At 39.7% G+C, this 1,153,433-nt stretch overlaps 10 protein-coding genes, 1 long non-coding RNA gene, 3 other non-coding genes and 2 pseudogenes across 40 annotated transcripts in view; 9 read left to right on the top strand and 7 right to left on the bottom strand.

Annotated features, from left to right (window-relative positions):
- Nucleotides 1–177,586, top strand: part of ZRANB3 (zinc finger RANBP2-type containing 3) — a 183,897-nt gene extending 6,311 nt beyond the window's left edge. For 5 of the 9 annotated variants that reach the window (XM_054699685.1, XM_054699684.1, XM_054699683.1 and 2 more), the window contains 21 exons: nt 2,678–2,845; nt 39,274–39,292; nt 75,796–75,974; nt 77,727–77,958; nt 81,199–81,284; nt 93,910–94,081; nt 95,219–95,335; nt 110,876–110,995; nt 113,290–113,409; nt 115,911–116,090; nt 116,879–117,031; nt 133,718–134,120; nt 136,617–136,814; nt 140,643–140,734; nt 143,269–143,370; nt 144,561–144,703; nt 151,475–151,585; nt 152,840–153,242; nt 156,095–156,226; nt 158,060–158,146; nt 177,295–177,586. In XM_054699685.1, the coding sequence (XP_054555660.1) occupies nt 2,685–2,845; nt 39,274–39,292; nt 75,796–75,974; nt 77,727–77,958; nt 81,199–81,284; nt 93,910–94,081; nt 95,219–95,335; nt 110,876–110,995; nt 113,290–113,409; nt 115,911–116,090; nt 116,879–117,031; nt 133,718–134,120; nt 136,617–136,814; nt 140,643–140,734; nt 143,269–143,370; nt 144,561–144,703; nt 151,475–151,585; nt 152,840–153,242; nt 156,095–156,226; nt 158,060–158,146; nt 177,295–177,360 (3,276 nt within the window). In that variant the 5' untranslated portion in view covers nt 2,678–2,684 and the 3' untranslated portion in view covers nt 177,361–177,586. Of the gene's footprint in view, nt 1–2,677; nt 2,846–5,960; nt 6,135–39,273; nt 39,293–75,795; nt 75,975–77,726; nt 77,959–81,198; nt 81,285–93,909; nt 94,082–95,218; nt 95,336–110,875; nt 110,996–113,289; nt 113,410–115,910; nt 116,091–116,878; nt 117,032–133,717; nt 134,121–136,616; nt 136,815–140,642; nt 140,735–143,268; nt 143,371–144,560; nt 144,704–151,474; nt 151,586–152,839; nt 153,243–156,094; nt 156,227–158,059; nt 158,800–175,472; nt 175,561–177,294 lie in introns of those variants that run through there. The other 4 variants (XM_054699687.1, XM_037523281.2, XM_037523283.2 and 1 more) reach the window with 4 other exon arrangements.
- Nucleotides 104,169–104,904, top strand: LOC119254138 (peroxiredoxin-1-like; annotated as a pseudogene).
- LOC119256435 (small nucleolar RNA SNORA70) lies at nt 109,577–109,711 on the top strand. Its single transcript, XR_005127768.1, has one exon. It is a non-coding gene; the product is annotated as a small nucleolar RNA SNORA70 (small nucleolar RNA).
- A 902-nt stretch (nt 177,587–178,488) lies between the features above and the next one.
- RAB3GAP1 (RAB3 GTPase activating protein catalytic subunit 1) lies at nt 178,489–256,155 on the bottom strand. Its single transcript, XM_037523274.2, has 24 exons — nt 256,114–256,155; nt 255,960–256,015; nt 251,613–251,688; nt 234,685–234,817; nt 232,694–232,772; nt 228,603–228,722; nt 227,831–227,996; nt 224,335–224,434; nt 223,205–223,286; nt 220,509–220,577; nt 218,949–219,022; nt 216,060–216,152; nt 215,428–215,597; nt 212,690–212,776; nt 205,268–205,440; nt 204,449–204,503; nt 203,912–204,283; nt 198,213–198,350; nt 194,251–194,478; nt 187,412–187,508; nt 187,209–187,312; nt 186,960–187,075; nt 185,095–185,197; nt 178,489–181,875 (listed from the first exon to the last, which is right to left on the bottom strand). Exons 1-24 carry the CDS (start codon nt 256,129–256,131, stop codon nt 181,639–181,641), a joined length of 2,946 nt encoding a protein of 981 aa, XP_037379171.1. The 5' UTR covers nt 256,132–256,155; the 3' UTR covers nt 178,489–181,638.
- Nucleotides 255,651–328,962, top strand: MAP3K19 (mitogen-activated protein kinase kinase kinase 19). 5 transcript variants are annotated; one of them, XM_054699679.1, is made up of 15 exons: nt 255,651–255,851; nt 279,631–279,826; nt 288,670–288,858; nt 290,941–291,095; nt 293,616–293,731; nt 295,780–295,895; nt 296,729–296,770; nt 305,633–305,726; nt 310,436–310,514; nt 311,384–311,640; nt 315,173–315,216; nt 316,800–319,247; nt 322,269–322,418; nt 323,766–324,463; nt 328,551–328,962. In XM_054699679.1, exons 2-15 carry the CDS (start codon nt 279,653–279,655, stop codon nt 328,615–328,617), a joined length of 4,629 nt encoding a protein of 1,542 aa, XP_054555654.1. In that variant the 5' UTR covers nt 255,651–255,851; nt 279,631–279,652; the 3' UTR covers nt 328,618–328,962. The 5 variants fall into 5 exon arrangements, with proteins under 5 accessions (XP_054555654.1, XP_054555652.1, XP_054555653.1 ...); XM_054699677.1 differs by lacking the exon at nt 255,651–255,851 and adding an exon at nt 256,249–256,520; XM_054699680.1 differs by lacking the exon at nt 255,651–255,851 and adding an exon at nt 256,267–256,289.
- A 5,631-nt stretch (nt 328,963–334,593) lies between these two features.
- On the bottom strand, nt 334,594–372,519 carry CCNT2 (cyclin T2). 5 transcript variants are annotated; one of them, XM_037523264.2, is made up of 10 exons: nt 372,329–372,519; nt 371,416–371,497; nt 352,949–353,077; nt 351,877–351,937; nt 349,326–349,388; nt 346,222–346,267; nt 344,361–344,524; nt 338,908–338,978; nt 337,236–338,394; nt 334,594–337,134 (listed from the first exon to the last, which is right to left on the bottom strand). In XM_037523264.2, exons 1-10 carry the CDS (start codon nt 372,484–372,486, stop codon nt 337,067–337,069), a joined length of 2,001 nt encoding a protein of 666 aa, XP_037379161.1. In that variant the 5' UTR covers nt 372,487–372,519; the 3' UTR covers nt 334,594–337,066. The 5 variants fall into 5 exon arrangements, with proteins under 5 accessions (XP_037379161.1, XP_037379160.1, XP_054555666.1 ...); XM_037523263.2 differs by having other exon boundaries at nt 334,594–338,394; XM_054699691.1 differs by lacking the exons at nt 371,416–371,497; nt 372,329–372,519 and adding an exon at nt 355,348–355,383 and having other exon boundaries at nt 334,594–338,394.
- On the bottom strand, nt 342,834–342,968 carry LOC119256444 (small nucleolar RNA SNORA5). Its single transcript, XR_005127776.1, has one exon. It is a non-coding gene; the product is annotated as a small nucleolar RNA SNORA5 (small nucleolar RNA).
- Nucleotides 372,520–381,284: 8,765 nt separating the features above from the next.
- On the bottom strand, nt 381,285–452,634 carry ACMSD (aminocarboxymuconate semialdehyde decarboxylase). The gene is made up of 10 exons (XM_037523267.2): nt 452,461–452,634; nt 444,805–444,849; nt 435,122–435,218; nt 427,987–428,036; nt 426,403–426,639; nt 419,421–419,514; nt 417,154–417,249; nt 415,620–415,792; nt 384,819–384,917; nt 381,285–381,580 (listed from the first exon to the last, which is right to left on the bottom strand). The coding sequence occupies exons 1-10, from the start codon at nt 452,515–452,517 to the stop codon at nt 381,518–381,520; spliced, it is 1,011 nt and encodes a 336-aa protein (XP_037379164.1). The 5' UTR covers nt 452,518–452,634; the 3' UTR covers nt 381,285–381,517.
- A 63,320-nt stretch (nt 452,635–515,954) lies between these two features.
- Nucleotides 515,955–740,738, top strand: TMEM163 (transmembrane protein 163). Its single transcript, XM_054699692.1, has 8 exons — nt 515,955–516,221; nt 521,886–522,005; nt 655,754–655,797; nt 657,126–657,217; nt 698,315–698,411; nt 730,525–730,636; nt 738,647–738,788; nt 739,743–740,738. The coding sequence occupies exons 1-8, from the start codon at nt 516,017–516,019 to the stop codon at nt 739,801–739,803; spliced, it is 873 nt and encodes a 290-aa protein (XP_054555667.1). The 5' UTR covers nt 515,955–516,016; the 3' UTR covers nt 739,804–740,738.
- Nucleotides 737,659–746,251, bottom strand: LOC129146622 (uncharacterized). Of its 2 annotated transcripts, XR_008553537.1 has the most exons (4): nt 741,519–746,251; nt 740,921–741,007; nt 738,528–738,776; nt 737,659–738,136 (listed from the first exon to the last, which is right to left on the bottom strand). It is a non-coding gene; the product is annotated as an uncharacterized LOC129146622 (long non-coding RNA). The 2 variants fall into 2 exon arrangements; XR_008553536.1 differs by lacking the exon at nt 741,519–746,251 and having other exon boundaries at nt 740,921–741,242.
- Nucleotides 746,252–746,284: 33 nt separating this feature from the next.
- Nucleotides 746,285–1,066,416, bottom strand: MGAT5 (alpha-1,6-mannosylglycoprotein 6-beta-N-acetylglucosaminyltransferase). Of its 10 annotated transcripts, none has more exons than XM_054699673.1 (19): nt 1,066,333–1,066,416; nt 1,021,429–1,021,475; nt 1,009,003–1,009,085; nt 946,897–947,274; nt 927,558–927,722; nt 881,597–881,673; nt 880,523–880,612; nt 865,745–865,816; nt 864,010–864,171; nt 860,611–860,780; nt 857,301–857,435; nt 850,679–850,812; nt 834,795–834,928; nt 787,928–788,077; nt 779,469–779,615; nt 771,006–771,122; nt 764,862–764,936; nt 752,356–752,513; nt 746,285–747,494 (listed from the first exon to the last, which is right to left on the bottom strand). In XM_054699673.1, the coding sequence occupies exons 4-19, from the start codon at nt 947,135–947,137 to the stop codon at nt 747,296–747,298; spliced, it is 2,226 nt and encodes a 741-aa protein (XP_054555648.1). In that variant the 5' UTR covers nt 947,138–947,274; nt 1,009,003–1,009,085; nt 1,021,429–1,021,475; nt 1,066,333–1,066,416; the 3' UTR covers nt 746,285–747,295. The 10 variants fall into 10 exon arrangements, with proteins under 10 accessions (XP_054555648.1, XP_054555650.1, XP_054555646.1 ...); XM_054699675.1 differs by having other exon boundaries at nt 946,897–947,271; XM_054699671.1 differs by lacking the exon at nt 1,009,003–1,009,085 and adding an exon at nt 976,405–976,638.
- Nucleotides 1,066,417–1,072,795: 6,379 nt separating this feature from the next.
- On the bottom strand, nt 1,072,796–1,073,444 carry LOC119255104 (60S ribosomal protein L13-like; annotated as a pseudogene).
- A 9,693-nt stretch (nt 1,073,445–1,083,137) lies between these two features.
- LOC119254736 (zinc finger CCHC-type and RNA-binding motif-containing protein 1-like) lies at nt 1,083,138–1,083,893 on the top strand. Its single transcript, XM_037521823.2, has one exon. The coding sequence runs from the start codon at nt 1,083,208–1,083,210 to the stop codon at nt 1,083,859–1,083,861; it is 654 nt and encodes a 217-aa protein (XP_037377720.1). The 5' UTR covers nt 1,083,138–1,083,207; the 3' UTR covers nt 1,083,862–1,083,893.
- A 27,453-nt stretch (nt 1,083,894–1,111,346) lies between these two features.
- On the top strand, nt 1,111,347–1,111,477 carry LOC119256433 (small nucleolar RNA SNORA70). Its single transcript, XR_005127766.1, has one exon. It is a non-coding gene; the product is annotated as a small nucleolar RNA SNORA70 (small nucleolar RNA).
- A 15,610-nt stretch (nt 1,111,478–1,127,087) lies between these two features.
- Nucleotides 1,127,088–1,129,154, top strand: LOC119254734 (uncharacterized). The gene is made up of 4 exons (XM_037521822.2): nt 1,127,088–1,127,264; nt 1,127,526–1,127,718; nt 1,127,957–1,128,205; nt 1,128,445–1,129,154. The coding sequence occupies exons 1-4, from the start codon at nt 1,127,130–1,127,132 to the stop codon at nt 1,128,699–1,128,701; spliced, it is 834 nt and encodes a 277-aa protein (XP_037377719.1). The 5' UTR covers nt 1,127,088–1,127,129; the 3' UTR covers nt 1,128,702–1,129,154.
- Nucleotides 1,129,155–1,131,647: 2,493 nt separating this feature from the next.
- Nucleotides 1,131,648–1,133,690, top strand: LOC129146552 (uncharacterized). Its single transcript, XM_054699184.1, has 4 exons — nt 1,131,648–1,131,824; nt 1,132,086–1,132,278; nt 1,132,517–1,132,765; nt 1,133,005–1,133,690. Exons 1-4 carry the CDS (start codon nt 1,131,690–1,131,692, stop codon nt 1,133,259–1,133,261), a joined length of 834 nt encoding a protein of 277 aa, XP_054555159.1. The 5' UTR covers nt 1,131,648–1,131,689; the 3' UTR covers nt 1,133,262–1,133,690.
- The last annotated feature ends 19,743 nt before the right edge of the window (nt 1,133,691–1,153,433 follow it).

Raw genomic sequence — 1,153,433 nt, 5'->3', positions numbered from 1 at the left:
CTTTATCTTTTTAGACTCATAGTCACAGACTGTTTTTTGTCTAAGCGTATGGTTTCTGGAAATGATATACTTGAAAGCAGAGGTGTGTATTAGACTATAATCACCAATAAATTGCAGGCACTGGCAATTTATTCTAGTCAAATTTGTATGCCCAATAACAAAGTTAGAATTATTAGTGTTATTACATGGTTACTTCTGTACTAACTTAACTGGGCAGAGGTATTTAATGAGATTACTCTGATACTTTTCCTAAATCCAGTTCCAGTGCCAAAGATCACTCTTGTCTATTTCAGCCTAACAATAGGTTTCTATCTTTGGTACTGTCCGCTGGTTTTACTGAACTCTATTCTTTACTCAAGAGTTTTATAACTGTTAAGAGGATAGTAGGGATGCCCACTTATTGGTGTTTATGGAGAATATTTTCAGACACCTCTGAGTCATATATCATTTCTAAATCCAGTTTCCTAGTGAAGCCCTGGGACTTTGTCTTTTACAAACAGTTATCTCCTGTCTTTTGTTGATGGTATTGTCCTTTACTGGTAGTTTGAAATGTAAGTTACATCATTGCCCTTTCCTGCTTAAAACCCTCTAGTAAGTGTTGTCCAATAGAACTTTCCGTGAAGATGGAAATATGCTATGCCTGCACTGTTCAGTATGATAGCACTGACTATCTGTGGTCATTGAGTACTGGTAATATGGTTGATGCAAATGAGGAACTGAATTTTTCATTATAATTGAGTTTGAATCATCACATCATGCTAATCATGTATAGACAGCATAACTCCTTTGGCTTGCCTTCATCCTTAATATAACAATAGAATCCAAAGCCCTTATCAAGTTTAATGATTAGAACTTTTAATGATTAGATTAGATTAGATTAGAACTTGCTTATCTCAGTAACTTCATCTCCTAACATTCTGTTTCTAGAAAATACCAAGTCTTCTCTCAACTCAGGTTGAGAGATAGTCCCTGCTTAGACTGCTCTTCTTTCAACTTTGAATCTGGCCAGATTTTTTTATATCTTTCAGATTGTAGGTCATGCAACATTTAAGAAACACCTTTGGTGGTCAGTCTGCCTCAAGTTGTCATTACTCTCTAAAGTTTCTTCATAGTACTTATTCTATATGGTAATAAATCATCTTGTTTATTTTGCGTCTTCCCATCAAGAATATAAATTCTGAGAGGATATTGTCCTTGTCTCTAGATTGTGGAGTGTAATACATTTGTTATTAATTTAAAATTGTTTAATTTTTGAGATGCTTAGATATTAGACACAAGTTATATACTTCTTTGAGAAGTAAATGAAAGTTTTATAAGTCTGCAAGCAATTCAGAGAAAAGTAAATTTGTTTTAAAAATGGAATAAGATCAGGCCTCCCTTGGTGGCACAGCAGTTGAGCGCTGGGCTGTGAAGCTGCCCGTAGCCTCTGCAACGCCGGTTCGATCCATGGCCGCCAGCGAGGGTCCCCTTGGCGCGCAGACCTCTCCTGCTGCCCCCTGCTCCCCTCAGCAGTGTATTTCGTCGCTCTGCCTGTTCTGTTCCCCGCTCTGGCTCTGGTGAATCCTCTCACCCTCCCATGCTTCTGACTATACTCAGTGCTTGTATAAATAAATAAATAAATCTTTAAAAAAAAAAAGGAATAAGATCACATATAATTGAAAAGGTATAATTCATATACAAAGTAGTATTATAGAGAAGCCTTATAATTTAGTGACTTAATAGACCTTTGCTTGCAGAGTTCTAATAATTTCCAAATATTTGAAATTTTTATGTGGTAGAAAATTAAAATTACATCTGTGGAAACCTAGTGGTTAGAAAGGTATTAATCAGGCAGAGTTTATATTGTGGATCAACTGATTACAAAGAATCATTTTAATATTTAAAAATCAATCTAGTAACTGAGAATTAATATTTTTAAAGATTTATTTATTTATGCATACAAGAACTGGGGTATAGGCCAGAGGTACAGAGAGGTGAGAGGATTCACCAAAGACAGAGTGGGGAGCAGAACAGGTGGATCTACTGAAATACACTGCTGAAGTGAGAAGCAGGCAAGACAGGAGAGATCTGCTGTGCCAAGTGGGTCACCTCCCTGGCCGGGGATCCAACTCATGCTGCAGTAGCTGCCCGTAGCTTCATTGTGCTGAGTCTTAACCCCTTGTGCCACCAGGAGGCCCCAACTTAGAGTTAATTTAATCATTATAAACTTGGTACTAATGTGTTTGTATTTAATAATTTTTAAAATGCAATTTTACCCCACTTTTAGAAATCTGGCATGATATGAAAAGGTGTACTTATGAAAGTATTCCTCTTTCTATATTAAATTCATCATTAATTAGTTTATTTGATTTGTAAAAATCTAGTTGATTTGCAACTTTTCAGTAATACATTTATTGCTTGAAACAAGAAATGGCTACACAATTGCCCAGTTAGAATTAGAAATGAAAGAGAGAATACTGAATTACTAGGTAGTGCATTAAATACATATTTTGCCTAAGTTCTTTGAATTTTCTTGATAATTTACTCTGGAAACATGATTTAACAAGTTCATATCTACATAGATAGTATATAAAGGTAACTGATCGGTACTTAATGTTGTTATTTATGTTTAATTCTCTCTTATACTTAGTAATAATTGTTGAACCCCCCCCCCAACCTGTTGTGATTTATTTTTCAGGATCATCATGCCTATAGTTCGTAACATAAAAAAGTCTGTTATACCTCAGTCTTCTTGTGAGAGAAGTGAATCTTGTAAACCGCTGGATTTTTTGCCTGAAAAACTAAGGGCAAAGCTGCTTCCTTTCCAGAAAGATGGCATCAGTTTTGCCCTCAGAAGAGATGGCAGGTAAAGTACATTTTCAAGATGTGCTGAAAATGTTAAGTTCCTGACAAGTTTATAAAAAACAAATCTCTGTGCAAAGAATTCTTTTTGTGTACACATTGTCTTTCTGTCAGTTATTTTTTACTGACGCATAAAATAATAATTTTTATCTTGCTTTTGTTCTTACATGATATTTCAGTTGGCAATACATTTCTACTTTAATAACTACTTTTTTGTCTTTGTACTTTTGTCTTTGTACTAAGTACCTTCCTCTGTCTTCCAGAGGTGCAATTAAAAAATGTACTCTAGAGCCAGAAAATATCACCTAGCAGGTGATTTATTAATTACAAAGAAAAAATTTAAAAATGATACAATTGGAATTGCCAGTGTGAGAATTCTAGATGCATATTGTGGTTCATCTAAATGGTATTTTCCTAGACATACTTGATCTGTAATCATGAGGAAAACAGTCAAATCTATCCAGAATGTGGGATATTTTTTCAGAATAACTGAATTGCACTCTTCAAATGGTTTAATGTCATGAAAAACTAAAGGAAATGATGTGAAAATTTTCTAAATTGAGAGAGATTTAAGAGCTAGAAGTGAATTTAAAATTAATACATAGATCTTGATAAAATTCTGGATAAGTAAAAAGAAAAGCCTTAGAGGATGTTTTTAGGATAACTGGGAAAATTTTATCCAGACTCTATTAGGGTAATGTTAGTGAATTAATTTTATCTTAGATGAGGTGATGGTATTGTAGTCAAATAAAGAATGTTCTTGTTCCTTGGAAATGCATGATAAAGAATTTTGGAATAAAGGATCCTGTTATTAGCAGCCACTTTATACATTTTCTGAAAAGGGAACATGTGTATCTTTAGAAAAACTTTGAGTGATCAGCCAAAGTGCTAACAGTTTGACTCTGGTGGGTAGTGTAATAGGTTTTTTTATCTTACTGTTTTTGATTTCTCTGTGAGTTTGCAAATTTTGATAAAAAAGGAGTCAATCTAATTTTCATTCCTTTGTAGGTCATTCATCTTTTATCTGTATTTGGTTTTAAGTTTTCTCTTGGTCTTTATGATTTTGCAGTTTCACAATAATTTATTAGGAATGGTTTCCTTTTTATTTATCCTACTTTGTGTTATTGTGCATTTTAAATTTGGCTGTTGTATCATGACAATTCTGGAAAATTCTCAGTTGTTACCTCTTTAAATGTTCATTCTTCCCTATTCTCTTTATTACTTTGTAATTCCAATTAGACTTATACTTGATCTTTACACTCTGTCTTGTGCTTTCATTAATATCTTTTTTTTCTGTGACTTCCTGCCTGATTTATAGCTATGTATTTTAAGATTTATTTTCATTTATTTATGTATACAAGAACTGGGGTGTAGGCCAGAGGTGTAGGTGATGAGAGGATTCACCAGAGACAGAGTGGGGAGCAGAACAGGCAGATCTACTGAAACTGCTGAGTTTTACTAAATACAGGGTGAGACAGGAGAGGTCTGCTGAGCCATGTGGGTTAGATCCCTGGCCAGCGATTGAACTCATGCTGAAGTGGCTGGTGATAGCTTGATAGCGCTGAAACTTTAACTACTGTGCCAGCAGGAGACCCCACTTTATGGATATTTTTAAAGCTCTCTTTCATTATTCATGATTCAGCTAGTTTAATTTGCTGTTTAACCCACTATTCAGTTTTTTTAGGAACTTTTAAAAAAATTATGTGTAATATACATGGAAAAAAATGTACATAAGTATTAAGTATACACTTTCAAGGGTATTCAAAGTATAGCCATCCCTAAAACCAAGAAAGATAACACTGCCAGCATACCATAAACCTTCCTCTTGCCCTCATCCAATCACTGTTGTATCTGTTCTCTCAGAAGGTAACTACTTTCCTGACTTCTAACACCATAGATTACTTGACATATTCAACTATATCATTAATCATTCATGTATACTCATTTGTGTCTTATTTTTGTTACTTAACTTTAATGCGAAATCCATTTATGTTGTTGCATGCATTTGTAAGTGGTTCATTCTCATTGCCATAAAATTCCATTGTATAGTGGAATACTACTTGGTGATCAAAAAGATAAACTCATGCCGTTTACAGTAACATGGATGGAGCTGGAAGGGATTATACTAAACAGAATAAGTTAGAAGGAAAAACATAAATATCAGATGGTTTCACTTATATGTGGAATATAGAGAAACTGAACAAAAAGGTCAATAAAAAGACAGAAATTGCAAGCTGACCATAGATCTGAGGCATATAGGCAGGGGGTAGGGAAGAGCACAAGGGACTATGGTGATAGTTCACAGGTGCTATGGTGGTGGGAGAACAACAGGGACTACACCTTAGGGGAAAATCCAAATTCTATTGAAAAATGAAAAACAGTGTAAAAAAAAAAAGTCTATTGTGTGAATATACCATAATTTATTTATTCATTTTATTGTTAATAATTGTGGGTGGTTTCTAGTTTGGGACTTTTATGAGTTAACACTACTATGAATATTTTTATATGAATCTTTATGGTAAATATATATATATCCACATTTCTGGTGTGTTTATGCTAAGAAGAGAAATTGTTGGATCATTAGGTATATATACACCTACTACTTTTTAATAGATACTGCCTTTATTAATTTGCCAGGACTGTCATAACAAAGTACCACAACTGGATAGCTTAAATAACAGAATTTATTGTCTCATAGTTTTGGAGGCTGTAAGTCCAAAACCAAGGTGTTGACAGGTCTGGTTCCTTCTCAGGGAGTGAGGAAGGATCTTCTCCAGGCTTGTCTCCTTGACTTATCCATGTCTGTCTTATTCCAGTATCTTTTCATATCATCTTCCCTGTGTTCGTGTCAAAATTTTCCCTTTTTATAAGGACACTATTCATATTAGATTAAAAGCCCACCCTTAATTATCTCATTTTAACTAATTACAGCTTCAATGACTTTCAAAATCAGGTCACATTATAAGGTACTATGGGGAAGGAGATACAGTTCAACCCATTAAAATGACCAAATAATTTTCAAAGTTGTACCTATTTATACTTATGTCAACAATGGATAAAAATTACAGATGCTTATGTCTCTATCATCACCTTCAATGTAAATTACTTGAATTCACTAGGTAAAAGGTGAAGAGTAGCTGAGTGGATTTCAAAGCAGTGTGCAACTTTCTGCTATTTACAAGACACCTATCTTATTAACAAAGATAAACAGGGACTTTGAATTAAAGGCAGGAAGATAATCCTACACAAATGATGATCATGGATGTCAGGAACAATTACAGCAGTTGCAGGAGGTAAGAAAATTCACCAGAGACAGTGGGGAACAGAAGAGGCAGGTTGACTGAAATACACTGCTGAGGGGAACAGTGGGCAAGACCGGAGAAATCTGCTGAAGCATGTCACTTAGCTCCCTGGCCAGGGATGGAGCTCAGGCTGCAGTGGCCGGCAATAGCTTGATAGTACTGAGATTTAACCCCTGCGCCAACAGGAGGCTACCTTTTAATTTTTATTATGTATTCTTTGATGAACAGAAATTTTAAATTTTTTTAAAGTTATTTATTTATGCATACAATAGCCGGGGTATAGGCCAGAGGTGTGAGGTGGCGGGCTGAGAGGATTCACCAGAGGCAGAGTGGGGAGCAGAAAAGGCAGATCCACTGAAATATGCTGCTGAGGGGAGCAGTGGGCTACACAGGAGAGGTCTGCTGCACCATGTGGGTTGTTCCCTGGCTGGCCGGGATTGAACTCGTGGTTGTGCTACAGTGGCTGGTGATAGCTTGACAGTGCTGTCTTTAACCCATGCACCACTAGAGAGTCCCTATTTTTTCTTAAATGGTTAGTGGTTTTTATGTTCCTGCTAAGTCTCTTCCTACCCCAAGATGACAAACAGTTTCATATGTTTTTTTTTCCCCTGGATTGTCACCATTTTTGCTTCTGTGTTTTAATCTATCATTCATCTCAAATTAGTTTTTACGAGTGGGATGATGTAAAGCTTCAGTTTTCCTTCATATTAATATCTAGCTATTCAGCACCATTTGTAGAAAAATCTGTTCTTTCCCATAAATTACCTTGGTGTCCTTATGAAAAAGCAATTCGCTATGTATGTATAAATCTATTTCCCCTTGGTTTCCTTTTGTTATGTATCTGTTTTTCTGTTGTCACTCCACTTCCATTTTAACTTTTTTATGTTCAAGTTTGTTTAAGAGTCTCATGTTCACAGTCCCTTTGTATAGATCTAGTGATGGTGTCTGCATACACCTTTTTTGTAACCTGTGGTTTCATTACTTACCTGTCATTCTGGTTTTGACTTTCTCTTTTGTTTCTGGCCATTTTAAATTTTTCTTTCTTTTCATCAGGCCAGTTTTGTATTTTATAGCTCTTCTAGATGTTTGTAGAGGGAAACTCTTACCCCTCACACCTCTGGCCTACACCCCAGCTCTTCTGTGAGAGGATTCACCAGAGACAGAGCGGGTAGCAGAACAGGCAGATCTATTGAAATACACTGTTGAGGGGAGCAGCGAGCGATGACATAAGAGTTCTCTTGTACCCCAAGTTGGTTAGCTCCTGGGATAGGGATTAACTTAGGCCATAGGGGTGACGCTGATAGTGTTGAGCCTTAACCCCTACAACACCAGCGAGGCCTGATGTGTTTCATTTTAATCTCTAATTTACATTTTCTTTCATGTCTGGAAACTTCTCTTAAATTATACTGAGAATAATTTTTCAGGGGCCTCTCTGGCGGCACGGTGGGTTGAGCGCAATGCTGTGAAGTTGTCCGCAGCCTCTGTAGCGCGGGTTCGATTCCCAGCCGGCCAGGAAGAAACCCAAATGGCACAGCAGACCTCTCCTGCCTTGCCAGCTGCTCCCCTCAGAAGTGTCTTCGGTCCATCTGCCTGTTCTGCTACCCTCTCTGTCTCTGGTGAATCCTCTCACCCTCTTGCACCTCTGACCTGTACTCCAGTTCTTGTATAAATAAGTAAAAAACCTTTAAATAAAAACAATAATTTTTCAGTTCTTTTATTTTGGTTTTCTTTGAAGAAATACTAATTATATATATGCTTGTTGATTCATCTTGTATATTATTTATATCATTTGATTTTTTCTGTTTCTCTTTTTTTTTTTTTTTTTTTTAACTAGAACTCCTTCAGTCTTTATTCATTTGAAAATTTGTTTGTGTTTTTAACAGTGCCTGTTCTTTCTTTGGCTGCTTCCATTTGGACTTTATTTCGGTGGTATTTCTTTTCCTTTTACTTCTCTGACCTGTCAGTTCACGTTGAATTTCTTACCATTTCTTGCCATAATTTTTCTGAGTTCCCACATCTGTGTATTATGTTTCCTTTGTTATGGAGATGTTTTTCAAGTTTAAATTTGTCATAAAATGTTTGAGTACCATTTTCATCTTCATGGCTACTTTTTTCTTTCATTTGATTTCCCTTTTTCTTTTCTCCTTGATATTTGAAACCTGTTTTTTTTCCTTTACACTACTACTCATTAGTCAAGCTCGAACATCTTTTTTTTTCCTGAGCATGCTGTTTTACAGAAGATCTTAGCAGGAAGGGGTAGGGTAATGATCCTATTCTCTTTGTGACACATTTTTGTATGTAATTTATTTCTTTTAATTATATTTCTGGAATCAAAAGTAATTGACACCAATGGTACAGAGTTTCTGACTCCTGCCCTAACCTCACTCTGCTTCCTCCATCTAAGGTTTGTCATTGAGTCTTGTCTCTTTGCTTTTTCTTACAGCTGGGAACAGGCATCCACTCTATGCTCTAAGGTGGGATTTTTGGCTTTGTAGCACAAGACCCCCTCAGTTTGAGACTGTGTCTTGCTGTTTTATTATTTTTGTTTCCCTAGAGGGTTAGCTTGAAGTGTTGTTTTTTTTTTTAATGTACATTTTTAAAAAATATTTAGCCTTTTTAGGGCCTCCCCTGGTGGTGCAGGTGGTTGAGGGCAGAGCTGTGAAGTTGTCCACTTTACAGCAGCCTCTGCAGCACAGGTTTGATCCCAGCTGGCCAGTGAGATACCCACATGGCGTGGCAGACTTCTCTTGTCTCACCCGCTGCTCCCCTGAGCAGTGTATTTCAGTTAGTCTGCCTGTTCTGTTCCCCCGCTCTGTCTCTGGTGACTCCTCTCACCCTCCCGTGCCACTGGCCTGTACCCCAGCTCTTGCATAAATAAAATCCATCTTTAAAAATAAAATAAAATATTTAAAAAATATTTAAATTTTTTGGAAACCCAACCTTTTGTTTTGCTAATTTTCAAAGATGATAATAATGCATTAAAATTTTAAATCTGTGTTAGATATATCTATGTCCTAATATAAAGTTGAGCAAGAAGGTTTGCTATTTTTCATGTCTACTTATTCATGTCTAATGAGCTGTAAGAAGCCTATCATTGAGTGAATTATTAGACTTAAAATTATACACAGTGATTGTTACCTTCATCATTAATATTTTTCTATAGATGATGTTCAATAATAAAGTACGTTTCATTTTGCAGAACAATTTGTTTTAATTACCTGCCTGCATGTGGGAAGACTGTCATATTTAAGGCTTTCTCCAAAAGTATGAGATGATTTTATAGTAATTTGTATTCTTTAAAGATAGCACTTAATGACAATCTAATTTCTGTCATTGTTTTCTTTTCTCCCCCCAAGTTGAAGAGTTTATCTTTATTATTTACTATGTTATGTTATTTGCTTAGGTTTATTGCTTTTATAGTGTTATAATCCTTATTTGTTTGGCTGAATGTAGATTGGATTTTTGCTTCAGTGAACAAAAATATTGAAACACCTGGTAGTTTTGCTACAAGAGATTTTTTGGTTTAAATTATTTCAGAATCAGAATGTAAATCACCATGCTTATTACTTAATATCACTCAATGAGATAATTAGGTAAAGATTATTAGGAAAAAGTATGACTGAAACGAAGTAAGGCTATTAAGCGAGAAGAAATAAAATGCAAAAATTTATTTATATGGAACCAGAGTCCTCTAATTCAGGAGAAACCAATCCTAGCACTCTAAATAGTATTTTTTTTTAACATTTGCTAATTTATTTTTTATTTTTTTAAAACAATCACATGTCTAATCCCTAAACAATTTTTTCTTTTTATGGCTTTTTTTAAAATTTATTTTTATATTCCCCATACAATTGCACCCCCCTTATTTTGACCCCAGTTCCCCCATTCCCTGCCCCCCCCATAGTGTATCTCTGGCTTATAGTTTGTTGATTTTGAATTTTTCTTTCTTATAGTTATTCTTTTTCCTGGTCCCTTATTTAGGTTTTTGAGATTCCTGCTATGAGTGAGACCATCCGGTATTTTTCTTTTTCTTTCTGGCTTATTTCACGGAGCATGATCCCCTCCAGCCCCATCCATGTTGCTGCAAATTGCATGAGATTATCTTTTTTGAATGCTGAGTAATATTCCATGGTATATATGCACCACATCTTCTTGATCCAGTCATCTATTTTTGGGCATTTGGGTTGTTTCCAAACTTAGCTATTGTAAATAGTGCTAGAAGTTTGGCACTGGCTTATGTTCCAGAACTATAAAACGTGAATATTTGGGCTAAGGAATAACATCTCTTGATAATTAAATACTGTGGGGTGAAAAAAAAAAAAGAGAATGTATGTGTGGAGGGTGGAAATGGAACACAAGAGAGTTATTCAACTTTAAAAAAGAAAAAAAGTACGATTTGCAAAAATATGGATGAATATTGAGGATATTAAATGAACTATATCACATAAAGACAAATACCTTATGATCTCACTTATATGGAATATAAAAATGTTTAACAATTAGAAACAATAGATTAGTGGTTGTCAGGAGGCTGTGGTAGGAGGAAGGGAGTGATGTTGATCAAAGAGTAAAAACTTCCAGTGATAAGGTAAATAAGTTCTGGGGAATCTAATGTATAACATGGTAACTGTAGTTAACAATATTGCATTGTGTGCTTGAAAGTTACTAGGAGAGTAGACCTTACATCTTCTGCCACATGCACACAGAATGTTATCTATGTATGGTAATAGACTTATTAACTAATCTTACTGTGTTAATCACACACACACAAACACACACACCCCACACACACATACTTCACAGCAAGTAAAATAAAAACTAACACTAAGGTTTAAATCACCACTAATTAATATCACTAATGTTTTATAAACAAATAGAATGATAAGAACTTCAAAACAGTAAAAGATTTACATCATTAGAAATGTGGAAAGCTAAATATTTGTTAGATTTTCAGGTTATCTCTCGACTGAGTTCTGCAATACAGCTACCAAAAGCTTTATACCACAAAGAAAGCTTACAAAATTTAGGACTCTCCTTTATTTTATACACATACTTTATTATAGAAATGTTAAATGCATACAAAAAACAGATAAATAAAAAAACTTCCATGTAGTTTCCACTCAGGTTTTTAATCTCTAACAGATAAAGGCTTTTAAAGATAATGACAATATCATTATCATAACTAATAAAGTAGAGGTAACTAATTTCTTACTTATATTTGTCCTGTATTAAGATTTCCTTACTTGATCTCACTGTGTCTTTGTGTTGTTGGTTTCTTTGATTTAATCCAAACATACTGCATTTAGTTGGTTCTAGCAAATTTATAAGAATATATTTCTGCTTGTAAATTTGTCTACTAATCTTTATTTCCCTTCACTGAGCTATGATTTATTTTTAATATAAGGTAGCAGTTTATGGTGAATTTAAATATCCATTATTGCTGTTTTTACTTTTTTTTTTTCATGAAATCCTCAAAATAACCTAATGGGTAAAGTGATACTTTACAGCCTGGCATTATGTATCTGTGAGTAGTGCCTACCAGTGTACTGTACTCTTTAAGAGTTCTTGGGTGGGGCCTCCCCGGTGGCGCAGCGGTTGAGCACTGGGTTGCGAAGCTGCCCGCAGCCTCTGTGGCGCCGGTTCGATCCCCGGCTGCTCCCCGGCCACTGGAGGAGGGTCCCACATGGCTCGCAGACCTCTCCTGCCGCCCGCTGCTCCCCTCAGCAGTGTACTTCGGTCCTTCTGCCTGCTCTGCTCCCCGCTCTGGCTCTGGTGAATTCTCTCACCCTCCCGCGCTTCTGACTGTACCCAGTGCATGTATAAACAAAACAAACAAACAAATAAATAAATAAATAAATAAAGCATGCCTCTATAAAAAAAAAAAAAAGAGTTCTTGGGTGTAGCAAAAAGAACATGAACTTTGGCCATAACTGGCCACATGGTGGATCTACCCCACCCATTTTACCATTATGATCATGATTCAGGGCAGGGAGAGGGGAACCCCAGAACCCCCAAACCTGACCACTCTAAATTGGTTCTTGCCATCTACCACATCAAGACAAAATGTATAAGACCTTTAATGGAAAAGAACTCTAATACAGTTAGTGTGAAACAAAGAAAAGGCAAAGAATATAGCTTTCAAATTCAGCACCTGATGGTACCCCCACCTTCGTGGGTAAATGTCCAGCCAAACAGGGTTGGCCTAAATTGGGGCCGCTGAGGCCCAAAAACTTGTTGCAAGTCTAAAGAGCATTCTTTAGAAAAGAGTCAGAAACAACCCGACAAGTCTGGGAGGAAAAGAGCAAAATAAAACTAAAAATCAAAGCTGCTGTTGTTAGCCTCCCCACAGGTCTCTTACCCACTTCTGCTTAAGCCAGTCCAGGATCAAAAAGTAAGTGCAGTTTCTTCACACATCTTTGTCCTTCATGTGCCTCTTCCAGGTCTCCTTCTGGCTCTGCATCATTCTTCCTTCCTCCTACAGATTCCTCTTTAGCTTCTTCTTCCCTTCTCAGTTCCACCCTTCCTTGGGTGGGTCAGGGAATCTCCTCTTTTCCTGGGGACCACCCTGTTACAGTCATGGGCATGTTCTTAAAAATTAGGGATAACATGATGCCTAATTCAAAAGAGATAGTTCAAGAAGTATTAGATTTAATGACTATGCATTAGTTGTTTTAATTAGTTATTTAAATACTATGAGTGAATGAATTATCTTTGTAAACCTTAGGCTTTCAGAATGCCTGCAAATAGAAGTTGATGAATGGTAGCAAGAGGACACGCCCTAGCAGCAAATACAAAGTAACAGACCCAAAGCTAAATCAACACTTCCTAAGACCTGATTGTACTGTTGTATGTGAGAGTAGATTTTTGTGAGTAGTAGGTATTCTTTTTTTATTGAGAGACTAGACTTTTGGGGATAATGGCAAAATGAGAAGACTATTACATTGATCAGTGGTTACTGTTTCCACCAGCAGCTACAGCTCATCATTGGGAGAGTGAATTGTTGATATCATCATTAGAAAGGGAGAAAGCCAATAAAGGAAGTGTAAGGTGAAACAGCACTTTAGACTTGCAGAAGAAGAATACTACTGTTCCCATTTGCTTATGATGGCAGGGGTATATGACCTATATCCTGCTGTCAATCCTAGTGTTTGAATGGAGTGTGTGGATGGTGTGTGTTAAGACCAGGGGCACACTGTTTTGAGTTACATCTCAGTTCTGGGTCTGTAATACCTCATGATATATATGTATATCTTCTAAAAGATAGGTTTTTTTTTCAAGATTTATTTATGTATACAAGAACTGGGGTATAGGCCAGAGGTGTGTGTGGGGGTGTGTGAGAGAGGATTAACCAGAGACAGAATGGGGAACAGAACAGGCAGATTGACTGAAATACACTGTTGAGGGGAATAGCAGGCAAATCAGGAGAGGTCTGCTGCACCATGTGGGTAGTTCCCTGGCCGGGGATCGAACTGGTGCTGCAGAGGCTGCGGGTACCTTCATAGTGCTGCATCTTAACCCCTTGCACCACTAAGGAGGCCCTAAAGATAGATACTTTAGAGCAAATAATTTCTTACATTTAAATATTTAACCTTCTATACAATTGTGTTGTATATAAACCAAACCATAGGTGTTGTTGAAAATATTTCAGTATCCATACTTTTGCTGAGGGCATTTCAAAACTAGAGTTGCGTTGGGTCAGACATGTGCAGAATCCTATGCATTCATATTCTTTACTCAAATTGAAATGAAATGAACTTTTAAAAAAATTTCATGTATAGCTTAGTTTTTGTAATTGTTTATTAGGCAAATAGTGTTTTTAATAAAAAAAAAAAAAAAAGCTGTTTTTGTATTGTGTAGGCCAGGAGCTCTGGAGCTGAGCTATTCTGGGCCACACTGCCACCTGGGGGCTAACAGGAAAGATTGCCATGCATTGTTTTAGCTAGTGCCAAAATTGTTGAAACTGACTTTAGTACTATCAAGACAAATAGCAAGATACCATTATCTAGTTATAGACATCAGAATAATGTTGTTGGCTTAACTAGTGGTATGACATATTATAAAAAATTTTTTTAAATAAGAGTATTATATGGGTAATGGTGATAGCTTACCATTTATGTTATAATATTGATATTATAAGACTGATTAGTAAATGAGTATCCTGGGCCACCCTGGTGGTGCAGGGGTTAAAGTCTCTGCACCATCAAGCTATCACCAGCCACTGCAACATGAATTCAGATCTCCAGCCAGGGAGATAACCCACATGACACAGCAGACCTCTCCTGTCTCACCCAGTGAGACAGCAGTGTATTTCAGTGTATCTACCTATTCTGCTCCTTACTATATCTCTCTGGTGAATCCTCTCTCCCCCGCAACTCTGACCTTGTATGAATGCATAAATAAATAAAAACGAATCTTTAAAAAAAGTAAATGGGTGTCCTTTTCATAGCCCAAATATTTTGCATATGTATAAACATGTTTGTATTATTGATGTGTGCATTTATTTTAGTTCTTTTTTTTTTGTCTGTGGAAGGAGATTTTCTGTTACTAAGTACAATTCTGTTGTATTATTTAAAACTTTAAAATGTATAACTGAAGAAAAAAATGGTCTGATTCCATTTATATTAGGTACTTGTATAGTCATATTCATGGAAACAGAAAGTACAGTACTAATTGCTAGGGGCTGGTGATAGGGAGGTAATGGAGAGTTATTGTTTAATGGGACAGAATTTCTGTCTGGGATGTTTAAAAACTTCAGGAGATGGATAGTGGTGATAATTACACAACAATATGAAAGTACTTAATGTTAGTTAATTGTATACTTAAATGCTTAAATGGTAGATTTTTATGATATGTATGTATAGGTGTGTGTTTATGTGTATAAACATATATATAACCTTGGTAACAAATGTTTTAATATACTATTGCTATTGAATGGTGTACTTTCTTAGGACATAGGAATGACTAAGTAAGTGAATTTAATTTAAAAAACATTATGTGCTGAAAGTTTTACATGTATAAGGCTGCAACCCTCTGAGGTATATATTTATTAATAGCCTTTACCCATTAAGGAAATCTCAAAGAGGTTCATTTATACAAACTTTACTGTCAGCCCATTTTTGGCCCAGCTCTCAATATAATTTGTCTGAAGTAAGAGACTTATAAGCTAATAAAAGATCTAATTGAGTTTGGACCTGTTTCTACTTGACTCTAAGGCAGGTGCTTTTTCTGTTCAACCACCCTGCCTTCTATTAGAATTGCAGCTTCATGTTATAATGTAGTACTGTATATTATACCATTGTGACACATCATTGTCACGACTTGGAGAAAAAAGTCATATAGCAGCAATATGAGCACCCTGAAATAACCTCAAGCTGTGTGTAACATCTGTGGGCTTTTTTAACAGGTCCTGTTTAATTTGAGTAGATTGTATGAGGTGGAAATGACTCATCCACCATGAGCTCATCTACTACATTATTTTTTAGTTTAAGTTAGTTTCTCATCAGATATAAAGTTGGTAATTCTCTTAATAAAGCCTTGAGCCTCTAAGGGTATATTTCATTATTGTATCTATATGTAAAATGCATCCTCATTCCTGTCTGCTTTTTCCTTCTTTTGCGAGACACGAGTAGAATTTTATCGTATCATGATAGTTACTAGAAAATTTCTCAGTATAATAATGATTTTCAAATTCTACTCATAGAACCATTGTTTTTGTTTTCTTACAATAAACAAAAATGTGGACAATCCCTTTATAATAGTGGCAACCTCATTTTACACATATGCCCTTGTGAATTGTCTTTTAGAAATGGAATATTTGATGTACTGTGGAAAAAACTAAATTATTTCTACTTTTATTGCATTTAGTACTTAATTATATTTAGTAGCCATGAACATATTTTCCCAGTAGGTGTGTTATTGCTAAATCCCCTACTAATTGTAATTTTTTCTATGTATAAAAATAACTTGTATTTGGTAAAATACCTAGATTTTAAATACGGTTGTGATATTTGATTACATTGAAACAATTTACATATTTTCTTAGTAAGTCCATCCAAACTCTTACAATACAGAAATACACTGGAATGCTTCTTTGAAAGCCATGGATCTTATTGCTGACATAGTAATAATTTGGTTGTTTGCACATTTTATAAAATATTAAAATGTTCTGAGTTACCATATTCCTGAAATAACTCATGGTGAGATGTTATCTCTAAAGTGTTGGTTTGTGAGTAGGAAGGAAATTATATGTTACAGTGTTATATAAAACTGACTCATATGAGTGGGTGAAAAATCCCAAGAATACCAGGACACCCACACTTGAAAAAGCCAGTATGTGCTGTTTCTCTTTACACCATGTTCTAGCAGGCTGCTTAATGGAGCTGTATTCATTAAAGAAATCTCTGTAACTTCTTTCATTGTCTTGATGAATACCTTCCTGTTTAAAAAAGTGAAATAACATTTCTTAACCACTTAAAAATTCATTCTTGTTCATAGGACAAAAGTTTGGTTCAGTATTTGAAATAATTCATTTTTCTGTGCTTCAGGAGGCTGAAACACAGCTACTATTGGAGCATTTTTGAATATTTGTTAAATCTCGTGTAAATACAATTAAATCACCTTTTAGCAAATAGTATTCTATTCTGGGTCTTGATAAATAGCTCATGCTGTTTTATTGACAAAAATATTGTATTATAGGGGAGTGCTATTATCTCATATTCATTCCAGTTGAGAGTTAAAACTTAAGATTCTTTTGCATGGTCACATTAACTGTTTTTTTATATTATCCAAAACTTTATTTTGGTTGGATTTCTCAAATAAGATTTTGTGTATATCAAGATTTTTTTTTTTGTTTGAATTTAAAAAAGGCTTTCTTTTTTTTTTTTTTTTTTGGTGTGTAAGACCTTTATTTTTTTTTTCTTATTTTTTTATTTTTTTAATTAAATTTACCAATGTAACCATTTTTATGTATACAGTTTTTTGTTTTAAAAAAGGCTTTCTTGGTTCTTTCACCACATGCTAATTAAGCTTTATTGGTTTATTAGAATTCTCATTCCTTGTTCAAATTAACAATCTCAACTAATACTTTTTTTTTTTTGAAGATTTATTTATTTATTTATGCAAGCACTGGGTAGAGTCAGAAGCGCCGGAGGGTGAGAGAATTCACCAGAGCCAGAGCAGGGAGCAGAGCAGGCAGAAGGACCGAAGTACACTGCTGAGGGGAGCAGCAGGCAGCAGGAGAGGTCTGCGCGCCATGTGGGACCCTCCTCCGGTGGCCGGGGAGCAGCTGGGGATCGAACCGGCGCCAGCGAGGCTACGGGCAGCTTCGCAACCCAGCGCTCAACCGCTGCGCCACCGGGGAGAACCATCAACTAATACTTTAATAAAAAGTTTCTATTTTTTTTAGAAGATGTACACTTCATTTAAAAATGAGCTTGCTGGGCCTCCCCGGTGGTGCAGTGGTTGAGCGCTGGGTTGCGAAGTTGCCCGCAGCCTCTGCAGTGCAGGTTCGATCCCCGGCTGCTCCCTGGCCACCCCAGGAGGGTCCCACATGGCACGCAGACCTCTCCTGCCGCCCGATGCTCCCCTCAACAGTGTACTTCGGTCCTTCTGCCTGCTCTGCTTCCCGCTCTGGCTCAGTGAATTCTCTCACCCTCCCGCGCTTCTGACTCTACCCAGTGCATGTATAAACAAAAAACAAACAAACAAACAAATAAATAAATAAAACATGCCTCTATTAAAAAAATATATAAAAAATATAAAAATAAATAAAAAATAAAAAAATAAAAACAAGCTTGCTGTGAAACAGGTTCACTACAAGATGCTTTCAGTTGTGTTATTTATTACAAGATCTCTGAGATGGTGGTAGTGTTACCCTAACTTTCTGAGAGAAAGCTGTTGCTGGAAGAGGTAAAATAACTTGCCTACCTAATGGTAAAAGTTGGGATTTTGATTAAGTTCTGTCTGACAAAACCTCTGTTTTTCAATTTTTATTGTAATATAACCATAATATATCTGCATTTGTATATACATTTTCAGTGGATGTTTCATTGCCCCTTATAGCTCTCACATGTATGTGCTTTCTGTTGTGTTGTCTGTCGGTCTTGCGGAGTCTAACAGGCAACTTATCTGTTTCATGTTCTCAAAATGAGATACTACTCAAACTGATTTCTAATATTAATTATTATGGTAAAATTTTATAAAAAGGAACTTAAAATTATTAATTATGGTCTTAATTAGGTAATTATTAAAATAACTCATGACCAGAAATTTTTCTTAGAATTTCATACTTTATCATGTAACTACAGCTGTGATCAAATAACCAATATTATATTCATGAACTACTCATTTAGTAAAGAGGACGTATGAAAGCATTTTAAGTAAGTCCTAATATTTTGTGATATTTGTGTATATTTGTATATATCACATATGCATATCTGTGTTTGTGAAGTGTAGCAGTTAAAATTCTAATTAGGCTATATTGCAAAGATGGGAAAATGCTGATTTGTAATTCCCCATGAGCCTTTTCTTTTCAATAAAAAGTTAGTTTGATAACAAGGACTCAGTGATTTAGTTTGTAGTTGTAATTAATCATATTTTTATCTTATGGTGATCGTTGTTTGAATTCATGAGGCATCTTTATTTTTCATCATTTTCTCTTTAATTTTATTACGTTACATGTTCCTTCTACTATGTGTGGATAAATAAATTGAGGTAGATAATGCTTGATTTTGTTAATGCTTCATAGTATCAGAGACAGAAGTAGAATTCAAGATTGGTGTTGGGATGTTAGAGATGGTCAATATGTACCAGGTGTCAGACTACTGGGCTGCTTCTCTGGTGCAAGTTGTGTTTAACTGATCACTGATAAATACCTGAAAGAACTATGTATGGTTAGAAAGCCTTAACCAAGAAAGCATGGTTCAAGGGAAAATACTGAGGTAATATACTGCTCAGTTGTTTAAATGAAAGCAGAAAATGAAAGTCACTTGGCATAAACTCAAGTCTGGGTCTAAGACTATATGGAATATACGCAGCAAGAAATACAAACTAAGCCATAAGAAGAGGGATTGACTATGAGAGACATAACTCTTACAACTCATCTACCTCATACAAAATGGAAACTTGCTATCTACAATAGTAGTCATAGCATTACGCTTAGCAAATCTAAACTTTTCCTGAGTATTTTTACATCAATAACTTTTCGTATCACAGAACCATGGACTTCTAAAGCTGAAGGATCCTTCAATTAATGGATGTGAAATGGATACCCATGTAAGTCAAACAGTTCAGTCAAGATCTTGAACAACTTTTAGTTGCAAGATCTGAATTTGAACTTTGGGATAACCTACATTTTCCACCACACCATGCTGCCTCCCATAATAGCAACTGAACACTGTTTCTGCAAGGTCCTTATATATAGTTGAGAATTACTATTTTAGTGGAACTAAAATCTGCCATGTCAAAACATGTCTTTGAGAAGAAGTTTATTTCATAGAGGGCCTCTGAAGACTGGGTGAAAGTTACTTTTGATACTCATATATAAATTTCTTTTCATAAGGGACTCTCCCAAGAAGTTCTGATCTCCTTATCTCTCTTTTTTTTAACCTAATGTAAGCATGTTTAATTTGTTAAGGAGGCTCAAATTTTTTTGATGTTATGATTTTTTTTATTTTATTTTTTATTTTTTATTTATTTATTTTATACATTTTTTACATCATTTTTCATCTTTGTACAATATATGCATTTTCATCTTGGTTATAGTCCCCGCAAAATTCCCACCACCCTTTTTTTGATCCTACTTTTTAATAGGGAAGGCAGAATTTAAATCTCCAGACCTTCCTTTTATCCATAATACCCTAACTGAACTTCCATTTCCCTCCCCCAACCTTCCTTATTTTATCTAAGCTATTTAAGATGGTGTCTCAACCACATGGACCAGTTACTCAGTCATGTTGGGTCTCTCCCATGTTTACAAGAGATATACATGTTATTAATAAACATTTATATAGTCTTTTATCAGTGTGCCTGATGCTTGCTTGATTGTTTGCCAGCATATAAGCATCCAGAAAGGTACTGTTGCAGATGGACCTCTGTGAAGGGGAGACTTTACTTTCTCTGCCCCACTTAAATATGTAGCTGCATTGGCTTATGTCTAGTATGCCATGAATTGGACTTCCTGCGGGAGCTATTGGAAACTAGGGGCAGTACTCAGCATCCCTATTCTCTTTTGCTCCTGTACCCTGCTAATGCTGGGAAGGAGTCTTGGAAGAAACATGTGGAGAGACATAAAGAAATACTTGGAGACACATGGGGAAGCTGCTCCTGGTTATTGACAGAGACAATGGCAACTGCTATCTTGGTTTCATGTTGGGTTATGTGGTGTATTTTGAGCTTTGAGTGTCTTCTTCTGTCCCAGTCTTCTGAGACTTGCCTAACCTCTTTCTTGTGATTCTTTGCCTGAAAGTACCTTAGCCTGGTGGCAAGTTTTTGGGCCAACACTGTTGCGTTGTGCATTTGTCCTTGAAGGGATCAGTAATTTTAAGTTTTATTAGAAATATCCTTTCTTGGGCCTCCCTGGTGGTGCAGTGGGTGGACAGTGCTGTGAAGCTGTCCGCAGCCTCTGCAGCATGGGTTCTATTCCCAGCCAGCCAGGGAGATTCCCACATGGTGCGGCAGACCTCTCCTGTCACAACCGCTGCTCCCCTCAGCAATGCTTTCGGTCTGTCTGCCTGTTCTACTCCCCACTCTGTCTCTGGTGAATCCTCTCACCCTCCCGCACCTCTGGCCTATACCCCAGCTATTGTATAAAGGAAAAAAAAGAAATCTTAAAAAAAAAAAAAGAAATGTCCTTTCTTCTCTTACTGTGTGCATTACTTCTGCTAAAAATCTTTCACAGTAAGTCTGCTTCCTTTGCCTTTGTATGTGTGAATGCCTTTCAAAGTTTACACCCCTTAATTGTTTGGGGTCCTTGAGTGCCCCTACGTCTCATACTGACAGTACAGGATAATATCTATTGTGCCTACTACCATCATGTCTGATTGTCCTAAAATTATTCACCCATTTGTTATAGGAATTTGAGGGGGAGTTCTGGCCACTTGTTGCTCATAAAGCAAATCTCTACAGATATGAGCTGGTGAAATGAAAATTATATTTAATCAGATACCAACAAACCTGAGGATATGGTGGACTATTATCTCAAAGGCCTTCCCCCCAAACTGGGGGAGAAAAAGGGACTTATATGACTGAATACCAAGCAAAGGGAGATACTATTTTCTCACTTTGGTGTTGATCTGTCAGGTACTGGTAGGCATGCTTTTTTTTTTTAAGATTTATTTTTATTTATTTTTGCATAGAGGAACTGGGCTGTAGGCCAGAGGTGTGGGGGGGTGAGAGGATTCACAGAGACAGAGTGGGAGCAGAACAGACAGATCTACTAAAATACACTGCTGAGGGAAGCAGCAGGTAAGACAGGAGAGGTGTGCTGTGCCATGTGGGTTAGCTCCTTGGCCAGGGAGCGAACTCATGCTGCCATGACTGGCAATAGCTTGATAGTGCTGAGACTTAACCCCTTGTGCCACCAGGGAGGCCCTAGTAGGCTTTTTATACTATGATATGAGATTATGACTTAATCCTTGACTTCTACCTCCATCTTGTTTCAACTGACTTTGTTTGGTTTTCTGATCTTTTCAGGTTTCCGACAATATGACAATATTGTCAGTATGACTGGTTTTCACAGAGTTGTAATCCCAATTGTTTCTGCCCATGAGTTATAATTATTTAGAAGTTTTAATGTCTTCAGCCTTTTGGAGATGAAGGAACCTAATTCAGGAGACGAGTCAAAGATTGAAAGAAGCATATTATGGTAATAGTGACCATGGCTCTGAGAAGGGGTCCCTTACCTCCAAACCAATTAGAAAAGACTTATTTCTAAGAGGAATCCAGGGCCAATATTCATTTTTTTCTAGGTGCCCTGCCTCTGGGTTGACCCTTTGTGTTTTTAATTTCCAGGCTGCCTTGGTGCTCAGTTCAAGGTTGTTGTTATTTTTGCTATCTGCAAATTCAGCCTCAGGGAGAAAGTTAGATAAGTTTTTTTTCTTTTGTGCTCTTTAGCCTCAGTTACAATTTCTTTATACCTGTGGTTCTCAGATTATTCATCATGTTAGTGACTCTCTTCTTAGCCTTCATCATTTAAGGGGATATTTCTCTTCAGGTATCTAATTTAGATCATCAGCTACTTTATTTGCAAAATATGTTACATGAAACCATCAACTTTATTTTTCTACTCAATAAATATGATGTGGTAGGATAAATTGCGTTTCATGGTGAATATGCTATTTACTTATTAATGTGTATTTTAATTACCTTATTTAAAATTATATCAGGGCATCATTTCAAAATTTCAATTTCAACCTTAATTTTTTTCTTCATTTTGAAATGTTTTCATGAAAACTTTTTAAAGTGTAAATTCAAGTCAAGTGACAGTTGATGGTGCTCAGCATGTAATCACACTGGCTGTTGTAGAGGGAATTTGGTGAAAATACACAGCAATGGCATTTCTATTTTTTAAAAATTCCTCTTTTTTTATTAGTGGGTTGAGTCAGTTTGTAGAACATGAAACTGAATATGTATGTGAAGTTGAAAATAAATGTTTAATAACTCAGACTTATACTTCTGGACATAGATTTCATTACGTTCTTATGAGAACAGTTAATTACCATTTAATGGGAAAATGTTTATATGAACTTTAAGTTTCAACAAGAACTAAGGATTTTCTAACCTACAATATTTTATGTGGATCTCCTTTGGTAAGTCTATTTATAAATTATTCATATAACCTACTATACACCAATAACTGGGGGAATACCATTCCACTTTTTTTAATAATTAATTTCTTTTCTTATATCATTGTTCATTTTTGTACAATATTTTATTTCTCCTCCCAGGTGTATTCCCATAGTTCTCCCACTATCGTAGCAACTGTGAACCATTTCCATAGTCCCTTGTGCTCATCCCTTCCCTGTTTTGACCCCTTCCCCTTGTGCTCCCCTTCTGTATGCCTCTGATCTATGGTCACCTTAGAAGTTTGTCATTTTCGTGATCCTTTGCTTGGTGTGTCTGTATTTCATATATAAGTGAAACCATCCAATATTTATCTTATTCCTTCTTACTCATTTCACTTAGCATAATTCCTTACAGCTCCATCCATGTTGCTGCAAATGGCCTGAGATTATTGATTGTGGAGTAGTATTTCATTGTGTATATACCACATCTTCTTTTTAATTTTTTTTTTTTTTTTGCTTGTAGAAGACCTGGGGTGTGGGCCAGAGGTGCAGGGGGTGAGAGTATTCACCAGAGATGGAGGGGAGCAGAACAGGTGGATTTACTGAAATACACTGCTAAGGGATGCAGCGGGTGAGAAAGAAGGTTTCAGCTGTGCCATATGTGTGTTACCTCCCTGGGTGGGGATCAAACTCAGGCTGTAGCAGTGATAGCACTGAGACTTCACCCCTAGGCCACCAAGGAGGCCCTATATACCACATCTTCTTAATCCATACATCAGTTTGGGTATTTAGGTTATTTCCACATCTTAGCTGTTGTAAACAGTGCTGAAATAAACAAGGAGTTCAGGTTTCCTTTCAAATTGGGTAGATTCCTAGGAGTGAAATTGCCTGATAATATGGTAGATCCATTTTTGGTGTTTTGAGGAATCTCCACACAGTTTTCCATAGTGACTGGACCAATTTGCATTCACACCAACAGTTAAGTGTGTTCCTTTTCCATATCCTTGCCAACATTTGTTATTTCTAGCTTTTTTAATATTGGCCATTCTCATGTGTGAGGTGGTATCTCATTGTGATTTTGATTTGCATTTCCCTGCTAATAAGTGATGTTGAACATTTTTTCATAGGCCTGTTGGCCATTTGCATCTCCTTTGGAGAAGTGTCTTTTGAGCTCTTCTGCCCATTTTTCAAAAAAGATTTATTTATTGGGCCTCCCCGGTGGTGCAGCGGTTGAGCGCTGGGTTGCGAAGATGCCCACAGCTTCTGCAGCACCAGTTCGATCCCCGGCTGCCAGGCAAGGGTCCGACATGGCGCGCAGACTCTCTTGCCACCGCTATTCCCCTCAGCAGTGCAGTGTACATCGTCAGTCTGCCTGTTCTGCTCTCCGCTCTGTCTCTGGTGAATTCTTTCACCCTCCCGTGCTTCTGACTATACCCAGTGCTTGTATAAATAAATAAATAAATAAATAAATAAATAAATTAAATAAATAAATCTTAAAAAAAGATTTATTTATGCATACAAGAACTGGAGTACAGGTCACAAGTGTGGGGAGATGAGAGGATTCACTAGAGACAGAGTGAGGAACAGAACAGGCAGCGGGCAAGTCAGGAGAGGTCTGCTGTGCCATGTGGGTCAGCTACGTGGCCAGGGTTCAAACTCGTGCTGCAGTGGCTGCAGATAGTTTCATAGGTTGCATCTTAACCCCTTGCCCCACCGGGAGGCCCCCTAGTTAACTTTCTTACCGTAGGTTCTTTTCAGAATACCAACTTTCTTGAAACCAACTTTTAGTGTCTAGGCAGATAACCCATCACCATTGTGGCAAGTAGATTGCAAAATATGACATACCTCAAATCTCAAGAGGAAAAAAGGAGTTTCCAGCCAATTATTGCAATGCACAATATGTAATGCCAGAGGACCCATCCATTATTGGCAGATTTCTCAGCTTTTCCAACATTTTTTGATAAAATTGTCTGGATTTTAAAGTTCACAATTAATGTGAATTTCCAAAAAACATTCTGAGGCCAAAACAGATACTCTTATAAACCAGATTGCCAATTTATAACTTGTACTCCAGGTTGTAAGAATGATGTAAGATTCTTGGGTCTCCACATGTTCCGCCTGTTACCACTGCCATTTTTACCCTGACTCTGAAGACATTTGAAAGCTCTGGGTCTATTAAAGAGGAAGATGAAGAACACAAAGGGTGGGAACTTACTTGGCTAAGCTGTATTATATCCACTCTTAAAATTTTTTAAGGGAAAAAGCTCAAACAAAAAACCTTGTCCTGTAGAATCACTGGTAAGTTTATCTAAAATTTTTCTAGTAAGTTTATGTAAAAATGATAGCAGCTCAATTTGGTTTCAAGAATTGATTTTAACCTGTCTTTTAAAATTTAATATATCACATCTTTGAAATTTTACAGTTCAGCCTTTTTTTATGTCATTTTTGCATTCTTAAATTATGAGAATTGTGGATATTTGTATCTTCCACAGATGCAGCAAACTGTAACAAGGGTCTGGTTTTATATATGAATAGATTTGGAACTTTTTCCTCCATGGTCAAAGTGTTTGATTTTTCCTGAATTAAACTTAGTTCCCAAACATATAATTCTAAGGTCAATTTCTGTGGCCAATGCTAGTTTATACTTATGTCAATCAAGGGAAATGTTCCGTTAATTTTTTTTAAAAAACAGAAGGAAAAACAAGGATAATTGACAATTGTAACCAAGACCTCTATAATTTTCAGAAATGACAAGAATATTGCAAGTTACCTATTAGGTAACTTAGAATTTGTAATTACTTATATTATCCTCCCTTAACATTGTTTTAAATGTTTAATGTACATCTTTTCAAATACATAGCAAAAGCAGAATGATGTAATGAACTTCATATAACCATCAGCTTCAATAGTTACCAACCCAATGGCTTTTAGTTTTTTTTCTATTTTTAGCAGATTGCTAAGTTTTCTAATAAAACTATCAGACAAAAACTTAAAAAGAAAAAAAAATAGTTACCAACCCAAATAGATCCTCCCAAGCATTATCCCTCCAGGGAATTTCTTTTAAGCAAATCGTAGAATTTAAATACTAGGTGTATTTGATAGTATGTACTTAGTTAGTTATATGGAATCATAACTGTAGATTATTTCTATAATTGGTTGCAGCCCTTTGGAACAAATTGTTCAGGTAATCTTTGTCATCATTTACAGGAAAGTAGGAGCTTGCGATCAACCAAACTAAGGAAGATTCTTGTACTTGTAGATTTGCTAGAGAAAGTATCTGTTAGGGTCATTAGTGTTTTACTCAGTCCTTTAAATGTTTTTTAGTGGCACAGCAATTTGCTCATATGTATGTACAAGTATATCTATCTGAAGATTGAATACCTTAAAATAATTAATGTTTTTATTTTAAATTATTGCCTTTTAATTTGAACTTATACAATTCAGTCTTTTCCAGGCTGGAATGTTTATTGAATTTTTACTTTGCCTAGAGACTCTGCTTACTGATTTACATGTTTTAAATTATTTAATCCTTCTTAAAACTTTGAAACATACACTAGCTAAATTTTGCTAATGAATAAACTGGGCTCAATGAATTTAATGTTTCTTAGCCAGAAAATGGCAGAACTCCTATTTGAATAAGTTGTTTGACTTTAGAACTAATGTCTTTTTCATCATACCCTGATGCCAAAGAACAAATTCAGAGCAGTCTGGCTAGTCCAAGTACAGTATTTCAAGTTAATAAGTTCACAATTTTAGACCCATACTTGGGTCTGATCTATGGTACTGATCTATAATACCATAATCTATTATTATATTAATATTGATTACTGACAGCAAAAAATCTACTATATGTCCTTGTTACCAAACCTAGTTTATAGGTATTTTGTTTAGTGTTTATTTAGTTATGAAGGTCAAACCTGTCATTCTTATTCATAATATAATTTATAAATAATGTATGCATGAAATATCCAGGAGTGATGAACATCATCATATAAATTTCTTGTGCTCATCTTTAATGGGAATGTAGACCTCATCAATCATTTTTCAAGCCTGTTCTCTATCACCAGCTAATAGAATTTTCTGTGATGAAGGAAATGTTCTTTATCTTTCACTGTCTAATACAGTACCTGCTAGCTACTACTATGGCTGTTTAGAACTTCAAATGTGCCTAGTGTGACTGAAGGACTGAATTTTTAAATTTAATTTAATTTAAATCTAATTTGCCTAGTGGTTAGTATAATGGACATCACAGCTCTGTGGAATAATAATTAGTATTTGATATGATTTATATGTGATAAAAATACATCTTTTTAAAGGCAAAAATAGAATACCTAATTGAATTTGATCCTGAGAATCTTATTGGGGCAAGGAGTATAATTTATTAAATTCGTACCTACTACCTTTGAAGAAAATGAGAAATAGGGCCTCCCTGGTGGCGCAGGATTTAAAGACAGCGCTATCAAGCTATCACCAGCCACTGTAGCACTCACGAGTTTGATCCCCAATCTTTGATCCCCAGCAGGCCAGGGAGCAACCCACATGGTGCAGCAGACCTTTTCTGTCTCCCCCGCTGCCCCCCTCAGCTGTTCTACTCCGCTGTTCTACTCCCGCTGCCTGTTCTACTCCCCTCTCTCTCTGGTGAATCCTCTCACCCCCGCTCCTCGCACCTCTGGTTTACACCCCAGTTCTTGTATGCATAAATGAATAAAATAAATCTTCAAACTGTCTCAAAAATTTTACAAGCATCTCAAGAACTCATAACCAGTTTTAATGTTTGGGACATCTGAGTTTTTGCATGGGTAACCCTCACCCAAAATTACCTTTACTTGCCAAATTCATTTAGTATTTTTTATTTGATTGTGAGAATTTGAAAATTCCACCATAGGATAAGCCTATGTGTCCCATCTTTAACCAACTGCTTATTTAACTCAGATTTATGTCAAGTTCTTATGTTCCAGTGATTTCATTCCTCCTTATCTACAGAGGCTACTTTGTGATCTGCCTCAGTTTAACTAGACTTTCCATAGTTCCAGCCCAAGATGCATAGGTTGGAATTTGGATTTTGATATACTCTTCCCAGCTGTAAACTAATCAAAGTCTACTATTTTACCCAAAGATATCTTCATGGAGCTGGGGAGAAATAAGTACATCTTGGTAACTTCTTCATTCTAACATCTTCCTACAACTTTCTAAATTTTAAGGCAAGAAGATTATTTCATCTTAAAAATTACTTGAGTACACAGAACATGTTGACTTTTTAAATTTTATAATTAATCTCAATAATTTGAATTGTAAGTATGTCGTGCTGACATGCTTATCTCTAATAATGGTTCATTGTTAAAATACTTTTTAAAAGATTTATTGAAATATAATTTACATGTAGCTAAAATATCTTTTTAAAGTATGTAGTTTAGTGTGTCTGGACAAATTTATGCAATCTGATATAATCATCATCATCTACTTCTAGATGGAAGTAGAGACCTATCACCCTAGGAAGTTTCTTTGTGTCTCTTTGTAATCAGTTCTCTCCATCATTTTCTAGCACTTGGTAAAACTGATCTGATTTCTGTCTCTGTAATTTTTTTTTCTAAACTGCATATAACTAAATCATATAGAATGAGTATTTTCTCTCTGGATTCTTTCACAATTCCTTCTAAGTACGTCTTCATTTGTTGAATGTATCATTCCTTTTTATTGATGAATAATATTCCATTCTATGGATATTTACAAGTTGTTTATCAACATATTAATGGACATTTGGAATTGTTTACAGTTTTTCATGATTGTAGATAAAACTGTAAACATTTACATGCAGGTCTTTGTGTCAACATTTTTATTTCTCTTGGGTAAATACTTAGGAATAGGATTGCTAGGACATATGGTAAATGTATGTTTAATTTTATATAGATTGCTGTTGTGTCATTTTAAAGTAGGAATTTTTTTTCTTTCCTATCATAAATATATGAGGTTTCTAGTTACTCCAAATCCTTGGCTACATTTTTGTCATATATCTTTTAGTTCAACCATTCTAGCAGATGTGTTATGGTATCTCATGGTGGCTTTAATTTGCAGTTTTCAGATGACTAATGATATTGAGCACATTTTGTGTGCATACTGATTGTGTGTGCATTTTTATTGGTAATATGTCTATTCAAATATTTTGCCCATCTTAATAATTGTATTCTTTTTATTATTGAATTTTAAGTTATTTGTATATCTGGACCAAGTCTTTTTTTTTAAAGATTTATTTATTTATGCATACAAGAGCTGGGGTGCAGGCCAGAGGTGCGGGGGGGTGAGAGGATTCACCGAGACAGAGTGGGGAGCAGAACAGGCAGGCTGACTGAAATACACTGCTGAGCAGGTGAGACAGGAAGGTGGGCCAAGTCTTTTAAAAGCTATTACTTATTCTCCCAGCCTGTAATTTGTCTTAGCAGTACAGATGTTAATTTTGTTGAAGCCAATTTATCAACAGTTTGTCATAACTAAGGAAAAAACCTAACCCAAAATCACAAAGATTTTTCTACAATTCATTTTTACCTACAATTTTAATATTTTTAATTCTTACTATCCTGTTATCCATTTCAACTTAGTATTTTTTATTATGTGAGTTATGAGTTGAGAGTTTTGTTTTTGTTTTTATACATAGATGTCCAATTATTCATTATTCTAGCTTTATTCATGTAAAAAAAAAAAAAAACACAAACTCCTTTGTACACTTTAATTACCTTGGTACATTTGTCAAAAACCCATTATATGTGGCCTTATATCTCTACTTTCAGATCCATTTATCAATCCTTATGCAAATGCCATGTTCATTTTGATGATTGTATGTCTACATTAAGTTTTGAAATTGATTTATTTTTATTATGGGAAAGCTAGTATTAAGTTGAAATTTTTCTATCTCTGACTTCTTCCCCTTGGTACAATGATTAAGACCCACTAGCCCGAGGGAATAAGATTAATTCCTATTTTATGTGACTACTGTTCATCAATGTGAATAAATATTCACACATTTTAATTTGGACTAAGCATACATATCTTTAGAACTTTTCATCTTGGGACTTTTTGTCTTTTTATCTTTAGAGCATATTACACATTAGGAACTCAGTAAATGTTTGTTGACCTGTATAGATTCAATTCTGTGGAATAATTGTTTATGGAGGTTTCTTGCACTGAACATAGTGAAAAAGTATATTGCTTGTCATATTCTTGCCATTAAGAAACCATAGTTTTCATAATAAAAAATGAATCTTTCTTTTTATAACTGGTTTGTTTTAACCCACGAAAAGGTCTTGGTTTTATTTTTACTTTTACTTTTTTTCCCAAAGTTTTTAATTTTTATTTTTATTTATATACTTTTTACATCGTTGTTCATTTTTAAAGAATGTTTGCTTCTCGAACCTTCCCCAGGTATAATCCCCAGAGAATTTCCTTCACCAATGCACCCATGCACCATCACTTCAGTCCCCTGTGCTCCTCCCTTCCTCCTCTGATCCCGCTCCCTCCTCCTCCATGCAGGATGTCTCTAGTTTATAATTGTCTATTTGTTTTGTTTTGCTTTATGTGTATATAATTTAAATGTTTAACAGCTCTATAAGGCACTTTATGGAAAATAACTATCTCTTGGTATCCTCCAACCTTGCACTTTAAAATTTCTAATTCTTCAGAGCTAATATTTTCAATTCTTTAAGTCTTTTTTAAAAAAGATTTATTTTTATTTATTTATGCATATAAGAACTAGGATATAGGCCAGAGGTATGGATGTGAGAGGATTCACCAGAGACAGAGTGGGAATCAGGACAGGTGGATTGACTGAAATACACTGCTGAGGGGAGCAGTGGGTGAGACAGGGGAGATCTGCTGCACCATGTGGGTTAGCTCCCTGGCCAGGAATCCAACTCATGCTGGTGATAGCTTGATAGTGTTGAGATTTTAGTCCCTGCGCCACCAAGGGAGGCCCTCAATTCTTTAAATCTCTGAAGAATGTTTCACTCTTTTACCTTATTTATTTACTCCCTCCTCCCCCTTTTCTTTTCATAGCCACTAATTTTGTCTTATACTCTAAAAGATTACTTTTGTTTTATTCCATTTGTTTTGTCTCTTGTAGCACATTAGTGAAATCGTGCCTGACTTATTTCACTTAAAAAAATATCTCCTAGGTCCGTCCACGTTGTTGCAAATGATAGTATTTCATCTTTATATATATATATATATTTTGTGTGTATCTGTGTATATTTCATTGTGTAATTGTGTATACATCTAAGATCTTCCTATCCCATCTTCTTTTAATGAGACCTTAGGTGTTTTCCAACTCTTGGTTTAAGTAAATAATGCTGTAGTAAACGTGGGGGAGCATATATTTCTTCTAATTAGTGTGGTTGTTTTTGTTTTTTTTTTTTTTTTCATTCTTCAGGTGGGCAGAAATACCCAGAAATGGAATAACTGGATTGTATAGAGCTTAATTTTTTTTTTTACTTTTTTTTAAGATTTATTTATTTATGAATACAGGAACTGGGGTACAGGCCAGAGGTGTGTGTGTGGGGGGGGTGGTGGTGGTGAGAGGATTCACCAGAAACAGAATGGGGAACAGAACAGGCAGATCGACTGAAACACACCACTGAGGGGAGCAGCAGGCGAATCAGGAGAGGTCTGCTGCGCCATGTGGGTAGCTCCCTGGCCAGGCATAGAACTCATGCTGTAGTGGCTGTGGACAGCTTCATAGGTTGCGTCTTAACCCCTTGCGCCACCAGGGAAGCCCTGTATGGAACTTATTTTTCAATATCTTGAGGAATCTACATACTGGTCTTCATAATGGCTGCACCAATTTACATTCCCATCAGTAGTAGACAAGGGCTCCCTTCTCTCCACATTCTCCCCAACACTTACTGTTTCTTGTCTTTTAGTAATAGCCGTTCTCACAAGTGTGATCTGATAGTTCATTGTTATTTTGATTTTCATGACTCTAATAATGGGAGATGATATATACCTTTTCATGTGCCTGTTGATATATTTTCTTTGGAAAAATGCCTGTTCAGATTAGAGGCTTTTATTTTGAATCCAGGTAATATTTTAATGTTTTTGCATGTCTTATTGCATATTTGGAAAATAGTGACTAGTTCCCTTTTCTGCCTTACAGCCTTTATCCTAAAGGACTTCAATATTACATTAGTAAGATTTAGTATCCTTGTATTTACATGTTTGTCTCTTGCTCAGAGTAAGGACTTAACACTGTGTTTGCTGCTCAAAGGTTTATATGGTGAATGACAAAATAAATAATGTGTACTTGGTGGTTATGGAAATTAAAAAACATATATATGCTTGGCTCCCACATCTTTACAAGTAGACATTTTATTAGAAATGTTCATGTTTTATTGATATAACTCAATATATTTAAAAACCTGACAAAAGGAATTCATAAACAAAAGGGTAGTGTCCTATTATGTTCTGAGAAATGCTCCAGATTTGTAACAAAACTATTTAACTTACTTCTCAAGCTATCAATATTTAAATATCAGTGATGCACACGTGTTTATAAACAAAACAATTTAACACTGTAAATCATTTTTACTACTTAACAAAACCACTTTAGATTATACAGACCTGCCTTACTTCTTAGTTGCTTTTTGTATGAATTATATTTTTGTTTTTAATTCCAAAATATTCTAATGAATATTACTGTCTAATTAAGCCCTAAAAATTCTGCACTAATTGCTATAGGAATAATTAACTTTTTTGACTAACAGTTTTATAAACAAGAATAAGCAGTAGTGTGAAAGCTAATATGTGAAATAATAGCTCAGTGGGAATTATTATACATCCTGAAAACAATAATAATTCTCTCAAAACAGCTGAGATACACCTTTTTAAAGAACCCTCTAGGAGGATAGAGAAACTATTTCCTGTTTTACTCTTTATCAGTAAAAGTTATAGGGCAATTTTGTGCTAATGAAGTCAAACTAATGAAGCATAATATTTTTGAGATATTATAAGACTTTTGGGACTAGTGTAATTTTTTATTTAGTGCATTAACAGAAAAGGCAATTCTTTATGAAAATTCAAAGGATCTATTCATGTTATCCGTATCTCACATACCTTGGAATGACTACAGATTTGTAAATTTTTCCTGTGTGAGTGGTGATGCATAATAGACAAAAAGAACTAAAACAAAACAAAATAGTAAATGTTATTTTAACTTGTTTTTCAAAGTCATGCATAGCAGCAGAAGCAGGACTGCTTCACACCTACTAAGGATGATAATAGAGTAGAATGATAACATGAATAGGCTCTTAATGAACTAGTCTAAAGCCATTCCACTCCTGGACATCTTGTTAATGTTTTATGTAATGTATTAATTCCCTTTAATGATTAAGTCATTTGAGTTGATTCTTGAACATCATCTTTTTTTTTTTTTTTTTAAAGATTTATTTATTTATTTATACAAGCACTGGGTACAGTCAGAAGCGCGGGAGGGTGAGAGAATTCACCAGAGCCAGAGCGGGGAACAGAACAGGCAGACTGACGAAATACACTGCTGAGGGAGCAGCGGGCGCAGCAGGAGAGGTCTATGTGCCAGGTGGGACCCTCGCCTGGTGGCTGGGGATCGAACCGGTGCTGTAGAGGCTGCGGGCAGCTTTGCAGCCCAGCGCTCAACCGCTGCGCCACTGCGCCACCAGGGGAGGCCCTTGAACATCATCGTAATGGAAACTGTTTATAAAACCAATTTTTAGGGCCTCACTGGTGGCGCAAGGGATTAAGCACAGCTCTGTGAAGCTATCTGCAGCCTCTGTAGCACTAGTTGGATCCATGGTTGGCCAGGGAGCTAAATCACATGGCACAGTGGACCTTTCCTGTCTTTCCCGCTGCTCCTGCTGCTCCCCTCAACAGTGTATTTCAGTAGATCTGCCTGTTCTGCTCCCCACTGTGTCTGTGGTGAATCCTCTCACCCCCTGCATATCTGGCCTGTACCCCAGTTCTTTATACATAAATGAATAAATCTTTTTAAAAAAGAGAAAACCCCAAAAGCAGTTTTTAGCCATATTTCCTTCCATTTATAGTGGCTAAATTTGAATTGCTGTCCTCTCTAGCTCACTCTCATCCATTGCCAATGTCTACTTACTGATAGTTAACATAGTTACTTAGTTTTTTAATTAAACAGAACTTGTCGTTGCCATCATACTAATACAGTTTTTATAATATCTTTCTCTTTGCAAAGTTCTACCTTACTTCATTTGATTACATCTCAGTTTACTTCAGAGCATTATTTCATGAAATAAAGGAGACTAAGAGGCTAGTTATAGAGGTGTAGCTCTATTTCATCATATCCTCGCAAATAAGAGCAGTGCTTTTAAGTTTTTACAGAAATGAGGCCTACTGACTTGATATGCTACCAGAATAAATACTGTTGTTTTGTAGTTCTATTTTATAAAATTTTCTAATCCAGGGGTTAAGAATTACAGGCTCAAATCAATTGTTTAAATACTTTAGATATTTTTGTTATTGTTATCTAGGGCATAGTTAACTTTGGTTGCAAATATCAGTACAGGGTTATAATAACACCAGGATAGCGAAGGAAAAAATCTCCTAAAGAGATTTTTAGTTGTAGTTCTGAAACATATGCTAAAAGTCTTAAATGCTTATATATAGTGGTACTTAAAGCTGTGAGAATGCGGCCCCCCTGGTGGTGCAGGCAGTTGAACACCACACTGTGAAGCTGTCCCAGCCTCTGCAGCACGGTTCAAAACCTTAAAGCAGTAAGGATTTGAGAGAGGTTTTCAACTTTGTACTGCCTAAATCATTTATATGTGATTATATGCCCAATGAAAAAAAATAGATAATATTAAAGATTTGTTTTAAAAGCTTTTATCATGTTGAACTTTTATCATACTGAGCTTTTACAGTTTTAGAACATTATTTTAAGACATTGCTGTGATGGGAAAAATATGCTAAGATTTGATCTTCTAAACCTAGGGCCCCTGCTGCATGGTCTGTAGGGAAGAATAAGTGATATTTATTAAAGTAACATTAAGTTAATGTTGGCCAAATATACCATAGGAAAATATAGGTTGTGGTTCATTGGTGCTTGTGGACAGGTTATATATGAACATCCGTAAGGACAGTTGTTACCTTCCCTGATGTAATAGTTCACTTCTGAGCCAAAGCATGCATGATTGACTATGAAGATCCTGTGGTCAGGTATCAAGACCCGAATCCATTACTTTAGATTCAGACTCGAGCTTATTGCTTATCTTATATATGTTCATCTCACTGGATTCTCAGTATATTCAAAATATTCTCTTGGAGAGATTTGCTGTTTTCTTTTTGCAGACATGATTATTCAAAAAAGATATGGGTGTTAATTATAGAGAGGTAGTTTTTTTAATACAAAGAAATTGGAGGAAAACTTCAAGTTAAATAAAAATTGTTCAGTTCTGTGAGTCTTGGATTAGAAATTTAATTGGTGTATAAAATGTTTCTCAGAAAAGTATAATGCTGTTTAGTTTTTCACTTTCTATCTGTATGAGAATATGTGTTATAAATAGCAAGTCTCATGTGCATGCAAAGATATGGTTGGTGCAAGCACTAAAGTATATATGTCTTGATATATCATAAATGGATGATTAATACAGGCAACATCAAGGTTTTGGAAACAACTCAGTGAAATTAAAAGTTTTAGTAAACCTACAGCCAAGCTGAATGAATTATTATTCAAGCAATTAACAATGAATTTGGAACAAGGAATATTATTTATTTTTTGTAACAGTGGAAATCTGAACTGCTTGTAAAATTCAGATAGAATTACACAGCTATTGGCACACTAAACCAGGTCTGGCGATTACAATCAATATTTTAATACAGGAAGTTTTCTTTGTAGCTATAGATTAAAGTCTCTATAACTCAGATCATATTTGCTATTTCCCAATGAGAGAAAAAGCTATTTTTTATTTCTACAGATAACTATGACTTAGGCAATCTTTTGTTTACAAAGTAGAATTTAGTTTCATTCAAATGTGGTATAAAATTTCTATGAAGTGACAAATTCAATTGACTATATTTTCTCCTTTAAAATTTTAGTTGCACATTGAGTTTTCTATCAATAATCCTTGTTTTTTTATTTTCTCTCACTATTGATCTATTGTTATTGCCCTAATTTTTAATCTTTTATTTATTTACTTTTTGCTACCAAAATTCTTTTATGATTACTCTATCAGTTATCACAATTTTTTACCACCTTCAACCTTAACTACTTTTGCATGATTCTTACAAGTTACCTCCTGTTAACTTACTTTGATAGGTCTTCAGTGCTCATCTTTTGAAACATATTTGTGCTATTTGAGGTGAAATCATTTACTGTTGTGAATGGTTCTTAAACCCTGATCCTTCTTTTCCTCCTTGAATACTTCTGCTTTCTTTCTTTTGCTTTTTAAAATGACAATGTTTCCCAAGGTTTTAGCCATGAAGAATTTCCCCCTTCTTCCTACAATTTACACATGAGAATGCCATTTGCTTTTACTTCTTTTATTATCACATTGCACAGCTGCTTTCTCCTTTTTATTGTCTTGTCCTGATTCTCAGGTTCCTGATCCACGTTGATATCTGTCTACCAGATATCACACTCATAGGGTCAGTAAGGTGTTTAAGGGCCATTTACACTATCTTGTCTTTTAAAATATCTTCACTCGACCCAATATTCCTGCCATTTACTACGTTCTCTTGTTTAGCTCTGCAAGGGTTATCCTTGAGACAGCAATCTATACCTATTGTGTCCTTTCCCTCTTTCCAGTTCTCCTTTGAACTTAACTCAAGTAAAGTGTTTGTCCCCTACCATTCTTTAATACTTGTTCTTTTCAGCTGGAAACAACCTAAGTGCTCCTCAAGATATGATTGGCTTAAAAAGTTGTGGTATGTATATACAATGGAATATTAGTCAGTTACAAGAAAAAAAAGATAAAATCCTGTCATTTACAACATGGATGGACTCAGAGCCTATTATATTTAGTGAAATAAGTTAGACAGATAAAGACAAACACCATTTGACATCAGTCATATGTACATGAAGAAACAAATGAACTAAATAAAGTAAAAATGAACTTTTAGACCAAGTTACTGGTTACCAGAAAAGAAAGGAGAATGATAAATTGGGTAAAAACAACCAGTTGGATGGTGGAGGTAAATGAAATAGATCTAAAAGACCATACATACCAAAGGTCAGTGAAACTAAGGATTTATTCTTTGAGCAGGTAAACAAAAATGATAAATTTCTAAGCAAATAAAGAAGAGATAAAACACTGATAAACTGAATTAGAAATGCAAGGGGAAAAATTACTACAGATAGCATAGAACTATAAAAGAACATGAATTACTGTGAACAGTAAATAAATTCAATGACCTTGAAGAAAAGGGAAAAATTCTGAACAAACTAGTTTACCAAGACTAAACTAGAAAGAAACAGATGTTGATTAAACTGACTACAATCATGGAAATTGAAACAGTAATCAAAAACAGTAACCCCAAAACAAAAACCCAGGGCCAGGTAAATTTTATCAAACCTTTAAAGAAAAAAATACTCCCATCTTACTCTAATTACTTCTAAAAGTTTAAGAAGGGAGGATGTTCTCTATATGTTTCATGTTGCCAGCATTTTCATAATTGTATGTCAAGGTATAAAACAATGAGGAAATAAAGAGAAAAAACAGAAATAGGAACTTATTGCTGTCTATTTTTTATAATATTCCAGTATTTTTTAAAATTGTTTAGAAATCCCCTCTGTTAAGGGATTGCTTTTTCTCTTTGTGATTGACTCGCTGTAATGCACTTTCTCCTTATGATGCACTGTTCTGTACACACCCCTCATGATCCTGACTTGCTAATATCTCTTGGATCTTTGCTTTTTCTTCTAAGGGCATCAGTTTATGCCCCTGTCCTCAGTTTGCCATGGATGGAATTTACTCCTGTTGGTTTCTAAGAAAGAACAGGGCAGAGAAAATTGAACAAAATAGTAGTAGAAACCAAAATTCAATTTGAAAATAGGCTTTCCATATATAATAAAACACATAATTATATGTATAACGTGCGTGCTAAGATGTAGCTGACATTTGCTTTCTTGCACTTTAATATAACATTTTTCTTACTTCTAAGGGAGACCAATTTTAAGGTTTAAGGTTAAGGAGGGAAGTCATTGATACAAGAAACTTGCCATTTAGCTGCAGTTTTGAAGGGTCATAGTAGCTATCTTCTTGGGTGGGCAGTGGGAAATGGTACTTCTGAAGCTACAACACTCCCACATAACCATATGCCGTCGGCAGCTGGAGTGTCTTCTAAAATCAGCGCTGGCCTGTGTGCTCGTGCACACATAAACACCTCTCTCTTGTTTAGTACTTTAACATTGGTAAGCTATTTTGTGACAAGGTACTTAATTAGAACTTTAAAATAGTCAACTTTATTTTTTTGTTGTTGTTATTTTCTTACATTATTGTTTAATATTTTTAAAGATTTATTTTATTTATGCATACAAGAGCTGGGGTGTAGGCCAAAGGTGCAGTGGGTGAGAGGATTCACCAGAGACAGAGTGGGATGCAGAACAGGCAAATCTACTGAAATACACTGCTGAGGGAAGCAGCAGGCAAGACAGCTCCCTGGCTGGAGATCAAACTCATGCTGCAGTGGCTACCAATAGCTTCATAGTGCTGAGATTTAAAACCCCTTGCACAACCAGGAGACCCACATTATTACACAACCAGGAGACCCATGATTTTTGGGTAACATTTTATTTCTTTCCTCAGGTGTGATCCCTGTAGTTCTCCCACCACATCACCCATAAACTGTCACATTAGTCCCTGTGCTCTTCCTGCCCCTGTTTTGACCCCTCTCTCTCCTCCATTTTTGATATGTGCCTTAGATATGTGGTCAGGATGCAAGGTTTGTCTTTTTCCTCACCCTTTCTTCAGTTTCTCTGTTCCGCATGTAAGAGAAACCATTTGATATTTATCTTTTTCCTTCTGATTGACTTTGCTTAATATAATCCCTTCCAGCTCCATCCATATTGCTGCAATTATCATGAGGTTATCTTTTTTAATTGTTCAGTAATAATCCACTGTGTATATATACCACATCTTCTTGATCCTTCATCTCTTTTGGGCATTTATGTTGTTTCCATGTCTTAATTATAATAAAATAATAAACAGTGCTGCAGTAAACATAGGAGTGCAAATTTCCTTTCAAATTAGTGTTTTTGTGTCTTTTGGGTAGATTCCTAGAAGTGGAATCGTTGGATCATATGGTAGATCCATTTTTAGTGTACAACTTTAATAATTAAGAAATTAATTTGATTCTATTTTTATTTTTTTCAGGTGTATGGTGGCTGATGAAGTAAGTATTTTCATGATTTTTATGCCTTTTATAAAACTTCACAACCAATTTTTAGTGACTTCTGTTTTACCATGTTCTTTTTGTCTTGCCATATATGTCTATATATGTCTGTATATGGTGAGAGGACAAAGAAGACAGGGAGGAAGTACCAAAAGACTAAAAACAAGAATGTTTGTGTGTGCATGTTCTAGCTTGTGTATGCACGGCATTGTATGCACACACTCACACACATGCTGTGTGCACCTGAAACATGTTAGTATTAACATTAGTTACCCAAAATTCTATATTATTGTCCAAGGAAACATGACTGTGCTCTGAATTGTGGCCTTTGATGAAACGGAACACTTTTTTCACTTGTCATAATACTGCTTGCATAAAAGCCAAACTTTACAGATTTTGCTGTAAAGGTTGTTGTTAGTTGCTTCATGTAAGTATGAAACATAATGCTAGAATGCTATTTTATTATCACTAAACAGTTTGACACAGATAAGTGACATATACTTGCATTTATCTATGTTAATGCTTTCTCACTGAAATTAAGGTTTTTGCTTATAAACTTTGATACTATTTACATATACTCTCAGAATAATGTAAATCAATAAAGTTCTGATTTTAATATCAGTTTAAGAAGTTGGTGTTGTTTTTGTAATGTCTTTAAGAATAACAGAAAGCATACACTTTAAAATATATTAGATATGAGGAAAATAAATACCAAAATTTTAAAAAATGTTAAGTGGAACTATAAAAAATCCTCCCAATTAACTCTCAGTTTTAGTTACATATAAATTATCCAATGACTTATTGCGCATTGTATTCTTGAGGAAAAAAATGAATATTGACTATAACATGAATGGAAAAGTTATGGCAAAGATTGATAAAGGGTTTCTTGTTCAATGCTGATTTATAACCAGATAATTTTTTAGTTTCAACTTTTCATTCTGTGGATACTTGTTTAGACTAGATGTTATAATTAAAAACGTGATCATTACCTGGGAAGAACTTTAACAATTAGATGTAGACATAGGACATAGACATTTGGGAAACAACAGCAATTTCTGCTTTGGAACAGGGTGAATTTCAAAAGACTTCATAAATTGAGGTCAAAGTAATGGAAAGAGGTTTACATTTTTATGCACTGAATGTGTTTTCACCAAATGTAAACTCTTCCTTCAAAATCTTAAAATTAGTTATAACCATTTTATAGAATATATATAAAATAAAATATGTGTGATATTTGTAGGTGTATGTGTGTATTGGTAATTTTTTTTAAATAGACCAGTTTTATATTCAAAGGAAATATTTGCAAAGGATAATACCATCTTAATAGCCTCCACAAGAAATTCATGGGGTTGTGTGAGTTCTTTGTATATCTTTGTGATTGGTCCCTTATCAATTGTATGGAGTGCAAAGATTTTTTTTTCCCAATCAGTAGGGTGTCTCTTTGTTTTGGTTAATGTCTCTTTTGCTATACAGAAGCTTTTCAGTTTGATGTAATCCCAGGTGTTTATCTTTTCCTGTCTTGTAGTGTTTTACGTATATTTTCTTCTATATATTTTATGGTTTCAGGTCTTAATGTCCAGATCTTTTATGCATTTTGAGTTGATTTTTGTGCATGGTGAGAGGTAGTGGTCTAGTTACACAATGGATTACTATTCAGCAATCAAAAAAGGTAAACTAATGCCATTCGCAGCAACATGGGTGGAGCTAGAAGGAATTATGCTAGGTAAAGTAAGTCTGAAGAAAATGAAAATTCATGGGGAAGATCTTTTTTTTTTTTTAAGATTTATTTATTTATGCATACAAGAGCTGGGGTACAGACCAGAGAAGCAGGGGGTGAGAGGATTCACCAGACAGAGTGGGGAGCAGAACAGGCAGACTGACTGAAGTGCACTGCTGAGGGGAGCAGAGGGTGAGACAGGAAGGTCTGCCTCGCTATGTGGGTTGCTCCCTGGCCGGCTGGGGATCGAACTTGTGCTGCACAGGCTGTGGATTGCTTCATAGGTTGAGTCTTAACCCCTTCCACCACCAGGGAAGCCCCATGGGGAGGATGGTCTTAACAGCTATGGAATACCATTGCTACTTTGCTCCTTGAAATAAATATCTGATCAGCACCTTAATCCTTCTTAACTTTTTTATTCTCCAGCAAATCCTTCTCTTCTCCTCAGTTACCATGAGACTAAGAATTATACAGAGCTCTTAGGCTTCAAGAGTGTTTCTTTATACCAATTGCTTTTCCTTATCTGTAATTATTTACAGTTGCTTTGCAACTTGTCACATGTTTAATGATTTGTTATCTTCTTTCAAAACCATTCTTCTTTTTAAATTTAAAGGAACCATTTGCTATTTCCTCAGTACTTACATAACAAAACTCTACTTTTGTGTCCATTTACTTCTCTTTTTTCACCAGCATTTTAAATCCTCTGATTCTTTTACATCTTTTTGACTTTACAGGGTTTATTATGTTAAATCTTATGAATAATTATATCTTAGAGGAAAAAACTCCTCAACTTTAGTATTAAAAACAGGCTATAGGAATAAACAATATGATGTACAATTCTAAGATCATAGCTCACAATCACTAACCTCTGTTGAAATGGTAAAGTTGAAACACCGTTCTTAGTAATTTCTGAGCTAATGTAAATGAAAGTTAGTAAATTAAAAGTGTTGAAGTAGAAAGAACTTGTATATATGTAAATGATAAAAACTGGTTTGACCTTCATTTTATTTCCTAATTGTGCCCTTCTTCTTTTGTTCTTATCACAAAATGGCAGTGAAGTCAGAGGAAGAGATGCAGTTTATAATTTGGAGGTCATCCACCTTTTTGATTTTAAATTAAAAGATACTTTGATGTGACAAATATTTGATTCCTCAAATAGCTAAAAGCCTTAAAGCAATTTTATATCTCTCTTATTGGACCTACTTACTTTTTTTTATTAGATGCTTGAATACCCACTTGGAGTATTGTGTAATTTAGCTGTCTGCTATGATTTTTCTTCCCTAGCTTTAGAAACAAATGTCTTCCTTCCCTGGCATTACTCCCCCTTCTTCTAGTACTTTTCCACTATTATCTTTTTTTCTGATTTGCTCAGACTTTGTGGAATTATATAATCTATCTACTGTATATCTGATAACTGTTAACTTAAACATTAATTTTAAATCATTAACATTGTTAGGATGATTTAAGTTCTGTTTAATTATTTCTAATTGAGTAATCATTTTGTATTTCAATTATAAAACTATATTTCAGATAACCAACAAAGCTGCAACTTTTAGTAAAATTAACTTTGTAAACCTAGCTTAAATTGTTTTAATTACTCCTCCATCCATCCTCTTGGTTTAATACAATTAAATGTTTAAAGAACTATGTACTAAAAATATAGAAATTCTTTATGAATTCATATTTCTGAATTAATGGGATCCAAACCACAATTTGTTGTCAAGCTTTTGCACTATTACCTTAGATGCCTTTTAATAATAATTATTCAATTACTGTGTCCTTGTTCTATTGTCCTTTAGCTGAAAATTTTAAGTTTTTTTAAAAGATTTTACCTGTGAAAAATAGTTTAACATTAATATAAACCAGGTAATTGAATTGAATATACATTAGGGGGAAAATGGTAAGCCTATATACTTCTAATTTGTTAAGTATTTAAAGGCTAGTATTCTTTGCAGAAACTTAGTTTTTAGAAAAGCTTTGTAATGTTAGTTTTTACTTAAGAGGTTGGGATTAACATTCTGCATTTATTTAAAGATTTATTTAAAGATTTATTTATATAAGAGCTGGGGTATAGGCCAGAGGCATGGGGGAGTGAGAGGATTCACGGGAGACAGGGCGGGGAGCAGAACAGGCAGATGGACCAAAAGCACTGCTGAGGGAAGCAATGGGCAAGACAGGAGAGGTCTGCCATGCCCTGTGGGTATCTCCCTGGCCAGCTGGGAATCCAACCCGAGCTGCAGAGGCTGCGGACAGCTTTACAGTGCCTCACTCAACCTGCTGTGACACCAGGGAGGCCCAACAGTATGCATTTGCATGAATAGTCATAGATAAAATTTTGTTCATACATGTATTCTGTCTTCTCCAATTGTTGGGGGGAAAGGATGTCCTGAACTCCACAAATAGGTTTTATGGATCCCACTCCCACCCCAGACCAAAAAGATCCAAGACACCAAGGACTACAAATCCCATGTATCACCACTGAAGGGAGGATTGCTGGGAACTGAGGGTGGAGTTAAGCAGCCAGGTTTGGCATATAACCAGACATGTGGGCCTTGGGGAATGGGGGGGGGGGCTGCTTGGTTTTTCACTGGCTTTCAGCATGCTATTGGGATTCCAGCTTAGCGGAACTGGTAGGATGTATTCACCAATTTATATCTCTCTTTCTCCCTGAGTTATTCATTTCTTCATTTCCCCTTTTTGGTAAATAAACCCTTTATTATCCTTTTTGTGTGTACCTGCAGCTGAGTCTTACTCTAAGTCCCCTTTAAGCGCAGGTGAGGACCCACAGTTTGGCCACTCCATTTCACATTGGAGTTGCCCTGTGATACTATCTAGTATCTATTTACGAAATCAGAAAATCTCGACTTTCCTCTTAAGTAACATTTTTGTTAGTGCTCTACTTTATCCCCCCCGCCACACACAAACCCCACACTATATTCTTCAGTTTCCTTCCTATTACTTGAAGAAACTTGGGGTGTGGGGGGTGGTACTAAAGAAAGTTCTTCCTTTTTTTAAAGAAATCATTTGTCAAGACTGAGATGTTTGACTTGGCTTACTCTGTGGCTGTTTTGAGACATTCATGGATAAATATTTGGAACAGAGATCCTATAGTTATTATTATGAACACACTTTTGGTCAAGGTGTTTCTCTGGAAGAAGGATTTTGAGGGGAGAGACTGTGTACTTGTTAATGCTCTTAGTATTACTGTAGGCCGCCGAAGTGGAGTTTGAAAACTTGTCAGTTTCTATGCAGTCAGAAATGTGTATCTGGAAACACTAAAGAAACCCTTTAGAATATTATTTCTGCTCAGAGGACCTTGAAATTGTGATCTAGAGTCTGCCAATGTTAACTTTATAGGTTTGAAAACTAAGACATTAAACTAGACACAAAGAACTTTAGTTTTCCTGTTGTATAAAGCCTTCCACTTCCACAAAGTGATCTGAAGGGGTAGTTTTTATTCTATTGATATTTACTTCTAGTCCATTTTTGTTAAATGAATGAACAGATTAAATGGTTAATACAGCATGTGTTAGGTTCTGTTCTGTTGCTTTACCTGTGTGAATTTATATCATTCTTACAGCAATCTTATGGGATGATGATGGTGATGATGATGATGATGATGATGATGTGTCTCGTCTTACAGATGAGAAAACTAAGACAGAAATAAATTGATTGCCCCATGAACATGGAACTGATCAGACTTGATATTTGACCTGAAGTAATCTAACTCCCATGTCTTCATCAATTACTATTCTATACAAAGTTTCCATGTTATATTTCTCCATTAATGAACCGATATGCACCATATGAACCATGTTATTGGTTCTACTTACATTTCCTCAGTTTTCCCCTAATATCCTTACTCTGTTACAGGATCATCCTATCCAGGATACACATTGCATTTGGTATTCAAGTCTAGTTAGGCTTCTCTTGTGACAGTTTCTTATACTTAACTTGTTGTGCATACCTTTAGAGTTATGAGAATTATAGTTCAGTATTTTGTAGAATGCCCCTTAATTGGGATTTTTCTGATGTTTTTCTCATGCTCAAACTGGGGTAACGTGTTTTGTGATAGAAAATCAGAGGTAAAGTGTCATAGTCATCATGTCATATAGAAGGTACATACTATCAGTATAACACCACTGTTGCTGTTAACCTTGATCATCTGGTGTGACTTAGTGTTTGTCAGTTTTCTCCACTGTAAGGTTTCTGTTTTTTCTTCCTTTCTGTACTATACTTTTTGAAAGTAACTATTATAGCCTGCAGTGAAAGAATGGGCAGTTATGTTTCACTTGCTTAAAACCAGAGTAAATATATAAATTATTTGAGATTCATTTATTCATTCATTTACATAATCATGTATTTATATCAGTGTGAACTCACAGATATTCATTTGATATGTGGGGTTATTATCCAATACATCTTTCTGTATTTTTTGCTTAAATTCTTCAGGATTTGCCCATTGAGAATGTGTTCAGTTCTCTGCTGTGTCCCTTTGACATACCCCCTTCATTGTGAACTATTTTGTATGGGGTTTAAGATTTTTGTCGGGGGTGTGTGTGTGTGTGTGTATGGTTGTGTATGTGTATTTTCTGGCACTAGAAGTTACTTCAGACTTATCTTGTTTATTTCCTACCCCAGCCCAAGAATCAGCCTTTCTCTAAAAACCCCCGGTTCCTTTATTAAAATATAATATTAGAATGATTGAGTTACTAAGTATACTCATTTCTATTGGGGTGTCATCTCTTCTAGATCTTCTTAGTTGACACAGCAAAGAGATAAATGTGTGTATGCGTGTAAATGTGTGTATAAATGTGTGTAACATATGCAGGGGGTGTATATACATATTTACAAATATTTATGTATATATTCATCTGTGTCTGTAAGTAAGCTAAGTATGAGTTTATACTGATGTCCCAAAATTTTTACATAGAGCATTGTCATCTCTCCCCCTTGCCCTTACATAACCTACCACTCCAACAGGGAGAATCCTAGTTCCCACCACCAATTAATCCATTTACTTAATTGTTAGTTCCAGTAAACATGTATGATGGTTTCAGTATTATTTTAACCTGTAACCCCACAGTAAGGAAAATCACTAACTAGAGCACAGTACTTGTGTTTGGTTCCTTTTGCCTTTATTCTGTTTCCACTCAGTGATTCCACTAATGACAAAATTACTTAGATCAGAACCTTATTCCTGTACTCCCTTCAGTGAGGTTGTTTCATGCATGTATATGCATTTCAATTTTTTAATCACATTTTATATTCCATCATGGGATCCTTCACTTCCTAAATTATTTTTCAAGTATTTGTATACATTAAAATTTATTCTTTGTGAGATGAGGTTCTATGGATTTTCACACATGCTTACTGCCTTGTATTTCACACTACCTTATCACACAGAATGATTTTATGCCCTGAACAAACCTCTGTGTTTCATTTATTTAATTTCCTATTAGTCAAAACCCTTGACAACCATTAATATGTTTAATGACTGTCATTTTGCTATTTCCACAATGTCATATAATTGGAAGCATACAATTTATAGCTTTTTCAGATGTTTTTTCCTTAGTTATATGTAACTTAAGATTCATCTGAAGTTTTTTGTGACTTCATGATTCTTTTTTATTTTTTCATGATTCTTTCTTTTTATCACTGAATCTGAATAATATTCCACTATATGGATGTGCCATAATTTGTTTTTCTGTTCATCAAGATGGAGGAACTTATGTGTTTCCTGTTTTGAGAATTATGAATAAAGCTGTCATAAACATTCACATGTAGATTTATTGTGTGTGTTTTTAATCAGTTAGGTAGTTACCTAGGAGAATGATTGCTAGATTACGTGGTATGTTAGTTTCTGCGGCTACAGTAAGATACTACCACAAGCTCATTGACTTAAAAAAACAAAAAGTTGTCTCACAGTTCTGGAGGCGATCTGAAATCAAGGGGTCAGGAAGTTTGTTTCCTTCTTAGGGCAGTGAGGGAGAATCTGTTTTCATGTCACTCTCCTTCAGGCGATGACCAGCATTCTTTGGCATTCCTAGATTCTTTGATGCACCATTTCTATCCCTGTCTCCATCTTCACATGGATTGCTTTGAATTTGTACATTTTAGATGAAGTTGGGAAGGAGCCTTAACAATATTGCATCTTTGTTCAGTGAATGCAAAGTCTCTTCATTTATTCAGAATGTCTGTGACTTTTTTCATTAGTAATTTTCCACATATTCATTCTTATTATTAGATTAATACTTAAGTATTTAATTTTGGGGGGTGTTGTTGCAAATTTGTAAAAAAAATTCTTTTTGTTCCAATCGCTGGTGTATTGAGTTCTACATATTAACCTTTATCTTTTGACCTTGCTAGGTTTCCTTACTGATTCAAATGTTTTTTTGTTAATTCTTTGGGAATATCTGCATAGACAATCATATCTTGCAAATAGAGTAGTTTTATTCTTTCCTTTACAGACTGTATGCCTTTTATTTCCTTTCCTTGTCTTATTGTGTTAGCAAATTCTTTTAGTACAGTGCCGAATAGTAATAATGAGACAGGACATCCTTGCCTTATTTACTATTTAAAGGGAATAATACCCAGTTTCTCACCATTTGGTATGATGTTAGCTGTAAGTTTTTTTGTAGATGCTGTTTATATAGATATTTAAATTCTGGGCCAATCTTACATATGTGGCCAAATTCCACTTGGACTTGATTTATAATTCTTACACATTGTTGCATTTGGTTATTAGCCCCTCCTCCCCTGCCCACCCTCGGGTCCTGTGGCCTGCTCCCCACCCTCCCAGCAGCCACTGAGCCTATGGTTTGTTAATATTTTGTGGAGGATTTTTGATTTATGTTCATGAGAGGTATTAATGTGTACTTTTCTTATAATATCTTTTTTTTTTGAAGATTTATTTATTTATACAAGCACTGGGTACAGTCAGAAGCATGGGAGTGTGAGAGAATTCACCAGAGCCAGAGTGGAGACAGAACAGGCAGACTGACGAAGTACACTGCTGAGGGGAGCAGCTGGTGGCAGGAGAGGTCTGTCGCACCATGTGGGACCCTCACCCGGAGGCCAGGGATCGAACTGGCGGTGCAGAGGCTGCAGGCAGCTTTGCAGCCCAGTGCTCAACCGCTGCGCCACCGGGGAGGCCCTTATAATATCTTTGTTTTTTTAAAGATTTATTTATTTATGCATATAAGAGCTAAGGTACAGGGCCTCCCCGGTGGCGCAGCGGTTGAGTGCTGGGTTGCGAAGCTGCCCGCAGCCTCTGCGGCGCGGGTTCTATCCCCGGCTGCTCCCTGGCCACCGGAGGAGGGTCCCACCTGGCGCGCGGACCTCTCCTGCCGCCCGCTGCTCCCCTCAGCAGTGTACTTCAGTCCTTCTGCCTGCTCTGCTCCCCGCTCTGGCTCTGGTGAATTCTCTCACCCTCCCGCGCTTCTGACTATACCCAGTGCTTGTATAAATAAATAAAAATAAATCTTTTAAAAAAGAGCTAAGGTACAGGCCAGAGATGTAGGTGGTGAGAGGATTCACCAGAGACAGAGTGGGGAATGGAACAGGCAGGGTGACTGAAATACACTGCTGAGGGGAGCATCTGGCGAGTCAAGAGAGGTCTGCTGCACCATGTGGGCAGCTCCCTTGCCAGCCGGGTATCGAACTTGTGCTGTAGAGGCTGGGGATAGCTTCATAGTGCTGAGGCTTATCCCCTTGCACCACCAGGAAGGCCCTGTTGTACTTTTTCCAATAAAATCTGTATATATGTTGTTCTTTTTCTCATGAATTCGTTACCTTTTGTATCCATCCTATCCCCAAGTCCATCTAACAAAATAATCATTCAAAACCTTTACGTATTACTTTCTCAACATCACCATCCTTGGCTGCCTCTCGGTTCCCCTGTGCTTTCACATTGAGTTATTTTCTAGTGTACTTCTAGTTCTATTCCATCTATTGGAATTTCTAAAACTGAAGTCATGTCTACCTGTCAGTGACTGGAGGAATAGTAGATGTCCAGTTAATGCTTTTGGAATGAATGAATGAATGAATGAATGAATGCGTGAATGAGTGAGTGAGTGAGTGAGTGAGTGAATGAGAAAACATCTTTCATCTTCTTTTTTGTTGTGACATTTGAGCTAGTTGAGAATCTCTTCATCTGTACAAGAAGAGCATCTTGTCCATCAGTCACCGTTCTTTCAATGACGTCCACAGCTCCCTACCCACCTCCAGTTATTCTATCCATAGAAGTAATGGAACAAAGATTCTTTTAAGAGGTTTGGTAGTTTGAGTATCTTTTTAAAAACTTCATTAATATGTCTAGCATATAGTTGTCTTTCTTTCCTTCAAGTCATCCTTCAGACTGAAATGATCTTGAATACTAGCAAAGTACAAATGCAATTGATTGCATTTTCAGTTTTTTTTTAAATTTTTTTAAATTTTTTTTTTTAATAGAGGCATGTTTTATTTATTTATTTATTTATTCATTTGTTTGTTTTGTTTATACATGCAATGGGTACAGTCAGAAGCGCGGGAGGGTGAGAGAATTCACCAGAGCCAGAGCGGGGAGCAGCGGGCTGCAGGAGAGGTCTGCGCGCCATGTGGGACCCTCCTTCGGTGGCTGGGGAGCAGCCGGGGATCGAACCGGCGCTGCAGAGGCTGCTGGCAGCTTCGCAACCCAGCGCTCAACCGCTGCGCCACCGGGGAGGCCCTGCATTTTCAGTTTTAAAGACGTTTACCCTGATTTCTTTGGAGGCAGAAATAATTTTGTTCAGAGCTCTTGCTGTTTTACACAGTTGGGTTATTTACAATGTTCTCTCAATAGTCCTGGACAAAATTCAAAATGAAAAACAGAGGTGAAGCCTGTGGTGAATAAAACCTACCCAGTTAGAGCTAGATACAAAACATCCTCTTGGAATAGAATGTTTATAATTTATATAAACATTTGAAAGGTACAAAGCACTAATGCCATTAACTCATGATAAGGCACTGTTATTATACATTAACACGTCCAAGTACATTGTAATTGTGAGGAGGATGCTGCAAACATCCTGCCTCATCAGTTTTTGTTAAATAGAATGTGTTAATGAGTAGAAATTATTTAAAATAAGGAGGGGTGATTAAAATTAAATATCACCCTATGATCCACCGTTACTATTTTAGTAATGAATTTTGACTTCCACAGAACTTGAAAGCCCAAAGGAGCTACAACTGTGTTGGGAATTCTGAAATTAAATAAAAGCTTTTCATAGAGAACAGCTAGTGATTGTTATCAATCCAGGTCTTATTTCTTTAAGATAGATATTTTAAAGTCATTTTTCTTTAGCTATCAATTAGCCTACCTTTTATAACTAAATTCATCAAATAAATATCATTTTGTTAAGTTTTTGGAAATATAGACTAAAAAATATACCCACCCTCTAAAAAGCTTTTGGTCAAGAAAGGAAGAGGGTGGTATATCTGTCCCTGTGATGTATGTGTAAAATATAAGATACTGGAAATGTTGGGAATGAAGATTATAATATGTATTCTATGATACTTTAATGGAAGGAACCATCAATTCCATCTTTAAGTTAGAAGGCTTTGTGGAGAAGAAAGTTTTGAGGTGGACGTTGTAGAAGAAGTAGAAACCAGCACTGGGATCAAAATTGAGGAGTTTGTTGCATAAGTAACCTTCCATGATTTGCGAGCTGTATTTTACAGAACTGAGGTGGAGACTGAGCATCTGGGATATCCCCACTTTAGTCCTAGTTGTATCACTTTTTCTGCTTTATGAATGTTGAGTTTCTGTGTAATGTCATTTGAAAAAGGCTGAAATTTGTTTTCAAAAGCTTAAGAACTGCTTTTCTAGATTCTTAATATCCTCTTTTTTATATATTACAGTGATGAGAATTAGGTGTCTTAACATTTATCTAATTTTGCTCATAAGTAAAAATTTTCAGCAGAATGAATCAGTCTTTGACATTTTCAAATATATATATGTATAAATATATAATATATATAAATATATATTTATAAATATATAAATACACACACATATATATATTTTTGATAATGTTTCCTGTTGTTTTGAAATTTTATGTATTAAAGCCTATAGGAAATGAGCTATTTCTAGAGAGTCAACATATTTTGGACAGCATCCAACTTTTTTTTTGTAACATCCTACATTTTTTTTTATAGCAACTTTGAGAGGAATGTTTTTTCAAATGTTTTCAATACTTGCTTCTTTTAACATTTTACACTAAGAATAATCTAAACTTTTTTCAGTTAAATTGGTTAACAAATGGTTAACTATTGACAAATTAGGCCCTTTACCTAAATCTCATAGAATGTTTTATGTGTCTGCTTCTCACCCCCTCCTTTTTTATTTCTCATTGGTTTACTATTCATTTACAATACTACATTTAATAAGTTTCAGGAGTATATCCTCATACCTCAATATATGTATGTACCACACTGCACCCACCATGAAATTTCTAGTACCATTCAGCACTATCAAATTGTGTAGCAGCTTCTTATTCTGCATTTTTGCTTCCAAAATCTTTTCTTCCCTATCCTAAGGAAATTTCCACACAAGATGAAATTATACTTATTGTTTTTAATGTCAGAGTTGAGGCTACTAAATGTTAATTAATGTTAGAAAAAATATGAACATATACTATTGACTGAATATTTTTGTCACTATCAAAGTTTTTATTTTAAATTCATATTTTGAGTTATTCCCAAATTATCATTAATTAGCAATTATTTTGGTTATCTTACCTTTTTATTCCAACATTGTCATATTTTTTGGTGTATTCTTTACCCTACTATTAACAACAGACTGCTAACTATGAATTTCGTGAACCATTTTCTCCACTCTTAATATCACTAATATTTCAGAAAAATAAAATCAAACCCAGGTTGGCAGTTAACAGATGCATTTTCCTCATCTAAATTAACTTTTGTATTTTTTGCTTATTATAGTCATTAATATTTTACAAGTAACATTTAAGTCCAGTATGAATTTCTCACTTTTTTTTTGTTCATGTGTATTTTCTTTTAATTTTAATTTTTTTATTTTCTTGCTTCATTGGTTGTCTTTGTATAGTTATTGTTTCCCTTCAGTGTGGCCCTCCCACCAATAATCCAGCCACCTACCACCACCCTGCTCCCCATGTTACCCCCATCCCCAACTACAATCTCTCAGACTCCTCCTTTTCTGCAAGCCATAGATTGATGGTCAGCCCACAGGCCTCGTCTTTTTATTGGAACCTTGTCCTTTTTTTGGATGAGGACCTGTGCTCTTGAACCACAGCAGACAAGGCTGCTCAGATACCCAGGAGCAACTTTGAGGCGGAAGCAAGGCAGAGCACTTCAGGAACCTCTTGTAGGGCAGGTGTGTGGAGTAGTTCTCTGGATTCCTTGATTTTGGAATTTCCTGTGGTATAGGAGACTGTCCTGTTTTCTCTCGAGCAGTGTGGCCTCCTCATTCACGTTGATTTCTCCCATCCATTCTGAGGACTGTCACATGATGTTGCTGCTGAGTTTTATAATTCTGGCATTGGGAACCTAACTCCCAGCCAGTGTTGGTAGAGAAGTTCTCCAGTAGGAACAGTCCAGCAAGCTGGTAAGTCCAGCTCTTCTTGTCTCCTTTCATGGTTTCCAGTCCTCATCTGGGTCCCCAGTCACATCTCTGATGTTTCTCTCCCTCAGTTGGAATAGGAGGAAGGAAGCCTCACTCACGATGATGCATCTTTGGAGCTGGAGTTTGGTTCCCCAGCCCCCAGAGATATTTTAAGTGGAGCTCATGTGGTAGTTTGCCACACCATCTCTCCCATGGTCTTATCTCTCATGGCTCTGACCATGCTGTTGGGTTCACCCCAGGCAATGACTGTGTCCAGGGCTTTGATTTGTCCTTTTTAATCGCCTGAAGGTCTACAGTAGGAGTCCCTGATTTAAGGATACCTTGGACCAATCTGATTAAAGTGGAAGTTAGACTGAAGAGGGACCCCTCCCTCTTGCCCTCCCTCATGCCCACATGGAGGCAAAGGCTCCCTGCCCCCCAGCCCAAGACCCCTAGACCCTGTGACCTCAGTGAATTTATTTCGAAAGAAGATTTTCTTTTCTTTTTTTTTTTTTAAAAGATTTATTTATTTATGCATACAAGAGCTGAGGTACAGGCCAAAGATATGGGAGATGAGAGGATTCACCAGAGACAGAGTGGGGAACAGAACAGGCAGACTGACTGAAATACACTGCTGAGAGGAGCAGCGGACGAGACAGAAGAGGTCTGCCTTGCCATGTGGGTTGCACTCTGGCCAGCCAGGATCGAACTCTTGTTGCAGAGGCTGTAGATTGCTTCATAGTGCAGTGCTTAATCCCTTGAGCCACCAGGGAGGCCCTTAAAGAAGATTTTCTTATAAAACATTTCGTTAAATTTCTGAAGTTCAGAAATATTACATTTTTTTCTAGTCAAGTTGCACAAAGCCAATTTTTTTATTTTAACATAGATAATATTTAATAAATGAGAACTATGACTAACATATGATGCTATTATCATAATTTTGACATATTTCATTTCTTTTATGGATTAAAATTGAATTCCTTAAGTAATAATTAATGGGCTTTGCACCTCTGAATCTATTCTTGGATTCATTTAGAAATTTGGAGCTATTATTACTTCTAGTAGAAGATAAAGGAAGAAAAAGAACAAAGAAGTTATCCAATGATATCTTTAGTTAATGAGAAAACAAGGAGCATCCCTATCCAGTTAGAATGTCAGAAACCAAATATATTTTACCTTAAATAATATTTCTCTGTGGCTCATGTGACATTACGTTGTAGGAGAAATGATGTATAGCTATGTTTTAGAAGCAACCTATGGAAACACTTCTCTAGAGAAGAAAACTATATATTTAGTTTGGACCCTGGGAAAATCTATCTGGATATGGGTTGCTTGCTTTTTAGACCAAAAAAAAAAATCATCTCTTAAATATACTCTAAACATATAAAAATTAAATTTTAAGTAATAAATACTTTTAAAAAATACTCTCTTGTTCCTTAATAGTTCTAGTGTTTTTCTTATTGCCTCACCCAATTTAACAGCAACTTTTATTTTTGGTTACATTCCAAATTGATTTTGCAGTCTTATTTGATTCATATTCTTATTTCCAGTTCAGCTAATTATACTCCAGCCTTATCTCAGTCTTTGGTGACCATTCTTTACTTTTTAACCTTCAACCAACTTTGAGACTCCATTTTTAGTCAATAGTGTTAGTTGTGCAGCTGGTGGAAAATGTGCTTAGCATTTATTTTCTTCTTGCTTATTTGCTTTTTATTCTATATAACCATTTAAGTTAGTTCTTATATTTCTTTTTTCAAAACTTGCTTCATGAAGTCTTCCTTTTTATTGCCTTTGTTTTACACACACACACACACACACACACACACACACACACAGTCTTAAAGGGTCTCAGTTTTGAATCTGAGTTGTAAATCTCTGGCATTGCTTAACTAACATTTTAAAAACTTACCAGTTTGGGACACCAAGTTCTTTCTCATGGTTCTAGAATAATTGCTGTATGTCAACGTATGAATTGACAGATTCATACAAGTACTTATTCAACTGAAAGCATTCTAATAACTTGCAAAAATTTTGTCTTTAATGCTATTGATTGATTTGCTTTTCTATAATTTTTCACTTGATTTCGTTATTTCGAAAGCAGAAGTAATTTTCTTCTTGTCACAAATAAGTCATGGTCTTATTTATTTCACTTCCAGCACAAGTTTTATATGTCATTATGTAACTGAAAAAATTTTTATTTTAATATACTGATTGGAATTTCAAAAGGATATTCTTTATTCTTAATTCTGCTATTGTGTTCAAATTAATTATAATGTTGCCACATAAAAAGGGATATAATACCACACAGTAATTATTTACAGTGTGACACAAGGGATTTATTCACTTTATCTTTTATAAAATTTTGAGCTGAGTTAATTTATAATCATTAATGGTATTAATCACTCTAGTAAGTGCAAGTGTTCACTCTATGCTCTTTGTTTTTAGTTCTTGTTTTCATTTACTTTTGTTTATACTTGTAATTAGTATATTCAGTCTTATTATAGCACATGAATAGTGTTATAATTTTCATACATATTTCTTTCCTTTAAGGATGAATTACATATATTTTTCTGTGTTCATTACAGGTAGACATTTTAGTGAGATAAGTTCTGTATTCTTGCTGTTGTTAAACAGCTTAGTTTTGCTCATAACCACTGAAGTTAGTACTTTAATTACCTGAAATAACAGACAAAGCAATTGGTAAATTAGATTCACTTTCAGAGCCTTTATTAAACTTCCAAAATCAATATTTTTCTTTTAAATTGGTAGTTCATGCAAATAGATTATGAAGTTAGAGCCAATTTCTGTTAGAAGTTAACTTTTGTTAGAAGCCAATAACAAAGTTATCCTTTAAAAAAATTTTATTTCTATATATTATATAGCAAAATAGAAATCACTATGTTTATACTGTCTTGAAATTATAATTAAAGATCAGTTAGGCGCTGTTTCACAGAAATTAATAAGTCCCAGAATAAAATCCTTGAAGAATTAATTCTGGATTCATTTTTTTCCCCCTCTCCCAAGGATAAAACAGTCAAAAATTTATAAAACACTTAGGAGTTTTCTCCCAAAGCTTAATTTGTAGAGAAGTTATTCTCAAAATGCATCTTGGTAGCTGTCCACAATGAGTCATCTTAGGGGTCCTTATTTATAAGTCCAATTTTTTTATTTTATAGAGGTATGTTTTATTTATTTATTTGTTTGTTTTTGTTTTGTTTATACATGCACTGGTTACAGTCAGAAGCGCGGGAGGGTGAGAGAATTCACCAGAGCCAGAGCGGGGAGCAGAGCAGGCAGAAGGACCAAAGTATACTGCTAAGGGGAGCAGCGGGTGGCAGGAGAGGTCTGCGCGCCATGTGGGACCCTCCACCTGTGGCCGGGGAGCAGCTGGGGATCGAACCGGTGCTGCAGAGGCCGTGGGCAGCTGGGCAGCTTTGCAACCCAGCGCTCAACCACTGTGCCACCTGGGAGGCCCAAGTCCAATTATTTTTGAATCAGAATTTTCAGAGTTGGGGGCCTGAAGTCTGAATTTTTAGCCAAAAGATTCATATAGTAGATTTTAAGAACCTAGCGCATAACCAAAGAATTGCACCAATTTTTTTTTTCCCTTCATTTTCTTTCTCATCATCTGTAATTGTGTTCTTTGTGTTGTGTTGTGCTAACTTTTAAAGAACTTGCTAAGGCACTAATCCCATAATACATAGGGAAAATGAATAGAATCTTAATATATTTTGTTCACTAGATTTTAATTTTACAAAACAGATATTATAAGAAAATCTACTTCTGTGCTGTTATTATTAATCTTATTATTTTGCCATGGTTATTTATTTACATTTTACCTTATTAGTGTTGCTATTTGAATGATAATACATATTCATATGAGCATTTAAAATTATAGTTAAATATCAGTTAAAAAGTAAAATTCAATTGGATACATTTTAAAGCTCTTATTGGCTTTATTTTTTTTTAAAGTTTTTTTTTTTTAAATAGAGGCATGCTTTTTATTTATTTAGTTAGTTTATTAGTTTGTTTGTTTTTTTGTTTATACAAGCACTGGGTACAGTCAGAAGCGTGGGAGGGTGAGAGAATTCACCAGAGCCAGAGCAGGGAGCAGAGCAGGCAGAAGGACCGAAGTACACTGCTGAGGGGAGCAGCGGGTGGCAGGAGAGGTCTGCGCGCCATGTGGGACCCTCCTCCGAAGGCCGGGGAGCAGCCGGGAATCGAACTGGCACCGGAGAGGCTGCGGGCAGCTTCGCAACCCAGCACTCAACCGCTGCTCCACCGGGGAGGCCCTTACTGGCTTTATTTAATGATTCATGAATCAGTCAACATCTAAGCTAGCAGATGGGTCAGAGTTCGAAGAAGACTTTCATAGGCAGAAGGGAGCAGGAATAAGGGAATGATACAAGCAAAAAGTGGATTGGTTATGGCAAAGTCACTTTTCTTTTAGGAGACGGTAGGGCTCTATCAGGCAGATTACTTCATTAGTGCTGACCGGGTGATTCCTGCATGATTGGTTTAAAATATAATTTTGAGGGAGAGACCAAAACTATAACTATGCTAGTGAGTTTGGCAACTTGGGGCTTTGTGTAACTGACTCCATTTTGGACCTGTTACCTTATTTCTAATTTGTCTCATTTCACCTCCTGTGACTCTTGAAGATTAAATATGAATAAAAGGAAAACTAAATTTCCCTTTACCCTTTTGAGTTCTTGCCTGAGACTTCCAATAATAAAAGACAGATTAGCAAGAGCAAAACAAAGAAATGTATTATCATGTATTCATCCTAGGGAAAATGAGTAAACTTCCTGAGATGACCCAAGCTACCACCTTAAACACCAATTTCAACCAAATACAAAAGAACAATGTGAGTTTAGAGAGGGGTGAGATCATTTAGGGGGTTACCAGGAAAAGCATGGTAAACAAGGGTGAGATTTGTTTGGTAGATTCATCAGTGCCTTCTCCATTGATAACAATTTCAGATTATTTAGAGTCACCTTTCCATTCAGGGACAGATAGGGAGATACCCTTACATAGTAACTTCTAGTCCATCTTAAGAGCTTCTCTGTGTCTACTGTTTATCAATATCAGCCTGATATTCTAAAGAGCAATATTTTGTGTGGCACATTTTGCTACCCTTCAATGAATATCACTAAAGATATTGAATATGGTAGGAAAAGATTGCTTCCCACATGAGATATAATTTAAGATTCTTCTAAAATATTTTAATCTATGTTCATTATTCTTTTTGCTGTGTTTTGAAATTAAAAATATTGGGATTGTTCTTTCTTTTATTGAGTGAAATTGTTTTTCCCCCAGGAAACACATAAATTATTCCTTATACATCTTCCCACTTACTCCTTGAAATGAGTAATATAATACATAGTTTCCATATTGTTACAGACTGAAAATCCAAGCATATTAAAGAAAAGTGATTTACTCTGTGTTTTGATGTAATAACCACCAGAAGTAAAATTTTTAAAATCTTGTAATCTTAGGCTTCTTCATTTTTGCTTCTTTATTTTTTCTTGAGTTTGAGTTTGACCAATATTTTTGTTTTTAGAATATAGACTTCTTTTAGAATATAGACTCTTTTAGAGTATAGACTTCTTTGCTTAAATATGTATGTTTAATTTATGTCTCTTCCTATTGTCTTCCCTTTCCTCTTACCTGCTCTCCCTCCTTCTTCCAACATCCCTCTTGTGGTATATCAGTAGAATGTGACTTTATAATAAGTTAACAACTGATGCTCAGTTTTTGACATTAAACACCAGTCTAATTCTTAGAAATTTGCTATTTGTCAGTCTCTTGGAGTTTTTGTTTAATTCTTGCCGTACAATTTTACATCATTGCTTGTTTTCTCACAATATAGGATTTTCCCCCTCAAGTATGCTCACCTAAGTTTTTCCACCACCAAGTACCCACAGTCCTCCAACCATAGTCCAGTGAAGACTGGCCAGTGGTTTCTCCTCTCTGCCTCTCCCCTACTCTCTTCCCCTCCTGAATGCCTTAGATCTACAGTCAGCTTTCAAGGATCTGTCTCAAAGTTTGTCACTGTCTGGTCCTTTGTTTGGCTTCTCTATATTCATCATATAAGTAAAACTATCCACTGATTATCCTTCTCCTTCTGGCTGGAACTTCAACCCACCCAGAGTGGCAGCTCCTAGCCTGTTTGCAGTGGTGGGGAGTGCTGGAGGGTTCTGGGTAGGGGATCTTGGATTTTTTATTTTTTAAGTTTTTTTTTTAAGATTTTTTTTTAAGTTTTAAGTCTTTTAAGTTTATTATATACACAAAGTAATATTATATACACAACATGGACTATAATATAAGCTTGAATATGGTTTATTTTGCCACCTTCCCACTGCAGACACATCCTCCAGTGATAACACTGATAAAATCTCCTTCCTTTTCTTCTCCCACCCTCTTTCTCTCAGTCCCTTTCTTCCTTCCCTCCTTTATTCTTTTCTCTCTTTCTCCCTCTTTTTTTATCTCTTTCAGCACTCAATAGATCATATTGAATATATAGTTTTTCCTTTTAATATACTTACCAGGGGCCTTCTTGGTGGCACAAGGGTTATGTCTCAGCACTATGACCCTATCCACAGCCACTGGAGTTCAATCCCTGTCCAGGGAGGTGACCTACATGGCGCAGCAGACCTCTCCTTCCTCGCCTGCTGCTCCCCTCAGTGGTGTATTTCAGTCAATCTGCCTGTTCTGTTCCTCACTGTCTCTGGTGAATCCTCTCACCTCCACACCCACACCTCTGATCTTTACCCCAGTTCTTGTATGCATAAATAAATAAATCTTTTTAAAAAATACCAGCAAATGACTTACTTACCAATTTTTTTTAATATTAGAATTGACATCTACCTCTTTTTAAAAGATGATTATCTAATGTCTTATTTTAAGGCTATATCATAATTTCTCTAACTAGTCTCTTTCCTGTGTTTCCTATGGATTTAGTATACTATGCATATATCCTTGAATAATATCCTTATACATATCCCTGAATAAATTTAAAGTAGGGCCTCCCCGGTGGCGCAGCGGTTGAGCACTGGGTTGCGAAGCTGCCCGCGGCCTCTGCAGTGCCGGCTCTATCCCCAGCTGTTCCCCGGTCACCGGAGGAGGGTCCCACATGGTGCACAGACCTCTCCTGCCACCCGCTGCTCCCCTCAGCAGTGTACTTCGTCACTCTGCCTGTTCTACTCTCCGCTCTGGCTCTGGTGAATTCTCTCACCTTCCTGCGCTTCTGACTGTATCCAGTGCTTGTATAAATAAATAAATAAATAAATAAATAAATAAATAAATAAATAAATAAATAAATAAATCTTTAAAAAAACTATCTGTGAAATAAAATTATTAAAAAAATCAGTTGAGCGCTGGGTTGCAAAGCTGCCCACAGCCTCTGCAGCGCCAGTTCGATCCCCGGCTGCTCCCCGGCTACCGGAGGAGGGTCCCACATGGCGCATAGACCGCTCCTGCCGCCCGCTGCTCCCCTCAGCAGTGTACTTCGCTCCTTCTGCCTGCTCTGCTCCCCGCTCTGGCTCTGGTGAATTCTCTCACCCTCCCGCGCTTCTGACTGTACCAGTGCTTGTATAAATAAATCTTTAAAAATAAATAAATAAATAAATAAATAAATAAATCTTTAAAAAAACTATCTGTGAAATAAAATTATTTAAAAAAATAAATAAATAAATTTAAAATATTGGAACTGCTGTATGGTCAAATCAATATTTAAACCCATAATAGCATGCAAATTGCTATTTCCCCAAACCTTCTGCAGTTATGTTAATGAGATCTGTAGTTTTTGTTAATCATAGTCTGTATGTGAAAAATGATTTCTCATATATTTGATTTGTTCATTTATAATTTGCTCACTTATGAAACTGAGCATCTGTTGATATTTGTTGAACATACTTATTCCTTTGTAAGTTGACTATTCATTATTTTCTCATGGAATTTTTTTCCTCTTTTGGTGGGAATATTTCATAAATTGAAGAAATTGCTTTTGGGTTTTTGTTACAAATTTATTGAGTGCCATTTGTTTTACTCTCAGTATATAAGTTTCAATTTTTCATTTAGTTCTATTTTTATCTTTATGCTTTCTAGATTTAATACAATGAGATAAAATATCTATTTTGTATATGGCTTTTTTTCTATCACTTTTTTTCTGTTCCTTTTTAACATGTAAATATTTGCTCTGTCTGGAAATTGTCTTATAATGAGGGGTCAGGCAAAGACCCAGTTTTGGTGTTTTCCCAAGTGGCTAGTGTAGGTGAGGAAAATGTTTTCCTGACCCTGTTAGGGTCTCTGCCTGGATCTGAAAATTTCACTGACAGAGACAGATTAGCAGAAGAGCATACAAATTTTACTGAATTGTTACTTGTACACTGGTGCATTCACAAGAGCGTAAAGACCTAAAGAACTAACCAGAGCAGGAAGCCTTTATAAATTTTACATTACAAAATAATAAATTGGCCAAGAATTGACATGACAAGGCTTTTTGTTGTTTTTTTTTTTTTAATTTATTTATACAAGAACCAGAGTACAGGCCAGATGTGCGGGAGGGTGAGAGGATTCACCAGAGACAGAGCGGGGAGCACAACAGGGAAACTGACAAAATACATTGCTGAGGGGAGCAGCGGGTGAGACAGGGGAGGTCTGCCACGCCATTTGGGTATCTTCCCTGGCTGGCCGGGATCAAACCCGCGCTGCAGAGGCTGCAGATAGCTTCACAGTATGGCCCTCAACCACCTGAGCCACCAGGGAGGCCCCAATATGACAAAGTTTTGAGTTAGGGTGATAAATTGTTGAAGAAGTTACAAGGCATATAAAGATTAGTGTAAGGTTTGTTTGCAGATTTTCCTGTGCTTCCTGGGCTGGTAAGAGTCATTTTTTGAAAGGAAAGTTTATTTCCTACCTTTAGGCAAAAAAGAGGGAGCCTTTTCTGTGTTTACAGTTTCTTAATTACCTTCCACTCAAAATATTTATGTCAAAGATACATCATTTAAGGTGACATTCTGATTTCCTTCATTAGCCTATTTTCATAACAGTGTTAATTGATAAGCCAATTTTCCCTTGCCTTAAAATGCAACATTCCTCATTACTCAATTTCTCTATGCATTTGACCTGTTCCTATATTATCTTGTGTTTCATTGCTGTTTTGATTATTCCTGCCAAAATACCAAACTTTTTTTAATCATAATTTGGAAGTAGCTACTTACTTAATTCTTTATATTAAATATTACTACCAACAGTAGTAATTATTTTCCTCCTGATTTTTTCCCTAAATATTTGGTTATATTATTTACAGCTAATACACTTTTTTTGTTGCCTGTCCGTTCTAATATTTATAGTTCTCATTTGTACCATTTCTGATACTATTGGGATTTTTTTCTCTATTAAGCATGATACAGCCTTGTTGAGAAGCATACTTTTTCTCATGTGAAGAGATAATCTATTTAACAATAGTTAATAATAAGGCACTTTTATCAATAATGGAAGTTGAATATTTTTAGTTGCCTTTTCAGTATCTAAAGATTATCATTTGACATTTTCCCTTTGAACTGTTAACATTGTGAATTACAATAACAGAGTTTCTTATGTTGAATAGTCTTTTTATTTCTGGATTGAACTTCTCTTGGTCATGTGATATTCCTTTAATGATCTACTGATTTTTTAATTCTAATAGTCTCCTTAAAATATTCACATGTGATATTAATCTTTGACTATCTTTTGTGCTGTGCTTTTATAATTTAGTGTCAGTGTTATGTTAACTTTAAAAAGTCATTTTGACGAATTCAGAAATTTTTCTTCTTTCAGCATTGTCTAGAGCAGTTCCATATCAGTTCCTTTTAGCCACTCCTTTTGAAATGCAGGATGACTCTCTTTTCTTTCCACCCTATTACAACTGGTACTAGGTTGTAGAGCTGTAACTTTTTCCCAGTTTTATGTTGTTCCTTAAAGAAGAGTTACAATATGTTAATAATACAGAAAGCATCCATATACCCTTTACTCAGATTTATTTGTTGATAACATTTTATCTCATTTGTAAAACTGCCTTAGCGACTTGAGGAGAATAAAACCACAGTATTAAAAATGTAACATTGGATTACTAATACTAATAACTGGCTATTCTTAAAGTACATTTGCTCAGATCTGGCCTCTCTGTCCATTGCAAAGCTTTCTTGCTGCTTTACTTTTTGTTATTCTACATGTGGTTATCAGTAAGCCATACCACCATCTTCAATTCAATCAGTTTTCTTAGAGAGGGAAGTTTTTCATCCCACCCTGCTGCTTTGAAAGCCCATCTGCTTTGTAGCCTCACCTGATCTGGGTATTTTCCCTTCAGGAGAAAGCCCCCTCCCACTTTGAGGAATAGCCAAACAATCAGGGAAATGAGACAGCATATTTCCCAAAACAAGGCCTCCTCAGCCGAGTAAAAGAAGACCAGACCTTTATGTCCATAGTCCTATAGTTTGTTTCCTGATATGAGAAAAGAACACATGAATGAACTCTACATACACACACACACACACACACACACACACACACACACACACATACTCACATGCAAGTCTACAAACCAACAATTTTCAGACATATCATATAAATATTCCTATAGAAAGAAAAAAAATAGTTAACAATCTATAAGAACAGGGAAATAGTTTTGCTGAGACATACACCTTAATTATAATAAATTATAGAACATAGGATTTCAGTTTCATGTTTCCCTATGTGCTTTCTTAGTTCCTCCTTAAGAATTAAAATCTGCAAAGCCAAAAAGGTCTTTTAAAGGTGTTTTTTTTTTTTTAGAATAAACAAGCCACTTATTTTAAAGCAAACCCACATCTCTACTCTAAAATAAATGCAAGCTATATATAACTAAAGCTGGAAAATATTTTCAGTTTCAAAAATGCTTCATTAGCTGGCATCTTTTGTATGTAATTGTTGCATAAAAGCAATCACAATATAAAAATTGAAACTGAAATTCTGTGTGTTTTTAATTGTTCTTAATAACTTTATGGAATAAAATATCAAGAAAACCCAAAATGATCCTCATAAACAGTGATTTATTATTTTGACAGCATTAATAAAATAGCCTTTGAACTTAATGTATTTTATTTAACTCTTTTTATGTAGTACCTAGACAGTTGTACTATTATTGAATTAAGGCTTTGATTCTTAATAGGTGATTTAGCCTTAATTGTGATAAAGCATTGGACAGTTCCACTTTATCAAGTTCTGTTGTACTGACAGTCAAGGGCTTTGAACCACCCATAGAGAATAATTATTGCTGCAAACCTAAAATTACTTTTTCTTATTGAATTGCCCAGATTTGGGATAGAAGGGTAAGGGGGGCTGATAGTAATTGAAAGCTGTCCTTCTTCAAATTAAGAATAAAGTCTGGCTCTTATCCCTTCTTTTTGGCTTCTATTATTTATTCTTGCATTCAACATAATATCTCCTTAGCTAAATTAATCCTTCCATTAGTTATGCTTATGAGGTTTTGACTTATGAACTTTTCTTCTTGAGATAATTTCTTATTTTTTAATTGATACTTAGTATTTTAAGATTAGTAGTCTAGTTCTTAAAAAAGTAGTCTAGTTCTCCCAACTCATACTGAAAGAATAAATAAAAGTTATAGCAGGAATTAATAAAATAGAGATTAAAAAGACATTCCAAGAGATCAGCAAAACCAAGAGCTGAAGCAACTATTCAAAAATAAGCAAACAATGAGGAAAATAAATAAAATAAAATAAAATAATAAAAAAGAAAGAGGGCTATTATTAGGAAATGTGAAGAGGGAGTATAAGGAAAAAAAGAAAAAAAGAAAAAATCCTGTCACACTTATTTATACATGTGTTTGCAGCTAATGAACTATATTAAAAATGCTTTGCTTAGTGGAAACAATTAAAAGCCTTATACTTATTATTTTTTAATGTTGAAAGAATACAGATACTAAATATAGACCATCATTTCCAGTGGTACAGAATTTTCCCAAATCTTGGAAACTTTGTGTTCATTTTAATGTGAATAGAAAAGTTTCAGAAGCTAAAAATAAGTAAAATAAATATTTATTTTTATTAAAAATAAAATTTTTAATCATAATATGAAAAAGACAAATTTTGAAAATTTATTTGGGAAATTAGACATAAATTGACCTATTGTTTGTAAGAAATTTCATTTAATATAGTATAATGAAATTTATAGTACAAATTCCAGGTAACAAATCCATGCTATTCCAAAAGAATGTATTCATAAGTTAAAATAATATTTTGATTAAAAGACATTTTATGTGATCATCTTCAAAAATATATTTGCAAATGTATATAATGTATATGTGTATATAAATATAATGTATTCTACCCCAAAAAAGAGCTGACTCTGAAAAGATTATTAAAATAGACAAAAGATTATAAAAGAGAAAAATCCTTCTCTGGACTCACATATAAGAAGAGAAGTAATACACAAATAAAATCAGAAACAAAAGATGAGAAATCACAACAGATACTACAGAAATGGAAAGGATCTTAAGAGAGTATTATGAATAGTAACAAATTAGACAACCTAGAAGAAACAGCATAAAGCTTAGAAACATACAACATCCCAAGGAGTTAATAAATAGAAATAGAAAACATGAGCAACACCCAACACAAGTAGTGGAGTCCCAATAATAATCAAAAACTTCCTTTTGTTTTTGACTCAGAAGAAGCCAAAGTGCAGCTTTATTCAGTCATTTTGAATCTGGGTTTATCTGACACCTGCTGCCTGCACCATGTTGCCCAAGTTCAACCCCAGTGAAGTCAAAGTTGTGTGCTTAAGGTGCACCAGTAGGAAAGTCGGTACTACGTCTGCCCTGGCCCCCATGATTGGACCTATGGGTTTGTCTCCCCAAAAAGTTGGTGATGACATTGCTAAGGCAACTGATGTTTGCGAGGGACTGAGGAATACAGTGAAACTGACCATTCAGAACAGAGAGGCCCATATTGAGGTGGTACATTCAGCCTCTGTCCTCATCATCAAAGCCCTCAAGGAGCTGCCAAGAGACTGAGAGAAGCAGAAAACATTAAACACAGTGGAAATATCACTTTTTAAAAAAGGATTTATTTATTTATGCATATAAGAGCTGGGCACAGGCCAGAGATGTGGGGATGAGAGGATTCACCAGAGACAGAGTGGGGAACAGAACAGGAAGACTAATTGAAATACACTGCTGAGTGGAGCAGTGGGCGAGACAGGAGAGGTCTGCTTCGCCATGTGGGTTGCACCCTGATGCGCCAGGGATTGAACTCGTGCTGCAAGGGCTTCAGATTGCTTCATAGTGTGGTGTTTAACCCCTTGCGGCAGCAGGGAGTCCTTGAAATATCACTTTTGATCAGATTGTCAGTGTAAATTGACAGATGTCATTCTTACCACTGTTCAATATAGTATGGGAAATCCAGCAAGAACATTTAGGCAAAGAAAAGGAAATAAAAGATATTCAATTGAAAAGATAGTAAAACTATCCCTGTTTGCAGATGATGTGATAAGATACATAGGAAACCCTAAAAGACTCTTATAAAAAGTTATTAGAAATAATAAAATTAATACCCTAAAGTGGCAGGCTACTAAATTAGTGTGCAAAAATCTGTTGTATTTCTCTATGAAAATAAATAGCAGAAGACACAAAAAGTTGAAAAGTATTATGCATTTTATGGATTAGAAGAATTAACATTGTTAGCCTTCCTATACATAATCAATCTGAAGAAGAAATCAAGAAAACCATCCCTTTTATAATTGAAACAAAAAAAAAATCAAATACTTGGGAATAAACCTAACAAAAGAGGTGAAAGACCTATACAAAGAAAATTATAAAACACTGTTAAAAGAAATAGAAGAAGACACAAAGAAATGGAAAGACATCCCCTGCTCATGGATTGGAAGAATTAACATTATTAAAATGTCTATCCTGCCAAAAGCAATATACAGATTCAATGCTATTCTAATAAAAATCTCAATGACATTCTTCAAAGAAATAGAACAAATACTGATGAAATTCATATGGAACCACAAAAAACCATTAATAGCCAAAGGCCTGCTGATGAAAACAAAGGAGAAAGGAGGTATCACATTTCCAAACTTCAAGCTATACTACAAAGCCATAATAATTTAAAAAGTTTGGTATTGGAACAAAAACAGACACACAGACCAATGGAACCAAGTAGAGAGCCCAAAAATAAAACCACACTTATATGACCAACTGATCATGACCAACAAAGGAGCAAAGAATATGCGATGGAGGGCCTCCCCGGTGGCGCAGCGGTTGAGCGCTGGGTTGCAAAGCTGCCCGCGGCCTCTGTGGCACCGGTTTGATCCCCGGCTGCTCCCTGGCCACGGGAGGAGGGTCCCACATGGCGCGCAGACCTCTCCTGCCGCCCGCTGCTCCCCTCAGCAGTGTACTTCGGTCCTTCTGCCTGCTCTGCTCCCTGCTCTGGCTCTGGTGAATTCTCTCACCCTCCCGCGCTTCTGACTGTACCCAGTGCATGTATAAACAAAAAACAAACAAATAAAGAAAGAAAGAAAGAAAAACATGCCTCTATATAAAAAAAAAAAAATTTTAAAAGAATATGCGATGGAACATGGATAGTTTGTTCAATAAGTGGTGCTGGGCCACAACATGCAAAAAAATGAAACTAGACCACTACCTTTCACCATGCACAAAAATCAACTCAAAATGGATAAATGAACTGGAAATAAGACCTCTAACCATAAAATATATAGAAGAAAATATAGGTAAAACACTACAAGACATACATCACAGTAACATCTTTAAAGACTCATCACCCAAAGCAAAGAAAGTCAAGGCAAAGATAAACACCTGGGATTACATCAAACTGAAAAGCTTCTGTACAGCAAAAGAAACATTAACCAAAACAAAGAGACACCCCACTGACTGGGAAAAAATTTTTGCACTCCATACAACTGATAAGGGACTGATCACAAAAATAGACAAAGTACTCACATGGCTCAACAAAAGCAAAATAAACAAGCTAATTTAACAAAAGCAAAATAAACAAGAAATGGGCAGAAGAACTTAAAAGACATTTCTCCAAAGGGAAAATGCAAATGGCCAACAGGCATATGAAACAATGTTCAACATCCCTTATAATCAGGGAAATGCAAATTGAAACCACACTGAGATACCACATAACACCAGTAAGAATGGCACATATCAAAAAAACAAGGAACAACAAATGTTGGTGAGGATGTGGTGAAAAAGGAACTCTCCTACATTGCTGGTGGGAGTGCAAGCTGGTCCATCCACTATGGAAAGCTGTCTGGAGGTTCCTCAGACTACTAAAAATGGAGCTACCATACGACCCAGCAATTCCACTCCTAGGGATCTACCCAAAGGACACAAAAACATTGATTCAAAAGAACACTTGTATCCCTATGTTTATTGCAGCACTATTTACAATAGGTAAAACCTGGGAACAACCCAAATGCCCAAAAATAGATGACTGGATCAAGAAAATGTGGCCTATATACACAATGGAATGTTATTCAGCAATCAAAAAAGGTAAAGTCATGCCATTTGCTACAATGTGGATGGAACTAGACGGCATTATGCTCAGTGAAATAAGCCAAAAGGAAAAAGAAAATATCGGATGGTTTCAATTATAGCAGGAATATAGGGGAACCAAATAAGACATCAGTGTAAAAAAATAATAACAGTACAAAACACAACAAAGCAAAAACGGACAATTATAAATCAGAGATATCTTGCAGGGAAGGAGGAGGGAGAGGGATTAGAGGGAGGGAGGGAGTCAGGAGCACAGAGGACTGAGGTGATGGAGCATGGGTGCATTGATAAAGGAAACTCTATGGGGACTATACCAGAGTGGGTGGGGGAAGCAAATATTGTTTAAAAATGAATAATGATGTTAAATAAAAAATAAAATTTTCTAAGAGGAAAAAAATAATATTAATCAAGCTAATTCTCCATGTAAACAAAACAAAGCTAGAAACCATGTCATCATATATATATATAGATTATATATATCGTCATATATATTAAATACCAAGGAATCATTTGAAAATATTTAACATCATTTATGTTGAAAATTCCCCCAAAACTGAGGATAAATGGGAAAAAAAGAATTAACATTGTTAAAATGACTGTATTACCTAAAGCTTATGTACAAATTCAGTGCAATACCTGTCAAAATCCCAATGGCATTCTTTACAGAAACAGAACGAAAAAATAATCTTAAAGTTTATTTGGAACTGAGTAATAAAACACTCCTGAAAAAAAGAACAAAAAGGAGGTACCATGCTCCTTGACATCAAGCTACACTACAAAGTGATAGTAATTAAGAAAGGATGCTATTGGAATAAAAACAGATTCACAGGTTATTTGAATGGAATTGAGAGTCCAGAAATGAAAGCACACTACTTTACAAAAAAAGGAGCTAAGAGCTTAAATATAGCAAGGATTGTCTCTTTAATAAACAATGTTGGGAAAACTGGAAAGCCACATGCAATAGATGAAACTAAACTACTATCTAACGCCATACGTCAAAATTAATTCAAAATGGATTAAAGATTTAGATATAAGACCTGAAACCAAAAAATACATAGAAGGGAACAGGGGATAACTTCTTGACCTCAGACTTAAAAATGTATTTGGAAATTCCACTCCAATGTCAAGAGAAACAAGAAAAGTAAATAAAGCCTGCATCAAACTAAGAAGATTCTCCATACCAGAAAAAAACAAACAAACTTCAAAACAAAAAAATCCTACTGAGTAGAAAAAGATATTTGCTTATCATATGTGTCTTACAAGGTGTTAATCTCCAAAAGATAAAAAGGACTCATAGAACTCAACAATAAAGAAGTAAACCACCTGATTAAAAACTGGACAAAAGATATGAATATAGGGCCTCCCCGGTGGCATAGCGGTTGAGCGCTGGGTTGTGAAGCTGCCCGCAGCCTCTGCAGCACTGGTTCGATCCCTGGCTGCTCCCCGGCCACCAGAGGAGGGTCCCACATGGCATGCAGACCTCTCCTGCCGCCCGCTGCTCCCCTCAGCAGTGTACTTCGGTCCTTCTGCCTGCTCTGCTGCCCGCTCTGGCTCTGGTGAATTCTCTCACCCTCCCATGCTTCTGACTGTACCCAGTGCTTGTATAAATAAATAAATAAATAAATCTTTAAAAAATATTAAAAAATATATGAATATATCCTTCTCCACAGTAGACATATGGATACCAATAGGCACATGAAAAGATTTTCTTCCCCTCTTATTATTAGAGATATGCAAATCAAACAGTGAGATAACTCTTCATACCTTTAAGAATGGCTGTTATCCAGAAGACAAGAAATGGCAATTGTTGGAGAGGATGTGGAGAGAAGGTATAGGCTGTATACTGTTGGTCAGAATGTAAATTGGCCCAGTCATTATGGAAAGCAGTATAAAGAATTTCTAAGAAAATTAAAAATAAAAATTCCATATGATCCACTTTTCCCACTTCTGGGTATTAACACAAAAATTATGAAACCATTAATTTGAAGAGCTATATGCCCCCCTCTCCCATGTTTATTGCAGCATTACAGTTCCAGGAACTTAAACAATCTAAATATCCATTGATTGATGAATGAATAAAGAATGTGGTACATATAGACAATGAAGTACTATTCAGCTATAAAAAAAAATGAAATCCTGCCATTTGCAAAACATGGGAGGACCTAGAGGGTTATTAGGCTTAGTGAAATATACCAGATGGAGAAAGACAAAACACCATATGATTTTACTCATACAGAGTATATAGAGAAAACAAGCAAACAGATGAGCTGAATGAAACAAAAATAAACTTTTGGACTTTAAGACCAATTATTGGTTACCAGACAAGGAAGTGGAAGAGGGTGGGCAAATCTAGACAACAGTGACAAATGTATGGTGAAGAATAGAATTGAACTTTTAGAGGTGAAATTAATGTAATATATACATATGTTCATTTTCAAGGCTGCTCATCTGGAACTTCTATAATGTTATAATGCATATTAGTTGAACTTGGAGCACTGATTGCCAGATGCTAAAAGAACCTAAAAATAAGAGAAGGTCATATCTATTTTTAAAATATTAGGAAAGCATGTAGATTTGATGACTGGGAACAGTAGGTTGTGAGTTCTTCACTTAAAGCAATAGGCCTTATAGTTGAAACAAGTGGCTTTTACTTGTTTCTATCAGAGACTGCTTTATCAAGCATCCAAACTACTGATTATACCATTGGGTCATGAAGAGAGAAATACAAGAGATGAGAAAACTTTAGGTAATGACCCCCCAAACTTCCTACATATTACCCTGAATTCATTCATTGCATATGCTAATACCACCAGAAACCCATCAGAAATTTGTAGCTAGGTTGGGAGGAAATGCAGAGTTTTCTGTACTATATATGGTGCAGAGACAGAGATAAGAGTTGAGGTGGAAAATTCTTGGTAAATTCCCTGCCTGGTGATTGCAATGACCCATAGCAGTAAAAAGTATACCCTGGGAATAAGGTTAAAAGTGAAATAAATCTGCTCTAAATAAGCTTAAAACAAGTGAGTTATCTGATAGTACTAAATCTGCCTGCCAGAAGAAAATTTACTTCCAACTTGGAGTAAAATAAATCATCCAAATCTTCTATATTTTTTCATCTATGAAGAAATATAGAAAATAGAAGGAATGCTGAAAAGACAGGACCAAGAAATTGAATACCAAAAGAAAAAGTATGTAATATAAAGAGCCCAAAGGTGATCAGGTATTGGTATTATCAGCAAGACTTTAAAATAGCTATAATCATTTTATTCAAGAGAGTCAAAGAAAGGTGGGTAAAAGAGGTGAGAAGATTATAAATTTCATCAGAGAATGTAATGTTGAAAAGCATCAAAAAAATTTTATTTATTTATTTTTAAAGATCTATTTTATTTATGCAACAACCGGGGTACAGGCCAGATGTGTGGGGGGGTGAGAGGATTCACCAGAGACAGAGTGGGGAACAGAACAGGCAGACTGACGAAATACACTGCTGAGGGCGAGACAGGAGAGGTCTGCTCACCATGTGGGTTGCTCCGAGGCTGGCGGGGAGCGAACCTGCACTGCAGAGGCTGCAGACAGCTTCATAGCACTGTGCTCAACTGCCTGCGCCACAAGGGAGGCCCCTCATCAAAAATTTTTTATAGCAGTTATAAAACTGTTGAAACTGAAAAAAATACATATTCGAGATTAAAAACCCGCTAAGTAGGTTTAATATAACAGCAAACTAGAAAAAGAAGGCAGGATTAGGGAAGATAAAAATATCCATACTTCTAATCAGATTTGCCTCCCAGCAACCAGAATTATTTTTATTTCTTACCTATATTTATGCTATTTTTCTCTTATTTCACCTGTCCTAAAACCAAAGCTTCTCTTTTTCTGTCCTTTTTCTACTTACTGTTTCAAGTTCACGTTTCATATGTCTCTATTGAAGACCTATATCCCTGATCTCCGTAGCAGATGATATTAGGAAATTTTATAAATGTTTCATCAACAGGTGCCTGGCAGGCCATCATAGAATACTGTCATACTATATGAAGTTTATGAAAGTCTAGGTAAACAGGTAGATTGGCACTAGTAAGTTTAGCAATAAGCAGAAGATAAGGGCCCAGTGATAGAATCAGAGTACCAGATAAACAACCCTACTTCCTGGAAATTTAGGGGAGTGAAATATATTTCCAGAGAAATTGAAATTGAGAAAATGGTCTATGACACCATGCCAGGAAACAACCAGGAACCCAAAACTATGGCAGAGTTAGTATGGTTCATACCCACAAAAATAAGGTCATGGCTTATTTTCTTGCGCTCTTGTCCTTTCAGAGTAATTGGGGAAAGCAGTACAACCCCAAGTCAAGTAAAGATCTGTAATTGTGGGCCTCCCCAGTGGCGCAGCGGTTGAGCGCTGGGTTGCGAGGCTCCCCGCGGCCTCTGCGGCGCCGGTTCGATCCCCAGCTGCTCCCCGGCCACCGGAAGAGGGTCCCGCATGGTGCGCAGACCTCTCCTGCCGCCCGCTGCTCCCCTCAGCAGTGTACTTCGGTCCTTCTGCCTCCTCTGCTCCCCGCTCTGGCTCTGGTGAATTCTCTCACCCTCCCACACTTCTGACTGTATCCAGTGCTTGTATGCATAAATAAATAAATAAATAAATAAATAAATAAATAAATCTTAAAAAAAAAAAAAAGATCTGTAATTGTTCAATTTCTGCTGCTTTGGAACCAAGTTGGTCCTAGTGAAGCGAAAATATATTAGTGAGCAAATTAATATAATAAAAATTCCAGCAGAACTTCCAGCCCAGGTGCAATGAACATTCCAATGCAGGCATAATCAACAGGTTTGCTTACTTACAGCTCCTTCCCTTTCAAGATTCATGGCCAGGGCCTCAGCATTCTTATCTACAAGGTCAGGCAGCGGGCCAAGCTGGTTTCTCTCTCCAAGGCCATCCCCGAATGGCTGCATCTTTCCCCCCTTGCCTTGCCCCCCCTTTTTAGGGACTTTGCCACAAATGGTTGTGCCTGCTGAAAAATGATGTTATCAGTGTAACAGATATGGAGACAGTTGTTTATAAAAGGAACCCTTGGTCTTTAAACCGGTGCTCAAACTTTAAGGGGCTATGCAAGTCTGGGACCTCATGCATGAATAATAAAGCTTCTCCTGACTTCACCATTCCTGAAGTACCGCTTGGGTACTGCCTGGGTAAAAGGCTAGAATTTATTTCTACAACAGTGTGCTGTTCCTTGGAGAGAATAATAGAACATAAAATGTTAAATGTTAGAATTTAATAATAAAATATACATATTCTGTGTTCATTCCTAAGTTACCCTCACCTGTTACCAAGCACTGCCTAACTTAACCTCAGTTTTATCCTTAAAATAATAGAGGGCCTCCCGGTGGCGCAGCGGGTTGAGCACAGTTCTGGGAAGCTGTCCGCAGCCTCTGCAGTGTCAGTTTGATTCCTGGCCAGCCAGGGAGGTTCCCACATGGCGCAGCAGACCTCTCCTGTCTCGCCCACTGCTCCCCTCAGCAGTGTACTTCGGTCCTTCTGCCTGTTCTGCTCCCTGCTCTGTCTCTGGTGAATTCTCTCACCCTCCAGCGCCTCTGGCCTGTACCCCAGTGCTTGTATAAATAAATAAATAAATCTTTAAAAAAAAAAAAAAAAACTTGGTAGCTTTGCTAGAATACAAAATTCTGAGTTAATAAATTCAAGTTAATTTAAAAAATAATAGAAAACAAATTTTTTTAAAGATTTATTTATTTATTCATGCAAGAACTGGGGTATAGGCCAGAGGTACGGGGGGAGGATTCACCAGAGACAGAATGGGGAGCAGAATGGGCAGAAGTACACTGCTGAGGGGAGCAGCAAGTGAGACAGAAGAGGTCTGCTGAGCCATGTGGGTGTCTCCCTGGCTGGGGATCAAACTTGTGCTGCAGTGGCTGCGGATGGCTTCATAGGTTGCGTCTTAACCCCTTGCACCACCAGGGATGCCCAGAAAACAAATTTTATCTTCAGCTGGATCTTGTTTCAATAGGAAAACCTTTTAGACTCTGACTCTGTACTTGAATGTTTATGTGGTACAAAGCTTTATATGGCAACTAGTATTACTGCTGCTCTGGGACTGTAGCTTTTCCGTCACCTTTCTCACATCCTTTTAAAAGCTACAGATACCTTTTCTGTGCCTGAGTCTTGCCCAGGGAATTTGAAGTCTTTGATGTTTATTTAATCATTCATTCACTCATACAGTTATATAATATCTGACTTGTTTCCCATGTCAGAAACAAAATCCCTTCCTACATTCCGCTTATCATGTTTCCCCTTGGTAGTCTTTATTCCAGTCAAAAGAACATTTTCCAAAGAAATTCACATTCATTTTTTTCTTTTTCTCTTTCAGGTTGATTGGTATAAGTGTAACTTTTTTTTGGATTATTCTAAAATTATTTTGTTGTAGTTAACAGTAGTAGTTAAAAGAAAAGTACAAAACAAGGTTTTCTTCATGGAAACTTGCTAAAAATCTGGAACTTCCTTTTTGCCTTTTCATTTTTTTAAAAGATTTTTTAAAAATTTTATTCATGCATGTAAGAACTGGGGTGTAGGCCGAAGGTGCGGGGGTTGGGGTGAGAGGATTCACCAGAGATAGAGTGGGGACCAGAACAGGCAGACGGACCAAAACACTGCTGAGGTGAGCAGTGGGCAAGACAGGAGAGGTCTGCCACACCATGTGGGTATCTCCCTGGCCAGGGATCAAACTTGTGCTGTAGTGGCTGTGGAGAGCTTCATAGGTTGCTTCTTAACCCCTTCCACCACCAGGGATGCCCCTATTTTACAATTTTAAAGATGAATTGTTTGTGTTATTGTGTACAGCTTCTTCTTTTTTTATTGCTGAATGGTATTCCATTCTATGGCTATACCAAGGTTTTAGCTGTGTACCAGCTGGTGCGCATATGGGTAATCTCCAGTTTCTGGGTATTATGATCAAAACCACTGTAGACATTCATTTGGGATACCTCTAGTTTCTTGGTATTATGATCAAAATCACTATATACATTCATTTAATAACTAATCTTTAATTGGATACAACTTAGACATGGGACTTTGTGATGTGTGAAAATAGTGAGAAGACATCAGAGACCAGGACCCCACACTAATTTTGTACCCAGTCAATTAATTGTATACAAATTATTATTGAATAAACAGTTAACCTCTGTGCTTCTTTTATAAAATATGCATTTTGATATAGGGCTATTTTAGCTTTTACAATAGCATAATTTTGTGCTGCATAGTATATAGCATTTACTCTTGAGTGATCTAAGGAGAAATTATAAATGGTCACACATCCATCTTTATAAACTTTATAAAATTAAGTTATATGAAATCAGCATAATTAATATTTAAAAGTAGGGGTCATTTTGTTTCTAAGTCCAATCATAAATGGTTTGATAATAAAATAATTTGCTTAATGTATTTTAAAGGTCATCATGATATTTAGCTTTTTATTAACTATGTAATCCAGTTGCTTACATTAGAACCTATTTTGATAATTCTAGATAAAACATTTGATAAATATTTTCTTTCAAAATATTTTAGCCTTTACATCTGTCTATCTATCTATCTATCTATTTGTTCTTTATTTTAGATGGGCCTAGGAAAAACAATCCAGGCAATTGCCATTGCTTACTTCTATAAAGAGGAATGGCCTCTTTTAATAGTGGTCCCTTCATCACTAAGGTACCCTTGGACAGAGGAAATAGAGAAATGGATACCAGAATTAGGTCCAGAAGAAATCAGTGTCATTCAGAATAAGACTGATGTTGGGTAAGAACAACTTTTTAATCTTTAAATTTAAAAAAAGATTTCCTGTATATCATTACTGTATATGAACGCTTGGAATGAATTACCACCTACTTATCATAATTTCAAATTAAGAGAGTAGTATGAAGAATTTTATTCTGCATTTTTTTAAAAGATTATTTATTTATACAAGAATCGGGGTACAGTCCAGATGTGCGGGAGGGTGAGAGGATTCACCAGAGACAGTGTGGGCAACAGAACAGGCAGACTGATGAAATACACTGCTGAGGGGAGCAGCAGGTGCGACAGGAGAGGTCTGCTGTGCCATGTGGGACCCTTGCCGGCCGGCCGGGATTGAACCAGCGCTGCAGAGGCTGCAGACAGCTTCACAGCACGGTGCTCAACCACCTGTGCCACCAGGAGAGGCCCTATTCTACATTTTAAAATATGAGTTGTTTATCTAAATCCCAATGGAATGGTTAATGTTTTAAGTTTTTAAATATAGCGTATTTTAAACATAATGTAAACTATACTTTTGAATATAATGTAATGTACCTACTTTTTACATACCTTAAATATACTTACAACTATTATAGGGTTAAAAAATAAATTTTGCAGTTTTTTAATGATCTAATTGAAGTTTGTGAAATTTTATCAGCAAATATGATAAAATTTTGTTTCTTTTTGTTACCATGCAAGTTTCATACATAATTATATTAGTCAGTTTTACTTTCATTATTAATTTATAATTTTAATATTTTCTATGTTGATAATACTTGTTTTTATTTGATATACTTACTCTAAAAATCATTTCTTGTGTAGTCACTGTTTTTTCTCCTTTTATTTTCTAACCATTGGAATAAGTCAGTCAATTTGAATATTGAAAACTTATCACATTGAGTTTCTAGGTGAATCATACAAAATATATTTCCAGAGTTTCGGAATTTCTGAGCTCCCAATAATAAGCAATGCATCTACTTGAAATGTGCCTTTTAATACAACAATTTATGAACCTTAAATAAAAAGCAGTACATCTGCTTGAAATAAATCTCTGTTAATACGTAATCTTTTTTTAATTGTGTTATTGTACTCTCTAAGATTGCCAGACTTAAGAGATTATTAGAGTCTGTTATTATAATATGATAAGGAATGTTAGAGATATATGAATTATATTAATAGTTCAAAAGGTCAGGGATCACTTTATCCCAGCGTTTCTCTGTATGAGGTGCTGCCCCCTCTCCCTTTGCTAGCCTCAGCATTCCAGGGCCAAGGGCATTTTTGTTGTAACAGTAACATGGACTCTATTGTCCATTGATGGGGAGCTCCGAAATGTGAGATGCGCTGCAGTGCACTGTGCAGTCCTGCAGTATTAGTATTATCTTGCTCAAAATCTCAGCAGCACCTAGGTTGTGATATGTTATTCTGTTTATGGGAAGACTTGACCAAATACTCAACAGATATTTAGTATGTGCATTTTACACAATCTTAGGTGCTTAGCAGCAAATATTCTCAGAAAATAATGTTCTTATCCTATTAAAATACAGCATACTGTATATCTTCCAACAACCATTTAAACAAAAAATCGATTAATTTTAATTGGTTTTTCATTTTGGAGGACTATAAAATCTTAAGAGAAGTGGGGTTTCATTGGTGCTCCTATCTCCTTACTGTCCCCCTTTCTTCTTTCTTCTCTGAACTTGTCCCCAAAGAGTTGTATTGTTTATGATAAATTGATTACTGAAAATATTTTTAAACTACATGAATTTTCTTTTTTAGGGGAATATCGACCAGCAAAGTGATAGTTCTGGGTTATGGTCTTTTAACCACAGATGCGGAGACTTTGATAGATGCACTGAATAATCAGAACTTCAAAGTGGTTATAGTGGATGAATCACACTACATGAAGTCCAGAAATGCAGCCCGCAGCAAGATTTTATTGCCAATTGTGCAGAAAGCCGAACGAGCCATTCTACTTACAGGAACTCCAGCTTTGGGAAGACCTGAAGAGGTACTAAAATTTTTAATGTGGTCTTTAGACTAATGTAAAAAAAAAAATCACCTGTTTTACAATTTTTAATTTTTAAGTTGATGTCTGCCTCAGATGTCAAAAAAATATATTGGGAAATTTCTAAACAGCTTTAGATGATTACCTATGTCTTTTGTTATGATTTTTTTTATATTAACATATGAATCTTTGCCATGCCTGAACATGTATATAGGAAATAGTTTTTTGTTTTTGTTGTTAATAGAAAAAGTCATAGAGGAGTTTAATAATAACATGTATGCCTCCTGTATACATATTATATATTGGAATTGGATCTACTTTATAGCCTTTATACTATATTACATAATGTTTTTACATTTCTCTATCACTTCAAGATCCACATTTGCTAAGGTGGAGAGAAACTAGAACTTATGTACAGAACAGATAGAATGTTTACTTGGAAAAAACAAACAAACAAAAAGAATGTTTACTTGGGAGGAAGGAAGAAGGCATTTGTTTAATATCCCATTTAGATTTTACTACTCCAAGAGGCAGGTAGAATATGGAATTATTAGAGGGTTGAGAAGAAGAAATGAATGAAACTCTTATGAGTTTATAAGGTTCAGCATAACCTAGGGAAATGTTGTCTGGTAAGGAACACTGAGTCTGAAAAAATACAGACTTGTCCTATAGACTTGCTGTGAAGATTAAAGGAAATACCACTTTAAAAATACTTTGTCCAGTGCCCTGACACAGAGCTACCACTCGACATAGGGTTGTAGCCATTGCTACTATTCATTTTTATCCAAACCTGGGAGACAGCTATATCTCATATCTCTGCTAGCAGTTACTAAGGCTTTGCATTTGAATTCCACCCTGAAAATCTTCTGAGATACAATAACAGTGCATAGATAATGATGGCAAAATGCTCAGTTTTTCCTCTTACATTATTTGTTGTTACTGCCCATTGGAAGTAGGAGAATGGATCCCAGGCAATTATAGAGGTTGATAATACCTTTATAAAAAAAATTGTGAAATGTGTCATTTTTTCAAAGAGAGCATGTAAAAGATGCATATATTTTAAATGATCCTAGTAAAGTAAACATTTACCTAGTGTTTATCTACAATAAGATAGATAAACTGAAAATTACAATAATGGCTCTTACCTCCCACTGTGATTTCATGCCAGTATTTTTACTCCTCACTCACAATAGCTACTATTCAAAGCAAGAGTAAATCTGGTTTTGTGAAAACCCGATGGTATTCAACTTGGAGGTGTGGGACTCTTTAAGAAAAAGTAAATAAAACTACAAATTCTAAGTTAGGAACTTTGAAGCCAGGAAGTGTGAATCCATGAACTTTATTTTTCTTCTTCAAGATTAATTTGGATATTCTAGGTCTCTTAATCTATATGAATTATTTGTACAGTTTGGCAGTTTGACCAAGAATCAAGTTTGGGTTTCCTATATAATATATTGATTCTGTACATAACTTTGTAGTTATTGGCATCTTAATAATATTAAGTCTGCAAATCCATCAATTTGGGACATCTTTCCATTTATTTATGTCTTCAACTATTTTCCAACAGTGTTTCTTAGTTATCATAGTATATGTCTAAATACTTCTTTTACCAAATATTTTCCTTTTTTTTTTTAAGATTTATTTTCTTACGCATATAAGAACTGGGGTACAGGCCAGAGGTGTGGGGGGGTGAGAGGATTCACCAGAGACAGGGTGGGGAACAGAACAGGCATATCTACTGAAATACACTGCTGAGGGGAGCAGTGGGTGAGTCAGGAGAGGTCTGCTGCACCATGTGGGTATCTCTGTGGTCGGCCGGGGATCGAACTCATGCTGCAGAGGCTGTGGATAGCTTCATAGGTTGCGTCTCAATCCCTTGTGCCACCAGGGAGGCCCAAATATTTTCTTCTTTTTGATGCTATTTTCAATGAAATTGTTTTCTTAATTTCACTTATATATTGTTCATTGCAAGTATATGGAAATACAATTGATTTTGTATCCTGCAATTATGCTAAATTTATTAGTTCTAATAGTTTCTTATAAATTCTTTAGAATTTTTCATATACAAAATCATTTTATGTGTGAATATGCATTTTTACATCTTCCTTTCTAATCTAGGTGCCTTTTATTTCATTTTATTGCTCAATTTTTCTGGTTAGGACAGGACACTTTTGCATGGAGTGGGCACCCTTGTTTTGTTCTACTTCTTTGAGGTGAAGGATTTAGTCTTTAAGTATGTTACCTGTTTTTATTTTTTGTAGATTTCCTTTATTAGGTTGAGTAGATTTCTTTCTATTCCTTATCAAGTGTTTAATCATAAAAGGCTATTGAATTTTCCTGAGGAGCTTTTTTTTAATCTGTGGAAATAATCATATGATTTTTATCCTTTATTATATTGACATGGCATGTTAATTGATTTCTAGATATTAAACTAATTTTGGATTTTAGGATAAATCTAACTTGGTCATGGCAGATACTATTTTATACATGCAACCTAACATTTGTCAAACTTTAAAATGCATATACCTTAAACCTGTCCATTTAATTTCTAAAAATATACCCTGAAAAATTCATCTTATAGAAATGTAGGTGGATGGATGGATGGATATTAGAAAATTATATGTTTCAGGGATCATTAAAAGTCAATATTTGTATATTACATTATATTCACTGAAAGTGGGACCAAATTCTAATTTTGTATGGAAAGTATGATTCTCTTCATGTAACTAAAAGAGAATATATACATATGCTTATGTAGACATACAAAATATATAAAAGTATACTGAAGAAAAAGAAAACAGTTATCCAGGAAGAATAGGAAGGGCCAGGGCCTCCCTGGTAACGCAAGGAGTTAAGCACAGCAGTATGAAGCAATCTACAGCCTCTACAGACAAGTTTGATCCCCGGCCAGGGAGCTACCCACATGGCGCAGCAGACGTCTTCTGCCTCGCCTGCTGCTTCCCTCAGCAGTGTATTTCCATCAATCTGCCTGTTCTGTTCCCCACTCTGTCTCTGGTGAATCCTCTCACCCCTGCATCTCTGGCCTGTTCTCCATATCTAGTATGTATAAATAAATAAATCTTAAAAATAAAAAAAGAATAGGAAGGGAGGGTTAGGTAAGTTGAAGGGAAGAGGTAGATTTTCTCTTTCTACCTTTCACTATTTTTTCAAACTGGTCTATGATAGTAATAATAATTTACTTGAAAATACTGCAACATGTTGAGAATACTTGTATTGTCACAGCTTTTCATGCAGCTTGAAGCTCTTTTTCCACAAAAATTTGGAACATGGGCTGACTATGCCAAAAGATATTGCAATGCACGTATCAGGTATGACAAACTATTTCCTATAAGCTCTAATCCTCACCTATTTACCATCTCTCATTTTTTTCCCCCAATGTATTTGTGTTTTCTGTTTTACTTTCTATAATTCCCTCAAGGAATTCCATGTGAGTGTGGTGTTCTGGAGCTCTTTAAAGGACTTTAGAGGACAGAGATAGAAAGAATCCTTCCAAAATGTTTATATGATGACAGTTTACTATTTATATCAAAACTAGACAAGATAGTACCCCCAAATAAAAGGAAATTAAGGATATTTTCTATTTGAAAGATAAGTACAGAAAAGCTCAATGCTAGTATGAAAAAAACTCATTAAAAATCCTACTATAGTAACAATATACAAATGGAATTCATATCAGGAATATAAGCATAGTTTAATATTAGAAAATGTATTAATGTAATTAACCAGGTTAATTAAACAGAAGGACTTCATTTTACTGTCTCCAAGTATACTGCGAAATGTTAAAACTCAACATCCATCTTCCATTACGATTTTCAATTCTTTTAATCTTTATTATTTATTTAATTTTTAAAGCGCCCTTGTTTATTTTTTCACAATACAGAATTTCTCCCCTCAGGTATAGTCACCAAAGTATTCCTACCACCAAAGCACCCATAGTCCACCATACTCCCTGTGCGCTCACCTTCTCCATTCCTTGTCTCCCTCCCTTTCCCCTCCTGATTGTCTCAGATATACGATGATTATAGTTTTTGAATAAACTTGAGGTTTACATGGTCTGTGTATTTATATGCATATATACACATACAATGTATATGTGAGTCTTAAGCCCAAAGCCATCATCACATGAAATAGCAAAAGTAAGAAAAGGTTGTTCACTTTCACTTGTTTAGTTTTATTCACAGGTATTAGACAGTTTGATTTTGAAAGAAAAATAATAGATAAAATTGGAAAGAAAAAGATAACATAATCATTATTTGCAGGCGATATTATTTATTTGATCCCAGATAATCAGCTGAAAAAATGTTCAGAACAAAAGAGAACTTTCTATTGTGTCCTGGCACAAAATTACTATTAAAAATAATTTCTCTTTCTTTATGGAAATAATAGTTTTAAGATAGAATGTTAGATAGGCATCATGTCAGACATGTTGGGAAGTCAATAATTGCAATTATTTCAAACTATAAATGCCAAAAGCTTGCCTACAGAAAGTAAACATATTAACTGGATTCTTGTATAGGGGACTAGAAAAACCTAAGTGGTCAGAAAACATTTCTTTTTTTTATTTTTGTATTTGGAAACACGTGAAAACAGGAGTGAATACCTGTCCTTTTCTTGCTTACTAATACAAATGCTGTTTCAAAGAAAAATTTATCTTCATGGAGAACCTTATGATTGGAGCAGTTGTATTGTTTCCTGTTTTTCTAGGCAAAGCCATTTCAAGATTATTATTCTGTTTCTCAGAAGACATTCTCTTCCAGATTGCATTTTGAAAGTTTGAGGTTATTCCTTTACTTCTTTACCTTGAAAGCACTGTGGTTCCTTAAAATCTGATTCAGAAAAAGGCATCTCCTGACATTTTCACTTAGTCTGGGGAATGTTACATTTTTTTTTTTCCATAATGTTTTGATTTTGTGAAGATGTCATTTTCACACTATAATTTTGCAGAAAGCAAATTATGGTTAGTTATTCAGTTACTTGAAATGTCATGACTGTATTCAAAATAAAGTTAAATGAAACTTGAGCAAAAATATAACTGCCTTTATAAAGTTTATTAAATATATGTGATGACAAACAAATTTAATGAAGTGAAAGTGGTTTGGAAATGAGAGGTCTAGTTATAGGTAACCACCTACGTGATTTGATTTGAGAGGCAAAGAGAGAAAGTATTACTCAACCAAAACATCCCATATCCAAAATCCTTTACATCATTCACTCTACTGGGTTATATATAGAGGAAGCTATAAATACAAATATGTTTTGGAAAAGGCAGCATGGTCAGTTGTCAACCAGTACCACATTAGATTACTGTCATTTGAGAGGCACCTCGTGAGATTAAATCACTTGCCCTTTGATTTCCTCTTACTTTTTTTTTCTCACTTTTTCTGTCAGTAAGAAGACTTAGAAAGTGGCAACTTTAATAAATGTTCTTTTGGGGTGAAAAGGCCAGAATAATTGACTAAGGTGGAGGACTCTGGGTGCTGCAGTGGTGGGTGAGCTGTGGACAGTGACTACACCTGAGAGGAGAAATCCTATACTATCAAAAAATTAACAAGGATGTAAAATAATGGTACCTAATTAAAAACAATAATAGTTATGCCAACATTACATTCTACAGTGATACTAATTCTTAATATAACCAAATATCCAGGGATCCTTCAGTAGTCCTTGTTTCAATCTCCCTGATTATGTTGTTGTTGTTATTTTCTCATGATTTTTTTGAAAATAGACTGCAATAAGAGCCACCACTGAGTTCCTTAAAAATTAATTAGTTAATTTTTTAAAGTATACTGCAAAAAAGTTCTTTTATATAGGAAAAGAGGATACATAGATAGTCCAGTTAAATATACTGTTTTTAGCTTTCAAACAGTATCTTATAGGAAGACATATTTGTCCTCTCTAATGTCATGCTCAAAGGTTAAAAATATCCTTGAACATCTTCATAGTAATTTGTCAGTCTTTCATCACTGCTGATATTTTGTGCCAGTTCTACCTCTTTGGAGAAAAGTTGTGTAAATCTTTACAAGAGAAAAAAATGCTGGTAATACATATTAAAGTTAGTTATAGTCATTCTCCAAAAGTGTTAATTAATAGGTCATTGTTAGTTTTAAGAAATGTCTCTTATGGAATTGCACTGTATTTTGTCCTCAGCAGTGTTGTATTTAATGTTCTCACCCATGGTCAGTTTTATTCCATTTGCAAATGGTTCAAATCTGAGAAAAACTGTAATAAACTAGATGGCAGAGATAAGTTTGAAAAATAAATAGATATAGATTAATAGGGTAAATTCTGTACTAACATAAAAAGTCTGCTTTGTGTGGAAGGATTTGAGAAATGCTCACCTATTGTCATTAGTTCATTTCAAAAAAATTTCTAGTTTTGAGTAACCTGAGGCTGAATTGAAGTCATTTGTCATAACTCATAAAAATATAGTCACATTAGGACACATTAATCAAAGTAATATCCAGAGAAAGAATTGAGTCTGTTCCATTCATTGATTAAAGTACATCCGAAGTATAGTTTAATTTGGAATTAATCCATTCATTCAAAAAATATTTATAGGGTACCCGTATGGCATTTTATATGCTAAGCATCAAGTATGCATAAGGAAATAAGAGCAACACGGTTCCAGCCTTCACTGAGTTTTCAAGTAAGACACTAAACAGATAAATGAGTCTCATAAAAGGAAGTATAGGATGTTATAGTAAATGAACTAATCAAGTCAGAGCAGAAGAAATATCCTATGAGTGGTATTTATTTTCATTCTAGGAAGAGAAATGTTATCTGCTAAGGCCTAGAGTAAGAGAGACTGGTATGACTTTAAAGAACTAAACAAAGTTCAGTTTAGTTGACTGTTCTTAAGCTGATCGAATTAGACAGGCTCATATGATATAGTCTTGTACTTCATTGTAATGGCAGTATGAAGCTTTGGAGAGTGGTTTTTGTTTTTTAGTTATCAGCATTGTGGTGATGTGGGGGGTTATTGTGGTAAAATATGCATAAGAAAATTTGCCATCTTAACTGTTTTTATGTGTTCAGTTCAGTGATATTAAGTACATTCACCATGTTGTGTAACCACCAACAGTATCCATCTCCAAGACTTTTTCATTATCTTAAAATGATCTCTACTTATTGAAGGATAACTCCCATCCCCCTTTCTCTGGTCCCTACACCGAGGTTTTAGAGAAGGAAAAGGACATGTGTGATTAGACTTAAAAACTTTGTATTTTGTTAGACATTTTCACACTCATATGGTCCAAAATTCTAAACCTATACAAAACTATAGGGAGCAGCGGGCGAGACAGGAGAGGTCTGCTGCACCATGTGGGTTGCTCCCTGGCCAACTGGCCGGGGATAGAACTCATGCTGCAGAGGCTTCAGATTGCTTCACAGTGCAGTGCTTAACCCCTGTGCCACCAGGGAGGCCCCAGAACTATGTGCTTTAAAAAAAAACCTTTCTTTACATCTATTTCCCTTTCTTTAGGCAACTATATATAGTTTTAAATATTTTGCTATAGAAATTGCATGTGTATTTTTTGGTTTCATATATAATATTCTCTTTTTTTTAACCTACTTGGTTTTATTGAGAATATACCATAGTTTTTGGGTGGCAGGAGTTGAGGGGTTTGTATACAATGACTTATTATTTTTGAAATGGGAAGGACATTCATGTTTAGAGAGATGAAAAAGTCTAGGGTTGAAAGATTGATGAACACTGGCAGAGTGTCAAATTTTGCCAAATTGGGGGACAGAATAACAAATTAGTGTGGTAAAACTGTTAGCAGCAATGAATAACTACTTGAGAACATCAATTCTAGATTTTATTGGAATTGGTCTTCTCGAAGGTATAATTTCCTCAGTAACACCAAGTAATGTGGGTATTGACTTGAAAAAAGCTTATAGTTTGCTCCATCCAAGAATGGTTGTTTTATTTTTACCAGTTTGTGATGTGGGGATGTGAGGCATGGCATAGTATGCTCTTTTGATAAGAACAAAGTTCATGTATGGACATGGAAATCTAAACAAGGTGAGAAAGGAGGCAAAGAAAGAAAGGATATCATGGAGATAGTGAAAATGGAGAAATCATTTGACTGAAAGGTCCTGATGAGAGAGTAAAGATATGCTGTGTGTAAATGAACAAGTAGTCTAGAAGACTGGGAACAGTAGAGAGTAGAATGCCAACATTTACCAAGTAGAGCTGTTTTTCAGGACCCGTTTTAGCCATGGAAGTAGGTGCTCAGTAGATTTTAGAAGGTCATTGGAGACAAGCACGATGAGGAACTGAGAAAAAAGCCAAATGTATTATTTTAAGAGGTATGTTAACAAATGAAAACATATCTGGGAAAGGGTGGCCAGAATAATGAAGGGATTTCAAATTCAGCTCTAGAAATGCCTAATATTATCGATAGCCTATTGTATTTACGACATTATTTTAGAGCTGCTGGCAATACAAAGATGAGTAAGACATAGTGCTTGTGAAGCTTATAGGATTTTGAAAGAGAAGACCTAAAGGGAAAAAAGTTATTAAATATTTAAAGCTCTGTCATGTTATAAAGAAATTGAGCTTTTGTCTTTGTGGCCTCAGAGGGCGAAACTGGTGTCAACGAGTAAAATACAAAAGGCAGGTAGCTTTTAGCTTAATATCAGTAAGTACTTTTTAAATGTACATACTTATATATGTATATGTAATAATAAACCAATAAAATAACGCTGAAGAATAAAAATGGAAGGGAAAAACTACCATATCATAATGCAACTATAACAAGTGATTGTTGTCATTTTTTCTCTGTTTCTACCCTTGTCCATATAGCTGATAATTTTTACATGGCTTTAGCACTGTCTACATGTAGTACCACCCTCTGCTAATTTCATTTAGCATCACCTTGTCTTGTTTCAACATTGTTTTTTAAATTTGTTTTGATATCTTTATTTTTATCAATTTAAGGATAGTTTATTACTTTTGGAAAAATGATTCACACTTATAGCAAATCATACAAAGGGGAAAAAAATCTCAGAGATAACCATTGCTAATTTGTTTTGATAACTTTCCCTCTAGAAAGCTCCTCTCTATAGTTATGTTAGAATTGATAGCGGGCCTCCCTGGTGGAAAAGAGGTTAAGTCAAATGCTATCAAGCTATCACCAGCCACTGCAGCATGAGTTCGATCCCCAGCCAGGGAGCTACCTGCATGGTACAGCAGACCTCTCCTGTCTTGCCCATTGCTCTCCTCAGCAGTGTATTTCAGTCAGTTCACCTGTTTTGCTCCCCACTCTTTTTCTGGTGAATCCTCTCACCTTCCCCCCTCCCCATACCTCTGGCCTAGACCCCTGTACTTGTATCCATAAATAAATTAACAATAAATATTTTTAAAAAAAAGACTTGACAGGTGGGTGAGTAGATAAATGATCAGTTTTATATTATTAGGGCCATTTTATAATATACTTCTGTAATATGCTTATTTCATTTGAAACTATAGAATATTTTTTCATACCAATAACTAAAATACATTTTTATTAACTACCTAATATGTGAGGCCATGTATTTTAAATGTATTATTTTTAATTCTTTCAACAATCCTATAAGGTTGAGAATATTGTATCCAGTTTACAGATGAGCAAACTGATATTTGAAAAGGTTCAGATATTTGTCCAAATCACAAAACTAAAAAGTTAAAGGCAATAATTTAAACACTCTTTGTCCTCCACTTCTATTCTCTCTCCAATGTTTGAATTATTTGGTAATTCAGTGTTTGTGTTTATATGATTGCCTAAATAAATAGAAGAAATAGATTAAATTAATACTGCTCTTTAGTAAATCAAATAGTTGACTGATCTTTCTTGGTCCTTTGGTATAAAGCTATCACTAATTTTTTTATTCAAAGACTCCAACAGATCTGTTAACTTCCAAAAGGTCTTGTAAGCACATAAAATAACCTTTCTTTTTTTTTTCCCCTTGAGACCTCCCTCCCACAGCCTTCTGTTGTGCTGCAATCTGGACTGTTTTTCCTTTAGACATGGTGCAGAATTTTTTCTTGCCAGTCTGCTCTACTGGATCCCAAAATTCCTGGATTCCATAAATTTTGATTTCTGAGTTTTTTGTTAAATGGTCTTCTTTTTGATATTTTATTATTGAAAAAATTCAATATATACAAAAATAGACAATAATATAATGTACTCCATGTACTCTTCATCAGCTTCTACATTTATCAACCTATGGCCAATCTTGTTTTATTTTATTTTATTTTTTTAAAGAGTTGGGGTTCAGGGCCTCCCCTGGTGGCGCAGCGGTTGAGCACTGGGCTGCGAGGCTGCCCGCAGCCTCTGCAGCGCCAGTTGGTTCCCCAGCCACCGGCGAGTGTCCCACAAAAAAAAAGAGTTGGGGTACAGGCCAGAGGTGCGAGAGGGTGAGAGAATTCACCAGAGACAGAGCAGGGAGCAGAACAGGCAGACGGACCGAAAGCACTGCTGAGGGGATCAGTTGGTGATACAGGAGAGGTGTGCTGTGCCATATGGGTATCTCCCTGGCCAGCCAGGAATCAAACCTGTGCTGCAGAGGCTGTGGACAGCTTAACAGCACTACGCTCAACCCGCTGCACCACCGCCAATCTTATTTTAATTCTTTTCCTATCTACCCCTCAACCCCATATTATTTTGAAACAAAACTCAGACATCATATTATATCCATAAAATATTTCCATATGTATCTCTAGAGGGTAAGAATTCTATTTTTTAAATAGTTAATTATAATACTATCATCATGCCTAAAAAGTTAAAATTAACAGTACCTCCTTAGTTTCCTTAAAAACTTTAATAAATGTTCAATTTTCTAGTTATTGTGTATCATAATTTTACAGATTTTATTACAATATTTTTCCTGTGCTTTTTTGAATCAGTACCCAAATGAGACTTATACATTACAAACAATAGATGTTTTGGGAAACTTCCCCTCTGTTATTTGTACACTCAGTGATTTGTTTGGAAAAAACCAGGATAAATGTTTATTTTATACTTTTTATTCATAAGTTTTCCATAACTTGTTTTGTAAGTACTCTGTGATGGTGTCCAGTGAGGGTTTTTATTTTTGAAGTTGGCAAATGTAATTCCTGCAACTTTGTTCTCTTTCAAGATTGTTTTGGCTATTCTATCTCCCCTTACCTTTTCATGTAAATTTTAGAATCTGCTTGTCAATTTCCGTGCTATCAGTTGGAATTTTGCTAGAGATTACATTGAATCTGTAGATCAGTTTGGATGTTTCTGCCATTTTCATTATATTAACTCTTCCAATCTGTACAGCCATATCTTTGTATTTATTTAATTTCTTTATATAATGATGTGTATTTTTCAGTGTATTTAACTTCTTTATATAGTGATATATATTTTTCAGTGTAGTTTGTTTTTCAGTGAGTGTTTTATTTTACATTGAGTAATTTTTTTCATGCATATTTTTTCAGTACACTTCATTTATTATCTTTATTAATGGTCAAATTGTATCACCTTTGACAAATTGGAACAAACTTAGATATGGAGTTTTTGATACAATCCCTGTAGTCTTTGGCTATGTCGTTGCTATTTGATATGATAAGATGTTCCAGCATTATTTTATGCATTTTTTTCCTTGGTTCTTTTTAGCATATTTCCTGGCTTTCTGGACACATGTCTACCCCTCAGTAGTGTCTTAAGAAATTAAGGGCATAAAAAATAAATAGTTAAAATTCTTTTTTTTTATATCATATATTTTATTTTATTTTTTTAAGATTTATTTAATTTTTAAAATTTTTTGTTACCCATACAATTACAATTCCCTTATTTTGACCCCAATCCCTCCTTTCCCTGCCTCCTACCTCCCATAGAGTGTCTCTGGTTCATAGTTGTTTGTAGATTTTGATATTTTCATTCTTATAGTTATTCTTTTTCCTGGTCCCTTATTTAAGTTTTCTAGATTCCTGCTATGAGTGAGACCATCCGGTATTTTTCTTTTTTTTTCTGGCTTATTTCGCTGAGCATGATCCCTTCCAGCCCCATCCATGTTGCTGCAAATTGCATGTGTTTATCTTTCTTGAATGCTGAGTAATATTCCATGGTGTATATGTGCCATATCTTCTTGATCCAGTCATCTATTTTGGACATTTGGGTTGTTTCTATAGCTTAGCTATTGTAAATAGTGCCTCTATAAACATAGGGGTGCAGGTGCTCTTTGGAATTGATGTTTCTGTGTCCTTTGGGTAAATACCTAGGAGTGGAATTGCTGGATCATATGGAAGCTCTATGTTTAGTAGGTCCAGAAATCTCCACACAGCTCTCCATAGTGGTTGGACCAGTTTGCACTCCCACCAACAGTGCAGGAGAGTTCCTTTTTCTCCACAACCTCACCAACATTTGTTGTTGCTAGTTTTTTTAATATGTGCCATTCTCACTGATGTGAGATGGTATGTCATGGTAGTTTTGATTTGCATTTCCCTGATTACAAGTGATGTTGAACATTTTTTCATATGCCTGTTGGCCATTTGCATTTCCTCTTCAGAGAAGTTTCTTTTTAGCTCTTCTGCCCATTTTTTGACTGGATTATTTTCTTTGTTTGTGTTGAGTCTCATCAGCTCTTTGCAGATTTTTGTGATCAGTCATTTATCATTAGTGTTGTGTGCAAAAATGTTTTCCCAGTTGGTGGTGTTTCTCTTTGTTTTTGTTATTGTCTCTTTTGCTGTGCAGAAGCTCTATAATTTGATGTAGTCCCAGCTGTTTACCTTTGCCTTCACTATCACTGCTTTGGATGATGTGTCTGTGAAGATGTCTTTGATGTGCATATCATGTAGTGTTTCTCCTATATTTCCTTCTATGTATTTTATGGTTTCAGGTCTTATGTCTAGTTCTTTAATCCATTTTGAGTTGATTTTTGTGTATGGTGTGAGGTAGTGGTCAAGCTTCATTCTTTTGTATGTAGCGACCCAGTTTTCCCAGCACCATTTATTGAATAAACTTTCTTTGCTCCAATGCATAGTCTTTGCTCCTTTGTCAAAGATTAGTTGACCATAAATCTTTGGGTTTATTTCTGGATTTTCTATTCGATTCCATTGATCTGTGTGTCTGTTCTTGTTCCAATACCATGCAGTTTTGATGATTATGGCTTTGTAGTATAGTTTGAAGTCTGGGAGGGTGATGCCTCCATTCCCTTCTTTTTTTTTTCAGGAGAGCTTTGGCTATTTGGGGTTTTTGGTGATTCCATATGAATTTCATCAATAATTGTTCTATTTCTTTGAAGAATGACATTGAAATTTTGCTTGGAATAGCATTGAATCTGTATATTGCTTTTGGTAGGGTGGCCATTTTAATAATGTTTATTCTTCCAATCCATGAGCAGGGGATGTCTTTCCATTTCTTTGTGTCTTCTTCTATTTCTTTTAACAGTGTTTTATAGTTTTCTTTGTATAGAAAAATACGTAATTAAAATTCTTATTTGTCTGCTCATAGATGAGTTCTCAATTGGTATATTAGCTGGAGAGAGATGTTTGTGTTAGAATTAGTTTTTCCTCAGGATTTGAAGTGTTTTCTCTATTTTCTCCAGTAACCAGTTTCTTTTAAGAATCACAATGTCATTCTGATTTTTGATCCTTCACTTATTTCATTTACATTTGTCTTTCCCCCTCTTCTGGAAGCTTGTAAGATTGCCCTGTACCCTTATTAATCTTTAATTTTACAAAAATGTGCCCAGTTTGGAGCCCATTTGGCGGGCACTAGCCATTCTCTTTTACTCTTTAAACTTGAAGCCTTATGTCTGAGAATTATTCATTTTTACCTTTTTTCTCTTCTTTTGTTCAGTCATTTTTTTCTGAAACTCTTATTTATGTATTGGATCTTTAACATTTTATTTTGACATTTTATTTTACTTTTAGACAATGATTTTGGCACAAGGATAAATATCTAGAATAATGGAATAAAATTATAATTCATAAACTGATATCTACAGTTGATTGATTTTTTGCAAGCAACATAAACCTATTGAATGAGAGAAAGAATCATCTTTTCAATAAATGGAACTGAGACAAATGGATAGCCATGTGAAAATAGTGATGTTGGACCCTTAACTCATTCCATATGCAAAATTAACTCAAAATGTATCGAAGACCTAAATGTAATATCAAAAAACTGAAGAGATCTTAGAAGAAAACATAGGAGTAAATTCATTACTTGTTTTTGGCGGGAGATCTTAGATATGACATCAAAAGCAACAGCAACAAAAGAACGAGGCAAATTATGCTTCCTCAGGATTATTAATTTTTGCGCTTCAAAGGACAGCATTAAGAAAATGAAAAGAACCCAGAGAACTGGAGAAGACATTTGTACAGCATATATTTGACAAGGAACTTTTCTAGATTATATAAAGAATTCATCCAATTCAATAATAATAATAATAAGGAAACCAACTTTGAAAACAAGCAAAGGAGGGCCTCCCCAAAGGCGCAGTGGTTGAGCCCTGGGTTGCAAAGCTGCCCGCAGCCTCTGCGGCACCGGTTCGGTCCCCGGCTGCTCCCAGCCACCAGAGGAGGGTCCCACATGGCGCACAGACCTCTCCTGCCGCCCACTGCTCCCTTCAGCAGTGTACCTTGGTCCTTCTGCCTGCTCTGCTCCCCGCTCTGGCTCTGGTGAATTCTCTCACCCTCCCATGCTTCTGACTATACCCAGTGCTTGTATAAATAAATAAATAAATCTTTAAAAAAAAAAAAAACAAACAAGCAAAGGAGTTGAATAGACATTTCTCCAACAGAAGTATACAAATGTTCAACAAGCACATGAAAAAATGTGTGACATCATTGTTCTTTAGGAAAATGTCAATCAAAACTTCAATGAGATGCCACTTGATACCCACTAGGATAACTTGACTCAACACTACAAGTGTTGGTGAGGATGTGGAGGAATTAGAATCCTTGTACACTGTTAGCCCTGCTGATTTGAAAAACAGTCTGCACTTCCTCAAATGATTAAGCAGAATTGCCATAGGATTATAATGTAATGTTGGCAAGTTCCATGTTTCTCAAACTGATACATATTTACGTTAAAATACCACCAGGATCCTGTTAAATGGTTAGTTGTTTAATTTTTAATATTAGTAATCATAATACAACCTAGCAGGATTTGTTACTTATTCCCTAACAGTGTTCAGGTTGTCATAACAATTGGGGCATGTTATTAGGCCAGTAGTTCTAATACCTAAATTCATTGTATCTGTGAAATTTCTTGACTAAACTCCTGCCTGTAGTGCTTGGTGTTTCCAGCTCCTAATCTCTTTGAAATCTAGAGGATGTTCCCTTTTACAAGCATTTTAAATTGTAGATTCTTTTCTTTGCCAAGTCATTCACCACTTGTCTGTCTGCATTGTGTCTTGTAAACGTTTGTTGAAATCACTTATCCTTTAATTTTTCATCTCCAACACTCTTCTTGATGGGTTTGTCTTTTCAAAAAAAAAATTGTTATTTCTTTTGTTGTCAATTCATGGTCTCAAAGGCAGAAAAGATCACCAAGTGATCAATTTGCTATGTTTAACAACTCAATGGAGATAATAATCCCTCTTTGATGGTGTGGAAAATATTTTAGGTGTTTTGTTTGTTATATAGACCCACTAATATACTGGCAGTTAGTGCCTAGTTAGAGCTATATCTCCTAAACACATTGCCATGTGTGAGCCTACTCAAAATGCCCTTAGTATTCAGTTATCATTTCATCCCAGTCTTCCATTAACTCAGTGTAAACAGTATGTTTAGACACTAGCATTTTCTATGGCTGAGTAATGTACAATCTCATTCATTACTGCTCCGAAAGCTGAGCTTTTTGAAACTAATTTGCATTCATAAATAACATTAAAGATAGGCTCCTTATCATAAAAGGGAAGAACAAACTGAAGAAATAGCATTCAGCTTTGCTTCTTGTTGTTTCTTCCTATTCACAGATATTTTGGTAAAAGGCGTCAGTGGGATTGTAGAGGGGCATCAAATCTTAATGAACTTCATCAGCTATTAAGTGACATAATGATTAGAAGATTAAAGACTGACGTTTTAACCCAGCTGCCCCCCAAAATCAGACAGCGTATTCCATTTGATCTTCCATCAGCAGCAGCCAAGGTGAGAACCTTTGTTGGATTGAAAGTCTTATTTTAAGTCATTTTAGATTATACAATGAAAGTTGTACATTTTTCATATTTCATAGGAGAAAAAGTCCACTTTTTAAAAATAGGTTTAATTAACAGAGCACATGAATTGGCTTTATATCATTTTAAGAATAGAGCAGGAAGAATTTTACTTTAGTTATTAAATAATGTGAACAGATTCAGTATCCCAGTGATTAAAAAATATTACTGCTGACTAAAGAAAAAGAATATTTCCATTGCGAAAAAGAGTAGTAAGAATTCTAAGTATTTGTAGGGTGTGAAATACAATAATTAACAAAGGAATTTATGTCTCTTGCTCTAGGATTTTTTAAAGTGTGAATAGCTATCTTCTAGAATAACTTGGACACAGACTTGTTCTTGAAATCTTGAAACTCTGTCATCATATTTTAATATATATAAGGTTCAACATATTAAAAAGCCAAATTGTATTTTACCTAATTTTTATCAACATTTATTTTGGGGAACTACAATGTTTATGTATTCTCTGAAATTTCTTCAAATCTGGGCATGACTTTGTTGATAAAGACTATTTATTGCTCTGTTTTATCTTGAAAGCCTAGGTTTGGCATTTATAAACATTGAACAATATGTTATCGATAAAATAAGAATGATCTCTTTTTTTTTAAAGTAGCATTGTGTCTGGCTTCTTTTAGCATGAGAAAGAAAAATGAATCAATATACATTACATTTTATTTCATTAATATTCCCTATGACTTTCTGTTTATCTAAATAAAATCTTTTAATAAAAATACTTTGCTACCATATACATTTTCACTACCCTGAATTTTTATTGAAATTTTTATTTTTACTTTACAAAATGTGTCTTCTTAAGAGGAAACTGCAATTGTGTGATTAGTGGTGTTAGCAAAGGGCTTGATTTTTACCCATAGCTTGTCACTGGTTTCTGTCAGTAGCCTGAACACATGACTGATCTGCCTCCATCTTCGTATTTTTAAATGAAGACAATGGCATGTTTGGAACTTTCTGTTTATATCTTTCTATAGTAAAAAAAATAGGCCATGATTCATTATTACATTAATTATTCTGTTTTTTTTTTATTCTGTATTTCTAAACATTTTCTTCCACATAGGAATTGAATACCAGCTTTGAAGAGTGGGAAAAATTAATGAGAGCTCCAAGTTCAGGTGCCACTGAGAATGTCATGGGGTTGATTACTCGAATGTTTAAACAAACTGCTATTGCCAAGGTAATAATTGCTGGGCCATCATTTGTTTGTCTTCATCCACATTATTTAATGTTTTTTAAATGTTTTTACATAAGCAACTTCTTTGTATACTGTCATACATGTCTTTGTCATTTAATTTTTTAACCGTTATAGAAATTTTTAGACATAATTCAGATTTATGGTGTTCAAATAATGAACACTATTACACCTGGCCATATATTGGCCCCTTCCAATATATGGGTATGCTTTGATGAAGGAGTATAATATGCTTTTCGTGTTCTAATTAAAGAACATGTATATATTATCATCTTTACTATCAGCTATTTCCATGATTTCACTACATAATTGCTACAAATAATCTTTTTTTACTTAAGTCAATCATTTTTAATTGGTATTATGTTTTCAGTTCCCTGCAGAGATAGATGTACTCACGTTCTGATTTGTCTAAAAGTGCAAATTAGAGGGTGTTAGAATTTTTAAATCACAGTGGGACTATCAAGTAGACTCATCACACATTCTTGTTGCTCTTTGTTTTTAACCAGGGTGGTAGAATATATACATTCTAATGAGTGCCACTCTTTTCCAATTCTGAGGATTTTTAAAAAATAATTTTTAGAAGTAAGATTTGTGGAAGTATTAGCTTACATATAGTGGAGTTTGTTATTTAAAATTTTGCCATTTGAGGGCCTCCCTGGTGGTGCAAGGGGTTAAGATACAACCTATGAAGCTATCCACAGCCACTGCAGCATGAGTTCCATCCCCTGCCAGGGAGCTTCCCACATGGCGCAGCAGACCTCTCCTGCCTTGCCTGCTGCTTCCCTCAGCAGTGTATTTCCATTGATCTGCCTGTTCTGTTCCCCACTCTGTCTCTGGTGAATCTTCTCACCCCCCACACCTCTGGCCTGTACCCCAGTTCTTGTATGCATAAATAAATAAATAAATGAATGAATGAATAGATGAATAAATAAATAAATAAATCTTTAAAAAAATAAAATAAAATTGTGCCATTTGATAAGTCTTGACAAATATATATAGTTAGGCAATCATTACTACAATCAAGATAGAGAACATCTCCTTTACTCCAAAAAGTTCCCTCATGCATCTTTCCAGCCAATTCCTTCACACCTACCCCCTGACCTAGGCAGTCACAGATTCATTCTTTTTTTTTTTTTTAAGAGGCATGTTTTATTTATTTATTTGTTTGTTTGTTTTTTGTGTGTTTATACATGCACTGGGTACAGTCAGAAGCGCGGGAAGGTGAGAGAATTCACCAGAGTCAGAGCGGGGAGCAGAGCAGGCAGAAGGACCGAAGTACACTGCTGAGGGGAGCAGCGGGCGGCAGGAGAGTTCTGAGCGCCATGTGGGACCCTCCTCCGGTGGCTGGGGAGCAGCCGGGGATCGAACCCACGCCGCCGAGGCCGCGGGCAGCTTCGCAACCCAGCGCTCAACCGCTGCGCCACCGGGGAGGCCCTACACAGATTCATTCTTTATCATTGTATTTATATTTTCCAGAATGTCACAATGGACACATATAATAAGTAGCATTGTATCTGGCTTCTTTCATTTAGCATAAGGCTTTTGTTATTGCCCCAAGATTTTATATATGTTAATAGTTTTTAAAAAATTTTGTTGCTAAATATTTCAGTCTATGCATAGGTAACAATTTTTTTTTTTTAATTTCATCACCAGCCAATGGTTGTTTGGGGTATTCTTAGTTTAGGCCGTTATGAATACAACTGTTACAGTCATTCATGTGCAAGTCTTTGTGTGGACATATTTTTATTTCTTTTGAGTAAATAATGGGGAATGAGACTTCTGGGTCATATGGAAAGTTTAGATTTAACATTATAAAAAATTTCCGTTATACCATTTTGCATTGCTACTGGCAATGTATAAGAGTTCTAGTTGTTCTACATGTTGGTTAGCATGTGGTATTGTCAATCTTTTTAATTGTTGCTATTCTTGTGGGTATGTGGTGGCATCTCATTATTTTAATTCATCTTTTCTTAATGTGTAATGATATTGAGCATATTTTCATATGCTTTTTAAAAAAGCCTTTCATTTTCTTTTGTAAAGTGTCTATTCATATCAAACTTTTATTTATATTGGGTTATGAGCTCTTTATATATTTTGGAAATAAGTCATATGAAATATGTTTTTTGAATATTTCTTCCAAGTCTGTATTCACAGTTTTTATTTTATTGACATTATCTTTCAAAGAACAAATTTTTACTTTTGAAACAATCCAGTTTATCATTTTGTGCTTTTTGAATCCTACATAGTTTTTATTTAATCCAAAATCCCAAAGATTTTTCTCCTATGTTTTTGTCTAAAAGTGCTATATCTTCATGTTATTTGTGTAGGTCTATAGTTATTTTAAGTTAAATTTTGATATGATACAAAGTAAGTTAAGAGGTCTTTTTTTGGTTTAGTTTGGTTTGTTGTATGTTGTTAGTTTGACATAGGGATTTTCAATTACTCTAGTGCTCTTATTGGAAAGATTATTTTCTCTCACTGAATTACCTCAGCACCTTCTGAACTCTCTGTTATTGGCCTATATATCTAACTTTACAAAATACTACACTGGCTTGATTATTGCATCTGTATAATAAGTCTTAAAGTTTTATAGCATTTACCCCTACTTTGTTCATTTTTCAAAATTGTTTTGTCTATTGTAGCTCCCTTGATTTTCCATATGAATTTTGATAGGAATTATTTTGAATCTGCAATTTTATTTGGAAGAATTGAATTTTTTTTTTTAAAGATTTATTTTTTATTTTTATACAAGAACCGGGGTATAGGCCAGATGTGTGGGAGGGTGAGAGGATTCACCCAAGACAGAGCGGGGAACAGAACAGGCAGACCGACCAAAATACACTGCGGAGGGGAGCAGTGGGCGAGACAGGAGAGGTCTGCCCCACCAAGAATTGAATTCTTAATATAAATCTTCTGATCCATAAAAGAGTATGTCTTTCCTTTAATTTAGGTCCTCTTTACTTTCAGGGTGTTTTCTAGAATACATTTTTTTTCTTATTTCTAGGTATTTTATCTCTTCATACTCATATAAATAGTATTTTTTATTTAAATTTTTCACTTTTCTCTGTTAAATATAGAACTTTTTTTTTATACATGGACTTTGTATCATGTAAACTTTCACTGAACTTATTAGTTCTCATAATTTTTTTTTGTAAATACTTTGGTGTGTTATATATAAAAAATCATTTGTTTTCATATAAAGATACTTTTATGTCTCCCTGAAATCAATATGCCTCCTATATATGCCTCTTGCCTATCAAATTGAAAGACACAAGTATAATTTTAATTAAAATTGAGATAGTTGAACAGCCTTGCCTTGTCAATTTTAGGTAGAAAGCATTTTATCTTTCACCATTATTATTTTATCTTTCACCATTGATTATTATTATCTCCTTATGTTTTTCATAGATGCCTTTTTTTTTAATTGAGAAAATTTTCTTCTAGTTTGTTGAGAGTAGAGATGAGATGTTAAAATTTTTTTACCATTGCCTATCTACCTCTCGGAGTTGGGCAAGAAACCTTGTTGAGATCAGGACCTCCAAAGGCATAAGACAGAGATCTGTAACTGCTGGAGGAAGGGCAATAACCTGTCTCCTGCCCAAGACTACCCACAGTTGCAATATAATTTGGTTATCACAGGGGAGAGGGCAGAAATGCCATGAAAGTCCCAAGGATCAACTGGAACAAAGGACCTGCCTTATATTGAGTTGGTACCAGGAGATCCAAGATGTCCTCACACTGTGTACTTAACACCAAGAAACCATCAAGATCAATCTACCACTGGGGCAGAGAAACATCCCACTGTATAGAATAGGCATGGTGGGGGGGTGCTCTTGAAAACTGAAAGTGCAGCTGTAACACTTAGAAAGATCCTTGTTACACATTACTACATGGTAGAAGCATCCCACTGCTGGGAAATTCAGTTTGTGGTACACTGAAGATACATGTGCACAAAAGAACCTAAATACAAATGTACACAAGAGAACCTAAATACAACTTAATACTGACTAGATTACCTCAGTTTCTCCTGGAGTATTACCCTGACAGAAAAAGACACAATGCCCATGATTGTCTATATAGATAACCCAAGAAAACTTCCAGCTACTAGAACTGAGTAAATTTATAAAGGTCATTGGATTGATGTTCAGTTTACAAAAATCATTTGTATTTCTATGTACTAGCACTGAAAAATTATAAATTTAAATTAAAAACATTTTTATAATAGGATCAATAATCTCAAGCTACTTTTGGAATAAACTCAACAAATGTATGACTGAAAGCTACCAAACATTGTTTAGATGAAGTAAAGTAAACTTAAATAAATTACAAGATAAATCATATTCACTAATCAGAAGATTCAGTATTGTTAAGATGCCAGCTGTTGCCTAAAATAATTTATATATTCAATGCAGTGCTAATCAAAATCCCTATAGTCTTTTTTGTAGAAATTGACTAGTTGAATTTGAATGTATGTGGCAACACAAAGGACTTAAACTACAAGCAAAACAATTTTGAATTAAAATGGGAGACACTTACAGCAAGATATAAATACTGTATAAATTTAGAGTAATAAGACTTTGTGTATTAGCATAAGGATAGACATTTAAATTATTGAACCAGAAAAGAAAGTTCAGAAATACACTCTTATATATTGTAGATTGTCAGTTGATCTTAGGAAAAGGAATGAGATAATTCATTGGGGAAATAATAGTCTTTTCAACAAATGGTACTACAAAAATTGGAAAGAAAATGAGCCTTGACTGTTCTTTCATAACATATATAAAAATTAACTTGAAGTAGGTCAAAGACTAAATATAAAACTAAAATTAAAAAAAACTTTTAGTGACATACATATATAAAATGCATTTCCAACTTTTCGGGAGGGAATTTTTTTTAGATAAGATACAAAAAAACCCCACAAACTTTAAGGGAAAAATGGGACTCAAAACTTTAAAACTTTATGGCATTAAAAAAGGTATCATATACAAAAACACTGTAATGAAAATGCAAGATAAAAATTGAAAGAAAATATTTGCAGTACTTGTCCCTACTCCATTTCCCAGATCATAATTTTGGGTTTTATCATAATTTTCAGTTTGGTCAATGTTCATTTTTTATAGTGTAATGACTCTGTTAAACATTTCACGGTTAAGCTATAATTACATTTCTTCTCTTTGAGTACTGTTGTTTTTCCTACAGTTAATTGCTTTTTTGTTGCTGTTATTTGCTTGCTTACTTACGAGCTTTCTTTGTATTTAATTCTGAGTACAAAATTCTTGCTTAAGGGAAAAGAATGTTTATGAGAACCTTTTAGATAATTTCCTATCTGTAGTAAAAAAAGTTTGAATTCACAAGTGTCTGCAATCATTAGGAAATTGGCCCTACTTTTTAAGGTCCTTGAAAAAAAAGGTGATGAAAACTCAGTTATCTCCAGATTGGAACGTATTCCCAAAGATCAGTGGAAGCAGAAGACCAAACCCTGCCATGCCAGTTCCCTAAAGTTTCAGACAATTTTTTATTTCCCCCTTGTTAGAATCTTTGTCTTCAGCCACTTATGTAAATTGGAACTGTGCATTTTTATTGTTGGGCTGCAACTAGAAATAGTTTATAGCATTACAGAATTGGAATTATTAATATATTTCCCTCAGAAATATTATTGAAATTCAGTAATTGGAGTCTGTAATAACAACTGTAAATTTTACAGTTTATCTACATGATAGGTGCATTACATTTTGAGGGAGGTAGTTGACGACATTAAATAGTGTTCCTGTGAGAAAACATGTTTCAGAGTTCTTCCAAACTGGTTTGCAAATCAGTGTTTGACATAGCAGAGATTTTAAATTGGTTGCTCTATTATATGCACACTAGAGTTGCAGCTTCCTTTCTTTGGCTGTGTTTTCCTGACTAAGTCAACAGACATATTTATTGAGTCTCTATTATATCAGGGATCATGGTTGGTACTGAGAGGAATGGTGGACAAGACGCAGTGTCTCTCTCACTAGGAACTTCAAGACTATTGAGAATGATAGCGAGATCAGTGCTCAATCATAGCAGAGTATATTTAGTGCTTTTAAATTAGGTTATTGTGGGAACACAAGGGGTAATATGTGTCACCCACTTTGGGGAGGTCAGGAGAGAGGAATTTAGATTTCTTTTGTGGTCAACGAGTGGACGTTGTTATTTCTTAGACTGGGAAAAACAAAAGGCACATTTTCTACATTGACATCCCTTCCCCCCACCATTAAGTATTATTTGTCCCATACTCAGTAAGTCACAAGGGCTTAGATATTAGATTTCTTTGTACTTTGTGGTATCATATTGGAAATGCTTTTCTTTTTGTTGAATCATTTGAATGATTCCTTTGAGCAATTAAATATAATTTAAACTAATCATACTCTAAATTTTGAAAATCTTGATAAGAATAAGATAAAAATGAAAGAAAACAATGAGTTTTCAAGTAAAGCATTTGTATGAGTATGTAGTTATTTATAGAATATCCTATTTGGGTGCATATACTTAATTATTACCTAAAGTAAAATGCGCTCATCATTGTTAGTGGTATTTAATTTTTAAAGGCTATAACTCCATAATAAATTAATGTGTAGAATGAGAAACTTTTTTTTTTCCAAGTATCTTGAGGAAGCTAATACTTCCCATGTGATTATTTGAACATTGTTCATTAATTATAGTTAGAGAGTAATGAACTAGAAAGGACCTTTGGGGGTCATCTGGCCTCCTTCTTTGCCCAAGGCACAGTTATGCCTAAACCTTTTAGATAAATGGGCCTCTATCTATTGTAGTTTTATAGATCTCCAGGATAAATTGCTTTCTCTGCGCTAATCTTTTCTCCTCTTTTTCTCATATCCTACAGTGTTTCCTAGGCAAATGGGAATAAAGTACTAGTGCTTCAAATTAGGTCATGTCAGCACATTGGGTCATATTGATGTAATAATTTTTAATACATACTGTGCTATGCTATATCGTTATGGTATTGCCATATGTCATCCTTGTGCTGTATAAAAAATTTTTGTTCATCTCTCTTTTGAGATTAAGTTCTTCACTTCCTGGGAGGATAGTGTTTGTATGAATTTTAAATATGTATGTGACTATCTGTTTAGTTTTGTTTATTTTATTATTGAGACCCCTTTCAGATATTTCTTAATGATGAGAAAATTAATAATGATAATATTAAATAAGGGTAAATAATGGTAATTACTGGTAAATAAAGAAAAATAACAAAATAAAATTACTAGTAGCATGCCAGTCAGTGACATATCTAAGATAATTAGAATTACCTCTTCTGTATCATTATTTTTTGTTTTGTAATATTTATTGAAAATACAATGATGAAAGTAAGCAGATTCTTTACATTTAGGATCAGCATAATACTCTCCTAGAAATATAATTTATATAAGTGATACGTATGAGTTAACCATCTCACTTATTTTCAGCTGTGTTACAATGTCTTATTTTAGAGAAAACAATATTAAGAGAAATGCTAGTTATTTTTGTATGAAAATTATTAAGCCAACCCATAATTAAAAATTTCTTGTCACATTGGGAACGACAGCATTCCTTAGTGCCTTAAAACATTTCCTTTATGCACAAAGTGTGTTTACTCTTTGCTATGTTGTCTCAGCAGTTTTAACACTGGTAGAAGCCTATTTATAATATGCATTGAGATATAATGAGGCCACTGCAATAGTCACAATAGTACTGGATGTTGTAAGACCAAAGAATACCTCTTTCTGTGCTGTTTCACTTGTTTAAGAAGGGAACTCTGGCTCCTAACTGGGCCCAGTTTGCCTCCTGTTCATTAGTAAGGAGTAATAATAAGTTACAAATAAAATAAGTTACAAATTATAATAATTTGTAATAATAAGTTACAAATAAAACAATAATGCTATCATTTCAGAGGTGGAGAGAGAATGTTAGCTGTATGGTTGTGTGGAATGGAAAAAGACTTTGTTAAAAGTGGAAAAATAACCATGTGAGAAGGAGGAGTGGTGTAAGGTTTTTGAGGTGGCAGAACTGGTTAAGTTTGGAATCAGAGGTAGAGAGATTTGCCTCCCATACTTTCTTTTGTGGTAGTGTGTGGTTCAAGGCAAATCCTCCTTATAAAAGGAAAGGAAGGGAGGATGAATAAAAATAAGGAAAGATGCACTAATTCACATAATTCTTGCCACTACTGTATGGGGAATAGCTACTTTTATCCCTTTTTGTAAATGGGGAAACTAAAGAACAGAGTTTAAGTGACTTGTTCAAGAATTCTCAGAGTTTAAGTCTGTATGTTTTATGTGTTAAAATTTTTAACAACCAAATATGATTTTTTTTTACTTTTTTAATTTCTGCATAGAAGAACTGTTGTGTAGGCTAGATGGGTGGGGGTGGGTGTTAGTGAGAGGATTCACCAAGACAGACCAGGTTGCAGAACAGGCAGATCTACTGAAATACACTGCTAAGGGGACCAGCAGGTGAGATTGGAGAGGTCTCCTACACCATATGTGGGTTAGCTCCCTGGCTGGGGATCAAACTCAGCCCATAGTGATGATAGTGCTGAGACTTAACCCCTAGGCCACCAGGGAAGCCCCAAATAAGCATTGTTCATGCTTATACTTCAGTAGTACAGAGTTCATTACTTTATTGACATGACCATGGTGTTTAGAAAGCGAGAAAGCGAGTTAGATTTGAAAGTTAGATTAGCTATTTAATCAGTGACTTTTATGATCAAACTTCCATGAAATCAGCTTTCTTGAAAATAATTTTTAACCTTTCAACTTTTCTAAGTTTCTACTTCATCTAAATTTGGGTAAACCCAATGGAATTTGTCATTCATGGAAATTTTCTCTCTCATCATCATTGCCAGACAGCCAGCCAGGTCAATAAAACAAGACAAGGTAGAATGATTAGGGCTGCTTCAAGACTCATCCCTGTGGGTTCTGTGTCTGAGCTACTAATAGCAAGATGTCTTGAGGAAATGCCAAAATTGTGCACTCAGCCACAGCTATTATGCCTCAGCTTGTGTGATTACAAAGGAAAATATGTTATTTTTTTCTTTTACCATCTTGACTTCACCTTTGTGTGCCAGACAGAGATCATTGCTTTCAGTGATAGAGCAGAAGAATTTAAGAAACTCAACTGCCCAGTGATTGGTGCTTCTGTGGACGCTTCTGTCCTTGACATGAATCAACACACCTTAGAAACAAGGAGGGCTGGGAACCATGAGCATTTCCCAAATGCACCATTGCTCAGTTATCAGGTCTTAAATGCTGATGATGGCTTTTCATTTGGGTGCCTCTTTAACACTGATGATCAGGATATTCTTCAGCAAATCACTGTAAAACCTCCTTGTTGGCCACTCTGTGGATGAGACTCTGACACTAAGTCAGGCCTTATAGTGCTCTGACAAACATGGTGAAGTGTGCCCATCTGGCTGGAAATCTGGTAGTGACACCACCACTATCAGAAGAGCAAAGAAAATTTCTCTAAGTAAAAATGCACCCTGAGCCATTTTAGGGCTCAGCTGCAGTGAGCAGTCATAAGAACTAAACAAATGCTGGGGTTTTGTCTGTTTTTTCTAAAAGAACCTAGTTTCTTCTGTCTTTCTACTGCAGCTACCCTTTGTTCACCTCAGCAGCTCCCATAGTTCCCCAAGGTGACTATGCAATTCCTGATATTAAATGCAAACCATAAAGCAAGTTAAAGCTTTTTTTTTAAAGTTCTTTTGTTAGTCACTATTTCTCTTGAAGCCCCCAGCAAACTTATAGGTCAGAATAATTTGCAGGGAAATGGAAGTGCTAGGCTTGCTTAAACAACTCACAATAAAGTTGATTAAAAGGGCTTGAAAAACTTTCCTTAAAGCATGTGGCCAACAGATTTCAGAACAAAACTGTTATTTGGTCTGGGTCTGAGGACTTCAGAACTTAACACTTCTTTTGTGCTCATCCTCTTAGCTAGAAGTTATAGCTGTTCGAGAAGAAATTATGCTGACATTTGTTAAAATAAGGAAGACTATATTCAAGGTAATTGTAATAGCAGTCAATGACATTGCAATTGATGAGAAAGATCTCTCAATTCTAAGTGCAATAAGGACAGGAGATTTATATCCAATGAGCTGTAATGAGGGTGAGAGAGCTTGTGGGAGGAAAATAAGTGGAGACATCAAGGGTAAGGGGATTTTCGCTAAACTGACCTGACAGGATTTTTGCTAAAGGAAGGCTAACAACTTAGACATCAAAGGTGGGAAATGAGTATCTTGATCAGATATTTAGGGCTGATCAGGTATCAAAGGTAGGAATACTCTTGACTTGTTAAGGATTCTTGCTAAGACTGAGTGAGCTACGTGGGCTTGGCAAGAACAGAATGTACTCTTAGGTGAAAGTCTAGGCCTAGTCAAGAAGGCTTAGAAAAACCTAAATAAAATTTGGTCAAGGTGAGTTTCCTTGTCACAGCTCAGGTTTGATTTTTTTAAAATTCTTTTTCCTTCTTACCATTGATTAAACTGACAATTAAAATCAAGTAACTTTCATCAGCTCTTAAATGCAAAGTGGGCTTTTTTTTTACCACTTTTTCTTCAGAAAGTACTATGTGTATTGACTCACTGACAAAAAAAATTTTTTTTTGCTAATCTTTCTTTTTTTTGTTTTATATAATTCTTCCATCATTTTTCATTTTTGCACAATGTATGCATTTTCATTTTGGTTATATTCCCCATACAATTGCACCCCCCTTATTTTGACCCTAGTCCTTCCTCGCCCCGCCCCCTCTCTCCCCCCATAGTGTGTCTCTGGTTTATAGTTGCTCGTTGATTTTGATTTTTACTTTGTATTAATTAGTCTTTTTCCTTCACTGACAAAATTTTAAGAAAAAATTCTTGTAGTGTATTCTCATCATTTTTGCATTTCTTTAAATGAAGTGTAGTGTGTGTCTTCATTATATAATTCTAATTATTTAAATTAAACCTTTGATTAACAGTTACATTTCAGTAAAATAAACAATAAATGTGAAAATATGCATTTTTCTATAACTTCCACAAAACCTGAACCAGCATAACCAAAATGTTGATCATTTATAGAACCTGCCATTTCGTATAATATGTACTTAAGGTGATTTGAAGGCAAATTCCTGCTCAGATAACTTAAAATATGACCATGTAGTGCCAGTTCTAATTAGAATACAATCAGAATAGTTAAAATACATTTTAAAATCAAGCATATACAATCTCCAACCTAAGAAATGAAGAGCATCCTAAAGTTCATTTATTACGTAGATTTTTTCTTTTAACTAATTTATTTTCTTAATTTTTGGATAGTATTTGATTTCTTTCCTCTGGTGTAGTCCCTGTAGTTCTCCCATCACCACAGCCCCCATGATCCATCACCATAGTCTGTTACGTTCTTCCCTCCCCTGTTTTGGCCTATCTCCCTCCTGCTCCCCTGCTATATGCCTCAGATCTATTACATATATATCTATTGATTCCCCAAATATATTTCCTCCTAGAAAGCAGTGTCACAATGACGGTTCAGTTCCTAAGTTAGTCCCAAGAGACTGTTTAGCCTGTTAGACAATTGAACTTTATGATATTACTAGTGGTCATAACCCATTCTGAGCCAGTGGTTGGAGGGATTTGGGAGCAGCCGGCTTGTGCTTTGAAATCAACAGTGTGTGGGTGCAATGAAGAGGGGATGATATCAGTGACAGAGACTGGAAGAAATAGCTTGCTTGTGAAGAGACAGGGAATGCATCTGAGACTGGAATACAGTGATTGTATACTTTGTAAGTCTGCAATGGATGGTAAATGAATGTGCCTTAAAATGCTTGAACTTGACATGTACTTTTTGAAAGGTTTATCACAGTAAATATAGCTCTTTAGGCAAACATGCAGTTTATTAAAGTGGTTCCGTTACCATGGAAACATATCTGGAATTTATAGCTCCTTATTTTGAGAGGGCTTCATTTCTACTTTCTGAAACACTGAAATCCAAGGCTAAAGTTCTTAACAACCTCCAGTCTCATTGTTAGATGAGCTTCTATTGTTTGGGAAATTTAGACAAAATATAGCTTGCAGAATCAATCTTGTGACTTTATAGCCCTATGCATAAATTTTAAATAGGTATTTTTCTATTTTAAAATGCCCGTTTTAAATTTTTTATTATTACCAGAGCTATCTATGATCATAGTTTAATGAGAACTGCCATTTCCAAATATAATAGTTCCTTACACATGTTCCCCAGAGGCAACCACTTTCTATTCTTTTAGCCCTTTACTTCAGTTTCCTCAGCCACATGTTTATATTGGCTCTTGGTTTGTTTTACTGCTTACTTTGTAATTTTAACAGTCATTGGTTATTTGAGTGTCTACACGTAAGTCTTTATTCTACACTTTTACCTAATTTTTAATTTCACTACGTACAAATTCTTAGAAATAATTTTCTCTCAGAATTTCTAATGTTGATGTTGAGAAAATCAGTGTGCTTCATAGTTTTTTTTTTTTAAGATCTCTATCTTTTTATTTATTTATGTATACAAGAACTGGGGTGCAAGGCCAGAGGTACAGGGGGACCAGTGAGAGGATTCACCAGAGACAGAGTGGGGAGCAGAACAGGCAGATTGACTTAAATACACTGCTGAGGGGAGCAGCAGGCCAGATAGGAGAGGTCTGCTGTGCCATGTGGGTTAGCTCTCTGGCTGGGACTCGAACTCATGCTGCAGTAGCTGGCAATAGCTTGATAGTGCCGAGACTTTAACCCCTGCACCAACAGGGAGGCCCCCATAGTTTTGTTTTTTTTTTCAGTTCTTTGAAATCTTTCCCTCTCTTCTCTGAAAGCTTATATAATCCTGCCTTTGCCCCCAGTATTCTAAAATTTCATAATGAAGGGCTTTGTTCTGCCTCCATTTTCATATATTGTGGAGCATTCTCAGTGGACTTTTTCCATTTTTCCTTTTTGAAACTCATGTCCTTAAGTTCCATTGAACTTTATTCCTTTAATTTTTCCATTCTTCTGTTATTTTCTAGACATTTTATTATTTAAATACGCCCTGTGACTTGGTCCTCTGATTTTCTTATATTTTTATACTTACTCTATTTATATTTACTCTTATTTTCCATCTACTTTCTACAACAAGTGGTAAATTTTGAATTTCTACTATTATGTTTTTAATTTCCAAGAGTACTTCCCCATATTCTTTTTTTTGCAGCATCCTGTTCTTGTTTTATAAATGTAATTTCTTCCCATTTTCTTCCCTCTGTATCATTGATCTGTTCACATGGAGTGCTTTCTACAAATGTCTGGTGAATCTTGCTTGTATTTATGAGTAAGATACTAAATATTGACTGAAACTCTGTACATAGTTATAACTTATAGACTGTGATCTTCATGAAAGGGTTATCTGTCTGAGATATTATGGTGTAGAATCCAAAATACCAATTTTTTTAGATTAATCCCCAAAAGAATCATTTTAGATTCACCCCACAAGGATCAGTTTATATGATCCTAATGCTCTACATAAATAGGGTGGGGAGGATAAGGATTAGTATAGCACATCACCAACTACAAATATTCTTTCAGCCAATCCTCCTGGCTTATCCATACCTCCTCACTGCTAGAGGCATCTTTTTCTGAACTTTTGTAGATCACTACATTATAAATCAGGTGTGCCTCAGCTTTTCATACAGCCACCTGTCAGATGAGCTATTCACTTACCAAGCACCTAGCTTCTAAAAGTTTGTTGCTATCATCTCTCATCAATTGTCTTTCTCCCTAGACATTTTGCTATCATTTAAATACAACATTAGAGGGCATGAAGGATAAATGTGGTCAGCCTGCTATCTTTTCCCAAAATTTCTAAGTAACTAGGTCTTCACAGTTAAGAGACTCTAGTCATGTTTGAGATTTAATTAATTCTATCTCCTTTAAATTTAGTTTTTAGTTGTCACATATTGATTCTCACTTTTAGTAGGTAACGTGACCTGATTAACCAAGACAAGTTTATTTAATTTGAAATTTCTAGATTGTCTCCTTTCTAACTCACAATTTCATTGTATCTCCCCCTGTTCTTTCAGATCTTCTGGGCTCTCACTTTCATCAATCAGGCCTCTTTTGCACCTTTCTCCATGTGGGCAGACAAACTAAATCTTCCCATTTTCCATTCTATTAGCCTGTCTAGTCCCTAAAAGGCCTATTTGTAAATCAACTTAAGTTTCTCAGTTTAAATAAAAAATGAGTATCTGCAGCCAATTAAGCTAACGATGTTCTTTTTTTCCATGGGGCCTTGTGTGTATTGCCTGCAAACGGCAGTCCCCTTGGTCATGTTTGCATCCTGTAGCTTGTATTGGTTGCCCTCAGGAGAGCTGGAAACAACCCTTTCTTGTGCACATGCATGTCTGATCTCATGCCCTTCCCAGTCATAAGCTCCAGTCAGAGTTTTAGAAAGCTCCAGGTGCACTAACCAGGGTCCACATTAGCCAAGTCATCATGCCCATGCACACCAAGCTTCAGAACAAGAAGCATGTGATTAAAGCTCTATGGAGAGCCAAGTTCAAGTTCCTTGGCTGCCAGGAAATCCACATCTCCAAGAAGTAACACTTTACCAAGTTTAATGTAGATGAATTTGAAGATTTGGTGGCCAAAAATCATACCAGATGGATATGGGGTCAAATACTTCTATTTGTGGGCCCTGAATTTGTGACAGCCTCGGAGTCACCTGCTCTTTAGTCATACCCACCAATAAATGCTGCTTCCTATTCCCCTTTCCCCCCAAAATGAGTAAAACAACTTTCTTTAATAATTAAGCTTCACTCCCAAGTTTGTATTCATTTTTTTTAAAGATTTATTTTAATTTATGCATACAAGAGCTGGGGTACAGGCCAGAGGAGCGGAGGGTGAGAGAATTCACCAGAGACAGAGTAGGGAACAGAACAGGCAGATTGACTGAAGTACTGTGCTGAGGGAAGCAGGAGTGAGTCAGGAGAGGTCTGCTGTGCCATGAGGGTTGCTGCCTGCTGGGGGTCGAACTCATGCTGCAGTGGCTGCGGACAGCTTCATGGGTTGTGTCTTAACCCCCTGCGCCACCAGGGAGGCCCCCAAGTTTTTTATTCTTTTAATAGTCCCTTAAAATTTTTTTTCACATCATTTTTTATCTTCTATTTTTTTTTCCATAACTCTGTTTCACTTCTGTCTTCTCTATGAGCTTTTTTGAAAATTAAATTTGAAACAAAAGTGCCAGTACCCTTCTCAAGTAAGTAGCCTATTTAACTACCTACTTTCCAGTGAAACTCTTTTCTTGTCTGTTGTTTTTCCTTTTAATTCTTGACTTGTTCTTACTTTACTTCTCTGTTTGTTTGGTTTTTTTCTCTTGTCTCTCTCCCACATGCCCCATAAATGTGAGCTTTTATTTCTGTAGGCTATTTAGAGAACAAAGCAGTTAAAAGTTCATAGAAACATTGATTTTTGAGAAGTTCTTCTTGTCTTTCTAAATGAAATAAACATTTTTATGTCATTAATGAGATTTAACTTTTAACATTTAGGCAGGTGCTGTAAAAGATTATATTAAGATGATGCTTCAGAATGATTCACTTAAATTTCTGGTTTTTGCTCACCATTTAAACATGCTCCAAGCTTGCACAGAAGCAGTTATAGAAAATAAGGTATGTTACTATTTTCATATAAAATACATTTTTTGGCATGCAGATTTCAATATTTTAAAACATTTGTAGTCTTACAATTTAGCTTTATTGCCTTCTTTAGGTGATAGTTTATAATATGTCATCAGATTTTTTTTCTTTCAAATGATATTACTATTATGCCGATGATAAATTTTCTCTTTAATACCTGTCTTATAATTTTTGACTGATAATATTACCTGGATTGATTAAAATATGTCATTTTTGTTATTGCATATACCATTTAGATTGAATCAGGCAGTTAAAATTCTTGTTTACCTCCAAGATGACCTTTGAACATCGTGGTATCCAAAGGAAAGGAAGAATGAATTCAGCCAACTTTAGTGTGCAGCTGTAAACATACTTTTTAATTTTCCAGGAAGCCTACTCTAGAGTATGATATAGTGTTAAGATTTAATGTAGGTAAATTTGAAACATATGGCCCAGGTAATCAACAAATCTACTGGCTTTACTGCGTTGTCTTAGATTCACCTTGTTTCCTAACAGTCCTATCAGAGATAACATCTCATTTTCTTTCTTTCAAAATTTAAACCTGTCATCTCTCTCTATGTGCTGAGGGCTTCTTCAGAGCCTCAGAAGCAGCCAGAAGACATTTCCTGACAAATTATATGAACTCAATATACATGTAGCAACAGAACCACTTGTCTTTGTAGGTAATTAAGACTTTTACGTAGAAAAATAAATCCGTGTCTTTTTCAATACTTTGTATAAAGTTTTCAAGAATTACCTAATGTGTTCATTAATATTACCAAAGAAGGAATTAAAAAGACTTATAAGATAATAAAGCCTAAAGTGCTATATATTAAATGGTACTTCCTCCTTGATTATCATATAGTATGTGTAAAATTTTTTTCCAGTAAGATATAATAATTTTTAAAAGATTGGGCAATAAAATTTTATTTGTAATATTTTTTATTCTGATTCCATTATACCTTACAAGCACTGGAATCTATTCTAAAAATTATTTTCTCTCTTTTTTCCCAAGTCTACTTTACTGATGTCTTTAAAATCCCATTTAGCATCACTATGAGTTAAAAATGTAGGTAGTTTTGTTTCTCAGTATTCCCCGTGGAAGTGACACTATCTGGTATTTGTCTTTCTTTTCCTTTAGCATAATTTCATTTAGCATAATCCCTTCCACTTCCATCCATGTTGTACAATTTTGTTAGCTGATGTTACCACAACATTCATACCCCCAATGTATATAGTAGCAGAGTTGGAGATAAATTTCTCCCTAACACTCTCTAGCCTGACAATGAGTTTTCTTTAGCAAGACCCTCAGATTTTGTATTATTCGTTACTGGATATTAAATGGATCACTGGTCAATTTGTATCTGTTTTGTAAAGGCATAGAAAGTTAATAAAGTACATTAATTTAATAATAGCTTATAAAAGGGAATATCCACTTTTCTCAGGCATTTTTGAGGCATTTTTTTTCCATGAAAGTAAAGGCATTAATGAGACTATTTAGAATTCAGGACTTATTCTTGTTTTTACAGAGTTGATTAAAGAGTTCTAATTTTTAGCTAGAATAGCTATTTTTTAGATAGAATAGCTAATTTTTAGCTATTCTAACAGACAGTGATTACTCCCTTTTCTCTTCTCAAATTGTTCTTAAAAGACAGCACTGTTCAGGTTAGCACTTAATGTTTTCCTATCTAAAGATTCATTTTCTAAAATGTTGGTTCCTCACTCCATGGAGATGACTCTGTCACATGTTTGCTTTAAATTTGGTGCTGTGACTAAACAGAACTCAGATGGGACTATAAAAAAAGAAAATCTGTTAGTATTTGGGATAGTTCAGAAATAAATGGACTACTCTTAATGAATCCCTAATAGGGTCAATGGCTAGAATCCTCTTTTTACTTTGTACTCACATGTCTGACTTTATTTTCACTTTGGAATTAGTGATCCTTTGACTTCAAAGTTAGTCTGATCCAGACTAATTTAAAGTTTGCGTATCTATTTTTAGAGAATTTTACAGAAGACAGCATTAGCTTACTTCATTACTGATTTATTAAGCTCTTGTTCTATCAATGCTTGGCATTGATGGTAGGTCGCTTAAAAGTTTAAAAAATATGAAATTGTTTTAAGTTTTAAAAAAGTTGCTTAAGAGTCTTCTGTAGTGTTTACCAACCTGTCACCTTAACCGATTTCTATTTTGTTATGTGAACATAAAAATAAGCTGTAAAATAGATTAAATAAAATGGATGCCAAGGGACTTATCCTAACTTTGTGATTTCTCTTGTTGATGCTAGACTCGTTACATTAGGATAGATGGAAGTGTTCCATCTTCAGAACGAATAAATCTCGTTAATCAGTTTCAAAAGGATCCTGATACTCGTGTGGCTATCCTAAGCATTAAGGCTGCTGGTCAGGTAAGAAATTTCAGGACTAAATTTGATAAAGAAACATTGTTGAGGTAGTAAAAAGGTCATTAACCATAACTATAGCTTATATATAATTATATATCTATACATATATAATTACAACTTTATATCCACCATCTGGTATAACTATTCATTCTACTTTATACACAATTACAAAGTAATATAAAGTATACACAGAATAATAGAAAAGATGCTTCAACAACTTGGATTCACATCTTCCTAAATTTTCAAGGAAAGATTTTTCTAGAAAAGTACAGTTAAATTGCTTGTGATACATTTTTGTCACCTATTTTCCTTCCTTTGCATTTGTATAGAATTTTCTAATCCCTTTCTTACAGCACTTAACTTCCATAAGAGACTATGACGCAAAGTGGCCTGAGAGAAATGAACTCGACTATCTGAATTTTTCTTAGAGTATGCCTGGTTTGTCTCTTAGGATTAGGTTTGTCTACAAGTAAATGAAAACCCAAATTAAGAACAACTTATATATACAAAAATTTATTTTGTCCTATAGACAGTCCAAAGCTAGCATGGTGCTTCTACAAAGGCTTGGCTCCTTTTGACTTTCTGCTTGACCACTTGTTCCACTGGAGATCTATATCTGCAATTTAGACAGCTAAAAGAGAAAGACATGCTGTATCTCACTGTCCTCAAGTTAGTCCCATGGCCACAAATAATTTCAAGTGAAGCTGGGAAAAGTAGCCTTTATTTCAGATAGTCACACCTCAAACCATGCAAAAGAATAAGAGAAAAATCGATACTAGGGAAGGCACTGACACACTGTGTTAGAGGGGTCCTTCTGGAATTTTTTTGTAGTAACATTCAAAAGTATTTTCATGTTAATATCTAAGACAAAATACTTAATATGGTGAGAAGGAATTGAGCATGTTGCTGTGTGTCTTACATAGTAGACAACATTTCTGGCTTCTTTGTGGTCTCTGGAATCAGGAGAGAGCCATTGAGCTGCTTTGCATATAAAAAGAAACTTTACAAGAATGAAAAAGTTCTAGAGCTCACTAGGAGTTCAGCCCAAAGGAGGCTTGTCACACCACTTACTTCATTTTGGATTAAACCTGCAGTAATCTGAGTTATATAACTATTAGAGAATATCAAGAGCTTAAAATTAGAAATAGAGTACGCATCCACAGAAGAAAAGCAGAAGCAGCCAGGGAGGAGAGTTTGTGAGTGACCTAATGCAAGACTTAGTAAAATTAAGAATGTATAGACCTTCATATGTTATTCAAGGATGTATTTCTCAGTACATTAGATAATTCAGAACTCATCTACTTAAAAAGTAGTATCTTCTTAGGAACAAGGGAAATAAAAGAACTTGGTTCTAGGAAGTATAGTAGTTTAGTAGCGGCTTAGAGTGACAATGATGTTGCCAGCATATTTTCCCTTTATTCTTGTATGACCACTTGATGCTTTCTTTAAATACTACTTATTTTTTCAGGCTTCTCTCTAATATTTTCAGGCATTTCCTCTCCTAAATAGCAACAAAATTTAGCCCTCTCCATGTTTTGGTTACTTCCATTTTCCATTCCAAAGCAATTGGTCTTCAGTCACTTTCTAACTTGAGAACTAGTGCCATCATTTAATGGGTGCTTGCATGATGCTGTTATGTGATATAAAATAACATATCAAAATTACAGCACAGCAGTCACAAAAAGTCACTCACAGTGGTTCCAGTGCATACAAACAATAGTCTGCATTAGATGATACTCCTGAAGGATGGATGGTAGATTTTTCTGTTCACCACCTAACACAATTTACTACTATGTGGCAATAGCATCTTTTACTCAGCCGACCAACTTCTAAATCATGCATTTTTCAGTTTGAGGAGATTTGGATTGTTTCATTTATTGGTTATAAAGCAAGACTTAGTTGATACTTGAAATTGTTGCACTATTTCAAACTGATGTAAATACAACTGCACAAAAAATGTAATTTTGCTGTAAATTGAGATGTAAACCAGTAAACTTCAGTATCTTAGGTATGTAACTTGAGTAGTTTCATAGCAAGTATATGACTAGAGACATGATTTTCTTGCTTTATAGAACAGCAGATGAATTAAATGAATAGTGAATGTCATTGCTCTCTAGTTGCTATGGATACTGTGTGTTAAAAATTATATTCTCATTTATAATGTATTTTATTAGATTTCCAATGGTAATGTGAATTCAGTCTTCATCAGAGCATAAAGTGATTTTGTTTATGTCTATATATCCATCTAACTGACTTGAAGAATTGAAACACATTTTAAATGTGTTATTTGTAGTTTACCTGGCTGTCTTGCAGTGAGCAATCTTCATTTGCCTTTCATAAATCAAATTTTCTTAATTTGGCTTAAAATGGAAGACTGATTTGTCTCTAAATCCTTCAGCATTCTGTAATCCATTTAACATGTTCAGAGATACTTTGTTATATCTGGCTATGTGTTATAATCTCACTTTATTTGCATCTCTGTTTCTTCACTTTATGTTGCTTAGGGTTTGACATTTACTGCTGCAACTCATGTAGTATTTGCTGAGTTGTATTGGGACCCTGGACATCTAAAACAAGCAGAAGACCGTGCTCACCGAATTGGACAGTGCAGTTCTGTGAATATTCACTACCTTATTGCAAATGGGACTCTAGACACTCTCATGTGGGGAATATTGAATCGCAAGGTAAAGCTTGAATTTAAAACATGTTACCAGCTTACTCACTATGATCATATCCTATATGAGTTAAAGGTTGAGTTTTAGGCCAAGGATATTGATGCTAATATAAGCAAGTTCATTTGGTAGTACCTTATCTGCAGACCTCTATAATAAGAGAGAGGTATGAATTTACATGTATTCCTATTACTTTCCAAGCCCTTCTACTATGTTAGAGTCTAGCGAGGGGGAGTGTTAGGTAGCAAGGAACCATAATATGTTCAAATCCCAAGTCCTTTTTAAAGTAAGCAAAGAATAATCCCTTGTTAGAAGGATTCTTGAATTCCCAGCTAATTTTGGACAGAAAACAGCCTGTATCCAGATTCTAGAAAAGATAGAAGGAACATTACTTTTCTGTCCCTTCAGCTATCTCTTCTCACTAACCTTGAGGGATGTGTATAGAAAGGACTAGGTAAGCATTGGATGTTTTTTAAGCACTGAGTGTAGATATTCAAAAAAGTCAACCATGTATAGGTTCAGTTTCAAAGTTTATAAATATTAGAATACAAGTTTTTGTGAGAAAAGAAAATAGTATAACTTCTCTGGTTAAACCTTTTCCTCACTTAAAATAGGAATCATTGATTTGGTAATTTGGCTATAATTTTAAGTGATTACATTACTAAAGCCCATGATATGTTGAAACAATAAGATTTTTTGTAGTTGTTGCTAGAGATTTAAATGCAAAATCAAGTTACTGCTTAGTAGAAGTCAGCAGTGAGGTAAACCATTGTAAAATCATATGCTTTTCCATCTTACAGACTCAGGTTACAGGGAGCACATTGAATGGTAGGAAGGAACAACTTCAGGCTGAGGAAGGCGATAAGGAAAAATGGGATTTCCTGCAGTTTGCAGAAGCCTGGACTCCAGCTGAAAGTTCTGAAGAGCTCAGGAATGAAATTTTGTTCACTCATGTAAGATTACAATAACTTTCTTTTCTATTTTTTAAAAACCAATGTTATTGTATATTGTCTTAAAATAGCAACTTTCAATTATTCATGCTATACAGAAGAGCCTTCACAGAAAGCTGGAAAACCAAAAGGTAAAATTGATAAAAGGAGACTGCAACCATGTCTTGTGTCTCCTAACAGTTATATATCAGGACTCACTGTTCTGCTTCTCACAAAAACCAGCTCAATAGAATCCAACCTTCAGAAGAAAACAAGAAACTCTCTAGTATAGGAGGCTAGGGAAAGATGGACTAAGTTTATCATAAAATGAAACATAGACATAAATGCAAAAATTGATATTTGCATTTGAATATAAAGTTTTGTTTCATTCAAACAATATTTTTATGTGGAATCGTATATTTGTGGCTATAAAAATCAATAGATTTCTAGTTATTTAAAAACTATATATATCTAAAATAATGACTTGTGGTTCTTCTTTATCCCCTACTGAACTGAATTCATTTCTAAAATAATTGAAGAATTTGAAACACATTTTCCCATGTTTATTATTTTTATGTCTACCTGAAAAAAAAAATATGTGTGGAAAAGCCAAAAAAAAAAAAAAAAAATCAGTCTGTCACCCTCACAAATCTTTCTTCCCGGATTTACATGTTTATCTTTCATAGTTTAGTGTTATTTCACCCAGATTTTTCAATTAGTGTAGTAATACACACCAGGTTTTATCCAAACTGGAATCTTACAATGTAGCCACTGTTTTTTAAATTTGTTTTGCTTTGCTTGTATGTTTTTTTGTTTATTGGCCAGCATATGACGCATGTTTTAGATGTGCATGCTGCCCACCACTTTGTCTTTATACTTTCCAGCTTTATGCATTTTAAGAAATGTTCTTTTTTTTTAAGGTCCTAAGGAAGTCTAGTACCTATTTTTCTTTTGAAAGTTGCCTAAATTTCAGCATTTCCAATGGGAATTTTTCTATTAATACTGATTTCTTTTTGATTCTTTTCAAGATTCTTTATAAAAAGATCCTACATTTAGCATTTTTAGGCTATTTCCAATTTTGTCTATTAAACTTTGCCAAATTATTCAAATTTGCCAATTGTCTAAAAAATCTTGTTTAATGAAAAGTTTATAACAGCTCAAATTGGATGGTTTAACAAGCTGTGAATATTTTGATAGCACCAGCATTTTAAGGAATGTTCATTTTATCTCTGTGCCACCCTCCTACTGCTGCAGCTGGAATATAGAACTGGGGCAAGGAAGAGGGACCTTCCACTGCAGTCAGGATGATGGAGAGAGAGAGAGGGAGAGAGAGAAAGTTGGTCAGCACATGACAGCCCAGCCATTCCAGTATTATAGAAGGAAAGGCTTTGAAGCTCAAAGAGGAGGGCCCTTAGCAGCAGAGAATGAACCTGAGGGCAAAAGGAAGATAAACTGAGAGCAGGAAGAGAATCAGGAGGCCAAGTGCCAGGACTCTTTACTCCCCCTAGTCGCACTAACCTGCCAATCCATTATGCTAAAAATGCAGTGAATTCTATTGCTGACTTTTAGAAAACCAGTAAGTCTTGTAAATTTGGCAAATTGGTCTAACATGAACTGGGCTTCAGGTGAATTGGCTGTTAGTATATCAGCCTTTGGCAAATTGCTTTTTTATACACTGACCTATAGCCTAATATTAGTATCATTGTGAGTTAGGAAGCAAGGAAACTTGTGGTGAGGAAGAGAAGGATGAGAAGAAATTTTCCTGAACAGAAATTTTTGTTAGTTTTGGAATTTCCTGCCTTCTTTCCCCACCTGGTGTTCGTAGCTCTTCAGAATAGCATTATCTTCAATCTCCCTTCTCGCTTAATCAGAATTGTTTGTCACATAATTCAGTTAATTATTGAGATTTAAAAAAAAATCCACGAAACAGGGATGGAAACAGGGTGGAAACTCTTCCAGTATAAGCGTACTCGTTGTTTTAAAATAGTAAACATTTTGGTATAATCTCTTCTTGTACTCCCTCATCCCACCACTAGAACCTTCTGCAACTCCCCACAATCTCATATAACATGGGACCACTGAGACTTTCTTTCAACCTAAATCTGGTGATAGCTATTGTTAAATACTTGAATAAGACTCTGCATGTAATTAATCTACACAAATGTGTGAGTCATCATTCTTTAGCAACTCTAAACTCTAATTTTTATTTTTACTGCCATCCTTTAAGGGGCATCTTTTCACTTAACTGTATCTGTGGGAAGCTTGAACCTGTCCCTTAATCTCTTAAGGGCCCTTTCCCGTTCCCTTTTGACCCTTTATGGATAATTGGCATCACCTCTTAGCTAGCCATGTATGCCCCTAGATGACTAGAAGGGTTTCTAATTCTCTTTTATTCATTGTATATAAATTATAAAATATCCAAAGAGAAATTTGGTGCATAAATGATGCATAGGCGAGCAAAAGAAAATCCTGAGTCTAGTTCCTACTTAGGACAAGTCTGTCTTCTTGGTTTCTTTTCTACAGATCTCGGTAAGTCACAGTTGTTTCCATTTTGTTAATTCATCCATCAATTCTCTTTCCATTTTGTTTTATGTTTGAGATTTCTGTGTAATCTCTTAGTTCAGCCACATTGAGTCTCTGCTTTCCCTTACACGTTGTTTTCATTTTGTGTTCTCTTAGTTCACTATCTTCCAGTTCATATCTGTCCTCATTAGCCTCTCCCTGGTTGGCTAACCTTCCTTACCATGTTCCTCAGTACTGGTGTCTTCCACCTGGCTCACACAGCACCCTTTTCTCTATTCTAACCTTCCTCAATTCCCCTTATCTCCTGTCCTTAAGACCTTCTAGAGCATCCTTCAGTCAAAGCAAATTTACATTTCAAACACCCACATTTACATTAAAAATAGATTGGCTGGTTTCTGGTCTGCTGCAAAAAAAATTATATATAGTAGGGAAGGAAAACTCTTCAAACTATGCAATTTTAAAATATGTCCTCAAAATTCAAGAACAAACTTTTCCATTTTTATTAAATATGAACGTTGTATGAAATGTTTGTTTTGTTGTGGGCCAAGAAGTGGAAATAAAAAAACGTCTCATATATATATATATAAATTAACTTTGTTTCCCACATATTTTTTGGTTGAAAAAAATGGTACCAGCATAAAGAAAGTTGATCACAGGAATTGTAGCAATCATGAAGTCTAAATATCTCTTTCAAAATCTCTTGTTTCTAAATATGCTAAGCATTGGTTTCTTAGACCTAACACACCTTAAGCTAGAATATTTGCTTAATATATATTTTACAATTCAAACCATTTTTTTAAATAAATTTTATTTTTATATTCCCCATACAATTGCAACCCCCTTATTTTGACCCCAATCCCTCCCCTCCCCGCCCTCCACCCCCCATAGAGTGTCTCTGTTTCATAGTTTTTTGTTGATTTTGATTTTCACTTTCTTATAGTTATTCATTTTCCTAGTCCCTTATTTAAGTTTTCTAGATTCCTGCTATGAGTGAGACCATCCGGTATTTTCCTTTTTCTTTCTGGCTTATTTCGCTGAGCATGATCCCTTCCAGCGCCATCCATGTTGCTGCAAATTGCATGTGTTTATCTTTTTTGCATGCTGAGTAATATTCCACGGTGTATAAGTACCACATCTTCTTGATCCAGTCATCTATTTTTGGGCATTTGGGTTGTTTCCAAAGCTTAGCTATTGTAAACAGTGCTGCTATAAACATAGGGGTGCCGGTGCTCTTTGGAATTGATGTTTCTGTGTCCTCTGGGTAAATACCTAGGAGTGGAATTGCTGGATCATATGGAAGCTCTATGTTTAGTAGGTCCAGAAATCTCCACACAGCTCTCCATAGTGGTTGGACCAGTTTGCACTCCCACCAACAGTGCACAAGAGTTCCTTTTTCTCCACAACCTCATCAACATTTGTTGTTGCTAGTTTTTTTAATATGTGCCATTCTCACTGATGTGAGATGGTATGTCATGGTAGTTTTGATTTGCATTTCCCTGATTACAAGTGATGTTGAACATTTTTTCATATGCCTGTTGGCCATTTGCATTTCCTCTTCAGAGAAGTTTCTTTTTAGCTCTTCTGCCCATTTTTTGACTGGATTATTTTCTTTGTTTGTGTTGAGTCTCATCAGCTCTTAGTAGATTTCTGTCATCAGTCCTTTATCATTAGTGTATGTGCAAAAATGTTCTCCCAGTTGGTGGTGTTTCTCTTTGTTTTTGTTATTGTCTCTTTTGCTGTGCAGAAGCTCTTTAATCTGATGTAGTCCCAACTGTTTATCTTTGCCTTCACTATCACTGCTTGGGGTGTTGTCTGTAAAGATGTCTTTGATGTGCATGTCACGTAGTGTTTTGCCTATATTTCCTTCTATGTATTTTATGGTTTCAGGTTTTATGTCTAGTTCTTTAATCCATTTTGAGTTGGTTTTTGTGTATGGTGTGAGGTAGTAGTCAAGCGTCATTCTTTTGCATGTAGCGACCCAGTTTTCCCAGCACCATTTATTGAACAAACTTTCTTTGCTCCAGTGCATAGTCTTTGCTCCTTTGTCAAAGGTTAGTTGACCATAAATCTGTGGGTTTATTTCTGGATTTTCTATTCGATTCCATTGGTCTGTGTGTCTGTTCTTGTTCCAGTACCATGCAGTTTTGATGATTATGGCCTTGTAGTATAGTTTGAAGTCTGGGAGTGTGATGCCTCCATTCCCTTTTTTTTTTTTCAGGAGAGCTTTGGCTATTCGGGGTTTTTGGTGATTCCATATGAATTTCATCAATAATTGTTCTATTTCTTTGAAGAATGACATTGAAATTTTGCTTGGAATAGCATTGAATCTGTATATTGCTTTTGGTAGGGTGGCCATTTTAATAATGTTTATTCTTCCAATCCATGAGCAGGGGATGTCTTTCCATTTCTTTGTGTCTTCTTCTATTTCTTTTAACAGTGTTTTATAATTTTCTTTGTATAGGTCCTTTACCTTTTTTGTTAGATTTATTCCAAGTATTTGATTTTTTTTGTTTTGATAATAAAAGGGATGGTTTTTTTGATTTCTTCTTCTTCAGATTTATTGTTTGTATATAGGAAGGCTACTGACTTTTGAGTGTTGATTTTGTATCCTGCCACTTTACTGAACTGATTGATGAGTTTAATGAGTTTTTCTGTGGAGTTTTTGGGGTTCTCTATGTATATTATCATATCATCTGCAAATAGTGATAGTTAATTCAAACCATTTTTTAATAAACATTCTGTGATTAGTCTGCATAATAACCTAGAAGTAAGGGCAAGCAGATAGCATCCCTGTTATGGATAGAGACAAAAAAAAAAAAACTCTGTTAAAGCTTACATCACATTGTACTCTTATTAGATGTTTGTCTTGTTTGCTCTTATGACTTCACTCACACTATATGAGCCAGCAATTCCACTTCCATAATACATTATTATGTATTAAGTAGTTATTCCATTTAACAATCATGATCTTGTTTTACCTTCAAATCCACACCATGAAGCAGATATCATTAACGTACCCCAATAAAGCTCAGAAAGATTATGCTGTTACTATGCCTTAGTTTATACAGCCAGTAAGTGACAGAGCTGGGATTTGAACCTGTGCCTTTCTATTCCATAGTCTGCCTTCATAACTTTGCAAACTGTATTAGATGCATTAAGATTCACACATTGTGGGCCTTCAGTTATTTGTGGAATGAATAGAACATAGAAACATTTTAATTTGGGTTAGCCAGTGTTTATGGGATATGTACTACATATAGGGCATTCAAAGATCATTCATTTGATAAACATTTATTAATATTATATGAAATGCAAATCAAAACCACGAGATACCACTTTACACCCACTTGAATGACTAAAATAAAAAGACAGACCACAAGTACTGGCAAAGATATAGAAAAAATTGTAATACTCCTGCAGTGCTGGTAGGAATGTAAAATGGTACGGCTGTTTTGAAAAACAGTCTGGCAGTTCCTTAAAATGTTAAACATGGAGTTACTATATGAACCAGCAATTCCACTTCCAAGGGATTGAAAATATCTGTCCACACAAAAACATGAACATTATTCATAATAGCCAAGAAAGTTAGAACAATCTAAATGTATATTAATTGATGAACAGATAAACAAATGGAATATTATTCAGTGATAAAAAGAAATAAAATTCTGATACATGCCCACACAGATGAATCCTGAAAACACTGTCTTCAGTGAAAGAAGACAAACACAAAGGCCATGTTGTCTGTTCCTCTTACTTAAATTGGCCAGAATAGCCAAATCCATAGAAACATAAAGTAGATTCATCGTCGCCACACTTGGGAGTTGGGGATGTGGGGGATGACTGCTTAATTGATACGAGGGTTCTTTTTGAGGTTGATGAAAATGTTTTACAATTAAACAGTATTGACGGCTGCATATTTCTGAAAAGGCTAAAAATTACTGAATTGGACACTTTCAAAGAGTGAGTTTTATGTTATAAAAAAGATTACATCTCCATGAAGCTGTTATTTGAAAAAAAAATACTATATTGTTAGTTGCAAAGATAAAGGAAGACACATGTAGTTTTCCTTTGGAGCTTACTCTTTAATTGGGAGAGATAGTCATAAACAAATCATGTTAATGCAATATGATAAATGTGAAAATAGAGATAAACTGAACTCTGGAAACCCAAAACAGATTAAATAACTACCTGCAGCCATTGGAAAATTTCCCATAGGAAACATCTGAGTTGGATTTGGACAGATAAATTCAAAGGGAGTGAGTTCTAGTGCAAGCAGAGGAAACACCCAGCTTGACCTAAAGTACAGTGATATGAACAGATACCAGTTGTTCTCAGAATGGGATTTCCATGCAAATCTATTCACGCAGGGCACATGAAAAGTGAGTCAAAGGAAGCCAGATACTGACTGTGATCTGATGGAGAAGAGTCTCGTATGCCCTGCACAGAAGTTGGATTTAATCCGGGGTGTAATATAATATCATCAGGGGCTTATCAGCACATGAGTGATGTGATTGGATTATCTGTTTTCAAAAGATAATCCTAGTGGCAGTGTGGAAAATGTATGGGAGGGAGAAGAGACACCAGTTCTTGTTGGCAGTGTTATTTGGGGGACAGATGAGATCTCTATCTCCCTCTCATCCAGTTTCAGCCTATGGTGAAGAAATTTGCTCTCTCCACTTACCAGGATTTTCTACCCCTGTCCCTGGAGGAGAAGAAATAATCTGATTTTTCAGCACCTGAGAACAGTTCAAGGCCAGTTGAGGCATCTCTCTCCTTCACTGTAAGCAGAGTACAGACACCTGCCCTGTAGTCTGTTTCCTTGTTTATTTGGGGCAAATAGTTCCATTTTGACTTTGGGTTTTAGCTGTTTTTTGGTTTTTTTTTTTTTTTAAATATACCTTTCACTAAAATTTTACTTTGCTGCTACCAGGCACTTACAGGTCTGTTAGTAAAGCCAGTTCCTTTTTCGCCATAAGGCTATTTATTACTATATAGATTTCCAGATGGTATTTGGGGCACTGAACTCCTAACAGTGATAGTGATGATATAGAGGAAAAGAAAAATTCCAGATTTTTTTAGAAGTAAAATCAATAAAGGGAGATCTGGGTAGAGTGCTGTTTAATAGCAACACGTGCAGGAAGAGTACAGGGGTTTGAAGCAGACATTTGAGGAGAATGCCACAACTCAAGGCAGGCAAGTACATAAGAAGGAACAAACTGAAGCCATAGAAATAATGTAGTTTAGTCTCTCACTGCAAGTTTCATGTCAGAGGACTTCATGGCTAATGTAGTAAGCAGTGAAGAATAGAGAGCTTGTGGTGGCAGGAAGGAGTTGATTTAATGGCAGAAGCGAACATTTTATTTCAGACCTCTTGAGGTTGAGGAGTGTCTGATCCTCTTAGCTGTTGTCCAGGAGACATTTGGAAGTCAAGCCTGACAGTTAAGAGCACAAAGGTGCTGATTAACTTAACCCTCCATGTCCTATTCTAACAACCTGTGCATTACATTATATAATATGTTGCTGTAAACCCTAATTGTCCTTGTTGATGGAGAGAACTCGTTCCAAAGACATTTGCCTGCATTGCTTTTGATGTCATCTTTAAAAATAAGTAATAACATTTTTCTTTTTGAACACTTTGTTTTTTTAACCAGAGTGTTAAAGCAATCAGAATTGTTTTAATTTGTTTTGCCCAAGAGACTAAGTGGTGCCTTAAGAGTTGTTCACATTAAAATTTTATTTAACTACACAAGAATGGACATTTTGCAAAGTCTGAAAAATTCAATCATTTCTTTATAGACAAATTTATTTTATTTTTTTAATATTTTATTTTATATAATTCTTACATCATCTTTCATTTCTGCACAATGTATGCATTGTCATTTTGGTTATATTCCCCATACAATTGCACCCCCCCTTATTTTGACCCTAGTCCTTCCTCGCCCCCCCCCCGTAGTGTGTCTCTAGTTTATAGTTGCTTGTTGATTTTCATTTTTACTTTGTATTAATCAGTCTTTTTCCTGGTCCCTTATTTAGGCTTTCTAAATTCCTGCTAGGAGTGAGACCATCTGGTATTTTCCTTTTTCTTTCTGGCTTATTTCGCTGAGCATGATCCCGTCTAGCTCCATCCATGTTGCTGCAAACTGCATGTGTTTATCTTTTTTGATTGCTGAGTAATATTCCATTGTGTATATATACCATATCTTCTTGATCCAGTCATCTATTTTCAGGCATTTGGGTTGTTTCCATAGCTTAGCTATTATAAATAGTGCTGCTATAAACATAGGGGTGCAGGTGCCCTTTGGAATTAATGTTTCGGTGTCCTTTGGGTAAATACCTAGGAGTGGAATTGCTGGATCATATGGAAGCTCTATCTTTAGTAGTTTGAGGAATCTCCACACAGTTCTCCATAGTGGCTGGACCATTTTGCACTCCCACCAGCAGTACAGGAGAGTTCCTTTTTCTCCACAACCTCGCCAACATTTGTTGTTGCTAGTTTTTTTAATATGTGCCATTCTCACTGGTGTGAGATGGTATCTCATGGCAGTTTTGATTTACATTTCCCTGATTACAAGTGATGTTGAACATTTTTTCATATGCCTGTTGGCCATTTGCATTTCCTCTTCAGAGAAGTTTCTTTTTAGCTCTTCTGCCCATTGTTTGACGGGATTATTTTCTTTGTTTTTGTTGAGTCTCATCAGCTCTTAGTAGATTTTTGTGATCAGTCCTTTAGCATTAGTGTTGTGTGCAAAAATGTTTTCCCAGTTGGTGGGGTTTCTCTTTGTTTTTGTTATTGTCTCTTTTGCTGTGCAGAAGCTGTTTAATTTGATGTAGTCCCAGCTGTTTATCTTTGCCTTCACTATCACTCCTTTGGGTGATGTGTCTGTAAAGATGTCTTTGAGGTGCATATCATGAAGTGTTTTGTCTTTTATAGACAAATTTAAATTAAATTTTCTAATTAATTAAAACTCTCCTTCTATCACTCTATAGCATCTTGCTTATTTACAAATGTTAATGAAGTCTTTTTAGTTCAGTTCTAATCAATGGGCTTTTATTCAGGAGACCAGCAAAATGTCCCAATAATCCATTTGTAACACAGCAATTTTGTAAATTCTATTATGAACAGGAGACCAATGACATGAGGAAATGATGTTTCCTACCAGAAATGCCCTTGAATCAAAGTCTATTAAACCCAACAGTAGTGCTTTTGTTGGTGGTTTGTGCTGTCCTGGAACATCATGGGATTGTGAATTTGCTTTATTGATTTTTATGAGTTTTACTGGATTTCCTTTTCCTCTCCTTCAGTTCTAATAGCTGACTTTTAACCCTGTCATCATGGTCAGGGGGTTTGGTTCTAAATAACAGTAATTTACATATGGTATAAAGTAGAACAGATATATTAAGTCCCTGAACCTTTCAAATAAAAACATGCATTTTTCCACCTTAAACATTTTACAGTTTTTATTCCTAGTACTTCTCACAAAAAGCGGTAAGTTATTTTTTTTGTTGTTTTTCAAAAACAATATTGAACAAAAGACAGGAACATAATAACTGAGTGTCAGCTGAATAGGAGTATGTTCTGTCTTCTACATTTCTATGACATAAGCATACTGATTTAACTGTATTTTTCCGATAAACCTTGAAAAAAATATATTGTTTAAATCACTCCTCTTATTTAGAAACACCTACATTTAAGTTCCTTATCATACATTAAAAGGGTCACTGAACATTCTTTTTTTTTTTTTAAGATTTATTTATTTGGGCCTCCCTGGTGGCACAAGGGGTTAAGCACAGCACTAGGAAGCTATCCGTAGCATGAGTTCGATCCCCAGCTGGCCAGGGAGCTACCCACATGGCACAGCAGACCTCTCCTGTCTCGCCTGCTGCTCCCCTCAGCAGTGTATTTCAGTCAGTCCGCCTGTTCTGCTCCCCTCTCTGTCTCTGCTGAATCCTCTCACCGCCCCCCCCACACCTCGGGCCTGTACTCCAGTTCTTGTATGCACAAATAAATCTGGTGTACAGGCCAGAGGTGTTGCGGGGTGAGAGGATTCATCACAGACAGAGAGGGGAACAGAACAGGCAGATTGATTGAAACACACTGCTGAGGGGAACAGCAGGTGAGACAGGAGAGGTCTGCTGTGCCATGTGAGTAGCTCCCCTGACCAGGGATCGAACTCATGCTGCAGTGGCTGCAGATAGCTTCATAGGTTGCGTCTTCACCCATGTGCCACCAGGGAGGCAGTTATTTCTTTACAAGGACAAATGATCATGATTAGTTAGGACATTTGTCACTGATTCGTTTCTATAATGGCTCTTCTAAAAGTAGTCACAAAAGACAAAACAATCTTTAGCTTAATCTTGCTATCAAGTAACAAAACTTTACTGCACCATAAAAATATTTTGTCTTTTTGTGTTCCTAATTATCTTTGCCACTGAGAAATGCTGATAACATTAATAAAATCAGTAATTTTTCAAATGTAGACCTGTCAAAACAATATGGGCTCTGAGTAATTATCTATCAGTATGGCTGTTGTAATGTGAGAATCCTAGTCTCTTTGGGTAAGACCCGTAAATCTTGCTCCTACAGGGAGTCATGTTCTTGATAAATCTAATATTTTAGAAAACTTCCTTATTGGAGAACATATGGATTACAATTATTTCTCTCCATGTTTTTCTCAGATGCTTTAATCAATGCAAACACTTCTACTTTAAAAAAAAAAAATAAGGAAGGGCAAAAGAAAAATAATTTAGAAGCATCTTATATAAGAATTTTGCATTTATGTTTAGTATATGTTTCTATTATGTCTCTTCTGAATGCAAGAATGTAGCTACAAAAGAGAAAAAACATTTTAGGCTGGTATTTGCAAAGCTTATGAAAGGGTACTTGCTCTTTTATTAACCACACAGACCAAATACCTCCTAGAATCATCATGAGCAGCTGATAGTGATAGGTCCTTGAAGGGTAAGTAAAGAATCAGGCTTTTCTGCCCTCCCACCATTAGGATGGATGATGGATCCCTGCGATCCTGAATGCATGCCTGATGGCGGGCATCTGGAGTAGGGTGTGGGCATGCGTAGGTGAGTATACCTGGGCTGAGAGCTGGGCTTATAAGGGTGGCGTCACGGGGCTTCAGGAGACCAGATCACCAGAAGAGAGAGAACAAGGCAACGAGAGAACTCCAGAGAGCCCAGAAAGAGTGAAGACTTGCTGCGGGCTAGGAGGCCTGCCAGCCTCCTGGCCCCCTGGAACCCCTGCCTGCCATGAACCTTGTAAAATCCCAAATAGAGCCTGAAAAAGCCACTTAGGGCTCCAGGACCCTCCTTTACCCTGTCTGCTCCAATCATAGAGATGCTGCTCTATGCTCATCCTGCCACTACAGTCCTTGTCTCAAAACGTCAGAGGTAGTATATTTTGTTTTAATTTGACCTGTCAGCAAATGCTCTCTCTTTTGATTGCCTCACCATTATAATGCATGTGCTTTCCTCAACTTATCACTAGTTTCTCTCTTTCTGACTCTGTGAGCACTCCATGTCCTTTGCTCTCCTGTGAGAAGCTATTCAGAGTCCAGTTACAGCAACAGCAAATGACTGTCTGTTATGCCTGCACAGATGTTTCATTCCATGCCTGTACAGATTTTCCTCTGTTTGGCATTTATTCATTTTTTTAAAAGTTATTATTTGAGAGACGCCAGAGGAATTCTCATTAAATTTTAAGGGAATTTATGTATTTGTTTCCCCTTCAAAAGTTAGGTTCATCACCCATGTTACATTTACATGTGAACCTTCAATTTCTCTTTATTTTTAGAAAGTTAAGGGAAAAGATGGATCAACTCAGCTCACAGATGCATCTTCAGATATTCTAATCCAGTGACCCTTACTTAACCATTGTTGGGTCTCAAATCCCTTTGAGATTATGGAGAAAGAAACTCTCCAAAAATGCACATAACAATACAGGCATTATTTTATTGACACTATCAAGGGTTCTGCAGGCTCACTGAAGCCAAGGCCACCCTAGGTATGGTGAGAGACCCATGGATCCCAAGTAAAAAACTTACATTTGGTAAATCTGTAACGGTTCTTTGTTCCCATCCAACACATGTAATTAATTATTTTAGAATGTGTCAGAGATTTTCTCACCTGTTTATCAGTCATCGCAACTAAGTGTCAAATAAACTTCATCAACCAACTTCCTGCCTGATTGTTCAAAGGCTGCAATCAGAAAGCATAACTGATTATATGATTCAAATTTCTAATTGATTACCTCAAAGGAAGTCTTTATTCTAGTTAGGCATCTGGCAGCCTTATCATCAGGGAAATAAGTTGTAAGGTTCACTACCTGTAAATACATTCATCATTGTCCAAGTTAGTCATCATTACATTAGCTAAAGTTATTGCTGCTGATTAACTTGCTCTCCTCTTTTTTCTAAAATTATATTTAAGTGAATCCTTTGGTTCCTGAAATTATATACCTTTCTACCACCCACTCCTTTCTGGATTTTATGTGTTAAGGTCTCAATTATTACCTAAGCAGCATGTGGCTTGAAAATAGCACCTGTGCTGATTACCCCCATACACTGTAAGTAAACCCTCCTAGTGGCAGAGCCACACGTCAAATTCTGATTTCTGTCAGTCACTGCTAACCTTTACTCTCAACCTGCCTTTAACAGATAATGAGAATTTCCCAAATGCTAATTTCTAAGTCATTGCTTAAATAGTAAAAGATTTCTTTTTAAAATTACTTAATTAAATAGCTTAATTAAAGAGATCAGATGCAAAAGTTAATATTTTAACACACTGAGAATTCCCTTTTGAAAGATGTATTTAGGTTTTGTTTTGTATTGTTGGGAGGGTTAGTCTTCTAAAAATCTTAAATAGTTGTTTATTTTGGCGGGAAGATGAAGACATTAGAGTGTTTTTCAAAGAAATTCTAAAATATAGGACAGAAAATGCTGATTAATTAGTGTATGTTACAGTGGCCTGTTACTGTATTTTATTTAGGGTGTTTCATGGTTCCATATGAAATTCGATAATGTTTGTTCTATATCTTTGAAGAATGCCATTGAAACTTTGATAGGAATTATATTGCTATCTGTATGTTGCTTTGGGAATTATATCTGTATGTTGCTTTGGGTAAGATGGCTATTTTGACAATGTTTATTCTTCTAATCATGAACAGGGACTATCTATCCTTGTGCCTTCTATTTCTTTTCACAATGTCCTATAGTTTACGTTGTTTGGGTCCTTCACCTCCTTCGTTAAGTTTACTCCTAGGTAAACTTTAATTCCTTTTGATGCAATTATAAAGGGGGTTGTTTTCTTGATTTTTTTTCCCCCTCCTCTAACTCATTGTTGTCTATAGGAATACAACTGAGATTTGTATATTGATTTTATAATCTGCCATTTTGTTGAACTGATAAATTATTTCAGTTAGCTTTTTAGTGGAATTTTCAGGGTCCTCTGTATAGTATCATGTCATCTGCAAATAATGATGGCTTTAATTTATCTTTTCCAATTTGGATTCTTTTTATATCTTTCTCTTGACTAACTGTGCTAGTTAATGAGAGTGGTCATCCTTGTATTTATCAGATCTTAGTGGAAAAGCTTTCAGTTTATTGCCATTGAGAGTGATGTTGGCTGAACATTTGTCATCTACGGCCTTTATTATATTGAGATATGCCCATATCCCCATTTTTTGGGATCTTTGCAATAAACGGAAGCTGAATCTTATCAAATACATTCTCCGCATCTCTTAATATGATCATATGATTTTTCTCTTTCCTTTTGTTGATGTGGTTAATTACACTGATTGATTTTCAGATGGTGAACTATCATCCTTGTGTCCCTGGAATAAATCCAGTTGGTCATGGTTAATGATCTTCTTGATGCATTGTTAAATTTGGTTTATTAAGATTTAGTTGAGAACATGCATCTATGTTCATCAGGGAAATTAGTCCGTAGTTCTTTTTTTTGTTGTTGTTTGTTTGTTTTGTTTTGAAGGGGTAGGGTTCCCTAGTGGCGCAGGGGTTAAAGTCTCAGCACTATCAAGCTGACGCCAGTCACTGTGACATGAGTTTGATCCCCGGCCAGGGAGCTACGCAAATGGCACAGCAGACCTCTCCTGTATAGCCCGCTGCTCCCCTCAGCAGTGTATTTCGTCAGTCTGCCTGTTCTGCTCCCTACTTTGTCTCTGGTGAATCCTCTCACCCTCCCATGCATCTGGCCTGTACCCCAGTTTTTGTATAAAATAAATAAATAAATCTTTAAAAAAATAAAAAAAAACCATGATATCATATATATCATAACATTTGTCATTTAAACCATTTTAAGTGAAAATTCAGTGGTATTAATTGAATTCACAGTGTTGTACTATCATCATCACTATTTCCAAAACCTTTTCCTTAACCCAATCAGTGATTCCTTAACCATTTAGCAATATCCCTTTATTTCCTTTTCCTCCAGCCCTCAATAACCACTAATATTTCTGTCTCCATGAATTTGCTAAACCTTTTCTTTCATGCAGCATTACTAGTACAAATAAAGTTTACTATGTAAACTATCTTTTTTAAAAAAAAGATTTTATTTATTCATGCATACAAGAAATGGGGTACAGGCCAGATGTGCGGGGAGTGAGAGGATTCATCAGAGACAGAGGGGGGAACAGAACAGGCAGACGGACTGAAATACACTGCTGAGGGGAGCAGCGGGCGAGACAGGAGAGGTCTGCTGCAACAGGTGGGTATCTCCCCAGCCGGCCGGGATTGAACCTGCACTGCAGAGGCTGCGGACAGCTTCAGAGCACTGCGTTCAACCCGCTGCGCCACCAGGGAGGCCCTATGTAAAATACCTTTTAATAGTATACAGTATTTTGCTATTATCTACAGTATCTATCTTTGTTATCTATTGCTGCATAACACATTACCTCAAAACTTAGAGTTTTTAAATAACTTCAGTCATGTGTTATTTCTGTTTCTGTGTGTAAGGATTCAAGAAGGGTTTAATGGAGATGATGTGTCTCTGCTCTATGATGACTGGAACCTTTGCTAAAGATCCCAAGTTTGGGAGCTGGAAACATCTTAGGGCTTGTTCACTCACAAGTCTGGCAGTTGATGCTGGGGCTTCTCTGGGCTGTCACCTTGAACACCCACACCTGCTTTCTCCTTGTAGCATGGTCTTCACAACATGTCACAAGAGAGAAGAGAGAGACAAAGTATCAGAGGCTAGGTAGAAATCAGAGTCTTTAATGACTTAGCTTCAGAAGTCACACAACATCCCTTTCAGTGTATTCTGTTAGTTGAGGCAGCTACAGGGGTCCAACTAGGTTCAAGAGAGAGGAACACAGGCCTACCTCTAAATGGAAGTAGGGGAATGTCACATTGTGAGAAGAGCATGTGAAATTGAGAAGTGATGTGGCAATCTTTAGATATGCCCATGCCTGTCATGGTGTATCCACCATGATCCCCAATTCAGGCCCTACTCGGACTTCTTGAAAATTAACTCCTTTAGTTGCCTTAACTACTAGCTAATCAGTTAAGGGCATATGTAACCTACTTTCTCTAATTAGGAGGTTGAGATTTACACATTGAAAAGAAGATGAAAAGTATGATATACGATATGGCTATTCTTTTATTTCTTGAAAAGCAGATTATTAAAATGTGTCTGTTAAAGAACCTATTCTAATTAATAGCGTTTGTGCTCTTTAGAAAATGTTCCTTGGTCAAGAAAACATTTTAATATGAAAAACATACTGTTTATAATTTGGTTGAAAACATTTTTCTTGGTTCTTGACTAATTGAAATATTTTGAACACAGTTTCCTTCTTTTCCTGACACTCATCTAGAGCAGATAGTTTATAAAGTATATATATATTTATAACATGTCTCTAGCCAAGTTACCTAACCTCTCTGAAACTTCAGGGTCCATATCTGAAATATGAGAAGCATATTAAATGACTTCGTATATGTAAAGTGCTCAACATATTTTCAGTGCTAAAAATGAAGTTAAATACAGGAAGTATATGAATATGTTAATGGTATTCTGCATATATGTATATATGATGAATTATAGCACAATACCAAAAAGGTATTAAAGACTTAAAGGAATATGGTTAATGAAAGTATTTTCTTAAGCTGTTATATTTAGGAGGAACATAGTAGATTGCCTCTTAATTTGGTAACTATTTGTTTTTCCTAGTTTGAAAAAGAAAAACAGCATGACATTCGATCATTCTTTTTACCAAAATCTAAGAAAAGAGAATTGGTGACCTCCTGTGATGAATCAAGGATATTCCAGAAGAAAAATACCGTAACATCTGGAAAAGTACCTACAACAGATTTCACTGATTGTGAAAGCAATTTAGAACCTGAAGCTAAAAGATCAAAATTGGTCACCACCAATGACCCTTGCAGTCTCCCTGAGAAGCCTTCCTGGCGCAAGCAAACTGACGCCTCCTTCATGCTTGGGGTCCATGAGGCCAAGGCCCAGGCAACCATCCCACCCCTTCCTGGAGAGGGCTGGCAGTGTGGTTTCTGCACCTATATCAATAACTCAGTGCTGCCTTATTGTGAAATGTGTGAGATGCCTCAAGGCAGTGCTGGTGAGTCTTTGAGGGGGAGCAGGGATGGGAGCTGGCCGTGGTGTCTTTAAATAACCTGTGCTTTTAGAGAAAACTGCTGTTATCAGAGGTTAATGTGACTTGGCACTGGCTTTAGTTTTTAAGCTAGAGAAAGAACTTCACATAGTGAAGACTGAGTTTATCCTCCTGTGGAATGTGAAAAACTCCCAGTTCCATCAAAAATGTATATCCCCAAGTGTCTGTGACATGGCATTAATTTGGCACAAATGGACATTTCTGATTAATGCCAGCAGGATGCGAATTCAGTGGGCAGGAGTAGAAACTCTGTTGCTATGGCAGCAAATATGCCTTATAGTCATAGACATGCTGTTTTCTCTCCTCTGTAGATAATACTTGGTTTTAAAGAAATTATAGATTATTTTTGTTTAAATAGCAAAATAATCCAGTGAAGCTTCTTTGTCTAGTAAAATGCACACTGTGCCATGTTTCTTGCATGACAAATCATAGTAATTCCTCTCAAGGTCTTCTTTAAAGAACTAATTTGATAGGTTTTATAAATTTATAAAGCCTATGATTATTTTAAGAAAGGGATCACTAGTATTCCTTTTGTTTCCAATTTTAGAAACCAATTTTACAGTAACCAAAAATGCAAACTTGACATTTTGGGAAGTTGGGAGAGATCATTTTATTTTATCATTGTAATAATTGTACACATATACTTTTCCATTTTATGTGAATTCAGAGTACTGACATCAGCTAAGACTCAGCTAAGATATAAGCTCTGATACTGCAGTTCTTTCTTGTCTGTCTTGCTTTTCTCTTACTTCTGAGCTGAAAGAAAATGTAATCAGTAATTGAGTCTTTCTTCTTTCATTTCTGGTTGCTCCTCCCAAAATTGACAAGTCCACCATCTGGATGGTTATATTTGTAATGTGGACACCTGTTTATGAACTAAATTGGAACCACAAGTTTATTCCATATAATATCTCTCACAATTTGCATTATCTCATTTGATTTCCAACTGCTATAGGTAACAAAAATAAAGTATCTCGTGACTACAAAATAACGTCAGCTCACATTAAGAATATAACTTGAGCAATTTAACAACAAAAATCATAGTTTAATAGTTCTGATTTTTCTTTGTGATCCCAGGAACAGCAATAAAGTTTCTAGACTCATGATTTAATAAGCACTGTCAAGCAATCTAAAAAACAAAACATCTTATGTGAATATGAAACACTCTAAGAAAAATACATATTCTAAGTAATAGTGATATTACAATATAAAAAGTTGTAATTATTAGATTAGCATTACTACAGTTTGGCATAATGATTTTTAACCTTGATTTGGATACACACTAAAAGTATTGAAAAGAAAAATTCTAGTTTATCTACATTTTTAAATCCGTGCCTTCCTTGAAACATTATGAAAGGGTGGAATCCAAAAGTCTAAAGAAACAGTATTAAGATAATACTGTCCTTTAAAGGTTGCTCATGGAACTAGTGTATTAGATAAAATTTAGTATAATATACCTTGCACATTAATATTTGTCATTAGGTAATATTTCTTTTGTGCTGTTTTTAATATCCATAGTTTATTCTTGATAGCACATAGCTTTTACACCCAGGTTTCTATATCTCACTGGAATTCCAGCTTGGACATACCAAGTGACATATGTAATGTGTCCACCTGGATGTCTAATGAATACTTTACCCTTCACATGTCCAAAATGGAGCTCTCAGTTCTACATTACCACATCTTCTCTCTCCCTATCTTCCCTACATCATCCCGATTCCTCTTTCCTCCCACATCAGCTTCTGTTACATCATATACATCAGCTTCTGTTAGTATAATCTCCAAATTATATCTTGCTTTCTTTTTATTGCTACTATCCTATCAGAAGTCACCAACATCTCTATCTAGACTTCCGTAGCTTCCCCATTAATCTCTACCCTGTGGTCCTTCTCTGCAGTCTCCAGAGTGATCCTTTAAAAACTTAAGTCATTTTTATTTCACTGCTTAAAACTCCATAATGGCTTCCAATTGCATTTGGGATCCAATCTGGAATTCAGGCCCCAGCATCAGGCTTCCTAGATTTTGCAACAGCTTTCAGCCCTAAAGGACTCAGCTGAGGTGTTGACCTGCTTGCTATTGCAACCCTCCCCTTCCCTTTACTCTCAAAAATCTGTTTTATCCTCTTTATTTGAAATGGCCCTATATTTTGGTTGTTATTATTTGTTTGTCTGCTGATTTTCTATCTCTGAAACTTAGAATTGAATTGCTAGGAAGCATGGACTGAGCTGGCTCATTCCTTGCTGCCTCTCCAGCACCTAGAATAGTCCTTTGGCATTTACTCACTTCCAATAAATGTTTCGAAAAAGTGGGGAAAAAAAGTGTTAATTTGGTTGTTGTTTTTGTAAGACCAAGTTGTGACTTTTTAAAACTGGGCTTGGAACAAATAATGACTTTATCTAAATTTAAGTATAAATTGTTTGATTTTAATAATTCTGCAAATAGATAACCTCAGCCATACCTGGAATAAAAACAAAAACGAGAAAGAGGATCTCCAGGAAGACTCTTCCAAGGATGTTCAAACTAGTTCTGACTGTGAGAAACATGTCCTCGCACAGTCAGAACCTCAACTGCTAGTTGAGAACAAGGGAGAAATGCCAGAAAGAGAGAGGGAAGATGAACTTAAGCCCCAGGCCAGTGATGGTAAGTCTTGCTTTCATTTTCAGTGTCCAAATAGTATCTACAACTTAAACATAATTCTATTAGTATATTTGCAAATTACTACCTGTCCCAGCTTCTTTGTATTTGCTTTTATATTAAAAATACAATAATTTGAAACCTCATACATAAACACCAGATGGCTATAAGAGCAATGTTACTGGCATTCACACATTACACCGAGAACAAAACCATACAAAGCTACCTGGGCCACCCCTAGGCCTGTGGCCCATTCACACAGTGAGAGGAATGTTTGATATTTGAGGAATTCTTTTAGACAAATAGGAAGGGGCCTCCCTGGTGGCACAGGGGTTAAGCACAGCACTATGAAGCTGTCCACAGCCTCTGCAGCATGAGTTCTATCCCCGGCCAGGGAGCAACCCACATGGCACAGCAGATCTCTCCTGCCTCACCCACTGCTCCCCTCAGCAGTGTTTTCAGTCAGTCTGTCTGTTTTGCTGCCCGCTCTGTCTCTGGTGAATCCTCTCACCCTCCTGCACCTCTGGCCTGTACCCCAGTTCTTGTATGCATAAATAAATAAATCTTTTAAAAAAATTGACAAATAGGAAGATTGACAGATTATTAACAGCCACTTAACAGATCATTAATCCATTATACATGATTTTTTAATTGGCTACAATTGATACATTTTAAATTTAGGGTTATGTTTTCTTTTTAAAGAAAGTATTTTTATGGAGCATAATTCCAAGACTATATGAATCAGACTGCACATGCAAGCAATCATGTAATATTTTGGAATTATTTACTTTTTGTTGATTCCACTCACTATTTCAAACTGTGATGCTTGTTAAATACCACAGTGTATGTCGTATGTACATCACTGTCTCGACAGAATAGCTGGCCAAGACTTTTCTGGTCAGCACTTTTCAGGTCATTTTCCTTTTTACTCACTCAGTGACTGTAGTAACCCCCAGATTGTTCTCATTTTAACAACCCCAAAATTGGTGGATAAGACTGTTGGAAGTTTTTCTCTTCAATTAGATGCTATTAAACATGGTCAAAATCATAGCTTTAAAATGAAATGAACTTAATATAACAAGTTCTGAGCTCAAGGCATTCTCCCTACTTCTTATCTGAGCTTTTCCTTCCCTCTTAATTCCTCAAGGTCTTATCAAAGAACATCTGGAAACATGTTGTTTAGATCTGTTAATTTTAACAGCCTTGGGCCTCCCTGGTGGTGCAGTGGATTAAGCGCAGAGCTGTGAAGCTGTCTGCAGCCTCTGCAGCATGAATTCAATTCCTGGCCAGCCAGGGAGATTCCCCACATGGCACTGCAGACCTCTCCTGTCTTGCCCACTGCTCCTCTCAGCAGTGTTTTCAGTCAGTCTGCCTGTTCTGCTCCCCGCTCTGTCTCTGGTGAATCCTCTCACCCCCCTGCACATCTGGCCTGTACCACAGTTCTTGTATAAAAATAAATATTAAAAAAAAAAACTTAGCGGCCTTTAAGTAGATAATATAGACTCAAGTAGTCTCTAGTTTCCTTCCCCAAGACCTGAATTTCTGATGAAGCTGTTATAGGACAGCATATAACTCAGAGGACTAACCTGAGTTAGTCAATAGCTGGGGATCAATAGCTTGCAATTATCACTAGTTGGGCCATGAATTGCTTCCTCTGTGACAGGGAAATACTGGCTTATAAATGTAATTTGGCCCCTGATGAAGACATATGTTAGCTTTATTTGAAAGTACTTTGGAAATCTCAGTAGACTCTCAAAAATTCCTTTTCACCGGGAATTTCCAGATAAATGTCAGTTTTTCCCACTGTAACTACCCCCTCTTCCTTGTTTTAACTTCTCATATCAGTGGGCCAAGAACTCCACACAGATGGTATGCTTCCAGTCTCCCTACTAACATGGGCTCCCATGAAAAATAGCAGAAAGCTAGAGGAAGCTTAGCAAATGCTAATCTACCCACATTTGCTCTTTTAGAACCACAGTGGTATGTCCTTCGCTGGAACCTTAGTTTTGTTCTAACTGGGATTCTAGGGGGTCCAGGAAGGATGGCTGTGTATTCAGAAGATACATCATGTTCAGTTTCAAACCATTAAATTATATTTTCTGGAAACAATACAAAGAGAAATATATTCTCCACTCTAGCTCCTAGAATACCAAGAATATCAACTGATTTGGAATTGTTCTTATATTACTCTTTATCAAAGAATGACTTCTGATCTTTAAACATTCATACATAAACCTCAGTTCTTCAAATCAAAAGATGTAGAGATTTTCAGATGTACATATTTCACATATATTAAGAAGATAAAAGCTCTGCCAATTAAAAGGTGACACAATACCCTAACATAACCCAGATTAGGACATACCACCCTCTGTTGCTTTGACATTTCTTTCATTTGTTCTAAGAGAGTTGGCAGTTTCTACTGTCTTTACTTGCTTTGGTTGGCATGTAATAGGCCACCCTTTTGCACATCACAGTATCCAAATATAAGACAGTTACTTCTATTTTCAGGGATCTCCTTTTCTTAGGCCCCATCAAGTACTCAGTTATTTCTTTGCAAGAATATAAAAAATGTTGGTTATTTCTCCAGTGACACATACTCACTTCTTTAAAATCAAATTTATGCTCTTGCTTTGTATCCAAGTTCTAAGTTTTTTGGTATATATGACAACCTTTCATTTCAGTTATCAAATCAAAAGTGAAACATTTTGAAGACATTTTCAAGTTATTAAACCCAATATACATAATAACAGCACTGCATATACCTCAAGTATAGTGTCAAGTGACAACTAAGCTCACGTGTATTCACGCAATGACAGCTTCTTCACAAATGTCACCTGGCCAACAGTGACTATAGAATGCCACAATTCCTGAATGTAAGGCATGCCAGTTTCAGAAATGTTAATGTGTGGGGGGGAATGTACATTTTTGAATTTATGAAACATGGGAATATTCCACAAACCAAGTTTTCAAAGTGACCAATGCTTTGATTAGAAAAAGGAATCTGCAATACCATTGTCAGGTGGAATGGCAAACCAATTATAGAGTTCCAGATCTTGGAAAATACTTAAAAAGGTCACTCGGGAACTGTGGCAGAAATTAAGAGTACAGATTCTGGAATCATATTCCTAGGTTTGTATCTTCTCACTAGTGGTGTGACCTGGGCTAGTAAGTACTCTTCAGTTTCCTCCTCTGTAAAATGCACTACTTATTTCTGAGAGGTGTTAATAAATGAACTCAGAACAGTACCTGGCACACTGTAAGTGCTTGATAAATATTAACTGTAGTTATTTACATCTTTCCTGCAAAAGATACTGGGATGGTTGACGAATAAGTAAGAAGAGGTTATCAGAAAAGAAGCTGCCCACTCCTCTGTATGTGTGGATGTGAGGCACCAGCCCGTCTGGATTCAGGCATTTGAGTGGCCCCTCACTGAGCTGTATTGCTGTTGATAATCAAAACTGTGCTCATTCATTCTCAACTTAAATCCACTCAAGCAAAAGTCTAGATTCTGTATTCATTTAAGGCTGATAACAGCTCTTCGTGGCAGGCATTTCTCCCTTGCCTAATTCATATCTTTTCAGTTAATTCTGAGGTTCCTTTTTTTTTTTTTTTGGGCCATTAGAAAAGTGCAGAGCAACTGTTGACCTTATAAGCACATGTACCTGAAAGGGGACTACCAACCTTGTTTCATTGCAAGCTCAGACACATGTTCTCTGTCAAATATTTTGATATATTTGATATATTTCGTCATTTCATCATTCTAACCCCAAAAGATTAAACTATATTGCTTAGAAGATATTTAAACCTTAGGTTCTCTTTTATCTTCTTTATTAGAACAGTTGAAAAGTTCAGAGCCTTTGCCAGTGTATGATACCTTAATGTTTTGCGCAAGCAAGAATACTGACCGGATTCACCTCTATACCAAGGTAAGCATCTCGTGGATTCTGTAACTGGAATCCACCCTCTTTTTTAAAGAAGCCTCCTTCTTTTCATGTGTCAGTGTCAGTGAAGATATTTAGTTTTATTAATAATGAGGTGGCATCTAAAACTAATTCTCAAGTTCCTGGTTTAAATCTAAAGACAAAAAACAGTGTATTAGGTAAGCGCATAGGCTTCAGGGTCAGACTGCCTCAGATCCTATCTGTTATTAATGGTGGAATCTCGGACCCATCACTTAACCACTCTGTGCCTCAGTTTTCTCAGCTGCAAAATGGAGAGGAGTTGGTGCAAGAATAAAATGAAGTTATTCTTGTAAAGCACTTAGCACAGTGCCAGGCCATAATAAAGTTTCAATAAGTGTTCACTTCTGACCTGCAGCCACAGCGACAATAGCATCTCCCTGCTATGTCAAGTGAACTTTAGGAAGATTTGATATGATTGCTCAAATTCCTGCCTTACCCTAGATTAGTGGCTCTCAAACTTTTTAGTCTTAGAACCTCTCTGTACTTTTAAAATGTGTTAGGATTTTAGAACCTCAATGAGCTTTTGTTCATGTGAGCTACATCTCAGTACTTACTGTGTTTGAAATTAAAATCGAAACACTTAAAAACATTCATTGATCAAAGAATAGCAATAACAAACCCATTACCTATTTATACAAATAGTATATTTTTATGAAAAGTGATATTTTTAAAATAATAATATTTAATAGAAGGATGGCATTGTTTTACATTTTTTACAATTTCTCAAAAAGACAGTAGGATTCTCTTATCTGCCTGTGCATGGAAAACTTCATTACACATTTATTCAAGAATGAGAGTGAAAAGGGCAAATAATGCCTTGCTATTGTTACACTAACACTCTTGACACTTTGGATCCCCTGAAAATTTCTCAGGGATTATGTGTGAATCTTTGGCTGAGGTAAACGATTGTATTTGAGAAAAGTTCGCTGAGATTATGAATACTTTTTTTGAATCTACACTTTAAATTTCTAATCTAAGTGAAATAAAATAAGATTTGTAACTTCCTAAACTCATGGGCCATTCTATTGAAACAATGACTTTTTAAAGATAGATTGGAGCTGCTCAGACCCAGATACAGATTTTCTGCTAAATCACATTAGATACATCTATATGGTGTACCATGTGATGATCTTCCTAACTGAGGATTAGAAGAGATTGCCAGAAGATTGGAATGTCTAGGATGGTGAACACCAGACTCCCTGGGCAGCCTCCGTCCTGGGACCACAGACAAGAGAGAGACTCTAAGAGTGAAAGCAGGCGGTCAGAACCAACACTCCTCTTACAGGCCTGAATCTCAGTCCACCCTGTGGAACCTCCAGACAGGGTTGGGGGAGCTGCAAGGATCTGTTCCCTCTGCTCGGCAAGAGGCAGATCTAAAGCCACAGCCTCTTCCTGCATTTGAGGGGCTCTCCAGGTTGAGCTTCTCACTCAGGCCATGACATGTCAGGAAGAAAGAACCTGACCGCAGAAGTACTTGACGGTCAAAAAGCCAAAAGGTGGAAGCCAGGCAGAGGTACCGCCAGGATTCAGAAGCCCTTAAACTGTAAACTTTTTGCTCTGCACAGAAAAGTTCTGTGGCCCAGTTCATCTGCTCAGTACTTTTCCCCTTTGGTGGACACAGGAGAGAAACTGCAGACTCCGGGTGGAGGGTGTGCTTGATGCCATGCTGAACACAGGGACAGCCTTGCTGACCCATCTTCTGGCCCCGCCACCACTCCTGTGTAGCATGGGCCACCTCACCTTGACTTAGCTTTTAATAGTATCAAGTACATTTTTATGACTGTTCTCAATTATTCCATGTTCTTTTATATATGAGGTTATTTAGTTAATTTCCTAACCATGACACTCTAAGAGGATGAAATATGAACAGGTCTTTTCACAGCTGCAGTGGAGTTGAGATAGAGCTTTCCCTTTGTCTTAGAAGAGCTGAAGTAAAAATTTTAATAAAAAACCCTAGTTCACTGCACAAGCACTTCTAAAGCACAAGCAGGTTACACACAGTATACCTCTAAAGAACCATTCATTTCAGCCAGAATCCCATGTCTAATTCAGAGTTCAGAATAACAATTACATACATAAACTTCAAATCAGTAGGAAAGTACTTTTTGCATGTTTTTTTTTTTCCAAAGTGACTGTGGGAACTGTAATACTGCTTTTTGACTGAGAGAATTAGAATATAAGTTTGACCGTAGATTTTCTTAAGCAGGTACTTCATGTTCAAACCTCGTTTTTAACAGACTGCCACCCCCTACATGCTATTTTTTACCCCAGAGTGAATGCAGTAGAGCCTTTCAGAGGCCCGGGAGAGCCTGGCCTGCTCTTGCACTCGCTGTCCCTCCAGGGGAGCTGTGTGGGCAATCTTATCTGGAATGTGTCACTTCAGTTTATCTTTTAGGACACTAGACACAGCGTGCCATAATATAATTCTTTGACTTTAAAATAATTACTAGTGCCTACAGACAAAATGGATTAATAATGCCTTCTTAATCTATAATCAGGATGGAAACCACATGAACTGTAATTTCATTCCTTTGGATATAAAATTAGACCTTTGGGAAGATTTACCGGCAAGCTTCCAGCTGAAACAGAATCGCTCCTTGGTAAGAATAGTACTGTGCATTTGTTGTAAATTAAAATTTGTTGAGTAATTTTAATGACCATTTTGAGTTTAATAAAAGCAGAATATTTTGTGGCCTGTTGCAAAGTCAAATCACTGGTTGCATTTTAATCAGTCCAAGCAGTGCCTATGAATTACCCCAGCGCTAAGAATAAATGTGAAATCTGTTTCCTGGGCGAATGATCACACCTAGGGTTGCTGTTTCTGTGGATAGAATCATCCTCACATCATTTAATTTCTCATTCACAGGATTAGCGGCTGTGATATTTGTATCTGACAGAATCACATTTTATCCTTGAAGGTTATGTTCACAATGACAGATTCTGAGAGTAGGGATAAGACCTTGTTGGGTGAGTCTCGATTCATTGTCAGGAGCATCAGCAGGGAGTTGCAGACCACGCTTCTGTGGGGAAGACTTCATTCAGATTGTGGCCAACTTACCTTCACTGCTAGGACAGATCAACATGTTGAGGTTAGGGGGGCAGCAGGCAGTGTACCACTTTTTATAAGGAAAATGCTGATTATATTTCTGCTCTTTGAGTAGAAATCAAATATTTCCCATGAGTCGACTACATGTGTCTGAAAGACAAAGGTAGCAGTGGGTTATTTTCTTTGGTATCATCTAACCCTGTTTCTTAAATGCTTAGAAAACAGTCAAATACATATAATTGACTAACAAGTTACCATAATGATAACCCTAATAAAAAAATTCCCAGGTTTATTGATGCCTTTTTCCCCCCCTGTAATAATGAGGTAGTCAGGCACAAAGTGATTCTCAGATGTTGTCTGCCATTTTGTCACCACTGCAAGACCTACTGTCCTCAAGACCAGTAATGCCATGGCCACTGCCGAGATGTGTGTTTCCAACAGCCAGACTGCGATCTCATTGAGCTGGTTATTGTTACTGGTCCCCATGTGCATTAAGGATGATGCTGGGTGCCCATAAACATGCCTTCAGAGGATCTTTGGATTGAAAGTGACCTCTGCAGAACTGGTCACAGAGCACAATAAAAATATGGAAACTGCATCAAATTGAAGTTTCAAATTGTGAAACTCAAGCCTATTGGGCAGATATAATAAAACATCAGTTTCAGTTTTCTGATATTCTAAGTAGCCTCACTTTCAGAGGAAGATTGCTTCTTGGATATAAACTCTTCCCTTGTTTTTGGCTAGATTTTGAGGTTTGTTCGCGAATGGAGTAGTCTGACTGCCATGAAGCAAAGAATAATCAGGAAAAGCAGGCAGCTGTTCTGCAGCCCAATTCTTGCTTTGGAAGAGATTACAAAACAACAAGCTAAGCAACATTGTACCAAAAGGTATGAGTTGGCTTTCTGTTCTGTATGCTGTTGCTTGCTGTGGCTATTTCTCGAGGGGCTCTCAAACATTTTATGTAATTACAAATAATATCTTGATGCTTTAGGAAAAAATCGTACCATAAAATGACAGCTTATCTTATAGCAGCATAATTGTATATTTCACAAATTTAATCAAATTTGCCAGAAAAGATCAGGTTGTCCAGATCTTGCTCACCATGAGTCCTACTTGTCAGGAAAGAGGCCAGAGTCATGGGTTGGTGTGACCTATGGCCACCAGGCCTAGGACACTATTTAACAAGAGGAAGGCATTTCCCTGTTAGAACAGTTGGAACTCTCCTCAGGCCCCTCTGCCATGTGCTCAAGGGGTATAAATCTCGGATGCTGTGCAGTAGGGGAGCTGGTTCTGTTGGGCACACCTCTGGTAAGGAAGCTCATGCCCATGGTTGGAAATGAAGTAACAGGAAAAGTCTGCTGTCTTGCTGTTGATGACTGTTTTGCCTTTGTCATCACTAGTCCCTTTCTAATCTCTGTACACTTTCCTTTCTTGGCCTCATAATAATCTTGGCCTTAGTTAGTTTTCCCTGATGTGATCTCAAATCTCCATTCGCTAGACTCTCTCCTCAGCATGAAGCAAGGATTCTCAGGAAAAGCAGTCAGCATTTTAGAAGAGATTGCAAAGCAACAAAGCAAACAGCAGCACCAATGGAAAAAAAAAATCCCTTCCTTTAGCTCTTGCTCTCTCTTCTAAGAACCAGTAAACTCTCTTTATCCTCACATCCCATCGTTTTGCAACCTTCAGCCTTTTCCTTGCACATGCATGAAAAAATTTCATCCATGGTATGTGAGACTGTGCAGCTGATTCAATTATGTCCCCTACAGTGAGACTCTCTTCAACTGTTTCAAAATGTGGCATATGACATATTCATATGTGAGAACAAGGAATGATACTTGTGACTGTTACAGGTGGAAATAAGTATTAACGAAAATATATGTCATAGCTATGTTTGACGCAGAACATGTCTGGAAGGATACCTTCGAAACACTTAACTGGAGGGTTCTCTAAGACAATGGGCCCAGATAGTTTACTTTTGCCACACCCGGGGGCATTTTTATTTTTCACAATTAAAGGAATCAACAGAGTTTCATCTGATGGTAGAGGACTGGGCACTGCTGCAGATCCTACAGTGAACAGGACTGCACCCAAACAAGAATCATCTGTTTCAAAATGTCCATAGTGTCACTGTGGAGAAGTCTTTCTCTAGACCATGAGATTAAGGAATTTGTGGAGATGGTAGGAACTTAATACTTTATTTCAGAATCACAAACTCATATGACTAAAAACAAAGCAGGAACCATAAATGAAGTCAGGTGCTACACTGGATAGGCATGCAAAAGGGGGGTAGGACCATGGTAAATCAGAAATATATAACCAATTTAACGTCATTCAGACTTTAAAATAAAATACTGAATGAATCAAAAGTCCTTTGACTAATTGAATTTATCCACAAGGTGTTAGTTTTGGACTCTTGCCTAAAATCTTCTGTACAGGTTAAATTTTTCTCATGGGCCTGTATTATTTTATATTAAAAATGCCTTTAAAATATATATTTATACATATGCATACACATACCTACACAAAAGATTGATGCCTATTTTATTTTTCTTAGTACTTCTTCCAGTCCTCTCCATTTCATATTTCTAACCAGTCTAGTTGATGTGTTAATCTTTTTTTTTAATTTATTTATTTATGCATACAAGAACTGGGGTACAGGCCAGAGGTGCGGGGGAGTGAGGGGATTCACCAGAGACAGAGTGGGGAACAGAACAGGCAGACTGACTGAAATACACTGCTGAGGGGAGCAGCAGTCGAGACAGGAGAGGTCTGCTGCACCATGTGGGTAGCTCCCTGGCTGGGGATCGAACTCGTGCTACATTGGCTGCGGATAGCTTCATAGGTTGCGTCTTAACTCCTTGGGCCACCAGGGAGGCCCAAAATATTGATCTTTTTGCATGATCTTAACTTCCTTCTTAACTGAATGTGCTTCTAATGCAGCAATTCCTAGACCTGTCCCATTGTTTCTTCCCATCAGACATGGATGGCCACCACCTGTGAAAGATGACTGGTCAGGTGTAAAAGCAAAAGTCATAAAATCGATATAAACCAAAGTCAGACACATGGTATTATTTATAAAATTATATGTAGATGATATATTAAAGATAAAGCCCATCTTAACAAGCAGCAGAGTAATCGAATTTTTATTTTTAGGACCACTCTGGCAGCAGTTGGAAAATCAGATTGAAGGGACAGGACTCGAATTGGAGAGACAAGCTGTATTAGTTTTCTTTTTCTGTCATAACTAATTACACAAACTCTATAGCTTAAAACAATAGAAATGTATTACCTCACATAAGTCAGAAGTCTGAAACTAGCTTTACTAGTTTCTCTGCTGTGGATTTTATGAGGCTGAAATTAAGATGTCACCCAGTCAAGATGGGTTTGTAGTGACAGTCCCTGGGAAGAACCTGTTTCCTTACTTATTCAGAGTATTGACAGTTCAGTTCTTTGCGGTGGTAGGACTTAGGTTTCCTTGCTGGCTGTCAGTGTGGGCCTTTCTTAGCTTCCAGAGGCATCTTTCTGTTTCTCGCGTATGTGGTTGTATATCTCAGGGCAGCAATGATGCATCAAATCCTTCTCATGCTTGGAATCTCTCTCTGATTTTAAGGCTGGCTGATTAGTAATCTTAATTATATCTGCAAAGTCCCTTACAGCATTCCCTAGCCATATGACTGGTGGAATAACCAAGGGACAGGGTACCCTATGGGGATATCTTTAAAATTCTTCCTTTCCTTACTTTCATGTAAGTTAAAGGTCTATTCTAGTAGGCCTGGAAAAAATGATGAGGACTTATAATAAAGCATTAGCAGTGAAAATGGAGGAAAGTGAATAAAGAAAGGTGTTAAGGAAGTAAATCTAGGGACCTTAGTCACTGATTAGAGAGATGAAGAGTGGGAAATTGGCTTAGCAGAGCTATGAAAATGAAACCTATATACCCAGGGGAAGGGGAGAGAGTCACTGTGGTGCTATCAGTAAAGATGCTGATTCTTGCTATAGAACCCCATAAATTTCAACAAATTGAAGTAACTGTGTATCTGTGAAAGAGTCGATATGAGGAGTAAACACCAAATGTCTTTCCCTCCCACTGTGCTACCAGTTGACTCGCTAGAGAAACTGAACAGAGAAGCACCTGTCTTGGAATAAAGGGAGAGGCATTATATCAGAAACTGACACTCCATAGGTCATACACCTTTTTTCACTCACCTTCCAGAATAACACAGCTACATTTTACTTCCTAGGAAGGTGATTATGCGTCATCTTTGAAAAAAATGGAATGGACTCAAAGAAAAGACACAGTAGGTCCTGACATTTAGGAATTTCCCCAAAAGCAATGATTTGGTCTCCAACCATATCATACTTCTGTGAGGTCCAGCAGCATGAAGGCCCCATCCAAACTCAGAGCTAGCAGTTAGTTTTTTAGTAGCTTACTCTAAAATATGAATGGAAGCCAAGATCACCAGCCATTGCTTTGGCTCCTAAGTGAGCTCCCTTTTGTCAGAGGCAGGCCTGATTCAGTTGGAGCCCAGTTGGGCTTAGAAGGCCAACTATTTATCCTTTAGCAGTAGCCCATCTCCATAGCAGCTCAGCAATCCAGGGCCCACTGCTGTTTTCCTTGCTGAGGGTCACCTTCCAAGACACACTCCTTTTTTCTTGTAAAACTTGCCATCCTCCTGTCCCCATCCAGGAATTACTTTTATAGACAACATTCTTCTCTCCTCTATTTGTAAAAATTGGGATTATATTTACATGAACTTCTTAGTAAACCTCAGTGGAAATTTAAGTATTGACAACTGAAAACTACTGTTGTCAACCCCGTTTTGAGGCTGATTGATTTGTTGATTATGGTTCCCAAAAATTTGGGCTTAAACTGCTTGTAGGAAAGGGAGAAGTTGTTTACAGTTCTTAATCTCTGAATAGATTTCTCAGCACCTTTTAAAGTTGCTGAATTGGGTTTCTAAGCTTTGAAACACTGAACAATACTTGAGGCAATACTTAATATTCCATTGCCCCTCAAAACTGGGAAGCTTTTGAGTTAACTTGGAATCCACTGAAATACCTTAGCAAAGTGTTTTTGTCAGGGGAATAAAATGGTTGAAGAAAGGGGGAGGAGTTTAGGAGCTAAAGAAGGGCAAGTTTAAAAATTGTAGAAGAATTCACTGTGATTCTTTTTTGCTTTCAGAAACACAAGTAGAAACACAAACATGAAAAGATAGTCACCCCAACTCTTAATAGGAAAAATGTAAATTTAAAACTATAATGGGATAGCTCTCACCATTAACAGAGATACTTTTCACCAACATACCTTGTGCTAGTGAAAGTATAAGGAAGCAGGTAGCCTCACCCAATGCCTGTAAATTGGTACAAACACAAAGGAAAGCAATGTGTCAAAACTTAAATTTAAAACCCAAATTTAAAATCCTTTAACCCAGCAATTCTGCTTCTAAGAATTTATCCTATATATATTTCATGTATAGAAAACATGATGTTTAGGGATATTAATTACAACATTATTTGTAATAGCAGAGAATAGAAATAACCTAAATGCCCGCTAATCAGAGATTGGTTAAATATGTTACATGATTTGTCCAAATAATGGAGTAACATTCAACTGTTAAAAAGAATAGGGCAGGGCCTCCCTGGTGGCACAAGGGGTTAAGATGCAAACTATAAAGCTATCCGCAGCCACCGTAGCATGAGTTCAATCCCTAGCCAGGGAGCTACCCACATGGTATAGTAGACCTCTCCTGACTCACCCGCTGCTCCCCTCAGCAGTGTATTTTAGTCAATCCACCTGTAATCCCCACTCTGTCTCTGGTGAATCCTCTTACTCCCTGCACCTCTGGCTTACACCCAGCTCTTGTATGCATAAATAAATAAATCTTTAAAAAAAAGATTATAATCTTTTAAATTAAATCTTTAAAAATTAAATCTTTAAAGATTAAATCTTTAAAAAAAAGATTTATTTATGCATACAAGAGCTGGGGTACAGACCAGAGGTGTGGGGGGTGAGAGGATTCACCAGCGACAGAGTGGGGAGCAGAACAGGCAGATTGACTGAAATACACTGCTGAGGGGAGCAGCTGGCGAGTCAGGAGAGGTCTACTGCGCCATGTGGGTAGCTCCCTGGATGGGGATGGAACTCGTGCTTCAGTGGCTACGGATAGTTTCATAGGTTGCATCTTAACCCCTTGCACCACCAGAGAGGCCCTGTATAAATAAATCTTAAAAAAAAAAAAAGAATAGGACAATTGTATGCTTACTAATATGGAAAGATCTCTGACATGTATGTTTAGTTTAAAAAAAGGTGAAGTTAGTGTGTATACTGTATTACCATTTGTTTTTAAAAGTAAAAAGCACAATGGGGAATGACTGCTAATGAGTCTCTTTGGGATGATGAAAATGTTCTGGAATTAGATAGTGATGACAGTTGTACATCCTTATGAATAAACTGAAATGTACTGAACGGTAAACCTTGAAAGGTTAAATTGTATAATATCTGAAACGCCTCTGCACAGAAATAGCAAACCATTTCTAAAAGTATATATTAAGAACTGGCAACAGAGATAGCTTTTGAAGAGGGGGAGAGAAGAATGAGAATTGAAGGCAAATGTACTCTTCACAACATTCACTATTGTATGCCTTTTGAATTTTGAAATATATTCAGGTATCACCTAATCAAAAAATGATCAAATATTTTGTAAATAGAAGGGTATCTGTTTATCAAATCTACTTCAGCAACATAGCAGCTAATTTCTAAAATTTTATCTGCAGTTGCACAATGCCATTATGATTGAGCTTTCATTTGTCAAACTACCAAATGAAGAAGTACTTGAAAGTAATATGAAGAAATTTATGTTTAAACTAATTTAAAAAAAAAACTACAGAAGGTGTAAACTACCAGGGAAACTGGGCCATGCTAATTAGGAGGAATTAATTGGATAATTGCATTTCACCTACTTAAATTCCCCCGTCACCTTTAATTGGAATAACTTTCCTCTTTACTTCCAGTCCCTAACCATTGTGTGATATTGATAGTGTTGTGTAATAAGGTTCTGAATCCCACATCAAGAGTGACTTTATTTCAGTGGAAGATTCCACAAACACTGTGTAGGCTGATAATAATAGAAATAACCTTGCGATAATGGAAGAGGTGACTGAAGCTGGTTAACTAAAAAGAGAATCACTTTACTCAAATACGTTGATATACTATTACATCTGATTAAGGTGATTTGAGGAGCCACGAGGAGGAGGCCGAGAGAGGTAGAAATGCAGTTAGAGATTTTCTGCACAGCTTGGCAAGCAATTTGCTAAAAGCTGTTAGTTGTGCATGTATTTGATCATTTCTTATTCCTACACCCACTCCTTTTCTCCCCTCAATGAGAATTGGTTCAGAGGATATTGAATGACTCTTGAATTTCTTAGAAAAATAAAGAAATCTTGAGAAAACCCATTTGAAACAAAGGGATGTGTTTCCCACAGATGGAGACCAATGTAAAGAAGGAAAAAGCTCCATTCCCTAACTTTGTAATTGCAAAATGAATAGACTCTTATCTTGCTTTTTCTCCTGTTGCTTTTGTAAGGAATGCTGTGAACATAAAATAGAGAACACTCTTAAAGGAGAAAGAGGAAGCTATGTAACATTTTCATTGTTTTAGATATATAACCAAAGAAGATGTTGCTGTGGCCTCGATGGACAAGGTGAAGAATGATGGGGGCCATGTCCGTCTGATCACAAAGGAATCCTGGTCACAGCACCCTTCTACAAAGTAAGGTTTTACATACTAGTAGGACACTGTAGATCTCAGACTACTTCTTTATTTTTTTTTTTTAAGATTTATTTATTTATTCAAGCACTGGGTATAGTTAGAAGCGCGGGAATGTGAGAGAGTTCACCAGAGCCAGAGCGGGTAACAGAATAGGCAGACTGACGAAGTACACTGCTGAGGGGAGCAGTGGGTGTGGCAGGAGAGGTCTGCGCACCATGTGGGACCCTCGCCGGCGGCTGGAGATCGAACTAGCGCTGCAGAGGCTGCGGGTAGCTTCGCAGCCCAGCTCTCAACCACTGTGCCACCAGGGGAGGCCCTCAGACTACTTCTTTAAATTTATGTATTTGTTTTTGTAGTAATACTTTAACTGTGTGTGGGGACTTTACAGGTTACAAAGAATTTTCACAATATGGTAGTTCTGCAGTTTTCCTAACAACCCTGTGAGGCACACGATGTCTTCACTTAGAAATGACTTGCCCCCAGGCCACCAGATTCTAGGAGACCTATGGTCAGATACGGATTCTGCTCTCCAATCTTGAGCTCTTTCTAGCATAAGAATTTTTTCTTATAACACTTATTACAAAGGAGCGTGGAAAACAGGCAAAGCAGTTGTAATTTCCATGTAGGACTTTTCATCAGAATTGACCCTTGTACCTTTTCCTTTTTATGTATTCTGACAGAGTGCGTTTCTTGTCATGTTTCATTTCTGATTTTAATTCATTCAACTCCGAGTTTATCTGTAGGAAGTACACATTTGGCAAGTCTTCTGCTCTGGTTCCCATCAGCACTGTGAGCTGTTTCCTACGGGCCAGTAGAGGCTGGAAAACCTTAGGTATGGAGACCTTAGTTGATGGCTCTCTGTCCTAATGGTGTGACCCAGGGCATTTAGGGAACTCAGTAGCTGCTGACTTCAGTTGGGTTTTACATTATCCTGTCCTTTCCCAGCCAGAAGAAGCATTTTCTAACTTATTCTCCAATTTCATTAGATGTTTTAAAGTCTAATTATTTAACTTGAAGACTTCTGAATTCCCAGAGAGGTAACACATTTGATTTCCAAATATTTTTTGACACACAATTCTTTCCTTTAGTTTGAATGGAATATCAAGTGCAGACTATAGGTATTTTGTTTCCACCATGATTGACAGAATCTATGAGCCCTATGCTTACTGTCTGGCAGGATATTATGTATGTAATGGCCGTTTAGACTAGAATTAGTGCTCATTAGTTACCTATTCATTGTTTTGTTTAATCCAGAAAATTTCTTGAAGATGGAGCCTCTGTCCCATGTTTAAATCCCAGCACAGCCCAAGCTGATCTTACTGAGAAGCCTTCTACATCCAAAGGCTATTTGCAAGCTGTGGATAATGAAGGAAATCCACTTTGCCTCCGTTGTCAGCAACCCACTTGCCAAACTAAGCAAGAGTGTAAAGTGAGTGCTTGGGATTCACGGTTTTGCTCTCTGCAGTGTCAGGAGGAATTTTGGATTCGATCTAATAACAGTTACCTGCGAGCCAAAGTATTTGAAATTGAACATGGTGTGTGTCAGCTGTGTCATCTAAATGCACAAGAACTCTTCTTACGTCTGAGAGATGCCCCTAAAAGTCAAAGGAAGAATCTTCTGGATATTACCTGGACCTCAAAGCTCTCATTAGAACAGGTAAATTATAATCATGTGACATATAGAGGCAGCATTAGAGTGAGTGATATTCATATTCACCGATTTACTTTCTATTTTAATTTTGTAATATGGGAATTTGCAGATACATGTATGTGTATATACGTGTGTGTGTGTGTATACATAGAGAGAAAATAATCAACAATACATATACCTATCACCCAGCCATAAGAGTTATCAGTTTTTTCCCTTCATTTTCATCTATCTTTCATCTCAATTCTTTTTTTTCTCCTGGAGCTTTTTTCTGAGTACCCAGTATTATGCAGTGCAGTATTAAGGTATTCATGAAAATTTTTTTAATTGAAATAACATTGTATTATAACTATTTAACTTTCCAGTACTTATGGAAAATCAGTATGTGCATATACTACATGACTGGAATTACTTTAAAGTAAATTGCAGTCTTTCATTTTATTTTCAAATATTTTCATTATGTATCTCACACATGAAACCGCCTCGCTTCTTCCTTTCTCTTTCCTCCCTTCCATTCTTCCTCCCATCCTTATATATTCCATACCCCAATACCCATTATCATACCAAATGAAATTATTACTCCTTAATTATAAAGTGAGTCCATATTTGGTTTCCCAGATTATCTCAGAATGTCTTTATATAGTTGTTTTGTTCATATTAGAATCAAAATATCACCCGCACATTGCTTGTAATCATTATACCTCTTGTGTTCCATTTAACATTTATTAGCATCCCATCCCTCTTTTACACCGCTAAATGTAGAAGAGACTAGAGCATTTGCCTCCAGAATTTCCCACTTTCTGGATTTGTCTGCCTGTATCCATGTTTGACATGTTTCTTTATCCACGAACTTCCTGAATAATGCTTATAAACTCTAGATGCTTATGTAGATATCAATTAAATTATTTGCAGAAGAGATCTTAACAGATGATACATTGCATCAAGAGGCAACCATAATCAGGTTGTTCCCCTTTTTGTGATGTTAATATTGAAGGACAAGGGGCAGGCAGATGACGCCCAAAACGTAGTTTATTACAGTGAGATGGAAACTTACATTTGTTCATCCCACTTTAAAATGCAATTTTAGTAAAGCAACTTATGATAAAACTGTATTTAGCTCAGTATCATTAATATTCACTGTGATTTCCCAAAATCAGATAAATTTGTTGTGATCTAAACAGTTCTACATTTCAGATTAGAGCAAAATGTGTAGTTTGTGGTGTGCTTAATTTTTGAAGATCACTCCTGCGCCACTCTTCCCACTAATTATGTTGGATAAATTTCTGCCAGTTAGTCAAGTAATATGTTTTTATTTACTATCAAATAATATATTTATTTACTACTCTTGCTGAATTATGACAGAATTAACAAGCATTTCTGCAAAGATGAATTAGTGTGATTTTGAGAGTGAGGGAAAAGCACTGTTTCAATGATACCTGGAGTTTCTGAAAGATCCTTTAATCTAACTGGTGAGGGACATGTTGCTCCCAACCCAGGGGTGTCAGCCAGACTCCATTTACTGTTTGCCATGTCAGTATGGAGACTTTCAGAACACACAAATGAAAGACTCAAGGATATCTTGAAATCATCTGTGAGGAATATAAAACTAGACTCTAAAGCAGAAGAGCTGAGAGGATAAGGCACCAGTTCTCAGATATGGAGCACTAGAGAGGAAGTAATTCTTTAAAGCTATGAATTCAGGATGTTGAAGATTGGCCCTGTGGGAGCAAAGAATTACTGGGAAGAATAAAGAAACACCATCAGGGTCATAGATCCTGTCAGAGTGGAGACTGCCCAGAGCAAGAGTCGGTTACAAAATGCAGAACCATAATGGATTTCCCCCCTAAGAGTGTGACATTTTCTTGATGTAAGCTGGCCATTTGTAATTGCTTCTAACAGTGCCAACCTCAAAAACAAAAAGCAGTATATATTTTCTAACAGAATTTGGAAAGTACAGTCCAGAAGAGAATGGTAAGTCAGTCAGTCTGGAGCAATTTTTGGCTCGACCAAGTTTATCACTGCTCCTCGCTGCCCCCTGGGGCTCCTCTCTGGCAGGAACTGTAGGGCCCTGACACTGACTTACATAGCTGGCGGTCATCAGATTGATTACAGTATTTGTTCATGTCCAAGTCTAAGGAAACAAAAACAACGCTTTGAACTCATCTTTGTGATATTTAAACAACTGCTTTGAGATGGTGTATGCTGGTTTACAATGATGGGTAAAATGTTAAAATACACCCCAGTTTAATGTAGGTCATCAGTGGTTAAATATAAAGTGTATATATATGAACTGACCTACATAGTGTCTGCTTTAAATGGACATCTTTGATTCCAAATATACAAGTTACCAAGGTTTGTTCTAGAAATTTCATTCTAGTCTACGTAACTTTGGAGGTTCCCAGGTGAATAGTATAAAATTCCTGGTGACAGGTATTCATATTAAACTGTCATTGGTGTAATGATGAGTATAGCTAGGTCAACAATTAAAGAGTGAGTCAGTGATAGAAGTTTTCAATTTCAAATCTATTCCTATTTTCTTAGTGTCATTTTAGTGACTATATAAACTATCTCAAAGGTACAGAATCAACTGATTTTTTCCCCCCAATCTATCAGGAGTCTTGATATTTTATATCTGCTTGTAATTTTTTCAAAATGTTAGATAAAGGGGGAAAAAAAGCTTTCAGAGACATATCTTACTGCTTTCAAATTGCTAACCTAGAGGGTTTTTCCTACTCACAATGAAATCTATAAAAAGACATCCCAATGTATTTCTCCCTGTGATTTTGCTGTATAAACACAACTGCACAATGCAAAACCAACAGTGTATGCTGGAAATTGCTGATCTTGTGTTCCTATTGCAGCTTAATGAAATGATAAGAAACCCAGGGGAAGGGCACTTCTGGCAGGTGGACCACATCAAGCCAGTGTCTGGGGGAGGAGGACAGTGCTCCCTGGACAACCTGCAGACGCTGTGCACCATCTGTCACAAAGAGGTCAGTGAAGCTCGCAGACACACTTGACTCCATGCTGGGACATCAAATTGAAAATTGTGCATTCACTCGTGGAAGGTTATGGGGATGAATCTGTATCCCTGGTCCCAGATGTATTTTATTCCTTTCATTACATAGCACTTGAGTTTCCTCTTGAGGCCTGTATAAGTTCTGCCACAGAAGAGAAGCTCCTTCCTCTTTTAGTCATTCCAGGATCAGGAAATTTTCACCACCACCTAGAAGAAAATAATTACAACTTACATCTTTCCCAGTCTTAAAGATAACCAGAGGCTCAAACTAGCAGGTCCATGAATTGGGCAGTGACAGGTTTTTATTTGCAGCTAAGGTTGTCCCAAAATATCTGAGATTAATAAATTACCTCTAGTACCCACTCAGTTCAACATGCAAACATTGCACTGTTGGCCAAAGTATGAAACCTGTTAACCTTGGCACATCTTTGAGTCACTACCTGTTATTTAAAACAAGAGCAAAAGAATTACATAGCATGTTTACCAACACGGATGAATTTTTAACAGGCAGGCCCGCAAAAAGGCAGTAGGATCTAACTGTTGAGATAATCTTAGAAAGAAGCATATATTCAGTATCCAACTTTGTGTCCCAACTTTTTTTTTCACTGATGGCAAGATTTAAGCATTTTTTCATGTTCCCATGATAAGCACTCATAATGTTTATCATCTGAAATGACTGCATCTTATTTTGTTGAGTAATCTACTGTGGTTTAGCTATTCTCACGCTGATGAACATTTAAGTTGTTTACATTGTTTTTGTTCTTACACTTAATACTATCAAGCACATTTTAAGATGTTTATGTAAGATGTATATAAGATGTTTTATACATTTTGAAATCATTCCTCATTCTCAGGTACAAATCACCAAGTTACAATGCTTGGATATTTTTTTAGACTGGATTTCTTTTCCGAACTGTTTCCCAAAGAATTGTACTTAGTGTTTTTCCTCCAACAGCCAATGCGTGCCCATTTGACTGCACCAATTAGTGCTGATGTGGTGGAAGAATGGCCTGCCATTAGCATTTTTAAAAAGTATCTTTAATGAAAAAAAAAATTATATTTATACTTTTTAGAACTATTCAGAACCTTTGCCAATGTTCACAATGAATGAGCAGTTTCTTAGTCTCTTAATATTTTAGATTGTTTTGTTTTAGTTTTAAACTTCCTTTCTTCCCACCTCTATGGAATTCAATTGGGAAAAGAAGTCCTGTGATTTCTCAACTATGCAAATTATTAACAAATTCAAGACCTATACGAGAATAGAGATAAAGCCAAAGGAAATTCAGTATCTTCTGTAATTACTTATGCTGATTCTCATGAAAAAATTTATTTGTACTCACAGCAAAGGAATCTACTTCTGGTTCATCTCATTTTCCTTCATTGGATTGACTGTTAGGTTGAGAATGGCTTCTGAGCCTAGAAAATAGGAAGCAGGAGGACTTTGCATACTCTGTGCTCTAGGAAATCCCAAGATTCCTTGCAAGCTCCCACTTGGATGAGGAGAACCATGTCCTCTGTTGTTCCCAAATGTAGAATTCACAGCCTCACTGAGTAGCAAAACATCCCCAGAAGTGTGTGCATTCTTCACAGCATCTGGTCCTAAGTGAACCTAGACTCTTGGGGCACTTATCGGAGCTATGAGATCCTCTGCTTTGCAGTTTGGTAACTGCCCCGACTAGCAAAGCACTAGGTGTGGTGGCAATTGATTTTGCTAGACTAACAAGGTTTACACGTTTTTACTTCTATAGTCAGTACATTTTTCCTAACATGTATCAGTGCTTTTTTTTTTTTTTTTTTTAATTTTTAGAGAACTACCAGACAAGCCAAGGAAAGAAGCCAGGCCAGAAGACATTCTCTAGCATCAAAGCATGGATCAGACATCACACGATTTTTGGTAAAGAAATGAAGTATAAAAAATCTTGAATGGATGACAAATGGTTTACATATGGGGGAATTTAACACGAATTTTTTCCCATGTTTGATATTTTAAGAGTGAAAATTTTCAGAACAAAAATTAAGAATTCATTTTCCCTTTTCATATTATGCTTTTAATGTTCGGTACCTTTTAAAAGTACTTCATGGAAACTGAGATATAACAACACTCTCAATTAGGTTTTAGTAAGGTTTTTGTTAAGGTATACCGGAAGGAATGAAAGCTTAATCATGACATTATGCATAGATTACATTTGAATATTATATTTTCAATTACCTGAAAAGTCTGCTGGATTAGTAATGGTCCTGGAGTGCTATGGGTATAAATGGAACACTGCAAAACCATCAGGGAAATTTCAGAGGCAAATCATCATTATTCAGGGATTCTGGACTAAGTGTGGACAGCCTGCTTAGTATTCAGGAGAGACTCTTCTCAGTAAATGCCTCCAAAATGGGCTTGAGGTACACATTCTCAGTGTTGCCTTTTCTGTTTTATTTCTTAGATGGTTGTTTATTGGAAAGATGTATTTGAAAATAAGCTCACTATACCTTTGTGTTTATGGGCAATTTGAGGATATGGGTAAAATAATTGTTAAACTATTGAATAATATTAAAAACCTGAAAATATGTAAAGTGTCGTTTAAACCTCTTTTTTTTTTTTTTTTTTAAAATATTAAATTTTATTTTTATATTCCCCCATACAATTGCAAACGCCCCATTCTGACCCCAATCCTTCCCCTCCCGCCCCCCACCCCCCAAATGTCTCTGGTTCATAGTTTTTTGTTGATTTTGATTTTCACTTTCTATATTCATTTTCCTGGTCCCTTATTTAAGTTTTCTAGATTCCTGCTATGAGTGAGACCATCCGGTATTTTCTTTTTCTTTTGGCTTATTCGCTGAGCATGATCCCTTCCAGTGCCATCCATGTTGCTGCAAATTGCATGTGTTTATCTTTTTTGAATGCTGAGTAATATTCCATGGTATATATGTACCACATCTTCTTGATCCAGTCATCTATTTTTGGGCATTTGGGCTGTTTCCAAAGCTTAGCTATTGTAAACAGTGCTGCTATAAACATAGGGGTGCAGTGCTCTTTGGAATTGATGTTTCTGTGTCCTTTGGGTAAATACCAAGGAGTGGAATTGCTGGATCATATGGAAGCTCTATGTTTAGTAGGTCCAGAAATCTCCACACAGCTCTCCATAGTGGTTGGACCAGTTTGCACTCCACCAACAGTGCACAAGAGTTCCTTTTTCTCCACATCCTCGCCAACATTTGTTGTTGCTAGTTTTTTAATATGTGCCATTCTCACTGGTGTGAGATGGTATCTCATGGTAGTTTTGATTTGCATTTCCCTGATTACAAGTGATGTTGAACATTTTTTCATATGTCTGTTGGCCATTTGCATTTCCTCTTCAGAGAAGTTTCTTTTTAGCTCTTCTGCCCATTTTTTGACTGGATTATTTTCTTTGTTGTTGCTGAGTCTCATCAGCTCTTTGCAGATTTTTGTGATCAGTCCTTTATCATTAGTGTTGGGTGCAAAAATGTTCTCCCAGTTGGTGGGTTTCTCTTGTTTTTGTTATTGTCTCTTTTGCTGTGCAGAAGCTCTTTAATTTGATGTAGTCCAGCTGTTTATCTTGTCTTCACTATCACTGCTTGGGTGATGTGTCTGTAAAGATGTCTTTGATGTGCAAATCCCGTAGTGTTTCGCCTATATTTTCCTTCTATGTATTTTATGGTTCAGGTCTTATGTCTAGTTCTTAATCCATTTTGAGTTGATTTTTTTGTATGGTGTGAGGTAGTGGTCAAGCTTCATTCTTTGCATGTAGCGACCCAGTTTTCCCAGCACCATTTATTGAACAAACTTTCTTTGCTCCAATGCATAGTCTTTGCTCCTTTGTCAAAGATTAGTTGACCATAAATCTGTGGGTTTATTTCTGGATTTTCTATTCGATTCCATTGGTCTGTATGTCTGTTCTTTTCCAATACCATGCAGTTTTGATGATTATGGCTTTGTAGTATAGTTTGAAGTCTGGGAGTGTGATGCCTCCATTCCTTCTTTTTTTTTTCAGTAGAGCTTTGGCTATTCGGGGTTTTGGTGATTCCATATGAATTTCATCAATAATTGTTCTATTTCTTTGAAGAATGCCATTGAGATTTTGATTGGAATAGCATTGAATCTGTATATTGCTTTTGGTAGGATGGCCATTTTAATAATGTTATTTTCCAATCCATGAGCAGGGATGTCTTTCCATTTCTTGTGTCTTCTTCTTTTTCTTTTAACAGTGTTTATAGTTTTCTTTGTATAGGTCCTTTACTCTTTTGTTTAGATTTATTCCCAAATATTTGATTTTTTTGTTTCGATAATAAAAGGGGTGGTTTTTTTTGATTTCTTCTTCTTCAGATTTATTGTTTGTGTATAGGAAGGCTACTGACTTTGCGTGTTTGATTTTGTATCCTGCCACTTTACTGAATTGATTGATGAGTTGAATTAGTTTTTCTGTGAGATTTTGGGGTTCTCTATGTATATTATCATATCATCTGCAAATAGTGATAGTTTGACTTCTTCTTTTTTCTATTTGGATTCCTTGGATGTCTTTCTCTTGTCTTATTGCTCTGGCTAGGACTTCCAGTATTATATTGAAAAGCAGTGGTGAGAGTGGACATCCTTGTCTTGTTCCAGATCTTATGGAATTGCTTTCAGCTTTTCACCATTGAGAATGATACTGGCTGTTGGCTGTCATAGATGGCCTTATATGATGTTGAGGTATGTTCCTTGTATCCCAAGAATTTCAAGGGCTTTTATCATGAATGGGTGTTGCACTTTGTCGAAAGCTTTCCTCAGCATCTATTGATATTATCATATGGTTTTTATATTTCTTTTTTGTTGATGTGTTGGATAACGTTGATTGATTTTCGGATGTTAAACCATCCTTGTGCCCCTGGAATGAATCCGTGGTAACTTGGTACGTGGATGATAGCTTCTTATGGATACATTGTTGGATTCTGATAGCTAAAATTTTATTGAGGATTTTTGCATCAGTGTTCATTAGGGAGATTGGCCTATAGTTTTCCTTTTTTGTGTTGTCCTTATTCGGTTTTGGTATTAGTGTAAATATTGGCTTCATAGAACGTGTTTGGTATTGTCCTTCCTTCTCAATTTTTTGGAAGAGTTGTGAAGGATAGGCACTAATTCGTCTCTGAATGTTTGGTAGAATTCATTTGTAAATCCATCAGGTCCTGGCTTTTGTTTTTGGGGAGGTTTTAATTACCATTTCAATTTCGCTGCTTGTAATTGGTCTGTTTAGGTGTTCTATTTCTTCTTTATCTAGCTTTGGGTGATTGTAGAGTTGTAGGAATTTGTCCATCCCTCTAGATTGTTGAACTTGTTTCCATATAACTGTTCATAGTAGTTACTGATTATTCTTTTGATTTCTGCTGTGTCCGTTGTGATTTCTCCTCTTTCATTTATGATTCTGTGTATTTGTGCTTTCTCCCTTTTTTCCTTTGTGAGCCTGGCTAGGGTTTGTCTATTTTATTATTTTCAAAGAACCAGCTCTTGTTTCATTGATCTTTTGGATTGTTTTTTAGTTTCAATTTCATTTATTTCTGCTTTGGTTTTTATTATTTCTTTTCTTCTACTGGTTCTGGGTTTTTTTTGTTGTTCTTTTTCTAGATCTTTGAGCTTCGAGATTAGGTTGTTTCTTTGAGTTCTTTCTTGTTTTTTGATGTGAGCTTCTATTGCTATATATTTTCCTCTTATTACTGCTTTTGCTGCATCCCATACATTTAGGATATTGGTGTCCTCCTTGTCATTCAATTCAAAGAATTTTTTAATTTCTTCTTTGATCTCCTCGTTAGTCCGGTGGTCTTCCAGTAATGTGGCTTTTAATCTCCATGAGGTAGGATAGTTCCTTGCCTTCTTTTTATGATTTATTTCTAGTTTGATGCCTTCGTGGTCAGAAAAGATGGTTGGTATGATTTCAATCTTGGTGTATCTGTTGATGTTTGTCTTGTGCCCCAGTATGTGATCGATCCTGGAGAATGATCCGTGTGCGCTTGAGAAAAATGTGTACTCCGTTTTTTTTGGGTTTAGTGTTCTATAGATGTCTGTTAAGCCCAAATGCTCTAGGTCCTTATTTAGAGCTTTAGTTTCTTTACTTATTTTTTGTCTTGTTGATCTATCCATTGTTGATAGTGGTGTGTTGAAGTCTCCCACTACATATGTGTTTTCTCTGATGTCTGTTTTCAGAGAGGACAACAGTTGTCTGATATATTTTGGTGCTCTTTCGTTTGGTGAGTATATGTTAATGAGTGTTATTTCTTCTTGAAGTATTGTCCCCTTAATCATAATGTAGTGACCATTGGGGTCTCTTTTTATTTTTTTGAGTTTGAAGTCTGTTTTATCTGATATAAGTATAGCTGTTCCTGCTTTCTTTTTTGGCCCATTTGCTTGTAGGATTGTTTTCCATCCTTTGACTTTGAGCCTATTTTTATCTTTTGTAGCTAAATGTGTTTCCTGGAGACAGCAAAAGGTTGGGTTTTGTTTCTTAATCCAGGCTGCAACTCTGTGTCTTTTTATTGAAGAGTTTAGTCCATTTACATTTAGAGTTAATATTGATATGTTAGCATCTGTATTTGCCATTATGTTTGTCTTTCCTTTGATTTTATTATTTATTCTTTTAATAACTTTTTTTTTTTTGGTCTTTCGTTGTTATTCGTCCCTCTGAGGTTCTGGCTTTAGGATTCCTTGTAGTATTTTTTGGAGTGGGGGTTTAGTCGCAATGAAATTCCGGAGTTTCTCTTTGTCTGGGAAGGTCCATATTCTTTCTTCATGGAGGAAAGAGAGCTTTGCGGGATAGAGTGTTCTTGGTTGGCATCTGTTTTCTTGGAGTCTGTTGACTATGTCCCTCCACTCTCTCCTTGCCCGTAATGTTTCTTCAGAGAAGTCTGATGTCAGCCTGATTGGTTTTCCTTTGAATGTTATCTGTTTCTTCCCTCTTGTCAGCTTCATTATTTTTTCCTTGTCCTGGATTCTTGGGAGCTTTACTATTATGTGTCTTGCTGTGTTTTTCCTTTCGTCGTGGAAGTTTGGTGTTCTTCTTGCTTCTTGTATATCAATTTTCAGCTCCTTCTTCTCATTTGGGAAGTTCTCTTCAATTATATCCATGAATATTTTCTCTGTTCCTACATCTCTCTCCTCTCCTTCTGGAATTCCTATAACTCTTATATTTCCTTTCCTCATGGAGTCAGATAGTTCCCGAAGTCTTTCTTCATTCTTTTCCTTCGTACTTCTCTTTCCTTTTCTGTTTTGGTTCTTTTTATTTCTGTGTCTTCAAGATTACTTATTCGTTCTTCCATTTCATCTATTCTGCTTTCATTGCTTTTCCCAGAGTTCTTTAGTTCCTCCATTAATTCTTTGATCTCCTGCATTTCTCTTACTTCCCTCTTTAGGGACTCAATTTCCTTCTTCTGATCTATCACTTTTTTAATCATGGCAATTTTAAATTCTCTTTCTGGAAGGCTCAGAAGTTCTTCCAAGTTGCTGTCGTTGCAATCTGGGGAGTGGTTTTCTTTTTGTGGTGTGCTTCTTTCCTGAGGAGTTTTAGGTTGCGTGTGGTTCTTCTACTCCCTACTGTCTGTTTTGTAATTTGTCGTATGCGTTGGGACACTGTGTTGCTCGGACTGACTGACATCTTGGGTGAACTTCTCCGCTCCCCTCTGGCTCTTCCAGGAGCCATCTCTGTCTTCTGGGGGAGCTTTCTGCTGGTTTTAGGCAGTTTTTACTGAAGAAATGTCCCTGTTCTCAAATGGCGAAGCGGGATGCAGTCCCTGCGCCTCCGGTTTCAGGCACACTCTTCTGCGCACCCGGTCTGCCCCGGACGTGGGTGCCTGCTCCCTCTGTGGGCTCAGACTGCTGGTCGGAAGGGGCCTGGCGTGGAATAACTTCCCGGCTGGCCACTGGGTCCTCCAGAAACCTTCTGCCCTTTTCAAGCAGTCTTAAGAAATGTCCTGTTTTATAGGGTGTTAGTGACTTTTTTTTTCCTGGTCGCTAGGTGGCGCCAGAGATCTCTCCTATTGTCCTTGGGGGGCTGTTTTTCGCCTCCCCCCACCCCGTGGGACAGAGAACAGAGCGGGAATGGTAGGGTACACCTCAACAGCTTTGGGGTGCTGTGTCTGCCTTGTGCCCCACCGTCGTGGAGAAACCACGCCCCGAATTTTCGTGCCCCGGGTCTCAGTTCAAAGCCCTCAGTTCCAGGATGCGGGCTGTAGCCCAGTTCAGTGGCGCGGGAATGGCGCCTTTTGCACCCCGCTCCCGTGCCTGGGCGCCTGGTTCCTGCTTACTCAGGGAGGGACCTTCACCTCAGTGAGGACCTCCGCGCGTCTCCCTGCAAGCCTAGGTCGCAGGCGCGGGGACCTGGGCAGCCGCGATCCAGGTCTGCACTTGCTTTTCAAGCTCCCCGAGCGCGCCGCGTTTCCGCGCCAGCTTACCGGCAGCCCGGGCTGTGTGCGCGTCTCCCGGGGTCTTTGTTCTTCTCTAATGGCGCCCGGAGCCGTTCGCTCACCGCCACGGCGGATCCTGCAGGGTTCGCCTCAGCTCCCGTTCACGGGGTGTGGTGGCTGCAATAGTTCCTTTCCACTCACGGTCCCGCTTGCTACGTCGTTTGTTCTTGTGGGCCGTTTTGGTTTGTTGTTTCCTCCTCTCTGCGGGTCGGAGAGTGCCGCCTCTGTGGGCGGGGGAGGGGAGCAGGGTTCTGCGCTTCCCTCCCTTCTAGTCCTCTTTTATGGCCAGTTTCTTCTTCGGGCAGTTCGCTGAAGTCACCCGTTTATCTTCCGTGTCCCAGTTCTCACTGGGACCTGCCGCTTTTCCTCCCTATTCACTTTTTTTTAATGGGAGATCTTACTCGCAGCGTCTCCTCGCCGCCATGTTGCTCCGCCCCCTAAACCTCTTTTTAATTAGTTCTAATGTGTAAAAATAGACTTACTATCTAAGTGTCCATTGTTTCCTGGTTTTGTTTTATTAAAAGTATATTTCTGGTACCTCATTTAAAAGGAATGATAATGATAAAACACTTTACATGTCTCAGATGAGACATGTATTAAAAAAACACGATGGTGGGCCTCCCCGGTGGCGCAGCGGTTGAGCGCTGGGTTGCGAAGCTGCCCGCTGCCTCTGCGGCGCCGGTTTGATCCCCGGCTGCTCCCCGGCCACAGGCGGAGGATCCCACATGGCGCGCAGACCTCTCCTGCCGCCCGCTGCTCCCCTCAGCAGTGTACTTCGGTCCTTCTGCCTGCTCTGCTCCCCGCTCTGGCTCTGGTGAATTCTCTCACCCTCCCGCGCTTCTGACTGTACCCAGTGCATGTATAAACAAAACAAACAAACAAACAAAATAAATAAATAAAACATGCCTCTATTTAAAAAAAAAAAAAACACGATGGTGATGTTAAAATGTAATTGATACTCAAAAAAAAGTGATAATAAAGCAAAACCAGGACATAATCCTGTTAGTATCATGAGAGTCGAGTCAGCTACACAAAAATACAGCAAAAAATTTCATTCAGAAGAGGCACCTTTGTAAATTCTATTTGGATGTAAACTAATCGGTATGAGCACATTCTATTTTAACGAGTAGCTGGTGTTTTACATCAAGGACTTGTTTATAGACTACACAATCATAAATTGTCCTTCTAGAGTTATAACATTTGTTACTATTTCATTGTATGAAATCAAATAATGTTGTTTACTTTGTAAGTTAGATTGGGTTTTCTTTGGCCTCCTTTCTGCTTTACTGGTCAGGCTCTTCACAGTTTTCTGCCTCATTGCCAAGGTAACCTAGGACTTCTTGTGGTTGAGAGCCAAGAAGCCTACACACTGCTTTTCTTCTAGCATGGGGTGTTTGCAAGTGAGTCTTTAGTCTAAGTAGGTCAGATTTGAGTGGATCTTGCTCTTTAGATCAAACTGAGGTGGCAATTCTAGGGAGAAAATGCTTACATGAAAGAACGATATGAATGTGTGAGGTGAAATGACCCATGACAATGGTTTCTCTGTGCCAGATTGCAAAATTGCAGCCAATTAAAAATGCTATAACAGGGCCTCCCTGGTGGCGCAGCGGTTGAGCTCTGGGTTGCGAAGCTGCCTGCAGCTTCTGCGGCACCGGTTCGATCCCTGGCTGCTCCCCGGCCACCTGAGGAGGGTCCCACATGGCGCGCAGACCTCTCCTGCCGCCCGCTGCTCCCCTCAGCAGTGTACCTCGGTCCTTCTGCCTGTTCTTCTCCCCACTCTGGCTCTGGTGAATTCTCTCACCCTCCCGTGCTTCTGACTGTACCCAGTGCTTGTATAAATAAAGAAATAAATCTTTTAAAAATTAAAAAAAAAAAAAAATGCTATAACAGCATCAAAAAGAATTATAGTACTTAGGAATAAGTTTAATCCAGGGGTGAAAGATCTATACACTGAAAACTATAATCTGTTAATGAAAGAAATGTGAGGGGGGCCTCTCTGGTGGCACAAGGGGTTGTGCACAGCACTATGAAGCTGTCTGCAGCCTCTGCAGCATGAGTTCAATCCCTGGCTGGCCAAGAAGCAACCCACATGGCTCAGCAGACCTCTCCTGTCTCGCCCACTGCGCCCCTCAGCAGTGTATTTCAGTCAGTCTGCCTGTTCTGTTCCCTACTCTGGTGAATCCTCTCACCCTCCACACCTCTGACCTATATACCCTAGTTCTTGTCTACATAAATAAATCTTTCAAAATGGAGGAGATGCAAATAAATGGAAAAATATTGTGTAAATGGACTGGAAGAATTAATAAATTGTCCATATAGCCCAAAGCAATCTACAGATTCAGTGCATCCCTATCCAGATTCTATTATTTTTCACAGAAATAGAGCAAATAATACTAAAATTTGTATGGAATCAAAGACAACCACAAATAGCCAAAGCAATCTTGAGACACATAATTTCAATATCAGTGTGATACTGAAATTGAAAGTCACATAGATTAATGGAACAGAATAGAGAACTCAAAAACCTATGCACATATATCCAACAAAATTTTCCACAATGGAGCCATGACTATGCAGTGGGGAAAGGATAATTTCTTCAAAATAAGTGGTTCTGATAAAACTGGACCCCTACTTTATACAATACATACAAATTAACTCAAAATGGATTGAAACCATGAAAGACCTGAAATCATAAAACTTATAGAAGAAAACAGGATAAATTCCTTGACATCAGTCTTTAGATTTGAGACCAAAACCAAAGGCAACAAAAGCAAAAATAAACAGCTGGGACTAATTTAGGTGAAAATGCTTTTGGAGGAAACTATGAGAATGAAAAGACAACCTACAGAAGGGTGAAGATATTGAAAATCACATAACCAATAAGGGGCTGATATCCAAAATATATCAGGAACTAATAAAACTCTAAAACAAAACAACCAAACATATAACCCAACTAAAATTAGGAAACAGACCTGAATAAACATTTTTCCAAAGACATACAAATGACCAACAGGTATGTGAAAAAATGTTCAACATCACGAATCATTAGGGAAATGCAAATCAAACCCACAATGGCATATTACCTCATACCTATAGGATGGCTATTACCAAAAAAGAAAATATATTGGTGAGAATGTGGGGGGTGTGTGTATGTGTGTCATGAGGTGATAGTCTAATTGTGGAATGTTACATAGTGTAATGACACAACTGACATGGCACAGCCTACTACTTGCCTAGGTGAGGTAACAGCCTGTTGGGGCCCTGTCATGTGTGTGGTCCCTCATTAGCTGAAACATTTTTCAGTGACTCACAACTCTGTGTGTTCTAACACACACACAGTGCAATATTATTCAGCACAATGCAGTATTATTCAACTCAACAAAAAAGACATCCTACCATTTTTCACAACATGAACCAGAGGGTATTATAAGTGGAATAAGACAAATACTGCATGGTATCACTTTTATGTGGAATCTCAAAGAAATGCTGAACTCAAAAAAACAGTAGAAAAATGGTTACCACAGACTAGGAGATAAGGAGAGGCTGGCAGATGCCTCAGTAAGGTCTGAGGCTCTCATGTATAACATGGTAATGATATCTGATATCACTGTAAAGTAAAACAAATTTTACTTTTGAGGGCAGAATTTATGTTCTTAGCAGGAAAAAAAATAAATGTGAGGTGATGAATACATTAATTAACTAGATGGTGGGAATCCTTTCATAATATATATATGTATATCAAGTCATCACATTGTACCCTTTAAATATCTTACAGTTTTGCCAATTATACCTCAGTAAAGATGGAAAAGAAAAATTGTATAAGGAACAATGAGCACTTGCCATACAAATGTTGACTGGCCTATCCCTTCCTACCATATCTGAGCTTAATGTCCTCCATCCACTGATTTGATCTTCTTTACTTGTGGGTTACATTGACACGAAGAGACTGGGGCTGAAAATAAAGACAGATAGATCTCATAGCAAAGACCTTAGAAGCCAAATACTGCAAGGGCCTCCCTGGTGGCCGAGGGGTTAAGAGTTAGCACTACCAACCCGAAGGCCCACCGCAATGGCCTGAGTTCCATCCCCGGTCAGGGAGCTAACCCACATATGGCACAGCAGACCTCTCCTGTTTTGCCTGCTGCTCCCCTTAGCAGTGTATTTCACTCAGTCTGCCTGTTCTGCTCCCCACTCTGTCTCTGGTGAATCCTTTCATCCCCCACACCACAGGCCTGCATCCCAGTTCATCTATGCAAAGATAAATAAAATTTTAAAAAGTAAATGGTACAGGGGTATTTTAGGCAGGCTGTTCTTTCATTCTCAGTCTGAAAAAGAAGCTGCCCTTTATGGATTACAAATGGAAGGTTCCAGCAGAGAGACATGAAAAGTGACAGGACAAACTGGGGACCTTGTATGCAGAAAAAACTCAGAGTGTCCCCCAAAGAAGAATATAGCTGTACCACACAGGATTGAGTGAAAAACAAAAGGGCCAGGACAGGTAGGAAGAAAGAGGGTCCAGATCTGAAAATACAGACAGGTTACTTGATGCGCATTAGTCTTAGAAAAGGCTCTGGATGCAGGGAACAAAAGTGAGAATTGAAACCTGGGGAGTGAACCAGTTCACAGTATGGGAACTGCGAGAAATGCCTGCACTGAGAAATACGGTTGTGCAGGTTAGTGAGGCTGTGCTCTCAATCCTGCATTGGGAATACAGCTGTTTGCTAGGGTGAGGAATGACAATGCTGGTTGCCAGGGTGAGGAATGACACTGAATGACATCGCTCCCTAGACATTTTCTGATGACAAAGTTGCTTTTAGTAGCCCCAGAGGTATGGTGGAGATCTCATGAGGAATTGGTAAAGGAATAGACACTCTCATAATTAATCACAGTTTGATGTACATTTCTTAGGGAGATTGTCCTATGACAAATGAATAATCATTTTATATTTTCCTAACCATTAATGGAGAAAGGATTTTCTGCCCACGTCTTTACTAATAAATCTTCAGATCCCTGAGTAAAAGATTTCAAATATAGTTTCTTTGAAAATAAAAGTATGAAGCACTTTTTAAATTATATGTCAAAGAAGTTGACATTCTTGAATTCTTCAGAATAAAGTGGAAAAAACTGTTTACTTAAATGATACTGGATGATGACTATCGAACATAAAAAATAGCTTGTGGAAGTATCTCATTTTCTGTTGAATATTATTAACCTCTTATTCTACCTTTTATTTTTTCACACAAGGGAACTGTAGGTTCCTAGTCCCTACACAAGTCTATTTAGATACCCAACCACCAGCAAAATGCTCCTTCTCTTGTCAGTTGCTCTATATTTTTAAAGGTGTTTTTCTACCCTGGTTATGTTCATATTTACTGCCACCTACCCCTCTGATTCAGCAGCCACTCTCTTAGCTCTCTGAAATCGAGGCGCTCTGTCTCACTGGTAGATACTAGCTTTTCACCCCCCATCAACTGGCATATGGAACACCTTAAAAATATTCTGCATTTACGGATGACTTGGTGAAGGAAACTCTATGGGGACTACACGTGAGGGGGTGGGGGGAAGTAAATATTGTTTAAAAAATGAACAATGATGTAAAAAATTAAAGGAATTAATAAAAAAATAAATAAAACCTTAAAAAAATATTTTGCATTTCCTGGAATATTGATTTCGTAGTCTCTTTGCTTTTATATCTCTGTCTTCCCTGCAATCAGAGTTCATCATACATTAAAGAAAGCTCAAAAGTCTGGGTCTATGTGACAAGAAAGGTCTGTTTAAGAAATATCCTAACACACTATGATGTAAACTACAAAATAAGCTGAAAAACAAACAACAAAATTTAGTCACCTGGGCAAAATATAGGCGAAACACTACATGACATGCACCTCAAAGACATCTTTACAGACACATCACCCAAAGCAGTGATAGTGAGGCAAAGATCAACAGCTGGGACTACATCAAATTAAAGAGCTTCTGTACAGCAAAAGAGACAATAACAAAAACAAAGAGAAACCCCACCAACTGGGAGAACATTTTTGCTCCCAACACTAATGATAAAGGACTGATCACAAAAATCTGCAAAGAGCTGATGAGACTCAACAAAACCAAAGAAAATAATCCAGTCAAAAAAAAATGGGCAGAACTAAAAAGAAACTTCTCCGAAGAGGAAATGCAAATGGCCAACAGGCATATGAAAAACTGTTCAACATCACTTGTAATCAGGGAAATGCAAATCAAAACTACCATGAGATACCATCTTACACCAGTGAGAATGGCACATATTAAAAAAACTAGCAACAACAAATGTTGGCGAGGATGTAGAGAAAAAGGAACTCTCCTGCATTGCTTGGGGGAGTGCAAACTGGTCCAGCCACTATGGAAAGCTGTGTGGCGATCCCTCAACCTACTAAAGATAAAGCTTCCAAATGATCCAGCAATTCCACTCCTAGGTATTTACCCAAAGGACACAGAAACATTAATTCCAAAGGGCACCTGCACCCCTTTGTTTATAGCAGCACTATTTACAATAGGTAAGCTATGGAAACAACCCAAATGCCCAAAAATGTAGACGACTGGGTCAAGAAGATATGGTATATATACATAATGGAATGTTACTCAGCAATCAAAAAAGATAAACTCATGCAATTTGCAGCAACATGGATGGGGCTGGAAGGGATCATGCTCAGCGAAATAAGCCAGAAAGAAAAAGAAAAATACCGGATGGTCTCACTCATAGCCGGAATTTAGAAAACCTAAATAAGAGACCAGGAAAAAGACTAATTGCAATAAAGTAAAACTCAAAATCAATAAGCAACTGTAGACCAGAGACACACTACAGTGTGGGGTGGGGGGAAGAGAAGAGGGATTAGGGTCAGAAAAAGGGGGTGGGAATTGTATGGGGAATATAACCAAAATGAATATGCATACATTATGCAAAAATGAAAAATGATGTAAGAATTATATAAAATAAAATAATTTATTAAAAAAAATAAAGTCACCTGAGCAATCATGCAAAATGTTTTACCTGCTTTCCACTGGCTATTTCCTTTATTGTCTCAACTCATGTTTCATCATTCAACAAATGCATATCTTACAAGGCATACTGAAACATTGCTGTTGTTCTATTGTTGTTTTGAAATCTGCTTCATGTAAGGAGGTTTGAGGAGGATAATGTCTCTCTCCCCACATCAAACTGGGAGTCAATAGAGAAATGAGATGCGGGAATCGGACAGCTGTAGTTCAGAATATCAGTTTTGTGGTTAACAAAGTAGAATCAGAGATCACAGCACATAACTGCTCCACAGTATTACTGTAGAATCAGTACTAACGACCCACCTTTTGTTTCTGATTTTAGTGATTTTAGTCTCCCTTTGTTTTTAGTCCTTAGAGCTAGAAGTTTATTAGCTCTGTTGATCTTTCAAAGAAACAACTCTTGGTTTTATAAATTTTCTCATACTAGTTTTCTATTTATCTTTTCTAATCTTTATTATTTCCATTTTTCTACTAGCTCTGACTTTATTCTTTTTCTTTCTATATTACGTTATTGATTTCAGAAATTTCCCTCTTTTTTAATGTAACATTTACAGCTCTAAGTTTCCCTGCTAGCACTGTTTTTGCTGCATCCCATAAGTTTTACAGTATGTTTTTATTTTCATTCTTGTCTGTGTTTTCTGATTTCCCTTGTGTTTTCTTCTTTAACCTTTGTCTAAGGTGGTTATCTGATTTTCGTAGTTTTGTGAATCTTCTCATTTTTCTTCTATTAATAATTTCTAAGTTTATCCTGTTGTGTTCAGGAGATATTTTGTAGGATATATATGTATATCCTATTAAATATCTATATATATGCAATAAAATATAGACATTTTAAATCTATTAAGACTTAATTTGTAACCTATATATAGTCTGTCCTAGAAATATCCCATGTGACCTTGAGAAGAATGAGTATTCTGTTGTGTATATTTCTGTTAGATCTAGTGGTTTATTGTATCATTCAAGCCCTCTGTTTCCTTACTTCTGTCTAGTTGTGGAGATATTTAAGTATCCAACTATTGTCTTTTAATTGTCTGTTTCTCCTTTCAGTTCTGAAAGTTTTTGCTTAATATATTTTGATATTCTGCTCTTAGGCACATAAAGGTAAATGTTCATATCTTCTTACAGTATTGAAACTTTTATTAATATATACCACCCTTCTTTGCCTCATTACTTAAAAAAAAAAAGTCTATTTTGTCTAATATCAGTGTAGCCATCCCTGCTTCATTTGGGTATTATTTATGTGGAATATCCCTTTCATCCTTTTACTTTCAATCTATTTATGTCTTTATATCTAAAGTGTAGCCTCTTGTACACTGAAATCTATTGGATATTTCTTAAATCTATTCTGCTAATCTCTTTTGATTAAGTTTGAAGGGCCTCCCTTGGTGGCGCAGCGATTGAGCGCTGGGCTGTGAGGCTGCCTGCAGCCTCTGCTGCACCAGTTCGTTCCCCAGCTACCGGCAAGGGTCCCACAAAAAAAAAGACTTTAATACACTTACATTTAAAGTAATTATTGATAGGGAAGGACTTTCTGCTATTATTTTCTATGTACTTTATAGCTTTTTTCTCCCTTATTGCTTGTATTATTGACTTCTTTGAATTTAGTTGATTTCTTGTAGTGAGACATTTAAATTTCCTTCTCTTCTCATTTTGGGTATATTCCATAGCTATTTTCTTTGTGGTTACTGTGGGGGTTGCTTTTAATATTCTAGAGTTATAACATTCTAATATAAACTACACCAGCTTAACTTCAAAAATATACAAAAACTGTTTCTTTACAGCTCCATCCCCAACTTACTTTAGTTACTGATAATCACAAAATTACAACTTTGTGCATGTGTGCGCACCAAAACAGACTAATACCTTTTTTATTCATTAGTCTTAAATCATGTCTAAAATGAAAAGGACCATTACAAACTAGAGTTATAATGAAAGCTTTTATAAATTGCCCACAATTTATATTGACTGCAGATATTTGAGTTAATTCATGTGATTTGAGTTACTGTCTAGTGTCCTTTCATTTCAACCTAACGGACTCCCATTAGTATTTCTAAAGAACAATTTTGGCAGGTATAATTTTTGGTTCTCAGTTTTTATACTTGCAGCATTTTTAGTCTATCAATTCTGCCTTCTGGTCTCCAAAGATTCTGATAAGTCACTTTTCTCTTGATACTTTCAAGATTCTCCAACTTTGACTTTAAATGGTTTGATCAGAATGTGTCTCAGTATGGTTCTATACTAGGTATCATTGAGCTTCATGGATATATTTATTCAAGTCTTCAAACTTGGGGAGTATTCAGCAATTCTTCAAATAATCTCTTTCCTCCCCACCCCTGGTGGAAACTCCCACAATATGCATGATCAAGAAGATCTGTGTGTGTGTATGGGTGTGTGGGTGTGTGTGTGGGTGTGTGTGGGGGTGTAGCATATATACTCCATTATTTTATTTATATACATATATATTATATATGCAATGGAGTACTACTCAGTAATCAAAAAAGATTAAATAATGCCATTTGCAGCAACATGGATGGAGCTGGAAGGTATTATGCTAAATGAAATAAGCCAAAAGGAAAAAGATAAATATTAGACAGTTTCACTTATATGAAACTGAATTAGAGAAACTGAACAAAAGGTCAGGAAAAAGGTAAAACTTGCAAACTGACCATAGATCTGAGGCATACACCAGGGGAGGGAAAAAAAACAAGGGATGATGGTGATGGAAATGAGTGCTATGGTGGTGGGAAAACAGGGACTATACCAGAGGGGAAAAATCAAATATTGTTCAAAAATTAAGAACGATGTAAGAAAATAAAAAACTAACAATTAAAAAAACCTATTTCTGTGTTCCTGAATCGGCTATTAAAAATGTAAAACCTGGCATAGAGAGGAGCCTTCTGCTGTTTGGTCAGGGCAGGACAGCAAGAGACCCAGACCAGCTTCTGAAGATCAGAGTTTGGCCTCAGTCAAGCCAACTTTTGTTCTCATCCATGACATTATGTCTTCACCCAGGATAGTTGAGAACGTTTGGGAAATTCACACTCTAAAAATATTTCCTTTTTTTTCATGTAGGCAAGATAATACAGGAGTGACAGTGGGTTACTAAGAATGCAGTTCCCTCATTATGTAACACGGACAAAAATAAAGAGTGTTCTGGGCCAAAAATAGAGCTGAGAAAGAAGAATGTGAATAAATAGCACTGAAAAGTCATTATTTACTCAAACTGTCAAATGGGTGAAGAACTTACAGAAGTTTTGATGTCTGTCCCATCACCTAGTTAGGTCTGACTGGCCCCTGGAGGGAGCTGATGTCACTTTCCTGACAAATCTTTAACATAAGCAAATATGTATTTAGAGGAGGCCACTTTAAGGTAAGTGGCAGCAGTGATCTCGCTCCTTCCTGGTCATTATCAAAGTGGTAAGACTGGAGCTGTTAAGTCATGGGCATTTTCTTATGTAGTATCATCCTACTGCATGTCATGTAAGGGGAAGGATGCAGGTCATATTAGAGTGCAGACAGAGCAGCAATTTTTCTTGGGGGCTGCTGTGTTGGCAGGTGGCTGTGATGGGGCTGATTACATGCCACAAATTCCATGCTTGTGCTTCCTTCTCACAACAGAGCAGCTGTCCCCTCAGGATTCAGAACTGGGCATCCAAGACTCCTCCTTGTTCTCACTGCCCACTTCCCATTATTGACCAAGTCCTCCGATGACTTGATGACTTAGCTGGGTCTTTTTGTCTCATTGCCACCAGGATGAAGTGCTGTAATTGGGAGCTAAACACCAAGGATTGCCAGCAACCAGAAGCTTGCAAAAGGCAAGGCAGAAACCAACCCTACAGGTTTCAGAGGGAGCATTATCCTGCCAATTCCTCGACTGAGGACTTGTAGACTCCAAAATTGAGAGACAATACATTCCTGTCCTTTTTAAACACTTACTTTGTGATAGCAGCTTAGGAAACTTTGTTAAGGCAGCTTAGGAAACTAATACAGTGGATACATTTTTTTTTTCCTCTTAGGAAATACTTTTTATCATAGGCCTAAGCACCACCATCAATCAACTCACCAGTTCTGAGCTGCTCCTCCAGCAGGAGCCGGCGTGTACAAGTCTATCACTAGAGCTTTTTGCCACCTTATTTTGAGACAAAAATGAAGACAAACCTGCAAACTTAAACAAATATTCTATCATTGCTCTGCACACACATACACAAAAGGCAACATTTTTTTTCAGCCTAATAGGCAAGAAATGTTAACTTTCTTAGAGAGGGTCATTTAACTGGAAAGCAACAGGAAGGAGTATTATCTCTGCTCTAGGCCCCACATGCCCAGGCTGGTTTCATCTAGTGGACCACAACCCCAAACCCTGTCAAAGACTGGGCCCATTCCTGTCATCTCTGAGTAAGGCTTAAGTAGGGACCTTTAGTTCAGTTGCGTTCCTTGATGATAGCCATACCTCTGGAATGTTCCCAGCAGTAAGTGGGACTGTTCACTTGAGGGGGTTTATCCACGGCCACCAGTCAGACATCCCAAACTGCCAAGGGAAAAAGTGCTGGCTTAGAAGCTGTGCTGACATGAACTAGCTTTGTCTTTTTTTATTTCAAGTAGCCAAGTCCACTTTTACAAGAGGGTGCCAAGCTCTACTTCTCAGAGTTAGAAAAACACTAGCAGTTCTTTCAGAAGCTAGTATTCTTTCTGAAATGTTCTGGTTTCATGATCCCCAGTGGTCAAAATTAAAGACCAGAAGATTTCTTTGCCATAGAGAAGCATGCATGAATGCACACATTCATTCATTAGCTCATTATTCAGTATCAAGCCATATCTATTATCCTGCAAGCCCTGAAGAAGCTGGTAGCAAGAATGGGGCAGTATATAGGATTACAGTTGACTTGAAACAGACTACACCATGGCTCCATGCTCTTGCTTTCTTCATATCCTACCCTAACACTACCCTCCAGTTCCTGGCAAGGAACAGTGCACTGCAACCAAGACTGCCCTTACTCGGAGCAGAAGTGTTCAGTGTACCCATCAGTGCAAGGGGATGATTATCTTCCCTCCAGGAAGTCACTTCTCTTCCTTTCTTAGAAATCTTTTTACCTCTCTCTGAACACATTTGTTACTCTGCAGACATGTATGCAATAGGCAGTTGTTCTCACCTTACTTGATGTCTCAATAGTATTTGACACTATTATATGATCAACTCCCACCTTCTTGAACCATTTTTTTTTTTTTGTTTTGTTTTTTTGGCTTCTAGAACATCACACTTCATGTTTTCCTTCCACCTCAATAGCTACTTCTTCGTCTCTCCTAAAAGACTAAGACCGAGACCTCTTCTCTTTGCTATGCAGTCACTCTTTAGGGGTGTCCTATGTCCGGTGGCTTATATACTGGCCATATCTAGTTTCCCAATTTACGGAACATGTTTGAGCCCCTTTCTTAAACTCCAAACTTATTTTAAGCTGGTATTGTATTAGCTGAGTATTGTTATTTTGGATATTCTATTATTCGATAGTTATCTTTTGCCATGTAACAAACTGCCCCCAAATATAGCAATTTAAAATAACAAAAATTATCTCACAGTTTCCAAGGGTCAGCAATCCAGGAGTGACTTTGCTGAGAAATTGTCTTCAAATTGCAATCATCTGAAGGCTGTGGAGAATCCACTTCTAAGTTTACTCACGTGGTTGTTGCCAAAAGCTTTCAATTCCTCACCATGTGGGCCTGTCCACATGGTTACTTGTGTCATGGCAGCTGACGTCCTCCAGAGTGAGTGATGGGGGACGGGGTTGGTGGGGGAGAAGCCAAAACTGAAGTTGCAATGTCTTATACAACCTGATCTTTATAAAGTAATAAACCAAAACCACTTCCGCGTTCTGCTGGCCAGATTCTGTGAGTATGTGTGCAGGGGATACCTGGTAAAGAGTGTGGGGGGTTGGGGTACTGCACAGGGTATGAATACCAGGAGGTAGGGATCATTGGGGCCATCTCTGAGATTGGCTACCACAGGTGATATCTCAAAATGAACATATTCTAACTCAAAATCTTATATCATCCCCTAAAACTTGCTCTTCCCTCAACCTTCCTTACCTCAGTAAATGATGGTGTTACTTACTCAATTACTTAGGCCTTAAACTCTCAAGGAATGCCTGACTCCCTTAACATCATTGAGTCCATCAGCAAACTTTGTATATTCTTTCAAAATACAATCCAAATCTAATCACCTTTTTATCCTCTCCATTGCTACCTCAGTCCAAACCACCACCCACCATCCCCACTCTTCTACTTCCATCCCTACCTCTGCAGTGTATTCACACAGTAGACAGACTGAAGATTTTTTTCAACTGCCAGATCATCATACTCCGCTGTTAAAAATTCTCCACTGGTTTTCTTTCAAGGAAAAATAAATCCCAAACTCACAGTTTTGCATAATCTGGTCTTTGCACATCTGTCTCACTTTGCTACTTCTCCTCCTTTCACTTACCCTTTTCTAACCACACTGACCTGTTTTCTGTGTCTCCAAAGGACAAAAGTTTACTTCCATCTCAGAGATTTATATTAGCTAATCACTAGCTGGAATGATCGCCTAGACACTCGGCAGGCCTGCTCCCTCACTTTTAATGTCACCGACTTTCAGGTCTTCGCTTACCACATTTTTTTTTTTTTAAGAGTTTCTCTGATATTTTTATTAAGATCCATTTCTATTCTTTTTTCCAAATAATTTTTTATTAATTTTATTATTATTATTTTTTAAATTTTATATATTTTTTACATCATTTTTCATTTTTGCACAATGTATGCATTTTCATCTTGGTTATAGTCCTCATGCAATTTGCAGCAACATGGATGGAGCTGGAAGGGATCATGCTCAGCAAAATAAGCCAAAAAGAGAAAGAGAAATACCAGATGGTCTCACTCATAGCAGGGATTTAGAAAACCTAAATAAGGGACCAGGAAAAAGACTAATTATAATAAAGTAAAAATCAAAATCAACAAGCAACTATTAACCAGAGACACACTTCCGGAGGGTAGCGGGGAGGAGGGAGTAGGATCAAAATGGGGGGGTGGGAATTGTATTGGGACTATAACCACATTTCTAAAAGCACTCTCCCTCACCTCCATCAACGTCTACTTGGTGTGCCTCAATATAATCTCCATGAGGACAAGGGTCTTTTATCTGTCCTGGTCCCTACTGTATCTCCTATGTCCGGAACAGTACCTGGCACATAACTGACACCAAAAGACACTTGCTGGACTAATGAATGAAATATAATATAAATGCTTAGAGTCTTAAAAATCCTAGCCTCAAGAAAAAATCTTAATTGTTAATAGTGATGTAAGCATGTACAGGTGTGGGAGGGCCCCACAGTGAGGATATTTCTTATTTTCACAAGCATTTGTCAAGCTCTTTGCAGCACATTACAAAGAACAAAGGAGGATTTTAAAAATTTGACAATGTAATTGCTACTTTCCAAAGGATCTTAAAATTTAGCATAAAATCTAGGACATGCAATACAGTTTTTTAGCCTCTCCAGTCCATTTGCCATGCTATAATGTGGTGTAAAAACCACCATTTCACTCCCCTGCTTAAAACTTCAGCAACTCACTACTGCCCTGAAGATAAAGCCCTAGCTTCTTGCAATCATCCCACTTTGCCTCACTATTTTCATTTTTTGTCCTTCTCCACTCCATACCATACTGCAGCCAAATTGAAATTCTGGCTGTTCACTAAAGATACATTTTCTTGTTTCTGAGTTTTTGCCCCTCCTGTTTTCTCTAGCTGTACTATAACATTTTTCCTATCCCCTTCTTTATCAATTAACTTTTGCTGCAAAATAAACTGCCTTTCTCTTTTCTCTTCCTTCAGCAGACTTCTATGCAAGTCTTAGGGTTCCCAACAGGAAGAGAAAAAGGCAAGCCCCAATATGCATGTGCTTTTTAAGTCTGTATTGTACTTTTTAAGTCTGTATTGTGCTTGCCAGTATCTTTCTTGATCCCTAAAGCCTAAGTGAAAAACATAACCCTATACTCACTATGATTCCTGTACCACTGTTGTCAATAAATGAATGAATGCATCTAAATAATAAACAGACCTCCAGTTCATACAACTGACTATACTCCATTTGATGGCAACCTTTTCTACTTGATGGGAAAGTCAATGAAAGGAGGGAATGTGTTTCAGTTTCTGTTTCTTCAATGCCTAGTACAGTATTTGATACAAAGCAGGTACTTAAAAATATCTGTGACATAAACACATAAAACTAAAACAACAGTAAAATGGGACAATTGCCATTTGAAAAAAGGAACAAAAAAGTGTTTATGAGACTCTTGTCACACTCAGCAGGCTGCAAATATTCATGAAGATCTGAGATAGCATAAAACTAATATAGTAACAAAATGCCCACCGGAGGGGGAGAAAATTAACCAGAGAAAGCAGCACTTTCCTTTTTATTAAATTCACAACCTTTTGAAAGTCCAACCTCTTTTTGTAAAATGTTTTGTTACTAACTTCCTCATTAGAAAGCAAACTCTGTCCGTGAATGACACACCTTCTTACTTTGCACAACACTCAGTCCTCAGGTCTGTGTCTGTATGGTTTCCCAGCAACAACTAAATCCAACATCTGAGATGAAGACCAGAAATCATCATCCCTAGTTCAAATATACATATGTATATATACACACATACATGTGTACACACACAGTTTTTTTGGGTTTTTTGTTTTTTACAAAAAATAATATATAACACAAAGTTTACATGGCTCTATTCATTCTTTAAAGTTACATAGGTCTATGCTTCAGTATAAGCATTTTTTACTTTGGATTAAAGTGGGAATGTCAGGCCTAAAAATATATTTAACATTACTGAACAGAGGTGAGACAGCAACACAGACTTAGTAAATCTTGATGAACACCTAAGTACAAAAATGTTGTTATGCTGGATGCTACACATCCCCACCAATTATTTTCATTTCACCTAAAATACAAAAGCAAAATAGTGCATTGAAATAATGTTCTATTCATTACACTAGCACATATCTAATTATACTGACTGCATGATAATCTCTATGTATCAAGAGTATATTTTTAGAGTGTGCTCAACACTACTTCATGAAATACAGTATCCAGCCAGCAACCACAAAAAAGGAATGCATGCTGTACAGCAGGAAGAAAACAATAATTTGCAGGTTGACATCTTACATGGCAATCAAGAACAAGAGAAACAAAACTTACAAGATAAATATAAAACTAATTTGCAGTGATATTTAATATATATTGTTATCAGAAGGAATACATTTATCTGTCACAGTTACATGGAAAAACACATAAACTATGTGAGATTCTAATTTGCTCCTAGAATATTCAAAATACTCATCAAAAGTTAATTGTTACAGTGAAGATGATCAAGAGGTGATTGAATAAACAGAATGTCATTTAGTATTTTAAAAATACAGATTCCGGGAATAGAGGCTACCACCAAAATATCCAGAAAACTGTGTTAACAGATACTGCATTCTGCATACTTGATACTAATAAATATAACAAGTGTTTACACAGACTATGAATGCAGGGCTAGTCGTGGAAAGAATGAAATGAACACCAGTTCCACCAGGATGAATACAGAGAGCTCCTGTTGTTTGTTTTGTTTTGTTTTGTTTCTCGTGTCTCACTTCCCCCCAAAACTTGAGTCATCTCTTTGGGGCAAAAAAATCTTTCAATAGCTCAAGCCCATCCCCTCTGCTGCCTGCAAGATAAAACAGAATCCAAGCTTGGTTCTGGAAAGTCTTCCAGATGCTGGTATGATTCTCCATCATTCAACCGGACAAGCCCTCTTCATGGCCTCTTCGGGTTCTAACTGGCACAATCTCCCCCTACAGAAGGGGCCAGCAAGGCCTCTGAAACAACAGATGAGGTAACCCTGGTAGAATTAGAAGAAGGAGGTATCTGATGAAAAGGCACCTGCAAGTCTGAAATCCTCTTTGGTGAGAACACTGTACATGCGCTGAGGCAGAGCTCGCGAGTATGGAGCAGGGCGGGGCACAGTAGTGCGCAGAATGAGTTCCCGGCCAGCAGGGGGTGGGAAGTCTGACGTGGAGTTCTGCCTTCTTTCTTCTGGGGAGCCCACTCTCCTCAGTTCTTCCTCTGGTGGAGATGCAGCTGCAGCCTTGAATAGAATCAAATTGCTAAATTCAACAGCGAGTCAAGTGCTACACTTAGATCATTTTAAAGGACAGATGAAAAAATACGACAAAAACATTAAAATGTCCTACATTACTCAGTAATGCAGTTAATGCATGTTATGAGCACTCGAAAAAAAACCACAACACACAGAAAAAATGTAAGAAACAGTGGCATGCACAGCCAGAGAATACAAATACATTGGTGACAGTGTCAGAAGGGATAATGACTGCCAAGCAATCTGCTTGAAAAGTGAGGGCTAAAGGTCATATTAGACATCTGATGAAAAGGGAAAGTGGACCTACACTGGTTTATATACATTTCTTCTAGCAATGACCCAACTCGAAGTGTGATGTCCTCAGTCTAGTAATGAGCTGCTTCTCTCCAGAGCCAGGAAAAGATGGTTTTTATACTGATTATTTAAACTGATTCTATTTAAGGTTCCCTTGCCAATTTAATACTGGGGATGATGACTTTGTTTGCTGGGTAGCTAATAAGATATAGAAGTGGCAGAGGTCCATGTAACAATGGTCACAAAAGAGAAGTTCTCAATATTTAAGGTATCTATTTTTTCATTAAAATTTTATAAAATACATATTCAATTAGAGCTTTCATTTTTAACTCTGATCACTATACTTCTTTCATTTCTCTGACCACCACACTTGACAATATTGATTGGGAAAAATAATTGTTTTGACAATAAAAACATGAAATCATGTTACACTAAACATCAGCAAGAAGGGAATGCCAAATCCAGACTGTTAAAGAGGTGGTTAGTCTTAATGACCTTATGAAGTTACAGGGATGGGAAGGAACAAGGAACTATGAGGGACAAAGGCTATTTTGTTACCTCATCAGAAGATTCAGTCAGCTTGAGAAAAGGGTGAGAAAAGAAACAGTGATGAAAGGGAAACAAGCAAGATGGATTAAAAAGAGCTAGACAAGAGATTTTAAGATTATTTCAGAGACAGCATGCACTACATCAAGAAATATGATCCTATCAAAAGAAATCAAGACAAACACACACAATACAACACACCTTGCTTGTCAAACTAAGCACACATCCCATCACTCAACTCATGGATCTGATGGTTCAACAGGTGACAGAGTGTAATTTAAATGGGGGAATGATTCAACAAAAATCTAGCTCTTTTATTGAAGAATTCAGATGCAAAAAAAAGTGCAATGGCTTCAAAATGGGTTTGAATTTAATAGGTGTCTCAAAGTTACTCAATTTAGCAAGACTGAAGCAAAATCCAATCAGTGGTCTGATTGCTAAACTTCATTTAGATACATTTATGCCATTGACACATGTAATCATGAAGTATATTAAAATGCAAAATTTTAAGGAAAAATTCAAAAATATATAAAATTAATGTATACTATAATGTATAAATAAAATTAATGTATACTTTAATATATACTATAAAAATTCTCAATGTTTTTCATTGTAACTTATTAAAAATATTAACACCCATTTTTAATAAAATGGATGTATCAGTTAATTATGAAAAGAGAAGTTACACGAATGGACTTTAATAATTTACTTTAGCCATACACCTAAGGATTGAATTTAAAAATGAATAAACCAGCTACTTGTTATGTGAATGACAGTCTGTCAATTCCCTAAAAACATTCATTGCATGATTTAAAAGTTTGAAATGTTTTAAAATTGCCTAATATGGGATAAATTTATAATTTCAGTATCTGTTAAAGGGGATCAACTACAAAATGAGGTCATTACGAAGATGACACACTCCTATATTTACTGATATAGAAAGGTTAAGTGGAGAACAAAAACAAAGTAAATTATATAATCCACTTTTTACAAAATATACAGTGTATACACTAGATGTTAAATGCTGAGAGTAAACAGTAGGTAGTAAGATATGACTAATATTTAATATAATTTCCTGTACTGTCCAAATTTTCACAATGAACCTTTACTTACAATCAGAGGGGGAAAATGCAATTTCCACTTTGGGGGAAATAATTTTATGTAATCATTACAAATAACACACTCAGTTTTATAAAAATATAAAACTTCAGATTTCAAATTGTCCTAAGACAAGTTTTAATAAATGAGGAAAAAGGAGACGGTTTTTGCAATATGAGGAAAATTCATATTGTTGCTAACAAGGAAATGTGTTACAAACTTCTGGATCTAAGCTGATAAAGTTATTATAGTATGTGAAAACAAATTCAGTTCTTGGTTCCCTGCCAGAGGCAAAAACCAAAATAAATGAAAGTACATATCTATTGTTTTCTAAAACTCTAATTTATAAAGAAATACAGCACTTGGTTTTTAACCTGAAATTTGTAAATTTAAGAAGTTATCCCTTAAATAATCTCAGGTTTTAGTTCTTCCTAAAAATTCAGATGAGTAGATCTGGCTATGATTTTGAACATATTAACTAGATATACTCCAGACCAACTCAAAGAGATTATGAAATTATTACTTCATGTGTAGACTTAATGAAAATTCTTTATCTTATTTGATTCTTAGAATTACATCCTTAAAAGCTGGGTCATTACAGTGTCATCACAATGCAAGGTAAGGGAGTCAGCCTGTATTTAGTACACTTCATACTACTTTTACCAGAATCTTTAATACTAATGAGCCCTGACATGAGAATCATCTGTGGGATGCCAGCAATTCTTAACCAATAAATAAGATCAGTACAGAGAGTGTGAGCACAGAGTATTACTAATATCACTTTCCTAAAAATCAAATTTTAATTTTTTAAAACTTCAAATATATAACAGTGAAGATAATTTTCAAATCAAGCTTTCTCTCTGTGCTGAAGCCTAAATTTTCATAGTCCTAAAAATCTGAAACCTGCTTTTCCTTTCTAGGAAATTTCTAAAGTTAGATCTATGGATTCATTTGCAGTACAAGGAATTTAAAATTGGTAAGACTGGCCTCTATTCTAATTTGAAAGGCATAAACATTTTTTCTGCAGCCTAGCATTAGCCATTGTTAACCAAGCCAAGGGATTTCAGACCTTTCTAATTTCTGAAATTTATATCCTAAAATAAACTTACCATTTTACTCAAATGTGTAAGAAAGCAAAAGAATTTCAAAGACTCAGAAGTTACTATTACTTTAATGTTTGAACCTAACCATGTGTGAAATCAAAACAGCCATCTTACTGAGTAGCGATCTAGAGAGATCATGATATAATCAATGATAAATCTCACATACCCTCTGAGCATTCATGAACAGCTTGTGAATGATCCTGCCAGCATGCCCTCTTCCTGCACCAATGACTAACACCTCAGGCTGCTCCAAAAGGCAACTTACAAACCTAGAAGAGAGAAGTAATGAAAAGATAAAAAGGAGCTGCATAGTTCACATTGTGTCAGTCCTCCTAGATTAATTCTGTGGGTAAATTCTCAAATTGATACTGGCTAAATCTATCAAGCAAATGTGGAAATTTTGTAACAACATAGACAGACATTAGGAATTAAACTCAGATGACAATATGACTGCCTAACTGTCACAGGATCTATCTCTGTCAAAGCATAGAAATACTCAGTATATTTCTTTCAGACTAGAAGCTTAGAAAACACTACAGTAAACATAAGATAAAAAAAAAATTCTGGACAACAAAAACCAAGTGTTACTCATACAGCAAAATAGTGATCCAGATTTTTGGTTTTATTCCTTTAGAGTATAGATGCACACTTGCTTAAAATATGTTTTTCTGGGCAAAGTGTCAATTGCAAACTGTGCCATTGTTTGTTCGAAACACTGTACTTCTAAGTATATTACAGGTAATGTATAGTGGAGCTAACAGAGTCAAAGTCACAGAGCCACCCAAGCCAGTATGTACCACATGCTCACTGGTACATAATTAATTCATACTGCTATTTTAGAAATTTTAGAAATTATTCTCTAATTGATTTTTATTCTGTTCATTTAAAAGGAAGGAAATTCTTGAGAGCAAAGTAGACTGGGAGAAAATTTTACTCAAAAGATACAAAATTCAAACAAGAACTTGGTAAAAGCTCTACTAATGCCTTGTTAGGCTAATATTAAATATTTAGCATCAATAATTCTATTTTTTATGGAAAGATTATGAACAACTTAAAGTTATGATAAATTCAATCAACTGAACTAGCTAATTTGGAAATACTTTATCACATACTAAAACAATGTCCTTTCAAGCACTACAGGCAAAAATGAACAAGGATTCAACATTAACAGGATCCACTGCTAACAGTGTCAAATCTCAGAAGGAGGAAAAGACTGCCCCAATCATTTTCCTCATCTGGGAGAAGCCACAAAGTTACTCTGTCAAAACGTATTCATAAGGTACACAGGATGTTCACTTTTGCTACCACAAACCTTGCTTAAATTTACATTAATAACCAGAAATAAAGAACAGAAATACAGTTTCAGAATACCTCAACTGTGGCTAAGATCAGTAAGAACGGAAAGAAAAGCTCTGGAGTACTTTGAGTAACAAGGAGTGAATAATTTCTCAACATGAAACTGTAGGCCCTACATCTATCTCCAAGAGCAAACAAGAAAATTCCTAGAAACAGAGAACTGGTAGGAGAAAGGGAAACACCTCGCAAATACTCAGAAATATAGTAGAAGTCAAACCCTACAATAATTAAACAGTTCTTTGTCTATAGTAAGTGCTTGTTACAAGTAGTATAAATATACCATAAAAGAATCTCAATATCCTATTAAAATTTTTCTAAACAGGGGCCTCCCCGGTGGCACAGCGGATGAGCGCTGGGTTGCGAAGCTGCCCGCAGCCTCTGCAGCACCGGTTCGATCCCTGGCTGCTCCCCAGCCACCGGAGGAGGGTCCCACATGGCGCACAGACCTCTCCTGCCGCCCGCTGCTCCCCTCAGCAGTGTACTTCAGTCCTTCTGCCTGCTCTGCTCCCCGCTCTGGCTCTGGTGAATTCTCTCACCCTCCCGCGCTTCCGACTATACCCAGTGCTTGTATAAATAATAAATAAATAAATAAATCTTCAAAAAAAATTTTTTTTCTAAACAGATTGATGGCTTTTCCTACTGCAGACAAAACTGAGTTAGTCAAACAGCAATTACCTTTCAAGATCTTCCTTTTCCTCCTCTTGTTCACATTTTTCAGTTCCAAACTTGGCTTTTAGTGAACGGGCTCTTGCAATTATAGCTTCCACATTAGTAATTTGATGGATGATTTCCTAACAGCAGGAAAGGGAGAGACATACATTGGAAGCCAACAAAAAAGCAAAGCCTTTAAACATTGCATTTTTTAAAATAATTATTGCCAACAGGGGAGAACACTTAGCAAGATCCTGATATGATATCACTTACTTCCAACTTCTTATCTTCTGGATTGGGGAAATGCAAAACTTTACTGGAATGGGATATTATTTGCTTTATAATCTTCTTAACTGAAGAAATGTTTTCCAGATTTTCTATTTTTAAAAAAGATCAAAGCCATCATTAAATAAGGTAGGCAAAATATACTTTCATTTTGGTAATGAACTAAATTACTAATCAAATAAGACATTTACCTTCTTCCTTTACCTTGAGTACTGCTGCATGAATTACACAAGGTAACAGATGCCGAGCAAGGTCTGCAGGTTTCTGAACTACCAGATAATGCAGCACCTGAAGGAGGCCCAAGTTTATGTTTAAAAAAAAAAAAATCAGTGAAGTTAAATAAAGCAGCTGTTTACAAAAGTAAAAAATCCTCTGGCCTACTGAACTCACATATGTGACAAGAGTGGAGAAAAGCTCTCTTCACGTAGTACCTATCCTCCTCATTCAAATTAAGTAGCTACTACTTCTAAAGATAAGAATAAAGTTACTGAAAACACCTAAGAACTTCAGTCTCTAATAATGGTGAATATTCTCATGTTTTTTTTCCTGTTTCCTTATGTAATACATGCAAATTAGGAAAATATAAAGCAAACAAAAACCATCTGCAAATTATACCACATAGAGATAACAATTAACAATGCAGCATTTTTGTTCCAGAGTTTTAAAAGACATCAAATACACGTAAAATAATAATTACACTTACAAAGCATCAAAAAAGCCTTTACAGTAATTGGTTACTTGCTCCCACTGACTTCTGCTTACGTATCTATTGTCTAAGCTCTCAAGGCCTCTTTGAGGCGGCCACTCTACGATTTCCTTCTAATTTCTAGTAAAAGTAGAATTAGCTTTCCTAGTATAGAATTCATACTTTCCTTCAAGTCCTACCATCTCCTCCAAAAATTATATAATTTATTTTGTATTTCCCCTACCCCCTACCCCTACTTGTCTAACACAAGGTTTTCAAATTTCCAGGTAGAAGGCCTGGAGTATTTGTTAAAACTAGACATAAAAATTGAAAATCTCTAATTTTCTAGTTTTACTGCAGATATTGATTATGTTTCTATTATGAAACCTACTTCTATTTTCCTTGTGCTCTAATATCAAGTTTTTGAATGTTTCACGTGTACTTGAAAACACAGTATTGTTCAGGTGCAGTGTTTGAGCTATATATAAAGGATCAACCTTACTACTGAATTTAGGTCCACTTGACTGACTTGTACTAGAATAATGTGTTAAAAGTCCTCATTATTAGTATATGTTGATCTGTTTCTCTGTGCATCTCCTATGCTTTCTATTGTGTATAGTGGCTAAAATGATAGCTGTATCATAAACAACCACAACAATTAAATCCTTATTGTTATCACTTAGTATATAAAGTATTCATGTTTATCTCAATTAATGCTTTTCTGCTTTAGTTCTCCTTTGATATCAGGATCACAATGCCTGCTTGTTTTCATTCGCCTGGCAAATATGGGTCCATTGTTTATTTTGTAGCCTTTCTGAGTCAGTGAATTCCTTCATTAGCAGAGAATTGATTTCATATGACTATCTTCCACAGAAAGTTCACTTAACATTGTTGATGGGGTCTTGAACTGCAACTTTACATGAAACAACATAGGACTACGGTAGGTCTTTGAAAAATACTTTCATTTGACATTCAAGATGGCTTTTTTCCTCATCAATGTTATAATGAATTGATATTGAAAGAAATGACAATGGTAACAAACTTGCATATTATAATTCTGTGTATGATGTGATTTTATCATGTATGTTTCACTACTGTGTTCTTTTAAAAAATTTTTCTTAGTACTTAGGAAAGTTTGTATTAGATATCCTTGTTTTAATATCTTTCATGCTACCCTTAACTTCCTTATATAGCAGATGTTTTTACATCTGATCTGACAAATTTTTTAACTTTTTTTTATTGAACTACTGTTATTTTACATCTTTGTTCCTGTTTTCCACGATAAAGGATAAAGAATTTCTCCCTTCATGTGTGGTCACGACAGGTCTCCCACCAAGTCATCCATAAATGTCCACCATAATACGTTGTGTTCACCCCTTTTTTCTCCCCTACTTCTCTTGTTCTCCATCCCTTCCTGTATGCTGACCATTTTAAATAGTATCCTCTGATTACCACCTACTATTTATGGATCAGTCAATGAACAGTCTCCTCTCTTTCTTTGGCCTCACCTGTTTCGTCACATTCTTTCTAATTTATCCCTTCATATAATTTTCACTAATTATTCTTCTATTCATGTCTCCACGTAGTTTTATTCTCAGTTTTAAAATAAATGAAATGTTTATAATTGGCCCTTTGCCAGTTTCCTCATTAATCTCAGGCTGAATGAAAGTCAACCTCTTTTACTTTGTTGTTCAGTAAGGCAGTAACCAGTCACAAGCAGCCATTCAAAAATACAATTTCTATGTTTGCTAGCCACATTTCAATGCTTATTAAAATCACATATGGCCTTGGTTACTATTTTTTTTTAACTTTTTAAATTTTTTTAAGATATATTTATTTATGCACACAAGAACTGGGCTACAGGCCAGAGGTACAGGAAGTAAGAGAATTCACCAGACAGAATGGGGAGCCGAACAGGCAGAGTAACTGAAATAAACTGCTGAGGGGAGCAGCGGGAGAGACAGGAGAGGTCTGCTGCACCACGTGGGTTGCTCCCTGGCTGGCAGGGGATCGAACTGGCACTGCAGAGGCTGGGATAGCTTCACAGTTCTTTGCTTAACCCCTTGTGCCACCACGGAGGCCCTGGTTACTATTTTGAATAGCGTACAGCTATAGAACATTTTTAACACTGCAAAAAGTTCTATTGGACTGGACAGTTTCAGTGGATTCCATAAGAATCTTCAGAGAATACTTTTTTATAATCTTGATACTGAGATATTTTGGCAGGACACAGTATCTGGTTTATATATTTTCCTTACATTTCTTTGAAAATGCTGTTCTACTTTGCCTTGCTTTGTACATTGCTTTTGAATAACCTATCTCTTTTTCCTTTTTAAGATATTTTCATATTTTTGCTGGAAGATCCTGAATTTATATATATATATATATTTAAAGCCTAGTAATTTTACAGTGATATATTTCAAAGTTCATTACTCTTGGTCAATTTCCCTCTTCATCATGTGAGATCTCTTGCAATATATAAATTCACGTTTACTTTATTTCTAGAATGTTTCATTAGACTGCAATTTTATTTAAATAAGGCTTTATATACATCACATAACATTAAAACAGGATTGCAGTTTTAAATATTAGTTCCGTTCTAGAGTTTTGATTTTTTTTCTTCACATATAATAAAATGAACACTATTCCTACTTTATCTTTCATTTCTACTACTTTCTTTTCAACCCCTCTTATTCCCTTATCTCAATTTCATTTTCTTGTCTGTTTTTCCTTGTTGACTTGTATTAAATTTAAATATGAATCTATTCTCCCTTTGGTCTCTTAGAGTTTAGTCTTTATTTTTGATATGGTTGCTTTTTTCTTCTAATTCTATCCTAGGTTAACCAGCTGTAGTTTCATTTCTTTGTGGGTTTTTGTGCTTCTTTCTGTTCTTGGTTTTAGTATTTCCGATTAAACATTATTTTTATATACCCCTCCATGCTTGTTTGACGATATCTGATTGAATTTGGAGTGTTATGTTATAATTTTCTTTTGCTTGTGGGTCAATATTCTGGGAAATATTTCATTAACTGAAAGGATTCAATTTGTATTTCCTGGTTTTCATACTCATATAGAAGTGGTCTGTTCTTTGTCGAGATATCATTTAATATGGTTAAAACTTAGTATCTGCCATTTGCTCAGCTGAACAATGCTGGGAGACACAAAATACATTTAGAAAGGAAAACTGATAGAATTGCCATGGGAACCTGGCCATGGGTCCACATGACCAATAGGGGGCTATCAAGAATTCCCAGAAATGTGGAAACAGGGCAAACAGAACCAGGTAGGACACTTTCTGTGCGAAGGTCCATCGAAACCTGATGTCTCAGCGGATAACAACCAGCAGAGATTACTTTAGTCATAAAAAGCAGATGAAAACAGGTTATAAATCTTCCTCCAATGATATCTCCTCTCTTGTCCCCTGCTCTCTTATACGGTATTTCAATAAATCTGCTTTTTCTGTTCTCAACTCTGGTGAATTATTTTACCCCTGCACTTCTGGCCTCACGTCAATATTAGCTGGTCACATTTTTTACTATTTGTAATAATGTCAGTTTGAAAGTAATCCTCTTTTGCAGCTCCTTTAAAAATTTTTATTTAATCATACAAGAACTGGGGTATAGGTCAGAGGTACGGGGATGAGAGGATTCACCAGAGTGGGAAGCAGAACAGGCGGATCTACTGAAATACACTGCTGAGGGGAGAAGCGGAGGAGACAGGATTGGTCTGCTACACCATGTGGGTTAGCTCCTTGGTCAGGGGATTGAACTCAGGTTGCAGTGGCTGGAGATAACTTGACAGTGCTGAGATGTTAGCCCATGTGCCATCAGGGAGGTCCCTTTTTTCTTTAATGAATTGCAAGGAGTGGGAAAGTTGATACGTCTTACTTCGCTTTCATTTCTGAAGGATCCTTAATTTTCCCTATTTCCTTCTTTCCCATCATTGTTTTATCTATAAGGGTATCATTCTTTCTGCATATATCTGATTTTTGTCAAGGCAGCCTCTCTCTTTTCTTCCACTTCCGATCCTAATTACCTTCAAGTCCCTTTCCTGTAGCAAATGCTATGAACTAACAAGTTCTACCGTTATTGAGTACTGAGTACTCTGGCACCTGGCATTAGGCTCTCTCTTTCTCAGTACCTTTGGGCTCCAAGTCCTCTGTATCCTCAGCTCTTCTTAAGATCCCCTGTCTCTACTCTCTCACACCCACAGTAGGACTCAACTGGAATTTGGCTTTTTTACTTATTGTTGATTTAAAAGTCAATCTCTACCGTCTAGTGATGTCTAAAACATGGATTTATTTACTCATTAATTTCATATGGCTTGGAGAAGGTAGGTAGGCAGGTAGGTGGGAGGATGTGGGGGCAATTTGATATTAGGTAGTTGCCACCATTTTCCAGAACTCCAAATGTTTTTTAATAGTTGCAAAATAATCCACTAAATATTTATGACATATTCTATTATACCAAGCCCTATTTCTGGAAACTAAAATTGTGATTATATTTTCACTGAAGAACTTTATTGAACATCATTCTTCTATCTTTATCTTTATGTATTTCCCTAATAAATTTTTTGGCATAGAATTGTTAGATCAAAGAGTATGACCACTTTTAAGGCTTTTGACATATACTGTGAGATTGAGATAGTCCAACGGTAAGCATTCTATATAAAATATGCATGTCCTTACATCTCAGTAACATCTTTAAAGACTCACTCCCCAAAGCAAAGAAAGTGAAGGAAAAGACAAACAACGGGGATTACATCAAACTAAAACGCTTCTATACAGCAAAAGAGACATTAACCAAAACAAAGAGATACCCTATTGACTGGGAGAAAAATCTTTGCACACCATACAACTGATAAGGGACTGATCACAAAGATCTACAAAGAGCTGAGGAGACTCAACAAAAACAAAGCAAACAATACAGTCAAAAAATGAGCAGAAGAACTAAAAAGACACAACTCCAAGGAGGAAATGCAAATGGCCAACAGACATATAAAAAAATGTTCAACATCTCTTGTAATCAGGGAAATGCAAATCAAAACCACAACGAGATACCACCTTATGCCAGTGAGAATGGCTCATATTAAATAAACCAGCAACAACAAATGTTGGCAAGGATGTGGTGAAAAAGGAACTCTCCTACACTGCTGGTGGGAATGCAAACTGGTCCAACCACTATGGAAAGCTGTGTGAAGGTTCCTCAAACTACTAAAAGTGGAGCTTCCACTTTTAGTGGAATTCCCAGCAATTCCACTCCTAGGAATCTACCCAAAGGACACAAAAACATTAATTCAAAAGGACACCTGCATCCCTATATTTATTACAGCACTTTTTACAATAGATAAGCTATGTTAACAACCTAAATGCCCCAAAATAATGACTGGATCAAGAAGATGTGGTATCTATACACAATGGAATATTACTCAGCAATCAAAAAAGATAAACTCATGCCATTCACAGCAACATGGATGGGGCTGGAAGGGATTATGCTCAGTAAAATAAGTCAGAAAGAAAAAGAAAAATATTGGATGGTTTCACTTATAGGAGAAATGTAGAGGAAACATGAAAGGGGCCAGGGGGGAGAAAATAATAATAAATTAAAAATCAAAATCAACAGGCAATTATAAATCAGAGACATTCTGTAGGGGAGGAGGATGGTGAAGGATCAAAACAGGGGTAAGAAGCGCACAAGGGAATATGCTGATGGTGCACTAGTGAATTGGTGGTGGGAATTTTATGGGGATTACACCTGAGAGAAGAAAGGATATATTGTACAAAAATAAACACTGATGTAAAATATATATGAAATAAATTTAAAAAAATTATACTCTATCACACCACTACCATTTGTGATGGATGATAACATAAAATGAAAAGTATTTGTCTCCATATGATTCATTTTAGCAAACATTTGTTCAGTGCCAGGTATGTTGTGAGTAGTCAGCAGTGTATGAGAATAAATATGAAAAAACCCATATTGTTTGGACCAAGGTTAGCAAATTACAGCCCACAAGCCAAGCCTGTTTGTATGGATCATGAGCTAAGAATAGAACGCTTTTACATTTGCAATTATTGAGGATAAAAATCAAAAGAAAAATATTTTGTGACATGTGAAACACGAAATTCAAATTCCTGTGTCCATAAATATTGTTTAGGAATAAAAAAATAAATAAAATAAAATATGCATGTCTTATTCTTTGGTGTATTTGCAGCTAGTTTTAAACCTTAATAGTAGATATAGAAACAGCTCATTAATGCCTTGCTTCTCAAGTGTGTTCAAGGTCTTCAAAAAGCTAGAAGAATAATTAGCATTTTAGTATTAGATACCCACACTAAGTTACCTTTTCTGCTTCCCGTGTATCATCAAAGAGTCTCCTCTGCCTTCTAGCAGGAATTGGCTTAGCTGTTTCCCAGGCTTCTACCCACATATTGCTTGGAATCTTCATTCGGGCACTCAGTTCTCCTCTCAAAACTGTGTTGCCCTTTTCGTCAGTCACTTCCTCTTCAATATAATCCCGGGGTGAGTACCACCTCACAAAATCTTCCAGAAGACAACCTGGATTCGCTGCCTAAAATATGACAAAAGTTTACAGAATAAAATAAAATCAATGGGTACTGATAAACCTACTGCAAAAGCATACATTTCCTTTCACAAAAAGTCTACCTAATCTTTACAAAATCTAATATATGACATTAGTTTGTGTGTTACTATTGAAACAATCCAGATGGTATAATACCAAAACCATCTTATTTTTGATGTCTCTATTTTATGGAAAAAGAAAATATTTTCATTTGATGAATCTGGAAATAAAAACTTAATCTAAAGTTAAAGTAATTCTCTTAAGCAGATTCTAAGTTTTTTTAAGTTAGTTTAAAATTATAGTATAATGACTACTCAATACTGAGAAAAGTATCAAAGAAACTCAAGTTGAGTAAATCAAATAATATATGACATGATCCAAACAACAACACAATGATGGAAAAGTTATGCTCTGTTTCCCACAATAAATCAATACTGGTACTGCGATAATATCAGCTAATCTCAAAATGTTCTTCTATTCAGCATCAAATTTTTGTGCTTTACATAACAAAAGCATAAACTGCTTTTGTTAAGTGGAATTTAACCTACTGTTTTTCAAGTTTTGAAAACAAACTATTTAAAATTTTATTTAGTGGACAATTCTATATAATTAATGATGAAGCATACCAAAATCCTTTTAGTAATTTTACATTCAAGCCTGAAAAAAAAAGTAGAGGTTTCACAGTGTTAATGGTAAAGCATGGAGATCTTTTACCACAACATATTCTTCCAGCTTTAAGTATCATATTTAATTGCCTGAAAGAGTAAGTGAGGTAAGCAATAAAAAAAAGTGCTAATAAGATGGTCATTTTCTTTTTTTAAATTACATTAGCCTCCGAACAAAATAAAAACATAAATTGAATGCTCTGTCTTAAATGTGAAAGGCAAAACTGCTCATTTTTCCTGGTTGAGCTCAGAAGCTACCAGTTTAATCATCATAACCAATTTAAGAAATCCCCCTGAGGGGATGAGGAATAAAGGAGGGTCATTAACTGACAATGAACAATATAAACTTCTAAGGGCTATGGCATCATGGCAACAAAGAACTGCTGTGAACTACAATGGATCAAGATTACAGAATGACTCCAGGATTCCTGTACAAAGATACGGATATTAATCAGACAACACCACACACACACACACGAAAACATCTTAGGAAACTAGAGAGAGAGGCCTGGAGGGAAGAGAGTAAACTGAAGAAAAAAAAAGAAAATATTTGACTCCTACACTACAGAATGTGTTAAATATTTCACACCAGAATTATTTCTTCTTGGTTTTGCTATATAAGACTGAACATATAGCTACCAGAAGGTCAAGGCTTACTTCAGCTATGGTTTATCTTCATTCTGTTGTTACAGGCATGTACTACAAAGCTATGCTTAAGTAAAGACTCTGCCCTTCTGGAATGGAAGATGTAGGTACCTCAAGTATATGTCAGCATTCATTCAAAGCTCTGGGGACTCTCCCATGTACCCCTAAAACCATATCATCTCTATATGAAAGAGGAAAGGCAACCATATTTATTTTAGAGTGACTACATGTTTCCTTAAATATATAATTTGATACCCACATGGGGCAGATGTATAAGCTGGCTACTTGAAATACAATCTATTTTCTGATTAAAAGAATTCCTAGGGCCTCCCCTGGTGGCGCAGGGGTTGAGCGCTGGGCTGCGAAGCTGCCTGCAGCCTCTGCAGCAACAGTTCAATCCCCCACCACGGGTGAGGGTCCCACATGGCGCTCAGACCTCTCCTGCCGCCCACTGCTCCCCTCAGCAGTGTATTTCATCCATCTGCCTGTTCTGTTCCCCACTCTGGCTCTGGTGAATTCTCTCACCCTCCACATCTGACTGTACCCAGTGCTTGTATAAATAAATAAATAAATCTTTAAAAAATAAAAAAAATAAAGAGCGTTTAAAAAAAATTAAAAAATAAAAGAATTTCTAATAAAAACAAACAAAAGAAAATTGTAGGTGCCAAGGTTAGTCCAAGTGTCTAAGAAACCACAATTTTGATGGAACAGTGTTAAAGAAATTTTATAGACCCTTAAGATGACGTGCCAATATGTTTCTGTGGGGAAATTTTCAACAGTTCCAATTTGGAATTTCCTCCTGTACATGCTTCTGCAGGCACAGTATAGCAGGAAAGGCAGAGACAAATATGAAAGCAGGTGGAGGTCAGGAGAAAAATAGCTGCTGTGGAGGCTAGTATTTCCTGCTGTGCATACACACTCTAAACCAATACCCTTCTCTACCTTTTTGATTTAAAATACACCGTAAGAGCCAGCTGGCTTTTATTCACTGTACCAACTTTTAAAAAAACAAACAAAAAAAACAACATCTCTCTCTTTTCTCAGAGAATAGACACATTTTTTTGTACATTTTTAGTCTCTAATGAAAACATGCAGCTTGAGAGGTTTACTGAAGATTTTTTAGATGGGAAAAATAAGCAGGGAATAAAAAAGCTCCCTTTTATTGTCACTTAAATCTGCTAACAGGGAAGATAAAAGTGGCATAGGTTTTCATGGGGTATTCAAGTAGAAAAAGCAAATTCAGCATGGCCTACATAGCAAAAAGAAGGACTGAATGGGGACTATGAAATGGGGACATGGAGGCCATCACAGCAGCAGCAAGTTAAGGAGAAAAGCCTGTGCCTTGAGATAATTCAGCAGCAATTGGAAAGGGAAGCCCTGTGGCCCACTAGGCTACCCACTTGGGTTTTTGTTGTTTGATAAACAGACTTATCTCTGTTTTCAAGAATAAATAACTTAAAAAGCAAAAGTCAGTTCTTAATTCCTGTGTTTTTAAGCTAATAAGCCAAACATGACCATTCTCTCAATTTTCTATGTTGTAGATACATGTGTGTATCTAAGCCCAAAATTCTTCTCTAGGAAGCAAATTTGCCTACTCAACCTAAATGGTGAATTCTAAGAAACCTTCCATGACCTGCTCAGTAGTCAGTTACCTTCTGACCTTGCCTTCATAAGTGAAGGTCTCACAAATACTCCTTTACATATCTTTCTTTACATACCTTCTCCCACAACCTCAGTATACTCTGAGGATAAACACTGTATTTTTTACTTACTTAATCATAATGCAAGTCACAGTATTTATAGGTTTATTGAGCTATATTAAATCCTAAGGGTTTCCTAAAGGCCTTGCATTAGATTGGCTGAACACACACAAAGGAAGAAACCATTCTGATACACATACAGAAATGATTCAATTTTAACTTTTAACCATTATTCAAATTTGTTAAACTTAAGAAGTTGTACTACAACCTTTAGGGAGTGAAAGTAGGGTGCTGTAACTATTGGTGAAATAAAAACAGTTAATAAAAAAGTCATTCAGGTGCTCATACCACTTTATAGAGTGACATCCACAGCTTCATCCCATAATAGTTCAAAATAGATCCTGGAGGGGGCCTCCCTGGTGGCGCAAGGGGTTAAGACACAACCTATGCAGCCACTGCAGCATATGTTCCATTCCCAGTCAGATGGGGAGCTGGGGAACGGCCCACATGGCGCAGCAGACCTCATCTGACTCGCCCCGCCTGCTGCTCCCCTCAGCAGTGTACTTCAGTCAGTCCACTCCTTCTGTTCCCCACTCTGTCGCTGGTGGATCCTCTCACCCCCCACACCTCTGTCCTGTGCCCCAGTTCTTATATGCATAAATAAATAAATCTTCAAAAAAAAAAATCCTGTAGTTCTCATAGTGTGACCGACCTTAAAAGATTCCATATCTGAGAGCAGGCAGGCACTCTGCATGCGTGCTCGGAGGTGAGCCCCTTCTGCTGATGTGCCTAATTTAGCTAGAACCTCCGACTGCTCTTCTAGCAGATCTTCTGTCATAGGTGCTGGTTCCTGTGAAGCACAAAATGATAAAGCTCAAGAATAGTCCTTTTTAGACAAAACAGAACTATAAAAATAGAGTAAGACAACAGTTAATTTCAATTCCAGCAGTCGCAAAATATTTAAAAGAATTCTTAGAAATTTACAAGGTTCTCAGAATCTACATAAAAAGGCAATAAATTAGGAAGAATAAACATGACTTTCAGCACCTCCCCTTGAATCCCTCCCATAGGTAAGATTATTATGTTTCCCTTGACAAGATTGCTAGTCAAAAGAGGAATTTGGGCACTAAACATTTTTCTGTCTATTAATGACAAAGAAATAAGTCCTAATGGTATTTTTATGTATGTCATCATGAGTGGCACTGTAGTTTCTTACTGTATTAAGAAAAGTGATATACATGAAAATAAGAATAAAGGTAATAAATTGAACCCTGTTTAAAAGCTCCCAAGCAGGGCCTCCCCTGGTGGCACAGCGGTTGAGCGCTGGGCTGTGACGCTGCCCGAAGCCTCTGCAGCGCTGGTTCGATCGCTGGCTGCCAGCGAACGTCCCACACAGACCTCTTCTGCTGCTCCCACTGCTCCCCTCAGCAGTGTACTTCGTCATTCTGCCTGTACTGCTCCCTGCTCTGGCTCTGGTGAATTCTCTCACCCTCCAGCGCCTCTGGCCTGTACCTAGTGCTTGTATAAATAAATAAATCTTTAAAAATAAATAAATAAATAAAATAAAAGCTCCCAAGCAAACAGGTCTTATGATGGAGGGGCTGTTTTGAGTTTAGGTTCCAAAGACATTCTAAATACTAATTCTCACAAGAGGTTGCTACTTTTCTGTTTCAGGGATCAAAGATAGTATATGCTTAAGCAGTAACCCCAAATTAAAAAGCAGCTAAGTCAAATCTAAAGGAAGATACAACTGTTGAATCATTAAGAGAGTGACAGAATACATTTCTAAACTGTTCAAAGGGGCTTAGGAAAGCTCTCCAAGAATTGATTCCATTAGATTTTATGTCTGAAATATGAAGAACTTAATAAACCAAAGATAAACCAAACAAAACTTGCCTGTTTTGTTGTTAAAGCCAAAAAAACATGAAATTTCCTATTCTTAAATAATAGGGTAAGAATTAGCAGAAGGGTTTAAAGCATCTTGTCAATAAACAGATTTCTTCTAGATTTTAGGAACTCACTATACAGCAGTATTTCTTAGCCTCAATACTACTGACATTTTAGACAGGATAATTCTTTGTTGTGGGGAGTGTCCTGTGGATTATAGGAGATCTAACAGCATTTCTGGTCTCTCTCTAGCTAGTAGATGCTTGTACCACCATTATACCTAGTGACAAAAAGATTCTCAGACATTGCCAGGTGTACCTAGGGAGCAAAGCCATCCCCCAGTTGAGAATTCTGCAATAGAGACAAATTATTTTCACAGATATCTTTCAGAAATAAAGCAGAAGCATAGTAAAGCCACAGCATTCAAAACACAGAACAACCAAGAAAATAAAAGAATTTTTCTCTTATCCTCATTTTTGAAACAAAACTAAATGGGGCAATTTTAAACTCTGTTGGAAGGAAAGCCTTCCCAGACAATAATCTAGAAATCAGTACATGGTTAAGCATTTATGATTATGCTCTTTGACCCAATAATTCACTTCTACAAATATAACTACAGCACTGTTTATAATACTATGAAAACTGGAAAGAATCTGAAAGATCAGTAACAGGAAAATGGCTCAATATAGGAAAAAAATGGGAGAAAACTGCCCTAACAATGATTATCTCTGGATTATGGAATTATGGGTTTTTGCTTTCTCAACAGTGAACACACTTCACTTTTAAGGTGTCTCACATTGATACTGAGGGTTGATTAATAATTGATAAGACAGTATGACATAGTGGTTCTTCCATAACTTGGACTATGGAAGCACCATGTTGGTAATCGAATCCCAGCTCTGTGATCTTGAGCTATCACTAAGCTATTGTGAAGAAAAAAATCCTAGCACATGCTCATTAAATGCTAGCAATTAAAGACAAAATATATAGGTTGTATTATAAGCTCCATACTCTGCTTTATCTATGTTATCAAAATACTTGAGTCAAGTTAAAAATTTATATGACTCTAATGAACTAGTACAGAATAGAGACCATCAGTAGGGCCTTTAGTCTGTTAAGCAGCAGCTACTCTTCGTTGTGTATAGCCCTGAAATCACAGGATATGAGGAAAAAGAGATATTGAAAGGATACTGACTATCACTCTCACCTGGAAATCTCAGGCAATGGTAAGGGAAGAACACAATAGAAGATAATAGGAGCAAGTAGCCTAGACCTAAATCACCAATAGCAAATATACATTTCTCATATACCACTTCAAAACATGCCCAAAGTTTTCTTGTGCTACGTGATATCATGTTATCACTGATGTGTTGGCACTTTACAAATGATGAAGCTGAAGTGTAGAGATAAAGTAACTTGCTCAAGATCATCAAATGGGAAAACTACCAAGTAGCAAATTCAAGAAGAGAATCTAGGATACCTGTCTGCCGCTGACTCTGAGAAATACCAGTTATGTTCTAATACACTAGCTAAGGAAAGACTCCTGCTCAACAGATTCTCCATAAATATCACTTCCAGCCCTGCCTCTCAAATTGTGGTTAAAATCCTTGAGTTTTTCTTAGTTTTAAATGTTAGGTTGACCCAAATCTACATACAGGAATTCTTATGAAGCAAGGACTACATAAAGTCATCATCTTATTTTGGGTCAAATAGACAAACTGATTAATTGCACATTTTAAGCTAACTTCTAAATTTGAAGTTATATTGGTTTCAACTGGGATCATTTTGAATTCCAACCATTATACACACACATATCTGTAATGGATATACTTCAAGTAAGATTGATATTAAAGTAAGAAAATAGAATGGACTAAAAACTTGTCCTCATTTACCTAAAGGTAAAATATAAAAATTAATTTCTAAATACATAGGCTGCATACTGAAAGAAAAATTAAGTTTAAATAATTCCCAGTTCATATTATAATATAAACATTACATTATTGACATAAGGATAGACACAGTCCAGAAATAGACTAAGATACATAAACTCATATTATTTACAACAAAGATGTCTCTGCCATTCTGGGAAAAGGCATGTTTTTAAATATGATGTTGAAACAACTGTCTAGCCTCAAAGAATGAAGAGAATCTTAACTCCTTTTCATATCAAGCATAACCCATTCATAATGGATCACAAATATAACTGTGATAGGTGAAACAATAAAGATTCCAGAGGAAAACATAGGAGAAATTTGGGATTCTCCTGGGATAGGTAAAGATCTTTTAGATGAGAGACAAAAGCATTATCCACATAGGAAAAACACTGATAGACCAAACTTTATTAAAATTAAGAATAACATCATTAAGTGAACAGGCAAGCACAGACTAGGAGAAATTATTATCTGTTGTATAAATATTAAAAAATACTTGTACATATATTTTATGTACTTGTACAAAAAATCACAACATATACTTGTATATAAAATATGTACTTGGACATATATTTTACATATATACATATATAAAACTAAGGATTCATATGTAAAATATATGAAGAATCCCTACAAAGCCAAAAGAAAAGAAACAAACTTGTTAAAAACAGCCAAAGGCCTTAAATAAGCACCTCACCAAGAAGATACCCAAATAGGCATTAAACATATAAAAATATTTTAGTATCATTATTCATCAGGGAAATGAAAAAACATAATATACTATTACATATTCTGAAAGGCAAAAGTTGAAATGACTGAAAACATCAAGTATGTGGAGAAGAGGTGACCCATAGTATACTGCTATTCTCAGAAAGGCCTGTTTGCAAAGTTGGCCCTTGGCTGGCAGCTGGTAATGTGGATTTTGACAGGATCACCACCATAATCAGAACTGATTGGGGGAAAAAAAAAAAAAAGCTGTGTGCCTAACTCTTTGTCAAATATAGTATATGATAAACACCTGCTTTCCTTCTGACATTCTGGAATTTTGGTATATGCTAGGTAAAGCTTATGTAAAGACCCAGTAAAGCCCAGTAAAAAGCCTGAGCACTGACTCTAATAGGTTTACAACATTTCATGTGCATATTCATAATTAATACTGAAGGAATTAAGTGCATCCTGTATTACAACACTGGGAGGAAACTCATGGAAGTTTGTGCTTGATAGCCTCTAAACTTTGGCCCTCTAACCTTACTTTCTTTTGCTGATTTTGCTTCCTATCCTTTATCTGTAATTAAATTATAGCCATGAACACAGTTGAGTCCTAGAACTTCTAGAAAATCCTCAAACTTGGGAGTGGTGTTTCCCTCCAAACTATGGAGGGAATAACAAACAATTATACCACTTAGGAAAACTGTTTAGCAATAAGTACTAAAGTTAAAACATATTTCATTCTTAAGAATATATCTGTAAGAAAATGAATGCCAGACCTCCCTAGTGACCTAGGGTTTAAGTCTCAATGGTAACCATGACTACGCCCTAAGTTCGATTCCCGGCTAGGAAGCTGACCCACAGCAGACCTCTCCTGTCTCGCCCGCTGCTCCCCTTAGTGTATTTCAGTAGATCTGCCTGTTCTGCTCCCTGCTCTCTCTAGTGAATCTTCTTACCACCTTCCCTCACACACGCCTCTGGCCTATACCCTAGCTTCTCTAAGCAAAAATAAAAGTGTCTGAGTGCCTTATTCAGTGCCTTATTTTTTTATTCCTGTATTCACCAATGATGCAAGTCTAAATATACGTAGTTTTTTTTTTTCAATTTGTGTAGCTTTTGAAGAAGCATTTCATAACTTGCATGTTCATTTATTTAGCAATGCCATTCTCATCTTCTGCCTTAGAGTTGCACTCATATCTGAACACACAAAATAAAGTAGATCTACATGTAATCTTCAAGTCAAATTATATAAAAAAAAAAGGTTGCACACCATGCACACGTTAAAAAAAAAAACCTATGACATGCATACACACACACACACACACACACACACACACAAAATCAATGAACAGAAAAAGGTATAAGAAAATCATGATCCAAACCAATAATACGTGGTTCTTCTAAAGCTGATTTCTAGATTTGAATTTTTCACAATAAAGTGTATATTCCCATATTACTTGTGCATAACCAACCCAATTGGAACTAATCTTTTCCCCAAGTGTTGAGTTATTGTTCTACTTCCTATATGGTGTTAAATGGCTGTAAACTACAGATTTGAACAGATGAAAACTAGTCACCACATTAACAGATTTTTACTTTTGTCCTTTCCCTCCATATTCTTGGATTTTTAAAAAATGTCTGAGTACTCACCACTCAGCTTAAGAAATAATAGATCACCTTTTATTTAAACTATGAAACATATCTCAAGTTCAGAAATGGTAGGTCAAAATCCCTAATAGTTTATTTAGCTTTCAAATCATTGATTTTTGAACAAAGATTGTTTAAAGAATTAACCCTACCCAAAGAAATCACCTCTTACTAGGATGAAATTAAACACACAATGAATTTTTAAAATAAAAATTTAAAGAGCTGGTCCATGTCCTACCTGGGTTACAGGGATGTAGAGAGGCTCTCCATTATGTAGCAGTGTAAGTTTCCCATGTTGAGTGAGACGTCCTTCTGGCTTTAAGTTTGCCAGCTCCTTAGGCCCTCCTTTCCTGCCACTTTCTTGTCCATTTCCCTTAAGTTCTTCAGTGTCACTTAGGCATTCAAAAAATTCTTCCTCACTGTCACTCCAAGAATCCCAAGACTTTCCCACCTCTCCTTTTTCCTTTTCTGTATCTTTTAAATTGTCTGGCCCCAGATGGTCTGCAGCTTTTCCAGCATCCCCTGGATATGTATTAATCACATTATCTGAAGTACTTGTCTTTCTCCCCTCATCACGTGCCTTCTTTCTTTCAATACAACAATTCAACATCTTAAAAATAAAAAAGTAACATTTGAATTAGTAACACTAAAATAAAAATCTATCCACTAGCTAATTTTCATTCTAAACTAGCCTACAATCCTCTATTATATTTAGTAGCACAAGAATCTCCAACAGAAACAAGACATTTATACAGCATCATTAGGAAATCTTTACCTGTAGTTTCTGATGTAGTAAACAACATCTTAGATCTGGGGGTCCGCTTGCTAATCTATCAAATAAAGTAGTAGGAAAAGAAAGCAGTTTTAGTAAAATTGCTTTTGATGTGCATATTTTATACCACCCTAAATTTTAGCAGTATTGATAAGTAAAAACTAAATTTCTATATATAAAGTAGCTGAGACAGAACAAATAACACTAAATCATCAAAATTTATTTGTCCATAAATTGCACATAGCAAATGCAACAGAAATTTCAAAGCATAACAGCAAACTAGTTATAGCTCTCAAGCCAACAATAGCTTGAAAAAGTCTCTAAATCCACCCCATGAAGTAGCTCGCATACAGTAGTTCATACCATACAAAATGGATTTTGCATTCAATTCTCAAGGATAATAGTGTATTCTCAACATGAAAACTAAGTTCTCCATCCCTCTTTTGCCAAAGCTGGACTGCATCTAGCTCTAAATCACTAGGGTTCCCAATAACCAGGCAGAGAAACTCCCTCCCATTTAATATGCTCCTGAATCTGTACTGAGTTATAGAGAAAACTGGTTAGAATCAAGAGAGAGAGAAGACAGCAAAGCAGACATTGGAAATGACTTATAAAGAATAAACATTTTTTTGGTAAGAATAAATTATTTTTAGTTTGTCATCTGTAACATTTTTTTTTACAGTAAATATATAAATAGTACAGTATATGCGTCTTTATTTATATATATCATAATCCTAATAAAATAGCTCTTTATAAATTTTTTTTCCTAAAATGAAGATTTTGATTCAGTAAGTTTCTAATACAAGAGGAAACTGAAATTACCCTGGAATCAGAAAGTTGTTTTCCCATCTGAAACGCATTTCAAGAACAAATTCCTGCCAGAGGTGTGCCACTCCTTTCAATCCCCCATGGTAGAAATTGATCATACAAAGACACAAAGCCAATTTGTATGTTAAACTGTCAGAAGGCGCAGATTTGAACTGATTGTAGAGATTCTAAATTTAGCAAAATAGAAACAAAGCAAAACTGGTTAACAACATAGTTACATGTATAATCAAAAACTGTGAGGAAAGATTTTAATACTAAAGTCAACTTTAGTTGATATAAGCTTTTATCAACTTTAGTTGATAAAAGCTAAAATTAGCTTTTATCAAATATCTAATAACACATTATGTCTTAATTGTTCTTAGAAAATTTTATGTCTTCAAGATTTCTACAAGGATAAAAAAGTGAGGCTATAGTTCAGTAAGGTGAAGTTACAACTTTTACATTATTCTATGGAATCTTTATGATGTAATCCAAACTTTATATGCTGTTTTAAAGTCTTTTAATTATAAATGAGTACACATTTTGTCAAAACGAAAACATAAAACCAGAACTATAAACTGAATGAAATGTATTTCCCAACAATAATTATGATAAAGTTTGATAAGCTCAATAAATATAATATTTAAATTCTCATTTCTCAATTTATCAAAGGTTTATTTGGAGAAGAAAAAAGGCTGGGATAAGGATAAACTTTTTACACATTTTATTTCATTAAACACTTCTCCATTCATTGTTTAGTTTTGAAATGCAGAGAAGAATTTGTTAAAAAACATAAATTTGGGAGGGGGCGGAGCAACATGGCGGCAAGGAGACGCTGCGAGTAAGATCTCCCATTAAAAAAAGTTAATAGGGAGGAAAAGCAGCAGGTCCCAGTGAGAACCGGGACACGGAAGATAAACGGGTGACGCCAGCGAACTGCCCGAAGAAGAAAGTGGCCATAAAAGAGGACTAGAGGGGAGGGAAGCGCAGAACCCTGCTCCCCTCCCCCGCCCACAGAGGCAGCACTCTCCGACCGGCAGAGAGGAGGAAAACAACAAACCAAAACGGCCAACAAGAACAAACGACGCAGCAAGCGGGACTGTGAGTGGAAAGGAACTATTGCAGCCACCACACCCCGTGAACGGGAGCTGAGGCGAACCCTGCAGGATCCGCCGCGGCGGTGAGCGAACGGCTCCGGGCGCCATTAGAGAAGAACAAAGACCCCGGGAGACGCGCACACAGCCCGGGCTGCCGGTAAGCCTGCGCGGGAAAACGGCACACTCGGCGCGCTTGAAAAGCAAGTGCAGACCAGGATTGCGGCTGCCCAGGTCCCCGTGCCTGCGACCTAGGCTTGTGGGGAGACGCGCGGAGGTCCTCACTGAGGTGAAGGTCCCTCCCTGAGTAAGCAGGAACCAGGCGCCCAGGCACGGGAGCGGCGCCATTCCCGCGCCACTGAACTGGGCTACAGCCCGCGTCCTGGAACTGAGGGCTTTGAACTGAGACCCGGGGCACGAAAATTCGGGCATGGGTTCTCCACGACAGTGGGGCACAAGGCAGACACAGCACCCCAAAGCTGTTGAGGTGTACCCTACCATTCCCGCTCTGTTCCCTGTCCCACGGGGTGGGGGGAGGCGAAAAACAGCCCCCCAAGGACAATAGGAGAGATCTCTGGCGCCACCTAGCGACCAGGAAAAAAAAAGTCACTAACACCCCATAGAACAGGAAATTTCTTAAGACTGCTTGAAAAGGGCAGAAGGCTCTGGAGGACCCAGTGGCCAACCGGGAAGTTATTCCACGCCAGGCCCCTTCCGACCAGCAGTCTGAGCCCACAGAGGGAGCAGGCACCCACGTCCGGGCAGACCGGGTGCGCAGAAGAGTGTGCCTGAAACCGGAGGTGCAGGGACTGCATCCCGCTTCGCCATTTGAGAACAGGGACATTTCTTCAGTAAAAACTGCCTAAAACCAGCAGAAAGCTCCCCCAGAAGACAGAGATGGCTCCTGGAAGAGCCAGAGGGGAGCGGAGAAGTTCACCCAAGATGTCAGTCAGTCCGAGCAACACAGTGTCCCAACGCATACGACAAATTACAAAACAGACAGTAGGGAGTAGAAGAACCACACGCAACCTAACAACTCCTCAGGAAAGAAGCACACCACAAAAAGAAAACCACTCCCCAGATTGCAACGACAGCAACTTGGAAGAACTTCTGAGCCTTCCAGAAAGAGAATTTAAAATTACCATGATTAAAAAAGTGATAGATCAGAAGAAGGAAATTGAGTCCCTAAAGAGGGAAAACAATGGTCAGAAGAATGAAATTGAGTCCCTAAAGAGGGAAGTAAAAGAAATGCAGGAGATCAAAGAATTAATGGAGGAACTAAAGAACTCCGGGAAAGCAAGGAAAGCAGAATTGATGAAATGGAAGAACGAATAAGTTCTCTTGAAGACACAGAAATAAAAAGAACCAAAACAGAAAAGGAAAGAGAAGTACGAAGGAAAAAGAATGAAGAAAGACTTCGGGAACTATCTGACTCCATGAGGAAAGGAAATATAAGAGTTATAGGAATTCCAGAAGGAGAGGAGAGAGATGTAGGAACAGAGAAAATATTCCAGGAGATAATTGAAGAGAACTTCCCAAATGCGAAGAAGGAGCTGAAAATTGATATACAAGAAGCAAGAAGAACACCAAACTTCCACGACGAAAGGAAAAACACAGCAAGACACATAATAGTAAAGCTCCCAAGAATCCAGGACAAGGAAAAAATAATGAAGCTGACAAGAGGGAAGAAACAGATAACATTCAAAGGAAAACCAATCAGGCTGACATCAGACTTCTCTGAAGAAACACTACGGGCAAGGAGAGAGTGGAGGGACATAGTCAACAGACTCCAAGAAAACAGATGCCAACCAAGAATACTCTATCCCGCAAAGATCTCTTTCCTCCATGAAGAAAGAATATGGACCTTCCCAGACAAAGAGAAACTCCGGAATTTCATTAGGAATAAACCCCCACTCCAAAAAATACTACAAGGAATCCTAAAGCCAGAACCTCAGAGGGACGAATAACAACAAAAGAAGACCAAAAAAAAAAAAAAAAAAAAAAAAGTTATTAAAAGAATAAATAAAATCAAAGGAAAGACAAACATAATGGCAAATACAGATGCTAACATATCAATATTAACTCTAAATGTAAATGGACTAAACTCTTCAATAAAAAGACACAGAGTTGCAGCCTGGATTAAGAAACAAAACCCAACCTTTTGCTGTCTCCAGGAAACACATTTAGCTACAAAAGATAAAAATAGGCTCAAAGTCAAAGGATGGAAAACAATCCTACAAGCAAATGGGCCAAAAAAGAAAGCAGGAACAGCTATACTTATATCAGATAAAACAGACTTCAAACTCAAAAAAATAAAAAGAGACCCCAATGGTCACTACATTATGATTAAGGGGACAATACTTCAAGAAGAAATAACACTCATTAACATATACTCACCAAACGAAAGAGCACCAAAATATATCAGACAACTGTTGTCCTCTCTAAAAACAGAAATCAGAGAAAACACATACGTAGTGGGAGACTTCAACACACCACTATCAACAATGGATAGATCAACAAGACAAAAAATAAGTAAAGAAACTAAAGCTCTAAATAAGGACCTAGAGCATTTGGGCTTAACAGACATCTATAGAACACTAAACCCAAAAAAAACGGAGTACACATTTTTCTCAAGCGCACACGGATCATTCTCCAGAATCGATCACATACTGGGGCACAAGACAAACATCAACAGATACACCAAGATTGAAATCATACCAACCATCTTTTCTGACCACGAAAGCATCAAACTAGAAATAAATCATAAAAAGAAGGCAAGGAACTATCCTACCTCATGGAGATTAAAAGCCACACTACTGGAAGACCACTGGACTAACGAGGAGATCAAAGAAGAAATTAAAAAATTCTTTGAATTGAATGACAAGGAGGACACCAATATCCTAAATGTATGGGATGCAGCAAAAGCAGTAATAAGAGGAAAATATATAGCAATAGAAGCTCACATCAAAAAACAAGAAAGAACTCAAAGAAACAACCTAATCTCGAAGCTCAAAGATCTAGAAAAAGAACAACAAAAAAACCCCAAAACCAGTAGAAGAAAAGAAATAATAAAAACCAAAGCAGAAATAAATGAAATTGAAACTAAAAAAACAATCCAAAAGATCAATGAAACCAAGAGCTGGTTCTTTGAAAAAATAAATAAAATAGACAAACCCCTAGCCAGGCTCACAAAGGAAAAAAGGGAGAAAGCACAAATAAACAGGATCACAAATGAAAGAGGAGAAATCACAACGGACACAACAGAAATCAAAAGAATAATCAGTAACTACTATGAACAGTTATATGGAAACAAGTTCAACAATCTAGAGGAGATGGACAAATTCCTACAACTCTACAATCACCCAAAGCTAGATAAAGAAGAAATAGAACACCTAAACAGACCAATTACAACTAGCGAAATTGAAATGGTAATCAAAAACCTCCCCAAAAACAAAAGCCCAGGACCTGATGGATTTACAAATGAATTCTACCAAACATTCAGAGACGAATTAGTGCCTATCCTTCACAAACTCTTCCAAAAAATTGAGAAGGAAGGGACAATACCAAACACGTTCTATGAAGCCAACATTACACTAATACCAAAACCGAACAAGGACAACACAAAAAAGGAAAACTACAGGCCAATCTCCCTAATGAACACTGATGCAAAAATCCTCAATAAAATTTTAGCTATCAGAATCCAACAATGTATCCATAAGATAATTCACCACGACCAAGTTGGATTCATTCCAGGGGCACAAGGATGGTTTAACATCCGAAAATCAATCAACGTTATCCAACACATCAACAAAAAGAAATATAAAAACCATATGATAATATCAATAGATGCTGAGAAAGCTTTCGACAAAGTGCAACACCCATTCATGATAAAAGCCCTTGAAATTCTTGGGATACAAGGAACATACCTCAACATCATAAAGGCCATCTATGACAAGCCAACAGCCAGTATCATTCTCAATGGTGAAAAGCTGAAAGCAATTCCATTAAGATCTGGAACAAGACAAGGATGTCCACTCTCACCACTGCTTTTCAATATAATACTGGAAGTCCTAGCCAGAGCAATAAGACAAGAGAAAGACATCCAAGGAATCCAAATAGGAAAAGAAGAAGTCAAACTATCACTATTTGCAGATGATATGATAATATACATAGAGAACCCCAAAATCTCCACAGAAAAACTAATTCAACTCATCAATCAATTCAGTAAAGTGGCAGGATACAAAATCAACACGCAAAAGTCAGTAGCCTTCCTATACACAAACAATAAATCTGAAGAAGAAGAAATCAAAAAACCACCCCTTTTATTATCGAAACAAAAAAAATCAAATATTTGGGAATAAATCTAACAAAAGAGGTAAAGGACCTATACAAAGAAAACTATAAAACACTGTTAAAAGAAATAGAAGAAGACACAAAGAAATGGAAAGACATCCCCTGCTCATGGATTGGAAGAATAAACATTATTAAAATGGCCATCCTACCAAAAGCAATATACAGATTCAATGCTATTCCAATCAAAATCTCAATGGCATTCTTCAAAGAAATAGAACAATTATTGATGAAATTCATATGGAATCACCAAAAACCCCGAATAGCCAAAGCTCTACTGAAAAAAAAAGAAGGAAATGGAGGCATCACACTCCCAGACTTCAAACTATACTACAAAGCCATAATCATCAAAACTGCATGGTATTGGAACAAGAACAGACATACAGACCAATGGAATCGAATAGAAAATCCAGAAATAAACCCACAGATTTATGGTCAACTAATCTTTGACAAAGGAGCAAAGACTATGCATTGGAGCAAAGAAAGTTTGTTCAATAAATGGTGCTGGGAAAACTGGGTCGCTACATGCAAAAGAATGAAGCTTGACCACTACCTCACACCATACACAAAAATCAACTCAAAATGGATTAAAGAACTAGACATAAGACCTGAAACCATAAAATACATAGAAGGAAATATAGGCGAAACACTACGGGATTTGCACATCAAAGACATCTTTACAGACACATCACCCAAAGCAGTGATAGTGAAGACAAAGATAAACAGCTGGGACTACATCAAATTAAAGAGCTTCTGCACAGCAAAAGAGACAATAACAAAAACAAAGAGAAACCCCACCAACTGGGAGAACATTTTTGCACCCAACACTAATGATAAAGGACTGATCACAAAAATCTGCAAAGAGCTGATGAGACTCAGCAACAACAAAGAAAATAATCCAGTCAAAAAATGGGCAGAAGAGCTAAAAAGAAACTTCTCTGAAGAGGAAATGCAAATGGCCAACAGACATATGAAAAAATGTTCAACATCACTTGTCATCAGGGAAATGCAAATCAAAACTACCATGAGATACCATCTCACACCAGTGAGAATGGCACATATTAAAAAAACTAGCAACAACAAATGTTGGCGAGGGTGTGGAGAAAAAGGAACTCTTCTGCACTGTTGGTGGGAGTGCAAACTGGTCCAACCACTATGGAGAGCTGTGTGGAGATTTCTGGACCTACTAAACATAGAGCTTCCATATGATCCAGCAATTCCACTCCTAGGTATTTACCCAAAGGACACAGAAACATCAATTCCAAAGAGCACCTGCACCCCTATGTTTATAGCAGCACTGTTTACAATAGCTAAGCTTTGGAAACAACCCAAATGCCCAAAAATAGATGACTGGATCAAGAAGATGTGGTACATATATACCATGGAATATTACTCAGCATTCAAAAAAGATAAACACATGCAATTTGCAGCAACATGGATGGCACTGGAAGGGATCATGCTCAGCGAAATAAGCCAAAAAGAAAAAGAAAAATACCGGATGGTCTCACTCATAGCAGGAATCTAGAAAACTTAAATAAGGGACGAGGAAAATGAAAATAAGAAAGTGAAAATCAAAATCAACAAAAAAACTATGAACCAGAGACACTTTTTGGGGGTTGGGGGGCGGGAGGGGAAGGATTGGGGTCAGAATGGGGCGTTTGCAATTGTATGGGGGAATATAAAAATAAAATTTAATAAAAAAAAAAAAGCATAAATTTGGTGATTTTACAAAAAGTCTACAATGAGGGAAATCCTATAACCAAAAACAGTGTATTTATGCAGTTTTTTCATTGTTTCCAGAAAAGAGCTTGCTACCTAAAATAATGTTTGACAGCAGGTCATTATCTGAGTAGTGGCCATGATCTCCACTCAAGCTTTCGTACAGTGATTTTTTAAATGAGAAGATACCTATGACACTTAACTAGAAATATAACAAACCCAAGAAATTCTGTGTATTTTAAAAATTTTGAAATTGAACGCCAAATAAACTTACATAGTCTTCATTGTCTGATGGAGGATTGTTGTTTGTTACAGATGTTCCATCTAAAGGTTTTTCAGAAGCAGCATCAGGGAATAAGAACTAAGGTGAAAGAAAGAAAACAATCATATTTTAGATCAAATTTCACATTTTGTTCATTTTTATAAGTCAGATATTAGACTTTTTAATGCTTTTATTGTGAAACAATAGTAATACTCTTATTGTACCAGTCAGTTGGTTCTATACTATCTCAAATGTTTTCTATTTTTCTCCGAAAATATACAACACAGATTCAGCAATTAGACAAATTTAAATATCAAAGAGATTTTTCTTAAATGCAATCATCTGGTTCTGTGAGCTAAACAGCGCTCAACATTCTTCACTATGATCTCTGGTTCATCCAAGGTCATTAACTTTTTTTAAAAAAGTGTTAATATTAAAAAGATAAAACTATATACAAAAATTTAAAATATCCTTATATTTGAGGCTCTGAAAGTTATATTATACAGTTTCATATATAAAATGCTAAAAATATGGCACTTAAGACCAATAGCTTTTATGTTTCTAAGATAACAACAGTGGAATGCAGTCCACATGACCAATATACCTTCTCCACTGTTTCTGTTTGCACAGGAGTGTGTATGTGTGTAGGGGTGGAGCTCATATGGCAATCAAGCTATATAATAATAATAAAATCTCTTAGGACATATTCTTAAGGGGGCTTATCTATAGAAATTAATTTCACTCATGTGGAATACAGAAAAACAAAACAAGTGAATGGACAGAACTATCTGAAAATAAACCCTAGATATATGACTGCAAGGTTGGAAACAAAGTGGGGAGGGGATTCAGTGATCTATGGTAAAGGACTATGGATGATTTGTTGATAGATGTGGTGTCATGTGATGACATACATCTGGGAGGTGTGACTCTATCCCCCTAGATAATATAGGGTCTTGTAAACCAATGTTACCTCAATTTAAAAAGTTAAATTAAAAAAATAAGAACTAGAAAAGGGAAAAAATAATTTTCAGGCCTTTTATTACTGTTAGCCCACAAATGTTTTGTGTTACTGCTGATCTGTAACTCCTTTTTTTTATTTTAAATCTTTTTTTTATTTTTATATTCCCCTGATCTGTAACTCCTTTAACTATGCATACTTTGTTATATATTAAAGAATATGCTCAATAGATTTTTTAAAATCAGATCAACAACTTTGTGCCAACCTCCACTACTATGCACATTTACAAACATTATTCTTACACACTGTATGATTAAATATTAATGCTCACATCTTATAGTCATACGAGCTAAAAATCTGGTTAAGAGTATTGTTCAAATAAATGGCAGGGACAAGTTTAATACAAAGTTCCAAGTCCAGTATTCTTTTCAGTGCACAACTCTTGAAGGTTGTTCCCAAGATTATCTTAATGCAGTGATAAGTACAATTATTATTATAATTACAATAATAGTAAGAATAGCTATCGTTTATCAAAGTCCTAGTATATGCCATGCAGTATAATAGAAGTCCTCACAACAATCTCACAAGGCTTAATTAGCCTCATTGATAGATGAGGAAAGTTTAATGTCTTGTTCAAAGTTATACAGTTGGAAGGAAAAAGATAAATACCAGATGGTCTCATTTATATGTGGAATATAGAAAAACCAAACAAAAGGTCAAGAAAAGGTCAAAAGAAAAGTGGGGAGGGGATTCAATGGCCTATGTTAAAGGACTATGGATGATTTGTTGATAAATGTGGTGTCATGTGATGACATACATCTGAGGAGGTGTGACTCTATCCCATTAGATAATACAGGGTGTTGTAAACCAATGTTACCTCATTAAAAAAGTTAAATTAAAAAAATAAAAACTAGAAAAGGGAAAAAAATAATTTTCAGGCCTTTTATCACTGTTAACCCCCAAATGTTTTGTGGTATAGAGAAACCAAACAAAAGGTCAAGAAAAAGTCAAAAGAAAAAGTCACCAGGAAGCTGACCACAGAATTGAAGCAAAGGAAGGGGAGGGAGTAGGGGGGTTTGGAGGGGGGCAAAAAAAGGGGAGGGGTGAACACAAGGGAATACGGTGATGGTTCACAGGTGATACCGTGGTGGAAGAACTATGGGGACTACAATGATGTAAAAAAAATAAAATAAAAATAAAAATAAAAATAAAATAAAATGTGAAAAAATAGCAAAGTCAAATAGTAAATTAGAATTAAATCCTGGTCATACAACAGTATACCTAGGAGTCACCCTACTTCCAACCTACTACTCACTATAAAGCTTTCTCTGAACTGTGGTGAAAGTAAGTTTTCAAGTACAATTCTTTTACTTAAAATGGTATTAAACTGCAAGATAAAATACAGTGCTTCAGCATGGCAAGTCATCTTCTTTATTTCTAGTCTCTTCTTTGACCACTCCTTGGGAAGCAATCTACACTATATCAAACTGTTCAACATGCTCTCTTAGGCTTCTGCATTCACCTGCTTCTGAAACTGTATGATGCAACTCAAGCACCCCTCTGTATAAGTCTTTCCTGATTCTCACTGCCCAGAGAGAGACAGATGCATCCTCTGTTGTGTTCTCACATGCAACATGATATTGTTTACTTTCCTTTTTCACATTATACTAGTTAGAAATTTCTGAATGCTGAAGCATTATTTTACTCATTTTATATACCCAATTGTGTGTGCCTCCTAAAAGGGAATATCTAATGAATAAATGAGTGTACATATAGACAAAGATTTAGTTACCAAGAGAATAGTATTGAGGACTTCATTATTCAGCGGTGACTCTTCTACACCTCTGTGTTTTCGTATTTTTTTCTTTGCCGTGTGTACCATATTTGAAACTGATAATTTATGAATTGGAACTGATGCTGGTTCTGTCAACTTTGACAAAGCATGAGTTATATCAGCAATTTCTATAAAAAGAGTGAAAATAAATACATATTGAATCAATAACCTTAAGAGGCTAAAATGATGAATAAAATGGTAATTATATAGAATATTTTAATCACTCTTTTCATATATTACATATGTATTACATACTCCCAGAATCATAAAAATTTAAAACATCTATTTGGCTTCATACACATTCTTGATTGACAAAGATGTAACACAAATTATTTCTCCTCAGAGGACTTCAAAAATAAACCTCAAAAACCCTGCTTTTCAAAATATATTACATTTTTGGTAGAAAAAAACTTATTAAATGCACCTATTAAGCTCAGAGGATAGCCTGGAGAGAGATGGTAACTAGCTAGTCCATCAAAACTTGTTTCTCTAACTTAATTTAAATGAGAAAAAAAAAAAAAAAGGAAATTATCGGAAAATGTGCCAAAGAGAAAGGATTAGACATTTTATAATAACCAAAAAAAAGTTACCTTTTCCCTCTTCCTCAAAAGTGGATCGTCCAAGAATCTCATCAGTTGATTCCTTTCGACGGCAAATTTTAAAAAATTCAGTGACAAAATCACCTATTATAGAAGAGATGTTACTCATTTTGACATATAACTAAAAGAAATCAATCCTATAAAGAACATATCTTTTTTCAAAAAGCCATTCAGTTTTTCTACCAAAAACCAAGATTAATGCTATTTCAAAAGTATACTTGCTCTTCCTTTTCTCTATGTTCCAGAATATTAAAAAGTTTTTCCTTAAAATTCCCACTAGAATGAAAGGAAAAATAAATAATATTAAGTACTTATTATATGTCCGAATAAGACAAATAGTGTCTTTTTTTTTACTTTTGTGTAGAAGAACTGGGGTATATGTCAGAGCCACAGGGAGTGAGAGAAGTCACCAGACAGAGTGGGGAGCAGAACAGGTGGATTTACTGAAACACACTGCTGAGGGGAGTAGTGGGCAAGACAGGAGTGGTCTGCTGTGCCACATGTGGGTTAGCTCCCTGGCCATGGATTGAACTCAGGCCATAGAGGTAATATTGCTGAGATTTAACACCTAGGCCACCAAAGAGGCCCCAAATAGTATCTTTTTAAGTTAATAAAGTTATATAATAAGAACATTACTATATGGGGCCTCCCCAGTGGCGCAGTGGTTGAGCGCTGGGCTGCGAAGCTGCCTGCAGCCTCTGCAGCGCCAGTTCGATCCCCAGCCACCGGTGAGGGTCCCATATGGCGTGCAGATCTCTCCTGCCGTGCCTGCAGCTCCCCTCAGCAGTGTACTTCGTCAGTCTGCCTGTTCTGTTGCCCGCTCTGACTCTGGTGAATTCTCTCACCCTCCTGCACTTCTGACTATACCCAGTGCTTGTATAAATAAATAAATAAATCTTAAAAAATAAATAAAGAACATTACTATATGTATACTCTCTCCAGTGCCACACCCTACTATAATTCTGAATCAATGAAAAAATTAAGCTTCAACTGATACTAATAGTATATTATGTATCATCACAGGGGTAAGAAGGTTTAATATCTTCTAAAAAGGGGTAATGAGATAAGTTTATACAAATTAAAACTTAAGAGCCATCAGCAATAAAAACTGCTGGACAAGAGAGTATACTGAGTACTTCTAGGCCTTAGAAACCATCAACTAGTTCTGAATAACCCAGAATATTTTCTGGGCTTCTTCAGCAAAGCAGCAAAATTCTACTAACTAGTTATATAGTTTGTTATATAGTGACTATGTAAGACGACTACATAACCCTATAATCTAGCCATAAAAAGTCAGAGGTAGGATGAGGTTACTAAACAGTAATTTAAAATGAAATTACTTGTAATTTTAAATGTACTCTGCAATTACAGAAATCAGAGAATGAGGAATAATAAGGAACTAGGAAGGAATACAGTAAGTAAATTTAATGGTTAAACAACAGAAACTATTGAACATCTTCTAAAAGACAGACACAGTGTTAAATGTAATACACATACACAACCTTTATTTGATACTCTCAATAACCCTACAAAGTGTATTATTATTGTTACCTCTATTTCAGTGAGATTTGCTCAAACTGATGACCTAGGATCTGAAACAAGTTCCGCCCATCTCCAGCACTCTTAATATCGACCCACTTTTCCCAACACCCTAGAAAAATACACCAATAGCAGGATTTTTACTGTATATATCTTGTATTCACTGCTATATATTCAACACAAATGCTAAGTGATGATTAGAATTTGATGAACAGCTGATGAAGAACAGCTGATGAAAAGAGCCCAAGAAAATAACACTTTAAAGAAATGCATCACTATCATCAAAAAGTATTTAGAAAATTCATCAAGTGAAAGGTAATATGTCAGGTACTACGGAGCTAAGAAACAGAGAAAAGTTTTCATGTATACAAATATAAAAGAGAAAAACATGGAAAAGCACATGGAGGAGATGGGTAAAAAAGACTTCTTAATGATGATAATCTATAAAAATGGAAAGGAAAAGATAACTTCAGTCATGGGATAAACTATCTGAATAGAAATTGATATTTTTTAAAGTATTTCTATTTATGCTATTTCATCTGATTTTTCAAATAACTCTGAGAGGCATGTGATTACATCTTTTTTCCCTATCAGAAAATAGGCTTGCAGGGCCTCTCTGGTGGCGCAAGGGGTTAAGCACCGTACTATGAAGCACTTTGCAGCCTCTACAGCACAAGTTTGATCCCCGGTGGGCCAGGGAGCAACCCACATAGCAAAGCAGACCTCTCCTGCCTCGCCCACTGCTCCCGTCAGCAATGTGTTTCAATCAGTCTGTCTGGTCTGTTCCCCACTTTGTCTCTGGTGAAATCCTCTCACCCCCCCATCTCTGGCCTGTACCCCAGCTCTTGTATGCAAAAATAAATAAATCTTTAACAAAAAAAAAGAAAATAGGTTTGCAATGTCATACAACTCTACCTTCTAATACAGACTGTCAAAATATGTGTTCTTCCCATCATGTACCACAGTCCAGAGGGAAGGTAAAAGGCAAAAAGTTCTCTACTAACTAAAATAGAAGATGCAGACTACGCTACAAAAGGGGTTTGGGGGAGGGGGGAAGTGGCATAAAGCATTAGAATAAAACTCAGATCCAGGGATTTTGATGTGGAGACTGGTTAAAACTAAAAGACAAGAAAGAAATCCAGACACTGCTGTTCAAGAATTACTGCTGTTGGCAAAAATTTTGTTTTTTAATGGTGTTAACCTTAGGAGCAACAATTGTAAAATGAAACTAAAAATTACTTTTTTGGATAAATGAAATAAAGTATGGAGAATGCATTCAGTGTTCTTATTTGGAAAGCAGACAGACTGGTGGTATTTCAGGAAAGGAACATAATATCTTACCTAGCAAACACTGAGGATTATCAGCTTTTCGAACTCTAACAGACCAGTGGGGAGCCTGAATTGGATCCAAATCACTGAAATGCAAAAATGATAAACATGAGATCCTAATTATGACAATCGATAAGACTCACATATTTATCAAAATGCATCTTAATCAAAACATTACAGATAGAAGAAGCAATCCATTTTGCCTCCTTTAAACTGTTAACTCTGATGCATAAGGCTTTTGGCAAAGTTATAAAAAAATAAAATCTTAAGAAATCAAAGTTCTCAGACCAATAAGCTAAACAGGAAAAAACAAAATAAAAACAAAATGAAAATAACACATTTAAAAAGTGACTTTGAACAGGCAATATTAACTGATAATCTAATGAGAAAAATTACATTTTACAATAAAAAAGAAATGAGAAATATAAAGTAATCACCTTGTTTTTTATAGCACTAATAATAAAAAAAGAAACTACAAAAATTTGCACAAGATCAAAAGCATCCTATTTCTTTAATTAGATAGATTATGGTTCATCCAGTTTTTTTTTTTTATTTTTTTTTTAGATTTATTTATGTTATTCAAGAACCGGGGTACAGGCCAGATGCATGGGAGGGTGAGAGGATTCACCAGAGATAGAGCGGGGAACAGAACAGGCAGACTGACAAAATACACTGCTGAGGGGAGCTAGTGGGCGCGACAAGAGAGGTCTGCTGCGACATGTGGGACCCTCACTAGCCGACAAGGATTGAACTGGCGCTGCAGAGGCTGTGGACAGCTTCACAGCACGGCGCTCAGCAGCCTACGCCACCAGGAGAGGCCCAGTTCATCCAGTTTTGTAGAATAATATGCAACAATTTATAATGACAATATAGATCTTTATTTATTAGCATTAAAATGTTAAATATTAAGCAAATTAATGCAGATTTAAACTTCAGAAAGATACACCCAAAATGCTATTTTCAAGTAATGGGCGGCAGGTAGTTGTTACTTTATTCTTCACACGTCTGTAAATTATCTAAATTAAGAAAAAGTGTGCAATACCTTTACCATCACCAAATACATTTTAATTATAAAAGAAGTGTCCTAGTTCTCACTGTTCTGCATAAAACATGAAAATGTACTAAAATTACATTCCTTTTTCTCCACATTCTTTCTAAGTTTGCTATACTATTTGAGTAATTTTAACTGTACAGGAGTTATGATATCGATGTTCTGTTACCTATTACATTTATCATCAAATATTCACATTCTGATGACCATTATTTCTTCAAAGCATTTCATGAAATGCTTCTTACCAACTTAGAAAAGTTCAAGAGAATTATACACTGAATCTCCAACTGCATAACTAAAACCAAAGATTCATTCAGATTGCTCATTATCTTTGAACTAAGAATCTCATCTCCAAAGTTAAAAGACATCTCGAATACATATTAAACAGTCTTAAAAAGTGATTTTTAACAGTAAAAAATGAACCAACCTTATCAGAAACTGACAAAGGAAAATTGCTAACAACTTGACAGTTAATTTATTCTATTGAATTTTTGAATTTCAATTAGTCTTAACATACTTACGAATAAACATCATTATCCACAATGATACCTTCAGTCAGGTTAGGCCATGTAGTTGCTAAATGGAGTTCACTAAAATAAAACACAAAATACACCCCAAAACTTTAACACTGTGTATATGTCCTCTGATTCAGCAATTCAACTTCTAAAAATAAATTGTAAGCAAAAAACCAGAGATGTACATACAAATAAGTTAAAAGTATTACTTATAATAAAACTAAAGGTAATTGGTAAACAAATAATAGCAAATTCATATGAAATTAATGTCTAGCAGATATTAAAAAAACATGCTACATAAATATATAATAGCCACAAAGTATAAATAACCCAAATGACTGTAAGCTGATGAATAAACAAACTTTGGTACTACCCATACAATCATACACCCATAAAAGTGGTGAAACTGATTTTATGCTACAATGTGGATGAACCTCAGGCTGTTTTGCTAAATGAGAGAAGTCAGACACAAAGGGTGACGTGTTGTATGACTCAACTTACATAAAATGTCCAGAATAGATAAATCCATAGAGAGAGGAAAATTAGTATTTGCCCAGATGGGCTTGGTAAGTTGGGGTTTGTATCTAATAGGTGAGGGATTTCTCTTCAGAGTGCTGCTGCTCCCCTCAGCAGTGTACTTCGGTCCTTCTGCCTGCTCTGCTCCCCGCTCTGGCTCTGGTGAATTCTCTCACCCTCCCGCGCTTCTGACTGTACCCAGTGCTTGTATAAATAAATAAATAAATAAACAAATCTTTAAAAAAAAAAAAAAAAAAGGAATAAAAAAAAGATTTATTTATTTATTTGTGCATACAAGAGCTGGGGTGTAGGCCAGAGGTGCGGGGGGTGGGGGGGGTCAATAAGAGGATTCACAAGAAATAGAGTGGGGAGCAGAACAGATATGTTGACTGAAATAAACTGCTGAGGGGAGCAGCAGATGAGACAGGAGAGGTCTGCTGCTGAGCCATGTGGTGTAGCTCCCTGGCCTGGGATCGAAATCGTGTTGCAGTAGCTGCGGATAGCTTCATAGTGCTGAAATGTAACCCCTTGAGCCATCAGGGAGGCCTTATATCTACATTTTTTTAAAGCATGTTAGATAAGTGTTGGCAAATATTTTAGGCTTGAGGGCCTTGGAGTTTCTGCTATTTCTGCTTATTCTTTCTCTTAAAATCCTTAAAAATTTGAAGACTTGTCCTAGCCCACTTGGCATACAACAGTAGACTACTGATCAAATTTGCTTCATGCACCATAGTTTGCTGACTTCTTATGACTACTACAATTAAAAAAAGTTTATGTAAAGTTTAAAGTAAACCATGTCACTAAAATGTAGAATATGCCATACATTTATGAAATACACAAACATGCTATGCAAAAAAGAGTTAAAAGAGCAGGCCTGATACTTAGGGAAGGTCTACTCACAAGGTTGGTCCTTGGTTTGGCATTTGAGAACTTTAATTTCAGGTAGGTTCCCACAATTCCTTTGTAAGAGTGGCTCATTATGCCTAAACTAATTATATAAATAATACAGACTACTCTGACACCTGCATTCATTCTGGAATTCTTAGGCAGAGGGTGCTTTTATGACCAGCCTCTGATAAAAATACCAAGTGCTGAAGCTCTAGTGAGTCTCCCCAGGAGATAGCCTTTCATTCATGTTGTCACAACTCATGGCTAGAACAACAAGCATGTCCTGTCTAACTACAATGAAGAGGAAGCATATATCTGGCTTGCTCAGGACCTCATCCCATGTCCCCTCCCCCCTTGCTAATTTTTGCTTTACGTCCTTTCACTGTAATTGCCATGAGAACAACTATATGCTAAATCTTATGAAGCTGAAGGTGGACTTAGAGACCACTACTGCAAATAAATCATCATACATACATATATACACCAAATTCATGCATAGGAAAATGTATATATACATGCGTGTGTATAAATATACTTTAATTAACCAAACAGCTTATTCAAATAAGCAAATGAAATAATTTCTAAACTGGCACTATTTATATTTTCCAAATATTTTGCTATAAGTGATTATGTTTTGCAAGCTTTATATTTTCTTGTGAAACTGCTTTCCATTAAAGTTCAGCAGCTCTTCTCCCACAGCAACTGTGTAACCTAAGAGGTCACCACTGTGTCTATGTCTTAATATGCATATTTTGAAAAAGTGGTCAGGATCACAGATCTGAGGCATACAAGTAGAAGGGGAGGGAGAGGGATCAAAATACGAAAGGGAAGAAAATAAGGGACTGTGGTAATGGCTCACCGGTGCTATGGTGGTGGGAGAACTACAAGGACTATAGCTGAGAGGAGAAATCAAATACAGTACAAAAATTAACAGATGTGAAAAAAAAAAATAAAAAAATAAGAAGTCAGGAAAAATGTGAGTAATTATCACTTATGGGTGATAGATACATGAAAGATCGTTACATGTAATATTTTTTGAGCTTTCCACTATTTAAAATATTTCCCAAATCACCTCTATAAAGAATTATTAATGAAAGGTATTGTATACATTTTATGTATTATTTTAAATTGTTTTTAAGTTACAGGGGGGAAAAAGATGGAAAGATTGTTAGGTGTGGTCTCTATTTCTGGCACTATTAATTCAGAAGGCTGCACTATTATATAGCATGGTAAAATCATTATCAGTATAATTTAAAAAGTAGAGTCCCATAATTCAAATGAGAGATTAAAATTCTTACCTAATAGGATCTTCACAGGCACCAAATGGTAACTTGCCAAATTCTAAACCTCCAACTTCTCCTCCAATAAGGGCATCTATATCTAAACAAAAGAAATATTCTTCCATTATCTAGCAAAAATAGAGGCGTAAGAATTTATTCTAGTAAATTTAGTCTATTGGGAGATAATGAATTGAAATTTCCTACATTAAAAGCACATATAGCAAGTTACAGAGTAAATAGTCTGGTATTACAGACTTCTCCTAAGAATATCGGAGTAAAAGGACATGCTAAATTTCTATTTATCCAGTGGTTCATTTCAAGTCATGCATTCTAAATTTTACCCTTTTGAATACACCTTAAATATTCCTCAAAAGATGGTGACTGCTATGTATGTTCTGCATTTTCTAAGAATATGGTTATATCGTCATCTAAGACAAAGATTACCCAAGTATTAAAAATTTAATCACCAACTTATATTCATTACTTTTGCTGTCAATAATTTCTGAATAGCATATGAGTCATCATTAATAAAATTATGTTTCAGTTGATGGCACATGGAAATATTTAAAGTTCATGAAAGAATTTCCTTTCCATTATGAATGGTATCTGAGATTAGAGGAAAATTTAGAAGGTAAATCACCCCCCTTAGTTCCATCCCTTTTGAGGAAGTAATAAACACTTATAAAAGACATCAAAAGGATTTATTTATCTTTCAGATAATACAAAGGATTGTTTTCAATTATCCACACTATACTAGAATTCCTAAAATTAAAGTCTATAGTTGAGTTATGAACACTCCCCAGATTTGATAAAATCATGTGTGACAATTATCTATATACTAAATTATTAAAATTAGTTATTAAAAATGGCTCAATTAATTGAGTCAGTAAATATTCAAAGTCAATTCATTCCATTCTCCAACTAAAGAATGCTTACAACAAATATCAGAATGACAAGCTCTAATACATGATATGAATTGTTAAGAGATTAAAAATTCATAAGGGCACTTCATAAATTAGTAGGTTAAAAATTGCTAGACTATAACCATATAAACAGTTTTCACTGAATTATAATGCTAAGATTCTGGTTCTTGAATTCTTATCAGTAAGTTTCTATTCACTAATATATATAGTTTTAAATTATCTCACCTGGAGGTTGCTGAGGCCAAAAATATTGCTGCCAATCCTGAAGTACATAGGTAAATCGAATAGCAATACTAACTGGAGGCAACGGAGTTAAAGGACATCCCTAGGAAATAAATGCAAAATCAATACCATGTAAATGCTAACACCCTTGTTCTCTATAAATTCAACAACAAAATTTCAAACTATTAGGATGAAACATTAGTACATTTACAATATAAGATTTTAAGATAATAGAGGTAGGGTAATAGTATCTAAATACAGTCATTAAAAAGGAAAACTAAGTTAATGAAATTATTAGAGACAAAAGTACAAATTAGGGAAATCATTTTCATGAGAGACATTCTGACAGCCTAAAAGCTTGAGATGAATCAGGGGTAATCAAGAAGGAAGATTCTATAAAAAGGAGTAATACTGGCATACCTTAGATCTGCTTTTGAAATATGGAAAAAATAAAATGTAAGGAATCAGTGTATTTGTGTGCACATTTGTGTGTACAAGGGATTTCCATCCACAATTTTTGCAAACTGGTTTCACAAAAGTTTTCATTTTCTAAAAGAGATGTGTAGCTTTATAAAAATTCATTTAAAAAATGCCAGAGAGCAAATTAAATCAAAATAAAGCTGTGTAAACTACTATCTGGAAATGGGTTATTAAATTCTATTAAGCAAAGTGCTCTTTCAAAATATATACAATTTTAATAATACAAATATAATTTACTATTGTCAGGCACACTGAATATGAAAAAAATGTGATTCACTTTTTTAAAGTAAGGTTACTATTATAAAGGGTACAACTAGTTTGGGGAGATGATGTCTTTTCTTTTTTTAAAATAAATTTAATTTTTATATTCCCCATACAATTGCAACCCCCTTATTTTGACCCCAATCCCCCCCTCCCCACCCCCCATCCCCGATGTCTTTTCTTTTAAATGAAAATAAACTCAGATAGATAAAACCAGTCTTGAACATTTAACCAGAATTTCAGACTAAAGCAAATAGTCACTCATACAACACAAATTATATTAATACAGTTAACAGCAGAAAACTTAGATTTAACTTAACATTCATTAAAGTCATAAAAATTAATACTATCATCCAAACATCCTTATGAGCTCACCCTCCTTTGGTTAATACACATTAATGTAGAAAAGGAGTTAAATATGACTAGAAAGCACCTAGGCAGCTAAAAATATACATTAAATAACATTCTGCACATCTAACCAGTTTTCAGATATTTCTGATACTGCTGGTCAGAAATAAGAGATATAAAGGGCCTCCCTGGTGGCGCAAGGGGTTAAGATGCAACCTATAAAGCTATCTGCAGCCACTGCAGCACAAGTTCAATCCCCGGCCAGGGAGCTACCCACATGGCGCAGCAGACCTCTCCTGTCTTGTTTGCTGTTCCCCTTGGCAGTGTATTTCAGTTGATCTGCCTGTTCTGTTCCCCACTGTGGCTCTGGTGAATCCTCTCACCCCCCACACCTCTGGCCTGTACCCCAATTCTTTTTTTTTTTTTTTTTTTTTTTGGGAGATATTTTCTCTCTCTTTTTTTTTTTTTTAATAGAGGCATGTTTTTATTTATTTATTTATTTATTTATTTATTTGTTTGTTTGGTTTATACATGCACTGGGTACAGTCAGAAGCGCGGGAGGGTGAGAGAATTCACCAGAGCCAGAGCGGGGAGCAGAGCAGGCAGAAGGACCGAAGTACACTGCTGAGGGGAGCAGCAGGCGGCAGGAGAGGTCTGCGCGCCATGTGGGACCCTCCTCCGGTGGAAGGGGAGCAGCCGGGGATCGAACCGGCGCCACAGAGGCCGCAGGCAGCTTTGCAACCCAGCGCTCAACCGCTGCGCCACCGGGGAGGCCCAAGTACCCCAATTCTTATATGCATAAATAAGTCAATCTTAAAAACAAATGAGGTATATGGCTTAGTAATAGCAACTACACAATAACAATGTCACTTTGATATATAATCACTGCTTCAGTCACATAATAAGATAGATAAATATAGAAAGAGATAACCAAAAAGAAATAGCTAAGATCAAACATGATGTAAGTATCTTTGTGAGCCCTAGAAAAGGATTGATAGGTGGGGGGTTGCTGTAATAGATAGGCGGGGGGTTGCTGCCTAACCCCAGGTGCAAAAGAAAGCAGTGACAGACTAAATCAAATGGAACCAAAAGTATTCTGCCCAGAGTAAGGACACTAAAAACTCTCAGCTTAGGGTAGCCTGCAGTTCACAATGGGGCTGAACACTCCTACTTGTACAAGTAGTTTTGTTCGAAGCTATGGGGTAGGAGAGTTACTGTGTAAGGGGAATAAATCCCACACTCCTGACCTGAGCTCGCAATGCAATGATTCTAAGACTAGTTATGCAATATCCCAATATCACCACTGAGCAAGACACCTCAAAGACCATTTTAAGACCTAGTTCTGAAATATTCTCCAAGTAGGGAGCAACCCCAAAATAACAAATCATAGATACAGAAGACGGAAGAGAAATTTGAAAAATTTAAAGACAATCCTCATTCAAAATAAGCTGTAAACAAACTGTCCCCCAAATGCGAAAAAAAAAGAGACAAGTATACAAACTACAAAAAGAGTTATGGCCCTTTTACTCTCTTTTAAACTAGTCTTTGTGTTGCCTTTATCATAGTGACATTTTAGAAGAGTCTAGAGCAGTTAATTTACAATTTAAAGTTTATTTTGGAAATATGTGATTATTTCCTTAGGTTTTGACTTATGTTAAACAATTTTAGCAAGTGGTGATGTTCAATATTAGGAGAGACCTGACATCATTTTTGAGTTTGTCACTTCAGAGGGATGGGTGTCACCTTAAATACTTAAGGGTAATAATTTCTCTCAGTGGAGGATCTTTCTACCACTTGCTTATATCTTTGTTCTCTTTTCTAGAGGTACTTCCAAATAGTTCAACTTATACTCCTTTCACCCTACCTCCAGAGTGGCTTAGGCAAGTCCTTCCTAACTCTGTGAGAGTGTTTTCATAGCACACCAAGAATATATTGAGTATATCCCACTTAACCACGGTGCACTCAGTCATAGAATACATACTGATTAATCTTAAAAATCAAACTGATGAACACTGGAAAGGGGGAGGCAATTCAGAAAAAAAAGAATCCAAACCACAAAGAACTTGTACTGAAAGTCGCAAACATTCACTATCTGAAGTTCACTTAACGGGGAAGTCTGGCAGTATTACTACTACAGGAAAAGTAGAGAGAGGTAACAGTACACAAATGGTGATAAACTGAACAAAAATCAGTTTAATTAGTTGTTTCCTAGCGTTAGTACACTAAAAGTCTAATTGGATATTCTCTTTAAACATACATAGTAATTTACTTAGTCAATTTTATCTTTCTTCTAAGCAGTTACATTATCAGTATTCCAGAAAAATGTTTTGACATGCTCAATAAAATTACCAAATTGGTACTTTTTAATCTGAATCCTGAATAAGACAGACACATATCAATATGAACTTACAATCTTTGATTTGAAGATATCCAGAAGACCTGATAAATGAGTATACTGATTTGGCACCTTTCGAAGATGAACCATTTCAAAATCAGTACGAACACCAGGACCCTGACATTCTCCCACATATGTTCTTCGCCATTTGTGATGAATTTGCACAAATAGTGGCACCTGACTGTAAGATATAATTAAGCAGGAAAATACTATGAATTCACTAACCATTAAGAATCTCCTACATGTAAAAATTTCTCATGCGTCCATTATTTTAATCTCAAGTACTTAAATCATTAAACAAGGAATACTCCAAAAACTTATAAAATTGCATCATATTAGTCTTTCCAATGTCATAATTAAACTTGATTCACAGGTATTAAACAATGCAAATTAGACCAACATTAGTGATAAAGTATTTTTTACTTTTATTATTTGAACATTTATAGTCAAGCCTCATTGTCCACAGATTTGTAGACATGTGCAGAGCAGCAATAAACTTGATTCACCTGAGTTTTAAAATTAGATTTTGTAACAAAATTGAAATAAACAGATGGAAGCAAAGCACACAGTAATACAATCTACTCCTTGTTTTAAATATTCATTGATGATTTCAGTAAGCCCACTCTAATGAGTTTGTCCTTTTATACCAAATTCCAAAGTAATAATGCACAAGTACTAGATTCCTAAATTAAATTTTTAAAATGCTAACATTTACTAATAATTTTCATTCACAAATTGTAATTTAAAAGTTTTTCATTTGACCCAGTGTTTCAAAATGTGCTCCTACCAGCCAGTATTTCCCAAAGCAATAGACACAGAACTCAGAAGTAGATTGCACTTAGATTCACTGAGTACAGCATCATTGTTTGCAGCAGGAGCAATCACCACAAATTCTCGTAGTCCATACCTTGAAAAAAGAACCAATGCCATTAATTAGGAATATTGTAGAACACAAAAATCCATTATTTGAAAAATTTCCCTGAGGGAAATTTAACAAGTGTTTAACATGTTAAACGTTACAGGTGTTTCTTTTTCTTCTTTTTTTAATGACAACTCAACTTACAACCTGAATTTTCTCCCTTTAGTGAAATACTTCTATCATTCACCTACGATTACCTCCCTACTCTTTAAAAATTAGAAGAAATTTGCTGGAAACATGAAGGAAAGAGTATTACATAAAAATTTTGCCTTAAAATTTAAGTTTCCAAACTAAAAGGTGAAAGCCAGCATTGAAATCTTGCTTTAATTAAATCCAATTCATTCATGTGGAAAAATAAAATTTGACAGAATCCCTAAATGTCAGGAAAATAATTATCAGTCATGATATACTTGTGTTGTCTCAAAGCGAAAGCCTGGTTTACTGTAAGTATCCTAATCAAAGAATTATGTTCATTCACTCAACACATGTTAGACAAATTATCAGAAATGTCTTTCTGTTGCTGTAAAATCTTAGAAGAATGAAAAGTTGCTGTCATGTCCTTCAAAAACCACAAATTTGAAGCTAACTTCACAAAAATTGTAAGATCAAGTTGGTAATCTTGCCTACTGAAAATTCTTATACTATTCACTCCTCAATATATTTTTATTTAATAATTTTTTAAATAAGGAAAATAATTTAAGATGCTAGTCAATATCCGAAATTAGTTTTTGGATGTGTAAAGTGTTATGAATGCTTATTTTTATGAACATTCTCAAGAAATCACCAAGCAGCAATAAAGAAAGATTAGAACATTTGAAAGTCTAATCCATAAGCTGTTTGTTGTTTAGATGACAAGTATTTATTTCATCTCCTCACAATGCCTCTACCCTCTTACAATGAAATCAAAATAGAGGCAACATCAAATACTTAGAATTTTAAGTTCTAAAGGTCTTTACAATTATAAACGTTTGTTTTTTTCTTTTTTTAATGTCTGTGGAAGAAAGAAAACAAGTGAACCTTTCCACTCAGCTCATTCCCCATATAAGGATGACACCACTATCAACAGTTGCTTCACTATTCTCTCAGAATTAATAACATTTGTCCCCCATGTATCCACCCTGTCCTCAAAAAAGATTATATATACTTTCTGTACCTTCTAATCCTCTATCATCATTACTTTGCTTCCATTTTTAAACTGTTATAACAATACTGCATATGTCTATTTCTATAAGGATACCTATTAGATAAAATCCTAGAAGTTGAGTTGCTGGATAAAAGAATACACACCATCTCTGCCTCCTCCATACACAGAGAAACTATGCCAGTTAAACAATAAGCCAAATTGAAAGGTTTTCTACTTATCTGCAATAAAATTCTATGCTCTATGTCTTTGTTTCCTCTTCCTGAACTGCTTCCCTTCACTTTATTGTGATTACTGATAATCCAAATCCTGATGGATCATTTTTGAAGATTTACCTCAAATAATTTACCATCCATTATCCCAGCCAAATAGGCTATCTTCTCTAAATTCTAATGTACTTTTCCTATTATCATACTCTTTTTTTTTAAAGACTTTTTTTTTTTTAAGATTTATTTTTATTTATTTATACAAGCACTGGGTACAGTCAGAAGTGCGGGAGGGTGAGAGAATTCGCCAGAGCCAGAGTGGGGAGCAGAGCAGGCAGAAGGACCGAAGTACACTGCTGAGGGGAGCAGCGGGTGGCAGGAGAGGTCTGCGTGCCATGTGGGACCCTCCTCCGGCATGTGGGACCCTCCTCCGGTGGCCGGGGATCAGCCGGGGATTGAACCAGCGCTGCAGAGGCTGCGGGCAGCTTCACAACCCAGCGCTCAACCACTGCGCCACTGTGGAGGCCCTATTATCATACTCTTAAAGATCAGTATAAATCACAGATTTACTTTCCCTATGAGAACTACTTGAGGCATGAGACAATACCTTCAGTAAGTAAACAAACATTATTAAGTGGAGGCTTAAAATAACAAACAATAATCAACAATAACAAAAGCAATCAACCAGATTAATGAACAAAGGACTTGAATAAAAGTCCTTTAAAAGAAGATATACAAATGGAAAATAAGCACATGAAAAAATGTTGACAACATCATTAGTAGGAAAATGTATATAAAAATCATAACAAGGTATCACTTCCCATCTATTAGAATGGCTGTTATAAATCAACAAAACAAAGCAAAAGAAAGGGTTAACAAGGATATGGAGAAATTAGAATCCTTCAGCAATACTGATGGGAATGTAAAACAGTAGAGCTGCTATGGAAAACAGTCAGTGGTTCTTCAAAAATGTAAACACAGAATGACCAACAATTCTACTTTTGGGTATGTACCCAAGGACTTAAAAGCAGAGACTCAACAGATACTAAAACAGCTATTTCACAGAAGTATGAACCATAATATCCCAAAACTGGAAACAGCCCAAATATCTTCCAGTAGATGAAATGAAAAACAACATGTGGCATATACATGTGACGGAATATCATTCAGCCTTAAAAAAGAAGACATTCTGCTAACTGAAATAAGAAAGTCACAAAAGGATAAATATTGCATGATTCCATTCATATAAGGGGCTAGCATAGTCAAACCTACAGCGATAGAAAGAATGGTAGTTACCAGGAGATGGAGGAGGAGAGAAAAGAGAACTACTGCTTAAATAGGTAGTTTCAACATGGGACAATGAGAAAATTCTGGAGATGGATCGTGGTAAAGGCTGCACCAAAATGTGAAAGGACTTAAAACCACTGAACTGTACACCTAAAAACGTTTATAATGGTATATTTTATGCATGCTTTACCATAATTAAAAAATTAAACATAATGAGCAAAACGAATATGTAGTTAAAGAATAAGAAATATGAATGCATTAATTAGAAAATGCTTACCCTTCTAGTGAGTAGCAAAACAAAAATTTAAAACAAGGTATCATTGTTTTCCTATTAAATTGACAAAAAAAAAAAAATACTGATAAGATCCAGTATTTGGCAAGAGCTTGGATAGTCACAGGTGGTAATATAAACTTTTAAACAATTTGGAAAGACAAAAGGACAGAATTTATCAATATTTAAAATTCACATTGAACTAAGTATAGCTATACCATCATACAAGTGCCCAAAGATATGTGTACAATGATGTTCATTATCAGTTTAAATGTGAAAAACTAGCAACAACCTAAATATCCCTTAGCACTTGAATGGGTGAATAATTACAGTACCCCCAACCCCAACCATACTGCAGAACAGTCATTACAAAAATAAGGTATATCTGAATTTACTGACATAAATGTTATCATGAAATGCTGAAAAATACTAATATATATCAGAACAGTATGTATTAAAACCCATTTACAAAAAAATACCCCACATTAAAACATAAAAATACATGTGTATATATAACTCAAAATCAGACAAATATCTAAGTAATGTACTTCATATTTCCTATGACTTCGTACTTGGTTGTCCCATAGTTGTCCTGACTAAAATTATTTACTGTGCCTGAACTGTACAAGGTGGTTTGTGCTGAACATCTGCTTTTCTGCTGAGTTTGAAATTTTGGTACTAGTCAGAAAGTGCCTGCATGACCAAACCCCAATTAAAACCTCTAGGAACTGAACCGCTAACAAGTTTACCTAGGAGACAACATTGCACATGTATTGTCATATTTTGTTGCTAAGTTAATTATGTGCTGTGACTCCATTAGGAAAGTACTCAAACATTTGTACATCCTCAAACATTTGCACATCCATTTGTACATGCCATTGGCACAATTGTCCATTCTTGGTTTTGCATTGCATGCTGTCTTCATAATAAATCCTACATAATAAATCCTAAGTACAATTATATGCTGAGCCCTGTGTGTCTGCCTCACAAATCATCATCATTGGGCCCTCCCAATGCACATACTAAGAGTAATCTGAATAAAATGTATACCTACCATCTTACTAGGCAATGTGCTCTTGGAGGAAAGTCATTGTTCATACACAGCAAATCTTGCATAGATTGTGGAATAGCATCTACAAAAACATTTGATAATGAAAAAGTTACTCTGTTCTTTCATTCCGAGGCAGAATTTTATATGATTTAGAGAAATCATATATCATATTTTGCTAGTCTATGTACTTTTCAATTGCTTAGAGATTTACATTTAGGGTTAGCTCTAAGATTTTGGTAGAGAGTGATGGCTATTCTGTCTTTTAAAAAAAAAAAAGCCAGTATATTAAAATATATACATACATACAGCTTATTCCTACATTTAATAATATTTTCCTATCTTCTAAGTCATGACTCAAACAATTCCTCATTCTTACTAGAAAGTCTTGTTTAATGTCTGTTCTTCCTGGCCTGAACTTACCCCTACTTTTCTTCAAAATTCTACGTAAGGGTCTGTGCCTCCATATCACCTTGGAGGCGAATATGGCTACCCTTCACTGGAACTCTAACCATCTCATATGTTCTTATAAAACCAATAATCCATATATACAAGCAGCTGCATTCTTATTCATAGTAAGATACTAATAGCAATGACTGTTATTTTTACACAAACATGCATAACAAATTTAAAGCACAAAAGATAATACTTGTTAAAATATTTCCCTTTACTGTATAGTTGTAATGGCTTATTAAATTTGTATTTAATATATTTTAATCACAACCAAACTGAAACTGCATAGTACATACACATATGACCTTTCCTCAAATTAATAGCATTTAAAAGTTTTATACCTTGAATAGTTTCCTTCATTGACCATAATGTTAAACCTAGAAATCTCTGGGTTGTTTCACACTTCTAACCCATTGTACACATTTCCCTTCTCCACTTATTCTTTAAGTACACATATTCACATTCAGGTTCAATTATTTTATTTTGCTGCATAATTGTGCCCCATATTTGTATACATGGTTTATCTTACCTGCCCTAATTTATTAATCTAAATGAGAATCTGTTTTGTTTATAAGACTATATATGCTAGAAAAGGTAACATAATTCCACTCAAGGCCTACACTTACAAATGATAATTTGTTTTGACCAGAAAAGCTTTAATACACATTACAAATATTTATATTCTGAATAAATGAAGAGGAGTACCTGACCCACAACTCCAAAATTCATAATTTTTCAGTAACTTGCTCACATACTGTTATATAATAGTGTATCTCAGGACAAAGATTTTGCATGATTTGACCTATTAATTAATGTAAACACCACTTACTGAGGTACTAAATAGGCCAGGTACTAAATAGGCCAGGTACTAAATCACTCAAGTACAGTATCTCATTAAATCTTCTCAATAACACTCCAGGTAGCATTATTTCATTTTTACAAATGAGATAATTCAAACTCGAAAGGTCAAGTAACTAGCAAGGAGAAATTCGATGTGACTAGAAAATCTGGTATATATTCAAAATAATATACTGATCGCTCAATAAACATATATATATATTATTTTTAATTCTTTTAAGTCCAACATGTTTCTTAATTATCCAAAACCTTTTCTCTGATCTCTCCATATTAAAAATAATTTTTTCTCCTCTAATTTCAGTAGAACTTTATGTTTTGGGGGATGGTATTTATTTCTACCTTCTAGTATCATTACTGCTTTTCAACCTATTGTCCTACTGGAATGTAAATGTCTTAAATTACAAGTGGGCTTGTGGGTCAAGTGGACTTGTGGGTTAAGTGGGCTTAACAGAACAAAAGTTAATTTTAAATAAATACTTAATAAATATTAGCTGATTTATCTAATTTTAAAACAAATGATGCTGTGCTACTTCCTCTGAAAATATCATACTCTACTTTCAGATGTGGCAAGACTCTACATAAGCAAAACATCTCCAGATGATATAATTTAAGAGAACTAAATTTGAAGTTCAAGATTTATAATCCTTCTTAAAAGTCAAGTTTAAAAATATGTAGGAAAAACTTACCTTCTAGTAATTCATCCTTTCCTTCTTTATCAGTGGATTCTTGTACAAGATAATGATGAGTGACTGAGAACTTGAAGTCAGCAAAGAAAATTTCATCTGATTTCTCTTCCCATGTGCCAGAAGTAAATATACCCTGTATTTAACAAAAAAGTGAAAAAGTCCATCTTAAAATACTCAATGGTTATTTCTATGTTTACTACTACAAAGATTTTTCCTTTTCTGCTCATTAATCTAAAAGTTTCACCCTATACTCCAAATATGGGGAAAAGGGGCCTCCTTGGTAGCCTAGGGGTTAAGTCTCGGTGCTTTCACCAAATAATAAAAAGAGAAAGGAAAAATAGACAAGTGAATCCCCAAGAGGAAGTTGTTTTATAAATCATTTAAAAAGAAAAAACCAGGGAACAGAATAAATAATTTGATAATTTAATTCTTCAAGCCCAGAACTTAAGAATGCTTACATGCTTAACAAGTATCCTAGGAATTACCGTTTTTTTCAGTATTTAAATAGCCCTGATCTATCCCAAAGGTGCTAGGAAATACCAGTATATCATTCAAATACTTAACATTTATATGGGCAATATATACAATGTGAGCTAGACTAACAATTTGAAATAGCATGCAACATAACACAAATAGTAGTACTCTTTCTAACTTGAACTGGTGGCGCAAGGGGTTAAGCACCATACTATGAAGCAATCCGCAGCCTCTGCAGCACGAGTTCGATGCCCGGCCAGGCAGGGTGCAACCCACATTGCGCAGCGGACCTCTCCTGTCTTGCCCGCTGCTCCCCTCAGCAGTGTATTTTGGTCAGTTTGCCTGTTCTGTTCCCCATTCTGTCTCTGGTGAATCCTCTCACCATCACCCCCCCCACCCAATCTCTGGCCTGTACTGCAGCTCTTGTATGCATAAATAAATAAATTTAAAATAAAATAAAATAAAATAATACCTTTCCATAACCTGTACAATGACTTCTAGAGCTTTGTATTCAAATATTCTATCAGTAAAAAATTTTGAGTATACTTATTTTTCACTTACAAATCATGTATTATTTTATAAATTATGTTACTCTAACAATATGTTATGCATGCAGTACATAAAATAAAAATTGACCTTAAAAAAGTATATGAAGATATAATTTGAGGTTACACTAAGTGGCTCATTACAAGCACCTCTAAGAAGGCCATGTTTATACACTGGTAGAAATATAAAATACACAGCTCTGACCCCACCAATTATCAGTTTTATCACCCACAGATACCTCCATCTAGCCTATTATTCATCTACTTTACAATTAATATTACAGTACCAACTTATCTTGCCCCAGAAGTGTGTTTTTCTTTCATACCTGCTCATAGGCAATTCATCGTGCTCTCCTCCAGTTTATTTTTCTTAGCATACTTTTATTTATTCATTTTTCAAAACTTAACCTAAATGTTATTTTCTGTAGCAAATCTGCCTGTCTCAGCAACCTGCTAAGTCTTTCTCAGGATCTTTTTCAAATCAAAAGAACGGCACTTTATTCTAATCATTTTTTTATATACCTATTGATATTTCCCCATTAACTATGAAGAACAGAGACTATATTTTATTCTTTAAGCCCAGAACTTAAGAATGCTTACATGTTTAATAAGTATCCTAGGAATTACCGTTTTTTTCAGTATTTATAATAGCCCTGATCTATCCCAAAGGTGCTAGGAAATACCAGCATATCATTCAAATACTTTACATTTATTTGGGCAATATATACAATGTGAACTTGAAATAGCATGCAACATAACACAAATAGTAGTACTCTTTCTAACTTGAACCGACATATGCAACAGAATCCTCGTTTTGAGTTGTTATCTAAATCCTAAGAAGATAACTAAATAAGGAACAGAAAAAAAAAAAAATCTTTCCTTAGAAGACTACATACTGAAAAATAGAAATGCAGGGCCTCCCCTGGTGGCACAGAGGTTGAACACTGGGCTGAGAAGCTGCTCGCAGGCTCTGTAGCTCCGGTTCCATCCCCAGCCCCTGGCCCCCGGCCCCCGGAGAAGGTCCCACATGGCGCAACAGACCTCTCCTGCTGCGCCCATTGCTCCCCTCACCAGTGTATTTCATCAGTCTGCCTGTTCTGTTCCCCGCTCTGGCTCTGGTGAATTCTCTCACCCTTCCACGCTTCTGACTATACCCAGTGCTTGTATATATAAAGAAAGAAATCTTTAAAAAACAAAAAAAAATAGAAATGCATAAACTTAAAATCATAGGGTTGAGACCCTTTGTACATGAAATCTACAAGTCACAAAGGAATATAAACTCTTCTTACTTTGTGCTGCATAAAAATGTAATTCAAAATTACCCAAAAATAAACATAAGAACTAAAACCAGAAATCTCTTTGAGGAAAACATACTGTAAAAGCTTAATGATACTGTAATTGGCAACAATTTCTGGAACATAATACCAAAACCACAAGCAACAAAAGAAAAAATAAACTGGACTTCATTAAAATAAAAAACCTTGCACATCAAAGCATACTATCTACAGAGTGAAAAAGCAAACCACAGGAATGTATTTGCAAAAAACTGAATAAGGGATCTGTACACAGAATATATAAAAGTACTCTTACAACCTAAGAATAAACAAATTAAAAAATAAGCAAAACACTTGAATAGACATTTCTCCAAAGTAGATGTACAAATGGGCAATAAATGCAATAAAACATATTCAACATCAGTATTTAGTAGGGAAATGCAAATCAAAACCACAATGAAAGACTATTTCACATCCACTAGAATGGCTACTAACAAAAATACAAGCAACAGCAAAAACTGCAATTTTGAATGTGGAGAAATTGAAGTTTTCAGCACTGCTGGTAGGAATATAAAATGATGCAGCCATAAGGTAACAGAATTACTTTATGATCTAGCAAATTTGCTTCTAGAAAGCAGGGACCTGCACAGTAGTATTATTTGCAATAGCCAAAAGGTAGAAGCAACCCAAGTGTCTATTGACATATTAGAATAAACAATATAGTATAGATGCAATGGAATATTATTCAGCCTTGAAGAATGAAATTCTGACAGATTCTGCAACACAGGTGAAGCCTGAAGACATTATGCTCAGGTAAACAAACCAGACACAAAAGATCAAATATTGTAGGATTCGTTCTATATGAAGTTGTTACTGTTTAGAACAATATAGAACTTTAGTTTGGGATAATTAAAAAGTTATGTATATGGATGGTGCACAACAATGTGAATATGCTTAATGCCACTGAACTGTGCATTTAAATATAGATAAAATCTTACAGTTTTATTTATAATTTTATTGCTACATTTTTTAAAAGATTTGTTTTATTTATGCATACAAGAACTATACAGGCCAGAGGTGTGGGGGGTTAGAGGATTCATCAGAGAGAGTGGGGAGCAGAACAGGCAGATCTATTGAAATACACTGCTGAGGGGAGCAGCGGGGAGACAGGGGAGGTCTGCTGCGCCATGCGGGTTGCTCCCTGGCTGGCCGGGGATCAAACTCATGCTGCAGTGGCTGCCAATTGCTTGATAGTGCTGTCTTTAACCCCTGCGCCACCAGGAAGGCCCTATTGCTACATATTTTATTTTTTATGAAGACTTATTTATTTATGCATACAAGAATTAGGGTATAGGTCAGAGGTGCAGGGGGGAGGGGTGAGAGAATTCACCAGAGACAGTGGGGAACAGAACAGGCAGACTGACTGAAATACACTGCTGAGGGGAGCAGCGGGAGAGTCAGGAGAGGTCTGCTATGCCATGTGGGTTGCTCCCTGGCCGGCCGGGATCGAATTCGTGCTATGATGGCTGCGGACTGCTTCATAGGTTGCGTCTTAATCCCTTGTGGCACCAGGGAAGCCCCTTATTGCTACATATTTTAACAAAAAAAAAAAAATCTAAATTTTTGTAATTAAAAGTGACAACATGGAGAAAATATTTGCAGCAGAGTTACCAGTGACAATACCATATGTAGTTGAGAGCAGAAGTATATTCAGTCATTTCTGTGGAAAACTAGGTTATATTTATAAAATATAAAAATCACTTCCCTTTTGACCTAGTAAATTTATCTTTAGAAATATTACAGAAGGGGGCCTCCCCAGTGGCGCAGCGGTTGAGCGCTGGGTTGCGAAGCTGCCAGCCGCCGCAGCCTCCACAACGCAGGTTCGATTGCCGGCCGCTGGGCGAGGGTACCACATGGCGTGCACACCTCTCCTGCCGCCCGCTGCTCCCCTCAGCAGTGTATTTCGTCGGTCTGCCTGTTCTGTTCCCCGCTCTGGCTCTGATGAATTCTCTCACCCTCCTGTGCTTCTGACTGTACCCAGTGCTTGTATAAATAAATAAATCTTTAAAAAAAAAAATATTACAGAAGGCCTCCCTGGTGGCACAAGGGGTTAAGACGCAACCAATGAAGCTATCCGCAGCCACTGCACCACGTGTTCGATCCCGGCCAGGAGCTACCCACACTGCCCAGCAGACTTCTCCTGACTTTCCCGCTGCTCCCCTCAACAGTGTATTTCAGTCTGCCTATTCTGCTCCCCACTCTGTCTCTGGTGAGTCCTCTCACCCCCCACACCTCTGGCCTGTACCCCAGTTCTTGTATGCATAAATAAATCTCTAAAAAAAAAGAAAATCTTCACTGTGATTCATGTCTTTTTTTTTTTAAGGCACATTGTGCACATATGTATTGGAGCCGCGCTACTCATGTCGTCTGACAAAAGTCCGGGCATGGGGCAGATTTCTGAAAAATCAGGAATCTCGTTAGCTGACTCCTGCTAGATTCTCCTCATTTGTTTATGGCTAGCTTCTACCATTGCTAAAATACGCATTTAAAAGTAAAACTGCAAATATTGATCAATTACTAAATAACCAATTTGATGACAAATGGCACTGCATGATACAAATATTACATTTTTTATAAAATTAGTAGTTCTCTGCCAAAAGGCAGCAATTCAACATTTGGTCTTACATTAACAAGTAAAAAAACTTCTGGGAACAAAAGGCTGTAAACATCTCTCGGCCAAAGTCCCTAAGAAATTTCCTGTTAAGCCAGGAGACCCATAGCCAGCTCCTGCTAAATTTTTCCTGTTTGTTTAGGGCTAATTGCTCTGGATGTAACAATTGATATGGTAGCTATTAGAGTATGCATTGAAGAATAAGTCTACAGCAATTTTGTGACTGGTTGAGCTAGTAATCACAGCAGCACAAATAATGCACTGGGAAATGGTCAATGTTACAACTACTGATATGTCACATATTGACCACTTTTGAGAATCAAAGGCTATAACCATCTCCGCTCCTGCCCCTGATAAAATATTTGTAGTTCCTTAGAACAACAACCAGCAACCTTATGGAAGAGGAAATTGCCCCTTGATCTTAAAGTTAAATACGGAAATTAGACTGATTAGATAAAGTAGAGGAGTAATAGGTAGAAAACTCTTTGTTTAGATTAGGAGAATTTCTCCCTTAATTGAGAGCTGGGGGCCAGGGAAGAGTCAGTGCGGCTTGCCTGGCATTAACGCCCTCCAGGCCCTTGGTTCCTTAATATAGAATCAATATTAAAACAATATACTATAGATGATGATTTCTTTATAATAGCCTTCTGGTTTTTGCTTTAATCATTTGGTTATATGCCAGTCTAAACTTTATAGGTTAGTTAGAAAATATCCCTTTGTCTCCCTTCCCCCAGGTAACCTCCTGCCCTTTGTTTTCCTCTAGCCCATAGTTAATCGTACACCATGACAAACTTAGAAATGTTAGTTACAGACACATAGGCTTTTTGCTAGTAATATAATAACTGTTGGGTTGTTTAAAGTAAGTAACTGGGCTTTGCCTGGTGGTGCAGCGGTTGAGCGCTGGGTTGCGAAGCTGCCCACAGCCTCTGCAGCTCCGGTTCAATTCTCGGCTGCTCCCCGGCCACCGGAGGAGGGTCCCATATGGCGCGCAGACCTCTCCTGCCGCCCGCTGCTACCCTCAGCAGTGTACTTCGGTCCTTCTGCCTGCTCTGCTCCCCGCTCTGGCTCTGGTGAATTCTCTCACCCTCCTGCCCTTCTGAATGTACCCAGTGCTTGTATAAATAAATAAAAATAAATAAATAAATAACTATTTTGAAAACATTTGTTTAGCAACTGTGTCTTCTTTAAGACAAAGAATAATAAATGTCATAACCTTTGAAGGATGGCAAACAGACCTTTGTCTGCTTTTGAAAAACATGTGATGATTGTTATCTTCCTACCTTAATGCATCTGCTTGTGTACTCACGATTTGCTTAGTATAAATAAAGGACTGCTGAGACCCTCAGCAGGATGATGTCAGCAACCTGATCAAGTGTTTGCATCTCCTCATTTCCCCTCCCTTATCATTTCTCTACAATTGCGCCGACGCCTTCCCATCCTTCAGGAACCCCTGACACCCAGACTGCTGCGGCTGGCTCGCCAAACATATGGAATAGAATATCAAGTTGGTGGTATTGTTGATATTAACAAGACATTAATTATGGAAAGTAGATGGGGGTGGAAGGGACGTGATAAGGAAAGAGCTACCACATTTTCAATATATACATCATTAGATTTGGCTACATTTTTTTTAAATGAAAGGCTTTTCAAATTTTTTAACAAGAGGATTTCAGGTACACAGTAGAAAATGTAGAACAAATTAAAGGAACTGATACCACAGGACAAAATTTCAAGTTATATGACAGATATTTTGCCCCAAAATATTTCTCTATATAATCTAAAATTGTTTACTTATCTTACATTTTTCTGAAATTCCTCAAGGCTTCTTTTAAAAATATTAAAAACTTGAAAACTAAATAGTGAGAAGGAATTCAGGCTAGGAGCCCAGAAGCAGCATCTGTGAATAACTTTTAGTCATTCTAAGGATAAGGAACTTTGTGCTTGGGTGAGTAGCAATAATTAGGTAATTTTGGAAGAGTCAACATTTAAAGTACAAACTGGTTTTACTCTAATTCTAATAACATGATACCTAACTTCTATGACAATTTTCTTAAAATAACTGGGTTCAGAGCTCTAATTTGGGATTAACCACCTGAGTAGCTCCAAGTCCTTGGTTGTACATTTTGTGGAAGGAGAAACAGAATATTGATAGTTGATAATTAAAATGATTGAAGAACAAGGCAAAGGAATTAACAATCTGGAGGCGAGGGAGGGTAGAGAAAGTTGTTTTCATAAACAGGAAGTACGGGAACAATTCCTAGTCCACACTAGGAACTCTATAAATGAATGACAAAATAAATGAACAAAAAGGAGTAGTTAAAGGGACTTTCATTATGTGGCTTTAAAAACAGGGAGAAAATTGCAATCCTGCATGGTATCCTGAAAACATATTTTAAATATTTCTCTCTATAGAAATATGAAACTGAAATTTTCACCAGCCATTTGTGTAAGCAAATTTTAGATAATGCTCATCCATAAGTCTTGCCAATTGCTCTCTATATAAAATTCACTTGGTGGGAAAACATTCAGATTACTAGATCAAAAGAGAAGTTACTAAGCCAAGAAAGAAAAACAAAAAATAAAAAATAAAGTATAAATAAAAGATTACTTATAGAGAAATTAAACTAATTTATGCAAAGGAAACATGACAAGTTCTGGAGGTTAAACAGGTATGGGGAGATCAGGTATTCTGGGAGTCAATCAGCAAACATTTACTGAGTACATACCAAGCAGTATACAATGTGCATATAATAAATAAAATTGCAAATTAACTACTATTACTATTGGCACTGGGTCACACCCTTTGCCAGCATGCTAAAATAAAAAAAGATTGTGTCATAGCAACAGATACAATTGTCAAAATCTTCTATAAGTGATTTTTTTTCTAAAAATGTTTCTGTCACATTTAATATACAAAACATGACCTATGTGAAGTCAAGTGGTAAAATTTAAATTAAAAGCATTACATTTAATGCAACTGAATAATTTATGAACAGCTCAGAATTATGACAATTTTAGAATTATGTTATGGAATGATTTTATTACAGTAGTATCTAAGTGAATGCATTATTTTAGCTAATCCTTTTATTTACCTACAAAGATTTTTATATATTTCTATTTGTTTTAGTGGCATATGTCCTATACTGAATTAATTTCAAAGTGAAATTCATGATGCATATCGAAAATTTTACCTATCACACTGTTATGACTATATGGCAAGAAAAGAATCTTTAAAAATATGCAAATAAAAGTAAGTAGGAAATCATAAAACAAAAACTAAAGAGACCTTTCATGTGTCTTGAATTAAACCTAAGGGTTTTTTTTTTCCAAATACATTATATAAAACTTTATTTTTCCTCATATAGGTGCTAAAAGTTTTTTAATTCTAGGAGCTCTAAGGAAACAATTAATCATTTTTATAGCACAAAAAAATAGTGAGTACTTCTATTTCTTTATATTCTACTCAAGTAAGCCTCTGGTGACTACTTTGAGAGAGGCAATAATAATAACAACAATAGCAGCTAACACTAATTGAGATGGCCTAATGCCAAAAAAAGAACAAATAATAGAAATGGAAGCCCAACAAAAGCAGTTTAAGTTTAGGGCCTATACTCTTCATCACTATTCTATGCAGTCTCTTAAAGATATTTCCTGCCACTTTACAATGAAAACTTTAACACAAAAAATAAAAATTCCCATTCGAACGACTAAGAAAAAATATGACAAACATGGTAAAATAAAAAAGCTATAGTGTAGGTACTATTTAAAGGAAAAATAAAAAGAGAAAAAACAGACTGTTAACCTTATTTTAAATAATCCTATTACACAGAAAGCTGTGGGCAGCTCAATGTTGCTTTCATTTGGATAGTGCACTTCAAAAACACTACATTATCATCACTGACTAATCCCCAACTGTCTAGTCTCCAAATACTTTTGCATTACAAAATCTTCACTCCCACACTACAATAATCCATAAAACACCTAAATATTCTGAAAGAAAGCAAACAAAGGAATTAAATTGCTTATAATGTTTATATTAGTTCCAAGTCTGACCTACTGGTTTAAGTTAATTTGGTTAAGTATCTAACACAAGAGAAAACCTATCATTCAAATGTATTTTAAATCTGCCATATAGTTAAAATTCTGAAGTAAATGTGATTTTTTTTTAAAGATTTATTTATTCATTCATTTTTTTATTCATTTATTTAATTATACAATTATTATTTAATTTAATTTATTAAATTAAATAATTTAATAAATTATTTAATTTCTGGGTACAGTCAGAAAGTGCAGGAGGGTGAGAGAATTCTCCAGAGCCAGAGCGGGTAGCAGAGCAGGCAGAAGGACCGAAGTACACTGCTGAAGGGAGCAGCGGGCTGCAGGAGAGGTCTGCGCACCATGTGGGACCCTCCTCCGGTGGCCAGGGAGCAGCTGGGGATCGAACCGGCGCTGCAGAGGCTGCGGGCAACTTCGCAACCCAGCGCTCAACCGCTGCGCCACCGGGGAGGCCCGGTAAATGTCATTTCAATCTACTTGGAGTCAGCTGAAAAATAGGGACTCATTTCCACACAATTATAGTCACTATTTTTCTATTAGTATCCTAAAGTTAATGATTCTTCTCCCATAAATTTCAGTGGGATAAGAATCACTGACTAACCAGTTCTAGTGTCAGATAGATCATGCCATTCCTAAACTTGACATGTCATTAAAAAGTACTTAAATTTTTTGCTAGCTACATAGAACCACAAAATCAGAAGACTAAGAAGAATTTTAAAAATTATTTAATTCCTCTGCCTTCATGCCGGAACATACACAACCAAGATTGTGTTAAGTCCAACACTAATATTCCCCCTATGTAATTTTACAATTACTTCAATAGGAAACCAAAAATAGTGGAGTAATATAGAAAGTTTTGAAGGCAAGCATGACCTATCTGTGTGTAATCCTGCTTATACTAACTACTGGCAGAATGACCTTGAGCAAATTACTATAAGCACCCAAGGTCTTCTTTGTTGTCCATAATATGAATACTTCAATCACTGAACTTTATCTAAGGATTAAGTAAATTAACAGGCACATTGTAATTATATTGCATTGTACCACTGCCGATTTTGAATAAATGCCATTTCTTTCTCTTAAAATAATTTCCCAGCATTTCAGAATGTGGTACCGTAAAAGTAATTGGTCAGATCAATCATCCTTCAAATAAAAATTATGAAATCTTAACCAAAACAACACAATTTTTCAAGGTTCTGGAAAGTGATCAAATGGAGATAGACACTGGAGAGATTATCATTAAAAATAAGGAAGACTATCAGATGATATTTGCATGTTTGTATCTTTTTGGCTAAGCAGAGATCTCAGACATTTTGCCTTAGACTCCTTAAAAATTACTGAGGACGTTACAAAAGGGAAAAAAACTACAAAGATGTAAATTCATTTAAAATAATGAACTCGGGCCTCCCTGGTGGCGTAAGGGGTTAAGACGCAACTATGAAGCAGTCAGCAGCCACTACAGCATGAGTTGGATCCCCAGCCAGGGAGGTGACCAACATGACGCAGCAGACCTCTCCTGGCTTCCCTGCTGCTCCCCTCAGCAGTGTATTTCAGTCAGTCTGCCTGTTCTGCTCCCTACTCTGTCTCTGGTGAATCCTCTCCCACCTCCCCCCCCCACCTCTGGCCTATACCCCAGCTCTTGTATGCATAACTAAATAAATCTTAAAAAAATAATAAAACAATGAAATCACTATGCATTAAAATAGTTATAATATCTTCCCAAATGAAAATATTAAACAGAAGGGTAGGACTGCTTTACATTTTGCAAATCTTAATAGTTTTTAAAAGGGTATTCAAATTCTCTTTATCTGTGTATTCATTCAATCTTTGCATCAATTGTTCTGACTGAAGTGTATGAAGAAAATTGGCTTCACAGACATAACTGGAAAAGGACACTGAAAAACTCTGAAGGACCAAAAGGGTTCCTCAGACCACACCATAATTGCTGATCTAAGGACACTCTAATCTGTGTACAACTCAGGTCTGCAGGATGGAGGGCTTATTGGATTTAGGCAACAGAGGACAAAGTTAAAAAATGGCAGGGAAATTTTAAAACTGAGTCATCAACTCTGAAAGAAGCCAGGAGGGTAAACACCCAAATCTGGAGGGTAAACTCCCAAATTTGCCTATAAACTCTGCTCCAAATTTTGACTAGCTGCTAAATCACTGATGTACGGTGGAGACTCCAACGGCCAATGACATAGGAGCTTGAAAGAAAAGATTTCAACTGCTGTTACAATTAGAAAAAGAATGGAATTTTAATCCAATAAAGTTAACAACTTGCTAGGATTGAAAAAAAAAAAAAAAAAAACCTCCTCAGTGGAACACTACAGAAAGCGCTCTCCACTTTCTATTCAAAATACAAAACAGGGTTTCCCTGGTGGCACAGGGGTTAAAGTCTCAGCACTATCAAGCTATCACCAGTCACTGCAGCATGAGTTCCATCCCTGGCCAGGGAGGTAACCCGCAGCAGACCTCTCCTGCCTCACCTGCTGCTCCTCTCAGCAGTGTATTTCAGTAAATCCACCTGTTCTGCTCCTCACTCTGTCTCTGGTGAATCCTCTCACCCCCTGTACCTCTGACCTACACTCCAGTTCCTGTGAGCATAAATAAAAAAATAAATCTTGAAATAAAAATACAAAAGCAAAAAAAAAACCCACAAAATTACTGGACACACACACATCTCAAAAAACGAATAAAAACCAAGAAAGCATGACCTCTACTCATGTGAATATAATCAACAGAAACCAAGCCAAAGAAGACCTGTCACAATCGACTTTACCTATAATAAATACATACAAGGAAAATGTTTGCAAAACAAATTTAGAGGTGAGGAACTGGAATTTAAAACAAGAATCGGAAATTATTTTTGAAAATGAAATAGAAATTCTGGAATTTCTATTTGGAAATTCCAGAAACAGAAATTTTTAAAAGTATAACTAAATTGGAAAATACTTCAAGTGTGTTGAATGTTAAACTGTAGACAGCAGGAAAAAAGTAAACAATTTCAAAGATAAATCAGGAGAAATTAAGTAAACAAAGACTGAGAACACAAACTAACAACCTATGAACAGCATTTAGACGTCATATATAATTTAAGTCGCAGAAAACTAGAGATGGGAGGCAAAAAATACTTGAAGAAATAATCACCAAAACTTTCCCAGTCTGAGAGTACAGCTCAGTGGTAGAACATTTGACTGTAACACTTTCCCAATTTGGTGAAAAACAAAAAATTTTTATATCCAGTATTAGCCTAGATAAGTAGGACAAATACAAAAACACACTTATGCGCGTAATACTTAGATAGCTTAAATAGAAAGATCAAAATCTTGAAAATGGCCTGAAAGAAAAATAAAATAAAACAAAAATAGGAAATTAACTTCTGATGAGAAACTAGAAAAAACAGAAGACAATCAATCTCCATCTTTAAAGAACTGGGATGGGGAGACTAACCAGCAGTCAGAATTCTTCAATAAAACTATTTTGCAAAAAAAAATTAAATGAAGATATTTTAATAAAAAAGAAAATGTGTAGCCAGTCAACAGTATAGCAATTAAAAAAAATTAAATAGAATTATTATTTAATCCAGCAATTCCACTCCTGGTTATATATCCAAAAGAATTGAAAGTTAAGGATTCCAAGAGATATTTGTACCCATATTCACAATAGCATTATTTACAATAGTAAAATGTGGGAACAATCCAGTGTCCATAAGTAGATGACTGGATGAACAGTGTGGTATGGAATAAAAAGAGATATTTGTTCTTTAAAAAAAGAATGAAATTCTGACATATTCTACAACACAGATAGACAATGAAGACATAATGCTAAGTGAAACAAGTCAGATACAAAAGGAGAAATACTGTATAATGCCACTTATAAGAGGTAAAATTCATAGGAACAGAAGTACAACAGTGGCTACCAGGGGCAAGGAGCCTAACAAGGGGAGCTACCAGGGGCAAGGAGCCTAACAATTGAGGAATTTCAATTTAAATTGATGAAAACACTCACTTATGATAAAACAACAAACTAAGAATTTCCTCAGCCTTTAAATGATACCTACAAAGCACTGAATATTTCCCCTAACACTGGGAAGAAGGCAAGAATGTCTACTCTCAACGGTTTTATTCAATCTTACTAAAGATCCTGGTTAGTGTAACATGAACAAATAAAAGGTACAAATTGAAAAGGAAATAAAATGGTCCCTATTGGCAGGCAACATGATTATGAATGTAGAAAATGCAAAAGAATTAACAAAAAGATTAGGAATCTTAATGTTTAACCAGGTCTCATGATAAAAAGTCAAGATACAAAATGTTATAGTATTTATTTAAGCATCTTTAAATGAAATCAAAAAACAATCATTCATAACTGCATCATATAGCATAAAATACTTAGTAATAAAATTAACAAAACATACACCAGACCTCCAACAAAAACTGTAAAACATTCTGTTAAAATTAAAGATGAGTGAAATAAAAGCTATGCCATGTTTATGATTGAAAGCTTCAAGTCACTTCTCTGAAAAGCAATTTATAAATTAAATACAATCCCAGTCATGGTCCCACCATAATCATAATTTGGAACTGAAAAGTTTATTCTAAAATTCATAATGGAAATATAAAACAATATGGGGAAACAATGAAAGTGAGACTGTATTCATTAACTAATTTCAAGACATGTAAACTATTCAGTGGTTTTTAACTGGGACCATTTTACCCCTTAGGGGACATTTAGTAATGTCTACATAGATATAGATTTTTAGTTACAATCACTGGCATCAAGGAGGAAGAGATCAGATACTACTAAATAGTCCATAATGCATGAGACAGCCCCATAACAATCTGGTCCAATATTTCCATAGTGCCAAACTACAGAAAAGACAATGTGGTATTTATATCAGAATAGTCAGAGAGATTAATGGGACAGAATAGAGATTCCAGGTTACCCCTTAGGCAACAATTCAATGGAGAAAATGTTTTCAACAGAAACTTCTAGAACATATCCATATGCAAAAAATTGAATTTTTACCACTTTATACCATATACAAATTTAGTTCAAGATGGATCACAGACCTAAATAAAAGCTAAAAGAAAGCATAAAAAGAGTATCTTTACAACCCAGGAAAACTAAGAAAAAACTTAAAAGCAGAATACATAAAGACGCCTACAACCAAATAAAAATTTAACACAACATAAAATTGGTCAAAAAACGAACACACATTTCCAAAGGAAGACATATGAGTAGCTAATAAGCACATGAAAAAGTGGCCAAAAACAATGTATTTCTGAATTTATAACAGAAAATTAAATACAATTTAATCCCACAAACTACATACCCATTATGATAACTAAAATTGACAAGTCTAATACCACCAATGTTGGTAAAAATGTGGAGTTACCCAAACTCTCATACATTGCTGATGAATGGGTAAATAACACAAAAAGCTTTAGCAATTTCTTGAAAAGTGAAGTAAACACCTATCATTTGATCCAGTAATTTCATTACTAGGTATTTACCCAAGAGAAATAAAAACATGTCTACAAAAGATATGATACAAGAAGGTTCTACTTTATTCATAATAGCCAATATGTGTTATCAATAACTGCAACAAATTGTAATTATATTCATACAATAGACTACTTAGCATATATAGAAAGATACATGCAACAACCTAAAATATCAAAAATATCATGTAAAAGAATTCAGACACAAAGATATTTAACAAAATAAAGCAGGTAAGTTTTGTGCATTACAATGTATGCAAATTTTCTTCTAAAAAATCTAATGGAATGGAAAGTAAATAGAAGTACTTCTGAAACAAAAAATAGCAGAGTATCAATTGTTGAGACTAAATGATGGGCACATGGAGGTTTATACAGTTTTGTGTCACTTAACAACTATTCAGTCAACTACAAACCACATACACCACATTCCAGGCAGACTATACCATATAGTCTAGATGTGTATTAGGATGTATCATCTAGGTTTGGGTAATTACACTCTAAGAAATTTCACAATGATGAAATCTCTACTTATTCACTTCTCAAAACATATCTACATTGTTATGCTATGCTGTACTATATACATTTAAAATTTTCAAAAATTAAGTTTCTAAAAATAATTTCTCTTAATTCCCTCAGTGAAGGAAGAGAATTGGTTATCACTGTATTTCATATAAATTAAAATCTATTAAAGCATTTAAAAAACTTTCTATTCTGAATAAGCCGTCCTTTACATTTTCTTTACTGTTATTCAACAAGTACAGTTCAGCCTTGAAATATTAATGTTTTCCTTATTTCTTATTTATAACTATTTGTAGAAAGAAAAGGATTGGAGAGAGCTCCTTTAACTCTTACTATGTAACTAGCAGTATGCTACCTATTTCGAATATATTATCCAACTTAAAATTCCAAAACTGGATTTATCATCTAAACTTTTAATCTCATGAGAGTTCATGTTCAATGGCAACAGGGATCTTATTTTCACTATCTCTTCAGGTGTCACACACACAGCACCCACACTTTAATATGTGTACACATCAGAGAACTAAGGAGTGTCAGAATTCATAAATACCTAGTTTAGTTCTATCTTTGGTAGTGAAAATTATTTCCCACTTGTTATATCAGCTTGTTTTGCTTTAATCTTACTGGCATCTATACCAATTTTTGTTGTTTCAAGTGAAAAGAAAAATCTGTGTTTGAGAATTTTATTTTCTGTATTTGATATTATAAAAATATTTTAATATAGTAAATCAATTTACTGTGTATGTCATTGTATCTTTAAATGGTGTATGATGTCTAATATGCAGCATTGCTTCTTCTGCTTGTGGATAAAAAGAAAATTTCAATTTCAATTCTGTTAATACCACCATAAAGCTAAAAACTAACAAATATTGAGAATTTAGAGTTTCTTAGAGAGGAATAAATTGCAAGTAATAATTTATAATAAGGGGCCTCCCTGGAGGTGCAAGGGGTTAAGCACAGCACTATGAAGCTATCAGCAGCCACTACAGCAAGAGTTCAATTCTTGGCCAGGGAGCTACCCACATGGCACAGCAGACCTCTCCTGCCTCACCCACTGCTCCCTTCAGCAGTGTATTTCAGTCAGTCTGCCTGTTCTGGTCCCCACTCTGTCTCTGGTGAAGCCTCTCACCCCCTGCACCTCTAGCCTGTACCCCAGTTCTTGTATGCATAAATAAATCTTTAAATTTATATATATAATTTATAATAAAAAGAATCAATTTTAGTTCAAAAGAATTTATCTAATAAAGGAAGCATCTACATAAGCCTAAAATCAAATTGGTATTTCTTTTTTAGTGCAGAAAATCTCAGAGAAAACTCTTCAGTAACTGCTTGGGGTGTGGTATACGAATATTATCAATAATAGGTTAGAATTAGATTTCTACCTCAATTTGAGTAATTTTCTCACTCATAAATATTCTCAACATATCAGTAAGGTTAAAAAAGGTGGGGAGAGAGAGAACAAATATGAGCTATATCACAAAACACAAAATCAAGTAAAACAGCTGCTAACAATAGTAAGATAGCTGTAAGACCAAAATTTTTTCTCATCAGTTAAGAAAAATATCCAAGAAATTGGTAACTACAATTTGTCTAACATTCTAAGGGAGAAGGCAAGAGAGAAGAAAACATCAGGAGAAAGAAATAAAATCACTCACAAAGAATGACATTATACATATGAAATTTTATTATTTAGAACAGTTCACAATTTTCTTACATATCTTTTGCCACAGATTTAAATCAAGTTCTTCCAGATGTCATTTTGTGTTCATAGATTATACATTAACTTTAAAAAACATTTAATTCAAATGTAGTAAGCACTGGGCTTCAAAATAGAAGTTTCAAAGTAAATACTCATTTAGAGACACCAGCAAATAGATCTGACCTTTTCAAGTGGCTTTTCCAAAGAGTTTCCAATCAGTTTCCAGTCATTCAAGACCTCTTCAACCTTGGAAATAAACCTAGGGAGGAGGCAAAATAAATTCTAAATATGTAACAGTACATTTTTCCTTTTGTTATACAATTTTGTTAAGAGGTATTTTTCACATTTTACCATTTTTATCAGACACTACTCAGTTGTTTGATACTTTTAGTATAACCTTATGAGTGTGGAATAAAAATAGAAGTAATCTTCTTTAGCCCAAGAATTCTTAGATTTTGATTTTTTTAAATCTATTGCAATCCAAAGGCATCCTACCCTCTATAAAATATAAATTAGGGGTTACTAAATCTATATATTCAAATGAAACAGTACATTTGGGGCAGAAGTAAAAATGAACAACTTACAATGATACTATTAAAGATAATTATGAAACCAATAATTTCTTCCCTACACTCAAAATAACTGTGCTATCTAAATGAACTTTTCCTTTAATGACACTTAGGAATTTTTGATTTTACCTTCCCATTACTCCCCCCTAAAAAAAATATCATTTGGGAACTTTCTTAGCAAAATAAGACAAATTTTAAGAATTAGCTCACAAGAAACTGAAGTATTCAATAGATTAGGCAGAAACTATTATCTAATCTTTAAATTTAAAGATCAAGGTGGCCTATCAAAAAGAGAATGAATTTTGACCAGCAACATGATTAAGTAGCAGCAGGTGATAAATGTCAATCTCAGTACTGTTAAACACGTATTAAAAGGCACTTTTAGAAGATTTGTTACTAATCTATGATGCTGTTTCCTATCAGTATGATGCAATCTATCATCAACATTGCTCTCCTAAAATACATACATCGCATTGCAAAAGTACAGTTAATTCTAGTCAAAATATATTCAAAGGCATCAGGTTTTTTTCCTTTCAGTGAGAATATAAATTAGTAGTTACATTTCTGTTGTAATGACAATAATGATAAAACAGAGTTTTTGATTCAACTGAACACTAACTCATCTGGAAAATTAAAGGCCATATTAATTAACAGAGTAAATTCACTTAAAAGGCAATTATCAGTTTTGAAAATGAATGCTCTAGAACTAAATTAACATGTTTACAAAAAAATAAAATTTAAAATGTATATATGAACAAAGTTTGCATGTGAAACATATACCGTATTTAAAAAGAAAAAACTGGCAACTACCCTTAATGTCCAACTGCAGCAAACAGTTGTAAATTAATAGTATATACACCCATTCAATATATGACCATAAAAATCATGTTTTGAAGACTATCTGAGGAAATATGAAAATGATTCTATGTTAAATTAAATGATTCTATATAAATAATAATATGGTTTGATACAAAAAGTTGACAACGCACAGATTACAAGAAATTTTCTCAGCATATTAATAGTAGCTATCTCCTAATGTATTAGGATTACAGGTAATTTTTCTCTTTTTTAACTCTACTATAAGGCATTATTATTATAATAAAAATAATTTAGTTTTCACAGTAAAAAAAGGAAAGCCTGTTTTATGAATTCTATCACTACTAGGTAAAAGAGAATAACTGAACTTTATCCTGCCAAGTACTGAGATTTGTTAAGAAAAACTTAAAAACTTTGTACCTTGTTGTTTTTGATTTTTACTTTATTATAATTAGTCTTTTTCCTGGTCCCTTATTTAAGTTTTCTAAATTCCTGCTATGAGTGAGACCATCTGGTATTTTTCTTTTTCTTTCTGGCTTATTTCGCTGAGCATGATCCCTTCCAGCTCCATCCATGTTGCTGCAAATTGCATGAGTTTATCTTTTTTGATTGCTGAGTAAAAATCCACTGTGCATATAAACCAGAGACACACTGGGGGGGAGGGGAGGACAGAGTAGGATCAAAATAAGGGGGGTGGGAATTGTATGGGGACTATAATCAAGATGAAAATGCATACACTGTGCAAAATGGAAAATGATGTAAAAATTATATAAATTAAAAATAATTTTAAAATTTTAAAAAACAACAAAAAACTTCACACCTGAAAGTTCTCGAGATCTTAGAGTCATTTCCTGACTCCTCATTCTATATTAGGTTTCTTTATGATATACTCAACACATCAGATTTCTTTCCCTTTTTAGCTCTTATTTCTACTGTAGTTACAGACTAATTTGTATTAATACGTGATTAATGTCTATTACTTCCATTAGGTTATACATTCACTAAAAGTGGAAATGGTCAGTTTTAATTGACTACCACTTCCCTAATGCAACACACTGTGTTTAACCAATGGGTAACCAATAAATATTTCTTCAATGGACAAAGACAGTTAAGAATTTCTACTTAGACCTCTAGATAAACTGTCTTTATGACTCATTACTAAATGACCAGAACTTTCATTCAAGACTTCAGTCTTTTTGAATTCCCAAAACACCAGATATGCTCTAGAAACTAAACATACTTTGTGGTAGTTCTCATAACTGTGTTAATAATTCTAAAGGATTTAACATTCTACTTCAAGACATTTTAAATATTTAACTAGGGAAAGTGATCCGTTTCCATTCAGTACTCTGACATTTCCTCACTCCCACACTCCAAAAGTTACATTATTCTGCCTTCCAAAATCAAGTTATTATTTCAAATTCAACAGGTCTAAAACTGTACTCTTTCTTTGCCACTGTCTTACTTTTATTCTTTCAGGCAAAAAACTGCAGTTTCATGTTTGATTCTTTCAAGTTTCTATTTCATCAAATGTACCTATCTAAAACCTGTTTGAAATTTTCTACAATCTAGCCTCCTATTTTGTTGTTTTCTTCAGTCTCCAAACTACCAGTCTAACTACAAGTCACAATAAGTGCCTCACCTTCATTTTATTTCACCTCCTGAAACAACTCTCACCACTTTGCCACTCTAAAATCCTGGTCTCTCACTGATAGTCTTTAATGGTTCTTTTCTGAGTGTATTCTCCAGGTCAGCAGCATCACTTGGAAACTTATTACAAATACAAATTTTGGGGTCCACCTCCAACATAAAGAATCAGAAACTATGATTCTGATGCGCACTTCAGTTTGAGAATCGCTGGTTTCAAAGTCCCAAATCCAAAGATTCCTTTAAGAATCTTTGGAAGCTGTCCATAACTAGGACCTATCTTCCTTATTAACCTTACTTCCTTTCAACAGATAGTTGTTATCCAGTGAAAAAATTCCCAAAGCTTCATTTTCATTTGTCTCAGCTCATGTCGGTACCTTCTCATGTCTAATCAACCACTGTCAAGGTCCAGCTCATTTCCAGTTTTCTATGAAATTATTTCCAATTATAATCCACAACAGCATCATTCTTAAACTGCCTTTTTAAATAGTATCAGCTGACTTACATTTAAGTATTTGCTATTTTGTTTTGCTTGTTTTTTAACTTTAAAAAAAATTGTTTTTCATTCCTTTGCATTAGTATAGTTTTGGACACATAATACCTACTCTATAAAGCCTTGCCAGCGTGGTTATGTTTACTAACTTTGGTTTTTTGGAAGGGTATGCATGTCAAATTATTGGGGCAGGGATGTTTTATATTCTCCTATACCATCTAGACATGATGTCCACAATTTCTTTTCCCAACCTGGAATATCATAAAATGCTGTAACAAGTTAACTACTGCCCTCCTCACCAGGAAAACTACAGGGTCTCTGCAACAACAAGCAGAAAACTTCTCAATCTAAACTCTCTTCCACAAACTTGACTTTCAACTAATTTCGGTAATATAACCGGTTCTCTCACGCAGCTGTTCGATGGAGTTTGACAGGCACGGAAGCCTGGGCACTTTAACCACTGAAATGTAACAACTTGATGTAGATTATCTTTTTAAAAAAGGTTCTTCTTTTAGGTAAGAATGGAGTGAGGCAGACATAGAAAACCACCAGTACTTATGGCCAGAAGAAAAGCCTCCTCTGAAAAGTGTGTGCCGGGGAGGAGGAAAAAAAGCAGCTGCCAAGTTTACTACTGCTTAGGATATCAAAATGATTTAAACGGAAACGAAAACTGGAACGGAAGTGGCAGCTTGGGAATTATCGCTACGTGGGGACAACAACCAGGAAATCAAAGATCTGAAGAAAGTGGTCTAAGAGTAGAGAAAACAAAACTTTTCCTGAAAGCTAGACTCTCGGGCGTCGGGCTCATGGGGGAGGACGAGGACTTGTCAGACGGGAGACCGGGGGAGAGGTCAGCAGCTGACCAGAGAAGGGGAGCGCAGAACCCCAGGCGCTCAGGTAAGGGCTTGCTCCGCAGAAGCGGCGTCACCTGTGAGCTATTTATGTCGGGAACGCGACTTGCCAATACCCGGGCCCAAGGTGCTGGTAACCAAAGAGGCAACTCACCTTTCCCATTCCGAGGCAGTAGTGAAATCGGTGAGCTCAAATACCTCGGACTCGGGCTGCGGGAAGGGAAAGGAAAGAAAGATATTGAGCCCGGGGTCGCTGACGCGGAGGAGCGAACTTGGAGATACGAATACGTAGGGAGCAAACACCTCACCTCGCTGTCGGCCGCCATCTTGAGAAGCGCCGGGGGCGGGCGCTAAGGCTGCCGGGAAGATAAGCGGGGACGCGGGGAGGGAGCGGAGGGCGGAGCGCAAAGAGGGCGGAGCCTCGGCGCAGTCCCGCCCCAGGAGGCCCGGCCCCGTTGGTGACCCCGCCTGGAAGTCTCCTCAGGTGGAAATACTAGATTAAAAAATAATAATAATATTGCTTTGAGGGCCTCCCTGGTGGCGCAAGGGGTTAAGACGCAAACTATGAAGGTGTCCACAGCCACTGCAGCACGAGTTCGATCCCCGACCAGGGAGCTTCCCACATGGCGCAGCAGGTCTCTCCTGACTCCACAGCTGCTCCTCTCAGCAGTGCATTTCAGTCAGTCTGCCTGTTCTGCTCCCCATTCTGTCTCTGGTGAGTCCTGTCGTTCCCCGCCCCATGCCTCTGGCCTGTACCCCTGCTTTTGTGTGCAAAATAAATCTTTTTTTAAAAAAGTCTTTGAAAAATGAAAAAAGTTAAAGTTGGTGATAGATAAGGCAGAAGAAGAATATAAGGTTAAATTAGAAAAATTAGTTAGAACGTTAAAACAATTTTGACAATGACAGTTGTTGCTGGTGCTATGCCCTGAACCACTCCTTCTCTTTTGAAACTTCCTTCTGGTTTCTGTCCATTACAGTGTCGGGAGGCTGAGGCTTACTACTGCAGTATCTTTTTAAGAGATGATCTGCTTATACCTTCATTCATATGAAAGCATTTGTTAAATACCTATTAAAAGCCAAACACTATGCTAGGCACATATAGGGATATGAAGATATACTATAAGTAGTCTTTAAGAAACTTGAGGTCTAGTAGGGAAACTGGAAGTTGCTGCACAAACCAAAAAAAAAAAACAAAATAAACAAACAAAAAAACCAATAATGGTGCCAAAAACATTTGGCAGCATCATGGAGATCAGTGGTAACATTGGCAAGAAGAAACTTGGAGGAGAACTGAAGGACAAGATGGAAGCAGCCAGGCTCTTAATCAGATAGAATAGCATATCCTGAGGCTGGGAAGTAGGGAAGTCTGACCTGTCTAATGAACTAAAAGAGGACACCTAGAGCACAGTGTTTGGGTGAAATTGGAGAAGTAGGCACAGGCCAGATCATTTACAGCCTTCCAGGCCAGGGTTGGACATTATTTAAAGCACAATGGACTCAAAAGTTTTAAGCAAGAGAATAATGGGGTCCAGTTTGCATCTTGCAAAAATCTGGATGAATAGATTGGTGGGGGTGGAGGGGTGGCAGGGAAAAGAAATAGAAACAGCTAGAGACATTTTAAGCATCCAGTGAGAGATGGTGTGCAGTCTTTTACTGGAACAGTCAGCAGATGAAGTGAACTGATTTGATATGGACTTCATGATGAATTAAATGCAAAGATCAGAGAAAAGTAGGAGCCAAAGCTAATATTCAGGATTCTGGCCTAAGCAACTGTGTAAGAATAATGCCATTTCTGAGATGAACATTGGAAGCAAACTAGTGTTTAGTTTGGCAAATGTTAAGTTTGACAGGCTTAAGAAAATTTTCAGAGGGAGTTGCAAGGAGAAAATCGGGACTAGAAATAGGATTTAGAAGCAAGGCCTGGAGTGAAGATATAAATTTGGAAGTTTAGACGGAATTTAAAATCCAAAGAATAGATGAGCTGATTTAAGAAGAGAATACGGAAAGAAAGAGGAGGCTCAAATCAAAGCCTGAAGAAATTTTATAATGGACAAGGGAAGAGTATCCAGTGAAAGAGAAAGAAGGAGCATCTAGCGCAAAGGGAAGAAAGCAAGAAAGAGTGGTAGCACAGAACCCAAGAAAGGAGAAAGTTTCAAGATAGTAAAGATTGACTGCTTGAAAAAAGCAAGTAAGAGAGGTTTTTATTTGACTTTATGGCAGAGGATAGTAGATATGTTTGTTTCTCTCCAGATAATCTAAGAGAGAGAGATTGGTGATAAAGGGGCATTGAAAGAGTTGAAGTTCTTGATAAGGTGAGAAGGGAGAAAATCTATGGAACGGGTGGTCACACAATTCCAGGAGGAAACATTCATACTACATTCTGAAATCTGGCTGCAGGAGGTGTCACCCACAGAGAACACCTTGTGAATAGCAGCCCCTTCCTGTCCCCTCCCACCCCCTCCCCACCCCCAGCTCTCACTGGATGCTTTGTGTAGCTAGGCAGTACCAGGAATTCAGAGCATCTATAGTAAGACGAAATGAAAGAGATGTGATGAGGTTGATCTTTTTTGAGAAGGACATAACGGGGATGGGGGGCGGGAGGAGATGAATGCTAACATAGGAAAATTAGTCCTTATAAAAGGGAGTTACTTGTTCCCTTAATATTTTAAGATTCCCAATAACTGAAATAAGTCTCTGGGTTTTAAAGTCAGACAAATCCATGTTCCATATTCAGCCATTCATTATCTATATGACTTTGGACAAATTACTTAACTCCTCTAAACCTCAGTTTTTCTTTAGCAAATATAGGACTGTAATACCTCTTACTACAGAGGATTGTGGCAATATCCTTTTGTATGTAAAGCAGTTAGCACAATGTTCTGACATGCAGTAAGAGATCAATTATGGCAGTAGCATTTATAATGAGTATACTATAAAAACCATAAAATGCTACTCACATGTAAGGCATTCTTTTTTTTTTCCCTCCTTGCTTAACCGTGAAGTATCAGTACATACCAAAATCACACACAAAAAAATCACAAAGACTTCACTGCATGAAGTTAAGTTTTATAAATTGTATGAAACAGCCTTATCAGGTTGCTAGGCAAAGTTTTAATCCAAGATATTTTTGGCTCCTTGTCTTCTCCCTGGAGAAACTTTTAAAATAAGTTATTTGTTAAAGTGAAGTGTGAAACCAGGATGCTAATGATGTAAAGTACCCAGGGGAAACACACTTTTATTAGATTTTCACTGGTTCACAAAGCAGAAAAGCTTTTGTTTCTCCAGTATTAAGAGCAATTTTGCTACACATCCAAAGGTAAAGGCTTTTCCATGCAAGCACGTTTCCTCTCTGGCATAATTTTCAGTTATTTCAAGGTGTTACCAATAATGGCCACAGGGAAAATTTTGACGCTTAGGCAATTTAAGAGATTAGAAGCCTGGAAAAAAATCACCCTTGGTTTAGTCCTCAGAGGAAACGTGGGGGCATAACAGTTTAATTAGGTCTCAGTGAGAGAGCAAACATTGTTTGTGAAAGGAGCAACAGCAGTGGGACTATACCGTCTTTATCTACCATGCTGGCTTTTGAGCAGAGAGAATCAGGAATTTTCTATGATGTTGTCTTGAGAACAACTACAATAGAAGATACATCAGGAAGAAGAAGACATGCTATAAGAATGAGAAATTCTTCAGGCAAAAAGGCTTTAAGTTAGAATTATTGGATAACATTCATTCACTCACCCAGTAATATTTACCAAGTATTTACTATCATGTCACCTTAGCCAGTCCTAATGAAGGACTCAAAGGAAAATAATTCCTGCCCTCAGGTACTCACAGTGTCTGAAATAAAGCATAAAGAATTATGATATCATTTAGAAAGAGATGCATAATGTTTATCCAACTTCATCACTCAAGTGACCTTTCAGAAAACAAGTACAGTAACTTATACTCTAAAAAAGTAGTCCACTATTTCTTGAACTAAAAAGAGGTATAGTTACCAAGATGACAGAGTTTCAAAAGAAGTGATGTGGCCTTCTCTCATTTACCATTTAGTCAGTCATTTCTTCATTCAATAAACATTTATTTAAAGCAGCTGCTATATGCCTGAAACTCTTCTAAAAGCTGGAAAACAAAAGTGAAAACAAGGTTCCTGCCCTCAGGATGTTTCAGACATAAAATAATTGAAGTCCTGGTTGCCAGATAAGATAAGAACAACCGATTCCAATTCTTGAGTTTGTAATCACACTGTACCATCTAGTTTTTACAGAGGACCTTCTTTAGTACCTTTTTTTGCTAACTGAAAGAACTCCCTGAAGAGGATTTGGCTTTTACGAGACATAAAAATTGTGTTCCCCTTCCTTTTGCTGCAACTGATCTAGAAGCAGAACCCATACAACCTTAACAGCAAGAGCTACATCACCGCTTCCTTCCATGGGAACTACTTTATACTGGCTGTGTATGTACCTTACCATTCCTGCTTTTACTATGTATTAATGTGATTTCAGGCTTTCTGTGTTATTTAGTATGTTATTTTGGGGTTTTGGGGCTACTAAAAATATTTCCACATAAATTAATTCTTTTAAAACTTTTTTTTATAGGTTTTATTTTTTATAGAGGCATGTTTTATTTATTTGTTTGTTTGTTTTGTTTATACAAGCACTGGGTACAGTCAGAAGCGCGGGAGGGTGAGAGAATTCACCAGAGCCAGAGCAGGGAGCAGAGCAGGCAGAAGGACTGAAGTACACTGCTGAGGGGAGCAGCGGGCGGCAGGAGAGGTCTGCGCGCCATGTGGGACCCTCCTTCGGTGGCCGGGGAGCAGCTGGGGATCGAACCGGCACCACAGAGGCTGCGGGCAGCTTCGCAACCCAGCGCTCAACCGCTGCGCCACCGGGAAGGCCCAATTCTTATTGCTTCTTTGCTTTACACTATTTTGGCTTACTAAAGATATCATAGAAACACTGCTTTCAGACAAACCTGTAGATGAATTTACCTTCTTATAATTGATTTGCTGTACAAATAAGAATGTCTAGTGCTTAATATTTGCCAAACAGTCTTCTAACTGCTTTACTCATATCCATTTAATTCTCATAATTAGCCTATAAAGTAGATGCTATTATTATCATGTCTTTACAAATGAGGAAACTGAGGCAGAAGGAGCATAGCTAATTTGCCCAAGTCACACACTTAGTAAATGGTAAGGCTGGCTCCTAAGCGTGTGCTGTGTACCTCCTTTTCATACTAGGATCACACTACATACATAATTTGGTAATTGAATTTGTTTATTTGTTTTTACTACACCATATGACTTGAAGTCCATTTATGTAAAGGTCTCTCCCCATTTATCATACTGCTGCACAGCATCCAAAATTCAACATATGGATGTACTTATTTTTATTTGTTCCTGTGACTTCACATGTAGGCTACTAAATAACATTCTTAGGTGACAAATATATGGGGCTTCATTATATTATACTATTTACTTTGCATGTTTGAAATTTCCCATGATAAAAGTTGTCTAAAACAAATATTAGGGTAAGAAATCATTATACCTGCATGTAATGATTTGGTGATCTTGTGTAAGAATTACTCTAAGTGAAAGTTGAGAAATGGAAATGCTGGGTGCAAAAGTGTGTGTTTCTTAAATGTAAGAGATAATACTGGATTGCAATGTCCAAAATGAACCCTAGTGATTTACATACCCACTAGCAGTATAGAAAGGTATCCATTCCCCCCCATTTTTAATAATATCAGTCTTTTAAATTTTTGCCAGTATGCTGAACAAAAAATTGTTTGATTTGCATTACCCAGATCCCTGGTCCATTGTAAGATTAGATAATTTTATATGTGTTTGTTAGTCTTTCAAAGGAAGTCCTTTCCTTTAAAGAGTCATTTCAAGCCTTGCACTTGTTTTTCTTTGGGATTGCAAGATGTGTTTCTCTAAAATCTCTCCAGATGAAGCTGACCTTCAATTATATTTGGTTGCCAAGGCTTTAAAAGATGTCATTTTTGGCTCCATTTCACAAAGTTGGCAACATTCCTGCTCATATTCTTCTTGTAAATTGCAAGACTCTTTAGTTAATGCAACCAGTCAACTCGCTCCTTCCATTCAGAGTCATGGAAAATCCTGGTCTCTTTCAAAGTTCTTCAAGCCACTATATCTCTTGACCCTCATTGATGTCCTTTTTCTTTTTTTCTCTTCTCATTTCACTGCGGGCCAATTTGTCTTCCTTTCCTCTATCTTCCCTTCCTCTATCTTCCCTCTCCCGCTATTGCCTTCTAAATGAACAAGAAGAGATTCTGGACAGAGTGCTCCTAGGAAGATTGTATTCCTTAAAATCAACAGGCCTCTTTGTGATCTTTCTAAAAACACTTCCATCTTTTTCCATAACTACAGCAAGGGACAAAAAGGCCATGCTTAATATGCGGGAGATGTAGCTCTCTGCTGCTTCAGCAAAAAAAAAAACCTCTTTTTAGAACTTTAAAATCCTTTGATCTTTACCTACTCCATATATTGGATTGTCTAGGCATTCTGAAATCATTCAGTGTTTGCTTACAGCTAATATTGGATTTAAAGTTTTCGCTGTTATTCTTTATGTGCCCCTCCTGTCAGCTTCTCATTTGCTGCTATTGTTTCCTGAAATTATTTTTCTTTTCTCTATCTCAACAGTATGTGAGAAACAAACAAACAACAACAACAACAAAAAAAACCCCACAAACATAGCTCTACAGAGAACTCAGACTTTTCCTATAGTGAGAAAAATGCCAGTGCATGAAATTCTCTTGTTTTTGAGCTATCTTGGGCATGTATTCAATTCCAGAAACTCACTGAGAACCTTCTATGTGTAAATCCACATGAACACAACAAGGGAAACAAAGATAAGGGAAAACACATCTTTGTCTTACAAAAACTTGAATCTGATGGAGGGATAAAATAATTCTAAAACAAGTCTGACTGCTAAGTGTCATAACAAAGAAATGAAATGACATGGAACTGAAGTAGATTGAATCAGAGAGGCTGGTGAAATTTGTGAGGTATTGAAGTTCTTGGATTGAATGAGGGCAAGCACATTGTGACCACCAGAGACAATATTGTGACCACCAGAGAGAGGACTTAGTTTTCCTTCTGTAAAGAAATTGTTTTTTGACTTACTATTTAGGAATTCCAGGATTTAAGAACCAGAGGTAGATTTCTAAATTCATGTTACTCGGCCCTTTCACTATATAAATGGCAAAACCAAGCCCAGGTCACATAGCTAAATGACATTGAGGATGAGAGCTCAGTAATCCTAACTGCTGCTCTTGGGCTCTTCGCTCCAAAAATCAATGTCTTCATTTATTGTTTTAACGTCTCTACTCCTGAAATATTAGTGTCACCTATAGGAGGGGACTCAAAAGCATGTTTAAAATATAACTGCATTCTGTAGGTTGGGGTGTGTTTGTAACAAAATGGATCATATTGTCAAATTAGACTCACAAATCTGAGACCTTATCCAGTGTCAAGCTTTACAAATAATTTCAGGAATATAATCAATCAACAGGAGCAATCAAGGAGAGGTCTGAGACACTGAGGGAGTCTCCCAGGTCCTTCCTTCTTAATTTAGCTATATGTTCTCTGTATGGAACATTCCCATTCTATATTATAGAGCTGAATATGTGATTTTTTAAATGTAATTTTTTTTTAAGATTATTTATACAAGAACTGGGGTATAGGCCAGATGCGCGGGAGGGTGAGAGGATTCACCAGAGACAGAGCGGGGAACAGAACAGGCAGACTGACTGAAATACACTGCTGAGGGGAGCAGCAGGCGAGACAGGAGAGATCTGCTGTGCCATGTGGGTATCTCGCAGGCCAGCCGGGATCGAACCCACACTTCAGAGGCTTCGGACAGCTTCACAGTGCAACACTCAACTGCCTACACCACCAGGGAGGCCCTCATGTGATATTTTTAAGGGGTCATGCTCTTTAAACCCTCAAATCACCAGAAGCTATCATAAAGTGGAGATATCCTGCAAAGAGCATTTCATAAAGAAAAACTCTTGCAAAGTATATTTTCCTGGAGGTCCAGTTAGCGACACGTTTACAATACTGAATCACCTACCTGCTTTCTTTGTCCATGCGCATTTCGATCTCCCCAAACCCAGCAATAGAGAAATAGATCATAAACCAATTTCTTTTTACCCAAAATATGTTTAGTCAGTAAAATTTAAATATGAATAAATTTTCCATAACACTACCAAGTACTCTATAATGGGAAAGAAAAAATAAAAAACAAGCCTGTGGTTTTCCTATTAAACTACAATCAAAGTTAGGAGGAGACAGAAGTGTTTGAATTTTGGTTCTAGAGCTCCCTTTATCATAACATATAAAAATGCTATTCCAAATCAGTTTCTTTGGGCCAACACATAATAGAGACTCTCGATCTGGCAGTCATCTCCCATGTTTTGTGTTGTTTTTAACTTTATCTTGGTTTCCACAAAAATGGGCTCTTAAGAACGTTCTTTAACAAAGAGCATACTTACTGTCTTTTGTTTTTTGCCTTGAAATCTTCATTGGTAGGTACTTTTGGCAAACTAAAATTGCTTTTGCACTCACCTCTGACTTCTACAGCCTTTTCACTATAGAACTACTGACTGATAGGATCTTTTATTTATCATTTATTTATTTATTTATTTATTTGTAAAGATTTATTCATGTATACAAGAACTGGGTACAGGCCAGAGGTGTGGGAGGTGAGAGGATTCACCAGAGACAGAGTGATGAACAGAACAGGTGGATTGAATGAAATACACTGCTGAGGGAAGCAGCAGGCGAGACAGGAGAGGTCTGTTGCACCACATGGGTCACCTCCCTGCCCGGGGGTTGAACTCATGTTGCAGTGGCTGCTGATAGCTTCATAGTGCTGTGCCTTAACCTTGCACCACCAGGGAGGCCCAAGATAGGATCTTTTAAAATACAATCAGACCCTGTTCCTCCCTTCAGTAAAATGCTCTGATGGAATAAAAACAAATTCTATGCCTTTAGGTTCCTTTAGGATCTGTCCCTTGCATGACTCTTCCACTCAATTCTAACACTTTTCCCATCCTCCTTCTTTCTGTAGTTTGAACATGTTGTCTTAGGACCTTTGCACCAGCTGTTCCCATTGCCTAGACTTCTCTGCCCCAAACTCTTCAAAGTGCTTGCTGCTTCTTTTCATGTAAGTAACAAATCAAAAGTCACCTGCAGGGCCTCCCTGTTGGCACAGGTGGTTGAGCGCAGCGATGTGAAGCTGTCGGAAGCCTCTGCAGCGTGGGTTCAATCCCGGCCGGCCAGCAAGATACGCACATGGCACGGCAGACCTCTCCTGTCTCGCCCACCGCTCCCCTCAGCAGTGTATTTCAGTCAATCTGCCTGTTTTGTTCCTCACTCTGTCTGTGGTGAATCCTCTCACCCCCTGCACCTCTGGCCTGTACCCTGGTTCTTGTATAAATAAATAAATCTTTAAAAAAAAAAAAAGTCACCTGCAAGGGAGAGCTACCATGCACATGCAATCTGATAAAGTCCCCCTTGTGTCGTAACTGTCAGTCGCTATCACGTTAATTTTCTTCATAATTTTTATAACCAGTTAATACTATCTTGGTCATTTGTTTACCTTATCTAACTTGTTTATCTGATACTTCTCCAGTGCTTAGAATAATGCCCAGAAAGTACACTCAGGATACGGTGTTGAACGAATGCATGAGTGGGCTCCCTTCTTTCATTCAGGTACACCTTCAGATAATTCTGTTTCCAAATACATTTCAAATTGTCCACTTTAGAACTGAAACAGAAACTGCCACTTGGAAAGCAAATTGTCCCTGACTCACAAAACAGAAATTGTACCAAATCATCATGAGCAAAACAAATTGTCTAAGCTTAATTCAGAGTCCTATGTTCCAAAACAGATGTAGCAACTTTACTCAGATTTATTCATATGTTCTAAAGATAAGGCCACTGACTGTTCTAGTAAACCACCTGGTTTACAGATTCCTTGCCCACACCGCACTATGACTAACTCCAGCACCCAAAAGTAAATATCCTTTCCAATAAGTCTAGTTGGTTTTTTTGTTGTTGTTGTTTTATAATCAGTAGTTTTAGCTGGTGGTCTTTATATGGGGACATCAACAATTTTTTTCTCTCTGTTCATTGCTATCACCCTATTTGACCTCCAGTTTTTATAATCTGGGCTACCACCAGAGCCTTCCAGACACTCTCCCAGCTTCTCATAGTGCCTTCTCCAATTCATTCCCATACTTGTTTATCTTGGTAAAGTTGGAATTTGGGGGGGGATTTTTTTGCTTTGCTTTCATTGGTTTATGTTCTTACTATATTATTAGTCCCTTGCCTCTACCTAATTGTTTTTACTTCATTCTTATTTTTATAGGTTCTTAGAACCTTTGAAAGTCAATGGTTTTAACCTTTTGTTCTTTTCTAATATAAATATTAAGGCTATAATTTCCCTTGAGGCATTGCTTTTATGGTATCCAACAAACTTTGATATGTTGTGCTTTTATTGTCATTCCCTGAAAATATTTGTTATTTCTCTGATGATTTTTTCCTTTGATCCCCATGTTTCTGATATTTTATCAGAATATCCAAATATCAATAGTTGGAAGTAAATTTCAAATATTGAAGATTTTACTAAATATCTTACTTTTACATATTAATTATTGTTATCTAAATTACATTGTAAAATTTCAATATTTTGAAATTTATTGAAACATGCTATGTATGCATGTATTTGAGTCTAGAATTTTATCCATGTCAATTAGGCTAAAGTGATTGATAGTGTTTGGATCTTCTGTATTGTTTCATTATATGTTTTTTGTTTATTTGTTTTATTGATTCCTGGGAGAGGTGTTAAAATCTGCTACTATGATTGGAGACTTTTGCTTTTGTTTCTTTATCTTGGTCATTTTTTGCTTCACATTTATAATTATTATGACTCCTTAATAAATTGACTCCTTTATCATCATGAAATGTTTCTCTTTATCTCTGGTAATATTCTTTGTCTTGAAGTTTATTTTATGTGATATTAATATAGCCACTCCAATCTTTTCTTTTATTGGTTTCCTTGTTGCATACCTTTTTGTCATGTGTTAACTTTCAACTTCTCTCTGTCTTTTTATTTAAAAAATGTTTCAAATACAGCATATAGTTTAGTTTTTCCTCTTTTTATTCCTGAATAATACTTCATTGTCTGTGGAAACCACAGTTTATCCATTCACCTATTGAAGGACATTTTGGTTGTTCCAACTATTGACAACTATGAATAAAACTGCTTTAAATACATGAATTTTCAGCTATTTTGGGTAAATACCAAGGCACTCAATTGCGGAATCTTACTTTAAGAGGATGGTTAGTTTTATAAGAAACTGTCAAATTGTCTCCAAAGTAGCTGTACAATTTTGCATTTCTATCAACAATAAATGAAGGTTTCTGTTGTTTCACATCCTTGTCAGCATTTACGTTGTCTGTGTGTTGGATTTTAGCAACTTTAATTGGTATGTATAGTGTTATCTCATTGTTGGTTCAATTTGCAATTTCCTAACGACATGTGATGTAGATATCTTTTTTTTTAAACAGTTGTCTTTATTTATTTATTTTTTAATAGAGGCATGTTTTATTTATTTGTTTGTTTGTTTGTTTGTTTTGTTTATACATGCACTGGGTACAGTCAGAAGCGCGGGAGGGTGAGAGAATTCACCAGAGCCAGAGCGGGGAGCAGAGCAGGCAGAAGGACCGAAGTACACTGCTGAGGGGAGCAGCGGGCGGCAGGAGAGGTCTGCGCGCCATGTGGGACCCTCCTCCTGTGGCCGGGGAGCAGCCAGGGATCGAACCGGCGGTTTAGAGGCCACAGGCAGCTTCGCAACCCAGCGCTCAACTGCTGCGCCACCGGGGAGACCCTCTTGTTAACGTTGATGAGATATATGTTGAGTGCTTTTACCCATTTTTAAATTGGGCTTTTCATCTCCCATGTTGGGGTTTAGGTAGTGCTTTTTATGTTTTGGATGCCAGTCCTTTCATTAGATAGGATTTTTTGCAATAATTTTCTCCCAATCTGTGACTTATTATTACTATACTGGATCAAGAAGATGTGGTACATCAGAAACACCAATTCCAAAGAGCACCTGCACCCCTATGTTTATAGCAGCACTGTTTACAATAGCTAAGCTTTGGAAACAACCCAAATGCCCAAAAATAGATGACTGGATCAAGAAGATGTGGTACATATACACCATGGAATATTACTCAGCATTCAAAAAAGATAAACACATGCAATTTGCAGCAACATGGATGGCACTGGAAGGGATCATGCTCAGCGAAATAAGCCAGAAAGAAAAAGAAAAATACCGGATGGTCTCACTCATAGCAGGAATCTAGAAAACTTAAATAAGGGATCAGGAAAATGAATAACTATAAGAAAGTAAAAATTAAAATCAACAAACAACTATGAACCAGAGACACTCTATGGGTGGTGGGGGGCGGGGAGGGGAGGGATTGGGGTCAAAATAAAGGGATTGCAATTGTATGGGGAATATAAAAATAAAATTTATTTAAAAAAAAGAAGATGTGGTACATACACAGCATGGAATATTACTCAACATTCAAAAAAGATAAACACATGCAACTTGCAGCAACATGGATGGCGCTGGAAGGGATCATGCTCAGCAAAATAAGCCAGAAAGAAAAAGAAAAATACCAGATGGTCTCACTCATAGCAGGAATCTGGAAAACTTAAAAAAGGGACCAGGAAAAAGAATAGCTATAAGAAAGAAAATATCAAAATCAACAAGCAACTATGACCCAGAGACACTCTATGGCGGGTGGGGGGCGGGGAAATGAGGGACTGGGGTCGAAATAAGGGGGTTGTAATTGTATGGGGAATATAAAAATAAAATTTAAATTAAAAAAAGAATATCTTTTGCAGAACAGAAATTTTTATTTTATTTTATTTTAAAGATTTATTCACTCATGCATACAAGAGCTGGGGTACAGGCCAGAGATATGTGGGGTGGGAGGAAGGTGGGGAGATAAGAGGAGGAGGGTGAGAGGATTCACCAGAGACAGAGCGGGGAGCAGAACAGGCAGACTGACTGAAACACACTGCTGAGGGGAGCAGCGGACGAATCAGGAGAGGTCTGCTGCACCATGTGGGCCATTCCTTGGTGGGCGGGGATCGAACTCTTGCTGCAGAGGCTGCGGAATGCTTCACAGTGTGGTGCTTAACCCCTTGTGCCACCAAGGAGGCCCCAGAAATTTTTATTTTAAAGAAGTCCAACTTGGGCCTCCCCGGTGGCGCAGCAGTTCAGTGCTGGGCTGTGAAGCTGCCCGCAGCCTCTGCAGCGCCGGTTCTATCCCCAGCCACCAACGAGGGTCCCACATTGCACACAGACCTCTCCTGCCATGCCCACTGCTCTCCTCAGCAGTGTATTTCGTCAGTCTGCCTGTTCTGTTCCCTGCTCTGGCTCTGGTGAATTCTCTCACCCTCCCGCACTTCTGACTGTACCCAGTGCTTGTATAAATAAATAAATAAATTTTTAAAAAATAAATAAATAAAATAAAGAAGTCCAACTTAACATTTTTTTCCTTCATGGGTTGTGTTTTGGTGGTGTATCTAAAAAGTGAATGCTGAACCTAAGATTTTCTCCTATATTATCTTCTAGGATTTTTATAGTTTTGTGTTTTATATTTATATCTATATTATACATTAGGCCTAAATCACTTTGAATTAGTTTGTAAAGGATGCAAAGTTTATATCTAAAGTCCTTTTTTAAAAACATGAATATCTAGTGGTTCCAGCACCATTTATTGAAATTGAATCCATTAACAATTGAATTGCCTTTCAGCTTTGTCAAAAATCAGTTAGCTATATTTTGTAAATCTTTTCCTGAGCTCTCTATTTTGTTCCATTAACCTAGTTGTATATTCTTTCACCATACTACCCTGTCTTGATTACTCTAACCTAATAGTAAGTCTGGAAGTTCAAAATTTACAGAATCCTCTGACTTTATTTTTAAATAAAATAAATATTATTTATTAAATAAAATAATATTGTATTAACTTTTCTGGGTCTTATGTCTCTCAGTGAAAACTTTAGAATCAGATCTGTTTGTCAGCATCCATAGATTAACTTGCCGGAATTTTGATCAGAGTACAGTGAATCCGTATGTCAAGTTGGGAAAAAAATGACTTCTTAATGATATCGATTTTTTATCCTATCAATATTTCCTGATATTTACCTGGAATATCTCTGCATTTATTTAAATATTCTTTGTTGTTTTTTTTAATCAGAGTTTCGTAGTTTTTCTCAGATAAATCTTGAATGCATTTTGTAAGGCTTATTCCTAAGTATATTACTTTTTTGGTGCTCATGCAAATGGCATTGTGTTTTATTTGCAAATTCCTGTTGTCCATTGCTGACAAAACTTAAAGTTCTTCCTCTTCCCCCACCTTTGTTTTGGGGACGGTCTTTCTGTGGAATGTCTTCCCCAGATGCTTGAATGGCCTGCCCCTTCTTAACTTCTTACCATTCTCACCAGACCTCAGCTTCTGTACGTCTTATATTTTAGTAAGAAAACTAATGAAAGGGTGGAGTTTTGTTTTGTTATTTCATAAATCAAATACAAACCAGAAATAGAACATTGCCAGCATTCATGAGCTTCCTATCAATCACTGTCCCTCCTCATCATAGAGTGTAATACTATTTTGACTTTTGTGATTTTTTTCCTTGCTAATCTTGATAGTTTTAAAACCTATAATAAAATTCCATCCAGAGCCTCCCTGATGGTGCAAGCAGTTAAGACACAGCCACTGCAGCACAGGTTCCATCCCTGGCCGGCCAGGGAGCAACCCACATGGAGCAGCAGACCTCTCCTGACTCCCCCGCTGCTCCCCTCAGTAGTATATTTCAGTCAGTCTGCCTGTTCTGTTTTCCACTCTGTCTCTGGTGAATCCACTCACACCCCCCTCACACACACACACCTTTGGCCTATACCCCAGTTCTTGTATGCATAAGTAAATAAGTCTTTAAAAAAAATTCCATCCATAAACTAGATAGTGCAATGTTGCTTGCATTAAAAAATATTGTATTTTTTGCCTATATCTTCTTTTAGTCAACATTTTGCTTGTAAAATTTATCTTTCCTGCTATGTACAGTTGTATTTCATTTATTTTGTCTTAAAGTGTTTTACTTTTATCTTGCATATTTAGGTCTTAAAGTCATGGAATTAATTTCTGCTTATAGTGTAAGGAGTAAATCATTTTTCCTCCATATGGATACTCCATTGGCCTCACATTATTAAGAAGGCCATCTTTTCTCACTGATTTGCAATGCTATCCCTGTTACATGCCAAGTGCCCATGTAATGTTTGGGTATGTTTATGGGCTCTCTCTGCTTTTGCTTTCTAATGGTAGGAGAAGACAACTCATTGTGTTCTTCATCAATTGTTTCTTCATTATTTTCATATAAATACTAAAATCATCTTGTTAATCCCCCCAAACATTTCAATGATTTTGATTGTGACAGTTTCGAAGAATTTACATTTTTATAATATTAAGCCTTCTAACTCATTAATAGGGCATATGTCTTCCTCAAGTATGAATAAGATTTTTAATTTTGCACATAAAAGACATATTTAGACATATTTCATTAGATTTATTCCCATATATTTTATGTTTATGGACAATTTTGTAATAGATACCTGTTCAGACATCTTATTTTTTAACTTTTTTTGGCTTCTGTTTCACAGTAAATAGAAATATAGTTTATCTTGATCTATTGATTTTGTATCCAATTACATCACTAAATTATTTCATTACTAATTAAAATTTATCTTAATAAATTTTATTTTTTTTGTGTGTTTCCATATACACATTCATGTCAACCATCTATAATGACAATTTTGGTTTTGCTTCTTTTTTTTTTCCCCTAATGTGATGACTAAAATTCCCAGTGCAATGTTGAAAAAAGTAATGATAACCATCATCCTTAGACTCTCTGGGTCTTATTTTTCACATATATACTTATACTTTTGCTGATTAATTTTTACTGTTTTGTTACTTTTTTTGCTTTTAAGAAATTTTTAAAATACTTTATCCAGGAATTTTACTTGCTGCCCATAGAAAGATTGGTCTAAAGAGCATAGCCTGCCACATTTCTGGAGAACCTAAAAATATGTTTTGTTTTGCTTAAATCTCTAGATTCAGCTCCTCCTGTTTATCTTTGGAGACATTGATTTAGGTCAGGTCGCCATTATATTTTCACCACCCCATTATAATAATCTTCTTATAGTTCTACGTGCACCTTTCTTTGAAGTAATCTTTAATCCTGCTGTCAAGAGGATCCTTTTAAAATATAGGTTTGATCAGGTCTCTTCCTGAATAAAATCATTTAATGTCTCTCTTAATTCACTTAAAAATAGCCTTCCTTTGCCTTCCTTCTCCATGTAGTCTGTGTTTCAGCTAACCATATGCACATTCCAAACACATTATTTTCAACACTTCATATTTCTCTCTTTCCTTTGGACATGCTGCTGCTCCATCTACCTGCCCTTCTGTCTATAATTTACCTGGTAAACTACCCTTAAAGTTTCAGCTTAGATATTACCTCTTCTCTGAATATTCTGTATGTCATTTTTGCTGTGGGGTGAATTATGTTCCCCATAAATTAATATGTTGAAGCCCAATTCCCAATATCTTAAAATATGACTCTGTGGAGATAAGGCCGTCAAAAGGAGATTAAGTTAAAATGAGATCATCAGGAGTGCATAGCAGCTATCTGCAGGCCACAGAGAGAGACCTCTGGAGAAACCTAATCTGCCAACACCTTGATCTTGGATTTCTAGCGTTTTGAACTGTGACAAAATTAATTTTTGTTGTTGAAGCCACCCAGTCTGTGGCAAACTAATATACTCCACCCCTTCTGAGCCATAAAATTAGGCATTTCCCTTTCACACATCCTTTACCCAGCTCCACGGTGGCCTTATTACCAAGTATTATCCTTTGTTGCATGCCTCTCTCACCAATGTTTATGAAAAACTGAATTTCTTTGGAAAAAGAAAAACATGATTTGAATGACTTTTTCAAAATGAGACATAGGAAAAGAATTACCCTTTGAAAGTCAATGAAAGATTCATGGAGTGCAGACTAATCTGAACACAAGGATAATCCTGCAGAAATCCTAAGTCAAAAACTGCAGTAGTTATAATTTCCTCTTGACATAAAAGCTAAGAGAGAGTTCCATTCCTGTTGGGGGTAACAACAAGGCACTGCACAGGAAGTAAATCAGAGTAACAGCTTGTATGTACTTAGATTGGTATCAAGCAGCTTCAGGCTGAATTGGGTGATAAGAGTATACACAACCCCAGCAATTTTTGAGTGGTTTTCACCTTGATTTGTTTATGTGAGTATGTGAGTCAGTGTGTTTGTATGTATGTGTGTACATGTGTTATGTGTGTGCATGCATGCATGTGTGTGCATGTGTGTATGTGTGCTGTGTTGTGTTAATATAGTATTAATAAAAGTGAATATTTCAACATTGTAGTCAGGCTGCTGAGGGTCAGTCTACCAATTACTAGCTTAAAGTTTCTAAACCTCACTCTCCTCATCTATAATGTAGGTATAATGGTGATTATAATATCTACTCTGTAGTTGTTCTGAGGGTTAAATGGCACTCATGTAAATGACTAACCTGGCAAGCACTTAGTAAATGTTACCTGTCATGAGAAAATATGGGTACCCTAGTTAGTCAAGTATATGTAATGCTCAGTACTTCTTTAGAAGAGATATTTTACAAGGCCCTGCATCTGCTTCCTTATGATTATGTTTTTGTAGTCCACAATATAAAGTCTCCTTCAGCTGGGTTTATTACTATTTATGACTCAGACAAAAATGAAGCCCATTTACTGAAGCTTTGCTTTAGAACTTCACAAGTCTGGACAAGAAATGTGTTCTAATGTAAGAATTTCCATTCACTGGTACTTTATCAAAAATAACTCTAAGAATACAACCTGTTTGGGGGTAAATCTATTGGATTCTCAGTCTGTAACCTATATTCTGATTTAGAAAGAGACCCTTCTGCCACATTATAGTGATTATAAAATTATGAGTTTCCTGAAGAAAATCTCAGTGGGTCAGGTGATAATGACATTGTGCCAACCATGAAAGTGCACAGGGGTCCAACTCTTTCAAGCACTTAAACAACAACTTTGAAGAATGTGCACTTGTTTTCCTTCCTGGGTAAGATTGTCTTTTTAATTCTCCAAGCTAAATGCACAGTGCATGGTTACCTGGGTGACAGCCAGTAAACGAAGCAGTCTCTTTGCAACTAACTGAAGAGTTGTGCACGCAGATTCGGCTTTAATTTTTTTTTTAAAGTACTTTAAGCTGAACAATATTGGAAAATAATCAAAGACAATGATCTATGCTGCTTTTAAGGGGATCTTTTATTGATGTGTGGGTTGACAGCTATCCTAGAAATGAGTGCCACAGTGAATTAGGATAATGTTGACTGCTGTTTGGCTTGGTGTTTCTTCAACTGTGTACCAACTCCCTCGGCAAAATACACTATAGGTAAGCCAAATCTCCACTTTTCATCATGTTTTATATAATACCATCTGTTGCAACCTTTTTTCTCCCCAAAGGATATCCCAGAGGAAGACTATCAGGTAATAACTAATAAACTCTGTCCAAATCGCCAATAATTATATTCTCAGAGCTGTTGTAAATAAACTCTTTTCAACTTTTCAAATATTGTGGCAAACCCTTTTGATACTTTATACAAATGGACTATAACACTACAAGCTAAACTGGTAATGATAAGGAAAGTATATAAAAATACTTGCTTCCACTGAATTATACCCAGGGACAATATTTTAATTTAGTTTAATCACTAAATATGTTTTAATTTTATATGGTATCAGCCTTATAACTCCTCAGTATTACACACATTATTCTTGGCCATATTTATCAACATGAAAGGGGATTCCTGTTGCTTTAAATCTTAATTACATAACATTTCAAATCTAGTGTACAGTATAATTAAAAGATTTTGTTTCACAAGTAGATAAACCATGCATGCAACTAAAAATAAAGGAGAGTGGGCTGCAGTAGGTGCTTAACCTGAAATCCCTGTGCAATGAAACACTGTTGTTTAAAAAACATTGATCAAAAGAAACAAACAAAGAGAAAATTGAGAAAAATTTTCTAATGAAGAAACTGAAAATGAAATGTGCAGATTGACTAACAGATGAGGAAATTGAGCTCACTCAGAAAAGCGTTGTGGATCTGTGCATGTTCATTGAAAGAGCCACCTGTGTATGGGGATGCTGCAGTGTGTTCAGTCTTTGTTGGTTTCCTCCAGTCACTATTGAGAATGTAAGACAATGGATGACCAAATAGTGACCACATCTCCTAATGCTGTAGTGATTTGGCTCAATAAGTTTCAGATTGCAGTTAGGTTTAAGTTTAAATTTTAATTTTTTATTTAATTTAATTTTATTTAATTTTTAATTTTTTATTTATTTAGCTTCCATTAAGGAATTAAACCACAACTGCATAAAATACACAGGTCACTTTGTTGCTAGGAGAAGTAACATTGGAAAAATATTTTGGAAGTTTTATTTCCACGGTATGAATAAGCTGGTGACATATTTCTTGACCAGCTGTCATTTTAAATATCTTTCAGCTTATTGAAGGACAACTTTAACTGGCTTTTGTATCTGAAAGTGTTTCTTTTAGCTGAAATAATACTGCCAGTACTCTTTCAGTTTTCAAAAATAAGTATATCAATTCAAGCTGCAAAGCAGTTTGCTGGGGCAGATATGTCTACTGGTTTTAATTTTTTCTGTGACCTGATTTCAAGTAGATATATCATTTGCTCTTTAATTCCTTGGGCACTTTCCTACTGCACTTCTTATTCAATGCTAGTGATTAGGATAATGATGATTAAGTAACAGCAGTCAACCAAATGTCCACTTCTCTTAGAAGAGCTTAAGGACAGTGGGGCGCTACTGAGGGAATACAAATTAGTACAGCCATTTTGAAAAACAATCTGGCAGTATTTAGTGAAATTAAATATCCTGGACTCATTCACCACAGAAACTCTTGCATGACCCATAACAAGGCCTGTACAAGAATGCTTATCATGGTGGTGTTTGTGGAGTGTGAAGTTGCAGGCAATTTAGATGTGCATCACCAAGGGAAGGGATAATGAAATTTGGTGGATGTATACTTTGCCACCATCAGAAGCAAATAGCCAAAGATTCACGTACATAAGGCTAATGCTAAAAAAAAAAAAAAAAAAAAAAATTAAATGAAAAATATTTACACGCGCTGCGGGACAATATCATTTGGGTATAGTGAAAACATACATATATTTAACAGCACTGTGTGCCCTATAAAGATATACATGTATCTCTGGGTATTTCTCAGACATATTAGACTGGGGTGTTTTTGTTTGTTTGGTTGGTTATTTTTAGACTGGGTTTTTATGAGGCAGAGAGGAGTGGGAGAGGGTATCAAAACGGAAAAATAAAAATAAAATGAGGAAACCTGTACAAGGCCCCATTCTACTACTGAGGAGTATGATTAAACCAACAAATTAGAAAATGAAATAGGCCCATTTTAAAAATTCTCCTTTACTTTTTTTTTTTTAAAGTGTTTCACTCCTGAAACAATTCTTTTTTTTTTTTTTTTTAAGATTTATTTATTTATTTATACAAGCACTGGGTACAGTCAGAAGTGCGGGAGGGTGAGAGAATTCACCAGAGCCAGAGCGGGGAGCAGAGCAGGCAGAAGGACCGAAGTACACTGCTGAGGGGAGCAGCGGGCGGCAGGAGAGGCCTCCTCTGGTGGCCGGGGAGCAGCCGGGGATCGAACTGGTGCTGCAGAGGCTGCGGGCAGCTTCGCAACCCAGCGCTCAACCGCTGCACCACCAGGGAGGCCCTCTCCTTTACTTTTTGTATAAAGTATTTTTGGACATTAGCACCTACATCTTTTACCATGTGAGATACCATTTTGCCAATCTCTGTCTCTTGTTTTCCTTATCTGTAAAATTGGATTAACAGTACGCTGGTTCTGGTTAGGGTGTTTAGCTATTGGTATAAAATAGATAATATATATGTACTTCACTTACAATATTGTGTGCTATATAGAAATCATTTAATAAATGTTGTTTTTATATTATTGTTTTTATATTATTGTTACTATTATGTAACATCGCTTTGAGCAAAGACAGGGAAAGAGTTGAGGAATTCATCCCCTATTTCAATCTATTTTATATTAGAAATTTTGGGGGGGACTAATTTAAATTTATAGGAATGATAAGCAGTAATGATAAAAAATTTTAATGCATATACTATTATTATTATTATTGCATAGAAGAACTGGGATGTAGGCCAGAGGTGTGGGGGGGCGGTGGTGAGAAGACTTGCCAGAGACAGTGTGGGGAGTGAACAGGCAGACTGACTGAAATTCACTGCTGAGGAGAGCAGCAGGCGAGAAAGGAGAGATCTGCTGCGCCCTATCTGGGTTAGCTCCCTGGCTGGGCATCAAACTTAGGCTGTAGCGGTGATAGCACTGAGACTTAACCCCTAGGCCACCAGGGAGGCCCATAGCAGTAAAGATAAATGTCAGTTAGAAAATAAAGTGGATTGTATTTGTGCACTGGATTCTAATCATTACGTCAATTTTTCCAGAAGTTGTCTATATAGGAATCACCTGAATGCTAGAGCATAAAAAAGATGTAAGCTGGAGTCAGTCAAAAGGTCAGTGGTGGCCAGGGTTTGGTGAAGAGGGTGAATTGAATAGAGTAATCATAGAGGATTTTCAGGGCAATGAAACTACTCTGTAGGATACTATAATGGTGCATACATGCACTATACGTTTGTCTGAAACCTTAGGATGTGCAACACCAAGAATGAACCTTAATGTACATTCTGGACTTTGTGTGATCCTTATGTGTCAATGTAGGTTCATCAGTTGTAACAAATGTACCATTCTGATGCTGCATCTTGATAGTGGAGGGGCCTATGTTGGTGGGAGGTGGGGGAACAAGGAATATATAGGAACTCTGTACTTTCTGCTCAGTTTTGTTGTATACCGAAGACGACTCTGACCGAAGACGACTCTGAAAAATAATGTCTGTTTAAAAAAAAAAGACTATTTGAACAACAAAAAAGGATGGAGGTTGTCTAGCTTTATTTGAGTTCTACTAAGTCAAAAGGAACCTGGGAATCAAATAACAAGGGACAGCATAATCCTTATGCTCAGTTTAGGAAATTACATTAAACTAAGGCCATAGGGACAACATGCATTGCTCACATGCACATGCTGGCTGTGTGGTTGACCTCATCTGTTATTCTGTGAAAGCACCTGCCCATTTCTTTCAGCACCAGATCTTCCTCAGTTTTGCAGAGCTGTCATCTTGGACAGATCTTTCATTTTCTATGGGCAAACTAGTACCAAATCCTGTTAAGCTTTACTTTCATTTTTTTTTTGTTTCTGCTTTTCTATTCTTGAATATAATAATCTTCCTAAAGTATGTATGTTCCTACAAGGCACTACTCAAATTTCTCTGAGATATTTAAGATTTATTATCTGTTGTTTGCTTTGACATTTGATCATGTATTTTCTCCTTGTATTTCATCTTAACTATTTTGTATTATGTTCTATTGTGACAAGTCAATGAAAGCTCCTAAAGGACTTACTCTATACTCTTGAGGGGATGAATTTCTTAAATGCTACTATTTCTGGGGTATAGTATATGTTCTCTTTGAGAAAGAAGGCTCTCTGTCATCTGACCCATTCTGAAAGCATTTGTTTGTTTGCTTAGAGAATTGATGATCAATTGTAGACTTTTTCTTGTTTATTTTTCTTTGCTTTTCACCACAAAGTTGTGCTATGAAGTGCACCTTTTGTTCTTTTGCTTTCAAGCAAATGCTTCACTGCAGGTAAACTGCCTGTTATATAAAATATCAAGTGCTTACATATAGCTACCATGGTGTCAGATGCAGAAGTTGGAATAGAGTCTGACAAAGGGTTTTGTGCTGTTTCCAACAGCATGAGTCTCCATGGGGAAGGTGGTACGATGATTCCAAAACTGTAATTTAAGAGATATTTCAGTGATCTGGAAAGCTGAGATGGGATATACAATTTAGGACTTTTTGGAAAATCTAGGATGGTGGCTACCATGCTCTTCAGTGGAGGTTATAAAAATATAAGGCATGGATTGTCCCTGCTATTGAGAGTTTGCAGAACTATCAGTTAAAATTTTTTTTCCATTAAGAAAATAATTATAGGAGTTTTTATTAAACAACACTAAACAAAATAAAATCCCACCAGAATTTTTACCAGTAAAATATGGTAATACTCAGATCCTCACCAACTTTTGAAGAGCGGATTTAGCTTTTCCATTTTAGAAATGAGGAATGAAGCTCAGACATTGAGTCATATGCCCAAGGGCACACAGTTGATAATTTGTGTTGGAGAGATTTGAACACAGGTTCTGTCAGGTCCCATAGCCTGGGTTCTCTGCATGGGAAGCTGATCCATCCTTTCTTTTCCTGTACTACAGCAGAGCTTACAAAGCAGCAAGAACATTATTGTTATTCCAAATTTAGAACGTGTGTAAAGAATCAAGGCTGGTGGGATTGTCGAGTTCTGCTCTTTCTCAAAATTGTCTTTAAAACTGTAACAATATATATATATTTTAATATAGAAGAAGGAAATAGATGATGGTAAAACCAGAATAGGTTATATTTGAACTGACCATTGCTTTTCGTTTAATAAAATTTTTTCTTTTCTCTTGAAGGCAGTTATATGGCACTAGCAAGATGAATAAAAATAAACTGATTCATGATTTCCTGGAAATTGTTTCAAGAGGTGATGTGGAACTGATCTGTGATCAAATTACCAAAGTCCACTCCATCCTCGGAAACCTTGATTTTCAACACCCAAAGACTGGAAATACACCCCTCATTACTGCAGCAGAAGGAAACCTAACAGAGGTAATATATGGTGTCTTGGGTCACATGGATGGCCTTCAAGATTAGGATCCCAAAATGAGATGTTTGGGAATAACGTAATCACCCATCTTCATGAAAGAATGTCTGAAGGCACAAAGTGTGTGTGTGTGTGTGTGTGGTGTGTGTGTGTGTGTGTGAAGGCTAGAGAGAGAACTGAGAGACCCTAAATAATCTTGATGGGTACCATCTTTATTCTTCACCTGAGTAGATATTCCTGCCATACCCAAGCAATATACTAGACTTCAAGGTGATTACAAAGGTAAGTCAAATACATGCCTCCTATATTTATCTACTCTCACTCTCCACCTCTAGCCCCATCAGTACCTGGAAATTTATTCCCTGATTTAATAAATACACATAATCCTGAAAGTAGGAAATTAGCAGTAAATAAATAATAAGACCTAGAAGGGCAGGAGATTGTCCTTTTTGTTCTAGTTATATATCCAACTACAAGCAGAGAGTCTGACAAAACTAGATTCCTAAATAATACATTGTTTACTCTTTCATATTTTTAAGGCTTTTCTTTAAGGCTTTTAAGACAAATTGCAAAATGCATCACATATGCTAAAAAAGAGACATGCGTATGTATACATAGATACATATACATACATATCTGTAGATATACATACACAGGTACACACACATACACACACATATATATACACACATACACACAACATAAAGAAAAGTAGAGAAATGAGGACTCATGTATTCACCATCCAACCCCAAAATTAGAGTATTTCCATGCCTCAAAAGCCTTTTCTTTATTCCTCCTGAATTGTGTCCCTACCTTGCATAAACATTGTCTTGAATTTGAGCTTAATAATTTCCTTAGTTTTTCATCTATGCATATTCCTAAATAATACATTGCTTACTCTTTCATGTTTTTAAGCTTTATTAAAATAACTCATATAGCACGTGTTCCTCTGTAAATTACTTCTTTTACTCATTATTATGGTTTTGAGATTCATCAATTTTGAGACATCTAGCAATAGTTTCTCATTTTTACTGCCATCTAGTTAGTATTCCGTTTATTCCACAACTTTTCTGTCCTACCTTGATAGACATCTGTGTGTTGCATATTTTTGATACTACAAGCAATGAAGCTACTTTCCAACAGCATTTAATTATACTCATATATTCCTTCTATTGTCACACAAATTAAAACTTACACTGTTCAAACTAAATTGTGAATCCTAAAGTCTACCAGCCACATGAAGTTCTGTCAATCTCTGCCCCACACTGTTGTAGATTTGACTTGATGGCTATAGGAATGAGGTGGGGAGAAATTATAGGTGTTGGCAAGTGTTTTTCATGGAAGGTGCAAGGCCTGGGCCTGTTGCCTCTTCTTTGAAATAGATTTCTTGATTAGGCTAAGGGACTAGGGAATCAAATCATGATTAGGGCTTACTGGCAGAGCAAGGCAGACACAGTAGTCCGTTCAATTTAGGTGCTTGTAGGGTTTGAGAGAGTCACACCAGGATAATTTCCTGCATGAAGAAAACTTCCAGGATGGTTCTAAAAGTCTAAGGCTATTAATGTCCCTCTCACCCCTGAATTCATGGTTGTGAGAGGTTCTCTACCTAGTATATCAGGTTTGTTGCTCTCACCCCCACCACCACAAAAATCTGTGTTCCATTTCAGTAGCTGCAACTTCACTCCTGTATCAAAAACAGAGTCCCCTACTTTATGCCCAGTTTATATTGGTGGTTGTGTTTACATGTCTGATACAATAATGGATGCAAGCAGTAGTGGTTGCAATCTGGGTTGTATAGGATCAATCAACAATTTCATGCCTATCAATCTCATCAGAGAATGGACCCTTGCCATAAGCTTCTATATGAGTTGACCCAGAGAATTTGTTTCTATATATTATGGCTGTAAAGAGGAGTTTTTAATCTGCTGGTCTATAATTTTCAATCAAAGTGACTGAAAGTAACCCAAGAAAATCAGTAAAGATATGCAAAGTTCAATAAAGATATGTAAAGTTCTAGTACTGGCTAGAGCTATGGGACAGTCTTGAGTTCTATCCACTGAATGGAACAACAGTGTCCACTGAGGGCTACCAACTGCAATAGCCCAGTGTACAACATCAGGTTTCAACTTGACTGAACCATCAGTGACCCAGCTCCAGGTAGCCTGAGAATTGCCTATGAAATGAAGTCCCCCTAGCCAATAAATTTGCTTCACATGGTGGAATGGAGGTTAAAATTTCCCACTTTTTAAATGTAAAGTGAAGATGCCAAAGGGGCCAAGCCTACTGCAGTCTTAAATATACCATTCCCATTTGACAGGCAAGGCATGTTGAGCCTTTCCCAACTTATTAGTGCTTGAATCCTTATTGGCTCACCCCAAAATGGGAATATTGGGCCTGAGGGTTAAGAGATCTCCCTCAATCAGGTGTTTAGTTTTGACAGGAACTCACTTGCAAGCTAATATTCACTTTTCTTTTCTTTTTTTTTTTTTTTTATAGAGGCATGTTTCATTTATTTATTTATTTGCTTGTTTGTTTTTTTTTTTGTTTGTACATGCACTGGGTACAGTCAGAAGCGCGGGAGGGTGAGAGAATCCACCAGAGCCAGAGTGGGGAGCAGAGCAGGCAGAAGGACTGAAGTACACTGCTGAGGGGAGCAGCGGGCGGCAGGAGAGGTCTGCGCGCCATGTGGGACCCTCCTCCGGTGGGCGGGGAGCAGCCGGGGATCGAACCGGCGCCGCAGAGGCCGCGGGCAGCTTCGCAACCCAGCGCTCAACCGCTGCGCCACCGGGGAGGCCCTAATATTCACTTTTCAAAAGGGATATACTTAGTATATTTGCAGAGAGGCAAAGTCCAAATCCCCAAGAGATGCCTTTGGATAGAATCTGCCGCCCTTTGCCAGAGGATCCCTGTTGGCAAAATTATCTGTGGTGAAGACTGAAAAGGGTGAGGGACCCCAAATACTAATGCTTCTCTATTTACTGACCCATGATCAGAAGAATCCTCCCTGACACTTCATAGAATTGGAAAATACATGCTTACAATACATTCTTTCCTATTATGCAATCAGATGTAGAAGCCGTTGAATTGAATGACCCAATTCATTGAAATGACTTACAGGGTCTCACTCACCAGATCATATTAGTTCTCTTTTCTCACTTTAAACTTTCCTAAGCATCCTTAGCTTGGGACTGGGTAGGAATGTGACCTGGGAATCTGAATACAAGAAACCCATAAAAATTTGTGTATCTCCCCTCCTCAAAGTCCACCAGCATACTTACATAGGTGGCTGTGAGCTCCAACCCACTCTGAAATCAGTGTTCCTTGGCAACTCTTCTAATGATCATTTTCCTTGAAACAGTGGAGGTTGAAGTACAAGGGGAGGGTGGACTAGGAACATGGGGAAAACTAGGAATGTGAAGTCTTTTGGTTATTCAACCAAATGAATTTCCAGTCCTTGCAAAGCTCTATATCAGGTTAGAAGGTCATTATTACTGGCACCATCTGTTTTCATTTCAAGGACCACTTCACTCAATGACCAGAGCCATGTTGCTTTTGGAGCTGTGACATTTTCCCTTACTTGAAATTTAACAAGTTACCTACCACAGTTTGAGAGTCTAGCAGACCCTTGAGTCAGAGACAAATGACATGATATTCACAAAAGTGATAGCCAGAGCATGAGCATTTGCTTGAGTTCCCTGAGTCCTAACTTCTACAGGAAAATATGAAGAGAACCTGGTGATACCCTCACATTACATTATAAGAGAGGAACCTTGAGCTTATGAGCTCGAGTCTTTTGTAATGAATAGTAAACATATCTTCCTGTCACTCCAGAGGGAGACACTATATTCCAGAGGTGTTCACTAAATAAATATCTTGAAAACAGTTTAGAATGAAGTATATGTTGAGTACGTCTTCTCCTAAGAGTAACAGAAAAATAAGTTTGTGGAGTTGCTAGCAGTTCTTTCAGTAGTTTTTCTAAATAATTTCCTACTGGTCAATTCTCAATGTTTTCACTTCCTTACCTCATCAAATTGCAGTCTGACATCTTTCTCTAACGTTTCACTGAAATTGCTTTTACCACCATCACCTACAATGCTCTTGTCTCTTTCAATTCTTAGCACTATTGGCCTCATTCTGTCCCTTCTTCTCCCCACTGATGGCAACATCTCCCTCTCTCATTTATAGATTCTTTTCATACGGTAGGTGTTGGTGTTTTTCAGTAATGTGTGGATGACTCTTAATTCAAGCATACATTTTTCACATGAGGCTTCCAACTGTTGAAATTCCAGCTGTTTATCTCCACTTAAATATCAAAGAATTTCAAACACGGCATGTCCAAATTGTCATCATATGCCCCACAAACCCAATCCTCCTGAGAGTTTCTTATTTCAATAAATAGCATCATCATATATTTATCTTAAATCATTTATTCACCCACTCAACCACTCATTCATAAAGTATTTATCATATAAGACCTTTTACCCATGTGGGTTTACATTATTTCGAAGATGACACACAACAAAAAAGAAAACAAAGGCACTTAAATAAATTATGAATTGTTATTGATGCTTTGAAGTAACAAATAGAGTGAATCCTCTAATGATAAGGTGGCCAGAAAGTTCTCACTGATGTGGTCACATTTATGCCAAGATTAAAATAATAACAAAGACATTTGAAAAGTAGTTGGGGGCCTCCCCGGTGGCACAGCAGTTGAACGCTGGATTGCGAAGCTGCCCGCAGCCTCTGCAGCGCTGGTTCGATCCCCAGCTGCTCCCCGGCCACTGGAGGAGGGTCCCACATGGCGCGCAGACCTCTCCTGCCGCCCGCTGCTCCCCTCAGCAGTGTACTTCGGTCCTTCTGCCTGCTCTGTTCCCTGCTCTGGCTCTGGTGAATTCTCTCACCCTCCCGCGCTTCTGACTGTACCCAGTGCATGTATAAAACAAACAAACAAATAAATAAATAAACATGCCTCAAAAAAAAAAAAGAAAAGTAGTTGGGACAAAGGTAAAGTCAAAGATTCTTGGTTAGGAAAAAAAAGTTTGCATGTATGAGGTATTCAGTTTTATTGAAATTTAATTCACATACCATAAAATTCACTCATTTGAAATGTACAATTCAATAGATTTTAGTATATTCCCAAAGATGTGCAATCATGATCACAGTCAATTTATTTATTTATTTATTTATACAAGCACTGGGTACAGTCAGAAGCGTGGGAGGGTGAGAGAATTCACCAGAGCCAGAGCAGGGAGCAGAGCAGGCAGAAGGACCCAAGTACACTGCTGAGGGGAGCAGCGGGCGGCAGGAGAGGTCTGCGCGCCATGTGGGACCCTCCTCTGGTGGCCAGGGAGCAGCCAGGGATCGAACCGGCGCTGCAGAGGCTGCGGGCAGCTTCACAACCCAGTGCTCAACCGCTGCGCCACCGGGGAGGCCCCACAGTCAATTTTAAAACATTTTATCACCTCAAAAAGAACTCCCCAACCCCTCAAAAAAAAAAAGACAGAAAAATGGAAACCCCATTGCCTTTAGCTATCACTCCCTGTCCTCTTCCCCACCCCAATCTTAAGCAACCACTAATGTAATTTCTATGTCTATCAATTTTCTTTTTTAGCTATTTTCTTACATCATTGTAGTCCCCATAGTTCTCCCACCACCATAGCACCCATGAACCATCACCACATTCTCTTGTGTTCATCCTGCCCCTGTTTTGGCCCTCCTCTCTTCCCCGACCTTACTGTGTGCCTCAGATCTATGGTCGGCTTGCTAGTTTTGTCTTTTCCTTGATCTTTTTTAAAAATTTTTATTTATTTATTTATGCATATAAGAACTGGGGTACAGGCCAGAGGTGTGGGGCGTGAGAGGATTCACCAGAGACAGAGTGGGGAACAGAACAGGCAGATTGACTGAAATACACTGCTAAGGGGAGCAGTGGGCAAGACAAGAGAGGTCTGGCACGCCATGTGGGCCAGCAACCTGGCTGGGGATTGAACTCCTGTTGTGGTGGCTGAGGATAGCTTCATAGTGCTGCAACTTAACCCCTTGCACCACCTGGGAGGCCCCTTTTTCTTGATATTTTGTTTTGTGTCTGTGTATTCCACATACAAGTGAGATCATCTGATAGGATATTTATCTTTTTCCTTCTGTATGTCTATCAATTTTCCTATTCTAGGCTTTCCTATGAATGGATTTATATAGTATGTAATTTTTTGTAATTGACTTCTTTCACTTAGCTGTTTTCACAGTTTATCCATGTCATTGGATGTAGCAGTACTTATTCCTCTTTATAGCAGAATAATATCCCATTATAAGACTACATCACATTGTATTTATCCATTTATTCATTTATGGAAATTTGTGTTGTTTTTAATCATTTAACTACAATGAAAGTTGTATTTATGTATACATTCTGTTACGGTCATATATTTTCCTTTATTTTTCATTTGGCCTCCTAATATTCCTAGGAGTGGAATTGCTGAGTCATATAACACTGTGTTTAAACACTTAAGGTGCCAAACAAATTTTTCAAAGGATCTATATCATATACATTTCCACCAACAGTGTATTAAGTTTCTGATTTCTCCACATCCTTGCCAACACTAGCTGTTGTTATCTGACTTTTTAATTTTAGTCAATATAATGGATTTCCTGTAAAAGCATTTGGAAATAAAAAGACCTGTTAGCAGGCTGTTGCATTGGTTCAGGCAAGAGATCATGGTAGCCTGGACTGCAGTGGCAGTAGGGAAAATGGACAAAAGTCACCTGAAATCTAGGCATTATCTTTGATTTCTGGCTTAATGTCTGCTCTCACAATTAATCATTTCTACCTCCTAAGTGTTTCTGGTCTTGCCCTCAAACACTTCATTTCTACTGCCACTTCCTTTATTCAATCACCAATATCTCTCTATGAAGCTACTACAGTAATCTCCTCATAAGTCTCCCTTCCATTTTCCCCATATCAATCTATTTAAGCAGTTAGAATGATTTTTTAAAACTGTTTTATTCAACATGAAATTTCCCTGCTTAAAATCTTAAAATCTTTACTGATTCTTCATTGCCATAAGAACACAACCCTAAGTTGGTAAGACCTTTCAGTATTTAGCTACTGATGACTTCTCTATCACATTTCTTTCTCCCCTTCTGAATTTAATCCATACTTAACTTTATCCATCTCTCTAATATTAGTTGTCCTCTGTCCACTGAATTGATCATCTTAGGCTTTCATAACAAATATGCCATAAGCTGGGTGGTTTAACCTATAGAATTTTATTTTCTCATCATTCTAGAGACTGGGCCATGCAAGATCCAGGTTCTGGCTGGTTTGGTTTCTGGTGAAAGCTCTCTTCCTGACTTAAAGATGGCTTGCCTTTTCTTTGTGTCTTCATTTGACAAAAAAGAACACACAAACTCTGATGTCTTCTTATAAGGACTAATCCTGTCAGATTGGGTGGGGGTCCCATCCTTATGACCTTACTTAACCTCATATCCTTAGAGATCCTCTCTCCAAATACAGTCACATTGGAGATTTGGGCTTCAAAGTATGAATTTTGAGGGGACATAGTTCAGATCATGGCATCCATGGCACTTTCCTTGAAATGATCTTTTTCCTAATCTTTGCCTGGTTATGTGAATCTGATCCTTTAGTTCTCTACTGAAAAATCACTTTCTTTCAAGTGCCCCTTCAGTCTTCCGTATTTATTTCATAATTACATTTATCTCACTGTGTGGAAATTGCCTTTTTATCTATCTCTGTTCCTCACTAAATTATAAATTCCTTAAAAGATTGTCACATCTTGTCCATTTGGAGTCTCAGCACCAAGGATAGTTCTTTATACACATTAGTCAGTCAGTCCATATTTGTTGAATCAATTATGCCTCACCATTTTGAATAGAGTGTATTGTTCTCCCTAGAAATACTTGTGTAAATACTGGCAACATTCAAGAATCTATAAGCCTGAATTGGGGGGGGGTTACATTCAAAATTGTAGGTGATGCTAATAGAACTTCAATGGATTTAACATGAAATACTCACAGATCTCTGGTTCTTAAAAAAATAGCATTCCCATAATGCTAAATGAAATAAGTCAGAAGGAAAAAGATAATATCGAATGGTTTCACTTGTATGTGGAACTATATAGAGAACAACCAAAGGGTCAGGAAAAAGACAAAACCTGCAAGGTGACCATACATATGAGGTAAACAGCAGAAGAGAGAGAGGTCAAAACAGGGAAGGAAGGAGCACATGGATGCTATGGTGGTGGGAGAACTGTGGGGACTACACCTGATGGGAGGAATCAAATACTGTACAAACATGAACAACAATGTAAGAAAATAAATTTAATATGATACAAAAAATAACATCCCCAAACCATCCATATCTTGGAAATTTTTTTAAAGATTTATTTATTTATTTATACAAGCACTGGGTACAGTCAGAAGCGTGGGAGGGTGAGAGAATTCACCAGAGCCAGAGCAGGGAGCAGAACAGACAGACTGACGAAACACACTGCTGAGGGGAGCAGCGGGCGGCAGGAGAGGTCTATGTGCCATGTGGGACACTCACCCGGTGACTGGGGATCGAACCGGTGTTGCAGAGGCTGCAGGCAGCTTTGCAACCCAGCGCTCAACCGCTGTGCCACCAGGGGAGGCCCCATATCTTGGAAATTTTTATTTTGCAAAATTGTGGGAAAAGGTAGTAACCTACATCAAAATCAACCATTCATTTTTATTCCCCTCTGATTCTCCTTTCCTATATTATAGACCAGAACTACATCTATCTAAGTTTTCTGTCCAGCCCTGAAGACACTGTTGATACTAAAAAATACTAAATATGAATGTTGTGGTCTTGCAGGTTGTTGAATTTCTTCTGGAAAAGGGAGCAGATATTACCCTTTGCAATTACAGCAATCAAACTGCAGTCCATGTCGCTAATTGTGATGTGCAAAGACAACTCTTGTCGATCAATGGAATCCACGCTCCCCAAAGGCAGCTTCTACAAAGTTCATGGCAAGGTGATCTTGAACAACTTCAACACTTGCTGGTTAGTTACACTGATGTTTGCTTCTGCCTTTGGGTGGGTAAGTGGGAGGTAAGAAGGGTTCAGACTACAAATGACTCCTATTAAAGAAAATAAGTTCTTTTCAAATATAGTCTCAGAGAGTTTCAGGCAGGAAATGTGAGAAAGAAATAGGATCAAACAGGACACTGGGGTGGAAAACAAGATAATAAAAGAACACAGCAGCAGCCTATTTCTACCTTCCTCTAGCTGGATGCTAGAAGAAGTCATGCAAGCACCCCAGGGAAATGATATGCACCTCGAATTCTCTGGAGAGCTACTGTCATCTTGCTCAGAAGAGTTCCCTTGACATCATTGCCATTTGTACAATTGCTGTTTAGATCCCTTTAGACCAGTTATCTTTATCCTGAAAATGGAATCAGAAAGCCTATGCTTTGCATTAGTTGTGATTAAAGAAATGAAAAGGATACATTTTTTTAAAAGCTGTCTTCTTGGGTATTGATCTACTTGTTTACATTTTTCTACCCTAGGTACTCTGTCCTAAAATAATGTGCAAAACCATATGCATAACCAAGGACATTAATTATGAGTGACTGGCAACTGCCTACTCTTGGCATTTACTTTCAGAGATACTGTCAGATCACATGACCTTCCAACTGAGAGAAAATCAATTGCTGCTAGGAAACAGTTTCTTCCATTCCCTTATAGTAGAGACACAAACAGATAAAGAAAAAGGGAAAGATAATCTGGTTACCTAGGGTTCAAGGAGATATACAACAAAATCTAAATCCTTTCGTTGTATTAAAGAACAATCTAAAATTTTCATGTCATAAACTAGAGCTTAGCAATCTTAATAAATACAGTGTTTCATTTGCATCAATTATTGTCATCCTATGTATTTTTTCATAACACATATTTTAGCCTTAAAAATTAGCAGTTGAGTTTAAACAATGGATGCTGAATTAATGTGCTATTGCAAGACTATTCTCAGCTCAAAGTTTTGATCTTGGTTCTAATAACTAATAATAAACATTGATGTAAAAGATGGTTTCTTTTCAGAGCCTGAAAAAAATATTAACTAATTAATTCCCACAACACCCCTCTGAGGTAATATCATTATCTCTAGTGTGTCTCTAGAGAAACTGAGGTGGAGACACTGACTATATTGACATGGCATAAAGTGAAAGAGAGATGGAGATTAATGAGTTACTTTGATGTATAAAATTAACAATTTGTGTAATTGGCCTTCCAGTAACTTTCTAGCTCTGAATTTTCCAAATTAAATTTAATTTTCATTAAACAACAAATAAGTCTATATAGCCACCTCCATTGGTCTATATAGTTAAATGAGTTGCCTTATTATTGTAAATCATTCATTCATTCCACAGTTGCTTTTTTGAGCATGTGTCAAATAATCTGCTTGGTGTATTTCATATTCTATCTCTAATCATCAAAACAATACTGCAAATATTATTCCTACTTTACTGCCAAGGACTCTGAAGGTCAGTAAAGAGGGTTGCAAATAGAAATACAGGACATTCAGTTAAATTTGCATTTCAGATAAATGACAAATAATTTTTCAGTACAATTATGTCTTATGTTAAAATTGTTCATTGTTTAACTGTTGCCCCCCCCTTTTTTATCAGAGTGATTTCATCACCTTTAACAAAGTGTCATTGGGGCCTCCCCCGGCGCAGCAGTTGAGCGCTGGTCTGCCTGTGCTGCTCTCTGCTCTGGCTCTAGTGAATTCTCTCACTCTCCCCCGCTTCTGGCTATACCCCAGGGCTTGTATAAATAAATAAAATAAAATCTCTGAAAAAAAAAACAGCAAAAAAAAACATAATCTTAAAAAGAAAAAGTGTCCTTGATAAAACCTTATCAGAGATTTATAAAAACATATTAAGGAAGCTGAAATTCAAACCCAGATTTGTCTGTCTCTCAGCCGTGTGTTTTCACCTCATCAGCTTTCTCCTAGATTAAATAAATATTGAGAAAGAATATATTGATGTTAAAATGAGAGTTTGGCCAAGCAATGAAAATGAAAATATCAGTATAAATAGCCTTGTAGTAAAAACATAACAAAAATAAATCTTCATGTTTTTAAAGGCATCTGAAGAGTTCCTGGATATAAATTTCCCAAACCAACATGGCTTAACCCCTCTGATGCTGGCTGTGAGGGATGTGGACCTCTTTGAGCATATTGATATGTTAACAGTTTACAGACCAGTGGAAGTTCTGTCTGAGCTCCTCAGGCATCATGCGTGAGTATGAGTCATCAGCTAGCACCAGTGGAAGAGCATCTAAACTATTATTATTTACAGAAGGCATTTGTAATATATGTGTTAAATGTGTATATATATTATATTTTATATATTTTACATATTTTATATATTTATTATATTTATATATTTTAATTTGTATATACATGTTTTAAAGTTCTTTAAGTTATGTATTAAATTTATATGCATATTTGTAGAAGGGACTTCAAGAAGTGATTTACATCATAAAGTGAATACAGATGCCAGATATAGCTATCTATTATTTTTATTCTATTGGCCCTTTGTTTTATTTTTCTTAAATACTCGTTTTGATAGTTACTGTGAATGTCAAATAATTCTCAAGTATGCAACTCCCTATACCCAAGATGTGACTAATTATCTCAAAAAGCATTCTCAGTCTTTCAAAAGCAACTTATAAAAGTGATTACCAGTTATTTTAAAATTACTGTATGCCAACATTTTTTTAATAAGGGGGAAATAAATAATAAAAAAAACTCTTAGAATTAATAAGCAATCTCCCATGTTAGAATTATTGTTTTCTAAAAAAAAAAAATTGTTGTTTTCTAATGCTGTTTGTTACTTAGATAACTTGTCATCAGATCAGAGCAAATAGCCCAAGCTCTTGCTCAGTATTTCTCAATATATGTATGAACTTTGTTTTAGAAAAGAAAAAAGGAAGAGTGAGATTTAAGAACAAAAGAATAGTCAGGAACATGAGTTATTATAAAAGAATCAGTTTGTGAAATAGGATGAAATTGGAAGTTTGAAGTTACCTAAGACTTCATTATTAAGAAAAGATGAGAAGATTGTTAGAAATGTAAATAGATTACTGGACACCACCACAGAGATGGTATTCAAGGAGCCTGGAGTAGAGTCCGAAATGTAAGAGATAAAAGGATTCTACGTGGAGAAACGCAAATTAAGGCAGATGAGCAAACTGAGGTACCAGTGAGTAAGTGACTTTCTGAAAGTTACATATGAAAGTATAATCAGTCCCCCAATTCTTGTTTCTGTGCTGTTTCTCTTGAATCATGACCTTTGATAAAGAAAAGTTCATATGAGAATATTGTTATGTATCATAAGACATTACCCTGTTCTTTTACAATAAAGAGAATCAAATTCAAAGGATTTAGGTTGGAGGTCAAGACTAACTTGCTCATTGTTCCAGAATGTGTTTAGTAAAACAAGTTTAATCATTTTTTCCCTCTCACCTAATCTTCAATAATGTTCTCATCATTTAGCCTCTGGATCTCTCTTAGCTGATGCCTAATCCTAGGATTCAGTAGAGCAGAAAGAGGATAGGAAGATATTTGCGTTGCTACAAAGAACCTTAAGGTCAACATTTGGATTTAGTAAACCCAGTGCCAGACAAAGAGGCCTGAAAAGATCACACAGAGGGAATTTTATGTCATGGTGATCCCACTTCACCTAGAACCTATGAAAGAAACATGTCAGCTTAATTTTAAAAAGAGAGTTCATACCATTCTACCATTGTGGATGATAAAAGAACCAGTTATTATCATTAGAAAAAAGAAATAGTGGGGCCTCCCTGGTGGCGCAGAGGTTAAAGACACAGTGCTATCAAGCTATCACCAGCCACTGAAGCACAAGTTCGATACTCCCTGTACCCCACTGGCCAGGGAGTAACCCACATGGCACAGCAGACCTCTCCAATCCCTCCTGATGCTCCCCTCAGCAGTGTATTTTAGTAGATCTACCTGTTCTGTTCTCCACTCTGTCTCTGGTGAATCCCCTCACCACCCGCACCTCTGGTCTACCCCCAATTCTTGTATGCATAAATAAATAAATATTTAAAAAAAGAAAAAAGAAATTGCAAGAAAGTAAGTAGTTAGGAAAATCATTGGGAGAAAAAAAACAATCAAGACAGCTATTTTGGGACTATACACAGTTATCAACATGTTTTTATTTTTACTTGATTTATGCATCCTTCAAGTACTATATAAAACTTTTATTTAAAGTTGGAAAGTTTCTGCAAATATTGAAATGGGAATGAGATACATTGATTTTTTTTAAATTTTTATTTATTTATTTATTTATTTATTTATTTATTAACGATTTATTTATACAAGCACTGGGTACAGTCAGAAGTGTGGGAGGGTGAGAGAATTCACCAGAGCTAGAGCGGAGAGTAGAACAGGCAGAGTGACGAAGTACACTAATGAGGGGAGCAGCGGGTGGCAGGAAAGGTCTGTGCCCTGTGGGACCCTCGGCCTATCTAACCGGTGCTGCAGAGGCTGCGGGCAGCTTCGCAACCCAGCGCTCAACTGCTGTGCTACCGGGGAGGCCCGATTTTTTTTTTTTTTTATTTTAAAGTCTTGAGAAATTGTCACTTTGTATCTCATACATTTCAAATTCACTATTGTCATCCTGCAACTACAGAAAATTATTTATTTATTTTATATCAGTGTTTCCTCTATTGGTTTCCTCATTCAACAGATTCAACTATTATTTAGTCTCTAATGTTGATTTTGTTCTTCCTAGAGACCCTAAACTTTGTGATTTTAGTGGAAAATCAGCAATACATTATGTGTCACAAATAGAGAGTTTTAAGAAACAGGAGTTATTGGACATTCTAATGAATTCTATGCCAAAACCAGGTAAATATTTCTATACCTTTGCAACATTCCCCAAATATAAAAACCTTATTAGAAATCTTATTTTTTTCTACATGTATGTGATAGGCCCATTTAAAGAAATCAAACCACCAACTAGATACTCTGGGAGATAGTCCAAACTTTTGAAAGTGTTCATTATGATCAGGGACAAATCACTTAAGTGAGAAAAGAAAGCACTTGTTTTGAATTTGAAAAAGGAATAGGAACTTTGGTGGTTCTTTAAGTCTGGGTAAGATATGGATAGGAAAAAAAAAACAAAACACTCAGGTTTGACATAGGTGGGGAGGAAAAGACTGAGAAAAGATATAAAAATGTCCAGAGAAAAGTATAATGAAAAAGTAACACTGAGCAACATTTAGCTTTGTGAAATTTGCTTGACTTGATTAATTGGTGTTTTGTGTGAAGCTTCTGGACAAGAAGTAAGGATATACCTAAAAAGGTTTCATGGAGGAGGTGAGACTCAATATGGTCATTGAAAAGGGTGAGATTCAATTTTGTAGAGCAGAGGTACCATGGTATAAATGAGAATGGCTTATCCCTGGGACAATGCGGAGACAGAAACTGAAAGTTCATGTCAGGGAAAAGAAATGCATACAACTAGATATATGACTAACCGTCTATTGAGGGTGAGCCTTAATTGTCAGGCAGAAAGACATTTTTTTTTATTATTAAAATAGAGTCTTTAAGGAATTTTCAGCCAGAAAATGGATGAAAGTCATGCTTTATAAAAATTAATCTGTTCTCATTGTACAAATGAATTCAAGGGGAAAAACTCATGATAGAGAACTTTATGAAGAAACCACAGAAGTGTCCATTTGTGTGATGGTAGGAACTAGCAAGAGTCTTTGGACATGGTGTATTGGTGGGAGTGAGAGGACCTGGGTTTGGTGAATCTAAGAGATAGTATGAAAGATATCACAGAACTTAGTAATGTAAGATAAATAAAGCATATGAAGACAAAGGTGAAGAGAGCTGAATCAAAGGTGATTCCAAAATTTCAACCCCACAAAGAGAGGAGCTGGAGATATAGCCAACCAGAGTACGAGACACTCTGGTGAGGATATTGATTCCATTCCATTCAATTTAGTGGAACCTTAGAACTTTCAAGTAGCAATTTTTTATAGCACAGTGCTTGTGAGAAAGAATGGGTTGATATGTTAGTTTGGGAGTTCTCTCTAAAAAGTGATTGTCAGGACGTGAGAGTGGTTAAAATCATTGAAAGATAATGATGGTGAGAAAATTTCAGGAGGCAGAACTGAGGAGGTGCACCTACAGTTAGATAGGGGTATGCCAGCCCTGGAGAGTGGGAGAGAGGAAGAGAATCTGAAGGGGGTTGTGAGAAGGAAGGAGTAAAAACAATGCCAGATTGGAAAAGGGACACAGAATAGATGTGGTAAGGAAGTTTCAGTGGTTAAACTGAAGGTTAAAGAGAGAAGATAAATTACCAAGACTCAAGAAGAAAAATGTGGAGAAGAAATGGAGGGTTTGAGTATGGACCACTTACTCAGTTTTGTTTCAGTTACAAGATATATGGAAGAACCACAGGAAGAGGAAGAAATTATTATGGAAGAGTCCATGCTTGTTTGAAGATGTCAGGATAGTGAGAGAATGCATATAAGAGCAATCTCCTTCAAGAACTAGCTGAAGTTTCACTATTTGGTGTTCAGAACTTTGTCAGTTTAATGTGGCTTCAAGTGCTAGACAGGAAGTATTCCCAGAGCAACTAAATGCTTTTGTCTTTGGCAACTATAGAGCAAGTGTCATGTCCAGCCTTACTAGGGGTTTCGCTTAGCAATGTAGCCTTTTTTTCTTTAAAACTGACAAATAAAAGCCTATCCACTCTATGAACTCTTGTCCTCCCATCTCTTCCTGTGGAAGGTATTACCTAACACTTCATTCAGATCTCAGAGCACTATTTCAGGAAAATCTTTGACAAAATGGAGTCAATTTTAGAACCTAGAGCTACATCTTCCTTTGAAATTGCTGGAGAGGAGTCTTATTAAAATACATTATTATGTTTCTTTTTGCAGAAAGACATGCTGAATCATTGCTTGACATTTGTCATGATACAAATTCTTCTTCTACTGATATGATGATAGTTACTAAAAACCAAAATATAATCTTGCAAAGCATCAGCAGCAGTGAGGTAAGATGCTCTCTTTAAAGTGAGAAACTAACAATAAAATGGATAACCTACTCCATCTGCTACTTCATTTGTGCTGATTAAATCTCTTATAATAATCATATATTAGAATTATATTTTAAAATGTAATCTTAAAGAATTTTAAAGCACAAATAATGAGACAATGTGCTGAGTTTTATCCCAGAGTAATAATTAGCTCGTCAACTCTCAATCTCATGCAGTACATGTGTGTATTGAATAGCAATGAATATTATTGCAGTTGAATCCATACTAAATAATAAAATGTAGCTTGTCTTTATGTATGTTAATATGGAAAAGGAAATCATTAATCTGATCATGTCAAATCCATCACAGGGTACCACAAAGGAGGTGCCACCTCTTGACCCTGTCCATCACACCCTGCCCATGAAGATGACACTACAAAAAGTTCCTCATAGTATAATAACAATTCTAGTAGCAAACACTCTGCTCCATAGAAAACTGTGGAATGATACCCAAGACTTTAAACAAGCTGTTAGCAGTGGTTGACTGCAGTGACAGAATTAGAGATGAACTTTGCACTGTATACTCATTTGCACCTTTTGAATTTTTATAAAACACAACAGTTGATATGTAGTTGAAAATAGCTGCATCTTAGATACTTTATATATTTATATGTTTTATATACTTTATTTATATTTCTTAGTATTCTATGGTGTGAATGTCCCACAGTTTATTTAGCCATTTATCTGTTGGAGGATATTTGGGTTTTTTCCAGTTTGGAGCTATTACAAAGAAAGCTACCATGAACATTCATGTATAGATTTTTTTGTGAATGTATGTTTTCATTTTTCTAGGGTGCATGCCCAAGAGTTCAGTTGCTGGATCATATGGTAAATGTATGTTTAACCTTTTTCAAGTTGCCACACAGTTTTCTAAAGTGGAGTTACCATTTTAGATTCCCACCAACAAAGAATGAGAGGTCCAGTTTCCCTGCACCCTCACCAGCATTTGGTACTGTCAGTATTTTTTTTAAAGATTTATTTTATTTGTGTATGTATAAAAGAACTGGGGTATAGACCAGAGGTTCAGGGGGGAGGGGTGAAAGGATTCACCAGAGACAGAGTGGGGAGAAGAACAGGTGGATTGACTGAAATACAATGCTGAGGGGAGTAGGGGGCGAGACAGGAGAGATCTGCTGCACCATGTGGGTGAGCTCCCTGGCCAGGGATTGAACCACTGCTGCAGATAGCTTGATAGTGCTAGACTTAGCCCTTGCACCACTAGGGAGACCCCAGTATTTTTTATTTTAACTATTTAAATAGGTGTATGGTGGCATCTCGTTGTGGTTTTAATTTGCATTTCCCTATTGACAGATGTTAAACATTTTTCATGCGTTTATTCTTCATCAGCATAAATTTTATGTTCAGATCTTTCATCCATTTTCTAATTCAACCATTTGTTTCCTTACTATTAGGTTTAGAGAATTCTACATATATTCTGGATATGTGATTTATAAATATTCCTACTAGTCAATGTGAATAACTTGGCTTGTTTTTTAGCCTTTTTAATATGGATGAAAACCACTCAATTCATTTTTTCTTTTATAGATCTTGATTTGTATGTTATGTCTCAGAATTCTTTTATTTGATCTGGATCCTGGTTACTTGAGTGTGTTCAGTTTATGAAAGTTCATGAATCTATACACTTACATGCATTTTTCTTTTTTTTTTAAATGATATGTGCATTTTTCTGAATGGATGCTACATTTAGATTAAAAGTAATAGAATAGGGCCTCCCTGGTGGCGCAAGGGGTTGAGCACAGCACTATGAAGCTATCCATAGCCTCTGCAGCATGAATTCAATCCCTGACCAGCCAGGGAGCTACCCACATGGTGCAGCAGACATCTCCTGTCTCACCCACTGCTCCCCTCAGCAGTGTATTTCAGTCAGTCTGCCTGTTCTGTTCCCCACTCTGTCTCTGGTAAATCCTCTTACTCCCCGCCCCCCGCATCTCTGGCCTGTACCCCAGCTCTTGTATGCATAAATAAATAAATCTTTAAAAAAATAAAGAAATAGAAAACAAGTAAAACAAACACATAAAAAGGGTTTGTGGTTTTATGCAGGAAAAGAAGTTATACAAGGAAAAAATATATTACACAATATTGTACTACTATCTACCCATGTACTCATAACTTGAACTTTGATCATTGATATAAGAAAAAAGAGGGTGAATTTATTGGGAAGATGGGGTGAGTTATAAGAATATTGCCCGCTACAGTAAAAAGCTAATTGGGCCTCCCTGGGGTGCAAGGGGTTAAGACACAGCACTGTGGGCCTCCCCAGTGGCGCAGCGGTTGAGCGCTGGGTTGCGAAGCTGCCTGCAGCCTCTGCAGCCGGTTCAATCCCCGGCTGCTCCCCGGCCACAGGAGGAGGGTCCCACATGGCGAGCAGACCTCTCCTGCCGCCCGCTGCTCCCCTCAGCAGTGTACTTCGGTCCTTCTGCCTGCTCTGCTCCCCGCTCTGGCTCTGGTGAATTCTCTCACCCTCCCGCGCTTCTGACTGTACCCAGTGCATGTATAAACCAAACAAACAAACAAATAATAAATAAATAAGACATGCCTCTAGAAAATTTAAAAAAAAAAAAAAAAAGACACAGCACTGTGAAGCTATCTGCAGCCACTGCAGCGCAAGTTGGATCCCTCACACTGCTGCTCCTCCCTCAGCAGTGTATTTCATTCAATCTGCCTGTTCTGTTCCCCACTCTGTCTCTGGGGAATCCTCTCACCCCCCCCCATCTCTGGCTTCTAGAACCCAGTTCTTGCATGCATAAATAAATAAATCTTTAAAAAAAGAAGCTAATAGATAATATCTTATGTTGATGACCCAAGGGCCAGCAGGATAAATATATAGATTTGTGGAAGGAAATACCAAAAGAAATAGTTAGAAGGTTAAAAGTTGTTGCCTCTGAGGCATAGTGGACAGGGAAACTGAAAACCGTTTTACTGTGTATTTTACTATTGCTGGATTTTTTTAAATGTATTAGTTCGATTAAAAAGTAAAATTAAAAATTAAAATACAAAGATAATTCACCACGACCAAGTAGGATTCATTCCAGGGACACAAGGATGGTTCAACATCCTAAAATCAATCAACATTATCCAAAACATCAACAAAAAGAAATATAAAAACCATATGATATTATCAATAGGTGCCGAGAAAGCTTTCAACAAAGTATAACACCCATTCATGATAAAAGCCCTTGAAATTCTTGGGATACAAGGAACATACCTCAACATCATAAAGGCCATATATGACAAGCCAACAGCCAGTATCATTCTCAATGGTGAAAAGCTGAAAGCAATTCCATTAAGATCTGGTACAAGACAAGGATGTGCACTCTCACCACTGCTTTTCAATATAATACTGGAAGTCCTAGCCAGAGCAATAAGACAAGAGAAAGACATCCAAGGAATCCAAATAGGAAAAGAAGAAGTCAAACTATCACTATTTGCAGATGATATGATAATATACATAGAGAACCCCAAAAACTCCACAGAAAAACTAATTCAACTCATCAATCAGTTCAGTAAAGTGGCAGGATACAAAATCAACACGCAAAAGTCAGTAGCCTTCCTATACACAAAGAATAAATCTGAAGAAGAAGAAATAAAAAAAAAACCATCCCTTTTATTATTGAAACAAAAAAAAAAATCAAATATTTGGGAATAAATCTAACAAAAGAGGTAAAGGACCTATACAAAGAAAACTATAAAACACTGTTAAAAGAAATAGAAGAAGACACAAAGAAATGGAAAGACATCCCCTGCTCATGGATTGGAAGAATAAACATTATTAAAATGGCCATCCTACCAAAAGCAATATACCGATTCAGTGCTATCCCAATCAAAATTTCAATGTCATTTTTCAAAGAAATAGAACAATTATTGATGAAATTCATATGGAATCACCAAAAACCCCAAATAGCTAAAGCTCTCCTGAAAAAAAAAGAAAGGAATGGAGGCATCACACTCCCAGACTTCAAACTCTACTACAAAGCCATAATCATCAAAACTGCATGGTATTGGAACAAGAACAGACATACAGACCAATGGAATCGAATAGAAAATCCAGAAATAAACCCACAGATTTGTGGTCAACTAATCTTTGACAAAGGAGCAAAGACTATGCATTGGAGCAAAGAAAGTTTGTTCAATAAATGGTGCTGGGAAAACTGGGTCGCTACATGCAAAAGAATGAAGCTTGACCACTACCTCACACCATACACAAAAATCAACTCAAAATGGATTAAAGAACTAGACATAAGACCTGAAACCATAAAATACATAGAAGGAAATATAGGCGAAACACTACGTGATATTCACATCAAAGACATCTTTACAGACACATCACCCAAAGCAGTGATAGTGAAGGCAAAGATAAACAGCTGGGACTACATCAAATTAAAGAGCTTCTGCACAGCAAAAGAGACAATAACAAAAACAAAGAGAAACCCCACCAACTGGGAGAACATTTTTGCACCCAACACTAATGATAAAGGACTGATCACAAAAATCTACTAAGAGCTGATGAGACTCAACAACAACAAAGAAAATAATCCAGTCAAAAAAATGGGCAGAAGAGCTAAAAAGAAACTTCTCTGAAGAGGAAATGCAAATGACCAACAGGCATATGAAAAAATGTTCAACATCAATTGTAATCAGGGAAATGCAAATCAAAACTACCATGAGATACCATCTCACACCAGTGAGAATGGCACATATTAAAAAAACTAGCAACAACAAATGTTGGCGAGGGTGTGGAGAAAAAGGAACTCTTCAGCACTGTTGGGGGGAGTGCAAACTGGTCCAACCACTATGGAGAGCTGTGTGGAGATTTCTGGACCAACTAAACATAGAGCTTCCATATGATCCAGCAATTCCACTCCTAGGTATTTACCCAAAGGACACAGAAACATCAATTCCAAAGAGCACCTGCACCCCTATGTTTATAGCAGCACTATTTACAATAGTAAGGTTTGGAAACAACCCAAGTGCCCAAAAATAGATGACTGGATCAAGAAGGTGTGGTACATATATACCATGGAATATTACTCAGCATTCAAAAAAGGTAAACACATGCCATTTGCAGCAACATGGATGGCGCTGGAAGGGATCATGCTCAGTGAAATAAGCCAGAAAGAAAAAGAAAAATACCGGATGGTCTCACTCATAGCAGGAATCTAGAAAACTTAAAAAAGGGACCAGGAAAATGAATAACTATAAGAAAGTGAAAATCAAAATCAACAAAAAACTATGAACCAGAGACACCTTTTGGGGGGTGTGGTCGGGAGGGGAGGGATTGGGGTCAGAATGGGGGGGTTGCAATTGTATGGGGAATATAAAAATAAAATTTATTATTAAAAATTTAAAATACAGAAATGGTTAAATCATTTCTGGGGCATGGGATGGGATGATGTACAATGGTAACTATTGTCTAAATACATTTTTCTAAATATAGATGTATTTTCTAAATACATTTGAGTATTTTACTTTTGTGCATTATAATATTTCTAAACAGTCAGCTTACCAACGTTGCTGTAGCAAAGTGTTTCTCAACAGGGGATGATTTTGTCCCTCAGGGGCATTTGCAATGTTTGGAAACATGTTTGATGTCACAACTGGGCAAAGATGTTACTGCATCTAGTGAGCTGAGGCCAGGGGTGCCGCTCCACTTCATACAATGTGCAGGACAGCCCCAAACACCCCCAGTTTGGGGAATTGTCTTGTCCCAGATGTCAGTAGTGTTGAGAGTGAGAAACCCTGCTATGTAGTAGCTTTTGTCACCACATGAAAGGTTGTATTGTTTGGGGTTACTAATATTACATAAATACCTAGAGACCAATGTTTAAAATGAGTGTCATATATTAAAAATGGATAAATAGGAGGGAGGGGAAGGAAGGGTCCAAGGAGCTATGGTGATGGATCATGAGGGTGATGGTGTTGGGAGAACTATTATAGGGTCTACATCTGAGGGGAGGGAGATAGCAAATATTGAACAGAAATGAAGAATGATGTAAGAAAAAAATAATAAAAATCTATAAATAAAAATGTTTAATTTTTAAGGTATACTTAAACAATTTTCTTTTTTAAAAGCACTAAAAATTCCTTCATATTAATGCATTTCTTTCACACAACTTGAAAACTTTTTTTTTAGCCTTTACCCTATTTTTTAATATTATGATTGAAATAACCTTGAACTTATTTCTGAGGAAGAAATGGGCTTTTTTCACTCCCGAACTTGCCTTTTCTTCTCTGATGTTTTCTCTAAGGCTTAAATTGCAAAACTCAAGGTCTTCCTTCACTTTTATTCTTTGAATGAAAGCTCATTTTCTTTTTGGTTGTCTGAACAGGTTTTTATGGTTTACAAATATAAGCAGCTGCCTTGCTTGTGAGATTGCTCCTGAGAGTCTCTTTATAGAACCTCCCCATCTAAGGAGGTTACTTACAATTTCTATGCCTTTTTTCTCTTCTGTATGTTTGGCATCCTGTGGTCTGCAGATGAGAAAGCGGTGTTATATGTCTAATCTATTGTTATCTAGTGTTACCTCTGGCGCTATTGTCAGGTTTATGAAATCCATCTATGTTTGGGATATGCTGTTCTAATATTTTCCTCCTGTACTCGCAACTGAGTGTCTTTATTTCTCTTCTCCTTGTGCCACCCAGGTACATCTTAGTCTTTCATTTTAACATTCTAAAATAAATTTAAAAATCCTGTGTTGTTTCTATCATAGCCTCTGTATTTCTTTATTTCTTCAAACTAGTTATTATTCCCCACATACCTTTTGTTTGTGATGCTGATGACTCTTCACTTTATTCTCTGGGAAAAATTTTTGTCAGGTACTTGTAGCTATCTCACATCTTTAACTTCTTCCTCTGTGGAACTCATAAATTACATTTGTGCAACCTTTCTCTTAATTTTGCTCATTGTTACTGATTCTTTTCTTTTTGGCTCTTATTGAGATTCTGTTTTGAACTTTTCATAGTAGCAAGAAAACAGTGGTTAAGAGCTTTGGAACCAGACTTCAGAGTCTGGATGTGAGTCCTGGCTCTATAACAGGCTAGTTTGTGGACTTTGTAAGTTACTTACGTGCTCTGGGCCTCATGTGTAAAAAGAAGACAGTAGTGTCTGTCTTCTTTAGAGTTTGTGTGAGGATTAAATTAGTTAATATATGTAAGGAGCATGGAACAGTGGCTGACAATATATGTGTAAATGGTTATGGATCTTATAGGTGGCTGTTCCCACACTCTGCATCTTCCAATTTTTCCTAAAGGAACAACTAATAGTGAGACTGACCATAGTCCATGAACCAACATAAAATCCTGACATGACAACCAGTTACACATTTATGCCACCCAAATGAGGACTGCTGTTTTCCAAAGTTTAACATAAACATTTCATTGAATCACTGTAATTATATGAAATGCTAGAAATATATTTTGCGGTCTCATGGAGATGAATCTGAACAAAAACTATATATGCTAAAAAGAAAAATTCACCCATCAATAAGCAACTGAAACAATCTCCAACTTTTCTACTAATGATAGTATGCACATTCAAACAACAATAAAATGACTAATGCCATATATTGTATTACTAAAAATAAAAAAGTGATGATAATTGATAAGGGAGAAGCTATAGGGAAATGCATGCACTGCTGGTGGAGTGTATTAAATATAAACTCTACTTTTAAAGCAATTTGTGTAAAAGCACTTCAAAATTTCATGCACTTTGGATCAATTCCCTATCTAAAAATCCATCCTAAAGAAATAATGCAAAATTGGGTTATTAATTGCAAAGATGTTCCCAGCACTATGTGTAATAATGAGTAATTAAAAGTGACCTAGTAAGCAATGTAGTACTTACAAGACTCACAGGGTTTACTAAACGCCTGTGATCCTCTGATATGCATGCAGGGAAATTTTTTAAAATTCCATTGAAATGATGTTTACTTCGTAAAATGCTATGTAATTTATACTTAAGTGAAAAAGTCAGATACAAAATTATATGATGCTTTTGTGACTTATTTTCTTACAGACCATCTATGCTTTGTTCCCCTTTACTCTTTCCCTGCCTATTTTTAGGCCAAATATTTTTTATAATTCCATTTTTCCCCAATCTTGACTCATTAGCATATAACTATATTTTATTTTCATTTATTGATTACTTTAAGAGTGTATATATTTACCTATCACTGGCTACCACTAAGTGTGACTGTATCATTTCACATGTAACAATTTTATTATTTTTATTTTGAATAGTCAATATCTGTTAAAATTATTTGAAAATAATTAATAAAAAATACATGATGAAATTATATTTTTAAATACTTAGGGAAAAAGCCAAGGAAATATGGCTTTTATTTTAACAGTGTTTGCTTTTTATTTGTGAAATTATATGTAATTTTTCCTCCTACTTTTTTAGAAGTCCTTTTATGTATTTGCATGCATTCTAAAAAGAGTAATCCTCCCCCTTAGTAATTGGGTTGGTGCAGGGGGGCACCAAATTGGGTTTTCTGCAGGGGAGCAGAAAAGAAATTTGCCAGATAGTGGTAGAATTTTTGAAATACAGAAAAAGATAAGAGTAAAATTTCTAATAATTTGACATCAGAGTGAACCAATCCAGCTTTCCCATTTGCATTGGCAACTAGGATGGTCTGCTTCCTTTGCCAGGAAGTAGAAAATGTTTTAAAAATCATTAAGTGCTACATAAAGGTAAGGTGTGACAACTAAGTTATTATAATTGAATACCTAAAATATTTTTTGATGGCAGTATAAATGTAAAATTTTATTTTTATTATTTTCTGTGACTAATAAAAAGGGCAAAGTGTGGAGGAAAAAGATTGCCAAACTCTTTTGGGAATTAATGAATGAAATATCAGAGATTTATAATAAAGATTACCCTTGTCTGACAGGCATGTGCTTTTAGGACAAAATCTTTTTATCCAGCAGTCTCCTTAAAGAGGTGGTTCACTAGATAGTAGAAGTCAGAGAACTAATTGCAACACCCAGGTTGTGGTGGGATATTTTAGTTAATATTTGCATCTCTCATTTTTTCAGAAATTAAAAAGGTCAAAATCACCAGCAACAGTTTCTAATGAATTTACCTATCAATGAAAAAAATCCTGATAAGAGAACATTTCTTCTTTAGGAAGTTAGGAGGACAAGTTAGTGGTCTTTTAGCTATGTCTTTCAGCATAATGATTGCTTTCTAGAGGGTAAAAATCAAGTTTGAGAGGGTGTGTGCTGTAATTAGAGCAGAAAGCTGTCACAGTAAAAACTCTGATGGGTCAGGGATTTCTACCTTCACCATTTTTAAATGATGCCCCAGTGAAACGTTATGAAAAAGATCATGTTTCTTTGGGGTTGTTCACTTGTGACTGTGGTCAAAGGATTCTTTCCAGTTATCCATCCAGACAGAAATTATAGCAGCTTAGCAGCCTGGACTTTCAAAATATTGAATTTCTGTGTGTCTGTGATTTCAGCGTTGAGCTTCATTTATTATTATACAGTTAATCACATCCACATCTGCTTGAGCCTGTTGCTCCAGAGACATATTCTTTCCCATTAGTTTAGTCTTCAATACTGGATCCAACTGAAATGGAATCCACAATATAAAACTTTAGCCCAGAAAATCCAACATTCACCCTAATCACAAAGCATTATATTGAATAAGTGAATTTTTATTTTGTGATATTTCAGGATTTCGACCAAGATGATGAATATAGTCATTCCATATTGATTAGTGAAGGAGATTCAAGTGGAGATGGACAAGATTGGCCACCCAGTACAGAAGGTACTTGTCCTTGATGTATTTGCAATGATAACGTTGATTGTTTGGATTTCCCACCTAATTACAGAGGTATTTAGTGCAGAAGACACAAAAAAGCACAATGAAAAAGAAAAATTAGCCATAATCCTCCCCTGTTATCTCATAACTGAATCAGTGGGTCTTAGCAACTTTCACTTACCAAATTAAGCATCCCTGTTCTGGCTCTTTTCTTTATTTCTCCCCACTCCAGTTCAACCAACCATTCTCTGTCCCTTTTCTTTCTGTTTGATATTCCCTCCTCCCTCCAATTCTCTTTCCTATCAGAGTCTTCCATCAGCATCAGGAATATGTTCTCTTCAGGAACCAAACATTTCTCCATCAGCTGTTACCTCAGAGTGAATCCCTTTAGGAGAAGGAGGGACCTGAACTGGCATTAAAACCCCAACTCTCAGTTTTTTATTCTGTGAGGCCATAAATCTGGAATTTTCCAGAACAACATCTATGCCAAATATGTTATCCTGTCATACTTATCAGTGCCCTTGCTTTTAACAGACTGCAAGGTATTTGCAGTTTCACTGTTTAGAAAATAGTCACCACAGCAATCACACTTGTCTATCATCCATCCTATAAACTTCTTAAATTAAATGTTTATTGAACTGCTCCAATTTCTCTCTGGCAATTTTCTGACTTCATTTCTAACACCCCAGGGAAGCTGTCCTCTTGGATGTCTTTTATTTCTCATTCCTATGAACCATCCTGGGGTCCTTGTGGCTATGGGCTTGGCCTCTTGTGTGATGCTGCCCTCTCCTGGGGAGCTTCCTGCTTTCCAAACTCACTAGGAATCTCCTTGCCCTAGGCTGAGGGCAGACAAAAATTTAGGAACTTATAAAATTATTAACACTACAAATGCTGAAAGACCTAATTAAAATAAAAAAATCCTGGTCCCCATCCAAACAGTCCTTGTGGTCTCTTTGCCTTTCAAAGACTTCAAATCTGAGTTCTCAGAAGTTTGTTTCCCAGGTACCTTCCAAGAGGTTAAATAATGCATTGATTCTGCTGAATTTGGAGATGGCTTGTCACTTAACATGCTAGTAATTCCTCAAAATCAATTTGTATTATTTCAAGCTTTCATATAGGAACCACAATTATTTAGCACCTCCACTAAGCACTTGCAGCTTTAAGCTTTAATAGCTTGGGTTACAAATTTGAAAGAAACAATTACAGTTTTAAATTTTCTTCTCAGACTTTATAAAGTCTTCAGTTGAACTAGTTACTTTTTGGTCATAAAATCTGGTCATAAAATCTGAAATAAAAATGTTTTGGGCATTATTGTGCATTATATTCATCTTAAATATTAATACATTTCTTTAAACTCCATTTATATATCATTTCTGACATACTTCAAGTATGCACTCTTTATGAACAGCTTATACATATGTGACTATTCTGTTGTGGATACGCACATTTAATTTAATACAAATTTAGTTTATATCTACTATATTATTTTAAATTAAAATATATTTTATTTTAAAAAGGGAGCATCACTAACTAAAAAAACAAAACATTCGAACTCCCTAATGTCTGTGTGTATTCTGGTAGTATGCCTTTGCTTAATAGTGAGCTTTTAAGGATAGCAATATGTAAAATACAATTTATGTACCCTTCCACACTCCCAAAAACCACTCATCCTTTTTCTTAGTATAAAAATCTTCTTGTATTCTTCATTCAGCTATTTTCCCAGAACATAACAAACAGAAACCTTACAGATGTGAAATTGCGCATGTAAAATTACTCTTTTCGTGAGTGAATAAGAACCAATTTCCTGAAATTACTGCGTTTAAAATTTTTCTTTAAATACATTGTCTATCCATCAGAATTCTCAGTTGCAGATAACAGAGTCTACCCTAAATGGGTTAAAAAGGAAGGATGTTTTAAAAGATATTAGAAAGTTCATAGACCAGTGAAAAACCGTAAAACAGACTCTAGGTTGAAACATTGGGAAGAATTCTCATAATTACACCTCAAACCTCAGCACTCCTTACCCCCAAATTATGCTGCCTCTACTACAGCTGGGGGCTGCTCTCACATCAACCTTAGAGCCTTCTTCCTCCGTTCACACTCATATCAACAAAAAGGATGCCTGCATCTTATCTTTCTTCACCTACCTCATGTGAATTCATCTCTTAAGTTAGCTTTCTGAACTTTAGCTGTAAAAGAGGCTGAAAAACATCGTTTTTAAAATTCCGTGTTGAGATTTATGATTTAGGAGTCATGAAAATGTGGAGAGGGTATCAAAATATTTTGGACCTTGATGCCCATCATTGTAAATAGAACAAACAAAAAACACAGGAAAGGAAGACTTTTCTAAAGAAAAACAGCTTTTATTCATTGAATGAATTGGTATGTTCCAATCTGAAGTTTTCATTTTAATAATTACTTTAACATTACAAATTGATGATCAGTTTTTTACTTTCCTGAATGTCATTTTCACCTCTTTTGTGAAGAATTTATGTTTCTGGTAATGTTAAATGCTGCCTTTTTGTTCCTCTCTGCTGTAACATTTTCTGGTGTGTTAGATTAGTAGTTATGCATCTTTTTGTGTGGAAAGATGTATTCAGACAGGAGTGTTTTATTTTCACATGTGAGAATGCATTATCTTTCCTGGCCCTTTGGGTAGGTCCAGTGGCACCCACAATCATTTACATTTCAAGAGACAAGACAGAGAACATTTGTATATGCCCAGCTGATTTCACAGTCAGCACATTCTACAATCTTCCTCTTCTCCACTCCAAATTAGGAACAACAGTTAGGATGGGGCTACAAGCTTTTAACACTTTCTAAGAAGACAATTTCTTTTATTTGCTTTCTATATCTTTGTTCTTTGGTTTGAAAAAGATATCAACCAATTAACAGACTTTGAACATATTAAATTTGCTTGAAAATATGCTGCATTTATTAGTCTTTAGTAATTGTAAATAACAGTTTTCTTGAGAACATATTCACCCTGCAGTTTTCTAATCTCCACAGAAAGGTAGGAACTGCATCTAGCCTTTGTACGAGACCATCCTTTTCACTGACAGTTTAGTGATTAGGAGTGGATGCTGTATTTTTTTTTTTTTTAACTCTAACATGTCAATTGGGCTTTGTGCTGAAAGTGATTACAAAAATGTTATGAGAGGCATTCATCTTCCTTTCAAGTATGAGAGTGGCCCAGAACATGTGATGCAACCTCGTAGCTCTCATTTCTTCCTTTCCAAAATGAAGAGCTTGGATCTGATGACCTCTAAGTTCCTTTGAGATGCATAATTCCAAGACTTTAATGTTATGCTGCCTAGATAACATGGTGATAGAATCTTTGAAAAGTTAAAAAAAATTCAAGGAAACTTCAATGTAGTCCTTGCTGTCATATAACATTATAAAGAAAGCATGTTCTTAAACATGCACTCTTATTTGAAAACATCGAGAAATGAAAGTTCGATACATTTTTCTTGCTACTACAAAATATAATATTGGATGTAAAGATAGTAGATAATTATTGTTTGCCTGATTATAGACAAAACTTTTCCTTTTGGAAATACTTTACTTTTTTTTCTTTTAATGCACTGGTCTCATAAATAACACAGACATAAAAATTGAACATTAAAAATACTTTCACCGTGGTTCCTATATATATAGTGGGCAAAATATCCTGAGTCCTTTAAAAAAAATAATAACCTACTAATCAAGAAAATGCTGATGTTGATCAGTATTAACTTTCTCAAGGTCATCCAAGGAGTGGCAGAGGAGGGATGTAGTCCCAGATCTGTCTGATTCACAACCTACCTTATCTTCTTTGCAAACTTCTTCCCTGGCATTCAATCTGTGGAGCTGATGAAAATCACAGCTACTCCAGACTTATGCAGATTTACATGGCTCTGACAACCACATGCATAGGACTAAATATTGCACCAAGTACTGGAACTCTACTTCCTACTGGAAGTCTACTCCTCTATGTCTCTACAACACTGATTGCACACTTCTATTATATGCTTATCTCACTATACTTTTTGCTATATTATTTATTGTCTCTACTATAGTCACAGCACCTTGATTCTATCTCATCAGCACAAAGCATTGGGATGGCATATACTTAATAAAAGTGTATTTAAAGGGGAAAAAGGAATAGATGAACAAGGAAAGTACAGGCAATTTTGATGTGATTCACATTGGTTTTTTGATGTGAATTTTGATGTGTTTACAAGTTTTACTGTAAATTTGTTTAATGTTTTGTAAGCAAGCATTGATTTTATAAGTTGGAACTTTCTGTCTTAGGAATTATATTGGGAATCATTCTATGAAAGCAGATAGTAGATTACCAAAATTACAAATAAAAGCTAGTTCCCATGATGTTACATAGATTATCTCAATTTATTCTCACAAATAGTCCTGTAAAGTAGGTGTCATCACTGATATTTTACAGGAGACTTTGTTTCCTTCACCCAGGGAACAACATTGCTCACATTATATCAAGAAGGTTTTGTTATAATTTTTTGCTCTTTAAGCAAGCATTTATTTTGGACCTATCATGTGTTGGAAAGAAAGATAGAGATGGCTAAACCTCAGTCTCTGATTAATGTCCATTCTGTAATCATTAAGAAAAGTCTATATATACCCCAAAATAAAATGCTTCTTCCTATTAACACTGGAATTCATTGCTTTTTTCTTCCTTCTACTATTGTCATGAATTTCTGTAGGTGTTGAGATTATTGTTACTTTTCCAAGAGATGTCACTGACCCCCAAGAAATGAGTCAAGAAGATTTAACGGAAAACAAGTAAGGAATAGTCTTTGAAGTGATAGATTGTAATATAGGATGACATGACACTTCTGTGGCAATCTATGTTTTTGGTAAATCAGCCCTGCTCTAAAGCAGGAGTCTAATAAATATTATTGTGGTGGGAGCAGATAAAAAATATTTTAGACTTTGTGGGCCATATGGTCTCTGCAGTTATTCAACTCTGCAATTATAGCTTGGACTACAGAAGCCGCAGACAAAATGTAAGTAATGGGTGTGCCTGTGACCAAATGAAACTACAAAAACAGCTGGAGGGCCATGGTTTGCTAACCCTGCAGCAGCACCAGTCAAAACGTGGTTCTGTGTTACTGCAACTAGTCCATGATGAAGGCAGAATATAACTTGAAAATGTAAACATATAAAACATTGAATAGCAAGTTGACAAAGTAATTTTATGTTCATTGGTTTGATAGAAAATCATTATCAAATATAAATATCTTATTTTTACATTTTAAAACTTTTGTTTCATTCTTACAGTAATTTTCTTTTATTCTATTTTACAAAAGTATCAATCCACAATGGACTAGAAAATTTAAATAACTGGTGCTTCACCAAAAATACTTGGAGAAGAACTGGGTTGGTAAATGCATTTAGAGAAATAAAAGGGTACACCCTGTGTTTGCCCTTTGCTCCTCTGACTTCTCAGCTCAAGGAAATGGGACCTGGGAAAACTAAAGTGGGGAGTGTAGAAGGCAGTGAGGGGGAGAGAGAGGTGGAGTGTGGAGAGGTCTTAACCTTTCAGGAATACACCCATTCCACCGAGCAGCACATCTGTCAGGCTGAACTGGGAGGTGAAGGTGCAGAAGACATGGGGAGTGAGTTTTAAATCAAAACATTTCCTTTTTTAGTCAGATAACATCAGTACATCAAGAATGGACACAAGCACATTCTGTTCCTGTTCCAAATGAAATTGAGATGGTGGACTTCAGGACAAAGGTGCTGACCACAGACCCTTTACTTCTGAAGAAAGAGGAAAGATCCCGGGAACTGTGTGATATGAACTTGGGCTTTTTGCTGCCAAGACCTTGCTTAGAACCAAACATCTCCAAATCTGCTGCCAGAGAAGATGTTCCTCTTCTGAAAGGGCAGCAAAGAAAATCTGAAGGTCAGTCAAACACATATTTAAACAGATTCCTTTATTCTTTCAATCAACAAATGTTTATTTTTTGTGCCAGGTGCTAGTTAGAGAAGGGAACAAGACAAGCAATAATCCCTCTGTTGTGGAATTTACATCTCATGCTATTGAGGGCAGGGAAAGGAAAGACAATAAACTAACAAACAAGTAAAATACACAGTGCATCAGATAGTGATATATACTATGGAGAAAAATAAATGGTAAAAAATAGCAATGCAGCTGTTTAGTATTTTAAAATAGGGTTAATGACAGCAATATTGAGAAGGTAAGTTGAGAAAATATCAGAAGAGGGAGTGAGCCATGTGTATATGGAGAAGAATGTTCCAGGGGACAGAAGGCAAGTGCAGTTGGAGCAAGGAAAGTTGGGGCAAAGGAGATTTAAACTGTAATGGGGGTGAGCACTGATTATATAGGGTCATGTGAGACATTGGAAAGATTGTAAGTGACATGGAGAGACTTCGGAGGGTAATCTCACATGCAAGTTTAAACATCCAAACTCATATGTATATAAGAATATGTATGTATATGTATATAGAGAAACTAACCAAAGGGTCAAACAGAGACAAACATATCAAATGTTTGTCTAAAATAAAAATCAACCATGAAAGTTGGCCAAAGATCTGAGGCAACAAGCAGGAAAAGGGGGAATAATATGTGGACTATGGTGGACAACTGTGGGTGCTTTGCTGGTTGGAGAGCTACGGTGACTACACTAGAGTAGAGAAATCCTATGTTGTCAAAATAGTAACAAATATGTAAATCAATGGTATTTAATTAAATTGATAAAATAAATACTCAGGTAAGGATAAAATTGGTTAGGTTAGTATTTTGTAATAGGAACTTCATGGGTGTTCAAACATTGTCTGAAAATGTCAATAGGGATTCCCCAGGCAAGTTCCCTTCTTTTTGTTTAAATGCAATTTAAAAAATTTAGCAATCAATATATGTTGATCAGAAACATTTAGAAAAGATACATGAACAAAATGAAAAGATAACAGATACAAACTAATTCAACATAATTTTTTTCTAGATTGCACCTCCATATTTCTAAAAGTTGATAATGGTATTACTTGACTGTTCAATTTAGTCCTTGTCTACTAACACTTTTACATTACTCTCCTCACACAGAGGCAATTCCCAACCTTCCCAATCTTTGTTTAAAAAAATGTCCAATGCTTCCATTATTGTGACTTGGTAAAATATTAACAGCTGACCCGCAAAGTATGCTGTGATTACATTTCCTTTCTTTGGAGATGATGTGGTATTTGCCCTGGTGTTAATAACTGCCTCTTAATCATTTGCTTATTTTCTGTATATGTCACTAATTTATTCCCACCTTGTAAAACACACCTCAGTACACGCAGCTGCACATTAGGTAATGCATTGGTTCATTTTGGGTTGTTGTTTTTTTTTTTTAAGATTTATTTTTATTTATTTTTATTTTTTATTTATTTATACAAGCACTGGGTACAGTCAGAAGCACGGGAGAGTGAGAGAATTCACCAGAGCCAGAGCAGGGAGCAGAGCAGGCAGAAGGACCAAAGTACACTGCTGAGGGGAGCAGCGGGCGGCAGGAGAGGTCTGCGCGCCATGTGGGACCCTCCTCTGGTGGCCGGGGAGCAGCCGGAGATCGAACCGGCGCTGCAGAGGCTGTGGGCAGCAGCTTCGCAACCCAGCGCTCAACCGCTGCGCCACCGGGGAGGCCCTCATTTTGGTTTTTAAGAGAGTGCTCCTGAAGCCTCTGGCCACCCGTTTCATTGTGTGTTGCTTGCTCTTTGGACCCACTGATCAGCCATCTTCTGGGATTCTCTCACTATCATCCAGGAAGCTCCCTTGACCTGTCTGCTGTGCTGGACCCCTGTGTACTGGATGCATTGTTTCTTCTTTCTTGGTTTGCTTATTTTAGTGGGGTGCTTTTTCCAGTAGCTTTCTGGGTGGAGTGTATTAATGGTAGGTAGTTTTTTTTTTACTGTATATATTTCCTCTGAGCTCTTTCAGCTTGTTTTGGTCTCTGTATTTTCATGTTAGAGACTTTCTCACTTATCACTTGAACATTGGTTTTCTATTTGTATTTAAGAGGGGGCACTAGGAAGTGTTGGGTGCTCCAAAGTGGTTTGTTGAACGTCAGAGACCTGGACAGTTGAGTGAGGGTATGTGCAGTGTCAATGTGCTGAGATAGGCTTTTCTTTCAACTGGTTTTCCCTAAGGAGGGATAAGTCAAGGTTATAAGACTGAAGCTTCACATGTCAGTGTGCCAGATTTCATAATTTCCTTAGCATCTTTGTTTCAAGAGAATGAACTTCCAGTCATCCACCAGAGAATGAACTTCTAGTCATTTACCACGAAAGAAGAGTAACTCCTGATTAGTGGGCAAGGCAGGGAGTCTGGAACTACCTCCTTACACAAATTAATAAACAAACCCTAGTTTCAGCCTTGCCTGCAACCCTTCCTTCAAAGGTACCACACATCTTCAATTCCTGCTTCTTTTGGGGTTTTTTATTTCTATTCAGTTACCTCTGCTGGCATGGAGCCGAACAGAGAAAAGTGTAAACAAAGTCATTTATTATTCTTTCATAGAGTTTTAATTGTAAAATGTTTTGTTAATGTTGTTTATATGTTGTGTTATCCCTTGGTTTTTTTGTTCTTGTCATTGTTTTTAATTATATCTTTTAAAACATCTTTTAAATTTTAGATTTAGTGAGGTTTGTGAAGAGAGTAGGAAAAATATATACATTCAATCTTATAGGTAATTCTATACACATTTAAGAAGGCTGTCAATATATATTGCCAGATTGCCTACCAGAAAGCTCTTACCTCTGCATTTCTACCACAAATGTTTTAAGAGTGCCTTACTACAATTGGATTATTCCTTGCATGCTGGAATATATCTGTTCAAACATTTCTGAGCCAGAAGTCTCCATGTTCAGACAGAATATAAATATAAACATAAACATAGACATAAATAAAAATTATTAACAATGTTGATATAGAATGATATATACAAATGTTTTATTATACAGCAGTGATATATACACAAATATTATACACACACACACACAGTCACATGCTACTTAATGATGGGGATATGTTCTGAGAAACACATCATTAGGCTGTTTCCTCATTGTGCAAATTTCAGAGTGTGCTTACATAAACTAGATGGTACACCCTCCACAAACCTGGGCTACACATAGGGACCACTGTCATGTGCGTGGTCTGTCTTTACCAAAATGTCACTATATGGCATATGACTATATATCATAGATGTATGTTAAAAACAAAATTATATGTGAAACAATCTGCCTTACTGGTAGTAGCCTAAAATTTTGTACAATCATTCCATAACCTCCTCCATGTACGTTACATTTAGAAAAACTCTTACTTTTGACAACTTTTCTTCAAACCTTAGCACCAAGATCTCTCCCTCCCCACACTCTGGCTTAAGACTCATTGTGTTCACTTTACTAGAACACTGCCTAATTATTATTATTTTTCTTTATTATAGAGTTTTCTACCAATGATTTGAAGAATAGTAGCCGAAGAATTGAGGTAAGATTAGTTTTAGCTTTTTTAATTTGAGAATTACAACCAAAGTAATGTGTTGTTAGAGACAAACTCTATCAAAGGATTCAGAATCAAAACCCTCAACAACTGGAAACAACTTACTATGGTTTATAGAATAAGAATTTCTTTATGTATCTAAAAATTAGTTGATTCTTTTTGGCAGTGGTAAACAATTTTTTGACTCATCTAATTTATAAGTAAAGCATTTGGAAAGACCATTGCAAGTCTTTCAACTATAGGAATCTTCTGTATCCTATGAGTCTTTGAGAAACAACATAGGTACCACTTAGTACAGTAAAAAGGAGTTTATGGGCCTTTCTGGTGGCACAGGGGTTAAAGAGTGCTACCAAGCTATCGCCAGCCACTGCAGCACCAGTTCCATCCCTGGCAGCCAGGGAGGAACCCACATGGCTTAGCAGACCTCTCCTGCCTCCCCAGCTGCTCCCTTCAGCAGTGTATTTCAGCAGATCTGTCTGTTCTGCTCCCCATTCTGTCTCTGTTGAATCCTTTCACACACACACCCCCGCCCCACACCTCTGGCTTACACCCCAATTCTTGTATGCATAAATAAATAAATCTTTAAAAAAAATAAAAAGGAGTTTATTGGGCTCAGAAAAATAATGACTGTTACTTGGAAGATATTTATTTATTTATTTATTTATTTACTTGGAAGATATTTAAACACTGGAGGAATCTGTATTTACTTAAGTTGTTTTTGAGAGCTGAACGAAAATCCTCTATGCAGTAACACTGGCCGGGGGAGTGCCTTTCACATGTTACTAACACTTAAGTTTTCAGTTTCAACTTCCTTTTCTTTTCCTTGCTTACACACAAGGGAAAGTATAATAAAAACTAATTCTTAACTGTAAAATACAAATATTCTGATATAATTAGATATCTAATCTGTATACTTGAGAAAAGGCTACAATGATGAGAAGCATAGTTTATAATTTAATGATAAAGCTGAATATTATGTATTGGGTTATACTGACCTCTAGAGGTTGATAATAAAAATTGGCTAAGTTCAAAAATGGAGGGCAAAGGAAAATTAAAAACCATTCATCGTTGCTAACTTTCAAGTGTAAAGTGTTAGACTTTCATAAGTCACTCTTAACAAAATAATTCAGCAAAACAATGGAGAATAGTTGTGCTTCAGATAGGTTTAGTCTGAAACCTAATGGAGTTTGTTAAATAGGAACAGCAATTTTAAACTTTTTAAAGTGGGAATTTGAAAGCTCTTAATCATATGTAAAGTAAAAAGAATACAGAGGAGAAATAAAATTTTAAATTGTTAATATTTATATTATAGTACCTTTATTTTAATATATATAAAAAATGAATTTTTATGTCTGTGATAATCTTGTGTTCTACTATTATTTTATATTGGTTCAAAAATAAAACACTGGGAATGAGATTTTATTTTTAGAAATTGTGATCTCCAGGATATATTTTTACTTTAAAGACCTTCCTAAAATAATCCTAGAATCTCTTGAGATTACTATAAACCAGTTAATATTATATGTATTTATGTTTCTGCATTCATTAGCATTTTCTGTCTTTCCTTTTAGTTTCCTCTGCCACGGTTGTCACTCTTGCCCATTAGATCTGGTCTGCTTACTATCCCTCAGAGTCACAAGGATCAAAAAGAGAGAGAAAGAACTATTCCAAGATTCATATCCTTCATACCTAGGCTCTCAGAGCCTGTGAGTCGATCTGATGAATTCAAAACATCCAACAAGCAGCAAGAAGGCCACTTTAAGGTGTTCATGGGTCAGACCCTCAGGTCCTCTGACAGCTTCATTTGGTCCAGAAACATGTGCTCTTTTTGGAAGGCTAACCATCACAAACAACACCTGCGCATGGAGGAGAATCAGAAATCCACAGAAACGGAAAGATATGAGAAAACTGAAATTTCTCACTTTGAAAAAGAGCAGTCTCTGGTGTCCTTTGAGAATTTTCAGGAAGATGGTTTTCCTACAGACAGGGAAGTGGGTATTGACTGTCATGGTAGTGAAATGAGAATTGCAGAGGAGGACTCTCCTTATCACTCACTGGGGAAAAAAGAGGGTTTAGCCAACAACCATGAACAAGATTCAGAAGTTTTATGTACTGTGCCAATCAAATTCCAAGAAGTTTGGCATTCAGAAGTAACTCCAAGCCAGGAGGAAGAGACTGGAAATGATAACACTGATTCAAAAGGCACTTCAGCAAATAAAGGTGAAGCAGTTGAGCCAAATCATATTTTGGAAGAACATACTGAACTTAAAAGTTTGTCCAATATAGTCCCTGATGGTCCCATTGAAAAGCTCCCAGGAGGTCATAGTGGCATGGAGACAAACATGAAAATATCAGTAGCAGAGGCAACCAAACCAGGAAAGAATGGGGTGGTGCCTCTTACCCACATCACTTTCCCTGTGCATGGAACTCCCAAGGAACCAGCTATAGCCAAACCAAGCCTCCACAAAAGAAAGGGTGCCCTTCATAACAACAATAGCTGCAACATACTTGCATCCCAAGAAAATGATAGGCATAAGATGAAACCCCCTAGAAATAAGCTGGATTCAAAGAACAAGACCAGTAATCGGACACCTCAGAATTTCATGATTTCTACTGAAGGTCCCGTTAAGCCTACCATACATAAAACCAGCATAAAAACTCAAGTTTTTCCTGCTTTAGGACTTGTTGACACCAGGCCTCGGCAGTCACCCAAGTTTCAAAGGAGAACACCACAGATAGAAAAGAAGCAGTCAACTTACCAGGCTCTGAAACCTAAAAAGCAATCATTTCCTTGCATCTGTAAAAATCCGGGAATAAAAAAATCTTCTGTTCCTCTTTCTGATCAACCAACAGAACCAAAACTAAATTACCGAGATCTTAAATACAGTGACATGTTCAAAGAAATTAATTCAACTGCCAATGGACCTGGAATCTATGAAATGTTTGGAACTCCTGTCTATTGTCACATGCGAGAGGCTGAACGACATGAAAACAGGTTTTACCGAGAGATATGCTCGGCTCCGTCTGGCAGATGTAGCACCAATAAATGTCGATCTTCACACAGTGAAAGGAACAGCAACAGCAGAACAAGACTATCTCAGAAAAGACCACATATTAAACCCCCAAAGACTTCCCTTGGCATTAAAAAAAAACACAAAAGTTTAATTCCTGAAGAAAAGGGTTGCAAGGCTATAGGTAGCAACCTACAAGGTATTGAAAATGGTGATGGTATATTGGAACCAGAGTGGCAGATAAAATCTTCAGGAAATGACTTTCTATCTTCCCAGGATGAAGTTCAGCCCATGAACTTGACTCAGACTCATGAGCAGTCCATTGAACAGAAAGAATTCATTCCTGTGTCAGATTTGTCAGTTGTTGAAGAAGTCTCTATGGAAGAGTCCCTTGATGAAGGAGACATTTCTAACAATGAAATACTCACCACAAGTCTCAGAAATCTACATGAACTTGAAGAGCTACATCACCAGACCCTGTTGGTTTTTTCTGAAAACAGCTGGGCAGTGCCCAATGAGAAGAGTTCCAATAATCATGTACTTCAAGAAAAGCAGAATATAGCATCTCTGGGTAAAATAAATGCCAATCAAATGTTAGTTAACGATCTAGAGTTTGATAGTATTTCAGATAAGTCTAAAACTCCTTTGAGTTCCTCTTTCCAAGAGAAACAAGAAAGTGCATTTTCCCAAACATATCAACACTGGGCACATTCTTGGGATCATGGTAGTTTAGCTGGTAAATCAATTACATATCAAAAATTTGGAAAAGCTTTAAATGATACAAATCCAATTTCCCAAGAAATTCTGGATTCTGTGAAGAATGAAGAATTGACAGATGAACTATTAGGTTGCTTAGCTGCAGAACTATTGGCTCTTGATGAGAAAGATAACAATTCTTGCCAAACAATGGCAAATGAAACAGATCCTGAAAACCTAAATCTTGTCCTCAGTAGGACAGGAAACACCAGGCAAGAAATGGATATAGAGTCAACAAATGTCAAAATACAGGTTGGTATAGTCAGTCAAAGATCATTGGGGTGGAAAGGAACTTCAGGGACAATCTAGTTCACACTCCTTATTTTCACACAAGCAATCAGAAACTCTGCACAATTCAATAGTTCCTGCAACATCCCATCTAGATCCTCCCACTCTCAGGTTACGATCCCTAGCCTGACACTGGAATGGAATAATTTTGGGTAAATTAAAATAACAAAAAAGTACTTATTTAAATAGGTTACTATTTTACTCAGTGATGATGTTTTCAATCAACAAGTATCAGTACAGATACCTACAGCATATTTACCTTTAGGTAAAGTAGTGTTCTAGGTTATGTGTAAGATAGAAGGAAATGAGCACAGCTCCTAAATTATCTCACCATTTAGTTCCACAAAACATTTGCAGACATGAAGTGACCATTTCTCAAAGATTCCCTGACTTTAGCATTTGTTCTGAGATGGTTTGGTACTTTAACACACAATTATTATTGATGGCTATTGTGTTTCTGTAAGTGGGCTAAGAACTAGAAACATGCTGTCAAGGAAGCATAAACAAAAACTCTGAAATGTTTAAAATTTTGTTTGACATGGATTGGGGATGGGAGAGAAGAATATCAACAGATAGTGGGGTGTTGTTTCAGTTCTCACTTAAGTACATGAGCCCCTCTTGAGGCATCAAATTTTAGAAGCAGTAGGTTTAGCTGACATATTTTTATTTTTATTATTTTTTATGATATATCATTTTTAATAGATGTTGCTCATCTTTTTAGCTGACATATTTTTAATTGAACACTAACTTGGGTTATCTCACATTATATCAAAATCAGGAATAATTATTTTAAGTAGTTGATCCGAAGAATACACAAGGTAAAATTTATACATAACTAGGTTTATTGAGAACTTACCATGTATGAGCTCGATGCATTATTTTGTCTCCTTTACATGATTTATAAAACTCGACGAGATAAGTAATAAAGGTAATATCAAGTCTCCACTTTGCAGATGAGGAAATGAGGTTTAGCAAGTTCCAGTGAGTGGCAGAGCCAGACGTCCTGATCCAGTCCCACACCCTTAATCACTACACAGAGGGATACTCCTTGTCTTAAAAGGCCAGTTCCATATTTATAGTGAAACTGATCTCTGCTGGAAGATGGGCAGTGATTCTGAGTAGCCTCCAGGGTGGAGTGGGAGATGGGGGGCATGTGTGTGCTTGGCTGTGAGTTGGGTCTAACACTCTGCCATTTCAAATAGAAGAAAAGCTGCAAGCTAGTACGTATAATCAGTTTGTAACCCTACTCTGCAGTGACGTAGTAAAGAACTGACATTTTGTTTTCCTTAAATTTCAATTTTGGTAGAAACCGAACGGGATTGGGAGGAGGTATCCAAGTGACCCTTTGGAAGCATGCGTGTTCATTTGTGAGGATGGTGACCCTGTAGGATATCATCTTCTTAGTGTGCCTTCACCATACCTCTGCATAACCATTTTCTTTTATTTTTAAAGGTACTAATAGAGGAAATGAAAACAAAGTATTTTTGGTCCTTATTAATCAGCTAGAAAACCTAGTCTAAGTTCTACATAGATACTTGTTTTCTGAATTCTAGGCCAGGGCCTCTCAAAGTTTACTGTGAATTCAAATCTTTTGGGGCTCACACTAAAGTGTTGACCCTGGTTCAGTATGTCTGAGACCTACTGTTCAGATTGTGCATGTTTAAGAAGCTCTCAGGTGATGCTGGAGTAGCCCTTTGAATAGCAAGGGTCTAGAGGACTATGCATCTTCAACCTATTGTGACTGGTCTTCACCACCAAACTTGCCTGTTGTGTGTGTGTGTGTGTGTGTGTGTGTGTGTGTGTGTGTGTGTGTAAGAGAGAGAGAGAGAACTTGGTAAATGTGTATAAATGTATATATGAATGTGTTTGTGTGTACTGAAGAACTAATTGAAGAACAGAAAAAGGATCTGTATTCAGAGCTTGCTATTACAAAGGAGTCGGCTCCAATCCTTTGCATTTTGGCAGAAATTCAAAGGGAGACAGAGGAGTAGGAAACGTTTTTAGTATAAAAAAGGAAAGGCTTTGTGTTGGTTAGAGGCTGATGCTCTGAAAAGCTATAGGTGCACTAACTTGCAGGGTAAGTCTGTGTGCTTAGTTAAGGGCACATATTTGGCTTTCTCTAGTTAGTCCTAAGTTAGACAGAAATTAGGGAACCTATCAGTTCTTGATCGAGTCCTGGCTGTTTGAATCCAGTTGTTAGAATGGTTATTGTTTGACTCCTAGACTGCTAGAGGCATTGGTCAGACATTTTACAAGTCTGACTTGTAGATAATGGGTTGGTTTCCTCAGCTGGTTACTGAAGATATTGGGTGGGTTTCCTGGGATGGTTGCTGCAGATTGTGAATGAAAGTTCAGTGTTTATATATGGGGTGGCCATTATCTATTTGCATTTTCAGTCTTTCAGTACATATGTGTATTGATTCATATATATGTTCATGGATTGTTTGCATATACTTTGTGTGCACATATCTTTGTGTGAATGCATATTGAATATGTGTACATGATCATATATGTCTCTGTGTGTGCTTGTTTGGCTGTGTGCACGTTTGTATTTCTAATTTTATCTTCAGGAACAAGTTTACCAGGATAGTGGGAATTATGGAGAGAAAGTTGAGGATGGGGGCGCTGAGAAGACAGCACATACTAAATACTCATTCATAATAGAGACCTTGTGTGAGGTCATTCTAAGAAGACAGTGGTTAAGAACCTGCAGGCCCATTTAGGTCCAGAGATTAACAGGCCCAAAGCCTTCTCCTATAAAATGTATAAGCCAAGATGTGACTTAGAGCTGTGTACAATTACCATGCCTGAAATACACAGCTAAGGTATAATGTCTGGTCCTTTTCTTGGAAATGTATATATATAGAGATTAACCATGAACAATATATATGGGCATGAACAGGGGCATTTGACAGAAAGACTACATACTTTCCACTTCTTTCCTCTATCTCAATGACTCAGAATTTAATGGTCTCATTCTTCCAGAGATACAGTAATGGGTTCAGGATATATGACAAAGAAGAAAAATTTCTCAACACAAATGAAAAGAAGACATTTTCTGAAAATAGTTTAAAGTATGAAAAACCTATCATGTGGACCAAGGGTGAGATCCTTGGGAAGGGAGCCTACGGCACAGTAAGTTAAATGGGAAATACGATGAAACCAAAAGTCCCCCATTCCTTTTCTACCTCCCTTCTCTTCCCTAATCCTTCCCACCCTTTCCCTTCATAATCTTTAACTTAGAACTCTTTCCACTGAAAGTAACAGGAAACCCAACCCAAAATGACTTGAAAAAGACATGTAACTGTTACCCCTGGCCCTGCATACAATTAGTTACAGGGGTCACACAATGTTAGGATCGGTCTGGTCTTTCTGGCTCTCAATCTCAGAGTCTATGTGGCAGTAAAATGGCTACAAATTGGGCCAGAAATTGCACTTCTAACCAAGTTCAGTGGAAAGAAGTCTTTTTATTCAGTAGTTCAGGATATTGGACCACAAGTTGAGTGACAAAAATAAGATGTTCCTTATACTTTGTGAATTGCATGAAAGACCATCTAAAATCTTAACACTTTAGTTAGTATTATAGATTGGAAAAGACTGCTCTCCATATAAGTAAGACCTGTTATAACTCTGTTTGGGGATGTTTCAATGAAAGGGTGGGAAACCTCCTGAAATCACTGAAATCAGATGACAGGGGGACTGCTGAAATGCCCCAAGACATGTCTCCATCTCCTTAGAGCTTTGGCACTTGAAATAGCCTTATTTCATATATTCAGAAAGGAGCTGTCTTAAACCATCATCTCATGTAGCCATCATAGATACCAGTAAGGAAAGTACTGTTATCACAGCTTTATAATGAGAAAAATTGCAGTAAAAAATGTTATACAACTGGGCCTCCCCGGTGGCGCAGCGGTTGAGCGCTGGGTTGCGAAGCTGCCCGCGGCCTCTGAAGCGCCAGTTCGATCCCCGGCTGCTCCCCGGCCACCGGAGGAGGGTCCCACATGGCGCGCGGACCTCTCCTGCCGCCCGCTGCTCCCCTCAGCAGTGTACTTCGGTCCTTCTGCCTGCTCTGCTCCCCGCTCTGGCTCTGGTGAATTCTCTCGCCCTCCCGCGCTTCTGACTGTACCCAGTGCTTGTATAAACAAACAAACAAATAAATAAATAAAACATGCCTCTATTTAAAAAAAAAAATGTTATACAACTTACCCCAAATTACATGGAATAGTGAAATAAGGATTTATATCAATCCAGTCCACTTAACTCTAAGTCATGATATCCATTCACCATGCTACTCATTCCCAATTTGGTACCCTTGAATCACTGAATTTGCTTAAATATTTTGCATTTAGATAGGTAGGTATGTATCAACTTAGAGAAAGATAAGTGTCTGGGAGGGAATAGGAAAGACAAGTGTCACATGAAGCATTTTGTGAACAAGTTAAATAATTCCTATTTAATAGTAAGTTGTTGGTTTGCTTTTAGGTATATTGTGGTCTTACTAGCCAAGGACAGCTAATAGCTGTAAAACAGGTAGCTTTGGATACCTCTGAAAAATTAGCCACTGAAAATGAATACCGGAAACTGCAGGAAGAAGTAGATTTGCTCAAAGCACTGAAACATGTCAACATTGTGGCCTATTTGGGGACATGCTTGGAAGAGAATATTGTAAGCATTTTCATGGAATTTGTTCCTGGTGGCTCAATCTCTAGTATTATAAACCGCTTTGGGCCATTGCCTGAGATGGTATTCTGTAAATATACAAAACAAATTCTTCAAGGTGTTGCTTATCTCCATGAGAATTGTGTGGTACATCGAGATATCAAAGGAAATAATGTCATGCTCATGCCAACTGGAATAATAAAGCTGATCGACTTTGGCTGTGCCAAGCGTTTGGCTTGGGCTGGCTTAAATGGGACCCACAGTGACATGCTTAAGTCCATGCATGGGACTCCATATTGGATGGCACCGGAAGTCATCAATGAATCTGGTTATGGAAGGAAGTCAGACATCTGGAGCATTGGCTGCACTGTGTTTGAGATGGCCACAGGGAAGCCTCCACTGGCTTCTATGGACAGGATGGCGGCCATGTTTTATATTGGAGCACACCGAGGGCTAATGCCTCCTTTACCAGAACACTTTTCAGAAGATGCAGCAGACTTTGTGCGTGTGTGTCTAACCAGGTAAGAATCTAAAAGCTGAAGGAGAAAGAATAAATTCCTAGAGATTTTGAGCAGCTGACATTTCCCCTGAATTTATGGTCCATTAAGAGCTGTATTTCAGTTAAGAAATCAAGTATGGTATGATTTTGTGCTGAAAGGCATTGTTATTAGCCATACTGGGTTGGTTGTGTTCCTTATTGTGTCAGGGTATTGAGGTAATGCTTCAAGAAGAAAGTGCCTCAATTAAATATCTTATTGGGTTCAGACAATACTTCCCTAAGTCAATAGGTGTACAAATTTACTAAAGATCTTATTTACTAATAGGATGTCCTTCCATAGGCCAGCCATGGTGAAACGTGTGCTTGGGTTTCCCTCTCCTAAGCTGCCTTCCTTCTTAGAGAACCAGTGTTCTCATTCCTTCTTTAAACCAGCTCTCAGGAAGGTACATGAGAAATTCATTCATATTGAGGGATTGATGACTGATAGATGTAATGCACTGGTTCTCCTAGAAGTACTTGCCTATAAGGCAAGGGGAATTATTTTGAACCAAAGGAACAAATCTTATAGATACAGCATTTCAAGCATTAAGTGAGGTAGTGTTTAGGGAAGTAGAAAAGTTCTAGAAAGTTGCTTGTTTTCTCCTGTCCTGATGGCCCCTAATATCTATGACCTAAGATTTTGTGTAAAATGTTAGAACTGTAAGGGACCTTAGAAATTACCCCCCTGGGGTGGTTTTCAAACTTTTCTCAGCCAGACATTCTTACGCCTATGAAATCTTAATTCAAAGAATAAAACATAAAAGCATGGCTTCAGTTAAATTGTGTGGAGCGGGGGAGGGGAAGAGCTACAGAGTAGGATGGGGCATGAAGCCTACCCACCTGGCCTCTAGGATTATGCAGAACAGCCTAACATCTACCCACCTAGTGAAACTCAATATTTAGTTGCATGTATAGAATGAAGACCTAGGTCTAAACACAATTTCTTGCCTTTCAAGGAAGTAGGTTTTGTTATTTCTAGATGAAATTCAAGTGCCTCAACCTTCATATAGCATATATGACAATCTCCAACTGTGATTTTGTCTTTTTTTTTAAAGATTTATTTATTTATACAAGAACCGGGGTACAGGCCAGATTCGCGGGTGAGAGGATTCACCAGAGACAGAGTGGGGAACAGAACAGGCAGACTGATGAAATACACTGCTGAGGGGAGCAGCAGGTGTGACAGGGGAGGTGCCGCGCCATGTGGGACCCTCTCCTGCTGGTGGGGATCGAACCGGCGCTGCAGAGGCTGCAGACAGCTTCACAGCGCTGCGCTCAACCGCCTGTGCCACCAGGGGAGGCCCCATTTTGTCTTTCTTAATGAATCTCAGAACCCACAGTTGTACCACTCTGTCAATGAATGTGTCTCCCTCTCTTAGAACATGAGTGTTAGTCCACTGGCTGAGTCCAGGGGAATCACTTAAAATAGGGCAGGAACACATGGTCCAGGAGTGTAGTCCTAGGCATCCCTAGATGAAAAGACACCAGGGATAGATGTTTCAGCATGGATTTTGTAGTCAGAACCCCAGATGCAGAGCTGCCTCTGCCTGCCCCCCAAAATCTTCACAAATATAACACAAAAGTGTTAAGAATATCATATGAACCAGTACTAGTTTTGGAGATTAGTCTTAGCTCACAAAATTACTGATTGCTTTGTTCATAAACAATTAGCTATTATTGATTCACAGAAACTACTTGTTAATTCTCACTTTCAAATTGTCACTACACACATATTTACAGAGAAATTTAAAGAGAAAGGGTATAATTTTTTTAATGGTTCTCCTTTTAAACCAGTGCTTTATAAACAATACACAATTCACACCACTAAAAATGTGAAGGTTAACTGAAATAGTGTATACAAATTGCTCAGTATGAAATACTAATATGAAACTAATACTAATATGAAACACATAATTAGCGCTCCATAGTTAATAATGGTTTGGGAGAATACTGATACACCTTACCTAATTAGTGTCCTAGCCAAACTTAACCTCTTGATATGCTGTATTTATTTATTTATTTTTGATATGCTGTATTTAAAAGGCCCTATGTGCTCTCGAATGTTACATGAGGTGTGGATAATCAGAAAGAAAGGGATAAAGCACTCTTATTAAAGATTCAGAAGTAGAGACTATCAAGTATGGAACAGGAACAAGGACAAAATAGAAATGTATTTTGGGGAGCAGGAAGGTGGGTGGTATACTTATTAGGCAGCCTTAAATTTCCAGTAAGTCAGGCCAAGGACTTTAGCTTTGTTGCAATAGGAAGTGAAGAGGGGATTGCAACTGATTTGGGGGAGAAAATGCCATGAACAAAAAGATCTTTGGAATCTGAACGACCTTGAATGGAGGATGCTTGAGACTGGAAGGCAATGTGTGAATCCAGAGCCTGAACTCTGATGGTGGAGGAGATGTGACTGTTAAGAAGATTTCAGAGTATCTCAGAGAAAGGAGAGTCAGGATTTCCTTTATAATGGAGGATGATGGGGTTTTGTGATTTTCTCCAAATAATGGAAGAAATTACAAAATTGTGAAAGAGGAACAGGGAGGAATTTGAAGGCCTTCCTCTAAACAAACATTTGAAGGATAGTATTAGTGCTCAGAAAAGCAATTAAGACTGGAGGTACATACTTGAAAGTGATAAGGTTGCAATAGTCATGAAAATTAAAGGACTGAATAAAATGTTCTTGCAAATGCTCACTTGGGAAGATAACAGACCCATAGCTTCAAGTCTAACATATAATGAAGAAAGGAAAGGAGGGAGGACAGATGAGAGGAAGACGGTTGTCCCAAGATAGGAGACTGAATTTTAAAGATTTATTTATTTATTTATTTATTTATTATTTATACAAGCATTGGGTACAGTCGGAAGCGCGGGAGGGTGAGAGAATTCACCAGAGCCAGAGCGGGGAGCAGAACAGGCAGAAGGACCGAAGTATACTGCTGAGGGGAGCAGCGGGCGGCAGTAGAGGTCTGCGCGCCATGTGGGACCCTCCTCCGGTGGCCGGGGAGCAGCCGGGGATCGAACTGGCGCTGCAGAGGCTGTGGGCAGCTTCGCAACCCAGCGCTCAACCGCTGCGCCACCGGGGAGGCCCAATTGTCACTTTGTTTTTAAAGTATTTTATTTCTATTTCACCTCAGTTATTCTTGGTCATTTCCAGAATTATCAAAAGATAGCCAATGTAACATAAAGAATGCTTTCAGAAAAGTCATTGCAGATAATTATCTGCAACTGTCCCTACTTTTTGCTCACCCAACAGTTTCACTTAGATTATTTCAGTTAATTTCCAAAGCACATTTTAAAGTCTACTCCCTGGGCCTCCCCGGTGGCGCAGCGGTTGAACGCTGGATTGCGAAGCTGCCCTCAGCCTCTGCGGCACCGGTTTGATCCCCGGCTGCTCCTCAGCCACCGGAGGAGGGTCCCACATGGCGCGCAGACCTCTCCTGCCACCCGCTGCTCCCCTCAGCAGTGTACTTCGGTCCTTCTGCCTGTTCTGTTCCCCGCTCTGGCTCTGGTGAATTCTCTCACCCTCCCGCACTTCTGACTGTACCCACTGCTTGCATAAATAAATAAATGAATCTTAAAAAAAAAAAAGAAAAAGAAAAAAGTAAGTCTACTCCCTGAAGACTTCAATTTTGAATTCCAGTACCTCTAAATTTGAAAAATTTAGTAACTCAAAATGTATTTAAATGTACATCTAACAATATGAATTTTACTATATATAAATATTATACCCCAAACTGAATAAAAGTACACTAAAAAAGTAGGGCTTGGTGTTTAATCATACTGCTACTTTTTGAATGATTACTGTGTGTCAGACACTGTTTAAAAGCTTCATCTACATTATTTAATTTTCTCAACAAGTAGAATCATTCCTATTTACTGAAGAGGAAAGTGTACAATTCACTCATCTAAGATCACACAGCTAAAAACTGGAGTCTAAACTAAAACCTTCTGTTTGATGGGCAGAGGTTGTACTTCCATCTTTAAAGTTGGTATTTTGAGTTGAGTAGATCTACTTGGCAGGCACATTATTAAGTGCTGCATCTAATGTGTTTTTCCCTTCTTAGAGATCAGCACGAGCGACCTTCTGCTGTTCAGCTCCTGAAACACTCCTTCTTGAAGAGAAGCCACTGAATATACATCGACTTTTCTGTCCAGTTCCATATAGATACCCTGTTATTGCTTCATTGTGGGAATGATGGTTAAGGGACCTTTATTTTCCTATAGGAAAGTCAATCTAATCTAATTTAACCGGATCCTGCAGTGTCACTAACTGAAATTTTTAGTTATACATTAGCCTTCTCAAACTTCAGACATTTCAACTAATGTATATGAGAATAAAATTCTTAACAAAAAAAACCTATTTCAGTGTTTACAGTTTTAACTATGCAATCACTATTGCTTTATACAATATTTCATTTTTGGCCTATTCATTACGTCATTAGTTTAGAATAAATTGTAAAAACATGAAAATTGTTTTTTTCTTGCTTGGTGAGTAAAGATATTTTGCTGCAAAGGAAAATGGAGGTTAGGTAAGAAAAGTTAAAAATAGTAAAGATGCTGGACTCTAATTACATTATGTAATCTTAGCCCTACAAAATATAGGCGCATCAAGGTTAACAGGAGCTATGCACCTTGGCATTTATTAGAGGGTCCTGAACTGCTCCCAGAAGTCTCCATCTATAGGAACTGGGCTATTCAGGGTGATTCCATAAACCTTAGGCTGCTTGCTATGTAACCAAGATCTGAGGTCTTCACTTATTTGCAGTTAGGACATTACCACACCTAGACCTAGATAACCTAAGCCAGCTGCTGGGATAAAATCTAGTAAGGGAAGAGTGGGTCAACTCAAATGCTCAGGCACCTTGTTCACTTCACTTGAATGAAGTAGCTCCTGCCAAGGTTACTCTTCAATTTCATTCCAGAACAATGATAAACCTCACAAAACTTGGTATGCTGTCAGAATTATTACAAATCCTTTTAAGTTGGCTAAGCATGTTCAATAATTTTTATTACTGCCAACTCCACTCAACTGTTAAATTTTATTGAGTTTTACGCTGTGTCCAGATTCTTTTTACTGGCTGCTGTCATTTTTAATGGTACAACTACAAGTTAGAGGTATATTTTATCAATTACAGGCTTGCTTTGTCAAAATCAAGCTGTTTGTTTTTGAGACATCAGTATGAAATGTCCTGCCGAGATAAAAGATTTTATTTTGGCCATTATGTTTACATGAGTTTTGTGAGTTTCCTTTCCTTCCTTCTCTCCAATTTGTAGGGTTTTTTTTTGTTACTATTTGGTAAGAATTTAAGGGGTGACTATGTCCCTTTATTTTACTCATACACCATTTTGTTAAGTTTTGCTAATGTAGGGCTTAATTAAAAAAATTAGCAGTGGATCTTCAGCATTCTTAAAAGTCTTGAATGGTTATATCTGAATTTGGAGCAATTAAGTATTTACATTCAACCCTATTAAATTCCATGGGGAAAGGTCAGGAATTAAAGATAAATTCATATCATGTATACATATATCAAGTAATTGACACTTGATGTTGCTATTAACAAGCCTTCCCTTCTTCCATTGATATACAATTTTGGAATATTAAATAGAACCTTCAAAACATAAAATTTTCAGTAGGCAAGCCTCGATCTCAAGTTTTTTTGTTGTCTTTGTCATTGTGTTTGAGACATGATTGCTTTTGGAATTATGCTCTTTCCAGACAGGTGAGGGCTGACAGGGCTAACATTCATTGAGTTCTTTATAGAAAAAAAGCACATCATTTAATTCTGACTGTTGTTTGGGTTGCGAGATAGTATTTTCATTTTATCAGTGAACAATAGGACTCAGAGCTAAGTCACCTTCTCATGTTTATCCAACTGTAGGTGGCAGTTGGGATTGCCACCAGATTTGTCTGACTTCAGAGCACTTTCCCTGCTGCTACTCAGATTTGTAATTTATAATCAGTTACATCATAGTTTTACCTGAGTCAAGCAAAACCCCACTGACATGCTGATAAATTCACCAGTCCAATTGAAGATATTGATTAAAGTTGTGAAAAGTTTTTTCATTTAGAAGCAAAATTACTTCCCCCTTCATAACTCCCTTTTCTCAAGCAAAATGCTCCAAGTTTCATTCACATTCAAAAGTGATTTGCATTAGGTACTGTATCTTCCTGTGTGCCCTGGACCCCAAGCACAAAAACAAAGGAAATTTAATGCCCCAAGTAAACCTCCAACTTCACAGCATCTCCTTGGCTTTAGCCCACCTTGGCAACTAACAGTGTAGACATTCTTCAGTGGCTGATTTGGAGATTTGTCATAGGAAGGAGTAGGCTTCAGAGTGTAGCAGTGGGAGTGAGCAATATTCCGAGCAATAGTCACTTTACTTGCTTGACCTATGCCCTCCTGCAATCCTAAGTCTTATATAATGAGTTTACTTGCTGAACTTATGAGTACTAATCTGAACTGCTATGTATTGCAGAAACATACATCAAAGGTAGCTTTCCAGATGATTTTGTCAACTTTAAAGTATCCAGGGTAGGCTGTCTGTATGTTCGTCAGTAATCAACAAAGTTAAGAAAAAAAGTCCACGTATGGTATTATAAGAAGAAATAAGAAAGTCCGGGAGACTTTGTTCTATTGCTGTTTCTCAGACTTATGAAAAATCATGGCTGAACTCAAAAACACTTGCTTCCACAGACTATGACCTAAAAGACTACAAAAAATTGATGAGATATATGCATGGACACTTCTAAGGTCTAATAAGCCTTTAAAAATGTTTACTGAGATAACACTGACTATGCCTCTTAATTTTATGATATAAAGTAACTCATTGGTGAGGTCCTGCATTGCTAAAGTGGGTGCTGGGGGAAGGGGACAGGCAAGTCATATATAAGAGCTAAAAATAAAATGTACTTTCTCCCCCTCACAATAATGAAAACATTAGTGGAAGAGGGAACAACAAAATAGAATACTAATGCAATTACTAATTAGGTTTATGGTATCACTGACTTTGTTAACATTCTTTTAACAAAATCATGGTTTATTATATGCTAATAAAACAAGCCCTTGCAGGTGTTGCCAACACAAGATGGAGATAATTATTTAATGAGATTTCAAAACATTTATTTTACATTTAGAATTAAAATGCATTATAGGAAGTAACTTTTCTATCCATTATTAATCATTGCAGTTGGCTTCCATTTTTTTTCAAGTGGAAGATGTAGAAAAATTAGTAGCAGGAAAGTTTAAGGGAGAACATTGTTATGGCAATTTATGATGAACTGTGTTCTCATGGATAATTCCACTACCAAATAATTGGCAAGTATTTGTGTTGGGAGGTGGGGTAGATGCAATAAGTTATACAAGAAATCTCAAAGTATAACTATAAAGGAACTTAAATTCTGGAATCAGTAAACATGCAGTTTAATACACACTCAAATCTAAGGCACTTGAACAGGCCTTTCATCATTCTCTCCAATATCCTAAAAGTATTCCGATTAGAATCTTCTTCAATGTGATCTAGTCTACTACCATTCCTAGATGACCCAAGCCTTAAACCTCACAATCCTTTGAACAGGCACTATTACCAACATTTTGTAAAGAAGAAAATTAAGGTCACACTTCTTGATGATAAACGTAATTACTCAGTCTCTTATATTAGAGACCTTATTTCCCAGGAACTGAATTTTCATATTAATAACTTAACAAGACATGCTAGAGCCTTGAATTTGTCAACAAATTTTATTAATAATTCCTTGTATAGATACTGAGCTAAAATTCAATGACTAATTGAATTCATGCCATACACATATATTTTGGCTTCAGATTTTCTATCAGGAAACATCAAACTCAATAAATAGGTCTTGGGATTTTGAGTACATTCCAAAATGAAAGCATCATCCTTGACAATGAATGAGTACATGTAAAGATTTTCAAACCAAGTAAAACTACTTGAAAAACAAACATACTTTAAAAATAAGAATGTACTCATTACTTAGCAATAGGCAAGTCAAATCAACCACTAAACAGGTTCCGTGAGACTTCCTCCCAAAACTTAAAAAATTCCAAATATTTGACAGCCTTCAGAATTTACTTTTGAGATGAACCACTGCAAATCAGTTAAGACACCTTTTTAAGAACAGAATTACCCCTAGCCACATAATACCCATCAGTGTATCTTGCTTATCAACTTACCTGATATGTAAGTCAGGCAAAACAGACACTGGTAAATTAGAACAGAAAAAAAGGAATTACTAAAGCAAAAGCTAGCTGTGCCTAAGTTGGCACTGTGGAATGAAAAAATGAATTGATGGCATCAGATCAGACCTAAAACATTTTAAACATTCCAGATCTACTGACGACATCATCTCTATTGTGAAGATACATGTTTCAGGACAAACCTCTCTTACAAAGCAAGCAAACCTATCTGCTTACATGTCAGCTTAAAGTGATCAAATTTCAGACATTAATGTAGCTATGGACTTGAACTCTCAAATTAACACACTGGTATTCTAACTTGGCAGCCTAGGAGGACTGGGACAGAATGTGCTGCTTTTCCCATGCAAAAACATCTGCCTAATCAGCCTATTAAAAATGAGCACATAAAATTAATATCATCCTTGTGTGTTCAGTTATTGCCATATTTCCCAAATGTTGTGATTTGTACCTTTATCTTGGCAGATGCAGCTAGTGAATTCTATTACCTCCCAAGAGCCTCTTGAACTAACAACTGCTGAATCAAGAATTCTTCCTAACAAGTTCTCACATTTTCTCAGATGTGACATCTTAAAAATCACAGCAATTTAAGCATGGAAGTAGGTGAGAAACAACTGTTTCTCTAAGTAAAACTTGGGGATGGTGAGGTATTTTGATAATAGAATTTTCCTCTTCTGGAGATATTACCATATTTTTAAAAAAGTCCCACTATTTTCATAGTAAATGTAAAATACTAAAAATAGCTTAATCAAGCAGGGGTACTTACAGAGTATGTAGTATTCAAGGACATATAAGCCAGTGGTTATTTCTAAGGCTGGTTAAGAAATAAAAATCAGCAATTTAATTCTTCAAATATAACCCAAAAATGGGCTTAAAATGCTTGCAAGGCATTTAGATATTTTCATATTTATTTAATAGATATTTTAAACCTGGTTTCTGTGAAGTAGATGTCAATTAGTTGTTTCTTTAAAGACAGGTCAAAACTATAGGTGCCCTACATAATTATAATCTGTTGGTACAAAGTAATGTAAGACCCCTCATGGCATTCCACATGAAATTAGTTATCATGGTAGAAATTTTCTTCAACTATGAGAATCTGCATACACAGAGGAATATCAAGATGCACTTGTATTTACTTTCTAAGATAAGCCTAGAGGTGATCAAATGACTTTCCAGTTTTTTAATACCTGCACAAGAACTGGACCTCGAGTTAAACAAGAAAAGGATTAAGAAGAAAAAAGGAACAAGAATACTTTGAAGGTCTTACCACCAGTTTTGTAAAGTAGGTTTCCAAGAATGTCTTTACGAAAAACACTCCTTTGCTTTGGTTTTGAAAGATGTCCTATTTCAAAGTAGCTAAGGCAAATATTTATGGGACACAGCTCAAGATTGGAAAGTTAGTTGAAAGAGGTAGAAGTAAAGCCGTTCTTTGTAATGTGCTTCCGCATACAGGTAACAAATTTATGATCTAGGGAAAACACAACTAAAAAACAAATCACTCTTTTATAGGATGTTTAAAGATAATGCTTTTTAATATTTCAAATATTTAAAAAAATTTCATCAAAAATGTATCACCTTAACAGTACTTTGCACATGTGGAATTTCATACCTAAATTTGATACTATTTTGGTTTATTTATGGCTACTTACAAGAAGACTCAGTAATAAAGTCCATTCATTGGAGTCTTTTTCTTTGGTTGAGCCTATTGGGACCAGGCTGATGAATTAGTCAATGCAAATGAGATGGTTAAAACAAATTCATGGTTATGAATTATAAGGGTTTTTCATTAATGGAAATGAAACTTATATGGATTTCCATATTTATTTCCATGTGTTTTTAGGAGTTTATATCCTGTTCAGAGGTTAGAGTTTGAATAGCTCACACAATCCTGTAAAAATTACAACTGGCTGCCCTTTAATAAATAAAGTCATCGTAAAGAATTACATTTACAGAGTGAAAAGTGAATACATAGCATTTCAAATTTAATTTCGGAAGTACTAATAAGTACTGACCCATAACAATATACACTAGCTACCTTTTTAACTGTCCATCATTAGCACCAATAAAGATTCAACAAAATTACCTTTATTCCCATATCTCAAAACAATTCTGCAAATTCTTAGTGAAGTTTAAGTATAGTCACAGACCTTAAATATTCACATTGTTTTCTATGTCATACTGAAAATAAATTCACTACTTTTCTGGATATTCTTTACAAAATCTTATTAAAATTCCTGGTAGTATCATCCCCAATTACACAGTAGCACAACCACCCTATGTGTTTCACATGATAGCTCCTTAGAGGTTTCACATCTAAATTACCAAGAACAAAAACCCTTCCCTCCCTCATCTTGCACTCAGCTTAATTCTATACTAGTCCTTGGATTATGTACCACTGTAAAAAGTATAACTGTATCAAAATTACCATGTTTATGGATACAATAATGTCATACAGAGTAACAAAGTTACATGTAATGACAAAGATTACTACGTTATGCAAGACAACAAATGTTAGGACATGCTAGCTATGTGAAGTCCCTCAGATGAGGCTCCTAGTATCCTAAGTTCAAATAACATTGACAAAATAATGAACAATTATCCTAAAAAATTATAAAGTTACTGGCAAATTAGGTAATTGCTAAATAAAAGTAGAGCACGAGATTAAACTCTAATATTTACAACTGCAACAAACGAGTAAAATTACAATTGTGCACATATCAGTGGCTTTGTAACAAAAATAATTCATATACATAGAGGAAAAAGACAGTTTTCAGCTCAACAGAAGTTGAATTCAACCCATCTCAAAGATACTCAAGAACTCAAAGATTTACCACAGAATAAATTCAATATTAGCTGATAAACAAGAGCCATTATTACTGGTAACAAATTTTAGACAAGTTAAAGTCTATCGTTCAGAAGTCATGACTGTGCAAACTTGACCTCAACGTGAATATACTGAGATGTGCAAACAAATGTAAAACCTTTCCTAGCTGTCTACCTGGAGGCTGACCTTTCCCCCCGCCCTTAGAGCTTCCTGGTTAACAACCATAAGCTACAAATACAGGTACAATGCACAGTCAGCAATCTTTTTATTTATTGTTAGAATATAAAAGAACTGGGAGAGCAATAGGTTTAATTTCATTTTTATAAGGAAGACTGCATTTACCTGAAAAAGAAATGGCATCACACACAAACACACTTCAGGGGAGGCGTATGTTCAAGAATATGTTGTCAATCTGATTGCTAAAGGAAAAGCGATCCCTGCTTACTGTTAAAATATGTAGTGTTAAAGTTGTTTATTTAAGAAAAAACTTACTAATTCTTCACTATGTAAGTTTTTGTGAATTTAGTTTTCGAATCACAGTAATCTACATACCCATTATTAACAGTTCCGTGTTTATAGTACTGCAACAAGCCAACAAACATTTAAATGCACTTCACATCAAGAGTATGTAAACTTTATTTTTTCCTCTTCAAGCCTTCAGAAAATCAGGGGCTATTTCCACAGCCAGTCTGGTCAGAACCTCTGAAGGCAAAAATTCAGTGCCTCACAGTGTAAATGACCATCTGTGGCACTGCATCCCCATCTGGTAGTGAAGTGTCCCCCTTCAGTGGCTTCCAGTAAGGCCTAGAGTTTAAGGTTAACATGAAAAAGTGCCACCTTTGTTTTAGATTAGTGATGGACTCTGACGAGATAAAATAAAGTTATTCTGTATATTGTTATACTTACAAGCAGCTCCAATCCTGAGTATTTATGGTAATATCTAAACATACAAAAATGTATGTACATTTTTCTCCACTTTCTTGTAAACAGTTGTCAGTATACTGTTTTATCCCTTTGTCATTGAAACATGCAAATCATACATACAAGTATAAATACACAAAAGAAAACAATTTACACTCATTCAAAAGCCAAGCAACAACAAAATAGCTACAGTATTCAAATTATAAATAATGAATGCTTGAGGCATCTTATATTCCTAGAAGCAGCCAGCCATTCCTCCTAATGTTCTTAGCTGCAATTGTAGAAATACTGAGTTTTGCACCTTCCATGCTTTTACAGTATTTGTAACACTATCATATGTGGAGATAAAGACTTGTTTACTATAATTCTCTTCTTTTCAGAATGAAGAATAAAGCAGCACTTACAAATATTGAAGCAGTGGCAGCAATAGCAGGTGTTACCACTGCTAGATCAGAAGAAGTTTTCCATTCTAACAAATTTTTAAATAAAAAAAGTAAAGGAGAAATTGACCTAAACAAATGATTACATGTTCATTCCTTGGGCACTTAACAGCGAGTCCAGCATGTCGAATGTGTCTTTGTAGTCCATATGCTGGCTGTTTGTACTGTACTCGTGATTGACATCAGGACCGTTGGTCTCCACTGGCTTCTTGTCCAGTTTCACGAGGGTGCTGAGATGTCCGTAGCCCACCTGGTATGTGACAGGGGGAGGAGGGGGTAAGGGATGGTTAAAAACAGAGTTGTGAGAGGATATATACTGCTTAACAGAGGAGGAAGAACTAGATGAACTACCTGAACTTTTGGAACTTTTGCTCATTTTGGAGTGATGGTTGTGAGATGCATCATTGATATGCAGCTTCTTCCTTGAAGAGCTGGAACTAGAGGAAATGCCATCACTGCTCAGGCCAACAGGACTCCTCAGAACAGTGGGTGGTATTCCATCAGCACTGTGTTTACTGCCAGCACTGCTGCTGCCACTGTGTGAGTGGGAATGCTTGTGACTGCTGGGGTGATGGCGGTTTACAGGATGCTCCTTATGCTTCTCCTTATGGTCTCTGCTAATATGTGGGCTTGAATGCTTGCTCTTCCCACTGCCTTCATCAGAAGAGCTGTGTCTTTCGGAGGAAGAAACTTTTATCTTCATTTTCAGTTCTTCTTTACTGGCACTTTTATCAGTGGGTGGTATTGGAATCCGCAATTTCAGTGATCCACTCTTCTCCTTTTTATCTGCCATGTATTTGTCAGGTTTTTCAGTATTTGTGATAGGAATTTTCATTTTAATGGGAGAAGTTACAGAACTGCTGCTGGCTGCCTGTGACTGCACATGTTTGTGTTGCTGTTCTACCTGGGCAGCTATATAATGATCCCTCACATCCAAATCAAGGGTTTCTAGCTTACGTTTTTCTCTATATTTATCTAAAGACATTTTTTGAGGAATTACTCCAGAAGTAGTAGAAATTGGCCCATGGTGTTTACTGCCCCCTGTTTTATGAGTATATTCTTGCTTAATAGAAGAGTGATCAGAAATTTTGTCAGGTCTGTGATGTAATCCTGAATGCAGTGATATAGAAGGTCCCTGCTGAAAGTTGAGGTTGTACTGGCTACCAGACAAAGATGTCTCCTGTTTCTGTGAATATATCTGTTCTGTCCTTGCTGATTCTTGATGCTGAGGCCATTCTTGGTGTGATGACAAATTGTATGAGGTACTTGGCATTCCTGTTGCTAGCACTGACAAATTATCAGATGTATGGCTGTCTTGAACAGAAATATTTCCTGAATTTAGAGGTACTGGTGCAGGGAATGCTGATGTAGATGGTTTCTGAAAACTTGGGTTTGTCGGCACACCAGTAACACTATCTACTAAAATGGAATTCTGGACCAAAGATGAACCAAGAAGTGGCGTCTCTGATACTTGTCCATCTACTTTTGGTTTCTTAGCCGCCTGATTAGCCTATTTAAATAAAACACACACACAAAAGCAATGACAGCAAAGGAATTTAATACAAATTTCTTTGCTTATAAAAATTCTATATAAAATATATGGAAATAAATTCACCTAGAGTCCAAGACTTTATGATGCCAGTAAATAACTTTTATTTAGAGGCATAAGAGAGCCATAGAAAGTTGTAAGCACTGGTTTTAGAATTAGATACAGGTTAAATTGTTGCCAGCATTTGACAAAGTTAATTTAACTTGTCCAGGCTTTAACTTCCTCATTTGTAAAATGAGGAGACTATTTCCATTATAATTCTGTGAGAATTAAAGAAAATTATAAACTATTTAGCTAAGTCCATTGGACACAGTTATTGAATAAAATGAGTTTATTTAGTTTACGACACTGTAATTATTTAAAAATATATTGGAGATAATATTTAATCACAAAAAATCAACTAATTTGTAATGATAAAATTACTACATAAAATGGATAAACTGATACTCCATTAAACCCTATCAATTCTCTTACCCTCCAGTTTCGAATCCTCTTCAACCTACTAGGTGTTTTCTCCAGTATTTGCAGAAACTCATGTGTTAGCTCTAAAAAAAATTTAAATTTAAAACTTAGAAGCTGCCTTTATAATTTAATTTTTTTTCAAGTGGGCAGTATTACAAAGTAACCTCAAATATTCATCTGCTTCACTGTTACCTAACTATTCAACTTTTAGCACAAACACAATTCTAAATTGGTATTCTCAAAGATGTGTCTTTTAAAAGAAAAAAAAAAAATCACGTTCTTCTGTGCCCCAATTTTACATCCTTACTCAGAATCTCTTGAAAATTTAATAGCATTGCAAAAAAAACTGCCCTCAAATAGAAAATCTCCAAGCCAAACACTATAGCAATAACTGTCATGGTCAAGAAACATCAATACATTCTTTAAAATTAGTGAACAAGGGCCTCCCCAGTGGTGCAGCGGTTGAGCACTGGGTTGTGAAGCTGCCCGTGGCCTCTGCAGCGCTGGTTCGATCCCCGGCCGGCTGCTCCCGGCCACCGGAGGAGGGTCCCACATGACGCGCAGACCTCTCCTGCCGGCCGCTGCTCCCCTCAGCAGTGTACTTCAGTCCTTCTGCCTGCTCTGCTCCCCGCTCTGGCTCTGGTGAATTCTCTCACCCTCCCACACTTCTGACTATACCCAGTGCTTGTATAAATAAATAAATAAATCTTAAAAAAAAAAAAAAATTAGTGAACAAAAGAAGATATTCTAAGAAAAAAGATTATCCATATAATCCTTGCTTTTTGTAAGACTTTATCACCATGTATATAAACTACTTTTATTGTATTTATGCCTGCTTTATGTAAAAACACTAATTACAAAGAGAAAAACAGTAAACCGTGCAATGGAGAAATCAGCACTTAACCTTGTGATCAGGTTATTAACAGCATTAAGACATGATGTGCCCCTTGATAAGATACTTTTTAAAGGAGGGCAAATTGTCAAGGTCATAAAAGAAATCCGTAATATAGACTGAAAGAGATAAAGGAGCATGTCATCCAAATGGAATGCCATCTTCTGCAACACAAAAACTGAGGAAATTCAAATTTAGTCTGTAGTTTACTTAATAGAATTGTATCAATGTCATTTTCTGTTTTTGATATTCATGTATTGTTATATATATAACATTAACACCAGAGAAACTGGGTGATGGAATTCTGTACTACTTCACAATTGCTTGAGTTTTAAAATTATTTCAAAGTTAAATGAAAAAAATCCTTCCACCTACTCACTGCTTCCTAGCAACCAACACACCACTAACATATTATTGCATATTTTGGTCATATTTTTGCACCAGTTTTTTTCTAAATATAAGATTAAAAGATGACTCACTTTCCCAAAGTGGTCTGGTTACGATGAATCACATAGACTTATACCCCAAAATAGTGTCATTAATAAAGTTATGGGCCAGTCTCAGGAAAAATAATAAAATAGGCCAAATAAATTACAGTATCAATAAATACTAATACCAATTTAACCACAATATGGAAGGAACCAGTGTCAGTAGAAAACTACAGTGGTTGAGTCACTAATTTCCTGTAGAAACAGCCCTCTGTAAACTATTCCAGGAAAATGCTAAGACAGGTAACAAAAATTAAGACAATGTAGAATTTGTCTTAATGCAACAAAGAACATGCAAAAACTGGGTATTACTGTACGTTCACGAGCTGTGACAACCAAGCTTTCTGATCCAGTTTGGGTGAAAAAAATCCAACACCCATATTACCACTTGTTCATATTAAAAAAAGACCACATTTCTAAATAGACATTAGTAAATTTAGCAAACACATAATACTTTTGGGCAATAATTACAAGAAACTGTTTTGACTCCATTTCTTTACCAATTTGGTTGTCAAAGATTTAATGCACATGGAGTTCCAGTTTAAAAACCTGGAACATAGCAAGCAAAATGCAAGTTTTATTTTCTTAAGTATCCCATTCTATTAAATTTTATAGTAGAGGAACAAAATTATCTGTGAAATAGTCAGTTAATGTAAATAATCAGCCACATGCACAAACATCACAGTATGATGTTTAAAACAGAGGGCTCCCTCTTCCTCAAAGCTGATATACAGAAAAAATCCAAAATACAAAAGACTAATGAGGGTTTGCTATTAATCATTAAAAAAAATCTACAAAAAAACAATAATAAATCTTATAGTTAGGTCAAGTCCAAGTCAATGCTGTTTTTGGAATAGTCATTAAATGAATTATTTCAATAAACACTGATGTCTCGGATACCATGTTAAAATTCAGATACATCTGGGGCCCTCCTGGTGGCACAAGGGATTAAGACCCAACCTATGAAGCTATCTGCAGTCACTGGCCAGCCAGGGAGCAACTCACACGGCGCAGCAGTCCTCTCCTGCCTCACCCGCTGCTCCCCTCAGCAGCCTGAGAGATGTGGGAGGGTGTCTGTCTCTGGTGACTCCTCTCACCTCCCACACCTCTGGCCTGTACCCCAGTTCTTGTATGCATTAATAAATAATTCTTTAAAAAAAAATTCAGATACATCTCAATAGTTTAAATTTTGTTACTTTGTATTTTTGTGATCAAAACTGAGAAAGGGCTAATATTCACATAATATTTCACATAATAGGCTAAAATTTTTAGCATGTTACGCTGCCAATGTTTCTACCCAATGGCTTTGCAATAATGAACTGGGACATTTTCAGAATGTAGTAGGGATATTTTGTTGATCCTCCTGTCATGTAAACAAACAAACAAACAAACAGAAAACCATAGTAACTTTCCAATAGCTTAAGAACAGGATAAAAGACTGATTACTTGCTTTTTGTAGACTTTATCACCATGTATATAAACTATTTTTATTATAATTATGCCTGCTTAATCTCCTGATAAAGATGTGGCATAACCTACTTTTTAAGTTACAAAAAAAAAAAAAAAAGCTCCCACACTAGTTTTTAGAAGATATTTAAATTCATAAAGATTGGGCCTACTGGGTCTTCCTGGTGGCGCAAGGGGTTAAGATGCAACCTATGAAGCTTGCCGCAGACACTGCAGCCTTGCAGCACAAGTACAATCCCCTGGCTGGCCAGGGAGCAACACATATGGCACAGCAGACCTCTCCTATTCACCCGCTGCTCCCCTCAGCAGTGTGTTTCAGTCTGCCTGTTCTGTACCCCACTCTGTCTCTGGTGAATCCTCTGACCCTCCCGCATTTCTGGCCTATGCCCCAGAGCTCTTGTATGCATAAATAAATAAATCTAAAAAATAAACAAATCCATAAAGATTTCTTTCCCCTCTGCATATACTTTAAAAAACCTTGGCATAGCCTCCCTGGTGGCGCAGCGGTTGAGCGCTGGGTTGCGAAGCTGCCCTCAGCCCCTGCAGCGCTGGTTCGATCCCCGGCTGCTCCCCGACCACCAGAGGAGGGTCCCACAGGCGCGCAGACCTCTCCTGCCGCCTGCTGCTCCCCTCAGCAGTGTACTTCGGTCCTTCTGCCTGCTCTGCTCCCCGCTCTGGCTCTGGTGAATTCTCTCACCCTCCCGCACTTCTGACTGTACCCAGTGCTTGCATAAATAAATAAATAAATAAATAAATAAATAGATAGATAGATAAATAAATAAATAACAAAACAAAAAAAACAAAAAACCTTGGCATAACAGATGATTTCATTCATATGTGGAATATAAAGAACAAAGGAACAGACAAAACTTAAACCAAAACAAACCTAAAATATGACTGCAAAACTGAGGCTATCGGAGGGAGGTTTGGTGATGGGGCCCCAAGGACTATGCTGGAGGATTATGGGTGCTTTGGTGGTAGGTGTGGTATGGTAACATACTGCATCTGAGATGTGAATCTATACCCCTAAATCATACAGTGTTATAAACCAAGGTTACCTCAATACAAAAAGATACATTTTCTTTTGCTGTTGTTGTCTGTAACCAAATTTATCCCTGAGGCCCAGGAGAGGGGATCAGGGCCCATGAGTCACAGCATTACTGTAGCAGCCTTTTGGGCCTATGTCTGCCATGGGCAGGGCAGGCACAGAATTTGACACAGCTGCACAGAAAATAAGGGGTGTGCGTGTATTCTTAAAGAAAACTTGCTCACTTTATCCAGCAGCTCATAAGACTTCAAAAAGGATTACCCCCCCATACCACCTTTGATATAAGGAAAAGAGCATAATTATATAGCTGTATATCTGATATACCAATATATAGTCTGGGAGAATTTTTTCAGGGAGGAAAAAGAAACCCAGAAATCAAGAAATCTAACAATCTATTTTTATCAGAAGGGAGGGCAAATTGGCCAGTGGCCCAAATATGGCCTATATCCTACTGTTTAAAATTACAAGTCACCTAAGGCTTTCCAGTCACAGGGGCAGAGTTACAAAGATGCATTAAAAAGTATAGTTCACAAATTTTAAAAGTTTAAGGGTTACAGATCCTTAAAAGAAAACATCTAAGATTTTAATGGAAGATTAAAATTCCAATGCCATAAGGTTCTCTCACTTTATGTAACAGATATCCTTGTAGCAACGGACGTAAATCTTGTTTTCTCATTAACTTAAATTTTATAAAGGATTGGGGAATGACCACAAAAAGAATAAGGAATAAGTTAAAAACCCAGTATGTCAGCTTAGGCTATCTACTAGGAAAAATGTGTCACCTATTTCTTTTCTTAAATCTATAGCACTGGTTAAAATGTCTTAATTCCCAAGAATCTACTACCTCTGGACAGTTTCTCTATAATTTCTCAACCAGAGAAATTTCTTACTAGGAGACCTCCAAATTCCAGGCTCATAATCTATAGAATGTGGGCCCTCCAAATTTCCTTCTAAATTAGTATTTACTGATGAAAGGTCATAATGATATTTTGCCATTAGAGCAAATAACAGAGCAAATAATATTACCCTGAAAATATCTCAAACTCATTCTTTATTTTCTAAAAGTGGATGAATACCCAACAAAACCAATGAAATTAGTATACTTTAAGGTAGGTATTTTTGCACTATCGACTCACAGCAAAATAAATCATATTTCCTTGAAAATTAATGAAAAGGCTTTAGGTTGGTGTTCACTGGTGGCTAATATATGTTCAACTTTTATTTTTCCTCTCTAGGCTAATGAATTCTTATTTTCATACTGTTATTTGATTATATACCTATACTTCTAAATTCTTTTATCAAACTGTTGAAACAGAATTATAGTCATGATTTTAAAGTCTTTATCTTCCTAAATACATGTTAGTAAATGCAATGGTATCTGGAATTAGCAACAAAATCACCAATAGGGCAAGGCCAGGGATATGTTAATTTGACCAGAATCCGTAACTGTTTCATTGGGCAATGAGTAAATGGGAATTCACTATTTTTCAAACCTACATAGAAGTAGATAGAATTTTTCTAGCATGAAAAGAAGCACTGTTAATGTGAAAAGTTCATTTTCTCTACTTACCATCTAGTAATTCTAGAGTAACTGTAGGATCCACATATTCCCACCAGTGCTTTCCATCAGTTGACACAGGAATCTCCCAATTGGACCATTTGCAAGCCAAATGAATGCACACACATGCTATCACTGTTGGTTTGTACTGAAGACAGAACGTTGTAAGATGTAGACTGTTGTGGAGCAGGTTTGAAAATGAAGAGCCATAGAAATTCAAATATGTAAAACAAAGAAAAACATTTACCAGTAAGATTAGAGCAAAACATAATTAAAGATTCTTCTTTAAGTCTAGAGTACAAAATTTATTTTGCTAAATTAAAAACTAATCTATAGAAATTTGAATATATGCTGTATAATACTATGGTATAAATAATATATGCTAAAAAATATATAGATAATGAACATTCCCCGTACTCACTCTAGAGTATCTTATTTTATCAATACTGATATGGCAATATTTCTAAATGTAGTTTTTACAACTAAGTTGAAAGTATTTTTATTTCTTTACCATAGGAGGGGAAGATAGTATATTTCTAATAACCACTATATACACAGATAACACTTTAAATTTTGTGGCATTTTTGTTCCTTTTGTAATGTCATGGCAAAAAATAAAGAAAAAGCAGAATACTGTAAAACCGACAGTAATTTCGGCATCACATTATAATCAGGTAAGTACCTTTTTATGTGGCTCAACAAAGTGACTGGTTTGTCGGAACAGTCATGATGTATACTTTCTATGCAAAAATGCATCATGACTTTTCCAACAACCCAATAATTCTCATAAGTCAAAAAGAATTTAACACTTATCTAAGTAAACCTGTCTTTTTTTATAGCAAAGCCACAGGAAAAACTTACCTTTTGTTCAACAGCATCAATGCCCAATGTTGCTAAGTACTACTAAAACACTACCTTTCTCCTTCCACTATATGCCAAAAGTGGACATGTACGATATTACAGCTAGCCTTAGCTAACCAAAACTTTAAAGTTTGTTTTGTTGCTTATTTGCTCAGAATTCCTAGTGATAGAGGTTAAATCCCAACAACATATACATAAGATAATACATTTGTATTCGCCAATCCAAATTTTAAAGTAAAACTTGACATGTCACAAGAGATTAAGGACCACACAAATCTGGCTTGACCCCCCTCCCCCAATGAAACATTTAAAAAAAATTTAACAGAATCAACCGAGGACAAAATTATGTATTAGATTATGAAAGCGTCTTTAAACTCTATACTTCCAGATCAGTTTCAGAATTGAAAATGTTTACTAATCAACCAAAAGTCCATATCACTTTTTCTTAAGATAAACTGAAAAGGAAGTTTTTTTTTTAAAGTAAAAATTGTATTTACGCAATTCTAGGCAATCATAGGACTTTACTAATGGGTATTATCTGAAAATAAAACCCCAAGTTATAGAAATTTTATTTACTAAAAAAAAAAAAAACAAAACAAAACCTTTAGATTACTTTAAAAGACTGGATCAATGTGAAATTTAAGAAAATTGTCATTTAACTATAATTGTAAACTTGAAATAGCTTTATACTTACCAAGTTGCTCGAATTTCTACGTTAAGTTTAGCTCTTTGTAATCTTTAGCTGCTATTCAGGCTACCAATTTTAGACTTATGCACTCACATATCGAGAATATGTCATCAGAAAGCACCACTACACTTCACATTGTGCATTTAACCCCTCTGTGCCAAAAGTCCCTTGTACAATACACCGCAAAGCAGACAGGAAGGTACCACCACAGTAGATGGTCCAGTCTCCTGTTGCAACAAGGGTAAGAGACACATTGAGGGGGCCCTGCATTAAAGGAAGCTATAGTGTGCTACAACAGTGCAACAAAGAGGGTCAGGATAACAACCTGTTGGTAGCCATGAAATAGGATGTCTGTGCCAAATCCTTGCTTGCTGTAAGAAAAGAAAAAAAAACGAAGACAACACTATCAGCTTTAACATGCTACTAACAAAAAGTTCTCAACACAACAAAAACTTCAAAGATTTGTACACAAAAAGTAAATTTTACTTACTACTTACAAATATCACAAGAGCGCCATCATTTTCTATACTACTGAAAATCTTCAACAACATTCACTCAAATGTTTCTTGCTATCCCCCAAAGATCTGAGAAACAAGCCGATTTGCTTTTAGCTAGCCAGTTACAAGGGCTAAACTTGTTACTAAGTTAAGCATCTAGTCAGCTAAAAGTTGCAATAAAGCATTCTCCTGGATTTAAAAAAAAAAAAAGAAGAAGAAGAAGAAGAAAAGATTTTTGAAGTCTAATACAAAATACAGAGTTGCCTGCCAGACTTAATCCTCAATCATCATATTTAAGTTGCCTTAAGTATGTCATCAAAACAAAACAAACCACCCCCCAAACTCAGCACAAACTGCTCAGCTTTTCATCATGTTACTAAGCATCAAAAGAGAATAAACAACTTAGAGACATAGGATACATGAAACTCCACTTTATTTGTCTTTTTAATTATATAATCCAATTAAAGACAACTTTAGAAGAAATGCAGGTATTCTAGAGGGCATCGAGATGCTTCCACACTAGTTCCCAATAAAAAAGCAATTTTTACTATCTTAAGACATTAAAAACAGCCCCCTAATTCCCTTCTGCTTCTTATTCTTCCCAACAAGAATACCTGTGCTATAGTTTCCCTTTTTTGCAATAACATTAATAATCACTGATATATCTTCCCTCAGCTCAACAAGGATCAGCTCACCTCAACTCCACCCCTCTCTAATAGGCATTGATCAAGTTCCTTGCCCACTCCTATTTTTATTCATGGCACCTGTGATCCCTGCTGCCCCGTGTGGATCATCAACTTAAGATTTATAAAAAGGATTTGGGTTTAGCAGAGTTGTGCTAAGGAAGTGTGTCAAAGCATCGGATGTCTTGGAGGCAGAGTGACTTAAATATGGCATTTCTTTCCTGGTGGGGAGGGAAGGAGAAATCATAGAAGTGAAAGGTCCCTGTAAAATCATATTAGCCAATTCTGTAGCAAAACAGCATCATACCAACTTTCTCATCTCCAGTGTTTGTGTGTATGTGGGGGGACTTCACAGAATCAAATTTATTTATCCTCCCCACAAAAGAATCAAAATATATACAGAAGTAAAAATTTAAATTACCATAGCAAAATGTATCTAAATTCAATAACCTATTAACAGTCATTGTGCAATAAAGGAAGAATGTAGGGAGTGTTCTTTTGTTAGCTAAAAATTGTATTAGAGCAAAGAAAGACACGAAATGTGAAAGAACATTTTTTAAATGGAGTGAGAGGTAAGCTATAGTTACCTGAAATGTTAGTAAAACAAGATCAAGTGAAACATAAATAAGATTTGCATTAAAATTTCTTTGAATGATAGATCAAATTTGTAGTTTCTGTAGATGTTTTAAAATTTATTCAACTTTGCAAAAGAATGTGTTGACTTGATGTCTTTAGAGTCTTTAAAGAGAACATGTACAAAAATATAAAATTTTGATAAAGGATTTAAAAGAAACTTTTAAATTTTTTAGAAGAAATTTTAAAATACTAAGCCTGAAAATTGGTTTCAACTCCTACTAAGAAGTATGTTTATATATATATTAACCTTCAATATCCTTCATCAGGTTCAATTTTAAAGCAAATTATATATGGCTATGCATTATTCAAACCATACAGCTTACCCTTTCAAGAAAGCAAAATTATACTAAAGTTCTTCTCCCCCTTAGCTCAACATTTATAGAATATATCATTAATACTATACTATACTGTAATAGCAGGGGGTGAGAATGTCCTATAAAATATAATTACATTACCATGAAGAACAGGAACCATAATTAAATGTTCTAGTTTACACAAGATAACATGTTATTTTAGGATCAAAAAAATTAAATGGAATTTTAGAGGTCCAATTCTGAATGTTGATACTGTAGTATGAGACAACAGGTTTTTTTTTTTTTTTTAATGTAGCTGTTAAGATAATAAAATCCTACCTAGGAAAAAAATAAATTCAATTTAGAATGAATAAAATGTGAGAATATTTAAACACACATACACACAAAAAAACCCCCAAAGCCTTCAAAAATGTTATCCATTTTGTTTATAATTAACCTACAGAATTCTGGTAGTAAAAGAATGAAACCATAAAATTTCCTTTTCAAAAAGGAAGTTAAAAGAAAAAGATACACTACAATTCTAAGTGGTTGCCATTAGTACATAACACTCCAAATGGGAAACAGGAAAAGTAGAATTATGCAGTAGCATAACATGCAATTGTGTAAAAAACATTTCCAGGGATACAAGAAAAGATACACAGGTTCATTAACAGGAGTAGAAAAATGTGTACCACATGCTTTATAAGCAGTAAAAAGCAAGTAATACAAAACTTACTACTCCTGCGTATAAAAGGTTTAACAGGAACATCACATATATACATCACGTGATAGTTATTTCCCACTATAAAATGGAAACCATTTTTTGTAATGCTAAATGTACACAGGCAAAGTATTTTCCAAAAAGACAAATCTGCGGAAAAAGGTAAGTTTCATCTGAAAGATTTAAAGTTGGTGTCCAAATTCTTAAACTGTAATCACTTTTCAAGAAGTTAATGAACGTCTGACATAAACCAGAAATTACTATTTTCTGTATATATGTGTTAATGGCCCACATTTTAAACATTAAATGAAACAGGACTGGCATAGTCTAATAGGAAAGAGGAGAGTCCTAATATCTGGAAGCCCTCCAATTTTTTAGAGAAATGAGATGCTCACCTAAGTTGACAGGAAGCTAATTCACCAGGTAGAACCACAAACAAAAGTAGGTAAATAGAGAGATACTAAAAAACAATAAAAATAACATTTCCCCCATTTTAATAGAACGCAAGTGAAGAACTGAAGAACAAAATAGCATTCAAATGAATTATAGACACTAAAAAACCTTAATACTTAATTTATCAAGTTTCAAAGACCACTTACCTCTTACTAACTGGGTACATTTCACCACATCTGTGTGTGGGTGTTCAATGGTGATCTCAAAACCTGAAATGAAAAGCACTTTTTTTCCCCAATCACTTACCACTATAATACTTGACTGTAAAATGCCCTTTACCATACAACTGTAAATGTCTAATTTATTTTTTATTATTAAAATATTTCTAAGAACAAAGCTAAAACATCTCATCACTGATATGTTCACTATACTTCCAATGATGTGAAATATTTTCTTCTCAAAAACAATGTTCTAATTATGAAAACAGTTATTTACAGATCAGAGGGAATATTCATTCAAAATTGTCAGTTATAATGAGATTATTTTCAAGTTAAAACAAAATCAAAATCCTGAAAATATAATTATAAAACTTGGAGGGAACAACTAGGTTATATATTTCTTGTATATATTCCAACTCTTAATTTTAGAAGATCAACATAAAAAGAACTTTTCATTAAAATAACTTTTGATAGCTCAGTGGTTGAAATAATTTTTTAAAAAATGTAGTTTTTAAAAAAATTTTTAAAAACACGTGAACCCTGTAGGCCTCAAGATTCATAAAATTACCATTTCTAAAACCAAAGATGAAATGCTGAAAACCTTTCAACATCCAATAAACCCCTTTCCTTTTTAAAAAAGTAGAGGTCATATCTAGCACCTCCAGAAGCAGTAAATGAATAACATCCTAATAAATAATCTGGATTCATAAAGTTACTATGCGGCCTATTTACATTTTTAATATAATTAAGTCTGCAAAATAATCCTGTAAAGAAAGCTACAGAGATATATCTTATAAATTCTAATGTCCCCCTTTAAAGGATGCTATCCATTCTCCATGCGTAATAATCTGTCATAAACAATATAAACATTATACAATGTATAAAACTATAATCATATTATTAAAAAATAGTAATTTTCCTTTTCAATTTTATTTATATATGTATTTGTAAATTTTCATAAACTTATGTAATTTTATATAATAAAATAACGTCAAATCATTGGATTTGGAAGGATTAAGAGTATCACTTTTACTTTTATATCCTTTTATAAGCATATCAAACAAGTCACATATATTTCAAATAAGCAATTTTTAAAAAAAAGATTTATTTTATTCATTTATGCATACAAGAACTGGGGTGTAGGTCAGAGGTGTTGGGGGTGAGAGGATTCACCAGAGACAAAATGGGGAGCAGAAAAGGTGGATCTACTGATGTACACTGCTGAGGGGAGCAGTGGGCGAGACAAAAGAGGTCTGCTGCGCCAGGTGGTTTAGCCCTGGCCAGGGATAGAACTCATGCTGCAGTGGCTGGAGATAGCACCACCAGGGAGGCCCCTCAAATAAGCAAGTTTTATAATAAAAAAGAGTCTGTCATGATGGGAAGCTGTAATTATCACACTACTGTGGAGTAATAAAACAAAATAACTACCACATAATAAAATAATGATTTGACACATACTATATGAGCAAATAATTTTTTATATACTATCTTTCATCGTTAAATGCTCAATATTAAGGCAGGCATTATTATTCTATCTTGCATATATACAATGGCATTATAAGAGGTAAAAGAACTTTGCCAAAGATAACAAAGGCCACAAGCCTACAGATCTAAATCTGGATCTCCATAAGGTCCATGTTCTTTCCAGATTTGTCTCAAGAGTAATATGACTTTAGACAAGTTATAACCTTAACTTTAATTTTCTCGTTAAGTGAAAAATTAGAATAAATGATAATTATAGATCAGTTAAGTCATGTGAGCCTTGCAGTCACCATAACTCGAAGAAAAGGAAAGGATAAACACTTGCATTACTATGTCACAGTAAAACCGATGAGGTATATTCATTAAATACTACCAATAAGCTTCGGAGAGTAAGGACTACAATGTACATTTGTATATATAGAATTCTATGTACCAGTTCCACAGGGTCATTTTATCTCCAATGCAAATCCAGAATGAAGTACGCATTAAGTATCTCAACTATGTAAATCTAAGAAATCACATTGAAGACTGTGTTTACCATTCAATGAAATCATGCCAAATTACATTAAAAATTTTATGAAAGGTTTCCTTATAAGCAGGTGATGTTATTCTAGTCCCAAACCTTGTTTTAACTAACCTTTTTCAATAAAATTATTCCAGAAATCTTTTATTTAGAATACTGCATTTTAAGAGCACACACAAAAATATCTGACATAGGGGCCTCCCCTGGTGGCGCAGCGGTTGAGCGCTGGGCTGCAAAGCTGCCCGCTGCCTCGGCAGCACCGGTTCGATCCCCGGCTGCTCCCTGGCCACCGGAGGAGGGTCCCACATGGCGCGCAGACCTCTCCTGCCGCCCGCTGCTCCCCTCAGCAGTGTACTTCGGTCCTTCTGCCTGCTCTGCTCCCCGCTCTGGCTCTGGTGATTTCTCTCACCCTCCCGCGCTTCTGACTGTACCCAGTGCTTGTATAAATAAATAAATAAATATTAAAAAAAAAATAAAAAAAAAAAATAAAATCTTTAAAAAAAAAAAAAAAAAATATCTGACATAAATACATACCTAAGGTTTGTAGCATTATGGTTTCAAGTAAAACCAGTTCTTGAGTCTGTTGAAGGTAAGCCTGTCAGGGGAAAAACAATGATATTAAACTACTTAAGGTAAGCATAGTACTACTAACAGTACAGGATATCAAATCTCATGAAATTAGAGTATAAAACCACAGTAGTCTGAAAGTAAGGAGAAATAAAATGATAGGGATAGAGGGTGATAGAGAAAACCTGTGCCGTAAGTTTAAATGGAATTACTTTTCATATAGGAAATGTAAACAAAGCAAGCCCCTAAACCACCTAATGATAATGACAATATAAGGGGTAGGTTAATGGGGGCGGCAGGGAGGGGGTGATGCTTTCCAATTTGTAATGTAATACTTTACCTAGGCAATGGTATTTCCTATTCTTAATGTGTTATGAAATACCAAATAAGAATACCAAATCCAAATGTGTCTTTAAAGAAAAGACTTACGAACGAACTAACTCTATCGTATTTCATGTGACAGCTCCTTGATAAGTTCCTTATAGAATTAACATTCTTAGAAAAGACAAAATAAAAACAGACCCTCAGAACCTCTAAATTAAAAGAAAAATTTTAGTTAAAATACCAAAATAATGCATCATATGCTCATTGGGACATAAAAGCCCTACCTCATCAACTTCAATAAATCATTCCTCCACTGCAATTACTCTGGGCATAAAGATCATGACACAACATCTGCCATTTTTTTGATTATGACATTTGACTAAGTTGGTAAAAAAATAATATAACATATAAATATTTACTTAAATAAGGACATACTGCTAAACACAGAAAGTGTAAGCAGCTTTAATTTTATTTATACCCCATTATGAGGTCACTGAGCTGATTTTTTAGTCACTTTCTATTATTTGAATATATTCAAAAGAAATAATTCTGATTTTGTAAACAACATGTGAAACACTTAAAAAAATACCTATGACTCAAAATCTTTTGATTCAGATGACATTCAAATTATACATAAAATATATGTATAATTATATAAATAATGAAAAGATGTTAAAGTTACAAAGAAAAACCAAAAAAATCCAATTTTACATACATCGCACTTAGTATCCAGCAGTGGTTCTAGGGGATGAAGACAAGCATGTGCTACTTTGATAACATGTTCAAGTTTTCGGGCCTGTTCTTCCACTTTTGCAGCCAAAAATAATGCAGTAGGTGATATTATCTGCAGAAAAGATAAAAATTTGGTGATTTAAAAACAAACTTTGGATAAATCTACTAAGGGGGGCATGCAAGGAAGGAATATAATATTAATAGTACAAATTACAAGTTGGGCTATGACAAATACTGATGTTGTTTTAATAAAGTTATCAAATAAACCTAGTTACTTTAAAATCTGTCTGATATTTTTGAAAGCATAACACTAAAGGGAAAAGATTCTTTAGCTAATTAAGATAAAGTAATTATTAATGCACATTCTGGAAGGAAAGAGAACTCTCAAGCAAAATAGTGAAGTCACTGTATACTCAGATTTTCCCTCTTTTTAAGCAGTCACCACTTTCTAGGGTTCTTTTAACTTAATCATAGCTTCATTTTGTGGCAAACAGCTACACATTATTACTTAAGAGATAGAAAAAGAACCCACACAGGAAAAAAGATTCTGAGTAAGGAAATGCTCCCTAATATCACTATTGCTTAATCATAGCAATATTAAAATTAGCTTTAAAAACCCCAAGAAATAAACAGTATGCAACAATATATATATGAGAAAGTAAAAGAGTAAAAATTATCAACCGAAGGTCAAGTAATTAGCATTTTTTTTAAGGTTTAGTAAGTTAAGTTCTTGGCTTAAAAGTACAAGAACAGACACTAAAACAGAGAAACATCAATTTTCTGCAAATATTTATTCAAAAAGAAATAAGCCAAATATCTGCTAACTCAGAAAATAGGCATATTTTAAATACAACATTTAAAAACTACATATAGGACATTTCTCATAGATAATTTCTAAGTATCAAGATTCAGGTACATTTTTTTCCCCCAAGAGATGAACACCTGAGTTTCACTGTATCTTAGAGGTCACCAATCACTAAACATAAGTAATGTCAAAAAAGAGGGGAGAGATGAGCAGGAGGCATAAATCATGCCACATGATCTGGGTCATTAACATAAAGAGAAATTTCTGATATAGAGACATGAAATTTAATCATTGTATTTTGAATAGGGGCTTTCTCTAGTCCACCTGCCATTTGCAGATAAATAAATGGAGTAAGAATGATTTCAAGAAGTTCTCTTCTTGCTGTATAAGAGTGAGTCTGGCTCTAAACAATCAGGAATGTTACCTTAAAAGCCTGGATAATTTCAAGTTGGGCTTTAAACTTATTTCCATCTTTAAAAGTTAGAATAAAAGTTAGAATTCCAACAGGGAAAGTTTTAAAAAATTAAGAATGCTCAAAAAAAAAAAAGTCACTTTATTCTTAAGTTTCCTAGATTGAGAATTAACCATTGTTATTCCTTACAATAGACTTAATATCAAAACTAGTTAATATTCTTAAAATATCAGTTAAACAGTAGATATAGAAATGTAAAATAACTGAGAATGACAGTATTCCCTTTCTCAGTTATTTTTTTCACAGTTAAAATTTCCTACCACTTACCTAATTTGTCTAATTCCTTTTCTATTTTAAAGGCTTAGCTCAAAAGATCAATTTCTCTCAAGGTAAAATTCCTTAGAGAAAATGCCCCTCTTACCCCTCTAGAGGAAACTGAGCACACCTCTATCATAGTACTTACACTGGGTTCTAACTGGTGGCTTCTAAATTTTGTCTGTGCCACCAGTCTAGAAGCAGCTTGAACACAGACTGAATTATTCGTTCTTATTCCCATTATCTAGCATGGTTCACCTGCTATTCAATGTATTTGCTGAATGAATACGTGGATAATCTATATAAAAGCATCAATATTAACTCCAAGTATTTTAATGCCACTGTAAGTATCTAAGAGTCAATACCAAGGTAATATATGCAATAAACATTCAAAAAATGAAGACAGTCCCAGTTTCCCATAATCTCCCATTTATTATCATGTTCATATTTACAAGGGTAGAACTATTTATTAAGAGTGAAGCAACAGAGGCTTCAAGACAAGTCAAGTTAAAATAAATTTAACAATCTTCCTTCCTAACTGCCAGATAACCCAGGATTTCGCTTACTTGACAAAATAGCATTATAAAATTTCCAGTAAGTTTTTCTTGGTAAAGGTTCATAGGATTCCCAGTCATAGCGCCATCTTTTTCAGCTTTCTAGTAGTAGCAGCAGCTGTTGATATCAAGAAATACTGTGCAACTGAACAGCATTTCTCCTTAGAAAATAGTCTCAATGGAAACAAAGTACGCATACTCGTCAGTGATTCTAAGATTCTAAATAATTTAAAAAATTAAGAATTCAGGGAACTAAAGAAGTATCTTCAGGGTAGATTCCTGGTTTATTTACCCACACTCCTCACAGAAGTCTTTCTGTTCCCTCTAAATAGGGCTCAAGTCTCATCCTCCTCCAGTGCAACACTAATACCCAACACTCTTCCAAAGTTCCTGGTGAAATCCACTAACTCCATTCACATTTTCCTCCTCTACAGCCTGCAAACATTTTACTCCATCAGGGCTGTAAAAACAAAACAAAACAAAAAACACCTTTTTAGAGAAATACTTTGTGAATATCCATGTGAGGCTTTAATTTTAAGGATGACTAAGTAGGTAACCAAACTAAGTACTACTGCATCTTGCATGAGAAGTTGTGTGGTTTATTAAGAAGAAAAGAATTCCAGAAGTTTTGAGGAATGGCAATATTACTAGTTGGTAAGCTTTAAAAATGAGCACACCTCTGAAGGCAACAATCACTGACATACATAAACATGGTTAAAAGCCAAAGAATTCATTCAGTTGATACTAGTGAACAATTACAAACTGAGATTAGTTTACTAGGGACAGGGATCATGCACTACCCATTTCTGTATTCTGGTACCTATTTAATAAACTTGCTCAAATTATAACTGGGGAAGAAAAACTGACTTTCAAATAATGTCCAGAATTTACCACTCTGGCAGATGTAAAACTATTTCAAGGAATATGACATTCTCAGAACAAGACAAATTTCTACAGAAATATACCATACAAATCATGGAGAGGGGGAGGTAGAGGTGATGAAGCCAGCTGTAGCATAGTAGTCACACTGCCTCAGTGGAATCCTGGCTCTGTTATCTGACTAGCCTAGGCAAATAACTTATTCTTTGTGGCTCAGTTTCCGCATCTGTAAAATGGGAGAAACAGTATCCACTTATAAAGTTGTGGTGAGGAGTAAATGAATCAATTTATGTAAGCACTTAGAACAGTGCTCCATTGTAATATGACTCAAATATTATGTTGAAAAATTAAGACAATTTTATATTTTTAGTGCTAATCTTAAATTTAAAGTGATTTAACACACCTTTAAAAATTCCCTTTCTTGCTCACCTTCTTTCTTCCATGGTAAACTTAATGTTTTAAAGGTTCTCTGGTAGTATAACTAAGCAGACTCAAACACTGGAAACATGATATGTGACATACTTCAACGGTTATACCCATTTTCCTTTCTTCCCTTCTCCCTCCAGTTGTGTTAACCTCCTTCACTTTATCTATTTATGTTTTCATCCCATACCTTTTAATCTGACTCCCTTTTCCATCTTTTCTCCTGCCCATTCCTGGCCACTGTCACCCTTTGCTCATGATGCCCTCAATGCTCACATTCTTCACTCTCCATTGCTGGCTTCAATCTTGAAAGTTGGAGGCAAGGTCAGTTTGTTTTTTTGAAGTTGCACCTTTTTTTTATTGAGGCATTTTTTTTGTTAGTATACTGTATATGATTTAGTGGTATAAGTTTACACTTCTTCAGATAGGCAAAGGTCACTCTGAATTAACAAAAAGCTTAGATAATTTCTAAAGTCACTGAAGATGGCTCTCATCAGTCAGTTTCAAATGAATCATTCTGGTCTTTATTCTCTTCGTAATTAATTTAGATATACACTGTGTGTACATTTTTTTTTTTAAGAACTAACAAGCAGTTATTTACCCCACAATATTAAATGTCCAAACCTAAAATAACCTTGGAAGAAACAAAGGCAAGGCTTCCAAGTCTGATTTGTAGTCTGTTCTGGTCTGACAGGCCAGGGAAGCCATTTCCCCCATGACCTTTATTGCTTCAGTACCTGTCCTCCCCCAAACTACAGGATAATAACTAGATCCTGCACCTTGAAAAGGGTTTTACTAAGAAATATTCAGCTAGCTCTAGGAATCAGAGTTCAAAATCACTTGCCTAAGGATAGAGTCAAGGAAAAGCGATAATGGTATAAATTTAGCAGAGACTCATACAAACAATAGAAAAAGGGAAACAGAAACTTAGATATAAGGGGAGTACACATGGGTGGAAACATGGGAGGGTCAGCCCCAAATTAAGAAAATGGAATATGTGGGGAAAAAAATTAAAAAAAAATTTTTTTTAATAAAAATTTATTTATGCACACAAGAACTGGGGTGTAGGCCAGAGTTGCAGAGGGTGAGAGGATTCACCAGAGACAGAGTGGGGAGCAGAATAGGCAAGACAGGAGAGGTCTGCTGGGCCATGTAGGTTAGCTTCCTGGCCAGGGACAGTATTTGTGCCTCTGTTTGGCTGGCAAAAGCTTGACAGCACTGAGACGTTAACCCCTGCACCACCAGGGAGGCCCCGATATGTGAAAATATTAATCTGTTAATAAGAAAGGTCACCAGGCTCAAACTGCTTAAACCAAAATTCCAATATATTGTTAAAAGGTGATTTAAATACTTAACTTTTGCTGCAGTGAAAACAGTTACATTACAGCATTATAAAAAATGTCTTAGATAATTTACAGATAAATAATAATAATTTACACAGATAAATAAAAAATGTCTTAGATAATTAACACAGTCTGGCATTTCAGCTATTCTCCCTATGTAACTATGTGTGAGTGTAATACTGTCAATAAAAGAAAATTTACACTGGAAATTTATACGCTTGCAAGAGAACTGGCTTAATAAAAACTGAAAATTACTAATACTTAGCAATTGCTTAAAAACAGTGTTGATTAAAAGACTAGGGCTTAACTTCCATAGAGTAATTACATGTTTAATGTTTACTAAAATTTGGCATTTAAAAATTTATTAAGAAACATTTCAGCACTATGATTTGTTTCTAAAATGAAAAAAAAAAATCAATGTATACTTTTAAGAACCATCAACATTTCACAGTGAAGTCTCTAATATCCCTTATATACTCAGCTGTCAGGCCACAATAAATTCTCAAACAGTATTAAGAAACAAGCAGAACCAGGCTTCATTTTCAAAAGGTGTGTGTGTGTGTGTGTGTGTGTGTGTGTGTGTGTGTGTGTGTGTGTGTGTGTGTGTCTTTAACAACTATTAACTTTGACATCTAAATTGTGCAATTCTTGCAGAACCATCAATTTGCTTGTTTGGTTAACAAAAAAAATTTGAACAGATGCTCAAGTCTACATAAAGTGAAGCATATCATTAATTTGAATAGCCTACTCCTATTAAGCTCTAAAAACACCAATTATTGATCAAAGGCAATACAAACTATAGAAAACATCTAAGAATGTGGGGAGCTTATAAAAATCTGGGGTTGTTTCTGAATTATATCACCATTCAAAAGACTACTGCTCAATTCTCACAACTTCCTATGCTTGCTCTCAGTTTATTTTTTTTCAAGCATCAAACTACACCAGTTTTTATGATCTTGAGTGGAAGAAAAAAATCATTTAAACTTCAGTGTTACACTACTGTGTGACTTCTAATAGCAATGTCATTTGTTGATGGATACAAATATCCATACTTTCCAGTAGCTCACTAATACTATTTTTGATAGTTTGTAGCCCTAAAGAGCTGTCCAGCAGAAATGTAATGTGAACCACAAATGTAATTAAATTTTTTCTAGTAATCAATTAAAATAATGAAGAAACAGGAAATTGATCATGCCTAGGTAGTGGATATATAGACATGCATATAAAAAACCACAGGTTTATATTCACTGGTACACTGAAGACAAAATTCATTAAAATGATAGAAGAGATAAAAATGCATTAAACGGTCATAGGCATCAAAAATTGATTATTAATCCTAATAATCCCTGCATTACACAAGTTTAAAGTAAACCACCAAGTCCCCACCCCCCATACAAGTTTCTCAGGGAAAGATCTATCTATGTCTTATTTAGTTATGAGTGTAAATCTCTCCTTTGCATACTGCTTGACATATAGTACAAGTCATTAAAGCTGTAATAATTTAAAATTTTACCAATGAACAAGTAGGTGAATTTCTACAGTCCTTATTTGTTTCTTTTTCTATATTAAGCTCAAGTAATTAAGAGAAAAACTACATATTACATGTTTCTTTAAATAGGATCACACAAGGATAACCTAAATTGTCAACTTTACAACCAGAACCATAAACTATTTTACTATACGTAGTAAGCTAATGCTCCCCAATACAACAGGGGAAAGAAAGGAAGTTTCCGTCATTTCTCCCAGTGCCTGGATGTGTATACACGTTTAATGTTGACTGTATAGTGATCTAATTAGATTTTCACTTTAAAAATCACCTCAATCAATTTTATGTACTAGAATTCTCTTAAAGGATTCCCATTCTAAAACTGCCTTCAAAGTGAACTTGTAGATCACAAAGTCAGTTTTTGTAGAGAGGTTTGCTCAATGCAAACACTCAAGGTACATTTGTTAATACAAAAATCTGTTCTATTCTGCAAATCAGATTTAGCTCGGAAAAACCACATTACAAAATTGCATACAATACTCTTAGTTCTGGGACAAATGAGCTAAAGCCACTCTATTATACATACAGAAAAGGTTTGGATTCAAGTATTTTATAATCATCCAGTTTTGGAAAAAAAGCTTCATAAAGAGACGTGTAAATGGTGTAAATCAACTCTTCAAAATAGAGTCGATTTACACCATTAGTATCTCAGTAATTAAGCAGATAGTGTGTCATGTTTCAAAATAACATTAAAGCTTTTGGGAAAAGTCTCCAGAGTTCTTTTCAGAAATTTAAGTAATAAACAGTATTACATTTTTATATCTCTTAATAAAAAAATGAAAACTCTACCAGATGGATCATCCACCTGTTTAACAGAATGAACTTCATCTGGCATAATTATTCCGAAAATATCTTTATCTTCCTGAAACTTGTATCTACTAAGTTAGGTGATACATTAATTTCAAGTCATACTACAACAGACTATCATTTCAATGTACTTAGTAAGCAAACTTTTAATGTTTTACCTGAAGATTTTGAGAAGGTGGCAGAGTTGACATTCAAAACTCCACAGAAAACCCAATTAATGATAGCAAAACCAAAACTCCATGTGTATTATAACCAAACCACTTTGTAAGGCATTCCTAGGAATTACTAACAGATGAGAACAAAATAGCTTACTGAAATCATATTATCAGTCAACTAGAAACAAAGCAATGTTACATGTGTTGCACTACATAAAATAATTTTCAAATAGCCAACATTTAGTTATTGGAAATCAGGGTGGGTCAATTTGAGAACAGTAGCTAAATCTGGGAGTAGTTTTGCCAAATCCAGTCAGTGAAAGGATGCAAGTTGCCCAGAGTAAGCCATAAAGGGTTTGAAGCTAGCTTGTATGAACTTTTCAAATTGACCTCTCAAAGATCTCTGCCAGGACTCCAAGAGAAACCTCTGTGAACAAAAGCAAAATTGGCAAGAGCGGGTAAAAGGGAAATGATAGAAGTTGGAGTGGGGAAAAGAGTTAGGAAATCTCAGAAAGCAGCAAGCTGCTCTATTTCTGATAACACAAAATAGAACACAAGGAGTTCTGTGACTACAGAAACTACTCTGAAGCACATCTATTTGAAGTTAATGAAAACTGACCTTTCATAAAAGTGAACAGAGGGTATTTAGTTCATACCAACATACCGTAAGAAAAAAATTGGAAGAGCTGTCCCGAAAGCAACAAAAATCATACCAGAAAGAACTGCTTAAAAACAAACAAACAAACAAACAAACAAACAAACAAACAGGGCCTCCCCGGTGGCACAGTGGCTGAACGCTGGGTTGGAAAGCTGCCCGCAGCCTCTGCAGCGCCGGTTCGATCCCCGGCTGCTCCCAGGCCATCGGAGGATGGTCCTACATGGTACGCAGACCCCTCCTGCCGCCCACTGCTCCCCTCAGCAGTGTACTTCGGTCTTTCTGCCTGTTCTGCTCCCCTCTCTGGCTCTGGTGAATTCTCTCACCCTCCCGCGCTTCTGACTGTACCCAGTGCTTGTATAAATAAATAAATCTTTAAAAAACAAACAAACAAACAAAAAAAACCCCCAACAAAACTGGTAGTGGGAAAACTGGGTATCCACATGCAAGAGAAAGAAATCCACCATATAATACGATAAACTCATAATAAATCAAAGAACTAAATGTAAATACGCAAACTATAAAACTCTTAGAAGAAAATAGGAGAAAAACTTTGTGACTTTGAATTTGGCAATGATTTCTTGAATATGACACCCAAAAGCACAGGCTAACACAAACAATTAATTGGACATCATTAAAATGAAAACTTGTTAGGCATTAGACTATGAAGAGAAACAAAGACAGACTGAGGAATGGGAGAAAATATATGCAAATAATGTATGTGATGACAGTGAGACCTAGAATATATAAAGAACTCTTATAATTTAATAAAAGTACTAATAAACAATTAACAAAGGACTGAATCAACATTTTCCATAGACAGTAAGTGGTCAACAAGCATGTGAAAAGATGTTCAACAACATCTGGGAAACAGAAATCAAAATCACAACAAGATACTACCTCATAACTATTAGCATTATCAGAAAACCAGAAAGTAACAAGAGTTGGTAAGGATGTGGAGAAGATGGAAACTTTGTAGACTGTTGGTAAGTCTGTAAGCTGGTTCTGTCACTTTAGAAAACAAGATAGCAGCTCCAAAAATTAAACATAGAATTATGATGTCACCTAGTAATTACACTAAATGTAGTTACACTAGGTGTAGTTACTAAAGAACAGAAAGCAGACTTGAGCAAATATTGTACATCCACATTCACAGCAGCATTATTCAAAACAGCCAAAAAGGAAAAGGAAACCAACACAACTGTCTTATCAACAGATGAATGGATCAACAAAATGTGGCATGTACACACAAAGGAGTATTATTCAACCTTAAAAAGGAAGGTAACTCTGACACATGCTACAACATGGATGATAGATGAAGCTCCACACAGAAAATAGTGGTTGCCAGACAGTGGGGGCGGGGGAATGTGGTATGTGATTTAACAAGCAGAGCTTCAGTTTGAGAAAATAAAAAAGTGGTAGAGATGAATGGTAGTAAAGGAAGCACAGTGTGAATATACTTAATGTCAAAAAATTCACTCTTAAAACTTGCTAAAATGATAAATTATCTGTTGTGCATAGTTATCACAATAAAAAAACAAATACAAAGATATTAAAATGACAACATAACTCCAAACTAAAAGACATCAAGAAAATCATCCAAAAGAGGAATGATAATTTAATAACATATGAAATCACAAACTGAAAGAGCACATCACATGCCTGAATGCATTAACCCAGCATAGTATAAACAAGACAGTTTTAAATTACTTAATTTTAAAGAAAAAAAATTCTTTGGTTATTTAGGCCATAAAAAAAAAGGTGGAAAATTAGACTACCACCCAGCTGCCAGCAATGTTTTTATGCCAGGAAAAGAAGTCATTACATATTAAGATACCCCTAAAAAATGTGAGCCAATAGTTTTATATCAAAACTGATCTTGACTATAAAATAGACAAATGACCAAATACAAGGGTTCAGAGAATATTGTTTCCATAATCTTCAAGAAAACTTCAAATAGTAAAAATGACTACAGATTTTAACATAAGCACCAGTAGTAAACTTAAGTAAACATAACTACTTGCAGAGCTAAAATGAAACGAGGGTAAAGTTTTCTAACAGTGTTTTAGATAATGTAGTTATAGTACAAAGTAGGTGAGAGATCAAAGACATATTTCTCAGTTATTATTTCGGTGGTGATAGTATTGTTATTTTTAGACTTATTTGTGTAATGGGTATTCGAATAAGTTAGTAAGTGATTATGGAATCAGAATGAACAAGGCACTTTAAATATATATTTAAAATAAATATATGAAGTCCAGTTAATATGGAAATGTATTTTATATACATTTAATGTGTAAATGAATAAACACTGACATACTGACATGTATAGTAAATATATGTATTTGCTATAGTACGCATTTCCTGACTGTTCACTAAAGACACCTAGACACAAGACTAATGTATCAACATTGGGCATCTCTAGTACTCAGGTTATGGTCTGGAAATACCACTTCCTGCTAAAAGAAAGCAGGATTTCTTAAATAAACGGCCTTAATGAATTAAGATGTGGTATACATGCACAGTGGAATACTATTCAGCAATCAAAAATATAAACTCATGCCATATGCAGCAACATGGTAGGGCTGGAAGGGATTATGCTCAGCAAAATAAATCAGAAGGAAAGAGAAAAATATGAGATGAATTCACTTATTGGAAGAACACAGGGAAAACAAAGATCAGGGGAATAAAGACAAAAATAACAGGGAAACCATAAATCAGAGACATTCACTGGGAGAGGGTGGGAACAAAACAGGAGAAGGAAGAGCACAAGAGACTATGGTGATGGTCACGGGTGTCTTGGTGGTGGGAATTTTATGGGGACTACACCTAAGAGGAGGATGAATGGCAATTTAAAAAGGATATATATTAAAAAAATGGTCAAGCTGCAGAGTAGAAAATATACAGGATAAGCCTGGAATATCTTGCTGTGTATCATGTAAGATTACGTAGTACAGGGCCTCCCTGGTGGTGCAGCGGATTGAGCGCAGTACTGTGAAGCTGTCCACAGCCTCTACAGTGCCGGTTTGATGCCTAGCTGGCCAGGGAGCAACACACATGGCGCAGCAGACCTCTTCTGTCTTGCCCGCTGCTCCCCTCAGCAGTGTATTTCGGTCCTTCTGCCTGTTCTACTCCATGCTCTGTCTCTGGTGAATTCTCTCACCCTCCTATGCCTCTGGCTTGTACTGCAGTTCTTGTATAAATAAATAAATCTTAAAAAAAAAAAAGATTACCCACGAAATGGGGCCAGCAATTCTACTTTTTGGTGTATATACGCAAGGGAAACCAATTATATGTCTACACAAAAACACACATGCGTGTTCATAGCAGCAATTACTAGTCAAAAATTGCAAACAACTCAAATGCCCATCAACTGTTGAATGGTATGTAAAATGGTTTGATGGTAGTTAGGCAAGAAAAATAAAGACAGTACTGATACATGTTATAGCACAGATGAATCTTGAAATCATTAAGCCAAATGAAAGAGATCAGTGGTAAAGGGCTGCATATTTCATGATTCCATTTATAGGAAATGTCTAAATAGGCTACAGGGAAGTAAGGAAAAATATAGCTAAAGAGTGTGAGGTTTCTTTTGGGGTAATGAAAATTTCTGCGATTGATGCTCAGCTCTGTGAATATACTAAAAAGTCCCTGAACTTCACACTTTTTTTTTTTTAAGAGGCATGTTTTTATTTATTTGTTTGTTTGTTTGTTTGGTTTATACATGCACTGGGTACAGTCAGAAGCGCGGGAGGGTGAGAGAATTCACCAGAGCCAGAGCGGGGAGCAGAGCAGGCAGAAGGACCAAAGTACACTGCTGAGGGGAGCAGAGGGCGGCAGGAGAGGTCTGTGCGCCATGTGGGACCCTCCTCTGGTGGCCGGGGAGCAGCCGGGGATCGAACCGGCGCTGCAGAGGCCGCAGGCAGTTCGCAACCCAGTGCTCAACCGCTGCGCCACCGGGGAGGCCCGAACTTCACACTTTTAATGGGTGAACTGTATGGTATGTGAATTGTATGTCAACAAATGAGATAAATATACAGTGAGAATCAAGTTTATATCCTGCCTTTCCTATATGAATTGCACCACTGCGTGTCTAAATAGATGAATCATAGCCTATCAATATAAAAATATTCCAATTAATAAAAGCTTAAGAAATGACAGAATTAGAGTATCATCAAAGAATGAAAGGATCTGGGCATTGAATACAGAAAGCAGCTAACACCACAAAGAGATAATCAGCACTAGGTGACTGCAGATGAAAGAGCATAATACCACATGTAGTCTTAACAAAGGACATTTAACATGAGTCTGATCAAGTATCTGGATGCAGCTGGCAATATACAGGGGATATTAAACAAAGGGAACATAATAAACAGTACTATGAATACCCAAAATCAGCAAAATTCACAGCTCAAAACTGAACAAGCCCTAGACCCTTCAATATATAAAACTGAAAGAAAGGGATGACGGGTCAGCTGTATACTGAGAGATTTGAAAGACACACCAAGCTTTTAATAATGGACTACACTAAACTGTGGCGTTTAGGAATGCAGAGTTGGGTAATAAAACTAGTTAGCCAAGTTCTTGACTTGAGTGATGGCTACATGGTTGGTTGTTTGCTGTGGTTTTTGTATGTCTGTGTTTTATTTTATAATTAAGACATACCACTCCATATATACAGTTACGTTATAGCACTAAAGAACACCAAATAGATGGCATACAACAGGATATGAATAGGACCCAAAGGATAAATTAGATATTTAGAAGTGGAAATGTGGAATTACATGGGATAAACTTCATGAAGAGTTGATATTTCAGCTGAGTCGTAAAACCCAATGGGTCAAGTTATACAGAAAACAAACAAACAAAAAAGCACCATATAGAAAAATATGGCTACACAATACACATAATGCAGAGGCAAATGTATTACTGAAGAAGAATCCTGTGCATAATTCAAAAGAGGATCTAACTGGATTTTGTCTAAGGATGTAACAAATAAAAACCTTAAGAGTATTTTATTTTTTTTACGTATCTATTCAACTCCTCCTTAGAAATCACTGGTTTGAAGAGTTATTGTGCTGTTTGCTAAACATACTAAGGTAAGACAAGAATGAGTACACTATAGCACTGGATTAGGCAAAAGGTGTGGGTTCAAATGCCAATCACATAATGAGCTGTTTTGATTTTGGACACATCATTGAGTAACTGCACATACTGTACTTCCTCAGGAGGATAGTAATTTACTGAAATGAGTAAAGTTCCTGTCATACAGCACAATCTTAATAAATTTCCATCCATGCAATTTATGAAAAGAAGTTAGAAGTCATCTACCTTAATAATTTCAAATTTATAGTCCAGATGACATGCTGTTTGGTTAGTCTCATTTTTCATCAGTGCAGATACAGGACGCTTCCATTAATACAGAAAATTCTATTGGACAGCACTATATTAAGATTACTCTTAGACTAAATTGTTTTATTAAATTAGAAGGCAGAAGTAGAAGTGAGCTATAATATAAACCACCACTCAGACTTCACAAGACACTTTAGAAGGTAGAAGAATGAAACACATGCTGACTTGATTCCTATAAAACAGAATCAAAGTATAACAATGGATTATGAGACAGACACACAAGGGAAAAAAAGTAAATTTAAACCATTGATTTTCAATGTTAGTAGGAAATTTGTTAAAGAATCCGAGATTTCACCACAAACATTCTGGTTACACAGGTCTATGGCAGTAAAACATATTTTTAGTGAGCATCCAGTTAATTCTGATGTTAGTGAATCACAAGTAGCACAAAATCTTTAAATCATATTGCTTTCAGTGAGAAATTTCAGGGTTACGAAGAGATTCCTAGCAACAGATTACGTGAGCGACTCAGTGCCAATTGTGTAAGCAATGGCCTACATTTGGGGTGAGTTTTGCTTTTGTCATTCTGTTGGCTTTGTGACTTCAGACATGAAGTCAATCATTATAATATTTATCTTCTTTATCTGCATTAAGAAAAAGAATACCAACCTCAACTATAGGTTTAGGAACCACATACCAAATCAACCAATGAAGGATTAAAAAAAAGAACCAGGCCTCCCCAGTGGCGCAGAGGGCTGAGTGCTGCGTTACGAAGCTATCCACAGTCTCTGCAGCGTGGGTTTGATTCCCGGCTAGCCTGGGAGAAACTTACATGGCGTGGCAGACCTCTCCTGCCTCGCCCGCTGCTCCCCTCAGCAGTGTCTTTGGTTTGTCTGCCTGTTCTGCTCCCGGCTCTCTCTGGTGAATTCTCTCACCCTTCCGTGCCTCTGACCTGTAGCCCAGTTCTTGTATAAATAAATAAATCTTAAAAATAAAAAAAAAACCAAAAATTCTTCCCATAAAATCAGTAAATACAGGGGAACACTTATTTTCAGATAAGCATAAAGGTGAAAAGAAAGCAAAATTAAAGACTAAACTTGATAAACAAAAATCTTTTGCCAAAATATCATAAAGACAAACCAGAAAAATATTTACTAATATGAGAAATTCATAAGCTCAACAACATGGTAATACTTCATAGAGGGGCAAGAATTAACATACTAAATTTAAACTTTAAATGTAAGAAATCCTAAACCAGTTTCCCTAAACCCCTCAATTGGAAAAAGATTACAAATGTGATCATTTGTGCTTAGGTCCATGAGGAATTACAGATGGATAGGCCCTGATTTCTTACTAGAAGAGAGAAATTCAGGAAACATTCAAAATCGAGGGATAATATAGCTTTAATCTCCTTTACTCAGTTAATTCTTCAGATTAAACTAGGATTTTCTCAAACTCATCACTACTGACATTTTGGACCAGGCAACATTTTGTGAAGGGGGTGCTGTCCTGTGCACTTTGAGTGGTTAGCAGCATCCCTGGCTTGTATCCAGTAGATGCCAGTAGCAGCTCACCTACTCATTCCTCCCGCCAGTTTCAAAAATATCTCAAGCTGTTGTCAAATGTCCTAGGACAGTGAACTGCCCTCGGCTGAGAAACACTGGGTCAATCTATATTATCTTTTGTGGTGCCACTTTAGTAATTATACCCTCAGAAGTAGCCACACATAACTCCACTAGGACCAGGGCAATCCTTTATGTGCTCATATTGCTGCTGTCTAGAATAATGAACAAATTTTTTTTTTTTTTTTTTGCTGATAAGATACATATATGTTGCAAAGCAAAAAGTATTTTTAAAAGGGTACACAATAACCATTAATAGCAAATGCTACAAGGCAGGGCATCCCCTTTTCTATCACAAAAGGTAACCATGTATGACAATTTTATGAATAACTTGAGTATAGATTAGCATAGTAGTTAAATGGGATAAAATCTACTTTTTAAAAAGTCTTGAATAAATGTCTATTCCAAGCAATGTTGCTAAAAATTGTAACAGGAGAGAGTGTGCTATTAGCCAAAGAATGTGGATTGGGGGCACTTGTCTAGACAAAAAAAGGAAAGCCTTTCTCTTTTAAGACTATACAGGGGGGCAAAGGAATGCAAAAGAACATCCTCAAATTTTCAAATGACACATACTGGTCAAGAGCCAATTGAGAAAGTTTTTGAGAAAGACTAAAGAGACTAAGCAAAGAGTGGTAATCAAATTTAAGCACAACTGTACTTGTGTGTAGCAGCAGATCAATTGAACTTAGAAGTGTAACCTGAAACTAAGATATCACATAGTGACACATTGAGTCATTTCTTAAAATCATCAGTCTTATGTAGCATCCTTAACCATGTACGCTTGGGACTTTAAGCAGAACTACACTACATTTAAATCTGGCCTATTATGGAGTTCTGATTGCTGGAGCACAGCAAAGAGGCAATGCAACTAAGGAAGATTAAAATGACTTGGTGACTAGAAGTGCTATGAGAATATTCCAAAATTGACAAAAAAAAATTCCAAGATTGAGAAAAGAATGTGCTCTTTACAACTTGATCTTAAGAGAACTAATTAAATTTAGAATATAAGAAGCAAACTTATCATAAACTTAACAAGCCAAATTAATGAATAGTTTCTAAGAGAAGCTCAGTCAATGTCTACTCACAGAGTAACTGGGAGGATGTGCTCCCAGAAGTACTGCTGGCTTTAAGATTTTTGTGTTTTACTAGATTATCTTGAACTAGATCCAGCAAGGCCATTCTTTAATTACTAATCCCAATTACATAATCTTCACTGTATCCTGTGAGCAAACGTATATTTACCTAATTAGGTTACACAGAAATGTCACATACTACTGATAGTGATCCAAGCCTCCCCAGAGAAAGTGACAATATAACTAAGAGATAAAAGAGTGTTTCTGGGTCACCAACAACACATATTCACACTGATTTTATTCTTAAATACAACAGCATTTTACTTTAAATGATTTTTTTTTTTACATTTAAACTTGTCAGTGTGGAAAAACACAGAAGTCTCATAAACAAAACTTTCACATGTAATAAACATTATATTTATTACAAATCTTGATATAGTTTACCCAAATTTAAAGCTTGCTAAGATTTAATGTACAGAATGAGGTTCACTTTATTTGAGGTGAAGACTCATGCATTTTATAAGTTTACTATGACAATCCATTATGACCCTGTAGGAAAAATTTCCCCAGTTACTCAGGGGAGTATGAATTTAAAAGTCACATTCAGTTTGTGACGACCCATCTCACCCTAAAATAGGAAAAAAAAAAAAAAAAGGAAAAAGTGAGGCTGTGCAATTCACGATAGTGCAACACATACATTTAAACTTTTGATGTAACAGCAAAGGTGAAAAAGACAATGTTAGATAAGGGTACAATGTTACTTTTCAAATTTGAAATTGATAGATTTCAATTATCCTGTTGATAATGACTTAATGCAAAATGTTTCACATACATGTTAGACACTAAGTAGGGCAATAAAAATACATAGGCTTTTTAATTGAATGGTGGCATTTACATAAAACAGTGAAAGTTAAAATGCAAGTGACCTGGGCTTCACTAGTCAACCCAAAGCTGTAAATTTGAGCTGTAAAAAGACATTTGTTTTAAAGCACACCAACCAGGCCAGAAAGACAAGTTATGAAAGAAAGGGTGACAAAAGAGAAGTGAAGTCTTGTGGTGAAATCATTTATTGGAAGTAGAAAAACCTGATTCAGCAAATAGGACATCTGTAGTTACATAAAAAAATTTCCAGGACTATTCTGCTTTGATTTCTATTGGCATTTTCCAGGGTCACTTAAGAAAAGCCATATTTATGTTAGTATTCATAAGTTTACCACTGCTTTTGGGAGACAATTTAACAGAAACTGAAATTCTCTCCACCAAAAAGTGATTAACCTTTCTCTTCCACAACACTATTATTAAGCTGTGCACAAGAAATAATTAGGAAAAATGGAAATAAACTTCAAAGAGGAAGAGCTGAAGAAACAGATTACAAGAGACTAAAATGTATACATATGTATATACTATTCAAGATAAATCAAAACGCCAACCTGATAAACCAAGACAAACCTAAGGCCAGAAGATATTAAAATGGGAACCAATCTAAATCAACAAATTTTTCTTTCTATTGCAAAAATATATAGCTTAAGGACCTTTGCAAAGATTGTTTTCTTAGCAAAAAAAGTGCTAATGACAATCCACAAATAGCATTAAGTCTTCCATGGTCCATTTTTCTACACACACTTTTCAGAACAGCATCCTAAAAATAGCTGTGATAAAAAGAGCAAAAAAATATAGTGAGAATTATGGTAGGTTTAATATTTCTATATGAGTGATTTCTTTAACAGATTCATGTTACTCTGCAAAGTACACACATTTTTCATAACTTAGTAAAATTTTCAACCAAATGCCACTGTACATCTGTCAAATTTTACAGATTATGTTCAAAACCTGTACCTTATAGTAAGTACTCAAGGGTTAAGTTTTATTGCAAAACGAATTACATATACATAGACACATGCACCTGGCATAGTATATCTGAATCAAGGGTTGACCTTTTAATCACCAAAATCTCAAGTAGACAAATATTGCTAATGTGTGAACAGAAATATTTGACATGTTAAGGAATTGCTAGCAAATGAAATATTTCTGCCAAACATTTAACTCTTTCAAAGTCACTTCAAAAGAATGTGACAATTAAGTAAAATAAAACCCAATTCATAATATTTGGGGGGGAAAGATGAATTCAACACAATTTAGATGCACAAAACCATGACTAAACTTGCTGAAGTTACAATGTACACTACCAATTGAAATTACTCAAATGTTAAGCATAAAATTTAAATGATAAATACGGATGTAAAATAACGCTGAATAAAAAAATTTATCATTCAGTTCAAAATACCTGGGAGAGTCTAACATAATGTCTGGAAATTAAGTCATCACAAATCAAAAAATTAAAAACAAACCCCAAACTCTCGTATATGAAACAAAACGATGAGATTTACTTTCACTGTTAACTTAAAACACTAAATCCAAACGCAAAATCCAGGACCGACCAACTTTTTTCTGCTTTATCGATTTACCTTAACATTTGGGGGTAGTAAAAACAAAATAAAATAGTACTTACATTTCTGTTGAATTTGGTGAAAGAATGGTGCATATAAAACCTGTGCATATAAACAATCGCAGTGTTTATTGTAAGCTGAGAGCTGGAACATAACATTTAGGAAATATCCGAAGAAAACAAGATCTCATTTCCAAAACTATTTTGATGGAAAATTCCCGATCTACAGTTCTTTTCCAATGCCTCCCATTCACTCAAAACCAAACCAAAAATCGTAAAATAAATAAGTAAACACCCACAGGGGGATGGTGTGTGTGCGCGTATAGGGGGCGATGTTGGGGGGGGGGGAATAATGCTCGGCGCCATATAAAGAGCAGTAATAACTACTGAGCATTTCACTCAGATATTACAATAAAGGGCGCCCAGGACGGGCTTATCAATGGCTATGACCGACTCAACTTACAATCAAACAGTTGAAAGGCGCGCGCGCACACCCATACAAAACCACGCCAAGAACATAAAGACCTCCAGCGTTTCCAGGGCATAAGAGAACCGCCATCAAACCGGCGAGGAGCGCGGGGAAATGCTGCAGAGAGCCCGCAGGCTTTCCAGCATCGCTAACACCTTCCTACCTTCTCAACCCCTTCTCCGACGAGGAGTGAAAGCAGTTACCTCCTTCCTGCAAAGAGATTTTCCTCTCGCCTTGGCAGCACTCCCATCCCCCGCCGCCACCACGCACGGCCCCAAAGAGATTACACAACCCGGCTTTCCAGTCCGCATTCCCGGACTCTTCTCTTCCTCCCCTGGCCCCTCGCCGTGTCCCGAGCCCAAGCCTGCCTTCCCCTAGAGCTCGGCCGAAGCCCAGCGAAGGCTGAAACGGCGGCGCCATGTTCGTGAGGCCCCAGGCCCCGCGACCGGGCGAGCAGTGAGGGGGATAGGGCGTGAGCTGTACAGGGCCACGAACAGGAAAGGATACACATTGAGACGCTGTCCCATGTCCTGGATGAGGTTGGCCGCCTGCTGGCGGTACGAGAGCTCTTTATCCGCTTCTACTCCGCAGCGGCGGCTCGGCGTGTTCTCCAGCTGTTCCCGAGTAAAGAACCAGCGAGAAGAAGCTCCACGGCCCGACGCCATGACACTTCCTCCTCCGCCGGCTCCCTTACCCACCCCCCTCCCCTCCCAGCTCGCGGACTCCCCGCCAAGGCCGCGCGACTCCTCCCCACTCCGCTCGCCGTAGTCTACGTCCCGCCCTTTTTTGCCTCCGTCGCCGCTCGTGCGCGTGCGCGGAAGGCCGTCCCGCCGGCTCTCCCTAGGCTTTGGTTCTCTTTTTCCTGCTCCTGGCCTCGTTCTCGCGCGCGGACCACAATCCTCTGCGCCACTTGTCATTTGGAGGCGCCGAAGGTGGGGGTCGGCTGGAAAGGAAAAGGTCGGCGCGGTGCATGCCGGGTTAGGGTTGGCGGCGCGAAGGGGCGGAGAGACAGGGAGGGAGGAGGCTGGACTCGATTCTGGGAGCTGGAGAGGCCGGCGGCTGCGCGGCCGGGTTTGGGCGTGGACTGTGAAGCTGGGGCGGGTTCTTTGGACTGGTGTCTGGCGACTCTTTAAAACAGAAATACCTTCGTCTGCTGAGGCCGCGTGTCATCGCCTCAGTTTTTTCTCTCGCTTTTCTCCGCCTAACAGGCGCCTCTGAGGAGGGGCCTGGCTGGCAAGTGCGTGCGAGCTGATGCGTCTCAATTGTGCCTCACTTCAGGGCGGTTTGCCTAATTACCCTGTTTGAATGCCACAACTTCTCAGGCCTTTTTATTTTTTTGGCTAAGGTTATCCAGTTAGTAACAAGAGAAGCTGATTCTTTGAATCAGGTTTCGGGTGTATTGATGGTGTATTTTTAAAATTGCCCCGTGATTTAAAGGGGAGAAGATTAAATACGAGCTCCACAAGATGAACCGAGAGAAAGATTTTCTTTAGTAGTTAACACATTAACGCCGCATAGGCCGATTGAGTAATCCCTTCACCTTTCCCTCTAGGAAAATACCTCAGAGAGTGGGGTCAGGCTCTTGTTTCTGAGTCAGTGCGTTATTGTGTGTGAAAAAAGCTCAAAGTTTTAAGTCTTCACTCTGTTAGAGAGTACAGGCACTCATACTTCTAAAGGGCAGGTGTTACTGTTGAGTGTCTGGTTGAAGTATTGTTATAGGACAGGGAGAGGGGTAGCCCAAGCCCCGCAAACCTGCCTATTCTAAATGGGTTCTGCCATCCGCCGCATCAACACAAAACATATGAGACTTTAATGGGAAGGAACTTTAATAAAACTAGGAAACAATACAGGTAAAGCAAAGAGTCTAGTTTCTAAATGAAGTACCCAAAGTTACCCGTCCCCTCGTGGGTAAAAGTCCATCCATATGGGATTGGCCCAGAGCAAGGCCCCAAAGCCTGCCACAAGTCTAAAGCATCTTCCTGTGGGGACCCACAGAAAAGGGTCAGAAACAACCAGACAAGCCCGGAAGCAAAAGAGCAAAATCAACATCAAGATACAAGCTGCCATTGTCACCTCCCCATGGGTCTCACCCACATCTGTGTCACCCAGTCCACGACCAAAAGACAAGCGCACTTTCTTCACGTGTCTCTAGGCTCCATGCGCCTCTTCCAGGTCTCCTGGCTCCATCCTGCTTCCTTCCTTCCTCAGTCTCTTCTGCTGCTTCTCCTCTTCCTGCTCAGCTCCACCCTCCCTTGGGTGGGGCAGGGAACCTGGAACTTCCCCCTTTCCTGGGGACCACCCTGTTACAGTATTAGGCGTTTGTCACCGTTTTGGGGCTTCTATTGGTATAGGGCAGGGAGAGGGGCACCCCAGACACCGCAAAACTGCTGTAGATAGGTTCTGCCATCTGCCCCATAAATATAAAACATATGAGGCTTTAATGAAATGGAACTTTAATACAATTAGTACACTACAAGAAAGGCAAAGAATATCGTTTCTAAATCAAGCACCCAAAGTTCCCCGTCCCCTCGTGGGTAAAAGTCCACCCAAGCAGGATTGGCCCAGAGCAAGGCCCCAAAGCCTGCCCCAAGTCTAAAGCATCTTCCAGTGGGGACCCACAGAAAAAGATCAGAAACAACCAGACAAGTCTGGAAGGAAAAGGGCAAAATCAAGGCAAAAACAGCCATTATACCCTCCCCACGGGTCTCACCCACATCTGTGTCACCCAGTTCACGACCAAAAGGCAAGCGCAGTTTCTTCACTTGTCTCTCTGCTCCCTGTGCCTCCTCCAGGTCTCCTGGCTCTGTGCCACCCTGCTTCCTTACTCAGTCCTCTCTGCAACTTCTTCTCTCCCTGCTTAGCAGCATTGTCCTTTTGGTGGGCCAGGAAACCTGGAACCTCTTCCTTTCCTGGGGACCACACTGTTACACTATCCACACTGACCCACTATACTCCTGGGTCCTGGTGTGCACACTTGTTGGAGACTAACAGCAGCCATACCAAAGGTGAGAGCACCCAAGTGTGGAGTTATTGAAGCAAGAGGAAAGAGCTGACAGCAGAACGGGGGTGGGGGGGGGGTGGGGGAGGGGTGTTCAAGGGAGGATGCCCATTTTCTCCAGCCCTGTCTATGACTATATACTGTCAGACTTCCAATTTGCCAGACTATTGTGTAGGTGCTAGGTGGTCGGGAAGTTTCATGCTGGTATTTTTTCTGTTCCCTAATTTTCCTGTAACCAGATCTTACTCTAGGGGTTGGCTAGCTCAACAACATTTCAGGAAAACACTTCTGTTTTCCTGGGAGGTGTTTTGTTCCTTCTGTTCCTATGTTGTTTAAAATCACTGTCCAGTGCCTCAGCCTTTCCTGTTCCCCAAGTTCTTCGTCTTGGTTCTTCTCACTATGGGTGGCATACTGTTATCTTGGCTCTGCCTGCCCCCATCCATTACCTTACAGTGTTCAGTTATTGATTTGGTTGTGGTAGGCAGTTATATACAGTCGTCTAAATCACTTCTAACCTACCTTGCTTTCCCTTCGTCATGCTGCTTAGAAGTCCTAGGATAGTTTGATTTAGGTCAATGCTTTTCAAGTGTCTACCTCCAACATGAGTGCATGATAAAAATTGTAAAACTAGGAATATAGAAAAATTTCCTCAATTTGATAAAAACATATATAAAAACCCTCGCATGATACTTGTGAGAAGCTAGAAGCTTTCCTGGTAAAACAAGAATGTCTTGCTCTCACCTTTCAATTCTGAATTGCATAGCCCTACCTAATACAATCAAGGAAATAGAAGGTAAAGAGACTGGGAAGGAAGAAAGAAAACTGATTCATCACAGACAACCTAATTGTTTACGTAGAAAATCTCAAAGTATGGAAAAAACTGGATGTAATATGTAATTTTAGCAAGATTGTGTACAAAAGTCTATTGCTTTCCTATAATCCAGCAATGTATAAATTAAATTTGAATTAAAAAGATGAGATAATTTATAAAAAATACCCAGACAAAAATGTAAAATATGTACTGTAAATTTATATAGAAAACTACAAAACTTTGATTAAGGAAATCTGGAAGATATAAATGGAAGGATATCTGAGTTTATGACTTTGGAAGACCTGGTATTATTAAAGATCAATTCATCCCAACCTGCTATTTTGATTCAATGCAGTCCCAATCAAAATTTAACAAATTATTTTGTAGATCTCAACAAATTGATTCTAAAATTTATATGGAAAGGCATCAGACCCGAAATAGCCAATATATTATCAGAGAAATTGGACTGATTCTAATTTCTAATTTCTGAATAATAAAGATGGCAAAAAAGCAGAATCATAGATTTAGTCAACCAAATAGAATGCCTGCAAATAGACCCACAAAAATCAATAGTCTTAACTGATCTTTGACAAAGTAAAAGCAAATCAATTGAGAAAGGGTAGTCTTTTCAACAAATGGTGCTGGAACAACTGCATGTTCACATGCTTTCCATCTAAGCACTCTCTTACCTAGCCCAAGGTGCTTGGGGAATCTCAGGCCTTGGTGGAGACATGGCCTAGTCCTGGAACCACATGATGCACAACCAATCTCCAATGCCACAGAAATGGCACCAAGAAATCCCAATCACAAAGTTAGGAATGGCTGGGTGGGGGCACCTCAAGTTCCTAAGAAACATATGCTTTTCCAAGAAAACAACAAAAAGGGCCTGAAAAAGTTGCAGACCAACAATGCCAAGGAGGTCAAGGCTAACATTCCAAAAGGCAGCAGCTACAAGCTCAGTGGAATTGGTTACATCATTTACCCAAAGCTTGGGAAATGTGTATGTGACCTCATGGTCAAAGGTCTTAGACTCTCCTGGCCAAAGACAAAGGCTCAAATCCAGTCAATGGATGTGGCTGCAGAAATGCTGGCTGTCAGAAGTGCTTGTTGGGGTTTATAGGGATAAAGGTTCAGTTTCTTCCTTGCCTTCCAGACCAGAATGGGAAGTTTTGAACAGGTGAGGGGAACTCAAGAGTTATCCTAAAAACCTGGCAGACCTTGGGCAGATAGGGGAACCAAATGATTATAATTGAAATAGAGCCATAGCCATTAAAGTCTGATGCAAATTCTAAAAATGCAGGGACTAATTACAGTCTTGGCACTTTAGTAGACAGCAACCAGCCCAAACTTGTGCCCAAAATCTTAGAAAGTCCACAATTTCAGAGTATAAAATGTGCTTCAAACTTCCCTCATTGCACAAACATTTTTGTCTCACTCCATTTCTCTAATAGAGTAGTCAATAAATCTGCCTTTTCAACTTTCCATACTGTGTCTAGTGAATTCTTTCATGCATGTGTGCACTCACACACAGCTCTGGCATCCCTTTACAGCCATTTGATGCCTGTCTCACAGGGGTGCTAAGGCTCCAAAGGTGCTTGGTCCCCCACAAAGGATACAGAAGAGAGTACCCTGTATGTCCATGTGAGGACAAAAGGACCTGTGTGACCCCTGGGTTGCTACCTGCAGAATACTGGTGTCTTCCTGTGCTATTTGTGTAACAGGGTGGTCCCTAGGGAAAGGGGGGGTTCCTAGTTTCCTTGCCCCACCCAAGGAAGGGTGGAGCTGAGCAGGGAGGAAGAAAAGCTGGAGGAAAACTGAGAGAAAGGAAGGAGATCAAGGAGACCTGGAGAAGGCACTTGGAGCTGAGAGATATGTGAAGAAACTGTTCTTGCTTCTTAGTTTTGGACTTGTACCAGGACTTGGGGGATATGGAAGGAGACACTTGAAACATATGTGAGTGAGAGACCCATGGGGAGGTTAACAGTGGCAGAATTTATTTTGATTTTGATTTTTCTCTTTTCCTTCCAGACCTGTTTGGCCATTTCTGTTCCTTTCTTATGGGTCCCCATCAGAAGAGGCCTGAGACTTGTGGTAAGCTTTTGGGCCTCAGTGGCTCTGCCCTGCTTTGAGCCAACCCATGTGGCTGGGCATACCCCTGAGGGGATGGGTAACTTTGGGTGTTTTGTGTGAAATTTATCTTGTCTAGTCTTTCCCTTCTCACTCTCTCTCTTTTTTTTTTCTCATAGAAGAACTGGGGTATAGGGCATAGGTGTGGAGGCTGGGAGGAGGGGAGTTAAGAGGATTCATCAGAGACAGTTGGGGAGCAGAACAGGTGGATTTACAGAAATACATGCAATGCTTGAGAAAGGAGAGGTCTGCTGCGCCATGTGGGTTAGCTCCCTGGCCAGGTGGGTTGAACTCAAGGCCTTAGGGGTGGTAATGCTGAGACTTAACCCCTAGGCCACCAGGGTGGCCCACTTCTCTTCTCTCTTACACACTATTTGTATTAGAGTTTCTTTCCATTAAAGGTCTTATGCATAGAGTATGTTTTGTCTTGCTGCGGAGGATTATTTAGAATAGGCAGGTTTGGGGTTCTGGGGTTTTCCTCACCCTGTCTGGTAACATTTGTCAAATAAACCTGACTCTATCAAAAATTAAATAAAGAAGCAATCTAGGCAAAATTCTTAAATGTTTTGCAAAAATTAACTCAAAATGGATGATAGTCCTAAGTGTTAAAATGCAAAACTGTAAAACTTTCAGGAAATAAATTAGAAGAAAATATAGGTGACTTCATATTTGGTAATAAGTTTTGAGATACAATACCAAAAGCATGATTCATGGAAGAAAAATTCAGTTGGATTTTATTAAAGTTTAAGATTTCTGTTCTGTGAGACACACTGTTAAGATAATGAAAGTAAGGGAAAAATCATTACAAAACACCTGATAAAAGACATATCAAAAATATGCTGCTTATTTGATACCTGTCTTCCTAACTAGATCATAAATACTGCTGAGGACAGGAAACTTGTTTGTTATTACTTACGTTATCCCAGGAACTAGGATGTTTCTTGGTATACACTAATCCCTCAATGAATATTGTTGAACGAGTATGAATAGGTGAATGAAATCATAGTTCCTGTTGTCAAGGAAGTCACAGTCTAGTAGAAAGATACTGATTAAAATTCAAAATTAGAGGTGTGCCCTAATAGAGATATCAGTACAACATTTAAAAGGGGAAGGTGCTGATCTATGACATTCCAATGCTTAGAAACCTGCTTACATCCTGAGAAATTTTAAGAGAGAATAATGTGATCAGATAGTTACTTTGGAAAACTTTCTTTGACAACAGAGTGAAAGGTAGTTTGTACCAGACTGAGTTTAAAGATAGGGGTATAAATAAGAGATTATTCATAATTCCGGTGAGAGGTGAAAACCAGCCTTTGCACTTTGCCAGCGTGTCTTAGTTTAAAGTCCACTTTATAGAGGCTTGCCCTAGCCCCACAATTCAATGTTTTATCCCTTCCTGTTCTCTAGTTTTAGTTTCTTTTTTTTTTTTTTAAAAGATTTATTTATTTATGCATACAAGAACTGGAGTACAGGCCAGTGGTGCGGGGCGGAGGGGTGGGTGGGAGAAGGGGGTGAGAGGATTCACCAGAAACAAAGTGAGGAACAGAACAGGCAGACTGACTGAGATACACTGCTGAGGGGAGCAGCAGGCAAGTAGGAGAGGTCTGCTGCACCATGTGGGTTACCGCCCTGGCTGGGGATGGAACTCCTGTTGCAGTGGCAGCGGATAGCTTCATAGTGCTGTGCTTTAAACCCTTGCAGGGAGGCCCCTAGTTTTAGTTTCTTGATAGTGTTTATCAGCATAGGGAAAATTACCTTTCTCCTTTCTTTCCTCCTCTTTCTCTCCCCTCCCTCCCTCATTGATTTATGTTCTTACTCTCCAGAATGTGGCTTCATCAGAGAAGGAATTTTCTCCGTATTTACTTTTATATCCCTAGTGCCTGAAACAGTCCGATAGCCCTGACATGGAAGATAAATACTCTGTGAATATGAATATCCCCATTGTCTATGTATGTAACTTTGTAACTATGTATATATGTATGTATTTACCTATTTATCTAATCTGTCTATGATATTGAATAAAGTGATCAGGTTTTCATAATGAAACAGTCATTAAGCACTGTGTTAAACATGCCCAAATATAGAATATTTGAAAAGAACAGACATTTCCCCCAAAGAATGAAGACGGAAAATATAATAACATATGCTGCATGTTGCTGTTTTGCTCAGATTTGTTTTTCTTTTCAGGCAGCCTGGAGTAATAAGCACAGTAGTGGGTGGGTAAAATCCTAGAAAGCAACATGAGGAGCAAGAAAGAGAATGCGTAATGAACTAAATAAAGTAAAAATACTGGGCTGAGTGTAAGTTCAGCAAAAATTAGGTCAGTACAGATTTCAAGAGATACTCAACTCTTAATTTTTTGGGCAAATAGAAGGGAAAAGTATGAATTAATCTAAAGTGCGAGGGTAATTTTGAAATATTTAATTTTGAATCTCAGCCGAAGGTACATGAACTACAGGTGTTCATCAATCCTCCCAGGTCCAAGATAATTTTTAGCAGCCCAGGTGGGACCTTAGTGAAGTGTATAGAAGAGTAATAAAATACTCTGGTATTGTCTTGCTCATTTTCCACAACTGGCATTACACATTTTGCTAGAGATTCTGTAAAGGTAAATTATAGACTGGAACTCTTTGCTGGAATGAATAAGTTCTCATTAAGTCTAAAACTGTTCCCCTAGTTTTGCCTTCCTCTAACTCAAAACAACTCTTTTGATTTATTTATTTATATTTATATTTATATTTATTTTTATATTTTTTACATCATTCTTCATTTTTTTTAAAAGATCCCTTTATTCATTCATACAGGAACTGGATACTGACCAAAGGTGTGGGGAGTGAGAGGATTCACCACAGACAGAGTGGGGAACAGAACAGGCAGACTAAGTGAAATACACAGCTGAGGGGAGCAGCGGGCGAGACAGGAGAGGTCGGCTGTGCCATGTGGGTTTCTGCCTGACTGGGGATCAAACTCGTGCTGCAGAGGCTGTGGACAGATTCATAGGTTGCGTCTTAACCCCTTGCGCCACCAGGGAGGCCCACATTTTTCATTTTTGTACAATGTATGTATTTTCACCTCAGTTATGGTCCCTGTGAAATTCCCATCACCCATTCACCCATGATCTATCACCATGATCCCTTGTGCTCTTCCCACCTTTGTTCAAAAACACTCTTATCTACCCTTTTAGCCCATATTCCAGCTTCTGTGAAGATCTGCCCAACACTTTGAGTCCAAAAGGCAATTTTCTTACTGAAACTGTGACACGTTATATTACTTAGTAATTATCCTATTTATTCCTTGCTTCCTTATTGGATATAAACTCCTAGAGGTTATTTCTGTGGAATCTAAAGCATTCTCAGCCCAGTTCTGGGCCAGTGAAAGATATTAAGAGTGAATATAAAAAACAGGTTATTTAGGTCATGTTCACATACACTTGCTCAAAGTGGAGGACCTCTTTGAACCCTCTAGGGTAAATTTGGTTTTGGTCTTCATGCATATAAATCATGAATAACATTTTGTTTTTTATTTCTTCCATTAATTGAAATAATACTGGGGAAATAATTTTTGATTTATACATGAAATAATATACTGCTTTCCTGAACAAAAATGTGAATCATTTTGTTATGAATGATTTAGGGTATAAGGGGTATTCTGTTTCTGGAAAAGAGTGTTCAAAATAGGATTTTAGTAGTTTTTGTGTGAATCACATTTAAAAACAACAGTAAAATTTCTTCTTGAAAGTTTGTCTTTATAGTAAATTCAGTCATTCAAATTGTTTTCTCTCAAGACCCAAAAATGCTAGGGCATTGCCAGCTTTGAGTTTATCCTGAAAAAGAAAAAAAAGGTTTTATTTTAAAGTATAATTTAATTTTTTTTCCAAGTACTTTTTTCAGTGTCTTTAGCAGATTTTTAAAAGATCAACTTTCTGTTTTTTTTTAACAGTGAACGTAATATTTTTGAATATTTTATTTTATATATATTTTACATCATTCTTCATTTTTGTACAGTATATGCTTTCTCCTCTCATTGATAGTCCCCATGATCCCACCACCAATTCATCCATGTCCTATCACCATAGTCCATTGTGCTCTTCCCACCCGTTTTGATCCTTCCCCATCCTTCCCCTGCAGAATGTCTCTGATTTATAGTTGCCTGTTGATTTTTATTTTTAATTTATTTTAATATACACAACAGAATATTACTCAGCAATCAAAAAGATAGACTAATGCCATTCACAGCAACATGGATGGAGCTGGAAGGGATTATACTCAGTGAAAAAAGCCAGAAATAAAAGAAAAATATCGGATGGTTTCACTTACAGGAGGAATATAGAAGAAACAAATAAGGGATCAGGAAAAAAAAAGATTAACTTTCTGATGTGAGAAAAAAAATCAGGTTAAACAATGAATCTCTTAGCCCAAATCCTCTTGACCTTTTACTGGCCCCACTCTTTGAATTTTAAACTTGAAACTTGTTTGTAGGAGATAGGAGGAAACTTTTAAGAGGGATGTCCCCTAAAAAAATCTTTTTTGTGAAACCTCTATAGGATCTTTTTTAAAAGATTTTTTGAGGTTTTAAGGACTATTTGGAGACAAATACAGAGAGAAGGTATGGTTTAGGGCTGTGTGACAAGAGAGCGGAAAGCAGTGCCGAAAAGTCGTCTGCCATCCCCCAGCTTCTAGTATAGGTGTTAGCCTTTCACATCACCCTGAACAGCATGTAAGCTCTTGGTAGGGGGCGAAGTAAAGGGGTATAGATCAAGTTAGAATATTGTACAAATATGTACATTTATAAGTTTCACATAAAAAAAGGACTGCCAGTTTTTTCTTCACTTTCTTCCCAACAGTAGTATAGATTAGAACAGCTCTACAAAAAGAATTCCTGTGATCCGAGGAGCCATTTGTGATACCTAATGATATAATATCTAGTTTGCTTAAAAGGCAGGCATATAGCAGAGGCGAAAGGAAAGGAAAGATGTATGGGGTTGTGTATCAAACATACCATTAATGTATATATCATGATCACTTGTCTTACACAGTCTTGAAGAGCCCATGATTTGAGGCGGGTACCAATTACTCAGTGGACGTTGGGGCACTAAGAAACCATTTGCTTTACTTTTTAAAGTAGTTTGGTAGGTATCCTTTGAAAAAGATACTTTGTTGTATAAATGGGGACTTGATACTGGACTCAGGGGATTTGGGGCTGGGTCTTTGTGCTGGAATCCAGCAATTAAATGTCCTTTGGCAAATCATTTATCCCCAAGTCTTATTTTCCTTCTTCGAATCTATGTGGTGGAACACATCTGCTTCCCAGTGTTGTGCTCATCAATGAATACATTTTTTTTCATTTAAAAATTGTTTAGTGAGGGGCCTCCCCTGGTGGTGCAGCGGTTGAGCGCTGGGTTGTGAGGCTGCCTGCAGCCTCTGCAGCGCCAGTTCGATCCCCAGCCACTGGCAAGGGTCCCACAAAATTAATAAACAAACAAACAAACAAACAAACAAATAAATAAATAAATAAATAGTTTAGTGAAATTTGCCTTTACATGGTTCAAAATGGATGATTTATTTGCCGTCAAACAACTACTTATTCTTCTCAAAGTTATCAGATTCTGTTTGTTCTTTCCAAGATATTTTATACATATATAAGCAAGGTGTATAAATTTTTCTTTTTTCACAAATGGATAGCATACTATGTATATTGTTTCATCTCTTTGCTGTTCAAACTTAATATTCTTGGATATTGATTTTTAATATATTTGTGGCTGTATATATTCCATCATATGGATATACTTTTATTAAAGTATTCCCCTATAGATTTTTTCAGTCTTTTATTACAAACTTTTATAATGACTAATGTTGTAAAGAATGTCATTTGAATTTGTGATAGTATGAAATTTTTTTGTAAAGTTGAAAGTGATATTCACAATAACAAAAGGCACTAAGTAATAATCATTAGTCCATAAACATCTTAATTAGTACACTTGGGTTAGTCTAATTCAGTTTAATTTCTGTTAACTCTATAGAAACTTTTTCATTTTAAATTTCTTTTGTAAAAAGAAAAAATTAAAAAACCTTAGTACAGTTTACTACTTTAACAAATACTTAATAATTAAAAACAGTGCCTTAAGGGGGGTAAATGCCAAAAGACATGCTTCTTGTATAAAGCAGCCTGAGATTTTCTAGTTAATAACTTGCAAGCTGTATACATCAGAATGGATTCTTCTTGGTGTTTGTTAAAGTACTTCCTACCTACTGAGTGGATTTGATGAGCTGCATCTTTAACAATTAAGGTATATTAGAGTCCAAAGGAATTTTGGGATTCTAGTTTGGAAGAAAACAAAAAATTATGCCGAAGGATTATGACTCATACTTTTGTACGATTTGTTAAGCATTTATACATTTGTACAATTTAATTTTTGTCCATCCCTGACTTTTGGTAGTGATTGCTGACAAATTCCTTAGGAAGAACTTGTTTAATTGGGGTCGAGGGGACACAGGAAATGGGTGGCAAAGGAGAGGAAGTTTGAGGACATTGCGTCTCACTTTAAATTCATCTTGGTTCAGAATCCTAATGGGTAGGTTAGGCAATGGAGCATTATAGCATAATTTAGTATAATTTGCCCACCCTTAAAGAAAAATAATCCAATTACTTGGGGTTCGTTGAATTCATTGAGTTAGGACTTCAGTCTCAGTATCCAAATAAATGGAATGGTTACAATTTTTGAGATTGTGTATTTGTAGAAGAAATATTAAAGCAAAATTTTAAATATTTTTCTTGTGATTCATCTAACATGCAAACAAATATATTATTATGATATATTTCTTTATAGTTTTCTTTCTTGGCTTTTCAAATTTAGTTGTATTAGGTTGACTTTTAGTTTTTTTTTTTTTTTTTGCTTTTCTTTGACCTTTAATAGTTCAGTGGTTTCTGAAGCTTGAGTAACTAGAAATATTAATTATAATGGTCCCTTTTCTATTTATATCATATATCAAAGTGCTTCTAAATAAAACATAATTAAAGCTAGAAAACTCATGGAAAAATATTATGAATTAAAAGGCATATACCTTTGTATCTGCATCAAATTCTTCCATGGACTCTATCAATTTCCCAGGCTCCAGCTCACCTAGTGGAAAAGGGTAGTCAGTTCCCAACATGACTTTATCCTAAAAAAGAAAAAAATAATTTTATCTGTAACTTTGTAGAATTGCCTGTAAACTTAATTATATTTATTTATTACAAGCATCCTTATTGTAAAATAAGACATTTCTTCCTGATTAATAGAAACATTTAAAATTCAAAAAATGTAGTGGATTCAAAGTTATTCTGACTTTTTGTCCAGCAGGTGTCACCATTAGTCCTCTTAAAGTTGCAAATCAACCTCCATTTTTCCTTTAAAAAAGATAAACTGAAATACATACAGGCTACTCAAATAATAAAACATACTATATTTTCAGATGAAATTAAGAATTCTATACCTTTTATATATTTCAATTTATCCCACAGTTTTGAAAAACGTAGAGTTTAAAGTAAAAAAACAAAAAATGCCAAAACAATTTTTATCTGTATAAATTGGATCATTTCTTTTTTAGTGAATTTGCTTCAAGCTTCCATTTGACACTTTATACAACAAAGCAAATAGGCGTGTCTATTTATAAATAAGCAGTATGCTAGAATTTAGATTATCCTGGCCAACAAAACAGAGCTGGTCCCTGACCTCAGGGAACTCTAGTAATAGAGACATTAAATCAACAATGACAGCTTACAAAAATAAAATAAGAAAAATACATATTTAACCAGAAATTTTACTCTTGGAAATGTATTCCACTCATACACATGTAATGCAAATATATGCAAGAAACTTAATTGCAACATTGTTTTTTTTCTTTTTCTTTGTTTTTCAAAAGTGTTGTCTTTTTTATTGAGGTAACATTAATTTACAACACCGTATATGATTTAGGGTTATAGGGTCATACCTCTTCAGATGTATATTACCATACCACACTCACAAAGTACCCATAATCCCCTACCTTAGTCCATTGGAGCCTCTCCCTACTTTGCTCTCTAACCCTCATCCTTGCTTTCTTGTAGTCTTAATTCTGCAGTTAGGTTCCTAGGATTGATTTTAGCTTATTTTTTATCTGTTCCTTTGTTTCTTTATATTCTGCTTATGCGCAAAATCATATGGTATTTGTCTTTCTCCTTCTGACTCATTTCACTTAGCATAATCCTTTCCGGTTCTATCTATGTTGTCACAAATAAAAAGATTTCATGTTTCTCTTTTTTATAGATGACATGTATTTCATTGTGTGGAATACACACATACTGTATCTTCTTTATCCACACATGTGTTGTTGGGCACTTAGGTTGTTTCCATAGCTTGGCTGTTATACACAGTGCTTCAGTCAGCATAGGTGTGCATCTATCCCTTCAAATTAGTGTTTCAAATTAGGACTGAAATTGCTGAATCATTATTTGTAACAGCTTAAGAGCAGCAAAGTGAATTATAGAAATACCCCACAGTAAAAAGGAATGAAGAATGCTTCCATATGCTGAAATAGAATAATTGCCAAATTATATTGTAAAAGAAATGTTTTTGAAGACATATTGTAAAGAGGGCAGGAAAAGTCCAGTCTGCTATGCTCTTATTTCTATTTTTAAGAGGGGCCCAAAGACACACAAATATATATTTGTATGTATACACTCTATTTTAGGGATGGTACCCAAGAAAACAAGTATCATTAGTTACCTCTAGAAAGAAAACTAGGATTCAGGAGTGCAGAAGATCCCCCATCTATATATTTTTTGATATATAATTCACATATCATAAAATTCACCCTTTAAAAGGGTACTATTTGGTGAGATTTTACTCACTGAACTGTATAGTTATTACTTTGTATAGTCAATCCCATTATCTAACTCCAGAACACTTTTACGAATTAATTCCCCAAAATAAACCCATAGCCATTAGAAGTGACTACAAATTCTCTCCATACTGCTATCCTATCCTGGAAATTTCAAATAAATGGAATCACATAATGTATTATCTTAATTCATTTAGTTTAATGTTTCCAGGTTGATCTATGTTGTAACCTGAGTCAGTACTTCCTTTTTAGGTTGACTATATTCCATTGTATATACCACATCTTGTTTCTCTATCAGATGACAGACATTTGTCCCATTTCCACTTTTTGGTTATTATGATAATGCTACTCTAAATATTAGGGCACAAGTTTAAAGTGAATATATTTTTTCATTTCTTTTGGGTATTTATCTAGGAGTGGAATTGCTGGGTCATCTGTTTAGGGAACTCTCTGTTGAGGTACTATTTTCCACGGTGTCTGCAGCATTCTACATTCCCACCCGCAATGTTCGAGGGTTCCAATTCCTCCAAATCCTCACCAACAACTGTTATTGTCCATATTATTTATTACATCCGTCATTGTAGATGTGTGTGGTGTCTCACTGTGGTTTTGATTTGCATTTAAACATTCTTTAGTTGAACATCTTTTCTTTTGCTCATTATTTGCCTTTTGCATGTCTTCTTTGGAGACATATCTCCAATATGTGTATTCAAGTCCATATGTTTTTTTTATTGTTGAGTTGTGTCTTCTTTATATTTTCTTCATACTAGTGACTTATCAAATAGATGATTTGTAAATATTTTCTCCATTCTATGGGTTGTCTTTTCACTGTATTGTTAGTATGGACCTGCAGAACTATTGAAGCACATTCGTTTTAAATTTTGATGAAATACAATTTATTTTTTCCCTTTGATGGCTAATGCTTTTGGTGTCATATTTAAGAAATTACTGCCTAATCCAGGGCCTCAAAGATTTACAACTCTGTTTTCTTCTCAGAGTTTGTAGTTTTGGTTCTTTCATTTCTATCTCTGATACATTTTGAGTTAATTTTTGTGTGTGGTATAAGGAAAGGATCCACTTTTATTTTTTTGCACGTGGTTATATGGTTGTCCCAGGACCATTTGCTTAAAAGGTTATTCTTTTCTCATAAAATTGAATTGGCACCCTTGTTCAAAATTATTTCATCTTTAAGTCTGTCTTTATGTCAGTGCCATATAATTGTGATTACTGTAGCTGTGTAGAAAGGTTTGAAATTGGGAATGTGAGTTCTTCAACTTTGTTATCTTTTACAAGAATGGGTTCCCTGCATTTCCATATGAATTTTAGGATCCATTTGTCAATTTCTGAAAAAAAAAAAAAAAAAAAAAAAAAAGAAGTCTGAATTGTTAATAGACATTGCATTGACTCTGTAGACCAATGTGGGCAACCTCACCATTCAAGAGTATCAAGTTTCACATCACTGACTGTGGATGTCTTTTCATTTATTTAGGTCTTCTTTGATTTTCTTCAAAAATGTTTATAGTATCCAAGTCTTGCACTTCTTTTGTTGAACTTATTTCCAAATATTTTATTCTTCTTTTAATGCTATTCTAGATGGATTGTTTCTTCAATATCACTTGTGGATTATTCATTGTTAACATATTGGAATACAATGAATTTTGATACATTTATTTTGTATCTCCCAAACTTGCTGACTCTGTTTGTTAGCCCTGACAATTTATTTGTGCATTCCTTAGGATTTTCAGTTTTACAAAGTTGTGTCTTATTATGCAAATAATTTTGGTTCTTTCTTTCCAATCTGGATCTCTTTAATTTATTTTTCTTGCCTGACTGCCTCAACAAGAATCTACAGTACAATGTTGAATAGAAGTGTCAAGAGAAAAAATTTTCTATCATTCATCATCATGTATGATGTTTGTTGAGGGTTTTTCCACAGATTCCCTTTATCAAGTTGGGGAAGTTCCCTTCTGCTAGTTTTTGAGTGTTTTATTGTGAAAGTCTTTGATTCTATGGAATGCCTTATCTGTATGTATTGAGATGATCATGTTGTTTCATCTTTTATTCCATAAACCTGGTGTATTTTATCAATGAATTTTTATATGTTAAAACAATTTGTATTCCCGGGATAAATTCCAATTGATCATGGTGCGTAAGTTGCTGAATTCATTTTAATAGATAGTGTTGGGGAAATTTACATTTATATTCCTAAGGATGTTGGTTTATAATTTTTTTCTTGTGATATATTTGCCTGGTTTTGGTGTCAGGGTCATTAACACTAGCCTAATAGAACAGGTTAGGAAGTATTCTCTTTTCTGTATGTTTTCAAAGAGTTTGTGAAGAATTGATTGTAATTCTTTTAAAAAATATGGTAGAATTCACCAGTGAAATAATCTGGCCTGGGTTTTTCTTTGTGGAAAGTTTTAAAATTATTAATTCAGTCTCTTTACGTGTGACAGGTCTATTCATTTTTCTGTTTCTTCTTGAATCAGTTTCTATAGTCATATATTTTTCTGAATCACGTGTTGGTTAGAGACATCATAGTCCCTTGCTCTGAAATAAATGACAATTTATTTCCTGAGATAAAGGACATTTCTTATATAATAACAGTACAATTTTCAAAATCAGGAAATGTTACATTGATATAGTCCATACTAAAATTTCATCAGTTGTCCCAATAATGTGCTTCATAGCTATTTATCCCCTCCAATCTAGGATCCCATTGATGAGCACATAAAATTTAGTAGTCATATCTCTGAAGTTTTTAAGTTTCTCTTAATTTGGAACAGTTACTTTTTTTTCTTTTTGGTCACTTTTGACATGCATGTTTTTGAAGAATACTGTTTTATTAGAATGTCCCTCAGTTTGTGTTTATCTAAAATTTCCTCAGGATTTTGGTAGGAACATTACAAGAGTGATGGTATATCTTTTTCAGTGTACCACATCAGGGGCACATGATATGAGCTTGTCTTAGTATTGGTGATGTTTGGTTAAATTGATGCCTGCTAGTTTTCTGTATTATAAAGTTACTAAAGTTCTATTCCTTTCCTCTCCTGTCTAGTACCCTCAGTTCTGCACTCAGGTTTCTAGATGCTCATTGTGCTATCTTCAACTGATATTTTTTGTATTGCTTTATGTCCCTCAATATTGGTAAATTCACTTATTAGTTTTAGTATTTTGTAGTTAAAATTTTCTACACAGTCAATCATGTCATCTGCCAATAGAGACAATTATTTCGTCAATCTGTATGCCCTTACATTCTTTTTTTTTTTAATTTCTTTTTTTTTTTTTTTCATTTCTTCCTATTCTGGCTAGGATCTGTAATGCAATGTTAGTTAGAAGTTAAAGAACACCTTTGCCTGTGTTTAATATTTCATCATTATGTATGTATGGCAATAGCTGTAATTCTTTTGATGATGGCCTTTATCAAGTTGATGTTTTTTCCTATTTCTATTCCCTTTGATGTAAGCATTTAAACTTAGCTATATGGTAAGTGAAATAACTCAGAAGAAGAAAGACAAATGCTGGCTGGTGTCACATATATGGAATATAGAGAAACAAAACAAAGGATCAGAGAAAGCCAAAGTGATGACAAACCTTAGAAATCTGACTGTAGAACTGAGACTAGGGGGAGGAAGGAGGAAGAGAACAATGTGGGGCAAGGAACACAGTAGATTATGCTGGAGGACTGACTATAGGTGTCTTGGTGGTGGGTGTGGTGTGGTAACAACACCTGAATTTTGAGACCCTATCCCTCTAAATCATACACAACATTGTAAGCCAGTGTGACTCAAAGGAAAAAAATCTACATTTTCTTTTAAGTAACAAAAGGACTTTATTTCACAAATTTTTGTATGTTGCTTTTTTATTATCATCCACTTGAAATATTTTCTTTTTAGTATTTTTCCCTGTTCCATGCTTATTTATAAATATGTAGTTTAATACCCAAATATGGGGATTTTTACTAGCTAATACATTATTTTTTAAAATTAGAACTATTGGAACACATTCTGTAAGATTTCAGTCTTTTGAAATATACTGATATTTACTGTAAGACCTAGTCTGGTGAATGTCCCATGTGTACTTTAAAAGAATATATATTTTGCAGTTGTTGGGAGTATTCTGTGAAGGTCAATTAAGTTAAGGTAGTAATGGTGCTATATTGATGTTCCCTATTTTTACTGATTTTTATTTTGTCCTTACTGATTGTTTTTCTCTTCATTACTGAAAGAGAGGTATTAAACTCTTCAGTTTTGATTACAAATTTGTCTATTTTTTCTCCTTTAATGATGCTAGGTTTTGCTTCAAGATCTTGAAGCTCTGTTATTAGAAATATACATATTTATGGTTCTCGTGTCTTACTGCTGAATTTAATTTTTTTTTTTTTACCAATATGAAATACTCTATTTAACTCTGGTGATACTCCCTTGCTAATCTGTTAAGTGAAATGGTATTTTGATTTTTTTTCTTATTATGCATGAGGTTGACAGATAATTTATCTAAGGTGGTTTTCTCACCTGGTGTTAGAGACTCTTAAATATTAGAGATTTAACTTTGTCTATGATATAGTTTGCAAATATTTCTCTGTTTGTCATTTGGAATCTTTTATTACTTATTTGTGCTGCAAAATTTTTTTAAAATAACCAAATATTTTAATCTTTTTCCTTATAGTTCTTAAATTTTGAGTTATCATTAGGAAAGTTTTTCCTACTTCTAAGATATAAATGAATTTTGTCATTTTTTTCCAAATACTTATAATCTTGTCTGTTTTTCCTTTTAAAATATTAATTGTTGGGCCTCCCTGGTGGCACAGTGGGTTGAGTGCCACGCTGTGAAGCTGTCTGCAGCCTCTGCAGCGCGGGTTCGATTCCCGCCAGCAAGGGAGATACCCATGTGGCACAGCAGACCTCTCCTACCTCTCCCACTGCTCCCCTCAGCAGTGCCTTTGGTCTGTCTGCCTGTTTTGCTCCCTGCTCTGTCTCTGGTGAATTCTCTCACCCTCCTGCGCCTATGACCTGTACCCCAGTTCTTGTATAAATAAATAAATCTTAAAAAAAATCTATGGAGAATGACAGTAAAGTAGCATATACCCAAAGCATTTAAAAAAAAATAAAATATTAATTGTTCCAATATTAGCACTAATTATGTTGCTAGAACTTTTAAATATTTCATGAGTGAGTGAGTGGCTTTTTTTAGTCTAAGCACTATTTTTAAACTGTATTATACAGAAGTTCTTGGAGGCTGGGGAGAGGTGGAGCACCAATAACAAAGTGTAAAGGGAGATGGAAGAAGAGAGACAGAGGGCTAACAGGCATAGCTTCCCTCTGACTCCCATCCCCTGATTAGAACAACATTGCTTTTCTGTTTTATTTGTCTACACATTTGTGTAAGATTTTGTTTAACAAAAGGTTTTCATGGATTAAAAACAAAGTTTCAAAGCATTGAGTTAGAATATTTCTAAGGTTCCTGTGACTCAATTCTTAGATTCTTACTGACTAACCCAATGTTTCTGAACTCTCTATATTAATATCACCTGGGAAAGTTATTAAACATACCCACACAGATCCTATTCCAGATTAATTAAATCATCATATCTGGGGAGTGGGACCTATACATCAGTATTCTTTTAAGGCTCCCCAAATGATTCTAATATGCAGCCAGTGTTGAGAACCACTGAACAAACCCAAGTTTATGGCCTCAATTAACCTACATTACATTAATCTGAATTGATATATCTTACATATTGGACCAAAAATATTGGACATTTGGACAAAGTTAAACTTGAGCAGTTAGACTAATAAAACTGGGTTTAGGATTTTAATGTACTCACCATAACAATGTCTGTTTCCAATGGACAATGTTAACTAGTAATTCTAATTAGACTTGGAAATTTTTGCCATTAATAATTGAGAATTGGATAGCTTATTCTAATATTGAATACATAATTATTTGATAGAGCATGAACCTGTTTTACCTTCTGGTTGATGGCACCACTTTTTACCCAGTTGTCTAATCCAGAAACCTAGGAATCATATTGTATTCCTCCTACTCGCTCACCCCAGCTTCTCATGGGTCACTGGACTCTTTGGATTCTACATCTGTGTCGTTACTTGCATCCACCTCTTCTCCTTCACCATTTCCTCCCTTAACTCAAGCTTACCATCTCTTAGCTCAGTTAAGTGTGGCCTCTGTACTTGAAGCACCCTATATATACTTTTAGTCACAGATCTATTCCATTGTTATGAGATAACCTCATAATTATCATCATAATATCTAACATTTATCGATTGCTTAATTTATGCAGGATGCTGCTTTAAGTCATTTGCAACCATTCACTCATCTAATCCTTAAAACCCTTCTATGATACAGGTCCTATTATTACCTCCATTTAATAGATGAGGAAACAGATGAAAACTAACTGGCCTAATAGATCCACAGCTAGTATGTGGTAGAGCCAGGTTTGTATCTCCATTTCCACCACTCAGCTAAAACCTGGGATAGAAACGCTTTTCCCAGCTCTGAGTACAAGGCTTGGTATGATGTGGATGTTCATTGAATAAAATTGGGTCACTATTAGTAGTTTTCGAACTCATGTCTGTGACTCCAGTCTTATCCAGTTTAGTCAATGCCAAACACTGGAAAGAATGTTCTTTTACAAATATAAATCTGCTCATGCCAACTGCTTTCTTAAAATCCTCTGATATCTATAGTTTACTTTATCCAGAAGGTAAGGCCTAAATTCCATAGCATACCATAAGTTGCCTCCAATAATGTGAGGAAGAAAGTTGTCTTAAACCTGAGCTGAGTGGTCTGATGTGACAAGGGAATAGTTAGCATCCCTGGTAAAATATGTGAGCACCTTTTTGATAGACTTTGATGAGCTTAAGGGCACCTTCTAGGAAAACCACTCAGTTGACTATTTGATTTAAAACTAGCCTAAGTGCTTCAACCAGTACTGTCAGGAGCCTGCATGCCCTTAATTAGATAATCATCTTCTTTTATTTTAATTTACTGTCTAACAATAACTTGGTAATCATTTTTTCCTCTGTAAAATGTCTCTGCTAACATAGAATCTTTGGTCTTTTCAGAAAGCCTCTTGTTTTGAACCAACTTTGAAATAAAACTCTGGCATACAATTATAATCAGTGTGAGAGTTACTTGAACAAATGTGTGTTGAAGGGATGTATGCTTGAGTGTATGAAAGTTGGAAGTCTAATTGTTACTAGACCTGAAATATTAAATGTAGTATACTCTAAATTCGAGCTGTTGTGAGAAATGATTCCTTGATTTAAAAAAAAAAAAGTTATTTACATGATATTTACATGATAGAAGCCTTAAAGGTCCAAAGTTATGTCTGTTCACATCTGTGCTAACAGCTGGTCTCATTCTGAGCTGCTTGCTTGGCATTCACTGGAGGTTCATTTGTTCTTATTTCTACCCCTCTTGCTAAATTGTTTACAATTCCAAACACAACATGATTTTTAAAAGTCCCATGCTTATATTTGTTTACTACAGTAACTTGAAATTGGAATCTAGAAATTAATTTTGTAATCTAATTAGGAATTTTTCCATTCTCAGGTTATGACAGTTTTGGATATAAATACATTTAAGGGGGGAGGTGGTCTCTTCCAGAGAAGGCAAATTGTTTAATTAATTAATTTTTAAAGATTTATTTAGTTATGCATATAAGAGCTGGGGTGCAGGCCAGAGATATGAGGTGATGAGAGGATTCACCAGAGACAGAGTGAGAAGTAGAACAAGCAGATGTACTGAAATACACTGCTGAGGGGAGCAGTGGGCAAGAAAGGAGAGGTCTGCCTTGCTATGTGAGTTACCTCTGTGGCCTGGAATCGTGCTTCAGTAGCTGTGGATAGCTTCATAGTGCTGTGTCTTAACCCCTTGGACCACCATAGAGGCCCTAAAGGCAAATTATTTTAAAGCAGAAATGAAAACTGTTTCTCTGCAATTCGTCTAATTTGTCCTTTCCTTTCTAGCTTGATTTTAAATGCCTGTTACAGAACACTAAACTTGTGGTTTGGCAATATTTAATTATTATTCAGTAATTATTATTCACAACTTTTCTCTATATGAAGTTAATTATTCACTTGTGATAATCTGGTTTGAAAATTTTTTGTATATATTATATATTTGTACCCCTTTCATTGATATCCTCTGGGAAACATTTTACCATTTTCTAACTTGTTAGTAATTTCATGAGGGAGAAGGAAGAAGGCATAAAAGAACTGGAAATGAAGTTCTTGTTAAGTTGAGTTTCTTGCCCAGTGGAGAAGAGATAGTACCAGGGAAAATGCTGGGAGATGTTTCTCAAGTCTTGTGGTCCTGTAGGATGAAGGTTGCATAACTCTATTGCTTCATATCAGTCTCTACTTGATAGATGTTTACTATTTACTTTTTGCATTAAAAATATGTTTTATATTGCTATTTCTACCAAGTACTCTCTCATAATTGCAAATTAATTATGTTGTAAATGGATTACATGCAGGGAGGCAGATAATATGATCTTGGATCACTGTTGCCCCATTCCCCCCAGGATACCTAAGACTCTGGTGATCCCTTTCAGGTACCTGAGTGACATGCCTGATCCTGACCTCCCAAAAACTAGAACTGACTTTTGTCTTCTTGTCTGTGATTCAGGATTCTGTTCCTTTAGGATCGACCATGATCATGAACCAATTTTAAAGGATATCTGTACTAGTGTAACAGTTGACAACATCTACCTTTCAGTAAGTTCTTTAGTCTAAATTCAGACTCTATGTAAATCCAAATGAGTAATTCTAAAGGTTGTACGATAGGTTGCCTCTTCTGGGATCCTGAAATTACACCTTTTAGAGACACAGGCTTGCTTTATTAGGCAGTAAAGCAGTAGATCATACTGAATGATTTTTAGCAGGAACACTCTGCCCAACTGTAGGGTAAGGAAAAATGTCAGGCTTTTCTGCCCTCCCGCCATCAGGATAGATGATGGATCCTTGTCCTGAATGCATGCCTGATGGCGGGCACCTGGAATAGGGTGTGTAGATGGGATTCAGCTGAGCTAAGACTGTGCTTTTTAAGGGCAGCGTCATGGGGACGCCAGCAGCAGCAGTAGAAGCAGCAGCAGAAGCAGCAGCAGAAGCCGAAAGAGAAGCAGCCCGAAGCAGAAGCAGAGAACTCCAGAGAGCCCAGATAGAGTGAAGATTTACTGGGGGCTGGGAGGACTGCCAGCCTCCCGGCCCCCCAGCACCCCTGCCTGCCATGTACCCGCTGAACCCCAATAAAAGACCTGCAAAAAAGCCACTGAGGACTCTGACTCCTCCTTTACCTGGTCTGCATGGGATCAGAGAACCTGCACTGTGTCCAGTCCTGCCTCTACACCAACATACACTTTTCTCCCCAAAGCCAGCAGCACGTGTTCCTGATGAGGTCAGAGATTTCCTGAGCTGATGATAATAGTGATTGATAGTCCTTCCAGGAAAAAGAAATAAACTGCTCACCTGCAGGGGTCCACTAATTTTTTCACAGTTTTAGGGAACCCTGCGAACACTAATGATGTGATTTACTAAATAAATTCATGTAGTGGAAGTGAGTTCATTTGTCTTCTGGAAAAGGAACAATTAACAATCTCCTCACTAGTGTATTTCATTAGTACCATTTGTAAAACATATAACATCAGTCTGTCAATGGAATCGAATAGAAAATCCAGAAATAAACCCACAGATTTATGGTCAACTAATCTTTGACAAAGGAGCAAAGACTATGCATTGGAGCAAAGAAAGTTTGTTCAATAAATGGTGCTGGGAAAACTGGGTTGCTACATGCAAAAGAATGAAGCTTGACCACTACCTCACACCATACACAAAAATCAACTCAAAATGGATTAAAGAACTAGACATAAGACCTGAAACCATAAAATATATAGAAGGAAATATAGGCGAAACACTACATGATTTGCACATCAAAGACATCTTTACAGATATATCACCCAAAGCAGTGATAGTGAAGGCAAAGATCAACAGCTGGGACTACATCAAATTAAAGAGCTTCTGCACAGCAAAAGAGACAATAACAAAAACAAAGAGAAACCCCACTGACTGGGAGAACATTTTTGCACCCAACACTAATGATAAAGGACTGATCACAAAAATCTGCAAAGAGCTGATGAGACTCAACAACAACAAAGAAAATAATCCAGTCAAAAAATGGGCAGAAGAGCTAAAAAAAAACTTCTCTGAAGAGGAAATGCAAATGGCCAACAGGCATATGAAAAAATGTTCAACATCACTTGTAATCAGGGAAATGCAAATCAAAACTACCATGAGATACCATCTTACACCAGTGAGAATGGCACATATTAAAAAAACTAGCAACAACAAATGTTGGCGAGGGTGTGGAGAAAAAGGAACTCTCCTGCACTGTTGGTGGGAGTGCAAACTGGTCCAAACATATGGAGAGCTGTGTGGAGATTTCTGGACCTACTAAACATAGAGCTTCCATATGATCCAGCAATTCCACTCCTAGGTATTTACCCAAAGGACACAGAAACATCAATTCCAAAGAGCACCTGCACACCTATGTTTATAGCAGCACTGTTTACAATAGCTAAGCTTTGGAAACAGCCCAAATGCCCAAAAATAGATGACTGGATCAAGAAGATGTGGTACATATATACCATGGAATATTACTCAGCATTCAAAAAAGATAAACACATGCAATTTGCAGCAACATGGATGGCGCTGGAAGGGATCATGCTCAGCAAAATAAGCCAGAAAGAAAAAGAAAAATACCGGATGGTCTCACTCATAGCAGGAATCTAGAAAACTTAAATGAGGGACCAGGAAAATGAATAACTATAAGAAAGTGAAAATCAAAATCAACAAAAAACTATGAACCAGAGACACTTTTTGGGGGGTAGGGGGCGGGAGGGGAGGGATTGGGGTCATAATGGGGGGGTTGCAATTGTATGGGGAATATAAAAATAAAATTTATTATAAAAAAACATATAACATCAGTCTGTTATGACATAGCTTATTGCAAAATGTTTACAACATCATAATTTCCTAGACAAAGAGTTTGGTTTATTTCCATAAATGCAAAGCAAGATTAGCCTTATATCCTTAAGATCATTGCACAGCTCAAATGTTAACACCTAGTATTTGTAAAGCGCTGGAACAGATGATATAAATCACAAACATTTATGTAGTCTTTGGGATAGTATCATAGTGGCTCCTCACATCAACTCTGCCTGGTTATCACTTCCATTTGACACTAGAGGAAGTTGAGACTGATAAGTGACTGATGCTAAAAGACACACGGCTAGTAAGCTGTTCAGCCAGGATTTGAACACTCTCACCACAACTTCCTGAGAAGGTGGTACGTTATACTCTTATTCTCAGGAAATTTCTGCTCTATAGAGGATGATAGTATATGGTAAAACATCACGTAGTCAGAATTTTTATGCAGAAGTATAAAAATAATTTAAAACCCTAAGTCTTTGGAACATCTGAAGAGAGCAGTCCTGAATGTTAAATATATAGAAGGCATGTATAGAAACCACGGGGAAAAGATGAAAAAGCTTTGATCTTTGGTTCTGACTGGTCTCCAGTTTGGATTTTTCTTCCAATGCACAACATCACCTTTTTGCCTATTGTAAAAATTGGGGACATAAAATGCCCAAAATGAAATTGTTACTTTGAAAAATAAGACATGTTTTTACTATGAAATAACATGCTTTCAGTTTTGCAGAACAAATTTCTGGATTCTCTTTCAAAAATAAAGAACATGTAAACAGATACCATGGTTGAAATGGTTAAAAGTCTAACTTGTAAAAAAGAGACTTCTTCACTTAAAAAACATTGAGGTGAAATTGACATAACATAAAGTTAACACTTTAACATGCCACCTTTGGGACATTTAGTTTATATTCACAATGTTGTGCAGCTGTCATCTGTATCTAGTTCTGAAATATTTTCACTCCCTCAAAGGAGTCCTTGTGTATCAAGCAGTCACTCCTGTTCTCTTTCCCTCAGATCCTGGCAACACTTTTCTGCATTTTGTTTCTGTGAATTTACTCATAGTGGGTGCTTCATATAAATGGAATCAAACATTATGTGACCTTTGTGCTTGACTTTCACTTAGCATGTTTTCGGAGTCCATTCATATTGTAACAAAAACCAGAACTTCATTCCTTCTGATGGCTTAATATCTCATTAAATGGTAACACCATTTTGTTTATTCATTCATCTGTTGATGGACATTTGGGTTGTTTCAACCTTTCTTGTCCTGTGTGAATAATGCTGTCATGAAATTGATGTACAAGCATTTGTCTGAATACCTGTTTTCAATTGATTTGCGTATATACCTAGGAGTGACCTTGTTGGGATATATGCTAATTCTACGGTTAATTTTTGTAAGACCTACCAAATTGTTTTCCCCAGTGCCTATATCATTTTATATTTTGGCCAGCAATGTATAAGAGTTCAAATTTCTTTATGTCCTTGCCAGTATTTTTCATTTTCCATATATTTTTTTAATTGTCATCCTATTGAGTATGAATTGGTATTTTGTTGTGGTTTTGATTTGCATCTCCTAAATGACCAGTGATGTTGAACACCTTCTCTGGGGCTTCTGGCCGTTTATAGGTCTTCCTTAATGAAATGTTTATTAGATCCTTTTCCTAATTTAATTGGGTTATGCATATTTTATAATATAATTTTATGAGTTGTTTCTATATTTGGACACAAGTCCTTTGTCAGATAAATAACCCTTTAAATGAATTTTTTCATTAAAGTTGTACTTTTCAGCTCCAGAATTTCTATTTGGTTTCTTTCTACAATTTCTATATACTTATTGATAGTCTCTTTTTGTTCAGATGTTGTTCTCCTTGTTGCTCTTGATTCTAGTCAATGATTTTCTTGATCTCTTTGAGCATATTTAAGACTGCTGATACAAAGTCTTTGTCTAGTAAGTCTAATGTTTATATTTCTTCAGTGACAGTTTTTGTAAATTTCTCTTTTTTCATGTGAATGGGATATACTTTTTTTTAAAGATTTATTTATTCATGCATACAAGAACTGGGGTATAGGCCGGAGGCGTGGGTGGGTGAGAGGATTCACCAGAGACAGAGTGGGAAATAGAACAGGCAGACTGACTAATGCTGAGGGGAGCAGCAGGCGAGACAGGAGAGGTCTGCTGTGCCATGTGGGTATCTCCCCAGCTGTGGACAGCTTCATAGTGTTACTCTCAACCACCTGTGCCACCAGGGGAGGCCCCATTTTTTTTTCTTTGCATGTCTCTGAATTTTTTATTGAATACTGGACATTTTGAATATTATTATTTGCTAAGTTTGGTAATAAGATTCTTTATTCTCTTTAGAGTTCATGCTTTGAAGTTGTTTAGTTAGTGACATTTATTTTTATTTATTTTTTTAAGGGGGGAAATTTTTGAGTTGGTCTTGTCTTTAATGGTGATTCATTTTTATTTTTATTACCTTTTATTATTTATATATACACATATTTTGCATTATTGTTCATTTTTGGTTTTTTTGATTTCTCCCTCAGGCGTAATCCCCATAAAATTTCCATCACCTTAGTCTCTTGTCCGATTCCTGCCTCTGTTTTGATTCCTTTCTCTCCCTTTCCCCTGTTGAATATCCTCAACTGGTAGTTTGCCTGCTAGGTTTGTCTTTTTATTTTTTTCCTATTCCCTTGTTTGGTATCCCTGTGTACCTCTTATACGTGAAACAATCAATATTTTTCTTTTTCTTTCTGACTTATTTCACTGAGTATAATCCCTTCCAGCTCCATCCATATTGCTGCAAATGGCATGAGTTTTTTGTGGTGTTCCTTTTTTTTTTTTGGATTGCTGAATAGTATTCCATTGTGTATATATACCACATCTTCTTGATCCATTCATCTGTTTTGGGACATTTAGGTTTTTTCCATATCTTAGCTATTGTAAATGGTGCTACAATAAACATAGGAGTGCAGGTTTCCTTTTGTTTAGTGACAGTTGTAAACTGTTGTTAAAATTCTTGTTCTTTGGGGCCTCCCCTGGTGGCGCCGTGGGTGAGCGCTGGGTTGCGAGGCTGCCCGCAGTCTCTGCAGCGCCAGTTCCATCCCCGGCCACCAGCAAGGGTCCCACCAAAAAAAAAAAAAAAGAAAAAGTCTTATTCTTTGTCATATGTGGTCTCTGATTGTCTCTGTTCCTTAACTTGTGGGAAGCTTGTGTTTCCTGGTCTTTGTAGTTTTGTTCTGTGTTGAGCATTTCTTCAACATTTAGCCAGGTCATTTATAACTCTTTCTGTCTTATCATTTAGTTTCTGTTTGATGCTGAGCCTAAAGATGTGCTAAAGATTGAAACTTTTGGTCTTATCAAGTCTTTTCTGAGCATACATTATGCTCTGATCATGTATGTGACTTCCTACATTCTTCTCTCTATTCTTTTTCCTTCTTCACTTTTGATTAAGCCTCCATTAAGGAGCCAAGCCTTACTTTTTATATCATTACTTCAAAGACAGACATATTTTGTTTGTTGTGAAGTTTAATTTAGGTAGAATTTTTCATTTATCTCACTTTTTCAGTGATTTTATAACTCAAATTGCTAACATTTTAAGATCGTTTAAAAAATCTTATAAATCGAGGGCCTCCCCGGTGGCGCAGCAGTTGAGCGCTGGGTTGCGAAGCTGCCGGCGACCTCTGAGGCGCTGGTTCGATCCCCGGCTGCTCCCCGGCCACCAGAGGAGGGTCCCACATGGCGCGCAGACCTCTTCTGCCGCCCGCTGCTCCCCTCAGCAGTGTACTTTGGTCCTTCTGCCTGCTCTGCTCCCCGCTCTGGCTCTGGTGAATTCTCTCACCCTCCCGCGCTTCTGACTGTACCCAGTGCATGTATAAACAAAAAACAAACAAACAAACAAATAAATAAATAAAACATGCCTCTATAAAAAAAAAAAAGAAATAATAGTTGCAAAAAAAAAATCTTATAAATCGATACTTTTTTTTTTTTTAAAGATTTATTTATTTATTTATACAAGCACTGGGAACAATCAGAAGCGCGGGAGGGTGAGAGAATTCACCAGAGCCAGAGTAGGGAGCAGAACAGGCAGAAGGACCGAAGTACACTGCTGAGGGGAGCAGCGGGCGGCAGGAGAGGTCTGCGCGCCATGTGGGACCCTCCTCTGGTGGCCGGGGAGCAGGCGGGGATCGAACCTGCGCTGCAGAGGCTGCGGGCAGCTTCGCAACCCAGCGCTCAACCGCTGCGCCACCGGGGAGGCCCAATTGTTTTTTTTTACTGTAGCTTCAGTCTTTAAAGTCTGTATGCACTTTTATAAATATAAATATATTATAAATTTACTTGTATTTATAAGTATATATATTGAGGACTCACAATGAAGCTGGAACTGTGCTATGTACTATATGTGGTTAACCTACTTAACATCAAGAGTTAGGCACCTGTTCTACTGATAAGGAAATTGAGGTTTAGCGAGAGATCAAATAATTATTCTGGATATCTCAACTCTACTGTATATTGCAGTAGTGAGCTATTAAGCATCATTCACAATTTGTTTCAGGATAGAATTTTCAAAACTATTTCTTTACTTTATATTCATTCTTATTTTTATTTCAACTTTTAATTGTGTTGTAATTTTCCACTGCCTTTCTCAGGCATGTATAATAAACCAACAAAGTAACAGAAATCACTGAAAAAAAAAAAAACTACAACAAAAGACCAACATCATAGTGAATTCAATTTGGAATAGAATATTTTATGTGAATGACATGAACAGTGCTATGTTTTCTCCATGTTCTGAAGAAAATTTTAATATAATTGTTTAAAGATGAAGCTTGGACATTTAGAAGCTTAGGAAATAGAAACTTTCATTAAGAGAATTTATTTATTTCAGTGCTTTCATACGTTAAAAAACATTTTTAAAGTCTTAAATGGTACATCTAATAATGACAAGACATTATGTCAAAGATGCACATTTGAACAAAATTGTTCATGAAATGTAAATGTGAAAAATAACATTTATAAATGAAGTTATGTGATTTAGTGTGTTTTATTAATACATTAAAATTTAGAAATAGAAAAAATCTTAAATTCTAAAATGTGCATATCATCTCTTCTTTCCACCCTCAATCAAGGTCATAGAGATTATTAATAAATTCATAGCTTTTGAAAATTCTCCCTGACCCCTTCTATTGCTATAATTTCTCCTGACCTGTAATTACTTATAACTGTGAGAATGACTTCAGGGAGCTGCAAGCTGGGCTACAACGGGATGCAATATAGATAAGGTACATTTTGTTAGAGAGAGGACAGCTCAAGAATCAATAGGTTACTGCATCTAGTGTGTGAATGTACTGAGAGGAGACTTAAAAATTGGTGGAGACTGTGGAGTTAAGTTACCATAAGTAACAAGCCAAAAATAGTAAAGGATGAGCAAGTGAAAGGAAAGAAGGAAAAGGAAAGGAGGGGACTCAAGGGAAGGGAAGGGAAAGTCTTACAAGCCCGATAGCCCGTGAGTAGGCTGCTTGGGAGGACTTTAGGGAGAATGAGGAAATGTTATTGGAAACTTGAGGGAAAGAGATCTTTTTATGCAATAGCCTCCCCCCCCTGCAAAAGCAACACTAATCTATAATATGCAAAGTAGAAAATATGTATTTGAAGAGGGTTGAAAATGCTGCATGGCTGCTTCTTGATACACACACACACACATATACACAAACATTGCATGAAACATAAGATTCAGGTGTGCCTCATTAAAAGTCAACATGCATATAGAACATTAAATTGACCACTAAAAGTCCTGTTCTATCCTTTATCATATAGTTGTCCCCTTTTACCCAATTTGCACACCCTTCTTCCCCCTTCCCTTATGGTAACCAGTAATTGGTTTTATAGTGGAAACTTTATTTTTGTTTTATTTATTTCATCAATTCATCCATATGTTTGTTTTCTCTATATATCACATGTGTGGAATGAGACGGTGTTTGTCTTTCTCTGTCTGAATTATCTCACCAAGCATAATACCCTGTAGTCCCATTCATGTTTGGGCAAATGATAGGATTTCATCTTTTTCTATAGTTGAATAATCCTCCATTGTGTAGCTATACTTCTTTATACAACCATCTATCAATGGGCACTTAGATTGTTTCCAGCTATTGGCTGTTGTAAACAATGCTGCAAAGAACATGAGACTGCATATTTCTCTTTGACTTAGTGTTTTTGTATTCTTTGGGAAATAACTAAATATGGGATAATTGCATCCTATGGAATTTTATTTTTAATATTTTGAGGATTCTCCATACTGTTTTCTATAGTGGCTGGACCAATTACATTCCCACCAATGTTGTGTAAGGGTTCACTTCTCTCCACATCCTCTCTAATACTTGTTTCTTTTCTTTTGAATGATAGCCATTCCTGCTGGTGTGAGGTGCTATCTCATTGTTTAGATTTATGTTCCTCTAATAATAAGGTGCTAAACATCTATCTCTTCATGTGCCTGTTGGTTGCCTGTATATCTTCTTTGGAGAAGTGTTTATTTAAGTCTTCTTCCCATTTTAAATTGGGTTTTATGGTTGAGTTTTTTGAGTTCTATATATATTTTGGATATTAACCCCTTATCTATATATACGATGTTCTATCATCTCCCATTCAGTAGGTGTTGTTTTGCTTGGATGCATGTTTATTTCACTGTTCAGAAAGAAGCTTTTCAGTTTGATGTAGTCCCATTTTTTTTTTTTTTTTTTTTTACTGAAAACAATTTAAAGTTTACTTGGAGGTGGTTTGTGGTTTGGTTTTTTTTTTGTTTTGTTTTGTTTTAATAATAAATTTTATATTTATATTCCCCATACAATTGCAACCCCCTTATTTTGACCTCAATCCCTCCCCTCCCGCCCCCTACCCCCATAGAGTGTCTCTGGTTCATAGTTTTTTGTTGATTTTGATTTTCACTTTCTTATAGTTATTCATTTTCCTGGTCCCTTATTTAAGTTTCTAGATTCCTGCTATGAGTGAGACCATCCGGTATTTTTCTTTTTCTTTCTGGCTTATTTTGCTGAGCATGATCCCTTCCAGCGCCATCCATGTTGCTGCAAATTGCATGTGTTTATCTTTTTTGAATGCTGAGTAATATTCCATGGTATATATGTACCACATCTTCTTGATCCAGTCATCTATGTTTGGGCATTTGGGTTGTTTCCAAAGCTTAGCTATTGTAAATAGTGCTGCTATAAACATAGGTGTGCAGGTGCTCTTTGGAATTGATGTTTCTGTGTCCTTTGGGTAAATAACTAGGAGTGGAATTGCTGGATCATATGGAAACTCTATGTTTAGTAGGTCCAGAAATCTCCACACAGCTCTCCATAGTGGTTGGACCAGTTTGCACTCCCACCAACAGTGCAGAAGAGTTCCTTTTTCTCCACATCCTCGCCAACATTTGTTGTTGCTAGTTTTTTTAATATGTGCCATTCTCACTGGTGTAAGATGGTATCTCATGGTAGTTTTGATTTGCATTTCCCTGATTACAAGTGATGTTGAACATTTTTTCATATGCCTGTTGGCCATTTGCATTTCCTCTTCAGAGAAGTTTTTTTTTAGCTCTTCTGCCCATTTTTGACTGGATTATTTTCTTTGTTGTTGTTGAGTCTCATCAGCTCTTTGCAGATTTTTGTGATCAGTCCTTTATCATTAGTGTTGGGTGCAAAAATGTTCTCCCAGTTGGTGGGGTTTCTCTTTGTTTTTGTTATTGTCTCTTTTGCTGTGCAGAAGCTCTTTAATTTGATGTAGTCCCAGCTGTTTATCTTTGCCTTCACTATCACTGCTTTGGGTGATGTATCTGTAAAGATGTCTTTGATGTGCAAATGACGTAGTGTTTCGCCTATATTTCCTTCTATATATTTTATGGTTTCAGGTCTTATGTCTAGTTCTTTAATCCATTTTGAGTTGATTTTTGTGTATGATGTGAGGTAGTGGTCAAGCTTCATTCTTTTGCATGTAGCGACCCAGTTTTCCCAGCACCATTTATTGAACAAACTTTCTTTGCTCCAGTGCATAGTCTTTGCTCCTTTGTCAAAGATTAGTTGACCATAAATCTATGGGTTTATTTCTGGATTTTCTATTTGATTCCATTGGTCTGTATGTCTGTTCTTGTTCCAATACCATGCAGTTTTGATGATTATGGCTTTGTAGTAGAGTTTGAAGTCTGGGAGTGTGATGCCTCCATTCCCTTCTTTTTTTTTTTCAGGAGAGCTTTGGCTATTCGGGGTTTTTTGTGATTCCATATGAATTTCATCAATAATTGTTCTATTTCTTTGAAGAATGACATTGAAATTTTTATTGGAATAGCATTGAATCTATATATTGCTTTTGGTAGGATGGCCATTTTAATAATGTTTAATTCTTCCAATCCATGAGTAGGGGATGTCTTTCCATTTCTTTGTGTCTTCTTCTATTTCTTTTAACAGTGTTTTATAGTTTTCTTTGTATAGGTCCTTTACCTCTTTTGTTAGATTTATTCCCAAATATTTGATTTTTTTTGTTTTGATAATAAAAGGGATGGTTTTTTTATTTCTTCTTCTTCAGATTTATTGTTAGTGTATAGGAAGGCTACTGACTTTTGCATGTTGATTTTGTATCCTGCCACTTTACTGAACTGATTGATGAGTTGAATTAGTTTTTCTGTGGAGTTTTTGGGGTTCTCTATGTATATTATCATATCATCTGCAAATAGTGATAGTTTGACTTCTTCTTTTCCTATTTGGATTCCTTGGATGTCTTTCTCTTGTCTTATTGCTCTGGCTAGGACTTCCAGTATTATATTGAAAAGCAGTAGTGAGAGTGCACATCCTTGTCTTGTTCCAGATCTTAATGGAAATGCTTTCAGCTTTTCACCATTGAGAATGATACTGGCTGTTGGCTTGTCATATATGGCCTTTATGATGTTGAGGTATGTTCCTTGTATCCCAAGAATTTCAAGGGCTTTTATCATGAATGGGTGTTGCACTTTGTCGAAAGCTTTCTTGGCATCTATTGATATTATCATATGGTTTTTATATTTCTTTTTGTTGATGTGTTGGATAACGTTGATTGATTTTCAGATTTTGAACCATCCTTGTGTCCCTGGAATGAATCCTACTTGGTCATGGTGAATTATCTTATGGATACATTGTTGGATTTTGGTAGCCAAAATTTTATTGAGGATTTTTGCATCAGTGCTCATTAGGGAGATTGGCCTGTAGTTTTCCTTTTTTGTGTTGTCCTTGTTCGGTTTTGGTATTAGTGTAATATTGGCTTCATAGAACGTGTTTGGTAATGTCCCTTCCTTCTCAATTTTTTGGAAGAGTTTGTGAAGGATAGGCACTAATTCATCTCTGAATGTTTGGTAGAATTCATTTGTAAATCCATCAGGTCCTGGGCTTTTGTTTTTGGGGAGGTTTTTGATTACCATTTCAATTTCGCTGCTTGTAATTGGTCTGTTTAGGTGTTCTATTTCTTCTTTATCTAGCTTTGGGTGATTGTGGAGTGTAGGAATTTGTCCATCCCGTCTAGATTGTTGACCTTGTTTCCATATAACTGTTCATAATAGTTACTGATAATTTTTTTGATTTCTGCTATGTCCGTCGTGATTTCTCCTCTTTCATTTATGATCCTGTTTATTTGTGCTTTCTCCCTTTTTTCCTTTGTGAGCTTGGCTAGGGTGTTTGTCTATTTTATTGAATTTTTCGAAGAACCAGCTCTTGGTTTCATTGATCTTTTGGATTGTTTTTTTAGTTTCAATTTCATTTATTTCTGCTTTAGTTTTTATTATTTGTTTTCTTCTACTGGTTTTGTTTTTTTTTTTTCTAGATCTTTGAGCTTCAAGATTAGTTTGTTTCTTTGAGTTCTTTCTTGTTTCTTGATGTGAGCCTCTATTGCTATATATTTTCCTCTTATTACTGCTTTTGCTGCATCCCATACATTTAGGAAATTGGTGTCCTCCTTGTCATTCAATTCAAATAATTTTTTAATTTCTTCCTTGATCCCCTCATTAGTTCAGTGGTCTTCCAGTAGTGTGGTTTTCAATCTCCATGAGGTAGGAGAGTTCCTTGCCTTCTTTTTATGGTTTATTTCTGATTTGATGCCTTCATGGTCAGAAAAGATGGTTATGGTATGATTTCGATCTTGGTGTATCTGTCGATGTTTGTCTTGTGTCCCAGTATGTGATCGATCCTGGAGAATGATCCGTGTGTGCTTGAGAAAAATGTGTACTCCGTTTTTTTTTTTTTTTTGGGTTTAGTGTTCTATAGATGTCTGTTAAGCCCAAATGCTCTACGTCCTTATTTAGAGCTTTAGTTTCTTTACTTATTTTTTGTCTTGTTGATCTATCCATTGTTGATAGTGGTGTGTTGAAGTCTCCCACTACGTATGTGTTTTCTCTGATGTCTGTTTTCAGAGAGGACAACAGTTGTCTGATATATTTTGGTGCTCCTTCGTTTGGTGAGTATATGTTAATGAGTGTTATTTCTTCTTGAAGTATTGTCCCCTTGATCATAATGTAGTGACCATTGGGGTCTCTTTTTATCTTTTTGAGTTTGAAATCTGTTTTATCTGAATTAAGTATAGCTGTTTCTGCTTTCTTTTTTGGTCCATTTGCTTGTAGGATTGTTTTCCGTCGTTTAACTTTGAGTCTATTTTTATCTTTTGTAGCTAAATGTGTTTCCTGGAGACAGCAAAAGGTTGGGTTTTGTTTCTTAATCCAGGCTGCAACTCTGTGTCTTTTTATTGAAGAGTTTAGTCCATTTACATTTAGAGTTAATATTGATATGTTAGCATCTGTATTTGCCATTGTGTTTGTCTTTCCTTTGATTTTATTTATTTATTCTTTTAATAACTTTTTTTTTTTGGCCTTCTTTCATTGTTTTTCGTCCCTCTGATGTTCTGGCTTTAGGATTCCTTGTAGTATTTTTTGGTGGGGGTTTAGTCGTAATGAGATTCCAGAGTTTCTGTTTGTCTGGGAAGGTACTTATTCTTTCTTCATAGAGGAAGGAGAGCTTTGCGGGATAGAGTATTCTTGGTTGGCATCTGTTTTCTTGGAGTCTGTTGACTATGTCCCTCCACTCTCTCCTTGCCTGTAGTGTTTCTTCAGAGAAGTCTGATGTCAGCCTGATTGGTTTTCCTTTGAATGTTATCTGTTTCTTCCCTCTTGCCAGCTTTATTATTTTTTCCTTGTCCTGGATTCTTGGGAGCTTTACTATATTATGTATATAGCTTTGCTATATAGCTTTTCTATATTATATATATAGCTTTGCTATATTTTTCCTTTCGTCGTGGAAGTTTGGTGTTCTTCTTGCTTCTTGTATATCAATTTTCAGCTCCTTTTTCACATTTGGGAAGTTCTCTTCAATTATCTCTTTGAATATTTTCTCTGTTCCTACATCTCTCTCCTCTAATTCTGGTATTCTGGTATTCCTATAACTCTTATATTTCCTTTCCTCATGGAGTCAGATAGTTCCCGAAGTCTTTCTTCGGTCTTTTTCCTTCGTACTTCTCTTTCCTTTTCTGTTTTGGTTCTTTTTATTTCTGTGTCTTCAAGAGTACTTATTCGTTCTTCCATTTCATCTATTCTGCTTTCATTGCTTTTCCCAGAGTTCCTTAGTTCCTCCATTAATTCTTTGATCTCCTTCGTTTCTTTTGCTTCCCCCTTTAGGGACTCAATTTCATTCTTCTGGTCATTGATTATTTTTCTCATATCATTGTTTTCCTTTATGAGTTCTGTCACTTTTTTAATCATGGCAATTTTAAATTCTCTTTCTGGAAGGCTCAGAAGTTCTTCCAAGTTACTGTCATCGCAATCTGGGGGGTGGTTTTCTTTTTGTGGTGTGCTTTTTACCTGAGGAGTTGTTAGGTTGTGTGTGGTTCTTCTACTCCCTACTGTCTGTTTTCTAATTTGTCGTATGCATTGGGATACTGTGTTGCTGGGTGATGTAGTCCCATTTTATCTTGTTTTTGTTTTGCTTTTATTTCCTTTGCTGTTAGAGTTGAACCCTAAAAGACATCCCTAAGTCTGACGTCAAGGAACACATTGACTGATTTTTTTCTATATATTTTATGGTTTCAGGTGTTAGACAAAAGTATTTTATCCATTTTGACTTAATATTTGTGTATGGTGTAAAATAGCGGTCTAGTTTCATTCTTTTGAATGTGCTGTCCACTTTTCACAACACCATTTATTGAAGTGGCTTTCCTTTTTCTATTTGTATGTTCTGGGCTTCTTTGTTGTGAATTAGTTGTTCCTATATGTGTGGTTTTATTTTGGGCTCTCACTTTTATTCCATTGATCCATGTGTCTGTTTTTTCCCCAAATACCATGTGTGTGTTTTTTTAATTATTATTATTTTTGTTGTGGGTTTCTTTTTTGAGTTAACAGTGCTTTACGACCCTGTATATGATTCAGAGGGATAGGTTCACACCTCTTCAGATGTATGTTACCACACAAAACCCACCACCAAGGCACTACAGATCTCCATACTAGTCCACAGGGTCCCCTCCTACTTCCAGTAGCCTTAATTCTATAGTCAGACTTCCAGAGTTTGTTTTGGTTTCATTTTGTCTGTTTCTTTGTTCCATTTCTCCACAAATGAGTGAAATTATCTAGTATTTGTCTTTCTTATTCTGACTTTTTTCGCTTAGCATACGCTCTTCCAGTTCTATCCATACCATGGTAAATGGCAATATTTCACTTAAAAAAAAATAACTGAGTAATAATCCATTGTGTGTATGTACCACATCTTCCTAATCTGCTCATCTGTCCTTAGGCATTTAGGTTGTTTCCACAATTTGGTTACTATAAGTAGTACTTCAGTGAACAAAAGAGTGCATATAGGGCCTCCCTGGTGGCACAGCTGTTTAGCGCTGGGTTGCGAAGCTGCCCACAGCCTCTGCAGCGCTGGTTGGATCCCTGGCTGCCGAGAGAGGGTCCCACATGGCGTGCAGACCTCTCCTGCCACCCTCTGCTCCCCTTAGCAGTGTACTTCGTCAGTCTGCCTGTTCTGCTCCCTGCTCTTGCTCTGGTGAATTCTCTCACCCTCCCATGCTTCTGACTGTTCCCAGTGCTTGTATAAATAAATAAATTAATTAAAAAAAAAAAAAAAGAGTGCATATATCCTTCAAATAGTCTTGCATTATTTGGGTATATACCTAGGAGTGGAATTACTGGATGGTATATAGACCTATTTTTTAATATTTTGAGAAACCTCCATACTGTTTTCCATAAAAGCTGGGCCAGACTACATTCCCACCGATAATGTATGAGGATTTGGTCTTTTTTTTTTTAATTTTAATTTTAATTTTTAGATTTATTTATTTATTTATTTATTTATACAAGCACTGGGTACAGTCAGAAGCGCGGGAAGGTGAGAGAATTCACCAGAGCCAGAACGGGGAGCAGAACAGGCAGACTGACAAAGAAGTACACTGTTGAGGGGAGCAGCAGGGGGCAGGAGAGGTCTGCGCGTCATGTGGGACCCTCCTCCAGTGGCAGGGGAGCAGCCGGGGATCAAACCGGCTCTGAAGAGGCTGCGGGCAGCTTCTCAGTCCAGCGCTCAACCCCTGCGCCACCAGGGGAGGCCTGATTTGGTCTTTTTGATGTAGACCATTCTCATATGGATGAGACAGTAGCTCGTTGTAGTTTTAACTTAATTTCTCTGGTAATAAGTGATAACGAGTATTTTTTTTTTTATGTTACACCTGTCGGACATCTGTATGTATTCTTTGGAGAAGTGCCTGTTTAGTTTTTATGCCCCTTTAAAAAATTAGGTTGTTTCTTTTTTTTTCTTTTGATTTATATAAGTTCTTTGTAAATCTTGGCTATTAGGCCCTTAACAGATATATGACATACCAATATTTTCTTCCATTCAGTAAGGTATCTTTTCATTTTAGTGATGGTTTCTCTTGCTATGCAGAAGCTTTTTAGTTTGATGTCATCCCATTTGCTAATTTTGCTTTTGTTTCCCTTTCTGTTGGAGTCAGTGCCCAAGACATCCCTGAAGCTAGTGTTGTAGAGTGTTTTGCCCATGCTTTCTTCTGCATATTGTCTAGTTTCAGGTCTTACAACCAAGTTTTTAATCCATTTGAGTCAATTTTTGTCTATGGTGTGAGATAGTGGTATAGTTTCATTCTTTTGCGGATGACTGTATAGTTTTTCCCACCATTTGTTGAAAAGACTCCTTTCTCCATGGTATTGACTCCTTTGTCATACATTAGCTGCCCACATAAGTGTTGGGTTATTTATGGGCTCTCAATTCTATCCCAGTACTATACTGTTTTGATTAATACAGATTTCTAGCATGTCTTTTGTGTCAGGATTATGTGGGTTATTTGGTGTCTTTCGTATTTTCAAATAAATTTTAGTAATGTTTGTTCTTTTTCTTGAAGAATGCCATTGAAACTTTGATAGGGAATGCATTAAATCTGTATATTGCTTTAGGCAAAATGATTATTTTAACAATATTAATTCTTCCAATCCATGAGCAGGGAATATCTTTCTATTTCTTTGTCTTCTATTTCTTTTAGTAATGATTTATTGGTTTCATTAAATCCTACAGATCCTACAGATCCTACACCTCCTTTGTTAAGTTTATTTAATTCCTTTGTTAGGTATTTAATTCCTTTTGACATGACAATAAATGGAATTATTTCCTTTCTTTTCTAATTCATTGTTTGCATATAAGGACATAACTATTTTTTGTGTATGATGTTGTAGCCTACCACTTTATTGTACTGCTTTATTGTTTCTAATAGTTTTTTGATGGATGTTTTAATTACTATTGCTTAATGTTCACAACCAAAAGTCTAGTTTCTATCCTTCACCATAGAGTTGACCCCTTTTACCAAATTTACTCTCCCCTTTCCCTGTCTTTAATTCTTATAATCTATAAGTTTGTTTTTGTTTGTTTAGTAGTTTTGTTTCCTGATCTTCCACATCAGTGGAATCATATAAGGTTTGCCTTTCTCTGTCTGACTTATTTCACTTAGCATAATACCCCCTAGTACTTTCCATGTTGTTGCAAATGGCAGGATTTCATATTTTTTTTCTATGATCATGTTAATATAAAAAGGCAGTAAGATTTTTCTTTTTTCTTATTTTTCACATTGATAAACCGACATCATACAACTAGCATTCTTAGCATCTGTCTTTAAAACTGAGTATACATTGATTAAAAGCAAAGAAATTTTCACAAAAGGAGTAAAGATATATAATGTAAGTACTCTGTTTAGCACAGTTTTAGTAATAGGTGCTCAATAAATGGTTTTGCTATTTATCTGACATACATCTATTTATTCTTAAGGTATTTAAAATTTTGATTTATTGTAGTAATTTCTATACATAAACAATCAAATATTACTATATTAATATTAATATTAATATTACTTAATAAATTAGTGTTATACTATTCTATATTATACTATATTATGACTATGTAATATTCATATCATCCTATGAAATATAGAATACATAGTACTATATATGCTGTTTAATACATAGTATAGTATAGTATTACACTATTTATACTATATATACATAGTATAGTGTAATATATGTGATATAGCATATAATTGCTTCATAAATTTAGTACTTATTAATATTACTAAATATTTTCTTATCAAAAGCAGGCCTGTGCTCACTTACCCAATTCTTGACCCCCCAAGGAAGCCATTTTTACCTTTTTCACTTACATCTTCTGATAATTACTTTAATAATTCCAGATAATAAGCCTATACTATCATTTTTTCATTTATTTGCTTTAGAGAGCATTTACTGACTTCCATTATGATCCTTGAGAATTCTTCTTATCCTAAATTTTGTACTTCATTTTCCCAATAGAATTATAATTTTTAGTTAAATCAATACTTAGTATTTACACTATTATGATGATATATATTGTTCATTGCTGAGTTGAATAATGTGCAATTATTATCTGCCTCATATGAATGTCCATTTTCTTGGAGTTAAATATATCCTTTTTGTTCATTTAATTAATTTTCTATGATTATATTGCTTGTTTCCAATGTACAACAGATCTATTGACTGCCTGATAATAATTGTTTCAACTTCTCAAACATATCAAATAATCTGCCCATTACAATTTTTTCTGTTCTGCCACTCTCCCTCCACAGCATTCTGTCCATGTGTTCTAATCTGGACAGGCTGCTCTCTTGCCTGGCCATCATGCTGGGACTCTACTTAGCTATTGCTAGTTTGGGGAGGGTTTTGAAAGAGAATTTGCTAATGTAAATATAGCTAGAATGAAAAAAACATTAATATTTTAGAGAATCCTAAATTATTAATATTTACTACTTATTATGTCCCGGATTCACCAGCCTATGAAGTCACATAAAATAAGGTCATATTTGCTTTTTATACCCAACTTATAATGACTCAAGTCTTCCCAGTTGGAATGTAAGATCTCAGCACCACTAAATTTCCAAAGTTAGTGGTTTTTCTGGGGCTCTCTAGAAAGGGTGTACTTACAGTTCCTCACTAGTCTATCCACTGATTATCACAAATTATTTGCATATTTGTCCTCTTTTGTTCTGACCTCCTGGCTGATGATGCCCTTTGAAGATTGTTGATAGTGTTGCTCACTGCTGGTGGTATCCTCCATAAAGTGGATATTGTGTTTGCTAAGGGTATTTTCTCCTGATGTTGCCATTACCAAGAGTACCAGTACGGGTTTGATGGGAGGTAATGACAATGACCCTTTCCCCATTTCCACGCTACTTTCCCACTTCCCCGCTCCCTTGCTAAACATCCAGAACTCACAGTTTCTTTCAGCTTCTCTTTCTATGTTTGCTACTTACATACTTTCCTATCAGTCTTTGTCCTAACCAATAACAACAGCCACAATCAGCTGCTAAGCACCTATTTTGGCAAGATTGAACACAAAATCTAGAATCAAACACAGCTAAATTATACACAATTTATTACCAAACCAAAATGCTTACATTTATCTACTAGTGAGTTTCTCAAACCAGAGAGAGAGAGAGTCAATTTTAAAGTCAGATAGAGTTCTCATTCTGAAGATAGAACACTACCTGCAACTTTCAGTGATAGCCCTATTTTTCTATTAAGCAAGATTTCAAAAGCCTAAGAGTTTATTCTCAATCTAAGTAGCATACTGCAGCTCTTTGAATATGTCCATATTCTTTTAGAAAACCCTAAAGAAATTTTTCCTAAGGAAAATTTGGAAATTTCTATAGGCACCTGTAAATAATAAAATGGAATTGAAATACTAAATATTTCAGAACTTTCACTAAATCAGACTGGCCCTTGCCATAAAAATTGTCTTAACTTGTTGAGTTAGCATTTTCAAAAAATATGTAAAGATGGAGAGGCCACCAACAAGAGGAACTGCTAGAGGAATACAATAGAGGAAAGGCTTTTTCTTGTGGGACTTAAAAGTCCCACTGTGCTAGTCTTTTTTTTTTTTAATCAAATGAGAAAATCATTTTCAAAACACATATCATATTTTTCAGGAATAATTTTTATCATCTTTCCCTGCTGCCTTCTCTGGTGCACACCCTCCCTCTTCCCCAACCTTAATGTTCCTTTAGTGAATAAGGACAGTTGGGTTTATAATTTACCCAGTTATTAAGAGGTAGAGCTAGGATTTTAACACAGGCCAATTTGATTTCAAAACTGGTGGCTTGTTACTGCTAACCACATCATGATATGTCAATTTTGGATGGATGCACAGATGATCCTACAAAAGAGGACCTGATCTGGGGGAACTATTCACCTATGTGTATTATTGGAATTTTCCTGGCATATATGTTTTTCTGGTGATACACAATCTGTTGAAGGAGACTCTGGAGAGAGTTCCCTATGCAAGCAAACCAAATCCCAACTTCATTGTCCTCCTTTATTCCTATGCTTTTTCTTCCATCCTGTTTTGGAGAGAGGCCAAGTAACTGCTTTCTGGTGCTGCATTCAGCTCCCCAGAAGCCATCCAAATGGTAGATATAGCTTACCTTTCCTATGACATCTGTTAACAGCTTGAGGGCCAGAGGATCATGAACCAAGGAGTCTGTGTAAAAGGAACCTAGGTATTTCCTTGGGTTGGTGGAATTGTCTTGGGCGCACAGATCTGGGCGCATGCTGAATCCATGGGAGATTCTTCCAATGGTGAAAGGGAAGGCACCACCTGTAAGTAAAACCAATTACTGAGAAGCCAGTGTCTGAAAGAGTCTTTTCACCTCTCATGTTGTATGCAAAAGGAAGTTACTATAGCCTTGTGGTTAACAGTATTTACAAAAAACCTTCTGTGTTCCATTGCTGGGAAATGACCCATCAGATATGCCATTAACTTGTCTAGAATTTAGACATGAGGAATTTCTTGTAAAGAGAAAGCATAATGGTGTACAGATATGTTGTCAAGCTTTTCAAATTAATGTGGTTATAATTGCAAAATACAGAGGTAACCTATCAGTTGGGAAACACTTAAATAATGATGACATAATCATAAAATGTAATGCCATGTATGATACCATCAAAAATGACAGAGCTCTATACTTGTTGATGGGGAAAGATGTCTGTATATGCTATTGAGAAGGAAAAGCACATTAGAAAATAGCATGTATAATTTGATATTGTGTATAGGTCTGTGTGTCCAAGAGTTACAAACTCTATCTACAGGGACCAAGGAGAAAATACAAATGAATGAAATAGGCCTATTTGTAAATAATAGTAAATTGCAAACTGGAGACCTTGTGGTCTGACCAGAAGAATTTAAATTAAAAACAAAATAAATTAAAAGGGCCTCCCTGGTGGTGCAGCAGTTGAGCTCTGGGCTGCGAAGCTGCCCGCAGCCTGTACAGTGCTGGTTCGATCCCCAGCCACCGGCAAGGGTCCCACATGGCGCGCAGACCTCTCCTGCCACGCCCGCTGCTCCCCTCAGCAGTGTATTTCGTCAGTCTGCCTATTCTGTTCCCCGCTGTGGCTCTGGTGAATTCTCTCACCCTCCCTCGCTTCTGACTGTACCCAGTACTTGTATAAATAAATCTTTTAAAAAAACAAAGACAAAAACAAAATAAATTAAAAATGGTGCCAACAAAACTAAACTTGTCTGCATTATACACTATGTAGCTAGAAAGATACAAGGTTGCTGTGGATTGAACAGTTTTCCTCCAAAATTTATATGTTAAAGCCCTAATCCATAATGTGTCTGTATTTGGAGATAGGATTTCAAAGAAGGTAATTAAGGAGGTGATAAAGGAGGCCATAAGGTAGGACTCTACTCCAATGGGGCTGGTGCTCTTATCAGAAGAAGAGACACCAAGCACATGTTTGCATTGTCTCCCTTGCCCCTGCAGGCATGATGAGAAGGTGGCCTACCATTATTAATAAAGAAAAGTCTCACCAGAACCCAACCCTGCTGACACTGTCATTGTAGGTTTCCAGCCTGTAGAACTGTGAAAAAATAAGTTTCTGTTGCTTAAGCCACCAAGTTTATGGTATTTTGTTATGCAGTCTCAGCTGATCAATACAGATACAGATCTTACTTACCTCCATGTGCAAAACATACTTTCAGTTTAGGAAACTTCTCAAACACTCCACCCATGATCATGGAGCAAATGGCTATGGTGGTCTCTGCTGGCATTCCTGAAAGAGGAAATAGAGTGCAGTGTTTAAAAGCACATAAATGCTAATGGTTTGGGAATGGCAGCTTGCTATAGTTGTCAGTGCTGAAAAATGTGAGGTGTCTGTATGCCAGCATGCTTGATAGTATACAGTCCATTACTTTCACAATCAGAATCATACGAACCTTCCTATTTATCACTTTCATATAGAATCACCTAGTGGCCTAAACAGTAAGGAGTCAGAGGGCCTGGCCTTTGTTCTGATTCTTCCAGCTTCAATTTTAGTTGCAGTGAGTGAAATGGAGTATAATGAGTCTGGACTGCATCTTAACTTATCCAATTTTTTTGTTTTCTGGCCTTTGACAAATTGTTTAATAACTTATAAACCTGTGCTTGTTGACTTCTAAAATGGGGAGAGCATTGCTCATCATGCAAGGCTGTCATGGAGTCTTGCAAATAATGATATCAATATATATGGGTTGGATAGATGATGGTGAAATGAACCCTTTAGGCAAATACTTTCCTCTGGTTCTCATGCAAAAGTTGCGAAGTAAATAGGTTGGCGGGAATTGTCAAAGTGTTCTGATTGTCAAAAAACAAAGATGTTTTTTGAAGCTGGATGGCATTGGGACCTCTTTGGTTATCTTTCTACTAACTGTTGCTCAAAAATTGGGTGAGGGATGGATAGGAAATTACTTTCTTAATAAATACATCAGTCTCCAAACAACCAAGTAAGCATAAAATATCACAGCAGAACGACTCCAGACCAGCTGTCTTATTTTATAGGTGAGGAATGGGACCCAAGGAGGTAAAATGACTTGCCCTAGGTTATACAGTGAAATAAACTAAATTCAGTTTCTGATTTTCAATAGATTGCTCATTTAATTCTTTATGGTGATTGCTTCATAATTGCTTGTATTAATTGAATAATGGTCACTAGAGAAAAATCCAGCTCATCTGGGGACCCCAATTTTCATTGATTTGCAGATGAACTTCATTTTGCGCTTGTGGCTGCAAAATTGTAGTTTTGTCTCTATTTATCCTTCTTATCAGGGGTAATAATGAGAGATTGGATTAGCCAAAAAGAAGTTTCTCCTTTTTTCCCTTACTTTCACATAGAACCATGAATGAATAGTGTAAGAGGCAAAGAGCAAAAGAGAGAAGATAATTGAAAATCTGGTTTATCTACAGTCTAGGGTCTTCTTAAAAAAAGATTTATTTATTTATTCATACAAGAACTGGGGTACAGGCCAGAGGTGTGGGGGGTGAGAGGATTCAACAGAGACAGAATGGGGAGCAGAGCGGGCGAGTCAGGAGAGGTCTGCTGCACCATGTGGGTAGCTCCCTGGCCGGGGATCCAACTCATGCTGCAGTGGCTGCAGACATCTTCATAGGGTGAATCTTTTTTTTTTTTTTTTAAAGATTTATTTATTTATTTTATACAAGAACTGGGGCACAGGCCAGATGCGCAGGAGGGTGTGAGGACTCACCAGAGACAGAGTAGGGAACAGAACAGGCAGACTGATGAAATATGCTGCTGAGGGGAGCAGTGGGTGAGGCAAGAGAGGTCTGCTGTGCTATGTGGGACCCTCACCGGTAGGCCGGGATCAAACTGGCACTGCAGAGGCTGCGGACAGCTTCACAGCACAGCACTTAACCACCTGTGCCACCAGGGAGGCCCATAGGGTGAATCTTAACCCCTTGAGCTGCCAGGGAGGCCCCGGTCTAGGGCCTTGATCCTTGGGGTGATGGATGTTTGCCTTTTACTCATGACTCCAGAGTTTTTATTTGTAAGAGTGATGCTATTATTGCCTTCTCAAAAATCTATTAGACAGGTATGGCTACTTATCTTTGGAGACTTTTTGGTAATCTATATAGTGAGGTGGCCTGAGAGTCAGTCTGATCTGTGTAAATTCCATTTTCACTTACTGTGTGAGTTGGATAAGTTACCTAACCAGGCTGAGGCTCAGTTTCTCCATATTTAAAATGGTTATTATGTCAGCCTCATAAAGTTTTATGTGACTCTGATTAATATTAAATGAGGTAATACATACAGCACTTATCTGAGTAAGAATTCACTAACTCACAATCCTGTTAATTGCTCAACTTTCTGTCTTGACATAATAGGGTTCCACAGATATTGGGAAAAAACAAGACATTCTCCTCTTTCCTAGATTCCATACTGACACGCACCTACGAGCCAAGGGAGCCAGTATTTGGCCATCCGTCCATCCATCTTCATGTCCCAGGGATGCACAAATAGGGAACAGTTCAGTTTTTCAGCCGCCTTCAAAGAAGCATGGAGAGAGGGAAGGTTATTTATTGAGTCAGCAAATGCAGGGTACTATTTACAGAAATTGCTTTTCTCTGGGTCTATATTGATCTGAATATGCAAACTGAAATATTTTTGAAATTGTTTTCTGATCTATGTAAAAGAATCATTGAGAAAATCTCCTGCTTAGGAAGTTAAAAGAACACTTAGAATTAACAAGGGGGTTGATGGATTTACCATTGAAGTTGATGAATTTAATATATGGTTTGGCATAACAAGTCACAGGAAACATCCATCATTCAAATATTTTGATTAAAAGCAAAATGCTCAAGGACTGATCCCACCCCTCAAATACAGGAAAAGTTTCCCTTTTGGTTCCCACTTGGTCTGCTCATTTGGAGGGACTCCTCAGATTGCATCCTTGAGTTCAGGGCTGGAGTGTTCCTTCCAACTCCCACTTTGAAACCTGAGGATGTGGAAAGTGAAGAAGTGATAATCTGGGTGTCAGGGAGGTAGGGCTGGGCTGGAGCAGAATGGCCTGACCCATGTCATTTGTATACTCAGAGTGGGAGTGGGTAGGAATTTCTGGGTCTGCAGGCTCTCACAAACCTCAGGAGCCCAGCTGGGTCCCTGAACAGTCTGATGTGAATGAGATGACTTTGGAAAGGAAAGCACTCTCAGCGCCTCAGCCAGCAGGTCCTGAGACAAATGTCACAGGCAAACCTACTTCAGGGCTTTTCAGAGAAGTGGAAATACCCGTGGAAGGAATGACCTCTATTCAACAAGATATTGAATTAAAATAAGTCCCCTCAAAGAAAATGTCCCCTCAACAGGCATTGAACATGAGTGTTTACAAACCCTTAGAGCATTCCTTTTCCAAATATATTGGGGTGCTGAAGTGATTCATCCTACCTTTATATATAAATATTTGAGATAACCATGCTATGGCCATGTGACTTGTGTGAAAGCATTTTTAAAATGGAGAAACAATAGGGGTTTCCTATTGGGAAATAGGGGTTTCCAGAAGTGGCAGGGACAATAGGGGTTTCCAGAAGTGGCAGGCAAAGGGTAAATTGGAGAATGGACTTCTAGTTTACTAAGTTCTGAGGAGCAGAAGAAATATAAACCTTTGGAGGGAGAGGAGCTAATTGATTTCTGATAATAGAGGCAATCTGGAAAGACTATCATTTGGACTTGACAGATGTTACTGAATCTGAAGGTAGTTATTTGACTTTCACCAATTAGTCCCAAACAAATTTTGAAACTGGTTTCAGGTGAGGAACATTATTGGGTCCACATAATAGGGGAGGGGCAACAACTCACCTGAGCCACACTCCACACTAGAGAGCAGTAGGGGTCTGATATTATGGGGTCAATCACCTGGCCAGGGTTTTGTTAGCAGGGTATTGACTAGACTGGGAAGTTTCCTAGCTCAGATTTCAGGACCTTTAAGTACAGGTGCTTTACCTGAGCTCACATTTAACCTCCCCTCCCCCTACCATGAGAGACAGCACCCCAGTTGATTAGGTTTTCAACAATAGGAAACTAACAGACGAGGATCAGGTTAATCAAATAACACAGACAAAGACCAGGTTCCAGGAGCTGTAACCCAAAGGCACATGTTCATGGTTTCTTAGTGGGACTTGATTCATTATTAGAATAAAACTTTATTCTCTGTAGCTATGCCAGTTTATTCAATTCAAATTAACAATTTTAAATATCGCTTTCTGGATGTGAAGCATCATAGAAAACACACAGATAAGTCACTTATATGCTCAAAATCATGAAAATGCTTATTGACTGAGAACTTAACACGTGACAAAGCTGCCATAAGAATTTTACAAGTCTTAGGTCTTATGGCCTATGAATGAGGCAGGAATGCACCATTGCCACTCTGCCTGCCTCATACTCATAATTAAGTCATTTTGTGCCTGAAAACTGACTTGAGCCTGGAGCTCCAGGCTCAGCTTGAAATCACAGAGCCAGCTTAGTTCATGGCAATTCCTCTCTTTTGTTTTAGCGCTCACTGACGAAGTTAGAGATTTGTGAGGCTGGCAAACCTTGCTAACCAAAAAAATGTACTGTTAACCCCAGGACATCACTGGGGCTGGAATGTTCTCCTGAATCCCCTCAGAGCATGGCAGTCCCCAAACAGTCTAGGTAGAATAATTGATAAATCAAAATAGTCACACAAATGAAAATATCTATCTGTACCCCACCCAGCTGTGGTTGCTTTTTGAGCCCCTTAGTAATTCATAAACCCAATTCCAATGAAAAATAAAACAACTTGCAGCTTAAGGCTTCCTCAAACTGTGCTAAAATAACTTGGATGCACAAATAAATAAATCCTCCCTCAAAGCTCATTAAGGTTTCTAGAAACATTCACTACATCAGCTCAGTTACTATAGCCAATAAACTTCAGGGAGTTCAATATTTAGAGGAACATTAAATCTTTCAGGTCATTAGGAGGCAATTTAACAGGCAATTCCCTGACTGGTGGGTGGTGACGATATATAAAAACATGGAAAAAATTTTGCATGTAGTTAAAGCTCAATAAATATTAAATGGGGCCTCCCTAGTGGGGCAAGGGGTTAAGCACCGCACTACGAAGCAATCCGCAGCCTCTGCAGCATGAGTTCTATCCCCGGCTGGCCGGGGAGCAACACACATGGCGAAGCAAACCTTGCACACTGTCTCGCCCGCTACTCCCCTCAGCAGTGTATTTCAGTCAGTCTGCCTGTTCTGTTCCCCACTCTGTCTCTGGTGAGTCCTCTCACCCCTCACAATCTCTGGTCTGTAACCCACCTTTTGTATGCATAAATAAATAAATCTTTTAAAAAAATAAATATTAAATGAAAAAATTATCAGTGATTATAGTGTCTTGTGAGTCCATCAATATTTATTTTATTCATTATTGAAGATTTTGAATTTTGGATGAAAATAATAGAAAACAATACTATTATAATTCTAGGAGTTAAGTGAGAAATTTAAACATGCAATTGAATAAAGAACTATGCATGTAGAATTCCAGCACTAAGAAAAGCTGGTTTAGGTACAGAAAGGACAGAAGGTAGAGGAAGACTAGTAGAGAGAATGATAGGACTATGAGCACGGCAATTCAGAAATGGGTGGCACTGAGTTTTTAAAAATACATTTTATTATACAATATTTCAAATATAGAAAATTGTAAACAGTAAAATGAAGATGTGTATACTCACTACCTACTTTATAAACATTTTGGTGGCATTTTTAACATATTTTTATTATATATTTTCAAGGTATATGGTTTAAAAGTATCTTAACGAAGGGTTGGTTAAAGGAATCAAAACATCCATATTTTGGGATATATTACATAGTCATTCAAAAATCATGCATTAAGAGAATTTTCATTTAGGTTGAAAATTCTTAATTAGGATACAAAATCACACTTACATAATAGTATTCTGATTTCATTAAAATGCAAATTAAAAACTAAGTGAAATGTATTATAATAGTGGTTATCTTTGGGTGGTGATATTATGGGTTATTTTTGTTTTCCTCTGTGTATTTTTCTGTATTTTCTACAGTATCTTCAAAACAACATTATAGTTTTACAAAAGCCCAGGACCTGATGGATTTATAAATGAATTCTACCAAACATTCAGAGACGAATTAGTGCCTGTCCTTCACAAACTCTTCCAAAAAATTGAGAAGGAAGGGACAATACCAAACACGTTCTATGAAGCCAACATTACACTAATACCAAAACCGAACAAGGACAACACAAAAAAGGAAAACTACAGGCCAATCTCTCTAATGAACACTGATGCAAAAATCCTCAATAAAATTTTAGCTATCAGAATCCAACAGTGTATCCATAAGGTAATTCACCACGACCAAGTAGGATTCATTCCAGGGACACAAGGATGGTTCAACATCCGAAAATCAATCAACGTTATCCAACACATCAACAAAAAGAAATATAAAAACCATATGATAATATCAATAGATGCTGAGAAAGCTTTCGACAAAGTGCAACACCCATTCATGATAAAAGCCCTTGAAATTCTTGGGATACAAGGAACTTACCTCAACATCATAAAGGCCATCTATGACAAGCCAACAGCCAGTATCATTCTCAATGGTGAAAAGCTGAAAGCAATTCCATTAAGATCTGGAACAAGACAAGGATGTGCACTCTCACCACTGCTTTTCAATATAATACTGGAAGTCCTAACCAGAGCAATAAGACAAGAGAAAGACATCCAAGGAATCCAAATAGGAAAAGAAGTCAAACTATCACTATTTGCAGATGATATGATAATATACATAGAGAACCCCAAAAAGTCCACAGAAAAACTAATTCAACTCATTAATCAGTTCAGTAAAGTGGCAGGATACAAAATCAACACGCAAAAGTCAGTAGCCTTCCTATACATAAACAATAAATCTGAAGAAGAAGAAATAAAAAAAACCAACCCTTTTATTATTGAAACAAAAAAAATCTAATATTTGGGAATAAATCTAACAAAAGAGGTAAAGGACCTATACAAAGAAAACTATAAAACACTGTTAAAAGAAATAGAAGAAGAGGGCCTCCCCGGTGGCGCAGTGGTTGAGCGCTGGGTTGCGAAGCTGCCCGCAGCCTCTGCCGCACCGGTTCAATCCCTGGCGGCTCCCCAGCCACCTGAGGAGTGTCCCACATGGTGGGCAGACCTCTCCTGCCGCCCGCTGCTCCCCTCAGCAGTGTACTTTGGTCTTTCTGCCAGCTCTGCTCTCCCCTCTGGCTCTGGTGAATTCTCTCATCCTCCTGCGCTTCTGACTGTACCCAGTGCTTGTATAAATAAATAAATAAATCTTTAAAAAAAAAAAAGAAAAAAGAAATAGAAGAAGACACAAAGAAATGGAAAGACATCCCCTGCTCATGGATTGGGAGAATAAACATTATTAAAATGGCCATCCTACCAAAAGCAATATACAGATTCAGTGCTATTCCAATCAAAATTTCAATGTCATTCTTCAAAGAAATAGAACAATTATTGATGAAATTCATATGGAATCACAAAAAACCCCGAATAGCCAAAGCTCTCCTGAAAAAAAAAGAAGGGAATGGAGGCATCACACTCCCAGACTTCAAACTCTACTACAAAGCCATAATCATCAAAACTGCATGGTATTGGAACAAGAACAGACATACAGACCAATGGAATCAAATAGAAAATCCAGAAATAAACCCACAGATTTATGGTCAACTAATCTTTGACAAAGGAGCAAAGACTATGCATTGGAGCAAAGAAAGTTTGTTCAATAAATGGTGCTGGGAAAACTGGGTCGCTACATGCAAAAGAATGAAGCTTGACCACTACCTCACACCATACACAAAAATCAACTCAAAATGGATTAAAGAACTAGACATAAGACCTGAAACCATAAAATACATAGAAGGAAATATAGGAGAAACACTACGTGATTTGCACATCAAAGACATCTTTACAGACACATCACCCAAAGCAGTGATAGTGAAGGCGAAGATAAACAGCTGGGACTACATCAAATTAAAGAGCTTCTGCACAGCAAAAGAGACAATAACAAAAACAAAGAGAAACCCCACCAACTGGGAGAACATTTTTGCACCCAACACTAATGATAAAGGACTGATCGCAAAAATCTGCAAAGAGCTGATGAGACTCAACAACAACAAAGAAAATAATCCAGTCAAAAAATGGGCAGAAGAGCTAAAAAGAAACTTCTCTGAAGAGGAAATGCAAATGGCCAACAGGCATATGAAAAAATGTTCAACATCACTTGCAATCAGGGAAATGCAAATCAAAACTACCATGAGATACCATCTTACACCAGTGAGAATGGCACTTATTAAAAAAACTAGCAGCAACAAATGTTGGCGAGGGTGTGGAGAAAAAGGAACTCTTCTGCACTGTTGGTGGGAGTGCAAACTGGTCCAACCACTATGGAGAGCTGTGTGGAGATTTCTTGACCTACTAAACATAGAGCTTCCACAGGATCCAACAATTCCACTCCTAGGTATTTACCCAAAGGACACAGAAACATCAATTCCAAAGAACACCTGCACCCCTATGTTTATAGCAGCACTATTTACAATAGCTAAGCTTTGGAAACAGCCCAAATGCCCAAAAATAGATGACTGGATCAAGAAGATGTGGTACATATACACCATGGAATATTACTCAGCATTCAAAAAAGATAAACACATGCAATTTGCAGCAACATGGATGGCGCTGGAAGGGATCATGCTCAGTGAAATAAGCCAAAAAGAAAAAGAAAAATACCGGATGGTCTCACTCATAGCAGGAATCTAGAAAACTTAAATAAGGGACCAGGAAAATGAATAACTATAAGAAAGTGAAAATCAAAATCAACAAAAAACTATGAACCAGAGACACTTTTTGGGGGGTAGGGGGCGGGAGGGGAGGGATTGGGGTCAGAATTGGGGGATTGCAACTGTATGGGGAATATAAAAATAAAATTTATTAATTAAAAAAAAGAAAGCATGTCTATTTAATATGTTGTTAATAAACATTTTTTGCAAAGAAAGAAAAGAAACTACATTATAGTTTTGAACGATATTTTTTGCATATTTAACATGGCTCTTTTGCTCACTGTCGATAATGAGGGTGATATTTGGCTTCCAAAGGAAAGGAGAGCAAGGGGGACAGAAAGAAGAGTGATTTCACTGAGTTAACTAAGGGCTGGCATAGGAAACATTTCCACGCATCCTTTTTGTGGAATAATCCACTCCTTTTGGGGAGCTCTTTCATCTAAGATGTCATTAATATTAAGCACTTCTCTCTCTCTCTATCTCCCTTTGAAGTGGACCATCATCTTCCAGGCTGCACCTCACACCCCATGCCCTCTCCACATAGTCTGAGTGCCCTGTGTACTCACTGCATAGACGGGGAAGAGTTCCTTTGCATTCAGGTCCCACTCGTTGATGTGGGACCCGATCTGGACCCCAGGAAAGCCCAGCTCCTTCACACAGCGCTCCATCTCCTTGACAGCCAGCTCTGGGGCCTGCATGGGCAATGTCCCCAGACCTACAAACCTCCTGGGATGGCTCGCAACAGTGGCAGCTAGGTCATTGTTGAGAAGCTGGCACAGATCTAAAGTGTCCTGAGGTTTGGCCTGGTGGAGACAGGTAAGAGAAAACCACATTGTTCAAAACCTCTCTCTTTAGATATTAACTCTGAACAGCAACTCCCCTGGGCTAAATCATTTGTCACTGTCAGTAACTTTACCCCTCAGAAAATGGAGGCATAGATTGAGATAAGCACTCCTCTTTGGAAACCAAAAAGTCTAGCATCACACACACACACACACCACACACACCCCTCTATTGTATTGCTGGTTAATAGAACAATTGAGGCTATCAGTAGAAGACACAATTAGTGGTTTGGCACTAGAGATGGAATAAGAATGGGTCTCCCCACCAACTCAGATAGAAACCTATAGGCTGTACACCTAGGTCCCCACCTATTCATGCCCCACAGAATGCTGCCCAAGAACACCATCAGGGCACCTCTTTGTCACTTACTCCTTGTCTTGTGGTGCCAGCCTGTTTGTGAATCTCTCCTACCCCTACCTGTCCTCTCTGTCCTTCCTGTTGACAGTGATGTTTAGAGTTGGCCTTAGTAAAATATTTGTGCACATGAAGTTTGCATTCTATTCCCCTAACTTGCCCTTCTTTCTTTTTTCTTTTTCTTTTTTTTCCCACTTTGAACATCATCACCCTCCCCCTGCCAGGAATTTGGTAGTCTTCCTGAAGTCCCAGTTGACCAGTGAGAATGGGACCCAATCTGATCAACTGAGGCATTTGGGGTCTTCGAGCATTTTAATTTTAAATAGTGAGTATAATCACAGGAACAGATAAGGACTAGAACTATGGGGGTGGGAGAAGTATGTGTGAGCAGGTGGTATTTGCATTGCTCCTAAAACACAACATGAGTGATATTTGCTTGGTTGAACAGGTACTTAGAGCACCTCCGGTTCTGTGCAAAAATTTCTCCACACAGACTCAAATCAAGCCCGGAACTTCTAGCATTTATAATTTAGTCACTAGGGGGAAAAGCTCCAACTCCAGGAATCCTATTTTTAATTGCATATTTCCCAGAGAGAGGTAACTTATTAAGGCATCATTATCATTCCTATCTCGCAATCATTATCACCTCAGAATAAACTGGCTGGCCAATTACCCAGCAAGGCATTGTAGGAATAAGTCATCAGATAGGCAAACTCTGATGGAGATAAAGGTGAAATATTAACATGTATCTACTGGCTGCCGTACTGGGCTGTATGGATCTGGGGCCAGGGCATAACTAAGAATACATGCTTGGGAAGGAACACTGCAGGGACCCCACTAATTTCTAAAAGGAAGAAGATTTGGGGAGGATAAGGAGGCATCTGTCTACTTGTGAGGGAAGTAGAACTGAGGCTTTTCCCACCAAAGATATAGTTTTAAGGTTTCGCACTCACCCAGTAGCTAAACATGACAGGAACTGTGGAAAGGGCTTGCACCGTCACTCCTAGATACAGATACAAAGAGAGGCAAACCTGATGAGAGTGGTCTGGACTCTCCTGAATTTCCCTGAACAAGGAGCCCAGCAAGTCTCCATCAAACCCCCTTCTTCTCCTTCTTTTAGGAACTCTGTCCCAGGCCTCCCTCATCCCTCAGCCTCAGTTTCTAGGGGGAGAGGTAAAGGCTGGACAAACATGACATTATTCCAGAAAAACTAATTAACTCGAATTTCAAGGGTATTTTTTACCCTCCTTCTTATGAAGTTTTATTTAAGCAAGATGCTCCCCCATCAGTTCTTTCAGACCTTTTTATATTTCAGTCATGCATGATTGAATGTATTTTGAAGTCACTTTCCTACTGCCCTTTTAATTTAATTTAACTGCTTAGCAAGCCTGGATGGAGTCCCACTGTTTGGAATGCCCAGAATATGACCCTGAGTTTGACTTCAGAATCCAGTATATAGGGGACTTAGAATCTCTTGTCTTCAAGTTCCTGGGTTTGTGATATTGGGAGAGATGCTGCCAAACTGAGGGTGGCCCTCTTTGCCTCAATGCAACCATAAACAAGTCCTATTTAGCTCCACTCCAGTTCCTTTCATCCACCCCATCACCTCACATGCTGCCACTACCTGGTCCAAGCCATCAGTGTCTCTTATCTGGACCACTGGAGAAGCCTCCAAGTTCATCATCTACCATCATTCTTATCCTCCAATATTTTGTTTTCCACTCAGAAGTCAGTAATGTGTTAAAACTTAGATAAAGTCATTCTCTTGCTCAAAACTTCTAAGGATGTGCCATTATACTTAGAGTAAAATCTGGACTTGAACAGATTTTATAGGGGCCCATACAGTTCTTTCTAGGGGTCACATAATTTTTTGTTGGTCTCCTGCATGTTCTTTGGAGGTCATTCCTTCCCCAGGACCTTTGCAATGTTATTCCACTTGGAATGTTCTTTTGGCTCTTCATCGGAGGATGGTCTCCTTTTTACTGTCAAGTCTCGATTCAAATGTGAACTTAGAACAGCCATCCCCCAATTCTAGCCATGCTCCCATTATTCTGTTTCTTTCCTTTCAAAAATACTTACTACAGTCTGTCATAACTGTGCTAACTTGTTTATTGGGTGCCTTCCCTTATTTGATACAACCACCACATAAGTCTTTAACCAAGCCATCTCCCCAGTGTCCTGAGCAGTGCTTGTTACGTTGAATATACCATACCTAATAAATGAAAGCAGTGTTGAGTGGGTATTAGAGACTACAGCTTTTGATTAGAGACTAGTGTTAAACATTGTCATGAGAGTATTTAAGTTCTTTGATACCAATGAGTACCTTTCAATTGTAAAATCTTTACATTTTACATAAATACTTCCACATGTATTACTCCATTTTTTTCTCCATTTTATAGATTAGATCTAAGATCATGTGATTTAAAAGGGTTGGTTTGAGACTTCTCTCCAATCTTGCTCCTTCCCAACAACCCTGTGGCCATTAATTGTTACCACATGTCATATATACTAAATTGAATTATTTGTGTGTTGGTTGGTTTGGGTACATATTCTTTGGTTTCTGGAAACAGAGAGGGGAAAAAAAAAGTACAACCCAGTTAGAGTTTATATTTTTTAAAAGGGGGTCTGACAGAATCACAATTGTTCCCTAGACTTGCTGGCTCATTGAAAGTTGAGAGGATAATTTATAAAAACAAATTTTTATGCCCTCCTCCTTTGGAAATTTTGATTCAGTGGATGAGGCTTGGGGAAAAAAAAAACAAAAAACTAGACAAGCACAGCAGGTGATTTTTGTCCTGCGGGAGGTTTGGGAAAAGCTTTTGTGGTGAAATGAGAGCAACAAATAACTACAATCCTAGCTGTCATTCACCAGCTGTGTGACCCTGAGCACACCACTTAATCCGTCTCTCCCCCCCTCCCCCAGGCAACACTAAGTACAACAATGCCTACCCTATAGGGATATTGAGAGAGAGGGTAAAATGTGAGTGGGTGAAATGCAGCCCCACAACACCTCTTGGGGCAGCTTAGTCTTACACGAGAGCCCTGAGCAACCATGCGGCCTTCAGTAGGCCTGGATATCTCACCAGTTCTGACCTTCCTGGTCCGTTCCATAACTTGCTTCAATATTAACTCAGCCTATTTGAGGGCTTAGGAGAACCTGACAGAAAAATCATCTCATTGTTATTTATTATTTTTTTCTCAATTTTAATTTTAATTTAATTTAATTTTATATATTTTTACATCATTTTTCATTTTTGTGCAATGTATGCATTTTCATCTTGGTTATATTCCCCATACAATTCCCACCCTCCTTATTTTGACCATAATCCCTCCTCCCTGCCCCACCCCCCAAGTGGGTCTCTGGTTATTAGATGCTTATTGATTTTTATTTTATTTATTTATTTATTTATTTTTTATAGAGGCATGTTTTCTTTCTTTCGTTCGTTCGTTCGTTCGTTCGTTCTTGTTTATACATGCACTGGGTACAGTCAGAAGCGCGGGAGGGTGAGAGAATTCACCAGAGCCAGAGCGGGGAGCAGAGCAGGCAGAAGGACGGAAGTACACTGCTGAGGGGAGCAGCGGGCGGCAGGAGAGGTCTGCACGCCATGTGGGACCCTCCTCTGGTGGCCGGGGAGCAGCCGGGGATCGGGCCGGGGAGCAGCCGGGGATCGAACCGGCACCGCAGAGGCCGCGGGCAGCTTCGCAACCCAGCGCTCAACCGCTGCGCCACCGGGGAGGCCCTGATTTTTATTTTTACTTTATTATAATTAGTCTTTTTCCTGGTCCCTTATTTAGGTTTTCTAAATTCCTGCTATGAGTGAGAATAGCTGGTATTTTTCTTTTTCTTTCTGGCTTATTTTGCTGAGCATGATCCCTTCCAGCGCCATCCATGTTGCTGCAAATTGCATGAGTTTATCTTTTTTGATTGCTGAGTAATATTCCATTGTGTATATGTACCACATCTTCTTGATCCAGTCATCTATTTTTGGGCATTTGGGTTGTTTCCAAAACTTAGCTATTGTAAATAGTGCTGCTATAAACATAGGGGTGCAGGTGCCCTTTTGAATTAATGATTCTGTGTCCTTTAGGTAAATACCTAGGAGTGGAATTGCTGGATTATATGGAAGCTCCATCTTTAGCAGGCTGAGGAATCTCCATACAGCTTTCATAGTGGTTGGACCAGTTTGCACTCCCACCAGCAGGTCAGGAGAGTTCCTTTTTTCTCCACATCCTTGCTAGTATTTGCGTTAGGGGGAAAAGGATGTCCTAAAGCTAATTCCATACAGGCTTTGTGAACTCCACCCCCACCCTAGGCCAAAGCCAAAGACACTGGGAACTCCAAATCCCATCACCACCAAAGGGAAGGTGGCTGGGACCTGAGGGTGGGGTTAAGCAGCCAGGTTGGTATAAAGCCAGACACGTGGGCTTTGGAGGTGGTTCCCCCATTTTGGCTCTCCACCAGCTCGCAGCGTCCGGCCAGCTCTGAGAGTGCTTTTTGGGTTTCTAGGTCGGCAGATAGGGTAGGACGCATTAAAGACTTTATTTTCCTATTTTCTTTTTTTTTTTTTAAGACTATTTTTTTTTTTAAGATTTATTTTTATTTTATTTATACAAGCACTGGGTACAGTCAGAAGCGTGTGAGGGTGAGAGAATTCACCAGAGCCAGAGCGGGGAGCAGAGCAGGCAGAAGGACCGAAGTACACTGCTGAGGGGAGCAGCGGGCGGCAGGAGAGGTCTGCGCGCCATGTGGGACCCTCCTCCAGGGATCGAACCAGCGCTGCAGAGGCTTCCGGCAGCTTCGCAACCCAGCGCTCAACCGCTGTGCCACCGGGGAGGCCCTATTTCCCTATTTTCTCCCTGAGTTGTACATTTTCCTTATTTCCTTTTCCCTTGTAAATAAACCTTTTATTAACCTTTTGTGTATGCCTGTAGTGGAGTATTAATAAGTCCCTTTTAACCGCGCATGTGAGGACCCACAGCCAGGCAACCCGTTCAATATCGGGGCTGCCCTATAACATTTGTTGTAGCTAGTTTTTTTAATATGTGCCATTCTCACTGGGTTGCTACATGCAAAAGAATGAAGCTTGACTAGTACCTCACACCATGCACAAAAACCAACCCAAAATGGATTAAAGAACTAGACATAAGACCTGAAACAATAAAATATATAGACGGAAATATAGGCTAAACACTACATGACATATACCTCAGCAACATCTTTAAAGACTCATCACCCAAAGCAGTGATAGTGAAGGCAAAGATAAACAGCTGGGACTACGTCAAATTAAAGAGCTCTGTACAGCAAAAGAGACAGTAACCAAAACAAACAGACACCCCACAGACTGGGAGAAAATTTTTGCACACAACACTAATGATAAAGGATTGATCACAAAAATCTACAAAGAGCTGAAGCGTCTCAACAAAACAAAGTAAATAATCCAGTCAAAAAATGGGCAGAAGTGTTAAAAAGGAACTTCTCTGAAGAGGAAATGCAAATGGCCAACAGGCATATAAAAAAATGTTCAGCATCACTTGTAATGCAAATCAAAACTACAGTGAAATATCATCTTACACCAGTGAGAATGTTGCATATTAAAAAAAAAAAACTAGCTCCTTGTTATTGTTTTAATCTTTCTGAGCTTTGTGTTGGATCTTATGATGAAGTGACCTAGGAACTGCCAATTACATTTCCCTCTCCATGAATATAGCATGGATTGCCATCTTCTGTGTTGAGCCCTTCATCATTTTATTTTTCCATGTCCACAGAGGCAGTAGGATGTAGCTGTTATGCTCTTACTGGTAGATGGCCTAGGTTTAAATCATGGTTCCACCTCCAAAACACTGTGTGATCTTGGGGAAAATTGCTTAATCTCTGTTGCTCAGTTTGTTCACCTGTGAAATGGGCATAATAGCAGATGCTACTTCCTAAGGATGCTATAGGGATTAAGTGAATTATTACATAATAGGTGCTGAGAATAGTGCATTAAGGAATTTGTCAGTGAGGGTAAGTGATAACTATTCTCTCAAGGATAGCTATGGAATGAAACACACAACAAAACCCAGGAAGACACACTGCAACACAACTTCAGTCTTGAGCAATGCCTCTGATACCAGTTATGTGAGTATTTCCACTGAGTATTTCCTTGAGAGGATGTGTCTTGTTTGGGCTTCACAGTTAAGAGCAAAACCTTGCTCTTTTCTTTATATATGGGAAGTTCACCCTCTCTCCAGCTCTCGTCCCATCCCTGCGAATTTCTAGAATAGGGCCATATACATTATGTTCTGTGAAATGAACTACAGTGTATGCGTTAGGCTTGCTGCAAAATTCAGTGTGAAAGCCATTTAAATATACTTTTAATTATGGAAAAAAAATCTACAAGGCAATATTTGGCCAAAAGTATCCTACACCAAGTTCTAACATGCTAGAGACCACTTCTTCATTTTGGACTGATAGGTTAACTCATTTTGTGCAGCCCTTGGATAAAACCTATCCTGACATCTCTCTGTATATATTTGCATTTCTTACACATTTTTCTTTGGTTAGGAAGCTGGTGAGTCTAAGCTGCTCTTTTATTTGTGTGCATGAAATGTTTGTTTTCTGGTTTAAATCTAGACCAGTGACGCCAAAATTTAGACTGACAGTGTGCTAGCGCCGAGTTCCCTATCACAGCTATGGACCTGGAGGCTGGGTGCCACGCCTTGGGGGCCATCAGCCAGATGGTAATACATCAAAGCACAACATAGCTATCATGCTATATTTTAGATAGTCTTTCAAATTCTTTTAAATTGTCGGAATTTGATTTTTTTTTTTAAAGATTTATTTATTTATTTATACAAGCACTGGGCACAGTCAGAAGTGCAGGAGGGTGAGAGAATTCACCAGAGCCAGAGCGGGGAGCAGAGCAGGCAGAAGGACCGAAGTACACTGCTGAGGGGAGCAGCGGGCGGCAGGAGAGGTCTGTGCGCCATGTGGGACCCTCCTCTGGTGGCCGGGGAGCAGCCGGGGATTGAACCGGCGTTGCAGAGGCTGCGGGCAGCTTCGCAACCCAGCGCTCAACCGCTGCGCCACCAGGGAGGCCTGGGATTTGATTTTTAAGCACAAAATAAGGAACACAAGTTGTTCTTAGAAATTTCTAGCAATTCAGCTTTGAAACAAAAACTTCCCAATTCTCTTATTTCAAATGTCTGGATTAGTTTCATTGTGGTGTATCTTGAGATTACATGATTAACATTCTCTTAAGCTGCCCTCCTTTCCACCACTTATGTGTCGTGTGGATGTTCTGGGTACTGTGCATGGAGAGAAACTATGAAAGAAATTGAATTCTAAATCTAACTAAACAGGACCTCTCTGGTAGCGCAAGGGGTTAAGTCTTAGAACTATGAAGCAATTCGTAGCCACTGCAGCATGAGTTTGATCCCCAGCCAAGGAGCTACCCACATGGTACAGCTCCCCTCAGCAGTGAATTTCAGTCAGCGTGCCTGTTCTGTTTCCTACTCTGTCTCTGGTGAATCCTCGCTGCCCGTCCTGTCCAACCCCCTCCACCCCACCCCCCCAAGCATCTCTGGTCTACATCCCAGCTCTTGTATGCATAAATAAATCAAATAAATCTTTTAAAAAATCTGACTAAACAAATAATTTTGGCATTCTTAATCTGTGACTTCTATTTTTTACTGTTTTAATTGACTATAATAAGTAAATATATTTGAACATAAAAACTCAATAATAAAATATTACTTATAACATTTCAACTTAAAACAGATTTTATATTTAATTTTTAAAAAGTAATCCAAATGCTTTGTAGTGGAAGATTCCAGCCCTTTCTTGGTGAAGTTGGAACATCCTGGCCTTGGGAAAAAAGGTAATCAGAAATTCCCACTCCATATGGGTGATTTGGTGGTGGGTGCACTATGGTGGTGATACCTGATGGGGAGGATCCTAATGTTACCTCAATTTTAAAAATGAACAAATTTAATAAAAGAGAGAAATTCCCATCACATAAAATCATGTAAAGTGGTTAACAAACTTTAGGGGCAAGCGTTACTTTTATATCACATGCAAACATTGGTAGAATTTCTCATCCTAAGTACCTGTTTGGTCCATTTCTCTAAGGCGGACTTCTGGATCCCAGCAGTTTTCTTGTACAACTCTGAAAACCTTTCCATCTTTCAGCATCTTTGCTTCTCCCTGTGGCAGAAAACTCACATCAGCAAAATGAGACTTCAGCTTGCTTTGGAAGCCATTTCTCGCCTAACGTCTTTATGGTTTTTTACTCAAACCTCACAGAAATAAAAATCTGCTCACCTATCTGAACCTAGCTTTCATCCTCTTGCCTTAATATTGGCCTGGACTTAAAAGGGTATGCTCTGTGGGTGTTAGTGGCTGGACATGGATAGAACTATGTCCTGGTCATAGCTGATGAGGCCACATCACTGAGGATGGCTGGTCGTCTTGCTAATTTGAACTGCTGGCTACAAAACTTAGAGTATTAAAAACTCTAGATCGATGTTATTTCAGAATTACAAGCTTGAGGTAGAGCATCTAGTCCAGTCCTCTTATTTTACAGAGAAGCAACAGGTAGAGAGTGAGAGTAAATGATTTGTGAAACAGAGCAAAGCCCACTAATGTCAAACCTGCAGTAGGAGGCAGGCAATGAAGTAAAATAGTCTATGGCATGTATGAAATTTGGTTCTGAGCTGCTGGCTCATACCAGGCGTCATGTCTCCCTGTGTACCTCTGTGGATATTATCAGTGCAGGGGGGCCAAATTAAATGTTTGTACAAAATAAATCAGGGGTCTCTATTGAGCACCCAAGTTAGTGATTTTTTTTAAAGATTTATTTATTTATGCATACAAGAGCTGGGGTACAGACCAGAGGTGCAGGGGGTGAGAGAATTCACCCGAGACAGAGAGGGGAACAGAACAGGCAGACTGACTAAAATACACTGCTGAGGGGAGCAGAGGGCGAGACAGGAGAGGTCTGCCTTGCCATGTGGATTTCTCCCTGACTGGCTGGGGATCGAACTCATGCTGCAGAGGCTGCGGATAGCTTCGTAGTGCTGTGCTTAACCCCTTGTGCCATCAGGGAGGCCCCAAGTTAGTGATTCTTAGAGAAAAGGAAAATGTTCTGAGAGAGGCCCAGGAAATCAGCCTTGTCAGGTTTAGTTTCCCAATTTATCATTTTGAACATCTTTGAAGTAAGAATAATAATATGACTTACAGAGGTCTTAGGAACATGAAACGAGATAACCCATGACATATGTTAGTACTAGTTATAATTGATGTCTGGTTAACTAAGGATGAGGTTGTTTCCTAAAGCCTCTCTGCTTTGAGAGTATATACTATCTGGGGGTGGTTCAGGACCTCAAGATTGCCTTTGGGCTCTATGTGATACCCATCTGGGCATGTGCTAACAAAAGGCCTTAACCTCTGAGTGGTGGAATCCTCCTAATACTTGTTCTTCTTGCCCTTCATTTGGCCAGTCAGTGCTTGGTAGTGAGTCAAGAGGAAGTGATGCAAAAACAGCAACAGTTGAATTTATTCTGCCAGTGATTCCAGCAGTGACCATGTGCTGTGTCCACTGGCAGTGGTGTTGGTGGCAGTGTCCAGTGTCCAGCTGGGAGGCAAGTGCTTGCTAGCCAGGCTGTTCCTATGATGTGGTCTTTGCTTTCATTTCAATTGCCTGACTTCCCTTCAGTCCTGCATATTTTATGAGTGTGATTTCCTAGGCATTTTGTCATTCTTTAGGGTTTAAAATATTTTCAACAAATTCTTTTCCTGCTTAAACAGTTGTTGGCGCTTTTGCTTGCAACCAAAAATCCTGATGATACCAGCCAGACAAAGAAAGGAGTAGAAAGGGATGATGATGAAAGAGGAAAACAATCAGGAAGCAAACTTTTATTTGGCAAGTGAGAGGTTTCTTTTTTTTTTTGCTTGCTAATAGGGATGCTCAATCACCATAAAATAACCAGCATAACAGAGTGCTGAAGAACAGTCTTAGCATTTTGATACACCTGGGTTTCATTGAATTTCTAGCAGTATAACTGGCTAAATTATATGGACCTTCTAAATTTAAGCCTCATTTTTCCTATCTGTAAATGTGAATCATTGGTCATGCCTGTGGCCACCCAGCATCCTAGGAACACTTTCTATATGTGAAAAAATTTTCATGTTATGATTAATCTTCCTGAGGGAGAATCCAGAATTCACTTTCCCAAGAGAACTTGGGAAGCTTGTAGCAAGGGTACTGGTATGCACTCCAGGTTTTGACAATTAGAGGCCCCAGGTGTAAATAACTTTGATTTGGAAGCAAGCATCATGAGGAAGCAGGAACTATACAGTACCCACCTTTTGGCAAGTATGTTGTTGGAGGTGTCAGACATGGCTGTAGAAGAGCTGGCAATGCTTTGGACTCCAATCTCAGTAGCTATGTCTGAGCTTCCTGCTGTGTCCAGGAGCAGCAGCACTGTCTCTTTACTAAAAGCTGCCTCTCCAGCTATGGCTGGTTTTGTGCACGTTGGCACAGCCTCTGAGCATGACCTCGGGACCTCTTGAGAAGTCTGTGAGCTGCTATTCTAATTAAACTAAGTAGAGTGGACTCTATTGTTTGCAGCTATGAACACTGCATGATATAGAAGATTCAATAATAGAATGCTTGTAAAGAATCGAGCATCAGGTCAGAGAGCATGCTCAATCTATGATTATCAACAACAAAGGTGGAAACTGGGTTTCTCTGGTAGGGGCATGAATAAGCTTCCCTTCCAGACAAAACAGAGCATGTTAAAGTATTATGAATCATTTAGTTCAATTCTTGCCTTTACCAATGAGCCCATGTGGTATGATGGTGTAAAGCTTAGTGGGTATCAAGCTAGGATAAGAACCCAGGTTTACAAAGACATTTTCTAACCCACCAGTCTGGTATTTGGTAATTGGTATTTATCTTGTTAGACAAAGGTTAATTACTGTAATTTCCTAAAGTGTCTAATCTTGGGGTGGTGGGAGAATTAGACTCAGTAAACTTTCTTCTCTGCAAGCTGGAACCATGGTAAGGAAGATGAGTGACAGCAACTCTCAGTGGAACTCTCTGAGCCACCAAGCAGCTGTGCTCCTGTAATAGCTTCCTAATTCTCTTGGTTTTATTCAGCTTGAATTTTGGGACCTGACAACCTCTGTAAAGAATCAATTCCTAATCCTTCTTGCTTTACATTTGGGAATCAGTATCCCCGCAGGGCTATAAATATGCTTCGGGGGTCAGCACTTGCTGCTGGGCAAGGACTTGGAGGGTCTCTTAAGTTCTGTTTTTACTGTTGACCTCATTATCAACCAAGATCTTAAACTAAACCAAGAGCCAAGTAATTAGAGCTAACTGCTCTTACTTACTCAATCCAGAAACATTTTTTTCTGAACTCTGAAAAGAAAAAATTTAAATAAAGATTTCTTCATGTAACCATCACTACACAGATAGCCCATTTCAAATACTACTGTAGTATTTTCTAAAGCCAGAGCAGCATGTTGCCATATCAGAGTAATCCTGGTACTGATGGGGTCAGGAGACTTGGATCCAATGTGTAAACCACTTATCCTCCTAGCACCTTAAGAGTCTAGTTATAAATTGAGACCTTACTGTAAGTCATGTCTAAGTCACATCATCCCTTTGCAGGATGGTGTGACGTGCCACCCAGATCCCCCTTCAGGAATAAAGGACATATTCTCCTAGTTTCTGGGACTGCTGTCACAGACAGCCCTTGGCTGTCAGCCCCTATGGGGACTGCCTTGGCTGAAGAGAGTGTCACCTTCCTCAAGGTCCTGCTTCATTTTTAGGGCAGCTCACTTCTAATGACTTACTGATAAGGTGACAGAAAGGCCCCTCTCTTCTTTACCGTCCTTCCCCAACTAGGGGCAACTCTGAAGGTTAGCTTTAGAACTCCTGCAGGGATACCTGAAGCCTCCACTGAGACATCAAAGCTCAACATTACCCTCTGTTCTGTCCCACTTCCTTTTCTTCTTTCCACTTGAAGGAAGTAGTCATTCTAAGAACACTTCCTGAAAAACCTTCTGCATGCCAATCTCCATCTCAGAATCTGATTCTTGGAGTCCTAACTTAACCTATTGACACTTCTGATTCTTAACTTTCACTTCTAATGCTGTCACCAAATAAATTTAAATATGACTGCTATTTTAAATACCTGCTACTGCATTTTCAAACTCAGTATTTCACTTTGTTCTTACTCTCCTGTAAACCCAGTCGTCCCCAATCAGCTTGAGTAAATTTTTAAGGCCCTGTGTCAGATATTGCTACCGGTGCACTTAAAACTCTTAGTGGATCTTCATTGCCTTAAAGGTACAATCCAAACTGCTTAACCAGTAAGGCTTATTAAGACCCTGCATAATCTAACTAACCCCTCCTACTGCTGCAGCTTCATCACATGTGTAGTGCCGTGACAGAGCAGGTTTTCTATGATCCAGGCAGACAGCTAAAGGAGGAGTTCTGGAGCCCTTGGTACCTTTTTCAGGCTTTTGACGATCTTTCTACACCATTTGTAGTGAGGTAACCAGGTACAGGGCAGGCAGAGAGGCCTGGGGGCCAGGAACCTGGCTGGTCTCCTAGCCCCAGGAGAATCTTTACTCTTTCTGGGCTCTCTGGCGCGCTCTCATGGTCTCTCTGCTGGTCTCTACTGTACTCTGCCCCACAGTCCTCTGTCGCCATGCGCCTCTGTTCTCTACTGCTGCCCTTATATGCTCAGTCTCCCAGCACAGGTGCGCCCACCCACACTGCCCACACCATGCTCCAGGTGCTGCCATCAGGCACGTGTGTAAGACAATAGGTTTCAATCATTAATGCCAATGGTGAGAGGACAGAAAAAAACCTGATCACTTCCATTTACCCTACAACATGCCCATAGCTTTATAGATGGATTCTTTATTAACTCTTCTAAATGTTGTCCAACTTAAGTGTGTCATTTAAATATTTTCTGTTTGTAATGTGATTGACTTAGTTGACAAATTTATGTAAACATGTTAAATAACACTATATGTTTCTATGGGTGCATGTATAAATAAGTGAAATAATAGGAAGAGGTCTTAGAAATCCACCAAACTGGGAATAAAAATTACTTTTAAAATGGGGTTGCTGATAAAAAGGAACTGGAGCTTTATCTTCAATTGCTTACAATTTAAAAGGAGAATTTATTCAAATGTTGCTTAAGTAGTAAAAAATTAACATTAAAAATAAAAACATGAAATGAGAGCACTGGATGAGATGACTTTCAGTATATCTGGGCTGTGATTCCACATTGAGAAATATATTTTCTAAAGGTGGAAAAGGGTAGGTAAATTGGGTAACATGGCTGATTCATATGGTGATAAATGAAAGCTGGACTTTTGTTGGTGAGCATTCTATAGCATATACAGATGTGGATTTATAAAACCATATAATGTTATAAACCACTGTTATTCCAATAAAAAGAACCATTTTTCCTGTGACCCAATACATTCATATGTATCTATACAAACTGAGAAAAGTTTTGTGAAACAATATACACTGCTATAGACATGTATTACCTTATGGGCTTTTCTATTTTATTGTTAAAGTTTTCCTAACTCACTGTACTGATATTATGACTCACTATTGGGCACCAGACTAAATGACCACTAGCCCTAAGTTCCAAGATTTATTTATTTAATTAATTTATTTATATATTTTTTTATTTTTATATTCCCCATACAATTGCACCCCCCTTATTTTGACCCCAACCCCTCCTTTCCCCATCCTCTCCATAGAGTGTCTCTGGTTTATAGTTGTTTGTTGATTCTGATTTTTTCTTTCTTATAGTTACTCTTTTTCCTGGTCCCTTATTTAGGTTTTCTAGATTCCTACTATGAGTGAGACCATCCGGTATTTTTCTTTTTCTTTCTGGCTTATTTCACTGAGCATGATCCCTTCCAGCAACATCCATGTTGCTGCAAATGGCATGTGTTTATCTTTTTTGAATGCTGAGTAATATTCCATGGTGTATATATTACCACATCTTCTTGATCCAGTCATCTATGTTTGGGCATTTGGGTTGTTTCCAAAGCTTAGCTATTGTAAATAGTGCTGCTATAAACACCTAATTTCCATGATTCTTACCGTCAAGAAAATTGCTCCTTGCTTTGGGACTTTCCACCTCACCTGCTCTTCCTTACTATATGTTGTCTCTGTTGTTCAGATAGCAAAAAATGATCATTATTTGTATTTCCCCAATGAGAGGGAATTAATTTTGAGAGCAGGAACCCAGTGATTGGAGATCACACAAGATAGTGTGCATGCAAATGCTAAGTGTGATGCAAATAATGTGCATGTTCTCAAGTGACTGAAAAATAGTCAGTAGATATTTCAGATGCTTCTGACCTACAGATTTGAAATAGACCCCATGTTTACCTTCCTGGGTAACCTTTGAAACACTCTCAGGTGTTCTTGCCATCAATACTCAATTCCACCTCTACCCCATGCAGCTCTGGAGAGGAGGCCATACAAGCTGGCTTGTTACCTATACTCTTTTAAATGTTTAATCAAAGTGCAAATGCTTTAAAATTTAATTTAAAAAAATTATTATTTTTTAAATGATACTTTCCAGTTCTGAACAAGGATTTTACATGGCAAAAAAACCTTCTATTTATTCAGAGGTTTTAAAAAACCAAAGGGAAAGAAGAGAAACAAGTAGGGCAGACCAGAGAAATGTTTTGGAAATATCTTTTGGAAAACAGGAATCTCTGAGGTAAATCAGTCATGGAGGACAGAAAATATTTGTTCATCAAAGGAAAGTAGGAGAATAAAGAGAAATTTCAACCACCAAATACCAGATTTCTCCTTGCTCTATGCCTAATTTGCATGTTTTAAAAATTTGCATTTGTTCTGCAGGGACTAGAATCTCTGACCACTATAATTATGAAAAATACAGTTTTTATTCTGTTTTGTTTTGCTTTGCTTTGTTTTGGTTTTTAGGGTGACAGAAGGAGAGTGTCACTGTTTTCTTCTATTAAACTACCATTGTATTCAATTTTGCTGAAAATATGTAGGTTGGTAATTATGACTGGAAATATTTTCTTTTTTGGAGATTTGTTTGCTGTTAAATTTATGCAGTCTCTTAACATGAAAACCAAGTGAAATGAAGGTCATTCAAGTTCAGGATCGAACTATAAACTGCATCCTGGGACATGGAAAATTCACAGGCTTCCATCCCTGCTTTTGGGGCTTCTGTGTAGCCTTATAATCACCTTCCCTCATATTGCTCTCTCCCTTGAGGAGACTAGAGACCAGCTTAGATCACCAGCTCCCTAGCTCTTTAATGGGAGCAGGGGAGCACCGGGTTTAAATTGGCACTTACTGGGCACTCTTTGATTAAGGTGAGAACCAGCCATCCCAGAGATTCAGATGTTTAAACTCTTTAATGATCCCCCAATGCCTTTAGGATCAAGCACAAAGGCTCAAACCCCTCTTCTAAGACCTCTCTAATGAGACTTCTGCCCACCTCTCCAGCTCCTTCCTACCTCTTTGCTCCCCATAGTCTTGCCTTCCTGTATCCTCAGCCATTAAGACCATCCAAAGAATTGTGTCTTGAACAAAGTCAACACCCTTTATCTTGTCTTCCCAGTTCCCTTATGATCTAGGTCCTTCCTACCTCACTAGCTTCATTTCCTTCTATCTCCCCCTTTCACTACAGGCAGTCCTTGTGATGGATTGACTTTACAGTATTGGGAAGGTGATGCACCTTCAATAGAAACCATACTTCAAATTTTGAGTTTTGATATTTCCCCCAGACTAGCAATATTTGGTACGACACTCTTGTGATGCTGGGCAGAGGCCGGGAGCTTCGCCATCAAAAGAGCAAACAACTGATATTCTAAAGTGTACTGTGTTGCCAGAGTTCTGTGGATGTTGTGTTTTGTGTTTTTGCATCTCATCATATCTACAAATCTACAAAAAATCATCTCTGTCTCTAGCATTTCTTACTCAAGGTAATTGCTGTACTGTATCCTAACACAAGTGTTCTGAGCATGTTTAAGGTAGGATAGGTTAAGCTTCATATTTGGTAGGTTAGATATATTGAACTCATATTTGGCTGAGGATTTTTTTTAGATCTATTTATTTATACAAGAACAGGGGTACAGGCCAGAGGGTGAGAGGATTAGCTAGAGACAGAGTGGGGAGAAGAACAGGAAGGCAGATGGACTGAAGACACAGCTGAGGGGACAAGTGGGCAAGGCAGGAGAGGTCTGCTGCGCCATGTGGGTATCTCCCTGGTCAGCTGGGAATCGAACAGGTGCTACGCTCAACCCGCTGCGCCACTGGGGAGGCCTTAGGATATTTTCAACTTACAATGTGTTTATCAGGACGTAACCCCATCATAAGTAAAGGAGCACCTGGACATGTTAGCCACATTGCCTTTCTTTCAGTTTCTTAAACACAGTTCTTTCTCACTTGGTGGCCTTGTAATTGCTGTTCCCACTCTTCCATGCTTTTCTTTCCAGTCCTTCAAGTCTTAGCTAGTTTCCAGCAACCAGCCCCAAAGAATCATTTCCAGTCATTCCCAAAACATCACAGTTTTTTATTTCATTCTTTAAAGTGATGATGTTTGTTTGTCTCCCCATAGAATTTGAACATTATTAGGGCAAGTATATGTCTGTTTTGTTTACCAATGTATTCCCAGTGTTTAGAGTGCTGGGCCTGGCATAAACAAGTGTCACTAAAAATCAGTGAGTAAGTGAAGGAATATAGAAGCTAGCAGTTATCAAACTTGCGTGATAACTAGAATCACCGTAAGGCTTGTCAAAACCCTCAACGTTCCTGATTTGGTAGTTGTGGGGTGAGGTGCCAAAATTTGCATTTTCCCAGCTTTTCCAGGTGAAGCTGAACTTGCTGATACAGGGACCACACTTTGATAAATGTTGGTACCAGACATAGTTGGGTGCTTGAGCTCTGGGTACGCATATGTTTAACATCTCCATGCCTTAGCTCAGCTTCCTCCCGCAGGTCCTCTCTGATTCTCTGATTCCAAGCCCAAATCTTTGCCCCTTAGCACCTGGTACAAATGCAGTCCTAGCCTTCTCACACTGCACTGTCTTACCCCTCAAACTGTAACTGCATCTTCTCAGACTGTAGGTCCTCCAGGGCCCACCTTAGTCATATCTGTGTTATGGCTGGAATTTAAAAATGGTTCCATCCAACTCCATGAGGGCATATGATGCTTCTGAAAATGAAGTTAGACCTGACCTCAGGTCCAGGCTACCAGCTCATGCTCACATCTCATTATTTGCAGAATGCTTTGCCCCAAGCCTTTCTCTTCTCGCTTTTCTCCCTTTCAAACTCAGCCCTTAATAACAGTGCCTTCTTCTCCCCTTTGTCTCCAGTGTTTAATATCTCCAGCCTGTGCTCAAATCTAAACTGCTTCATTTATTTGGTTGTCCTTAATATACTGTAATAACCTGTGAAGAGGGCTGGGTCACTTCCTTGAGGCAGAGCAATAAATGCTAAAATTGCTTCTAGGATAAAAATAAAGATTTCTTAATGGCTTCTCAAATTCCAATTTTATCTTTCTAAATACTACTCTTCAAAGTTACCCCCATTTTTCCTTTAATTTTGAGAAATCTCAGCAGTGTTGTCCGGCCCACCACATAGTTGGTAACAGGGTAACAGGGCAGAAGAGTTGAGCTCCTTGGAGGCCTGTAGGAAAGTCTCAGAGGCTCAGCATGTCTCTGGGTCCTAGATATGTTCCTAGTTTTGGGAGAAACTTACCTTGCAATGGTGTTGGAGCTGCACCCAGCCTCCATAGCCGAATCTCTGCAAGAGGGAGAAGCAGAGTCTAAATGTAGAGCAAAGCAGAGAGGACTGCAGGAGAGGGGCATCCTTGGGAAAGGATCGTGAGTTCCCTTCATTCAAGCATCACCTTACCATTTTTTCCTAATGCCATGTATTAATATTTCATTTTAAACCATTTTACTTTCTTTTCTTAAATGTATTTATTCAGGAAGAAAATCCATACATAGAAGTGCTAGTTCTACCTATTCTACTAATCAAAAAGTAAGAATTAACATTAAAAAATATTTGTTCATGTACCAGCTAAAATCATTTCACAGACCACTAAGGAGTAAACTGGACCACAATAAGGACCACTCTAGAAAATGTGCTCGGAGAACAAAGCTCTTCAAATTTTGGGTCACAAGTCATGAGTAGATCATGAAATCAGTTTCTTGGATAGTGACCCAGATAGTCTGAAAACATAAAATAGTATGTGTAGCATATGCTGCTAGTGTCCCACCCATATTCTCTCCTCTTAACACTTCTGGGCACACCAGCCCCTTTTCGACTACTAGCACCACCTCTTTTTTTTTTTTTTTTTTAAATCAGAGCTTCTCTTTTGCCACTGAAACCAGCTTTAATCAAGTTCTTTTACCTGGTCAGATGTACCAGGAAATTAGTGTCCCCATCCCTCTGCTCAACTGCTCTCAACCATTGGTACATTTGATTTGGTATATTTGCATTTGTATATAAATACTCTGAAGACACTGGTTTCCCCACCCCTCAGGCTGTAGGTGGGATGACTCTGAGGTGAAGGTACCCTTTCTACACTTTCATTGACTGCCTTCTTTTCTTGTATCACCTCCTCAATCTACTGGTGTTTCTGGGATCACCTCCAAAGTAAACTACTTGTATTGGAATCCTTGTTTCAGGGTCTGCTTCCTGGAAAACTCAAGCTAAGAGAATAAAGGAATAGACTGGAATGGAATAGAAAGGTATGAGATGGAATGGAATGGAATAGTATGCCTCCCCGTACTAATTATAAGTTTCCTGAGACTTTTGTTTTCATTATGTGTATATGAATGCTTGTACTAATGCACACTATAAAATGTTTCTTCTTGGAGATCATGAATAGACATTTTTGAAAGCCTCTGCCTAAGAACACTGCTGTATGTGACTTGTGTAACTCTAAGTTTTAAAATCTTCTTTCATTTATTCTTTCATTTATTCATTCCTCAAATCTTCATGGAATCCCATCCATGAGTTGTCTTACTAAGACAAAGAATGTAAAAGTGATGGACAGGTGTAGACTTGAAAGGTTGAGGCTGGGGTGAGCAAGTAATTGAAGGGCTGTGATTGTGTGTAAGACCTGTGAGAGAGTGGAGCTTGGAGGAAGGTACTGATGTACAACTTGGGTCAGGTGGTATTGGGGGAGTGAGGTTGAAAAGTCTGGGGTAAGACTAGAGAGGCACTTACAGTGTTCAGGAATTTCATATTCCAAAGTGGTGGCCCTCAAAGTGTGATATAAGAAGGGAAGGCGTGGAGGCTGGAAAAAGCAATGTGAAGACCTCATTGCAGCTCTCATCAGTAGTGGTGGTAGATGAGTTGACAAACTTCCTAAGATTTGACTTAATCTATACTAACGTTATTTTACCTGTGCATAACATTTGTTCTTGAGTTCTATCTCTGAATAATCATATTAGCTCTGGAAATCACCTCTCTCCTGCTAAGTAACATTAGAGGACCTGGTTCATGGGCCTGCAAGGGAAGTTATCAACCAGAGGCACCAGCCTCTCCTCTCTGCACTCAATTTCTTCTTTTTTTATGTCTCCCCTTTCTCCTTTCATGCATTCAGTGCTTGTACTTTCCCCTTTTTTATTCTAGACAAAGCTACTCAGAGATATATACTGGATTAAAAAGGTTTCAATTGGTTACATTTTAGTGTAAACTTAAACTCTCTCTCAAACTGGAAACTTGCCATTAAAATCTTACCTTTAAGGTAGAAAAAAGGTTTTATTTCCTTCCTCTATTCCTTTCTTCCTCACTCTTTTATACTTTTTCTTAATTCTCTAAGGAGTTGTAACCCATAAGTTAGCAGGGTAGAGAAGTATTCCATTTGGGGAAGGGCAGAGAGGTAGAGGGAGGCAGAACAGGTGGATATTGGCACTTGTGACAGACCACATACAAGATACTTGATTTTGTTGGAGTAACAACATCTTGAAGTCAATCTTCATGTGCAAAATGAAGCTAACAGTAGTTGTGACAAAGGGTTTTATGGGAATTAACTGAGATAATGTATGGAAATCTATATATACCAGATTTTGCTGTAGAAAGGACTCCATCAATATTAATAGTGATGGTGATGCCATGGTGGTGGCAAAATGATGATTGTGGTGGTGGTTATGGCACCGGTGGAGTGGTGATGATTATGTCATTGAGTTTGGTGGCAGTAATGGTACCCATGATGGTGATGGTAGTGGATGTGGCATAGTGGCGATAACTTATGATATCCTTAAGTTGTAGGATAAATCATGCCCTGGGGGCAGATACTAGGAGTGCAATGAAGGAAAGAGCCCACTGTCAGTCTGTGTTCCTTCTTCCCCTTTCATGGAAAGTATACCATTTGAACACTTTGTACTTTCCATAAACCTCTGATCTATTTGGGGCAACTTCATTCTATTCCAAGGCTGGGCTCTACATAGTCCCTCACTCTCATCTTAGGTTCAGCCAATACTGGACTCTGAAATCTGTGATGCTGGGAGTGATTTTGGTCAGAGGCATAGACAGTCTGAAAATATTTGACTGACAGTGGCCAGCATCCCATTGGCATTTTTTTTTTAAAGATTTATTTATTTATTTATTTATTTATATAAGCACTGGGCACAGTCAGAAGCGGGGGAGGGTGAGAGAATTCACCAGAGCCAGAGCGGAGAGCAGAGCAGGCAGAAGGACCGAAGTACACTGCTGAGGGGAGCAGCGGGTGGCAGGAGAGGTCTGCACACCCGTGGGACCCTCCTCCGGTGGCCGGGGAGCAGCTGGGGATCAAATGGGTGCTGCAGAGGCTGTGGGCAGCTTCACAACCCCGCGCTCAACCGCTGCGCCACCGGGGAGGCCCCCCATTGGCATTTTGGGGCATGACAAATTAAAAACATCCAAGGGAATTCACTCCTCCATATAAGAAATGTGTTTCTGAAATGGGTATAAAAAAGGTTGATGAGTTGAATGACATTCTTAATGTCTTGGGGACTTCACACTTTCATGTGGTGAATAATGAACCTCCTGGGAGATGAAACTATACCTATCTCCTCAGAAATCTTGTTTAAAAGTCAAGTTACATCTGGCATTTTATTCCAAAAATTTATAGCCATTAGGTACAGTGATAGCCTTGCTAGTGAAAGAAGGCATAAATTTATAGTTTTATGTAAAGACCAGAATTCTTCCTCTATTTGAAATAAGAAGAATATCTGTGAACCCTGCTATTAGGTATATTGTAAGAAATCAATAAAGTCTTGCTGTAGGAAAAGCTGAAACCTAATTATCAATGTGGGTATGAAACTGGTATAAAACAGCTGACATACTGGTTTCTTGGGCCACAATCTTCTATTTGTGACAGGAGAGAGTGTGTATCCCTATTCATTAGAAACACCTTAATCAAGTGTGCCTTGAATTCATTTTCTTTCCACTTTGGATTTTCATCCCCAAAGGACCTTAACTGTAACTCTGACTATAGTTATTAACAAGTGAAAGTGAGAAGTTTTCTCAAATCCCAGTTCTCTGTAATCATTAGTTAATCATCAACCCAGGCTGTTGATTCTGCTTTTCTATCTCTTCATTGCATAAGGAGGTCAAGGTTATTGAGTTGTGTATATTAATATTTAATAAGGAAAGGCAGGTTGAAAAAAGATGTTAGTTCTTCCAAAGGGGCTTCGTCTTCTGACATAAAACTACTGCTGGCTTATTTTTTTACTCTTTAACTGAAAGGTTTGAAAAATTGGGGAGAAAAAAATCGTGACTAATGTTTTGAAATAATGTTTTACCCACTAAGAAAGTATTCAAAGATAAAGGAAAACTGGCTATAATAATTGAACTATATAAGGACAAGGGACTGTCTGCTATTAACTATTGCCATGTTAATATTTACTTCACTCTGTTTAGACTAGAAGTGGGGGGAGAGGGAAAAGGATTCCAGTACCATTTATGTCTTTTTATTTCTCTTACTAAGTGGGAGGCTCTTGAAAAACACAGAACTGTTTGCTGCTAGTTTTTTTCATCATTGGCTTGCCTGCACTCAAATGGAAATTTCTACTGCCTAACCTATCCAATTGTTTGACCTTGGGTTGGAAGCCTGGTTCCAGTGAATCTCTGGTGAGCCCTCAGTGTGTTTACCTATAAGTGATGAGTCAGGGAGCAGGCTGGTGTCTAGGGAGGCACCAGGGAGGAGAGAGAAACATGGCTGTCCAATACAGCAGTGATACTCTACTGGACCAGTTCTCTGAACTTGAGAACAAAAAGTAGAATGGCAGTTACCAAGGACTGACAGTGGGAGAGTTGAGGCTATTGTTTAAGTCTACAAATTTGCAACTAGTAAATAAATAAGTTCTATTGTTCTAATATACAACATAGGGACTAGAGTCAATGATAATGTATCTCAAAGTTGCTTAATATCTTAATTTTCTGAATACCAAAAAGAAATGATAACTATATGATTTGATAAAGGTAATAATTAATCAAAGTATTAGTCATCAAATTGCAGTATAAAATGTTTTAAATAAACACATTGATATCTCATACAGTGTTATATGTTAATTATAAAAATATGTAAAAACATAATGTTCTGTTTTAAAAAGTGGACCTGGTAGTGGTGCTATGGAGAGGCCACCATGGTACCATGTAGCTCTGGGATTATAGGCTTATTTCTGAATCTCAAGTACTTTTGTCAAGCAGGGTTAAGGCTTCATAAGGTTTTCTTTAAATCAAATCATGTATCTGTATATATATGTATATGAGTGTATATTTTTGTATATGTATGCCTATATATCCCTGTAAGTATGGGGATTATGAATACTATCATCATTGTTCTTTTTGTGTATTAGCTATCTGCTCGCAGCATGCGAGTCTGCTAGATTAAAGCCAGGTTTATCAGGACAAAATACCCTTTCTTTTTTGGGGGGGCTACTAGTAGATAGGTAGGGGAGTGGGGTAAAGAGCAAGCAGAACATGTATGTGGGAAGGCCCAGTGCTCACATTTATGGCTATAGCCTCCCCTTGCTCTGAATTCCTCAGTTTCCTAAGAAGTTATAACAATGCCTTTAGAACCTTGCACTAAGTGAGGCACCTAGAACTTGTCAGCTCTCAGTTACTTGTTCTCTGCTTAAATTGGAGGCAGGCTTGGGAGTGGGAAATTGGTAACGGGAGGTAAAGTTTTGGCACAGAATACTGGTACAAGGTTTTCTGTCCTCAGCAAAGAAAAGATAATTTTTCAGGCTATGATGGGTCTTCCAGGTGGAGAGGCTGAGGGCATATGAAAGAGACCTTTGTACTTTGCAGTTTCTTTGAGACTCAAGAAAAACAGCTTCAGATACCCACAGGGAATATCCCATAGGTTTAGTGGAAAGATGACCATCCTTCCCAAGGAGTCTGAGCGTATGTTCTCCAGAAACAAAGTATTCTCTTGTGGATGTTGGTTTACATCAGTTTGGGGGTTTCTGAACCTTGGATTTAAGTATGACTCTCACACTGAGAATTCAACAAGAAGGGATAAAACAGCCAAGCTCTTCCTTGCATAATACACGTGTCTGTAGGAGGAATTGAAAAACCCTCCACTCATGATGAAAGAGCCACTTAACTATGACCGGTTTGCTCTCCTAGGGTCAAATCCTTGTGTGGACAAGGAGGTAGATGCCATAGAGCTTTGAGGCCCTGCTGCTGTGACACTTTCTTGGAGGGAGGGTCATACTGGCTCTCTCATGTGATAGTATAGGTGGGCAGGGTATAGACCCCATGGTAGTTTCCAAAGCATTTTCTGGGTGTTTGTTGAGACTCAAGAAGAAAAGCTATAATGATAAAGTTAACATAATTTTATGGGCTAGGTAAAGGGCTATTATAAAATAAAAAAAAAATCCCTAAATTTGGATTTTTCTAAAACTCTGAGATTTGGGAATATAGTCTGTTCCTTCCACACTACCTATTAATTGATTAACTTAATCAGTGTATCATTTATCAGGCAAATATTAGCAAACACCATAAGTAGTAAGAAACTGAATATAGCTTTCAAACAAACCAGACATATTCCCATGACGTGCTTTATGAATTAAAAAGCTCTGGTGAATTCCCTTCATAAAATCACTAGCATTATGAAGTGGCATCTATACTTTAATAAGCTATGACTAGGAAAACAGCATTCAGAATAGCAAGTTCCCCTCTAGGCATGCATTAGTGAAGGAAATTCTATGGGGACTACACCTGAGGGGGGGTAGAGAGGAAAGCAAACATTGTTTAAAAATGAACAATGATGTAAAAAATATATTTAAAAATAAAAAAACCCAGATTCCTTTTGTAGAGTTTAGTGTGATAGGTTTAGCTTTACTGTTAGCTGTATTAGGGAATCCTTTCAAAGATGGGTCAGCATCATTTATATTTTTCGATCTATAATAATGTATACCACCCAAATTACCTAAGATACCAATGGATAAAGAAACATGTTAGCTTAACATTTCTTCAACAGACAGCTATGAGAGGAAAATGGTTTCATCTATTTATACAATGAATCACATTTTAATTAGAGTTCAGGTTACTTCATTTTTAATCACTTGATGAAATATTATCAGAGGTGTGAAACTACAAAAGAAGGCAGAAGATTGGGTAAAACCTGATACCTAGTCTGAACAAAACTCAAGTCAATTTTAAATTTCTTTCATGTTCCCTATTTTCCTCTTTTAGTATTCATTCAAACGTTCTTAATGACGAGGAAATTTCCATCTTTAGAGAAACATAGAACATGCTCTTTGGAGACATTCATTGTGCAAAGACTTTATGACATTTCCTCCAGGTTTTTTTTTTTTTTTTTTTTTGGATGTTCCTGCTCCCTCATTCTTCATAACAAGGATTTACAGCTTAAAGTACATCAAAAAGGAAAGATTTCAGACAGTATCCGAAAATAGATTAAGAAAAATTCCACAAAGCTATCTCTTGATGCTTTTCAAACTTATTTTAAACATTTTGGAAAGGAGATAGGTTTTAGAAGTCCTGGAAACGTATCACATTCCATTTTTTGAGAGTCTCTTACTTGAAACTGTAACTTTAAGTTCTGTAGTTGGCACATATATTCCCCACAACTGAATATATGATTTAAATGGAAGTAAAACTTCCTGGATTAAATTGTCTGGAAATTTTAAAGTATACTTCATTTGAAAGGAAAAAAAGAATTTGAAACATCACTGCTGCTTTGACCCAATGTTCTTTCAAAATAAATATAAAAGTCATTTAAAAAAAAACTATCATACCAGATCTAACAAATAATTTTCAATTGCCCCTCCCAAAGCAGATAAACTTAACTTAATCCCTAGTTCCCAAACGAAGGTAAAGGTTTATAGAGAGATATTGAAAAACCTTAGAGAATCTCCAGAAATAATTGAACAAATTAATCACCATTACCTTTTTTAGATCTGGCCATTCTTTTGGTAGAATATGACAATGGATGTCAATTTTCATCTCCACAGGATTCAGAAGAGAAATGTATACAAAGAGAAGTTTTATCAGCAAGAAATCTCCTTGAAAACCATGGAGTTAACTGATGCAGTTAGTGCCTTTATGGCTGCTTTCAGGCCTGGTCAGTCTAGTCGCGGTCCATTGGAACGGTCTTTCTAAAGTTCAAGGTTCTATTTATTTGTCAACTTGGGTTTGGGTCAACAACTCTTTGGTAATTAGGACTCTGAGCACAAAATTAAAAGAAAAAAAAAGGACTGTACTTAAACCCTATGAGTTCAAAAGTCCTGCAGGCTGCTCTTGACTTACAGGAGGTCCAAAACAGACTAATCTTTGTTTTTAAATACTGCAATTTTAACCAAGTTATGCAAAGTTAAAAAAAATCAAATGGTACATGGTTAAAAATCAGATAGTACAGAGGACTTCAAAAAATAATATATCTCTGACTCACCTCTTCTTAATCTTGGTTTTGCTCCCCTGAAACAGCCAATTATACTGCTTTTGCATTTTGTTCAACCAGTTACCTTGTTATCTTTAAAAGATATTTAGCAATTGGCTTGTGAAAATTTAGCATGTTGAAAGTTTTGGGGGAAGTTTCATCTTTAAATCACAGAAAGAGCTCATATGTCCTTTCCTCCATTGACTTTTCCATTCATTCATCCATGCATGCATACATTTAATGAACATTATTCAGAGCTTCTAAGTATCAAGGCTATAAGGTTGAATGAGAAGTAAAATGAATACATATGTTGCAAATGATACATATGTTTCCCTACACAACCAGTAGGGGAAAGAAGAGAGTAGCCATTTTCATGAAGAGTTGTCAGAACAGGGCCTCCCTGGTGGTGCAGGCAGTTGAGCTCAGAGCTGTTAAGGCTGTCTGCAGCCTCTGCAGCACGGGTTCGATCCCAGCCAGCCAGGGAGATACCTACATGGCATGGCAGACCTCTCTTGTCTTGCTCTCTGAGCCCCTCAGCAGTGTATTTCAGTCAGTCTGCCTGTTCTGTTCCTCACTCTGACTCTGGTGAATCCTTTCACCCTGCTGCACATCTGGCCTGTGTCCCGGTTCTTGTATGCATAAATAAATAAATCTTAAAAGAAAAAAAGTTGTTCAGCAATCAAAAAAAATAAACACATGCAATTTATAGCAACATGGATGGAGCTGGAAGGGATCATGCTCAGCGAAATAAGCCAGAAGGAAAAAGAAAAATACCGGATGGTCTCACTTATAGCAGGAATCTAGAAATCCTAAATAAGGGACCAGGAAAAAGTATAACTATAAGAAAGAAAAAATCAAAATCAACAAACAACTATGAACCAGGGACACACTATTGGGGGGGGGGCGGGGAAAGGAGCGATTGGGGTCAAAATAAGGGGGGTTGCAATTGTATGGGGAATATAAAAAAAGAAGTTGTCAGAGCAGTTTAGGGAGGGCTTCCATTGGAGCATGAAATGGGGCTTATGGCCATGCCTGTAAAGAGAGACTAGAACAAAGCAGCCCTGTATTTCTATGTATTTACCTTTTCCTATTCCTGGAGAAAATAAAATTTTCAAAGGACCCAAGACCTCTGGAAAAATCTTGAACCTATTTTGGGATTCTCCTCCCTGTCAGTCCATATAACTAGGGTCTGGATAAATAAATGTCTTTTTAACTATATTCTGGGTAAATTACAAAAAGCTCAACTAGAGTCTAGAAAAACTATAACAAACATACTTTTAAATCTGCTTACCTTGAAAGAGAATAGAGGAAATTCTAAAGATTCATTTTTAAAACAAGTTCAATGAACTAAAACCAAATGAGTAAGCCTTCAACTGTCATGAAGGCACATGTCAATACCCAGATTAAGTATAAGCTCCTTTAGAGTGCTTCCTCTGGGCCAGGTACTGTTGCAAGCATTTTATTCTGACAAATTCAATAATTCTTCATAACAGCCATAAAGGAGAGGAATTATTTTCAATATCCACTTCACAGAAGAGGAAAGTAAAGCACAGAGAAGTTAGGTAACTTGCTCATGGTCACACAATAGTAAGTGGTAGTACTGGAATTTTAGTTCAGGCAGCATAAAGTCAGAAACTTAGTACTTCTTAAAGAAAACTGGAGAAATACAGAAGAAAAAGAAGCAAAGGAAAAACAGTTTTCTTTGAGAAGTACAATTCTAGGACACCTTCTGAAAATTACACCAAAAGGGGTACCAGATTAGAAATGCTCAACAATTCCCTCCCTATGCATACCCAGTAAAAGAAAATGCATATATTCTCTGGAGGAAAGCCATCCACGTAAGTTCACTAGGAATTACTACAAATTAAGATTAACAATATGTGGCTGACACAAAATTCCACATACATTAGGAAAAAAAGCCACCATGAGTAAGAGTCTACAGAAATAATAATAAAAAAATTAAGTTTCCCAAAACATAGATATTGGAGTTATTAAATACAGAATGCAAATTTATTATATGTGCAATGTATGAATAAATAAAATTTTAAATTTAATGAAGAGACTGTTATATAATTGACCAAGTTTGAAAAAGGACAAAATGGAACTTTCACTAATGAAACCATATTAGTTTACTTAAAAATTTTTATTGAAGTAACATTGGTTTATAACATTATATAAATTTCAGCTGTATGGAATTTTATTTCATTGTATATACTCTATCTTGATTACCATCAAAAATCTCCTTTCCATCCATCTACAGGGAGTTAACCCCTCTTACCCATTTCACCAACCCCCAACTCACTTCCCCTCTAATAACCACCAATGTATGCTCTGTATCTAAGAGTTTGCTTCTGTTTTGTTTATTCTTTTGCTTTGTTTCTTTATATTTTACATATGAATGAAATCATTAAGTGTTTAGCTTTTGCCATCTAACTTATTTCACTCAGCATAATATGCTCAAGTTCCATCCATTTGTTGCAATTGCCAAACTTTCATTTTTTCTTATAGGCAAGTAGTATACCCCCATTTTCTTTATCCATTCATCTATCAATGAACCTTACTTAGTCATTCCCAAGTCTTGGCTATTGAAAATAATGTTGCAATAAACATAGGGGTTCATATATATTTTCAAATTCATGTTTTTCTTTTCTTCAGATAAATACACAAAATTGCTGGATCAACTCTTTTGAGGACCCTTCATACTATTTCCCAAGGTGGCTGCACCAGTTTACATACCCACAAATTAATTAGGGTTTCTTTTCTCTATGTCCTCTTCAACACTGTCATTTTCTTTTTTTATAGTAGCCATTCTAATAGGAGTGAGGTAATTTCTCACTGTTGGTTTGATTTACATTTCCTTAATAATAAGTGATGACAAACATCTTTTCACATGCCTTGGTCATGTGTGTATCTTATTTGGAGACATGTCTATTCATCCTTTGCCCATTCTTTGATTGGTTTTTGTTTTTTTTTTTGGTCTGTTTGTTGTTGAGCTGTACCAGGTCTGTATATATTTTGGATATTAGCCTCTTGTCAGATGTCTTACTTGCATATATTTTCTCCCATCCAGTAGGTTGTCTTCATTTTGATGCTGGCTTCATTTCCTGTGAAGAATCTTTTCATTTGATGTGGTACCACTTACTTAATTTGCTTTTGTTCCCATTGCCATTGACCTGGAATTCCTAAAGATACATCTAAGGCTGATGTCAAGGAATTTATTACCTAAGTTTTCCTCTGTGCAGTTTATAAAATCATAATAATTTGAATTAAGAACTCAATGGATTTGTTAAGTAGCAGAATAAACATAATTGAAAAGAGATGAATGGAAGAGAAACTCGCACACAGAGATGAGGGGACAGAACATATATAATATATTAATACATAATAATACATAAAAAATAGAAGAAGACAGTTTAAAAGGAGTTCAAGAATGATGAAAGAGAGGTGAGAGAAGTTGAAGAGATAATAGCCGAGAATTTTCCAAGCCTGATGAGCCAACAGATCCAGAAATCAAAATATATATAAACAAGATTAAAAAAGAATTCTCTTTCTAGATGCCTCATAATAAAATGCAGAACACCAGCAATAAAAATTAAATCCCATAAATTGCTAAAGATAAAAAGAATGCCTTTAAAATCCAGCAATTAGACTGACAGCACACTTCTCATGGCAATGATGAAATGCGGTGTTCAAAAGGCTAAGATATTAAAGGTTCAAAAGGCTGAGAATTGCATATCTTGTAAATTTTGTTTTAACAATGAAGAAGTAAATATGTTTTAAGATAAAAAACTGTTCGTTACCAATAGATCCTCACTTAAAGAATTTCTAATAATGTCCTCCAGAAAGGAGAAAAGTGGTTCCAGAAAGGTCTGAAATGTAAGAAAAGGTAGGCAAACACAAAGCACAAAATAAAATGGCAGAAATAACAAAATCCAGTGATATGTTGTTCATAAGAATCACATTTAAGCTATACATATATTTATACACACAAAGTTTGAAACTAAAAAGGTAATAGAAAATGAAAGAAGCAAATTCTAACCAAAAGAAAGCTGTGATAGTTGGGTAACAAATAAAAGAGACTATAAAAATGAAAATCACTATTAGGATAAAAGAAGATCAATATAAAATAATGAAAGATTCAACTAACTATAAAATTGTAATAATTGTAAATTTAGTATACCATGTTGCCTCAAAATATATAATGTACACACACCCACACACAAGTTAGTACATATATTGCAAACATATATTTTATAAATCTTCCAACATGTGTCTCTTGATTATTGATAGGTAAATTATCTGTGAGGAGCTGAAGAGGAGGGCCTCAATGCTAGGGAACCATCAATGAACCTCAAAAGCATTCCACAAGAGGAAGAGCAATTTAAGCTCTAGCCTGACCTCAGAGTTCTAACTCATCTTCCCACAGGGTCAGTCAAGCAGCCACTTTTCTCTTCCCCTAGCATTTATTTCTGCCCCCTGCTTTTTTTCTTATTTATTTATTTTATTTATTAATTAAAATTTTTTTTATACCATTGTTCATTTTTAAACAATATTTGCTTCCCTCCACCCCCCTCAGGTGTAGCCTTTATAGAGTTTCCTTCACCAATGCTCCCTGCTTTGACCCTAGGAGGGAAGGAGATCAAGCTCAGAGAGAAGGAGACGTGCCAATTAGGAAAGGAGAGGAAAGGATCATGTGCCCATCTTCAGGGAGAGAAACTTACCTTCTAATGATGATTGAAGTGATTATTAATATTCTGGAAATTTTCACTTTTTCAGCTGATAATGGATTTGCAATTTAAAGTAATCTTAGGAGTTTTCATTACCTCAAAGTAATTAGGAATGTTCTGGAGGCTACATAGGTTTTCATCTAGAGGGAGGAAAACAACCACCTTCAGCAAGCAATATTAAAGGGAAATTAAGCGGAACCTTAAAAATGTTGCCTATGCGACCATATCCAATGAGTCCTGAGTTCAGTGTACTTGTAACAGAAGAAGAGAACCACGCTTTCAGTTTTGCTTATTAAGGTAGGCAAAAAATTTTTGGTGAATAGGGTATACAGTGTCCTCATGAGCAGAGAACACTTTTTCAGTTCCCACAACAATAACAAGGAAAGTGGGATCAAAAAGAAAATTGCATAAGCTCTCATCTCCACCTTTTAAAAAATGACTTTAAAATCAGATGAACTCTTTATTAGACATTCCCTTGTGAAAAAAATGAGAGACGATTAAATTATTTGGTAGCTGGATTGCATAAAAATGGCAAATGAACCAATTTTCCTTTCTCGGGAATGGAGGCATCACACTCCCAGACTTCAAACTCTACTACAAAGCCATAATCATCAAAACTGCATGGTATTGGAACAAGAACAGACATACAGACCAATGGAATCGAATAGAAAATCCAGAAATAAACCCACAGATTTATGGTCAACTAATCTTTGACAAAGGAGCAAAGACTATGCATTGGAGCAAAGAAAGTTTGTTCAATAAATGGTGCTGGGAAAACTGGGTCGCTACATGCAAAAGAATGAAGCTTGACCACTACCTCACACCATACACAAAAATCAACTCAAAATGGATTAAAGAACTAGACATAAGACCTGAAACCATAAAATATATAGAAGGAAATATAGGCGAAACACTACGTGATTTGCACATCAAAGACATCTTTACAGACACATCACCCAAAGCAGTGATAGTGAAGGCGAAGATAAACAGCTGGGACTACATCAAATTAAAGAGCTTCTGCACAGCAAAAGAGACAATAACAAAAACAAAGAGAAACCCCACCAACTGGGAGAACATTTTTGCACCCAACACTAATGATAAAGGACTGATCACAAAAATCTGCAAAGAGCTGATGAGACTTAACAACAACAAAGAAAAGAATCCAGTCAAAAAATGGGCAGAAGAGCTAAAAAGAAACTTCTCTGAAGAAGAAATGCAAATGGCCAACAGGCATATGAAAAAATGTTCAACATCACTTGTCATCAGGGAAATGCAAATCAAAACTACCATGAGATACCATCTTACACCAGTGAGAATGGCACATATTAAAAAAACTAGCAACAACAAATGTTGGCGAGGGTGTGGAGAAAAAGGAACTCTTCTGCACTGTTGGTGGGAGTGCAAACTGGTCCAACCACTGTGGAGAGCTGTGTGGAGATTTCTGGACCTACTAAACATAGAGCTTCCATATGATCCAGCAATTCCACTCCTAGGTATTTACCCAAAGGACACAGAAACATCAATTCCAAAGAACACCTGCACCCCTATGTTTATAGCAGCACTGTTTACAATAGCTAAGCTTTGGAAACAACCCAAATGCCCAAAAATAGATGACTGGATCAAGAAGATGTGGTACATATATACCATGGAATATTACTCAGCATTCAAAAAAGATAAACACATGCAATTTGCAGCAACATGGATGGCACTGGAAGGGATCATGCTCAGCGAAATAAGCCAAAAAGAAAAAGAAAAATACCGGATGGTCTCACTCATAGCAGGAATCTAGAAAACTTAAATAAGGGACTAGGAAAACGAATAACCATAAGAAAGTGAAAATCAAAATCAACAAAAAACTACGAACCAGAGACACTTTTAGGGGGGCGGGGGTGGGAGGGGAGGGATTGGGGTCAGAATGGGGGGGCTGCAATTGTATGGGGAATATAAAAATAAAATTTATTATTTAAAAAAAAAAATAAAAGTTTGATAGAAATAAAAAAAAAAAAAAATTTTCCTTTCTCCTATCCCTAACATGAAGGTTGTGAATCAGCTCAAATAAACAAGGTTTTTTATTCCTGACTACTGTTTTTTAGCTGGGTGGCCTTGGGCCAGTTACATAGTCTCTCTATAAAATGGATATGATAATAGAACTGATCTTATAAAGCTATCATAAGCATTAACTTGAGTAATATAAAACTATCAACACTGAATTATACCATAATACATAATCTAATTATTTCTTAGCATACCATATATAAAGAAAGGTGTCTGTGAATTTGTGGGAGCTTATGCCACCTTTTCTTGGATTATATAAGAACTCTAGCGTTGTGTGATCCGGGAATATGGGATGGGGACATGCCCTCTGTGTTGGTCACCATAATTGTGTTTCTCTGTGGTCAGGCTTGTGTGATTCCCTTGAAGGTGGGCAGCTCCACTGATTGAAAGGCCCACTCCTAGAGGCTCCCATTCCAAAATGGAATTCTTTCCACCAACAACTGCTCCTCTTTTTGTCTTTCCTCTCTCAATGGATGATTCCCTAATTCAAGTCAAACACCTCTCTTTCTACCTGCCTCTCTCCCAATAAATAACCAATCAATAAAGAACCAATTCTTATTTTAATCCTATCATGTCTGGCCCTGTTTCCTCCTCTCCATTTCTCACTTTTAGGTCCCCATCATCTCTCTCCAGGATTGTTTAATCACCTATCAATGGCCCCTGATACCAGTCTTGGCCTATTGCAACCCACCCCCAGGACACACAACCCTTGTGATCATTCTAAAACACAAAATAAGCACATTTTTTCCATGTTAACACTTTCATGGTTTCTCACTGCTAAGTTCCAAGTATGTGTGGGAGACAAGGCCCCAGTGTACTTTTCCACCTCTTTTGTCTCTCTCAATTTGCCTTTGTACTCTGTGAATTAGCCAAAGAGAAAACTTTATGCCTCCCCAAATATAATGCATCTCCTTTTTAAAGATTTATTTATTTATGCATTCAAGACCAGAGGTGTGGGGGATGAGAAGATTCACCAGAGACAGAGTAGGGAACAGAATAGGCAGATTGACTGAAATACACTGCTGAGGGGAGCAGCAGGCGAGTCAGGAGAGGTCTGCTGCTCCATGTGGGTCACCTCCCTAGCCAGGGGTCGAACTTGTGCTGCAGTGGCTGAGGATAGCTTCATAGTGCTGCGTCTTAACTCGTTGCACCACCAGGGAGACCCCTCCTTTTTTTTCTTTATGACTTCTTTGATCTCTGATGACTGAAGTGACCTCTCACTGTCCTTCTTTTTGCCAAGTGTATATCTAAACATTTAGCTTAAACATCACCTCCTCTGTGAAGCCTCCCCTCACTACACCTCTCCTGACATCTCCAAATGCCTAAAAGGACCATCTTAAGAATTAGTTGAGTGAGTGACTGACTAGAAGTGACCCTCAAAAAGCTGTCATTGAGGGCCTCCCTGGTGGCGCAGCAGTTGAGCGCTGGGTTGCGAAGCTGCCCGCGGCCTCTGCGGCGCCGGTTCGATCCTCGGCTCCTCCCCGGCCACCGGAGGAGGGTCCCACATGGTGCGCAGACCTCTCCTGCCGCCCGCTGCTCCCCTCAGCAGTGTGCTTCGGTCCTTCTGCCTGCTCTGCTCCCCGCTCTGGCTCCGGTGAATTCTCTCACCCTCCCGCGCTTCTGACTGTACCCAGTGCATGTATAAACAAAACAAACAAACAAACAAACAAATAAATAAAACATGCCTCTATTAAAAAAAAAAATACTTTATAAAAAAAAAAAAAAGCTGTCATTGATTTCAAATTTATGCTATATTTTCCTGGCATCTAGCTTTTGGTACCCTGAAACTTCTTATTCTCTTTTTCCTCTTTGTCAGTACTTTCTATTTGGAGAGAAACTGGTTTCAGACTTCTACATTTGAGTTTGAACTTGTGTTTATTGGGGTACTCTTAAATTAATAAATTTTTTGACTAAACACCATGGGGCTATGTTTATCTTGTTTTTTACATACTCAGGGAAAAAAGCAACTGAGTGAGTGGTTAATTTTTTGTATCAACTTGACTAGGTCACTAGTAATCAGGCATTTGATGGATCTACAGAAGCCTTTTTTTGGGGGGGATTGGATTAACATTTTAAGCAAAATACTTTCAGGAAAGCAGATTACCATCCATGATGTCAGTGGCCCTCTTCTAGATTTTGAAGACCTTAATATAAATAGACAGTTCTTTCTAAATGAAGAGGGAATTCTGGTAGCAAAACACCTTTGTACTTGAACTGCAGCGTCAACTCTTCCCTGGGTCTCTAGTCTACCAGCCAACCTGGAAAATTTTGGCCTTATCAGCCTCCACAATAACATAACTGGTTCCTTTAAGTAATTCTCTCTCTCTAGATGCACATTATTGGTTTTTCTCAACCCCTCTGGGGAACCTTGACTAATACAGTGCTTTATAAATATTTGATGAACTAATTAATCAATAAATATGAATAAATGGATAAAATATCTTTTTCAGGACCATTTCTAAGTCTCATGTGGAACTACCAGATGAAAGAATTTGGCCTTTATTCAATATTGTGGAGCAACAGGTACCTTTTCTAATATTTCTGTGAACTCTTTAGCCCCTTGTATTTTTGGAAAATTAGGTGTTCAAGGATAAAAATAGAAGGCAATTTTGTGAATTTGAAAATCTCAGTCTCATCTTCAGAATATAGGTGGGGAGTTAGCTCTTGGGAAGACAGGAAGTGATGGGGAGCAGAGTATAAGTAGAAGGGTAGTTTTGAAGGGGAGGGGTCCTCTCCCCCTTTGAGAGTGTAGGAAAAATGAAGGACAGCATGATATGTGTTATCTGAAACAAACAAGAGTTGTTAGTCCCTATTGTCTTTTTGAGGGAGGAAGTGAGGTCATCCACTGAGACAGGGTTTGAGATTTAAAAAGAGAGAAAAGAAAGGAACATCTTTAAAGTGGCATTTGTATTGCTTGCTAGGTGATATACTGCTACATCAGGGCTACAGTGTAGTTGGACTTTAAGAATATTTAATGGACAACCATATGAAAACAGGCAAAGACTTTTTTTTGTATTTAGAAGAAATGCAGTAAGGTTTTATCCAGGTACTAAGATTGGGAATGATTTTTTATCTCTGTATTTTCAAAATATGTAATAATGAAGTTATAATACTTTGCTCTTTGGAAAGCCTCATCAAATATATTTGTTATGTTTTGTTTTTGTTTTTGTTTTTTCCCCCTCATTCATCAGCACATGGCAAGTTTATTAAGGAAAGAGTAAAAAAGGAAAGAGACACCTGTACAGACACAGATGTGCAATCTTAAAAGACAAGAGCTGCCTATAAACTATAGTTGAAAAAATTGGGATGTGTCACACTGTCAATGCTCTCAAAAGTCATCATAACCTACACCCTCTTTGACTATGAAACTCAATGTTTTTTTTCTGTAAGAAGTTTTATCATAGGTTAATCCAATGTTCTCATTTCACTCTGATAAACTAGACCTGATAAAGCTAACCTGTTTGTTTGAATGATTGCATAAATAACCCCAGATTATATACATTCTATTCCCTTTTCCCTGTAGATTTTATTTTTTCTATTTTTTCGTCTTCCCCACCTCAAACTATTTTTTAAATAAACCACAGTAGGCAAAAATTACAATTCAGTCCAGGGTCTCCTCTGATTACATTAGTTTTTTTTTGCCAGATCAGAATAACCTAATAAAGATTTTTATATTTGTAGCAAGAGCTATGCCTACTGGAACTCAGGAAAAATGATGGGCTCATTCTAAATGAGATTCATGAGTGTGGACCTAAAAACTAGCGGTGCACTTGAATTTTATTCATCATTTTTTTCCACTGTGATATTGAATCAGTTCTCTCTGACTAAGCCTTTAATCACTCTTGCTATAATTGATGCCTAATTCAGAAATGAGGTGGTAGGCATTTACATAATGGGAGCTTATGTGCTATTCACTCATAACAACAATGCTAGGGTTGTCAATAATTTACTATATTACAGAGCTATGGAGGGAAGTGGCATAAACAAATCCATTACTTGAAGTGTGTTTAAAAAAGAATAAATTCCATACTAGATATACTCAGAGCTCTAATGGTAGAAAATAATAATGGCTTTTATCCCATGGAGTTGAGGATAGGTTGAGAAAAATTGGAGATCTTAAACAGCAAAGGATAATCACTTGGACAACTTAAAAATACTGTCTCCTCCATCATTCACATTGGTGTGCAGCTACCCGCTGCAAGCTTCTTCCTTCTCAGCTTGATTTGGCACTCTCAGAAGTCGTATGAACAAGACACCAGCCAGCCCTCAAAATTAGACAGTATTGCAAACATAGCAGGTTTGACAAAATCAAAGTCAATGTCACATCAATGTTTATACATTCCTGTTTGCTTTCTTCATTTGGATCACTTTCCTTTCCTGTATTGAGAAGTTACTATCAAACATCTTTTTCAAACCATAACAAATTCAATTTTTAAATTTCGATTATCAAAATTTAGCCATTGCTCCTGACTTTCTGTGAAAGTCAGACCACATCACCCCATTTGTATTCTGTAAGGTCTCCTTTATTTTCCTGCGTGAGTTTGTTTCCACACCCAGTTTTGCCAGTCTCAAATCAAATCCTTTTTTTTTTTTTAAAAGATTCATTTATTTATTTATACAAGCACTGAGTATAGTCAGAAGCATGGGAGGTGAGAGAATTCACCAGAGCCAGAGAGGGGAGCAGAACAGGCAGACTGACAAAGTACACTACTGAGGGGGGCAGCGGGCTCGGCAGGAGAGGTCCGCGTGCCATGTGGGACCCTTGCTGGCAGCCAGGGATCGAACCTGCGCTATGGAGGCTGTGGAGGCTGCAGGCAGCTTCACAGCCCAGAGCTCAACTGCTGCGCCACCAGGGGAGGCCTCAAATCCTTTGTTGAACATGTCTCTGATTGCTTGGCTAGGGTCAGCATGTGATCAACAAATAGATGTTGGTCTCACTATCATCTGCCCGGAAACTGCCTTGATGAGGTCTCTGCTCGAAGGGGTGATTTGGTGGTTGCTTGAGGATGTTAATCTACTGCCCCTGGAAAGCACAGTGAAAAATAATTTATATTTCCTATTTCTACTCTGCTGGTGGATTTTGCTTTTTTCTCCTTTGAGATCCGGAGGTATAAAAATATTTGTTGAATATACACAGGCATCGATTTTTAATATCCAGAACTCCTAGAGTTCTGGGAATCACTTGCTACTGAAAACATGAGTGTCAGAGAGAGAGAGACTTAAGAGTCCAGGGTCACACAGTGGCCAAGCTAGGGCATCCAGTTTCTCTTCTTTCTACTACCTTTCAACTGCAGGAGCCTCAAAGTCCTAAATCCAGTGTATGTCTATGGATCCTATATTTGCTGCAGCCTGGGCATTTGTGGTGTTTTCCTTCCTGGGATTTCTTCTATCTGACAATATCCACACCCTTCCCCCTACTCTCAGCTCATGTTGGGGGCTAACCCCCAACCCTGGTTCATGCTCAGAGAGTGGCCAAGATGATTGATAGAAGTATGAACATGTGACCTAAATGTGCTTTTGGTATGGAGAAGGATTGTGACCATTTGGTAGGATATAACATTTTCGGTATTCATGGCCATTTTGGAGCTGGAATGAAAAGAAAATAGACCCTGGTGAAGTTGGAAAGGGGAGAGGGGAGGGAGAGAGAAGGATTGGGAGAAGAGGCTGCTGGAGGAGAGAGCATTTGGAAATATTTTTCTATACACAGTTTTGATAGATTGTCTATAGAGACCTCATACTAAAAACAACAAGCCTCAAGTAGTTGGTTCTGATTTATTTTCTCATTCTAAATATTCATCCTTATATCTAATTATGTGTTTGTAATTCTGTTTTTCTTTTTTTAATTTAAATATTTTATTTTATATAATTCTTACATCTTTTTTCATCTTTGCACAATGTATGCGTTTTCGTTTTGGTTATATTCCCCATACAATTGCATCCCCCCCCCCTTATTTTGACTCTAGTCCTTCCTTTCCCCGCCCCTCCCTTCCCTCCCGCCCCCCCAGTAGTGTGTCTCTGGTTAATAGATGCTTGTTGATTTTGATTTTTACTTTGTATTGATTAGTCTTTTTCCTGGTCTCTTATTTAGGTTTTCTAAATTCCTGCTATGATTGAGACCATCTGGTATTTTTCTTTTTCTTTCTGACTTATTTTGCTGCTAAGAAAAACAGAAAAAACAGCGAAATTCTGTTTTTGTTAGCCTCCAAAATGATATCCCCACAAAACCTGGATTTGCCTTGATATCACTTTCCCCCCATGAAATCCCCTTTCTTGGATCTGACATAAACTTGAAACAAAAATATACAATCTCTATTCTCAAGATTAATGAGGAGATATAGATAAGTAAACGGTGGTAGTCTCCTTACAGTCTCCACGAATCGTTTATCTGTGTCCCATATCAGCCCATGCAGGTATTATATAACATAACTCTTATTGCATTGTCTTGCCAATGTCTGAGTTCTTCTTTCTCTCCATCCAGTAATCAAGGATATTCTTGAGGGCAGGGAATGGTGTCTTTCATTATTCTGCCCTCAGACCAAGCAAAGAGCAAGAGAGGGGTAAATGAATGAACAAGTGGATGCGTGACTGTGTAAGGGCTGTGATTGATCTCTTCCGAAGGTGCCTTCCAAGGATAAAGGAGGAGCTGTTCAGCATTTCGTCTCTATGGTATTTTATCAATCTTTAGAAACATAGACAGGGATTAGAAGTCCTCGATATGTACTGAATATATAACATGCCTTTTTTAAATAAAGAAAAAGGGAGACAAAAGAACATCTTATATATTTATAACTATGTCACAAATATATATTTATATATTAGTATATTTATTCCATTTCAGGTCATATCAGACTTACTTTTTTTTTTTTTTAAAGATTTATTTATTATTTATTTATACAAGCACTGGGTACAGTCAGAAGCGTGGGAGGGTGAGAGAATTCACCAGAGCCAGAGCGGGGAGCAGAGCAGGCAGAAGGACCAAAGTACACTGCTGAGGGGAGCAGCGGGCGGCAGGAGAGGTCTGCACGCCATGTGGGACCCTCCTCCGGTGGCCGGGGAGCAGCCAGGGATCGAACCAGCGCTGCAGAGGTTGCAGGCAGCTTCGCAACCCAGCGCTCAACCGCTGCGCCACCGGGGAGGCCCAATATCAGACTTACTTTTAAAACTGAGCAGTTTTTAAAAAAATGGTAATGCCTAGTTCTCACTCCAGGACTACTGAATTGGAATTTCTAAATCAAGTCCTGCAATCAGGATTTTAATAAACTAAATAATTATGATGTTCATCCCCTGTTAAAACCCACTAGATTTAAACTGTGTAGCATGTTCATACATCATTTACATAAATGGGAAGTGAACTCGAAGTGATATTGCATTCCACATCTATTCTTTTCACCTGCGGAACATCCCTTACCCTTTTCCTAGGAATAACACTGCCTTCCCTTTGGAGACCCACCATGTCCCACCCTAATTGGTGTGGTGTGGGCTGGGATGACCCCAGACATTAGACCTCCTCTGACCCTCACTACCCACCCCCTAGCTCCAAGGGTGAAGCTCTGGTCAACCTATGTTCCCTTCCCCAACCACAGGGATTGGCTCAGAGAGAGGCATATGATGTTTTAACTAGTTCCTTGGGACTTATCCTGAAATCTTTGTGGGACATTTTGGGAAGAAGAACTCTCTGCAAGAGTTCTGTCAAAATTGAAGCGGTTGAGGCTGAGTGGTGGGAAGTTCATCTGGAGTCTGGCAAGAGTATCTGTCAAAAAAAAAAGGTAATGCCAATAGGGAAACATTGATGCAGGTAATGGGAATAGAAGATTAGTCCTGATCACTTTTTTTTAAGCCCTTTAGCCCCCTTTGTCTGATGATAAAATTTGACTCAGAGCTGGTCTGATGCCTTTTTTCTACATAGGCCAACTTAGTACTCACTTATAAATGAAACAGTCCTGATAACAATATACATTTAGCTCTTCTTTTTTCTGCAAATTTAAGTGAAGTTCCTAGTGAAGAATAGGAGTAAATTCTGCAAGTGGGAGTAAATCTGACTTACAATGATGATAAGAACTAAAATTCATGGAACACCTACTATGTGCCAGGCTCTTTTCTAAGAGCTTTACGTATAATCACTCACTAATCCTCACAGTAACCCATAAGGGAGTACATCCTTATTTTATGCATGAAGAAACTAAGGCATTAGTGATCCCTATTTCCATTAACCCCATGTTTAACATACTTTCGGCTTTTAGGCTAGGAAAGTATTATAAAGTCCCTTCTTTGAAAAGTCACCATCTTAGTGAGTTATTGTACTTTTAACAGTCTGAAGTTTATTTTTCCTTCCAGAAGTGTCTCATGAAGACTTGAGGGGATAAGAACAAATGATGGCAGCTATAGTGCAAGATCACAGAAGAAAGTCAGTGGTAGGCAGTTGCCACCTGAGAGGTCCCTTTTGTGCAGAAGGAAGGTTAGAAGTGTTCTTTTCTCTCCACAAGATTAACTAAGTAACCAAGGGTAGCATAGTAATCTCAGGAATCTAGACTCCTGCAGAAAGAAGATGGATTAGGAAATAACAGTGCGTTGCCATGGAAGAAGAGATGGGGAGTTTGTGCATCTGCTATCTCCTGGCAACCATTTGAAGAGGAGTCACACTTGACTTTGAATTACAGGCAAGGCAGCCACCACTTGGGAATCATTTGAAAGAGAACTTTAATCAAGTTTACCTTGGTGCCTCAAGAGAAGCCCGGATTTATTAATATAAAATAAATACAATGTCAGGTTTATACCTCAGTAGACCCTTTTCTCAGGCTGACTACTCATGAAAACAGTGAAGGTTTTGCTTGTGAAAGAGCCTTCTGCTTTAGATTTCTGAAAGCAGCATGTCCCATGTCAATGAAAAATTAGCTCTTATTTGCAAATGATTCCATTAAGCAGCACAACCATGACAGTACTGGAATCTGGGATACCTTCTAGAATACAGATGCCAACAATATTCTTTTTCTCCTTAACCACTAAGTCTACTAGATATTTCCAAGCTACCATATCTAAGTCTACTTTATTACTTTTAATCACTGTCTGGTATTCTCTAAGATGGTGGTTCTATAGTTTATTTCACCTTTCCCTTGTGTATGGCTACCTAGGCTGTTTACAGAGTTCTGTTGCACTGATTTAATTCTTCATTTGCCCCTCTCCCAGGCCCATTCTTTGTCCTTTAGTGCACCCACAAATGTTGACTTTATTTATTGTCAGCTGGCTTCCACATAGACTTGCCAAATGGAAACCACCGGCAGGAAATTTGGAAGACTGTCTCCATATTTTTTCTTTGGGGGCTGTATATGGTACATCTTCCCATTCTAGAAAGCATTCCAGAATAGAAGTGATATTATTATAAAGATAACCTCAAATTTTACTTAATAATTAAAGGATTGGGGGCCTCCCTGGTGGCGCAGGGTTTAAAGACAGTGCTATCAAGCTATCCCAGCCAGCCACTGTAGCACGAGTTCAATCCCCAGCCTGGGAGCAACCCACATGGTGCAGCAGACCTCTCCTGTCTCCCTGCTGCTCCCCTCAGCTGTGTATTTCAGTAGATCTGCCTGTTCTGCTCCCCACGGTCTCTGGTGAATCCTCTCACCCCCCACACCTCTGGCTTATACCCCACTTCTTGTATGCATCATAAATCTTTAAAAATAAATAAATAAATACATAAATAAATACATAAATAAAAAATAATTAAAGGGATTGTATACAAACTCCAGAACGGTATTATGAATCCCAAGTGACAACTCACCATACTCTAGAAGGCCCATGACAGACAACTCTCAGAACTTTGAGAACCAATATAGGTCATCAAATAGGAGCTCCCAAAGTGATGTTCAAATGAGAGGTTTTCATACACAGATGCTTCTCACTACCATTGGTAGTTATATTCTGCAAAGTTGTAGCAAATCGTGAATCATTGCTCCTAGGGAAAATACAGGGTTAGGTTTCTGTGAGCCTCTGGTTACAATGGTTTTACTAACTGATGTATATGTTTCATGTGTGTTTCTGTTTAAAGACACCTTATTTAATACATATTGTTGATCCACTAACATTGAGCTCATGGCCAATGACACCATAACTCATGCCTAAATAAAGCTTATTCAACAGGGCCTCCCCGGTGGCGCAGCGGTTGAGCGCTGGGTTGCGAAGCTGCCCGCGGCCTCTGCGGCGCCGGTTCGATCCCCGGCTGCTCCCCGGCCACCAGAGGAGGGTCCCACATGGCGCGCAGACCTCTCCTGCCGCCCGCTGCTCCCCTCAGCAGTGTACTTCGGTCCTTCTGCCTGCTCTGCTCCCCGCTCTGGCTCTGGTGAATTCTCTCACCCTCCCGCGCTTCTGACTGTGCCCAGTGCATGTATAAACAAACAAACAAACAAACAAGCAAACAAATAAATAAAGCATGCCTCTATGAAAAAAAAAAAAAAAGCTTATTCAACACATCTATTTTCTCCATAAGGCGCATCACAGGCTTTCTGCACTTAGGAAAACAGGACAGCACTTTAGCACTGCACTCAGGGGTCATATTAAATAGCAATTCACCAACAAAAAGCACAAAAAGTTTGGGATGAAGTAGAAGGGGAAAGAACGCCTGCATGTAGTACAAGGTCTAGAACATCAACTTGTTCAACCTCAGCTGAAAACATGTGAGCCAAGAGACTCAATTTTCCCCTGTTCTGTGCATTTTCATGAATGATCACAAAAATGCCTCAAGTGTTGATTTTGGGATTACAAATACATGTTAGCGAGTAGATGAATTTACACACATAGCGTCTGCAAATAATGACTGTCGACTGTATTTTGTTTGACCAGCATGGTGATTCAAAACAACTGCAAAAATATTGAACTTGAATGTTGGGATTGCAGGAACACCTTGAAATTGCTGCATCTCCCACCACTTACAGTTGTTTACATTTGACTGCTTCCCACAGGTATCCCACTACCTGGCAGTGCAGGCACTTGGTCTGGAAACCTGGTGCAGATTGATAAAGTAAAGCATCTTGTCTGTCAGAGGCAGGTCTGAGACCTTATATAACGGTGTTAAATTTATCCAAGTGAAATGAGTTCAATGTGGTTCAAGGGCAGACTTGGAGGGGAAGGAAATCCTAGGAAACAACTGTCACCAGAGGAAGAGAGGGCGGTAATGTTCCCATGACTGCCCTGGAGGGGAAAGGAGTCCTCAGTTCTCTCAAGGAGCCCCCAGGGCACCATAGGAGGTACTTCTGCCTCCTAGGACCCTGGGCCCTCCTCCTTTTTTATATTTAAATTAAGCTTAATATTCAGTATCCCTTATGCAATTCTATCAAACTAAATACAACGTCTAACAGTAAGTAGAAAAGAAGGAGGAAAAAAGTTTTCTTACTTAGGGAGGATAATAAGAAAGTTGGGTATGTGCCAGGAGACCCTCTTTAACGCTAAGGACAATTTCTTTAACGCTAAGGACAATTTCCTTCGCTTTCAGATAAGTGATCTTACCCTGGGGAATCAGAACTGGGAGAAGGGTGATGAATCAGACAAGTTCTTATCTATTCACAGCCCAAAAGTGAGTTTTCCAAGGAATTGAAATACATCCATTGCACACACAAATTTAAATTTAATTTGTCTGGGGTGAAATTTTTTTCATAAATATTTGCTTCACTGCCAGGCTAAATGATGACACTAAATGTAAAATAGTTTATAGCATTACCCTCAAGACAGTATAGTTTGTTTTGCAGTGGATTAGGGTCCAACCATTTCTACACTGAATGCCCCCAGCTATTTTCCTTTTGTATGTCAGTTGCTGGATTTTTGGGTCTTTTGGGTGATCTGTCCTAAATCTTTGCTGCTATCAGTGTTCTCAAGGAGTTCAGAAAACTGTCAGGGACAGACTTTGCATGGTAGACCTGAACTGTTGAAACCTATCAAAACAGGGAAAGTTGCCTGAAACTCCAGAGTAGATACTGTAGGGACTTGCTCACTCTGAGTTCCAGAGAGTTCTAGAGGATTAGCACTTTAGTGACACCCCTTGGCAGTCATTCCTGTGTCTTGGTCAAGATTTTCAACACTGAGGGAAAGACTTACTACTCTTCCAACAATGCTCTCTCCTGGCTTCTTGGTGACAAGCCCCCTTGTTTTTGCCACACTATGGTCTTTATAAGCTGATTGTCAACCTTCACATACATATACAGCTCCCAGTCAGGCTTTGTGGCCATTCTTTTCCTAACTATTCACTTATTTTACTATGCAGTTATTGAGGTCGGTACTGCTGGTCAGGGAGACAGGTTACTTGGTACAGCGGGTAAGCCATTTCCCAGAATTCATTTCATCATTCAGAGATGGCTATATTAGGTGGAGAGGAAAGTTCAACAGGTGGGAGATTACAAGGATTGCAGACTTTCTCCTGAGGGGCTGGACAAAGAGGTAGCAGGAAAGTACCCTCAATATGCCTGAAGTTTCTGAAGTAATTTTTAGTATTCTGAATGAAATGTTACTTCCAGGAAAGTAAATTTTTCTACCAGCTCCACAGTCAGTATAACAAGGGCAAAAAGTTTTCTGCCTACAACAAAGCTTGCAATTTTACCATTCATCAGCTTCCTGGTATGAGCAAACTCTTCAGGAAAACATTTCCTCCCTATCTCCCCGGATGATACCAAGGTCTATTCCTCAGTCACTTAGAAAAAGCCAGGGATACTTGACAGACTTATCCTTTGCCTTCTCCCTCATGCCAAAGCTGTCATCAAGTTGCATCACTCTGTTCTGCCAACATCACCAGTGTTTCTGGAAACTCACCACTGCCTTGTTCAGGTTCTGTTTCTGGCATTCCACCCTTGCACCCCTCACTGACACAATGGAAACCTTCCTAAAAGGCCAGTACAAGCTCATGTGCCCCTTTGCACATCACCATCAACAAGAAAATTCTGTTTTTATCAATATGACATGTGCAGCCCTTCTTGATTTTGCCCACAGAGCTCATGCTAGTCCTCACCGGGGTTGGGGGAATAAACAGGACTTTTCTCTAGTCTCCCTAGTTTGGTCAGTAGTTGCTAGATGTTAGAGCTTGAAAGATTTGGTTCCAAATCAATTTTTTTTTCCATCTGTTAACTCTGTGACCCCATGCAAATCCCTTTACCTTTCTGAAACTTCATCAGTAAAATGGTGATAATAATATCTAGCTTTAAAACTCTTCAATAATACTGGAAATAGGATCAGGGAAAGTGTGAAAAAGAGACATTTTCCACAATTCTAAACTGACATCTTTTATATCAATGTTTTACTTTTGCTAGTAAAAACTTTCAAGGGTTGAAAAAATAGTCTGGCAAAGGAAGCATTGTACAGTGGTTAGGAGCACAGACTTGAGCAAGACTACCCAGTTTAAATCCAGTTTTCCTACTTGACTTAAATCAGTGCTTACTCTGCTGACTTGTATGCAGGGTTGTTCTAACAATGAAACGAGTAACATATATGAAGTATTTGAAATAGTACTTACACAGAAGTGTTCAGTGAATTCCCTGGTATTAGTAATGGATGGTGAAACAGTAAACAAACTTATTTCCTTGGGTGGCTGTGAAGACTAGAAGAAGTGATATAAGCAGGTAGCACCCGGTTGATGTTGAGCACATAGTTCCAAGTAAATTGCTGCACCTCCCCCTGCAGTGACCTTTAGGGCTATCCGGCCCTAGGTCCGGCTGGGCAACCAGCGCGCAGGGGAAGAACAGCAAAACCCTACCTGCTGCACCTCCCCCCGAAGTGATCTTTAGGAATGGCTTTCGCCACGGTCCCTAGATCCGGCTGGGCAACCAGCGCGCGGGGGAAGAACAGCCTGAAGCAGAGGAAGTTCAGCGGAAGTTCCCTGAAAAGGCAGAAGCTTATCAAAAGATAACGACCACCAAGAACCACTACAAGAATGCTAAAAATCTTTCTAGAACTACAAACTTTAATCCCTTATTTGTCTTTCTAAACTTCCTCCTTTCTTCTATAATGGTCATTGTTTGTTATGTAGATCACCTCCCTGATGGTGATAGACTGAGCCCATGAGCAAGCTAATTTCTTTGATATTCATTCCTGTGCTTTTGGAAAACATATATACTGGTCACAAACTCAAAGAAAATTACACTCAGATTTTCACTCTTGAAGTGTGTCTGTTTGTCATTTCTTTCGCCGACGCCCTGACCACCTTGCACGCTTCTCTCAACCCTGAGGTGGCCTCATCGTCTACTGCTGTGCTGGTCCACGGCAGTAAATAATTGCAAATTCTCCTCCCTTCTGCTTTCCTTGCTTTTCAGTTTGAGGACTTTCTCTTTGGAAAGGCTTTCCTGACCCTCAGCCTTTTTGGGCCATTTCCGCATTTCCCCATATTAGGACACTTCTCATTCTGCAGTGATATTCTCTGTTCTGTACCAGACCCTTAGAATTTTAAAGGTAAGAATTGTTTTAATTATTGTTACATTTCTAGCACTTGGCAGAACACTTGACAAAGATGAGCTCAATATATTTGCTGCATTTTGTATGAATAAATATGACCTCCATGCAGTTTATAATATGTCCAGGGTGAAAAAAATACAAATATTTGAAATTTTGACCTGGTTATCAACTATAAAGACCTGTTTTTGGCAATATAATATGTAAAGAGGCAGCATGGGAATGGGAAAGGATCAGTAGATTTGACTGTAGTGGTCACACTGCTGCTCAGTGTCCAGTGATGCTCTGGTGGGGGGGGGTGGTGTCTCCTAAGTCTTCTCAGATGAGGCCCTCTTACCTGGGAAAGATGTGCCAGGCTACATGAAAATACTTGCTAAGCACATTGGTGATTAAATTATTAGCTTTGGGGTAACTAGTGAGTTCTAGAGAAACTCTAGAGAGAAGAGATCAACTTTGGCTTTTGTGGTTCTAGAAAGCTTTTATAGTAAAAGTTGTTTGATTGAGCTTTAAGAGGGTGGGCAGAGATTCAGCAAATAAGGAAGAAGGTAGAGTATTTCAGCAGGGTGATATCTGAAAAAACAAACTTAAAAGGAATGAAGAGCCAGATGGGAAAGAATCAAATTTTTCTACTTTCTTGTCCACAATGAGGAATTACAAGAAAGGGTCATCGGCTTGTGAATGCTAGCATTTTATTTCATCTGTCAGTTTTGAAGGAAAGCAGGGAAAATACTTACTGGAGTCTATAATAGAAAAATTGAGGGACACCAGAGTCTGCTCAAACCCAAACTAAACTACTTCTCAAAAATAATTCATTTTAGTGAAATGAAATTTTTAAAAATAGCACACTCCCGAGTTTAAACTGAACAAATAGGTTGGATGATAAATTAATAATCAAGTGCTCTTATTGCTTTGAAGTTTTATTTAATCGTTTCAATGAATTTTAATTTTCTAAATCTTTAAAAATTAAACTGGTAGCTAATTGTTTTGAATTCAGCTTTGTAGAACCAAAAGTGGCAAATTCACAGAATTTTTGTGTTATTCTGCAGCTGATTTTCTAATACTTTTACAATGTACTATAGCTTGAGTAATTTTATTTTATTTTTTTTAAATTTTTTTTTATTAGATAATAAATTTTATTGTTATATTCCCCATACAATTGCAGCGCCCCCATTCTGACCCCAATCCCTCCCCTCCCGCCCCTGGCCCCCTAAAAGTGTCTCTGGTTCATAGTTTTTTGTTGATTTTGATTTTCACTTTCTTATAGTTATTCATTTTCCTGGTCCCTTATTTAAGTTTTCTAGATTCCTGCTATGAGTGAGACCATCTGGTATTTTTCTTTTTCTTTTTGGCTTATTTCGCTGAGCATGATCCCTTCCAGCGCCATTCATGTTGCTGCAAATTGCATGTGTTTATCTTTTTTGAATGCTGAGTAATATTCCATGGTATATATGTACCACATCTTCTTGATCCAGTCATCTATTTTTGGGCATTTGGGTTGTTTCCAAAGCTTAGCTATTGTAAACAGTGCTGCTATAAACATAGGGGTGCAGGTGTTCTTTGGAATTGATGTTTCTGTGTCCTTTGGGTAAATACCTAGGAGTGGAATTGCTGGATCATATGGAAGCTCTATGTTTAGTAGGTCCAGAAATCTCCACACAGCTCTCCACAGTGGTTGGACCAGTTTGCACTCCCACCAACAGTGCAGAAGAGTTCCTTTTTCTCCACACCCTCGCCAACATTTGTTGTTGCTAGTTTTTTTAATATGTGCCATTCTCACTGGTGTAAGATGGTATCTCATGGTAGTTTTGATTTGCATTTCCCTGATGACAAGTGATGTTGAACATTTTTTCATATGCCTGTTGGCCATTTGCATTTCCTCTTCAGAGAAGTTTCTTTTTAGCTCTTCTGCCCATTTTTTGACTGGATTATTTTCTTTGTTGTTGTTGAGTCTCATCAGCTCTTTGCAGATTTTTGCGATCAGTCCTTTATCATTAGTGTTGGGTGCAAAAATGTTCTCCCAGTTGGTGGGGTTTCTCTTTGTTTTTGTTATTGTCTCTTTTGCTGTGCAGAAGCTCTTTAATTTGATGTAGTCCCAGCTGTTTATCTTTCTCTTTACTATCACTGCTTTGGGAGATGTGTCTGTAAAGATGTCTTTGATGTGCAAATCACGTAGTGTTTCGCCTATATTTCCTTCTATATATTTTATGGTTTCAGGTCTTATGTCTAATTCTTTAATCCATTTTGAGTTGATTTTTGTGTATGGTGTGAGGTAGTGGTCAAGCTTCATTCTTTTGCATGTAGCGACCCAGTTTTCCCAGCACCATTTATTGAACAAACTTTCTTTGCTCCAATGCATAGTCTTTGCTCCTTTGTCAAAGATTAGTTGACCATAAATCTGTGGGTTTATTTCTGGATTTTCTATTCGATTCCATTGGTCTGTATGTCTGTTCTTGTTCCAATACCATGCAGTTTTGATGATTATGGCTTTGTAGTATAGTTTGAAGTCTGGGAGTGTGATGCCTCCATTCCCTTCTTTTTTTTCAGGAGAGCTTTGGCTATTCGGGGTTTTTTGTGATTCCATATGAATTTCATCAATAATTGTTCTATTTCTTTGAAGAATGACATTGAAATTTTGATTGGAATAGCATTGAATCTGTATATTGCTTTTGGAAGGATGGCCATTTTAATAATGTTTATTCTTCCAATCCATGAGCAGGGGATATCTCTCCATTTCTTTGTGTCTTCTTCTATTTCTTTTAACAGTGTTTTATAGTTTTCTTTGTATAGGTCCTTTACCTCTTTTGTTAGATTTATTCCCAAATATTTGATTTTTTTTGTTTCAATAACGAAAGGGATGGTTTTTTTGATTTCTTCTTCTTCAGATTTTTTGTTTGTGTATAGGAAGGCTACTGACTTTTGCGTGTTGATTTTGTATCCTGCCACTTTACTGAACTGATTGATGAGTTGAATTAGCTTTTCTGTGGAGTTTTTGGGGTTCTCTATGTAATAATATCATATCGTCTGCAATAGTGATAGTTTGACTTCTTCTTTTCCTATTTGGATTCCTTGGATGTCTTTCTCTTGTCTTATTGCCCTGGCTAGGACTTCCAGTATTATATTGAAAAGCAGTGGTGAGAGTGGACATCCTTGTCTTGTTCCAGATCTTAATGGAATTGCTTTCAGCTTTTCACCATTGAGAATGATACTGGCTGTTGGCTTGTCATAGATGGCCTTTATGATGTTAAGGTATGTTCCTTGTATCGCAAGAATTTCAAGGGCTTTTATCATGAATGGGTGTTGCACTTTGTCGAAAGCTTTCTCAGCATCTATTGATATTATCATATGGTTTTTATATTTCTTTTTGTTGATGTGTTGGATAACGTTGATTGATTTTCGGATGTTGAACCATCCTTGTGTCCCTGGAATGAATCCTACTTGGTCGTGGTGAATTACCTTATGGATACACTGTTGGATTCTGATAGCTAAAATTTTATTGAGGATTTTTGCATCAGTGTTCATTAGAGAGATTGGCCTGTAGTTTTCCTTTTTTGTGTTGTCCTTGTTCGGTTTTGGTATTAGTGTAATGTTGGCTTCATAGAACGTGTTTGGTATTGTCCCTTCCTTCTCAATTTTTTGGAAGAGTTTGTGAAGGATAGGCACTAATTCGTCTCTGAATGTTTGGTAGAATTCATTTGTAAATCCATCAGGTCCTGGGCTTTTGTTTTTGGGGAGGTTTTTGATTACCATTTCAATTTTGCTAATTGTAATTGGTCTGTTTAGGTGTTCTATTTCTTCTTTATCTAGCTCTGGGTGATTGTAGAGTTGTAGGAATTTGTCCATCTCCTCTAGATTGTTAAACTTGTTTCCATATAACTGTTCATAGTAGTTACTGATTATTCTTTTGATTTCTGCTGTGTCCGTTGTGATTTCTCCTCTTTCATTGATGATCCTGTTTATTTGTGCTTTCTCTCCTTTTTTCCTTTGTGAGCCTGGCTAGGGGTTTGTCTATTTTATTGATTTTTTCAAAGAACCAGCTCTTGGTTTCATTGATCTTTTGGATTGTTTTTTCAGTTTCAATTTCATTTATTTCTGCCTTGGTTTTTATTATTTCTTTTCTTCTACTGGTTTTGGGGTTTTTTTGTTGTTCTTTTTCTAGATCTTTGAGCTTCGAGATTAGGTTGTTTCTTTGAGTTCTTTCTTGTTTCTTGATGTGAGCTTCTATTGCTATATTTTCCTCTTATTACTGCTTTTGCTGCATCCCATACATTTAGGATATTGGTGTCCTCCTTGTCGTTCAATTCAAAAAATTTTTAATTTCTTCTTTCATCTCCTCATTAGTCCAGTGGTCTTCCAGTAGTGTGGTTTTTAATCTCCATGAGGTAGGAAAGTTCCTTGCCTTCTTTTTATGGTTTATTTCTAGTTTGATGCCTTCATGGTCAGAAAAGATGGTTGATATGATTTCAATCTTGGTGTATCTGTTGATGTTTGTCTTGTGCCCCAGTATGTGATCGATTCTGGAGAATGATCCGTGTGCGCTTGAGAAAAATGTGTACTCCGTTTTTTGGGGGTTTAGTGTTCTATAGATGTCTGTTAAGCCCAATTGCTCTAGGTCCTTATTTAGAGCTTTGGTTTCTTTACTTATTTTTTGTCTTGTTGATCTATCCATTGTTGATAGTGGTGTGTGAAGTCTCCCACTACGTATGTGTTTTCTCTGATGTCTGTTTTCAGAGAGGACAACAGTTGTCTGATATATTTTGGTGCTCCTTCGTTTGGTGAGTATATGTTAATGAGTGTTATTTCTTCTTGAAGTATTGTCCCCTTGATCATAATGTAGTGACCATTGGGGTCTCTTTTTATCTTTTTGAGTTTGAAGTCTGTTTTATCTGATATAAGTATAGCTGTTCCTGCTTTCTTTTTTGGTCCATTTGCTTGTAGGATTGTTTTACATCCTTTAACTTTGAGCCTATTTTTATCTTTTGTAGCTAAATGTGTTTCCTGGAGACAGCAAAAGGTTGGGTTTTGTTTCTTAATCCAGGCTGCAACTCTGTGTCTTTTTATTGAAGAGTTTAGTCCATTTACATTTAGAGTTAATATTGATATGTTAACATCTGTATTTGCCATTGTGTTTGTCTTTCCTTTGATTTTATTATTTATTCTTTTAATAACTTTTTTTTTTTTGGCCTTCTTTCATTGTTATTCGTCCCTCTGAGGTTCTGGCTTTAGGACTCCTTGTAGTATTTTTTGGAGTGGGGGTTTAGTTGCAATGAAATTCCGGAGTTTCTGTTTGTCTGGGAAAGTCCATATTCTTTCTTCAAAAGAGGAAGGAGAGCTTTGCGGGATAGAGTATTCTTGGTTGGCATCTGTTTTTTTGGAGTCTGTTGACTATGTCCCTCCACTCTCTCCTTGCCCGTAGTGTTTCTTCGGAGAAGTCTGATGTCAGCCTGATTGGCTTTCCTTTGAATGTTATCTGTTTCTTCCCTCTTGCCAGCTTCATTATTTTTTCCTTGTCCTGGATTCTTGGGAGCTTTACTATTATGTGTCTTGCTGTATTTTTCCTTTCGTCGTGGAAGTTTGGTGTTCTTCTTGCTTCTTGTATATCAATTTTCAGCTCCTCCTCACATTTGGGAAGTTCTCTTCAATTATCTCTTTTGAATATTTTCTCTGTTCCTACTTCTCTCTCCTCTCCTTCTGGTATTCCTATAACTCTTATATTTCCTTTCCTCATGGAGTCAGATAGTTCCTGAAGTCTTTCTTCATTCTTTTTCCCTTCGTACTTCTCTTTCCTTTTCTGTTTTGGTTCTTTTTATTTCTGTGTCTTCAAGAGTACTTATTCGTTCTTCCATTTCATCAATTCTGCTTTCATTGCTTTTCCCAGAATTCTTTAGTTCTTCCATTAATTCTTTGATCTCCTGCATTTCTTTTACTTCCCTCTTTAGGGACTCAATTTCATTCTTCTGATCGTTGATTATTTTTCCCTTATCATTGTTTTCCTTTATGACTTCTGTCAGTTTTTTAATCACGGCAATTTTAAATTCTCTTTCTGGAAGGCTCAGAAGTTCTTCCAAGTTACTGTCGTTGCCATCTGGGGGCTGGTTTTCTTTTTGTGGTGTGCTTTTTCTCTGGAGAGTTGCTAGGTTGCGTGTGGTTCTTCTCCTCCCTACTGTCTGTTTTCTAATTTGCTGTATGCGTTGGGACACTGTGTAGTTGGGACTGGCCGGCATCTTGGGTGGGCTTCTCTGCTCCCCCCTGGTTCCTCCAGGAGTCATCTGTCAGTTTCAAGCAGTCTTTACTGGAGAAAGGTCCCTGTTCTAAAATGCCGATGTGGGGACACACTCCCCTGTGCGCCTGGTCTTCCCCGGCGGTGGGTTCCTGCTCCCCCTCTGGGCTTGGACTGCAGGCCAGAGGGGTTCTGGCGTGGGCGAACTTCCCCCGCTCACCTCTGGCTCCTGAGGAAGCCTTCTGCAGGTAGTCTTTACTGAAGAAATGTCCCTATTCTATAATGGTGATGTGGGACACACTCCCTGCGTGTCCGGTCTCAGGCACACTCTTCTGCGCGCTTGGTCTGCCCCGGCTTTGGGTGCTCGCTCTCCCTGTGGGCTCAGACTACTTGTTCGGAAGGGGCCCGGCGTGGGCTAACTCCCAGCTGGCCACTAGCTGCTTCAGGAGCCTGTGCTGGCTTCAAGTCGCTAGGTGGCGCCAGAGATCTCTCCTGGAGCCCTTGGGGAGCTGATTTTCCACCCAGTGGGACAGGGAGCAGAGCAGGGATGGTAGGGTACACCTCAACGGCTTTGGGGTGCTGTGTCTGCCTTGTGCCCCACCGTCGTGGGGAACCCACGCCCCTAATTTCGTGCCCCGGGTCTCAGTTCCAAAGCCCTCAGTTCCAGGACGCGGGCTGTAGCCCAGATCAGTGGCGCGGGAATGGCGCCTTTTGAATCCCGCTCCCCTGCCTGGGCGCCTGGTTCCTGCTCACTCCGGGAGGGCCTCCGCGCGTCTCCCCGCAAGCCTAGGTCGTCTCCCCGCAAGCCTAGGTCGCAGGCGCGGGGACCTGGGCAGCTGTGATCCGATCCGCGCAATCCGCGCCGCTTTCCCCACGCAATTCCGCTCAGCGTCTGTTTTTCCGGCGTGCCGCTTTCCGCGCAGGCTTACCGGCTGCTGGGGCTGTGTGCTGGTGCTGGCCTCCTCCTGGGCGGGGCTCTCTTCAATGGCGCCCGGAGCTCACCTCCGCGGCGGATCCTGCGGGGGTTCTCCACAGCTCCCGTTCACAGGGTGTGGTGGCTGCAATAGTTCCTTTCCACTCACAGTCCCGCTTGCTGTGTCCTTTGTTCTTGTTGGCCGTTTTGGTTTGTTGTTTTCCTCCTCTCTGCGGGTCGGAGAGTGCCGCCTCTGTGGGCGGGGGAGGGGAGCAGGGTTCTGCGCTTCCCTCCCTTCTGGTCCTCTTTTATGGCAACTTTCTTCTTCGGGCAGTTTGCTGGAGTCGTCCGTTTATCTTCCGTGTCCCGGTTCTCACTGGGACCTGTCGCTTTTCCTCCCTATTAACTTTTTTTAATGGGAGATCTTACTCGCAGCGTCTCCTCGCCGCCATGTTGCTCCGCCCCCCCAGCTTGAGTAATTTTAAAAGGTCTAAAATAAAAGCAAAAACAAGTTATATAGAATAGCATCTGAGTTTTTTAAGCCCCTAATCTCCCTTTTTTTTTGGCTCATTTGCTTTCTACATAGCATGTCTAAGAGGTAGTGATGAAAGGAATTGTGACTAAAAATTTAGATTCTCTAGTATCTATTTATGTGTGCTATTGCACCTTGTCTACATTTTTGTCATGCACTAGACTTGCATAGTAACAGTAAAGCTAGAAACCATCTCTTCTTTGGTTAGCCTGTAGAAGGAGCTCTGTTAGCAGCATCTTGTTGGGTGATGCAGGGGAGACAGCCCATCCCAGTACACATCGGGTTTCATGCGCAACAGAAAGCAGGTTTTGAAATCCACACTAGTTTTGAAAATGTTCCAGTCAGGTTTGAATATGCACAGGTGCCAGTCAAGTTTTGAAAATGGTGCCAGTTCGAGATTGTGGAGAAAAAGGAACTCTCCTGCACTGTTGGTGGGAGTGCAAACTGGTCCAACCACTATGGAGAGCTGTGTGGAGATTTCTTGACCTACTAAACATAGAGCTTTCATATGATCCAGCAATTCCACTGCTAGGTATTTACCCAAAGGACACAGAAACATCAATTCCAAAGAGCACCTGCACCCCTCTGTTTATAGCAGCACTATTTACAATAGCTAAGCTTTGGAAACAGCCCAAATGCCCAAAAATAGATGACTGGATCAAGAAGATGTGGTACATATACACCATGGAATATTACTCAGCATTCAAAAAAGATAAACACATGCAGTTTGCAGCAAATGGATGGCGCTGGAAGGGATCATGCTCAGCGAAATAAGCCAGAAAGAAAAAGAAAAATACCGGGTGGTCTCACTCATAGCAGGAATCTAGAAAACTTAAATAAGGGACCAGGAAAAAGAATAACTATAAGAAAGAAAATATCAAAATCAACAAACAACTATGAATCAGAGATACTCTATGGGGGGTGGGGAATGGGGAAAGGAGGGATAAGTGTCAAAATAAGGGGGTTGTAATTGTATGGGGAATACAAAAATAAAATTTAAATATAAATAAATAAATAAATAAATTAAAAAAAATAAATTTCAGCCCCCACCTCCAAAAAAAAAAAAAGAAAATGGTGCCAGTTCTGAAAATGCACCAATCAGGTTTGAAACCTGCACACCCTGAAAGCCATAAAAAACGCCAGCAGACAGGATTCAGACACTTGCCTAAGACTCTTGCCTTGGAGGAGTTCAGCTTCTGATACTCCAGTACCTCCTGCTGACTGCCACTCCTGCCTCCAGCAGGGCCAGCACTGCTTGCTGACCAACACCACTGGCCTGTGGCTGATTTCACTAAGAGCTGTCCACTGCTGCTTGATCATTGGTATTGCCTGCTGACTGATGCTACTGTCCTGTGCCTGGTGTCTCTAAGAGTTGTCTGCTGTTGCTGTTGCCTCTGGCACTGCCCTGCCTGGCCTCTGTACTATTGCTGCTGGCTGCTTCAGTGTGGCCTCACCAGTGTCACCTGTGATAACCTCCAGCTGCCACTGTGAGTTGTATCCCAGGGTCTGAAGCTTATCAGTGTGCCATTGGAGTGATAATGTTGTTCTTTAAGAGCAGTTTTTGGTTTGAATACTAGGCATTGCAGACAGTATCTGGGGTAGGACAGATGACCATCTGTGGCCCTCAAAATGCTTTCCTTTCTCCCAGTTACCCCCTGGTAAATAAGCCCTGTTGTGATTACACTCCATATTTAAGTTGTCTCTTGCAATTGTAAGCACATAGTGAGGGCCCATGAAAAGTGACGTTTTGCAGGTTTGCTTGGTTTCAAATGTTTGGCCACTGCCAATGACTGACAGATTCTGTAGCTGCCTAGTGGAAAATTACACATTTGGGACAGCTAATTAGGCACAGTGCAATTTTCAAACCAATGTCAGTAATGCAGGAGTAATGAACCTTCCAGTTACAAGCTGTACTGTCAAACCTGGTTGTGGTAGAAAGCATAATGGTTTCCCCATAGATGAGCATGTCTTTATCCCAGAACGTGTGAATGTTACATAGCAGAAGGGACTTTGCAGATATCATGAAGTTAATGATATTGAGATAGGGAGTTACCCTGGATTATGAAGGGGGGCTGAGAGGTTGGGGAGGGAGGGAGGGAAAGAGAAGAGATGCTCTGTTGCTACCTTTGAAGATGGAGAAAGGGCCAGGAGTGCATGTGGCTTCTTGAAGTGGTAAATGGCAAGGAAATAGATTCTCTCCCAGAATCTCCAAAAGGATCTCAGGCATGGTATCACCTTGACTTTAATCCAGTGAGACCCATCTTGGATTCCTAACCTCCAGAAGTATAAGATAATAGATTTGTGTTGTGTGAAGCCACAGGTTAGTGGTAATTTGTTCTAGTAGGGAAGGAAACTAACACAGTGGTCTTGAGAAAAGAAAAAGCAGCTGTAAGTGTCTCCTTGGGAGACCTGAAATCCTGACCCTGCTGGCACTATTCTTTTATATTATTCACCCAGGAATGATGTGAAATAGATCTTCAAAAGTCGTTATACTATGAAAATACATTTAACTAAAGGGAAATGTTGCCCTCTCTGGTCTAATAGAAGGGTCAACAAAAGTGGCATCTTTGTAAAAAGCAACATGGTTACCTGACTGATGAGAACACATGCTATCTTTTGAAAGAAGAAACCTTTCTTTTGAAAGAAATACTTTCTCCCTAGACTTGGTATGTCACAACTGCACAGTAGAAAACTTGAAAAGTATAGAAAAACAGAATAAAAAATCACTCATAACTCAACCACTCAGAAAACCACTATTTAGCATTTTTTCTGGTACATTTTATAATTGTCAAGATTAGAGTATAAGCAATTTTGAATCTTTTAAAAAATTTAAGAATATTTCAAAAGCATTTTCCACATCACTATAAATCCTCTGAAAATATTCCTTTTAATGATGACACAATATTCAATACGTTTTCATATTCTAAAATTGACTTAATGTTGCTATGTTATTGAATACTTAAACTATTTGGGGTTTCCAGTACAAATGAACAATAGTGTAGTGAATATTTCCTTAATATAGCTATACAAAGAGAGAAGAAATGGTTTAGAGGTTGCAGGTAATTTCAAGACCCATAAAACTTATTGAAAAATTATTTTCCATCAGACTTTTACTAATTTTCTCTCTCACTAATTTATATTGGCTGGGGAATCTGCAGATTGTAATCTTAGATCAGTGGTTTTCAAATATATTTTATTGACTCACCCTGAAAGGCACAGTTTGTTTCGTAATCCAACACACACACAAACACACACATGCACGCACGTGCACCCCACCACACTGAAACAACTTCTTCTTTCAATTTGCAATGCACTGCTATGATGTTATATTTTCTATTTTTTAAAAGATGTATTTATTTATTTTAAAGATTTATTTATTTATTATTTATACAAGCATTGGGTACAGTGAGAAGTGCGGGAGGGTGAGAGATTTCACCAGAGCCAGAGCGGGGAGCAGAGCAGGCAGAAGGACCAAAGTACACTGCTGAGGGGAGTAGCGGGCGGCAGGAGAGGTGGCCGGGGAGCAGCCGGGGATCGAACTGGCACTGCAGAGGCTGTGGGCAGCTTCGCAACCCGACGCTCAACCGCTGCGCCACCAGGGAGGCCCAAAAGATGTATTTATATATGCATACAAGAACTGGGGTGCAGGCCAGAGATGTGGGGCGGGGCAGGGTGAGAGGATTCACCAGAGACAGAGCAGGGAGCAGAACAGGCCGATTGACTGAAATACACTGCTGAGGGGAGCAGCGGGCAAGACAGGAAGGGTCTGCTGGTGCCATGTGGGTCACCTCCTTGGCTGGGGATCAAACTTGTGCTGCGGTGGCTGCCGATAGCTTCACAATGTTGTATCCTAACCCCTTGCGCCACCAGGGAGGCCCCTACATTTTATTTTTTTAAATGCTGGTTTTGAGCCATAAGGCAGTTTCAGGACCTTTGAATGGTCAACCCAATTTGAAAAACACTATCTTAGAGCCCAGGGATGGGCCTAGCTGACTATAATTCTTATGCCCATCTAGGAGGACTGTAGGAACTACCCCTTCTAAAATAGCTCAAACTCCAAGTTTCCTGCCATTTCAAGAAACATGCTAATGGGATGAAATGATCATAGCACTAGATAAAAACAGCATCTGCATTGAACAGCTGACCAACCTTTTATAAACCTGAATTTAGCTCTGCCTCAAAACCTAAATGCCATCACCATTAAGTCTACAGTTTGGATGTTTGTTAATTCACAAAATTCTAACAGGTACATACCTTGTGATTTCTATGCATTTAATAATGGAAGATTAAGTGGCAGCAACAGATACTTAAAATGTTGAATTCTGTGAGATTTTGATACAAGTTACACCTTTGGTGTTATCAACACTTTTGTATATCTGCGAGTGCTTCTAACTAAGTTTTAAAAAAAGGTTTAGATTTCCCAGTTAACATCTGGGGTTGAGGAATTAACAAGTAGTGGGCTTTTAAAAATAGAGAAAAGGACAGACAAGAAAGAAACCATCTCTATTTTCAGATGGATGTCAGATTATTTTCTGGATTCAGATTTAAGATAAATTCTCATGTGTCAAATACTAAGTTAAAAAATTTATGGACAAATAAAGAAGAAAACATATTGTAGCCCATTCAACACTAAATTTTGTAAGAGATTTAAATGCCAGACATTTCATGAAACATTTTAATTGCTAGTCTTTTTTTTTTTCAACTGACAAATAGATGAAAAACACTAGAAGAATGACAGTAATGAAACAGATGAATGTTAAAGATTCCGAAAAAGTCCCTGAAAAATTATTTAAGATTTTCTTTTCTTTTTTTTTTGCAGTTCATTTTTATTTATGATTCAGTTTTTCTTCAACAAATTCAAAGCATTATGAGAAAATTAAAATTTTTAAATTGAGGTAACATGGTTTACAACACTACATATGATTAGGGAAATAGGTGTATACCTTTTTGGATGTATGTTACCACACTACACTTACCACCAAAACACACATTTCCTCCACCATAGCCCATTGGGTCCCCCCAACTTGCCCTCCAGGTAGCCTCGATTCTGCAGCAATTTTTCTAGAATTTGTTTTGGTTTAGTTAATCTGTTTCTTTGTTTCATTTCTCTGTATTCACCATATGAGTGAAATCATCTGGTATTTGTCTTTCTCCTTCTGACTTTTTTCACTTCTATCCCCTCCAGTTTTGTCCACATTATTGCAAATGTCAAGAATTAATCTTTTTCATTTTTCAATAGCTGAGTAGTATTCCATTATGTATATAGAACACATTTTTTAATCTACTTGTTTGTGGTTGAGCATGTAGGTTATTGACAAAGTTGACTGTTGTAAATAGTGCTGCAGTGATCATAGGAGTGCATATATACCTTTGAATTAGTGTTTTTGCACTCTTTGGATAAATATCAAGGAGTGGAATCACTGGATAATATGTTATATATATTTTTAATATTTTGCTTCCTCATTAATTTTTGCAGTCCTTTAGTGTCAGTCAGAAACAGACAAAATAATCTTATATATACAACTTTTTAAAATAAAGCTATCAGAAAAAAAGGCATTATGTCTCCAAAGCCATAACTTTGTTCAAGACCTCTGCTCTAGCATTGTCTCAACTTTTTATTTCCAGAATAGCTTATAATGGAAATTACTGCACACGTAAAATGATTTATTGTCTATAATGGTGCTTTATTTCCTTGATGTAACTCATATTTCAGACTTCTCTAGCATGTAGGTAGGAAATGAAGTTACGTTTGCTTTTGATGCTCAAACCAAAATGGTTTGAGCCTTAGCCAGTTTTACTAAACACTCAGTAGCCTCTCACCAAGTACTTCTGTTTATTTCTGGAAGTCTCTAAAGGGTGCCTCACAAGTGCTTAGAAACCTGTTTGCTCGTTACCATGCAATATCACCACATTCCTTTTATCTATCAATAGCAGGTTCTGTTAAGTCCCAGCACTCCTAGGCCAATATCCATTGCTCTAGAAACTTCCTGAGGAACCTCGCTGTGTATTACCATTGATGATGGTGCCTCATTGCAAACCAGCCTCAGACGATTTTGGGAGATTTCAATGGACCCCTACAATCTTGTTGCAATAAAAATAAGTCTCAGGCCAAATTCTGCATGCCCTGCAGACATTAATCACAGGAACATTCATTAGCAAGCAGCAGGGACCAAAACAGTCCATAAAGCCTCTTTCATAATTTTAATGAAGTTGCAGCTCTTTGCTATTCAAGCTGCTCTGATCCCTTCCTCATCTAAAAGTTTACTCGAGAAAGGATTCAGTTAGGGTTAGAGTTGTCTTTGGCAACCAGAAATCATCTGAAACAATAGCTGGATATCGGGTCATTTAGAAACAATCCCTTGTTAGGGGTGCAAGATTCTTACCTGATTATAAAGAGTGGGAAATATCTCTAAAATATTTTATCTTAAAAATTGTAATTGCCACAGTGAGAATGCATTTCTGACCTTGAATCATGTTATTCAACAAGTCATTAATTTCATCACTAAAAGGCAATTTCTGACATTCACTTTTTAAATTATCAAAGCATTGATGAAAGTACTGGTATCAGAAGCTCTCCAGCCAACTGACCATCCTTGGAACATGTTCTTGATTTGGACAGCTGGTATGATTAGAGATGATGCTTTAATAACCAGTACATATGTAATCACACCTGATCTGTGATGAACTATTTAAAACAATTTATAGACACATTAACATGCTCTTGGAGATATCCAGAACATCTGTTTCAAGGAGTTCTCACTGGCTATGCTTAAGTTTCTATTTCCTAGACTTTCAGAGCAGTCTTGGGTAAAATATGGACATATTCCCATTTGTCCATGACCTCTATGCCCCACTTTGTTACTAGTCTTGAAGCAATATTGCCCATAAGGGCACCACTAACTCTTATGGTATCTTTGTGCAGATTGGAAAAATGCACCCTTTCCTCTAGGTAGATGCAACCCACGCCAGGGCTCTAGATTCAATGAGCAGAAAATGGACTAGATCTTTATGCCTGCTCACCCGCTTAGCCAGGCCCTTTGTGGTAAGCAGAAGAAAGGCCTCAACATGTCAAATATAGACTCCCATACAAATTCTTGCACACACACACATACACACAAAATGTAAAGATGAACCACTCCTCTCCAGGGAAAAAATCATTCAGGCAAATGCCACTCTCAGTATATAGTCACAAAGTGACTACCAGGATTCTGGCTTTTCACACAAACTGAGTGGAACATTAAACTTTTGTTTAATGTGCTTGTTTGTTTAATCATTGAGGAAAACACTTCCCTGAATTTCCTCTCCCCCCAGCACACTTCCCGTCCATCTCTTTGCCATGACTGGGTTATAAACACACAAACAAATGACCCACATGGAATGGAACCATCAAGGCTGGCCTTAGATACAACCTCTATTCACCCCTGGAGCTCAGATCAGGGAGACAAATGGTTTTTGTGGTTTGCCCAAATATGAGATATGTGTTCAGGAAGTGCATAAAATCCAAGGCAGCTCATAGGAAGTGTACAACAGAAGGATTCAGGAGCATGGCATGCCATATTGAGGTGTCAGCCTTTATCCCACTTGTCACGCTAAAGGGCATTTAGCACTCATTTGTAGATATTATCCTGACATTAGAATCTTTTCTTCAAATTGAAATTGTTTTTATTTACCACAGCTCTCCAAATGATGCCTAAGCAGAAAAAGGTAAGATTCCTTATCTCATGCCTTCTTATTTCCTTTGGGGAAGACTCTATTGTTGAGGTGTCAGGGAGATTATCTGATGAAACCATGATATCAGGACACAAGCGTTTCTCTCAGGACCCACATGTATATTCTTTCTAGAAGTTTCCTCTGGAACAGAGAAGTAGTTGTAATCCTAGGACACCCCTCAGACCATAGGGCAGGTACTTCTTTTCTATTCCTAGGCTGCACACAAGCCTTGCTCCTCACTGTTCCTGTTAAGGCAACATTGGAGAACATCTGTTTTCCCCCTAAAAAAGCTACTCATTTTTTTCCAAGTTAAAATTATTTCCCCAGGTCATTTTTATTTTGAACTCTGTTTAGGTCCTGAACTGGGACTTTGAATCTGCACTTCATCTCACATTTATTTTAGTATTGCAAATGTCAAGGTAATAACATGTGATTTCTTTTCTGGAGCACCACTGAGGATGCTTAGGGATAAGTATGTCACCAGAGGACCTTCAGAGATTCCTAAAAGAAACATACAGAGAAGGAATCCTTATCAACAAAGCTGGCTTCAGTGAATAGGAGAGAGAAAAGAGTGTTTTTTAGGATCCTACTATGCACCAGAGACTTTGAAGACATTTTATTTGGTCTTCCTCCATGCAGGTGGGGCACAATCAAACCCATTTTGGAAACTGAGTCTGGGAGAGATTAAGTAACTTGCTCAAGATGCAATTTGAACCCCAGTCTGCTGCCTCTGAAATGTATGCTTTTACTATCATGCTGGCCTCCTTACAGGGGTGAGTGAGGTATGGTGCCACAAGGCTGTGGTGATGAGATGACTAACTTCTATGGTGATGAAAATCTTGCCACTACAGCTCCTGTGCCATGTCCCAGAGGCAGGAGGGGCTGGGTAGTGGGGAAGGTCTGGAGAGCCGGAGCAGGAGAGGGCCACCCTCTGCACCTTTTGCTAAGTATTTGGAGCTGCAACTCCCTGGGGTCTCTGTTTTTGAGCATCACATTTCCAAAGAAATTCAGGCTAAAGGCAGACAGGTCATTAGTTCTGCACCTCCTACCAGGTCAGGAATAAAAGATGACAGTTCCTCTCTGAATGAGATGTTCTGGGAGCTGAAAAGACAAAATGAATTCTTGAAGTCTCCTCCCTTCTCCTTTTGTCTGAAACAGTTTTCTCTTTCCACTGTGAAACTCCTTGCTGAATAACTTTTCTCAATCTTACTGTTTGGGTAAGAAAATAAATTTCCAGCTGCCACAGAAGCAGCTTCTTACCACCCAACTATGGCAGAGGGGGAAAAGCCCTGTGGCCGGATGAGGTGTATTATACATAAGTCAGTCACATCAGCCACGTGTCCATTTATGTACACTTGCATATACCAGGTACCAGAGGTGCACATCAGAAAACCAGGCTCCTTGTCTTTCAACAGATGGCAGAGCCAGTGGCCACACAACCCAGGCAAGCATCCCTGGGCAGAAAGCCTGTGTCTGGCATAGAGATGGTGTTTTCATGGATTGTTAAGGTAAGCCTCCCATGCCTCCACCATTTCCCAAGTTGTATTTCCTTATAAAATAAAAAGGCAACTCAACTGTAGGGGGTGCCATTCACATGAAATGCAATGTAAATGATCCTATATGTAGTTGTAAATTGACAGCTCTGATTTGAAAATCCTGTTTCTCTGCAATCTCTTCCTTTCCAATCTATTGTGTTATCAACAATCTTCCTTTCCTCTCTGTCCTTCTTTAACTACCCTCATTCTCTCTCCTCTCAGTCAATCCTCTTTAAAGATTTATTTACATTCATCTCTACTTTCTTGCCTTTCATTCACTGTCTTTGTATTGCAATTAGCTTATTCGCTCCATATATATTTGTTAAATATCTCTTAAATGCCAGGCACTGTGCAAGATGCTCAGGCTATAAATAGCCAGTAAAAAAAAAGAAAAGTCCATTCGTATTCATAGAGCTTAAAGACTATTGAGAAAGGGAATCAGAAAATAACACATCACATTTTAAAAGTACATAGTTTCAATGTAACATTACACCTAAAGCAACTTGAAAAAGAGGAACAATCAAGACCTAAAGTTAGTAGAAGGAAGGAAGTAATAAAATAAGAGTGGAAAGAAATGGAGATCAAAAAGACTATACACAAAAATCAACAAAGCTAAGAGCCAGCTCTTCAAGGAGATAAACAAAATAGATAAACCTCTAACTAGGCTAACAAAAAAAAAATGAGCAAACAGTAATTAACACAATTACAAATGGAAGAGGAGAAATCACCACAGACTGTACGGAAATACAAAAGATCACAAGAGATTACTATGAAAAACAAATTGCTAATAAATTTGGTGACATTAACAAAATGGATAAATTTCTAGGTCAATATAGTCTACCAAGATGAGCACCAGTAGAAACAGATGAACTGAATAAGCTGGTCATAAGCATGGAAATTTAAACTGTAATAAAAAATCTTCTGAAAAACAAAAGCCCAGGACCAGATGGTTTTATAAATGAGCTGTATCAAACTTTTAAAGAACTAATGCCCATCTTTCTTAAATTTTTAAAAATAAATAAGAAGGAATGTTCCCTAATACATTTTACAATGCAATATTACTGAAATCACACAAAGATAGCACAAGAAAACTATACACCGATAGCCCTAATGAACTTTGATGCAAAATTTTTCAAAAAAATATTGGCAAATCCAATTCAAAAGTATATAACAAGGATTTTTTAAAAAAGATTTATTTATTTTTATGCATACAAGAGCTGGGGTACAGGCCAGAGGTGCGGGGGTTGAGTGAAAGGATTCACCAGAGACAGAGTGGAGCAGAACAGGCAGACTGACTGAAATACACTGCTGAGGGGAGCAGCAGGCGAGTCAGGAGAGGTCTGCTGTGCCATGTGGGTTGCTCCCTCGCTGGCCGGGGATCGAACTAGTGCTAGAGAGGCTGTGGATTGCTTCATAGTGCTGTGTTCAACCCCATGCGCCACCAGGGAGGCCCAATCACAAGGATTATATACTGTAATCAAGTGAGATTTTTCCCAGGGATGCAAGGATATTTTATTATTAAAGATTTATTTATTTATACAAGCACTGGGGTACAAGGCAGAGGCATGGGAGGGTGAGAGAATCCACCAGAGACAGAGCAGGGAGCAGAACAGGCAGAAGGACCAAAATACACTGCTGAGGGGAGCAGCAGGTGAGACAGGAGAGGTCCATCGCACCATGTGGGGATAACCCTGGCCGGCTGGGAATTGAACCGGCACTGCAGAGGCTGTGGATAGCTTCACAGCACTGCACTCAACTTGCTGCGCCATCGGGGAGGACCAGGATATTTTAATATATGTAAATCAATTAATGTAATGTAATTTGTTGTCATGTCAACAAATATAAAAATCATATAATAGATGCAGAGAAAGCCTTTGCTAAGATTCAGCACCCATTTATGCTAAAGACTAAATAAGATGGGAATAGAAGGAACTGACCTCAATATAATAAAATCCATATATCACAAACCAACAGCTGAAAACATCCCCCTTAAGATTGGGAATAAGACAAAGATATCCTTTGTCACTGTTTAACTTAGTACTAGAAGTTTTGGTCTAAGCTACCAGATAAACACAGAAGATAAAGGCAATTCAAGTCAGAAAAAGGTAGTGAAACTGTCAATATTTGTAGACAATATGATATTATATATAGGAAATCCTGAAGACTCCATTAAAAACTTATTAGAAACAAATGAATACAACAAAGTGTTAGGTAACAAAATCATAAAAATCATAGCCATTTTAATACAAATAATGAACAGAAAGCAAAAGAAATTAAGAACATAACTCCATTTATATTACTTCAAAAACAACTAAACACCTCAGAATCAACCTAACAAATGTAGTAAAATACCTATGCAAGAGGAACTACAAGATGATACTAAATGACTTAGATATCAGTCACAACATAAGGAGATGGGAGGATAGTTCATGCATATAGATAGGGAGAATCAATATAACCAAAATAGCTATTCTACCTAAAATGATGTACAAATTTAATGCTATTCCCACCAAAATACCATTGATGGTTTTTCAAAGAAACTGAACAAAAATAAAAATTTATGTGGAGTCATAGAAAGTCTCAAATTGAAAGAAGCAACACTAAGAAAAAGGAGTGAAATGAAGGAATCATGTTATTTGACTTTAGGCTTTCCTATAGGGCAACAATATTTAAAAAAATGTTATTGGTACAAAAATAGAAATATGGATCAATAGAATAGAATTGAAAGCTCAGAAATAAAGCTGCATGTATACCAGAACCTAACCTATGACAGAGCAACTAAGACCATTTAGCGGGGGAAATAACATCCTCTTTAATAAATGGAGCTGGGGGGCCTCCCCTGGTGGTGCAGCAGTTCAGCGCTGGGCTGTAAAGCTGCTCACAGCCTCTGCAGCGCTGGTTCGATCCCCGGCTACCAGCAAGGGTCCCACATGGCGCGACAGACCTCTCCTGTCTTGCCCGCTGCTCCCCTCAGCAGTATATTTCGTCAGTCTGCCTGTTCTGTTCCCCACTCTGGCTCTGGTGAATTCTCTCACCCTCCCGTGCTTCTGACTGTACCCAGTGCTTGTATAAATCAATCAATCAATCAATCAATCTCTAAAAAAAAAAATAAACAAGTGGAGCTGGGAAAATTGGAAAGCCACACATAAGTGAATGAAGTTGGTCTACTTGTTAACCCCATACATAAAAATAAACTCCAGATTGATTAAATATTTAGATTAAAGACCTGCAACAATAAAATACATAGAAGAAAGCATTAATGATATGGTGCATGATATCAACAATAAATATATTTTTGGGGTCTCAATCCTTATGGCAAGGGAATTAAAAACAAAACCCACTGCTTTTACCATAAGCTAAAAAGCTTCTATACACTTCTATACAGCAAAGTACAAGATGGCTAAATACAAACCCTACTGAAAGGAAGAAAACATTTACACAATATATAATCCATTAACATCCAAGATGAATTAAAAACTCGAAATGTAGATTAAAAGTACAATGAGATAGCATCTCACATCAGTGAGAATGACACATATGAAAAAAAAACCCTCCACAACAAGTTTTAGAGAGGACATGGAGAAAAAAGGAACCCTAATGTACACTGTTGAGAATTTGAACTGGTACAACCACTATGGAGGGGGCAACCTGCTTCCTACGGGACTAGTATTCAGGGAGGCTTGGCCTAGAAGATTGGGAAAAGAGCGGTATTCAGATCATGGTGTAGTGTCAGCTGAGACTTGAGAGCCCTTCAATGCTTTTTCAACTCTCATCTTTTCAGAGGTGTTGAGTCACAATTAAGCCAGATGTGGGGATGGGGCCAGAGCCTGTCCACTTTGGCTTTGCAGGCAGGCAGAGACAGAAGTGACTTTTCAGTCTGGTGCTGCCACTTTTGAGCTGTGTGTTCTTAGGCAAATTACTTCTATGTCAGGATACAATGCATTTCATGTAATAAGATTCTTGATTATCCTGGCTTAATCGTAAGGACACTCATAGTTTGCTTAAGAAACCCAGAGATAGGCAGTATCAGTTTAGTTTAGTGGATTCAATAAAACCATCAAGGACCAACTTTTTCTCACCCTTTCCTTCTTCATCCTTAGACATATCACACCCCCTTCATTTTGTCCCACCATACCACCTCATGATTTTCATAAGACTAAGTCCCCAGTTTTAGCTCCTCTCCTGATAACATCCAAAGCATGAAACAATAGGGACAGGCATGAAGGACTGTCTTGAGTCCATTTTCTCTCATCAGGGAGAAAACACTTTACCAGGAGCCCCCAATGAACTTCCCCTCATATCTCTCATGCCTACAACTGTGCTAGTCATGGGTCAGGCAGAAGAGCATGGTTCCTAAACTGGTTTGGACTAATCGTGACTCCCTGACTCACTAGGAGCTGGACATATTGCACCCCCAACAAAATCAGGCTCTGTTAACAAGGAGGTGGGATTGGGGACAGGAGGTGGTGGTGGACGTGGCCCTGACTAGGCAGCCAGCAATTTCCCCTTCTTCTGGTACCTTCCACAGTAGATTGGATTGACAACAAAATGAAATAGCAGAAGTAGAGCACCTGGTACATAGTTAGCACTTAGTAAACGTCTACTCCCTTCTATGATAGACTATCTACACTCCTGTGATTAGCAAGGACCTCAGAGGCTAGCTAGGCCACCTCCCCTTTTATGGGCCACAGAGAAAATGGGTATTAAAGCAAGACCCAGGAAAGAGAGGTCAGTGACTTAGAAAAGAGTGGTGAGGAAAGGTGAGACTAGGAATCATAAGAATTTGTTGATGGCAAAGGTACAAGTGTGGAAGAGAAGAAGAACCAAGGATGCCTCAGGTTTTAGATAGAGGTATGTGCTAAGATGGAAATTCAGGATAGAATTACTGTGGCTGAAATGGGAAGAAGGTAACTTGAGCTTTGCAAACATTCTTGTCTTCACACTCTTTGTTTACAAGTTTAGGAATGATTTATACCATATAGAGTAATGGGCAATTTCTATATCTGTGGAAAAATAAGATGTTTAGAGATTTCCACGCAACTTAGTTTCATACAAATTTTCTAGGATTCTGTTACTTAATGCTGACACCTAATCAATCCAAAATGTCAAATTAATGTTTAAAAATAGTCTCTGCCTTGTGAAGTCAATATGTTCTCTCTTTGATTCACTCCTTGGAAGAAACAAAAAGGAAAAAATAGCCCATCATTGCCTTTCTGTAGACTCTGGGGGTTTCTGGGCAGTGTCTTTAAGAGATGTAGTAAACCCAGCTTCCTTTAAAGGGGCAGTTTTTCTTAATTTAGGAAATGCCAAAGGCAGGGTCTTGAATGCAACCCAAGAAGGTTATTTTGCTTACATACTAAAAAGCATGTCTTTTGAATACTCACTGCTTTTTTGGAAGCCAGACCAGATGTGGACCTTGTCAGACTAAGCAGATGTACCTTCTAGGCACTGGCCAACCTCAACCTCATCTTAGAGCGCTTGTCTGGGGTTGGATCATGCAAACCAAGGAGACTATAGATCATAGAAAGAGCTTTGAGAATTATTAACACTCACTTAAATAATGGTTCTGAACTTTGGCTACAATTGGAATCACTCTGGAGATATTCTAATAATACTGGTGCCTGAGTTCTACCTCCAGAGATTCTGATGCAGCTAGTCTGGGGTATATGATCAGGGCTGCAGCACTTTTTAAATACTCTCCCCATTGATTCTAACATGAAGTCAGGGTTTTCTGGAAATTTCACATAAATGCATCATATTATATGTGGTTGCTTTCTGACTTCTTTCACTTAGTAAAATGTCTTCAAAATTGATCCATGTTGTAGCATGTATCAAGAGTTTGTTCTTTTTTATTGCTCAATAGTAGTCCATTGTGTGGACATACCAAATTTTGATTATCCATTCACTAGATATGAATATTTTTGCTATTTCCAGTGTTTCACTATTATGAATTTTACTCCTATGAGAATTTGCATGCATATCTTTGTGTAGATATGTTTTTATTTATCTTTGGTAGATATCCAAAGATAGAGTTGTTGGATCGCATGGTGAGTACGTGATTAACTTTTTAAGGAACAAAATCTCAAAATCTTTTCCAAAGTGGCTGTACTATTTTATGTTCCCACACAATGTACGCTCCATACATCTTTGCCAACACTTGGCATTGTCAATCTCTTTGATAGTTCCTGTAGGTGTGTAGTGGTATCTCATTTTGGTTTTAATTTCATTTCTCTAACGAGTTATGATGTTCAATATCTTTTCATGTGCTTATAAGCCACCCCCATATCTTTTTTGAGATAAAATATCCATTTAAATCTTGCTCATTTTAAAATTGGATTGCTTGTCTTGTGGAATTCATTAGTTCTAGTAGTCTGAGGTTTTGGGGGTTAGATTCCTCAGGATTTTCTGCAAACAGAATCATGTCACTTATAAATTAAGACAACCTCACTTCATTCTTTTCAATCTAGATGTATTTTATTTCTTTTTGTTGTCTTATTGCAATGATTAGAACCTCTAATACAATGTTGAACAGATGTGGTCAGAGGGGATATCCTGCCCTTCCTGAGCCTGGTCTCATGGGTGAAACATTCAGTGTTTCATATTAAGTATGAAGTTAACTGTAGGCTTTTCACAGATACCCTTTTTCAGATTGAGGACATTCCTTTCTCATTCTATTTTTTTTTTTTTTGAGTGGTTTTATCATGAATGGGTATTGTAGTTTGTCAAGTACATTTTTAAAAGCAAGTATTAGCAATTTAATAGGCTTAATAGTGGAATTAGAGCACAGGTGGAAATGGCAGATTGCAGCTGGATGACTAAAGGAAATGTCACTGAAGACATGGTTCTGGATTCAGAGTGTTAATACTTTTTTTAAAGATTTATTTATTTATTATTTATACAAGCACTGGGTACAGTCAGAAGTGCGAGAGGGTGAGAGAATTCACCAAGCCAGAGTGGGGAACAGAACAGGCAGAAGGACCGAAGTACACTGCTGAGGGGAGCAGCGGGCGGCAGGAGAGGTCTGCGCGCCATGTGGGACCCTCCTCTGGTGGCCAGGGAGCAGCCGGGGATCGAACCGGTGCTGCAGAGACTGTGGGCAGCTTTGCAACCCAGCGCTCAACCGCTGAGCCACCGGGGAGGCCCCAGAGTGTTAATATTTTGTTAAGGATTTTTGCATCTATGTTCATGTGGATTTTAGTTTTCTTATGATGTCTGTCTGGCTTTGTTGTAGGATATCAGACTCATAATAGTGAATTGGAAAGTGCATCTTTAACTTCCTGAAAGACGTGTATGAGAGTATCATGATTTTGTAAAATACTGGATGAAATCATCGAAGTGAGCCTTTAAAAGCATATTTCAGATGATCTCTCTTTAGCTGAAGATCCTTCTATTGCTCTTTATCCAATTTACATTAAGATCCAAACTATTGACCCTGGCTTATAAAACCCTACATGGGCATCTTCTACTGTTTGAAACTCATCTCTCAACTGTCCACCATCTCTCCCCTTGCACTTAGCCTTTTGTGTGTCTCTCAAACATCAATCTTATTCTCACCAGGCTCAACTCATTTCCAGTTATGGGCTTTTGCTCCCTCTGGATGTACAGATCTGGATGTACAGATCTCAGCCTGAACCTCGCCTTTTCAGAGTGGCCTTTGAGAGAAGAGGCCAGACTAGAGGATCTGTCTTATCCCTCTCTATCACACCACTCTATTTAATTCCTTGCTTCACACTTAACCACTCCCTGGAGTTTTTCTTGTTTATTTATTAACTATCTCTTCTCACTTAAGTATAAGCTCCTTAAGAGCAGAATCTCATGCTTTTTTTCTTGCCAATGTCTTCCCATTGCTAGGAATAGTGTTGACACACAGCAAGCAATCAATAGATATTGGGTTAACAAAATATCATCAGTAACAAGAATAATAGCTCTTTGGAAGTAGGTGCTGATTTTAATGTACTGATTTAAGTATTTACAAATATTTAATTCTCAATAATAATCCTAAATGAGGAGATTATTTTCCCCTATTAACTGAGAAGGAAGTGAAACCTAGAGAGGCTACATAACATGTTAATAGCCACACAGCTATTAGGATGCAGAGCTAGGGCACACCCTAATGTCAGAACCCAAACTAATCTGTACCTGGACATACATCCTCTTTGGTTACAGGCAGGAAATCTGATCCACCAAATTAGAGGCAGTGACCACAGGCTGATGAATCTTCAGGAAAGCCAGGGTGAGGCCTCTTTGTTCTGAACAGTGATCTTCAAGGGTCTATGAACCTGCTGCAAAGGCCCTCCACCCTCTACCAGTTTGATGAATAACAGACACCCTCAGACTAGGTCACCAAGAGCTTTCACATCCTCTTTTTAAAAATGGATTTGCTCCCTTAAACACAGTTGTCTTCAATGTTTACATAATGCAAATTCTTATTCCTGTCATTTGTAAAACCAGTTTGTGTCCTATGACCTCCATGCTTTCCGAATTAAAGTGTTGAATGTTTCAGACAGTGGAGCCACAGACACTGTCAGTAATTCAGGGTCATGTGAGGGCTCCCTCTGCTCCAAGCACTGCATCAAAAGCATCTCAGGAATAATTTCATGTCATCCTTTCAATAGGTCCAAGCGGTCACTCTGATTGTGGGCCCATTTTATGAATTGGATTGGAACTCTGAGGTTCAAACAGATTAAATTACACATCCCAAATCACATAGTAATCAATGGCAGGACTGGCAAAGGCTATGATGATAAGTTGATCTAGACTCCTCCTGCCTATGTATACCTACATTATTAAGTTCAGCATCTGTGTTCTGTGATATTTACTTTTGCACAACAGAGATAAAAAATAATAATCATGATGCTAACTCCCAGCTAGAAATATGTGAGCAGATGCTAGAAATATGTGATCTTACCAGAATCTACACAGATACCCTTTAGTATGCAGCATATCCATCTCTCAGCAGTTTTGTCTTTTTTAAAAAGATTTATTTATTTTTGCATACAAGAGCTGGGATATAGGCCAGAGGCATGGGGGGTGAGAGGATTCACCAGAAACAGAGTGGGGAACAGAATAGGTAGATCTACTGAAATACACTGCTGAGGGGAGCAGCAGGTGAGACAGGAGAGGTCTGCTGCGCCATGTGGGTTAGCTCCCTGGCCAGCCAGCTTGGGGATTGAACTCATGCTGCGGTGGCTGCAGACAGCTTCAAAGGTTGCATCTTAACCCCCTGTGCCACCACAGAGGCCCCTAGTTTATCTTTTTTTTTTTTTTTTAAAGATTTATTTATTTATTTATACAAGCACTGGGTACAGTCAGAAGCGCGGGAGGGTGAGAGAATTCACCAGAGCCAGAGCGGGGAGCAGAGCAGGCAGAAGGACCGAAGTGCACTGCTGAGGGGAGCAGCGGGCGGCAGGAGAGGTCTGCACGCCATGTGGGACCCTCCTCTGGTGGCCGGGGAGCAGCCGGGGATCAAACCGGCGCCACGGAGGCTGCGGGCAGCTTCTCAACCCAGCGCTCAACCTCTGCGTCACTGGGGAGGCCCCCTAGTTTATCTTTTTATTTTTTGACATCTTCCTCCAATTTTTTCATAGATTCCATTTCCATTGTCTTCTTTGTCACCTCTATTGATTTTATTTATTTTTTACATCATTGTTCATTTTTAAACAATGTTAGCTTCCCCCACCCCAGGTGTAGTCCCCATAGAATTTCCTTCCCCAATGCGGCGTGCACCATCACCTCAGTCCCCTGTGCTCCTCCCTCCCTCCCTCTGATCCCTCTCCCTCCTGCTCCCCTGCAGGATGTCTCTGATTTATAATTGTCTGTTTTTGTTTTGTTGTGTTTTGTATTACTATTTTTTACACTGATGTCTTATTTGGTTCCCCTATATTCCTCCTGTAAGTGAAACCATCCAGTATTTTTCTTTCTCCTTCTGACTTATTTCACTGAGCATAATTCCTTCTAGCTCCATCCACGTTGCTGCGAATGGCATGAGTGTATCTTTTTTAATTGATGAATAGTGTTCCATTGTCTCAGCAGTTTTGAATTTTGGCTGCTTTCTTCTGAGCCCTGGGCTTCCTAGAATAACTACTTTTCCTCAACAGGTAACTCCCAGACAATGGTTGTTGATATGGTGGAGGCAAAAGGTTGGATCCTGTCTCAAGACTGGATTACTCTATGATGCCTTGGGTGCTACCAAGCTCCCTGTGGGATCCGGCTGCAGCTGGAATTCAGCTGCATTTTCCTCTGCTTTATCCTCCCCTCATTCCTTTCTCCTGAGGAATCCCCATCTCATGTCTTGTTTCTGTCAATCCCGACAAGCCCTTTGAACCCAAAACTATGTGTGTTTGTAGGAGAAAACGTGAAGTTGGAGTGCTGTGCTCACTAAAGGCGCTCCATCTCAATCCTGGAGGTGTGATTTCACTCCTTGCCCATGAAGGAAATGTTTTTCCTTAGCTTCCTCTTTGAAATTACTATTTCCTAGGGAGAAGAGCAGCAAATATTACCTTCACAAGCTCTGTACTCTGGGTTCACTTTTTAGTATCCTCATTATTTCCATTCTTGTCTTCCATCATCCACTGTGGCAACTGAACACACACAGACAAGCTGGGGCTGAGGTAGCCATGGACTGTTACTGCCAGAACAATTTTCCTCCTATCTCTTCCACCGAGACACACCATACTTCCCTGCTTCCTCCCCTGCCCCCATTTTCAACCACAGTGTGTGTCCCACCCTATTGGTTGTACCAACCCTATTGGTTGTAGAGACTGGTTCAGAAATGACCACATGGCCAAACTAGGCCAATCAGAGTCCTGACAGCACCAATGCCATCCTGGGCCTGTCACACCTGACACACCCTGTCCTTCCCACTTACATAAGCCAGGACAGGTCATACACTGATTTCTGTCTGTTGCACCTGAAAAGTTTTGATCAACACTGAGCTCAGTTAGATTTGATTGCAGATACCAGAGTTCCAGGGGACAGGCTATATAGTCTCCAAAGACATATCAGCAGCTCAGTATCAGAGCACAAGAATTAGAACCAGAAGTCAGACTTCCTGACTTCAGGTCCTCTTCTTTTTATTTCAACCTTCTAGTCTCCACAGGGTAGTAATCACCAGAACTTGCACCTGTTTAGTGAATCACCCAGATGTTGGTCAGCTGGAAGGAGCCTCAGAGCTGACGGACCAAATCCAGCCAGAAATCCCTTAGGCAGAGACATCTCACCCAGGCTTTTCAGCAGGGAAAGCTAGGAGCTAAATTTGGGAAAGGGAGCTGATAAAAGGCAGATCCCAGGGATATTTCTGGCCTTTGCTTAACCTCATCAAAGCAGAGTGTCCTTGTGAGGCTTTCTGTTCTATTGTGGTTTTCCCTACTATGTTTATTTCTTCAGGGAAAATAAAGAAATCTACTCAGGGTGAGGCTGGAAGCTCTGATCAAAGAAGTTGTCCCCATCAGAGCCAGATGCAGTGCTGGCTCTGGGCAAAAGAGGGACTTTGACATGCAGGCCAATTTTCCTCTTTGTTCTCTTCTGGAATCACAAATCAAGTGACCTGCTTATGCTCCCACATCCTTCTCTGCATTAAAGGATCAAATATCAGTAGAGGATCAAATATCAGTTACACCTTCCTGTAAGATATCGTTCTTCTCTAGGAGAAACTGGAAGGTATATGTAATTTTGGATAATAAATAATAATAAAATAATAAAAATTAAAAATAAAGTTCCCTGCTAAAAGACTTCAGGGAGTAAAGGGTATAGGATGTATTGTTTTGGAAGTTTGTGGAGAAAAAAATTCTTTCAGAACCTCCTATTTTTATATGTAAGGATGTTCCTGTCCAAAGGTGCTGTGGGGAGTTGTAGGATAAGGTGACTAGGTCAGGCTTTTATACTGATGGCCTCTGTGGCTATCACCAGTGGCCTCGATGCAGAAGGTGCTTGGGGGCATGGGCGTGGGGCATGTGTGCCTGATTGTGGACACCTGGAATATGGTGTGGGCATGCATAAGTGTGCACACTTGGGCCTGGAGGCGGAGGCTGTAAGGGCAGCATTACACAGGGAACAGCTACAGCAGAAACAGCTATGAGAGGAAAGAGACAAGGAGAGATAGCCAGAGAGAGATAAAGACTCGCTGTGGGCTCCCTGCCTTCCCAACCTGTGGGCTTGACTCTCAACAGTTGGTGTAGAAAGTGCATTAAAGCCTAAAAAAACCACTAAGGGCTCTGGACTCCCCTTTACCCATCTGCCTGAATTGTTAGAGAACCTGCCCTGTGCCGGGTTACTGGCACTACAGGGGGTTACAAATGCATGATCACAGGTGCTCTTTGGAGACTGTGCTGTTTGCTGCTGCTAATTTTAGTGGACTGATTTGACCTACTGTCTTGGTTTGAGTTGCCCCAGAGGCAGACACTGAGATAAGAATTTCAATGCAGAGAATCATTTGGGATGTAATAATCAGAAATACTGACAGTGGGATAGGAAAGTGAGACAGAGAAGGGATGGAAACAAATGCAGGGTGTACTATCAAGTCAGTTACCCCTGTGGACAACTAGGACTCAGTCCCCCTGAAGAACTCCGGATAAATGGGTGGGCAAATGCATAAGTGTCAGTAATTACCCCTTTGAGTGATTTGAGATAAATCATGGAAAGGGGCAGAGTTCCATGTCCGGATCAGTGGAGAATGGAAGAAATCAGAAGCAGAGTGAGGAGAACTGCTTAAGATGCAAGTGAAATTAGGAGTTCAATGATGGTAGGAGCTCAGGGGATGTAGGGAAAACAGGATATAATGGGGCAGTTAATGCCATCTTGCATAGCATACTAAACTTTTCAAAGAACTGGGATGGGGATGGATTCAATTTTACTTAATCTTGATAGACAGAGGCCTCAGCTGACATCCAAGGGGTAAACAGGAGTAGTTCAGGTCCTAGACATGTCTCCCTCCTTGTGTCAACTTACACAAATCTCTTTGCTCCATGTGATAGGCTTGATAATGCCTCTCAGAGATGACCAGAATCTGTGAATGTTAGTTTATTTGGCAAAAGGAATTGACTGATGTGATTCAATTAAGGATCTTGAGAAAGGGAGGAGATAATTCTGGAGTCTCAAAGTAGTCACAATGATCCTTACAAGAGGAAGGAGGATCAGAGTCAGAGAGGAGGTGATGTGACTATGGAAAGCATTTGGAATGATGCACCCAGAAGCTAAGCAGTACCTGCATCTTGTGGAATCTGGTGGAACAGGAATGGATTCTCCCCTGCAGCCTCCAGAAGGAACCATCCCTGTAGACACCTTGATGTTAGTCCTGTAAACCTCTGGCCTCTAGAACTCTAGGAGAATAATACATTGGTGTTGCATTAAGCCTTGAAGTTTGTGGCAATTTGTGATGGCAGGAGTAGGAAATTTACCTACTTCCCCTATGCCTCAGGTTCCTCATCTGTTAAGAGGTGCTTCAGTCAAACTTAGGTGGCTGAGAACCTATCTAGGCCTCTTTGCTGTATATTCATTTTACAGCAACCTATCTAGGCCTCTTTGCTGTATATTCCTGACTTTCTTCTGGGCTAGGCAGAATAAGTATCAACTGGCTTTTTCAGGCATTAATAAATCAAGGTTCAGTGAGGTGTAATAAGGGCAAACTGTGGTGGAGGGAACTAGAACTTAGTCTTTCATCTCATTTCTATTCAACAGGAAAGTCATAGGAGAGGTCTTTCTTGCTTATGTTTTGTTTGGATATAGAACAATTTGAGCCAATTTCAGTAAGTGTTGACATGGTGAGATGAGAGCTCAAGGTTGGATTCAGAGGGAACCAGAAGTTAGAGTCAAGGTGATGAGAACAGCTCATGGTAATGAACTGTAACCAATTTTCATGTTTATAAACAGCTACAAAGTCTACAAAGCAGTAAAAGCAGAAGGTCTTATGAGGCCATGCCACCCAGGATTACTGTTTTGGTATTAAAATAACATCAGGACATTTTTCTCACCTATTAAGGGACTTTTCACAAGACAATGTTAATGTGTATTTCTACCCAACAGATACTTACAATTTTCAGTCTTCACATGAAAAAATGGGGAAAATACAGAGGAGAGAGAAAACCAAAAATTTCAATCCTTATATATATTCCTTAGAGAATTGGGTTCTAATAGCCTATACAGTACTAAGAAGGATTATATTGAGTTCTTTTAATAGGATGAGTGTAATTAGCTCACTCTTTCATTAAATTAACAAATATTATTAAACATCTATCATATGCCAGTCACTGTTCTAGGCAGTTGGGATACATCAATGAACAAAATATGCAAAAAAAAAAATCTTGTCCATATGGACTGTGTATATGGACAGTGGTATTATAGACAGGTCACCACAGCCAGTCTCACAGATGCTGATGGCTGTAGAATTGGGTGACTACCCTGGGAAGCATTCTTGGAAAATGAATTACTTTGTTTGCTTGATTCTTGGCATTCATTTATCCTTCCCACCCAATCAACCATGTATTCTTTCAATGGATGTATATGTGACTTGGTAGGCTTGAACTGTGAAACCAGGTTTTGTGGTTCTAGTTCTGGCTTGATCACCCCTAACAGTGTGACTCTGGGAAAGTCATTTTTATTTAGTTATTTAATTTATTTTTTTTTAATAGTTAAAGAGCAGGTTTATTAGTAAAGGGATAGGACAGTAAAAGACACTTGCATAGACGCAAGCGGGCAGATAGGGCTGCCGGGAAAGTCATTTTTAAACTCTCTGAGCCTCAGTTTCTGCAGCTATAACATGGAGATGTTAGTATATACATAGTATTGCTGTTGTGAGTATTAACAAAGAGTGCCTGGCTCACAATAGCTATGATTCTGTAACCTGTTCTCAAGCATAGTCCTGGACGAGATGAATGCCTGTGAACTAGTAACTGTGGGATTTAAGTAGATGTGAAATACAGTGCTAAAGAGGAACATCAGAACTGAGGGAGCCAAGCCCATCTGTGGATGATAACCAGACAGCTGGCACTGGGCAGTGCGCACAGAGGGGAGAGGGCAAACTATCACTCATTCACTCAACAAATACTCACCAAGCCCTTCTGTGTACATGCCAGACACAGTGCAAAGGGGCTGAGTGAGAGGGGAGGCACAGTCATGTAAAGAAGACAGACATGTAGCAAATACTACAGTATCATCTAAGCTCTGATTCCAAAAGCACTGGGGGGCTTTTGGAAAAGGAGGAGGAGCTATCTCCAAGTATGGGCCTAGGGGATCAGAGAATGTTTCCAGATTCTGTTGCCATGATCTAAAGACACTAGCCAGGTGGTAGACATTCCAGGTAGGAGGAAAGCAAGGGTGAAATTAGAGGTGTGAGAGAACTTGGCTATTTGGGAGAACCCAGAATGTGAGCATGGCAGGAGCTTAGTGATTGATGCAGAAGTCCTCAGAGGCCGGAAATGGAAAACTTTGTGTGTCAGGTTAAGGTAATGAAAATGAGGAGTTATTATAGAACGTTAGCTGGGGGAAAAAGAAGATATGACCAAATCTGTGTTTTAGAACTGTTATTCTGACTGTTTGTGGATAGTGAGTCAGGTGGGGAGAGCAGTGAACGCGGAAGCTGAGTGAGCCATGAGGAGATTCTTGCTCACTTCCAGTGAGTATGGTGATGGCCTGACTCTGGGAAAATGGCTGTAGGGTTGGACCAGTGACGCTCCCTTTGGCTGTGTGGAGGAATGACCTGGATAAAAATTTAAAACGCTGATGTCCAGGCCCTACTCCAAATTAATTGTAACTCCAAAATACCTTGGATGGGGCTCAACATGGATTTTTAAAAATTAAATTTATTTATTTTCTTACATAATTGTTCATTAGCAAGCTGACCATAGATATGAGGCATACAGCAGGAGAGGGAGGGGGCAAAACAGAGGAGGGAAGAGCCCAAGGGATTATAGTGATGGATCGTTCTATGGTGATGGGAGAACTATGGGGACTACTTCTGCATGGATTTTTAAAAGCTTCTTAGGTGACTCTCATGTGCAGTCAAGGTGGAGGACCGCTGGATTATAGAGACAGGAGAGAGGAAATACATTCCATGAGGTTTCTCAGAATTACCTGGGAGAGTTTGTTACAAACTCAGGTTTCCAGCCCCATCGCTGAACTTTTGAATTGTGTATTTTTGAAAGATAATAACGAGTTCTGCTTTGGGGGACATTGAGTTTGGGGAACTTATTCAGCTGAAGATATTCAGAGACAGGTGCACTCAGGGGTTTGAGGTCTTTAGGCAGTTCAGAGAAGAATCAGGGGAGAACAGATGCCATAAACTTTTTTTCCATGAGCAGAAGAAAATGAAACAGTTTTTTAAGCTTATGTAATTCTCTTTCCCTATATCAGATTCAGCTAACTTTATTCTTTTTAATGCCCCGCTCTTCTATATCTTTGACATTCCATTGAGCTGAGATGACTCATTAGTCCCACACATGCAATATCCCTTAGCAACCTGTGCTTTGGTTCAGTGCAAACTGCTCTAGCTAGGGAAAACCTATCCTTCACAATATATTAGTTTTTCTGGATATAATTTTTATAAATATTTTTATTGCATCATAAAACAGACACTGAGAAGCACACAAGTCAAGTCCATGGCTTAATAAATTGTAAAGCAATAAATTATACAGCAAATTCTTGCCAAGTCAAGAGGTAGTAACTTCCCAGTCCCTCCAGAAGCCCCTTTGATATGTCCCAATCCCAATCAGCTTCCTTCCCCAAAGGTAACTATTGTTTGTGGAGAATTATGGATATGTATATTTATGCATGGGTTTAGCTAATTTTATCACAGAAACTCCATGCCCTGCTACCCTCTTGTAGGGGCAGGAAGGCACAGTGCAGCATCTCTATGACCCTACGCAGACAGGTAAAGGAGAGAGTCCTGGAGCCCTTGGTAGCTTTTCAAGCTTTTATTGGTTTTACCAGGTACACTGTAGGCAGGGGTATGGGGAGGGGTGTGGGGAGGCAGCAGGCTGGCAGGCTTCCCAGCCTCCGGCAATTCTTCACTCTTTCTCGGCTCTCTGGCATTCTCTTGTGGCCTTTGCTTCTCGGCTGGTTCTTTTCCGGTGGTTCCGCTCTCTCCCTTGTTCTCCTTCTGATCTCTCTCCGCTCTTATAAGCTAGTCTCAGCCCAGGTGTACCCACCTGTAGGGGCAGGACTAGACACGGTGCAGGTTTTCTGATCCCATGCAGACCGGGTAAAGGAGGAGTCAGAGTCCTCAGCGGTTTTTTGCAGGTCTTTTATTGGGATTTAGCGGGTACATGGCAGGCAGGGGTGCTGGGGGGGCGGGCGGGAGGTTGGCAGTCCTCTCAGCCCCCAGCAAATCTTCACTCTATCTGGGCTCTCTGGTGTCTCTGCTTCTGCTGCTGCTTTTCTGCTTCTTCTCTGCTTCTCTTTTGGCTTCTGCTGCTTCTACTGGCGTCCCCGTGACGCCGCCCTTAAAAAGCACAGTCTTAGCGCAGGTGTACCCACTTCAGGTGCCCGCCATCAGGCATGCATTCAGGACCACAGGGTTCCGTCATCTATCCTAATGGCGGGAGGGCAGAAAAGCCTGACAATTACTTACCCTACACCTCTCATGGTATGCCTGCCCTTCCCTTGCTGATCAGTTGCCACTCATTCTTACAAAGCATTTCCAGTTACCCCTTTCTTATTTTTTTTTTTTTTAAAGCACATCTGTCTTTTTTTTTTTTTTTTTTTTTTTATAGAGGCATGTTTTATTTATTTATTTTGTTTGTTTGCTTGTTTTTGTTTATACATGCACTGGGTACAGTCAGAAGCGCGGGAGGGTGAGAGAATTCACCAGAGCCAGAGCGGGGAGCAGAGCAGGCAGAAGGACCGAAGTACACTGCTGAGGGGAGCAGCGGGCGGCAGGAGAGGTCTGCGCGCCATGTGGGATCCTCCGCCGGTGGCCGGGGAGCAGCCGGGGATCGAACCGGCGCCGCAGAGGCCGCGGGCAGCTTCGCAACCCAGCGCTCAACCGCTGCGCCACCGGGGAGGCCCACCCCTTTCTTATTTTTTTAAAGATTTATTATTTATGTATGCATACAAGAACTGGGGTACAGGCCAGAGGTGTGGGGGGTGAGAGGATTCACCAGAGACAGAGTGGGGAACAGACCAGGCAGACTGACTGAAATACACTGCTGAGGGGAGCAGCAGGCAAGTCAGGAGAGGTCTGCTGCACCACAAGGGCATCTCCCTGGCCGGGGATCGAACTCGTACTGCAGTGGCTCTGGATAGCCGCACAGGCTGCGTCCCAACCCCTTGCACCACCAGCGAGGCCCAGTTACCCCTTTCTATGTGTGGAATGCCCACTGTGAGTTGAGCGTGGAGGATCCTAAAAGAGCAACGTGTCCAAGAACCTATTACCCCTCTCTACTGTACTACTATGTTTTGTTTATCCAATTTTCCTTTCAGGTAATTTTGACCCTACATTTCCCCTTCCTGACAATACTGTCAATTCTTTCAGAGTAGAGATGAAACTTACTGCTCATGCATTCCATGCTCTTACCACTCAGAGGGTGGTCTGTAAAACAACAGCACTGGTATTACCCGTGAGCTTGCTAGAAATGCAGGAAATTGGGTCCCACCCAGGCTTACAGAGTTGAAATTTGCACTTCACCAGGAACCTCAGTGGTTCTTGTGTACATTCAAGTTGAGAAACTCTGTCCTCAAGCATGCTTTCTCATGTTTAGCTGCATATTGGGATCACCCAGAGGGAGGGGATGTTTCTTCCCAAAACACTCTGGCTGTGGTGACCACCAGTCAGAAAAAGCAGGCTATCACCACCTTAGTGGTGGTGTCCATTGTGGCTCTGACTGTCTTCATGATTGCATAATTGCTGCTATACCGCTACCAGTGCCCAAAAAACATGGGTGGTGCCAGGCCCTCCTCTGCAAATGTGACAAGACTGGTGCCCCCCTGAAGGGCAGGACTGCTTGTTGCCAGTCAGAAGCAGTGATCTGAAAAGCCCAAAGGAGGAATCTGGCCAGGTGGACTGCTTGATGAAGAAAGGGCTTCCTTAATATGGCACAATGAGAAGAACTTTGTCAGTTAACCTTTCCTACTGAAACCGTGACTGTGCACCATCAGCCAAAATAGTTATGTTGTTTAACTATCTTTTGAAGTTGCTTATGAAGAGGAAACAAAGCTGGATAATCACCCATGAGCAATACTACCAGAAGATGCACAGAAGTAAACGACCTTAAGCCAAATTCCAAACTGGCCTTAGAACAAAGGAGACAGAGAAATGGGGCTACTCAGACTTCATTCAGACGTATGAGGGTGTAGGGTAAGGAACAATGTCAGGCTTTTCTGCCCTCCCGCCATCAGGATAGATGATGGATCCTTGCAGTCCTGAATGCATGCCTGATGGCAGACACCTGGAATGGGGTGTGGGCATGTGTAGATGGTATTCACCTGGGCTAAGACTGGGCTTTTAAGGGCGGCGTCATGGGGACGCCAGCAGAAGCTGAGAGAGAAGCAGAGAACGCGGGAGAGCCCAGATAGAGTGAAGACTTGCTGGGGGCTGGGAAGCCTGCCAGCCTCCCGGCCCCCCAGTACCCCTGCCTGCTGTATACTGGGTAAATCCCAATAAAAGCCTGAAAAAAGCCACTGAGGGCTCCAGGACTCTGACTCCTCCTTTACCCGGTCTGCTGGATCATAGAAAACCTGCTTAGTGGTCAGTCCTGGCCCTGCAAGAGACCATGAGAGAACGCAGAAAGGGTGAAGATTTGTCGGGGGCTGCCAGCCTCCTGGCCCCACTAGCCCCCCGGTCCCCCTGGCCTGCTGTGTACCTGTTTGCTACACTACAAATGATGTAAAAAGTTCAATAAAAACCTGAAAAATCTACTGAGGGCTCCAGGACTTTCCTTTACCTGTCTGCCTGGATCATAAAAAACCTGTTCTGTGTCATGCTGGTACTACACAGGGGGTCTATCAACAAAGGCCTAGACCACATTCAGAAGTGAAGGAACAGCAACGATAATCCCCTAAATGTAGTTATTTGGGGAAGAAAAACCCAAACTTTCCCTATATAGATTGACTTGTAACTAGCCAATCAGACTTTACCAAGCCTATAACTTCTATATTCCTGTTTCCATAAAACCAGTCTTAGCCCCTATAATGGGGAGACAGATTTGAGCTTTGCTTCCTGTCTCCTTGCAATAAACTCTGTTGTCCTCACATTCTATTCCCTCAGAAGCCACTGCTATACTGTTTTAATGTGTGTTGCTCGGTATCCCTATGTTGAGGTATAAGGGAAAATTTCCCCACCCCTCTAGGTACTTCTTGGGCTGATTGAGTACTCAAAGCAGCATCAGACTGGTAGGCAGAGGAAAAGGACCACATTGCTAATGAAACTAGGCATAGAGGTCCTCGGACTTCCTCTTAACCTTCACTCTACATAACCACTGTGGAAGAACCTAAACATCACCAGAATCTGGCTTCTACACCTGATTTCCCTACATCAGATTTCATGTTAAAATATCATTGTTTATCACTTGTATGGGCTTTAGAAACCCAAACACTAATACATTACCACTTTGTGTGTCTTTATGAAATGTGGGCAACACTTGGAGCTAATATGCCTTGGTAGGCATGAATTGTGGTCATGAACCCCAGGTGTCGGGCTGGGTGATGGGGTGTGTAAACTGATCACCACAGCCAACATTGTCTATTAAAACATGGGTCTAAGATCTTTTCTTGGAAAGGAGGAAGTGTGTGTATGTACATATGCCTGCAGATGTGAGTGTTAAATTATAAACTCCCTCCCCCCCCAAAAAAAAAAGTTATAGCAAGAGGCTTCATGTGCAAATAGAAGACATGAAAAAAATTGTTAGAAGCTGTCTTGCATTTAAGGGACTGCCATGTGCTCTGTAGAGTAATGCATCTCAACTCAATCTGTCACCAGGGCTCAAGTCACTAACTTGTCTTGGATGACCAGGGACATTCCTGGTATTAGCATTGAAAGTTCCAAGTTCCGGGAAACCTCCTCTGTCCTTGGAAAGTTGGGATAGTTAGTCATCTTACCAGGATGCTTTTAAAAATCCTAATAGCCAAACCAACCCTCTAATGAACTGCATCGGGCTGCATAGGTGATTGCAGGCATAGCCAGTGAAGCTGCTCAAAAAAAGATCACTTCAAGATACTCAGAGCTGTCCACCCCAAGATTCTCAGAGTTGGTCTCCTCAAGATGCTCTGCTGTGGCATGCACGTTATCACGAGTTGAGAACAATGAAGGCCCTGTAGATAAGGAGAAGCTTTTGCCCTTCCACTATTCAAAGAAGCATTTTCCATGGTTTCTCTTCACAATGGGCATTCAAAAATGTTCAAGGTTAGGATATATGATTCTCAGACTCAAGCCCACTCCCTCCAATTTATTTTACTTAAAAAAAAAAGGCTTTATTATTTAGAACAATTTTAGATTAAAAAAAACAAAACTAAGAAGATAGCACAGAGTTTCCATATGTCCTGTGCTCACTTTATCCATATATTGAGTCTGGTACATTTGTTACAATTAACGAACCATGACTGATACATTTTTATTAATTTAAGTCCATGCTTTATTCATAAAACCTTACTGTCCAGTTCTGTCCTAGGATCCCATATTACATTTAGTAGTTGTTTTTCCTTAAGTGCCTTTTGGTTGTAATAGTTAAGTCACCCCTTTTATAACAGTTATTTTGTATTATTCATTATTTTGACCATGAAATATAATTAATACACAGTGCTAACACACACAGTTTAAACATCCAAATAATGACTTAATTATAATGGAGTAAAAGTAAATATTTAACAAGTATTTGTTATTCTAAATGCTCTGTCAGAACTGCATCTGAGATCATAAGAAAGTAGTCAGATATTTGTACCTACTTGTGATTTAAAAATAGTAAGGCAAGAATATGGAATATCCCCCCCCCCCCAAATAATCACACAGGGCAAACAGGACAATAATTACCTCAAACTGGAGGAGACAAAGAAACTTGAACAATAAGCACCCTGGCACAATCATCAGGGAAGACACTTTTTCTTTTCTTTTTAATATTTTGAAATAAATGTATTCTTATCTTCATATGAAATTCCTGGGCCTGTGGCATTTCTGCATGAGACAGGTGCGGATGTATTGATTTCTGACTCAGAAGACATGAGTGGAACTGGCTTCAGTGTCCAGACTTTCCAAAGCAGTGAACAAAGTAGACCCTTTCCTAGTTGCAGTTAGAAGAGCATTCAGTGTGGTATAAACATATTTTGTGTTTATATGTAAAACAGAGTTAGGGTTCTCATCTAACTAGAAGCACACTTTAACAACCCCAGATGTCTAGTCTGACTTTTGAAAACTATGTTGGGACACAAACCATCTTCACTGAACTGGAACCTCTTGCATATTCCGGACCTCTTGCATGGTTGGCCACCCCCCACTGAATGCCAGGGGCTCCCTCCACCCATCACTGATAACCAACTAAAACACCTGCAGATTTCTAAAATGCCCCCTAGGGGGCAGTACCACAGTAGGCTGTGGTGGTAAAGCCCAAGACACTTGCCTTGATTTCTTCCTTTGTCAAATGAAGATAGTAGTAGCTGTGTGACAAAGACAACAGTGCAAAAACGCTTAGCAAGGTGCCAGGCCCACAGTATATTCTCCAAGAATGTAAGATAATACCATCTCCTGGTCAGTCAGCTTGTTTGGGGAATGCTATGCCCTTGACATTCAGATGAATGACTTTGAGTAAAGATGAGGGCATCAGGGAAGCACCACAATCCCTGCCTCACACATGAAATAAGCAGTGAATTATTAAACACTTGGAGTTCACAAAAAGGAGCGCCCAGGGGGAGCTGGAGTCAGAGAAATCTTTCTGGAGGAGACAAGAATGGCTTATTGAACCAGGGCAGCTGGGACTTGAAGGAAAAATATATTTATCCCATGAATAATGAATAACTCCTAGATCTTTACTTCTCAAAATGTGGTCTTCAGACCAGCAGTGTCAGCAGCACCTGGAGGTTTGTTTGAAATGTCAGCCTCTACACCACACCTACAGAGCTAAAATCTGCATTTAACAAGAATCACGGGTGTTCATTTGCACACTCACATTTGAGATGCTGCACTAGAGAACCAATTGAGAAACCTGAGGAAATAACAATGGCCTTTGCTCCTTTGAGAGTACACAGATCTTGGGGGAGGGTGTGGTGGTATTCAAATATAGATTCCCAGCCAGACCCCAGATCTACTAAATCAGAATCTTGAAGCAACAAGGAATCTGCATTTAAATAAACAGATAAATGTATAAATGACTCCTAGAGGATACTTAGAATGGGAAGGGACCTTAAAAAAAAAAACCATGTCAGGGTCCCAGATGATGCCAATTTCATCACCTTTGATATCAGTCTCTAGCAATCGTGGTTATTTTGTATTGTAAACTCCCCCAGGTGATTCTAATATTTGAGAACCCTCGACAGAGGAATCAAGTGGGAAAACCTAGAGGAGAAATGTCTGCATGTGAGGGGCGGAGGGAAGGGGGGATGTCTGAGAATAATCCCCAGCATCTACCTCAGAGGATAGCACCGGACTGTGGGTGGGTAGTTTTCATTGTTCTTTATTTAAATGATTGCGGATTTTCTTTCTTCCTACTTTCTTTCCCGTTTCCCGTCTTCACTGCCTATCCTGCAAGAAGGGGCCTTTGAAATGACCTAACCCAGCTCATTCAGTTTGTAGTTAAAGAAATTACTGGTCAAAAAGATCAGTCCAGACCTCGTTTCTACCCCACTAGACAAAATAGAACGAGAGGCTCTTCCAGGTCTTGTGTTTTCGCTGCATTTCAAATCCCGCTCTGCTTTTTTGATCACAGGCAAGACGAGGAGAAAGGAAACTGGCTTCCTCTTCAAAAACACAGCTCCCCCAAGTACGTGGACTTTAAATTAGTAATTGGAATTTTAGAGGGCTTAGATTTAAATGTAGAGACTGGTCTCCTTCTAAAGGTGAAATCTAGACTCGAAGTTGCATGTTCTATGTCCAGTCCTCTGCACCTTTCCGAGAGGCCACGGGCCCGACGTGGACCAGGTCGCGGCCTTGATCCCGAGACGCCCCTGAGGGTGGGAGGGTGCGCGCTTCGGGCGGCTTTAGGCCGCGGCTCTGCGGGCCGCACCGGGAAACCCGGCGAGGCTTATTTTATAAAGGGTGGCTTCCATCCAAGTCCTGAAGGATGGGAAGACTCCAATACTCAGAGCAGACTTAGTGGGGCAGAAGCCCAGGGATGGTCGCAATGGAGGAGCCTTGGGCTGCAAATCTTCCTGAGAGGCCCGTGGTCTGAAAAGGCCTCCCGCCCCTTTAAGTTGAGCGGGCAATTAAAGCTCCTGGCAGGCCCGAGGCGGACGGCCTGGGGGCAGGTGAACCTCGCCTTCCTGGGGCGCGCGGTGAGGATGGCGTCCCAGGAGGAAACGCGCCCCAACCTCTGAAACCCACACCCCTCCAGGAGAAAAAGGTACCAAATTAGGGCGCCGACTTCCCGGACGGCAGATTCGGTCGAGGAGGCTCCCTCTGGGCACCACCCCGCGGGCGGGTGGGGCAGGTTCTCCGCCAGCCCCTCGCCGGGCCCTCTCCCCGCGACAGCGGGTCCCCTCGCCCCGAAAGTCTTTCGAGCTTCCACGGGGCTGGCCCCGCGCGGTCCCCCTCAGCCGGCCTCGGGGCGCGGGCTCCCGCGCTGGGGCCTCGGGGCGGGTCCCCGCCGCCCGCACCTGCCTCGGGGGCGGAGCGCGCAGCGACAGGGCGGCTCGAGCCTCCGCCACCAGCGCGCCTCGGCGGCTCCCCGACACCCCCCCGCACCCCGCGCACCTCCACTCCTCGGCGCCCGCCCTCTCCTCTCCGCGCAGTCCGTCCGTCCCTCCGCGGGCCCCGAGCCGCGGCGCCTCGCACTTCTGCCCCGAGTCCCCGCCGCGCTGGTCGCCGCCTCCCGGATCCACCGCCCCGCGCCATGGAGCCGGCCGCGGGCAGCGAGCGCCGCAGCCCCACGGGCCCCGCCGTCCCGCCGCCGCCGCCCCGGGGCCCCCCGCCCTTGGCCGCCACCCCCGGCCCGGGCCAGCTGGGCTCCCCAGCGCGGGAGCCGCCGCAATCCGAGGAGGGGCGGCAGCTGCGGATCAGCGAGAGCGGCCAGTTCAGCGACGGGCTGGAGGACCGAGGTGAGCGCGCCGTCCCGGGCTCTGCGCGCGGCGGGGAGAAGAGGACTCGTGGCCGCCGGCCGCCCATTCCCCGGGGGCGCCTCGGAGCCGCGAGGGCGCGGAGCCGGCACTTCCCCGCCAGGGCGAGGGCGCCGGGGGCCGCAGCCCCACCTCCCGCAGCCGGCGCCGCCCGAGCCCCGGCTCCTGCCCCGGAACCCGAGCGCGGCTGCCTCGCAGCCCAGCCGCCTCACGCCCGCCTTTCCGCCAGCCCCTTCGGCGCCCCTGGAAAAGTTTGCGGGGGGCGGTTTTTCTTTTCCTTTTTTTTGGCTGTCGGAGCCGAGCGCTCCCGGGGGACTGCGGGCTCTCCTAAGCTCCCGGAGCACTGTGCTCGGTGCGTCTTTGCTCCCAAGCCCTCCCGACCCCCGGCGGCTCACCCCGAGAACTTCCCTGTGCGGGTTTAGACTGGGGAGTCCCTTGCGGGCCGCCGGGCTGCCAGATCCGGCACGGGGCGAACCGAGGCGCGCAGGGTGGCCCCGACCTACTCACAGGGGACCCAGTTCGCCGTGGGCCGCTGCTCCGTTATAGGTGTTGGGGGCGGAGGACTGGTTCCAGGGATTCGGGCCACCAACCTCGTCGCGGTGGATGCCGCTGGAGCCTGGTGGTTCCTGGAGCGCGCGTGTCCCCATCTTCAGAATCCCTTCCAACACACTGGCCTGGAACCCAGAAAACCCTTTTCTCCTGGGAGGCCAAACCCTACCTTCCCGCCGACAGCCCTTATAACCCGTTTGAGTAGCCGGCAGGAAGCAGGAGAGAGCCCCTTCTTCGTTCCCGGGTCTTTCTCTCCTTTTATTTCTCCTTCCTCGCCTCCCTTGTTTTCTCTGGCTCAGCGGCTGGAGCCCTGTTAATGAATGGCCACGTCTATACCTTTCCTGCTTCTTGCTGAAACCAAAATTGTGGGCCTCCTGAAAAAATGACTCAGTGGTCCTGCTAAAACCAGCTGGTGACCGAAGCGGGGTTCTTGCAGCCAGGCCTAACGGTGGGGAGCCGGCTTTTTGCCACCTCCACCCCCTTTTCTTGGAAGCCTTATTTTCTTGGTCGTGGCGGATTTATATATTTTAGTCTTAGCAGGTTTCTATCCTATTCTTAGTATCTTCTGTACATTTTTATTATGGTTTAGTGTTCGCAGACACGATCTCTTTCCTCTTAGAAAATGTAAAATGTAGCATGTGGAATGGAAAGGCATGGAAACGACAATTTTTACAGAATCGGCAGGGATGCTCTGTGAGACCTGGAGCCGCTCCAGTTGCAAGGAGTTCTGCACCTATGTTGCAGTTTCTCCTCCTTTTCTCACATTAATAGATAGCATTTTGGGCTAATGATTGGTGCCATCACAAGCATCCAGCAAAACCTATTCGTTTTATTGTAGATAGTATTAATTACCGTTCACTCTGCAACTAATAATGAAGGATTAAAATTTTTTGTGTTGAAGAAAAACCTCAGGGCTGAGCTTAATTTTGTAGCATTGCAGGTCATCTGTCAAAGTAGCCCATTTCTCCCCACCCTACTGAGTGATAGGAGGGAAAGAAGTGCCAGGGTGAGTTAATATTTAGCATCATCTCCTAGTCATGCTCAAGTGTAAAAAAGCCCTTCTGAATTTATTCTTAAGGTTATTTTCCACTGGTCAACTGAATTTCATTTTCCATTATATTATAGCATGAAAGCACTCACTGTTTATAAACGGTGACAGTGTGAAGCCCTGCATGCCAAACACAGCCTTTCTGTTAGGATGAACCCTATCCCTCAAGAATCCAGTGCCAGGTGGCATTGAAGGCTGAAAGTCAGTGTGACATTCTTTTGTTTGGTCTGTTCCTGAGAGCAAAAAGTTAATAATCGAGTCATTTTAATTAAATAAATGCAAAGGTTACCTGGGGAGGTTTATTATATTTTGTATTTCTGTTTTTTGGGGGAGGGGCTTCTGGGGGTTGGGCAACATCTTTCCATTATCAATTTTTTGTGTCCCTTGAGTTGATTCTGTTGCTGCTACCTTTGCCCCACTGGTGAGAGAATTTAGAGAAGGAGGAAACCTCAGCAGTAGGTGCTGTGCATCACTCCATCATGCCTGGCTCTCCCTTTTAGGACTGAATACCTATAAGGGTGTGCGGGAGTGGATATCTGGTTATGTACCAGTATTTGGTCTTCTCTTTTGTTCTATATTTCTTCTGAGCTATCAGTACTCTATTACAGACTGCACCTCACTCTAGTCAAAGGGTTGCCTTATAATTTCAAAATGTTTTGGAAGTTTGGAGATACATATTTTCCCCTTAGAAGTGATATAGGCTAGTTCCCTGAAACCTTGCTAGCTCATAATGTCAGTAACTGAAGTGCCATTTGACTGAGTCTTGATGTTCAGGGAGCGAGAGCTCTGTGATCTAAGACCTTTAGAAACTAAATACAAAAATAAGACAAGTTTGTCTTAGGTGTTTCCACCCCCACCCTTTTTTTAATACCTGTGCATCTCTCTAAAATGTTTCCCTACCATTCTACCACAAGCCACAGAGCCTAGCCTAGCCTTAGAACATCGCAAACTTTTGCATATTCCTTCCAATCTAATAGTCTCATTTCTTGAGAGAATCCTAGAGTAGCCCATAGGAGAAGCAGTTGGAACTATTTCACAATAGCATGAAAATTACTGATAATTTGTCTCCCTACATGATCTTGTATCCACTTCCCTTCAAATAGTAAGGCATCAGTCCTTCATCAATACAACCCTTATGCCTGCGAGGCCCAAATTATAAATATGTGAAATTGGAAATTTAAAGGAGAGGTCAATGATAGGTAGAAAGGACTCAGCCCTGCATGCAAATCTGAGTCCTATTTTAGCTTGTCTAGACTGCTGCCTTTGTCTAACTTTGAAACCCAGTTTCAAATTATTTCACTGTAGGCATTTCAATCCTTTCTCCATGGCTTGTAAGTGTGCATGCAGCCAGCACAAGGTTGCAGATGGAGGCAGCTGTATGTGGGCCAGTTACTTATGAACTCAGTTTTTGTTGGTTATTGTACTCCACTTCCCTTTGAGGAATGGAAAAATTTTCATTCTTGGTATCACCTATAATTTTAGAAAGGAAAACCTTTAAGAAAATAAGCAAAGCTGGATAGAATTGGGAAATTGAGCCTTTCTTGGGTAATCTTTCATAGCATTTACTCCATTTTTAAAATTTAAAACACAGGGTCAGACCTGGAGAAAACCACCAGTCCTGCTACCGAGAGGACCCATGAGCCATCTTATTAACAGGGCTGTCCAACCCGTGTGGACTGTTGTCTAAAATTCTCTTTGGGATACTGGCCCACTGTGGGGCAAAGTGTGGAGATTGGTGTGTGTGGTCAGGACTGGTTATTTTATGGGAAACAGTTGACTTTGAAAGGGAAAAGAAATGTCATGTGACAGAATATAAAACCCAAATCACTCTTTTCTCTTACAAAATTAAATCTTCTAAAAGGAACTTTGTTTTTACCCTTAGTGGATAAACCTCTTGAGATTGTTGCTGTCAAAATACCCAACAAATGAACTGCTTATTTGAGTCACTACTTACATGTTACAGCTTCACTTCTCCTGAAAATCAATTGGCTAAGATGAAAGAAAGATTTTTGTATCATTTGGGAAAAAGAAACTAAATTATTGGGAGTATGTGGGACCTGTTCATTCTAGACTGTGGCTCTGGAGACAGACAAGGGTGATCATAGTTGAAAATTAGAATGGGTTTTTTTGGCAGCTAGAGAAGTAGATGAAAGGACAGAAAGAGGTGGACAAAAGGGTTTTAATTTGAAATCATGTCTGCCAAAACAGAATTCAATGTATTTCTTTTCCCCACCTAAGTATATTTTTTCAGGAAGGTTTGAGGAAATTTTTACAGGGAGAGGGAGGTGGTTATAAACCTATGCTTGCTGCCTCATCTACTTTTTGATCCCATATAAGTCCATAAATTTTGATCACTTAAAAATCTCTGGGTTGTAAGCTAGGTTTAGTAAAGCAGCCTTCTTGACATTTCAGTGTAGAATCTGGATGATAAATAGAACTGAGAAGTGCTTTTTACAATTTTTGAACAGGGTGCAGTTTTGGGCAATTAGAGGCTTAGTGTGGTGTCCAGTCTTTCAAATGGAATGACGCCCTTTACATGGTGTGTAGGTGTGACTAGTTGCATGCTCTGCAATATTTTACAAATGAGTGTCCAAGCTTTGACTCACAATTTTTCATTGGAGCTGTTGTGTGAGGCTATTCCATTCTGAGGGTATATTGTGGCTTGTTTAGCCAGAGATAGTATCCTAAACTCCTGTTTATGGGAAATGCATGACTCAAAATTTGATTCTCCATGCCCAACAAAGAGATGCCATGTATGACCTACTCTCAAAGGGGAATTAAAAATATAAATCAGGATCATACTGAAAATGTTTTAGTTCTTAACCCAAGGCTGTTGAAAAGAAACTCAGGCATTGCTTTGTGGTCATCATGATTTTTTTCTGTTACTGTTGAGGTCTCTCAATGTTGAAGCCATAGGAGACAAAAATAAACCTTACACTTGGCCTACCCCAGAAGCTTACCCTAGTTTTAGCAGGTTTATTTCACTTTAATCTGACAATTTTTTTTTTTTTTACATACAGGTATTGTAGAGTAGAAGGAGGATGGAAGAAAGTATATAGGTGTATGATTTAGTCCTGATTTTGTTGTTGGCTGTGGTTAAAGAGAAATGGCCTTTCTCCGTTACTTGTCAGGGGGAGCACATTGGTCTCTTGTCTTCCATGATTCAACACTTTGGGCAAAACCCATTCCATCAGCAGGGCCTGTGATGGTGGATTAATGCAAATCAGTGCCCACAGCTGAGGAGCCTAAAAGCCCAACACAATGCAGGCTCTTCCTGCCCCTTTCCATACACAGGGCTTTATGGAAGGGGCAGCACCTGTGTGAGACAAGCAAGTTGACACAGGGCAGGGGCTAGCTGGAATCCTACATTAGGTCAAAGAGTGATGGGGCCTGTGATGCTGTAGGGTAAATAAAAAGTATCAGGCTTTTCTGCCCTCCTGCCATTAGGATTGATGATGGAAACTTGCGGTCCTGAGTGCATCCCTGATGACGGGCACCTGGAATAGGGTGTGGGCATACGTAGATGGGATTCACCTGGGCTAAGACTGGGCTTATAAGGGTGGTGTCACAGGGACGCCAGTATAGCAGAAGCAGAGAGAACGCGAAAGAAGGCCGGAGAGCCCAGAAAGAGTGAAGACTTGCTGGGGGACCCCGGTACCCGTTGCCAGCTGTATACCTGGTAAATCCCAATAAAAGCCTGAAAAGCCACTGAGGGCTCCAGGACTGCTCCTTTACCCTGTCTGCTCCGGTCATAGAGAACCTGCCCTGTGTCATTCCTGCCACTACAGATGCCTTCTAAAGAGGTCAGCTGCTGTTACCCTGCAGGAACAGATGCCTATTTTCCCAGAGCCTGGGATTTTTCAAGAGATGCCAGAAAGGTTGATTTTCATATCAACTTTCTTAATTGTTTAAATACAGTGTAGGCCAAACAAAACACATCTTGACCCTCTGGCTGTTAGTTTGCAGTCCTTGTATAAGAATGTGTTGCCTTGGCTGTGGGTTCCTTAATCAGGAAACATCTAACTTCCTTTTCTCCTTGCTTTTGTCAGGCTTGCTAGAAAGCAGCACTCGACTAAAACCCCATGAAGCCCAGAACTACAGAAAGAAGGCTTTGTGGGTCTCCTGGTTCTCCATTATTGTTACACTGGCCCTGGCGGTGGCTGCCTTCAGTGAGTATCTGGAGCCTTGCTGATCGATACCTGCTGGTGTTGCCTGTTTTATTCTCTGATTCCTGCGGGATGTGCTTTTGCTTTTAGTTGACTGTTATTGATGAGTAAATTTTTTTTAGCTGGTTCAATAGTCAGGGTACTTATAAATTAGTCAAATGGCTTCGTTTCTCTGCAGAGGGATGAGGTGGTTAAGAAGAAATGGAGAGCAGTACTGGGAACCTTGGCTCTCATCAGTATGCAGGTTTGTGGAAGTGGATTCTGGCTGTCAGCTGAATAGTGAAAATATTCTCTTGGTGGATAACTTCAGCTTGGGCTGACATGTGACAAATCTATATCCTTGAGATTCATATTTTGAGCCTGATGCAACCAGATGAGTGCAATATTGTAGTACATTCTCTCCTTTACCCTTAGTATACCTCTGCAAGGTTTAAATTAAAATCATATACATGAAAGAAAGAAGGGCGGGTCCTCAGTCAAGTTTCCCTGGCCACAGAAATAAAAGCATTTATTACAATCAAAAAAAATGAAGAGAGCTGGACACTTTCTCCCTGTGGCAGCCCTATGCCATACGTTTTTTTTCAGTTAACGTTTGCAAGTTGTAGAAATGCACACATCTATTCTTATTAATTGTGCGATAATTCAGAAATTTAAACAATGACATTCCGCTTCAGCTTAACCTAGGTAGAAAACACTGTTTTGTTTTTTTAAATGATGGAAGAGAAATGTATTTTGCACATTTTGTGGTAATTTATTACCTTAACAGATAGATCTGTCTCCTAAGTGATAATTACCATATAGTGTGTCTGGTGAAAACACTCAGAGTTGGAGAAAAGACTGTCCATTTGAATATATAGCTTTGTTTGTGTGGTTCATAATTCTGTTTTGCATATTTAGATCTGCTGGAAGTTGGTCTTGGCTCCCAAGAGGGAATATTAGAATTTGACCAAATGCTCTCTCTAAAACTAGGCATAAATTACTTGAAGCAATTTTTATGGGAAACACTGTATCACATCTTGGCTCTAAAAAAAAAAAGCCAAACATTTAGAAGCGCAGGGTAAAGCTTTTTAGAGTCTAAACGTATACCAGTAAGCCAGAAATCTAATCAAATTCTGATTCCTGAAAATAGCTACTTCTTCCTCTCTCTTTTTTTATGCTGAAACAAGAATAACAAGCCAGATTGATATCCCTGGAGGATAATTTGGTTGTGGTGGCTGGTGGTGGGCTCTGGATATGACACCATAATTTACATATGTAAAGAAAGAGGAATGGAATGAAGAGAGGCGAATTACAAATAGAATAATAGTTACTCAGCTATTTCTGTGAGTCTAATAAAGCTGTTACAACTTTATGTTGTGGGTGTTCGAATAAGGACCCAAATGTGAAGAAATACTGAGCATGTCTTTGGGAGAATATTACATTTGATATACATAATCTCATAATAGGGAAAGATTATGAGGAAATTTTGGTTTCACATGTTATGCCTGATCAATTGAGTTATATTGAAAATTTTGTTCCATTTCCTTTAATAAGAAAAGACTGCTGCATAATGCATACGGAATTAGGATGTTGCTTTGTGAAAAGGGTTTCTTCTTTTTAAAATGACGCTTTTACCCCTTTACTGTAGCAAGTATCTAATCAACTTCTTGCCCATAAAATGTTGGCATTGGCATATATTACCATGATCTGTGTTATTTTCTATAGTACATTCAATTTGTTCCCAAGTTGCTTTTTGTTCCAGTTTAGTTAAGACCAAAAATGTAGATGATGAGTGATATTTTTTTCTCATTTTAACTATACAGGAGGGTGTGTGTGTTTTATGTTTATTTTATATATATTTATTACATCATCTTTCATTTTTGTACAATGTATGATTTCCTGTGAAATTCCCATCACCAAGTCACCCCTGCACCATCACCCCCGCACCATCACCCCTGCACAACCCATGTGGTCTTTGGTAGTTTCCTTAGGGTTGTTGGTTTTACTCTTTATTTTCCTAAATGTATTTACAGAGTGCAATATTTAAAATCCCTCCTAAAGTATCATTTTATGTTGACAGACTCATACATTTCTTTTTTTAAAAGGTTTATTTATGCATACAAGAACCGGGGTACAGGCCAGAGGTGTGGGGGGGGGTTGAGAGCATTTACCAGAGACAGAGTGGGGAACAGATCAGGCAGACTGACTGAAATACACTGCTGAGGGGAGCAGTGGAGAGACAGGAGAGGTCTGCTGCACTATGTGGGTAGCTCCTTGGCTGGTTTGAGATTGAACTTGTGCTACAGAGGCTGCGTATAGCTTCACAGTGCTGTGCTTCTTGCACCACCAGGGAGGCTCTATTTTCCTTCAGCGTTTTGAATAGAAAGAAAATCAATAGGGATTAAGCACCATAAACTTACATTGGAAGTTATGTTTAAGTTAGCACCTAAAGGAGAATTGTAAGTTTCAGAAATAGCAATGAATATATTTTTTAAAAAGTGTCACAAGTAGTCTCAGTCTTATTCTCCAAGGAAGCAGGTGACAGAGATGGTATAATGTGGCTTGGTAAATCTCTTTCCTTTCCAATGAAACGGTTAGGTTGAACCAGATAGTGGTTTTTTTGTTTTGTTTTTTTTTTTTAAAGAGAATTTCTTTGCAATTACATGTGTTGCTTTGAGGAGCAGAGAAGTTTTTGGAGTGTGTGTGCATATGTGGGGAAAGCGTGATAATCATAGTGAAGAAAAGACTGTATTTATCATCACTTGTCTTCTTGCTATTGCTGGATGATAAATTCTTGGGGGCAGGAAGAACATCCATCCTTTTCTGGAATAGACACTCAAGATTAAGTGAATGAATAAGAAAGATTAAGAAATTTCATCTGAAGATTTGTTTACATACTAGTCTCATTTATTTGGTAAACAATTGAAACAATTGGATCATGCTTATGGTCACTCACTCTCTAAAGATAATGTCTTGCTTCTGCATCTACTGTGGTCAGTTGACATTCCTACCTTCACTCCCTCACCTGCCATTTTTTATTTAATTATGGATGCTGATCTTTAATTTGAAGCACTATTGTCTCTTTTGTCTTTGGAAATAAAAAGGATAGATTTATTTACATTTGGGGGATATCTCTGATATCTCTTTTCTCAGTCAACTAGAAGATTCATATGGGCATAGTATGTATGTTGCAAATAATAATTGTTCTTCCTTCATTTCTGGTAAGCCCCCAGGCTTAATGCTGTGTTTTCTTGAATTAGTTGTTTCTAAAAGACCTCATGAAAGAAACTAGCCTTGGCCAGTATTACTAAGTTACCTGTATGTATAAATTAGTTGTGTGTGTGACTGTGGGTGACATTCCTGTGTCTGATGGAGTTTGAAAAATGAGGCAAACTTTCAAAGTTTGTGACTTGAAAGTATTTTGAAAGGAACATGTGCTTTGAAGGAAGATGAACTATTTTTGATAATGCTTGGTAATAGTGATTTTTGGATCTGTTCAAATGCTGATATAAAACCAGATGGTAATACATCTTGAATATTTCAGAGGGAGTCCTCGTTTGGTTTTAAAATTGCTTCTGTTTATAATCGGTAGGCAGCATGGAAAATGGCAATCCTGTTATGAACAAACCTTTAAAAAATCTGTTTTAATAATGAGGCTAGAAAGAGAACAGAATTTTGTTTTAAATTTAAAGTTTTTACATCACTGATATCTTTGCTAGAATGATTTAGGAAAATGAGTTGAGTTTTGAATGAGTGCAAGTTCATTTTTAGGCACTCAATACATGTTCTGTTCTGTGGGAAATGAAGATGTATTTGAAATTTTCTCAGGAGAAAGCCTTTCCTAAGACACACAGCTCCTATTTAAAAAAAAAAAAAGGTACTCCTAAGCAAGCTTTTCTCAGAAAAAGCTCACTCAAAAATTTAGTGAATCAATGGATTTAAGAATGAGAAAAACTTCTGAAAGGAGTCACTTTCTTTTTGTATTTGGAGGTTTGGTTGCCAGTGCCTTGTGTCTTTTTAAAGACCTTTTTTTTGGTGCGTATACAAGCCTGTATATGGTGCCTGTATGCACTTCTGCTACTTCTTTAGAGATGATGTCTTACAGTGTTCTATCTTTACTGGTCTGTCAGAGATAGTATAGGCCTCCTCAAAAGCTACTATTTTCATAGTTTTGTACAAAGTGAAATTGGAAGTGGAGAATCTTCAGGAGCAACCTCCCAACCTCTGACTGGCTGCCATTGTTTAACCTGGTGACACAGTGAGGGGGATGTGGGCAGGAAGTCTGTGAGCCACATCCTGGGGGTATTTTGTGGGATAATTTCTCCTTGTAAGTGTGCTGGGGAAATGATAACTATGGAGGCTGCTCTGAGGATGGAAACCAGTGGGGAGGCACAGGCTGAAAGTGTTTTGGGAACCTCACCCTATTGACACTTCCTGCTCTGGGATCCTGTCTCCTTGTGGTCATATCATCAAATATTCTGTGCCTGTCACCCCCACAACCCTAAGCTGCTAGCTCACTGTAACACAGGGAATCAGACTAGCATTTTAGTCAGGCCCCTATTCATACTGTGAGGCCCCTCATGATCTTGCTTCCTCCTTCCTGGCTGACTCATCTCCCCCATCTCTCAGCTTATTGCCACCTTAGCTCACAAATGCTCCTTGTAGTCTCCAAATGTTGCATCCTGCTCTTTGCCCTAGACCCAGGCACTGCCTCGTCCCTTGGGTTCAAATGTCTTTTGTTCCTGATCCCAAGCCTTGATTTTCTAGCTCACGCTTACTTATGTCTCCAAGTGAAGATGCAAGATCACCTCTTCCAGGAAGCCTTTCCTGGTCCTCCAGACTGATTTAAATGCCCCCTTTGTTCCTCTAGTCTCATGGATATCTGTGAATCAGAAACTTCACACAAAACACTTGAATCATTGCATTATTGCTTTTTGCACAAAGGCGTACTCCAAGGCAGAATTCCTATTTTCTCCAGGCTAGTCCCAGCCCATAACTCAGATGTTGGCTGGACTGGGGTGATTGTTGACATCTGTCTCTTGCTGAGAGAGAGACCCACTGTTGTCTACAGTGGGTTCAGGATGGATGCTAGTAGGTAAAGATGTCAGACAAAGGAATAGCAGCTCTTCCAAATGCCTGGAGACCAGAAGGGAATGCTAAGGGCCATCTTCATCTTTGTAAATAAACAGGATGCAGGAAACTGTGTTCTCTCCTTCTACTCCCCACTTTTCCCTCTCCTTCCATCTCTTTCTGGACTGGGGATCGGATCCAGGATTCTACTGGCAGGGAGTGCATCCTTTTGAGTCTCCATGCTCACAATGAGCTGCTGTTTCTAGCGGGGAGGGTGGAGAAGGGGTCTTGCAGCTGCTTGCATATTCTGCCTCCCTTCTTCCTGCTTTCCGCACACAGCTTTTAATTAAAAGTGTGACCAGGGTGCATTAGCATGGGGGTGTCCTTGTCACATAGCTCTGGCAATGACTCAGGGGAGCTGGGCAGCAAGCCCCAGCTAGACTTATCTCATTAGGCCCCGGGGGTCTTTGGCCCTCCTTGCTGGGCTCTGGGCTTTTCAGGGAAACTGGTGATGCCAATTGGAAAATTTCTGAGGCCATTTCCTCTTGCTGTTAGTCTCTTTCCAGTTAGTCAGTTGGACAAAAAGGGGTTTTTTGGTATGCTTGTGTTCCACATTTTGTCCTGCTTATGATCTGCTCCTCTGGGAATTGCCTCTTACAGGTGAATTGCCAGCCTAATGTCTCCTTGACCAGAGGTTACTTACTGGTGCCCTGTCCTGAAGGCTGCAGTGCAGGTGCATTGAGATTCTGACGAAACTGATGAAATCAGAGGGAGGGGAACATCCCTCCTTCCCCCACGTTCCTGTCCTCACTTTCCACATCTTCCACGCCTAAAGGCCCATCTTCCTTTCGGGGGGGGCGAGTGTGTCCATCTAGTCCTTTGTGAGGGCCTGCTGATCATGGACAGTCTGCTGTGCTAGGCCCCATGGATGATACCAAGAAGGGGAACAATCTGTCCTCACCTCAGTCCATCCTTAAACTCTCCTCTTGAAGAGCTCAGGAATACGGGGAAGGTGAACTCTCATGACAGTGCAGTAGGCTTGAATAGATAGCATCACTGACCTGCCAGAGAGAGTGCAATCTGTAGCTCTGAAGAGCCCCTGCTTTTAAAATCAGAGCTGTTAGTGCAGAAACTGAAGTCGCCATGTGGTGGGTGTGTGAGAAGTGTTGGTCTCAGTATGATGTCCACACCAGGATGAAACATGGCTGCGGGAGTTTGCTAGGGCTGCCATAATAAAGTGCCACAAGTTGGGTTGTGTAAACAAAAGAAGTGGATTTTCTCACAGTCCTGAAGTCTAGGAGTCCAAGATTAAGGCATCAGCAGGTGAGTGTCCTTTGAGGTCTCACACCCTGGCTGTGGATGGCTGTCTTCTCCTGTGTCTTGAGTGGTCTTCCCTGTGACCGTATCCCACGCTCCCCATTAGGGCACCAGTCATATTGTACTAAAGTCACCCTAATAGCTGCTTTGTCTATTAACTTCCTCTGCATATATTTCTTATTTAGCTCTAGTTCAGCATGTAGTTTTTTGGATAATTCTATCAGTTTGTTATGGAGGAAATCTCTCTGGGTGTCATTTGACCTCCTCTGATCCATTCTGATTACCATTTCTGCTGGTGCACAGCTGCACCCTAGGGTTACCCTTCACCTTTTGAGCATTCTTTTACTTCTTTCCTGTTGAGTCCCCTGTTTCCTGGATACCATGTGTTTCTTTTTGTAGTTTACACTCTTCTGGGGGAGAACATCAGGAGGTGAAGCATTCAAACCTGAGGTGTCATTAGTATATCCTGACACTTGATTGATGGCTAAATAGAAGGGTCTCAGTAGGAAATATTCCTTAAGAGTTTTGAAGGCTTTATTCTTCTATTATTGCTATTAAAATCTGAAATTATTCTAAAATCCTAATCCTTCACATGAAACTTCTGTGGCAGAATCTTTTCCATCCATATATGCCCCTATTTTCTATCTTTGCCTGTCTTTTTCTCTACTTCTTGGAAAATTTTATTTTTATTTCCTTATATCTGTATTTCCTTTTTTCTTCTACCTTTCTACTGAGGTTTTCACTTCTACTATCCAATTTTTCTAAATGCTCTGAGTGTTTCCTGTTTGCCTGGAGCTCATCATTCATGTTATGGGAGATGTCCTATGAGTGGTGATGTGTGATAGTCTGCTTATATTAAGAGTGGATATTAAAATGCTGACTAAAGTGCTACACATGTGGATGACCTGCACTGTAGGTTGGATTGTTTTTTTGGGTAGAGTTCAGTTTAATATTTCCAGACACTTTTTTTAGCTTCCCAAGTTGCCCAGAGAAGGAGCTTTTCCATTCTGTCAAAAGTGTAAACCTCTGACATTTGGGAAGCTCAATTTTTGGGAGCTGAGTTGGCATCTTAGCATTCTACTTGACTTGCTCTGCCATTTCCAGTGTGGTTTTCCCATCTTAAGCTGAGTTTGGTGTTCCTTAATCCTTTAATCAAGAGAGTCTTTCTCCTTCTTCAGATTGCTCTTCTGTGCAGAGTTGGGGAGGGGGTTGGAGAACTGCCTTTGAACCAACTTCTGTGTATTCAATCTTCTCTTGGTTACATTTGTGCTACTAATTTTTGGGGTTTTTTTTTTTTTTGGTTGTCTTGAGGTGTAAATTGGGTTACCATTTGTTTTCTGGCATCTCCTAGATAAATTATTACTTGCCCATAAGTTTTCTAGATTCCCAAAATAGTTTTCTTGCTGCTTCTATTCTTTTTCTATTGGAATTTACTTTTAAAAATTCCTCAACTCTCGGTTTAGTGGGTTTTTTTGAGGAAGCAAAAGTAAATGTGAAGAATCATCCTGCTGCATTTCCCTGAAAGAGTCAAATAGTACAATCTGTAATAAAAATATAGTAAGTGAATCAGGAACAGTTGAGATTTAATGAACCAAATACAGTTGGCGTGACTTACCCATAGTGTGGCACAAAGTGATAATTTCAATTCATATTTTCTGAGACATGGAAAGTAGGAAAAATTTCAGTATAAACAAACAAGAACTTAAAAAACAGAAGAGAAGAAATAGAGATGACTTAGTGTTTTTAGCAATGTCTTAGCATTGATGGAATACATACTTTTCAAACCAAAGAGAGTTAGGGAACTGATCTTATTCCGTGCAAGAGAAGTAAAATGGCGAAGAAAAAGCATACACAGTGCAAAATAAAATGAGAAACAAATCCAGTGATTTCGGTTAAAAAGAGGTAAATGGATTAAATCCATCAGGTAAATAAAATTTGGGGACAGGTTGGTTTAGATACTAGAGTTTTCAGTTTAAGGAACACCAATTCCATGGGTCAATATAGAACCACACATCAAGCAAATGAGTTTTAACATCATGGAACATGTATATAAAAGGTGATCTGTCCCAAGTCACAAAGAAAATTTTATGTAAGTACTAAGAACCTATAGTTGAAAGAACTATAGGTTGTGTAAACTATAGGTTCTTTATCCTGCTATAGCTGTCTGCAATGCAATGATCATTTGAAATCAAATATAGCCAAAATAATCCTATAAATCACAATACTCATTGGGAAAAAATTTTTTTTTAAAGATTTATTTATTTATTCATACAAGCACTGGGTACAGTCAGAAGTGCTGGAGGGTGAGAGAATTCACCAGAGCGGGGAGCAGAACAGGCACACTGACCAAGTATGCTGCTGAGGGGAGCAGCGGGCCTGGCAGGAGAGGTCTGCATGCCATGTGGGACTCTCGCTGGCGGCTGGGGATCAAACCGGCGCTGCAGAGGCTGCGGGCAGCTTCGCAGCCCAGCGCTCAACCGCTGTGCCACTGGGGAGGCCCCTTATTAGGAAATTAAACACATTTTTGTGTAACTCAAGGAAGAGACTTAAATAATTAAAAAAAATTGGAACTTAAAAATGAAAATATAGGGGCCTCCCTGATGGCGCAAGCAGTTGAGAGCCCCACTGTGAAGCCCCACTGTTCTGGCTAGCCGGCCAGAATCCCACATGGCGCGACAGACCTCTCCAGCCTCGCCTGCTACTCCCCTCAGCACTGTGCTTTGTTAGTCTGCCTGTTCTGTTCCCTGCTCTGTCAATAGTGAATCCTCTCACCCTCCCACACATCTGGCCTTTACCCCAGCTCTTGTATAAATAAAATAAAATCTTAAAAAAAAAATGAGAATTTAATATTGATGAGAAAAATTTCCAAAAAACAAGAGGCTAAGAAACAGAAAAATATTCAATCCAGGGTCAGTGGAAAAAAGAAAGCAATATATTTAAGAGCACAAATTAATGAAAAAGTTACTATAGAGTCAACAAAGTTAAATGCTGTTTAAGACTAAAAAATTAGGCTTTACTCTGTTAAAAGTGATCACAAAAGAAAATGAATGAAAAATAATTTAAATTTAAATCAGAAGGAATACTTAACGAAGAAAATTTTAGGAATGGGACAATTATTTAGATCTATGCTTATAAATTTGAAAATTTAGGTGAAATGCATAGTTTTATAGAATAATAATCTGCCATGATTGTCTCAAGGGTAAAATGCCCAAGTATTTTTAATAAAGAATTTAATTGAGTCACTAATTCTCAACCAGAAGTGATCTTCTGTCCTTCTCATCCCAAAGGTCATCTGACATGTCAAGAGACATTTCTGATGTCACAACTGGGAATGTATTGCTACTGGCAGCTAGTAGGTAGAAGTCTGGGATACTGCTAAAGATCTTGCAATGCACAGGACAGAACCCCATAGCAAAGAATTATCAGGCCCAAAATGTCAATACTGTGGAAGTTGAGAAAGTCTGATCGAGGACATGTGGTTTTTTAAATAGGTGCTTTTTTTTTTTTTTAGGATTAGACGATTCCAATTTCATGTATTCTGTCCCAGAGCAAAGGAAGGAAACCTTCCCATGTCATTTTCAGACCAGTACTCTAACTAGTTTACTAGTTTGACTAGTAGTCTGCTAGTTCTCAAACTAGACTAGATGCCAAATCAAAGAAAATAAAGAATTTATAGATCTGTCATTCATGAATAAAGATGCAAAAATCTTAAATCAGGTTTTAGCAAAGTGAATTTCTCTGTGTTAATATAACAAACAAAACAATAAATCACCACACTAACCTTGCTGTATGGTTTAGGATTACAAGGATGGTATGATTGGTATATTTATTATGATTCATTATGTTTGTAAATTAAGAGGGCAAATCAAATCATCTCATCTCTCAAAGATGTACAAAAGATTAATAACTACTATGAACAGTTGTATGGAAACAAGTTCAACAATCTAGAGGAGGTGGACAAATTCCTACAACTCTACAATCACCCAAAGCTTGATAAAGAAGAAATAGAACACCTAAACAGACCAATTACAACTAGCGAAATTGAAATGGTAATCAAAAACCTCCCCAAAAACAAACGCTCAGGACCTGATGGATTTACAAATGAATTCTACCAAACATTCAGAGACGAATTGGTGCCTATCCTTCACAAACTCTTCCAAAAAATTGAGAAGGAAGGTATAATACCTAACACGTTCTATGAAGCCAACATTACACTAATACCAAAACTGAACAAGGACAACACAAAAAAAGAAAACTATAGGCCAATCTCCCTAATGAACACTGATGCAAAAATCCTCAATAAAATTTTAGCTATCAGAATCCAACAGTGTATCCATAAGATAATTCACCACGACCAAGTAGGATTCATTCCAGGGACACAAGGATGGTTCAACATCCGAAAATCAATCAACGTTATCCAATGCATCAACAAAAAGAAATATAAAAACCATATGATAATATCAATAGATGCTGAGAAAGTTTTCAACAAAGTGCAACACCCATTCATGATAAAAGCCCTTGAAATTCTTGGGATACAAGGAACATACCTCAACATCATAAAGGCCATATACGACAAGCCAACAGCCAGTATCATTCTCAATGGTGAAAAGCTGAAAGCATTTCCATTAAGATCTGGAACAAGACAAGGATGTGCACTCTCACCACTGCTTTTCAATATAATACTGGAAGTCTAGCCAGAGCAATAAGACAAGAGAAAGACATCCAAGGAATCCAAATAGGAAAAGAAGAAGTCAAACTATCACTATTTGCAGATGATATGATAATCTACATAGGGAACCCCAAAAACTCCATAGAAAGGATACAAAATCAACATGCAAAAGTCAGAAGCCTTCCTATTCAGTAACAATAAATCCGAAGAAGAAGAAATGAAAAAAAAATCCCCTTTATTATCGAAACAAAAAAAATCAAATACTTGGGAATAAATCTAACAAAAGAGGTAAAGGAACTTTACAAAAAAAACTATAAAACACTGTTAAAAGAAATAGAAGAAGATACAAAGAAATGGAAAGACATCCCCTGCTCATGGATTGGAAGAATAAACATTATTAAAATGGCCATCCTACCAAAAGCAATATACCGATTCAATGCTATTCCAATAAAAATTTCAATGTTATTCTTCAAAGAAATAGAACAATTATTGATGAAATTCATATGGAATCACAAAAAACCCCGAATAGCCAAAGCTCTTCTGAAAAAAAAAAAAAAAAAAAAAGAAGGGAATGGAGGCATCACACTCCCAGATTTCAAACTATACTACAAAGCCATAATCATCAAAACTGCATGGTATTGGAACCAGAACAGACACACAGACCAATGGAATCGAATAGAAAATCCAGAAATAAACCCACAGATTTATGGTCAACTAATCTTTGACAAAGGAGCAAAGACTATGCATTGGAGCAAAGAAAGTTTGTTCAATAAATGGTGCTGGGAAAACTGGGTCGCTACATGCAAAAGAATGAAGCTTGACTACTACCTCACACCATACACAAAAACCAACTCAAAATGGATTAAAGAACTAGACATAAAACCTGAAACCATAAAATACATAGAAGGAAATATAGGCGAAACACTGCGTGATATTCACATCAAAGACATCTTTACAGACACATCACCCAAAGCAGTGATAGTGAAGGCAAAGATAAACAACTGGGACTACATCAAATTAAAGAGCTTCTGCACAGCAAAAGAGACAATAACAAAAACTAAAAGAAACCCCACCAACTGGGAGAACATTTTTGCACCCAACACTAATGATAAAGGACTGATCACAAAAATCTGCAAAGAGCTGATGAGACTCAACAACAACAAAGAAAATAGTCCAGTCAAAAAATGGGCAGAAGAGCTAAAAAGAAACTTCTCTGAAGAGGAAATGCAAATGGCCAACAGGCATATCAAAAAATGTTCACCATCACTCGTAATCAGGGAAATGCAAATCAAAACTACCATGAGATACCATCTAACACCAGTGAGAATGGCACATATTAAAAAAAACTAGCAACAACAAATGTTGGCGAGGTTGTGGAGAAAAAGGAACTCTCCTGCACTGTTGGTGGGAGTGCAAACTGGTCCAACCACTATGGAGAGCTGTGTGGAGATTTCTTGACCTACTAAACATAGAGCTTCCATATGATCCAGCAATTCCACTCCTAGGTGTTTACCCAAAGGACACAGAAACATCAACTCCAAAGAGCACCTGCACCCCTATGTTTACAGCAGCACTGTTTACAATAGCTAAGCTTTGGAATCAACCCAAATGCCCAAAAATAGATGACTGGATCAAGAAGATGTGGTACATATACACCATGGAATATTACTCAGCATTCAAAAAAGATAAACACATGCAGTTTGCAGCAAATGGATGGCACTGGAAGGGATCATGCTCAGCGAAATAAGCCAGAAAGAAAAAGAAAAATACTGGATGGTCTCACTCATAGCAGGAATCTAGAAAACTTAAATAAGGGACCAGGAAAATGAATATCTATAAGAAAGTGAAAATCATAATCAACAAACAACTATGAACCAGAGACACTTTGAGGGGAGGGGGATGGGGGGAGGGATTGGGGTCAAAATAAAGGGGTTGCAATTGCTTGGGGAATATAAAAATAAAAAAATTAAAATAAAAAAAATAAAGTTGACTTAATTGTTAAAAAAAAATGTACAAAAGGCGTTTGATAGAATTCAAGGTAAGATGAGACATTTAGCAAACTGAGAGGGGAATTTTTTGCACATGAATATAGGATGGAAAGGGGAAAAAAGTAATGATCATTGCTTGTGGATATTATAGTTTACATAGCAAAGCCTAGGTAGTCTGCAGACATTATTAAAAAAAAATAAATCTCAGCATTTGGTGTTGATGGATAGAAATTTAGTACAATTAAATTGTTGCTTACACCTCCATTTAATAAGTAAGTTAGATCTAAGAGAGGTAAGAAAAGAGTTATACTGTATTGCTGAACATTTTTCTTTGTGTGATGTTTTGAAATAAGGGCTAAATACTGGTATATTAGCATGTGTAGGTAGAATCACCATGAATGTGACAACTATAAGAATATATTGATACAAGTGTTTGTGTTGTCTTAAATAATGAGTAAAATTGCTAGTTTTTGAATTAGTTTATAACTCTTTGTAAAGGGCTGAATAAAAGAAAGCATATTTTCCCCTTGACTTACTTGGTGGTTAAATTCCTGGAAAAAAATCACTGTGCATTTAAAACTATACCAAACAGAACATTGTCTCCTGTACTGGTAAAATAGAGTTGAAGTCTGTGTTCAGATGACTGTTCACCTAAAAGAGTATCTTTTGGGTTAACTAAAGGTCTTGGATATTTTAGGATATTAAGATTCCTGGCAATCCATCCACTCTCTACAAACTTTGGACTAGATCTTATCCACATCAAAGTTGTAATAACTTATGTAACTACAAAGTTCCAACATACCCTCTAGGAGTGATTACTGCCCTAAGAGCTCCTGAGCTAGGACTACTAACCTGGATGGATCTGAAAAACTACGTGGGCAAATGAAAAGTTATAAGACCTTCCATGTTGCTGCGAATGGCATGAGTTTATCTTTTTTGATTGTGGAATAATATTCCTTGTGTATATATATAACCACATCTCCTTGATCCAATCATCTATTTTTGGGCATTTGAGTTGTTTCCAGGTTTTACCTATTGTAAATAGTGCTGTGATAAACATAGGTATTCAAGAATTATGCTCAATGAAATAAGCCAGAAGGAAAAAGAAAAATATCGGATGGTTTCACTTATAACAGAAATATAGGGGAACCAAATAAGACATCAGTGTAAAAAAAAAAAAATAACAGTACAAACACAACAAAGCAAAAACAGTCAATTACAAATCAGCGACATACTGAAGTGGAGGAGGAGGGAGAGGGATCCGAGGAAGGGAGGGAGAACAGGAGACTGGTGATGGTGCATGGATGCCTTGGGAAAGGAAATTCTATGGGGACTCAACCTGAGGGGGTGGGGGGAAGCAAATATTGTTTAAAAAAATAAAAAATTAAAAAAGTGAGAAAATTGGAACCAAAAAAAAAGTTGTGAGACCTTAACAATGATGTAAAAAAATAAAAAAAGAAATAAAGGAAAAAAAAGAAAAAGCCGTAAGACCATAATAGTGATATAGTCTTAACTAGTATTATTACTTGTGGATACATCAGTAGACTATATTGCAAGCATGGAAATGATAAATGAAGCTCAGGATGGTAGCTATCTTGGAGACAAGGGACAAAAATCAAGAATATTCAGAAAGCTTCAACTGTAGTAATTTTTTTAACCTACCAGTTTTGGGGCAAATATGTGAAGTTTTAGGATTTATCAAAGCTTGGTAGAGAATATAGTTGTGTTGCTGACTTGCTTATTTTCTTTATTTTAAAAGCAACTTGAATGGCATACTATTCCATCATATTTGCCCCAAAAGTGGTAGTTTAAAAATGAGCAATGATGTAAAATATATATAAATAGAAAATTAAAAAAAATAAAAGCAACTTGATCTTTTTCCTGGATGCCCAAATTATTACCTCTTTTTTTTTTTTTTTTAAATATCCAATACTTTTACTAAATTATGTTTTGGTGATGGCTGTTCTCAGTCAACTTCCCCCAGGTACTGGTGTAGTTTCATGCTTTTCTTTTTCAGAAAAGTTTTCTTGAGTTTTATTTTGCATGATGTTTTTATTTGCCAGGAAGATTTGGTATCCCTGTTCATTGCATTTAGAAATATTATAGCATTTTTATGACAAGTGGACTTTGTTCATTTGAGAATTAAATGTTCAAAATGGAGACTTTTTTTTAAAAGAGTAAAGTATGTATGTATTCACTGTGTGAGTTTTGAATCCAATCCAAATTATTCTGTAAGTGTAGGAGGAGATATGGTATCAGAACTGGATAGGTACTTTTCATAGTCATTGATGTACCAGTCTCCTGAAAGCAGAAGCTTAAGCTTTACATATCCCATAATGACAGCATTCTTCAGGAATGATTTTTTAATTACAAAAGATGGTTATTTTTTTGTTTTCAGCAGGGGCAGATGAGTTTTATTCCTGGTGAAATCGAACAAGTTCTTCGTTGTAAGTAAATCTCATTACTTTTGAGTGATGAGACCACCATGCTAGTGACATGAGTCCTTAAATTCTCCAATTTTGTCAGTGACATAGCAGCGGGAAGGGTCCTTCTTCCCAGGTACCACCATGTAATTTAAATAGCTACCATTTTAGAGATTGCTCTCCTCTAGATGAATTCTAATGGTCCTCCAGTCTTTGAATATATCTAGAGTTAGGATTCTAGTAATTTAGTGAGACCCAGCATATGTTGCTCAATCCTTATTTTAGAGAGATTAAAAAAAATATAATCAGCTGAATTTTGCATTTTGCTTACTAGTTCTCCAGTATTTTTGTAGCTAATATTTATTAAGTACATACATGCTGGGCATTGTGCTATATGCTTTACGTATACTTAATTCTCACAACACTGCTGAGCTAGCATTGTCATCACTACTTTATAAATAGGATTTCAAGGCTTAGAGAGGGTATGGAACTTTCATGAGTTCCCATAGCTAACAAGGGATAGAGACTGTGTTCACATCCTGAAGAGTTCAAGCGCTCCACCCACAGGACCACTGTCCATTTTCCAGAAGCCAAGTCTTAATGTGAGCTTATCTGGTCATCTTGTTACCCCTTCTAAAGACTGATAATCTTATTTGCTTCAGTTTTTCCTGTGGGATGGTTTTTGGGACCGACTATTTTTAGTCAATCTTGTCTGGACCTAGAGGGGTCCTATTTAGGGTAATACCCAGGGCAAATATTGTCCTCTAAGTTATCTGTATCCAAAGATGCAGAGTTCACACGAATTCACATTTATGCAGGTGAAGTTTGTGTTTGTTCTTAGAAGCGCAGCCTTGCTATTGATGAACCATACTCCAGTTCAATTTTTTGTCACCTAAAATTGCTGGAATTTTGAAATTTATTTTCACTTTTATTCTCTTCAGTCAGAATCCTTACTAGTGTGCTTTTACCATTAATTTGCATGGGAAGGTTTTAAAACAAACCCAGACCAAAAACAGAATCTACCAAATCATACCAAATAGGAATGTTCCACTTTTGGATAGTAGGGGAAACGTGTATCTGCAGATGCACCAGATTTTTAGTTGAAGGACTGAGAAAGAGTAACAGTTTGAGAATCTAGAGGTATTACAGAATCTCTGACAGAAATAAGGGGTTAGAGGGGAAAAAAGGTGGTTCTGGTGGCAGTGATGAAGGTGAAGCTAAGTGGGGACAGGGGATGGCAAGTCTAGGTCCAGGTAGTACTTGAAAAAGAAGCTGTTGGTGGTCAGTTGCAAATGTGAGCCTGGAAAGTGAGGTAGGTGTACACAGAGAGATGGGCTTGGGTGTTTCACATTAGTGAAGTAGAGTAAGACAGCCTAGCAGAGTGATGAGAAAGGAGGTGCCCCTAGATTGACATGTTGTAGCTCTAAACCCCAATGTGATGGTATTTGATGATGGACCTTTGGGAGATGATTAGGCTTAGATTAGTCTTTGAGGGTGGAACCTTCATGATGGCATTAATGCTTTTCTAAGAGGAAGAGGCATCAGAGAGCCTGTTCTGTTCTTGCATGCATTCATAATCTCTCTCTCTCCCTTCCATTCCTTCCACCGCCTCTCCTCTCCCTACCTCCATGTACAGATGAAAGATTATGTGATGACAGAAAGAAGGCAACTGCTTACAACCCAAAGAGAGAACCTTTACCTTGCAGGCATCTTGATCTTAAACTGCTAGTCTCTAGATCTGTGAGAAATAAATTCTTACTGTTTAAGACATACTAAGGCTTTTTGTTATGGCAGCTCAAGCTAAGACAAAATATGAGATAGCAGAGGATGGCTTTTGGAGATGATTCCTTTTGGAAACAGCAAGTACTAGGAAAAGATTCAGAAACGTTCGAGTGAAATAATTTAATTTTCTGTAGAAAATGTAACAAATTGCCACAAACTAGGTGTTTTAAAACAACAAGAATTTATTCTCTTACAGTTTTGAAGACACCAGAAGTAAAAATGTAGTATCACTGGAATAAAATCAGTTATGAGGTATGTCCAGAGATGCTATATTCTGCTAGAAATCATGGTTTAGGAGACTGTCCATTGGATTTGGTGTTTAGGAAGTCACTGGTGACATCGCAGAACACTGTGTCAGAGTGATAAACCTGGAAGCAAGGCTGCCAAGAGATGAAAGTGGGGATTGATGAAGAAGAGGGAAGCTTAGCACAGTGTGGGGTGTGGGTGGCACCTTAGGGTTATTTACAAGGGTATGTGTGTACACTCACTAGACTTTTAGTGGAGATCCAGAGAATATAATGTTCATTTTCTCTTCCTGAGTCCAGTGCCAGTTGAGAGAAGGCCAGAGAGATGTCACACAAATGGGGAAAAAAACTCTCAGCTGTATTGCTAATAAACCCAAGTTGGAGAATTGGGCTTACCATGTACCCACTGGTCTTTACATTTGAAATTCACAGGGCACTTCAATTGCTCCCCTCTTCTCCTTAGAGTCTCATTCTGGCTCCAGGTCCTCACTGTCCCTCCCTTGGACCACTGCCCTGATGCCTTTCCTGGTTATCAATGTGTCTGCCTCCACTCCCACCGCACTGTGAGCCCCTCAAGAGCAGGCACTTGCTCTCTACTGGTTTATGTCACCAGCACCTGGACCACTGCCTGGACCAGGTAGATGTGCAGTCAGTTTGTTGAATAAATTAATGCCTATGTTGTCTTTCAGAGTCATCAGTCAGGGCTCTTTATTTTGGTAGTGTGTTTGGGTTTCATCAGTATTTACATTTTGCTAGTCTTCGTCTTTACACTGGTGGGAACAGTTTTGATTATACAAGGTCTAATTAATTAGCCTGGAGAATAGCAGTGTAAAGAGGGCCAAGGTCATAGCATTTCCAGTTGTGCTGCGCTGAGGTCAGAAGGAAGGGTTGGGTTTTCCAGTCATGTCCTCAAGGCCCTAAGAACTCAGTGGTTTTTCCTTTAACTTTGAGTGACTTTTAAATGAATTTGTGGATGTGGTGAAAGTTTGACAAATCAATTGATATTCAGTTTATGTCAAAGCAAAGGGGTAGGGTGAACTTTACCTTTGGGTTATATGGGTAGTTCTTGAGAGAAACCACATTTTGGGAAGTAGGTGCTATACTTGCTTGGGCATTTGTTTGAACATATAGTAACTTTATGGTACATTTGGCTGTTGAAATTTAGGAAGCCATAATATCTGGCTGAAAAACTCATGTTATTTTTTTCTCATGCAGTTTTTCCCTCTTAACTCATTTTTGTGTATCAGGAAAAGATGAGCTGCAAACATTTCTCCCATTTCCTTGACCCTGGCCCTAGAGGAGGTCTGCTTGAAAGGTGCTGGGCCTGTGTGTTCTATTGAGTTTGGACAGACATCTTGGAAGAGGAGCGTTTTGGAGGGGATGTGACATCATTTAGAAATGGGAGCTGGATGAAGCAATATGTCTGGAGTAGTGCTATCCAATAGAAATGAATTCAAACCACAATTGTGAGCCACATAAACAATTAAAAATTTTCAGGAGCTAATACTGCTCAGAAAAAAATGAAATCTTCCCATTTGCTGCAACATGGATAGAACTAGAAGGAATTGAGCTGAGGGAAATAGATCAGGAGAAGAAAGACAAATATCAGATGATCTCACTCATATGAGGCATATAAAAAACAAAGAAAAGAAATGGGCAAAACCAAAACAAACTTGAAATCTGAGTGCAGAACTGAGGCTATCCAGAAGGGGATGATGAGGGGGTAGATCCCAATGGATTATAGTGGATTATTGGGACTTTGCTGGTGGATGTGGTGTGATAACATACATTTATAGAGGTTTGAACCTATATCCATAAAACATAGAGTATTTTAAATCAATGTTACTTCAGTAAACATAATTAAAAACAATTTCCAAGAACTATATTAAAGCAAAGTAAAATTAGCTTTGATAATATTTTTAATTACTCCTGTATATTCAAAATACTATACCAGTGTTTCATAACATAAGAATTACTGATGAGATATTTTATTCACAAAATTTCATGCTAGATCTTTGAAATTCAATGTATGTTTTACACTTATAGCACATTTCAACCTGAGCTACTCACATTCATATTCTCAATAGCACATGTGGTCAGTGGCTGCCATGTAGAGTAGGCTGCTGGAGAGTGTCTGTGTTTGTGTTCTTGAAGGAAGAGACCTCACTGTTTAGTATTAGGAGATACTTGGGCTAGATTAATTCTTTGATGAAAATTGCAGATCAGTTTTTCCGTGCTACTATGTGTCTGTTTACCTGGACATATGAAAAGAAGAACATCTATGAATGCTTCTAGTGGAGAAACAAAATGACTGAGGGGTTTGGGTGATGAGAGGACTTAATTTATTTCCTTTCCAAATTTCAAGTGATATATGCCCTAATTATTTTTGCCTGTTTAAAAATATTTTGGAGATTAATATATCCATGTATGGAAAGACTGAGAGAATCTAGGAATTTCTATAGAGGAAATGTATAGGGAATAATGATTTTAAAATTTCTCATTTGTCGTTGGATGATTGCTAACTTTCCATGGTGTATTCTATATAACCATTGTGGTAACATTCCTTTTGTTTTATTTCCTGACTGTCGACTGCTGAGACCCTCTTCTGTGTTTGGAGAACCCTCACCATTTATGTCTTAGTGTGGGACATAGAGGGTTCTGGGTAAAACCTGGCAGGAACTTGTTTTCTAAGGATGCTTGCAGCCAGGACTAATGTGCACAACTGGAGCTAGACCAATTAGATGTCCCACTTAGAGTCTGGTGGGAATGCCTTTTTTTTTTTTTTAAGATTTATTTATTTATGCCTACAAGAACTGGGGCACAGGACAGAGGTGTGGGAGGTGAGAGGATTCACCAGAGACAGAGTGGGGAACAGAACAGGCTGAGGCGAGCAGTGGGCGAGTCAGGAGAGGTCTGCTGCGCTATGTGGGTTGCTCCCTGGCCAGCCAGGGATAGAACTTGTGCTGCAGAGGCTGCGGACAGCCTCATTGCACTGTGCCCAACCCCCTGCGTCACCAGGGAGGCCTTGGTGGGACTGTCTTTTAAGATTTTCTCCAGCTTTGGCTATGACAGTAGCTTCAGGGCTTTGTGGCAGAGATGGCAGCCCAGCCAGGAGTCAGGTAGCTTGGTGCTGAGTGACCAGTGGTGACATTATAATTAGTTGGACTTTCGACTGTGTAGCTAACCCCCATCTTCCATCAGCTGTCAGAGCTTCTTTGGTCAACCTGCCAGTTAGTTCTGTGAACTCTGACCACCTTCCCAGTCAAATCCCCTTTTGTATATTAATCAGAGTTGGGTGATGGTGGCAAGCTAGAATTAAACCTTGAGGTTGGGAATTGTTTTGATTCTCCTTTGTAACATCCTTTGGAAACTAGCACGTAGTTCAGTATTTCATCACTTGGTTGATAAACAAGGTTCTGCTTTTTTACCAATGATCTATTTTCCGATGAAAATGACACAGTACATACAAATGTTGATCTTGGTGTACGTGATTTGTAAATCGATTTGTAATAGGTTTATATGTAATAGCTAGATCACACATTTCCACTGAATGTTACGCAAGAAGGCGTATCACTGTCTCTGCTGCATGCACTTGGTCACAGTTGCACTGCTTCACTGTTAGGTCTCTGCTCTCCCATTTGCATGACTTTGTTGCAATTGTATCCGGAGATGAAGATACACTGGCTGTGTTTTGTTAATAAATTTAATTTTATTTCTCAAAATGATACATGCTCATGATTTAAGTCAAAGAGCACTGAAGTTGAAAACAATCACTTTTTCCTGGGCCCCTTTCCCTCCTTTACCCTCACATGGCTACTTCTTACACCCAAACAACCTCTTCCGAAAGGTTCTTTTGTGCATTTCTGTAAACCCGAAGTTTCTTTTTTTAATTTTCAGATATTTTATACATTTGGAACTATGTTTTCAGAAATTACCCCTGAAATCTTGAATAGATGAGAACTTGAGATCTTTTAAAAATTTGAAATAATGAATTATATAATTCAGGGTTGTAAGACATAAACCCTGAGTTTCTAAAAGTTGTCACTATTACCATGTTTTAGTTCATGGAGATTTTAACTCTGTTCCCTCTTGGGAGATCCTTCTTCCTGGGTCTGTCATGTTTCTGCATGTCTTGCAAGCAGAGGCTCTAAGTCCCTTATGTTCAGATTGTCTTTTCAAAGTCATTTGCGAAGTGAACAACTTTGGGAAGCAGTATAGTATCTCCTCTAGAGCAGAGAGCAGGTTTCCGTGTAGCCTTAGAAGAGACAAAGAGACAATGCTTTCCTCTGGAGCAGAGAGCAGGCCTGCCTATAAGCTCATGATGAAAGAATCATCTTCCTTAAGTTTGAGGTTCCTCTTCTATAATACAACCCACTGTGTGTGCATGTATCACCTGGACCTCTGTACATGGACAGGGCAGGGGAACAGGGACTTTGGAAATCAAGGCAAAAATGTTGATACCCTGGCTACTTCTCTCATTGTGTGAGTAATACATTATCCTTTGTCTCTGACCCAAAGTCTCATGTCCTCTGCCATCATCCACAAAACTGGTAGACTAACATGTTAGCTTGCAATGTGGGTAAAACCTTAGACCCTTCACAGTTCTTTACTTTTACTGCCCCAACTTTCCTAGTTCCATGGTACTTGGTTAAGTCCATATCAAGTATCTTTATAATTTTGACCCTCTAAAAACTGTACACTGATATTCTATGATTATGTTTTTTTGCTCCTAGAGTCAGTAATTGCCTTTAAAAATTTTCCTTTGATTTTTCTTTTACTCCTTTGTGAAGTTTTCTCCTTCATAACTCTGTGATAAATTAAAAAACAAAACAAAACAAAAAAAAACCCCACAAAGCTTAGCTATTGTAAATAGTTCTGCTATAAACATAGGGGTGCAGGTGCTCTTTGGAATTGATGTTTCTGTGTCCTTTGGGTAAATACCTAGGAGTGGAATTGCTGGATCACCCAAATGCCCAAAAATAGATGACTGGATCAAGAAGATGTGGTACAAAAAAGATAAACACATACAATTTGCAGCAACATGGATGGCGCTGGAAGGGATCATGCTCAGCGAAATAAGCCAGAATGAAAAAGAAAAATACCGGATGGTCTCACTCATAGCAGGAATCTAGAAAACTTAAATAAGGGACGAGGAAAATTAATAACTATAAGAAAGTGAAAATCAAAATCAACAAAAAACTATGAACCAGAGACACTCTATGGGGGGTAGAGGGCAGGAGGAGAGGGATTGGGGTCAAAATAAGGGGGTTGCAATTGTATGGGGAATATAAAAAATAAAATTTATTATTAAAAAAGATGTGGTACATATACACCATGGAATATTACTCAGCATTCAAAAAAGATAAACACATGCAATTTGCAGCAACATGGGTGGCGCTGGAAGGGATCATGCTCAGCGAAATAAGCCAGAAAGAAAAAGAAAAATACCGGATGGTCTCACTCATAGCAGGAACCTAAAAAATTTAAATAAGGGACCAGGAAAAAGAATAACTATAAGAAAGAAAATATCAAAATCAACAAACAACTATGAACCAGAAACACTCTATGGGGTGTGGGGGGCGGGGAAAGGAGGGCTTGGGGTCAAAATAAGGGGGTTGTAATTGTATGGGGAATATAAAAATAAAATTTAAATAAATAAATAAAAACAAAACAAAAAACAAAAAACCACACCTCAAATTGTTAGATGATCTGTTCTTCCGTTTCACTAGTGATTTATTTTTCATCCTCTAAAATTTTATTTTTAAATTATTATTTTTAAAACCTCCTTGTTTATTTTTTCACAATGTAGGATTTCTCCCCTCAGGTGCGGTCACCATAGTTTTCCCACAGTCCTCCACTACACGCCACTGCACTCTCCTCTCCAACTGTTCTGTGCTTTCTCCCCACCCCTCCTGAATGTCTCAGATCTATGGTCTGTTTTCAAGGGTCAGTGTTACAGTTTATCTTTGTCTGATCCTTGTTTGGTTTCTCTAGAATTGTTCGGTTTCTTTAGTATTTACATTTCTTCTTCTGGCTTGCTGCACTTAGCATAATCCCTCCCAGTTTAGTCCATGTTGCCACCAATATCATGAGTTTATCTTTTTTGATCTCAGTAGTTTTCCATTGTGTATATATGCCACATCTTCTTCATCCCTCATCTGTTCTGGTGCATTTAGGTTTTTGTATCTTGCCTATTGTAAATTCACTGGAGATTAACCTTGAAATTGCCACGGTCTTTCTCCAAGATGGGCCAATAGCTTTCTGGGCTGGGCAGCTGCTTTTGCTGAGCCTGGTAGTGGAGTTCCTAACCCTCATTCACAGCCTCTTTTGACTTGGAGGCTGGGTAAGAGGCAGTCTCTATTCAGATTCTTCTGCAGTCTGAGGTGGCTGTATAAATCTTCTGGCAAAAGAAATATGAGTAGATGTGTATCAGGCTGGCATTGAAAGGGGTGTGGGCTCAGGAACATTTTTGCTTTCTTAAGAAAAGGACAGGAGAACCCAGATGTGTTTTTCTCTTGGCTTGATTTTGGGCATGTCCCAGGACCTGTGGCAACTTTTCTATAATGAGGATAGATGGCACACAGAGTGATACCATCTTTGGATCAAGCTGTATCTAAAGCTAGTCTTGTTTTAGATTTTATGTTTGTCACTTGAGCCTTTACATTTTCTTTTTGCTTAGGCCAGTTTGGGTTGGATTTTCTATCTCTTGTAATAAAAATGTTTAAATGTGTGTAAAACCTGTTTGCCATCCCTGAATATGTAATGGAGAGTGTGATCATGTTCAAGGATCAGTGAGGTGGTAATTTAGAAAAATGGATTTAATGATTATGTGATTGATTTGTAGACAGATTTCTTTCCTTGTTTTGATTATATGTCCTTCTACCATGTTTCTTGTACAATAATTTTATAGTTATTGCATGAAATGCTGATGGAGAAGGGTGGAGAGTGAGGCCTGCGGTAGAGGAATTCCAGGTCTAATTAAGCTATAGCTGGACCTTATAGTGACTTTTCTAGAATACTTCTTATTTGATAACTTAAATAGGTGTAACATGCTGCTAAATTGTACTTTATTACTCATAAATAATTCATTCCCTTTATTTGATACTCCTAGCATTCTGAATTCCTATTTTTAGCAAAGAGCAGAATTCCTTCCCCCAAATTGTTGAAGATAAAAGCATCTAGCTATTGATTGGGTTGTTACTCTGTTGTTTCCCACCTACTCACTGGTCTTTAAGGATTAAGAGATTCATGTGTTATTCACAATGTTTTGATGACTGGATGTAGGAACAGAGTCCTGAATAATGGGTTTATAGTGGAAGTCTAAGGAAATTAAATGGGAATTTTGGAAATAGTTTTTTTTTTTTTTTGAGGGTCAGACATCTTTAAGATGCGATGATAATTGGATTTAGCAGTTGACAAATCCAGGATCTATAAACATAATACTGTACTTGACACCCCTAAGCGGGCACCCATTCTGTCAATTACTTTGTCAACTCAGCCCTGGAGAGGAGGTCTGGAGAAAGAGCTCCTATTTTATTTTAGTTATGATCTGATCAAAGGGAACATTTAAAGATTGAGAGTTAGGTTGGAGAGAGTAGACATTCTTGAAGTGCCATGTTTTGTGTGGACCTTGTTTTTGGGACCTAATTCATTTTACTCTTAGGGTGTCTCTCCGTGTTTCTAGAACACTGGGGTTGTAGTGTTCCATCTTGTTCTTGTCCCGTTTTGTTTGATACCCTGAAGTCCAGTCTCACTAGCTCACCCCCAAGAGTGTGTCATGCTTATGAGCTTCCCTCAGGAGACAGTGCCTTTCTCATTGTTCTTGGCCTTGGGAAAAATATCCACTCCTTCAAGGTCCTATCTAATCTTCACTAATGCTCATAGTCAAAATTAATTACTATATGAATCATGCCGTCCTGTTGATGCTGCCACAATACTGCTGCTTTTGAATATACTTGATGCTCATTTCATTTTGACTGATGAATGGTGGTTGGGTATGTCTTTAACCATCTCTAGAGGGTTATGATAAAAAATACATGTTTAACAAATCTTTCAGTTTCTCGTAGACAGAAGTTGCTCATGCAAGTCATTCTGTTGCCCTCATTGTGCTGTGAGCATGTTTGACTTCATAGCAAAATCTGATAAACTGACTCCTTTTATCCCTCAATCTACAAATACCTTCAGTTAATCTAGGAACTGTGCTGGAGAGAAAGCACAGGACATAATACAGATTTACTCAGTAATTATTACTTAATACTGAGTAGAGTTGCAGAACCTTAAATAAACAGAAATGTAGGTTCTAGTGTTAAGAGATTCAGACATTGTCTTCTGCCTGTTCTACTCCCTGCTCTGTCTCCAGTGAATTCTCTCGCCCTCCTGCACCTCTGGCCTGTACCCCAGTGCTTGTATAAATGGGTGGATCTTAAAAAAAAAAAAAGATTCAGACATGGTAATTGTCCCATTGTTGATAAGGAAAACTGTTTTCATGCTTGTAACCTAACAGATGAGTTTGGTTTTAAATTAAGGCCTTGAATGCATTGAGAAAAGTATTGAACTGGAAGTCAGGAGATGGGAAGTTCCAGTGTTTGGACTCTGCAAGTCACTGCAGTTTCTTGAGCCTTCAAAGCCATGAGGGTAAAGAACTTTCCTGAGGTTCCTCTAGCTCTGACAGGCTGTTTTTTGTTGTTGTAATTTTTCTTTAGTACAATGTTTATCTGAAAATTGGCCCAAATGCACTGTTTTTATTATTTTTCTATCCTTTTTAAAAATTGAGGTAGCGTTGGTTTACAGCACTATGTATGATTCAGGGGAAGAGGTTCAACACCTTGTCAGATGTATATCACCATGCCACACTCATCACTAGAGCACCCATATCCCATATGGTATGATAACACATATATCATTGGCCACCCTGCCCTCTCTGTTCTCACCCCAACCTCACACTAGTAGCCGTAATTCTGTAGTCATATTTCTATGTTTTGTTTGGCTTTACTTCTGTCAGTTCCTTTTCTTTTCACTCATATATTCCACATATAAGTAAATCATCTAGTATTGTCTTTTTCCTTCTGGCTTATTTCACTTAGTATAATCCCTTCCAGTTCTGTCCATTTTTGTGGCAAGTGGCAAGAGTTCATCTATTTTGGAGCTGAATAGTATTCCATCATGTATATGCACTACATTTTCTTAATCTACTCATCTGTCTTTGGATATGAAGGTTGTTCCCATAACTTGCAATGGCCTGTAGTTTTAAGAACTTGCGCCCACTTCTCACCAATTTGCTTTCCATATACAAACAAATGGACATCATTCATCTCAATTTACTGAGGATGGTGCTGGGGCACAAAATGGTCAGTTGACCAAGACATAGTTGGATCCCTGGAATAAGTTGAACATGATCTGATGCATGTTTTTGGACTCCAAACAGGAAAATAATTTTTCAGTTTTGTGAAGTGATAAAGGAAAATGAATAAATTTTTTCAAGAAAGTTTCTCTCCTCCAGCCTTTCTCAGCCTAGCTTATATAGGAGAATTAAACCCTGACATTTGAAACAGAGTGTTGATGCAATGAATTAAGTCTCCTGCAATTAGAATAGTAGTAGCAATGCACCATGCATGAGAAAACCAAAAATATCACTCCAGTCATTTTCTGTGGGTCAGATGAGGAGTCTTGGTTGAGAAGGTTGCAATGCTAACTGGAATTTTTTGGGTTAATTATGTCAGAGTCTGTGTTTTTTTTTTCTAAAATATCTCTTAAATAAGTATTTGATAAAGTAGGTTGTTTGTTATGTGTAATGTATTTTTGTTTCACCTAACCATTCACTTATAAAACTTCCCTTTAGTACTGGCTTCCAAATTTATATTTACTACCTACAGTGAGGTGTTTCATTGGTCATATGAAAACTAAATTGGCTGTACATGAACACCAGACTACATTGTTTCTAGAGGGAAATGGTGCTGTCAATCATCTGTCCTACAGACACTGATAAAGGTTTCTACATGTGGGTCACTAGGGTTGTTGTGGGAGGGAAGGCAGGTAGGGATGACTTGTAAAATCTCCCTCTCTCTCTCTCTCTCCCTCTCCCTCTCTCTCTCTCTCTCTCCCTCCCTTTCTCTCTCTCTCCCTCTCCCCCCCCCCCCCCCCGCAAAGGTAGGCAGTATTTCTCAACACTGGCTTGAGAAAGCACTTGAAAAATTGCAAGTGCTTATTTCAGTTTGGCTAGAACACTGGGTTGGGGTTTGTGAGGAAGGACCAGAGAGGAAGAAACTAAGCTGGAGTGGAGGAGGTTGGGGGCAGGTGATGCATGGAACTAACTCTATCTCATACTCAGCAGGGAGGTCAGGCAAGAGTGTGGCATGATGGTGTGCATGGCAGAGAGCACCACAGCTACAGTGGAAGGTAGAGCAGGGTGCCCTGTTAACTGACTGTGGCAAACACTTGAGTGAGGAAATGTGAGTGTGGTGTGACATGGATGGACAGAAGATGACTTAGAAAATTTGGTAACAGCATGGTACCTATTTAAGACCTACGACTTTTAGGCAGTTAATTGGTTATAAAACTGCATGAGGACGTACAGCTACTATTCCATTTCCATTCCATATTATCAAATGTGTCCTGCTTAACTGCTTTTTATTCAAATATACCACAGTGGATGTAGTGGTAATAATTACAAAGCTAATCTTTATTGAACACTTACTGTGTGCCAGATGATCTTCTAAGCCCTCCCCATGTTTTTATGTAATCCTCACAACTCTAGGAGGAAATGGAAGGCTGCGTAATAACACATCATGGCTCCACAGCCCATGTAGGAGGGGGTTGGGTTTGAACTCAGGCCCTCTGGCTCCGGAGCGACAGTCACCCCTCCTCCACAGGACTGATGATGTGCTGCTCTGCTTCTTCCCCTCTCTTAGCAGGAACAAGTTGGATGCTGTCCCCACTCTTTTTTTTTTTTTTTGAAAGATTTATTTTTATTTATTTACACATGCACTGGGTACAGTCAGAAGCGCGGGAGGGTGAGAGAATTCACCAGAGCCAGAGCGGGGAGCAGAGCAGGCAGAAGGACCGAAGTACACTGCTGAGGGGAGCAGCAGGTGGCAGGGGAGGTCTGTGCGCCATGTGGGACCCTCCTCTGGTGGCCAGGGAGCAGCCGGGGATTGAACCTGCGCTGCAGAGGCTGCGGGCAGCTTCACAACCCAGTGCTCAACCGCTGCGCCACCAGGGAGGCCCTATCCCCACTCTTTTGAAATGTATGGTAACTCCCTGACATACAGTTTTGCTATCAGAGGGATTGAGAGAAAGGTTACATTGTAATTTGGTCTACAACAAGCCTTTGTGAATACTCTAGAGAAGAATGATAAATTTTGGTAATCTAGTTAATGAAAAAAATCAAAGATTTGTGGGAAGTGGGCCTTCGGCTATACGTGACAGTGATTTTAAAGGCCGTTTTCTGTACATTTCGTGTGTGTGTTTTGAATTCTTTGATTTAGTCTTTTTATTTAAGTTCTTATCTCATGAGGATAAACATCCATTTATAAGGAAAAGTCTATAAAAAGAAATTAGTAATTAATCATTTAGAAAATGATTAAAAATTCTTTTAAGAACGCATTTAAAATTTTTCTCTCTAAAACATGTAGAAAAACATTTTCTTATGCAACCCTTATGAGGTAAATAGAGTTCTTAACAGGGCTTTGCCTCAGCAACCTCCCTTTCCTGGCTATAATATCACGTAGCACCAACCATGTATGTAATCTGAGATATATTCTGTGCTTATTTTGTGGCTGAGTTGGTTCCTTTATACTTTTTGTAGGAATTAGCATATATGAAACAAGTTAAAAATGGGTTTCTTGTGGCAGATACAGTGTGGAACTTTTAGGGGAGGGGAGAAGCCCATGTGATTAGAGAGGACATGTAGGCCCTTGAGAACCCTTGGATGCTGTCTCAGCCTGTCATGGAACATCACTTGGTAGGGGTTGGGGGTGGCAGGGATGAGTGTCCAGGAGGTGGGAAACTTGTTTTTAGGTAGTTTACCACTTCTCGGCGCAAATTGCTGAGTCTCGTGGAACCTCCTTAGTCATTTGTAGAATGGGGGAAATCTCACTGTCAGTCCTTTCCAAAATAAGTGGAGGAATCAAGTAAAATGCCTTAGAAAGACTTGGTCAATTTTTGAATCAGTCTGTAGTTCTTTTCCTCAAAGGGACCAGGCAGGTTTGAACATGAACGAGATGAGTGGGGTTGGGTGGAGGTGACAGCACCTGTCACCAACATGAAGTGCCAGTCTTACTCTAAGTGGAGAAGACCTTTTCAGATGTTATGTTGTGTGACCTCAAACAAATGAAATTTATCCCAAATTTGCTGGAACAAACAAAAGAGGCAGAGCATATATGTATAGTTGCAGACACATATGCACAACCTTATGCCTGAGGGTCAGTGGGTACATCATGGTGGTTCTCCTGGATGATAAAATGCTACTTAGTGATCAGTCACTGCCCTAGTTCCCTGACCCTGCCTTCACCCCCTCATTCCCCCCCACTGAGATCCCCTAGAGAAGCCACTGGTCAGAAGCCAAAAAGGCTAATGCCTGGTGTGGGCCCCAGTCGGGAGCAGGTGTTATTCCTTTTGGCTGCTGGGACTAGAGCTCCATTAGCTGTTAAATGTTGATGATCACCTTTGTGTGCATATCCATTGTTTTCATGTACACAGATCTTGGAAAGGGGTTTTATTTGGTGAAAGACTGATGTTTTAGCTGTTGAAGTAGCAGTTCCCAAATATAGACTCCTCATTAAAATGTAGCTGCCTTATCTACTTGAAGTTAGAGGAGAAACAGCTCAATAAAAATTTGTTTTAATGCAATTAAAAACCAATAACTTGAAAGGATAAATTTATTTAGCTGACAGTTATTTATCACTTGTTTTCTGTTTGGAAAAATAACTTCTCCCAGCATCTGCCATTGTATTATCTACTCTGAGTGTGCCAGGGCTTGGAATTGCTTTTGGTTCATGCAGGCCCCATGGACCTGTTGTGCTTGCAGTTTTACAGATTCTGGGATGGGAAAGAACTTCCATGGTGACATGGCTTGTAAGTAGCAGAGGCTAAGTTTAAACAGGTTGGAAGGTTCCAGACTTTCTCTAACCTCAGTGCCCTCAGTGTCTGTCACTGGGTGACATGAGGAAGAGCTGAATAACATAGAGATGCCACTGTCCTTTCCTTTAGGAACTCATTCTTGTGAGAAGGATTTAAAAGTAAATGGGAGTAGTGTCCACAATGCTAACCAAGAGACAAAGACCTTTTCATTTCTTCTTCAGAGCCATTTGTAACTCATGAAGTCTGAAAAGGTAGCCAAAGAGAGTAAGAAATCATGTGGGGACATGAGTGAGCATGAGGCTACTGTTTTGCCCTTGGGACTCAACTAGTCTGATAAACCCCAGGACAGTGAGCTTCCATGGTACAGTGGTGGAGTCTTACTAGCCCTTGGCTCTGAAACCTCAGCGCTCCCCAGGTCTCTCTCTCTTTACCTGCAGGTGTTTGCTAGTGAGGTGGCAAGGGGAAGATGTGTTAAAAGGTGATTTTAAATGGCCCGGTGCAGGTCTTGACAATATGCATACTGGCGCTGAAACTACAAAATCTATTAGCTGAGACCCATTTCCTTTCCTATGACCTGAAGGGAACTCTGGCACAGAGGCTACTGCAGGTGGCTTGGAACAGCCCTGGCCTTGTTCGTTTTCTGAATTTGACTGCAGGTGAGTTTCCTGGAAGGTGGAGGAACTTTTCCATCCTTGCTGTGAGACTGTGCATAGACAATAACGAGCTCATTCATTCATTCCATTGTTTCTAGTGATGTTGGAAGAACCACTGTCTTTTTCATTGTGACTGAGTGACATATGGGTGCATTTGATTTAAAAGATAATGATGATCAGATGATCACTTGTGCACTTATAAAATAATAGAAAAGTAGTAGGTCGTTTTGGAAGGAAACAACCTGGAAAAAATCTTCCACCCTCTCATATCTGAGGAACAGCCATTTTAGTATTTTTTGTTCATTCCTACAACTTTCTTAATCCATTTTTTAAAAGATTTATTTATTTATGCATACAACAGCTGGGGTGCAGGCCAGAGAGGCAGGGGGTGAGAGGATTCACCAGAGACAGAGTGGGAAGAGAACAGGCAGACTGACTGAAATACACTGCTGAGGGGAGCAGCAGACGAGACAGGAGAGGTCTGCCTCGCCCCGTGGGTTGCTCTCTGGTTGCCCAGGGATCGAACTCATACTGCTGAGGCTGTGGATTGCTTCATAGTGTGGTACTTTAACCCCTTGCGCCACCAACCTGAAAAGAATCTTCCACCCTCTCATATCTGAGGAACAGCCATTTTAGTATTTTTTGTTCATTTCTGCAACTTTCTTAATCCATTTTAAAAAATATATATAACTGTGGTTGTATTATAAAGAGTTTTGTATTCTGCTGGTTTGGGGTGACTATTATATATATAAAAAAAACCTTTCAAAGATTGAAACTCTTCCTATCTCTTCCTCGCCTTCAAAGTGAAGTTCGTTCTTCTATAAAGATAATACATAGCATAGTTATTAAAAACCTAAAAGCTGGTGCTTTCTTTATTTCAAAAGGTTGGCTTTTATTTTCTCTTTCCCATGCCTTTATGGTTATAGATCTTGCAATACAATTTTTGTCTGTAGTGTTTCTCTGACAAGGAGTAGGTTTTGAGGGAGGGGTGGAGCAAGATCAGCATGGACACGTGATCTTGTCCTTTAAAAATAGCCCATGGTGGCCATTCAGTGAGGCCCCACTGTTCTCCGGCAGCTTCAACCCCATGTGAGGATCCTGGAACGTCTTCAAAGCCGCAATTCTCTCTGCAAGGTCAGAGCCACAATGTCTGCGAGAGAAGAGAGGGGTTACCAGGCACCTGCCTGCTTTGATTTGGAGCATCACAAGTTACTCTAATGGGGTGTGGACATTTTAATGGTATTTTGTGTCTTTCTCCTTGACTGCTGTGTCTTTTAAACTGCCTGACCTGTAGAAGGAAAATTGCTGACAGAAAACAGATGTGTCAGACTCTCCTGAAGTTTTCCTACCTGATGTGTGGTATTTTATCAGTTGGTTCTACAACTTGACAATGAGAGTGGTTATTTTTTTTTTTCATTTGCCACTGCCTCATATACAACTAATTCATTGGTCTGTTCATCTAAATATTTTTAAGAGATTATGCTAAGAGAAATGTTAGAAGGAAAAAGATAAATATTGATGGTTTTGCTTCTATGTGGAATATGGAGAAACTAAACAAGGGTCAGGAAAGAGACAAAACTTGCAAGTTGACCATAGATCTGAGGCATCCAGTAGGGGAGAGTGAGGGAAAGGGGTCAAAATAGGGGAGGGAGGGCCTCCCTGGTGGCGCAGCGGTTGAGCGCTGGGCTTCAATGCTGTCTGCAGCCTCTGCAGCACTGGTTTGATCCCCAGCAGCTGGCGAGGGTCCCACATGGCACTGCAGACCTCTCCTGCTGCGCCCACTGCACCCCTCAGCAGTGTATTTCGTTGGTCTGTCTGTTCTGTTCCCCGCTCTGGCTCTGGTGGAATCTCTCACCCTCCTGTGCTTCTGACTGCACCCAGTGCTTGTATATTAAAAAAAAAAAAATAGGGGAGGGGGAGCGCAGGGATTGTGGTGAGGGACCAAAGGTGCTGTGGTGCTGGGAGAATTACAGGCACTGCACTGGAGGGGAGAAACCAAATACTGTACAAACATGAGCAATGATGACAAGAAAATAAGTAAATTTAATTTTAAAAATGTGTGCTATTGTTTGGTTCTGGATAAGTGAAACACACAGAACAGAGAAATGTACAGCAGTAGGAAGTAGATGAATGCTTGTCTTTGGGTTGGGTGCTCCAAGCATGAGTGGCAGCTACTCAGTGAAAGAATGGAGTCAACTGACTTATGAGGCAGATTTTGAAATTTTCAGGATTTTTGTAAACTGGTGACATCAGGTTGGTAGCTTGAAATCTGTATTGGTGGGTATATTTATACCATAGAAAATGGCAAACATTACAAGGCAAGGCTTTTTTTTTCCCCCTCATTGAGAGCCAAACATTTACAATCACACCACTGGCCTCACTACACTGACCTGGCGTCACAGGTCAGCTTTCCTTCTGCCAGTTGAATTAAGAGCTAGATTTAGCAGAACTGTCCTGATGGGGAGAGTCAAGAGGATTGAGTCTTCAAAAATCTTCTAGGGGCTCTCATTCCTTCTGTTAGAAAATGTAAGGCTGACGTTTCTTTGGGGTTGGGTGCTAGTCTGTCTTTTATTTGGATGATGCACTCTGTGGAATTATGCTGATAATCAGTGATGGCTTTTGCATGGCCTTTTTGAAAAAGAAGACAATCTGATTTTCAAATCCTGAGACAGATTTGTTAATTAGTACTGTTTTCTCACTTGGAGACTGCCCTATAGTGAGCCCTAAATGAAATTTGCAGCTGTAACTTGTAAAGCAAAGACACAGAACCCACTTTCCTTCTTATTCATCTTCTTTAATTAATTCAATCTGATTTAGGCTTAGATATATAAAAGTCATTTTTTTTGACAGGAAATATCTGAATTATTCATGTCTTTTCCCATTATGAACTGTGCATATTGGTCCCTTGAGAAATCAGTGTTATATATCTTACTGCTGTTCCCGTGTGTTAATTTGTCAATATCTCTCAGTGAGATTAGTAATTAGACAGTCAGTACACTGGAAATTGTGGAGATAATAGAAGATTTGGGAAACATCAGGTGATAAAATAAGCGAATGTTTAAACCCAGATAGAATTCTCTTTGTGCCTACAGGGTTCAGAATTCTTTCATTGCTTGATTTTCTTTCATTAGTAGGAAGAGTAGTGAGGTAATATGAGTGCTTCATTAAATTTTACTAATACTGGTTTGCCTATTTTCTTTATATAATGATCCAAATGAAATTTTGACATGAAACTTTTAGGAGAATGAGTCGTTCCCTCAAATGGAAGTATATCCATGATTTCTTTTTGATAATACATATTATCAAATATAGTCAGTATGTAGAAAGTAAAGGCTGATGTTTAATCTTGTCTTCCAATATGAGTAGATACTTCTATATTAATTGGGATAATGTGATATATTAAGTGAAAAAGCAGCTTAGAGAGCAGTGTGTATCATTTGATCTAATTGATGTACAGGAAGCATATCCCAAAATAATTTTGTCAAAATACCCTTGACAAAGGTGTGCGTGCCTGTATAAACAGACAAAAGATGAATAGCAACCTTTTCCTTCTTAATGGATGTGAGGTAATTCATTGTGTGTCTGCACAATAATCAGTCCCCTTTTGATGGACACACAATTTTAGAATTCTAACTAGTATACATAATGAGAATATACAGCAATAGACTTCTGTGTAGTAATTTGTATTAGTTTCTTATTACTGCTGTAACAACTTCCTAACTGAAGACTCAAACTGTTAGTATCTTACAGTTTTGGGGGCAGAAGTCCCAAATCAGTCTCAGTGGCCTAAAATCAAGTATATGCTTATTGGGTTCCTTCTGATGGCTGGGAGGGGGAAGAATATATTTTCTTGCCTTTTCCAATTTTTACAGGCTGCCTTTATTTCTTGACTTGAGGCCTCCATCCACCCAGTAATCATATCACTCCAATCTCTGCTTCCATTGTGTCATTTTTTTTCTTTCATTGTCTTACCTCCCTGTTTCCTTAGAAGGAATTTTGTGGCTTCATTGGGCCCATCTGGATTACTCTGGATTATCTCCCCATCTTTGGATCTTTATTTTATTCACATCTGCAAAATCTCTTTTGTCATTAAGGTAACATATCCACAGGTCCTGGGGATCAGGTTGTGGACATCTTTGAGGGATAGTATTCTCTTTACCACATAATTTAAGATAGACTGCTACCTTACATTTGCTTATTTTATTTAACCCATTTCCATGTTTGAGAGCTAGGTCCTACAAAAATGAATGGGCACAGTTTTTTTTTTTTAACTTTTCAGGGTATTATAGCCATGAAAAATAGGGATGTTGGGGGATCTAAACAGGCATATAGGATATCCAAATGGAGGGAAGTAGTATTTATTACAGACATACAGATTTCTAGAATACAAAGGTATAGAAATTCATGTAGGCCTGTAGGTCATTCACAGTGACTGAGTCTTGGGAACAAGGTATAAGAGGTATCTAAAAATGAAGGTGGAGGGTAAATTGAAGACAGACTAACAAGTGCTAGTGTGAGCTTATGAAATGGGACTTTATCTTGTGAATCAGGGTTCCTTTTCCTATATTGACAGAAGGGTGCCAAGAGTTCCTTGTACCAGCTAACCTCATTTGTGAAATTTTAAGCATTGTGCATTTTCCTGTGCATTCATCAGACTTTCATTGGGCTTTGTGAAGCAAAATTTCAGTGCCACAGCTGTGTGATGTGATGGCATCTTGACGGTCTTTGAGTAGGGAAGTTTTACTATTGAATCTTCTCCTTGGAAAGTTGGCCCAGGCAGGGCTTGGGGTATACAAGTAGAAGCAGACTTGTCTTTTGGAGACCTCCGCAGTAACGGGAGCCAAGGATGACGAGTCTGGCCAGACTGTAGAACAGAGCAGCAGTACTGCAGAGCAGCAGTCCATGGTGGATGAGGGAAATGGAACTGACAGACTTGAATGACTGGTTGAAGAGGGTGGAGGATAATTTGCCAGAATTCTGGGTGGATAAAGACCCTATTAGTGGACTTAGGAAATACAAGATGATGATCAATTTTAGTTGTCATTGTGAGGTGGAAGGAAGATGGTAAATTCAGCTTCATACGTATTCACATCTTGCAGTATCTGGGACACCCAAATGGAGGTGAGTAATATACAATATATAGGCACAGAGGTTTCTAGAATACAAAGGTATAGCTGTTCATGAGCAATTATTTCTTTTTACCCTTTACTCTGTTCCTCTACAGTAGAGTAAACCCTTAAAATAAGAAGGGATCTAAATAAGAATTTTATTTTTTAAAAGACAAGTAACAACAGCTAGTAAATTTTTTCTACTTTCAATAATTTACAGGGTACTTTTCACAAACCAAATCACATTTTATCTTTATTTTTTTTTTTTAAGATTTATTTATTTATTTATACAAGCACTGGGTACAGTCAGAAGCACGGGAGGGTGAGAGAATTCACCAGAGCCAGAGCGGGGAGCAGAGCAGGCAGAAGGACCGAAGTACACTGCTGAGGGGAGCAGTGGGCAGCAGGAGAGGTCTGCGCGCCACGTGGGACCCTCCTCTGGTGGCCGGGGAGCAGCCGGGGATCGAACCGGCACTGCAGAGGCTGCGGGCAGCTTCGCAACCCAGCGCTCAACAGCTGCGCCACCGGGGAGGCCCTAAATCACATTTTATCTTTATAATTTCATGAAGGATGGTGGTGGATGAACTACCAATGACATATGAAGAAAATAATGATGATAATTACAGATAACATACTTTGAGCCAAGGTATGTTCCATGCCAAAGTAGCTTCTGAAAACTTTATGACTTAGCTCATCTTCACAGTAGTCCTATAAGATATTTATTTCATTATACAAATGATGAGCCAAGGTCCAGAGAGGTTGAATAACCTGCCATAAGTTATACAGCAAGTGAGGAATGAACTTAGACTTTGAGTTAAGTCAGATGTGGCTCTTAAAACCTATTTGAGGGGCCTCCCCGGTGGCACAGCAGTTGAGCGCTGGGTTGCGAAGCTGCCCACAGCCTCTGCAGCACCAGTTCAATCCCCGGCTGCTCCCCGGCCACCAAGGAGGGTCCCACATGGTGCGCAGACCTCTCCTGCCGCCAGCTGCTCCCCTCAGCAGTGTGCTTCGGTCTTCTGCCTGCTCTGCTCCCCGCTCTGGCTCTGGTGAATTCTCTCACCCTCCCGCGCTTCTGACTGTACCCAGTGCTTGTATAAATAAATAATAAATAAATCTTTAAAAAACAAAACAAAACAAAACAAAAAAAAACCTATTTGAGGCCCATCAGTGGGGAGTCTTGCCTGTATTCATGCTCATCAACCCCAGCTCCTGTATTCCTTCTACTCTGCCATGTTATATCTTCAAGGAGGTAGGGCTTGAGTGGTTGCATTTGGGAGGGTAACAATACTGCTTCTGTGTTACAATGACGGGAAGAGAGGGGCCTCAGGAGAGGGTGGATGGGACCATGATAGCAAGAAGCAGAGAGCAGCATCATTCCTACTTGATAAGGGAAGGGAGTTCAGTCACCATTCATAGGCAGAGGGGTTGGTTTGGGCCTTTAACTCAAGGATGTTGCTATTCTATGATAGCCAGGTTGAAGAGAATGATACCAGACCTGGGAATGGATGTATGGCTCTTTCAACATCTATGACCGGGTCTAAAGTAGTCTGGAAAGTGATGTACCAGGTTCTCAGTATGGTTGTTTTGTTCAACATTGATTCATTATAATACTGATAAGAAAAAATATTGGCTACCAGGGAAGCCATTGTCTCCGTGGAGTTTGCCTATGTCTGTGTAAGTTTACTCTCACATGCCAAGAGGAACAGGTCAGGTTCTTTAGCATGGGTAAAATATCCCCTTTTGAGTGTGTGTGTGTGTGTGTGTCCGTCCTGTGATGGAAAGGTGACTTGTCCAGGGTGGGTTTCTGCCTTGCACTCTGAGTTGCTGGGATAGACTCGGGACCCTGAGACCCTGAACTGAAGTAAGTGGGTTGGAAAATGAATGCAGATTATTACTTAATATTAGAAGTGATTTAGTCCTTTATTTGGAAGTTTGGTGATGTTCTTGTGAACAGAAATATGCTGTAGTTAACTCATATTTCTATCAGTTTGTTTCATTATCTGTCATTTTGCTTGAAGTCGTGGCTTTCAAGAACCTATGGACATTGTGAGGAGTTACAGTAGCATGGACCAGAATTTGGGAAGGGACTGGGCTCCCTGCTGACAAAGCAACTTGGGCTGATTTCAGGGACTGTCCATACTTCTGAGAATCTGTGTAATATCTCTGGGGCCTGCTGAAGTGACTTTGTTAATAATTCTGAATTGCAGGCAGGAGTCTCAGCCTTGGGGAACCTGAGCACTGTGGGTCTTGTGCTAGTCTTTTCATTGTTTGCTATTAGCCTTTGTTGAGGGCCAGCAAACTGCTGGTGAGGAAGGACAGGGAATGCAGTCCACTCATGTGGCTGCAGACACTACTTGACAAGAGGATAGAAATCATCTCCAGAGGAAAGTCTTTGCCAACAGCGTGCAGAGGGCAGGCTTTCACAGGAGAGGCATTGAGTTCCTATATTTTTGCAAAGATGTGTCATCATTAGGAAGAGGGTATCAAGTACTTGAAAGAAATGATCCAGAATATCAGAGACGGATATTTTGTTTTTGCAAGCACATACGTGGTGTTGATTTCAACGTCCTTTAAAATTGGGGACTGTAATGTCAAGTAACTCTTTATGCAAAGGTTTCCAGTTACAAATGGGGAGCAGGTGATCTCACATTCCAGCTGAACTTGGTTAAAAGGCTTTGATTTTCTGAAATTGAAGCTCCCCACCCCCCTGACACATCCCTTTCGACTCTCCCCTCTTGTCTCAGCTCATTAATATACCTTTCTTTCCCTTACGTGGCATTTGCTGCCCCACTGTGGTCCATAACCACTGGATTCTAGTGACTTTCTGGACAGTTCAGTGAATGTCAGCAGTCCTGTTCTGTTGCTCTTTATTACTGAGTGAGTCTCAGTTTTGAGAGTCCTGCCCACCCACATGATTGGAGGAAAAGGGAGGTCAGGGCATCAAGGAGTGGGGAGGCCCAGCTTTGGTGGTCCCCATTCCAGGTCTGCTCTTGGGAAGCACAGGAGACTCATGCATATTTAGCCCTAGGATTGCCTAATTCTAGTTTGAGATGCTTCAAGCTCTCTCAAGTAACCTTGTATTATGAAGTAACCTTGTATTGTATTATGAAATTCTCAAGATCTTGAAGTAAAAATTTAAACTTTTTTTAAAGTGCCATTTACTTTACTATGAGGTTGAGTTGTGAAATTAAACACTTTCAAGATGTGCTAAGCCTACCTCACAGATGGTAAATTACTATCTTGTGAAAGGGGGCCTTGTCTATTAAAGATCCTGTGTTTCAGTTCCTGTGGCTGCGTAACAATGGTAGTGGATTAAAATCAACAATAGTTGATTTTATCTTATCTCTTGGTTTCTGTGGGTTAGGATTTGGGAATGGCTTGCCTGGGTGGCTCTGGCCCCTCCCTGGTTAGGTGGTTCTCAAAGGATGACTCTGGTTCCGGTCATCTCAAAAACCCCTCTACTCAAACTTCTGAGACCCTGTCTGGGAACATCTGAACAGCTAATGATGTAACAGATGGGACTCCTTGGTCATCACTCTCCATCTTGATGTAGAATGTCCATGCCTTCTCTCCAGCATGGTGGTTGCAGGATGCTGGACTTCTTCCACATTGACTCGGGGCTCTGCAGAGGGAGAACCTGAGGAAGCTGACTTGCCTTGTATAACCTCACTTCAGAATTTGTGCTGTGTCACTTTTGCATTCTCTTGGTTGAAGAGGTTACAAGGTCTGCCCAGGCCCAGGGGAAGAGGATAAAGCTCTGTGTCTTGATGGCAAGTATCAGTGTCACTATGTGAGATGTGCATGTGAAATGGGAATGATACTGGTGAAGCTGTCTTTGGAAACCGCTGTTTGCCACACCCTCGCATGGGCTATTTTGTTAGAAGTTGGCTTGTTATCTGATGAGCTTAGAAACCAGAGTGTTAGCAAATCTTCATTAGGGGTCTGGTTTCCTTCATCTGTCTGGAGCTGATCAAAAATGAAAGCAAAAAGAAAAGCACGAGAGGTGGCCAGGGCTCTACTCTTTTTCTTGTTTTCTTTCACATATGATGGAATAGAACTAGACCTCCAGAGACATGGAAGATCATAGACCAAGGTGGGGGGGGGGTTTCCTAGGGGACAAATCTCTGGAACACATGAGCAGGCATCAAAAGAGGTGAGTATTAGCTTTGGGGGAGACTTTTGGTCTTTACATTTCCAGCACATCCTAGAAGTGATGAAAAGAGTTATCGTTCAGTGCCCCTGCTCCTGCTCTTCAGAAGTGAAGTGGAGCAGCCCCAGGCTCTTACAGGATGCTGCTGTGGTTAGGAAGTGGCTATGGGTGCCCTGGCCTCCTGTTTTATTACTCACCCTTGGTGGTAGTCTCTCATGTAGCAGTGCTGGAGGCTGTCAACCAGTGTGTCTCATGATGTGAGGGTTCCTTTAGGAAATAGTGTAGTTGTTGAGTAACTCAAGAGGAGAAATGGCCAAATGTGGTATAGTTTGGACTCCCAGGTGTGAAATAGACATGGATTCATCTTGTCTTCAAAGGAAAATAATATATACACTTAATATCCTTTGTAGATTATTTTGTTGATGAGTCCTTAGGGTATCAGTCATTTACTTAAAATGACTACATGGTTAACCATATATATGCAAGCACATGGGATACCCTGAGGAGGAGAAAGGGCAGCAGAACACACCTTCCACTTTTCTTAGCCTTTGTGTTCTTTAAACCTAGTCAAAGAGGAACCAGAAGTGGTACTAGTTCCCCCCACCTCCACAAAAAAAAAGGGAGAACTGTCAAGAATAGGTAAATTTGGGGTCTGAGTATTTGGAAAGATGTTAATGCCAGGGAGTAAGAGATGGGACTGTAGACCCCATCCTCATGTTCTGCTCCTCTTCTTGCAGGCCTTAACACCAACTCAACTACCTTAGTGGGAAAAAGATGTGCCAAGTAGTGAACACAGATGGAAACTCTTGGCTTATTTTAGAAGCAGGTTGTGTGCCAACTAGGGAGGACTGGTAATAGGTGCTTACAGGCTTACTGGGCTCTTCTTTGGGGTTCAGGTTTTTCATTTTATAACTTTAGTAGTTTTCTTTCTTCTTCCAGATGCTATATTTGAGCCATTTCCTTCTTTGGTATAGAGTTTTTATTTTTACTTTTTAGACTTTTAAATATATTAATTGAAGTAACAGGATCTCCCCCGGCGGGTATCGCCACCATAGGTTACCTGCCTCCTAGCTAGTGTAAAATTATAGTTTTAGGCAGCCCTAGTTCCACAGCCCAGATATCCCAGCAACTGGTCTGGAGCTCTGTCCATTAGAGTGGTTTATGTATTCCAACTGCATGGTTCAAAAAATTTATTGGAAGAAACCATTCTAAATGTTGCTGAGTGTATTTGGATGATACCGGTGCATTTAGACCACTGGATTGAATTTTCTTGCCATCTGAGAAGATGTAATGATTAACTGTACACTGTGTGATTCATTAAACAAATAACACTCTACTACTGTAGCTGAGTGAGTATTTCCCTCCAAGCAGTCACTTTGAGAAATTTCACAGATTATCTTTGCTTAAAATGTGTTTTCAACCTTTATTTTGCCAGTATCTTTAGAAGCTGTTTCATGTTTGAACTAGTAGGAATATAGTTTAGACTGCCAGATGGAATTTCAGGTAGTCATGTCTTAAACATGTAGCCTGGACATAAGCAGGGTGGCTGTGATGGTTTCAGGATATCAGAGACACTATTTTCTTCCTCTTTGCTCTTCTTTCTCTAGAATCTTGACAGCATCCACATACTTAGAAGAGTTTGCCACATTCTATACTCCATATCTCCATGCCTACATGCCAATCAGTATGAAGGAAAATGGGGAAAGAGAAAATTTATCCTTTCACTGCTGGGGAAACAACTGGAAGAACTGTCCTCAACTCAAATCTCATTGACCAGAAATTTCTCACATGGCAATCCCGAGCTGCAAAGAAGCCCAGCTATCCCAGCTATAACCCTATGGTCAGCTAAAAACTGGAATTCTATTACTGTAGAGGAGGAGTAAATATATGACCAGCAGCCTCTACTGATATATATGCACATATATACATACACCTAACTTATTTTTTGAAATTTGGCTGGGTATGGGTTTGATTTTGGGAATCATTAAACCCTTTGAACCTCAGTCTGGTAAATAAGGATGTTTAAGCACTAGGTAAGAATCCTGCTAGGAGAAACAAGGGGCTTTCAGGAGTGAGAAGTAGATTTTTCTAGTGTGGTTCATTCACTGGTTCTAAAAGACACAGCGCCATAGCATCCCTCTGTGATGTTTGAAGAGTGGAAAAGCTTTGCCATCAAGAAAACAGTCTCCCAAGACAAGTTCTCTGAAGGGGACACTCAGATGACACTCAGATGATGCAAGTTCTGATAACAACTTACATTTATTGGACACTTACTGTGTGCTAGACATTTATTACATGAGTCATCTCATTCAATCTGTATAAAATCTTTACAGGCAGATACTATTAAAATGTCCTTTTTATAGTTGAGGAACTAAAGGAAATGTCCCAATGTCATATAGTGAAGTGGTAGAGGGATTTTAAAATAAGCAGACTGGCTCCAGAGTCCGTTTTTTCTTCTTCTTTTTTTTTTTTCCTAAAAGGAAACTTTAAGATGTTATTTTGTTTCATGGTTTGAAAAAAAAAATACATCTCGAAGTTGTACTTACAAAGTAAGCAAACATGAAACAAAAGCAAAGAATGAAGTACTGGAAATTATTGGTGATGTGGGAGGAGGTAGCAGACAGGTGAGTGAGAGCTCCCTTACCAGAATCCACATCTCAAGTAAGACTTAGGAGGATGCCCTAGAAGTTCAAGTGCCTCACAGTACCAGTTACATAAATGCAGGGTCCCTGTTCTCAGCCTTAAGTGAAAATCTCCCTTCTAGATGGTGAAGATCCCAAGGTGTCTTCTCCAACTTCCTCAAAAGGAATGCAGAAATATGAAGAAATTCCTCCCTGGAGAAGTTCAACCTACCAAGCCTGTTCTGAAGGTAGAGAATGTGGTAGTAAGGGGAGGGCACTTGTGGCAAAAAAAGCAGACTTGAAGGAAATTGTTTAGTAAATTTGGAGTATATGGTCACTGTGGGTAAGGATGAGCAGTTAGAAATTAATCTGGAAACATGGACAGGGACTTGATGATAGAGAATTGAATGGGCAGGGTAGAAAAAATGATTAAAAAATCTTTTTTTTTGGCCATTTCTGATAATTTATAGATGACAGGATCAGATCTCAGAGCAAGGTACTTACTAATTTGTGTTGATAAGCATACATCATAAAGGAGGCTTCTAATAAGAGTAAGTATATGCATTAAGCAACTTTAAATGAAGTTTCAAGTCCAAAAATAATAATAATAGATGTTTAGTGAGTGCTTTCTATAAGCAAGGCAGAACTTAAACACATTATCTTGTTTAATGCTCTTGTTAGTGCTTCAAGGCTGGCAGTGTTATCCTTGAGTTACAGATGCAGAAGCCAGTGTATAGCGAAGTTCAGGCACCAACCAGGCTATAGAGGCTACTGGGTGGCAGTACATAGCCCTATAATTACTTTTCTGTGCTTTTTCCTGCTGTGAGATAAAGTGAAGGGAGAAGGATGGGTGTGGTGTGTGTTCACCTGTACACTATTCTGAATTGCCATCAAATCTTCCAGAGAACCATTCCCACAGACCCCAATCCTCACCATGGTAGTCGGTGTGGTGAGGGATAAATGTCGTGCAGTGTTTCTCAGTGGACCCAAACCAGAAACACTGGCATCAGTTGCTGTTGGTTTCTAACTATGGCGGTTGTTACAAACAACCATAAAGTTAGTGGATTAAGACAACAGAAATGTATTCTCATACATTTATATTCTCATACGGTTTGGATGAACTGGGTCTTTTCTAAAATAAATAAATAAATAAATAAATAAATAAATTAATTAATTAATTTTGTTATACAAGCACTGGGTACAGTCAGAAGTGCGGGAGGGTGAGAGAATTCACCAGAGTCAGAGCGGGGAGCAGAACAGGCAGAAGGACCGAAGTACACTGCTGAGGGGAGCAGCGGGCGGCAGGAGAGGTCTGCGTGCCATGTGGGACCCTTGCCGGTGGCCGGGGATCAAACCGGTGCTGCAGAGGCTGCGGGCAGCTTCGTAGCCCAGCGCTCAACCGCTGCACCACCGGTGAGGCCCATGAACTGGGTCTTCTTCAGGTGCTGAATCAAGGGGTCAGCAGGGTTGGTTTCTTATGGAAGTTCCTGTGGAGAGTCTGTTCTTGCCCCTTCCATCTTTGGGTGGCTGCCATCATTCCTTGACCTGTGGCCACACCATTTCAATCTCTGCTCCTCATTGTCACATTACCTTCCTCTCTTCTGTTATCTAGACTTCCTGTGCATTCCTATTATGAGAACCCTTGAGATGACATTTATGGTCCATAAAATAATCCAGAATAATCTCTCCATCTCAAGATCCTTAACTGAACACATCTGCGAAGTCCCTTTTGCCCTTTTGAAATAACACAAGTTCCAGGGATCAAAACTGGATAACTTTGGGGACCATTATTTAATCTGTCACACTTGGATCCCACCCAGACCTATAGAATCAGAAACTCTGAAGAGTGGGGTCAGCAGTGTATGTTTTAACAAGCCACTCAGATGATTATGATGGACTCTGAAGTTGACATTGAATGAACTCTCACAACTCAGCCTGGAAAGTATACTGAGCTGGACTAGGAAAGGGTAATCAAAGGGTAATGTGCTGCTCCTGATTAACTTCTCCATAAGGACATAAAGTGGTAACAAGAACCAACATGCACAAGCCACCCTGAAAGCCTGCCTTGCTGCTTATGAGGAAAGCTAGTCTGAGAAATTAAACTTGGAATTTATGAAAGAAGAAAGGGGGACAAGGTTCAAATGAAAAATGCCATGATATGGGAGGTAGGAGAGAGAAGTCATGGAACGAAAATGGGAGAGATGACATTTTGTTGGATCCTAAGATAGGACTATGTCTGTAGGGCTCCTAAGGGACAAGTTGGGTGCTCACCTGTCAGAGTGGCCTAAAGAAGCTGTGGAAATAGGTAGTCTCCACTGGTATCTTTTGGAACATCTAAGAAAGAGCATGTGTGGTGGACAGGGCAGGAATGAGATGTTGAGAGTCCTAGTTCTACTAGCTGGGCAGCCTAGGCATGTTGACTAACATCACAGCATCTCCCCTCATCTGTGGGATAGAGGTGATCCTGCCTTGTGGTGGAGAAAAGATGAAGGAGGATGTGGAAGGATGTTTGTTACCAGAGCATCCATCACCCATGCCCTACATAGGGAAGATAAATGCAGTCCTCCTGATTGTGCTTCAAATTAAGACTATCAGGGACACCTAGGCAGAAAGGGAGCAGTGGGCACACATTTAAAATCATTGACTATGATATCTAAGATATCACTCTCCAGATCCATCCCAGAAAATAATGCAATACTTGTTCAAAGAACCAGAGCCAGTGTCTCCCAAGAGGGTTTATTGTATTTGAATTTTAGAAAGTAGCAAGAAGTCATTGAGTTTCTGGGCCTTCTGCTGATTGAACATGGAGTACCATGTTCACTAACCAAACCAAGAATCTGGGTGACCACCCTACAGCTCGGAAATGACTAACAAGTTTCTGAGTAACAGAAGCTGGTCCAGTCTGAGCTTTCTTAAGCCCAAATCACGGTTAATCACTAGGCTTATTTCTACAGAGAGGGGTCCTGGAGCTCAAGGCCTAAAAAGTCACTAGGATTTTGGCCATCATCTCCTGCCTTTGGGTCTCCCACTTCTCTCCAGGCTGGAGAGATAAATATGCTTGCCTATGAGTGGGTTGGTCTCAAAAAGAAACATAATAGTCCTATAGACCCAAGTCAGGGGCCCCGGCCAGAATCTGACCAGCCTGTAGTGGGTGCCTGATTCTGGCCATGCTGTCAGCTATGGCCAGGACTATCTGGCACCCACTGGAGGGGGCTTGGTGCTTACTGGTTCCCAGAGAAAGGGGGTTTTTTCAGCTGGGTAGACAGGCTTCAGACTGCCAGACATGGCACAGAGCAACTATAATTTGCTTATTAGGTAAAAGTGTTATGAAAGGTCTTGGAAAGCTCTTTGCTCTTACTTAACTTTTTGAAGTCCATGCTGTGAGAAGTCCTGGCACTACTGGAGGATTTCAGGTTATCAGGGCCAAGAGATTAAAACAACAAATTAGGCCCTTTCTATCTTCTTTCCTAGGAGATAAGTATAAAGGGGAGAATAATCATTACTTACCTCTCATATTCCAGAATGAATCATTAATATCTTAGTCATAGCTACAACTTGTCTTTTTCCTTGTGAAGTTGAAGTTATAGAAACTTATCTTATGACCAGAACATTACAGTTAAAGCTAAATTTATTTTTGTTCAACAGTCCAATTTTTGTCTTGCTTCCACCATATTTAAAAATACCCACTTTTATGAGTTTGGCTTGCATACTTTCATTCTACTTGCCTTACTTGTTTATGAGGAGATTCCATTCTAACAAGTTCAAATATCCATCTTAAAGAAGGAGAAAGTATGTAATGTTTTCCATTGTTCCAAAAATGGAAATAGAATGAATGAAAAGTAATAAACCCATGAATACTTGCTTGAAAGTCTGTAAGATTTTGTTATGTTTCCAACTCTGACTCTATTTGAAAGAAAACCTTTTCAAAAAACCACATAATTCTGAAAATTTGCAGTCTTTGGGACTTCTCATCTTAGATTGACAATTCTTTTTAAGTGTATCTAAGTGTGGGAGCTGTGCACACATTTGTTTAATGTCCGAATGAAGAGAAGTTACATTGTCTTTATAGAAATTAAATATATAATAAATTATGAGTAGTTCCCTGAGGTCATCTTTAGCATCTTGAAGCATCAAGTCTCTTGAAACCTAAAAACATTGTTGTGTCCCACCTGAAAAATTGAACCATAATGTTTAAAACTCTCAGGATTTGATTGTATGAACTTTATCCAGAACTTCTGTAAAGAAACACTTAGAAATGATCCTAAGTCATTGTTTTAGAACATAAACATGGCTGTAGATGTCATTGGCCAGTTAAGTGAAGTAAGTTCTGTATGTAAATACGTGGCAAAAATGATGCATTTCTATATGAAACTACATTTTCTAGGGTCTCTTTTCATTTCCAAATTGTCAGGGAAAAACTACTCTTACTTTCAAAGGGACTGGGTAATTATTTTGGAGTGTTTCCGTTGTATCCCTGAGCATGCATATAATCAACCTGCCCTGCTGTTTAAAGTGCAGAGCTAGCAAGGGTCTGATTTGGATTTGTCTAATGACCTGTTTTCTCTTGGTCTTCTGCCATGGACTAGCCCCACTGGACCTTGGGTAACTGATTTTCACATGCTGACTGTGGGTGACCAGGTCGACATGTTCGGAAGATCAGGCGAATCATTTGGAAAACAACAGAACAATATCTTAATAAATGAACTGTTGCTTTTCAAATTAGGAAAATCATTGTTTCTGTTTAAAAACAATTCCTTTCAAAGTAGCTTTTGAGATTTTGGTTTGCCCCCTTTTCTCATTCCTGTATCCAGTCCATCTTCAGATTACGTTAGCAGCCTTCCAAAATGTGTCCCTGATCTGCCCATTCCTCCTCATCTGTGCTACTCCAGGCCACAGACTTCTCTTGCCTGCCCCATTCCAGTGACCCTTACTACCTGCTTCCAGTCCATTCCAAGCTGGCTTCCCCGTCCCCATTTGATCATATTTTAAAATTTTGAACTGCATCTTCTCACTCTGATACTTAAAGGTCTTCCAGTGCCTCGCCATTGCAAGGAATCTAATGAAATGAAAATCTGAATTCTTCATCATGACCTCCAGGTTATGAGTAGTAGTCTGAGCTCTCCCCACTCCTGGGGCCTCATAGGCACTCCCCCCTTCACCCCTTCCCCTCTGACTGCAGCCTCTTCCACAGTCCTCTGAGGTACCCCGATCCTCTTTCAGGTCTCAGTTCAAGTTTCTCTGCTTCACAAAGGCCGTTCTTGACCCCCACTTAAAATAGAACCCCATCCTCATATTACTTGATGAAATCACCCTATTTTGTTCTTAATAAAATATGAAGTTATTTTTCTGCTTTTGATGACTTTTGAACTATTTTTTTCCCTTTGTGTGAATGTAAGCTCCCTGAGAATGGTATGGATGTTGGCAGTGACTTGTCTTTCTCTTTCACCAGGACATTCCTCAAAGTTGAGAACTGGTTGTAGTCACTTGGCAAATATTTGTGGAGTGAATAAGCAAATATGCCAGCAGGAGATGGTGTGTCCCCGTTGAGGAGCAGGTGAACTCGCTGCCCATCCCCACCTGTTTTGGGGATGTCTTGATGGTGGCACACCATCCCATGAGCCATCCCATGCCATCCAGAGAAGTCATTAATAGGATCTGTGCTCAGAATGGGGGGTGGGAGGGGCCAGGGGACTTTGATAGTCCTCCTGGACTTTCAGACTTCAAAGCCTGTTGTCCTTACTCTTTTTGAAGTATCTTGAGTTCCTTGGCAAAACAGAGCTTCATAAAATCTTAAGTGATTTTATATTTCCTGCTTAGGAATATGCATTGCACGTCTCCGATATCATGGCCATCATTTTGCTCATATCAATACCTGGAACCAGACCAGGATATTTGCTGAGAAAACTCATTAAAAATATACTATTGTTCATATTTGTACATTGGTTGCCTTTCTGCATAGTGCTGGTGGGGGAGTTTGTCATTTTGACAAAACTGTACAAAGGCTTTCATGTTGCTTTTGTTCTCCAAAGCAAATAGAATCCTGGATTAAAACTAGGTTTTTGTGACCTTAGAGCTGTTTAGTCGGGTTAGTGACTTGTTGAATTGTTTCTTAGCTGCTTTCTATCTACAAGTTATGCTGATCTTTTGGGGGTGTTGCTTTGTGTCCTCACAAACTTTCACCCACACATTATAGGACTTTCTGAAGTCTATAGGAGTCTGCAAATAGATAGCAGACTTGTCAATGAATAATAGCAGACTTGTCAATGAATAATAGCAACAATAAAATATTTGCTTCTTATTCCTGTCTGTTACTAGTTTCTAAATCAAACTTTTACTTAGAAATAAATCTAAGTTGTAGCATCACCTATAATTCCACTGTCCATTATTTAAAAGTCTGCTAATTTCAGCTTAATATTTGAATATTAAAACAAGTGATCTTTTGAGATTTAAAGTAATCCAGGTTGTTAGAAATATATATGATACAAAGGGGTATAAAGTTAATGATTAAATTTTCCAAGCATACTTTTTAAGTGATAATTATTTGAATTATATAATTCTAGATTTTTGTACACATAGATATAAAAATCATGTAATATAGTAGTTTATTTACACAAAATTAGTCATACTGTATCTATTTCCCTGTTACCATATTGACAATAATATGTTGTAAACATCTTTATATGCTAGTGGGACATGCAGGTCTACTGAATTGTTTTATCATGGTTGCATAGTGTTCTATAGAAATGTCTTATTTATTTTTTTAAAATTTTTATTTATTTTTATTTTTATTTTTTTCAAACAATATTTGCTTCCCCCCACCCCCTCAGGTGTAGTCCCCATAGAATCTTCCCCAAGGCACCCGTGCACCATCACCACAGTCCCCTGTGCTCCTCCCTCCCTCCCTCTGATTCCTCTTTCTTCTCCTCCCCTGCAGTATGTCGCTGATTTATAATTGTCTGTTTTTGCTTTGTTGTATTTTGTACTGTTATTATTATTTTTTACATTGATGTCTTATTTGATTCCCCTATATTCCTGTTATAAGTGAAACCATCTGATATTTTTCTTTTTCCTTCTGGCTTATTTCACTGAGCATAATTCCTTCTAGCTCCATCCACATTGCTGCAAATGGTATAAGTTTATCTTTTTTGATTGCCGAATAATATTCCATTGTGTATATATGCCACATCTTCTTGATCTGGTCATCTATTTTTGGGCATTTGGGTTGTTTCCAGGTTATACCCATTGTAAAATTTATTTATATATATATATTTACATCATTGCTCATTTTTAAACAATATTCCCCCCCCCCATCTCAGGTATAGTCCCTGTAGATTTTCCTCCACCAATTGACCCATGCATCATTGCTTCAGTCCCCTGTGCTCCTCCATTCCTCCCTCCCTGGAAGGATGTCTCTGGTTTATCATTGTATGATTTTGTTTGGTTTTGGTGTATTTTGTACTGTTACTATTTTTTCCCCTGAGTCTTACTTGGTTCTCTTATATTCCTCCAATAAGTGAAACCATTGGGTATTTTTTTTTTCCTTCTGACTTACTTCACTGAGCATAATTCCTTCTAGCTCCATCCATTTTGCTGCGAATGGCATTAGTTTATCTTTTTGATTGCTGAATAGTATTCCATTGTGTATGTATACCACATCTTCTTGGTCCAGTCATTTATTTTTGGGCATTTGGGTTATTTCAAGGTTTTACTTATTATAAATAGTGCTGCAGTAAATACAGGGGTACAGGTATTCTTTTGAATTAATGTTTTTGTGTCCTTTGCGTAGATTCCTAGGAGTGGAATTGCTGGGTCATATGGTAGCTCCATTTTTGTAGACTGAGGAACCTCCAGACAGCTTTCCATAGTAGTTGGACCAGTTTTCACTCCCACCAGCAGTGCAGGAAAGTACCTTTTTCTCCACATCCTCATTAACATTTGTTGTTGCTGGTATTTTTGATATGTTCCATTCTTACTGGTGTAAGGTGATAGCTCATTGTGGTTTTGATTTGCATTTCTCTGATTATAAGGGATGATTTGCATTTCCCTGATTATAAGGGATTAACAAGAAATGTCTTAGGTTATTTAACCCATTCTAATATTGGTTGACATTTAAATGGTTTCATATTTTTGGTTATTAAAATATACATCCATGTTTAAATGCAATTGCTGTGTACTTACAGGTTTTTAATCATAAATGTCCATGTTTCTTTTTTCATAGTCATTATTTAAGATTGATATCTTTCAACTAATAGTATCTAAACGTTACCTAAGTTTTACACTCCTACATTTCACTTTTTCAATAAGCAGAAGGTTCAATGGGCTATACTGCACAACTTCTTCTTTTTTTTTTTTTTTTGCAAAAGAGATTGTAAATATTTTCAGTGCAGCTGGCACTTTAGGCTACCAGTTTGGTCATGAGCACTGGGGCCTGAGAGTCATGGAGAGGGGTAGTGCGTGTTTGTGTTCTACTAAGCATGAGGATTCTTCAAATTTTGTTTGATTATTTGTTGCAGCTCAACTGTTCAGTATTTATGGCCATTCATGCATATGAATCATGCATATGTTTTTGCTTACTTATTTCTTGAAGCTTTGGTTTTATTTTTGAGTTTGAGAACGCATGTACTCTAGATACCATATTTTGTTATATTTCAGTTAAATAATTTCTTCAACCTTTTGCCTATTTTGTTGCACAAGCTTTTTAATTTTTTTATTTTTGAGAGACTTGAATGTGTTCAACTTTTCTTAGGATATGTCATAGGTAAGGAAATTATTTCCCCAGAGTTGTGACATTCATTTTCTTTTCCTATTTTATTTTGTTGCACTGCAAACAAATGGATAAATAATGGTCCCTTAGTAAGAAATGCTTCTTCAGTGCCATGGAAGATTTTAGCCATGAACCATCAACTGTAGTAATACCCTGAGGAAGTGTTTACTTCTGGTTGAAGTGAATCATTTGTATCTTATGTTAGCAAGGGCTAAATGTATATAAGAAATATTACAATTTAATACTGTTGGCAGGGAAACAAGTTGTTAACACCATGAATCACACTACCCACTTCAGAAAGCCTAATATAATTAGAAGCAGCAACTTGCTTACATAGATTGATTAGTTACAAGTTTGTTTGAGGTGGTTGTTTTCCCTTTTACACCTTGGAGCATACAATTCAAATAGAAATGTAAATATAATTTTTTGTTGTTGCCAGATGGATGATGGCTCTTGTTCATATCTTTAGTACGTATCTTCACTACTCATAAGCATGGTTTTCCGAATACTCATACAGTTAGTGGATGATGTGTTTTTTATCTTTTGGCTATCTTACTATCTGTGGGTTCAGAGAACATAAATCCCTGTATCAGTTGTACCAGGAAACCTAGTCTGTAACCTCTACAATTTACATTAAATTTGACTCTCTTTGGACTGAATGAATGGTCTAAATATAATACCCACTGTAAAAGAGGGCTCAGGAATTGTTAGAGAGTCCTCCCTGGGTAATTTAGATGTTGGTAGGATATTCAGAAACTATTATTAATAGATTCTATTTCCTTTTAAGTGGTGAAGGATGCCTGGTAAAACTGAGTTTTCCTGTCTAAATTTCATTAAAAAATATTTCTCTTATTACTTTCTTTGGGGTACAAATGCTTCCTCTAAGAATTTTCTTTTTAATGTTTAGTAATGTATTTTCTTGACATTTTGATTAGTGAGTTGATGTAAACTCAATTTAAGGTGGAAGGGATTGTAAAAGATATTAGAAGATCTTTTATGAATGAGGAAATTGTAGTATGGAGAAGTTAATGACTTGGTCAAGAATATACAACTGCCTAATAGGAAGTCTGGTTTTCCAGACTAGTCCAATGTCTTCCTATACTTTCTGAAACTGAGGCCTTGTACTGCTGTGCAAAGCCCTGTATTGACAAAACAGTCTGAGAAACTGGAAGAAAGGACCCAAGTTTCAAATAAGCTTCAGCTAATTTGCCTCTATCAATTTAAAAACTCCAGGTGGATGAAAATTGTTTATAAATTGGAGTTCTGGGGGGCTCTGGGACTTGGATGTGTCTTCATCATGAAACCAAGTAAAATGGATTTGAATCCCTGGACTCCTATTGGATCAGACTTTTCACTTAATTGAAAGAAGCAGAGTAAGAATTGGAGTTGAAAACTAATCAGTGACCAAAAGACATTCTTTTTTTTTTTTTTTAATTTTAATTTTTTTATTTTTATATTCCCCAAACAATTGCAACCCCTTTATTTTGACCCCAATCCCTTCCCCCCCCGCCCCCCTCCCCTCATAAAGTGTCTCTGGTTCACAATTATTTGCTGATTATGATTTTCACTTTTTTTTTTTTTTCTATAGAGGCATGCTTTATTTGTTTGCTGGTTTGTTTGTTTGTTTTGTTTATACATGCACTGGGTACAGTCAGAAGCGCGGGAGGGTGAGAGAATTCACCAGAGCCAGAGCGGGGAGCAGAGCAGGCAGAAGGACCGAAGTACACCACTGAGGGGAGCAGCGGGCGGCAGGAGAGGTCTGCGTGCCATGTGGGACCCTCCTCCGGTGGCCGGGGAGCAGCCGGGGATCGAACCGGCGTCGCAGAGGCCGCGGGCAGCTTCGCAACCCAGCGCTCAACCGCTGCGCCACCGGGGAGGCCCTGATTTTCACTTTCTTATAGATATTCATTTTCCTGGTCCCTTATTTAAGTTTTCTAGATTCCTGCTATGAGTGAGACCATCCGATACTTTTCTTTTTCTTTCTGGCTTATTTCGCTGAGCATGATCCCTTCCAGCGCCATCCATGTTGCTGCAAATTGCATGTATTTATCTTTTTTGAATGCTGAGTAATATTCCATGGTGTATATGTACCACATCTTCTTGATCCAGTCATCTATTTGTGGGCATTTGGGTTGTTTCCAAAGCTTAGCTATTGTAAACAGTGCTGCTATAAACATAGGGGTGCAGGTGCTCTTTGGAGTTGATGTTTCTGTGTCCTTTGGGTAAATACCTAGGAGTGGAATTGCTGGATCATATGGAAGCTCTATGTTTAGTAGGTCCAGAAATCTCCACACAGCTCTCCATAGTGGTTGCACCAGTTTGCACTCCCACCAACAGTGCAGGAGAGTTCCTTTTTCTCCACAACCTTGCCAACATTTGTTGTTGCTAGTTTTTTTAATATGTGCCATTCTCACTGGTGTTAGATGGTATCTCATGGTAGTTTTGTTTTGCATTTCCCTGATTACGAGTGATGGTGAACATTTTTTCATATGCCTGTTGGCCATTTGCATTTCCTCTTCAGAGAAGTTTCTTTTTAGCTCTTCTGCCCATTTTTTGACTGGACTATTTTCTTTGTTGTTGTTGAGTCTCATCAGCTCTTTGCAGATTTTTGTGATCAGTCCTTTATCATTAGTGTTGTGTGCAAAAATGTTCTCCCAGTTGGTGGGGTTTCTTTTAGTTTTTGTCAAAAGACATTCTTTATACATTCATATGTTTACATATTAAGACTATGTTATATACACTAATTCTCAGATAGTAGGAAAAAATACGTATCATACACAAAGGTTCATATTATTGGAGGCAAAGCTTATCTTGCTGAAAGTTTACTTTCTGTATTAACATAGTGAAGAATTGACTCTGTTTTGGGAGCATACAGTAATATGAGTTTTAACACACATACAGATTTGTCTAACTACCACGACAATCAGAACACAGAACTGTTTTATTACCCCCTGCCCAAATTCCCTTTGTATCTCTCCCCTACACCTGCATGCTGGCAACACCAGTATACTCTTTATAATTTTGTAATTTTGAGAATGACATATAATACAATTGATATGTAACCTTTTGAGAAGAGGCTAAGTTCAGTGCCTTTGAGTTTCATCCAAATTGGTGTGTATATTAATAATCTGTTCCTACTTATTCCTGAATAGTATTCCCCTTTATGAATGTATCACAGTTGTTTACCCATTTATCTCTTGAAGACAAACATTTGGGTTGTTTCCATTTTTGGTGATCATGAATAGAATTGCTATAAGCATTTGTATACTGGTTTTTGTGACAATCTAAGTTTTCTTCTCTCTGGGGCAGACCTGTTGGCAAACTTTCTCTGTAAAGAGCCAGTCATAAATATTTTTACTTTACTGTTCATACAGTGTCTGCTATTGTAGTAGAAAGCAGCTATAAATAATAAACAAATAGGCCTGGATGAATTTGGGCACTGCTGGATTTTCCCCAAGGACTACGGTTTGTTGAAACCTGCCTAAGGGTAAATATTTAAGAGTCAGGATTGCTGGGCCATATGGCTAATGTATGCTGAACTTGCTGAGAAAACTGTCAAATTAATTTCCAGAGTAATCGTATCATTTTGTGTTCCTGCGAGCAGTGTGTGTAAGAGTTCTAGTTGCTTCACATTCTCATTAGCACTTGTAGTGAGCAGAGAAGATAGATGGAATGATTTTGATCATAATGTATCTGTTGACATTTGTCTGGTGGCTCAATATGTAATTGATTCTGGAGACTGATCCGTGCACACTTGAGAAAAATATGTACTCGGATTTTTTTGGGTGCAGTGTCCTATGGATGACTGTTAAGCCCATGAGGCTAATATCTGTTTATTTTTTGTCTCTTTGATCTATCCATTGGTGAGAGTGGGGTGTTGAAGTCTCCTACTTTATATGTATTTTCTTTAATGTCTATTTTCAGAGCTGATAATAATTATCTTATATGTTTTTGTGCTCCTTCCTTTGGTGAGTATATGTTGATGAGTAGGTTGTATCTTCCTGATGTATTGTCCCCGTAATCATAATGTTGCATCCATCTATGTGTCTTTTTTACCTTTTTTAGTTTGAAGTATATTTCATCTGATATAAATGTAGCTGTTCCTGCCTTCTTTTTTAGTCCATTTGCTTCTAGGATTGTTTTCCAAACTTTTACTTTTAGTCTATGTTTATCTTTTGTTCTGGAAACAGCAGAAGGTTGGGTTTTGTTTTTTAATCCAGCCTACTACTCTGTGTCTTTTTATTGATGAGTTTAAGACATTGAGAGTTAGTATTGATACATTGGTGTCTGTATTGGCCATTTTGTTTGTCCTTGTGTTTTTTTTTTTTTTCCCTTGCCTTATTCTGTTCTTATTCATTCCTCTGTTGGCTTTGGCTGTAGGATTTTTCTAATATTTTTTTGGAGTGGGGGTGTAGCATAATGAATTTCTGGAGTTCCTGTGAGAAGGTCCTTATTTTTCCTTCCTAGAGGAAGGAGAGCTTTGCAAGGTAAAGTATTCTTGGTTGGAATTTGTTGTCTTGGAGTTTCTTGAATATGTCATTCCATTCTTTTCTTGCCCATAGTGTTTCTTCCAAGAAGTCTGATGTCTTAACATTGTTATTATTATTATTATTATTTATTATTATTATTATTATTATTATTATTATTATTATTTTTGTGGGACCCTTGCTGGCGGCCGGGAATGAACCAGCGCTGCAGAGGCTGTGGGCAGCCTTGCAGCCCAGCGCTCAACTGCTGCGCCACCAGGGGAGGCCCAACATTGTTATTAATTTTTGGACAGTGTTTGAGTCCTCCTCTTTGATTGTTCCCCATAGTTCTCCCACCATAGCACCCATGGTTCATCTCCATAGTCCCTTGTGCTCCTCCCTCCCCTATTCTCACCCCTCTTCCCCCACCGCCATATACCTAAGATCTATGGTCAGCTTGCAGGTTGTAACAGAGGTGGATAAATACCTAATAGAGGTATTGATGAATTGTATGGAAATTCCATTTTAATTTTCCTAAGAAAATAAAATATTCTTAAGATTTTCCATACTATTTTCCACAGGGGCTGCACCAACTTGCATTCCCACCAACAGTGGATGAAAGTTCCTTTTCACCACAATGTCACCAACATACGTTAATTTCATTCTTTTTTATATGGACCATTCCTTCAGGGGTGAAGTGATAAATCGATGTGGTTTTGATTTGCTTTTCCCTTATAAGTGATGTTGTACAAATTTTCATATGTCTGTAGACCATCTGAATGTCTTCTTTGGAAAAGTGTCTACTCTGGTCCCCCTAACCCCCGTTTTTTTTTTTTTTTTTGGTTTGGGTTGATCGTTGTTAGATTGTATAAGAACTTTGTAAATTTTAGATATTAACCACTTGTCAGATATGTGATGTGCAAATATTTTCCTCCATTCTATCAGTTGCTTTTTTGTCATGGTTTCATTTGAGATAGAAAAGCTTTTTAGTTTGATGTAGTCTCACTTGTTGATTTTTGTGTTTGTTTCCCTTGCCACTGGGACTGAGTCCCCAACTAAATCTTTGTGGTAGATGGTCTATACCATATTTGTCTGTTCATTTGGTTTTCCTCTGACTTCTGTTACCAGTGTGTTACGATTTTCAGTATACTATTACTGTATATGTTTTGTTAGACTTACCTATATTTAATTTTTTGAAGCTATCTATAAATGCTTAAAAATTGTTTGAAATTATATATTGAAACATGGGTGATTTTTTGGTGTTGATCTTACATCCTATGCTTTTGCTAACTTTATATTTCTAGGAGTCTTTTTTCCTCTTGTTTCATAGATTGAGATTTTCTATGTAGATTGTTATATCATCTGCAAATAAAGACAGTTTTATTTCTTCCTTTTCAATCTATATGCCTTTTATTTTCCTTGCTTACTGTTTTGGCTAAGACATCTTGCATAATGTTGAAGGAGTAGTGAGAGTAAATATTTTCTTCTATGTGCAGTTTGTTGAGAGTTTTTGTCATGAATTTTGACAGTTGTCAATTGAGAGAATATTTTTTGTTTCTTTTTAAATTTTTAAAATTTGCATTGCATTTTAACATGATTCAGTTGTTTTTTTCTTTGCACTATTAATATGCTGGATTACACTGAATGATTTTGAATATTGAACTACTCTCGTATTTGTGAGAAAAACTTATGTGTTTATGTTGTAGTATTCCTTATTTATATATAACTTCTTTTGCTGGTATTTTTTAGGAGTTTGGCATCCATGTTCATGAGTGATATTGATTTGTAGTTTTCTTGTTTTGTACTTTCATTGGTTTTGGTGTCATAATAATGTTGGTCTTATAAAATGTTTTGAGAAATACTTTATTTTCTAGAAGGCTTTGTGTAGAACTGATAGAATTTGCTAGTGAAAGTGGATCTGGAGATTTATTCTTCAGAAGGATTTTAATTACAGATTCAGTTTCTTTAATACTAACAGTATTATTCAATTTATTTTTTTTGTATTTAGTGAGTTGTATATTAGGAATTGATTAAAGTTATCTAAACTTAAAGATTCATGTGCATAGAATTTTTTGTTGGAGTCCCTGATTTTTTCAGTGTTTGTGGGGTTCTGTAGTGATATATCCTCTTTCATTACTGATACTGGTAATCTGTGTCATCTTTTTTCTAACCTTGCTAGAGGTTTGTAAATTTTATTAATCCTTTCAAAGAACCAGCCTTCGATTTCATTGATTTTTATCTTTCATTTTTATGCCTCCAATTTCATTGATATTTGAACTTTATTATTTCCTTTCTTCTAGTTGCCTTGTTTTATTTTGTTCTTTATAGCTTTGTAAGGTAGAAACTTAAATTATTGATTTGAGACTCTTTTTTTAAGATTTATTTTATTTTTGCATCCAAGAACTGGAGTATAGGCCAGAGGGGTGTGTGTGTGTGGCGTGGCAGAGGAGGGAAGGGCTGAAAGTATTTACTAGAGACAGAGTGGGGAGCACATCAGGCAGATCTACTGAAATACACTGCTGCTGAGGGAAGCAGTAGGCGAAACAGGAGAGGTCTGCTGCACCATGTGGGTCACCAACCTGGCCTGGGATGGAATTCGTACTGCAGTGGCTGTTGATAGCTTCATTGTGCTGAGACAACCCCTTGCGCCACCAGGGAGACCAGAGACCTCTTTTTTTAAATGTAAGCATTTAATGTTCTAAATGTTAGTTGAATCACTGTTGTGTGCATTCTCTAAATTTTGTTGTATTTTCATTTATTCAATTAAAATATTTTCCAATTTCCCCTTTAAGTTGTGAATTATTTAGAATTGTACTGTTTAAATTCTAAACATTTAAAGATTTTCTCATCTTTCCATTATTAAGTTTTAATTTAATCCTTTCATGGTTGGAGACTATAGTTTATATGATTTCAATTATTTATATTGTTAATATTTATTTTATAACTCAGGATATGATCCATCTTGATGAATGTTCTTGTGCACTTGAAACAAATATTCTACTGTTATGGGGTGGAGTATCCTGTAAATGTCATTTAGTTCCAGGTGGATGCCGGTGTTACACTACTACTTTGCTGATTCCCTTACCGATTCTATTAACTACTGAAAGTAGTATTGAAGTCTCCTACTATGACTTTGGATTTGCCGCATTTCTCCCATCAGTTCTTCTTTCATGTGTTTTGAAATTCTGTTGTTAGATGCATACCCATTTAGCATGCTATTTTATTGTTGTTGGTATTGAATTAGTCTGTTCACTGGTATGTGATGTTCTTCAGCCTTGGTAGTTGTATTTGCTTTGAAACCTACTTTGTATGTTATTAATATATATACTCTGGCTTTCTTTTGATTCCTATTTGTGTGGTCCATCTCTTTGTCTTTTTACTTTACAATTGCTACAATAATATTGGAAATGAGTGTTCTATAAATAGTACATATTTGGGTTATGTTTAAAATTCAGAAGTGAAAAACACTGTTTTTCAGTTGGCATGTTTAGACCATTTATATTTCATGTGTTTATTGATATCGTTTCTTGTAGATATACCACTTTTTTTTTGTTCCCTCCTTTTTGTTCCTGTGTTTTTCCTTTTCTGCCTTCTTATTTGAGCATAGTTTTTCATTTTAATTTATTCTAATTTTGACTATGTCTTTATAGATATACTTTAATGGTTTCCCTGTCAGGTGTATGTATTATGCATAATTTTTCTCCAGTCTGCTCCTTACCATTTTTTTATTATTTCACTTTTTTTCAGGGCAGGCATTTTTAAGTTTAACTTTTAATTTTTTTCTTACAGTATTGCTTTCTATGTTTTATTGAAGAAATATTTGGCTACCCTCAGTTTGCAAAGATATTTTATCATGGTTTCTTCTTGAAGTTTTATAGTTTTAGCTTTCATGTTTTTAAATCTATTTTTGTGTATGGTATAAGACAGAAGTCAGAGTCCACTTTTAATTCCATCTGGTTATTCATTTATTCCAGCAATATTTGTGAAAATGATTTTCCTTTTGCCCTTGAAAATACCTTGGCATCTTGTTGAAAATCAATTGAGAATATATATGTGGGCCTATTTCCGTGCTTTATGTTCTGTACCTTTGTCCTTCTATCAATTTCGATTATTGCTGAGCATTTGCACTCATGGGCAGTTTCCTTTTTTTTTTTTTTTTTTCTCTTATGTCTTCCAATTATTTCCTTTATAAATATTCTAAAGAATTCTATGAACCTTTCTCTTTCCTCTTTGTAGTATCCTGGCACATGCAGTATGTGAATGTTACTCAGCTTAGCAAGAGCACTATCTAAATATTTGTTTTAATAAAGAAAAATTGATTTCTCCATGACACCCTTCTCATTGTAGTTGAGACTTGTTTTCCCCTCTGATCTATCATTTGAGGACATTGAGAATTTAAATCACTTTAATTTTCAGTGGCCTCAAGTGTACCATAGGTGAAAAGGCCTAGAGTTTGGCTGAACATAGGTGCAAGCTGTTTTGAATGACCTGAGTTGTGCTTTTGTTTTTGAGATTTGGTTAAAGGTCTTAAATCAGAGTTTACTCCACTAAACTATTTCCCATGGGGTGGGGGTGGGGCATACACAGACTTGAAGCATGTCTCTGCTTCACATTTTACATACAACTTCCCAGATAACAAACTGTCAGTTTTTCTGGCCTCTCTGAAGTCTGGAGATACTGTAATGACAGCCAAAACTCATCCTGTCCACTGCAATTTTGTTTGACTTCTCTAGGCAATTCTCAATTTCTTCATTTTGAATCTCTCTAAATTGATGGGTATTAGTGAGGATTTTCAGTATATTGCATCTGCTATAGGAGAGGCACCCGGTAAAAACTTTCCTTTTCTGGAATTTTACCCATTTCCTTTTTCTTTTCTTCCTTAATTTTTCTCTGTGCTTTTTTTTTTTTTTATCATTATTTTACATGGCTTTGTTAGTTATTATGGAAAGGGTGCTCCATGTTCCCTCCGCTCTGCCTTCTCTATACAGATGTCTCAAAGAATGTATCATCCTGCCCTTTTCTACCTTGGGATTGTTTGTTGTTTCCACGTTCATTTTTCATTTAAATCCAGTCTTGTTGAATTGAGGTTTTAATTTTTAACTAAGAACTGATTGCAGAACCAATACTTTAAAAAAAAAAATGGAGACTTATTACTACATAAATAGAAATAGCAGTGAGGAAAGCCAGCAGTGAGGATAAAACACAACCTGGAAATAATGGTTCTCTTAAGGAAAATTGAATTGTAGGTGCTTTGTGTGTGGAAGTGAAGTAGTGAGATGATTTAATATCTGAAATAAGTAACTTGTTGAATTTAATGACACTACTGACCTGACAGTAAAGGAATAAGTTGAGGAGATAGCAATGTCTTCTTTCCTCTAGAGAAATGGGGCATATTTCATTTAACTTTCAACAGTAGTTTGGAAAGTGTCTTATACCCCGAGCCTTGGAAAGAACTGTATGCCATTTTTTGCATTGCTTCTTGTTTTTGTGGCATTTTCTAGATCTTTCTTTCTGATTTAGTAGATGGTTTGCTGTAACTGGACCAAAAAGTTCTCCATGGACAAGATTATATGCAAATATAGCACATTTAGATGGCAGATTGTGTCAGTGACATTTTGCTGTGAGCCTTTTAGAAGCTTCTCCTACTGGAGAAACACCACTGGGGATTAGTACTTATAGCATCTCCATTGGAAACAAAAGGCTACTAGGAAATGGAAAATTAGAGTTGGAAGTAGAAACTACGGATAAAAAGATAAGACAAAGAAAAACCATGGCAATCTAAATAGTGCTACAATGGCCAGATTTTCAGATAATCAGAATCTCTTATCGGTTATGATAATGAGTTATGATTTGAGGCCAATAGTCCTGTGATTTTGTGATTACTTACTCTTTTTGATTACTTTTTTCTCTTCACTCTTTTCACTTATTCCATGTCTTCATTTTGTGAACTCTGAACTCTTCCAATCATAAGAAAATTTCACTCCCATTTTACTGTTCTTCAACCCCAGTGTCCATTTGTTTAGTGTCAAATTGGCTGAATGCAACTCTTCCTCTTTCTTTGATGTTTTTCCAGTTGTATTGAAAGACTGGTGGATTAGATTACCATACAGTCCCTTTCCTCCTCTGTGGTGGGCTTACCTTTTCTTCTGGGCTACTTTCTACCTTGGCTTATCCGTTTGTTGGTTTCCTTGATATACCACTGTTCTCCCTGCAACCACTTCTCTGTCTGATTGCCTCATCCTGGTTCCCTAAATGTTAGTGATCCAAGAGAGCTGGCACTTCATGTTGTACACCCATCTGTCCCTGGATGGTCCTATCTGATCTCACCATCTCCGTGTGTAATACATAAATTTCTTTTTCGATTCCTGTCCCCTCTCTTGAGCTCAGTGAGACATTTCCAGTCACAGTTAATACATTCTCCCTGATTGTCCCACAGCTTGCTCAGTAGCATCATATGTAACATAAACTCCCCTTCATTCAAGAGAGCCCTCACCATATTGAGGGTTTTGTTTGGCTCCCATGTCCTTCTGATATCTCAGGCTGGGGAATGCTATGTGAGTCTTTGCTTTTTCTCTCTCCTTTCCTCACTGTCCTACCTGCTCTCCCCTATTCCTGCCTCATTATCATCAATTCTTAATTAAGTAATTTTCTTGCTCTGTGATTGCATCTGAATTGGTTAAGAAATCCCTTTTCCTCTCTTCTTCCCCTGCCCTCCATCAGGTCCTCTAACCTCATATCAATAGGACCTCCGAAGTGGTCTTTTCCCATCACCTTCCTTCCTTTAATCCTTTATATTCTCTGTCCAGATTTCCTGTCTTCATACACACATGTCTCTAATCTTACCCCCTCTTTTCTTTACTTGCCTGTACCATTGTGTTAGGAACCTTCATGGGGGCAAACTCTTTGTACAGTATTTCCACTTACACTAGAGTTTATCTTGCAAAATTGTATAGATGTGTGTGTGCCCAAAGACTGACACACAACAGTGTTTACTGTATGTTGTTCTTAACAGCAAAATTGGGTAATAACCTCTGTCCATCAGTAGGACACTGCTTAAATAAAGTGGAGCCATATAATGAATAGAATGCCCTGAGGCTCTTAATGATAATGAGGGATGTACTCATATCTGCCATGGAACAAACTCCGAGGTATATTGGTAAGTTGAAAAAAAAAAACAAGGAGCACAATAGTGTATAAATGTAATTCCATTTGTGTTTTTAAAAGCAGTATGACATTATATATACTCTTGAGGATTTGTAAACTATTTGTGGAAGGTTTCTTAGCACTAAAGCCTCAGCACTTCTTATGGGTTATAGAAGCAAATTTAGAATTCTCAACCAGTTTTCTAGTCAAGTGTCGTTGGATTTCATGCTAGTGAGTGTTTCCAGCCTCATTTTCTTTCCTTCCCTTAGCATGGTCTTTGTTAGCCAGCCTGAATTCAATGTAGAGGAGCACAGACCTCTCTCCATGGGTGTGCTGTGTTGTGGGCCCAGCCCCCACAGGTCCTACACTGGACTATGCTGGATCAGATCCTGGTGGACCCTGCTTCACTGTGTGTGCTTACTTTAGTTATTGGATTGGTGAGACTGTTATAGGGCAGCCCCAATACAAAACGGGGTGCCTGACTGTGGGTCCTCACTCGCACGCTTAAAAGGACTTATCAATGCTCTACTGCAGGCACACATGAAAGGTTAATAAAAGGTTTATTTACAAGGGAAGGGCAAATGAGGAATGTACAGCTCAGGGAGAAAAATGGGAGCAAAGTTTTAAATGCGTCCTACCCGATCCGTGGATCTGGAATCCCAAATGGCACTCTAAGAGCTGGCCGCAAGCCAGGAGCCGTGAAGCCAGGAGGCGAGCGAGAGAGTGAGAGCCCCCAAGGCCCACGTGTTTGGTTTTTATACCCAACCTAGCTGCTTAACTCCACCCTCAGGTCCCAGCCACCTTCCCTTTGGTGGTGATGGGATTTGTCTTTCCCAATGTCTTGATGGCTTTGATCTGGAGTGGGGGTGGTGTCCACAAAGCCTGTATGGGATTAGCTCAGAACATCCTTTCCCCCAAACAATTCCCCCCTTTCACTTTTTGCCACCATTTCCATGGTGATGAATATGAAATATATGGATGCTGGGATATTGTCTCAGATGATAATTTTCCAGGGTTCCAGTGTGAAGGAGAACCAGTCCCTCCAGGTATTGTCCATTGTGGAAAGCAAAAGTCCTTTATTCCTGGAAAAACATTTCATCAGTCCAAGCCGAAAGAAAACATCTGGAGGCATTAGCTAGAACATCCTTTCCTGGGATGTTAACAAGACTTGTGTTAAGTTCCATGGAGTAGGGAGCCAGGAGGGAGAGTGTCTGATGTGGCCAAGGTGATGATAGCAGAGTTGAATGAAGCAGGAGAAAGGGCTTGGGTGGCAGCTGTTTATGTTCTGATATGGAGGTTTGGAGGATTTTAACAGTCAGCACAGCCATTCTGCTCTCTCCCCTCCAGATGTCAACCCAGATGATCTCTATGCTACCTGTGCTTGCTTACTTGAGTGTGTGCCCCCATGGTCTTTCCCACTTTTCCCTTACCTAATCTCTGCCTTTCCAGTCCCAAGGCAGGCTGGGATCTTCACCTCTCTCCCTTCCTGACTGTAGGTAATCACCCTCTGCTCTGGGAAGCTGTAACTCCTTTATCAGTGTCTAGGTTCCCTCGTTTATCTCTTGCTCTGTAAGATTACTATTCCCCCTCCCCCATCCCCCCCACCCCCTACCTTGTTTTATGTTCCCTGATAAAGTATTTAAAGATTGCTGGTAAGGCTACTTCATTTGTCTCTGTCTCCCCTCTGCTACATGAGGGAGTTTTTCAGGATGCCTGCAGTGTTGATGTTTGGTTGGTTCCTCTAAGTATTGTAATGCTTGTCAATCCAAGGATCTTCTTGTTTGGAAGATTTTGTCACTCTGAGATAAAACCCTATGGCCCTCAAATTCTATAACAATTACTATCTGGCACTTTTCCAAAAAAATTTGCTCATCCCTAAAGTTTGTGTTAAATTGTTACTCCACTTCCTCTCCTACCCCACCCCCACCCCATGATCATGTTTTCTTCTTGGCTGGTTCTTTTGTTTATGTCATGACATAGATTCAGTTGTTCAGCAGATACCACCGGCTGGAGGAGTGAGACCTGGCCTTCTCAAAACTTCCCTCACCTGGCTCTTGTGCAGAAGAGGACAAGTCACTGACCTTTGTAATTTCCCAGGGCTGGTTGGGGGAGGGAGAGGGAATTCAACAACTGTTGCTATTGATGAGGGCCCAGGTACTAGGTTAAGGGCTTATCCTCCTGCAACTCGCATGTCAAGAATTGTATTGCCCTTATTTTATTGAGTGCCGGGAGGTACAGAGCAGTTTAGTAACTTGTCTCAGCAATCAAGGTCTGTCTCACTGTAGAGAGCAGTCTCTGACCTCCATGCTCTATTACTGCCTCCTCGAATTAAGTCTGGCCTTGGGGTATGGTTGACTTTGGTTCATGCCTCTGTTATTTGATCTTCTAATGTGTTTGAACTTTTACTGCCTCTGTTTAGGTCTCTTCCTTCTTCTACCTGGAGAGTTAGAAATTCTTCCACAGGTTCTGTTTTCTTAACCTTCCACTCACTTTTGCATCTTAAACCTAGTCATTCATCAGGACTCTTGTTCTCATCCCTCTCTTCAATAGGGATTTTATCTATGGTCAAAGGTTGAAAAGCCAACATTGCGCAGAAAACTCCCAATCTCTATAACCTGCTTTTCTTAGTGAACTAAGCCATGGCCCTGATCTTTCCCCTTCTTTCTAATGTCTTTCCCCTTCTTTTCTAATGTCTTATCAGACTTTTGCCATCTGTCCCTTTGAGATTCCAAGTACACTTTCTCCTCTAGCTTCAGTTCTTCTCCTAACCCAGGGTTTCTGTTCATGGCACCTTCGTTCTTTACTCATGAGAATTCAGAAGGTAATAGCCCTGTTCCTGCTTATCCTCTTCCCTCAGCTCCCATCTGCTTGCATCATCTTGTGTTTTTGTCTTAGTGTATCCTATTTTGGCCATTTCATCTCCATACCAGACTTAACAACACCAAATGCAGACACTAGTGTAATATTCTCTTTCTCACTGTTCTGAGGGTTCAGGAATTACAGGTTGCTTCATGAGATCCTCTTCTCTTATCCAGGCTATGCCTCAGAAATCTTCTCAGCAGTGAGAGCACCCCAGTCCATCCCACTCTAATTTATTTATGTAGTTATGGGAAAATAATTGCCCAGAAGTACATTTATATTGTTTATTTTCACATTTATTTACTTATGTGTTTTTCTTTATTGAGGTAACTTTGGTTTAAGACATTGTACATGATCTATGGAATAGGTTACAACTAGTCAGATGTATGTTACCACATCACCCCAACATCAGAGCACCTGTAGTCCTTTACCCTAGGCCCCTTTGTTTTCAACTCCACTGTTCCTCCTCTTTTAGCAGCTTCAATTCTGTAGCCATATTTGTAGGGTTGTTTTGCGTCTTTTGTCAGTTCCTTTTTTTCCTGCTATGTATTCAACATATGAATGAAGTCATACATTATTTGTCTTTCTCCTTTTTAATTATTTCATGTAGCATGCTCCCCTCCAGTTCTATCCATGTTGTGGCAAATGGCAAGAGTTTATCTTTTTTTCTCTCTTTTTTATAGCTGATTAGTATTCCATTGCGTGTGTGTGTGTGTGTGTGCCACATCTTAATACTCACCTTAATTTATTTCCATAACAGGGTTATTGTAAGTAGTGCTGCAGTGAACATAGGAGTGCACATACCCTTCAGATGAGCAATTGTAGGATCATATCTATTTTTAATATTATGTAGAACCTCCATACTGTTTTCCAGAGGGGCTGGACCAGTCTACTTTCCCACCAACAAATATACAAGGGTTCCTTTTCCTCACTGACTTTTGTTGTTTCTGATCTCTTTGATTGGGTCATTCTCACAGGAATGAGGTGGCATCTTTTTGTGCTTTTGATGTGTACTTCCCTGATAAGTGATAATGAACATTTTTCCACCTTCTTGTTGACCATCTAAATTTCTTCTTTGGAGAAGTGTCTGTTTAGCTCTTCTGCCCACTCTTTGAGGTGGGCTCTTTGTTTACTTTTTGTTGAGTCATATGGGTTCTTTGTAGATGTTGGACATTAGCCCCTTGGCAGATGTGTGATGTGCAAAAATTTCCTCCCATTTGGTAGGGTGTCTTTTTTTTTTTTTTTGCTGTACAGAGCTTTTTAAGTGTGGTGTAGGCCTGTTCTTTTATTTTTGCTTTTGTTTTCCTTGCCATTGGAGTCAAGTCCCCAAAGACGTTCCCGAAGCCAAAACTGTGGAGTATTTTGCCTGTTTCATTTTACATATTTTATGATTTTTGGTCTAACATCAAAGGCTTTAATTCATTTTGAGTTAATTTGTGTGTCATTTATTTGTTCAGAAGCTCCGTGATTCCTTATTGTCAAACAAATTAAGAACAACTGTCTAGAGAAGCATACAAAGTCTGCCTTTATGTGACTCCCAGTTTTCCTTAGTAGCATTGCTATTCTATGTTCCCCATAGCCCAGGCGATTGGGCAATTCAGTGGTCCCACTAAGTGGTACTTCTTCTCAAAGGCCTTTCCCATCTTGCAAATCCCATTCCAATTGTTATTTCCTCAATTGTTTCTCTGATTTCCATGTTAATATGTATTTCCTCCTTACTCCTTTTTTGGGAACCTTTCTTAGGGAATTTGGCCCTTTATGAGTGCTATGGTGACCCATGAACTTATATTGCCGATTCATTGCACTGCTAATGTACAGAAGCAAGGACTTTCCTCCTCTTAACTCATGTAGACAATGCCTAGAAAATTCTTAATAAATATTTGTTGAATTATTCTGACTGGATGTTTAAGAGAAAACTTAAACATAAACTATAACAGGCATCTATTCCAATGTTCCTAATGTATGATTTGTTAATGGTATTGAGTTCTTTAAAACATGCTTTTGTTAATATTTATTTTAAAGTATCATTTTCTTTAGCCAAAGCTCTATAGTTGTTTGTGATGGAACACACACACACACACACACACACACACACACACACACACCCTGCCCCCCGCCCATGGTAGTCTTGGCCACTAACTCAGCTGTGGTACTTAACTACCTCTCGACCTCTCTGAGCTTCATTTTTCTTATTATAAAATGGGTGTGGGAAAATATCCTTGTCAGGTAGAGCAAGCATACTAAGGGGAAATGTTTGCTATGCAGGGAATAAAAACTGTCAGTTGGTATGTGTGGCGTTCTTGCACTTTTGACTTCCCTGCCAGGACTAAAGCTTTCACTTCTCACTTTGGAGCAGAAAAAATCCACAAGACCAGCTTTATTGAGAGAGGTTAAAGAACGGGGTGCTTTTTAATTTGTAGAGAGGGATACCAGTCTTTTTTTGTGATAGATAGAGATGTTTTGGTAATTACTACTTAGGTAAACTCCTTCATTTTGCAGGATAGCTTTCAGGACAAAGAATTATTTGGTGTCAGACATCAGTAGTGTTGTGGTTAAGAAATCCTAGTATGAGGGCCTCCCTGGTGGCACAGTGGGTTGAGCGCAGTGCTGTGAGGCTGTCCGTGGCCTTTGCAGTGCCAGTTCTACCCCCGGCTGGCTGGGGAGCAACCCTCATGGCGCAGCAGACTTCTTCTGTCTCTCCCATTGCTCCCCTGTTCTGCTCCCCGCTCTTTGGTGAATCTTCTCACCCCCCACGACTCTGGCCTATACCCCACTTCTTAAAAAAAAAGAAACCCTAATGTGGGACATACAGTGATTCAAATCTTACTTTAATTGATTGATATATGCTTGACATTTTAATTATAATTTAGTTTGTAGGAGACTTTTTCCAAGAGGTGTTCTGAGATGCAAGATTGTTTTCACTTGCTTAGTGTGGAAGCAAATGGGAATAATTATCATTGTTATGGAGGCTTGGAATGTATGTAATTGAAAATCATTTCCTCTTTCTTTATTTTGGATCAGTAATTCTGTAGGTCTCTATCTTATTATTAGCACATTTGAAAGAACGTGCAGGGAGGAAGTTAAAAAGAAATGGAAACCATACACACATGGACTTAATATAGGTTTTTAATAACTAGAAGAATTAAAAGTGAAACTTCTTTCCTCTGAATTCCCTAAGAACCACAGTTACAAGTGTTAGGAGGTTCCTGAACCCTGATGAGGGTGGAGGCAGGGGAGTTTGAAGACGGGAATATTTGCCATCCCTTTGGATCAGCAAACCTATGACTATACAGTTTGGTGGGCTGTTTTGTTAAAAGCCCCAGAATTGCAATCAAAAAAGATAAACTCATGCAATTTGCGGCAATATGGATGGAGCTGGAAGGGATCATGCTCAGCGAAATAAACCAGAAAGAAAAAGAAAAATACCGATGGTCTCATAGAAGGAATTTAGAAAACCTAAATAAGGGACCAGGAAAAAACCTAATTATAATAAAGTAAAAATCAAAATCAACAAGCATCTATAAACCAGAGACACACTATGAGGGGGGTCGAGGGAGGAGGAGGGATTAGGGTCAAAATAAGGGGGGTGGGAATTGTATGGGGAATATAACCAAGATGAAAATGCATACATTGTGAAAAATGAAAAATGATGTAAAAGATATATAAAATAAAGTATTAAAAAAGCCCCAGAACCAACCATAGAAATAGGTCAGTGTGGAGACAACATCACTGGTTAAGTGTACAGAGCTGGTCCTCCAGCAAGCGCATTTATTCCCTTAGGGTGCAAGCAACCCAGTTTCTATGCCACTTACCAATTGCAGACAACAATGGATGTGTTTGGAGCCAAGTTGGAGAAACATCTGTTTATTTCTTCCCTTCTTCCATCTCTCTCCACAGTGAACTTGGGAATGCTATCAGACAGAAGAGAGAAAGGGTAATTTAATGTATGGAGAACCACAGTTCTGGAATGAACACAGAACTGCATTCAAAGAACTTTGTCTGAAATTGGCACAATTGCAATATTGGCAAAAATATAAAAATAACAAATATATTCAAGGAGTGAAAGTATTTACTAACTAGAAATATTAGATTCTTTGACATTTATACAAATCTATTTTGCCAAGCCATTATCTAATAATGAGAGAGAACTCAGATTCTCTGATTCTGACAGAATTTCTACAGCATGTTCCTCTTTGTTGATCTGTCAGTTAGAATGACATGTAGCTGCAAGTGACCGGGAACCTGACTAGGATGACCAAACCAAATGGGAGGTTATCTATACATGTGATCCAGAGAAAGCAGTCCATAACCCTGTTAGGGATCTAGACCCTCTGGCTTCACTATCCTTAATAGGATGACAGTTTCATTTTCATGATCATAGCATAGTTATTTCATCTCCATGCAGGGCATCATGTGCCCGACAGAAATTCAAGGGGAAAAGGTCATGGCCTGCTCAGCTCACATTTTACTGCCTGGTTCTGGTTCACGTGACCATCTCTAGGGCTTCTGGGAGTCAGAGCTGTAAGTGGCATATTGCTGCCTTGTCAGAACTGGCATGGTCTTGACAAAAGGTAAAGGAGAGTGGACCATGGGAAAGCAATAGGAGTATCTATCACAAGGTGCTTTTGCCCTCATATAACAGACTTGTGCACTTATTTTCCTTTGTTGAGATTGTAAGCACATTCCTTTGTTGGTCTAGGAGACAGAGATCAGAAAAAAATAAAATTTACCCATGTGACCCTGCTGTTTTTGTCATTCACTGGTTAGATTGGAAGTAATTGTCCTGTATTATAAGTCCTTTATGTTGCCAGAGAGATATTAAAACTCTCTGTTGGTATGTGTGGTGTTTTTTCACTTTTGACTTCCCTGCCAGGATTAAAGTTTTCACTTCCCGCTTTAGAGCACATACACACACACACACAAAAAATCCACGAGACCCTTCAATGCAGTTCACTGAGAGAGGTTAAAGAACAGGGTGCTTTTTAATTTGGAGAGAGGGATACCAGTCTTTTTCTGCTTTCATATTGGTTAAATATATGGTGAGATGTACTATGAGCGAGAGATGCCTGGGCATTCCAGGTTACCCCTGTTTCTGGAATTTTCTACTCAAGAGTGGCAGTTCTCTGGAAACTGGTGAGTGGTGATGGCCACATAGGTACTGGTTGAATTGCTGTCTGTGAGGTGTGTGCAGAAGTGCTCACTACCACCTTTAGCACTTTATTGTTTGCTCTGAGTACTGGAGGTTTATAAGCAGTGTAGCAAGAAGTTAGCAAGCTTTGTTCATTTTTGACACTTCTCAGCTCTCTGTGATAATCAGAGCCTCACTACCCACCTTGATTTATCTCTAGCACATCCTGGACATAGATATACTAAACTTCTTTGGGGTCTGCTTTTTCCTTTTATTCAGAAGGACCTTCTCTATGCCTTAAAGAGGTTCTGGGCTGCTTTTAAGTCATGTTAGGCTTTTATTTGTACTTGGCTGTGGATTTTCTTTTTAAAACCAATTTTTCTTTTTCTCAAGTGTTTGACACTTAGCTGAGTGAGACTGTCAAAATGTTTTACTTCTATCATTTGCATAGTCTGTCTCAGCTCAGTATTGTGTGTGTTTGTGGTGGTGTCTTGTTTAATCTGCTGAACCACAGATTAACAGCCAGAACTCCCCCTCTTACCCTTACACATCTCCCATACAGAACACAGATTTAAAAAATTCGCTTCAGAAAGCATTCTAGACATTTCACAGCACTGAAGAGGACAGGCTGCCTGATTCACAGACTGGAGGTTGTATGCTTTGTGACAGAGGGTTGCCATAGCGACTGTGTGACAGCTCACTAAACCTGGGTGGTGGCAGGGGAAGGAGGATGGTGGTTGGCTGTCAGACCCCTGCGCAGTCCCTAGAAATGTCTTATTTCTTACTTCACTCTTGGGGTCAGCGTTTGACTCTCCAGGAGCACAATGGAGGTGCCTATGTGGAGACGGCTTTGTTGCCTGAGCTCTTATCTGGGTTATTACTTAGGCTTTTCTTTTACATTCTAGTATTGCTGTTTTCTTTTCTTCCTCCCTCTTATCCTCTGCACAGTGGGTAAAGGAATAAAGGAATTCAGATCTATTAAGACATCACTGAATTGAAAATGTTGGAAGAAAGAAGGAGTATCATTTGGATTTTTTTTTTTTTTTTTTGTAGGGAGCTACTGCTTTGAAAAGAGTGGTCGTGTGGCAAGGTCATTTGGAGTGATGATGCTTTCCACTTCTTAGATACCCACTATGCACTAGAAACATTTTATGTGTGGTCTCATTTGCTCCTCATAATAATTCCCAAAGGTGCATAATTATTATTTCTATTTTTACAAATAAGAAAATAAGCACAAGGGAGGAAGGATGACTTGCTACCATCACATGGCCATTAAGTGACAGAAGTTAAACCCTGAGTGTTACTAAGTACTGGAAAGAGTCCTGACATGTAGTAGGCCAAACAGTCCTGACATATAGTAGGCCTGCAGCAGGTATGTTGCTCTCGATATGGTTTTCAGTGGGCTGTGAATACTGACATTGACATAATTCTGCATATCCTTTAATTAGAAGAGCAGATGTGGGTGTTTAGATATAGCTGTGCCCATTCCATCCAGAATGCCTGTTCAACACTGTCAGTTTGTCTATCAAAAAATTTCTTTACAGGGCCTCCCTGGTGGTGCAGCGGGTTGAGTGCAGTGCTTTGAAGCTGTCCACGGCCTCTGCAGCGTGGGTTTGATTCCTGGCCGGCTAGGGAGATACCCACACAGCACGGCAGACCTCTCCTGTCTCGCCCGCTGCTCCCCTCAGCACTGTTTTCGGTCCGTCTGTCTGTTCTGCTCCCTGCTCTGTCTCTGGTGAATTCTCTCACCTTCCCACACCGCTGACCTACCCCAGTTCTTGTATAAAGAAATAAATCTTTACAGAAAATTTCTTTACAAACAGCAAAGGTCAACTTTGAGCCAGCCCTCTTGGAATCACACATTCTGAATTGATGTTCTCTTTATTGAAGTGGCTACATCGCTATTTAAAACCGGTGCACATAATTATAATTAAGATATTAGTAGGATTTTATTGGAGCACTAAAAATAATCCTAAAGTTTATTTAGAAAAATAATATGCAAAAAATACACAACATTTGGACAGAGATGTTTGGGAGGGACTAATATCAGAACTATAATGAAGTTTAAATTGAAGTCATTAAAATGGTGCAGGACCTTATCAGTGAAAGCAAAGAGAAAGAGCAGAAACAGTGCCCTGCCATTTATCTATAAAGAATAGGTATATCATAAGGCAGATCTCATAACCTCTAAACATATTATAACGTTAATATATCCTTGTACATCAAAAACACAATGCACATGAAAGTTCAAAGTAAAAGTCACATCTTTTCTTTCTGTAATTTCATTCTCAAGAAGAAACTACTATTAATACATGTTTTTAAGGCTTAGTGCAAATATACCTGTAGCTATTCATACATTTTAGGAGAGAGACAAAATTTAAATTGTGTCAAAGCGCCTATAAAATCCCGCTTTTGACAGTTTTTTATAATGTCCCCAAGAAGTTGACTTTGACACCCTCAAGCAAATCAGTGGTGACATTTCCTCACATCGTTGCCAATCTTATGTATTATAAACCTTTGTAATCTTTTCTAATCTGATTGTGACAAAATGCTAATCTAATTTGCAATTCATTGTAATTAGAGAGATTGTACATTTTTTTTTTTAATATTTTTTTAAAGATTTATTTATTTATTTATACAAGCACTGGGTACAGTCAGAAGCACAGGAGGGTGAGAGAATTCACCAGAGCAGGGAGCAGAGCAGGCAGAAGGACCGAAGTACACTGCTGAGGGGAGCAGCGGGCGGCAGGAGAGGTCTGCGCGCCATGCGGGACCCTCCTCTGGTGGCCGGGGAGCAGTCGGGGATCGAACCGGCGCCGCATAGGCTGTGGGCAGCTTCACAACCCAGCACTCAACCATTGCGCCACCAGGGAGGCCCTGATTGTACATTTTTTAATACATAAACCTCCTACTTCTATTTCTTTTGTTGAGTTGAAGAAGTGGCATTTCAAATTTTAAGAAAATGGGTTTAATAAACAGTGTTGGGGCAGTTGGTTCAATTTTTGAGGGAAAAAGAAAGTTTATAGTTCCATACACATAAATACATTTCAGATACTACTTCTGTAAAGGGCCAGGTAGTAAATACTATAAGCTTAGTGAGCCATATAGGTTTCTCTTTTCCTCCCAAATAGCTCATGGTCCATAAAAAATAATAGTAATAATAGTTTTCTGACCCCTTATTTAATTTAATGTGGAAAAAAGTCACCTGTTTCTTACATTGGTTATCTTTTTTTTTGGCCTAAGAATGTCTTAGTATTAAATAAAATTAAAACACGTAGTTTTCTACCTGCAGTTCAGTGTTCTGCTCTACTCTATACTTACAAGTAATAAAGAAAGTCAACATATGGGAAGATTTAGAACAGTTTTTGTGAAAATTTAACTAGTCCTAAACACCCATAAATGCAATGCAAAAAGAAAGTGAAGGACAGATCTTTGTAAACTATCTCTGTAAGAGATGAAATTAAAGTCTAACAATCTTAAAGACATTTTTCAAAAGCTTAGGAAGAAATGCCCTATTGTAGGTTGTAACCAGCAGTTTCAATGGAAAAAACAAATGTTTAAATATGTGGAATAGAGTACCAGTGGAAAAAAAGGCAAATTTAAACATTAAATTAGCATTTTGGCTGATTGGCAGCAATTAAAAAAAATAACATTCTATGTTGACAAGAATGTGAGTAATATTAATAATGTGAAATAATGTGACATATGTTGTGCATATAAAGTCTTTCCAGAGGAGCCTTAATTATGTGCTCAGACCCGTAGACTCAAAAATAACTGCAGGAATGCTGAAGCAATTCACATAGTATAGTGTCAGCTTGGACTGCTATAACAAAATACCATAGGCTTTGTGACGTACCAATAGCAGAAATTTATTTCTCACAGTTATGGAGGCTAGATGTCTGATAACAGGTTGCTAGCAAGACAGGGTTCTGGTGAGGGCCTTCTTCCTGGTTGTAGACAAGTGCAAAAATTCTGGTTATATCTTCCCATGGCTGAGGAATGAAGCAGTCTCTCAAGTCTCTGTTTATAATCCCCCTAATCCCATTGATAAGGGTTCCACTTCCATGACAAATCACCTCCCAAAGGCACCACTTCCTAATACTATCATGTTGAGGGTTTGGATTTCAACATGTGTGTATTGGGAGTCACAAACTTTCAGTCCATATGTTCTATTTCAGCATTATTGCTAATAGTAAAATACTTAGAAACAACCTCACAGAAATGATAGGCAATATTTTTAGTCATTCAGGACCTGTTTGGGTTTTGAGTTAGAGTTGGCATCAGCAAAGCCACTCATGCAAAGGTAAAAAGTCAGAATCACTCTCCAGGCACCTGTGCTTTCAACTTGTGTGTGACTTATAATCACCAGTGCCCTTTTGAGTGCATCAAGAAATGTCTCTATGTACTGCCAGGCAGAGAAAAGACTGGTGACTGATTGTGGATGACAGGATTAGGGGTGATTTCTATTTTTTGGCTCTCTTCTTTCATTTAGTCCACTTTGGGCAATGAATATGTTGATTTCTTTAAATATAACACTGAATTAAAAAAAAAAGAGGAACATGTATGTACACTTGATGTTCCTTTTTGTGTAACTCCACTACCTGATCATCATTGTCAGCAAGGAGCAATATCTTCAGTGTTAGCATATCTCAGGTTTTTATTTCAAGACCTGCTTTATGTACTGACCGCCAATCATGGAACCAGTGGATAGTGGTGCCAGGAGAGTCCTGTTTCTGAGTATTCATGGAAATAATATCTAGCCCAGGGTTGTCTGAGGTCTTTATTTAGTGACTTCCTTACTTTAATGTTTTGATATTAAGAAACTCTGGTTGTGGAGTGCAATGTTTCTGTGTGTTTGCTGACAAGAACAAGTCATCGTTTTATTGTCAGTTATCGTTATTATGGTCTTGCGTGATTTTTTTCTTTTTTGCTGTAAAAGTGAAGCATGAAATAATGGAGAGACACTGAGTACAGCCAGAGGCCAGAACTCTTGTTGTAGCCCTGTTGGTGACTGTGCCTTGTGAAACTTGCTTCACCTTTCTCTGCTTGTATATTTTTTTTTAAATAAAATGGAATTTGGATGTTGCAAAATTTCTGATCCTTTCCACATCTCGCTTTCTAGAAGTCTTGGTTAGATCTTGTCTTCAACTGTCAGTGCTGCTTAACAAAGTACAAATATAAGTCCTAAGCTGAATTTCAGCATTGTTACTGTCTGTATAGACTTAGTTTGGTGACTAACATTAGAATTTGTCTGAGGTCTTCATTTTTATGTAGGGAAACACACAAAGCCAGTGATGATAATAAAATGAAGTTTCTGTACCTTTCTATTTTGCTTTCTGTTTTCACTATGATCAGAAATCTTCAGAAGAGAGAACTAGACAATAGCATGGGAGGGACGAATTAGTGCAGTCCACTGCAAATCCTGCTTGTGACATTGAGGGTGTTTGGGTTAGTGGGTAAAGAACATTTCTCTTCTTTTGTTTAGGCATTCCCTTTCTACTTCTGCCTACTTTCTATTTCTTGTGTTGAGAATGGATATTTTGTTTAATATTAAAATGTCCCAAGGGTCTGCTCTGTGCTCCCATGCAGCCAGTGCCCTATTCAGCCCTATTCAGGCTGGTAGTTTCTCAGAACCTGGGAAAATTATTTGATTTAAAATGATGAAAACCAATACACACCACAATTTAAATGGACTTATCTGTGCCACATTTGTAGTTTTCTTATAGTATGTTCTGTTGAAAAAATTCATCTTTAAATCAGTGGAATAAGTAGAAACTGATAATATTCACCCCCCACACAGAATAACTTGACTATACTTTCTTGGTGTCTTTTGTGCCCTGAAACCAAATGTGTTAGTACCACTCAGTTTCACCACTGTTGGTGATGTAAAGACATAGCCTTTGTGGTAATTTAGCAAAAAGATCTTCTTGGCATGTTTCATTACAGCAATTAGTATCCTCCCTGTAAGGAAATAAAGCCATTGATCCCCTGCTGTGGAAGTGACAGAGGCAATGTAGGGCTGGAAAACAAACATAATTGCTGTATCATTCAAGGCCTGATTTTTATTGAGGAATAATTTACATATAAAATTTACTAGTTCTAGAACTTTAGGCTATGTAGCCACGGACATGATCTTGTTGTAGAGCATTCGTCACCCCACAAATTTCTCTGATGCCCATTTGCATTCAGTCCCTGCTCCCAGTTGCAAGTAACCACACATCTGCCTTCTATTTCTGGAAATTTGCCTTTTCTGGAAATTTCATATACATGGAACCATGCAATATATAGTCTTCTGTGTTTTGCTGCTTTCACTAAGTGATTTTGAATTTCATTCTTAGAGCAAATATCAGTAGTTCTTTTCTTTAAGATATAATTGACATTCACATATTGCAATATGATTGTCATCTTATGTAACACCTCTGATATATCACATAATCATTATTTTGTGAGGTGAGAACAATTAGGATCTAGTCTTAGCAACTTTAGACTGCAATGTAGTATTTTTGCCTGTAAACACTATGCTGTGCACTGAATCTCCAGGACTGACTGGTATCCGCTAGTTGCCAGTTTGTCCCCTTACGTAAACCTCCCCACCTCCCAAAACCTCTGCTCTCAGTTTTTATAGTCTCAACATTTTCAGATTCTAGATATCAGTGATATCATACAGTATTTGTCTTTGCCTGATTTATCTCACTTAGCATAACGCCTTCAGTTAATTTTTGTGACAAGGCAGGATTTTCTTCTCATGGCTGAAAAATATTCTGTTCTATATATGTATCGCATCTTCTTTAGCCATTAATCAATCTATTGATAGTGTGATTGTTTCCATATCTTGGCTACTGTGAATAATGTTGCAATAAACATGGGAGTTCAGTTTTCTTTTAGATATCCTATTGGGATGAGGATACCCAAGGATGAGATTGCTGGGTTATATGATAGTTCTATTGTTAATTTTTAAAGGAACCTCGATATTCTTTTCTTTGGTGACTGTACCATTGTACATCCCTACCAACAGTGGGTAAATCTTCCCTTTTCTCCGTGTCCTAACACCTATTCTTTTTACATTTTTTAGGATAAGCACTTAAACAGGTGGGGGGTGATATCTCATTGTTTCTGCTGGTCCTTACCCAGTTATCCCAACTCTATTTATTGAAGAGGCCTTTTTCTTCCCATTGAGTGTTCTGACTCTTTTGTCAAATATTAGTTGACTGTATTTGTGGGAGTAATTTGTTCCTTTGATAGTTGTTGAATAGTATTCCATTATACATATGTACTTCATTTGGTTTATCCATTCAGTTAATGCACATTTAGCTTGTTTCCATTTGGGGACTTTTATGTATAATGTAGCTATGAATATTTTCATACAAATCTTTGTGTAGATACATGATTTCCTTTCTCTTGAGTATATATTTAGGAGTGGAATTTCTGGATTATGTGGTAACTATATGTTTAACCTCTTAATAATCTCTTAAACTGTCACACTAGTTTCCAAAGTGTCTACATCATTTTGCGTTTCCGCCAGCTGTGTATGAGAATTCTTTGTTTTTAAAATATTTTTTATGTAATTGTTCATTTTTAAACAATGTTTGCTCCCCCACCCCCAGGTATAGTCCCCACAGAATTTCCTTCACCAATGCGCCCATGTACCATCATCACAGTCCTCTGTGCTCCTTCCTCTCTCCCTCTGATCTCTCTCCCTCCTCCTCCTTCCCCTGCACACTAGCTGTTGTCTTTTGTTTTTAGTCATTCTAATGCTGTGGTTTAGTATTTCCTCATTTTACTTCCTATTTTCCTGATGACTGATGTTATTGAGAATCTTTTCATGTTTTTATTAGTCATTAATATATTTCTTTGGAAAAATGTCTTGTGATATCATTCACTTTTTAAATTGGGATGTATGGCTTATTATTGAATGCCATGAGTTATATATGTATATTCTGAATATAAGTCACATCAAAAATATGATTTGCCAATACTAAACTGATTTGATTACTGTAGTTTTATAGTGTTGAATTATGTAAGCCTTCCAAGTTTTTTCTTCTTTTCAACAATTGTTTTGACTTTTCCAGATAATTTTTATTGCTATATAAGTTTGATGATCAACTCATCAATTCCTTAAAGAAAAAACTGCTTGGATTTTTTCTATGGAATCTGTAGATCAATTTTTTTTTTTTTTGGTGAGAAATGCCTTCTTGACATGACCAGATATCAACATGGAACATCTCTCCTTTTTATATGTTTGCTTCTGGTCATGTTAATAGTTTCTAGTGTATAAGTTTTACACCTCTTTTGCTAAATTTGTTCCTGATTTTATTTTTAACTTCTATGAATGGGATTGTTTTCTTAACATCATTTTCAAACAGTTCATTGCTAGTATTACAGTTTATAGAAATACACTCTGTGCCCAGAATTCTGCTTGCTGCTATATCACAGGAACACAGGTCAAACAGTAGTTAATACTTTTTAAGGACCCCAACCACCCCCTCTGGTGGTTGCAAGGCTGCTGGTTTTCAAGGCTACTGTAGAGCTAGAAAGAAGAGGGTGAGAGTAGGCTGAATTAAAATACCTGAGCTTATGTACTACTCTACTTACTGAGGTCCAATATTTTCATGAATAAATGCTCTTCAGATTTTTATGAGTTTTTGACTAATTCCCACAATTCTGGAAAGTTAATTTTGACTATTTTAAACAGCATTTTTTTCATTTTAAAATGTAAATCCTTACCCCACCATGCTGAAAGTTCTGCACAGTTTTTAAGTCCAGCCCAACATTTACCTTCTGTTGGACCCTCTCAGGTTTCTGTTGTGCATGTGTGCAGGTATGCAGACAGTCAAGTATGTTTGAAATGCATATTAAGTCTCTCTGTGGCTAACTCATTTCCAGAATCTTCCTTTCCAATTTCTGACTAGGCCTTGAGGATATTTCCTTATCTCAACTAGGGTAACCACAGTTTAGGAAAGGTGGTCTTTCCAGTTATCCACAGGGCATGGATTGTCACCTTCTGGCCCATATCAAGTCAGCCTCTTTGACAGCGATGCTATTAGTTTTTATGGTCAATTCCACCCTTATGTTACAATTCTCTTAATTGACATGGGCTGTGGATAGTGGCAGCTCCAGGCAAGAGTGTCACGTACTCCCATTGTACTTACTCAAAGTCAAGCGGTGTTTTGTAAACTTACATGTCTCAATTTGTTGTATGCCTTTGGTCGATTTCCAGAAACCCAAAATTATTTTTTGGGCAGTTTTATCCATTTACAGAATTGTTTTATAGAGAAAGGATTTATTGAGCTCTTTCCTCTTTCATGAAGTCATGCTTGTGATTTGAAATGTCTGGATTATATGGGCATTTAAAAAAGCATAGTGGAGTGTGTGTGGGGTTAGTCGAGAAATACAAGGTTTGCAATGAATGTGGTCTGGCATTCCCATTATGATCATTTAGTTATTTAGTTCAAATCAGTGAGTTTACCACCCCATGTGTTTGTGTGATGCTTATTCTACTATCACAGTAAACATCTATTCCAGAGAAGCAAAAAAAAAAAAAAATCTTTTTTTTTTTTTAAATCACTTGTGATAATCTGTGAAGACTTGTCACTGATAGATGTGATATGATAGATTCAAATATTAAATTTAGGCTTGGTTGATTTGTTACAGATATTAACACTTAGAGTATTTAAGCCTGCTCTGCTTTGAGATTCAATACAATTTATAGAAGAAAATACAAATTAGTAATGTCTATTAGATAATGTAACTAATACTATTTATCTAATCATTTGTTAGTTGATCACTGAAGATAGTTTATGATAAATGCTAAGGCTATTGTGAGCTTTGAAACTCTGAGGTATTAAAGTAAAAATTAATCACCGGAAACAATCTTGTTTTTAAATTGTTAAGACCAGTGACCATTTTGAGTATACGGTTTCATTTTTAGAACATAGCCATCTAAGTTAATTTTTCCCATTTTTTTTCTTTATTGACGGTAACACGGGTTTACAACAATGTTCATAACACCTCAGATGATATCACCACACCAATCCCTCCAGAAATATGACAAGGGCTTAATTTCCAAATTATATAAAGAATTCATGCAACTCAACAACAACAACAAAAAACAGCCTTATCAAAAATGGGCAAAAGACCTAAATAAATACCCTAAATAGATACTTCTGGAAAAAAAAAAAAAAACCCTACAGATGGCCCATAGACACATGAAAAAATATTCACCATCACTTATAAGAGAAATTCAAAGCAAACTCAGCATAATGAAATATCACAGCCCTGTGAGAATGGCCTATATAAAAAAGACTGGAAACAGCAAATATTGGCTAGGGTACAGAGAAAAATGGGACACTCATCCACCATTGGTAAGAATATGAATTGGTACAACCTCTTTGGAAAATAGTCTGGAAATTCCTAAAATAAATAAAAGTGGAAATACCATGTGATCAGTAATACAAATCTTATGTATTTACCCAAAGAATATGAAATCACTAACATGAAAAATTCGTGCCTCCCCAATATGTTCATAGCAGCATTTTTGATGTAATACCTTCTTGTAAAAAAAAAAAAAAAGAGTCAAGATATGGAATCAACCTAAATGCCCATCAACAGGTGACTGGATAATGAAATTGTGGAATATATACTCATAGGGATGTTATGGAGCAATTATAAAAGAGGAAATACTGCTTTCGGGAACAAAATGGAGGTAGTTATGCTAAAATGAAAAAAGTCAGGAAGTGAAAGATAGTTATTGGATGGTTTCACTCATCTGTGGAATATAAATAACCAAAGAAAATGATATAGTAAAGAAGGAATTAAGCTCAGTGAAATAAGCCAGAAGGAAAAAGAAAAATATCAGATGGTTTCACTTACAGCAGGAATATAGGGGAACCAAATATGACATCAGTGTAAAAAAATAACAGTACAAAACACAATAAAGCAAAAATGGACAATTATAAATCAGAGACATCCTGCAGGGGAGGAGGAGGGAGAGGGATCAGAGGGAGGGAGGGAGGAGCACAGGGGACTGAGGTGACGGTGCACAGGTGCATTGGTAAAGGAAACTCTATGGGGTCTACACCTGAGGGGTTGGGGGGGAGCAAATATTGTTTGAAAAAGAACAATGATGTAAAAAAATAAATTAGAAAAAAATGATCTAGTAAAATGCAAACATATGTCTAAGATTCTGAAAAATGTAGTGGTTGCCAGGGGCACAAGGAGAAGGGGATTTTGGGAAGGGTAAAGTGGCACTATAGCTTCGGTAGTAGGTGAGTGAAGCATGTGCAATATTGAAGTGTACAGTCACAAAATTATATAGCTATGTAAATGAATGACAAATCAATAAAATTTGAATATAAATTAACTGAAAAATGATCAACATACAGAACAATTATATTTGTTTAAAATAGCAATTAAAAATCCAAAAATGAAGAGTACAATTGAAAATACAGTAGCATCAAAATAGTAATAAATTAACAAAAAAATACAAAACTTTACACTAAGATGGCAGACAGTTGAAAGAATGAAAAGATTTGAATAAATGGAAATACATCCCATATTCATAGACCAGAAGAATTAAAATTGTTAAGATAGCATTATTCCCTAACCTGATTTATAGACTTAAGCTTGTCAATTTCTGCAAAAAATTGCATTATCTTGAAATTCAGACAGAAAAGCAAAGGGCATGGAATTAACAAAACAGTTTTGAAAGCAAGAAAGTTGGTGGACTAATACTTGTTAATTCCAAAACTTAGTACAAACCTGCAGTAATGAAGACAGTGTGTGGTATTGGCATAAGAATATATACATAGATCAATACAACAGAATTGACAGTCTAGAAGTAGACTTACATTTAGTCAATTGATTTTTTGCAAGCCAAGACAATTCAGTACTAAGGAAAAAAGAGAGGAAATAAATGGTTTTGGAAAAATTGGATAGCCACCTAGGAAATGGTAGATTGATACTGGACTCTCTTCCTCACATTATAAAAAAGCGCCTTCAAATAATTAAACTGAAATATAAGAGGTAAAACTGTAAACTTGATAAAAAAATAGAGAAAATCTTTATGATCTGGTGTTAGAGAAAGGCTTCATAAATATGACAAAAGCACATGGGACAAAATAAAATAACAAATTATACTCTTTCAGAATTAAAACTTTGTGTGATAAATGGCACCATCAATAAGGTGAAAAGACAACTGATGAAATGGGAGTGAATATTTCAAATTAAATCTGATAAGGCAATGGTATCCACATTATATGAAGAACTCGTATACATAAAGAGCTCAAAATAAAATTGAGTCTTTGTTGGTGGGTGTGATGTGGTAACATTCATCTGAGGAGGTGTGAACCTATACCCTTAAATCATAGACACTGTTGTAAGCCAATGTTACCACAATTAAAAAAATACAATCTAAATTTAAAGACATTTAAAAAGTGAGCAAAGAATACGAACTTACTGCTCCAAAGATGTATATACAAATGGCCAATAAACACATGAAAAGACACTGAACATCATGAGGCATGCATTAGGAAAACGCAAATCAAAACCACGATGAACCAGTACTTCTCATCCACCAGGGTGACCATAGTTAGTAAGACAGGCAATAACAAATATTGGTGAGGATGTGGAGAAATTGGAACCCACAGGTGGGAATAATCCAGTGTGCAGCTGCTTTGGAAAATTTAGTACTTCAAAATGTTAGACATATGAGTCATCATTTTTACTCCTAGGTACCTACCTAAGAGAAACAAAAACATAAATCCACAAAAAATGTGTATAGGAATGATCCTTAGTTACATATTTGCAATTTGCTATTCAGAACAGCTAAATAGCTGAAGCTATTCAAATGTTCATCAGTCAACATATGACTATATAACATGTGGTGTATCCATATAATGAGATATTTGGAGGAGTAATAAAAAGGAATGAAACTTCTGGTAAGTTAAAGACCATATATTGTAAGATCTCATTTATATGAAATAGCATAGAGGCAGAGATTTGCAGATCAGGGTGGGGGTCGGGGCTGGTGTGAGTGGGGAGTAATTGCCGTTAGGTTTGGGTTTTTTTTTGTGGGGGTAGTGAAAATCTACAATTGATTGTAGTGGTGGTTGTCTATACAAAACCATTGAGTTGTATACTTAAAATGTATGGATTTTGGTATATGAGTAAAATCTCCTCAACACAGTTAAAAACAGCTTTATTTCTCATGGGAGTTTCATAGGGATCATTCATCCTTAAATTTACCAAAATTCTTGTCTTTTCGTATGATTTGTTTGTCTTTTCATAAAATTTCTTTTCAGGATTTCACAGGTCTTCTAGTGAGGAGATTATATTTAGTGCAAGGCAGTGCGTCATCATCCGGATCCTTTCCTGTATCGTCCCATTGCATATTTCTTGAGGGGTGTTGAGAATATGTACAGTGTTTCCTTATTATTCATTTATTATTTTAGCTTATTTATTATCATCAACATTTCTATTTTGTTCATGGCTGTTATGTGAAACCCCTTGAAATACATTTTCTGTTTTAGTCATCTTAAGACTCAGCAAAGAAGGTGGTATGTCTCCATTATTCAGATGGGAAGCTGAGTCTTAGATGTTAAGCAGTCTAGGTTGCAGCTGATGTGGAAATGCTAAGACTACCACTAAATTCTGCTTGATGCCAGTGATTTGCCTTTTCCCTTGAGCTGCCGTGTCCCTTAGTAATATGAAGACTGGTAGTGTTTTCTGTTTTGTTTTTTAATATTCTTGAATGTTCTTTTTTTAGTGGAACTTTTTAAACCTTGTGTCTGTGTTTTCAGGCAAACTTCTCAGTTCATTTATGAGCCCATAATTATGGTTACCATTTAGAAAGCTGTTTTCCAAGTGCCTGTCACATTTATCCTGATCACTTCAATACGATGCTGTGCTTGTTGCTACCTGCTCAACTAGTGATGTGAGACATATGCAGGTGGTTTCTGGTGGGTTGACATTGCTCTTTCCGTAAAGTCTTGGTGTGAACGCCACGTTTGAAGAGTCCCCTGTTTCAGGTCTCCTTCACATTAGAAAAAGATGCATTAAAATAATTGAGTCCAGCATTGTTTGGGGAAAATAATGAAACTCATTTTATTTTTGGCCTCTGTTTTTTTACTCTTCATTCTCTGAAATGTCCTTTCTTTTTATTGTCCCTACTTAGCCCTAGTAAACACTTGTGACTATTTCAGGATTTAGTCACTTGTCTCTTCATTTGGGAAACCATGCCGGTCATCCTTGTTCCCTTACATAAATGTGGCACATGTCCTTCTATGGCTTCTCTGTTATCCACACAGAGAGCTGTCACAGTGCCTTGAACTCTTCACATACTTGTTTCTTTAGATATTTGTGCCTTCCCTCCTACCTGTTAGGAGGGACTGTATTTCTCTTGTAATTTTGCATCCCTAGCACTGAGCCTGAGAAGCTTGTAGATTTTCAGTAAACATTAAAAGATTGTGTGGAAAAACTAGGTGAGACCTGAGTATGGGTCAGGGATCTTTTTTATCCTTATCTTTCTGACATAGCCTGGGTTCTTTTAGGCGGAAATTGTAGATTTTTTTTTTTTTACTTTTTAGTGGAAATAAATATTATGGTCACTACCTGTGCTTTAATTTTAATTTTTGTTTTTGATTTTTTAAAATGCTGGAGTGAAAAGCATCTACTTTCAATTATTTATTTTTAATTTGTCAGCTATGTGTACAATATCCTGTATGCTAGTTATTTGAACACCCCTCATCTGCCTGTTTCAAAAGACATTTTGGGAGTGGAAATTAATCTCGATAAAGAAGCTCTTTGGATGTAGTAATTACCTCAAGCTTTAGGACACTTCCATGTACTCCACATGGCACCCACGATTCCCTAGGGCTGTGGCTCTCAAACCTGACTGCTTATTAGATTCAACAGAGGAGCTTCAAAAAAATTTCTGGGCCCTTTGCCAGAAAAACTGCATCAGAATTTCTGGGGATGAGACCCAAGCATGGATATCTTTTGTAAAACTCCCAGGTGACTGGTGTGTAACCAGGATTGAGAACCAACCTAGAGATATTCTAAATGTGATTCTGTGAACACAGGTGTAAACTTGGGAATACAAATACTCCCTTTGGGCAGATGAATTAAAGCAGGGGTTCTCAAAGTGTGGGTCCCAGGCCAGCAGCATAAGCAGTATGTGGTAATTAGTTTGAAATATATACTCTTGGGCCCCACCCCAGGCCTACTGCATCAGAAACTCAGCCTGTTCACAAGGCCTGCAGGTGATTCTGATTTGAGAACCATTGACTTGGAAGAACTCTGTCCTGGGAGCTGATCTTGGCAGTCCCACCAGGCACTTTCCTAGGACACAGGCTGTAAAACAGCCTGTGACTACTGCACTGTGGGCCTCCTGTATCCTGTCCCAGAGAACACAGCACTTTGTTGTGCTGTGATTCCCAAGATGAAAGACCCAACTCCATTCTCCCTTCTTACCCTAGAACTTCAGCAGTTACTACTTTGGGCCTTTCAGGCGCTTTTTCATCCCTTCACATATACAGAATGCTTAGAGAAAACTTCTTGTGTTATTTTGAGGGCTTTGTTTTTCAGTAACTATGAAGGATACATTCGAAGTTCTGAAACTTTCTTTTTCATAAAGACAATGCCTTGGCCATTCTTCTTTCTTACTTATATGAACCTAATGATTGTGTTTACCTGATGGATAATATCCTGTATGTGGGTGTACTAGCATTTATTCTACCATTCCCCATGGATGAACCCCCACTTCAGATTTTCCTGCACTCACTGCCCTTGTGCATGCCTCCTTGGACACACCAATCTTTGGAGGTTGAAAGCAGGGGAGAGTTGGGGCAGATGTGTCTGTCAGAAGCCATTCTGACAGGGGAGGTAGGTAAAGGAGCTATTTTGCCTGGTTATTGTAATAGTCCAGGTGAAAGAGAGATGAATGTGAATGGCTGTCGTGGGTTTGAAGAAAAACCTATGAGAGCAGTTGTGAAGTGCTTGACTGTCCAGACTACCTTCAGTGTTCAGAAATTGAAACAAAGCTTCACTCTTCACACTGATTGGACCTATCCATAGATCTACCAGATCTGAATTTAACAATGCCAGATGTACCAATGCTGCTGCATTGTCAGCCCAGGGTAAGAAGAGGAGAGTCATTAGCCTAAGGAAAGCATTAAAGGTTATAGCTGTCACCCTGCCAGGCAGGAACTAACCTGTGTTGAGTCTTTGTGTGAATATGTATATATGTGGTCCTGGTGACCTGAGATCTTGAATAGCACAATATTATTTTATTTTCCACTAGTGCATTTCAGGAATTGCCATAGCAGTCCCCTCACCTTTCTCAGGCAGGGTACCAGGAGACTGCTTCTTTTATGGGACTTTTTACTAGAACCTCTAGGACTTTATGGTATATATTCATTTACTATCTTAAATTACTTCACTAAAATCTCTTATGATCTCCAGTTTCAGTGTGACCTTTCCAATGAAATTCCATCATCTTTTAAAATAAAATTGGGGCCTTGAATTAACTAAGGGTAGAGTCTAGTAACTGAAGGGAAAAATCCCTCTTAAAAGGACCAATCTTCTAAGGGCCCTTGAGGGAGACTTGCTGGGAGACGTCTACCAGCAGAAAGAAAGAATGTTGAAATAACTTGACGTTGTACAGGGGACTGGTGAAGAAACCTAGGAGTCACGTGTGACCGGGAATATGTATAGTTCAGGTGTCCATAAGGACATCATTATTGATCTAAAACAAAATTGACGTGACAGTATTTTTTGTAAGGTAAAATAAATCTGTGTTGACATACATTTTTAAGTTTACAATACCCTACCCACGGAGTGTTCAGGGTATGAAACCAGTAAGTTGTACACACACCACATACACCTACCCCTCCCCTCTACCCTCACCCAGGTTTATTATGAAGAATTAGTTGACCTGGATATGGAGACTGAGGATCTGCTATCTGCAAGTTAAAGACCCAAGAAGCCAGTGGGATACTTCAGTCTGAGTCTGAAGGTCTGAGAACCAGAGGAACCAATGGTATAAATCTTAGTTTGAGAACAGACGGCTGATGTCCCAGCTTAGCAGCTCTTTTTGTTCTGTTTTGTCCCTCAGCAGATTAAAGGTGTCCAACATAATCTACTTTACTCAAATGATTCAAATACTAATTTCATCCAGAAATAGCCTTCTGGATATTTCATATCCAGAAATTGTTAGCCACATATTTGGTTACTCCCAACTTTGCTGAACAGTAAAGTTGATACATCAAATTAACTATTGTGGTTTCACTTATATGTGAAATATAGAGAAACGAAAATGATCAGACAAACTTTAAAACCCAGCCTTGAGGTGGTGGGAATTTTACAGGGACTATAACCAAGATGAAAATGCATACATTGTACAAAAATGAAAAATGATATAAAAACAAAACCAAATCTTGTAAGCTGACCATAGCTCTGAAGCGTTCAGGAGGGGAGGGAGAGGGAGTGGAGAGGACAAGGGGGAGGTGGTATAACTGACTATAGTGAAAGATTATGGTAATTTGGTGGTGGGAGTACTATGGTGACCACACCTGAGGGAAGAAATTCTATCTTGTGAAAAAAATGAACAAGGATGTAAAATAATGGTAGTGCAATTAAAAAACAAACCAAAAAACCATCACACCCATAAGACAGATGTGTCCAGCAGGAATTATAGCTCAAGAGATAGGTGAGAACTATAGATAGAGGTGGAGAACTCAAGTGAATGTGCAAGTGAGAGCTGAAGCTTTGAGAGCTAATAGGATCCACAGGGACAAGGTTTAGAAAGACAACAAAAGTCCCCTGGGATAGATATCTGCTCTCAGGGATAGCAGCAGAAGAAGTGGAATAGCCCAAGAGGCAACTGATAAACCAGGAAGAACTGAATTCTGCAAGTCTGAAGATAGTTTCATGATGGAAAAGGTGAAATATTTTATGTATACCTAACAAGATAAAGGTTTAATTAATGTTCTTTATCCTTGGAAATGAAGTCTTCATTCAGCTTTTACATGGCAGTTTCAAAAGAGGAATGATTCCTCAGTGATGATTCCACTTTACTTAACGGCTATGTACAGATGTTACTGCATTAGTTATAACAACCCAATCTAGCTGCTGTAACAGCTAGAAACCTTAAGTATTCAAATAATTAACTCAGTTTCTCACTCATCCTTTGGGGGGGGGGTTGCTGGGCAACCCTCCTTGGCAAGAAGTCCTCTGAGCAATGACTTTGGAATTGATAGCCTTTTATCTTATGGCCCATTTTGAAAAATGAAGTCACTTCTGTTGCAGTGAGTGGAGAAGACAGCATGAGCAGGCATGCAGGGATGTATGGCCACATCTGGAGGCAGCATAATTAATTTCCACCTTACCCTGTTGACTAAAACTATGTCATATGATCTCAACCTTATTGCACATGAAAGCCAAAATAGGAAATGGAACTAGCAAGCATTTAACTCTTCTCTCCCACACATCCAGAGCATACCTCCAGCCCCCACCATTCTCTCCAGTTACTAATTTCTTGGTGGACATTTTTGACTTGTTCATGTTAGATCTTAGTGACTCCATACTTCCACCTAAAGTAGAAATTGCTTTCCACTGCTGGTAACAGATATAAATTTTCCCCTTTAAGGATAACTTTGGGGATTATCTTCAAGTCTCAAATTGGTGCCTCTTTTTGATATGCTTTCCCCCCAGGTATAAATCTCATTGACTCCTGTCTTTGCTGAATCTTTGCTGAATCCTCATCTTAGTAAGAATTGCTTTGTGAACTCTATTTAATACTTTAACACTCACCCCAGCCAGAATTCCTGAACCATCATACTCTGCTCTCCCACTTTATTCATGCCTCTAACTACCATTGGATGTACAATATACTTATTTTTTATGTTTATTATTTATTAGCTGTTGTCCTAGAAGAATATTAGCCCCAGGGAAGTCATCTTTGTTTTCATTTTTCTGATTGAGTAGATCAGGTGTCCTGAATAGTCCCTGGCATATAGGAAGCAATCTATATTACTTGAGTAAATTTGAAATCACTTAGACCAGAAAACTTTGCAACCAGTTTAGGTGTGGGACGAGAAGGAAAGGGTTGGTGCTCAAGCCCAGCAGAGTTGCCTTTGCGGTTGTATTTGCATCTGTTCCCTTGCGTGCTCATGGTTTAATACTACATTATTGGGCTTGTTTCTGCCTCTTGGCCTCCCAGTCTCCAACACTCCAGTTTTGCAATCTCCTTACGCTGCTGCACCTGTGACCACATGGCTCCTCCTGCAGTGCCCCTCTGACCCATGGTTGTGGGTTGTATAAACATAGTTCTTATACATGGTCTGGTTTGAGAGTGTGGAGACCTGGTGTTACTTGTTCCTGTGCAAAGGGTTTAGGTTGATTTATCAGTCACATCAGGCAGTCTTGAGGTCCCATAATACTTTTTTGTTGTGTCCATGAAAATGTTTCAAGTTCTCTTAAAATCAGTGGAAAAAACAGCTTTTAGATCAGAGAAAATATTTTTATATATAACATTAGAATACTCTTCTACAAAATTATAAAATGCAATACATAAACAATATTACTACTGTGTAATTGACTGACATGTGATGTGCTAGAGGAAGGATCAAAAGGGTCCAGGAAAGTCCTAATGTAGCCCTGGTTATGACTTGCCTAGCATCACCAGGAATATGGTGGATTTAGACTTAAACTTGTCTTTGATTTCATGGGGCAAATTTACTCCCTTTGCTGGAAGAGAATCCTGGGAGGGCCTGGGAGCCTGTGTTTGAGAAAAAACATATGATTACTGAGCTGTTAAAGTTGTATTTTGGTCTTCTGCACCAGTGGCTAATTCTTCTTGAAAACCAGTCCAAAGAATTCACTTAGAAGACGATAGTTTCTAAGTATATCTCATTCATTTTAATTATTCAACAATACTTACGGACACTTTATTCCCTAGTCATCAACAACCTAGTCAGACAACAACCTTGAGTCCATGCTGCAGTTTTCAACAGAATGGCTTTAGTAAGTCTTTCCAAACCATTTGTGAGGAGGTCATCTATGAATGACTATGAAGTGTTCTTCTATTCTTCAGTCGTGCCGATAAAATTATTAAGACATGCCTTAGAGGAAGTAAGGGGCTATTGGATAAGTAGACAAAAATCTCAAAGGAGATAAGTCCTGCTTTAGAGATTTTTGTGTTTTAAAATGAAAATGTAAAAATAAAAAGTATCTGAACACATCTTGCCCTTACTAGGCCCTCATGTATTACTTTGTTCTCCTTTGCTAGATAACATTTTAGTTCTCTGCATTGGTTTTTCATTACACTGTTGGATCAGAGACTGCTGAAGAATTTATAGTACTAATTAAGTCACATAAACACCACATTTACCTTCGTTACTTAGAGGAATAAGGAATTTCTCCAATTCTGTGTTCTTTTGCTTGACTAGCCCTCTTCACCCAGCCAATGTTGCTGCTGCACATACTTCTCATTCATTCAGTGATGCAATCACTCATTCAATAAATTCCACCTTATATGTGGTGGGTGTTTTTTCTAACGGGGAGAGGGAATACCGAAGTGAACAAAGCAGTCAATCCTGCTCTCAAGGAAATGGATTTCCAAGGGGGTATCAGTAGACCTAGTTAGACAGATTTTGGTATTTTGAGGTTCTTGATCACTCTGAATGTTTGTGAGGGGTATGTGTGTAAACACATTGACACACAATAGAAAACTCCTTACCAGATATGATTAGGACCTGTTTGATTTGGTTAATAGTATATTTTAAAAAAGGTTAAGACAGGGAACATATTTTGATTTTATATCTTTAAAGTTTAAATGTCTACAACTAAAGCCTGTCAACATTCCCCTTGAATATAGATTCAGTGTGGCAGTTCTGAATTGCATTTCTTACAGATCAAATCCAGTTGCTTGGGGTTAAAGCAGAGCAAGCACATACATGCTTGCTTGTCAGGTCATCCCAAGCCCAGAATTCTCATTTTCAATGATTTTTCCCCTCCCAGTCTTTCACAGTTATCTTGCTCACTCCTGGTGTGAAGTCTAGTGTTTTCAACAGAATGGCTTTAGTAAGTCTTTCCAAACCATTTACTCTCAAGTCACAGAAACTACTTTTTGCTCACATGAATATAAATGCATATAAACTTACTTTTTAAAAATTTATTTTCTTACATCATTGTTAATTTTTGGAGAGTATTTGATTTCTCCCCTCAGGTGTAGTCCCTGTCATCTTCCAATCATGATAGCCCCCATGATCCATCTCTCCCATCTCTTGTGCTCTGCCCTCCCCTGTTTTGACACCTCTGCTCCTCCTCCCCTGCTGTATGCCCCAGATCTATGGTCAGCTTGCAAGATTAAGTTTACTTTTTTACATTTAGAATATTCAATCAGAAAACTCTTGTTCTTGGATGCATGCACCATGGAGCCAGACTTCTGAAGTTCTTATGGGAGCCTTGCTACTTTTAGCTTAAAGCTGGGCTGTGGCTTCAGTTTTTTCCTTGGTAAAATAAGCTGAATGATCATACATACTTCATAGGATTGCTGTAAGAATTAGATCACTTACTGCAAGCAAAGTCCTTAAAACAATGTCTGGTACAAAATAAGTGCCAGCTTTTATTATTACTGTAAATATTTATAATGATATAATGGTACTAACAAATACAACTGGAGTAAGTAGGTTTGGGAGCTGACAGCATGCTTCTTGACTGAAAAGCTGATGAAAGTGGGATGGAGGGAGTATCTAGAGTAAGTATCCACCATTAGCAGGCTGTTATACAGAAGTACCAGTGCCTTCACTCTGAAAAGTAGGTAAGTGGAGGTCATTTAAAAGAGGTTATACTCTTGGTGCTGCTACCCGCAATAGGAGAATCAAGGAAGACCAGAGTTAAGGGAGAGTATTTCTTCTTTACACCTTTTTCTTCCTTTTGAATCTCATGGCACATATAATTATTACCAGCTAAACATAATACAAAAAGTGGAAGATGAAAAGAGAGAGCGAGAGGGAGGGGTATGTTCTGTGTATAATGGATCATCCAACAATATATACTATAGTTCAGGACATGCATCAGACTGCCTGGAAATAGTTTATCTTTTTTTTCAGTCAGCCCATTACCTTGGTACTTTGTTATTCTTTCGTCTAAGAGACAAACAGCAATCTTGAGTCCATGCTGCAAGTTTATGGTAGAGTTAATATTCTGCAGATTCTATGGGCTCTTGATAATTGGCTGCCATGTTTTCTTCTGAATTTGGTGTATTTTTGTGCTTGATGAAATGATCGTTACTTGATAATCATCTAAATTAGTAGATGGAAATGAGACTGTACTGATGAACTCGGCAAGCAAGATTTCTGCCTGTGGGTACACCTCCCTGATTTATAGTTCTGAGCATCCGGGCTTCTCTGCAAACTGGAGAGTAGCTTTTTGTGCCACATGTCTTTGTTTTGATCCCGCTGTGTGTGTGAGAGGGCATGGTGACAGGCAGCATATAAATAACCAGGTTCCATTTTTATTTTTAGTGGTAATGACTTTTTTGTTTTTGAAATGGGATTTCTTGTTAAATAAATTATGGGATATAATTAGCACCTAGCAGAAGTCAAAATGTATCGCGTGCATTTTAAACTCTCAGTAAAGTTAAGGTCCATATATAACAGAATAAAATAAACCTGGTGATAAAATAGCCTTTAGATTGCTTTAATGTTCAACATTTACCTCTGTTCCTCCCTTTCTCCTTGACTCTCATCCTCCCTCCTTTACTGTCCCCCCCCCTTTCATTTCTTATAGATTGGAATGAGGCAGATTCAAAGTATTTCTGGAGTGAGTGAGATGGCACATACTTTATTGCTTCTAGGTGGTGTGGGGAAGTTCTGCCATACCAGCTCTCCCACTGTCTGAAGGTTATACCTATAACCTGATTTTTCTTTACATCTTCATTTAAGTAGTTGCCCATGACCTTTAAATTCTCCATGTAGAGAATCTAAAGTCTTCATTAAATGACCCTCCTGTCTGTCTTGAATACTGCATTTCTTGCTTTTCCTGGCATAAAGTTCCAGAAAGGCCGCAAGATAACTGAGTGGCCTTCTTAGGGGTTAATACCTACAATGAGGCCAGCATCTTCCTGAGTTAAACTTCTGCATCTAAAAAAAAATTCCCAGAGTCAGAGTTGTCTTCAATTTTTTATGAATCAAGCTTTTACCCACTGGAAACCACTAAACCTGCAGTAGCACACGTTTGAGCTTCCTGGACCCAGCTGAATTGATTGGAGAAGCAATAATAGCCAAGTCATTTCTGGGCTTAGCTTACCTCCCACCTCTCCCTTCAGACCCTGCTCACTCCCTACTTGTGCTGACTCTGTTCTTAGTTTCTTAAGTCCTCACATGCCCCCTTGCAGAACATCTGAAACGTCACATCAGAGTGGTTTCTTAGGGATCTCTTCCAAAGAGAACTGCACTGCCTTTTGATGAACCTTGATGTGCTTAGTCCTGCTCAGGTTCTGGGAGATGGATAGAGGGAGAGACAGCTACTTGGGCTGATCTTTTCAGCAGTGTATCTCAGGGAGATGGTGTGGTCTGTGTCAGGCTTCCTCATCTGCTGTCAAGCTCTGTGCTACAAAAAGGGGGTTCCTCATGTACTTTTTTGTCAATGTTTACAATCACAAGGAATAGCAGGGAAACAGAAAGTACCTCCCTCTTCTGTATGTCTGATTCCTGCTCTCACTTGTAAAAGCCAGGTCAAGTTCTAACTCAGTTCTGATGGCAGGTTCTGTTAGTTCACATGGACTTCTCTTGTCTCTGTGCTCATAGGGTTTAATCTGTACTATACAAACCAGAGGCATTGGTCTTCCTAAGAGCTTCATATCTTATATACTAATGAAACAAAAGCTCCTGAATCCTGAGGGTGCTAGGCAATTTTGGAAAGAAGCCAAGTAGAGTACTATGAGAATAGATAAGTTTGACATTGCCTTTCTAATTCTCTCATTTCTAAGGATATATATGTCTGAGTGACTATAATACATTTGAACATTTATGAAAAAGCTTCAGAAAAATATAAAATGGTTGTTGCTCTTAAAAGCTAAAAGGGAGGCAGCAACATATGTATGTGGTGGCATTTGACCAGTGGAGGAGTCCTGGAATGTCAGGCTGTGGAATTTGAGCTTATTTGGTAGACATTAGTGAACTATGAACATTTGTAAATGGAAGTGGTGTGATGCAGGTCTGGTTTTAGACAGATCTCTCTGGAAGCACTGTGCAAGGGCCGGGAGAAACCAGACCAGCAGTGTATGATTGGGAGTGGACACAGCAGTTGAGATGCCAGGTGATGGAGTCATGTTGACCTGGAGGTTCTAAAAATGGGAGGAAAGCTTGGATGGAAGGGAGCAGGTGAGAACACTGGATTATAGCCACTCAAGATGTGGGTTCTTGAGCTAGTTACTTAGCCTTTCTGTATTTCCACTAAGTCTTTGTGTGAAAATGAGGACCTTACTCTTCAACTTCTTAAGACAGGATTGGGCGTGTCGCCTCAATAAATCTTAGAATAAATAAGAATCAGTGGGTCTTTGGACTGGAGGGGAGGAAGAGGATTATGGGAATTTTAAATCTAAGTGACTGAATAATTAGAGCAAGACTACTTACCCTTAAAGCTTAAAATCATAGAACAGTTGCCATTTACACTGTGGCTGTAGTTTCTCTATCTTCCTCAGGATTCTTGAGGGTTAGGGATGTGTCTGATTCATATTTACATCACCAGTGCATTATATACAATAGGAAGTCAATGAGTGTTGAATGGGTCCTCCTTCTTTAAGTGTTGGCCTCTTCGTTGTTCCTTGCTTTCTCTTTTTGGTGCATGTGTCCTCTGTATTCTTTCTGAACATCTGAGCTCACCCACCTCTGGGTGAAATTGTCTCTTCCTTCTGGTTATCATGACTTTGTGCATGAACTATTGCAGTAGCTTCATAATTGTATTCTCTGCCTTCAACTATTGTCTCATCCAATTCATTGGCGATTTCTGGATAATGGAGTAGGCTTTTCTGGATAATAGAATAAGCTTTTTTAATGCTCCTCTGAGGGCTATGCAATGGCACCCAATCCCTAGTAAAATAAAGCCTGTGCTTCTTAGTCTGCAGAGATCCTTCATGAACCCTGCACTTAGTCTAACTGGTTTTCTTCCCTTCCCTGGGAATGGTTTCCTTTTCTCCTTTTTTTTTTTTTTTTTTTTTTAGATTTATTTATTTTTATACAAGAACCGGGGTACAGGCCAGATGCACAGGAGGGTGAGAGGATTCAGAGAGACAGAGCGGGTAACAGAACAGGCAGACTGACGGAATACACTGCTGAAGGCAGCAGCGGGCGAGGCAGGAGAGGTCTGCTGTGCCATGTGGGATTCTTGCCAGCTGGCAGGGATTGAACCTGCGCTGCAGAGGCTGCGGACAGCTTCATGGTGCAGCACTCAAATACCTGCACCACCAGGGAGGTCCTCTCCTGTTTTTGTTTTTTGAATAGCCACTTTCCATCTTTTAATGCCAGCTCAAAAGCCATTTATTCCATGCAGCCCTTCTTGATTCTGCTACCATTAAGCAGTAAATCCTATAACCCTTTATATTCTTAGTACAGGCAAACCTTATGTAAGCTTCAGGGTTCATGTTTATGTCCTGTAGGTTCTCCTCTACCTCATCCAGCTATGTCCTTTGCAATACAGTAGGCATCTAATGAATGCCTGAATAGACAACTCACCTCTGAGATGGGCTGTACTGCTGCCTTGGTTGATGGCATATGCTGATTGAGTATCTCTGCCCATGCCCTGTGCCCTGACCTGGCTTTGTTTTCTTTCTCAGATGCAATGAGACTCCAGTTCCATCTGATTTAGGTACTGTAGATTAGACCCCAATGTGATAACTACATATTTTGTTTGACTTTGCTTCTCTGGCATGAATGATGATGTGATGAGAGGTGATTGGCACAGTTTAGCAGTTGTGGTAGATGCCTCCATTGCTGAATCACTTTTCACCCTTCTTGTTCTCTCACTCACTCTTTTCTCCTGGATTTGCCAGGAAGTTTTTTTTTTTTTAATGCCATTAACAACTGACTGCTTTCCAGGTCTGAAGACTGATTCTCTAGGTTTTTCTCCAAGTTCTACATGTAGTAGGATTTTTGGAAAACAATAGTCATTGTGTTCACATGATGAATTTTCTTGATTCCAGAAGTATTCATTCTAGGACTTGAAGGTAAGCATACTTTGGCTTATGGAGATGTTACAAATTGTGTACAGATATACCTGATGTTGAAAGGGATTCATTTTGCCTTCACTTCTGTAGTTTTACTTGCCTTGGTTGTGATCATTTACAGATACATGATTTACAGAGAGACTATTACTGACAGGGTTATTTTTCTTGTAACATAACAGAGAAGACTATGAAGTTGCTCCCTTCTTGTTAAGCTTCTTCAGTTCCCAGGAGAATGTCTCTGAAGCCTTCCATGTATTTGACACCTTGTGTCTAAATTGAGTCTTTATTACCAAGAAAAGGAGCCCCATCAGCTAGAAATCCTGGGGTACGATTTGGTCTTCAGGTTAAGGGACTGCTCTATTACTCAGTATTTTATAATTTGAGTAACAAGGAGACAGAGGAATAAGCTTTTTTTAATGCTCCTCTGAGGGCTATGCAATGGCACCCATTCCCTAGTAAAATAAAGCCTGTGCTTCTTAGTCTGCAGAGATTCTTCATGAACCCTGCACTTAGTCTAACTGGCTTTTTTCCCTTCACTGGGAATGGTTTCCTTTTCTCCTGTTTTTTTTTTTTTTTTTTTTTTTAAGATTTATTTATTTTTATACAAGAACTGGGGTACAGGCCAGATGCACAGGAGGGTGAGAGGATTCACCAGAGACAGAGCGGGTAACAGACTGCTGAAGGGAGCAGCGGTCTTGCTTTGTGATTGACCTATGGGTTCTAGTCTATTTTGTGTCTTCATTGGCCTTTGATATAGTCTTGTACATCTGGTTGTGCAGAAAGGGTGACATTGGGGCCTCTTAGCTATTAAATTTTTTGTATATAGTGTTCTGAACCTAGCTTCCCTGATGGGGGTAATACTTTGGGTCAAGGTCAGCTTGTTTAAGTTTGTTTTTTTTTTTCCCAAGGATATTAAAAGTCACAGTTTTTCATGACTCTCAAACTAGATCTTAAAGATTGGCCCTTAGTAGACCCCTATTTTCTGACCTCATTTTTGGCTAGTTCTCATAAGAAAGGAAAGACCATTCTTTATGGTTGTGGAAAGAAAAAGGGATCCTCTGGATCTTTTTTTTTAATAGAATAAATTATCACTGTAGTTTTAGGTGATGGTTGACTAAAGATGGCTTACTGTAATAGCCCCCACCACTTTATTACTTATATATGATAAATTAAAGCCCTCAGTAAGAGCCAATACTTGCTACCATCTTATAACTGAGGCTCAGAGTTCTGTTGGAACTGCTACACCAGTCTCATAAGTGGTCCTGTGAGACCAGACCTGAACTCTCTCTGCAGCTTTGTATGGGTTGAATTGTGGTCACCCACATTTTGTGTTGAAGTCGTAACCCCTAGAACCTCAGAACATAACCTTGTTGGGAAATAGAATCATACAGATAAAATGCGTTACATAGGGTCATGATGGAGTAATGTGGGCCCCTAATCCAGTATAATTGGTGTCTTTATTAAAAGGAAAATTTGACACAGATACAGAAAAAATGCCATGTGAAGATAAGGGTGGAGAATTGGGGTGATTATGCAGAAACCAAATAAGACAAAGATTGCTAGCAAACCACCAGAATATAGGAGAGAGGTGTGGAGACTTTTCCTTTTTTGTAGCCTTCAGAAGGAACCAACCTTATTACACAATGTTCTCTTGAGTGAATTGTGATCTTAGACTTCTAACCTCCAGAACTGAGAGACAATAGGACAATAGTTTGCTGTTATTTAAGCCACCCGTTCATGTTACTTTGTTGGCCTTGGCCAACTAATATAAGCTTGACCTGAGATTAAGGGATCCCGAATGAAAAGCAAGTTGCCCTGGAAGTGACCCTTTTCCTAACAAGTACCATCTGTAGACTTTCAGCAGCATATACCTACCTTGATTCAATTGTAAAACTTTGTAGAATTGATAACCTAAATTTTAAACACTGTCCAGAGGTCCTTAGAGCCTTGCTTGCTCTTCATTACACACTTCATTGAACTCTTTTTTGAGAACATCTAAAGCCTATGCACAAAAATCCTCCCTACATTTATGACATGGCTTTCACATTAAAATACTGGATTTATTTATATTTGTAATAAAGGAACAAGCACTTATTTCTTTTCATGATTATTTTTTATTAAGGAAATATCACAATTTTACATTTTATTTATAAAAATAGTAAAGATAATAGCAACTAATGCTTCCTTAGCATTGACTTACCAGGCACTGTTCTAATCACGTTACTGCATTAACTCAGTTGTTTCTCACATCAATCTTCTCAGAAGAAATGGAGGGACAGATTAAGTTACCCAAAGTTACTGAGTTAGGAAGTAGAGATGAGATATAGGATTATATAGATTATCCCAATTTGTAACAATTACCAGGAAATGAATTAGAGTAAATTAGGTTGCTATCTCTTTCTACCCTTGTTTCTAGGGGAGTAGAAATTGAATGCATAAATTTAATAAATACCTGTGCATGTGATGTGATGAGAATAAAATAAAAGTGTGTGCAGGAAGAGTGTGTAGTTTGGGGGCCTGTTCTTCAAGTTCCTAGCTTATGTCTGCTCAGGTGTCAGTCCATGAAGTGTCTGTGGAGTAGCGGGCAGGTCACTGTCCAGAGCTGAACCTCAAACTCTGCTGCTTACCAGCTCTGATCCTAGACAAATCATGGCTTTTGGTGGGTCCACGTGTTCTTAGCTAAAAATGGAAAATACCACACAATATTTACATGCCAAGCTCAGTGCCTGGCACGTTGTTGATACTTCTTACACTGTAGATAATTTTAACAAACTTTCGTATATGAATCCAATATAATTTATACCCACACTTTCTTTGTTCTTTAGCAAGAGTTTTGGCTCTTCCTATGCTCCAGACTATTTTTTATAAGTAATTTCAATGTGGTCTTTTTTTTTTTAAGATTGATTGATTGATTGATTGATTGATTGATACAAGCACTGGGTACAGTCAGAAGTGCAGGAGGGTGAGAATTCACCAGAGCCAGAGCGGGGCGCAGAGCAGGCAGAAGGACCGAAGTACACTGCTGAGGGGAGCAGCGGGCAGCAGGAGAGGTCTGTGTGCCATGTGGGACCCTCCTCTGGTGGCCGGGGAGCAGCCGGGGATTGAACTGGTGCTGCACAGGCTGCGGGCAGCTTTGCAACCCTGCGCTCAACCGCTGTGCCACCGGGGAGGCCCTCAATGTAGTCTTTTAAAATCAAATGGTTAACACATTCCTGGTTCTGGGTACATTGCCTTCCAAATAAACTTTGAGGAGTATATTTTAGATTGTGGGAGGGATTTTCCACATGATTTTTGCGTGAGTGACTGGAGAGGTTGTGCAGATCACCTGGTAGTCCTACTGAGTGCTGTCTGGGTGTTTGTTCCATGACCTTGTAGGTGCTCAGTGCAAACACACTTTGTGGCTGTAGCTTTGAACACCACACTGGGCAGTGAGTGATGGGTTTTGTTTAAGGTTGATGCCTTTCTCAGATCCAGCCTTCTCCAGACAGCATAAGTTTATGCTTTTCATTTCAGGGTTTGCATTGTTCTTCAGCTGTGCTCCTGGCAATAGCTGAGAAATTTTACTTGGATATCAAGTAGTACATCCAAAATTGTGATTTCATCTTAGAAGAGCAAGGAGAGTTTAGTGATGTGTTTGTTTTATCATTTCAACTTTATCTTGAACAAAAGCATGCCTTTCTAGTGCAGCAATCTTGTGGCCATTTGTTCATCACATATTGTGGGCCAGGTGCTGTTCTAGACCCCAGGGACAGGAGAGCAAACAGAAATCCCTGACTTTATGGAGGTCAACATCATAAAATACATATTCAACTGTGAGTAGTGCTATGGAGAAAATGAAGCTGGAAAGTGCATGGGGGAGGACAGAATTACCAGTTATGTAACTGGGTGCTTTGGAATATGTGGTCAGAGAAAGCCTCACTGAGAAAGTCATAGATGTGGAGGATGTGAAGGAACAAGCATGCAGGTACTTGGGGAAGAGCAAGGCAGATGCCCCGAGGGAGCTGGCCAGTAGAATCAGGGAGGCCATGAGGTGACATGAGTAATCGAGAGTCTAAATGCTGGGCTAATGAAGACCTATTAAAACTGCAGAGTGTAGACTGAAAGTGGTTCCTGTGGATGTGGTGAGGCAGTTTTCCCAAAATTCTCTTGGTTTCAGCTCCCTTGATTCCGTCTCAATTGCAGACCAGCTGGCTTCCTGCCTTTGAGTGCCTTGACCTTTTCCAAGGGGTTTTCAGTGTGAGGCCTCATTAACCCTGGACTTTGCTTCATTGATTTCTTTCCCTCAACCTGTAAGAACCTTTTATCAGATTGTTGTCCTCTGAAAGTTTCATTACCTGATGGTGATTAATATGAGAGTCCAGAGGTATTGATGATGAGAACTAATTATTAAAAGTTGCTCTGAATGCTTGACATGGATCAACTCCTTTGATACAGAGAAACCCCATGAGAAAGAGATTATTATTCCATTTTATAAGTAGAGACCCCAAGGCACAAAGACATTAAAGAAGGGTGGAAGTGGATTCAAAAATCAGGCAGCTGAGTTCCAAAGCTGAAATTCTGAATAACTACTGCTATGCCAATAGTAACATTCTGTGGAAATGCCAAAGTTTCTTTTTCCACAGAAGAAAAAAAATCAAATGTATTTTAATACATTCTTTTAGCCAAATAATGGTTGCACAGTGATGCCTCTTAAAGTAGAGAAGTATATCTGAGTGTATAGTTATAGGGAGATTGGCCCCAGAAGTAGAGATATCTTAGGAGACATGGGGTATCTTCCATCAGGTGAATTCTTTATTTCTTGCAGGTAAGAAGAGATTTAGGCCCCTTGAGCCCTAAAAGTGGTTGCTCCCTCCTGTATCTCCACCTTTTACCTGAGATAAAACTACTACCTTCTCTTCTTCAGCTGCCAGGGACTTCATGTTGTCTTTAAAAAAAAAAAAAAGGCATCAACTTTATGTGAGATTACATTTTCTTCCTTCTTCCAGAGACCAAGCATTTTCTATGACTAACTGGTTGTGTGCAAATTGTAATTGATAGGCAGGACCAATTTAAGTTGGGTTTCCGATTAGCCTACATGGGTCTTTGATTTGTATTTGTAAAACTTACCCTTCTCTATCCTGGTCCCTGCCCCCTTGCTAGTTTCTTTCTTTCTCATCAGACATCTTTCCATAAAACACAGATATCTTTCTTCTCATTTTGAAATGTCATGCTTTCTAGGAAATTCTCTGAAAGTTTCCTCAAGCTCTTGCATTTCTTGTGCTCTGTCATGGCCCTCTGCTTTCAGAGAGTATGAGGAAGTGTGTGTGTAAACTTGAGTAGTTCTGATCAAAGAATCTCTTGATAACTACCCACACTCAGAGTGACAGACACCCCATAAGCTTCATGACATCACAACCTCAGTTATAGGTAGCTGTATTTTGAGCCATTGGATTTTTGAAACGAAGAATTAGTATCCCAAAAACAGGAGAGGAGTTTGAAGGATAAGTGCCTTTTTGGCTCTACAGCACCATGGAGAGTTGTCGTCTTAGTGGTTAATATGGTATAATTAGTGTATATGTGCTAATAAGTGCCATGGGAAAGGATGAAGAAACCAAAAGTAGAATATTCCCTCATTAACATTTTAAAAGGCATTCCCCTCCCCCAAATAGTATGAAGAATGTCCCAAGCTCCTGTAGGTGGCATCGTTGGAAGGTAGAATGGGGGCAGGTCAGTAGAGCAGTGCAGCCAGAGTGGGATGGTAACTGCTATTTTATATTTGGATGGAAATGGACCCAGTTCTGGAATGAATGCAAATGTTGACATTCAGTTTTCCTCACCAAAGTAAAGTGGAAAATTTCAGATATTTTCTGAAAGAGACAGGCATGTGATACATTGGGGAGGCTATTTGCATGTAGACATTTATGAGGAGGGTGTGAAAATTGTTTCTGTAGTATGCATTTCTAGTTAATTTTTCAAAAAGTAATTGGATTTTTAAGGGGAGGAAGACTGTTCAGTTATTTTTCAAATAGCTACTATAAGTGATAGAAACTTGATTTAAAAAAAAAAAAAGAAAAGAAAGACTACCAGACATGGTGTCTCAGGATGCTAATGGGATACACTGGATTCCAAATTCATTTCTGCCTGATTTGTCCAATGTGCCTCTCATGGTTAAGGTAGCATCTCAGTGCCCTGAGTGTTATGGTACCTGCCTCTGTAATGGGCAGGAAGTTTGTCGTCTTTATGGCATCTTGGAATTGAATTGAGTTTTAGAGGTCTTCCCATAAACCCCTCCTGAGATGTCAGCTGGCCAAAGGCAACTGAACCATAACCACCATCTGCATCTTGCACATCTCTCAGGGTTGTTTGACTAATAAATGAGTGAGTTCAGGTCCATATTTTGATTAATCTCTTGTTTTGGACGAAGTCTGACATCCTTTGCACAAAATGAATGAATTTTATTACATACGTGAATGTGTCCATTTGTGTGTGGGCATATAATATTTTGAGAAGAAGCTGGTGAGCCCCTGAACAAGGATTTTTTTATTGTACTCTTGCAGAAGGGAACACTTTATAGCATCAAACAGCATGGTCCATCAACCTGTTTAATTGGGCTTGACAATTAGGTTTTCATTTTTAAACAGTTCTGTAACCCTCCTAATTAAAACCCACTGCATAGTGTTATGTCTCTTCAATTGATGGCCATTACTCATGGGGTTGAGATGGACTAATTAATTTTAACCCTTAATGAATTCTAACTCTTTTCACTTTTGTTTTCCCTCATTATAAAAGTCACTGTGGTCCAGAAGCAGCATTTAATGTGCCATAAAAATGTATCTTTTCAATTTAAGAAAATCCCCTTATTATCATATTATTAGACAGGTAAAATACTTTTTGCTTAAGTATGACATCCACCCTGGTTTAGCAATCTATCTTTGATATTTGAGGTACTTTTTGTTTCTTGCATCATTTTTCCCCCCTTAAGACTAGATTTCTCAGTTTGGTATCACATGAGCTCTTTCATGTTATCAGTGAGGGGAGAAATCATTGCCATTAAACAAGGACCAGGAATTCATCTTTCAGTAAGAAATACTTGCTAAAGAAATTAGTGAGAAATGCTTATGTAGCAAGAAGTAAATTTTTTACTCTGTGACTGATATTTCCCATATATTTCTTCCAATTTTCACAAATTTGCAAGTTAGTATCTCATGTTTGAGAGAAGAAAAGTAAAGTTGAGAAATATTAAATTACGCCCATCCTCATGATTGATGGACGAGGTGTGACCTGATTTAAATTCAGGTGTGTCTGTCCTAAGGCCGGGCAGAACCTGGTTGACTCCACTTCCCCTCAAAATGTGCTGGCCTGTCCCATCAGCTCCCCTGTAAAGGGGCAATGAGGAAAAAAATGTTGTATATGATTCAGGTGATAATAGCAGGAACATTCAGAATTTGGATGAATCTAAAACTTTGTAATTCAGAGATTATTTATCTTTTAACCCCCCTCCCAAATACTTATTTGAGGAAACATTAACATATACATATTAACATATATATATAAAATAACATTTAATGAAAAATTGCCAGTCACTTGTAGCTTCAGAATCCTAGTAAATAGGTTTGTGGTGGTGTTCAAATCCATTTTGTAATGTGAGAAAAAAACAAGTGGACTTTTGAAAAAGAATTTTATGCCCACACTCTCTATTTTTTGATAAACTGCAGCTTACCAGTAATTCTTGTTTTAAAAGTCCTTCTGGGAATATTTGTCCCTTTGCCCGTCTAATAGTGCCCTCAGAATGGACTTGAGTCAAATTAGTCACAGAATAGCTGAGGCTGTTGAAAAGTAGAAAGTAGAAAAGTAGAAAGGGCTGTGATGAGACCCTCTCCATCCTTGATGGTATCCTGCCCTTTTAGACCCCTTCTGAGTCATGTACCTGCTGGAAACTTCTGCTCCTTCTTTTGCTCTCCTGTAGACAATACATAGATGTTCCTATGGAATAGTGAACCTTTCTATTTCCTTTTGTTGCTGTGTCTCCATTTAAATACTGTGAGAGCCCAGGATAGAGATTTGTATCTCTGTGGTGGTGAATTTGGATATGGAGGGACTACAGTATGTTGCTGGGGAATAGAGTGGGCTCTTTTTACCTCTCCATTTCCAGTGATCCTGCTCAGGCTACACTTGGCTGAGCTGGAAAAGTTAGAAAAATTGTTGGCTTTATGTTTGCATGGAGATTCTCTCTCTCTCTCTCTCTCTCTCTCTCTTACTTATATGCCCACTTAGGCCTTCAGATTTCACATAATCAAAATCACCATGTCTGTTTCAGGCTGTGTGTCAGATTATTGAAACAAGTTGAGAGTAAACACAGCTGCATATTAGTAGTATTTTGGATGTATATAGTGCTTTCCATATTAATTGTGGCATGGGGAAGTGCTGTCTGGTGCCTTTTGCAATTCATTCTCAAATTAATCTTCTCCAAATGGCTGTATGCAACATTGCACATGCAAAATATAACCACGATGGTGGGCACATGTAGCAAGATGGAACTATAATTGGCTGTCATGAATGTCACACATTACTTTTCTGGTTCTGGAAAGACTAATACCAGTGCAGTGAGGGGTATCAGCATAAGCAGAAAGTTCTGTTCTTTCATTAGGTGGGTATGTCTGGGTTCTTCTGTTTGGCTTTGGGAGAATAATTGTTCTGAAACGGGCAAATTCCAAACACAAAATAGCGTGAGCAGAATCGAAATGTGGACTTTTCTTTTTCTTGCTAAGCCCAGGAATTAAGACTTTTGATGGAAACCTGCTAGAATACCATGTATCTCATCTGAAAACTATTTTCTCTTTCTTTTATTTTTAAATTATGAAAATAATAAAACCTGTCAAAAGTGGGAAAATTAGAGGGGGAAAAAGGTGGGAAAATTAAAAAGTCATGCAGTCAGAATTTCCTCTTATTTATGATATAAGCAAATATCCTATGGGCAAGACAGGGAGGCTCACTGTGGCAGATTGGGGATACAGGTCCCAGCTGATGTGGATGTGGCCTGAGTATTAGGGGGGAGCCTGCCACCTGCAGGCAATGGCTGGATGGAAAGAGGTGGGTATACTCCCATGCCCTCTGCCATGGCTGGGAGCCTTTGGTCCTCTAGTAAGTTCTTTGCTAGCAGCCCCTTTTGCAGGGCTCCAGCCCATTCTGGCTCTGGGGACAGTTTTATCCCTGCCTCAGTTCAGTCTGTCCACAGGGAACTGGCTTCGCACTGTTATGCATTCCTGTGTAACTCAACATGCCAGTTTTGCTCCCTTAGCCCTGCAAGGTAGAATCTCTTTATTTTTGCCTTCTAGGGTGACTGTTGTGGCTCCCGTGTACTGATAAGGGGATGTTCTCCAAGGAAGGAAAGGACTATCCAAAAGAGAGATGATATGGTTCCCATAGAGAATACAGATGTTGACTCTCAAGAGAAGTCAAATTAGAGTCAATGCCATTGATAGCTCCGTGTGCCTGTGCGTATGTTATATGGATAGATCTGTATCTGTTTCTCTAAAATGCTGAAAAAAGGGGGGGCAGTTTATTAAGTTCAGTAGATAAATATTGGATGGCTGTTTGTGTTAGTCTCTTTGTCTAGCACTGGGGCAAGTTGGGATTGGGATGGATTTACAAGTAGTAACAAGATAATGGAAGCCCTTGTGGAGCTTCTATACCTGCAAAGTCAAAACAAGAAAACAGTAGCTTGAGTGGGATATGATAATGCAGATAAAGGCGTTGACAAAGTTTAGAAAAAGTTGGCCATGTGGCCTGTCAGCAGGAAGTAAATGTTAGAATCTTTGTGTCATAATTCTTTGATTTAGGAGCTTCACAAGGCTCTCCCTATCTCCCCTCCTCTCTGGCATTTGTAGCAGGGGAAGGAAGGAATCCTCCTGTACCAGAATAGAGGTGGGCCTGTTGGCAAGTGTAAGTTTGTCCTTTGTTTGGGACTTGGAATCTTTGCAGATGCATTAGATTTTGAGAAAGGTGTGTCTCTTGCTGGCCCACAAACCTTTTGCTTTGTAAGCACAGAGACTCAGGAGAGGCCTGGCCATTATCTGCCTTTTCTGTTGGCTCCTGCTGGCTTGTGAGGGAGACCTTTCTCTTCTAAAAAGAAAACCTTGGTGTTGGAGAGGCACTCAGCCTGACTGGTAAGGAGTCCTGCTGGGCTATTTGTTCAGAGTTAAACTTCTTATTGCCACTTAATGGGTGGCCCTTTTATGCTGGGAGAGCTTACCTTGCAAACTAAAAATTAGGCCCATCTGGGCTCAAGTCCTTAAGGTAGGAGCCTCAGCTTTCCCCCAAAAACATGACTACAAAAGGCCCTATTGATATTTTTGGTACCCTAATTTAGGGCGTGGTGAGAAATATAACAGTAACAGGCCCTTCTATGATTAAAACTACTTTGTAGAATTTCACAGGCAGGTCATAATCCCCAGCGTCATATTTCATGACTTTCCCCTTATGAGCTTGCCGAGTTTTCAAAATCCTCATATCCTCTCAACTGGTCCTTTGTGTTCCTCATCCCCCAACCTCAGCTCACCAGTCAAGTATCCTTCCTCAGCGACACCTCTGCCCATGGTCACTGTTATGGCCTACCCCCCGTAGCGGCAGGAGGGCATGGAGCAGAATCTCTATGACCCAAGCAGATGGGCGAAGGAGAGAGTCCTGGAGCCCTCAGTGGCTTTTCAGGCTTTTATTGGGATTTATCAGGTACACGGCAGGCAGAGGTGCTGGGGGGCCGGGAGGCTGGCAGTCCTCCCAGCCCCCAGTAAGTCTTCACTCTTCCTGGGCTCTCTGGTGTTCTCTGGTGGCCTTGTTCTCTGCTCCTCTTGGGGCTCTGCTGGTGTCCCTGTGACACCACCATTATAAGCCCAGTCTCTCAGCCCAGGTGTACCCACTTATGCATGCCAGCACCCTACTCCAGGTGTCCGCCATCAGGCATGCATTCATGATCGCAAGGATCCATCATTCATCCTAATGGTGGGAGGGCAGAAAAGCCTCATACTTTTTCACTTACCCTACACCCTCTAAGAACTCCCTGGACCACTGAGGCACTGTAGGGTAAAGAAAATGTCAGGCTTTTCTGTCCTTCCCCCATCAGAACAGATGATGGATCCTTGAGGTCCTGAATGCATGCCTGATGGCGGGCACCTGGAGTAGGGTGTGGGCATAGGTAGATGGGATTCACCTAGGCTAAGACTGTGCTTTTAAGGGCAGTGTCACGGGGATGCCAGCAGAAGCCAAGAAGCCGAGCAGAAGCTGAGCGAGAAGCAAGAGAAGCAGAAGCAGAGAAGGCCAGAGAGCCCAGATAGAGTGAAGACTTGCTGGGGGCTGGGAGGCCTGCCAGTCTCCCGGCCCCCCAGCACCTCTGCCTGCCATATGCCTGGTGAACCCCAATAAAAAGACCTGCAAAAAGCCACTAAGGACTCTGATTCCTCCTTTACCTGGTCTGCTGGATATCAGAAAACCTGCACTGTGGCCAGTCCTGTCCTTTACAGGCACTAAACTTTCAAACCTCATTTTCTTGCTTCGTTGGCTTCTTTTGTTTTTCAACAGTCTTCCATCTTTGCTTACTTCTTTAGGTAGGCATTTCCCCAGACCTTTACTCATCCTTCCTGCCATGGACAATGCCCATCACCACCTTCCAGATTCCTGGTTTTGTCTCTTGGTGGCCAAATTTCTGGGCCTCCTGAAGCCTAGTGACTCTTCTGAGGTCAACACTTGTTGGATCCCTATGTCCCCCTAAATATGCCTCGTTCTAACCAAGGGAATTATCTTCCTCTCATCTGTTGAAATCTTTTTTGGGTTAAACCAGAAATAGGTTCACCTATGAAATCTTTTGTCCTCGCTCTCAAATTACATGCTCTGATTTGCCACAGAGATTTCTTTCTCAGGGTCTGATGACTCCCTGTGATGAGAGGTACCTCATTGAAACGTGGCACAGAGCGAGGGAAAATCCTGAGTGCTGCTGACGTGTCTCTCTCTCCCACCAAACTGTGAGCTGAGGGACAGGGACTGTTCTGCTCTGTGCCTGTACAGAGCTGGCCCCCAGTGTGTTGAGCTGAAATGAAGGCAGGCGAGACCATTTCCCCAGAGAAAGGTTCCCAAAGATTCCCCACCCGCATCAGTGGGGTGGTTGGTTCTAAGCTTCCCCTCCAGGATGCACAGAGACAGGATGTTGGAGAGTGGGGGGTCTGTCCATTATTTCAGTGGACTTGTTCCAGACTAATTTAACCAGGTCCCCTTTGGTAGATGGAAGATCAAAGCCAAGCATCTTCATCAAGGTATTCTCAGCTTTATGGTCATTTCCTCCTCTAACAGAGACCTCTCCCTAAAAGGGGAAGGTACCATGGCCCCTGCCCCCACCTAACTAGGGGCCAAACTGAGCGTCTAGGTCAAGCCATATAACATGGAAGGCAGGTGGGTTCTGAAAGACATGTGCAAGAGAAGGGCTTGTTTGCTTCTTGGCTTTGGGCTTGCACCAGGGACTTGGAAGGAGACACTTGAAGTTGAGACAAATAGAGATGCCTGAAAGAGGCACGTGAGAGGCTGCCAGTGGCTGCTGTTATCTTGCTTTGTTCTTTGATTTTGTTCCTTTTGTCCCAGACTTGCCTAGCCCTTTCTGCCCCTTTCCTATTGTTCTCCAAGGAAGGTGCCTTAGACTTGTAGCAAGCTTTTAGACCTCAGCGCCCCCATTCAGATCGGCCCTGTTTGGCTGGACGTTTACCCATGAGGGGATTGATAACTTTGGGCATTTTATTGGGAAACCATTATCCTTTCTTCTCTTTTCTCTTGTGCACACTAATCTATTAAAGTTCTTTCACACTAAGATTTGTCTCTGGGTGCATGGTTGGCCCCCTTTATAGTGTGCAAGTTTGGGGGTCCCCCTTAGTCTGTGTGCTAATACTTCCTTTTGTTTCCTTCACCTCAAGCTATGCTGAAGAACTATTCAACAGGGCCAAGGAGGTCATGACCTTACCCTCCCTTCCCTCCATGCTGCATGCTTAGGACCTCTGCATTGCTCTCTTTCCCACTGGCCTCACACCAGACTGGCCATGCTTGAACAACAGTTCCTGTCTTTTTTCCTTATTATGTCGTCTAATTGCTGCTGGGTCCTGAGGCACCTTTCCGCGTATAGAAAACAGGATCTCTTTCTGTGTGTAATGCAGCCCCCATGCAAGAGTGCTCAACTTGGCTTGCCTACTGACTTGAATTTCAGCCCTCACTGGGCCATTGGGCAAGAAGCCCTTGGGCGGTGGGCAGCCTGCACAGCTGTATTCCTGGCTTACATCAGACTAAACTCTCATGTATTCTTCTCCTGTCCTGCCATGGAAACCTGCAAACACAGAGGCTTCTGTTAATGAGTTTACCCTGGCATTTGCTCTTCAAATAATATCTTTACCCAAATGGGAGTTTCCTTGGTGCAAATTTTGAGGAACACCCAAAGGTCTGACAAGTTCTAAAGAATTTTGGAGAAAGTGACATTTGAACACATCTTCCTAGATTTTTTTGTATAGTCTTTGCCCCAGCTTTCTTTACTCCCTTAAAACCTGACCTTTTGTTGTTTTTATTTTTTCTTCAATAGACACACACTATGCAGATCTTATTTATCTTTATTGTATTCAGTGAATGTCTCCTAAGTTACCAGAATCTGCTTGTTTTACTGTTTGGTAATACTAGTTTTATTTCTTATTCCTAATTAGTCTAGATTTGCCAGTATTTTCTTAGTAGTTTTAGAAAGTTTTACTCTAAACCCTTAGAAACATAATTAAAAATACAAGCTGCTACTGTAGCTAGAGGCCTGGCACAAAGGCCTCAAGACAAAGGAGGGCTGCTTGGGCAAGCACTTTGTGTGGGGTCTCTCTCCAAGTTCACCCTCAGGGTCCTTAACACCCTGGGCTCTAATAATGGAGCCAGAGCTGCAACTGGTGTCTCAAGCTTAAGGGGCAAATTCAAGCCAAAGGCATTGGGAAGTTTAGCAGAATGAAAAGACATAAGCCTTAAAAGTGAAATAAACTTAAACTCTATCTACAACTTATGGCAACCAGAATCCTTTGCTTATGTTTTTAACTCCATGTTAATGTTTAAATTTATTGTATCTTTATATGGCATCATGCTTAACACTCGACAGCACAGTGTGCTTAGAATCTGCATATGATCAAGAACTGCGAATTAGCCTTTGTTTAGGGCAGGATTTCTCAGCCTTGGCACTATTCATATTTTAAGCATATGATTCTTGTTGTTCAGGGCCATCCTGTGCAGTGGAGGGTGATCAGTGGCGTCCCTGGCCTTTACTCATAACATGCCAGTAGCAACTCCCCCTTTCTCCATCTCCAGTTGTGACAGCAGTGTCTGCACACTGCCGAATATCTGCAGGGATGGGCGTGGGCCAAAGTGCCCCAGTTGAAAAGCAACTGTTTTATACTTTTCTAATACACCTTTGAAGGGTGGGCCTCCCCCAAATGTTCAGATGTGGCACCCTGTGATGTCCAGGATAGACTTTTTTTCTAATGGCTCAACTTGGCCTGCAGAGCTAAGGTCATTTGAGGCCTGGGGGCTTCAAGAGAAATTGTTTCCATTATCTCAACTACCTAGGAGAGTGAAGATGACCCAGATTTAGTCATTTCCAGAAATAAACTCTTCATTGGAGAAACCTATCCTATGGCAGGGCTGATATCTAGAGCATCTGGTTTTGGCATGAGTCACCCTCTCCTCATCACATGTGGCCCCCTCCCTTTTCCTCAGTGCCCAGGACCCTATCCATTCTATCCATTCACCAGCTCAAGAATAAAACCCCTCAGTCCCATTTGCTTTAGAATTTACAGCCATGTAAATTCTCCTTACTCATGTAATTAAGAATTTTTTTCTTTTGTTCTTTCTCTCCTCCAAGACTGTGGGATGTTAAAATGTTTGACCAGTCCAAGAAGAACCCAAGTGGGTGGAGTAGTGTTCCCCAAGCCCTGAAACCTTGAATGTCACTTTGTAGGCTGAGCCCCTTCTCAGCCTCAATTTTTATATTTGGGATATATTTCACATTAGAATAAGGAAGCATTCTTATCATTTAGATTTTTCTAGTTGATGCATTACACACAGTGAGAATCTATTCCATAGAGAATGAACTAGCTTGCTTTCTTTGTGTGCTTTTGTGGCTGTCTTTGTGCTGGAATACTGATATTGTGCTGGGAAGCCTGAAATAACTGTTTGTTCTGGTCACATGAAAAAGTCTTTAATATTCCTCTATCTGTACCCATAGCTTTCTCAAAAGCTTAAAGAGGGTATGGAAGGTCACCTAGTGGCTTTGGTGGTGGAGTGTGCATGTCTTGGGCATGCTGAATTCTTTGCAGATTCAGCACCACGTGGCACTTATGGGTAACCAAATATTTAAAGGAGAGGCACACAGATAGCATCTAAATGTCATATGAAATCTCCCCTAGTGCAATAATCATTTGTATTAGTTCTCTAAATTTGAGGAATAGTGGTTCCTTGCTGGGATTTGCAGACTTCTTGCACAGGTCACAAAGAGGAATTCATTTCAAATCATTAAACACTCTAAGAAAGGCACTGTCTTCTGAGCTCTGAGAGTCTGGGCTGGTGTGACAGCAAGATGCACTAGGAGGACACATGACTTAGTCAGCAGAGGGTATTCTGACCGTGGCCTTTAACTGCACTGAGGAATGGGGCCTTAGTCAAGTTACTTCCCTTTCTGGACCCCGGCGCTTCTTCTGGTAAATAAAGATGTTGGAATAGATAGATCATCTCTAAGGATTCTTCGAGTTTTAAGTGAAAATATGATTTTAATTAAAGTGATAATGAGCTTAGTATTTTCAAATACAATTAAGTTGAGTTGGAGAGGTATCTTTTTTTTTCTAAGGGGAGAGAGAATGAGTGGTAGGATATTAAAAGTTACATGTATCCTATCAGTGGAACTTTCAAGTGATGATATAATTAATGTTGCCGAAACGAATTTGTGACTTGAGGGCCTCCCTGGTGGTGCAAGGGGCTAAGATGCAACCTATGAAGCTATCCACAGCCTCCACAGCACAAGTTCGATCCCCAGCCTGGGAGCTACACATATGGCACAGCAGACCTCTCCTGACTTACCCGCTGCTCCCCTCAGTAGTGTATTTCAGTCAATCTGCGTGTTCTGTTCCCTACTCTGTCTCTGGTGAATCCTCTCATCCCCTGCACCTCTGGCCTATGCCCCAGTTTTTGTATGCATAAGTAAATAAGTCTCAAAAAAAAAAAAAAAGAATTTGTGACTTGAAAATCTGAGATTTCTTGATAGCTTCATTTGCAATTGCCAATCTGAGAACTTCTTTGGAAGATTTGTGTGGTGGCTGCATCTGGAGGTTAAGGGGTGGGGGTGGTGGTGCGGTGATTGTATTTTCATCTCTGCAAATCTGGGGGCCTGGGTGCTAGTTCTACTTTTGCTGTGTGATTTTGGCAAGATACTCTATGCCTTAAGATTCAGTTCTCACTATATTGTGAGGAATTAAGCTTTGATCTGGTGCAGAAAATGTTAACATACTGGGCACACCACCGCCTGTTCTTAGAAAAGCCTGCTCACAATGTTGGCCCTTGGGTGGCACATGGAACATGGCTAGTAAACAGTCTGTACACTGGTATTAACTTTCTCTTAGTGATGAGTGGCTCACTGAGCCTAAAATGTATAAACAGTTTGTAGTTTGGGTTGAGCACCTGCTTGCCTTATGGGAGTCTGGAATTTTGGTATATGCTAGACAGAAGGGACTTGTGTGACAAGCACTTCATAAAATCCTTGGGTGCTGAGTCGCCAACAAGCTTCCCCAGTGGGTATCACTTTGCTCCTGTTGTCACAACTTGTTGCTGGTTTCAGAATGTCCTACATGAATTCTCTGCAAGAGGACTCTTGGAAGCTTGTGTCTCCTCTGCATTTCACTCCATGCACCTTTGCTGACTTATTTTCCTGCGTAATTATTGTATTAAAGGCTTGACCTGGGCCAGGGCCTGGGGATGTGATTATGGTTATAACCCAGTCCTACCTGCAAAGATGGTACATAGTATGAAGGCCATCCCCATTATTAATGGGGATAGGGGGTCTTCACTTAGATAAGTGTTTTTGCAAATGTTATTTCTATTTAAATCTTTGAAGTTAAGTTTTCGAAGAACCCTAACTCTTTTTTAAATTTCATTTTTTATTGAGTCAAGTTGGTTTACAACACTACAAATGATTTAAGGGTGTAGTTTCTTTTTTTATTTAAATATTTTATATCATTCTTACATCTTTTTTCATCTTTGCACAATGTATGCATTTTCGTTTTGGTTATATTCTCCATACAATTCATACCTCTTCAACTGTATGTTATCACATACCACCCACCAAATCACCCATAATTGGGTGTCCATTGTGCACCCTTTCCCCTTAGCTCTCCATCCTCAGCCTATCCCATCTGATAGCCTCGATTTTGCAGTGAGATTTGTTTTGAATTAGCTTTGTCTGTTTCTTTATTTTGTACTTATTAGTGAAATCAGTATTTTTCTCCTTCTGATTTATTTCACTTAGCATAGTCTCCTGCAGTTCATCCATGTTGTGGCAAATGGCAAGATTTCATCTTTTAAAATGCTGAAAAGTATTCCACTGTGAATGTCTACAACACATTCTTTATTCACTCGTTTTTTTTTTTTTTTTTTTTTAGATTTATTTTTATTTATTTACACAAGCACTGGGTACAGTCAGAAGTTTGGAAGGGTGAGAGAATTCACCAGAGCCAGAGGGGAGAGCAGAGCAGGCAGACTGATGAAATACACTGCTAAGGGGAGCAGCGGGTGGCAGCAGCGGCGGCAGGAGAGGTCTGCGCGCCATGTGGGACCCTCGTGCGGCGGTTGGGGAACAAACCTGCGCTGCAGAGGCTGTGGGCAACTTGGCAACCCAGCGCTCAATCGCTCTGCCACCGGGGAGGCCCTGTTCACTCGTGTTGTTGGGCATTTAGGTTGCTTCCATAACTTGGCTATTGTAAGTAGTGCTATAATGAACATAGGAGTGCATCTATCCCTTCAAATTAATGTTTTTTCATTTTTTGGATAGATACCTTGGGGTGGAATTGTTAGATCATTTGATAGATCTATTTGTAGAATTTGGAGGAAATTCCATACTGTTCGCCATATGGTCTGGACCAGTCTATATTCCTGCCAACAGTGGGATTTCTTAATGGAGGTGAGAAGGAAGTTTCTCTGGTTGAAATGAACTTGGAGACCCTGTGTGACCCGTAAAGGCTTAAACTTACAGGGTCTAAAGAATTAACTTAGAAAATCCCTGAGGGAAGTGGGCCAACCTTAGCAGAGAGTTTGGAAACATTTGATTCACCATCCTTGTAACTGCTACCTCGTTAAGGTTATTTATTAGCATTGAGTGGAAGTAAAGCTGATCCTTTCAGGGAAGAATTATTGTCATAGGATCAAGAAAAAACATGACTCCTTATTTTTTCTTTGGGGGCATCAAAATGAATTCCTCTTTGATTGATGGCTCAATATCACTGGGAGATTGTCCTGGTTCATGTAAAATGTCAGAAACACAGTTCTCCATCTATGAAATTCTATCAGAGCTCTGTTCAGGCTGTTTGTGTCTGGGTAACCAGCACTATGAGTCTTTGGCATAGTGACATCATGGAGTGTCTATTATTTCACTTTGTAGTGTTTTATCTTCCATATTGTTTTTTTTTTTTTTTGACTGATCCCCAAGCTTCTCTTGTGAAGTTTTATCGACCCTGTGATGGATCTGATGATGTCTCTGCTTTGTGTTCTTACTATAAAATGCTGAAACATTCCTGGCATGGTAAATGCATTTATTGGCTTAGAAACAAGACGAGTTTTTTTCTACTCATGCTCAAAGGTAATGAAAGCTGGAGTTGTTTATTGAAACATAATAGGTGGGACACCCCAAAACATATCGGTTAACACAAAGTTTCAAATAAAGTGAATCATATTTGTTGGACAAAATTAGTTTTTCTGTTATAAATGTTGTTTCAGTCTAGTTTTATATTTTTAGGTGACAAGAATGCAAAAGTTACACAATTAATTACCTCAGATATGCTGACAACTCATAAAAAAGACGACATGTATGTCTTCAACTCTTAACAGAGGAGGTTATATAGCTGATGGAAGCCTGACCTTTTAGCCACTACAAAATGTTCTCTGATTGGTGTCTGTGCATTGAGTGTCCAGAACAGTTACATCATTGAAAACATTTGCATTTATTCCTTCTTTTAATACTCCATTAGCATCATTCCTGACTAGGAAGGAAAGATTTTGTTGTAAATGGTGAACACTGCTCTCTTGGAGACTTTAATTTTAGGAAATTTCTCACACTTTAATTTTATTTTGTGGACATTGACAAATAGCGAGTGGACTGATTTGATTTTTAACTATATAACTGAGTGTAGGCCCAGTTAATCGAAAATGTCAGCAACTTTGTCCATCTTCATAAGATACCCCAACTTAAGTATATTGGGGCATGCAGCTGTGTATAAACTAATTCACAGTGACATATCACAGTGGCGAGGCATCTTCCTTTGGTTGCAGTGCATGAACCTCTCTCTGCACCTTGGAAATATATGCAGGTACATGCACATAGTAACAAAACCAAAGCATACAAAAAGATGTACAATGGGACAAGAGCATCCTTTTATTGTCAATACCAGTCCCCTTCTGAGGGAATCATCTTCCAGAGTTTGTTGTATAGCTTTTCTGTAATTTTATCTACATGTGTGTATTTATTTCTGTACACACACAAACACGCAAACTTTAATCATCGCCATATTGATTACTATATCCACCACTAAATTTTACAGCATTTACAAATCCGTCATTCAGAGCTTAACAATATCATCTCATAGTATAGATTATGATATTTCTTTAAATGGTTCCCTGAGTGGTTAATTTTTTGCCTTTATACATACATAATAAACACTGTTAAATGTTCTCTTTACACAGCTAAGGCAGTACTAGTATTGAATCCATTTCTCAAAGTACTGCTGGGTTCAATGAATGTGAATTTTAGACTTTAAGTTTTAGATTCCCAAACCCTCAGCAATATTCAGCATTTAAAAAGTCCTTTTATTAGAGACAATAACAAAAACAAAGAGAAAGCCCACCAACTGGGAGAACATTTTTGCACCCAACACTAATGATAAAGGACTGATCACAAAAATCTGCAAAGAGCTGATGAGACTCAGCAACAACAAAGAAAATAATCCAGTCAAAAAATGGGCAGAAGAGCTAAAAAGAAACTTCTCTGAAGAGGAAATGCAAATGGCCAACAGACATATGAAAAAATGTTCAACATCACTTGTCATCAGGGAAATGCAAATCAAAACTACCATGAGATACCATCTCACACCAGTGAGAATGGCACATATTAAAAAAACTAGCAACAACAAATGTTGGCGAGGATGTGGAGAAAAAGGAACTCTTGTGCACTGTTGGTGGGAGTGCAAACTGGTCCAACCACTATGGAGAGCTGTGTGGAGATTTCTGGACCTACTAAACATAGAGCTTCCATATGATCCAGCAATTCCACTCCTAGGTATTTACCCAAAGGACATAGAAACATCAATTCCAAAGAGCACCTGCACCCCTATGTTTATAGCAGCACTGTTTACAATAGCTAAGCTTTGGAAACAACCCAAATGCCCAAAAATAGATGACTGGATCAAGAAGATGTGGTACATATATACCATGGAATATTACTCAGCATTCAAAAAAGATAAACACATGCAATTTGCAGCAACATGGATGGCACTGGAAGGGATCATGCTCAGCGAAATAAGCCAAAAAGAAAAAGAAAAATACCGGATGGTCTCACTCATAGCAGGAATCTAGAAAACTTAAATAAGGGACCAGGAAAATGAATATAAGAAAGTGAAAATCAAAATCAACAAAAAACTATGAACCAGAGACACTTTTTGGGGGGTGGGGGGCGGGAGGGGAAGGATTGGGGTCAGAATGGGGCGTTTGCAATTGTATGGGGGAATATAAAAATAAAATTTAATATTTAAAAAAAAAAAACAGGCAAAAAAAAGTTTAATAAATCCATGTTATGTTTTTCAAAAAAAAAAAAAAGTCCTTTTATTTTTGTCATTCTAATAGGTGAAATGGAGTTGTTGCTTGCTTTTCTTCAATTTTGTTGTTTTGTGTTTATTGACTATTTCAGATTCTTTTTCTGAAATTGGTTTATGTCTATTATTCACTGATCTTTTAGGCTCCTGTCCTTTTTAAAAAACAAACCATTGATTTGAAGGTATTCTTTTTCAAAATTAAAGTTTGATAGACAGAAGCATTCAGAGAAACAAATGATAAGGTTGGTGGATTTTCACAAAATGAACACACTTTTGTAACCACTGCTCACCCTCATCTTTTCACCTGAGAAGTCTTTTTCCTCCCCTTCCCATTCTCTACCCCTTACCTAGAAGAAATCACTATCCTAAATTCACCATCACACAATGCTGTGTCTGTGGTGAACACTATACAAACAAAATCATAAATAGATTACATGTCCAATGAATGCTTTCGTATTTGCCTTCCTTTTCCCTTATGATTTGTTGAGACTCAGCAACTTTGAATTTCCATCTTCATAAGCCCCTTTTTAACTAACTCCAACTTAAGTCCATTGGGGCATGCAGCTACATATAAACTAATTCACAGTGACATATCACAGTGGTGAGGCATCTTCCTTTACATGTAACTGCAAGTAATTACAACTCCTTTATTGTCATTGTTGTATAATTTTCCAACAGATGAGTATACCTCCACCTTATCTATTCCACTGTTGAATATTTGGGTTGTTTCCAGTTTTGACAATTATGAATACTGCTATGAACATTTTTGTAATGTTCATATGTATGTGGATACATTTCTTTTGGGTATATATCTGAAAGTAGAATATAGGTCAGACAGAATGATGATACAGGCAACTGATTTTCTAGGTTGTTTGCACCAGTCACATAGTTATTTTTTTTGCCACATTCTTTTATTTTTTTATTTTTTTATAGTTTTTATGAATTCTTTTATATAATTCTTACACCATTTTTCATTTTTGCATAACGTATGTATTTGCATTTTGCTTATTTTCCCCATACAATTCCCACCCCCTTTTTCCAACCCTAATCCCTCTTCTCCTCCCCCCGCACCCCACTGTAGTGTGTCTCTGGTCTATAGTTGCTTGTTGATTTTAATTTTTACTTTATTGAAATTAGTCTTTTTCTGTCCCTTATTTAGGTTTTCTAAATTCCTGCTATGAGTGAGACCAGCTGGTATTTTTCTTTTTCTTTCTGACTTATTTTGCTGAGCATGATCCCTTCCAGCTCCATCCATGTTGCTGCAAATTGCATGAGTTTATCTTTTTTGATTGCTGAGTAATATTCCATTGTGTTTGTGCACCACATCTTCTTGATCCAGTCATCTGTTTTTGGTCATTTGGGTTGTTTCCAAAGCTTAGCTGTTGTAAATAGTGCTGCTATAAACATAGGGGTGCAGGTGCCCTTTTGAATTAATGTTTCTGTGTCCTTTGTGTAAATACCTAGGAGTGGAGTTGCTGGATCATATGGAAGATCTATCTTTAGTAGGTCAAGAAATCTCCACACAGCTTTCCATAGTGGCTGGACCAGTTTTCACTCCCACCAGCAATGCAGAAGGGTTCCTTTTTCTCCACATCCTTGCCAACATCTGTTGTTGCTAGTTTTTTTTTAATATGTGCCATTCTCACTGGTGTAAGATGGTATCTCATTGTAGTTTTGATTTGCATTTCCCTGATTACAAGTGATGTTGAACACTTTTTCCTATGCCTATTGGCCATTTGCATTTCCTCTTTGGAGAAGTTTTTTTTAGCTCTTTTGCCCATTTTTTGACTGGATTATTTTCTTTCTTTCTTTTTTTTTTTTTTTTTTTTGAGTCTCAACAGCTCTTTGTAGATTTTTGAAATCACATAGTTAAGTGTTTCAGTTGTACCACTTCTTTACTAACATTTGAAATGATCAGGCTTTTTTTTCTCATGTAATGGTATCATTTTGTGGTGGTAATTTATTTTCAGTGCCTACTAATTGGATGGATATTTTAATAGATTTATTGGTCATTTGTGTATCTTTCATGAAGAGACTAAGTCTTTTGCCTGTTTTCCTATTGGGTTGTTTTTCCTCTTCATTATTGATTTGCAGTTCTTCTTTATATATTCTGGTACAGTGATAGTTACAGCTATTGTAATTCTACAGTATGTCTTGTTCTTTAATGGGGGTCTTGGAATATAGTTTATTCATTTGAATAATGCATTTATGTCTGGTTTGAGAAATCATTTCTTTCCCCCAGAGATCATGAAAATACTCTCCTATATCACATTCTGATATCTCCTATGTATTTTTCTTTGCATATCTACATCTCCAACTCTTCTCTCTCTCTTTTTTTTTTTTTGACTGTGGTGTGAGATTCAGCACCATTTATTAAAGGTCTTTCTTTGCTCCCCTATACTTCTGGAGTACTTTTGTGGTAAGTCAAGTTACCTTGTATGTGTAGATCTTCTCTTGTTCTGTGGTAGTCTTGTTTATCCTTGTGCCAGTACTTTTGCGTTCTACTGTAACTTTGAAATTAATCTTGATAATTGGCAGTGACTGTATTTCAATTTTGTTGTTCAGTATTGTCTTGGCTATTCTTAACTCTTCACTTTCCTCATAAACTTAAGATCATCTTATCAACTCTATCACAAACAAACAAAAAAACCTGTTATAACTGATTGTTAATATTGAATCTTCTAATTCATGAGCATGATATAGTCCTCCATATTTTTATTCTTTAATTTCTCTCAATAATGTTTTGTTTTTCTAGGTAGAGATCTTATACTTTTTTCCTTAATTTCTAGGGATTTGACCTTTATGCTGTTGAAATAATAGCTTTTAAAAATTACATCTTTTTATTGTTTGTACCTAATAAAATGTAACTGGTTATTTGTGTATTAGCTTAGTGTCTGGTGGGCTTGCTGACCCACTGCTAAATTCTCTTTGACTCCTTGGTTCTGCCAGTTTGCCCATTTCTTACTGTTCTATTAATTGAAGCTCTGTGGAAAGCTGTAGAATGAAGGAGCAACATGCAATTATTATATGAGTATCTCTTCTTAGGGCACTTTATATCTTGGTAGTGTGCCTTGGGAAGCACCTCTCTACCTTCTGAGCCAAAGAAGACTGCCTGGCTGACAGTGCAACCTCTGCTTCTCTTGTTGAAAATGTCATTGGTTTCCCAGCTGCCTGATGGTTGTTGCAGGGTTGCATTATCTTCTTGTTCTTTAGTGTGTGGAACATGGGAAGGGGTTGAGTAATGGATGCTGCAACTCAGTCCCAAACCTGCTATTGAATATTAGGGGTGATTGCTGGGGCTCTTGATGACAGTGCCATTGAATTGTGGGAAACTCAGAGGGCTGTATAAGGTTTGATTGAGGTATATTATCAGCGCTCAGCATCTTCCTCCTGTACAATGTAGATTTTATTATATTTAATAGATACTGTTTATAATTTGGAATTTAATATTGGCCCTTTCCTAGTTTCTTTGATCAGTGTTTCTTCAATTTTCCATGTGTTTTGTTGCTTTGGTGGGTTTTAAAAAGGAGAGTGAGAGGGAGGAAGGAGAGAAAAGGTCTTTATTCTACCATGTTTAATTTTTATTCTCTGAGTGATGATAATGTTCTTCTAATGACTTTGATTCAGCTCAAATGAGTAAATATTTATTCAACACAGTTTCTTTAAGCCAAATCTTTGAAGTCTTATTCATTGCATTCCTCTTTCCTACAATATGTTCTCTTTTTCAAAAATTTCCTTTAGCAGTTGTTTAAAACAAAGAGACTCAATGTGTAGTATGGTGTCAGCAGTGCCAGATTAAGGGCTGTCTCACTGCTCTGACTAGGATGACCTGGGGTGGTAGCATCTATGCCATTGCTAGCTTTAGTTACCATGGCATCAGCTTTTAGTTTTGGCATGGATATATCATTTTGTGTTAAATGAAAACCAGAAATTATTGGGGTATAGAGATTCCTTATGCATTTATCGCTCAACCAGTATTTATTGAGCACTAACTGTGTGTAGGTGCTTTCACAGACCCTGGGAATAGAGTGTTGAATATGAAGTAACTCTTGACTTCAGGTTTTCATAGCTGGTTGGGAGAAGACAGAGCATCATCGCTGTGATGTGAAGGTGAGGACAGTTGGGGCAGGGGAGCTGGGGTTCTGGAGTGAGATACTGAGCCCAATGACCAATAATGGATTGAGAGTTCAAACCGTAAATTCCCAGCCATTGCACTCAGGACAGAATACTAGAGAAGAAAACCAGGAGGGTTCTGTTACATAAAATTTCTCTTATCTCTGTTTTCAGTCAATGAGTGCTTTATTTACTTGGCAAAAGTAGCTGTCTTCTGTGGCTGTGGGCCTTAAGAGAAGTAGTTCATCGAATTGTTGGGTAATAACTGCTATCCCTAGCTTATCACAGCAGAGTACGCCATGTAGTAGATTCTCAATGAGTGTTTGTTTATTGAATGAAAGAACGACTGGAAAGCTCAGGCTGCTTGTGTTGGACTGGACACTATGGGCTGAGGACAAGGGCTGAATGTGGTCAGAGAATGTCCAACCAGTCCAGGGACTTGGCTAGGCCTGCCACTCATAGGCAATAGATTGCTTTCTTGAGAACTGGGTGGCATCATTGGGAGCCACAGCACCGAGAAGAGTAAAATTATATTAAGTGAAATTGCTGGAAATGTGCAGTTGATGTTTACCAAGAACCTGGTTCCCCAGTTCTGGCAAGTGAGGCTTTTCAAACTATATTGCAAGTTGGGATGGTGGATTGTTTACTCATTGAACATAGTCCACAAATGTTCATAGAAGTTGGGTAACCATGGCTTTAGGCAGCTCTGCTGCCTCCTTATTCCCAGTGTACTGAAGAAGCAAAGGAAATGTGCTGTGCTGCTGAAGAAACTCCATCATGGGAAGCTGGGCTCAGCTTTTTGTCCCTGAATTGGTGCCTCCCATGTGTATGTGTGGCCTCAAGAACCTCTAAACTGGGGACTCTCCCTGCTAAGTGGCAGTCATCTTGTCCATGTTCCAAAATTGTCAATTCCCACTTGGGTGAGGGAGTCGGGTGCATTTCACATTATGCTAAATGAAGTAGAGCAAATAATCTAGTCTGTGTTGGAAGGAGTGAGGATGCCCTGATCCAGGTTAGAGATGCTCCTCAGTTCTCAATGTGATTTTGTTCTTTTGTACTTACTATTCGTGCTGGCACTTGGCTCTCTGGCTTCAGGACTGTTCTTGCTCTTCCATTGTCTTAGGTCTTGTCATTTAAAGAGGCTCCACATTCTCCTTAAAATAATGTTCTTACAGAGGCAGGTTACTCTTTGGGTCCCACAGAGTGCTGGCTGCCATTCCATTGGTGCAGGAGATGGCCACCTGGTTATGCAGCTGGGCCTCTTGGTGTGTTGGACCCTTAGTCCAGCCTGCTCTTTCTCTTTCTGCAAGTTGCAGCTAAGTGAAAAGTGTTATTTGAGTCAATCAATCTGAATGCTTTCATGTGTTCAGGCTTTGGTTGAGGCATTTTGGAGACATCTGGGCAAAGCAATACAAAGCTTGCAGTCTTTGTAGCACTCACTTTTGATTGTGGGGAGGGGTAGATGATACACAGTATTCATATATGAGTAAGTCAAATAGAGTGGTAGAAGATGATACGGATGCTAGATAAAGAAAATGCAGTGCAAATAAGGGACCTAATGTGTGAGCTGAGGCAGGTTGCCATAGTAAATGGCATAGCCAAGGCAGGCCTCTGAGGTAAGCTTTGAGTGGAGACCAGAGGTGATGAGTGGGGCAGTCAGGAAGTCAGTGTGGGGTGGGAGTGGAATATACAGGTGCAGCTGGTAGTGTAAGAGAGCCCTGAGTCTTCGTGCTCCTTCCTGAACAAAGCCAGTTGGGGAAATTGGAAGGAAGTTGTGAATCTCCCCATCCTACCCCCTGACTTCTTGAATGAGGACAGCTGGAACCTAGAAGTGGTATAGAGCTTCCAGGTAGAATTTGAAAGACAGTGGGTGTTTGGAGGGGCCTCCTGTCCCTGCTCCTACTTCAGCCTGCTACTCCTCTTGGTGGGGAGGGGGCTTCTGCTTCTGCCTCTCAGCTGGCTCTCACCTGCAGCTCTTTTTCTGACTTCAGCTCTTTGGTAAGTGGCTTGATCCTGCCCTCTTGAGAGACTATGGTGTCAACTATCTTGACCTTGTGGTGGATCCAGCTTGAGCCGTGCATTCTGAACTTGGGTTCTCTCTTCTTCATCCAGCCCTTTGGACCGTATGCAACCTCTTGCTTTTTTTCCTGCGGGGAGGGTGCCTTGGAGATTCTTCCTCCTGGAGGTTCTGCTCTGGGTCCTTGGCCACTTTGTTTTGGGCCCTTCCTGTTTGGCTAAATATTTAGGGGGTGAGGCGTGTGGCTGATTTCAGAGTTTGATTAGGAGCCCCTGTTTGGAAGTCCTCCTCTCCCCTATCCTCTTTGAAGCTCCCACCAAGTAAAAATCTTTGCACACACTAGAATTTGATTGCTTAGCTTTTATGCACATGGGTGGACCCAAGCCCTTAGAACAAGAACATAGGTTTTCCCCTTTAACAGTCTGGGCCCCCTGGGCACTCCTCAGTTGTATGCTGTAGCAATAGGGGAGGAGGCAGCACATGGAGGCTTTGACTTACTCAAAGTGGGTTGAGAATGGATTGGGGTAGAGTTCAGGCAGGGGGACCAATAGGAGGATATTAGGGAGGGGGCTAGGGAACACAGTGGTTTTTTACTATTATTAACCTGAATGCAAATGCATCTTCATTTCAGAGCGACCCAGTGAGAACAAGTAATCTAAAAGGATACTCCCTGCCTCCAAAGTAGTAGCTCAAGGGCGTTATTTAACTCTTCAAGCCTACCGTTGCTGTGGGCTACACAGGTTAAAAATGGACAAATGGGAGAGGGATCTTAGGGTCATTATGTAAACACAATCAACTACCTCTTCACTGTGTGAAAGAGAAAGAGAGACTCATACGCATACTGAGCTCTTGGAAAGGGTTTGCAGACTGGCAGAGTACTGGAGGGTGGTGGACAGTGCCTGCATGGGCCCCATTAATGGTCCTTAAGTTAGGATCTCAAAGGATGGTAGAGGCTTTGAGAACCTGGTCCATGGCACAGTTTTGTGTTTGGCCAAGAGTCAGACCTTACAGAAGGAGATCCCAGAGGCTACTGTCCATACAGCACAATATTTAGCAGACATTTTGCTGGGAACTGCAGAGATGAGGATGAAGCTACAGTCACACATTGCTTAACAAAGGGATACATTGTGGGGAATGTATTTTAGGATATTTAATCATTGTGTACACATTATAAAGTTTAACCCAGGGTGGGATAACCTACTGCACACCTACCCTATTTATAGAGATCACACCACACCATCATTGACTGAAATATTTCTTATGCTGCACATGATTGTACTGTCCTTCCCTTAAGCTGCTCATGGGCTACATTTAAAGTTCCACACGCAAGTCTACCAGGTCACCGATGCCCAGATGAGGTAGGCAGGTGAGTGAGGCCAGCTCGGGCTAGTGCTGCAGGAGTGGCAGGTCCTCAGGAGTGCAAGCCCCTCCCCAGTGCAGCTCTGCCACTACTGGGAGAAAGGGACACCCCTTTCTCCCTGATGCCAGAAGCTCACTGTTTTTTTTTTGAGAAAAAAACAAAAATTAAGGTGTTTGCTTTTTCTTAATTTGTGAAGTCCTTGATTTAAAAATGTTTGCACCCTATTCTGGTACCTAAATAATACTATGTAAGTCATACAAACTTCTGGATTTAATTTGTAAATTCTGGTCTGGACAAATAAACTAAAAAGTTGTCACTGAAGCCTAAAATGTGTCATAATGGGTCGAGTAGTAGTTTTGATGGAGGACAAGAATAGAAAAAAAATAGGAGGTGCCACAATACCAGAACCCTAGCTCTCACAGGAGGTGGGGGCAGAAGAGATAAGCATAACTATTGACAAGGTTTCGGAAACTAGTATCCTGAGGCAAGGGCGACACTAATAAACCTGCCCTTTAACTATAACTAACACCTCTGTCTCACCGAGAAACTCACCTGGGAAACTCGCAGCATGTAGCTGAAACAGAAGCTCTGGTGACACCTTTTCCAGAGTGAGCCCAAGGACCCCGCACTCCAAACCCACAGACTCCAAAAAAACAAAAACAAAAACCAAGCGTTTCATGGATTTGTCTTTCAAATTGCTTTTTCCTCTTCTTCTTTTGTGATGACTGAATTCAGCCTCCTCGCATGTAATTTTTGCAGTATGTTATAATGTTTAAATGGGTGAAAGAGATCTGGAAGTTATTAGAGATTCTGTTGGTGAGATGAGTTGGAACATAAACCAATTAATTTTGACCCCTCTTAGCTCTGCTTCTGCCTAGGTTGCAGCAAGCATGAGACCCTCAGATTGAAGGTGGATGATGCAAAAATGGGTTCTCAAGTTGGGCTGGTTACGTGGCTGTAGCTGAGGTTGTTGCCAGGCCTCTGACTGACAGAGGTGGTCTAATTAAAGTGGGATTGATTTATTAACAGAGCTTTACCAGTCACATAATTTAGCAACTTAGATGTGTTATGGGGCCTGGGGTATTGCTAAAGAGTGCTAAGGCTCAAGGTAATTATTGCCTGACTTCGGAGAGAATGACAGATGGGTCCTTATTGTTGGTATAAATCTAGTCTGCAATTGAAATGGCATTCTTTGTTTAAGGTTGTTGAAGGGCTAGGCATGGACCCTCAGTTGCTTTCCTGGCACTCTCACCTCCCTGTGCATTTCCAAGGCGCTTTGTCTGAACCTGCATTGCCCTCTCACACAGCCTGCTGCTTATTCAGCTGCGTGATTTGCATTTGGCTTTGCTCTAACAATGGGTTGCCTGGGTCCCGTCCATCTTCCAGCTGTCTTTCTGTTTGAATTTAAGTTTCCAGCTGACAGGGTTTCTGGCCTGAGTGTGACTTAAAGAAGTTCTGGTCTTTAACCAGGCGTGTATAAATATTTATTTAAGACTTCTGTTGTCTGTGTGCTTCTGGGAGTGTAGCTTTGATTACCCCATTGACACATAAAATGAAAGTAGAGTGTAGAACAAGCAAAAACCTGAGAGGCAGGGGGTCCCATAAACAGGGTGTGACATTTTGCTTGTGTTCTACACCCCAGGGGCTGCCTTGCCCTCTCTGGTGCTCCATAAACTCTTTGAGGCATTAGCAATCCTCTCATGTAGGTGATTTGGCCTAGAGGGATGGATTTCTGAAAATAAAGACAAGTATGACAGTATACTTTTCTGTTAGCTGGAAACATTCACGAGCTCACAGTGCAGCCTACTCCCAAATGTGCATCATAAATCTGGTTTCTGCTATTCTGCTAGATCTTCTGCTCTTTTTTTTTATGAGCTGAGTAATTATTTCCCCCACATAAAATATATTTCTTTTTCGGACTCGATTGGTCACATATCTATGGCAGACATGGTAGAAAATGTAGACAATGTGAGAAGTAGAAAGAAATTAGTCCATGCAAATATTTAAACCCATTGAAGATTAACCACTTCCAGCATTTGAAGGATTTTTTAAAATATTGTTTTCAGTGCATTTTTTGGGGGAGGGGGGGAATAGTTGTATTGTAAAGCTCATTATATCATACATATCATCTTGTATCTTCCCCTTATACCTAACTTTTTGCTTATGTAATAAGGAAATCTTTTAAATAACTTTCCTTTAGCTCTCTTTTGCTTCAGACACAATGTCCTCCGACTTGTCAGGTGCTCTATTTCAGGGCCTTTGCATGAATTCTTCACATTTTCCACTGACACGTCCCATTTTCTTCTTTACAGTTGGCCACATGAGTCAATCCCTCACCTCTTCTAAGTCTTTGTTTACCTTTTCAGTGAAGTGTCTTCTGATCTCCCTGCTCAGTTTACCCCTATATAGCCAGAACTTCCTGGCCCGGACCCATCCTTTCCCATGACTTTTAATACTGGTAGAGCAAACATACCAATTGCCTGTTTATTGCCAGTATCATTCCACTTCGTATGCTACTATAACTATTAACCAATAAGTATTTTTTGTAAACATTTATAAATAGATGCATACAGCTTTTTTTTTTTTGGACCATAGTTTGTCACCCTGTGTTTGGTGATTTAGGCTGTGTACAGTTTTTTTGCTATTATAAATCACGTTAACCTATTATGAAACTTTTGTATAAGAAGTTTTTTTCTATTTCTCAGATATACTGTATACCCTGATGTACTGTATACTCAAGAAATACTGTATTGAAATTCATTTGGCTACAGGCAACATAAGCTCAATTCCAACTGGCTTAACAAACTAAAGGAAGTTATTGGCTAACTTATTTGAAAAATGTAGGAACAGACTTCAGACTGGCTAATTCCAGAAATTTAGTCATCAGAGGTCTAAATTATATCTATCTGTAATTCTTGCTTTCTGCTGTATTGGCTTCATTCTAAGGCAGCCTTTCCCCATATAGGAAATAATTGCTACTTACAGCTCCCATTTTCATGCTTTCAACTCTGTAATCTCCTCTCAGAAAGACACTCCCCCTCACATATTCAACAAAAAATTGAATGGTTTCTCATGTTTCAAGTTGCATTATGCCATTTTTGAATCATTTACTTTGCCCATAGGACAAGGATGTTCTAGAGTGGGGTTAATTATTTCATCCCACCCAAACTCTGAGGGTAGGGGATGCTGTTGTCCAGAGGAGAATGAGGGTAGTCTTACCCTTGTGCGAAATGGATATTAGGCAGGCCCCAAACTATAGATTTTCATTTTAGTTATGAACATTTTCACATGTATAGCACTCTGTTTTAGTGGAAAAAAAAAATAAAGGAAAAGCAAGGGAAGTGAGTGGTGCTCTGTTACGTAGTAGGTGTGCTTTTGGGTGTGTGTAAGGCCAGCCTAATCAATTGGCAGTCTACCTCCACTCTCACCACAGGGGGTAAGAAGGGAGAACTCATGGTCCCAGCACTCTGGGGGATCAACATGGGGTTCCATGGGCTGTAACTGCATGCCTCGTAAACTGTTGGTAGCTACCGGCTTTTAAGTTCATGTGTAAGTTATGAGCGATGGAGGCAAGTTCTTTTTTTTTAATAGAGGCATGTTTTATTTATTTGTTTGTTTGTTTGTTTGTTTATACAAGCACTGGGTACAGTCAGAAGCGCGGGAGGGTGAGAGAATTCACCAGAGCCAGAGCGGGGAGCAGAGCAGGCAGAAGGACCGAAGTACACTGCTGAGGGGAGCAGCAGGCGGCAGTTGAGGTCTGCGCGCCATGTGGGACTCTCCTCTGGTGGCCGGGGAGCAGCCGGGAATCAAACTGGTGCTGCAGAGGCTGCGGGCAGCTTCGCAACCCAGCACTCAACCGCTGCGCCACCGGAGAGGCCCAATGGAGGCAAGTTCTTAAGGTGAGGAACAGAAACATTCTTGAAACTGTCCCTAAGGGATTCTGAACGTAGTGCTATCCAGATGAATTTGGAGTGTGCTGACACTCGGGCAGTACATTCTAGAGCAGCAGTGGTGTTTGCTGCTGACAGCTGTGGTGACCGCACTACCATCATTTCTGTAGCCCCTGTCTTGACTGGGTATAGCCTGAATAGGGGAGCTGCTCTTCTCAGTCTATCTGTTCATGGGACTTGCCAGCTGGCAGTACAATTGTCTGAGGTCGAATGAGTCCTTCTTTGCTGTCCATGGTTGAATCTAGCCTGACCTATGGTTTCCTCTGCTCTTTTGTTGACCTTACGGTGGCTTTTAGTTACTCTCAGTCACATACTCGTGGAGCTCTAAGGTGTCTACCTGTAATCTCTGCTCTGATGGGCCTTCCTGGCCTAGGCTGGCTGCTTTTGAAGGGGAACCCATTCTTAGTATGAAGGAAGCTGGAAATGTGGTGAAAACCCCACAGTTTATTCTCTTTCCATGGGAGTACGGGGCTATTTGAACCAATCTGAATTTTTCCTTTGAGTCTATTCTTACCCTAAAATTAGGATGTCATATTGAATTATGGTCCAAAAAAAAAAAAAAAGAAAAGAAATGAAGTTTTTATCTGACACTTCAGAGATCTGCTAGCCTTTCTCATTCTGGTCCTGTGCTCATGATTTTGTTGTGTTATTTGATCTTGGGCAGTCACTCACAAAGGGAAGCTTCTAGACGTAGGGTATGTGGAGGGCCCTTCAGTGTATCCTCATTTCCCTTCACAATTTTTGGTATTTTCTCCCTTTACATCTCCTCAAGGACATTAGATGGAGCCAATTTGTAAGTAAATGATACATGTTAATCCTTCCCTTCCGTTAAGGACTCTGGGTGAACCTGGAGCCCTCGTGCTCACATTTCCTCGGGTGCAAGGGGGATAGAATAATATTAATACTCCACTTGTGCTTGAAGTTATTCATTAACTGAGCAGGCTTAAGTCAGTCACACAAACAGAACTTCGCAGTATAATTCTGAGACTGTTTGGAATAATGGACACTGACTCAATTGAGTCAGGGAAACCCCACCATTTTGTGGCCATCACTTTTGTTGGATTTCACTCTCTGAAACAAGGTTCCTTGTGTTTCTCAATATAATAAAGTGGGTGTCCACCTCTGAAATCTGTAGCCCACTGTATAAATGTCCAATCACATAACGTGATTGGAACATTTTAAAGAGGTGGTTTACTGTGGGGGAAGCAGGTGGTATCTTGGGGTGGCAAGTGATCTGCTGGCCCAGCTGTGCCTTCCAATCAGTAGTGTCCAGGTAGAGACAGCAGCACTCAGGGCATACTGCTCATATTTATTGGCTGTGTCTGTGCAAGATGTTGGAAGATTTATTTTTCATTTTTCAAAAAGATTTATTTATTTATGCATGCAAGAACTGGTGCACAGGCCAGAGGTGCAGGGGATGAGAGGATTCACCAGAAACAGAGTGGGGAACAGAAGAGGCAGACTGACTGAAATATACTGCTAAGGGGAGCAGCAGGTGAGACAGGAGAGGTCATATGGGTCACCTCCCTGGCTGGCCAGCCATCGAACTCCTGCTGCAGGGGCTGTGGATAGCTTTATAGTTCTGTGCTTAATCCCTTGCACCACCAGTGAGGCCCTGTTAGAGGATTTAAAACAGTTTCGATTGCTAATAAAGTAACCCACAAAAAGCCCAAAGCTACGATATTCTGTTAACAGATTATAAAAGAAAAAGATACTTATTTTGACTTGTTTCTATGGCAGTTAGCTTAGCACTTACTACTTACTATGAACCAGGTTCAGCATCCTTCAGGGCATCCCAGTGCTCAGGGCAATTTAGCTGGGATCTTCTTTTTTTCACATGCAGCGTGGCCTATGAATTTAATCTCAAAGGGCCCATGCCTCTTTGCAGTGCCACACCTGTGTTTTTCATGAAGCTACAGCAGTTACTGCACACGACTGGTTCTGCTCTTCTCCCTATGCTACTGGGAGCACAGCCAGGGAAACTGGAATGGCTCGTGTTAAGAGTCATATTTTAATGGGTTGCATCCTCCATACAGCCAGAGGATTAGAATATGGATGTTTTAGGAAGGGGCAGAAATTTTAGGAAGCCAGTGGTTCTTACTTGCCCCCATGTTGTGTTTATCCCAAGCTTGACTCTCTGCTCCTCACTTTATAAAACGAACAATGGCAAACCCTAGTTCCATTGTTTACAGGTTTCAATTCCAACAATGCAAATTGGCCAATTAGACGCTCAGTCTCAATTTCTAATTCACTACAACTGAAATGCACTTGGTTGACATGGAGTTAGAGGACTGTGAAGACTGGGCATGGGGTGCAAAACCCATTATGCCTGCCCTGCATATTGCTGGACCTAGTGGGTAGAATGGAGTGTGGGTCCCAGAGAAGGGACATGTGGCAAGCTGAGTGGGTCCAAATAGTTACTGACCTCCAGTGTCTACACCCACGCCTCTCTTACTCCAGGAGTAAGAGCTTGCAACACCTGAGCATCTTACAGTCTACTTCAGAGGTTTGCTGACCCACTGGGTATGTGTCATTCTTTGTTGAAGAGTGGACACTGCTTAACTATGGCTTTTGTTTGAAAACCTGCCATTATTAAGTCAAATGGATACAAGTCTCTGACACCACACATACAACAGCTCACAGAATTTGGCAAAAGTCCTGCCCAATTGACTTGCCCCGCCCCCGCCCAACTCCAGTCACCATCCCCAGATAGATTTTTGAATACCATATTTTCATTATAATTGTGGCATCTATATTTGCAGACATCTGTTGTTTAAGATAATTAAATTTTTCTGAACAGTTTTATTGAGATCTACATTGGACTTTTTTTTTAAAGATTTGTTTTTATTTATTTATGCATACAGGAATTGGGGTGTAGGCCAGAGGTGCAGGACAGTGAGAGCATTCACCAGAGATAGAGTGGGGAACAGAACAGGTACCTCTCCTGAAATACACTGCTGAGGGGAGCAGCGGGTGAGACAGGAGAGGTCTGCTGCGCTATGTGTGTCAGCTTCCTGGCTGGGGATTGAACTTGTACTGCAGTAACTGCTAATAACTTCGTAGTGCTGAGACTTAACCCCTGTACCACCAGGGAGGCCCCTGCATTGGACTTTTAAAGCTGGTGGGCAAGAAATTTTTTCCCACAATGTTAGCAATGACAAGTGTCTTAGTGACCCTGAGGTGAGAACAGTCTGAATGATTGCATGTTCCCGTGAAAGTTTAATATAGTTCCCAGCTCACTATTCCCAGGTGATAAATTCTCAAAATCTTAACTGTCATTTGACAGCTGCTTAAGCATTTTCATTCTGAAGCTGGCCCTTTGGCTTTTCAGAACACACTGGAAAGAGAAGCTGTTGCAAGTGGAACAGAATCTGTAATCTTCATGCCTTTTTTAAAATTCATAGATGTTACCAGCATTGTTTTAATTTTTTTATTTTCTTGAAACTTTTCCATTATTGTCTAAGAGACCATATCAAGTATATTAATATGCTCAAACACGGAAGAAACTATCCATGAGATCTTAAAATATTCTGAATAATATTTTCTTTCTTTTTAGCTGTCTCCGTTATGAGGTACAGCGCCTCTGCTTTTGGGTTTGCAGTAAGTAACCTGAAAATGTACTTTTGCACGTTTTTCCCAAGTCTGTGATCCCACCCTGGGCAATCAGTAAAGAGGGTGGTTAGCAGATGAGAGCTTGGCATGAGATCCATACCTTTTATGGAAATAGTTTATACACAAAATCACATTTCAATACAAGTAAATTGCAAGGGCACTCTAGAATTCTCCAGAACAGATTAGGGGAGCCACATTTTCCCCATCTGCTTGAGAGGATGTTTTAGACTTTTTTCCCCATTCAAGGTTATAGGTTTGAAAATGAGTACACACCGAAGTATTTGGTGGTTGCAACAGAGGTGTTGGGACTTAAGATGAGGCTCCTGGTCCTAGGATAAGTCTGTCTGGAGCCCGGTTGGTGGTAACCTGGGTTCTAGCCTGCTTCCTGATGGAAGTTGGTTCTAGAAGCAGGTCTCAGTTGTGAAAAGTCCAGTCATGTTGAAAACTTGGGTGTGAAGTTTCCCCACATCCCTTCAAACGTGCTGGCAACTTTCCAGATGAAAAGTGTGGTTGGTGCAGTAACTCATACACAGATTTCCTTTAAATATCTCTCCTGTGTAGCTTTAGGGTTTCCTGTACCTAAGAGTATGTGTTTGTGTTCCCAAACCCACTCTTTCCTTCATTATGAGAACTCAATGGTTTGGGATGTTGCAGATTCTTTCAGTAACTTTTGAAAGATGTGACTGTTTCTCTAGCAAAATGTACAACACACACACACAAACATGCATGTGCGTGTGAACATTCCTCTTTCCCTCCTTCCCTCTATCTCTCACACATTCACTCAGATATCCCAACAAAAACAATAATTTCAAAGTGTTGGCAAATTGCCCAGAGCCCCTAGGTAACCCTACCCTCACCCCTGCTACTAGGTAGAAAAGATCCATTGAGAGACAGAAACACAGAATCCTTACCCTGAATCTTTTACTTGGAATATGTATTTCAGGAAAATGCTGAATTTATCTTTTCTGCTGTGGAGAAACCAGTTCCCCAGATGTCAAAATTGTGCAATTCCCTTTATCTCTAGAGACCTAGGTGTGAGGACCTGAGTGCGAGCCCATCCCCTTTTCCTGCAGAGTATGGTTTCTCAGGCTGAAGGAGTAGGGGGAGGCTTAAGGAGGAGCTGTGGTATTGCCACTGTGTGAGTGTTTCTGGCTCTTGCATTCCATGTTCTACTATGAGGGTGATGAATGGCCTGCATCCTCTTTGTCCTGAGGTAACTGGTCGGATGGGCCACATCACAGCACATTTCCCTATGTCTTCATAGTTGTGCCCTATTCGCTTTGGAAAACTACTAATGCCATGTCTCCTTTTCCTAGTTTGATGCCATCCTCGATGTCCTGTCATCGGCGATTGTCCTGTGGCGTTACAGCAATGCGGCTGCTGTGCATTCTGCCCATAGGGAGTACATGTAAGTTGATTGTCATCTTCTTCCAGGCTGCAGAACCCTTGCACACGTGAGGCCACATAATGAGGCTGTCAGCACAGCTCACCTGCAACTTTGGTCCCAGTGAAGAGAATAAGGTTCCCAAGATGCCTTGAGTGTCACTGGTACGACAGCAATCATGTGATAGGTCCGTTTGGGATATTTAGTGCAGTGGGCTGTCCCTTTATAATTCTTCCTGTTGTCTTTTCTTGAATCAGAATATTTGTTTGCACATTCATTTCTCTGTCCATCTCTCCATCTATCAATCTGTCCATGCATCTTTGTGGCCATGCATCGTCTGTCAATTCTTTCATACTTCTCTTCATGTTTTTGAAATCTTTGTTCCCTGAATTTTTATGCCTTTTTCTTCTGTAGAATGAGTTCTCCACCTTAATTAACACAGGACAGCTTAGGACTTCCTGACTTATTCTCCTTGTATTCTAGTCCTACCTGTATTAGAGGATATTTCTTGCCCCAGTCTCTGTATCCCATGGGTAATGATTTTGTCTTTGAGGGATTTGTTTGTGACCATAAAATATGTATCTTTATTCCATTTGTTATCCCCAAAGTGAAACCAGCACAGTTTCCAGGGTTAGATACATTGGCTTTGAATCTCACCTCTACCACTTGTTTGCTCTGTGACTGTGGGAAGCTACTGTCTGCTCTGTGTTTTGTTTCCTCATCTGGAAGAGCAGGAAAACAACAATGCCTCCTTCCTAGGGTTATAGTGCCCATTATATGAGGAAAACACACCTCATAATGTATCATGATATTGTTATAAGACAGGGAGAGGGGCAGCCCAAACCCCGCAAACCTGCCTATTCTAAATGGGTTCTGCCATCCGCCGCATCAACACAAAACATAGGAGACTTTAGTGGGAAGGAACTTTACTAAAACTAGGAAACAATACAGGTAGAGCAAAGAATCTAGTTTCTAAATGAAGCACCCAAAGTTACCCATCCCCTCGTGGGTAAAAGTCCATCCATATGGGATCGGCCCAGAGCAAGGCCCCAAAGCCTGCCACAAGTCTAAAGCATCTTCCAGTGGGGACCCACAGCAAAGGGTCAGAAACAACCAGACAAGCCCGGAAGGAAAAGAGCAAAATCAACATCAAGATAAAAGCTGCCATTGTCACCTCCCCACGGGTCTCACCCACATCTGTGTCACCCAGTCCACGACCACAAGACAAGCGCAGTTTCTTTACCTGTCTCTAGGCTCCATGCGCCTCCTCCAGGTCTCCTGGCTCCATCCTGCTTCTTCCTTCCTCAGTCTCTTGTGTAGCTTCTCTTCTTCCTGCTCAGCTTCACCCTCCCTTGGGTGGGGCAGGGAACCTCCCCCTTTCCTGGGGACCACCCTGTTACAATATAAACCATCATAGTGATGTAATGATATATGTTCACTGAGAGTAGTGTTTGTACTAAGTTCAGTAAACCTTGGCAGCCATCATTATTAAGTGGGCTTCCCTGGGACTGAGTCACCACTGGTTATTAGGGCAAGATTTTTACCTCACCTTTGCAGCTTTCAAACAACTCAATACAAATGAGTAAATGCCCCTTGCTGTGGTTTGTGGTGTGCCAGACAGAAGGAAATGGTCTGTTTTACTCATGATGATGGTGTTTCACACTAAAACTTACACAAGTTGTATATTTCTTCAGTGCCAGGGAATCAGAGTCATTTATCTGAGATTGTTGTGCCAGATGGAAAGCTTTTGAAAGATGATGGCATAACTGATTTGGGAATGAGAGCAGTTAGTAATTTTCTTTGCTGCTGGCTTTAGGTAGAGCGCAAAAACATTTTTTAAGTGTTAAATATTTAATGTGCCTTAGCTCTTTTAACAAATATAATTAAAATATCAGACATGTGATATCACAGATAATACTGTTTAGGATAAGAAATATTTTTTCGGGGGAATATAAAAATAAAATTTATGAAAAAAAACAAAAAACAAACAAACAAACGAAATATTTTTTTCAAAATGAGTCAATTTATGGCTTTAAAAAATTAAGAGCACAATAGTTGCAAGTTGATTTTGTAAAATTTCAGATGATGCTACCATTATGAAAATTGAGTTAACACAGGGCTTTAGACAAAAGGCTGCTAATGGGCAAACTGTTGAGGGCGATTATTTGAGGAATACAATGAGAACACACTAGAGTGAAATCTACAGATGTGCTCTCATTTCAAGTGCTGGTCCCTGTACTATTAGAAGAACACATTTTCTTTGCTTTTATATTTGTGTTGTCCAACATGATAGCTACAAGTGGCCTTTACCACTTACATGTGATTGCACAGAACTAAGAAATGTTGTAAGTATAATGTCCACACTGAATTCCAAAGACTTTAGCAAAAAAAAAAGAATGTGAACATATTATTAATAACTTTTACAATATTGATAAATTGATACAAGAATAATTTGAATATATTGAATCAAATAAACTATTAAAAGTGATTTTACTTTTTCTTACTGTCTTAATAAGGCTTGTAGAAATTTTAAATTACATATGTGACATATTTCTTTTTGTCCTTAATCTTAAAAGAGAAAGACTTTTCTTTCTTACTTTGGAATTAATAATCCAAAATTTTATTCGCATTTCCAGAGTAACTGTATTCTGTGTGTCTTAATTTCTCTCCAACTTGTTTTTCTTATCTACTGGCCTTTATGCTGAAATGTGTTTCTTACATATTAGTTCCAAATCACAAATTACTGTGACTTTTCTATCATGTTGGAATCTCTATAAGCAGGTGGCCTGAAATTATTCCAAGACTAAGATTTACGATAAGAAATGACTTTGGTTCCACTGTTTTTAATGATCCCTTAACAAATACCATTTTCTAAAAAAGTATATCTACACAATAATACTCAAAAGGAAAAATTTCACAGAGTTGCTTTGATAATCCCAGATGGCAGTTCATGTGAGGATGCCAATGAATTCATTTGGAGATTTTTAATCTAGGGATTAAAATGACACGGACAATCCTCTGTAGGTTAACTTTTGTGTAAAGTTTTAATCTCTGGCTCATCCCGTGTAAATTAAAAATTCATGAAATCACTGCCAGCTGAGAAACTAATGTTTGCATATTAATGAGCATGAATGAATTATGAGAGGCAGAGCTAGAAAAGTCATTGGTTTATTTTTTTGTTGTTGTTAGATACTAATAGTTAATGAAATGGAGACTACCCCTAGCGGTCTGTAGTTAATTTCTCTATTTTTTCCTAATTTTGACTCAGATTCAGAATGAATCTTGATCTTGCAATTGCTACTGCAGAGAGGTCAGAAACCACCTTCAGTCTTGACAGCTGTGACAGTGTATGCTGACCGTGGATGTTATGGGGTGTTTGATGCATGGAGGGTCTGCCTTCTGTGTCACCAGAGAACATGACCCATTATTTTGCCTTTTTTGTTCTTGCAAAAAAATATACAACATTAAATTTGCCATCTTAATGTACATTTTAGTAGCATCAGGTATATTCATGTTGCTGTGAACAGTTGTCCAGAACGTTTTAATCTTGCACAACTGAAACTATATATATTACACATCTCCCCCTTTTTGCTCCCCTTCCCTCAGGCCCTGGTGACCACTATTTGTTTCTATAAATTTGAGACACCTCATATGAGTAGCCTCACATAGTGTTTGTTCTTCTGTGACTAACTTATTTCATTTGGCATAATATCTTCAAGGCTTATCTATATGCTAACAAGGCTTATCTATATGCTAACATGTATCTATATGCTAACATTTCCTTCCTTTTAAAGGCTGTATAATATTTTAGTGCATGTAGAAAACACATTTTGCTTATCCCTTCATCTTTTCATAGCCATTTGAGTTGTTTCAAACTTTCAGCTGTTGTGAGTAGTGCTGTTGTGGACATGGGTATACGAATACCTCTCTATGACCCTGTGTTCAATTTTTTGGAATATATATCCAGAAGTGGGATTTTGGGGCCATATGGAGATATTATTTTTAATTTTTTAAAAAGATTTATTTATGTGCACAAGAACTGGGAGGCAAGCCAGAGGTGTGGTGGGTGAGAGGATTCACTAGAGACAGAGTGGGGAGCAGAACAGGCAGATTCCCTGAAATATACTGCTGAGGGGAGCAGAGGGCAAGGCAGGAGAGGTCTGCTGTGCTATGTGGGCTGCTCCCCGGCTGGTGGGGTATTGAACTCGTGCTGCAGTGGCTGGCAGTAGCCTGACAGCACTGCCCCTAACCTGCGCCACCAGGGAGGCCCTATTTTTAATTTTTAAGGAACTTCTATACTGTTTACCACATCAGTTGCTCCATTTTGTATTCCCACCAAATAGCTATTTATTTAAAAGTTGCAAATTTCATTAGTCACCTTACTGTGGTAGAATATGTGGAAAAGGTAGATCACTAGGTTTAACTAGGCAGGGTTTTTCAACAGGCATGTATGATAGAAGGAGGGGCAAGGGAGTCAAATTTGTTTGCTAGGGAAGGGTACTAATAACACACCATACCTCAAGACTGGCAAGGAAGGTTGGGAAGCAATGACAAGATTAATGATTGGTCATGCTGGCTGGAAGTCTTGATTAGGTCAGCAGTGGGGTGCTGAAAGTGGAATGCTGAAGACCAGGATCCCACTGAATAACCACCAGGTTATTCAGTGATGTATGTATTTTTGATGGGCAGGGGTTGAATGAACCCATTGAATGGGTTGAATGAACACAAAAGTTTAGAGACAGATGTTGGCTGGATGCTCCATCCAAGATTGAGGGAATGTTTGCAGAATTCAGGGAAGAGATAAAGGCTATGAAGCAGGTGCCATTGTTGTCAATGAATGAAAGACCTAGTGGCAAAAGACTGAGGTGGGGGGGTGCGCAGTAATGACAAGGAGTTTTAGTGGGTGCTTTAGTCTGAGGACAGCTGGGAGTGGGGCCAGAGGAAGTCAGAGAGATTACCATGGGAAGAGCTTGGCAAGGCTGAGGACAGAGGGTATGCATGCTGTACTCTACCTGCTCAGCCCTGTGTGCCATGTAACGCCACGGGAAGTACAGCCTCCTACTGCTGTCAGCTGTGAAGAGCCATCGGGATGCTTGCCATGAAAGGTACAGCTTGACACTCACTGGAGGCCTCTGACATTTTGCATATGATTGCTGTACAGGTGGGAGGCCCCACGAAGTCTCCCCAGTCCCAGCTGTCTCTCTGGGCCATCCGTCAACTTTCTGAGACAGGGAGGGGAGGCAGATGGGCGGCAGTTCACCTTTATAGGTTTCTAATTTTGCAACACTGAGGCAAAAACACAGCCCAGGAGGTAATTCTCTTGTTCCAGTAGTACCTCCAAATGGCACTATACTCAGCAGCATGTTGGAAAGTGAATTTGAGAGCTCCAGAGTAGGTGTTCTTAGAGAGATATAAATCCTCCTATCTTCTCATGTGAAATAGATGGGCATGCTGGTCCTCATCCAGGCAGTGTCCTTGCCCTGTTTTCTTTTCCAATTTGCTGAGTCAAATGCCTTGGCCTGGAAACTACCATCCGACATGATCGTTTGATAGTCTTTGATGACTGGTTTCAGCAGCACCCTTGCTGCTTTGGAAACTGCTCCAAATGTTGAAAAGGAAAAGTAACTGATTCCATCAAGAAATGCTGGGGCAGTAGTTTGCAATCTAAGCAGACTGCAAAGACAATGAATTATACCCAGAACACATTAAAGTAGTGCCATGTCTCTCCACTCTATTCATGGGACATTTGATCTGACCCTGAATCAGGAGCTCTGGGAAAGCAAATCACTTTTCTCCAAATTCGTCTGGTGCTTGAAACTTTACAAAGCATTTGAGTGTATTTTAACTCAAAAGTCAATCCTGAACTAGAAAGATAAATAACATGGGAGAGGCCTGCAAGGACTGACGAGAACCATGGCATTAGTGGGTTATGGTGCTGGAAGTAGGAGTGTGGTTTTTCTTGGACCCTGTTTTGAGTTAAGTTGTATCTCCCAAAAAGATGCCTTGAAGTCCTAACCTTGGTACCGCAGAAGGTCACCTTATTGGAAACAGGGTTTTAGATGACATCCTAACCCAACCTGGCTGGGATCTTTTTAAGAAGAGAAGAGACAGAACAAAGAAATGTGACAATGGGGGCTGAGCCTGCGGTGATACGTCTAAAGTCAAGGAATGCCAGGGTTGTTAGTATACACCAGCAGTAGAGATGGCAAGGAAAGATTCTGCCCTGCAAGGGTTCAGAGGGAGTGTGACCTGTGGAAAACTTGATTTCAGACTTCAAGCTTCCAGAACTGAGAGAGAATAACCGCTGTTCTTCCAAGCCCCCTGTTTGTGATGCTTTGTTACAGAAGCTGCAAGAAATAAATATTGTGCTTGAGAAGAGCTCTCCATCAGGCCTGTCCTCTGCCACTGAATCCACCTTAGAACCTTAAGTGATCTATCAATCTTTCAAAACTTGAGTTTTCTCATTTATGAGGGGTGGGCCTATGTGAGGGCATGTCCACTACCAAATGGCACTGTGGCAAAGACTGAACATGATTTTATATGTGATGTCAATGTATGCAACGTCGATGTATGCATCCAGAAAGTTGGATCACTTGTTTTCTGTCCCTAGAGTTTTGGAAATCTTTTTTTTTTTATTCGCTATACTTGGATATTTTGAATTCCTTATTTTGCTTTTCAAGAGCATGGAATAAAAGAATTTGAAAAAAAAAGAGACAAACATACACTTTGGCATATTTAGAAAGTTCCTTTCAATCTTGGGACTTGGGGTAGTAGTGTAGTGAGGTGATGGGAGACTATTCTTTGATTTCCTGATTTCATCTCTCCATCCCACCCTAACCCTTAAATCTGATAAATGTGGAGCAACAGAAAGCAGTACATGATTATTATAGAATGTTGAGGAAATTTATAGATGTACAAAAATACAGTACAACTCACTGGTTATAAGGCCTCGCAGGGAGATCCAGCGCTAACAGTGAATGTTTCCGTGTGCTTGTGTGTGTGTGTGTGTATGTGTAGGAATGTGCCCAGTGGCCTGTGCATCTCTTAAAAATATATCTAAATAAAAATGATCTATATTTACCCTTTTGCTAACTGTTTTTTCTCTAATTGCCACCATGTTTTGAACTTTTCAAAAAATATTTATACAAGAACCGAGGTACAGGCCAGATGCGCGAGAGGGTAAGATGATTCACCAGAGACAGTGCGGGGAACAGAACAGGCAGACTGACAAAATACACTGCTGAGGGGAGTAGCGGGCGAGACAGGAGAGGTCTGCCGCACCATGTGGGACCCTCACCAGTTGGCCAGGATCGAACCCGCAACGCAGAAACTGTGGACAGCTTCACAGCATTGCGCTCAACTACCTGCGCCACCAGGGGAGGCCCCATGTTTTGAACATTTTTCCATCTTAGGATAGAGATTTTTTTTTTTTATAGCAGTACAGTATTCTATGTATGGATTTAACATATTTTGTTTAAGCAATTTTCTACGGAAGATGTGGGTTGTTTCCAATGTCTTAGGGTAAGAAAAAACCCAAAATAACTGTCCTTACCCATTTGTATTTTCATGCTTATTTCTTTAGAATGAAGTACTGGGTTATAAAATATGCTAACCTATAATTTGATGCCCAGTGTCAGACTACGCTTCAGAAAGGGCATAGTCCTGTACGTTCCCACTGGCAGGGCTGAGCACGTCTGTTTACTGACCTTTGTGAGCACTAAGTGTTATCCTTCATTTTGAGCTTAGCCGCTGGGCCAGGTGGGAAATTGAATTCTCCTTGTTAATGGACCTTTCTTTAGTTATTAATCTAGTTAAGCATATTCTCATATGCATTTTTGGCTTTCGTATTTCTTGTGGAAATGGGTTGCCAAAATTTCAGATGGGAATGAAAAGTCCTTTATTTCCATTTTGGGATATTTCCCAGACTGTGTCTTAGAACTTAAGTGACGGAGGATGTATAGCTTAATAACTGACCATGTCATTCCTTATCCCAACCATCCTTTTTTTCTTTCTTAGATCTAATTACCTATGTTTTATTTATGTACTGGTATAATTGTTTATTGTTGATCATGCATATCGATGGGGAACTGGCATTCATGTCCCAGGACCCCTGGCAAATCCTATCATGACAAGCACAGTACCATGACATTTCAAAGGCCTTCAAAATGAGGATTGTTTGTCTTCATTGCAGCCTGCAGTCTTTCCCAGCTTTTTGAAACTTTGCTTCCTGTTTTCAGATCAAGATGACAACTCAGTTGGGGCTGCTGGATCCTGAGCTGATGACTGGCTTTGCCATTAAGGAATAGGAACTTACAGGAGGCTGTGTCCTCTCTTCTGGCACCTGCTGCCAGAATAAGAGATTTGCTGAGTAAAGAATGTTCTGTTCCTAATAACACCAGGGACCAGCAAAAATTAGGCCCCTATTTCACCCTGAGAATGATCATTTTTTGGAGGCCTGACCCTGGAAGTCAGTGTTTGTCGTCCTTCCACCTTCCACTCTCTGCTGCCTGTGCTTTGAGGTGAACAGGTTTAGTTCGGTAGCCCTCCTTGGTGAGATTTGAGGCAGACAGAGAGAATATGGCTCTTTGCTTATTATGTCCACCTTTTTTGTCTGTGGACTTAGCAGGTTCTTTCCTTCTCTTATTTTCAGAGGAAAATTCTGTGGGCTTGGTTTCTCCATGGTTATCCTTGAAGTTTCCAGGTCAGAGTTCTTACGTCATATTTTTTCTCACTACAATCCCTAGATCTTGTCCTATATGTTTGTTTGCTGTTGACCCTTTAATTTTTATTACATGAATTAACTCACTTATTATAGGCTAGCAAAGTTTGAATTGGTGGAGCTTCTACTGGCCTTTCAGTTCTTTGTTTATTCTGATGGCAGATTTTATGGGAGGTCCAGGCACCACCAGTTACTGTTTCTATGCAGGAACCACAGTGCCAGATCCCCACAGCTTGTCTCTTCATCTTGATTTTGCTGCAGAAAGAACGAGTGTATCAGCATGCTGGCTGACTTCAGTTTTTCTTCACCGTTTTCCTGGGGAAGGCACTATAAAAGGTCCAATATTTATCAGTGATTTTGACTTTGGTGCCTTTGGACATGTCACTGTGAACTGGATCTGAGTGGAGAATGTTCTGCTTAGCACTTGCTGTTTTCTGTTAATCAACACCAAATGATGCTATTAGTTATAGCTGATGATTGCTTTCTTCTTTGCACCTTTTGCATTTTCTGAAAATGCAAGGTACAAATATTATTTTTGTGATCCTAACCAAGCATATTGACTCCCTTTTGGGGAATATGAAAAAGCAATCCAGTCTGGGAACAGTGAACATAGCTATCATCTCTGTGTAGATACTACCTTCCTGTGATTGCCCTACTGTGTGTTCCTGGACTTACCATCAACACCACTGGTGCTATCCAGGCTCTTACTTCTCTCATGAAGGGACCCACCACAGTACATGTAACCTTTGGGGTCTATGAAATTGCAGTGAATGATATTCTGATCATTTTTCCTCCTGATTGCCTCCTTTCTCTCAATAGTTGCTTCCTTTGAGCTTTTAGTCAGCATGGGTTTTGCCATATTCTTATTCTCATATCCATATCACTGCAGAGAAGGAATCTAAAGGAATACTTGAGGGGTTTTTGTGTATAATTTGTTATTGTTGTTTTGGAATAGTTGCTCCCTACCTCATAGAAATGTTATGAGAAACAGTGAGATAATATGGGTAAATGACTTGGCACAGTGTCTGACAGATAGTAGGTATTTGACAAATAGAGTTTTTTTTTTTTAACAGTAGGCTTTCCAGGCATAATAGAAACAGGTGTATTTTGAATAGCTTTATTAAAGTATAGTTCACATAGCATACCATTTATGCACTTAGAGTGCACAAATCATTGGTTTTTAGTGTATTCACAGGGATGTGCATCTAGTACCACAATCAATTTTTAATTTTTTTTTTATTTTTATATTCCCCATACAATTGCACCCCTCTTATTTTGGCCCCACTCCCTCCTTTCCCTGCCCGCCTCCCCCAATAGTGTGTCTCTGGTTTATAGTTGTTTGTTGATTTTGATATTTTCTTTCTTATAGTTATTCTTTTTCCTGGTCCCTTATTTAAGTTTTCTAGATTCCTGCTATGAGTGAGACCATGCGGTATTTTTCTTGATCCAGTCATCTATTTTTGGGCATTTGGGTTGTTTCCAAAGCTTAGCTATTGTAAATAGTGCTGCTATAAACATAGGGGTGCAGGTGCCCTTTAGAATTAATGTTTCTGTGTCCTTTGTGTAAATACCTAGGAGTGGAATTGCTGGATCATTTGAAAGCTTTATCTTTAGTAGGTTGAGGGATCGCCACACAGCTTTCCATAGTGGCTGGACCAGTTTGCACTCCCACCAGCAATGCAGGAGAGTTCCTTTTTCTCCACATCCTCGCCAACATTTGTTGTTGCTAGTTTTTTAATATGTGCTATTCTCACTGGTGTAAGATGGTATCTCATTGTAGTTTTGATTTGCATTTCCCTGATTACAAGTGATGTTGAACATTTTTTCATATGCCTGTTGGCCATTTGCATTTCCTCTTCAGAGAAGTTTCTTTTTAGCTCTTCTGCCATTTTTCAATTGGATTATTTTCTTTGTTTTTGTTGAGTCTCATCAGCTCTTCGTAGATTTTTGTGATCAGTCCTTTATCATTAGTGTTGTGTGCAAAAATTTTCTCCCAGTTGGTGGGGTTTCTCTTTATTTTTGTTATTGTCTCTTTTGCTGTGCAGAAGCTCTTTAATTTGATGTAGTCCCAGCTGTTTATCTTTGTTTCACTATCACTGCTTTGGGTGATACCACAATCAGTTTTATAATAGTTTTATTGCCATTTTATTACCCACTCCCTTTAGCTTCCACCACTAACCTCTCCCATCTCTCCCAACTGCCTTTATCCACTCTCAGCCCTAGACAACCACTAACCTATTATTTATCCCTATAGATTTTTTTGCCTATTTTGGTATTTTCATATAATTGGAATGCTACAGTGAGTGGTCCTTTGTAGCTTAGCATAGTTTTCTTCCTTCGCTTAGTCTTTCATCTAGCCAAAAGCTTTCAACATTCCTCCACTTTGTAGCATGTTTCAGTATTTTTTATGTCTGTGTAATACTCTACCATATGAATTTGCCACATTTAATTAATACACCTATGCAGCTGGTGGACATTTGGGTTGTTTTACTTTTGGGCTGTTATGACTAATGACTCTTTGAACATTTGTGTTCAAATGATGTGTAGAAATATGTTCTCAGTTTTTTTGTATAGCAATAGCATTGCTGCAGTATGGTAACCATGTATTGGACATTTGAGGATTGTCAAAATGTTTTTTTAGGTGGCTGCACCATTTTCAGTCTTACCAACAATGTATGAGGGCTCCACCTTCTCCACATCTCTCACAAGCACTGGTTATTACCTGTTTGTTTTTTGTTTTTTGTTTTCTTCATTCTCGCCGACTCAGTGGGAATGAGCAGGTTGTTATGCTTTTGAGAAATCACCTCTGCCTTATGTTTGATTCTGGTTTTGATGCCCATAGATTCTTTACTAGTTGTTGTCCCTGCTAATAAAGTAGCTTGTCTCCAGTAGGTCCTTCACCCCTCCCTCCCACTGATGGCCTTAAGACCTCTTTACAGCCCTGCAGAGTCTAGCATTTAACATTGAATACTAAAACTGGGTCTTAATTACACAAAGTCAAGGTACTCAAAGTCAAGATCACAGGTCTGATGTGTAGAAACAGCATGTAAAACCACAAATGGATGCAAACTGTTTCTGTCATAAGACTTTATCTGGATACCCATGTAGTATCTTCCATTTTTCTCCCTATGGGTAGAATCCTGGGCATTGGAAAAAGCAGGAATGAGAGTAATACAAAGTTTCCTGGCCCCAGGCTCTGAAAGCCTGATTTGTCACTATGAGTAGCAGAGAAGCCATTTATACCTAACAGGAACTACCTTTGAGGCTGGGTCACTGGCTGAGATTCCATCTTCGGGCAGCAGGTTTTGGAATGTTCTGCCATATTTGCCTTTATAACCACCGTTTTTGTGTTTTTCTAGCTGACTAACCTCCTTTCTGTTTTAAGAGCTCTTTCTTTAGTTATGTTGATACTATCACCATCTGCTAGCAATGGAGGCTTCCCTTTCTATTTTTTCTTCCAAATTTTCTGAGTGCTTATAGGCCCTAGAAATGTAGTTGTGGACTGTGTAGTCCAACAGGCAATCCCTTTTGGCCTGGGAGCCTGTTTTGATAGGTTTAATTTAAAAGTTTAACTCTTAGGACTGCTGATTTTTCTTACTCTGCTTTGGGCACTGTGCTAAGCACTTTAAATACATTGTCTTATTTCATGCTCAAAATAAGCCTGTGAGATGCAGGTATCACTATTCCTGTTTGTTTGGTTTTTTTAATTATTTGTTTATATATATTTTATATCATTCATTTTTTTACAATGTTTCTTTCTTTTCTCAGGTGCAGTCCCCATAGAATTTCCACTACCAATTCACCTGTGCACCATGACCATAGTCCCTTGTGCTCTTCCCACCCTTGTTTTGATCCCTCTCCCTCCCCTGCAGATAAACCCATGTCATTATCAGCAATATGGATGGAGATAGAAAAGATTATGCTCAGTGAAATAAGCCAGAAGGAAAATGAAAAATATTGGATAGTTTCACTTATAGGGGAAATCTAGGGGTACCAAACAAGGGATCAGGGAAACAAATAATAACAATAAAAAACAATACAACAAAACAAAAATAGACAGCTATAAATCAGATTTATTCTTGCTGTTTTTTTTGTTTTTTTTTTTGTTTTTTTTTTTTGTTTTTTTTTTTAATGAGAGGAATGGTGGTGTAGAGAGACACAGTGAATTGCCCAGAGTTGTGGACCTGGGTTTATGATGGTGATTTGCACTAAGTCCTGCCAGACTCCACAGCCTAGTGTTGTCTTCATTTGAAGCAGTCCTGTGTGTGTCCTGCTCAGGTGGGAATGCCATGGATTCATTTTGTGCAGGTGATAGGCATGACTGTGGAGTCAGCGGTGAGGAGTAGGGCGAGAACAGCTGTAAAGAGCCCAAACATTAGTCACACCCCAGACATACCTCACAGGGTAGGGCTAGCCAAAAGGGGCTGGGAAAGAGCAACTTTTTTCTTTTTCCCCTCACCTCAGAAAGAAATCTTTTTCCCAATTTGAGAGCCAAGAAAAATTTGCATTTCAGATCTGTTTCCATGATATGTAACGTTACTACCTGTTACTTTCTTTTTCTCCTCTTCTTGGTTAAGATTAAAACTGTTCATCTTACCCAACTTGGAAATAAAAGAAACAGGTTAGAAGAGAACATAGTCTATAAAGTTAAAAAATGTTTCTCTGCATGTACACGTAATATATAAGTAAATATATAAAATATTTGTGCAAAAATTATATAGCTTCTTAATATAGCTCATGAAACTGATTGACTTAAATTCTTCTTGAAAAAATTTGTATTTTATTGTGGTAGGTACATCTACCATGAGGTCTACCTCAGCAGATGTTTCAGAGCACAACATGCTATTGTAAACTGGGGGCACCTGTTGTATAGCAGGTCTCCAGGACTGCTTTATCTTGTACAGCTGAAAATTTAGGTCCCTTTTGCCTCTCAGCACTGAACTTAAATTCTTAAATACATGTTGGTAGAGGGGAAAATCTCTGAGAGGATTTTCTACATAGGCAGGAAGAAAGGGTTGTCCCAAACTTTAAATGGGAGATTTTATTTTTCTTGTGTTAACAATGGTTCACAACATAGTATGTGAATGTGCACACCTCCTTACCTCCATGTCACCCCACCCCACCCACCCCAAGTACAGATAGTCCTCCAGCATAGTCCATTGTGCCCTCTCCCCATTGTGTTCTCCCTCTCCCCTCTCATAGCCTCCAGTCCACAGTCAGTTTTCTAGGGTTGATTATTGGTTGGTTTTATCTGATCTTTTGCTTTCTCTATATTCTACAGATAAGTGACACCACCCAATATTTGTATTTTCCTTCTAACTTACTTGTATTTTCCTTCTAAGTTATAAGACCATGGGAAGGATACGACCAGATGACTGTAGAACACGCAGAATTGCTGTGTTTCTCTCATTGCTGTTGTGTTTTGTTGCTACAAAAGGATCTTTAGTGTGGGTGTTAGCACCCACCAAAATTTGTTCCTTGGCATTTTCAGCCAAGAAATCTTTTGCTTTCTATGCATGCATTTTTAACAAGAAAAACCTTATGAAAGGCTCATCAGGGATATGGAAGTCCCCTAAAAACACAGCACACCGATCTCACCTCCTTTTAAATCTAAGTTCAGATTTTTCCAGGATGACTGATTCTGAGACCATGGGAAAGCCAGGTTATTATAGGTGAAATTATTCTAGTGTTGGAGCCTGAAAATAAGTGCCCTTCAAAAATAGCAGCAGTGTGAAGGGTCTGTTGACAAGTCCTGTCTGAGAGAACATATGGAAGTTTGAAAAATGACAGATTCAGGCCCCTGTATCTCTAGATCCCCTTTCTCCTGCTATTTTGAGGAAGATATTTTACTGGCATTAGTTGAGACCAGTTTGGGTAAAGTATGTGTGTGTGCCTTTGGTCTGGATTCTTTAGGCTGTTGGATTGTCAACCCAGGACAGTTGCTCATAGAGATTCTTTCCTGACTTTTCTAAGCATTGTGAGGACACATGAGTGGATCTTGAGGAACTTTCATGAAATATCAATGAATTTAAACCTCATTCTCATCTTGACTTCTCTAGGTAACCTGTATTTCTAATGATGAATGATGAAATAGTTACCTGGTTTCTGGTCAGATAGGCGTTCTGTCCACTTAGTGTGTATTTTGTTTCATATGTGAGAAGGTGAAGTTTGCTTTGTTTATGTCCAGTTTTACCAATCAGATTTCTATCAGGAGATGCTTTCTCTAACACTTATTCAGCTATGTCTTTATAAAGCAATGTCCACTACGACCAACTACTTTGTTGAGGCACCAAGAAATGAGATTAGCTCCTATTCTCCTGAATCTGAAAGTAGGAGACAGACAGTAAAGTTACTGCAGAGAGAAGTAAGATCTGTGAAGAAAATCAACTTAGGCAAGGTGACAGTGAGAGGAGGGCAAATCTAAAGCCAGGAGTCAAAAAAAAAAAAAAAAAAAAAAAAAGGCCCCAGATGGATATATTATATGGAGCAGGAAGAAATCTGGAGAAAAATCATCCCAGGACAGGAATTGGTGCAAAGACCCAAAGGTAGGAACCAACCTGTTGTGTTTGAGTGTCAGAAAAATAGGTTCCACTAGCTGGATTCAGTTAGTGAGTGGCAGCGGGGATAGAAGATAAGAGGCAGTCAGGGCATTGGGATCCTTGAGAGGAATTTCAATTTTAAGAACTGTAGGAAACCATGGGCAAGTTTTGAAGTTGGGATGAGATGAACTGATTATGTAATTAATGTCGGAGCGCTCAAGTGGTTTGTCATGAGGGAATTCTGCTGTTCTTATAGGAGGCCTTTTATTGTTACTTTAAAAATGAAAATATATTCATTTCACTGAGTGTAATCATGGTGCTTATTTGTAGAAGAAATGCTTTTCAATTAATATAAATCTTGAAGTGCAAGTATTCTCTCATTCCTACTTTGCCTCATCCTTTTCTCCCTCCCCCATAGAAGGTAACACAATGAACAGTTTGCTGTGAGTGTGCTTTCAGAATTTTTTATGTAAATAAAATATAACACACCCATATGCTTTATACATACACATGACTAGGTGTAAATAAAATGGGATCTTTCTGTTTATATTATTCTGAAATCTGCTTTTTTATCTTAGTACAAAACCAAGGATATTTTAGAATCTGCCTGTATGTCTAACCCATTCTTTTTAATGACTTTTGTCGATCTGTTGCTAGCTATACCATCATTTATTTTATAGTCCCCTATTAGGAAGTCTGGGTTGTCCCAGTGCTGTTTAAAGCTGCGATGCTGCTTAAGGCTCCTGCACGCATCTGTGTGCACCATTTTGCACCTTTAGATGTGAGATATACAGGGGACTTTTTCTTAATGAGAGATTGCTAAATTGTGAATTTAACTCCCCCTCCCCCACCAAGTGCCTTCTAGCTCAATTTGTATTCTGAATGAGGATGGAAGCTGGTTTTGGTCAGAGCGTGCCTTACACAGGAGACCATCAATCCCTGAGTATGGTGGGGCTGTTGTTTGCCACTGATCTGTAATCTTGGTTGCTCATGGGGTGGCCATTCTGATTGGAAACTCTGCCAACCACAAATGCATGAGAGAATGAGGAACATATGCAGGGAATGGTAAGCTCACCTATTTTATATGCACATCAAGCCAGCAGTATTCCCCAAGCGCCCATCACTGTGTGGGCACAGCTGCAGGTCTGTATTAGGTTGCTGTTCCAAGTATCGTGAGTAACTAAAGCCAGGGACAGGCTTACAAACAATAGACTACACAAAGCTGGGTCTGCTCTTCGCATAATTAACCCATGATTCTGCATTTCCAGAAATATGATTGAATGAGGCGGTAGCGTGCACATTCAGGATCAAACATACATTTCCTTATTATTGAATCTACGTTTCGCAAATATCGAATCCTATTAAAAGTAAAGTAGCTTAGGAGGGAGGATTTGGATGATGAAAGGTATTAGGAGAAAGAATTGACTTAGGAGTTATTTTCTGCAGGTATTATTATACCAGTTCCTGTGACAGTCCAAGAAGACTGACTTTAGAGTTGCTTGGGGAGGGGTTGTACAGCACCTGGCACCTGTGTGTTGTTTTGGATATGAGGCCTTGGCCTGTACCACCTTAATCTGGTTATCCTCTAGCCACAGCCTCTCGGTCTGTTCCCCAGCAGGAAGGTGGGCACTTGCATGAGAAATTATTTGGGGAGAGGTTTAAGATATTTTCCTAAGTGCATATTTCCATGGCCTTTTAAAAGGGGAATTTTTATGGCAAAATGGAGCAAATGTAAACCTCTTATTCCCTTTGCTATGGTAAAATCAGGTTACAATATGAGCTGATAAAAGCTGTTGGGGCTCAGGCTGGAAAGCATATTGAAGAAATGTAAAAAAGTATATATAAATCAGTTTCTCTTTATAATATTTACTCAGCCCATTTCAAAGGAGGGGTGTGTGCGTGTGCGTGTGTATATGTGTTGAAAAATCTTATTGTGGGAAAAAAGACATTTGCACACCAGATGCTTTCCAGAAATAATTACTTTGATTTATTTGCCTTCCAATCCCAGAGGGAAGCCAAGTTATTAGATACAGTGCCAAAGAAGGCAATTGGTTGAATTAAAAAAAAAAAAAAAAAAAAACTTAAACTAGTAATTAAATTTTTTTTTTAATTTTTACAGAATAAAAATGATTAGGATGGATTTATTGAGGAAGGTTTTTTTTTCTTCTCCTAAATGGTTCTTAAAGAGTAGAATCGGGAGGTATTCACAAGGTATTTCTTGGGCAGTTGAGGAAACAGGAACGTTTAAAGAAAAAGCATGAAATGAAAACATGAAGAAAAAACATGGGCATGTCCAGCTCCCCTCCAGCCTCTACATCTCTTAATTTTGGTTTGAGACACAAATGGGGAGACGGGGGTTTCTCACCTGTGTGGTGACCACTGGATTGAAATGGCCTTTGGGCCATTATAATCTTCAGTATAATATTTTTCCCAATAGAGAAATCCTCCCTGTCCCATTTCTATTATAACCCTAAATGGTGGCCCTTCAGCTCCTGTTTGGATACTTGCAAGTTACCTTTTTATGATTCTTGAAAATGAGCTGTAAAAAAAAAAATTCTAAATAACATTTTATGATTTGTAAGTGAATACATATTCATTGTTTTAAATCTGAAAAATTTCAAAGTATACAAATAGAAATTTTCATCTCTTGTATGCACATGTACTGGTTTATACACATTAAAAAATTGAGTTATCACTAGGTGTTTTGTCATAATCCTACTTTCTCTTCCACTCAATTTTTTAGAAAGAGTATTTCTTTGTCATTAAACTTTCTTGATATATTTCATTTTAAATGTCTGTTAATGTTCCATCTTATGGATGCACTATTATTAAAAATTCCCATTTCATTAAATACTTAATTTTTTTCTTTTGTCTTATAGCAGTAATGAAGAACCTTGTATATTCTTGATTATATCTGATTATTTTTTTAGGAAGAAAATTCCTTGAGATGGAATGCTAGTCAGAGGTGTGATATGTATTACTAAGATTTCCCCTGAGAAGACTGACAATTTATATTCTAGCCAGTACTGGATATTTTCATTATTTTTGACAATAAGAGGCACCGTGGTAACCATTACTTTTTTTTTAAAGAGACCTTACTCCAAATTGATTGTTTGATTAATTAAAATTTCCAGAAGGGGTTATCCAACCAGAGTTTATTTTACTGAAATGTATCCTCATTTCTCTATTTTTTCATAAAAATGTTATGATAAAGTTTTCACAAATGCCTTCATAAATCAAAATACATATTCCAAGACAGTGTGCTGGTTTATGAGGCAAGAAAAGTAAAGGAAATGAAGTTGAACCACTGATTTATTCCTGGTGATCCTAGCTTACTTGGAAAAAAAATCTTGTTCATTTTGGCATGTTTACAATCCACTGAATGAGTCATCTAAGATTTGCTGTAAAGCGTTTCTCATTCTTTCTATTAGTAGTTTGAAAATATTAAGACCCTGTTTTCAGACTCTTGGAATTGTTTCCTATTTGTTCTGATTCCTTTTCAGACTTCTGGCAGATTTTCCATGGTAACATTGAGTGCATCTTTCAGTATCTGGGATAATGGGATTTGAAAGTGGGATGTTGTTAGAGTGACCAGGGGATTGTATTTGGGTCTCTCTTGTTATACTTCCATCCTGTTAATAAATGTTATATTCTGTCCTTCTGCAGTTGAAAGTCTGGGAAAAAGAAATGGGGAGGTAGTGGTACTGTTCTTTCTTTTGTTTCCTGTTGGCAGGAATATTATAGTCCACAGGAGAATTTTGCTCTGAATCGCACATGAAAAGATTCTTTCCCTTAAATATCAAAAAGATGTTTTTCAAGTTCAGTCCATTTAAGAGATATATATATCATGCATACATATATTCATTCCAGATAGGATATATACTCATATACACTTATATATATGAGTATTAATAAAAGCATAGTCTACATATGTTACATTTATCATATACGACATAGTCGAATGTATTTGAAACATAGAATATGTGCTATTCTTTTGTGTCCTTGAATAATGGAACATTTTCTTTTTCTTTTTTTTAAAGATTTTTTTATTTTATGTATACAAGAACTGGGGTACAGGCCATAGGTGTTGGGGGTGGGGGTGAGAGGACTCACCAGAGATAGAGTGGGAAACAGAACAGGCAGATTGACTGAAATATACTGCTGAGGGGAACAGTGGGCAAGATGGGAGAGGTCTGCTGTGCCATGTAGGTCATCTCCCTGGCCAGGGATCGAACTCATGCTGCAGTGGCTGCGGTTAGCTTCATAGTGCTGCGTCTTAACCCCCTGCACCAGCAGGGAGGCCCTGGAATATTTTCTTATGTTCCTCTTAAATCTTTCACCAAAGTTTCCCATGGTGTCATGATGATTTATATACGGACATCCTTTCTTTCAGACTTGACATTTTCCAAGCCAGTGTTCAAGACCAGAGAACTCCCAAGCTTAGACAGATAATACCAATAGCCTTGCTCAGAACATTGTAAGAGCAGAAACTGGGGAGCCCCTGAGTGGTTGACCTCACTGCCTCACATTTCTCTAGAAATTATAAAGCCCCTTGTACCTTGAAAACTTTTGGCAATACCCGTGCCGCCTCCTTCACCGCCCACCCTTAATCTACATCATAGCTGGATTTTGGTCTCTGGGACTTTTTTTGGCAAGTAAAACCTTTACAAGTGTTAAGAATATGTTGTATTTCCCTCTGGAGCATTTTCTGTGAGTTAGTTTTTTTCCCCCAAACCATTTTAAGGTTTCTTTATAAATTTTCCAAGTTCTCTCCACTCCCGCCTTCTTTCTTTACTCTGTTCTTGTCTGTCTTTATATATGTAAATGTCTTTAAATATATATGCATATATAATGCTAAAATACATACATACACAGGTGTGCACATGTGTATGTAGACACGAGTACATGCATGTGTAGAGATTTGTAGAGAAGCTAGAAGATGAATGAATGAGGCATGGAAGTAAGACAATGTCGTTTCAATTACTAAGAAAATGACATTTGTTCCCATAATAGGTAGTAGTCATATCTGAAAAAGAATCACTTATGACTGTAAAGGAGATGAAGCATACAGGAGATGTATTTTCTAGTTGTCTAGAAAACTAGTTATTTCCCCACATTTTGTTTTCAGGTGAGGCATTTTTATAAGCACTTAGTTTAATAGGTCTCCACCAATACACCGGACCTTGGTGTCTTGTAGAACATTTAAAAAAAAATGTTTTTACTAGGTTTTCCAAGTAAAAATTTGATTGGGATGGTAAAAAGAACAGGCTTCGAAGATGAGTTCTTTGAACATAATCCCTTCCAGCTCCATCCACATTGCTGCTAATGGCATGAGTTTGTCTTTTTTGATTGCTGAGTAATATTCCATGGTATATATGTACCACATCTTCTTGATCCAGTCATCTATTTTTGGGCATTTGGGTTGTTTCCACGGGCAACTATAAACCAGAGACATTCTGCAGCAGGGAGGAGGGACTTGGCTCAAAATAGGGGTGGGAAGAGCTCAAGGGACTATGGTGATGTTACACAGGTGAATTGGTGGTGGGATTTCCATGGGTACTATACCCAAGATGATAAAGCATACATTGTATAAAAATGAAAAAGGATGTAAATATATATAAAAAATAATTAAAAAAATTAAAATTAAAAAAAAGGAAGATGAATTTATACCATGTCCTTCTTAAGAAAAATTATAGTAGCTCACTCAGGACAAAACCAGACATGGAACTTGAGAGGCCATAGTGTTTTGGAATTGACTTGGACATGCCAGCCCACTGCATTGCTGGGCTGTTCTCACTGCCTTGTGTAGAGCGGTTAACTCTGCTTTTAAAAGGAGCTAATCTAGATGCACTTTATTAATTACATAAAGGCTCATGACAGGCAATGATTTCTCTAGCATAGTTGTAAAGTGGATATTAATTCAACTTCTTCCTGAGAGAATTTTGACGTGGATAACTATTTTACTGAACGTATCTTACAAATCTTGAGTGGTTTTCTAAAATTCTATTGTCATGCTAAATGTGTCCTAAAGTGTCTTTTCCCTTTCTTCTCATTAAAAAGCGGAAAATACCTTTCTTCCTCCTTGTTGACTTCAGAAAGACAGTGCTAAATGTGAAGCGTGACAGTAGACATGTGTTCTGATGTTGCATTCTAGTTTGAAACAGCTGTGGAGATTGTCCCTGGAAAGAGTCACATCAGGGCCATGCCTGCAGTGTGGCCCGTCATCGCTCCTGTTTGTTCTCTGTTCCTCTTGCAGAAACCCCATCCTCTGTCCTGTGTGGTGAGTTTGTTCTGAGGAATAAATGGTCTTGTTTTCACGTGGTGGTCCTTTCTGTTGCCTCCTCCCCTTATTGCTCCAAAAGACATACCCCCCAGGGAAAACTTTTTGGACTCTGCCCCCACCCCAAAGTCTGGGAACTTGTTTGGAGGGGAGATCCCCCCTGGTATATAGCAGTTTGTAAATGGTGCCCATCTTGATCTCGGGTGTGCCCATCTTGATCTTGGACAGGGCAGAAGCAGATTCAGTTTCAATATTCCCTAAATAGGAACTTAGAGGTAAAATTCCTTTGAGGACTTCCAAACTGTATACATTTGTACCTTTAGCCTAGAGGTCAGTTTAAAAAACAGGCTGTTTCATTGGGTGCATTTTTTATATAAGACTTTCAGGGTTACAATGAAGGAAACTAAGGCTCAATCAGTGATGCTCAATCTTTGATTTTGAGTACGTGGAAGGCCACATTAATATGCTTTCAAATGATCAGAAAATGCTAGGTGGCCAGGGGCAAATCATTCATATGGTGGTTGACAAAGTCTCTTTTAGATCTGTTGCTCATACTCCAAGGGCCCCAAAATTCCAACATTAGTCATGACAACAGAATTTTATAAAGCCACAAGATTTGTAAGATATTTTCAGTAAAACGGTTATCCACAATCAAAAGTCTCTCAGGGAGGAGCTTTTAAATGTCTTGATGCTGAGGCTGCTCCCCAAACCAGTGTCATCTGGATGTCTGAGTTTGGGACCCAGGCATCAAGTTACTCAAATAATTTCTACTAAGCATGCACATCTGACAACTACTATTCTAATAAAGTGAGGTTCAAATTTTAACATACTTAATCACTGGGATGTTAAAATACAAATTCTGGTTCAGGAGGTCTAGGGAGAGATCTTAGATTCTAATGAGCTCCCAGGTCAAGGCTGCTTGATCCATGAACCACAGTTGGGTGACCAAGCTCTCAAATACTCGAATAGAACAGGGCATCTCAACCTCAAGCCTATTAACATTTTGGGAAGGGCAATTCTTTGTTGTCCTGTGCGTTGTAGAATGTTTAGCAGCATCCTGACCTCGATCCACTAGATGCTGTTTATACTCACCTACCTAATTTGACAGTCAAAAGTGTCTCCAGATTTGCCAGATGTCTCCCATGGATGGCTATGGGGGCAAAATCTTCCCTGGATGAAAACCAATGAGAAACATGATTTTCTGGGGTTGGACCCTTTCCTACTTCATGTTGCTTTATTTAATGGGACATCTTTCTTTGGAAGAGGAGGAAAACCATTTAACCACCTCTATACTGGAAAAGGCCATACAATACTAGAGTAATTCAGAACAAAATTAATCAAATGTCAGCTCTTTGGCCTAAGGCAGAGAAAGATGGCAGGATGGTGGTGAAGCAGTAGGTGATTCAGAAACTTGAGGGAAAAGCATAGAAGTGCCCTAATAATTTTCTCAATAATGGATTTTGAAAGAGGTCAGTAGATGCTTCATATAGAACCTTTATATATATATCTATCTATATATAAATATATATATATGTTTCTCAGTAAAATTTTGCTTGTCCCTGCTTCCCATCATCACTGAGTTAAAGAAAAAAGTTAAATGCCACACCTCAGCTCCTTTCTGTTAAATGAGGTTTTTGGCATGTGACCTTTTAACAAGCCCATAAATAATTCCCTTAATTGACTGGCTGGTGATGTTTTTATTACGTGATGTTGTAGCAGTTCAATGATAACACACACTCCAGCCCCCATCTGCCCTCCAAAAAGCTATTAAGTCAGTGAGGGGTACAAATTACATATCTCTTTCATGGTTTTGAATTGGAAGCCTTTTAAATACAAAACATGTTAATGGTTAATATAATTATTGTGTACACGTGCATCAGTCTTTCTCCATCAAACTAATTCTCTAATTTGCTTGAACCACCTTTGGCATGAATGGTGTCGATTGAATATTTGGTTGTGATTACCCAGGGCCTCATTATACAAGTTCTGTTAGGGCTGGTGTCTTTCTCCCATCTGTCAGGAGGCTTGTGGCTGGTAATTAGAAAGGGAATGGACATTGCAAGGGCTGCTCAGAGCTACACAGCATTTTTCTTTCAACATGCATGGGATTCGATCTTTTTTCCTCCTTTAAAAAAAAAATCTGTGGCAGGTTGTATTAATTCCAAATCGTTGGACACATTAGAGCAAAATGGGGTCCTTACAACAGGAGGGCAAATTGTAATGAGTCTTAGATAATCCAGCAGAATAATTGTGGTGGGAATTATAAATGGTTTTCCACTTTATTGTCCCATAATCATTTGCCCCATGTGGCTGGCAACCTGTCCCTCTGAGGCTGTTTCTGTTGTTGACAAAACAAAGGCCTTGGTTGGTAAAGTTTGTTACATCTGAGGCCCCCCGCCCCCCAAGGCCAAATGGATTATTTACAAACATGTGCTCATAATTTCTGGCTGTGGGACTTCTGGAGGCAAATTATCCAATTCAAGCATCCACAAAACCCTGGCATGCTAGTACTTCAAACACTGAGTGCCGACGTAGGTTAGGTTATAGGACTAACCTGCTTAGGTGAAATTTATTTCCTCTCTTAGCAGTTACCTTCTGCAAATAGAAGAATCCAAATCCAAATTCAAATGCTCTTCTCTCTTTGATCAGGGGAGCCAGTGTTTTGTTTTCTTTTCAGGGAAATTTTCTTTCTGTAGCAGACTCAGTCTCTACCCTGTGTGAGAAAGCAGCCCAGTGGCTGGCCTAAGTCATGTGTGTGGACATTACAATGTACAGCGTCTGCCCAGGAGTCATCACTGGAGCTTATAAATAGGACTCCACCGGTCTGTGCCAATACCCCTGTAGAAAATACCCAAGATACCGGTGGGGCCACAGATATAAGGTGTAATAGGTGTCTCAGTCTTGCTTCAGAGAAACAAAGGCCCAGAATGAGATGAGGAGTCCGGCGTGGGCAGCAGGAACATGATCTCCTAGTGATACAGATGATGAGGTCCCAGCATCCTTAGACACACTTCTTAAACCCTTTGAAACTTGGTTCTCTCATCAACTCAAGGCAGTTGATAATATCTGACTATAGGGCAAGTATGAGGAGTACATGGGATAGTGTGGGCAAACATCTTCCCCAGTGCTGGCCACTTAGTAGGGGTTTGGCAGGTGGAACTGGTACTAACTGGTCAAAAGGAGCAGCTCTGTCATCTGACAATAATGTTGTGTTATTGGTGTTTCTTAAATGAAGTTTTCGTTCACCCTTTGTGGACAGAGGTTATGGTGGCCTTTCTGTGAATTCCTCACTGTTCTTTCAAAATCCATCTGATGAAGTTGGACTTCATCAGTCCAACTTGGTTAACTCAGTTTGGTCCTCTTGTCTCACTGGATTGGCCCAATCTGATGAACCAGGGAACCTGATATTGATTCCCTGGGCACCAACCATGAAATATCAATTTTGGCATGGTTGATATTTCTGATCAGTTAATTTGTTGTGGGAGACTGTCCTGTGCATCATGGGACATTTATCAGCATCCTTGCTCTTGACCCACATAGATGCTAGCAGCACCTCTATCTCCCAAGTTGTGATAATAGAAAAAGTCTCCAGCCATTGCGAAATGTACGCTTATCCGCTGGGGACAAAATCACTCATGTTGAGAACCATTCACTGAGAGTCATGCCTGTGATTTACAACAAAGATGCCCAAGCATCTTACTTTGTAAAACCTCCAGAGAGCTTTGCAAAAATAAAAACAACACCTGCTTGGGCCCTGCCACAGACTACAGCATCAGAAAGTTTAAGGTGGAGGCCAGTAATTTCACTTCTTCGAGCCCCCAGATGTTTCTGATGAGTGCTGCTTTGGGACCAAGTGATTTACCTGTCATGGTCCCCTTGCTAGTGGCTCTGGGTGGACTTGTGTGTTATAATCTCATTCTAAAGGTGAATTTATTTTCTGCTCTTGCTGGGTTAGTAATAGCAAGTGGGATTGTAGACAAGGAGGCATTTTGAACTTGAACAGATGAGTTATGGCAGATGATGAGAGTGTGGTCCAAGAAAATGAGAGGCATTTATGTTTGAATCAGTGACATTTTGCACATCTCCAAATACCTCACTTTGAAAAAAATCTTGTGCTGATACTGTGCTAATAAGCTTTGACTATGCATTAGCTTTCAACCCTCACCCCTGTTTGAGAGGACAAAACCATGGCAGAGAGAAAATTAAGTGACTGCTGAGGTCACTCACTGCTGGTAAGGGAGACACTGGCCTCCCCAGCCCACATGGAGAGCACTGCTTCTATGCCTTGTTTCCTCCTAAGAATGAGGGCTCAGCCAGTGCTTTCTCTGTTGCTGCCAATAATCAGGGTGTTATGATGAATTTCACAAAAGTTGTGTAGGATAAGGTGTCCTCAGCCTTAATAGATGAAATGGCAAATCAGTAATTTTTAGTACATTATTTGGTTTGCTGCTTGAAGGAATGTGTGAATACACCAAATCCAGAGTGACACGTTGTCTTACTGAAATGGTCTCTCCCTCCCTCTTCTCGAAGGTGGTAGTTTGCACAGTTAAGTTAGAACAAGGTTTTCTTCCTTTATTACCCCCTCACTTATATTGGCATAAGAGTTGGTTTCTGAATGAGTATGTTGGGGATAGGATTGGTCATATGAATCACCTCCACTTTGCGTCCCCAACAATGACCCTGGCTGCTGTTTGGTATGTAGTTTTTCACACCTTCCTCCCTCCCCATAGCCATTCACTTACTCTGCAGACATTTGTGTATTTTTAAGAGCTTGGCTCTCCTCTCCTGCTCTTCTAATTGAGCTTATTCAGGTGACTGTGCATGCAGGCCCTCCCCTCCTTTCTAGACAGTGCTGGTCATAGGCCTCTGGCCAACCTTTACCCAAATGACCACAGGGAACTCATTTTTTTGCTTCAAACTCATCTGTGTCTTCTAGAACACACCCAGGTGCATCTTTGTTCTTGGTGATGATTTGAGCCATTTACAAACCTCTGTATTGTCTTAGGTCTCTTTTCAGGGAGTCATACGAGATATCAAGACTGTTCCCAAAGGAGGGGGAAAATCACTGGAATTCAGAGATTAAATAAGATCCAGCCAGTAATGGGGGAATTATAGACTGTGATGACAAGTGTGCCCAAGACTATTGCTTTGGTTGCACATTTGAATCTGGGATGATGGCTTAATTATGGGGACTTGGACAGATCTAATCCACAAAACCAGGAGATTGTTGAGTCCATATCTTGGATCTATATTTGGTTGTTTGCAGTCTGACTTAGTCTATGTTAGCTCTGAGCCATTGTAGTTTTTCTGTTTTGACCACATGTATGTTGATATGATAGACTCCTCAGAGTTCTTCCTTGAACTCCCCCTGTCCCCAGGCAGGGACCTGACTGCAGGTGTGATCCCAGGGAATAGGGGTGGGGGTGGTAGAGTTTGTCAGAAGGGAGGAAAGGCCAATAAAAGTGGGATATTGTGGCCAGTTTCCCAGCAGGGACTTCATTGAGCCCTGGTCTCTGAAAAGGGTGTACCATCCATCCTGATAGGCACTGAACTGGGATGCCTCTGTTGGGAGCTTGAAGCAAGCACTAGGACAGCAACTGCCATCTCAGCTGGCTGGCGTGTGGTGTGGCTCCAAAGGCATCCTCCACATCTGCTAAGCCCCTGCAGTCTTTCAGGTAACTATTGTTAAAATACACTCCACCTGTGTATATTTTAGTGCTATATTTATTTAGTGCTATAGCCAGTTTAGTTGAGCTTCCTGATAGTCTCCACTACAAAGACGGACAGGATGATAATGGATGTGTGCACAGTAGCACTTATTTCTTGGGATGGTGTGGTTGGTGATGTTTTTAGCTTATGTAACTGACTTAGGGACCAGATCAATAGTGTACTTATAGCCCCCCTTTTTTTTTTTTCACAGAAGCCTTGTGAAATGTGAATCTAATAAGTGATATTAATGTAACTTAAATTTCCAGAATTTTTAACAATTATTTCCTCCAGTTGAAGGCTCTAGGTGTAATCATGAATGTGCTTTTCCAAAATTATAATAGAGAAAGATTAGATTATTTTAACATTCTTCAAATAATTCAAAATCATTATTCTGTTTAGAAAACCAGTTGCCCAACCCATTGGATAACATTTTCTTTTAAAATTCTTTCTTTCTGTATTTATTTTTTCCTCTCATTCTGGGAAATGTCAGACCTTCAAAATAGTAGATTGTGTAGGTCATAGAGATGTTACAGAAATAAGATCCAGCCAAAAACATGGTGAATCTTTTTTGCTGTCTGACAGTTCTATAGTAATATCTTAAAGGTAGCCTATAATTTGCACATTGCTCTATGGGAAACTCATATTTTTGTCACCTAACTTGCCAGGAGATAAGTAATACCTGCTATCCAGTTACTGGTTTTGGTTATGCAAATAGATCTATGCCTCAAACCTGTGGTTTTAAAATGCCAAATTGTAATGAGTGAGAATTCCCTTTACTACATAGAGACTAGAATCTAGAGTGTCTAAATCTTGGTGACTAAGTCACAGTTGCTGTAACTGAAGTCTAGAGAGGTTTTATTATTTTCCTGTTCTCCTAGTTAATGACAAATAGTGATCTAGAACCCAGGACTCCTGAGCCTGCAGCAACTTCTTAGCAACTCTGGCAATATTGCTGTTTATGTTAGAGAATTTTGTACATAAAACTTTGTGCAAAATATGTGTGTATGTGTTTAAATCGACAGGACACCCAGGTAAAGAAAGCTTCACCTTGTTTTAAGGCTCAGCTGTTAATTAGCTTTATAACCTGGACAAGTCATGGGCTTTTTGGAGGTCTTTCTCTCTCTCTGTCTCTATCTCCTTCTCTGGCTCCCTCCCCTCAACCCCACCCCAAACCCCCTATCTCAGCCTTTCTAAATTGTCAGGCAGGAGCCTTGCTGCATAGTCCCTTGTTGTTCTCTCTGAATCCCAGACTCTTAAATACATGCCAAGTAATGTTTGCTCCTGGGAATTCCTACCACTAGAACTTTGCCCTAAGACTCTGCTTCAGATAGGCCATGCTGAATGATGAATTTTACCAAAAGTCCCAAAGGTGGGAGGAAGTTTCATAGGTTTAAATCAGGAATATTAACTTTAGTATTTACATACATCTAATATCATGACATACAACCTTTTATCCATCTTATTTATGTTCATAACGATGTGGGGAGGGAAGTGCTATTTTTAACATTCTTGTTTTACTTATAAGTAAACTGAGTCTTGGAAGAGGAGATGTGAACAGTTGTGTGAGGAAGCTGGCCATATTAGCCTAGCCACAGTGCTGTCACCTACCAATGAGCACGGCCCACATAGCCTCACCAGGCAAGACAGACAGTAGATGCTCAGATTCAGCTTGATCAACTTGTACCATCATGTTCAAGACTTGTTGGGGATGAGCACTGATGTGTTAAGATGATACAATAAAAGAAAATGTTAGAAGTGATGTAACTGGAGAATGCATTTATAGAAATTTTCTTTCCATTGAAAGAGTACAACACGCAGAAAGACAGGACAAAAGTCCATTCCTCACCATGGTTAAATTTTAGTGTATTTCTTGTCAAAATTTTTCTCTTGGTGTTAGCTATTTTTACATATTTCCAAATTGTATACATACAGTTTTATGTCCTGTTTTTTCATTTGCTATTTTATTTTGTGGACACTTGTTTTTGATAAAAGCACTTTTAAGTGGTGCTTAACAGTCTACAGGATTGATGGGTCACAGTTACTCAAATGCTCCTTTTGCTGCACTTTTAACGTACCCACTTTTAAATATAAATGCTCCTGTGAACATTCTTCTACAAAATATTTTTTTCTTTAGGGATAAAGTCCCAGAGTGGATCAAATTGAATGAACAATTTAAGCCAATTACTTTAAACACTATAATCAAGTAGGTTGGAAACACTGGAGAATAGGTTACCAAGGAAATGATAGAGTATTTTTGCAGAGATGAAAAGAAATAAAAGGTTCAGTTAACCAAGTCATGCTGATAAGCATGTGTCCTGAAGGTGGAGAACTTTTCATTTCCCACAGAGTGGAGTGGTAGAATTGGTGGCAGATGTCTGCAACACAGAGGTGGGAGGTGAGTTCCAGAGATCATAAGGAGGCTTCCATTTTTGTGTATGGTTTTGATTCAAAAAAATGATTCAAGAAGTGATTTTCTGTGCATTTCTGTGGCATCAAGAGCGCCTGCTTTGTAGGAGAGACTAAAACTTGAGAGATGGTTCCTCTCTGCTCTAATAAAGCTGTCATCAGTGTTCCAAGGTCATCTGCAAACAGGCCCCTCCCTGCTCTAGTTTCAGGGCTGTCTTTTTGAGATTCTTTTGCTGCCACTGCCTTAAGACAGTTTCCTTTTCAAGAACTTTGTGTCTGTCAGGTTTGCTCTAGTAACAACCCCAAATCGCAATGACTTGTACCACAAATTTTACTTTCTTGGTCATTTTCCATTTAAGCCAAGGTTTGGTGGTGGCCCCATTCCATGTGAGTTCTGATTCCAGGTCCTTTAGGAAGAGTTCCTCTCTGAGGTTTGCTCTTCTTGCAGACAGGACAGAATTCAGGCCAAGCCACCTACACAGAACTTTTGCTCTGGGGCAGTGGATGCAGTGAATGTCATCTCCATTCACAATCTCCTGGCCAGAGCAAGTTGCCTGGCTGAGCCTGAGATTGGGTGGAGGCTCATTTTTGGTACACAAAGGTGCAGGAAAGTATATGGCAAGGGCAGGAATGTGTAGTTGGGGTCAAACTGTTGTGAACAATGACAACAGAATACCATAGGCCTATAGGGAGTGTGCCTCCTCATTTTCTCTGATATCCATCCCTCCTCTTGTCCACTGCCTGGTTCTGAGCCTGGAATATATTGACCCTAGTGTGAAGGAGTATCCAGAAGGAAAGGATGTGCTACGTGTACAAGGCACATGCAGTCCTGGGCTTATCACTGTGGTTGGTGGTTTTCTTGGAAGATAGTCCCAGCAAGGTCTTCCCTCCCATGCACTCTTCTGCCTTGTCACCATTCACCACCCCCCCCCAACCAAAAGTCTAGTAACAACCCCCTATCGTACTTTTATACTTGTTCTTTCATCTCAGCAGCCTGTGACTCATGTATTATCAATAGAATGCTCTGGAAGGATACTGTATGTCTTTCAAGGCCTAGCAGTTTTTGTTTGATTCTCATAAAATGCTTGTTTTGGAGTAAATGAGTCACCCTGTGGGAGCCTGATTACCCTGAGGGACATTGCTTAGCCACTCTGGTTCACAGTCCCAGCTGAACTTGGCCTTCCAGCCATTCCTCTGAATCATTTCTGCTCTCAGTCCTCATCATTTATCTTGGATTCTAAGTCCAGGGAAAGAGTATGTGATCGGCCTAAACTTGGTCTAGGTGTTTAAGGAAGAATGCAATGACTACCTATCATCTCCTCAAGGACAGTAGGACCAGAAAGGAGAATTGAGGCCCATTAGCAAGGAAAGGGGGAGTAGATGTGGGTCAGGCCCAGCAAATGTTCACAGTGAATAATGGCTGAGTCAGATACTGATAGACAAATCCAGCCATCTTAATCCATCATTTTCAAAGCTGCTGGGGGGTTGCAAAGAATTTTTTATAAGTTTATACAACTCAATTTAGCATGTGAGGCTCTTCAGGGTTGGTCTTTGCCACTCTGTCTCCCCAGTTTACCCTCAGGAACCCTCATGAAACCTGCATTCCAGACTTACTAAGATGCTTGTGCTTTCTTGAATAGTGATCTCATCCATGGTCAAAGCATTAAATACAAGCTGGGAGATAATGAATCCCAATTTATGTCCCCCTTGAACTTTTTGCTGAAATGAAACTATCTTCAGTTGGCTTCTCAGTACTTCCACTTGGATGCTTAGCAGACATCCCAACTTAGTGTGCCCAAGACTGAACTCTGGTCTTCCCCCGCTCCCATAAGCCGGGCTTCTGCTTTTCTCCCCACCTCAGGAAATAGCAACTCCATCCTTTAATTTTCTCAGGCTAAAAATCTTCAATCATTCTTGACTCTTCATTAGAAAACTCATCAATAGCATCTTCAGAATATATCCCCAAAAAGACAGGAACTTGAAAAGAGAATACATCCAAAGATGTATTCAAAGAGAATACACCCCTTCATTGCTGTAGTCCTGATCCAAGGCACCATCATTTGTTACTCTCAGGCTGTGTGGTGAAAGCCTTCTAACTGCCCTCCCTGATTTTGCCTTTGCCAAGCAACAGTGATCCCGTTAAAACTTGATACTTCTCAGCCAGTGACTTCCCATCTTTGTAAATGCCTAAGTTGTTTTTTAAAAGTGGAGGTAACGTTGTTTTACAACATTATATGTGATTCAGTGGCACAGGAACATACCTCCTTAGATGCAGGTTCTCACACAACACCTACCACCAAGGCATACATATTCCTGCACTGTAGTCCATTATGCCTCCCACCTGCCTCCTGTTTTCCTCTAACCCCCTCTTGTACCCTTGATTCAACAGACAGTTTTCTAGGGTTTGTTACTTGTTTGATTTTACCCTTTGTTTCTCTGTATTTCACATAATAAGTGAAACCATCTGGCTTTTGTCTTGCTTATTCTGACTTATTTTACTTAGCTTTATCTTTTTTTATATAGCTGAGTAGTATTCTATTGTGTATATACACCACATTTTTCAAATCCCTTTGGTATTTAGGTTGTTTCCATAACTTGAAGTGCTTAAATTCCTACATGATCCTTACCTACTGATGTAACCTCTATCACTCTTCGCTTAAGTTAGTCCATTGACTGCCTTAATTTTTCTCAATCAAGTCAAATAGGCTTCTGCCTCAGAGTCTAGATCTTTCCTTGTCTGGAAGGTTCTTTCCCTATGTGTCTGCATGACTTTCTCCCTAGAATGGTGCCTGCATGAATTGGGTTTGTGGTGACAATGTGCTGAATGAATATAATCTGATATGCCCTTGGCATATTTTCCCTTTCCCTCAACTACTTCCTTCCTCCTTCCCAAGCTAACTTCTCTTGGTTCTTTCAAAGTCAACTCAATTGTTTTTCCAGGGAGGTTCTTGTATTTATACGCTTGTGTTTATATGCTTGTTTATATGCTTGCGTTTATATGCTTCCTTTCTCTACTCTTTGAGGAAAAGGATATTCCTTATTATTTTATCTAATGCACAACAGGTCTCTTGGTATCTGGTATACCTTCAGTAAATATTTCCTTTTATCTCAAAAATGATGTAGTGTTTATTTCTGTAGGTAGTACCTGCACATTGTTTAAAAAAAAAAAACAGGGCCTCCCCTGTGGCGCAGCGGTTGAGCGCTGGGTTGCGAAGCTGCCCGCACCCTCTGCAGCTCCGGTTCGATCCCGGGCTGCTCCCCGGCTACCGAAGGAGGGTCCCACATGGCGCGCAGACCTCTCCTGCTTCCCGCTGCTCCCCTCAGCAGTGTACTTCGGTCCTTCTGCCTGCTCTGCTTCCCTGCTCTGGATCTGGTGAATTCGCTCACCCTCCCGCGCTTCTGACTGTACCCAGTGCTTGTATAAATAAATAAATAAATCTTAAAAGAGAAAATCTATTTAAAAAAAAAAAAAAAAAAAAAAAAAAAAAAAATGATACAGTATATTGGTAAAAGCAAACCTCTGTTTACCATGTTTTTCTATAGAGGATGTTACATTCCTCTTGTGTACCTGCCTGGATATATTCTTTCCATAGACAAGAAGTTACATTTTGGTAAATATTGAAGAAAAAAATTGAAATTGATGCACAAGTAATTGACCTGACATTGAAGATGCATAAATGATTCATTTCAAATAGCCAGTTTATTTAATTAGATTCCTAGTTGTTCTTACTCTCCTGGTAAAGAACTTTTTAAATTTCCCTAAAACCCACTAGTCCACTTCTTAAGTTACTTGGTTGAAACTGGTGAATATCAGCAAATCTGCCTTGAATCTCACAGGAATTTGTCTAACCCAGCTCACGCCATGTCCATTTCTCCTGTCCTGTTCTAGCATCATGTCTTTGCAGAACCATTTAGTTGTCTTCATTTGATCTCCCTGCTTCTACTGGTGTCCCTCTTCCGCCTATTCTCAACAGAGCAGATAGTGATCCTACTTACATAAAATTAATTTCTCTGTTCATTTGTTTGTTTGGTTCCCATTCTATTCAGAGTAAAAATTCAAATCTTTAGTAGGAGTTTGTATGGCACCCTACATGGCTGCTGTGTTCCAGCCATGCTGACTTCACCACTCTCCACCAAATGTGCTTGGTTCCCTCCTGTATGGGGCCTTTACCCTATCTTACTTCTGCTAGAGTGCTTCTCCTCAGGTGACTGCACAACTTGCTATCCCATTATTTAGATTTTTGGTCAAATGTCTTAGATGTATGACTTTTGAGGGCCTCCCTGGTGGCACAAGGGGTTAAGCACAGCACTGTGAAGCCATCCGCAGCCTCTGCAGCACAAGTTCGAGCCCTGGCCTGCCAGGGAGCTACCCACCTGGTGCAGCAGACCTCTCCTGTCTTGCCTGCTGCTACCCTCAGCAGTGTATTTCAGTCTGCCTGTTCTGTTACCCACTCTGTCTCTGGTGAATTCTCTCACCACCCACACCTCTGGCCTGTACCCCAGTTCTTGTATGCATAAATAAATAAAAATCTTTTTTTTTAAAAAGTATAACTTTTGAATATAGCATAACTCTCCCATTATTCCCCTTCTTTATTCTATGTTTATTTTTGCGTAATGTGCTTACATGTTCACAGGCTTTTTTTCTGGCTGTCCCCGTCTAAGCTCCACAAGAGCAAGCAGTTCATTTTCTTGCTAACTGCTGCTTCCTTGTGATATGATGTGATGGGCATCAAGCAGTGTTTGTTGATGGTTGAAGGCACTTAGGGACATGACGCTCAGAGTGTATCCCCCCATAGTGTATATTGGAAGTGGCAAACTTGAGATGAGCTATTCCCTGTTCCTCTGCTTTGATCTCTCTATACCCTGGAAACAGCACTGTGAGTCCTGTGGACTGAGGGATGTGGCTGTGGGATCTCAGGCTCAGGACATGCCTCTGTGGCTAAACTCAGTATTTCTGACTGTCTGGAGATTCCTCTTCAAGTTTAGTAATCTCAAGCTACACTGACTTCCAGCCTCTTCTAAATTGTGATTACCACTGGTGAAGCTATGGCTATGGCTGAATTGATTGACATTAGATGAGAACAAGAGTGAGATACGACATGGAAACCTAGGAGTTGGGTGGTTTCCTGGGATAAGGGAAATGCTGCATTAATTGATAGAAAGCACCAAAAGCATGAGGCTCCTTCCCAAGGTTAGATCATCAGGAGTCATTTCTGGGCTAACATCCCTTTGGTGAGACTCTGTTTTTAACCTAACTGTTAGAGTGGCAAAGACTGGTATGGTTGTCACTGATCACACATGGATGTTTACTTTTAATTAATTAAAAGCAATTAAATCTAAAATTTCATTGCTCTATTTATAGACTAGCCATACATGATGTCCTCAATAGCCACATGTGGCTAGTGGCTGCCATAGTGCACTGCGTGGAATAGAACACTTCCAGGATCACAAAAAATGCTCTTAGATGGCACTGCCCTAGAATTTGATTCTTTAACCCATGTTGAGTTTTGTCCATAAAGTTGAAGCCAGGAATAAAGGACTTTCTAAATGAGATTTCACTCGGGTGACTGCTAGTCAGTTTGTGTATTATTACAAATGTAGGCAAAGGGCCTTTGAGGGATCAAGAGAGGTTCTAAGTAGTTACTTGTTGAGTAATGGTTGGTCTTGCTCCAGAGAGGGTATGGACCACTGGTCTGGAGAACTGTGGGATGACTGACCCATCCTGGTCACTCCCTGCCCTTAATCTGTTCTTGAAGTGGCAGGTAGATGAGAGGGAAGGTAGAGGAAAGAGATGGGAAAGTAGGAAGGAAGAAGAGATGGGGTTTAGAGTCTAGGAGAGTCAAGGGAGCAGGTAAGAAGAATAAGATTAGAAAGAAGAGGGGAGGGAACCCTGGTAGAGGAGGGATTGGGCTTTGGGGAGTGATGGAGTGAGGATGGGATTCTTTTTTTTTTAAAGATTTATTTATTTATGCATGCAAGAACCAGGGTACAGGCCAGATATGTGGAAGGGTGAGAGGATTCACCAGAGACAGAGTGGGGAACAGAACAGGCAGACTGACTGAAACACAATGCTGAGGGGAGCAGCGAGTGAGACAGGAGAGGTCTGCCACGCCATGTGTGTATCTCCCTGGCTGGCCGGGAATCGAACCCGCGCTGCAGAGGCTGCGGACAGCTTCACAGAGCTGCACTCAACCACCTGCGCCGCCATGGAGGTCCAGATGGGATTCTTGATCACAATGGTGACTGTTTGGTGTAGCCATGATAAAGAATAAGAAATGGCTCATAAGCCATTCATTGCTCACTTTCTCCTTTCCTTTATCCTGTCTTCAAACTGAATTTGTCTGTGGCTTTATTTAAAATGGCAGAGCACATTAAGGACCAGAGGACTTAGCTTTAACAACACAGCATTAGTACTGTGTGTATTCACCACTTGATGGTGTGTTGTTGATATTTTTCATTACTTCACATTTGAATGATGTCCTAAGATTACAAGTGCGTGGACACTAAGGTAAAAGTTGAAAATCAAACATTTACACTTTCAGCTGTGGACTGAATTGATGGATTGCCAGGGCTACTGTGTTGTAGGTCTTTGCTTAGTGAGGGATGTTTAGAAGAAAACTTCTCTTTGGAAAATAACTTAGAATTGGTATGATGAGTCAGGCTTTATTAATGTGAACCACAGGCCTTTAAACCTATAATTGACAAGGGACCAGTCTTTCAACCTGACATCATTTTGGATGTGAGAGTTGTCAATTTATTTTGCCCTTATAATTTCAGAGGCAAAAATTAATATTTCCTACGATGTTATTCATGGATTTATAACAACATGCACAATGATCAGTTTACACCCTTTAGTAGAAAACAGCAACAACAGATGCCAGTCACTTTAACTAGTTCTTTGGATTTTGCCAATCTTCTTTCATATATTAAATGTCTCTTTGGCAAGACTAATATAGTGGTTCTCAAATGGTAGTGATCATTAGAACCACCTGAAAGACTTACCAAAATAGAGTTCCTATTTAGCAGGTCTGGAATGGGCTCCAGAATTTGCTGTTCTAGCAAGTTCCCAGGTTAGTGATGCTGCTGATCCATGGACCACACTTTTGACAACCCCTGATCCTCTGGGAATTTAAATTCAATTTCAGTCAGACTTGATTGGTGGGTACATCAAAGAGGGTGGTGTTCATTTGCCTCTTTCTGACTCAGGGTTTTCTTCCTCTGGCAGAAGGGAGAAAGGGTATTCATTCTGTGACCTGGCCCATCACTGCTGTCGGCCCATGGACATAATGCCCTCTTTATTTGCCAGGCCAGCTTCTGCAGTGAAAGCTAGGGTGTACTGGTATGGCTGCACCTCCGTCTCCTTCCCCAACCCCCATAACCTGCAAGTAGCACACACTTGCAGATTCAGAAGCAGCTGTTTTTTTTTTTTTTTTTTTTTTTTTTTTTTTTTGCAGTATTTGCTCCTGACCCAAATCTTTTATACATCCTGCACACTGCTACAACCCCAGGTGGCGATGATGTGAGGATGTGACATGAGTGTCAAGAGCCTTCAAATGATTGACCGAGTGTGCATTACTAGGGAGGGGGTCAGGAAATCGAGGTTTTATTTCTGGGCCAACTTCAAACTCCTTGAGTGGCCTAAGGCAATGCTCCTAATCCTTGACTCCCCCATTTTGACTCCTTGTGCTTAAGAAATATACCTCTCTCCATCCTAATATATAAAATAGTAGAAAATCAAAAGCCCTGGTCTGGTCAGTGGCCCCCAGGGCATTTGTGAGCTGCTGTGTGGAACTCTGAGTGCCCGAGGAAAGAGCTGCTGTGTAAACACAATATATTATTAATAACGTGTTAAAAAAAATAGCATCACACCCTCTGCTAATAATAACTGCTCTAGGCTGGGAGCAGCTCTACCAGAGGGTCCTGACAGTGTTGAAGGAAGGGTGACTGGGTTTCTTGAAGCACATTTAGAAGAAGATGAAAATAGGTTTTGAAAACATTTTTGAGCATATTCATAGGTATAACTGGGGGGAAAAAATCATGGTTATAGTTCTGTACCACTCAACTTTAATAAATTAAATCAATTCCTTTAAATTTTCTTTGTATTTGAGAGATGTACAATGTAGGCTATTCCTTCACCATTTGGCTAAAGTATTAGGCTTCTCTTTCCTTCTCCCATCCCCACTGGTAGATAGCTGATGTCCCTTAAACTCCGGGGAGGGGGTAGTGTGGAAACTTACAAATCAGTTAGTACTTACTTAGCTAATTGTTACATCCACTTTCCATGAGCATATGGGGCCCCTGCTATGTGCTGCTGTGGATGCCAAGATATAAAAACATTGTTCTTGTCCTTAATTGTATGTAGTTTTGATTAAAGATATTAAAGATATATAAGCCAGATGCTGTGTGGGAGATCACTGATCCTTTATACTTGGACACAAGTAGTAAAGAATATGCTTCAGGTGCAGAGGATCCAGATCAGCTTGTTCATGCATTATGGAGGCATGCCTGCAGTGCTCTGGGGAAAGATTCTTGTAACATCACTATTCCCTGCTAGGAAGAAGCTCAGACATTTGTTGCTTTTCTGTCCAGAAGCGTTTGGAGAGGGAGGCTTCTTCTGGATATTATGAAAACTGCTGGCAGAAGGTCTGACACCTATTTAGGTCTTGGGGAGAACGCTGCTCAGTAGACACAGGCACTGTGTGGTCTCTTGGGGACCCTTAAACCCCATTGCTTCCTCACCTGCTGGGATGGGTGGTTCCCCCTGCATTCTGTCCAGGGGAGTTTTGTGCTTCTTTCCCAATCCTGAAATCCTCTTCAAGACGGGACTTTTCCTGGACTGAACCTGAGACTTTCAATTCTAGTGCACATAGAAATTGCCTGGGTTGCTTTTAAGCAAAAGCAGATGCCTAGGTTCTACATTCCTCCATGCCCCCCACCCCCGAAATTCTGGTAAGATTGAGCTGGAGCTGGCTCTGGGCTTGTTTAGAAATTCCCCAAGCAGAGTACCCTCAGGGTTAAATTTGCCTGAAAGGATGAATCAAAGAGTCTTTCAGTCACTCAGTTTTTCTGAATGGAGGGAAAACAAACCACACCACAAAAACTTATCTTAGAAGCCGGTACTGACTTAAAGCCCTTTTCCTTTTGTGGAAAAGGGTCCACTTGCTCACAGCTAGAATTGGTTACTTCTAGAGCTGGGCATGGCTGCCCCATAACCATTGTCCCGTGGACATGGGTGGGACTCTCGCTTGAGAGCATCCATCCACCAAGCCATGGATATCCCTGATCTTGTGATAGTGTCTCCTTACTGTATAGCCCAGAGTAGGTGCACCTCCCTCCTGGATGCCTCCCACTCGACGGCCCCCCTCCTTTCCCTGAGAGCCCTGCCAGGACCATGAGCCCCAGTCGCAGCCTCACTGCTTCATGTTCGCATTCTTCACTCCTGCTGCAGTATCAGTCTGTACTTACTGCCTTAATTATCTTTTCTTCCCCTTCAGTGTATTTTCATTTTCTCCCAGGCTCATTATGAGATGTATGGGACCACGGTGGAACATCCACTTGGTTTATAGGGCCAGGACTTCCCGATGCTCAAGTCTTACAAAGAGCCCAGCACATTCATTGGTTCTCCTACTTCTCTGCATCCTTTTGTGTTTCATCAAACCTGCACTGATCTTTTCTGTCTGTTTTTGAAAGAGTAACACTGATCATTAGTATGTGGGTTAAACAGCTATTGAGTGGACTCCAAGAGGTCTTGGTTATCTGACTTCTAAGTTCGGGGAACATACCCCAGGCCAGTTAGGATTCTAACTAGGTGGTCAGTGTAATCTGGTTAATTTGGGGCAGTGCTATTAGTTCAAAGAAGGGAATTCAACATTGATGATGATAAATGATTTTATGTGGTAGCCAGGGGAAGATGGCTGAGAAGACTGCCAAGAAGTGGAGATATCAGGTGAGGCTGGAATAATCTAGAGTTAATTATAGTCATTTGTACTTTCCTCCTCTTTGCTACATTTTTTCATTTGCTGTTTTGAACCTTGCATTACTATCACCATTTCCTTATGTTAACTCTCATTTTCCATCTTTATCCTGCAGCTTGTAGTGTCTGGTTGCCAGAGGCATCTCCTACATCCCTACATATCCTCAAAGATACCCTTGCTGGCCTCTACCTTCCTCCCCTGGCTGGCTGTCCTGACTATGTGGCTTCTCCCTTGGCCTCATCCTTAACTTGTTCCTGTCTCCTTCTGTGCTGGTTGTCTTGGTTGACTTCATTTTTCCTTCTTGCCTCTTATATTTTTTCCCCAAAATTATGTTTATTAAGGTAAAGTAGGTTTACATCTTTGTAAATGCTTTGGGATGTAAAAATTCAAACCTTTCCAAATGTATGCTTTCATACTCTCCCTCCACCACTGCCCGAACATTCCCCCACCACGTTCTCTTCTTGTTCTCTTAGCTCTGCGATCAGAAATAAAGAGGTTATCTCATTTCTTCTTTTAGGATCATTCCATCTTGCCACAGACATTCCATCTTTGTTACTACCAAATCACTCTTCTTTTTATACCTCTGGCAAAATTTAAATGCATCTTATCACATCACTAGAAAGGGAGATCCAGGACAGGTTTTTCCTTTGCTTAAGTCAGTCTTAATGAGTTACTTTTTCTTTTTCCCCTCTGTGTATTACCTCATTTCATCTTCAGGTAGGAAATATTATTTCCTTTTGACAGTTTAATAGGTAGAGACTAGGCCTCCCTAGTGGCGCAAGGGATTAAGATGCAACCTATGAAGCTATCCACAGCCACTGCAGCATGGATTTGATCCCCGGCCAGGGAGATACCCACATGGCGCAGCAGACCTCTCCTGGCTCGCCTGCTGCTCCTCTCAGCAGTGTATTTTAGTCAATCTGCCTGTTCTGTTCCCCACTCTGTCTCTGGTGAATTCTCTCACCACCACCCCCACACACACCTTTGGCCTGTACCCCAGTTCTTGTATGCAAAAATAAATAAATCTTCAAAAAAATAGGTAGAGACTAAGAAGTTCAATCACTGGACCAAGATCACATACAAAGTATGACCACGCACAAAGGTAGGGCTTGTGATGTCTCATGCCAGAGCTGCCACTCTTCCTATTAAAATGTATTCCCTCCAGCTAGAGGAGGAGTGACATGCTGTGTTGCTAGGTTGGGGGATGAATTGTGTGGCTTTAAAGACCCTTCCATGCCGGCACTCATGGAAGGCTGTGAGATTATATAGTATGGTAAAGTTCTCTCCTATGACGTTGACTTTGATGGTAAAACTCAGTGTATTCTGCTAGAGATGATTCAGTGTCAATCATGGGACTATGGGCAGTCACTATGGGAGCATGGCAAGTTATGATTGGGTCCCAGTGCCTTGGGCTGTGCCATTATCATTGTTGTACTATAATTAGCAGGGTAAAGTTCTCCCAGTTAAGATTCTCAATGTTTTGTTTCTTTACAGAGCCTGTGTCATCTTGGGGGTGATATTTCTTCTGTCATCCATATGTATAGTGGTCAAAGCCATCCATGACCTGTCAACGAGGCTGCTCCCAGAAGTGGTAAGGTCCTTCTTCTTCCTTAACAATCATTCCTGGCAATACTAGCCTCCTGTGCCACCTGAAGCCTGGGTTTAGTGGGGAAGCTGGGCAGATGGAGAGAGAGCTCATTGCTGAATGTGAATGACTTGGTAGAAAAGCACTGGGCACGATGAAAAGACCACATCGTTGAGTGGTACTCGGTTCTGTGTAACCTCTTCTTAGATCTTTTGACTGTTTTTAAAGCAAGATGACTTTTCTGTAAGAAAATTGGGGTGATTTTTATAAAGCTCAGTGATCCAATCTGTGCTGCTTGCATCTGTTAGGCATCCATTCAATCACGGTTATAATTAGAATTATTTTTTCCCCTTTGCCCCTTGATACAGTACATAAATCTATTTGCACTAGGTTTTCTGGCACAACTGACATTTGGATGCAGAAACTGAAAGATGCAATTCCACATTAAAGGGTATCTTTGACTGCTTTGTTCTGTGGGTAAGACTTATTACTGGCATTCTGATTACTTCCCCTCTACCCCCGCCCTTTATGAATGCCTAGAAAAGAAACATTCTTACAGGCTCCTATCAGGCAGTCTTCATAGAAAGCAGCCGATTTACTTATCAGGAGATAAGATGCTTGACATTGCAGTGATTCTTACTATATGAGTTGCATAGTGATTTTAATGTAAAACTGTGGGCTCTTCTCTTAGAATGTGATTTGATTTGAGCTTGACTGTGTGCACCATCTTACATAAGGCCCAAATGATTACATCTTTGATCTCGCTTTTAGAAAAAAAAAAATGTTAATCTTGGTATTTTCTTTCTTATAGTTATTCTTTTTCCTGGTCCCTTATTTAAGTTTTCTAGATTCCTGCTATGAGTGAGACCATCCGGTATTTTCCTTTTTCTTTCTGGTTATTTTGCTGAGCATGATCCCTTCCAGCAACAAACAACTATGAGCCAGAGACACATTATGGGGGGGGGGGGGGGTGGGGAAAGGAGGAATTGGGGTCAAAATAAGGGGGTTGTAATTGTATGGGGAATATAAAAATAAAATTTAAATAAAAACAGGAAAGTAATATACTCTATACATTTAAGTGACAGGTTATTTCCACAGACCTCAAATAATAAACAGGTGGTGCCAAAAAAAAAAAAAGTTAATCTTTTTGGGATGAGGTATTGCATTTGTGTGTGTATATTTATGGGCAAGATGAAAATGAAGTGGGGTGTTACACTGCATTTAGTATAGGTATTAAAGTGATAGCTTTAAGTCACAATTCCCGACCCCTTTAAACTGAGATTTAAGCCATTCCTTTAATAACTCACCACGATCTTTATTATTTATCACAGCAAGCCAGATGCTGTTCTCTAATATTTCAGTGACAGGAAGGAAAAATGGATATCAGGGTGGGAATGTACCTACCTATGGTTTTTAGTCTTTTTCAGGAGAGCTAGGTGAAACAAATAGCACTATTAATTATATCCTGAGCTCATCATCTGATTGTGCTGTCTCACTCTGATCTGCCTGGTTGCCTGGGGTCCTGGACTTTTCCATCCTTTTCCTCCATCAAATTTGCTATCCTTAATTCCTGAATATCTGGACAGAATTCATTCTGTCAGAAGCCGGATCCTACATAATACGTACACATGAAAGCATTAAGTGTGATTAAGATGTCAGCCAGATGACAACTTTGCATTTTACAGGGGATGTGAATATGCCTCCACTTTAAGACATGTTTATTGGTGGGAATTTTCAGCACTAGACTAGTTGATGTATTCATTTATTTAGGCATTAAAAATTAATTTCCAGCAGGGCTAACTTGATATGGGATGAATATCTTCTCATAGACCCTGTAGAGGCCCTCCTTGTTTTCTCTTGATAGCTGAACCTTTTTTAACTGGGAACAACCTCATATCCTATGGTGTAAATACTCCAAGAGGAGAAGCTCACAACTGATATTCTACATCAAGGTATAAAATTTAATGCTCCCCACCCCCACCCGGCCTCCCTGGTGGCGCAAGGGGATAAGACAAAGAGAGCTAGGTGAAACAAATAGCACTATTAATTATACCCTGATCTTGTCATCTGGTCAACTATAAAGCAATCCACAGCCACTGCAGCATGAGTTTGATCCCCAACCCAGGAGCTACCCACATGGCACAGCAGATTTCCTGACTCTCCCGTTGCTACCCTTAGCAGTGTACTTCATTCAGTCTGCCTGTTCTGTTTCCCACTCTGTCTCTCTCACCCCTCACACCTCTGGCCTCTACCCAGTTCTTGTATGCGTAAATAAATAAATCTTTAAAAAAAAAATCTAATGCCCCGCTCCAGGTGGGGTTCAGAGAGAGTGAAGAACTCCATGATTTTGCCCAAGACTAGACCTAACCTTGGAGAACTCACACCTGTTGTGTCTTTTATCAGTTCTGGGTGGGATTTAAAAATCACACCCCTTTATGGGTATTTCATCAGAACTCTGAAGAAAAGGTATAAGGTAGCTTTGGGTTTGTTTTTGTATTTTTAAGCCTTCAGAGTTATATAAGGTAACAAAGGTGTCTTCCAACTGTGTGAACCCCTGTCTCTGCAGGAGAGACCTCTCAGTTGGCTGAGTGCCTCACAGTAGCCAGGTCAACACCGCTGTTGTGTAGCCACCAGTGTTTCAGTCGTGGTATTTTGGCTCTCACTCTCTGCTCTTGGAATTCAGGGAAGCCAGCATCCTATAGCCAAAATCCTGACCACTGGTGTGCAGTAATGCAAAATGAGTGTTTGTTCTACAATGCCTCATCCAAATTAGGAGTCATGAACTCAAATGCCCACAGATGTCAGTCTTGAAAAGGAAAAATTGTATGTCTGTGGGAATTGGAGTATGTGCCCCAATGAAAGGTCTGCTCTCTGAGTTGCTGGACCAAGTTGCTGGGTGGGAAGATGGACCAAAGATTGTCAGATTCTCATTTTTAAGAGAAAGTGGAAACCTATGTTTAATGTTGAAATGAATTGGCAACTAATTAAAATGTTATGAAGACCCTGGTTGGGAGTGGGAAGACAATTTCAGACCAAATAAAGCATGTCTTTTGGCTGCCTATGGTCTTGCAGTCAAATCTGGGGAGACTGTCATTTATGGCCTGACGTCATGAATTTACATGTGGGTTTCATCTCCACCCTGACCCTCAGATGCAGAATTGCTTTTTTACCTGTGAGTCCTATCAGGTGACTATGGGTTTGTCAGAAGCAACATTTGCCTTACCTCAACCCTGTTCGCCTTTGCAGTTTTCTTCTTAATGTTAACTGTACAATTCTCAGAGTGAGAATAATTGCAAGAATTGGTAACTTTTGAATAAGAAAGCTGTGTAGTCAAGAATTTCCCAACCGTGAAGCTGGTTGGCTCAGAGCTTTGGTGGGGTTGCCTGCTGCTTGGCATTTTGCTGGAGAAGTCAGGCCAGCCCTGCTCTTGGGAGAGCCCCAGATGGGAATATGTGGTGTTTGCTTGCAAGGCTTCATGAGCAAATGGCATAAATTGGCATCCTCACAACCTACACATGGTTGCTTTGCTTCATTAATGAAACAGATTCCAGAAGAGCCTTCTTGGAAATGAATATGAACTGCGGTTCTAGAAGTCAGAGTGAGAGTGTGTGTTACCACAAATGCATTGGCAATAGTGCTTGCCTTCTGTCTGTGGATTGCTTTGAAAGAAGCGCTATACTCTTCCTGTTTTTACCTCCTCCACACTCTCTTTGATAAGAACCCACAGGTCATATGCTTCTCTTTTTTTGGTGGCACATAGGACTCTGAATGCTGAAATGATTTTTCTGAGGTGGTCAGCTGGCTGGTGGCCAAGCCTGGATTTGAACCCTTGTCTCCTGGCCTGGAGCTGTCTTGGATACTGGTGCTGTGGCTTATTTGGTCCTTCTGTTGACTCTTTAGGCCTGACTCTCTTGTCTGTCTTCTCAGCTTCAGAGGGGTGTGCTATCAAATGCTCTCTGAGGGGGAGGGTGTCCAGGCCCCCAGTTGGCCTCTCTGACTCCCGGTACCTTTGCTCTTACCTCATAGGCCTCTGTACTCTGTGCCACTGCCAGGCTTTGCCTCTTGAAATCCTACAGACAGGTTAACCAAGCAATGGAAATTGCTATAGGACAAGTTGGCAATGAGGAGAATCGTGGAATCACATGAAAGGAAGCAGTGTAGGGAGACTGCTTAGCACAGGGGAAGGGATGTGGGTGTGACTGGAGGTGTGGATCCCCTCTGACAACAGGCAAACCATTTAATCCCCCTGAACCTTGGCTTCCTCATATGGAAAGTAGAGACAATACTTGTGTCAAAGATTTATGATAAGGATAAAATGGGAATTAAAAATAATAACTAGCAGTAGAAAACTGCTACAATGGTGACTGCTCTCTTAAAGTTCTGATACTTGATGCTTCTGATTCACTAATCAAAGTGACCCCAAGTTGTGGTCTGAGGTAATTTCAGAGTGAGCCTCTCAGTCCCCTTTGCCTGCCTCCCTCTGGCTGGTGGTATTCTCTCTTGGGCTTTATGTAGCCTAGCCAAATCAGACTCCTCTTTTGAGGGAACATTCAACACTCTGTAAAAGGCCTGGCCTCTAAGCCTAACCCACCATTTAGTGACAGTGTGACTTCTAGCAACTCATATCTCTTCCCTGAGCAAGTTTCCTCTTTGTAAATGGTGTCACATCACCTACCCCACAGTAGTTACTGAGGATGAAGTGATGTAATGAATGTGGGAAAGCTCTATAGCTGTTGTGCTTCATAAGTGCTTCATATTGTTTCTGATTCCACGGCTCTAGAAGCCACCCTTGCCCATGAGTTCTGTTGTTCTGTGTCCTACTTGGTGGCATGAACTCATTCACTTCTTTGACTTTCAGTGGTAGATCATGGCAGCTTTACCTTGAAATCTGGGCCAGCATCTGAGTCCGACCTCCTTAAATGGTCATGTGTCAGTAATAGTACTATAATGATAATTACAATTGCAAATGGCCACATATTAGCAAGAAATAAAATAAGGCCATGTGTTGGTGGAAATAAGTAAGAATAATTGCTACCATTTGTACGTCTACCGATCCCAGGCCCTCTTTACCTACCTGGCACCGAAGTTAAATTCAAAGTCAAATAGCAATAAAGGCTAGCAATAAAGACTTTTGCAAAGTCTTTACTTCTCATAGAAGGTGGCTTTGCTCCCAAGGAGCTCACAGTTGGGGAGAGACTTGTAAACTGGTACATTTAAAATGTGGTGGTAAGAGCTGTGATAGATGCAATTATATGAAAAAGCAAAGAGGACTTCCCTGTCAAGACTGGAGGTCAGGGAGATGTATCGGAGCCTCCCAGAGGAGCAGCTCCTGCCCATGACATGTGATGCAAGAGTGGGGGCTGGCCAGGTAGGCCATGGGCAGGGAGGAGACTGGGGTGGGGCAGGGGAGTAGGGAGCTGCTACAGGCAGAGCAGCCGCAGGAGTCGCGGGTTATGTCTACTGTCTAAGCCTCTCCTATCTTTGTTTCCTGTTTCTACCACTGTGTCTGGGTAGGATGAAGAAATAGAGAGAAAAATACAAAGGTAAAGAAGGCAAAGGGAAAAAGGAAAAAGAACTTTGTATTGTAAATCAGAAATAACAAACTCTCGTTTCTTCTCCCATGAGCAGAGAGGTTGCCCTTCAAGCTCCCCTTTTTCTATCTCCCCACTACATTCTTTATATATATATGTTCTATGTCATTGTTCGTTTTCACATCCTTGTGTAAATCTCCATCCCACCCTCCACAACAAAGCAGCTTCACTCTAGCAGTAAAAGGGAGCCCCTCTCAATTGCTTATTTTCATGCAGGCCGCCAGCCCTCAGCATTATTTCCCTTTGAGTCTTGCAGAACAGGACATGGTTTCTCGTGTGTGGCCATCTTCTTTCATGGCTGCATCTGGTTGATGCATGTTTCTGAGTGACTCACACCCTGGAAGAATGGGCCAGCTCTGCAGAGCTGGTGAAGGGCAGCGATCTTCCTGCAGGAGCCTCAGATGGGGTGCCACTCTTAGGAGCAAAACTGGAGATAAACCTCTTATAAAGGATGTTTTGCATTTATATTTGCAAGTTTTCCCAAGGAATTTCCTACCTGCAGAAGTTGCTTGGGTGTGCAGGACTTCTGTGTTTGCAAAAGTATTTAGAGATTAACCTATGGCTTGGTCGATAAGAATTATATTTTCTTTAGCCACTTAATATCTTGCTCTAAGTGATTCTGTGGTGAAGACAGAGACAGTTTGGCCTGCCTCTTTCTCAATTCTGTTTCATACAAGGTGTATGTGTTCTTTCGCTTTTATCCTGCTCTCTCAGGGCTTCCGCCTTCCCATAGTTAATCCTTGAGCTCCCTCCTTGGCTCTCTCACTTCTTGGATATCTCACTTCTATACTTACTACTTCTCTTTCTGGTATCTTCAGTCACTCCTGCCTGCTGCTTTGTATTCGGACATTTCATTTCATGTCCTTCCTTACCCAACCTTTACTCCACTGGTACATCTAGAAAACTGTAAATCCAGACATGCATATCCATACTCAGCAATAAAAAAGCACTATTGGTCCATGCAACAACATGGATGGATCTCAAAATTATTAAAGTGGATACCAGAATCAAGGCAAAAAGGAATATATACTATATTATTCTATTTATTTAAAATTTTAGATGTAAATGGAAGCGAATAGTGTTTGCCTGGGGGTGGCAGTAGAGGTAGAGGAATTATTAGAGAGTCACAAGGAAACTTTTGAGGGTGATGGAAATCTCTTAATTTTGGTGATGGTTTCACAGGCATAAAAATATGTCAACACCAAACAAGCTGTGCACTTTAAATATACGCAGTTCAAATACATCCAGGGCTGTGCTTGGCCACAAAGGACCTCACAGTGCTTGGCCAGATGGGATTCCTGACCATATCCATGGAGCATAAATACTTTGAGTTGCTATAAAATGAAATTTTATTTTTTTTTATTGTAACCCATACATTTGGTACCTGGGGTGTTGACAGCACTGCTATTGCCTATAAATAGGCAAGAATGTGAAGACAAAATGTGTGATAAAAGGAGGTAGTATGAATAGTAGCCTAAATAGGACAGCTGTCATCAAAAGCACATAGTAAGAAGAGGTTCTGCTGAAATATGACTGATCTCATGCAGTTGCCAGAAACACCCATGGTGACCCAGACTCTTGAGCGTATTAACCATTTTAAACCTGAAAGCATGACCCGGTTTTTCTTTCAGTCTCTTGTACACAGTCTGATTTGTTTGTCAGCTCAGGTGTTACCTAGGAAATGGCTATATGAGCGTCTCTGATTGGCTCTCTTTTCTCTGCTGTCTCTTCTCTGCCCCCACACCCCCAGCTTCTTAGTGATCTTGAGGATTCCCACATGACTATCTTGGGGGCTGCTGGGTTAGGGTAACAAGAATGGAGATGAGAAGGGAAGAGAGGGAGGGGGGGGGAACTGATTCCGCTCCATCCCCCAGCCTATTCCAGGGACATCTGGGTATTTAAGGATAGTGGTGTTTATCACAGATGGGTGTTGCTGGATCAAGGTTGAATACTTCACTGTTCAAATGTGTCTGTACTTAACCTTGGGAAGTTTATTTAATCTCTTGGTGCTTGTTTTTCCATTTGGAATGTGAGAATTTAGCACTTCTGATTTAGCACTTCTTTATCTCTGTGAGGTTTTGAGAGCACTTTCTTACCTTCTGAAGAAAGAAACAAATTATTTCAAAAGGTGTCTGTTTAACATTTTAAGGTAATTTTTTTTTCACTCCCCTAATATTGGCAACATGATCCTCATAATGCAGCTCTTATTTTTTTGTTTATCATGTGGCTAATAGCATCATACTGAATGCCTTTTCATTTACCAAGCTATGGCTAAAATATCCTGCTTATATGATGCACACAATGCACCCTAGTACAGCAAAGTCCTTGGGAATAAGTTCCTCCAGTGATTAGCACTCCGCCTGTGAATTCCTTGTGCTCCATCCTCCTGTCACATGAACAGTCCTGTCACTTCGGAACAGTCAGCCTATACCAGAATATGAGTATTTGGTGACAAAGCCACACATGTTACTGGATTGTTGGAGAAGCATTTGATTCTCTCTGAGAAGTAGTTTTGAGGCACTGGATAAAAATTCTTAATCCTTAAGTCATTCCATTAAAGTAGGCTCTTTATCATCCCAACCCAATGGAGTCAACAGAGGATCTTTACACTAAACAATTCTCCAGGGAGAGGCAGAACTAGAAAACAAGGCTAACTGCATCCACTATGCAGGTCTGCTGCTGTAGGAGGGACCCTGAATGTTCTCTTTTATGTGTGGGGGTGCTTGCACAGAGGGAGGCGGTGTGCAGAGAGGCTGTGAAAGGACATAGCTGAGTTGAAGCTAGCATTATTGGGAGCTGTGGTCTTTGACCCTTCCCCTAGCTACTCGTGAGAAGCAGTATTGAAATGTGTGTTGCCACTTGGTTTCTACAGCTGTCCTGTATTCAAGCTTGGCCTACCCAACTCCATCTGGAATTCCCCAAAACCACCCAGCCCCATATGGGTGCTTGGTCCTTGCTGCGCCCATGATACTTCACACCAATGGCTGTGGTAGCTCTGAGCACACTGCAGTATAATATTCTGCCTACTTGCTCTCCGCCCCCAGTGGACTGTAACTTCTTGGAGTACTTGACCTTGCCATCTCCATAGTACCGAAGAGGGACTGGCATGTAGTAGGAGGTCATTCGCTGTACATTGAATAAATTTGTTTGCGCCTGTTTGTGACCATTGGCTGTACCAGGCAATAGGCTAGTACTGCACTGAAAAAGCCTTTTAACCAAGAGCTTATCTTTCCAGTTACCCCAAACCAAGGCTGCCTGGGATCTTGCTGTGGACTTTTTTATATCCTATGAGCAAAATGTAGCTCACTAGCAAAGAAGGCTTGGCCCACACCTCTCTCCCCCATTGAGTAGTTATCTCCCCTGTGCTGTGGGACTAATGATCTATCACATATCACATGTGAACAGGTGATATGCAGGTGAGGCAGTCCATAGATAGATTCTCAAATCATCTCTCATATTACTGAAGCCAGGTGTGTCAATAATATCATTTTGTTCAATGTTGCTTTGTCATAATGTTGATGAGAAAAAAATAGCCCAGCCAATGAGACCAGCCAATGTTGAACAAAATGATGTTATTTGCAGACCTGGGTTTGTTGTATATCATTATGCTTAAAGTTGCAGTTTCCAAGTGTATGTGTAATATGATGCCTTTGACTCTCACCCCCAATTTCTGTATGGTACCTATTTTAGTTAATATAATATTACTGTGTGTGTTATTGAGGAGAGCAAATGTTGCAACTTTATAAGTGAACATGTTTTTAAGATCTAGACTATGTCTGATATGAGTGCCCATCATATAAATTCTTGTACCATGTAGCCAATCTCCTGTTGATGGGCATTTGGATAGTTTCCGTTTTTTTATTATTACGAAGCTATTAAAATGAACATTGCTAGACTATCCTGGTGATGGGTAAAGGTAGTTTTTCTCTAGGGTAAATATCTAGGAGAGGAATTTTGGAATAAGAGGGCTTGCAAGTTTTCTTAGAGACGGCCAAGAAAGAAAGCAGAGAGTCAACATACTTGACATCTTCAAAGTTAATTATAGTTTTTCAGTGTAATGGTAAAAAATGGTATCATCTTTTAATTTATTTTCCCTTGGTCATTGGTGAAGTTGATTATATTTTTATATATTTGTTATTCTTTTGTGTTTCTTCTTTTATAAGCCATTTCTGTATATATTCTTAGCCTATTTTTTCATTTTTTTCTTACTGGTTTTTAAGAGTTATTTCTGTGTTTTAAATACCGGTCTTCTTGTGTGCAAGTTGCAAATCATTTCTCCTAATTCCTAGTTTTTCTTAACAACGTATTGTGTATCTTTTGCTATTAGAATCCCCCACTTCTTTCCTCCACCTTCAATTTTGGTATAATTGTCAATCTTTTCTTTATGGGGTCACGGTGGCTTTTTTTCATTCAAGGAGTAGGAGGTTAAGAATGCCTTACTAGCCAGATACTGTAAAGATTTATGACTATATTTTCTTTAATACATGTAAAAATTAGACTTTAAATTAGATATGAAAAAAAATTAGATCTTTAATTCATCTGGAATTTGTGTCTGCTATGACTTAGGGATCCAGTTTTGCTGGGTTTCTTCTCAGATGAACATACGATATTTTTGAGTGTTGTTTCAAATGGTACCGTCTTGTACCAGAGTCCCATACATGTGCAGCTGTCTCTGGACCTTCCTGGGGTTTCATCCCATGATGTGTTGGTTTGTTATTTTCTGGAGTGAGACCTGTCAGGTTTTTCGTGATTACAATAAGTTTTAAATGTTTCATCACCATCTTTCCTGGAGGTTCAAAGTGGTTGTGACCAAGGCTGCATTTGTAGTACTCCATAGGAATTTCAAAATTGACTTGGCAAGTTTAATGAAAATTCCTGTTGGAAGTATTGAGTGAGGTTGCATTAAATTGACTTTTTAGGAATTATCTTCTTTTAACTATATATTCCTCCCTTTTTACCTTTCTCCATTCAGATTTTCTTTTTATGTCCTTGTATAATCTTCTCTATAAGATTATTTACACATTTTTATAAAGGGTATTTCTTTATATTTTGTGAGTCTTGTTGCTATTTTAAGGGTTTAGGTTTGTTTTATTTTCTAATTTATTACTGCATAAAATCACTAATGATATTTGGATGATCTTAGTCTATAATCTTGCTGACTCTTTAAACATTAGTTTTGTTTATCAATTGATTATTTGGGTTATATAATGAAGCTGGTCTCTTTTCCAAATCTATTTTTTTTGTCTTTAGCTTAGGCCCTTATTACAAAGATTGTTTAGGGTGATTGCATGCTTCCTTGTGTTGTTTCTAACTGTGACAGAAGTGCTTCTGAAGTTTCATCACTACAAATGATTTGCAGCAGGTTTTGGAGTGGCAGTTCCATTACTTGTTTGCGAAGAGATTTTTTTGAATCCCGTATAGGTGTTGTGTTTTGAGTACTTTTTTTTATATGCTGAGATCATTTTTCCTTTCCAAAAGAATTGAACTATTTTTAATTAATCAGTATTCCAGTATCGATGCATCCTTGCATTCTTGGGATAAACCTGATCTAGCCAGAAAGTAATATTCTTTTAATCCATTGCTGGTTTCCATTGAATATTTCACTTAGGGTTTTTGCTCCTAAGTGACATTAGTCTAAAGTTCTTGTCTGCATACCACATAAAATGAGTTATACAGCTTTTCTTTTTTTCTGTGCTTCAGAGTAGTAGGTATAATGTAGGAATTACCTGTTCCTTTAAGTGTTAATATTTAGATTGATATGCAAAACTGAGCCTTTAGAAGAGGCAGAATAGAGTGTTCTCTGTTAAGATTGTGAACTCTGGAGCCAGTGTTGCTGAATTATCAGTGGGTGTTTGGACCAATGACTACACCTCTTTGACTCCAGTTTTTTCATTTGTCAAATAAACACAACATTATTACATACCTGATAGTTGTAAGAATTAGCTGAATAATACATGTAAAAATCATTTAAAAAGTGTCCTGCTGGGGCCACCCTGGTGGCACAGCAGGTTGAGCACAGTACTATGAAGCTGTCTGCAGCCTCTGCAGCATGGGTTCGATTCCCGGCCTGCCAGGGAGATACCCACATGGCACAGCAGACCTCTCCTGTCTTACCTGCTGCTTCCCTCAGCAGTGTCTTTGGTCCATCTGCCTGTTCTGCTCCCGGCTCTGTCTCTGGTGAATCCTCTCATCCTCCTGCGCTTCCGGCCTGTATCCCAGCTCTCGTATAAATAAAAATAAATCTTTAAAAAAATATAGTGTCCCGTCCCTAGGGCTACAGTTAGTGTTTGCTGCTTCTATTAGCATCACCATTATTAAGGACTTTTTCTTGCCATCTCAAATACTTAATTGTTTCGGACAACTTTCAACATTTATTTTTCTAGAAAATTGCCTTATTACCTAGAATTTCAAATTACTGCATTCAAGTTGCTTATGTTACTCTTCATGGTTTTTAAAATCTCTAATCCATCTGTACTTAGGTGCCCTGTTTTATTGTTGATGTCATTTACTTACGTTTTTGCTTCTTGTCTCTTAAGCTAGCTTGTCAAGTTTGTCTTAATTTATCGTTTAAAAAAACCTGCGTGTGATTTTGTAGGTCAAGTGTGTCAATTTGCTTTCTGGTTCATTAAGCTCTCATCTTTAATAGTGCTTTCTGTTTTGTTCACACTCAGTTTTTGGGGGTGAGTAAGTGAGCTTTATGTTTGTTTGTTTTTCCTTTTTTAGTTTTTGCTATTGACACTTTCTTTCATTCCCCGCCCCCCCCCCCTTTTCCTGTTTCCAAACTACAAGAGAGACAAAAACAGTCATTTATGTAAGGAAGGAGCTGGCAAAGTTAGTTTGTGCTGAGGTGTGTTCTGTGTGATGCTTTCCCACATTGTGACTTTAGGTGCTGGGCAGCTTTCAGATTCCGGCCTCACCTACGCTCTCCCCTATAAGGACCCCTGAGAGAGCCCTGATATTTATGGATGTGACAAACAGTGCAGATTCTTTAGTCACTGAACTGCCTGTGAGTGCTCTTAGAGTAACGTCTCTCTTGTGGCTCAGGCAGGAGTATCAATGTGTGATGCATTATTGGGGCCCAGGGGAGCATTTTCCCCACCCCCGACGGTTTTTCTGAGGCTGGACAAACAAATTCATATCAGACATATTAATTGGAGAAAAAGACTAAGCTTGATAATGTAGGTGTGGAGAATTGACAAGGCACTAAATTCTAAAGTAAGTGTAGCAGCCGCTGTGTTTATAGTGTTCTCAGCTAAGCCGGCTAAGAGAGGAGAGGGTTTCATGTGTCAAGGTTGGGGATGACTTAATATGAAAAGACCCTGTCCATAGATGTTTGCCCTGCCTTAAAGTAAGTTTCTCCAATAAGAAGGTTGTTTCTGGGCATATCCTAGATTTAAGTCATTGGAACAGTTTCTCCCAAGGCTCAAGGGGCGCCACTGACCTTAGTTTCACCTACTACAGTGACAGGTAACTAGAAAGGCCTACTCTGCTTGTCTGGAAAAAGTTGTCTGAATCTTTTCAGATTTGAGTCAATTGTCTAGGGTGTAGTCTGTCTCCAGTTACTCAACACAAATCTAGGAATTTTGGAGGTATGATTAACACTGTAATCAGTTGATTTCTATGTAAAGGAGATTATCCTTGAGAATGGGGTGGGTTTGAGCCAATCAGTGGGAAGGCTTTAAGAACAGATCTGAGACTTCCCTGATGAAGAGGGAATTGTGCCTGTGGGCAGTGGGCAGTTCCTGCAGAGAGTCCCAGCCTGCCCTTCAGAAGTTGGGCCTGATGGATCTAGGGCTTGCCTGGTCAGTCCCACAGTCACAAAGGTGGTGATTCTGTCATCCATAAAATTAGATATTTTTATTAATGTTTGGTTTGGGTAGGTATCACAGAAAATTATTTTGTGCTTATCACAACTTTAAATTACTATACTTATAGGATTTGCAATTAGATTTTGCTATTTAGAAGCAAATATCACAAAAGCACAATTTTTATATCTTTCTAAGTATATGTAATTGTAATTGGTTTCTTTTTAAGTCTATTTTCTCTTGTGGACTTAAAGCCATTTTCTCTGTTCTCAGCTAGTCAACTGCTCCGGGCAGTAGGGAAATTCCCCAAGCCCTCTTTGCAAAGCAGTTGCCAGGCCTTCAGCTGAACCTAGCTTGCGCATTGCAGAGACCTTTTGTTTTGTTCTCTGCAGCAAATATATTTTCTCCCTGCTGGGGAAAAGCAATGGACATACTGGGAAGTGTGTGTGTGTGTAGGTGGGTGGGTGGGTGGTGTGGGGGGTGGTGTATAGGCCTCTTAAAGGACTTTTTGTCAGTGAATCCACCTCCCTTTAGTCTCACTTCTTTCCCTGAGCCCCAGTGCCTGGGGATATCCCTTCCAGAGCCTTTCTGAGTCGGACAACTCCTCCACCTCCCTCTCTGCCTTAGTATTCTGCAACTCCCTGCCCCATTAAGGTAGCTGCCACCTTCCATCTATTTCCCTGGCTTACACAGTCTTGTCGCTGTGGCCCCTTTCTTGTTTGCTTTGTCTTGGGGCTTCATGCCTCTTAAGAACAAAATGTCTATTTTGCCTTTCAGTGTGCTTTCAAAAGCTGACTGTGTGTATTTATCCCACTGTGTTTAAATTGAAATGCCTTCTGATTTTTAAGAAATTTTCAGATACATGAAGCAAAAAGTTTAATTTCCAGTGAGTATTAGTATCTCCTTGTATTACGACTGTTAATTGAGAGACTCTGTAGTGGATGCCAGTTTGTTGCCGTGGTATTCATTCCATCTCAGGAAGGAAAACAGGCAGCCATAGGGTCCTCTTTCTTTACAGAAAGTGTTATTCAAGGGCTGTGGTACCTCTGCCATGAGAATTTAGCCTAGGGGATGGTGGCTTTAAGTTTTAGGAAATCCTGGAAATTCCCTTAAATGCCCACTGGTCACTCAGGGCAGAAGGTATGTGAGCCCAGGCAAGAAGCTTGCCTCAGATTCCAGGCCATGCGTGTCCTTCAGCGAGGCTTGCCTTCCGATCTTGCATCTTGGATGGATGCCTCATTTAACAGGAGGCAGGCTACATCTTGGAGGGGCCGTCAACACTTCAAAGTACCCTTCTTGTCCCCCAGGCAGTCCAACTGCCTCAGCTGACGCTGCCTTCCCTCTTCTGCGGCATCCCATAACCCTGCCTGCCTCAGCTTTGTGCTGCCCGTGGCACAAGACTGCTGCTGCCTGCACAAGATTTTGCAGGGTGTCAATAGTCAGGTCAGCTAGTCCAGCCAGGAGCTGCCAGGGATCAGGGCTCCCTGGCCGCTAAGTTCCACAGTGGCCCCACAGTGGTTGCAGAGCTTTGTAGCTGATTGTCTACACACCAACACTTGACCCTCCTAATAGCACAATGTCTTGATGCTAATTTAAAAACTGTGAAGTCATTTAATGTGAATCCATGGCAATTCATCGATATAATTTAATAACCAGGGGAAATTGAGGCCCTGTGCCCAGTGTAATTTCCTCCACATCTGTCAGTCTTTCTCATCTGCTGGTGGGTGACAAAAAGAACTGAGGAAATAAGTGTCTTTTAATTTCACCTGGGGCCATAAATCAATATACATTTATTATTCAGCGAGCCCTAGCAGTTCCCTGGGTAATTCTATAACATGTGTAGATTCAGAATGGTTTGAAATTTGTCCTCATTAGGAAAGCAAAGGACGCCTTTTTATGCAGGCATAAGCAAGTGAGCCTTCCTCTTCCCCCACATGCTGTCACACGTCTGATGAAAAGGGAAAGCATTGGTCATTGGGGGAATGGGCAGGATGGATTTTCAGACATGACCTCTGCTGGTATCAATGGCCACAGTTCACTGTGACCTGAATTGCAACTACTGGTGTCACCTATGATAAAGAAGAGGCTAAAAGTAGGAGGTGACAAGTGGCACTGCAGGAAAAAAATCATCTCTACAAAAGGTTTTCCTGTGAGCAACACCATGAATAAAAATGCTTTGAAATGAAGCTATATGAAAAAATGGGGGTGGTGGCAGGGAGGACAGAGAAACGGTGTCACAATGTTTGAAACTGCTGTTGGCTGATGATCAGCCAGAAAGAAGGATCATCCAATTTATGTGGTGATGTGAATCAATCAGAAGAGGAATTTGATAGGTGTGAATTCACACCTCCACCTCTATTTTGGTATATGGGATGTTGGTGGGAGTGATGGGAGTCCTTATAGCTGCTATAGCAAAATATTGTAGACTAGTTGGTATAATGTTATGCAACAAACATTTATTCCTCGTAGTTTTGGAGACTGGGAATTTTGAGACCCCCCCCCCCCCAAGTGCCAGTAGATTTGGTGACCGGCGAGAGCACTCTTTCTGGCTTGTAAATGGTCACATTCTTGCCATGTCCTCACATGACAGAGCAAAGATCCTTTTCCCACTGTCTTTACTTGCATGGGCACTAATCCCACCACAAGGACCTCGTCCTCAAGACCTAATCATCTCTCAAGGCCCTTGTTATGTTAGGACTTCAATATATGAAGGGGAGGGGTAAACACAAACATGCAGTCCATAGCAGAAAGAGAGAATAGGGTTCATTTTTAGCAAGCAAAGGAGTTGGAAAGTTGGATTGGGATCCCTTACAGCCAAGATCTTGGTCAGTGATCAAGTGGACTAGCCTGCTTAGAGACTGCATGTGGACACTGGTAGAGGAATGGAGCTCAGTTCATCTTGATATTTTGACCTGAAGGTACAGCTCTCATGATGGCCCGTGGTCTCCTGTCTAAGGTCAGAATATTCACCCCTAACAGTTTTTTATTTCTTCACCTGTCCATGTATTCTGTGTATCAACAACTGCCCATCTCCATTGGGAACCTAAACTTAAAAGCCTTCTTTCTCCCCAACTTTCCCCCCCAAAAGCTGGATGTCATCAGGATGCATTCAGATAGAACTATAAAAAGCCTTTCATGGGCCTCCCTGGTGGCACAAGGGGTTAAGCACCACACTATGAAGCAATCCGCAGCCTCTGCAGTATGAGTTCGATCCCTGGCCAGCCAGAGAGAAACCCACATGGCAAGGCAGACCTCTCCTATCTTGCCCGCTGCTCCCCTCAGCAGTGTATTTCAGTCAGTCTGCCTGTTCTTTTCCCCACTCTGTCTCTGGTGGATCCTCTCACCAACCACATCTCTGGCTTGTACCCCAACTCTTGTATGCATAAAATAAATGAATCTTAAAAAAAAAAGCCTTTCATGGTGGGGGATAGGGGACCACTAGAATAAGGCTCATCAGCAGCACAGAATACTGTACTGATACCTGCAACAGTGCAGATGAGCCCACACATTCTGTTGATGAAAGAAGTCAGACAAAGCTACACATACCATGTGAGTCCCTTTATATAAAATGTAAGAATATAGGGAATTAATCTCTGGTGATAAGACAGAAAGTGGTTATATGGGTGGAGAAAAGGATATGAAGGAAACTTTTAGGGTAATGGTGATGTTCTCGGTTTTGTTTTGGGGTCGTTAAGTGTAATGGATGTTACGTTGACAGAATTTATCAAATCATATGTAAAATCATAAATTTTATCATGTTAATTATATCTCAATTAAAAAAGTATATAATTGAAAAGCCAATCATCCAGGTGCCCTTTGGAGGTGGTGTCAGTCAAGCAGGGTGATTTTTAGCCCTGTGTCTGCTCAACTCAGATCACATCTCCTTGCCTAAATGCCACTTTTTGGCCATTTGCGAGGTCATAATCTCTGTCTCCTCCTGCCCTGTATTTGTCTAGACCACTTTCTAACCATTTAATGGTTTGTCCCAACTTGAGAGGAAATGACCAACTTATTTCTAAACCAACACTATCCAAGAACACTGTCTGTGGTGATGGAAATGTGCTGAATCTCCACTCTGGATGACAGCTGATAGCCCTATGTAGCAGATGAGCACTTGAAATGTGGCTGGTCAAAGAGGAACTGAGTTTTCAGTTTCATTAAGTTTAAACTTCAAAAGTCACACCAGTGTTTGAATGCGAAAAGTTCTATTGAAAAAGAAAAGATCAGGAGATGGGGAGGGATTATAGTCCAGGACTGCCTCACTGAGAAGGTAATATTTAAAGAGATAAGACGGAGATGAGGGACTACAGGGCAACAGTATGTGCAGAGGCCCGGAGGTAGGAGAATGCTCATCATGTTTGGGGACCACCGAGAAGGCTGGGGTGACTGGAGCAAAGAGAGAGGGAAGAATGGTGACTGTGAGCATGGAGTGGTCAGCTCCATTCAGTTGGTTTGGTTTGCTTTGCAGAGAGGAGCTAAAAAATACCATGTTATCACTACATCAGGTCTTGGGGACCTTCATCTGTCAGGTCATCAGATTGGGGGGTAGGGGGCAGGCAATCAGGGCAGGGGCCCTGAATCCTCCTAAAAAAATAGAGGAACAAGGCCCAGGCCTGGCCGACCGAGTGAGTGTATAATAACCAGTATCACACAGCAGCACAAGGATCCTCTCCCAGATCAGGTTTTGTCAGCTCTGCCCTAATTGCCTTTGAATCCTAAAATTAGCCCAGTAGCTTTCATCACCTTCCAGCCTGGACTTAAAGAATTAGAATGGGTTGATTGTGACAGGCTTCCAAGGGCGAGGAAGCTGGTTGGAAGCTCTGAACTCTGCCACAGTCTCTCTGCTAGCTCCCCTTACCTCAGTTTCCCTACCTGCAGCAGGGATCAGATGGACTTTGAGCTCTTTCCCAGTTCTAACGCTCTATGATTATAGTACCACCTAATGTTTATACAGTAGATAGGTAAGCTTCACTAGACTTGGAGGGCTGGTTGTAGTTTTTGGGGAGGGGGCTCAGGGGCATGTCTCCATGACTTGATCTCTAGTCTTGACATAGACCAGAGTTTGGAGTAGAAAGACTTTTGTACCCTAGGAGTCTGTTTGGTTTTTGAGAGTCCTCTGTGGTTTGTTCCATTGCATTAAGGTGTTGCTTTCACATTTCAGACCAGGGAGGCTGGAAAATTACAGAGACAATGTTACTAGCTCTTAGATAAGACACCTTTCTCAGATGAACTGACTACTGGCCTCTGTCACATTTGGTCTAGAAGGTACCCACTATGTTGAGAGCAGGCTAAGGCAGATTCTCCTAAGTTGCCCTGAAATTTGGGCTGAAGGCTATGGACCTTAGAAGGGCCTGAGATGCCCAGTCCCCCTGGTGATGGGCATTAGGACAGGCAGCCAAGGCTTACCCGCCCCACAGTGCTGGCAGGCAGGGAACTGTTCACACCCAGCTTGTGTCTGGAATCTTGGCATGTGAGTGTGGCCTGCCTACCCAGGACAGCCTTTGCCTCACCACTGTCCTGCTTTCCTCCTGAAGTTCTGGGAAACAGGCAGTACTGAAGAAGACCCACCTGGAGTGCCATTTGTTCTCATACTAAGGTATCCAGTTTGATGATTAGAAACCCATTCATCTTAGCCTTATCCTCCACACCTCCACTCCAGGAATGCCTCTGCTGAGATAGGTTTTGAACCCTGAGCTCCTAATTTTCTTTGAGGGTCAAACATTTCTGCATCTTCCATAAAACTGCTGGTAGAAGACTTGGTTTTTGACATCCTTTCTCTGCGGTGCAGTGGCTCACAGCACATTTTTTATTGCAATGGGGATGGATACTGAGAAGGATGAGAGAATCACTCCTTCAGTGAGCTGCTAGAGAGAGAGATAGTAAGGGGAACAGGTATAAGGTTATGTCACAGGACCTATGAGAACAGGGTCCAGAGGAGGTATGGAAAAGAAATGGTCAGTTAATAAGGGAGGAAGTCTACACAAAAGAGTGTTTACGCACTAGATAGTGGAAATATATCAGTAGGAAATACATGAAACTTTAAGATTGTCCATTTAGTTAGTGTTCAACCATTGACTTCTCTAAGCCTCTGATTTAGTCTTTAAAATGACTGCACTTTGAACTCAGTCCTCTACCTCATACAGTGATACTGGACATTATATACATTTTGACAATGTTGAATTATGTAAATTTTAGTAATTTTCACCTAAGGATCTCTGAGGTAAATTGCTTTTTTTAAAAAATTGAGATCAGAGAGGTAAGCTGGGAGGCTTGCCCATGCTGGGCGCCTTCTAGCCTGCAGTTCCAGCCCAGAGGGGAGCAGCACCCACCGCTGGGGCAGACCGGGCGTGCAGGGGAGCGCGTTCCCGCATCGCCATTTTGCAGCAGGGACCTTTCTTTGCTGGAGACTTGTGAACCCAGCAGAAGTTCCCCAGAGGAGCCAGTGGTGAGCTGGGAAGGTCGCCCAAAATGCTGGCCAGTACCAGCAACACAGTGTCACAAGGAATACAGCAAATTAGAAAACAGGCAGTAGGGAGTAGAAAAACCACATGCAACCCAGCAACTCCTCAGCAAAAAAGCACACCGCAAAAAGAAAACCATCTACCAGATTGCAACGACAGTAACTTGGAAGAACTTCTGAGCCTTCCAGATAGAGAATTTAAAATTGCTGTGATTAAAAAACTGACAGAAGTCATAAAGGAAAACAATGATAAGGGGAAAATAATTAATGACCAGAAGAATGAAATTGAGTCCCTAAAGAGGGAAGTAAAAGAAATGCAGGCGATCAAAGAATTAATGGAGATGCTAAAGAACTCTGGGAAAAGCAATGAAAGCAGAATAGATGAAATGGAAGAACGAATAAGTACTCTTGAAGACACAGAAATAAAAAGAACTAAAACAGAAAAGGAAGGAGAAGTACGAAGGAAAAAGTCCGAAGAAAGACTTCGGGAACTATCTGACTCCATGAGGAAAGGAAATATAAGAGTTATAGGAATCCCAGAAGGAGAGGAGAGAGATGTAGGAACAGAGAAAATATTCATGGATATAATTGAAGAGAACTTCCCAAACGCGAAGAAGGAGCTGAAAATTGATATACAAGAAGCAAGAAGAACACCAAACTTCCATGACGAAAGGAAAAATACAGCAAGACACATAATAGTAAAGCTCCCAAGAATCCAAGACAAGGAAAAAACAATGAAACTAACAAGAGGGAAGAAACAGACAACATTCAAAGGGAAACCAATCAGACTGACATCAGACTTCACTGAAGAAACACTACGGGCAAGAAGAGAGTGGAGGGACATAGTCAACAGACTCCAAGAAAACAGATGCCAACCAAGAATACTTTATCCTGCAAAGCTCTCCTTCCTCTTTGAAGAAAGAATAAGGACCTTCCCAGACAAACAGAAACTCTGGAATTTTATTACGACTAAACCCCCACTCCAAAAAATACTACAAGGAGTCCTAAAGCCAGAACCTCAGAGGGACGAATAACAACAAAAGAAGGCCAAAGAACGTTATTAAAAGAATAAATAAATAAAATCAAAGGAAAGACAAACACAATGGCAAATACAGATGCTAACATATCAATACTAACTCTATTTTTTTTTAATAATAAATTTTATTTTTATATTCCCCATACAATTGCAGCCCCCCCATTCTGACCCCAATCCCTCCCCTCCCACCCCTGCCCCCCTAAAAGTGTCTCTGGTTCGTAGTTTTTTGTTGATTTTAATTTTCACTTTCTTATAGTTATTCGTTTTCCTGGTCCCTTATTTAAGTTTTCTAGATTCCTGCTATGAGTGAGATCATCCGGTATTTTTCTTTTTCATTTTGGCTTATTTCGCTGAGCATGATCCCTTCCAGTGCCATCCATGTTGCTGCAAATTGCATGTGTTTATCTTTTTTGAATGCTGAGTAATATTCCATGGTATATATGTACCACATCTTCTTGATCCAGTCATCTATTTTAGGGCATTTGGGTTGTTTCCAAAGCTTAGCTATTGTAAACAGTGCTGCTATAAACATAGGGGTGCAGGTGTTCTTTGGAATTGATGTTTCTGTGTCCTTTGGGTAAATACCTAGGAGTGGAATTGCTGGATCATATGGAAGCTCTATGTTTAGTAGGTCCAGAAATCTCCACACAGCTCTCCACAGTGGTTGGACCAGTTTGCACACCCATCAACAGTGCAGGAGAGTTCCTTTTTCTCCACACCCTCGCCAACATTTGTTGTTGCTAGTTTTTTTAATATGTGCCATTCTCACTGGTGTAAGATGGTATCTCATGGTAGTTTTGATTTGCATTTCCCTGATGACAAGTGATGTTGAACATTTTTTCATATGCCTGTTGGCCATTTGCATTTCCTATTCAGAGAAGTTTCTTTTTAGCTCTTCTGCCCATTTTTTGACTGGATTATTTTCTTTGTTGTTGTTGAGTCTCATCAGCTCTTTGCAGATTTTTGTGATCAGTCCTTTATCATTAGTGTTGGGTGCAAAAATGTTCTCCCAGTTGGTGGGCTTTCTCTTTGTTTTTGTTATTGTCTCTTTTGCTGTGCAGAAGCTCTTTAATTTGATGTAGTCCCAGCTGTTTATCTTTGCCTTCACTATCTCTGCTTTGGGTGATGTGTCTGTAAAGATGTCTTTGATGTGCAAATCACGTAGTGTTTCGCCTATATTTCCTTCTATATATTATATGGTTTCAGGTCTTATGTCTAGTTCTTTAATCCATTTTGAGTTGATTTTTGTGTATGGTGTGAGGTAGTGGTCAAGCTTCATTCTTTTGCATGTAGCGACCCAGTTTTCCCAGCACCATTTATTGAACAAACTTTCTTGGCACAACACAAAGAAGGAAAACTACAGGCCAATCTCCCTAATGAACACTGATGCAAAAATCCTCAATAAAATTTTAGCTATCAGAATCCAACAATGTATCCATAAGATAATTCACCAAGACCAAGTAGGATTCATTCCAGGGACACAAGGATGGTTTAACATCCGAAAATCAATCAACGTTATCCAACACATCAACAGAAAGAAATATAAAAACCATATGATAATATCAATAGATGCCGAGAAAGCTTTCGACAAAGTGCAACACCCATTCATGATAAAAGCCCTTGAAATTCTTGGGATACAAGGAACATACCTCAACATCATAAAGGCCATATACGACAAGCCAACAGCCAGTATCATTCTCAATGGTGAAAAGCTGAAAGCATTTCCATTAAGATCTGGAACAAGACAAGGATGTCCACTCTCACCACTGCTTTTCAATATAATACTGGAAGTCCTAGCCAGAGCAATAAGACAAGAGAAAGACATACAAGGAATCCAAATAGGAAAAGAAGAAGTCAAACTATCACTATTTGCAGATGATATGATAATATACATAGAGAACCCCAAAAACTCCATAGAAAAACTAATTGAACTCATCAATCAGTTCAGCAAAGTGGCAGGATACAAAATCAACATGCAAAAGTCAGAAGCCTTCCTATACACTAACAATAAATCTGAAGAAGAAGAAATGAAAAAAACCATCCCCTTTATTATCGAAACAAAAAAAATCAAATACTTGGGAATAAATCTAACAAAAGAGGTAAAGGACCTTTACAAAGAAAACTATAAAACACTGTTAAAAGAAACAGAAGAAGATACAAAGAAATGGAAAGACATCCCCTGCTCATGGATTGGAAGAATAAACATTATTAAAATGGCCATCCTACCAAAAGCAATATACTGATTCAATGCTATTCCAATAAAAATTTCAATGTTATTCTTCAAAGAAATAGAACAATTATTGATGAAATTCATATGGAATCACCAAAAACCCCGAATAGCCAAAGCTCTCCTGAAAAAAAAAGAAGGGAATGGAGGCATCACACTCCCAGATTCCAGGCTATACTACAAAGCCATAATCATCAAAACTGCATGGTATTGGAACAAGAACAGACACACAGACCAATGGAATCGAATAGAAAATCCAGAAATAAACCCACAGATTTATGGTCAACTAATATTTGACAAAGGAGCAAAGAATATGCATTGGAGCAAAGAAAGTCTGTTCAATAAATGGTGCTGGGAAAACTGGGCCGCTACATGCAAAAGAATGAAGCTTGACTACTACCTCACACCATACACAAAAACGAACTCAAAATGGATTAAAGAACTAGACATAAAACCTGAAACCATAAAATACATAGAAGGAAATATAGGCGAAACACTACGTGATTTGCACATCAAAGACATCTTTAGAGACACATCACCCAAAGCAGTGATAGTGAAGGCAAAGATAAACAGCTGGGACTACATCAAATTAAAGAGCTTCTGCACAGCAAAAGAGACAATAACAAAAACAAAGAGAAACCCCACCAACTGGGAGAACATTTTTGCACACAACACTAATGATAAAGGGTTGATCACAAAAATCTGCAAAAAGCTGATGAGACTCAACAACAACAAAGAAAATAATCCAGTCAAAAAATGGGCAGAAGAGCTAAAAAGAAACTTCTCTGAAGAGGAAATGCAAATGGCCAACAGGCATATGAAAAAATGTTCAACATCACTTGTCATCAGGGAAATGCAAATCAAAACTACCATGAGATACCATCTTACACCAGTGAGAATGGCACATATTAAAAAAACTAGCAACAACAAATGTTGGTGAGGGTGTGGAGAAAAAGGAACTCTCCTGAACTGCTGGTGGGAGTGCAAACTGGTCCAACCACTATGGAGAGCTGTGTGGAGATTTCTGGACCTACTAAACATAGAGCTTCCATATGATCCAGCAATTCCACTCCTAGGTATTTACCCAAAGGACACAGAAACATCAATTCCAAAGAGCACCTGCATGCCTATGTTTATAGCAGCACTATTTACAATAGCTAAGCTTTGGAAACAACCCAAATGCCCAAAAATAGATGACTGGATCAAGAAGATGTGGTACATATACACCATGGAATATTACTCAGCATTCAAAAAAGATAAACACATGCAGTTTGCAGCAACATGGATGGAGCTGGAAGGGATCATGCTCAGCAAAATAAGCCAGAAAGAAAAAGAAAAATACCGGATGGTCTCACTCATAGCAGGAATCTAGAAAACTTAAGGGACCAGGAAAAAGAATAACTATAAGAAAGAAAATATCAAAATCAACCAACAACTATGAACCAGAGACACTCTATGGGAGGTGGGGGGGCTGGGGAAAGGAGGGATTGGGGTCAAAATAAGGGGGTCTCAATTGTATGGGGAATATAAAAATAAAATTTAAAATAAAAAAAAGAAAAAAGGAAAAAAAAAGAGATCAAATGTACATGTAATAAAATCCACCCCTTCTACAGTCTGTAATTTGGTGTGTTTTGATACCTGTATAGTCAGTCACAAGACTACCACCATGATGAAGATATAGAATACTTCACCCCCAAAATTTTAAAATACTTTTGCAGTCATTAATGACTTCTTTCCCCAAGCACTCATCTGCTTTCTGTCTGCATTGTTTTCTAGAATGATATATAAAGAAATCATAAAGTATTTGTCTCTCTCGTGTCTGCCTTCTTTCACTTAGCATAATGCTTTTGAAATGCAGTCATGTACAGAAACAACGTAAGTGCCCAATGACAAATGGGAAAATTAAGATGTGGGATATATTCACAGTGGACTAATACTCAGTGATAAAAAATGATGAGCTTTTACATTTGCCACAACATGGATGGAACTGAAAGGGATTATGCTAAGTGTAATAACTCAGAAGAGGAAAGACAAGTACTGGGTGATTTCAGTCACATGTAGAATATAGAGAAACAAAACAAAAGAGCAGACAGAAGCCAAACCAAAAGAGATCCTAGAAATCTGACTGCAAAATTGAGAGTGGGGTGGAGAGTGGGGAGCAACGAGTGGAGGAGGCCCAGTGGACTGTGGTGGAGGACTAGGGGTGTCTTGGTGTAGTGCTGACATACATCTGAAGAGGTGTGAGCCTATACCTCTGATCATATATGGTGATGTAAACCCGTGTTATAACAATAACATTAAAATGTAATACAATTTAAAAACAGTAATGAAAATGAATTAAGACTAGTCAAGAATCACCAACAATTAGCAGATTAACTTGGTGACCACTAGTCATCTGTATATAAAACCACTTTATAGGAAAAATATCCAAATTCTAATTTTATTCCTTTGTAAATTAGTCACTTAAAATTTGCAGTAAATGACTTATTGATATAGCTTTGCATGTATTCATTTCACTATACATATACAAATATGTAAATAGATATTTAAAACCTTTAACATGGGTTTAAAATATAATTGATTTAGCAATAGGATAACTACAGTGAAGTTATAGTAAATTCATAATCTGAATAAACTGTCATCTTAATTAGAAAGAAAATCATGCATTAGTTATAGTATACCTACTTGTATTTTAAATATATTTTATCTAGTATAATTAATTATATTGTCATATTTAGAGAATTCAAAACAAAATAATTCAGCTATGTTCTTGTTGAGTGTTTCAGGAGTTCTTTCTTTTTCACTGCTGAACAGTATTCCACGCTATGCTATACTGCAACTTGTTTATCTGGTCACAAGTTATTGGTCATTGAAGTTGTTTCCATTTTTTTTGACTACTATGAAAACAGCACCTAAGAACATTCATGTGCAGATTTTTATGTGAAAATTTGATTTTTTTTCTCTTACATAAATCCTATTACTAGAATTGCTGGCTCCAATGGTGAATCTATTTAACTTTTCTTTTAAAGATTTATTTATGCATACAAGAGGTGGGGCATAGGCCAGAGGTGTGGGGATGTAGGGGTGGTGAGAGGATTCACCAGAGACAGAGTGGGGACAGCACAGGCGGAATGACTGAAATGCACTGCTGAGGGAAGCAACAGGTGATACAGGAGAGGTCTGCTGCGCCATGTGGGTAGCTCCCTGACCTGCCGGGGATCAAATTCTAACTTTTATAAGGAACAGCCAATATGCTTTGGGAAGTGGCTGTACCATTTTACATTTCATGAATGTTCCAGTTGCTTTGCATCCTCAGGACGCTTGATAGGAACTCTTCAATCTTACTGATTTTAATGGATGTGTCATAATATCTTGTTGCAGTTTTGATTTACAATTCCCTCTTGATTAAAAGATACTGGCTATTATTCCATGTACTTATTTGTTAGACTTACATCTTTGGTTAAGTATTTGTTCAACTCTTATGTTCATTTTTTTTTTTCTTAGTTGAGTCATCTGTTTTCTTCTTAATCAGTTGTAGAATTCCCTAATATATTCTAGATGCAAGTCCTTTAACAAACATGCCTTGCAATTTCCCCCCCTCCAGACTGTGACTTTCCTTTATATTCTTCATGGTGTCTGTCATGGAAGAAAACATTTTAATAACACATCTGATTAAGTGAAATATTTCTGTAGTTTTGGTTGTCATTTTTTTTTATGAGAGTTTGAGCGCCTTTCATATGTTAAAAATTCATTTTAATTTAGTTGTCCCTTACCTGTTTTCTATTAGTATTTTCTTAAGGGTTTTAGGAGTTCTTTACATGTTAAGGAGATAACCCTTTGCAATAATATTTTCCTAGTTTGCATTTGTACATAACCCACTCCCTGCACATATTTTAATTTCCGTGTGGTGAACGGTATCACTCTTTTCAGGCTTTGGGATGGGTATGAAAGGCCTCCACCACAGGAGCACAGAGTAATTTATGTCCCATTTACTTTCCTACACAGTAAGTCTTCACTAAACATCCTTAATAGAGTCTTGAAAACTGCAACTTGTAGTGAAACTTACGTATGATGAAAGCAGTTCCTTGAATAATATCATGTTTGATGTTGGCTGGACTGTTTCTTTCTCGTCAACACTGTAATGAAAAGACATTGAATTAAAGGAAATTATTCGAGACTTGTTACATTTATCTTTAGCTTCTGAGTAAGTGGCTAGTTCCCTTGAGCCTTTCTGCCCTGATCTACCCACTCAGTGGTGATTCAACTGTGAGAAATCATCAGGTCCCAGTGCTGGGAACATTGGAAACTGAGTACCTGCCAAGGAGATGACTATCTCTCTGTTTTTAAAGTCCACAGTTCAGTGACATGAGAGAAAATGACAAGACTGTAGATGAGGCCTCTGGTACAGTTTACATTTGGGAACAAATCCAGGTCCTGCCACTAGCTGAGTAACACTGGGCAAGTCACTTAGCTTCTGTGTATCTGTTTCTTCATCTGTCAGATGTCTGCTCGACTTGGATATGAGAATGAAGTGAGGCACCACGGGTGTGACTGCACTCTGAGGGAAGTCAGTAGCGGTGCTTATCTATGCAGGTTGCAATTTTTCTTCATTAGCCATGTCTGCTCTGGCTTCCTGCCTGCCTCTCGGTAAGATATCCTATTAGAAACTGCTTCTTTTATTCAACTGTCTTAGTCAGCTTGGGCTACCATAACACAGTGCCACGGAGTGAGTGGCCTGTAAACAACAGAAATTTCTTACAGTACTGGAAACTGGAACTCCCAGATGAGGTGCCAGCAGGGTTGGTATCTGGTGGGAATCTCTCTTTGGATCACCTATGGCTACCTTCTCACTGTGACTTTACCTGTCCTTCCCTCTATCACTGCCTGGCGGGTGGAGAGAGAGATCTTTTCCCCTTCTTATAAGGATATAATTCCATCATGAGGGCCCCATCCTCATGGCCTAATCTAAACCAAAAACCTATTTACCTCCAAAGGCTCCATCTCCAAGTGCTATGGCATTTGGGTTGGAGCTTCGATGTCTGCATTCCAGCCCATGGCAGACACTGATGTCTGCAGCAGCCCGATGGTGACTGTATCTCGGGACACACTCCTGCTAGATGTGGTGGCTGTGTGGGGAGAGGACGGTGGGACAGAGGGTCATCACAGAGGACTTCAGAAGAGGCATTGTAACAGTCTGGGGCCTCTCTGTGTTCTTTATAGAGTTTATTTTTTTTCAAAGACCGATCAACAATTGTGACAAAGTCTTGTAGGTTTGTGTGAGGCTTCAAGGTAGCCACAATCACTGTTCTATCAGACTTTGGGAAGGCAGCTGATCCCAGGGGCTCAGGGTGGTTGGTAGAAAAAAATCCATGGACAGGAAACCTGTGTTGTATACTGGCTTCTCCACATTCAGATGTGGCATTTTCTCATGAACCATTTAAGCACTTGAAACTCCTTTATGAAGTGGTATGTCAGTTCAAGCAGAGAAGCAGGACTACGCTACATGGTACAGAATAGGGGGTTGATGCAAGAAGGGGGAGGCTGAGGAAGAAGCTGCTGTCAGGCTGCTGCCCCAGAATCTGGGATTGAGCCTGAAGCCAGCAGGGAGGCCTGGCAGGAAGGAAACCTGGGCATAGAGTTGATATCCTGTGGGTGGACTGAAATTCGCAGCTGGTCTTCATTGTCTCAGCCTTGGTGACACAGTGACCTGCGGAAGTAGGGAGTGCCTTTTGCCAGGAAGGAGCACACATGCCTGACGGAAGACTTGGACAGCTGGAGGAGCTGTGGTGGGGCTGCTAACCCGCCTCCAGTGTGTGAGAATGGACATGCAGCACATGTGTGGGGGCAGCTGCCTTGTGCCTGCAGGGACAAGTGGCTGCCATGTTACCTCTACCTTGCAGATCTCACAGAGTCTCAGGTGGCCCACTGTGACTCTGAACCATCCATGGAGCGAATTCCACAAATAGTTCCTGCTGAGCTCTGTGGACACAGCACACAGCCAAGAGCAGTGATGAATGTGCTCTTTTCTCCATTTTACACATGTGGAGATGAAGAAAAGCAAGAGAAGGGAGCAAGAAGGGAGACTCGTCCTGTCACATAGCTGTGACGTGAGGCTTCTATTTCAGCATTCTGACTTTATTAGTGTTATTGTATTATTGCTACAATATTCTCACCTTATTACATTGGTATCCTCATGCCCTGATCCTCCCAGATATGGACCTCAGAACCACCCATGCCATGGAGAGCATCTCTAAGATGAAACATCTAAGGTGAAGGGGACAGGTCCCAAGTACTCCTACACCTTTGATAAGCCACAATTGTCACAGTCATTGACTCTTATATTTCTTTGCATTTCACCACTTATTTCTAGGTAACAAGTTCCATGTATCTTTTATAGGAATGCTTATATACCTGTCACCACTCACTTCTGGGGTGGCTGCTGGGTGGAATGTGTTGGTGCAGGAGTACTGTGCTTGGGTTTCTGACAGTCATTGCTTCCTTTGTAAATTGCGCTGTGGCTGTCACCCTGCTGTCTTTGGAAGAGAGAACAGAGAGTCCAGAGCTTGGCTCTGTTTCCCAGTGAGTGATGGAGGCTAGACTTGAGCAAAGGCCTGCTGGTGCATCTCTTTGCCAGCCAAGCCCCAGTTCAGCAGTGACCAGGACTAGCAGACCACCTCTCAAGATGCGTGTGGGAACTGGGAGCAGCTCAACCCCAACTTCCTAGGGTCTGTTTAGGATGAACACGGACTTTTCTAATCTCCGGAAATTTAGGGATAGGCTATTACAGAGACTGAATGAGTAAAAAAGGCTTTAAGGATGGGGTGAGCAATATGAGAATTAAGAATCCAAATTTTGGGTGAATGGGCTGCTGTGGTCTCCCAGTTTGTACTTTCTGAATCTCATCACCACCTGGGTCTATGTAGGTGTGATTCTTTTCTCATGTTTGCATTTTTTTTTTTTTTTTGCGTGTGAGTACCATCTCCCATAATTAGGCTGAATCCCTCCACCAAAGGGACTTGGATTTGGGGGTCCTCCCAGGGTAGCTTCATATAGGGACTGGGGACCTGCCAAGAAGCCAGGTTTGGTCCTTACCAATAATTTGAGGTGGTGAAACATCTGTAAGGATGATTACTTTTTTTTTTTTTTTAAAGATTTATTTATTTATTATTTATTTATACAAGCACTGGGTACAGTCAGAAGCGCAGGAGGGTGAGAGAATTCACCAGAGCCAGAGCGGGGAACAGAACAGGCAGACTGACGAAATACACTGCTGAGGGGAGCAGTGGGCGCAGCAGGAGAGGTCTGCGGCGCCATGTGGGACCCTCCTCTGGTGGCCGGGGAGCAGGCGGGGATCGAACTGGCGCTGCAGAGGCTGCGGGCAGCCTCGCAACCCAGCGCTCAACCGCTGCGCCACCAGGGAGGCCCAAGGATGATTACTTTTTAAAAGTTTTAAAATTTGAGACACTTTTAATATAGAAGAGCTACAAAAATAGTAGAGATTTCCTGTATATTCTTCCTCCAGCTTACCTTAATATTAACATTTCACAGGGACTATAGGTTTTACGGAAACTATGAGGTGACAACACTGTTGACAAAACTCTAGGATCTATTCTGACTCCCCAGTTTTCCACCTTCAGGAACTTTTTCCATTCCAGGATCAGTTGGGATACTGTGGCATTTAGTCCTCGGATCCCCTTAGTCTCCAGTCTGCATTGTTCCTTATCTCATGACTTTGGCATGTGTGAAGAGAAGTTAGTACTTACGTATTTGTGCACTTGTTTGATGACTTTTCACTATTCAGCTGAGGTTAGGGGTATTTTGTGAATACCGCAGAGGTGATCTCTGGTTGTATCAGGAGACATGTGATCTCAGTGTAACTTAGCAGTGGTCATGAATCTTGGTCACTATGCTAAGGTAATGTCCATTGGGCTTCTCCACTGCGGTTACTATTTTTCCTTCTCCATACCTGAGGGCCAAGTCACAAAGGCCAGCCCACACTTAAATGGGTTAGGGAGGAACTGAGCTCAGCCTTGGGGATGGAAGTTAAAACCACCACAACCATTGATTTGTGGGAAGATGCTTTCATGCCATGCCGGTCTGTTTCCATTGAACTGATTTTTCTAATGACTTTGTTCAGATTTGAACCCAGAAAAACAGGCTTTTTTTCTCTTTCCAGTTACTGTCACTAGGGTGGGAATTTAATAAAATGCTTAAGGAGTCCTATTTCCTTGCATGTATATATAGCTACTTTATCAGATTACTGCTGACAGTTGCATTATAATATCAGAAACTCTAGAGAGTGTCTCCTGGGAGTGACACAGGGAGCTTGACGCAGGAGCTCGAGGTGCCCTGATGTCACAGGGTGGTGGTGCTCATTTTTGCATGTTTGCATGTGACTCATTTGCTTGCAAAGGTAAGGTAACAACTTGAAGGAAGTGTTAAGATAACGTCAATAGTAGGCTATATTTATAGATGCCTTTTCCCCACCTTGAAGACTATATTTGAACTTCCAGTTGCTTTGTGTGAATTGAAAGAATAAGTATGGTTATAAGTAGCTCCAGCCACAATTGACCCAGTGGCAAATTTAGTTGGCTCTACACGGAAGTGTTTTCAGACTAGTGGTCTGAGAATTCCAAAATTCTCAATCAGCTGCTTTGTGACTTATCCGTGGCACATTCTATGTAGAGAAGGCATTGCTTTTAGCATTCTGACCAGCTGTGTTGTTGATCAATGATTACTAGCCATTTGTACAGAATAATGGGAAGGGGGGGGTCTCCTACAGGAAGAAAAATGCCCAACGTGCTCCTAAGTAAATATACAACAGGATTATTTTGGGATCATTTTTCAGTTCCCAGTGACACAGGAAATTGAGGCGTGAAAACAAGCTATGTGCTTCCACCTGGTGGTGGCATACCTGATTTGAGCTTTAAGACAAGTGGTGTGCAGATAACCTGCTCTAGCAGGAGATGAACTGTTAAAATCTGTCACTTTCTCTTGTAGGATGATTTCCTGTTCAGTGTTTCCATTTTAAGTGGGATCCTGTGCAGCACCCTGGCCGTGTTGAAGTTTATGCTGGGGAAGGTTCTGACCAGCAGGGCACTCATAACAGATGGTGAGTAAGGCCAGTGTGCCTGATCTCAGGCGTCTGAGCTCACTGTAAGGGGAGATGCTATTTGGGTCTCTTTTAATTGCTTGTCTTGTAGAAGAGGTCAATAATTCCGAATCTGCTCCTCACCCTCCTCTTCTCCCTATGCCGTTGAATGATTCTCAGGGTTCCCATATCAGGGTAGATGTCTTGTGCCTGGGAATTTAATAGAACCTTCATGAATCACTTCTACCCTGACCTCCAGCCTGGGGTGTCCTGGCCTCTTAATCATGAAGCACAAAGTGCTTGCTGGAGTAAGTGAAAAGGAAATGGCTTTTTCACATCCCATAAATATTTTTTTAAAAGATTTATTTATTTTTATTTATTTATACAAGCACTGGGTACAGTCAGAAGCGCAGGAGGGTGAGAGAATTCACCAGAGCCAGAGCGGGGAACAGAACAGGCAGACAGATGAAGTACACTGCTGAGGGGAGCAGCGGGCGGCAGGAGAGGTCTGCGTGCCATGTGGGACCCTTCTCCGGTGGCCGGGGAACAGCCGGGGATCGAACTGGTGCTGCAGAGGCTGCGGGCAGCTTCGCAACCCAGCGCTTAACCGCTGTGCCACCGGAGAGGCCCCCATAAATATTTCTTTCGCGGCTTCTCCATGCCTGTTTCCCCTCCAGCCAGTGAGGCGCTCACCTGGGAGTTCAGGTTGCAATGACTGGGGTTTCCTGGGGGAAATTAGCCGTGTGTCCACTGCTTAAAAACCCAAACCAGATAACAAAGTCCCTGTCTGTCTACATGGGTCAGGATGAGCTTCTTGCCCTTGGGGATGAGAGAGAGACGGGGGTTAATATGCAAAGTGCCTTTCAGTCTGCACATTATTGCTGGCACCTGAACAAGAAACTTGAAAATTTCACCCTCTCTCTGTTTTCTTTTTCATCCCTGAGCTTGTGTACTTTGCAGGGGGTCAGGAGTAGCAATGTGGTGGGTGCACAAAGTAGAGCAGATTGTTGGATTTCTTTTTGAAGAGACACTTTTGGTCCCCAAACCTTGCCAAGTTCTCTCCTATGTGAAATACATGAACACAGGGGTGCATGGGTTGCTGCTCTGTTGTGAACATAGGGATGGCTGTCAAGAGGGCCCTTCTCTCCCAAGCAGTGCAGCCTGATGACATGGTGCTGACTGATGGCTGATCCTGCCCCCTGCTGATGTCCCACTGTATGTGGAGTGGGACTTTTGCACTGAAGGGGCAGGCAGGCAGAAGTCTAAGGGATGTTTCTGCCCTGAGACTGAGCTCAGCCTGTTCCCCACTCCTGGTCCTGAGTTTCCACTACTGTCTTTTGGGAAGGCAAGAGAGACTCCAGCTTTTTAATCAATTGCCCTGGGAGTAGCATCACCTGTGTGCATGTGTGGACAAGGCCAAAGGTTGGGGATTCTATGATCTGACACGCTAGCAGTTGACTCCTACTATGGGCAAGATCAGAATTGCTTGCAGTGTCTTATCAGAAACACAGATTCCTGGGCCTCACTCTTAAAGATTCTGATTCTGGGAGTTTGAAGTGTAGCTCAGGAAATCAATTTTTATACCAGCACCCCAGTCCATGTGACACACACTGAGGTTTGGTGCTGCCTGCATGGCCAATCTGAGGGATCATAATTGTGTCACACGAGGGAAGGGGACCCTGCAGTGTCTACTGCTCCCACGGGCCATTTGGATCAACTTAAAATCCTTCTTCAGTGGCCACTTCCAGCAGATTCTGCTGTAATATCTGTCCTTTCAGTGTAGTCTTTCTCCCTGGGTTGTGCATCCATTAGCCTATATGAAAAAAGAGCTTTTTAAATAGAAGATCAGCTGCTAGGGTTGAGCCCTCTTCTGGCCTGCTCTCTGTCAAGCAACATGAAAGCTCTGTGTGTATCGCATTGCAAAGAAACCCAGTCCATCTCCCCAAGTTCCAGGATGAACCCTGAGGTTGTCTTCCTCCTTTCTGGGATAAGTCAGGATAGAGCTGACATCAGTACCTGCATTTGCTGCTGTAGTGCATAATGCTGCAGTGGCATCAGACCAGGAGTTTCTATGGAGCTCCTATGTGCCAGGCATGATGCTTGGTGCCACCTGCTGGGAAGCTAGTTCCTGATGAAGGTTGGCATGAAAGTGTGCTGGTCTTCCAGCCTGCCAAGCTAATGCTGAATCAGAATCTCCCCTCTTAGGTGTCTGTCCTATTGCTGTGACAATCCTGTCTGGTCCCCAAAGGTGGGGCTGCAACATAGTTGAATGACCCCTCTGCTGCAAATGCGTAACTCCTACCAGAGCTGAGTCTACGGACACTGTTTGTCCCATGAGAATGATGGCAGCAGGCAGGTATAGCAGGAATCTGTGGGTAGTTTCCCTCAAGCCAATCCTAATATATTGTTCTGCCAGACCTTGGCCCGGGGAGAGGGCTCCGTCCTATCTGGGAAGAAGTTCATTCACCATGATTTTTGTGTTCTGGTAGTTCTAACCTGAAAAAGAATGTGCCTCCTTTGACTACGGTGTCTTCCTTAGGGACAGCCAGCGAGGGGGTGATTGTGCCAGAGCTGAAGTCTGCGTTGGCCCGCGCCACTGGGTGTTTATGTGTGGATTTTCCTGCCACCTTTGAGGTTCCTTCTTGTTTCTCTCAGGGACACGGCTCTGCCGGGGGCCCTTTAGGCCTGACTGGAGCCGAGGATGTGGCTTCTCCAGCTGTGTGCTGTGTGCCCCCGTTTCACTTACCTTGAGACATGGGGGGTTGAGGAGTGGGAGGAGAGGCCTAGGGGAGGCACCACTTAGCACTGGTCAGCACTGCTTCCCTGGGTTCTGGGTGAATCCAGGGGGTCTTCTCTTAGTCCCCACACAGATTCCTAAGTCACAAAGTTCCCTGGCTGGCAGAATGTCGGATTTTTTTTTTTTTTTTAAGATTTATTTAATTATGCATACAAGAGCTGGGGTGTAGACCAGAGATGCGGGAGTGGGGGGTGAGAGGATTCACCAAAGACAGTGGGGAACAGAACAGGCGGATCTACTGAAATACACTGCTGAGGGAGCAGTGGGCGAGTCAGGAGAGGTCTGCTGCGCCATGTGGGTCAGCTCTCCGGCCGGGGATCGAACTCGTGCTGCAGTGGCTGCGGAAAGCTTCATCGTGCTGAGACTTAACTCCGTGCACCTCCGGGGAGGCCCAGAATGTCCGATTTTTTTAAAAAAATTATTCAGTTGTCCACAGTCAAGACACACGCTCACTGGGAGCTTGAGTGTGGACCCAGAAATCAGACCTTCTCTAAGGTCTGTCCCCCTTCCCACCCTCAACTGTGGGCTTGACCCCCTTCTAGAATAATGGCCCTCTGTCCCGACTTAATTTTTTACTTAATGTTATAGATGTTCCAGGTACGGACTTTCTATTTAGGCGTCACTGTTACAGCTACACATTTTATGTGGTGTTTAGCGACAGTCCCCACAATGTGTGTTTTTCCAGTGAAATGCCTTTGGACTTCATGATTTTTAAACACATCAGCAGCATTTGAAACAGGAAGAAGTGGGTAGACTAAGTGAAAATTGTTTCACAAACAGGTGGAGGCAGGAAAGGGTTTTTTGTCCATGGGAATGTGGTCACAGGAGAGCCCGGGGTGCCTGGGGAGAGCAGCGTGAGAGGTGTGTGTGAGGAAGGGGCATGTGGGGAGCCCTCCTGAGGGCAGAGGCAGAGCATGCAGGAGTTTCGGGAAAGGTAAGATTTTGGATGGTTCGCTAAATATTGAAATAGACAAGGTAACATGATGGATGTTGTAAAGACACTCCTGGTGTCTTGGTGGAGGAGAGGGAGGCAGGAGCTTAGGAGGGAACGAGGTGGTGGTGGCTTGTAGGGGGTGGGGGACTTGGAGGGACATGAGGAAATGTTAAGACTTGGCAGGGCTCAGGAATAGATGGGCCGTGAGAGAGAGAGAGAGAGAGAGAAGAGAGCACCGTATTGCAGAGAGCAAGGGCATCACCCCCGTCCCCAAGCTTGTTAGCCATCCGGACCCCGGGCGGGGGTGGGGGGGTGGGGGGATTAGCATGCTCTGCAAGCCCTTGCTTGGTGGGCGTGTCAGCAAAATATGCTGCAGTAATTACAGCCTCCTGCTAATTGTATTGTCTGGGATCCTAGTTTTACTCATTCATTGATTAGCAGAACTAGGGAACAGTCTGTAATTATCTCCTCTCTGTTCTTCCCTCACTTTGGCGGAGGGGCAGGGTGGGGGTGGGGGACAGCTTTGACTGTCATTAATATTGTGGGTTCTCTGAGGACCAACTCTGGAGTGTACCCCCTAGGAATGCCCCTCTGGAGGCAGAGCAGGGTGGTGGGTGGGATGGGGGTGAGACAAATGCTTTTATCTGCACGAAGCATGCCAGTTCTGGGAGCGGCTTCGGCCCAGGGAGGGAGGCGGGTCTTACCTGTCCCAGCAGGGGTGGCTGCTTCCCAAGCTGGAGCTGTGTGTGAACTGGGTCAAGGCTGACTCCCCCGGGGCCTCTGTGGCTGGATTTTGCCCTTACAGTCAGGAAGCACATCTTCAGAGAAAGGGCACAGCAGGCTGTGGGCAGATTTCCAGTGTGCTGCTTAGTGCAGTAAGTCTCATCTAATTCGGTTTGGTCAGTTTGAATCCCCAGTCAACACCAGGACCAGGCAGTTGGCTTTGTATTATTTAAGGCAAAATGGTTTTGCACAGCAAGTTAATAGTACAAGTTGAACAGGAAGACTGTGAAAAGGTGCCTGGGCTGTGTACGGAACTAGGGACCGGGCCTGGGCTCCGAAGTGGCCAGAAACTTCACAGTTGAGAGACCTGGACTCAGTCCTCTCACACCCTTACGATTCTTAACTACCAAGAGTCTATAATGATTTCCAAGCACATGAAAAACTTTTAAAAGCAATTTTCTGTATAAAATGTGCTTAATTATAGAGTGTTTACCTAAGACTTCTTGACTGGAGGCTCAAATCAGGACACACTCAGACATGGTTTTATGCTCTTAAATGGAGAGCAGCATTTATTCTTTACAATAGCTCTGTGTTTTGAACTGAGGGGACAGGACTCAGCATGTAGGTCTGGGTCGGTGGTGACCAAACCCCAGAGGTGTCCTACATTGGGCGAGGCTGTAAGTTCAGGTGTCTTCATGTGGGATGATCATGGCCAGGAAGGCTCTGAAGGATGAGGTGGAACAGACATGAGCTGGTCCTCCAGTCCCTGTGCTCATTTGTGCCAGTATTCCCAGGCAGGCTGGTGAGGTAAAGCTGCAGTAGGTCAGGCTCCGTCATAACCCAAGGTGAGAGGAGCTGAGCAGGTGGGAGGCTTCTTCTGGAAACAGGTGGAGGTGCCAGGCATCCATCAGCTGTGAACTCCCAGGAGCCTGCTTCCTGGCCTTGGCTGGTGACTCGGTGGAGCTGCGTGGCCCTCTAGTGGCTGACGGGGGAACCTCATGCACATTCAGCATTTCTGAGCGTCCCTTAAACTGAGGGCTCTGCTAGCGCCCATGACAAAGCCTGGGGCATTTGGCCACCTCCTTTGTCTCTTTTAGCCACTCCAAAACAAAATCTCCCTCCCCCACCCCCAAACTTTGAGAATGCCAGAGAAGTGAACCTCAACCCAGGTAACATGACAAGATGAGTGGCCTCTGTTGATGCTTTGGTGGATTTTTATTTAAAAGGATTGTGGGTTTTGATCCCGCCTGTTAGAACAGGATTCAAGACAGCCAGAGGTGAGAGGGTGAACACCATTTCGCACAATGGGAAGTATGACTTTGAGATGGGAGACAGTCTTACCCTTTTCAGAGTGGACATCATCCCCCTACTTTGGGAGGCATGGAGGCCATGACTGTGGATGGAGTGGAGAGAGGAACGTTTCAGGGTGTGCTACGCAAGGGGCGGAGGAGGACTCGGCTGAAACATTGTGGCCGCAGCTGTGCTCTGAAATCACATTAGGGTTTAGGAGTCGGCCACATGAACTGCATGCGGAGTGAAGATGGAATGTACACTGGGCTCATTTCTTCACTGTGCAGAGGTGAGTGAGCAGGGAGGAACCACAGAAACAGATTCCACAAGGGCCCAGGCTGCCTGCAGGGTTAGAGGTAGAAAGAAGACGTGGAGTATTGGCTTTGGGACCAGGGCTAGTTGCATATTGAGTGTCTGCAGTCACTGCTTCAGCCCTCCCCTTCCCCCCAGGACACCTGGAAAAAGCTCGGTATCAGACTGGCTGGCAGAGGTGGTCCTAGTGAGTGATAGTGGATGTGGGAGAGGGTGGCCAGATAGACATGGGAGGGCATGTAGAGTCCCCACCTGGCACATCTTTCAGTCCCGGGGTCCCCCCACCATATTATCTGGGTTGGTCCTTAGCAGATACAACCTCTGGGTGGGAGGAAAATGCCAAGGTTTGCTTTTCCAAGCCCATCTCCCCTTTATTAGGTAAAATTAAGCTGTAAGGATTCACCCTTGCAAAAAGGGCCTCCGAAAGGATTGGGGAGCCCAAAGCCCCTCTTGGTGGGTGGCAGTCTCCACAGAGTTCTAGCTGCAGCCTTCATGGGGAGGCCCCCAGAGCCTGGCCAGGCAGGTGACTCTTTGGGGATGACTTGGCTGTGCTGTTGCTATAGAAGTTTCTGAGCACTGCCAAGACCATGCTCCATGCCTGCTTTTCCTCTGTTCATTAGTGCAGCAATCATTTGATCTCATGAAAAGTGTCAGCCTTGCTCTGGGACTTGGAAAACAGTAAGGAAGACAAAATCATTATCCTTAAGCTGACATTTCTAGTGGGAGAGAGGTTTGTAGAAAGAAAAATGGTAAAATTAGGTTGTAAAGTGAAGAACTATCAAGAAAAGTGGAGTAGCAGTGAGGACAAGGGGATAGGAAGGTGGGACTGGGGTAGGCAGGCAGTCTTAGGAGACCCAGGAGGAGAGGCACAGGCTCATGGGTGGTGAGTCCAGAGGCCCTGTAGCAGGAGTGCAGCAGGGTGAGGGGGGAGAAGCAGGCAGGGCCAATCAGATGCAGAGTTGGGATAGTATTCGGAATTGGGCAGCTTTTCTATTGGTTTTGGCTGTTTACTTCCCAAGATCACTGTGTTCCCTGGCTGCTGGGAGGGGAATGGATTGTGGGTTGGGAGGCACATTGGGGTGGTGGTGAATAGGCTACTGTAGCAGTGCAGGTGAGGGGTGGTGAGAATGAATTTTGGAGGTAACAGTGGATTAATGCTCATGCTTGGAGTTCAGAAGAGGTATGGATTATGTAGGCGGAAGTGCCCTGAGACAGAAGCAGACCAGTTGCTGGGTCATCATGACACTGAGGCAGGTGAGAAACGTGGCTTGCGCCACAGCGAGACCCCTGGGAGCCGCTCCAAAGCCTCACCTTCCTGAGAGGGTCCCAAATGAAGTGACATGAAAGGTGATGGTGTCTATGAACTGCAGTTTTGTTTTCATAGTCATTCTGCAAACATAGTTAATTGTAGACTTTGCACTTCTCTTCCTGGAGAGTGAAAATTCTCAGGTGACTCAAGGAGGCTCTGGTGGGAAAAGAATGTGGGTTCAGGTAGAAACCCAGCCCTTCCCCTCTCCGTTGCATAACTTTGGTCAGTTAATTTAACCTCACTCAGTTTAACTTTTTTTATATGTAAAAAGAGGATACTAATCTGACTCTAGAGGATTGAGAATATCCCCCGCTTGGTACAGTGCCCAGCAAACATGCAACAGATTTGAGTCCCCATGTGTGTGAACACCTCCTGTGTGCCAGGCACTGTCCTGGACCCTGCGGGTTCCAGAGAGATGGAAGGGCCTGCATTCTGGTGGGCATGGGAGAGGGGGTCAGTGACACATGCTGTGTGAGAAGGGGAGAGGGTGATGGCTCTAGTGACACTGGAGCAGACTTGACCAGGTGTCTCAGTTGGTGGCTGTTACCTCTTTCGGAGAGGGTACCGTCCTTCCTGTGTGTGCTCTGGAATGTGGAACATTTGGGTAGTTTTCTTGGTGGTGAAGACAGTTCCCTTGACACTGCCATGTCTCTGCTTCTCTTTCAGGATTTAACTCCCTGGTGGGGGGTGTCATGGGCTTCTCCATTCTTCTGAGTGCAGAGGTCTTCAAGCATAACGCAGCAGTCTGGTATCTGGACGGCAGCATCGGCGTGCTCATTGGCCTCACCATATTTGCCTACGGGGTCAAGTAAGTGCCTGAGCTCATCTTTGCCTCCCTGGCAGCCAGAAGGACTGCCTTTTCTAGCCAACAGTCACGTCCCCTACCTTTGACCCTTCTGAACTTGGGTGAGGCCAGCCAACTGGAAAAGTTCCCAGCCAGGGATTAGATATTCTGTGACTGACACTGAAGTGAGGCAGCGACTTTGACAAAAGCCGTAGGCTGTATGTCAGAGAGGCCTCCTTTTTGGTGCGGGCTTTATAATTTACTGAACAGTCCTGTCTATCCCTTCGTACTTGAAGACCTGTACCCCTCCTTTCTCTACAGTTACAATGTACCAGGTAGGCAGCTTTGGGGAGTGGCCTGACTCTGGGTCCCCCCACTTTCAGACTTGTCAGTGCAGCGGAGTCGCACTGAGCCCCAACACTGAGGAAGTATATACAGGTGTCACTGGCTACAGCTGAAATCCAGGCTGGAGTGGGCTTTTGGAAAAACTATTTCAAAAGTCCTGAGCTTTTAAATGTTAAAACTCTTCTTGTCTTGGAGGCCTCCCTGGTGGCCTAGGGGTTAAGTCTCAGAGATATCACCATTGTGGCCTAAGTCTGATCCCCAAAGCAGTGCCACCACTTTGGAAATAGTTGAGATGCTGGGTAACTATGACATCTAGTCCTACAGTGGAGTGTTATTCAGTCATAAAAGGAATGTAGCATGATCCATATTACAGCATGGATGAGCCTCCAAAAGATTATGACAAGTGAAAGAAGTCAGTCATGTGTGGAATAATTTCACTTAGAGGAAGTTGCCAGAGGAGGTGGGGAGGGGAGAATAGGGATTGACCAGATTTGGGGTTTCTTTTAGAGATGGTGGTTGATAGAACCAGGAATCTACTAAAATCCACTGGTCTGTGCCCTTCAGGAGGGTGAATTTTATGCTAACGTGTGTGTGTGTATATATATTGAAAGGCCATCTGTCTGGTCCTTGCAGACTCCTCATCGACATGGTGCCCAGGGTGAGGCAGACACGCCACTACGAGATGTTTGAGTGAGTGGGGCAAGAACCAGCTGCTCCGTCGCGCAGGATGAGAGGTTTCTACACAGGCAGACGGTGCCAATATTTACCTGAACATCCAATTTCTTTTCTGGAACATTTGTGCTCATGGGAAGGAGGTCTGCCCAGCAGGTGGGTCTGCACGGCTCCCCCTCAAACACATGAGGGCAGCGCACAGGAGGGGAGACTGGTTGCCCCATCTCCAGCCGGCACTGACCTTTTGAATCTCTTGGAGTAAGGAGCCTTGTGGGTAGGATAAGATCTCTGCTTGGCAGAAAGCTGCTCTGTGGTGCTTTCGGCCTGGAATGGACAGCGACTGACCAGACCCACCTCCTCTGGGCGCCCCCCTCTTTTCTCCTGGCAGCCTCTAAGGGAAGACCCTTTCCATACCCAGAACCATCAGTATAGATCACTTCCTAATTTCTATCAATGTATTTCATTAGTTTCATACTGTTTTACTAAACCTAAATCTAAACAGGTTTGTTCAAAAGGAGACCATTCTATTTTTAAAGTCCTTAGTGATATACATGTAGGAGCTTTGCATGGATGAGCTAAGCACATGACCCTTTCTTGAACATTGAGAACCCGAACATACGTGTAAAAAAAGGATCCATTTTTGAGACATGCGAAACTACAGTTATTTGTAATAAATAATTATATAATCTATCCTTAGACGCATATATCTATATGCTGTGTTAAGTGGTAAAGGCACATTACGGTCGTTAGAGATGGCGCACGCCTCTGTAAGGACCAGATGTTCTCAGTTTATGTAATGCTCGGTGTAGAGTCCACCAAGATGTCCCCCCCGAACACAACATTCTGTACCTCTAGCACTGCTGCTTGTCCCGGCAACAGTGGCTGACCAATAAACACCTTTACCTGTTTTGTATGGTACAGTGAGGTTCTCTTGGAGAGTTGTCACTGGCAGGTTTTCTGTTGTGGCTGAAGGCTGGGGTGGGGTGGCGCCACAGGGAGTGTGAGTGGAGACTCGAATGCCGTGGTGATGGGCTTAGAGGCCCAAATGGGGTAGGTGCCCACTTGTGCCCCAGGCTTCACCCCTGCCTCTGCCACCTCACCCACCCGTTTCAGGTGGTTTGTCATAAGAGGTCACTGACCTTATTTCACTCTGATGCTTTCGGCGAGGCTCCTCCTCCAAGCATCTTGCGTGTTCTATGGGCTGGTCACTTGGTACAAGGGAAAGTCTAGGAAATGCAAGATTCAATTTTTCTCCCCTGAAGTTTTCCTCATTGGATTTGACACCGGGGAGGCTACTATATAGCACACTTACAAACAATGAGTGCGTGACACTTGTGTGTCCCACCAAACACTACGGGTACCACCCACGTGGTGTGCTATGGGCAGTGGGCAGGTGCCCTGAGGGCCTCAGAGCCTGGGCCTCCAGATAAGCCCGTGTGGGCACAGACTCACCCTTGTGTGCATGGGGGTGGGAGGGGGGGGCCCTGTTCCAGGTCTAATAGATCCCCAGATAGCCTTTTAGGGACTATCTTACTAGTACATTCTTAACGACTTTGAAACATTCTGATATAGTACACAATTATCTAAAAAAAATTCAAAAGGCCAGCAATCCACAAATTCAGCTCCCTGCTAGGTGAATGTAGGGCAGAAAGAGTGCTCTGAAGTGGTTCCTGGTGATGTGTGTAGGGAACTTTCACCCCACAGGAAAACCTTGCCCCCTCCACTCCTTAAACGTACCTTCCCATCAGCATTTGCAGCACTTTCACAAACGATGTAATGTGGTCCGTGGACACCAGCAGGACAGTGGCCGAGCTTTGTTCCGTAGGTGACCCTGCTTCCCAGCCCCCTCCCCCCAAAAATCACTTCCACCTGTGACACAAGAAAAATTTATTGAAAAATAAAGTTCTCCCTAGTTTTCTCTACAACAGTGGAAAACAAAGCAGTGCTCTCTATGCCGGTACAGTACATTTGGACAGCGACACCTTATTTGCAGAATCCTGCACTACTTAACCCCAGAAGTGAACAGTAGAAAGTGGTTGTACCAGGAGCTGAAGACAGACGCAAACAGCCATTAGCCTAAAGACATCAAGGTTGTGACAGCAGCTACAGAAGCAAGGACATCACCATCTCCTTTGGCATCGATTGTTCCGTGATTGCCCTGTTAATACTGGGGCAGTGAGCAAAATGCTTCTCAAGTGTTCTCCATCTCCACTTTGGCAGAGCTGGCAGACTGTGCTAAGGTTCCAGTGAGGCCGCTCTACCTCCCGCACCTGGAGTGCTCCCTCAGTGCCACCCACAGAAGGGCCACCCATGCGTGAGCATATGGCCCCCCCTTCCACCCCTCACCAGCTGTGTGACGGAGGGTGTGAGGATCTTAAGGCTGCACAAAACCTGGGGATTGGGGGGGGGTGATGCTTAGAAGAAGGTAAATTTCAAACTTACATCCACAGAAGACGACTACTGATTCAGTCGAAGAGGATCCAAAGGAACTTGAAAAAGATACTGGAGTCTAGCAAATTTCTCCATATTCCACAACTATAATCTATCCAGTTAGGCCGAGACAGGACAGGAGACAGAACTCTAGATATTAGGGAAGAGGCTGAATGCCCAATCATACAAAAAAGTGAACTGGTATTTTTGGTGATCAGGAAAACATCACTGAACCTCTGAAGGGTGCTGCACCCCTCCCACCCCCACCCGGAGGGAGTCTTGGCTGGGCTTTGGGGAGCTGGGTCTTCTCTGGGACGAGGACCAACAGAAATAAGTGACAGCTAACCAGCCCAGGAGTCTGGTCCCTGAGGATTGGTCTGTGGAGGGGCCTCCCTGGCCAGCAGGGGACAACAGAGGGACTTCCTGGGAAAGGCAGAAACTCCACTGTTTATTCTTTTTAAATAAAAAACAAAGTCTCCTATTTCAGAGGACCATAATTAACTCTGATTTTCAGGGTGTATCAGAACTCAATTTGTGGATTAAAAAGTTTTGCAAAGACAAACCCAGGAGTCATCCAGAAGACCTCCATGGTGTGAGGGCCAGTATGTGGCCAAAGGCCACCCTTTTTTTCATTGCCAGTTTACAAATTCTTGAGCCTGGTTTCAACTGGCATATTTTCAAATCAGTCCATTCAGGGATACAGCAATGTTCCAACCAGCAGGGTGGGCACGGAACATGAACATCTTAAACCAGTAATTCCTGTGCTAGTACATCACTTTGGAACGATATCTCCATGTAGATATTACTCAACAGGTAGGGTGTGAGCTCAGCTCTGTATTTCTCAAAGTGTATGAAATTCTAATGATGATAACAATATTAACATTGACTAGGCTTACTATGTGCCCGACACTGCTAAACACTGAATCCTCACAAAAACCCTAAGTGCTAAGGACAAAGCTAGGGCAATTTATTTCTGCATCCAGACTATACAGCTAATTTGGCCTTTTGCTATAAAAAATGTGACTGTCCATTGCTGTTGAAGCCAACAAGTACGAAAAGAACTTAGCCTCAGCCTTTAGGTAGTTCCCACTTTCCTAAAAAAGCAGGAGTCTATGTCTATCTACCTCTTCACGCGAAGGTGCTCTGCAGCCCCACAGGGATGAATGGGATTAGAAAGAAGCCAATATGGAGCTTCCAATACTTTTAAATAAATAAAACAATCCAGGCTTGGGATATCACACACAACAGAGCCCGTCGTTAACAAAATAAACCTTTTTTAAAATCAAGAATTTGGGGGGAATGTGGGTGGGTGGCGAGGTCCCTTTTATATGCACCTTGGAGACACGGGGTGGCCTGCCTTGGTGGGTCTAGAACGCACAAACCCGCCTAAACAGCACACGGTTTCAGTCCAACGGGAGGCATTTACGCCGTCACTACCAGAGAGCTGCACTGGGGCTCTGCTCCCAAAGGGAGTCGCCACTAGTAAGTCCTGCGCTCACCAAGGTAACAAAAAAGGGGGGTTCATGATCTTTCCCCTGTATGATGCTAACTAGATAGTGCTTTTAGGCCAGTGCTGCTTATGAGCTCAGCTGGGCCTGCTCCCCTTCAGTGCAACCCCGCAGATAGGGCTGGTCTGCCCCAGCCACACCTCCCAAGTGCCTGGGTGGCAGCCAGTGCAGGCCCCCGGGCACCTGGCAACCAGCAGTCCCCAGATGCACCCAAAGGCATGGGTGAGCAGCTGAGGAGAGCGTGGCTGGTCTGGAGGAAGCCAGCCCTTCTCTTGGGGTTCTCATGGCACGTGGGGTATATGCGTACGTATACTGTGGCATGGAGGGCAATTTTGATGCCCGGTCTGAGCATCTGCAGTGACAAAAAACATGTCCTCTCTCCAAGCTGGAGAAATCTTCCCTCAAGAGCAGCCAGATTCTAAAAACCAACCCCAAAGGAAAGTGAAAAGGCACATCAGAGAAATAATAAATATCAAACAAACAACTCCTAGTATTTCCAAACATACAGCACACACCAAAAGCAAACTATGAGCAGTGACAAAAACCCCATCTAAGCAAAAACGCAAAAAATGTCTCCACTTTCACATGTGCAAATCAAATCACATACACGGAATCAATGAGGTGTTTACTGGCATAAAAAGTAGTGTTTCCCCTTTCACGAGTAAAAACTGGTTTTACTCTTGAAAGCATGTATTTCTCAAGGGAACATTTTCTCCCTTCATTACTTTTTTTTCCCCTCGTTTTTAAAGAGTTTAGGATTATAATGGGGGAAAATTCCAATTTCCACTTCGGAAAAATATGCACAAAAACAAAAAAACAAACACCAGGCAAGATGCCCTCCTAGCACAGGAGCTGTGCTGCTGCCGAAGGATTTCTTTTCCTGCAGCAGTGTCAGTCACAAGTTGGTTAAGGATTCTTTTAAGATGGGCACCGGCAAATCACTGGAGGCCCCCAGCCCACCCGGAGAGGGGCCTTCCTCCAGGGCAGGCAGGAACCCTTTCCTGGAAGCCCTTCCCCAGGCTCCTCCCTTGGGCCAAGCGTGTGGGGCCGGGGAGCCAGATACATTCCCGGTTGCCACCGCTCTTCATAATGCCCGTAGCAACTGGAGTGTGGGCTGGTTTGCCCCCGGAGCCCCAGCCCTGCCAGCAGAGCTGCGACCAGTATGGAACTAGACAAAGCGAGAGGGACTTTGTAAAAGTGCTCTGCTCAGCGGCCTGGCCCGAGCGCCCTGATGTGAGAAGAGGAAAGGATGGATGGAAAGGAGGCGAGGCCCTGAGCTCAGGGGCAGCCAGTAAACACCGCCTGTTACTTCTGGAACACAAGGCAGGCATAGCTTCTTTCTACAGAAAGTCGTTTTCCAGCAGCTTCCTTGTCTTCTGAGTTCCCGTGCTGTGCTTATTTAAACAGCTCTCTGCTCAAGGGGGTCCTCCAGCCGGGCTTGGGAAATAGCCTCCGTCTGGAGGCTCCCCCTGCTGGGCCAATGCCTGCCTGACACGTTCAGGTTGGAAGCTATCAGCAGAGCCCAGGAGAGGGCAGAAGCAGCCCAGGAATTGCATGCAGGCCTGGGAGTGCAAGCAAATTTTCCACAACCAGGGGTGCAGCCAAGAGGGCCATTCATGGGGAAAAGCAGTTCCTAACAGCATGGAAAGCTTAGTGGTTTCTCCTCCTACTGCAGGAAACTGCCCTTGCAAAGATTAAAACACCGCATTCACTCTCTCTCTCTCTCTCTCACACGCTCTGCAAGTTCACACACACACATACCCATCACCAAGGTTTCCTTTGGACTACACCCTTTTTGTTGCTGGGCCTCCGCAGAGGCTGGTCTCAGCCAGTTTGTGAGGGGCCCCTGCACCCATCAGCGCTCAGGGCGGAGGCCTCCCCATCAGTACTCTCCCTGACACAAGGTCTTGGGGAGATCCTGGCTGCCCTCCCTCCCCCCTAGGATTGGAGGTACAATCTAGTGAAGGTCTACTACAGAAAGGCTTGCCAGGCATTTGCTACCACCTATGCACCAGGGGATAATTGAGAAGCAGCAGGCAGAATCTACCTTCCCCTACCTTAAGAATCCACCTCCCTATGGTCTTCCCAAAGCCGAATTCCTCCTTGAGCTTCACTTCCCGAAGGCCTACCCTTGCCATTAGCCTTGCCTCTCTTCTGCTCCACTGCTTGCCCAGTGCAAGGAAGCACAGGGCTGCCGGTGGCGCCGAGTGAAGCACCCAGTGAGCGAGGCACTCAAGACCCCTGGAGGGCTCGGTGGGCCAGGTAGTAGCTTGGAATGGGGACATTCTGCAAGAGAGAGAAGAGGGTCCACTCTTACCAGTATCAAGAGACTGGGGCAGGACTCTCACAGCACTGACGCAGTGCTTGGTGAAGGGGGTGCACCGGGACTCCAGGGTTCCAGGGAGGGCCAATCTGTCAGCTCAATGCCCCTCAGAATATTCGCGCTTGGAGTAAAAGTCGGCATCAGACTCCCACCCTTGGCGGGCCACACCCACACCTCCAGGTGAACACTAGGCCAGCACCCCATTCACCCCGACCTGCCCCTGCTCTCCCCCCCACCCCCCAGCCAACATCAAGTGCAAAGCGGGTCCTAGATTCCTGGACTTCAGTGACGGGGCCAGCTGCAGTCTTGTCGGAACCCCAGTTCAATGAGAACCCTCCGGGGGACTAGTGAGCAAGATCTGCAAGCTCAAGATAACTCACAGCTCTGTGTCTCTCCCCTCGTCCCTCCTGGGGCACGGAAGGGAGGTCCGATTTACTACACGTTGGCAAATGTCAACTCCCCGCCATCGCATTTTTTCCTAAAGGAAGTCTAACCGAAATTAGGACCAAACTGTGTCGGGGGCGGGGGGCGGGCAGAGAGAGAAAAGGAGACTCTCTCACTGCAAAGCAGCCCCATCTTTGGTCCCTGGCCGGGCTCTCTGGACAACACTGGCAGGTCCCCCACCCCAGGGATTCCTGTCCTCTAGCTGCCGTCTGTCATGCCACACATGACTTCCTGTTGCTGTCCCACCATCACTTAGAGGAGTGAGGTCCCCACAGCTGCCCTCAAGAGTGCCAGCAGCCCCACAGCACAGTCTCTCCCTCCTGCACCCCACCCGACGCAGACAGGGATATCATAGTGACAGCGGATGGTGAACAGTGGAAAAATCAAAGAAGAAACAAGAATTGTGATCACTCCCTTTGCCCTCCCGCCACCCTCCCCCAAATAAATAAGTTAATGGGTTTAAGAATGTTCCCATATAGAGTTTCTCCAATCCGCTCAATTCCGTTTCTGGTTTTGTTTTGAAATAAATCTTGAGACTCTCTTTCTATCCTGGAGCAGCTGCGTCAAGAGTCTCCCGATAGTTTGTGCCAGGGAGAGGCCAGGCGCCGGGCCTGACATCTGCTCTGGTTTTCTTTTGGCGAGAACTCCACTGTGGTGCTGACCTCAGTAGGAGCAACACCAAATCGAAACCTTCCACCAAAATGTTCAGGCTCTGGCGAGAGTCCCTGGATGACTCGGAGCCCCCGGCTCGTCCCCCAGGGCTGGAGCCAATGTCTTTCCCAGCGGAGTGTGCTTGGAGCCGGCCTGCGCTATAGACAGTCCTTACAGAGGGCGACCTGGCCCTTGATGAAGTCCCGGCAGGGGCAGATCCTCTGGTGTCTGGGGTGGGCGCCGGCACAGCTGAACAGCAGGAGGTCACCTTGAAACACACAGTGCTTGTACTTGGGGTCGAAGGAGGGCACCAGGATGTCCTTGGCCAGGTCTGAGCTTTGGCAGGTCACCTGGTACCTGAAGAGGGAGAGAAAGGCACAGGGGTTGGCGACGCGGGGCCTGTCCTTACTGGCTCCTTCAGCCCCCGTGGGGAGCTCCCTGGGTCTCCTGCTATGGAAATGAAGGGGCAGCCAGCCTCTGGCCCAGTCACTCTTGCCCCTAGGGATGTAGGACCGGGAAGGGTGGACATGAAAGCGGAGATGTGTGACACTTGTTTGTCATGAAGAAAAACTGGAAACAGCCTGAATACTCACCAAGGGGGGGACTGACTGAATAAATTATGACCCCTCAGTGCTTCAGGGCTCTGTGTGGCCCTTAAAAAGAATGAGGTAGAAATGCAAGCGCTTGAATGGAGAGGCCTGCAGCAGGATGGATGTACAATGGGGGGGTGGGGGTGGGTGGTGTGTGTGTGTGTGTGTGTGTGTGTGTGTGTGTGAGCGCATACATGTAATAAGGAAGGCTACACACTAAAGCCTAACAGTGGTTACTTCTGAGGAATGAGAGTAGCAAAGATGCACATTATTTAAGTCTTTTCAAAAATTATGTTTAATATTTTTATTGCCCTCTTAAAAATCCCTGTTAAACGGCCTCAGTCTCCTGCAGGAAAGCAAGCATATGGTCTCCTGAGGGTGGGCGATGTCTAGGGGGACACTGACTCACTGGAGCTTTGCAGTCACCCTTTGGCCTGGCCTTCCCCTCCCCCCACCTTGGAGCTTAGTACCCGAGGCCTGCAGAGCAGGGTTCAGTATCTAGCCCCTGAGCTCAGGCCCTGTGCCCTTGTTCCCCTCTGCTGTCTCCCGGCAGCTGAAACTGTCTGTGGGCTGGAGACCCTTGTGGCCCTGTCTGTGGGCCGGAGACTTTTGGAGGCGGGGACCACTACCTGTGGTCCCCGTGGCCCCACCTGCCATGGTTCCCCCAGAACAATGCCTCACTAGGTGTTCAGCACCGTGTCTCACAGGCCAGGTGGGAACCAGTTCAAGGAGGAAAGCACAGCGGGGACCAGAGGGCCCTGGGTTTGAGTCCTGGTTTCATCTCGTATGAGCTGTGTGACCTGGGACGAAAGCCTGAGCCTCTCTGTGTCTATTTCCTCTTCTGCCAAATGGGGATAATCTTAACTCACAGGGGAGAGGTAGGAATTAAATTAGTGCTCACAGAGTACTTGGCAGAGTCTTTCTCTGGTAACTATGAATTAGTTACTGTAATTATTAATTAATTACTGGTAACTCTCACCATGATTGCAATCATCGCCACCATCCTTCTGACCACCCTGCCCTGGCAGTGCTGCATGGGCTGCTCTGCCTTCCTCCCTTGCCCGATGATGTAAATTTACACCCATGCAACAGTCTCCATTTTGCTTTGTTTGTGGAAGCCTGTTCTTGCCAACAGGGAAGGGATCACATTGGGAAACTTGAGGTTTCCTGCTGCCTCTGGAAAGCTTCCAGTTGTTGGAGGGAAGCATCATACCCTCTCTTACTCTGCCTCTTTTTGTCATCCTCTGACTAACTGCCTGCGCCCTGCCTGCTAAGGTTATGCTGGCAATTTCTCGTTCATCTACTGGGGCTTCTGGTGAGTTCCCTGAAGGTGCCAGTGGGCTCGGTGTCCTGGTGGGCAGTGGCACCACTGATCTTGTTCATGCAATCCCCAGAAACCTCTTGGCTCCTCTATTGTGCCCTGCCCCTCTCGTCTTGCCTTGCCAGCTGGGAGATAGATGCATGCACAGGGTCAAGGTCATGGACCATGAAAATGAGGCAGGAAATGGGGGTTTGTGGATTTCCTAAAGGAAAAATGAGTCAGGGAATTTAGGGTTTCTAGGTCCTTCACAGGATACCCTTAATAGCTTATCCAGAGGAAGGGGTATCAGAGTTCAATTGTGCATTAAAAGTTTGCTTTTTCATGTGGAATATGGTACTGGGGTAAGATTGATGTTCCTACTAATTATTTAGGTGAATTCTAGAAGGTTCTTTGCATCTGCCTTTCATACTGCTAAGCAAGAGGATGGATATATCTACAATGAATCTCAGAGCCCATGGCAGAGTAAAATTGTCAGGAGCCACAAAGAAACCCTCCTGTTCCTGGCCACGTGGACTCAGAGTCTGGACATAGCCCCCCAGACTGAGCACATGCACGTCTGTGAGCACACCTCAGTCGAGGCCGCAGAGGAAGCAGTTTGTGCAGGGATGATGTCCAGAGACCTCCCCCCAGCAAGAGTGCTCAAGCAGCACATGTTCGCTGAACCACAGTCTGTTCCCCAAAGGGTCAACTGGTGGGGCTGTGAGCACACACAGCTCTGGCCAGTTCTGGACACCACCCAAGCTCCTAGTTTCCAGGGGGCTTTCCCTGCAGGTCCCCCATCCCTCAGCCCTGGGAAGTCAGGAAGGCTGCTCCACATCCTTGGAAAGAGTAAAACTCACTAGAAAGATGGGTGACCTACCCCAGTTGTACAGTACCCCAGAAACCAGTCTCCTCGGTCCAGTAAGCCTCAGTCCCTAACTGTGGCACTGCCCCTTTAAGGGTAGGCAAGCGGCTGCTGCAGCCTCTGTTCCTGCGGTGTCTGCCTCACACGCACTCACACACTCTTGCCCCCTTTCACACATCCACAGCCCTGCACTCATTCCCACACTCTCACACTCCCCCCGCCCCCCCCCCACACACACATACAGAGCTGCTTCCTCCCTGCAGGCCCCTGTGGTGCGGTGCTGCCTCTCTCCTCCTTTTACAGGATGGGAGCTGGGGCTTCTGTTCACATTTTATAGTTCTTGGAGAAGAATAAAAGGGCAAAGTTCCACCCCCCTTTCCCTGGGGCTGCCCATTCCCCCCAAAAGAGACTGACAGGATGGAGAGATGGAGGCAGGGCTGTGCCACCTGCTGGTCCTTGCATAGAGCGCCTCCCCTCTTGCAGCCTCTCCTCACCCTGTCTCTGCCATGTCCCCACAAACACTCTTGCGAGCACTGTGACTCGGGGCCACTTCCCTTTTCTCAGGCACCACAGCACGCATCGATGCCATGGCTTACAATTCCCTCTTCAAAAGAGCCCCAAGCCCCAGTAATTTAGTGTTTTAGAAGACACACTGGGGAAGGCAGCAACATGGCAAGCCAGGCTTCACATTACCACGGGGCCCTGGTTATGGACTGGAAGCCCCCCACATGGGGCCAAACAGGCAGGGGCTCTGCCTTCCGGATCCTGGTCCCAGTCCCACCGGCCTGGGCAGGCTCCGTGTTTGCACTTAACCTCCAGCATTTACACCTGGTCCTGCAGGAGCACAAAGACAAGCTTCCCTTCCCTGATTCAAGGGGACAATGTAGGCCGCTCCAAGGGCTAAAATTATGAGATACAAATTTTTTATCCTATACAACAGGCCTCCAGGTCATGGAGACCCAAAGAGTGCAAGGACTTCGTCCACAACCAGGCCCCAGGTTGGAGAAGGGAAAGCACAGCAGTGGCTGCTGGAAGCGCCCGCTGCTGCCTGGCCTTGAATACAGATGGGCAGGGCCTGCCCACTCCCAGGTAGCACGCTGTGGACTGCTGCTCATTAGATCTCACCTTTCGGGAACAAGGTATTCAGTAGGGCCCTTATGTTCAGAGGCTTAATTTCAAGCGGCTTTATTGCAAAATCAATCAGCATTCACCCTAGCCTCCTAGGGAGAAAACCCACACGTTTGCAGAGTGGGTGGCATGAGAAGCAATCGCATAGCACAGGACCACAGACAGCTCCGCACCATGGCCTCGGCTTGTCTGGGCTCTGCAGGGAGTTCAGGGTGGGGAGGGGCCGCAGGCTTGCACCACTGCCCAAGCCTCTGCAGAAGGACTTTCTGCTGTTTTTAGCACTGGCTGCACCTTACCTCACCATCATCCAGGATGACCCTATTTTACGAGTGAGAGAAGTGAGGAACAGAGGATTCTGTCCCATTGCTCCCCTTCTGATCCCAGACTTCTGCCCTGGATAGGGTAGGGATAGCAAACCTCTAGAAGGAAACACCTAAGTATAGCTATTAAGGTGCAGGGATGGGGAGAGGGAGGCTGGTTATTAAGATATATGTGGTGAGTGTGACAAAAATTAGGGGCACAGATTTAGCACTGACAGGGCTCATGAGTCAGAGGCCAGAGAGAACTCACGTGGAAATTTGGGAACTGCAAATGCCAAACTCAAAATGCCACTGCAAAGGGAAACACATGACATCCCTAAAAGCAACTCAAGACCAAGGGGAAAACTTAAGCTACACAGAAGGCCTCTCCTGGGGCAGCTCTGGCCTGTGTAGGTGCTGCACTCACCTCCCTGCCAAGGGACCAGCAGGATCAAGGCTACTCATGCCCCCTGCAATGCACTGTGTGCTAACGGTGCCGGAAAAGAGCGCAGAAGCGGGCAGGGGACTGCAGGAGGGGAAGGTGGCGTGAGATCCCCCGTGACAGTTCTGTGCCAGCTCTTTGCCCATTCACTCCTGCCTAACACCAGGTGAAGACTGTCACCTGCTGCTTGGCCAGACACTATCTGGCTCCTCCGGGGGAACCCAAGTGTGGGTCGCTCTGTGCTTGTGGTTCTGGGCCCACCTCTTCTCCCCATGGTTCTTGGGTGTAACATTAGCAAACTGAACACCTCCCACAATCTCCAAGCCCAGACGTGGCATTATTTATGCAGATACAACACCCCCATTTAAATTCTAAATATACCACGCCAGGTGACCTCATTCACTTAACAATAAAAATGCTGGGTGAACTTGCTCTGGTAGGTGGGTGGGGGCTGGGGGTGTCGTGCTGCAACCTGCTCCCCCTTCCCACATCTTTTTCTGACAGCCCACAGGCCTGCAAACCCAGCTCTCACCCAGAAGTGGAGCTGGAGGCTGAGCAAGCCCACTCCTACTCCCCTTTCCCTCAGACACTTACTTGAGCATGTCCTTGTCTTTGTTGAGGTGCTGGAAGAAAGAGGGCTCGCAGATGAGCTGGTTCTCCTGGCACACTTGCTTGCAGGACTGCCCGGGCTTAGCGAGCTTCACCTGCAGGGCACTGAGAGGCGGCCACATCACCTGCCCGTGGCAGAAGTCCTAGAATGACAACGAGGCTGTCAGACAAGGGACCCAGGGTGCAAGTGCGGATCCCTAGTCTGCCAAGACAAGGGGGGGTTCCCTGCTAGTGAGGAATCAGTGGAGGGGAGGAGGAGTTGGGAGCCAAACAGACTTGGTTAACAGGTTGAAGAGGGCTCAGCTAGCACACGTCCTTGGGGCCCCGTCTTCAACCTCTCTCACCACCCTCCTCAGCTGCAGAAGGGGAGCAACAGCGATCTCTCCCACTGGGGCTGGAGTGTGAGAAGGAGCCCATGGCCTGTGCACAGCGCTCTGCCTGCCAATCAGGGTGGCTACTCACTAATATCACCATCAACAGTGATGCAACCCAGCTATTTCAAGCCTCCGCCCTGCAAGGCCCAGCTCCAGGCCCACCTTCACCAGCTGTTCTGTTCCCGCTAACTCCAGAGACATTTTCAGTGTCTACCTAATTTGGCAGTTATCTAATGTGACAGTGTTCTGAGTGCTACTTTTGCCTTTGTGAGGGGGCACAGCTAGGAGTCTGCAGACATCTCTGACAGAACCTGCTGTGGGGTCCCGGCCTTGGCCGGGGCTCGGTGCTTGCTGGCTGCGAACAATGACAACGTGACACCAGCTCAACAGCTAGAGAGAGTGTGAGGACATGTGGTAGGATGGGAAGTAACCCGGCAGCCCCTGCAAAGATGCTCCCCACAGCACAGAAGGTGTAGAGGTGCCGGGGGGGTGGGGCAGGACAGTCATTCCTGGGATCTAGAAGGATCTGAGGAAATCAGCCCGGCCAAGGAAGGGGCAGAAGGGGGTGACATCGGTGGGGAAGAGAAGTACCTGTACGCGGCGCAAGCAGTTGGTGAAAAGGAGGATGGAATGGAGCCGGGGAAAGAGCAGACGAGGGGCCAAAACGCTGACTTGGGACGTTAGCTTTCACCTCAGCTGTGCCAGAAGCAGCTCCGAGTAGGTGCCAGAGGCAGGAACTCACGCCCCGCCAGCAATCAGAACCCGTTCTGCTCGCCCACAGATGGAAATCTGGCAACGTTCTTCCCAAGCCCGCGGTGCCCAAGGCAGAGGGCACGGCCGCCGCAGCAGGCCTGCAGGGCTGTTAGCTCCTCGGGGACACGCTTGCCCGCAGACGTGCCCAGGGGTGCTCAGATCCTGGGCTCTGAATTCCACTTACGGGAGTTCACCCCACGGACACCGAGCGACACATGTGCAAGGAAACCTACACCGTGCGCAGGAATTGCTAGAGTGGAAGCGAAAGTCTTAAGACAATAGAAAGGCGGAATTGAAATAGGTGAGTGTGAAATACAAATTATATCACTACATACAAAAGGTATTTAATGTGGACATGGAAACACCCGCAGGACACACTGAGAAAACAGCAGGGTGAAGGGTGGTCCCTTGGGTGTTTCTACCTGTGCCGCGCGCTGGGGGCAGCCTGAGGGAGCCGGATACATGCAAAGGCGCGTGCGGAGGAGCCTCGAGCGGGCGCCGCTGAGCCGGGAAGCGGAGGAGCAGGGTCAGGAGCGGTGAGGAAAGTGACTTTTCAACACATGTCCTTATGGGAGATTTTATTTTTCCCGTTTCCCTTTCTCACTCTGTGTGCCTGAGGAAGTAATTCATAATCTCTGGGCTCGGGGCTCCCAGAACTGGCACAGGCCAAGGAAAGCTGCGGCCCCTCCGCGTCTGTCCCTTCTGCAGCGCGTGCATTTTGTTGTTGAACTGGGCTGCGTCTGAATCAGCCAGCCAAAGGGAACCAAAAACAAACAATGTGAAATGCATTGCAGGCTCTACAGGAGGCTGGTAGGTCCTGCCTCTCCTTTTTACCAGCTGAGAACCTTCTGGCAAAATAGAGAGCTTCCTAAAATCTCAGTTTCCCCACCAAAAGATGAAGATGATGACCGTGATGATTCCTAGGTTCCTGCTTGCTCCGCCTTCCTTCCTGAAGGAGATAGTGCTACTGTGTGCCAAGAAAGGCAGCAGCAGGTAGTCAGCACTCAGTGCTGGCTTCTATTCCAGTCTCCTCAAATTCATAATCAAGACCCCACAAGTGAGACACACCCGCCATCCTTCACACAAGGGGCTTCGGTGCCTCAGTCTGGGGCAGTCTGGCAGTTCACAAGTAGAAACCCTTACGGCAGTGGTCCAGAAACCCGGAATCTGAATTCATATCAGCTGAAGATAGAAGATTCTAGAAGGGTCTCATATTTCAGAGGTGATAGAAATAGACTGGGATCATTTAATGCTATCAGGATGCAGCTTAATTTTCTGAAAGGGATGCTTGGAGGGAGGAGAGTGTCCATTGCCCAGGCCTGGCTGCACCAAACACATAGCACTCAAGGAAGTTCCTTATCTGATTTCTTAGATTCGTGATGCTCTCAAGGTTACAATCCGTGAGCTTGCTAAGCCACCAGCAGCACAGTAACTTGGGTCTGGATGCTGTTACTACGGGTGACGGCATGACTGCGGAGGCCCGTGGCTCTCTGCACGAGCACGGCGTTCACTGGTGGCCGTCACTGTCTTACCTGACAGCACATGGAAAGTGACAACTGTCCATCCCATGAGGACGGCTCTCAGCAAAATAGGAAGATCAAGGTGGTTACTGATGACTGGAGTTGAGGGAAACACGAAGTGTTGCTTTCGTGTTTATTTTTCATTCTTGTTGGCAAAGGCAACCACCTTAGCTCATGATTCTTTTGGAAACAATCTGATAATTCCTACAGCCTTTAAATATTAGAATAAAGAGATTATAAATACAGCATACACTGTGGTCTACTGTGTGGCTGTCTGGGACAGGCAGACAACTATAAATGTAGGTGAGATCATGGTGGCTTCTAGAACCCAAGGGAGACTTTCTCTACTTCCAGAACTTAGCTTGGGCCTGGCCTCAGCTAGCTGGGAAATAGAGATCCACAGGGCTGACGGCTCAAACTTGGGCTTTCATAGCTTGTAAGAAAACCAGCGAATGTCTCTCTCTACACAACACCTGTAACCAGAGTCGAGATAACATCTTTACACCTGTTGAGCTTAGAGGGCCCTTCTGAAACTGCTTCTTAACTCATTCTCAGCCTTTTATGGTATGTGAAGCAGCCCAAGGGGTGAAACCAAAATAAGGGGAAAGATGCTGTTGCGTGAGACTATGTGATGTGACCAAAAGTGGCTTCAGTCTGAAGCCGTTCCACTCGGGCTCTTGTCATGCTGTTTCTCCTGATGTCAACACCACATGTTCTTAGAGACAGTCTAACACGCTCGGGTGAGGGCGCAGAGCAAAAAGCGGAGAACAACAGGTGCTCCACCAACACTCGCACCTGTGCCCTGCACCAGGGAGGGAGGCACTGCACAACTGGGGAAGCCCTGCAGACAGGGGGGCCTGCACCTCATCCTGAACAGGACAGGGGAGTACCCTGAGGTCTGCACAAAGGCAAGTGGTCGCCAAGCTCCAGAGCAGGCGGCGCTGTCCCCTTAGCTCATCTCTTAATAAGCCATCGTGCCCACCTCTGTGAGGTGCTCAGGGGATCTTCACTCAAATACACACAAACTCTAGGGTTCCTGCTTGTGGTCACTGGGCGAGCATTTTCTCCATAGTCTGGGGGCCCAACAGGATGAGGAATTGTAAAAATAGCAGAAGGACCTTCGTAAGGCTTTGTGAAGCATCTGGAAACCCTGAAGGTGATAAAGTTTGACCAGAGGGAGACGGGAAGGTGTCTCCAGTAGTAAAGTAAAGGAAGGGAGTATGGGGATACAGGGATCTGGTCCCCAACAGTAGGATTTTGTGATGAGAAGACAGCTATTATGAGTTGCTGCCTAGGCATTTTACAGTAAGCCAACCCTGCTCACACTCCCAAAATCTGAACATTTAGATAAGGACCTGTGCTTAGGATCCCTGCCACTTTGCTTTTTCTGGTGCACCTTTTAAAAATAATCGCTTAGAGGTGAGCCCACAAAAGTTGGCAACCTCTACCCCAAGCACCTTATAAGTAACAGATGATTTCTATCTTGCTCTCTAGCTCCTGCTCACACATGGCCTGGAATAGGAGACCACCCATGCGCGGGCTCATTGTGCCCCCACCTCACCCCACGCCTGGAATCTATAAGTAACAGACCTGTGATACTGCTTCCGTTGAGTGGGTGTACTGAAACTGCACCTGCAAGCTAAACAAGGTTTAGCTTCCTTCCCAAGGTTTTCACTTCCCAAAGTGGCAGCTCAAATGTGGGCTGAGCTCCCTGCCCACCCTGTGGGGGTGGTTTGTGCCTCCTCTGGGAGCAGGTCATGGTCTGCATGTTCTCAACATACCAGCTATGGGCCCTAAACACAGTTCTCACTGACGTCCCTCAGGCTCTCCCTGCATCTTTTACCTCTGTAATGAAGACAGATAATACCATCAGCCCTTCATTCCTTATACAGAGATAAAATGAGAGGAGTGGTAAGAACCTTGACATGTGGAAGGTAATAGTCCAAGCTGGACCATTATTTGCTGCCAGGGTGCAGAGGGGAAAGCTGAGCTGCCTGGATTTTACACAGCCACCATCTCTCTGTCCACTGCTTACGGGACACAACAGAATAGCAGCCCCATCATAGCCCCTTCTCATCTTGGGGAGCCACCCCACTACTAGGTGGGTACCCAAGGAAGGCTGGAGGTCTGCTGTTACATTCAACCTCAGAATAGGCTAATGTGGTGATGCCAACTGGCCCTGTCTCCTTGCAGGCACTCATTCATCCAACAAATAATGGCTGAGAAGCAGAAAAGCAAAAATGGTCCAGAGCTTGGACCACCTGCCTTTGATTCTCACTCAGCTCCTCCATTTACTAGATGAGTGACCTGGGCTACTTACAGAACCTTTCTTTGCCTCTGTTTCCTCGATTGTAAAATGAAGAAACTTTCAATTGCTACTTTACAGGACTGTAGTGATGATCAAATTAATTCTTTAAAGTGCTCAGTAAAATGATATAACTAAACGTACTAGAAGTGGGAGCTCACTATGTAAGGGACTTTGAGGCCCCTGGGAGTGACTTGATTAAAAAAAAAAAAAAAAAAAGCCAAAATCCTTGCTTCCCGGGAAAAACAAAATAGATAAATTACAAGGGACATGTTAAAAGGTGGTAAGTGCTATGGAAAAGAAGAAAGTGAAGGAAGGAGATTAAGACTGTTGAGGGGTAGGGTGTCCAGATAAGCCATCACTGAGGTGACATTTGAGAAAAGCCCCAAGGACGTAAAGGAGGGAGTCATGAAGTATCTGGGGGAGCATTCCAGGCACAAATAAGCCAAGAGCAGATCCTCTGACACCAAAATCAAGCACGCACACCAGGTCCCAGGAAGTGCAGGGAGTTCCACGTGGCTTATGCAGTGCATGTGTGTTTAAATAGGAGATAGCACGAGGAAACCCCAGAGAAAGCACACGGAGCTTTTGGGGGACCCATGTAAAGGTCTGGCTTTTCCTTTAAATGAGATGGAAACCACAAAAGTTCTGAGCAGAGGCACTACGGGACCTGCTGTGCTGAGGACAGACAGCAGGGACAGCAGCTGAAGCAGAGGAAAGACAGGTAGGAAGCGAAACACCAGTACAAGAGAGAGATAATGAACTCAGACTAGACACAGGCATCTTTGTTCAACAGACCCCCATGAAACATTTATGTCATGTGTGGACTTTGAAAGGTTTTCTCATCCATTCAATACTTTACAACTGCCTATTAAAGCCTGTGCTGGGTGCTGGAAATACAAACATGAATGAGAGAGAGCTCACAGGCTTAAGGATTAAAGCACAGTCTAATAAGAGGCTGATATTTTAAAAATTATAGAACAGCACAAAACAGATACATAGGATGTAAAGACCACTTAGAGGAGGAAAGCAATTAACTCCATGGGGAGAAAAAAGGTGGTGGCAGCACTGATCAGAGAACGTTTCCCCGAAATTGGGGTTTTGGGGCTGGGTTTTGTAGGCTGAACAGGAGTTAGTGGTTTATCACTAATATGATGCTTTGCAGATAACTGACATTCAATAAAGAACTACTGAGTTGAATTGAATAGTTACGGCATCTTGGGGCTTTAATAGTAGCATAAATAGAAAAGAACAATATTCTAATCCAGGGAAGCTGCTACACAGCCAGAACAAGACATAAAGAGTAATTTCCAATCTGTTAACAAGCCCACTTAGAAAACAGAACATCTGTAATCTTTCCCAACAATTCAACCAGTCACCAAATTTCCCTACATTTGCTTGACTATTCTGATATGTTCATGTAATAACTATAAAAAGAAAATATTTGTTAATCACAAATTTATGTAAAAAGCAATGATCTGAACAAATGAACATAACAAACACAATGTGACGAAGTAAGGGCACTATCTTTATAATGAAGGCTAAGTAACAGCCAGGAGACAACATTACTCACAAAAATCCATGAAAGCTAGAGAAGACAGGGTGGAGAGTGGCTTCCTATGACAGCAGGACTTGGTGGCTGTTCTGGCTTCTCTCTCCTCCTTGGTTGTACAGAATGGTATCCTGCACACAAAATCTCCCCCTTCCCCTCGCCCCCAGTCCTGGTCAAACCTTTAAGAGAGTTACTATGTCCAAGACATAATAGATGCAAATGAATTTCTGTGGAACTTATCACCTGGGGCCAAGAAGACACTGGAGACACTGGCCTGGAGGCAGCATATAGAGAAAATCAAGAATCTGAAAAAAGGCTAGGTTACAGGCCATGAACAATGTGGGGTTTGAGTGAGGTTTGGCCAGCTCTTTGCTACATGTGGGAAATCCAGGGCCAGGACTGTTGATTTCAGTTTCCTATCAGTGCCCACCATTGTCAAGCTATGCTGTCTTCAAAAGTGACTTTTGTTCAAGAATGGGCCCTGGGACTGGTTTCCAGAAATGAGCATGAATTTGTGTTTCTTCAAAGGCAACAGAGCAGTGGTTGAGAAGCTGAGCTGTGGTCGTAACCTCCATGGATGATCTACATACATACAAGCCCACAGTCAACAAGCTCCCTCTCAAAAGAGTCAAACAAACCTGCTGCAACCCATATTCTTTTTCAACTATGAGTCTAGCCAAAGAAATGAAAACGTACACGCACATGCATGCAAATAGTTAAGGCGGCGCTCTTCACAACAGCCAAATGGTGACAACATCCAAGTGCCCACCAACTGGTGAACAGATTAGCTGTGGCATATCCAAACTCTGTAGTTAAAACAAAGTGAGGTGCAGATACATGTTACAAGGTGCAGGACCCTCAATAACATGATGCTGAGTGAAAGGTGCCAGAAATCTCCAGCAAAGGCAAATCTACAGAGACAGAAAAAACAGATCAGAATTTTCCTGGGGCTGGAGCAGGGAGCCAGGACTGAGTGCAAGTAGGTACAAATGAGCTTTTTGGGGTGATGAAAATGTGATACAATTAGTGGTGGTAATTGCACAACTCTCTCAGTTTGCTAAAAATCACTGAATTGTACCTTTCAAGGAGTGAATTTTATGGTTTGTCAATTAGATCTCAATGATGTTGCTTCAAAAACATACCATGGTTGGTTGGTTTCTGGGTTTCTGCAGCAGCAGGTACCAAAGGCATTCAGAAGACTGACTCTGTGCCAGGCACTACTCTTAGTCCTAAGTATATATTAATCTATTGATTTCTCCACCAAACCTATGGGGTAGGAAGTATTATCCTCATTTATGGAAGAGGAAATAGTACAGTAAGGTTAGGAAACTTGCCCCAACTCAGAGAGTGGAGACAGAGCCAGACAGGCAGGCTCCAGGGTTTAATCATTACATTCCCTGGCTCTCTGGAGGCAGGGATGTCCAGGGAAACAGTAGCTGCTGATTTTTCAAAGAAAAACATTCCCCCAGCTAGTGCCAATGCTCTCCCTCTTGCCATTCCTTTTCCATTTTCTCTGTAGCCTGTCACCTCTGCCACTCCTGCCCACCCTGCACTGTGCACATTCACCAGCTGTCTGGTACCTACAACACTCTCCATGGAGTTCAAGATGGACCCTGATGAACCAGCTTTCCCGAGAGCTGAAGCTGATTCCACAGCCGATCAGCACTTGGAGGTGTTAACTCTTTCTCTGTATCTCCGGAATGCCAATCACATCGAATTACACAGCTCTTTGCTAAATAACATGAACACAATTACTCTGTATCCTTATAAGCACTGAAAATAGGGATGAAGAGCTATGTGTGGTTTTTAGAAATCAACTTTTAGCAGAAACCACTCTACTCTCTGTCTAAGGCACAGATGCAAGTCTTTCCCGAGAAATGTATAATGAGAACCTTGACTGGCCTGGACACACCCAGGTTAGGGAAGAATCGTGCTCTTGATCTTAGATTACAAGGGATTTCACCTTGATACCAACTCTCCCACCGTCGCGGGAGAGCGCATTTCCTTAGAAGGGCTGATTCAGAAGGGCATGAAATCCAAATCAAGATTTTTAGTGAAGGAGCACGGCGTGAGGGGGGTGGTATTGAGGGAAAAAGTCATTGGTTTTCCGAAAACCAGGATCCTTCCCCATTGGGTGCCTGTGTCTGGGCTGGCTGGGTATGGGATAGGCTTCCTGCTGTCAATTGCTCAACTGTACATTGCAGCCTGGGGCCTTCTCAATTGCTGTCAATTGGCTTCTTGGCTCCTGCTGCCTTGGGTGAGCACGATGGGCAGCCTTGAAAGGGTTCTGACATAAAAGCTTCCTTGTTCCCCTCAAAGATCACACGGAGGACTCTAAAGGCAGAGATCAACCTAATTAGAGCCGCCGCGCTCCTACAGTTCAAGGGATGGGAAACCAGAGCTGCCGCCACCTCTTTGGAGCTTGAGGCTTTCCTGTTCATACCAGAAACACCCTTCTCTCCAGCCTCACTGCTCTTTGAAGATATTCTAGCTGCAAAAATAACGAACATCCCAAGCTCTAAAATACTGGGCCCCTGAGCTAATGATTAGAGGTAGAGACTCATTCTCAACCAACAGGGTTCTTGGCTTCTGGGCTCCCCTCTGAAGCTGGGGAGACATTATAGATTCAATAAAACCCTCCACCGAGGACTGAGATAAACTGAAAATGGGCCCCTATATTACACACTTAGCAGCACTGGGGGAATGCTCAAAAAAAAAGTGTCCTAGCTATAAGATTCCTACGATTATTTTTCTGAAGCAGCACCCTGATAGCATCCCTACCTTCATTTGGTGTTAAAACCTCTCTTTAGCTTCTGTTGTCCCAGATCAAGTCCAAATTCTTCAGCTGAACCTCAGCACCTTTTTATGATGTCTCCTCCAGGTTTCCTCTACAGCGCCTCTCCTTCGTCATAACTAACCTTCCCATAATTCACCCCAATTTCTCTCTTTTATTTTAACCCAGGTACCTTAGTATCTTGACATATTCAGTCCTACCCAGACTCCCAAGTCTGCCTTCAGGACTCATCCTACAAAATGCTTTCCACCTACCCTCTCTCCATGGCCTCTGCTCGCCAATCTTGCAGTTATGAGACCCTAAAGCATCGCATACATGGTGCAGCTTGCCATGGACTTGACTAGAAGCTCCCGAGAGAGGAACTGGCCCTTTTGCATCTCCAGTCCCCTCCCCCTGTCTCAGAGAGTCCACAGAAGATTCCAGCTGACAAATATTTACAGAACGGATGAATGATTAAACAATAGCAGGCAAAAAAGAAATCTCTCAATTTCTGTGAACTGCAGAGCTCTGCAGAAAAGTCTATCCTAGAAAAGAGTGCAAAAGGGCAGTTTTATTAGCATATTTTGCAGAGGATAATTTAAGTGACACATCTTCCAAACCTGAAGGCCCAAGATAAGTTTCCTGGTTCCTGGTAGACATGATAAAAAGGATATGCACGCAGTCACCCTTTCACTCATTTATCCATTCCTTCAACTGAGCACCTCATGTGCCAGACAAGGGGCTGGACACGTGGGATACAGAGGTGAATGAGCTGGGTATGATCACTGATTTATGGAAATTCTGTAAGGTCTGTTTGGAGAAAGAGACCTTTCTATTTGAAAGGAAAGCTAATAATAACAGATTCACAGAGAACAGGCCTCAAGAACTTATTAGGACTGACTGGGACTTGAGTGTTAGGGAAGACAGAAATAACAGCCTTCAAATAAACCTGATAAAGAATCTTTTTACACATGGTGGTGAGTAACCATTTGCCCAGAGAAATGATGACAGGAAAGGAAGTGGAGACAGAAACAGCAGCAGGGATCCCAGTAAGATCTCAAATAGTCTCCTATGACAGCAGCAAAAACTGTGATTTCTAAAAACCGGCCTGAAAGGAGGCCACAGTTCCACCCTCTACCTTCAGGAGCGGCTGGCAGCAACCTGAGGTAACAGAAAGCTGAAGGAAAGTTCTGGACCACTCCCTGTCATTTAAGGTCCCAGAAATGCTGTGGTGCAGGACCAGGTTCAGACCAACCATGAAACCTTGATTTCATGACCACGAGTCCTGGCTCCCATTATCTGGAGAATGGGGTGATTACTGCCACCCCCCAGGATTACAGGAAGGATTAAACAAGATGGTGTACTGTGCCATACTTGGTACATGTTGGCATAAAGTCTATACAAAAATGTCTGCAAGAGTTAGGATGAAGATACTGTCATTCTTAATTCAGCTGTCACATAAAGACTGAATGGGATAATCTTCAAATGCACATTATCTGATAAGTAATATTACTGATAAGTAATACTGTGTAATAGATCATTGTTTACTTATATAAGAATATATCCATTTGTATCATATGTTAACATAGTATATTAATTACTCAACAGTACAGTAAATCTTAATGTCACTGATAGGTTCCTGGAAACCAAGACTTTATGCAAAACATAATGCAAGCAGGTCCTGAAAGAATATCATTTCATTTAACAATTGCAGGGATTTCATTTTTTTTTTTTTTACCATCAATGTTATGAGGAAAATGAGCAAATGATGTTATTTGAGGACCTCCTATGCCAGTTTGCATTCATTGTGTGCTGTGTGCCAACCCTATTCTAAGCAAACACAGATATTAACTCATCGGGCCTCACACTAGCCATGTGAGGTTCTGGTATGTTACTTTACAGGGGAGGAACTAAGGTGCAGAGAGGAAGAGTTGTGCCCACATCACACAACCAGAAATTTACGGTGGCGGGAACCAAACCCAGGTGGCTGGGCAGCAGAACATGCTCTCTTGCTGCTACAACACCAGAACATCATACACACCACCCTAAAAGCCCAGGCCCTTGAACTCGCCCCCTCCCACCGCAGTACCCAGACGCCACTGCTCACAGTCAATTACCTCAAATCTCCTTGAAATCTATCTTGAACCTATACTGTACGCCTCCTTAACACTTCAGCATACCATTTCTATTTTCAGCCTATAAAATTCCCATCTCCTATTGTGTAAAGATCTCTTGATCACCCCAAGACACTGTGCTTTGCCCAATAAGAGGAGCCCCTTATGTTGGAATCTGGTCAAGGAGTTCATAGTCCCTTACCCACAGGGGTTCTGTGTCTATTCCTAGCAATGTGCTGCTTTTGAAGCCTAAGGAATTACAGTGTTATAAAATTATGGCAGTGATGCTCTTGACCTTTACTTCCATGAACCCAAGTCATAATTTCCAAACTCTGTTGGTGGTCTTGGGCTCTTGGAACCCTCCCCGGCTTTGGAACAGAAGTTCTGCTTTTATCACTATATATTCTTAGGTTTCATGTAAAGTTTCATTTGAAAAGGGGTCTTGTTTAAAAGATGTTTGAAAACCATTAAAAAATCCTAACATATTTGGAATTATTGAACATATATTAAAGGACTGCTTAGAAACCACTGGTTTCAGTCCTTGCCTTTCCTTGGGGTGGGAAGTGAAGATCAGGCAGGAAGACAGTGTCATCTCTCTGTCCCCATCCCTGCCCTGGTCTTTGTGACACCCCTCAGAACTCATTCAGAGCACAGACAGGATGCTGATGTCAAGGAGATTTTTACCTTGACTTCCCAGTCTCTCACTGTAATTTCCATTTGACCTTTCTCCAACATAGAACATTCTTACCACTATGGGTGCTTTGGTGATGGGAGAGCTACAGAGACCACCCCTGAGGCGAGAAGTCTTATGCTATCAAAAATGACGTAAAACAAGGGTACTTCATTAAAAAAAAACTCTATATCTCTAGTTCTATATGTATGTCAAAAAAGAACATTATTACCTCAAGAACAGACTGACTCTCTCGAGTGTCCATGACAGTGCATGCTTTAGAATTCCTACAAGCCATTATCCAGTTTCTGGAGTCTTCCAAAGCAGAACAATAACCACAGAAATATAGCAAGCTCCTAAGTGTTTACAACAGCCTCTCAGGTAATGGGGTGTACACACAGCAAAGACAGAGACCTCCGCTGAGCCTTACCTGCTTTTCAATGAAGGCATTGATTCTTTGCAGCATTCCCTCACATGTAAATTCATATGGCATGTATGGCTCAATCTGAAAAGACAGAAGATAGTATCATGAAAGAGGGGGCCACAGGACATGTGACACTAGTCCTCACTGGTGCACTCATGCACAGATGCTAACACCTGCAGGCAGCCCATTGGGGGGCTAAGACTTGAAGCTGGAAGTCAATAAACCTGGATTCACCACCTCATCATGCTCCTTGCTAGTTGTAGTACCTTGAGCAACCTATCTACCATGTCTGAGTCTCAAGATCATGTGTAAAATAGCAGGAAGCAAAACTCGCATCTTTTAGCTGTGGTAAAGTTTATGTGGACAAAAGGTGAAGTGAATAGTGCAGTGTCTAGCACACAGTAAATATGCAACAAAAGGTGGAAATATCACTTTTAGAGGAAATCTCCCTGTGCAGGCTTCACAGCTGTCTTTGTATCTTGGTGCTGAGTGACATGGGGCACACAGGGACTTAGCCATCATGTGCTGAATGAAAGTATACCCACTGCTCTCAGACAGCCCAGGATGAGGAATCCATGACAGTGGTAAAAGTACTGGTGTGTGTTAATAGGTGAGGTTTGCACACACTCAAAGTGTGAAGCAAAAACAGAAATAGAAACTGCCACAAAGGATTCAGCCAGAGGATCTTGGGAGGCTAGAAGGCCCAAGTCAACTGCTGCTCATGCTGGGCTTTTAAGGCCAGCTAAGACTGAGGAGGGTCAAGAGGTGGGAGATGTTCCAGGTGGAGCAAACAGTGGAAAAAAGTCATGAAATAGGATGGCAGGAGAGTGGAGATCAGGACTGTGGAGGCTGTGAGATAAGACTCAATGGCTTTTCCTAAATGTCTTGACATTTCTATGCTGAGGAGCCTAGACTTTATTTGTGAGTAGCAGAAAGTTTGAGAAGGTGCTTTTGTGGGATAGGGGAAACAATCTGATTAATATTGTGACAGCTGAGTTAAGGGGAAGCTACTGGCACAGTTCTTGTGCCAACAGTATGAACCCAGCACTTTCAGGAGCAGTCAGCTAGCATTACCAATTTGAAATAGAAGTCTTGCTTGGGAGAAAGCCAAGTCTATTAGAATTTCAGAGAGCCCCAGGGCACCTACCAGCCATAGGATGGAGGGAATCTTCACTATCTTGCTCTTAAATCTGTACTTGACTAGCTTAAGTTTATAGGATAGAAACATCTGAGTTGAGGCCTGATAACAATGGGGCAATCAACAGAAAAGAGATCTTTCTGTGGGCACCAAGCAGTTGGTATCAGGGATTTGCTCTCATGTGTTCGTGTATTTATACATTGCATTTTAAATTTTCTTTAACATTTTTAATGTCATAATCTAGCTTCCAATGTGCAATACCAGGTGGGCATCACAGAGGTCACAACTCAGACATCCATTTCCACATCCATCCAAATAAAAAAAGAGATGGAAATGCCTGCTTTGTAATATCAGGGCACAACTATTCTGCTGGAACAGAGATCATTCTGTTCCTAGATAGTTTATCTCTGAAGAGTTCAGAATACCTTGGAAAAACTGACTTCTATGTTCTAAACTTGCTCCTTCTTAAGTTTTACACTTGCTATGCCATCTCTGACCCAATCATAGCCCTTCCCACCAAGTGCAAAATTTTCCTTTTCTTTAAAGGATATTTATATACTCAACTATGGGTGAGTACACAAGTTTTCTCTAACTGTCCTAGAGATACGGTTCCTCCCCGAAGTTTATAAAAGAAGACTTGGCATATTGGACTCATTTATAAAGGAACAAAAAAAATTCTAGAGTGAAATAAACAAACATTAGTGGTCAGCTGGGATGAGATCAACAGATCCAGTTATGTGGTGGGAAGGAAAGAGATTTCTGGAGGGTCATTCCTGCAATGTATTCCTAAGAGCATCCATTAGAAATGGAAGTAAACTAAAGGGCTCAAAGCAATAAATATTGAAGAATGGCTCTTCCTCTGTTCTCTTACCAACCAAATCCAGTTTAATCAAAGAGATGATGACTCATTAATTGCTTTGTGCCCAGCTAACTGTTTTAAAGGATATGACGCCAAACAATTTTCCTATAAAGGAAACCCAAATAAAGGAAATTATATTCTTAAACCATGTCTGTTAGTGAGCGCCACCATTCATCCTGCTGTGGACAGGAGCAAGGCCCTCTGTATGGAAGTTTCCACACCCTGAATGCAAGGATTAAGAGTACTGCGCATGTCCCCGTGTGCAGATTGGGGGCTTGTGGCAGTCCTTCCAGGAGTAGTCAAAGTCCCTTGGGGTATTTAATGAAAAGAATGCTCAACCACATCCAGTCACTGAGAAAGTGGAATCAGTCATGGAAAAGTGGGGCGTGTTCTTGTCTAATTTTTGTGAAAAAAGGACTGTGTCACTTGCATGGCCACAGGAAGAAACCTGCAGGCTGCATTGTGGAGTTGCTGCAGGCTTTGGAAAACTTCCATTTTCTTCCGGTCTCCACTTTACCTCCCTTCTTATGGAATTTCCATTTTTCCACATTATTCCTGTAGGGAATTGCTCTCAAAGATTAGCTACCGCTCCATGATCCCACCTGCAGAGGCATCATTCAGTGAGAACATCTTAGCAGGTGCCAGAAGACTGGGACACCGGGCTCCTCAATTTACTAGGTCATGTCATTCCTCCGCTCAACACTACCCATCATACTTAGATACAATATAGAATCCTTATCAAGGCTTGTTTAAAGGCTTACACATTTTGGCTCCTGCAAAACCTTTTATGGTCTCTGTTATTACTAAAGACAAGTTGGGGATCTTTTATATTATTCTTTCCCTCGATGCAAGAACATTTTCTTTTCTGGCTAGTCTTAAGAACTTTTTCCTTATCTTTTGTCTTCAGTAGTTTGGTTATGATGTACCTGAATGTGCTCTTTTTCATATTTATCCTGCTGGGTGTTCACTGAGCTCCCAAGAGCTACAGATTTTTGCCATTCATAAATATTAGACAATTGTTAGCCATTATCTTGTCAATTATGTTCTCTGGCCGTTTTCTCTTCCCCTGAGATTCTAATTACACATAAGTTGGGCTCATACTGTTCCACAAATCTCAAATGCTTTTTTAAAAATTTCATTGTTTTTCCTCTTTATGTTTCAATTTGGCTAATTTTTATTGACAAGTCCTCAAGTTCACTGAAAATTCCCTGTCTCGTACAGTCTGCTGGTCAGTCCATTGAAAGAGTCCTTCATTTGGCTGTTTTTCAAAAGCCATCTATCTCTCTGCTGAAGTTCTCCATCTTTTCACATTTGTTGACTACCTTTATTGCCAAATCTTTTAATTTTTCTTAACATGTTAAGGTTGCTGTTTGGTCATTCTAACATCTGGGCCACCTCTAGGTCTGGACTGATTGGCTTTCCTTTCTTACTGATGGGCTATGGGTTGCTTTTTGGTCATGTAACTCAAAATGTTGTAATTAAATGAGAGAATTTGGCACCAAATTTCTGATGCTCTTCCAATAGTATAGGGATTTAATAGTTTTTGTATTAATCTCACTGCTTACTCTGCCTCTCTTTCCTACTCTTAACTCTCCTTTATTATACGATTTTTCTTTTTAAACATCTTTATAGGTCCAAAGACCTGCTTTTCAATGTAGGTTCCACTACTTACTGGTTGCCTGATCTTGGGTAATTTCTTTAAGTTTCAATTTTCTTATCTATAAAATAAGAATAACAGTTCCAATCTCACAGAACTATAGAGGCTTAAGTAACACTTAGAAAGATGTATCCATAGATTCTAGAGGTGAAAAAAAGGTCATTCCAGATATCATATACTATTATAATCACATTTTTTAAAAGTGGCCTTAAATAGTTTTTGGAATAAGGGTGGAAAAGGTTGATCAGGGTTTTAAATTTACAGTGCTAAAGTTTCAGTGGCATGAAAACCACCACCTCATATAAGAGGAAGCAGACAGAACCCAGAGTCCCACCCTCAGGGCTTATGTATCAGGCATTCCCATTAGACCTCTATTTGATAAGAGGGATCTACCTAAAAGGGATTTATTTACCTAAAAACTTTTGGACTTCACAATCCAAGATTTTCTGCTTCTACATTAGCTTTGAAATCAGTCCTCTTTAAGGGGATATGCTCTTAAGTGTGGGCTGAACTGTGTCCCCAAAAGATATGTTAAAGTTCTAATACCCTGTAACTGTGAATGTCACCTAATTTGGAACAGGATGTTTGCAGATTTAATCATGCTAAGGTGAAGTCACCTGCATTAAGGTTTGCCTTAATCTTACATGTCTGCTGTCTCTTTAAGCAACAAAGACAGACAGACACATACACAGGCAGACTAGAGGCAGAGAACAAAGTGCAGCGGTTTACAGTCAAGGAACAACTGGGGCCACAAGAAGGTGGAAGATCAAGAGAGACTCCTCCACCAGAGGCTTCAGAGGGAGCGTGGCCTCAGCAACATCTTAACATTGCACTTCCAGTTTCTAAAACTGACAGAGTGAATTTGTGTTGTTTAAGTCACCACACCTGTGGTTCTGTTAAGGCAGCTAAAAAAGAATCTTTGCTCTCCACAGCAATGACTCTGGGGGTGAAGCTTTGGGGGTGCCACAGATATGCTGGGTCAGCCGTGTGATGCCAGGCTCAGTACTTCTCCTAGCGTGGTCACCAGAGGTCTAGGGTACTTCTGCCTGAAACTGTTCAGACTGGGATTCAGACATTATTAATGGCAGCTCTGAGCAACTACGCCAAAGCTCTGCCAGAATCTCCAAAAATGGGGCAGGACATGCACAGTATGTGGGAGTGCTCCTTCCCCTGCAGATGCTCCTGATAAGCTGAAATCGGAACACAATTCATCTCCCATAGGAAAAGGAAAGAGGGCTTTTAACATGGGCCCCCCGGTTATTCCTCCCCAGCCTCTTCCCCTTTACTCACACTGTGCCATCAGCGCATGCCCTCCTGGCCCCACTTCTCAGTTAAGTTTTGCAGATTCCCACTCACCCTTTAAGACTTAAGTCAATGCTGCATTCTCCAGAGAGTCTTCCCCCACTGCCACTCCTTAATCTTTTGTATGTTGTTATAAGCCCTGAACATACTATTTTATATTCTGCTCACTTGCAAACATCTATTCCCGCCTCCGTGTTTCTCATCCATCTGTTAGGTAAATCACTATGCTAGTTACTGAAAGTACAGCAGTGAGACAGATATATTTTCCTGCCCTCATGATGCTTATAATGGAAAACCAGACTATCAAAAACAAAAATAATATATATTGCTAATATTGACTAGGCGCTACGCAGAAGACACTGTACCTAAGCACTTTATATTCAGTATGTCACTGAATCCTCACAAGTGCTCTGTTAAGCAGAGACTAGCGGAATATATGAGAAAAAAGGAAACTGAGGCACGGAGGCTGAGTAACTGCCTGAGGGGATGCTGCTAGTAAGAGAACTGAAACCGAAAGTTGTCTGACCCCAGCCTGCCCTTCCGACCACAACTATATTGCTTTTCGTAACAAACTTCAAGAGTGTAAAAAAAAGTGTTCTGCTAGGGAGCAGGGAGCACTCAATTGAGCTGAAGGCAGTTCCGGCGTTGGGAGACAGAATTCACTTAAGCTGTCCCCAGGGGTGTAAGCATCCTACAAAAAGGGAGTTATTAGCCTTAACTACATTTATGGAAATAAGCATCCCTTACAGAGATGTCACTCACACAAAATTCTATAAAGTGTTTAGGTAAAAAAAAAAAAAAAAAAAGATGCTGTAAAAATTTTTTCTCAGTATTTCCTTAATACTTTCTCACTTTTTTGGAGGAGAGCAGACCCATTTTCTTTGATCTTGGCGAGTGATACATCACTAAGTGACAGAAGCAAGTATAATTCAAACTCTTCTTCCTATGTCTGGGCCCGCAGGGTCATGCCAGAGGGTCTGTGGAATCAGCAGACACATCTGCACACTAGCTCTGTTTCCATTTCACAGAACATCCACGAAATCCCCAAGTCAAACCCAACAGGTTGGCCATTTTCTAATTCCAGAATTAAAACAGTATGGACACATTCTAATTAGTCAAACACGGGGCCTGAGATGCTTCCTGAAAATTCCAGTTCACATTACAAATGGGGAAAGCTGGAATAAAAGTAACCACCTTTTGACTTAAAATCGCTTTCACGGCATCTTCTACTTCTTCCTGGTTGTTGAGGTCAACAGTCCAAACATGTGGTCGGCCGATGAAAACTTCAGCATAAGGATGCTGGGATGTCAGCTGAGAAGAAAAAACACAACACCTCAATCTCACAAACACGGCTTTTTTTAATTAAAAAAAAAAAAAAAGACTGTGCTAGATGAAACACTATGCTTTTTAAGGTACAAGTGGTAATTACGAAGGTAATAAGACATTTTTGCCTTCTCCTTGATCCAAACCTCCTAAGTGCCCATGAGCAGATAATAATGATGGCTCGAGTCTCCCTTGAAAAGAAGAGCTATAGTGTCATATCCGGGTGATGTGGAGGCCATGACAGCTGGCTGCAACCCCGAAGTCACAATGAGCATTTACTCTTGACCATATCCCAGTCATGAAAAATCACCTTGATTAAACTATTATTTGTTAAAAAATATTGGTTAAGATAGAGAGAAACACAGGGAAATTACAGTAAAATCTTTACAGATTTTAAACTCATAGGAAGACATAAAGGGGGACAGAGAGAAAAAAAAACATTACCAGTAAAACAGAGCTTTCAGAATAATCGTTAGCCTAACATTGGCGCCTTGACATTTATAAAGACAATTTGCAATCAGACAAGCAAGGAAAAGTTTTCGTTGTAAAGGAAGTTTCATTTTCAGATCCAAAGGTAGTCAAAGAAATGTAGTATAAATACTGGTAGTTTTAGTTTTTGAGACTCCATTTTCTAGGACAGCTAATTTTACTCTATAAGCTTGTTTCTTCCTTTATCCCCATATGCCGTCAAGGTCATGGTATGAAGGGGACATTCTGGACATTTGTGAGAACGTTCCCAGTTTTCAAAAGGATGGGGGCGGCTGCTCTTATCCCGTGGTGGGGGCCAGGGATGGCAGACACATGCGTGGCAGTCCTGCACAGCATCCAGCTGTTCAGTGCCCAGACAGCTTCCAGATGCCTTTCTGGGCTTCTGTGTAGGCTCAGAGAATCTAACTCTTCAGCACACTTGTAATACACACTGACCTTCCCAGGAACATTATTACTGTGTAAATCAAGGGACACTTGAATTGTTTTATTTGGCACATCACTATTACCACTTTAGGAACAAAGTGGCAGCAAAGTCACTATCCCTCAGATGATGTGTCTCTAGCACCACATCCCCACATTGGTCTGTATCTGCAGCTATCCAATTAATGGATTCATGGGTGTATCCAAATACATGTGTGCATAAGTATAGGTATTTTCACATTTAGCCCCTCTTTGATAATGTCAATTATAAGCTAAATGGGCTGGTCAAATTAAGCTGAATGTTTTACTGCTCTTAAATACAAACTTGTTCATTACAAGGAGGAAAGAGACATCATGATGTCTTCTAGTTAGTTCTTGGGTGTGGTTTATGGTTTGAGCTGCACATATACTGAGACATATGTTACCTTATTATAAATTATTTTGCTTTTATATCCCCTTTACTACTAGGGTTAGGGAATCATCCTCTTTTGAAATCATGTGCATAAACAGGTAGATGCTCAGTAGAGGGTAATAAAAGGATGTGTTGGTTGGGAGGATTCAGACCCTTGCTTTAGTGGCTAAGCTGGCTCTCTATTTTTTCCAACTCCAACATACTCCGAGGACCGGGTGATTTCACAGGTACCCTGCTATCTCGCTCTAAGCCCTATTCTTCACAGCCTACCACATCAATGGTGTGTGAGCACTTCTCAGGCTGGGAAGCCGAGAGCAGACGTTATGGGGCCTCAGCAGTGAGTCTCTGCTAGCATCTGATGCGAGGCTGCAGGTGTCCTAGATTTGGTGCCTGCCTCCTGGGCCAGAGCCCCGCTCCTTGATGGTCTGGCTCAGTCCCTGTTCTTCTGATATATGCTCATTTTCTGTGCTTAGTCCTCTGGCCAGTGATGGGACCTCGGATGCCCACTCACTCTTGGGGCTGGAGAACCATCCAATTTTTTCCCCTCTCAGCAGATATTTTAGATTCAACACATATTGAAGCCTCTAGCTGAGCCAGGCACTATGCTCATTAAATGCATATAGATGACAGGTTTCCTGTGTATGAATGAGGATTTGGAGGTTTAGAGGAGTTCACAATTCCTCAAGACTATAGAGTCTGGAAGTAGCAGAGCAAATTCAAATCAACATCTTTCAACAACTTATTAGTTTAGAAAGTGACAATTTTAAAGGATGCTATTGAGTTCTTTAGGTAAAGGCCAAAAAAGGCCCAATATAAACACATGCCTCTTAATCACTCTCTAAAATTTACCAATCTAACGAAATTTCCAATCCTGAATGTATGTCTGTCAGATTTTTTTTCTGAAGGTAGGCAGAATAGTATATAGCATTTTCTTTTTATGAATTGGTGAACTAGCTAATTCTTCCAATGGAATCAGGGTCAATTAAGGTTGCCATCAATATCACTATTTATATATTAGCAGTCTCTCTCCCCTTCCCTTAGAAGGTCCTACTTATTTACAAGGTTGCTGTAGGCACTTAGAAAATACAAAATGCTGAGCCATTATCATTTTATTCATTCACATTTTGTGAGGTTACTTAATTTTACGAGACAGACATTTTGTGATTCATTATTCCCCCTGTGAGTGTTATGTTCTTTCTTGTTAATTTATTGAGAACCGCCTAATCTGAGCTACTTCATTGTATATCAATCAGTAAATTTACTGGAGTATAGTTTGTAAAAGTAATGGAAGTCTTATTAAATATGAGACATTACTTCTAGCAGCTATTAAATCTCGAAGGGGAACATGAGTTCTCATTATGGAAAGAAACCCTTAAAACTAGAAAAGCTAAAAATTTCTAATGGTTTACAAAATGTCAAAATAATGATCAAGAATCTATTAATATATTTCCCAATATAAAGATAAAAATGCAGTTTATATTACATTAAAGTACAACTTGAACCGACCATATTACTCAAAAGTATTAGGGAACTTCTCCTTCTGAGTACACTGTAGTTCTAAAAATTGGTCCAGTGCAAAAACAAAACCAAAACTAAATCGTATTTTAAAATCTATACTTTTTCTTCTCTTCCAATGAGACTCTTTAGAAGGGATATATATGCACATTCTATGGATCTATTGTTGCTTAACAGGAAAGACCTGATTGGCTAAAAAATAAATCTTTGTAATTACATAGACTTTGACTAAAATTTTCCATTTGGACCAAACTGGTCCAACCACTATGAAGAGCTGTGTGGAGATTTCTTGACCTACTAAACATAGAGCTTCCATATGATCCAGCAATTCCACTCCTAGGTATTTACCCAAAGGACACAGAAACAGTAATTCCAAAGGGCACCTGCATGTCTATGTTTATAGCAGCTCTGTTTACAATAGCTAAGCTTTGGAAACAACCCAAATGCCCAAAAACAGATGACTGGATTAAGAAGATGTGGTACATATACACCATGGAATATTACTCAGCAATCAAAAAAGATAAACAAATGCAGTTTGCAGCAACATGGATGGAGCTAGAAGGGATGATGCTCAGAGAAATAAGCCAGAAAGAAAAAGAAAAATACCGGATGGTCTCACTCATAGCAGGAATTTAGAAAACCTAAATAAGGGATCAGGAAAAAGACTAATCAATACAAAGTAAAAATCAAAATCAACAAGCAACTATAAACCAGAGACACACTACGCAGGGGGTGGGGGTTGGGGAGGAGCGGGGAAAGGAAGGACTAGAGTCAAAATAAGGGGTGGGTGCAATTGTATGGGGAATATAACCAAAATGAAAATGCATACATTGTGCAAAAATGAGAAATGATGTAAGAATTATATAAAATAAAATAATTAAATAAAAAAAATAATATTGACCTTAGCTACCAAACAACATCCAGGAAAAAAAAATTTTTTTCCATTTGCTGAAAAGAAAAAGAGACAATTTTGAGGGGGATTGCTGACGCTTAGAAGTCTCTAGACAGCTCTTTTCTGATTAAAAGCATCTTTGGTTAGGGGGATTTAGTAACTTTAGTGAGCTCAAAGAGAGAATGGGGTGGCCCACGTGACTGTGAGGCCCAGTTCATGAGCTTTTTCCTAGAGCCACTTGATGTTATGGCTTCCAGCCTGCTCTGTGCATCGTCTCCAGCAGAAAAGATGGACGTCAGTGGATCCTGCCCTCCAGCACAAAGCAAACTGACCTTTGAGGAGTTTCTCTATCACTTATCAACCTTCACACCTCTCCTCCTCTTCCTGTAAAGCACACACCTCTTTCACCCATCCCACCCTCTTCTCAGCTAACCCAGCACATTTTCCACCTGGCAGAGCTCCAAGCTAACTTACCCTCCTTATTTCACTTAGCTACTTCTTTATGCATTTCCTTTTATTATGCATGTTTTATCACCCTTTCATATAAAATTCTGAGCTTCTGGAAAGTAGGAAATGTGTTGTGATCAGTTGCCCTGATGCAGCAAGTAGCACTAGGGAGCCTGAGGATACACAATGAACATCTGTCCACTGACCTTCAGTATCCTGGCCCTCCTGTGGGAGCCTAGGACTGATGGAGTCATCTGTGTGAGGTCACTTGCCATTCTAACTAGAGTCTCATTTACACTTTGGTGGACTCATCTGAAGGGACAGGAGGGGCCTAAGTGGCAACTCCAATGCATCTTCTCTTTTTATGCCATGAAGAATAGAAACTCTATGATCTCAATAAAAGCCAATGACTAGATGATGACCATCATCCAGTAAACATCATCTAGGAAACAATGAACATACTTTTCTCAATAATTTCATACCGGCTGTTCTGATCTATGTAAAATTATATCATTCACTGGGAAATAGAATGTATTTAAAAATTCCAACAAAGGGGGCAATGGAATGATGGATAGAATTGGACGTTCAGCAGTTAGCTAAATGTAGTATATACACATGCTAATTCTCAGCGATCAACACCTAAAACTTATATACGCTATTATGCAATGTACTTCAGTTAAAAAGAAAGTGCCTTAAGGAAAAAGCATTTTGGTGGTGTGTGCGATGTGATAAAATACATTTGAAGTGGTGTGAACCTGTAACTCCTCAAACATTGGTGATGTAGATCAATGTTACTTCAAATAAAAGAAACCCCACAAAACCAAAATTGGATTGTAGCAAGGTGTCATCTTAATCTTTAAAATTATCAGTAATAAGGTGTCAGTTGCCAAGGTACTCTAACCATAACCATTAACCTTTTCCCAAAAATTTGTATGCAGTAATTCCAGTAAGAGATGGGTTTCTTTCAAAAAAAAAAAAATCATGAAGAGGAAACAGAAAATCATCATTAGAACATAACAGTAATAACAGTTGCAGGCAAGATCCACTGATAAGTTGGCAAAAGTTTGAGACAGGTTATTTGCATAGTCTCAAAGAATTTCCCTTGATATAAGGGAAAATAGCAATTGCACATATACTGGGACATATGTTACCTTACTGGAAAGTATTTTGCTTTTATTTACCCTTTCTCTTAGGGGTAGGGAATCACCTCTTTTGAAATTACGTATGTAAGCAGGTAGATGTGAAAGATCTAATAATAAAATGAGGAATTGGGTTGGGAGGGCAGAATCCCTTGCTCTGGAGGTTAAGCCGGCTCCCTTTTTTTTTTTTTTTCCAACTTCAACATACTCAGAGGACTAGCAACTGTTATAGCAGTGGAGAAATGCAGCATTTAAACCTACTGTCTTAATCAAGTCATCAAAGTTACTATTACCAGTCACAAAACACAGTGATATCATCCATCCCCTGACATAATACCCACAGAAGGCTATATCACATCTGTAATATTCTTGCCAAAAACTAATTATGAGAGATCAAACATTTAAATTGAGGGATAATATATAGGAAAAAAAACCTGAACAATACTCTTTTAAAGTGTCAAGGCTATGACTGACAATGAAAGATGGAATGATTGTCATAGATTAGAGGAGATAGTGGCAATTGAATGCAAAGTGGGATCCTGTATTAGATTCTGGAACAAAAGAGGGTATTAGTGGTGTGTCTGATGTTTAGATAGTACTATGGTCCTGGTGATACTTTCTTGTCCATAATAATTGCCCTGTGGCATTATAATATATAACATCAAAGGAAGCTGTGTGAAGGATAGATATACCCAACTCTGTACTATTTTTGCAACTTTTCTATAAGACTAAAGTTATTTCTAAAGAGACAGAAAGTAAACCCCAACAATTCTACTTGTAGGTATATACCTCAAAGAACTAAAAGCAAGAACTCAATGTTCACAGCCACATTATTTGTAACAGATCAAAAATGGAAACTACCCAAGCATCCATTAACCGAACACATAAAATGTGGCATAGCCATAAAATGGAATATTATTCAGCATAAGAAATGAGATTCTGACACACATGCTCTACATGAAGGAACCTTGAACACATTATACTTAGTAACCAGCCACAAAGTGCAAGTGCTGTTTGATTCTACTTACATTTGGTTATCTAGAACAGATCTATTTATAGAGGTTTCTCTGGGGCTACGGAGAGGTGGGGGAGGGATGGGGAATTACTGCTTAAACAGAAGCGCTTCTGCTGTGCATGATGAGCAAGTTCTGGAAATAGTGACGATGGTTGCAAAACATGGTGACTGCACTTAATGCCAGTGAACTGTACATTTAAAAATGGGTAGAACAGTTTTATATTTTATGACAAAAAAAGAAGAAAAACATGGAAAATTACAAATAACTATACAATTTGGACAGAAGGAGAACTTCAGTGATCTCCTACATCTAAATTTAAATGCAGGGATGATGTATTAACCTGTATTTTCTACGCTAAACTCCAAAGTTTCAAAGAGTCATATACTAAACAAGCTCTTGAGTGCCAGAATGAACATTTCTGATCTCTGTTCTCTGGCACCTCCCACAGCACCTGACACACAGGCGTGCATGAAGTATGGCTGAGGAGTCACCTCCAAAGAAGAAACCAGGGGCCTCCCTGGTGGTGCAAGGGGTTAAGCACCGCACTATGAAGCAATCCGCAGTCTCTGCAGCACGAGTTCCATCCCGGGCTGGCCAGGGAGCAACCCAAATGGCGCAGCAGACCTCGCCTGACTCGCCCACTGCTCCTCTCAGCAGTGTACTTTGGTCAATCTGCCTGTTCTGTCCCTCGCTCTGTCTCTGGTGAATCCTGTCAGCCCCTAACATCTCTGGCCTGTACCCCAGCTCTTGTATACATAAATCTTAAAAAAAAAAAGAAGAAGAAACCATTCCCCAAAATGAAGGATTCAAATTGATTATATTAGCAGAAAGAAAAAGTCAGCCAGCAAGGAAGCACGTGCACACATACACACAGACATCTCCCCGTGTCAGAGTTTATCTGGGCTACAGGCCATTTTTTTGAAGATAATCTATGGACTTTGCTGATATTCTTCATCTCCTTTGGCCATTTCTCCAATGACAGGGAGGATCAAAGAAAAGATCTCTCAAAATAATCAACCCTGTGAACTGGTAAGATCTCTGACTAGTTCGTAGAGTCACAAAAAATGCACTGTAAATAGTATTTGGGAGAGAAGGGCCAGGAGAATCAACCTAGAAAGTATTAAGTTGCAGAAATGAAAAATACATACCTTAAAAACTGTTGCTGTAGTGCTGCTAGTCACAGCACTGTCACCCCTGGCAGAAGCCCTGTGCTGAGGGCACCGTGACGACGCCAAAATGTATAGGCTTCCTCCTCACCCACAACCCACTCATCGACTACACAGAAACAATAGTAAAATCAGCCTATGGTTTCACGCATACACTTGCTTCTGTCTGGACACAGAAGCATCCAGCTTGGTCATGCACATTCTCTAAATGGCTTCTGTTTATTACCCCAAATGAATCTAACTGCCTCCAATGGTGATTCATCACACTATAGATTTCAAGAGGATCCTGAAGGCAATTCAAATAAGGCTTTGACAAATTGCTTGAGCCATGGCAGGATTACCTCTCAGGATGGCACCTGCTGATGGTTTGCTATAACAGGCACATCACCTTAGTCATCTGTATTATACCTTCTCTCTCAAGGCTGAGAGTTCTTTAAGGAGCCCACGACCCACTTTTTATTGCCCATACCTGTTAACTAGGTGATGACATTATTCCATAAACTCTGAACATTCAGAATATCAGAGTTCAGCTAATTAGAAGACTGGCAATGTTTGTTTGAATTAAGATAGAGTTGGGGTAAAGTGAAAAGATCTCACACTTTAAGGATAGAAATAGATTCAAACTATCATGGCTACTACCCATTTGGGGAATGTAATCAAATCCTTTCTCTCTCTAAGCAGCCCTGCACATTCCTCCCTCCACCCATACTTTCACTCAACTACATCAAATGATGTTGATAATAACTGCTATCCAAGGCCATGAGGCTTAAATGCACTCCCAGCACTCAACAGCTATTATTCATATTATTGCAAGCAAAATGATTTTATGACTGCTTACCTCTCTCAGAGTTGGCTTGCCAATGAAAAAGTCTGTGTTTTTGCTGCTTTTGGGTGGGTTGAACTTGGGATTCAGAAAAGCACATCCATTTGCAATGGCCTCCAAGGGAGCTGGGCCCTCGTAGGGGAACCCAAGTCCAACAAACAGCTGTAAGAAAAGCACATCACATGTAAACACATCAACCAGCACTGGCATTCCTGGCACTTGGGGGCTATTCTGTGCTCCATTCCTGCAGGGAGACCTCAGGGCCCCTGGAAGACTCGCAGGCCCTGTGAGGTGGGGCAAAGAGAAGTCAGCTTACATCACGATCTAAAAAACATGATCAGGGACCTCTTGGGGCTAGTGAAGCTGCTCAAATCATTATGTTTTCCTTTGCTAAAAATGTTAAGAAATAAGTGTTGAAGGGGTGTACAGCTGAGGGGGTAGGGAGGCAGAGGTATTAACAGAATACAAACAACAACAAAACCCAAGACCCAACAATAATCTTTCTGTAACTCACCAGGAGACACGACTGGAAAAACACTTGCTTAACTAAACAGAAGGTTTCTTCATTGAACTAAAGGAACAACAGGGCCTTTCAGTGATGCTGGGTGGAGGGACAGAAAGGTCACTTGGCGGTTTGATTACAGTTCAAATGGAGTGGCTTTAAAATGATGGCAGGTCAGTAAACACAGGTTTTCATAATGGGGTTTTCACCTGGGACACTGACGTCTTGGTTATTTTCCCCTCAAAGAGGGAGAAGGGTCTGCTGAGTCCTCAAATGGGCAAGGCTGCTTTCCTCTCCCACCAGCAAACCACATGTTTCCCCAGGCAGACAATAGATGGCAGCAAAAACACACTCTCCAAGTCCTCCTAGCATTCACAGCTGAGCGTGCCTGTGACAAAGGGGACTTGCTGCAGTTCATTGGCACCAATGATTCCTGGGTCCAAAATGCAACATCTCATAGAAATGCCTCACCGTATAACCTCACCTCCGGCTATTTCACACTGCTGGGGTACTGGAGGTTATTGATGGGCAGGGTCCAAGTCCTGGCATGGTGATATGTGAGAACTCCCCACCCACATCAAGGAGCCAATTCTGAAATGGTTCCAGAACCCAGAGGCACATCAAGTGACAAAGGATAATGGCCCCTGAGCACCATTTTCTTCTGCTCTCATGCTGATGAACACCCACACGGCCAGGCCCTGAGAGTGAAGGATACAGCCGAGCTGGCTATGGCTACATGCTTGACTGTTCTCCCCAGCAATCCTGTCTTTGCAGTTGCTTTAACTGAATGAGTATTTAGAAGGGCTCAGCTAAGGGATTACCAAGTGCAACCTGGCAAGTTCCCTGGGAAACAGCGGAAGGTGCAGAATGTATGTATTCTACTCAACTCCAGTGCTGAACATTGAGCATGGTCCATTCTGGACATACTGGACAGTCATATCACCCCTGCAGGGATTTTTGGGGGAAGAAACTAAAATTTCAGGATTTCTGGAGTGATCCTTTCCTATAAATGTATGTTCTTTTGTATTGAAAGGGGTACTTAACCTTCTTGTGCTTCTAGAAGGATAATTTTTTATTTCCAATGAATTTTCCAACCTTGAGATGACTTCCAAGGCTGGAGTAGTGGTGGTGGGTCACCTGGGAAGAAAGAAGGCTTGAAGAGGCCCGCAGAACTCCCACGGCCTCTTGGGCAGAACCCTAAAAACATCAGGAGAGAGAAAAAATGTAGCAGGAGCTGGGAAGCTGTAGGATATAAGGGGCATCTCACCACCATTTGAAGGCCCTGTTTCTGAATCTGATTAAGTAACTAACAAGAGTGAGATTATCGGAGAAAGGCTGTATATGGCATGCAAGTGGCAGAGGGTGAGGGATGCCTGACAAGAGCAGAAAAAAATAGAAACAGGAGGCACTGGTCCCAAGGTATTCCAGCATCATGAAATTATGAAGGATCCAGGGTTATAGCCTTGAAGCTTCTCATCGCAGTGATCTGTCCCCCACCATCAGATTTCAGGTAAGATGTGCCATCTCTCCAGGGGAAAGAAAGGTAACCTCTCTCAGCATGTGGATGAGCATAGGAAAGCATAGGGCCTCGGGAAATTTTTGATTCTGAGAAGAAAGGTACGGGGAGATACAGATAGGGGCTCCAAGGTTTTAACCATAGATCTGCAGCCCACAGTGTTTCCTGACCTCTAGAAATCAGGGACTGCTGTAAAGGGCTGACACCATCACCAACTTCAAGTTGCAAAAAAGAACTTTGCAGGAAATACAGGAAGCACAATGCTTTGTCTAGCTAAACAGAAAATCCTGGAAAAAATTTAATTAGCTCCTTCAGACCAACCAATCTGAACCCATTAATTAAAAGGATTTGAGGCTGTTGCTTAATGGACTTGAATGTGACCTAGGTTTAATTATATCTGAATAACAATTTGCACCATCTCTTTCTGCCCTGCTAGCGTCAGTACACATAAAATAAACACTTTAGGCTAAGTCTTCAAAGACTCACAATTTTAGAATGAAGCTTAAGCAAATACCACACAATTTCTTGGCAATGAGTTTTCTTGTCACACTAATTAGGATTGCAGGAAATACATTACTTGGAAATAACACCAAAATAACAGTTTTTTTGTCACGTCTGTCAATAAGCAATTTTTTTCTTGCTTCCTCTGTACTCATTACCTGTGACATTAAAATGCAGCAGATGTATTAAGGTCAAAGAGCACACTTGAGGCTTGAATGACAACAGGGTAGGCAGGGAGAGCTCACTACCATGCAAGGGCCTTTGGTACACTTCTGAGCACTCAATGCCTTGCCAAACTCTTGTGCCTTAACCACATTAAATTGCTTCCCCCCGCCCCAAATACTCCACTTCTCCAATCATTCTGCCTACTTACAAATGTCCTTTCACAGGGGCAAAAGACACACAAGAATGCATTCAAGTGCAGAGGCTTAACTCTTCAGGAGGAAACTGGGCATATTTTAGTTATACTTCATCTGGCCTTCAGAAGCCTAGAATTTAATGAGGATATTCCAGATGACGGAACATCTCCATGGTTGCAGCTCTGGCTCCATCAATGAGCAGTTCTAAACAGAGGGATTACATGCTCTAAAATTAAATTTCTGAACTAATACTAAGCAAGAGAGCACAGATGAAGCACCATACGTTTTATTCATGGCACAGGTTCGGGACATTCCTACACATTGACAAAGAGTTTAGTAAAACTCCTCACGTTTTTACTCTGTGTAAAGGGGAAAGAGAATGGTTTAAAACCCCTCTGTGGAGTAGTTAACAAAAAGTCCTTTCAATGTGGATAAAGGTAGCTCTGAGGAAGACTCCATAGATTTGGTCAGTTTCCAGTCACTCTTGAACAGTACAACACGATGAATCAAAATAAAAACACATATTCAACATATACTTTCTGACTAGTCATAATTACGCAAGCTGGTAAGCCAACGTGGCTCAGGACAGCATTTGAGCAAGGAATCAACTTCAGCTTATCCAATAAACTGGTGGCTGGCACTACTGGTCAGAATAATGGGGTGATTAACACCACAGACTCTCGAGTCAGCAAACCAGGGTTCCAGCTCTGACTTCATTATATCCTGGTTCTGCAGCTGTGGGATAGTATTCCACACCTGAGACCCTTTAGTATTCTATTCTGTCCAGCTATGGAGCCTTAATCAAGGTAAAACAAGCTCTCTACCCCTGTCTTTTCATGGGAAAAATAACATTGCTTTATTTCATGGGGTTGCCGTCAGGCTTACACGCAGTATTTCATGGAAAGGATGTATGCCTAGGCTTGGCCCTTTGTAAATGTTCACTAAACAGGAGTTTAGGTTTAAATTCAGATACAGCTTCAGGCAGGTACAAATACAAGATCTGCATTGCTTAGCTGAAGGCTGTGGGTTTTCATAAGGTGTTCAACACCTGCATGTCTACTTAGGCGTTCTCACTGTGATAAAGCACCTGGACTGACCCACAGAAAATTCACTTCCTCCTGCCCTGCACTCTGCTAGGAAAATCCTCACCCTTTTCTTGGCCAGGAATTGAGACAGTTTCTTGGAGGTTTGAGTTCCCATCAACTTGGCTTACCAGTTTTCCAAATAAACCTCAGTTTCCTGACCCCAGACCTTGTCTCTTGTGAATGACTTAGGAGTGGTGAGCAGATGAGCTTTCCTGGCACCAAGAGCCAGCCAATAATCAAGTGTGGGTGGATGAGCATTTCTGTGTGTCAGGTTACTGAACCCTATTTCTATACACTTTTCATTCTATATATAAGTGTGTTCTACACACATTCTACATCATTCTGTAGATGCAAGCGGGTGGAGAAGAGGAGGAGGAATGTGTGTGCATGTACTATTTTTCCCTATCTAGCTGGAAGGGGAGTAATCCTAGGAACTAGCCACTAGGCTGAAACCTGCTTGATGGCCTGTGAGTGAATATTTCAGTACGTGAAATGCAAATGAAAGATGGATTGCTCTATGGGCAAGTAAGCTCTCTGGTTCTCTCTCACAGGGTGTGGAGACATGGGCAACATCAAGGTGTGGCTGGCATGGGATATCAGAAGAACAGTGCCCCTTGCTGTGGAGATCCTGGACTTCTAGATACATGATTCAAGAGAACACAAGGAAATCGCTCCTCCAAGATCCCAGACAGATTTCATGCCAAAATCTCCTTTCTTCATTCTTTATACAATTATCTGAAGGCCTCTACAAGCTAGGCACTGTTGTGGGCGATGGGAATGTATCTGTGAACACAAGTCAAGCTTCTGCCCTCAAAGAGCTGCATGAGTCCTCCTCCACTGTAGGGGAGGTGCGGTTGAGGTTGGCTGCTGTCTCAGCCTTGGGTGTTTGAGAGAGGTTATGCAACCACATCCTAACTCACGGGAAGGTCATGGTTGACAGGGGGTGGGGGTGAGGTGGGGGTGGGGTGGAGGCATGAGGATGGGAAGAGCCAAACCCAAACATACTCCATGTCTTCAATCCTGTCCAGACTTCTAGGTGAGTCCCACAGGTAAGCTGATGAGCTGACATGGTAGAGGAACAAGGTCATGAAGAGCTACCCAGGTGCTGGAGAGGGAGTGGCTGGAAGTTTGGACAGGGAAGGGCTGCAGGCACAGCACAAGCAGCAGCAGCAGCTTTGTCCACAATTGGAATTTGTTGTTACATTTTGTTGTAGAAAGGGTGGAACCTGTTCTGGCTCACAATCCCTCAAGCACTCAAATGCTTCTCCAAACCAGTGCAAATGCCCCATTCAGTAAGGAGTGTCCCATGGGAACACTGGGGGTGGGGAGCACAAAGAAGCTAAAACAGGAAGGTCCAAAAAGAAATCACATTACAAGAGATGAGAATTTAAGTCAAAAAACAAAAGTAGGCCACTGCAGGAGTACTTATTCACTTCAACTACGCCCTCGGAGTTGGCTGGACTGTATCACTTGTCCATGGCCCTTGGATAAATAATTCATTCAAGTTTACATGCCTACTGGAAGAGTCTTCTAGATTCAGTAACTACCACATTCTTTGAGCCCTGCTTTGAGAGCTATGCTGAATTTCTCCTCCCTTTACAGACTCCCTGCAGCCAGTCAGTTAAGGACACCTAGGACCCTAGGGTACACCAGAACAAAATTGAGCTGAGCCCAGGGATTCTTGGACTGGGGGAAGGTTCAAGACAGCTCATAAAGAAAAATAATGAGTCAAAAGCTGATTAAGCATCTATCTTTTTTTTTTAAAGGAAATAGGGAAAAGGTATCCCATGGTGTGTGTGGTTTTTTTTTTTAATATTTTATTTATTTATACAAGCACTGGGTACAGTCAGAAGCGTGGGAGGGTGAGAGAATTCACCAGAGCCAGAGCGGGGAGCAGAGCAGGCAGAAAGACCGAAGTACACTGCTGAGGGGAGCAGCGGGCGGCAGGAGAGGTCTGCGCGCCATGTGGGACCCTCCTGTGGTGGCCGGGGAGTAGCCGGGGATCGAACCGGCACCGCAGAGGCAAGCGCTCAACTGCTGCGCCACCGGGGAGGCCCTAAGCACCTATCATTTCAATAGGTCTGAAACCTCAAGGATGACTCCCTCTGACAGCGGGTCTGGGTCTCGTGTGGACTCAGCCATTCCATAGACATATGCGTCTGCACATCTCCAGTTCTCCACTTCCAATGTGGACTGGAATAAATAGCTTTAAAATTGCTCAGAGATGGAGGAAGGAGTTAGAGATAGCAAGGGATATAAATGCAAAGCCTGACTGGTCTTTAGTGTCGTAATTTCAAAGTCCAAGTCTCATTCATTTTCAGTGTCTCCTGCTGTGTTCTGGATGTGAGGGGCGCCTCCGATATACACTGCCTCATTTTCATCATTTTTGCCAACTGTTTTAGCTGTTAAGTCCACCCAGAGCACATTAATATATTCTAGTCAGATGAGTAGGCAATACAAAATGGGATCAGCGACACCCTCTGAAAGCACCCGCTTTTCAAGGATGAACATATACCCCTTGCACTCAAATTCAAGCTGCAATCCTTCGTTCTTTTGCAATTTTTGACATCATGTTCTAGCCTTTTGGGCTTCTTCTGTCCACCCCTGGCCATCAGGGATCTCAGCTTTGGCCTACTTCCCTTTCTCTGACAGGGTAAATGGATGGTAGGTAAGGGTTCTTTTAAAATTTGCAAGGCTGAGTAAGACATTTGGGAGGTTGGGCTAAGAGCAGCGTGTGAGACAGTAATGACACGCTGCTGAAAACCAGCACTGCCAAATGTAATTTTAAAGGAGTGCGAGCTTTTCCCACAATCTGATGTGGAAAAAGCAAAATGAGGCAAGTGGCAGAAATAGCATTGCCACTAAAGGGCCCAGATATTCTAATGATTCTAAGATGTCATCCTATGACAGAGGACAAATGGAAAGCAACCTAGAGGACTCACATGGCCCCTAGAGCGTCACAACTATCATGGGGCTACAGGTGACCTGGTAAGTAAATAATATCTTAATGAAAACAGACTAGGTCTTTGGCCAAGGGTAAATAATTTAGCAAACTACTACATTCATGATATCACAGGAAAGACTCAGTAGAAATGACCAAGTGCATTTACATACGAGAAACCGAGGCAGAAAAAAATGTATTATTTTTTTGGTTGGTGGGAATCCATGACGTGTTCTGAAGTTTGGGAATTCATTCATGAGGATGGTATGCCCCAGGCCTAGCAGAACTTTAACTTGAATAAAGCAAAAAATCAAGAATTAGGGCCACCTCCAAGTCTTGACCCCAGTAACTATGGACAAGCCAAATTCCCTAGTTTATTTCCTTATGGTTAAAGTTAACAATAACTTCCCTGACTACTGAGAGACAAACAATAGACAAATGGGAATACATTCTGCAGAAATAAAATATCATACAGTGATTAGGAACCACCAAGTATGCCATAGAAGCCCATCCACACAGACTCTCTCCCTCACCTTGAAAACGGAAACACTCGGTCAGGGACCAGAGCAGAACCCGTAACTACTGACCATAAACTACCCTGTGTTTTAAGAAGACACCAAGTACTTGTTTTCTTCACTTTTGTTTGTAATATTCCCCAACGAGAGCTTAATAAACACGAGAGAGCTTAACGAAGTGCCAGTCAATCCTTCCAGACCAAACTCCACCTATATGCAAATCCCCTCATTTCACTGGGGTCTTCCACAGCAGAAATCCACGAAGGATGGAGACCTTTCTTGCTCATTCATCATGTTACCAAAATATTCCTCCAGTGGCTCCCCCAGCTACACCCATAATGTGATCAAGACTCTGTGTCTGTGACTATCAGACCCTTAGCCCTGTAGCAAATCTTATTTTCCATCTTTCCCTAGACTAGCTATTGGTTTCTGGCTTTTGGCTCAATGTATCAATCCACTCCACCTCAATCCACCTCCACCACCTGACTGTCACTCTGCTGTGTCCCAAATGCCAGGTATAGCCACGTCCCACCTTCATCTCTTACATCTTCTTTGATGCCTTCCCTGCTTGTGACCTTGAAGGGATGTTTCCTTCATCTGAACTTCCTCAGGGTCTAGTACAAGTTTTCTGAATATGGACATGCAAGGGAAAGCTAGATGGGAGTCTTACTACTTGAAGAGTGGTAATGGGCAGGGGTCAGTGGTGCGGGGGGGAGGGGGGAGTAACACACCCTGGCTTATTGTGAAAGCTGCTGCTCTATGGAAAGTCTGACCCTCCAAATGGGGCGATTCCTTTTCTCTTGGCCACCGTATCCCCAACCCCATGTGTGATGCCTGGGACAGAATCAATCCTCTGCAAATAAGTTTTAAACTGAAGCAACCATTTCCATCATTCACTAATTTTTAAGCTACAGCTAGTCTAGACAACTACAGTCCAGAAATGACCTTAAGAGCTACTGCAGTATGAGAGATTCTGACCCCATTTTCAAAGCCAATGGAAACAAACCTGTAAAAGACCTCGCTGAGAGATTTTTACAAAATTACTAAACACTCACCTTGGTTTCCCGAAGAAGAAACTGCAAGTCCCGTCCACTGAGGATACCATGGTTTTTCACGTAACTAGGAATATTCTTTGTGCTGGAGCCATAAACAGTTGCATGCACTTCCATGTATGTGTGAATAATGTCCAAGTAGATCTTCTTGTTCTAAAGAAGGAACACAAGGACAAGGCATTTCTCTTTTCATTCTTGTAACAATCTGCCTCGCAGCTGGAGGGCTCAGAGATGGAAGTTCTTAACATGAAAATAGCAGGAATTTGGCAATCTAACCAAAAATTTCTTTCAAAAGTAATCGCAATGGATTCTGGGGGCAGAAACTGACATATTGCTACTGTACAATTTTGCAAAAAGAAACATATAGCAATGTATTACTGAATACCAGTGATAGCTCAAGGCCAATTGTTGTGAAGTAAATTACCAGAGATCCAGTGCTTTGCTCTTGTTCATCCTCCTTACGGGGGAGGAAGTTTGGGGAAGCTCAGAGAAGGCAGTCAGTTGGACTGGAATATTTATTCGGAGATGCTTAGCTGTCCCTGAGGAATATAAACATCCCCAGCTCTTGCCAATATTTCTAGTGATGATTAACTCATGTTGTCAGAAGTGGATCCCACCTAATTCAGATCATGGGAAAATGAGTTTCCCACAATATCCTAGACTGACTAGGCAGCTCGAGAGAGGAAGAGAATACCCACCCAAGTAGCAAAAGTAGAACAAAATAAAATGTAAACTCTGACAAGTCCTGAAACCTTCAAGAGTAGTTTCACTTTCTCTAAAACCACTCCTCTGTGCAGGCACGAAATTTGAGGCATGATTCCTAAATCCCAATCATCTTCGAAGTGGAAGGAAGATCACTTTCCCTTCGACCTGTTCTCTATGACTAAGTTGCACAATCTGGATTTTGCTGTTGCTTTTTATTGTTGTTGTATATTTGGAAACTGTTGTACATTTGAAAGATTCAGGTTCTATAGTTTCCAGCTGCATAAAGGTGGGACAGGCCTCATTAAGCACACCCCAAGCAAATGTAACCATGGCCAGTTTGGGGACTTAACTAAGGGACCCGGGGTATGACATCAGCAGCCACGGAGGGCAGAGGAGGGAGCCCCCTGTGATGAGGGCAGCTCAAGGGACAGCAGCACTTCGAGGCTGCCCTGGGGCCAGGGCCTCACTCTGACTTAGAGAGCAGCTCCTTAGGGCACTAGGGGCCTGCATGGGCTCTGCTCTCTGCTATTCACTGCCCTGGTGGAGAATACTGCAGAGGACACTCATGTTCCACGTCACGTATCAAAAAGTTACAGTCTGCATTCTTCATTTTGTGCACCAGAATGATTTTGTTCAGAGCCAGCCACACCCATCTCTGCACCCTAATGGGTGAATGAAACGCTTGGACTGAAACCTTCATTTCCTGCCATGCTTGGTTGGGTTAGATGATGCTAAATTCATAATTTCAGAGAGTATACCCTTGAACTAGTACAGAAGTGACTAGGAGGACTTTACAAATTGTGACTTTGGATTTATAGCTTCAACCAAATTCCCATTTCCCTCAAAGTTAATTTGAGGTGTTCTATGACATAGTTCTTGTGCTAAATGTCCCTGATAACTCCTGTCCCCACACACTCTCTCCTCAGGGATTTTATCTCCACTCATAGCCACCTCCCTGTCACAGCGGGCTCTATAACCCTGCCCCCCCCGTCACAGCTGACAGGCCCAGGGTGTGTGTGTGGCTGTGCCTGGGACAGAGCTCAGTCAATCAGACCCTCTGTTGGGGGCTCAGGATCCTACACACAGAGAGATCATTGCACCTGATCACAAGCTTCAGAGGATGAAGGCCATTCAGTGTTGGGGTCTAGGCAATCATGGCCAGGTACAAATTCTGAGGAAGCCAGCTGCCAGTTTTGGGGCAGTGAAAGTGGAAAGAGAAATAGGTAAGAGTTGAAAGAAAGGAGAGGGAAAGACAGATAATAAGACAGCTGGAATAAGATAAGTTATTAAGAGGGGCTCCCAGAGAGACTGAGACCTAGCTATCACCCTTGCAAGATAAGAGAGGGAGAAAAAAAGAGAAGAGGAACAAGAGAGGGATGAAGAAGAAAAGAAAAAGGAAGAGGCAGAGAAAAGAAAACAAAGAGGCAGACAAGAAAATCCCTTCTGGTCCCACCCTATCCACAGCTGTTCCCCACCCTAAAAATCCCAGGTCTTTCCAGATCTTTACAATTACACCAGCTCCCCCATCTCCTCCACTTTCATTGAATTACTCTGGGTAGATTCCTATCATCCAAAAGGAGACATCTTTCTGGCCTTTCGGAGGGAAGGGGACATTTCCCTGTGAAAAGTCAACTGCTTATTAGCAAAGATGGCCCAAGGGCCATGAACTAGGTCAGTAGAACAGAAGGTAAGAGGAATGGCTCAGCTAGTTCCTTCCTGGAGAAAAACAGCCACTGCAGACAGACTCAAGGTTAGTGTCTGGATATCACTTAGTAAGGTTAAAAACTAAGTCCTCACTCCTTGCTCAGCTGGCAAATTTGGGGGGCTTGCATTGATAAGATTACCATGCAGACGGGCCATAACAGACCATCACGTCAGGAAAAGCCAGCCCAGCCCCAGGAATGCAGAAGCAGGGCAAGGACACCTTCCGTGGCAAAGGCAGCACCTCGACCAGATATCCCAGCAGATAGGTGATGCGAACTGGCACCCCAAGTAATAAAGCTCATGAGACCAGTGTATAAAAGAGAGCCTCAAATTCTTCTACCCGCACAGGCGTGCATCTTCCATTCCACCCCATGCGCCCTTGCAGGGTATTTCAATAAATCTGCCTTTTCTGTTCTCCTTTTCAGTATCTGGTGAATTCTTTCACCTCTGTTCCTCCAGCCTCGCCCTGATATTACACTGCCACAGTTAGAATTTTCAAACCCAATGCCTGGGAAGGAAATAATAAACTCAGATACACATGTATTGCCATCAATTCCAGAAAACATTGTAACAAGGAGACAAGTTTAGGCAAATATAAAGATTTGTAAGCAAGGGCTAATAAAGTCTATGAACTTATTAACATTAAGGCATAATAGTCTGAAAGTATAAATTATCTTCAGAAAGGATTTATGTAAGTTCATGAATGAGAAAATCACAACATGCTATTAGAGGGGGAAAAAATGTTTCAAACAATTCCAACCTTTGAAGTTGACATGACAATTAGGTGATTTCACCCCAGGTCTCTTGTTTCCACTTGTCAGAGTTCTGTAAAAATCTGGTGGAAGTGAAGAATGCTACCTACTGCAGGTAAACATGCCGTAGGAGGCATTAGCTTTAAGGAGCAGTTCTCCATCCTAAGGTTAAAACTCACTGTGTAATGGGTGCTAAGGAAACACAAAGGAGCAAGTCCAGTTCAGGACTGGTGCCTGAATTTTGGGTTCAAAAATTCAAGTGCTTCTTGAACCTCTCCACCAGGGTGTGCCATAGGCACTCCCAACTCAGCAGGTCAAAAAGGGAACCAACAGCTTACTTTCCCAGATCAGCACCCCTACCACCCACTCCTATTTGCAGGGCTTACCATTAATCCCTCAGCCCAGTATCTGCATTGGAATCACAGTTGTTATTCCACACATCAAATTAGCTACAAAGTCCTGTTGATTCTATCTCTGTAATATCAACTTCATCTCCTTCTCTCCAGCCTTGATCCTTACTCACCATGATCATGCCAGAATTAAGTCAACCAATATCTGAATGCATCTCCCTGTGATTCAAAAAGGTGATGTAACTTGTGCAAGGTTTTACAAGTAAGCAGCAGTGTTGGGACTGATGGCAAAAGATTTGTTTGGCTTGATGTCATTTTTAAATCATAAAACAATAAGGACAATGCTCTTACATATGGATACTTGTACCTAAGGACAAAAATATGCAAGGGGATGACAGACACAAACTTCTGAATGTGGATTACTCAGGAGGGAATGAGGCCTTGAGAAGGTGAATGGAGCTTTAATGATATTTATAACACACCATTGCTCTACCTTAAAAATTTGCAAAATATTAACATCTATAAATATGGACAGTGAATATATTTGAAAATTAAATACAAGAATTTTTAAAATAAGCCATCAAGATAAGACAGAAACTACTCTGCATGACTCCAAAGACTGCCCCCCACTGCCTCCACACTTGGCAACTCAGCCATAAAGAATTTCAAAGGATCCCCTTCTTCCTTCTATCTTTTGTGTTTAATAAACAGGGAGCTGAGATTTCTTCAATTATGCTCTGTACTGCCTGTCTTTCCCTACCCCAGGTAAAGGCCCAGTGTGGGGAGGGAATAGGCAGGAGGACATTTTCAACATACTCTTCCTCTTCTGCATTTCAGGCCCAGGGTGAAGGTGACACCAGGGAACTGATGACTCATTGAGTCAAGAAGTATATCACGATGACTCCCTCGAATGCATTCCCTTTCTGACTTAACAAAGGGCAAAGAAAATTATGTATCCCCCAAACCCCAACACCTACAAATTTACTAAGATGGAGCCAAAAGGAGCTGGCACTGAGTATCACACCACAGCCTACTGGCGCCCCCCTTCCCCCCGCCCTTTCAGGATCATGAGAAATGCCTCTAAAAGGTCCCAGCTGAGCAACTTGGCGGCTCCATAATGCTTTCAGTCTCTAGTTCAATTTAAATTCTCATTAAAGATAACCAATCAAACTGATTACAATTTCAATCCACCTAAGCTCATTAGGAAGTAGGGGGAAGGAAAGAAGTCAGGGAAAAGGAGCAAGCAAGCACGATGGAGTAAAGGAGCAATGCTGATAATTGTAGCTGGGGGCAGGTGTATGTGCAGAACTGGTCGTAAGATATTCAGAGCTTGAACAGAGAGCTGTAGGAAAACAATTCCATCTAAAGCAACACTCACTAGCGTGAGTCTGCAGCAGGGAGAGGGGTAGGCGAGAACAGGAGAATAAGGAGCTCTTTTCTTTTCTATCTGGTGAATTAGGGGTACAGGTATATTCCTTGGTGAATGGCAGTGCTCAGAGCTTTTGGTTACAGTGGTTATCAGGTACTCTTCTCCCTATCAACACCCCTGTTCCTCATAGACACACATTCCTTCTCCTGGGCCCTACTTGCTCTCGCCCATAGGCATCTTGCAACCTGTTTTTTTTTTTTTCCTTTTTTTTTTTTTTTAAATAATTCCACAGCCCTGCCCAAAGTTGGCTGGTCAAGTGGAGAACACCCAGTCAGGTGGCCTTCTCCAGGAAGAGTTGAACAAATTTGGAAGCATCAAAGCTGTGAGCTGCAAAGCCAGCTGGTAGAAGCACGTGGGATCCTGCATCATAGACATCAGGCTCCAGTCAGAAAATGTGAGTTCTTGCACAGAGAGAGTCAAGTGTAAGCAAGCCTTGGTCCACACTTCCATTACATCTTGGTCCTGCCCTTCCCAGATGTGCCAATTTCCACCAAGACCTAAACTAGTAAAATTGGGCTTCTGTCATTTAGGCAGTAAGAGTCCTGGCAAATACACATGTGTCCAGATTCTTCATTTAGACCATCAGGGATTTTTAATCACTTTTAAACTAGTGGCTTCCACCCCTTCCCCAATAAATACAGAAACTGATCCACTTCATGATTTTCACAAGTAGAGAATGATGAATCACCTTTTCTTTAAGAAACACAAGACCATGGAGAATGCCTCACCCCAAACTAACTGCAGAAGTTCTTTGCTAACTACAACAGTGATATAATTCCTTGAAAGGTTGAGGTTGCATTTGTCAATTCCACTGAAAGTAGATGTTGTAAATCTCTCTGGACTTCTGCCTCTCCATTCATTCTGGCAGCCCTCCCCTCCAGCTTGAAACTGTTGGCCTCTCCGAGCTGAGCTCAGATGGCGACACAACCTTAGGAGCTTTCTTAGATGCCCCAACAGCCTGCTCGTCTTTCTCTTCCTCAGTTGGTGCTCAAACAAGCCGGGCTGCCTTCCGCTGTCAGGCTGTGAAGAAGTTGTGCCATAGAATGGTGGGGGGAATCCCTGTGAGGCAAACCAGGACCAAAGAGAAGCAGAAGATAGGAGGGAGCAGAGCAAATAAAACTGCCCTCTTTTCTCTCTTCCACAGACTTCATCAAAGCAGAGTTGCGCTTTGCCAGCCTTCCAGGCAGTCCAGCCTGCCCAGTGCCCATGCTGCGGTGTTAGCCTGGTCCTTGGGAAGCAAAGGCAGCAGGGTCATACACGCCATCACATTATCTTGCATTTCTCTTGATGTCACTTCCCTTTCTTTCATCCTGCCGCCCTGGGCTTGCATACTGTCCCTCATCATATAGAATCTTTGTCCCAGATCCAGCTTTCTAACCGCTCTCCCCTTCAATCTGCTCTAAATAAGGATACTTATTTACAAAACTGAAAGCTTAGTTCCCCTGTCTAAAGACCTACAAAGGTTCTTCAGTCTCAATGAGAGACATTTCCTTAGTCATAGAGCACACAGGTCCTTCACATCTGGGGTTCCTCCAAGTTATCCAGTTTTATCTCTTATCATTTCCTCATTGCCTTTGCTTAAGTCCTACCTACACATAATTGCTCACTCCAAGCTTTGTCCCCCCGATACATCTGGCCTGCCATTGCCTACGCCCTAATGCCCTTCCTCCCACCCTCTTTCTCTCTCTGGATGGACTCACCCCCTCTCACAGAACCCCCCATCCCCCCCATCTTTTACACGGGAGAGTTCCCAGGCAAGTCAGGGTGAAGTGAACTGCCACCGCCTGTTTCCTGGGCATCGTTAAACAATGAGGCCATTAGACTGCAGTGGCGCGCATGTTGCCCTTTCTGAGCTTCTGCCCTGTCCCTGTGTTAGTCTTGCCCTGTTGACAAATGCTTTTGATTTGGCACTGCCTGATGGAAATAGATTTTTACCCAAATACGCCCTTACAATTTATCTTTTTTCCTCTGACATCTATTTTTATTTATTTTTTAATTATTTTCTTTTATATATTTTTTACATCCTTTTTCATTTTTGTGCAGTGTATGCATTTTCATCTTGGTTACAGTCCCGGTGAAATTCCCACCACCCATTCACCTGTGAACCATCACCATGGTCCCTTGTGCTCTTCCCTCCCCTGCTTTCATCCTACTCCATCTCCCCCACTGCAGAATGTCTCTGTCTTACAATTTTTCTTTTTTTTTTAAGATTTATTTATTTATATAAGCACTGGGTACAGTCAGAAGTGCGTGAGGGCGAGAGAACTCACCAGAGCCAGAGCGGGGAGCAGAGCAGGCAGAAGGACCGAAGTACACTGCTGAGGGGAGCAGCGGGCGGCAGGAGAGGTCTGTGCGCCATGTGGGACCCTCCTCTGGTGGCCGGGGAGCAGCCGGGGATGGAACCGGCACTGCATAGGCTGCGGGCAGCTTTGCAACCCAGCGCTCAACCGCTGTGCCACCGGGGAGGCCCACAATTTATCTTTTAACTGCATGTCTGCTTGGCCTCTTTCAGCTTCGTGGTCACTTTATGTATGTGATGGGAGCGGGCCCTGCCTAAGGGCAGGGACTGTGACTTCAATGCCTTCCTGGCACAGAGCAGGGGCTCAGCCAGTACGAGTGGCTGATGAGGAAGACAAGTAGGCACACATGCACATGCACCTATGGACTTTGGGAAAACAGAGCTCAGGTCCAGCCCAGCTTCGGCAGAATCCCTTGGTCCTTGCCCCATTCCAGGTGCTTCACAAGCTAAGTTCTTCTGCAACAAAGTCTGTTCCCAACAAATGAGCTTAATGTTTGTAACTTTAAGTGTGTACTTTAATCAAAGATAAAATAAAAGGAGAGCTGTAAATACTAAAAGATGCATCTATAGTTGATTCAACTTCCTTTTAACATAAAGCTACCAAGTGTAAGTGTTAGGATTGGTGAGGTTAAAAAGAAGAAGGGGAAATGAGACAAAAAAGAAGCACCTCATCTGCCTGCTCCTGAAATCTAAAATTCAACAAGGATGGAAATTTTCTTACTCCAAGATTAGAAGTTCTAAAATGCAAATGTGTGAATTTCAGCCGTGAAGCAGAAACAATTTATGTTACGGAATAATTCTGAAGCCTTTGCAGGTCGTGTCTTATTTCAAGTAACCTCTCAAGGTTATGGTGTGTGTGGAGGTTCTCGCCAGTCTGTTGGGGCTCCGAAAGACCCAGGGAAGGCAAGATTCTCAAAGTCCTTCCACCTCTGACTACTCCTCCTCCAATCCTTGCCTCTCTAGGGAAAAGGCTAGTGCTCAGCTATTTCACTTCTTATCTCTAGCCTGACCTATGGTCCAGTGATGGGCCTTCTGCTTCCTTTTGCTCTCCTGGGCTCCACACTTATCCTTGACTGGATCTCATCTGGTATAAATGACTAGTCCTCTAGGGCAATGCAACAGCTGTCTGTCAGGCTGTGCTCAAGTGTGATGTGAGAGGCTCTACAAACTACTCTCTGAGTTTTTGGATGCAAGGCAAAGAATGAATGAGGAGTGAGAGGGGAAAATATTCATAAGTACATTACTTATTATTCTCTATTATCTGGTTAGGAGAAAATTTTGGTTTTTCTATCTAAAGCAAGGACTTGGGAGGTTGTTTTTGCCCCATTATCCATTTAGCCTCACAATCAGCCCAGTTTTAGCAACTTGATGGCAAAGTTCTCACCTATAAATAGGGGATAACATCACTTCCTTGCTATATTGGACACCTACTATAAGTGTAGTGTTGAGGCAGAATTTGGGAAGAAAAAAAATATGTGTAGAAGCTACTGAAACATATACTTACATTAAAAAAATATGGTGCTAATATTGCCCTGAAGTCATAAAATGGGACGAGCTGACAATGAGTCCTGAGAAGCCTAGAGCCTTCACTTAAATGCCCACCCATCGGGTCCATGCTCCTTCCAGATCTTTCTCCCTGAACTGGTTAGTTAGTTGGCTTTCTCATTTCCAACACTTTAGGGATTTCTCTGCCTAAGCACTAGAGCTTTCTGCTATTTAATGAATGGCTCTTAAAGGACACTGGGGAACCACCAGCCAGTTTGTGAAAACAGAAAACCCTTTGACATGACCTCTTTTCTGCTTTGAGAAGGGCAAGAGGTCTCCCCCCGGTCCCCGCCAATGCAACTGCACTCACTGTGGATAACCATGCCCCCTTACTCAGCCAGTCATGGGCTGAAATCAACAAAACCCACCAGCTATGCTATTGTGCTTTGAAAATGGACCACTGCAGCCCTGATGTGTCAACAGGCTCCAGGAGCTTTGTTATCAGTTCTCTATGGGCAGTAATCAAAGAAAACACTCTCCAGTGACAAAGAGCAAACATCACAATGGAAGGATAGAAGACCAAGTGACTATCTTGGCAAAAATGTGTTGCATTTTTTACATAATGTCCAATGAATTGTGGGCTTGTGCACCTTAACTGAAAGTCTCATCCACTCTAGAAAAAGTGGAGATGAGATTCTGTTGGGCTCCGGATAGCGTTTGGCATTCAGATGTGCCTAAAGACAAAGGAGAACTGGTCACTACACATGCCCTTCCTGTGCCTCTCCAGGGACAGGCTTCAGAGGGCTAGGCACTGAGGTGAGGGCTTATCAGGGCTACTTCTTTCAGTTAAACTGACACCCCAAAGGGCAATGACTGTATTAAGAGAGCTGTTGGTTTTATTTCCTTCCCTCTATCTAAACAGGTCAAAAGGGTCACTGGGGACCTCTTAGAGAGCTCTCTGTGTATGCCTGGAAATTTCTGGAGTAAACAGATTAGCACTAGACCCAAGCCTTGAGACCTCAAGGTGGCCAATTGGGGAGGAATGGATGCCCTGAAGGAGGATTCTTGAGTAGGACCAGCCTCGGGAATGTCCAGAACTTCCTGAGTTTCTCAACGGAATGATCGTTTTGTTTCCCTTGGTGCAGGTATGAACCACACACACAAGCACCTCACAGGACCCTACTGGGAAAGGCTCTACCCAAGAGGGCTACAGGCAAATGTGTTGCTAGAAACTGAAGCTGAGAGGGAGTCACGTGATCATCCCAAGGTGTCACTGTGCATAGGAAGGTGGCAAATCAGTGGTCCGTGGGAAGAGAGGGGCCCAAAGACCCACCACAGTCCCACCAGAGGAAAGGTTCCGTGTTAGGCACCAGCTGAGGTCTGGTAACACTAAGGGGGAAGGTGCCCATGCGACTCGTGCTGAAGCTTCCCCACAATCTCCCCACTGCGCCTGTGGAGGAACCACTGGCAGCCTGGTTTGGGAGCTAGGGAGACTGTGGGAAGGTGAGAAGGTAACCTGTAGGCAGGGGGAGCAGAGATGACTACACATCTCCACCTCGCTCCAGGCTGCCCAGGTGAAGCAACACTGGGAAGCAAGAAAGCAGGAGGGAGGGGAGCTTAACTGAAATGATGTTTGGAGTTTCCATTATTAAATAATTTCCATTATTATGGCGTGCAAACTTGGGTTGTTGCTGGGACTCCAAGCAACAGAAGGATTGTTTAAAATGATTTGTGAGAGACAGGACCTGACCCAAACTGTAGTTCAAAGGAGAAAAGCTTCAAAGGTGTCCCATTCTTTTGATTTAACGGTTGCATATACAGGGTGCTTTTTAGGTGGAGCATAGGAAAACTTTTAAAATTTCATCAGTTGAGAGAGTGTGTGTGAGTGTGTGTACATCCGTGGCTCAGAAAAACATAAGCAATTCCATGTGAATTTCCTGGACATTAATCAGGACAAAGGAGATAGAATTATTTTAAAAAGTGAGCCCATTGAAAATACTACAGAATAGTCCAGAATTGATATACAAAATAAAACAAATGTCATAACTGGTCTAGGACTTTAGGGTGGAAACCGATGCCTGAAGTGGTGTGTGGGGCAGAGCCTCACCATGAGGTGAGGAAGAGACATGTTCCATCACTACACTGAGCATACTTGTTGCCAAGACCAAAGTCAGGTGCCCAAGGTCACTCACTTCATCAGATGGCAGGAAGAAATCAAGTCAAGAGGGACAGGGCAAAATGCTTCCAAACAGCAACAGGCAGATGCAGACACATGGATCTGATGGGTGGGCAGGCAGGAGAGTGAAAAGGAAAAGAAAGCATTGCTGGATCATATGGATGCTTTCTTTTCTTTTTGACTCTCCTGCCTTCCCACCCATCAGATCCATGTGTCTGCATCTGCCTGTTGCTATTTGGAAGCATGTGAGCTTCCATATGATCCAGCAATTCCACTCCTAGGTATTTACCCAAAGGACACAGAAACATTAATTCCAAAGGGCACCTGCACCCCTATGTTTATAGCAGCACTATTTACAATAGCTAAGCTTTGGAAACAACCCAAATGCCCAAAATTAGATGACTGGATCAAGAAGATGTGGTACATATACACAGTGGAATATTACTCAGCAATCAACAAAGATAAACTCATGCAATTTGCAGCATCATGGATGGCGCTGGAAGGGATCATGCTCAGCAAAATAAGCCAGAAAGAAAAAGAAAAATACTAGATGGTCTCACTCATAGCAGGAATCTAGAAAACCTAAATAAGGGACCAGGAAAAAGGATAACTATAAGAAAATCAAAATCAACAAACAACTATAAACCAGAGACATACTATGGGGGATTGGGAGGCGGAAAGTTGAGGGACTGGGGTCAAAATAAGGGGGGTGCAATTGTATGGGGAATATAAAAATTAAAAAAAAAAAAAGGAAAAGAAAGCAGAAAAACACTTTCCCTTAAGTTTCTCTTACTCTGCTAGGTTGAGGGAGGGAAAGATCCCTTACAAACCACACTTTCACCCTGGAGGGAGTGGTCAACTATGAACATTTCACAAATCCTACACATGAAGTTCCTTCCCCTGGTCTGACCTCAAATGACCTTCATCCATGCAAATTTCTCAAGTTATTGAAGACCATGTTTTCCTTGGGTGAGGCTGTGCAACCTGATCAGAGTGAATTTTTTAGAGGCAAGAGACCTGGCTATAAGCTTTAGCACTCCAGAAACTACCTGGATGAACCTGTACAACCTATTTTACCTTTTGCAACTTTTAATCATCTCTATTGCTCAGTGAGGGGCTCAATGGTTAGAAGGTCCCTTGAGCCCTCAAATCTAAGATTTTTTTATTTATGACTCACAGTATCTCCCTCCCTGCTCTCTCCCAGGATGACACCCACCACCTGCCCATGAAAGAAGCCATGGTGACTGCTGCTGGCCATCAGGCCCCTGGTCCATCAGCTGTCATTTCTGGTGTTCAGTGTTGATTGCTCGCCTCATAGCTGCCCTCTCTCCAGAGAACTGCACCCCCCGCCCCAACTTCGCCCCTCACAGAAGAGGGCTGAAGACTATCAGGGGCTCCAACTCTGGACCAATTCACTCTCCATGCTCGCTTCCTGAAAGCGGACTGAGAATCTTTCTGAGAATCAGGCTAAGGCTGGTCTCCAACAAAAAAACATGGTGGGGGCCTCCCCTGGTGGCGCAGGCGGTTGAGTGCAGTGCTGTGAAGCTGTCCGCAGCCTCTGCAGCACTGGTTCAATTCCTGGCCAGCCGGTGAGGGTCCCACATGGTGCTGCAGACCTCTCCTGTCACGCCTGCTGCTCCCCTCAGCAGTGTATTTCATCAGTCTGCCTGTTCTGTTCCCTGCTCTGTCTCTGGTGAATCCTCTCACCCTCCCGTGCATCTAGCCTGTACCCCAGTTCTTGTCTGGTGAATCCTCTCACCCTCCCGTGCATCTAGCCTGTACCCCAGTTCTTGTAAAAATAAATAAATCTTTTAAAAAAAAAAAAAAACCCATGGCAGTCCTGGAGCCTTTGACACTTAAAGGGAATCACATTTTAATAGCTCTGTCCTTTAGATCACAGGTTATTTCAGTAATAACCGTGAAATGAAGTGAATAATAATAATGGCCAGAATTTCAGGTGGTGAGCATTTCTTTTCTCAACTCGGCACAAATAATTACATCAATAAAAAAAATGAAGAAAAAATATTACCATGTAAAACCAAAAGTAATAGGTTGATACCTTTAAATCACTTCAATGTGTCTTTCTCTAAAAAGGGAAAATGTGTCTCCTAGATTGGTCTCTCTCAGTAATGAAAAATATTACATTTCCTGTTTTTGAGAGTTAACTTCTGTAGAGCAGACAATGAGTCCATCAAAATTAATATTCTTCATATATTCACGTTAATGGACAGAGCATATCTGTACATCCAATTTATTCATAGCTTATCAAGGGACACCTTTTATTAATTTCAAACAGTTTCTTTCATATGACCCAAGATATACAAAATAAAAACACACACAGAGACTGGCTGAATATATATCCAACCTGGTTAGTGGTGTATGTCAGATAAGTAATTGCTTTCTTGAATTTTCTAACTTTCCCACATGTAATCACCTGACAAATAGGAAAAAATAATAAAACACCTAAATCCAAAATCACACTTGGCAGCTCTGAAGGGGACATTTCACACAGTGACTATGTAGGAAGCTGGGCGGCTGGGAGGTGGGATAAATGGAGAAGGCCCCACATCATTGGGAAATGAAGAAGGAAGCTGACTAACCCACAGTTTCTTCCACAGACCTCTCTCAGCTCAGAGTAAAATGGGCAGCTTGAGTTTGCTTAATCACACACAAAAGGACAGCAGTTTACATCCATTGAATAGGCATAAGTTTCCCACTGGACTATAAAAAATGCACGGGTGTGGGGCGGGGCTAGAGGTGAGGGGGTGTGCTGCACCATGGACTCGATTCTGAATTACAAGAACCTCAAGACCAGGTACTGTGTTGTGGAGAAACAGCAGCACGTAGTTTGGGACTGAAAGCATTTCATTTAGATTTAATTTAGTGTAAGAGAATTAATAAAATGATTCAGTGCTAGTATTTGAAGTGTTCTTCTCCTTGGAGCCCCAACTAATAATAAAAAGTGCTTCTTTGGGATACCAAGACAGCCAAATAGATTCAAGCAAGTCACAAATGTGCCCTCTGGTGCCGACCCAGATCCTGAATGCACGGTCTGCACTGGAGGATGACAGATTGCGAATAAGACATAATTTAATGCACCAGGAAGCTCTTATTGTTAGAATGGTTGTAATGCAGGGTAAACAGCATTGCTTCAAAAAGACTACGGGCTTTTTGAAGATCCATATGCTAGGCGGATCTTACCAGCAGTTAGCATTCAGTGTAAAAGCCACCTCCCACAACAGATAGCAGCACTGGGTGACCTGTCACCAGCCGGGCTTCATTATTCAGAGTAAGAAGCAGGAGAACTGGTGTCTGCCTGTGAACAGCCTGATCGGAAATAACATGGCCCTTTTTGGGGGCCCCGCCACATTTGTGCTAAGTTAAGTAGGCAGTTTGGGTTCAAGAATGAAGCAATCTGGGGTTTTATTCTAGCTCTGTGACAAATTTCTTGTGGATCTTGGGCAAGTTCCCAAGCTTCAGTTTTCTTCTCTGTAAAATAAGGCAATATTAAACCCTGCCCTATTATCTCATAGAAACATTCACAGAGACAAATGCGATTTTTCTTACTAGCATGTGAAGGGGCCATAATTCCCACTTCATTATCTTACACACAATCACATGCCCTCTGATCACCCGCCTCTGAAAGAGCTGTGCCTAGCACCTGGCTGAGCCAGGGTACACAACTGACTGCAGAGGGCATAGTGCCTCCACGTGGTATGGGGTGGGCTCTTCACTCACCGGGGGGCCTTCTGTCCTCAATGCCGGGCCAAAGACTGAGGGATCCCCACCTCTGGGTGGATGGAGCAGGCTTGCTTCCAGCATCCCACATTGCTCTTTCATATCTCTAGTTTTAAGCTCCAGAGCATGAGTGTGGTGCTTGTTAAATTTCCAAGGCACTCAGCCCAGTGCCATATGCATTATAATACCCTCAACTTCATGATGATGGATGTGTCAGTGTGTGATAATGTACGTAATCTCTCCCCTTGGAATACCAAGTGTCAACACATCTTTGTCGTAAAGGCTGGGACCTGACATGCAATAAACCAGGACATTTAAGACACCAGACGCCCTCCATTCGGCTCCTTCCTTCCTCTGCTCCACTCAAACTAAGAAAGCCCTTTCAAATTCCAGGCATAATCTCTCTGAGCTTTTTAAGAAAGCCACAGTATAGACTGAGATTCCGATTTTGGCACAGTAGTGAAAGTTCCCTTTAAAGGACAGCTAACCGCTGGTCTTTAAGTAAAAGACTGAGTTTAAGAAGGCAGCTAAAAATACCCTTCCCTTACCTCTCCTTGAAATAAATCATATGCCTCTTGAAATTTCTTCACTTCATTCCTGACTTTTTGAAAACATGCAGAGCAAAATAAAAGAGGTCAGCCTAATTAGTACACATTTGAATCTAAAATGCTGCAAATAAATATATTTAGAAAAGAAAAGCAGCTAGGGTCCAATTTAGAAGCAGGAGTTTGAAAACAGAAACAATTAAAACACACTGGAAAGTAAAGCTGAGGTCTCACACAGTCCATCATTTTGGAAGCTCTTTATTCTGCCTTATCTGTATCTTCCTCTCTCCCATTCAATCAACACCCCCCCCCCCCATTTCTCAGGCCCAGCATGAGTGCTCAGGGTCTGCTGCAAAACTAACTCATGATAATCAAGGGAGGCAAGAACAAGGGGGAAGACCTGTAAGGAGATATGCTTCAGTCGGGGCTCCAGCATTTACCAGCCAGGTGGCCAGGTTTCAGCTTCTGCATCTCGGATTCTTCAGGTAATAACCACCCTCTCTTCCAGAGAGGTCCAAAAGCACCCAAGGCATGATGAGGACAAGAGACTCAACCTATGCAGAGCTGAGCCATGGTTAGGATTCTTCTCAGGACTTCCTACCCTATGTCTTCCACAGGTGAGTATCATCTTCAATCTCAGTCTAAGAGACTATCTCCTGCTTTATATTACCATTTGTCCCCACGGGCAGCCCTCCCACCGCTTTGAAGCATCTCAGGTGGCACCTTCCTACCTCCTGGCAGATCACTAATAGCACCACCTGCCCCCCCACTCTCCTAGCACTCCCTGCCTCCCCCAGCAAGGGCCCTCTCTCCATTCTCCTCTGCTTCCCGCCTTGTTCAACACTGCTTCAGGGGTCCGTGCGTCCCCTTCCCCTCCCTAATTCAAGCTTCTGGGGGGCAAGGACCCAGCCATGTACATTTCTGATCATCAGTCCCGATCAGCGCTGCCAGACACTGCCAGAAGTTGCCCAATAAACACCTGTTAAATCAGTCAGGAGTCCAAGAGGCAAAGGACTCCAGGGTCTGAAAGGAGGCAAAGAGCAATAAAAGTCTGAGAGTTTGGACTAACGAATACGGAAGAAGTAATGTTTACCCAGTAAAACAAACGGTGTAGAGGGGCAGGAAGAGGCCCACTCAGTGGAGACCTGGGCCCAAATAATTGCATGTTTTAAAGGAACTCTGAAATGACCTTTTTAGCAAGATCAACTACTGTTACCTTACTGGGATTGGGGGTGGGGTGGAGAGGAAGTGATTTAATTTTCCTATACTAGAGCATATGGGATGTGGCTTAAATTTTTCCTGAGTGACAGAGCTGACTCCATGTAGTACTGGCTGAACAGAGTCAGGGTCAAGTGCTTCGAGAGGCCCTGCATTTGAAGTGGTTGTGGGGGATTGCGCTGCGATTCAACATACAATATCATTTCTGAAAACGACAGAAATGAATGGTGAAAATAGTTCAAGTAACTTCTTTCTTTTTTGACTGGATTATACATTTTAAAATTTTGCCGTTGGTGTTTGGTTTGTTTGGAGGGTACCAGCCATCTAACAAACGAACTGGATCCCAAAGTGGGAAGCACCTACCCATTGGGATATATGAAAAAACCAAAATGTCTATTTACAGTTTCTGATGTTTTTATAACATACAGAACATTATCCTGGTATTGAACATTTATTTAATTAATAGCCATAGGTTGGGAAAAATTTTTTCCCTACTAACGTGGCAGCAACAATCAAAAGCAAACTGAAGACCATGTGTCACTTCTGACCTGGAGGGAAGCTTACAAACAACCTGGCACCCACAGTAAAACAAAGTGGGGAAGTCAAATGCTGCTGGCATCTGTTTCCCAGAAGGAAGAGCCGGGAGAGCTGAAGAAATCACACCAATGCCTCATCTGTCTTGGTCATTTGCACTTCTCAATTTAGAGAAGTAATTGGAAAAGGAGAATGATGATACCTTCTAAATTCCAGCAGAATGTGGAACAGACAGAGAACACTCTCATTTAAAAGGTTCCAAAGAGAAGACATTTGATCTCTTATGTCCTTGACAGAATTTCTGAGCTCAGGGCTATGTAGCTTCTCCTCAAGAGTCACCCAACACCCACTTAGGCAGAATCACAAATACTCCAAGTTTATTAGAGGAGCAGCTTGCCATATTCCATGTTAGTTCTGATTTCTCTATTTATTCAGGTCACCTTCACACACCATTAACTGAGTAACCCCCAAGTCATTCGATACCATATGTGCATGGCTGCAGGTCTCTGGGCCTCCAGGAAAAAAAAAAATTAATCACAGGGGAACCTATTTAGCTAGTAGGTCTGATAGTTCATCTGGTAAAGCATATGGATGTAGCATAGAGGCTGCGGGTTAACTCGACTTAAAAAAAATTAAAGTGAGAAAGCTTTCCTTTGAAAAAGGAGCAAATCTGGGAAAGGCAGAGGGTGCCAGCTCAATGCAGATGTTATCCAGGTCTCTTTCCTTAGGTGACTTTTCAGATGATCCCAAACTTAGTATTTACGAAATTTAAATAAGCTAAATTTAAAATTCAACAGAACATCACTAAGAATAGCTGCAATATACTGAAAAACATAAAATAAATTTAAACTGAGTTCATAAAGACACTGAATCATTATATCACCATTCTACAAGCACTAATGAACTAATGGATCTAGGCAATGATGCTTACTAGCTGAGACCATCAAGAGAAGTAAGATGACCGGGCTTTCTGTGTCTCCTGATGTTAATACCTAACCACACCTATGAAGTTGCCTTACAAAATTCCAAACCTACATTTTATCAAGCTGCAATATCATATCTACCAATTTCAGAAAATATAAAGAGAGAAAGACAGTAAACTACACCACAGGTATGTAATTGCTAATATTCAGACGGTAACCTGAACCCACCAGGTAACCAGAAACCCAACAGGGTAACCTGGTTTCTTCAACAAATAAACTTCCATTAAAGGAGACTTAAGGAACAGTCTCAATCATAATGCGTGGAATTTCATTTGCATCTGGACTGAATACAATGCAAAAATTGAGACAGTAATAAATCTGAACATCAATTATATATTCAGTTGTTAAGAACTTATTTTTAGTTGTGATAATGGTGTTGCTAAAATTTTTTAGTTCTTATATTTTAGAAGTACACTACTACTTAGGAATGAATGTCTTGGATTTTCTTCAAGAAAACTTGGAGATGAGGGGATAAATATGAGGCATGATTGAAAATGGTGAAACTTGAAAACTGGTGAAACTGGGTGATTGTACATGGGGCCTCATTATACTCTCCTTTTGTTAGACATTTTCTATGACCAAATTTAAAGAGAAAAAGTCACTGTTGTTTGTTCTGGGAAAAGCTTTCTAACGCTCAAAAGCAGAGAGAACCCTTTTTTGTCAGTCTTGACTTTGGGGGAAGAGGTGGCTACTGCCGAGCTTTAGACAGCGCTAACCCTACATTTTAGTTCCTCGCTTCTCTTTCATTCATCTTTCATGCATCCTTCTAAAAGCCAATGCTCAGTTTCCCTGAAGTCAAGCTGGTGATTTTGGTATCTCCTAATTTCTCCTCTTCGGGATTGCTGTGATGACAGGACTGTGTGTGGAAAGTACTGACTCTTCAACAATCCCCGACCCAGCCATCTTCCAGCAGCGGTTTCCACTCAGCATTTCCTATTCATAGATATATTTTTTCTTCTGCCCTTGGAGCTCTTGGCTACATGTGTCAATACGCAATCCTCTGTGGCTGTGAAAGGGCTGCTTTCTACCAATACTCCTGCCCCTTCTCGTTTACCTTCACCAAACTACCCTTCGGGGTTGTTTAGGATTGGGTCACGAGAAAGGGTACTCTTCGAAGCTCCCTTTTGCTCCAGGAGGTGGCACGAGGCAAGAGCTTGTGAGGCACAGAAAGGATCCCTGCTGATGGCAGCACAGCCACATAGTGGGCAGGGCACCCCTGTGCTCAGTTCCCAGCCCTGTGTTACGACTTCCTAGGCAGCATTTCAGTTAGTCCTCACAATCTCCTTAGGAGGAAGGGATGCTGCTTCTACCACACAGACGGACAAACAAAGGCTGGCCCAGAGGGGTCAAAAACTTGTCAAAGATCATGTAATAAGTTACACAGCAGAATCAGCAAGGGAACAAAGCTCTTCGGCACTACTCTACGAAAGCTCAGTTCTACACCCAACTGGTAAAGAGAATGCCTCGCACTTATCTTTCATCTGGCCAAGACACACTCCGACTATAATAACATTTTTGTTCTTTATTTTTACCTTTACCCCAACTTTCGTTGATCCAGAGATGTCCCACAGGCATATTTCCTGGATACACAGCACTATTCTCCTTCCCTTTCCACTTAATACAAAGATTAGCACAGAATCCATTTGTGGCATAAATAATGGTTACCCTCTTCTTCCTTATGAGCTGAACCCCAGCAACAGCTTCACATAATTGATCACACTTCCTCATATCCTTAGTAACTGGGTGAGTAAAAACTGGATGCAACTCTCCAAGAGAACTCTTTAAAGAGGGCTGTCTCCACAGGAAGCATACTCTATCTCCACCTCACCAACCCCCTTTCCTGGATCCTAAGTGCTTTGAGGACCGAATGACTGAAGCTCCAGCAGACATATGGACTGAGGGGTAACTGTGAGGGTGAGTGCCATTACTAAGAATGGCTGAGCAGAAAGAGAGAAACAGCCTGGATCTCTGGCGATGGGCTACTCCAGAATGCCTATCTTTTTTAAGTGAGGATGAAGCAAAGCCCTTAATTTACTTGAGAAATTATTTTAAGGGAGTGCATGTGTAATCTAATATTCACATTTGAATGCAATACCAAAGTGAGTTGATACGCCTACCCTCTGCAACATTCTGATTTTGGAAAACTGTAAGATCAATGTTTTATCTGTGTAGTCACTAATTTGAAAGGCATTTCTTCTAATCCCTCTGAGGTCATCCACCCTTCTGTATTTTCCATGAATGGCTTATCCAAATATTTCAAATTTTACTCCAACAGCTATTCCTACCCTGACGCTTAACTGCATCTCTATAGACCAGCAACAAGCTAATTTTGTACATGTAAAAATAACCCATTATTTTACTCTTTAACAAAATTTTCACTCTGACACCCTTTTGAGAATTACTGTCAGCACACTAAAATGTTCTCAGGGCTTATTGTGATAGGATTTGGACTGATAACAAGGTGCTACTTACACCTTATCTCATCTTACAAGAGACTTTATTATTGCTTAGCATAGCTTCTGCTTAGCTGGTTCATATTTTCTCCAGCTATTAGGACCATTATGATCTCATTTTATAGGTCCTGCTTAAAGTTATACACCTGAGTTAAAGCTGATATCTTCCTTTTAACAAGTATTTGTCAAAATCTAATTTTCTGTATTTTCCTTCTTCCAGGGGGTGCTCAATATTTCTCATCAGCAATGGGTTTTTCTCCTGTGTCATACTGTTACTTTTTTCATTTTCTCACTCTGCCTTGCCCTATACATACATTGATATGCCCCCATTTCTACATGTCTTTTAGGAAAATCATACATGTATTGTCTAAAGCCTAATCTGTGAGGCTTACCTACACATTTTGGTAACATTAAAAACAATATTGGGACCTCTCCGGTGGTGCAGCAGGTTGAGCGCCACACCGTGAAGCTGTCCACAGCCTCTGCAGCGTGGGTTCAATTCCCGGCGGGCTGGAGAGAAACCCATATGGTGCGGCAGATCTTCCCTGCCTCGCCCACTGCTCCCCTCAGCAGTGTCTTTGGTCCGTCTGCCTGTTCTGCTCCCCGCTCTGTCTCTGGTGAATTCTCTCACCCTCCCATACCTCTGACTGTACCCCAGTTCTTGTATAAATAAATCTTTAAAGAAAAAACATTGCCCTCCACCCTCAGTGAGCTGTGCACTTACACACAAGTGATCCTTCTGCACAAGAAGAATGAAAACGATTAATCACATCCCAGTCATGTTTTATTCTTCTTTCTCCTTAGACTTAATACATATAGTCATGTATACATGGTATCTTGACATAAATGCTGACCTGAAACTTCTAATGCTTATTTGGTATCTACTTTTTCTTTCCTCTTTTTTGCATTATTGGGACTTAGATTCTCCTGCACATACTGCTGCTTAATGCTCAGTGTTAGCTGAGAAAGGTCAGAGTGAGAAAGACTAAAGAAGCACAGTCTTGCCACAGTGTAGGTTCTTCTAGAGTCGATAACTCATATGTGCAGGCTAAGTGGCAAATGATGTAAATGGAGCATGCACGGTGCTTTGGCTCACGGGTGATTTTTTTCCCTAGCACAGCAGTAGTATTTTACAGAACTAGTAATAGTAGTTCAATGCAAAATATACTTACTCAATTTACTCAATTGCATACAATAAGCCACAAAAGGACACAGCTCCTGGCGGCTTCTCTGCCATTACTGGGAATCTCATTTTATTCCCATGCACTAGAAACAGCCTTAAATCATCTTTCCCCCCCTGCCAGGCATGATAATTTGACTTTTTTAAAAAGTGAAATTGTATATTTACTATAATATTTACCTTTTAGCTGTTAAATGTGTCTTTTTAAGCTCTGCTATCATTTTTATTAGGATTGTTTTTTTTTAATAAGGGCTGCAACTCAAAGTTATTTAGATTTGCAATGGTCCAGCTCAACCCTCTTCTTCTGAGTACTGTTATTTTTAGTCTGCAATTTTCATAATTTAAGGTTTCTCAGAAGGCAGAGATTACGGTATAACAGAAGTGCTTGCATACTAAATTTAACAAGGCTAATGGTGGCACTGTAAGTAAATTTGAGGACTTTAAAAAGGTATTTGTAAAAAATCAGTCATGAACCCATTTGTACTTTCAAAAACTGAGATTTGAATTTTATAGATTTTATGGTTTAGAAGAACTAGTAGCTTGGTTCTCACCAGAATAAGATTAGCCAGCATTAGAACTCCAGTTCTTCATCCTTTACTTTAAAGGTGGCTACAAGCCAGTCATCAAGGACAGAGGAACAGTGTAGACCTAGGAGCAACGGCTGCCTAGAAGGACACTCAAAAATGCAGGAGACTGAAGCAGAACAGGCATGTCAGTCAGCGGTCCATGATTTCTTTCTTAAAGGACTAGAAACAAATATTTTAGGCTCTGTGGGACATGAGATGTCTGTTCCCACTATTCTCTGCCATTGTGGGTGAAAGCAGCCCCAGACAGTAATAAATGAGAGGGCGAGGATGTATTCCAACACAACCCATGGGACTCTGAAATTCAAGTTTTATGTAGTTTTCACATGCTACAAATTCTTCCTCTTTTGATTTGCTTTCAATCATTTAAACACATAAAGCCATGAAAAGAGGTGGCAGACCTGAGCCAAAGTTTAACAACCCCTGATTTAGTTTCAGACTTGTTAAGGACGAGATTAACTTCTATACTGCAAATAACGGTATCAACTGGCAAAAGTGCACAACAGCAGTATTTAAAAAATAGCCTCGGGTTGCCAGCAAGAGATAAACAATTTGAGAAGTTAATCTTATAATGAAGTAGCTAGATTAGTAAGTAACAAGGTTCTTCATTCATTTTTTCCTTTCAGTGTTTGAATTAAATCGGAGGTTCTTTGTCTTACAGGAAAAATAGAAATTTCATGAAATAATGTACTATTGTTTAAACAATCAAGTAGAAAATGAATGCTGAATTAATCTGTTAATGGCTTATCATAACTACTCTCACCCATAGCAAACATCATTGCTCACTAATTTTTATTCAACATAAGAGGGAGAATTGGTTGATCAGCTAATAGAAATCTTTAAAACAGATGAAAGTGGGAGGGGGCGGAGCAACATGGCAGCGAGGAGACGCTGCGAGTAAGATCTCCCATTAAAAAAAGTGAATAGGGAGGAAAAGCGGCAGGTCCCAGTGAGAACTGGGACACGGAAGATAAATGGGTGACGCCAGCGAACTGCCCGAAGAAGAAAGTGGCCATAAAAGAGGACTAGAGGGGAGGGAAGCGCAGAACCCTGCTCCCCTCCCCCCACAGAAGCGGCACTCTCCGACCCGCAGAGAGGAGGGAAACAACAAACCAAAACGGCCAACAAGAACAAACGACGCAGCAAGCGGGACTGTGAGTGGAAAGGAACTAATGCAGCCACCACACCCTGTGAACGGGAGCTGAGGCGAACCCTGCAGGATCCGCCGCGGCGGTGAGCGAACGGCTCCGGGCGCCATTAGAGAAGAACAAAGACCCCGGGAGACGCGCACACAGCCCGGGCTGCCGGTAAGCTGGCGCGGGAAAGCGGCCCGCTCAGTGCGCTTGAAAAGCAAGTGCAGACCGGATCGCGGCTGCCCAGGTCCCCGCGCCTGCGACCTAGGCTTGCGGGGAGACGACCTAGGCTTGCGGGGAGACGCGCGGAGGTCCTCACTGAGGTGAAGGTCCCTCCCTGAGTGAGCAGGAACCAGGCGCCCAGGCACGGGAGCGGTGCAAAAGGCGCCATTCCCGCGCCACTGAACTGGGCTACAGCCCGCGTCCTGGAACTGAGGGCTTTGAACTGAGACCCGGGGCACGAAAATTCGGGGCGTGGGTTCTCCACGACGGTGGGGCACAAGGCAGACACAGCACCCCAAAGCTGTTGAGGTGTACCCTACCATTCCCGCTCTGTTCTCTGTCCCACGGGGTGGGGGGAGGCGAAAAACAGCCCCCCAAGGACAATAGGAGAGATCTCTGGCGCCACCTAGCGACCAGGAAAAAAAAAAGTCACTAACACCCTATAAAACAGGACATTTCTTAAGACTGCTTGAAAAGGGCAGAAGGTTTCTGGAGGACCCAGTGGCCAGCCGGGAAGTTATTCCACGCCAGGCCCCTTCCGACCAGCAGTCTGAGCCCACAGAGGGAGCAGGCACCCACGTCCGGGGCAGACCGGGTGCGCAGAAGAGTGTGCCTGAAACCGGAGGCGCAGGGACTGCATCCCGCTTCGCCATTTGAGAACAGGGACATTTCTTCAGTAAAAACTGCCTAAAACCAGCAGAAAGCTCCCCCAGAAGACAGAGATGGCTCCTGGAAGAGCCAGAGGGGAGCGGAGAAATTCACCCAAGATGTCAGTCAGTCCGAGCAACACAGTGTCCCAACACATACGACAAATTAGAAAACAGACAGTAGGGAGTAGAAGAACCACACGCAACCTAACAACTCCTCAGGAAAGAAGCACCACACAAAAGAAAACCACTCCCCAGATTGCAACGACAGCAACTTGGAAGAACTTCTGAGCCTTCCAGAAAGAGAATTTAAAATTGCCATGATTAAAAAAGTGATAGATCAGAAGAAGGAAATTGAGTCCCTAAAGAGGGAAGTAAGAGAAATGCAGGAGATCAAAGAATTAATGGAGGAACTAAAGAACTCTGGGAAAAGCAATGAAAGCAGAATAGATGAAATGGAAGAACGAATAAGTAATCTTGAAGACACAGAAATAAAAAGAACCAAAACAGAAAAGGAAAGAGAAGTACGAAGGAAAAAGAATGAAGAAAGACTTCGCGAACTATCTGACTCCATGAGGAAAGGAAATATAAGAGTTATAGGAATTCCAGAAGGAGAGGAGAGAGATGTAGGAACAGAGAAAATATTCATGGATATAATTGAAGAGAACTTCCCAAATGAGAAGAAGGAGCTGAAAATTGATATACAAGAAGCAAGAAGAACACCAAACTTCCACGACGAAAGGAAAAACACAGCAAGACACATAATAGTAAAGCTCCCAAGAATCCAGGACAAGGAAAAATAATGAAGCTGACAAGAGGGAAGAAACAGATAACATTCAAAGGAAAACCAATCAGGCTGACATCAGACTTCTCTGAAGAAACACTACGGGCAAGGAGAGAGTGGAGGGACATAGTCAACAGACTCCAAGAAAACAGATGCCAACCAAGAATACTCTATCCCGCAAAGCTCTCTTTCCTCCATGAAGAAAGAATATGGACCTTCCCAGACAAAGAGAAACTCCGGAATTTCATTGCGACTAAACCCCCACTCCAAAAAATACTACAAGGAATCCTAAAGCCAGAACCTCAGAGGGACGAATAACAACGAAAGAAGACCAAAAAAAAAAAAAAAAGTTATTAAAAGAATAAATAAATAAAATCAAAGGAAAGACAAACATAATGGCAAATACAGATGCTAACATATCAATATTAACTCTAAATGTAAATGGACTAAACTCTTCAATAAAAAGACACAGAGTTGCAGCCTGGATTAAGAAACAAAACCCAACCTTTTGCTGTCTCCAGGAAACACATTTAGCTACAAAAGATAAAAATAGGCTCAAAGTCAAAGGATGGAAAACAATCCTACAAGCAAATGGGCCAAAAAAGAAAGCAGGAACAGCTATACTTATATCAGATAAAACAGACTTCAAACTCAAAAAATAAAAAGAGACCCCAATGGTCACTACATTATGATCAAGGGGACAATACTTCAAGAAGAAATAACACTCATTAACATATACTCACCGAACGAAAGAGCACCAAAATATATCAGACAACTGTTGTCCTCTCTGAAAACAGACATCAGAGAAAACACATATGTAGTGGGAGACTTCAACACACCACTATCAACAATGGATAGATCAACAAGACAAAAAATAAGTAAAGAAACTAAAGCTCTAAATAAGGACCTAGAGCATTTGGGCTTAACAGACATCTATAGAACACTAAACCCAAAAAAAACGGAGTACACATTTTTCTCAAGCGCACACGGATCATTCTCCAGGATCGATCACATACTGGGGCACAAGACAAACATCAACAGATACACCAAGATTGAAATCATACCAACCATCTTTTCTGACCACGAAGGCATCAAACTAGAAATAAATCATAAAAAGAAGGCAAGGAACTATCCTCCCTCATGGAGATTAAAAGCCACACTACTGGAAGACCACTGGACTAACGAGGAGATCAAAGAAGAAATTAAAAATTCTTTGAATTGAATGACAAGGAGGACACCAATATCCTAAATGTATGGGATGCAGCAAAAGCAGTAATAAGAGGAAAATATATAGCAATAGAAGCTCACATCAAAAAACAAGAAAGAACTCAAAGAAACAACCTAATCTCGAAGCTCAAAGATCTAGAAAAAGAACAACAAAAAAACCCCAGAACCAGTAGAAGAAAAGAAATAATAAAAACCAAAGCAGAAATAAATGAAATTGAAACTAAAAAAACAATCCAAAAGATCAATGAAACCAAGAGCTGGTTCTTTGAAAAAATAAATAAAATAGACAAACCCCTAGCCAGGCTCACAAAGGAAAAAAGGGAGAAAGCACAAATACACAGAATCATAAATGAAAGAGGAGAAATCACAACGGACACAGCAGAAATCAAAAGAATAATCAGTAACTACTATGAACAGTTATATGGAAACAAGTTCAACAATCTAGAGGAGATGGACAAATTCCTACAACTCTACAATCACCCAAAGCTAGATAAAGAAGAAATAGAACACCTAAACAGACCAATTACAAGCAGCGAAATTGAAATGGTAATTAAAAACCTCCCCAAAAACAAAAGCCCAGGACCTGATGGATTTACAAATGAATTCTACCAAACATTCAGAGACGCATTAGTGCCTATCCTTCACAAACTCTTCCAAAAAATTGAGAAGGAAGGGACAATACCAAACACGTTCTATGAAGCCAATATTACACTAATACCAAAACCGAATAAGGACAACACAAAAAAGGAAAACTATAGGCCAATCTCCCTAATGAACACTGATGCAAAAATCCTCAATAAAATTTTAGCTATCAGAATCCAACAATGTATCCATAAGATAATTCACCACGACCAAGTTGGATTCATTCCAGGGGCACAAGGATGGTTTAACATCCGAAAATCAATCAATGTTATCCAACACATCAACAAAAAGAAATATAAAAACCATATGATAATATCAATAGATGCTGAGAAAGCTTTCGACAAAGTGCAACACCCATTCATGATAAAAGCCCTTGAAATTCTTGGGATACAAGGAACATACCTCAACATCATAAAGGCCATCTATGACAAGCCAACAGCCAGTATCATTCTCAATGGTGAAAAGCTGAAAGCAATTCCATTAAGATCTGGAACAAGACAAGGATGTCCACTCTCACCACTGCTTTTCAATATAATACTGGAAGTCCTAGCCAGAGCAATAAGACAAGAGAAAGACATCCAAGGAATCCAAATAGGAAAAGAAGAAGTCAAACTATCACTATTTGCAGATGATATGATAATATACATAGAGAACCCCAAAATCTCCACAGAAAAACTAATTCAACTCATCAATCAATTCAGTAAAGTGGCAGGATACAAAATCAACACGCAAAAGTCAGTAGCCTTCCTATACACAAACAATAAATCTGAAGAAGAAGAAATCAAAAAAACCACCCCTTTTATTATCGAAACAAAAAAAATCAAATATTTGGGAATAAATCTAACAAAAGAGGTAAAGGACCTATACAAAGAAAACTATAAAACACTGTTAAAAGAAATAGAAGAAGACACAAAGAAATGGAAAGACATCCCCTGCTCATGGATTGGAAGAATAAACATTATTAAAATGGCCATCCTACCAAAAGCAATATACAGATTCAATGCTATTCCAATCAAAATCTCAATGGCATTCTTCAAAGAAATAGAACAATTATTGATGAAATTCATATGGAATCACCAAAAACCCCGAATAGCCAAAGCTCTACTGAAAAAAAAAGAAGGGAATGGAGGCATCACACTCCCAGACTTCAAACTATACTACAAAGCCATAATCATCAAAACTGCATGGTATTGGAACAAGAACAGACATACAGACCAATGGAATCGAATAGAAAATCCAGAAATAAACCCACAGATTTATGGTCAACTAATCTTTGACAAAGGAGCAAAGACTATGCATTGGAGCAAAGAAAGTTTGTTCAATAAATGGTGCTGGGAAAACTGGGTCGCTACATGCAAAAGAATGAAGCTTGACCACTACCTCACACCATACACAAAAACCAACTCAAAATGGATTAAAGAACTAGACATAAGACCTGAAACCATAAAATACATAGAAGGAAATATAGGCGAAACACTACGGGATTTGCACATCAAAGACATCTTTACAGACACATCACCCAAAGCAGTGATAGTGAAGAGAAAGATAAACAGCTGGGACTACATCAAATTAAAGAGCTTCTGCACAGCAAAAGAGACAATAACAAAAACAAAGAGAAACCCCACCAACTGGGAGAACATTTTTGCACCCAACACTAATGATAAAGGACTGATCACAAAAATCTGCAAAGAGCTGATGAGACTCAGCAACAACAAAGAAAATAATCCAGTCAAAAAATGGGCAGAAGAGCTAAAAAGAAACTTCTCTGAAGAGGAAATGCAAATGGCCAACAGACATATGAAAAAATGTTCAACATCACTTGTAATCAGGGAAATGCAAATCAAAACTACCATGAGATACCATCTCACTCCAGTGAGAATGGCACATATTAAAAAAAACTAGCAACAACAAATGTTGGCGAGGATGTGGAGAAAAAGGAACTCTTGTGCACTGTTGGTGGGAGTGCAAACTGGTCCAACCACTATGGAGAGCTGTGTGGAGATTTCTGGACCTACTAAACATAGAGCTTCCATATGATCCAGCAATTCCACTCCTAGGTATTTACCCAAAGGACACAGAAACATCAATTCCAAAGAGCACCTGCACTCCTATGTTTATAGCAGCACTGTTTACAATAGCTAAGCTTTGGAAACAACCCAAATGCCCAAAAATAGATGACTGGATCAAGAAGATGTGGTACATATATACCATGGAATATTACTCAGCATTCAAAAAAGATAAACACATGCAATTTGCAGCAACATGGATGGCACTGGAAGGGATCATGCTCAGCGAAATAAGCCAAAAAGAAAAAGAAAAATACCGGATGGTCTCACTCATAGCAGGAATCTAGAAAAGTTAAATAAGGGACCAGGAAAATGAATATAAGAAAGTGAAAATCAAAATCAACAAAAAACTATGAACCAGAGACACTTTTGGGGGGTGGGGGGTGGGAGGGGAAGGATTGGGGTCAGAATGGGGCGTTTGCAATTGTATGGGGGAATATAAAAATAAAATTTAATATTTAAAAAATAAATAAATAAATAAATAACACTAAGCACCAAAAAAAAAAAAAAAAAAAAAAAAAAGGCTTAGAAATGCTGTGATAGAGCCAGTCTCAATTCAAACACAGCCTTTATAGACAGCCTTAATCCAGGGTTCTCTGATCAATTTGACCCAAGTATTGAACTCTAAACCAAACTGATACAGATATGTTAAAGCTACAAACATCACTGCTATTGTGGTCATCTTAACTAGTAAATTAGATCACTAGGTTATTAAATGAGCAATGGCTTGATAATAGACATTATGGAAACAGCAGCAGGAGATGTTGACACCCAACTGGTGGATATGGTGATTCTCTAGTCAAACTAAATCATCTGTAACTTCTGCTTGATTGAATCACACAAACACCTTACTGTATTCCTTCTCCCTCATTCCATGTTTTGTAGTCCTTAACTATCATAACAGTTACTCCAACAAGCTCTAACAAGAGAAAAAAGGCAGAGAGGAAGAAAAAAAAAATAAATAAATAAATATATAAAACAGATGAAAGTGAAAAGTGATACCAATAGACCTGAAAATATTTTATTAACCTAAAACTACAACACAATCTCTAAAATTTCTTTAAAGTTTCATGTAAATTTAAAATGCTTACAGAACCACATAAGTACACTAAATTTTTTGGTGAATTTTCTCATTATTTTCTCATTATCCATATGTAAATTAAAAACATTTTTTACAGGATTCATCTTGATCAAATCCTTTCAATGCTATAATGTGAGTTTGTATACAAATGACTACTCTTAATTTTCACATTTTGTATTTCATCAGTTTAGGTAATAGGTAATAAAATTATGTAATTACAAAACAAGAATTGCATCAACAGTCTTCGTCACAGGCATAGCCAATACTTTATATGCACACAACTCAAAATGAGGGTACACAAGTGTGTGGCCACAGAGAGAGGCAGCCTGGCAGCACCATTGTTACATAGGCTGTTGGTTTCACCACGTCTGATACAGGGAATGACAGAAATAGATGAGCTAGGTCTGTGGAGTTTGGTGAGGAAAAAATTTGTCTGCTCTCAATTCTTGGGTACACCTTGCCAGAGGCAAGTTCAGTTTCCCTAGCCTCTGTATCAAAATCACCTACAATGCTTGTAATCCTCAGGTCCAACCCAGTCCTACTACATCCAAATCTCTGGGGGTGGTACCTACTTTTGCCAATTCCTAAGGTGATACTGATGCATGTTGTATTTGAAAACTACCCTCTATTCAGGAAGCTTTACTGTAGCCTCAACCTTTCTATTAGACACAATAGAAGTCTCTACAACACTGGCATCACCTGGGGAGTTGTTATCAGGCTGAGGAAGATTCTGGTCTAACTGGTTTGGGTGGTATCTGAGTCACAGGATTCTCAACTCCCCTGCTGATTCGAAACACCAGCATTTGGGGTCCAAAAACCCAGGTCTGACATTATGGCAGAGGACAGCTTACATTCTCCTATATTCCTGGAACCATTTCATATAACCATGGTTTATCAGGCAAATAATGGTTTTCATTAAAAATACATATTTCTAATGGTCTTTTACTACAAAAGATTTAGGTTTACATTTAAGCAGGGCTCAGGGAATGCAGGCAGCTAAAAAATCAACTTCTAAAGTACTGCAAATTGAAATGATTGAGAGAACAAACCTCTAAAGGCCAAGTTCACAAAAGCTGATTGCAAGGTTTGAAGCAGCTAAGACTTATACATACATTTGGGAGCCTGGGTAGGATTTTTGAAAGCTGTTTGCATTTTTATAGAAAGTAGGAAACCAGCCACTCTTACTAGGCATTCACTGGGGTACCTGGAACCATGACCATTTTAGACGCATTATAATCAGGGTCAGTGACATGAATTCAACCTTCCCATGATTCAAGAAGAATTCAAAACTCATTTCTACAAAGAATGTGGTGAAATGGGTTCTTGTATTTGTAAGGACTTGCTTGGAATTTGGGCAGGCATGAGTTAAAAAAGCAACTTTCATTATTCTCGGTTTCCATGCTTTATATTTTATTGTTCACAGAACATATCCCTGCATTCTCTATTTGTTTAGTGGTTTGTAGCCTTCTTTTTCCTTATTAGAATATAAATTCTGTGAAGGTAAGCCCACAACTTATTTTCTCCTGCAGTACCTGACCTTGGAACAATTTCTGGCAAATGGTACACATTTATTTTGAATGAACAAAATAAGGATCTTGCCCTCTAGAAAGTTAGATATTGACTATAACCCACTTTGGCTGGGGTAGGGGAAAAACAAAACAGCTAAATATAGCAATAGCTAAGTGTGCCTGCCATTGAAAGCAAACTGAATTAAGACATAATCATAACATCGATGGCTACCATTTTGGCAAGGCACCAGCACTTTCAGCCTCCTCTGTAGATGAAGGAACTGAAGCTTGGAGAGGACAGGTGTCTTATTGAGGATAGGTCCACCAGCCTTCTTAGCCACACTTCCTGCAGCACAGCTGGGCAGGGATCAAAGGCATAGAGCCAAGCCCAAGAAGAGGTTGTTTTTCTTTAAAAGGTTCACTGAAGTGCAATCATAAAGTGATGGAGAACTTGGTATTAAGCAATACAAGCAATGAGATGAATAAGATAACAATAGCTACTATTGTCTGAGCATTTACTATGTGCCAGAAACTGCGCTCCATGCATATTTCTAGTTTGCTGTTCCCACAAGCCTGTGAGGTATTACTAGCCCTGTCTAGCAGATGGTGTTTTAAAAAGTTGTTGGATAAAGGGCAAGGATGGGAGAGACTGGGCCAGAAAATGACCTCTTAATCCCTTCCTTAGTGCTACAAATCTCTGTATAAATGACACCTTCCCTTGCTCAGAGGAAAAAATCTCACAAACCCTTCTAGAGAACTTACTATGTGCCAGACACTAAATTAAGCACTTCTTGACCTTCCTTATCTCATCCTGACAGCCCAACAAACCAGGTATTGATAGTGCCATTCTTGTTTTACAGTGAGAAAATTTCATTCTCTTAAAACACTATTCTGTACTTCCTGTGCCCAGGGCCTGGCTGGGCTGCCCTCAGGAAGCTGCTGTCCAGCCCACTTGCTGGTAAAGCCCCAGTTTCATCAGCGGCAGACTCACCCACAGAACCACTTTCTCTAAGCTTCCAGGTGCTGGCAGGCTGCCTCTGTCTGCTGGTTTGTCTGCTTGAAATTTAATTCTTTGAACTTCATATCCAGCTGGCAAAGGGGAGCCCTAGAAAGTTACAGATGTTTCCTCACAGGGACAAGAAACCACTTACATTGAGACCTTTGTGTCTGTGCCTGAGCTGTGACTCATCTGTCTTTTGAGCCACAGCCACAATAATGCTTCCTTCTTATCTCATTCCTGAGAGAACAAAACTGGAAGGGAACACTTGACACTAGAGAAAGGTAACACTACCAAGTCATCACAGGATAATAAAATATTCAGACCAATGCACATGCATTTCTGCAAGCTCTCAGCAAACATTTCCAAATTGTTTGATCAAACTATTGTTCATTCATTACCGCAAAAGCCTAAAAATAGGGAGAAAGAATTGAGTGCATCCATTTAGTATCTCGAGCCCTTAACTTCCACACGCCTCAGTTGCCTCACCTGAAAAAGGGGTAAGTAACAGTACTGACTTGATAAGAGTTGTTGCAAAGATCGTGCCTGGCACGTTGTAGTGCTCAAATATTAGCCCTTTTCATCAGTACCTCCCCAAGGAGCTCAATCTAGTCAAAAATAGAATCAGGGAGGAGAGCAGCAGAGGCCAGTCGGCTGTTAAAATTCCAAATGAGCAGGGATAACTCCAGGGTTCCCTGGAGCTCCTCTCTGTCCCTGGAGGCTGGACCTGGATTCTCCAGGGGGAGGCTTAAGTTATCTTGAGTGCAGACACCTCCTCATTCAGTACTGAGGGCTGCAAAGCCAGATTTTATCAGCATATGCTGCTTATATGATTTTAATTTAAGGATGAAATTGTATATAGATGCAAAATATGATTTTAGAAGCACACACGTTCTGTTAAAAATATTTTTTAAATTGGCTTATCACTGTTTTTCGATGTCATAATACCTCTTTTTATAATAAAACGATGGATTCTGCCTCCAACAAACACCCTACGCTGAAAATATGCTCCCAATCTTTTTTTAAAATAAAACTCTATGAGCAAGTCCTGTCCCTACAGGGCCTATTTCAGGTTCTCAATGATATGATCTGGCACTAAAGTAAATTTTCAGTGTAAATCCTATGGCCTCAGTTTCTACCCCCGCCCCCCCCCCCAAAAAAAAAAAAAAAAAAAAAAAAAACCCAATGATCAGGGAAGCCCCCTGGGAAGCCAGCTCACACTAATACCTCTTCTCTCTGCTCTTTTTAGTGCAAACAGCACCAGAAAGAGGTAACTTCCTTCAACTGGTCCCACACACTCAACTGGCTCATCTGAAACCCATTCCCAGATATATGAGTAGATTTTCTATTTCCATTTAAAGCCAATACTACATTGCTTTTCTCTCCAACAGCCAGACAGCCACACTTCACACTTCTATTTTCTTCTACTGCCATGATTTTTCTTTCTTTGCTGAGTTTCTAAAGAAAGGCTGATAGAAGGATCACAGGGAAGTCATTCAAAGGCATCCTTTTTAAGGATCCCCTCCCCAGCTGTGCCCATGGGGGAATGAACATTATTCTCCCAGTAAGAAGCTGGGCAGCCTCAGACAAGGAAGAAAGACATCCAACTTCCCCTCCCATCAGGAAGCCTTCACCAGGGTGGCAAAGTGACACAGCTCCCTAGGCAATTTCTGCAGGCCTCTCCAGTCTCCTGGGACTGCATGACTATGACTGGGTTGAGACCTGCAAGGAGGTATGTGGGAAGACTTGGCTTTGCCATAGTCCTAAATATCTCCATGGCTAACAGTGTGGTTGTCTGCCCGACCCCGCTACTGCTGCCCGGCATGGCCAAGCACGGGGGTGTCCCATCAAGTTGTCGCTGTGCTTCTGGAAGAACTCAAAGTAAGCCTAAATTTCTCACTGCAAATACTTGTCTAGAAGTTGTGCTTAAAGATTCTATTTGAGGGGAGGGATGTCATAATATGATCATCAATATGATCTGTCAGTTGTTCTTATAAGTTTGTGCCTCATCACATTCAAAGTCAAGCCTTTTAGACATTGCAAACTTACAGGCATTATGTCTCTCCCCTCTTCTAGAATGATCTTAGTCTTTTCTTTGCTTGAAGGGAATAAACACTTGATGTTTTTATTCAGAAATGGGACCTCTGGCCTATCCCTGTGCTGTTCAGCACTGGGCAGCTAAAACTTTTTGGTCACTGCCTGGGATGCAGGCCTCTCCCTCTCCACAGGGCACGGTTTCCAGACAATTGGGTTCACTTGGTGACTGCCACCCACTGACAGCTATTGCTCTTCTCTTTGCTTTCAGACAGCAACTTCTTTTCCCATCCTCCAAACACCATTGTTCCCAGATAAGTTGCCAAACTATTAGGGTTGGAGTAATAGTAAAGAGCCTTGAAGAAACCACAACCAGGACAGCTGTGTTTACGAAGAGCTACAAATGAACTCATCCCAGCATGAATACATCCCAACACTATTAGAGCACACAGGCGGTGATTCAGAATCTTCCAGAAAGCACGCCACCCGCAGGATGTACCCTGGCTGTCTCAGCCCATGGCAGTCCTCGAGATAGCAGACCTCTGCTTAGCACAAGGATCTCTTTTCACCCATAACTCTTTTGTCTGTTTTCTTCTCACAGCAGCAGTAGTTTGCACTCAGCTGTTTGTGCCCCTGGGAGGGCTGCCATGGCCAACAGAGCAGACAATGGCCAGCTGGGCACCTTCGAGAGGCCTGAAGTCCTACAATTCGACATCCAAATATCAGAGGCCAGTCTAAAGTACTAATGCTACAGTGGAGATTATCTATAATTAAAGTGGATTTATTTCTTCTAGAAGGCACTGGAGCTTTATCATCTGTGAAACTGATATTCCGTTACATGAGGCTAGGCGGAAGTGGCCTCTAAGTTCATCCAGATGGTAATTGGAATTACTGGCTTAATAGCAAGCACTCTTGAGAGAGTCTTCCCTGGAACCCCTATCAGCTGATCGCCCCCTCCCATGGACAATTGCAGGCAACTGACCACTACCAAGGCAATAAAGACAGTGGTGGCTTCCTGGGGGACACCATGGGGCTGAGGAGTTGCACAGGATTCAGCCTGGCTGGTAAAACAAGGGCATAAGTGTCTTACAAAACTGCTTGGAGTGGTTCTTGGCTATGCCACACATGGAATGAAAGTGATTAAGTTTTTTCTAATCTAGAAAAACTGGTGGCTACCCAGTACAAATGTTATGCAAACTTGCCTGTTTCAACGAAACACCTGGAATATCAAAAATATTAAAAATCGATACACCATATTATCCAACCATTTTACTCCTGGGGATCTGCCTGGAGAATGCAAAAATACCAATTCAAAGGGATAAATGAATGTTCATTGTAGCACTATTTACCATAGCTAAGTTATGGCTATTGTGTCAAATGACAATGACATGATTAATATGTGGTAATATATATATACAAGGGAATACTACTCAACTATACATAAAAAGGATGAAATCTTGCCATGGATGTAACAGGAGGAGGTTATGCTAAGCAAAGTAAATCAAAAGCAGAAAGACAAATAGTTGATGCTTTCATTCATGTGAAATATAAAGAAACAAAAACAAAGGAACGGATTAAACCAAAACATGCACTAGAAATCCGACCACAGAACTGAGGCTACCAGAAGGGGATAGTACAGGGTCAGAACAAAGGGTAGTGGGGGTCCAATAGATGGTGCTGGAGAATTATGGGTGTCTTGGTGGTAGGTGTGGAGTGGTAACATCCATCTTAAGAGGTGTGAACCACACCCCTCAATCATATACAATAGTGTAAATCAGTGATAGCCCAATAAAAAATGATAGTTAAAAAAATAAAAGAACCACCTGGAGCACTTATTAAACGTATTTATTTCCTTGGAGATTCTGATTAGATGAGGTAGGGCCCTAGCATCTGGATGTTTAACAAGTTTCCATGTAGAATTTATGATCCGGCATTTGTTTAACACTGGCCTAACCTAAGTCTCAACTTGAGCTTTCCTGCCTTGCCTTAGAACAGACTGGAAATCATTTCAGAAAAAAAAAAAAAAAAAAAATCCATAAATGAGTGTGTCTCCAGAAGACTTTTTCCTGTATGTACATACAATAGAGTGAGTGCTTGAAATAAATCACAGAAAGCTGTATCAGCTGGGTTCTAAGGAAAGGTTTCCACTCCCCGGAGTGAAGATGTCTGAAGACATAGTTACATTATGCAAGAGCAGTAAACCAAAGAACCAAGACACCTGATTCAGGGTTGACTGCCATGCACTCTTCCCATCTACCTTAATCACCAACCCAGACAAGAAAACATACTGTCGGTCACAAGACAACTAGGCAGGAGCAGTGCTGGTATCCCTTACCTTGGGGCTGGGCCATTAAGGAAGTGCCCATGGGCTGGGCTCTTACAAGCAGAAATAATGTGAAGTCTAACACACAGATTTCAAGAACAGGGATCTGGCTGGGAGCTGCATTTGGAAAATTGGGCTTTGGTCTTCCTCTCTGCCACTAAATGGACAGATACACTCATTTATGGATTTTTTTTTTTTTGCTGAAATGATTTTCAGTCTATGTTCTAAGGCAAGAACATTCTATAGAGGCCATTTAAGGTTCCTTCTGTACCTTTACCCTTTTTCAGGGAAACCTGTTTCCTGAGAGGACCAGACAAAAATGGTGACTTCTTCCTCACTTCTCCAGGGCGAGATTGCAACTCCAATACCTCTGAGAGCCAAAGAGGTCATGGAAGGTAAAGAAGGCCCTAGGAAGACTACCACACCCTGGAATAAGCACAACCGACATATAGGGGAAGCAACTATACAGCTTCAGACAATCTTTGGCACCTATGGAATGACAGCCCAATTTGTCACATCACCTTTGTTTTCAAGAAAAACTAGGAATCCTGGCTTTGAAGATGAACCTTCGAAAATGGCAAATTTCCCTGATTAAAAAAAATGTGTTGGCCAAGCAAAAATTATCTGTGAGTTAGATTCAGGATGTGTGGTCTCTGGCTGTTTCTGTTGCTTTAGATGTAGAATTGTGTCTTGGTAAAAGTAGAGTCAACTGGACAACCTATTTACTTGACACCACCAGCCCATGGACAAGCTTCTTCTCTGTAGAGATTTCTTGTCTCTCCCCTCCCCTTTCTGCCTGAATTCTGTACACAGAAAATCTGATTGCCTTTATAATTCACAGTCTGAAGTCGCCTGCATTAGTGACACTTCTTGCAAAGACCTGCCAAGGTCCCTGCAACCAACAGTGATGACAGGCTAATGACTTCCCAGGTGGTTTGCCTCATCTTTGGACAGAGCTGATGGGTGAGCTTTGCTTTGGCTGGTATTCCTCGAAAGCTCAGCAAGCTCACTAGCAGCCTTTTTTCTACCCCTTTGGGGGGTCACCCAGGACAAATCTGATTCTTCATTGGTTTGCTACCTCTTATGGGTCCATGCTCACCTACTGGCTCTCTCAATCAAGACATTTATTCCTGGTCAGACAGGCTAGCTTTTCTAACCGGTCTGTGTGAAACATGGCTCTGAAGCACTATACACTTTTACTCTTTTCAACCAGAAGGCTAGATAACAATATTCATAACAGCAACAACTATCACGGCCATTAATGAGGACCAGGTTTTGTTCTAGTTGCTTTGTGTTTATTAACTCATGTGATCTTATTAAGAAACTTAAGTAGGTACTTTTATTACCACCCATTTTACAGTTGACAGAATGGAGGCACAGGGAGCCCAAGTCACTTGCCTGCAACCACACAGCCAGTCAGGGCGTAGTCAGGATGGAAACCTACCAGTCTGACTCCACAGTCCATGCTCTTAGGCCACTCAGTCTCCAGGTGGCTCAGACATAGTGTAGACAAAGGCAGTGCACTAACATACTCTGAGCCTAAGTTTGGAACACAGTGGTGCTTTGTGAAAGGTTGGGAACTGCCAGCCCTTTGTTCCCTGTTATGCCTCAACGAGGGTCCTTTATCAATTCTAGGCAGTTCCCCACACTGCTGACTAACATGAGTTCATGGTCATGAACCATGAACCAAAGATTGTCTGAAGCTGTATAGTTGCTTCCCCTATATGTGGGATGTGCTTATTCCAGGGTGTGGTAGTCTTCCTTCCTTAAATCTCTTTTGCACACATGGATGCTAAGTCACACAGCCCCATCCTTTCCTCGGACAGATGGTTTTATGAAGTGGCCTGGCCCAGTTATCATCACTCTGCCCTATTTCTGATGGCCTGTAAACTTGTCCTGAAGGCTATCGTCTGTGACCTTGATTGTGAAAGAATTAGAGAAGGCCAAGAAGGAGTTTAGATTATAGAATCACAGAACTCTGGGGACCAAGACAAAAGAACATCCAGTCCTCTGCCTCATTTTACAGATGAGGAAAGCAAGACCTGGAGGGCAAAAGAATTTCAAGGACAAGCAACCAGAGAGTGGTATATGGCCAAAAATAGAATCTGGGCAGTCCGTTTTGCCACCCAGGGCTCCACCAACTGTTCCAGAGTGCCTTCAATCAGCACTGCTGGGTTTAAACAGAAGTACGACAAGGAGAACGTGTTCTCTCCGCCAATGGGCAAGTAAATCTCAGTGGGTATAAGATGACAGCAGAAAGCTTTCTGAAACAAGGAACAGACCACGAGGATGAGGAGACTGGGGAAAAGGTTCCTTTGAGCTCCAAGGTCAATGTTCATTTCTGTATACATTCGCTCATCAACCACTACTATGCTTGTGATGGATGCCACACGGGGTTAAGATAGTCAGCAACAGCCAACACTATTTTTGAAAAATTCCTGTGTCCTGGACTCTAGCCCTTAGAATCATAAAAGGCCAATGACTCATTTTTGATGTTTCTCTTCTGTGTCCCACCCCACCCTCCCAATTCAAGCCCCCTCCCCTGCCCCCTTGACAGACAGACACAGACACACACACACAGACACACACACACACACACACACACACACACACACACACACACACAAGCTTTCACTTAAGTTTGGAGAAAAGATTTTGGGATGTGACTGTACTTTACTGTGTGCCAGGCATGGCGCTAGACAAACATACCCAGGACACTGGACACTGTGTGTCTCCACTGGACACTGGACTCCTCCCCCAGGAAGAGTGATTTGCTCTCTGCCTCTACCCAATATGGTCTCCAAAGGATCATGACAAGGTCTTATTTTAGAAAAGCACTTTTTTTTTTTAATTCAAGTAATAATAGGAAACAAGAGGGGGGCAAGGATAGGCTGAGTCAAATAATAGCTACCCCTTCCTAATGTAACAAGGGGTAAGGGTGTCCCCTTATACCTTTGATGGTCAAGGTTTTTCTGATTCACTTTCCCCTCAAAGGAAACTGCTGGCGATACAGGGAATCATCTAAATGCCTAATTGGGACCAGATATAAGAGCTGTGATCACATTAGATTTTCCAACAAATTCAACAAACCTGATTCCAATTTTGTTATTTCAAATGTACACCAATTTGACTTAAGATAGGTTTAAATTTATCTGGTTTATTTCTCCATTATCTGGGAAGAAACATCTGGCCAAGTACATTAAAGAACAAACAGAATGACAAGGTTTAACCTACTTACAAAAATGTTTCCTTTCACAGATTTCAGTACATTTCTTTAATTACAAAGGTGTTTGGCAGCTCATTAAAACAATATACTAAGAGTAGTTACTTCCGCTTATAAAAATGGCATTTTCCCAAACTACTTCCATTTCCTGTTTGGCATTAATTTAAACTAAGCCCAAGGCAACCAAATTAGTGTGCTAGATAATTACGTGGTTTTTAGAATGGGACCATATCTCAGACTCAGAGGTCACCCAATCTAGAGACTTTCAAGATTTATTTTTGGTTGTTCCTGTGAAAAGAAAGCCCTTTTCTCAGTGAAATCTTCCTGGTAGCCCAAATCTATGCCACATTAGAATCCAAGCTGCTGTGGCGGGTGGGTCCTGAGTGCCATCGCTGTGTCCCCCAATTCCCCTCTGTGGCTGCTCCCCAGGGCGCCAAAGCATTTTGGTGAGTGATTATAGATCTCATTCAAAGGGCAGCAAATCTTCCAGATACTTTAGAATTTGCAGGTGGAATACTTAAGGTCTCTGTCATGGAGTATTTCAGGTTTGTTTAATGTTTTACAACTTTCAAAATGTAAAAACCACTTTTAGGTTGCATGCTATACAAACACAGGTGACAGGCGAAGTTTGGCCTACAAGGTCACTATGTACCAACTTGAATTTTCAACAGCTTTACTGATGTATAACTGGCACATAATAAACTGCACATATGTTGACATATGGCCCTACCATGAATCCACTATGACCATCAAGATCTCAGACACACCCACCTCTCTCATCTCTCCCCCAACTGTTCTCCTCCCTATGGGTTGTTTTGCATTTTCTGGAGTTTTACATACACAGACTCCTACAGTACTTGTTCTTTGTTTGGTACTTTGATTCAGCATAATTATTATGAGGTCCACTGTGTTCCGTGTGTACCAATAATTCAGTCCCTTTTGTCAAAACTCATTCACACAAGCAAGAGAACAGGCTGGAGGTGCCTGCTCTAAATCACACAGATGACAACAGTGACAGCCCACAGACAGTCCCCGGCCGCCCTGTGCTGAGTTCATTGTCTCCCCTACCATCTCACTGGTAACTTCACTGGGGATTTTCAAAACCTCTTGCAAATTCTAGTGGTCTGCAGAATTTGTACAAATAAAGCTCTGCTCCTTGTCCTTCAAATCCCTTCTCGCAGTCTTTTGGGGGCCAGAGAGCATGGCAATGCCCCAAAGCAGAGGGCATTCTCCATCCTATCACAAGATCCCCAGGTAAATCATTGCTTAACAAAATTAAAGTTAACCAATACTTTCACCCAGTAGTTTTTGAGTGCCCACTATATGCCAGTGCTGTGTTGGGTTAGGCAATATTAATAGTGATCTGCATCCTCAAAGACTTTACAATCTAGCCATTAAGGAGAGACTGGCAGAAGAAAAAGATAACTACATCATTACAAAATGAGGAAACTTACATAAAGGGAAAGAAGAGGAAGCTGTGATGGAGACAGGGAAGGGGTGATAAGGTTGAGGGCCTGAGTGGGGACAAGGTGGCCCGAGGCGGGTAGGACTGGAGCAAGTCAGGGCAGGAAGCAGCTATCAGAGGCCTGGCCGAGCTCCCAGGTGAGGGAGTGGCGTGGGGTCTCCATGTGGCTGAGCCTGGGAGCTGAGGAGAGCAGTGGGTGGAGAGCAGATTGGTGTCTCATGACTTGCTCACAGAGGGCCTTGCTAAACCACCACGCGCACACCGTATTTCACCATCACCGCTATGTGTCATTGGGAGGTTTTGAGAAAAAGAGGAACACAATCTAATTTACATTTTTAAAAAGATCTCGCTGCCTGCTGCTGTTTGGAGAATGGATTGAGAAGTCAGAAAGTTAGGGATGGAGAAAAGGGAAAGGTTGCATAACATTTCTGGGAAGGCTGGAGGCCCAATTTCTTGGACCTACGGGCACAGGATTACAGGTCATTTTAGGAGATGCTTTCTAACCACACCATCACTGATGTCTAGATAAAAAGGAGCTTTCCAAATTCAGTTCTGGCTACTTGACTTTGGTTGCTGCCAGGCAGGCTAGGGTGGAGTCTAGCCACACTCTTGGGGTCTGGAGACACAACAACTTGAATTACTGAAATTACTCTTTGCGTAACTCTCTGTAAGATTCTAATCACTTTCCCATTTTTGTGGCGAGCAAGAAGAACAAAGTTTTACCTATTAAGCCAATATTTGCCAGGACTCCAGCTGCAAGTTTAAGTTACTCATGGAGACTTGCTTCCTGGGTTTTGAGTCCTGCTATAAATGTGGGAGCACCCTCCCTCCAGATTCTCTTAGGTGGCTGAGGAAGACAAGTCCTCGAGCTGGGAGGCCAGAACCCTAAGCCTGGCTCTGGCTTGTCATGTGCTACAGGATATTACCCAGCTCACCTCATCTCCTTCAGCCAGTTCTCCATCTTTAACCAGGATGGCTGAGAAGGGTCAAAGCTGCCCTTACTTCCTTGGGAAGAACTGACACGCACCTCTTTAAATGACGGCTGTGAAAGACTCCGATAATACAAACAACACACTAATAAGACCATATTCTTAATGTACTAGTTATCAAGTAACTGGTAGCCTATACTGAGTATCTCTTAAAGGATGCCAGGTTTAGGGCCTGGGGCTTTGTCTTTAGAGTAACAGAGATTTTAGTAGAGTCATAATTTGTTTTCCCATGTACTGCTTATCCATCAGCCTTATCATACAAAACATAACCAAAACCTTAAAACTAGCTAACAAGACCTCTGATGAGATCCATGCCAAGAAATTTTGGCCAAACATGTGCCCTGAGAGAGACTTGGTTTACGTGGGATGTAGTATAGACCAGGTGAGGATAAACTTTTTCTATAAAGGGCCAGACGATAAAAACTGTAGTCAGGCTCTATCACAGTTATGCAATGCCACCATCTCAGTGCAAAAGCTGCCACAGATAATGAACAGATGTGACTGTGTTAATAAATAAAACTTCATTTACAAAAGCAAATTTGGTGCATGGGCTAGAGTTTGCCAACTGCTGACATATTGAAACACTGGAATCTGAGTATCTCTGGGCAGGCTTCCCCACTTCATACCCCACGAAAACTTTGTGTTCCTATATAGCCCCGATTATGCTATTAATAACTGCGGCAAGCAGTTACTTTGACTTACTATATGTAGGTCCTTTTCTAAGCATTTTGCATATATAAATTCATGTAATCACTACTGAAGTCCTGCTATTATCCTCATGAAAAATAAGATTCAAGTCAAGTCACCTGCCCAAGATCAGGCAGCTGGTGGCAGTGGCAGGATTTGGACTCAGTTACTTGGGGTTTCGAGTCTGTGCTCTTTACTGCTGTGTCACACTATCCAGTAGATCCTGACTGCACAAACCCAGACAGCAGGTGCTGAGAAGACACGCCACAACTCCCTCATCCCCCCCTGAATCTATGGCTTACCACAGGTGACCCCCTATTCTAAGGGGTCAGGCAACAGAGTGGAAGTGACAAACATTGTGAGAGTAGTGGGAAGCGAGATGAGGAGGGGACTGGAATCAGGCACTAACAATAGTAAAAATAACACAATAGCTAATAATCTGACAAAAGCAGAGGGAGACAAAAGTGAAGACAAAAAAGGAATTATTTATTCAGTAAGGTCCGCTCCCCCCCACCCATTCTTCTCCCAAGTATTTTAACATTAGGGTAAGGCCACAGGGTACCTCAGCCATGAACTAGGGGCTGGTGGGCATGTGTGAGGAGGTAAGCCATTCATCCTTAGCCTTTCTACTTATCAGAATGTGTTTCTTGACAGCGTTTGGCTTACAGGGAAGACCTACATATTTTAGTAGAGATCCTTAATATGAGTATAAGAAACAGAAAACACTTAGGATACTGCATGGGGTCAGAATCTGGCAAGAGTACATCTGATCTAGAAGAAAGTTTCCAAAAACTCTGGCAACTTTTCCACCTCCAGGTTCCATGGGTTACATTTGTCTTCTTTCATGCCTGACCTCTCCAACGTACCCCCATTTCTCATGATGGTGCCTCCTCTCTGCAGTTCTGTGCCATCATCCCCTTGACAGCACTCTCTCCTTTTTTGTATCACTCCTGCTTTCTTATCGCTGGACTCTTTTAAGTTTTCTGCCCTGGCCTGATCACAACATCCTTTTAATTTCTATCCCCCAGAGCTTACTGTCACTGTCCCTCTGTTTTCCAATGTCAAGTAAAGAATTTTATTGACCCAGACTGCCTTTCTGATTCAGATTCATGACTGCCAACTACCCACAAGCTGACTGCCTGGTTTCAAAGGACAATCTCCTGGGTCAATCAGTCAGAGGTAGAAGGGTCACTTATTTAAGTGCCATCTAGGTGGAGGGGAGGGGATTACCTCAAAAAATGGGGAGAAATGACAGCTGTATCTTCAGAATTCCAGGGAGTCTAGAATCTGGGAGTGAAGGAGAACACCCCCCACCACACACACACCCAAATCAACCGATCCAAACCAATATTTGTCCATATGTCCCTAAAGCAATCCTAAACCTCCAAAGGTTAATGGTGTCATGCCACTTACCACACATCTCTGAAGTAAAGGAGGTTGGGGGACAGTGGGAAGAGTGGATCAAGGATGGGAAAAGCAATTTACAAAACGTCCTGTTAGTTAAAGTCAGTATTGAATGCTGCTGGACATGTGGATGTAATAACATCATACTTAAAAGGCTTATCTGTCGTCTATACATATTTACTATAGACTGTGAGTGGAAGGGACACTTATCCTGTATGGGATGAAGAAAGAAACTAAACTTTCACATACCTTTCTTTGTTCAAGTTTATGAAGATATTCTGAATTTATGAAAAACTACAGTGTTTCTCATCTTTTTGGAGTCTTTCTCATCAAAGGATGCTGAATAATAATGATAAAATTGAAAAACACCCCAGATTTTTGGTATTCAAAGACTAACAGAGACACATCGCCACACAGCCTATTACTTAGGTGACACACAGCACATAGGGATCAGGTCATCTGCAGTGTTTTAACACCTCAAACATTTGTAAGGATTTCTAAATCAGACCCTAAATCACTTGAGCTACCATGATTAATGCTTTTGGGATTCTGATCTAAGTCAAAGAAACCATCCTTTTAAGTGGTAGTACTATTTTATCCAAACACACAGACACACACACACACACACATGTGCACACGCGTGCCCAAACACTTTCACAACCAATTCATTACTGTTTTTCTAGAGAAAGTGAAAAGGCTGTCAGAGGCACCTAAGAGGAAGCTGCACTTGTTTACAAAACAGACATGATATAATTTCAAGGTCAAGCCCATAGTCATGCAAATTATTTCCTTCCAGCAGGTGCAGAGAGAAGAGAACTTTTTTTTTTAAGTGCCTGCATCTCCCTAAAGCTAGGGCCATGATCCATTCATTTCACAACCCAGGCAAGAATGAGAACACCCCATGTGACCTTTCTAACTCAAATTCAGCTGAAAGCAGAAAAATACTCTGTTAATACAGGGCAGATTTTGATACAGGGAAGCAAAGACATATACATTCATGAGACCATCTTAAATAACCATTTATAATCTAGACTGATTTTATTTCATCTCAGAGGAGACAGTGTGAAATGCTATATATAGGGAGTAAATCTTATTTACCACCCCCATTTCTCAACCTTGACACTAATGACATTTTGTGCCAGATAATTCCTTGTTGTGGAGCTGTCCTGTGCATTGCAGCATGCTCAGCAGCCTCCTGACCTCTACCCATTGGATGCCAGAAGCCCCTCCCTCAGTCACGACAACCCTAATTGTCTCTGGACATTGCCAAACATTTCCAGAATTGCCCCCATCTGAGAAACACTGTACAAAAAAATAGCTGAGGCCGAATTCTAGTTCTTCATAGCTAAGACAGTAACGTGGAATTAAATCAGCTTCCTGGATATAGGCTGACTTAATTGCCTCTTTGGCATAGTTAACATTATAGAATTGAAGAGGCACGGCCCCCCTCTTGAATATGGTCAGAAAATCACCACTGGGAATTCTTACACTTTTGGTCCCTCATGCTCTTTCAATTTCAGGGTTTCTAAACTTCCTTAGTATGGGAAACACAATACCATGAGTCCATAATTTCTGATCACTTTGGAAATTAATCAACTTACGTGTAGGAAGAAGCATGTTGTGAAATCCTGGAGACTGTTCTGAAACAAACATGTCTTAAAAAAATAAAAAGCTAACATTTGCCTATGAAGTGCTCTTCATGTAAAAGATCTGCATGTTGTACCAACAGCTCACACCCCAGTCTGGTTCCTCCACTGTTCTAACTTCCCAGATACACTCTGGAATTCATCTCAGAAGGGCCAAAGGACCCTATGGGGCCTAACAATCCAATGCTTCTGGAAAACACGGCTCAGACTATGGCCAAGATGTTATTCTGTCCAAGATCTCCCTGGGCAAACTGTCCGCAGGCAGCCTCCAAGGGGAGATGAAGGTCACCACACTACCTAGGCAATGGGAGAGGCCGACACACTGTTTCCCAAAAAGCAGAGGAAAAAAGTCACTTAGCAATGGGTCCCTGTGGCTTTTGGAAGACAAGCACAGGAAGAGAAAAAAAGCTGCTAACATGTCACTACCAATGTGCAGCTTGAAGGGCTTTGCAGTGCAGCCACTGTATGGATGAGCAGGTACAGCTTTTATGAGATACCCAACTGCTGAGCGAACAAATCCTTGCATATTCTTGTTTACTTCTAAGCAGATCCCATTAAGCCCTGGGCACTTGGCTTGATTACTCCCTGGATCAAAGTTAAATTAAATTACCCAACAAGCTCCTTTTCAGAGAGAGAGACACACACAGACTGACTCACCTTCCAGAAGCTATCCACTTTGCCATACACTAGGGACTGGTTCTGCCTTTTGATTTCATTAATGTGGTGGATGTCACTGGAGTTCAGGTGCTGCTCAACCACAAACCCCAGAAAGCTGTTGTCTGGAGTATGAGCTGATGTGGAAAGGAAAGAACAGCGTAGTTAGGGTTGAAATCAGCAAAAAAGAGCAACAAATACACATTTAACACAGGCTGTCTCAGACACAATTAAATGTTTTCTTTTTACCCTGTGCTTTCTTACCTGGGAGGGGTGAGGGACTGTGTGCTCCCACAAAACCCCAGCAAAATCTTCAGGAGAATAATTCTCTCCAGGATGGATTCATCTGATCCAGATTCTGCCCTTTTTAGCAGAAAATACCTTTGTCTAAAAGAATTAAGCTATGCACGCTTCCTCCTGTTTCCTCAGCACAAGGCCACTGACTTCTGGCAGAAATGCTAGGGTTTTACCAATTAATGGCTAGAAATGTGTAGGCATCCAGGCTGAATGGATGGTTCTCAGGAGGGGCTGAGTGAAAGGGGAATTGGGGGCAGTCAAGCAATATCACCCCAACCTATCCCTCCTCTAAGAATCACACACTGTAATTACACAATTACAGAATAAAGATTTGCATGCTATGGGACTATACTGAAGAGGAGGACGGAATGAAGACAAAAATGACAAGAATAAAAATAATAAGAAGGTCACTGGGATGCCAACCACTACAAAGAACAGTGTCCAGTCTATGGGATAGACTGTTCTGGAAGCGAAGAGACATTTTACTCAGAATGTCTCTCATTACTCGGGTTCTATAACCTCTACTTTAACTCTGACCAAGGGGGAAATAAACCCCACACCTTCTTCAAACAGTTGTCTCTGGTGCCTGTGGTTTTAAAAGGGATTTCACCAAAAGCTAACAATCAGAAAACCAATCTCTCTTGATGAAATGAAGAGATTTTTCAGCTTTTTCAGGAGATTAGCCCCACTGTTAAGTGAAGCAACTACTCTGCTTGACTCTGACCTGAACAGAACAGTTAGAAAAAACTTCAATGCAAAGACACCAGGCATTCAGTAAGCAGCACACACTGTGGCTGCAACCATATTCATTTACCAGGTGGGTGGCTAAGAAATGCAGAAAGTTAGTTCCTTTGTCTTCTGATTTTCTTGGGACTCAGGAGCCCTTCCCAGGCAGGCAGCCAGCACAGAAGCCCTTTAAAATGGGAAGGGGTGGGTCTGCAGCAGGGCCTAGGAATCCCCAGCTCAGGGTCCCCACTCTCCTCCCTCTGCCCTGCTCCGAAGAGGAAGAAGGGAACTGTGGAGATGAATGAGCTGTATAAATACTGTGTTATCACCATCTAGTCCCCCAGGCTTTTGCCTAATGGGGGTGACAGAACGAGGAGATAATAGGGTTGTGACTGGGGAGTTGTGTTAGGTCTGGCCAATCTGTTATTTCATTTCTGTGATTTTTGAACAAGTGCCCAGAGGCAATGGCAATGCTGCAGTTGGCTGGAAAGTAAATTACTGAATAAATTCTACTGCCAACAAGAGGTAAAAGCTTTTTTTTTTTTTTTCCTTTTTAAGGGAGGGGGGGTGATTAGGAAGGGATCTGAAGGAATATGGGAGAGGGAAAGAGAGACTGTATGCATTATAATGTCAATAAGGCAACTTAAAATACCTCTTTGTAAAACTTGCTTAACTGTAAAAATTCTGAAAGGGAAACTCACACTTTAAACCTTGAGATCATGTTTGTTGTCTTCAGAAAACTATGCTTTAGGTATTTGTTCCTGCAAATCAGTTATCTTTTCCTTATGTGGGCATTTCTTATAAAAAATGAAGTAACTTAGAGCATCTAAAACACCTACTAGATTTTATTTTATTTTGTAATATACTAAGATATACTCAAAAATAAAATGATCGTGAACCTCTCAAAAGAAAAAACGTACCCATCTCTTTTTGTGTCAAAGCTTTCTCTTGCTTTAGCTTAAACAGGGAGAGGATGACGTATTCAAATGACGTATTCAAAAAACTTGGGAAGACTGGTGGACTTGTGCTGCATTATGCCTATAATTTGGTACTAAATCAATGCTGACACTGTGTGAGGAATAAATTATGCACTCAAGCTCTCCTCTAAGTTTTCATCTAAACACGATTACAACTCTGCTCTCTCTTCTGGAGACATTCACATGGGGACTGACAACCTACAAATGCATTTAAAGGACCACAGGTGGGATTTTAAAAGTGACAGAGGCCATGCTTCCAAATGGAACTGAGAAGGCCACATGGCAGGAACACTACTCAGACTCCAACAGGTGATGCTGAACCTGGCTCCAGACTCAGGATTGGAAAACTAGGGGTTGCTCAGCTTCTCAGTTTCCAAACACCTTGCAGGGGATTCATGATTCCAGGTAACCACAGCATAGTGTGGACTGCCTCCAAGGAGCTGACCAGCAGCTGGGTGTCACCTGTCCAGTGACATCCTCATCAGCCTGGGTCTGTACACAAGCATTCCGAAAGTTTTTTATAATAAATCAAAAGCCACAAGAACAAGCTGGTGCTCTCTGAAATTCATTTGGGTGGAGATCAAACCTTAGACCAAGCTTTTGCTTTTGCTCTTCCTTAAGATGGGAGTGCAGACTTGAGCTGTGTTGGAAAGTTTTCAGAGAAGAGGTATTCATACCTCAAGGTAAATCCAAAAAAATCTTATAAATGATACACAGGAAATCCTGTATTTTTGAAAAGCTCTGTCCCAGGATAAACAAATGTGACTTAAAAAAATGGCTGATATTTGAGTTCTGATTATGTACTGAATTCTATACTAAGTGCCTCATAGTGACTATTGCATTTTATCTTCACAACAATATTTAACATGTTTGTAGAGGAGAAAAAGCAGTTACTTTAATTACTCAAGTCTACTTGCTAGGAAATGGCAACTTTGGGATTCAGAATCAGACCAGGTGGTGGTAGAGCCAAGCTCCTTAAAGCATTCTAACATACCATCTTGTAGCCCAAGTAATTCAGTGTCTGGGCTCTGTGAACTAAAGTGGTAAACATGCATCAAAGGAAAATAATGCTTATACGGTAGACCAAAATACACACGGAAGAGCCAAAACAGAAATTACACATTATCTTAGTTTTTTGAACAATTCAAGCAATGTGTTTATGGGCCAAGATTATTTTTTTTTTAAAACATGCTATAAACTGAAGGGGATTTCCTAGAATACTGATCTTAAAATAACAGGATTTTTTTCTTATTAATAAAGTATTATTTTAAGCACTTTGGAAACATCTATTTAAAAATGATTACAAATCAGCTTGATGAAATCAGTTTCCTGAGATCGCAGGATGACTTCTTTTAAGAACTACTATTAGTTTAGCTTGAATAATTCACTCAATGACAAATGTTTTAGAGAACTCTTTCTATAAGCCAGTTGATAAGCTAGGGGTTACAACGTAAAGATTACAACGTAAAGATGAGTTTCTGTCCTCATGGATCTTACTAACTACTGAATATATGAGGTGTACATTATAACTATCAAGCAGTATAATGCCCCTTTTAAAACGTAATTTTAAAAAAATGTTACGTCAAATCAACCCTTATCTTTTAATTGCAAAATCTCCAAGGCCTGTTTTTCCTACCTTTAAGTCCTAAACATCTCTAAGTGCAAATATTCATTTTTAACAGGTTGTCTGTCGGCCTTTAACCACAGCAGGCCCTACAGAGCTGGGGACTCTCAGGCCACCCTGTTACCTGGAGCAGAATCCCCAGAACAGGTCTGGGCTGCCCTCTAGCACCAAGTCCTAAAATGTCAATTTCTCAAAAATCCATCACAATACATTCACCTTCCCTCCTCTTCACTGCTCTTTGTTCTGGCCTCATCAATTCTTATTGAGATGTCTGCAATAAGTAAGTTTTATTTTTCCCTAAACAGAAATGGTTTTATTGGTTTTCCTGGTTATAGTAGAACTATATCCTCAGTGTAAGACCTTTTAGATAATAGAACAAGACATAGCAAAGAAAAATGTCACCTATCATCTTCCCACCTAGCAATACTAGTGGACTTTTCTTCTAGGTTTCTAGATCTGTTTTCATCTCAAATCAAAATTGGATCCTACTTACCTACTCTTTTGTGGACTCTCTTTTTCAGTTATACAATGTGCCACTGGGACCTCTCTGAGTTAATAACCACAGCTCATCACTGCTTGTTAAAGCAGCACAATACCTCAGTGCTGGAGCTCCTTCCATTATATGGGATGCCCTGTGGTTCTGGTCTGCCAGCATTGCTTTGTGGAACTAACTACCCATCCTGTTCCATGCAGGAGGTTGGATTGGTGTCCATGCTGTCCTCTTGTCTCACTCCACTCCCCCTGTCTCAACAGGACTCCACCTGACTCGGGCTCAGCAACAGGTTTAATACCCAATACCCCACAGTCACAGCTGCTCCATGACTTTCTGCTCCATGACTTTCACTACCTTGGCAGGGTGGAAGTAAGGAGCTACAGATGTCATCTGTGTGCTCATTTGAGAATAGCCTTCTGAGAATTGCCAAACCAGAAACACCCAAAACTGAGATAGGAGAATGAAGATATCCTCTGCTCTGCTGAAAGCTGGTTTCAACAGTTTCTGTGACAAGAGCCAACAAACTACTGAGATCAAGCCAATTTCACAGAAATTCTAATACACCCTACCGTAAGACATTTAGGATGTTTCCAATTCTTGACTATTTAAATCTACAGCATACATTATTACATCTCATCAACTCTGCACTGGAATTGTAAGTATCTCTCTACCTACCACCCTGCCCTATCTGATCTCTCTGTTTACTATGGGTCACTTGACAAAGTCTTATTGAAACAAACACGTGATTATGACAGCTGCCCGCTGAAAATCCTCACCTTCAGGATGAGGCAGGTCACTGTTCCTTCAATACCTCTGCTTTAGACTGACCTACCCAGAGATTTTAGATATAATTTTTTCCATCTTATCTCATGCTGGCTTAATTCTGGCCACTACTTCCTCCTCCTTTTAAGTCTCAGCTCCCCTAACCTCCCAGTTGTGGGTTCCCTTATTGCTTAAATTTGAGAAAGTACCCCACCTCTGCTCTTAGACGATGAGGAGCCCTTATCTCACAGTGCTATCTCCTCTAAAACCAATATGCTAGCACCTTGAGGCCTGAACCATGTTTTATGTATTTCCTAGAACCCAGAGCACAGTAGGAATTGGGCAAATATTTTTTGAATGTATCATTGTTTAGATCAAGGATAAATGCTTAATTAACTGGTGTAACTAACTTTGTAGGTAGGTGTACCACATAGCAGAGACCATGCCTGAACTACTGCCAACATCATACTCTTTACACAAAGTTCCAAAATAAAGAACAAAGCTCACTCTTCTTACAATTAATTATTAGCCAAACACCTCACCTAGGTTCTAGCCCCAGAACCTACCTCAGGCCTGGCATTCAGTAAGTGATATACTGAACTGACAAATTAACATAACTTTTTACCTAGGTTGCAAAATTGGAAAGAATGGAAACAAATCAGTGACACAGACTTTTAAAACAATATTATCACAGGTTTCTAAAAACTCACTTATTCAACATCAGGACATGCACTGAGCACTTAGTATGAGCCAAGCAATAACTTAGGTGTTAAGGACATAGCAGGTGAACAAGACAAAAATGAATCAAACTCCCTTCACTGAGCTTATATTCATTCAATGGGAAGACAGGCAGCAATGTAAACGAACAAAAAATTCAGTATTATAATAAAAAGAAACACGATTGGTTTGGTGCCCAATATTGAACTCTAGTTAATCTCAGAACAACTACGTTTAAATATTCTTTAATGCACTTTTTGAAAAGATAGACTGAAGGAGAGAAAACAGAGATTGATCGAGATCTAGGAGCAAATCGTTAATTGTACAGCCTAGGTTGCATGTTTATATGCACATTTCTTTCACCCTTTTCATGTATTTGAAAAATATTTTAGCAAATCAAGGAAGAATTTGGGCCGCTATCATATTTGTGCTGTTGATGCTGATTCTGATGACAACCAAACTGAAAAACCTTTATTGAAAAAATGAAGTCACACAATAAATAATCTCTTTTTAAAACTGTACATAGTGATGTCATATTTTGAATTTTACCTAACATGATTTTTTTTCAAATGGTTGTGAGGTTAGGCTTTTTTTTTTAAAGATTTATTTACTTATACAAGCACTGGGTACAGTCAGAAGCGCGGGAGGGTGAGAAAATTCACCAGAGCCAGAGCGGGAAACAGAGCCGGCAGATTGACGAAGTACACTGCTGAGGGGAGCAGCAGGCGGCAGGAGAGGTCTGCGCGCCATGTGGGACCCTCACCGGTGGCCGGGGATCGAACCTGCACTGGCGAGTCTGCGGGCAGCTTCGCAGCCGAGCGCTCAACTGCTGTACCACCAGGGAAGGTCCGAGGTTAGGCTTTTTGAAGAGGAATGTTGGGATACAGGCTAGGGAAACTATTACATACAGTTGAGTTGAGAAGATGAATGCCTGAATTGTTGACAGAAGGTACACCAGAGTACATTTTTCAAGTGTCAAAAAGCAATTTAGGAGGGAATGGACTCCTCAGGAGAACATCACTCCTGAAGGCCAAGACTCAGACTGAAGGAACTGCAAGGCTGATCCTATTACTCACTGATCTGCACAGAAGTAAAAGGCAAGAGTCCTCCTGGTCCAAGTTAAGGGCCATAAAAGGCAGTCTGAATCACAAGTAACTCCTTTGCTTGTCAAGCCCTGAAAATAAACTTGTACATGGAAGCAAATGATCCTTAGCTAAGCCAAGAGGTTTGTCATTTGCATGAAAGGGAACTGACTCATTTCGAACATTCCTCCTCTGACAGGCAAAATTTTTGGCTTATAAGCTACTATTCCAATCTAATCATGCAAATAAACATGGGCATGAGCCCCAAACCTTGGAGAGATGCAAAGAGTCAAAATATCACTGACAACAACCAGTATGGTTTGAATAATTTCTGAAAGACCAATTACATGAATACGTTCTCGGGAAGACAGAGGTGAGTAGCATGAGGCCACTGGCCTCCTGAAAAGTCTACAATGTTCAATTTCTACAACATTTCTTCACCTTTCTACTCTGTTGTATGTACAAAACAAGTAAGCAAACAAACAAAAAAACCCTGAACATTATCATTCAATTTATTTTAATCAGTCAGTGTTTTCTGAATGCCTACTATGTTGTTCAAGGTGTTGGGAATTTTTATAATGAATAAAACAGACAAAACTCTTACTAATATATAATCTCAGATTCCAAGGGAGGTAAAAAGAAAATAAGCAAAAGTAAGTGAAGCATAAATGTTGGTGGTAATAGGAAACTAAATCAGGGAAGGGGCACAGAAAGTTGGAGGAGAAAGAGCTACATTTTAAAAGGTGGTGGGACAGGTTAAGTATCTCAAAGAAGAAACATTTGAGTTATCTCCTCAATTTTATTTTGAGAATATGAAAGATTCAGGAAGAATGTTCTAGAAGGTGGAACAATCAATACAAAGTCTTCCCAAGAAACAGGGAGGGAAAACTTTCTGGAGGTTATAACCTCTCTGAAGGATGAACAGGAGGATGGGGGCAAGAGAGGGAGGGCAATAAAGGAGCTTTCAGAAACAGGCATAGTAGATGCAACAGACTGAATGTGAGAAAGAGCTTGGCACCCTGAATGACATATAAAAGCTAAGAGAGGCCAAGAGGCGCCAGATAGTGTAGGAATCACGATCAGAGTAAGGATCTAGGAAATGTTGGGTCTTAGTGAATCGATTTTCCTTAAAGTGTCCCATGATGCAGGAAGGCATTTTTCTGGGACAGGAGAAGACAGGATCAGGCAGGCATCTTTCAGCACCTACCAGGACGTCCTAGGGAAAGAAACCTGCTTGCTTTGTTGCTACCAGAGTTCCAATGAATTCTAGTTTGGATCATGTGTCCATAGTTGTAAGCCTCTAGTTCTCCCAACTGTCAACCAGGAGTGATGGGTCAGCCTACCCTTGCTCTCATGTCCTCTGGAGAGGACAAGTGGGGGTTTGGGAGCTTTGTGTTCTAAAGCCCTGGTCACTACAATGTATTTTATTATTCCCACACACTGATGGGAAAAATCTGACTAGGAACAATTTGCCTGCTGTGCAATTATAAGTTCTGATCTGCTGGTCTACGGGAACTAAAATAGAGAACTAAGGTTACCTACAAGTTTCCAAGGGGTCAGAGGAATGGCTACTGAGCAATGAGGTGGAAAGTCAGAAGAAATTCTGCTACCCAGCACTAAAGAGGATTTTCTTCCTTATGCAGATAAAGAAAATGGTATAGACAGCTCCAGAGAAAAAGATATGGTTTCTTTCTGAATGGCTGAGCCTGGAGGTCAGGTGGAAGAGATAGACTCCCCAGTTCAATAAATCCTGTATTTAATGCCTCGCCAAGGTCATCCTCCCAGTGTGCCCAGGGCAGTGGTTCTCTAAGCGCAGTCTTTGGACCTGAGACTTGTGAGAAATGCAAAAGCTTGCGCCCAGCCATACCTGTTGAATCAGAGATTCTAGGGATGGGGTGAGCAGTCAGTTTTAACAAGCCCTCCAGAGGATTTTTAATGCACATCTCTCTGAAGTTAGAGAGCCACTCACCTTCGGGAAAGGAAGAACTAGAGGACTGTGACAGTGCAGGGTTCAAAACCCAGCCGTGCCAGTTACTATCTTGGACAGGTTATTTTAAACCTCTGAGACTACTATGCTTATATTTTAAAGCCTGTTTCTTGAATAACAGGGACTAAACGGACATTATACATCTCAAGGCTAGGTACAAAGCTGGTGGTCATAATTAAAGATGTGGCTTTCCTATGCCCCTCTATCCTACCCAATGCTAATCCTAGCTTGATGAACTGCCACTTGTCCTGATTAGCTCTTCACCTATAGCCATTCAACAGGGCAAGACCATTCTCTCCAATGCTTGTACAGCAGGTCCTCAAATAAAAAAGCTTTGTTCAACACTATTTCCATATAACAACAACAGTCCTGGTCAATGTCAAAGGAAATGACATTATTCAAGGGCCTGCTTTTGTTATGTGTCATTTCACTCAAGTTGGTTTCCGAAAACCTATCAATGATGTTAAGTAAAGGCTTACTGTACCATGATTCTTAAAAGAGAGAGAACATTAGAAATGAACAAGTATTATCAACTAAAAAGACTTTGGAGAATTAGATAACTTTATGTTACAATTAACGTGGAGGTCATGGTGTGAGGCGTTCACTCTGCTGCACTGCTTTCCTTTCCATTAATTTGTCCAGGCAGTGGGTTTTGTCAGCTTTCTGTTTTTTCCTCTTCACAAACTTCAACTCTAGCCCACATCAACTCCTCACTGTGAGTAAGGGTGACCATATCCCTGGTGTGCCAGGGATAGTGGATCTTTCTAAGATGCAGCTCATTCTTTATGAAAGTGGACAAGTTGCAGAAGAACTGGTCACTGTGAAGTAACACTTTTAAATAACACCTCCAGAAATGAGTAATTTAACAAACAGGATGTGCTTCTTTTACTTCTATGTTGAAGTTTTCTCTGTCCCATTCATGGGGTCAGTAAAGACATGATAGAGCTTTGTTTTTGCTAACATGCCTAATAAGCTTTTTTTACTCATAAAAAAGTAAATTTCTGGACAGCAGCCACCCAGGTATTCCATAGAATCTGGCACCTGGTAGGCAGGTAGGAGACATGCACTAAACAAGGGGATAAAAATCAGCCACCAAGTAACTTTTCCAATTTAAGTCTTGAATTCACTCGCATCATGGAATCAGCACAGGAACTCAGGCTTAGTCACTTCTTCAGCCTTTGCTGAGGAACACCTTATGGGGATTTGGAAGGAAGGAAAGGGGTTGGAAGTAAAATGTGAGGGTTCTAAACTAATAGCCTCCAGAATTCTCTATCTGTTCTTCACACACCTCCACTGCAGCTCCCTGTCTTTTCTGCCCCAAATTTCCACATATAAAAAGAAACAATGACTATTTCCCGGACTATAACGACAGAATGTGGGCACCCAGAAGGTAAATTCTTAGGTTCCTTCATACTAAGAACAATAATCAAATCACTGCAGGTATTCAACAAACAAAGCAAATAAATTAGACAAACAGGCTTTCTTTAGAGAATAAGGAAGAATTCTGTGATAGTGACATGAATAGTGAGGTCGTAACTGAAACTTTTCAACTACAGGATATAAATGCACATCTGAGATGAAACATGCTTGAAACTAGGAATGGAAAATCTGATAATCTCTGCTATTCATATGATCAGCTGTAGTCTCCAGGGAAAGAGAGAGAAAATGCTCAATTAGATAAAGATGTTTTACCACTGCTGATGTTTGTACATAAGCCAGATGACGTTGTAAAACAGGGAGTCATCCAAACAATCTGAATAAAGGGTAACTCAAGGAGCAACTGCAGCGTCTTATTTTCCCTTGTAAATGGTATAAGTAAATGCCTTCTCTATTTTGTTTTTCTTCACAATTTCTTTCACTCATTTATTAAGAAAAAAAAAAAAGGAGATTGTCTTTAGGAGTTAGAACAAGCAACGGGCACACTAAAGGCCTCAAGCTGAAATAATGCCTAAATAAAGAGTCAAACCAAGTCCCTGGTTAGTGCAGAAAAGCAGCAAGTAATTCTTAATATGAAAGAACAAAACTATTCCAAAGTAAACACAAATTAGGGACTTGCCACTTGATGGACTTTAAAATATCCTTGGACATGATGATTTTAAAAGCAGGACCCTAAAAAAGTTGTGCATATTAGTATGTATGTTACAACCATAGAAAAATGAACCCATGAAAAAATAATGTTTATATTAGGGCATGAAAGCCTTTCTTTATGAGGAGAGGCTTTCCCTATTTTTGTAATTGGGTTATATTTCTTCTGAAGTTTGAATGGAAAGATGGGGGAAGTCATTTTAAATAGTTTTCAAGGAAAAAAAATAAAATTTTGCTATCAGAGTTATGTGAAGGCAAGGATGGAGAAAAATCTAGCAGCACCTTCAGAGACCAGCAGGTTGCCTGGTGAGGCTGAGGTCAACATCTGGCCCTGGAAAAAGATTTAGGGCCGTGGGGGAGTGCAGGGGACCCAAAGCCTGAGAGCCAAATGTCAAGGTTCTTGAATGCGCTACTATGCACTTTGGATCTGACTTCATGGGCAAAAGTAAGACACCACAACGTTTGAAGAAGAATAGCTTGGGCCAAGCTGAGCTTTAAAGAGCTGGCTCTGGTGGCAGGAACCAGGCCTAGTGCCAGCTCAGAGGTGGTGCTAGAGTGGCCAAGTAGTCAAAGCAGGAGGAGGCAGGAATCACCAGACTTAGCTTCCTGGAAAGAACCATCACTCAGCAGATCTACTCAAATGGACTTGGTGTTGACTGATCACTCGACCCCTGTAGAAGCTGCTTGGATAGCCCACGTATAAGAAAATACCCTACTATACACAGAATCCACACAAAGCATAATTCCAGGGAACCATTGAGATTTGGGAAAAATAATAAATCAAGACTTTTCAAATGGTAGAAAATACCACGAACTTAGTGAAAAATGAGTTAGAGAAGAAAGAGAATCAACCTTAAAGAGAGAAATAGACGCTGAATATGTGAGCGCAAACACACTCTGGTTAGCAGCATCTCATTTCACTGCTCCACAGGCCTCATCAGTGGCATGTTCTCCTCTTGATTTATTCCTCTACCTGGCCCTAAATGCCCTTCCTCATCTCTCTCCACTCATGCAGGATGCTGCTAAAGCTCATTATTGAAGAAGACTTATACAAAGAAGACAAATACAACACTTATTTACTGTACATCCCATCAATAGCAGTCTAAGTACACCCTCAATTCATGTGCATATTTATGCATCAATTATATGATTACTATCAGCTTGCATATTAGTCACAGATTTGTTTCATTTTTTTAAAAAAATGAATAAAAATAACTTCTGACATTTTCTTTTTATACCCAAAGGAATGATCATCCCCTTTAGAACACTAGAATAGCCCACATTTACCCCAAGGGTAAAAGGATGGAAGATTCTCTGGGCAAAACCTGGCTGGACTGGACCCCAGCCCCTTGTCAGGTAGGAAGGGACCCTCCCTTAAGATGTGGACAGGATCTGGGAAGAAGGTATAGGTGTGATTTTTTGCTGCACATTCTCTAGCCTTGACATATCTCAACATGATCAAGGTCTCAAACTACTTCATTTCCACATTTCTTCCATCCAAACAGTCTTATCCAAGAGGAAGGTTTCCATCAACCTGTTACTTGATGGACTTACGCCAATTGATGATCCTTGCCTTGTTCCACTATCTCATCAGGAGTTTTAAAATGCTGATTTTCGAGTTCTTCATCCCTTTTGCATTTATTAGCTATGATTTCTCTATGATTAATAACTTTCTCTCATCAACTACTTGATTATCTTTAAATACAATTTGTGCTAGAAAGGCAGGGCCAAAGCTCGATTCTTTTCATTATTTTTCAGAGTAATGAAGTGATGTTTTAGAAACATGATTTTGTGGGGTTGTTTGTTTGGATGAACATTCTGGACTCATGGACTACTTTCCTTTGGTTTTAGTCCACTTAAGTCATATTTTTTTGATGCTCAAATTACCCCCACTTTGGGCTCTAAACCCTTTAATTCATCTTGCTTATTTTACCTAATTCTATTGATCTTTCTTAACTTCCTTGCTTTCTGGCATGGCAAGATGTTTTCTGCCCAGGACCTGCAATTGGCTATTTAATCTTTGTGAACATTAAGATTCAGACCGCTACTAAAATGAGGTTGAGAGGCAAGAGAGTACCCAAGCATGCATGATCAGCAGACTGCAGAACCCACCATACCTAGTATATGCCAGTTTCCTTTTCCAGTGGAGCTTAGGAAGTGGTCTGCCAGAGGTTATACAGGTTAGTGTGGGGTGAGAATCAGGGCACATGCACATGGATCTCACTACAAACCTACTCGTCTGCCTATTCTTCTGGGGGTTTGTTTCCCAGTAAACCCTGTTTATTCCTTTAATAACTGATTGCTTTTGTTGGAGATCAATACCTAGCAGGAGGTTCCTTTTTTGTGGGAAAGCTATTCAGGGAATCTCAACCCCAGTGCTAAGGATACTCATTGCTACTGTGTTGTTTTTACTTTTGATGTTTTTCAAAGTGCATAGAAAGGAAACATTTTCTTTTTAAGAAATGAAATAAATTCATGTTGATATTTCCTATCCAAGCTGAAGATTACATAGTCTTGACTTAAATTCTTTAAGTGTTCCTCCTTCCTTGTACACTGACATCTTGTTTCCATTGGTATACTTGTAATGGTTTCAATAAAAGTATTTCCCATCATGAGTGTATGGTCCAAAGACTGTTTTAAAGTTAGCAGAAATAGTTATTGGTGAGAGATAAACACCAACCTGGTATCATTAGAATTGTTCCACTTTTTTCAACCTGTTTTCAATTTTTAGTCAATGTGTTCTTATTTTTCACTTTTCTATTTAAGTGTTATGAAACAGTGTTACATAGTTCCAATGTCAAAATAAGAGGCTTCTAACATCTAGTATCTATCCCTGACTCCGCACATCCCTTGTGCAGAGACAATAATATTTATTCATTTATTTATTCTTACATTATTTCTTTTGAATTCACAAGCAAAATCACAAACATAGACACATATTCCTCCTCAAGCAAACTTTTGGGTTCTTGCTAACCTGATACTTGGGACATGTATCTTGGTGCAGTTTTAAAATAAATTTCTATTACTGAGTGGGGCTAATATGTTTTTATGTGTTGCAGGCAATATATTTCTTTTTCTTAGCAACTGCTAATGGTTTTTGCCCATTTTATTGCTGGAGAGTGCAAATTTTTCTTGTTAATCTTAGGATGCCATATTAGTGCTAATAATGTTCAGTGATAGAATTTGCTTATAGTGTTATTTATTAATGTTGTTTTGCCATAAAAGTTGTTTAAGACACTCAAATGTATCAATTTACAGCCCCTCCCCGATCCCACCCAATTCCTGCTGAATTCTAAGTCAGGAAGTTTATCCCCTTTCCAGGTTAGCAGGAATTATTGGGTTGTTGGAAAAGTCATGACACATTTTTGCTTATAAACATAGAAAAACTAGGTCATGACTTTTCTGACAACCCAATAATTCATACTTTCATCCTTAGGCACATTTAAGGCAGTGAATTTCTTTCAATTCACTCAATCAACATTGCTAAATTTTTCCATCCATGGAAACAAGATTATGTTTATTAGGAATCTAAATTCTGACATTCTAAGAGAACTTTCTATGTTCAGGAAAAGCCTCCTGTTTTGACTGCCTTGAAACAGGCAAATACCATCTGGTGGAAGGCATGCATACACCATGTCTTTTAGCCAGTTGTTGCCATTTTGGGCCCAGCTAACATTTTACTTCATTTGACATATCACAGAGATCACTTCTGAGCCTATTTTGGACCATTCATCACAATCCCTCAAAGTTACACAGCAAAATCAAACCAAGAGCCAACTCTAACTGTACTTCATCAAGGTGATCAGGCATCTGTCACCCAACATGCCCTGTATTAGCCTGTCCCTTGAACTGTACCCCAGGGGCTGGCTGCAATAGTAGGACAATAAAAGTCGAGGGAAAATAATAATCATGTTTACAATGCATACAGTACTTCTCATTAATCTCTCTGAACTATGGACATTTAAATGCAAGGCGAGTTTTAGAATCAGTCCCTTACCTATGGTAACCATTTTGAACTACCCTTCACAACCCAAGGATTAGTCTAATGTGCTTGCTCTGACATTTAGTGAACTTGACAAAAGGGACATCTTCTGGTGGCTGCATGCAGCGGGAGGGGTAGCTATACAGGTTAAGGTGCAGCAGGAGTCTAGTGGGTCTTAATTCAGTAAAGGAAAGAGAATCATACCTCAGATATCAGATATTAAATGGAAACCTCTAGATTTACATTTCTGATGATTTAGGAAAATGGGAATTCTCCACTCTGAGCATCAAAATGAACTGTATAACCTATGGGATCTTTCACTTCCAGAAGAGGACTTTACCTCATCACCAACGTCTATTGACTTAAAATATAAGTTTATTTTTGGCACAAGTGTTATAAAATTTGATATATGGTGACACAGTCCTCAGCTAATTATAAGTGTAATGACACTAACAGCAGGTAAACTGATAACAGTGATAAGTGATGGATATGGGGAAAGCACAATATAGAAACAGAAAAATGCTAAGAAACTACTTGAGGCCAGTTAGCACATCATCTTTTAGTGTGTCCACTGTATCACTTTGTATGTCATGTCATAAAATAGTCACTGCTATTGTCAACAATGACTGCTACTGTCAACAAGGTAAGATTTAATTATTAATGACCATAATAAATGGTCAATAAAGTATGATTTTAAATAGTTCCATTTAAAAAAGTTCAACTTTTTCTTTACAAAGTTCAATGCTGAGATAATTGAGACTTAATGTTGGAAACTGTATGGATGTGCAAGACCTCATTCCTCATCAACAATCCAGTGGATCCTAAACAGCATCTGGGTGGCAGGAGCACATTTAGTATTTAGTGCCAGCCAATCCAAAGTCTACCCAAATTCCTTTCCCAAAAGGCTTCTAGAGATACTACATATTGAGCATTTTTCCTCCAGAACATTTTTAAGGCATTTCACAAAATGATCACATGACCTTTTAATCCCAATTGGGGAAAAAAAAAAAACTCAGTTCCTCGCAAGGGCAAGGTTTAATGGCACATAGCACTGCAGCTAAGGGCCCACAGGCTCACAACCCACCTAATTTTCCTTCCTAACTCTCTCCGTGGTGGCATTTTTGGAAAGTAGAGGAGAAACATGAATATACTCACGGAACATGGTATAGAATTGCTGTGGGTTCAGATTCCATTTGCCCCAGGGGGTCTTGTGGCCTTTTGACTGGGCATAGTTAGCGTGGTTAAACTCTGGCTCGGTGCCAAATGAATCTAGGACTCGGAGCATACACCTGAAAGAGAGAAGTTTTGTGGGTAAAACTATAACCTTTGGCCCCAAAGCTCACAGAGTAAAAGCTCTAACCCCTCCACAGGGACTTCCAAAAATGGACAAATCCTTTTCAATAATAATGCTACTGGGTGGGCCTCCCCAGTGGCACAACGGGATGAGTGCCAGGCTGTGAAGCTGTCCACAGCCTCTCCAGCATGAGTTAGATTCCCAGCCAGCCAGGGAAAAACCAACATGGCGTGGCAGACCTCTCCTGTCTCACCCGCTGCTCCCCTCAGCAGTGTCTTTGGTCTGTCTGCCTGTTCTGTTCCCTGCTCTGTCTCTGGTGAATGCTCTCAACCTCCCATGCCTCTGACCTGTACCCCAGTTCTTGTATAAATAAAATAAATCTTAAAAAGATATATAAATAAAAATAAAACAATGCTATAATAATGGGTGGTATTGCGAGATCTTTAGAATACCTTGTATAACAAACATCTCCCATGTGGCTCCCATGTGGCTTGTCAGCTGGAGTCATCACACAAGAGACAAAATTTGCTTCAGATAATTTGACTAATCAAGGAAGACTAATCAAATACCAGTGAAACACAGTTCCATATAAGCTGGAACTGCAGACTCCCATGCTCACTGCTGCACCTCTAGCCAGGTGCCTAACAGACAGTTGCTGAGGAGGAAAAGAACTACCATTTTTACAGGTTGCTATAACCTTGATGTTGATGATGATCCTGAAATTCATATGCTGAATGCTCAACTCCAAAGGTGATGGTATTAACAGATGGGACTTTTGGGGGGTGATTAGATCATTTGGGTAGTCCCCAGAATGGAACTGGTGCCCTGATATAAAAGATTCAACAGAGCTCCCTAGCTCCTTCTGTTTATGAGGCTACAACTAGAAGTCTGTGGCCTAGAAGAGAGACATTACCCAGACCGGCTGAAACCCTGAGCTGGGATTTCCAGATTCCAAAACTGTGAGCAATAAATGTATGATGTTCTTTGGGTACATTCCTCGGAGTGGAATTGCTGGGTCATATGGAAGCTCCATTTTTAGTAGTTTGAGGAACCTCCCCACAGCTTTCCATTGTGGTCTACCCAAAGAACATGAAAACATTAATTCAAAATGATACCTACACCCCTATGCTTATTGCGGTACTATTTACAATAGGTAAGATATGGAATAACCCAAATGCCCACAAATAGATGACTGGATCAAGAAGATGTCGTATATATACACATTGGAATATTACTCAGCTATCAAAAAAGATAAACTCATGCCATTCACAGCAACATGGATGGAGCTGGAAGGATTATAATCAGTGAAATAAGCCAGAAAGAAAAAGAAAGATATAAGATGGTTTAACTTATAGAAAGAATATAGGGAAACCAAATAAGGGATCAGGAAAAAATAATTATGACAAATAAACAAAATTAACAGGCAACTATAAATCAGACATTCTGCAGGGGATGGGGAGGGAGAGGAATCAAAACAGGGGAGGAAGAGCACAAGGGAATATGGTGATGGTGCAGGGGTGAATTGGTGGTGGGAATTTTAGGCAGACTACACTTGAGAGGAGAAAGCATACGTTGTACAAAAAGGAAGAATGATGTAAGGTAATTTGTTACCTCAACCTAAGGGACTAAAATGGAGGTCTTATCCCACTTAAAGCACATGGCAAGCCTGTCACTTTCAACAACCATGCAACATTTTTATCAACTAGAATGATTATGTGAGAGCAGATAAGACTTAAGACTCTCATTCAATAGGCAGTGGTTATATCTATGTAATATAGTAACAACATTATTACCTTCTCCCAGAGCCTAAAGAATTGAAATGAAAAGTGTGTCATTGACTGTTCTACCAAAGCCTTAGAATAGGGTGAATCTACCCAAATCTGGTTTACTTCCATTTTTGTCAGGCCTATGAGCTAAGAATAAGTCTTTATGTTTTAAATGGTAAAAAAGGAGAATATTTTGTGAAATAGTCTTTACATAAAATTATATGAAATTCAATGATCAGAATTCAAAACTAACAATCTTACTTGAACACAGGCTCACCCAGCTGTGTGCACATAGGCTATAGCTGCTTTCACATAGAAACAATGAAATGCAGTAGCTGCAAAACACACCAAATGGCCTGAAAAGCATTAAATATTTACCATCTGGCCCTTGAAAGAAAAGGCGTGCTGACCACTGCCTTAGTGTACACAAAGAATGACTAATAATTAGAAAAGAATCACACCAACAAGAGTATCGACTCATTTTGGTTACATTCATTACATCACCAATTCCCCAAACACTGATGTACAGTTACCTCATGACTCCACGGTAGAAACAACACTACATTCTGTTGCTATGTATTAATGCTTCTAAGTTCCTTTATTGGACCAATAAGCATAAAAACAAAGGTAAAAGACCACATTTTAGAATCAGATGACAGCAATGACCTTGGTATCCTGATTCAGTTTATTTCTTCCTTTCCCCATTACTATGAAGTCATTTTTTCAGCTTTTTACTTTCACATCAATGTGCAATTCAGAAAAAAAAAATGCAAACACCCAATTGGATTTTCCAGGAAGAGCAATAGTCAATCGCCATTTTAGTGTGATGATTTTTCTCATCAGAGACCACCGCCTTATCTATCCAGATAAGGAAGGGGAGAGAAAGCAAAGGGGAAGGAGGAGGGCGGGGCCACCAGAAACTCGCCATCATCACAGTGACGATTTTCACAGTGTCAGCCAGAACGTGTCTTTAGCTGGCAGTCAATGGCAGGCAGAAAAAGCAGCGCACAGTGCAGGAAAAAGAAAGCTGGGACCAAAGGAACTGACTGAAGCTTGCTTTGCCTACTCTTGCATAGCCCAGAGTATTCCTTTTCTTAATAAAATAATCTCATTTCTTAGCTTATTTTTTTTCCTTTTAAAATGAGACACAAAACCAACTGGTTGAATCCAATATATTTTCTTCTGAGAAAGATGGCAATGTCCAGAGAGCAGCAAGGATGACAGTGGCAGTTCTGTGGAAGGTCACTGTTCAGGGAGGCGGGGATAGAACCCGCACTGCAGAGGCTGCCGACATCCTCACAGTGCTGTGCTCAACCGCCTGTGCCACCAGAGAGGCCCTAATTTTTTTTAGTCTTATCTAGATTTGTTTTATAAAGAGGCAGGACACTGGGGAGGCTGAACATTAGTTTCCCTTCTTCGATCACTTTCCACATTTGTGTACCCTGGAACTCTGTGTTGTTAATATCTATGCCATTCCACTAACATCTTTTATGTGTCTGTAGCATCAGCCACAGACTGATAACTTAGAAAGATATTTGCCTTGCTACCCGAGGCAACTGGCCTCCCCCTAAGAAGGATGCAGCAGCAGTGCCAAATAACTCCTGAAAAAGCCTCTTTGCTATAAGCCACACCATTAGAGATGGATGCTCACCAAGTCCTTGTCAGGACATACTTTCTCATTTGAAGCATGATGCAAAACCTGGACTATCTTCCATTATCTACACCTCACTCTCCTGTGTGTCCTCAATGGTCAGCAAATGCCTACCATCAGGCAGAACGGAGATAAGCTTTGCAATACATCATAGTGTACAAGTCCTATATAGTTTTTAATTAATCTTTACTTACATTTTGAGGGGGGGTCCCTACACAAATTGGACAGAAATTACAAAGATTTTTCTAAGATCAAAAGTATTTAAGGATTTGCTCTTAAATGAAAAATCATAGGATAACTTTGCATGTAATGGGATTCACAATAGTCACATTACCCAAGGTGAATACGGAAAGACCTGACATTTTCTAATCTGCGAAAGGGAAAGAAATGGGCAAGAAATTTTGTAGAGTTTCGCCTGATCCTTTGATGAAATCATAGCAGCATGCCACAAAGGCTGAAGGGCTAAAGTACCTCCAGACCTCCTGCTAGCCAATGTTACTAACATAGATGATCTATCAAAGAAAGGAAAAGCAATAAACATTACACTCGTCCCAAACCCCCCTCTGAGATGGAGCCTTTCTATTCGACAAGAATCAAATACCAATCAACAGTGACCATTTTAATAATGAAATTATCCTTTTTAATTGACCTAAACACTACCGCTGAGAATATTTTTCCATCCAGACAGGCCTTCTGAATGGAGGGGGTATGTAAGTCTGGCGATTTCTGTAATGCCTGGTTCCTTTTGTACATTTATCAGATGCCTGTCATTCTCAAAATGCCAGAAAACAGCAGCTCTGCTTTTCTTTTCTAACACTCTAACGAAAAAGAAAAATGTTTGTTTACTTATACTGCTTTTTAACCAAGAAGAAAATGTATTTCTACATAACTGAGAGTGAATGCGAAATGCAAAGGCCTATGATTCATGAAGATTACAAGCAAAATACTAACCAAAAACCAGAAAATAACTGAAGCAGAAGGGACACTGCGATTCCGGCCCAAGCCAAGATTTTTCTTTGCCTTTTTATAAAACTATATCGAAAGCAAATGAAAAGTGCATGGTCTTGTCTCAATCAACCATTTTCCTTTGTCCACCAGAGTTTCACTGCCCAGTGAGAAAATCATTGGTACTGAAAAGAAAATTCAACTAAAAATGATCATTGCCCTCACTCTGTATTTCTGAGACTATTCTCAATATTTTGAATTTTTATTTCTCTCAAATGTCTAAAGGATTTCCAATCTGACTTAAACTTGCAGGCTAGAGTTTATTATTATTATTATTAGTTTATGATTATTAGAGTTTATGATTATTAGCTCAGGTCACTAAGAGTGCACTTATTGGTTATTAGAATGACATATCAAAAGATCTCTATAACTAAAAACAATAAAAAAGAAATACTTGGGAGAATTTCCAAGTTGTACTAATTGAAAGATCTACAGTGTAGACTTTTAGGAAGGTCAAACTGCAGGCCAATACATACTATAAGTTGATAGATGGTACTAACTTCATAATTTTTACACAAGTTCATGTCTCACTGACACTGCTAAATAAAATCTGATGCTTATTTAGATATATTTACCTTTGAATTTCATTGGAAACTTTTATAGGCCATAAATATGGTATTAACTGCAATAAACAGAAGATAACCAAGAATGTATTTTACTCTTCTTCTGAAAGTATTATCAGATTCTACTGAAGGCAGAGACTTACTTTCATTTCGTTAGAAACAAATGCAAGTATTAAAATAAGTATTGAAGACACCGCAACATCAAACAAAGTCTTTTTCAGAGAGAATGAAAGAATTTCAGAGAGAATGAAAGAATAAAGAATAAACTTCATGATATTATTCAGTGCTATTTAGTGCCACATAAAATCATTTCAAATATTAAATCATGGTTCTAAAGACACACTCAGGAAAGGAGCAAGAGTTATTCTTCCATAACAGAAAGACTGGACAGAGAGGCTCATGCACGCTAGTCATACTGTTACAGGGTTTACTCTCCATAAAGAGAATGTTCCCTGCCCTGCCTAATGAAGGGTAGAGTTGAGTGGGGAGGAGAAGCTGAAGAAGAGAGGGAGAAGAGTCTTGCAGATGAGATATGGAGAAGACATATAAAATAGAGACACATGTGAAAAAGTCATACTTGCTTCTCGGCTTTGGATTTGGGGAACACGGACAGAGACGAATGAAGTCAAGAGCTATAGAAACACTCGGAAGAGATGTGGGTGAGGAGCTGTGAGGAGGCTGACAATGGCAGCTTTTACCTTGATTTGGACCTTGATTTTGCTCCTTTCCTTTTTGCCTGGCCCCTGCTACCCTTTTCCATGGTTCCCCACCATAAGGTGCCTTAGACTTGTGGCATGCTTTGAAGCCTCAGTGGCTCTGCTTTGGGCCAGCCCTGTTTGGCTGGGCATTTACCCAGGAGGGGATGGGTAACTATGGGTGTTTCACTGGGAAACTATTATCCTTTCTTTTCTTCTCTCTTGATACACAATGATCCTATTACAGTTCTTTCCTAGTCAAGTTCATTCACAGGAAGAGTTTGCTTTGTCTTTATGTGGCGGATGGCAGAACTCAATACTAAGTATGAGGCTTATTGAAAAAAACACAAGGCCCAGGAATTCAGACGTTATTCCCAGCTTTATCTCCTAAAAATGATAAGAATTGTGATGAGGGGAAGGGGGAGAGAAATGAGTCATCATCTCAACCTAGAAAATATAAGAAATGGCACTGTCCATATTTTATCAAAATCATTACTTGATTAAAGAGATGAGATTGGTGTAGGCATACTGAGAGGGATGTGAAATACTAAGGAGGTTAAAAAAAAAAAGAGGCTGGGCCCTTGTTTTCTATTCTTAAAAGAAATCAATGAAGATAATGAATAGCCCTTGAAAGTAAAAACTCACCATAGACAATCAGAATTTCAATTAGGAACGAGAAACATACTCCACACGGTTCAAAAAATAACATTTGATAAGCTTTTCAACCTACAACAACATAAACCTTACTTTTTTTTTTTTTTAATTTAAGTGCTAAAATCTTAAGAACAGCATGCAGTACTTACTGGTAATGAACCCAGGATGGTCCAAGAGTTTTCTTGAATTGAGCGAGTCCTACAATATCAATATAAATGAGCTCAACAATTTTGTCTCCTACAGTTGGGCAGCCTGATCGGTTTCCTACAACCTTCTTCATTATTCTAGAGAAAGGGCAGAAGAGAAAAGAAACCATTTACTTCAATGTACTACACACAGCAACTTTAATAGCCAAATAAACATCCTAAGAATCCTTATCAGAGAGGATGGCATAGCTGTTCTCAATCTGCTACCTATACAAATTATGCCCACCCATCAAGGCCCATTCAGAGAACTTATTCTGAGTCTTGCAAACCCACATGGTGGTGTATAAACACAGCCTTTGAAGGCAGGGAGATACAGGTCTGAATCTGTTCCTACTATAGCAGCTACGAGATTTTAGATAAATTACTAACCTCTCTGCAACTTTCTTCATCCTCAACAAATACCCGAGAAACAAAAAATCATAAATGATACCAGCTTCTCAGAAATTCTTCCAGAGGCTAAACAAGGTGCTGAAAAAAAAGTGTCTCATGTACAGATTTCCCATTGACTATCAGCATTCTCCCACAGAGCCTGTTCTTATTACTTCAGCCCTTATTAACCTCCTGAATGTCTTCAATTTCCAGTCTCTACAGTATAAACTTCTTTACATACTGTCTTGTACTATTTCCTGATTTTTTTTCCTTAGGTCAAAATTTCCCCTTTCTACCAAATTGTACATCAAAACTGGTACTATGGTTTCCATCTCCACACCCATTCATCCAACCATCCATCCATCCATCCATCCATCCATCCATCCATCCATCCATCCATCCATCCATCCATCCATCCATCCATCCATCACTGCCTTTGTCCTCAAAGCCATCATACTTCACTATACACCAGCTTCACATGTGGGAATAAATAACTGAACAGAAATGCCATTCACCCAGACATGGGTCATCAGTGATGACACTTGCTGGTGCTCGCATTCTATTTAACATTCCTTCACCAAATTATGGACATCCTAGTCCAGAAGACGAGAGTCTTGACTCCACTGCCACCACTTTACACATCTTTCTGTTCTCTGGGTTTCTGAAAAAGCTGGGCTCTGGAGAACCTATTTTTTCCCCACAAGAATTCAATTTTTGTTCTCTATAGTAACTATTTCTATCTTTTCAGGCTACCATTCTCTGTCTTATCTATGCTGTCATTGTAGAATGAAAACAGTCATAAGCAATACATTAGAAATGGGTGTGGCTGTGTTCCCAGGAAGCTTTATTAACAAAAAACAGGCAGAGGACTGGATTTGGTCTGTGGAGCCATACTCTGCTGACTTCTGGCCCACCCTACTATTCAGTGGTTCCCAAATTTGTCTGCAAATTGAGATTACCTGGGAGACATCAAAAGATATCTGTGTCAACCCCAAAGGTTGTGATTTAAGTAGTCTGATACATGACCTGGGCTTTGGAAGTCTATAAAGACCCCTAAGGGATTCTAATGTACATCTAAGTTCAGGATCTACTGTTATAAGTTGCTTCCCCAACTATCTTCTTCAATAAAATACATCTGACTTTGTCATCAGTGTTTAAAGAACAGTGTAACTTCATCTTGACCACCAAATTAAGTCTTTGACTGCTAGACTCCTAATATGGCTGCTCTGACCTCCCTAGGGAGCAACTGTACTTGGTGCTTTCATTTGCTTAGCCACCTACCCATTCATGCATTTATCCATTCATCCATCCAGGGAATCATCCCTTTTTTCCTTTTTTCAGTAAAGAGTTGAACACTCACTGTGTGCTAGGCACTATTCTACATGCATAATAAGCTGTAGTTATGGACAACACTCAATAGTTTCTGCAATCCTTGTGCTTACATTCTAGCAGCCACACCTCAATTAGTACTAATCACATTGTAATTAGTATAATTATTATGTATTAGTTGTAATTATCAAAAGATTGGCATCTCCTTGACCACATGTGGTCCCCTCTGTGTATCCCATATCAGGAACTAGCCCACAGAAAGCACTGGAAGAATGACTGCTGAATGTATGAAAGCATCTACTTCATTGGTCATATACCCAATGTGTTTCAAAGGAGACAAGAGTAGGGCTGACAAGAGGCAGCAAGCTAAAGGGACAAGGGTGGTGAGTAAGGATTCAGCAGCCCTCATGTTATCTAGATCTGAAAGAAGCAATATAGTACAGTGGGTAAGAACACAGGCTTTGAAGTCAGACAGACACAGAGCCCAAATCCTAGTTCTCCTATGTATTCTCCATGTGACCTGAAAACTCATCTTGGGCTTGAACTTCAGTTTCATCTTTACAATACAGAGATCAACAGCACCTACTTCCACATTTGCCCTAAGAACTAAGTAACATAAAATATGTAATGCATTTAGTATCTGGTACATATTAACTATTCAACAGGTGTCAGCTGTTCCTTATCACCAATATTGTGTCATAATAGTTGATACTACTCTTGCAACTGAAGTCAGTGTCATGGTTTAGGCATATGGAAACCTATCCATCAGTGACAGCTGGTATTATCATACTGCTATTACTACTTTTATCACAACACTTCCTCCAATCAGGTTTCAGACTCCAACTTAACACAAGTGACTTCTCCATCTTTAGAATGTTCATTCAAGGTATTTCTTCTAGAACATTTGACATATTACAACATGGTAACTAGGCTGTTGGGCAGAAAGTCTCTTGGGCAATTATCCAAAGGAGTAAAGGGAATTTAGGCATTCCTGCTTTGCCAGCTGTGTCAATCTAAAAAGGATTAGGAGGGGGGTAGAGCCAGAAGCAAATTTTAGTGAAACAGAAAACCCAGGTAGAGTTAACAGATTCAGAGTTGAAAGTTGGCTAATTGAAAAAGGATTGGATCAGAGCTTTCAGGAAATTCATTTTATCCAAATTAAATTATAAACAGGAACCTGCCCTGTTTTAAGATTGCAAAAGCTTGATGTTGAGTAGGGAATGGTATGAATTTCAGCAAGAGACAGGGAATTAGGGAAGTCAATAATGTTTTGTGCTGCAGATGTTGGAAGCACCTGTAATAGCAAAGAATAAGCTCCTTAGTTTGAATTTTCTGGCATTCATTTATGAAGCCTCTGGAGCTTGCAGCTACAATGAAAACATATCCTTTTCACAGTGTATGTATTTAGCTCCTGAAAATAATCTTCTTATCTTCTGTTTAGTGAATTATCACTTTCATTTTCCTCCGCAAGAAATTACACACTAATAGAGGGCTTTAAGAGTTTACAATTTCTTTTTTGTATTCTGATTTTAAAATTGAAAAGTAATCTCCTTACTCCTTGAGCTCAGCCAGTGAAGCTGAAATCCTAATGTCATGGCCCAGTAAATACAGAGATGTAATTAAATCACTCCACTGAACTAATTCACCAAGAGGGCCACCACTGAAAGCTGTCTCTGCAATCTTAAATCCAGATTCCTTAGTCAGGAGTCCCAAGTGAACAAGGACCTGAAAAAAAAAAAAAGAAGAAACATAGACTGATTCCCAGTGAGCCATGTACAAACTCCACAGTAACACACCAAAAAGTCATCAACCAATTCTAAAGTCATGTTTACATTCTAATATAACCTCAAGGTGGATAAGTCGTTTTTCTAGAAGGTAGAAAGAAAGGAAAGAAATGATTCTTCACTGTTGATTGAGAGAAATACGGTCATTACTGCCCTGTTTTGGCTATGAGCATGCGATACGGGCAGATCCTGCCTTTATAAAGCAGAATAAAATTTAAAAATCAGATTAAAAGAGGAAGTCATAAGAAAAACATATCATTTAACAAATATTGGGGATTTTCCAGATATTTAACTTTTTGACATGGGAAAAAAAATTCATGAACATACAAAATTAGAACTGACAATATAATCAATCCCAATGTATTCATCAAGTAACTTTGACAATTGCCAACTCATGACAAATCTTTTTTAAGGTAATTTTCTCTAAACCCCTATAATCCCTACTTGTTATTTTGAAACAAATGCTAGATATCGTATTTTCTTCTTTCATCTATAAATATTTCACCATGTATCTCTAAAAGAAACCTTCACTTAAAAAAACCAGAACATCACCATCACTTATAAAATATCAATTAAATTTTTAATATCATTCAATATCCAGTTAGTGTTTACACTTCTTCAACTGTCCCTTATTGTTTTCAAGTACAGTTGTTCACATCAGAAGTCAAATAAAGTACATAAATTAGATCTGCCTCATATCTCTTTGGTTTAATTTATACTGGTTCATGATTGCCCTTTTTTGAGGAGTGGGGGCTTACAGTTTGTCAAAGAAACAAGGGTCTATATCCACTTTGAAATTTACTGATTGTGAAACAGATTTTTTTTTTCCCTTGTATTTATGGTAAATTAGTAATCAGATCTACAAACGGGGTGAAATTCATATTAGATTTTTTTTGGCAAAGCTACATTGGAGGTTGTGCTGTGTACTTCAATCTGTGTGTCTATTTTGTGTTGTCAGTAGCTACTGGAGATCACTCAGTGCATTAATGCATTAGGGGTGGCAAATGTGAATAACCCATCTTTTTTTCCTGTATTCATCAGCTAGGCTACTTTTTATAAAGAGAAAGTAACTTATTAACTACATGGTTACCCTTACCCTGAGGTTCAGTTTAGGTAGAAAAAGCCTGGAGAATATCTGATTATCAGTTTTCACAAAAACTAATTATCTTATTGATGAACAATAAGGTCTTTAAAAAATCATCATAAAATCATCTATATTAGTACATGTTATGTGCTTCAAAATATCATAGTTATTATCCATATTGGTTATCAAGCTGTCCCATTTTGGTCAATGGGAGGCATCTGAAGTTGGCTTCTAAGTTCTTTTGACCCAAAACCTTCTTTGCTCTCGGTATAACAAGGTGTTCCAAGCTCATTATGTATAACTTCTGTATCAGATTCGAATCAGCCATTTTTCTAAGAACCTCCTACATATTTAGAGATTCAAGTCTAGTGTTTAGAATACTCTAATTTATCACTGTGAGTAGGTCTTTTCAATGGACATGGCCAGAAAATTTAGTTTTTCCTCAAGAATGAAACAAATCATGAGTTCATACTGGTTTTTACAATTCGAATTCAGGGTTATAGTTATATATAACATTATCCATTTTACATTTGCTGTTTCTTCTCTCCCGGACTGAAAATCCTTGTTCTCAAAGACACCAAAATAATTAATTTCTCATCTGCTTTATTCCAACACACACAATGATACTCCAGAGAGTATCAACACTACCACCTAGTACATGACTAACATTTTAAGACATTTTTGCAGTTTTGTTCTGTGTGATATCCCATCAGAAAAATGAACTTACTGTGTCCTAAAGTTACTGAGTATCCTTCTCCATGTGCTTATAGCAAAACTGAATATGTAGTCAGTTCACTTGCTTTATTTTTGTGTGAATTTTTGTTATTAAAATTTGCTTTTTACTTGTGTAAAGTGATTCCAGGGTCAAATCTAAAAAGTAAGGTATTCAGAGAAGTTGAGTTTCTTTACATGTTACCTCCATGCAATCCCTGTACCTTTTCAACTTAACCATTTTAATCATTTTTATGAGTACAGTTCGTTCGCTCAAAGTATATTCAGATTACCTGCAACCATGACCACTATCCACCTCCTATACTTAAAATTTTAAGGTTTATCTGTGTGTTTTTTAAAATAAGAGCAAGAAACATGTATTATGGTTATTTTGTTACATAATATACATATATATGTATATATGTAAGTATATAAATAGATAAATTTCTCTTCCTTTAAAAAATAATGTTCACTATCCTTCAGCTAACAGTTCTTCACCTAACACCATATCCTGGAGATTACTATAATTTTTTTTTTATAGCCTACATGGATTTCTTTAATACAGGACTATTTGGTGCCATAAAGTTTGGTATTGTCTTATCAATTCAGGGATCTAAGCAACTTTGATATATCAAGCTGTGAGCTGGGGATTTACAAATGTATCTGTATTTTCTTTTATGATGATATCAAATTAGTAAATCAGGGATACCAAGCTCTTTTTAATTTACTCTTAGCTAGGGGAACAGATGGTTTACTTTGTTCTGTTGTTCTTCATCAGAACATTAAATATAAAGCTATGGCCACTTTATCTCTACTTAATAGGGTATAAGATCTTTCATGCTGAGGGATATTATAGACATTTTTCCATGCATCTTCTCATGAACTTGAAATAACCTTGCTCAAATTTAGCTTATAGTATGTCTCTTAGGAACATAAGCAAAAGCATCAAACAGAGCAGCAATGTAACTCAACAGCCATATCAGCCCCAAAATTGATGAGTATCAAAAATATAAAAATTCTCAAGATATTAACAGAAAATTCTCAAAGGTTCTATTCAGGTAAAGAAAGGGGGCTACATTGTCTGAGAAGAATGGGATAAACACTGAGAGAAATGGTCCGATGGCTCATAGGAAAGCCTTGCAGGCAAATATTCTGCTTAGCTTCACCTAAAAAACATGTGTGTCAGTCCTTGCTAAGTAAGACTGCTGTAACTGGAGAAAGGAAAACACAAAAATGGCAGTACAGGATCCTGTGCAGAATCACCCTAAGGAAACATCATTTGAGACATGACACTTCTCTTAGTCTTGTTTCCAATCAAAACCAGATTTTCAAAGAAATCTGGCACCTAACTGAACTGAATTAATCAGAAACTCACTTTCTTCCTTTTTCTCTTTTCAAGATTCTGCTTTTCTGCCAGGGACTTGATTGCTTGGATCCAAGCATCAGCCATTCGTCGGATCCGTAGTCTCATCCACCGGAATTCTTCATGCTTTTTCATCATACCATGGAGAATATTAAAATCCGTACGAATTTCTGCCTAGAAACAAAAATTTAATAAAAATGAGAAGATAAAAAGTCAGAAAGCACAATGGATTTTGTGACGTGACATTTGAAAACTTAAGCAATAGTCAATTAAATTCAAAGCTTCAAAAGTGAGTCTGGTCTGCCGCACAGTTTCTCTTTAAGGTCCCAAGATTGTAAATTGAAGCAAAGATCCTGGCTGAGCTGCTTTAAGGGGCATCATTTAAAAATTAAAAATTGAGAAAGGTGAAAGAGTCACTGCAAATTACTGAGCTGTGCTAAAATGCTTTTTTTTTTATAATGAGTATGCTTGATGTACCTTGAATTTTTCTGCACCCAAATGTATTGCCTTTTAATTTACTGCAAGGCAGCAGACTCCTGGAAAAACTCAGGTCAGTTCTCAAAAGGCTATCTAGTATTGTGTGGACTACCATAAAGTCTCATTCTGTCCACAAAGTCAAGTAGAAAAACCAATGTGCCCTTCTAGTTTTTCCCAGTTCAAACAACAAAAAAATTCAGTATAAGTTATGGAATTTAAAAGCAAGGAGTACCATTTTCCTACCACAGCTGAATAAAATCTAAACTAGAATAACTTAAAATCTAGGAAGATCATTGTTCTAATATAGCTGGATATAATCAGTGACTGATAACAGAATAATATTGCTTGTATTTATTTCATGTAACATCTGAGACATCCTGAATTCACACTGCAGTCGTAACCATAGTTCATTCTAAATGTTCATCTGCTCCTGTCCCTCTCCGACTCAACAATTTCACAAGATTCTCATGTTCTAAAGCATGGGGTCCAACTCTTGGGTCAAATCCTCCTCAGTGCCCCTTTAAAAATTTTTTTATTTTAATTTATTTATTAATTTATTTTAATTAACTTTATTAATTAATTTATTTTTAAAGACATGTATTTATTTATACAAGCACTGGGTATAGTCAGAAGCGTGGGAGGGTGAGAGGATTCACCAGAGCCAGAGTGGGGAGCAGAACAGGCAGACTGACAAAATACACTGCTAAGGGGAGCAGTGGGTGTGGCAGGAGAGGTCTGCATGCCATGTGGGTTGCTCCCTGGCCGGCTGGGGATCGAACTCTAACTTGTGCTGCAGAGGCTGTGGATTGCTTCACAATGTGGTGCTTAACCCCTTGCGCCACCACGGAGGCCCCTCACTCATCATTTTAAATTCAGCTCCAACATCATCTCCTTGCCATCTCTCCTGATCCCTGAGAGATTCTCACTCCTTCATTAATTCCAGGGACTTGTATCTAAGCAATTCCACAGGTATGAACATTATTTACAAACAACACTCTCATTATATCACTGAGTGTGTACTAGTCTGGCGTCAGATCTTACTGATATTAGCAGCCTATCACTTAGCAACCCTCAGGGAATTACTGGGTGGCTGGGTTTTATCTGGTTGACTAATTTGGTCATCTAGATTTCCACAGGACTGTGGGTAGAAGTTTATTAGTTTACCACTATTTCAGATAATAGCTGACATTTCAGAAGATTCCACATGCATGCATCACTTGGCATCAGACCCAAATCACAAAAATAGTATGAAGTTTCCAAGAGCACTTACCAAAGAATTATGATCCGCTTCTTCATAGGGATTTTTTATTCTCCAAGGTAAACGAGGACACCAATTTTCAACCTTGAAAATATAAATCAGAGACACTAAGTATGCTAGCTCATCTGTAAATGAATTAATGTACGGGCAAAGCACTTAGCACAGTTACTGGCACACAATGAGCCCTATACTTAAGTGAGTTGTTATTATTAGTCAGACGCCATGCTTTTAGCCAGCATCTAGACAGAGACAGGTGCTCTCTCACAGTCATTAGTGGTCCCATGGAAGACTCAACTACGCATTACATCTACCCTTAAAATACCTTTTAGGGACCGATGCCTTATCATTTAATCTTAGTACGCTACCTCAGAAGGAGCGGGGGTCCTACGGCAGAAAGTTAAAAGACGTGAAGATTGCCATAGGGAAGTAAGAGCGTAAAGGCGCCTCTGTCGCTAGTAAAAGGACTGGGATGATTTGTGATGACGGTGGTATGTCTGGAAAGGAAACAGTATAGCATTTAAGCCACAAAACTCAATTATTTATCTCAAATTAGAAATGCAAGTTTAAGGCTAACTGATTAAAGTTTTTCTTCATTTTCTGGCTGTTCGTTTCCCACTATCCCAAAAAGAAAGGTGGTTAAACCTACTAGAGAAAGAGATGGAAGGGAAAAGAAAACATAGTGATCTGTGAAAGTAATTCTGGAGGATGGATTGTTCTGTCAATGCACATGAGTTGCGAGTTAGGGGGAGGAGAAAAGAGAAGGAAAAAGTACTAGATTTTCAAGGGTTGGCTTCCATAATGGTTGTCAAAGGAAATTAGGCAAATTCATAATTTCTAGTAAAGGAAAGATGAAAAATGCATTGAATAATACTAATGTGTAGATTTCTTTTATGGGGGGGGTTCAAAATGGTCATTAATCCCAAGAGTTTACATAATCCACTACTAATACATAGTGAGATTATTAAAGATTGAATTTTTTATAATTTTATTGACTTCTGAATTTTTTTAATTACACAGTTATTGAATTTTTTAAATAATTTTTCGGTGGGCCTATAAAATGAACACAGCAAGAGGGTGGGGGGCATCACTGGAGGGCTGCTGAGAAGGCAAAGACAGAAGGCAAAGACAGGCTAATTCCAGTCTCTGGAATTAGAAGAATAGAGTCAAGCAAGACAAATTTTTCTCTCACTGTGGATGAGTTTTCAAAGAAACGCAGCAGTCTCAGAATCTACAATATCAGGCACACCTCAAAGACATTATTGAGCGTTCGGTTCCAGATCACAGCAATGAAGTCAATGGTGCACTAAAACCACTTCACACGCAGTTTCTGTTTTCCCAGTACCTATAAACATTCTGTTTACACTATGATCTATTGTATGCAATAGCATTATGTCTTTAAACAACAAAACAGTGTATCTACTTTAAATTGGCAAGGAGACATGAAGTGAGCACATGCTGTTGGAAAAATGGTGCCAACAAACTTGTTGGATGTAGAGTTACCACAAATTCTTAAGTTATAACAACAAAAAAAATGAGGAATACTGCTGTGAAAAGTAACGCACAATAAAGTAAGGTATGGCTGTACTCTTAATGCAAGGGGATTTTTATTCTGGGCCAGCCCCTTCTCCAAAACATTCTGGTAGATATACATAAAGCCATCAGCGACTGCAGTTTCTGAAAGCAATAAACACAGGCAACAAAGCTCAGGGGGGTAGACTCTCCAGATAGGGAAAGTGCAATACCCTCCCTTACTCCTTGTGGAAAAAAATTAGACTTTACCATATTTGTGAATGACTTCATAGACTTAAAATGATTCCCCATAAGGAAAGCTGAAATTGTTCTACTTGTTTAGAGCGAGAGAAAGAAACTGACTTGTTTTGGACGCCCAAGTCTAATTAATTAGTGAGACCTTACAGCAATATCACTGTGAAAAGCAGTATCTGAAACACCACTAATGAGAAAAAAGAGGGGAAACGAGCAGAAAAGAAGCCTGCATGTCAATGAAGGCTCAGTTGGTACCAGCAGCAATGGACACGTGAATACCTTGTATTCTTAGGCTGGATTAAAGCATATAATTCAAATTAAAGTTCTGTAAATTGGCTCAGTAAAACACTGCTATGAAGCAGATTTATAACACAAAGGCTTCAAATGGATTGCCTATCTGACTGTGAGACCTTCAACCCCACACAAAAATGATAAGGATGAGCAGTGTACAGCTTTGAAGTCAACCTCACATTAAATAGATAAGTGTACAGGGTAACTTATCAGAATAAAGAATTTCCCCATGAATAACATAATAGGAAAAGATGAAATGAGACTGACTATAGATAAAGTAAATCTACCAAAAGGAGAGACATTAGTAAGACGAGATGTTGATAAAGGCGAATATATTTCCCTCTCCAATACCCTAACAAGAATCTTCAAAAATTCAGATGAAAATAGAGTCCAAGGTGATTTTTCTAAAATATGACTTCCCTACAGAATACTAAAGACTTTATTTCTCTTTGAGACTGATCATCTATCTCAGGTCTCTTTACTCAAAATCACTGGATAATACTTTGTAGACTTCAAGGGCATCCCTGAAAGTGTGGAAAATGTTGTCTATTTTAACTTTTAGCAACAAATCTTCATTACATATTCATTTGCAATGGAGGAAAAATCAATTATGAACATCTTGACAGAATTAGGAGGGTAGGTTTTCTGAGACTTGTTTATTCACAGTGATAGGATAACTGGCTAACAAATAATTAAATTATACATAAACCAATTACTCCATGGGAATAGGGGGGTTAAAACGCCCTGGCTTTCTGAAACCTCAGAGGATCACCAGGATGGGAAAAAGCCAGCACTGGAAATAACTCTGTGTACTAAAAAAAACAGGCCTCAAATGAGCAACATTTTCCTAAATAAGAGAATCATCAATAACACTTGGGGAAAATTTTGCTTAAGGCTAATAACCCACCTCCTAATCCCTTACTTGGTTTTCTACTTGATCTATCCAAGATCCTTTAAGGACTTTACCATCCCTGGTATAGGATCCCACAAACTTGGATAAGTCCACTGCCTTCTTGATGTGGTGACATGTCTATTTCAAATCTTCTTGCTATCTCTGCTGGCTTTCAGAACCCAACTGCCCTTTTCCTGTCTGTGGTTGCCTTCCTTTGCCCACTGCCTTGGGTACACTTTACCTTGTTCTGTCTCTGACACAGGATTTTATATTTGCCCTCTGTGCAGGCCCTGGACACAAATTCCACACTCCTGCCCAACTCTTGAGAGCTGGCAAGTTCTGTCTTAAACCCTCTGGCAGGGACGAGACAGGTATTGTTGAAATAATCCAGAAATGAGCACACTAAGTCTAAGAATTGAAAACCATCTGAGTTCATGGCAACACACACCCATCAATCAATAGAGAAGCAGAACTAATAACCTTCGATTTGAAGGGAAAACTCCTTCAATAGGAACTAATCTTTTCAGTGAACTAGCTTAGGCCATAAAATGAAAGGCAGCAAAACGAGAAGATGACCAGCCAGGTTAGAACTTTAGAACTTTAATGCAAATTCCAGAGAGAGGGGCCTACAAATCACTCTTCTTGAATGGTAAAACATAAAAAGAATCAATTTAATTTTTCTCCTCCCCATGATCTGAACTTCTCTGACCTGAGAAAGATCTGCAGCTTAATCATGAGTGATGTGAATTGCAACAGAGCTCAAGAGGGTGAGTTTTACTACCAACATAATATGGGAAGGATAATTGATTATGTTTAAAAACAAAACAAAACAAAACACCTGCCAGTTGGTCTACACTTACATAATTCTAGTTGGAATTTAAAGGGGGAAAGAAGTAATAAAACGACAGCAAAAATTAGTAGTAGGAGATTTAATACATGCATATACTTAGGTATAAATAGTTAAACTCTGCAGCAATATTCTATTCTTTTTTGAATCATAATCATGCTGTTAATGGCCTCCTCTCTCATGATTAATGTAAAATGCTTAGCTCTAATGGATCACTGACATAAAGGTTTTTTTTCCCATAGAAAAAAATGTAAACCTTTCATTAGGTTGATTTCTTTATGTTGGAAGATTTACTAGTAAGGAACAACTTAAAAAAAATCCAAAACATTTGTCTGATTCAAAATCAAACTAGCTTTCTTTTGTAAGTTTGCCCATCAGCAGTAGAAATATATACTCTTTCCAAAATTATAGACATCTTTTAAAAAAACTGCATTATTTTTTATTGAGGTAACTTTGGTATACAACACTTTGTATGATTGAAAGACAAAGGTTCACATCTCTTCGGATGACTGTTACCACACCACAACCACCACCAAACCCATAATCGTCCACCAAAGACTGCTGGGCCCCTCTTTGCTCCTCACTTCTCTCTCCCCTTCTGGTAATCTCAATTCTGCAATCACATTTCTAAGTTTTTTTTTCCCCTACACCACTCCACCCTCTACCCATTTCCTTTCTAAAGTTCCAAAAAGGATATACAAACAGGAAATGATGTCATCAAGTGTGCACGATTCGGCTATCTAGAGTGGTCCTCTGCACCAAATACCTGAGCTGATGACTATTTTGATCGAATTGCTTGTTAGAAATGGTTGTACATGGGGAGTGGCGAGACAATGGATTAGATCAAAAGGTACAGCATACCAGGAGCCAAACACCAGGATAAGCGCTCTACACAGGCCTCATTTGGTCTTCAGACAATGCTCTGGGAAAGGTCATTTATCATGCTAATTCTCTGATGCCAGAGAAGACACAGCACAGAGGGGACCCACAGTTGAGGACTGAAGCACTGTTTGTCCCCAGCCAGAGTCCTGGTGAGCTTAATCACTATGCCATATGCACAGATACCACACTTGTTTCCTACAGTCCCATAAGCATAGCCCAGTCTTTAATATTATACTGTCTAAATCTTCTAAGTCCTTTGATAAGAGTTCACCAGGCTCCTACTCTGGGGAAGTACTTGCCCGGGCAAGACAACTCCCTGCTTGCAGCTCTCACCCCCACCATCTGTTCTGCGCAGTCATAGTTATCATTTCAGAGCCCAGACCATATCACATTCTCCCCTAATTCAAATCCTTCAGTGACTTCTCCTTGCACTCAGATTTTATAACAAGATTTTATGGAATCTGACCTCAGTCCTTCATTGCCTGCCTTGCCCACCCTGCCCTACATTCCAGAACCTTCTTCTAAATCCAAAAGCATGTGAGTCTCATTCTATTTCAGAAGAGTTGCCAGATCTAGGGTGCGGAAATGAAAGAGGTATAACTAAATTAGAATTTCAGATAAACTGCTTTTTTTAGTGTCTTAAGCAGTATTTATCACATATTTACAGCTAAAAAAATAAATGTTTACCTGAAATTCAGATATCATTCAGTATCATGTATTTTACTCAGTAACCCTATACTTTATGAGTCTATATTTGCTACTTTTTCTTCCCGAAACACTCTTCCTTCAGAAAGTTCCTTGTGTCACTCCCTTACTTCTACACTCCAACTCTGCTCCAACTTCTCTTTAGAGAAGCCTTCCATGACCAACTGACCTGGCCTCTCTTCATCCTCACCCTACTTTATTTGTTCTGAGAGTCCTCAAACTTGTGGGATTATTTCATATATTCATAGACTATTGTGCAGTGCCCCATCTGAGCATAAGCTCCTTGAACATAGAAATTTCAAATTGGCCTGGTCAGTGCTGTATTCTCAGCACTGAGAACAGTGCCCAGCACACAACAGGGACACAATCATTATATAATGAGTGGTGATGAATGAATCAAAGATATGATTTAATGCATGAATGAATTAATCAAAGACTGGCGATATTCATGATAAGGAGTCTCTCTTTCCATTTATGTGGCACTTTGTCATTTTCATCATTTTATTAAACCTTTCAACAACAAAATGAGGTAGGTTTGACCCTGACCTCAGTGAGGAGAAACCAGACTGAAAGTTCAAGGGAAAATTCTAGGCCACATAGGGAGCAGATGAGTCTGCAGACAGGCAATCAAACCCCCTGTGTATTTCATAATACTGTATGGCTGCCCCCATCAAAGGAAGGCAGGAATATTATAAACCAAATATTATGGAACCAACCACATGCAAGAGAGCCAAGGCCTATGGGTGATCCATGACAGTTCTGCTCAGGGTATTAGAGAAGCTGCAGTAACTTTTCCACTTGCCACAAAATCAGGTCTTAGCAGTGAAATTTCAATGAGGGAACGTCCATCCCAAATCCCCATGGGATTTTTCCTTTACACAGCAGATGCAGCTACTGGATTCCCATCTAGGCTTGTAGATGACACACAGAAGGGCTTCCTATGCCAGTGCTCATAGGCCCCATCTGGCCTGTCTTCACACTGGGGACACTTCTATAGCCAAAGTCACCCAATTTATAGAGGTAGTCACTTTCCAGAAACCAAGAATATAGTTTCTCCTTTGTATTCATATACAATTTGCTTAAAGTGCAGAAACTAAGTAATAATGAGAATAAAACATGGGCAAGGAGGCTGTGCTCCCAATATAATGGGATCATTCAAGTTGACAGTCTGATTTGACCCCTTGTATGCTCATAGGTAAAACACTAATGAACATTATATTAAAATTGTTACTAAGGACACAAAATACTCCAGCTGCACACCTTAAACTTAAGGTCTTAGTAGATTTTAATGTTACCAATATTACAATAACTTTTTTTGTTTCATGATTACCAAGTTAATAGTTAGGAGAAGTTACCCATTCAGAACAAAGTGACAAGATTATCACCAACTTTTAAAAAGACTTTAAATAGAATCATTCATTCAATGATTGTGTGAGCCAGAAACCATCATACCTTTGAACAAAACACAAAAATCTTTCCAGGGATTACTTTCCATGTACTTGTTTTTCAATGTTGGATGTTGATGGTTTACCCTAGGATCTTTGTACTAGTTGTTCCCAGTGCCTGCTAAAATACCATTACAGACACCTGTATTTTTCACCCTCTTCTTTCAAATTAGTGAACAGATATTAGGAGCACTTGTAAGCCTCTTCTCCCCCCCCATTTTGTTGTTTTTCATGGGATTTACTATAATTATATATATATAATCTAATATATATTTTACTTTTTGTGGTCTGTCTTTTCCTATTAAACATCATCATAATTAAGAATGTTTGCTATAGTTATTTGTCATATCACCAGCATCCAGAAAAGCACAGTAGCAAAAAATGGCCCCTGGCACCCAGATTTCCCACTAGGAAGAATCACAAGTCCCCAAAGAAATGGCCGATTCCAGGTCTCCAGAAGAACCTGTATAGGATAAACCTGGATGATCTTGTAATACCAAATAGAAAAAAAAATTACCAATTACCAATCATGTCAAAAGGAGTCAGAAGACAATATAAGCAGGCTCCTACTGGCCAAAGAAGGGAAATTTGAGAAACAGTAAAAAAGTAATGGTAGTATTGAACATATCAAATGTATTTCAATTAATGACTTTATAATGGTAAAAAACAAAAAAGCACAACAACAAAAAAAATACTGGGCACCAGTGGAAGACTATAGGAAACCAATGGAGAAATGAAGGTTTTTCCTTAGGGCAAGTAACTAAATATCAGATGAGGAATCTTATTTCCCTACAAGTGACCCTGATACATTTAAAAGGGACCCCTATGAATTAATGAACCCAGATACTGATCATTAAAGGTTGCTAACATCACAAAAGGAGAGCTAACCAGGTTTCAGCTGCCTTCTGTATGACACCATCAAGAAAGCAGTTTGCAAGAAAAATATTCAGCCTGACTCTGATCAAGCCATAGTGCCAACTATCAATTTACAGGAAATATAATTTACAGGGAATAACATTATAAGACAACACAGAGATGTAACCATCAAAATTCAGAGGATAACAGACACTCTAAGGCAAACAAAGAAGCTTCTTTAACAAAAAATACTCAAAGGAACCTAAAACTAGGGAGACTTAAGAGACACCAACAATTACAAGTTATGGTCCATACTTGAAATCCTAGTCAAATAAACTTTAAAGCCTGCCTAGAAAATGCAAATACTAACCTGAAACTTTATGATATTAACTTATGTTACTTTCAGTGTGAAGTGGTACTAATAGTTGCAATTGGAGTAGCTCTGTGTTTTAAAAGAGTCTCTTTTAAAAATACACACTGAGATATTCAAAGACAAGATGTTTGAAATTTAAAGGAGGTAGGACATAAAAGAAATGAGATAGGCCATGAAATGATCTTTTGTTGAAGTTGAGTAATGAGAAACAATATGTTACACTGTTTTATATATGTTTGAAATGTTCTGTATTTAAAATTTAAAATGAAAATTTTACAACTATTTTATTGGCACACAATAGAAACGATCATACAATATATAAAAGATTGTAAAAGCAAATTAGAGATAACTGTATTGAAGTCTGAATCTACCACATACATTCCAAGGAATAAAGTGGTGTTAGTTTCACATATGGCGAGTCTTGTCCCACTGGCCTTCTAATTTTGTAAGATAAAGGTCAGAATAATAAGTGTAAATAGAAATCTGTACAATCTGAAACGTACTAACACAAAGCATCACCAAGAAGATGTACTGGGGATAAGTAGATCTGAGGAGCAGAGAAGTAAGAGATGAGCTGGGCTGGCTGACAAATATTGTTTGTAAACTCTTGATTGTTTAAAAATAATCCTTTTCTAAGGCTGTCTTAGAATTTAGGTATGAAGAGTTATGAAAATACATAGATGAAAGAGATACAAGTAAAGGCTAAAGAAGTGAGAAGAATTTGATCATACATCATTGCCACTTCCATTTACTGCCAAAAAAAAAAAAAATGATCTCACAGAAAGGGAATTTCCTCTATCAAATGGCTAACCATTTAGAAGGTGTGTGTTTGCATTTTCAGGCAAATAGTCTGGTAATATTTTGTAAGTATTCCCTGACCCATCCCAAAATGTTAGTTATGTTTCTTCATTCTGATTTTCTCCTGCAACCTAAACAGTCAATTCTTTATTGCTGCCCACTTTGACAAATTAGTCTGTGCAACACCATTTCCAAGTTATCTTTAGCAGCCAACACAGCCCATAAATCCAAATCATTGTACTGGTTATTAGGATTTCATTTCATGCTCGCATTCACAAACATTTAAGCTTTCAACCTTTGCTGTTGGGCATTAATCTTGGCATTAATCAAGGGATTAAGTATGCTGAATTTAAACTCAAGGTTAATAGCATGCTCAGCCAATATTAGTTTTACATATTGCCAGGGGAGAACAGAAAGAGGCAAAGACCTTTATGCCTGTTGTTCCTGAAATACAAGAAACAGATTGATGAGTAAGGCATGAAATTGCTTCTTTTGTTTCTTTATGAGAGAGTCACATGCAAGTGCACACACACTCACTCATTTGGTCCAAATTGGCATTTGAAGCCACAGCTTGTACACATCCTAAGACTTAGTGATCAATCATTAAGTAATGTGACTATTTCAGAGCAAGTATATTTACAATGGCAAAAGAAGTGCATAAAAAAAGAGCACAAATAAATTAAGAAGTATGGTAGGGTATAATGGTTGCTAGTCACTAGAACAACCGTGTAAAGAGAAAAAATGAGTGGGTGTCAAACATATCAACATCATCTATCAATTTAATATCAATAGGGTTAAAGAAACTCATTTTAAATTTCATAAAAGTCTATAGCAGTAAAAGGCTCTGCAGAGAGCTAAGTTAATATACCTGAAACAATGACAGAGTAATTACTTCATAGGCCCTTGTCTCTATAACAGGAGTGGTTACATGGCTCACAAAAACAGCTACAGAAAATAAACTGGCCCACCGTCTGGGAAACGTGGGCTGACAAATGAACTGCTCACTCACTCCCACCACTTGGAATGGCCGCGCACCTGGTTTTGATGAATTATGTCCTTAGGAGAACTGGTGGTGTTTCTCTCTTTGGGGGAGTAAGGCATCAAAACTGTGAGTATTCAAAACTAGCAGTGAAGTCTGATTGATGGAACTTATTAAATGAGAGCTGTATTTCAAACACAAGTAGGACTGAGCATAGAATGAATGCAAAGTCAATGGGACAAGTCACTGACTTCAGTTTTCCTTTACGAAGGGGCAACAACAATGGAAAAGGTAGAAGCTGGATGGAGTGAAGCTGCTTAACCTTGCTGAGACTCTATAACTTGGCTCTCTATTACTAATGAGAGCTGGGGAGAGTTTCAATGAGACTGTGTGTTTGAGGTGTCTGGCACACATACAGCGGGGCTTAGTAACGCTTCATCTTCTCTTACTGCCTGCCACCCGACCAGAGCAACGACTTAACTTTTATCACCACATCTGGTCCGTAGGACAGTGACAGACATGTAACAATTATCCAAGGGGATAATTAAGGGGAAATACTGATGACTTTATTTCCTGGGATGTAGCAAAAAAGCTTTAGAGAATACAAGTGGGTGAGGTAAAAGCAGACATTTCTAATCCTTTAATTCAGTAGAGGCTGGCATACAGAGACAATCAGGGGAAAGAAAATGAAGGAAGAGCATTATCTCTAGAACTGGCCTAAATCTAATGCTTCAAAATTCAACTGGTGACTGACTACAAGAGACATTTTACTTCATGCTCTTTTTTTACATTTGTCAAGGTTGAAAGTAGACAGAAGTAGGAATTGATTCTAATAAGGATTAAGGAAAAAAAGGTCACTGGTATTTCTGTTGATCAAGCAAATAAATCAAATGAAAATGTCCCTCTTACTCATTTTCCCAACTGCAAGAGAAACCTGGCACATGATAGAGGAAATAAAGAGGTCTCAGGATTAAATGAAGTAGCAAAAGGAGGAAAATTTCAAGAAAGCAAGGAAAAAAAACCCCAAACAACCTGGACTAACAAACAGCTCCACAAAATCAATGATGTTGTCCAGGATTTTTATAACTCTAGAGAGGAATGAACGGGTGTTAGCGAACATCTCTGATAATTTCACATTAACAATGGCAGGGGTGCACTGTTGTTCATACATCCAACTCACAATCTAAATGCTAACAGAAGTGTCATAACCAGAGGAAAGACGGGAACAACTCAATTTCTATCTTGCCAGAAATCAAAGGATCTAAAATTCAATTCAAGTGGTGAATGAGATATAGAAATAGATTCTAATTCTAAATTGGAACCAAGGTCTCACACAGAATGTTTTAGGCCAAATCACACCCCACACTGACATCAAAAGCTATGTAGAAGCCAGTTACGTTTATTGAGTGTCTTCAATCTGCCAAGTTCTACTCTAATTATGTTTCCATATATACTCAGGAATCCTCATGATTGGATCCTTTAAAAACAAGTAAACACAACAGAAACTATAATTTACAAAGGAAGACCCTGAGAATGGAGAGGATAAGTAACTTTCCCCAAAGCATATAATCTAGAAAGCACCAGAAAGAGAAGCATAGGCCAGGTTCTAATTATCCTCTAACTCTTACAGTGGACCTGTTACGCCAGCTGTGATTAAATGGAAATTTTTGTAAAGCTCAGAGTTTCAAGGTTATTCCGATTATTAAAATTCAAAAAAGTTGTTCATAGTTTTCTCCCCAGGGGAATTAGCTCCACCCCTTCCCGGCTCAATTACCTGCATCTATTCTTCCAATTTCATTTGACTCTTAAAGATAACAAATGCATAGCATGACACCAAGAATTGTTGGCATCACTAATTGTTGACAATCAATAAATATAATAGTTGTTCAATAAGTGTGCACTGAACTAAATTCAGCTGAACAAAAGGAAAACTGCATCTGCATAAAAACTGATCATCTGCATAAGAAGACAGTGGAATAGGCTAATGAAGCACCTTTCACATCTTGGGAAGAGAAAAAATAGTTGAAAGTTCGGAAATGAAACACCCAGAATCCATTATTAAGTATATATGACCTATCACATCTTCAGACAGCCTTGTCTGCCCACATTCCTCTCAATTTAGCTTCATCAGGGTCTCGATTTTTCTCTTAGCCACATCCTTCCTTCACTGGGAGTGGGGGTAGGGTGGCAGTTTCAAAGAAACAGAACCAGGTCACAAATAATTGCAGTCCCTTTCCATCTGAACCATTCTCCCACACCTTCCCAGCTCTAGCTCAGGAGATGGAAAATGAATGTTGGGGTGGGAATGGAAACCCCTCTGCCTTTACCTTGGCAGTCTACTCCAACATGCAAAGTCTGAGGAAGGCGTGAGATTAGCTCAGCTTGTCAATCAGGGAGCACAGTTGGATTCTGGCTAAGTTCTATAAAAGGGAATAGGTAAGGAAACTCGAAAATTAACTGAATGAGGAACTTTTTCCTCAGGGAAGGAAACATTCTTTTACGTGACCTCTTACTGGAGTAAAGGTTCACCCATAGCTCCAGGCCTTACTCTTCAGGAGAAGGAAATGAGAAGGTGACTTTAGGCCACCTAAGTCAAGAACGTACTCAAATGCTACAAAATCAATTTGCCAGCAATCTGCTAATGAGAAGTACCCACACACAACTTTCAGAGCTTTTAATTACCAAGAGGTACTTTAAGTCTCTCATTAGCTTAGAGGGTTCCCATAATGGCCTTGGGGAAGGCCATAGTGAACTTTGTCAAAAGGAAAAAGAAATCTGACTGGATCTCACAGAAGATAGAGAAGCAAAGGTGATGGAGAGGCCTAAACTTCAAAGAATACAGGTCACTTGCCCTATAACATATGTTTGTCCTCCATCCCAAAAAGAAGCAGTCCCTGTCTCCTTATGGCAGGTGAGTACTTGAGACCCACAAGGAAAGTTATGGCAAAAAAACATTTAATTTAGCCTCTAAATGGAGACACTGTTCATCATAACTATCAAATAGCAATAGCATACAAAGCCAGGGGCAGGAATAAAAAGAAATGGCAGCCAATAGTCAACTAAGAGCACATCCTCTAAAATTAGCCTGCATCCACTTTACAAGCCACTAGGTCCACCCCACCCATAAAGGATGGAGGGGAAAGCCAACTACTTCTGGTAATCTACTCAGTCTTTCTTATATAGCTTGCCTGGATAAAATCTTAATTTCTCATATGCTTAATTTTCATAAAGGTAAAATGGAGCTCATTGAAGCCTAAAACAACCTTCACATGATTTTGTAAAATGCTCGGCAATCCTTAAAAAAAAAAAAAGAGAGCGAGCACTTTTATCTAAATTTAAGGATACAAATGAAAACAAAGATCGAATAAAAAGAAAAAGGTAAGTCAACCTGTAACGAAAGCTAAATTAGCCATCAAGCACATGAAAAGATGCTCAACACTGCTAATCACTAGGGAAGTATAAGCCAAAATCACAATGAAATACTACCTCATACCCATTAGATTGGTTATGGTTTTAAAAAAAAATCAAATAGTAAAGAACTAGTGTTGGTGTGAACGTGGAGAAAATGGAACCCTTGTACACACTGTTGTTTGGAATGTAAAATGCAGCCAATATGATAAACTGTTGGCAGTTTCTAAAAAGTAACAATTCTATAGATCCAATAATTCTATTTCTGGATATACATACAAAAAGATTGGAATCCGGGGTCTCAAAGACTTATCTTCATACTCCATATTCATAGCAGCATTATTTACAATAATGAAAAAGGTGGAAGTAACCCGAGTCCCTCGCACGAATGAATGGATACAAAATTGTGGTATATCCATACAGTGGTTTATTATTCAGCCTTAAAATGGAAGAAAACTCTGATATATGCTATAACAAGACATGTGAACCTTGAGGATATTATAAGTAAAGGAAACTGATCATAAAAGACAAATATCACATGATTTCACTTACATGAGTACCTACTCAACATCATAGAGGCATAAAGTAGAATGGTGATTGCAGATTAGGGTAGAGTAATGGGGAGTTATTGTTCAATGACTACAGTTTCAGCTTTGCAAGATCAGTTCTACAGATGGATGGTGTTCCATTTAGATAAAATTTAGATGAAATTTCCAAATTTAGATAAAAGTGCTCGCTCTCTCTTTTTTTTTTTTTTTTTTTTTTTAAGGATTGCCAAGCATTTTACAACAGTATGAATGTACTTAATGCTACTGAAGTTAATAGTTAAGGTTGAGAGAGCTGAGGTAAAAAAAGCTGTAACACAACAGGATGAATTGTCCCAAGTCCTGTTTGAACAGGCGGACTAAGTCACAGACTGGCAACCTATGTTCAAACAATAGGGCCTACTGCACTGACCATGAGGCATCATGACAGATAAAAAGACTAGATTCTGACTAATATCATCTCACAATTTTCTGGAGGGAGAAAACTGGGAGCCCACATGTGTAGTTTGAATGTAACTCACTTGAGAATGCCTGGGCACAGCCCAACCCAAAACAAGCTATGCTGCTGTTCAACTCCTCCAGACCTCGGACTTACCCTTTAAATATCTCCTCCTAACTCGTTTTGGTTAGCAAGGTTATAGTCTCCTTTTCCCAAGTGGTTCCCTCATATGCAAGTTTCTAATAAAGCCTTGCCTGGTTCAACTACAACTAGTACTCTCTGGTGAATCCTTGACCTACAGGGCATAGGAGTCATGGTGGTACATTTTCTATTATGTTGCTTCCCCATCTTAAAAACTGGGGGAGAAAGTAAATAACTCAGTCTGTTTTTCCTTCAAGGGAAAAAAAAAAAATCACCTTACATGGTAGCACAGAAGAACAATGAAGAAGGAGATCATTAGTCTTCCATGTAAAAATAACACAGTTTTAAGGTTTTCCAAATCCAGATTCAGCTAATAAAATACACATACTCCCAAGCCTACCCCTCAAATCACAAGAAGCTACTCACCTCACTGAGGTAAATAAAAAAGGAGCAGGTGGATCCATCCACTCCATATTCTGCGTAGCAGGGATCTGAGCGCCACATATCTTTCATCCACTGAAACGAGAACAGGTAAGAACTATCAAGAGCAGGTCATATTCAGTGCCTTGCACATATGCTGATAGAGAAGGTGAAGGGCAAGGGTGGGGTGAAGGGCTCAAGCTATGATCTGAAGACCAGAGAGACGGAATCACAGAGCTGAGGTCAAGATGCCAGACTCCCAGCTCCTGATGAATCACAGGCACATGGTGGAAGAGCTTACAGTGGAGAGAGGCCGTGGTACACACCAGAGCAATGACACTCAGTAAAGACAATGCTAGGACAGTTTTCTCAAAACCAAGAACTGATGGGAACCTTACATGGAAGGTCCCTCTCCCCCAGGTTCCACCAGCTTTAGTATAGGCCTGGACAAAGTATGGGAAGCAGTGCAGATGTGCAGCGTGTGGATGAACCCCAGAGACCATGCTGATGCTTCTGGGGTATAGTCTCAGCATCCTAGGTGTATGTCTGAACCAAAACTTTTCCCTGAAAACTATTAGCAGGGGAGTGGTTTCCCCAAGGACAAGCCCTATAAGTAGGTTTTTTTAAAAAAAATGTTGAGCGTGAGGAACAGCCAAGTGTCTCTGGGTATTTAACTGCAAATGCAACATTTAAATCACTATCTGGAGACCTCACAGCAAGGGCCTGGACACAGGGATTTGAAGTCCAGCACTAAATAATGGCAGCTCCTTGTCACTGACCCTTGAAGGATCACCTGCTGGAGACTGGGAAAGAGGGGAGGCCATTCAAAAGGCACAGCAGGCGCCTGAAATGGCCCAGATTCTTTCAATCCCATCAGTTAGAGCCATTGTTGACTAACCCATGGAGCTGGCAGAAGCAGAGAAGGGTCGCCATGGCCACAGCTTCAAACTGGCAGGATTGGGGCACCCTTCAAATGACTCCTGTTCCCAACTGTATAGATGGAAAATGTAGAGGGGGAGAATAGGGGTGACAACGCAGGTTGAAGATGACAGAAATGAGAATGCATCACTTGTGTCTTACCTTGATTTTCCCCTCGCAGTGGGGGTAGCCATCCATAGGAGGCAATACACATTTTTCTTGAGCTCCATTAATGATATCTAAAGGATAAAGAACAAAGGATACCATGAAGTTTATGAAACAGAAGCCTGACATCTTGTGAGCACAGGGCGGAGAGAGGAGTACACAACAGAGGTTTCTACTGGTAGAAACCAGCCTGCAGCTGGAGAGTCTGTTGGCTTGCTCCTGTAGATTCCTATTTCTTGCAACTACAAATCACAACCAACCTGAATGACTTCAGGAAACTTAGTTTAGTGGTAGACGGCAAATAATTACACAATTGAACAACAGTGTACAGACATTCTGTTAGGGTAGAGTAAGGCAGGGACACCCACCCCAGTCTCAAAGGGTCACAGGGGATTTCTGGGTCCAGAAACATCTTAGCTAGATGTCAACTAGGAGTGAGCCAGATAGAGGGACAGCAGAGAGATGACATTCAAGGAACTCAGGTGGTCCCAAATGGAGGGACATGCTTCTGAAGACGTGTGAGGTCTGAAAAGGTAGCAGAATCTGGCAAGACCCAACAGGAAAAGCATGAGACACTGTAATAAATACTCTGGTATTCATGCTAAAGGAATGAGCGCTGAAAGGTTTTAAGGGCAGATGGTTATGATCAGGCTTTTAACGTAGGGCAGATACATCATTTTAGCTGGAAGTTAGAACAACCCTACACCCAAAATCAATATATATTTTTTTGGACTTCCCATATTTTCCAGAAATGCTTGGGAAATGTCACCATTACTTATTTCTAACAGTTTTTTTACCAAGTACTAATGAGAAATTAGATCTTAAGCTTCACTATCATTTGACAATGGTATTTAAACGTCAGTGACTGTTGGGGCTAAAAAAGTTAATGGTAAGTAGCTGTGCCTGTCTCTTGAAAACAAGTTCTTTGGATAGTCAGAACTTCTTGACCTCTTGGTTTAATGGACATGCTACTCACTAAGGACAGCTAGAGCCTAAAAATCAGGATTTTATCACAGATCGGAAGGAGCATCATTTAATAGCTAACATGGGAGATGCTTAGCCTGTCAGAGCTTCTGTCTCCTCATCTGTAAAATCGAAATGACTGCACCTCTGTTTCATTCAGTTTTTATTAAATAGTTAACATTTGCAGAGTGCGGTCTGGTACTCCCAACAGCTGATACCACAGAACACAGCAGGTGCTTAAAAGTTGGCAGTCGCTAAGTAATTACATACAAATTCACTCACTATATCCAGGAAAGCATTATTTCAAATGCACAGCTGCTTCTGGAAATGTGTTCTCTGATTGTGAAATGAACACAGGCTGGAGGTACTAGATGTCCCTATGGCTCCTTTTCTCTCCCTTGTAAGGGGACTAACCAATGGCAGCCTCAACAAAGAACAGCCAGTGCTTTTCAATGGCAGCTACTCCTATCATTTTTAATTCCGGTTTTGCTTAGCAACATCTGCCAAGCCAATGAAAAGCAGTCAAAATATCAAGAAATTAACCTGGGGATTTGGGGTGTTAGTAACCAGACATTTAAGGGATGCTTAGAGGGAAATGTCCCCTTTTTTCACTCACTAGGTACGAGGCCCACAAGCAAAAACTGGTTCCAGACAGTGGGGATCCTCTTTATTAAGAGATTTCAGAAACAAAAATATGTTTATGCCATTGGTCAGCAAAATTTTGATCTTAAAGACCAGAGAGCAGCTATTTCAGATGCTGCAGGCCACACAGTCACTGTGTAACTACTCCACTCTACTGCTGTAGCAACGAAAGCAGCCACCAAAAACAGGGGAATGAACAGGCGTGACTGTGTTCCAGTAAAAGTTTATTTACAGAAACAGGCACACAGCGCTGGGTCTGCTGTGCTAACAATGTCCCCGAATGAGGTTCCATTTCTGCAAAGACCTGCTAAACCTTCTTTAAGGATATCTGCAGATGATACTCCACCGGGAGTGCCCTAATCCTCACCCCTTCCATGCTCCATCCTCTCTCCACCCAGCTCAAGTATCACCTCCAGAAAAAAAAGTCATCCTTCTCAGTCTTCACACAAGGATGGGAATCAGGATTTACTTGGGATCGTGTGCTGCCCTCCTACAGAGGTCTCTCTCACCACACAAGCAATGTCCTTCTTTCCTTTACATCTGTCCATCTCTCCCCTCCCCAGAACAGGAGGAAATAATGGGAAGGTGATACCTTTCTGTTCTATCACCAGACATTCAATAAGCGCTATTTGAGTGAATAAGCACATGGATGCACCTTCTGCCTGCCCCCCTGTGCCGAACTTCTGCTCACAAGTCGACTGAGCTGAGATCCCTGCTGGGCCTGGTTGTTACTCTCCCTCCAACTGGCAGTCTGTCAACTAACCTGAAAAAGTCTCCTCTGCAATTCCATTTTGACAGATTTTCTCTCATCTATTTAGTTACACAATGCTGAGTTTGAACAGATAACAAATTCTAAAATTCTAGTTTAAAGGCTCAGGTTCTGGGGTAGAAGGGAATTGAGAAAGGGCCAGGGGTCACGTTGCTCCCTGAATCTCGCCACCAGTAACCTGAACAAGACTCCATTACCTCATAGCTCTGGAGGAATTTTGGCTTCTCTGAGGACAGTTTTCCATTTTGTTTCTATCACAATGACAAAAACGCAATAAATAATGTTTTTATTAGTGTGTGTTCACAGAAGATTTTTCCTACCCTTGGAAAAGCCTCCAGTCTAAGCTTGGAGAAGAAAATTCAGGTCGAAAAGGTTCATGTTACTGCTTACCAGTAACATGAGACTTAGCCTATGCTCCGGAGGAGAAAGGGTTCTATTAAGCTTCATACTCCTCAGCACTCCCACCTTTTTTTTTTTTTTTTTTTTTTTTAAACCAGTGAAGGCACAAGGAAAGGATAGGATATTAATTTAAGCAATGAGGCTCATGTTTTACTACTGTTCAGGGTTCACTCTCATCACTCGCTCTCACATAGCAGCTTAAATTGTGTCTTTCATGGACAACTTCACCTCTGTACTATTCTAAGGTACTGTTATCCAGCTACCAAATAAAAAGGCAAATTACCAGGTGTAAAAAAATCTGTTGTTTTATCTGTCATTTGTACCCACTCAAGATCGTAAGAGCTTGAATCTAACAGATTAATCTGAGAATGCATTTCCTGTTATCAAAAAAATCTCATGACTCAGGCAGAACACTTGCACGGCAAGAGCGAAAGTGTCAAAACATGCTGTAAATGTACCCAAGGGGGGTGTCCCCATCGAGGATGGAGCCAGAGCCGCCTGACAGTCCTGATATACATACATATGTTGAAAGAGACATATAGACAGACAATGGCATTTTAAATATATCTTTGAAAGTGACAGCGACAAGATATATGAGACTTGGTAAACAGACTTTTTTCATTCATGCTTTTCTGTCCTTCTGTTGAGGGAAGGAAAGTGGGGTACCAGGAGGGCAGAATTAAATGGTAATGGGCTCACAATAGGATGGTGAGAACAAAACTAGGGTGCCCCAAGATAAGAAGTGAAGGGTGCTAACTTGCCTCGACATATTATCTGCCATTCAAAATATCTGTCATATACCTGATCATATTTTATTCTCAACATCCTCCTGAAAAAGGAAGACAGTCACCTCATCTTCAAGTTTGGAAAGGGGAAACTTTAAAATCCTCAACATCCATCTCCAACTCAACTGGCAGTTTCTCCGTACATCTTTCAAAAGCCTGGCATTTTGCCAAGCGCTGAAAAGTCTGTTATATCCTTGAAAGATGTGGTCTATTCCTTCAAGGAGTTCCCTAAGGTGTGAGGGGAAGAGGGACCACATGCAACAGGGCTGGGAGACCCTCCCCAGAAGTGGTAAGGAGAGGGAGAGCGAGAGGTGTTTGTAAATAGCCCCCCGCCCACACACAGAAAAAAACCAACAAATTTCAGAGTGGAAGCTGACTCTAATGAGAGGAGCGCCTCCTTCATCGAAGCACATTGTACAACAATTACAGCAAAGATGACAAGAGTTTGAAATGGCACATTTGTCTAAGAATTTGTAGAAAACAATGCCATTAACTTTTAATCTAAAACTGTACAGGCATTGAAGTTTACAGATATTTCATTTCTTCACCACCTCTATCTTAAAGATGGGGGAGCAGGCAAAGGGGAAAACAGAAAAAACGTTTTGAAAACAGAACTCTTGGGCCTCCTGGTGTCACAAGGGGTTAAGACGCAACCTATGAAGCTATCCACAGCCTCTGCAGCATGAGTTCGATCCCCCGGCCAGCCAGGGAGCAATTCACATGGCACAGCAGACCTCTCCTGACTCACCCCCTGCTCCTCTCAGCAGTGTATTTTGGTCAGTCTGCCTGTTCTGTTCCCCATTCTCTCTCTGGTGAATCCTGTCACCGTCCCCCCCCCCACGTCTGGCCTGTACCCCAGCTCTTGTATGCATAAAATAAAATAAATCTTAAAAAAAAAAACCAGAACTCTCATAAAACACGACCATCTCTCCACCCCTAGAAAGTTTTAGGAAACTGAGTTCAATGTTGCTGTCCAGTTCCTTTGCCAGCAGTTAAGATAACCATCTTCATGAGCAAGGGCTTGGTGCAGTCCAGAGGTACCCCCACACATTTTGTCTCAAAAGATAAAAGGGTCTCCAGTGATTCTGCTTTGTGTGTAAGACAAGGCAGTGTTTCTCCCAAAACACCTGATAGGAAACAGGTGGCCTCATTATCAGATGGCCCCAGCTGGCGCCCTCATGGTCATGCCACTGGCTCGGTTGCTTTGTGCCAGCCAGAAACTAACTCTATCTCTATGCTCAGCCCGGGGATCCAGCTCCTGCCAGCACTTTCATCAGCTGGCCTTGCTTCAAGAGTTAATAGCAATAAATCGAGTAGAAATCAACCATGGTGAAATATAACCTCCCATTAAAAACGACCTCACCAACCATTCTCAGTTTGGCAAATATTCATTTAGGACCACTTTACTTTTGCATTAAGAAAAAAAACTGATTTAATTTCCACAGGTGAGTCACATACACATATTCCAGTCCCAGCAATGGTAATAAGTTGTCCTCTGACCACCAAAGGACCCGGGAGCCAGGTTGAGTAACGGGTGCACTTCACTTATGGATGCCCCATTCACGAACCTGCAGGGATGCACACTGGGAACCTTGAAAAAGAGTTCTATTTCATTGCTTTGTTTTGTTTTTTAACCTAAGAAGTGAGAAAAGCAGTCATCGTACCAAAGGATTTAGAGCTATGAGGGACTTCTAAAGCCCTCTCGGTCAACTCTTTTCTCTAATACATAAAAGTTAGGACTAGAGAGATAAAAGTACTGTCCTCATTCACCGATTAAATAAAATTTATTCAGCACCTCCAAATACAAGGCATTCTGTATATTTAACCCAGGATTCTGCGTTCTAGGTCAAGGTCATTGCCACTACACTATTACTAGGTGATTAAAAGGTACACTGCCATCATTACTGCCACCTTCCTCTGAAGAGGAAAATGGAAGAGTCACACTGAATGACAAAATGATGAATTCTTACACCTCTCTGAGTAAGCAACCCCAAAAGCTTCAGAACTTGTGAAAAAACCCAAAGCTACAGTATTATCCATGTACAAATACTACGGCATAATGGAAATCAACAAGGAAATCATATTCAATGTACAGAGTTTCTCATTAGACACAAGTTTTCAAGGATTGAAGTGAAGCAAAGAAAAAACAAGCATAACTTTTTGTCATAAAATTTTAAATCACAGTCCAATAACTTAATTACTTATACTACCTGTCCTTTATTAATCCTTTTTTGCAGAATTATTTGCTTAAGTAAGCTTTAAACACAGCATTAATAAGGTTTTTCCATTTTTTTGTAAAACAGAATTAGAAACAGGACCTAGGATTAAGATACTCAGTCAGAAGGGCAGGATTTATAAGGAGGTCACACACACACAGACACACATGCACACCCCTCACCCTCCGATTCCAGTAAGTTCTCCAGACACTGTTACTGATAAAAAGCGATCCAAGTTCCACGAATGGGCACACACCACCAGGCAAAAAAGGAAGGGATATACAATTTTGAACAACAGTATGGAAAAAGGCCTGAACTGCTCATTACTAGATTAAGTGGAAGAGAAACCACCCCATCATACCGAAGTGCTGTATTTTGGGTCTCTTTGTTATCACACTTTAGTTTGTACCTTACCAGACAAATAAGATATGAGTTGAGTTTTAAGGTACAAGAAAGAGGGGAAAGAGAAAACTAAGCATGTGGAAGAACCGTAATTATGACAGTGTAGGCTCCTCAAAAGTGTTGAAGCGGGCTTTTCCCAACATGTCCAAAACAGGTTTTTCCCATTACCTGTCACCTTGGTGTGTAGAAAAAGTTCAATCAAGACCCTATAGGCCTTGGGAGAAACAATTACTGTTAATTAACGATTGCTGATGACCTAGATTTAGGGACATCTCCAGATAGAACCTTTATATCAGAGAAACTTATCTTAAAGCAGGGCAAACATCTAGAAGCAGAGTTTTGTCATATCAAGTCACACTCATTATATGAAATACCCTTCTCTCTCCTTAACCTCCCCAGGCCCCTATTCCATTCCTTAACTCAGGATATAAATCCCTAGTGTGTCCCACTTACTTTAGGATTTACAACTATGTAAATTCTCCACAGAGATGTAGCTAATCTGTCTGGTGTTCACCTCGTCCACCTGAAAAGAACTCAAAGGAGTGAGAGAATTTTCCCCTGCATCCCAACAATAGCCAATATATAGTGACTGACTACTTACTATTACACTCTCTACCACTCTCACTACAATCCATGAACATGGATTTTCTCACTTACTCCTCACAGTAACCCAAAGAAGGAAGTGTTATTATCCCCATTCTTAGCAGAAGACCCCAAGGCCCAGAAAGATCAAGTAACTTCGCCAAGGTCACAGAATAAATCAGTTCTTTTTAACCCTCTCTGTACATTAAAATCATTTGGGGAGCTATTACAAATGTATCCCACCATCCAGATACTCTGATTTAAATGGTGTGGGAAATAATTTAGCCACTGACCCCCATTTTTTTTTTTCATGTTTTCATTATCTCAGGTGATTCCAATGGGCAGCCACTGTTGGCAACCAACAGAAATAAGGTGGGCATACTGGAAAGGAAAGGTTAGTAGAGTAGAGAAGGCCTATTCAGCTGAGGTGGAAGGTTCAGAACAGTAACAAGATAAAAGGTTAGAAAAGGGAAGCTGGCCTTGCATGCTACAGAATCAGGTTTAGCACACAATTTATCATTGTAGGAAACAGGCAGGAAGCAGTCTGTGCTGTGGAGCTGTGTATAATGGCCCTGGGGAAGTGCCTGAGAATATTCAAATAGAGAAGCAACACAAAAAAATCCAAAAAAAAAAAAAAATCCAAGGAGAAAAAAGAGCAAAAGTCACATTTGAGGGGGGAAAACATGACCATATACTTTTTAAAAGATTCTATGGCATGAAGTCTTAAAATTGAATAGTTCACACTTAAAGTTGTAAACCATGAAGAAGCTGAAGGCCATCTTTCACTGGTAAGAACTTCTGCAGGTAAGGAAATCTAAGATATTTTTCTGACACAAAGGCTATAAGAAAATTATGAATGTTCAATCCCTTCTTTGGTTATAGCGGCTTGTAATGTCTATCTTGAATAGCCTTTTTAACATCCATTTTCATTTAAACTCTCAAAGGCACCTACTTTGTAGGTAATTGGTAAATCCTTTCCAAGTCCCCAAATACATTTCCAAAATGACATTGCATCAGCCTAAAGTTATAAAGCTACAAAAATCAAATAATAAAAATCAAAATAATAGATCTATCCTCTCACAAAATGCCAGCTCCTTCAGCAGTCACCATGATAGATGTTTCCTCATTATGAAGCAACCTGTTCCTGGAATGGACACTGTAAAATGCACCCAGGAAGAGCAGCACTGCCTTGCTCTGGTATTTTCAAGAACTTAACCACATCCAAACGAAGCAGAGGAAATTGCAGAGAAGGTGGGTGAAGACTACGTGATGGAAAGGACAGGCGCTGGAAGGGTAGAACATCTAAGAGATCTCAGCTGAGATTACCCCTCTGTTGCTTGCCAACTCAACAACCTGGCAATTATTGACCCTGCCTGAGCCCACATTTTCTCACATCATAAAGTCAGGAAAACCTTCGAACATTTGAGTTATCCTTTCTGGGCCAGGAACTGTACCTGGTGCTCACTGATTATCTCATGTGACCCCAGAACAACATCCAAAGCTGAATATGGAATGCGAAGGGAGGTAAAGCCTGAGAGACTGCTTTACCCCACATGGAAACCTCACCCACAAGCTTTCAGCCACACAATTTGTCGATTTGTTCAATATTCTATATACTTGTCCTACTGTCTGTATATCCTTTGTGCCTATCTGTATTGCTCATCCCTGATTATTTTATATCATAAAGCTTGATGGGGTGCAAAACAAAGCTAGTGATTAAAATGCTCTGAATTTATGGAAGGAAAAAAGTCCAAATCTTTCAAAATGAATAGAGTAACAGTGTATACTGTATATTCTAATAGTTCTAGAATTAGATATAAAACTGAGTTTCAATATGATTTGGATATTCAGTTCTTTTTATACATAAATATACATAATTCATCTTTATGTAAGTGCCATATTCAGTAAGTTTATACTTAATTTCTGCTGCAACAAATTGTTGTTCAGCATTTTAAGTAATAAAGCATGGGGTATAAAATATTCCACATAGATATTATGTATGTATCCAGTTATAATAGTTGGGCATAATTTCACTAAAACAAAGTCATGATGGTGTCATAGTTCCAGATATATAATTTCTTATGTAACACTTTTTCACCATAAGATATAAGAGTGTAAAACCAATTTATGGTCTTAGTCAAGGAGAAAGGGGACTGGCTAAATGAGGTGAAAGGGGTCAACTCTATGAAGGATGGGATTAGACTTAATGGTGAACATAATGTAGTGGATTCAGATTATAATGGTGTACATCTGCAACCTATAAAATGTTATACATCAATGTCACATCAATAAAATTTTTTTTAAATGGTACTGAGAGATTTGCTGTAGCATCAGCTGATAATTCAGATTTAAGAAAATATACTGGGAAGTATGTGGTAGAGATCAAGAATTCAAGATTATATTTGCAAAATTACAACATATTCTCAAGTTGGGGAAGGGAATCTATGGTGATTTTTATACCTATTTTCCTTGTCCAATATGCCAAGGTAGGGCATACTCTTTCAATACCTCTCCTCACACATAGCTTCCTGGATGAGGGAAAAAAGCATGATGTAGTTTCCTACTGTAACAAACAGCTGCCCCTGGACTATGGACCTTACTTTCTTCACTCTCCAGAACAGCAAGTGGTTCAATTTTTCTTTTAAAACATGGTTCAGTACACATCCTACACCTTTGACTATTCTTATCGAACTGTCAAACATGTAGGATTTGGATTTTGTTAAGGAAAATATACACAGTTAATGTGTGTGTGTGTTTCTTGAAACTGTTAAATGGGGAATTAATAATTATGGAAGACAGGTGAGGTCCCTAGGCTATTCTAATTGTACAAATTGCCCAAAATAGGTGTATTATCATATCATTCAATGTCCCTCTGTTGGATCACCTGTCACAAGCCTTTATGCCTATAGGCAACGAAGAAGTACTTTGAGTATTCCTTTAATAGGAGATCAAGATACATTTTTATTTTTATGCTCTCAACAGATATTTTTATTTTGTTTGGTTGCTTGGTTATAGCCCTCCTCCTCCCTTTCAAGCATGGAAAAATTAGTTAATTTAGAATTAAGATGACACCTTGATAATAAGTTTTTGGTGCCAGAACAGCAGAGAGAACAAAAAAAAAAAAGCTGGAGGTCTAGAATATTGAGAACAACTGCAAATACACCAAACTGTTGGGTAAAAGCATGAATTAGGGTTGAGAGCTGCTTAATTTTTAGGTCTCATATGATTTACCCAAAGTTGCATGAAATCCATAAACCCATCAGCATAAATATACATGCTAAACTTGTTAGATATACTCTTGGCTAAAGAATGTCTCTCAAAAATCAGGCTATCTTATAACTTAATTCTTTTCCTCACCATAACCAGGTTTTTCTTCTCATGGAAAGGAAATAAACCTGGTATTAAGACTACGCAAATTTGAACACTGATAGCTTGTGAAGTTGAGAGTAATGTGTATATTCTTAAATGTTATAAATATTATGCTGGCACACCAGTGCAGGAGAGTTCCTTTTTCTCCACATTCTCACCAACATTTGAGGGGGGTGGGAATTATATGGGGACTATAACCAAGATGAAAATGCATACATTGTGCAAAAATGAAAAATGTTGTAAAAAATATATAAAAGAAAATAATGAGAAAATGTTTAAGAAGCAGGAGAAAATTGAGACACATTTCAAAAATGTGTCTTATTACCTACAGAAATGTTGATATCTAGCAAGTAGAGCTGAAATGAGTTGCTTCTTCCCAAGTCTTTTTCATGTCAAGACAAAGTGACCCAGTTTCCGCATAATATCCACATCCCAAGGTCAAGGGCAAGAAAAAAAAAAAAAAGACACTCTAGTATCACATTATTACAAGGGGCTCCAGTATATGCTTTTAGGTTCCAGCATATTTTTACTCTCCTTCACTTAATGTTTCTTCCCTTTTGGCTGCATGACCTGTGGATTTTAAGCTCCAATGTCAAGACCCAAAGATAATACCTTACATAAACTGTCAGCCAGTTCCCCTTTAACCAGTCCCTTTACACACACACACACACACACACACACCCTATTGTTTTTACTTCTGATTTAATTCTGAGAGACAAATTAACAGAATCAAAGTTGGTTCTTCGAAAAGATGAAGAAAATTTATAACCTCCAGCAAGAGCATTCAAGAAAAAAATACAAATGTGTATATAAGGCATTAAAAGAGGAATGTCACTACAATTCTACAGATGTTAAGAGAAATTATGAAGTTGTGACAACACAGTCCACTATTTAGAAGAAACAATGGGCTCATGTATTTCTGGCAGCATTATCTATAATAGCCCCAAACTGGAAGGGATTCACATGGTCATTATCAGGAAAATGTTTATCAATTATACTACATAAATACAACAGAACAGAACTCTTCTATGGTTTAAAAAAACAAAACAGGAACACATTACTTATCTCTGGCTGAATCTTGAAAAATATGAATGCTGGGAAAAAAGTCAGACACAGAAAAATGTCTAAATGGTATGATTTGATTTTTATGAAGCTCAAGAACAGGCAAAATTAATGTATGGTGATAGAAATCAGAACAATGATGCCTATGGGGAATGGAGACTGAATAGAAGGAGACAGGAGGGAACATTCTAGGGTGATAAATATGCTCTGTATCTTGCCTGCAGTGCTGGCTTTATGGATATACACATTTATCAAAACTCATCAAATGGTACACTTAAGATCTTTGCCTTGCATTACATGTAATTTTGCCTCACATAAAAATTAAGCTAAGTTGCTTAAAAATTTATATTTTCTCTATGACTTAAGAATGCAGATCAAGGATCATTATTTTCCTTTGCTAATCTCATTTAACAACTCCATGCCCACCATCTTCAGAGAAAAGACATTCTCCAATAAGCTCCTACATATCCTAAAGTGCCTCAAATAATAGCAACTTAGTGGCCTCCCATATTACATGTTACTGTGGGCTGACCAGGCTAAGGGCTCCCTCAGTTTAGACTGGTTAAAAAGGCAGAGAACTGACATTTAATCTTTATTCTGGAAATTACAATCTCAGAGTTAAGTACCATCTGTTGGTGAAGTGTTTTTCTCGGTCACTGACCGCATTTAGGTGTCCCTTATTTGGAGAAGACTTGTTAATTGTGTATTTATAGTGCATGGCCTGAAGCTGAAGATGGGTCTAAATAACAGCCTTCTCTCTAAAATGTAGCCGCATATGTGCAGATAGAGGCAGAAGTAGCAGGAAATAATTCACCCACAAGACACTCAACGGAAGAAAAGATGTGATTTCACTCCTCCCTGGTCTGTAGGCTTGGACAGAAATCACTCAACTTCAATTTATAATATACAACCCTGTTTTTCAGCCTACTTGTAGTATGTGCTTTTCTGTCCCTCAAACAAAGTTGAAAATAGAAAATGGTCTAAGTGATGGAAATAGGAGTAATTAGGGAGTTTTAATTTGGGAGTATCATGTACAGGTAATACACCAAAGGGTCAGAGTATAGTTGCTTCTTGCAAAAGATATAGCAAACACGAGAGAGGGAGGAAGGAGGGGGGAGAGAGAGAGAAATATATATAAAGAAGATTTTCATTTTATTTCCCACAGATTGACCAGAACAAGAAACTAACTTAAAAGTAACCTTTGCAATAAAACTGCAGATCTAAGAGTAACACAATTTCCATCAATGATGATTTCCCTATCTGTATGACAAAATTCAAGAGCTTACAGGTATTCACAGAGTTCTAGATAAATTCAGCACTGCAATAAGAAAGCCACAGTGAAGCATATTGGGAAGAACAAGGGTGAGTTTTTGCTACAGGAAGGGGAAACTATTCAAGGAAGATTTAGTACACTGATTATGGGATTAAAGATAATTTTGAAGTGGAAAAAAATTTTTTTATGGAGCCTTTACCACTAATTCTGAAATCCTTAGGAAATTAATGAGACAGGATAAATATTCGATACTTACCTAAACAATATTTAAATTGCGTATATGCACCACGTCTTCTTATCCAGTCATCTATTTGTGGGCATTTGGGTTGTTTCCAAAGCTTAGCTATTGTAAATAGTGCTGCTATAAACATAGGGGTGCAGGTGCCCTTCTGAATTAATGTTTCTGTGTCTTTTGGGTAAATACCTAGGACTGCAATTGCTGGATCATATGGAAGCTCTATCTTTAGTAGGTCAAAAAGTCCCCACACAGCTCTCCATAGTGGTTGGACCAGTCTGCACTCCCACCAGCAGTGCAGGAGAGTTCCTTTTTCTCCACAACCTTGCCAACATTTGTTGTTGCTAGTTTTTTTAATATGTGCCATTCTCACTGGTGTAAGATGGCATCTCATGGTAGTTTTGATTTGCATTTCCCTGATTGCAAGTGACGTTGAACATTTTTTCAAATACCTTTTGGCCATTTGTATTTCCTCTTTGGAGAAGTTTCTTTTTAGCTCTTGTGCCCATTTTTTGACTGGATTATTTTGTTTTTGTTGTCTCATCAGTTCTTTGTAGATTTTTGTGATCAGTCCTTTATCATTAGTGTTGTGTGCAAAAATTTTCTCCCAGTTGGTGGGGTTTCTCTTTATTTTGGTTATTGTTTGATAAACACATGCAATTTGCAGCAACATGGATGAGCTAGAAGGGATCATGCTCAGCGAAATAAGCCAGAAAGAAAAAGATAAATACTGGATAGTCTCACTCATAACAGGAATCTAGAAAACCTAAATAAGGTACAGGAAAAAGAATAACTATAAGAAAAAAATCAAAATCAACAAACAACTATGAACCAGAGACACACTTTGGAGGGGGGAAGGAGGGATTGGGGTCAAAATCAGGGGGTTGCAATTGTATAGGGAATATAAACATAAAATTATAAAAAAAATAAAATTTAAAAAATAAAAAAATAAACAATATCTAAATACTAGTTATGAGAAGGACAGGATTTAAATAGATACCTACAGGTGGCCTGTGAACTTCCATAAAAATTTTAGTCTGTACTATAAAACCAAGAATTTTGTCTGGTGTTGGCTCTGTGCTCTAACCGGGATGTGTTTGTGCATGTAAACATGTCCACAAAACAAAACTGTTAGAAAGTCAATAAAGACTAACTTACACAAAGTCAGTGACCAAATATCAGCCTTCCTTTGTTCTCACCAGAACAACAACAGCTCCTTCAACTGATAGATTTTGTGAATTAAAGATGGTGGCAGTGGTCCTGGTATTTGGAACGGCAGATATAAACGCCAGGGAAGAGCAGGAAATGAAAAGCTGATGTGTGTCTGGGAAAGATGGAAAAGTACAGTAAAAAAGACCTAGGTTAAAATGTTCTCAAATGAGGCCTTTGCTCTTTTATAGGAAAGGGGAAGAACTGTTTTTCAGATATCCCTTATCTCTTCTTCCATTCTTTATTTGCCTTCCTCATTCAGAGGAAGGCCAGTTCTTCAACTGCTTTTATGTTTGTTGCTTTGGAATCATCTCAGTTTTTATCCATAATACCCAACCAACCCCTTCCAATCTAACACAAATAGCCCCACCCACATATACACACTTACCATCATCACCCCGTTCCCCAGATGAGTGTAAAATTGTATACCTTTACATTCTCATGTAACTTAAAGGGAAATAATTGGTTATATAGGAAACCTTCACCAATTTGGCTAAAAGGAAACCAGACTAAGAAGTAAGTGCTTGGTAGGCATATTTTTTATAGTCAATGTTACTTTTCTAAAGTTTTATTAGAAAAAATGTGAAATACATACAAGAGTAGAAAAATATCATGAACCCATTCTACCATTACTTAGCTTCAATAGTTAATATACTGCTAAAGGGGCCTCCTGGTGGCGCAAGGGGTTAAGATGCAACCTATGAAGCTACCCCCAGCTGGTCAGTGAGCTAGCCACATGGCGCAGCAGACCTCTCCTGACTCACCTGCTACTCCCTACAGCAGTGTATTTCACTCAGTCTGCCTGATCTGCTCCCCACTCTGTCTCTGGTGAATCCTCTCACTACCCCCCACCCCCCCCACACACACAGCTCTGGCCTATACCCCAGTTGTTGCGTGCATAAATAAATAAATCTTTAAAAAAAATAATATACTGCTAAATATAAGTGACGAGACAGCACAATCTTTTTCCAGGTCTTAGTGGAAAAGCACTTTGTTCTTTTCTATTAACTATGATGTTACCAATGTTCTTCCTAGTTTAAGTATTTTTTCATGGGTCAATTTGAATTTTCTCAAAAGCTTGCCCGCATCAATTAAAGTGATAGGTGATGGGCCTCCCCGGTGGCATAGCAGTTGAGCGCTGGGTTGCGAAGCTGCCCGCAGCCTCTGCAGCGCCAGTTCGATCCCCAGCTGCTCCCCAGCCACTAGAAGAGGGTACCACATGGCACGCAGACCTCTCCTGCCGCCCGCTGCTCCCCTCAGCAGTGTGCTTCGGTCCTTCTGCCTGCTCTGCTCCCTGCTCTGGCTCTGGTGATTCTCTCACCCTCCTGAGCTTCTGACTGTACCCAGTGCTTGTATAAATAAATAAATAAATCTTTAAAAAAAAAAAGTCATTTTGGAACTTTGTTCTATTAATATGATGTATTATATTAATAACTTCCAAATGTTAAAGTAACCTTGCATTCCTGAGGTAAATTTCAATTAAGCATGATACGTAACCTTTTCTATATGTTGTTGGATTCAGGTTTCTAATATTTTAAGAGTTATTTGTGATGTCTTTGTCTAGCTCTGCTAACCAGGTCAACTGGACTCAAATTGTGCTGAGAGGTGTCCCCTCCTCATATATCTTTTTTTTTTTTTTTTAAGATTTTATTTACACACGAACCGGGTATAGGCCAGATGTGCGGGAGGGTGAGAAGATTCACCAGAGACAGAGCAGGGAACAAACAGAACAGGCAGACTGACAAAATACACTGCTGAGGGGAGAGTTGGCGAGACAGGAGAGGTCTGCTCGCCATGTGGGTAGCTCCGAGGCCGGTGGGGATCGAACCAGCACTGCAGAGGTTGCGGACAGCTTCAAAGCACTGCGCTCAACTGCCTGAGCCACCAGGGAGGCCCCACCTCCTCCTATATCTTGTGGAAGAGTTTCTAAAGAATTGGAATCACATCATCTTTAAATATTTGATAGAATCACTAATGAAGCCATATGAGGCTATATATTCCTTTATGAGAAGGAAAGTTAATAGATCAATAGTTGTTATTGATCTATTCAAAAGGCTTTGAGTATAGATTACTCACATTTTTCTAGGAATTTGCCCATGACAGCAAAGTTTTCTAGCTTTATGGCATATGTTTATATTGAGTATTCCCTCATAATGTTCTCAATTTCTGTCGGGTCATTAGTGATGTCCTCTTTTTCTTTCATGAGTTTAGTGATTTACATCTATTTTCTTTTGATCAGTCTAGACAACGATTTGTCAATTTTCTTGATCTTTCCAAAGACCCAACTTTTCATCTATATCCTCCAATGTTGATTTCATTTTCATTAATTTCTACTAAACTTTATTATTTCCTGTTTTCTGCTTTGTTCTTTTTCTAGTTTCTTATTATCTGTACTTGTTATAACTTGGAAACTTTCTTCTTTCCTACTACAAGTGCCTAAAATTAAAAATCACATTGTTATAAACCTAATAACATTATTATTTTTATAAAATCTTAAAGAATGGGCCTCCCTGGTGACACAGGGGTTAAAGACAGCGCTATCAAGCTATCCCCAGCCACTGCAGCATGAGTTCGATCCCTGGTCTGCAAGGGATCAACCCACATGGCGCAGCAGACCTCTCTTGCCTCACCAGCTGTGCCCCTCAGCAGTGTATTTCAGTAGATCTGCCTCTTCTGCTCCCCACGTTCTATGGTGAATCCTCTCACCACCCACACCTCTGGCTTACAGCCCAGTTCTCATATGCATAAATAATCTTAAAAAAATAAAAATAAAATCTTAAAAAAGCTAAGAAAAAATATATCTAACTATATCTGTAATCCTTTATATTTACCCAAATATTTATCTTCTCTGTTCTTTGTCTTTTGTGCGGTCTTAAATTTAACAGTTGGTGTTGTTTTCTTTTAACCTAAAGGACATCCTTCAGTTTTACTTGGCAAGCCTGCTTAACAACAAATTTAGTCTTCATTTTTTCTAGAGGGGTTTTTATTTTTTTTTAACCTTTTTTTTTTTTTAAAGATTTACTTATTTATGCATACAAGAACTGGGATACAGGCCAGAGGTGCGGGGAGTGACAGGATTCACCAGAGACAGAGTGGGGAACAGAACAGGCAGATTGACTGAAATACACTGCTGAGGGGAGCAGTGGGCAAGACAGGAGAGGTCTGCTGCACCATGTGGGTAGCTCCCCGAGTCACTGCTGGGATCGAATGGGATCAAACTCCTGCCGACAGTTTCACAGCATTGTGCTTAATAATCCCTATGCCACCAAGGAGGCCCTAGAGATGTCTTCATTTTACCCTCATTACCTAAGGAGAGTTTTGTGGAAAAGTAATTATAGCTTTTTCCTCTGTCAGCACTTTGTGTAATACTGTCTGATAGCTACCATTGTTTCTGATGTGGTTACTTTTTTCTTATTGCTTTTGAAATTTTCTCCTGTCTTTGTCTTTCACAATGATGCTTGAATTACCTGTGAATCACCTGTGTTTATACAGTCATGTGACACATCATTTTGGTCAATGATGGACAATATAAAATGGATGCCCCTCTATATGGCCTGGGAATGATGTAAATGTGAGCACACTCTGAAACTCACACCACCAAATCATCAAATAACACATTCTCAGAATGTATTCCTGTGTTTAAGCAATGCATGATTAACTACTTTGGGTACATGGAGCATTTCGTTCAGTAAATTAATGTTCTTTATCAAAACTTGGAAGTTTTCAGCCATTGTTTATTCAAGACCTTTTACTACTCCCTTTTTATCTCTTTCCTCCATTCTCAGGGGCTCTATTACACATATATTACTATGCTTGAATTCACACAGGTCTCAGACATTGTTTTCATCATTCTTTTTATACTCTGTTCTTCAGACTGAATAATTTCAATTTATCTATCTTTGGTTCACTAATTACTTCTTTTGACAAATCAAACATTGTCATGACTTAAGGTTTAGTGAATTTTTCTTTTTCCTTTTTTATTTTTGAATTCCAGAATTTCCACTGGGTCATTTCTCATTGTTTTTTGTTGTTGTTGTTGTCATTCTCAAGTAATTAAGTTATTGTCATTATATTTTCCTTTACTTCTTAAAATACAGCTTAATTTAGTTCCTATATCTATCTATCTATAAATAGCTACTTCAAATCTTTGCCTGCTAAGCTCAAGATCTGGGCTCACTCACAGTTTCTATATATTTCTCCCTATCCCTTGTTATAGATCACTTTCTGTTTCTGATATGTCTCAGAATTTATTGCTGAAACTTAATATTTTAGATATAAATTGTAGCAGTTCTGGATTTTTATTCCCCTTGTAAGAGTTGTCCTATAATTTGGGTTTTTTTTTTATTTTTTAAGCTACTTGTCTAGAATAAATCTGTTAAATCTATTTCTTCCATGGCATTTTGTTATTAAACTATTTGTTAGTTTTTGTTTAATTCTTGTTTTTTGTTTGTTTTTAAGCTCAGAGTCCGAGGAATCACTACTGTATCTGTACAGCTTAGTTATCAGCCAATAATTAGCCAGACTGACGTCAAGTCAAGATTTCCATTTCAGGCCTCCCCGGTGGCTCAGCAGTTGAGCTCAGCGCTGTGGAGCTGTCTGCAGCTTCTGCAGTGAGGGTTCAATACCAGGCTGGCCAGGGAGATACCCACATGGCATGGCAGACCTTTCCTGTTGTGCCCACTGCTCCCCTCAGCAGTGTTTTTAGTCGTCTGCCTGGTCTGCTCCCCATTCTGTCTCTGGTGAATCCTCTCACCCTCCTGTGCCTCTGCTCTGTACCCAGTTCTTGTATAAATAAAAATAAAATCTAAAAAAAAAAAAAGATTTCCAATTTCTGGCAATGGATCTGAGTGTTTGTTGGTAGCACATTCAATACTCAGTAGTAGTCAAAAAAATCTATCCAGGCTTTTATTTTCTGCCATGCCCTCTTATATTTCCTCTGGTGTGCATGTAGGATCACGACCAAGGAAGAGTAGACAGCTTAGACCCACTCTGGTCTCTCCTGAGTACATCTGTGGAGAGTTATTAAAAAGTGCTTATGACTATCTTAAATCCCAGATGTCCACACTAAATATCTAATTAATCTTCTGGTTCACTGCTTGTCCCAAACCAGAAGGCAACATTGGTTTAGGTGAGCCAGTGGCATTCTCGTTTGCTTACCAAGATGACTACTGTTATTGACTGGATATGTAGTTCTTCTGTATTCTGTTCCAAATCAAGTCAACCCCATTTTATCATCAAAGTTGCTGGTTTTCTGCTGCTTTGTTAGGCACACCCAGTTGAGCTGGAGTAGAAAAGAGCCGCAACTCCAGGGAAAAGGTTGTCAGCTCCCCTTGTTCCTACACTGAGTTCATGAGTTGCTCACAAATAATTGCTTCTCAACTTGGCATACATCTTTTGTAAATTTCCAAGCTCTGAAATTGATATATTTGACAATTTTGTCCAGTTGTATTGTTGTCCCTCCCGCCATTTTTTTTAAAGGACTTGCCAATCTAGTGCCTCCACCTAATTGGCAGTCCTGCTCTCAATCTACATTGTATTTGCATAAAGAACTACAAATGCTGTGAAATGTAAAACTGTAATTTCTTCATAGCAATTTGTTTGGGAAATCATCATTTTCATCTATCTTTCCTTTTCTGGATCCTGTAACTCTTTCGATTTGAATACAGATTTTTGTTTTCCTTTCATAGCCTTTCATAGCCAAATAGCAAGTCTGTTTTATCCAAGCAAAGTAAGAGAAGGAAAGAGAAGTTAAAAGAAATAGATTATAAATGAAAAGAGTAAGGTCAGTTGTATAAAAAGATTCTCTTTTTTTTTTTTTTTTTAAGTTTCTGATGGACTCATACTCTATCAAGAATAAAGAAGGTTTTTTTCTTTCAAATATTAAAAGTAATTTCAAAGAGGGAGAAACAAGGACAAAAAGAGCAAGCAAAAGAACTGTAAATTCTAGTCATATGCTGTAAAGGAAACAAAAATATTTAACCTCCCACCAATAAAACTTGAAGCCAAGGACATTAAGAACAGGAAATTCAGAAAAACTAAATGAGCCAACCACTCCCTCAATACCAAACCAAGTAATTTAATATTTGGTGTTTACTTAGTGCCCACAAATTCCAGAAACGGACTCCCAAGTTCAGCTAGTTACAGATGATCATAGTAAAATTTTAAATTGTGTATTATATTTAAGTGCCAGGTGTCCATCCCCAATTCTCTGAAACACAGCCATGTAGAAAACACAGTGATTCAAATACAATGAGCTCTGCTTACCCCACTACACAAAATTTAATGAATTCAGTCTGTTTCCCACTCTCTTTTCCTTCCACTCCACTTCTTTGCCTAAATGGCCAAGATCAGAGTATTTCTTTTTCCAAAGAATCAAACCTCAAATAAGAACAAACATGTGTTAAGATTGCCAAAATTACTAGTTGAACTACCCTCTCCCCTGGCCCAGGATTTCACCTCTTTATTCTGTCTCCCAAATAAAGTTGTGATTATAATTGTGTCCCACTACAAAGAATAAAGCCATAGATTGCTACAAATGGGCAGGAGCGATGTGAATCTAACCTGTTCCCCTATCCTTAAGCAAAAATACAGACTACAACTTGGCGTAATTCAAGCTTCTTGAAACCAGTTCCTTTGGGAATCAAAGCTGCCCCAATAGTATTCTTGTTAGTTTCAAAAGATACTCTAAACAGCCTTTTCCTGTTTGATGGAAGCTAGTTACATCACTGAGAATCACTACCAGGCTTACTGATAATAGAACTATCTACCAAAATCAAGAAAGAGCAGAATGGGATTAAAAGGGATGGCCAAACACAGGGAAAGGCATTTCTACACCATGAAGATGTCTTTCCAATTATTTCATACTTCATAGCTCTAATGTGTGGAATTACTGAAGGAGGACCCAAATGACTGCATTTTCCCCTGCCTGAGAGAAGAAAGCCATGTAGTTGACTTGGTCCACTGAACTCCCAAATCCCCTGTCAGATTCAGTAAACACTTTTAGTAAAATCCCCTTTACTATGGCTACATTCAGTATAGTTTCTAGATTTGTCAGGCTACTCCAAGTCTCCAACTGTTCTTTTCTGGCATCTTTAAGTCCCCTAAGAATCACCACATGCCAATTAATGTATTGCGTATACCAAACTCTTTATCTGCACCTGTATTTTCTTAAGCCATAGACCACAATCCATGTATACAGAACTTGACCTGCAGTGGGATGTACCTGGGGTAAAAATTCCTTGTTAGATTACAGATTACCAAATTTGTCTCAGAAATGTGAATGTCATCTCCTGAAAGCTTAATCCTACTGACTTCTGAGGTAAAATTTCTCAGTATCCCAATAAAATATTTATGTTGAGACTTTATACTATGACTTGGAAATAGGTGAAAATAAAAATGAAAACATTAAAACGAAGAGAGTTACTTTATAGCTATGATGGAGATTTTCACACAACTTTCAAGGCTAGTGGGGCTAGACTGCCAACAACAGTGCCACCCTTAATTTATGCTAGAAAGAGTGCAGACCAATAACTATGAATGAAGGCAGAACAGAATTTTATTTCTTTCCTCTATTTTACGTCTCACTCACAGGCAAAGATTGGAAGTCACAAGAAAAGTGAGCCAGACTATACTGAACAGGAATCTTGTGTGAAGCAGCCCAGGTACTATTCCCTGTTAGATTTTCCTCCTATCCATCTGGAAATTGCCGCTCCCAGAAAGGCAGGAACCTGGAGAGGAAAACGCGGAGGGTGTGCTGTCTCCCCAGCCCCCATATTCCCCACAGTGTTTCACTTCCTTCCTATATGATAAGTGACAAGGAATGAGGGCAGAAAAGGGACTCACAGACTTGAATGTTGCATATCCCCCATGTCAGCCAGCTGTAGTGTTAAGGAGTTTGACCACTCTCCAAATAGGCAGCTTTCTAATTTAGCTTTAAAGGAAGAGAGAGATAGAGAAACCAAAAAAGAGGAAAGGAAGAAGAAAGGGTAGGTATGTGGAAGAAGTGAGATGAAAAATAAGGGAGCAAAGCACTTAACTTGTATTGATACCTGCAGGTTTGTGTTATTTCCCCTCATACTTACACTAAAATCACACCATGAGCAAAACAGTCTAATGCTTGGAACCAAGTGCCCACTGATAATGTATCCATTTGCAATTTAATGAATCTGCCATCCATTTTCAATTTTCATATTTTCCACTCAATGAATAGTAACACTTATTATCATATACATGTTATGAAAACATGCAGGAGGAGCCAAGGTGCACAGTGGTACTCAAAATGAATTGTAATTATTTGAGAATAGGCTATCTCTCATGTGTGAAGGTCTATTAAGGTCTTGTGCTCCCCTGGAGGCATGCCTGCTTGCTGATTTTTGCCAGTGATAACAATGAATTTGCCCTTAGTCAGGAACATTATGTGGGAAGGGGTGAGTAGCGGTTCACAACCTCATTTATCTAAAAGCTATTTGGAGACCCCACCTTGAAACCCAACCTTCCAGGTACTGACTGTTTTTATCGCTTAGGTATCTGGTTCAACTACAGTGTCTTTTCAAAGAGCTGCAACAGCAGGGAGTCCTATAACACTCTGATAAAGACCCCCTGAGTATCGTAGAGAGTCTACAGTACAACCTCTGGTTAGGAGAGATACCTGTAGAACAGAGACCTTAAAAAAAGAAATTCAGCCACCGACTATGACCCCAGGCAAAGAATGGAGAGTCAGATAGATCCTAATGAGGAGTAAAAAAGACACTCAGTGATATCTAGGATTTTGGTCTGGCTAGGTTGGGTTGTGGGAGAGAGGAAGAGGGAAAGTCTAAATTCTACTAAAATAATAGAAGTTTGGAATTGGAATCCCTTAAAGAGAATCCAAGAACCTGATTTTGTCCTCAGCTAAAACTACCAATTATTAGCAATGCTGGGGAGAGATACAAGCTCTCCTGTGGCTGATACAACATGATGGACTGGAAAGAGTATGTAGTCGGGTCTCCGCTGTTGAGAGCGGAAAGATTTAGAGCAAATGTCACTCTCCAATGCTCTCCTCCAAGAGAGAGCTAGGAGGCAGGTTGTAGAACTACTTCCTAGTCTACCTTTCCTGAATTACACTCAGTTCCAAAGACACAGGCACAATCTAAAAATTTTTCATTCAATGAGGCAACATTTACCTGCCAAGAGAGTTTCCATGCTAGTCATTCATTCTGAGTGGACCCAGGCCTTTCACAAATTAAAAATGTGAAACTCTAGGGGAAAAAATATTACTCATGTCAACTCAGCCTAGCCTGACACAGTCTACCAGGTTAATGAATTTGAGAGGGGAACTTTTTAGATCAACAGTCATGGAAGGTTCCAGAAGAACCCAACACTGTTACTGTTTATACAAAGGGAGAGACAAAATACCAAGCTTAAAGCTGCAAAGAAGACACCAAATACAGAACATCAAAGGGTTCTAGCAGAATCCAAATTCTGTAAGTCTCAAAGAAAATCAGACCAGAAGTAATCACAGTGGCTCCTATTACAATTAATGTAAAATATTCTCCCAGCATCAAATGTGTGACCCTAACTTGGCTTACACAGCTGGTATCCCTCTTATCCGCACTCACTGTACTCTGCCACACTGGCCTCCCTTTGACCTATGGACATGCTAAGGAATGCCCCTGGTCCTAGACCTTTCTCCCTGCATTTTTCCTCTGTGACTCCCTCATTTTATTCTGATTTTGGCTAAAACTGCCTCCCTAACCATCCTAAATGCACTCTCAACCTATCCAGGTAATTTTCTCTTTCTTTTTTAAAAAAAAAAAATTAATTATTTTATTTTATAAGTTTTTTACATCATTTTTCATTTTTGCACAACGTATGCATTTTCATCTTGGTTATAGTCCCCATACAATTCCCACCCCCCGTATTTTGACCCTCCTCCCCCCCCCCCATAATGAGCAGTATTATTTACAATAGCTAAGCTTTGGAAACAACTCAAATGCCCACAAATAGATGACTGGATCAAGAAGATATGGTACATATACACAACGGAATATTACTCAGCAATCAAAAAAGATAAACTCATGCAATTTGCAGCAACCTGGATGGAGTTGGAAGGGATCATACTCAGCAAAATAAGCCAGAAAGAAAAAGAAAAATACCGAATGGTCTCACTCATAGCAGGAATTTAGAAAACCTAAATAAGGGACCAGGAAAAAGACTAATTATTATAAAGTAAAAATCAAAATTTTCTTTCTTAAACTTACTTTATGCTTTTTTCTCCACTTAGCACACATGACAATATTATCATATGCAAACATGTTTGTCTACTGCCTGTCTCCCTAACTAGAATGTAAGCTCCCTGAAGTAAGGTCCCTGCACCTAACAGAGGGTTAAAAAACACTTACTGAGGAATGCAATTAATTTATCAGACTCCATGTGCCCAATTTAATCAAGTGGTTTTGCTCTGCTTGGCCCTACTGAGGGAGTTGTTACTTGTGCTCTTTCACCAACATTAAGGTATTGAAGAAACTGGTTCTGCCTACAGTTCAGTTCCTCTAGTATGTTTTTCTCTGCTGCCTGCAGACATCAAGTAGAAAAGCAGCACAGAATCTGCAAGACCCTGTGTCACAGTAACTGGTTATGTTTGACCAGTCAGCCGGTGTCCATTTTTATGGAGTCTACCCACCCCTTTTAATGCAAAACTGGTCATAGAGACCCCATGAACAATGGGGAAGTGAAGAAGATCAAAAAAGGCTTTATAAGAAAAATTTATAGTCAGAGGTGAGCATGAAGCGAACTGTGAAATGACTAGAGACAGGAAGGAATGCCTCTTCTGTGTGGTGAGAACATAGGAAGGAAGTGCGTAATGGAGGAAGCGGTCCCTGATTGATTGCACTGCAAGTGGGAACGGGCCTGTGTCTATCACCTGCTTTCACCTCCCAATGCACCCGCAGAGAATGTTGAGCAGTTCTTACCACAATACATGACCAGAAAAACAAAATGAACAGAGCAACAGCTAGGAATCGAAAAGAATCAGAACTAAGAACACAAAACAGTGCATCAACTGACTGAGACAAAGTTGTTGGAGTGGTTCTTCTTGGTATCGTTTCACTGGTTTCAAGTGTGCATGGATGGGGTGGGATGGGATGGGATGGGGTGGATGAACACAGTATGTTTGTGGAACTATCAGAAGGTCTGCCTTGAATTTACATAGCCTGGAGCGTTCTGGACATTCTGAGGACCAGTCCTGAGAATAAGTCCTCATGTCAGAGGTGGGAACTCAGGACCACTGCAAAAGGCTATGGATCACTAGGAGGACCCACTGCTAAGATTTATTATAGCAAAATAATACAAAACAAAATCAACAGAGGAAATGGCTCAGGGGCAAAGTCCAGAGGAAACCAGAGGCTTGTTTAAGAGACATCCCTTCCAGTCGTCACAGAGGACACACTTAATTCCTGTAGCTATGAGCTATGACAACACAGGCTATCTACAAGGGATATAGACTCAATATCATGGTTTTTATTGGGGTCTGGTCATGGAGACATCCTCAGCCTAGCATATGTGAAGATGCCAGATTCCTGGAAGGAAAGCAGATGCTCAGCACATTTTATTTGCAGTTTAGGCAGAGTGTGCCTCTCTAATCAGGGTAGACACCCTCCCAAAGTTTGAGATGCTGGCTGTGGGCCAACCTTGATAGCAGGTTCTAAGGACAACAATCTCATGTTGGTTATGCTAACCCTTTCTCCATAGCCCTATGCCACACCTAAATCCGTCATGTCTCCTTACACATAAAGCACAGTGTGCTGCTGCCAACACATATCAGCCTCACAGAGCATGCTTGTCGGTGGGCAGGAAGCAGCTGGTTGACAGTTTTATGTCCAGGTAACTACAAGGGAGCATTGCTGGCAGGAACTGGGCATATGGGAAGAAGTGGTTTCTAAGAGCATGGACCACAGCAGGGAGTTCCTACAAAAGCTGGAGAAGCAGGCTCACACAGCACAAGAGCAGGCCCACCAAGCAAAGATTGTGCAGCAAGGGACAGTCAGGCTGGGTTGCTCAGCCCCCAACCCAAGGACAACCCTTGAGAAGATCCTGTGTCAGGGAAAGAGGTGATGGCCATGAGGGTGTATGTGGAACAGTCACAGGAGGGACTGGGAACCCCAGACAAGTGAGGTGAAGGACATCCAAAAAGGGTTTGTGTGGCAAGGAAAATAAATAGGACTACATCAAACTAAAATGTTTCTGCACAGTGAAGTAAACTATCAAAAAAAAAAAAAAAAAAAAAAACACAAACCCAAGACAACACCCTACCAAATGGGAGAAAATATTTGTACATCATACATTTGACAAGGAACTGATATCCAAGATCTACAAAGAACTTAAACAACTCAATAAAAAGAAAATAATCCAATCAAAAATGGGCATATGAGTAAGACACTTCTCTAAAGATCACATATAGAGGAACATGAAAAAGCGCTCATCACTTACCATCAGGGAAATGCAAATCAAAACCACATTGAGATACAATCTTACATCTGTGAGAAAGGCCCATATCAATGAGACCAGAAATAAGTGTTGGCAAGTGTCACGAAAAAGAAGCCCTCCTACACTGGTGGAAGGAATATAGACTGGTCCACACCTTATGGAAAACAGTTTGGAAGTTTCTTAAAATATTAAAAATAGATCTAACCTATGACCCAGCAATTCTACTCCTAGTATCTACCCAAAGAATGACCAAAAAAAAAAACAAAAAAAAAACAATTCAAAGGGATAGGTGTACTTCTATGTTCAAATTATGTAAACAAATTATGTAGCCAAATTATGTAAACAAACTTAGTGCTAATGGACACCTTAGTGGATTAATGTCATATATACCCAAAGGAATATACTCAGATATAACAAAAGATGAAATCTTGCCATTTGTGACAACATGGATGAACTGGAGGGGATTATGCTAAGTGAAATCAATCAGGAGAAAGACAAATGACAGATGATGTCACTCATATATGGAATATATAAAGAAACAAAGGAACACAAAAACTAAATAAACCCTAGTCATTTGACGACAGAATTGAGGCTAGCAGAAGAGGAGAGTGGAAAGGGTGGAGAATGAGCAGGGAAGGGGCAATAATCGACTGCTGGATTACTGGTGCTTTGATGCAAAGCATGTATGTATGTGGTAACATACATCTGAGGAGGTGTGAATCTACTCCACCAAATCATAAAACATATTGTAGACCAGTGTTACCTCAGCAAAAAAAATAATACAATTAGTAGTACAACAACAAAAAGGATTGATGATTTAAACATATGGACAGTCAGCTTCCACATGCTAATTAATAACCATTAACTTCCATCTGCTGATTATTTTTAAACATAATTTTATTCTTGCAATTCAGTGAAATAGTGACAAAGAGAGACATGAGCAGGTTAAGCCTATTTCATACATCTGGTATTTCCAGAAAATGCAAGGCGTAGAGAAGAGTAGACATGGGTGGCTTTCAGGGCAAAATGTGGTAGGAAAGCATTCTTGGAAACCAGTAATCTGGGGAATCCACGGAAGAGTAGATTGGACACAGGTTTACACTCACATACATTATCTGAAGAAAGTGACTGCCACTGTCATCTTGCTATTTTTGCCAAAGGCATAACAATTACACATATTTTTATTCATAAGAACAAAAAAACATCATTTTTCATAAGCCTCTGCAAATACTTATAGGATACTCAATAACTAGCAAGGATCTAGTTCAAGGGTTGGTGAAGGGCCAGATTGTAAATATTCTAGTCTATATTGGCCTCTGTGACAACTATTCCACTTCCGCCATTATGGTGTGAAAGCAGTCACATGCTCAGTCATGTGAATGAACATGGCTGTTCCAAGCACATAGACTATGGACTCTATTTTGGCTGTCATTTGCCAACCATTTGTTTCATTCATGTATAGAACATGTAAGAGGTTACAATCGGAATGCAATTTAGGCTTTAGTTCAACTTGTGCTGACCCATCTGACAGAAGATATATATATCACAGGCCAGATAAAGAATGTCAGTTACCTGTATCTTCACATGAGACTATTAGTGCCATGTAAGGGAGAGATAATCACATAAAATCAACAAAAATGAAGGTCGTCTTCACTCCAGATGCCAGCAAAAGGATTCTGACTTCAATCAGTGTTCAAGAGAATAAAAACGAAAACCAGACAAGAACAGGATATTCATAAAATACACAAGTCTCAAAAGCATATGGAAAATATTCAACTCTCTACTGGTCAAAGAAACACATACAAAATGTAACTTTCTATTATTCTCCTGGCAAAGTTTAATTTTTTAAGGAAATCGCCAAGTACTTACACAGAGAATGTAAAACAGCAATAGTCATTATGAGCGACAGTGTGACTTTTAATTTCATTCAAGTCTTAAGATGCTTACACTAGAGGCTTGTAGGTATGAAAAGCAAAGGTTTACTCTCTGGAGAGACTGGAGGCAGACTAGCAGAGTGGACACAAAGATGAGGTGTCTACTCCAGATTTTACAAGGCTCCAGTCTCTAGTTTTGCAGCAGTTTCAGCAAAAATACTTTTTTTTTTTAAGATTTATTTATTTATTTATACAAGCACTGGGTACAGTCAGAAGCGCAGGGGGTGGGGGGATGTGAGAGAATTCACCAGAGCCAGAGCGGGGAACAGAACAGGCAGAATGATGAAATACACTGCTGAGGGGAGCAGCGGGTACGACAGGAGAGGTCTCCACGCCATGTGGGACCCTTGTCTGGTGGCCAGGCATCATACCGGCGCTGCAGAGGCTGCAGGCAACTTCGCAGCCCAGTGCTCAATCGCTGCACCACTAGGGGAGGCCCTCAGCAGAAATACTTTTGATTTTCTGGGTACTGAGGTTCGTGTCTAATCAAACTAACCAGAGAGAGAAAAAACTGATAAAATTATTGGAGATTTGCTCATGTCATCTTTGGTTTCCTGTGAGATGATCCATCAACAGCTAGACCTCAGCCACAGTCAGCCTCAGGGTTCCAGACTGCCTCCTATTCAAATAGGAGGTAATACCTAAGGTGAGCAGACATCCGAGAAAACATTCTAAAGTGAAATAAATCAAAACAAACTCATTAACAGAAAAAAAAATAAAACTCAGAGGAAACAGAATTGATACAGAAAATGACTTAATATTTTTTTAATTCAATGCATATCTGACAATCAAAGAAATATACTGACTCATGAAACCAGAATAAGATCAGGATGCTATTTTTTTTTTTAAAGGAAACTTGAGAAATCTTCCAGAAAACAGAGCAAAAAGATGACTAGAAGGATAACATCAGGGAAAGTTATCAGGAGGAGAGGGGTCACTTAAGAGTAAATTCTAACTCATGTGCTAGAAGAAAAAGTGGGATATGGTGGATAAAATATTGGCCTGTGGAGATAAGAGGGTCTATCAATTCAATAGGATAAGAAAACCTGCCAGGCAAGACATAAACATCGCATCAGAAAGAGACCACTGGGCCTCCCTGGTGGCGCAAAAGGTTAAGATACAACCTATGAAGCTGTCAGCATCCTCTGCAGCATGAGTTTGATCCCTGACTGGCCGGGGAGCAACCCACATGATGCAGCAGACCTCTCCTGTCTTGCCCACTGCTCCCCTCAGCAGTGTATTTCAGTCAGTCTGCCTGTTCTGTTCCCCACTCTGTCTCTGGTGGATCCTCTCAGCCCACCCCCACCCCCCAACACACACACACCTCTGGCCTGTACCCTTGCTCTTATATGCATAAATAAATCTTAAAAAAAAAAAAAAAGAAAGAAAGAGACCACTGAGGGGTCAGAATCATGATGGAATATTATCCACATCAGGCTAAAGAAATGATAGAACACAGGACAGAGAACAAGTCCCAGTGGCTTCCAGAGGGGCCAAGTCACATCCAGGTACTCAATTGTCACAAGATCTCCCAAATTTAACACTGAAAAACAGAAGGCAGAGAAATGAGATCTTCACATTTTTAAGGAAAATGATTTCAAACCTAGAATTTTGCACTCAACTAATTTATCATTCAGGTGTAAAGGCAGAACAAACATTTTCCAACATGCAAGAAATTACAAAATTGTTCTAAGTAACTACCAACTACTAGGAGATAAGCTTTCCTTTGATTAGGAACTAGGAGACGGTGTTTTCAGGGGGTGAAATAGGCAGCCCCAAAACAACTAGCAATCAAGCAGTCCAGACTGCAGCAGGAGGGCAGAAGGTTCCAGAGAGAAAGCTGCTAAGTGAAAAATGTATTTGACAGCCTATCTGATCTATTCACTGCAGTAAGAGTAATTCTGATGGAAAGTTTACAGCTGAACTTTGATGAGGAAAAGAATTTTTTCTGTTTTGTTCACTGGTATATTCCCATCACCCTGAAAGCATTAAATATTCATGGTACTAATTAATTACAACTAAGTGAATATAAAAGTAAATTATTAACTACAGGAGAAGCAAAAGATGGATTGGAAAGGCCAATCAGTGTCACCCAATTTTACCAGGTAGTAATGTCTTCATAGAGTAAGCACTAACAACTGACTGAACCACCTCCAAAAAAACCATATCTATCTATCTATCTATCTATATTAGGATTTTTGAATTCTGGAGGATGGGGAGACAATGTGTGTACGAGAAGAATTCCTAGCAATGATGTACCATGTAGTGTTAGAAAGTTCAGTCCCCATTTTCCTTAACTGAAAGCTGATGTCAACAATTACAGGATAAGGAAAAGCAGATCCAGTTAATGAAATAAGAATATTTTTTAAAGCAAACTTTTGAAGAACAATTCAGACATTTTAAAATGCACCCCTAAAGTCAGGATTTAAAAGCTAAATAAAGTGTATGGTACAGAGTACAAATTTAACATTTATGCATGCATACATACAAAAATCAGGAAGAAATAACCATGTTAACATCATGTGCTCTAGATAACAGGACTAGAGGTTATTTTCATATTTATTCTTTTGGGTACTTTCCTAATTTCCTACAAAAAATTTGCCTCACTTTGCAACATTTTCATAGTGTTTTTGATTACATGAAGCAGAAAAAATCTGAAAACAATTCTTGGTATTTCTTAGAAAAAGTAACCTCATTGACATATTTAATCGTTAAGAAAATCAAAAAACAATCAATGAACAATGACAACAGATCAGGAATAAAGTATGCTTGGCACCTAAGACGTTTAATTATCACATTCATATCACCAAAAAGTTGCTGTTTCTTAGGTTATCTTCCCTGCTTGGGCCTTAAACGATTCTCCTCTTAACAAATACCCCAGGTCTGACCTCCTGGGTGAGGTTCAATGAGATTCTACTGTCTCAGCTGTAAGCAGTGTCCCTGGTATTTGGATTTCAGAGTAAAGCTAACCATCATCTGAATCACCAACTTGGGCAGATGATATAGTACTTTTACCCTGACACTCTCTGTTTATCAAATGGGGATAATTATTTTGCAGGTTTTCTTTGAGTAAAGAATTAGTAAAGTACTTTTAAATGATTATTTGTGCCTGGGACATAGTAATCCATCAATAGTGTTGTTTTGTTTTATTCTTGTTTTATAAATGCCCACAAACTAATCTATTTAGCCGTATTCACTAATAGAAATGGCGCACTCATTCATCCATTCCTTGACTCATTTAACCAGATTCACTGTGAGGCACAGGTACTAAATCAGAGGATGGGGAAGGAGACAGTTTCTAACTTCAAAGAACTACACAGCAGTGACTAGCTTACCTCACTTGTCAAACTTTTACAGCTTCATCCATTATTGAAAAAGGGGCTATTTCAAAGAGAATTTGATCAACTTACAAAGGATTTGTGATCTCCTTTTTGGAAATAACAAATGAAGGTAAAAGAGATGTGAGAGGTATAGCAGTGAATTAGCAAAAAGCTCTACTGTTGGGAAGTAGATTATTCCTTAGAGTGATGTTCAGTGTGTTACATCCACAGAAGGCATACTTAGGTGATTATTTCCATCATAATTTTATACTGTGCTTGAAATAGTTTTAATAGTCCTTTAATTGACTTTTTAATTTCTTGCCAAAATCTACAGGATGGCAAAGTATAAACAAGATGCAGATCTGAATGATGAGGCTTTGTATCATTGTTAAGGAACAGTAGAGATGGGCAAATGTTTTCTCCATGCTTAAATGCTGTAAGGGAGACAACATAATAAATAAGAATATGCTCTGGTTCATTTTTTCGATAAAAATTCAAGAGCAGGTTACTGAAAAGATGACTGACATGTACTTAGGATACTGATTAAACTAACATTACCCACAATTCTCTCCTTTTCCCTTTTAAATAGGTGCCCAGGAGATAGAAGAAATGGTCATATGTCCTATTACCTGACTTCTTGACTTTAGTTCCTTCTTGACTTTAGTTCCTTGTGAGTAAGAATGGGAAGTGACAGACTATTTGTACTTGTGCTTGGTTGAGCAATTATACTAAAATAATGTTGGTCAATCATCCGTGTGAACCTGAAAGTTGTCTCTTCGTGCTAGATCACCCTGCCTCTTCCCTTCAATGCACTCATTGAAAATCAAAATGTAAATACGGATGATCCATCTGGAAGAAAACACTAGTGACTCAGAAGACAATAAAAACCTACCTAAAAATCAATGTTAATTAAAGATTAAAGAGCTAGAAAATAAGCAAAATAATAGTGGATGGGGATTAAAGTAAAACCTCCCACTCTGGGAATATCAATAAAGCATGAACTTCAGGAGAGTAAAAGAGAAGTGAGGGTGGGGAAAAAAACTTGTCTTAACAAGTCTATACAGAAGACTGGAAGGTTTAGTCTGTGAGTCGGAGCTGCTGTGCATGCAGGTATATTAAGCAAGAGAAATCCCGCTCTTGGCCTCCACACTTTGACTATTCAATTTCTGAAGCCATGGCTCCTTGCGGCATCCTACCTTAGTAAAGTGCTGACAAATTGGACTTTCTCAGGAGGGCATCCAGAGGGGCAAGGAATGAAGACCCTACATCAGGAGTAACCTAGGGACAGGCCTGAGGATGGTGAGGATGTGCTGTCCGAAAAATGAATTGTCTGCAGATACATGAACCATGTCTCCAAAGATTGAAAATTGCTCTTAGAAGGCAAAGCCAAGATCAGAAAGTGAAAATTGCAAATTAGTTCAGATGTTCTCTTTTTTAGTGGTTGATCCTTAGCAGGTCCCCAGCACCTGGAGTCCCAGGTTGAGCACTGTACCCAAAGGGGCACCGTTCATTTAGATCAAGGATTGGCAAATTTTTCTCTGAAGAGCAAAGAGTAACTAATTTCAGATTTGTGGGCCAAATGGTTTCTGCTACAACTTCCCAATTCTGCATTTTTATCAGGAAAGCCCTGATAGAAAAGAAGGATGCTAGCGGGCAAGGCTGTGCTCTAAAACATTATTTACAAAAGCAGATGGTGGGTCAGATGTGGCCTGTAGACCATAGTGCGTGAACCCAATTCAGACTATGGAGTGAATGTGGTCCACTGAAGTGATGTAATATCTAAAGTTGCTCAGCGAAATAAGCCAGAAAAAAAAAGAAAAATACTGGATGGTCTCACTCATAGCAGGAATCTAGAAAACCTAAATAAGGGACCAGGAAAAAGAATAACTGTAAGAAAGAAAAAATAAAAATCAACAAACAGCTATGAACCAGAGACACACTATGGGGAGGAGGGGAAAGGAGGGGTTGGGGTCAAAATAAGGGGGTTGCAATTGTATAGGGAATATAAAAATAAAATTTAAAAAATTAAATAAAGTTGCTCTGGTAAGGCTGGCGAATCATCCACCACAGATGACTTAGGAAGGCTGCAGTCCCTGAACCGCGGAGCAAGGTTAGACCACCCAAAATCTTTCACTTGTAAAAGTCCATGAAAATCTGGTTATAAAAGAAGAAACAGAAAAACTGGTTGATTTGCCAAACATTTCAGTCAGTTCTGATAGCAGCAGAACCCAGAGTTTCAAGTCCTGGTCCTATACTCCTTCAGCACAGCCAGTCAGTCACATAGTTCTGAGAAACCTTCCTGCATAAATGTCTACATCTATGCATCCCTGATATCACACAGAAAAACCCAGCACCCAGGAACTTGTGCAATTTTGCCCTTTGGAGACAAGAACAGAGAAGGCAGAGACTGAAGGTCACCTATCAAAAGGATTCTTGCATAGACTGGGAGGTGGTGCCATGAGTTAGGGGAGCAGTGGACAGACTGAAACTTCGAGAAATCTCTACCTTGGACATACTGTAATGCTTAGTTAGCCAAGTATCAGCTTTCAGGAATCATTAAATGAAAAGCAAGGACACAATGTAGGTCAAGTCTCACAAATACGGGGTAGGACCAATGCCAATTTTACTACAGCCTCCCTAAAATGCAAAGTTACATAGCAACATCCCCAGATCTGAGATCGGTTCTGTAAAAACAACACTCCATCCCTCAACAATGTTTATAAATCTAAGTCGAGACAGGCATATATATTCAAGCCCAGGATTCAAACCCCCACAGCCTGACTATGGAGCCTGTACTCTTGGCTGCCACCCTGAGTCATCATCACAGGCCTCACCACATCAATGCACTGGAATTGAACCATGTGTCCAGTACCACACTCCCCATATCCACCCTGAGCTAGGCAGAAGTATCAATCACCAATGATACTGCTCAATAGTAAATGTTTGGTTTTAATAAGTCATCTTCTGTAATAAGACTAAAGCGCCCAACAGTGTTCCTTGAACACACCCAGTAAGAACATGCCTGTGGTTTCTCTGCACATGAGCCTCCTGGCTCCTCCCTCACACACTCAGCACCATTTTTTAAAGTGTTTTTTCCCTGACCACCTGCCCAACATGAAACAATACCTCCTTTCCTGCTATCTCCTCACCCTGCTTTATTATTCTCCACAGCCTTTATCACCACTGGGCTGAGTACTTATTTGTGTATTTGCTGATTATCTGCCTTCACTGCAGGAACATAACATGAAAAAAGAGACTTGGTTTTGCTCATCCCTCCATCTCTGGGGCCTACAAAGTGTCTAGTACAGAATAGAGGCATGCATCTCTGCTGGGAACACACCAAGTTAATCACTGGGTGGCAGAACAACAGCTGCTTTATATTTTCATTTTTTTTTGTTTTTTGTTTTTTTGCTTAAATGCAATTTCCTATTTTTTGGCAGTAAAATTTTACCTCTTTTTATAATACAGAAGAAAGGTTCTGTTTATAAAGTCTGCCCTTTTGAAAATATTACCATATTATTACATAAACTTGAAGACAAAGATTATGGCTGTTTTTGTCGTTGGTAGCCTGGAAGCATGAAACAGCAGTTAAATGACTCTCCTGGCACCCTCGTATGACAGGTCAGTCCACCCGGACACAGGCAGGTATTCATCTCCGGCTTTCCTGGCCAACTCAGTCACTACCCATAGCCGTTGGACTCTTCAGGAACCAATGGTCCTCCCCATGTGGCAGAGCCAGGGGCCAAGAGCTGCCTTCTTAATCCTCACAATCCAGCCATTTCTCTTCACCACTTTACTCTGTGTGGGAGAAGTCAGGAATGCAAGGATTGAACAGAGCCTCCAGAGTTAAGATCAAGAGAATCACTGAAGAGACGCCACTGGAGTTTCAGCCAAGTGGTGCACTGTATTTCAGCCAAGTGGTGCACTTGTATAGCCAAGTGTCGGGCACTGCCACATGCAGCTTTGAATAATCTATTTATCCCAACCTGTCTGTACCCTGAAATAAAGTATTCAATATTTACTTTGTTCTACTAATCTTGCTATAACTTGTATTGCTCATATTAACCACACAGCAATTATTAAGAAAATTCTATTAGCATAAAGTTTAGACAGGTTAATGACTATCTTCCCTTGAGAGCTGAGTTCTATAGCACAGAAATCCTCTCCTTGCCTGGGAATGAGATGGTACAGTCAGGGGTCAGGCTCAATTTCCAGACTGAGTTTGCCGTGACAGGGCTGTACACTTTGTGCTGAGTGACAGGGGAAACAACTTATGTGCCAATTCCTATTGATCAGATGGCTGAAAGTTTGAGGATTACCTCCAATGTCAAAAGGTCAGGCAATGTCACCAGATCTTCTTGGATTGGGGTGAAAGCATTTCTAAGTTAAGGATCAAGAAAGATGTGGTGAAATCGCCCACATTCCTTTCTCCTCCAGTACACAGCATGTCCTACACTCACAATAGGAGCCCTTGCTTCCTACCTCGCTGCATTTCTACTGCCTGACCCATGGATTGGCACCATCCAGCCAGTGTGGCCTGGATAAAAGATACATCAGTTTGGTTATATTTGTGACCTCTCCCTTCTAACAAAGGATCAATCCTAGAACATCAGGTGCATGGTAAGCGGGGATAAGATGCTGTGCCAGGCTCTCTGTTGCTTTATTCCACCACATCCTTATAGGCACAAAGAGTGTTGCTGCCACCATCTCGCTGTACAGAGAATGATGCTAACACATGTAAAGTTAAGTAAAATGTCAATATTGAGTAGATAAGGAGGGAAGGATTTCTGTTCAAGATTGTGTGATGCCAAAGATCAGGTCTAGCCTGTGAGTGCTAAGCAGCTTCCAGCAATTTCCTTTTCTTGGGTCCAATTCCCTCTATAAAATATTCCATTAGGACTGGGTACCTGCAAGAGGCCTGGCCCTTAAGTCAGATCCTTAAATAATTTCATGTCCCCATGGTAAAAAACACCAACCTCCTACTCTAGACCTGGTTTTGAGTGTTTTCCATATATTAAATCTTAGTTATCACAACAATATCATGGCACAGGTACTTATCCCCCCTTTTCTACATGGGGAAACTGGGTTTATCTGAGGATACATGGCTACGAGGTGGCAGAGCTGGGATTTGATCCCCAGTGATCAGGCTTCAGAGTCTGTAAACCACAATCCTATGGCTGCTATTCAATCACTGGCCCCAACTCCACGGGGGGAAGCATCAGCACAAGCCCTTCACCTAGTATTAATTGTGGCTCTTCTGTAATGACTGCTTCAAGAGCTCATCTCCAGCTGTACCAAGGTAAAGAGAAAGTTTGCTGACCCAAAAATTCACCAGCAGGAAACTTCAAGGCAACTTAAACCAGTCAATAGTGAGGCTGGGAAAATCTGACACAATCCAGTTTAAAGCCTGTCAAACCCAGACATGAGGCCCTTCTGTGGCTCTGCATGAGCTACAGGCCCTCAGTTTGACATAAATAGACCTGGAGGCCGCAATCATGCAGGCAAGACTTGCTCCATGTCCAAAGGGAAAGGATGGATGGAGCAGAGTTGGGGGGAAACAGCTGTTTGGAAGTAAAGGGCAGTTCAGCCTCTCTCACCTATCTAACTGAATACCCCTTTTATTCATTTTTAGACTCAGCAAGGAATTTCAGATGACCTTCACTACATATGCTTTAGGTCTTTTTCTGAGATACTGTGAGAAGGAAAAAAAAAAAAAACAACAAAAACCAGCAACTGATTTTCATTTAGGCTGCCTAAATTTAGAAGCTGTGGATATGCAGAGCCAAAAGCACAGCTTAAAAGAGACTCAAAACTCCACAAGACTCCAAACATGGACACACATACAAACGCCTGCCTCCATCAAAAAGAATCATAATTGTAAAATTTTCCAAACCCTTTTCATCTCTTGCATCTCGAGTCTATTGAATATGTGTCCATAAAAACAGGTAAAGGATGAAATAGCAAAGACAAGGCAGTATCTGTGGGAAACCATATGCAATGTTGTAGCTGTGCAATGTCTATTGAATCAATACCATATGTAAGCTGATAGCACAACTGTATACACATACCTCATTAAGCCAAATTAGAGCAAGTGGGATCTGTCGCCTTCTGATTAAAACAAACAAGTCTAATTTCAGTATGTCCTGTCTGCAATCCACGGAACAGCCCTGCACAAAAGGCATTTTTATAAACAACCGAAAAGCCTGTACAAGTTCCCGAAGCGGTCCCACAGTGCACGTTCCTTAGGCAGCTGTTCTTCCTGCTCTCCTCCCTCAAAAAACTGGGGAGGAACAGCAGGTCTCAGAGAACACAGACTCTCTCTGAAATGAAAAAAGCATGTATTCTTTGAAGAGTCAGTAACGAGTCCAATGTAAGGTTGGTGGGTTCTATCTCTTGTCTGCAAGAACTATTCAATTTTTTTTAATCCTATTGATGTTTTTATACCAGATCACTAACAAATTACAAGAGTACCTTATTATGGGATGGTAGGGTTTTTTTCTTTTGAAGCAAGAGCACTATCTTCTTGATCAATACAGTTATCAACTTTCCAGGTTTTTTCAGGAATTTCAGAAGTATTCATAAACTTTCACAAGGGGGAACAGTGATCTAGAAATCAAAGCGTGGCCATCACCATCACGATGTGGACAGTGGCTGAGCTGGTCTGTTTTTAGGAGAACAAGGAGTGCATTCAGTTGGACACACAATTTCTGAAAATCCACTATTTGCCAGGATCCTGGCTGGGAACTGGGTATTTTGGTATTTGTTTGTTTTTCAATGTAGGATATTTTTCTCATGCCTTTGAAGAGTTTAGAGCCTGGTTGCAGAGACAAAGCATGGAAAGCTACAAGGATACACACAACAGTTGTGGGAATGCAGAGTAAGGGTACCAGAGGTCTGAAATGGGATGGGATTCCAGAAAGCCTTCTTAGGAGAGACAGTACTTCAGGCGAATCTTGAAAATGATGAGAGTTAACCAGAAAAATGGAAAGGCTTTCCAGGGTAAGGACAAAAGCATGTAAGTAAAGAAGGCATAAACGAAAAGCATGCTGTGGGCTACACTAGTTCCTGGCAGAGCTGTGGTGCACTGAGACACAGCAGCACATAAAATAGAGACAAAAAGATTAGCATTCCAGAAGCTTTGTCATCTGAACCGAGAAAAAAAAAAAAAACAAAACTTCTGAAAGTCTTGAGTCGGGCTAGGGTTGATCTGGAAATCCAAACCATACTGTGACAAGGGTCTTTGGCAGTCATACCTATCTTACTGCTTGCATAAAATCTCCTCCCACCTCATCTTCCATGCAAGCTCCAGTCAGGACACCCCTGAGCCTTGTGACTAGAGCATGGACAGGCACCCAGGAGAGCCGCCAGAAAGCTAGCGCCTCCTGGGACTATTTCTGCCACCACCATGTGCAGATGGCCTAAGAAGGAAGCCAGCACAGCTGTGTTTTGTGAAGATGGTTCCCAGGTCCGAATTCAGTGACTGAGCTCAGCAACATCTTCAGAACTTTCCAATTCCACAGTCCCAAATTCACTTACAGTTTAAGTGTTTTTGCCTCACGCAACCATGACATTACTGACAAAGAGGTGGATTTCCTTCTCTACCTCTAAGTATTGACTATAAGAGTCTCTAAGTATTGACAAAAGGTGAACTTGGGAACAACTTCAAATTTAATGTGCTCAAAATATATACATAAAAATACTTTTTAGTCTACAAAGCACTGACAAATATTTGCCATGAATCTCACTATGAATAACATTTTTATCAAGTTATATCTTAAACCATAGTTAACAAATGTTCACACAGTGCTTTGTGTGCCAGCCATGCTTCTGAATACTGATCTCACTTAAGTCCTCACAACTCCATAAAATTCACTACTATTACTTTCCAAATTTACAGACGAAGAAACTGAGCCTGAGAAAGGTTAAGAAACATGGCCAAGGCTGCACAGGTATGAAGTGGAGGTGCTGGGATTTAGACTACGTAGCCTCTGCAAATGAGGACTTTCATTGGCCCGTATGTCCTGAGCATTAGAACCAATATTCTAACTGCCTCTAAACTGTTCAACAAAAGGTTCATGACCAAGCAATTACACTCCTTAAATCCACATTTACACACAGTTTCTCTGTCTTCACAAAATCCTGTCCCCTTGCTGGCTTGTTCTCTCAATGATGCATCCATCACCTAGGCATCCTTTAAGCTACGTCTTCACCAATATTATGCTGGCCCCTTTCCCCCTCTCTCCCCTGGTCCACCTGTCACATCACCCTCCACCCTCACCTTGGCTTCAGATCTTGCCCTTCTCTTGGGCCTCATGCACTGATCCAGGTCTAGGCCTTCTCCTCCCTGAGTCACCTGGCTCATGGCCTGACACCCTTCAAAAGCATCCTGCTTCCACAGAAACAATTATTATTCTCTGAAAACAGAGATCTCATCTAACATTCAAATGCCACTGCCTATAGGACAAAAAAGAAACTCCTTAGTTCTGCACTAAAAACACTTCAGAAATTCCCTAAACTACCTTTGCAGTCTCACTCTCATTTGGACTTCTCCAAACAAGCTGTGCAGGGACTGTCATGCTGTTAAAAAAAACCTTTAAGGAACTGTCTTGTTTTCTTTCAGTTACTTAATTTGCTCTCATATCTTAATAATTATATACTCTGCTTAAAATTAATAAAACAATCTCTTTTAAAACAGACTTGTAATTTAAATCCGCGACTTTGCCATCATTATTCTGAATTGGTGGTTCTTTCATAAGAAGAAATAATTACCTTCTATACAAGCAGGAGTAAAATGCAGATTGCCAAAAATTACTGGTTTGGGGCCAGGAAAGGAGTTTCTTAAGGTCAGGATCCCAAAAAGAGAGTCTTCTGGGAGTTTATAAAATCACTTTCTTAGAGGTTTCTAAAAACAGTTGCAAGATTAAGAGTGGTAGTCAGGGGGAGGGCCTTGCAAGCAGTCTTGTTAGGAAGAGAGGAGACTTCAGGTCTCAGCTGATCAACCAGGAAACTTCAGTGTCTCAGGTCTATTTCTGCACTGGTCATAAATGGGAATACCAGGATCAAAAATGCCTCGTATACCAGGGCTTTAGGGTATCAGTTGACATTTGTGGTCAGATCATACTGTGTTGTGGAGGCTGGCCTGTGTACTGCAGGAAGTTTAGCAGAATCCCTGGCCTCTACCTACTACATGTCAATAGCAGCCAGTTGTGACAACCCAAGACAATCTCCGGATATAGCCAGGTGTTTCCTGGGGGACAAAATCACCTGCAGTTCAGAATTCGTGCTATAAATACCTAGGCTCACAGGCCAGCATCATTTCTCTTGAACTATCCTTTTCTCTCACATCCCTCCTTCTTCATGAGAAAAATCAAAATACCCTTGGCCACAAAAAGTGAGAAACCAAACCGACAATGAAATACATTTGTCTGTACCAAAAGAAGTGTTTCTTTGTTTGGGGTTCAAGTGCAGTTTGGGTTTGCAGTAGCCAAATATTTATTGCTGCCTGTACAGAGAATGCCAGAGGAAGCCACAGGTAGGCAGGAGGAACATGTGTTTCTTGCTGCAATTAATAAAACAGCACTCTGCAATCTCATCTCTCTCCTGCTTCTCAGCAGCATCTGGGGCGCCAGTGACTGAGGTGCAGTGACTGGTCAATGGCAGATCCTGAGAAAGCCACCTGCTGAGCCACTGCTTGGGGCATGGGGTTGAGACACTTCAGGTGCTCCTCCAAAATAACTGATAACACAGGTACACAAACAAGGAAACAGCACAGGTGCAACTTAATTTCAAGGTCCATTAGCAGCACAAAGGGGAGAAAATTACACTTCCAAACACAAACCCTGGAACTCAGCAGGGACATTTTTCCTTTTCAATTTTCAAATGGTAAGAATAATAATTACGGTTCCTTTTATTAAAAACAGTCTCCCAGTTCAAAGACACTGCACTTCAACCCCAAACACTAGAATATGTTGCCTGTGCAACTGATGTTAGGGAAATATAGGGCTGCCAACTTTCAATTTGGACTAAATATCAGACAACAGCCATTCAAGTTGCACTTCAACTTCGATTTTGTGATTTTGTTTCCCAATTGCCCTTGAAATTGTAAGTGGTCATAACACAAGGGTGATGCGGTCATTACCTTATAGCTTTTAGCAAACCAGCAATGCTGACCAGTTATTTAGCCATGTTGAAAGCACAAATGGTTCTCGAGAGTATAACTGCACACACATCATCTCCCCACCCCCACAGAGAGCTAAGCCATGTCCCCATCCTTTAAAATATTACAATCTTAAAAATAGCAATCCCACAGCATGGAATCTGTGAGAAGCTCACTCAGGACCAGCATAAATAGACTTCTGCTTAGCTAGTGCTGCTGATGTCCAAGAGAAAGAAATGAGATACCAGGTCCCACTTCCAAGCAAATCCTGATAAACAGGAATGGAGAAGAACTATAAGGAGAAACTACTTTCAGCAGTGAAAATAAATGCTGTTGCAAGAGCATAATCCAATCCAGGTGGGCAGGATGTATGGAGTACCATCAGCAGGTAGGCTCCACACAAGAAGCCATGGACAAAACAAGGATACTGGACTCTGTCAGTCCACAGATAGGAAGTCTTTTCATTATGCCTATCTATACTTTTTACCTTTCCCCCATGTTAGTACGAGGCAAAGAACGTGACACCCAATCCTATCTTGCTCTACCTCATAATCTAACATCCACAAAGCAGAGAAAAGCAGAACTGGTTTTTCCAAACACCAAAGCATCATTCTGAAAGTAGGTAATTTTTACAAGAAGGCATTCAAGCTCTTTTTGGGAGTGAGCCTGGAGCTCTGTGATTCACTAAAGGGCAAGGATTATTTAAAAATCTAGTGTTTCATTTCTTCAATTCACCTTCCTCTTCAACAAGATACACAGAGCTTAAAAATGCAAACCGATTGGATTCTTGATTTTAATACAGTTCATTTCCAGCTAAATTTCTCTAGAGGAACATTCACTTTCACATAATAAAAGAGCCCAAGAGTGAGAAATTTGGGGAGAAAAGTTATTACAGATAAAAACTACATAGAACATGGCTAACAGAGGAAGGGGGATGCACATGTGCATGCACGTGTATACACACACACGCACACACGCACGCGCGCATCCCTACAAAGAAAACAAATTTAGGGAACACTTCTTCAACTGCTTTCATATCCAATTTAGAGGCAGTTTATAGCCAACCAGTAGATACATCAGCAAGCAATAAGACACAACAGTAAGCAATCAGAAACATCAGTGAGCAATAAGACACTAGAGTAAGCAGTAAAGACACACCAGGGAGAACATTTCTGAGCAATTACCACATGTCTTAATGGAGAAAGAAAAACTTCATTCAAGTAGGACTGGAATCCTATAACAACAAACTCTCTCACAGCTCAAGAGTCCTTCCTGTTAGGACCCAAGGGTGTGAGGACTGCCAACAAGGCCATGGCTTGGAGAGAGGACAAAAAAGCAATGAGAGATTGCTGATGGACAAGAACTATGAACTGACGCTCTCGTTCTTGAGGACAACTTATCTAGGACCCTAATTTAGACTTGGTAAATAGTTTAAATATATGAGCTGGTTAATTGAGGAGCTATGTTTCCCATCTTTACCAACTGTGGCTAATCCAGTGTCTAAGGAAGGAATGTACATTCACACACAGACACAGGGGTAAGCTTATTCTTTTCTTACACAGCTCAGTTAAAAGAACAGGCCCTTAGAGAAATTTAATAGACAGATTATTAAACAGCCAGGAAACCATCAGCTCTCTAGGAACAGCTACAAAAACAGTTGCATATTTTCCCAGATTCATCCATTTGCAATGATCTATAAACAGCAGCCAGAAAGACAGGACAGATTCTCACAATCTCTTCTCTACATGGTGCAAGGAGATCTTAAAATGAGCTCTGGGGATTCTAGTAGTAAATAATATTCACTTCTCATAGATGCTGTAAACATTAAGTAATATCATGTGCCCCCAAACGTCAGGATAGTTACTAGATATTAGTTTTCTCTCCCTTCCAAGTTTTTTCTGGGTCATAATCCATTCCTGAGTTCTCCTCCATGAGGCCCCTATGCCTCAATCCTTCAAATCCTTCAAAGTTTACCTTTCTGAAACAAGCCTTTCACAACTACCCCCTCCTACAGCCCACAGTTTGTGCCATTTTATACATATGTACTGTTTTCCTAATTGGCCAGTAAATACCCTGAAGGTAGAGAGTGTATCTCACAAACACAAAAGATGCAAAGGAGTGAGAATGAAGCTAATTATATTAAAGGTACAACTAAATTAGCTCCCATTTACAAAAAGAAAAAAATACAAAATAAAATACTTTAGGCCTTTAAATATTAAACACACAGCACCACTGGCACATCTAATGAAGCCCTACTCATAGCCAGTGGCTTTGAGAATGTGCTCAACAGATACCGGTTAAGTCAGTAAAATAGTTCACTACACAGCAGGGAGTCTGGGATCCTCTGAAAGAAGTAAACCACCAACTCCCCCATGGAAGTCTACCCACAATTGTGTACCCTGGGCGGGGAAATCTCACTGTGAACCAGGCACAAATAGGACAGCCAGAGATAGCAAGACCCCTTATCAGGGAAGGGAGAGTTAACATGGGTCTACAGGACAGAGGGAGTGGGAGGCAGCAAGTTGAAGGCATAAGATCCCACCCCAACTCAAGAACCGGGATAATGCAGAACTGCCATGAAATCAGACAGGACCTTTTCAACAGCATTTCCTACTGGGGACGGGGGTGGAGGAATGGCGACTGGAGAGGCATGGGTTCCATTTATTAAAAAGCAGCTCAACACAGTGGGAGGTTTTCTTGTCTAATTACAGAAGCTGTTGGAAACTGCAGGGAAGACAGGATTTATGGCCCAGATGACACTGCCTCTGTGTTGTAATTAAAAGTTATTTTTAATACCTTTGTTTGGCTGGATACTTTGGATTTTTAGAAATATATTTTGCAGTTTAAAACTTGCTAAAGGGCAAAGAACCTAAGGTAACAGAGAAGCTTGTATAATATGAAACAATTAAATGTTTTGACACTGGAAGGTGGGAAAGGAAAAGAATCTCTCCCACTGAAGCCTATGAATTTTTATAATAAAGGAGAAAGAAAAGGCAAAAAGTGTACTCAACTAGATTTTTGTAAGTTCAAAGAAAATCAGCCACTTATTTTATCCATTAACTAGAGTTTGGATACCACCCACCAGGAGTAGAGACAGCTTCATTCACAGCCATTCAGCCAAAGCACCTAATCCTAACCCTCTAGTTCTTCACTTTGGGGTGCAAGGAAATGACAGTGGTTGGGGCTGGCTCAACCACAAAGACCCAGAGGCCAAGCTGAGGGCACTTCAACAGCATGTCCAACGTGGGTTGTGTATGATTTGAGTTTTGCTTTTAATCCATTCTCTTCTCTTATCCAAGATTCCAGATTTAAGAAGGGGCCAGACAAAATGCATCCCAGTGGGAACACCACGGTGGGATCCATGAGTGGCTACAGGACCAGGTCAAGGTCAGGCTGGAGGCCTTTATTTCCTATGTGTTCAGAATTTAGACTTCTGCATTATAAGTTACAATGCCCTTTTGGGCCTATTACTGGGTGTCTTCATCACTCTTATACCTGAGACTGGTATCACTGCAGCGGAGAAGAAAGAATTTGCCTCAAACACTTTAAGCAAGAGCTCAACCCAATACTCTTCTTCAATTCTGTCCCTATTGCCAGTAGAATAAGATTAAATTCTTTAATTTTTTCTCATAAAGCCTTTATACTAAGGCTTAGACTAATTTTCTAAATCTTGCCTTTATTTACTATTCTGTATAAAACCTCAGCTATATAGTCAATAACACATTTCTACATATCTCATCATTACCTTTCTCCATTATTTCTCCAGAGACTCACAGAAGGCATTTTATACAATGGGAGTTCTTCTTTAACAAAAGGAGAAAATCTACAATACGTAACAGACTTCTGAAACTATGTGATGAAAATGGGGAGGAGGAACTCTAAACATGAGCTTCCCAGATAACCTCCGCATTTCATTCATCCATGCTATATGAATCTTCTAATTAACAGCAAATTCCAGGAGCTTATTATGTGAAATATGTCACAGAAACCACATCATGATGAGAGGCTGTAAAAGCATTTCAACATCTGTTATTCAAAAAGAAATTTAAATGTAGTTTACAAAGGCCATACAAGTTTGTGGGATTCATCTTGCACCAGTAAGAAGCACTGCGCTCCTTTATTAATTTCCTAGTTGAAAGCAGTTGGACTGCCTGTCAGAACAGAGACTTGCAACTCTTACCTGCCACATTAATTTTCTCAAGTGCTACCAAGCTGGGGACAGCTGTTGTGGAGTTGGTCGAGTTTGTTCCTGTGCCATTGATTACAAGGTTGTCCACCTTTGATTCTAACTTGCCAATGCGCTGCAAAATATTATCCAACAACACGGCAAGAGTTTTCTTCAGATCTGTTTAAAAAAAAAAAAAAAAGCATGTTTTACAAAAATTCTTGAGGACCTGTATATTTGTCTGTCATGTTCGTCCACCTGCCCCTCCCACCACGAAAGACAAGTGTCAAAAAATAGTGTTCAATCATCTGTGTTAACAAACCACATTTTAAAGATGACCATCTTCAAATGGCCCAGAGAGTACAATCTCTTCTGCAAGTTTTGCAATAAATGGTATAAAATTATTTCCAGCTACTAGGTTGATAGTGAAAACCCCTTGTTACTTAGCTTTCTACCAAACCATTCTAATAAATCACTTCTCCTTAGAAGCATGATGGTTACTGATACATAGAATGACAATCCAAAGTGCAGCAAGGTACTGAGGTAACTTCTGGATCAAGTTCATTGTTTTTAGTGCTGTGTACTCTAGCATGCTGTGTACTCAAGCATGCTAGGTAACCCAAAGTTAACTATCACCAGAGGGACAAAAACACTTAAAGACCAGACTCGGTTTTTTCAAGAAATGTTTATTTAACAACTACTATGTGCCAGACAGTTCTGCTGGGGGATATTTCTCTTGTGGTAATTTCCTTTAAGAGGATTTTCTTTCTTATACAGCTCATGTTTTGGATTAAAGAATAGTGTACTTTCTTTGCACAAATCACAGTCACATCATCCTTATGTATACATGAATATTTACTATGTTTGTATACAAGGTATTCTGTATACATAAAATAAATGAAATTAGCTCCTCTTTTCTGAAATTTCATAATTAAAGAAAGATATACTAATTTATATATGTGGTACATGTGAGAAAGTTTGAAGGACAATAGGATAGCTATTCCTGTGATTAGAATCCAGACATATTTGTGAACTGGGTCGGGGAGAAGTACACAGTGTGAGTGGCAGGAGGTAGAAAGTTCTCAAGGAAAACAAACGGAAACTGCCACCTTTTATTCGGCCAGGAACAAAACTTGCTCTGAGCAGGTGCTCTAGAAAGAAGGAAGAAAAAACCATCGGTTCACTTGCCCCAGAGCACAACGTCCTTAAGAGGCACTCGGGCAGCCCTATTTTGCCAGGTTGAGAACCTATTCAGAACAGATGTGTGTAATTAACATGGAAATTTGAGCTCTTAGTAGTTTACAGACAGCATTGGTAGGGCTCACTAAAAACAATAAACAAAAAGAAAACCCACATCTTTATCCTGAAAGCATTGTTCCATGTGCTTGGCATAATCTCATCCTTCCCAATACCAAATATCAGTCTTCTTCACAATGTGAAACTCTAGAGCAGCATTTTTACTCATTTAGTCTAAGAAATATATTATTAAGTCTGATTTTGCCCTTCAGTGTATTATCTTACCCACAGGTAGTATGACACACTGGGTATAACATTAGAGTACTGGGGCTAAAAACATGATTATAACAAGAAGTCAAAAGGAAACTGATGTTTCCTGAATCCCTATTATATGCCACATACACAGTAAGAAATCCCATTCTATCTTCACATTTTTATTAGGTAGGTATGACTTCATTTTACAAATGAAAACACTGAGGTGCAGAGACAAGAAATAAGGTACAGAGATAATTAATCAGAATGGAGACTTGATTTAGGTCTGCCTAGCTCCATCATACCTGAAACCAGCCAGAAGTCAAGGGCCAGGGCTAAACAAATAACCCAAGGGTTCTTTTCATCCACAGCCTAGTGACTAAGGGTCCAGACTTTGGAGACAAACTTCCTAGGTTTCCTTATCTATACTGGAATGGTAAGAACAAACCTACTTCTTGGGGTTGTTATGAGGATCTGATGAGTTAATATAAAATCTTTCAAACACTCCTTGGCACATTAGTGAAACAGTGCTTTAGAGGTGCTGTAGTCTAAAGGACAGTGCCCAGCAGAGGACTGGTCACTGTCTGTGGGTTTTCATACACAACGGCAGGATCACTCTGACTCAGGGAACAACAGGGTTTAACAAACATGGGAAATAAGGTGTTCTCAAGGCCACACGTGGCCAGCCATCTCACTCCAGAGAATGTCTATAGTGTCAATAAAAAGTCCTAAACAAAATGTTTTTCACCCAAGATGGTGCCTGTAGGGTAAGGAAAAATGTCAGGCTTTTCTGACCTCCCGCCATCAGGATAGATGATGGATCCTTGTGGTCCTGATTGCATGCCTGATGGCAGCACCTGGAATAGGGTGTGGGCATGTGTAGATGGGATTCACCTGGGCTAAGACTCGGCTTTTAAGGGCGGCGTTACAGGGACGCCAGCAGAAGCTGAAAGAGAAGCCAAGAAGCAGCAGAACGAATGGAAGAGCAGAGAAGCAGAGAGAACGCCGGAGAGCCCAGATAGAGTGAAGACTTGCTGGGGGCTGAGAGAACTACCAGCCTCCCGGCCCCCCAGCACTCCTGCCTGCCATGTACCCGCTAAATCCCAATAAAAGACCTGCAAAAAACCACTGAGAACTCTGACTCCTCCTTTACCCGGTCTGCATAGGATCAGAAAACCTGCACTGTGCCCTGGGTCCATTCCTAGCCCTATACAGTGCCCTCCCGTCAAGAGCCTGAAGCTTGCAGCAGCCAGCAAGCAGCATGCTGGGATCCAACTCACCACAGCTGGTGGGGCCCACAGGTGGGGCAGCGCAGCATAGATGATGCTGCAGCAGCCACAGTCTGAGGTTGGGACAGCACTGGATGCTGGTCCAGACAACAACAGAGGTAGCAGTACTGGGAGGTGGTGATGGACCATTTCCAACTCTTAGAGGTAACCCAGACACAGGGTGCTGGTCACCAGGTCACTAGCTTTACAGCTCTGTGAGTTGTTGGCCCACACCAACAACAAACAGCTCTCTGAAACACCAGGCCAAGGGCCTTTGGTGGGCTGTTCAGGCCATGTCAGAGGCGGCCCACAAGAAGGTGCAGCCGGCCCAGCCTCTGTGACTCTGCGAAGTTTTTCACTTCTCTTCCTTCAGAGGTCAGCTGCTGGGTGCTTCTTTTTTGTCCATTGGCATTCAGGAACCAACTCAGTGAAGCTGAGGCCAGGAACCAAGAGTCGGAGTGTGCATCTCAGCGAGTGCAGGAGGCCCAAGGTGGCGCCTGCCCTGCCTTATATCCTCTTTCGGGGCCCCCACCTACAAGTCTGATTGGACCAGTATCAATCCTATGGCTGATTGGACCATTTACCAATCAGCTCATAGCTTGCACCTGATCGGTCCAATCTACTATCCAGGCACCAAATCCACTGGCTTCTCTACTGCCAGCAGCTGGAGGGAGCCACAGGGCTGGAGCTTGCCCTGTGCTCCCATGCCCACCCCCACGTTCCTCTCTGCAGCCCTAAATCAGGGGCTACATGCCCTGGCGCGGCACAGTAGGAGAACCACTGCGCCTGCCATCACTGCTGGCTTCTGCCTACAGCCTGAACCCCAGTGGGGCCACTGGTAGCTGGCAGTGAAATACCTATCACCTGCTTCTGCATGTATTGCCCACAAGCAGTGCTCTGGGGCCAAGTGCCAGTGCCCCTCGTGTGGGTCTGTTTTAATAAGTACTTTAACTGTATTAAAAACATAAGTGAAACAAAGTTTTCTGCTGGAAAAATGTTCTCAACCTTCCTAAAGGACCCTCTCCCATGGTGCTGCATGGCTTAACCCCCATATTCAAAGGGTCATGAGCTCACCCTCCACCAGGGGCCACAGTCCCATGGTCAGCAAGACTCACATTCTGTCCTTGCACATCAGCAGCTGGCACACGCAGCAGAAGCTGTCACCAGCTCTGCCCTTACACTGAATCTGAAGTGTTGCCTGGTTCTCCAGAGTTCTGAAGACTGTCAGAGGCCGCCTCGCAGCTGGGGGCCAGGGCACAGCTGAGAGGCAGCTGTATTCAGTATAAAGAAACCACTCCTCAAATAAAGGCTATCCATCTCCCCCACCTCAGCATCTTTGCCTGAAGCCTGTACTGCCAGCAAGGAGTCCACTTGTAAAAAAAAAAAATGATATTAATATTCCCAGCAATTGCAGTTAGCCAGACAGAGAAACCTCGTTTCTCTAGTTTGGGTTAAGTCAGTTTCTCAACTTCAACACCAACGACATTTTGGGCCAGATAAATCTTTGTTGAGGGGGGCTCTCCTGGGCCCTGTAGGTCTCTAGACAGTAAATGACAGTAGCAATATCCCCACTGTGACAACCAGAAAGGTCTCCAGACATCACTAATATGTCCCTTGAAGGGTAAAATTGCCCCCACTAGAGAACTACTGAATTGGGCACATTTTTCCAATGCTTGCCTTGCCTGCTTTCTCCCCTCCACTGCCCGTAGGTGCAGATATTGAGAGAGAACTGTGACAGAGGGTTATGGGTCAGGGAATGGCCATGAGAAGCAACTCGCTTGAATTTGCATTATGTGTGAATTCCACTCATGGAGGCACTGGCGATATAGCCACATTATGATGGAAGAATAACGAGGGAGGTTGGCCTTCCTATGGAAGCGGACAGAAGGCAGACCATGCTAATAGTCCCTGCAGGGCTGGTAACCTTCTGCAATGATGTTGGCAAGATTACTGGACAAGAGTCCCCGACACAGTTGTTGGTAACAGTCACTGGTGGCACAAACCCTAGGTAGGATTTGAAGTTGTCACAGCAGCATTAAGATTCTTTCTTGATTCTTAATATACAGTCCACCAATAAATATGATCTACTATCTCTTATTGGTCCCACCTACCAGAGACTGACCTTTTGTAACTCTGTGACAAGGTACAAATAAGCGAAATCACGACGTTGGGAAGGATACTGATGTTCACTATTACAACTACTGCCACAACACCGCTACTGCTGCTACTATTCTACCATCACTACCACCATTTATTTAGCTATTTCTGCCAGTTACCATCAGTCATCTACATGGATTAATCCTTCCAGGACAACATGAACATGAGCTGTTGTTCCCAGCCGCATTTCACAGACACTTAATCTCTGTTGTGATTTACTTAACTTGCCCCAGTTGACTACAGACCCAGGGTTAAAACCCAGGTCTAGTCCTACAACCTACGCCTACCATGTAAACAAACTTCCCTGAACCACTAGGGACCAGCTTGCCAGCAAGCATCTCTAATCTGCTGCTTCTGAATACTCTTTTCAGGGATTAGCCTTGGGGCTTTGCCATGTGTTTTAGTTAAATCATATCCCAACCACCCTCAAGACTCACTAATGCCACTGTTCTGTGAGCAACTCCAACACTAAAAAAAGAAAGACTATGCCTGTCCATACCATCTGCTTTAAAATGAAAGTAGATTTTAAGACCACGAAAAACCTTGGGTTCCCCAAGCATTTTTACCTGGATAATCATGTTTTCTCTCCCAATATGAAGAGGGAAAAAGCCCACTTTAAACACAAGCAACTATTTGAGTCACTATTCAAAACAGTCCCACATCAGATAAAAGATTCCACTCCTAGGTATTTACCCAATGGACACAGAAACATTAATTCAAAAGGGCACCTGCACCCCTATGTTTATAGCAGCACTATTTACAATAGCTAAGCTATGGAAACAACCCAAATGCCCAAAAATAGAAATAGATGACTGGATAAAGAAGATGTGGCATATATACACAATGGAATATTACTCAGCAATCAAAAAAAGGTAAACTCATGCAATTTGCAGCAACATGGATGGAGCTAGAAGGAATCATGTTCAGCGAAATAAGCCAGAAAGAAAAAGAAAATACCAGATAGTCTCACTCACAGCAGGAATTTAGAAAACCTAAATAAGGGGCCAGAAAAAAGACTAATTATAATAAAGACAAAATCAAAATCAACAAGCAACTATAAACCAGAGACACACTATGGGGGGTGGGGAGGAGGAAGGATTAGGGTCAAAATACAGGAGATGGGAATTGTATGGGGACTATAACCAAAATGAAAATGCATCCACTGAAAAATGAAAAATGATGTAAGAATTATGTGAAATTAAAAAAGAGATACTGTCAATAAAGAATGCCAAGTCCATCTTTGTATCCTTACCCACTTGCACAGGGTCTCTAGCATGATAGTGCTCAGTTAATATGCATTACATAAGTGATTGAATAATCAGCCAACCAAAAAATGAACTGTCTAATAACAAAATTATACCTTTCATAAATTGTACATTTCTAGGTGATAAAATTATTCCTCACCTTTGAGTTCTGCAGAAAAACCTGTAAAAACTGTTAACAACCTTACTGTAATTTTAAATACTAGAGGTTTTTTGTTTGTTTCTAGTCTTTTTTTAAGATTTATGTGTGCAAGAACTGGGGTACAGGCCAGAGGTGTGTGTGTGTGTGGGGTGAGAGGATTCCCCAGAGACAGAGTGGGGAGCAGAACAGGAGGATCTACTGAAATACACTGCTGAGGGGAGCAGTGAGCGAGTCAGGAGAGGTCTGCTGCGCCATGTGGGTAGCTCCCTGGCTGGGGATCGAACTTGTGCTGCAATGGCTGCAGACAGCTTCATAGGTTGCATCCTAACCCCTTGCACCACCAGGGAGGTCCTGTTTTTCGTCTTAATGATAACCCAATTATCCAATAAGACTTTATAACCAAGAATAATTATAAAGAGTTTAATAAAGGAGGGTGAAAATATTCCTCCAAATTCTAGTATAATTTTACATTTATCATTGTTTTACAATTATTATAGCAATAAAATGTATCTTCAGCAGGATTACTATTTTCAGTTACTAACAGGTTTTGAAAGAGTTGTATGTGCTTCAAAGCTTTACCAATACAAATTTAATCTCAATACTACCACCACAATTCCGCATTCCTAAAACTAACTGTACATGATAAAGGTGAGCTCAAAGTAGGTGAAAACACTTCGAATAGTCCTCTGGGGAAAGTAGGGTTTCATTTCTATCATGCCAGAATTTTTTTGATAAAGGGAGAGATAGACAAAATCTTAGGAAGAGGTGGTCTGACAACTTCTATAAAAATGTGCACATGAAGTCATGACATTGGTAGTAAGAAGGTGATTGGCAGATACTGTCTCATCCTGGGAGCAGAACAGCCCAAGGCATATCACAGCCAGCTACACTTTTTACAGCTGTCATGTAAGGAGACGAGATCTTAGCACCAAGGAAGATCACACTGCAGAATAAAAGTGAGTAGGTCTATGAGTTTACGGTTTGTGAGACTGGGTGGTGAACCCTGATTGCCCAGATCATATGGTCAATCAACATTTGAGGATTTATCAAGAAAGTCTGTGCTTAGAGCTCTGGTGGTTCTGCTGGACCCATACTGTAGCCTGGGAACATATTCCAAAGCAGTGGTTCTCCAGCCTGCTCACAATCAGGCTTACCTGTGCTGCCAGTTCCCAGACCCCATCCTCAGAACTACAAAACCCACACGTCAAGGATTCTGGACACAGCCATAGTGGAGAACTATGTTTATGATGCAGCCACCATGATTTAGTGACATAGAACCAACCGCGCAATGAGCAAGGACTTACAGCTGAACTGCCCAAAATAATTTACATCTGTGCTTTCTCCTAATGCAAATCCCTCTTCACCATAGTGGCCCACAGAGGCAATGAGCCACAGAGGCAGTGAGCCACAGAGCACTTTCACTGTGCTGAGAAACCAGCAAAGACAGGGTGTTAATGAAAAAGGAATGTGCTAATAAAAAAAGAATTAACTCCAATCTCTCCTTCCCAATGACAGCCTGGACTGTCAAGTTTCATCAATTCTATATTTTTAAATTACTTTTAAACTGACCTTTCCACAGAAAGATTATACAGTTATCATCAAGACCAAAATACAGTGCATTCATTATGTACAAGGACATTCAAAGCAATGTTAGTTCTTAAAAAGATAGTGTCATTTATTACAGGTAAGACCTGGAATCTCCCCAAATAGCCAATAAAAAGATTACATTATAGTACACCTATCCCTTCATAAGGGAACAAATCTCTAGATTGGAAACTCCAAGGCCCAGATCTGTCTTATTATCCCTGCTTCTCACCACTATCTATTACTACCAGGAACTGATAAATATTTGTTGAATGGATAGCTGAAAAAGAAAAAGTATGACCATTAAAAAAATCCAATGACATCAGAAAGTACAATAAAGATGAGTTTTAAAGACTGTATATAAAATATCCCAATTTACTGAAAACAAACATGCACATACTTATTCATTTAAAAAAGGAATGGAGGGAAATCAAAATTTATCTGAGTTTTGAGGAATATTATATTTTTTATTCTTTATTTGTAAGGATACGAAAGTGGGTGTGCCGTCATCTCTGTCATTGTGTTTTTTATTGACAACATATTTTGGATCAGTTATTTTAAATAGAGGTTCAAATAGCTGCTTGAGCTGAAAATGTACTGCATTTTCTTTCAGACTGAAACATGCCTAGGCCAGGCAAATGCCTAGAGAGTGGAAGGTTTTTCAGGTCTTATATTCCATATGTTGTCAATTTTATATCAATGTATTTTAAAATAAATACAATGTAGTGACTTGTACCACCAGAAGGAAAAGATACAAGTGGGCTGGTATTAGGTAGAACTCTCTCAGTCACAGATCCACACTTCCTTATCTCATTGAAATTCCTCAAGTCACACAGTGGACAATTCATTTGCACTAAATTTACACACCTGCCTTCAGCCTGCAGTTGTCATGGCAGAATCAGGACACAAAAGGGTGTCAAAAGGTGCTCATAAAGTCAAAGAGCAGCTCAGATGCTCAGTAGACCTTCTCTATGAGTTATAAAAATGGATTCAAGTTTTTTTTTTTTTTTAAGATTTACTTATTTATACAAGAACCGGGGTACAGGCCAGAGGCACAGGAGGGTGAGAGGATTCACCAGAGACAGAGCGGGGAACAGTACAGGCAGACTGTCTGAAAACACTGCTGATGAGGGGAGCAGCGGACAAGACAGGAGAGGTCTGCTGTGCCATGTGGGTTTCTTCCTGGCCAGCCAGGAATCGAACCAGCACTGCTGAGGCTGAGGACAGCTTCACAGCGCTGCTCTCAACCCACTGAGCCACGGGGAAGGCCCTGGATTCAAGCTTTGACTCCAACTTGTACCTGGAAGTAAATGTTATTTCTGAGATGCTTCAGGGGGTGTGCTTGGCATTTCAAGGAAATTTCTAAGCAGCAGAAGTGGAGAAAAGATCATATCTAGGCCTGTTCATGGTTTCAAGTGCTTTGTGGGACCAAATATTCAGAATAGAGTTCTTGTGCTGCTCTCAATTTTCCTAATACCTAGTCAGCCGCATGGAATAGGAGTGAAGGTTATGAGCCTTTTGAGGGGGAGAGGACTCGAGCTATTCAGACTTTTCTATGGAAAAAGACTCAGGCTCTGAGCAACTAAGCCCATTTTGTCAAGGTCCTCAACTGTGACTCTGGAACCCACACCTTCCAGTCAAGAAAGGGCAGCCTTGGAACAAGGCCCCTTCTAGCCCACACCACCGACAGTACCTAGAGCACCCTCTTCACTCACATCGGTTATGTCCTGGCTCATAAAGGGAAGTTTTGTCACCTGAGCAGGGCCATGCCAAACACATTTCCTGGTTCCAGAATGCCCCTATCACTCCATGTTGGACGCTACCACACCTTCAGACGAGGACCCGGAAGAAGCCAAAGGGTGCCTGTCTAGAGTTCAGAGCAAGTTTCAGCTGGCACAGAGCCTGGTATCAGTGCTGTGGGAGCAGCCCCAGGTGATTCTGGAAGACAGCGCTGCCTGTCCTTGTTTAAGAGTGCGGTGGCAAGTTTTCCTTCCTCTGGAGAAAAACCTATTTCTTATGTCTGGTTGGGCCTGATCCCTGTGAATACTAAGAGCAGCTACAAAAGTAGTTCCTTAAGCCCTGTGCTCAAATAAACAATTTCAGGTCTACTTGGAGAATTCTGGTTGGGTGGTAACAGACGCAGGTACATGCAGACCAAGATTAAAGGAACTGACAATGACAAACACATTTTACTACTCTAAGTGTATTTATTAATAAGCTTTGTCATATGCGATCCTTACAACAACTGTATGAGGAAAGTATTGTTACATCCTATCTCACAGAAGAGGAAACCGGTTTTGAAACAGCAGTGACTTGCCCGAGGTCACATCTCTCATACAGAGATCTTGCACAGCCACATAAGAACACATTCTCACTGCCTTCCAGAACAAACAACAGTTCCCACATCAGGATCATGCATAATAGCTACTTAGATCCTGCTAGATGCAGACTCCTTATGGAATCTTTTCTCTTTTCCTGTATCTCTATAAACATTACCGTGGTTTTCAACTTAGCCCCTGCTGAAACTATATCGCACAGGAGGTTCCAGGGTATGGGGACAGGTGGCCTGCAAGCTATTCATTCATGGCTCCTACTATGTGGTGGGCATGTGCCAAGCCTTGGGGCACAGTGGGAAACAAAACCAAAATCCCTGCTTTTTATTTATTTTTTTAGACTTTTTTTTTTTCCCAAGATTTATTTATTTATACAAGCACTGGGTACAGTCAGAAGCGTGGGAGGGTGAGAGAATTCACCAGAGCCAGAGCAGGGAGCAGAGCAGGCAGAAGGACCAAAGTACACTGCTGAGGGGAGCAGCGGGCGGCAGGAGAGGTCTGCGTGCCATGTGGGACCCTCCTCCGGTGGCCAGGGAGCAGCCGGGGATTGAACTGGCGCTGCAGAGGCTGCAGGAAGCTTCACAACCCAGCGCTCAACCGCTGCGCCACCAGGGAGGCCCAAAATCCCTGCTTTTTAGGGATTACATTCTAAGCAGGGAAGAGAGATGATAAATAAAATAAACATGTGATGACAGGTATAGCAAACGACATGGAGAATGGGAACAAAGCAGGGGTTGGGCCCTACTTCAATGAAGGAAGGACACTGGAGTTGGACTCCGCTTTGGAAAAGAGAACAGAAGAGGAGGGGAGACCTGTGCCATTGGGAAGGAAGGTAACAGATGGAGGAACAAGCAAATCAGTGGTTCAGGGCCTTCCTAGTGGTGCAAGGGGTTAAGATGCAACCTATGAAGCTGTCTGCAGCTACTGCAGCACGAGTTCGATCCCTGGCCAGGGAGATACCCACATGGTGCAGCAGACCTCTCCTGACTCACCCGCTGCTGCCCTCAGCAGTGCATTTCAGTCAGTCTGCCTGTTCTGCTCCCCACTGTCTCTGGGGAATCCTCTCACCACCACCACCCGCACCCCTCGCACCTCTGGCCTATATCCCAGTTCTTGTATGCATAAATAAATAAACCTTAAAAAAAATCAGAGGTTCAGAGATAGGAAAGTGTTTAGCCATCACCCACCGGCTGGTGCCAGAAGACAACTACAGGGCCAAGGTGGACGGTTCTACTGGGTGGCCACAGAAGCATGAGGTTGGGGCATTTAGTTCTGATCAAAAAAAGAGCAGAAAGAAGTTGGCAAGAGGAAGTTATTACAGGCACCAGGAAGACGAGGAATACAGCTTCAGGGGCCAGGACATTCTGTGCCTCAGAGTCAAACCAGTCATATGTGCATTCCCTCCTCACACCAGGCCTGGAAGCAGCAGCAGCGGTGTGGCACGGAAGAACAAGTCTTGTTGATGCGGGGAGGAGCAAAATGAGCCTCCAGTTCTTCTCAGAGACCCATATCCTGGTGATTCCTGTCTAAATCACTCCTGAGGTCTTCCGCAGACTTCCGGCCTACTGGGCGTGTGAACTTGGCCTGGCTGGGACGGGAGGCTGCACCAATACCATAGATCACTGGAAAAGTCCCAAGCCCCAAAGAGGACTATTTTAGATTTCAAGAATTTTAAAGCAGAAAGCCTTTCTTTAATCATACCAGCCACATCACTGCAGAGTAACCAAGGCTTCCTTACACCAAACAACCCAGCGTTTTTCCCCCTACCGGTTTTATTCCAGGAACAGTTTATTCCCCCAAGGGCAGGAAATTTTTGCTTCTGCGATGGTGGTTTTCCACATCACCTGAACCCTCAGAAAAACAGGCCATTGATGACATTTATAGGAACAAGGGTAAAAAAAAAAAAGTAAAAACCTTTTCAAAAATATTCTTTACAGGCTTGTATCTCTAATGAATCTAATTTAAGTGTTTTCCTTTTCTTCTTTTTCATAGGACAGGTGGAATGAAACACTTGTGAAAATGGTTGTCTGAACTCAGATGACCCAGACCTGCAACCCCTTTTCAGAGTCACCTCAGCAGCCAGGTCAGTGTCACAGTGGGGCGTCCCACTGCCTTCCAAGCAGAAACCAAAGTTATGTCAATGTCTTAAGAACGGGCACCCCCAGGCCAATGAGAGCCACCTGAAGCCCAAAGCGATGCTCATTCGAGACTAGCATCCAAAAACCCTACCTGGTTCTTCACTCCGTACCCTACGCATGCCCCACCTCCTTGAGGAAACAGGAAGAACTTCCTTCTTAGCTCCCTGACTGTACTTCCTTTCCTGCCTGTTCCTCAGACACCACTGCCCTCCACACTGCTCCCTGCTCAGCTGCAGCAGCCTCCATCCTGCAGTGCACACGCCTGCCTTGGTGCCTTCTGCCTGGTATGCTCTGCCTTCAACTCCCTCCCCACATCTCACCAGGGACCCCCTGGTGTCACTAGTGTTAAAAGACACCTTCTGGGAAAGATCTTCTGTGACCTTCTCAGCCTAAGGACGCTTTCTTAAAATCACATGTCCCAGTGTCATTATTCTTTTTGGAATTTTAAATGTATCTCACATTCTCTTGTTGAGGTATTATTCTCCCTTCCAAAAAGAACATAACCTTCATGAGAGCAGGGAGCTAGTCTTCCAGTCATGTAAACAAAGCTGCACACACTTGCAGCCAGTAACAGACATTTATTTCTCAAAGTGCCAGGCTAGAGGGTAACAGCCAAGGGGACAGTCCCAGAAGTTCAGTGAATCAGGAGACAAGATAAGGCAGAGCAGGAGGAGTCAAGGAAGGGCAGGTTTACAGACCTGGAGGACAAGGGGAACAGATTCTGAGGGCACGGGCGAGCCCTACACAATCCTCTCTGGAGTGTCAGAGAAGCTGAAGGCTGACAGCTGCCTCACCCTCAGCCTGTGGCCTCTCCAGTGTAGAGGTAGTGCCTGGAGAAACAAGTAGGTGAACCACCACAGGGTTAATAAGATGTGGATGAGCCATGGGGGCAGTCTCTGGTCAGCCCATTTCCATTTTTGTTAATTAGAGAACACAAGTGGACCAGGCCTGTCCCTTTAGATAAAAGGTGGTCACTGGGGATCAGAATTTGGGTCAGGCCATCAGAGACAGAGATCAATTCACCTCACAAACAAGAACAGCATTGAAGGGGCTGAGTGACACCACTCATGACGTAATTCCCGAGAAGTCACTGACAGGCATGACCCTGCCGGGTGTACTGGGACACGCAGTTGAGGCTGCTCCACAAACTCCTCCCGAGTTACAGAGATGGGTATGGCAATGCCCTCCACACCCCAAGAATGAATGTTCCCACTGTTCCATATCTTCCAGGCCCCACTTTTGAATTTCCAAAGCCCCAAAGAAGTTCAAAAGTCTCCTTTCAAATCACTAAGACAGGGTGGGGGAGGGGAGATACTGGTCCAGCTTTCTACTGTTGCTTGAGAACTTGTCACATTAGCAATGACAGCAACTTCACGACAGTTCCCTGTCCACACTTCCACATTTGCCTGGTGAGGGGGGATCGACACCCCACTCTAAAAGTTCTTGTGTCTCCAGGGGCAGGCCAGGCAGCCAGGATATGGCAAAGCCACAAAATGGCTGACACCAAAGCTCGCACTCCCAACTGCTAACCTCTCCACCTGCCACTCAGAAGAAGAATTTCCATGCAACAGAGAAACACTGCATTTAGATGTGTACCTTGTGAAGCAGATGTCCTGAGAGCATCCAAAGTCAGAGATAAGGGAGTCATGGCACCCCAAACAAGGTAGAAAGACTGACTCATGGACTTTCTACATCAGGTATTTACAAGCATTTTGGGCAAAGGATCAACAGTGAACATTTTAGGCTTTGCTGTCTCTGTGGCAAACACTGGGCTCTGCCATTGTAGTGCAAAAGCAGTCACAGACGATGAATAAATAATGGGGTGGGCTGGGTTCCAAGATGCTTCATACACAAAAATAGGAGGATCCAACCCAAGGCCAGAGTTTGCTGACCATGCCTTAGACCCTTGGAGCCCTGGAAAATTGTTGAGTCAGGAGGGACATGATCAGATGAGTGTTTAGGATGAACTATGTTGACTGCCCAGAGATGGAGTCAGCATGTTTTAGATGTTCTATGGAATAAATACTGGTACTATTAAGTTTCTGTTATTACAGTTGAAAACACATAAGGTCGCTGTGCTTCAATAAAACTTTGTTTACACAGACAGAGGTCCAAATTTAACCAACCGATCATAGTTTACTGAACCCTGCTGCTCCAGGATCTCAAATAATGGATTCTAATAAACTGCTGATAATCTAAAATCAGCCACTGTGACTCTCCAAACACCTGCCACAGCCACTAAGGACTCATTTATCTCCTATAAAGAGCCTCCAATTTTATCAATATGGGGATGGGGAAAGAAAGGATGGGGGTTTTATTTTTTGTCGATTAAGTGGACTTATTCTAGGTAGCCACCAGCTTTTCACTCTTTCAGATCATCTGGGTGGTATTCTGTACACAGGCTACTTTTGTGGCAGAAAAAGAGACTGCAAACCAATGACTCATAAATCTCATCCCCCCTCCACCAGCCCAGCTAGACCACTGAACACCCGCAGTCTCTGCATCTCCATTTGACATTGCCCACAGAGATGCCAGCCTACTGACACATCCCCAACTGATACTGATGGATTTTAGGGGAGGCACACATTTGTAGAATGGCTCTCAGGTTCCCAAGACTAGCCCTAAACTAGACCAACCTACTCAATACCAGTCGCTGAGGGCCAGAACTGGGAACCAGGGAGAAGGCTAGGATGCCAAACTTTAAATAACAAAAACCAGGTATCTGCTTGAGAACTTTCCATGAGACAAAGCTATTGGATAACTGTTGCTGTTTCTACTCTTAGTGTCGTATTCTCCAAAACGGGAAGGTGGCAATTTTCTCCCTCCATTTATTTTTTTTTAAAGATTTATTTATGCATACAAGAGCTGAGGTGAAGGTAAGAGACGTGGTGGGTGAGAGGATTCACCAGAGACAGAGTGGGAGCAGAACAGGCAGATGTACTGAAATATACTGCTAAGGGGAGAAGAGGGCAAGTCAGGAGAGGTCTGCTGCACCATGTTGGTCACCTCCCTGGCTGGTGACGAACTAGTGCTGGTGACGAACTCGTGCTGCAGTGGCCACCAATAGCTTCACAGAGCTGCAATCTCAACCTCTTGTGCCACCAGGGAGGCCCCTCCTCCTTCCCCTTTTCTACATTTTTAATTACCACAACTAGGGGGCACACTACGGCATCTTGTGGGAAGAAACAGCAGAGATCCTGCTAAACACCCTAAAATGCTGGAACACATATCACCAACAAAGAATAACCCAGTCCCAAGTGTCAGTAGTGCCAAGGGGAGAAAATGGGACTTCACACAATATGACAGTGCCTCAAGCACCTATTCACAATCCAATTAAATTTCAGAAACTCAGCTCCAAAGACCACTTTGATTGATATGGCTGGTTGATTAGATGAAAGAGAGAAACAGCAGTGTGAGTTAAACTTGCTGATGGAGCTGTTTGTTGTCTCTTTGTTGTTTTGAGAAAGAAAAATTACTTTGCTGAGATTAATCTATAAAGAAAGCTGGAACAAATAATTTCTGTAGTTTCTTTGAGCTCCAAAGTCTTATGCATATAATAAGATGGGTGAAATTCTAACTTTTATGTTAGAGTTTTCTGGTAACTTCCCCCAAACCATGAAATCTCTATGAGGTTAAAAAGTGAAGGCCTGGGTCTCCCGTGGTGGCACAGTGGTTGAGCGCTGGGCTGCGAAGCTGCCTGCAGTCTCTGCAGCACCAGTACGATCCCCGGCTGCTGGCGAGGGTTCCACATGGTGCACAGACCTCTCCTGCTGCGCCTGCTGCTCCCCTCAGCAGTGTATTTCATTGGCCTGCCTGTTCTGTTTCCCGCTCTGGTGAATTCTCTCACCCTCCCGAGCTTCTGACTGTACCCAGTGCTTGTATAAATAAATAAATAAATCTTAAAAAAAGAAAAAACTGAAAGCCAGATCACTGTGCTTTGGAATATGGAGAAAGGCTACTGAGATATTTAAGAGTACACAAGAAATAAAGTCCAAATAAACAACTGGATAAATTGAAAGTTTGTACATTTACCATTCGTGTAGGAAGAAAGTGCTACTGAATTAATATCCATCACCCCCCAAAAAATATCCATCACCCCCAAAACGTATAACATGGATTGCCCTCAATCAGAAACTTGAAAACAGCATCTGTTTTACTTGTTACAGTTTACCTATTACACACTGGTATTAACATTGGCAACAATATATTTTTTCCTGACAGTCTACCTACAGTATTCAGGAAACATTATAAAGGATCAAAGTCCATAAGTAAAAATGCACCCTCTCTCTAAAGAAGGTAGATGGCCTATAGGCACATGAAAATATCCAACATCACTTATTATTATAAGGAAATTGCAAATTCAAAACCACAATGAGAAGCCACCTCACTCTTCTGAGAAAGGCCCATATTAAAAAGAATGGAAACAACAAATGTCGGCAAGGGAGCGGGGGAAATGGGAACATACACTCATCCATTATAGGTGGAAAGGTAATTTGGTGCAGCCTCTATGGAAAATGGTATGGAAATCCCTTAAAAAAATGAAAAAGGAAATGGCATATGATCCATCAATACCACTTCTAGGCATTTACCCAAAGCATATAAAAATTCTAACACCAAAAGATTTATGCACTCCTGTGCTCCTAGCAGAATTATTTAAAATAGCCAAGTCATGGAACCAACCTTAGTGCCCAACAGACAACTGGATAAAGAAATTGTGGAATAGACACTCAATAGAATACTACTCAGCTAATTAAAAAAGATGAAATAGTGCCTTTTAGGACAAAATGTACAGATCTTAATGTGGTTATACTAAGTTAAATAAGTCAAAGTAAAAAACACATACTGGAGAGTTATTTGTAGAAAATAAATAAACGAAGATCACATACCGGCAAAGCACAGTAAAAATAATTCTTAGATTATGTGAAAAAATGCAGCAATTACCGAGGGGTTGGTGGGGAGGGAGGAAGAGCTAGGGAAGGAAGGCAGTAGGTCACTGGCTTGGGAGTTTTGGTAGAGGTGAGTGAAGCATGTGTACATGGAGGTGTGAAAATGTAACCCAAAGTCAGGGAGTATTTTAAATGGCTGACATATAAAATTTGAGGGGAAATTTTTTTTTTTAAAGTAATTTTTTTTAAAGATTTATTTATTTATATTTATACAAGCACTGGGTACAGTCAGAGCGCGGGAGGGTGAGAGAATTCACCAGAGCCAGAGCGGGGAGCAGAGCAGGCAGAAGGACCGAAGTACACTGCCGAGGGGAGCAGCGGGCGGCAGGAGAGGTCTGCGCGCCATGTGGGACCCTCCTCTGGTGGCCAGGGAGCAGCCGGGGATCAAACCGGCGCTGCAGAGGCTGCGGGCAGCTTCGCAACCCAGCGCTCAACCGCTGTGCCACTGGGGAGGCCCTGAGGGGAAATTTTTAAAACAATAATTTAAAACTTTAAGAATAACAAAATCTAGTTGTTTTTCAACATGGCCTTGAAAAAGTCACTTTTTTTAAAATCCATCAGATCAAAAAAAGGTGGCATTTTATTTGGACATATTAAAAGAAAATGTCTATAGAGATTACCAAATCTTGAGGGAATTGACTAAATGCAGACAGTGTGATAGTAGACACTGTAAAAGAATTTTCAGTTATCCATTGAAAGTTACCACTTTTAATGAAAAATATAATAAAAATATGTAAATATATAATTCTTTAAAATCTACAAATTTTAATAACCAAGTTTCCTGGATCCTTTCAAAAAGAAAAAAGTACATGTAAAACTGAGAATGATTGCCTGTATTTGAACTCAAGCTTCAACCTATTACCGCATATTTTCAGGAATCATGATTTGAACTTCACACACTTCAAGGAATGTTACCAGACTAGGTCACAAAGTGGAAACCAACCTTTCTCTACCCCATCAATCCATTCTCCTAGCTTGTTTAATATTTAATGCTCCAAACCCTGAGGACACCGAAGTCTCTGCTCAATGATTAGTCTTGTCAACGAAGAAAACCAGGTCATCTTTTATAGATCAAGAAAACCAGGTCATCTTCTATAGATCAAGTCTATTTCTACACTCAGTGACCACAAGAGAGTTAGACCAAGGGTTCCCCAAAACACAGTATGACACATTTCTCTCGCAATTTTTGCATTCTAGTTGCATACATATATAGTTTAAGTGTTATACATATACGATCGGTATATATATTTTATGTATATGTAAAAGATCAGAAAGATATACATTAAGTAGATTTACTTGTGATTTCCTTTTGTCTTACTGGTTTTTATTTTTGTTTGTCTATAGCTTCCAACTTTTTCTATATTAAGCCTAACTTTTGCTGAAAGAAAAGTAAGTAGTATTCCACGTGTGAATTCATTTCCTTTCATTCAACCTCTTTCAAAATGAATTTCACGTACCCGACCAAAAAAAAAAAAAAAAGCAAGTGTACAGAAAGATTTCTTTCAAAGTGAGAGCAGTTAGAGACAAGGGCAAGAAGCAAGTGCAATAAACTCTGAAGAAGCCAAAGGCTGAAGCTGTTAGCCAGCACATAAGCCCTGCACACTAGCCGGAGGAAGGCATTCATTCGCCTGAGTTTCTTGGCATCTACAGAACATTCCTCTGGGCCCTCCCTACCTCACCCCCACCAGCCCTAATTAAGCTTCGTTTAGGGAAGGGTAATGAGACTATTTTCCTACATTCCCTGATCATACTCCCAGATGAGATCATGCAGTCCAGAAATGTATTGAGGGGAAGGAGCTCACCATGGATACAACCAATAGAGCACTGACTCTTGTTGCCCCACTGCTCCAGGGGTTAAAAGTCAGTGTGTACAGAGCTCAGAATCTCCCAAAGGGTGTTGTTTTGACTTCTGACAAGTCTCCCCCTGTGCAGCTCCCTGCCTATGGAGGAAGTGGTGAGGGCACACTCAATCCATGACAGACTACGTTTTGTGCGTGCTGGTCCTTTCCAGCAAAGCCACGTAGCATAGCACTCACCATAAGCGGTCATGACTCCAGCGTATGGTCCGTCCACCACATTCCTGTTTTCTTCTGCCAGCGCCTTGATGTACCTCTTGCTGAGGTCCAAGATCTGCTCACGCAGCATGGAGCTGCTTTCAGGTTGAGTTCGCTGCTGGATGGTAAAATGGAGGAGCATCATGCCCCAAATAAAGCCAAAAGTCACGAGGAAAAATCCCAGCTTCTGAGAGGACAGCTTCCACGGAGTAAAAAGAGCCATTGCTCTCTGGCAACTTCACTGGCCCTTGGCTCTTACAATGAGGAAAAGAGACACAAATTCATGGTGTAGGTTTGTGGGTTCATCGGTCTCACTCTGGCTCCTGTGTCAGCCGATTTCCTTTCCTCGCTTCCATTCTGCTGTGAAGAAGGAGGAAAATTAGCAGAGTGGTGACGGCAAGACACGGCGCAATAAACCAGAAGCTATGTTTTCACTTGACTAGCTCTAAAACGTGGACTTCCTTTTTTTCTTAGTTTGCTGGTTCAAGATCTTATGATTCAGCCTGAGAGAAGAATTCTGGCGAGGCGACAAGAAGCTGTACAAATACGAAGGGGGAAATGTGTGTCTGAGCATGTTAACAGGTGTAACGGGGCTGTTCCAGCCTGGACCAAGTTCAAAACAGGAAGCTTGTTTTGTAAGGTGGGGAGAAGATGGAAGGGTTTTTTCAGTGAATGTCAGCAAAAGCCCAAGTGGGGGGCGGAGTCATGTCACCAGCGGGCACTTTGTGCACGTGTAACTTAAGCTTACAAAGTCATTATTATGTGCTCTGGCAGGGATTAGAGCATGCAGCTGGAGAGGTGAGCAAGAAAGTGGATGCCCTCTTAGGGTAATCAGATGACAGAGGGGAAGAGCACCTCCACATTATTTGAGCATGGCCAGTTTTCATTAGCAATGTTGGGGGTCTCTTGAGGGGAGGGGAGGCCACCAGGCACTCTCTCCCCAGGAGCCAGCACAGACACTGTGGCACAGGTACCGAGTCGCTTTTCCACTGAGGTGACTATGGATGAAACGCTCACCTTACCTCACCTACTTTTTTCCACACTTCAATATAGGAAATCTGGAGTACCCAACAGTTTGCTATCTGTGTTCTCATTTTCACTCATACCACAGGGCAAAATGAGAAGTTCAAAGGCATAGGTTTTCGTTTTCATTTTCTTTTTTTTTTTTTTAAGATTTATTTATGCATACAAGAGCTGGGGTGTAGGCCAGAGGTGCGGGGGGTGAGGGTTTCACCAGAGACAGAGTGGGGAGCAGAACAGTTGGACAGACGGAATAACACTACTGAGGGGAGCGGTGGGGTAGACAGAAGAGGTCTGCTGCACCATGTGGGTCAGCTCCCTGGGTGGGGATCGAACTGCTGCTGCAATGGCTGCCGATAGCTTGATAGTGCTGAGACTTAAACCCCTGTGCCACCAGGGAGGCCCCCCAAAGACAGAGTTTTTAAGTAATGCAGCTAGATCCTATCTGATATCAGCACAGGTTGGACCAAGTTCCTAACAAAGGGGGCCTAACCATAGGTTGCAATGTGTTACAGATTGATTAAGACAGCCACACTTCTGCCAGAGTCCTGGGCCCAAGAAGCAAGCAGCTTACAAATGGTGCCATTTTCAAAGTGTGTCAAGGGAAGGCTGAGCAATGACCTCCTCCAGACTGACCCAAGATGCACTCAGAGTGCACATGTTTCCGATCAAAGGATTCTTCTTCATAAGCAGCAGTGCAGTGGGCCTGTGTTGGTCTGTTTCTCTGCCATTCCCTCACCTACCAACAGTCATCAGTAATGGATAACACAGCTGCTGAAACGGAGCCAACTCAGGGGATCTGGATTCTGGATAGACAAGTGCTCACCTCTGCTTAAAAATGCAAGTCAGGGCCCAAACACAGACATGATAAGGAACGGTAAGACATTAGACTGTTTACTGGTTTCTGTGTGGGATCCCATGATATCCTTTGTAGGATGCCCCTACAGACCTTCTCAGAGAAAGTCACCACCCCAGGGAAATGATAAAATACCTTCTAAGTGAACGTGTCCTCTGGGCGTTATGGGCCCTTTATTCAACCCTTTGGGGTGTAGCTCAGCTGAACAGCACCTGCTCTTTTCCCCCTCCAGCCATTTTACAACCACATACAAGTGCTTGCTGCCCCCGGACCTGGGGACTGAACGTGAACACAAAGAATTGCCACCTCCAGGGGCTTCCGAAGCCTTCCTTCTAACTGGGTGCTGCCCTAGTTCCTCAGGAAGTGGCTGTGCTTCCTTGCCAGCACCCACACTCATTAGCCCTGTTGCCCCAGGGCTAAAGGGATTTTCCTAGAGCAAGTAAACTACCTGTTTTATCAAGAAAAAACATGCTTCTGGTGATTTGCTTTTCCTATTTTAGGAGAGAAGCCCAAACGTCGACAAAAATTACCTATCCACTTTGAGGAAGGAAACCGTATTCCGCTTCCTGATTCATCCCCTGAAGAAGCTGCTCAAGACTGCAGAGTTTAGGTAAAGGAAAGAACTAGGGCCTCAAGTGAACATGGTGGAGGCTGTCTTTGCCTGGAGGACAGTCACCCACCCAAGTGGTGTATTTGAGAGGCAAAAAGATGGTCAACAAACAGCCAAGGTTAAATTAACCCAGTACAGGAACATACAAATTTGGAGTAAAAATCGCTAACTAAGAAGTTTTTAGGTCATAGTTCTGAGGACTCAGGGTCTAGATTTTAAGTAACTACTGCCAGGAATATTCTTTGTCCAATGGAATCTATAGTTCGAAAATGACAGAAGCCGTATCAGCATATACACAAACACTCAGAAAATTAAATTAGAATGACTTTTTTATAATATTAACAAGATGTTAAAAGATGTTTCAAACTCATCATCAGGAAGACACCCCTAGAGTAATAGAAGGATAACAGGACAGAAATCTTCAGCAGAGGATTAATCCTGTAACAGGACTTAATGATGATCATCATTAAAAGCCACACAATCAAGAGGTCACAGACCAACAGTGAACAAAAAGTTATCAATCAGACTAAGAATCTGCCTGCTTCTAGATCTTACAGCTGGATCCTCTAGCAAACTGCATCCATTGACACAAAGAGGACTACACAGCAGATGATCTAATAACATTTCATTCCATGTCCTTCTACTACTTTGGAGAGAAAAAAACAATCCCAAGCAACTTTTTGCTCTTTCGTTGTACGTGGACCTTTCTCTTAGAAATGGTGGTTTCCAAGGACCTAGCAATGATATGAAGTGAGAATTTACTGTACCATATATCCCAGAAAGGCTTGTCAACCAGATTAGTGACAACACAGGGCCATAACTTCGCTCTACTCCAGGAAGACCTTTGCAATGACTTGAAGTATCTAAGTCCAGCACCTCAGTGAGCCACCCTAATATGCAGCACCCCTATTCCTATAATTCCTAAAGGAACAGTCAGAAGGATACCAGTACCCCTATATTTATAGCACTATTCATAATAGTAAGATATGGGAACAACCCAGATGTCCAAAAATAGATGACTGGATCAAGAAGATGTGGCATATATACACAATGGAATATTATTCAGCAATCAAAAAAAGATAAACTCATGCCATTTGCAGCAACATGGATGGAGCTGGACGGGATTATACTCAGTGAATAAGACAGAAGGAAAAAGGAAAATACTGGCTGGTTTCGCTTATAGGAGGAATATAGGGGGACCAAATAAGGGATTGGGAAAAAATAATTATAATGAATAAACAAAATTAACAGGCAACTATATATCAAACACATTTTGTAAGGGAGTTGGTGGGAGAAGGATCACAACAGGGGCAGGAAGTGCATAGGGTCTATGGTGATGGTACAGGGGTGAATAGGTGGTGCAAATTTACGGGGACTACACCTGAGAGGAGAAAGCTATAAATAACATTTTTTTAAAAAAGAGCAGTCATCACCTCCTTTCTTCCCATTTGCTCTTCAATGATATCTGACATCCACCTTTCCAGACCTGGCCAACAATCTTTGGCATAGAAATGTGTCAGTTCTTGCAATTTAAACATTAGGAGCATGTGAAAAGATGCTCGAGCATTAGGGAACTGCAAATCAAAGCACAAGGAGATACCACTTAAGCCCATGAGGAGGACCATAATCAAAAAAGACAGATAAGAACAAGTGTTGGTGAGAATATAGAGAAATTGGAGTGCTTACATATAGCTGATGGGAATGTACAATGGTGCAACCAGTGTGGAAAATTCTGACAGCTCCTTAAATGATTAAGCAGAGTTGCCATGTCACTCAGCCACCTCTGCTCCTAAGAATTTTTCCCAGAGAGAAGAAAGCACATGTCCCACACAAAACACTTGTACATGCAAGTTCACAGCAGCATCATTTATAATGTGACAGAAAATGAAACCCCAATACCTACCAACTGAGGGATGGATAAGCAAAATATGGTATATCCATTCAGTAGAATAGTCTAAAAAGAAATGAAGTCCTGATACATTCTATATCACATCCCTGAAAATATTATGGTAATTGAAAAAAGGCAGCCTCAGAAGACCACACATTGAATGATTCCATTTATATGAAATCTCTAGAATGAGAAAATTTTTGGGGGCAGAAAGTATAAGCATTGCTTAGGGTACAAGGGATTAGGGGACTTGTAAGGTGATAACTAAGGCATGCAGGGGTTTTTTGGGAGGTAATAAAAGTGATGTAAATTTGTCCATCTTTCCTTGGGAATAGGAGGAGAGGCCAGGTGGTAAGGCCCACAGACCCACTGCAATTCCAGCAAGGCTGCTGCAGCCCAGCTAGGACCCGGCAGCACCATACAAAGGGTCAACCACAGGCCAGTAGCTACAGGAGGAAATGACACAAACATCTGTTGCCAGTTCAGCAGATATGGCTACTTCTACAGGTTCCAGATCAACCTCACAGGCTGTCCGCTGGAGGGATCCTGGTCTACATTGCCTGGCAATTTCTCATACCATTTGAGAATACCCTAAAAAGCAGCCTAGTTCAATGGGGTACAAACTAGACTGATGAAGCCATTTCTTCAGGTGCTCCTACAGTGTCCTCGGAGGCCCCATCACTTACATCAACACCTGTCTCTTAAGAGAATGAATCAAGTTGAAAATGCTGTCCCTTCAGAAGCAAGATCAGCCCCAACCAAGGAGAGTTATATTTTCAGCAGCCCCCTGGGGCAATCCTGTCACAGCTTGCTGGTCCAACATTCACATGGGACAGCACTGCTCTAACTCAGTCATTCACATACCTCTGTTGTCCTAACCATGCACCACCTAAACCATTTATCTGTATTTCCTTTTTTTTTTTTTTAATTGAAGCACAGTGGTTTACATCCTAATTAGCATCTTGGATGTATAGGACTGTCCCACTGTCAAAGCACCCATAGTCCTCCACCATAGCCCACTGTGCTATCTCCCCACCCTTTTCTTATATCTCCCTCCCCTCTTGATGCCTCAGTCAGCTTTCAAGGGTGGATTTTAAAGTCTGTCTTTGACTCTTTGCATGGTTTCTCTATATTCCACATGTAATTGACACCATCCAGGATTTATCTTTCTCCTTCTCACTTATTTCACTTAGCATAATCCTTTCCAAGTCTACCCATGTTGCTGCAAATGGCATGAGTTTATCGTTTTTGATTGCTGAGTAGCATTCCATTATGTCTATACATAAATACGTGTGTGTGTGTCTCTCTCTATACACCTGTCTTTAAATTTCTCTATACAGTGGTGCCTAACTTTAGCCACTGCTAAAGTGGCTGCTGCAGTCCAGCTAGGACCAGGCAGCACAATTACAAAGGATCAAACACAGACTAAGAAGGAAATGACACAGACATCTGTTACCAGTTCAGCAGACATGGCTACTTCTAAGGGTTCCAGATCATTAACATTCAAGAAACCGTATGTCTGCTGTGTTCCTCCACCATATCTCACAAGTGAGTTCACATTCCCCTAGAGGGAGGAGAGTCCACCCTCCTTGCGACACTCCAGAAGTTTGTTTCTTCTGAAAGCCATCTTACTGCTCTGTAAAATAATCTTCTCTTTCATCTCTCTTATGAAGTTTGCAAGTTCCCCCAAAGACAAGAAATGAGAGGAACGGCAATACCTTGCACACAGTTCATGGTCATTAAGTGTCTGCTAGATGAAAGGATAGGATGGTAGAAATTAGATAAATAACACAAAAGAGCAATGACTTCCAAAACCTCCTTCTGTATCGACCGCAAAGAACAGCAGCACTCTGAGACTGCATCTTGCCTTACCTGTGGAAGTGTTTACCCTAAGATCTTGTCACATACCACTGAAAAGCAGTGTGCTCTTCAATAAATAAGGTTAAATAAAAAAACCATCCGGTGGTGGGCAGTTATTGAAACACAAATAAGAGGGGGAAAGATACAGAAAAAAAAATTCTAGAGAGACTAGTAACTATGGGAACAAAGATATTTAAGACAAAAGATGGGAGGGAGACTGGGGGGGGGACCTTTGCAGGAAGCTGCATATTTGATCACTGGTGAGCTAACATCATCACTATTACAGAGATTAGGAGCAAAACTTCCCTAGCTAATTACCTCCTGTAGGTGGAGTATGAACTTTGTAAATTATTTGGTTAGGAAATTAATTCTTGGCAATGATCTAATTTGCTTATTTGTTTTATAAAAATCTAAATGTACATATATATTCCCATGAAATAGTAAGAGAAAGAACACTATAATACCCTAATTACATGTTAGATGAGGGTTGGTCATAAATTGCAAGTTTCAGAGGCTGCTTGTCTGACCTCCTTATTACAGGAAGTAACAAGAGTATTAGATAATGATTCAACGGTGAAACAATTTCCTAGTACTTCTCTTTTCAGCCTCTGCATGAATTTACATTAAGAACAACTTAGCATGTCTGGGACATTATTAACAACAACAACAAAATTCAGTAGCCATTATCATTTGCAGTCAAGATGAATCTGGTATCTACATCTGTGACCAAAATGCAGTACAGAAAGCAAGCAACCAGACACTAACCTCAAAATGACTCCCCTTCATCTTAAACTTCCAATTCTGTGCTTACCAGAGAGGCTCACAGGTTTCATGATGAACTTTAAGGGGAAATATGCTGAATTAAAATGTATTAAATGCCTTTATGCGGGCTGGGAGACTACACCAGTACAGTTTAGGACAATGGCCAAGTATTAGTCCTCGAGGTACATAGGACATTGAGGCCCCCAAAACACGTTTTCCTATATCTAGGACATTGAGGCCCTGTTTTCCAGTTGGAGTCAGAATCAAGCCAGTACACAAAACCACTCAAGTCCTGTTTCCTAAAAGGATATGATCTCTACCAAACAAAACTCCAACTACCAAATGCCTGAAAACACAAAACGGGAATAACGTTATCAACATGAAACACAAACCAGAGCCAGGTGTTATTAGGGAGCCAGGTATAACCCCACCAACCTCAAGGGGCTTGGAGTATTGACAGATGACAGTGAGGAAAACACACATTTACAGAACTATTGGTATAGGGAAGACAGATGGACTGGGGGAGATTCTTGCTCTAAATAATGCTGTCTTCTATTGTTAAAACAAGAAGCCAAAGAGAGGGGAAGGACAAGGAAAGCAGTTTTTATCCAAAAGCCATCCAAATTCCTAGGAAGACAATCTCAAGGTGTTCACTTCCCTGGTGTTCAACATCCAGACACCAGTCAGTCATAGGGTGCATCCAGCAGCAGCCCGCAAATCTGAAATGTGACTCCTTCACAGTTGTGACAACTGCTGAGCTCCCCACCATTCTAGGGTGCAAAGTTGTCCCAGAGGTTCCACATAGGAACAGGTAAGAACACTTTTGTAATTCAGCCATTGACAAATTCTAGCACTGTTCTTTATAAACAGGAAATACACAATGTAAGTGAAAACAGCCTGCTCTCTTTAGAACTGGCTAAACAAGTTATTTTGAGTCACCAGCAGAAAGAAACCCACTAAAGCAACATGACTTTGGTATTTGGAGGAGGCTTTTTTAATGTCTGGAGTTTAAATAACCCAGGATCCCTTTTACTGTTGATGGGCTTAAACCAAAATGGTTCTGTGTCCACAGTTTTCATTTATGATACTGCATTTGAGAGGAAAGGAAACTTCAAAGCCTACCCACTTGAAGCGGGTATTTGCTGTGCAGTTATACCATTCCCTGAGTGTAGTTCAGGGCTGCCTAACTGGCATCAACAGCAAAATAAATTTTCAAATACTGTAATAAGGCTAATAACTCCATATCCAGAACAGGCCCTCCTTCCAGGCCTTTCTATTCAGTCCTTCCCCCAAGCCCACTCCCAACTGCGTTCTGTCACATCACACATGGCCATGTCCACTAGAGGGCGAGGAGGGGAAGGGAAAACATTTGGAAAGGAGCATTTGATGATTTTATTCTAACAGCATCTTGGGTGTGTATGCATTGCTGGCAGGTGGGCACAAGGAAAGGGGACAAAGGAGTTAGGAGAAAGCTGTCACTGCACGATCAGATAAAATGTTCATGTGCTCTTTGAATTTAATTCACCAGGCCCATAGGTTGTTCACAGTTGACAGACCCTTCTGTCAACAAAAAATGAACAGCAACTCCAAGAATTCTGAAAACAAAACAAAAAAGATAGATCCCCAAAAAATGAAATAAATTCCTTTACTGCAAGGCTTTTCCAGCTGGCATAACTGACATCTGGGGCTGGCTCATTCTTTGTGACTTCCCTGCACATTGTAGGCTGTTCAGTAGCAACCCTTTCTGTCCACTAGCCTTTAGATGCCGTTAAAACCCTTCAGTTTTTAACTATAACAATCAAAAATGCCTTGACATTGCCAAATATTCCCTAGAAGATAAAAGTACCTCACTGAGAACATTGCCTGATTGGTTAATCAGCAGGACCTTCATCTTCCCATAGGAAGAGGCTCAGAGAAAGTCAGTCCATTAAACAAGATTGCAGAGCAAAGAGAAGCAAATCAAGATGAATTTAGGGGTCAACCACCAGCCTTGAGTATCAGCAGGCACAGAGCCCTGTGCTAAGAAGCCTCAGGGAAGGCGGGCAGGAGAGGGTTCTGATGCTGTCCCAAGGTGACTGGAAGATGAGTCTCATGTTCTTCAACATCCTTTAGTTCTGAAAAACCATCTGTCATTGTCGAAGGAGCTCATTCTTAGGCAGGCTGTACCCTCATTTACCCATTAGCATATGGCACTGGGGCCCTGCTCCACAGAGATCCTAGTTTATAAATCAACAGGCACAAGGAAGAAAGCTTTGAGAAGACAAAAGTCTGGAAGATGTGACATCAAACTGTCTTTTTAAAAAAAAAAAAAGGATTGTCATCTGGCTTCTGTCCCAGGAAATCATGAACACCCATTATGACAGGTCGATAATGACTCTCTAAGAAGAAAAAAGAAATGGTCTATGAAAAGATCACAATGTGTAAATTTGTTAGATAAGTTTCCCCAATGCAAAAGATTTGCTTCAACTCAGAACCAAAGGACAGCAAAGCCACTAGAAAATTTTATATAAAACGAATCTTTTCGGAAGATGAGAATTCTTGCAACTCCCTCTAGGTTTAGACACACCCATGAATGAGAAGAGGTCCCACATGGCTGCGGGGGGAAAAAGAAAACTACAGTCAGAGGAAGATCATCAAAACTATTTCCAAAAGTGGGGCAATGCCCTCAAGATAAAGCTCAGTATTTAACAAGTACTCCCTGAACTCCACAAGTCAATCACATTCCTAGGACCCCTTTCACATCTGCAGGGGAGGGAGCAACACAGGCTGGCTGCTGGCAGCTAGCCACCCCTGGAGGTTTCTAGCTGTATTGTCTACAGAAGTGGCACAGCTCCCCAAACACTTGATTTGGTGAAGACCACGAGGTTAAAGAAATTTTTGAACTAGAAGATGAGAATACACTGTGCATACATACACAATCTCAAGCTGCCACTAAGAGGCTTACAAAATTTAAACCTTAGAGTGACTTTCTCACAGCCACTAAAATGAAGTTACATTATAAATTCATAGGGAGCACAAAGCTCCAAGCTTTGGCAAATCCTTGGGCATAAATGCATCAGTGTAATATTCTTGGGGAAGAACTCCATGCTCAGATGCTGTTTAATAAGTTTACTTGTCCCCCACTTATAAATCAAGGATAGTTCTCCCAAATACTGCATCTATTTTGGGTCAGCCTAACTGGGACCTTGCTACAAGCCCTTGGGTATCACAAAAGAATTTGCTCAAGATAAAATGCAACATCTGAGGAAGAGTTTTCTGCCCTGATTAGACATTTCTAACCTCTCAATCCTGAAATATTCAGAATTGCCTGAATTCCTATATATATATATATATATATATATAATATAGATAGATGCCCAGATCTCGTACCCAAGGATTCTGATTTACTTGGTTTGAGGCATGGCCAAAGGAAAGGAATATATTTTTAAAGTCACTGAGGTGATTTTAATATGCAGCCAGAAATAAGAACTCACTGTTGAAAGATGTTTCTTCTATTCTCAATAGGTACTATCTAGTATGATCTAAATGTTGTTTATCTCAACATACTAAAAGATAAACTCTTCACTCTCCACAAACATAGATCCACTGGCTTACTCTCCAATCCATGTGCAAGGGACACTGGTTTTTCTCCTTAAATGATCTCACATTAGTCTATCCAGAGCACTTCCCAAGGAACTGTGCCCAAGGAGGCAGCCTTACAAGGACAGCTCATGTACAACAGAGTCCTTAGTTTACCATGCTGTGGAAGGGCTTGCTGTTGAAGCTGTTATTAACCAATTCTTAAAACTTGGCTCCAAAGATGAGCTAACCTAACGGTCTCAACTGCTTCCCCATCCTTCTAGTAACCAGTACCACTATTACCCTGCTACTCAAAATCTGGTGTGTGGCAGGCAGCACTGAAACGACCTAGTTGACCAATAATGTTGCAAATCCTCAAAGGGAGTCAGAAATGGTGTTCATAACAAAATCCCCAGGAATTTGTTTATACACTAAAGATTGAAATACATTGATCTGTGTCTCATCCAAAGTAATAGGAATGAGAATAGGTCAGATACTAATTTTCAGTGGGGGATAACAGAACATGATATAATAACCATTCTTTTTATAATGTGCTCAGAAATTAAAGATTTGGTATTACTTTTGAATAAGCTAGATGCTTATCAATGAGACATGCATCCAGCTGAGATTAGAAAAAAATATACAGATGGCATGGCTTTATCATTGTAAACTAGAATTCCTATGGAGCAAAGCTCCTGCTTTCTAATTGTGGGGTTTTTAACTGTTATGTTAAAATCAAAGAGAGTTTAGAATTGTATCTTCTAACTTTTCACTCCGATACAGCAAATAATTGCATACAGTAAATTGTCCCGTGCAGTCACTCAGCATAAATTTTGCATTGCTCAGAGTTCAACATCATTTGGGTGTTAAAAACTTTTGTTTTTTTTATACCTGCTGCAGTACTCACTTTAAAACATGTGGATAATCACAGATACTTTCCCAGTAGACTTCAACTGAGGTAAGTATCCTCATTACATACCTTAATTTTGCATAAAAAGATGTCAAACAGTATTTAAAATTTCTGGAAATGCTTCCAAATCTGATATTTTCCAGGGCACATAACTGTGCCTTATGACCACTGAAAGCCTTTCAAAGCTTTGTTGAAAAAATATCTATATTCAAAGAATGATTTAAGGGATAAACAATGCACCTGTTTTTCTTGATCTATGTTGTACAAACTTTTGTGACAGACAAGCTCCTTGAACAGAGTCAGTGTGTATCTCTCCCTCTGTTTCTGTCTCTCTCACACCAACCCTTAAGAACGCTGTCATCATTTCTTAAATTTTGCATACATAGGGCCTCCCTGGTGGTGCAGGGGTTAAAGACACAGTGCTGTCAAGCTATGGCCAGCCACTGCAGCATGAGTTCAAGCCCCTTCCGGCCAGGGAGCTGACGCACATGGTGCAGCAGACCTCTCCTGTCTCGCCTGCTACTCCCCTCAGCAGCGTATTTCAGTAGATCTGCCTTTTCTGCTCCCCACTTGTCTCTGGTGAATCCTCTTACCACCCCTGTACCTCTGGCCTATACCCCAGGTTCTTGTATGCATAAATATTTTTTTTAAATTTACATATATACATATATATGATAAAGATGAAGTATGGAAGTAACAGTCATATTTCATTTATGAAGACATGAAGTTCGTTCATTGTGAATTATCATCATTGTTAATGTTCAAAATGATTAACAACAAATTACCTTTTGCCCAGTTAGCCTACAACACAGCATTTAATTCAATTCTGTAGGAAAATAGTGTGATTTGTCATCAAAATCAATTCTAAAATTGCATCCCTATTAGTATATATTTCATTTAGGAACAAAATTTATATTCAAAACCAGACAGCAATCTATTTACTGGCTCTAGCACCAAAACTAGGTAAGAAATTGCTCATGCTCGGATTTCATGTATATCAATTTAAAAACAAACAAAATCGTTTATAAAGGGAGGGCTCCTTACTTTCTCTGGACACATTTTTTTTAATTATTTATTTATTCATTTTATATAAGAACTTGGGTACAGGCCAGATGCACGGGAGGGTGAGCGGATTCACCAGAGACAGAGTGGGGAACAGAACAGGCAGACTGACGAAATACACTGCTGAGGGGAGCAGTGGGCACGATAGGAGAGGTCTGCTGCGCCATGTGTGACCCTCACCAGCTGGTCGTGATCGAACCGGCGCTGCAGAGGCTGTGGACAGCTTCACAGTGCGGTGCTCAACCGCCTGCGCCACCAGAGGAGGCCCGGGATACATTTTCATGCAGAACTGAAGAAACCAAAAAGGGGGAAGACTATCCCTGCGCCTTTATCAGAGCACTCACAGCCCTTCCGTGAGAGGATTCACCAGAGACAGAATGGGGAGCAGAAGAGGCAGATCTACTGAAATACACTGCTGAGGGGAGCAGCAGGCGAGACAGGAAAGGTCTGCTGTGCCATATGGGTCACCTCCCTGGCTGGGATCAAACTCATGGGCTGGTGACTTGATAGCACTGAGGCTTTATTAACCCCTGTGCTACCAGGCAGGCTCTGCGCGTATGTGAATCTTTAAGCCCAATAAATTAAAAGACAAGATAACTCTAACAGTCACAATATTTTCTCTTTCAAAATATCAATTTTTTGAAAAGAAATACTTTAAGATATGCCAAAAGAATTCTGACCAGGTGAAAGCAACTTTTGACTGCAGAGAAGATAATCTGGGAGAAATCAGTAGAGTTACCAGTATGATGCTCAATAATTTATACTTTGACCTGACTGTTGCTAATGTATCCTGTCTTTAACCAACAGTCCATTAGCAATATAAATATTTTTCATTATAACATATTTTCAAAAGCCTCACAGGTTGCTAGTGCAGAGCACTCTTCTGAATGCCACTAACCACAATCAAGCCCTTGAGAAATTGCTGGGAGGCTTTCAAACTCTCCCATCTTGGGGGAGGATCAGACCATATGTGTACTACATATTTCATTTAATGACCTTCGAGAATAGACATCACTGCTGTTCAGAATGAATGCTCAGGGCACCCTGAAGAATTCCTGGGGCATGAGAACTACTGGATGGGCCTGTGGCTCTAGATTATTTCAAATTCCTAGTTTTGTCTAGTCCTGGACTACATATATGCATTGCTTTGTAGCAATTAATATTTAACCTAAAATAGAAAATACTTGGGAAAAAAAAAAGCCAAGTGATAGATACCAGTGAGTTTACCTTAAACCTGGTAAAGCTGTGTTTATTATACTTCATGTATCCAGGAGGCTCTAGACAAGAAAGGTTTCTCTTAGTAGCAAGCACATTCATCTGGGAATCTGAACAACTGGTGGGATTTTACTAGGTGACACAATACAATGTAACTGATAGTAGTTCCTGCTTCAAAAGAGGGGCTTGGTTGGGGGGTGGGGGGTAGGGAGGGAGGGATTGGGGTCAAAATAAGGGGGTCACAATTGTATGGGGAATATAAAAATAAAATTTATAATAAAAAAATAAAGATTAAGGAAAAAAAGAGGGGCTAGGAAAAGCTCAGAGCCAAAATCACAGTCCACACACCTCCTGGAGGTAACCTGGTTATCTAGTTTATGTATAAACCTCATTAAGTTTAAATTTAACTCCTCATTCTTACTTCTTAGTCTTATTTTCACCTTGCCTCATTTTTCCTAATTTAAATTTTAAAGGTACTTTTATCTTCTTGTATTATGTGCTTTATCCTTGCTGGAACATATCATGGTAGTAAGTAATTAAATAAGAAGGAATGAGATCGCTGAGTTAGGTAGAATGGTTCTCCAAATAAAAGCATGTCCACATTCTCATCCCCAGAACCTGTTACATTACACAGAAAAGGGGAATTAAAGGAGCAGGCGGAATTAAGGTCACTAATCAGCTGAACTTAAAATGGGGAGATGATCCCCCATTATCCTGTGGGCTAACTGTATTCACAGGGTCCTTGAAAGTAGAAAAAGGAGACAGGATAGACAGGTCAGAAGAATGCAAAACAGTCTTTGCTCAAGAACTCTCAGACTACTTAGTAACTTTTCTTTTTTACGTTTGCATAAAAGCTAGGGCATTGATTTAACAATCTGGTTATTTGGTTTCTGCAGAAACCTTTGGTTCTACTCTAATAGTAATCAGATTAGGAATTTTAGAATTCGAAGGAATGCTCCCTACAGAAGATGATGGCACAAAAGAGTAACTGAAGAAAAGGAAAGAGGCAATAGTTTGTTTAGGATCATTTGGCTGAAGGGCAAGCAGCCTCAGATATCTCAGCACCGCCCAAAAGCAAAACCAAAGCAGATTTTTCACAATAGTTTCACTGAATCACTAGTTAAGATACAACATGGACTTCTGGGTTATTCCTAGAAATAATATTGCTGAATTCTTAGATGTCAACAGCAGGTAAATGAGTTATACAAAGGGGGCAGACAGCAGAAGGAGGGAGGAGTGTAAGATGGGAAAAGCACAGACAGGAGCAAATGATCCACATGTCACTTGTGACCTCTATGCTTCCCCTCTGGACTCTACTGTCACCTGATTATCTGTACTTTGAAGATAGAATTTACCCTAATCATCACTGAAATAAGAGCTAGCAGTTATCAACCACCTTAACACATCCTCTCAGCTTTCAACGGGGGCATGCTACGACAGTCCCAATTTAGAATGGGAGTAACTGAGGCATACACTACTCAATATACGGTTCCCAGGTAGTAGAGCAGGAATAAGTGTTATCTGAGTCTCTTCCACTATAAGATTCAAATCAGAATATTTTTATTTACCAACTACTTAAGTTATATCATCATCATCATCACCACCTCAGTCTTAGGATGTGATCTGGCTTGGGGAGGTAGGCAAAAATGACTGAATTTGATTTATTGTGAGAAAATTGTAGATGACATCATTATGCAAAACATTAAACCACCCCAAGTTTATCATAACTGTACCCTCTCCATTTTATCCCTCTCCTCAAATATACTCAATTCATGTCACTTGCCTCTCATAACACTACATTTATAAACCCATTAAAAATACTTTTATAATCAACCCTCAAATACAGCCAGAGTTAAGAACTTTTGAGTTAAAGTATCTACCTTACCAGGCAGTTAATACAAGTTAGCAGGGTTGGAGCGGGTGGGAGACAGGGTGGTGGCAAAGGGAGGAAAGGTCTGTGATGAGCCACAGCCCCCTCTGTGGAAGGCAGCCACTTCACAGTTCAGCCACAGGACAGCTTGAGGGAAGACAGAGAGCGGTGATGAGATCTGCCCATCTTTCCAAGCCAGACATACACAGCTTTGGAACTAATGTCCATATATATATATATATACATATATATATATATATATACACACACACACATATATATATATATATACGTGTATATATATATATGTTGCCACTATTTAGTTTTCTTTTTCATTTGGGGTGGGTCAAAGTTCAAAAGAAGTTTATTATCTTGCTCCTCTCTTCAGTCCACCTCATTATGGATTTCTACTGTTTATCCTAACTAGCCCACCGTTTTTAGGTTTCTAAACAGGAGCCAGTGCTGTTCTCAAGCAGATATTTCTGATCATCACAGCCACAAGCCCCATACCACTTAGCTTTCAGCCCAGTTGATCTGCCCAATGCAAGTCAGTGAATTAGTCACATCTAATTAGCCAATCCTCAGAAACTGGTAGGGGATTTGAAAGTCATCTGAAGAGATGACTTGCTGGTAGGTGCCAGATCCAGAAAGTCAAAGATTCCAGAAAGTCGGCCTACCAGGCTCATGAAAACTGTAAAAGGTAGGATTGCCAACATTAGAAGTGCCCTATCTGGGAAACCCTCCAGGGCCAGGTAAAACCAGAGAGTAGGTTGCCCCAAATGAAGGATAATCTTGCTCCTCTGTTACCTTTGTGTGTATGCCCCATAATCTGGTAATTCTTTGATACGTACACACGTATTTGACTCTTAGTTTCCTATTTGCTCCCTGCTAAGATTCAAACTCCTTGAGGAAAGGATTCAAATCTTTCTCCAATGAGAATTTAAAATTTGTTGAGAGGGGCCTCCCGGTGGCGCAGCGGTTGAGCGCTGGGTTGCGAAGCTGCCCGCAGCCTCTGCAGCACCAGTTCAATTCCCGGCTGCTACCCGGCCACCAAAGGAGGGTCCCACATGGCGCGCAGACCTCTCCTGCCGCCCGCTGCTCCCCTCAGCAGTGTACTTCAGTCTGCCTGTTCTGCTCCCCGCTCTGGTTCTGGTGAATTCTCTCATCCTCCCACATGTCTGACTGTACCCAGTGCTTGTATAAATAAATAAAAATAAATCTTTAAAAAAAATAAAATAAAATTTGTTGGGAAAAGTCCTTGTAGCCAAATCAACTACCTAGTATTTGTTGGGAAATGTCCTTGCAGTCCTTGCATCAATAAAGACGTTCTTGGTCAATAAAGACACCTGCTGGCATCTTGGAACACATAGGCACCGCTGCTGTGGAAATCTGTCTGAAGAACCTGAAATCCTTGACCACCTATTCCAGCCTCCTTCTAAGCCCCAATAAATGCTGACCGCCATGCTACCAGAAAGTATGAGAAACACAAAGAAATAAATCAGATGAGTAACTTTAAGCTGGCTGCTTCCTTTTCTCTTTGGACCACTGTCTCCTTCCTACTCTAATGAGGTTATTACCCATCATCAAAGGACATGGCATTCTAGTGTGTTCAGAATTCTCCACACAGAGATATACCTCAGAAGGCAGCATCTCAGCCGTGAAAGAAGTCAACCTTTGAAATCTCTCTCAGAAGACTGCTTTGGAATTATTCAAGAGGGTCACAGCCAAACCCGTAGAGTTTTGCAAGGATGGAAAGGCAATCTATGTGGTAGAAAGGCTTGGGAGTTAGACCAAGACTCAAATCTCAACACTGATATAAATTGGCCCTGTCTCTCATTTGGGAAGGCACAGAAATGGAGAGGCAGTGTCCTCACATGTAAAATGTCTACCTTAAAGGGTTTTAATTTGCAGAGTGCTTGACCGGTGTCTGGCTCTTGATGCAACGTGGGTGTTACCAAAGAAATGTAGTGACTCTTCTAGAGGCCTCTCTAAGTGAGGTGGGGGAACTCAACTTCCCCTGGATTTAAAAACATGGAATGTGCCTTCTCTGACCTCGCTTTATTCTGAAACAGATATTGCTTTTCTTATGACTCTTCAGTGCTCTTTTTCAAAAAACGTTAAGCAAATCTATGTGAAACATAGGCAAGTGTCAGCAAAATGTCACTGCCGCTGATACAAAGAAATTTCCTATCTTGTCTAGCTTAGTCACCAAGTCCAATTTCCAGTCTAATAAAGATCACTACTTCAAAGAATTTCTTAGGTTAGCACCTAAAAGTCTGAAATGCATCCCACTGAATTCACTGTAACCCATAATATTCCATCTCTCACAGCAAAACTACACTTTATAATTCACTGCATAAAGCCAAGCCCTAATAGATGCTGTGTTTTAGAATTATGACAAAAATAAGACCAAAGACAACAAAACAAGCCCGGTGCCTTTATGGTTTATGAACTATACAAGATGAAACAAAGCAGGATTTACACATGCCTGGGAAACAATCCACGTGGACATAATTTTAAGTGAACTGTATCTGAGATTCAAGAATATCTCTACTATTCTTCTAACATAAAACCTGCTATGGCAGTTCCAATGCTTATGTTTTACATAAGAAAGTTATGACCCTAGGTCAGTAGATAAAATTACATTGCTCAAATGTATTCTTGGCAAGCTCTTTGGGGTATAATCCACTTTACAGGGATAAACAAGTGGTAGCTATCAAACTGTTATACACACTCACACACAACAAACCACCAGCACCAGCCTCTGGAACCAAGAATATCCATGCCATTCCTAAAATTACAATGTGTCCCAAAGAAGTTAAGCCAACAGTTCATATACCAGGAAGTACTATATCCCAGCCCACAAGAGTAATGGGCAAAAAAGAATTACTTATGTCTGCAGGCTAGAGAACAGTAGTGTATGACATCAATTTACTGGATTCTATACTGTATTAGAGCATATTAAATTACACTATTGGGGGAAACTGGGTTCATGAGACTGTTTGTAATATTTCTGCAACATTGTGTGAAATAATTATTTCAAAATATATTTTTAAACATTATTTAAAGTGGATCTTCCTCTTTGGGGAGATTTTTCTTGATGCAGAAATCCAAACCCTAGCCCCACGGCTCCCCTAACTACTTTGAAAGGTATTTTTTGGATGATTCTAAAAACCCTCCCCTATTCAAGGAGAACCACTACCCCAAACAATATAAATTGCTGGAGCCTTTTTAAGAGTAGAGAAACCACTGCTGCTGTGGAGAGAAGGGATCTAAAGAGGAGATGACCTTGTAAGGTCGGTCATTAAACTCCAGGTGAGAAGTTAGTCAGATGAAGGCCTCAGCAGGTGATGGCAGTCATGGCAGGTAGAGGCCAGAGGCAGAAATATTTAAGATGTCAAATACTTAAGATGTCAGCGGACAATGACTAACTGGAACAAAGGAGTTAGGAGTAGTCTTAGATGACTACTACACGTTGTCAGCTGAGGAAGTGTGTTATGTCATTCACTAAGACAGGAAAATGGCATAGCCCATCAAAAAGGGAGGATGAGAAGGTTGCTGGCAGGTTCTACAGGAACACCATGTTCAACTATCTAATGCTGCAAGAAAAGCCTTATCTGCCTGGACATAAAGAAACTGCACGGAACTTGGACACTGGGGCACAGAGGATAAGAAGAGCAGCCACTTTTCAGCCATATCAGTCACTTGGCCCTGGTGTGAGTATCCTCAAATCCAACACATACCAGGTCCTTAGACCCTATAGATAACCACTTGGAAAGGGGCTCCCCAAGCCAAATGTCCCCTGCAGGATCTAGGGGTTCCTGGATTCTAGCATTCCTATACAAAGAACTAAAGATCACAGGAATTTGACTTATTTTTTCAAAATTGAACATCTTGCAAGAAATGCTTTCATATTTTTTCTTACTTGTAGGAGCTTAGCTTACTAGAAAATAGAAATAGGGTCCCTGTACAAACATTTTTTTGGTGGATTGACATAGTCCCTTGAGATGCATCAATGAGATAGAGAATTAAATGCACTTATTTGAGGTACAGAATTATACCACAAGAACCCCTTCAACAAAAGGAACACTGCAGGCCTCCTCAGTGGCGCAGCAGTTGAGCGCTGGGCTGCAAAGCTGCCCGCAGCCTCTGCAGTGCCGGTTCAATCCCTGGCTGCCGGTGTGGGTCCCACATGGTGTGCAGACCTGTCCTGCCGTGCCCGCTGCTCCCCTTAGCAGTGTACTTCGTCAGTCTGCCTGTTCTGCTCCCCGCTCTGGCTCTAGTGAATTCTCTCACCCTCCCGTGCTTCTGACTGTACCCAGTGCTTGTATAAATAAATATCTTTTTTTTAAAAAAAGGAACATTGCTAAAATAAAATACCAAGAATTATGAGGTAGAAGGGACCTCAAAAAGTTACCTATTACCCTCATTCTAACGTGACTCCCTGTATCACTAACTGAAATTAGCTTTACCATGTCCTCACCCCCCATCCTGCAGCCTAATCTTCATCTATAGTAAGGCCCTTTTCAAATGAAAGGCAGCCTTGTCAGACCCTAAACAGAGGGCCTCCCCATGAAGCCTAGCCCCCACCCCCCGCCATTTCCAAATCCAATAGCACTCTGAATCTCTCTTACGACTTTTATGAAATGTGTGCTATGGTTACTTTTGGATTTAAATGCTCACCCTGATTACCTTTATTATATTACATTCAGGACTGTTTCTTGAATACTTGCTATGTACTAGCCAGATGTTTATGTACATCTTAATCTTCACAGCCAATATAATATTCATTTTATAGATGAAGAACCCAAGACTAAGAGAAAGTGTTGATTCTCCATATAGCTTGCTGATTTCACATCTCAATAATCTCCCTTGAAGGACTGGAGTTCCAAATTAAAGAGTTCTAATAGGAGAGGATATCAAAAAAAGAAATTCCATGAAAATTTTCTGAAATGTAGACAATGGAACTGTATATGTATGCACAAGGAGAATTTACCACCAGATACTGAGGAATGAGGTTTGAGGATTACTGTTCAGGTTATGAATCTTTTTATGGTAACAGCTTTATTGAGCTACAATTCAGTCACCCTGAAAAGGTACCCCATGCCCTTTAGCTTTCACCTCCTGATCGCCCATGCTTAGTTCCAATCCTAGTCAACCATGAACCTACTTTCCGTCTCTAAAGAGGTGCCTCTTGTGGATACTGCCTATAAGTGGAATGATAGAAAACATGTGGTCTTTCTTTTTTTAAAGGATCTATTTATTCATGCATACAAGAGCTGGGGCACAGGCCAGAGATGCGGGGGATGAGAGGACTCACCAGAGACAGAGTGGGGAACAGAACAGGCAGACTGACTTAAATATATTGCTGAGGGGAGCAGCAAGGGAGGCAGGAGAGGTCTGCTTTGCCATGTGGGTTGCTCCCTGGCCAGCCAGGGATCAAACCCGTGCTGCAGAGGCTGCGGATTGCCTCAAAGTCTGCTGCTTAACCCCTTGTGCCACCAGGGTGGCCCAACATGTGGTCTTTTTTAACTGGCTTCTGTGACTTAGTCATGAAGGGTTGTCTGTATTGTAGCACATATCAGTTATTCACTCGGTTTATGGTCAAATAATATTCCATGGTATGGTTAGATGAAATTGGTTACCTAATCATCATTTGAGGGCTATAATAAATAATGCTCTCTGAACATTCATGTCCAACTTTTTATGTGGACATCTGTTTTTATTTCTCTTAGAAATACTGATGCTATGTTGAACATTTTACAGAACTGTAAATGTTTTCTACAGTGGCTATCACATTTGCATTTCTACCAGAAGTACATAAAGGTTCTGATTTCTTCATCTCACTAGCACTTGTTACTGTCTTTTGGATTACAGTATCATGGTATCTGTATGAGTTAGGTATAAAGGGGTATTGGACTGTGGTTTTCAATTGCATTTCTCGGAATACCAATGATGGTATTTTTATGTACTTATTGGCTATGTGTATTTCTTCTGGGGGGCGGATTATCTTTTCAAGATATTTGCCAATATTTTAATTGGGTTATCTGTATTTCTATTATTGAATCATAAGAATTATTTATATAATGTAAATACAAGTCCCTTATTAGACTAATCATTTGCAAATTCATTTTGTAAAAGAATTGTGAATTTTATCTATTTTCAAAACATTATTGTAATACTTTATTCTTTATAAAGTAATTTTCTCTATTTTTGTCCAGCTATAAACTCAGCTTTAAAATTACCCAAGGGGGTATAAGGAGAAGGTGCACACCAATATGGGCTTTTGGCTGCTACATACCACAGAAGCAGGACACTAGTGAAGATTCACAGTATAGAAAGCCCTCTAAGAAAATGCACAGAAAGAAGAAATAGAACACCTAAACAGACCAATTACAAGCAGCAAAATTGAAATGGTAATCAAAAACCTCCCCAAAAACAAAAGCCCAGGACCTGATGGATTTACAAATGAATTCTACCAAGCATTCACAGACAAATTAGTGCCTACCTTCACAAACATTCCAAAAAATTGAGAAGGAAGGGACAATACCAAACACATTCTATGAAGCCAATATTACACTAATACCAAAACCAAACAAGGACAACACAAAAAAGAGAAAACTACAGGCCAATCTCCCTAATGAACACTGATGCAAAAATCCTCAATATAATTTTAGCGATCATTATCCAACAATGTATCCATAATTCACCACGACCAAGGAGTATTCATTCCAGGGACACAAGGATGGTTCAACATCCGAAAATCAATCAATGTTTTCCAACACATCAACAAAAAGAAATATAAAACCATATGATAATATCAATAGATGCTGAGAAAGCTTTCGACAAAGTGCAACACCCATTCATGATAAAAGTCCTTGAAATTCTTGGGATACAAGGAACATACCTCCACATCATAAAGGCCATATATGACAAGCCAACAGCCAGTATCATTCTCAATGATGAAAAGCTGAAAACATTTCCATTAAGATCTGGAACAAGACAAGGATGTCCACTCTCACCACTGCTTTTCAATATAATACTGGAAGTCCTAGCCAGAGCAATAAGACAAGAGAAAGACATACAAGGAATCCAAATAGGAAAAGAAGTCAAACTATCACTACTTGCAGATGATATGATAATATACATAGAGAACCCCAAAAACTCCACAGAAAAGCTAATTCAACTCATCAATCAGTTCAGTAAAGTGGCAGGATACAAAATCAACACGCAAAAGTCAGTAGCCTTCCTATACACAAACAATAAATCTGAAGAGGAAGAAATCAAAAAAAAAAAATCCCTTCTATTATCGAAACAAAAAAAATCAATACTTGGGAATAAATCTAACAAAAGAGGTAAAGGACCTATACAAAGAAAACTATAAAACACTGTTTAAAAAAATAGAAGAAGACACAAAGAAATGGAAAGACATCCCCTGCTCATGGATTGGAAGAATAAACATTATTAAAACGGCCATCCTACAAAAGCAATATACAGATTCAATGCTATTCCAATAAAAATTTCAATGTCATTCTTCAAAGAAATAGAACAATTATTAATGAAATTCATATGGAATCACCAAAAACCCCGAATAGCCAAAGCTCAACTGAAAAAAAAAGAAGGGAATGGAAGCATCACACTCCCAGACTTCAAACTATACTACAAAGCCATAATCATCAAAACTGCATGGTATTGGAACCAAAACAGACACACAGACCAATGGAATCTAATAGAAAATCCAGAAATAAACCCACAGATTTATGGTCAACTAATCTTTGACAAAGGAGCAAAGACTATGCATTGGAGCAAAGAAAATTTGTTCAATAAATGGTGCTGGGAAAACTGGGTCGCTACATACAAAAGAATGAAGCTTGAATACTACCCTACACCACACACAAAAACCAACTCAAAATGGATTAAAGAACTAGACATAAGACCTGAAACCATAAAATACATAGCAGGAAATATAGGCGAAACACTACATGACATGCACCTCAAAGACATCTTTACAGACACATCACCCAAAGCAGTGATAGTGAAGGCAAAGATAAACAGCTGGGACTACATCAAATTAAAGAGCTTCTGCACAGCAAAAGACACAATAACAAAAACAAAGAGAAACCCACCGACTGGGAGAACATTTTTGCACACAACAGTAATGATAAAGGAATGATCACAAAAATCTACAAAGAGCTGATGAGACTCACCAACAACAAAGAAAATAATCCTGTCAAAAAATGGGCAGAAGAGCTAAAAAATTTTCTTTGAAGAGGAAATGCAAATGGCCAACAGGCATATGAAAAAATATTCAACATCACTTGTAATCAGGGAAATGCAAATCAAAACTACCATGAGATACCATCTCACACCAGTGAGAATGGCACATATTAAAAAAACTAGCAACAACAAATGTTGGCGAGGGTGTGGAGAAAAAGGAACTCTCCTGCACTGCTGGTGGGAGCACAAACTGGTCCAATCACTATGGAGAGTTGTGTGGAGATTTCTTGACCTACTAAAGATAGAGCTTCTATATGATCCAGCCATTCCACTCCTAGGGATTTACCCAAAGGACACAGAAACATCAATTCCAAAGAGCACCTGCACCCCTATGTTTATAGCAGCACTGTTTACAATAGCTAAGCTTTGGAAACAATCCAAATGCCCAAAAATAGATGACTGGATCAAGAAGATGTGGTACATATACACCATGGACTATTACTCAGCATTCAAAAAAGATAAACACATGCAATTTGCAGCAACATGGATGGCGCTGGAAGGGATCATGCTCAGCGAAATAAGCCAGAAAGAAAAAGAAAAACCGGATGGTCTCACTCATAGCAGGAATCTAGAAAACTTAAATAAGGGGCCAGGAAAAAGAATAACTATAAGAAAGTAAAAATCAAAATCAACAAACAACTATGAACCAGAGACACGCTATGGGGGTACAGGGCGGGGAGGGGAGGGATTGGGGACAAAATAAGGGGGTCGCAATTGTATGGGGAATATAAAAATAAAATTTATAATTAAAAAAAAAAAAGAAAATGCACAGAACTGGGAAATAAAGCCCTTTCCTCCTGAAATTTCTCTCCAGTGCCCTCTATGGGTAAGGTTAAACAAGGGGCCACCAGCAAAGGGAAAGTATTTAAGAGGCCCAGATCCAGTTTTACAGAGCATACAAAAGGGTTAAAATTAGAGTGACAGGTTATAACTCAACAACAGCACATCTGGTATGGTCAAATACATTTAGGTGATGCTATAGAGATACTACAGGAAAGAAATTGTGTAGCATCCTCTGCCTGGAGGACTTTAGGTAACTTTTATTAACAGTGAACACAAGGATTTTAATTGGGGACTTTTCTTACCCTGTGTTTTTTTGTTTTGTTTTGTTTTGTTTTGTTTTTAATAATTCTTTATACAAGAACCGGGTACAGGTCAGAAGTGTGGGAGGGTGAAAGGATTCACCAGAAACAGAGCAGGGAACAGAACAGGCAGACTGATGAAATACACTGCTGAGGGGAGCAGCGGGCGAGACAGGAGAGTTCTGTGGTGCCATGTGGGATTCTAGGCAGCAGGCCGTATCTAACCCGTGCTGCAGAGGCTGCAGACAGCTTCATAGTGCAGTGCTCAGCCACCTGCGCCACCATGGAGGCCCTTACCCTGTAATTTGTTAAGGGCTGACCCTGAATGTTTATATATCTATAATGTTACAAATCCTTTTAACTTTCCTATAGATTCTCACTTTCCCCTTCAAAAGAACACTTCTCTTGTCTGTTTCACCCACTGTTTCTCTACCTTCCCAAACATACAAGCATTCATAACACAAACACGTATTATGTTGTAACAAAAGATATGGCTGTGACTGATCCCACACTAATTCTAGCTATTCTGATTATTATATCTTGAAACAGTGACTAAAAACACCCCAGTCTTTTCCTCTTTTATCATAAAGATTACTCCCTCTGTATAAATCCTTCCTATTTTATACTAATATCCTTATTTGAAAAATCACACAGTGAGCCTGGTATTTTCTGGATCCAATACTTCCAGCCTTGATCCTCTAAATCAGACTGTATTTTATCACTTTAATGGGTAGTAGCTGAGTGTTAAGCTTGATGATCACGCCATAGTCTAGGTAAGAGAGTCATGTTTCATTCCCACATGCCATGCTCCATGACCAATGGAAGACAACCCATTAGCACCAGCAGCTGCCACTCTAAAGAACACAGAACTGTCCCAAGAACACAGTGGTTCCCCACTGCCATGAACCAGAACAGAGGCCATACAAATGCCAAGAAAATCAAGTTAAAAGGATCCTAAAGTAAACCAAGGACCTTCGCTTTTCGAGGAAGTCTTGGCTGCCAAGTTCACCCTCAGGAACCATACAGTACAATTCAATGGTAAATTAAAATGAGTTAAGAATTCAGCTTTTCCAGCCCATTTTAAAAAGGCATACTAACAAAGGGGTTGGTACCAGTATTTTTTTGAGTACTATTTTTTTTTTTTTGCTTGTTGTAAACAAAATTTGTAGTTTAGAACCTGAGTGGTCATAAATGCTACACCCTGCGGAGAATGAATACAAATAAGGTCCAGCCAAGAAGAGCTTGTCTCTAAAACTCACTGTTTCAGGTTTACATTTTCTGGGTTCACATGGAAGCAGGGAATAAAACAAAGCAGTAAAGAGATCCTATGCAAAGCTCAATCCAATAAGGACATTTTAAACTGTATGGTTTCACAGACAAGTGGTCATTCCATGGTCAAGTTTTTTCTTGTCATGACGTGAGTTTCACAAGGAGGAAAATGTCAGCAAGGCCATGGAGCCACTGCCCTAGCACGTGTTCTGTTGTTGGGAAAAAGGAAGGGTGGAGTGTCAGAGCCAAGCTTTGTGAGAAAGTGATGGGCCAGCAGGGGTAGAACATCACAATCACATTGGTCGATAAGCTCCTTGTTATTTGTGGCTAGACTAAAAACTGGGTCAAGAAGATTACTTTCTAAATTAGGCTACCAACATATGACAATCAGGGAGATTTCACATTTAAAAAACCCTGAGTTTTTGACATCTCCTAAAAAATGAACTATCTGGTAACAATGAACCCATTTCAGAAGAGACTTTAGCAGGAATGGAGTTGTGGACTTTGCTCTCAAGTTTTCCAAACTACTTTATATATCTGGGCACTGACTCACGCTGTAGTGCAATAATATCCTAGTGTAATCATTACCTCCAATAAGGGCAGGTAATATATGCTATTTTTATTTCTCTACAAATTTCACCAGTCTCCAGCACATAGTTCCAGCAACTGTGCCCACTTACTAGTAAACTTTATACAATAAACTCTTACATGAATTTTACTAGACCTTCTGTTTTATACCCTCTTATTTTGCTCTTATCATTTTGAAACATTTCCTCCCCACTTTATAGGTGAGTTTCCAAGAATTAGCTAACTACACTTCCAACCTTCCCCAGATAATAAGTGGTACAGTTTGATCCCAAGTTTATTTGACTCCAACACAAGCAAAAGAGTATGGACAAATAAACAAGGGTATAGGGGGAAAAAAAGCTGCAAACACTGTCTGGTTCCCAGATAGGTTTTACTCCCCAACTATAAACAGAAAGTACAGATATTATAGGATCATTGCCTCTTCTGCAAATCTCTTAAGACTCTTGCATTGAAAGATCCAATATTCACCTCCCAAATCTTCAAGTGGGGCTAATTCTGCCATGGGGATTAGTGACCATACTTCAGCTGAACAATTTGAAAAGCACTGAATTTAAAGCTATCATGCCTTCAATTTGAGATAACAAAGGCAAAAAGTCATAGAGGGAAGTCATTCCACTAATGGGAAATAAGGATTCTTAGCCAAGGGGCAGAGCAGTGGAACAAGCACTCAACAACATTCTCTCTGGGGCTACATACCAGCTGGCTGGGAAATAAACAAATGAGTAGTAAAGCTACTTACTTTAAAATACAAAAGGTACTGTTGCCCTTGACAATTTGAAGAGAAATCAGGGCTGTTATCTGATAAGTCAGAAGTCCAGTAATATTCTAAAAGTCTTTATCATACAGGGTGGTGATCCTCTGAATATGTCCTAAAGGTAGTGATATTTCAGCATGAGAGCAAAAGAACTACCCACTCTTTTCTCTGGTTTCTTATGCCATCACAAGATAGAGCATGATAAGAGGAAATTACCCTTTCACATTTGTGTCCCTAACTAGACTTCGCAAAGACAAAAACCAGTATCTTCCTGTCATTACCCAGCACCTTCTACAGCAATTGCATAAGGTAGGCATGATGTGATCTTCCCTTTCTCAGACTGAAAGCAAAGAGTCAAGAAAGGATCCCATACAGGAACACATAGATGCATATCTAAATCACTGTGTATTGGAATTTATCATAAAAATGACAGGAAATCAACACCTAATCTAAAGCTTTGAGGGGCCAAGCACGTGACACAATGCCTCCGAGAGATTTGGAGGCTGCCCATGAAATAGGTTGAGCCTCAAACTTTACTTTTTGAATATTAATTTGCATGTGATTCATCTGGGAATGTAGTTATTCTGCAAATTCTAGTCAGTGGGTCTCCAGAGTCAGCATTTCTAATAAGCTTCCAGGTGTCGCCGATGGTGCAGGTTTATGAGCCCCTCCTCCTTTTAGCAGCATGGATCTCGGAACTCCAGTGGGGACCAATAACCATCTTTGTTCCTTGCAGCCCACACCAAGCTCCAAGCTGCTGAGCCAACATGTCACAGAGGACAAAGGTTGATGTTGTGTGCATTAGATTGGAAATAATCTTTTCCTTTTATTACACTCAACATACGTTAATTTATCAGCAATCAACCCTACGGAGTAAGAATTAGTACAAGGTGTGAGCTCTTAAAAACACATCTCAAGCTTTCTGAATAGCCTATATAAGGGGTCCTGATAACTGGGAGCCATAGACTCCTACAGGAATCTGATAAAAGCCATAAATACTCTTTGTCCAAGAATATACAGATACTAAAGGTTCCTAACATTTCAGAATTTTCATAGACTGTGCCTGAATCTACAAAAGGAAGTCAAGTTTCTGTCCTTGAATAAGACAAAGACATAATGTTAACACTTACTCAGCAAAATGTATTTTTAAAATACGGGCATTTTCCAGCACTGTCTCTGGAAACTTACTACAAATCATGAGCATGCCTACAAACAGGTCACATGCCTTAACACAAAATGAGGTGAGAGACAAATAAAACTGAAAATGTCAAGACATAGCCACAACCCTGGAAACAAGAACTGTGATTGGCATTGCTCCGGCCCATGTTTTCTTAAAAGCACGCAAGAAATTGTGTTTGTACCGGCTGTCCACAGAAGGACTGCAGGATAGAGGGGCGGAGAGGAGAAAACAAATTAAAAGGCAAACAGGGAAAAATTAGCTTGGGAAGGGCTCACTGAACTGCTGACAGAATAGACTCCTGAGGTGAAAAACAAATGCAAAGGAGATTTGGCAGAATCCAAAAGGAACATGATCAGAATGAGAAATGAGGCCACAGTCAACTCTCAGCTACGAGTCAGAAACCCAGGCAGCAAGACTGGCATGTGTGGAGATGAAGAGAAAAAAGTTCCCTGGACAGAAGGGGAGCAAAATGCAGGAGAGGAATGAGGAAGCAAGTTGAGAGATTCCTAGTACCTAGGGAAAAAACCTGTAGTAGAAGCGTGGGGAGCTATACTCGTGCGCGCGCACACACGTGCAAGAAGGCACGCACATTATGAGGACAGCAGGAAATCTAATCCAATGCAACCTGACCTATGCCCTGTTTTAAAAAAGAGAGACCGACTGGAGATAGGGAACAATGAGCTGCCTAAGCCCTTATAAATCAGCTTAAAATTACAAACGAAAGCCTACCTGGTAGGACATACCAGGATGCGCATTCTCACACCAGTCTGCTCCTTTCCATTAATGCAAGAAATGACGAGACAGAGACATCATCTTATGTGTCTTTCATCTGAGCCATTTACTGTAGGGATGGGCCACTTCTCTTGGGGTGGGGGGAAGAGGCACAAATGAGAGCTGGAATAGGGATGACTGTGTCCCAGTCCATTCGTTTGAAATCTCTGCTGCATTTGGAAAGTAAGTTTCCTGAAATGAGAGGTTGGGGGACAACTAAGAGTCCATGCAAGAGTCTAAGAAAGATGTACAGCATTGTTCTTTTCAGCCTGTAATTTCATGCAGAATATCAAATCCTATTATTTGCTGTTCAAAAAGCTCTTGAAAGTCTCTGCAGGCCTTCCTCCCCCAACAGAATCTTTACACCGAGATGGCTGACCACACAAAGCCCAGTCACTGAGGCATCACAAAATTAATAATGGTGGTAAAGCAGTTACCATTATTAGTGCTTATCCTGTGCCAGGCTGCATTTAAAGCCCTTTACGTATGTGAGCTCAATTACTCCTCTTGCTGGCCCAGGGGAGGGAGCTATATCTGCACTTTACAGATGAGGAACCACATCAGGGAGGGAACTCAACTGCCCAAGGTCACAGCAGCTCTAATAAGAGGCAGGATTCTAATGTCACCAGTGCTTCCCAAACTTTCCATTTCACTACACTGTATCATTCACAAATGTCTTCGTGATACCCATAGGCAAAAAGAAATCACTATTCAAAGCTCCATCTACTAACTTGTTAGGTCTGAACAACTTCACAATAAGTATGTGGTGTCTGGCTGACATAGCTGTTTTCCTCAAACAATTTTCAATATCCCTCGAAATATCTGTGGCTTTCCTGTGGCACCCCAAGGTCACCTCAGCACAGTTTGGAATTCACAGACCTATGCTTTCATGCGTAGTTGCACCAAGGTTGCACTTCCCAGAATGGGGAAGAAAAAAAAATCTGGTAACACCTGCCTCGGGACCATGAAAGACAGTAACACCTGAGCCCTACACCCTCACAGAAGGCTTTTCCCATCTAGCCCAAGAACATTTTCCAACCTTATCTCCTGCCACTCCCAAGCCTAGTCGGCATTACAGAGGCAGCCATTGAGGCCCTCTGCCCACAGGGCTGCAGGCCCTCCCATGCTTCTCACCCTTCTATCCAGCCATTCCTTGTCTGGAAAGACTCCAGTCACAGACTTGGTTCACAGCCCACTCTGAGGTTTAAATTGGTTATAATCGAATTTTCTCATTCCTGGCCTTCAAGTCTGTCTCTCCCACCCCTTTGGTTATGAATCGTGCGGGCGGCACTGGTATCTTACTCATCTTGCTGACTTCCTCATAGACTATGCAGTGAGTGGTCCATAGTCCTTCCTGAGTTTTAATTAATAAAGAATGGAACAAGAGGATGATAGATTGTTTATGGGACCACAGGAAGGATTCGGCAGTGAAAGAATAAAAAATGAATGTAGAAGACTAATGAAATTGATGCCCCAATTAATGGTCTTCCTGAATCTACGTCCGTTGCAATCAGACTCTGCAGTAACTCCCATTAAGAGAAGTTTCTATTCCGGGCTTTTTAAAGTGGACTGGTCCTGTACCTTGCTCTGGCCGTAGTGCAGCAGTCACAGCACACTGTCTCAGAGCCTGGGCCTCAAAAGGCCTTCATTGCCTGCTTCTGCTGACCCTCTTAGAACCACAAGACTAATCTGGGCTAGATTAAGAGGGCTGTCCATGTGGGAAGAAGCCCAGCTGTCCCAGCTGAGATCATCCTAGACCAGACTCAGCCAGCCCATCACCCAGAACTGTAATAAAGCCCAGCTAAGGTGAGAAGACTGATGCCCTACTGCTATGAATGAACCCACTGGAGACCCAAAGAACCACCCAACTGAGTTACAGACTCATGAGCACCTATAAAGATGTATCATGTCAGAACATTAAGTAGTAGAGTAGCTAGTAACATAGCTATAGGTAACAATGAATGAATAAACAGCCTAACAAATGGCAATGGTTTCCCAAGACAGGGCCTATTTTTATTCTGTGCCATACTGAGAACCACAGTTCTTAAGCACAGGATGGCAATGTGTTAAGAAGTATATGGTGGTCTGTTTTAAGGCATCTGAACAAAATGCTTCTGCATTTAACATGGGATTCACTTGAAGTTGATGTGGATTGTCAGCCTCATCTATAATACAACCACTGTGCATTCTTTCCTCAGAAAGGAAGGAAGGAATGAGAGAGAGAGGGAGACCAGGACCATTTCTCCTTATATCTCATGGTAGCCAGTAACAATAGTAACAGCAAGCAATTATTGCCTATCTTATCTACCCTCTAAGCACAGCCCCTCCTGTGAACCAGCTCTCAACAAATGGAAACAATTTCCGGTGATAATGTCAAATCTGTTTGGAAAAGGACAGAAAATTTTTTCAATAAGTTATAGTTCGTTTTTCCCTTTCAACTTTGTTTCCCCCAATTCGGTCAACAAAATGTCTAGTTCTTCATACTGAATTGAAGACACGAAAGATATGTCTTCTGCCCTCATGTAACTCCATCAGAGGGACCTTATAAAGCCCTTGTCTTTTATGTAGCAAAGGTCAGATAAGAACCCAGCCTTGTTCTTTCTTATAAGACAGAAATTCACGGCTGAGGGCAACTGCTGCACTGGTGGCTGATGCAGTGTCTCTCCACCATGTATTTCCTCCTGAGGGCAGCTTTCTGCTCCATTTTCAGCTAGCCACGCCTACTTACCTTACCCCTTCCCAGGTAGGTCTAGGCTATCTATGCAATCATTAATTTTACAGGCTATATAAAATGCAGAATCAAAGGAGACTGAATAGGGTAACATAAGACAACAGTCCCAAGTTTGGCACAGTCCCAGGCACCTAGATCAGCTCAAAAAAGATTTCTTCCAACCATACTCAACCCCTTTTGCCCAATATAATGCCACATTTGCAATAACAACAATACTGCAAATCTTGGCAGTCATATCCCCAAAACACAGATACTTACTCAACTTACAACCAACACCAAACCAGGTATGACTGACATGGGGCCCCTGAGGGCCCTACCAACATTCAGGAACTTCTCCCTAGAAAGAATACCAACCTCCTACAATCCACAGGGTCATTAATGAGAAAGTAAGTCACTGAGATCCTGCTCAAATTAGTCTTCTGTGAAGCCTACAGTAGTTTTATTTTCTGGCAAAAGCATCTGTATGATAAGCAAGACTCCAATCGTGTACACACTGAAGCTCTCAGTGTTTAGCTGATGCTCAACTGTCAAACACCAGTATCCAACCTCCCCACTCTGGAGACTTCCCTCAGACCTCCCTCCCACTGAGCACCTAAGATGATCCCTAGATGAAGAGCAGAAAAGGTTAAGGCAGCAACATAAAAAACTATGCCAAATCTCTCTTCATTAATCTCCTTCTTATTTTGGGTGTAAAACTCTCAGGAAAACAGCCAGAGAAAGAATCATATTACCTGCTTACATAAGACTACTAGGTCTCTTTGGCCTTCTTGACCAGGACTACTTCCTAGTTAAGACTTCATTTCCTTCCGGACCGTGACAGTAAATTCTGCAGATCATAAAATTGCCTCAATCAAGAAAAAAAAATCCTCGACTCCCTGGTAAAAAGTAACACCGTGGACCATGGTTGTGCTTTCCATTGTCAAGTGGTTCTGAGCGACTTCATTCATTTTTCTTCTTTGCAATCTCTCTAACCTGTAAGTGTACTGAATTTCATCAGGAGAATTTCCCACTCAAAACCTGAATATCAAGTTTGGTCTCACAGGACCTCCATGTGATCAGGCTTCACTAATTCCCCAGTAGAGGACCTAAGTGTCCAGGTTTGGTGTTAATCAATTCAATCAGACCAAATTAATGGATTTACTTAGACTTTGTTCCTCACTTCTACTGATCTCACTACAACAAATGAAAAATATGAGAACAGACTATTATTCTGCATAAGACACCAACCCTACAATCTTCTCTTTTGCACAATAACAGAGATGATGGTCTATAAGAACACATCAGCCTCTACGGTCACCATCTACAAAGGGTGAAGATTATAAAAATCCATAATAAGCACACAGCTAGAGTGTTACAGAGTGTCATCTCCATAAAAAGGGGAGGTTCTATATCCCCTGCCCCACTTAATGAAGGATAGAACTGAGCAAGGAGAAGCTGATGAAAACTTGGAGAGAACGTGGAGGAGGCATGCGGAGCAGGCACGTGGAGCAGAGATATGTGATAAAGGCCCACCAGCTTCTCAGCTGTGGACTTGCACCAGTCGAGACATGTAGAGACATTTGCAAGAAATGTGAGTGAGAGATCAATGGGGAGGTTGACAATGGCAGTCATTACATTGATTTGTATTTTGTTTCTTCCATCCCAGACTTGCATGGCCCCTTGTGCCATCTACGGCTCCCTTAGACTTGTGGCAAGCTTTTGGGCCTCAGTGGCCCCACTTGGACCAACCGTGTTTGGCTGGGCGTTTACCCACAAGGGGATGGGTAACTTTGGGTGTTAATTGGAAAACTATTATCCTTTCTTCTCTTCCCTTTCTATGCACATTACTCTTTTAAAATTCTTTCACAGTAAGAGTATGCTTTGTCTTTATGTGGCAAATAGCAGAACCCATAGAGTGTGCAAGTTTGGGGGTCCCATAGTATCCCTCAGCCCACACACTAACAAAAGCACATAACCAAGACCTTCAGAATCAAATAAAGGATGGGGTTAAAACCACAACACACTCACCCGAAAGGTTATACTAAAAATGATGGGAATGCCCAGTGTAGTAAGGAGGTGAAAGAGGGAAGCTCTTATACACTACTGGGCAAGAATAACTTGAGGAAACCATGTAAGGGGCATTATCTCATAAGGCTGAACATGTGCAGCTCCTATGATAGAACAATTCTACTTCTAAGTATATACACAATTGTAATATGGACCTATGTTCACTAAGAACCAAATACTACAATGTTTTCAGAAGCACTATTCATAATAGTCAAATATTACAAACCAAATTCTCATTATGCTAGAATGGATCCACAAGTTGCAGCATATTCACTGTTGAAATTCCACAGCATGGTCTGAAGAAAGAATGTCTGGGCTACAACTATCGACAACAGTATAATTGAGTTTCACCATCTTACTACTGAGCAAAAGAAAAAACCAAAATAGTATACACATGCTAGTACACAGGGAAAGTTAGGGTTAATTAGGCAGCTTCAGGGACAGTACAGGCAGGGTCTTTGGGGGAGTTAAAGAGGCTTCTGAGATAAGGACAATAAATTCTAAGAAATGCTAAACAAAACATTCCCCAGAGATAAGGTCAGAAAGTCAAGGAAGACTAAACAAAGATGGTAAAACTTAAGAGAATAAGACCTTGGACAGGGGAGGTAAACTCTAAGGTAAGAGCTGGGAAACAGGAGGATGAGATTTTATAATAGAGAAAAAAGGGTTTAAATATCCCATAGACATGGGCCCCTAGACATGGCATCTTCTGCCCCGCCTTGGCATTGCTGCCTTGGAGTCTTCACTTTTATTCTTTTTCCTCTAAATAAACTTTTCTTTAAATAAACTTTACTTTCTTGAACAAAGTTTCTCTCTGCTTATCTAAAATGTCTGAGAATTCCTTTTTATGCCTTCGTAGGGCAAGATCTCATGATGGTTCAAGGCCTAAATTAACAGCACACAACAGCATCACTTTCATTTATATAGAGCCAAAAGGATATCAAATCAACCTATGCTCTTGGAGGTCAGGACAGTTACTGGGTAGGCAGAACAGGTAGTGATCACAAGAACACAAATGCCTGAGGAGGTTTTGAAGTGTCAGCAATGTTTGTTTGTTATTCTGGGTAGTTAGGTGGTGTATACAATTTGTGAAATCTCATCAAGGTACAAGCTTGTCATTCATGTATGCTTTTCTGCATGCATATTACATGAATAAAAAGTTTTTTTTTTAATCAAAAGCATTTGTTTTCTTGATAAGTCATAGCTTGCCTCAATGACTATCAAACTGTTGAGTAGATCTTGGTTCTCAATGATGGCAACTCTTGAAAATTTTCTAGTTAACTCAAGCACTAGGTGATTGCGGGTCTTGGGAAAAATCTTTTAGTCTCGAAACCTCCCCATATTTGGATTTAAAAATTGATTGGGCAAAATGTTGGCTCAGGTTTCATGATGGCTCTTGAAGTTTGAGTTTTCCCCCCTCATCTATTCCTCCAATCATGGCCTTTATGAAGTAGATCAGAACCACAGACTGAAGTTGGATGAGAGTTCATCTGGGGCCTGAGAGCACATGACACTGACCTTGTTCATCTGTATGAACAACACAGAGGAGAGCCCATGTCTTGGTACTGGGTGTGTTAAATGTTTCCCAAACCAGCCCAATACCTGATTAGACTAAATGCCACTTCACCCCCTGAGCCACCTATCGAACTGTAATTTCAGCTCAATCGTGCCATTTGCTGCAGTTTGTCAGTCTGCTGACTCTCTTTCCCCAAGAAAATGAGGTGAGGAGGAATGCAAAGTGATATTTTCACCGAGGTCAGCAGCAAGGTTTCTCTGAAAATAAAATGCAAATATTCAAAAGGCCTGTCCAGACAGGTCTCTTCCAATGAGCAAAATAGAATCTCAATGTCAAAAAGAAGATGAGTCAAACATTTCATGCAAGCATCGACTTCAGCAAATCAGCATTCTATACCAAGGAGAGCTCAGCATTAAGCTGGTTCATTTCCCACTATCACTCAACAGACAGGCAAGTCTCAAGGTCTTATTGACATCTTTCTGCTCCCTAGAAAACTAAAGTTTAATACATTACAATTGGGTAATAAAAGGCATGTTTCTGGGGAAGAAGAAGAAAACAGAAAAGAAAGGACCAGATTGCAAGCCTTTCCTGTGATTTTTCCACATAAAACTATATTTGATTTCTGAGGAGGTTGCAGATGCCCCAAGTTCCAAAGAACTCTTATTTGACATTCTCCCAAAGCAAAACATCTTAATCTTAAGGTGCTTCATGGCATTATATGAACAAGCCAATTCTATGCACAATCCCGTTGATTTCCAACAAAGATACAAAAGCAAGAGAAAGACAAGTGGCTGCTGGCTACACCAGCTAGCAGGACAGGCCTGATCTTTCCATGCATGTGGGCCCTTCATAGGGAGGGAACAGAGACCCCCGAGCAGGAAAACTGACAGGGATGGCAACATTGGGTCTCTCCTTATTGATTTTCTCTGCTCTTTAATTCGTTTATTTTCCCCAGAGGCCGAGAGTAAGATCAAGTTGTATTAAAACAGAAAATCCACTAGAAAAATATTTTTTAAAATTGTTTAAAGTTCAGTCCAAATAGAGAATTATGTTTATTAATGCTCTATTAATTATGTTTGCTTCCCTTGGGTATGAGTTATTTGACTCGCCTAGGCTCTAGGTCAAGGCCCTGTTTTCATGTAGAAGCAATTTAATTTCTTCCTTTGCTTTTCTCTCCAAATGGAATAAAGAAAAAATTTTTGGTGTATATACATATCTATGTTATTTATATTGCCAATATTGGAATAAGTAAATGTACCCTTTTACCTGTTGGGAATAAAGGCATTTCCACTCCCTGATTGACAGTCTACTTAAAATGCTTCTAAATAGCTAGCCAGCTATTCTTTTCACTGCCGAACCTCCCAGAAGTCTGGAGGAAGACTTAATCAAAGATTCTTTCTCCCTTGAGTACTAAACCCCAGAAAGTCATCCCCCCTACCCCCACCACTGAGTGCAATATACTATGGCACACATACTATAGAGAAATTCATTTTCTTCTAATCATTAAGTATTTCAATATGCACAAGCACAACAAATCGAAACATTTGTTTGTGATCAATCAGGATAAGCTCAATTAAAATCAATGAGTTGACTTAGAATACAACTGAAGAAAAATATGTAATTAGCATAGACAGTAAATTGAATATAATAAAAACTATACCTGAAGTTTGTAAAGAACTGGTCCACTTAAAAAGAAAAAACAACATTCAGCCAAGATTCAGAAAGCTCTGGGAATTTCTGAATGCGCTGTGTCCTTGGGGATTTTTCTGTACCTTCCACAAGCAGGCCTAGCTAGAATTCAGTCACACAGCTGACAGTTAGGACATTGTGACAAATGTGAAATTTCTTAGAAGTACAATACAAAGGTCTTCTAATCTTCAAACAAGGTATGGCCACTGTTATGACCAAGATTCACAAGCCAACAAGGCAACAGAGATCTCTTCCCTTAAAACCTCCCTGAGCTGTGGAAAGTCATTTTGCCAAGCCTGTAGGCACCGGACTCCTGAGGTGCGCTAGGTGGCAGGCAAAAGAGAGTAAATGGTCAGAAACAAAAACAGCATATGTCACTGTGGCCTGGTGTTTGAGCTCGGGGACACTACATATGAGATTCTCAGGAAGGTAGGTCTTTCCAAGTTCATGCCTCATTACTGGGCTTTATAAAATCACTTTTATGTCTGGCAAAATCAAGTGATCAGTATCTCCAGTAAGCAACTGTCTTTTTTAAAATAGATTAGGATCATTGTGGAGTTCACAGTGTGCCTGGAGAGAAAAATTTAACCTGGAGGCTACAACAGAGAAGTCTAAGGAGGCTCAGGTAGTTGGAGAAGGAGAAAACCAAGTCAGAGTAACCTCAGAGAGGGCAAGTTAGGTTTCCCAGAGAGAAAGACCTATTTCTTCACCTTACGAATGGTTTTTACATAGTAGCCTCCCCTGTGGTAGGCAGAAAGTATGCCCCCAAAACATCCTTATCTGACTCCCCAGAACCTATGAGTATATTAATTTATGTGGCAAAAGTGAACTAAAGTCACAAAATTAAAGTGCTAATCATAAAACCTTAAAATAAAACTGTACTGGATTATCCAGGCAGGTCTGCTATAATTGAAAAGGCTCTTATATGTGGACAATCAGGCATAAGAGTCAATGTCTAAAAGGTATCTAGAACAGCTAGCCTGAAGACAGAAAAGGGCCATGCAGTTAGGAATGTGCTAGGACAAGACCTGGAAACATTGTCCCCTTGAGTCTCCAAAGTATAACATGGCCCTTCTAATATTTAATTTTAGGCCACATAAGATTCTGGATTAGTTTCTAAAGCTGCTATAACAAGTGACCACAACCTAGTGGCTGAAAACAATAGCAATTTGTACTTCTATGGTTCTAGAGTTCAGAATTCCAAATCAGTTCCTTGTGCTCCCACCAGGTGACCCAGGGGACCACCAGCCCTGTGTTCCTCCAACTTCTGAGGGGCTACCTGCACTCCTTGGCATGTAGCAATAGCACTTGTCTCTGCTTCTGTGATCACAACGCCTTCCCCTTTTCTGTCTCTGTCTAATCTCCCTCTGCCTTTCTGTGGTAAGGACAAAGTGATGGTATTTCAGGCCCACCTTGATACTCTAGGAGTCTCCCCATCTAAGGATGCTTAATTTACATCAGCAAAGGTCTATTTTTCCATAGAAGGAAACATTTCCAGGATCTAGGATTTTATAGCCTAAAATCTCAGGAGGGTGTTAATCATACTATGAAACACTTCAGGCTTCTGGCTTTCAGAACCATAAGACAATAAACTTACGTTGTTTTAAGCCATTAAGGGTGGTAATTTGTTGCAGCAGTGATAGATAGGAAATTAACTCACTCCCCTTACTTCCCAAACGGAAGCTACAGATCAGGAAAAGGCCAGGGCAAGATGAAGGACCTATAGCCTGTCCCCGCTACTCACAGGGGATCCTTTGGGTCTAATGCTTCCCTCTTACCCCACTGGTCTGCTGGACATAAAAGGATGCTAAGATTCAGCAATACCTGGCACCTTTAGCAATTACCTTTCTTTCCTCCTACCTATCACAAGTTTGTTAAATAAATTGTATGGTAATTTCTAAGGCAAATCCTAGAAGTGGGGGAAAGAACTGACATTCATTTCAGAGAACTTCTCTTAATAATAATGAATACACTCCATCCACAAATGTCAAAGGGCTTTGCTCACAAAGCCAATAATCCCTACCACAAATAGAAGACAATGTAAGCACCTAAGGGACCACATTCCTTAATTAGGAACAGCCTCTTCAGGTAGCTTTCCTAGCATTAGAGCAGGGAACATCACACTTATAAGCACCTGTTACCATTCCTTCTGGGGCCATGTTATACTACCAGTTTTCTGTCATCTCTGTAGCAATCTCAATTTTTTTTCTCCTTTTATTTATTTTATATATTTTTACATTATTTTTCATTTTTGCACAATGTATGCATTTTCATCTTGGTTATAGTCCCCATACAATTCCCACCACGCTTGTTTTGATCCTACTCCCTCCTCCCCCCCACCCCATAGTATGTCTCTGGTTTATAGTTGCTTGTTGATTTTGATTTTTAATTTATTATAATTAGTCTTTTTCCTGGTCCCTTATTTAGGTTTTCTAAATTCCTGCTATGAGTGCCCAAAAATAGATGACTGTATCAAGATGTGGTACATATACACAATGGAATATTACTCAGCAATCAAAAAAGATAAACTCATGCAATTTGCAGCAACATGGATGGTGCTGGAAGGGATCATGCTCAGCGAAATAAGCCAGAAAGAAAAAAGAAAAATACTGGATGGTCTCACTCATGGTAATCTCAATTTTATATAACTGTGGTCTTTTCACTTATCTACCTTTCAGGACTCTACAGCAATCCCCCAGGCGACTTCTTTACCAGAACTCACCATGTTGGGAGACCCCAAGGCTCTGCTCTGCTTGCCTCCCCTCCCCTTGTCTCCAACCAGCCTTCATCCCCACAGGACAGCTGGCTGACTTTCTAAAGTATAAATCAGCTCTCATGTTAAGGTGTCAACTATCCAGAGGCTCCCTGATATGCTCCAACTCTACACTTGACCATGATCTTCCCCATCTGGCCATTGCCTAGTCTTTCACCTCTATTTCCTTTCTCTTTTTATTACTACATACCTAGCCTTCCATCCTCTCCTGGAACAAGCCGGGCTTGTTCCCATTTAAGAATCTTTGTACTTGCTGCCCCTTCTGCTATGAACGCTCTTCCTCCAGATCCGCTCTTCCTCCAGATCCGTGTGCCTGCTCTCCCTGAATCCCCACCTCAAATGTTTAAGTCATTGCCCATGATTAGAGAACTCAACCCCTCAATCGCATGCTTTCCATACTGCCCTACTTTGTATTTTTCAGAGCACAAAGAGGTATCTGAAACAGTTTCAGTTGTTTGTCAGTGCAGGGGGTGATTTCTCTCCCACTGAGGGCAGGACTCTTTCTGCCACCATATCCCCTGCCAGGACATACCAGAAGCACAGCAAATACTGTTCACAAGCAGACAATCTAGAACAATGCCAGCTCACCTTAAAAGGTATTGCTTCACTCCATCTCTTTGGTTTAAAGATAACAGTGATTTCCTGGTTTCCAACAGGAAGAGAGTCATGATCTCCCTGTTAGGGGTTTTCCTTTCTTTCTCAATCCCTATCTTGGCTTCTTTTCTCTCTCCATAGATGTGCCCCATTCTCTTTTCCACCAGTCAGCTGGCTAACTGTCCCCTTCGGGTTGTTTCTGCTCCTTTGTAGACCTCTGGCTTGCTAAGGCTCTCACTTAATCCCAGGATACCAGCCACTGGCCGAGTCCCAAGTTTTCTTTTGAGTCTCTCATTTCACCTTCTTCAAAGATCTTCTCAGTCTAGAACAAGGACACTCAGGCAAAAATTACATCTTCTAGCACTTAGATGAAGAAATACTACCAACAGTAGTAAGACCAAATGCATCTTCATTCACTTTACACTGAAAGATGAGTACGTGACCACATGATCCTCCAAAGGGGTGGGAGGGGTGTCAAACCCAACAGATGGTAGAAATCATGAGGCTATGGGAAAGGAGAGTTGGCATGAATAAGAATAAAGATTAGTAGGGGAGAGCATCTCCATGTAAACACCATGATTAATTAAAAAAAATTAAGCAGGAAAAGGACAAGTCTGATCCATTCATAAGTGCTTGTACAAAACCTCGCTTTTAAATGTCATGCTTCCTCCCAGCCCACGTACAAGAAGTCCAATTTCCGCCAGGCATACGATATGCTAGAGGGTTTTTGTTCATGTCCTATCTCATGCCTGCAGCATACACACAACTTAACTGCCACCCCATTTTTCAGGTGAAGAAATGTATGTTGAGAAATGTGCAAGGCCGGTTTATCCACAAGGAGTGGCACACACAATGCCTAAGATCCATCAAACTTTTAGGGGCCCAGGAAAATGCTTTCATTCTTTTAAAATCAGAAAGAAAATGTTAATATAATCCACCCTGAATGTAGTCATAAAATATGGTTTTCCATATTTTTTTGTTTTTAATTTATTTATTTATGCATACAAGAACTGGGGGACAGTTTGGTGGTGAGAGGATTCACCAGACGGAGTGGGGAACAGAACAGGCAGATTTGACTGAAATACACTGCTGAGGGAAGCAGCAGGCAGTCGGGAGAGGTCTGCTGTGCCATGTGGGTACCCTGGCTGGGGATTAAACTTGTGCTGCAGTGGCTGCGGATAGCTTCATAGGTTGTGTCTTAAGCCCTTGCGCCACCAAAGAAGCCTGATTTTCCATATTGTTTTAATGGAGGAAGGAGTCTACTAAACTCAAGTGCCCCGTGTCCCCCCTGAGAGTCATGAAATGGGTCGAGGGAGGTGGAGGGATGTGCCTGCAATAACAAACAGCAAGTAGCTGACAGAAAAGATCAGCCCTCACCCTTTTCGAGAACACTACCTCATCCTTTGACCCTTCGTATCTCTTGAGCTTTAGAATGCCACGTAATGTGAGCATTTTGAAAACACTTTTGTTTTTTAAAGCAAGAAATGTACCTTACAGGAGCTCTGAAAATTTCCTCCTGTGACTAACCCTTAAGGTGACTTGTAAGACTAATTGTTCTTAACAAATATTAAAAGGATTAGGGTCAAAATAAGGGGGGTGCAATTGTATGGGGAATATAACCAAAATGAAAATGCATACATTGTGCAAAAATGAAAAATGATGTAAGAATTATATAAAATATTAAAAATAATAATAATAAATAAAATAAGCAGCCATCAGAGTTTTTTTACCCTGAGAACATCCCTCAGGGAGCATTTAAGGCAAGTAAAGACTGACAGTTTCAAGTGATGTGTCTCCAAGCCTGTACCAGCACCCAGGGGCTGCATGAGAGTGACCTGGAGTGCTCATTAAAATGCAGCCTCCACAGCCCATCTCCTACCCGCTGAATCACCAGGGTAGGGACCAGAAATCTGCATACCACATCAGCACCCTGGGGTGTTCAGACCTGCTGTGGTGTTCACTGATCAGGATCAAATATGGAGACAAACTTCTTTTTGCATAGTGTTAACATATTCTAAATTTTTCCAGAATGCAACCCTCATGTACAATGAGCCATGAACATACTTTTTTTTTTTCCTCTGAACTTTACCACAAGCTATTAATCATTTTTTCAAAAAAATCCTATCACTGATGACAATGCCACATCTGGAACACACGTCATCAAATCAAGCCTGTATTTTGGAGTTTTGCATTTATAGATGATTTTACCAAAAAGTGCAGGGATCTTACAAATTCATTTTGTTTTCTTAGTTGGGTGCAAGCATTTATATAATGAAATAATGATTTGATCTGCATTCTATTCTTTTTATTTTTCATTTTTATTAGTTGGGAAATGGCATTGATTTTTTTTTAAATTGTGTGTGCTAGTAGATTTTAATATCTGACATGCATTCAGGATGGGAAAGAGAACATTACAAAATAATTGTTACAAAAGGAAATAATGGTCCTTATTGAATTAAGATTGATTTTAAAAGATCCTGCTAAAACCACGTACATCACTGATCTCACAAGTAGGGAAGGTCCCTAAGGACTTTCTCTGCCTACTCACCTACCTACTCACCCACCCATCACCTACTCACCCACATACAAAAAAAAAAGAAAAAAGTAATGGATTAAGGGGGAAAAGTGAGGTGGGCTACAGAGGCAGATGTCTACGGCAGTATTCCTTGCCAGGTACTGAGCCCTGAACCAGCCACAAAGCAGAGAGGCAAGAGAACAATAAACAAAATTCTGGCCAATAGTAACTGGGCAGGGAGCAGGGAATGGAAGACAGAGTCCAATTACTAACAAATCCACACTCCTGGTTTGGATGATTTCAAAGATGTTCAATAATAACAATGATGATAATACTATGAAACTAGGTCCATGTATTCATCAATCAACCATTGTATTAATAATCATAGAAAGGGAGATAATTAATTTAGGAACCATACCAAACCAGGGCAGCCTGCACTATAGTCAGCAAACTACACATTAGCATAGAGAAGTTTAACTCTGAGTGCTAATCAGCAGCTTCTGGAGGGATGAGTACTCACTGTGCTCATATTAATAAGAACAAACAGAAAGAGAAGCAGGCACTTGACATGAGGGCCATGACCTCCTGAGCTGTGCGGCAGGCAGATAAAGAAGCACCTGGTGGCCACCAAGTCCACCTCAGGCAACCATTCTGCTTTTTCATTAGCACTGTGTGACTATTACCTCCCAATATCCCCTGCCTTGGGAGGTCTGACAAGCACAGGTTATCCTGAAGAGGAAGGAGAAAAGGGCTAGGAGAAAAACCATAAAAATCATTTCACCCTGATGGGAGCTGTCACAAATTGACTGGGGGCAGAGGATGGCGATTTCCTTTCCAAAGGGCTTCCTGAAATTTCAAAGGGACATTGGACTGTCTACTCTTCCCCTCGGCTCCCTATCATTCCATCTTTTTTTCCTATCTGCTGGAGCAAATCACTACATGCAGCAAATTATTGCTATCCATATTCCTAGTCCTTTGGCTTTCTTTCTGCACTCACTCCTCCCTTTGCTTACCTCATCTGGGGCTGTGCCTAGGGTGTTGTCTCCTCTTGTACTCTTTTGCTGTAAATTATTCCCATGGCTCATAAAGCCTTAAAGGTCATGTGTTATAGAGCATAATATAATACAACACCCATGGACCTTAACACATTGCCTGGGTTTACAAAATTATGTGAAAGAATATGAAGAAAGACTTTTCAAGTAGACAGAAGGGAAAATAATTTGGTTATGGAGAAAGTATAGGAAAAGATTAAAATATCCCACCCCATCCCCACTCCATCATCTCAAAGAGAACAAACAGGATTCCTTGATGCTCCCGTGATACCTAGACTGGCCTTTACAAGATCCCTTCACACATTTTGTGCCCATTGCTTCACAGGTCAACCTGCCTCTACTAGATCAAACAGACCCTAAGAGGCTCAAGACTATAACCATTTACAAAATAGCACCAGGAATAAGGTCAGGCACAAAGAGGGTGTTTAATAAATGTAAATGGACAAATGAATACAAACAATAAGTTCCCCAAAACTGAAGTATAAATTCATTTTTTTTTCATTTATACTCCAAATCTAAAGTAGCTCACAGAAAATTCTGGCTTTGTCATAATGCAAATCATGAATGTGCATTTCATAATGCCACATAACACGTGACCTTTAAGGTTTTATGAGCTCCGGAAATAATTTACAGGAACAGTAAGAGGAGACAGAATACTCTAGGCACACCCCCAAATGGGGAAAGAACAGGGAGAGCAGGAGATAGAAAGAGAAGCACAGACTGGGAATATAGGTAACACCGCTACGTTCTAGGCATACCTTACTCAATTTCAATTTCCTCTCACCACGCCAGGCAAAGTCAAGGGACCGATGCAGGAGTCAGAGTGGCCTGTTCCACTAACTGATTATTCCCCCAGACTCTCTCCCTCTCCTCGGGTCAACCTATTCCCTGAGACACATCTCTCACTTTGAATGAAAATCTAGAAACCATCAAGCTTACTGTGGAAGGCATCTCAAAAGGTAAGACAGGCTGACAGGTAGGACTCCTGCACCAAACAGTAAAGCCAAGTCGTGAATGAAAAGGCAAAGTTCTTGAAGGAAATTTAAAGCACTATTCCAGTGAACACACAAATGTTAAGAAAGTGAAACAGCTTTATTGTTGAAGTGGATAACACTGTAATTGTCTGGACAGGAGATCAAGACAGTCACAACATTCCTTTAAGCCAATGCCTAATCCAGAGCAAGACTCAAACCCTTCTGTGAAGATTGAGAAAGGTGAGGAAGCTGAAGAAGTTTGAAGATAGAAGTTTCTTCTTGAGATTTAAGGAAAGAAGCACTCTCATAACAAAAAAGCGCAAGGTGAAGTAACAAGCACTTAGGCAGAAGCTTCAGCAAATGATTCAGAAGATCTAGTTAAGATCTCTGATGAAGAGAACAACACTACACAATAAATTTTCAATGTAGGGAAATAGTCTTCTATATGAAAAAGCTGCCATCTAGGACTTTCACAGCTAGAGGGGAAAATTCAATGCCTAGTTTCAAAACTTCAAATGGTAGGATGACTTTTGTTAGGGGATAATATAGTTGGTGGCTAAATTAAAGCCAATGTTCACTTACTATTAAAAAAATTCTAGGGCCCTTCAGAATTATGCTTAATCAACTCTGTCATTACTATAAGAATGCACAAAGCCTAAATGACAGCACATTTGTTAACCATAGGGTTTACTAATTATTTTAAGCCCACTGTTGACAACTACTGCTCAGACAAAGAGATTTCCGTTGAAATATTACGGCTCACTGACAATGTACTTGGTCATCCAAGAGCTGTGATGGAGATAAATGTTCTTATGCCCACTAACTTAACATCTTTTCTGCATCCCACAGATGAAGGAATCTTTTGATTTTCAAGTTTTACCATTTAAGAAATATATTTGATAAGGTTATTGTTCCACAGATAGTGATTCCTCTGATGGATATGGGCAAACCTATGGAAAACCTTCTGGAGAGAGGTCACCATTTTAGCACATTTCTGGCACATTCACCATCACATTTGTGATTTCTGGGATGATATCAAAATAGCAACATGAGCAATAGCCTGAAAGAAGTTCTTTCCAACCCTCATGGATAGTGTTTAAGGATTCCAGACTTCAGTGGCAAAAGTAGCTGCAGATGTGGCAGAAGTAACCAAAGAACAAGACTTATAAGTGGAAGCCACAGATGTGGCTAAATTGTACACTCTCATGATAAAACTTCAAAGGATGAAGGGTTGCTTCTAATGGATGAGCAAAAAAAGTAGTTTCTTGATATTGAATCTACTGATAAAGATGTTGTGGACACTGCTGAAATGACAAAGGATTTTAGAAAATTAGTTGATCAAGCATTGGCAGGGTTTGAGAGAAGACTCAATTTTGAAAGAAGGTCTACTGTGGATAAAATGCTATCAAACAATAACTTAGGCTATAGAGAAATCTTTTGTGAGTGGAAGATTCAATTTATGCAGCAAACTTCATTGCTGTCCTATTTTAAGTAAACGCCACAGTCACCCCAATCTCCAACAACCACCACCTTGATCAGTCAGCACCCATCAACACAGAGGCAGGACCTTCCTGCAGCAAAAAGGCTATGATGACACCCTCAAGGTTCCGGTGATTAGCATTTTTTAGCAGAGTATTTTTAAATTAAGGCGTGTACATGTATGACTTGCTTTATCACACTGGTCTGGAACTGAACCCACAGTATTTCTGAAGTAAGCCTGTAGAGCTTCTGCCGAGCAGATAGAGGACCTGATCATGAAGAATCAATCTATTAAGGCAGTGACAATGGCGTGTCATTTCACTATTACGAAGAAAAAAAATTATGCAACCAGGCACTTAGAATTCCAAGGTCCACATATGAGTAGGTCTGCCAGAATGCTGGCACTGAAAGAAATGGAAGACAATTTATACAGTCCTACCAGAGCTGTCCTCTTTATTTCAATGAATTCCCATTACAGTTCAGGGTAATTTGAAACTCCTTACCCTAGCTGTCAGTAGCCTAGCCAGAGCTGTCCTTCTGCTACCTCCCCAACCTCATTTCATCCCGCCTCCCCCTAATTTCAGTCTATCCTCACAAGGTCTCCGTGCATGCTTTGTCGTGTGCCTAACAAAACCTTCCCATGGCTGACTCCACATTCTTCAATGCACAATCCTAATGTAGGGATCAGGTCACAGTTGGCCATTTTATGAAATGCATTTCCCACTTAACTTCCCCTTTCTCTCATAAGCATGTCAGTATTTGAAATTATCCTGTTTATTCTGTTTATCAGTACATAAGCAAAATTCAGGTTTTGTTCACCACTGAATCCTTGGTGATGAAAATGGGGCCTGAGAGAAACTAACCTGCAATAAGCTGGGTTTACATGTTGACATTTAGGGGGCAAAGAGAAAAGGGACCAGTGACATCACTTAATTGACCCAGGAAGAACAGCTACGCTCCTTGAAGAGCGCATCACTACAGGAGCAAGTGGAATTTCCAGAACTCACAGAGGAAGAAGATGTCAAGGGACCTCCAGACAGCCCTGTCTGAGGCTTTCAAGCTTCAGACTATATTGCCTTGGCAGGAAATCTGTTAAAATCCTTCAAGCGTGACTACTAGTAGTGGCCTTACCAAGGTCAATCGTCCATATATTTCTGAAATACTTCTCACAAAATTGTGAGTTTGTCAGCCTTGCTTGGGAGAGGGGGCAGGGGAAGGGTGATTACTGTCCAAATAAGACTTACTGCTATCGGCAAAGGACTACATAATCCATTCTTAATTTCAAAGACATTGACTTGTAACAAAGAGAAAATAAATGCCGAAATTCCAGAAACATGCTTCTAGTCAATAGTTTTAAGAGTCTAATTGTGCACGAGGTATTACTTTTGTCAGACCATGTTCAATCCTGCCATCTGCTCTGCTTCCACATCTAGGGCAACCCACCTGGTACCCAATTGATACCTGTGTCTCCCAAACAGGACTAGAGAGCAACAATGGGTGTAAGTCATTATGCAGAGGCAGTCCCAAACAAAGCACTGAGTAATCTTCCCAAAGTTGAAGGTTCAAATAATGAGAGGAGAAAAAAAAAGAAAAGAATTCCATGTAAATCCAAGAAGGAAATCCTGAATGTCTACAGTCACAAAACCACAAAAGGTATAACTGAATAATCCAACCATAGGGAGAATCACAGAAGGTTGACAATAAAGAGCAGTTGGATCAGCACACAGAACTAAGTAAAATTCATGGTTTTTCTAATAGGGATTTAATGCTCTGTCACCACAGTGCGAATGGAAGAATGAGGTACAGGCTACCATTTTTAGAAAACAGAAAATAAAGCAAGCAAGCAAATACAGCTGCAGTCGGCAGCCAGCCCCCAAAACACCAGCTTCCATCAGAGAGTGGTCAACAGCCCACAGATGCCACAAGAGAGAAGCCACTTCAGGCAACAGCTGAAACAGTTTTTACCATTTTGCCCTGACTTGCTCCAAGACTCCAGCCCCATCCTGTGAAGTCTCCTCTTATGGGATATACAAGCTCCTGAGCCCTACTGTTAGGGGGAAAGGATGTCCTGAGCAAACTCCATACCGGCTTTGTGGACTCCACCCCACTCCGTCAAGACACTGGGAACTACAATCCCATGATCACCAAAGGGAAGGCTGCGAGGACCCGAGGGCAGAGTTAGGCAACTATGTTATCAGTTTGAGTATTTAACCAGCCCTTGGCTGGGGGTGCTCTCTTGGTCACACTGTGCGCTCGGTTTTTCACCAGCTCGGCGGGTCATTGGGATTCCAGGTCAGTGGAACGGGTAGGACGCATTTACAAACTTATCTCCCTCTTTTTCTCCCTGAGTTATTCATTTCCCCATTCCCCCTTCCCTTGTAAATAAACCTTTTAACAACCTTTTGTGTGTGTCTGCAGTTTAGCATTAAGTCCCCTGTAAGCGCGTGGGTGAGGACCCACAGTCAGGCAACCCGTATATTGGGGCTGCCCTGTAACACTACCAGGAGACAGTCAGGCAACCCGTATATCGGGGCTGCCCTGTAACACTACCAGGAGACAGGAAAACAAAATGCCCTTCTGTGAAGGTGGAGGGTGGAGTAAAGAAAAAGAAATGCAGTAAAGAAAGGAAGGGAATTCAGTACTCTAAAAACGTAGCCAAATTATGTGGAAAAGATTTCCCTAAGAGACACCGGCTTAGCATAAAAACCCGAGACTGGAGCTTTAATGTTTACTTTCAAATCTATCACCAATTTTGGAAGATATGAAAGTATTTAATTTCTCTGAAATGATACACATGCAACATTTCCTGGTGTGCTAATTTTTACCTTCTGTTAACCAAAATGTTTTAAGACAACTTAATATGCCATGAGAATACATTTCAAGGGAGCCAGGAAGCTACACACGAACACCATTCATTCAGAAAATAAACTTACTTCTTTTTCATACTCACTGAGTATCAGAAACAGCCCAGAGCATAACACAAGATAAGCAGCAATATAAACCCTTTGATGGAAGGGGAAAACTGACAGTTATCAAGAGTTGTAAACAGTAAGAGAAAGGTCACAAAGCAGTGATTCCCAAACCTGGGGGACCATCACACCCACATGGAGGAGGTGTTCTTTAAATGTCAACTTCTGGGCAGTATCCCAAGAACCTGCTTGAGTTGGTCTACTTTGGTGGATCACAGGGACCTACAAATTTAATTGGTCCCCCTTCCAGGCAATTTTGATCACATATTGGTTAGGGAACAATGACTATAAGAAGCATGGGCTATCTGTGCTTACCCACAGGGCCACAAACTGCTTTGCTCTGAAATGCCCAAAAGATCTTATTAAAACTCAGCCATTTTAGAATTAGAGGACCAGTCAAGTCCCACATTCCAAGCTGGAGCTGAGAATCAAAGGCCCTCCAGCAAACTTCCTAGGTTATGCTGCCAGTTGCTTATAAGAATTCCTGGAGAATGCTGAAAATCTCCAGAGCTGGGCTGACTATCCAGCAGGGCATTTGTGCCCATGATGGTCAGTGAAGCTCCTGGAGGGCAGCATGTGGCTGGCCAGCAAGTTCAGTGAGTCTGAAGAGGTAGACAGAGGTAACAAAATTTGTTTCATTCTTCATATGAAGAACTCTGTGAAAGTGAGCTACTACTATCCAGGGTTAGACTACTGAGGGTTTAAATAACCTTTAATCTCTTCTTAGTATAGTTTCAGTTACAGATGGCAAGATTCAAATAGGGCTGCCTTAGAAAGCTATTGTTCTCTGAAAGCCATTCTCCTCTTCTTCCACAGTATCAAAAATTACACAGAGCAGCTGGCTGCTCAGAGAACAAGCATCTTTAGCAGTAGGTGGCAAGATGATCAAATTCTTCTTGACGAGGTGAGATGCTACCTCACACCTATGAGAACAGCCCATATTAAAAATTCCAGCCTGTTCTGCTCCCTGCTTTGTCTCTGGTGAATTCTCTCACCCTCCCGCACTTCTGGCCTGTACCCCAGTTCTTGTATAAATGAATAAATCTTTTTAAAAAATTCCAAAACAACAAGTGCTGGCAAGGGAGAAAAAGAAACCCTCTTACTACTGATAGGAATGTAAACTGGTCCAGCCCCCAATGGAAAGCTGTGTGGTCGTTCCTCAATACAGTAAAAATGGATCTGCCATATGACCCAGCAATCCCATGCCTAGGTATCTACCAAAAAACACAAAAACATGAATTCAAAAGGAAACTAGCACTCCTATGTGAATTATAGCACTATTTACAATAACTAAGACATGGAAACACAAATGCCCCCCAAACAAATGAGTGGATCAAGAAGATATGGTATAGATACACAATGGAATACTACTCAGTGATCAATAAAGATAAGCTCATACCATTTGCTGCAACATGGATAGAACTGGAAGGGATAATGCTAAACAAAATAGAAAGATAAATACCAGATGGTTTCATTTACATGTGAAATACACAGAAACCAAACAAAAGGTCATAGACAAAACTTGAAAGCTGACCACAAACCTGATGCATCCAGAAAGGGAGGGAGAGGTGAAAACAAGAGGGGAAAGAGCACACTGGGTGATAAATAAGACTACCAGAAGGCAGGTGGGGTGGGTGGGAGCAAAGAGGATGAGGGTCCAGTGGAAAATTACTGGGTATTTGGTGGTGGATGTGGTGAAATAACATACACTTGTAGCAGTGTAAACCTATGCCACTAAGATATATACTGTCATGTACCTCAATAACTATAGCAACAGCAACAACAACAAAAGAGTAGAAGAAATACATGCAATATCCTTCCGACCATCTTTCTCCCCCTCATGTGGGTCATACAAAGGAAAGCAATATTTGGAGAGCAACTAAGTAGAAGGAACCTGGCACCCTGAAGGCCAGCAGGACAGATGTGCCATTCTAGCTGACTTTAACATAAAGGACAAGGAAACTCTCTTGCTTAACTCACTATTGGCTTGGGTTTCTGGAAAAGTGGCAATACATGCAATGGTTTTCTTTCCTATATGTAATATGATAAAAACTACTGATCAAGAAGCAGTGACTTCTTTTCTTTTCCTTCTCAGCCTAACAACCTGTAGAGATCATCTTCAGCTCCAAAAGTTAAGTATACCAGGAGAACCAAAAATTTCCCTTCAATTTCAAACTTTTGATTTTGACTTGAAATACCAGAACTACTTGAAAATATAAACTTTCCTCTTCTGGTCAATCAGTGTCTCAATCTACCCTTGAAGTGAATTTTCTATTAATAATTACCACATAAATTATTCACCATTTCTGGAAGGAGTCTAACATGTCTTCACTAATGCTAATCCTGCTTCCTCTGCCTGAAAGGCCCTTCCTGACCTAGAAATTCCTCAATCTCATCACATGTTCTAATGTAAAAATTTCCCAATTCCTGAGGGCTTGGAGGACTTCAAAAAAATGGGTTGAAATACATGGTGGTGTTTATGTTAACCCTCAATTCTGCTGGGTTCTTAATGGCAACACTGCTTATTCACTTTTGAATCTTTGACCCCTACGCCCTACCTCATGCATCTCACTATCTGGCAGAGGAAGAACTCAATAAATGTTTGGCTACCTAATAAGGAAATTGTTGAATTAACTGTGTTAATGCTGTCTTGAGAGTAATCTTTAAAACAGTTGAAAATTCAAAGGCATAGCCTATAACTAATTTACTTATAAATTTAATAAACACAAATATTCCTCTTATACTATTACACCTTACTTTGTTAAGCTAGGAGACACAGCCCTTAAAGGATAAAAGTAGAGCTAAAGATCTGTAACACTGAGCATCAACTGTTAATTATTAGGAGTTGAACTTCATGAAAAAAACAATTGTGCATCTAACAGAAAAGCAGCTAGCATGATCAAAGAAATCTGAGCTGTCATGTTTAGAAAATCATTTATTTTGGAAAAAAATCCTACATTGCATCAAAAAGAAAATGTGTACATTAAACAATGTTTTTGGAAGTTCCTTTTGATTCTATATAGATTTTTTTTATTCCTACCTAAAGATCTGAAGGGAAAAAAATTACATATCCATTTCCCATACAAGTACCTGAACATCAGAAGCAACAGCCTAAGTCTTCTCTTCTCAAGGACAAGAGGAAAAATAATTTTTCAAATACCAAGGATAGGTCATGGTCACAATTCCCAGTCACAAGACAAATCTGGACTAATTATATGCTCAGCAGAAATTTCCATTTCTGCTGCTTGCATATAGCTTGACTAAATGTCTAACAAAAATATTACGGAATGATAGAGGCAATGAGAAATTCCAACTATCAAAGAATACCGTGCCCAGAGTATTAAATAACAGACCCAAGGGAGCTGCCTTGAATGATTAGCTGGGAAAAAGCTATTTTTAATTCTATAAAGGATGATGTTAACCTTTTACCCTGGAACTCCTGAAAACTGAAACAGGTCTATCTCATTCTTAACCTAACAGAATTTTAAAAATAGAAGGACTTTCAAAACTATTAGTTTCAGATGCTCAGATATTTTACTTGATTTACTGGAGAACACAAATCATTAGGGACAAAGCAAAACCTGGACACTCCAGTCTTCAAAGTTCTAACCCAGAATCTTCTCCAGCCTGATACACAAAAAAGGCCACTACTAAATACAATTTACATAAAGAAAGTCAACTCAAGGAAAGATCATATAGAAGTTCTATACACACACACACACACGTGTGCTCACACATGTACACATGCACACATCAGACATAAAATAAAGACTACATATGCTAAAAAGGCTTTAGGCAAACTTTACAATGGGATTCACTTAATGCAGTATGTCCATGAAATTCAAAAGTGAATGAGGCAAAAGGAGCTAATGAGTGAAGGGAACAGAGAACCTACATTCATAAATTAAAAACCCATGGGCTACATTCCCTACTGGAAATAAGAGCAAGGCATTATGGACAGTTCTGAATCCATGATTCAAACATTTGGTTCATCCCTCTGTACTTTCTAGATTAAGTTCTGAAAATCATATTCCAATGTAAGTAGATTTTTATAAGTAGGAATTGTTACAACACCCATACTAAGATCAAAAGACTATTTCAGAACATCTGAATAGATAAATCCTTCTTCAAAACAGAAAATGCATACTTGAAACTGTTTTCCAGTCAAGTTTAAAAACATTGAGGGTATTAAATTTGTTGATGACTAACAAGGATTCACTTATAATACAATATCTGCTAATTAGATTCTGATTGCTTTCTTGATGGATGAGAAATGAGCCACTGGTTTGGGAACCTGAAGGAATCCAAGCCATTGCCAGGAATATCCCAAAGGGTGTTTCAGACCTGGAGGCAGACAATGTCCATTATGCAGATATCAATGCCAACTGTATTCTGGGGATATTTGCAATCAGAGATCATGAAAGTAAAATAGGTACATAACCTTCAAAGCCCCATCACTAATAAAACCTGCTAGCCCTTAAGAACCGAAAGCACCCACTCAGACGACAGAGAAAAGATCCTGCATATTAGTAAAGTAGCTCCCAATTTCATCTGGAATTGGCTTCCTGACATGAGGATTCTGTGTTAACCACAGACCACCAGAGCCACAAAATGCCAGCTACTCTGAAGGAGAAGTAACCATTCACAGAAGCTATTCCACTTGGGCCTTACCCAGTACAGAGAGGGTAGATTTAGGAACAGCCTATTGTTAGAAATATCTGGTGAAGGAGATAGAACTTAAGAACTTGCTTGCTGACTGGATAAAACTGTATTCTCTGTATGTTCCTGAGGACCTACACCACTTGGGTGAGGGAAAGAATAACCAAAACTCTGGGATTTTAAACATACTGATCCCATTCACTTATTCCATAGCTTAAGACCAAAAGAATGGATTTGAACACTTTTTATTACAGTACACCTCTCAGAGAGGACAACTTATCACCAGGCTGTTGACTGATTATGCAGTAGACGGAAGAGCTAACATTAGTTAGTGCCTGCCTCCTGTTACTGCCCAAGGTTGTATCAAGAATGAATGACTCAGGGCCTCCCCGGTGGCGCAGCGGTTGAGCGCTGGGTTGCGAAGCTGCCCGCAGCCTTTGCAGTGCCGGTTCGATCCCCGGCTGCTCCCCGGCCACCAGAGGAGGGTCCCACATGGCGCGCAGACCTCTCCTGCCGCCCGCTGCTCCCCTCAGCAGTGTACTTCGGTCATTCTGCCTGCTCTGCTCCCTGCTCTGGCTCTGGTGAATTCTCTCACCCTCCCGCGCTTCTGACAGTACCCAGTGCTTGTATAAATAAATAAATAAATCTTTAAAAAAAAAAAAAAAGAATGAATGACTCACACTACACAGGCAACAATTTAATGGCCCTTACAGGAGGAGCACCATTTTCTGTCCTCTTCACACAAGTATCTCCACACATCTTGCTCACCTAATATAGAGGTGGAACTGTATTTTTAACCTATCACTGCAGACAACTCTGAGAAGATACATACATCTCCCATATATTTATGAAGGGAGACATATCTATATAACATTAGTAAATAAAACTAATGCAATTCATAGGAAATTATTCCAGAGAAATAGGGTCGGAACTTTCTCCTTCCAAATACCAAAAATAAGAAAAAGAAACAAATTGCTACTGGCAGAGAGTTTCATGCTTAAGGTACACAGAATGATTCAAGAGCAACTCAAGGTTTTCAGCAAATGCCTTATTCATTAACCCGGTAGGAGATGCAACACCATCTGGCACCCAAGTCCAGCAGACGACATATCGCTCAGGACCAATTCTGAGCAGCAAGCAAGTTTATTTTCACCCTTTTAAAATTTCAAACCCAAAACTACAAGGACAAAAATGTTTTCATGAGGTATGCCAAGGAGACTTAACAAGTCTGTTAAGTGGAATCCAAAAAGGGGATGGGGCAGAAGCCAGCTTTCAACAGCTGATTAAGTAAAGCCTTTCTGACAATCAGAAACCCAGCAAAACCCTGGTATCTCAGCTAGAAACTCTAAGAAACCACAAGGCTTGGCCATGTAAGAGAGGGGTGAATGCCCTGTATCCACTGATGCCAGACACTTGCAGGGACCCACAAGCAAGTTGGGATCCTGGAGTCTGGCAGGGTAGGAGGGCTCCAGCAGCTGGAGCACCACAGCCTGGGCACAGAGCCAGTCACCATGGGAAAATGAAATGAAGTCAATCCTTGGGTGCCAAGAACCCCTTTGAGACATGCCCACTCTGCAGGGTTCTTCCCTGTGGTTTGCTGTCTTTCACTCACATAACCAAGCTGAATCTTCTCTTACCAAGAATAATCACTGTCCTTTTCTCTAATAAAAGCAGAGTAATTGTATAAAATCACAAAGATAACTTAAAAATCAGTTATCATCGCACTACCTACAGATATGTACTGCTAAGATCTTGATATATTTCATATATATGTGACTATGTTCAGACACCTGCACAGATATTGACAGATATATATATATATATATATGAAATAAACCAAAATATGTGTACATACACAGTGTATATTACATACATATGTATCATAAAAATTGTACTTGGGCCTCCCCAGTGGTGCAGTGGTTGAGCACTTGGCTGCGGAGCTGCTGGCAGCCTCTGCAGCACCAGTTCAATCCCCAGCCGCCGGGCGAGGGTCCCACATGGTGCGCAGACCTCTCCTGCCACCCACTGCTCTCCTCAGCAGTATACTTCATCAGTCTGCCTGCTCTGCTCTCCCCTCTGCCTCTGGTGAATTCTCTCACCCTCCTGCACTTCTGACTGTTCCCAGTGCTTGCATAAATAAATATCTTTTAAAAAAATAAATAAAAATTAAACTTGCTTTCTCAAAACCTACTTTTGTATCTTTATGACACAGTTTATAGAACTACCATATAATATCATAATCCTACTTCCTGGGCATTTACCCAAAGAATATGAAAACACTAATTCAAAAAGACAGATATATCCTATGTTCACTGCAGCACTTTTCACAAAAGATATATAAACAACCCAAGTGCCAGATGACAGATGAATGGATGAAAAAGATGCAGTTATATATACACAGTGGAATACTACTCTGCCATAAAAAAGATAAAATATGACTATCTATGACAACATGGATGGACCTGAGAAGATTATGCTTAGTGAAATAAGTCAGAGAGACAAACACCATATGATTTTGCTCACTTGGGGACTACAAAAAAAGAAAAAGCAAACAAACAAAAATAAACCCTTAGACTGACAACAGAATGGTTGTTACCAGAGAGGGGAAGAGGAACTAAGTGGAAGTTGCTGACTAGTAGTACATGATAGCTGGACACTTGGTGGTGGGCATGGTGTGATACACACAACATGATATATAGAGCTTTGTAAACCAGTGTTACCTCAGTTGAACAGATACCTGGTTTTTAAAAAAAAATGTAGCACATTTTAAATGTTTTTCCATTATATTTTTCAACGATACTTTAAAAGCTAAACAGCACTCCAATGCACATACATATCGATCATGTTTTACTTAATAACCCGAGTGTTAAGTGTATTTTCTCCCAATTTTTCTATTTTAGAAAATGACAGTAATCTTTTACTCCCCTACCATTGCAATTTCAGGTATTTCCTAATTAAAAAAAAAGCTATTATCAAATCAAGAGGATTTTTAGGCTTTTGATATAATATTCCCACATTTTCTTTCAGAAAAGTTATACCAATTTAAACTCTCCACTAGCAAGATATAAGAATGTTGTGTTCATATGCCTGCATGCTTTTACTAAAGTCTGTTTTATTCACTTAAAATTCTTTACCCGGCCTCCCCAGTGGCACAGCGGGTTGAGCGCAGCGCTGTGAAGCTGCCAGCAGCCTCTGCAGTGCGGGTTTGATTCCTGGCCGGCAAGGGAGATATCCACATGGTGAAGCTGACCTCTCCTGCCGTGCCTGCTGCTCCCCTCAGCAGTGTATTTCGGTCGTCTGCCTGTTCTGCTCCCCACTCTGTCTCTGGCCTGTACCCCAGCTTTTGTTAAAAAAATAAATAAATCTTACAAAAAAAATTCTTTACCAATCAGACAAATGTAAATAAGCACAGCTGATAAAAACCACAGTATTGATTGAGCAGGCACAGACTGTGGACCAAGCACTGCTCTAAGTGATATGCCGACTGAAACAGGGCTACAATCTTTTTTGTTTTAAAGATTTATTTATTTATTTATACAAGCACTGGGCACAGTCAGAAGCATGAGAAGGTGAGAGAATTCACCAGAGCCAGAGAGGGGAGCAGAACAGGCAGAAGGACCGAAGTACACTGCTGAGGGGAGCAGCGGGCAGCAGGAGAGGTCTGCGCACCATGTGGGACCCTCGCCGGAGGCCAGGGATCGAACTGGCGCTGCAGAGGCTGTGGGTAGCTTCGCAGCCCAGTGCTCAACCAATGCGCTACCGGGGAGGCCCAGGGCTACAATCTTAACTGTGGTGTGTACATGGGAAAAATAGGCACAGGAAGGTGAGCTAATATACCTCAGTGATCTGGTTCCAAAATCTGGGTTCTTAATTATTCTACCATAAAACCACACAGTTATATACCTGGAAGAATGAGAGGAAGTGATAAGATTAATATCTGACAGAGGAACACTAAAAATACATCCCGGTACTATCACCATAAACTATCCACACGTCCACGACAAACATTTGTGGGCTAGACAAAGTCCTCTGTTCTAAGAAACTGTATCTGAAAGTACAACATTTACTCTCCACTGGCTTACTAATCAGAAAGTGACCTGGCTTATGACTTTGGCATGTAACTATTTGCCTTTTCACTCTAATTACATAAAAAGAGTAAATTATTTTTCTTGTGAAAAAGGATCTGGGATGCAGGAATTCCACTTCTTGGTATATATCCCAAAGAATTGAAAGTAAGGACGAGAAGTAGATATTTGCACATCTGTATTCACAGCACCGTAATTCACAACCAAAAGGTGGATACCACCAAAATGTCCTTTGGCAAAATAACTGGATAAACAAATGCATATACATGCAATCTAATATAATTCAATCTTCAAAAGGAAGTTTTGTCAATACTACAATATGAATAAACCTTGGAGACATTATGCTGGGTGAAAATAAGCCAGGCACAAAAGGACAAATATTGCATGACTCCACTCACATGAGATGCCTAGAACAAATAAAGTCAGACAAAAATTAGGGTAGCGGTTGCCAGCAGGGGGTGGCAGTAGGGAGAACGGGAGCTGTTTAATAGTGCTTAACTGAGAAGATAAAAAGGGTCTGGAGATAGATGGTAGTGATGGCTGCAGAGCACTGTGAATGAACTTAATGCCACTGACCTATATGAAGAAGGCTACACAACAGAAGTTGGGATCGGACAGGCACAAATTTATATGTTGAAAAACACTTCTGGGAAACACTCAGTTTTTAATTGCAGGGACCAACTTGTATGGTGATGTTCATATAAATGAGTAGTCTGGAACACCAAAGGAAAAACAAAGTCAAAAAGATCCTTCTGAAGTGCTAGCACCACAGAGTGACTCCCAAAAATCACACTTGCTACAAGAATCAAAGCATTGGAAAAGGCACGGGTTCACGACTGACTGTAAATGACAAGGGCAAACACAGGAAAGGTCTTTTCACAGTCTGCAGATCTCCAGACCTCAGGGTTTCAGGGGACAAGAATACTGGATGGAGAAAGCAGAAAGACCACCCACCCATAACCAGCACCCTGTCCATCTGAATGTGGTATGCAATTACTAAGCAGGGGAACTGCGAGAGCCAGACAGAAAGCTTTTGGCCAACTCAGGGTATTCTCCACTGTGAGTAGCATTTCAAAGTCACGTTTTTCAAAGATTCAAATTCAGAAACACAGTTTTTGTGACTTAACAGAACGTCACTATAAAATCCAAAAGACAGCTTCATCACCATGAAACTAAATAAATTTGCTGTAAAGGAAGACTAGATCGATCAAGACCAGTAATAAGTCACTGCCTAATCACAAACTCAAGCTGACTGACAACACCACTAAGACCACAGCTGGAGTCCCGTCTCAAGACACTGTTTTGTCTCTTGCTACCTTGAATATAATCCCTTAATGCATGAGTAAGAATTTTACTGTTTTTGTCTCTGGTTCCTGAAAGGAAGACTAAATCCTTGAAAGTATCTTTGTTATTCATGAGACCATCGAGATCACCCCTGAGTTTATGCTTAGAGATGAGAAAAGTTGGGGCTGATCACCAGAAAGACCAACCATGTGCTAAGAGAGAGGAAGGAACTGGAAATTGAATTCATTGATAAGGCTGATGATTGGATCAATCAAGTCTATGTAATGAAACCCCCATAAAAACTCAGGACACCAAGCAGGACAAAATATCTTCCTTGCTGGGGACATATTGCTGTGCCAGGAAGGTGACACCCTAACCTCACAGGGAGAGGGCATGGAGTTCAGCGTTTGGAACCTCTCCTGTCTCCCATGTGTATGTCTCCATTTGGATGGTCCTGAATGACAGCCTTTAAAACTGTCATCATTAACATAATGCTGTCCTGAGTTTGGTATCATTCTAGTGAATTATTCAACCGGAGGGTGATGGCAATCCCAGTAGATTTGTAGTCAGAGGTTGTCTGTAGCCTATAGATACCTCTTGCAGCTAGCATCTGAAATAGAGGCAATCTTGTCAGGGGATCACAGTTTTTAACTTACAGGGCCTGTATAACTCTAGGTTGTTAGCATTAAAATTGTATTGCAGTACACCACTTGAGGTCAGAATATTCTGTACACACACATTTTCAGGCAACTCAAGCTTTGGACATTGGTTTAAAAACCATGATCTAAATAACACTACTTTTATCTGCTAAAATTTATGCCAACTGTTAATGACTAGAAAATTTCCCCCATTCGATAATAAAAGGTGAAATATTTTAGAGCAATTGCTTTTCCATGGTCCTAAAATCTTTTACATGAATCAATTTAATCCTCATAGCAACCTCACAGGACAGGTCCTAGGATTAGTGCCCTGAGGCACAGAAAGTGCCTAAGGTCACATGGTGGGCGTGCCAGGGCTCAAAAGTAGCTCTTCCATCTCTTGGCGCCACCCCTCTGACCCAAGTCCAGAGGAATGGTGGCAACTGCTCCCTGCCCACCCCTCAAGAGGACACCCAGCCACTGCTCTTCTCCTAGCCCACTTGCTCCTTCCTTAGAAAGACCACACACTGATTTCCCTGGGGAAGAACATGTAATTTTTGATGGCAGAATTTTCTAGCTCTTGACCCTTGCTCAAGAAAATTAATCTTGAGAACACAGATAATACTGGAGAAAAGTTAACTATTTCCCTAAAAATCTTTCCCCACAAAACACAGATTAATAACTGAATGGTACATGATGGAAATGAAAGTGTCAAATTTCACTGTAATAAAGATTCCTTTTTGTTATCTCACCACAGATTGACACAAATCTATTTCCTCTTTTTTCCCCTATTACTTAAACTTGAAAGTGTTCAATAAAGACTCACTTTTATTAAATTGGTATTACAGTTTTCAGTGTGTTTAGCACAGCAATTAAAACCTTGCGTGGTGGTTATTTTTTAGGTGGTTATTGTGGTGGTTATTTTTCAAATAGAAATTGTGTAATAAGTACATCAACTGGTTATGCTTTCATTTCATGCACTTTTCAACACTGTGCATCTACTATAGGTCAGACAGCCTTCAATACACTTGGGACTCAGCAATACAGCCTACATGCCAGCAGGAGAGACAGTCAAAGGGGGGACAGGTGAATACGTGTGGGTGCATATACATGGACACCAAAGACAGCCGCAGTGTCTGACAGCCTACTAACCTCAGCCCTGGGGAAGGCAATCTCCTGCTAGCACATGTGGGAACAGAAATTGGTAGGCTCCTCAGATACAAAAGCTTCCCAGCTAGGTACAATCTTGAAAGTCACTATTCTCTGACCGCTCAGTCTTCACTAGTCTTTCTGTCCATGCAACTGAGCAAGTCTCCCTTGTCCTGGGTGGAGGGTGTTCCTTACTGAGCAACTATCATCAACTGCCTGAGCACTGCAGGCAGAATCTTCAAGGGGCTTTTCCTGCACCATCCACATTGGTCAGCTCTACTTTCCTACTTGGGGACAAGCAGGGTTGAGGCATGTGTTTGGGGATCAGTCTTCTCATTTTCCATCCCCCCAGGTCAGAAGCAGGTAGTCATGCAGCATAGGCCGGTGGTCTCAGGCAACATACCTCCACTTCTAATCCAGGGGTCAAACTCGCCAAGTCAGCAGAGCCTGTCACACATCAAGGACTCCGAGAGACATCAGGGAATTCTGGAAGAAGGAACCCCTTCTTGTGAACTAGGAACAATCTGAACGGGAGCACAGGGCATGTGTTTTTGGACAGAGGTCTTTGCTGCTCAGAAGAATGCAGAAAATAAAAAGATCTCTTTGGTTTCCTACAGAATTTGTTTGTTCGGTTATTCATTTCATCACCTGCTGGCATTCACTAGTAAGTAAGTGATTGCCAAAGATCTGAGCAGATTAGGAAAAAGCAGACAAATTTGGGAAAGCACTAATCTACTACTTAATTTCTTTCTGGTAAATGAAAATCACCACGATATGATTCTAGGGGCTGAGATTCTGACTCCGGGTAAGCACGCATCCCAAAATTACTGCAGAAATGAAGACAAGCAATACACAGAGCTTTTATTGGGCTACACAGTAACCATGTAAAAGTGATAATTCCCTTAAAGGATGATAATTAATATTGCCTTTACATAACTCACTTGATTTTCCTTTTTTTACTTACATTTTCATGTACCAGCAATCAACAGGGTAATCAACATCACTGTCAGGCATTTTCTCCAAAAGATAAACATTTTCCTTGACATTTTCCCACAAAAGTAGTGTTCTCACTTGGAAAGTAAAAGGGTGAGTATAGGGGAGGTAGAGGCCCATAGTTCTTACCCGTCAGTTTCCTAGGACTCTCCTGCACCAGACCACGAAGCAACAGGATGAGGTCAAGTGCTATACACTTAACACAAATGACTGTAGTGCCATGAAAACTCTCCCTACTCTCTGAAATGCTCTACTCACAGGTGAGCCTGGTATGTTTGCCTTTCAAATATTTTGGAACATTATTGTCAGACACTGCCTATGTCACAGGTAATATCCCTGCCCTCAAACTAGAGTGGGAAGATGGACATAACAATCATAAATAAACTATAATGTAAAAATAGAATCCATCCGCTGGTGCTACAAGTATTTGTTTGAGCACCTACTATATGCTGGGCATTCCTCTGGATGCTGGACATACACCAGTGTACCTAGGCAAGTGTGTGATATGTGGAATACACAAGAAATGATTCATCCTACCTAAAAAGACATCCCTAAAAAAAAAAGGCAACTCTGGGGCCTCCCAGGTGGCACAAGGGGTTAAGCACAGCACTACAAAGCAATCTGCAACCTCTGCAGCACGAGTTCGATCCCCAGCCGGCCAGGGATAACCCACATGGTGCAGCAGACCTCTCCTGTCTTGCCCACTGCTCCCCTTAGCAGTGTACTTCAGTCAATCTACCTGTTCTGTTCCCCACTCTGTCTCTTGTGGATCCTCTCACCCCCCCCAACATCTCCGGCCTGTACCCCAACTCTTGTATGCATAAATACATAAATCTTAAAAAAAAAAAAAAAAAGGCAACTCTGGAAGGAGTCTTGAAGGATGAGAAGAGGGTGGAGGGCATCCTGGCAGGAGAAGCACCTTGCATGGAGCAGAGGCATCAGTGAACATTTTTTTTTTCTGTTTTTTCACCTCACCGGTTTTATTTTTTATTTATTTTATATATTTTTACATCATTTTTCATTTTTGTACAATGTATGCATTTTCATCTTTGTTATAGTCCCTGTAAAATTCCCACCACCCTTATTTTGATCCTACTCCTTTCTCCCCATTCCCCCTTCATAGTGTGTCTCTGGTTTATAGTTACCTATTGATTTTTATCATAATTAGTCATTTTCCTGATTCCTTATTTGGGTCTTCTAAATTCCTGCTATGAGTGAGACCATCCGGTATTTTTCTTTTTCTTTCTGGTTCATTTCACAGCATCAGTGAACATTTAAGAACACCGTTTCCCTGCATGCTTAGAAGCTAAGCAGAGGGAGAGCCTGAGGCAACAACTCAAGGTAACCATGGGTCTCAAATGTCACAGAAGGATTTAGGGGTCCCCTGGAGTTGAAGAGTGACTTGGAAGAGCCTGAATTCAGCCCATGATCAGCTTTCTATGTCAGATAAAATAGACTAAACTGGTTTTTACTTGCAACAACTGCTGTTCCTAAATCAGAGATTTGAAATTGCAATACATAAGGAGATTTAGCAACTCGATACAAATAATTTTCCAAAAAATAAGGCATAAGACTCTTTCCCGTTTTAATTAGTGAAAACAGCTAGAAACCACTGGGCCTGGGAGGTAGGGGGTAACGGGGCACCAAACAAGAGAATGATTTTTAGAGACAAAACAATTAAGTGAGCAAAAAACAGTGTCCTAGAGACAAACATCCCTGATTTAGCAATTAGCTACAATGGTTCGTTTTCATCTCTGCTGGAACCAACAGCAGCTGTGTGGCAAAAGCCTGTCCCATTCCATGTGGCCAGATGCCACATAACACCTCAGTAGGAACCACACTTCGCCACCACAGCTCACGCTGAACTAGCCAGTGTCTGACGGATCCAGAAAAAAGTGGAAAGTACTATTCTCACCATGGATGATGGTTGTAGAGAAGGCTATTTTTTATAAACAATAACTGCTCAACAGTCACTAGGGCCTTCAAACAGAGTGCTGAATTTCCCCATAACGTGGGCACTTTCAGATCCTGGTGGCCCAAATGTCAACATCCTTCCCATTCATTCCTTATACCTCGATATGGTGTATCCAGCTTATTGACCACACTTTTAAGCCAATGAAATACTCTAGCTTCAAATGAACTTACTTGCTTAAATACCTACAAAAACTCTAATTTCTATATAATTATCTGCCTTCCAAATAAGAGTCTAAAGTCCAACAGGTGATATCAGATTTAGGTTGATTGTGTTCTTCTTTGCAGAAGCAAGCAAATTAAATGCCACTGCCTTGAACACCAATGTTTGTTCATCTACCACTGAAAGTTGCCAAGATGCTTTCCTGCCATGTTTTGGGATTCCTTAAATGTTTCCAGTCAGAATCAAAACTAAGAGGTGTGTTGAAAATTAGTCTTCTCTTTGCATACCATATAATTCCATTTATGTAACATCCAAAATCAGATGAAACCAATCTGTGCTGTTAGCATTCATATCAGTGGTTACACTTGGGGTGAGGATGAATTGTGATCAAGACTAGGAAGGGGCGCAAAGACTTCGGGTACCATTTATGTTGCTTCTTTATCTGGGTCTGGCCACAAAGGTGGGTTTGGCTGTGACAATGTCCTGTGGTTCACTAATGTGTATATTGTTTTTTATGTATAAATCAACCATGAGTTTTAAAACATTAGGTTGGGGTAAAGTTGTCTATACTCAGAGAGCACAATAGGTCCAAAGGTTATCCTATGTGGCATTTGACAGAACTGTTTCCCATGGACAGGAACAACAGAAAAAACTAATTGTTTTTTACTGGGACTGCTTTCATTCTCCTTCATTAACGTTTTCTTAAAGATCTCAACAATCCTAACTGTGCATACCTAACAGGGACACCGAGGGTCAACTACTATTTAAACTTCCCCTCCTCCAAATGACAAAATTATTTCCAGCAATGATCATGCAATAATCACTCATCACCACATTCGTGAATTCTTGTTTAGTTTTAAAACAATCCCTTTTAAAGATGTCAACTTTATTTATTTATTTATTTTTAATGCTCGCCATCTCTTTTTTTTTTTTCCTTTAATATTTATTTATTTATTTATACAAGCACTGGGTACAGTCAGAAGCGCGGGAGGGTGAGAGAATTCACCAGAGCCAGAGCGGGGAGCAGAGCAGGCAGAAGGACCGAAGTACACTGCTGAGGGGAGCAGCGGGCAGCAGGAGAGGTCTGCGCACCATGTGGGACCCTCCTCCGGTGGCCGGGGAGCAGCCGGGGATCGAACCGGCGCCGCGGAGGCCGCGGGCAGCTTCGGAATCCAGCGCTCAACCGCTGCACCACCAGGGAGGCCCTAAAGATGTCAACTTTAAAGTTACTTCTAAAATCCAGTTAAATATTTCTTCTATGAATGAAAATATGCACTTACACCTACACAACATTCCTCCCAAGGGTTCTCTTTCACCTTTTAAATTTTAATCACACCCAAAACTCCCAAGGGTCATCACACACAATGAGAGGATTGAAGAAACTCAAGTTCTGTCTCTTCTCTTAACACTATCATGGCAAAACACAAATTAAACATAAGACTATGTTAGCATATAAGGTTAAAGGCACAGACTGTGCCTAAAACAAGCTCCAACAGTTCTGAACTGTTAGGAACTTACTGTAAAAGTGACAGATACAGCTCATGTGTGTCAGGTCCAACTATACAGCAGAGATTACTCCAAACTAATGTCCATGCAACATACAATGTTTATTAAAGGTGAAGGTAAAAAAGTGTGCTAATTTGATGTGTGTATATAAATGTATATTTATATGTAATTATTAATAGCAGCAATCATTTAGAACTTAGAAAAACAAATGAGGTATTTCAAAGAAGTGTATTTTCACTGGTTTAATTTAGGATTATCCACAAATTATGACAACACAAAGCAGACCTGCTAGCATCAGCTGGATCTTTTTTAGTGTCTATAGGCCAAGGACCACCCCTTTGCAGAGGCACCTGAAGGAGACTGCTCCCAGGGTGTCACCCCTGGGAGGCAGCTGCAGGACAAGCAGAAGCAAAAGCAGGACTCAAACAGAAGCCTTCTCAAACAAAGTAAATGCCAAAGTTCAGGCACAAAAGATTTTGTTTCCCACATTGAGACAGTCTTCGCGCTTATATAGAGGATAGCACAGGGTTTCTCAACCTCAGCACTGTTGACTATTTGGACCAGTTAATTCTGTTGTTGTGGGGTTTGTCTTGTGCACTGAAGGAGCTTCATCAGGATCCGTGGGCTACGCCCCCCCCCATACAACAAGAATATGCCCCTCCAACCCTCTATACCAGATGTGACCAATCCCCAGGGGAGGAAAATCAGAACACCTTTGGAAGAGGACACAAGAAATGAGGTAAAGTGCTCACCTTGAGAGCATGAGGAAAGACTTTACAGCACCCTTTGATTTCTTAATCTGTACGTATTTTTCTTACTCCAACACACACTTTGTGTATTTAAATACACAAAGGAAACCAGATAAAGAGAAAATGCAGTATTTAGGTAAAAGAGTGCCACTAAGAAAGTGCCAACCACCATTTCAATTACTTTTCCTGTTTGTTCTTATTTTCAAAACCTTCCCCAATAAACAACAAAATTTTTTAACATCCTTCTTAAAAGATCATTCCACCCCATGAAAGATATTTCTATAAACATGGAAATAGATGGTTATTTAAAAAATATATTTCTGGCCCTTCCTTCAGAATTGCTCATTTAATACACAATTCTAACTTTCTGTGGTTTCTCTAGGCAGAATATCAGAATAGCAGCAACAAGCAAGCACGCAGTCCCCGGGGCCTCATCAACAACAGACAGGATGCTGCAAAAAGAGCAAGGGATTCAAAGACAAGAAAGCTGGATTTCAGTCTCTCCTATCATTGTATTACCCTGGGACTTTGACCAAATCAAAAGGTCCCAAGATGCCAGTTTTATTTACAGAAGCAAGAGTAACGTGTGCATCATAGTGCTGCCTTGCGAACGTGCTCATGCAAAATATGTGAAGGGTTTTATACAGTGTCAGATAGCATTATCTTTATGGTAAGACCGCCTGCATTTTATCTTCCAGCCAAGATAACCTGGTCTCACCAACAGGAATTTTATTATTGAAAATAGCTCAGAGTTGGTCCCAAATATCAGATTCAAAAGGATAGAAAATATATGAAACAAATAAAAAAGTCAATAGAGTATAGCAAAAGTCAATATGGTATAGCAAAGAGGCAAGGGAGCCAGACTGCCTGGGTTCTGGTCCCACTGAGTGATGTGGGCAACTCTGACTTTTCCATGCATCTATAAACTGGAGAAAATAGTAACACAGTCTGTTCTGGATATTCACAGTAGTGAATATGAAGTCACAATGAACAATGAAATAAGGAGTAGTGAACAAATGCTCCTAAGGGAAATGCCTGGTTAAGTTCCTGCAAGACTCTGGTCTTATTCTTGTCAATACGTAACTTTGTTTCATGCGTTTCTTTTTTAAGATACCTTATTAAATAATACAGTTGATAGTTAAGCATTGTAGGAGCTAGGGGCATGGATAACCACATCCTACTCTCCACCCTCCCCCAACCCAAAACATTTGCTTATTACTTGACTTCCCTAACACTCAACTACAATTGACGCTCAGTATCACAGGGAAATTCTTTTGGGATATCCCATAGCACAGAGTGAGCACTCAACAAAAGTTAGTCATTATTAGGGAATTAAATATGTCAAAATACAAAGCACAAGAGAATTATGAAGAATTCAGGTGATAATAAAGAAGAAATCAAGAATACAAACTCCTAAAACATTTCTGTTAAGTTATCTCTTAAATGGACACCAAGAGGTTACATTCCTTATGCCAGCCACCTACCTTTACGCTCTCAAATCCACTCTCTCCACACTTCCATTCTGTGATGAATCACAGGTAACTTCCCTGCCAATTGGTTTCCAGATGGCCTGTGGGAGGCACCTGAGCTGGGATGGCAGGGTGAGGGAAGAAGGCACAGTCTCACCTTCTTTCCACAGGCCCAGGAGCATCTCCTCCAAGAATGAGGCTCTTCCTGTTTCTGATACCACCACAAACTCCGATTTGCCCTGAAGATGTGACATCTTCCTATGGTTGCAAATCTCTGGATCAGCACATACCTGATTTTTTTTTAGTAGATTCTCTGTTCAAGATACATATAAAGTCCAGTTCTCCTAATGAGCACTGGTTCTACTAAATACTGGCTCCAGAAAGTTACACACTGCAACATTTCTGCCAAGACACACATGCCTGCCCTTCCCACAACCTCACCTCTGACTCCCTGGCTTCTGTGAATTAAGAGCAAATAAAGGTGCTTTGGATTGGGGTTTTTAATTCACTGCTACAGGAAATGATAAAGTACACTTACAAAGCTATTTTTCAACATTTGATACAACATAGCTCATGAACCAAGGGCTTGCCTCTGCTTAAGTGCTATTTACTTTTTAAGGACTAAACATTAGTCTCAACTCATAAATAACTTGATCAAAAAAAAAAAAAAAAAGCATCCAAATGCAGCTTATGGCACACAGCCAATTTACTCTCATAGTCAGCACTGGCCACTCCCAGCCACTGACAGAAGCCAGCACCCTCACTGTCCATTAACTCTGAGGTAACTGCCATCCGCTTTCCATTGTTTCTTACCCTAGTGCATAAAGATGTAATGTCTGACCATAATCTCCTGCAGGTATAAAAGAGTATCAATGGAGTTCATTTGGGGATGTGAGGTGATCTGGCTGCAACATCTGTCATCCCATCAATCACCAGAGTTGATTCACTGATCTGGTTGGGCAGGTGGTGTCCCCTTTCTCCTTACTGCTCAACGTGTGTCCTCCCAGAGCTGCATGCTCAAAGAGGACAACCTTCCCAGAATAAACATGGACTGTTCTTTGGTCAAGGGTATACCAGTTGCTACGCACCCTTGCTAGACCCTCCAAACAAGCTCTAAAGGAGCTCATTTGGAAAAAGAATGAAATGGTCAATAATGTATCAGGGAAGCAAGAGAAAGAGGGGCTTCAAGGAATACTTGCTGCTCACCAAATCCTATTCTGTGGTCCTACAGCTCTACAGACTAGAGTGATACTGCATGTTAATCCTGGAGGCCTGAGCTCAAAACACTCAATGACTTCTTAAAAGTGGGCATTTCCCTCCTACCATGATCATTACAGAACTGTTCACCAACTAAAAACTAGTATCCAGAAAACATTGGTGCAAAATAAGTGTGAATACATCCACGCGTGCGCACACACACACACAGATGTTCACCAATATAGGACATGTTCCTTGCAGATAAACTGGTCGGATATCTGATCAAATATCCCCAGTGTGTTTCTTCCAGAAGGATCTCTAAAATGAGACCCACATGGTGAAGGGCTCAGGAATAAGCACCAGTTCCTGGTTCCACATTTCCTCAAAGTGAGCAGAACTATACAGACCAACCACCACACTCACTCTGCAGCATAAAAAACAAGATTCAGAGAGATCATGGTGGGACTCCCCAAATAAACAGCCAAGATCCCTACCTCCTAGGTCAGTGCTATTCAGAATGAGTTGGACGGAGCACAGGGTGCTGCCAGTCTACAAAGTATTTGCTTCTGGTCTGGGAGAGATGAAGACTCACAAGACTGAGGGTAAATGTTCCAGAAACTTTTATAGTAATTTGATTGGGTAATTATATTAGTCTTTGAATCTAATAATAAAATCAGCTTCGATTTTAGACTTCCTTGTTTTTTTAACTTTATTTTTCTAGCAATTTATTTTTATTGAACCAGTCCACGATAGGTAGAATTTTTTAAAACTGTTCTCTATCTCCAGACACTCATGGTTCCCAAACTTTCCAATCAAATTCCCAAGACAACCACCCCTCCTTGCACAATCCTTCCTGCCACACTCCAGGCTCTCCTCAAATCTTCAGACTCAGAAATTCCCTCTGCCCTCCCTTTGAAGGTAGTATCTTTCATTAAGGGTGCCAGTAAACTTTCCAGTGTGTGAGTTGCAGGCACTGATGCCTGCAAGTCATCTTGGAGCTCAGACTAAAACATTAAGAGTTAAGTGGCTGATCAGTCTCCTAACACACAGCTGAAATAGCAGACTCTGGTGCCAGAAAACAGCCACAAAAGAAGAAATCTTCCACTAGAAACCTGTAAATGGGCTTATCCACATTAATTAACCTAAGGGAGCAGATGCTGTCTATTCATCATTCAAAGCCTGAAATGTCTTTCACTTCTCTCCTCCAGGGTGGTCAACAGACATAGAAACCCCATCGCAGCTTGGGGAGACAGAGTTTACTGATAAAGTGAGGTGTCTGCAGCAACAGGTATGATGAAGTACTACGGTAAGGGAGGATAGCATTTGTTCTGCCAGTGGGACCAAATGTATTGCCCATTACAAGAGAGTCCTCAACTAGCTGGAGAAGCACTATAGAAAGAAGAATTTAAACACATTCACACCTCCTCAAAACTGAAAGAAGAGAAAAACAGAGCAATGACAGCAGTGCTTAACAGACTAAACAAAGGAAACTGTAGATAAAGGTGGATCCAAGCAGCACGGATCTTCCTCAAGACATGTGCACACGGGGGCATAGGGCCAGGCTTTAGGCAGACCTTTTTTTAGAACTTTCAGAGACAAAAGGGCTACAATTTTAATGTAAGCCAGATACAAGCACCTTTTGTAGCTGAAAAGATGTATCATTGGCAAGAGCAGGAAAGGATCAGCAAAATCTGGTGGTGGCAGAGGGAATAAATACATGAGTGAGAGTTCTATTAGGTCTCTGCATTTGCATGGATATTCAGTGGATTTACATTTTAATTTTTTTTTTAGTAAAGCCAGAGAACAGATGCATGATGTGGTTTTGAAACTTCCTGCCATGAAGCCCAGTTCTCATTAGATCTAGCAAAACCAGGCCTGCCCTTGAGAAGACAACCTCACTGCAGCCCCAGTCTGGCCTGATATGGAAGCAGGTGCCTGAGCCACAGCTCTGACCTTGACTGTGCAGCCCCACTTCCCCCTAAGCCGGCAGGGAAGCAAAGTTCAATCCACTGTGCCCCTCTGTCAACCTATAATGCAATCCAACCTTGTGGGCTTCAATGCACTTCTTAGCCTCTGAGAAAGAGGAATAAGATGGAGTATCAACATGCACCACAGGCTAAGGGCAGAGAAAGTGACAGACATTCCTCAGCTGACAATCTTCCCAAAGCCTGCGGCCATCATCAGAGCTGGCCCATGAGCCTGTTCCTGCTCCACTCCAAGCTAGCCAGGCACCAGACTTATCAGCACAGTACCCGGCCAAGGTCAAGTACGGATATCTCCTGAGAGGTGACTAACATCTCAGGACGTCAGCAAGAAACCTGAGCCCAGGCAGTGACCATATCTCATTGTAATCACATCTAAGATGTGCCATCTAAGTTCCCATTTGTGTTACAGCTTTTCCAAGATTACTCATCTTTGATGCCAACAGAAAGACGTCATTAACTTTAAATCCCATAATCTGGATTTGTTTATTATGGTTACCTCCATGTCCGTACTGCTAAGATAACATAAAACTTTTCTAACTAAACCCTTTTTTTCTTTGTATTCATTAGCTTATAAGTTCCTCATGCCATCATGCCACCAAGTTCTGAGCTAGCCCCTGCCAGTGTGACGAGGAGGAAGGACAATCCTAGCCCTCAAGGAATTTACAGACTCACTGGACACATCACAAATAAAATGCACCTCCTTTCCTCCGCCCATCTTCCAACTCCTTTGGCAGTGTGTGTTCACATATCTACAGGGGTGGCTTTGGTTTTTACTTTTACCACAAATGTTCCATCTTTCTCTTCCGGTCATGTCTCAAAAAGCAAAGCTTAAACGCTGGTTATTTGAGAAATTGAGGCATAAAAAAGCAGGTATGGGACCTACAAACCAATCTGAGAAACAGATTCTGGTATCAATTTCCCAATTATACCCTCTTCTTATCACTCTGGTTTTCAGAGCCATTTATTCTTACCCTAATAATCTTCCTACTCAAAACTGACTTCATGATTCCACATACACCAAGTGCACCATCAGGACAACTTCTAAGTCAGAAGAGAGAGGACCTCACAATGTTACTGGGCAACGTGTCTCCACTTTCAGAAAACTATTTCCACACTCGTGGGGGTTGCCAAACTGTGTAGAGGTCATGTGCTTTGTATTCTGAAGGCTATTTAAAAGATGATGAGAAATGCAAACTCCTCTATGATGTGGCTTTCAAGTTATAAATGTCAATGACAGCCAAGTCTGCTGTGTTGGAACTTCTCCAACAACAGGTTGACAACAGCCTAATTCGACAGCTCTGGAGGAGGCTGACAGACAGCTGCTCTTTCAGTAGCTCTTTCCAAAGGAGCCAAGAGCCCTCTCCAAAGGCAGTTAGGTAAGATGCACTGAAGAAGGAAGGTGACAACATATTTGGTGGCAGATAGATACAGCCCAGGAGTGCCATATGACGCCAACACTCTGCCTGCTCCATGAAGGCTGTCAACCCCACACAGTGCAGAGTTGAGAAGAGGGAGGGGCAGACAATGCCTTGAAAGCAACGACAGCCCAGGAAAGCCAGAAAGATGCTCAACCTTCCCAGACCATAAGTCACAGCAACTGGGTATCGGGTCCCTGAAATGCCAGCCTGCTAGTCCCAGCTGCCATGCCTGGCAACTCTTAAAAAGCAGTAAACAGACCTCCCTGTCAACACTGAACTCATTTCAGAACAGTAAGATAGATTGTTTAGTTGTCCAGTCCCTGAAATGAAGTCCCATTCAATTAAAAGAGGTATGTGGATGAGGGGCATGAATGGATGAATTAAATACACTTGGCTACATCTTTAACAACCCCCTACCCCTCTTCAGAAGTTCAAAGTATTTTTGAGGATCTGAGGAGAAACTTCTTGCTTCTCTGGTTTCTCCCAGCAGGACAAACTCAAGGTGACAGCTAGAGAGAAGCCTCTGATAAAAGTCACACAGTCACATGATTTTCTAACTCCAACATTAAGGCTGTTTTTCACATCAGTCATTTGTCTGCTTGTGAGCTGCTAAGGTGCCTTTTTCTCTTGTGATATTGCTATAGTCAAAATTTATTCAAAAACCCACATACATAAGAAAAACAAGAATAATATTTAATGTTTCATTCTGTTGGCCCTATAACCTTGACGCTTGAATTCTATCAGTCTGTGAAATCCAAATACTCTGCTCCCAAGTTTAAGCATCTGATTTACCAAGGTAACTTTCAAGGGTATCCCACACAGTGGTGTTCAAGGCTTCAGACTATTCAGTAGTTAAAATCAGGACGTATTTAGTCAATTTCATCAAGATGTCCATAACTGGAGACTTAGGAAAATGCAGCCCTTGAGCTGAACAGTTCAGAAATTATGCCATCTGTATGAGTCATACTCTCCAGTTCTTTGGCTTCACTCATTCACATCATGACCCTCAGTGTCAGGTCTGGGGTGGGGCACCAGCCCTTCTGCATTAAGGTAAGTAGTCATGATCAAGCTCAATACATTTGTGACCAATAACGAATGAATAAGTAATAGAAGGCCTCATGCTCTAGTCACTATTAATTTTAGACAGAGAAAATATTCTTGCCCAAGATCAATTCCACCAGGTCTTACCCAGAGAGCCAGAGCTGTCCCCTCAGATATGGGCTACACTGGTAGGGCCATCCCCTCTGGGACTATAGTGTCTATATTTCGATGGTTCCAAGTTCTAACATACAGCTCAACTCCTGAGTCCTCTCCCTCCCACAGGCAAAATTCGGGTCCGTGCTTAGTCAGGGGAATATTTGTTTACCACAATACTTACATGGCCTAGTGGATCCTCCTCCACTGTCCACTTTAGAATAATCACTCCTGAAATCACAAGACAAAGACATTTTTAAGTTTCTCCTCTTCAGGGACATGATCCTGCAAACAGACAGGCTGACAAAGAGTTTCTATGAACTTTGCTTCTCCCGTTTTGGAACCCAACTGCCTTTTAAGATAGTCTCCCAAAATAAGTTACCTTAAAATAGCTAGGTAGCAGGTCCTATCACTTCAACACCCAGTGCACTTATCTGCAAAATTATATTATCTCATGTGTTAGGATCCAAATCCATTCATTATTAGCTCAGGAAGGCAACATTTGGCAAAGATGAAGCATCTGCACAAAACTGTTCTTTGTGCCAAGTTTCAAGAGGCATTACACAAGTTTTTATCAGTCCTAGTGGTTTCTGAACTACAATACATTCATATATGCACACAGTCCCAAATATATGTATAAACACAATTATAAAAATAGATAACTATTACACTATAGTAGTTCAAAATAAAAGATCAAGCCAACTGAGTTACAACCCTGCTCATTTGAATATAACCAATTACTTGTAACTGCTTCACCTTGAAGAATAAACCCCCCCCAAAGCAATAAAAGCCATTTGAGAAATAAATCTCCTATGTGCTTCTGATACAGATAATATGTAAAACTCCGTTTTTTTTAAAAAAAAAGAGAAACATCTTTACGTAGACACATACATGAAGTTTCTGATATTTGTACAAATCATCAGCTGATAATTGAGACAGAAAGAAAACTCAATTGGGAAGGAAGGAAGAAGAGGAAAAAGAGAGGGAAAAAAAGACTGGGTTGCACAGGCCAGTCTTGAAGCTGACCATTCAGTCTTCTAAGACTAACCATCTGGCCCATATTCTCAAAGACCTCAATGCAAGAACATGTACCATTTTCTGCTGGAAAATATCCAGTAGTGTTTGTTATTTTTAATTGAAACAAGCCAATTCCTTCTTCATGTGATCTGCAGGATATAAATGCCCTTCAGAGCATTAACATTTCTGTGTGGGGCATCAATCTCCAAGCAATACCAGGTGGTTATACACAGGGGGTGACTTGGGATAGCAGGCTCAACCTGCAGTTATTTAAATTCACCACTTCTATGCAACAGTCTGGCTACAATAAATGTTTACTTAGAAGGGTAGCAGTCTGGAAGGAACTGAATCAATGTCAGGGGAATCAATGCCATGTGGCCCCCTTTTTAATATTTTAATATTTTCAAAGCTCTAGGAAATAGCTTTAAAGTCAAATGGTTGTTGAAATGATATTACTGTGATATAGAAAGAGCTGCCAGGCCCAGGAAGTCAGGTCATTGAGATATATGGAATATTTCAAGGAAACAATTGTAAGCATCTTGGTCATCATTCAAAATCCCTCATTATGTGTAGTGGTCTAGAGTAATAAAATGAATACCCACCCATGTGCCTCAGGACTAAATAATATCACCTTATTTCAGCTTTTACTCTTTTTGGTACATTTTCATAAACATCTCATTTGTTACATTATATGGCAATTTTCCTTATGAATGTCTGGACCAAGTGAACTGGCAGTAGATGACTAATGAATCATACCAGAAAGAAGACCTAAAATTTGAAGAATGTTCATGATGTGTGCCAAAAGAAAAGTTCATTATCCTTTACCTACCCCCACTACTCCCAAATCTGGAATTTACACTCATTAAAAACTCAATCTCAATTTTATGCTCAGAATCCCTAGTCATATGAAAACTACATTATCCTTGGTTCTATACACTAACAAAGCAAATGGTCACCAAGAAACTAGAAGGTGATTCACTTCTGTCCTACCAGTTTCAATGCTCAAATAATTTTAAATAGTTTCTCTTGCAAAGCTAAGTACATATAACATTAACAAAAATTTATAGTCATTTCTAACTGAGTGTATAAGGAAAATTTTCAAAGAAGTCCTTTCTCCTAATTTTCAAAACACCAATCCACAGTTTTCAAGATTTCCACTAGAAGTAACTTTTAGGGAGATTAACAGGCTCCCTTAATCTCTTCTTGGATTTATGTTTTTATTTCCTCCCTTTTGTTAATTATACCTAAACTCTGAAAAGTATTTGCAAATAGAGACCATAGGAATGCTATTCAGTCTATAAAAAATACAGCAGCAATCACAGGGAACAAGCAGTGAGAGCAGCCAGGAAATACCGGAATTCCATTTTCAACCAATATTTACCCCTTTTACTTTATATTCTGCATAAAGATTATAAATGACTCACAAACAAGAAACTACCTGATAAACACTGTACTCCAGGTAACTATTCTATTCAAAATTTGCATTCATTTTTGCCCTTCCCCGAAGATGAGCCATGATAAACCAATGGATATTCAAGAACCACTCATGCAGGATCCACTCTGAATTTGATGACAGGAACGATGGTGGCTCATTACAGACCAAGAGTTCTCACTCCTCTCCATCCCTGGAACCTGACAGGGTGGTGCCTTTTCAATTTTTACACTTAAACTTTTCATTCTCTATTTCCAATGGATGATGTATCTCCCCAAAACGACCCAGGATGAAACGCAGTGGAGGCTTTCCTTCTGTTTCTACAGTCTAAGCAAGCTGGCTTGCTGGGAGCACTCAAGTCCCATAATTTATATAATAATTTATTCAAGTGAGAAAACAGTTGACGAGTCTCTAGGGTTCTGCCTAAAATATCGTCATGCTTAAAGAAAAGATTTTAAATAAGACAACATCGTGGTACACACTAGAAACAAGCCATAACCATGTCTATCAGCTCTAAGTCATTCAATCTTCCTTAGATAGCCTTTCTGCAATCAGAAGTGACATAGAAAAAGGCCTCCATAGTGACAATACTGCTTCATAAGGCTCTTTATGTTGGCCAAAAGCGGCAATATTCACCACTGCAGTGAAAGTCTACCCATTTGCAAAGACATAAGATCTTAACCTTAAATATGCTTGGTATCATCACACTTTAAATTTTCTAGCACTTTCCATTACAATAAGGTCTCTCAACAAGCATCTATTGAAAGTTTCCAAAAAATAGAGCTAAATCTAACTCTGCCCCTCACTGCCCGTGTTGCCAGAACACAAATTTGTGAGGACAACCAAGTGCCTCTCCAACCTTTCATGTTCTGTCTGAAAAGAGGCAAAAACCACAGTGCCTCAGTCAGAGATGGGGGGAATTCACAAACACAAAGCACCAAAAAGCACAAGTACCACATCACAGAGGCTCTGGTCCTCTCCAAATGTTAGTGGTTCCTATTACTGTGGTTATTATTGCTACAATAAAACAATAAATTAATAGGATCATAAATGGCCAGTTCCAGAACCAATCAAACCTGGACCAAGAACCTCAGGCAGTGTCCCTTGTGTTCCATTTTCATTTTGCTGACAGCTACTTTATCAGGCAGGCATGACAATGATGATGATTTAGGTGCTTGGGTTGGAATACAGATAGTCCCCAGGTAAGAGTATCACATTCACAAATGAGAAAAAAATAGCCAAACTTTTTGACCTCTGAATTCATCACTAACTTGGAAAAAGAAATTGGCAAAGCAAAATCCCAGACCCACCACACACCTACTGAACTCCACCCTCTGGGTTGGGGCCTCACAATCTCTTTGAACAAACCCACCAGGAGACTCAGATGCATGTGCGAGCTTGAAAACCACTACAAACCCATGTGGAGGTAATGTGCTCTCCAGGCAGTGACTAAACTGGGCCAGGCGATGGATAATCATCATGTATGGAACCCCCTCCAGAACCTCTCTCTGCTCCAGGCCTACTAGAGATATGTGGAAGGGGCAGGGGAGGGTACAGGATGCAACCCAGTTAGCTCTCCCACCCTGCCTTGTGGCTTTGGGGGACCCGGTTCCGGGTTCAGTCACAGAGAAACTTCTTGCTTGCCAACCCGCCTCTGGGGGGTGCCGGGAGCAGTCCAGTGGCCTCACCTCGGCAATGAATCGTGTTGCACCTTGGCCTCTGCTGTGCCCTGGGAGCACTTAGGGACTTCTTCCCAGGTACCTGAGGCCAACCAGTGGTCTTGGTTTGGTTTCCGGCGGGCCCCCCTCGAGTCACTACCCTGATGTATATGAGGAGTTGGGGGGGTACAGGGGAAATATTCAACTGTGGAAAGGGGTAGCACCAGAAGCTTCCCACTTTGTGGAGGCAGCTGCCTCATCATCACATTTACACTGTTGGGGGATGGCCAACTGACTCGAGGAACTCCCACTGCATGCTCCCTGACTACCCGGCGCTGCTCAAGGGTGACCTGACCGTAGTGGGCCCTGTGCACTTGCCATTTCTAATGTAGCAGGAAACACTAGGTGAGGAATCCCCTAGTCTCCTTCCTGCTTGCTAAGCACTGGCCAACCACACTCAAGCTTCCCTTATACCTTGCCGATACCGCGGACAGGCCTCCCACCAGCCGTGGTGATCCCAGAAGCTTCTGTGGCCCCAATAGTTCTCCATGTATATTCCTAGAGGGGTCCATGCGCTCTCAGCTGAAGTCTTCTCTACAAGGGGAACTTTTGGGGGCAAAGGCTCTCCCAGCTTCTGCCCTTCTTCTGAGCTCAATAGCCACCAGTAGCAGAGTCAATCCCTCACCTCCATTAAGGTGAGGGTTTGCTGAACACTTTGCCAAAAAAAAAATTTTTTTGAAAACCACTGTTAATAGATTAACACATGGGTTGGGATAGCACTCCAGAAAGCCCTTTTCCTTAAAAAAACAAACAAAAAAACAAAACAAAACTATGTGGCATTTTTCTGTTCCTTAAAAACTTGCTATAGGATGATGTCAACTGTTCCTTTCTATTTTTACATCCTCATGATGAGGCTGATGGTGATTCACTCAGCACTTATGTGATCACTTAAATAGTAAAGATCTTTCTCTCACCCCTAATGGAAGGTGACGGCTGCCTGTTATTTTTGATGTAATTATAGGAACAATTCAGTAACAAAAGCTTGTCCTTTATCAACCTCAGCAACAGCTGTAATAGAGAGTTATAATTATAATGTTCCATTCTTTTCTGTAATGTGTTCATACTAATGTATCCTTTGAAACTGATCAGACCACATGTCATAACAAGGAAACACATAACCAGGGATCAAATTTGTAAATAGAGATCAAAACTGCAAGTGTTTTGTTTAGGCAAACCTTTCTCAATTGACAGGAAAGAAAGATGCAGTAATCACCTTCCTCATTTATCCTAGTGAAATAGGGAAGTGGGGGGGGGTGTTGATTTAATGCTGTCTGTGAGTCCTACGGTGACCTAGGTAAGACCATTGATATTGGTCTTGTCTACCTACATCACCTAATTATCAAAAAAGGAAACATTAAGGGGCATTTCCTAAATAATACATAACCTTTTTATATACCTTTAATTTGTTGAGGTGTGTATTAATTTGGAGAAGTTAATTTCATACCTGCTGGGAGGTCTCTTGATAAATTGTGACTACCAATGTATTATTAATTTCCCTTCCCTTTTTGATTAATTCCACACTTATGCTGGATAAGAAAGGCAAGATTAATGATGTCTGGAAGACAATGTACAGCTCTTGTTAGATAGTAAATCAACCTCAAGTGTTCAAGTAAATACAGAACTCAGATAAGGAAATGATAATGGAATCTTCTCTAGGAGGTGTCCAAGGTGCCACACAAACAAATGCCCAGAAAGCCAGAGACTGTTTAAGCAGTAAACAGCTAACCTCTTCTGGGAAGGAAGAGTATAGGATTCTGCAGATTGCAATATACACTGATAAACTTGTGCTCTTACCACTGACTAAAGAGATAGATTTATTTATCACACTACAATTCTCCATTTTTCAAGGGTCCCTTTGTGCATTAGCCTCTTCACACCCTTTTATGTCTTCTCAACTCTCTCTGCAACAATCTCAAGACTCCTAGCCCAATATGTGTGACGAGACCGATGGTCTCCCTCATCAATGGGTATAAAGAAAAGGCATACAAATTCAGTCTTATTGTGTGGTTAAACATAGTCAGGGTCCTTTGTGTATATGTACACACACACACACACACACACAATCCAATTACCAGTAATAATGCCTAATTGAGAAATTGCTCTCTGTGCCAGGATACTAGGAGCTTTGCATAAGTTATCTAGCATAATAACTGCTCTTTCAAGTGCCATTATCTACATTTTGCAGACGACAAAACTAAGAAAGCTAAATGCCTTGCATAGATCCCATCTTCACACAGGTCTGTCAGGATCCCAAGCTTAGAGTCTTCCATACCACACTACTTTCCTGGGAATATGAGTAACAGAACATTTATGGCTACCTGGACATTATTCCAGAAGACAAAGTTTTGAGCATGCCGTCCTTCTGTAGGAAGCATCCCTGTCTACTATAGCTCCAATTGCTCCAAGTTTTCTTCTAATCCCAAGATTTAATTACAATTTCACAATCTCATATTGTCTATTGGACTTTCTAATGCCCACTAGGGTACCTTCCGACCAAAAAAGACTTACATCCAAGACCTAAATACAGCACCTTGCCATCATATAGCAGTGTTGCCCGATATGTTGTCTGATATTTAAATTAACATTAAAATAAAGCATTTGATTACTCAAATATACTTGCCACATATTAAGTGGTCAAAACTTCTTGTGACTAGTGGCTATCTCAATGGATAGCAAAGACACAGACTATCTGCATCGCTGCAGATTTCTGCTCGACAGCACTGATAGATATTTCAGGATGGTATCTTTTCATCGGATATCCTACCAACACATGCAGGAGGTCAAAGCCTCTTCACCACAGACCTAATTAGGGGCTGCATTAGACTGTGATCACATCCTTATGTATTGAGATCTCATGTATTAAGGGATAATACTTCTTAAGGGGTTAGGTCATTTGTAGATAAATATCAGAATTCATGGAAAAGCAACTACATATTCCACCCAAGCCAGGGCATTCCTGAGACAGCCTCATCAAATCTCTCTCCAGCTGGGCAGTTAATCTCTGTTATCTCTCTTTGGCAAGACAAGGTCCCCAAATTTTGTCTCTGATTTCTAATTAAAGAAATCAATGCAGGAAAACCAACTTGCAAATCACTTTTGTTACCTACAATCACTGCTCCACTATAAACTGGATGATACACAGTGAGACACACTTTGGTGACAATGACAGTCTACTGGCAGGAGAAAAGACAGAGCAATGGTTCCCTCCTTAACGACACCTGACCTGGAAGGAGTTTTTTAGAAGAGTCCCTGGAATTAAAAACCTAAGAAATTTGTTGGAGGATGCTAAAATACAGTACTGGTACTGCTGGATTAGAACACCTCACCTGGGTTCAAATCCCAAATCTCTTTGGATCAGATCCTCCTTGTAGGACCTTGGGAAAGTTACTCATCCACTCAGCTTCTGTATCTTTATCCATAAAATGGAATTAACACCAATCCCAAAGGATTAGTCTAAGAATTAATGAGCAAATATATTTCAAATTCCCAGTCCATAAGTAAGCAACTCAGTTAAGTGGCATTTACTAAATGTGATTTTCATTCAGTCAAAATACAACTGGAAAGGGAAAAAACCTTGAACTCATAACAGACATCACTGTTACCTGCTTCGAGTCACATCTTTAAATCCACAAACCAAGCTGTAGCCATCTCAGCTGAAAACCCTCATCTCATCAGAGTCTTCACCCAGTAAATGCAGAAAAATTACAATGAGGGTTTCCTGGAGATCCAATTCCTTAAGGCAAATATGTGCATCCTCTTTTTTTATTCCTTTGTCAATTTCCAAATATCCACTGCTACTCATATTTATACAAAACACTAGTGAGGCAGTTCCTGAAGGAAAATACACTGATACTATTGGTTACTACTTTTTTACATTATCTATGATTTAAACCATCCTAACAACCAAGCCCAAAGCACTGAAAAATCCACTGATTTAAATGAATATTCAAATAAGCAGATGAAACTTTACAGCCTCAGGGAAGGCAGTCCCCAGCCAGGCTTACCCTAGTGAGAAGAAAGACAAATGCTACTCTTTCAGGTCAATTTGCAAACTATTGAAAACTCTGAGGGAAAAGTGGGAGCACACAGAGGCCCTTTGCTCCCAACTCTCCTTTTTCTAGGGGAGCCCTGTGGTTCCTGGCTTCATCCCCCTAAAAGCCAGTCTAGGGGCCCAGAAGTCTCAAGGAGCGAATGAATCCTTGGCTCAGGTCCCTCAACTACTGGGGGAGGGGAAGGGCAGGAGGCCAGCATTTAGAAGTATTCATAATTTAGCAGAGTTACCAGGTAACCAGGATCCCACCAGAAATATGCCTCTTCTTGCCAAGGATCTGATTCCACATGGCTGGGCAACTGCTTCCTTCCCTCTGCTCCCAGGCTCAGTCCAGCCCCCGGTTCAGACCCCAGCAGTCCCCTCAAGGCACTTGACTTGCTCTAGCGCTAAAGCTCTTACCCCAGTCACACAGGGCCAGGTATCCATTCCCTCCAATGCAGGCTGGTTGGAATCCAGGATGAGTAAGCTGTGGCTTCACAAAAGCCTCAATTTCTCTAGAGAGTTTCAAGCTTGCTGCCCATCCCCAAATGCCCTGAGAAGGTCTTGGCAGTAAGCTTCCTCACCTTCTTCCACCACCACTTCCAGCTGTCCTCAATCTTTCCCAAGCCTGCCTCGGGGGGGCTTCAAGTGTTTCTCACTAAAACTATTAAGTCAGCTGGAGTCCATGGCTGATCTGAGCCTGCAGTTCACAAGAAGCACCAGCTAACACCACTGATAACAGAGAAGCAGCTAGCCTAACTGAAAGCTCACTAACCAGCCAGAGCCCCATGTAACTTGTAATAATCTCTTTTAGGAGATGCTGTCACTTGCCCATGGAAGAACTGAGGCCCAGAGTTAAAGTGACCAGCACCAAGTCGCAGCCAACAGATGGTGAAGCCAGGATGTGACCCCAGGTATCTAACCAGAATATCATAACCTCTGCACTGGCCGCATACTCCCAGCCACTCTCTAAAAACTTCTCCTTTCACTGGAGTGCTAGAGAAGAGAATCACAAATAAGGCCCACAACCATCATCAGGTGCTGGGGCTGTGTCCAAACAACATGGGTGAACCTTATCCTTCCACCCCCATCCCTCAACATTTGCTTCCACCTGCCATCAGCATCCCTCCTGAGTGGCTTGGGCAAGCTGATGACAATATGCAAAAGTGAAAATTAAGGTCCTCATGTTGTCCAGGCTGCACCGACGCACTAGCCAGGCTAATGTGCTTACTGATTTGTTCGGTGTAGATTCATTCTCATTACTGGGAAAAAACCAGTGCATAGCTGAGGAATATGCATGTTCACGTGCCAGGTGACTGGACCACAAATCTGTTTCTCCAGAGAAGCACTTTTCAAGGCAGAGATTGGAGAGGGATGTTCAACTTCTCAAGGAGCTTTGAAAAAGATAAGCCACCACCTGTCATCCAAAAGACACATAAACAAAAGACCCAGATCTTATAAGATCTAGAGAGCTAAGGAAGGAGCAGGAAGTAGTGATTAACTTCCGAACTTTTTTTTTTGTGTGTGTGGGACCGTCGCTGGCGGCCGGGGAACGAACCAGCGCTGCAGAGGCTGCGGGCAGCCTCGCAGCCCAGCGCTCAACCGCTGCGCCACCAGGGGAGGCTCCTAACTTCTGAAATTCTAGGGCCAGTAGCAAGCACCAACCACCTTTTGTTCTGAGCAATGCAGTTATGGTTAAGAGATAATATTCCAACCTCCAAAGAGTCATTTAGAGAAGAGGTGAGGGGAGAGACAGACAAAGGCCGATAGAACAAAGAGGGAGGATAGAAAAGAGAGAAGTCCTGGAGGAGCCTTTTATGACACTGTGACAGAAAAAAAATGGGGTACCTGGTTGTAGCAGCAGGAAAAGTGCAGTGCAGGAGCTCTATAATTCTATGCAGATGGGGTGAAGGAGAACTCCAAGAGTCCTCAGGGGCTTTTCAGGCTTTTATTGGGATTTACCAGGTACACAGCAGGCAGGGGTGCTGGGAGGCTGGCAGGCCTCCCAGCGCCCAGCAAGTCTTCACTCTACCTGGGCTCTCCGGCGTTGTCTGGTGGCCTTGTTCTCTGCTGCTCTCGTGGTTCTCTCTGCTCTAATCTACTGGCAACCCCGTGACACTGTCCATAGAAACCCAGTCTCAGCACAGGTGAATCCACTTAAGCATGCCCACACCCTACTCCAGGTGCCCGCCATCAGGCATGCATTCAGGACCACAAGGATCCATCATCAATCCTAAAGGCGGAGGGCAGAAAAGCCTGATACTTTACTTACCCTACACTGGTGCAAGGGCTCAGGTCTTAAGGGGAAGGGCTGGAGAAAAAGCTCTTCCCTCTGCCCTTCGAGCATAAGCTCCAACCATGGCAAAAAACAATAGGTCTCTCCCATCAGGGGCTGTTTAGGGGACTTGAGACAAACACAAATGAAAAAAACAAACAAGAGTCAACTTGTAGCAGGCACAATAGTGGCCTCCTGTAGGGTAAGGAAAAACGTCAGGCTTTTCTGCCCTCCCGCCATCAGGATAGATGATGGATCCTTGCGGTCCTGATTGCATGCCTGATGGCGGGCACCTGGAGTAGGGTGTGGGCATAGGTAGATGGGATTCACCTGGGCTAAGACTGGGCTTTTTTAAGGGCGGCGTCAGAGGGACGACAGCAGAAGCTGAGAGAGAAGCAAGGAAGCAGAAACAGAGATCACCGGAGAGCCCAGATAGAGTGAGGATTTGCTGGGGGCTGGGAGGACTGCCAGCCTCCCGGCCCCCCAGCACCCCTGCCTGCCATATGCCTGGTGAACCCCAATAAAAGACCTGCAAAAACCCACTGAGGACTCTGACTCCTTTACCCGGTCTGCTGGATCAGAAAACCTGCACTGTAGCCTTGTTCCTGTCCCTACACTGGGGAAACAAACAGGGTCTCCCCTAGAATCTCCAACAAATGCAAGTCTGCTAACACCTTGATTGGAACCCAAAGATCTACTTTACAAGTATAATCTCCAGAACTATAAAATAATAAATTTTGGTTGTCTTAAGCCATCAAGCCTGTAACAATTTGACAGTAACAACAGGAAACTAATGCTCCATCTGTACAATGGTCAGATAGACAATTTGTACCAGGGAATCCATAGTTATTGCACTAGCAACTAAGTGGTATCTGTTCCAGCCACCATTTACTACCCGCTTGCAAAATCCCCAGTGCCTTGCTAAATAATTCACAAACATTTTTTAAAATACACTGTTTGGGGCCTCCCTGGTAGTGCAGTGGTTAAAGTCTAAGCACTATCAAGCTATTTATTACCAGCCACTGTGCATGAGCTCAATCCCCAATCAGGGATCTAACCCACATGGTGCAACAGACCTCTCCTGTCTGGCCTGCTGCTCTCCTCAGCATTGTATTTCAGTAGATCTGCCTGTTCTGCTCCCCACTGTCTCTGGTGAATCCTCTCACCCCCACACCTCTGGCCTACACCCCAGTTCTTGTATGCATAAATAAGTCTTTTTAAAAATACACTGTTTTGAATGGATTTAGATTTGCTGAAAAGTTGCATACTCTTCATCTAGTTTTCCTACTGTTAACATCTTACACAACCTTTATGCATGTCAAAATTGAGATTTTAGCACCCCCACAAAACTGTTTACTGCATTATAAAGTTTGTTTGGACTCCACCACTTTTCACAAGTATTTTAACTTCCCAAGGACCCTAGAAATAAATGTTTCCCTGGTCCCGGTGTCATAAAGAATGACACTGACATTGAAGATTCAATCACCTGCTTGCTCCTGGTCACAACCATGAAGACTAGCAAGGCTTTTGAACTTGATTCTGCTGCTTTACCCTGACATCTTTATCCCTTCCCTTGAGGCTATCATCCCTGTAAGAGAAAAAAAAAAAAAAAAAAAACATGAGAAGCTACTTAGTAGGAACAGCATCAAAATGGGATTTGTCTGACACTGACAGCCTTGCTCTGCAATACCACCCTCTTCCTGCCTTGCAGAGATGAGGGGCTTCTGGGGTCCATGCAAACCTGCAGTGTCTGTGATGCGTGGGAATGGATTCACGCTCCTGGAAATTGCCTATCTTTTTTAGGGCCACTGGTAAACCTAAGAGCTTTCTTCTGGTTCTGAGTGAGCCGAAATGAACTCACCAGGGCCCGCTAAAGAGCCCTTTACAAGGAGGATTTCTAGAAGGAACCATAGCAGGCGTTGCAGTCAATGACTATACAAAATCTACTTCAGGCCTTGCTTTGGAGCCTTTACAACATGACTACAACACGGTCCTTTAAATCAATCTTATCCTGGAGGATCCTGCACCTGAAATCTTTCTAGCTCCTAGATTAAACCACCTGAGCAACGAAAAGTAGGAAGAAGAGTTTTTCCCAAACGAGGTAACAACTTCACACAAAACACACAGCGGGACAGCACTAGGACACACTCATCTCCATCATCCAAAAGAGCCACCAAGTCCACTTTTCAGCCTTCTTTTCTCCCGTGGCATTCTGTGATGCAGGAGGCCCCCAGGCAATGCTGCTTTGCTGTCTCTGTGCTTCCACCAGTGGTTCCCAAAGCATGGCCCAAACCAGCAGCACAAGCATCACCTGGGAACTTTTTAGAGATGCAAATGCTCGGTCCCTTCCAGACCTACAGAATCAGAAACTTGGTGAATGGGTCCAATGACCTGTTTTTTAACAAGCCCTCCGCGTGTTTCTGATGCACGCAGTTTGCGAATCACCAAGCTATAAATTTCCTCTCCTCCCCATGGCTGACCTATTGTGTAGAAATATATTTGGAAAGTTCTCTGCAAGTAAACACTATGCACAGTAACTGTGGGCCCAGGAGAAGCCCACAGGGGAAGCAACATTCACTCATCACATAGGAAGCAGGATAGCAAGGCCTGTGCAATGCACTATGTGCTTAGGGCCCATCCTGGCTTCATGGAACTTAAAGTATAAGAAAGTTTAAAGATACCAACAAGGCAAACTTACAAATGAATGCAGAATTACAAACCACAGCAAACACTGCAAAAGAAATGAACAGGGAGGGGCAAAAGAGAAGGATGAGGAACTTCTTTTACCTGGGTGGTGGAGGGAGCCATCCTGAGGAAGGGAAATGAAGCTGAGATGAAGGAGAGCAGGTATTTTGCAACCATCCCAGGCCAGGTAGGTTCACTGCTAGTTGTAGCAATTTGAAGGAGAATTTCACAGGTCTTAACAGTAAGCAGAGGAAACAAGCCAGCAGCGAGACAGCAACTTGAGCCCCCTGCGAATCTCTATATACGCTTTTCTGTGGCGTTCTCGCGTGGTCTCCTCCTCTCGTAGCCCTGTGCTGTAGCGTTTTCCTGTCTCTGAGTGATGCGGCCCTTACAGCCTCAGGCCCAGATGCACGCACTTATGCACGCCCACACCATAATCCAGGTGTTCACAATCAGGCACATGTGCCCCGCCCACACTCCCAAGCGCCTTCTGCATCAAGGCCACAGGTGATGGCCACAGAGGCCAGCGGCGTAAAAAGCCTGACTATTTCATTTACCCTACAGCATGCATTAGCCAGGAAAAGGGGGCAGGAAATAAATATTCTCAATAGAATAAAAGCTTGTGCAAAGGCCGTGGTGCAGAAGAGTTGCTTCTTCAAAGATGTTGAAAAATGCTACTGTACAGGTAGAAGACAGAAGGGGTGGAAGGGATAATGGAGAGATAGGGTTCCAGAAGGTGCCCAGCCTCTGCACCTCATGGGCTGGTTAAGAGTCTGCGCTGGCGTCTAAGCTTATAAAGATGCCCCTGAATTTTAGGCAGATGTTTGACAATGAAAATAACAGCCAACATTTATTCATCACTTACTGTCACTATATACATCAGGCACTGTTCTAAGTGCTCCACATAAAAATGTACAGCTTATATTTTTTTCGATTATCACCAGCTTCTCCACTTTACAGAGGAAAGAAGCGGCACCAAGTCACCCGGCTGGTACAGGATCAGTACCCTATCAGATCAACTTCAGAACCCAAGGACCTCAACCACCTTGCTACACTGCCTCTGAGTAGGGGAGAGAAGCAGCAGTAGATGCGCGGCAAGCAATGATCTGTTTTGCATTTTCAAAAGCTGGCTGTGGATGCTGTGTCGAAGGAGAGGAGAGAATACAAGCAGAGGCTACCGCACTATCCGAGCAGCAGGAAGCTGTGGCCTGGGCCAGAAGGGTGGCAGTAGAGATATCCAAGCAAGAGAAATGTTTGAATGGCAGAGAATGAGTGGCTCTGCCAGGGGCCATTTAACAGATTCTAGAACTTCGGAACAGCATTGGTACATCCTAATCCACTCCCTGCATCTTTCATCTGAGAACCAGAATGAGAACTAAAAAGGGGGCTCCTTTCCCTGCACAAATAACCAAAACACAGGGCTGTCACTGTAACTGAAATATCATCCTTGACCTCTTCAATCCCAGTCATTGTTTTTAAAGTCAGAATTTGGAGGCAAGTCTGCACCTTGTTTAGAATGGATGTTGTTATCCACAGGAAAAGCCATGAATGGCCAAGACACCTCCCAGTACCCTCATAAACACTGTTCATATTCAAACTTACAGGAAAGAGAAGCTTTCAGCTAGTAATCTGAAAGCAGAATTTCTTTTCATTACCCTGACTGTCCCACAGCTTGTGACAAAGAGTATGACAGCACATCTGTCAGAGAGGCTTGCATTTGGAGCAAAGTCCAACCTGCAACTTGTTTCCCACCTAAGACTTGCTAAAACAGCAAGGGCCCTGGAGAGGCCAGGCATTCAACCATTTCCTTCAGCTAGATTTAGAGTGAGCGGTGAAGTTATCTGACTTTACATTAAAAGGGTCACCCCAGTCATCTCACTGGGCCTGAGAATCAAAGCCACCGACTGAGATCTGTGTTGGCAGTGGGGACACCATTAGTGGGGACACTACCGACTAATGGAGCCTCTGGCTTCTCATCTCATCAGGGACCACCTGGCTTCCATTTCCCCTAGATGAGTCTTGCTTTTGCTCTCTGACCTGCATGTCTGGGTGCAGCGTGGACAAGCCAGATGAGTCTGGCAGGCCTCCTGAGGACAGGGAGGGAGTGGTGGGCATGGAAGGACCATCTCGTATGCAGACCAGTGACAATCCCACTCATTACTACAGCTGTGAAAAGGCCATGGGGGTTTCAGAGTTTGGAAAGACTTTGTCTTAGAAGATTGTAGAAGTGCCCCATCTGAAACTCTCTCTTGAATACTTCCGATTTCCCACCACTCATTTATCCCAAAATCCTCATCCTTAAACTCACTGTCATAATTGGCCATAAAGTCTCTATATTCAAACCTGAAACTTTAAAGCCTGGTAAGTGAAAACGGCTATGTCTTCCTCTGATTTACAAAAGTATTAAATTAACCAGCTCCTGTTTAACAAGAATTCTCATACATTTTCCCCATAGGGTGAGGAATCTTAAAAAGAGCTCCAGCCCTGCCAGTGGCCCATTTGAAGGGGTCAAGAAGTTTCAAATGATGGAGAAAGAAAAGGGAAAGAAGGGGAAGGAGAACCCATCTCTCTGGGCCTGACCCCCATAGAACGGGCCCAGAGGGCTCTTCCCTCTCCAAGGAACAGAAGCAGGAGCAACTAGGCCACACAGCAAACTCTCTAAGAAGTGCCATATTCTGCTATGAGCAAATTGTCCTCAAGTGGCTGTAAGACACTGAGTGAGTGGTTTAATCACCCAGCAGGGTCTAGTATATAACACATAAAACTCCTCTGAGACAGCCAGCCTGTAAATGGAAAACATTATCATTTGTAACAGGATTAATAACAACACAGGCTTGAAACAAGCAGACATCACTGGATTAGTTTTCTAACCTCTTCGGGGAGACCACCGAGTTCGATGGAGGAGTTTTTTTCCCGTTTTTAAACAAGACAGCATCTCCCACCAAGTGACAGCAGGATCCCTCTCCAAAGAAATTACTTCTTGTGCATCTGTCCTGTCAATGACAAGTGGCCTGAAGTACAGGCATCAAAACAAAATAAACCAAAAGAAAAGAAGTCTGGAAAAATGTCCAGAAGGAATTTGATTTTCAAAAACAGATCAAAGATCTCCTGGGTGAGCCTCAGCCCCTTATAAAAAGATTACAGGGTCAAAATATCATGTCATAGGGTTTCCTAAGCTATATTTCTTGAACCACCTGGGTGTTGATTAAAAAGATGGCCTCCATGCCCCTCGAGCAATCCAAAATCTGCCCTTTTAAAAAGCTCCTTCCTTCTTAAACAACTGAAGTTGGAAAAACACTGCCCTATTTTGTTAATGCACTGCTGATATAGCCATGAAGTCTGAGAATGACTTTTTTTTAAAACTAAAGTCTCCAGGGGCCTCCCTGGTGGCACAAGGGGTTAAGTCGCAGCACTGTGAAGCTATCAGCAGCCACCCACTGCAGCACGAATTTAATCCCACGCCTGGGAGATGACCCACATGGCGCGGCAGACCTCTCCTGTCTCGCCCACTGCTCCCCTCAGCAGTGTATTTCAGTCAGTCTGCCTGTTCTGTTCCCCGCTCTGTCTCTGGTGAATCCTCTCACCTCCCGCATCTCTGACATATACCCAGTTCTTGCATGAATAAATAAATAAATCTTAAAAAAAATAAAGTCTCCATCATATCTGCAGGTAACTTGGAGATAAAATATAGTTCACTACATTCATCAGCCAAGTCTCTGCACCACCAAATCTTTAGACCACTATTTAAAAAATCAAAAAGGACATTGTTATTTTTATATTTACTTCCTTTCTTTCCTTTGCTGAAGTATCTATGAATTAGCAATGACCCTAAAGGTCAACACCTGGCAATGGGAAGCAGAGCTGCCCCAGGGTGGGGAGTGGACTCTGTACTTAACAAGCACCTCCTGGCAGGTTCTCCTCTGGTGCGCTAGCTACCCCATAATCATGCAAATGGAGCCACACTCCAAACTTGAATCTTTCCTGTATTTCAGAAGGCATAGGAGTAACAGGAATCAAAGAGTACAGTACATGGAGGAGTAGGATGAAGATTTGCAAGAGCCCAATTCCCAGTAGCCTCAGATACAATAGTCACATAGCCTCACAGAGACACAACAAGGGGGGGTGAAACAAAAGATAGACTTTTTTTTTTTTAATTTATTTATTCATGCATACACGAGCACAGGCCAGAGATGCAGAGGGTGGTAAGAACATCCACCGGAGACAGAGTGGGGAGCAGAACATGCAGATCGGCCGAAATACAATGCTGAGGGGAGCAGCGGGCAAGTCAGGAGAGGTCTGCCTCACCATGTGGGCCTCTCCCTGGCCGGGCATCGAACTCGTGCTGCAGAGGCTATGGATTGCTTCATAGTGCGGTGCTTAACCCCTTGCGCCACCAGGGAAGCCCAACAAAAGATAGTCTTTATGGAACTTTGAACTGCTATCCTATTACCAGAACGCACCCCCCTTGTGAAGTCTCCTTGTTTTCATAACCCCTAAAATTATCTTGTGAAAAGCATGATTAGGTTATAATATATTTCTTTGTGGTTTTTTTTCAACAGTCAGTTCTTATACATAAACATTTAAAATTCTCTATTGGGCCTCCCCTGGTGGCGCAGCGGTTGAGCGCTGGGCTGTGAAACTGCCCGCAGCCTCTGCAGCACCGGTTCGATCCCCGGCCGCTGGCGAGGGTCCCACATGGCGCCACAGACCTCTCCTGCTGCGCCCACTGCTCCCCTCAGCAGTGTATTTCATCGGTCTGCCTGTTCTGTTCCCCGCTCTGGCTCTGGTGAATTCTCTCACCCTCCCGTGCTTCTGACTGTACCCAGCGCTTGTATAAATAAATAATAAAAAAACAAAAAAAAAATAAAGAAATAAAAAAAAAATAAAATTCTCTATGGTGTTTCTAATCCCAAGCTCTGCATCTTCTCACTTCTAACACTTTCTAAGAAGGACCAAATGGTGAGAACAACCTGCTCTTCTCCTGAGCTCTGAGAAGCTGACCTGCAGAGCAGTTGGTGAGGTTCCTCCAGCATCAGCGTGGTCTTAGAGCTACCAGGGATGACATTCCCTCTGCTGGACCTCCATGTCCTTGGTGCCCTGTCCAGTGGCAGCCATGAACTAGGGGAGAGTTTACACGGAGAACTTCTCAACATGGACATTGAGAGTCAGGTTTCAGAAAAATATGATATTTTGATGAAAAATTTTTTTCTTAGGTGGTGCCTCGCTTCCTCTTTCTCTCTTTGCCTCAATGGTCTTGCTGGTATGTAAGAGAGGCATGAACAAGCCGTCATCCAAACCCTAAGAAGCAATAGGAAGAAGAGAATACTTGCTCTACACCATCTCACGCTCAGCACTATGAGCACGTGATGCCTATCTGGTTAGTCTGTCCTGCGGCCATGCTTTCCTGGCCCTATTCTGTACCTTGAAATCTGATACCAATGACCTAGCCCCCTGACTCCGCTTACCTGCTCACTTGCCTGCTCACTTCCCATTGGTTCATCCAACCAGAGGCTGAGGAGGGGAATGGAGACAGGAGGTCAGAGGTCAGGGTATTTCTTCCCAAATCCCGTTTTCATTGGTTGCCACATCTTTGGACTCTATTCTCTTTGACAAAAGCTCCTGCTGGGTGGCCACTGTCTGGTTCCAAATCTCACTGGCAATCATGCTAGTGATTCCACTTTTCCCCGTCCCTTTCAGGCCTAGGAAAGGTAGTGGTTTCCCACTGCTGTTGTCGTTGGGTGCCTTGCTGCTTCTCAAATTTGCCAGCACCCCTGTAAATCTTCCTTGCTTTAGTCTTCATTCAAATTATCTGGGGAATTCTGTTCTGTGCCAGGAGCTCAGATACTGGCTCTCACTCTAAACATAATTACTTTGCAAGTGAAATGAAATCCATTGCATTAGTAAGATTTTGTTAAGCTAGTACAAGTAGTTAACAAGGGCTGACAAGGCTAATACACCATCAGCCTTGAACCCAACTCCTTATCTAACCAGGTAACAGAAATCCTGAGACATAAAGCATTTCAAAACAAAATTTTGTACTATGATTTGTCACATGTTTTTAAACTGTGATAAGGTAAATGTGTGTTTCTTTATTAATATACCAAGTCACAAGGTCTAAAGTCAGCGCTGTTATTTACTACCACCTGGAAGTACTGATGAGTATAAATAATATGTGAAGATATCTACAACAGCTATGTATCTACAACAGCTATGTATCTACAACAGCTAATGTAGTAAGGATTTATTGGAAGTCTGGATACTTCTACTATTTTGGCTTGTTGCCTGTATTCATGACTGAAGAAAATGCCAGATTTCAGCTAGAATTCAGGATGTAAAAAGGTGGACTTTTTTCCCATTCAAAGTTCACAGATTCCGAGGTACAAAGGGAGGTTTAGAGGGTGCTGTTAGAGAGTATTTCCAAAACTTGCTTATCCAAATGCGGCTCTACCAAATGTGGTTCTACCAACATTGCAAAAAAGAGGAAGGGAAAAAGCAACTTCTACTTCATTTCATATTATTTTCTTATAGAGGCTCTTCCTTTTTTTTAAGTAACTAAATCTATAATGTTCTTCCAGACATGAAAAATGCCCATTTCCTGAAAACTAATGACACTGTATATTTTAATTACAGCATATTTTTCAAGGACCACTTCATGTGAAAAGGTCTGTTTTTTCCACTAAAAAGACTCAACTGTTTTATCTTCCTCAAGACATCCATCACATGAGTGCCAATATCTTAGGATTTAAAAGGAGAGGTTTTTTTAAAAACTTTCTAAGTGTTTAATCAATAGGCTCCTTTTCATACAGTGCCACACTCCCTGCATAGATTCTTTAATCTGAATTTAAAATAGCATTCACCATGTAGTAAGTGGCCACTATACCTAGGTACAGCACCAGGTTATCTTCCTGAATTAGTTCTAATGCTCACACCCATACTGTGCTATTGTTCCAACTTACTGACACAGAAATAAAATGACTAGCAACTCCAAGTAGAGCCTGGTGTTCTGAAATCACTCTCTCAGTAAAAAAAAAAGAAGAAAATCCCAAATATAGCACAGCTATGAGCTATGTTGATATTCCAGTAATAAATTAATAAGTAGTTATGTTTAAGTAAACAATAAAACGTTTTCCTGGGGTGAGGCGCGACCACCCCACCCACATGTCCTAGCAACAGACTCAGTTAAGTCACTATTTTTCTTATGGCCACACTTTTCAAGACTCCAGAATGACTTTTTTAAGCTTCTTCCATTCTCCTTCCATGTGTGAAGTAACACAACCCTTTTAAAAAAAATGATTTATTTATGCATACAAGAACTGGGGTACAGGCCAGAGGTGAGGGGGTGACAGGATTCACCAGAGACAGAGTGGGGAAAAGAACAGGCAGACTGACTGAAATACACTGCTGAGGGGAGCAGCAGGCGAGTCAGGAGAGGTCTGCTGCACCATGTGGGTAGCTCCCTGGTGGGGGATCAAACTCATGCTGCAGTGGCTGCGGATAGCTTCATAGGTTTCGTCTTAATCCCTTGCACCACCAGGGAGGCCCAACACAAACTTTTTTTTTTTTTTTTTTTTTTTAAAGATTTATTTATTTATTTATTTTATTTATTTATACAACCACTGGGTACAGTCAGAAGCGTGGGAGGGTGAGAGAATTCACCAGAGGCAGAGCGGGGAGCAGAGCAGGCAGAAGGACCGAAGTACACTGCTGAGGGGAGCAGCGGGCGGCAGGAGAGGTCTGCGCACCATGCGGGACCCTCCTCCGGTGGCCGGGGAGCAGCCAGGGATCGAACCGGCGCTGCAGAGGCTGCGGGCAGCTTCACAACCCAGCGCTTAACCGCTGCGCCACCGGGGAGGCCCCCAACACAAACTTCTGATGAAATGCAGGAAAGTATGGCATGGTCAGACCTGCAGCAGCATCCAGAGGTAAAAGGAATACAGGAGTGGAGACAGGTACCCTGTGGGCCCACAAATACAGCCTATGTGCTCCACCAGCAGGACGGAGAGGGTCTCCTAGCCGCCAGCATCATCATTATCTTCAAATGGGAAGGGTCCTACTTCATAACTACAAGGGGAGTTTTGAAAAGACCCAACTCAAGCATTGATCTCAAAAGTTTTCTGAACTGATATCCTTTGACTTAATGTCAAAAATAGGTTAGGATGACTTTATGTTGTTTTCTGCCCCCAGTGAAATCAGTACCGCATGAAGGAATTTAATGATGTAGGGGTTCAGAATTAATGAATTGTTTTAACATTAAGTGAACACAATAGAACTGAGAGTACCCCAAACTCTCCCTAAGGCAGAATGAAAACTGGGCATAGGGACCCACAGAAGAGAGATCACAAGGGAAAGAGCAGTCTAATCAACATCATGAGACCATCGGGAAATCTCAGAGATCTACACTTTGTGCTCATCCTTCTTTTCCAGCAGGGTAGAAATGGAAGGGTCAAGTATAAGTGAAAGTGGAGGGGTGAAGGGTGTCAAGGGGAAAGAATCAGCATTTATTGAGTCCCAGTAAGTTTAAGGGACCTTCACATACCACATTAACACCTTAAATTTTCCCCACAACCTTATCAGATAGATCATCACCTCTCCAATTTTATTTATTTCATTTTGGTTTTCTTTTTCTCTCTCCAATTTCAAAATGAAACCATTGTCAGAGAGATTTAGTGACTTGCCGAGGAGCACACAGCAGTCAGAATTGAAAGTCAGCTCACCCTGGCTCAGACCATGCTCTTTCTTTCCCACACCTCACCCCTGGGATCTTGCAAGTTACTTTCAGCACAAATAGCAAAGTTCAGGAAAAGGCATCCTAGGTTCCTAAAAAATAAAACAACTTCCCTGGGCCCTAATCTCTTGGGGGAGCAATATCAATGAATATCCAAGAAGTTAGGAGAGGAGAATAAAAAAGGTCAACAAGTCCAATTTTCAAAGACAAAGAAAAAAACAAAAACAGGTGGGTGTTAGGGAGGCTGAATTCCAGAAATGACTCAAGTTGGTGACTATCCACATTCTGCAAGGAATATTCAGCAAGTGGTCTGGATTATGTGGAAGAGGTGAAGCACAGAGCATAACTGAATGAGTCCCTAAGGAAAACATTATGTCCTGTGTGAAGGTAGATAGATGGGCCAGATAGACAGAGACACAGAGTTTCTGGTTCAGCGTGCACTGTGACCTGCCTCCCACAGGATAGAGTTCCCACAGAAGTCATCCAAGGACCTGTCCAATCTCCCAGATCAGAAACCTTCGCAACTATTTCAGTCACACATCCCAATTATAAAAAGCGAGCATGCACCCCTACTACATGTTCATTTATTTTTTTTTTAATAAACACATACTGCTGCCAACTGATCAATATTACTAAAACTTGAGCCCTTAGAGTTTTGAGCAGAAGAGAAACATGTTTGCATATTTCCTTCCCACACCACAAAGGTTTGTTCTCAGAACCACATTGTAAAAATCAGATGCTTGCAACATAGTGACCCCTCAGTTCCCAGTAACCTTCACCTTCACTTGGCCTGCAACACCCCTCCCACCTTGTGAGGTCAACTTGTGTTAGTACCCACTCCCAACACTGATGACAAGTCCTTCATGCCTGAGTGCCGTGTAATCATGTCTGCACATTTTCTCCAAATACACAGGCCCCTCCCCCAGATTCTTCTCGAACCATTTATTACCACTGCTCTGTTCACCCGCAATCTGTGTCTTACCATTGTCATCACCCAGCAAAATCCTCAGTTTGTAACACCAAACTCAATATCCTCTGTACTTAGACAGTTCAGCAGTTCCAGGAAAAGTGGGTGAATACACAGTAACCACATGAACCCTGTTACCACAGAACAAGATACCCTCATCTTTCCCAGATCTTTTAACATGTGGAACGCAGACTTTCTCTGGCCCTCAGTCAGTTTTATTTCCCTTTAGTAACCTCAGAGACTAACCTTCAATCTCATCCATCCATTCAACCATTCTTTCATTCACTCATATGTTAAGGAACCCCCACTACATGCTACGCGCAGACGGGAGTGACTCTCACAGCACTTACATTCTAGTAAACAAACATACTGGCTCCCGGAGATGTGGAAAATTAATCTGTTACATAATAGGGAGCCAGCAGGGACCAGAAAATCCTGGTTATCAGATGTGACCCACTTTGCTTCCTGCCCACTTCTCCCCCTCCCGTTTTTTTAATGAGGTAAAATTCATATAAATTGAATTGCCCTTTAAAGGTACACAATTCCACGGCATACAGTATATTCACAATATAGTGCAACATCACCTGTCTAGTTTTAAAATATTTCTATCACTCCAAAAAGACTCTCCCCAACCCATTAAGCATCCCCCCTCCATTCTCCCTCTCCTCCTAGCCACTGGCAACTGCAAACCAGAACTGTTTTGTCTCTGTGGATTTACCTATTTCTCTATTGATGGCCTCAAACAACCCCACACCCCACTTCAATTCTGACAAGGGCTCTATCCTTCCTAATTTACACACACACGCACACACACACACACATACACACACACACCCCCTTGATCTTCTCCAAGGCCTCCTCTCCTCCTCATGCACTTGTGATCTATCACCTGATGCATCAAAATCTCCCTCTGAGCAGGCATTCTCTCTATCCTTACGAAAAGAAATCAAAAATCCACCTTGACCCTACCTTCCCTTCCCGCAAAACAGCTCCAGCACCCGCCTTCCCTTCTCAGCTTCTGATTCATTCCATGAGGTTTTCAGGTATTTCCATTTTGACAAACACGACAAAAACTTGGGAGGCCTCCCATCACAAGGGGATGGGAGTGGGTGGGGGTGGAAGATCTGACCTTGTGATAGGGGTGACCTTAGGTTATTTTGATTCGTGGAGCCTTGCTTTTACTATCTGCAAAATGGGAAACTCAATTAACACTTACCTCATAGGGTTTTTATGAAAAACAAAAGAGTAAAACCTGCTCATAAGTGCACTAATCACATTGGAAAGGCTCAAAAAAAAAAAAAAGTCAATAATATCACTAAGGTGAGGGTGAGAGTGAGGAATAGCAGCTCCATAACACCCCATAAGACCCCCTCACCCCGAACCAAGACTCTCTCCCATTCCCCTAAGGCTTGTTTTTTGCTCAACTTCCAAAGATAGCTCTTTCAAGTTCGCCCCTGTTGTTTTGGGGATCATACCATTCACTCTCCAGGTTCTAATGCTACTGATATAGGTCTAGGTAATGCCTAAAACCACATTTACCTGGTTCCTTCACCTCCCAAGTTCAGCCCAGTTTTGCAATTCAGCCATTAGGATTCCTTGAACTCAAATGCTAGAATTTAGGGTGACCCTCTCCTCCCAGGCCTCTAGTCAAATCTCCCCAGCCCTGCCCTGCATGGTCACTCACTAGGACCACTAAAGCTGCCACTTGCAGTGCCAAACTCATTCCCCTTCCTTACACCCTTCACTGGCCAGAACACCCTAGCCAAAATTCAATGCCACCCAAGTTACTCCCTGCTTACACATTTTCAGGAGCTTGCTGCTATTTACAGCAAAACCAAATACCTTCCCAGGGAAGACCTGGCCCTCTCTACCCTGGGAATTTAGAATGACCTGCTGAGCTCATGCTTGAGACCACATGGCCCATCTATTTGGCATGCCTTTCCTACTGGATTCTCTAAATTCTGCATATTTCTTTTTTAATGATTCCTTGTTTTATGTGATTTTTTTTTTTTAAAGATTTCCTTATTTATGCATACAGGAACAGGGTACAGGCCAGAGGTGTGGAGGGTGAGAGGATTCACCAGAGACATAGTGGGGAGCAGAACAGGCAGATAAACTGAAATACACTGCTGAGGGGAGCAGCAGGCAAGTCAGGTGAGGTCTGTTGTGCCATGTGGGTCACCTCCCTGGCCGGGGATCGAACTTGTACTGCATAGTCTGTGGTTTGCCTCAGAGAGCTGTGTCTTAACCCCTTGAGCCACCAGGAAAGCTAAATTCTGCATATCTTTTGAGGCTCAATTCAGCCATTAAACCCTCAAGAAAGGCTTTCCTGATTTCCAGATTGAACTAAGCACCCTTCCTGCCTGACACTGTCTGTCAGGTAAGAAAATATACATTGGCCTTTGCCTCCCATTCCTGAAACAGGGTTCCTGAAGCCCTTGTAATTTTCTGGGTAACAGAAGCATATTTTGTTCTAATGAGATGACTCTGGGTAGGCTCGTGGGTGGCTGCTGAATGGGGCCTGGTACTCCTCACCCCACACTTTCTAATTCTCCATAGGAACTGAAAATGGAGTATAATTAACCATGCCTACCTGATGAAGCCTATATAAAATACCCCCAAAGTACAAAGTTTAGAGAGCTTCCAGGTTGACAAATACATCTCCCCAGGGACGTGTCCCCCTCCATGGGGACAGACACTTGGCACTTCAGACCTTCCTAGAAGGAAGGTCTAGCTTTAAATCTGTATCCTTATCCTTTTTTTTTTTTTTTTTTTTTTTTTTTGATAAACTGGTAATTGGAAGTGTTGCCCTGAGCTCTAGCAACCTAGTGAAACCTGAGTAAGGGGTTATGGAAACCTCCAATTTATAGACAAATCTGACATAAGTTGTGGGTGACCCCAGGACCTACTGTTTGTGATTGACATCTGAAATGGGGTGGAACCAGTCTTGTAGGACTGAGCCCTTAACCTGTGGGATCTGACACCATTTCCAGGTTGCAATTAAGTTAAATTATATGACACCTGCTGTTATCAAGGAGAATGGTTTGGTGTGGCGAGAAACCTTCACATTTTTGGTCACCAGAAGTGCCAGATTGAGGTGTTTTGTGTGAAGAGTAAAGAAGACACAAAGGAGACAAACAGAGGGTGGAGGAAGTGGGCTTTTCCTAATATTCGCCGGCATTAGGAGTTTATGGTTCTATTTTCCTCTTTTGACTGTAAGATCCCTGAAGAACCTGTTCATCGCCATTCACTCATCTCTCTTTTCATTCATTCAGTTCAAGTCATTCACAAAAATGTCCAAAGAACCTACAGTGGGTCAGGCACTAGAACTTTAATAACTAGACTGACATGGTTGCCACCCTTATGCAGCTGAGCTCCAGCAAAAGAGACAAGGACACGGGACACTCATCCACCACAGCAGCTGCACAGCACAGACTCAAAAGCCAACTGCCAGATTCAAATCCTGGCCCTGTCACTTGTTAGTTGTGAAACTGGGAAACAATTACTTCACTTCTCTGCCTTGGTTTCTTTATCTCCAAATTAGCACAGTAGTACCCACTTCATAGGGTTGTTGGAAGGATGAAATGAGCTAACAGATGTAAATCAATGGGAAATATTCAAAATATGACCTGGCACATAATAAATGCTTTGTAAGAATTAGCTGTTCGTATGATGACACAGCCCCAGGTGTTGCATTCACCAGGGGCCTCTATGCCTGACATAGAAGTACTCAGTAAGGTCTATTGAGCCACTAGTGAGCCCTATGAAGGTCTACTGAGCACTGGTGAGCCACTGGTGAGTTCGTTGGCTCAGCTTCAAAGATTTCTAGAGCCGAAGTCATGTGAGATAACATCTGACCCACCTCATCCACTTTTGCGGAAGAGACAGAGCTTCACACAGCCAGTGAGAGGCAGGGAAAGTGCCAGCCCATGGACCTCCTGACTCCCAGCTGATGTCTCCTGACCTGTTCCAAGAAGACTCTCAGTACCCAAGACAGCACAGCCGCTCAGCATCTTCCATGACAGAAACTGCTTGCCACCAAGCGCACCTCTCTTACCCCTTGCCTGCTTTCTCATGCCTTTCCTCTAACCCCCTTTTCTTTTTCTCTGTCTCCTGGCCTGCTGTTTTCATATTCGCAGGGAAAAGTCTGGCTCTTCAAACAGACGATGTGAGATCGGTGTCCTCCCCAGGGGACAGCTCAAACAAAGAACTGGGGCAGATGCAATCCCTGAGCCCTCAGTACTACTGGTCACTGCTGATGGGGACAAACTATAACCACAAAATTTCATTTTGCCTACACTGGCTTCAGTCTTTTTGGGTACTACAAGGTTCAGATGGCAGATCCCAATAAACCTGGCTATAGAATAAAGGCCAAATAGCAGCTCTCAGCTGAAACCAAATCCCAGATTACCAACCAAACATAACTCACCCACCTGCCTGCTTGCTCTCAGTGTCAGCAGTGGCCTTCGAATGGCATGTCATTCTTTGGCACTGAGGACTTGATGATGAATAGCAATCCCACAGGAAGTTTTCATGGGCCATAGTATTCAAAGAACTGCTCTGTTAGGAAACTTTTGCTTTCACACCTCAACTGACCTAGGAGGTGGCAAGAGAACTTGACTGAGTGAACAAATAAATCCTGAAGTGCTGTGCGATGCTCTTTATTACTTTTCATGGTTGGGCTATAATATCAGTTATAAGTACCTTGGGCCTCATTCACCTTTGTGTCTGCACCTCCACTAGGTGTGTTCACACACATGTGTGTGAGACCTACCGAGGCACAGAGGCTTGTCACAAGCCAAAGTGTCCAACACTGGGAATGCATGAGTCCAGGGCTGGAATTTTATCTGAATATCTCCTAGTACTATTATAAACCACACAAATTTCCCTTGATAACCAAAGTCAAGGACAGTGTGCTAAAAATAGGGGTAGTATGCTGCATCTACACGCCATAGTACAAAGGAATCCATCATATCACACTGCTTCATAGCAACCACTGGCCATGAAGATGTTTACCCTGGTTATGAGATTTTATGAGTCTTACTTTATTTTTGTTATAAATGCTAAACCAGAACCACTCTTTTAAATAAACAAGCAAGAATGGGAAAACACTCTTGAGGAAAAGAAAAACCATCTGCCTTCCCATTTTAACCCTGTTCACATTTCCAAATGAAAGAAGATCTCCCTAGAAGATGTTTTTCTTGCCTAAGAAACTTTTTTTTTTTTAAAGATTTATTTATTTATATACACAAGCACTGGGTACAGTCAGAAGGGCAGGAGGGTGAGAGAATTCACCAGAGCCAGAGCAGGGAACAGAACAGGCAGACTGACGAAGTACACTGCTGAAGGGAGCAGCGGGCGGCAGGAGAGGTCTGAGCGCCATGTGGGACCCTCGCCCAGCGGCCAGGGATTGAACCGGCGCTGCAGAGGCTGTGGGCAGCTTCGCAACCCAGTGCTCAACTGCTGCGCCACCGGGGAGGCCCGCCTAAGAAACTTTTACCAAGACTTAGAGGAGTTTCTCTTTGTCTCTCCACCTAGAACTGAACTCTTCTTCACGAGCCTACCAATTCATTTGTAAGGGATTTGACCTAATGCATCTAATGGAGAACAGGTAGGCTGCAGAATCAGAGACCTGAATTAAACTCCCAATCTGTACCTTATTACCAGGGGAACCACACATCCCATTTAGGCCTAAGAATTAATAGCATCACCTTTCAGTCTCAAAAGTATTCAGATTTGACTGATAAATTACATATATGGTCACCCTGCAATTATGTGAGTCACTCACTACAGACAGGACACTTCACTTCTTCCTGTGCTGGTTTCAGGTTTACTCAGTGATAACAAAAGACACTAATTTACAGGGTTGTCATAAGCATGAAACTAGACAATACGCTCCAGAGCACAGCTCCATGGCGCAGAGGTCTATTTTGGGGAAAAAGAGTGACTCTGTATGTGAGATCTTCACCTTTTAGACCGTCAGCTTGAAGGGAGGCTCTATATTGTCCACTTTTCATGGTGGGGAGCTCTATAAAACCATTTGAGACCTATCTGTGTGCAGCAACTGCACAGTTAATTCTATCATCCACTGACGGGGAGATGAAACACTCATGAATATTTAAATTCCTACACTCTAGATTGTCTGGGCTTTATTTACTCTCTCCACAAAGATAGGGCTGAGATCAAAATTCATCCCAAAACAAACCTCTATGAAAACAGGCCAATGAAAGTGGCCTAGAATTGGGGGCTATGGAGGGGGGAGAGCCTTCACACTGAATGAAATCACCATATCATAGTCAATGAACTGGGTATTCTTGCTTTCTCAAGTCAAAAAAAGGACTGGCCTTACTAATCCAATGTTAGAAGGGCAGTTTCTCAAAAAAGATTCTGAGATATCTCACTTTAAAATTAGGCTGAAAAGAGTCCAGTCTTACACATGATCATAGGGAACAGCAATTCAAAAAGCAATAGAATTTTGCTGTTCCTTGTTAAAGAGAGACACACAGTCACTTCACTACTGAGCTTGTTAATTGCATGTATGTTCTCTTCAGTCCAACATGAACAGGAACAATATCATGTAATGGGGCTGTGCCTACTTCTAGGAAGTTTTTACTCAATGAGAAATTTGATCAATAATTAAACCCACAGAAAAATGAAGGGGAAAAAAATGAAACCATTCAATTCCAATCTTTGTTTGAAACAAAGACTGGAAAATGTTTATTCCCTTTGTGATCAATTCTGGTTGTCCAAGGTATTAGCATTGAATGCATGGAGCTCCCCAGGCCCGCAAGCCCAACTTCTAAAGAGTTAAAAAGGAAATATTCAGCATTTCCATGCTCTGAATATAGACTTAGAAGCTATGAGTGGGAAAAGACGCATAAGGCAATGCAATAGTTGAGCTGTGTCTGGAGGATAGCAAGAAGCAGGGGACTTGGCTATTCTGTGGCAAAGTCATTTCCCACCCACAGAAGTTACTAGAAACAGAAAAGGGCTGACACAAGTCCCAGAAGTCCAGTTAAAGCTGTGATATGTCACCCTCTAGGCTGGACTCTAGGGTAGCACAGTAGTACTACAGATCCGTCCAACTCATTCAAATCCTAATTTCCAGGAATGCCCCTCTACTCCATATATTGATATGAAAATATCAGATTTCCAGTTACCATATGGCAATAAGAATTCCCCCTGACAGTCATTTGTGCAACCTACATCTTGGGCAATAAGGTACTTCTTAGAACTATGTTGATGACTACATAACTCTGAAGCATACATAGCAGGAAACACAAATTGGTCTGTATGTGGGGAATATTCCTGCAGAATATCAATCATTTTCCTTCACTTGAAGACCTGACATTGAAATCACACTTCTGTTTAGGAGTCAGATAATCAGTATATTTTGGCTTTAAAAGTACTGTGTACCTTGTGCTAATCCATACAGACTTGCCAGAGGCATGTCCTAACAAACCTATCTCTTCCTATATGATGAATGAATTAGCCAATATTAAATCAAGCTCATTTCTTTCACCAGATCTAAGAAAATAACTAACTTGGCGATAGGCCACTATCTCCACGCCCAAATCTGGCATTCTTGGAGAAAGATCAAGTCAGGAGTAGATCAACTCCCCATGAAGAGGACAGAGCAGAAGCAGGGTGGGGTATGTAGTGCTCAGAACACCCCACAATTCTACTTTGCTTTCTGTACTACCAACTTGTTGACAGACTGGTGAGGCCTGTGAACTCCTCTTCAGTATTTCTTAAATGCATAAAATGAAATACCTAGGATTATATAGAAAAATTCAATTAAGTTTAAATGTGGTTACCAAGATATTGTTTAAAATGCAATATATTAATATAAATGTTATTATAGAGATGTGGTTTACTAATGCACTAAATAACAACATCAGTTGTTATTTATATAACACCAGTGTAATAACCACCATCATTTCAAGTCATAACTCGTATTGGTACTTCGAGATATCTGTTTGCCAGCTACAACGGGACATGAAAATATCAGGATTCTATTGGTGGCAAAGTCACAGATAATGCTAATATAACTGTGATTTGTGGCCAACATTGAGTCAAGGAATTATCCAATTTTGGTTTAGATGGGTACGAAAAGCAAGGTGCAATATTCCCAGGCAAATTCACAAATTCCCTTGAAGTCCTGCAAAGTGGTCTGCGGTAGATCCCATAAAGCTCACAGGATCATCTCCTCTAATCTCTACTCCTATGGCTTTTACAAGAAGATGTGGAGGTCCACAAAGGGGCCCTGTCCCAGTGGGAACCGTAAAGCACATACAGGGAACGGAGAGGACCTCCCCACCCATGAGTGGTACGTCTCTACTCCTTTTTCTCAGTCAGTTGCACCCAATGTATGGACCAGTTATTTTTATGTTTATTTTTTTTGAAGATTTATTTATTGATGCATACAAGAGCTGGGGTACAGGCCAGAGATGCAGGGGGTGAGAGGATTCACCAGAGACAGAGTGGGGAACAGAACAGGCAGATTGACTGAAGTACATTGCTGAGGGGAGCAGCGAGTCATAAGAGGTCTGCTGCACCATGTGGGTTGCTCCCTGGCCGGCCGGGGATTGAACTGGTGCTGTAGAGGCTGCGGATTGCTTAATAGTATGGTGCTTAACCCCTTGCGCCACCAGAGATGGACCAGTTATTTTTAAAATAATTATCAGTATGAAGTGGATTTAATCAGCCGAATCATTAGACAAGGGGGAAATTACTTTATAAATCACCTCCCCAAGTTTTGTATTCTAAACTCTATCAGCCCCAAAGTCTATACCACATAGCAAACCTATAACACCCTTTTACTACCTGAAATCAAATTCTTAGTACTTATTCTTCCTAAACACAATTTCAAACTTAGATATTTATTACCCTAACAATATAACAGTAACAATGTAATATAAAATAATATAAACAAGAATAAAAGGAAAATAATTTATAACAAACCTATGTTTGAAATATGTGAATAGTTGGGTAAGACAAATCTAGAAAGCCTAATGGAATTGTTAGATGCTTGCACATTAATATAAAGTCTAAGAAGAAAAGGTCAGTTATAAAAGTGGACGGACACAAGTAATGTGTCAGTGATAGAAGCAGTTTCCATTCTGTAACATGTACTTCAGTGTTTCATATAGTTCTCGACCAGAAGATTGTTAACAGTACCTGAAATCGGCTTACAAAGTGGTATGATTTTCCAAAATAGTTGAAAATTTCCCAACAAAACAAAATATGATCTTTCTTTGAGAGGAATCTCACATTGACAGGAAAGTCAATGTTTATTTGAAATGTACAAAATATTCTTTTTTTTATGTGTAAGTTAGGTGTCCAATTTCAGGCAATAAGCAGATTTATTATCCATAATTGGCTCATAGTGGGTAACAGTATAAAACTGGTCTACCCATCATGGATGTTTAACATCCCTGGTCACAACCCAACAAATGCTAACAGAACCCTTCAATCACTGGAAAAAAAACTACCCCACCCCAAAACACACATTTCTGAAATGTCCTTGAAAAAAAAAAAATTCTCTGAGCTAGCCAAAATCTACAATGTCATCTCCAAAAGCTCTGTTCCTCTCTGGTGGTCTCAAGCTGGGTCACCAAGAGGATAGGTCCTAGAAAACTAGATGCTAGCGTGACAAGAATGAGATTAATTTGTCAGGGGCTTACCCAGAATTCTGCCCTTGAAACAAGAAAAGCAGAACACAGCAGGGAGAAATAAGCACCCAGGCCAATGAAGGCAGTGGGTGCTCTTAAAGTTCTCAAAGCTTGGGTTCCTGCAGCCCTTGTGTGAACTCTCCACCATTTGTTGAAGCAAGCTGTCAGAGGGTAGCTACTAGCATCCAGAAGAGTTCTTATTCATCTCACGCATTCCCAGCTGCAGGGATGGCCACACATCTGAAATAAGGGAGGTAGCTGACATCAAAATGTCCAGGAAAACTGACATTTATGTCAAAAGAACCTGCCTGATTTAGGGAATATTCCTCAGATTTACCTAAACTCTTCCTTCATGCTGTAGTTTAAAGCTCATTTGCTTTGATTCTACTCTCACCACCAAGAAGTAAGTGGACCAGTGACCTTTGCTCACCTGGCATTTCAGGTTCTAGAAAGACATCCAGATCATTCTGAAGTCTTTTCTGCCTCAGCTCCTGTTCACAAATTCCATCAGTCACACAATCTAAATAAAATGTTGTCCTTCCTGACAGGCTTGGAAAATGTAGGTATAGGAAAGATTGGCTTTTAAGGGTCCAATTAGATCTGAGTGAATAAAATTTTTTTCCAAAGTCTTTTTAAAACCCAAAGCCCATGATTTAATGTCTCTAAATGTTATTATGCTCAGAAATAATACCATCCTAATTCAGAAATGCGGGCATAAGGACCAGCTGCCAGAAAGGTGTTCTCAAAGACAGCAAGATCACAGTGTCTCTACCTCTTCCACTAATGGACTCCATTATATCACAAAAAAGGCACTGCTGGAATCTAATGAATAAATAACTAGCACTTGAATGGAATTTGTGTCCATTTTAATTCCACCTAGCTTCCACAAGAAAGCCTCATTTAAATTAAAAACCTGGGAATTAGGGAGGGCCCACAATACTACTCATAATGAAACATTTTATAAATGCTTTATTTCCCATATAGACCAAACAAGTATAATGTTAAATGGCAAAAAAAAAAAAAAGGTTGAACCTACGTAAATAGAAAAGAAAGTTTGAGCATGACACAGGGAAAGGGTTAGTTTTCACAACTGCCAGATTTGTTTTATATAATTTCCAGAAGGGTAGCAGGAAAGCTAAGTCACTTGAGCAGTGTCTTCTAAATGGAGGATCACAACTAACTGATGGGTTATGAAATCAATTTCGCGCAAAAGTCAGAAAAGTTTTTTAAGAACCAGACAGTAAATACTCCAGGTTTCATAGGCAAGATAAGCTCTGCACAATACTGAGCTTTGTCACTGTAACATGATAACAGCCATAAATAATACATGAATGAATGGAAGTGGCTGAGTGCCAATAAAACTTTATTTACTAAATGAGCAGCAAACCACAACGCTGACATCAATCAACATTTTTTTTAATTTATTTATTTATTTAGGAGAACAGAAAAGGTAAAGGTAGATTTGTTAAAATACCCTGCAAGGGACCAGGGGATGAGACTGGCACCAAGAAGGGCTTGAGGCTCTCTTTTATACTCTGTTGGTAAATATTTACTAGTAGCACCAGTTTATGCCAGTTATCTGCTAAGATGTCTGTTCTTGGGTATTGATCCTTGACACAGAATGCATCTGCCTCTGCTTTTGCATTCCTGGAGCTCTGCTGGTCACGGTCAAGGTGATCAGTCTTATGGCCCAGTTTCCATGCAACCTTATCAATTCCCCCTACCTGTTCAAGCCTCCCAAACTCTGACTAACATTTTTAAAAATAAGTAAAACAGAATTGAAGAGAAAACACCAGACGGCATCAGAAATAAAAGAGTAGGTACTGTTTCATGAAAACTTGCTGTTTTATACATGCATATAAAAGTTTTGAGTCAATGTGTATTGCTTACTAAAGGGTTGGGGTCAAAATACAGCATACAAGAAATAATAAATTGTGTCAAATAAGCCTGCTTCTCACTGCAACTAATAAAGGATTTCTGATATTTAAAAAAAATAAATAAAAGAGGGTAGATATAATGGGCAAGTTCTTGAGTCTAAAGTACAATCTTGGAAGAATACTAATTAGATACAAGTAGTCCCAAATGATCTTCGCAAGGACACTAAAAAATACTCCTTATGCTATTTAAACATGAACTGTGTATCAGTTAGGAATTGCTATATAACAAACTTACCCAGGACTCAGTGATTTAAAACAACATTTATTATTCCCACAACTCTAGATCAGTTGAGTGGTTCTGGTAATCTGGAACAGGCTTTGCACATCTCACAAGACATAGTCAGCAGGCTTTCAGCACTCAACAGCTCAGCTGGAAGCTGACTCAACTCAAAGACCTCAGGTGGCATTACTTGACACATCCCCTACATCTGAACCCTCCCCCTAACTATCCCCCACCTCCTGTCTTTCAGAATGCTCCATTAGGTTGGCCTGTTCTCATGGCATGGACAGGGGGCTGAGAGAGGAAGCCTAGATGTGGAATAGACATCAGAAACACACAGATGCTTTTAAACTGTTTACAGGGTATTTGCTAACACCCCACTGCTAAAGCAGGTCATGTGGCCAATCCCAGTGGTGATGAAGGAAAGGGGAACTGGCTACAAAATTACCAGACAAAAAGTGTGGTTAGAGGAAGTCCATTCATCAGGCCATTCCTGTCATTAGTGTACAATAGGCAATATTTATTGTTTGTCATCACCTTAGCAGAAGCAGACTTTACATTATTTTAAGTTTCCCGTTCCCATTTCTTATTTTGGTTTTCCATTATCACTTCCAAGACAGAAAGGCAGGGTGAAAAGCACACAGGCTTTGGAATCAATGAGTTCACTTTGTCCACAGACCCTTTCACTTCTGGCTCTGTGACCCCTGGGTAAGTTTCCACTACACTTCAGGTTCCTCATTGTAATAAGAGAACTGCTGACAATGGAAATGCACACAGCTCACTGTCTGGTCATGGTCAAACTCAAGCCTTTTTTAGACACTGTGTTTCGGAAACAGTTAATCTGAATATATTCAAAAAGACAGGAAACAGGAGTTAGGCACAGCTCCTATCTGTGACTGTGAAGTCCTTGACGGAAAAGCAGAAAAATGTCCACCAAAGACAAGCACGTCCTAATGCCTGGAACCTATGAACATGTTACCATACAAGAGACATGTGATTAAGAACCTTTAGATGAGTTTATCTGGATTATCCAGGTGAGCCCAGTCTAATCACATAGATCCTTAAAATCCAGATCCTTTCCCAACTGCTGTCAGCCAACCCATCTGATAGCAGAGGGATGAGAACTCAGCTCAACACTTTGTTTTTGAAGTTAGAAGTGGGGGACCCAATCCTATGAAAGTATGCGGCATGTAGTAACAGGGCAAGGAAATGGATTCTCCCTTAGAGCTTCCAGAAGGATTGGATACTGTTGATTTTAGCCAGTGAAATACACCTTAGATTTCTAACCCACAGAACTGTAAGAAAATAAAGCTGTGTTGCTTTATTTGTGGTTATTTGTTACAGTAGTAACCAAAGGAAGACATAAGCTTGTAATCTTTACTCGAAGCTTACAATGAAGAAATACAAATGTCTCTTTTGAAGATACTGCACTGAGAGGAAGAAACCCAGAAACTCAGAAAACACTAACCAAGTAGAGCATCAAAATTGGAAAGCTGAGTCTGCCCGGGTCCAAGGGCAGTTAGAGAAAAAGCAATGTGATAGAACAAGCAACTCATTATCATGGAAAACACATGACTGTAGTCTAGTGAAGAACAATAAAGTCACAATCCATTCAGTCTCGAAGGATACAATCTTCAAGCTATAGCTCTGAAAAGCATGTCGGGGGCGGGGAACTGATAGCAAAATCTTTCCACAGAAACTTTCTAGAGACTTCATTTAACTGATGGTGACTTCAGAATTGAAACTCCTTGTGATGGATAATATAATAAGATAATGACCCTACCTGTGTGTGGCCATAGTCAATCAATCTCTCTCTCTCTCTTCCCCACCCCCAACTTCTTTCTCCCATTGAATTGTGCTCACATAGAAAGAGAGAAATGTCTCCCAGAGTACCACAGAGTTGAAAACCAGAACTCTGAAGAGGCACAATGACCAAAGATGGCTTTAAAATTAGGGCAACCCTCAGAATAACTTTAAGCACAGATTAAAGAAACCAGAGTAGATCAGTGCACTGAGCTCAGCCAAGAAAGTATACTAACAGAATTCCATAAATATAGGAGAACAGATAACCTCATTTGATAAATGAGAACCCAGAATCACAATGCAGTGAAGGGACATAAATGAAGCCAGACAGCAACTGCACGGAGCCCTCACCCACAGTCAGTTTACCCATGACACAGGCAGCCAAGTAATCACGTGACTCTCCGGCCAGGCCCCATGCCAGTGATGGTGCTTCCAGACTCATCTGGACTGCCAGAGTTCCATATTTCTTTCTAAGAAAACCTTGGGATCGGATGAAATTTTTTAACTAACCTAATAAAAAAAAAACCTTTCCCTTTTTGGAACTCACTGGGTACCAGAATAGCAAATAAAGGAAAGCTAGAGAGGAAAGCTGAGAATATATGTCCAGGAGAAGTACATTTGTGCTTACGACATAATGTACAATGAAAGCTTACGCACATAAAAACGTTGTCTTTAAATCTGGCAAGCCCAATAGTTAGAACTTCGTCAAAGAGAGCAGGCAATCCAGATGGGCAGGGAGACTTGAAGCTGTATTTGTAAAGTTCTCATCTAAGACTGGGGACTGCTCATATGAAGAACATTACCGGAGCAGGGGATGAAAGAAATTTCTCCTTCCCCTCCAAATGGCCACTTACAATGCTGCCTCCACCCTTGGTGACTGAAAACTTACAGAAGAAGAGGCCTGGGAACTACACCAGAACAGAATTGCTAAGAAAAGTACCAAAGGAAAACAGAAGGATCGTACTTAACACAAGCCATAGATAGTGCTTTCCAAAATTAGATGCACAAGACAAAGAACTGGTCATATATAATAGAAAGCTCATCATCAGCATGAACACTATTAAAGACAAAACCGAATTTGAACATAAGAGATGGCTGGGGGGAAGAGCAGCTGCAAGGAAATTCATACCAAACTTTTTATTCTTCCAACATAGTTGTTTCATAGTGAAGCAAGATGAAGGCCTCTAAACAGAATTTGGCCCCACTTGTGGCAGTGTAAATACTTTGCCACTTTCCCCAGGGCACCATGCCACCTAATCAGAGAACTGTGAGTCTGGTCATCTTCTGCTCTTTGAATCTCAATTTCCCAAGGGAAAATACAGCTTCACAAAGAGAAGCAGGTTATTTCTAGGCTGACAAGTAGGGACTAAGGCTTTTTATTTCTAAACATACAAAAATAAACATCCCCAAAGACAGTGATAATAAAGGGTTGGTTCTTCTTAGGTAAGCATGTCAACTGTCTACTAAAGAGATTCTACCAGAAAAGGCAAAAAAACAGCTTGAGCTTTTTCTCAATCTTCTTTTTTCTTATTCACTAAGGGAATTTTCTACCTTTATCCCACACCTCCTGATTACCACATTAATAGGATTCTATAATGTTAGGACTGAGCAGAACTTTGGAATGCATGCAATCCTCTCTTCGCTTTCAACATAGGAACTGAGGTCCACAGTAGTACCATGTGCTGAATTAATATGATTTCCATTTGCATACTGCCTACCAAACGAATTTATTCCCCCTGTGTAGGCCCTGACCGGGCCTAGACTTGAACTCTTTGAGCAGCTGGGAACTATTTACCACCCAGAAGCATTCAAAATCAGGAAGAGGGGAGAACACTGATGTTCCTGATGCAATCCTGGAGATAATGAAGGAATAAAAAGACAAGCATCATGATCTACCTCATATGTGCCCCATAAAGAAACAAAACAAATAAATGACCTTCATAAAACAAAAATAAACTTTTAGGCTATAAGACCAAATTAGCATTATTGGAAGGGAAGGGGAAATCAGGTAATAGGGGTTTATTATATGGTGGAGGATAGAATTGGACTTTCAGTGGTGAACTTACTCTAGTATCTCCTAGTGCATAGCATCTATTACCATAGGCATACTACCAGCGTACAGTATAAGACATTGATTTATAATGGTTACATCTGAAACTTAATTCATGTTATGTATGAAGTTATGTAACTGTAGGGACAGGAAGACACAGTACAGGTTTTCTATGATCCAGCAGACCAGGGTAAAGGAGGAGTCAGCATCCTGGAGCCCTCAGTGGCTTTTGCAGGTCTTTTATTTAGATTCACCAGGCATATGGCAGGCAGGGGTGCTGGGGGGCCGGGAGGCTGGCAGTCCTCCCAGCCCCCAGCAAATCCTCACTCTATCTGGGCTCTCTGGCGTTCTCTTTGCTTCTCTTCTTCTCTCGGCTTCTGCTTGTGTCCCCGTGACACCGCCCTTATAAACTCAGCATCTCAGCCCAGGTGTACCCACTCCAGGTGCCCGCCATCAGGCATGCATTCAGGACCACAGGGTTCCCTCATCTATCCTGATGGCGGGAGGGCAGAAAAGCCTGATACTTTTTCCTTACCGTACAGTAACTTAAATAAAAATAACAAAATACAATCAATTAGAATTGAAAAACATAATCAGATGGTATTAGAAAACTACAATAAGAACTTTACAATAACGAAATAATGAAATTTTTATTTATTTTTGAAAGATTTATTTATTTATGCATACAAGAGCTAGGGTGCCGGCCAGAGGTACAGGGGGGTGAGAGGATTCACCAGAGACAGAGTGGGGAGCAGAACAGGTAGAGCTACTGAAATACACAGCTGAAGGGAGCAGCAGGTAAGACAGGAGAGGTCTGCTGTGCTATGTGGGTTAGCTCCCTGGCCAGGGATCCAACTAGGGCTGCACACAGCTTCGTAGTGCTGACACTTAACCCCTTGTGCACCAGGAAGGCCCAGAGTAATTAATTTTTTTTTTTAGTTTAATGTAGTCCCATTTGTTTATTTTTGAATTAGTTTTCCTTGCCATTGGAGCTGAGTTTCCAAAGACATCTCTAAGGCCAATTTTGTAGAGCATATAGTCCAGGTTTTCTTCTATATATCATAACAAGACTAATATCCAAGTCTTCAATCAGTGTTGAATTAGTACTTGTAATTAATTTTTTTAAAAAAGAAAGGAGTAAATTGAAAGGAAATGTGCTTCTTGATATGCCACCAGAAAAATTCCTCAGAGCACAGCAAGCTGGGCGGGCAGAGGAACATCTTACAGAATCTTGGCTCTCTTTCTAAGACTTCACAGACACTGAAGGATTGTCTTCACAGGCCCTTTAATGGAACTATTAAGGAATAGCCCTTAGCCCACCCCCATTCTCCTAAAAAGTAGAAATAATGCTGAGAGAAATCAGGGACTTAAGATACAGAAAGGAAGAGAAAATTTAAGAATGAATGTAAAATCCATCTCACACTATATTCTAAAGATGTCCTACTGAAAAGGTGACATGAGGAAAGGAACATCTCCTCAAAGACACGTCAGTTGCTTAGATTAACCCCGTTTGGGGATAGTGAAGTGAGCTGGACACTTTCACCTGCTCCCCAACAGAGTCCAAGGTAAAGCTGAATATGAGTTTCCAGGGCACTAGGAGTAAGAGGGACAGATGGCAAGTGGCATTTAGCTCTCTTCCTGAAGTCACATTCTCTTCCCAGATCCATCGCTAGAAACAATGCAGGCATACCTGTGCTGTCAATTGCTATCAAGTGTTACTTTTTATCAAATGTTATCAATTGTTCCTGTGGGAATAAGAGTTAGGACTGAGACACTACTGTCTGTTAGAAAGACTTCAAGAAAGTTCTTCTATCTCTCTGCACCTCCACCATTTCAGCTAGAAAGAGAAGGGGCTCAGAGAGAGCCCTCCAGGACATCTCTTCCAAGCCCCAAGTGTCCAAAATTCCTTTTGGCTTTGGATGCAGAAAAAGGTACTGGTTAGTACAGGGTGGGCACAGTAGCCTTAACAACAAAGCTTTGGGCAGCTAACAGGGGCTGAACCTGGGTTTCTAATCCCCTCCCTGCCACTTGCTCACTGTTCATGACCTCAGCCAGGTCAGGTTTTATACCCTGCCATCTATCAGTTTCCCTAGATCTCCCTAGGTAGCCGTAGTGAGAATTAAATGAAATACAAAAGAAGCATTTTTTTAGTATAGTTGTATTATGGTTGGAATCATGTCAACTACAGAAAATAACTTTTTTCATCACCATTATTTCCATTTTTCTCACCCACCTGTTTTTGACATTTCTCCACAAAAGACATGCACTCTCTATGATGATCATCAACAACACGCTCCCATGGGTGGATGGAGACATGAAAGTGATCCAAAACGATTACAGTGGCAGACTGCTCTGTGCAGGGTACTTATAAAAAGCATCTTCCCAGCATGACAGGACTTGTACACCATGTGTGCTCAGAACTACACCACTAAGGAGAGAGGTTCTGATGGGGTAGAAGGGAAGGAAGTTGTGAGGGAGGTGGGGCAGCACATATTCCCCTCAATGCCCGGTCACAAAAATCACAGAGGGGTGCAAATAAGGTTTTTCAAGGAAAAACCTTTACATACTGGCTTTAAAAAAGTAAACCGATTGCAAACGGCAGTTTCTAACTCTTCCAAGTAACCAGCTCCTTAGGTGTTACTTGTGAGTTTGTGTGTACTAGGGTAGAGAAATGCTCCTTGGCCATCCTTGGTACTGGCCTCAATGGGGGCCAAGAAACAGCAGACACTAACACAGGCACAGTAGTAGGGCTATTAGTTTGCAAGAACTGCTCCAATTAAACCCAGCCTTGAGAGCGTATACCCCTTCATCTGCCCAATTTTTAATGCTGGACAAAGTGCCCCACAGGAAGGCCTCTGTTCTTACTCCAAAGGGTGATTATACATCCACATAAAAGACCTATGGGATTTTGAAGAAATAGTTATTCCTACGACCCCTTTCATGCATACATACAGCTTTCCAGATGTGACAAAGTCGGCAAAGGATGCATTTAATTGTGATGATGAAAAAACAAGCAAATAAATAAAAGAGCTTACATGGGCAAACACAGTTCAAGTCCCCAAATCTTCTAGCTGGGAACATGGTTATGGTACCAAGGCCCCTGGGACCCACGTTGGGGGCTCTCCAAGATCGAGTATTTTGCATTTACCCACTGAGAGAGAAGGTCAGATAAAAGTGAAAAAATAATCTTGAAGAAGGACATCTTTATTCTCAATACCAGTACAGTATACGGCTCATGGTGGATGCCCAGGAAACACTCAGAGTTCACCTGTAGCTGGGTCAAGGTCAACAACTGTGATAAAGTTTTTTGTGTTGACACAAGATGCAAGATGTAGGGATGTGGCTTAGATAAGAAATTTTAAGAAGACGGGGCTGGGGAGATCTTTGCTCAATTTCAAAAATAAATTAAATAGTCATCTTCAGGTTATTAAGAATGACTATATACTTCAAAGCCATTATTAACTTTAAAGGCAGCCTCGTAAAACACGCACTGACAAGTACCAAGTTTATTTCTACCCAAATCTCTCAACTGTCACCCACATGACATCCTCTCTCAAATATAAAAATGATTTCCTCTGTCTCTTTTTAAAGTACTTCATTCTACAACACATACTTGTCAACCAAAACTGCCCACTAATTTTATACCACGCACTGGGACCCTACCTCAAACTCTGACATCCACCATAATAAACTCCCAGAGACAAAGCTCCTGACAGCACTTGCTTTCCTGTTTTCCCCACAGCTCTCTTACGTGCATGCATCATAAAACGACGTAACACAGAATGTCATCCCAACCATCACCTCGCCTTCCTAGATAGAGTCAGAGGTCCAGACACAGGAGAAAATAACAAAATGAGTTCCCACTGCTCCCGGGAACAAGCAGAGCAACTTCCTGCCTGATGAGCAGAGTGCAAAAGGACAAAAACTTCCCATCAAGTCTTACTGATGACTGCTTTTTACAGTTTTCTAGACATCTCTGCAGGGGACACTGGTCTCCGACTGTCCTCCGCCAAAATCAATCCATAGTGACTTAGATCTGAGCCACATGGAGCAATATCTAGAATGGACACTTCTCGTGGAAGGAGTCAAGGCCTCTCCAGAGGCTGGGATCACAAGGGGATTCTGGCATTTCAATGCTTTTGGAGGCCAGCTGGGCAGAAGGCTGGTTGGTTATTTTTAAATTGAGAAAACTGAATAGAAAGGGAGAAAATTTGAATTCCTGTGATCTCCTGAGGTCTCTTCCAGCTCCAAGATGCTACCCAAGAACACTGCATATGCACATACATATGCACATGCTTCTTTATAAAAAAAAAAATGTATACGGATGTGAGCATATATATAAATGAGTGCTGTATTCACACTTTCAAACACAACATACTTGAAATGCACACTGCTGGGGAGATCAGAAAGCCCAGGAGTTGCTTTGCAGCAGCAGCCACAGCACACAGATGCCACTGCCAGAGCTGGGAAGAGCCCCCATGTTCCCCTCCTATTACAGTTCACCTTCAAGCCAATGCTGTATATGCAAACCCTATAAATGCCCCCAAGCAGCACTGCAGCCTTTCTCCCTGTGACTCCACTCACAAGAGTCCCAAAGTAGGAAAGACAGCAGGAACAAAGGAGGAGGTACAAGAAAAGCCCAAACCTATGTCCAGGCATCCAGTTCCACCAGGACAAAAGGAACACTTAGTGCCCTTCCTCCATCACTTCCTCATTCTCTGAGGACTACATAGACATCAGGTGAGTCACTGGAGGAAACTAATGGGCCTGTAAGGGGATGGGGGGGGGGGGTTCACTCTAATCTTCACAGTGCCAAGCAAACCTGAGGGTGCCCATCTCAATAACAAAACAGTAACAAAAAGTGCAGTAAAGTTGGAAGGGTGTATGTGTGTGTGTGTGTGTGTGTGTGTGTGAAAATTCACTCTTCATGATAAATCTGTGATGTTTGCTCAACACAAAAACCTGCTTTGTGATTGTCTGCAATCAAAGACAGAGTTCCTAATCCTAAGTCAAGGTTCAGAATGTGGGTGACATGTTGGGGAGTCTCTCTGAGTAAAAACCAATGTCCTTCGAGCCCAGACAACGAATGGGGGGGGCAGAGGAACACCAGTTTCTCACTGGCCTCTCTTTAGAAGACCCTGAGAGTGCTTCCAGGAGCAATGCTGTCTACCCGGACAGAACTCACCTCGCCCGGCCCCAACTTCACTGGCCCAGAAGTGCTCAACCTTCCCTCCACGCGCCGCCAGAACAGGGTGCAGGCAGAGCACGCGCCTTGGGTCTGGCCAAGACGTCAGTGCCCAGAGCACCGGACCCTAGCTCTCCACTCTGGTTTCTCCGAAAACCCTCCGCAGTGGCCATTCCCGCAGTTCTCAGGCGCCTAGGACCGTGCAGGCGCTCCAGAGTGGCTGGACAATGCAAGCGCCACCTCTTCCCTCCTTCGCGTGGCTGCGAAACCACGGCTTTGTGTGTGACAGCGAGTGTGTGCGCGAACGTGGCTGGCTCACACACCCCCTTCCATCTAGTCTGCTTCCCGCGCGGGTTCCGCGCGCGCAGCGAGCGCACCGCGGGTGGGTCCACCTGGCAGCAGTCGCTCCGCCAGGCCTCTGACCACCCCGTCCCTCGGAGCCGGCCCTGGAGCAGCGGATGACATCCACGCCTGGGCTCCGGCGCGGGGGCGGCGGGCGGGAACAGCGCCGGGAGCCGGCTAGCGGCGAAGCAGGGGCCCCGGGCGCGAAAGCGCGACAGGCGGGCGCCGTACCCCCCGCCCCCGCCACTCGCGCGCCCCACCGCCCCCAACTTTGAGAGCCGCGGGCCCAGAAAAGGCCGGGAGGGGGCCGGGGCAGCTTTCGACTCGGCAGGAAGTTCCCAGGGCCGCACTGAGCATGCTCTCGGGAGTGTGCGCGCGGGTGTGGGCTCTGCGCTCCCGCAGCCTCTCCGGCCGGGCACCCCGGCGGAGCGCGCGGGCGGAATCGCGGACCCGAGGCCGCCCCCAAGGGGTGGGGAAGATACCCCGGCCTTCGTAATCCCCGAACCCGCGCGCCGGCCCGCCGCATCCATCCTCCCCTGGGGCGCGGGGCCAGCCTCCCCCACTTCCTCTCCACTGGCCCGTGCTGAGTCCACCCAGAGCGCCCAGGTCCGGAGGACCCCAGCCCGGCCCGGCCCCGCGGCACGACCCCCCCGGGCTCCTCCGCGCTCCCTACGCCCATCTGCCAGCCCCCGCTGCTCGCCTCCAGCTCTCACCAGCAAAGCCTCCCCCGACAGCCCCTGGAAGAGCCCACACGCCTCCTTCCCACCGGCCCCGAGAAGCTGCAGTCTCCCCGGGGAGAGCTTGCCCCGGGCAGGTGGGCGCCCCAAGGCGCGCCCCCGCCTGCACTCCCGGGCTCCCCAGAGCGGCCGCGGCAGGGGCACCCACACGGCCAGCCGAGGGGCGGCGAGCGGCAGCCCCCGGCCGCGCCGCCCTGGATGCGGGCTCCCCCAGCCCGCACCAGCTCCCCGCGAGCGTCCCCGCGGGGATGGCGAGCTGGTGCGCGATCGACCCGACCCGGGGTCTCTCACCTTCTCTTCGGGTAGCAGCAGCAACCGGGAGCGCCCGCCGGCCGCCGTCCCCGAGGGGCCCGAGAGGCGGCGGGGCGCGGGGTGCACAGCCTCGAGCCTGCGGCGCGGCTACCTGGGCTCACCGCGCCCCGGGCCGCCGCGGCTGCAGCCGGAGCCGCAGGGCCGCCGCCGAGCGGGCCGCGGCAGGGACGGTCTGCAAACTCCCAGCCCTGGCGGGGCCGCGCGGCGCGTCCACACTCCGTCTGGACGCAGTAGAGACGCGGCCGCGGGGCTCAGCCGGCCAGGGCGGGGGTCTGTCTGCAATTGCTCTCTGCTCTCCCCTACCCGACCACTCCAACTTCTCTCGGCTCTGGGCTCGAGGTTCTTGAAGACAGGGATTCTGGCCAGGGACGTTCGGCAAACTCCCCGCCCTCCCCGGCGGAGCGCTCAGCCAATTCGGAACGCCCCGGCCGCTCAGGGGCCGTCTGCAAACTCTCAACCCTGTCGGGAGCACTTCTTACCCCTCTCCATTCCGCAGCCCAAGGGGAGAAAGGAGTGAGGAAGACAGTTTGATCGCGGCCATAAATAATGTTCTAGCAAGGTCAGGGGCTGTGTGCAAATGTTGCTATGACGATGCATCCTCCAGAGTGGTGCTTTTCAGGCCTCGAAGGACCAGGCTCCCTTCAACAATGAAAGCCCAGTGAGGGGGAGACTGTGAGCTCAACCATCTATCTAGGCAGGCAGGTAACTTTAATTAATTCTCTGAACCTCAGTTTCCTCTTCATAGAATGAGTTTTTTTTTTTTAAGTACTGTGAGTTTCTGTTACTTGGTTTTTATGACCTTGGGCAAGCCACTTAACCATTTAAATTCAGGGTTTGTTTTTTTTTTAATCTATGAATTTAATAAATACTGCTTCATAAAGTTATGTTAGAAGAAGAAACGAAATATATGTAAATACTTAGCAATACGTGACACATAGTAGGGGCTTAATAAATGAATTCCATTCCTGTTTCTCTGCACCTCTCCCGCCCTTGGATTTTATGAACTCTCTAGACAGGCTAGCTGAACGCCATAAATTCAAAAAGAAATAAAACACATCTTCTGCCCTAAAGGCACCACAAAGAACACTGGCTGACATGGCATATTAAATGCAACTAAGCCCAGGAGAGAGAAAGCTGAACATTTACATCAGTAAGCATTATAGATCATTGTTAAGTGTTATCTGGAATGGAAAGAGAGTGGCCTGGTGATTTACCTGGGGGTGAACCAACAAGGTTCATCCATGCAGCAAGTTCCAGGCCTCAGGACCAGTCACTATACAGGTTACTGTAATGAGGGTTTATGTTCAACTTTCTCTGACCTTTCCTGCATGATTTCTTCACCCGGCCGCCCTACTTTCCTCCCCCCCACCCCCTCATTTCACTATTCTCCCTGGAATCTTCTTCCATGAGCTTAAATCATTCCACCCAGTGGCCCACATGCCCCAGCAGGGGCATTTAAAAACTGAGGATTGTGGAGTATTTAGATCCTAGAAATGATTTGAGTCCAACTCCTGCATTTTATGAGCTCTCAGAGCCACCCAGTTGGTTAGGGAAGTCTGGGAACTTAGGGGTCTTGAAGGAACATGCTTCATCCCCTTCCATACACTGCTTCTGCACTAGACTCTGGCCCCACTAGGTCAGTCCTACTTTTAACTTCAAGCTGAAGGAAATGGCTGTAACATTTCCTGACCACATGAGCTCCAAATTCCTAGCCACTGATCTTAGCTAGAAACGGTCCAGGTGATGCTCAAAAAAGCCACAAGGAAATCTGCAAGGGCAGGAGATGATTCCTGCTAATTAGGCCTTTAGTGAAATCCCAAGATTGTCGGATATGCTATTTCCCTCATTCCCTAGGATGAAAAGGTTTCATGCTCTCTTTGGGCACTAGGAGGGAAATAGAAGAATGGTGACATCTGGTGGCCAGGACTTTCTGTGCTTAGCTATGTATGGTACAGATTCTAATCATAGTAGATTTGCTTTGAAGCCAAGTTCCCCCCAGGTGGTTAATAAATGTACCTCCCAGTTGCCTAGATATTTCTGAAAGACATCAATCATTTAAACTTTTTGGACCTATTGCTATATATGATATTACAGATAGCTATTTTTTCAGGAATTTTTAAAAATAAAAAGTATATGTGCATATAAACAAAGGATAAGGGTATAATAGTCATATTTACATTCATTATATGTCCTTTATATACTAAAAATATATTTTTATTATATAGTTCTTCTATTTATTTGTATAAATAATATACTTGCAACACATTTGAGGGAAATTAATTCTATCTTAATTATTTTTTCATACAGAGTTTAGATTATAATTCTTAATAATAATTACTAAAGGACACTGCTTATAGACATAAAGATGCTTATTAGGATGGAGTTGTATGTTTATCACATCCTCTCAAAAATGCATTACAAACTTAAGAGGAAGATAATAACACAGTGAGATTTCAATAGTGAAAGCCCTAATAGCTAATGGTGAAAGTCGTGATTTCCTGGTCAACAGTAATTCATTTTTTGAACTCCTACCATTTGTGAACAATAGGTATTGGGTCAAAAGGGGAAAGATATTTGGAACTACTTTACAATAATGCAATAGTATCTCTTGGAATTGCTACATCTGTTCTACTTCTTTCCACATGTTCATCCCATTTACCATATTTTAATTGCCCAGTTATAAATTTTGTAAATACAACTCTGTCCACACAATCAAGCCCACTGTTTCTCAGCATCTCTTATTAAGCTCTATGTGAATTATATTCATCCTCATAACAATTCAAGGAGCAGATTTTACTATGCTCAGCTTATAGTAGAAGCCAAGACATTGAAATTTTAAGAAATATGGCACTAAGAAGCTCTGTGGATCAGGGCCAGAGTCAGGACTGAAACTAAAGTTTTTCTGAGTTCAAAACCCAGAACTTTCCACTACATGATGCTGCCCATCAAGGAAATCAAAGAAGAAATCAGGGCAGTAAACACTATGAAGAATACACTATAAACTAAAGGGGATGTTTAAGGTACTATACGTAATTTATATTTCTTAACCTACAAAATGAAAATTAGAGCAACAAAATAGTATTTGTGTATGTAAACCTTGTAAAGCTGGGACCCAGGTAGTTCAGTCATGGAGCAGGTCTCTATGAAACAAACAAATGTATATTTTTTCCTGGCCAGGATCTGAATTATTGCTAATGGCTTGGTATTTTCCACTGTGTAATTTTGGTGGAAAGTAAAGCCTCTGATCGTAAAGCTAGTAGATCAAGATTTCAGAACACTGCTGGCAGTGGTGTCCAGTGACAGATGCCACAGTATTGATAATGTCAGCTGAAATGCCAGGTATGTAGTGGTAGAGAGAGCAGTGTCGACACTAACCAGTTCTATGATACAATTTGAGAACTCGATTGCAGATGCATATGCTTCTGAGTCTGACTCCCCATCTTTCCTCTAAATAAATTCCTTCTCTCCATAAGTCAGAGTAAGTTTCTGTTGCTTGTAGTTAAGTATCCTGAATGATAAATGACATTAGAATCAAGAAGTGCAGACTCTCAGGGAAACGAAAACTCAAGGATGGGGTACCTAGACTGACTAGGCAGAAGGTTGAAAACTCAGCAAGTTTAAAGGATTTTGATGCATACAGCCAATGGCAAACAGTAACAAATAGGTTTTTTTTTTTTTTTAATTAGCACCTAGAACAAAGTACCCTCTGAAATCAAGTTTTGGGGAGAACAAACAGCAGCTGAGAAACATAAGGAGTGTGGGAGTAGGGTGATTGCACATATATATATATATTATATATATATGTACACACACACACACACACACACACACAGAGTGTTGGACACCTTAAAGAGTGACAACAATGACTTCTAACTCCTGATTTCTCAGTTCAGATGGCTAATTCTCTGTTCAAAACCCCTTAATAATATTAGAATTTAGAATTTTATGATTTCTAAAACAGACAACTAAACAGCCAAGGATAGTAACAACAACTCTTTTGTTCTAGCAACTAGAAGCCAACATAAGTGAAAATGAAAACAAAATTTGATCTTATGAGTAGCCAAATTACAAAGTCACTAAAATTTACAGCCTAACCACTCTTATTTGAAAACAAGGACATTGATCAGAACAGAGTAGGACACAGAAGAATGAATAGAGAAACACGAGAGAATTTAAATGACTTAATGCACACCCTGTGTTAGTTTTTCCTTGCCAAATGGAGGCAGTGATGAGGTTCCCACTGCCTGGATTAGGCCCTATGATGACCTGGCATAAGGATGTTGCATTGAAATCTCACACCCTGTGCCAAAGCCTCCCTCATTTCCTCTCACTACACCATCTGACTCTGCCATGCCTCAAGACAGCAAACTGAAAAGAGAAACCCTGAAAAAGACTTGCCCATCACAGGACTTATGAGAGAATCCTGCTAATTTGTAAGAGCAAAAATCATGGGAATAGATGATAGGGAGAGATTCTGGGAATTCTACACCAAAGGAGCAATATCCTAGCTTTAGATCAGGTTGACTCTATTGATGTGGAGGCAGCTACCAAAATTCTAGATTGTATGTGATCACTTGAGGAGCTGGGAGTAGTATCCATCATCTGCTGCTTGGCTGCAGGAATTGAGTCACAGGGCTAAATCTCAATAATAATGCTAGCTGGCTCTCATGTAGCTCGTACTAGGTACCAAGCACTGTTTAAAATGCTTTTACATATTAAATTATTTAATCCAAGGAATTAAGCCTGTGAAATATGCATTATCACCCTATTTATAAAAGAGAAAAATGAGGCATTTTAAAATTCAACAATTTCCCACATGTAGCTTGTAAGTAGTAAGACTGAGATTCCAATCAGATATGCTGGTACTAGAATCTGGGATTTTAAGATCTATGTTAAAGTTCCTTTCATGAAGATGAGATAACAGAAATGCCATGATATTATATATAGGCAGGAGTCTAACAACTTAGAAAAATGAGTCCATAGACTTATCAAGAGTGACCTGCTTATCTATTCCAATACTGTGTTTCCCATTAAAGCCCAGAAGACTCAGATTGCCCCAGTACTGAGAAGTCCACCAAAGAGGAAATTGCCAGAATCTTTTGAAAAACTCTCCCGTGTTTTCTCTGGAAAATTTACAACAAAGATTTAGTTTCCAAATGTGTTACCCTGGAACACCATGAATAAAAGGGTTACTGGACATTTGCAACAGACATTGTTGGATGGCTATCCAAAAGCCACCCAGTTCCATTTTCCTTTGCTACATCTGCTAAGGAGTCTGAAACCAGATACTTGTTTTTTCCACCTCCACTAGGCAACTGCTGGTGGATGAATGAGTAAAATGTAACCCAGTTCTGGCCAATGAGATTTAAGGATAAATCTGCTAAGGAATTTTGGGAAAGATAATTTGTTTCCTTTTAATCCTCTCATAGAGAACCTATGAGAAGATAGGTTCTCACTTTGGCCACCCCTGTATTCCTCTGCCCTTGAATGAGATAAGGAAGCCTGGAGCTGCAGCAGTCATCATTCAAATACAAGGTATAATCTTCAGGTGAAAAGTCACTCAAATGAAGCACTACAGTGGCTTGTTGATTTTGATTTTTACTTTATTGTAATTAGTTTTTTCCTGGTCCCTTATTTAAGTTTTCTAAATTCCTGGTATGAGAGAGACCATCCGGTATTTTTCTTTTTCTTTCTGGTTTATTTCACTGAGAATGATCCCTTCCAGCTCCATCCATGTTGCTGCAAATGTCATGAGTTTATCTTTGTTGATTGCTGAGTAATATTCCATTGTGTATATGTACCACATCTTCTTGATCCAGTCATCTATTTTTGGACATAAACCCAGAGACACACTTGAGGGGGAAGGACAGAGGGAGTAGGATCAAAACAAGGGGGGGTGGGAATTGTGTGGGGACTATAACCAAGATAAAAATATATACATTGTACAAAAATGAAAAATGATGTAAAAATATATAAAATAAAAATGCTCAAAAATAAATAAATAATTTTTTTCCAATTGAAAAAAAAAAAAAAATGAAGCGCTACAGAAAGACAAGCAGAGCCCAGGTCCTTGAAGAACCATTCCCAGCTACTGTGTAACCCCAGGATTCTTGTTACACAAGGGAAACAAATCCCTACTTGTTAAGGTGTTATTGGTTCATTTTTGTAACACCTGCAACCTAGAGCATTTCTAAATGATAAAGTAACCCTTAAGGAGGGACTCAAAATAACATCACAATATGTACTACGTATCTTCCTTCCCACAACCAGAAGAAATCCCCAAATAGCTTATATTCTTACTTTGTATTTCTTGAAAACTTTGAAGAGGATCCAAATAGTTACCTATAATTTACAGCAATACATTTTCTTTAAATCCCCCTTTTTCTGTCTACTTTCAACATACCATATCTCCCATCACAAGTTGCCAATGAGAATTTGCAATTTAGTTTTTCTTTTCAACATCCTACTCTGCAACTTTCTTGGCCCTTTGTGCCTGCATGCCCAAGAGCCCTGCTTTGGCCTGGGGCCATGCCAAGGCTTGCCAAGGTCTTGAAGCTCCCCTCTGCAATGACCCTGGCTTTATTTTCTTGTACACATTCCTAATGCACATGACTGGTTCTGACAGCTGAGTGGCCAATTTCAGTTCTTCAGCAGAGCTCTCTCTTCTTGGGAGCCACGGGCTTCCTGGGGGAGAGGATCAGCTTGCAGCGGTTCTCCTTGAGCCGCTGCAGGGACTCAGTGAACTTGTTCCGCCTACTGGGGTCTACCGAGATGGCGGTGGTGCTGGCCACCTTATGTGGATGCCGGCCACCAGCAGCTCCTCCAGGCTGAAGCCTTGACCCGGCACACCTTGGTTGTGGGCGCACGCAGGTGCGGGGTGATGGGGTGCCCCTTGGCCTGCTGGGTATTGCATCTGAGGATCTTTCGCGACTGGTTGAAACTTGTGCTACGCGCCGCCGCCAGTCCTGGCAGAAGTGGGCCTTCAGAATCATGCCAGTCCAGCTTGGCGCCGTGGCTGCAGCCTGCGGGCCACCAGCTCTCTCTCCTTGGCCCGGGGAGAACCGCCAGCTCTCTCTTTTCTCTTTCCCCATTGTTTCTATCTTTATGCTGCAGGCTTCTTGACTTCCAGACACTCAAAATGAGAGAGAAGGGGACAGTTGTAATTGCAAAATCCCTTTGGTGACAACCAGCATTCCAATATGAATGCTCCATCACAAATAACTTTAATATTTCAAACTATATTTCCGTTGCTTATAATGGATATTTTTGTGTTTCAGATTGGTCACTGACTTTCCTTTTTAAAGTGACGATTCCATCTTTTGTACTACAAGTTGGTCTCAATATTAGGTCAATTCATTTGTTGAGAATGTTAAATGTTTCATGAACTGCAGACCTTACAAAATATAGCATATGATTTTGAAATAATTATAATGCTTTAGATGACATTATATTTATTTATTAAGGGGGAATTATATTTATTCCTACGGAACATTGTATTAATGGCTCTATATTAGTTTCCAATTGCTACTATAGCAAATTACCATAAGCTTTGTGGCTTAAAATGATACAGATGTATTATATTAAAGTTCTGGAAGTCAGCAGTCCAAAATGAGTTGAAAAGAACTAAAATCAAGCTGGTTCTGGGCCTCGCTGGTGGCACAGGCGGTTGAGCGCCACATTGTAAAGCTGTTGGCAGCCTCTGCAGCACGGGTTTGATCCCCGCCGGCAGGTGAGAATCCCACGTGGTGTGGCAGACCTCTCCTGTCTTGCCCGCTGCTCCCCTTAGCAGTGTATTTTGTCAGTCGGCCTGTTCTGGTCCCCACTCTGTCTCTGGTGAATCCTCTCACTCTCCTGCACATCTGGCCTATACCCTGGATCTTGTGTAAATAAATAAATCTTAAAAAAAAAAAAATCAAGCTGGTTCCATCTGGAGGTTCTAAGGCAAAATGGGGTCCTTGATTGCTCTAGCTACTAAAAGTTTTAGCTTACAGGTTACCTTGTGCTTACATTGGGCCCAATAAAAAACCCAGCATAACTTTTCCATCTCAAAGTCCTTACCAACACCTGTAAAATCTCTTTTGCCAGGTGAGGTAATATTTACAGGTTCTAAAGATTAGGATATGTCATTTTGGGATGTATGATTCAACCTACCCATTTCTCCATCCTTCCCTGGATGCATGCCTCTTTCATGTCATTTTGTAGTACCTTCTTTCTGTGGATAAGGAGTGTTCCTCACCTTTGAACTCTGGATTTCCCCCCTGGGACTTGTGTTAGCTAATAGTTAGAGGCAAAAGCAATGCCCTCAATGGACCTTTCAGATTTCCTCCTGTTCTACTGAGCCCCTGTCATTGCCATGAGAAGAAATGCTTCCCTCAATCCAGCCCATGAAAAGAATGAGGGATGGAAGTACCTAGCAAATCTGTCCCATTCAAACCCAGATTAGACTAGAGCCTCCAGCTGCTACACAAAGGAGAAAACCCAGCTAACAGCAAATCATCCCCACAGTCAACCCTGAAATGTGAGAAATAAATACTTATTGAATGTCACTGAGTTTTAGAGTGACTGTTAGACAGTAATACTATTTTTGTATTGTACATTACCTTTTAGGCCTAAGAGAAAACTACCAATGTGCATTCAATTGTTCAGAATACCTACAGTCATGTGAATTTTAGCATAAACACCCCCCTCACACACATCCCTTCATTTTAAAGTGCATCAAATGTACTTTTTAGTGCTTTGTAAAAACTGTGTCCAAAGAAAACGTCTTCTATACTTAAGCAAAGAAGTGTCAAAGAAAAAAAATCAGAGAAGTCAGTGACTTAAAATAGAGGGACTGTTTACTTAGAACATCCCCAGAAGAAGATTAAATGATGAGGAAGGGTGTTCTCTGAAACATGCTTCCAAAGGACCCCAAAATTCTGTAAAGAACACCTCTAGGAACTGCCCATTGATTCTTTTCCTTGCTTTGTACATTTTGCAAATTAGAAAGGGTTTCCCAAAGTGTTCTTTGCAACAGCAGTTCAACATTCTTAATTGATGTTATTGTTTCTGTTGTGTGTGGATAGCAGTTGTGTGCTGACAGCGACTGTGTACATCCCTTCTCAACTCATGTTCAGTGGCTCAGTGATAGTAATGAGCCATGCTGGGAGTATTTACACCACGGAAAACATGCTTCAGTTATGAATGTGTGCACTGGGTCATAATAGAAAGTCTATTTCTTACACTGGGTCATGGTCAAAAGCTCTGAAAGCCATGGCTCTCATAGTGATTGAGTAAACTTCAACTCCCAGCAGTACTAACAATCTGTTTGTGTAAAACATCTCTGCCCCTAGAGCAAGGCTTGACACAGTAGCAAAGCAAACTGTGACACTACCCAAACGAATTTGGAAACAGGCATTTTTCTATGGATGTTTCTGCCATAGGTGTTCAGGTTTCTGTTTGTCTCTGTCCTCTCTCCAGCCACAGGAGCTGGGGGCTTGAGTGTAGGTGGATAATTCAGGCTATGAACTGCAATTTGTCAATAATGGGAAAAGGGTATTTTTGTTTCATGAGTTCAAAAGATAGTGGTGGGCCCTGTTGCCATTCTCTTTTGCTATGCCACATGCCCCAGCAGTGCCATTCTTGAGTCAGGTGGTGGACAGAAATGGCCTTGGACCATGCTGTGGCCCCTGTTTGAATCCATCAGGCACTTACAAAGCAGTTGGAGAGTTCATATATCCCAAAATGACTCAGTAGTTCACCTGGGCTAGGAGCTAGATGAAAATCAGGTTGGCATGGCATTAAAGATTGGAACAATCTCTGTGTCAGACAAAAATCTTAAAAATCTACTTTTGTGTGTCCAACCTTATGAAGAGGCTGGATTCCCTATGCTTTGATGAAACACACTGCATATTTTGACAAACATTTTCAATATTTTGCTTTTGCTTTATGAGTTTCTGTGCCTTCCAAGCCTAAGACATATTTTGACCCTGACTGACTCTCACTGTGCATTCTACTTACATTCCCCACTTTCTAACAGAAGTTAAACAGGGTTGCAGGTCCTGATATATAAAAAGAACCTTCCAGAGCCATATTGTGCAATAGTGGTTAGTCCAGACTTGTTTTCTTCCCCCAGTAGTAAGGGTAACATTGGCAGGACTTGACTTATACCCCAACCTCCAGAACATTATTATTGGATTTGATCAATTGACTCTAGTTACTTTGCTGAAATAACTAAACAAATGCAGGACCAAATAAAACCCTTACTCACCCCCACAGCTTCCAACCAGATTAGTGCCATCGGACCACTCCTATACGGGAATGTTGGAAGCACACTGCATCAGTGCTTTCCCAGAGCATTACTTAGCCAACAACAGCTTTAAAAAGTAAAAATAACAACTGAAGTTCTAGTAGTCATCACAGCTAATTCTACACGCCAGGCATAATCCTGGATGATTTACCTGTATTAAATCACAAAATTCCTCTGAAACAGATGCTGTTATCATTATTTTACAACCAAGGAAAACTGAGGTTAAGTAACTTGCTCAAAATCACAGAGCTAGTAAGTAGCAAAATCTGGATCCAAACCCAGAACCCCACAGTTCATGCTCTTTGTAAAGTGACATCAAATCCCTTTTTGCAAATCCTTTAGAACTCCCTCTAGATTGAGTGCTAACTTTTGAGAGAGATGCAAATGGCCCTTCCACCTGTTCTTAGTTATCTTTCCATTTTCCCCTTTTCCTGGACCCTCCTCACTCCATTCCCCCCATGTGATGTAAGTCTCAGTTTCTTGAAGTTCTTAAATGCTTTTGCACTGGCTATTCCCCTCCAGAATAGTTGTTTTGGTAGACATTGTCAATGAGCCCTGCTTCCAGTTGAGTTGGGCCTACAGAAAGACTTGGCAGAATTCAGGAAGAGGGAGAGATGGAGGTCAGGGGATTAATTCTCCTGGCTATGCCCTTCTAGTTAACTCTCCCCTTCCAGTTCCAAGACCTAACCTCTCCCTTCATCACTAGAGCCTGACTTGGCACGCTCCTCTCCCACCAGCCCTGGGACACTATATTTTCCCTGTGGCTCTCTTATACCTATTCACTTATTAATAGTCCTTTCATCAATAAACATTTCCTTGAATTATCCCAATGTGAGAATGTTGCTTTCTAGTGGAGCTCTGGTTAACATAATTAAAATGTATTTTAGGATATCAAGGAAACGTTCTGGAAAGGACAATGGCTTAAAGTATTTTCAGAGAATAATGCCCACCTTGATCTGGCCCCATTCTCACGCCTGCTCCTCTTTTCCCTCATCTTTGCGTGAGTCAGCTGAAGTTATTTGAAGTTCTCCAGGTGTTGCATGGTATTTCACCCCATTGTGCTTTGTCTTAGGCTGAGGTGCTCTTCCACACATCTATGTCTGGCAAATTGTTACCCATCTTTCAGGAGCCAAGTCAAATTCACTTTCCCAAACCTCCCCACCTATCACCCACACTTTTCGGGCAGGACTATCCTCTTTCCTTCACTTCTTACTTGTAAATACCTCTAATTCTGCACCTGCTACTCTCTGCTGGAGTATATTCCCAGCTCCTTGAAAATTGAGACTGGTCTCATCTAATTCATGCTGGCATTTGGATTGCATGTAGTTAGCACCAGGGAAATATTGGACTTGTAAGTTATAATGGGTTGAATTAAACTGAGGATCCCATTCATATTGGATAGTAAATGAAGGGAATGGCCTTTGAAAAGGGAAGGGGAAGACTTGGATCTTGATCTTTTGTCTAGTTTGGGACTGTAGGGTAAAGAAAATATCAGGCTTTTCTGCCCTTCCACCATCAGGATAGATGATGGATCCTTGTCCTGAATGCATGCCTGATGGCGGGCACCTGGAATAGGGTGTGGGCACAGGTAGATGGGATTCAGCTGAGCTAAGACTGTGCTTTTAAGGGCAGCATCACGGGGGGATGCCAGCAGCAGCAGCAGCAGCAGTAGAAGCCGAAGCCGAAGCCGAAGCCGTAGCCGAAGCCGAAGCCGAAGCCGAGAAGCAGCAGAACGAACTCCAGAGAGCCCAGATAGAGTGAAGACTTGCTGGGGCGCTGGGAGGCCTGCCAGCCTCCCAGCGCCCCAGCCAGCACCCCTGCCTGCCATATGCCTGGTGAACCCCAATAAAAGACCTGCAAAAAACCGACTAAGGACTCTGACTCCTCCTTTACCGGGTCTGCTTGGGATCAGAAAACCTGCACTGTGCCCAGTTCCTGCCCCTTACAGGGACCCAAAATACCTTTTACAGATATGTTAAGAAAGAAACAGTATTCAGTCAATATCTTGGTGGCAAACTGGGTCATACTAACACAGACGTTATTCAAATTGGCTTTCTCCCTAGAGAGACAAGCTACATAAATTAATACACTGAACCATGGCCTCAAGAGCCCTGAATCTTTAATAAATAAAGAACTGCATGGGGCCAAACAAGAACGCAGCACTGCCAAATGTCCCGATGGCTCAGTTACAATAACAGTGTTTCCTGGGCCTTGGCCAGAGAGCAGCTCAGAGAACATTAAAAAAATTGTGTGCTCCTCTTAAAAATCCTCTTTGATTGAAGAGGCAACTTTGGCTTCTCCCAAAAGTAGAATGGACACCTCCAGTTTGCTCAAGGCTCCTGTTTGACGCCAGCTGAAAGGGAAGGCTATTTCTGGATCCTTTCTCTCTGCACTGTTCTCTCCTCTGCGGCTTCTACATTTATTTAGGACAAAACCCCAGCTGGTGTTAAAGGGACAGTGCTGCCCAACAGCAGGGCCTTTGTTAACAAGATCTCTTTATAGAGAAAAAGAGGGTAATTCTTGGTATGAATGCCCCCTGCTCAACCACAGAATATCAGAATATGTGAGCACGAAGGGACCTTAGAAGTTGTATCATCCAATCTCCTATTTTACAGGTGAAAAAACCAAGGCCTACAGTGGTGATCAAACTCACTCAAGGTCAGAGAGCAGAGACAAAATTGGTTTAGGATTCCTTTCTAGCACTCTATCACTCAGTACTTGCTGTTCCTGGAAATACCTCTAACTTTCAATTCATTCATCAAAAGTTACTGTAAGCATCTAGGAAGGGCATAATACCTTTCATTCCACTAGTAGACATAAAACTTAATTTTACAGACTCATAGTGTAGTGGAGACCTCCAGGGCTGCCCCATGACTGGTCTGCCTTTCCTTCTGGTCCCAAGAAATGATTAGACATTGATGCCCCTTGCAGTTGATAGAGACTGCATAGCTGGTTCTAACCAATGAGCTTTGAGCAAAAGTAGCTCATGCCGCTTCTGGGCCCAGATATGAGCTCTCTGATAGGAAATCCTCTTTTTGCTAGCTGTCGTGTGATCGAGGAGGATGCTAGTCAAACCTCCCTGGCATTGTCTTGAGAGACTGTGTGGAGCAGGACCCTCTGCAGACACATGGAGATATGTAACACGTGAGAATCTTTTTTTTTTTTTAATTAATAAATTTTATTTTTATATTCCTCATACATTTGCAATCCCCCCATTCTGACCCCAATCCCTCCTCTCCCACCCCCCCCACCCCCCAAAAAGTGTCTCTGGTTCATAGTTTTTGTTGATTTTGATTTTCACTTTCTTATAGTTATTCATTTTCCTGGTCCCTTATTTAAGTATTCTAGATTCCTGCTATGAGTGAGACCATCCGGTATTTTTCTTTTTCTTTTTGGCTTATTTCACTGAGCATGATCCCTTCCAGCGCCATCCATGTTGCTGCAAATTGCATGTGTTTATCTTTTTTGAATGCTGAGTAATATTCCATGGTATATATGTACCACATCTTCTTGATCCAGTCATCTATTTTTGGGCATTTGGGCTGTTTCCAAAGCTTAGCTATTGTAAATAGTGCTGCTATAAACATAGGGGTTCAGGTGTTCTTTGGAATTGATGTTTCTGTGTTCTTTGGGTAAATACCTAGGAGTGGAATTGCTGGATCCTGTGGAAGCTCTATGTTTAGTAGGTCCAGAAATCTCCACACAGCTCTCCATAGTGGTTGGACCAGTTTGCACTCCCACCAACAGTGCAGAAGAGTTCCTTTTTCACGTGAGAATCTTTTATTGGGTTGAATCACTGAAAGTTGGGGGCTCTTTGTTACTGCAACATAAACCTAATGTGTTGGGTTAATGTGGCATGAGAAATAATACAAACTCATTTATAGTAAGGCTGAAAGTATTGTAGTAGCACTTAAACTGGCCTCAAGTTTCGATATCAATTTATAGGTATGAGTTTGACATAGACCTTTTCTTTCAGGATTTTGGAATCTAATTCTAGAATAAGAATGTATATAGAGTTATAAGGGAGACTGTAAAAACTGTCACTGAATAGTATAGAAAATGTGTTATGAGGGAGGGAGATGATCCCTCACTGGCAGGATAAATTATGGAAGACTCAGTGCACAGTGAATGTGGATTGAGCTCCTCTTATATGCTAGATATTTGAAAGATGAGAGCCTGAGGGGTAGATTTAGACCTTCTGAGAAGGGAGGAGGTCATTTAATATCCGACTGGAAAGGAGATGAAATCTATTCTCATTTATTTTTCTCATGAACTTTGCTTTAAATTTTCTTCAGATTCTAGAATTTAATGTTGAAAGCCACTTTGGAACTAAATCAGAAGCCTCAGGCCTTCTGAGAGTGTGGAAGAAAATGGCATTACCATGGTTGTTTAGAAAAAAGCCCTGGTCCAATAATAAGACCCTTTCAGGGACTGTGTCATTTTGGGCAACTTATTTAATTTCTGTATACCTCACTTTCAATGTCTGAAAATGAGAGAGAGAATCTGGATCAGTAATTTCCACTGTGTGCTTCCAAGCATGTACTGGGGAACACTAATCTCCCAGGACGCTTGGTGGAAAATGTTCTGGAGTTAAATAACTTTGGGAAATTCTGCCCCCTAGATGAATCCCAGATCCCCCTCTTGGAGATCCAATGGTGCACATTAGTTTATTAAAGACACTGAAAAGTTCAGCGAAAGTTGAAAAGCTCAAAGAAACTTGTTTAGGTTTGTTTAATCCTAAATTTATTTGATTAAGAGTTTCCCCTACCATCACTATCACAAATTTTGTTACCATTACCTGAAATAAGTATTGTTTGAAACACTCCTTAGAAAACACTGATTACTAGCCAGCATGATTCTGTAAGATGTTTTCTAATTTCTCATTCTTGAGCAAATTCACTTCTCCAACTATATTATGAACAGCAGTATGCAAATAATTATAGGTCATATTAGTGCCCCTTGCTTCAGCTTCATTAAAAACAAAAAATGGGCTAGAAAAAGAAATCTCATACCTGATAATTGTTCCATACTTTGCAAAATGTCTTATCTGGTAATGGCTTTACATTATAGAGACAGGGAGATGAAAGATGCTATAATCTCATTTGAGGTGCAAAACCTCAGAAGCTGATCAGAAATCAGGTTTTTTCAATGATGAATTCAGTGTTGCATGCCCTGCACTATGCTCTTAGAAATTAAGTGTGTGAACAATAATGACTCATATATAAAGTGCTCAATAAAGTTTGTGTTGAATGAATAAATGGAGTCAGATAGAAAAAAAGAAAGGAAGGAAGGAAAAAAAGGAAAGGAGAAGGTGTGAAGGAGAAAAGAAGAAAGGATATGTGAAAATGTGACATAGCTTTGCCTACATGGAGTTCATAAGTCCAGTTTCTATGGAAGAAAGTCCCTAATCTGGATTAAGGGATGCAGAAGTCAAAGACACACTACTATGCTCACAGAGCTTACAATCCAGCGAGGTAAACAGGCAGGATAATAATAATAATGATGATAATAATAATAATAAGAAGAAGAAGAAGTGCAGCCAACATTATAAAACTGTTACTTGCCTAGTTCTGTTATAAATGCTATACATGTATATTAACTCATTTGATTCTCACAAAAAGTGAATGAGGTAGGTACCATATCAACCCCATTTACAGATAAAGAAAATGAGAACAGTTAAGTAGATTATTCAAATTTACACAGCTAATAGGCATCAGAACCTGGATTTAAATCCTGGAATTTAAGTTCAGAATCTTTGTGTTTAACACTATTCTATCCTGCCCCTTTTGTGTGGTAATTAAAATAGATGAGCACAATTCTAACACCTAACTTACTAAGCAAGGACAGAAAAGATTCCTTGGGGGAAGAAGACCCTTGAAGTGAGTCTTCATAAATGTTGCAAAAGAGCGTCTGCACCCCTATGTTTATAGCAGCACTGTTTACAATAGCTAAGCTTTGGAAACAGCCCAAATGCCCAAAAATAGATGACTGGGTCAAGAAGATGTGGTCCATATACACCATGGAATATTACTCAGCATTCAAAAAAGATAAACACATGCAATTTGTAGCAACATGGATGGCGCTGGAAGGGATCATGCTCAGCGAAATAAGCCAAAAAGAAAAAGAAAAATACCGGATGGTCTCACTCATAGCAGGAATCTAGAAAACTTAAATAAGGGATTAGGAAAAAGAATAACTATAAGAAAGTGAAAATCAAAATTAACAAGAAACTATGAACCAGAGACACTTTTTGGGGGGTGGGGGGCGGGAGGGGAGGTATTGGGGTCAGAATGGGGAGGTTGCAATTGTATGGGGAATATAAAAATAAAATTTATTCTTTTAAAAAATAAATAAATAAATATTTCAAGTAAAAAAAAAAAAAAAAAAGAGCGTCTCGCCGGAGCCAGGAAGAGAGGCCGCGCTGGGCCCGTTGGCTCCGAGGCGCCCGAGCCCCTCCCAGGACCGGTGATGTCGGGGCCGCAGCGTGGGGCGAGGAGCCCGGCTTGAGTCCCCCGGAGCCAGTGCTCGCGCCCTCGCGCCCTCCCGGGCCCGCCCCACCTGAAGAAATGAGTGGTGGACTGGCCCCAAGTAAAAGTACAGTGTATGTATCTAACTTGCCCTTTTCCCTGACCAACAATGATTTATACCGGATATTTTCCAAGTATGGCAAGATTGTAAAGGTTACTATAATGAAAGATAAAGATACCAGGAAGAGTAAAGGGGTTGCATTCATTCTGTTTTTGGATAAAGACTCTGCACAAAATTGTACAAGGGCCATAAACAACAAACAGTTATTCGGTAGAGTGATAAAAGCTAGCATTGCTATTAATAATGGAAGGGCAGATGAGTTCATCCGCAGGCGAAACTACTTTGATAAATCTAAGTGTTATGAATGTGGGGAAAGTGGACACCTAAGTTATGCCTGTCCTAAAAATATGCTTGGAGAACGTGAACCTCCTAAGAAGAAAGAGAAAAAGAAAAAAAAGAAAATTCCTGAACCAGAAGAAGAAATCGAAGGAGTAGAAGAAAGTGAAGATGAAGGAGAAGATCCTGCCCTTGACAGCCTCAGTCAGGCCATAGCTTTCCAGCAAGCCAAAATTAAAGAAGAACAAAATAAGTGGAAACCCAGTTCAGGGGGTCCCTCAACATCAGATGACTCAAGACGCCCGAGGATAAAGAAAAGCACATATTTCAGTGATGAGGAAGAACTTAGTGATTAAAGTTGTATTTATTTATGTAAATCTCATTAAACATAATTAATTTTTTTTTTTGATCTTAGAATACCAAGTTCAGTTGGGACTAAAGATTACTCTTAGAATTTGAGCATAAGAACACTTAGTGCCAAATAGCTTTTACTGTAAAATAGATCATAGGAAATTGAAAAATAATGTTAAAGTATCATGTTTCTGTCTTGCCTTAGCAGAGTAATAAAAAAAAAATTAAGATTTGTTCATAACCTTTAATCTTGAAGTTTGTTGCTGATGTCATCCCCCCAAAAAAAGATAGATAGTAAAAAGATGTGTTTGAGAGGTTCAGTATAAAGGCTTATTTGTGTCTGATTGGTTTACATGAGGACTTGTGAAATAAGTTTCATCTTTAAAACAAAAATTTCATAAAGACTGAAAGAGTTGAATGATCTATTTTTATTAAATGTTAATAAAATTTTCAAGAGAATTTTGTTTTTAAATATAGGTGTCTTGTCATCTTATTTCTTTATATTTCTTTTTTCATCATATTTCCTTATCTCAATCTAGATAAGGTAATTGTCCATAAAATATAAAGTAACTATACAAGGCTTATAACCAAATAGCACAAACCAAGTTCTGTTATCGAGAAGCAAATAGGTTCTTTAACTATTTCTTTTCATACATGCATTCATATTGCTAAATAAAAAAACATACATTTTTTTCATTTAATTCATAAAGGGATAAAGACAAAATTTTTCAGGCCTCCCCTGGTGGCGCAGCGGTTGAGCGCTGGGCTGCAAAGCTGCCTGCAGCCTCTGCAGTGCAGGTTCAATCTCCGGCCACCGGCGAGGGTCCCACGTGGCGCGCAGACCTCTCCTGCCACCCGCTGCTCCCCTCAGCAGTGTACTTCAGTCCTTCTGCCTGCTCTGCTCCCTGCTCTGGCTCTGGTGAATTCCCTCACCCTCCCGTGCTTCTGACTGTACCCAGTGCTTGTATAAATAAATAAATAAATAAATTTAAAAAAAAAAAAGAAAAAAAATGTTGCAAAAGAATTGGTGAAGTAGAGATCGAGAAAAGGCTTTGCAGATAGATATGTGCTTGGAGGTGAGACAGCAGTTGGCACCTCATATTTAGCTTTGCAAGGCAGCAGTATGGGATGTGGGGAAGGGGTTGGGGGACAAATGAGACTGGATGAGGCCATAGGAGTCAGTTCACAAAGAGTCTCCTGTGTTCCAAGTTGCCAGGGGCCTTCTCAAAGGGGATCTAGGGAGGGAGGGGGGCACTGATAGCTTTTCACTTAGAAAGCCACATGTTTTAGAGATTTCCTGTTGATTTCAGAGGGATGGCTTTGTTTTTAAAATGTTCATTTAAAAAACTATTGCAGTAGGTAGTCCAGATGGAGATAATAAAATCCAAAATAAGGTGCAGGGGTCTCCCTGGTGGCACAAGGGGTTAAGGCACAACCTATGAAGCTATCAGCAGCTACTGCAGCACAAGTTCGACCCCCGGCCAAGGAGCTACACACATGGCACAGCAGACCTCTCCTGCTGCTCCCCTCGGCAGTGTATTTCAGTCAATCTGCCTGTTCTGCTCCCCACTCTGTCTCTGGTGATTCCTCTCACCACCACCCCCAAACCTCTGGCCTGTATCCCAGTTCTTGCATGCATAAGGAAATAAATCTTTTTGAAAAAACACACACAAAATAAGGCACAATAGTGGAAATGATGAGGTAAGGACAAATGAAATGTAGGAGGTGAAATCAAAGAGCTCCAGGAATTGAACTGGTAAGTAGAGAGAATATTCAGAGACAAGTCAGTCAAAGGGAAAAGCTCCAGAATTGGATTTCTCAAGGATTCCTTAGTATCATTGATATTTCTGGCCAGATAATTCTTTGTTGGGGGAAAGGTGTGGTTGTCTCATACATTTTAGGATTAATTTAGCATTATCCCTGTTCCAAGGATTCCAGTAGCACACCCCAATATACACACGTGTTGTGACAAACAAGAATATCTTAGGTCATTGCCAAGTAATGAGATTGAGGTGAGAGGCTATGGGCAGGGTCAGGCACCTTAGACCTGAAGAGAAATTTTTTGGGTGGCAATTAGGAGACTCTTAGTTACCCCAGTTAAAACCAGGTCAGGGAAGAAACTGTCCTTTCTTAGGTTAGAGATGGGAGGTTGGTAAATGAGACTCTGAGTATAGGTCATCCTTTCCAAAGCTTGAGTGTAGAGAATGGAGAGAGAGCTAAAGCATCATACAGGACCCAAGGAATGTGACTTATCTTTTGGGTGAGACTTAAATATGTGCACAAGTTTAGGCAAAGGAACTAGTTACAACAGGGTCTAAAAATTGCATAAGAAATAGAATATCTAGGAGAGAGAAGAAGTTCTGACGAAAGTGAAATTTGTAAGAAAACAATCCAAAACATCAAAGAATACAGTAGTTGAGGTCATGGTATAATTAAGATCACAGATTCATGAGAGGGATGGGGAAAGATTCTGATAAACAGGTTCAAACTTGGGAAATATGACTGGATCCTTGGAAGGCCTCACTGAGAGTCAGGTCTTGCCTATGCCCATGCAAAATACCTAACATTGAGGTCAAGGACAAAGGACTGAGTCCTCAATTATTTGGACAAACCAATTAGAAGTGGTTTCCTTTGTTTAATGAGTTTCATTGCTCAAATTAAGAAGTTCTTCTTCCACCCCACTGATCCATTAATCTTATACATAGATCCTGCTTCAGTGGCTTAGAAATTCCAAGTTCATAAATCATGGTAGAACCCTTAATTCTTGGGGTAAGAGAGGACTTAAGAGGTGAACAGGTTGGTCCCTGCCCTCTCTGTAGGGAGTAAATGCACATTTGTGCTCACCTTGACAAGTAATTCAACAGAGCTCCCAAGAGAAAAGAAACTCACTCAAGAAAACAGTCACCATGTTAAAAGTGTTGAGTGTTAAATAGTGGGCTAGGGCATCCCTGGTGGTGCAAGGGGTTAAGATGCAACCTATGAAGCTATCTGCAGCCACTGCAGCATGAGTTCGATCCCTGGCCAGCCAGGGAGCTACCCACATGGCACAGCAGACCTTCCTGACTCACCCGCTGATCCCCTCAGCAGTGTATTTCAGTCAGTCTGCCTGTTCTGTTCCCCACTGTCTCTGGTGGATCTTCTCACCACCCCCATACCTCTGGCCTGTACCCCAGCTCTTGTATGAATAAATAAATAAATCTTAAAAAAATTAGTGAGCTAGATACTGATGACTCTGTAACTGGATGTCTGAGCTTCATCAGAGCATAAGACATAACTGACAATATCAGAATCCAGGATAAGAATCCTGAAATAAAACAAATAATGTGGTTGAAAAGACCACAAGCACCAGAGAAGCACATTCTCAGCTATTTGCTACACTCACAATTCCTTTATGGATTTTATTCCAATGAATCATCATGTCGGTGCCTTCTGAGCCTCTTCTCCTCTTAACTTAGTAGACAGGATGAGAAGTACACACTCGATCCCAGAACAGTCAGGCTAGAGACTCTGTAAAGTCTCTGTTTAGAGACATCATGATAGACTAGGTCCTCCATTGCCCTGTCTTTAGACACTGCACTGCAGCACAGAGGGCTTGGAGTGAGGAGGAAGACACCTTGCTCCATGGACAAGGGAGTCCATGGTGAGCTTCTTGAGCACTAGTATTGCTTTGGATTCAGAGCAAATCCCTAACTCTTAACTAGAATCCTAGGCTTTTGGAAGCCCAGTTGACCCAGCATCCTAGTGCCTATGCAATTCATGGGCTAGAATAAAAACAAGCATGAGGCTTTGATTGGAAGCGAACAACCAAAACAAATGAGACCAAAAATACCCTTGATCCCACTAGGAGTCTGGCATCTCTGTTGCTTATAACCAGAGATGTCTGCTCTACTCTAGTGGGTAGCCCCAGCATATAAACTTTCTGAAACAAAGCCAGAGTATCCCAAGTGAATCTCCATTTTTCTACTTCCCAGATAGCCTTCTATCAAAGGAGTGCTTTTGGAGAGGAGGAAGAACACTTGATGCGTGATTGGTCTATGTATTTTCAGTTCAGATGATATAGTTGAGGTTAGGAATAATAGGAATGTCTACGGAAGAGAGGGTTAGAGGCAGAATACAGCTAGCAGAATTCTTGACAAAACTTTCAGTTGCATATATACTCCTTTTCTTTCAATCAACCTGTTGCATATACCAAGTGAAGCAAGATCTGCTCCTTGTGCTCAAGAAGCTCACAGTCTAGTGAAAACTATATATGCAAGCAGATAGGTGCTGTTATAGTTGCAAATGAAAGTGATGTGGAAACACACATTGAAGGGAGAAAAGGAAAGAGGGCCATCCCCAACAGAGAGAAGAACATGTGTGAATGCTAGAGGTGAGGAAGCACGACAAATTTGGGGAAAAACACCCGCACTATGGGAAAGCATAGAATGATGGAACAGGGGAATATTAAAGATGGGTATGGTGAGGCCAGGTCACAATGGACTATAACAGGGATTCCCAAACTCAGCAAGTTTATTGTTTTTTTTTTTTTTAGAGTGCCTTGAGGACAAAAGAAATATCTAACAATTCCATGTATTAAGTAGTGGAAGTCAAGTAGATTAATAGTCATTGATGTCCTAACAATTATTGCCATTTGAAAAAAAATACACATAAATTAAAAGAAAAGCTAATATTATCATTTCATTCTGTAAAAATCACAATTAATTACCAATAGGATATGTGTACATGTGGACACTGAACAATTTTTCAAACTTTGGAATCAAACTGGACACTGCTACCTTCATTTTCTGCTCCACAATAAATTTTGGGTGACATTTTCTTTTTATCTTTGTGACCACAAAAAACCCAGCTTTGCAAAGATGCTGTCACAAAGAACATATTTGAGTCTAATGCTGAACTGTGAACTATTACCCTAACTAATGTTATGGGTTAGAATAACCCTAACTATTACCCTAACTAATAACTAAACCCTGAACTATTACCCTAGGCTAATATCCCTCAATGTTCAGCATTGTTGCATTACTTCAAAAAAAAATGTAAAATATTTCAGGTTGTGCTACATTTTCCCTATGGGGTTTTGGGGACACCAAAATGCTGGGGTCACACAACAAAGCTTGTGGTTTCTAAGAGAGGTACAGCAATGAAAATGTAAAACTTAAAACTTGGAGTTAGTATCTGGGCATACAAAGCAATTATTTATATTGTTAGTAAAATAGAAAATTCTCAAACATTTGTAAAGCAAATGGAGCAACAAAACACTGAAAGGTAAAGATTATAGCAAACCCGTGTGCTTAAAAGCTTATTACCAATCCTTTATGAATGGTTTTGGTTTCCTTTGCCTATTCATAACCATCAACCTGAGTAGGAGGAGAAAAGATGTAGTCAAATCCCCATCTCTATGGATGGAATTGTAACAGATGCCCAGGGAAAGTGGAGGTTCCAGGTTCCTTGCCCCACCCAAGGAAAGGTGGAGCTTAGCAGGGAGGAGAACAGGAGAGGATATAGGAGAAGGAAGGAAGAAGATGGAGAGGAAGCAAGAAGGAGACCTGGAAGAGGCACATGTGAAGCAGAGAGACATGTGAAGAAGGTGCAGATGCTTCTTGGTCTTGGACTGGTTGAAGCAGATGTGGGTGAGAGACCTGTGAGGAGGTTAACAATGGCAGCTTTTATCTTAATTTTGCTTCTTCTGTTCCAGATGTGCTGGGCACCTTCTGCCCCTTTCCTATGGGTCCCCAGCAGGAGGTACCTTAGACTTGCGGCAGGCCTACGGGTCTACAGGTCCTACTGTGGGCCAACCCCACTTGGATGGCCATTTAATCATGAAAGGATGGATAACTTTGGGCACTTGATTTGGAAACTATATTCTTTCTTTTCTCTTTATTGCAGACTAATTCTATTAAAGTTCTTTTCCATTAAAGGTCTTACACACTGACTATTTACAATAGGTAAAACCTAGAAACAACACAAATGCCCAAAAATCGATGACTGGATCAAGAAGATGTGATATATATACACAATGGAATATTATTCAGCATTCAAAAAAGATAAACTCATGTCATTAACAGCAACATGGATGAAGCTAGAAGGAATTATGCTCAGTGAACTAAGCCAGAAGGAAAAAAAAATATTGGATGGTTTCACTTATAGCAGGAATATAGGGGAACCAAATAAGACATCAGAGTAAAAAAAAAATAACAGTACAAAACACAACAAAGCAAAAACAGACAATTATAAATCAGAGACATCCTGCAGGGGAGGAGAAGGGAGAGGCATCAGAGGGAGGGAGGGAGGAGCACAGGGGACTGAGGTGATGGTGCACAGGTGCATTGGTGAAGGAAACTATGGGGACTACACCTGAGGGGGTGGGGGGAAGAAATTGTTTTTAAAAAAATTAAAAATTTAAAAAAAAGATGTGGCATGTATACACAATGGAATATTATTCAGCAATCAAAAAGATAAACTCATGCCATTAGCAGCAACATGAATGGAGCTAGAAGGAATTATGCTCAGTGAAAGAAGTCAGAAGGAAAAAGAAAAATATCGATGGTTTCACTTACAGGAGGAATATAGGGGAACCAAATAAGACATCAGGGGAAAAATAATAACAATATAAAAACAATACAAAAACAAACAGACAGTTATAAACCAGAGACATCCTGCAGGGGAGGAGGAGGGAGAGGGATCAGAGGGAGGAAGGGAGGAGCACAGGGGACTGTGGTGATGGTGCACGGGTGCCTTTGGGGAAAGAAATTCTATGAGGACTACACCTGAGGGGGGGATGTAAACATTGTTTAAAAATGAACAATGGACAGAGGCGGCACTCTCCGACCAGCAGAGAGGAGGAAACAACACACCAAAACGGCCAACAAGAACAAACGACGCAGCAAGCGGGACCGTGAGTGGAAAGGAACTATTGCAGCCACCACACCCCGTGAACGGGAGCTGAGGCGAACCCTGCAGGATTCGCCGCGGCGGCGAGCGAACGGCTCAGGGCGCCATTAGAGAAGAACAAAGACCCCGGGAGACGCGCACACAGCCCGGGCTGCCGGTAAGCTGGCGCAGGAAAGCGGCTCCCTTGGCGCGCTTGAAAAGCAAGTGCAGACCTGGATCGCGGCTGCCCAGGTCCCCGCGCCTGCGACCTAGGCTTGCGGGGAGACGACCTAGGCTTGCGGGGAGACGCGCGGAGGTCCTCACTGAGGTGAAGGTCCCTCCCTGAGTGAGCAGGAACCAGGCGCCCAGGCACGGGAGCGGTGCAAAAGGCGCCATTCCCGCGCCACTGAACTGGGCTACAGCCCGCGTCCTGGAACTGAGGGCTTTGAACTGAGACCCGGGGCACGAAAATTCGGGGCGTGGTTTCTCCACGACGGTGGGGCACAAGGCAGACACAGCACCCCAAAGCTGTTGAGGTGTACCCTACCATTCCCGCTCTGTTCTCTGTCCCACGGGGTGGGGGGAGGCGAAAAACAGCCCCCCAAGGACAATAGGAGAGATCTCTGGCGCCACCTAGCGACCAGGAAAAAAAAAGTCACTAACACCCTATAAAACAGGACATTTCTTAAGACTGCTTGAAAAGGTCAGAAGGTTTCTGGAGGACCCAGTGGCCAGCCGGGAAGTTATTCCACGCCAGGCCCCTTCCGACCAGCAGTCTGAGCCCACAGAGGGAGCAGGCACCCACGTCCGGGGCAGACCGGGTGCGCAGAAGAGTGTGCCTGAAACCGGAGGCGCAGGGACTGCATCCCGCTTCGCCATTTGAGAACAGGGACATTTCTTCAGTAAAAACTGCCTAAAACCATCAGAAAGCTCCCCCAGAAGACAGAGATGGCTCCTGGAAGAGCCAGAGGGGAGCGGAGAAGTTCACCCAAGATGTCAGTCAGTCCGAGCAACACAGTGTCCCAACGCATACGACAAATTAGAAAACAGACAGTAGGGAGTAGAAGAACCACACGCAACCTAAAAACTCCTCAGGAAAGAAGCACACCACAAAAAGAAAACCACTCCCCAGATTGCAACGACAGCAACTTGGAAGAACTTCTGAGCCTTCCAGAAAGAGAATTTAAAATTGCCATGATTAAAAAAGTGATAGATCAGAAGAAGGAAATTGAGTCCCTAAAGAGGGAAGTAAGAGAAATGCAGGAGATCAAAGAATTAATGGAGGAACTAAAGAACTCTGGGAAAAGCAATGAAAGCAGAATAGATGAAATGGAAGAACGAATAAGTAATCTTGAAGACACAGAAATAAAAAGAACCAAAACAGAAAAGGAAAGAGAAGTACGAAGGAAAAAGAATGAAGAAAGACTTCGGGAACTATCTGACTCCATGAGGAAAGAAATATAAGAGTTATAGGAATTCCAGAAGGAGAGGAGAGAGATGTAGGAACAGAGAAAATATTCATGGATATAATTGAAGAGAACTTCCCAAATGAGAAGAAGGAGCTGAAAATTGATATACAAGAAGCAAGAAGAACACCAAACTTCCACGACGAAAGGAAAAACACAGCAAGACACATAATAGTAAAGCTCCCAAGAATCCAGGACAAGGAAAAAATAATGAAGCTGACAAGAGGGAAGAAACAGATAACATTCAAAGGAAAACCAATCAGGCTGACATCAGACTTCTCTGAAGAAACATTACGGGCAAGGAGAGAGTGGAGGGACATAGTCAACAGACTCCAAGAAAACAGATGCAACCAAGAATACTCTATCCCGCAAAGCTCTCTTTCCTCCATGAAGAAAGAATATGGACCTTCCCAGACAAAGAGAAACTCCGGAATTTCATTGCGACTAAACCCCCACTCCAAAAAATACTACAAGGAATCCTAAAGCCAGAACCTCAGAGGGACGAATAACAACGAAAGAAGACCAAAAAAAAAAAAGTTATTAAAAGAATAAATAAATAAAATCAAAGGAAAGACAAACATAATGGCAAATACAGATGCTAACATATCAATATTAACTCTAAATGTAAATGGACTAAACTCTTCAATAAAAAGACACAGAGTTGCAGCCTGGATTAAGAAACAAAACCCAACCTTTTGCTGTCTCCAGGAAACACATTTAGCTACAAAAGATAAAAATAGGCTCAAAGTCAAAGGATGGAAAACAATCCTACAAGCAAATGGGCCAAAAAAGAAAGCAGGAACAGCTATACTTATATCAGATAAAACAGACTTCAAACTCAAAAAAATAAAAAGAGACCCCAATGGTCACTACATTATGATTAAGGGGACAATACTTCAAGAAGAAATAACACTCATTAACATATACTCACCAAACGAAAGAGCACCAAAATATATCAGACAACTGTTGTCCTCTCTGAAAACAGACATCAGAGAAAACACATATGTAGTGGGAGACTTCAACACACCACTATCAACAATGGATAGATCAACAAGACAAAAAATAAATAAGTAAAGAACTAAAGCTCTAAATAAGGACCTAGAGCATTTGGGCTTAACAGACATCTATAGAACACTAAACCCAAAAAAAACGGAGTACACATTTTTCTCAAGCGCACACGGATCATTCTCCAGGATCGATCACATACTGGGGCACAAGTCAAACATCAACAGATACACCAAGATTGAAATCATACCAACCATCTTTTCTGACCACGAAGGCATCAAACTAGAAATAAATCATAAAAAGAAGGCAAGGAACTATCCTACCTCATGGAGATTAAAAGCCACATTACTGGAAGACCACTGGACTAACGAGGAGATCAAAGAAGAAATTAAAAATTCTTTGAATTGAATGACAAGGAGGACACCAATATCCTAAATGTATGGGATGCAGCAAAAGCAGTAATAAGAGGAAAATATATAGCAATAGAAGCTCACATCAAGAAACAAGAAAGAACTCAAAGAAACAACCTAATCTCGAAGCTCAAAGATCTAGAAAAAGAACAACAAAAAAACCCCAGAACCAGTAGAAGAAAAGAAATAATAAAAACAAAGCAGAAATAAATGAAATTGAAACTAAAAAAACAATCCAAAAGATCAATGAAACCAAGAGCTGGTTCTTTGAAAAAATAAATAAAATAGACAAAACCCTAGCCAGGCTCACAAAGGAAAAAAGGGAGAAAGCACAAATACACAGAATCATAAATGAAAGAGGAGAAATCACAACGGACACAGCAGAAATCAAAAGAATAATCAGTAACTACTATGAACAGTTATATGGAAACAAGTTCAACAATCTAGAGGAGATGGACAAATTCCTACAACTCTACAATCACCCAAAGCTAGATAAAGAAGAAATAGAACACCTAAACAGACCAATTACAAGCAGCGAAATTGAAATGGTAATTAAAAACCTCCCCAAAAACAAAAGCCCAGGACCTGATGGATTTACAAATGAATTCTACCAAACATTCAGAGACGAATTAGTGCCTATCCTTCACAAACTCTTCCAAAAAATTGAGAAGGAAGGGACAATACCAAACACGTTCTATGAAGCCAATATTACACTAATACCAAAACCGAATAAGGACAACACAAAAAAGGAAAACTATAGGCCAATCTCCCTAATGAACACTGATGCAAAAATCCTCAATAAAATTTTAGCTATCAGAATCCAACAATGTATCCATAAGATAATTCACCACGACCAAGTTGGATTCATTCCAGGGGCACAAGGATGGTTTAACATCCGAAAATCAATCAACGTTATCCAACACATCAACAAAAAGAAATATAAAAACCATATGATAATATCAATAGATGCTGAGAAAGCTTTCGACAAAGTGCAACACCCATTCATGATAAAAGCCCTTGAAATTCTTGGGATACAAGGAACATACCTCAACATCATAAAGGCCATCTATGACAAGCCAACAGCCAGTATCATTCTCAATGGTGAAAAGCTGAAAGCAATTCCATTAAGATCTGGAACAAGACAAGGATGTCCACTCTCACCACTGCTTTTCAATATAATACTGGAAGTCCTAGCCAGAGCAATAAGACAAGAGAAAGACATCCAAGGAATCCAAATAGGAAAAGAAGAAGTCAAACTATCACTATTTGCAGATGATATGATAATATACATAGAGAACCCCAAAATCTCCACAGAAAAACTAATTCAACTCATCAATCAATTCAGTAAAGTGGCAGGATACAAAATCAACACGCAAAAGTCAGTAGCCTTCCTATACACAAACAATAAATCTGAAGAAGAAGAAATCAAAAAAACCACCCCTTTTATTATCGAAACAAAAAAAATCAAATATTTGGGAATAAATCTAACAAAAGAGGTAAAGGACCTATACAAAGAAAACTATAAAACACTGTTAAAAGAAATAGAAGAAGACACAAAGAAATGGAAAGACATCCCCTGCTCATGGATTGGAAGAATAAACATTATTAAAATGGCCATCCTACCAAAAGCAATATACAGATTCAATGCTATTCCAATCAAAATCTCAATGGCATTCTTCAAAGAAATAGAACAATTATTGATGAAATTCATATGGAATCACCAAAAACCCCGAATAGCCAAAGCTCTACTGAAAAAAAAAGAAGGAAATGGAGGCATCACACTCCCAGACTTCAAACTATACTACAAAGCCATAATCATCAAAACTGCATGGTATTGGAACAAGAACAGACATACAGACCAATGGAATCGAATAGAAAATCCAGAAATAAACCCACAGATTTATGGTCAACTAATCTTTGACAAAGGAGCAAAGACTATGCATTGGAGCAAAGAAAGTTTGTTCAATAAATGGTGCTGGGAAAACTGGGTCGCTACATGCAAAAGAATGAAGCTTGACCACTACCTCACACCATACACAAAAATCAACTCAAAATGGATTAAAGAACTAGACATAAGACCTGAAACCATAAAATACATAGAAGGAAATATAGGCGAAACACTACGGGATTTGCACATCAAAGACATCTTTACAGACACATCACCCAAAGCAGTGATAGTGAAGAGAAAGATAAACAGCTGGGACTACATCAAATTAAAGAGCTTCTGCACAGCAAAAGAGACAATAACAAAAACAAAGAGAAACCCCACCAACTGGGAGAACATTTTTGCACCCAACACTAATGATAAAGGACTGATCACAAAAATCTGCAAAGAGCTGATGAGACTCAGCAACAACAAAGAAAATAATCCAGTCAAAAAATGGGCAGAAGAGCTAAAAAGAAACTTCTCTGAAGAGGAAATGCAAATGGCCAACAGACATATGAAAAAATGTTCAACATCACTTGTCATCAGGGAAATGCAAATCAAAACTACCATGAGATACCATCTCACACCAGTGAGAATGGCACATATTAAAAAAACTAGCAACAACAAATGTTGGCGAGGATGTGGAGAAAAAGGAACTCTTGTGCACTGTTGGTGAGAGTGCAAACTGGTCCAACCACTATGGAGAGCTGTGTGGAGATTTCTGGACCTACTAAACATAGAGCTTCCATATGATCCAGCAATTCCACTCCTAGGTATTTACCCAAAGGACACAGAAACATCAATTCCAAAGAGCACCTGCACTCCTATGTTTATAGCAGCACTGTTTACAATAGCTAAGCTTTGGAAACAGCCCAAATGCCCAAAAATAGATGACTGGATCAAGAAGATGTGGTACATATATACCATGGAATATTACTCAGCATTCAAAAAAGATAAACACATGCAATTTGCAGCAACATGGATGGCACTGGAAGGGATCATGCTCAGCGAAATAAGCCAAAAAGAAAAAGAAAAATACCGGATGGTCTCACTCATAGCAGGAATCTAGAAAACTTAAATAAGGGACCAGGAAAATGAATATAAGAAAGTGAAAATCAAAATCAACAAAAACTATGAACCAGAGACACTTTTTGGGGGTGGGGGGCGGGAGGGGAAGGATTGGGGTCAGAATGGGGCGTTTGCAATTGTATGGGGGAATATAAAAATAAAATTTAATATTTAAAAAAAAAAAAAATGAACAATGATGTAAAATATATATAAATGATAAAAAAAGTCTTATCTTATCTTGATATGGAGGATGGCAGAAACTATTAGAGCAGGCAAGTTAAGGGTCCTGAGGTGCCTCTCTCCCAACCCTGTAACAGAACTAGATTTTTATAGTGATCATAATTCAGTGTATACTAATGTCAAAATACAAAGCTGTATACTCAAAACTCTAAAAAAAGGAAACAAAGCAAACTAGTGAAAGCAAAGCAAACTTTTAGATGATGAGAATAAAACGGTTCTCATAATCATACCTTTAAAAATGTTGAAAGGTAAGAAAGACTAAAATTTTGTAATTAAAGTTTATTTTCCCTTTTTTGAAAAAATCACCCATCTTCCTCTCAAGCCAATCAATGGTGAGGCTTAGCCTGGGAGCCTTAACACTCATCTTTTGTTGTTTTGGTGATGGTGTGTTTTGTGTGTGCATTTGCTTCTTCTCTATTTCAGACAAGATTAAAAATACTCTGAGGCAATAATTGTCAGGGACTCTAGGTCTCTTACACTGCAATCTTCAGTTTTTGGTAAATTGTTAGTTAGAAGTGCATGATTTCCCAAGGACTGTAGCAGCAACAAATGTCAAAGGAGACAGAAGAAATGAAAAAGTTAGAGAGAAAAATAGTCAGGAGGCTGCAACTTACCTGGAATGGAAAAAGCCCTCAGGGAAGGAGATAAAGGAGAGAGCATTGACCTTTATTCATGGAAGATGAGCTACAGTAAAAGGATCTGGTGAGAAGAAAGGAATTCTAGCCCTGGAGGCAGAGGAGCATTTTCATGTCTCTGGAACAGTGGTGACATTATTGAGTCCCTACCCACTGTTGCCTCTGACAGGATTTGTGTTTTGGGGCCACTTGAGGAATGGGTCGAGGCCCTCCTAGGAAGAACAGGCTGTGTAGAATGATTAGAAAGTCACAGAAAGTTCCCAGCCCTGGACCAAAAATAAGCTCCCCACAGGCCTACCACCAAGTCTAAAATGCTCACCATTGATTTTCAAGGTATTTCTGAATTGGGGCACTGCGTCTCCAGGGTTCCTTTGTTAACATAGAAAAGTGCTTGGAAAGATAAAGCATAACCCACCTGTGTTTGTTCAAATTTTAGCTCACATTGGTTAATTGTTAGCCAATTCACAACCTAATGAATTTTCTGATAATATATGATACCATATCTAATATTATCTAATATTATCTGTTGAACAGAGTGTCCCAAAACTTATGTCAGTTAGCATTCATTAGCTCCTATTTTCTATGGGTCCAGAAGTTGGGAGCAGCTTCACCAGTGGTTCTGGCTCCTGGTCTTTTATGAGGACAGGGCTGAGCTGCCGGCTGGGGCTGTGGTTATCTGCATTTGTCTCATGGTTTAAATGCTTCCACCACAGTTCACTCATGTGACCTGGGCAGGAGGCCTCAGTCTTCACTACACGTGTCTCTCCATGGGGATCTCTGAGGACACTTAAAATATGGCTGCTGTCTATTCTCAAGAGCCAGAGGTTTGAGAGAGAGGCAGGAAATGATTCCTTTTGTAACCTAGGCTCAGATGTTAGGCTTGCTCACTTTTTGCTTGTGCATTCCTTAGGATGGAGTCACTAAGTCCAGCCCATCCTCAGGAGGATGGAAAACTATCAGAGACTTGTAGACACTTAAAATTCACAACGGCCAATAACCTAATAGCCATGAAGAAATGAGGAATAAGACAGGTAAGGATTTTTTTTTTTTACATTTATTGAGGTATATCTGCCACATCATTCAATCCACCAATTTAATGTGTACAGTTCAGTAGTTTTTAGTACATTCACAGTGTCTCAGAGCAATGCCACTATGTAATCCCCAAACATTTTTATCACCTCAAAAATAAAACCCTGGGTGTCCCCTGGTGGCGCAGGCAGTCGAGTGCAGCACTGTGAAACTGTCTGCAGCCTCTGCAGCACGGGCTCTATCACAGCGGACAAGGGTCCCACATGGTGCGGCAGGCCTCTCCTGTCTCGCCTGCGGCTCCCCTCAGCAGTATATTTCGTCAGTCTGCCTGTTCTGCTCCCCGCTCTGTCTCTGGTGAATCCTCTCACCCTCCCGTGCATCTGGCCTGTACCCTGGTTCTTGTATAAATAAATAAATAAATAAATAAATAAAATAAATAAATAAATAAATCTTTAAAAAAAAAACTCCTTAAAAAAAAACAAACACTATATCATTAGGGGTTACTTACCAATCCTCCCATTTCAACCATCCCTATGCAAACCCTAATCTACTTTTGGGACAGTTAAATTTTGATATATGGTTCGTGAGGGAAAAATGATCAAAATGGATTTCTACCGTGATCTTCCTTCTTGCCAAATCTGGTCAGTAGACAGAGGCACGGACCAAAATGAAACAGCAATAGAAATAACGCCAGGCTCACTGATGTGTTACAAGCTGCAGCCAGAGGTTACTGGGAATACAGACACTACTTAGGAACTAGGTCAGCCGGGTGGTCTTTAGTAGGGTTGCTGAGCAGCAGACTACAATCTGAAGATACTGGTGCCTGTATATATATGAGAGAAAGTGGGAGAGAGAGAGAGAGAGAGAGAGAGAGAGAGAGAGAGAGAGGCCATGGGTTGAGAGATACCGGATCTAGAATCAGATAACCTGTGTTGGGATCCCAGTGCGTCTTTGTGATCCCAGTGTGTCTTCGGTCAAGTTACATCATTCTATTTAAACCAGATTTGCTCAAAGATGGTATGATTCTCATTCTGATTTCTCTCTCTGCCCTTCTAGTTACTGAGATCCACCTGGAAGCACAGCCCTGCAGTTTGTTGTAAGAATTAGGGAATCTGGAGTACATTTAGCCAGAGTACTTCGCATATCCTGACTCTTCCATAGAGGAAATGGTTATTTACTACAAACTCACAAGGTTGCCCGGGAATAACTTAGACTTAGTGGGGGAGCTTCTCAGCAACCTCTGGGCATTTTGAGATAGGAGTCCAGGCTTGTATCCCTTGGATGAGCTTTCTGCAGCTTGGGAAGGCAGCAGGCCTCTCTTGTCTCTCCTGGGGCTGCTCCAGTCTCTTTTTCTTTTGAATGGAGATGAATCTGAGAAGCTGTTTTGTTCTCTTTGGCACTTACAATGCAGCAAGCTGCTTAGAAAATACTGTCATATAAGTGTATACATTTATTAAAATTTGGTTTCTTCCATTTAAAATGCACACCGTTTCACACACACACACCACACACACAAATATACTGTTTTGCAGTGTTGGCAGAAAATAAAACGTTTTGCAATCTGAAGAAGCAAACAAACAAACAAGCGGCTTGGCCCAGTTGCAGAGGCAGTATAGAAGGAAGGTACAGAGCTGAGAGGCTTCTCCCTGAGCTCCTGCTCCAGATCTGTTCATGGACCAGAATATTGTTACATGGACCCACAGCCTCTGCTGTTCTGTGTGGTGCCATCATCTCCTCACATGCCTCGTGACAGAGAAAATCCAGGGGGAGTCTTTCAGTTTGAAAAAAGAGGCTAGAATTTGCCTCCCACCAACTTTCCTCCCTGAGACTGGCATTCCCAGAGACTGGGAGGGCACATGAAATTATACACAGCCTCCCATCTTTCCTTCCTTTGCATTGGGTGGGGTGCAGCTCTACAGGGAGCCTGGAACAAGCATTCTTTCTGACCTCCCATCTCACTTGGGCACCCCATCCAACCACTCACAATCACATTATTTCTTTTGCAGCACAGCATCTCAAAATCCTACTTGTGGGCCTCCCGGTGGCGCAGCGGTTGAGCGCTGGGTTGTGAAGCTGCCCGCGGCCTCTGCGGCGCCAGTTCGATCCCAGCTGCTCCCCGGCACCAGAGGACGGTCCCACATGGTGCGCAGACCTCTCCTGCCGCCCGCTGCTCCCCTCAGCAGTGTACTTCGGCCTTCTGCCTGCTCTGCTCCCCGCTCTGGCTCTGGTGAATTCTCTCACCCTCCCACGCTTCTGACTGTACCCAGTGCTTGTATAAACAAAAAACAAACAAATAAATAAATAAATAAAACATGCCCTCTATTAAAAAAAAAATTAAAAAAAAATCCTACTTGTTTGTTTGTTTATTTTCTTCATCCAGGAGAACATAGCTCCACTGATGTGAGGGAATTTGACATATTTGCACCTGGTATCCCTGTCCCTGGAACTCTGTGATGCATGGCAGGCACTTGGTAAATATTGCTGAGAGAATGAATAGAGCCATCAAGCACATGACATTTTACAAGCCCTCTCTCATGCATTATCTCATATGATTCTTTCCTAAACCTGTGAACTAAGTGTTTTTCTTGGCTTATTTTATAGATGAGGAAACAGGATCCTGCTCCTTGCATGATGCATCCAAGGCCACACAGCTAGTAAGAGAGGAAGCAGAGTCTGAACTACGTTCTGATTCCAGATCCTTTATTCTTTTTATCTCTTTATTCTTTCATCTGACTATCCAGTATGCCCCATAAAGAAGTTTCTGCCTCAGAACAGAAATTGCCTCCAAGTCTCTGTTTAAGGGTGATGAACTGCTTACACCATTTTTCATTCTCTCATCAGGATTTCCATCTTCCATGACCACACATCATAGAAGGCTACCAAGGTAAATCTGTGTTACCTGGTTATGAGGAGCTTAGAAGCATGATTATTTTCATGCTTTGTTTTTTAGCTACCATTAAGAGTTCTTTGGAACTGATGTGAAATGATTTCCAAAATATAAATGAAAAGAGCAAGATGCAGAATATTGTATACGGAATGCTGCTTTTGGGTTAAAAAGAGTGGAGACTGTACAACTCAGCAATCGGGCTCCTTGGTATTGACCAAATGTGTTGATACCTTCTGTCCACACTGGAACCTGCACACAATGCTTAGAGTAGCTTTATTCATAATTGCCAAAACTTGAAGCAACTGAGATGTCCTTCAGGAGGTGAATGGATAAATAAACTGTGGTAATCCAGTCAATAAAATATGATTCAGGGATAAAAAGAAATGAGTTATCAAGCTAAGAAAAGATAAGCAGGAACCTTAAATGCATATTACTAAATGAGAGAAGCCAATCTGAAAGGCTACAAAAAAAGAATGTTTCCAACTATCTGACATTCCGGAAAAAGACAAAACTAAGGAGATAGGACAAAAATCAATGGTTGCCAGAGGTCAGAGAGGAGGAATGATGAACAGGCAGAACAGGGGGAATTTTTAGGTTAGTAAAACTATTCTGTATTATCCTATAAAGATGGATACACGACATTATGTATTTGTCAAAACCCTTAGAATATTTAATACCAGAGTGGACCCTAATGTAAACTATGGGCTTTTAGTAATATGATGTGTCCATGCAGGTCCATCCTTTATAACAAATATACCACCTGGTGGTGAGAGGGGGCAGGCGTTGATAATGGAGGCAACTTTGCACGTGTCGAGGAAGAAAGTATAAGAAAGTATTTCTGCACCTTCTGTTCAATTTTGCTATGAACATAGCACTCCCCTAAAAAAATAAATGCTATTAAAATTTTTAAATTAAAAATAAAAAGGGGAGAGAAAGAATATTTACACATATTTGCTTATATATGCATTACACATTTCTGGCAGGATGTAAGAAATGAATGACTTTAGTTGTTTACAGTGATGTAATTAGATGGCTGTATTTAGTCACCCTCTATGCTTTTGGTTCCTTTTCAATTTTTCACAAGGCCACTATGTGATATAGTCACTTTAGAAACCGTAACTACACCCAGCATTTACTTTTGCTACAGGGGAATTCTGAGTATTAGTTTGAGTTTCTCTTGCCTTTCTACCAAAAATGGCTGGGCAGCGGCAATTGCCATGTCATCTCTCCCAGGGACACAGCCTGCAAGATGCCTATCCTGCTGGAAGTGTGGCTCCTGCAGGAAGGTGACCCAGGTCAGTGCTTCAACAGCCTCCCTTCCTCCAGTCCCCAGAAATAGAGATGGGGATAGAGAAAGCTAGAGTTGTGGGGAGGGATGAGAGTTTATCCCAGCACATTCTTTATTTTTTTTAAAGAAATTTATTTTATTTTATTTTTTAAAGGATTTGAAGATTTTATTTTATTTATTTATACAAGCACTGGGTACAGTCAGAAGCGCGGGAGAGTGAGAGAATTCACCAGAGCCAGAGCAGGGAGCAGAGCAGGCAGAAGGACCGAAGTACACTGCTGAGGGGAGCAGCGGGCGCCATGTGGGACCCTCCTCCGGTGGCCGGGGAGCAGCCGGGGATCGAACCGGCGCTGCAGAGGCTGCAGGCAGCTTCGCAACCCAGCGCTCAACCACTGTGCCACCGGAGAGGCCCTCCCAGCACATTCTTTAAAAGGGAAACTGTTTCGTATCTTTTCCCACCAGGAAAAGATTTGTTGATCTTCTGGTTGTTAGGACTAGGATGAAAAATTCTTAACAAGAGCACATAACACCATACCAAGTCAATAAAAAAAAAAAGTACTCTAGTTTTTACCTGTTCTGTCTCCTATAAGCTGTGAAGCAAACACCTGTCTGTGACAACCCAGCACTTCTTGTCCCTCCCCTAAGGTGAGAACCTGCCCATTCCTCTGCTTCGCTCCTACCACCAGCATTTTTCCCTTTGAGGACAGAATGGTGAGAATTACCCACATTAAACTTAAGATCCTCCATTCTTATCTTGTCTTTCTCCTAGAAATGCTTTCACACTGTCTGGATTATAAAACCCAGCAGCTTGCAAAAAATTTTGAGAATTGATTCAGATGTCTTGTTTGCAGTAACTCTTTCTTCCCAGGGGGTGAGAGCAGGCAAGTGGCCTCACTGCCACTCACGACTCCAATCTTTGCCCCAGGCGCCTTCACCAGTCAGCAACTAATCCCCCAGAATGACCTCGCAGTCCAGCACCTGTACTCTTTAGAATGATGTCTAAGTCTCAGGCACTGGTGGAGCTGGAGTTAAAAAAATCAAACCGAAAATACATACCATTGTCTAAGGACGTCCTGATTTAAAAGAGGGAGGCACACATCATACTTTTAAAACCCCAAACATAATAACAGAGTGCAATAACAGCACAGGCACAAGTGTGTGACTAATTACAGATCGGGAAGCAGATGGCCTCATCCTGGTGGAATATATGAGGAAAACCTCCCAAGAACAAGGTTAAATGACAGTTCTGATAGGCCGGTGGCAAATGGAAGAAAGGCAGGCTTTATCTCCCGTCTCATCTGTCCTCCCCACTCTTTAGAGACTAGAGAAGTTCACTGTCATTATCATGTCAGAGCAACAGCCATAAACAAAGGAAAGGCCCCCACCTTTTTGGCAACTTGAAATCTGAAAGGATAAAAGAAGTTAAGTGGAGGAAATGAAATGCTTCTTTACAGTATTTCCCCTGCCCTTCCTATTTGGAAGCTTTCCACCAAATGGCTGTTTTCAATTGTATTCATCCTATTAACCATGCTTCGGAAATGTTTGTTTTGCACATCTCCTTCACCTTGTTTAATGTGCTGTCAGAATCACACCCCCCTCAACATGTCCCAGTCCTAATGTTAGAAACTTGTGAATATGGTATGTCATAAGACAAGGAGGAATTATGGAGGCAAGCACAATTGAAGTTATTAATCAGCTAACAGAAGAAGAGGATTTTCTAGGTGGCCCAGTGTAATTATGGGGTCTTGAAATGTGACAAAGGGAGGAAAGAGAGTCAGCATCAAGGTGATGCAGCTTTAGCAGAGCCCAGCTGGCCTTTGCTGGTTATGAGGATGGAGGAAGGGGTCACAAGTCAAAGACTGGAGGCAGCCTCTAGAAGTTGGAGAAGGGTTCTTCCCTAGAGCCTGCAGAACAGACTGCAAACTTGCTGACACTTTATGTTAACTTGGCAAGAATTCGCTTCAATTTTGGGAACTGTGCAATAATCTATTTGAGTTGTTTTCAACTACCAGTTTTATGTTAAGTTGTTGCAGTGGCAACAGGAAATAAATAGAATTAAAGAATTGGATTCTGTTTGACTCAGGTCAAGGCAGAGCCTACCTCTAAACCTTTCTGGAAGAAGTCAGATCTATCATTATCCACAAAAGAGGGTGAAACATGCCCATTGAGCCACTGAGCTAGGGTAGCAAGGAGGTCTGAGGAGTCTCTTACCTTTGACTCTAAATGCCTTGAGGTGAGATGAGAGGAATGAAATGGCACTCAGTATTCCCAAGAAAAGAGAACAATGCTTGCTTTGAGGTCTAGGCATTAAATAGGTAAGAAAGAACTGAGTGAGCTCAGGTGACAGAAGCAGAGCAGTCTTCTGCCTGAAGGTTGGGAGTCTCTAGAGAGGTGGGATCCAGGGAGAGGATGCTGCAGCATGAGGGATCCCCAAGAGCTGGGGCATGCTAGAGGGGGAGAGCTTGTCCTCTTTTAGAAGGAAAATCTTGGACTAACACATAATGCAGAGTTTTTCCTGAAATCCTGAATTTTTTGCCAATTACAAAACGAATTCTTGCAGATTATTAAAAAGGTGTAATGACCACTGAATGGTGTGACAAGTACAATTTATAAAACTTCAGCAGAGGTCCATTACTAATTCATTCCTAGTATCAACTTTTTAAAATCCCTATTTCATGAGGTACATAATTGTACTTCATAGCTGTTTATTTGTACTCCACCCCCACCTCCAAAGGAAGGGCAACACATACTGAGTACAAACCTTCCTTTATTTCTCAACCCTTCCAGGCTGATTCCATCTTCTTTCCCAGTGGAGAGAGAAGTGGAGAGGAAAGGTTAGCACTGGATGAAACTCAGCAAAGTACTTCTAGTCCTTTCTGTTCAGTGGAGGTGATCCCTGATTACTAATCCAGGAAGCATAACCTCCAAAGGAGAGATAGCCTAAGATGAACAGGTTGTGGGGTTAGGGAAGGAAGCTCATGTGACAGCTGGGGTAATTCCAGGGGACATACTCTGGGTTCCCTCTGGCTGGATTGCAACCCTTTGATTGGAAACCTCTAGAAGCAGAGCTCATGTTTGTTCATACTTTTCACACCACTCCAAACCTGATCTCAAGTGCCAAGTAGAGTGCTGGACATTAAACCCTTGTTAAATTTCATAGGATTGAAGGTATAACCAAGGTACCCTCCCTCCAGATGTCTGCAACAGTGGCCAAAGATCTCTCTTGCAGCAGACTCCAGACCTCTCTTTGTACCAGGTCACAGTGAGACCATGAAGCATTAATATAGATTGGAGAGGATGAAATTAAATGAGTCCTTCTAATTTGAATACTATTGGATGGTTAATGGACCCTGGGATAGAATCTAACCTCTTAGTAAAACAAACTTATGATAACTGAACTTGTCCCCTGTCCCAATCAGTCTCCTCCAGTTTCTCTCCTTCCTCCCCACAAATCTATTGATGATCCATTCCTCTGAGCACACTAGATTCTTTTTGTCTGTTCCTGTGCTTGGAACACCCACCTACCATCTTCCTCATCTTTCTGGCAAACTCTCATTTATTTTCTAAGATTCTATTTGTGTGTCATATCTACCAGGAGACTTTTTCTGATGCTCCAGACTGGGTTATGTGGCTCTTCCCCATGCACTCTTTGTGACTGTTACCAGTTTCAGGTACAGTTAGTACTCATCACCTTCAGGGACTGTGTCATTAATTTTTGTACCATCAGAACATAGAAAAGTGGTCTGCAAGTATCCATCTTCAATGAATGTGTGCTGAATAAATGGCCCAATATTAACAGTTACTATTTTTTTTAGCACATTTTGTCATGTACATTTCACTATGCTAAGTGTCATATGTACACTATCTCATTTAGTCTACTCCACCAGTGATTTAAAATAAATGCGCTCCCATTCTATGAATTCAGGAACTGGAGGCTGGAAAGGATTAACAATCTCCCTAAATTTACCCAGACAGTCACTAGAAAAGCCAACATTTGAGTTCACAAAGTTTGTCAGAGTCTGTTTTGCTACGTTTCCTAAAAGGGTTATATACTAATGCTTTTTAAATAGAAAAGACTTAAAATAAAAAGATAAAAGTGATAGATCACATTATGTGAGTCTGCAGTTCCTACCATGAGAGGTAGACTTTGTTTTTTTGGCTCCACTGATGTTGGGTTTGGCTTATTTGCTTTGGCACGAATGGATGAAAAGTGAGCACAGGCTTTCAATCCATCGGTGGAGTTGGGCTTGTTATTTGTGCTCCTCCTAACCCCCTCAGGAAGACCTTGCCTCAGGACACCACTGATCTGAGCAGAATGAGAGACAAATGGAGTCGCCCTTGTCCTGGCCCACAGCTTGATGCCAAACAGGCTGAGCTCAACCCAGATCAGTCAACCCTCTAGCAGGCTGCAAATGCCAAAGCAAGAATAAATATTTTGTTATGCTACAGATTGTTTCTTAGGCAGCATATTTTTGATAATGGCTGATGAATACAATGAAGAAGTAACTTAGAAGACAGAAAACAAAAGAATACAAGAGGAATATCCCCTCCCAGTGAAGAGTGAAAAAAGGACCTCTTTTAGATGCACAGGCGAAAAAATTTATTGATGGTAACAGTGTTGTCCTGGATTGGTTAATTGGGAAATACTGGAAACAGATTTTTCCAGGATAGCTTAATGAAGAGTCATTTTTCTAGAATAATTCTTTGCAGAGTCTCAGATGTAGTAAAAGAATAAGTAGAGGCACTTCTAAAAATCCCTAAAAATTAGCAGAATTTGCTGGTCTGTGATGATTTAGAAAAGGAGTTCAAAAGTTTTTGAAGTCACAAATACATAATTATAAAAACTTAAGCTGGCAACCTTCTGATTAAGTGGCGAAATTATGTTATTTATTTTCTGGCAAAGTTGCTCTTTGGAACAATTATACTACTCCATGGTTAAGGTAGGAGTACAAGTTAGAGGCCAAAGAAAAGAGAGAATTTGGATTCAGGAAAAATAAGCACATCAGATTGTAAAGGCTTTCTGTATTTTCATATTACACACACACACACACACACACACACACACACACACACACACACACACACACACCCTTGCATTAAATTCTATGCCTTCTAGCAAGTTTCTGCTGAATCCTCCTCTGGATTTTCTGCCATGGTATGTCAAGCTCCGAGTGGTGAGGGTCATTCCAGGTTCCTCTTGGCCTCTCTCCTGAGCTGTGTCAGCCTCCCTCTCAGATACCACGAGGCAGATGAATGTTTGCGGTCAACCTTAGCAGGCTACTGAAGCGTCCTTTGTATAATTATCGCCTCACCATCAGTAATTCTTTCGATAATAATTTTCATGTTGATGAACGCTTTGGTGGTGGAGAAGTAGATCATCAGCACTTCAGGCCCTTTCTTTTTCTGCTGTGATTTTCTTTAATTAATTGGATGTGTTTCCCTCCCCCTAGCCTCCACGCCCCCTAGGGTTGCCAGTGAAAGAATTAAAAGAGAATTGTTAAGATTTATAGTAACACAGTCTGACCTACTTTGGAGAAAGCACATCCAAAAGAGCCCAGATTTCAACTGTTTTCTTTGTATCTTAAATCCTTCACCCTTTTAGTGAAGAAGGGCCAAAGACAAACATTATTTCACTGAAATTTAGAGAATTTCATTTTCTGTGGTAGACGGTTGACCAATAAGCTTGATTCTCATGTGGGTAAGGCTATTACTTAAAGAAAGAGCCTTTGTAGTTGGGTCAAGGGAGCAGTTTTAATTTCAGCTTCATTAAAAATGCAAAACTTAGGGCAAAAATCTTAATAGTAAAGAGGGCCAAATTGGAAAGATAAATGTTTAACATTTTCTGAGGGTCTTAGAAACAGAAAGGCAGAGTGGAGCTTCAAATGAAAAAATGTTCGACAGTGTCATTTGAAGTTTTCTAGAATCTTCTTTTTAATAAATAGCTATTCAAAAAAAAAATCAGAGACAATGGTGGGGAAAAAAGTCCAGATCCAGGCAATTAGTCAAATATTTCATAACCTTAATATCCATGACATTTAAAATTTAATGATCAAAATGAAAAAGGAAGCATCAGACTCAACCTGTTCCGATCAATAAATATCTGAGTGTATGAGCCTTCATTTCCTATAGGCCTCACAGCTCTTCCAGGAAAGGATTTTGAGACCTGAGCACAGGGTGGGGTCAGGAGCACATTTTTTCCTGGAGCTTCTTTTCCCTCTTCCACTTTTTTGGCAGGGATTTTCTTGCATGCATTTCCACATGCCAAGTTGTTTTGGACTCATTGAATCTATTTTACTATTGCTCTGTTTCTGTTCCATGTGCCCCAGGATAACATACTTTTAGTTACACAGAACCATGCCCAGTGGTATGCTATAGAATCTACAAGTATTGAGAGAGAAACCACCATCACAGGCTACTTAGTTCAGTGGGCAAAGCTCAGAAGTATCAGCAGATCTGTGGCAGACTACTCATGCCTGTGCCACTACAATGGTGAAAACACCCACATATTTACAAACATGATTAAGTATAGGTAAACACACATTATTAAATATTAAATATCCATAATGGCCCAGAAACAGTATTTCCAAAGGGCACCTGCACACCTTTGTTTATAGCAGCACTATTTATAATAGCTAAGCTATGGAAACAACCCAAATGCCCAAAAATAGATGACTGGATCAAGAAGATGAGGTACATATACACAATGGAATATTACTCAGCAATTAAAAAAGATAAACACATGCAGTTTGCAGCAACATAGATGGAGCTAGAAAGGATCATGCTCAGTGAAATAAGTCAGAAAGAAAAAGAAAAATACCGGATGGTCTCACTCATAGCAGGAATTGAGAAAATCTAAATAAGAGACCAGGAAAAAGACTAATCAATGCAAAGTAATAATCAAAATCAACAAGCAACTATAAACCAGAAACACACTACGAGGGTGGGGGAATTAGGGAGGGGCAGGGAGAGGAAGAACTAGAGTCAAAATATGGGGGGGGGTGCAATTGTATGGGGAATATAACCAAAATGAAATGAATACATTGTACAAAGATGAAAAATGATGTAAGAATTATATAAAATAAAATATTTAAAAAAATAAAAAATAAAGAAATATCCATAATGTAAGGACAGCACGGACGTTAAAATGTGGGTACAATGTGAAAAAGTTGAATGAAAAAAAAGTTGCAAAAGGGTCCCAAAGGATGACAGCAAATATATAAAATTTTAAATATACAGAACATATACTATCTAACATGCACATAGGTAGTAAGGATATAATAATCTTCTTGGTCATAAAGAATAGCACCTTAAGAGGAGCGGTCACTACTTGAGGGTGAGGTGGGGAGGAAGGAAGACACAAAGTCTTAATTTATGTTTTTATTTCTGAATTTGTTTGTGAGCCACAAGGTACATGCCTTATTTGACTATCCTTTTTTGTATGCCTGAAAAAATAATTAGAGGACTGTAGACTGAAAGTTCATGTCTTCCCCTGCAAATCCATATGTTGAAACATAAACCCCAGTGTGCTGGTATTAGGAGTTGGGGTCCTTGGGAGGTGATTAGATGACAGTGCAAGGCCCTTATGAATGGCATCAGTGTCCCTATAAAAGAGACTCCAGGGGGATCACTCGCCCCTCTGACACATGAGGACGCAGCTAGAATTCAGCAACTACCAACCAGAAAGCGGGCTCTCACCAGATGCCAAATCCATTGGCACCTTGAACTGGGGCTTTGCAGTCTCCAGAACTGTGAGAGTGCGTGTCTGTCATTTATAAGCCCCCAGTTTACGGTGCTGTTATAGCAGGCTGAAATTCTGACACAGAGAGCAAGCATGTGTGTGTGTTGGGCAGGGGGAGGGCAGCTCCTGGGTTCTTTTCTCAACATGGTGTTCTCTCCAACCCTAAGCTTTCTGAGCCTCAGTTTCTTCACACACATGATGGAAAGAGTAGGACTCACCAACCTAGGGTTTTGGGCACTACTCTAAAAGAAAGAGGCCAATATATCCTTTTGTCCTTTTGAGGATGAATCTGGATTAAGGACAAGAATGAAAAACTCTCGTGACTAAGTACAGCCTCACATGATCAGTATGCCTGGTTTTTAAAATAATTACACTGACCTGCTACTTCAGTACCTGCTGAAGCCAACTCCACTGGATGGAATTCTTTTGTTCTCAAGTTTTCCTTCCCTTTTTTTTTTTTTTTTTAAGATTTATTTATTCATGCATCCAGGAACCAGGGAACAAGCCAAATGCGTGGGAGGCTTAGAGGATTCACCAGAGACAGAGCAGGGAACAGAACAGGCAGACTGACTGAAATACACTGCTCAGGGGAGCAGTGAGAGAGACAGGAAAGGTCTGCCACACACACCATGTGGGATTCTCGCTAGCGGCTGGGATCAAACCGGCGCTACAGAGGCTGTGGACAGCTTCATAGCACTGCGCTCAACCGCCTACGCCACCAGGGGAGGCCCTCTTCTTAAATTTTCTAGAGAAAAATTGTTCTACAGTTTTTCTTGGTAGCCCATTCTAGGGTCGGGCATTTTCTATTATTCAATAAGAAATGAAGAACACCAGGAAGTTAAGCTACAATCATTCCCTTTGCTTTTACCACTTAGCATTTTATATTACTATGTTAGCTAAAAATCATATGACATTTAAAAAAAGTCACATTTGCAACCAGTTAAGTCAAGTGTACTCTTCCCTGTGGGGCCTGGTGTGCAATGGCTGCAAAGAGCAGCCCCTTGGTCGTGATGGCAGCCTATTGTTTGCATGGGTTGCCCTAAGGTACCTCGTAGACAGCCCTTGGCAATATCCTGTGGACATTCATGTTTTACCTCATGCTGGATTCAAGTTTAGGTTCCAGACAGGTGCGTGGGGCACCTTTGCAAAGTCCCAGGTACATTGGTTGGGGTCCACATTAGCCAAGTCATCATGTCCCTCTGCACAACCTGCATAACAGGAATATGCGTCTAAGGCTCTATGCAGGGCAAAGTTCAAATTCCCTGGCTGCCAGAAGATCCACTTCTCCAGCAAAAGGGGATTTGCCATATTTAATGTGGTCAAATTTGAAGACATGATGGTTGAAAAGTGGCTCATCTCAGATGGTTGTGGGGTCAAATACACCCTTAATCTATGCCCTCTGGACAAATGGCAGGCGCTGTACTCATGATAGCCTCAGAGTTGCTTTTTCCTTAGTCAAACCCACCAATAAATCCTACTTCTTATCCAAAACACATCATTAAAATAATATTGGTGGGGGGAAGACCTAGTGACTTCACAAAATTCCCACGGTAGGTAATGTTAAAAAACAAAGGAAGCTATATTACTACACAGTAAGCACTCACTTAACATAGATACTGTTCTTGAAAGGTATTGACAGGATCTTGAAAACTGTGACTTTAAGTCAAACGTACTATAACGAAAGTAGGTTCTTGAATAAATATTGGTCAGGATTTTTTTTTACACTATAATGAATTGACTTTGAAGGAAAAAAATTATTCAAGGATCTGCTATGTATGGCATTATCCCAATTCTGTTAAAAAACTATACACACACATTCACAGACACATATAAACACAACACTGGAAGGAAAATGCATATAGTCAGTAGAATTATAGGTAGTTTAAAATTTCTTCTGTATACTGAATGAATTTTTCAGGTTTTTTTTATAATGAGCATGTAATACTGTTACACAGAGTATGTTATACCATGTTACTCTTATAACAGAGAATTATGCATATTCATTATTATACATTTTTAAATGTATTTTGTTTTGGACTGGAAGTTATGTTTTCACTACTATCTCCTGTCACCTACTCCTACAGTGGAGGAGCCTGGGGGTAAACTCTGATCTAGTTAGCAAGGATGGAAAGAAAACCCCCCAACCTTCTGAGATCATTCATATACCAAGCTAGGTGCTCAAAAGCCTGGTCTCATAGAATTTTTTTTTAAAGATTTATTTATTTATTTATATGCCGGGGATCGAACCAGCGCTGCAGAGGCTGTGGGCAGCTTTGCAGCACAGCGCTCAACTGCTGCGCCACCAGGGGAGGCCCCTCTCATAGAATCTTTTGAAGATACTCTTGCCACATTGCAAAGAACAAGCACATTGCCAGACAGGATTCAAATGCTTTCAGAGTTACAAAGAATGTAATGCAGCAGCTTTTAATTGCCAGCATAAAAGTCACCATCCCATCCAGGGGATGATAAAATGCCCCATACATTTCTTCAGCCAGTCCAGCAGCCTGAAGCCTCATGTAAGACAATTGCTAAAACCACACAATCTATCTGTCATTGTCAGCTCAGGCCGCCACACAAAATGCCACATCTTCTAAGTTCTGGGAGCTGAAAAGTCCATGATGAAGGTGCTGGCAGGGTTTAATTCTGTTGAGATCTCTTTCTGACTACGTGGATGACAGCTTTCTTGCTGTGTCCTCATGTGCCTTTTCTCTGAGCATGTGCGTATGATAATGGAGAGAGCCCAAGAGCCAGCTGTCCAGTGTCCCTTTTTTAAGGGCACTAATCCTATCAAACTAGGGCCCCACCCTTATAGCCTCATCAAATCTTAATTAATTTTATGTCCTAAAAGCCTTATTTCCAAATATAGTCACATTAGAGGTTAGGGACACAATTAATTCCTTAGCAAATTTCTAAAAATGAGCTTTGGAGAGAACCCTATGTGCCCTTTCTCTGTGGGGTCAACTTGCCAATGTGTTTGCCCTGCCTGCTTCTGCATGAACCAGTCTTTGAAGAACAGCAATGGGAAGGACACAAAACAATGTAGAAATAGGAGAGTAGAGAACCACTGTGGGGAGTATATATGGTGACATCTGGTGAAGGAAAGGATCTATGAGGAAACCTCACTGGTTTTCTTAATAAACCAGCATCCAACATACAGACTTGTGAGTGAAGACAATCCAAGTGCAGGTATGACTCAATTGAAGCATAAATTTATCTTCTTTCCAGAAATATCTCCTTACTAATGACAACAACCATGACAACAGACAACTTAAGGAATTTTTGTCCACTCTTAAGAACACCTCTCTGAAAGGCGTCATTGACTTTCTCTTCCATCCTGATAAACATAAGCAATCATTTATCTAGAAAGGGGATGTTTCTTTATATTCTCTTGGGCACCCAGAGTTGACTTAATCTCAAACTGAGTCTTCTTGCTTGATAAGGCAGGATGTTTACTCAGTGTTGCCTTCTACAATGCTATTCTTAAATAAGAAAATGGCTAGTTGCCAGAGACTAGTTCTGCTTTAGAAAAGTTAGTAATGGAGCATTGGAATGAGCCCGGAATAGGAATAGGTTCCTATGGATGTCTGTCAGTGAAGTAGCTTCCTTAACAACTTATGACTAGGGCCCCCCTGGTGGTGCAAGGGGTTAAACACAGCACTGTGAAGCTATCCTCAGCCTCTGCAGCACAAATTTGATCCCCGCCTGGCCAGGAGCTACCCACATGGCGCAGCAAACCTCTCCTGTCTCGCCCGTTGCTCCCCTCAGCAGTGTATTTCAGTAGCTCTGCCTATTCTGCTCCCCACTCTGTCTCTGGTGAATCCTCTCACTCCCTGCACCTCTGGCCTATACCCCAGTTCTTGTATGCATAAATAAATGTATTTTTTTTAAAAAAGAACTTATGGCTGCAACTGGGCTCTGGAGAGAATTTATTGTCCTTGTGTTAGAATCAAGACATGCTTCAAATGGCCCAGATTTGTCCAATACCTGAGCACATAGTAGGCTCTCTAAAAAATATATATGTTGAAGGTATTTAGGAATAAAGTGGCCTGTCAGGGTATAAGCACAGCAGTGCTCTCATTGTTATTATCAACAACAGACACAATGACAACAGCTAATATTTATTGAGCATTTACTAGCTTACCATAATGTTCGAACGTACTTTGAAAGGGAAACTCATTCATGAATCAAAGACCTGTAGAGGTCTTATAATCTAGGGTACTCAACTACCAGCCTCAGTCTTGCCCAGAAATATCTTAGAGGGTTTGGGCAGTGATAGTAGGAGGAAGTAGCATCATTTTAAAATCTGTTTTCTATATTTCACTTCCACAAAGGTATTAATAGAGAGTTTTACTGGTAAAATTTGAGTAGCATTGTTTTATGCAACACTCTTATTAAGAAAATCAAGTACTTGAATTAAGATGATCCTTTGTAAATCTCACACAATTAGTAGTTGATAGAGCTGAGACTAGAAAATAGGTCTCCAAGACACTGCTCTTTTAACCATTTTTCATCACCCTTTGCCCATTATATTATCAAAGTAACAATACTTGAACCTTTGGATTTATAAATTGGGTAACTCATGCCAGGCATTATACTAGTACTTCACAGGTATTTATTTAATTTTGCAAAAATCCAGAAAGTGGATTCTATTATTACCATTATTTTTTAAAGATTTATTTATTTATGCATACAAGAGCTGGGGTACAGGCCAGAGATGCGGGGGGTGAGAGGACAGAGACAGAGTGGGGAACAGAACAGGCAGATCTACTGAAATACACTGCTGAGGGGAGCAGCAGGTGAGAAGGAGAGGTCTGCTTCATCATGTGGATTTCTCTCTGACTGGCTGGGGATTGAACTTGTACTGCAGAGGCTGCGGATTACTTCATAGTGCGGAGCTTAACCCCTTGCGCCACCAGGGAGGCCCTATTATTACCATTATTTAAAGAAGATGCAAATTTCACTGGGAGATTAAATAACTTGCTCATGGCTTCATAGGAAGTGTGTGATGAAGCCATGATTTGACTTCAAACAATAAAACATCAGAGCTCATCTGCTAATGCATACATTATTCTGTATCCCAAGACTGAAAAAAATTTACACCAAAGCAAAGACAGAATTAATTCTTAGCCTTTTCTTTCTCAATAGTTTTTTTTTTTTTCTTGTCACCTCATTTCTAACTTTTAAGAAATAGAAACTACTACAGAATCCTCAATGTATTCATTAAAACTGCAGGGAGGAATTAGCAGTGAGAGAATTATTTCTACTTTATAGATGAGGTGACTTACAGTCTTACAGCTACAACTCACCATTTCTCATTCAGTTAATGCAGATGAAGTGGGAAATTGCATTTGTGTGAGCCCCCAAACTTGGTTCACAGACAGTGTGAGTTGTCTAAGTGTAAATGGAATAAAATGGTTGTGCATATGTGTGTATGCTGGAGGGAGGTGAAGTGAGGCAGGGATGTGAAAGACATCCCTAGAAAGGTAGGCAGGGAATGGATCCTCAATGATCTCGGAACTCTCCAGGTGCTGTGCCCTACTCAGAGGCCACCCAAGAACTTTAAAGTAGTGAGTGAACAATTATCTCTGTGTTTCAGAAATATCGCTTTCAGTGGGGAAGACTAGATTGGACTTGGATTTCTCCCTGAAGACTACTCAGGAGAGGAGGACTCAGGGAATCAAATCTGGAAACTGTTGCAATTTTCTGAGAGAGAAAAAGAGAGAGATTTGGTGCTGTGTTTAAGCAATGGTGGAGGTGTCTGAACAATATCAGTAGGCAATCCACATACCTTCAGCACTGTGCATTTCTGTGATGAAAAATACTTTCCAGCATCCCTAAGCTCTTAGGAAACCCTCTAGTGTTGATTGGATATAATGGGGCTTGAAGGCTTGTGGTGTGTGAATACTTGATTAGAAATTTCAAACTAACTAACCCCTGTCCCTGGGGGTAGTAGTGGATTAAAATTAACATATATATTTATTACACTGTTGATGCTGCAGAATTTAAAAGTAAAGTATGCAGCTGACAGCATAACCAAATGATGTGGCAATGAAAGACAGCTCCAATGCAAGGTGAGTTGAAAGGGATGCTTAGCTTCTAAAGGTCTTCCATCTGCAAGGAAGACAAGATACAAACCGCAACAGTTGTCTAGTCAGATGAGGCAAAGTAGCAGGAAGAATCTAAATACAGGTAATCATATGTCTTCATAGTTGGCAGTAGTGAGATAGACTGAATCAGGAGGAGACTTAGCTTTTCATTCATTTAGCAAATATTTATTCAGCAGCTACTGTGTGTCAGACGTGCAGGGATACATCAGTGGGCAAAATAAATGAAAGTGTCCTATAGGGCCTCCCCGGTGGCGCAGCGGTTGAGCGCTGGGTTGCGAAGCTGCCCGTGGCCTCTGAGGCGCCGGTTCGATCCCCGGCTGCTCCCCGGCCACCAGAGGAGGGTCCCACATGGTGCGCAGACCTCTCCTGCCACCCGCTGCTCCCCTCAGCAGTGTACTTCGGTCCTTCTGCCTGTTCTGTTCCCTGCTCTGGCTCTGGTGAATTCTCTCACCCTCCCGCGCTTCTGACTGTACCCAGTGCTTGTATAAATAAATAAATAAATCTTTAAAAGAAAAAAAAGAAAGAAAGTGTCCCACTCCAGAGGGCTTGGAGGTGTGTGTGTGTCAACATTTTGGAAACTTTCTTAAAGGAGGCGGGACTAGAGCCCCAGTTCCTGAAGGAAGGGGGGGGCGGGGGAACGGGGGGACGGGGGGGGGGTCGGGGAGGGGTTCGGGGGGCCGGGGGGCCGGGGGGGCGGGGGGGGGCTGGCTTTACTGGTAGAGAAAGGACACCATCAGAGCAGGATCAATGAGTACAGAAGTCAGACACCTGAAATGAGTGAGCTTGTACTTGAGGGTGGGGGTAGTGGGAAATTGAATTGGAGAGTGAGACTGGACTGGGCTTGAAAACTTAGCAGGGGGAGACTGAACTTTATTCTGCAAACATCACAGAACCCTGGGGATCAGATGTCAGCTTCAAGTTGAAAGGAGGAGGCAACAAAGCTAGGGGAACAGATGGTGGTGCAGGAAAATCCATGACCATTTCAGAAATTAATTATTTTTCTCTCTCTTGCTCTGTGTTGTCTTTTTCTCCATCCTCTAAGTTTTAAAGATATCTAAAATATTGTAATTATGTCTGAAAGCATAAGAAGGGTAGAATCGGGAAACAGTGGAAACAGTATGCAGATCCATGGAAATTATTATGTGAATGACTTAACAGTAATCCAGACAGTCTGCCCAGAGTGAGCACTTAACCATTCTTCTAATGGCTGCTTAAATATTTTGTGAGCTTAAGAATAAATCCAGGAAATTTATGTGCTTGGATGGAGTGGGTCCCAGGACAGGGTTATCTGGACATAGTTCTTTCATGGGAAGTCCTTCACAAAGAATTTAATTTTAAATGGATGATAATAAAGTGGAGAATTAAGGTTCAATGAGAGAGAGAAAAAAAAATGGATGAAATATCCAAATTCTTCTCACTCTCTTATTCAGACCACATACTTTATGGGATCTTTTATCATTCTGACACTTGCCATTTATATCCCCAGTGTCTTCTCCTGCCAGATTTATTTTACTTTTACTGTTGAGGAGGAATAAAGCTGTTATGTTAGTCTCTAGCTTGCTCTGCAAAGTACAGAATCCCTGTGATGATTTCAAGAGTCCAAAATCCCTTGAATTTCTCGGAGCAAAGATGCGTATCATTTTTACCTTGACAAGGAATGTGGGAGTATTTCCTGTACAACTCAGATGTCCCTAAGATGCAGCAACCCAGTAGCATAATTAGTGGTGGTGTGACTTGGAAATTCAAAGCTTGGGCGGTTCCTTCTCCCATGACTGCAGGGAGTTACCAGGGGTGCTTCACCTGTGCTCAGGAACACATCTGTCACATCCTCCCACAAGAATGCATTCCGCTTCATATGCCATTCCTTGAACCCCCAGGCTGTCCATGTCCTCAGATGCCAAAGCAACAGGGTGTTTATGGTAAGCGCTTGCATTGTTATCATCAAGTTCCTGAAGCATCACTGCTTATATCCAGTTTCGCAAAGTCCTATGAATTTCAACTTTGAACTCCTTTCTCCATAGAGCTCAACTCTAGGCCATCAGAAATTTGCATGAGAATGTGTTGCATTATAGAAATGTATGTGGATGTTCCTCAAAACACTAAAAATGGGGCCTCCCTGGTGGCACAAGAAGTTAAGACGCAACCTATGAAGTTATCCGCAGCCACAGCAGTACTAGAGTTCAATCCCTGGCCAGGGTTACCCACATGGTGCAGCAGACCACTCCTGACTCGCTCGCTGCTCCCCTCAGCAGTGTATTTCAGTCAGTCTGCCTGTTCTGTACCCCACTCTGTCTCTGGTGGATCCTCTCACCTCCCACACCTCTGGCTTATACCTCATCAATAAATAAATCTTAAAAAAAAACAACACTAAAAATGGATCTACCACATGACACAGTGATTCCACTTCAAGGAAGCTACCCATTGGACACAAAAACACGATTTTGAAAGGAAACCTGCATTCCTATGTTTATTGAAGCACTATTTACAAAACCAAGATATGGAAATAAATGCCCTAGAACAGATGAATGGATCAAGAAGATCTAAAATATACACACAATGGAACACTACCTAGCAATCAAAAAAGATAAACTCATGCCATTTGTGGCAACATGGATGGACCTGGAAGGGATTATGCTAAGCAAAATAAGTCAGAAAGAAAAAATGATAAATATTGGATGGTTTCACCTATGTGTGGAATATAGAGAAATTGAGCAAAGGCTCAGGAAAAAGACAGAACTTGCTAGCTGACCATAAATCTGAGGCATACAGCAGGGGAGAAGGGAGGGATGGGGTAAGAACAGGGACGGGAGGAGCACAAGGGACTCTGGTGATGGATCTCTGGGACTATGGTGTGGGAGAACTATGGGACTATACATAGGGGAGAAATCAAGCACTGTCCAAAAATTTAACAATGTAAGAAAACAAATTAATTGATAATAATAATAAAGAATGTGTGCTGCAGATAGGATTTAGTATTCAAAAACTGCAAATGAATTGATTTCCTACTCAAAGAAAAAATTGGTCGACTTACTTGGAGTCTAGGCATGCTATGATAGAATAGGCAGATATTAGAAAGAATGAATTAGAATTATATCAGATGACTTGGAGGGATTTGAATCGAAAATGAAAGATTGAAATGAAAGATTACAACAATGTAACCTCCATCTGTTTTAGTATATGTGTACATATTAAGGAGTTGTTTAATAGGGTCATTATAACTTTCTATTTGTATTAAGAAACAAAATGAAAGGGCATGACTTAGGTTGTTGTAAAGATGTCAGATAACTCTGGTGCTCCACCTCACATCTTCAAAAAATATTTAAATATTTAATTGTGATAAACTATATGTAACATAAGATTTACCATAGCAACCATTTTTAAGTATACAATTCAGTGGTGCCACATATAAAGTACATATGTGTACTTTATTATGCAACAATTACCAGCAGCTATCTCCAGAACCTTTCTCCCCAACTGAAACTCCACACCCATTCAACAGTTACCCCGTTCCACCTTCATGCAACCAGCATTCTACTTTCTGCCTATGAATTTTGTATTAGAGACCTCATAAATGGAGTCATATATTATTTGTCTCCCGTGACTCCCTTATTTCACTTAGCATACTGCCCTTAAATGTCATTTATCTTTGTAGCATGTGTCAGAATTTCTTCCCTTTTTAAGGCTGAGTAATATTTCATTTTATGTGTACACCATATTTTGTGTTATTTGGCTTATCCATTCCTGTGTTGATGGACACTTAGGCTGCTTCCATTTTCATCCATAGTGAATAATGCTGCATAAATGTTGGTATACAAATTTCTGTTTGAGAACATATTTTCATCTTTTGGTCACATACCCAGAAGTTGTATTGTTCGATCAGATAGTAATTTTACTTTTAATTTTCCATTGTGATTGCACCTTTTGACATTAACACTCAGTAGACAAGAGCTCGAATTTCTCTACATTCTTGCCAATATTTGTTTTGCTTTAAATAGTAGGCATTCTGGTAAATGTGAGAGGGTATCTTACTGTGATTTTGATGTGCATTTCCCTGATTATTAGTAATATTGAGTATTTTTTTCTTATGCTCATTGATCATTTGAACTTTCATCTTGTCTTTGCATGAGTGAATGCCAGGTGGAATTTAGTAGACGCTCTGCAGGAAAAATGTCTGGGCAAATCCTTTGCCCATCTTTTTCATTGGGTTGTTTGGTTTTTGTTGTTCCATTTTAGAAATTCTTCATATATTCTATTAACCCTTTAGATGTATGGCTGTTATTATTTTTTCTCATTTGACAGGTTTGCTTTTGACCCTATTGATTGTGTCTTTTAATGCACAGAGTTTGTAGCCTCATTTTTCTACTTTTTCTTTTCTTGCCTATTCTTCAGTCCACCTTTTATGCCAGACTTTGCTGCAACTACAAACATCAGGCAGATATAATTTGACGGCGCCTCCCTTTAGCGCCCCTGCTAATTTTCAATCACAATTTCCAATGCCACTCTGCAGGGCATCTACTGAATCCCACCTGGCATCCACTCATGCATACACAAGCTGAAAGTTCAAAGTTATTAACATCTGTGTGGCAACTCTTGACCAATGAGGTCAATGAGCTGATGGATTAATCCTCTCTTCTTCCTTCTCTCAGGTGTCAATTCTGAGGGACATTCAACAGAACTCCTCAAGTGTCTGTGCTAGGCCAAAATATGTACACCCCTCACCCTCCACCCCATTGTATATCAAATCTCTAGAATCTTTGAATGCTATTTTATTTGGAAAAGGGACTTTATGGAAGTGCTTACATTAAGGATTTTAAGACAGGGAGAATTCTCCGGGTTATTAGAATGGACTCTAAATCAAATGACAAATGTCTTTAGCAGTGGAGCAGAGTAGATTCTAAGTCAAACTGAACAGAAGACATGGACGTACAGAGGAGAAACTTATATGAAGACAGAGGAGAGAGAGATGCTGACACAGAATGCCAACAGCCTGCAGAGGCTGATAGAAACGAAAAAGGATTCTTCAGAGAGTATAACCTTGCTGACATCTTGATTTCAGCCTATAGAACTATGAAAGCATATATTTCTGGTGTTTTAGGCCCACAGGTTTATGGCAATTTGTTATAATAGCCACAGGAAATTAACAGTGTTCTCAGTGGGATCATGCCTGGTCGCCCAGAGTTGGAGCAAACTCAGCAATTGAGGGATTGTTTTTCCTTCCTTCACGATTTCACTCTCTTCAGTTCCCTAGAATCATTCCCAAATATAAATTCCCTGAGTGCAAACCTTGGTGTCAAGCTTTCCTGTCTGGGGGAAATATAGGCTAAGATGTTTTGTTCCAGAAGTGACCCTTCAAGCAGAACCTCCAAATGGGATTGAAGAACTGCTTTACTCAATGGGAAGATAGTATAAGGACTCTGCTGCTGGCAGTGAACAGGATTATAACAACTCCTCACATTCAATATGTGAATGAAGGGCTCAGGGGGCCCAGTGATCTGGAGCATGCAGACGGTCCCAATAATCTGTAAACAACTCATTTTCTTGCAGCTCCTGCAACCAAGCAAGAGACACTGTACTTGTGCTTCTTTCAACTTTAAAATATGCATTTAACATTTTTTGGAAGACTATCTTTACCTTTGGATTGGATACCCAGAATCCTGTTGCCTGAGCAAAGGCTCTGCACAGGCCCAGGCTTTGGGACCAGCTATCCTGCCATTTGGGTCATATAACCCAGCAGATCTCATAACGCTAGAAGTATCCACAGTAGTTAAAGATAGTTGTATAGAGTTTCTTGAAAATCCTAATAGGAAAATCATAGCATAGATCCTAGGTTTCTGGAGCAAGATCATGATTTTTGCAGCAGAGATTTACTCATCATTTGAAAAAGCAGCTCATGAGTGCTGCTAAGCCCTAGTGGAGACTGAGCACCTGCCATGAACCATTAAATGACTATGAAATCTTAGCTGCCAATCAAAAATGGGGCATTATCAAATCATAAAATTGGAAAGACACAGCAGTGATCGATCATATACCTGTACAATTTGGAGATATTAAGGGTTGATTCCAGATCACTGCAATAAAGTCAGTATCACAAATTAAAGTCATGTGATTTGTTTTTTGTTTCCCAGCACATATACCATAGTCTGTTAAGTATGCAATAGCATTACAACTATAAAAGAAGTGCTCAAACCTTAATTTAAAAGATAACTGTATTGCTAAAAAAGGCTAACTATCATCTGAGCCTTCTGCAAGTTCTAATCTTTTTGCTATTGAAAGGACTTCTGGTTGATGGCTGCTGACTGGCTAGAGTAGTGGTTACTGAAGTTTGGGGTGACTGTGGCAATTTCTTCAGAAAATACAACAATGAGTTTTGCCTCAGAGTTTGACTCTATTTTATGAAAGATGTCTCTGTAGGATGCTATACTACTTGATGGTATTTTGCACACAGAGGCACTTCTTTTAAAATTGGAGTCAATTAGGGCCTCCCTGGTGGCGCAGCAGTTGAATACTGGCTTGTGAAGCTGCCCACAGCCTCTGCAATGCCAGTTCGATCCCCGGCCACCGGTGAGGGTCCCACATGGCGCACAGACCTCTCTTGCTGTGCCCACTGCTCCCCTCGGCAGTGTACTTTGTCACTCTACCTGTTCTGTTCCCCGCTCTGGTTCTGGTGAATTCTCTCACCCTCCTGCGCTTCTGACTGTACCCAGTGCTTGTATAAATAAATAAATAAATCTTTAAAAAAATAAATAAATAAAATTGGTGTCAATCCTTTCAAACTCAGCCACTGCTTGATTAACTAATTTTACGTCATCTTCTAAATTCTTTGTTTCATTTCAACAATGTTCATAGCATCTTTACCAGGAGTAGATTCCATCTCAAGAAACCACTTTCTTTGCTTATTGCTAAGAAGCAACTCCTCATCCATTCATGTTTTATCATGAGATTGCAGCAATTCAGCCACATATCCAGGCACCACTTCTAATTCTCGTTCTCTTGCTATTTCTAGCACGTCTGCTGCTACTTCTGTTGAATCCCTGAAAGTTATCTATGGGAGTTGGAATCTGCTTCTTCCAAAGTCCTGTTTATGTTGATATTTTCACCTCCTACCATGAATCACAAATGATCCTGATGACATGTAGAATTGTGAATCCTTTCCAAAAGGTTTTCATTTTATTTTGTCCAGATCCACAGAGGAATATTATTTAAGGCATCTATAGCCTCACACATTGTATTTTTTAAATGGAAAACTTGAAAGTACAAATGATTCCTTGTCTCATGGACTGCAGAATGGATGTAGTGTTAGCACTACATGAAAACAACATTCGGACCTCCCCCGTGGCACAGCGGTTGAGCGCTGGGCTGCGAAGCTGCCCGCAGCCTCTGCAGCACTAGTTCAATCCCCAGCTGCCGGTGAGGGTCCCACATGGCACGCAGACCTCTCCTGCAGCACCTGCTGCTCCCCTCAGCAGTGTACTTCATCAGTCTGCCTGTTCTGCTCCCTGCTCTGACTCTGGTGAATTCTCTCACCCTCCTGCGCTTCTAACTGTACCCTGGTTCTTGTATAAATAAGTAAATAAATCTTTAAAAAAAAAGAAAACAACATTCATTGTTGGGTATATTTCCAACAGAGTTCTTGGGTGACCAGGTGCACTGTCGATGAGCAGTAGTAACATTTAAAAGGAATCTATTTCTCTAAACAGTTTCAAAAGTGGGCTTAAAGTAAACTAAGTCCTGTAAAGATACTCTGTCATCCAGGCTTGTTTTTCTATTTGTAAAGCATGGAAATGGTTGATTTTGCACAATTCTTAAACACCCTAAGTTTTTTGGAATGTTAAGAGAGCATTGGTTTGAACTTAATTCACCAATTGCATTAGTCTTTAACAAGAGAGTCAGGCTGCCTTTTGAAGATTTTAAGCTGAATATTGACTTCTGCTTTCTAACTAGGAAAGTCCTAGATGTTATCTTTGTTAAATAGAAGGCTATTTAATGTGCATTGAAAATCAGTTGTTTAGTGTAGCCACATTTATACATGATATTAGCTAGATGTTCTGGATCATACCCAATAGCCTCTTTTTATGTTATAGAGGTGTCTTCTTTCCTTAACTTCAAGAGCCAACATAGTTTCAGAGTTTTCTTCAGCAGCTTCCTCACTGCACTTAGCCTTAACGGAATGAAAAAGAGTTAAGGCCTAACCTGGGATAAGCTTTGGCATAAAGGAATTTTGCAACTGGTTTGATTTCCTATACATGCCACTCTGTGATCTCTGCATTACCAACAAGGCTTTTTCAATTTCCCACTACCCACGTGTTCACTGGAGTAGTCCTTCAAGATTTTTCCCATTATAAGGGCTGCCCTGGTAGTCTAAGGGTTAAGTCTCAGTGCTATCACCCCTGAGGCCTGAGATTGAGCCCCAGCCAAAAAGCTAACCCACCTATGGCCAGGCAAATCTACTGTCTTACCCGCTGTTCCCCTTAGCTTTGCATTTCAGTAAATCTGCCTATTCTGCTCCCCACTCTATCTCTGGTGAATACTGTCAACCCTCAACACTGGCATATACCAAAGTTCTTCTACACACAAAGAAAAAAATATTTGGGATCTCTTTTAATTTTAGGTACACAGTGGAGTAGGGTAAAATGACTAATATCTAATCAAATCAGCTTTATATCATTACAGTCAGTGTAATAAGGACAGTATTATTAACGTATACAATAGTCCATGTTATGAACATGAGTCTATACAAGAATGTATATTTAGGAAGAGGATGACATTAACAAAAGAGCTATAATGGAATTTCCAGCCTATAATTTCTGTGAATTGATTATTGCCTATGAGATTATTTATAATTATTAGGTCACATGAGATCATGATTGAATAATAGAGAGCTTAATATCAGATTATGTGTCATTAGACTAGCCTCGGAAAATTGTTGATCACACAACACAGTTGACTGATTTGGGCCTGCACATAAAGCATGATCCTACGGTAAATATACGAAGTGAAACTGCCTCATGGGCAGTTCTTCACAGAACCCTGTTTGCAGGCACCAAAATGGCCAGAATTGGACCAGCAGCCCTCAAAACTAGTGCCTGTGCTGCAGCCAGAAAAGCCAGAGCGCAGAGCTGTCCCATACCTCCTGCAGACCCTCTGTTCACTTTCAGTGCTTTCTGATGTCTGAACCCAATGTGTTCAACGGAAGATGCATAATACAACTTTTCACCATTCTACATGGCCAATTAAGCTCTTGATCACGGTGCCCAAGTTGTTCGCCCTCTACAAGGATTGAGGCATTCCAGGTCATTTGCATCAGCATTCAAGCACCCTGGAGACAGGAAGGGCCCCTATCCCCATTAGGGTGCAGTCATCCCCTATCTCTCACTGCCCTCACTGTAGAACCTAGTGCCCAACTACACATCCCCACCCAACAACCTTATCCTGCCAGCCCCTCACCTCTGACGCTATGCCCCATCAGCCAGAAGACCCCTGGCATAACCAACTTGCTCTCACTAGGATGTTGCAAGGCCTGGGGACTGTCTGATCAGCGAAGGGGAGCGAGCATGGCTCAGCAACACAAGGGATCTCAGAGAGAAACAGAGGGGGACACAGAACAATGGGGCAGAAACAGGCATGAAGGTAAGGATTGAGACAGAGAGAGAAGGAGTTGAGGACAGACCAAGAAAGGGAGAGAGAGTCCGAGTGAGAGGGACATAGAGACAGAGAAAGGGAGAGTCAGCTAGTGAGGAATCAGAACAGGAAGGAAATAAAAGTGGCTGCTCTGGCATCACTCACTGTTGGAGTGGAAATCCCATGCCGTGGGCCTCATCATCCCAATCAGAACCTAGTCCCAAGTCAATACATAACCCCCCAACCCTGCTCAGAGCAGGGTCAGAAGGTATATTAACAGGGAGGGAACCCTGACACTCTGTAGCTGGCACATAAGCACTGTGTGTGGCCTGGCAAATTGATTGGGCCCAATGGGTCCAGTAGGGCATAGCCAGAGAGGAGCAGAGCTGAGTTCAGGCAGATTCCACACTTGCGGGAGGACAGTAAACAGGGTGGGAAATGACTGAGCCAACAGCAGTGCTGGCCAGGTCTGGGTGAGGCACGTGCAGGTGCCCTCCCCCAGATAGGACCCGCAAGTGCAATGAGCCTGAGACCAGCCTCACCTCCAAGGGCAGCAGAGAGGAGTGACCCATCCCAAGGACAGCACCAGGGAGAGGCTAAACACTGCCCTTCCCGGCCCATGGGAGACAGGATAATGGAGGAGCCATTAACACAGGGCCTGCTACCTGGCAGGTCAGACCACCAGGTCACCAGCAAGAGACTTGGGTCCCCAGCTGGATCCTGCCTGCATGGAGCCATCCAAGGGCTTGGGGAGGCTGTGCTGCTGCAGTGTTGTGGACAGGGCCTGGCATGGAGGGCGAAAAGGAAGTGGCCCATGAAGCCAAGGCGGGGGGCATGTGTCTCCTGGAGTCCAGGAAGGGGACAGGGAAGTGACATCACCTTCGAGAGATGACACGGCACAGAACTCGGAACCCCGGTCACCTGGCAATTGGGTTCAGAACACAAACCCGACCCGGCTCACGTGCCTGGTGGTCTTGGACCTGGCAACATGTTTCCATGCTGTTGGCCCAGGTCCCCCCGCAGTGGCCAAAACAGGGGTCAGCGAAATCCAGGTCGCACTCTACTGGAAAGCATGAGGCGCCTGTGTCGCCGTCGCAGGTCCCCAGGCAGCACTGGCCCTGAGGTAACTAGGGAGGCCCTGGGGACAAGTCAGGTGAGGCCAGAGCTCTGATGCCCCCACCCCTCCCTATCCCTCGTGACTGTGGCTGTGCGAGCTGTGAGAGTGAGTGTGTGCGTGCCCAGGGCAGGTGGGTCTGGCCCAGCTAGGAGGTGCGACATGTCTACACCAGGACCAGCCTGGATGGTGGTGGAACCCTGAGAGTCACGGTCGTTTCCTTTTGCCCCAGCTCGGTGCTACCAACCAACGGTGTCTGTTTGCTCCCAGAAGGTGCTCTCTGTCCCGGAAACTGAGAAGGCCCAGGGAGTGCAATTCAGCAACTGGCCTCCCACAGCCCAGTGTGACAGCCCACGCAGTGCAGAGCGCAGTATGAAGAGAACCCACAACATGGAGATTGTCGTCGCACTTGTCCATAGGAACTGGCAGGAGTACATGGGGCCCATGGAAGAGCTGCCCGAGGGTGAGTGGCCCAGGCTGGTGCCCTGGCTTGACAAGGAGGGGTCGGGTCAGGTGACAAGGGAGGAGAACACATGGGCAGGACTTGGACCCTAAGCAGTATGTCCTGGGATTTGGAGTTGCCAATGTAGGGTACAAGACCCCCTCCAAGGGACCACACCCTGGGCTGGTCTCTTGGCAGGCTCTAGCATGTTGTCTGTTGGAAGTGTGGCACGAGGCTGATGGTCCTCTTGTATCTGTAGAGCCTTCTCCAAGAGTGCAGCGGGGCTCCTCTGTAGACCTGGGGACTGGCTGGGAGCCCGGCCAAGATACTGATTGGAGGACAGACACCAACAGGTGTCCCGAAGGGACAGGCAAATCTCCTGCAAATGCCCTGGTAGAGCAACAGGACAGCCCAGCAGGCCTGCTGGCTCAGGTGGAAACCGCCCACGATGATCCTGGGGGCTCTGGGGTCACGAAATCCATAAAGCCTGTGGACAACCTGCCCGAGGGTGAGTGGCATAACTGGTGCCCTGACTTGACTGGGAGGCGTAGGGTCAGGTGCCAAGGGAGGAGACCACAGGGCCAGGATATGGACCATAAGCAGTGCTACCTGGGACTTGTGTTGGCAAATGTGGGGAACGAGACCCCCATGGGGCTGCTATCCTGGGCGGGTCTCCTGTCAGGCTCTAGCATGTGGTCTGTAGCAAAGTTAGCACGTGGATGATTGCATCTCTAACAACTTCCCCAGGAGTGCAGCGGGGCTCCTCTGCAGCCCAGGGGACAGGCCAGGAGCCCGGCAAACATACGGATTGGATGCCAAGAGGCCAGGATGCGTCAGAGGCTGCTCAGTGTGGGCAGTTCACACCCCCACTGCCGGGGCAGCCAAGACAGGAGGAGGAGCCCAATGGCTTGATTGTCTTGTTTCTGATATTCTTCTTTTTGTATTTCTTACATTATATCTCACTTGTAAACACTGTTTGCTTCCCCCCACATCGTTCCGGATAGTCCCCTAGCGTTTCCTTTCCTTCTGCAAGGCACCTGTGCACCATCACCTCTGTTCCCCACTGTGCTCCTCCCCCCCTCCCTCTGGTCCTTCGTCTGCCTCCTCCCCTGCAGGATGTCTCAGGAACCAGCCCCTGCAGGGATCCTGCCGCAAAATCCAGGGTGCTCACTGACACCACCCCTCCAAGGACACAGCCTATGGCCCTGGACCTGCCTGTCCACATCCGGTGCAATGGGTGCCTCCACTCAGCACCGCTGACCCCAAACCTGTCCTCGCCCTCCTCCCCAGCCACATCCACATGCCTTCTTTAGCTTCTACCTTGTCTCCACCCAAGACCACTGGGTCTTGTCTTGCTGCTCAACGTCTTTGTGTTTCCATTGTTTCACGTTGAATTTTCATTTTCTTTCCGTTCCGGTTTCTTGTTCATTGTCCATATACTAATAAAGTTTGTTTTCATGTCACCCAAGTTGTCGAATGCTTCAAAGTCCAGTCTCTTCACAGGGCTGGCCTCCTTTTCCTTGCAGAAGATCACCTCCCCATTGGAAACACTTAGCCAAACCATTCACTTCCCTGGCCCTTGCATTCCTGATGCCCTCACCTGCCTGCTGCCTCAGTTGCTAATCCTGCCGGGAGAGTCCCAGAGAAGGAACCAAATAAGGCAGCACTTTAGGCACTTCCCAACTACCCAGCAGAGGCAGTCTACATGGTACATGTCAAGTTGGGGTTGTTGGGCCTTCACGGTGGCCTAGGGGAAAAAGTCTCAGGGTTGCCACCCTGAGGCCTGAGTTGGAGCCAGGTCAGCAAGCGGACCCACCTATGGCACAGCAGACCTCTCCTGCGTCCCCGCTGCTCCCCTCAGCAGTGTATTTCAGTCAATTGGCCTGTGCTGCTCCCCACTCTGTCTCTGGTGAATCCTGTCAAAGGCCCCCACACCCACCACATCTCTGGCATACACACCTGCTCTTCTGTTCCTCAAGGAAAAACAATTCTTTGGAATCGTGGAAGTTTAGCTACACAGTGGAGCACGGCAAATGACCAATATCTATCAAATGAGCTCGATATCATGATACTCAGTATCATCAGGAAAGTGTGATGAACATATCTAACCGTCCTCGGTATGAACACGTGTCTATCCAAGAATGGATATTTCAGCCAGAGGATGTCACAAGGAGCGGAGCTGCAATGGGCCGTCCTCCTCAACAATGTCTTAACAGATTCTTGTCTAGGAGATGACTCATAATGATTAGGTCACGTACGATCAGATGTCTTGATATCAGGGTATCCGTCCTTCTGCCATCCTTGAGAATTGTAGATCACAGCAGAGCGTTGGCTGATTGGGGTCTGCCAATATGGCAAGATCGTAAAGTTAAGATCGGAATTGAACCTGCCTCATGGGCATTTCTTCTGCACAACCTGTTTACACCAGACCACACAATGGCTCCTATGGCCAGGCCCGGACCGGAAGCCCTCGTGGCCGGCCCCTGGGCTGTGGCCAGAACAGCCAGAGCACAGAGCTGTCCTGCTCCTCTGCCAGGCCCTGCGCTCAGCCGCAGTGCTTTGATGTCCACCCAATGTGCTCAGACCGAGGCTCCTTCAATACACACGTTCCTCACCCTCCAGGGCCAAATTCAGGGCCTGCTCTCAGTGGCCTAATTCAGGTGTCCGCACAGTGCCCAGGTGGTTCGCCCTGTAAATGGATTGTGCCATTCCAGGTCATTGGCATCAGCCTCCCGCACGCTGAGGTGCCAGGTAGGGCCCCTGTCTCTAATAGGATGCCACCCCCCACAGCATTCCACAGCGTCTTCACTCTTCCTGTCCTCACTCTTACTGTGTGCACAGCTCCCCTCCCAGCAACCCTTCCCACCAGCCCCTCAAGCTCTGGCATCTGCCCCAACAGCCAGAAAACACAGGGATCTCCAACCCCGATCAGCGGCATGTTGGAAGGCCCGGAAACTGTCTGAGCAGCTGAGGGGAAGCACGCCTGCCTCCGCACACTGGGGATCCGAGGGAGAGACTGAGACAGGGACACAGAGGAAAGGGGCAGCAGCGGAGAGCCTGAGAGGGGCAGGGACACACAGAGAGAGTGAGATGAGGACAGACCAAGAGAGGCAGACAGCCAATCAGAGGGACCGACAGATAGAGAAGGGCAGAGGCAGCCAGGGAGGACAGGGAAGGAGACAGAAGTGGCCTCGCTGGCATCACTCCCCGTTGGAGTGGACACCCCATGCCTCGGCGGCCTCATCCCCCTCAGAACCCTGTTCCAAGTCGATCCAACCTCCAGGCGGGTGGGCAGGTGTGTGAGCAGGGAGGGGGCCCTGAGAAGTCTGTGGCCGGATGTGTGCACCGAGTGCGGCCCGGCACCTTGACTGGGCGCTCCAGGCCCTGTAGGGCATGGCCAGAGTGGAGCAGGGCTACCTGCACAATGGGTGGGAGATGCCTCAGGCCCTAGCAGGGCTGTCCAGGCCTGGGTGAGGTGTGTTCAGGTGTCCTCCCCCGGGTGGGACCATGCAAGTGCAGTGAGCCAGAGACCAGCCTCCTCCAAGGGCTGCAGAGCGGAGTGGCCCACTCCCCAGGACTGCCCCAGGGAGAGGCTCCGCACACTAGAGCTCCTCCGGGCCCATGGGAGACGGGAGCCTGGAGTTGCTGATGCTGCCGGGCCTGCTCCCTGGCCGGGAGGTAGTGCCAAGTCAGCAGCCAGAGACCAGAGAGTGGGCCCTGGCTACGTCTTGCCGTCCAAGGGCTCGGGGAGGCTGTGCTGCTGTCAGTGTTGTGGACTGGGCCTGGCATGGAGGGCAAACAGGAAGTGGCCCAGTTAGCCATGCGGGAGGAGGTTATCTCATTGAGCAGGAAGTCCAGGGAAGGGGACGGGGAAGTGACATCACCTCGCGAGATGACACGGCATGGAACTCGGAACCCCGGTCACCAGGCAATTGGGTTCAGAACACAAACCCGACCAGGCTCTCTTGCCTGGTGGTCCTGGACCCGGCAACATGTTTCCATGCTGTTGGCCGAGGTGCCCCCGCAGTGGCCAAAACAGGGGTCAGCGAAACCCAGGTCGCACTCTACTGGAAAGCATGAGGCGCCTGTGTCGCCGTCGCAGACCCGCAGGCAGCACTGGCCCTGAGGTAACTAGGGAGGCCCTGGGGACAAGTCAGGTGAGGCCAGAGCTCTGATGCCCCCACCCCTCCCTATCCCTCGTGACTGTGGCTGTGCGAGCTGTGAAAGTGAGTGTGTGCATGCCCAGGGCAGGTGGGTCTGGCCCAGCTGGGAGGTGCGACATGTCTACACCAGGACCAGCCTGGATGGTGGTGGAACCCTGAGAGTCACGGTCGTTTCCTTTTGCCCCAGCTCGGTGCTACCAACCAACGGTGTCTGTTTGCTCCCAGAAGGTGCTCTCTGTCCCGGGAACTGAGGAGGCCCAGGGAGTGCAATTCAGCAACTGGCCTCCCACAGCCCAGTGTGACAGCCCACGCAGTGCAGAGCGCAGTATGAAGAGAACCCACAACATGGAGATTGTCGTCGCACTTGTCCATAGGAACTGGCAGGAGTACATGGGGCCCATGGAAGAGCTGCCCGAGGGTGAGTGGCCCAGGCTGGTGCCCTGGCTTGACAAGGAGGGGTCGGGTCAGGTGACAAGGGAGGAGAACACATGGGCAGGACTTGGACCCTAAGCAGTATGTCCTGGGATTTGGAGTTGCCAATGTAGGGTACAAGACCCCCTCCAAGGGACCACACCCTGGGCTGGTCTCTTGGCAGGCTCTAGCATGTTGTCTGTTGGAAGTGTGGCACGAGGCTGATGGTCCTCTTGTATCTGTAGAGCCTTCTCCAAGAGTGCAGCGGGGCTCCTCTGTAGACCTGGGGACTGGCTGGGAGCTCGGCCAAGATACTGATTGGAGGACAGACACCAACAGGTGTCCCGAAGGGACAGGCAAATCTCCTGCAAATGCCCTGGTAGAGCAACAGGACAGCCCAGCAGGCCTGCTGGCTCAGGTGGAAACCGCCCACGATGATCCTGGGGGCTCTGGGGTCACGAAATCCATAAAGCCTGTGGACAACCTGCCCGAGGGTGAGTGGCATAACTGGTGCCCTGACTTGACTGGGAGGCGTAGGGTCAGGTGCCAAGGGAGGAGACCACAAGGCCAGGATATGGACCATAAGCAGTGCTACCTGGGACTTGTGTTGGCAAATGTGGGGAACGAGACCCCCATGGGGCTGCTATCCTGGGCGGGTCTCCTGTCAGGCTCTAGCATGTGGTCTGTAGCAAAGTTAGCACGTGGATGATTGCATCTCTAACAACTTCCCCAGGAGTGCAGCGGGGCTCCTCTGCAGCCCAGGGGACAGGCCAGGAGCCCGGCAAACATACGGATTGGATGCCAAGAGGCCAGGATGCGTCAGAGGCTGCTCAGTGTGGGCAGTTCACACCCCCACTGCCGGGGCAGCCAAGACAGGAGGAGGAGCCCAATGGCTTGATTGTCTTGTTTCTGATATTCTTCTTTTTGTATTTCTTACATTATATCTCACTTGTAAACACTGTTTGCTTCCCCCCACATCGTTCCGGATAGTCCCCTAGCGTTTCCTTTCCTTCTGCAAGGCACCTGTGCACCATCACCTCTGTTCCCCACTGTGCTCCTCCCCCCCTCCCTCTGGTCCTTCGTCTGCCTCCTCCCCTGCAGGATGTCTCAGGAACCAGCCCCTGCGTGCTCATCGACACCACCCCTCCAAGGACACAGCCTATGGCCCTGGACCTGCCTGTCCACATCCGGTGCAATGGGTGCCTCCACTCAGCACCGCTGACCCCAAACCTGTCCTCGCCCTCCTCCCCAGCCACATCCACATGCCTTCTTTAGCTTCTACCTTGTCTCCACCCAAGACCACTGGGTCTTGTCTTGCTGCTCAACGTCTTTGTGTTTCCATTGTTTCACGTTGAATTTTCATTTTCTTTCCGTTCCGGTTTCTTGTTCATTGTCCATATACTAATAAAGTTTGTTTTCATGTCACCCAAGTTGTCGAATGCTTCAAAGTCCAGTCTCTTCACAGGGCTGGCCTCCTTTTCCTTGCAGAAGATCACCTCCCCATTGGAAACACTTAGCCAAACCATTCACTTCCCTGGCCCTTGCATTCCTGATGCCCTCACCTGCCTGCTGCCTCAGTTGCTAATCCTGCCGGGAGAGTCCCAGAGAAGGAACCAAATAAGGCAGCACTTTAGGCACTTCCCAACTACCCAGCAGAGGCAGTCTACATGGTACATGTCAAGTTGGGGTTGTTGGGCCTTCACGGTGGCCTAGGGGAAAAAGTCTCAGGGTTGCCACCCTGAGGCCTGAGTTGGAGCCAGGTCAGCAAGCGGACCCACCTATGGCACAGCAGACCTCTCCTGCGTCCCCGCTGCTCCCCTCAGCAGTGTATTTCAGTCAATTGGCCTGTGCTGCTCCCCACTCTGTCTCTGGTGAATCCTGTCAAAGGCCCCCACACCCACCACATCTCTGGCATACACACCTGCTCTTCTGTTCCTCAAGGAAAAACAATTCTTTGGAATCGTGGAAGTTTAGCTACACAGTGGAGCACGGCAAATGACCAATATCTATCAAATGAGCTCGATATCATGATACTCAGTATCATCAGGAAAGTGTGATGAACATATCTAACCGTCCTCGGTATGAACACGTGTCTATCCAAGAATGGATATTTCAGCCAGAGGATGTCACAAGGAGCGGAGCTGCAATGGGCCGTCCTCCTCAACAATGTCTTAACAGATTCTTGTCTAGGAGATGACTCATAATGATTAGGTCACGTACGATCAGATGTCTTGATATCAGGGTATCCGTCCTTCTGCCATCCTTGAGAATTGTAGATCACAGCAGAGCGTTGGCTGATTGGGGTCTGCCAATATGGCAAGATCGTAAAGTTAAGATCGGAATTGAACCTGCCTCATGGGCATTTCTTCTGCACAACCTGTTTACACCAGACCACACAATGGCTCCTATGGCCAGACCCGGACCGGAAGCCCTCGTGGCCGGCCCCTGGGCTGTGGCCAGAACAGCCAGAGCACAGAGCTGTCCTGCTCCTCCGCCAGGCCCTGCGCTCAGCCGCAGTGCTTTGTGATGTCCACCCAATGTGCTCAGACCGAGGCTCCTTCAATACACACGTTCCTCACCCTCCAGGGCCAAATTCAGGGCCTGCTCTCAGTGGCCCAATTTAGGTGTCCGCACAGTGCGCAGGTGGTTCGCCCTGTAAATGGATTGTGCCATTCCCGGTCAGTGGCATCAGCCTTCCTGACCCTGAGCCAGGTAGGGCCCCTGTCTCCAATAGGATGCCACCCCCCACAGCATTCCACAGCGTCTTCATTCTTCCTGCCCTCACTCTTACTGTGCGCACAGCTCCCCTCCCAGCAACCCTTCCCACCAGCCCCTCAAGCTCTGGCATCTGCCCCAACAGCCAGAAAACACAGGGATCTCCAACCCCGATCAGCGGCATGTTGGAAGGCCCGGAAACTGTCTGAGCAGCTGAGGGGAAGCACGCCTGCCTCCGCACACTGGGGATCCGAGAGAGAGACTGAGACAGGGACACAGAGGAAAGGGGCAGCAGCGGAGAGCCTGAGAGGGGCAGGGACACACAGAGAGAGTGAGATGAGGACAGACCAAGAGAGGCAGACAGCCAATCAGAGGGACCGACAGATAGAGAAGGGCTGAGTCAGCCAGGGAGGACAGGGAAGGAGACAGAAGTGGCCTCGCTGGCATCACTCCCCGTTGGAGTGGACACCCCATGCCTCGGCGGCCTCATCCCCCTCAGAACCCTGCCCCAAGTCGATCCAACCTCCAGGCGGGTGGGTAGGTGTGTGCGCAGGGAGGGGGACCTGACAAGTCTGTGGCCGGACGTGTGCACCAAGTGTGTCCCCGGCACCTTGACTGGGTTCGCCAGGCCCTGTAGGGCTCAGCCAGAGAGGAGCAGGGCTGACCGGCACACCTGGTGGGAGATGCCTCAGGCCCTAGCAGGGCTGTCCAGGCCTGGGTGAGGCGTGTGCAGGTGCCCTCCCCCGGGTGGGACTATGCAAGTGCGGTGAGCCAGAGACAAGCCTCCCCTCCAAGGGCAGCAGAGCGGAGTGGCCCACTCCCCAGGACTGCCCCAGGGAGAGGCTCCACCCTCTCGAGCTCCTCTGGGCCCATGGGAGACTGGAGCCTGGAGTTGCTGATTCTGCTGGGCCTGCTCCCTCTCCGGGAGGTTGAGCCAAGTCAGCAGCCAGAGACCAGAGAGTGGGCCCTGGCTACCTCTTGCTGTCCAAGGGCTCGGGGAGGCTTTGCTGCTGTCAGTGTTGTGGACTGGGCCTGGCATGGAGGGCGAACTGGACGTGGCCCAGCTAGCCATGTGGGAGGAGGGTATCTCTCTGAGCAGGAAGTCCAGGGAAGGGGAGCCAGGAATTGACATCATCTGGGCGAGATGACATGGCAAGGATGTCATAACCCTGGTCCCTAGGCAGCTGTTTCTGTACCAAACCTGACCCAGGTCTTGTGCCTGTTAGTCCTGTACCCAGCACCGTGTTTTGTTGCTGTTTGCCCACTTCTCCTCGCAACGGACCCAAAAAATTTCCCCGAAACATGTGTCGCACTCTGCTGAAATGCATGAGGAGCCTGTGTCGATGTCTCAGGTCAGTACTAGCACTCCCCCTGAGGTAACTAGGGAGGTCCTGGGACAGGTCAGGTCACACCAGTTCTCTGAGGCCCCCACCCCTCCCTTCCCCTTGTGAGTGTTGGTGTGCGAGGGGTGAGAGTGAGTGTGTGCGTGAGCAAGGATGGAGGTTCTGGGCCACCCAGGAGGCGGGTCATGTCTACACCAGAACCAGCCTGGCTGGTGGTGGGACCCAGAATGTCATGGCTGCTCCCTCTTGCCCCAGGTGATCGCTACCCAGCAGGTGTGTCTGTTTGTTCCCAGAAGGTGCTCTCTGTCCAGAAAGGTGATGAGGCCCAAAGAGTGCATTTCTACAACTGTCCTCCCGCTGCACAGTGTGGGATCTGTCCCAGCACAGAGCCCAGGTTGAAGTGCACCCGCAATTTTGAGATTGGGGCACATGTCCAATGGAACTGGCTGGAGTACACAAAGCCCCTGGAGGAGCTGTCTGATGGTGAGTGGCCCAGGCTGGTGCATGGGCCCGACTGGGCGGGGTCAGGTGCCCCTCGGAGGAGACCTCACGGGCTAGATTTGGACCACGAGCAGTATGACCTTGCATCTGTAGCTGCCGAATTTATGGAACAGAATCCAGGGCCCCCCTTTCTTGGACTGGTCTCTGCTCAGGGCTCTAGCATGCGGTCTGTTTGAAAAGGCAAGTGGCAATCTGGCATGTGGCTGATGGCCTGTCCTCTTGCATCTCTAGTGCCTTCTCAAGGAGCATAGCCGGTCTCCCCTGCAGCCCATGGGACAGGCCAGGAGCCCAGCCAAGTTGCTGATTGGAGACAAGAAGACACCAGGGGTCCTGAAAGGATAGGAGAAGCCGCTCCTGCATATGCTGTTCCAGAGCAACAGGGGAACGCAGCAGGCCTGCTGGTCAGACAGACAATGCCCAGGATACTGTAGGTGTTCCTGGGCACTCTGAGCCCACTAAACTCCTGCATAATCACCTGAAACTCCTCAGATTCCAGCAGGATGTTCCCAGGCTGCTGAGCTAATACCAGCCCTGCTGGGGAAACCAGGCCAGCACCTGCAACCTGTGGGACAACCTGCTGGGCACAAGCACACACCACCTGTTTGCGGGGAGCCAGGCCCTAGCCAGGCCCCAGCAGGGCATTCTGGCAGTGGTGTGTTTACACCAGCCCCACTACGGGAGACAGGTATAGGCCAGGATGCTTCAGGAGCTGCCCAGTGTGGGCAGTTCACACTCGCCCCTTCTGGGGAAGCCAAGACAGGAGCAGGATCTCAAAGACTTCTTTGAGGATTCTGAGATGAGAGGAGTGCAGCAGGAGGAACCAGACAATGACCAGGATGCTGTACCCCATGGAGACAGTGGTGAGCTCATTCCACCCCCGCTGGGACAGCCAGGCCCTGGCCAGGAGAATGCAGCTTATGCAGAGCGTCCTGAGTTCAAACCACGCCTGTGGGAAGAAGCCACCTCTGGCCAACATGCTCCAGGTTAAAGTGAGGGCGCTAAGCCAACAGCAGCCCTGCCTGGGGAACCAGCCCCTGCAGGGATCCTGAAGCACAAGCAGAGGGTGCTCACTTGATACCATTCCTTCAGGTCCCATCCCCTGACCCCTGTCCTGCCTGTCTACCTCTGGGTGCAGATTAAGCACCACTGACCCCTCTCCTCACCTCCAAACCTCTCCTCACGCACCTCCCTAGCCACATGTCCTCGTTTAACTTCTACTACCCCTCCACCCACAGACCCTTGGCCCTCCCCTTGTAGTTCAAATTCTTGTTCATTATAGAAATACTAATAAAGTTTGTTTTGTATCACCCAAGTTTTTTAATCCTTTTGTGTCCAGTTCTGTCATAGTGCTGGGCTCCTTCTCACTATGGCCTTGCAGAAGATCGACAACCCAGTGTAAACCCTTTAGCCAAACCACTCACGGCCCAGGCCCCTCAGGCCCTGATTCCCTCACATGCCTGCTGCCTCTGTTCTGAATTCTACTTGGGCGTTTTACAGAGAAGGAACCAAATAAGTGGTGACCTTGGATCTTCCCAAGTACACAATAGAGGTAGTACACATGGTAGGTATAATGCAAATTTGGTTTGTTGGGCCTCGCTGGTGTCCTAAGGGTGAAGTCTCAGCACTGTCACTGAGGCCTGAGTCTAGCCCAGGCCAGGGAGCTGGCCCTCCTAGGGCTCAGCAGACTTCTCCTGTCTCACCAGATGCTCCCCTTAGCAGTGTATTTCAGTAAATCTACCTGTTCTGTTTCCCACTCTGTCTCTAGTGAATCCTCTTATCCCCATGCTTCAAGCCTACACTCTAGTTCTTCTATGCAGAAAGAAAAAAAAATTGGGGATATTGAATTTTAGTTAAACAGTAGGGTTTTGTAAATGAGCAATATCTATCAAATCAGCCATATATCATTACATAAGTATAATCAAGAAATCATTATTAATGTAATGGGATATCCAGGGCTACAATTTTATTAAATAGCCTCACCCAGGAGCACACAATGAGATAGTGAGGAGTGGCAAGAGCTGCAGGCAGTGCCCTGATTACTTAATTTGAATGGTGGCAATGCTGACCTCCCTCAGTTATGGCTATAAAATAGACTACTGGCAGTGGTTTGTGACTTTCTGAATGATTCAGTGCTGAAAAGGAGCAAGATTAGAAGATGAACCTCAAAGGAAGTTAGGAAATGAGGCATTTTGTCCATGGGAGTGGACACAGGGTGTAAGATCTTTGTGTCTCATGTCAGTTCTCACCTCAGAGAGCACCTACCACAGAGAATGTCCCCTTTGTGTGGATAACAGTCAGCCTCTCTCCTTGGTCACCCCAGGGCTTATTCAACAGTCCCTGAAAGTCATAGAAATCGAGATCAAGGGTGATTTGATTGTACCTGAGTCCAGTAGCATGAGTTTCTTCTGATCATGGGTGATTCATCAGTCACTGTCACTCATGAATGCCAAGATTTCCAGTCAAAGAAATCTCAGCCAAGCTCTTGCTGTGATAACATCACTTAAGTAGACCAGACAGCTACACGGTAACAGGTGGATTTCTTCGCCCTGTTTACCCTGTTATGGATAGTGATTTGTTCTCAAGAGTTGACATCCATTCTGGATGTAAGATTCCCTTCCCTGGCTGCCAGCATCTCCATTCAAGAGCCAACAGATTGCCTGATTTACCAGCATAGAGCCTACATAACATTGCCTCTGATAAGGGCCACGTTTTATGGTGAAATAAGTATGACATTGGCGGTGTGTCTGCAGGAATCACTAATTCTACCATACAGCATGTCACCTGGAAGTTGATAGCATAATTGAAGGATGAGAGACATTAAAAACGTTCAACATTTTATCTTGGGCAAAACACTCTGTGATGGTGGAATGCAGTTTTCAACATGTATTATACACATTGAAGGAATGGCCAATATATAATCTGTGTTCCAATATCTAGAAAGCATGGATCCTGAAACTAAGAGGTGAAAGAAGAATCAGCCACTATCACCATTACTCCTAATGATCCACTGGAGAAATTTATACTTCTCACCCCACGCCTTACACCCTATTAGATTAGAGGCTTCCCAGGGATGTGAGGTGGGAGGTTGGGAGGCATACTTGTACCAGCAAGGTTGTGCTGGATTTGATGTTATATCTACTGCCTAAGCATTTATATTCCTTGAGCCAGTGAGCCATAATGAACTGTATTGTTATCGTTTTCAGGATAATTGACCCTGATTACTATGAGGAGCTAGGGTTGCTGCTGCACAATGGAGTAAGAAAGGAGCACGTGTAGAAACTCTAGAGAACTGGGGCTTCTTGCCAAGTAGAAATACAAACAGGCCATGCAGCAACCATGTCTTGATGGGGGTGAGGTACTCAGCCTCCAACTCCGCAGGCATGAAGAATGTTAGGTTTGCTCCAGGGAGAGGGGAATCTGGAATGAGTGTGGGGGAAAGAGACAAAGCACATTAATAATGGTGTTGTGACCACATGCATCTGTGGAGGCTTGGTCCATTAACTGAGACTTTTGTAGAGCTTGTCACTGGCCACCACGTCAAAGACCCTGTGACTGACTGGACTCCACAGAGGCCATGAGAAGATCTGAGTAGTGTAAGGAGTAGACTGTATTGGACATTTCTCAGGCCTCATGTCTTCTATCCCTTCAGTTCACCTTTTTACTGTTATAGTTTATTGTTTCATAGTGAGCAGTTTCATGCATGTATAACCTTCCCCCACCTTAGTCCAGCTGCACCTTATTTGTCACCTCAGGTCCTTTCTGAAGCCATTCTGTGAGATGACTGCTGAACCGGTCTGGCACCTGCTCACTCATGTACAACCTGGGAGAGGGAATTAATAGCCCATGTGGCGACCCTCGATCTATGGGAGATAGAAATCAGCAAGCAAATAGGTCCTTCCATCTTTCCTTCCATCAGTGGACAATTCAGAGGTGTATTCCACATCGCTCCTTAGAGGGTCTCGGGGAGATTGAACCCCAGTTGCCCATGGTAGTACCCAGGTCAGTAAAGCACCCTGATATCAACTTTTCTTCCACTCCCTGCTTTACGCTTCCTGTTCCCAGGGTAATGAACCCAAATAAACTATTTGCATGCAAAATCTCAAGTTTTTTTTCTGGCTAAGATATGTGTGTTACTTGGGGAAAATGGAGATGGGGATAAAGCTGCTGATATGGGTATGGAAAGGTATCCACAGGGAAAATTATCATTTATGCTAAACGCTGTTCATGTGAAAATACATAGACATATAAAGAGATGCATGCAAAAATGTCACCAAAATATTAATGCTTATTATGGTAAGATGACAAGATAATTTTTATTATATTTTCATAATTCAAAAGTTTTATATTTTATAAATGGTCTGAGTTGTTCACAATGAATGTGTGATATTTACATGATATACTTAGAGAAACACAGTAAAAATGGGAGTACAAATAATGAGACAATAAATAGACCTTTGGGCCAAGGTGGCATTTCTCACCTTAGACATCTACGCATAAAAATCTTTTTTTCCTGAAGCCAGAAAGCAAACCCTTCTCTGTAGAAGTAAATAGAAGTTTCACCTTGTCAAAAGAAGTTTCAAGGCATGAGCAGAGCCCACTAGTTGCATAGCAAGGGCTGGACTATAATCTGAGCTCCACTGGAACCTCTTGCTATCCTCACACACCATCCTCCAACCTTGCTGAAATCAGCTAACTTCAACTCCTACTTGGAGAAAAAGAAAAAAAAATGTTGTAAACTCTTAGGCATTTGGTATTTCCTCAAAATTCTCACTTATGAGAGATAACAAGAGGAATTAAATTGGCTTATGTGTTCCAAAGGCTGATTTGGGCCCTATGAGGAATGATGCCATCTATTTACAATTTTCTTTCCTCCACTATCCCTCCCTCTGATCCACACTTTCAAACCTTTTATTTATAATTGTCCTTAATATAGCTTGGTTCAGTTCCTAACCAGAACGTGCAGTGGGAAGGAATTGAGACTGTGTTTTTGAGAGGTAGGGGAAGTGATTAAACCCTTTTTATGAACTAGGATTTGAATTTTGGAAAATATAGGCAACTTTCTCTTTCTTTTTAAAGATTTAATTTATTTATATTAGAACTGGGGTATAGTCAGAGGCTTGGGAGGGTGAAAGAATTCACCAGAGACAGAGCGGGGAGCAGAACAGGCAGACAGACAGAAGACACTGCTGAGGGGGGCAGCGGGCGAGGCAGGAGAGGTCTGCCGTGCCATGTGGGTTTCTCCCTGGGCGGCAGGGAATCGAACCCACACTGCAGAAGCTGCGAACAGCTTCACAGTGCAGTGCTCCACCTGCTGCACCACCAGGGAGGCCCGCAACTTTCTATTTCTAAGAGTAGGTTATCACACCCCTCACAGAGGAAATCTTCTGGGTGAAGATTCTAAGTATGAAGGTTTTTGAAATGTGTACTGGAATGAAGAAGGTTGGTGAAAGCAGTTCCAAAATCATCAGGTGACAGCAGCTTCAAATTTTATTAAATCCTGACTTGAGAATTGAAGAAAATTTCCCACTGGGGAAAAAAAAAATGGAATGAAGGTTGAGTCTACAATCCACTTGATTCTACAATCCAGAAGAAAGAAAAGGCAAACTTCCTGCAAACATCAGTTTAGGGACTTAAACACACCAGAAACATCTTTTTTCAACTTCAAGGTGGATGTTTCTACCACCCAGTGGCGATTAAACAAACTGATGAACACTTTTTTAAGTTCAATATTCTTTATTGAAAACCATAACTTACAAGTCAAACTGTCAGGTCATCCCCAAACGCTGGGTTTTCCTTAAACCTCAGGTTCTCACTATCTCCCATTCCACATAGCTCCTTAGAGGGAGCAAAGACTAAAGTTTTGCCTTACCCTAAGCCTTAGCCTTCCTTTACCTTGTCAATAAAATGTTCTCAAAGCATGGTCCTGTTTTGAGAAGGCAGTGGGTGGGGCGTTTTGAGCTAGTGTGCCTGAATGTCATAGGATACCTGCCTATAGGATAAATCCCAGGTTTGGGATGAGCTAGCCACCCAGATGGTGGAGGCTTCAATTTTCGTAGTATTTAAATGTTATTTAGATATCCAAGCACTCCAGGAAGCTTCTAGGGAGCAGAAAATGTCCTCTTGGTCTTGGTCAGCATGTCAGTGGTTATCGGGTTTATGAAAAGTAAAAACCAATTTTCATGCACTTGATTATAAATAAGATATATTTCAGTTTAAAAAGTTATTAAAAATATATACCTTTAAAATGTTCAGTGCCAGGGATAAAACCTCAAACTGTTCTCATGACTTTGGACTGTAACTGCAAAAACATTGACTTCTCCAAAGAGAACATTAGAAAGAGAAGAAATGGGTATTTAATTGCAAGATATTTTGATAGGACACAGTTATTTCCATTTAAGTGATTCATTTTCTTTTTCTTTTTAACATCACATTTGATTTATAGTTGATAGTGCCTTGGAATGCTATTTAGTTATAAAACTGGAAATGCTTAATTCTTGAGTGATTTGTGCACAGCTCTTGCTTTCTGGCTCCTTTCTTAGTACGTGACTTCCATGACTGTCCTTGGACAGCCTGCTGACCATGCTGCAGGCAACTCTTGGCTGGAGCCTTCAGCCTGCATGGGGCAGTCCTGATGCCAGTGCAGATGGCGGGGAGTCTAGTTGCAGCTGGCTTTTGCTCTCCTCCCCCACCCATGCACTCTGGGCTCTTGAAACAGAAGAGGATGCTCTCCAGACCACGTGCCAGGTATGTATTTCCAACTTGGAATTGTTTGCTTTTGTTAAATCAGTCACTCTTTGGCCAACCTGCAAAAGCTGTTTTCTTCTCAGGGTTCTGTTTTTGTTCACCTGTTAAATGAAGGAGCTGGTCTGACTTAGTTGATGACACCCATGCAGCTGGTGAGACTTACCTGGGGTGATTTAACCCAAACAGGAAAACAGTTGCTGTAGCAGACAGTTTTCAGGGCTTTGGTTTAAAGAATGTCCATCCCTTGGCTTTTTCATAGAGAGCATGTTTTTTTAAAAACACATGCCTGGTGCAACAAGTTTATCACCTCTTCTTCACTGTGTGGCACTCAAAATACAGCTTTGTAATTAGGTGCTGTGAGTATGTTCTGTACCTTGCTCATCCCTCCTCCTCCCCTCAAGTCATCCACTCTTTGTGAGAATAAATGAAATCATTGAGAGTTATTATTATTGTTATCAAATTTTTTATGAAATAATTTTGACCATAAGATATTGCCAAAAAGTACATATATAAAAATATATATAAATGTGTATATATAAATATATGTATATAAATACATACAAATACATGTGTGCATGTGTGTGTATACAGAAATTACCTATTTATCCTTCACACTGCTTTCCCCAATGACATCAATCTTTATAGAACCATCATTTCATAACATGATTACCCCTTCCCCACTCTTATCCCCCAGCCATCAGTCCTGAAATCTGGAAAAAACCTAATCTCAAATGGCAGCATATTTGCAGCACAAGAATGAGGAACAGAGAATAAGAAGCCTTTCCTGGTTCCTGATCCACAGCTTATTGTGTTTATGTGATATGGCTTCTCAAGGACATAAAAAATTCCCTCAAACAAAAACCAATGGTTTATTTATATAAAGCAGAGGCAATGAACTCATGAATGCATGCATTTGCTTATTATTCTTCCTTACAGAGGAGATAGATGGATGAATCTATTTATCTCTCTGCCTACACATCTCTCTCTCTCTCCATATGCGAAGAAAAGTGGTTTAAGTTGGGGAAGTCAGTGAGGAATGATAGGAGGAGGACTTGGTTGAGTTGTGGAAAACTGAAGACTTAGTCCTAGCCCTGCTTACAGAATGAACTTGGCAAGTCATTATCTGAGACTTCATTTCCTCTAAAATGAGGAAGGAAGGCTGAGAGGAAGTGCAGTCAGAGGCTCAAACTGTACAATTCTATGGAGTGACCTTGACAGGTTGGGCTTTCTCAGAAGGTGACTCCATGAAGGGGCTTAGCAGGAAGGTTGCTTATTAAGGAGGAACTGAGGAGCATCATTGGGACTCTGGTATATAGCTTTATGCAATTTGAGGCAATTTTTCCTGGTGACACTTTCCAACCCTGGACAATAGGTCTTCACTGAAGTGTTACAGGGCAAGAGAGGGACACCCCAGAATCCCCAAACCTGCCCGTTCTAAATAGGTTCTGCCGTCTGCCACATCAAGACAAAACATGTAAGACCTTTAATGGAAAGTAACTTTAATACAATTAGTGTGCAATACAGAAAAGACAAAGAATATAGCTTCCAAATAAAGCACCTAAAGTTACCCATCCCCTCATGGGTAAATGTCCAGCCAAACAGGGTTCAACCAAAGCAGGGCCACTGAGGCCCAAAAGTCTGCCACAGGTCTAAGGCACCTACTGGTGGACCCATTGAAAAGGGTCAGAAACAGCCAGATAAGTCTGGAGGAAAACTGCGAAATCAAAATCAAGATCAATGCTGCCATTGGTCTCTCACCCACATCTGTTTCAGCCTGTCCAGGACCAAAAATCAAGCACAGCTTCCTCACATGTCTCTTCACTCCATGTGCCTCCTCCATGTCTCCTGGCTCTCCATCCAGCTTCCTTCCTTCACCAGTCTCTTCTTCAGCTTCTTCTCTTCCCTGCTCAGCTATACCCTCCCTTGGGTGGGGTAGGGAACCTGGCACCTTCCCTTTTCCTGGGAAGCACCCTGTTACAGAAGGACCATCTGGGAGGCCCATCACCATGTAAAAGCATAAGGTTGCTGTTAGTAAAATAATAGGATCTTGACATCATGTGGATATTGGTGATCATGCCACTCTACCTCTCTGTTGAACAGTGGAGGAAAATGTGGGTTCAGTGACTTGCCCATGATCACTCAGCAAGATTACAGCAGATTAAGTCTGTTCTTTCCAGGACAGGACTGTTCACATGGTATACACCTGATGGAGGACAGGAATAGCAAAACTGCAAAGGAGGACCCACAAGACCAGAAACCTGGCTCACATAGGAGGTGGGAGTAGAAGAGATTAGCATAGCCATTGACACAGCTATGGAAACCAAGATCCTTAGGTGCCAATGCCCAGATTACAAAGCATAAGATCCAAGCAGGTATCAGGCTGCTGTAGGGAGTGTCTAGAGCACAGGCCCAAGGGTAAGATACGGAGATTTAGCCCAACAGACCCCAAAGGTAAAGATATGGAGATTGAGCCCATTGAGCCCTCCTGTCCTTTTCAGATTCTACATAGTTATCCAAAATAAGCAACTGGGCTTCCCTGGTGGCACAAGATGCAACCTATGAAGCTATCCGCAGCCACTGCAGCACAAGTTCCATCCCCGGCCAGGGAGCAACCCATATGGTGCAGCAGACCTCTCCTGACTCGCCCACTGCTCCCCTCAACAGTGTATTTCAGTCAGTTTGCCTGTTCTGCTCCCCACTCTTTCTCTGATGAATCCTCTCACCCCCCCACACCTCTGGCCTGTACCGTGGCTCTTGTATGCATAAATAAAAAAAATCTTTAAAAAAAAAAAAAGCAACCAACCCAAGGCTCACAAGGAGTGAGCCCCTCCCAAACAGAGAAGACTATCAGTGCAGTCTCTGCACAGGGCAATCCCTCTGCCCACCTGTGCCTATGCAGGTGCTTCTTTTTACCAACTCTCTCCCTCTGCGGGGCAGCAGCTTCCTACCTGTCCATGACCCGTACTTCCCCTCACTGACCCCCCTCAGCGGAGGCCACTCTCCTCAAGGCCACCCACCTGCAAACATGCAGGCCTCTCTTAGCAAACCTGTCCCTTTTGGGGCAGCTCTTCTTGCCTGCTTGTGTCTATGCAAGTATCTTTATTCTTCTGTCCCTTTCCCTAACAAACCTGTTCTTTAAATATAACCAATGCCTCTGTCTCGTGGAGAAACTTGCCTGGGAAACTCAACGCGTGTTGCTGAAACGGGAGCTCTGGTAAAACCTTTCCCAGAGTGAGACCAGGGACCCCGCACTCCAAACCCATTAACTCCAAAAAATCCCATTCCATAGGATTCTTCATAGGAGCATAAAGAGGCAGGTCACAACTGTCCTGAGGGTGCCACACTGGACTTGGCCTCAGTCACAGCCCAGGGAGTCTGGAGCTCTAGCCTGCATTTTATGACAACTCTTCTACTCCCAGTGCCTCAGCCTTTCAAAGAAAGTGGCATTCATCCCTCTTGCTTCCTTTGTGCCTGTTCAGGGAATTTTTTCAAGTTGGTTTTTTCTCCTTGGCGTCTGGTTAAAAAGGGGGAAGTTAAAAATGCATTAGGATTAAGCCCAGTGGTGATGGTGCCTTGGTGCCTTTGGCCATATGGGAAATTCATCAATTCATCATGCAAAGCTGGATTGACAGAAAACAGAGGCAAGCCTGAGAGGATCAGGAACCGGCATTTTCCCCCGGATTTGCACAATTCACCCGCAAGCATCACTGGGGCTTGAGCTAAAGAGGCCCCAGGGGCCTGATAATGAACTTTGGGGTTTGTGTTCAGAACCAGTCTCTTTGCCTGGCAGCACTTGGGGTGGGGTTAGGGGGCGGGAATCAGAGGTAAAACTGCCAGAAATGGTTACATTTTGTAAGTAATGTGTCTTATCTTGTTCCATTCACAGAGGAAAAGAAAACATCAGCTTCAGAGCCAAACCTATTTCTGGGGGTAATCCATCTCTGTACAGCTGCTCCCTGTAAATCTCTCTTGCATTAGGTTCCAGGCGCTTTAGACTAATGCACACACTGTATTTCTGGGAAATTTAATAAGAGCCGGCTGTGTCTTTTGTAATCCGTGTTTCTGTGTCTTATCTCCACATAATGCGTTCATATGGAAATTAATTTAGTGCTCATCAGATAGCAGAGTGAATTGTCAAGGTGTGGGTTTCTTTTAAGCATTGTTTGAAAGTTCTTCCCCCTACCCTCCTGCAGTTGAATACTTAATATTATCCAAATAGGGAGAAATTACCTTGCTGCCAATACACAGGAATGATTTTAGAGCTGAAGGTGTAACAAGTTAATTCCCCAGGAATGGGGACTTTCCAGCTTCCTTGCCCCATCATGGAGTGTGGAGCTGAGCAGGGAAGGGGAGCAAGAGAAGGCAGGGAGAAGGAAGGAAGGAGATATCAAGACCACCACCTGGAGGAGACAGTGGAGCAGAGAGACATGTGCAGAAGCTGTATTTGCTCCTTGGCCTTGGGCTTGTACCAGAACTTGGGGGACATGGAAGGAGACAATTGAAAGAGACATAGATGTGGGGAAGAGATCTGTGGGGAGACTGACACTGGCAGCCTTTATATTGATTTGGGTTTTGATTTTGCTCTTTTCTTTTTGTTTATTTATTTTATTTATTTTTAATTTTTTATTTTTAAGCAAGAGCTGGGGTACAGGCCAGGTGTGCAGGAGGGTGAGAGAATTCACCAGAGCCAGAGCGGGGAGCAGAGCAGGCAGAAGGACCGAAGTACACTGCTGAGGGGAGAGCGGGCGGGAGGAGAGGTCTGTGCGCCATGTGAGTAGCTCCACAGCCAGCCGGGAATTGAACCCGTGCTACAGAGGCTGCGGACAGCTTCACAGCGCTGCATTCAACCTGCTGCGCCATGGGGGAGGCGCTGATTTTGCTCTTTTCCTTCTAGACTTTCCTGGCCCCTTTTGCCCCTTTCCTTTGGGTCCCCACCAGGAAATGCCTTAGACTCGGGTCCTGGTTTGAGCTAACTCTGCTTGGCTGGGCATTTACCCACAAGTGAATGGGTAACTTTCGGTGCTTGATTTGGAAACTGTATTCTTCCTGTTTTTCTTCTCTTTATTGCACACTAATTGTATTAAAGTTGTTTTCCATTGAAGCTTCTATGCACTGGAGTATGTTTTGTCTTGATGTGCTAGGTGGCAGAACCTATTTAGAGCAGACAGGTTTGGGGTTCCTGGGGTACCCCTCGTCCTGTAACAAAAGGATTCCTTCCCTTTTCACATCTGGGCCTGACCTGGCCCTCCATGGCCAGTGTATTCCCATCAAGCCCAGCTGTGCCCTACCTGGGAACCCTCTAATTTAGCTGACCTCTAGACACTTCCTAAATGCTCATTCTTTTCCAGGCCTTCTCTGTCCCTTAGTATATGCTGGTCCCTTTGCCTGGACCATCTTTCGTTGCCTTCTTCACTAGAGAAACATCTGCTTCACCTTTTAAGGCTCCTAAAATGTCACTCATCTGAAGGATTGGAGTTGGTATTCTTCAATAATGAAGGTGTCAGGGGCTGCTGGTGAGAGACATGCCTGCATGAGGAAACCCCAGGTAGCTGAGAACCTGATTAATTGCTCTCCCTCCCTGGAGAGATTCTTGCAGGGGTCCTGCGCTTGCTTATTCAAGTAGGCCATCTGTGACTGCTTTCACTGTTTTCATTTGGCATTACTGGGCGGATTGTCAATAATTCTTTGTGGGGACCTGCTCTACCCTTGTTGGCTACCAGAATTTAGCAGGCCTAGAAAAGCAGGGGGTGAGAAAGAAGGGCGGGAAGACAGGAGGTGGCTAATGAGTCTTCCTCAGTGAGCACACAAAACAGTGAAGGAATGAAATATAATCAGGAAGTGAATTTGCTTCCAAGGGAAAATTGGTGGAAAAATTATTTTTCCTCTGCTTTGGATTTCATTTTTAAAAAATGCCTTTCTCTTTAGTGGAGAAAAAAAGTTTTAAAAGGTAAAACCATGATGAGATACCACTTCATGTCCATGAGAAAAGCCCATCTTGAAATAAAAAAGTGCTGGCAAGGGTGTGGAGAAAAAAGAATCCTCTTACACTGTTGGTAGGAATGTAGACTGGCCCAGCCCCCATGGAAAGTTGTGTGGAGGTTCCTGAAAACACTAAAAATGGGGCCTCCCCTAGTGGCTCAGGTGTTTGAATGCAGCACTGTGAAGCTGTCCACAGCCTCTGAAGTGTGGGTTTGATCCTGGCCAGCCTCAGAGCTACCCACATGGCGTGGCAGACCTCTCCTGTCTTGTCCGCTGCTCCCCTAAGCAATGCTTTCGGTCTGTCTGCCTGTTCTGCTCCCCGCTTTGTCTCTGGTGAATCCTCTCATCCTCCCATGCATCTGCCCTGTAACCTGGTTCTTGTATGCATGAATAAATAAATCTTTAAAAAAAACAAAAACAACACTATAAATGGATCTGACCTACAACCAGTAACTCGACTCCTAGGAATCTATCCAAAGAACACAAAAACACTAATTTAAAAGGAAACCCGCACTCCTATTTATTGTTGCTAGTCGCAGGCACCATGAGCTCTAGCTCAGGGGTGATTCAGGGCCCATGACCATCTGCAAGGTGAACATCTCATGGAGGCTGTGTGCCCACAGCTCCAGTATGAAACAGTCCGGTCTCAAGGCCTGTCGCTCTTTTCCTCCATAGCAGCTAACTTGATAAGCTGCGATAGCTCAGGAATGCTCAAGCAAGGGAAAAATTAGAAACCAAAACAATGGGTCAAGTACCTTTATGGCAGCAGGTGTTCAGGACTAGAGTCATAAGGTTTGTCTGACCTCTTATTTATCAGTCTGTGGGAATAACAAAGTTTTGACCTTGAGTCTTGTGTTGTTCTTCCTGTCTCATTCTTAATAAATTATGTTTCCCCAAATAAACAATTATCTATGCACCACCCCCATCTCACAACAAGGAATATTGTTTCCTTGTATTATGCACAGTGAAGCCAGAATGCCCTCCCAGCCCACCCCACTCTAATCCCTTTGCAGGCCTGTCTGGGTCTCTGGGAAGGAACTGTGCCAGTCACAGACAACTTCCCTATTAGTGCAAAACAAAGAATACTGCTTCTGTAGTGGAGTCACATTCACTTTCTGGTTTCATGCTTGCCTCCAGTTCCCCTAAGAGCCCTCAAGCACCTTCTAGGCACAGCCTGCTTAGAATAAAAAGATGAATCGCACATGTTCTGAGCCTCAAAATGATTTCAATTCCGGAGAAAAGTGTTTCTCAATCTTTTTGGACCCCACTTCACAGTAAGGAATGGAAAAAAAATTTAAAGATATTTAATTGTGATGAAATATACATAAATAACCATCTTCATTTTTAAATGTGCGGTTTAGCAGTGTAAGTATATTAATGTTGTACAACAGATCTTCAGAACTCTTTTAATCTTGCAAAACTGAAACTCTATACACATGAAACAATAACTCTGCTTAAGAAATATTCTTTTATATTACTATCCAGCATATACATTACAAATACACATCTCCCTGAATTCTCATGAAAAAATAATTGCTTTTACTATATGAGACACACACTGATATTTTCTTTTATTGTGTTATCCTCCTAATCTAATCTGTTATTTTTCATTCTATTGTACTTCTTTTAGAAAATATTGATCAAGCCCAACAACTTATTTCACGACTGATTTCACACCTGTGCTTTGAATATTCTACTACAGAATATAAACAACACCACAAATAGCCTCAATCCAAGGCAGAGTTAGAACACAAGATACAGGAAAGAAATTTCTGCGGGATTCACAAAAAGCAGTGGACACATTGGATCAGGAAGTTCAAGAAAGCTTTCTCAGAAATCTGCTTCCAAATCTCAGAGAGATTTCAACTGAGTAGGGGGTAGAGGAGCAAAGGGTTAAAAGGAGCATGTTCCAGGTAAATGAAATGGTGAGTGTGATTCTTACTGCACAGCTTATTGATTGAGCAAACAAACTCATTTTTGAAGTGGGGATGGTAATGCAAGAATTAAATGAATTGATCTGTGAGAGACACTTTAAAAAGTGCCTAGAACATATGAAACAAGCAATGTTAGTTGCATTACTTGTATTATATTATGCACACATCACTTATAAAAACCATTCATCCAGATACTCCCCCTATTCACAGCATCACTGAGCAGCAAAATGGAAGATATTTTCCACCAAGAAGCTTTCCCCAAACTGAAGATATTGACATAAATTTAATAGACTATTGTCTATGGAACAGTAAATAGTAAAATAGCAAATGTAGCAATAATAATAAGCTAACATTTATTGAATATTCAAGGTTGGTACTAAGCTAATCTATAGTTAAGAGGATAGTCATTCCAACTTAAACACTGGACTATATGGATTCTATATTGATTCTTCTTTGGGAGACCTCTGCCTCCTGCAAAAGGGCAATAATGGAGAAGAAGAGAGATTGTTAGGTGGAGAGAAGTCTCTTAAAATCTAGACAGGCCTGGCAACAGTTGTGTGGATAATGACAGAAGTATCATGTTTTTGTTTGTTTGTTTGGGTTTTTTTTAGCAACAACTGAGCTGTTGCTGTGCCACTATGTCTGCCCACAGAGGCCAAGAGCATTTCCTGGGAAATCTTTGACGCAGACTCCAGAGCTGACCTGAAAATTTCCCGCTTCTGAACCTAATATATCTTTGTAGATAACCCTAGGCTACACATTGTTTAACTGTCATCACTTCCTAGTGATCAGACTAGGAAGTTCTAGCAAACCTCAACATCGGTGACATGGACCTTTTGACACAGCATGAAGATGATTGAGTCTGAATATTGAGCTACATGCTAGCTGACTGAAGACCAGGCACCAAAGCATCTATTCCTTACATAGGAATGTCTCTTAGGCCCTCATTCAGAGCATGTTAATTCTTGTATAAGGTATGAGTTTGATCATTACAAACAGCCGGTATTCTATCTTGATGCTGATTAAAAGCATCAAGTTAGAAGGGATTGGGGTGCACACTGGATAGTGTTCTGTGTCAATGAGATTGGCCATGGGGTACCCAGGTTAAACATTATTTTTTATTTATTTACACATACAAGAATTAAGGTGTAGGCCAGAGGTACGGAGGAGTTGGGGGAAGAGGATTCACCAGAGACTAAGTGGGGAGCAGAACTGTCTGATCTACTGAAACACACTGCTGAGGGGAGTAGTGGGCAAGACATGAGAGGTCTGCTGCACCATATGGGTCTGCTCCTTGGCTGGGGAACAAACTCATACCGCAGTGGCTGGCAATAGCTTGATAGCGCTGAGATTTTAACCCCTGTACCACCAGGGAGGACCCCAGATTAAACATTATTTCTGGGAGTTTCTGGGAAGGTGTATCTGTGTTTCCACATGAGATAAGCATTTGAGTCAGTGGACTTAGCATTGTCCTCCCCAGTGTGGGTAGGCATCATCAAACCCCTTAAGGGGCTGAACAGAAGAGGTAGAGAAAGGAGGGACTTGCCCTTTTTGCTTCCTGCAATGCTGATGGAGCTGGGATATCCATCTTCTCACCCCTTGGGATGTATAACTTTTGCTCCTCTGGTTCTCAACTCTTCAGACTCAGACTGGAATTAAACCAAAGGTTTTCCTCAATTTCCAGCTTATCGATGGCAGATCTTGATATTCTCTTCATATTCATGATATATGTGGGTATATATACACACTGAGGTTAATGTATATATATATATATATATATATATGTGCTATTTTTCTGTTTTTCTAGAAAACCTTGGCTTGTATAGAGTGTGAGGGGAGTCTACTAAAGATGGGCATGCTGACTGAAAGACTATGAGGGAAGAGGAAACTGAGACATTACACATAATAAAAGCATGTGCACAAAACACAGTACCTGAAGCCATTAT

This window comes from Talpa occidentalis, unplaced genomic scaffold (genome assembly GCF_014898055.3).
Source record: "Talpa occidentalis isolate TD23 unplaced genomic scaffold, MPIMG_talOcc4v2.1 talOcc4.3, whole genome shotgun sequence".
NCBI lineage: Eukaryota > Metazoa > Chordata > Mammalia > Eulipotyphla > Talpidae > Talpa > Talpa occidentalis.
The sequence above is the reverse complement of the archived record's forward strand: the minus strand, read 5'-3'. Positions and strand labels throughout refer to the sequence as shown.

Coding starts and splice junctions, on each gene's coding strand:
- RAB3GAP1 (XM_037523274.2), bottom strand. Junction 234,818..251,612: donor TGGAAAAGCCACTTGAAAAG/GTCAGATCTATT, acceptor TGTTAAATACAG/GGTATATTTACTTCTGGCAC. Junction 224,435..227,830: donor ATATCTTCAAATCAAAGATT/GTAAGTTCATAT, acceptor TTTATTTCCTAG/GGATGTCCTTTAACTCCGTT.
- LOC129146552 (XM_054699184.1), top strand. CDS start 1,131,690: ATGTTTCCATGCTGTTGGCCGAGGTGCCCCCGCAGTGGCCAAAACAGG. Junction 1,132,279..1,132,516: donor CATGGAAGAGCTGCCCGAGG/GTGAGTGGCCCA, acceptor TTGTATCTGTAG/AGCCTTCTCCAAGAGTGCAG. Junction 1,132,766..1,133,004: donor TGTGGACAACCTGCCCGAGG/GTGAGTGGCATA, acceptor CAACTTCCCCAG/GAGTGCAGCGGGGCTCCTCT.
- LOC119254736 (XM_037521823.2), top strand. CDS start 1,083,208: ATGAGTGGTGGACTGGCCCCAAGTAAAAGTACAGTGTATGTATCTAAC.
- TMEM163 (XM_054699692.1), top strand. CDS start 516,017: ATGGAGCCGGCCGCGGGCAGCGAGCGCCGCAGCCCCACGGGCCCCGCC. Junction 516,222..521,885: donor CGACGGGCTGGAGGACCGAG/GTGAGCGCGCCG, acceptor TGCTTTTGTCAG/GCTTGCTAGAAAGCAGCACT. Junction 657,218..698,314: donor TCTGCCCATAGGGAGTACAT/GTAAGTTGATTG, acceptor GTTTCTTTACAG/AGCCTGTGTCATCTTGGGGG.
- MAP3K19 (XM_054699677.1), top strand. CDS start 256,429: ATGGCGCAGCAGGTCTCTCCTGACTCCACAGCTGCTCCTCTCAGCAGT. Junction 288,859..290,940: donor AACAACTTCAACACTTGCTG/GTTAGTTACACT, acceptor ATGTTTTTAAAG/GCATCTGAAGAGTTCCTGGA. Junction 296,771..305,632: donor TGCTGGATCATATGGTAAAT/GTATGTTTAACC, acceptor GTGATATTTCAG/GATTTCGACCAAGATGATGA.
- ACMSD (XM_037523267.2), bottom strand. CDS start 452,517: ATGAAAATTGACATCCATTGTCATATTCTACCAAAAGAATGGCCAGAT. Junction 419,515..426,402: donor AACTCTTCCCCGTCTATGCA/GTGAGTACACAG, acceptor GCTTCTTTGAAG/GCGGCTGAAAAACTGAACTG. Junction 381,581..384,818: donor AATTTGATGCAGATACAAAG/GTATATGCCTTT, acceptor TTTCTTTTTCAG/GATAAACTCAAAGCTGGCAA.
- CCNT2 (XM_037523263.2), bottom strand. CDS start 372,486: ATGGCGTCGGGCCGTGGAGCTTCTTCTCGCTGGTTCTTTACTCGGGAA. Junction 346,268..349,325: donor ATGTACCCAGTTAGTAAGAG/GTAAGTGGTCTT, acceptor CTTTTCTTACAG/CAAGCAAGGATTTGGCACAG. Junction 344,525..346,221: donor TATTTCATGGCTACCAACAG/GTTGTTATCCTG, acceptor GCTCCACAACAG/TCTACATCTTACAACGTTCT.
- MGAT5 (XM_054699673.1), bottom strand. CDS start 947,137: ATGGCTCTTTTTACTCCGTGGAAGCTGTCCTCTCAGAAGCTGGGATTT. Junction 864,172..865,744: donor AAGCGGATCATAATTCTTTG/GTAAGTGCTCTT, acceptor TTTTGTTTCTAG/GCAGAAATTCGTACGGATTT. Junction 771,123..779,468: donor GCAAGCCAACTCTGAGAGAG/GTAAGCAGTCAT, acceptor TTTTCTTCTCAG/CTGACATCCCAGCATCCTTA.
- LOC119254734 (XM_037521822.2), top strand. CDS start 1,127,130: ATGTTTCCATGCTGTTGGCCCAGGTCCCCCCGCAGTGGCCAAAACAGG. Junction 1,127,719..1,127,956: donor CATGGAAGAGCTGCCCGAGG/GTGAGTGGCCCA, acceptor TTGTATCTGTAG/AGCCTTCTCCAAGAGTGCAG. Junction 1,128,206..1,128,444: donor TGTGGACAACCTGCCCGAGG/GTGAGTGGCATA, acceptor CAACTTCCCCAG/GAGTGCAGCGGGGCTCCTCT.